The 1153433-nt window shown below is 44.0% G+C and overlaps 4 protein-coding genes and 2 pseudogenes across 10 annotated transcripts; 3 read left to right on the forward strand and 3 right to left on the reverse strand.

Annotated features, from left to right (window-relative positions):
• The first annotated feature begins 1716 nt into the window (after window positions 1–1716).
• LOC115854048 (uncharacterized) lies at window positions 1717–87510 on the forward strand. Of its 3 annotated transcripts, none has more exons than XM_070046820.1 (6): window positions 1717–2036; window positions 74002–74102; window positions 75296–75376; window positions 77288–77348; window positions 78316–78436; window positions 79786–87510. In XM_070046820.1, exons 1-5 carry the CDS (start codon window positions 1944–1946, stop codon window positions 78433–78435), a joined length of 456 nt encoding a protein of 151 aa, XP_069902921.1. In that variant the 5' UTR covers window positions 1717–1943; the 3' UTR covers window position 78436; window positions 79786–87510. The 3 variants fall into 3 exon arrangements, with proteins under 3 accessions (XP_069902921.1, XP_069902923.1, XP_069902922.1); XM_070046822.1 differs by having other exon boundaries at window positions 74005–74102; XM_070046821.1 differs by lacking the exon at window positions 79786–87510 and having other exon boundaries at window positions 78316–79119.
• On the reverse strand, window positions 74842–163591 carry EPAS1 (endothelial PAS domain protein 1). Of its 2 annotated transcripts, XM_030857763.3 has the most exons (16): window positions 163049–163591; window positions 113986–114176; window positions 105170–105321; window positions 104662–104746; window positions 101127–101245; window positions 100819–101024; window positions 91021–91127; window positions 85144–85291; window positions 84278–84492; window positions 82990–83192; window positions 82351–82461; window positions 80529–81010; window positions 79498–79624; window positions 79246–79348; window positions 78831–79004; window positions 74842–77106 (listed from the first exon to the last, which is right to left on the reverse strand). In XM_030857763.3, the coding sequence occupies exons 1-16, from the start codon at window positions 163072–163074 to the stop codon at window positions 76955–76957; spliced, it is 2601 nt and encodes an 866-aa protein (XP_030713623.1). In that variant the 5' UTR covers window positions 163075–163591; the 3' UTR covers window positions 74842–76954. The 2 variants fall into 2 exon arrangements, with proteins under 2 accessions (XP_030713623.1, XP_069902920.1); XM_070046819.1 differs by lacking the exons at window positions 113986–114176; window positions 163049–163591 and adding an exon at window positions 111241–111365.
• Window positions 163592–259491: 95900 nt separating this feature from the next.
• PRKCE (protein kinase C epsilon) lies at window positions 259492–768880 on the reverse strand. 3 transcript variants are annotated; one of them, XM_030857772.2, is made up of 16 exons: window positions 768454–768879; window positions 767706–768249; window positions 582533–582596; window positions 452347–452506; window positions 450252–450286; window positions 448815–448900; window positions 445483–445612; window positions 425193–425335; window positions 422706–422802; window positions 419666–419865; window positions 416765–416938; window positions 343723–343877; window positions 295620–295758; window positions 289952–290140; window positions 285942–286088; window positions 259492–262756 (listed from the first exon to the last, which is right to left on the reverse strand). In XM_030857772.2, the coding sequence occupies exons 2-16, from the start codon at window positions 768051–768053 to the stop codon at window positions 262610–262612; spliced, it is 2214 nt and encodes a 737-aa protein (XP_030713632.1). In that variant the 5' UTR covers window positions 768054–768249; window positions 768454–768879; the 3' UTR covers window positions 259492–262609. The 3 variants fall into 3 exon arrangements, with proteins under 3 accessions (XP_030713632.1, XP_060165055.1, XP_060165056.1); XM_060309072.1 differs by having other exon boundaries at window positions 767706–768879; XM_060309073.1 differs by lacking the exon at window positions 259492–262756 and adding an exon at window positions 280621–280650 and having other exon boundaries at window positions 767706–768880.
• On the forward strand, window positions 425716–428671 carry LOC115854311 (pleckstrin homology domain-containing family F member 2-like; annotated as a pseudogene).
• A 30281-nt stretch (window positions 768881–799161) lies between the features above and the next one.
• SRBD1 (S1 RNA binding domain 1) lies at window positions 799162–1030179 on the forward strand. Of its 2 annotated transcripts, none has more exons than XM_030857775.2 (21): window positions 799162–799213; window positions 804327–804406; window positions 805197–805374; window positions 811676–812062; window positions 820982–821148; window positions 824081–824198; window positions 826545–826683; window positions 830034–830130; window positions 831430–831565; window positions 845393–845496; window positions 849453–849560; window positions 853041–853198; window positions 857005–857095; window positions 857821–857928; window positions 921302–921393; window positions 930567–930649; window positions 994840–994946; window positions 996030–996206; window positions 999296–999478; window positions 1025171–1025355; window positions 1028671–1030179. In XM_030857775.2, the coding sequence occupies exons 1-21, from the start codon at window positions 799163–799165 to the stop codon at window positions 1028958–1028960; spliced, it is 3039 nt and encodes a 1012-aa protein (XP_030713635.1). In that variant the 5' UTR covers window position 799162; the 3' UTR covers window positions 1028961–1030179. The 2 variants fall into 2 exon arrangements, with proteins under 2 accessions (XP_030713635.1, XP_030713636.1); XM_030857776.2 differs by having other exon boundaries at window positions 999299–999478.
• On the reverse strand, window positions 911589–911828 carry LOC115854058 (peptidyl-prolyl cis-trans isomerase FKBP1A pseudogene; annotated as a pseudogene).
• Window positions 1030180–1153433: the final 123254 nt, after the last annotated feature.

Raw genomic sequence — 1153433 nt, forward strand, 5'->3', positions numbered from 1 at the left:
TAGGGCCTCAGCATCATGCCCCCAGGTCTCCACAGCCAGTCACTGACTAGGACCTGCAGCTGTTAGGGCTCCACGGGCGTTGCCTCATTTAAGTCCTCTCAGCAGGGATTGTTATTACCCCTATGTATATGTGAAGAAACTGTGGCTCAGAGAAGTTAAGTGGTTTGTCCATGTCACACAGCTGTTAAAGTAGCAAAGGCGAGATCCAAGCCCAGTTTTCTTTCACTCCGAAGTCTGGTGTTTTACTTCCTCTTGGCCACAGCAGTTACTGTCTGTCCCACACCTGTGGACTGAACCAGTGTCTCTGCAGCCCCCCAGAAGTCATCCTGAAAGAGATCCCACGACCTTTTGCCTCTCTGCCTTCTCTAGACCTTCCAAGGTTCAACACCCCGTAAGGTTCCCAGTGACCAGTGTTCTGCTAACAATGTTGCTGGCCAATACAGAGAGGGGAGGAAGTGGTGAGAGTTTTTGACTCTATGAGACTTACTTGAGCCTTCCCTGCCCTCCCTTTTGGCTGTTCACCAGCAGTCAAATGTCACCTTCTCTGTTCCCCTTGGACCATTTCCCTTTCTGCCCCAGGCAGACTTCCTCTTTTGGGGCCTTATGGCACGTGGTACACACCCTCGTGGCAGTGATCACATTGCAATGCTACCATTGGCTCACCTGTTTCTGGACCTCTGGACTTCAGGTTGTTTTTTTTTTAACTTAATTTTTTAAAAAATATTGATTTTATTTGGCTGCGCCGGGTCCCAGTTGCAGCAGGCAGGCTCCCTAGTTGTGGCTCGTGGGCTCATCAGTCTCAGCATGCATGTGGGATCTAGTTCCCTGACCAGGGATTGAACCCGGGCCCCCGGAATTGGGAGCACAGAGTCCCAACCACTGCACCACCAGGAAAGTCCCTTAACTTAATTTTTTAGAGAAATTTTAGGTTCATCCAAAAAGACTCCAGGCTTTTTTTTTTTTTTAACTGAATTTTAAAGAGAAGTTTTAGGTTCATCCAAAAAGACTTAAGGCTTTCTTTTAGGACAGAGACTGTGTGATTCATCTGTCTCTCAGCACCTAGCAAGGCATCTGGCTCATAGCTGGGGTTCAAATGCATGTTTCTCTAGTGGTAAGTGAGGCAAGACACACTGGAAATGATTAAAAAACAACAGAGAGGGCTTCCCTGGTGGCGCAGTGGTTGAGAGTCCGCCTGCCAATGCAGAGGACGCGGGTTCGTGCCCCGGTCCGGGAAGATCCCACATGCCGCGGAGCGGCTGGGCCTGTGAGCCGTGGCCGCTGAGCCTGCGCGTCAGGAGCTTGCGCGTCCGGAGCCTGTGCTCCGCAACGGGAGAGGCCACAACAGTAAGAGGCCCGCGTACCGCAAAAAAACCCAAAAAAACAAAGAGATGTATCCTTACATGCATCTTTGCTGTTGAAAATGAAGTCGGTGACTGTTTTCTAGGCATTCAAGTGTAGTTCTTTTTCATGGCCCTGCCCTGGTTGGTTTTCAAGTTTGCCCTGGAAGCCTCAGCCCAAGGAGAATCCTCCGTCCAAGAAGCCTCTCCCTGGCAGCAGTACCGCGTTTGTCCAGAAGATGGCGGGCGAGGCCAGCAGGCAAGCGCCGCAGGGCGGCCAGAGCCAGGCCTGCACAGGTGACCCCTTTTCACAAAAGATGCGGGCACCTGAAGCCTATTTGCCAACCCTATAAATGCGCATGGGCGATAAGAACTGGCCTTCTGGGAAGGTTCTCGGGCTGACTTCTGGGAAGAGGAGGCTTTCTGGGAGGGCGTTTTGGGGGAAACGTGGCAGCAGGTGGTGAAAGCGCTGCTCCTCAAAAACCCCCCTCTGAGTAGAGAAAACACTGTGGAAAATGAACTTCCTACAAAGCAGACACAGCCCTCAAACTCTGCGTGATTCGGGACGACATGCTTTTCGCCTCTTGAAGCTCATTTGCTTTGGAAATGGCTCCTAGCTCCGTGACCACCTCCCCAGCTGACTGGAAGCTTCTCTCGGGTCATGTTCCCCCTTTGCACGGCTCTGCAAACTCCAAACAGGTAAGGAAAGAGCTTCTGACTTGAGCTGACTGGAGAGCGGTGACAAGCGAGCGAAATGGCAAAATGGGGAGTTTCCAGCACCATGGGAATTTGCCAAGTAGCTGTTTTGCAGGGCTGGTGAGACCTACCCACGTTTTCTCCTTAAAGCCAGCCGTAATGGCTAAGGGAAGGCCAGCCAGCCCCTGACCCTGCCTCGGGGCGCAGGTGTGACCGTGGGAAGAGGGGAAACGTCTCTCTCCTCTTGTGCTAGACCAGATTTTAAGGCTGCAGCCACCCCCGCCCCCATTTTCCTTCTGACCTAAATCTTCCCTGAAGCTGAGCTGGGCTCTGGGCCAGGGTGTCAGCTGTGGACAAAAGGGCCCTGTTTGGAAGGCCTGGCTACTGCGTTTTCCTACACAGCCTGACAAAGTGTGTCGAACTCCCCCAAGTCAATGTGATAATGCAGAATGCAGATAAGGCAGTGGCCTCCGGCCTCCCTCCCAGGAAACCATAAACACTGCCCCCTCGTGTTTTTACCACAAGGCAATGGGGCTGTTTATAGGAAGCGGGCCACTCCTCGGTGCCCGCGTCTGGCTGATCACGTGGTGTGTGCTGTGCCGGATGCTTCTGCAGGCAGGGCTTGCCCTGTTTTTTCTGGCTGACTGGGGGAGCTGACCATTACTCACGGCTTCTCCCCCCTCCGCTACACTCCCCAAGCACGGCCCCTCCCCCCCCACCCCCACCGCCTCTTCCTTCTCCTTCCAGCCCCTTGGCTCCTCTGCCTCTGGCTTTGCAGGGGTCCTGGGAGAGGACTGGGCTGGAGACCCGGGCGAGTCCTGCTGAAACTACCCGCTGCTGTGCGGACTTGGCAGACGGGCCTTTCGGCTTGTTAGGTGCAGGTTCTGTTCCCGTAAGACCGGGGTAATGACATGTGCTCTGACTTGCCAGCTGTCTGTAGGCCGCGTTCACACAGACAGTGCAGATGACAAGTGGCGTGTGCAGTCAGGATGGGCGGGGCTCTCTGTGGACCTGGAAGGTGGAAGGAGGAGGGAAGGTCGAAAGGATGAGAGGGATTTCGTTCATATTATGGGGGAGGGAGTGCCAGGCTGGGGAAGTGGTGGGAACAATGGCACAATGACAGGAATCCATGGACCATTTCCTAGGAACGGTGGGGACGTCATTCAGGTTTAAAAGCTCTGTGTGTGCGTGTATGTATGTGTATACACGCCCATGCGTGTGTGCCCATCGTGGAGAGACCCAGTTTCGGAGGCCCTTGAAGTCCCGGCTCATTGCTTTGGAGAACACTGCGAGTTTGTAAGGATCACATGCGAAGGAGTGTGAGGAAGATTAATGCGGCCGTTTGTGTATGAGAGGGGATTGGAGAGACCAAGGGGAGGGGCTCATCCTGGGGACCCCTGTAAGTTCCGGGCCAGAGAGGATGGGGTGGGAGGCCAAGATGGCGCCTGGAGGACAGACACAAAAGCCATTACGCAGAAAGGATCAACAGTATTTGACTGAGTTTAGGCTTCCAAGACAAGGAGGGTGGTAGGACCCTGGAAGAAACGGACAAGGCCGTAGAGGAAAGCCTGGTGAGGGGAGAGCGTTCAGCTTTAAAGGTATTCCACCTGAAGTGACTGATATCATTTGGCCAAATATAAGCAGTAACAGGTGAGAAGGATAGTGGAAGCACAGAGCTGCTGGGACTCCTCCAACAGGCTCTCCCCATACTCTGGTCTCCTGGGCCCTTCAGAACGTGCTCTCCGCCCTGCCCCTGCGTCCTGACTCGGCCTCCAGCTACCAGTCAGTTTAAGGAATGGAGAGCAAACCTCGGCCTAAGTGGAAAATCCCTGGCTGTGGCTGGGCTTCCCTTCACCAGGGGCTGCTGCTCCTCTCCCTGCAGAACCAGGATTCAGCTGTTTTTGCTGGATAGGTAGACAGCTGAGCCGCATTTGGCAGGCTCTGTTTTGGGAGTAGAGACCAGGGGTTCTGCCTAAGAAGTGGGGAGAGAAACAACAAAGGTGGTAGATCCTTTTCTGGAAAGGCAAAAGGCATCCGGAGGCATTTTATTCCTCAATTCAGCCCCTTTCAGACAGCTGCTCGTATGATTGATGGAGACGTTTATTTGCTGCAGTTTTCCTGGAATCACTAATCTCTAGTAAATGCTCAGCACCCTGCGGGAAAACACTGCTAGCATTGTGAGGTGTGCATTTTAATTCTAAGGGAGTTACAGATGCAGGCAAGACATTGATTAAATATAGAACTGGCAGGACCAGGTAGGTGTAAATGCCCATGGGAGGAGCTGGGTGGGGGAGGGGCGGCCCGGCTCTGCGGCTAACCAGCCCCTTCCTCCCTCCAGACCTCAGTTTTCTCACCTGTAAAATGAGGGTATTGGGCTGGAGGACCTCCAAGTTCCTTTTGTACCCCAACATTCTGCGATTTATTTTGAGTCATGGTACCAGCCCGGACCTGGGTTCTGTGGGCAATGGTGGAGAAGAAAAATTCACAGACTTTGCCATCCGGAGAAAGCCACCTCACAACTGGCCATTTCAAGCCTCTTGAAAGCTTTTGAATCTGTCTTGATCAGCTCCGCAGAGTTCTGGTCTTGTGGGCCAGTGTCAGATTTCACATCGTTCGAAGCTTGCCTCCTACCAAAAGCCAGTTGTAAGAAGTAACTTTTACGAGAGATGGTCAAAGACTAATTTTCAAACATCTTAAAAAGCAATTAAACGCTTTTCTTCAAAGGGAATTTTATGTGGACTTGAGATAAGATGGATAAAACTCTGGCTGTGTCTGGGAGAGGGGACCGAGAGTTCCCAGGCTCCTCTGTGAACCCCCAGGCTCCATGGAGCACAGTTTGAAAGTGACCGACCTAAGGGTCAGACAAGCTAATGACAGCTACGGGGACAAGGGAGGTCCCTGGTTCCAGGTCCATGTTATACCTTTGCTTTTAGCAAAAGTGACGTAAGGACCAGCAAGCACGTGAATGCCTCCTCTGTATCTGCTATGAAGCTTCCGCCGAAGACACTGTATGTCACATCATACAATGTCCTCCATGGAATGCCCTCATGTGAGAACTTTCTTTCAGCAGTTCATATGAGGAAGAACTTTCTTTCCCTAGGAACTAAACTGTCCTTCAGTTCTTTGTTCTAAAACAACCAACCAACCAATAAGCAAACACTGTGTCTTCCCTGAGAGGAGCTTTTCCGTAATAAGATGTGTATCCCTTAATGTGATCTCCTCTTTGTGCTGTGTGGTGGGTTGGCACTTGGCATCCATTTCAAGCTCCTTCTATGTGTCTTCCTGTGCCTGAGAGGCTGGAAAGCTAAAAACATCATTTCTCAGGTTCCCCTGCTCCTAGGATTCTGGATTTAAGTTAGTTTCCACTACTAGATGCACTGATCCAGTATCTGGAGGTGGAAGTGAAGGGAGGTCGTCTTCATGCTGCACTGGCTCTTGCCGGTGACCAGCGTGATTCTGGGTGTGGATGTCTCTGCAGCTGTGACTTCATGTCTAGTCACTAGCTCCACGGGTGTCGGTGGGGTGGCAATGCCTCCCAGATTTTGAAACTGGAGTTTTGGCAGTGTGCTACTGATTTCAATGATTCTGTGTGTTGAGATTTTATTCTCTGCCATCCTGATTATGGCAGAGGTGGCAGCTCCCCTGATGGGCAAGTTAGGTGCCAGGTTCTGATTGCCATTTCTGATGGCCCAGCTTCGAGTTCTCTTCTCATGCTCTTTCCATGATCTATTCTGTAAGCACTGAATTCCCTATGTTACAGCATGTTTCCTTAATCAACAAGAATGGATTCTGTTTCCTGTACTTGAACCCTGATTAATGCTCCATGGTTACCAGGATGCTTAGATCCCAGGCTTATTGCTCCTTGTTGAAGCCCGAAAGGGTCTTTGAGCCTCAATTTCCACATCTAAACTCATGGTAGTAATAATCTCATTATGTTAAATCTTTCCTTGAATCTCTCACCATTGCCTCCTGCCTCCCTGCATGACTAAGAGCTGTTTGAGGTATTACAGCTTACCAAGCCCTTTCTCCTATTATGACTTGACCCTCACAACTACCACGGGAGGTCAAAGGGAGGGTTTATGATAATTATAAGACCACAAGGTAATTGCCATGAGGGAGGCATAATATGGCCAAAGAATGAATGGAATGCTCTGGGTTGCTTGGGGGAATCGGACAAGGCTTTAGCCGGATGTGGCACCCGAAGTTTGAAGAACGAGATGTCTAGAGAGAGAGGTAGGGTGAGACTTTACCAGCAGAGGGAAAAGCACGCGCAAAGGCTTGGAGGCACGCGCGGGCATGCACGTTGAGGGGAGACTGCAAGCATGAGCTCAAGACTGTCCAGGTGGGCTGTGGGAGGGTGGTGGCTGGACGGGAGGCAGTTATGTTCAGGACTGGGACTCCTGCCTGCGGGGAGTTTAGGTTTCCCCCTGTAGGTGGCTGAGGGGCAGGAAGCAGCCTGAGTGATCCTGCTGAGACCGCACGGGGGAAGGGTTGGAGAGGCCAGGTTAGAAGCAGAGAGAGTGAGCAGCCTGTAGGACACACACACACATACACACCCTGGGTCTCTGGTTTGGACAGCTGGGCAAGTGGTGCTCACTGAGAAAGGGAGCTCAGGAAGAGGAGCAGGTTTGGACACATTGAGTTTCAGATTATCTGGTAACCAGATGATTTACATAGGTCTGAAGCTGGAAAAAAGGTCTGTCTGAAGGTGTAAGTTTTAGATCAATGTTTAGGTGGTGGTTGAAACCTGGAGTGGATGAGCTTGTTTAGGGAGAACGTGAAGACTGGGGAGGAGGGAGGATTGAGAATGGAGTGGGAGGACCGTCACTGCTTAAAGGAAGAGAAACCTGTAAACGGGGAAGAGTGGAGAGAGATGTAGAAGGAAAATGAAAGGAGGAGAGGAGTTTAAGGGGGGATGCACTGGTCTACAGTGTCAGAATTGCAGGGATATCCACAAAGGCAAGGCCTGGAAAGTTTCCTTTGGATCACCAGTGACCTTGGTAATTCAACTCACTTTCAACAAACATATACTGAATGCCTACTATATGCCAGGTACTGTTCTTAGAACTTGGGATATATCAGTAAATAATTCCATTCTAGTGAGGGGAGACAGCTGATAAAGAGTGAACGTTAGCAAATAAATGTATTTATAGCATGCCTGCGTGTGGCAAGTGCCTATAGATAAAAAAGTCAAACATATTAAGAGGAAAGTCAGGAACGCTGGGTAGGGGTTGTGATTTTTAATATGGTGGTCAGAGATTTACATGTGAGCAAAGACTTGAAAGTGGTGAGAAGTCGACCATCTGGGGAAAAGCATTTCAGGCAAAAGGTATAGCCAGTGACAGGGCCTCAGGGTGGAATCTGCCTGGAATAGCAAGGCAGCCAGCATGGCTCGAGGCGAGTGGGTGAGGAGAAAATAGGAGATACGTCAGGGAGGTAAGGGGTAGAGTGGAGGCAAACCTTCTAGGGCCTGGCCGACCATTAGAAGGACTTTGGGTAGCAACAGAGTGTTTTGAGCCAAGGAATGATATGGTATAACTTATGCTTTAAAAATGCAGATTAGGGGCTTCCCTGGTGGCGCAGTGGTTGAGAGTCTGCCTGCCGATGCAGGGGACACGGGTTCGTGCCCTGGTCCGGGAGGAACCCACATGCCGTGGAGCGGCTGGGCCCGTGAGCCATGGCCGCTGAGCCTGCGCATGCGGAGCCTGTGCTCCGCAGCGGGAGGGGCCACAACAGTGAGAGGCCCACGTACCGGTTAAGGTGGAACTTTTAGATGCACTTTATAATAATTAAAAGTTTAGGGGCTTCCCTGCTGGCGCAGTGGTTGAGGGTCCGCCTGCCGATGCAGGGGACACGGGTTCGTGCCCTGGTCCGGGAAGATCCCACATGCCGCAGAGCGGCTGGGCCCGTGAGCCATGGCCGCTGAGCCTGCGTGTCCGGAGCCTGTGCTCCGCAACGGGAGAGGCTGCAGCGGTGAGAGGCCCGCGTACCGCAAAAAAAAGAAAAAAAAAAATGCAGGTTATTCTGGCTACTGCATTGATGATAGACTGTAGGAGGGGAGGGTAGTAGCAGGGAGACCTCCTAGTGGAGTAATCCAGGCGAGAGGTGGTGATATCTTGAGTCAGGATGGTGGCACTGGAGGTGGTCAGAAGTGTCAAATTCTGGATCTATTTTGAAGGTACAGACAACAGAATTCCTGATGAATTGGGCTACAGGGCATGAGAGAAAGGATTGTTCTGAATTTCTTAGCATGAGCAACTGGAAGGAAGGCATTACCCTCAACTGAGCTGGTAAGGATTGTGGGTGAAGAAGGTTTGGGTTCGGAGATGAACAGTTTATTTCTGGACATGTTCAGTGTGAGCTGTCCGTGAGACACCTGAGTGTAGATGTTGACTAGGCATTTTCAGAGGCCTGGGAGGGGTGGATGCCAGATTGTCCATGTTGGGGAGTGGATGGGAGGTGAGGAAGTGGAGACTGTCCTATAAGCTTGGCTGTGGAAGGAAGGTGTACTGTATGGTGAAAGTGAGAGGGAAGGGATGGATTGAAGGAGTTTTTTTTTTTTTCCGGTATGCGGGCCTCTCACTGCTGTGGCCTCTCCCGCTGCGGAGCACAGGCTCTGGACGCGTAGGCTCAGCGGCCATGGTCACGGGCCCAGCCGCTCCACGGCATGTGGGATCTCTCTGGACCGGGGCACGAACCCGTGTCCCCTGCACCGGCAGGCGGACTCTCAACCACTGCGCCACCAGGGAAGCCCCGAAGGAGATTTTTTTTTTTTTTTTTAAAGAAGAGGCATGAGCTTGTTTACAGGAAGAAGTAAAGAATCCAGTAGGAATTCCTAGGCTGACAATTACAGAAGAGAAATTGTTCCTGATGGAGCCAAGTCCTTGAGGAAGTCAGTGATAATGGATACATCTGAACATCCGGAATGTCTTGTCTTCTGCGGAAGGGTAATGCTGAGGGCGGACCTAGAGAGACTGCTACGTAGTGGTCATGGAGGGGCAGAAGGTTGAGAGAGTTTAATTGATATTTCTCTAAGATAAGAATTAGGGTCAACTAAGAGAGAAGGGAGTTGAGTTGGGAACTTGAGGAAAAACACGAATGTTAGAAACCTGAGGGGAGTGGGAGAAGTCCGGGAGTTTCTGAGAGTGGTGAGGGTACAGCTGATGCTGTGAATTTGTGGGGTGCCATTCTTCATTGTAGTGAGATGTTCTCCGGCAGTCCTAAAAGTAGCCCTAGTACAGAAGGTGGATATTTAGATTAACCCAGGTTTAGGAGTTTATGGGGTGGATGTGATAGAAAGGCAAGAGGATGATGATAGCACTGGGGTGAGAGGACAATGGAAGTGAAACCATGTAGATGGGGAATGAAGTGAAGTCAGGAGATGCTGACAGACATGGAGAACCAGGTAGAGTCAGGAGCTCAGAGGTCAGGATGAGGTCAGAGAGTAGGTATAGTGGGAAGACCTGAGTGAGAGCTGGAGAAATCAAAGATTATGATCTGAGAGTGCAATGTTAAGGTTAAGACTGTAAGGATGAAGTGGTTTTGGGTGGTTGTAATATAGGAGGTGGGACCAAGGGGATGGGCAGCCCAATATGGAAAGGAGTAAAGGTCAGTGGAGCTGAGAGTGTTAATGACCTGGGGACTGGGAAGCTAGATATCGTTTACATGGATTCAAAATTCCCCTGAGATGATGCTGGGAATTGGAGTGAAAAGGAAATCAGTGGGTCTGGGTGATAAACTCTCAGTGTAAGTTGGGGAGAATGTAGGCAGCTCCTAAAGAATCATAATGGGGAGTTGGGAACAATGTGATGGTTGGCTTAGCCACCAGGGAGGGAGGGAGATTTTCTTCCTAAAAGCTGAAGAGGAATGGCCTGGTAAGTTCATTCTTCTTTCTGAGATTCCTCTGCCTAATTTTAGCAGCTTGTACTTCATTTCACCTCCTTCTACTGCTGACCATTTCCAGTCTCTTTCTTTTACAATAGTGTTAGGTCCTTGAGGGCAGGTATAATATATTCTCATATTGGAGGTACTTAATAGATGTTAATTTAAAAATGGAAAATCGGCCAGATTGTGACTGGTGTTGGGTACGTTACTTGAAACAAATGCACGAGTGCTTTATTTTGCCTCCATCAGTGTGTTGTTTCAACACGAGCACCCCATCCCCTAAACTCAAGGTCAGGATGGCTAGCCTCACTTGGAAGATACAAGAGACAGGAGATTCTCGTATGTGTCACCTCCTGAGACCTTGTGTCTGGAAGTGTCTTTGAAACGTGAGTGGTGCTTGGGCTCCTGGTGACCTGACAACTGATGGGGAAACACAAGGACCTGGAAAAGATGCCAAGCCCCGAAGTGGCTCCTGGAAACCGAAGACTCTACCAGAAGATCAGTTGTACAATGAACAGCAAACTGTACTCAAAGGCAAATATTTAATTTGAGGTGGGGCTTTATTTTCCTTATATCAGAATAATACAGACTTTGGATCAAAGCCTCAGGGACTAATGACAAAAAAAATTAAATTATGTGTAATTATATGCCACTCAAAGACTCCTGGGAAGCCATTCAAATATGCAAGTGTCCTTTGTGAAAGGTGGTGTTGGTTCTTCCTGATGGAGACAGGCAAGCTGAAGAGGAGGTGGGCTGAGTGGAAGTAATTTCATTTGATAAACTCAATTACCGCCTCTCAGCAACTGTAATGGGTTCTGCCCAAACAATGGAAAAATGATTATGTGTCCTACCCCTTTGATGATCCAAGCGAATAAAAGAAGAAATAACAAAGTTTCTAGAACCTGGCAACTTTAAGGCAAGACCAGATCCTAAACTGTGAAAGATACATACAGACGCATTAATACATATTGGATTGACCCATTTAGCTCCCTGGTGGATAGCAGATATTTGAATACCAGGGACAGAGGGAGTTTGGTTGCCCCTTGAAGGCAGGTACCACGTTTAACACTCTTTGGTATCCTTCTGCACTCACTCACCAACAGGCCTTGGCCATGGTCAGTTTGGGGAACGCTCTGTTTTGTTGTTTTTTTGATGCCGTTGGCTACCTAGTTTTCTCTTTAGGGTGACTGTAAAAGGCAGTTTTATTTCCCACCGTGATTCCGTGTTAACCCTTAGAGACTTAGATCTCTAAAAATTAGCAAACAAAACCACAGCTTTAGCCAAAAACTAGTTATGGGTTGAGTTGGATTAGCATTATTCTTTTCATATCACTATGCCTGCTAACAAATGTTTTGCCATCCCAAGTCTTAGCCCCTGTCTTTGTCCTAACCTTCAGACCCACATGCCCAGCAATTTACTGACTGTTCCACAAACACTTCAGATTCAATCCTTCTCTTCTCCTCTCTACCTTGTCCCTTGCTATCCTCCCCAGTTCCCCTGCCCAACTCCTTGTAGTAACCTAGGGTCACCTTTCTCTCAGCTAGTCCAATGGTTACTTCCCAAGCATACCTCTCCCAACTTTCCTCTAAATCTGCCATCTTTTCTCCAACTCCAGTAATACAGTCCTAACTCATGTATTTGTTACCCATCACTTGGATGGGGGCAGCCATTTCCCTGCTGGTCTCCCTGACCCTGTCTTCTTGCTGACCCATCCTCTGTGTTGTTGTTGGAATACTCTTTGAAAACAAAGGCAAATAAAACCAAACCTAAAGGGATCATATTGCACATGGCGTGGTGGTTGAAGGCACAGACTCTGGATTAAGAGGCCTGATTTGAACCCCAGCTCTACCACAGCTTGGCTGTGAACCTTAGTTGCCTCATTGGTAAAACTAGGACTAAAAATAATCCCTACTTCAGAGGGTTATTGTGACAATTCAGTGAGAAAATTGGTAAAGAACAGTGCCTGGTACAGAGTTAGCATTCAGTAGGGTTAGCTATCTTTAGCCTTATGAAAACCCTTCAGTGACTGCCCACAGCTCACAGCAATAGTTTTCACACTGTGCTTTAGGAGGGCTGGGGTTTGTGGTGTCATCGTGAGTTTTTTGTTATTCTGGGGGAAGGAGGGAGCATTGACACACAAGATTATTCAGGGTCTACTTTTGTTTCAAAATTTATATTTACATTGTAGATAACTCTAGTCTTCCCCTAGGCTTTTAAGTTTAACCTGAAAATTTCATAATTCTATTTGTCACTCTAGCAAATATTTATTCGATAGAATCATGTTGAAGGGGGCCCACTCTAATTTACTCAAAAATATTCAAACTGCCTTTAACATTCAAATTCTATTTTTAAGTGCTCCAACTGTCCAGTTAATCAACACTATCTTCTGAAGTATTTATGTAATTGTTTAAAAGATATGAAATTAAACATAAATAAGGTAATTCCTGATAGTCTACATAAACCTAATGCATCTTAGACATGATTTTAAGTTGAAAATTCTAATACACATTATAAATTAGAATCATAAGCTTAATTTGCTAGATACTCTAATATGTAAATTCTCTTAAACATTATATGGGACTTGAATATTAGACTTACAGAGATTGTTCCTAAATTTAACATCTTACCTTTAGTACAGATTTGATTTATTTAATCATTGCTATACTAAGTTTTAAATCTCCTAGTGTTAGAAAGGCACTTATCCAATAGGAAAACAATTGTGTTATTTCAATTTGAGTGACTCAGGGCTTCTGACACAAGTTTCTCATTGATCAGAGAAAACCCTGAGCAGGCCACAGAGCTTGATTCTTGCCCATGACACTGGAACAGGGCTCTGGTCCCTGACCTCCAAATGGGCACCGTAAGCCCATTCCTCTGCATTCAATATCAATGTACACATTGCCTGATTTTTGTGACAGTTTATTACTTTGCCAAGATTACAACAAACTCTGCCACTGCTTCGGTTAGAGGTTACATTTCTTTGACTGACTTGATATGTTTGAATGTATTTTGCTCAGGCTCTTTATACTCTCACAAAATAATGTCATCTCTGAATTTTATCGTCTGATTTAAGAGGGGATAAACCTCCTTTTTCTCCCCCATAGTTTTCACTCTGACATGGCTACCACTATAGCAGATATTAAAATGGGCATCCACAGTCCTGACTTCCACTTCTGCCCAATATAAAATAACAAAAACTAGATTAACCCTCCTACCTAAAACCTAAAAAAAAAAAACCAAAACCAGACAAAATATAAAACTATAGCTCTCAAGACTTTGGATATCAAGCAGCAAAGAACAGTAATCCTTGAAAGACCAAAAAATGAGTGAGTCTTGCCGTTTCCCCAGCTTTTACTGCCTGGAGAAAAATTTCAGGCTATGGATTAGGAAAGGGGAATTCAAAAACTGTCCACCAGTCTTGAGTTAAAGAGATGGAACTGAAGTCTGGGGAAGCCAAGATGGCTAGACTTTTCATACTAGAAAACAGGAGATAACTGCACACAGAGTTGTAGAGATCCGTAGAGGGTTCCCCCTTAAGTATGCTGTTGAGTAGTGATCAATGCGTGGATGTGAGGAAACTACCTGGGGGGCCTGGGAAAGAACCGCCTGAAGGATTAGAGGGGACAGTCACCAGACATCACATATAGTTTAGCACAGTGCTTAGTCCCAGTAGCCAGACTAGAAACCTCATAACTCACAGGGTATTTCTTAGAGTAACTAAGAAGGGTTTTCCCTTGGTAATGGGGAAAATGAACCCTAGACAAAGTGCTGTTCTGGTACATAAAAGAAAGGCCTGTATGAATCAGTGTTTTCAAGTAACTGCATCTTAGAAAAAATCTTGAAAATATTTGTAAGAGTACAAAGTATTCAGTACCCAACAAGATAAAATTCACAATGTCTGGCATGCAATCAAAATCTTCCAGGGATGCAAAAGAAACAAATGAAAATACAGCACATAATGAGAAAGGTCAATCAATTGAAACTGACCAAAAAATGCTACAGATGATAGTTAGTAAACAAAAATTAAAACAATTACTGTAACTATATCCAGTATGTTAAAAAGCTATAGAAAAGATTGACTATATTAAGTAGAGACATGGAAGATACATTAAAAAGACCTGGACTGAACTACTAGAGGTGAAAACTATAATGTCTAAGGTGAAAAATACAGTGCATGGAATTAATGGCAAGTTATAAACTGCAGAAGAAAAGGTTAATGAACCTGAGACAGTAATGGAAACTATTCAAAATGAAACAGGGCAAAAAAGAAAGAAAAAAAAAAAGGACAGCATCAGTGAACTGTGGGACAGCTTCATGTAGTCAAAGTATCCCAAAGGAGAGGAGAGAAGAAAAAAAATCTCTAAAGAAATTATGACTTAAAAATTTCCAAATTTGATAAAAGCTATACATCTACAGAAACAACCCAAGTGCAAAAAACATGAAGAAAGCTAAAGCAATGCACATGATAATCAAATTGCTTAATACTTGTGGCAAAGAGAAAACCAACTGGGCAACCAGGGGAAAAGGACAAAGGAACAAAGATAAGAATGACAACAGAATTATCACTGGAAACAATGTAAGTAAGACGACAGTGGAGCAATATTTTTACTGACATTTTTAAAAATGTTGACATAGAATTCTTTACCTAGTGACATATCCTTCACTGTGAAATAAAGGCTTTATCAGACCTAAAAAAAAAAAAGCTGAAAAAATTCATCACCAGCAGACCTGTGCTACAAGAAATGTTAAAGGAAGTTCTTCATGTAGAAGGAAACTTATATCAGATGTAATCCTGGATCAACACAAGAAATAAAGAGCACCAGAAATAGTAACTATGTGGGTAAATGTATAGCTTTTTTCTTATTTAAATATCTTTAAAAGTAGTAGAATTTTAAAGCAAAAATAACAATGTATTGTGAGCTTTATAACATGTAGAATTAAAATGTATGACAATAATAGCACAGCAGGAGGGGAGAAATGGAAGTACTATTTTAGGGTTCTCATACTCTGTAAAGGAGTAAACACTTGAAAGAAAATATGCTTATTGGAAGCAACCACTATGGAGTCTAGTGAATGAGCCATCAAAGGAGATAACAGGAACCACAAATACTCAATTAATCCAAAAGTGGGCAGAAAGGGAACAAAAGCCGATGGGACAAGTAGAAAACACATATCAAGATGGTAAGTTCAAACTCCAGCATAGCAATAATGACATGAAATGGAAATGGTGCAAGCACCCAAATTAAAAGGCAGAGGTTGTCAGATTGGATAAAAAAGCAAGGTCCAATTACATGCTTAGAATAAATTCATTTTAAGTATTGACGATTTAATAGGGAGAGGTTGGTAAAAGGCTGTTAGAGGAATAAGGTTTGAGGATCTAATTAAAACATGGTGACTGTAGTTGACAACGTTGTATGTTACAATTAAAATTTGCTAGGAGAGTAGAACTTATGTGTTCTTATTAAAAAAAAAATAGGGCTTCCCTGGTGGCACAGTGGTTGAGAGTCCGCCTGCCGATGCAGGGGACACAGGTTCGTGCCCTGGTCCGGGAGGATCCCACGTGCTGTGGAGCGGCTGGGCCCGTGAGCCATGGCCGCTGAGCCTGCGCATCCGGAGCCTGTGCACCGCAACGGGAAAGGCCACAACGGTAAGAGGCCTGCGTACCGAAAAAAAAAAAAAAAAAAAATTAGGTGATGGATGTGTTAATTAACTAGATGGTAGAAATCCTGTCACAATAAATAATATATATAAAGATATAAATAGGTTTATAGTAAAAAAGAAAAAGAAATACTAATTATAGCAGCTATATTAATGTCAGTAGATCTCAGAACAGTGACCAGACACTAAAGAGAGTCATTTCATAATGACTTCAACTCATCAAGAAGATAGCAATCCCAAACATTTATGCATCTAAAAACAGAGTTTCAAAATATATGGAACAAAAATTGCTAGAACTGCAAGGAGGAGTAGAAAAATTCACAATTATCAGTAATGACTTCAACACCCACCTCCCTCAATAATGGATAGAACAAAGCAGATAGAAAATCAGTAGGGGTATAGAAGACTTGAACAATATTATCAATCAGTATGATTTAATTGATACTTTATAGAACACTCCACCCAACAACAGCGGAATACGTATTTTCCTCAAATGTACACAATGTACCAAGATAGAACAAATTCTGGCCTATAAAGTATGTCTCAATACATTTAAAAGGACTTACGTCATATAAGTATGTTCTCTGATCACAGTGGAATTAAACTAGAGGCCAGTAAATGAATGATATCTGGAAAATTCCCAAATATTTGCAAACTATGTAACACACTTCTAAATAACACATGGGTTGAAGAAATAAAAAGCAGTATTAGAAGGTATTTTAAACTGAATGGGAATGAAAACACAGGATTTCACAATTTGTGGGATACCGCTAAAGCAGTACTGCTAGGGGAAATCATAGGACTAAAATGCCTGCATTAGGAAATAAAAAGGTCGGATAAGAAGAGCAAATAAAACCAAAATGTAAGCAGAAAAGGGAAATCCTAGAGACCAGAGAGGAAATCAGTGAGAAAGTAAATAGACTCAGACACCATAAATACAGAAAAACCAAAAGCTGGTTCCATGAGAAGATCAAGAAAAATAAAGCCCTTGTCAGACTTATCAGGAAAAACAGCATGGATGACCAGTATCAGGAATGAGAGGTGATGCCACTTTGAAGAGAGTAATAAGGAAATATTGTGAACAGCTTTATGTCAGTAAGTTTGATAACTTAGAGGAAATGGAAAAGTTCCTTGAAAGACACAAAGTACCTGTTTTTTCCCCCACTCAAAAGAAATGAGTAATTTGAATATTAAATAAATTGAATTTGAACGTGCCTGAATTATATTAGAATTATGTTTTTAACTACTTGCTGATTTTCGCTAGGCTGGCTTTCCAGTTTTTCAAGCAAGTGTGCATGCTTCTGTGTTCACGTGCATTTGCATGTGCACATGAGAAATTTTGCACGTTTTCTATAATTAAATATTTTCCAAGTTTCATGGAAAGGAAGCTTCCTTTCCATGAATGCCAAGTGCTTGAGGGGAAAGGTCTGTCCTTCTGACCTGAGCTGTAGACAGAAAACTTCCAAGGACTGAATGTATGGACATATAAAAATCGAAATCACTGGAGTTCCCTTCCTGATTAGAACTCCATGCTTCTCAGTGTTTGCAGGGATTAGGAGTGTGTGTTGTCACAAGCCCTTAGCTATGGAAAATCATGAGTACTCGTGTTGTAAGGGATCCTGGAAGACACGTGAGAGGGGCAGAGTCAGCACACCAAGTCAGCATGGTGACTGGGAGCCCCTGTGTTTCCCGGGCTTCTGCCCCAAGGAAGGGCTTTCAGAGCTGAGGGATGAGGTTCTAGTGTCAGACACGTGGGGCAGTTTTCTCCAGAGTCTTGGACAGCTTGAATTTAGGACATCTTAGTCTGTCCCACTTTAATTAGAGGAGACTAAGCTTACGGCAGTCCTCCTTAGAGGGTCCCTGGCTAGAAGCTAGGAGACTGGGAAAATTCTCACCCCCTACTGCCTGAGAAATGTGTGAACAGGAAAATAGGACCATTGGAGGAAGAGGCCTAAAGGGAGACTCAAAAAGGACACTGGCAGTGAGAGAAGCAGGAGAACTGGAGACATTGGGGTGAGCTGGGGAGACAGAGTGGGCTTCAGGAGGGCTGTGTCTCTTGGGTTGTGTGTGCCCAGGGGGCAGGGAGAGAAGAGGCGGGGCCCACAGAGCCCTGGTGCTTTCTGATACACGTGCTATGTGATATTTTCTGTTACTTAAACCTGTAACATTCCTCTGCGGTTAGAGGACGTATTCCTTATTTCAGATATTCGTAGATGATCTGGCCAAGGGGACTCTGGCTGCCAGCCATATTCCAGAAGCTAATACTTGGAGGGTTTGTATGACAAATTGCTTGATTCGTGTGTTATGGATAAGCTCATGGATGGCGTTCCTATTGGATTATTAAGGGCTACTTAGGCTGTTTGGGAAGACCTCTGCTTCGAGTTCAATTCCACAAGTCCCTAAGGAGCACACGCTGTGGGCCTGCATCTTGCGCTGGATTCCCTGGGCCTGGGTTCCGGGCCCGGCCAGCAGGAGCTTTCAGTCCAATGAAAGAAACAGGGCGAATTAGAGGAGGAGCAAAGGAGACAAGATTGACATTCAGAGTATGACCCACAGAGGAAGGGCTCAGGCACCTGCAGAGGCAGGGCCAGTGTGGGCTGGAGTTTTGGAAAGGGCCGTTCTTACGCCGAGTGGTGTTAGGACAGATATCAGAGGGCAGACGTTGGGTTGGATGGTCCGTTCGGCCAACACAGGGTGACTTTCCCTGTGTTATGAAAGGTTCAACATCTCCAGTGAAATTGACATGATTTATCACCCAGGTGAATAAAGTTAGTGTCTAGGAGTTTAGGATTTAAGGGACTAGAAATACCTGTGTGGCTCCATCTGGAAAGATGCCTTAGGGTCACTGTATGGAGGGGACATCAGGCCCTTTGGGGGGGTGTGAGTGGCCCAGGGCCCCTGCACATGTACTTCTAGGCACTGTTTTCTCCAGGGAGATGGGAGAGAGGGGTGCATTGGCTTTGGTCTACAACATTGAGGTTATCATTAAAAGTTCTTTAGTTTTCCTCAAAGGTGGAAGGGATCTCTCCAACTGTCAGATTGTGGGGAATGTTCATGAGGTGATAACTCAGGAACATTGTGGGGCCTGGGTCCTGTTTTGAAGTCCTTCTCTGGCTGTGTGCTCTTTTGTAACAACTGAGGATACCAGAAGATAGGGGTGGGGTCTGGGGATCTCCAGCACGTGTTGCTTCATGGATTTTAAATAATTCTGTCTCGGGGCTGCATAACATTGCAATGCGTGAACTGTTCAAAGTTTAACGAGATAGTACTCTTTCATTGTAGAGCTGGGTTGTTTCTATTTATAAACGGTATTGCTATGTCAAATTTAATGATTTCTTGAAGAGGAATGTCTTAGGTGCAAATTATGTAACAATTTAAGAAAGGAAATCTGAGCCGAGGATTCCAAAAGTGGGCAAAGAAACTTGAAACCAGCACGAGAGTGGCCGCAGTCAGTTGTCCTGCCTCCTGGGATGCTCTGGAGTTTGTTCTGAATCCCTGCCACTGACCTGTGTGAGGTCCCCTCAGATGCTATGTAAAAGTGACTGTATTTTATTCTTCTCTGTACAGTACAGGAGGGGTGGGCCCCCTCTATAATAGTCTGATCAGAAAAATGGAAACTTAAAATGGCATTTTTCTACTTTGTAAAAGGACAATTGGCTTAGCAAAACCTTTAACTGATCATCTCTGTGCATCTAAACTTTTATTCCTGATCACATTGGTGGGACTTTTGATTGGGAGAGGAGATGGAAATTAGGGGGCTTTAAACCAAAAGCCTGGAGTCCCTGCCCCCTCAATGGAAAAAGCAATGAGTACAGTCAAAGCACAGGATTCAATATATAAGAACTCAGGCAAGTTAAAAAAAAAAAAAAAAAGAAAAACTAGAAAGTACGGCAAACAACACTTGCTGAGCTTCAGAGTCAACTCTATGGTAGAACCACAGAATCTCAGCCTTGGAAAGAACCCTTGACCCCTTGCCATGCTGAGTGTATGAGGTCTCCTGGCAGATGGGCAAGGAGCCTTTGGGGCTAGAACATTTCCTGGGGCAGGGAGGTCACTACCCCCATGAGGTACTTCTGGATGCTTTTATTGTGGGCAAGCTCTTCTTCCAGTGGCGGTGTCACCTGCCTCCCTCAGGCTTCCTCTGGTGGCGCTCAGTTCTGCCCTGTGGAGCGACATCAAGCAAACCTACCATCTCTGTCCACCTTTCAGCTGCTTGTAGCCATCATCGTGTTTCTCTCCAGTGCCCTCATTCCTTCTTTTTTTTTTTTAAATTTATTTTACTTATTTATTTTTGGCTGCGTTGGGTCTTCGTTGCTGTGCGCGGGCTTTCTCTAGTTGTGGTGAGCGGGGGCTACTCTTGGTTCCAGTGCACGGGCTTCTCATTGCAGTGACTTCTCTTTGTTGGGGAGCACGGGCTCTAGGCGCGTGGGATTCAGTAGTTGCAGCACGCGGGCTCAGTAGTTTTGGCTCGTGGACTCTAGAGCACAGGCTCAGTAGTTGTAGCGCACGGGCTTAGTTGCTCCGCGACATGTGGGATCTTCCCAGACCAGGGCTCGAACCCGTGTCCCCTGCATTGGCAGGCAGATTCTTCACCACTGCGCCACCAGGGAAGCGCCCCCCCCCATTCCTTCTTGTTCCTCATTAGACAAGGGTCCCAGACCCTTGCTGTCCTGGTCTGTGTCCTCCAATCAAGTCCAGTCAATGTCTAGCAAAAGTGTGGTACTCGTAATAATGTTTTGGTGACTAGGACTTGATGAGCAGTCCCACTTAAAGCCTCAGTGGGTAGGGGAAACCTCCCTGCAGTGACTTTTTCTTCTTTGTGGGACAGTGAGAGTAACGAACAGAAAAAAGCAGACCTACTGATTCCACCTGACTTTAGTTATTCGTGGGCTTTCTAATAATGGGGCCAGTTACTTTTCCAGGTCACGAGGGGTTGTGAGGGGGAGAATGGATAAAGGAGCATCAGAGAAGAAGAGTTGGGCTTGACCTGCCTCTTCCCAGCACAGAAAATAGGGTCTCTTTCATTTGCAGTCCTAGAATGTAAGAGATGCAAGATTCTTGGAGGTCACTTCCCTCAGCCTCCCCATGGTCATATGACAAAACGAATGCCCAGAGAGGTTAAGTGACCTGCCCAAGATCACGGAGATATTTAACGACAGGCCCTAGCCCAGAGCCCAAATCTCTAGGATTCCTTCTGTTAATTTCTGCTGCCTCTACCTCTCTCCTCTGTTGCTCTCAGACTCAACCTCTGTACCTCCCCGCAGGCCACGAAAGCTCCTTGTCCCTCTGACCATTATTTTTACCTGAAAGTTTTCATTTTGAAAACGCAAACGTCAAAGTCAGAAGATGCCTTGGCACCTTTTTTTTTTCCCCATGAGAATATTTGGTACTGTGGTTTGTGGAGAAAGCTGACTTAGCAATCTAGGTGATGTGGTTATCAAGAGAGAACGGTGGCCGTTGAGATAATGTATGTGTCTAAATATGTCAGCAGGTGCAAGAGCTGTCTTGTCCCACTGGGGCTACAGGAAATATATTCACCCAAATATACAAGTCACAGGTCAGAGAGATAGCATAGTACCCAAGGGTCAAACCAGCCACAGTGTGGTTTCCATAGACATGTGACCTCTCTAAGGTCAGAGGAACAGAAATGCCCATCTCTAGAAAATGCCTGAGTGTTCATGTGGGCACCTGTAGGGAGAAGACTCATTTAAACAAAATTTCTGCAGAGTCAAGGGCCATCTTTAATTTTAACCTTTGGCCTATCACTGTCTCTAGAATATATCGTGGACATTCCAATTTGTTCTTTTGTTTCTCTATGCTTTCCATTCATTAATTCATTTGATAATTATTTCTGAGCTCCTCTGTTATGCCAGCAACTCTCTCATCTTTGCTGACTATCTAAATTCTACTCTGATTCCTGTAGGATTCAACTGGAATCCTGTATCCTTCAGGATGCCTTAGTTGTCCACCCCAGCCCACGGAATTCTCCCTCTGCTCTTGGTACTGCCTGTACCCCTCATCTGCTTTGTACACTTAATGCTCTCAATAGGTAGGCTTTGCCTTACCAATTGGATAACAAACCGAATATTTGTTTAGCCATTTGCAGTCAGTCAAATTCATGCGTATTTCCACATTTCATTCTTACAACGTTAGGTTGTTATTATCATTCTCATTGCAAAAGCAAGAAAACTGAGGGCTCAGAGAGGTTAAGAAACTTGCTTATCACGTGGCTGAAGGTAACAGTGCAAAACTCAAAACTCTGGTTTGCCCATCTGACTCTAAATCTCCTACTTTTTCTCTTTCACCACATTATACTTGTCTTACATTCCTTTTTATTCTCTGTTGAATCTTACACATTGTCAACAACACTCTCACTGATTTAATTGTTCTGAAGTTTTCTATCTAGTTTGATAATTACAGAAGGACATATTCACTTGGAAACCATCACAGAAATATGGAAGTGTTGGATTGTATCGTGGCCATTTTTGTTTCTAATGTTATCCTAATTGCTTGGGCTGAGCCTGGCAGAAGATGAAGAAGAAAATGAAATAAATTCATTACCATTATAAAGCAGCTTATTAGTACACAGCTATCACATCATACCCTACCCTCCAGAACAGAAGTTTATTTCCAGGGTGGAGGAGGAGAGGGAGAGTGCTACTGAGTTGGCCTGAACAGAACAGATGACTTGATACCTGACATCTAGTGAAATTCCTCACTTTTAATCTAAGTGCCTTAGCATCTATATCAACACGGTTCAAGTTTGCTATCTAAATTGGGAATTTGGCCTTGTTTATTTGTTTTTAATGTGGGCTCTGACAGGTCTCTAGCATGAGCTTAAGAAATTAGTTCCACTGTAATCTAAAAAAATGATACAAATGAACTTATTTACAGAACAGAAACAGACTCACAGACTTCGAAAACAAACTTATGGTTACCAAAGGGGAAAGGTGGGTGGGGGATAAATTTTTGGAAATAACATATACACACTACTATATGTAAAATAGGTAATCAACAAGGACCTACTGTATAGCACAGGGAACTCTATCAATATTCTGTTACAACCTGTATGGAAAAGAATCTGAAAAAGAATGGATATATGTATAATTGAATCACTTTGCTGTACACCTGAAACTAACACAACATTGTAAATCAACTATACTCCAATATAAAATAAAAATTAAATTAAAAAAAGACCACTTCAGGGCTTCCCTGGTGGCGCAGTGGTTGAGAGTCCGCCTGCCGATGCAGGGAATACGGGTTCGTGCCCCGGTCCGGGAGGATCCCACATGCCACGGAGCGGCTGGGCCCGTGAGCCATGGCCGCTGGGCCTGCGCGTCCGGAGCCTGTGCTCCGCAACGGGAGAGGCCACAACAGTGAGAGGCCTGCATAGTGCAAAAAAAAAAAAAACAAAAAAAAAAAACACTTCAGGTTATTTATGTGAAAAGAAGCAAAATAAAATACATTAAAATTCTTATTTGTCACAGAACAGAATATAAACAATAGAGCTTTTCTTCTACAGGAGTTTTAATTTTTGAAGCCCCCCCAAATTTATTTTATCCTAATTTTTATTATTTATTTAGTACATGTTTTGCAAAAAATAATGCATGTCAATTGTAGAAAGATTTAAAAATATGTAGACAGAAAAATGCTTCTTCCTCATCAACTCTAAATGGCTATATATTATTCTACTGTTTGATGTAGCATTTGTGTGATTCAACCATTAAGGGTTGGATATTTCTCCCCTAGCTGTTAGCCTTTATAAAGAGTATTATAATAAACATTTTTGTTCAAGTAAAAAAAGACATTAGTTCCACTCTCTTGATTCAAAATTATGCCACCAAATTAGTAAGATTCCTTCCTATACTGAGTGCCAGATTGATCTATTTACATAGGTAATCATGTCCTCTGTGAATAAAGAGTTTCGTTTCTTCCTTTCCCATCAGTATACTTTTTATTTCCTTTTCTTGTCTTCTTGCAATAGCTAGGACTTCCAGTATGATTGTGAAGAGGAATGGTGGGAGTGGACATCAACGTCTTGTTCCTGATCTTAGGGGAAAAATTACCATCTTCTCACCATGAAATATGTTAGCTGCCGGTGTTTGTAGATGTTTTTTATCAAGCTGATGAAGTACCCTTCTTTTACTAGTCTGCTGAGGGTTCTTACCATGAATGGGTGTTAGAGTTTGTCAAAAGCTTTTTATGAATCAATTAATATCATATGTTTTTCTTTTTTAGCCTATTGACGTGGGTTACATTGATTTTTTTAATACGTGGTTGGATTCTATTTGTTAATATTTTGTTGAGGATTCAGATTGATCTATTTAAGCCACAGTCATGAATAAATCACTCCCTTGTTCAAAAGCCTCAATGGTTCTCAAGTGCAATCAACTAAAATTCAAAGCCCTCTGCAATCTGGCCTACCTTTCTGTGCTTCTCTCCCACTACTTTCTTGAGGTACCCTCTGTTTCCCTAAATATGTTCTATACTTTCTCACTGTCTTGTGTTTGAACATTCTGTTCTCCTCATTTGGAACTAGGCATAACATTCAACTTTTCTCCACTCCCGTTTTCTGAAATCTGACTTTTTCTCTAATACCCAGCTCAAACTATAACCCTTTTTCCATACTGGGAGTTGTCTTTTTCATCTCTATCTCTTGAAACAGAGTGTCTCATATATAAGGTGCTTATGAAAGGGCCTAAAATTCAACTTTGACCTCATTCCTCAGAATCTTTCAGTCTTTGTTGTTTTCTTTTTTCTTCCAGATATTGAGATCATCTAGTTCAACTTTTCATGCAGAGTAGCAATCCCCTCTATTATCTCAGACAGAAAGTTGTTTCTGTGATGAAGCGTTCACTGTCTCGTGAGCTATTCTGTTGCTGGATTTTATAACTGTTAGAAGGTTCCTGTGATATTGAGCCAAGTTTTGTCCACCTATGACTTCCATTATTGGTTCAACAGTCACTGGAAGAGCTTGTAGCTTTCATGATGTGCTTTTAGGGATGCAGCATAATGGAGTGGAAAGAACTTAGGCTTTAGCTTTGGGATCAAAGTCCACTCTGCCACTTACTAGCTGTACTGTCTTGGATGAGTCAATGGATTTGTCAGAGCCTCTGTTTTCCCATCTTTAAAATGGGGACAATAATATCTTTCTAGGAGAATTGATAGAATGAAGGACAAAATGTTTGCCTAAAATATATTATGTAAAGCTTCAAGTACAGCACGAATAAAGTAAGTATTCATCAAATGATAGCAATTATTGAGCTCCCACTGTGTACACAATACTCTATTAGGTATCATGGGGAATCAGAAGTGTATAAACTAATCCTTCCCACTAAAGGCTAATTTGAACTGTGTCCCAAAATTGTTGCTCCAGGTAAAGTGAGGTGAAAACTTTGTCCCTTCACTTGCCCAGGAGATGAGTCCAGCTTAGCAGATGTAGGTTTGATTCCTGATAGGAACAATGTCACAGGTTTTTGGCATCAGGGCTGTCTGATATATGATCAATTCAATTGAAGTTTCCAGTGGTTGTTTGGAAAGGCCAGACTGTCAGTGTGGTGCTGGTGTGGGAACGAAACAGTGAAACAGACTCTCAGGGTTATTGGGTGAGCTGAGTGAGTTGTGGACAGTGGGCAAGAGAGGGAAAAACAAATGAGAATTCCTTAGAACTTTCTTTTCATGTCATCAGAAGACTTTGTGGGGACAGGTATCTATTTTCAAAGACAGTAATTCATAGTGATATCCAAACCTTTTCTTTTTTTTTTTACATTGGTATACTCCCCCCGCCCCCCGCCCCTTTCTCAAGCTAGCACTCTCATTTTGTGACTTGGAAAGATAACTATGTAGCTCATTTTGGTTAGGCCAATGCAGTGTTGTTTTTTTTAATCTGTGAACTGGTATTAAGATTCTAAGTGTCCTGGGCACTTTACTAAATGTTTTGTGGACTTAGTGGGCAGTTGGTAATGGCTGCTTTGAACATTTTCTAGGCTAACGTGCCAGTGGCTGATTTCTATGATGTACAGCTTTAGGGACTTTGCCGTAGGTTGGAGTAGATAGGGAACTAATTCCTGTGGGAAACTTTGCTGCTCTTCCTGGCCCCCTTCTGGGTGGAGGTTCAGTGGATTTTCATGCCGGCTCCAATCCTGATTAGGCTCTTTGGCAAAAGAGGACATTGGTCCCACCCTCCACTTGGTTTGTGGCCAAAGCATATTCAGTCTTCCTCTAATGGGAACAATAGATTCTCTAAACCTCAAACTTTTGCCTGGTAGCTTGAAACTCTGCAGCTCTATTCTTATCAGAAGCTCATTTTAAAGCAATAATGTTCAAGGAGGATTACTTGAAGGAGACGCCATTCATCTGTTTCTCTATATTCTAAACATTATCCTTGGGTCAAAGGATATCGTCAGATGGCTGCAGACTTGGACTGCATTGTCTTGGTCTTTCAGATAATTCATTTTGATGAGTTGAACTTTGACCCATGCCATTAGTCTATACTGAAGAATAGCCCCTTGAAACCTGCGGTTGTATTCATTGTGGGTCATTGTTGAATGTGGAATTCATTCCAACCCACAACATCGGGGCTGGAAGAAAATACTCCCTGGTTTCAGTTCCAGTACAAGATGTGCTTCACCTGGGCACCTGTTTTCACCTTTTAGAATCCACAAGACTTGTAACCAATATTACCCTCTGCGTATTGGCCCTGGGAAGCATACTGTCTGATGTGTGGTTCTCTTTTTGCCTAGCATTGTGTCTTACTCTTCGCTTTTATCTCTTTTGCCTGCTTTATTTTTCCTTCAATCCGGTCTTCTCACTGAAACAAAACTCTAGCTGTACTATATGGATATCTGTAACTGGCGCAAATCCCTTTATGAGTAGATCAGGGCAAGTCTAAATTTGCAGAAGCCTACTGTCCCTTGACAAAGTCAGCATGGTATGTGGGAAATTCCAGAGGAAAGAGCAAAGGGGAGGCATTCTCCTTAAAGAACAAAGGTCAGCATGTGTTTGCATCTCAGTTCCTGTAAAACTCTCCTCTGACTGTCACTGGTTGTGTGCAATACCCTCAGGCCACAAGCTTCAGTTTTCTCAGGAAATCATGGGAGATGTTCCAGAAATGAAAGTCTGGGCTCATTGACCAGAAATGGAGTCATACTAAGTAGATGATCGGGGTCACAACCAAAACCAAACACACCTTTGGTCAAGACCCCACGGCCCCAGTCCGCTTCACCTCTGGGGGGCTCAGCAGCTGTTCTGAACACCCACCCACCCCCTGCATGGCAGAGCCTCCAGAGTTCCATGCATCTCTGGGGCTCTGCTTGTATCCATAGGTCTCTAATTATCTTTATTTTACCCACCAAAGAAACAGGAGGGCCCGTGAGCTCTGTCTAATCCTGATGAAGAGGTAGGTACTTGGGATGACCCCTAGGAGAAGTCATGGACACCTCAAGCCAAGAATGTGTTCCTCAGCCACGGCCTCTCCCCGTGAGGTGTCCTCACTCCTCGTGCTCTGTGCCCTTTCCTCAGCCAATAGCGGTCTCCCGAGTGCTGTGCATCCTTCAGGGCTCAGTCGAGTCCTTGATGTTCTCTCCACACCACTAACAGTTATCCCTTCTCACCTGGAATTATGGCAGCCTCAGGTCTTGGAGCATGCTTGGCCCTTAAATTCTGTTGTCCCTGTGGTCCCATTTCATCTGTCCGTGGCGCCACTCCGACTAGATTGTAAACTTCTAGAGGGCAGCATGTATCTCCTAACCTTAGTCTTGTACCTCTCACGAACAATTAACATGATTCTGAGCACCAGTAGGTACTCAAAAATTTCTTCTCCTCCCCTCGTATTCTGCATTGTCCTCTTCCTATTCCTCCTGCGGCTTCTTCTGTTTGGGGCTCTGTATTAATCAATTTTGCTGTGGTAACAGTAACCCCCAAACCTCAGTGGCTTAGAAAACATAGATTTGTTTGTGTGTCATGAGCACTCCAGGTCAGCTGTGGCTCTGCTCCCTGTGTCTTCTCATCTTGGACCCCGGCTAAAGGGGAAGCCCTCATTTGAGATGAGCCATGGCTGAAAGGAAGAGCCAGAGAACTGGAAGAAACTCTCACTGTCCCCGAAGCTTTTTCTCTGTCATTTCCATTCACATCCCATTGACTCAAGGAAGTTACACAGCCAACCTGACGTAGGCGAGGATGTGAACCCAACCTGTAGGAAAGCTCTTAAGTCACGTGGCAATGGTATGATCGTGTTTTAAGGAAGGGAGCCAAGAGCTGGGAACAATGAAACGTTTTACCACAGATTCCTACTAGGTGCTTGGCCCCGCTTGGAGCATAAGGCAATGTATGTATATCCACAGGTATAGTAGTTTTATGGCATGGAACAATTTTAGCCCTATTTTATAACAAGGAACTGAAGCTCAGATAATTTAAGCAGGTTTTGAATGAAAGAATGCATGAATGAATGAATGCTTTTTTTTTTTTTTTTGCGGTACGCTGGCCTCTCACTGTTGTGGCCTCTCCCGTTGTGGAGCACAGGCTCCAGACACGCAGCCCCAGCAGCCATGGCTCACGGGCCCAGCCGCTCCGCGGCATGTGGGATCCTCCCGGACCGGGGCACGAACCTGCGTCCCCTGCATTGGCAGGCAAACTCCCAACCACTGCGCCACCAGGGAAGCCCGAATGAATGCATTATTTTCATCTTTTCTTGCAGACTGCTAACGCCCAGGCCCCATCAGCATTTTCCATCTCCAGATAGTGCTACTGGTACCACTTTTAAAGTTTTCCATGTGAGCCAATAGAAGAGCATTCACTAGGTCTTAAAGATTACTAATAATCTCTCCAGATTAAAATATTTAAATTTTAAAGAGAACTTCTGGAGATGCCTCTGTTCCTAATGGTGAGTCTAATGGTGGAAAATTCAAGCACCACCCCCATGTAAGACTAAGGGAGCCTTGTTAATAATACGTGTTCAGCCTCTCTTAACAAATGTTCCAAACTGCTGTTCTTAACCCATTAGTGGGTCTTGACTTGAAATCAACTTAATGGGTCATTAAAATATATTTTTAAAAATTAAATAAAATAGAATGGAGTAAAATGTATTAAACACTGTCATGTGTAGTAAGGATAAGTTTTATTTCATCAAACTTATGTCTCAGTTATGTGTGTGTATGTGTTATATAACAGATACAGATATGCAGAGTTATATTGTAAAATGTGTTTTTTATTGAGTTGCCATCCAAAAAGTTTTAAAAGCCATTGCTTCAAATAATACCTCCTTCAGTTCACTTACTGGGTCCATTCTTAGATCCAGTTCATGTATAGCTTTGAAGGTCAAAGTCCATCTTTATGTCCCATCCTGCCATGGAAGGCTGACCTGGATGACAAGGATGGGCTCTCCCTTTCTTCCAGATATCCAGGGCCTAGCCTAGGACTAGACATGCTGTAGGCTTCCAAAAAAGATGGTTTTTTATGTTACCTTTTGTCTACAAAAACAAGGTGGTTGTCAGAAGAACATGAAAACAGTAATTCAAAAAGATATATGCACCCCTATGTTCTTTACAGCATTATTTAAAATAACCAAGATATGGAACAATCTAAGTGTCTATCAAAGGATAAAGAAGATGTGTGTGTGTGTCTCTCTCTCTCACACACACACACACACACACACACACACACAAAATGGAATACTACTCAGCTATAAAAAAGAATGAAATTCTGCCATTTTCTACAATAAGGATGGACCTTGAGGATTTTATGCTGAGTGATTTCACTCACATGTGGAATCTGAAAAAAACGAAAACCAAAACCAATCAACAAACAGAATTAAACAAAAACTGACAGAGAATAGATTAGTGGTTATCAGAGGGGAAGGGGGTTGGGAGTTGGATGAAATGGGTGAAGGAGGTCAACTGTAAGATGATGGATAGTAACTAGACTTGTAGTGGCGGTGACTCAATAGTGTATACAGATGTTGAACTATAATGCTGTGTACCTGAAACTTCTTTTAAAAAGATGGCTGATCAAGATTCTCTTTAAGGCCCCCTTCAGCCCTATGATTCCATGATCCTACCTCTTTTGTTGCAGAAAAAAAGCAGTCCACAAAACTATCTCATTTTTTTTGGATAAGGTGAAACCCCAAACATTTTGCATCTTTTGGGCTCTGTCCTCATACCTCACTCCTATATCTGTGTCAGTAGTTTTCAAATACTTGAATGTTTGCTGCTTCCTGAGGGTAGTGGACACTTGCTGTTTTTGTCTGCTTTGCCTTCTTTCCTGCCAGTTCTCCTCCTGCTTTCTACTAACTGCATTCAACCATAGCAGTTGGACCAAAGGGTAGATGTGTGGCCCAAACACAGGCAACCAGAAACCTTCCTTGAGATTTTCTCCAAGGAAGCTGAGATGGTGCTTTCTCTTTCTCTGGGCTCATAGCTGGATACTTGAAATGACGTTAAGTCTGGAGCCAACTGTGCCTCTTCTGTCGCCCATCTGCACGAGGAGTCCGTATACAGTAGAGAACGAGGGCCACACTCACAGAGTGTGTGTGCGGTGGTAGTTTGAGAGTGAAAGAGGGAGAGTACAGAACATAACAGGTTGAAGGTAGCGCTGTTTGAGCTCTTGGATCCTGTCTGACCTAATGCCTGATCCACCCCTTTTTCTCCAAGTCACATGAACCAATATACTTCTTTTCTTATGTAAGCTAGTTTCAATTTGATTTCTGTCCTTTGCATCAGAAGGAGGCCTGATCCGTACAATGGATATGACATGTGGATGGTTTTCTAAAAATGCCACTTCTGATCCAGATCTGTTAACATTTTTTTTGTTTAAAAAAAAAATGTGCGTTCCTTTGTTCTTTCCAAAAGTATTTATCAAGCACAAAAATGTGCCAGGTACGATGTTAGATCTGGAAACAACAATTGCAACTCACATCTGTAGCAAGTTGTCCTTCAAGTTTTTCCAATTTTTGTTTAGTGTAAAAAATATATATATACCTTTTCTCTTTGAAAATTCTCTTTAACAATGTATTTTTTTCAGTTTCATATGTTTTCATCTAGTGTTCCTTAATATGCAAGATAGTTTTCCATGGTTATAATCATGGTGTACCCCAAATTTAGAATTCTACTTTTTCTCTTAACATGAAATCATAAGGTCTTTATATTAATAATATTTAATTTCTGTTTCTCAGCACTATTGACATTTTGGGGCCTGTATTATTCATTGTAGAATGTTTAACAGGATCTCTGGCCTCTCCTCATTAGATAACAATAGAATTCACCCTCTGATCCCAAGCTGGGACAGCAAAAAATGTCTTCAGATATTGCCAGATTTCCTTTGCAGGGGCAAAATTGTCCCCACCTGAGCACCATTGCTGTATAATATTCTTTGACTTGACACTAATTTTCTTAACCAACTCCTATATTTGGACATTTACATTACTCCCAATTTATTGACGTTACAAATAATGCAGAAATAAATACTTTATGCACATACCTTTTTATATTATAAAACTGTTTTCCTGAGAATAAATTCATCGAGGTCAAGCGGTAGGAACACATTTAGGGGTTTGATACTTATTGCCCAGCTGCTTTTCAAAAGAATCCCACCGGTCTCCCCTATGAGGTACAGTTAATGAATGTAACCATTTCCCTGCCTTCTTGCTAATATATAGTCTAACATGTTGTAATTTCAATGCAATTTCAGCTTCACGTGGGGAAAGGAATCTAGAATTTGGAGTCAAACTGGTCTGGATCAAAACCCAGCAATTAGCACTGATAGCAGGTTGACCTCAGGTACGTTCTGAATATCTCAGACCTGATGGCCTCATTGTAAAATTGGTATAACAATCCCTACCTTGCAGGGTTGTTATGTTCAAAAGAAACTATTAACTGTCATTGTCCATTATCACCTTGGGTGCTCAGGATACCTCTCTCTGTGAGGTAGGCACTGGAAAAGATCATTCTTGTTTTAGGAAGGCTGGAGAGGGGAAGGAATGTACCACAGTCACACAGGAGATCTGTACTCCCCACAGAGGCAGAGGTCCATTGCATCAGAGAGGTTGTTGCTTCATTTTGACCATCTGTGTGTGCTTCCCCAGTGCCTGCCCTGCTGGAGGCTGTGGGGGCCATCGGAGAAAGGGGTGGCAGAGATTACCGTCTGATACCTGAAATTACAGGAGCATCAGGCAGAAACCACAAAACTGACCGCTGACCTGAGTGGAAACCTGTATTAAAGGCTGTGGGTATACCCAGGAGGATGGGAGTACAGGGGCCCGTAGGGTCAGTGGTAGAAGGCTTTATGGGGACTTAGGATGGGCTGCAGGTAAGCACTATGGAGGTAGAGGGGAAGACGAGGAGGCTTGTGGATTAATGAGTGTGTCAGTTAATGGGAACAGGGAGGAGCCCAAGCCAGCACTGAGGGGAGCAGAAGGGTGCTTAGGAGCAAGCAGTGAGGGCGTAAAGAAGGGCAGGGAGGATGGAGCACGGGTAGAGTCAGGACAAGGTGACAGCACTGGCCCTGCATCATGTCCTGCTGCTGCCGCTGGGGTGTTTGGGACCAGGCATTTGCAAAGGAATTGATGGGTTGCTGAATGGACCGGAAAGCTGATTTTAGCCCATAACAGCAGTATGCTTAACGAAAGTGACATAAATACAATGTGTACAACTTTGTAAAGAAATTGAAGTATAGTTGACTTACAATGCTATTTTAGCTTCAGGTGTACAGCAAAGTGATTCAGTTGTACATATATATGTATATACTTTCTTTTAGATTCTTTTCCATTATAGGTTATTACAAGATATTGAATATAGTTCCCTGTACTATACAGTAGGTCCTTGTTATCTATTTTATATATAGTAGTGTGTATCTGTTAATCTCAAATTCCTAATTTATGCCCCCGCCAACGTGTACAACTTTAAGCAAAAAGAAAATGCTACTATCGGTGGTTCCTCAAAAAGTTAGAAAGAATTACCATATGGCCCAGCAATTCCACTCCTAGGTGTATAGCCCTCAAAATTGAAAATAGGCTCAAACAAATACTTGTACATACATGTTCATAGTAGCACTACTCACAGTAGCCACAAGGTGGAAATAACTCAAATGTCCATTAATGGACGAATGGATAAACCAACTGTGGTATATACATATAATGGAATATTATTCACCCACAGGAAGGAAAGATTCTGATACACGCTACCACTTGGATGAACCTTGAAGACATTACGCTAAGTGAAAGAAGCCAGAGACGGGAGTCACGTGTTGTATGATTCCGTTTATAGAAATGTCCAGAATAGGTAAATCTATAGAGACAGAAAGTAGATGAGTGGTTACTGCAGGGCTGGGGAGTGACCGCTTAATGGGGATGGGGTTTTCTTTGGGGATGAGGAAAGTGTTTTGGAATTAGGAGTGGTGGTTGCACAACACTGTGAACGTGCTAAATGCCATTAAAGAGTGCACTTTAAAGTGGTTAGTTCTATGTTGTGTGAATGTCACCTCATTAAGGGTCACTCCCACAGCCTCAGGAAGGACAGGCACATGGCTGGTCCTCAGAAACAGCTAGAAGCAGGGACTGCAAGGCCTCTAGGAGGCTTCTGTCTGCCGCTTTCCATTCGTCCGCGTCATGCTCTCACTCGTGTAGGAACTGTGGCAGCTGACAGCGCCAAGGTGCGCTGAGCATGGCGGCCTCCCGGTCTCTCCATCTCTATGACGATGTTCCCTTATTGGCCCAGCATCCGTCAGCCGTCTACTCCTGGGTCATTCAAATGCAGCAGAAAGAGGGTCATAAAAGCCTCCAAGGGATGGGGGAACAGATGGCCCCAGTATTGCTGGGGTAAGGCCAACTCTGGGACCCATACACAGATTAGATTTCCAAGGGAGAATAAGTCCACTTCATAAATGTAATACGAATGTTCAAAGTAAGTGCCGCCTTTCTGAGGAACACCCTCCTCTAGCCTCTGCCTCCCTGCCAAGTCAGTATGCCAAGTGATTCTCCTCCAGAGACTCCATATCAGATTTGTGGAGGTCTTTGCTGCTGTGTCCCCATAGGGTCAGCTTTCATCTCTGTCCTTCATTCTCAGCACCTCCTCCATCAGCAGATTCCATCAGCCCTGTGCCCCATAGGCATCCTTCTCCACTGTGCCCTCACTCTCCAGTGGGCTCCCTGCTAGCACCCCTTCTTCTCCTGTTATCCCTCCACAGCCTCCACAAATCATCGGCCTTAAACTGTTCATCGAATCACGTCACACCTTCCCCTAGACCCTTCAATGCCTCCCCCTGCATTTCGAAAAAATTCAGACTCTCTGCTGGGGTCTGCAACTCAGTGGCTCTCAACCCTGCCTAAGCTTTCGAATCACTTGGAATGCTTTTAAACATACTGATGCCTCAGGTTTCCACAGACCAATTGAATCAGAGCGAGGAGATGAGGGCCTGGGCATGAGTGTTTTCTAGATGCCGTAGAGCCGATTGTATTTTGCAACCGGAGTTGAGAGCTATTGCCCTATGTGGTCTGGTAGCTGCCTGCCGTTCTGAACTCTCTTTATCACTGTCCCTTCATTCCCACACTCCTGCCACATTGGCACTCTTTCTGTTTCTCAAGCCCAGACAAGCTCATCCTGACCCCAGGACTCTTCATTTAACCTGGAATGCCTCACCCTCAAGTCTCGTGACTGGCTCCTTCTTGCTTCTCAGATCTCTGCTCAAGTTTCACCTTCTCAGAGAGTCCTTCTAACCCTCTGACCATTTTTTCTAAAGTTGTCTCCACAATTTTCTCCCCACTTGCCTTCTGTCAAGTTACCATGTTTTCCCCTTTTCATAGCACTTGTCACCATCTGAAACTTAAAAAGAAGCCTGTTCATATCCTGTCTCATAAGACTGTAAATTCCATGAGAAAAGGGACCTTTCAGAACAGTGTCTGAAATTTAAAATACAACTGAACCCTTGCATCCTGGGGTCCATATCATTTAGACCTGGGCTGTCCATACAGTTATTGAGCACTTGATATAGAGCTAATCCAAATTGAGATGTGTTGTAAGTGTAAAATACATGCTGAATTTTAAAGACTTAGTATAAACAAATAAATGTAAAATATCTTTTTAATAGCTAAACATTTTTTTCCTTAATTGAAGTAGTTAATTTACAATGTTGTGTTTCAAGTGCATAGCAAAGTGATTCAGTTAAACATATATATTTTTTATATATATATACTTTTTCAGATTCTTTTCCATTATAGGTTATTACAAGACATTGAGTATAGTTCCCTGTGCTATACAGTAGGTCCTTCTTGTTTATTTTATATATAGTAGTATGTATAATTTAATCCCAAACTCCTAATTTATCCCTCTCTCTCCCTCCCCTTTGGTAACCATGAGTTTGTTTTCTATGTCTGTGAGTATATTTTTGTTTTGTAAATAAGTTCATTTGTATCATTGTTTTAGATTCCACATATAAGTGATATCATATGATACTTGTCTTTGTCTGACTTATTTCACTTAATATGATAATCTCTAGGTCCATCCATGTTGCTGCAAATGGCATTATTTCATTCTTTTTTATGGATGAGTAATATTCAATTGTATATGTATACCATATCTTCTTTATCCCTTTATCAATAGTTTTAAAATTTTTATATGTTGAAATGATAATATTTTGGTATATGAGATGAACTAAAACATTAAAATTAACTTTACCTGCTTTTACTTTTTGTAATGTAATTATTAGAAAATTTAAAATTATGTGTGGGACATATTAAATTTCTATTGGACAGAAGGCAGTACACTTTGCAGTGGTACATTCCCACTAGCCGCCACAATTTCATAGCCCTACACTCAGAGTTCCTGTTCCAGGAATGTTTGGTGACCCTCACTGGTTTCCTGTTTCTGCAGACAACATCCCATGAAGTTGCCAGGCTAATGACCCTTATCTCCTTGGTTTGAGCACTCTCCCTGCTTCTGTTTTTTTTCCTCTCCCTTCCTTGCCATTAGTTTATCATTGTTCTCTCCTTGAGTTTTTGCCTCTAATCTTTTCCATCAACAATTGAAACTATGCTGTTCAGCAACCATACTTGTTTCGTGTTATATCTTTTCAAAGAGCCACAAAAACCATTCAAAAAGAACCAAGGAGTTGTGAGAGCTAGATGGAACCTTAGAGAACATTCTGTAAACTAGGAGACTTGATCCTCAGAGTGTGCAATGGCTTTGCATAAGGTTACCGGGGAGATAATTATGGAGTCCAGACTCAAATGCAAAGATTAATAAGGTGTGTAAAATACAAAATGATGTGCAAGCCACAACCCCTGTGCTCAGGTGACCTACATTATAGGTGGGTACACAAGGCATATAAACAGATGAGGACATAGCAATATATATGCTCCAGGACATGAAAGGAAGGGGAGATCCCAGGGAGCTGAGGACTGGGGCTGGTGCCTAAAGTAGGCTCATGATGGGTAGGAGGCCTGAGCTTAAGGGATGGAGGACATCTACTTAAAGCAACTAATTTGGCATCCTCCCAAGACCCATTGTGACCCAGGACCAAAGGATGGTGGTTTGTCCAGATTTGGACAGCTCTCAGAGTTGGTCATCTTAGCATCCAGATATTTCCAAGGATATGAGTCAAGTCTGGTATTAAAATCCTTACTTTGTCAGGCTGGACTTGTAAGTCTATGAAAAACCAGGAAATAAACCCATTCATTCATTCATTCATTCAATTTTACAAGGACACTTAGAGAATCTACTCTGTGTCATGCACTGTAAATATAAAGTTGGCCAAGACACATGGTCACTTGGTACCACAAGGAGAAGTCATCTGAGAACAAGATAGAGCAGAGAGATGGAAAGGACCTGGGTCTTCCATGGCATTGCTGGGCCTCTGAATATGCCAATCTTGCAGTTTGCTCTGTGTTTGGATATTATTTTAAGGCATTATTAGTCAAGGTTTCCTGTTGCTTGGAACTGAAGGTATCCTAACGGATAGGACCAGTGTTCTTGAGGAGACATTTCTACTCCTGGCTATGTCCCCGGGAGACTTTATCACATCACTTCAAGATCTCCGCTGCCTCTGAGTGAGACAAGCTATAGGAAGGTGCAGAATTAGATGACAGAGATGAAGATGTGGTTTTCCTTGGGATATTCACTTTCCACTGATCCCCTTCCCATCTCCCACCTCGTCAGCACCTCCATCCTTCCCGTCCTACCTTATCCAGCTTAGATACTGTCATCTGCCATTTCAGGATCACTCTTGCCAGTATCTGAAAATCCCATCCCGCCTCAGTTTTACTGTCAGCTGTCTTTGTACGTTCATGCTTTCCAATCTCAAATACATGCTTGGGACTGGTCAGCAATTGTACCATGTTTCTCTTGTCAGCTGTTTTTCTCACATTCCCCAAGTATAATTTAAACACTTTACTGTTACGAACTTCCATTTCGCTCCTCAATATCTCCTGTGTTGCTAAGAAAATTGAAGTTATCAGTTGGGAACTTTCTTCAATTCCCATATCAAATCTACAAACCAACCTATATTTACACCCACCTGTTCCTTCTGTCTATCCATTTGAATAGATGAGATGCTCCCTTTTCTTTCTAAAGCCATTCCTTCCACCTGGCTTGGATCTCATCCCTTGAACAACCATCAACCATTTCTCACTTTTGTAAACATAATTAAGTCTTTCCCATCTTAAAAAGAAATCCTTTCTTGATCCCATGGCCTTTTCCAGCTGTCACCCTATTTTTCATCTCCCCACACAGCCAAACTTCTAGAAAGAGTTGTCTGTACTTGCTATAAATAAGGCTGTTGGGATTTTGATTGGAGTTGCGTTGACCCTATTGATCAATATGGGGAAAAATGATATCTTTAAAATATTGTCTTCCTGTCCATGAGCATGGTAAAGCGTTTCATTTGTTTTCATCTTTACTTTTTCTCGGTAATGTTTTTATATTATTCTATGTGAAGGTCTTGCGGAACTTCTGTTAAAGTCCTGGATATGTGATATGTCTTTTTGCTATTGTAAATGGTATTTAAAAAAAAATTTTCATTTTCTGTTTCTTGCTTGTACATAGAAATGTAATTGAAACTTATTTATTGACCTTGTAGCAGCAGTCTTGCCTAATTTGCTTTTTATTTTTTGGTTTTACAATTTGTTTGTATTTTTATTTATTTGTTTGGTTTCATAATATAAGCTCTATAAGTATAAGGCATTTATATATAGTTTTACACATATTCAAGAAACATTATAATAAAGATAATAAAGATCAACCCTAGAGTCCATCAGAAAGTTTTTATTTTTATTTTATTTTTTTGTTTTTATTAATTTTTATTGGAGTATAGTTGCTTTACAATGTTGTATTAGTTTCTGCTGTACAGCAAAGTGAATCAGCTATACATATACATATATCCCCTCTTTTTTGGATTTCCTTCCCATTTAGGTCACCACAGAGCATTGAGTAGAGTTCCCTGTGCCATACAGTATGTTCTCATTAGTTATCTATTTTATACAGAGTATCAATAGTGTATATATGTCAATCCCAATCTCCCAGTTCATCCCACCCTGCTTCCCCCTTGGTATTCATACATTTGTTCTATACGTCAGTGTCTCTATTTCTGCTTTGCAAATAAGATCATCTACACCATTTTTCTAGATTCCACATATACGATACTTGTTTTTCTCTTTCTGACTTATTTCACTCTGTATGACAGTCACTAGGTCCATCTATGTCTCTGCAAATGACCCAATTTCATTTCTTTCTATGGCTAAGTGATATTCCACTGTATATATGTACCACATCTTCTTTATCCATTCCTCTGTTGATGGACATTTAGGTTGCTTCCATGTCGCAGCTATTGTAAATAGTGCTGCAGTGAACATTGGGCTGCCTGCGTCTTTTTTTTTTTTTTTTTTTTGCGGTACGTGGGCCTCTCACTGTTGTGGCCTCTCCCGTTGCGGAGCACAGGCTCCGGACGCACAGGCTCAGCGGCCATGGCTCACGGGCCCAGCCGCTCCACGGCATGTGGGATCTTCCCGGACCGGGGCACGAACCCATGTCCCCTGCATCAGCAGGTGGACTCTCAATCACTGTGCCACCAGGGAATCCCTCTGTGTCTTTTTGAATTATGGTTTTCTCTGGGTATGTGCCCAGTAGTGGGATTGCTGGGTCATATGGTAGTTCTATTTTTAGTTTTTTAAGGAACCTCCATACTGTTCTCCATAGTGGCTGTATCAATTTACACTCCCACCAACAGTGTAAGAGGGTTCCCTTTTCTCCACACCCTCTCCAGCATTTGTTGTTTGTAGATTTTTTGATGATAGCCATTCTGACCAGTGTGAGGTGATATCTCACTGTAGTTTTGATTTGCATTTCTCTAATAACTAGTGATGTTGAGCATCTTTTCATGTGCCTCTTGGCCATCTGTGTGTCTTCTTTGGAGAAATGTCTATTTGGGTTTTCTGCCCATTTTTTGATTGGGTTGTTTGGTTTTTTTCTGATATTGAGCTGCATGTGTTGTTTGTATATTTTGGAGATTAATTCTTTGTCAGTTGCTTCATTTGCAAATATTTTCTTCCATTCTGAGGGTTGTCTTGTTTATGGTTTCTTTTGCTGTGCAAAAGCTTTTGAGTTTCATTAGGTCCCATATTTTAATTTTAATTTTAATTTTTCTTACTCTAGGAGGCAGGTCAGAAAAGATCTTGCTGTGATTTATGTCGAAGAGTGTTCTACCTATATTTTCCTCTAAGAGTTTTATAGTGTCCAGTCTTACATTTAGGTCTTTAAGCCGTTTTGAGTTTATTTTTGTGTATGGTGTTAGGGAGTGTTCTAATTTCATTCTTTTACATGTAGCTGTCCAGTTTTCCCAACACCACTTACTGACTAGACTGTCTTTTCTCCATTGTATATTCTTGCCTCCTTTGTCATAGATTAGGTGACCAAATGTGCTTGGGTTTATCTCTGGGCTTTCAATCCTGTTCCATTGATCTATATTTCTGTTTTTGTGCCAGTACCATACAGTCTTGATTACTGTAGCTTTGTAGTATAGTCTGAAGTCAGGGAGTCTGATTCCTCCAGCTCCGTTTTACTTTCTCAAGTTTGCTTTGGCTATTTGAGGTCTTTTGTGTTTCCATACAAATTGTAAAACTTTTTGTTCAAATTCTGTGAAAAATGCCATTGGTAATTTGATAGGGATTGCATTGAATCTGTAGATTGCTTTAGGTAGTATAGTCATTTTCACAATATTGATTATTCCAATCCAAGAACATGATATATCTCTCCATCTGTTTGTGTTGTCTTTGATGTCTTTCATTAGTATCTTATAGTTTTCTGCATACAGGTTTTTTGCCTCCTTAGGTAGGTTTATTCCTAGGTATTTTTTTCCTTTTGTTGCAGTGGTAAATGGGATTGTTTCCTTAGTTTCTCTTTCTGATCTTTCATTATTAGTGTGTTGGAATGCAAGAGATTTATGCATATTAATTTTGTATCCTGCAACTTTACTAAATTCATTGATTAGCTCTAGTAGTTTTCTGGTGGCATCTTTAGTATTTTCTATGTATAGTATCATGTCATCTGCAAACAGTGACAGTTTTACTTCTTCTGTTCCAATTTAGATTCCTTTTATTTCTTTTTCTTCTCTAATTGCTGTGGCTTGGACTTCCAGAACTATGTTGAGTAATAGTGGTGAGAGTGGACACCCTTGTCTTGTTCCTGATCTTAGAGGAAACGGTTTCAGTTTTTCACCATTGAGAATGATGTTTGCTCTGGGTTTTTCATATATGGCCTTTATTATATTGAGGTAGGTTCCCTCTGTGCCCACTTTCTGGAGAGTTTTCATTCTTCAATTTGTTAATATGGTGTATGACACTGATTGATTTGCTTATACTGAAGAATCCTTGCATCCCTGGGATAAATCCCACTTGATCATGGTGTGTGATCCTTTTAATGTGTTGCTGGATTCGGTTTGCTCTAATTCACTTATTAATTGTAATAATATATCTGTATACTTTTATGTACACAATTTACATCTGCAAATAACACGTATTTCTTGCTTTCCAGTTCTTATTGGCTTATGTGCTTGTTTAGCACCTCCAATACAATAATGAATAGAAGTAGTGATAGTGTGAAAAATTGTCTCATTTCTGACTTTAAAGGGAAAGCTTTTAACGTTTCCTCATTAATTATAGTGTTTGCTATAGATTTTTATTTTTAATTTTTTTAAAATAAACTTTATCATATTAGGGAAGTTCTCTTCTATTCTTGGTCACTTAGAAGGTTTTTTTTTTTTTCATCATGCAGGAATTGATGTTAAGTGTGTCAAATACATTTTTTAGCATCTACTGGTACAGTCATACTATTTTTCTCCTTTTATTCTATTAATGTGACAAATTACATTAATTGATTACCTAATCAACCTTATATTCCTGAAACAAAATCAACTTGGTTATAATTTGTTGTCTTTTTGTATATCACTGGATTCTGGATTCAGTTTGCTAATATTTTATATAGGAAGTTTTCATCTATGTTCATAGTGAGATTGGCCTGTAATTTTCCTTCCTTAAAACATCCTAGTCAACTTTTGGTATCAAGGTAATGCTGATCTTACAGAATCAGTTTTGAAGCTTGCCCTCTCTTTTGGTTCTATGAAAGAGTTTGTGTACAGCTAGTAAACATCTTCACTAAATGTGGGATAGAATTCACTTGTAAGCATCTGTGCTTAGAATTTCTTTGTGGGAAGGTTTATAGATTAAATTTCTTTAATAGTAATATGAATAATTAGACATTCCATTTTGTCTTTTGTCAGTTTTGGTGCATTTCATTTTTCTAGGAATTTGTTTCATCCAGATCTTCAAATTTGTAGGTTTTAAGTTCAAAGTATCTTTTATGATCTTTTCAGTGCATGCAGGATCTGTAGCGATGCCCCTTTTTTATTCATAATATTAGGATTTGAGATTTCTTTTTTTACTCAAGTAATGTCACCAGAATTTATCAGTTTTACTAGTATTTTCAAAGAATCAACTTTGGGCTCTTTTTATCCTCTCTGTCGTAAGGGCCCATCCCAAGCATTTGAGGAGTCAAGGGCAAGAGTACAAATGAAGGCTTACATTACATATTTTTACGCTGTATACTTAAAATAACAAATATATATTCTTCCTTAACAAATAAAACTATATAACAATAAAATTGAAAAATATGTGAAAGCTATGGGTGTTTTGGGCTAAAGTTGGTAAAAGATCAAAGATAATTGAATTTCATTTTTATTGGGCATATATGGGTGCTCTAATGTTTTGATTAAACTTTTTTCTTTAAATAAAATTAGTAATTATGTAATTATAATCAAGGTTTTTAACATGATTTGTGTTTGATTGACCGTAATGCCAAATAAGACATCCTTTCTTGAGCCTTTGTAGTTCTTAATCTTTAAAATTAATTTTACTTAGAGAAAGTTCTCTCTGCTGAGGCAGTAGCAACTGAAACTTTTAATGAGATACCTAAAGCATTAATTCAATTTGGAAATGAACCAAGAATTTTACATATAAGCACAAGCATTGTAATGGGATTGTATAACATAAATTGTTACTGCAGAAATATAACAACATATCTTTATTTTATTAAATCCTTATCTCTATAAACTAAAGCAATATCTGGATCCCTACAGTTTTTAAGTTCTTCTTTTCTAACACTGTTCAATGCTTAGACATTACCCAAAAAACTGAAAGCAGCATTTATTGCTCATTGTTTTCAAATTGCCTTCAATCAAGATTATATTTTGACTATAACTGTCAAAAGATAGATTATAAAAATTGGGGGCTTATTTGTATGTAAATGCTTTTCTTCTTATTCATGCAAATATTTTTATTATTTCAATTTTTTCATACCTTATTGGAATGCGACATTTTTGCATATTTCTCATGCAGTCTCTTTTGACTTTGAAAAATCATTTTCATTAAAAAATTTTAAGTTTTTAATCCTTTTCTTATAAAAGTGAAACAGCCAAATCTAGACTTGCCTGGATTTTTTTGGGTAAATTTCTCTACATTATTAACAGCAAGCAGAAGTTCATACCAAATAACTGTGGATTTGCAAATGGAAATCATCTTCTATCAGAGACCACAATGCACTCTTTATTCGAGGATCTTCTATTGTTTTACTTAACTCATCTAGTATATTTATTATCTTGCCTAAATTAACTATTCTAAGAACATTTAGTTGGTGTTTCCGTTACATGATCTGCCATTACTGTGAGATCCAATTTGATCTGGTTCACCAAGACACTCCACGTATAATGTCACAGATAGTCTTTGAATAGAAAGTATCATTATATTTGCACAGTTGGGTCCGTGTCTCCTAGAAACAAATTCTAACCATGTGCTGTATAGCACAAAGAATGCTTCTGGATTTTTGGCCAATATTCTGGTTTATATGCCTTTTTATTTACCAATCACACTAGTGCCATTGTCACAGGCTTGCCCCTGACAATCTTTTAAATCAGTTCCTTCACTGAAAGCAGTTTCTGTAGTTCTTTCCCCTAAGGCAAAATCTGTCCTTTTCGTAAGAGGTGAAAACACGTTCCTGGTTTCTCTCTTCTGTTAGTTCAACTATATACATTAAAGATATTGTTAAATGTAACTTTTGTCTTTGTTATAATCTAGTTGAATAAAGTCTCACTTTTATTATATGCATTTATTTTGTGTATGATTTTTTAAAACTTTATTACCTGTTAACATCATCATCTTACATTGATTTCTTCATCTTAGATGGTGATTGTTTCTTTAAAAAAAAGATCTATCTTATATATCTTGCCACTCTAGCACCAAGTTTCTAAAAAATTTCTACTAAACCTAGAAATTTTCTTTAGCTTGCTGTTTATTCAGGCTTTTAATGTATGCTTTTTGTGTGCAAATGATGTTTTATTTTCTATTAACCACAAACCTAAGTCTTTCCAGTCTCAAGTACTTTTATGGTCACATCTGATCTTCAATATTGATTATAAAACATAAAATGGCAGTTATGTAATTTTTTGTCTATAGTTTCTCCATTTGAAATAGTTTTGGTGTCAAGTGAAGAGTTTAAATCTTCTTCCATGTTTGCCCAATGGGATATTGTAAACATCAGTTTACATCAGATTGTGTTTTGTGAGAAGTATTCTCTTGCTGTGAGAAGGATGAGTGCCATTTCCTAGGATCATTGTCCAATAAGTACAGTAAAGCTATAGAGGTTTCTTCTTTCACAGCTAATATCCTAATTTTATGAATGCAATTTTCTTCTTTTAGTGGGAAGGCCAGAGTTTAATTTGTTGCTTCTGAGTTATGAATTCGATCAGTTCTTTTCATTGTCATTGTTTGGAACAGTCGTCAAACCTTTGTTTGTTATTTGTTACAATGTTGCAAGAGTTTCATCTGATGTGTTCAGACTGTAGATTTGACAAGAGTCATTTTCTTGCTCATTTTTATTGTTTTGATAAAAAAAGTAAGACTTCATTAAGGAAAGCTATTCTAATGTTTTTTTCTAAAATTCTGTTTCAGGTCATGTTTGACAGAAGTCTGTTAAGTTTCTAAATAACAAAAGCAATGAAACTTAAGCAGATCATCACTTTGAATATTTTTCTATGACTTTTTTTTTTCAATTTTTTTTCTTGAGTTCTAGTTTTTTATTTTTAGCATGATCTCAACTTCTACACATGCTCAAAGATTTAAAGCTTAAAAATTTAAATGTATTCAAATAAAATACAAGTGTTCAATATATAAATATAAAATTGAGTATATTTTCACCAAAAATTATAGTTAATATTAAAAATTAAAATTATCTTTTATATGTGTTTCAAAAAGTTTTTTCTAAACTATGCTAAATTCTTTACTAAAAAAGCAAAATACAAACAATAATTGAACTATCAAAATTTTAAATTTTAAACAATTTAAAAATTGTTTAAATAAATCTGATATATTGAAATATTTTACTATTTATTTAGAAGATTAAATTTTTATTAAAAGTTATTCACACTTCTAACGTTTAATGTTTATCTAGTTGCCCAAAGGAAAAATCAGAATTACATGTTGTGCATATTACATCTAGCCCCACATATATACAAATTTGAAAACAATATGAATGGCTTAAAATTGTAAAATGCTCCTCAGTCTTTGTGAGCACCTATTGTGAAATCTGTGGAAATTTGTGAATACCTCCAGAACTGCTAATTGGAATATAAAAGAAGCAAGAAAAGGTACACTCAGCACTACTGGAAAATAATGAATTTAATGTAAGAATCCATTGAATTCATCCTGAGAGTTAGGATTTGACAGGTTAATTAGTGTTTTCTTTTACCTAAGTGCTTTGTTACTTAAATCCTCCCTTCACTCTAAAGACTTGTCCATCTCTGATGTTGGCAGTAGCAAAACCTATAAATCTTCCCGGTCATCTGATAGGTGGAAGGGATTCTCTGAGATTCTCTGGGAGCCTGAATGGTGTTAGTCATGATAGTGGATATTTAAATTATGCATTGTGTTGACGCTGAGCATCAGGTCCTAAGTAACAGAGGTGACCATGCATTCTTTAATAAATTGTGTGTGTGTCGCAGTGTATGGATGGAGATGTGCTTTTTCTGCACATGGATAGCCAGTTGTTCCAGCACCATTTGCCGAAAAGATTATCCTTTCTCAACTAAATTACCTTTGTATTTTTCTCAAAAATCAACTGACTATTTCTGTATGGATCCATTTATGGACTCTGTTTTGTTTCATTGATCTATTTTTCTGTCTTTACACTGTCTTTATCATTGGTATTTTTTACAACTTTTTATTACTATAGCTTAATGATTTCTTAAAATCATGTAGTTCTTCCAACTTTGTTCCTAGTTTTCGAGGCTGTTTGTATTACCATTTGAGTTTTAGAATCAACTTAATTTCTATGAGAAAGCAAATTGGAATTTTAATTGGAATTGCATTGAATCTACGTATCAACTTGGGAGAATTGGCATCTAACCAATATTGAATCTTCGGTTTATGAACATATCTGTTTATTTAGGTTTTCTTTTTTTTTCTTTCAGCATGTCAGTACATTATTTAGTTTTCAAGGTGTAGGTCATAAAACAGCTTTTGTCAAGCATGTTCCTAAGTATTTCATATTTTTGATGTATTAAAATATTGGAAAAATTTTATAACTGTTTACAGCATAATATACAAAAGTACAACTGATTTCTTTTTACCTTCTAGCCTACAATCTTGCTAAATTCATTTATTAGTACTAGTAGCTTTTTTGTTGACTCTGTAGGATTTTCTACATAGATAATCATGTCATCTGTGAATAAAGATGGCTTTACTTCCTCTTTTGCAATCTGGAAGCCTTTTGTGGTGGTGGTGGTGGTGGTGGTGGTTGCCTTATTGCAGTGGCTAAAACCTCTAGTAAAATGTTGATGAGAAGTGGTGAGAGCACTCATCTTTGCATTAATTGTAATCTTAGGGGAAAACTATTCAATCTTTTGCCATTAAGATGTTAGCAGCAGGTTTTTTATAGATGCTCTTTATCAGTTTAGAGAAATTCTCTTCTACTACTAGTTTGCTGAGAGTTTTAAAATCAGGAATGGATGTTTAATTTTATCAAATGCATTTTCTTTGTTATTGATATGATAATATGATTTTTCTTTTTCAGTATGTTAAAATGATGAATTATGTTGATTTTTGAAATGTTAAACCAACTTTGCATTCTTGGGATTAAGCGCCATTAGTTATCATGTGTTATCCTTTATATGCACCATTGGACTCAATTTGCTGAAAGTTTTTAAAAGAATGTTTGCGCCTTCATCTATGATTTTATTTACTTGAGTATCTACCTGGTTTTGTATAAGAATACTGCTGGATTCAAATAATGATTTGGGAAGTAATCCCTTGTCTTCACTTTTTTTTTTTTTAATGTAGAATTGATAGTATTTATTTTTAAATGTTTGGTGGAATTCATCAGTGAAGCTATTGGAGCTGGGAGCTTTCTTTGAAAGAGACAAAGCTATTCAGGTTATTTATTTCTTTATGAGTGAGCTCTGTATTTTATGTCTTTCAAGGGATTTGTCCACTTCATTTAAGTTTTTGAATTTATTGGCGTAAAATCGTTCATAATATTCACTTACTATCCTCTTAGTATCTGTAGAATTTATAGTGATATCACCTCTCTCATCTCTGATGTTGGCAGCTTCATCTTCTCTGTTTCATTCCTGATTCATTTGGTTAAGACCCTATCAATTTTATTGATCTCTAAGAACTTGCTTTTGCTTTCCTTGCTTTTTCTCTATTGTTTTCCTTTTTCTTATTTCACTGATTTCTGCTCTTACCTTTCTTATTTATTTTTTTCTACTTTGGTTTAATTTTCTTTTCCTATATTTTTAAGTGGAGGCTGAGACCACTAAGTTCAGCCACTTCCTCTTTTTTAATGAAAGCATTTCAGTACTATGAATTTTTCTTAAAGCAGTGCTTTCACTGTATCTCAGAAACATGGATGTACTCCAATTAGTGGTTTGATAGTTTGTGTTTTCATTTCCCTTCAGTTAAAAATACTTTCTGATTTCCTTTTTAATTTCTTTTTTGACACATGTTTCTGAATATTTGGGGGTTTTCTAAATATTTTTCTGTTATTCCTTTCTAATGTAATTCCATCGTAGTCAGAAAACATACTTTATATGACTTGAAGCCTTTTAATATTCAGACTGGTCTTATAGCCCAGAATATGGTCTATCTTAGTAAATATTCTATGTGCACATTAGAATAATGTATATTCTATTTTTGGATGGACTGTTCTATAAACATCAATTATAGTTGCTATTTTGTCAAGTTCCTTGAAAGTGTTTTTCGAATATTCTGTGTTCCTGTTCTATCTTCTTGTTCTATCAATTACTGAGAGAGGGGTGTTGACATTTCTGACTAAAATTTGGATTTTGCTATTTATTCTTATACTTTTATAAACTTTTGCTTTATGTATTTTGACTCTGTTATTAGGTCCATATACATTTAGGATTATGTCCTCTTTTTAAAAATTATTATTTTCTTTTTCTTTTGGCTGTGTCGGGTCTTTGTTGCGGTGCGTGGGCTTCTCTTTAGTTGCGGGCTCCAGAGCACGTGGCCTCTGTAGTTTTTGCGGCACGTGGGCTCAGCAGTTGTGGTGCACGGGCTAGTTGCCCCACAGCATGTGGGATCTTACTTCTCTGACCAGGGATCGAACCTGGTTCCTCTGCATTGGAAGGCAGATTCTTTACCACTGGACCACCAGGGAAGTCCCAGGATTATGTCCTCTTGATAAACTGACTCCTTTCTTATTATGAAATATCCCTGTTTATTCTTGGTAATATTCTTTGCTGTGGTTATTGTTAGCATGGTGTATCTATCCTTTTATTTTTAACCTATTTTTGTCTTTATATATAAAATACATTTCTTACAGGTAGTATATAGTTAGGTCTTGCTTCTTTATCCAGTCTGACATTTTTTGTCATTTAATTGGGGATATTTAGACCATATACTTTTAATGTTATTAATAATATGGTTTGGCTATTTTGTTATCTGTTTCTATTTGTTCCATTTGTTCTTTGTCTTCCTTTTCCTCTTTTTCTACCATCTTTTAGATTTATTGCCTATTTTTATTATTCTATTTTATTTTCTTTGTTGGATTATAGTTATAATTCTTTATTTAGTGGTTGTTTTAAGGTTTATAGTATACATACTTGTTACAGTATACCTTCAAGTTATATTATACTGGTTCATGGATAGTATAAAAAACTTAACAACACTTGCACTTTCCTCCTCCTGACCTTTGTACTACTGTTGTCATACATTTTAATTCTACATGTGTTATAAGCCTCATAACACGTTGCTATTATTTTTGCTTTAAATATTTAATTATGTTTTAAAGACTCTAAACATAAGAAAATAAACTTTTTAATATTTACCCACATTAATCCTTTCTTTATTTCTTTGTATATTTGGTATCATTTTTCTTCAGCCTAAAAGACTTCCTTTAACATTTTTTCGTAATGCAGGTCTGCTGCTGCTGATTAATTTTTTTCAGCTTTTGTATTTCTGAAAAAGTCTTTTTTTGTATTTGTGTGTTTTTTTTAAACACATTAAATTATTTTATTTATAGCCCCACTGTTTTAGATGTACATTTATGGACTATCCAAAAGCAGTATTTTTTTTTAGCAATCCTGGAAATTTTAAATACTCTAAGCAACTCCCGAAGATCAAGTTGTCAAGTTCCTCACCAAGGACATCCATAGGTCATTTTTGTGCTCCCAGATAGTAAGTAGTCAGCTAGCAGCAGTCTATGCTTCAAGCGTCCATCTTTCACCTGAATGAAAATTAAAACCGACAATGTGGCGGAGGCCAGACCAGGCCGCTGCCCTCCGCGCGTTCAGGGACCGGGAGCCTCGGACCCGGCCCGGCCGCGGCGCCAGCCTCACTAGACTCAGGGCAGCCGCACGCTCCTGCCCTGCGCCCCAGCCTTCGGAGGCCAGGCGGCCACAGGCCCGGGACCGTCCAAAACTCCTGCGCCGAACAGGCTGAAAGAACTGTATTTGTTTTTAAAAGAGTTTCTAGATTACTAGGTTGACGGGTTTTTTCCTTCAGCGTTGTAAAGATTTTAGTCCGCTGATTTCAAGCTCCCATTGTTTCCGATGAAAATTCTGTGTAATTTTTATCTTTGTTACTCTTTATATAGTGTATCTTTTTTTTTTTTGTCTGCCTGATTTTAAGATTGTCTCTTTATTACTGGTTTTAAGTAATTTAATTATGATATTCTTGGCATAGTGTCCTTCATTTTTCTTTAGCTTGGGGTTTGTTGAGCTGCCTGTATCTCTGGACTTAGGTTTGCATCATTTTGGGAAATGATGCCTGTATCTCTGGACTTATGGTTTGCATCATTTTGGGAAAGCTCTGGCCATTGTTTTTTCAAATAGTATTTCTGCCTCCCTCTACCTCTCCAGATGAATGTATTTTATTCACTCAGTTTACTGAGTCTCTATTTTTCTGTTTTTCCCCAGTCTTTTTTTGTTTCATTGTGGATACTTTCTATTGCTCTGTCTTTAAGTTCACAAATCTTTTTTTGGCAATGTCTAGTTTTTTTGTTAATTCTATCTAGTGTTTATTTTATTTCAGACATTGAAGTTTTCATTTTTAGAATTAGACTTGGGTTCTTTTTTTTTTTTTTTTTTTTTTTACATTTCCATGTCTCTACTTACCATATTCAATCTATCCTCTACCTTCTTGGACATATGAAATATAGTTATACTAACTATTTTAATGTTTTTGTCTACTAATTTTATCATTTGTGTTATTTTCATATTGATATTCCCCCCCTTATGTGTCATACTTTCCTGTTTCTTTGCATGCCTGGTAATTTTTTTATTGGATGCTAGATATTATGAATTTTACTTTTTGGGTGCTGGATATTCTTGTATTCCCACCAGTATTCTTGAATTTTGTTCTGGGATGTGTTTAAATTATTTGGAAACAGTTCGATACCATTGAGGCTTGCTTTGAGTTAGGTGGAAACATCATAACCTTTAGTCTAGGGCTAACCTTCTCCCCATTACCGAGCCAATACCCTTCTGAGTCCTCTACCTGATAAAAATTATGGGGTTTTCTATTCTGGCTGATGGGAATACAAAGTACTCTTAGCCCTGTGTAAGCTCAAGTGGTTCTTTTCCTCTATTTTTTGAGTGGTCCTTTCACTAGCCTCAGTATGAATACATTGATTTGTTCCCATCTGAAGACTCAAGGGGGACCCTCTGCAGATCTTTGGACCTCTCCCCAGCGCCCATGTAGCTCTGTCCTCTGCCCTGTGAACTCTAGCTGCGTTGGGCTTCCCAGACTTGCTGCAGCTAGCTCTGTCTCTTCAGATTCTCAGAAAGACTGCCAGACTCTGCCCAGGTTCCCCACCCCACACCGTGGCCTGAAAATGCTCTCCAGGCAGTAAGCTGAGGCAATAATGGGGTTCACTTTATTTGCTTCCCATCTCCCAGGGATCCCTGTCCTGCATTGTCTGATACCCAGTGTCTAAAAACTGTTGCTGTTCCACAGTTTTTCTGTTGTTGAAGATGGGAGGGTAAATCTAGTTCTTATTACTCCGTCTTGGCAAGAAACAGAAGCTCAACCGGATTTTAAGGCCTCAAAAAGACTAACCACTCTCCTTTGAACTCAGTGGATCTCGCCTTTCTACTTCCTACAATGAGCTGTCCCAAACTTAGCCCAATACTCTAAATGACACACAGTAATTTGAGCTAAAGCCTATTTAAAAGTTCTCATTGGTTCTAAAACTGTAGGTGCAGTAAATCCAGTTGGGCTTCTTAATATGCCTTTAGATTCATTCAATGTTGATTTATTGCCTACCATTTATCGCCCTGTTCTAGGTACTGGGAATACAGCAGTGAACAATTCATATGAGAACTCTTGCCCTTCTGGAACTTACATTCTAGTGAAAGATTGATAGATTTGACCATGTAATAGCTAATGTTTATTGAGTGATTACTATGTGCTAGGGACTATATAGGTTCTTTATGCACATACATTTATACTATCCTTAAAACAACCCTGTGTGGTAGGTACCATTATTATGCTTATTTTTTACAGAAAAGGAGAGAGAAATTAAATGCCCAGGGTGGCACATTTAGTAGGGGATGGAGCTGAGATTCAAATTCTGTCTTTTCCAGAGTTTGGCCTAAGCGTCATGCTGTGCTGCCTCTCTGTGTAACTCTGATGGTTTCTGGGGTCACCTTACATCAGGTATGCTTTTTAGCTCAGAACCTCCATTCATACGCAGCTCTACAAATCAAGACATCTTGTCCCCAAGCCATTTAAGAGCTGCTTAGCATGTTGGGATCCAGTCTCTCCTTGCCTTTATCATCTCTACTGGCAGTCCTATCTGGTGCTGCCATGTCCCTTTTGGAAATAGCCACTCCCTACCTCAGCTCACCCAAGCCCGCTGACTAAGCATTGCGCCTAAAACGAATGTCAGTTTTTGTGCAATGAATTGTAAACGGGGGCTTCTCTGTCCAACGTTTTACAAGAGGTGCAGGAAGGCTGCAGGTACAGCTTTTCCACTTTAGACCTCCATTGCCACACCTTGGCGGGGGAGGTCAGGTCAAGAGTGTTAAAAACAGGGCCATTGGCATTCGATTCTGGACAGAAATCAATTATGGCATTAGGCTGAGCTGCTGGCCATGACTGAAGAAAGATACCATCTGAGTTATTGAAATGGCAACTTGAAAGCTGTCGGACCCGTGCTATATTATCTTTTATTTTGCTTGGTGTACCCAATTCAGACCAAGCTTCTTGGGAGATGAATCCAGTTAACACTCAGTTAAGGAGAATTCTGGAAAGTGTACTTTATGTATCACCTGCCATATGCGTGACTATAGCTGGTCCATTCTTGTCTGTTTATACTGGCTGTTTAAAAATCCTAAATATAAAGACATATAAATAATGAAATATTATTTGCTTAATTGTAAATTATATAGTTATGAATCAATTAAAATACAATAATAACGAAATACTAAAGTTAGTAAAACCCTTTTGGACACTATCATCAACATAATATGGTGACATGTTTGTCCGATGATTTATTTTATGAAACGTCAAAATAACTTTTGGCCTCAGGAAGTCATTCTAAATTTGTAACTTTTGTTTGAAAGTCATAATTTTGACGGCCGTATATGACTTAGAGCACCTTCTGGCCAATAACCACAAGTCTCTCCCTACCCAAGTTGTGGCTACTTGAGCCAAAAGCTTAAAGGAAATATCAATATTTGTCTGGAGAGTAAGGGATGGTCTATTTGTTATTTGCACAGTGGGCATATTTATTTTATTTTTATGTTTTCAATCAGGAGCATGAGAACTGTGGGCTTTATTTCTCCCTGCCCTCTTTGGGCTGTTCATTTGTGTGCTTGGCAGAAAGAAGAACTTGGAGAAAGTCGCTGCCCAAATGTGTGATTTCTTGGTCTGCCACGCTGGTCACCAAGCAGGTGCTCCCGGGACACTCATGGGCTGTCCAGGCGCTTGTCGGGGGACAGGAAGGTGCGCGCTCTGTCTAGACATTGCAGCAGCATCGGTGATCCAGCAGCCTGGGCCAGTCCGGATATTTCCAGTTCTCTGTGATGGTTGGCGGCTGTTGGTGATATGTGGGGCTGACAGTGACCCCTAAAATTTGGAGACGAGGGAAACAAGGGCACAGGCAGTGCTGTGTGGCCCGTAGAGCGCAGAGGAGGGTGGCCGTGGCTCTGGGGCACCTCCAGGAGCAGAAGTAAGGTTAGGCTTAGGGGCATCGTACCCTCTTCCAGTTCTTCTTGTCTGGATCCTTTGTGCTGTAGGGACAAGAGCGCTGAGTGGATACTGAAGGCCCTGGATTCTGTCCCTAGCTCGTCATGGGACAAACAGTTTCCTCATCTGTACAACGAGAGGGTGGAAGAAATGAATGACCCGTCAGGTCCCTTTGAAGGCACACAGTTTATGTTCTATGACACCCACTTCTCTGTGTTTTTTCTCTCTCTTTTCTGTCACCACTTTGGGGACCAAACATCGGCGCTGTGTGTGAGTAGAAGTAGTGGGGGAAGGGTGGCAGTGGGGGGGGGCAATTTCTCCCACTTTTGACCCACTCTTCCTCCTTTTTTCTCACTTTTTAAAAGAATTGAAGTATAGTTGGTGCTCAGTGTTATGCTAGTTTCAGGTGTACTTCATACTGATTTGACATTTGCATATATTATGAAACGATCACCACTATAGGTCTAGGAACCATCTGTCCCTGTACAAAATTATTATACTATTATTTACCGTAGTCCTTATGCTGTATGTCATATTCCTGTGGCTTATTTATTTTATAACTGGAGGTTTGTACCTCTGAATTCCCTTTACCTATTTCACAGCCTCCCCACCCCCTGCCCCTGAACCACCCGTTTGTTCTCTGTATCTATGAGTCTGGTTTCATTTTGTTTTGTTTTTCAGATTCCATACATAAGTGAAATGTGGTATTTGTCTTCCTCTGTCTGACTTACTTCCCTGAGCATAATACCCTCTAGATCCATCCATGTTGTTGCAAATGGCAAAATTTCAGTCTTGTGCGTGTGGCTGAGTAATACTGCATTATGTATATATATCACATCTTCTTTATCCATTCATCTATCATTGGACACTTACGTTGCTTCCATATCTTGACTATTGTAAATAATACTGCGGTGAACATTGGGATGCGTGTATCTTTTTGAATTAGTGTATTTGTTCTCTCTGGGTAAATACCCAGAAGTGAAATTCCTGGGTCATATGGTTGTTCTATTATTAATTTTTTGGGGGGAACCTCCATACTGTTCTCCATAGTGGCTGCACCAGTTTACATTCCCACTGACAGTGTGCCGGGCTCCCTCTTCTCCACACCCTCACCAACACTCATTATTTGTTGTCTTTTTGATGACAGCCATTCTGACAGGTGTGAGGTAGTTCTCCCTCCTTTCTTATCCTCTCCTTTTCCTCAAGGTGAAATGCTGCAGAAATCTCAGAACTTGGAGCACCCCTTGGTAATTTAAGAAGCTCGTTATATGAATTATTGAACCAGGCGGGGCTCTTCTTCACTGACAGCTCTTAGGTAGATAACCTGTTGTGCTGTGGAGAGAAATGCCAGGTGCTTCAGGTGAACTTGGCTGGGAACGAGGTGACTCAGGGAGCAGGCTCCTGGGCAGGGAGTAGGGTGTGTGTGTGTGTGTGTGTGTGTGTGTGTGGCCTCATCTGAGCCCATGACACACCCAGACGGGACCTGGGCCAGCAGCCGTTAGGGTTGAGGTAAACATCTTGAGATGCTTTTGTCAACAGAGCCGCAGCCCTGTCCGCGTGTGGGCCTTGCAATAGCCCAGAGAGGGCTGGCGAACTTCCACTCAGAGGACTTAGTTTTGTCTCCAAAAGCTGAGCCGGATCCTTTCAGCTCTCCCCTACCGAAGCCTCTGGGAGAGGAAGGTAGTGCTATCCTGGCAACACCAGGCTCAGGGCGGTTACGAAACCCATTCCAGGCACCGGGAGAGGGCCAGGCCCTCCTGTGTTCTCTGCGGGCTGTGGGGAGGACGGCAGGGCAAGAGGCCCAGTCCTAGGGCTGGATTCCCTCCCTGAGGGCTGGAGAGAAGGGGGAGGAGGATGCCTGCTGGCTTCTCCTGGGGAGCTTCCCGGCTGGACCGCTTCCCCCAGGAACCCCCCCTGCCCCCCGCACATCAGAGCCCCTCTCTCCACATTCAGCCCTTGCCCCTCTCCTCCCTCATTCTCTTTCACTCCGGGCCATCTCATCCCCCCATGGCTCTGATGACCCCTAGCTTCCAGCCCAGGCCCCCCTGCTAAGCAGTGGACACACAGCCAGTGTCTCAAAGGTCAACATGGAGCAGAGGGGCTAAGAATGCAGGCCCTGAAAACCACACCATGTGGCTCTGATACAAGTTTTCAATCACTCCTTGCCTCAGTTTTCTCAGCTGTAAATGGGGATGATAACAGTACCTTCTCGAAGGGTCCATGTGAGGAGTAAATGAAGTAATTCACCTACAGCTCCTGGTTCAGTGCCCGGCACCTCTTATTCTGTTATTCCTCCTCTTTACGCCCCACCCCCTCAAGGGCTGTCTCCCTCGTCCTGATGGATGGCTTCCTCGTCCTGATGGATGGCTTCGGGTTACCTGAAGCATCCCAGACTTGGCCTGTCCCTCCTGCATCCAGTCACCTCCAGGCCGCAGTGACTCACTTCCTCTCCGTTCCTGCTGTCACCGCGTTGGTTTTGGACCTCTTTACATCTCTCCTTTCTCTCCCACTAGGCTGCCGGCTGGGTCCCTTACCTCCAGTCTCACTTCTTCCAGTCTAGCAGCCTCATGGTACAACCTCCAGTCACTCTCTGTCAGCTCCAAGACCAAGTCCACCCTCGAAGGTGTGCATGGCCCGGCAGCTTCTGGCCTTTGCCCACCTTCCTGGCTTCCTTTCAGCACATGCTCCTGGGTAGCAGCCGTGCCACACCCCAGCCCGTGCTTCCACGTCCCTGCCTCTGTTCCTGGGACACCTTCTTGTGCCCTTCCTCTTCTGCGGAATGCCTGCTTTTCCATCAAGACAGTCATATTAATAAATACATTTACAGAACCTAATATCCGACACTGTTCTAAACATGCTTTACATGGATTAATTCATTTAATCTTTTCAACAACTTCGTGAAATAAGTACCATTTCCAGAATGAGGAAACAGAGGCAGAGGGAGGTTAGTAAATTGCCCGAGCTCATAGAACTAGTGACTGGGAGAACCTGGGTGCAAAGCCACGCAGCCAGCTCTAGAGCCTGTGCCTGAACGCTACACCACCTTCAAGACTCTCACGGCCCTGCCCTCCACGGCCTCTCCCAGCCCTGTTGGGCAACTACTGTTCCTTTGCGTTGTTCATGTTGCTTTCCCATGAGCCTCTGGAGAGCAAGGACCATGTTCTGTTCACTTCCACATCTCCATTGCCCACTGCGCTGGGCACTTGGTGGGTGCCCAGTACATATCACTAAATAAAAACCAAAAATCCACGGGTGAAGTATCACCTGCCTTCTTGTTTTCACCAAAGTTTGGCGAAACTCGGTTTCCAAGACATATCTGGGACTTGCCTCCTCCAAGCAGCCTCGCCTACCCTCACCCTCTTCTTTTGCTTGGAATGTTCCTTTCCCCCCTCCCCCCAAGGCCCTGGTGTATGTGGTCAGCTCTTGGTGAGGTCTGCTGATGGCCCAGGAGCCACGGGGAGCCAGCGGACTTGGGAGAAACCCTGGTTCTCTTTGTTTTGGGAGAAGGAGACTTGATGGACTTGGGTCAGATCATGCTGAGCCGGAGGGGGGGCAGAGTGAAGAAGGGGCGGAGCGGGGGCAGGAGACACACAGACCAACAGTGGGTCCTGTTAGGACATCCCTCTGCCTCCACAGCCACCTTCTCCCCAGTTCAAATGACAGAGTAACGAGGAATCCAAAGGCAGAACTAGGGGCCAGCCTGTGTCCACACGGCTGTAATCGAGGTATCTATACACAGCATAAAGGAAGTGTCTTTCTCGCAAAGTATTCATTCTGAAACCAAAACTGTGAGTCAGGGGCCAGGAAGGGCATTTTGAAGCCAATGTACATTTCCCACAGCACCCAGAAGCTTTCCTCAATCTGAGAGCCTGTGTTTCGGGGGTGGGGGGTGCTGACAGGATGGTGGTGGGACAGCAGGGCCCTGCCACTGAATGAGCTCCTTCTGTGTGCCAGGCACCGGGCTGGACACCCTTTACACTTAGTCCCGTGCCCTCCTCACTGAGACTCTAGGAGCTGGGTCATGCCCTGTGTGCAGAGGCAGAAACCAAGTCAGGAATTGGTTTGCCCACGCCCAAGTGTCCATCCCCTGGGATGTCTGGTGGCTCTGATGCCAATCACTCAAGATTTTGGACATGTCCCATCAGGTGGGATGCACACCCCAGCCTTCGTCCCCCAGCTCCTGGGAGGAAGTGAGATCAGTGAGCTTCTGCAGCATGGGCTCTTCCTCCAGGAAGCCTCCCATCCTTAAACGTGTGTTGTTCCCAGATGCTTCCTGCAGCCTCTACCTCACGCTTCCCGTGGAAGCTGAAGCACAGAGAGGGCTTGAATGTTGTCTCAGCCACCTAGGTAGAGCCATGTAGGTGTGGATGCATCCAAGTGGCTGTGTCCAAATGTAAAGTCGCTAGTTATTTTTTGTTACCAAGTAATATGTCCCACAGGCCTCCCTCAGTTGCCTCTCCCCCACCTCATCTGTCCTTCTCCCTGTACCTCGATCCCCACCCCCATCCCTGACTTCCTCAGCGTCCCTCAACCCCTGCTTAACCCTCAGATCTCAGATGATCCAGTAGGGGTCAGGGAGAGAATAGAGCATTTGTACATTACTTTGTAGTTTTTCAAAAGCAAAAAGTTTAGTGTGTGTGCGTGTTGCTGCATTGATTTGAGGTGGCATTAAAATGTCCCCAACAATGGGACTCCCCTGGTGGCGCAGTGGTTGAGAATCCGCCTGCCAATGCAGGGGACACGGGTTCGAGCCCTGGTCCGGGAAGATCCCACATGCTGCAGAGCAACTAAGCCCATGCGCCACAACTACTGAGCCTGTGCTCTAGAGCCCACAAGCCACAGCTACCGAGCCTGCGCTCTAGAGCCCGTGAGATGCAACTACTGAAGCCCACGTGCTTAGAGCCGGTGCTGCACAACAAGAGAAGCCACCACAGTGAGAAGTCTGTACACTGCAGCAAAGAGTAGTCCCTGCTCACCGCAACTAGAAAAGCCCGTGTGCAGCAATGAAGACCCAACGCAGCCAAAAAAAAAAAAATGTCCCTGACAAGACTCTCTTGCAAAGTGTTGAAGCTTGGGGATTTCCCTGGGAGGTGCCCTTGCAGAGGGTGGGGGCTTCCTGGTCACAGCCTCAGATCAGGCTGGCCCACAGGTTGGCTGGGAAGTCAGTGTTTTCGGCCCCTGGGCCCTGCAGGCTCCCTTGTTGACAATGGGAGGAGCACTAAGAAACCCATAAGACACAGGGACTTCCCTGGTGGTCCAGTGGTAAGGAATCCACCTTCCAATACAGGGGACGGGTGTTCGATCCCTGGTCTGGGAACTAAGATCCCACATGCCACAGGGCAGCTAAGCCTGCGTGCCACAAACTACGGAGCCCACGTGCCCTGGATCCTGAGCGCTACAACTAGAGAAAAAACCCATGCGCCACAACTAGAGAGAAGCCAGTGCACAATGAACGATCCCACATGCCTCAGTGAAGATCCCGTGTGCCATAACTAAGGCTCGATGCACCCAAAAATAAAATAAAATAAATAATAAATCTTAAAAAAAAAAAGAAATCCATAGGGCACAGAGTGGGGCTCAGTGCACAGAGGGCAGGCCACCCGTGGGGCCCAGGTGGGACCCTCAGTGAGTTCAGCCAATCCTGGCAGTGGCTGCGGGGCCTAGAGGGAAAGCACTTAGTGAGCTGTGAAGGCTTTGCACCCAGGCCACTGAGCTCCAGCTTTGCCACTTACTGCCGGATTGACCTTGGACAGGCTCCTCAACTACGCTGAGGCACGTGTCCTCATTCATAAAAGGGGGATGATGATACCTTTCCCTTAAGTTTGCTGTGAGGGTTAAATACCAATATCTTGCTGCAGCTGTTTTGCCCTTCAATTCTCATAATTCTATTGGCCTATGTTATCTGCACACTTACCCTCATTTCCTGGTATTTCTTTGTCCTCCTTCACCCCTGCCCTAACAGGACTGGCCTGAGAACATAGCAAAGTAATAATAGTCTTGCTTATTTCCAAAAGGACTTTCTCTAGAACCATGGTTGTTGCCTGGGGATAGGGATGGAAGAAGAGAGTGATTATAAAGGGCACAAGGGAGGACACTTTTGGGACAACGAAACATTGGCTATCTTGATTGTGGTGACAGGTTTGTAGGTGTCTGTCAAAACTGATTCATTTGTATACTTTATATAGGTGCAGTTTATTGTACTTCACTGATACAACAATGAATTTGGGGAGATGATTAAAAAGATCTCAAATGAGCACAAAGGATGAAAATATGCTTTAATGCTACATTCACATTTCATTAAACTACAACAGAACATTAAAAAAAAAAAAAGCTTCGTCAGGAGTCATCTCAATAGACCATCACAGTTTATCTGTGACCTGGGCCAGTATGTGCTAAACTCATAAGCATTGCAAGGACTGTGCTTATGGTCATATTCCTCATGCCTAGCCCAGAGCATTGTGCCTAGTAGGCATGCAAAAAGATTGATGATTGAGTGGTTGGTTGAATGAATGAATGGCTGTGGAAACTAAGATTCGGTTAAAAGAAGTGACTGGGCGTGGAATCAGCTCCTCTATTGATATTTCAAGACTACTTTGAAGCAGGAGAATGTTGTCAGTAGTTTCCTCCTGTGTCCCCTGCCTCCGGTCTGCCCAGGATGCCATGCAGGATCCTTGGTGATTGCCTTCCCTCCCTACCTTGTCACCTGCACCCTCCCCCAGAAAACCTGCTTTTCCTGTACACATTTCCTGGGGCCTTAGCTGCTATCTGACAACTTCATCTGCACACAGGCAGAAGGGTGACGTTGCCTCCCAGATCATGTATTTTCCATTCTGAAGGAATGTGGACCATGGATATCTTAGTATCCTCATCTGCACGGTGAGGAAGTGGGCCTGATGACCTCTGAAACCCTGCCCTTCTGTGGTGTGCTATGGTGCTATCATTCCTGGATGCCATCGTGAGGCCAAGACCACGTTTGTTTGGATTGAGTTTACATCCTGACATGGTACAAAATTCAAAAGGTACAATAGGGTAATTCTCCCACCCTTGTGGTCCTGTCTCGTGTTGCCAGGTCACAGAGGTGACCACCCTTCCAGTTCTTTATGTGTCTTCAAGGGACATTCCAGCATATGTAAATCTAGAATGAGGCCTGAGGACATGGGCCAGATTGGGTTGACATTTGTTTGTTTCTAATGCTGAAATGCTATTATTTAGATGCCCCGAAATTCAACCCCTGACCTTTAGGCTTAAAAGTAATGCTGCAATAAATATCCTTGTACATGTATCTTTGTACACATGTGGAAGTGTAACTGTAAAAATACTAGAGGTAGAATTGCTGATTCAAAAGATAAATATGGCATTTCATTGTGTATAGATATGACCAAATTGCCTTTCAAAGATGCTTACAACTTATACTTCCATCCACAATGCAAAGTGCTCATCTCTCCACATGCCTGCACCAATAATATTTACCCAAGTTTTTTTTCCAGTTAATAAAATTTTATTGAGGTATAAAGTTAACGTAGAAAAGCACACAAATCATAACTGTGTAGTTAGGTTAATTTTCCCAAAATGAAACTGCCTTCTAGGTCATAAATAGAATATTAAGAGCATCCCAGAAGCCCCACTCCTGTGCTTTTTTTTTTCCCACTACTGTTCTGCCCAAAGGTGATCAATATCTGACTTTTAATACCATAGGTTAGTTTTGCCCAACCTGTGTTAGTACCAAAGTTTTGGAATATATGGAATTGTATAGTTTGTAATCTGTTGCTTCTGGTTTCTAACACTCAGCATTTATGAAATTCATCCGTGTTCTTGCATGTAGCAGTAGTTCATTTTCATGGCTGCGTCATACTCCATATTTTAAATATACTACAACTTATTTGTCCATTCTACCAGTGACAGACATTTGGGCTATTTTTAGTCTGGGGCCATTGGAAATCATGCTGCTATGTATGTTCTTATACCTGTCTTGCAGGACAAATGAACTCATTTCTCTTGGGTATTTCTATGAGAATAGACTGGTAAGGGGGTATGCTTATGTTCAGCTCCCCTAAGTGGTTGAACCAATTCACCAACAGCCAGCCAAGAGAGCCATGTTGGACTTCAGCTCAGCTGAGCAAAGCAGTGTGTCTCTGCAACTTAGTAATGCTAACTGAGATTTGGGAAAGGGTTTGTAAAGAAAGACCTTTTCATTTTGTTAGCACCTAGCTTATGCCTTAAAAAATGACAGAAAGTTAAATATACTAATAAATTTTTTTTTTTTTTTTTTTACTACACTCCAATTTATTCACTTCCACCAGTGTTGTATGAGAGTTCCAGCTGCTTCATGTCCTCTCCAGGGCTTGGTGTTGACAGCTTTTTTCAACTTTAGCTATTCTGGTGGGTGTGTAAGTGGTTTCTCACTGTGGTTTTAATTTCATTCTCCTGAGTTTGAGCTCCATTTTATATTTTCATTGGCCATAAAAATGTTTGTGAAGTGTCTATTCAAGTCTTTTGTTCATTTTTCTATTGCTTTTAAAGTTGATTTGAGGAGTTCTTTATATATCCCAGACCTGAGTTTTGGGGTCAGATGTAAATATTGCAAATATTGTCTCCCATTCTGTGGATGGCCTTTTCATGTCAAAGAAGTCTTGCCTACTTTGAGGTCATGAAGATGTTCTCCTATATTACCTTCTAGAAGCTTTATTTGTCTTCCACATTTAGATCTCTATTCCACCTGGAAATTTTAAATTTGGTGTGAAGTAAGAGTTAAGAATATAATTTTTCCCCCATATGGATATATTATTAACTTGGTACATTTGTTGAAAAGACCATCCTTTTCTCATTGCTCTGCAGTGTTACCTTTGTCATGGAGTGAGTGTCCAGACATGAGTGGGTCAATTTCTGGACTGTCTTTTCTGTTTTATTGGTCTATTTGTCTATCCTTACATAATACCACCCTGTCATAATTTTTTTGGTTTTAAAATAAGTTTTGATATCCAGTAGTATAAGTCTTCCAACTTTGTTCTTCAGTATTGTTTTTGAATACTCTTGGTCTTAACATTTCCGTATAAATTTCAGAATATGTTTCTCAGACTACAGACACACATATACACGTAAACTAAATTCTAGTATTCTGATTCGGACTGCATTTAATATGTAACTAAATTTGACAAAAATTGACATCTTAAATATATTGACTTTTCCAATCCATGAACATGGGATAGCCCTTAATTTATTTTAGTATTTTATTTTTCTCAATATTTTTTGAAGTTTTATATTTAGCACTCGTACATCTTTTATATCTGTTCTTGGACATTTTATTTTTTATTGATTTAGTACATATTGTCATTTAAAAATGTAACTTTTTTTTGCTGCACTGGGTCCTTGTTGCTGCGTGTGGACTTTCTCTAGTTGTAGCAAGCGGGGACTGCTCTTTGTTGCAGTGTGCGGGCTTCTCATTGAGGTGACTTCTCATTGCAGGGCATGAGCTCTAGGCACGCGGGCTTCAGTAGTTGCGACACGCAGGCTCAGTAGTTGTGGCGCATAGGCTTAGTTGCTCCGCAGCATGTGGGATCTTCCCGGACCAGGGATCAAACCTGTGTCCCCTGCATTGGCAGGCAGATCCTTAACCACTGCGCCACCAGGGAAGTTCCTAAAAATGTAACTTTTCAGTTAGTTGTTGATAAATAACAATAGTTGATTTTCGTATATTGTCTTTGAATTTAGTAATCTTGCTAAATTCACTAATAAACCATAATGGTTTATCTGAAGATCCATTTACATTTTAATATACACCATCATGTAGACTGTAAATAATGACAGAGTTTTGTTCTGGTTTTTCTTTCTGATCCTCATACTTCTATTTATTTTTATTGTTGATTACACTGGTTAGGTCCCCTAGTATAATGTTGAATAGAAGTGATGATAGTTGGCCTCTTTTATCTTGTTTCTCTCAGGGGGAAAGCTTTTACTATTAATTTCACCATTAAGTATAATGTTTGTAGTAAGTCTTTTAATTAAAACCCTTTATCATATTGAGGAAGTTACTCTTTATTCCTAGTATGCTGAATTCTTTTCTTTTCCTAATAATCATTTCAGATTTTATCAAATAACCTTTTCTGCATCTATTGAGTTTTTTCTTTATTCAGTTAAAATGTTAAGTTACATCAGTTTTTCAGTGTTAAATTAGTCTTGTGTTCCTGTAATAAACCCAGCTTGCTCACAGTGCAGTTTCCTTCCCATATATTACTGGGTTTGATTGGATAATATTTTGTTGAAGGTATTTGAATTGATGTTCATGAGAGAGAGTGGCCTTCTGTAAGTTGTCTTTTTTGTTAAATGTTTGTCAGGCTTTGGTATCAAGGGTATGTTGGCCTCAGAAATGAGTTCAAAGCATTCCCTCTATTTGCTAAATGTGTTTGAGAAAGGGTAATTTTTTTAAAAAATATATTTTTATTTGGTTGCGCTCGGTCTTAGTTGCGTCAGGCAGGCTCCTTAGTTGTGGCACATGGGCTCCTTAGTTGCAGCAGGTGGGCTCCTTAGTTGTGACATGCAAACTCTTAGTTGCGGCATGCAAACTCTTAGTTGTGGCATGCATGTGGGATCTAGTTCCCTGACCAGGGATTGAAACCTGGCCCCCTGCATTGGGAGCGTGGAGTCTTAACCACCGCACCACCCAGGGAAGTCCCGAGAAAGGTTAATTTTCCTCAGACATCTGGGAGGATTTAATGGTGAAGCCATCTGGGACTGAAGTTTTCTTAGTGGGAAAGTTTTATTTAACGATTCAGTTTCTTTAATAAGTATGGAATTATTCGTATTTTCTATCACTTCTTGTGTCAATAATTTTGAATTTTCAAGAAGTTAGTCTATTTCATCTGATTTAATGGCAAAGTTTTTTCTAATATTCCTTTGTAATCTTTTATTTTCTGATATTAGTAATTTATACCTACTATCTCTTTTTCCTGATACATCTTGCTAGGTGTTTATAAATTTTATTAATCTTTTCAAAGATTAATACAACCTTAGCTTTGTTGATTTTTCTCTGTTTTACACTTGTTTTCTATTTCATTAAGTTTTTCTCTCATGTTTTTTCTTTATTTCTTTTTTCTATTAGGCTTTAGTTTGCTGTTTGTTTCCTAAATTCTTGATATAAATACTTATATCATTGGTTTTCATCCCTTCTTCTTTTCTGATATAATCTAATAATGCTATGCATTTCCCTGTAAGCATGGCTTTAATTGAATCCCAGAAGCTTTGACACATTGCTTTTATTCATACTTAAAATATGGTCTAATTTCCAATGTGATTTTTTTGACCCATGGGTAATTCAGAAATGTATTGCTAAAATTCAACGTGTGATTCTTAAACTTGCATTCAGTTACTGATTTCTAGTTTAATTTCACTGTGGTCAGGGAATATACTCTGAGTCATTTTAACCTTTGAAATGTGTTAAGGCTTGCTTAGTACTAATACTGTGCCCTCTAGTACATGGCTAATTTTAGTAAATTAGCCATTTTAGTAATTTTAGGAAGCCTGTGTGTGCTTTAAAGAATGTCTGTTCTCTAGTTTCGGGGCACAGAGTTCTGCATATATCAATTAGGTCTTCTTAACTGTATATTTCAATCTTTTATACCTTTATCTACTTTATTTCTTATTGTGATATAATTCACATACCATAATATTCACCCTTTTAAAGTGTACAATTCAGTGGTTTTCAGTATATTAACAAAATTATGCAACCATTGTCACCAATTTCAGAACGTTTCATCACCCCAAAAAGAAACCTTCCGCATTTTCCCCTTCTTCCACCCTTGGTAACCACTAATTTACTTTCTGTATCTATGGATTTACCTCTTCTGAACATTGCATATAAGTTGAATCAGATAATATATGGCCTTTTGCGTTTGGCATCTTTCACTCAGAATGGTGTTTCCATGCTGCAGCACGTATCAGTACTTCATTACTTTATATGGCTGAATAATATTGCATTATATACGTACTGTTTACGTATTCATCAGTTGATAGACGTTTGGGTTGTTTCCACTTTTTGGCTCTTAGGAATAATGCTGCTATAAACATTTGTGTATAAGTTTTTCTGTAACCATATGTTTTCAGTTTTCTGAGGTATATACCTAGGACTGTAATTGCAGAGTCATATGGTAATTCTGTGTTTAAATTTTTGAGGAGCTGCCAGATTGTTTTGTGAAGGGCTGTATCATTTTACATTTCTACCAGAAATGTATGAGGGTTGCAGTTTCTCCACAGCTTCATCAACACTTGTTATTGTCTTTTAGATTTTAGCCATCCTAGCGGTGTATGAAGTGGTATCTCATCATGGTTCTTATTTACATTTCCCTAATCACTAAAGACCTTGAGCATCTTTTTTTATATGCTTATAGGCCATTTGTATATCTTCTTTGGAGAAATGTATACAGTCTTTGGCCCATTTTAAATTGGGTTATTTTCCTTTTAATTATTGAATTGTAAATATGCTTTATATATGCTGAAATTAGTCCCTTATCAAATATATAATTTACAAATATTTTCTCCCATTTTGTGGGTTATCTTTACTTTTTTCCTGCTTGTTCTGTTAGTCACTGAGAGAGGTGTGTTGAAATCCCCAACTATGATGATAGATTTTCTACTTTTCCTTGTAGTGGTATCAATTTCTTAGGCCTATTAGGTGCATACAAATATAGAATTATCTTTCTGTTGCATGGACACTTTTATTATTATGAAATGTCCCTCTTCATTTTAGTAATGTTTCTTCCTTAAAGTCTACCTAGCTAATACTAGTATGCTACACCAGCTTTTTTTTAGTGTTTGCCCTTTTTTTTGTTGTTCTTTTGTATTCTCCTATCTGTATTCTTATTTAGAAGTCATGTGTCCTGTAAGCTGCTTATATATATATTTTAAACCCAGTCTGATATTTTAATTTAATTGAAATGTTTAACCTACTTATATTTTACATAATTACTGATATATTTAGATTTAAATCTAGCATCTTTTTAAAAAATTGGGGTATAATTGCTTTACAGTGTTGTGTCAGTTTCTGCTGTACAATGAAGTGAATCAGCTATATGTATACATATACATATATGTATATAGGTCCCCTCCCTCTGGACCTCCCTCCCCCCTTCCCCATCCCACCCATCTAGGTCATCACAGAGCACCAAGCTGATCTATCATCTTATTTGTTTTCTATTTGTCCCACTTATCCTATGTTCATTTTTTCTATCCTTTTTTGTCTTCTTTTAGAATAATCTCATATTTTTTAAAGATTCCATTTCCCTGCTCTTTTAGCTTGTTAATTACACATTATTTTACAACACACATCCTTGACTTATTAAAGTCTAATATAAATTAGTACATGTACTACTTCCTAGACAATGCAGAAACTAAAAGTCATTTTACTCCGTTTACCCTTTCCCACCTCTTGTACTGTTGCTTTCATATACATTAATTTCACATTTATTTAAAACCCCACAATATATTATCATTGTTATTGTTTTAACAGTCAATATTCACTTAGATTTATTCATTTATCCTTTTCTTTGCTCTTTGTCTCTTCCTGTATTTCTTCGTTTTTATCTGGCATCATTTTTCAATTAGTTAAATTTAAAAAAATAGTTTTAGGCTTACAGAAAAATTGCAAAGATAGCACAGAGAATTACCATTTGCCCTGCACCTGCTTCCCCCTATTACTAACTTTCTTCTGCCCAGACAGGAGATAACACTTAAGGGGCAGCACCGGGATAACACTTAAGGGGCAGCACCAGTTTCCCTCTGCCCATCTTGGGTTTCATGGGGCCATCTGTGTCTGATGGCCAGCCTTTATTTACACAAAGACCTGAACAAAGATGTGAAATTATGATTTTTCTTTATCTTTGCCAGACAGCCTTCCCTGGCATTATCCTGTAAATAGCTTTCTTGGGTGATCGGAGTAAAGATGTTATTTCCTGTTACACTGAGCAAGCAAGTGCTGACACGTCGGGAGAGGAGCGAGGTTTACTCTTGAGGATACTTGCATTGAGCTGAACTGTTTTTCTGAACCTACAGGCCTAGTTCTGTCCAGTGGGGCCACCCAGAAAAACTCTTCTCTAGATACTTGAAGGTGGTCTTTTGAGCTCCCCCAAATCTCTAGGATAAACTGTCCCAGTTCTCCAGTCTATTGTCGTGCTATGCTGCGAGTCCCATCACCATTTTAGTTGTCCTTCTTTGAACAAATTCCTGTTGATCTATATCTCTGTTAGAGTGTGGTGCTCAGAGAGGGACAGAATATATGGCAGTTGCTGCCTTCTCACGCTATTGTAGAACTATCAGCTCAGCAAGGTTGGTGCCTAACCCATGGGTCCTCGGTGAGTGGGGTGGTGGCATAGACCCCCCACCCCCCACCCCTCGGCAGAGGCCACCCTGGTCAGCACAGCTGCCACTCCACATTTTAAGCTGCAGCAGGAGCAGATGCACAAGCCCTGGATTTCCCACACCGTCCCAGCCAACCTGCCCCAGTCTGAGCCAGCTCTCTCGTCCAGATTTGAATCTTTAGTTGGAGTCCTGCCTTGGCCTTTAAGCAAGGCCCCCAAACGATGTCAATGTTCATGCTCAGCTGCCCTCGCCTCCACCAGGCTAATGAGGATGAGAAAACATCACTTTGTTTCAGGCCACTGGGTCCTCCAACCGCACTGTCTTCCTTTGTTCCTGCAAGTGCTGGGCCCACCCACAGGGTTTAAAACCAAGGTCCCCACAGGCAGAAAGGGAGGGGGCCGCCCCCTGCACCCTCACACCTGCCTTAGAAAGCAACAAGCCCACCTTACGTTGAATGAGTGCATCCATACGATGGTCCCTGGGTGCTGCGGGAGATGAGGAGAGCCTAGCCACTTCCGCAGACATGGCAGAGAAGCTGTGTGCCTCCCTGCCCTGCCCCTGAGGCTACGGGAGGGGTCAGACCCCAGCCTGCTGGCTTGAACCCCTAAGAGGCCCTCAGGAGGATACACCATCTCTCCCACTCTCTTCCCCTCAGTCACCTGTGGCAGACCAAGGCCTCCAGGCCACGTGTTACCACCAGGCCCTTGTCCCCAGACCTGCTCATCCATCCTTCTCTCCATCTCCCATCCCTCTCCACCCTGAGATCCTGCCATGCACTCTCTGGAGCTCGGTCTGACGTCAGCCACCTCCTAGGTCCCCTGTCTTCTCTGAACATGTCATCACTTTCCTCTTTAACTGGAGTCTGGCTCTCGGCTGAGGGCCCCTGCCCCACCAACCCTCAGGAAGGGGCCGGATTCTCTCTCCTACAGGCAAGTGTCAGGCAGGGCCTGGAGGCAGAGGAGGACTCCTAGCTTCGCCATGCTGCTTCCAAACCCCTTCTCCTCCCTTTTCCCTCCCGCTCGCGGCACTGGACTTTTGCTTAGCCTCACGGCTCTCAACCTCGGCTTCCAGTGATTTCAATTCTCAGCTCATGTCTCTCCTTCACCTTTATGCTCCGTGTCACCGTAACATCCACCTCATAGTCCTGACAGCATCCTGTCTACCCTACTTCCTCAAACTTTCCCCTCAGTGCTATTTTAGCTGCCTCTGAAATCTCAAATTTTGCTTTTATTTTTTAAAAAGAAATTTACATACAGTAAGATTCTTTTTCTGATGTGCAGTTCTGTGATTTTTTGCCCATGTGTCAATTCTCACAACCACCACTACAGACAGGATATAGAACAATTCCGATATTCCAAAGATTCCCTCTGTTCTCCTTTTATATTCAAACTCCCCTAGGCCCTGGCAAGAAATGACCTGTTCTCTGTTCCTGTATTTTTTGCCTTTTCCAGAATGTCATATAAATGGAATTACATAGGATGAACCTTTTGATACTGGCTTGTTTCACTCAACACAATACCTTTGCAATTCATCCATGTTGCCGCTTGAATCAAATTTGTTAACGTTCATTGCTGAGTGGTATTCCAGCATATCAGTGAAATACAGCGTTGTTTTTTTTTTTTAAATCCATACCTCCGCTGAAGGACGTTCAGGTTGTTTCCAGTTCTTGGTGATTAGAAATAACGCTGCTATAAATATCGGTGGGCAGATTTTGTGTGAATTAAAAAATTTCACTTTTTTAAGATAAATACCTAGAAGTAGTATTGTTGCGTCATATGTAAGTATAAATAAACAGCCATAGGGTGTCCGTGTTTCACATGTGGGGAGACAGGCAGAGAGAGGTGAGGCGGCCTGCCCTGGGCTAGTGCAGGGTTCAAGCTTAGCGGGGCCACCAACCCATTTCCCCATCTCCGGACCCAGCTCTCTCTTGCCGCCCACCTGGGTGCGGGCTGGGACGGGGGAGGGACACAGGGTGGAGGCGCTCACCTGGGGACAGGCCTGGCCGTAAGGTGGGGCCCCGGCGCATCAGGTACAGCATGCAGTGGGGCTGGCGCTCCTTGAAGGGCAGCTTCCCGGTCACCATGGTGTAGAGGTTGACACCTCTGGGGGCATGGGCTTCCCAGGGCGTGCCCCCTCCCCACCCCGCCACTCCCCTCCCCTCCCTAGGGGTCCTGGAGCCCGTGAGGTGGCGCGCACAGGCTCCACGGGTCAGCCTGCTCCCCGCTGTACCTCTCGCTCGTGAGGACCGCCAGGGCTGTGTAGGCCACAGAGCCGCAGAGGAAAAAAAAAAAAAGCTTCCCCTCCTCTGACAATGACGGCATGGTTCCCTCTTTCTACACCTCACTCTGACCCCTCTTTGACCTCATTAAGACCTCTAATTCACTGAACCTACCTTTTTTTTCATTGGCCATCAACCTCTTCATATTTTTTCTTTCCTTCTCACACAGTTTCGTTTTCATGGTCCATCATAATAGTCATTCTCTTAGAAACATTCCTCTCTGCCGTCACAATAGAAACATTCCCTAATATAGCTCAGCTTCAAAAAAAATTTCCCCTAAAAAATCAGTAACTTTACAATGGAAAAACCTGACAGACACTCCCTCAGCCAAGTGATAAAGATTAACATCCACAGGGATAAGCCACATTGATAGCATGCACCCTTGATACGAGGTGATGACAGTGGCACTTTACCTCTGGTCTTCCTCCCCCAAACCCATAGCCTCTGTCTAAGAAAACCATCAGAGAAATCCAAATCGAAGGATGCTGTTCTGTAAGAATATCCGACCAGCACTCCTCAAAACTGTCAAAGTCATCAATAACACAGAAGGTGCGAATAACTATTATGATGGACTGTGAAAACTGTCACCGTTTAGGGAAGCCTAAGGAGACACGACAATTAGATGTAATGTGGTCTCTTGGATAGGATCCTGGAACAGCAAAAAAGATGTTAGGTAAAAACTAAAGAAGCCTGAATAAAGTACAGACTCTAGATAATAAAAGCATACCAATATGGGTTCCTTAGTTGTGACATACGTGCCGCAGTTAAGTTAGCAATAGGGGGAGCTCCGTGCAGGAACTCTAATATTTTTGCAACTTTTCTGTAAATCTATAATTATTCTAAAATAAAAGTTCATTAAATGTTTTTTAGAAAAACTTCCCCTGACCCCTTCCTCCAGCTCTACTCCATTTCCCTGCTCCCCTTCATGGGGAGACTTTTTTTTAAAATTTATTTTATTGAAGTATAGTTGATTTACAATGTTGTGTTAATTTCTGCTGTACAGCAAAGTGATTCAGTTATACAAATATATACATTCTTTTTCATATTCTTTTCCATTATGGTTTATTATAGGTTATTGAATATAGTTTTCTGTGCTAGACAGTAGGTCCTTGTTGCTTATCTATTTTATGTATAGTAGTGTGTATCTGTTAATTCCATACTCCTAATTTATTCCTCCCCTCCTTTCCCCTTTGGTAACCATAAATTTGTTTTCTATATCTGTGAATCTGTTTCTATTTCATAAATAAGTTCATTTATATATTTTTAAAATTCCACATATAAGTGATATCATATAATATTTGTCTTTCTCTGTCTGACTTACTTCACTTAGTATGGTAATCTCTAGGTCCATCCATGTTGCTGCAAATGGCATCATTTCATTCTTTTCACAGGGAAACTTCTTGAAGAAGTTGTGTATTGCTGTGGTCTCTGTGCCTTCACCCCAGCCTGCCCATGCCTCAATCCACTCCCATCACACCTCCGTCCTTAGCTCTCCACCACCAGCTCTCTAGTCAAGGTCAATGATGATCTCCATGTTGCCAAACCCCAGAGCCATTATTTCCTCCTCACTTTACCTGGCCTTTCAGTCTAGTATGTGATCCAGTTAACTATTCCTACTTCTTTTTTTTTTTTTTTTTTTTTTTTGTGCGGTACGCGGGCCTCTCGCTGTTGTAGCCTCTCCCGTTGCGGAGCACAGGCTCCGGACGCGCAGGCTCAGCGGCCATGGCTCACGGGCCCAGCCGCTCCGCGGCATGTGGGATCTTCCCGGACCGGGGCACGAACCCGCGTCCCCTGCAGGTGGACTCTCAACCACTGCGCCACAGGGAAGCCCAACTATTCCTACTTCTTAAAACATCCTCCTCTCTTGGCTTCTGGGATACTGAAATCCTGGGGTTTTTTTCCTACCTGTTGCTGTTCCCACCAGCCTCTTTGCTGGCTCCTCCTCTCTCTGACTTCTACCAGCGCTGCCATGGCCCAGGGCTCTATCTTAGGGCTCTACTGTTTGCCTGTGCTCTTACCTCCTAGGTATAGTTCATCCAATCTCAGGGATTTAAGTACAGTTTACCTACGGTCAATCCCCAAGTTAGTATCTCCAGCCTCGACCCTATGAGGTAGGCACTCTTATCATGGTCCTTTCACAGGAAAGCAGACACGGGCTATCAGACATGAAGGGGCTTCCCCCAGGTTACACAGCTAGAAGCAGCAGAGCCAGGATTTGAACCCTGGTCTGTCTGACTCCAGGCCTGTGCTGTGAGTGGCCAGGCTGCCCTGCCGCCCTCTCCTTCCATCCCAGCTCCTGACCCCGCCTGATCCCCAGGGTCTTCTGCACGTGCTGCTCATTCTGGCCTCATGCCTTTGTCCCCCTCGTCCATCCACATCTAGAATAACCCTCCCCCACACCGCCTCCCTCTGCATCCTCTTCCATCGCATGGCTGGTTGGGAGGATTTTCCACCCCTGAGGCCCAGGTTGATCTGTCCTGGCCTCCTCTGAACTTCCCCAGGACCTGGGGTCCACCCTAAAGCAACTGAGGGCTCATTTGTATCTATAAGGTTCCCGCTTTCTGAACCCAAGATGGGGGTCCTTGGCCCAAGTACAAGCGCACCTGGGTGACATTGAAACACGGTATCTGTGACTGGGACTGCCTGGGAAAATGTGGGCTGTGGGCCTCCAACACTGTACACCAGCTTGTACGGGCGTCTGAGTTATCCAGGGTGGTTTTTATTTGAGAAGTACTTCAAAACCCTTTTCTCCTGGGGCCTGGGAGGCCAAGGAAGAGTCAGTCTAGAAGTGAAGGGGTTGGTTTAGTTTTCACCGAGGTCACAGAGAGGCCAAGCAGTTCCCACGGGGGCCACTGATCAAAGGAATATTTTGAAGAAATGGGGTGACGCTGTGATCATGATCATTTTAGAAGAACTGAAAGTGCCCTGAGGGAAGAGACAAGGCCCAGGCCTGTGAGGTGGTGGTGGGAAGGGCCGTGTGTGGGAAGGGCCTGTGCACTGGCTGAGAAATCAAGACCTGATGTCATGGGCCAAGGACGTGGCCCCTTTCACTTATGGTGAGTTCGGCCTCAGTCCCCGTGATGCTGGCCTGGGTTTTGCTCCCAGCCCTGCCACTTTGTCTCCCTGGGCGTCAGTATTCTCATCTCTAGAATTAAGAGGTTGAAAAAATAAATGACGGGGTTGGGCTACGTCATTTCCGGGTCCTTTTCAGCATCTTGAGTCCATCTGGGAAAATACATCCAGTACTGTCTTACTGCGGACACTCCTGACTTGAGAGAAGAGCCCAGCTAACCTGGTCACTCTTATGCAGGCCTCCCGATAAAAGTTTTTTCACGTAGAGCAGAGGATGCGCAGGGGCCAGGAGAGCAGGGCTGTAGGTGGTTGAATCTTGTATGTTATGAAGGAAATGGTTCTGCATCGTATCTCCAGAAAAACCCACAGTTCACCCCCCTGCCCAATTTGAAATGTTCATCAGAGCCCATGCTTCAGGAGCGGGGAAATCTTGCCCTGCATGGATCAGAGGGAACTCCACCAGGTGGGGCTGTCTCCTTTCTCAGCTCTGGGTCTGAGTGTCCCCACCCCCTGCAAAAGACAGACTTCTCTTCTGGAGTCTGCCAAGCAAAGCAAGCTCTGGGAAGGTGCCACGTCCCACCAAGGTTTGCCCACCTGGAGGAGAACGCATCCAGAGTCAGGAGGAACCCCAATGGCTGATCTATTGCTAATTCTACACTGGCCGCTGCCGCTGCACACCCGGCCATGCAGGCACATACCTAGTCCTAAGCCACCTGCATTTTATAAAAATCATTTTTTTAATTGAAGTATAGTTGATTTACACTGTTGTTAGTTCCAGGTGTACGGCAGAGTGGCCACCTGCATTTTGGAAAGTGAAATCTGACATGAGGAGCTTTTAAATCAGTCTTCACTCGATTGCTAGAGACAAAACATAAAGGAAGCAGGGTGACTTGGGTGGGGCCCATGTCTTGTGCTTGAGTGCTTTGGAGGGGCTGAGTTCCTCTAATCCATCAGGGACAGTGGCCTCAGTGTCCCCCCACCCCACCCCAGCTTGCTGCGCTTAGAAGCAAGAGGAGCTTGGAGCTGCCCTGCACCCCCAAGGGCTGGAGGACACAATCCCAGCCTTCAGGTGGTTGTGCAATGGCCTCGCCTTAAGGACACCTCTTAAATTGTTGGGGGGTCAGGATAGCACCCACCCAGGTCTGAGTCCTGAGCTTGCCAATGCTTTCAGGCAACTCTGCTCCTGAAGGATGAGCTAAAATATGTCATTCATGGAAGAGCTTCAGAAAAAGAAGAGATGATGTTTTCAGGAAGTCCAAGATGGTGGGCGGGCAGAGCCCAGAAAATCCAATCTGAAGATCCAGGCAGTTGGGAAGAGAAGAGATGAGTAAGCACAGAAACAGAGGGGGAGGTCTACAGGTTCACGTAATAACGACAGGAATGGTCTATTTGGAAATGAAAACAGAGCCCTGCCATGAACTCTACCTCCCAGCAGGCACGTCGGCATGAGGGGAAAGCACAGCCCACACTATGTTTACATTTCTTTCTTCTGTTAGCAGGGTGTGACTGGCCTGAGCCACTTAATATGGCCCTCAGTTTCATCTGTGAAATGGGTGCTCATGGATCGCTCAGCCCGAGGTTCGAGTGAGCTAACAAGGTAAGTGTGAAACCACACCACGTGGACTGAACGCGTAGGGGAACTGTAAGTGTGTGACCCGGGAACGCTGATTCTAGGACTGACCATTTTGAGCAGAGGCCACTGCTGGGTCCCTCCCCCCATCCCACCATGGAGATGGCATCTCTTTCCAAGCAGGCCATGACTTGGAAAAGTAAAATTTGAATTAGGGAACCCATCACGCCCCTGTCCAGTTGGGGCTATTGCCGGGCTCTGGCTCCGTCTGAGGTTATCCTGGCCTTTCCCGTGCACATTCTAGCTGGGAGGGCCCGCGTGAGCCCTGCCGCCTCCAAACAGGTCTCCTCTGAGCCCCAGAGCTCAGGCGGCTCCTTTCCCCTGAGAGCCTTCATCCGAAGTGCGGCGTGTGAATACATGTAGGCAGCCGAGTTTTCAGGCTGCTTCCTATAATTTTCTGAAGACAGGAACCCTGACTTCTTTTCTCGGGCCCCTCACAGAACATAGAAAAAGAGGCCCCCAGAAATATGGACCATGCGTATTTGGTCCATGGACCAAATATGGACCATGGCTTCCTGGTCTTAGTTGCCGAGTTTTAACATTAGCCTTTTCTTCCTTTCTCCAGATTCCTATCAATCAGCTGGCCTCAGTCGCCTCACAAAGATCAGTGCCCATGTTCGTTTTCTGTAAACTGTTTAATAAATACATACTTCACTTTACATCAGTGTAGCCCATGATAAACCCACAGGAAACAAGAGCCACCAGCAGTGGTAGGATCAGAATACTTTAATAAGATAGCAGAGTGTCAAAATACATTTCCTTATAAAGTTAAGCTCCCGTATAGTAATAATGTTGTCAGTAGGAATTTGACATTTATAATAATGTTCACGAAATCATTATGTTGATTGATAGATAAAGTTAATATGAAGTTTGGAATATTTTTCAGAGTGTTTTAGTAAAACTGCAAGGGTAAAATGCCCTTCATGCTGAGGCAAACACACAGAGAAAATCAAACACCAGCGCTTACATGTCAGTAACCCTTCAAGTTCTGCCGCCTGCCGTACGTGAGGCAGGGCTGTGGTGCTCAAGTAACATTTTTGGCAACACAGTGACTAGGTAATTTTTCTTTTGAGATTTAAATTTTATTTTGTTTGGGGCAGTAAGTCCATCCAGCCTTACCAAATTCTTGGCTTGCTGTGTTTTGCTTTGTGTGTTTCTAGAAACTTCTTCATTGTACCCATGATGGAAAAGTTTCACGTGATTGCTATTTCGAAAACAAATGGCATCGTCCCTCTTACCTGGTGAGTTACAAGACGCTCTGAGAACACTGTTTTCAGTGCTTCCTACCTATACACGTCACTTCTGGGGACAGACAGACCTCAAGGAGGGCCAGGGGCTGTCCCCGGAGGTCTGCCTGCTGCACCTCGGCCGTGTAGGGCGAGCTGATGGTGTGGCTGAGGAAGGGGCATGAGATGCGGCTGGTCAGGACCAGGAGCCCCCCTGTGTGCCCCCCTCAGTCCAGCTCCACGGGCTCCAAGGTGGTGAGCTGGGAGGATGTGGACTGGGTCCCTATACCATTTCTAAATCCTCACTTTCTTTCATGAATTCCCATCTAAACCATCTCATGGTAGTTCTGGAAATATCCAAGTGTGCCCCATGAAAGACCATTAGAGTCACATAGCTCAGTGCACTTGAAGGGCTGGCAATGAAACCTGAAGAAGAGTTTAAAGCGCTTCCCCTCCCTTAGATTTGTCCCTAGCCTCCACCCCTGACGTGCCGTCAGACCCTCTTGGCAGTAATAATAATACGTACATACATACAGAATACATACAGAACATGAGGAGAAGGCAGCTGGCAATGCTCCCGCATAATGATTCCACTTTCTGGATTGTGCGCCACGCCTATGGCATGTCCCGAAAGCAAAAAGGCAACAGAGAGGGAGACCTTGAGCAGGGTTAGTACAGGCCCGTGGAGTTCTGTACAATTCTGCAGTGTCAGCAACACCATGAAAAAGAAGATTTAACAGCTTAAAAAAGATCTTAAAAAAGTGATTTTGTGAGCAGGATTCCATTTCCGCTTCTAAGTTTTTAGATATTATAAAGTACCCATATATAAGATAAACACTTAACCCAGATATAAATTTTCTTTTTAAAAAACTCAGTTATGTTTTTGAATAATAATTTAAAAAACTCCACCAAATGCAGGGGGAAAACACCAGTTTAGGAAAAGCCATACTGTGTAACTTTCACAGATAACCACATACAACGGAGTTCACCCTTCACATTTTTTTCCCCCAAAAAAATCGTATCAAAATTAGAGCAAAGAGTTGGCTAAAAAAAAAAAAAAGACTGAAATTTACAATACAGTGATTAGTTTTACAAAAGAAAGGAGGAGGGCTGAGAGAGAGAGGCCACAAATCAAGCTGAGAGAGCAAAATTATTTTGTTTCTCTTTGGCAACAACAACAAAATCCTTTTAGTTAAATGAAGCCAAAGCTTTCCCTAAAGAACAAACAAACATACACCAAACTTGTTAGTATGAATTGTGTGTGTGTGAGAGAGAGAGAGAGAAACCCGTGAATAATATAAATTAGAAGTAATTGAAGTTGGGGAAAGAACAATCTTATAAAATTTAAGAACATTTCCATTGACAGAACAAAACATAGCAGGTAAAACAATTGTATTTTAAAAATATGAATAATAAAGTGAGCATCTTCAGAAAAAGGCCACTACTTGGTGACCTGGGCAAGTTTGCCAGGTAAGTATATCTTGTAAAAAGTGTGTTGGTGTTAGAAATATCTAGTTGCAAAAAAACAGACGGAGACCGTGAAGCTGGTGGGACGGCATGGGAAGGGGGTGCCTGTCAGTGGGTGGCCCTGGCTCAGGTGGCCTGGTCCAGGGCTCTGAGGAGGTCCCCTCCTTGGAGGAGCGTGGAGCTTCCTGGGACAGGAACGTTCACCTCACAGTCATATCTGGTCAATTCCGGCAGCAAGTAGGGCTCAAACGAGGGTCCGAGCAGCCGGCTTGTCATGCCTGAAAGAAGAGTTAGTGCCCTTATTTTCAAAACCCTAAATCAAACATCTGGAAAAGGGTCTATTCCATAAGAGGCCAGCATGGAGGAGACGTGTTGGGAAAGCAAGGGGCATTTCCAGTTTTCATGACTCGGGGGGCAGCCCTCATTTCACTTTCTTCAATGTTGTCTGTCTTTCCCTAGTGATCCAGCCCATGCAGAGAGCAGGGACCCAGCAGAAAGCATGTCGTCTCCATCCCATCAGGTGAGAGGGGGCTGAGACCCCGGCGGGGAGAGTGTGCAGTGCAGACAGAGCAGGGAATGTTCGGGGGACAGGGAGGTTGGATGGAAGGAGAGCCCACGAAGGCCTCCTGGCCTGGGAGGTGGAGGCGTGAGCCAGCGCCTGGGCAAGGCTCGGGGTTGCCAACTGACCCATGCCCACTGTGCACTGGCAGCCGGAAGAAAGGCCGAACAGAGAGAGGGAGCTCTGAAGCAGCTGGTGCCTGCACGCACTTGCACACACACACATTACATGCACGTACACAAAATGTACACACGTGCATATATACATGTGTGCACACACACAGGTCCTTCAAGGGCCTGACTTCCAGTTTCAGGACCCCCCCACCCTTGGCTGCCCCTCTTTCTCTCATGCTGAGAAGGGGAGGCTCCCAGCACCCCACTTCCCAGGAAGAGCAGGCCCGGGTTCCTGGAGGCGGCTCTGGAAGCCCTTCGTCGGCCCCAGTAACGCGAGGCGCCGGCTCTCCCTTCCCCTGGCTTGGCCGCAGCACCTCATCCCCGGCCCCCCCATGCCTGCCTCCCCCACTCGACCTCGCTCCCTCGTGGACGGGGCGGGTCTCACGCCTCTCTGCAGCACCGCAGTAGCAACGGATACTTGCTCACCAGCCCTTTCTAATCCCCCCTTCTTTTACCCTAAGAAACGACCTGAGTTTAAAAAGAATATTATTTTTCCCCTGAAAAGGATGAGTTTCCACTCAAGGAAACTGGGTGCACAGCAGGGACGATAATGCTGGCTCCCACTTACTGCAAACACATCCACGGACTCTACACTTTGCACGCGAGCCTCTTATTTAAATGTGTGGCCTGCTCCGTCCTCCAGCTGGTCACGAGCAGAATTCTTAGCCCAGGCCTGTCTTGTGACTCTAAAGCTCTGAAGCACTGAGCAGCAGTTTGCCCCGAACCATACTGCTGAGGAAATTTCTCTTTTTTAGGGCAGGGGTCCAACAATGTTTCACCCAAACTACAAGCAACCTTTCCGTGACAACATCTACATTTCACAAGATGGTAACAGACTAAGGTGGCCAGTCCTCCCAGAAAGCAAGGTCCAGTAGGGTGAGTCTTCCCAAACCAGCCTGGCCCCCCTCCCAGCAGCACGTCCTCAGCTCAGCTCCTGCCTGAGCTCAGAGTGATGCCCCCCCGGTAGGCAGTAACGCGAAGAACTGAGCAAAAGGCAGGCATAGGCTCGGGGGCTCTTAAGGTGGAAGAGCCCCGGGTGGCACCTGGTTAGTGGAGGGTTCCTTCTCGAGCCCTGTGGACACGTGGCCTTCCAGCCCCTGCTGCAGTACTTGGGGGAAAAGAGGGCTCGCCCTTCTCAAGGCAGCTGCCTTTCATGAGCAGGTTCATCCTGGAGCTGAGCTGAGACCCACTGCCTTGTCCGTCCCCTGGCCCACACCCTCCCAAACCCAGCAGCCCCTGGAACAGTGCCCCCATTCCTGAGCGCACCCACCTGACACCTTGTGAGCCGCTGGTAGGCCGTAGTCCTGGTACTGGGGGGTGTAACAATGCGGGGGGAACCCACTCTTGGCGGGCTCCCCGGGGCTCACGGCAGATGGCAGCTGTGGCGGTGTTAAGTGTCTCAGGGGCTGGCTCCCGCCTCTCATGGGATTTCGGATGAACTCATCTGAAAGGCCAATGTCAGACAGTGGGGGGAGAGACCGTGACGCCCCCAACGTCCCTCTTTCCTTCACACAAGGAGCCCAGAGGTTTCTGACGGCGGCACCCGGGCCAGAGTGGAAAGCGGGGGGGGGGGCGGGGGGGGGGGCGGGGGGGCGGAGACACCCTCCTGTCCTCGCAAGCCTCGGACGGGAGGGAGTGGGGAGCCCCGCCACCGGCACAATGCCTTCCCCCAGGCCTGTGCTCACCACTGGGGACGTCTGCGCTCATCAGAGGGCAGTTCCCACTGCCCCGGAGACTCTTCATCCTTTTCCACATCAAGTGTGAAGTGCTGCTGCCTGGTGGATCCCCCTGGGGGTGGAAGTGCAGAGGTTGAGGGGAGAGGCCAGAGACCCAGGTCCTCAAGCTGCGTCAGGCTGAGGTGGGCAGCGCTCTGCGCCAGCCTGGCTCTCTGTGCTCAGCCCCCGCTCCCCGCCGGCCTCCCCAGGGGCGGCGCTCACCCCACTCATGTCTTGGAAGGCTTGCTCCTCGTATTCCAGCTGTCGCTTCAGCTTCAGCTTGTTGGAGAGGGCGACCATGGCCGGGCTCATCACATCTGGGCCCTGAGGCCCGAAGCCCTTTGCAGACCTGCCAAGCCCAAGAGATGGGCGTGAGGGAGTCTGGAGCCCCACACACCCAGGGCCCTCCCAGAACGAACACTCATGGCCGTGGCGGCTCCAAGACCCCAAATGCAGAGTCCTGAAGGAGGGGCGGTGGGCCTGAGGCCCGGGCTCTCCTTCCTTCCGCAGTGCCCTCTACCTCGCTCTACCTGGTGAGATGCTGAGGGTTCAGGGCACCTGCACCTCCCTCCACACGTGCCCGCCCGTACCCGGGCAGCCTCCAGTCCTGGTTTGCGGCCGCCCAGCTCCGTGACAGCAGTCTTTGGGAGGCAGTCTGCCCCATCGCCCCTGCCCTGCCTGGACCGCCCCCCACCGAGAACCAGGGAGGGGGCTCTGTAGAAGGCAAGGGCCCTGGGGGCTTGAGGTGAGTTCCCAGTGGGTGGAAGGGACTTGGGGGAGACGGGGAGGGTGTGCTGGACCCCGGCAGCCGAAGGCAGGGGGAAGGCACGGGCATCTTTTTGCTTTTCTCAACCAGGCTTCCACGGCCGAGCCAAGGACCCCTCCCTCCGTGTTGTGCGTGTGGCTATTGTGCGGCTCAGCTCACGAGCTCTGCATAAAACGAGGCACTCTGAGGGGTGGTCCGGAGAGCCACTGTGCTCAGGGCCCTGGACAAGCTCCTTCTCTCCCTGGCCGCAGGGCCCTCGGGGTGTCCTCCAGCCCAGATAAAACGTGTCCCACTCGAGGCCTCACATACCTAGGGGCGAGTCCCCTAAAGCCCGAGCTCTCAGAGTTCTGAGAAGGGCTGAGTGGAGTATCAGACCCCTGTGGAGTGGGAATTGGTGATGGGGCGGGGGGCCTTTCGGGGCACCTGGCTGTCCCCTCCCTGTACAGCACAGCCTTCGCGGAAGCAGCCAAGGGTCTCTGCCACTTACCTCTTCTTGAACACGGAGAGATGGGGTGCAGTGACGGGGGGCCCCAAGGGCGAGGCCCCCAAGGACTCCACGGGATCTTCGCCGGGCCACTTCGTGGGCCCCACGTGTAAGGGCGGATCAGGGGGCCACTGTGTGTTGGATCTGCCCCCCATGGAGGAGAGAGGGGTGCAGGTCTGGCCACAGCACTGTGGCAGGGACACCTTGCTCCCACCGTCAAAGAAGATGAAGGACACAGGCCGCTGCTCGGGCTCTATCTTCTTGCTTTCCAGCTGATACTTGTCCAGGAGGAAGGGGCTGTGAGCGGCCATCGGGGCCAGTGGCTGGAAGATGTTCGACATGGTACTGAAGGAGTGCTGGGGCGTGGACTGGGGTGTCTCCGGCAAGAGGCTCTCCTCGGGGCAGATGGGACTGAGCTGGAAGTCCTCCCCGTCCATGGGGATGTAGGGTGCCAGGGTCTCCAGGTCCAGCTCATTGAAGTCCGTCTGAGGGGAGACAGACCACAGGCAAAGCAGCTACAGCAGCTGGCGCTGCCTCCGGGATACTGTTCCATCTTAGCCCCTCGTCCTCCCCACCCCACCCCTGCCAGAGGCCTTCCTCCCGCAGCTTCCCGTGCATGTTCTCCCTTGGTCAGCCTGTGCCACCAATCCCCAGTCATTTGAGTCTCCACTCAGGCATCCTTCCACACACCCCCCCCCCCCCGGTGCCACGACCTCCACCCAGCCCCAAATGCTCTCCTGTCTCCCAGTCCGAGCCCAGCCTTCACTCCCACACGCTGGGCAGGCACCACCTCTTCCACGAAGCCATCCCTGCCCACTCCGGTGAGCACGATGGCTCCCAGGGGGCCGAGGGCAGCTTTGTCTTCATCACCTCACGTGCCCAGGGTGTATCGGTGGACTGCTCATAGGGTAACCGTGGCCCAGTGCTACCTGTGGGACCTTCATTCTGATCAACAAGAACTCAGACATGGACCCGCAAGTTCCCACTACCATGATGGGCACCGTAGGGAATTCTCACAAGCAGAAGCAGAAAAATAAATGTTTCAGCCCTCACTGGGGGAGGCAGCTGATTACAACCACCTGAACTGTTAAAGAGCAGAAGCAGACAGTGATAACCAAACACTAAGTAATGAATCTTATAGGAGTTCAGAGAAGAACGTGCAGGGGAGAAACGGAAAGTTTTGCAGAACAAAGATACAAACTGAGGAGGCAAGGCAGAAATCTGGATGCATAAATGGGGATGAATGATTTTCCTTTGGGTTTTGTGACCCACATACCCGTCTACCCACACCCTAGCCTGTTTACACAGGTTTTACAAGACGTTTGGCCTTACGTAATAAGTTTCTGAAAAGTTACGTGTAAACAAAAAGTTGTCCGATGTCATTTTAAAATGCATTTAAAATAAGTTATTTCAAAGAATCCTAAAATGGAAATGTTTGTAAAGGGAATAATTGTTCCCTATGTTCACAGAAGTCGTATACATCGGGGTATGCTTTTTAAATGCAGGGATCCTGAAAGAAAGGTTCAGTTGTAGTTTTCATGAGCATTAAGAAATATCCAAGTTAGGAGGACATAAATATATCGAGAGTTAAAAGTAGAAGAGCTGGATTTGACACGGGTAAAGCAGAGGGCAGAAGTGAGAGAAGCAGACGACCACAGGCTCCGTTTCCCTGCACCCTCACCCAGTTGAGGGACTGTGGCCTGGGCCAAGCATTCCCACTAGCCTTTGCAACAAAGGGCTGAGGCTGCAAGAAGAGACTTCAGCCTTCGCCACCAGCAGCTGGTAGGCCTGGCCCGCCACTCCAATCTTCCCCACGGCCACCTACCTGGGTGCTGCACTGGTCTTTCGCCTCTGTATCCATGGCAAAGAGCTTTTCGATCGCTTCAATCTTCAGATCGTCATCCAGAGATGTGTAATAGTCTCCGGGGCTGCTGGGCTGGGGGGCCAGGAAGGAAGGTGACCAAGTCAAGGCTACGGCACTGGCTTCCCCAGAAGGCCAAGGTAGAAGGAGAAATATGTTTCTGGACCCACAGATTCAACTCTATTCCACGGAATAAGAATTTGTAAAGAAACCACGCCCTAGGAGCTGTGGGAGCCTCTCTGAGTTCAGTCTCCTCGTCATAAAATGAGGCTGCCTTGAACAGCAAACAGGATAGAGGCATGGCTGGCCGGGCTCTGCGCCCCCAGCAGGATGGTTACTGCCCTCCCTGGGGACTGAGCTCGGGGCTCACAGCTGTGTGCCACTTGGCCCGTCTTCAAGGACCTGATCACATAGATGGGGGTGGATGGGTACTGAGAGCGAGCGCACAGCTCTAATGCGTGGCAAGTAAGTATCACAGCCCCCCAGGGGGCTCCTGAGTAGGAGGAGGGCAGGCCTTGGGTCTGGCCTGTCCGCTCAGCCGTCCGGCAGCAGCCAGAGGAGGAGCCCACCCTCTCCATGGCCTCAACCCCAGGGGGCGCTCACCGTGGAGCAGCTACTGCTGCTTCTGCTGCTGCTGGCGGCACTGGGGGTGGTGCTCCCCGGGGCGGCTGCCTGGGGCACGGTGAAGGCGGGCAGGCTCCCGGCCTCCGTGTGGGCGCCGTGGCTCCTGGGCTCTCCGGCCCACTGCTGGCCTGGGGGCAGGATGGCCTTACCGTAGGCTGAGGACTCCTCAAAGTTCTGGCTCCCTGTGGAGACAAGGGCCTGGCTTGGTCCGCACCCCCGACTGCTGGGCTCACCCCAGGGCAGAGGAAGGACGAAGGATGCACAGGTGACCCTAAAGGGGCCTGCAGCGTGCCTGGGGCTCGGCCCCCGTGTGCTGAGGCTTCGCTGGGACAAAGGGGCCTTCAACTGGGGCTGGGGTTCAATGTACAGACCCCCTTTAACGGGAACACCCTGCTGAAGCCTTTAATTTTCAAAAACTAAATGTATTAGGAGCCACTCTTCCCTGAAGGGCAATCCAGAACGCAGAGGAGGAGGTTATGAAAACTGGGCAATTTGCCTCATTGCTGCCGCGAAACTGGGAAGCTGCGTGACTCCTTGTCCCAGGGCTGCTCTCTGTGATTCGCTGAGATCACCGTTCCCCGGTGGCCTCTCACAACACAACACCTAACGGGGCTGAGCCAGTCCAGAGCAAGCACAGGGTGGCGTAGCTGTTCCTTGAGCGGCCACAGCAAGGCTGGGGGGTGACCGTGGGTTGCAACATGGGGAAGAAGGGGCTTCCTGCGTTCAGAGCGCGGGGCAAGAGCTGACAGCTCCGCTGGGGCCACCAGGACTCACATCCCCGTGGGACAGGCAAACGTTGAAAGAAGTGCATTCGAGGGCTTACTCCCGGGCCTGAATCTTTTCTCAACCCACGTTTCTGGAAGGATTTCTCCCAACATTATTTCAACCTAGCAGGCCTCTGCCTAAACAAGCAATCTGTCCTTCAAGGTGCAGATGGAGATCTGCCCACCCTGTGGAAAGATGCCCGTGGCCTCGGAGCAGATCCCTCTCGTCTCAGGCTCCCCCCTCCCCACGGTGGAGAATCGACCAGAACACCCCCACCCCCCACCACCCGCCCCCGCTCAGCGCTTTACGAGGTCAGAAATAGGACGGGTCTTATGCTGCGGTGAGTGCACGTGCCCAGCATAGGGTCTGTCCACCAACGGATGATCAGCAAGACTCAGGGCAGGCACACGGCAGCTCTGCTTAAGGAAGAGCTGTGGCCAGGGAGGCCTCCCCCCGCCCCAAGAGGGTTCGACGGGCCCTGGCTCAGCGAAGCGGCACCCACCGAAATCCAGAGAAATGATGGCATCTCCTGCGGTGGGTGCGAGCTGCGCCAGCTCCTCGGGCTCCTCCTTCAGCTTGGTGAACAGGAAGTTGCTCTTCTCAGACGCAGCCACCTTGCCGCTGTTGTCAAAGATGCTGTTCATGGTCATCAGGTGCGGCTTGAACGGGGACTCCGTCTGGTCCATGGAGAACACCACGTCGTTCTTCTCAATCTCACTGGTGGGACAAGAGCGAGCTTCAGACCGTCCATAGTTTCCAGCAAAACTCTTTTACTCTCCAGACACATGGAAGTCCTGATAGCTAAGCCTCTCAGACAGAAACACGGGTACGGACAGTGTGTTGGCATTCCGTAAAGAACCGTGCACTGGAAGTTTGGAGTCGTGGAGCTAGCGACGCGGAGAGCACCCACTGAGTGTGTATCTGTCTTGGATGCTGTGTTAATATCGTACGTGGGCTGCGTGGTGTGCATGAGACTTGAAGGCTTTTGCTTTTGTTGCACCCCAGCAAGGACTTTCTCTAGATTTCTTCCCAGGTGCTACCGAGCAAAGGTGTTACATCTTCTCCCAAAAAGTAACAGTGGTTCTCTTCCCTTGGTTCCCATTCAGAATGCACTTAAGTGACGACTGTGTTCTAGCTGCCTCCCCACGTGGGTCAGAGGCATGACAGATGACAAAGGGGGAAGGGGCAGAACAAGCCTGTAAGGGGAAATCCCAGTGTTTCACTGTTCCCAGGACGCCCACTGCAAAAGAGCTCGCCGACGTGGTGCCAGGTCCTGAAAGGCTCGGCATTCCTGGGCTGCGTCCTCAGTCTCAGGAGCACCCTGCACCCCAGCCTGCTTCCCCTCCCCGCCGGCCCTCACGTGCTCACCTCAGGACGTAGTTCACACACATGATGCACTGGGGCTGCAGGTTGCGAGGGTTGTAGATGACCGTCCCCTGCGTCTCCAGCCACACGTAGCCCCCGTGCTTCGCAAGCATCCGGTACTGGCCACTCACCACCTGACCCTTGGTGCACACTAGGGGAGGAGAAATGGGACCTGAGGTCAGGAGGTGGGGGAGGAAGACCCCACGGGGAGGGCAGCGTGCAGGGGAAAGATGGGGGAGAATGAGCTGGCTGGGAGCTTAGAGCATCTCGCCCAACTCTTCATGTTAAACATGAGGAAAGTAACCAGAGAGCTTAACTGACTTCCCTAGGCTGGCTGTGAGGGAGTGGCCATCGCCAAGCCCTTGGCAAGTTGGCTCACCCCTGGCTCAGCTGGGAGCAGAAACCAAGAGCAGCACCTGCCCTTCCTTCCCCCCCAAGGGAAGCCTCTCCATGGGGTGCCCTGTGGATCCAAATGGGCACGCAGGGAACAGGCGAGCCTCCTCTGCCTCACACTACAGGCGGCAGGGTGCTTCCAAGCAGCGTGGACAACGCCTGTCCTCGGGCAGCCACTGGTAGCAGGCCCACCATCGGCACTCTGCTTGCGAATAAAGGCAGTTTAAAGAAACCCCCAGATATCCTCGATTGTTCCAGGTCATCCGTCAGACCTGCCGCCTTTGGGGCCACAGCAAGTCTGTGACCCACAGCAAAGGCAGCAAGTCCCCCGCCAGCCTCTACACACAGCCTCGCCAAAGCCCCGGTAAGTCCTCCCAGCCGCCCAGAGGGGCTGCCTGCGCATGACTTCTTTCCTCTTCCAGAATGCTCTAAATGTTCATTTAACGTTTGTTTTACTCTATAAAAACATCGGGGAAAGGGCCCGGCATCCCAGATTGCCCTCTTCCCCAGTCCAGAATGCTCTATCTGCTCCCATTAAAAAAAGAATCAACAAGTCCCTTTAAATGAAAGTTTGCTAATGTTAGGATTTCTGATAGCTTTCTGAACTGCCCATTTACTTTCCTTCTTGGGAATTCATTCTTCTGAATTCCAGTCTCAGAAACCCCCAAATCACAGAGAAAGAAGCATGCTGGCAGGATTAGGAAATCTTGGTTTCGGTTTTCCTCATCTGCAAAATGGGGTATTGACAATAATAACAGTAATGATAATAATAATTAGTACCCAGTGTCCCATAGCTGTTTGTACTGAGGACCAAATCTGCCTGCCTGGTTTATCAGGAACAAAAATGTGGCTGAATGTCACCGACAAATGCTGTATAGGAAAAGCCCCTCTGCTCCAAAGTTACTAACATGCACAGTGCCCAGGCCCTGTCACGTCTACAGGACACGTCTGTAGATAATGTCACAAGGGGCCCTGTGGGAGAACATGCGGACTCTCTGAACGTCACAAACCTCCCCACTTTTCCGTGTAGGCTCGGGAATCACTCCCCATTCACCACTCTGTGTGGCTGAGGAATGCAGCTAGGTTCCTACTAACCGTGCTTGTAATCCTTCACATTTATGTTTTTCTTGGCAGATTTCCTCCTGTTCAGAAATTAACAAGCACCTCCAAGCTACAAGAAGCACTGTAACCATACTACACATAACTTACATGTGTATCCTGCTGTGCAGGGTTCAAAACCATCTCATAAGATAAATTCATTTCTGCAAAGGAATTGGAACAGTGCCTGGCACACAAAGCGTCCACAGGATTAGTGTTAGCATCACCTCGTTCACTGGACAGTGATACCACGAGGTATCTATTATTATTCCTGTTTTCCATCTGAAGAAACTGAGGCTTAGAGTGATTTGCTGAAAGGCCCCCTCAGTGGAAACAGTCGACAGGCTTATAGTCCAAATTAAAGGGTCCTAAGTCTTTTTGGTTTTGTTTGCATTTAAAAAAAGTCAACTTTGGTGAGGTTTAATTTACCTTCAATAAAAAATGCACCCATTAAAAAAAAAATGCCCCCATTTTAAGCACAGATCAATGAGTTTTGCCGACTGTACAGACCCTTGTAACAAGTCACCACAATCAAAGGTATAGAACTTTCCATCATCCAACCTCCCTAATTTCTTATACCTCTTGACAGTCAATCCCCATTGCCACTGATCTGTTTTCTGTTGCTATACATAGAAAGGATCTTCTCTCCATTCACACGTAAGCGGGATCATACAAGAGCTCTTTCGTGTCTGCCTTCTTTTCACCCAGCATGTTTCCCAGAGCCCTCACGTTGTTGTAGGTATTCCTGGTTTGCTTTTCATTGCTAAGTAATATTCCATTGCATGGAGATACCATAACTAATTTATCCATTCACCTGTCAATGGATGTTTGCATTGTTTTCAGTTTTTGGTTATAATGAATAAAGGTGCTATAAACATTTGTGTACAAATCTTTGTATGGACATACAGTGTGAGTGCAGCTAGGGGTGCAATGGCTGCGTCATAGGGTAAGTACATGTTTCCTTTATAAGATACGGCCAAGTTATTTTCCAAAGTGGTCATATCATCATTGTCTAATCTTTTTAATAAAATCCTGTGCTGTAGGGAAGACAGATACCATCTTTTTTTAATATGAGGGGACTAAGGCCAGAGGGATTTTGACCTGCTTTACATCACACAGGACAACAGTCTGGGTTACTCGACAGCCTGTGGCCCGCAGTACAGTGCCCTCCTACTACATGCCCCCGGGCGACACTTCACTAGGAAGACTGAATTGGTGGTTGCTGCTGTCCTAAACCATCATGGACCCTTTGGCCAAAGAAATAACTCTGTCCTCCCTCATCTCCCTTTATCTACCCCCATTGAGGCTCCTATGCCCAAGAGACATGATTCTTGCACAATTTCAAGTACCTGGAGTTAACTTATTCATTAACTCATTAACTTATTCTTAATGCAGACAAGATTCAGGGATCTTATTCTTTTTGATTAAACAGTGCAGTGAGCAAAGGTTTTTAACTGCATTTCTAGCGATTGCAGGCGAGGGCCTGCTCTGTCAGTAGAATATAATTACGCCAGCTTTCTAATCATCTGCTCATTAATGCCAGCCTTGGTGAGGGGCCTGCTACTTGGTAGATAGGCTTTTTATGGCCTTTAATCTTGTTTTCCTAAGAGCACATAATGTCCTCACACAACAAAGAGAAACCAACCCCCCTTCCCCCAAACCCTTACCTTCTGAGGGTAACAGTGTATAAATTACTAACCCATTTGGAAATGATGGCTTTCAATTATTTAAATTTGGTTTGAGGTCTGAGCTTCCCCAGTAATTTCAACGGTCAACTTTCACAGGCTGAAACACACATACGAGCATAAACTCGGGATGCTGGTGTGTAAACCTGGACGAGCCTCAAGCCTGGGCCTCCAATTATTCCACAGTATGAGTGTGGGTCTGTGGTGCAACTTTATCTGCATAAACCCAGCAAGAAAGACAGAGTCAGAGGGACAGAGAGAGAGAGAGAGAGACAGAGAGAGAGACAGAGAGAGATTGAGAAAGACTGAGAGACAGAAAAAGAGGGAAAGTGAAAGAGAAATAGATGCTTGTGTTTAGCTGGCATTAGCCCAATGTCCACCCCACGCACATCTCCCTTTGCTGGCTTCAGGCTGGCTGAGCAGAGGCCTGAGCTCAGAGCTGCTTTACTTGGCTCCATCAGGGGAAGACGGGAACCTGTGATTTCCATTTGGGTTATGAATTACCTTTAAGCGTGCCTAATGCTTAAAACCACAGATTCAATAAATCTGCACCATATTTCCCCTGGATTCAGCAGAAAATTAATATGACAATTTTTTACCCCAGCTCTTTTTTAAGGATCAAAGATTTTCTAAGAGAAGGAAAAAAAAAAATCACTTTCATAGGCCTAGTGAGAAGCCATCATTTTTGTTCTCTTTGACAGCAGTTTCCTCTACCTTCCCACCCCAGAAGGTAAAGCACAATACTGTCCCGCAAGAATTTCCAGAAACTTTCGCTATTGTCCTCTACTTTGACTCACCCTTGGCTGAGAAGGAAGGCTAGGCTTTTCCCCAGTTTTACATCTAAAGGAGGGAAGCCCCAGAAAGCCAGGCACTGGGAATCTTTGGGTAAGCTGGGCCAGAGCCAGGCCCCTGGGTCCCAGTACCAGCATGACTTTGGGAGCTGAAACCACCATGGGCCAGAGAAGCATGGGGAATCCCAGAGTGGAGGCTGGAGCCACATCCTACAGTTTAAAGCTGGGGCAGGCTAGAGCTGGGCCACATCCATGGGCGCACAAAAGTACCTCCACCTCCCTCCCGCATCCCTGGGTCCCTGAATGGGGAAGCTGGATGGTTTGTTTTTTTGCTGGAGAACACAGTGAGAAACTTCTTTGAGATATCATTAGGGGCCCTGTTGCACTGTTGGATCAAACCCGAAAGCCATGAGGATGAAGCAAAGAAACCAATTAGAAAGAGAAGATCTCATTCCTTAAGAGAATATTAACTGTGCTTCTATACAGCTTATGGCCTGCTGATCTGAACTTCAGGTGTCCTAACCTTGGGATAGATGGATGGATTTAGGAACAACGGACAAGTAACTGCACTTCCATTTTCTTCATTGCCACTCCAAGGCCACAGCTAATCCTTGGACTCCAAGACCAAAAGGGCCACTGGGAATCTTCTCAGACTTACCCATTTTAAATCCTTCTGTAATCCTCTCAGCACCCCGATCTGCACTGGGGGCACTTATTTTGAAGCATTCTTTCCCAAATATGTTTTTTTTGCCCTTGGGTGTGTCATTCATTTAGTGCCTGTACTGTACCAAACACTATGCTAGATACTGAGGCGGAAGGTATGAACCGCCATGCTCCCACGGGGCCCAAAGCCCTCCTTCTTCCGCAGAATGCGATCCCTTAGGGCAGGGATCAATCCTATCAATTTCTATTTCCCCCAGTAGGCCAGGTATTGGGTTATAGACCCATAGTCCTTGCATGTTGATGGGCTGTATGGATTCAAGAAAATTGTCTTGGATCACCTGCAAATGGGAAGCCTTAATTGGGAACACAGTCAACTGAAATGCACTAGAACTGCCCTGTCCAGTATGGTAGCCACTAGCCAAGCATGACTACTTAAATTTAATTAAAACTAAATTGAAAAAATTCAGTTCCTCAGTTGCACTAGACATATTTAATATACAGCATAGCTCACATACGGATGACGCAGATGAAGAACATTTCCATTGTAGAAAGTTCTATCGGACAGCCCTGTTCTAGAATCCTTTCATAATTCAGGTTTTCTTTCAAGCTGCAAGGCACAATTTCCACACACCATTACTGGGTTGCCTGGACAGCCTTCCCCAACTGAGTTCTCTTGATTCAGCAAGCAAGCTCTTGGAAAACCAGGACCCGCCTCAACACGTCTATTAGGTTGGTATCATGCACTCTCTACCTCTGTTTAGACCAATGCTCCTCCATCCTTCAAGGTCCAACTCAAGCGCCCTGTCTTCTCTCTTCCTGAACTCTCTCAGCCCTCTTCTTTGAATGGATGTACATGTTTCTATAGCGCATAACCCAAGTTGATTCCATGCTGTCTTGTATTACACTCTACGGGGCTGTTGCATAAGGTTAAGCAGACTGTTCACTGCATAAGTGTGCTCAGTGAGGTGGTAAGTAGGGACTGAGATTCAGCCCACCTTCCACTCTCCAGGCTGTACGCCTTGGTGTGTTTGTGTGTCCCCTACCCAAAGTGCCCTTTTCCTGATTTGCATGAGCATGTCACACAGGACGGTGGCAGCCTTGGTTCTCTAACCATCCTGCGGGCATGAGTCTTGTCTGCCACACAAGATGATGGCTCTGTGAAGGAAGCAACTGGATCTTCTCCCTTCTCACCAGTCACACCCCACTCAAGGCCAGATTCCACAGACATATAGGGCACTCCTGGTACTTACAGTTCTGGTGACTTTTGGTCATGTTCTCTGAGTCCAGTGCATGGTAGAACTCGTAGGCTGAGCGGCCAAGCAGCTCTTCAGGGTGGTAACCAACCAGTTCTGTGATTCTAAATTTTTTTAAAAAGCAAGGGGGAAGAGAAAGACCATATGAATATGAGCAGGGGCTCAAGAACCTTTATGTAGAAGGTAATTCAAATGCACACATTCAATGGAACACACTCGGAACGTCCCGGTTGTACCATTCATCCAAGCAAAAGAAAAAACCAACAACAAACATGGTGGTCAACCTGCAACTATGGGTCTACTGAACCTCCACTCTTCCTGCCCTTCCTGGATTGTGTCTGGGGAGGAAGGAAAAGCACCTGTTCAGGGGCTCCCTACCTCCCACCCCCAAATAGACACATGTGCTTTGCTCCAGTGGCCACTGGAAGGGGCTCTCATTGCCCCCTACCCACAGTTTTTGCAGACAAGGGAGCAGAGATGCAGAGAGGGTAGACAGTTTGCTTGATGTCTACACAAGTGTCCGGGGACAGAGCAAGAACGAAAATGGGAACATCCTGACTATTCCAGATTATTCTAGTAGAGGGCGATATAAATGAAAAGTGAAAATTATGTGGTCCCAAGTTGGGAAAAGCATGGAGGCGGCCTCTGCATGTGTGTTAACCATGGATTGAGGAGGGACCCAGGCAGGTAGAGCCCTGTCTGTGCTTAAACCTTCTCCCCTCGGGTCCTGTCTGGTGACCTCAGATACCTCCTAGACATCAGGTTTGCCTTCATGGGTTCTACTTGTTCTTGCTATCGCAAGGAAAGGAGGGAGGGCAGGAGGTGCCGAGAGGAACAGATACAGAATCATAGTCCTAGAAATGTGCCCCTTCGTTACACTCCGATAAATAGGCGGCTTCCGTGTAGGGTGTCTGCCTTAGATGGGAAGTGGGCAGAGAAAAGGCAGATGTGGAGAACGTGAAGAATCACTTAACTCTCTGAGGACCCTCTGATCTGTGCTGGAACCTTTAAAATAAGCAAAGCCCTGCCCAAGAACCACCAGATTAGCTCTTTCCCACGTCATACCTAAACATTATTTCTCATCATCTTTGGTCTCTCACATTTTTTCTAACGGGCTCACTGTCTTGTTTACTTAGCCTATCACGAGCGAGAAGTGATGCTATATCCTCATCATTACAAGCTCTATTTTGGAATACATGACTCCGGGGGCACAGCCCTGTCACCTGTCCACGCTGGAGAGGAACAGTGTGGAGAGGAAAGCAGAAGCCGTGGCTCCTTGGTCTCCTGTCTCTACTCCTCTCTCCCGCTCCATACGGGTTTTGCACAGGTCAGACGAAATCATCCTAAAATATTATTTCCATTCTGTCACCCCTCTACGTAAGCACCTCCAGCTTACCTAGGACCAACCACATCCAGAGTAAATAAACTCCACCTAACTTCTAAGGCTCCAGGGTCTTGTCTCCATCTTCCAAGCAGTCTGATTTGCAGCTGATCGGCAGCATGGCAGGTCCCCCCTCCCCGGTAGACCCCTCTCCTCGCAGTTCCCACCCCTGGCAAACCCACGCTGGCCGCAGAGCCTTGAGGCCTTCTCTTCTCGGAGCCCTGACGATGACAGGGCCAGCTCAAGGTCCCGCCTTGTCCCTGGAGCTTTCTCCAGGTTTCCCCTTCTCATCAAGTCCTAACAGGCAAACACAATGTCACAAGGAGTAATGTATGCTTCTCTCCACATCCTAGGCTGCCAACCCCTGAGCTCAGGGACCACATTCTCCTTTGGCCTCCACTACCACGGGTGCTCAGTAAATGCTAGAGTAGCTGACCAATGGCCTGACAGTCTTTGGGGGCCTAAGGTACAATCAGAGCCCTGTCTAGCCCAGCACTGCTAAGGAACCTGGGCACTAATGGCCCACTTTTCTTCCTAGAGCATGGTCACCTGTCTCAGTGCATGACGGTGCACACACACAGCCTTCAGCGCAGCCCTCACGATGCTCAATCCATCCTTTCTCCATTCTGTAAGGTGTGTCTGGTGTTGAAGTGGGCAGAGAAGAGGCAAATTCTCTGCCTAAGTGAGACTTGGGGGTTAAAGCCTTTGTAAAACAACGGGCAACACAACTGAGCTGAGAAGCTTAGGTCTCAGTTGATTTAGCCCAGGGGAGATTTCTCCAGTGAGATTCCAGCAGCTCACCTGCACCAGCCAGTTGGTCTCAGACCAGGAGGATCTGTCCCCTCACTTGGCCCTGAGCAGAGAGGTCTCTGAACTCATCAGCAACAGACATGTTCCTCAGTGGCCTACCTCCAGGGCTGGCATTCATGGCACCTTAGCCAAGGTGGAGATTCAGGGAGAACAAGCAGACGGCCGCACAGTGCAGGCCCTTCGTTTCCTACACCCACGTAGCTTTTCTGATGGGTCCCATGCCTTTCAGCCTTAGCCTGGGAACCAGAATTGCACCGGTGGGCTGTGCTGACAACGGGCTGGCCATTTACAGGCTCACCAATGTGCCAGATAAGCTACTTCTGTTCCCGAACTAGGTCTAGAGTTTCCTAGAGACCCTCAAAAATGAGGCTGGTTCTGGGAAAGATCTGACTCTACTCCATGAAGAGATTACACTTTCTTTCAAGATTAGAATCTTTTAAAATGCTCAGAGTAAATGTTTATTACAATCAGCCTCAAATAAAATATTTCTTAATCTAATTAAGGTGCCATCCATTCAGAGGCACACAATGGGCATGTTTTGGAAGTGGACAAACAAACCTCGATTTCAGAATTGCCAGCCCTCTTCCCAGTAGCAGCCTTCATTTATCTTGTCAACTAAAATAAATATTTAACGTCTCCTCCTTCATGCCTTTCAACAGACGACTATAAAAACTGGGAAATACACATACCCCAAACACAATTGAAGAACATTCGACTGGTCAGACTTCACAAAACCAGGAAACCCCAACTCAAAGCTAATGGTCGTTGCCCTCAATCTGCAGGCGTGCCGACGCCAGCGGGGAGGCTAACGAACCTGGTTTGTTTATAGGGTTGGCCTCCACGGCACACAAGGGCCCTCCCTGCTCATTTCCCTCTGTCTCAGGGAAGCCTCGGGAGCTGGGCTGTGATAACACCATTTCATCTGCTCTCTTCACCAGGGGCAGGGGAACTTTTTTTCTTTCTTTCTTTCTAATTAAGGGGTCCTGACTCTCTGGAGAAAAAAAAAAAAATCAGTTTGGGGTCACCCATAAATTTCAAAAGTCAGCTCAGTAGTGCTGTTCCCTTTGTAAAGGGGAAGAAAATATGAAGGGACTTAATTCAGCAGACTTCAGAAACGAGAAGCACAGAGGTCCCTGTTTAATAATAAAGTAGGAAAAGAACCAGATCAAGGATGAGGTGAGGAGAGAAATGTAGACATTGACAGGCAGCCCCAGGAGGCAGAGGCAGAAGGAAGAAAGAAAAAAAGAAACTAGAGAACTTTCAGGTTAAAATCTGAAGTTACTGTTGCCCCAAGGAAATGTGTGGGTCAGACAGCTGGGCCCTGGATTTCAGAGTCAGGTCTGCCTCACAATGTAAAATGACAGTTACTGCTCGTCCATTGCTCTTTACCCTTAAAAATGTTGCGAGGCCCTTGTCAACGTGGACTACCTGTGGCTGAGCGCTAGGGAGAAATGGGCTCTCCGGCTGGGCTGCAGTGTCAGTGCCGTGTGGCCTCCTGGGCAGAAGGAATGCAGCTCGGGCCTCAGCCGGCTCCATCACGCGCCCGCCCACGAGGGACGAGGCAGCAAGCTCCCTACTTCACACGCCAAGCCTGGAGTCAGACAAGGTCTGGCTGCAGCTTTTACCCCTGTTCCCTACGAGTACAGGATTCACTCAGTCAACGATCGTGGAAGGTTAGAGAGCATTTAAACTATGTGAGAGGATAAAAGTTTAAAGTACTTCCTAACCACCTATTTGTTTTCCAAAGAACGCGTTTGCTAATAAAACCATCCTTTTATTAAGGTCTGTTTTCTTTCCTTCCGGCCTTCTGGCAATGCCCTCTCCTAGGCAACACTTGACTCGCCTCATTTAGGTTTCTGTATGTGCTTTTAGCTTTGAAACTGCATTTCCCCAATAATACCCAAACTATTCACTAACACAGATTTCAGTGACATTTGTTTCAATATATTTCTATCCAGATTTTCTTGGCTTTAAACAACAATACTTTTGCCTTGTGTTTTCCTCCAGTAGTACACAGTTAAGTGAATATCTATACAATCAGCTCCACAGTTAATGGATAATGAATTTCCACCCTATCAGTGTTATGTGTTACAGTTGGGGTGTATTCACAGTATACATAGGAGGGTAGCCCTGGCTCAATCCTGGACTGACCCTGAGTGCCACCAAATGCCACAGCTGCCTTTCATTACCTTGAAACCCACAAGCAAGAAGGGGAAATTTGCCTTGAATTGTAGCCGGAGAGAAGCAGATCGCGCAGGGGAATAATTTTTGAATTGTGAGGTCCATTACACTTTGAAATAAATTCCAAAAAGGATTTGTAGAGCTGCTTCTTCCAAGGAGAATTTCAAGCAGATTAGACAGGACGATATACAAGCATTCCTCATAAATATGTTCAAACTTTCTTAGGGCTGATTTCAGAACGTCGTCGTTTGGAGGAGACACAGATGCACAAGGAGAGCATTTAAAGTTTCTTCTAGCTCAGGGATTTAAAGAAATATACTATACCATCTTACATAAGATAGGTAAAGAAAGACTACTGTGCATGTCTGCAAAAATATTTAGAATACACTAAATACGAAACTAAAAATGACATGTAATGTATCACAGTCTGAAAGATCACTTGGAATTAAAGATGCCACCTATCCTCTAAAAAAAAGTAAAATAATTTGTTAAATGTATCTCAGTACACAATGAAAGTATATAATCTTTTACTATTAGTTTGCCCGAAGTCAGTCTATTTTCTTCTCAGACTTTAACACTATTGCTTTTCAGGTGTTTTGATGCGCGTGTGTTTTACAACTCATGGCTCTCTATAACTTTATTGACAGCCTCTTTACAGTCCTCAACTATCTCCTCCCTTTTGTCATCATCACGATTACCAACTTCTTTGTATAAAAAGAATTCATCACAGATTTGATCCACAGAATTTGAAATGCAGGCATCTTATCGAACTGTAACTCCTGAAATTATTACATCCTACACTGCCTTAACCCAATGACAAAACAGGGTTGCCCTCAAATTCTTTATCTGGGAAAATTACAGGACCCTCTTTGTTAATTTGAAAATTTTCCTGTTATAACTTTTCCCCCAGTGATACTTCTCTCATCCACATAATTTGCTTTTATAATTTATTTCTAACATACAGGAAGACTCATAAAACACACGAAATCACAGTGGGATTATATGCATTATAGATTTGCCCCACTCTCCTTGATGGCTTGACTTCTTTCAGTTATTCTCTTTCTCCACTAGATGGCGCCTCCACGTGAATTTAAGAACCACTCCATTTTATTTTTTTTAATTTTTATTTTTATTTATTTTTTGGCTGCATTGGGTCTTCGTTGCTGCGTGTGGGCTTTCTCTATTTGCGATGAGTGGGGGCTACTCTTTGTTGTGGTGCGCGGGCTTCTCATTGCGGTGGCTTCTCTTGTTGCAGAGCATGGGCTCTAGGCACACAGGCTTCAGTTGTTGCAGCATGCGGGCTCAGTAGTTGCAGCACACGGGCCCTAGAGCGCGCGGGCTTCAGTAGTTGAGGCACATGGGCTCAGTAGTTGCAGTGCAGACTCAGTAGTTGTGGCTCGCAAGCTCTAGAGCGCAGGCTCAGTAGTTGCGGCACACGGGCTTGGTTGCTCTGCAGCATGTGGGATCTTCCTGGACCAGGGATTGAGCCTGTGTCCCCTGCATTGGTAGGCCGGTTCTTAACCACTGTGCCACCAGAGAAGCCCCAGAACCACCCCCATTTTAAAGTTAAACTGCTTGAGAACAATTTTTGTCTTCCTTTTGGGTGAATGGTTCATTAAGTTGCTCATGTCTCAAACTCTTGGAGATCAGGAATCATCTCTTTTCTTCTTTGATATAATTAGTCTCTGGCGCTGAGTTAGATATATAGCAGATGCTCAATAAATCACAGTTCATTAATTGGCTGCTCATTTTAGGAGACACAGTATAACACCTCTATTTGAATCGTAAATGGAGACGAGATCATCCACTACACTGATAATCAGGATACTCTTCTTTAAACCTGCTACTCAACTTTACTCCCCCATCTAGAGCAATTGACTGTATATACACATAAGTGTGACTGACATAAAAATTGTTACAGAATCCACTTCTAACAATATTTGCTGTTTCAGATCATTAATACAGGACTTGACGTGGTCCTCTGACCCTTTGTTAAGAGAAGCAGGATGAATGCATTTTGAATCATCTGCATTCCTTCATTCAACTTCAGATGTTTCAGAATAACTTGTTTCAGGTTCAGTTGATTTGGGAAACCTGAGACTTACACACAAGATTACTCTTTTCTATTTTATTTGTCGCTCCCCCGTTTCCTCTCGGTTCTCCCCTTTTTCTCCACGATCCTTCTCTTTTTTTGTGTTTATGTCTATGGTCTCAATACATCTAAGAAAAAGTACCAAACAGCCTCAAAAGTGATTTTGTGGGTTCTACTTGCCGTACATTTTCATCAGATTCTTCCTAACTTTCCCATTGGGAAAATAATCCCCTTTATGGGAAATCGCAGCCCCTCATGTGTGCCAGATGTCATTAAATCTAGTGAATTCCCTGATTAAAATGCAATGCCCCCCACCCCACCCCGCTATGATATGTAAGTGTTGGTTTTTGAAGCATTGATCTTGGAAGAGGTGTGTGTGTGTGTGTGTGTGAGAGAGAGAGAGAGAGTGAGAGAGTATGAATATGTGTATATCCTTCCCCATCCCAATAAAAAAAGTGTAAAAAAGACAAGCTACCAAAACCAAAAAATCCTAGGTCTTCATCAGGGCAATTGAGAAATAACACATAGGCATTAAGGACTTAAAATAGTCACTTTATAAACTGTCTAAGCCGTGTCTGTGCCCTTGTTAGCTAATCTGCTAATCCGTTAAACACAGCTTCTGTGTGGCACAGCATTCTGTGTCTTTACATGCCTCTGCATCCACCTTTCCAGCACCTCTGGATTCAGAGTTTGGGCCATGTAATTAGGTTTCTTGAAAGGCAAGATTCTGCTCAAAGTGCACTGTGTCTAGCAAACCTTATAAGCAATATCACCCTCCACACCCTGAGTCACAAAGCCCTAAATCACAGGTTCCGTCGAGCCAGGATCGACTCTGCCTACCAGCCCTGAACCAAACTAAGAAGTCAGTGCAGGCCCCTCCCCTTTCTGGGAAGAGGGCCTTCTCCACTCTTAGGCACCCAATTGCTCATGTTATTGTCCCCTCTTCCTTTTACCCAAAGGTTAGATGCTTTCAAGAAACGACCTGAAATTCATTCAAAACAAGATGATGAATGAGGGATAACTTCAAATTACCCTTTCCAGAGGATTTTTTTCCCTTCACATTAACAAGGATCAAAGTCTTAAGTTTAAAAAAAAAAAAAAAATCCTTCTTTTCTGTTATCTAGGGATGAGGAGTTATTTCCTAGGACAGTAGGGTGTTCCCAGTGCTTCTGGGGTCTCACGAGGGCTGTGCTTCACACGCAGCTTTCACTGTCTGCACTGCTCCAGCCGCTCTAAGGCTAAGGCATGCGGAGCACCGCACCACCCCACCCCACCACCCCACACCACCCCAGCTCGAAGCTGGAGACACGCGGGCTACGCAGCAGGATTTCTCTTGTCTCAGAAGGTTACGGAGAGGGATGCACATTACAAAACTGTATCTTCTGCCCAGGATGGTTCTTGGAATACAAAGACTACCTCTGAGAAAGAACCTTACACACAGCGTGGATTTCTCAGGTGCCTGCCTTTGGAATAATCTAATTATCCTTGTATCACAATAATGACCATAGGAACAGTCATGATAAACGCTGACTGTGTCAAAGTTTCAGGACACAAGTCTTCACACGTGACATTTTCTCCCTATGAGGCTAGAGCGCTTCCTTCTACATCGGGAACTATGCACTACCTCCAAGAGCCTTGAATCCAGCACTATGGGGACAGTGGTGAGTCAAGGACACTTTTACAAAAGTTCTTAAACCTGGAGTGGCACCAGCCAACACCAGGTCAGTCTAGAATCAGGGGAGAGAAACTCAGCTGAGCCTGGAAAGTAGGGCCGCAGCCATGAAGAAATCCAGACACCCATGGGACATGCAGCAGAAGAGAGAAAGGTGGGCAGGCCTGGGGGCCGCTGAGCAGGAGCTCTGTCCTGGGGCCTTTGCTTCCTGCTGGCTGGGAAGGTGAGGCAGTTTCCTGCTGGTGGTCTCTCCTTCTTCCAGGCCCCCAGCCTCTACATGCCTCCAGAAGTGGTCTTGGCCCCTTGAGTTTAGTGGGGAGACTAGCTTTGGGGGAGGGCAAAAACAGGGAGCAAGACATCAGCAGGAACAAAAAGCCTCCCATCAGTTATGGGGTTTGTGGTTTTCAAAGCACTTCCATAGCCATCATCTCATCGTGCACTGATCCTGTGAAACAGGTGCAGGCAGTATTCTCATCTGCATTATAGAGAGGGGGAAGCTGAGATCTCAGGGTTTCTGGAGAAACCCTAGAAGGGGATAGGGGACAGGTTGGAGCAGCAAAGAGCTGCCACAAAAACTATGACTCTGGACAAACGTGGTGACTCTGGACACTGCTGAAATCTGGGGTCAGGTGGCGAGATCCCTGAAGGCCACCTCTGGTCATGCACTAGTCAGCAGACTGCAGTGGCAGCTCCTCGAGCCAGGCCTGCCCGGCCCAGCCCCTGCTCCTGGCCTGTCCTTCCCTCTCTGATGGCAGCCACTGCCCACGGCATCTATCCTTCCCTGTCTTCCTCCTTCCACCTCCCGATCCGCCCATGTTCCCAATGTCCAGGCACAGAGGGGAGGGCAGAGGACAGGCAGGGGGGAGTCAGAGCTGTCCCTCCCGCCCCTTCCACAATAACCCAAGCCTCTTCTCCACCTGTTTCGAGCCTCTCCTCAAGCTGAAACTAGAGTGACATGGATTACATGTGCTGTCTTAGGTGCTCTTTCAACTACTCTAATAAAGAAGCAATTTAGGGTGAGGACCACAGCTAACACCCAACACTTCCTATTGGATTGGAACTTAGGCCGTCTCACTGAACCAAGGCTCTTAACCACTGCGTTCTCTCATAAGAGAATCTCCAGTTAGGCCTGGCTTTGGGGGTTAGGGTCTGGCTTAGTTCCCTTCCTTGAAAAGCCTTCCAAAGTGGACTGGACAGTGGCTGGAATGGAGGTGACACAGGAGGCGCAAAGGCCGAGGAAAGAGCTCATTCATTGAGAAGAACACACAGGAGCCACGCGGCCGTAGGGCAGCTTCCAGGACAGAAACCAAATCTCCCAGCTGGCCTCTGAAGTGGGGCTGCTAATGGAGATCTCCAGACCCTCGTCTCCTGGGGAGGGAGAGTGGCCTGGAGATTTCCTAGGAGCCTGACACATATGTGGAGGCATATGTACACGCCACCGCGATCCACCATGACAGCAGCGGCACCCCAGATCAGCTCTGCTGTGACAACAGGGGACAGTCCAATACGGTATGAGGAACCCCTTGGTGGCACTGATGGGATGAAACAGTGACCTGCACCCAGCAATACAACATTAATGCCGCAGACCCACACCCTGACCACAGGCGCGCACACACACACACACACACGCGCGCGCGCGCGCACTCTGCCGGGCCCCACCTGTCGTCACAGTAGGTGAACTTCATGTCCATGCTGTGGCGGCTCAGGAAGGTCTTGCTGTCCAGGGGGATGTCCATGTGGGACGGGTGCTGGATGGGCTCACACATGATGATGAGGCAGGACAGCAGCGGCTCCTTGCAGCCGCAGAGACTGCTGTGAGGGGGGCAGTTGTTGTAGACCTTCACCTGGCCCGTGCAGTGCAGGACCTGGAGACCAGCCGCGGAGGGTCAGACGTGGAGCCGAGAGCCAGGGGCGGGGGCGGGGGGGGGGGGCGCACTCGGTACTCCAACCCAGGCCTGACGTCCTACCTTCCAGGTGGCTGACTTGAGGTTGACGGTGCGGCCTCTGTTGGTGACTGTGCACTTCATCCTCATGAAGAAGTCCCGCTCTGTGGACATGTCTTTGCTTTTCTTCCCAAAACCAGAGCCTGGATAGAGAAGGGGAGGGGAGCCAGCTGAAGTTTCGTGTTTGTATTCAGAGGGGGGGGGCAGTTTTTCAGGGCAACACGTGTGTGTGTGTGTGTGTGTTCCCCGAGGAGCGGCTCTCTGAGCACGCGCAGCCTGCCCTGAATGCTCCGTGCCACCCTGGCTGTGGACCAAGGCTCGCTCATCTCCAGCCTGTCTCCCACTGCTGAAGGGTCGGGGCTGTTCCAGCGTGTTATCTCCCACTGCACCTCGCACTCCAGGGCGGCCAGGCGATGAGAGATCATCTGCCGTTATCTCAGCAAACGTCTCCAGGGGCAGGTCCAGGTTCCAGAGACGGGATTCCAAGGGACGGTCTGGGCGAGGCCACAATTACTCCACGGGGATAAGCCTCTCGGGTTGGACATGTCCCTTAGACACCCCTGTCTTTTCTTCATTCCTGTCCCTCCAGTGCCCTAGTTTCACCCTGCAATGGCTGCATTCAGGGTCCTGCACCATTTGCTTTCTCCCTAAAGTGACATAGGTCAAGGTTCAAGAGAGACTGCTAGTCCTAATCTCCTGTGGGGAGCAAGTTCACCTTGAGGATTAACTCAACACAGATCATATCCTTTCTCAGCCAGAATTAAATAAATCACTAAGACAAACAAGATCGCTTCCTTCCTTATAGTCTCCAAATAGCCTGCCCTTCAGAACCTCTCCCACTTTTTGTTTAAAAAAAAAAAAAAGTGATGAATGCAGTAAGCACCAGCTGAGCCCCCCTGTCCACATCCAAATTCTGCCATCCTGGACCTTCCAAGGTACACTCCTGCCCTCTGCCCAGCATCTCAGAACAGACCAGAGCCTTGTTTCAAATAATCACTCCCCTCCCTCTGGCATGGCCACCAGCTTCTGAACCTGAACCCCCAGGGGGCTGTGACTTATTTGGGTGACACAGCCCCAAATCACTGTGTGTTGAATGAATTGTGGCACCTTTGAATTCATCTTCAACATCCCTAGGAGAGCCCACTATGTAATAGACCAGATGGTGCATCTTTTTTTTTTTTTTAAAGAGAGAATATTCCTCATTCATGATTATAAAACCATCTCTCCCATACTCAATTATGTCTCTTCCTACAATTCTAATTCCCACGAGTGGGGTTTGCACATCATGAGACATTCCTGTATCTTGGGGCCTGGACGCAGCACGAGCACCAGCTCAGGTGCTGGGAAGTGGGCTGGAAGGACTCATTTGTGGCTGTGACATGGGTTAGGGCTGTGGCCTCCTGACCTGTTAACTTCTGAGTCTTCCCCATTCTGCCATTTGGTTAATCTTTCTAAACACAGCTCCAACCAGATGACTCCACCTCTGCCCCAAACTTCCACCAGCTCCCCTCTGTCTACAAGGAAGAGGATCGAGGCCCAATTCCTGGCCTTCAAAGCCTTCCACACCAGCCTCACAGCCTTATCTTTCCCTGGGTGCTCGCACTAACCCTGTGCTTACAGATCGTTCAGGTCGGCACCTTCAAAGGCTTTGCTGATTCACTGATTTGGATCCCAAGTCCTCAACACAGAGACCAAGAGATCTAAAGTTCCACTCGGATCAACGGAGTCGAGTCCTGCTGAATCATGGCACCTGGGAGCTGGAAGGTCCTAGACTTTGCCTGGTCCAATACTGTCACTTTGAAAAGAAAGACTCCCAGAAACAGAGCAATGAAGTGACTCGGTTCAGATCACACGATCAGATTGAGACTAGGGTCAGAGGTTGACCTAAGACTGAGAACCCAAGGGCCCAAGGGTTTCCAGAGCAGAGAAGAGAAATTAAGAGACTTGGGTTTCTTGGGCTTCCAGCACCTGTTTTAGAAAGGGATTCAGAAGCTCTGGCAGCCCCTTCCTCACAGAACCGAACAAGAGTTTCTCAGCGGCACAGAGAAGACAGTGAACAGCCCACAGTGCTCCCCAGCCTGTGTACGCCCGGAGCCAGGTGGCCTTCGGGAGGGAGAGCAGAGGCGCTGGGCGGGGAGGCCGTGGTGGGGTGGGTAGAGGTGGTGGTAATCCTGCGCTTTGCAGGCTCGGTCTGTAACAAGGGTAGAAGTGGGCCAATGAAGTGTCTGCTTTTGCAGCATGTGTGGTAATAAGAGCAAAACCTTGCAGGCTTGATAGCACTGCCTCTGTCGTTCAGGTTGGACAAGCACACACTCCACGGCAGTGACAGGTGAGAGACAGAAAGGGGATGTCTAGACTCGGGTACAATCTGCCCAGGGCAGAGATCGACTCTCAGGTTCAGAAGGGACTTTGAAAGCCATTAAGTCCCCTTCTTCTCAAAGCTTCAGTCCACCTGACAATATGCCCATCTGTGCTTTTGCTTGACTGTCCCCCGTTACAAGAGATGAAGCGGCAGGCTCTGATTGTCACTGCAAAGCGCTTTCTGCTTGTATAGGCCCTTCAATCCACTGGCATCTGCTGGAGGCCCCACAGGGAGGGTGCAGTGCACGAGACCTTATAAATCTCTTCTCCATCAAAAACTACCTGTCCCATTTCTTGTCACCAGGAGGCCAGATTCCTTCCTTGGCTCCCGGGGTAGCTAGTCTCTAAAGGTGGCCCCAATGAGCCACATCTCCTAGTATTCAGGGCCTCCTGTAGTTCCCTCCCACAGTGAATGGGGCTGGCCTGTAACTCACTCTAACAGCAGGATGGGGCAGAGTGGTGCTGTACCAGTTTCAGGACTAAGCCTTCGGAGAGCCTGGCAGCTTCTACTTTTGCACTTTGGGGGAGCCCTGAGCTGCCGTGTAAGAAGTCTGGCTACCCTGGAGACCCCACGTGGAGAGGGAGAGGCTCCGATACCTCACAGAGTGAGAGGGAGGTCCAGCCGTGCCCGCATCCCAGCTGAGCCCCAGTCTCCAGCTACCGGCCACAAGGTCCCAGGGGTGTGGGTGAACCCTCTGGTCATCCCACCAAGTCCAGCCTCCTGACATCACATGGAGCAAAAGAACCACCCACAGAACCCGCAGAATCATGAGAGCTAATAAAAGTACTGTTTAAGCCACTATGTTTGGGGCAGTCTGTTACACAACTGTCCTAGGGACAACCACAACGGTTCCCATGACCATTCTGGCACAGAGGAGCTGATTGGTTTGGGTGGTGTCATTTGGCAGAGGTGCTGGATGCTCAGGTGATGAAACCTTCTGGAGACAGTGTCCTAACCTGAAGGAGTGCCCTAGGAGTGTGACATCAGGCCCCAGGAAGAGCCAGCAGGAGATCCTTCTGAGTACTAGGTCCTTCCAGGGCCCTCGATCTCATCTCCTAGGCTCTGCTGGGTTTTTTATGGATGTCAGTGATCATGATGGCCATGTTCCAACCGTCCTACATTTGCAGACAAAGGTAAGGCAGATCCCCTCCCAGGTGGTGTGAAAAGAAAAGAAAAACGCAATGAAGAATACGTTACCATTTTTGAGACTCAGGTTCTCACGGATCTCCTCGTGGTCACAGGGATGAGTGAAGTCAAAGATACTGTGCCCTGTTAGCTCCACCTGTTTCAAAACAAGGTTGGGCTTCATTATTCCTAACACTGAAGAAGAAGTCTCCAAGAGGAAGCTGGGCCCCCTTTTCACACTTGGAGAGAGGGAGGAGGCTAAATCAGGTCTTCTCATGTTCCACTCCACAGGTCCACAGACACACCAGTGTAACAGACTTCACGATGGATGTGGTTCACAAGGGTGGTTCTGTTAATCCAGTCGGCAGAGCTGTCCACCAGGGTGGCCATCAGCAATGCTAAGCCCAATGCCAGGGGTTCTCAGTGTGTTCCTGAGGTTTGAGGCTTGAAGTCAGAGAGAAGCAGGGTGGGCATATGCAAGGAGAGGTCAGGAGGGAGGTGATCAGAACCTTCGCTAATTTCTACCCCCAAGTGGAAACGCTTTCCCCCCCTTTCTGAAAGAGCCAGAGGAGGGTGTCACCTGTGTGAGCCCCATGAACTTGCTGATGTTTTCTGACAGAAAGATCATGTCACCATCTTGGGTCACGACGGCAATGAAGCCCTCCAAGGCTTTCAGGTACAAGTTGTCCATCTGCTGGTCAGCCTCAGCTTCAGGCTCACTTTCAGAGCAAACTGGAAAGAGACAGGGTTGGACGGCTTGCATCAGTGTGTTAAAGCAGATGTGACTGGCATGGACGGATGTCTGCCAGGGATGGCTCAAAGGCATTACGTGGATTTTTCTGGAAACGCACACTGCCAACCATCCAAGTGTCCACCACAGGCTCAAGCAGCAGGCATCTGATGAACCCACTGCACAGAGGACACCCTGACAGGAGCTTTGCGGGCAGTACGGCTGTTGTGGCCGCATACTTGTGGTACCAGTGGCAGTGGCAGCAGTCGTGGTCACAGAGGCAAAGGCAGTTACAGGAGTAGTCAGCCCAATAATTTTCCCTAATGGATGCTGAACAAGGACAGCATATCAGGTACTGCACTGAGCATGCTATATAATCTTCAAGACACCTGTGGGGCAAGTACTGTTTTTTTGTCTCATCTTACAGATGAGGCCTGGAGAGGTTAAGTCATCTGCCCAAGGTTATAGAGGTTGTAGCTAGTGGACTCAGGCAGCTGAAGACAGAAGCCACACTCGTAACCATGCATAGGCTTTGGACTATTCCTCCCGTTAGGCTATTATGACTCTGCGTAAGTAACAACCTTTTTGAATATTAGTTTCCTCATCAGCTAAATAGAGATAATAATTCCCATCCCTTTGAGTTGTAAGGATTAAATACGTATGTAAAATGCCTAAAACGTACCAACTATCATGATTCTGTCTCCCTTCTGCCCCTCTATGACACTGTCACTGCCTTCAGATTGCTCAAAACCTGGATGGGGGCTGCGTGGCACACAGAGACACAAATTAAGTAAAAACTTCAGGTGGACAGAATTGGGCACCCAACAGGCATACAGACAGTAAGTGCTGAAGGGTTCATAGGAAGAGGGGGTCGCTTTGGGGTGGTCAGAGACAACTGTTTAAAGAAGGGCATTTGAAGACACGCGTGAAAAACAGGGATCTCACCCTGTGAAATGAAAGGAGGGCTTTCTGGGCCTAGTGGGTTGGGCCGACGCTGGAAAGCATGGAGGTGGCAGAGCCTGGAGAAAGCTCCCTCCAGGGACGGAGAACAGGTCCACCTGGCTGAAGAGGAGGGTCCATTTCCTAGACTTATCGACTGGCCTCACGACGTGGGTCCAGTGGCCTGGAGCAGTGGCATCTCAGACCAGGCTGCTGCTGTGCTGGTGGCAGGCTGCAGAGGTGGTTGCTAGGGGCAACCTGGGAAGGCGTCCACTCCCCAGCCAAGCGCTGAGGAACCCTGGCCTATGAAGTATACCTCTGCTATGTGCAAAAGGCAGACTCAGCTCTTGTCCCAGCAAATACAGCTCTCAGGCCCCAGACCCTTGGCTGTTATGGCTCAGACCACAGACTTTATTTCAGCCCTGCTTCTCCTAGCTCATTATTTAACTCCAAATATACATTCACTTATAAAAATTTGTATTCATCCAGTACAAACATCAAGCCCAGTATGCCTCCCTTAATTTACAGAACAAGAGGATTAGAGAATAATTTGTCACTTACAAACGTTAACATTCGCTTAACTGAAAAAAAGGAGTCTTTCAAGCTGAGACTGCTCTAGGGAATGCAAAATGCAATGCATTTACGGGCCACTTGGCAAGGGACACATGGATGCTGTGAAATGAGGTTCAAGGGCCTTTCTGGAAGGGCACTGGATTTATTTGGTTCTCTTTTCTCTTTTCCCTTGAGCTCCTAAATTTAAGCTCTGGGCCGTATGCTGTTATTCCTCAAGAAGAACAGATCCAAATTAGAAGATGTTCCTACCAAGGGGCCTCAGTGGCACCACTGTGGACCATCCACCTTCAGGACACAGGGTCGGTGAATGTGCCGAGGTCACTCATGCTGCCCAGGGACAGGCCAGCCTTTAGAGCCAAGAGTTGGGCCATACAGAGTGAGTACTGGCCTAGTGACTTCCCTGTTTTGCTAAAATGGTAGAATGGAATGAGGGACATTCTTTCCTCTTCATAACCTGATTCAGGTGGCTAGCCTATGGGAGGGGAGACTGTCTGAGAATGGCCTTTTTACCACACACATACCCACACTTGATCCCTGCTTCGGGCGCCTGCCATCTAACTGGTTAACTGAACTGATGATAGTGAACCAAAGTTCCAGGTGTGGGTGGTGCCTTGGTCAATGTTCGTGCTCTGGGTTAACACCTATATTTAAACAAGGGCTGCAGGAGAGACCATGACTTGACTCAGTGCTTTCAAATTGGAGTGTGCACCGGAACCACCAAGAAAACTTGCTAAAACAAGGATTTCCAAGCCCAGGGCAAAGTAAGAATGTGGGGCCTCTTGTTGAAACATTAAACCATGCCCAGGCCCCTTCTGTGCGGGACCGCACAGGCCACACAGAGTCATGGAGCCACCCTGGATGTGCCCCCTGCCCAGAGTTCCTGAGTCGGTAGGTCTCAGGCTGGGGGCTGAGAATGTGCTTTTCTAACAAGTTCTCATGAGATGTGGATGCTGGTGGCCCTAAGACCACAGGTGGAGAATCACTGCCTTAACTCAAGGTCCTACGAGCGACCCTAATGCCGGGAAAACCAAGTTTGGCAGGTGGTGACCTATTTGGGGGATGGGTGAGGAGAGGTTTTCAGCACTGTTAAAAATCACACCAGAGAGGTGAGCACCTTCTCCAGACAGCAGAGGCCAGCCCTGTGATTTCTGGCCTATTGAGATTTTCTTCTCTTCAATGTCTTTGATCTCAGTGGCAACACTGACTTCAAAATCTGGAGTAATCCCAAGACAACCCTATTTGGGTTAACTAGGCCCAGAGGAAATAGTTCTGCTTAAAATTTCCTGTTTTTTAACAGTTCCGACACAGTCAAACTGGTTTCCATCTGTGCCCAGTACACTTGCTTCCAGGAGGTGGCGAAATTGGCTGTAGCAGCTGGCCTCCAGGACGGAGGGAGAGGGGTGCACAGGGCCCACGAATGGAAACAGAACATCTTGGAACTGAAGTCACCAGGGCTGGGGGGCCAGGAAGCCAGCAGGCCGGCCCCCAGGAACCCTGGGACAGCAAGGCCTCTTTCGTCTGTGGGAGGCTTTGCTGCCGCAGCACCTGCCTATACTCCTGGGGGCTTCGGAAGGAACCTGGCCAGCGTGCTGACAGCTTGGAGCTGAGGGTGGAAACTGCGGGGCCGGATGCAGCCCTTCACCCGAGGGGCCGGAGGCTCAGGCACATCATCCGGCTGAAGACGGCTCTGCCTTCTGCTCTGCCCTTTCTCGGGAGCATCACATCTTCTGATGGGATCATTGATCTCTGACTCAGTGCTAAGCACACAGAAAATTCCTTCATTCACTATGCAGTTACTGCGCTCCTGCTACACGTCTGCCCCATGCTGGGCACGAAGCAGTCAGGTCATCTGTCGACAAGTGACGCTTACTAGATGCTCAGGCCTGTCCTGGGGAAAGTCGGGTGTAAGAGCATCCTTTCCCTCAAGGAATCCACAGACTGGTGGGGACGAGAAAGATGAACCGCCGTAAGGCTGCGCAACAATCCAGAAGAGACCGCCGGTGCCGAATAAAGAGGAACCCACGGTAGGCGCTCCACAAACCCTCGGCAGGGTCCTTAAATTGCCTCGGGCTCCAGGTCTCAGTTACTTGCTTCCCAGGACCCTTCAGGGTCTGACCCCAAAGCAGAGAGGTGGCTCATGCAGATCAGAGGCGCTCCGCAGAGATGCAGCATGCTGGGCCCAGGAGCACAACACGGTTCTTTAATGCTAAAAATAGCCCCGGTAAACAGGCTTTGATGACTCCCCACAGCCAGGATATGCGCGGGCTGAGGTTTCGGAGCACTTTTTCCGGAGCACCGCGCATTTCCTTCAGGCAGCACCACGCGGGGGGTGGAGGGGGGACGGGACCCGAGGGGCAGCAGGAGCTGGGCGTCTGGGGCGAGCGGGCAGGTGGCAGGGCAAACGCTCCTGACCGGGCCTCTGGGACCAGATCGTCCCAGGGCTGCTGGTCAGGGTGCATTTTTATTCCACCAGGGTTATTTTACCTCTGTTCCTAGTCTGGGAAGTCCCAGGAGTGTTTTGACTGGTCCTCAAACCACCCTGATGTGATCCTCCTGGTGCAGATGTGCTGTGCAGATGTGTCACCGGGTAGTTAGCAACGAAAGGGCTTTCCTTTTACACCGATTCTTCCCTCCGGCCCACAGACCCACAACTACACCCAGCCCTGGGTGTGCTGACTGCAAAAGCAGACCCAGTCAAGCCATGAGGAAACTTTTTTTTTTTTTTTTTTTTGCGGTACGCGGGCCTCTCACTGTTGTGGCCTCTCCCGCTGTGGAGCACAGGCTCCAGACGCGCAGGCTCAGCGGCCATGGCTCACGGGCCCAGCCGCTCCGCGGCACGTGGGATCTTCCCGGACCGGGGCACGAACCCGTGTCTCCTGCATCGGCAGGCGGACTCTCAACCACTGCGCCACCAGGGAAGCCCGAGGAAACTATTTTTGAATCACTTACTGGGTCATTAGCCCCACCTTTAAACTCCACCATTGCCTGGTAGTAGGCTTGGGCTACCCTCACATCTTTGGCAGAAGGCACTGTGTTTTATCTGACCTTGCAGGCCTCCCAAAGGGCTTTGAAAGTCCACCATTAGAAATTCATTCCTTTATACTGTGCATAACTTACTATCCTATCTCACTTCTCTGTGTTACCCTTCATAAGATGTTGTGCTGGGCTGGGGTCAGTACATACCTGCTGACTGACCAGAGTTTTTCGGTTTAAGTTAAGGGAATGATCTGAACAAAGCATCTCTAGAAGAGATTGTACGATTAGCTGCTCTCAGCCATTAACATTCTGGCATGAATCAGCCTCTCAGCTCTTCACCAAACAGGACAGAAAAAGGCCTTGGTTTGAAAGGTGAGCGGGGCAAGGGGGTGAGACAGGAAAAAAAAAAAAAAAAAGTAGAGGTGAAAGCCTGGGAAAAGAAGTCCGAACGGGGGGACCTAAGAGGGCACCAGAAACCATATCTGCCTCCACAATTTTCCCTCTGGTCTCACTCTCTCCTGCATGAAAAGGTCACGGCAAAAAACTAAAATCACTTGTCCCACATTTTAATGTCTTCCCCTTAGTAGTCCAGAGACGAGGAAATCATAATCTCTTGTTAAGACTGATGTCTTCACTAAGCAAATGCCAGTGAATTAATAATAAACCTGACATTTGTCTTAGAAAGCTTGCTGCACACTGACCTCTAGCTCTCATGTAAAATGAATTTGATTTTACCTCCTACGAGTATGGGGGAAGCCAAAAATCAATTTTATAGTGAAAAGCCAGCTCTGCATAGCTACCACTGTTTAAGGCTCTCTGAAAGCAGGAGTGAACCTCATCTGGTTACAGTTTGCGGAGCTCCTCTTGAAAGAGGATTTAAGACAATCAAGTGGTATTTCCACTGATGTTCCCGTCAGAGTGTGTTCTGTTCTCAGCCCAGCGTGGAAGCTAATATCATAAAGCTATTGTTTCAGTTTGCTTCCTGTGATACAAATCTCAATCGGCCGCCCAGACTCCCAGCCTGAATTTCTCAGCATTGAGGTTTCCTCTCCAACATTCCCACACAGAACAGCCTACTGTGAAAATCAAAGGGAAACGTGTTACTAAGTAAAGAAGAAGCTTTTCTAAAGCAAAACTTGGTCCTTTTTAGCCTTTTGAACTCTGAGGTATGCAATCAGCTATTTCCTATCATAAAGTGAGCCAACATCGGCGCTCACCTTTGTTAGAAACGCTTCAAGAATGGGTCTGTGGTTTGTTTTGACTTGGGGAAGCTTGGCAACTCTGCATTTTGCTAGAAATTGCTAGAAGGTGGTAAGAGGACAGTAAGGGTTTACACTGGGTTTTCATTTACATCATTTTTCCCAGAAGACTACTCTTATTATAAATCAGTTTGCTTGTTCATAGTAAGTTTTATCTCTTAAGCTATAACTTACTGAGAGCCCACATGTGGCAGGCAAGAGGAAAAGGGCTTTCATATCCAATGTCCACGGTAAGTACTGGTATCCTCTTTGTGCGGATGAGAAAGTAAAGCTCAAAGGTAGTCAAGAGGTTTTCACAAGGCTGCAGAGAAGGAAGGCAGCCCGACTGAGGTTCCAGGGCAGGTCCAACTGTCCACAAATCCTGTACTCCTTTTCGCTGCATTGCATGTTTTGAAGAAGCAAAATGTGATTGAAAAAGAACAAGATCCTGTCTCGCATACAATTCCTAAAAACAATAACAACAATTGGTCTAAAGAATGTGTGGCAGCGGCCTGGAAGAGAAGGCACAGAAAGCCATCCACCTCCTCCTCCCCCAGCTGATGCATGTTTTATGAGAACTGCTCCTTCAAGGACGCCCAGACCAGATGGCCAAATGTGGACACTTTTTATCCTTTTCTGTAATTTCTTTCCTCGGGACTGAGAGGACCAGAGCTGACACGCTGAGGGCTCTGGTCAGTCCAGGGCCAAGCCCAGCCAGAGCACAGGCACTTTGCTTCCACACTTGCAACCGCCCTGGGAGGGGATGCGTTGATGTCTCGCTGTGGCCACTCTGGTCCTATCTCCCTGGGCATATCTGGCACACAGGGGGTTCACGCCAGCACACATGCAGGCAGATGTGCTCAGAGCCTCCAATATGTGTCCTGTCTAAGCCAACCCTGAACCACTGAGGGGGACGGTTATGCATGGGAGAGCTCGGAAACCAAGGCCGTGCACCAAGAGCAAGGGTAGAAACAGTCACTGAGTGTGTGAGGACCTCCTGCAGACCCCAATGCTCAGGGCCAGCCCCTGGTGCCTCTGTTTAACTTTGGTTCCTCCTCCAAGGGAGAACCCTCCCCTTCCCCCAGTCCTCAGCCCTCATCGACATCTCCGCCTGGCCAGGTTTGCAGAATGCTCCTGCCCTCCATGTCTCTCTTCCCATGGATTCAAAAGGACTTGAACTCCAGGCGCTAAATGTGTGGCTTGGAGCAACCTTAACTTTGCTGTGCCTCACTTTTCATCATCTGTGAAATGAGGAGAAACACCCTACAAGTCCAAATTCAATCAGAGAGATGTCCCAGGATTAATGTATTACTCCTTTCGGGGCTCCCTGCTGGTGGAGGAACAGGGTGGGTGGTGGTGGAAGGAAGCAGCGACAAACCCAAAGAAATCAGCGTCTAAGAGGGGAATCCCAAGTATTGTAACAGGGAAGTTGAGATGCTTCTGGGTGTGGGGAAGGGGTCTCCGTTTAGTCATAAAGTCCTCCACTCCCTACTCTGTGCAGATGTAAAGATGATTCCAACACTACCGGACACTGCCCTCACCTGTCCTGGAGGACGAACTTCTTTAAAGGAAAAAAGTACACACGTGTCCTGCGATGGCATGTCCAAGCCTTTCTTATACTTCAGCCCATAGTTCCCTCTTCCTGTAGCATCTAGGGTGACAAGTCTGCCATGGCCTTGCCCTGTTTCTTTCAAAGTATTTATAGAGCCAGTCTCTGCCCTGGGTTCTCTCCCTCCTGTCTGCTCTTTCTCGAGACTCTTCAGATTTGCAGTCCAGGGTTAGCCCTCCAACCCTTGGATCCATGAGCTGTTGTCCTACTTTCTGAAAGTCTTCCCCCCATATCCTTCCTGTGCTCCAGGGCCCGGAATAGCACATGCCAGTCTGGCCTCCCCGCCTCACACTAGATTCCCTCTGCTCTGGGTTTCTTTCCCAGAATAGCCACTTCATAACAGGATGGCAGAGTCAACCCCACTCCGAGGCACACGGCTCACTCGGGAACACTGAAAAGCCAGCACGAGAGGACCTTCCCTTGCCCCTCCTCCTCCACTCAGCACCTTGGATGCTGCCACCTGCAGTGCCACGGCCAGGTGGGGTGCGGAGGGGCACTGCCCGCTGCCTGGTTTTGTTAAGAAACTGGCAGACTAGAGGGGACTGTCGCATCAGACCTGACACTGGTAGAATCCCCAGGCCACCTCTTTCTGGTCAGGACTAACGGGAAATGGTATTTTGAAGAAGGTGAGCTCTAAGGGGATAAAAAAAGTTTTGTGAACTTGAGACTTGCAGAGATTATCAGGGGAGGTGAGAATTAGTTGGTTCTGAGGGGAGACTGTTACCTGTCAGGGGCTCCCCAGTGAGTAGCGTGGCTGGGTCTGGTGCTTTACAGACTTTCTCTCAGTTAATGCTTAAAGACACCCCATGCAGTAAGTATTTTAACCCCTTTTAACAGATGAGGAAACTAAGAGCAGAGACACTGCATACTTTGCCTGGCATCCTGACTAGTAAGAGGGAAAGGTCCTATGGGCGCACCTCCGCTCTGGAGAAAGTGGCCGCGGATAAGCACTAAGATGCTTCCTAAGGATTCACTCACCCTCGACTGGAGTGTGGGTCTGACAGCCAGAGCACGGGAACTGGGGAGCCAGCAAAAGCTGCCCTCATCCTCGCAGCCCTCTCTGTCCCCTCAGCTTCCAAGCACTCCCCTGGTCCTGCCCTTGCTCTTCAGCCCGTGGCTGTACTCACTGCAAAGGCCACTGCTGGAAAGATGTTCAACGAAAGAGAACGAAGAGCCAATGACGGCGTTTCTATTGGTGGGAGGTCTGCAGAGTGCGCGTTCCTGGGGAGGAAGACCTTCCCTCTGTGCCAGTGGCCTTCCAACTCTGGCCCAGTGGCACCTCCTGCGTGCGAGGGCACGTGGGGAAGGAGCCCGGGGGCCCGCAGCCTCACCTGAGGACAGGAGCTTGTGTGTACGCAGGAAGCTGATGGCCAGCCGCATGATGGAGGCCTTGTCCAGGTGGGAGCTCACGCTGTGAGGCAGGGGCAGCTCGTGGGCCAGCTCGTAGAAGACCTCCGTCTCCTTGCTCCGCCGGCACCTGGCAGCATCTCGGGACTTCTCCTTCCTCCTCTCCGAGCTACTCCTACATCGAGAGGCAGGGGTTAGTCTCTAGCACGTCACTTGTCATCCCATCACACCCCTGGTCACGACATCCCCGGGACTCCCCACCCACGGCACGGCCGGACCCTCGCGATGAGCTGACGCGGGCTCACGCCAGTCACCTGAGCCGCAGAGAGTCAGCTCTGTACTGTCAGTTCTGCCTTCACGCGTCTCGTGTCTTCTCGGCCGCCTTCCCCTCCTGCGCGCCATGGAGTCCACAACAGGGCTTCACGTGGGTGGGGTTTGAACAAAGCCTTGCTGATTGAATCAATCCACTGGCAATGCCTGGGACCTGGTCCAGGGCTATCTGGGGACTGAGGTGAATGCCCAGGGACGGAGAGGGAAGTGTGAGGAAGCTGTGGCCAGTGGCCCAGATGGCTGTGTCAAAGCCTCTGGAGAACAAGATGAAGATCTGCTTCTGGATAAAATGCTCTCAGAGACAATGAAGCCCAGTACGGGACCTTAGATCCCATTTCGTATCAGAGAGTGATTTCCACCGTAAAAATCGAAAATGCCACTAGAGTCCAAGAACAGTCAGCCAGACACCCGTCAGTCTGATGTCCCAACGTGCACACCTGCTGAGGGTTAATTTAAAAAGGACTGAGCACAAACACGATTCCTCTTTAATCCTGCCAGGACAGGCTACCAGCAGGCCTCATTTTCCTTCTCCTTGCAGGACAGAGGGCCACTCACCAGCTCTGTATGTTTATATTATTTAACCTGATTAGTCTCAGTTTTCTCATCTGTAAAGTGGTAATACAGTACTTGCCCCACAGAGTTAATGTGAGGATTGAATATGATAACTTCTGTAAAATCTTTTTTTTAAGATAAATTTATTTATTTTTCATTTATTTTATTTTTGGCTGCGTTGGGTCTTCGTTGCTGTTCACGGGCTTTCTCTAGTTGCGGCGAGCGGGGGCTACTCTTCGTTGCGTTGCACGGGCTTCTCATCGCGGTGGCTTCTCTTGTTGGTGGAGCACGGGCTCTAGGTGCGTGGGCTTCAGTAGTTGTGGCACGCAGGCTCAGCAGTTGTGGCTTGCGGGCTCTAGAGCACAGGCTCGGTAGTTGTGGTGCATGGGTTTAGTTACACCGCGGCATGTGGGATCTTCCCAGACCAGGGCTCGAGGCCATGCCCCCCGCGTTGGCAGGCGGATTCTTAACCACTGTGCCGCCAGGGAAGCCCCCAACTTCTGTAAAGTCTTTAGTGCCAGGCCTATCCCCATGGTAAGCAGTCAATGTTAGCTAACATCAATAACAAATATATTCATGAAAAGATCATCGTGAGAGTAAAAATGTTACAAAAGAGTACAGTATAATCCTATTTTCATGGCAATGTATTATACATAACACTTCCTATACTAATAACTGTTATTCTTACAGCTATCACGTATATGGTACTTACTGTGTTCCAGGGACTGTCTTAAGCACTACTGCACTGGCTTCTTTAATTCTCACAACTACCCTTGGAAGTAGTTGTTATTATTACCCCTAATTTACAGATGAGGAAACAGGTCCATAGAGACTAAGTACAGTCGTCCCCCTTTATCCACGGGGGACTCATTCCAAGCCTCCCAGGGGATTGCCTGACCCCGTAGATACTACCGAACCCTACCTGTACTATGTTTTTTCCTATACTTAATGGGCAGGTAGCGTATATAGCACAAATACGCTGGACAAAGGGATGATTCATGTCCTGAATGGGATGGTGGGACACTTCATCATGTTATTCAGAATGGCATGAGACTTAAAACCTATGAATTGCCTATTTCTAGAATTTTCCATTTAATATATTCAGACTGGGGTTGACTGTGGGGAACTGAAACCATAGAAAGTGAAACTGTGGATATGGGGAGACTGCTGTTAATTCACCTGCAGCCTCTGCGCAGGTAAATGGGGAAGTGGGGCTTTGCACCGGGCAGCTGGGCCCCGGAATCCAGGCTCCTCTCCATCAATGATGTCTTGCCTCCCTAGGCTCAAAAATGTTACAGTGTCAGGTCAGTGAGGTTAGGAGGAATTTTTTTCTTAGTGCTTCTCTGTATTTTCTTATGTTTCTATAAAAAAAAAAAAAAACCTGTATTTCTTGTTTAATAAACAAGTTTGTCTTTATTTTTTTAAAAAGGTGTCCAATGCAGTTCACGGCTCTCAAGGCCTCACCCAACCGGCTCCAGCTTGCTCTGTCTATCCTCTCTCCTGAGACTTCCAAAATCAGGGGCTGCTTCTCCTTTTGTTTGGCTGTACAGCCTGTTATCTGGACTGAAAATTCAGTATTTTGGGATTCCCGGAATGTTGACACGCCGCCTCTCAAACCGCCAAGATGTGGGGCAGAGGCACTGTTTTGACTTTACCACATGCTTCATTTTAGAAAAACAAAACAACCAGCTCCTTGGATGGATCAAGCCTCATAGACTCAGACTGCAGGAGGAAACTCCAACAGCTGTTAATGGTCAGGAAGAACCTTCAGAAAAATTGTGAAACGAGTGAAATTGCTTTTCTTGTCCTATCTCCCTTTTCTGTTTCCTTCACCCAATGCACGTTTCCTCCTCTGCCCCTGACTTCCAGCTCTCAGAACTCTCGTCCCTGCACCCCACGCCTTCAGAACCTGCCCTTAGGATCACCCTGCTCTTCCTCCAGCCTGTAGTGGCAGTTTGTATACTAGTCCCTCTCATTTGCATTTTAATCCCGACCTCTGATTGTGGAGCGAAAACAGTTGTTCTGTTCGAGGTTTGCACGCATCCTGGCCCAGGAAGGGAGGGTGGGAAGGGGACAGGATGCTACAACTGTACCCATCACACCTGCGTGTCATGAGAGCCAGCGTCTTTAGGACACTGGATTCCACTCTCCAGCACAACCGTCGTGCTCCCCAACAGAAGCATCATCAACACATGACCAGCCATTAGGGGTCCCTAGAGAAGGCCTCCTGGGTGAAAGAGATACCAGCACATTTACATCGATGTGACATTTACATCAGTGTCTGCATGCACAGCGCTTCCCTTTGCCATTGCCCCTTCTTTGAAGTGGAAGAGCAGACAGAGAGGAAGAGCCAGGGAAGGAAAAGGCCGTCTGGAGTTGGTGCTCTGTCTGCCAATGGCCTTTGAGATTTGGCTCCTACTACATTCCCTTGGCCACACAAATGTTTATTGACACCCACTTTTGTGTCGGGTGCTGCACTGAGAACCTTCCATATATTACCTCATTATAATCCTCTTAACAACACAATTGTGGTAGGTATTGTGAGCACATTTACACACCTGGGAACTGAGGCTCAGACATCATCCGTAACTTCTCAAGGTCACAAAGCAAGTGCCTACATAAGCTCTTGGAGGGTGTACACTCAGTGAGCAGACACTTAGATGTCCTGAGACATGTGGGTGCTCCCTGTACAGTCAGTGGGCAGACACTTAGATGTCCTGAGACATGTGGGTGCTCCCTGTCTAATTCCATCCTCACCCCCTGCATATGAGATGGGCAAGGCAGGCACTGCTGTTGTCCCCATTTCACAGATCTGGAAACTGAGGCCCGACCAGGTTAAGTTACTTACTTAGCGCAGTTCTGCTAATTAGTGGTAGAGCTAGGGCTAGAAGCCATCTCTTCTCAGGCCAATACATACTCTTTCTACTGCTTAACAGTTGGAGGTAGTGGCTTTAGCAAGAAATAAAGAAACAGCAACATCTTAACGTTTAGAAAAAGAAAGGTTGAGAATCACATGCAGTCTCTTGGTTTAAAAGTCTGAGCTCCACTTTAGCTACCTTGTTTTTGCAGTTGTGCTCTGGGACCAGCATGACTTTAATTGGATTATCTAGTTAACCTTGACACAGCCCAGAGATATCTGTCTAACGTTGACTCTGGGAAGAACAGACAAACATGTGTAATGCTGCCATATTGAATTAGCAACACGGAAGAACAAGAATAATTAATGCTAAGTGTAAAGGTGAGACCTGCCTTGGCCTAGCTGATGCACCCAGTTGACTTCCTCACCCCATCTACCCCAGGTTGGGCCTCTCAAGCCAACAGATCAGGGGACGGGAAGTTAGGAGGACTGGTGTTTTAACGTGCTGGCCATACACCATCTAGCTATGTGATGTTGAACAAGAAAATGCATTCTCGGGGCCCTGACTGCCTCATCTCTGAAATGGGAGCCATCTTGTGTCTTCTTTGTCAAGATCAAACGAGATGAGGGTAGAAGGGTTGGAAGTACTAGAAAGCTCTCCACCAATGAAACCCTCAAGACAGATAGTAATGATCCCACCGCCAGGCTAATCTGAGCATTAGTCACGGTCAGACTTTGGCCCTACAGCTGCTCATTGCCAAGTCAACGCTGTCTCAGGGCTGCAGGTGTATTTGTCGGTCAGGCTGATTTTGATTAGTTTGTTGGGTCATGCAGCTGACCCTTCTTAGGTCAATGAGGCTTCATTGTGCCTCATTTTCTCTCCCTAGATGGGTGTTAGAATTCACTGCAATAGACCAGAATTTTTTTTTAATGATAATTCTAGACATGGCACATTAGAATTCTCTGGTTTTTTTGTAAAAAGATATTTTATCTAAGTTTTCCGGATCATCAGAAAAGACTCAGAAATGTATTTCTTATTCCAGTTGCTCTTTCTACAAAGTCCCTGCTCCTGTCTTTCTTGGTGGTCCTCCTGAGACCACAGGGGGTTCCTGCACAATAACATCGTATACGGAACACACCACATGAATGTGGCCCTGGCTGACTGTGTCTCGCGTGGACCCAGAAGTGTTTACTGAGCTCCGTTCCGGACCTTGTGGAGGTGCACATTCCTTGTTCTCGAGGAGTACGCAGTCTGTTTGGGGAGCCAACAAGTTGAAACATGCCCATGAACCAGAGAAATAAACACAGGCAATAAGCACGATAGGTGGTTAAGATAAGAAACAAGCTGATGTCAGCAAACAAGGTCAGGGCAGGCTACCCAGTGAGGCAGGAGTCCAGCTGATCCTAGAAGGACAAGTGGCAATACCTTACAGTGTCTGAGGGGTGCAGAAAGCCCATTTTTTACACTTTATCTCATGTGAGTCTCACAAAACGCCTGAGAGAGAGAAACTCCTATCCCCATTTAATAGATGAAGAAGTGGAGATTTCGAGAGGTAGAGTGACTTGCTAAAAGACATTGTCTCAAACCTAGTTCTTCTGGGTCCAAGATCAAAGGTTCTCCCCTGGCAGCAAGGAAACTGCTATCTATTGTCTACCTTCAACATGGGCCAGGCTGTGTTAGATACCTTCCCACCAACTGGATGTCCATGTACACTACGGGAAGACGAGAAGGGTGACGATTTGGAAAAGATACAGTGACGTAAAGACTCCATGGTGGGGTAGGGGGGAGATGCTGCCCTTAGGTGAGCACCCACTCACCTCGGAAAAAGACCTGGAACCTTAGGTGTAGGATTAAGAGCCAATACCCGAGCTCAAATGGAGTGTGAGTAGGAAGAAGGGGAATCGGTGCAGGACGCAGCCTGCATCACGCACGGCTGGGCGTGTGGTGCGGTGCCATCCGAGGTGCCTCTACACTGCTCCATAAAAAAGCTGCAGGCCCAGCCTGCACGAATGTCTCTCTCCAAGCTACAGGTGGAGGACAAGCGGTTTCTCTCATTTGGGGGGGACATTTCATATACACAAATTTATACGTATTCTCCCCAAGTTAAAAACTCAAATTCTGCCGCGATGAAGAGTGGCCCCCGCTTGCCGCAACTAGAGAAAGCCCTCACACGGAAACGAAGACCCTACACAGCAAAAATAAATAAATTAATTAATAAAAACTCCTACCCCCAACATCTTAAAAAAACAAACAACTCAAATTCTGAAACACTTGATCCCAACTAAGGGAAAAAACCACTTAGGGACCAGGCAGCCAATCAAAAGCTAAGACAAAACTGACGGTCCTAAAGCTTCAGCGTGCACATGCTGTAACTCAACCAGGGAAAAACCGCTTTGCCCAGAGCTTCATTAACTTAAAAAGTTCTCCTTAACTTTGGGGTTATTGCTCTAAGCCTGGCTTAGAGATCCCTACTTAAGTCAGTAATGGAACCATTATCAGCTCTTGGTCAGCCTGGCTTGCGGCCCCCAAGCTGTCACCCACCGCACCAACGGGGCTGCTTGCTTAATGAGCCATAGTCTTCTGATCTTTAGCGTGATTAGGGCTCCCACGCCTAACGCCTGTGGGCCATCAGGGTATCAAAACAATACACCTGTTCCCTATAAGGTTCGAAGGCTTAGAAGCAAATGGATTTCAGCAGGTTAAGGAGAAAGACTGAAGCTAATTAAACCAGCTTGGATCAGTCTATTGGCTGGTGGTGAAATTCTAAGCTGGTGCCAATTCGCAGAAGGCTGTAAATGGATGAAATGAAGGTCAAATGCAATGGGGAGGGGGCTTTTGTGACGCTTCACTGAGGCTGTGCCACTGCTGCACGAGGGCTGCCTGAAGGAAGGAACGTGCCAGCTTCAGGTCCCAGAGATCAGGACGAGTGGCTGCCCTACACCTAGGGGTTGATTGCTTCATGGATTAAATTACAGAACAGGACTTCCCTGGCGGCGCAGTGGTTAAGAATCCACCTGCCAATGCAGGGGACGCAGATTCGAGCCCTGGTCTGGGAAGATCCCACATGCCGGGGAGCAACTAAGCCCGTGCGCCACAACTACTGAGCCTGTGCTCTAGAGCCCACAAGCCACAACTACTGAAGCCCGCATGCCTAGAGCCCGTGCTCTGCAACAAGAGAAGCCACTGCAAAGAGAAGCCCACACACCGCAAGGAGGAGTAGCCCCGGCTCGCCGCAACTAGAGAAAGCCTGCGCGTAGCAACAAAGACCCAACACAGTCAAAAATAAATAAATAAAATAAATAAATTTAAATAAATAAATTAGAGCAGAACCAAAGCCGGTGCTTCTCAATCCTGGCTGCTCACAGCCATCATTAGAGAAGCCTCAAAAAACTGATGCCTGGGTTCTACACCTACCCCCAGAGAGTCCTGTTTAATAGGCCTGTGGTGCAGCCTGTTAAGGGGTTTTGAAGCTTCCCATGTGATTCTCCTGTGCAGCCAGGGCTGGGGACCACTGTTGCAAAGCAGTCAGCTTTAAAATAAAAAGGCTGTTTTTGTGTGTGTTGTTTTGTTTTGTTTTGTTTTGTTGGTGGAAGGAAAAGGAAACTGATATTTACTGATCACTGGGGCTAGGTGCAGTTCATAAACATTCTCATCTGATCCTCATCTCATCCTCATCTCATTGGTCAGATTCTCATCTGACCAATGCAGTGGCATTGGTTCCAATTTTGCAGAGCAATGGATCTCAACTTTAGCCTGCAGAAGAATCACCTGGAGGGCTTAGTAAAAGGTTTCTGAGCCTGTGATCACCTGTCTTTGGAGGACTGAAACCCTGATCTACTTCTTAAACCTAACCACATCTCTCCCCCTACCATGCACTGTGGCCACACTCAGCTAATTTGGAGTCACCATCATAAACCAAACAGTTATTTATCTAGGAGCTCATGTGGCCATCACTGTCCCAGAGGCTATGACTGACAGAAAGAAGGAGGTGAAAATAAGGAGACAGACTTGAAGCGAGGCCACATAAAAGGCAACAGCCCCTCAAAATAGCCACCTCGGGAGAAGGTACAAACTTTATTCTGGTGAAATGGCCACTGCTCTAAGTATTTTGGGAGGTCCTTTAGAAAGAACCTCAGAGTCACACAAGAAAATCAATCATAATACTTCATAGAACATACTTTTTTTTTTTTGCGGTACGCGGGCCTCTCACTGTTGTGGCCTCTCCCGTTGCGGAGCGCAGGCTCCAGACGCTCAGGCTCAGCGGCCATGGTTCACGGGCCCAGCCGCTGCGCGGCATGTGGGATCTTCCCGGACCGGGGCGCGAACCCGTGTCCCCTGCATCGGCAGGCGGACTCTCAACCACTGCGCCACCAGGGAAGCCCGAACATACAACATACATCCTTTTAAACCCCAAATGACATTATCCTGTGTAGCCACCAGACTTGGCTGTGGATGGGTCTCAGTTGTTTGAAAGAATAAAATATGCCCTCAAAGATAAGGCCTTGCCACAATTGAAAGTACTGAAAAGAATGGTCTTTGGCTCTGAAGGCAATTCCAAAGGAGTGGCAAAATATTGTAAAAGACGGTGGTGTTGGCCAACTTTCTGGGATATTCTGATGTTTGCTGAAGACAGTAGTGATGCGTAAGGGAATCTATTATATAGATTATGTATTATATAGGAGAGGAAAGGGCATCAAAGTTAGCCAGTCAAAATGGAAGAAATTACATTAGCAAATTCAGGAGAAACTGGGCAGATCAGACAGAACTCCACAAGGGAGAAAGGCATCAATACACTTCAAGACGCATGCCTCTGTGAGAGGCCTGGTCTCTGCGCTGAAAGAGAGCACAGCCCAACTGAGAGATAAGACTAATACTCCAGACTAGTGTATCAAAAGCCCTAAAAGAAGGGATACAAGGAAGAGGTCAGGGCTGGAGTGGCTAAAACAGGAACAGGTATTTTCACTCAGCCCTGCCCTGAAGGAGGAATCCTGGGAAGTGTCTCATTTCTCAACCTCCCCACCTCCCCTCCCCTGGGGCTAAGCCCCCAGCTCCCTGACCCACTCTGGTGGTCTGTGCCCCCGAAGACAGGGCCTGGACTGCATTCAGAGCTGACAGTAATGTCTGGGGCCCACCCAACATGGCCCTCTAATGGTCAAATCTGCTCGGGGCCCACTGGAGATGCTTATCTGGTGGCCTTCTAGGCCCCAGGCAGCCTTGGGGAAGAGAGCAGCAGACCCAATTACCAAGCAGCCCCATAGGTATAGCCCATCTGGGGCTCCAGATGACCCAGCTCCTTACGTCATCTGAGGACATGTGCAGTCTCCAGCCCAGCTGGGAAAAGCGTGCATGCACAGGAGTGACAGTGACGATCTGTGTCTATGCTGAGCTTCACCAAGCCCAAACCTTAGCGGGGTTCTCTATTCAACATATTAGTGAGGAATACGGCCTTACATTTGTATCACTCATTACACCTTATAAAGCACTTTATATGTTAATCTGTAAATCTCGCCCAGTAAGATACAAAGAGCGGGCACCGTTATTCCCATTTTAGAGATGAGGAAAACTGAGGCTCAGAAAGGTAATGGGAATGTGTGGAGCTGGAACCAAACCCCTGAGCTCTGACTTTTTCAAGGACATGTGAACAGAGAGCCCATTGGCAAGCAGCACTAGCTGTGTCACACAATTGGAAATAGACCTTCATTATGCATTACCATCTCATAACCTAGTTTAAGGTATCACTTTTTAAAAAGGCTTTGGTGGAATAAGGGTAATGCATATTTAGTGCAGGCAATTTTGAAAATACAGAAAGGTATAAAGAAAAGAACTGAGCTCTCACTGGATTTATGCTTGTTACTTAACATTTTATCGCATTTCACAGAACTCTTTAGAAATATTCCTAACAGCCAGCAATATCATATTGTATGGGTGGATCACAATGCGCTCGACAGATGTTCAGAAATGATTTCTAATTTCCAGCTGTTATAAGTAACACTAATGATAACTACCTCTGTATCAGGTGTTGCTTTTTAATTTATTTTTATAACACAAGATGACATATCCGGCTTGCCGCCAGCTCCCCATGGCTTCCTCACCGTGATCGCCTCTGAAAGCTGAGGAGACGAATTTGGTAACAGCATCTTCAGGATCATGGCCACCATTACTGAATGTGGAGCCCCAGAGGAAGTGCTGCAGAGGGAGATACCCGGGGAAGGAAAAGCGGGGTGTGCGCACTGTCTCAGCAACGTTCCCTGCCCTCTGACCGGCTCTCTCGGGCTTCCTCTTCCCCTCATGCAGTGTCCAGGTTAAAACGTCTGAAGAAAGAGGACCAACTGTACTGAACCTGGAGAATCCAGTTCTGCGAAGATGGCCACTCTTGTGGGTCAGCAGGACCTCATGCCCCAGTGTAAAAATAAGGTTTTCTTTCCACCTACCCCGATCTCAGCACGTCTAGTGCACTGATAGAGAAGACTCCCCATGAAGACGGGAGGAAGGCGTGCGTCCACGAGGAGCATTTGCCTGGCTCCCCACTGTCCTCTCCAGCCTCTGATGCTGCTACTGCCCGAACTCCTCCACTGTGCAGACTCCAGCTGAGGGACTAATTAACCTCAGCAAGCCGAAGGGCTGCTGCTGCTACAGCTAAGAAAGAACCACACGCAGCGCTTGTCGTTGGATAAAGGACTCTCACCACACTGCCTCTGACTTAATCCTGAAACAATCTGGGGAGGAAGGAGTGTATCATCCCCATTTCACACATGACGAAACAGACTCCAAGGACATGTTAGTGACATGCCTGGTGTCGCCCAGTGATGGAGCGAGCACTCAAACCTGCCATTTGACCCTAAATCCTATACTCTTGATGGCAATCAGGCAACCTTCCCCAAAATGCCCATAAGCAGATCCCTCTCGCAGGTTCACAAGGTTTAGCTGAGCCGGGTGTATCGGGGGTGAAACCCTCTACGGATACTTAATTTGATGAGCTCTTGGTCTGGGAAGCAGCAGAGGGGACATCCTGGTCACCCTCTTGTTCTAGGTCAGACCCACAATGACAAACCAGGCCCAGCGGGATCATTTGTCTCTGCTTGGAGATGTCTGTCTCACAAAGGAAAAACATTCCTACTTTGCTCTCAGCACCTACAGACACCACAGGTTACAGGTTGTTCTCAGCATCTACAGACACCACAGGTTACAGGTTTCACTCTCGCTATAGACTCTTTTCCTTAGTACCGCTTCCTTGGACGTGAGGCTGTTTCCCCACACCCAAGCTGGTACCCGATCTGATTTAGGGTTTTCCTTAAGGCTTCTAGCCATCAGCAGCCTACTTCCTCTGGATCCCACAAGCTTCCAACAGCACAGTCTATGGTTTGGCTCAAGCCATTCTGCCTATGCAGCCAACCTGTTCCTACAACACTGCCTTCCGCTAAGAGAACTGACAAAGAAATTGCACAGAAGGATAAAGAAAAAAGTGCCCTGCCCCAGATGTAAAATGGATTTCCCGGCATGAGGCAAGCACTTTCTCTAGAGGGAGCGGGGAGCAGCTTACCATCCCCTTGGGGGCTGACACCTAGCGCCTGCTCTTCCCCTCGCCACACCTTTCCTGGAGGACACACTCTTCATCCCTAGACCTAACTGCACTCATCTTCCAGGACCTCCCACCGCCCATTTTCTCCAGGAAGGCCTCACCTGCGCTGACCTCTCCGCATCCCAGTTCAGAGACTCTGGGCTGCACCATCCGGCCCTGTGTTGTTCTCCACTCACTTCACTTCTGTAGCTTTTGTCCCCCTAACTAGACCACCTATTCTGGAGGGAAAGGACCCCATTATCTGTTCTTCTGGAGTCCTCTAAAGCACAATTAGTACAAAGTGGTACAAACTGGAGACATTAGATAAAAACCACTTAAATGATTTCTGTTCTGTGAACTCTTCAAAGTCGCTTGCTGTTCTAGATCATTCATAAAAATCTAGTACTTCTCTTGTGGCTCAGTGGTTAAGAATCTGCCTGCCAATGCAGGGGACACGGGTTCAAGCCCTGGTCCGGGAAGATCCCACGTGCCGCGGAGCAACTAAGCCCGTGCTCCACAACTACTGAGCCTGCGCTCTAGAGTCCATAAGCCACGACTACTGAGCCTGCCTGCCACAAGTACTGAAGCCCGTGCACCTAGAGCCTGTGCTCCACAACAAGAGAAGCCACCACAATGAGAAGCCCGCACACAGCAACAAAGACCCAATGCAGCCAAAAAATAAATTAATTAATTACAAAAAAAACCAAATAAACAATGGAAGACATAAAAATTCTAATCCAATTCCTAATTAGAAAAAAGGATTTCCATCTGGGAAGAGCCGTAGTTCAGAGACACTCAAAGATGTTTGTGTGTGTGTGTTTCCCCAGCTCTTTGAATCAAAGTTGGGGTCTGAACTAGCGCTGCTGACAGTTGCCAGTGGGGTCACACAGTCTAGAACTTCTCAAACTTGACTCCTCCCACGAATCACCCCAGGATCCTGTTACAATGCAGTTTCTGACTTAGTAGGTCTGGGCTGGGGCCTCAGGTTCTGCATTTCTAACAAGCTCCTAGATGATGCTGATTCTACTGGTCTGTGTCCACAGTTTAAATAGAAAGAGACCCGGGGACACATGAGATCTGGAGACCAAGGACATGAGGGAGATACCAGCGTCTGGCTGGGTCAGTGCTACTCGGATGCTGTCCTTACCCATCCACAGCCACCCAAAGTCTAACAAGGCAGGTCTCCTCTTCTGCCAGGAAGCATCTTACTTTTTATATTTCTTTATGGGATTTCACTAAGCCCTACTTTGGTGCCCCTCTCTCCCTTCACATCTTCCCCACCGCTATCATCTCATCCCTTCTTATCTCTTAAAACTCCATGCCTTGGGGCCAGTTCCAGCCCTACTTCCCCCAGCCACTTCCCTGGCCACCTTCACTCCCTTCTCCAAGGGGCTTCCTGCCCAAATTTCTCACTGGCCCTCATTAAAAGGTCTTGCTGGCTTTTCTATGCAAACCTCCTGCTGCTATAACTAGACTGTGAGGACCTTGGTGCCTTGGTGGGTGGGGCACAGACACACATCTTCTACTTCTATGCATCCTTCATGGGACCTTGGACCAGGGCAGACAAACTAAGTAAATATTTGCTGCTTGACTGTAAGGACAATTCAAGTGTGCCCTTTGCTCTTCTCCTTTCCCTCTCCGGGAGGAAAGAAAATGTGATCCCTGGTGCCTTGGCCTCCATCCCCAGCCCTGGAGACATTAGATAAAAGCCTTGCTCCTCTGCCGGGAGCTGCAGCTGGGTCAGCTGAGACTGTGTTTCGTTCTCTGCAGCTCCTCTCCCCTTCAGGGAAGAGTTAAAGCGCTGGGAAGTCTGCTTCCCACTTGGAAATCTCCATTTCCTCACGCAGCGTGAACAAGAGAACATCTATGGACAGAGGCCGAGTGAGCCAACTGCACAGGGAGTGAACTCACTCTGAATGGGGCTGTTCTAACGCCCGCCAAGTCAAGTCATTAAGATGCCGTCCCTGAGGTGCAGCCCCCAGCGTCACCTCGAGATAGCCCCTCAAATCTTGTCGGCAGAGAGGATGAATGGTGAGTCCAGAGCCTGGTGAAAGCAGGCTCTTTCATGAGCCGGGGGTGAGGGGGACAGGACCCCTGCGCTGGCACCCTCATGGGGGCCGGGGTGCTGCAGAGGAGGCAAAGCAGAAGGCCTCCTGTCTCCCACTCCCTCCCCCCCACACCACACGGAAGTAAAATTAACTCCCTGCTTTACACCGAGTTGCCCAAACAATTGCTCCTCAAAAGGCAACCAAGGGCTGGGGGTGGGGGGGCGGGGGGGGAGTAATAACATTAGAGAAAATATGTGCAGTGCCAAAAATAATCACTGTGTCATGAGAAAACAGAACTGGGCTGCCTCAGGGGCCAGCGCTGGGTATATCCAGGAAGGAGGGGGCAGCAATTCCCCTGGCAGTGTCGTCAGACATTCTGGCTGAAAAAAACTTAAAAAGCCAAAACTGGAATAGACAGTTGTCAGAGGGAACTCTTCTCAAGTACTGAACATGATTTTAAGGGTCAGTTCTCTCTTCTTCATTTTAGACACTTTAATTTCAAAGGAAACAACATTTGTTTAGTCTTTTCATCAGGACTGATGCCTGATCATATGTTAATAGTGAAACACCCATAGGATCTGCCTTACTAATCCCAATTGGATGCCAGAACTTCTGGTGCCGGGTATTCAGAGCATTTCAAAACAGCAAGAGAAGGGTGGGATCTGAACGGGCTCTCTCATTCCTCCCCCCATCCCATAACCCCTTCTAGCCTCCCTGTCTACAGAATGAAGAAAGTGAGCAAAGGCAAAATAAAAGGAGAGAGAAAGGAACCCAGAGAGAACTCAGAGACCCTTTCTCTCCTTTAGAACCACAATTTTCAGCCTGTTTATATGGTCACAGGTCAAGCCTTTGCTTTGTCCCATTTCTGCCCTGTCATACTACGATGTGAAGTGAGATGTTCACACACATTTAACAAGCTACACTCCATTTTTTGGTAGAGAAGTCATCAAAAACCATGGGAAATGCCAAAAAGTCTTCCCCGTATTACTATCGTGCTCTCAAATGATAATATTGAGCAATCTGGGAAACAGGGTTGTGGCTTTTTTTCCCCCAGCAATAGCTTTTTCTCTCCACTCATTCAACAAATATTTGTGAATCTCTTTTCATGTGCTGGGGCTGTGAGCAATAGAGCGAAAGATGGAACGACCACTCCTGACCTCAGGGCGCTTGCAGAGAAGTGAAGAGTCAAGTCCCAAAGGCCTGGCCCAGTGGTCAGTGGATGCCACGGGAGTTTGAGCAGAGAGAGTCTGCAAGGCTGGACAACATGGGGGGAACGCGGCACCGGAGGGGGCATTCGAAGGAGGGGCAGTTACGGGGGGGCAATCACGAGGGCAGGAGGAATGAGAACAAAGACACTGCTGGGGAGTGAGCAGGGGTGCTGGTGTTCAAGAGACGGGCTGGAGGGGAGGGTGCAAGATGGGAAAAGTCAGGGTGGGGAGAATGCCTTCACTCAACACACATGGCTGAGTGACCACAAGATGCCAGGCACAGAGGAGGGCTGTCAACAACAAGAGAACTGGGAACTAAAGCGGATGATCCGGTAACTGCCTACCCCACTGACTAGTTAGCGGCTGAGGTACCAGGTGGTGGGCAGCACAGAACCCAGCCTGGATCCCTCTTCTGCTGGCTGTGTTTTTGCCACATGGGACAGCGAATGTGAGAACCCCTCTTCCTTGGGAGAAAAGCCAGGGGAAACAAGTCCCTTTGTTAAGAGCTCTAAATATGGCAGCAACCCTTGGGCCACCACAAGCTGGAGCGTCGGCTCAGCCTGCAGAGACGTCAGCAAGGCATTCTTGCTGAATAGTAACTCAAACGCTACCCATGGGATGAAAACAAAACTGGACCAAGGGGGCATGCCTCCTCTGGCTCCAGGGGTGTTGCATTTATTTTCAGACTTTAGCCCCCGTCCCCTAGCTGTTTCCCCTTGCCCCTCACCTCCTTGACCACTAATCAAGAAGAATACACTTCCAATCAGACCTCAGAGAGAGGAACAGCACACCAGCGCAGCCCCCTTTCCCCCCGAACCATTTCAGCATGTCATCCCCCTATTGAAAAAAGAGGAGTGGCTCCCTACTACCCTCACGATGAAGTTCAAGCTCTAGATGCCCCTCAAGGTCTACCAGCCCCGGCTTTGCTTTCCAACCCTAGTTGCCACACGTCTGCAGCACACCCCCTGCTCCAGCCAGACAACACTCTGCACCACCACCCATAACTCAGCTCCCCACCTGCCACCCAGCTATTTTTTTCCCATCTGAAATGTGATCCTTCCTTTCCTACATTCCAAACCCTATACTTTCAGAACCAACATAGGCCCACCACCATCAGAGGTTTTCCTGATCACACTACCCAGCCCACGTTGATCTCCCCCTCTCACCCCTGCCCTGAACGCCTGGAGAACTGAGCTGTTTCACTTAGCTGCAAGGTAGCGTCACCTTAGTATTCCTCATCTCAAGGATCTTCTCTGAGGGCAGAGGCAAAATTTCAAGCCGCTTATGTATGACAGAGGCTGGCACTGCATCTTACCCCAACGATAACAATTTCGTCTAGCTCTTTCAGATACACACGGCGAGCTGGATGAAGGCTAAACCAGCCGTGACCCCCCAGCAGTGGGATTAGGATTGCAGAGTTATAATGCTTTGCTGCTTTCTGGGTAGAAAGTGGGTTAATAAAGAGGTGTGATAGTGGCTGCATTCATCACTAGGTTACCTAATATCCGATGACTCCTCGCTGTTCCCGGGAAACAGATCCCCATACCCTAAGGAGGTTTTCATATGAAGCTGCTGGCTGTGCCTGCTCTCCACATCACAGGGGGTGTTCAGTGAGCCAGATGCCAGTCAGCTTTCACTGACACTGGTGAACAAGTGCGGACAGCGGTGGCCCCCTCCTTCCCTACTCCCCCTTCCCCTGCTCTCCCTCCTCTTCCCTACCCTCCAGATGAGATCAGGGAGGTTTCTGCCTCTGACCCCACCTCCCTGACACAACAGAACCGTCTGCTGCCCAGTACCACCCATTGTCCAAAGCCCTCATGTCATATGTGTAGATGACCTTCTGGGAGTCAGATTTCTGGTAAGGAGGGTGCCAGGGCTTGGCCAGGGCTCCACCCCTTCGGTGATGTAACATGGAGGTGAGAAAATGGGCCAGCCCAAGAAAAGAAAAAGAAAGAAAGCTACCAAACACAAAAATCCTAAGGGAAAAGAACCAAACAATTTAAAAACCCAATACAATCCTAAAGGTAAGCAAGTAGGGTTGGAGAATAACCCACACTTTGGAATAAACCATGAGCTAAACGTCAATGTTTAAAAATCTAGTCCCCTAACCTCAACCCCACCCCCTAACACACACACACACACACACACACACACACACACACACACACACACACACACACACACACACACACACACACACACACACACACACCAGGAGGGGGTTAACAGAACCCAGCTGCTCCCCTTATCTGACTAACCTGCTAATGGCAGATCTCTGGTACCGAGATTCTATCAGTGATTGCTGCAAATCACTTTTATTAGAGATAATGTCATTTTTACTTCATTATCCAGCCCAGCAGTCAAAGAGAAAATAAGTCGATATTATTTCTGTGAAACACCAGTTCTGTCCATTAATGCTGACAGGTGACAGGGAACTGAAGCTCTTGCCTACACTTTTCAGGAGATTTTGGTCAAAAGACTGGGAGGTTAACCCTCAGAACCCTGGGCCAAGCAGAGCGCCCTCAGCAGCCCTTTCCCCACAGACTCTAAAGTGAAGCCTGGTTTCTGTGTTTGGGACGCTGGCCCCCTGACTGCTCGGGAAAGGGCCAGGGGCTGCACAGCCCTATAACATCCAGGCAGGCGAGTGGGGCAGCGCTGCTAATTCCGCTCTGCAGAAAGCAATAATTAACATGTGAGTCAGCAGCACAGAAAGACTTTAAGCCCAGGGGAAAAACAGCCCCAAAGTCCCTGTAGCCTCAAAGGCCACAGTGGGTTTGATTAAACCATTTAGAAGATTAGCCCCCATGTGGGGAGACCTGAGTGGAGGGGTGCTGTGTAACCCTGGTGGTGGTTCTCATGACTTGTGTCTCAGCTGTGCCTGGGACACTGCAAATCCCGCTGCCGGTGCGAAGGAGGATAAGGTTCATTTCTCCAGAATCAACTAAGAAATGCTCTTTTCTGTGTTCCTGCTTGGTTGTTTCTAATTATTTAAAAAATGCCAGATGCAGCTCTGGTTTCATTGGAGTGACTTCTGATCGCCTTCGAGATTGTGACAAACCCATCTGTCCTGTACACACTACATCCCCCAACTTTGCGGCATGTAGAAGAAAGTCCTAAAGCAACCAGTGTTTTAAAAAGGCACCATCACTGAGCTCAAAGAGCAAGTACTCCTCTGCATTTTAGCTTTTTGGCAAGAAGTTCGGCTCTTTGGAATTTAAATCCCATCTGGCATTTATGTTTGGTGAAATTTTGCTTTCATTAAGTCAACATTTATTGAGTGTCCACTTGGCACTGGGGGATACAGAAGGAAAGACAGGTCCCTGCCCACAATGAGATGACAGCCTAGTGAGGGGGATGGACAAGCAGGCCAGGGCATGGGTCAGATGGACCACCTGGGCTTGGGAGCTCAGACGCTTCCTCTGTGACCCAGGGCAAGTCACTTAGGTTTCTCTAAACCTCAGTGTCCTGTAAAACAGCTCCTCTCAAAGTCCCTGCCTCCTGGGCTCTTGTGTGGAGTAAGTGCTACACACACGCAGTGTGCTTAGAATCATGCCCGACGTGTAAGATTGAAACTGTTGCTGCAAAAGTCAGTAACCAGAGCTCTGGGAGCACAGCGGGTGCCCTGACCAAGGCGAGGAGAAACGGAGACTACAGAGGGCTTCTCAGGGAGATATTAAGGACAACAGGAGTGAGCCAGGACAAAGGGGGTGAAGGGGTTCCCGAGAAGATGGTGCAGAATCAGGCCTGGTGAGGCCTGGTAAAGAGGCGCTCAGCTCAGGTGTTAGGAGCATGGGCCTTAACCAATCAGGGCCGACCCAGAACAACGGGTGGGACTGTCCCTCCCGAGGTGTCCCAGGGTGCCCTCAGCCAGAAGCAGAAGCCTGGGTTAGCTGAACCATGGGGCAACCCTGTTGTGGCATTTCTTCTATTTTTGCATTCCTTGTGCTTTGACAATGAGATGATTGTGTGGATATTACAGGAGGTGATTATCTCCATGGGCACTGAGCCTGTTTTGGCGCAAAGACCTTCCCTAGCCAGAGCCAAGGCTTCCGAGGTCACAGCTAAGTTGCCGATTCTAGAGAACCTCCAACAAACCCCAAGGCCACCAAGGGAACTTGCTCTTTGCAGGATGGCTTATTTTAAAAGATAAGCTGCACTAAGCAGCTGCAGGACAGGAGGCAGCCTGTTCATGGGGTATTTTCAATTCAGGGTCTGTGTACTAAACTTCCCCGTGTGCAGGGACTGGGGGCTGGGGTGCAGAGAAAGGCAGCCTCTGCCACGAAGCAGTAACAGCTCAGCAACAGACATCCACATTGCTGTGCTCTGTTTATAAAGCCCTGGTACCATAGACCTCTGTGGGACTAGGGGTGCCTGGTGCAGTTCATGCCATCACAGGGATGGGAGAGCACGGAGCTTACTGGTCATGATTAAAAGCATGAAGATGGAAACTTGGAGGAAAAGTTTCAAGAAAAAGGAAACAATTAAAAATGCTCTGGGACCTCAAGCAGAATATGTTCTGCAGTTACACATTCCTAATTGGATATGTCCTTCTGTGAATAATGCACCTTGATGTCTATAGATGAACTTCTTAGCTTATGAGGGAATAGCTAGGGAAATTAAAATGTCTAATAGTCCATGTGAGGCAGGCAGAGACTATAGAGATAGTCAGTGGTGTTTTATCCTTAGGAAAGTTTTTTTTTTTTTTTTTAACAGAACTCTTATTATTTTCTTAGAAACTGAAATAGAGATGAGCACAGGCCAACGAACAAGCAAGGTGTCCAGAAAAAAAGCTCGTCTTAGTGGGAGCTCTCCTCGGCCCTATCACCTTTTAGCGACTGGGTTCCCTGAACGTCTCCCTGTTCTGTTCCAGGCCTCCCCTTACCTCACCCTAGGACAGCCTACATGCTCCTCTCCTCCCGGACAAGGACCCAGAGAGCAGGGGCTGAGACCTACTAGGAAAGTAGGAGCATTCTGGAAACAGCGCCTCCCGTCCTGTTGTTGCCTAGCACCCAGATGACAAGCCCCAAACCAGCGTCAGGAGTGTAGGTCTCCGCTTTTGGACATGGTCTAATCATCAGGAAGGATTTCTGGAACTGCCCTTATTAAGGAAAAGAAATGTAATATGTAACTTGACTTTAAAAATCCAGGAAGCTCTAACACTCTATCAAGTTCTTAAGACATTTTCTCTGCTCCGTAATCCTTGGCCAAGTTCAAAGGTGAGCACTTTCCCAGAGGCTCATTAGGAATAATGTTTATTTCATACATTTGGAGGTTGCAAAGTTTGATTCCATCTTGCTTATCTGGGAAAAAATAACTTTTTTATGAAAGTAAAGGAGCGGAAAAGGGAGAATGAGAGAGGGTACAATTTGGGAGAGAAGAAAGGTGCTTGGAAAACTGGCCTAGAAAGCAGACCCGAGTTCCGAACCGTTTTCATCTCCGATTTTCTCCAAAGGGCTGTAACAGCAAGTCACTGCACCATTCACCCTTCTGAACCTCCATGACCCCGTCTGTCCTCCCTACCTTGGTGGGTGCCTGTGTGGAGGCAAATACGATACGTACTCATGCCTTCACAGAGGGTGCTGACATGTATCACAGGATTTCTGGGTGCCCTGCTCTGAAGGAAATTTGGCCGAGAGCTCTGTGAGGGTTTGCGGTCTGCTCATCTGAAGCCAGGATGTCATGAACCGGCCTATCAAGCCAGGCCATTGCTGACCGCTTGGGTGATGAGCAGAAATTCCCAGTGACTGGTTGAGGCCAGGGAGATCATGCTTGTGCCTCATCTGTCCTTTCTACCTCGCTTCCTTCCCCCACACCTAACTGGCTTTGCCGCCTCCCATGTTTGTTTAGCGAGGAGTAGTTGTGTGTGGGGGACACTGGTGGGGGAAATGGACACACCTGGTGCCTCTACCCACCTTATCTGCCAACTTGACCTGGCCTCCACTCATTCTCCAAGGCCCACTCAAGGCCCCGGTTCACCCCTTCCAGGAGGTGTCCCCAGTTTCCTAGACGGGGTAAACTTACTGTCTATACCAGTCTTTTGGCACGCATCAATCTGCCAACTATTGTTAAGCGTCTTGTCACCCGTGTAGGCCAGGGTCACTAATGGTCTAATCTGCACATCTACGTTGAGAAACTGAGACAGTAGGGCTGCAGGAGGCAAGTTTCTCAAAACCTAAGTGCAAACACTGCTGGAGAGAGAGGGCCTAGAGTCCCTAAGGGGGAGGGTCCTTAGGAGCAGAACTCATCCTTGATAAGGAGGCATGAGGAATTCTAAGCTCTACCAAAGCTGTGGCTGGAGGGCTCTGCAGGGCCACCTCTGTGTGCTGCCCTCTAGAGGAGGGGCTGAGAACACCGCCGGATGCCCAGGCTGTTCAAATCGGAGGCGTGCAAGTGAACTAACACTATAGGTTCTACCAGAATGACCATCTAGGAATACATGGAAAACCAGGGTGTGCCTCTTTATAGTTTCAGACCATATTATTGCTTTAAGCAAAGAGTTTTACAGATCTTACTCCGTCTAAATCCTGAATAGATAACTGTTGTTTTTCTACAGTTTAACCTTTTTTTAAAAAAATTAATTTATTTTTGGCTGTGTTGGGTCTTCATTGCTTCGCAGGCTTTCTCTAGTTGCGGCTAGCGGGGGCTACTCTTTGTTGTGGTGCGCGGGCTTCTCATTGCAATGGCTTCTCTTGTTGTGGAGCACGGGCTCTAGACGCGTGGGCTTCAGTAGTTGTGGAGCACGGGCTTAGCTGGTCTGTGGCATGTGGGATCTTCCCGGATCAGGGCTCGAACCCATGTCCCCTGCATTGGCAGGCGGATTCTTAACGACTGCACCACCAGGGAAGCCCCTACAGTTCAACTTTAACTTAAATATTAATGCAATGTTCCAAGCTTCAGAATTCTGGGATTTGGTGAACAAGGCTGAGCTCTTGTCTACAGCCTTTGTAGCTCTATATATTGGACTGATGGCTGCTGTCAAATCTCTTGACTATTCTGGTCCACTCTAAGCTCTCTACTTCTATTCTCTCATACCCATAAGACCAAGTTTCTAATTTCTAATATTCTCTAATTCTCCAAAACTATCCTGAATATTAATGTCCTCTCCTCATGTAGATTATAGCTTCTTGAGGGCTGGGAGCACATATTCCACCTCTTCTCTTTCCCACCGCGCTTAGCACAGTACTGGGTACACAGCAGGCACTTAATGTACACACAATTGCAGAATAGAATTTTATAATAAATAAAATATTAGCATTTATCCAGTCCAACCCAGTCCCTTTAATGTACAGATGAGGAAACTGAGGCCTGGAGGTTGTCAGTCACTAACTTAAGGTCAGCACAGGCCCTCCTTTCTAGTCTTAGAGCTAAGACCAACATTATGAGCATTAAAACATACCCTCTGACAGTACTATAATGACCCCCACTTTGCAATTGAGGGAACAGAGGTACAGAGTGTTTAAGGAACTTATCCCAGATGCCTCAACAAATAAGGGCAGATCCAGGGCTTGAACGCAGGCTATCTGGCTCCAGGGCTATGCTCAACACCACTCTATCCCGCTTCTCCTCTGCAGAAGCCCTGAAACCACATGCCCCGCTTCCCCGTCATGGCATTCATCATCTCCTGCCTTGGCTGCGATCGCCTCTATGCTTGTCCTCCCCTTACCCAGCCCCCACTAAACTGTAGCTCCTATGGGCAGAAACAGAAATGCCTCATTTTCTCTTGACGCTCTGGGGTCTCCAGCCCAGTGCCTTTGCTACAGTGGGTGTTTGTTGAATAAAACTCCAAGAAAATACAAATAAAGTATGGTAGGCTAGACAAGGCAATCGATTTCTTCCTCCTAAAGTGCTATGCAGAACTTTAATACTTGTTTGCTTCATGAAGGAGATAGGAATCCATTAGGAGTGCAAATGCCTTTGCCAGGGCCTCTCCACCCTGGCCAAACGTTGCCCAACTCTTGCACAACCATGAAGTCCTGTGGGAGGTTCATTCCCCCCCAGGCAGGTGACCCAGCCACTCCTTTCCACAGCCTATTCATGGTTTTTATTCCCTTATTCTTTCACTCTGTACAGAAGACTTCATCCTGGTCCACATACCTAAGTCTTATTTCCCTTGATATTAGGTAGCTGGGACTGCAAGCCAATGTGAAAAGCAGATTTGCCACTCCCCCGGCTTCTCCCGGAGCTGCTGGTGGGAGTCCCAGCAATGACTACTAGTTTCAAGTGTATCCCAAACCCACCAAGGAGAGGAAACTGGGCTATCCCAAGGGACAACTGAAGCCTGGAGGGAGCTAGCCCAATCCCAGCAGCGCAGAATCATTTCCATTTCACATGGAATGTCACTCTTTTCTCAAATATTCAAAATAGCATCCATGCTATTCCAAGGCTGCCCCTTATGAAGACTAACTGGGCCCCATAATTATAGTTTTCTTTGCTGGAAATAATCACTACAGCTCAGCTATTTTCTCTCTTCACGATTTAAATGGGGTGGAGGTGAGGGGCTTTTATTAACCTTATACATAGCTGTTTTCTGTTTCTTCTATATTTGGTGTCCTTGTCTTAAAGGTCAAAGGCCCTAACACAAATTCTGAAAACGATCGTGCTAATAAAGTTGTAAGTTTTTCTCCCATGCAGCAGCTATGGTTAACTGTAAATAAAACATTCTGGAAGTGAAGGTGCACATCCTGATGGAGTTTTTCTGTAACCGATGGCAGAACAGAGAAGATGGTTATGGAATCTTCCTCCAACGCCTGCCTGATACCACTGGTCCACGGGCCAGAACTCTCTTGCTGAGCAAGAGAAAGGCTGACCAGTGACTGCAGTTACCCCCTACTGATCTGATTCACCTGGATTCTTAGATAAACTGGCAGGAGGTCACCACCCGAGTGAATCACATCATCCTTCACCTGCCTATGGGACATTCTTACATTGAGACTATTTGGGCTTCTACCATGAAGCAAGCACACCCTCGGTGCCTCTTCCAGTGCCTCACCCCAAGGAAACACCCACATCAGCAGAATTTCTCTTTATGCTCTGTCTTATATGCTCCTCTCCCATCTCCAATGGATGGGGCAAAATGGAACCCTCCCCCTCAAATAACTATCTAAAAATGTCAAGAAACATTAATATTCTAATATAACACAATGCTTATTTTAAAACCCTTTATCATTTAAGACTCTGACTTAGAACATCCAGAAGCACTGCCCACTGGAGAGCACTGGGTCAAACAGGTCTAAGGAAGCCTTCTTCTCTGTGCTTTCTGGTAGGGAAGTAGGGTCTTCCCAGGGGCCTGTCCTTAGGGGGCTTCTCTGCTCCATCTGGAAAGGTCCACTTGACCCTAAGGGTTAACTGGATCTTTTGTCTTCTCTTTCAATGTTATACGAGCTACAGAACATACCTAAACGATTAAACAACTTCTCTCTGTCAATGGGGAATTCCCCAATCCAACACTATAGCTAAAGTCTCTACCCACACTAGGCAGGACAGATGTATGGCTCATACAGACTGCGAGACTGGTTCCAGCTAAATACATTCCCAGGGCAGAGCAGAAACATTAATGGGTTTTGGATTTCCCTACCCTTGCCATTTAACAAAACAGGCTCCAAATGGAGGACTCTGCCTCAAATGTAAAGCCTTTTATAAGGTGCAGTTAGTTTCCCACTTATGTACCTGGATTTAATACATGGCTTTAAAATTTACCCTGGAAAAAATCTTGTCATCCAGAAGCTGCCCAAAGATGACCATTTTTCATTCTAAGCAGCCTCAGTCTTGCCCACCACAAGGCATCATCACAACCAAAGTGGTCAGAGATGATGCCACTCCTTTTTTTGAGCACAATATCTATATGCTACTCCCAAACCAAGGTGGATTTCTCAAGGCATGTATACTATTCAGCCAGAACAGGGGACATCATGAAGGAACCTCTTTTTTTCCTCTGGAGGCCCTATGTTCAAGTTTTTTAACCATTCAATAACCTGTACTTACTAATCTATTTCATTTGACCTGCATGGCCATGGTCATGGCTTTCAGTGGCCAGTTGAGTCGTCCTTGTGCGTCTGCATGAGACTGACTTCCAATCCCATAAATGGCTTCATCAAAGACCCATAGAGCATCCTGGAAAGTTTTCTTGTCTCTGGACATATTGTTGGAGGAAATATTCCTTCCTCCTTTTGCCAGTTGGGCTACACAGGAAGTCTCATTAAAAAAGAAAAAAAAAGAGCATGACTATAAGCATGCTCATATAGCAACACAGGCCATCAGGAATGTGCAGAGAGAGTTCAGTTTCCTATACAAAGGTGGGGATGCTAAATACCATAAAGTCTTTCCTCTCAGAACAATCCAGAAGGCAAAACCCAGGAAGGCCTTTAAGGCAATAAATATAAATGCTCCCTGTCATTGTGTCCTGGTTTGGCCAGAGACAGTCCTGGACCAGTTTGTTCTCAGGGTGGTTTTTCCCCACCTCCAACATACACCTTCCCTATTCATGCACTTTTCAACCCTGGCACAGATGACCTCATCTCTAATCTTCCTCTCAACCCCATCATGTGCGCAATTCAGATCTGAAATACAAATCACTTAGAAAAATACATGCACACAAACACCCAGACACCTGCTCCCTCTCGTTTCAGATATATAGGGTAGATGTACACACAAGCACGCCTTACATGTATGCATATGAACATTAATTACACTGTTTCTTTTTCCCAAGGTTTTTAAAAAAAGATCTGTAGTATTTTCAGATGATGAATATTTGTGGAGTATCTACTAACATAGGCCTTGCTAAGTACTTTTATACGTCTAGAGCGGGGCATTCTAGACGTATAAAAACTTAATTCATCCTGCCCTTGCTTTTAAAAAACAGCAGGTGAGACAAGAGATCTCCCTGTACACACACTAGCAACAGACTAAATATTTGTTGTTAGTGGTGATGAGGGTCAGACATTGTGTGGGCTAGCAGAAACATGAAAGATAGTGATGGATTATTCTAGAAGACAGGAGAATCACACCTGACACAATCAGCTTCCATGGGTCACTCACATACGTAGTTTAGAAGACTCTTGACCTCTGTAAAACTCTGCTTTGTTGTCCATTAACTCCCTTTGGAAAATATATAAACAAGTGTCCAAGGGATATAACAATGGTGATGCCTCATATAATTCACAATTTTTAGAGGAAAAAATTAATTATTCCCTTGACCAGTTTAATCAGTTTTCTACCAATCACTCATTTCAAATCTGTGGATGACTTTGGGAGTCAGAGAAGCTATGTAAATTCAAGGTGTTATCCTGTTCAATCTTACTTATTTCTGCTGTCCGTTTGTTAAAAGACTTCATCAGGCGAGGACACAGTTGTCTCTGGCACCTACTTTATCTTTCTTAAGTATTTATTGAGCACTATTTTCTACTCATCACTGAACTTACTGCCAAATAATGGAATAACTAATTTTTAGAATAACATGTAGTAGATATAAATTAGAAAAATAATGGCAGCTTAAAAAAAAATCGCCTTATTAACATCATCTAGATTTAGAACTTCTTAAGGGTAAGGGCCCCTAGTCCTGCCCTGCCTGGGTGCTGAATGAAGAATCTAGCTGATGACCCCCGAGGTCCCAGCACAGTTTGGGACAGCTATGCTTCCCATAGCTCCCAATCCACCAACCGCTTCCTTCCTAAGCAGAGCAGACTTGAGCTCAGGTTAGGGCTCTTTTTAGATGTTAACAGATTGCTTTTTGGTAATGTCTCTATTTTAGGGAGGATGTATTTGTTGGTACAATAACTATTTCAGCTCCCACTGATTGGTAAGTATGGCTATCAGGAGCAGTGTAGGAAGGATTCCAAGGCCACCTCTGGGTTCAGAGGTCCTGCGATCGATTAATACTGCCTGTCCCCACGGGTGGATTAGATGAGGGATGCTCAAGGGCTGTGCATCTACCACTCCTGATATAATGGGAAGAGCAGAGGCTTTGGAGTGAGAGCCCCCAGCTTCAAATCTGGGCTTTGGCGCTCTGTCTATAGGATCTGAGAAAAGTCACTTTGCCTTGCTACAACTCAGCTCTTCATCTGTAAATGGGAATAATTTCTACTTCATAGGGTCCATGTAAAGCGGTTGTTCTCAAAGTGTGGTCCTCAGGCCAGCAGCATCAACGTCACCTGGAAACTTGCTGGAAAGGCAAAATCTTAGGCCCCACCCCAGACCTTCTGAATAAGAAATTCTGGGCATGAGGCCCAGCAATCTGAGTTTTAATGAGCCCCCACGTGGTTCCGATGTCTGCTAAAGTTTGGAAGACCTACTGTAGAATCCCATACTAAATGATAAGACCTATAGTACTTATTTTAAGGACAGAAGTCAGGTCTTTCACCTGCTACACACTGTCCAGCAAAGTGCCAGGCTTACCACAGGCGCTCAACAAATTCTAATTTCTTTCCCTTTCTTGTCAAAATATAAGCTGCCGGGGGCTTCCCTGGTGGCGCAGTGGTTGAGAGTCCTCCTGCCGATGCAGGGGACGCGGGTTCGTGCCCCGGTCCGGGAAGATCCCACATGCCGTGGAGCGGCTGGGCCCGTGAGCCATGGCCGCTGAGCCTGCGCGCCCGGAGCCTGTGCTCTGCAGCGGGAGAGGCCACAGCAGTGAGAGGCCCGCGTACCACACACACACACACACACACAAACACACACACACACACAAATATATACATATATATATATATATATATGAGCTGCCAGCACAAGAACCTATGGGGTGGGGAAGAGCAGGCTGTGCATGTTGTTTCAGGTGGAGAAATTAGACAGTGGCGTGGTTCAAAGACCTAAGCAAGCCTGTGGCAAGATGTCTGGGGGATTTCCTCCCCACAGAGAGGAAGGAGGATGGGCTCAGGTCCCTGGAGCTGATGACAACAATGATCTTCTCAGGGATGAGGGCTACTTATGCCTACACAACACGCCAAAGCAGGAAGGATCATACACAGCAGGCTTGTCTTAGTTAAACCTCATCCAAAGAGGTGCCGTTCCTTCAGTCCCAAAGCCCTTTTTTACCGAAGTATAAGTGACTTACAATTTTCTATTAGTTTCAGGTGTCAAAGACCTCTACTTTAAAATTGTTTCACTTGTTCCACAGTACAGACTTTGACAACAGGTCTACTGAGGTGGCAGTACATAATCATCGCACGGTACTCCCCTCCCCCCCCAGCCCTCAGCCCCAGCAAACATCACTGCACTGACAGTTTCATGTGCCTCACAGGTATCAACAATGGTGCAATGACTTCCATCCCCACAGGCCATCACGCATGTGGCAATGTATTTATAAAGACAAATAAACTGCAAATCATTAGGGAAATGCAAATTACAACCACAGTGAAACACCACTTCACATCCACTAGGATGGCTTTCATGTGAAAACAACAATAACTAAAACAGAAAAAATGGCAAGGATGTGAAGAAATTGGAACCCTGGTGGGAAGGTAAAATGGTACAGCTGTTGTGGAAGACACTAAGGCAGTTCTGTAAAAAATTAAACATAAAATTGGGACTCCCCTGGTGGTCCAGTGGCTAGGACTCTGTGCTCCCAGTGCAGGGGGCCTGGGTTTGATCCCTGGTCAGGGAACTGAATCCCTCATGCTGCAACTAGGAGTTCGCATGCCGCAGCTAAGAGTTTGCATGCTGCAACTAAAGAGCCCACATGCCGTGACGAAGATCCCGCATGCAGCATCGAGGAACCTGCATGCAGCAGCTAAGACTCGGTGCAGGTAATAAGTAAGTAAATAAGTAAATAAATAAATAAAAAAAATTACCACACGATCCAGCAATTCCACTCTTAGGTGTATACCCAAAACAACTAAAAGCAGGGACTCAATCAGATATTTGTATGCCCACGTTCCTAGCAGCATTATTCACAACAGCTGAAGGCAGAAACAAACCAAATTCCATTTACGGAAGAATAAACCAAATGTGGTATATACATACAATGTAATATTATTCAGCCTTTAAAAGGAATGAGTACCATTTTCGGAAGCAGCAGCATAGCACAGGGAGATCAGCTCGGTGCTTTGCAAATGACCTAGAGGGGTGGGATAGGAAGGATGGGAGGGAGGCTCAAGAGGGAGGGGGTACAGGGACACATGTATGCATATGGCTGATTTGCTTTGTCGTGCAACAGAAACTAACACGGTATTGTGAAGCAATTATACTCTAATAAAGATCTATTTTAAAAAAAGGAATGAAATTCTGACACATGCTACAACACGAATGAAACTTGAAAACACTATGAAAAGTGAAATAAGCAAGACAAAAAAGGACAAATATTGTATGATTCCACTTACGAGGTACCTAAAATAGTCAAATTCATAGAGAAAAATAGAATAGTGGTTACTAGCAGCTTGGGAGAGGGAGAAATGGGAGTTATTTTTTAATGGATATAGACTTTCCAATTTGGGACGATGGAAAATTTCTTGAGATGGATAGTGGTGTTGGCTGTGCAACAGTGGGAGTATACTTAATGCCACTGAATTGAACACTTAAAAATGGTTAAAATGGTAAATTTTACGTTTTATGTATACTTTACCACAATAAACAAAAGAGTAGTTAACCACTCTCACCCTACCATGGCCACAAAAGGAAATAGATATCACAATATAAACCTTCTACATCTACAGTACTACTAAATTCTCACCAAAGTAAATGTCCTGAATAAAAAGGACTCTAAAACCTCTGCATGCTTGAAAATCTAAACTGATTATGGCAGCAACACTCTTTCAAGACAAACAGTATTCTCAATTTACTTTGGCTTGCCACGTTATGAGCGCATCTGATGTGAAAAGGAGACACAGCTGAAAATGGAGATTTGGCTGTGACTCTCCGATGTGTTCACTCAGAGGCTTCAGAATCCCCATCCTTCTTCCCGTTAATGAAGGTTTGCTTTGACCTTTCCATTAGCCCACAAACTACTATTAAAAAAGCCATTTATCAGATTAACACTGAGTACTGCAAAAGTCATCTGCAAGCGGCGTGCACTTTTCCACGTAGGGGTTGCCATGCCAACGGCTGCTCCATGTTCATTGTACAGGAGTATCAACTTCAACAAAGTCCTGTTTCATAATTCTGAGGACCAATTCCATCTTACTGTCCCTCCGCACTTCCCAAATGTGCACACACGACAAAGACCCCACCAAAATCAGGTAATGACCAAGAAAGGGAGCAATTAAAAAACTGACTTGCTAAATGTCCACGTACCGAAAATGTTGCAAGGCAGACAAACATTATATTATTTCCTCTCTCTAACTCTTATCCCCATCCCAAAGAAGTACAATCAAAGAATTTGATGTAATAACAGTTTGGCCAGTAATTCTCAAAAAAGGAATCCTGGGTGAATAAATTGAAGGAGAGACTATAATTACACAAATTGTTGTAGTAGATTGTTTGCCTGGAGAGCACACAACTAGAAACAAAATGGGGTAAGATACTTGGATTTTATTGGTGCTAAATTTTGTTGCAAATTTTTGTTTTAAACAATGCCTGCGAAGTTTTAAGTAAATATATTTAAACTGACTAGCAGTATCAAGTCTTTTGATTTAGAAGAAATGTCTGAAACAGAGAGCTCTAGGAAACAATTTGTCTTGACTCAAAAGTAAACCTAACAAGCAATTTCCAACCACAGACAATGAGCCCAGCCTCATACTAAAAACTCCTGATTAAATCAAAGAAATATCCAATCCGGTTTAAAAATGATTCATAGGAAACAAACAAATGCTGTGTAGACAACAGATTCCCAAACGAACAGGAGTCATCGTTATGCTGAAGTTTGCTGTAAATATAATGCCACACTTCCAACCAGGATCAGCAAAGGAAGAGAAAAAGCTCATTACAACTCTTAAACATATACAGCTTTCGGGTATGGGATAGAAATGTATTAATAGCATCTACCTCAGCTAAAAAAAATTTTTGTTTTTATCTTCTGTCACAACTCTGAATGATACTGTATATGCATTAAAGTTTCCAATATCATGAATACACTATTGTGTAAAGAAGGAAGGGTGCCTTTTACAATATACAGATTGTGTCACAGAACTTGGGGAGGGTGATAAACAATTAAAACTTTAAATGATGCTTGTTTGAAATCTTGGGCACAGGAACGACATCACTGAAGAAAAACTTGTTCTTCTAGCTAGTGGCTCCTGGCTCAGATCAGACACATGGGCCACACTGGGAGATGATCTTACCCAAAGTGACACCCAGCCCTGACAGCCCTCATCGCCGCAGCCTCTTCTATGTAATCTCGTGAATTACTCTAAGCCTAGAGAAAGGCCTACATGGATACAAGAACTTTTAATTTGTAGTTATTTCTGGGACACCAGAGCTGACACACTGGTCAGGCGTATACAAGAGATGCTGCTTTCTTAGTCTGCGAACATCTCTGGGCTGGTTAGAGCTTGTTTTCTGAACCAGGATGTGTCGATGAATCGGAATTGTGTTATGATACATCTGTAAGTGGAACTAAATACAGCTGTATTAAATCTATATACCGTGATAGCCAGAGAGAATATTGATAAGTTGCTGTATGAAAAATGCATTTTCCACAACAGTATATAGTATGATTATACTCTGCAATTACATGTCCATATTTACTCTATAGAAGAAAGTATGTTCACCAAAGTGTTAACAGTGGTTATCTCTGGATGGTGGAATTGTGGTGATTTTTAGTTTTATCTTGATGCCTTTCTGTACCATGACTTTTTTTTTACAGGAACATGTATACTTTTTATAATCAGAAGAAAACAACTACTTTAAAAATAATTTTAGGGCTTCCCTGGTGGCACAGTGGTTGAGGGTCCGCCTGCCGATGTGGGGGATGCGGGTTCGTGCCCTGGTCCGGGAAGATCCCACACACCGCGGAGCGGCTGGGCCCGTGAGCCATGGCCGCTGAGCCTGCGTGTCCGGAGCCTGTGCTCCGCAACGGGAGAGGCCACAACAGTGAGAGGCCCGCGTACTGCAAAAATAATAATAATAATAATTTTACAGGAGAGACAACTTACAGGGTCTGGGGGTGTGTGTGTACACACACATACTCTTGCATAGTCTCCCTAACTACCCTTATGCTAAAATCTCCCTCCAAGCAATTTGGGGAGCAGTGCCCTCCTCCCTCAGGCCCAGGCATCCCTGAGTGACGTTTGCACATCCCTATCCTCCCCTCCACATCCTGCTCTCCGTCCAGCAGCGTCAGGGAGCTGCCCCCGCACTGGGGGCAGCCATTCAAGAAGCAAGGAAATATTATGCAAGAGCACAGGAAGTCAGAGGAGACAGGATTCTGGGCAGGCCTGGCAAGGAGTCTGTGTGAACTCCAGTGAACAAGTGGACTTTGCTCAGCAGGGCTGAAGCCAGCAGAAAGCCTCCAGGGCGGCAAGGGAGAGCCGTCCACCTCAGGTCTCTGGCCAGTGGGCGGCCATCCAGAACTTGATGTACCTGATGTAAGGCAGATAAACCCAACTCCCAATATTTCTACTTTTTTGGCCCAAGTTCAAGGTGACTCCCCAGCACTCACGCACCATGACTCACCTCTGTCCCACATCGCTTTCCTCCTCCCCCCAAACACAACATGACTCCATTCAGCAATTTCCAGGCCTGTTCCTCTCAAGGCCACCAGCTTTCTAACTCAGTTCTCTCTCTCACTGCCTCAGACTGAAGGACTCAGTACTTTCAGCTAGCTTGTGTCCATCATCTCATGTCAATATCAACCCTGAGCACCCGGGATGTGTTTATTTATATGCACACACACACACACACACACACTTATATGTGAATCACAGAAGTAATAACCCCTTCTTTTGCAGTAGTTTATATTTTCCAAGCCCCAATCCAACTGGCAGGGCAGGGATTACAACAGCCATCTGACAGTTATAGAAACCGAAGCTCAGAGGGAGTGCATGACGGCTGCAGCGTGATGCTATCAGCGTGGGGAGCCAGGTCTCCTGGTTAAGGATGCTCTCACTCACCCAAGAAGCCTGCCTCCTTCTTCCCTGGCATTAGGAGATGAGACGCGGCCCTGCCTGGTAGCAACTGCTCCCTTTTGTAGAAACTGCTGGGCAGCACACATTCTGTCCCACCTCAACCCACTTTCTCCTTCACGGGGGGTGGGGAGGGGGTCCTGCTGCTGTCAGTGAAGTGGGTCCAGCCCCTGCTCTCTGGCATCATGCCATGTCCAGTAATGACTCGCAAGTCTCTGCCCCTCTCCACTTGAACAGAACCTCCTCTTGGAGAGGGGGAAATTACAGGGGAATTGGAGACGCTTTTTCCAAATCTCCACTCATCACCTTTAACCTCCCATCTTCCTTCCCTAAGGAAGCACCTGGAAACAGGAGTCGGGACCAGGTTCCGCCTGGACTTCATTTCACAATGGAACTGGTTCCCACCTACTAGCCCATTTTAAAGATGGAGAAATTGAGGCCCAGAGGTCACCCAGCTGGTTAGCACTCCTGTTTCCTTTCCACCAGGCCACAGGAATTCTGCTAGACTTACAACAGGACATTTCCCAAGCAGAAAGGCCCTAGATGTAAGTAGTGGGATGGACAGGACTGGGCAGAAATAGGACTGAGGTCCCCCCACTCCTCTCTTTTGCCTCTGTCAGGAGCAGGCAGTGGTATTTTAACACACAGAACCACCAGCCACGTAGGGAACAACTCCCACCCAGTCACTGCCCCTGGCCCGACAATTGCTAATTGTGGTGAGGACCGACAGTGGCATTCTCCTGGGACTCTGCTGTGTATTTCCAGTCGCCACCAACACACAATGGCCCCTACTCCTCTGGCGTAAACATTGCCAAATAAGACAAACAATAACATCACCACGACAGAAAAATAACGTGCCCAGAGAGACAGCACCAGCCAGTGGAGAGAGGCTGGGGTCAGGGCTCTGCTAACATGGGCTCTTCTGCTCTCTGACTTTGCGATCACATTTTTGTGCCCCGCTTGTTTCATCTATATGGTGAGAATGACAACTACTCTAACCTACGTCATGAGCTTTGGGAAAAAATTAAGCACTGAGTGAACAAACGCAAGAAATGATAATGCCAGGTTGAGGACAAAGACCCGGCAACCCTGGAAAAATTATTTCACTTAACAAATATTTAAGGAGTACCTCATAGGTGCCCAGCACTGCCCCAAACGCTGCGGGTATGGTGGCAAGTAAGGCAGCACGGCCCCCGCCTTCAAGGAGCTTACAAACTAGGAGGCAGCAACAGATAATAAGCAGACAAGTGAATGACAGCATGTGGGGAATGCTGTCTTTCAAAAAAAAAAAAAAAAAAAAATGGAGAAGAAGGTTGGAGGGCTGGCGGTTAACTGAGGGAGGTGGGGATAGACTTCTCTGAAGAGGTGATATTTAAGCTGAGCCCTAAGGCCCCAGCAGCTGTCCAGCCTCGAGATGGGGCTGAGGGAAGGGCCAGCTCAGGCACAAGAGATGTCAGGGATGCTGCAGGTGACAGATCTGAGGCCAGAATGGAGTGACCTGCCAAGTTTCACGGTCACTATGCGGCAGAGCCAAGCTCTTCACACCCAAAGCCTCTTCCCACTACCAGCAAGACCAGGAAGCCCAGGCATCTCGAGGCCTCAGTGTGCCCCTCATTTCTACATCTCCCAACAAGCTGCCTGACCTTTTGAACGCCTTAGTCCCTTTGGGGGCCCACAGTTAGTTAGGTTTTGCTTGTGAGAAACAGAGCAACAAGTGGGACCCGAGCAGAGGTGGTGCAGATACAGCTCTTTAGGTCTAGAGACCTGGGGGTGCTGAATCGAAGGGCAAATCCCCACTTGTAACAGGATGGCAGCAGCCATGGACCCTCATCTCCACAGGTGAGGGGGAGAACAGGCCAGGCATGGAAAGGGGCACATCCACAGTCAGACCATTTTTCAGGAGTCCTGGAAGTTTCCTTGGTCTCTTGGTGTTATCAGATTTCCTCCCATCTCAGGAGGTGGGAGAAATACAACTCAAACTTGAAAATCATGATTGGCAAGAGCACATAACCCTGGGGGCAGTTGGGGGTAGCGGCAGTTAAAGGCTGGAGAGCTAGCGTCTCCTTTCAGCGTCTGCTAAGATTCCCTCCCAATTGCAGTCAAATCGCTCCAACAGGTAGTGATGTGCCAAGTGGTTATATTGCTGTTCTTGTTAATAATGCTGCCTTAATGGTCTGTACTTCATACTCTTCAAAGGTCTTTCTATTGAGATAATGGTTGCAAAAAATATTTTCAAAGTGCAATACGCTCTTAAAATGCATGGTTTTACTGAACTGTAGCTCATATCAAACTTATAATAACAATACTCATAGAAAGCAGTTAGTGTATCTAACCCCCATTTAGGAATAGGAAACAGAGAGAGGTTAAGTTACCTTTCTAGGTCACACAAGTCTGAAAAAGATCTAGAACAGTCTCTCAGAGTCCTAGAGATTTTTGAGAGCTCCTCTGAACCTCCTATGGAGGCTGGCTTTGCCAGGGACACAAAAGAAGTAAAAAGTGGCCCTAGGGGCATTTACAATCTGTTTGGCAAAACAAAGGGTAAGAAATATGGAATGCTGTGGTCGTCCCCTGACACTAATTTTGGAGGCAAAGGAATTCAAGTGGGTGAAAGTTTGTCCCTTTCCAAAATAAACATGTACTCTGCCTTGGCCCAGAAAATCTAACTCCAGGAGAATTGTTACGTCATTACCCTTGTAACATTTGGAGCCATACAAGGAGCTACAGGTGGCCCAGCGTCCCAAGGCTTATGTTGATCTGAGTGTGGAAAATGGTTCAAATTGTGCTCAAATGAATGGCTCAGGAAAGAATGAATCACCCTTCATGGTCATCTGAGACGCCTTTCTGCCCGGGTGCTCTGGTCACCAGGATTTCTCAAGGCCCAACACTGGCCAGTGGCTTCTGTGACCACACCACCACCAAGTGTGCCCAGGTCCCATCACCGAACTGACTCAGGTGGGGCAAACAGTTTGCTAGGAGTTTCGCAAAATTGTTATTTTCAAAAGTACTTTTACTTTGGAAAGGAAGAGAAAAGAAAACAAAAAACAAAAAACAGAGAGCAATAGACATGGTAAGTTCACAGGTTTCCTACCCTAATGGTGTAGTCACAGATTAGCTGGGTTAGATCACCCTCCTCTCCCTTCCGGGGGCCTATCTGGAGCTGTGGGCAGGTGGATGCTCGACTGGAATTCTAGCTCTAGCTAGATTAAGGTAAACACCACTTCCTGGCCTATGGGGTTTCTCAGGACATCCCTGAGGCCACTTCCCAGGGACTGCCCAAGGCCCCAGGCAGCCCCTGTGTCTGGGCTGGCTGCACTGAGCTCTGCGGCTCTCCACCACCTGCAGTCCCGGGGGAGGAAGCCCCCATCCACCTGGCTGCAGAGGGCCCTTCCTGGGCTCAGGCCCAGATTTCAGCAGCCTGCACAGAGTAGGTGTTAAATGCGAGCACATCACTGAAGAAAGCAATCCTCCCTGGGAGGGGGAGCAATTTCCCAGTTCGACAACCATTTACGAATTACTGAGGGGCTGGAAAAGGAAGAAGAGACGGGACACACAATTGCCACAATGACATTAAATTCCAAGACAAGAGCTATCAACAGTAGCGGCCCCCCTCGAAGTACCGTTGGACAGGGTGCACTAAAGTGACTTGCTTGGCCTCTGCTGGGCCCTGGTGTGGGAACTTCTTCAGGGATTCAGGATCTCTGCCAAGGCCCTGCTCGTAAGTGTCCAGCCACGACCTCAAATGCTTCTAAATACCTCCAGGAGAAACGTTATACCTGCTGTGGGTATAACTACCCTCCCAGGTGACTCCAGAAAGATGGCTCCTTTTATCTCTGGCTACATCTGTCCGAGAACACCAGAGCTCGGGCTTTAGGGAATGGTGTAGCCACACAACAGGAAAGGAGAAGGCCAGGGAACAGCTCAGCTGCCACTTCACGCAGGGGATGCAATTCCCAGTGATCAGTAGAGGCTGACAAAAAGCATGGCCATCTCTCTCCCTACAAATAGTGGAGCGTTGAAGGGCCTGTCCTATCTTTCTATAATGATCAGACTCAAAAACTTAGAATCTACAATGACAAAGGGCAAGAAACGATAGAACAAAAGCCCCTATCACGTTATTAAGGAGACAAAGCCATCAAAATGAGGACGTGGAATGAGCATCACTGCACCCGTCCACAGAGCTCGATGGAAGCTATTTTAGAACACAGTAAGCTGTCCCCTTCCAGCCTCCTACTCTGGACACTGGGAGGCATTTATTACCCTGAGGTGTAGTACAGTCCAAAAAGAAATATATTCTAGAGCAATTTGGGCACATTTGCGGATGACTTACTTCCTAAGCAATACAGAGGAACATTCTTAGCCTTATGAAGGACAACCATGGCACCGTCCAACCACCCTGTGGTGCTTACACAGAGCCAGCTGGAAGATAACAGATGTGCCCTGAGCAGCTCCCAGTCCGAATAACTCCCAAGAGAAGCAGGCACTGCTCCTGTGGCCACCAGGCAGCCCTAAGATTCCATCACATCATGACTCAAAGAGGAATCATGATGTCCTCAACTTCCCAACACCACCCTGGGCTTGGTCTCCCATCTCCCATCTTGTAACACAGCTCCAGATTCAGCTCTGGAAGGAGCCGGCTTCCCAGCACTGGCCTGTACACCACCCTCATTATTCCTACCCCCTCATTTTACTCCAGCTGTTCACCCCCGCTGGAATGCCGCAAACCCATCCGCCTATCCAAATTCCACCTAATCCTCAAGACCTACCTCTTAATGCTCCTCCATTAAAGCTCCCTCTAATCTATGCTGATCAGCTCCTTTCCTGAAACTATTCACAACACGAAAGATCTGTTTACCCTTGTTCGCACTCAATTACTATCCATCTTCCACAGTTTGCTCAATGTTTTATCTGAGCTAGTTCTGACCTAACAAGACAGCAACATCGTAAAGGTGGGGCTAAGACAACCATTAACATAAACCATCTTGCCTTGTTTTAAACAAATCATTTTAGGAACTCCTTGACTCACCAACTAGACTCTAAGCCTCCTGAGTGCAGGGGACTAGACTCTAATGCCTCTCTGTAACCTCACTACATGGCATGGCGCCTGAATTTAGTAGGTAACCTAGAATGTTTGTACACGGTGATGACAGTATCCACGCAAACTTCACTACATGTACGGTGGGTGACCAAGGAGGATGGGTAAGTTGATCTGAGCAAAGGTTTCTGCCTAAATCTCTAACCCACTGCACTAAGTCCAAAGTTCATGACATAGATCGAATGACTGAGTCTACAAACAATTACCGGGCACCAAATGTGGGCCTCTGTTCTGAGTGCTGTGAGAAGAACGAACAAAAAAGATAACTGGGTTTCTGCTCCTGAAGGGCTTACCACCTATGTGGTGATCAGATACACACACACACACACACACACACACACTGAAAAGCAAATTTTAAGAGCATCATACAAGTGATAAGACACAGACTGAAGACCATATAAATGCAGGGGTAACCAATGTGCTGTGAATCAGGAAGGCCCCGTAGGGAAGATGATTTCTAACCTGAGAGTGGGTACTCCCCTACACACACTTTCCCACCTGGCTTTTTTAAACTTTAACCTAGAGCAAGTAAGTACTTTGTTGTTTGGCTGGTACTTGCCTTGGAGCATTGGGCAATCTTGAAGTGAAGCACTGACTTCACAATACTAGCCTAATGTTTGCATTTGATGTAAAATCATGTATCAACCAGACCTGCCTATGGTCTTGTGGGTATTTTTTTCTTTTTCCTCTCTCTCTTTTTTTTTAAAAGGAAAATAAGGGCTTCCCTGGTGGCGCAGTGGTTGGGAGTCCGCCTGCCGATGCAGGCGACGCGGGTTCATGCCCCGGTCCGGGAAGATCCCACATGCCGCGGAGCGGCTGGGCCCGTGAGCCATGGCCGCTGAAACTGCGCGTCCGGAGCCTGTGCTCCGCAACGGGAGAGGCCACAACAGTGAGAGGCCCGCGTGCCGCAAAAAAAAGAAAATAAATAAAGGGCTCAAATCTACATGAAAAAGAAAAGGAGAGCCCAAGAGCCAGGCTTTCCAAGTGAACCAAGAGACATTAAGCAACTGTATGATTTTTTTTTAATTAAGCATGATTTTGGGGACTCAAAATATGCACGGTGTTTACAAGGCACATTAGAAAATTAGACATCCTTGCCCTTGAGCAACATGTAATGTTGCTGGAAAGACAAGAACACATGAAATGTCATTAGATAACAAGGAAATATAATCAGGCGGGCTCTCGCGTAAGTCGCCAAGAGCTAGAAAGGAGTGGAGGGGGAGGTGCTGGTGTGGGAACTACTGCAGAAGGTTCTGTAGGACCTGGGGGACTCGGGCTCATGCTAGGAAAGCGGGAGATACTGGAGTACAAAGAGAAGTCAGGAGAGCATCCTAGATGGAGGGACTGGGCTGAGGGAGCAGAGGTGGGAAGGAGACCTGTGACGTGGAGTGAACCAGCCCTTGCGGCAGAGCGAGGAGACTGGCACATCTGGGGTTCAGGAAGCACACTGGGTGACGTTGAACGGGGTGAGAGGGCTGGAGTGGGGTCCCTTATTGTCAATGAGATGAATTCCCACAGCTGTGTAGGCTGCCCTTGGGAAGAAAGCCTGACCAAGGATCCATGTCCTCATTCAGGTTTTGAATGTGTCTAGCTAATCCTTGGAGATCTTCAAGAGAAACACTCAAATCCACGAAAGGAACCCCTTCCCCACCCTGAAGACTCACTGTGCTCCAAGGACATGACAACCCTGCCTAAAATAGGGGCAGTATCAGCGCCATGCAAACCTGTTCTGAGAGGCTAGGAGAGCTATTTTAGCAGCCAGGCTGCCTCCCAGCCAGTCCGATAGCAGGGAAATGCATGGGGGTGCTAATTTCCAGAGAATATCAGAAAGCACCAGAAAGTGGGGCAGCCACACAGTGGACCAGCATTTCCCCCTGACTTCCTGACCACCCCAAAGAACCTCACCAAATGGGAGGGGCTGTGTCAGCTGCGCCAGGACATGCAGAGCGAAGGCAAGGAAGCCAAAAAATTGCGAAGGGGCTGTGGCTCCCATGCCCCACTACCACTAATTCCCCTAAAGCCCTGGTACAGGAGAAAAGACAGACTCCTGTGGCATGGCGATATAGTTACCTTTAGAGAAGCTCCCTTGTCACCAGCAAAATGTGACCTTCATACTTTTCTTATCTTAATATCTGGATAAACATTTGTTGTGCAATCACACAAATAAAGGTTCTAAGGGTGAAATGTGGTGTGTCCAGTAACACCACGCAGCTCTGAACCCGGGCACCAGAAAGTCCTTTTGGCTCTGGAGATGACTTCTCTCTCTCTTTACCCTGGGCACCAAAATTAGCTTCATCAACCTCAGCCAGTGCTGGAGTGAAGGCTGCCATGCTAAAATAGTATCTGAGAACTCTTGGAAACACGGGAGAGAAACACAAGGTTACGGTGGTTTACAAACACTGAAGAAAGCAATTTCACTGGAGTGCTTCTTAAACCAAATAGAGAGGGAAGGAGCGTTATTGGGGTTTAGCCTGGAATCTTCACAGAGTGCATGATATTCTTCTAGCTCCCTGAATTCTCCACATGGCATATTTTATATACCGTGATATACTCAATTAAACATGAGTATTTTCATTCAGAAAAATAGTGTGGAGGTTATATGTTCATCAAAGAGTGGTTATCAAATGATCTGTGTTTTACTTGCACGGTCCTATTATTTCTAGAACACTCTGTAGAAACATCACAGAGTCCCAGTTCCCCATATATTTGACCGTCCAGAATTGATTTTTTAAATTTTGTTTTGAAGTTCTGAAGAATGGGCCCTCGAACAGCTCCTCACAGGCACAATTTTCTGCTGTTTCCACGTGGAATTCATAAACAGAGACAGCAGCTGATTTTGTGTGCACACAAAAAGCCATTCTTTCCTGCAACTGTGTATGACGTATTTTCCAGGACAATCTTTCTCAATACTCCAAAGTGCTTCAGCAACAGGAAGCTGTAAAGGTAGGAAGGAGGCCTGTAGATATTTGCTGTAATTACTCATTAGTAATGAGAGTAGTTAGCATTGAAGTTTGAGTCACCCCCTTCGTGCTCATGCTCCTTCATTAGCTTATAACAGGTGCCCAAGAGGACACCTGGGTCCAGTTGTAGCTTTCACTGCAGGTGACATGGTTTGCTTCTTTTCACAGCTCAATTTCTCAAACATAAAATTAGGATAATGTGTTACCCTTCCTTCCCCCTGCCCTCTACCCAGAGGCAGTCAGGACAAATCTTATTCAAAGTGGTAACAATATGAAAAATTTGAATCAAGGGTAAAATATACATATTTGTTAATATAAATACAGCATCGAGAGAGAGAGAGAGAGAGACAGAGACAGAGACAGAGAACTGTACGACTAGATACCCAGCACAGTGATTTAAATGATTATTACCAAAAAAAAAAAAATCATACACTTTAACCAATGTATTTTTAAAGGATTTATAAAATGCTTCTGAACACAGATTGAGGCCATGTGTCCCCTTATTCATAGTGAGCCACTGACTCCCCACACTCATATGTCAAGAGCAGGGAGACTCAGACTGAAAATGAGACCAAAAGAGTCAACTAAAGCTGTTATAGAATTGATGAACTTCTAAAAAGACTATCATATCAGCTGTACCCCCAGCATCTGTGGGCAGCCAACATCGCAATGGGGGTTAGTTAACCTCCAACATTACAAGTGTGAGTACAGAAAATGGAGTCATTTTCCCACTCGTGTGCTTTATTATACAGCTTCATCCAATAAAATCACTCATCTGTTATGATTCCTAGCACTAACCTCTCAGGTTTGAATTTTTTATGCGAAAGTACCATGGATATGGGATGCAGAAAGTCACTGGAGGAATATAAGAAGAGATTTCTAACAATCCACTTCCTTGGCTTTGTAAAATTGGGAAAACGCCAGATGGGGGCATGGCAAATCAATATATATTTTTTAATGGGGTAATTTTCCTTACTGACAAACCACCTTTTCTGAAATATCTTTCCACATGAGAAAAGGACCTGCTTCCCAGAGTCATTATCTCACATAGAAGTTACTTGTAACTTTAAAACTAAAGACTTTTTCCAAGTGAAGGGGGGAAAATGTGCCTCCTGGGAACATGTAAAGGCTCTGATGGTCATGTCATATTATAAGTTTGCTGATGTACAACTGGCCCCTGGAAACAGTCTAAGGAGGTCAAGCAAACTGGTACTCTTGAGAATACAGGAGAAAACAAGACCACTTAGAGGTAGATAACATTCTGGTCTATTCCACACACCTGTCTTCTTGGCTCCAGAGAGCTCACAGGGCCCCGTCACTCTTCTTGATCTCACACTTGCAGATCAGTTCTGTGGCTTTCCATAGCGGGACCAGACCATTGGTGACAAACTGCACCAACCTCTACTTGAAAATCACAGATACTGGCACGCCATGCAATGGCCACCACACACACAGTGATATGCAATTGCCAATATGGCTTGCTTCTCTCTCTGTTATGATATGTTCATGCAATTGTGTTCTACAGCACTGGGAAAACTCAACAAGCCCTTTGAGGTTCACAGTGCAGAGGCCAGTGGTGTGATGGCTGTGAAAGCTTGGGGCTCATCAGAGAAGGGCTCTATAAAAACGCACCATACTATTATTGCAATGATCATAGCTATTCTTCATTTTCCCGTCCATTCTCTCCTTCCTGTGCTCACAATTTCAAAAGATCAAAAGGGCCAGAGGCAGTCTTATGCAACTTGATTTGGAGATGGCTCTCCAGAAGCCACGGAGGAAGAGCTTCCAACAGGTTCTTCGGCACAATGGAGTCTGAAGGTTACAGGAATTACTTAAGTCTTGCCACCTGTTAAGAGTGGGAGGTGGAAAGCTTTGAACTTCTTGGGGGTAGTAGAGAACCATCTCCTGCCAGAGTGGAGGAAAACCCATGAAAAATTAGAGTTTCCAGGGCTTCCAAGTCTACCGTTCATATCTTCAATCCCTGTCTGCGTGTGAGGTTCCATACAAGTGATGAATCGCAAAAGAGAAAAGTAATTATAATAATTGTAAATACAACAGCAAAAGCAGTTATCATTGATAGAGTACTTTCCATGGGTTGGGCATGGTACTAGATACTTTATAGATATCTTAGGTAAGGTAAGGCAGTGTGGATCACTAGTTAAGAGTACTGGCTCTGGGGAAATCAGCTTGGTGCTTTGTGTCCACCTAGAGGGGTGGGATAGGGAGGGTGTGAGGGAGACGCAAGAGGGAGGGGATATGGGGATATATGTATACGCATAGCTGATTCACTTTGTTATACAGCAGAAACTAACACAACAATGTAAAGCAATTATACTCCAATAAAGATGTTAAAAAATAAATAAATAAAAGTTTAAAAAACATACTAACAACAACAAAAAAAAGAGTACAGGCTCTGGAGGCATTCTGCCCCATTCGAATCCCAGCTCCACCCATACTACCTATTTGACCTTTGGCAATTCACCTTTCTATACTTTGGCTTTCCCATCAGTGAAATGGGGATAATAACAGGGCTTATCTCACGGGTTGTTATGAGGATTAAAAGAGTTCACCCATGGAAAGCTCTGAGGACAGTGCTTACACAAATAAGACTAAGTGTTTGAGTTTTTTGTTTCGTCCTATTGCAGATATAAGGACACACACATTCCTAGTACCTAAAAAGACCTCCAATAACTGTTTGAAGATGATAGAAAACATGAGGATAATATTTCATGGCCATTTTAAGAAGCAGTAACGAAATGAACCACACCATACATATATACAATGGAATATTACTCAGTCATTAAAAAGGAACAAAAGTGTGCAATTTGCAGAGACATGGATGGACCCAGAGGCTGTCATACACAGTGAAGTAAGTCAGAAGAAAAAAATGAATATCGTATAATATCGCTTATACGTGAAATCTAGAAAGATGATACAGATGAACTTATTTGCAAAGCAGAAGTAGAGACACACACATAGAGAATGGATGTATGGATACTGGGGGAGAGGGTGGAGGAAGGGAGGGGTGGGATGAACTGGGAGATTGAGATTGACATATATACACTACTATGTATAAAACAGGTAACTAATGAGAACCTACTGTACAGCACAGGGAACTCTACTCAGTGCTCTGTGATGACCTAAATGGGAAGGAAATCCAAAAAAGAGGGGATATATGTATAGCCGATTCACTTTGCTGTACAGCAGAAGCTAACACAACATTGTACAGCAACTGTACTCCAATAAAAATTTTTAAAAATTACTAAAAAGAATGAACCACACCAGAACTAAGCCTGTGCAGGGCACTCAGTTCCCCTTCCTCCCATTACTGAGGGTAGACATGTGGGTGGACAGACAGGTGGGTACAGGTAAGGTTAAGCTGCACTACAGAATCTTTACTAGATATACACACCAACCTCCTCCCCCATCTCCAAGACAGGGAGAGACACTGGCAGTGAAATGTAGGACCCCTCTGAGACCTGAACAGTAAGACCCTAAAAGGTAAGGCACTCACCAAATCAGACATCCAAGAGCAAGGGCTTGCCTTCTCCAGATCACAGAACTTTTGAAAGCCTATTAGAGCTGAACTGACTTCCCTTGGAGAAAAATATGCTTTTATCCATAACACCAGCAGCCAATTTCAGAGGCTCCTGGACCACCCCTCTGAATCCCATTCACAAAGCCCAGATTAAGAAACTCCCTCTCCCTTCTTGGTCTTCCTAGAATCATAGCTATCTCCACGATTATCCTCAGTGGGACCAGAATCTCTATCCCTAGCCTCCCTCCGTGCCCCTCACCAAAGCAAGTGTACAAAGAAGAGTAAACATTCAACTCTGGGGGCTCTTCTGTCTATGGTGTCAGAGAACACCACAGGGATACCCTTGAACCCCCCCCCCCCACTTTTCATTACTCTCATTACCCTCAACACTGACTCCCTCTGTTTGACCTCCCTCAGAGCCAGTCTTCATGCTGGTGATCTAGGCCTACCCTGTGTGATTCCAGGGAAAACCAGGAACCCATTCTCCCACTCCCCAACACACAATACTTTTCAATAATTGTCTGTGCTTAAATGTATAGTTATTGACTGAAATGCTATTAAGATCTTCTTGGACTTCCCTGGTGGCGCAGTGGTTGAGAGTCCACCTGCCGATGCGGTGGACGCGGGTTCGTGCCCTCGTCCGGGAAGATCCCACGTGTCGCGGAGCGGCTGGGCCGGTGAGCCATGGCTGCTGAGCCTGCGCGTCCGGAGCCTGTGCTCCGCAACGGGAGAGGCCACAACAGTGAGAGGCCCGCGTACCGCAAAAAAAAGAACTTCTTATCTTTAGCTTCAAAAGATTTGATCTCAACAGAAAAGTGACAGGTAAGCTGCCAGCTACTGTATTTTTAGTTAAGCTTCCTTGTGTGTCCTTCCCCTCCCCACAAACAAACTAAGCAACTTGAAGACCAGGACCACATTCCCTTATTTCTTAATATCTCTTTAGCATTTTATCCAAAGACGGAGTAGGTGTTCAATACACATTTGTTGTCTTTATTGGTTTACATCGTGAATAGCAGAGCTGGTTTTCATCACGAAACTAGACATTGGTACTGGGGAGGGTGGGGGTAAAGGGTACTGGGGACCCTGAGAGCAAACATTGCTAACTTTACAATATTGGCAAAAGCCCTACCTGCTATGAACTATCAATGATGGTCAGTACCAAATACAATAGGGAAGATTCATTAGGCTAAAATGAAAACACATGTTGGTATGGGACAGAACTGAGGAAAATACAAAAAAATAAGCCAATACCACTGGAGAGATTTCCGGAGAAGTAGAAAAGCCTAAATCTTGAGATAATTAATGACAGCAAATATTTTCAAATGTATTGGGCTGAAATCCTGGAGCACTAAGAATTATCTAATTGGTTCCTTCTATTTGTAAACATTTTACAGAATAGATTCCTAGAAAGTTGAGGATCACCCTACACACACACACACACACACACACACACACACAAAGAGAGAGACACAGACTGACTTACATTCAAAGTGAATTAAACAGTTTTGTTCTCATGGTTTTCACTCCTAGTGAAAATGCCAACTTATTCAATACAGGAATCAATCTATCAATAGTAGCTGCTTGAATGTCTCTGCTGACAAGTAGTTCTCTGCCTCATAAAGCAATTTGCTCCACTGGAGAAGAGTCCCTGCATAAAATAATTGTAAGCTTCCCATCAGCAATGCTGAAAAAAACCTGTAGTCATAGCATTCTTTTGAACTTAATGAAAGCTGTGTGAATTAAATTTTATTCACCTGAACCTATAACGTGTTACATCAATTCCTTATCACACCTGCATTCTGGTAATGCAATTGGAAAGAGACATCAAATGTTGAAGGAATGTTTATAGTATATTTAAATTGAGGAAAACTGTCCAGCAATATTTTTGCCTTCCGAATAGAAAAAAAGGTGGGCTTTGATTTTATTTTAGCAGAGGAACCACTACATCCAGTTGGCAGGGGGAGACAGAGATAGAAAACTTCTGATCTGCTACCCCTGATCTTCCTCCCACCGAAGGCCCCACACTAAGCAATTGAAGCTTTCTGGAAAGCAGCTCTGAGCTGGGTCTGGCTTTGGGAATGGACTTTGATCCCTGATTATCCAAAGATCCAACTTATATTTACCCAAACCACTCTCCAATCCCCATGTACCTAAGAACTTCCAGACTATTTTCTCTTCCAGGGAAGGGGCTCAGAAATTGTTTTTATCAGGAAGTGAGTAGCCCAGACACTTTCTAGCTCTTCACAGAACCAGGAACCCTGATTAATGAGACCTTCACTTCACTCCTGACAGATGAGTGCAGAAAGTGAGTGAGTGCAGCACCCTTAGCAAGCTTGTTTCTGGCCATCTCTGATGTCACTAGGAATGCCCACCACGGCTAAAAGAGCACACTCTGAAACCCAGTCGGCCAGCCAACGTTTAGAAAGCAAACTCTTTTTTATTAAACATTAACATCTCCATCGATGCATGAACTTTCTCGAACAAAATAATCCTGTCCACTTCTTGCAAGACTGTTGTTAGAAGGAACATTGCTAATGTTCCATGAATCTGGAATTTTGGGGGAAGAAATGGCTCTGCGGAACCAGAAGAATCACATCTTAAGAACCTATACACAGAATCCTAATCTGAAAGCCCCCATAGCAGGTGTCACACCAAACTTGTGAGGCACTCTGGCAAAGCTAAGGACCGCCACTTACATGACACACCAACTTTCAATGCATTGGTTCACATATTTGAATTTCACCTTGGTCCTGCAGGGAGCATGCCCCCAGCAAACAGAGCCAGACTAGAAAAGTAAACACGTCTCAAAACAATTAGCCCAACATGAATTGGACAACCTTTCTTAGGACTCCGGTTGGTGAGGGACACACTGTTTGCCCTGCCAGTCTGCGACATAAAACCAAAGGCAAGGCGCAGAAAGCAGACACGCGGGGCCGCCGCCTCTAGCCTCCTAGGCATCTCACAGGCAATCCCCACAGTGGTTCTTAAACCTGCCGCTCTAGTGAATAATTCGGAGTCTGATTACCCAACTTTTTCCTGCTCCGATTCTGGCTCCCTCTATCTCTAACGAAAGAGGCACTACAGCCAGGTATGTCGAAATAGTTCTGCCCCTACTCCCAAGTTTCTTGCGACGATTAACATACATAATAGCACAGGACCCGCGCAAAGCCGCGCGGGAGAAGCTGACACTTCACACATCTGTCAAGATTACCATCAGGCCCCACCTCCGTGATTGCAACATTCACCGATAGGCATCACACTTGTAAAATGTACAATAAGTTCCCTCGCCGGCTCCAGAGCCCAGCGCGCGCAGAGGAGCTGACTATAATTTTGTCTTCTGATCGTTCAATCATTATTATTGGCAGGCTATACTGGCTTAACAAAATGCGTTGGAATCTTCAAGTCCCTTCCCTGCTTCGCTGCCCTTCAAAGACACAGGACTCCTGGGCTGCTCCGAGGCCCCCGGGGGCGAGCGACGGCTGCAGTCTCAGGGCCCAGAACGGCCAGGGCAAGGCTCCCTCAGCCGTCTCAAGGCTGGGGGCGCCACCGTGACGCGGGAGGGGAGCCGCGGCCGCAACCCGGGAGCCGGGCTCAATCCCCTCCCCCCAGCGATCCGGGAGCGAAGGGCCCGGGCGCTCGGCCAGAACGGGCTCGATTCGCTCCTGTTTATCAAATCCTTATCGGTGCCCCGAGGTGGGAACCGCCGCTTTCGACCAGAGGATACACGGTTTCTGGCTCCGGTCCCACAGTGGAAGTCGGAGCAAGAGTAAATCGACCCAAGCACTGAGCTCTTCGGGCTCCCCGGCTCGAGGCCGGTCACCCCCGCCCATCGCGGCTGGGTCCCCATCCCCGAACCACCGCACAGCCTTCCAGCAGCTGATCTCCCGCGGCTCAGGCCCTTCAGCCGGCCGCGCGTTCGATTACAGTTCTCCGCACACCAGCCCCGCCAGCCGCCGTCGAATACGGGGCTGAAAGCTCCAGCCCGCGGGACCGCACGAATGGAGGTTGGGAGGAGAGGGGTGTCAGGCGGCTAGCCACGCACGACTGCGGGAGGCAAGGCGGTTCCCACGTCTGCACGCCACGCCGTGCGCTCTCACCCTCGCCGGGAGAGGGCAGTGAGGTTGCCTCTCCGCTAGTGCTGAGAGGCTGGCGAGGGCAGGGGGGCAGATCGTGGCTGCCCTTCTCTGTACTCTTGGGAGAGAGACACCGGGACCTGCCGGGAGCGCCCGGTGTCGCCATCCCCTCCCCACACACCAAGACACCTGCCTCCGCGAGGCAGCCCGGCCCACTACCCACTCTCCCGCCGAGGCAAGGTGCGGGATCAGGAAAGGGGCTTCTCCCATCTTCCGTGGGGTCTGGAACCCTGGAGTGGGGCCCTTTGCTGCGTCCTGGCCGCTCTGCCGGCCGCGCTCCGCCTCCGGCCCCTCGCCAGTCTGGGGAACAGCACGAGCAGAGCTCGTTTGGAAGAACCCCAAGGGTCCCGAGGAAAAGAGAGGAGTGAGTGCTGCCCCTCATGCGAGCCGTGAGAAAGTCGAAAGTTGACCTGAGCCGAGTCAACCAAGAAACATTTCAACATGCTGGCCGCGGGGGGTTGGTGCGGGGGTGGGTTTGGGGGGATGGATTTTGGAAGGTACCCCGGGAGCACCTCCGACCTCTAGGGCCATCTCCCTCGGCCTTTTGGCTTCACTGCCCGCGCTGATTCCCGACTCCTTCGGGCCACAGAACTCACAACCGCGAAACCGCAGCCGCGCGTCCCCAGACGGGGCACCTGCCCTCCCCTGCCAAATTTTCCAAATCTATCCCCCGGCCTCAAAGACCGCTCCACGCTCCTCTCCCAGCGGTTCGCGGTCGCGCCGGTCCCGCGAAGCCCCGCCACTCCCACCCCCACCCTGAACCAGCTCCGGACGCCCGTTTACCTTTTTTTCTCCTTGTCAGCTGTCATTGTCGCGGGGGCCCTTTGAGACGCCGAGCACCTGAGCTCCAGGGCCGGTGGGGGCTGACGCCGCTACCTTCGCTGTGGCCCTAGCCCACTCCCGGAGGCCCGCGCCCGTGTTAAAGGTCCCGAGCGCCCGCACAGCCAGGTGGAAGTTTGCGGGCGGCTGGCTAGGTGCGGGGGAGGGGGGTGGAGAAAGGTGACGGGGAGGAACCTGCACGCGGAGGCGGGGTCGGGGAAAGGAGTGGGAGGAGGCTGTCACACGCAAAAGAAGGGCAGCGAGAAGGGGGCCGAGGTTCCCTTTTCCTTCGAAAAGGAGTCAGGAGTCACTCTTCTGGGTTTTCAAAAAAGAAGAAGTGGCTGAAACGACGGGAGTTGGCAGAGTCCGGGGCCGGGAGGACGCGGAGGCTGAGATGACCATACAGTCTCAGGACACTGCCGAGGATTGTACGGCCGCCTCAGGAAAGCTGGGGCGGGAGGCGACGGGCGCCGGTGCTGTGCGGCGGACCGCTCGCGAATGTCGGGCTCGCGGGGCCGCCAGCCCACTTTAAAAACTCCGGCGGCCCGCGGGGGGGGTGGGGCGGGCGCGAGGGGCGCGGGCGCAGCGGGCGGGGGCGGGCTCGCGCTAGAGGGCCCCGCCCCGCCCCGCCCGCGCCGCGCGCCCGGGCAGCCCACGGCGTCCCGGCCAATAGGGAAGCGCGGCCGCAGCCTCTGCCCTGACCCCGGCCCGCCCCACTGCCCCCGCGCTCCGCTCGGCTGCGGCCCGCCCGCCCCGCTTCCGCCCTCTGCGGTTCCAGAAGTTGTTTATGAGGTCTGCGGGGTGGCGGGGAGCTAGGAGGGATTCCGCACTGGGGAGGCGCACCTTAAGTGGGGCTAGGCAGCAACGAGGAGTCGGTCTCCGGGAGTGCTGCAGGAGCGGGAATGCTCCCGTGCGCTGGCGTCCTCCCACCTCTGCCCTGGGATCAGGGCACAACCGCGAGCGCCAAGGGTCCCGCGCTTCGCAGAGACGCTGGGCGGTGCCGCGCTCCCGCGTCCTTCGCCCCGCTGCATGTCCCCTTGGGCCCGGTGACGGTAATTCCGAGGGCCCCAGCGCTGCGCTCTCGGCCTGGGCGATGAGCTTTTTTTTCCCGGCAGAACGTAGCTGGCTTTGCCGTCCGAAAAGAGAGAGGCTGGGAGACCGAGCCTCTGCGCCTTTGGGTCCGCGGAAAATAGTGTAGTGAAATTGAGCTAGTGCTGTCTCTGCTCTTCTCTTCCTTTAGCTGGCACGTCGGTTGCTTGCGGGGTTGTGCTGAGCTAGCGGGGATGCGGGAGAGGAGGTCCTTCGAGCGGTCTGGTTTGCCGCATCCCGCTCCCAACACCTGGCCACCACCGTGCGGGTCCGGGCCGGTTCAGAATTGGAGAAGGCAGTCTGGCTTTACAATGTGATCTTGGGATAAAAGTTGACAGCGTGTCCTCAAATCGCAGAATTTCAGGGCTGCTCAGTGTATTTCTACGGTCCGATTGAAGCCCTGTTAAGGGACTGCAGGTACTGGGTGTGGGGAGATCGTAGAGATCCAGGGGCAGGCCATTAGAGCCCAGGGATTTTTCCAGCTGCTAATCTTTAAGCGCTGTTATGGACCCGCGCCCGCTAGGGAGCCTCTGCTCTGACCTTCGCTGAGCTGCTCTCCCAATGAATCCCACCCTATTCCCTACCTACATGGCACCGATCCAGCAGGGATATTTCTGGAAGGGACCGGGGGCTCTTAATCTTTGAAGCTCATTTGAGAATGTCCCTGCAGGCTTCACAGGTATGAGTTGAAGAGAAGAGAATGCATGGGTGGCACCCTGAGACCCTAAGCCTTGCTGTTCCTTTTCCCCCCTTAGTTTCCCCACATTTTATATAAAAATAATCTGCGTAATGAACCTTCAGGACTGTTATACTAAGTGAAATAAGCCAGTCACAAAAACACAAACACCGTGTGATTCCATTCTTGAAGTTTCTAAACTAGTCAGATTCATAGAAAACAAAAAAACTAGAAGAGGGTGGGGTGAGGGATTCGTGTTTAATAGGCATAGAGTTTGTGTTCTGCAAGGTGAGAAAGTTCTAGACAATGAACAATGTGAACATATTTAACAATACTGAACTGTACACTTAAAAATGGTCAAGGTGGTAAATTTATGCTTTTTTTAACCATAATACAAAAATAAATGTCAAGAAAAAGTAATATACATAAGAAGAATTTTTTTGGTATAAGTCTGTGTCACCACCGAAATACAAAATAAACGTGTTTTTCCTTTGCATCCTGTAAGAGGGGTGGAGATATTTTTCAGGAGTTTTTGGAAGGCATTGGAAAGCAGAATAAGGATAGGCGAAAAAAGCAGTGGAGAACTGAGGAACCAGGCACATTTTCTCATTTTCCTAGGGTGGCTGAGCACTGTGCACACAGACTTTGAAACCAAATATCAGGCCTGACAGTTAAGAAATTCAAACAAAAATTGCAAATCCCTCTAGGGAACCACTTCTTGGTGCTGGTGAGTTTCAGGAATGAGTTGATTTTGTATCGGGCTTCTCCAGCCAGCCAATCCTAATGGACACATTTACTTGTCTTAACGCAGAATTCAAATGTGTGAGACACAGTTCTCTATTAATTAGCAATAGGCTTACTCACCTCCCTTGGGACTGGAGTGGGAGAAGAAACAGGTGCTTTGATGGCTTTCAGGTGCCGAAAGCCATGCACTGTCAGAGCAAGGAGAAACCTCTGAGTCCTCAGCTGTGCTTGCCAGTCACAAAGCAACACCTCCAAACCAAAGAGAACATTTCAGCAAGGTTGAGCTTATGAAATTAACTTCTTAGGTGTTAAAAAAAAAAAGTGGCAAGGTAAAGTGTCAGTCAAGAACACATCAACCCTATTAACATAGATCCTTCTCATGGCCAGCCTGCCCATGTTTCTAATTGGGACTTTTGCCCTCTAAGCGAAAGGTCCCAAGCTAAAGTAAACAACCACGCAGATTTTGTGGAAATCCCAGTGAGTAACTTTGAAGAATCTGGGATTTTGGTAGTGAGAGGTTCGCTAAAAGCCTATATAATTCTTGGAAGGATTGGAGCCAGCAGAGCTGAGGGGTCCAATGACCTCTTAAGATTTCTTCTAGAATTCAGTTCAACAACCTTTGCAGGAAGGAGCTAAGAGTGTAACCCAGATGCAGGCTTGTGGCTAGAGTGTCCCATTTTACTTTTTAAAGCCCATGGAGAACTAAAAGAGAAAAGCTTTAAAAGATGATGGCAGGGAGAGATGGATCCCAGGATTTAGTGTCTCTAGAGACCTTGATGTTTTGGCCACAGAGGGCAGCAGAGGGCACTGCTAGGCAAAGCACCCAAGCTGCTTAAAATGGGAGCAAACTGCCCATCTCCCAGCAAATCTTCCTACCTTCTCCCAACTATAGACCGAACTGCTTGGTGATAAAGGCTGTGGCAGCAGGGAAACACCCATCTTGTTTTAACAAGGAACAAGACTGGGTCTCTAGCTTCCTCTCCTCTATAGAGCACACCCCTAGGAGGATGGGATAGACACAATGAGTTAAGTTACAAACTTGATAGATAGCAGGCACCTGGGATGCAGTGTGCAGATGGAAGAAATAAGACCTCAGTAATCCGTTAAAGTAACAGTATGGTCCAGGATGTGGTTGGAAATTATGTTGGAATGGTAGGATCTCCCAGGAGAAGAGATATTGGAAGGCTGGGCTATTTCTTTAGTATTTTACAACTTTCAGTGCATTATCATATATCAGGGCTGAAACTCAGGTGAGGCAAGAGAGGCTCTCAGAGTCATGCAAGACCCCGCACTAGTCTTGGTGCTACCAGGTATGTTATCTCAAGGATTACCCATCTGGCCCTCATCTGGCCAATTAGTTGTTTGGGGGCTGGGAGAGCCTGCAGGCTTGGGAGCAGAGATGGGAGGAAGGGCAATCACAGAGGCCATGGCTCTTTCTCTGTTGAAATAACACTTGAAATAACAAGTAACACTTGCATGTTACTCCCTCCAAACAAACCAACTCTTTTTTTTTTTTTTTTTTTGTGGTACGCAGGCCTCTCACCATTGTGGCCTCTCCCGTTGCGGAGCACAGGCTCCGGACGCGCAGGCTCAGCGGCCATGGCTCACAGGCCTAGCCGCTCCGCGGCATGTGGGATCTTTTCGGACCGGGGCACGAACCCGTGTCCCCTGCATCGGCAGGCGGACTCTCAACCACTGCGCCACCAGGGAAGCCCCAAACCAACTCTTAAGTTGTGACTTTACAAAAATCTATCCTCACACTTCCCGTCACTGAACTCCAGCACCAGAAGACCATACCCTACCCCTCCCGTGTCTGGCTTCAGGCCAAAGCTATGGGATAGTTCACACAGACATATGCCATATCTAACATTAAATGTTGTGACTTTTGACACCCCCAATCCAGAATCTGTCATCTTTCAAAAAGAGTTCTGTGGTTTTTATGGAGGAAAGGGTCAAGCTTTTTTTCCTACTTGTATTCCTAAGTGCTTATTGGTAAGAAGGATCCAGTTTTAAAGAACCACAGATTCCCCAACGTCTCAAGACTGGATAATCAATGCCTTAGAGACTAATGGCTTCCATTTCTAGGTCTAGGGATGAGGTTTTTGCCCATGAAAGGTCCTGTCTGTCTATCATGCTGTCCTTAAACTAGTAGCAAAGGAGTCATTGGTCCATGGCTACCGTGTATCCTGCTTCAGGGCATCAAGCTGGTGGAAGAGGAAGAGCCAGTGGCTCCCTTCCCTCCAGGAGCAGACAGTCTATTTGTGCACACCCTGCATTTCCAGATAATGAGACACACGTTTACTCCCTTTTCAAGGCTTCTGAAATCAATAAGAGTCTTTTAATGTAGTAACGATTCCCGTTTTCTCCCCAGAACTATTTTTAAATTGATATATACAATTTATATATTCTTAAATTTTTTTTTAATACAAGAATTGAGAGAAATATCATAGAGGCTGAACAATAAGTGCTGTAAGAATTTGGTGATGGAGGGTGGGAGGGTGGAGAGACCGAGTGAAAAAGTCGAAAAAGCTAGAGTCGCAGCCATGGAAGCAGCTAGGGCCCAGAGAAGCCCCACCTAGGCTGGCCCATCTGCCAGGCTGGTGGGTGCCATTGCCAGGGTGGCAAAATCACACACACGTGGGAGGAACAGCCGATAGAAAGGACACACCAGCCCCACCTTAGAGACAAAAAGGCACAAGCAGAAATGAAGGTGCTACTGTCACTAAAAATGATGATATTGGTCGCCAAACAGCACTACCCTGGAGCCTGCAGAACTAAGAATGACACAGAGTGGGGATCAGAGACACCCTCCTCACTCCTGTAGTGTGGCCTTGGCCTATCACCGGGTGTTAAAATGGGACTTTTTCTAGCTCGGTTTCAACTGAGGTCCCAAGACAAGAGGAACCAACTCCCCTTCCTTCCAAAATACAGAACGGAAGAAAGCTTTCTGAAGATGGTTTTGCGTGCTTTAGCCGACGCTGACCTCAAGGGAGTGCCTGGATTGATATGGGTGAGGAGACGTTGGGTCTTGAGGGTAGAGTTGTCAACGTCATGGAATTCCCCCTTCCCGTACCACGGAGGAAAGGAGGACCCTCCTGACCACTCTCTCCAGGTCTAGTGACTGGGGCTTCCTGGGGACCATGTACTGAGGTTGATACCTGTCCCCTAGAGCTTGAGGGACACAGGGGATTGCCTATGGGTGAGAGGCTGGCCGAAGTGGCCTGTTGCAGCCAGGGGGAGGGCCGGGTTCGAAAGTTCCTCCCTCTCACCTACATCATGGCGACGGTGCCTGTTGCAGGTTGGATTCCCTGGAAGCCAGCGTGAGGGGGAGGTGAGCATAGAGGGAGGTTTACTAGGGAGTGGTCTTGGAATCAGCACCTGTGGGAGGAAAGGGAAGGAAGCAGAACTGGGCAGAGGGAGAAGTGGAGCCTCAACAAAGACCTCATCCAATCCGCCCCCCACCCTGCCCCAGGAACCTCTGAAGCTGGAATGGCCCTTCAGAGTTGCCCCACAGTGAGGTGGAGGGGTCAAGACTTTATACCTCTGCACTGATCAGCCGTTGGTGCTGGCCGCCCTTGGGGAAGAGGTATGACCTTGGGCAACAGCACCTGGGGGAGTATGCCCTTCATTTCTGAAGGGGGATCTCTGGGCAGCCGTCACTAGGTCTATTACCTTGCCCACTGTTTACAGATTGGATGTGGAATCCACAGGCTTAACCATCTAGGATTTTAAAGAGGGTACTGTCCAAATGCACTTCTTCAAGGAGATCTCAGCAGAAGAAAGTGGAAGTGTCACTGGAGGAAGAAACTCTGGGAAGATCACAAGTGGCCAGCTGCAGGAGCCATGAGGGCTGCAATTAGAGGGGCCCGTTGGGGAATATCCAACAAACACACAAAGATAACGAAAGGGGAACAGCTGCCACAGGGAATTACACCCATGTTAGTTAAAAAAAAAAAAAGACTTTTCCTCCCTCCTATACTAGAGAGACAAAGGTAAGGTAGTAGGGGGATGGGAGTAAATGTGCCAGGTGAGGAATATCTTAGTATCCTCAGTACCTAGCAGGGCACCTGGCATAAAATGGGCACTCAGTAAATGCTGACCAAATGAATACATGAATGTATGAACGGACAAACAAATGAATCTATTAAGTCAAGATTCTACGTTGCAAGCAACAGACACCATCTATCCTCCGTCCACACAGGCTTCCAGGCCGAAGGAGGTCTGAGCTGAGGAGGACAGAGCTTTAACTTGGGATGAAGCTTGGAGTTTTTATTATTACACTGGACTCAGACTATTATTTAGTACGAGCAAAGGAATTTCCATTTTTACTGCTTAAGAGTGACTGGAAAAGTCTTCGGACCTAAAGGAGGTTTTACTCAAAATAGGAACTAAATAGTCCATCAGAAGTTTAATGGAAGAAAATAATAACGTTACCTTGTAATTGTACCATACAAATCCCACTTGTGGGGTACCCTGGTGGCGCAGTGGTTGAGAGTCCGCCTGCCGATGCAGGGGACACGGGTTCGTGCCCCGGTCCGGGAGGATCCCACATGCCGCGGAGCAGTTGGGCCCGTGAGCCATGGCCGCTGAGCCTGCGCGTCCAGAGACTGTGCTCTGCAACGGGAGAGGCCACAACAGCGAGAGGCCCGTGTACCCCTCCAAAAAAAAAAATCCCACTTGTTCAACATAACTGTTTTAGGGGTCTTTTGGTCCCTTCAAAGCTGTGCATGTGGATGACATCAAAAGCCACAGTAATATTGGAGACTCATTGGAAGAGAGTCAAGAGGTGGCCCAGAAAAAGAAAGTGGGCCCAGGAGGCAGTGGCAAAGGTACTGACCCAATTTTGAAGGAGGACTTAACTATGGAAATCACAGGAAGTGCTGTAGAAGGCTAGGAAGAAAATGGCAGCAACAGAGAGAACTTGTAGAAAATGCCCCAGGGACTCCCAGAAATAAGTGATAGGGAGGCTGCAAGAGGGAGGGACATCTTAAAGCAAGAGTCAGCCAAACGGGGCAAACAGAGGCCAGAGTTAGCCAAATGCACCACACATTTTCTTAATTCATTCATGGTAATGGACATTCTTCTTTCTTCTTAGCCCCTTGGCATCTAAACCTTAGCATCTTTCTACGTTTGCGGACTTCCTCATTTACCTTGTGAGGCAAAGCCTGCTTTTCACTATAGAAAGTAAAAATGCCAGATGCCCTAGGCCTCCCTGGAACTCAGGATATGGACATGAGACTCAGGTTCTTTGAATCAGACACATCTGCCCAGACTTTGAATCTAGTGGTTGAGGGAAGCAGGCACCTTGCAAACGGGGTGCCACCTCGGTGACAGCATCTTGATGCCAGCAGTCATACAGTCATACAGAGTCATGAGTTTGTGCAAACTACAGTCATCTGCAGCGGCAGCTATGGTTCCAGTTTGAGGCTTTGTTTCTGGTTGCTGTACCTCTGTGGCTGGCTCTCCAACCCTCCCAGAGATTTTGTGAGGTACCCAGAACTTTTTAATGAACCATTTCTCCTCAGATTAACTAGAGATCATTTCTGTTACTTGCAGCTAAAAATCTTGGCTGATGTACTCATTCGTTCATTCACTTATTCATTCATATGCAGTATTTACTTGATCAGCATCTCCTGACTGTTCAGTGTATGTCAGGCACCCTGCTAGGCATTGGTAATACCAAGAGCAAAGAGACATATTCCACTCCTCAAGGAACCGACAGTCTGGTATGAGTTTCTTGAACAACTAATTTTCTATCTCTGGGCCTCAGTTTCCTTTTCTTTAAAGTGAGAGGGGGGCTTCCCTGGTGGCTCAGTGGTTAAGAATCCACCTGCTAATGCAGGGGACACAGGTTCGAGCCCTGGTCTGGGAAGATCCCACATGCCGCGGAGCAGCTAAGCCTGTGCACCACAGCTACTGAGCCTGTGCTCTAGAGCCCACGAGCCACAACTATTGAGCCTGTGTGCCACAACTACTGAAGCCCACGTGCCTAGAGCCCGTGCTCCGCACCAAGAGAAGCCACCGCAGTGAGAAGCCCGCGCACCTCAACGAAGAGGAGCCCCCGCTCGCCTCAACTAGAGAAAGCCCATGTGCAGCAACGAAGACCCAATGCAGCCCCCCAAAAAAAGAATAAATAAAATAAGTTAATAAAGTGAGAGGGTTGGATCGTTAGAATTCTTTAAGCTCTGCCATTTGATAGTCTACGCATCACTGAATTACATGGTGGTCTCTGCCCCGTTAGCCTAGGCTGGCAGAGATGTGAGGCCATCTCTGGACTGCTTAGGGTTAGGCCAGAGACTGTATCCTCAGGGCTTCCATTTCCTACATGGGAAGATAACCATTCTGGGCATCTTGTCTAGGCAGATGCTCTGCTAAAATGTGAGTTAGCAGGAGTTGGTCTCCAGCATCTTCCTGCCTCACATTCTCTTGATTTCCTTGTTCTCCTGCCATCCTCAGAGCACTCCTGTGGCAGACAACGGAGCACCAGCAATGTCTATGAGGGGGCTTAGACACAGAGAGATCATAGTTACATCTGGCCCACTCTCCAGGTTTAAATCTCAGAAAAGGAAAATGGGAGGAAAGGGCCTCACAACCTCAGAAATGGCTTTCCTTCCAAGTCATCACCATGTGTTCCCAGCAAACCCCCTGCAGATCCAAGAAGTAGTTAGAGATAACAAGAGACAACCGAGGCTTTGGAGCTAAGCTAATTGAGAAGGATAGTTACATGGTATTTAAGGGAACTGGACGCTGCAGAAGTTTGATTTGGAAATATATGAATACACAAAGAATGAGGGAAATTTTTGCCCCCTTATGATTTCCAGTGGCTGTGCAAAGGCCTTTTCTATCTGCACGATTCTGGGGTCTGGGGTTGGGTCCTTCTGTAGTGTTGGTGTCAGAGGGGAGAACTTCAGGGGCACCTTCTAAAGCACACATTAACATGCCCCCCAGATACACTCGCACGTACACACATATACATGCACGTGTACCTCCCCAGGTGCCAAGCCGAGAAATAAGTTCCCCATACAAACCTCATTTCAAACGTTTCGTTTCTCTCTAGTGCATACCTCTGTCTTTGCCCTTTGAAGAAAACCAGGGATGCAATGCTGAGAATGTGCCTGTAAATACTTAAGATTTTAAACTCTGAGGATTTTCTCTTGGTCTCACTCAGAAAATTGTCGTCTCTGGTGCTTGAATGCTGGGGTCGCAAGCCTCGCTGTGGTCAACGTGCTCAATGATCTACCCCAATAGAAGGAAGAGGAGGCACAGCTGTTTTAAAGCTTTCAGACAATGCGGCTTGGCAGGCCCTATCTTAATTGTTATTTTTATATCATAGCAGATTAGCCTCTTAATTATTCTATCTTAGGCTAAATTAAAGAGGCTCCTAATCAGATAGCAATTTATGACAGAGATGCCTTCTGACCTAGCAAAATGCTGATGGTAAAAAGCTCTAAGTAAATGACTCCAAGGCAGAGCGCCCAGAGTTCATCGTGTACGAGAGCATTACAAAGAGAAGCTCATCTGCCTGAGGTTTAATAATTAAGGCCAGAATTAGAAATGTACTGGAAAGACCCATAGACAATTCCGCACTGACTTTACCTGTTCAGAGTAGAAAGCGTTTTAGAAGTGTTAAAACGTAATAAAATGATAGTGTTCACAAAAGGCAAGTTGCCAAATTCCCTCTTCAAATTCCATTGCACTTGAGGCATCATCCTCGTTGGCTGTGTGTATTCTAACCTTTGTTTAATTAATTAATCTCATTCATTCATTCATTCTTCCATTCTTCAGCATTTATTGAGCATCCAGCTCATACTCATCGATGTGGTTGAAACCTAGCTTAGAATGATGAATAAAACACAGCCCTCCCCTCTAAAGCTCACAGTCTACTGCTGGAGACCAACTTGTAAACAGATGAAATACCACACCTAAGAAGTTAAAACCCTGTTTTTCTGGGAGTTCAGAATGGGGAATGATCCTGTCTGCCTGGTTGGGGGTGAGGGATGTTAAGGAGAGCTTCCAGAGAAGGTGACATTTTGGCTGGATCTTAAAGGGTGACGAGGAATTTGCTAGAAAGAGAAGTGGCAGGAGAGCATTCTGAGCTGAGGGTAGGGACTGAGTCCTTTTTACAACTCTCAAAGCAAAGGGCAGGGCATACGGAAGCAACACAAAAGACCCCTTGAGGAGGTTTAGTTATTCTTGTTCATCTGAGATGATCAGCTATTACTGGTTTTGTAGAGCACTTAGAACACATGAATTAGTGCCTCATAAGGCCTTTGGAGGATGACAGTGACATGTGTGCTGGTGAGGAATGGGATGGGACCCTCACCTTTTAGCCATAACATGCCAGTTTTCCCACCACGCGTTTGTTCCCAATAATTAGGTAGCCATCATGGCGTAATGACATCAACGTACGGTGGTGAGTATTTCTCTGCAAACTCTAGGAGCATCTGTGGAACGGAGTGTGGATGCCTTGACCTGGGCAGCCCTCGGCTCAGGTTACCAGGTAACTTCTTCCAGTGCTTCGGAAGAACAGTTTATCTTTCTTGTTCAGCCCAATTTTTTACAAAACCTTCATGCCCTCTTTATACTGAAATTTTGCACAATAGGCATTAGCATCAGACCGAAATTCCTTTGGATTCTAGAATCTCCTGAGTATGCCTCTCTAAACAAGGAGCCAATTACTACAGCCCTGATGTGGGAGGGGACCCTGGTCTGTATGTGTATCCCTGGAAGTACGGACAGGTGGCTGTGGAGGCCGTAGCATCTTGGGGATGTTAAATAGGGTCAAAGGCAAATCGAACTCTTCCCCACAGTACAACTCGACTTATTTAGGTGGAAGCAGCATGAAGAGATCCCTGGAGCTGGGAAGAGTGGATTTAGAGGGAAACCCTGGGCCCTGCAAGTTTCCACTAAATTTCTTGCCCTGGGCAATCCCATCCCCCACCTGCCGTCTGTGCCTCTTCCTTTCCTTCTTCTCCTTTCCTCTCCTTCCTTTCTCTTTCCTGATGAATATATCTTTTTTCTCCAGAAGATTCTATGGAGTTTAAGAGAAGGTGTCAGGACAAATGGACCCCAAACTGAATCACTTTGCTATACACTTGAAACTAACACAACATTGTAAATTAACTATAACTCAATCAAAAAGAAAACAACCTAAATAGATAACTAATTAGAACCTACCATACAGCACAGGGAACTCTACTCAATATTCTGTAATGACCTCTATGGGAAAAGAATCTTAAAAAGAGTGGCTATATGTATATGTATGACTGATGCACTTTTCTGTACCACAGAAACTAACGCAATATTGTAAATCAACTATACTCCAATACAAATTTTTTAAAAAAGAAAAGATACATGCACCCCAATGTTCATTGCAGCACTATTTACAATAGCTAAGACATGGAAGCAACCTAAATGTCCATCCACAGATGATTGGATAAAGAATATGGGGTATATTTATACAATGGACTATTACTCAGCCATAAAAAGAATGAATTAATGCCATCTGCAGCAACATGGATGGACTTGGAGATTATCGTATTAAGTGAAGTAAACTAGACAAAGACAAATACCATATGATATCACTTATATGTGGAATCTAAAAAAAAGATACAAATGAACTTATATACAAAACAGAAATAGACCCACAGACATAGAAAACAAACTTTTGGTTACCAAAGGGCAAGTGGGGGAGGGACAAATTAGTAGTCTGGGACGAACAAATCCACACTGCTGTATGTAAAATAGACAACCGACAAGGACCTACTGTACAGCACAGGGAACTATACACAATATTTTACAGTAACCTATAGGGGAAAAGAATCTGAAAAAATAGATACATATGTAGGTATAACTGAACCACTTTGCTGTACACCTGAAACTAATACAACGTGTAAATCAACTATACTTCAATTAAAAATAAGAAATGCTGTCTTTGCTTTGCATGATAGTGTGAGACTGTAAAGATTGATCATGCAACCTGAAATCAAGCAAAAAGAAATCTTAATAATTAATGGAAAAATTATGATCATTCCATCACCTTTAAAATTTTTTGTCAAAACATTCAAAACCCTTTTACTGTCAGTTGTAAATATATAGGGAAATAAAAAATAGTAAAACTAATATTAATTTAGCACATTGTCACTTAAAACAATAGAATCATCTAGAATTAAAGTGTTCTAATTCTTTGTAAAAAAAAAAAACAACAAAAAAACAATAACCTCAATCTTGCACACTAGGACACTACAAATTCTGTACATTTAAAAACTTAGTTTTTCAAATATCATATAGTAATGCACGTATGTGGAACCCAGAAAAATGGTACAGATGAGCCGGTTTGCAGGGCAGAAATAGAGCACAGATGTAGAGAACAAACGTATGGACACCAAGGGGGGAAAGTGGCCGGTGGTGGAGGTGGTGGTGGGATGAATTGGGAGATTGGGATTGACATATATACACCAATATGTATAAAATAGATAACTAATAAGAACCTGCTGTATAAAAAATAGATAAAATAAAATTCAAAAATAAACCACTTAGTTTTTATTTGATATCGTTTAAAATCAGATTATTTTAAATCAGTTGAGTCAGGAAAACCCCTCTCCCCTGCTCTCTGCCATTGCTAAATTAGCCTCCTTCAAGAGGGGAGGGCCCACTTCCGTCCTCCCCATCCACTAGCAGAGGGCTGCTTAGGTAAACGCCTTCCCTTCCTCTGGAGCAGATGGGCAGGGACAAGGTAAGCCTCTGGTTACATTTTTAAAATAGTGTTGAGAGAGAGGGAGGGAAGCTGGCAGGGAGGCCCACCTGACAGGAAGGGCAGGTTCTTCTGCCTCCCTTCTCAGCTGAGCCTCACACCCCGTCACCTTGTCACGCTGGGGAACCATCAGCCCAGCCCCGCACATTCGAGGGCACTAAGCTCTCCCCACACAGCCTTTCCGTGAGAATCTGTCCTTCCCACTGGGTTTCTCTGTTCCTCAGGGACCTCCCCTCACACAGAAAGAAATCCCTTCTCCTAGCTCAGTTCCTGCATCCAGGCCCTGGGCAGCCTCGGTCACTCAGCCAGTGTCGTGGATGGCTCTGTGGGGAAAATGGAACAATGGGTCCAGGGTGTGGGCCTGGGTCACTTGAGCAAGGTGGAGAGGTGGGTGCTGGGCCCCCCCAATGGCCCTTTCTTGGCCTTCTTCTATGCCCCAGAGGGAACCCAGGCCCTGGAAGGGAAGCAATCCGGCCCTCTGTCTTCCCGACAGTGGCAGCTGAGCCCATGACACCGCCTTCTTCCATCCATCTGACCTGCCTCACCCTCAGCCCCTGGTCAGCTCCTTCCTCAGTGGCCGGCACTGCCCCTCCGCTGGGCACAGACGTGGCTGTGTCTTGCTCTTGAATTATTCTCAGGCTTGCACACCTTCTGCCTCCCCTGCTAGACCTCTCACCCAGGCCCTCAATTAACGTTTGCTGGCTGATTATTTGTCTCTTGATGGATTGAATGACAAACCAGTCCCAAGAGGTCTGAGCTTGTCCTCGATCATCTCTGGCCTGAGGGGTTCCCAGGATGTCTGGAGTGCTGGCCTTCGTGGAAAGAATGATGGAGAGGTACACTGAATGCTTTAGGATCGTAAGCCTGAGGACTGGGGCGCACAAGGCCTTGGAATCAGGCTGACCTGGGCGGACTTCCAGCTCTGCAGCTCACCTGATAGCCTTGGACAAATTTATTACCTTTTCTGAATATCAGTTTCCTCATCTGTAAAATGGGGATGATGATACTCACTTGGAAGGATGCTTGAGGATTCAGTGAACTTTAATGCATATACAACGCTTAGGCACAAAAGTCACCTAACTATCACCCAAAGTGTATGTGCAGGTGGAGTCTGGCTTCTTGCATTTGTTTGTTTGTTTTTCTCTTTGTGCACGTGTGTGTGTGTGTGTGTGTGTGTGTGTGTGTGTGTTTAAATGCCCTTTCATTCAAACTCAGCCTGCAGGGCTGGGCAAAGGGTGACAAGTTTGAGGAGCACTAAGATTTTTCCCAATGTGTCACAGGTCCTTTCCCAATCCACTAACAACAGAGGTAATTTCTCAGCAGCAGCAGCAACAACATTACTAACACTCTGACCTTTCCCCAGGGGTTTCTGTTGATGTTACTTCCCCCTGTGAGGAAGCCAGCACCAGATTCTTATCCCTCTTCTCCTTAAGGGGAAAGTGCCTTGGAGGAAAACTGAAGCAACTCAGCAGCACGACAGCTGCAAGCTGGTCATAAGTCCCAGGTGTCGCTCCCGTTTCCGTGCACAGGGGCTGCCTCAGCAGTGGGGAGGGTCACCAGCAGTGGGGAGAGTGGTGACCAGTAACTTCCCATTAAAAGCGGTCTGATCAGGTCACAGCCTGGGAATGGAGGGAAAGGATCTGGCTGGCATTGGGGTTACTCAGTTGAGTTTGACCCCATGGACCAAATTAACTAACCAGCCCCTGTGCCAGTGAAGTCTCAGAAGCCACAGTGTTCAGGGAGAAAATGAACTCAAGTTACTATTATATAGACCTCACCTAATCAGTTGAATTTAGTGAGTGTCTAATATACCGAGGGACCAAGAAGATACCACAGGCTTTGCTTTCGTGGAGCCCTTTGTTCCTTAAAAGTAACTTTTTAAATGATCTAGCACCATCTCCATGTCACGATGACATAAATAGCATAGATACCACTATTGGCATTTTACAGACAGATAGCACGGGAGAGAGACTAAGTGAAGTAGCCAACATCACGCACAGCATGTCGAGGAATCCAGGGCTCCTATCTCTTGTCCCTTTGTTTGTTTTTGTTTGGTTTTCTCTTGTCACTGCTCCAGGCTGTTCTTCACACAGCAGCCGGAGTCATCTTTTAGATCTCAAAGGAGACCATTCACTCCCTTGTTTCCACCCTCCCATGGCTTCCATTAGAAGTAGAATACAACCCAGGAGCCTTACTTCTCTGCTGCTGGGTTGTATTCTCCAAGCTCCTTTCTTGTCCACCTCTCACGCCATGCTGCCTTCCTTCCGCCCATCCCCAGACCTCTGCCCATGCTATCCCTTCTCCCCCGTGGTTCTTCACAGCCTGCCTCCTCGTCGTCAATCACAGGATCTTCCCAGACTTCCAGGCCACTCTGACCTACTGGCCTGGTTTTACTCTCTGGAACTGTTTTTTTCTTGTCTCCCACCATCAGAATATTGGCCTGCTGGGGTCAGGGACTTTGTGACTTTGTCTTGTTCACGCTGCCCTCCCAGCACCTAGAATGGGGCCTGATATGCAGCAGGTAATAAAGGTTTTTTGAATCCATGGATGCTATACTGCATTTATAAAAGAAAGAGAGAAAAAGTCCTGGGGAGAAGAAGTTCTGGGAGAAAGAGGTTATTAACTATAGGAAAGGATATGCCTTGAATAACGTGAATTACTGCCGTGAGAGACGGCAGGAGCCCTGCTGGATCAGCCCATCCCCACCCAGTCTAATGTCCTCTCCCACCCTACAGATCTGCCCAACAAACAAAATCCAGCAGTAACTCTAAGCAGACTCTAAATCGGCCTTAACCCCAGGCCTACCTGGTAGAAGTAACATCTCTAAATTTACAACCACGCCCCCCAGTCATCACCTGAACTTACTACTCTGATTGCAATGTGAACCCATAACCACAGTCTCCTCTACTTGATGGGCCCATTACAGAACCAGCTAACTCCACACCCATTCCAGTTCTGCCATAAGTAACCCTAACTAACTATGCCTCAGTTCCATGACTGGATGCTGCCGTGCAGGTGTGAACTCAAATCAGAGACACCGAAAGCTGGGAAAGCCCTCAGGGGTCACCTAATTTCTTCCCTTTGTGGTTAATATTACAATTAATAAGTACCATCATTTATTTTCTATTTGTCCCCTTGGCTCCTTGTTCCTTTTTCTTGCCCTCTTTTAGGTCAACCACTTATTACTTGGTATTCAATTTTACTTTCTTTTTTGGCTTTTTAGCTAAACCTCTTTATTTTATTCTTGAAGTATTTGTTCTAGGGATTACAATATGCATCCTTAATTTATTACATATAAGAACTTAAACCAGTATAATTCCCTTTTACTATTCCCCCATCCTTTGTTCTACTGTTTTCACATACTTTATTTCTTGACGACGTTATAAGTCCCATGATACATTCTTGTTTTGCTTTAGACAATTGTCTTTTCAAGAAATTAAGAACTGAAAGATTATTCTGTTAAAGTTACCCATATACTTATAATTTCTGGTGCTCTTCATCCTTTTCTGTAGATCCTGCAGAACTTTACAATTCTCTCCCCACCACCATGGACACGGTGGCCTCTCTACCCTTCCATCCCCCCTTTCACAAAGGCTTCAAAATCTTCAAGTTTCATTCCAGTTCCCAGAGTGCGGTTGACTGCCAAGGTAAAATTTTAAGCATTTCCAAACTCCCTAAGGATGGGTCCAGATGGAGCCATGAGAGAGGAGTGGGCAAGTAACAAGGGGTTCCCCCCCTTCCTCCTTCCTATACCACCTCCCCCTTCCCTGCTTCTAACCTCGCTCTAAAGGGCATCTGTCTGATCCCAGAATGCAAGATTCAACTACTACATTTATCTATTGCTTTTACGTCTGTTCTTCCCTGGGGGAGGGAGGAAAGCAGATACCCTTTCGGCAGAGTCTGGATCCCCTTCAGCCACCCACAGGCTCTTAGGGAGCCCCGTCTCCATGCAGGCCCTGTGCCCGGTGAACAGAAAGGCAGAGGTGGTGAGGGCTGCGTGGAAGACAAGGGGCTACTACACTGGTTGGGAGACCATGTGCACCCGTCCTCAGGAGACCAGTAGTCCGATCTTCTCTGTTTTTCCTTCTTCTCCCTCCTCTTCCCCTTTCTTTCCCTGCCAATCAGCGAGGATTGGTAGAAATGTTGGTTGGAATAAATGTAACTGGGTAAGAAGAGAGAATCAAAGAAGTCCTCAGATTCTGGACTCTGCTGAGGATGTTGCCTCCAAGGCCCCTCCCATCTCTAAAGATCATTGCAAGAGATAATACGGAGTTTCTCAAAGCCTTGGGAACATACAGGTGAGGACAAACCAAAGGCTGTGCTGATGAGCAAGGATTTGGAGATGATACGGGTAAATGCTGGAGTGAGTCCTCTGAAGGGTTATGAAGGGATAAGGGATGCTAGGAGCATGTTCTTCTAAGCTTGGAGGCAGTGAATGGAGAGGTGCACAGCTGGCACCAGGCCAAGCCCGTTCCTGGCTTCCAAGTCCCCCAGCACTTTGTTCCTCCTTCTCCTCCATATGTGTTCCCAACCCCTCCAACAGCTGACGTCTACTCATCCCACAGAACATACTCAATACCACCACTAAGGTTTCCACAGTTACTGTTACCATTTCCTCTCCTCTTATTTTTTTTCTGATCGAGTGTTCTGAAGTCAGTAAGACCTGTGTTCAAATCCCAACTAGACCACTGCCAGTTGGGTGACCTTGGATAATTCACTTTCCTCATTGAATGTGGGTTTACTCATCTGTAAACATGGACATATTTTCTTCTTTATTTGGAAAATTCTTTATGAATGAATATAATAGGCATAAAATTCATATCCTTAAAATATAAAGATTTCATCTAAAACAACAAGAAATACACAAAGACAAAAACAATAAGTGAATGGGGTCATGAACAGATAATTCCAAAAAATGAACTGTGAGTAGCTAATAAACATTTCAAAACATGTTTAATATCATTAATCATAAAAGTGAAAATTAAAGAAGTGAAGCACATTTTGCTTATGAAAAGCTACTGCAGTTTTAATCTAAAATAATATTTCACGGACGGACATGTGAAAATGGACAATCTCTGCTTGGTTGTTAGGAATGCTTTTTGGGACACAATCTGGCAACATGTACCAGTGGCTTTGACCAGGCTGATACACTTTGACCTAGTAATTTCACTTCTAGAAATCTGTTTGAAGGATATAATCAGAGATGAGGTCAAAGATGAATATTCACAGATGTTCAGATATTCATACCAGAGTTATTAATAGGAAGTTTTTGAAAACAGAAATCTAAAGGACCATGAGTAAAAGAATGCTTAAATTTTTATGATGCCTCCTTAAAGTGGAATTGTGCAACTATTAAAAATAATATTTTCAAAGATAGTTAATAATATAATGATTATAATACAATGCTTGCTCATAAGTAAGATATAGCATTGCATAAACTGTGTGATACCAGTTTTATGCAGCTATATTTATTTACACTTATATTGTATGTCATTGGAAAAAAGACAGAGAAACAATCACATCAAAATGTTGTAATAGTAATTTGAAAGGTTGTGCATGATGTGATTGTCTTTCTTTATGTGATCTATATTTTTCCACAATAAACAACTGTTACTTTTAAAATCAGAAAATAAAACTGTTATTTAAAATCACAATTACACAGTTTGACTCAATAACTTCTCTTCTTCAAATCTATCCTAAAAAAAGTATCAGAAATTCAGAGAAAGATGTTGGTACAAAGATGTTATTGAACTATTAGTTATAATTTCAAAAGATAGAAAAACAGATGTCCAGCAGTTGGGGAAAAGTTAAAAAGCTAGTTGTATATCCATATAATGGGGCATCGTGAAGACACTATAGATGCTTTTTTAGAATTTTAATATTTATGAAAATATTTCTGTTATACAGGTCAATAAAAAAATAGAAAATTGTATATATCATGTTATATCACATGTTTAAAATGAATTTTAAAAACTGTAATATACACACATAAATGTTAATCATCTGTTGTTGCATGACAGATGATTTTTTTCTTGTACTTTTTTATTATTTTCATATACCATGTCTATAATGAACACTAATTACTTTATGACCAGAAAAGAAAAAAAACAAAACAAAACAGGAAAAAGAACAATGGAGAAAGGGTGTGAGAGGAAATAAACTCCTGTGTTGGGGAATGCAGCTAATGACAATTATCTCACAAGATCGCTGGGAAGATTAGATGAGGTAACAGATGTGAATGTGACTAGCACAGTGCCTGGCACACAATAGGTGTTGAATCAATACAGATTCATCCCTTCCTCTCCCCCTATCCCCACACCCATCTTTCCCATTCTGCACTCTATGCTCCATTGGCAGCCTGTCCTGCTCTCCTTCACTCGAGTAACATTTGTCTCCCCCGTGGTCTGTTGGCCCAGCTCCAGGCAAGGAGCTCCAGGCAGCCTTGCTGACCAGAGACAGAGGAACAAGGATGACACCTGCTTCCCTCTGCCCACACAACCCACACATGAGGTCTCTTCTCAGGGATGACATCTAGGGAGGTCAGGTTTGCATGGAGTAAAGGTGTGAGAGGTGAGTTTCCTTGTAAATGGATAGTTCCTTTCTCCTCTTTCTACTCCCCAGTCTAGAACTGGCAGGCAGAACACCCAGGCAAAGAAGGTAGGGGAAAAGGGTATTGGTTGAATGGCTCCAAGAAAGGTTCCCATGCCAACCATTCCTCCCTCGCCGATAATGCTGTTCTGTCATTAGACCTAAATGATGGTTCAGTAGTGCTCTTTCCGGGCACCTCTTGCAATGCAGATTCCCTTTGGGGGACAAATATATTAGGTCTCTAATCCCCTAATATGCATGTATTTATCAGCTCCCCTTCAGAAGGCACATGTGTGACAGCCTCAACGTATGGCGGCTGAGCGGGGAACTACCAAGGACAGGCATATGTGGGGATGGGGGTCTGGAAACTTTCCATCAGCAAACCTGTAACGAGTCTCCTGCCATGTGCCGGGCGCTACTATATCATAGAAGATACAGACTGACAAAGGCAAGGTCTGGTCTTCAAGTCTCTTACTCTAAAAGTGAAGAAGGAAGACAAATTTGTGGAAAATAACAGCAAAAACACATGGTCAGAATAGAACTGCATGACTGATGGGACCTTCAAAGCTCTCAAGGTCGACTGTCTAAGTGATTACTAAGTGACTGTTACAGGTAGTAAGCATAAGTGATACAGGGCTCAGAGCTGGGTTGAGGCAGGACTGTCTAAGCAGGCTTCACATACGGAAAGATTTGTTAGCACTGGATGGGTGGAGAGGCTGGGCCTTCAAGACAAGTGAGGCACAGAGCTAGGCAGTTACTTGAGAGGAGGGGTGGTGAGCAGACTGTTGCAGGAGGTCGGTGAAGGGGAGGTGGAAGAAAAAGTGTGTACAAGTGAGTTGGGGTCAATTTTCAGAGGACCCAGGACACCAGGTTTGGGTGTCCGGACTTTGTCCTTGGACAGTGAGAGGTGACTTGGAAAACAGAAGTTTCTGAAGATGATTCTAACACTGGTGGGAGAGGGTAGGAACTGATAGGAGGTGGAGACAAGGAGATGAGACAGGAGACATTCCAGGCCCAAGTGTGAAGACAGGGGAGTGGATTAGGACTGTGGACGTGGGAGGGAGAAGAGAACGCCAGGGACATTCAAGGGAAGACTGGCAGGCCTTGGGGGCTGAGGAGTGGCTGGACAGCCAGTCCGCTGCACCCTTTGTAAGTGCCGCTGCCCCAGGAGGACTCAGAGTCCCCAGGGGCTGGAGAGGAAGCACACTTTTGACCAGGGTTTCCAGGAGTTGTGTAGCCAGCCATAGACTGGCACCCAGGGCAGGGGTGGAGTCGGGGAGAGGGGCGGCCTCTCCTATTCTCTCGGACAACAATACTCCTCAGCCAGCCATTTTCTGTGGTTGAAATGAGGGTCCTTCTCCTGCCAGTCCCTCACCCACAGGAAATCTGAGTCCCTGGAGACCACAGCTGTGAATACAGTCTGTTAAATATCCAAGGGTATATTTAACTTAGGCCCCGTGGGACCCTCTCAGGGGACCAAGGCAGCCAAGCACTGCTCAGTCAGTCAACATGGCTTTATGAGCACCTACTCCGTGCCAGGCAGGTGCTGAAGGCTGAGGACACAGGGCCATAACTGCAATGCAGCCAGACACCTGCTAGTCAAGGTCTGTGCCAGGTGTCACACAGCAGAGGATGGGGCTGGAACATTCAAGGGGAAGTGAAAAAAAAAAGGCTCTATGGAGGAGGTGATGTTGAATAGAATCTTGAAGGAAGAACAAGGGCTTGTCAGGTGGACACAGGTAGGAGGAGAATGGATCACATTCCAGGAGATGCCACATGCCCAGGCCTGAAGTGGCACGGTGAACCCGGGGAACCACCAGTCCTGGGTCAAGCTGCAGGGGCGGAAATGGGACTGGAGAGAGGAACAAGGTCCAGGTACGGAGGATACCTGTGGGCATCCCAAGGCGAGTAAGTGTTATTCTGCAGATCCTGGGGCGCCACTGGAGCACAGACATGGCCACTTGCTCTTGGACCTGCCTCTGGGAGACTGTTTTCCCTCCAGCTGAGCTCTGGTAGTCCAGGTGAGGCACAGGTGATGAGGGAGAAAACCATCTCTGTACAACTCCCCCTCCACCAGGCAGACTCCCACTTCAGGGCTTCACACTGCCTGTTTCCTCCACCTACAATGCTCTTCCTCCAGATCGCCGCCCCTCCCCCCGTCATTGATTTCCTCACCCCTTCTATTCTTTCTTTCCATAGCCCTTATCATCTCTTGCATAATATACTTCCTTATCACATCCATTATTCATTGTCTGTTTGCAAGCTTCAGGAGGTAAAGATCTTTACTTTGTTCCCAGTCTGCATCCCAGTACCTAGAACCGTGCCGGGCACACGCAGCCGCTCAATACGCGGGAGCAGTGAATGAGCGAATGAATGAATGAAAGCAGAAACTGTCTTTGTAATCCCGACGTCCAACACAGAGCTTGGCACTAAGAGGAGCTGTGATGATTAGGAGAAAGATGGAAGGAAGGAAGGGGCCAAGGAGTGAGTGCACCCGGGTTTCCACGGCAAACCCCAAGGCCTGGTTTGGACCCCAGCGTGGCGCCGCACCGGACACCCCCATCCGCCCAGCGGGACACTTGGCAGGGCCCGGGGCGAACGTGCCACTCGGAGAATCAAGGCTTCCTCGGCGGGGCCGCCCTGCCAGGCTGCCCAGTCTTGCATCCCAGAAAAGCCCCTCCACCCCCCCGAACGCTGGCCCGGCGGGTCCCAGCACGGGCACAAAGGCTCGCAGCAAGGCCGCGGCAGCGGAAGCCTGGGCGGGGTTTTAGAGGAAGCAGCCTCACCTCGGGGCCCCGTCCCGATCCCGCCCCGAGAAAGAGAAAGAACTTGGGTTCGACTGCACCCGCCACCCACCCAAGCAGCTTGGCGGGCAGGCCACGCCTCCACGGCGCTGCCTCTCTCTCTCAGACGCCAGGGACCCCTTAAATAGGGCCCCTAGCCCTGGAAATAGCACGGTGTCCCGGTGCCCTTTTGTAATTTTAGAGCGACATTATTTTTATTTAGATAAACAGAAAGCTACACAAACTAAACAGAAATGTAAGAATAGGCTTGGGGCACGGATAGAAGGGCACTTGCCTCTATCTGAAACGTTTATTCCTTACAGAAAAATAAATGATTGGAAGCAAAGGTGAAAAAAATCTTAGCTTCAATTAAATTAGGTGGTGAAAATGTGGGCGCTGGTTGTATTATTCTTTTTACTTCTCTGTAACTTTAAAATATCTCAAGATTCAAAAATCAAATAAACATAAAGAGGAGCAACAAGATTCATATTTTCTTTTTCAGGATGATTATTTGGAGGTTTGCTGAATTACTGAGTATCCTGGATTCCAGCCTCGGCACTGCTGTTTCACCAGTTGGGAGATCAAGGCACCCATGACAGCTCTGTGGGAAGAAGAGATCTGTGTGTGTGTGTGGGGGGGGGGGGTGTTAAGGTGTGGGTAGGGTGGGAGGCCAAGGCACTTTCTTAGGATCTTTGAAGTCTCCCCGCACAGGGAACCAACTTCTCTTCCCACTGAAAGGGCAGGCCTACTTCCTTGGCTTCCTGCATGTTTTATTTTCTGCATCTGAGCTAGAGGTCAATTGTTGCCACATGAATTAGAGGGTGGAGGAGTTTGCTGAACAGAAAATGACACCTCAGAGGTGAACTCCCGCAGGAGGGGTGCAGCCAATGTCATCACTCAGGTCTATTTCTGTCACTGCAATCTCTGAGTGAGTGGGGAATTTACGAGGATGCTCATGGACTCCTCGGATAAGGTGAAACCCAGCACCCCTAAATAGCACCCTCCAGTTCCCAGGAAAATACGTGAAAAATCTGCAGATTCCTATTCATCCACAATCCATTGAAAGTTTACAAAGCACAGAAAGTTTTCTTCCTGTGTTTTTGAGGAGATAAGGGAGAAATCTTTTCTTTCCTTTTTATAATGTTCTGAGCATCTCACAGGGTCTCAAGGTTGGTGTAAACTCAACCCCCATCTCTTGAATCTCCATGAAATCAATGACTCTCTGGTGATGTCTTAGTCAGTTTGGGCTGCTGTAACACAAACCCATAGACAGTATGGCTTAAACAACAGAAATTTATCTCTCGTATTTCTGGAGGCTGGGCAGTCTAAGATCAAGGTGCTGGCTGATTCAGTTCTTGGTGGGTGCCCGTTCCCTGGCTTGTAAGTGGCCACCCTCTCGCTTCATGGCAGAGAGAGGAAGCTCTGGTGTCTCTTCCTCTTCTTATGGCACTAATCCTATCATGGGAGCTCTACCCTTTCTAAACCTAATTACCTCCCAAAGGCCCCACCTCCTAATATCATCATATTAAAGTCAGGGCTTCGACATATGCATTTGGGGGGACATAACCATTCAGTCCACAACAGGTGGGAAGTGACTTGGTAGCCGACCCTCATGGGTACATAAACACCCCCTCTGACTGATGCATACGCAGCCTCCCTTTGAACTTGCCCAGTGGCTGGAAGCTCACTACCTGAGTCCACCGGACACAGTTCTGCTCTTTGGGGTGTACTATATTTGGCCTTTATCCACAAGGCATCCCTTCCCATATTTATAGACTGCGTGTTACTTTCTCTAGGCTAAATGCCCTGGCTCCTCCCATTGGGTCTCCCACTCTCTGATTGAACAGGTCTGTGCAATGTGAAGGATGCTTCCAGAGTACTCTGAAATTCCAAAAGATTGTTAAGTGATCAATCCACTAGCCATGGAAATGATGGCTTGAGGTTCACTGGGCTATAAAATAACCCAGAGCTGTTTACTTCCCGGTCAGCTGGGTCATGGAGTTGGTTGAAGATAGAGTGAGACCTCCTAGAATTATTTAACTTGGGCCCCACATTGGGTTCAGAAATTTCAGCAGTTCTTTACAGGAATATTCATCCAACTACTGCTCCATGAAAGTGTCAACTGTCAACTCCTCAGGGCAATAGAAGGCTAAGGAATCCTCCACAATGAATTCAGAAAATGGACAATTTAGTCTGACCTAAATCCTTAAAATACATGTATCTTTTAGGTTCAGGTGGCCCTCCATACGTCACCATTTTAGGGGTTGGGCACAGAATTCAGCTGAAGTGAATGTTTGCTGTGAACTGGAGGTATTGGCCAGTACTCCTGATCTCCAGGGAATTGGGCCAGAGCAGAGAGCCACATTGGGGTGGGCAGGGCAGGGGGAAACTGCAATTATGAAGGAAGAATAGGTGCTGGGGCGCCCTGACTTTCTTCCTGAAACACCTCATCATCCTTCCTGCCTCACCTAGAATCTAGGCCAGCTCCCTGGTGGCTCTTCACCGTTTCCCCTCCCCTGCCCCCAACTTTAGAGATTTCCTTCAGAAGGCTGTGGGTACAGTGAGCGAGGGCCTGAGTCAGCAGCCATAGTTTTTAATCTGGCTTGCCTGCCGACTCAACTTTAAGCTGGATAATTACACTGGGCAGGGCACAGTGTCTAATTCAACATTTCGCAGCTCCTGGGACCCAGCCAGGCATCTATACATGTCAGGAGGCCCTAGGGACATAGAACAACAGGGAAGGGATTTAAAGACCCAAACAGCTACTCTTTAAAATGGGGTGCTAGGCTCTGGGCACCCAGCTTACCATATGCCTCTAGGGCATGAGACACTTTTGAAAAGGCCTGGGTGGTTTCTTTCTGGGCCTGATGGGGCTTGAGGAGGTCCGTAGACAACACCCGTGTTTTCCCCACACAAGTTCTGAAATACAGACTCAGCAGATAGAGGGGGAAATGTCAGCTCCATTACCTGCCCTCCTGAATTCTTTTCTCCATTCACACAGTTCCCCTCCGTGGGGAGGGATGATGGGTGGGGAGCATGCAGCCAGGAAGGTACAGAGAACTAGTCATTTATTTCTAAGGAAAGAGGATTGAGATGCGGGGTAAAGCATTTTGGTTAGGAATTGGCTGGGGAAGTTGGAAAGGAGTTGAGGGAGGCCATTAAGTCTCCTGGGCAGGGCAGGGACAGAGCATTTGATTTAATTCCACCAAATTTTCTGAGCATCCGCTTGTAACAAGTGCAAAAACAGAGGAGGGACCAACATTTCCTCAGGGGGACATTCTAAAGAAGGTGAGCAGATAAAGTGTGGCCCTGATCAAAGGAAAAGCAAGGAAGCATTAAAAAAAAAAAACCCACATGGCATAAATGACATCCTATCCAGAGGCAGGGGACTGCGCTAGTTAGAGCACACCTTAAAATCCCAAATGAACCGTGGCAGTGTTTATGTTTGGAGAAATAATTCCCCAGGGAGAGAAAAAAAACAATCCCAGAAAAGTCCCAAGTCGAGCGGTTTGCCTGACTTACACCTCTGCACCGGCCACAGCTGCTTTCTGCCAGGCTGGAACTCTGCTTGTGCTATGCTGTCGCTGGCATTCTAAGATAATCTTCTCCCCAAGTGACCCTGCAGCAGTTCTGGGGGCCTTACATCAGCCTCCAAGGAGCCAAGGTTGTTTTACCTACCCCTTTGTAAAACTGTTCCACACGCGAGATCTTGAAACCAAATGGCAGGTCAGGGTTAGAGAAATTTCTCAATGTATTATTAGTCTTCCCCCATGAGTATTAGAATTGTCTGCCCTTTGGGGCAACAAGTGCTTTCACCCTTGAGAAGGGACTGACCTTTTCCAGCAGCTTCTCTCCATCACAACAGTCCCACCTGCCTGACAGCGTGACTGACCAGATCTCCCAGGTCCTGACAGCTGCTCTGAGCTACCACTGCTGCCACCGTGCCCAGGCAAACCAAGGTGCTGGCTTCTGTACCCAGAAGATGATTCTGCCTGGCTCTGCAAAGGCATTACCTTACCAGCACTCACAGGCCAATTACGGTCCACCCTGATTTAATAAGACATTAATGCTAAACAATAACAAAAGATTAATTTAGGCAAATAGAGAAGCCCACAAGCTTCAATGCTCCGTGTGTCAGATTGATTTGGCCCCTTTGAGGCCAGGGCTGGGTCCCGCAGGCTACAGGGTTGGTAGAGGGAGTTGTATCTTTTAAGGATGACTTCTGAGGGGAGGTGTGTACGGATTGTTACATCTGCCCAGGGATTTGTCTGGTAGAGTAAGTCTGAAGCTGGACCTGAGGCGGTTTCAGCCAGGGGCTTGTGGGACAGGGCCAGAGGCCTGACCTCTCCCGGGCTTAGTTTCCATTTCTGGTCTTTGGGCAGCAAGACATACCAGAGAGTGTCATGCAAATGAATATGACCTTCGGGCCACAGGGAGTAAAGGGTGCTAATCTTTCCTAGAATCTTCTACACTACCTATCAGAGTATTCAGCTCTTAGAAACCACTCAGCAAAACAAATATTTGTTAAACAAATGAATGAATCTGTCTCCTCCCTGCCAGAAATCCCCCAACCGAAAAGGGAAGCAAGTTTTGGGTGAGTCACAAATATTCCAATTGTATCCAAGACCTTCCATTTCCATATTGTCTCTGGTTCTAGGAATTTGCTGAGAAACAGCACAGCAAGGCTTTGCTTTATAATGAAACAATGCTCCCAAAAAGTTGCGTGTAAATCAGAGTTTTGGAAAAGAATTAGTATTTTAAATGCACAATGGGAATTGGTTATTTTAGGAATGCTGTGAATTTGTATAGAAAGTGAGTAATTTGTTAAATTAGCATAAGGTGAAATCAAGCTAAATCACAGAAATTAGGCACACACGTGGATACACACTCACTACACACTCCCACATCTCTCTTTGTTGCTAAGGGAGCAATCTTAAATAAAGATTACATTACTTTATTCAAAAAGAAAAAAAAGAGAAGAAAAATCAGTGGTACTACTGCCCTTGAAAATGCAACCAAGTGATAGGGATTCTCCTTATCTTCCAGGATTACAGCCACTGATTCCCAGTAGGGGAAGAGGGGGAAGTAGGCTGGTGCATCGCCAATCACCAGTCGGCTGATTAGATTCTGGGAAGCCAGTGAGTCACACTGTGGCCCCTGTGGGCAACCCACATGTGTCCTCATCAATGACCATGAATCTGCTCTCAGAAGGAGAGGGTGGGACCCTTGAAGCCCTAGGGGCAGACCCAGTCTGGAGCATGGGAATGGAATAGGAAATGAACAGACATGGAGAGGACCAACTCCAAACCCCAGACAAACTCCACTAATTGGGCTTTGCAGCCTCAACCGCAGGAGGTAGAGGCATTGAGGGTTCTTTCGGAGGGCAGTGTGTGTGGGGTGTGGATGGAGTTCCCTCCAGCCCCCAGATTTCTTCCTCTAGTGGTGAGGGAAGTGCTGGGGGGCTCGGTGCGTGTGGTAGACTAAATTACTCTTTCCCAATAGTTAATGTTCTCCCTGCAGGAGGATTTTAAGTCACGATGGGCCATCCCACATGCTTTAGACAATGAAATATGAGCGGAAGTGACCTGGGTCATTTCCAGGCAAAGGCTGTAAGAGCTAGCACCCATGGTCACCACAGTGTTCCTGATAGTGACGGCGGTATCATCCTGGATCCCAGAGGGACCATGACACAGAGAAGAGCCCAAGCCAGCCTGTGCTAGACGTGCAGAATAAGCAAGAAATAAACATCTGATGTCTTAAACCACTGAGATTTGGCGATTGTTTATTACCATGGCATAACGTTGCCTATACAGATGGGCACATGTATAGATACAGATGGGCGCATGTATAGATACAGATGGGTGAGCATGTAGCCTGTAGGAAGATCCCACAGAACCAAGGAACATACATAATTGGGCCGACCCCTCAGGGAGGTGGGGAAGGAAGATGGAGGGCGAGTGTGCAACTCCCAGGTTACTCCTGAGCCCTGAGGAACCAGACCTCAGAGATCTGAGGGCAGGCTTGTCTTGTCTCTGGGAGATTAAGATAACTTTCAATGGAACCTTGTTAATAGTTTTCCCCAAGCGAACAGAATTTTCGTTTTTGCACTCTGACCTTTCCCAGCTGTCCATCCATATCTGTGGATTAAGCATGAACTAATACCCAGTCCCGGGGCTCTGCCTCTCAAAGCAAGCTGTGTTCCAGATGCAGATCACATGAAGCCCTGTTGGGAAGAAAAGCCTAACATGCAAGAAATATGTAGAAGCGAGAAAGTGCAGAACCAAATGATAAACACTGCAGTCCTTGTTTTGGTTTTAATTATGGTAAAAATATACACTACATAAAATGTACCACCTTAACCATTTTTTCAGTGTACAGTTCAGTGGCATTAAGTTCATTCAGGTTTTTGTGCAACCAGCACCAACATCATCATCACAACCATCATCTCCAGAATGCTTTTCATTTTGCATAACTGAACCTCTGAACCCATTAAACACGAACTCCCCATCTCCCTCCTTCCACCCCCCAGCAACCACCATTCTGCTTTCTGTCTCTGTGACTTTTGACCACTCGAGGTGTCTGCCATCTTTTTTGCTCAGGTTGAAGGACAGTGGTCTCCAAATCTTTTTAACCACAAACTCCCATCAGGTAAATAAGTTGGCACACACACCACCAATGTATCTATCATCATTAATTTATAAATTAATACATTTATATCATTCTACTAACGCATTAGATGTATTTTTTTGGGGGGGTTGCGTTTTTTAATTTTTTAATAGCTCTTCATTGAAGTATAATTACTTCACAATACTGTTAGTTTCTGTTGCACAACAAAGCAAATCAGCCATATGCATACATGTCCCCACATCCCCTCCATCTTGAGCCTCCCTCCCATCCTCCCTGTCTCACCCCCCTAGGTGGACACAAAGCACCGAGCTGATCTCCCTGTGCTATGCTGCTGCTTCCCACCAGCCAACTATTTTACATTCGGTAGTGTATATATGTTGATGCTACTCTCATTTCCCCCCAGCTTTGCCCTCCCACCCCATGTCCTCAAGTCCATTTTCTATGTCTATCTCTTTATTCCTGCCCTGCAACTAGGTTCATCAGTACCATTTTTTGTTTTTTTTTAGATTTCATATATATGCGTTAGCATACGGTATTTGTTTTTCTCTTTCTGACTTACTTTACTCTGTGTGACAGACTCTAGGTCCATCCACCTCACTAGAAATAACTCGATTTTGTTTCTTTTTATGGCTGAGTAATATTCCATTGTATTTATGTGTCTAAACATACAGAGAGCAGAAAAGCTTTCAGTCCTTCTTTTTTTGTTTGTTTGTTTTGTTTTGTTTTTTGCGGTATGCAGGCCTCTCACTGTTGTGGCCTCTCCCATTGTGGGGCACAGGCTCCAGATGCGCAGGCTCAGCGGCCATGGCTCACGGGCCCAGCCGCTCCGCGGCATGTGGGATCTTCCCGGACCGGGGCACGAACCCGCGTCCCCTGTATCGGCAGGTGGACTCTCAACCACTGCGCCACCAGGGAAGCCCCCAGTCCTTCTTTATAAGAAAACATTTACACGATCTGGGTGCCAGGTGTGTTTATTTCTGTAGCTATCTATCTGTACACATATTTAAAAAAAAAATCCACAAGTGCCCATCAACAAATAAATGGATCAACCAAATGTGAAATATACATACAATGGAACATGATGCAGCCTTGAAAAGGAATGAAATTCTGATAAATGCTACAACATGGATGAACCTAGAAAGCAATATGCTAAGTGAAGTAAACAAGACCCAGAAGAACAAATACTGTATGATTCCACCTACACGAGGTACCTAGAACAGTCATATCCATAGAGACAGAAAGTATAATGGAGGTTAACAGCGACTGGAGGGAGGGGGTGATGGAGAATTATTTCATGGTTACAGCGTTTCTGTTTGGGTTGAAGAAAAGTTCTGGAAATGGAGAGTGGTCATGGTTGCACAACATTACGCATGTAGTTAATGTCACTGAATTTTACACTTAAAAAAGATTAAAATGGTAAATGTTATGTGTACCATACCACAAGAACAAACAAACGTGAGTTTGCGCTGATACCTCTGAATCCAGTCCAACACCACAGAGTTCATTTGGGCCTTTACTCTCCCTTGTTTGTAACTTCTTTCTCTGACAGCGAGAACACAGGCTTTCCTTATCTATAACGTGTTTACTTATTTGTTCACCCCAAGTATCTCCACTTTCAGAATTGCTAATGCAGACCCCTGTGAGAAACAAATTGACTCACCACATTATCTGTGTGGTTTATTTTTTCCTTAGCCTTATGATATCCAGTCAAAGTACTGTTTTCCAGAATTATGTGGGTTAGTTCTTTTCTTCTCCACCCCCCTTCCGTGTGGTGATCTTAATCATTTGTAATACAGTTCCATTCAAGTATTACAATTTGTATTTCATTTTGAGTTCACCCCACGTCCTGGTTGGTTTTTTCCTTAATTTACATACTGTAAAATTCACTTTTTATAACATTCTCTGCTGTGGGTTTTGAAAAACGCATAGAGTAGTGTATCCGCCACCACAAACACACGATACAGAACAGTCCCATCACCTCCAAGTTCCCTCATCAACTCCTGTCATCAGCTCCTCCTAAGCTCTGGCAACCACTGATCTGTTCTCTGCCCCTACCATTTTGACTTTTCTGGAATGTCATAGAAACAGACTCATATGATATGGAGCCTCTTAGCTCTGGATTCTTTCACTTACAAAATACATTTAAGGCTCATCCATGTCATCGTGTGAGTCAATACTTTGTTCCTTCTGTTGCTGAGTAGTACTCCAGCATGGATGTACCATAGTTTGTTCATTCACCAGGACATCTGGGTTGTTTCCAGTTTGGGGCAACTATGAATCAAGCTGCGGTAAGCACCTACACACAGGTTTTCATGTGAACATAGGTTTTTGTTTCTCCTGAGTAAATACCTAGGAAAAGAGTTCCTGGATCATAGAAGTGTACGGTTAACTTGATACAAGACTGCCAAACTGTTTTCCAAAGTGGCTGCGCCATCTGCATTCTCACCAGAAACATGAGGGTTCCAATTGCTCCAAACTCTTACCAGCACTTAGCATTATTAGGGTTTATGGGTATTTACATTTTTTGTTTTTGTCTTGTTTTATTCTAATGTGTGGTGGTATCAGAATGGTTTTAATTTAATGGTACTGAATAGAACTTTAGCAGTGAGGAATATGGGGCCAGGCAGAGACCAGCCCACTGCATTCTGAATCTCAGCTTCTGGGGCCCCCAACTCAAAGTTCTTCAGGTAAACAGGAAGACAGCAACAAGCCTAAGAAACAGTATTGTGTCTTTACCAATCCTTGCCTGATTCTCACAACTAACTCCCGTCTATAAGGTGCTTGTACATTTCACACTCATGATTTCTAATCTTCATAACCATTCTTTTAGGTAAATAATCATTAGGATTGCTCTCACTTTACACATGAGAAACTGACTTGGAGGTTAAATAACTTGGCCAAGATTACCCAGTTACAAGCAGCAGAACAAGGGCTCATGTCTGGATCAGCTCATTCTAGATCTTAGGCTTTTACCATTATCTGTGCAGGATGGAAGGGGGGTACCATTGTTTTCACAACTCAATTAATCCTGATTTTACTTTCAAAGACAAATATATCCACGTATTCTATAAATATTTACTGAGTCTCTACTATGGGGAGGCAAGCCACTCCTAGGTGAGGTGAGGGTTCAATGATTAATAAGATGTAGGTTTTGCCCTGATGGACCTACCCAAACACATATAATATAAATTCGATGACTCTCAAATTTAAGTCTTTGGCCTGGGCCACTTCCCAAAACTGCACTCACATAACCAACTGCCTACCTGACATCCCCACCTGGATGCCTAATAGAAATCTCAAACTCAAAGTGTCGAAAGCCAACCTCCTCTTCCCCAACTCTTACCAGACCTCATTTCATGATGACCCCACCCTTCCGGTGGCTCAGTCCTAAAGGGTTGGAGTCATCCTCGACTTCATTCTTTTTTTAACATCCATGTTCAAAGACTTGTGGGCTTTGCTTTGGAACATATCCAGAAGCTGACCTTGTCTCACCAGCTACAACACAACTACTTTGGTCCAAACTGCTGTCATCTCTCCCCCTGCCCCCTACAGTCTCTCCTGAGCACAAGTGACCCTGTTAAAATGGAGTCGATCAAGCCACTCACCCTCTAAGAAAAATAAAAGCCAATGTTCCTACGATGGCCTCTGGGGCACTGCACGATGAGGTTCCCTATGGCTGCTCTGACCTCATCTCCCACTAACCCACCCCACTTCACTCCACTCCAGTCACACTGGCCCCCACTGCTCCCGCTGGCCTTTCTTGCTTTGGAGGCTTTGCACGTGTAGTTGCCTTTGCCTGGACCACTCTTTCTCCAGATGGCCAAGTGGCTCACTCTGCAACCTCCTCAGGGCTTTCTCAAACCCATCCTCAGTGAGGCCCCCCAACCCAGCCCCTGTCCTCCGTACATACACACTTTTGCTCCCCTTTCCAACTTTGCATTTCTCCATTGTACTCATCACCATCCGACACGTTATAAAAATAGGATGTTTTCTTTCTTTCCTTACGTGCCTGTCTTTTCCCACCAGAATGTAAGCCATATAAGGCTTATATTCTATACCTGTTTTGTTCATAATGTATCCCTAGCCCGTGCCTGCCACATGGCATGTCCTCAATAAATAAACACTTGTCACATGAAGGAAATAACTAATACAAGAAGAAAGAGAGTCTTGTCACACATGAGGAGCAGAACAGGTGATTTAGGATTGCCTCAGAGAAGAGATCCCATCAGAGTGGGTCAGGTGGAGAAGGGGGAATGGTAATTATTTGAGGAGTAAAGGACTTATTTTGTAATTTTGCATGCATGCCGACACAGCCTACATTTTTCTACTACTTCTTCCCAATTCTTTGCTTGTGTTTTTTTTTTTTTTTTTTTTTTTTTTTTTTTTGTGGTACGCGGGCCTCTCACTGTTGTGGCCTCTCCCGTTGCAGAGCACAGGCTCCGGACGCACAGGCTCAGCGGCCATGGCTCACGGGCCCAGCCGCTCCGCGGCATGTGGGATCTTCCCGGACCGGGGCACAAACCCGTGTCCCCTGCATCGGCAGGCGGACTCTCAACCACTGCGCCACCAGGGAAGCCCCCTTTGCTTGTTTTGAAGCATTTAAGATTAGGATTTAGACACTTACATGTGGAATCTAAAATACAACACAAATGAACATATCTATGAAACAGAAACGGACTCACAGACATAGGGAACAGACTTGTGGTTGGGAAGGGCAGTGGGGGATGGAAGTATTGGGAGTTCGGGATTAGCAGATGCAAACTATTATATATAGGATGGATAAACAACAAGGTCCTACTGTAGAGCACAGGGAACTATATGCAATATCCTGTGATAAACCATAATCGAAAAGAATATGAAGAATAATATATATATATGTATAACTGAGTCACTTTGCTATACAGCAGAAATTAACACAACATTGTAAGTCAACTATATTTCAATAAAATTTTTAGAGAAGATTAGGATTTAGAAAAAGTAACTTAAAAGTAAAATCACTCTTATCACAAGTGTGTGCTTACCTACATGCAAAAAAGTGTTCTTAAAAACGCTCATTTCAAACAACCACCATCTAATGCTCTATCCCCCTTCTCTGATGCTGCAGGAAGCCCCATGTGCTCAGGGGGCGGGGGCTGGGGGAGGGGGCTGGGTTAGGAGAGCCTCTTTCAGCACCCTCAGTGCCTGGTGCTACGCCCGAGCCCCACGCCGACCACTCATTTTCTCATCTGTGTCTCACCTCTTTTCTTGTCGCTGGAGTGCTTTGCGGGCTTGAGAGTCTTTCTGCCTGTCCACGTCTTTCCCACACCAAAGAAATTTCAAACAAACTCGAAGAGTGAAATTGAGCGGCTTTAAGGTGAAGCTTTTTTCATTCCGCCCAGTGAATCCAAGAGTGGTGGCTGCAGAGGCCCCTCCTATCAGGCCACAGGGCAGGTGAGGGGCTTCTTAATGGCCTGATTACAGACCATAAGGAACCCACTCTATGCTGCTCAGCTGGCTCCCAGGTCAGCAGGTGTGAGAGGAGAGAAGCTGCCCAAACCAGAGGCTTCTCTGCACAGCAGGGTGGAAGGCCTCTCTGCCCTTCAGCCCCAAATCAAGAACCTTCCTCTCTACCCTCTGCTGTGTAGAGCGTGGCTGCTGGTTCCTTCCTGCCTCCTTCCTTCCCCAACTCAGGGAGGACCCACCTACATCCTTGAGTCACTCACTCATTCAGTCAACAAACATGTAATATGCTCCCACTTGGTGCCTGGTCCATGGCAGAGTCATGGGCTGGAAAGACAGGTAGGCCCACTCCTGCTCCTGTGGAAGCCTGAGGCTCAAGTGTCCTGGCCTCATCTGTACATGTTTTGGGGCTACAGCCTTCAAGGAAAGCCATTCCTGAAAGTTTCAGGAACTCCAGGATGGAACAAAGAAAAGTTTGAAGGAGAGACAATGGCAAAAAAAAAAAAAGAACTAGATGATCTTGGAGTGCGGACAATGTCTCTAGGTGGAAAAAATTACAAAATATTCCCTAAATAGTAAATAAATACATCTCAGTACTCCTATTTTCCAAAACCTTCCTACCTATTATTCTCTCATCACAACATCTCTGTGAAGTAGGCGAGGCAGGGACAATTACCTGCAATTGATCGATGAGGCATGTGAGGGCTCAGAGGGGTTAAATGCCTCACCCAACCTTGCAGAGTGAGTCAGTGGTGAAGCTGAGACCAGCATCGGGATTTTCTTTCTCTTCTACCAGGGTCAAGGACATTATCCTACTATGATGATGTCATATGAAGCATGTATATGTGTCCCCTAATTAGACTCATCTTAGCCAATTAAGTGTCATAATCTTCTGCCAGGACAGGAGGTGCTGCTCTTGCCCCAGCCTGCTTTGATCTGTGATTGGTTGGACAGGATGATGGGCACCATGGTGATGGGTTGGCTACCAATAGCCCATAGGCTTCGGAGCAATATCTTTTATTAGGAGTGGTCATTATGGATGTTGGTGTGGTTGAGATTCCTAAAATCTCAACCTGTTGAGATTTTAGTTGGGTGCCTGCTGTCAAGGCTACATGCCCTTATTTCTCTGGAAATAACATAAAGTCAGAAGCCTATGGTCTCTGCTCTCATGAAAACCCCTCATTTGGTGAGGAGAGGGCCCTGAGAGGGCCCCCAGTCTGAGGAGGCTCAGCCCCCATCCTCCATGAATCATCTGTCTGGGATGAGGGCCATGATCATGCTGTTAGGAGCCTCCTGGTTTGATTGGCTGTGTTGGCAACCCAACCTGCTGTGTAGGTTTCTGAGGGCTTTGGTCCAGAACCCCTTCCTTCCCCATGTACACCTTGGTGTGCAAATTCCCCAGCATCAAGGCTTTCCTGGTCAATGTCAGGGAGCGTAAGAGCCTAGGCATGTGTCCTTGGAGTGGGGAGACCCTTTAAAGTAGAAGGAAGCCACTCAGCAGCACAAATTGCTGCCCTGTTGAGAATATGGGCTTAGTGTGACCAGATTTGATAGTTCTTTAAAAGAAACTGGAAGTAAAAATTTTAAGTGAAATTCCTCAATTTTTAAGTACTGGCTCAATTTTTTAAAACACACTGCAAAGTTCACTTGTACCTTTTTACGGGCTAGATTAAATGATTTTTTAATTTTTATTTTTCCCAACTTTACTATGTTGAAAAATTTTAAATCCAGGAAAGTTGAGAGAAGAGTAAGATGAATACCCATATTCCAGCTTCACCTAGACCCACCTATTGCTAGCATTTTACATTTGTTTTATTTCGCTCTCTTTCTCTTTACATACATACACGCTTTCTTTTTTGCTAGATGTTTGAGAATAAGTTGCAAACATATGATCCTTCATCCCTAAATACTATAGCAGGTATATCCTAAGAACAGGCTATATTCTTATGCAGACATAATGTGATCATCACATTCAAGGAATTACACATGATATAATAGTATCTAACATATGGTCCATATTCAAACTTCCCCAAATAATATCCTTTGTGACTCTTTTTTTAAAAATCCATGATCTAATCCAGACTCAGACACATCTTTAGTGTCCTTTATTCGATGGGTCCCCTGCCTTCTTTGTCCATGACAGGGCAGTGTAGAAGGGTCCCAGGTCTGTTGTTTGGAGACGGTTTGCCTGATTATATGTCTTTATGAGTAGAAGGTCAGATATTTTGGGTAAAAATACTGCATGGATGACACTGTGTCCTTCTCAGTACATCACATCAGAAGGCACGTGATGTCAGTTTGTCCCATGCTTAGTGATGCCAAGCTTGACCACGTTGGTAAGGTGGTTTCAACCAGGTTTCTCCATTGTAAAGTTACCTTTTTCCCGTTGTAACTAATAAGTAATATGTGGAGTGATATTTTGAGACTGCCATCTTTGGTTTATTTAGCATCTTTGCAGGTGTTTTGGGAACACAGAAAGAGACAATGGTACAGCCTGGGTTCTCAACACTAGTCTGAGGCCAGCAGCTGTGGAATTCTTGGGGAACCCTGCAAGCTGCTGGCCTCTGGGCCTGAGGGTTGTCTGTAATTATTGGAACTGGGGACTATATTTTTCACAAAAAGCAGAGCACTGTCAGTCCAAAACACACATGCAAACTAGCATAAGCTTGAATGCAGCTGCTTTCTCCCACTTGGCCTTGGTTTCCTCAACTGTACAATAAATAGGTTGTATTACATTATTTCCAAAAGTCCATTTCAGCTGTGATACTTTTAGTTTTTAAATTAGTGAGCATCTACTGTGTGCCATGAGCTTTCCCCTATTGTATCTCATTTAAGTCATCAAGAGCTCAGTTTTTTACATATGAGGATTCTGAGGCTGAACAAGGGTAAGTAACCTCCCTACGGTCACAAGCCTAGTCAGTGGGTAAATCAGGCTTTGAATCATGACATTTCTGAGGACAAGGATAGTGAGCTTTAATCCATACAGGTGGAAAGAAGATTAGTGGTTGTAGAGGTTGGGAAGAGGCAGGGATGGGAAGTGACTGAGTAATGGGTACAAGGTGATGAGAATATTCTGGAATTAGATAGTGGTGATGGTTGCAAAACATTGTGCATGTACTAAAAGCCACTGAATCCCACACTTTAAAGTGGTTAAAATGGTGACTTTTATGTTAACGCAAATTTTTCTTCAATCATTAAAGAAAAAGAGAAGAAAAAATCGTGTGCTTTTCTCTATACTATGTTGACTTCCTGGTCAAAATCCAACTAAAACCTATCAGAAATGTGAGCAGATCTCTGGCCGGTTGCTAGTCTCATTATTCTTCATTAAAATGAAAACTTGGAAATAACCTAAACATCCAACAATAGGAAATCAGTTAAATAAATTATGAGACAGCCAATGAGGGAACGTTATGGAGCCATTCCAAATTATGTCTTAAAAGAATTTTTGATGACATAGAAATGTGCTCATGATATAATGTTAAGGAAAGAGAACAGGATGCAACACTATATATAATTACACACGGTGCACGTGTGTGTTCTTAAAAAAGAGTTCTCTATGGATATATGCCAAACTCTTAACATTGGATAGCTCTGGATGGACTCTGGGATTATGGGTTATGTGTTTTCTTCTCTATACTTCATTGCACGTTCCAAGTTTTCTCTAGTAAGCATTTGTGACTTTTATAATTAAAAAAAAGTACAGTAAAAGTTATTAAAACAAATTTAGCAAGTTTTCCCTGTACTCTCTCTGGCTCTGGGCATAGTTCCCAGGACCTCTGCTCTCCCCCGCACCCTGTCCAGATAAATAACAAGCAGATAAATATTTCAAAAGGTCTTGATCTCAGATGCTGCCCGATTCCAGCAGCAAATTAAAGGGACACTGCCCGCTCCCAGGCCCAGAGCTAGTTATGGCCCCGGAATGCCCTGTTTTTCTGGTTGGAAGGCCTAGAGCGCCTCTCAGGAATCCAGATGGTCTTATAGGGGGCAGCTACTATCTGGAGAGATAGAATGGGGCATGGAGGCAGAAGGCCCCCAGCTCACGTTGAAGGCAAGGGATGTCCTGCCTAAAGGCTAACTAACGCTAGATTGTTATCAGTCATTGACACCTCAGTGTGACTGAGCTTGCCAGTTTCCTGAGAATAGGTGGATAAGAAGAGACGAAAAAACCCCAAGAAAAATGACAAAACCCAAGTTAAATTTCTTTAGCTTCTTGGACACTGACTCTGAGCAATGACTTTGATAAATATACATAATGAGCAAGGATTGAGGTCATTTCAGGGGCAGAGACACTTAGCTCTAGTTGCTCACAGAAACGGCTGGGAAGCTTTTTAAAAAGGGCAATGCCCAGCACCCTCCCCCCATCCCCAAGATTCTGATATGATGGGTCTCAGGTGGGATTGGGTCATCAGGATTTTCTTAAACTCCTCTAAGACTCCTGCCAGGCTTGAGAAGCACGGGATTTAGGGGATCTTTTTCCAATGGCTGTTTGCTGTCAAAAATAATTTAAAGAGTGCTGCTAATAAAAGTATTCACAAGCACCTGACAATAAGTGATGCCTTCTCTTCTGAGGAGTAATTCAAGAAGGGGAAAAAAACCAAACACCTGTCTCACACTAGGGCATCATTGGGATTCACAGCCTTAGACTCAATCATTCTGCTGTTAGGAAGAAAGCCAGAGGATATGATCAGAGATGCAAAGAAAGATTTATTTGAAAAGATGTTATCTGTAACATAAACATTTTGAGACAACGTTATCATCGGTTGTTTTTGATTCCCTGAAACCCGGTACAAGTTGAGGTTGGTCAAGAAGTTAATCAGGCAAATAATTTTAAACTTAAAACTGAATTTTTAGAGTTGGCATGAGGATGGGTCTATACCTCTCGGTATGTTAGGTCCTCTATTTGCAAAGAGAGGAGACATGTTTAGGCTCTTCAAAAAACCTAATAGGAAACAACCTCAAATGTACTAAACAGCCAAGTCTCAGGGAGCCTGAACCATCCGCTGGAAAATATTTCATTGTTTAGGATACAACACAGCTGTAGTGACATGGTCATTTAGCCATCTCCTTAGCAAGCACGCTGAAGCTCCTTCTGTCAAACTCCATCATTACGGTGACTGGGCCATTCTCTGTTCTCTGGCTGTACTGAATTTCTGAGACTTTCCAGGGCAGATTCCCAGGAAGGAATCTAATTGGTTCTAATCCTTTTTTAACTCATCAATTCAACAAATATTTATTAAATACATATTTTGTACCAGGCTCTTTCTAGGCACCAGAGATATAACAGTAGGCAAAATACACAAAGTCCCCATGTTCAAGGTGTTTCCATGTTAGTGAAAGAAGGCAAAAAAATTACACACACACACACACACGTAACAGACACATATATATGTGTCGAATGTCAGGCGGTGCTATGTGCAGAGAAGAATAAAGCACTGTAAAGGGAGAGAGAGTGAGAGAAGGTGCCCTGCTTCACAGAGCAGTAAGGGAGGACGTCTCTGACAAGGTGAACTTCAAGGTGAGATCTGAAGACAGCAAGGGAGTGAAGCAAGAAGACAGCTGGGGAAGAGCTTTACAGGCAATGGGAAGAGTAGGTATTGATCCCTGGGCTGGGGAGGCAGGGAAGTGTGTTTGCTGTATTGGAGGAGGAGCAAAGAGGCCATTGTGACTGCAGCACTTCGAAGGGGTGAAGGAGAGGCTGATGGAGGAGGTTGGAGACCCCATTATGGGTGGTCTTGTGGGTTATTGAAGGGGTTTGCCCAACCCTCTCCCCCCACCCGCCCAAGGTGAAGTGGTAGCCCCTGGATGGTTTAGAGCACAGATGTGATTTACTTTTCTCCCCAAATTTAATAGACTACTTCTTAGAGCAGTGTTAGGTTTACGGGAAAATTGATTGCCATACAGGGTTCCTACATATCCCTTTCCCAAATTTCCCCTATTGTTTACAGTTTATATTACTGTGGTACATTTGCGACAATTGATGAACCAGTATTGATACATCATTATTAACTCAAGTACATAGTTTATAGTAGGGCTCACTCTTCCCATTTTGACAAATGTATAACATGATCTACATATTATAAAAGGATCTCTCTGGCTGCTGTGAATGGAGGAGGGGGACGGGGACGGGGGGTGGGGGGGAGCAAGGAGAGCAGTAGGGAGGCTGTGGCGGGTCTCTGAGTGACCTGGGTCAGGGTGGTAGCTGTGGCGTTGGTATAAAGTGGTCAGGCTGACAAGAGGTGCTGATGAATTACATGCACAGAATGAGAGAGGACTCAAGGGTGACTGCAAGGCTTTAACTTGAGCAATTGAAAGAATAAGGTGGCTAAGGCAGAAAAATAAGAGAGGGCATGGGGAATGTCAGGAGTGTGGTTTTCAACATATTTAGTTTGAGATGCCATCCAAGTGGATATTTTGGATGGGAACTGAATATACGAGTGGCATTTAGGGGAAAGGTCTGGACTGAAGTATACATTTGGGATGATCAGCTTATTCATGGTTGTTGATGGGACTGAATGAGCTCAGCTGGAGAGCAGGTATAGACGGTGAAGAGAAAGCACTGAGGGTTAAGCCCTGGGATCTTTCAACATTCAAAGATCAAGAAAATGAAGCAGATCTTACAAAAGAAATCAAGAAGGAGCTGCCAGTGAAGTTGGAGGAGAACCAAGAAAGAGTGGTTTTGGACATCAAAAGAAGAAATACCTCAAGGAAGAATGATCAACTGTGTCATATGCTGTTGGGATGTAGAGGAAGATGGGGATGAGAATTGACCATCAAATTTGCAACACAGTGGCCATTGGTGGCTCCTTCCAGAGTGGAAGGATGGGAGCAGAAGCCTAACTGGAACGAGTTTAAGAAATAAGGAGAGGACTTTATTCCCAGGTATTTTATTATTTCTGATGTGATTTTAAATGGGATCGTTTTCTGCTTTCTCTTTCTGGTAGTTCATTATTAGTGTATAGAAAAGCAATAGGTTTCTGTATATTAATCTTGTTCCTGCAACTTTTCTGAATTCATTTATTAGTTCTAATTTTTTTTTAAACATCTTTATTGCAGTATAATTGCTGTATAATGGTGAGTTAGTTTTATAACTAACTTTATAACAAGGTGAATCAGCTGTACATATACATACAGCCCCATATCTCCTCCCTCTTGTGTCTCCCTCCCACCCTCCCTATTCCACCCCTCTAGGTGGACACAAAGCACCGAGCTAATCTCCCTGTGTTATGTGGCTGCTTCCCACTAGCTATCTATTTTACATTTGGTAGTGTATATATGTCCTTGGCACTCTCTTACTTCATCCCAGCTTACCCTTCCCCATCCCTGTGTCCTCAAGTTCATTCTCTACGTCTGCATCTTTATTCATGTCCTGCCCCTAGGTTCTTCAGAACCTTTTTTTTTTTTTTTTAGATTCCATACATATGTGTTAGCATACGGTATTTGTCTTTCTCTTTCTGACTTACTTCACTCTGTATGACAGTCTCTAGGTCCATCCACCTCACTACAAATAACTCAATTTTGTTTCTTTTTATGGCTGAGTAATATTCCATTGTATATATGTGCCACATCTTCTTTATCCCTTCATCTGTCGATGGACACTTAGGCTGCTACGGTGTCCTGGTTTTTGTAAATAGAGCTGCAATGAACATTGTGGTACATGACTCTTTCTGAACTATGGTTTTCTCAGGGTATATGTCCAGTAGTGGGATTGCTGAGGGTTATATTATATTCTGAGGGTTGTCCTTTTGTCTTGTTTATCATTTCCTTTGCTGTGCAAAAGCTTTTATGTTTCGTTAGGTCCCATTTGTTTATATTTCCATTTCTCTAGGAGGTGGGTCAAAAAGGATCTTGCTGTGATTTATGTCATGGAGTGTTTTGCCTATGTTTTCCTGTAAGAGTTTTACAGTGTCGGGCCTTACATTTACCTCTTTAATCCATTTTGCATTTATTTTTGTTTATGGTGTTAGGAAGTGTTCTAATTTCATTATTTTACATGTAGCTGTCCAGTTTTCCCAGCACCACTTACTGAAGAGGCTGTCTTTTCTCCATTGTATATTCTTGCCTCCTTTATCAAAGATAAGGTGACCATATGTGTGTGGGCTTATCTCTGGGCTTTCTACCCTGTTCCATTGATCTGTATTTCTGTTTTTGTGCCACTACCATACTGTCTTGATTACTGTAGCTTTGTAGTATAGTCTGAAGTCAGGGAGCCTGATCCCTGCAGCTCTGTTTTTCTTTCTCAAGATTGCTTTGGCTATTCGGGGTCTTTTGTGTTTCCATACAAATTGTGCAATTTTTTGTTCAAGTTCTGTGAAAAATGCCATTGGTAGTTTGATAGGGATTGCACTGAATCTGTAGATTGCTTTGGGTAGTACAGTCATTTTCACAATGTTGATTCTTCCAATCCAAGAACATGGTATATCTCTCCATCTGTTGGCATCATCTTTCATTTCTTTCATCAGTGTCTTATAGTTTTCTGCATACACATCTTTTGTCTCCTTAGGTAGGTTTATTCCTAGGTATTTTATTCTTTTTGTTGCAATGGTAAATGGGAGTGCTTCCTTAATTTCTCTTTCAGATTTTTCATCATTATTGTATAGGAATGATTTGGATTCCTTTTATTTCTTGTTCTTCTCTGATTGCTGTGGCTAAAACTTCCAAAACTATATTGAATAAGAGTGGTGAGAGTGGGCAACCTTGTCTTGTTCCTGATCTTAGTGGAAATGGTTTCAGTTTTTCACCATTGAGAACGATGTTGGCTGTGGGTTTGTCATATGGCCTTTATTATGTTGAGGTAAGTTCCCTCTATGCCTATTTCTGGAGGGTTTTTATCATAAATGGGTGTTGAATTTTGCCAGATGCTTTTTCTCCATCTATTGAGGTGATCATATGGTTTTTCTCCTTCAATCTGTTAATATGGTGTATCACATTGATTGATCTGTGTACATTGAAGAATCCTTGCATTCCTGGGATAAACCCCACTTGATCACAGTGTATGATCCTTTTAATGTGCTGTTGGATTCTGTTTGCTAGTATTTTGTTGAGGATTTTGCATCAATGTTCAACAGTGATATTGGCCTGTAGTCTTCATTTTCTGTGACATCTTTGTCTGGTTTTGGTATCAGGGTGTTGGTGGCCTCATAGAATGAGTTGGGGGGTATTCTTCCCTCTGCTATGTTTTGAAAGAGTTTGAGAAAGATAGGTGTTAGCTCTTCTCTAAATGTTTGATAGAATTCACCTGTGAAGCCATATGGTCCTGGGCTTTTGTTTGCTGCAGGATTTTTAATCACAGTCTAAATTTCAGTGCTTGTGATTGGTCTGTTTATGTTTTCTATTTCTTCCTGGTTCGGTCTTGGAAGGTTGTGCTTTTCTAAGAATTTGTCCATGTCTTCCAGATTGTCCATTTTATTGGCATAGAGTTGCTTGTAGTAATCTCTCATGATCCTTTGTATTTCTGCAGTGTCAGTTGTTATTTCTTTTTTCATTTCTAATTCTATTGATTTGAGTCTTCTCCCTTTTTGTCTTGATGAGTCTGGCTAATGGTTTATCAATTTTGTTTATCTTCTCAAAGAACCAGCTTTTAGTTTTATTGATCTTTGCTATCGTTTCCTTCATTTCTTTTTCATTTATTTCTTATTTGATCTTTATGATTTCTTTCCTTCTGCTAACTTTGGGGGTTTTTTTTGTTCTTCTTTCTCTAATTGCTTTAGGTGTAAGGTTAGGTTGTTTATTTGAGATGTGTCTTGTTTCTTGAGGTAGGACTGTATTTCTGTGAACTTCCCTCTTAGAACTGCTTTGCTGCATCCCACAGGTTTTGGGTCATCATGTTTTCATTGTCATTTGTATCTAGGTATTTTTTGATCTCCTCTTTGATTTTTCAGTGATCTCTTGGTTATTTAGTAGTGTGTTGTTTAGCCTCTATGTGATTGTATGTTTTCCAGATTTTTTTCCTGTAATTGATATCTAGTCTCATAGTGTCATGGTTGGAAAAGATACGTGATAAGATTTCAATTTTCTTTAATTTACCAAGGCTTGATTTGTGACCCATGATATGATCTATCCTGGAGAATGTTGCATGAGTACTTGAGAAGAAAGTGTATTCTGTTGTTTTTGGATGGAATGTCCTATAATTATCAATTAAGTCCATCTTGTTTAATGTATTATTTAAAGCTTGTGTTTCCTTATTTATTTTCATTTTGAATGATCTGTCCGTTGGTGAAAGTGGGGTGTTAAACTCCCCTACTATGATTGTGTTACTGTCGATTTCCCCTTTTATGGCTGTTAGCTTTTGCCTTATGTATTGATGTGTTCCTATGTTGGATGCATAAATATTTACAATTGTTATATCTTCTTCTTGGATTGATCCCTTGATCATTATGGAGTGTACTTCTTTGTCTCTTGTAATAGTCTTTATTTTAACATCTATTTTATCTGAAATGACAATTGTTACTCCAGCTTTCTTTTGATTTCCATTTGCATGGAATATCTTTTTCCATCCTTTCACTTTCAGTCTGTGTGTGTCCCTCAGTCTAAGGTGGGTCTCTTGTAGACAGCATGTATACGGGTTTTGTTTTTGTATCCATTCAGCCAGTCTATGTCTTTTGTTGGAATATTTAATCCATTTACATTTAAGGTAGTTATCAGTATGTATGCTCCTTTTACCCTTTTCTTAATTGTTTTGGGTTTGTTATTGTAGGTCTTTTCCTTCTCTTGTGTTTCCTGCCTAGAGAAGTTCCTTTAGCATTTGTTGTATAGCTGGTTTGGTGGTGCTGAATTCTCTTAGCTTTTGCTTGTCTGTAAAGGTTTTAATTTCTCTGTCGAATCTGAATGAGATCCTTGCTGGGTAGAGTAATCTTGGTTGTAGGTTTTTCCCTTTCATCACTTTAAATATGTCCTGCCACTCCTTTCTGGCTTGCAGAGTTTCTGCTGAAACATCAGCTGTTAACTTATGGGAATTCCCTTGTATGTTATGTGTTGCTTTTCCCTTGCCGCTTTTAATATTTTTTCCTTGTATTTAATTTTTGATAATTTGATTAATATGTGTCTCGGCGTGTTTCTCCTTGGATTTATTCTGTATGGGACTCTGCACTTCCTGGACTTTATTGACTATTTCCTTACCCACACTAGGAAAGTTTTCAACTATAATCTCCTCAAATATTTTCTCAGTCCCTTTCTTTTTCTCTTCTTCTTCTGGGACCCCTATAATTCGAATGTTGGTGAGTTTAATGTTGTCCCAGAGGTCTCTGAGACTGTCCTCCATTCTTTTCATTCTTTTTTCTTTATTGTGCTCTGTGGTAGTTATTTCCACTATTTTACCTTCCAGGTCACTTATCCATTATTCTGCCTCAGTTATTCTGCTATTGATTCCTTCTAGAGAATTTTTAATTTCATTTATTGTGTTGTTCATCATTGTTTGTTTGCTCTTTGGTTCTTCTAGGTCCTTGTTAAGCGTTTCTTGTATTTTCTCCATTCTATTTCCAAGATTTTGGATCATCTTTACTATCATTACTCTGAATTCTTTTTCAGGTAGACTGCCTAGTTCCTCTTCATTTGTTTGGTCTGGTGGGTTTTTATCTTGCTCCTTCATTTGCTGTGTGTTTCTCTGTCTTCTCATTTTGCTTAACTTACTATGTTTGGGGTCTCCTGTTTGTAGGCTGCAGGTTCGTAGTTCCCGTTGTTTTTGGTGTCTGTCCCCAGTGGCTAAGGTTGGTTCAGTGGGTTGTGTAGGCTCCCTGGTGGAGGGGACTGATGCCTGTGTTCTGGTGGATGAGGCTGGATCTTGTCTTTCTGATGGGCAGGACCACATCCAGTGGTGTGTTTTGAGGTGTCTGTGGCCTTATTATGATTTTAGGCAGCCTCTCTGCTAAAGGGTGGGGTTGTATTCCTGTCTTGCTAGTTTTTTGGCATAGGGTGTCCAGCACTGTAGCTTGCTGGTCGTTGCATGGAGCTGGGTCTTAGCATTGAGATGGAGATCTCTGGGAGAGTTTTTGTCGTTTGATATTACGTGGAGCTGGGAGGTCTCTGGTGGACCAATGTCCTGAACTTGGCTCTCCCACCTCAGAGGCTCAGGCCTGACACCTGGCCAGAGCACCAAAACCCTGTCAGCCACACGGCTCAGAAGAAAAGGGAGAGAAAAAAAAAAAAAAAAGAAGAAGAAAAGAAAGAAAGAAAAAAGTAAAATAAAATAAAGTTATTAAAATAAAAAAGTATTAAAAATAAAAGTAATAAAAAGAAAGAAAGAAGAGAGCAACCAAACCTAAAAACAAATCCACCAATGATAACAAGTGCTACAAACTATACAAAAAGAACCAAAACCAAACCAAACCAAACAACAACAACAAAAGACGGACAGACAGAACCCTAGATAGAACCTTGGGACAAATCCCAAGTCTACAGTTGCTCCCAAAGTCCACCGCCTGAGTTTTGGGATGATTCGTTGTCTATTCAGCTATTCCAGAGGTGCGGCACATATCAAGTTGATTGTGGAGATTTAATCCGCTGCCCCTGAGGCTGCTGGGAGAGATTTCCCTTTCTCTTCTTTGTTTGCACAGCTCCTGGGGTTCAGCTTTGGATTTGGCCCGGCCTCTGCGTGTAGGTCGCCTGAGGGCATCTGTTCTTCGCCCAGACATGACGGGGTTAAAGGAGCAGCTGATTTGGGGGCTCTGGCTCACTCAGGCCAGGGGGAGGGAGGGGTACGGAATGTGGGGCGAGCTTGCGGTGGCAGAGGCCAGCATGACGTTGCACCAGCCTGAGGCGCGCCATGCGTTTTCCCGAGGAAGTTGTCCCTGGATCACGGGACCCTGGCAGTGGCGGGCTGCACAGGCTCCCGGGAGGGGAGGTGTGGATAGTGCCTTGTGCTTGCACAAAGGCTTCTTGGTGGCTGCAGCAGCAGGCTTAGCATTTCATGCCCGTCCCTGGGGTCCACGCTGATATCCAGCTTCACCCATCTCTGGAGCTCGTTTAGGTGGTGCTCTTAATCCCCTCTCCTCGCGCACCCTGAAACAATGGTCTCTTGCCTCTTAGGCAGTTCCAGACTTTTTCCAGGACTCCCTCCCGGCTAGCTGTGGCGCACTATCCTCCTTCAGGCTGTGTTCACGCAGCACAACCCCAGTCCTCTCCCTGGGATCTGACCTCCGAAGCCTGAGCCTCAGCTCCCAAACCCGCCCACCCTGGCGGGTGAGCAGACAAGCCTCTCGGGCTGGTGAGTGCTGGTTGGCACCAATCCTCTGTGCAGGAATCACTCCACTTTGCCCTCTGCACCGCTGTTGCTGCACTCTCCTCCGTTGCTCTGAAGCTTCCCCACTCTGCCACCCGCTGTCTCTGCCCGCGAAGGGGCTTCTAGCGTGTGGAAACCTTTCCTCCTTCACGGCTCCCTCCCGCTGGTGCAGGTCCCATCCCTGTTCTTTCATCTCTGTTTTTTCTTTTTTCTTTTGCCCTACCCAGGTACGTGGGGAGTTTCTTGCCTTTTGGGAGGTCTGAGGTCTTCTGCCAGCATTCAGTAGGTGTTCTGTAGGAGTTGTTCCACATGTAGATGTATTTCTGATGTATTTGTGGGGAGGAAGGTGATCTCCATGTCTTACTCTTCTGCCATCTTGAAGGTTCCCCCCTCTAACAGATTTTTTTTTTTTATGGAAACTTTAGGGTTTTCTATATATAGTATCATATCATCTGCAAATAGTTACAGTTTTACTTCTTCCTTTCCAATTTGGATGCCTTTCATTTCTTTTTATTATTTGATTCTTTTTTTCCTTTTTTTTTTTTTTTTCTTTTTTTAAGAGACGGGGTCTCGCTACGTTGCCGAGGCTGGAGTGCAGTGGCTATTCACAGGCGCAATCCCACTACTGATCAGCACGTGAGTTTTTTGACCTGCTCCGTTTCCAACCTGGGCCGGTTCACCCCTCCTTAGGCAACCTGGTGGTCCCCCACTCCTGGGAGGTCACCATATTGATGCCGAACTTAGTGCGGACACCCGATCGGCATAGCGCACTACAGCCCAGAACTCCTGGGCTCAAGTGGTCCTCCTGCCTCAGCCTCCCGAGTAGCTGGGACTACAGGCACGCGCCACCGTGCCCCGCTCTTATCTGATTCTTGTGGCTAGGATTTCCAATATTATTAAACAGAAATGGCAAGAGTGGGCATGTTTGTTTTGTTCCTGATTTTGAAGGAAAAGCTTTCAGCTTCTCACCATTGAGTATGAGGTTAGCTGTGGGTTTGTCATAAATGGCCTTTATTATGTTGAGATATGTACTCTCTATACCCACTTTGATGAGAGAAGAAGATCTCCTCCTCACAGGAGACAGCAAGTTTAGACAACTCTTTCAAGGTGTTTTGAAATAAAGTAGAACAGAAGAATGAGGCCATGGCTGAACAGGGTTGTGAGGTGGAGGGAAGATTTTAAAGATGAGGGATAGACCTGCGTGTGTCGTGGATCACTCAGTCAGCATCCAGTAGATCACACCACTGTGGGGCAGAAATTTCGTACGTACTACTTTGCCAGCCTGTAGGGTTGCCTACACTTATTTCTTGTCCTTTTGGTTATAGCCAAAAGGAATGTCACATGGCACCAATCCTGATGACCCTGTAGATGGGAGTCTCTCAGGGTGAAAACCTAGGCTTCCCTGTAGGGGACAGTATTTCTGACCAGCACCTTGTATGGCTAGTCTGGAATGATCTCTTTCTTTAAAGGAAATGATATATTTTTAAATTAATATAAGCAAAACACCTTTTGTGTCCTTTCTTCTGGGGTATCATCGTCTCCTCTTCATAGCTGTATAGCAATATCAGTATTGATCATAGTGCCTTGCTCTGTATATACTTCCAAGTCCCTTCACAGTCATACGCCATTCAAATCTCTCAACCTCCTTGAGGTTACAAGGGTAAATAGTATTTTCCTCATTTTACAGCTGAAGCCCAGACACGTTAGAGACTTGACCAAAGTCACAGAGGAAGCTGGTATGAGGGCTCAGGTGTCCTGATTCAAGGCCAATGATCTTGATCTTGTTGGGTTGCCTGTGTGGCCAGCCTACTCCAAAGTCTGAGGTGTAAAAGAAGGTGTTTTGTCTACACTGAGGTTCCTGACAGAGTCTGGGCCTCAAGAACCCTGTGTATGATCCATACACGGTCGTGTGACAGATGTCGTTCGGGGTCAAATCAGTCATCATCAGGAAGCTTCAGCCCAGGCAGAAGACCCTGTCCAGAGAGCAGTCAGACCAACACATCACCTGCCCCATGGGAACTCGGAGGCTAGAGAGTACAGTGACAGCCAGCCCAGTGCCTCCATTCCCAATCCACTTGCCTCTTTTCACAAATTCTCCTCACTCTTACTGTGGAGTTTCTCAAAGTTTTGATAGCAGTGGTGGTGAGACCTTGACCAGTTTTTGGTTCTTTAGGCCCTGTCACTATCTCAGGCCTTGAATCCCACCCTAGGGAGGTTTTCTCCCTCACAGGGGTCCAGCCTCCTTAACACTCTACGCTGGATGCAGTCCAGCCTCTGGTGTTGCCTTCACCCTTCCTCTCCTTCCTAGGCCTTTCCAGCTTGCTTCCCAGGACTCTGGGAACTCAGGGCCTGCCTTATGCCCTGAGGCCCTCCTGCACTAGCAAAGGGCAGCTGCTTTTTCTTTTGGGGGAAATCAGTGCTCAAAAGCTCAGAAAGGGCATCCTTTCTAACGAGGGCACTTTGGCTAGCTCCCGGGGGGCTCTCTGGGGGCAAAGGGCCTTCACTGTAGGCTTGCATACTCTCTCTCTCCTCATACCTCGTGTACCGAGCTCTCCTTTCCAGCCACCCAGTCGTCCTTTCTGAGCTCACTGTCTCTCTCTCCCCTTTCTCAACCTTTTCCTGGCACATCACCAATCAAACTAACTGAGTCACTCGGAAAATGTGAGAAATCACTTCATAAAGAACTGCCCTGGAGAAATGGACAGGTAAAAAGGCTTTAAATGATTTAATCTCATGCTTAATTTAAGAAGAACTATGCCCACAGTATCTCCACGAGTAAGGAAGATAGATGGCAGATAAATGGATGAGCTGAGCAAGCCGTCAGCACTGGGCATGTAATCTCCACGAGCCTGAGTTTCCCTCTTGGGATGCAAATGGGGCCATGCCAAGGGAGGCGGCTCTCTGCCTGGCCCTGTGGAGAGGAGGAGGGACTGGGAATCAAGCCAACCTGATGTCATAGAGAACTGTGTGACTTTGGGTAACTTACTTATCTTCTCTGAGTTACATCTAGGAAATGGGGGTGCCAAGACATGTTTAGCTTTATCCATTCCACATATTTTATATATATACACACACACACACACACATACATACCAAGTGCCAGGCACCATGCTAAATTTGGGGGATACCCAATAGGACCCGTATGGCAGGAACACCACCGGGCAAGGCGAAATGGCGAGCAGACAGCCACGGTAGGGCACGAGCAGGTTCACAGAGGGGCTGGTCAACTTTCGCCATCAAGAGCAAAGAGGTGCTATTGGCATTTGATGTCACTGTGGTCAGGAATTCTGGAAAGTCAGAATCCTACGCTGCTGATCATTTCTTCTCTCTTCCTCTCAGCCCCAGAAAGTTCCCAATGGAAGGAACAGGAGCCAAACAGGAATCAAAATGACAATTACTAGCTGTACCAGTGCAGATCTTGAACAAAAGCTGGGCTGAAGCATGAAGCTTAGACTCTAAGCTGAAAAAGACTTCCTGCTTCCCTCTAGGCCCAAATCCAAAGCTTGTATGCTCACCAACTTCTGTCTTCTTCTGGGGCTGTATGGAGGAAATCAAGGACAAAGGGGAGTACATCGGCCAGGTTTGTGGAGTAAGATAGGGCCAGATCTACTAAGCCAACCTGGCTACCCAGCTGGATGGAGAAAGACAAGCGGTGCACAGGACCCACGAATGCACAGCACCTCCGCCCGCTTCTCTATGCTGCTAAATCAGCGGTTCTCCACTTTAGGCGTTCAGGTTACTAACGTTCCTCAGAGGAGAGCTAGAAAGGGGGTACACATGGAGGTTATAATTAATTCTCCTTCCTCCTAAACGAGTCAAGTTGGGAATCCAGGAGCCCAATGGGAAACCACTGAACGCTCTTTAACCAGCTGAGTGACAAAGTAAGAACTGCATCTCTAAGCAGCACCACTGCTGGCTCTCTTCCTCCAGGATCAGCCCAGGGGAACTGTGAGATAGAAAACAGTGAGAACCCCCGGGATGATAGGAGCTATTTTTATTTGTTGTGTCTGGTGGTGACTTTGGCCTGAGGCTACAAGCACTCTGGCTTCTAGCACTCCCTGGGAGGATCAAACAGAACGGGAAGTGTTGGCAGTCTGCTCTTGCTTCTCTACCACCGTTTCCTTGAGTCAGACAGGGCCTTTCCCTATCCTGGTGCCACAGAGGTGAAATCAGGGCAGTGCAGGAGCCCTGAGCTTGAGAGGAGCTGACAAAACCAGGTGGGGAACAACGGGCCTCCTTTCTTAACCCGTCTCCTTGCAACCCCCAGGGCTGGTGAATTACTTTCTAAGGAGTGTCTCCTCCTAATGCACTTCTCTGTCTGGGGCTGGAAGGGAGAGTGAAGACCAGACTTGATCTGAGAGTTTTTTTGTAGAATGAGCAGTGATTGACTGTGTTTTATGGGTTGGAGATAGAGCTGCATTATGACTTCAGTGTGTCCTGGGCATCCTTCCTTCATAAAATATAGTAAATATTATTTGATGACCATATTACTATAAAGATTAATATAATCCAGACTAGATTCATTATTATGTAGTCATTATTATTATATTCATTTTTTCCTTACATTAAAATAAATTAGAAATAACATATTTTTGTGGGCCATTAAAAGTATCATGGACCCTGGGCACCTGGCCTGCTATAGTTATGGATAGGGAATTGTGGTTTCCTGGTGCCTGAGGCTCTCTCTATCCTAAGGTTTATTCATTAGCCATCCCTTGAACCTTTTGGAATCTTCCTGGACTAGGGTCTGGCCCACCCCCATAATTATTGCCTGACATAGAAGCCAATACCTCTAGGAGAAAATGAACCCCAGCCAAAACAGCTGGCCATTCAAAGATCTCATAAAAAAAGAACCAAGTAGAAATATTAGTCATGAACATACAACATTTAAAATAAAGAACAGACTAGATGGATAAATAGCAGGATGGTTACAACTGAGAAATGAATTCAAAACCAGAAAATGAAATTGAAAAAAAAAAAGCCCAAACAGAAAAAGGAAAGAAATAGAAAATATGCAGAAAAAGTTAGGAGATAAAAATTTTAGAGGTGGAAATGCTAAGATCTGAATAATAGAAGATATCAGAAAGAGAGAGGAATAAAGAGGGATAAGAGAAAATACTTTATAAAATAATAGAGATATATAACTTGAAGTTTAAAACAACAAAAGAACTGAGAAACATCAGATTAAAAGGACCTAGAGAGGGCCAAACAGGAAAAAAATGGAAAAGCTTAAACCTATCCAGTGCAGCAAGGTTTAAGGTTATTAAAGACAAAAATTACAAAAGCCTAGAAAGTTGATCGAGGTTCCTGGATATAAAAGCAATGCTCAAAAATCAGTTACACTTCTATATACTAACAACAAATAACTAGAAAATGCAATTGAAGGGAAGGTATCATTTACGATAGCATTAAAGAATATCGAACACACAGGAATAAATCTTAAAAAAATACTGTGTACTTATTTGTCAAAATAAAGATTCTCACATAATGCTGGTTTTAAGAAAAAGATATTGATGACCAGGGGAATATTATTAAGAGATATTTAAAAAGCATAAATAAATAGAAAAAAATACTACGTTTATTGACAGGAAAGCTGATTATCATGAAGATGTCAATTCTTCCCAATGTGACGTATAAATTAAATATAATTTCACTGAAAATCCATTAAGAAATTTTTATGGAACTTGAGAAAATAATTCTATTTGGAATTTATTTGAAAAACTATAGGGCCAAGAATAGCCAGGGCATTTTTTGAAGAAGATAATCAAGGAGGGAATTACCTTACTGGATATCAGGACTTATTTTGAAGCTGTTGTGGTTAGGACAGTGCATTTCGCCTGTGGTCCAGGGTTGGAGAGACTGACCAATGTGATAGAACAGAGAACTCAGAAACAGATCCATGCAGCGTGGGACTCTGGTATATGATAGATGACATATATTCAACCGACAGGGAAAGAGGGCTCGTAAATAAATGAAACTGGAAAGAAATGTATTCTAATTGGAATAGATTAAATCCAATCCCTTCTTTATAATTCATGTGGATTGAGGACTGAAGTGTCAAAAACAAAACTTTAATATGTTTAGCAGAAAATATATGAGTATGTTTTATACCTTGGAGTAGGGAAGGATTCTTAAAACACAAAAAGCATTGGCTAAAATATGAAAGATGAATAAATTTGATTATATTAGAATTAAGAATTTCTGTTTTTCAAGAGAACACCTAAAGAGAGTGAAAAAACAAGTTGTATGCTGGGAGAGGATATTTGCCATACACACAACTGACAAGGATTAGTGTTAAGAATATAAGCCCGTGTGCCTAGAGCCCATGCTCTGCAACAAGAGAAGCCACTGCAATGAGAAGCCTGCACACTGCAACAAAGAGTAGCCCCCCCCCCCCGCCACAACTAGAGAAAGCCCATGCACAGCAACAAAGATCCAATGCAGCCAAAAAAAAAAGAATATATTCATATATATAACACAATCATTTAAAATAAGATGTTGGACCCAGTCAACCCTACAGAAAGTTGGACAAGAGACATGAACAGGGATTTCATAGAAAGGAAACATAAATGGTCAATAAACATATAAAGGGATGTTCAACATCACTGGTGATTGGGAAAACACAAATCAAGCCCATAATGAAACACCATTTTGAACCTAATCAACTGGCAACATTTTTTCAAAAGTCTGACAATACCACTTTTGGAGGATGTGTATCCACAGGCACATGCTTGTACATTGCTGGTGGGAGTTTACACTGGTGAAAACATTTTGAAAAAACAGTCTTACTCGTTATTTCCTCAAGTTGAAAATTAACATAACCTATGCCCTAGATTTTCACTCACTCACAAATACTCAGGAAACATGTGCAAGAGTATTCATAGCAGCCCTATTCACAATAGCAAAAACTTGGAAACAACCCAAACGTCCCTCTACAGAGAGCGGAAGATTATGTTGTGGTATATTCTCACATAGGGGTTGAAATAAAGAAACTTATGATAGACAACGATATGAATAAAAGTCAGCAACATGATACCAAGTGAAAGAAGTGAGTCCCCCCAAATTGCATGCATTGTGACTTTTCAAAAAGCTACAATTTTTTAAAACAGCATTTTAGGAATTATGTAGATACAGCAAGACTCTTATAAAGGAGTACAAAGATATGAAGAATGCAGGATTCAGGACTATTATTTAATGTGGGGGGAAGGAAAGAAAGGTTATTTGTTAAAAGCAACCATATCATTAGACGTAAATTCATAGAGACAGAAGTAGATTCAGTGCTCGCTAGGGACCTGGGGGGAAGGGGAGGGATGAGGGTTATTGCTAATGCATATAGGATTTCTTTTTTTTGGTGATGAAATGTTCTGGAATTAGAGAGTGGTGATAGTTGCACAACTTTGTGAATATATAAAATCCATGGAATTGAATACTTTAAAAGGTGAATATTATAACATGTGAATTATATCTCAATTAAAAAACAGGGAAAATCTTATAAAACTACAGTAATCAATATAGTGTGTATTGGTTTAAAGATAGACAAATAAATCAATGAATGGTATAGAGTCCAGAAATAAAAATAAATCCACAGATATGTGGCCAATTGATTTTTGACAAAGGTGGAAAAAGAATAGTGTTCAACAAATGGTGTTGGAGAAACTGCATATATGCATACAAAACAAAACTTTGACCAGTACCTTGAACAAAATACAAAAGTTAACTCAAAATGGATCATAGACCTCGATGTAAAATCTGAAATTATTATGAAAGTTCTAGAAGAAAACATAGGAGAAAATCTTTATGATCTTGGTGTAGGCAAAGATCTTTTAGATACAACACTAAAAACATGCTCCCTTTTGTTTAAAAAAAAAAACTATTTTAAAGGTGGAGGAGAATAAACTGGACTTCAACAAAATTAAGAACTTCTCTTTAAAAGACATTTAAGAGTATGAAAAGATAAGCCACAGACTGGGAGAAACTATTTGCAAATCACACTTCTGAGATGGGACTTTTTTCCAGAATCTATGCAGAAATCTCAACACTCTGTAAGAAGTAAACAAAGAACTCAATAAAAAAAATGGGCAAAACATTTCAACAGACACTCTACCAAAGACAATATATAGATAGCAAATAAGCATATGAAAATGTTACACTTCATTAGTCATTAGTGAAATGCAAATTAAAACCACAATGAAATGCCACTACTAATTTCAGTGTGCCTAAAATTAAAAAGACTGATCATATCAAGTGTTGGTGATGATGTAGAATAACCAACTCTCATATACTGCTGGCAGGAATGTAAATTAGTAACACCACTTTGCAAAAGAGTGTGGCCGTTTTCTAAAGTGTTAAACACATCCTACCATATAACTCAGTCATTCCATTACTAGATATTTACCCAAGAGAAATGAAATCAGATGTATATACAAACACTTTTACATGAATGTTCATAGCAGCCTCATTTGTAATAGCCCCAGACTGGAAACAATGCAAATGTACATCAACAGGTGAATGGATAAACAAATTATAACACATCCCTACAATGGAATACTACTCAGCAATAAAAAGGAATGAACTATTGATACACACAGCAACATAGACGGATTTCAAAATAACTAGGCTGAGTGAAAAAAATCCAACAAAGAGGAGTATATACTTTATGGTTTCATTCACATAATATTCTAGGAAATGTAAACTATGTTATAATGACAGGAAGAAGATCAGTCATTGCCTGGGGATGGGGTAAGGCTGCCTGGGGATGGGGTAAGGTGGGTAAGAGGTAAGGAATAGATTACAAAGGGGCACAAGGAAACTTTTGGTCATGAAGGATGTGCTCATTAGCTTGATTGTGGTGATGGTACCATGGGTGTAAACATATGTCAAAACTTATTGAATTGTGCACTTTACATATGTGCAGTTTATCGTATGTCATATGTGCCTCAATAAACCTGATAAAAATATTTGCCTGGTTTCATAATTGTTCACAGTCAGCAGCTGGATGATGGGTGTATAAGGGCTCATTATACCATTCTCTTTGCTTTTGCAAATGTTTTACGTTTTCCTTGTTAGAAAGAAAAAATGTCCATAACTGTGATGGCTTTAAAATATTTTCACAAATTCTCTGATATTTCTCCCTTCGATAGGTGAAGTCTAATTCCTCTCCCCCTTAAATGTGGGCTGTACCTATTGATTGGCTTCTAATGAATAGGAACAGAGGATGTGATGGTGTATAACATCAGAGACTAGGTCATCAATGGCAGTGCAGCTTCCTCCTTGCGTTCTCCTTCTTGGCCCACTCCCTTTGGGGGAAGCCAACCACCACATTATGAGGACACTCAAAGATGCACATGGTAAGGAACTGAGGCCTCAGGCTAATAGCCAGTGCAGAACGGAGTCCTCCTGACAATAGTCATGGCAGTGAACTTAGAAGTGGATCCTCTAGCCCAATCAAGCCTTCAGATGACAGTGCAGCCCATGCCAACTTCATGAGAACTCAGAGCCAGAACCACTCAGCTAAGCCACTCTAGAACTTAAGCCACTATGTTTTGGCATTGTTTGTTAGGTAGCAATAGATAACTAATATACTAACATAAAAAAATCAAAAGATAAGCAGAAAAATCACCCATATGAAACACGATTGGGTTTGGATTCCTTTTATTTCTTTTTCTTCTCTGATTGCTGTGGCTAAAACTTCCAAAACTATGTTGAATAAGAGTGGTGAGAGTGGGCAACCTTGTCTTGTTCCTGATCTTAGGGGGAATGGTTTCAGTTTTTCACCATTGAGAACGATGTTGGCTGTGGGTTTGTCATATATGGCCTTTATTATGTTGAGGAAAGTTCCCTCTATGCCTACTTTCTGCAGGGTTTTTATCATAAATGGGTGTTGAATTTTGTCGAAAGCTTTCTCTGCATCTATTGCGATGATCATGTGGTTTTCTCCTTCAGTTTGTTAATATGGTGTATCACGTTGATTGATCTGCGTATATTGAAGAATCCTTGCATTGCTGGAATAAACCCCACTTGATCATGGTGTATGATCCTTTTAATGTGCTGTTGGATTCTGTTTGCTAGTATTTTGTTGAGGATTTTTGCATCAATGTTCATCAGTGATATTGGCCTGTAGTTTTATTTCTTTGTGACATCTTTGCCTGGTTTTGGTATCAGGGTGATGGTGGCTTCGTAGAATGAGTTTGGGAGTTTCCTCCCTCTGCTATATTTTGGAAGAGTTTGAGAAAGATAGGTGTTAGCTCTTCTCTAAATGTTTGATAGAATTCACCTGTGAAGCCATCTGGTCCTGGGCTTTTGTTTGTTGGAAGATTTTTAATCACAGTTTCAATTTCAGTGCTTGTGACTGGTCTGTTCATATTTTCTATTTCTTCCTGGTTCAGTCTCGGCAGGTTGTGCATTTCTAAGAATTTGTCCATTTCTTCCAGATTGTCCATTTTATTGGCATAGAGTTGCTTGTAGTAATCTCTCATGATCCTTTGTATTTCTGCAGTGTCAGTTGTTACTTCTCCTTTTTTCATTTCTAATTCTATTGATTTGAGTCTTCTCCCTTTTTTTCTTGATGAGTCTGGCTAATGGTTTATCAATTTTGTTTATCTTCTCAAAGAACCAGCTTTTAGTTTTATTGATCTTTGCTATCGTTTCCTTCATTTCTTTTTCATTTATTTCTGATCTGATCTTTAAGCTGTCACTGTTTGCAGATGACATGATACTATACATAGAGAATCCTAAAGATGCTACCAGAAAACTACTAGAGCTAATCAATGAATTTGGTAAAGTAGCAGGATACAAAATTAATGCACAGAAATCTCTTGCATTCCTATACACTAATGATGAAAAATCTGAAAGTGAAATTAAGAAAACACTCCCATTTACCACTGCAACAAAAAGAATAAAATATCTAGGAATAAACCTACCTAAGGAGACAAAAGATCTGTATGCAGAAAATGATAAGACACTGATGAAAGAAATTAAAGATGATACAAATAGATAGAGAGATATACCATGTTCTTGGATTAGAAGAATCAACATTGTGAAAATGACTCTACTACCCAAAGCAATCTACAGATTCAATGCAATCCCTATCAAACAACCACTGGCATTTTTCACAGAACTAGAACAAAAAATTTCACAATTTGTATGGAAACACAAAAGACCCCGAATAGCCAAAGCAATCTTGAGAACGAAAAACAGAGCTGGAGGAATCAGGCTCCCTGTCTTCGGACTATACTACAAAGCTACAGTAATCAAGACAGTATGGTACTGGCACAAAAATAGAAATATAGATCAATGGAACAGGATAGAAGGCCCAGAGATAAACCCACGCACATATGGTCACCTTATCTTCGATAAAGTGGGCAAGAATATACAGTGGAGAAAAGACAGCCTCTTCAATAAGTGGTGCTGGGAAAGCTGGACAGGTACATGTAGAAGTATGAGATTAGAACACTCCCTAACACCATACACAAAAATAAGCTCAAAATGGATTAAAGACCTAAATGTAAGGCCAGAAACTATCAAACTCTCAGAGGAAAACATAGGCAGAACACTCTATGACATAAATCACAGCAAGATCCTTTTTGACCCACCTCCTAGAGAAATGGAAATAAAAACAAAAATAAACAAATGGGACCTAATGAAACTTCAAAGCTTCTGCACAGCAAAGGAAACCACAAACAAGACAAAAAGACAACCCTCAGAATGGGAGAACATATTTGCAAACGAAGCAACTGACAAAGGATTAATCTCCAAAATTTACAAGCAGCTCATGCAGCTCAATAACAAAAAAACAAACAACCCAATCCAAAAATGGGCAGAAGACCTAAATAGACATTTCTCCAAAGAAGATATACAGATTGCCAACAAACACATGAAAGGATGCTCAACATCACTAATCACTAGAGAAATGCAAATGAAAACTACAATGAGATATCATCTCACACTGGTCAGAATGGCCATCATCAATAAATGCTGGAGAGGTTGTGGAGAAAAGGGAACACTCTTGCACTGTTGGTGGGAATGTGAATTGGTACAGCCACTATGGAGAACAGTATGGAGGTTCCTTAAAAAACTACAAATAGAACTACCATACGACCCAGCAATCCCACTACTGGATATATACCCTGAACAAACCATAATTCAAAAAGAGTCATGTACCAATATGTTCATTGCAGCTCTATTTACAATAGCCAGGACATGGAAGCAACCTAAGTGTCCATCGACAGATGAATGGATAAAGAAGATGTGGCACATATATACAATGGAATATTACTCACCCATAAAAAGAAACGAAATTGAGTTAATTGTAGTGAGGTGGATGGACCTAGAGTCTGTCATACAGAGTGAAGTAAGTCAGAAAGAGAAAAACAAATACCGTATGCTAACACATATATATGGAATCTAAGAAAAACAAACAAACAAATAAAGGTCATGAAGAACCTAGGGGTAAGACGGGAATAAAGACACAGAGGATATGGGGAGAGGGAAGGGTAAGCTGTGACATAGTGAGAGAGTGTCATGGACATATATACACTACCAAACGTAAAATAGATAGTTAGTGGGAAGCAGCCGCATAGCACAGGGAGGTCAGCTCGGTGCTTTGCGACCACCTAGAGGGGTGGGATAGGGAGGGTGGGAGGGAGATGCAAGAGGGAAGAGATATGGGAACATATGTGTATGTATAACTGATTCACTTTGTTATGCAGCAGAAACTAACACAGCTCGTAAAGCAATTATACTCCAATAAATATGTTAAAAAAAACATGACTGGACATCTTAACCAACCAAACGTTCTATTCTAGTGCCAGCCTCTACAGCAAGTGTCTCCTGCCTAATCCAGACCTCAGTGGTGCCCCTTTGACAAGCTGCTGCAGCCCCTGCTGTCTGGCCCATGAAGTTAGTCCACACGGCCCTGGACTGTGCCAAGGCACAGTCTTGTCTCCCCAGAGCCAATGTCCGTGTCTCCAGGGAGGCCTGACCATTCCAAAGGCCCTGCTTCCCTTATGACACAAACACTGGGCAGAGCTCATGGAAATAAATTTTTTTTTTTTTTTTTTTTTGTGCGGTACACGGGCCTCTCACTGTTGCGGCCTCTCCCGTTACGGAGCATAGGCTCTGGACGCGCAGGCTCAGCGGCCATGGCTCACGGGCCCAGCTGCTCCGCGGCATGTGGGATCCTCCCGGACCGGGGCACGAACCCGTGTCCCCTGCATCGTCAGGTGGACTCTCAACCACTGCACCACCAGGGAAGTCCCGTAAATAAATATTTTTTGATAGATAGTAGACAGGGAATCCAAACAGTACTGTTCTCCACTTCATTCAAATTAGAGAACGAATAGACATTCCCTTTGAGAATACTCTCTCTCTCTAAAGAATGATGAAACAAAAAGTCAACAACCTTCAGAGGTTAGAATTTTCATCGCTGTTTTACAGATGAAGAAACGGAGCCTCAGAGAAGCGAAGTAACTGTCCCACGTTTGCACATCTAGAAAATGGCAGTATCAACACTGGAGTCAAGTCTGGGCACTGGTGGCTTCTCCACGCTGTTGGGGGAGGTGAAGCCCACCAGTTACGGACTAGTGTGTGCGGTATCATCCCTCTGGTCGTGTTGCTCCTCTCCACCAAGGATAACCTACCCGATCCTCTGAGCCTCTCCCTGCCGAACTGCCATCCCCACTTCCTCTCCCTGCGCTGCCTTCCGGGACCCCTCTGACCCATCACGCTCTTCCCTCCTGGGAAGAGTGCTGGTATCCAGCGCTGCTTTCTGAAGGTAACATCCCTTTCCTTGTGTGAGCAGACTGGCTATAGGTAGCCCCTCCACCCATGGAGCAGGAAATGCATCTCGGAGATGTACCCCCAGTGGCAAGTGCTCACTGTGCCCTTGGTTATTGGATGAAACTGTGGAGAATATGGTCCCACAGCCCCCCTCTTAGACGGTAGCACTCTGATTTCACATAAGTGGAGACGTCACAGCCCAGACCCCGTGGCTGCAGTCAGGCACCTCCAAGGCGGCTGCCAGGTCCAGACCATCCGGCTAGGCTGCCCGCAAGGCGTCGGTTCCACCTAGTCCATGCCTCTGTGGGGATGGGATTTCTGAACATACTGGAAGGACCACATAGTTTTGCACCAGAGCTGCAGAGGCAGGGTGGAAGGCCCCCCTCCTACCGGCTTCCTCCCCACCCAGGCCTGCAAAGCCCAGGGCCCTGGGGAGTCAGGGGTGGGGAATTAGCCAGAATGCAGGCTCGAGGGGGAGCGAGGGAGGTGCCGTCTCTGCCGCTGTCCTCAGGGCTGCAGGAGCCCTTTGGGATCCCCCGGCCAGAGGCACAGACTGCCCAGGGCTTCTCCTTCCAAACCAAGAAACTCTCCTACAAGGGACACAGCTCCTCCAGGTCACACAAAGGAGGAAACCACACAACGCCGTCACTGTGACCTTGTGGCCCAGAGACAGGCAGGGGGGTCACTCACCATCAGCAGCAGCAGCATCACCTTGTAGGTGGGAGGGGCTGGAGAAACAAAGGCATAAAAGGACACAGTCGCTACCCTCAGAAACATAATCTAGTCAGGGAGGTAGGTGAAATGTTAAAAAAAAAAAAGAGAAATATATTTTTAAGACCACAGCTAAGGGTATAAATTCAGATGGCCACTGTGCCCACTGGGACACCAGGAGCTCAGAGCAGGGTGAGTGACTGGGCTGCAGAGGTCAGAGGCTGACCTGAGGTTAGGAGCACGGGAGCCTGAGGCGCAGGCAGCTAGTGAGGCAGTGTGACCTTGGGCAGGTTCGTGGACATTTCTGAACTTTGGCTTCCTTGTCTCAAAAACTGGGATGTTAATAATGCCTACTTCATTACACCGCTGTGAGACTTCAGTGAGATCGTGTGTATGATAAGCATCTAAACAGCAAGGTCCACGATGTGTGCAATCCACCCTTCTACCACATTGGTGCCAGGTGAGCGCTCTGCAGTGGGTCGCTGCTGCCACTACTTATAGCACAGGTGGCCCTCGGTCTTGAAGGATGGGGGAGCACGCCATGAGAGTGGGCTGAGCAAAGATGCAGAGGCAGGACGTGTCTAGCACAGAACAAACAAGTCCATCATGTTCCACGTGGGTAAGTCTTCAGGAGGGGTTAGGGATCTGCCCAGGGTCTCCCAGAGACTCCCAGGCAGAGGGATCCTAGGTCCTCCATGTAACAGCTGTGCCCTTTTCCCTGGCCCATGCTGGTACCAGAGGGCCCCAGTCCTTTCTTCCAGAGAAGGGAAAAGCAGAAGCAGAAGGTTAGGAGGAAGGCTGGGCCCAGCATTGGTCCACTGACTCCTGAGGCTAAGCTCCACCCTGCTCTGCTGAGGAAAGACTTCACAGAGCCTGGGGTCCAGTTGGGGAAGATGAACAATTAGGTAAGCAGAGAAAGCCAACCGAGAGATGTGCAGGATGGTGAGGAAACAGCCGTCAGGGCCGCGGGTGCACACGTATACAGGCTGATACCCACACATATGTATTCCCCCCCACGCCCAGACATGGCTACAGAGAGGTCCACCAGAGCAGGGACACGTGCACAGAGGCACACACTGGCATCATGTGTGCACACAAGCAGTACAGAGATGCACACATCTTCAAGATGCTCCTTGAAGGAGCTTGAGTGCTACCTTCAAGGGTAAGAAGGGCTTTCCTGGGCTGCCGTCTTGAGATGTATGTTTTGTTCAAGGCCCAAGGGTGGCTGGCTTAACCAAGGGAGGTGGCATGGGGCTGAAGTCCAGCCCCTATCCTTGCTTCCCAAGCTGTGGACCTTAATTCAGGGCTGTGTCCACCAGGAAGAAAAGGCTCCTTTTTCCTTGTGCAAAAGCATCACTTTGGGCTTCCCTGGTGGCGCAGTGGTTGAGAGTCCGCCTGCCGATGCAGGGGACGTGGGTTCGTGCCCCGTTCTGGGAAGATCCCACATGCCGCGGAGCGGCTGGGCCCGTGAGCCATGGCCGCTGAGCCTGCGCGTCCGGAGCCTGTGCTCCGCAGCGAGAGAGGCCGCAGCGGTGAGAAGCCCGTGTACCGCAAAAAAAAAAAAAAAAAAAAAAAAAAAAGCATCACTTATTCAGCAAGCCATACAGCCCTGGGACTGCATCTCCCGCTAAGGGTAGCTTTTTCCTATTTGTGCAGATTCCCAGTGCGCCAGTACTGCTTCTGCACCTGCCTTGTTCACAGCTGAATCCCCAGCACCCAGCGTGATGCCTGGCAGGTAACAGGTGTTCAGTAAATACTTGTTGAATGAACAAAAGGTGCATTCAGAGGGTAGACCCAAGTGCACACACAGGGGCACACACACAACACACACACACAGACTTACAAACAGGGATCCTCAGAGAAGCAGGAACAGAGAAGGAGAGTTGCAGGCAGAAGAGCGCTGACGGGGGGAAGCATGGGCAGAACCTGACTATTCAGAGAAGGCAGGGAGGGCAGTCAGGGAGTGGGGATATTGGGACAACAGGAGGAGAGGCCCAGAGTGGGCTATGCACCCCAAATCCAGGAAGCTGCAGGAAAAATCCCTTGCTTGTGTGTCATGCTTTACAGTGCGTAGATGACTTTCGCAGCTCACTTCACATTTGAGAGAATGAAGCCCGGAGGGGAAGGAACAAGCCTGAAGTCAGAGTCTCTCCTGTCTGCGCCCAGTAAGTGTGGATGACTGTGCCAGAAAGGCCTCCGTGTGCCAGGCGTGGAGGACCTGGAGCACCAGGCTAAGACATTTGCGCTGAGGAATAAGGAGCCATGGGTAGCTCTGGAGCCCTGTGGCCACCACACCCACAGTTCACAACATAATCCTTGTGCCTCCAGAGGCCTAGAGGCTAAGGTGCCCCATTCCCATGTAACAGACAATAAATCCTACATAGCTTTTTAAAAAATAGATGCTCTGTGACATGATGTACACACATGAGCCCGCACAGAGGGACGCATACACAGAGACCCCCAGAAAATGGTGCTGTTGACCAGGACCTCCTCTGCCATCACAGAGAGGCCTCTGCCTGCACCCTAGAGCACAGACAGGTGCTCACAGGCAACACAGAGGCCCACAGGCAGGCCACAGACAGCACAGCAGGGGGCCCTTTGGTTTGGGTGGATGGGGGCATAGGGGTGGATTGACCGTTTGTCCTTCTGTCTCAGAGGGGTCCATGAGAAGCTTACAAGGCGGTCAGCGAGCCAGACCCTTGGCCCTGAGCTCTCTTGGGCGAATCCAGGCCCTTCCCTGCAGCACAATGTGTCTCAATCCCTTGGGTTGAACTTCAGCTTCTGCTTTGCCAAGTCCTTTCCCAGTCTTGGTATCATCCGAGCCTCGGCCCAGCCCTGAGAGGCAGTAATATTATCTCCCCTGGAAGCGGAGAAGACAGACCTGGCCTGACCAAGGGCAAGCGGTGAGCTAGCAGGCCTGTACCCCTGAGCTAAGCTCCCCGGTGCAAGGCCTTGCTCTTGAAGGGCTCTGTCTGCCAGACCCTCTGCTCTCCTGTCTCCCAAACCCCTCCAGTGACAAGCCTCACAGAAATGCTACAAGGACGTGGGGTGAAGTCTGTGGTGGGTGGAGGATTTGCAGGAGAAAGACCCAGACACAGGGGTCTCTGCGGAAGCTGAGAAGAGCAGAAAGGAGGGAGCTCAGACGCCCTCTCTCCATCCCTCCTTTCTACTCCTCCATCCCGTAGGACTCACAAGCTTAGGACTGGGAAGGGACTGTGGTGACCTGCCCCCCTCAGGCCTCAGCACTTTGGGGTGCCCTGCAGGGTGGAAAGCTGATTAGCACCCACATGCACATCGTTTGCATAAGGCCAGTGGTCAACTTGATGTTGGCTATACTCCAGCAGGCGAGACTGAAGTTAGATGTGAAGAAGGACTTTCTGTCTCTGAAGCGGAAATAGTCTGTGGGTCCATGGAGAAGAGGCAGGAGTCATGATTCTGAAATGTATTAGGACAGACCAACTAGGGTTGGGGAGGGAGGTGAGGCCTGTGGACTGTCATCTAATTCTCTGGCTCTCCAAACTTGCCGATAGAAATGATAACAAGCACCATTTGCATTGCACATCTCTGTCAACAAGCTACTGTCAGCTATAGCTCATTTCTGTCAATTAATGGATCCATCTGGGAGAAAGAATGGTATAGAGGATCGAGAGACTGAGCCGTGAGTGGCTGCCTACAGGCAAAGGTAACTCCATCATGTTCTCATTGTTTGGCTTGGGACCAGTCTTTTAATTCTCTGAGCCCCAGTTTTCCTGTTTGCAGAATAGGGATAAAAAGTAGTACCCACCCCCGGGACTTGAGGGTTCAAGGAAGTTGTTAGCATGATGCCTGGCCCCCAAGGGAGTTCAGTACATGCATCAGTCAATTAATTGATTGATGCCCTCTCTCCAAATAGAACGTTGGCTGCAAAATTGGCTTCAGTCCTCCCAGAGGCCCTGGGGACGTCGGGGCCGAGGGTGACCGTTACCATCCCCAGGGCAGAGCTACAGATCCCAAGACTCCAAAAGAGCGAGTGACTGCCCCGATCACATCGCGTAAACCCAGGGCCCTCGCCCATATCCTCTGTTCTTTCCCTGCACTGTTTGTTGATCCTGCTGTCCTGTCATGCAGCACCTGGGGCAGGTGTGGAGTGGGGATGCTGGAGGGGAGGGTGGGAGGAGGCCCTTAGCTTCAGAACTGGGTGCTGCTCGGCAGTTACTATACTCACACAGCACGAAGTCTGGTCACATCTCCTCTGATGCAGATTTAAAAGCGGATCTATGGTTACATCAATGAGAAGGGGGTTGAAAGGGGCGTGAGGGAACTTTCTGGGGATGTGGGGGAGATACTGGACCATTTGGGTGGTAGCTGCACCCAAATTGTCAAAAATGGTCCAACTGAGATGTGCATTTTATTGTATGTTAATTTATCAAATGGTGCCAAGTTTTGATATGGGGGCTCTTTGAGCTCAAAAGGGGCTCAACTTGCTCTGCAGTGGGTATAGGGACCCCCGCTGGAGTAGAGATGTCACCCGCATCTGCTGGCAGAATGCACACACAAGCACACACGAACACACACAAACCCAGATGCGGGAAAGTGATGGGGAAAGGGCTGGGAAGCGTAGGACACCAGAAGCTGGCCTCCCAAGGTCTGCTCCAGGCTCCTGTTTGCCCCGTAGAGCCCAGCACCGTTGAGGGCACCAGAAGCATGTGGGGTGGGAGTGGGGGTGGAGAAGAACATGCCCTGAGCTGCAGCTGGAGTGAACTGGCCGTCACTCCAACTTCACTGCCCCCCGGCCATTTTCTGGGCCTCCCCTTCCTGGGAGCCCTCCAGAAACCCTGCTGGGCTGAATCGGCTCTCTGTCTAGGACCAGGGCATTCATCCACGAATTGAGATGCTGGAGCTGAGTCAGAGGACAGGGGAAGCTTCAAGGACGTGAGGGCGAGCACGCTGGTGCTGCCCACGCCTCCCAGCCCGCCCAGGCCCCAGCAGCGGTCCAGCCACATCCCGGGCTGCCCTGGCAGGCCCTCCATGCAGAGCCCATGACCACACAGGCTCCTGGGTGGCCCATGCTGCCCTCACCACAGCCTGCCCGCTGGGACAGAGGGAAGGACCCTGGGCCTGGCTAAGGAGGAGCTGGTGCAGGGTGAGATGCTGCCGGTGGGGGTGGGCTGTGGGGGTGTGGGGATTGAGCTCTCAGGGTTTTAACATCTGTTTTTGGCATTTAAAAAAATTTATAAGATGCATCATGGAGAAAAAAAATTGGGGAATCATCTGCTATGCTGGCTTATCCAGACCGTTTATTCACTTATTTTTCCAACAAAGTATTTAACTGGAAGCTTATTCTATGCAATGTTCTGTACTAAGCACTTAGACTCTATACAAAGATGGATAATAGAATCTTCATTTTCATGGTGTTTACAACCCAATTAGGGAGACAGACAGGTAACAACTCACAATAGTGAAAGAAAAGGAAATCAGTGCTAACAAGATGTTACAAGCAACTAGCAACAGGGGTCCAGTATTGGGTCAATTCAAGCTGGAGGACTTCAGAGAAGGCTGAGAAGGGAAAGAAAGTCTGGGTAGTGTGGACCGGAGCCGTGAAAGCTGAGTGTACCCCGTGAGGGGCCCAGCGTGAGCAGAGATGAGGAAGGCTGGAAGGGTGCACTGGGATCTCAAATAGCTGAACCTCTACAGATGGTGGGTCTGGCTGATGAATGGGGACCTCAGGAGGTCCACCAGTCCACTCCAGGATGAGGAGATCAGCTTACCTTGGGACCCCCATCTCCCTGTTCACAGTTGGCTGGATCAGGCTAGGTAGCTGCTCCAAGTCCTGTCCATGAGATGGGCTGGCAAGAACTCTCTGCCCAGGGAATACTGGGACTGATTGGGTCAATAGGTCCTTTCCCTGTGCCAGGGGGTGGGAGTGTTAAAGTAGCGACAGAAAAAGGAAAGGTTATTGGTTTGCGGTGAGAGTGAAAGGAAGAAGGCCACGAGGGAGGAGAAGGAGGGCGAGTCCTTCTGTAGCAAGAGCTGAGCTCAAGTGCTGAGAAGGCCATGAGGTGGCCAGGCTCTGAGCCCCTAAACTGTACTCCAGCCTCAGGAACCCTGACCCTGTGTCCACCTTGGTCTTTCTTGGTGGCTTTCCCTGGCTTCTGCCAGGTCTAGCCACGTGGTTGACGTTTGCGTTGCCCGATTTCCCTGTGCTCCTACCCACCTCCCCATCCCTGTTGCAGGAGGCCACCTGACTTTACAACAAACACCATAATGAAACAAGCACCTTGGAGAGCAGGCTGAGAAGCTGGAGTTCTAGTCTGTGGGCAGCGAGGCACTTGGAATATATTTTGAGCTGTTTAGGAAGCAGTGTGGAGAGTGGGATAGAGCAGGCCAGGGCTGGAGGAGGGGACAGCAGTCCAGAGGCTCTCTCTGGGCCCAGCAGAGAGGACCTGAAGGGGAACGGGGCGGTGGCTGTGGGGTAGAGCCCCGTGCATGGACTTCACAGAGACCTTATGGAGGTGAAATCGATCAGATCTGGTGATAGGTAGATGGGGTTTGGGGGTGAGAGGAAACAGTCAAAGACCCCTGGGTATAGAAACCATGAGGAGGAATGGGTTTGGGAGAGAGACTGGGTTGAGTGGCAGGACCTTTTATGACATTCAGACGGAGCTCAGGAGGGAGATCTGCATCAGGACATGGAAAGATGGCAGGTGTGATGAGCATATTTTCAACCACGAAGCACGACCAACCTCTCAGGTGGGCTGAGATGAAGCCGTAAGCTGAGTGACGCTGTTTGGAACTCTGCCCCTCCTCCTGGGTCTAGATAAGGCGTTCCCAAAGGGTAGAGGCACAAAGACATCCAAATGTGATTGAGATGACCCAATAAAAGAGTGGGCAACAGACTCGAACAGGAACTTCACAAAAGAGGACATCCCAGCCAGCCACAAAAAACACATGAAATGCGCTCTCCAGGCCCGCCTCTAACATTTACGGGACCCAGAGCTCGTAAGTCTAGTGACAGCCCAATTAACATAAATTTCAATATTTCAGTTCTAAACTGAGTCAACAAACTATTAAGTGAAATATATTTTATCCTCCTAACTCCACAAATGCACATTCACAGTGACCTGGAAGACCAGGTTCAAACTGAGAACTTTCAGATTCCTGGGAGGTCATGCCCGAATGTGGTGGTCTGAGACCCCAGTCCCAGGCCCTCAGTCCACTCTCGTCTTCTTGCTACTCCCAGCAACATCCTGCATTGCAGAGGACCTCACACTCATCTGGGGACACTCCAGCCTACATGTCCAATGTCCACCCACAGCCAGCAAACTCGTGCCCTGCAGCCAACCTTGAGACTAGAGATAGTGTCCATGCCTAGTACAGTCCCCCCTGGGAAAACAGGCCTAGGGAAGTGGCCCGTGCAGGTTCTGGAAACTAGTCTGGGGACACTGGGGCAAGAAATTCGAGTCCTAAGTACCGGCTTTATCCCTAACTGGATAACTTAACCTGTCTGGTCATTATAAGGACTCAATAAAACCTCCTCTACTAGGTTGCTATGAGGTAAGAACATTATGTAACTCTAAATCCTCATTCAAATGTTAGTCCAATAAATTTAACGGTGCTAGACTGGGCACTAACCTGACAGCTTGGCCCGGGCCTGTGGGGTGTCACCCGGCATGGTGACAAGCTGAGAGGGGGCAGGGCTCCAGCCGAATGCCTCTTGCAGCCCCACTGGGGAAGGGAAGGAGGCAGCTAACCGGCACCCGCCACAGCCCGAGGGCCAGATGGGCAGGAGCCTCCGTGCCCCCCGCCCCCCTCCGGCCCCAGGCCGATGCACGGCCTTGGCTAGGAGGCCTGACTGGACTTGGAGCTCTGGCCCTGGCCATGTGTTTGGTAACAGGATTCTGGCCCCCGCAGCGTATCTGCCAACTGGGCTGGCTCACAGCTTGGGGAGGGCGGTGTGTGTGCCAGAAGCGGGGAGACCTATTTTTGCTTTAGCCACAGGCCAGTGGGCCGAAAAAAAGGTTAAATTAAGATGACTGGTTTTTTCTTAGCATCTGAAGAGTGCAACTCGTCTACTTTTTAACAGAAGTGATTAGAGAATCTTTTCAGGGAGAACAAGGAATCTGAAACGTGTGTAGGTCTGCATGAGGCAGGCGAAGTGGGAGACAAGGTAAAGGGTTGTGGATGGAAAGAGAAGGCAGGGAAAAGGGAGGGAGAAGGACAGAGGGAGAGAGGGAGGGGAAAAGGGAGCGAGGAAGAGAGAGCTGGGACAGACAGACAGAGATACACGGAGAGAGAGGACAGAGGCAGAGACCAAGGGAGACAGCTGGACAGAGAAAGGAAAGATTCGGTGGGTCGGAGGACCGCATCGCAAGAGGTCAGGAGGTGATGCGTATTCAGACGTGACGTCATCCTGGCAAGGCACCATTCTAGCTCCTCAGTTACTCCTCTCTGCAACCCCACAAAGGGTCCATTCTCAGTGAACGAACCCGAGCAGTCCATCAAAGAGGAAGCTATTCTTTATCACCCCAAATATTGTCTCAAGCCAAGGGGGCTCACTCTCCTCCACTGTCCCTGTCATTTCCTTGAACAAGGGCAGGAAGAGTGTTAACCTGGGGAAGACTCTGGTAGACGGCGCCCAGCCCACCTCGTGGCGAAGACAGACAAGGAAAGGTATCTTCTTCCAAAGAACTTTCCAGAACAGCAGGGTCCCAGGCCCAACCAGGGCAGACCTAACACCTAGACCCAGGGGCAGCTATTCCCCGAGGTGAGATTTGAGAAGCGCCAAGGAGACAGCCTTACCCCAAAGGATCTCCTCCACTGCCTGTGAGGGCTTTGACCCTGACAGCAAGGTAACAGCCCCCAATGGAGCCAGAGTCTGGAAGCCTAGCTGGGGGTCCCCAGCAAAGCTTTCCAAGTCCCGATTTCCCATCCTAAAGAGGGGTAATATTCGTTTCTTGCCCATTTCCCAGCATTGCTGTGAGAACCAAGCTGCCAAAGGACGCGCAAGATCATAGCCCGGAGTTTGAATCTGACTCTGCCACTAACTAGCCGGGTGATCCTGTTCCCTTACCTATAATAAGCGAGAAAACAGAGTTGTGACAATGAAGAAAAGTAATGTTTGTAAATATCTTGCACAAATTGGCAGCCAATAGAAAGCACGTCGGTACTTCCCCTGTAATGTAAGCTGTAAAACTAAAACATTATTAAGATTCCTTTGTGTGTAGGGACTCGTATCACCCTCTGGACCCCAGTGCATATATTCCTGGGAGGGAAACACACCTAACCTGTGGTTAACATCTTTTCACGAATATTTTCCAATAGGACGGGCAGTTGAGAGCAAGTTTCTGATTTTTTTTTTTCAGGAAATGAAACTAATTTAATCATGAAATATCAGCTTGGTAGTGATTATCAGTATCGACTGGTAATTAACTGTGTTATCCAAAAAGCCCAACAAGTCCTAATTAGTATGAAAAGGATATTGAATTCATTAATGATTTATACAACTATTCTGAGCATACAAATAATCTCTGGTTTTACACCCACGACATTTCAGAATTCTGTAAACCGTGAGACATTCAATGCGATTAATGCGGCAGTAACGTGTACTACAACACAGCACAGGGAAAGTGTGATAAAGATGGGTGAGAAATTGGTCCAAGGTTGGGCACTGCCTGGGTTCAACCAGGTAAGCAGTCAGTTCTTCGCCTGGCAAAATCTAACACATTCGTTAAGACTCAACCCAAATGTCACCGTTTCTGTGATGCCTTCCCAATCAGAGAGTTGTCCCACCAGTCTTCATCTCTAACCATTCTATGGCATTTCTCACATCTTACGGCAATTATTAGCTGCATCCTCTACCAAACTGAATTCTTTGAGAGCAAGAATTGCATCACATTCGACTCTGGATCACCAGCCCCTGGCATGGTGCCTGGTCCAGAAAAGGCACTCTAGGTTAATTGAATAGATACCCAGGCTTGCCTCCCTTCTGGGGAAACCAGAAAATAGAAATATGTAACCTCTTGAGAGGATCCCCTCGTTATCAAAACAAAAGCCCTTTCACTTTTGTCGTCTTTACAAATCATGAGTTTGTATGCCTATCATTTCATTTACACGTCAAAATCATCCCATGCGGTAGGTAAGAAAGGTACTGTGCCCCATGTGACAGCTGAGAAAAAGAACTAAGAAAGGCTAAAGGATCTACTCAAGGTCACACAGCTAGTGAAGAGCTGAGCCAGGATTGGCACCCAGGTCTCCTGAATTCTAGTCCAGGATAAATCTGCTGAGGTCTTATTGGGTCAGGGAAATCCAGGCCAGCTGGGAAAAGAAATGGGAGATATTATTTTCTAGGTTTTTTTTTTTTTAAGCTAAAGAACTACATACTTTTTTTTTTTTTTTTAAAGAAAGCATGGTTAAAAAAAAAGAAAAGAAAGCCCAATAGGTGAAACATACAAAACATCTAAAAGCACATGGGACTGTTCTAGGAATTTATTTTTTTAAGTTCAAATGTATTCTATTTCATCATCAAGTCGATGAATGAGGACAGCAAAGCTGATGTACATCACACAAAAATGTAAAGTCAAGATTAGACATGACCTCTGCAGCCAAGTGAGCCTCATTATCAAATGAATTTTGTATTGTGTTTTGAATCACAATCAAAAGCTGCTTAGTTTGACAGCTTACATTAGAGAAGGTAGCTAAGTACTTTCTAGTGACCATCAAGTAGGGGTCAGATCATTACACACATTACTCCTCTCCATTTGTCATACAATGGACTCACACTATAAATACTGCTAGAAACTTTTTTTTATATTAAAGTATCTTGCCCTCTTTGGTATGAGCACATACAGAGCAGTCTCTCTTCTTAATGGTGCAGAGTACTGCATGTGCTTATATGGACTGAATGTTGGCGTCCCTCCAAAATTCACGTGTTGAAACCTAATCCCCAGTGTGATGGTATTTGGATGTGGGGCCTTTGTGAGGTGGATCAGGTCATGAGGGTGGAAACTTGACGAATGGGACAAGTGTCCTTATGAAAGAGACCCCCAGAGAGCTCCCTCACCCCTTCTGCTATGTGAGGACCCAGAGAGAAGACTGTCTGTGAACCAGGAAGCAAGCTCTCACCAGACGCCACATCTGCCGGTGCCTTGATTTCGGACTGCTCAACCTCCAAATTGGTGAAAATAAATTTCTGTTCCTTATAAGCCACCCAGTCTATGGTGTTCTCTTACAGCAGCCCGAATAGACTAAGATACCATGAGAAGGATGTATCATTATTTGTCTAGCTAGTCCTGTACTGAGAAACATCTGTGTGATTTCCAGTGAACACCTTTGAATACAGAATGTGTACTTGTGACCTATGTATGAAGAATAAACTTCCAGAAGAGGTGATGCTCAAAGAGCAGGTATATTATACATTTTCATAGATATTTCCAAGTTAGCCTTCAACAAATACTGCCCCAATTTGCACTCCCACCTCCTGCTGATCTATACCCACCTTCACCAATGATGAGTACAACTTTGTGCCAATATGCTACGAAAATCAGCATGGCATTGCTTTAATTTGCATTTCTTTAATTAGGAATGAAATGGAGCATTTCTTCGTGTGTCTACTGAGGATTACATTTCTTTTTTCTGTAATGTCTATTCATATTCTTTGTCTATTTTCCTCTTGGTCTTATCTTTTCTCCCTTTTGTATTTATGTATCTCTTTGAATATTAAGGGGGTTTCCACCCCTCCTGTCAACCAAGACCTCTATATCCAGCAAAACTGTCCTTCAAAAGTGAAGGAGAAATCAAGACATTCCCAGATAAATAAAAGCTGAGGGAGTTCAGTGACCATCTGAGGGGCCGTCTTGTGGGCAATGTCTATGTCAAATTCTGGCATGAGGAGGATGCAGCTCAGGGAGTGGCTGAACTCAATAACCATTGGTTCAACAGCCAGACTGTTCACGCCAAGCTGTCTCCTGTCACTGACTTCTGGGAGCCATGCTGTCAGCAGATGAGGGAAGGTATCTATGGTGGCTTCTGCAATTTCGTGCACTGCAACCCATCTCCTGGAACCTCTAGCAGCAGCTCCAAGGGTAGGGACCCAGGCACAGGTGCCTCAGGACCAGCCTTCCAAGACTTCTCTTACCTTAAGGTCCTTATACCCAGAGCTGAACCTAATTCTATGCCTCAATAACAACGTCTCAAACATTTTGTACCCTAAGACTAGCCCTGAGCTCCATCCCAAGACCAGCACCTAACTCCAAATTTTAAAAAACCCTTTTAAGGTTTTCTATCTCTTTATTGATATTTCTATTTTGCTCACACATTGTTTTCTTGACTTTCTTCAAATATCCCTTTGGTTCTTGAAGTATCTTTAAGTTGGTTGTTTTAAAGTCTTTGTCTAGTAGATCTGCCTTTAGGTCTTTTTCAGGGATGGTTTCTGTTGGTTTAATGTTTTCCCTTTGAATAGGCTGTACTTTTCTGTTTCTTTGTATGCCTTGTGATTTTTTTTGTTGAAAATTGGACATTTGAATCAAATAATGTGATAACTCTGGAAATCATATTCTGCCCCCTTCTCCAGAGTTTGCCACTTTTAATTATTATTTTTGTTTGTTGTTTTTCTTTTTTAAGCAATTGCAGGCTGTCTCTGTGCCAGGGATCTGCCTGAGGTATAAACTTAAGGTCCTCTCAGGTCTCTTCTGAACCTTCACCTTTCCCTGTGCATGTGTGGTCACCTTCTAACTTTCCTCATTTACAAAGTTGCTTTTTTTTTTTCTCTTTTGCAGTACCCAGGCCTCTCACTGTTGTGGCCTCTGCCGTTGCGGAGCACAGTCTCCGGACGCGCAGGCTCAATGGCCATGGCTCACGGGCCCAGCCGCTCCGCGGCATGTGGGATCTTCCCAGACCGGGGCACGAATCCATGTCCCCTGCATTGGCAGGAGGACTCCCAAGCACTGCGCCACCAGGGAAGCCCCCAAAGTTGCTTTTTAATATCATAGTCTTTAATGTCTCTGGCGCCCAAGAGGGGAAAAGAGAAAAATGGAAGGGAGGAAAAAGAGGATGTCAGGCCTTCAAATCTCCTGGAAGTAACTTCAGTTGGAGGGAGAGGGGCTTGCAACAATGGGAGGAGATGCAACGACAATGGGTGGCAGCCTCTTTGTCTGCACTTCCATGATCAGAAGCAGCAGTCAGCTATGGGGCACAGAACCCTGATATCTGGAGGACACAGTCTTTTTTTTCTCACCCTGATTCTCACACGCTGCATGCAGGCTTCTCCTGGAATATGTGTTCTGCTGCCTGCCATGGGGCTGGGAGTGGGGGATGGGCCACTGCAATAGCCCTAAGAGTTGAACTTGACTGAAATTAACAGTAATTTACTGTTCAACCTTTTCCTGGAAGTCGCATGCCTTCAATAGACTCCAGAGTTCCAAAATAGTCACATCAGGCAGATTCTGCCAGTGCAATTGTTGTCCAGGTGGGGAGACAGATTCCTGGTGCTCCCCACTCTCCCATCTTCTCAGAATCCTTTCTATTAATTTTATTTTGATTAAATTTACATGAACATATTTGGAAGATTACACTAGTTATACAAAGCTTATTATGAAAATTAGCACCTCTACCCCCATACCTTCCATGAATTGCTGCTTCCCAGAAGCAACTAGTTTCAAACAACTTTAGTTAATTCACGTGGTATTTACTTCCACATTTCTGAGTAACATTCTTATAATGCTGTTTATTGATTTTTCAGTTCTAGATATTACCTGTTGATCTCCCACTATGGAAAATGAGGATTTAGCTCTTTTTTAACCCCTGGCCTGCCCCATCACACTTTTCATTCTTCTGTCTTCCCAATATAGTTACATTATAATTTAGTCAGGTCACTATTCTGTGTTTACATTTTTTGTGAGTTTGTAAATGCCAGTTCCAGCTGAGACATAAAGTAAACTTTGATTGCTTTACCTTTTCCTACCTAGTGTCTTGTTTTCTCTGGAATTAATACTTGCTTTATTTTCCTATTATTTTACTTTTTGGCAAACTCGACTTCAAACTCTCTCCCAGTTGTGTAAATCCCTTATTATGTTCAAACACATTTTGTGTTCTATAGATTTAATATTCTCATGGAACAACATTCTGAGTTCTCTGATCTGTTTAAGTCAGTCCCTTTTGCCCTCTGCACTTGGCACACAGCTGTTGTTCTTGGAATTCCTTTCTCCATCATTTTGGGGATTTCCTTCTCCTTTTCCTTGTATTGAATCCCTTGCTTCCTGGATCTTCTGTTTTCCCAAAGTTTCTGAGAAAGGGTGGGTGGGAGACAATTTTTTAAACTTGAATATCTAAAAATGTCTCTATTCTACATTAAAACTTGATTGATGGTTTGTCTTGGGTATAAAATGCTATATTTAAAATAGTTTAATAGAATTTTGAAAACACTATTATATTTTTGTCATACAAACTTGCTTTTGAGGATTATGAAGTCATTCTGATTCTAAATGTTTATATGTGACATATTTTTTCTTCCTTTCCAGAATCTTGGGAGATTTCCTCTTTGATGTTCACTATTCTGAAATTTCATGATATGCATTGGAGATGGTCTATTTTAATCCATTGTGCTACAAACTTGAAGAGCCCTTTAATCTAGACTCTCATGAGCTTCCTATCTAGGGAATTTTCTTCTATTAGTTACTTGATTATGTTTGCCCCTTCTCATTGATCATCATCTCCTGGTATTCATGCTCTTGTTTAGTCCCTCCAAAACTGAAAGGGATGACTTGTGTGACCTGCTGGATATTGTAGAAGTGATGAGGGATGATATCCAAAGCCAGTCATGAAAGACATTTCAGCCTTTTCCTTGGTATCTTGGATCACTTGCTTAGTGAAAACCAGCTGTCATCTCAAGAAGACACTCAAGCTACCCTGTGGAGAAGCTCACATGGTGAGGAACTGAAACCTTCAACCAACAAAGACCACAAACTTGCCTATCCTATCAGGGAGTCACCTTGGAAGCAGATTCTCCAGCGATAGTCAAACCTTAAGAAAACTACAACCCTAGGCAATATCCCCACGAGAAACCCAGAGCTAGAACCATTCAGCTCCTGAACTCCTGGCCACATAAACTAGGCTGTTCTCATTCATGGGATACAGTTTGAAAAGTCTCTATATTAGACATCTATCGTTTCACTTGTTCAGCATTTCTTCTTCTGATGAAAGAATATCTCTTCTCCTCTGGGGAACCATCTTTGTGGGTTGCAGGGCTTTCTCCCTCCCCTGACTCCAGCTCAAAGGATGATTCAGACCTGATCAATGAGACTCATTTCCAGGACTTTGCTGGAACTATCACATAGTGAGTGATTACTCAACCCACAGAAGGTAAAAGCTTGGAGCTGCTGGTATCCACCCCAAACTGTGTGGAGAGAGCCTGCTCGAAAATGAAGTCAATAGAACAAAAGCAGAGCCAGTAGAAAGGTAGTGTCTTGATGAACTGCTGGAGGCATGGAATCTAGCCAGTACTAATGTTATATCACCTCTTGAGCCTCCCAGTTACCTGAACCAATACATTTCTGATTGTTTAAAAAAAAAATAGGAGATCTATGTCTTTGAAGTGTTGTATCTGCCTCTTTCCTGCCTAACTTGTTAGGTGTTTTTTTTTTTTATCATAACTGATGTTTACTTTTAACAAACATTTTTATGCATCTATCAAAATTATTATATGAGTTTGGCTTGTAATTATTAACATGATGAATTATATTGATTGATTTTGTAATGTTAGTTTTCAACCATGGACAATTTTACAAGAGACATTTTTGCTTGTCAGAAATGGGGGTGGTGGTGCTACTCGTATGTAGTGACTACAGGCCAATGATGCTGCTAACCGTTCTACAATGAACAGGTTGGTTCCCCACAACAAAGAATTATCCAGCTCCAAGTGGCAATAGTGCCCAGGCTGAAAAACTCTGGGTTAAATCAATCTCACATTACTAGTATAAGCCAAATTGTTTGATATATTTATTTGATATATGCAGCTGGGTCCAGATTGCTTTTATTTTGTGCAGGACTTTTGCATCTGTATTTCCTGAGTGAGATGGGCCTGTAATTTTCTTTTTCCAACTATGTTTATCTTACCTGGATATCAAGATTTTGTTAGTCTCACAAAATAAGATGGAGAGTATATACTCTTCGTGTTTTTCAGACGTATCTATAAGATTGCAATTATTCATTCCTTAGATGTTAGGTAGAACTCACCAGTGACATCCACAGTTTGGAGTCTCTTCTGTGGAAAGATTTTAAACTGCTGATTCAATTTATTTTATAATTCTATGATTGTTCAGAATTTCTATTTTTCTTTAAGTAAGCTATATTTTTCTAGGAATTTAGTTTGTATAATTTTCAAATGTAGTGAAAAAATTTTCACAGTATCACTTTATTATTTTTATAATGTCTACAGAATATGCAACGATGCGCCCTTTTTAATTTATAACATTTGTTATGTATGCTTTTATCTTTTGTTCTTGATTGGCCTAGCTAGAGGCTTATTATCTTTATTAATCTTTCCAAAGATTAATTTTTCCACTTCTAAGTTTTTAACTCTTCTCTTTGGCATGTTTGTTTTCTATTTCATTAATTCCCGCTCTGATTCTTATTCTTTCTCCCTTCTACTTTCATTGTGTTACCTTGCCATTCTTTTCCTGACTTCTTGAGATGGATGGTCTATTTCTGTTGTCTGTTGTTTCTTTAAGTTTTCATTCACTCGTTTCCTTGTACACCTGATTATTTCTTTTATCAAAGACTCGTAGACTGTATGTAAGAATTATTTTGAGGAACAGTTTTACTCCTAGAATGATGCTATCCTCCTATACAATGGATCTTTGCTTGTTGATCCTGTCAAGGACCACCTTAATCCAAGTTAAAGACTTGAGATACCCTAACCTCCAGATAATGGGAAGGAGGGCTGCAAGCTGGTGCCAGAGCTGAATTATTTCTGGTTTATTCTACCCTGAAGACACAGTGAAGAGTGCTTTAAGCAGAGCTCCTGATAACTCCCGATAAGCTCTTGGCTCTGACTTTTGTCCCCTTCTCCTGACTTCATGAGGCAACTAGGAGTTCAGGTTGTCTTTATAGCTGTTTACCCAGGTATATTATCTCAAGGCAAACATGGCTTAAAGTGGCTTGTCTTAACTCTCTGGGTTGTCCTTGTCTCCCAACAGTTCTTTAGTATTTGTCAAATTCTTTGATGTTTCTAAGATAGTTTTTAAAAATATTATCTTACTTCTTCAGCTGTTCTCAGCAGGAGGGTAGGTTGGAGACGTCTACTTCATCATCAGAGGGGAAGTCTTACCATATAACTCTTATACCTTTTGATTTGTAAGCCTTGTGAATGCCTCATCTATATAAAAAACTTTTAAAAATAGAGATTGCCACTTCTGGTGTCCTGTTTTGCATGTAAGGAGCTTGGAAATTGACGCTCAATCCTAACCACAAACCAATCCTTGTTGGATACATTAGAGAGGTGAGGGCACAGGGCAAACCACGGCCCACAGATTAGAAGGACAGACAAGAGAATACAGGGAGTCTCTGCTTACCGGAATAGAGACTCATGAATGGAAACATAATGAGACCCAACGCTGGGGTAGGAAAACGTGAACTGTAACGAACAAATTGCTAGAGTCTCAGTGCAGACAAGTTTGAGGGTTAAAAAATCCGGCGGGGCTCAGTCATGGGGTGATCCCACACTTTCGTAAATTTTACTTCCAGGAGCTTGACCAGGTTTTCATAGTAAATATCAGAGAAAAAGAATATAGGTCAGAAACTCTGACCTACAGAAAGAAAGGAAGTGCACTGAAGAAGAAATAAGTGAAAGTAAAATAAAAACTTACATTTTTCTCATTCTTAATTGAACTAACAGATAACACTTTGTTCAAAATAAAATTATATATAGTATGTATAATGTATATGTTACTCATATATGCTTAAACATAAATGAAATGAATAATAGCAATGATACAGGGGATGGGAAGGAGAAAATAGCGCTATTTTTTATAACATGTTTTGTTATAACATGGTTCTCATACTACCTGTGAAGCAGTATAGTGTTATTTAAAAGTGGAATTGGATTAATTGTAAATGTATATTGCAAACCCTAGGGCAACAACTACAAAAAAGCATGCACACAAAAAAATGTGTGCTAAAAAGGGAGAGAAAATAAAATAATATAAAATGCTCAATTAAAAGCACAGAAGGCAGAAAATGAATAGAAGATAAAAATAGGGAAAAAGAACAAAGGCAACAAATAGAAAATAGTAACAAATATGACAGATATTAATCCAACTATAGCAATATTCACTTTGAACATTAATGATATAAATGCATCAATCAAAAGACAAAGATTGTCAGAGTGGATCAAAAAATATGAATCTATGTTGTTTGGACAACTATATGTTGTCCAAAAGAAACCCATTTAAAATACAAAGATACATACAAATTAATAATAAATGGATGGAGAAAAATATACCTTGCTAACGCTAATCAAAAGAGAACAGGAGTCCCCAATAAAGATGTTAAAAAAAAAAAAAAAAAAAAAAAAAAAGAGAACAGGAGTAGCTATATTACATTCAGAGAGAGCACACTTCAAAGCAAGGAAAGTTATCAGGGATAGAGAAGTGCATTACATAATGATAAAGGGGTCAACTCTCCAAGAACAATAACAATCCTTAATGTGCCTGCACCTAAAAACAGAGTAACAAATGATGTAAGGCAAAAATTAATAGAATGGCAAAGAGAAATGGGAGAATCCACTGTCATAGTTGAAGATTTTGATACCCCTCTATCAGAAATGGACAGAACCAGCAGGCAGAAAATCAGTAGGACACAGTTGAACTCAACAACACCATCAAGCAACTGGATATAATGGACATCTATAGAGTACTTTATCCAACAACAGAATACACATTCTTCTCAAGCTCACATGGAACATTCACCAAGGTAGACCATATACTGCACCATAAAGCACAACTTAACAAACTGAAAAGAATAGAAATCATATAATGTTTTGTCTACTCTCAAACCACAATGGAATTAAACTAGAAATCAATAACAGAAAGATAACCGGAAAATCCCCAATTACGTAGAGAATAAACAACACACTTTTAAATAGCACGAGTCAAAGAAGAAATCTCAAGGGAAATTTTAAAATATTTTGAACTCAATGAAAATGAAAACCCAGATATCAAAATTTGTGTGATGCAGTGAAAGCACTGCTTTGAGGGAAATTTATAGTATTGAATGCACATATTAGAAAGAATAAAAAATGCTAAATAAATGGAAAACTTGAATTCATTTCTAGAACAATATAAATAGTAATAATTGATTCATGAAGAAAATTTTTTAAATAAATAAATAAGCCAATGAGACTAAAAGAAGGTGAATCAGTAACAAAAGCCTCCTTCTCTCAAGAGATACCAGGCCCAAATGGCTTCATAAGGAAGCTGTTCCAAAGAACAGAAAATATACAATTTGTTTCAGACAATAGAAAGAGAAGAAAGGGACTTCTCTGGTGGTCCAGTGGTTAAGACTCTGGGCTTCCATTGCAGGGGCCATGGGTTCCATCCCTGGTTGGGAAATTAAGATCCCACATACAGCAGGTTGTGGCCAAGCACATTAGTCAGATTTTGCTGTGATAGTGCCGCGCAACAAATAACACCTCAAATTCCAGTGATTTACAGTTATTTCTTACTCATTTGTCTATGGTCACTATATACCATATAGTTCTATCAGTCAATATAGAAAACATATTTAATGAAATCCAACACTCACTCCTGGTAAAACAGACAAACAAACCAGACCTCATAGCAAACTAATATTAGAAAGTAATATGAAAAGAGACAGCTTTCAAAAACCTATAGCAATCATTATATCTAATATGGAAGCTATAGGTTTGCTGGTAAACCAGACAAATCATGACTGTCCACTACAATGAACTCTATACAAATTGTCCTAGTTGTCTTTACCGTGGTAGATTTGAAGGTGGGAAGATAAGGAATTCTTTGACTAATGGCTTTTATTTTCTCCATGAAGCAATAGGCAAAGTCATCAGCTGTAAGTGGCGGGATAGGAAGAAGTTGTCAGGGGTTTGGTGAGCGGGGAAGGTAATTAACTAATCATTTTCTAGAGTGAGGGAACAAACCTATTTGGGTACCATCCAAGGATTTCCAGGAAGAGTTAAACGCCTACCGTGTTTGTGGTCATGAACATAAAGAGAAATTTGTGAGTCAGAGTTTGTGAATTTTCTCAACCAATTTTCAGCTGCTCAGGGGTAAGCTCAGTGAAATTGTTGGATTTAAGCAAGTTTGGGATTTTGCCAGACAAGTAACACTAAGTCCCAAGGAAGCTGACAGTGCTTGAAAGGTACAGCAATGATGGAATCTAAGCTAGGTAGAGAGGAATGGGAAGACAAAAGAAGAATGATAGTGGAAAAGTGATGGGCTCAGTGGATTGGCAGTCAAAGACTCCTTGAGGGGATATAAAAGTAGGTGCACTTTGGCCTAGAAGGTTGTGGTGAGGGTGTGAGGCTTGTAGTTGAATTTCAGAGGTGCTGTAGTTGCCGGTGTTGAATAGGGATGGGGTGACCATAGGGGTGAGGGTGGTGGCTGAGTTGGAGTTGGCGCCAAGAGGGGCAGGGAATGGGGAGATCAGCGTGTTAGATGTGGTACCACATGGATGTTAAAGCCTCTTAGAATGAGGGCAGGAATGAGAAACAGTGAGCCAGGAATTAGAGTCTTCAGTGAATGAGGGGAAGGGCCGGGAGGTCAGCAGACGGACCACGATGGCAGACAATATTGGTGAGATGGATTCAGTGCCGCAGGAGATGGGATTTTGAAGGAAGGAATAAAAAGGCTTGGGAATGTCAGTGGAGAGCAAGGAAAACACCCACCCCAGTTTTAGACCTGTGGAAACCTGCCTCCACCTGAGAGGGCTGCAGGGGACAGGCAGAATTCTAGGAGGGCCTGAAGGGACAAAGAGGTTGAAAACATAGTGGAGCTTGCTAAAGGTGGGTTTCAGGTGATGGAGGTCCAATGCACGGGCTTGGGAAAGAAGGAACAGAAGAGGATTGGATAAAACTAGGCCCAGGAGGGCTTCCCTGGTGACGCAGTGGTTGGGAGTCCGCCTGCCGATGCAGGGGACTCGGGTTTGTGCCCCGGTCTGGGAAGATCCCACATGCCGCGGAGCGGCTGGGCCCGTGAGCCATGGCCGCTGAGCCTGCGCGTCCAGAGACTGTGCTCCGCAACGGGAGAGGCGACAACAGTGAGAGGCCAGCGCACCACAAAAAAGAAAAAAAATACTCTCTTGATTCCTTGGCTTGGGGGTTTGGAGGCCTGAGGTGATAAGGTCTTTATCAACATAAATGAAGGTAGATGGTGGAAGTTGAGCTGGTTTGGGGGGGATGATCCCCTCCAGTGGGTCCAGAGGGAGACAGTAGGGAGGAAGGGAAACTTCTTGGAGGTGGTGTGGGTCACAGGCTCACAGCCCAGACCCCCTCTTCAGGCTGCGGTGGCTTCAGAGGGCAGCAGCCTCAGGGGCAGAAGCGTCTGGGCTGGCTGTTTGGAACATCCCAGGCAGAGATAAGCTCTAGAGGAGATGGTTTAACCAGCAAGTGGTGTCCTGTCCTCTTATCCCTGCTCATAAACAATAGATTCCAGGCATGCTGCTTGCTTGAGATGGGCCCAGAGGAGCAATCTTGGTGGGTCACATAAATAACAGTTCCAAGGAGCCCCCTTAGGCCAAAGCTGGGGAGGAAACGCACTTAGAAATGGTGGCTGCTGGCCCTCCCTAGGCCCTGAAGACAGGCGCAGAGGTTTCTCTTTGCACACCGTTCTTGGAGACTCCCCTGTGTCCCGTGAGGGACCATCCTAGGAACGTTTGGCATTGCTGCCCTCCCAGCAACCCTGTGAGGCAGGGGTGTGTCTCTACTTGGCCTATGCAAGAAACTTGCCCAGTGTCCCATAGAAAGTGGCAGAGCTCAGAACCCGTGCTCCTTGCACTGCTCCTCCCTGCCTCTCATTCAATTCTTCGAGCGTTTATGGGGCACCTACCATGGCAGTCACTCAGCTAGAAGTCAGGACACCCTGTCCACAGGAGGACAGTTTCACAGCCCTGGTTGTGCACCAGATCACCTTTAAAACCCTCCACCCTCAGATCTGACTTCACAGGTTGAGGGGTGGAGCTCAAGAATTCACATTTTTACTTGAATGATACTTGGAAATGACAACGCCGCTTCCCATTTATGTGGGGGCCTCTCGGGCCACCTTGGGGGGTGGAGGAGACTGGTTTCCCTTTCTAGGCAGGCAAGAAAAGCGGAGTGGCCTGGCTTTGATCTCTTGCAGCTGGCTTCAGCCTTAAGCAGGAGGGAAAGAGGCAGCCACCCCCCATCTCCTCCAAGGTGCCTGGAATTCCACAGTCAGATTTATTCCTTTGGGTTAGGTTTTATCTCCAGCTAAAAGGGTCACCTCTTTGTTGGGGTTGCGGGGAGCACATCAGCTATTACCAGTTGAATATGGGTGAGTTTGTTGAATCAACGCACTGGGAGAGTAAACAACAAGAAAAACAAATCCTTAGTCAGGACCAGTTGTGCCAGCTCACAGCCCAGACAAGTAACAGCGAGAAAACCAGACTGGGACCCACCCTTGGGAGCATCTAGAGGAAAAGTGGGGAGAAAAGAGGAATAGGCTCAAAACCCAGGGGACTGCGCTGGAGTCTCAGGGGAGGGCCCTGTGGCAACTGGAGACCCACTGGCGCACACAGGAAATCCAGAGGGTTAGAACAAGGATGGTTCAACCCCCGGACTGGCTACTGGGGCAGGTGATGGGAGTCCTGAGGAGGGGGTCCCAGGGGAGGGGCACTGTGGACAAAGCTCTCCCCTTGGCCTGGGAGTGCCAGGGAAGGCTTCCCGAAGGCCTTCTGAAGGCAACTTGAAAGAAGACTCTGATTCAGTGGCGGGTGGCTGGGAAAGGAAGGGCACGAGCAGAGGGCCAGCGAGGGCACAGGCAAGTCTGTGCAGAGGTCCCTCCATTTGGGGGAGGGGGCCGCCTAGAGGTGAGGCCGGGCCTAGCCGCTGTCTGAATTCTTCGCTAGCTGCACTCCCTTCTGCCGCTTCAGAGGTGGCAGGAAAAGCGGGCGGAGGGCAGAAGTGCTGAATCACTGGACTCTGCAAACCTGGGGCACTGCCCTAGCCGGGCCCTCCCTGACCCTCCGAGAAGTCTGCCCCGAGGCTGCAGGGGCGGGAACCTTCTCCCTTCTACCCTTCAGGTTTCTGTGACTGGTCTAGGAATGACACTGATGTTAGACGGATTAACAGGAGAAGAAACACTTTAATTGTACTGGTACCTACGCACAGGAGCCCCACAAACATAGGAGACTCGCGGCACGGACAATTGAGGCTTATATACCATCCTGAGCTAAGGAAAGGGGCAGGGGCCTGGGGCTTTTTGCGGGGAGGAGGCAATCCGGGAAGGTGAGAGGGGAAATGGAAGGAAAACTAAGTTTGCCCTGCTCTGCAGTTTCTCAGGTGGGAAAATCTCTCTCTGGTAAAGGCTCTCTTCTGAGAACTGACAGTGGACACCCTCGCAAAGGGAGATTTCCTATAAATTTCCCTACCAAAGAGTAACTTCTACTCTGTTTTTACAACTCCTCCCATATCTCTGTTTCTCAAACTAATCAGCTCAACGTGATCCTGGTGCCGAAGACACAAATTTTGGGGGGCCCGATTCCACTCCCCTTCAGGCCTCTTTCCCTCCCACCACCCCTCACTCTGAACATCTTCTACAAAATCAGCTGGGGGGTTAGAAGGATTAGTTTATGTTGATGGAAAGAGGAGCTGATTCCCCAGTCCCAACTCCTGGGCGCTTTTAACTCCAGCCAAGCAGCTGGCCTGCCCTGGCAGGTTATTTTCTCCCCCCTCTCAGAGGTAGCTGGGGACCACAGTGCCTCCCCGGGCAAAATAAAAAGGTAGATGAAAGAATTACAACATAAAAAAAAAATCTAACTGAAAAAGAAAAGTCCAAGAACAACAGGAAGCTGATCAGGAAGTTCCCATAGAAGATGATAATATTTGAGAGTCGTGCTGAAAGCGGAGGCTGAGGACAGAGGGCGTTACAGGGACACACAGCCATGGTGGTGGCGATCATGCCACCCAACCCTCCACTGCCCCTTCTCCTTTCGCAGGGTGTCCCTGGGCCTGCCGGCCAGGCCCTGCCCACTCCCAGGGGCCCCAGGCACACCCCTGCTTAAACAGGCAACGCACACAGGTATAGGCACACACACGACAACTTCTACACATGCTCGCACAGATGCACCTGTGCACATGTGTGCTCACGCCAGCTAACGTTTGTGCATGGGGAACCTATCTGCACACAGACGCAGAAAGGGCAAACCCTCAGAGATGCATTGTGTGCACAACTGTAAAGAAAGTGACAGTTAGACGGTAGGCCCTTCCTCTCACTTGCTCTTTTTTAACCACCCCTTTCCCAGGCAGCCAGGCCTCTGATGGCGTTTGGCAGAGAGGCTTCTCACAGTGTGTCCCCCATCCCCTCCCCACCCAGGGCAGCCCTCCTTGGGCCGTGTCCTAGCTCTGTCTTTCCAGACCTGTAGTTCTCAAACTTTTTGATCTCAAGTCCTTTTTATGCTCTTAAGAACTATGACGACCCCAAAGAGCTTTTATCAATGTGGGTTATATCTACCACTATAGTGGCATTGTTTTCTATTTGTACAAGTTTCTTTACTGTGAGCTTAATACAGGACAGCTGGATTCTTTTTTTTTTTTTTTTTTTTTTTTTTGCGGTACGCGGGCCTCTCACTGTTGTGGCCTCTCCCGTTGCGGAGCACAGGCTCCGGACGTGCAGGCTCAGCGGCCATGGCTCACGGGGCCAGCCGCTCCGCGGCACGTGGGATCTTCCCGGACCGGGGCACGAACCCGTGTCCCCTGCATCGGCAGGCGGACTCCCAACCACTGCTCCACCAGGGAAGCCCCAGCTGGATTCTTATATGTGCTTCTGCATGAAATCTCTTATGTGTTTTGGTTGAAGCATGGGAAGAAAGTCAAGTATCCCAGAGGTAGGTAGCTGGAAAGAAACTCTCGCAGATGCCCTGTGTCAGGCAGCCTGTAAAGTGTCTCCCAGGGCTCCCCACTGCCTGACCTTCATACCCTTCGTAATCCCCTCCCCTTGGGTGTAGGCTGGGTCAGATGACTCGCTCCAAGGAAGTGAGTGGTACAAGTGGCACGGCAAAAGTGATGGCATGACACTCTGAAGATTACGTCCCAGAGAGACTGTGGCTTCCGTCTAGAGGGGGCCCTCTCTTGCTCTCTTGCTCGGAGAGAAGTCAGCTGCCATGTTCCAAGCTTCAGGATGGAAAGACCCACCTGACAAGGGACAGAGAGAGGCCTCTGGCCGAAATCCAGTGAGGAACCGAGGCCCCAAGTGAGGAAGCTCCTCACTGAATCTTGCCAACAACCGCGGCCTTGAGCTTGGAAGCTGACGCTCCCGCAGGTGAGTCAGATGAGACCGCAGCCCCAGCCGACACCTTGATGGTAGCCTGTGAGAGACCCTGACGGGAGGCATCCAGCTAAGTCCTGACTTACTGTGAGATACCGCGAGGTGATAAATATTTGTTGTTTTAAGCTGCTGAGTCTTGGGGGTAGTTTATGACACACCAAGAGATAACTAACGCATTCCCTGAAAAAAATCTTAGAGACCCCCAGGAGTCGTCAGACCTCACTTTGAGCACTGCTCCTCTAGACCTATCTATCTTCAGCTGCTCCAGTGGATTTTCCCAGTCAGTATCTGCTCTTCTTTCAGGGTCCTGCTCTCAGCTGATTCAAGGAAGAGTGCTGGTAAAGGACGTAGGCCAGTGACAGGTGATACGCAGGTGATGTGCACATAGCGCCTGTTCTTGACGTTGCTACTTCTTCATGACAGTAGACTTTCAGGCAGTGGGCAGTGCATGAGAGATATGATGGCAGGTGGGGACAAGGTTTCAGGTAATAGTCTGTTCCCTCCACAGCCATCCACACTCTGCCCACCCCCATCCCAGTGCCCTTTGGGGAAATCAGGCCGTGCCAGGCCCTGGGTGATCTTGATCATAAATCATCCTATTTCCTCTAACGTTTAGGTTAACACAAAGACAGCCAGAATCTTTGCTTTCCAGTCAGTGAAAAGTCTTCTGTCTGAATCACCACATGTTCATACAGGCCCCTCTGTTTGCCTCCAAAGTTCCCAAACTGCTGGTGTCACAGCTCGTTTTACAGACGGAAAAGCTGAGGCAGGAAGAAGAATCAATGGTGTCCAATCAGGGCCCCACTGTCTGTAGTGGAAGCAGGAAACCAATGTTCAAACAGAGGAGGGATTCCTTGAATCCCCATCTACCATGCGGAAGGGAAGGTGCCTGATTGCCTCTATCTTCCTGAGTCTGGCTTTCCTACTCGCAAGAGTAACACCAACCCTAGTGATGACGCCTCACATCCCAGACGCTTAGGGTGGTCTAGGCTTCCACCATTGGCATGTGCTATTGAGGACTGGAATCCTGGACACCATCTAGACACACCAGCCCACTGCAGAGGAAGGCAGAAGACCCTGGCCCAGGAGGTGATGTGACCAACCCAAGGTCACCCAGCAAAGTTGGAGACAGTGCCGGGGTGTCCGACAAGCCTCTGTTTACCCTTCCCCCCAGCTCACAATCTGATTAAAGCTTGTGTGGGGCCCACCTCCTCCCCCAGGCTGTAGGGTCTGTGAGGACTGTGCTGGGCTCGCAGCACATGGAACTCCACAGAAGCTCAGTGATGATTGTGAATGGATGAGGAAGCTGGCAAGCACCTGAGTTTGGTCTGTGCCCAGGGTTAGAAAGCTTTGCTGTGGCTAGTATTCAAGGTTAGCTTCTGACAAGGTCAAGGTGAGAGGGTCAGTCTAGAGCCAGGATGGGGTAATCAACTATAGGAGAGGGCTAGGGCGTCAGGCTTTGTTGGGGGTCAGCCAGTCTCTGGCAGGGTTTACAGATCCATCTGGCGGGGATCAGTGGTCAGCCTTTGGCTGGGGTGAGAGCTCCGTCCACGGTCAGAATCTGCTCCTCGCAAAGCGAATGATCCTCTGAGGTGCTCGCGCTGCATCCCTGGAATCCCGAGCCCTCCTGCCTGGTCCAGAATGTCCAGTCTCCCGAGCAGCAGATGACGTCAGCTCTGGCTCCAACAGTAGAGGGGGCTTTTGAGTGGCACCAAGGGTCACACTCTCGGTGCTGGGGGTTGGGATGACCTTGCTTCTAGGGCGTCGTCCTCAGCAGCTGGCCTGGGATGCAGACCCTGCATGGAGGGCGCAGGGACTAAAAAGACTTCAGACCCTTGGAGGCATTTCCTGTTTTCCAGTGAACTGAAAACTCGGCTTCCTGCTTAGAATAGTCCATAGGGATGGTTTCTTTTTTTGGTGGTGGGAGGGGTGTCTGAGGGTAGAGGATGTAGGCTTTGCTGGGCTTGAGGACCAGCTCTCAGGGCCCTGCTAGGAGGTGGCACAGAGAAAAGGGTGGGAAAGGAGAGTAATAAGAGTCCCCAGATGCCTCTGCCCGATTTCCCAGCCGCACCTTCCTTAGGGCTCACGTCCGTAGTCTTTAGACAGAGCAACACAGTCTAATGCCATCAAACAATCGTATCATTTCACAAGGAGGTGGAATTTCTTAGAAGAGGGAAGCCAAAAGCACGCAGGACCTGTGTTGGGACAACGACCAAGAACCCAGTGGGAAGAGCAAAGTCTTTGGCCCCAACTGGAGGCAGATATAAATCACAGGCTTCGTCCTGGATCTGCCAGGGGCTGCCTGCATGGCTTGGAGAATTTCCTGACTTTGCTGTGCCTCAGAACCCTCACTTCTCAAACGGGGGACCTAATAATGACCACCTCCCCAGTGGAACGGTGCCCAGCTGGCCCAGGGAAGGCACATCGGCAGCCAGTCTCCTTCCCTCCGACGGAGGGCAGAGGGGTACCTAGGCAAGAGATAGGGGCACGTCTGTTCCCGAGCCATCTAATCAGCTCCACTTCTGCCAAAATAGTTCTCCTAGCAGCTGCTGCTGGCTCCTGCCCAGGCCCCTGCCTCCCCTCCCTTCTACCCCTGCAGGCACATCCTGGTCTCTAGCAATCACCCCGCTCGCCTCGTTTCTTTAACTGCCTGTTGCCTAGTGATTTGGCGATTTGGGAGAACAGACTCTCCTGCTTGGCCCCAGCCCCCTTGCCTGTGGCGGCATTTATCCTCACCAGGCTGGACTCTATCTGTCCTCTTCCCCTGCCAGGGATCACCCAGGAGCCCTCACCTCACCCCAATATCCACATGAGAGACAGTTTAAACACCCCCAAGCACAGCTGCGATGGGTGCAATGCAAAGCAGGGCCCTTTAAAGAAGGACCTGAGCATGGACCACGATTTTGAAGGCGGTATTGACCAGAAAAAGGCCCTCTGATCCCACCCCTACGGTGGGGCTGAGCTCCGGGGGAGGAATTGGCCTTGGCTAAATGGGAGGGCTACAAGGGAGGGACTACCCAGTCCCCTCCTTGCTCTGAGTTCATATGCTGTGTTGTGGGTCACTACTGTTGCCTCTTGGTGAACAGTGCCCACTAGGATGGGCCTTCATGAGTGGGACCTCCTTAGAGCGGCTGACACGGCTGGGGGCACAGAGTCATGGACTCACGTTGCCAGGGCAGTGAGCCACTGCCCACTCCTCCCTCCTGGTCTTTCTCCTCCTTTACGAGTCCCTCTCCCCCCTTGCTCTCTCCTCCCACTCTCCTCCTGCTCTCCAAATTCACACCTGGCCTTGCACGTTGTTAGGATGGTGTCTTTGTCAAGGGACAAGGCTAGAGCATATTTTATTTAACAATAGCTTGATTTATAACAAAAAATATTCAGCCCTCTGGTCTGGACCTCCATGTGTACCTTTGCTTCAAATCTTAGGGGTGGCCTGGATCTTCTAACACATTATATAATTCACACTAATGGTCATGTTTGTTGCTTACTGTCTGTCAATAACCCACCCCCACGTAAGATTTGTAAGAATGCAGATTTTTGTTTAGTGATGTCTAGGTGAATGGCTGGCATGCAGTAGGAACTTTATGAACATTTGTGGAATAAATTTATTGAATAAATGAGTGAATGAATAGTTCTGTCACCTGTCCTATGTGTAAATACTATGTCCTGTCCAAACAGCTTCTACTGGGTCTGAGAATTTGGGCAATTGATTTTATTGTAGAATGGGCATAAGAATACAACAGTTTCCTGGAGTTGTAAGGACTAAATAAGTTATATAATTTCTGAGCCTCAGTTTCCTCATCTATAAAATGGGGATAACTAGAATATCCATTCCACGTGCTTTTTTGGTGAGGTTTTAAATAGATGACTTACGTGAAGTACTTAGCACAATGTCTGGAACAACGAAGATAATACATGTTACACTTAAGTGATTAATAACCTAAAGACGGAAGCATGAAGGATGAAAATCTACAATTGGTGCCCAGAAAGGGCCCTTTCAAAGCCTCTCACGACAGGCAAAGAAGGTAGCTGCTGCAAAGTGCAGAAAGCCTGAGAAGCAGTGAGGTTTGCAATTGTTTATGCAGCATTTGGGTCCTAGAACTGAGGCTGGTCTGATCTCAACCCTCAGGCGGTGTCTACCTGACCCTGAGAAAGTAGGCAGTGAAAGTTGAACTCCCCCATCCTACACAAAGACAAGGGGGGTCTTTACTCAAGAGGAGGGTTGGGCCCTCTCAGAGATTGTACCACCTGCAGAGACCATCACACTACTTTAAAGGATTCCGGGACCTTGACAATCCCCTGCTGAGACATGGTGTGAGGGTTACTGCAGCATTGCCCTTCTCGATCAGAGCCCAGCCTGCACCCTGGGAGGAGCGACCTGGTATAGACAAGAGCCACCTTTCTTTTTTCTCTCTGACTTGTGTTCCCCTCCTCATTCCGGCGTCCTGCCCCTCAGCACTCCTGGGCCACCTGACACACCCCACGCCATGAAGGACCCTCTCTGGGGCAGCAAGGGAGCACAAGCTGCAAAGACAAGGTCCCGACTCTCAAACTTACAGCAGGAGACGAGACCGGGCTTGATACAGAAGAGCAGCGTAAGGCAGACGCAAGGGACAAAGCCCTGCAGATGAGGCCAGGGAAGTCCGGAGAAAGGGGTCAGGTTTGTGTTATCCAGGTAGGCTTCCTGGAAGAGGCAGTGGTGAGAGGGCACTGAAAGATGAGAAGGATGTGGGGAGGAGGAGAAATAGTAGCAATGAGACAGACAGGAGGGGAGGGATCAGGGCACAACCTTGAAAAGAACGACAAAGCCATTGAGGACACAACATAAACTGGTTAGAATCAAGTAGGTCCAAGATGGCTGAAGGTTCGACTTCCTGCAGACCTTGAGCTTCATGACATGCTCACCGTAATGCATTAGCATATGCTCAATGACACCCTCCCAGGTGCCATGACAGTTCCGAGGCAAAAAGTGGGCAGTGGCCCAGTGCCTAGAAATCCTTACTCCCTTCCCCAGAATAGTTGGAATAATCCTCCCGTTCGTTAGTCTATGAAATTACCCAGCCCATAAAAACTAACCCCATATTTCGGGGCCGCTCTCACTTTCAGGGACGGACCACATTCTGTCTATAGAATGTATATCTCTCTAAGTAAACCTGCTTTCACCTTTTACCGCTATGACTCGCTCTTGACTTCTTAACCCTTACCTGGTGGCCCATCCCAGGGGCTCACCCAAGACCTGGGACATGACCATCCTCTCAAGCCCCGTTTTTTTTTTTTTCCTGCAAAGTCAACAGTACTAGGCACAGCGCTCTGGAGACTTTTATCTCGCTGACATTTCAGAACAGGTCTTTGAAAATTCAGTCTTGTTATAGCCATTTTATAAACGTGGAAACAGGTTTAGAAAGGTAGTTACCTGCCCGAGGTGAAAGCAATGAAACCAAACCTTGCTTGTTGTGGACTGCGTAAGCCAATTTCATGATGCACACCCTGGGCTCTTTGGGGTAGATCTCAGTAGATGCCAAAGGGGAAGCCTAACTGCCCCCTAACGACCTCACAGACCACATTCAGAGATATGTAGACATTTTATCAGCAAGCAGGCCCTGAAGAGTCCTGGGGCCACTCTGAAAGCCCCATGAAGTTCCAGCTGTCTGTCTGGATGTTTCCAATAGTGTCTCGCAGGAAAGGTCCACCCAAGGCAAATGCCACTCTATTCCAGCCATAGGATCAGGCTACTCTACGGGAGTAAGAGAACCAAGATGCCTCCCGGACAGCAGGGAGACGCGGACAGCTTACAGATCCAGCCTGGGTGCCAGCCCTAAGGGTGACAGAACAAGGGCATTCTAGATTTGGGGGGGAAACTTTTTTACTGACATACAATACATATACAGAAAAGTGCACAGATCATAAGGGGACTAAAGCAGCTCTCCGGAAGCCCTTTCACGCCCCCTCCTAGTCATGGCCTCTCCTCCCCCAAGGGCAACCACTAGACTGATTTCTAGCAGCACGGATTGTCTATTTTGTATTTTATGTAGATGGAATCGCACAGTCTGCACTGTGCCTGGCTTCTTAAACTCAATGCTGTGTGGTGAGGTTCATCTATGATGTTGTGTGTGGTTGTAAATCATTCATTCTCATGTCTACCTAGTGCTCTATTGTATAAACATCCCCCAATTCATTTATTCACCGGATAAATTTTCTGTTGCGTCAAGTGTATACATATTTAGCTTTAGTAGATACTGCCGAAGTTTTCCAAAGTCGTTGTACCACTTTAGACTCAAACCTGAGACACTGAAAGTTCCGGTTGTTCCACATCCTTAGTAAACCTTGATAAGTGTGCCTTTTTGATTTAGTCATTCTGGTGGGTGTGAAGTGGTATTGCAGTTTGATTTAAATTTGCATCTCCCTGACTACTAGGGAAATTGAAGGCTCTCTAGTTTCTTATATCCTGTTTTTTTTTTTAATATGGAGATTTGTCTTAAATATCTTTGCCAATCTACTTACCTCATACATCACTAATGTTACCTTTCTGACATCCTTTATGCTAATTAACAAGCTATGGGTTTCCTTAAGAATCCTTTTCTAGCATTCTTTATGCTAATAACAAAACCCCCAGGAGTGGATGGGAGTTAAAAGAGAGCTGAAGCACTTGTAGTACCTTCTGAATAAACACTGTCTACTTATTCAATCAGCTGTCCATCCCTGGAGGGTGTATTCCTGATTAGGACAGCTGCTCACCCTTCAGGTCTAGCTTAAGGCATACCACACAAGTTGTATCATTGTCTAGGCTAAAGAACTTCAAAGTGAAAAACAGACTTCATGATGTGGCTTCTACGCTTTCTTTTCACTCCGTCTGTCTGTCACTGTAAGCACTATGACGACGCATGCTTTGTGGTTCAGTAATTTTATTGCATGGAGATCTTCAGGCTTCTAGTAATCCAAGCACTGGACTGTACTCAGGTACAAGGAAATAGAGAAGGACCAGTCTTCCCAGAGATTCCCTCTGCAAGAAATCCGTTAGACCTGCCGTTTCTCAGCTCGGGGGCAAAGCCACACAGACAGGCTTTCCTCAAGGAGCTCCGGAGCCACCTAACAACCCTTGTCAGGGACCAGTGGCCATGGCGGCTTTCCTGGAATAGGCATGGCAGTGCTTGGCTTCCTCTCCCAGAACATGGTTGGGATTGAGGGAAGAGGTTCCAAACCAGGGACTCTGATCAGCCATTGACCTTTCTTCTAGCTTCTGTGTGACTTGTGGAGCACACAGATTTTGGGAGGATGGATTTCCTCATCTCCAGGACTTTGGAGCTGTCTCTTCTGGACCACTAGACAAGGGAGGCGTAGACTGGTCATATTTCGTTCACTGAAATGCTTGGAGGTGTCTTCTGACCTTCTAAGAACAGCATCTTTTAATTCAGTTCTTTTTTAATTTAAACTCAGACACACTGGTGGGAAGCTTGTTTCTCCTGGGATGGTCACTTACTTAGAAACAGCTGCCTGAACCAGAGAGAAAAATAGATAAATACAACCTTCTTCTTGGAGTGGGTCTGGAGGTCCATGCTTACATCTCCAGGTAGGCAGACGATGTTGCTGGTGGGGGTGGGAGAGGGGACTGAGAGGCGAGTACCTTCAGGATGACATAGCAAAGTCATGGGAGGGCTTTTGAAGTGATTTTAAGGGCTGAAAGGGTGATAAGTTAGTCCATCTCCTTAGGATGGCCTGAGGATGACAAATTGTAAAACTGCAATCATGCCCATAGCTCTTAAGAAACAGGGAGTTCTGGTTACTTGAAATTTCTGGTGTACTCTAGAGCATCCTTTTGGGTTTCAAACATTCTTGAAAATTCTATGCTGGAGAAGGAAGCGGAGGAGCCTAGCAGGAGCAGTGCAACATGAGTGGAGTGTGAGAAAGGAGCCCCAGCGTGAAGGAGGAACCTGGAGAGCTCAGAGTCACTGTGATGGCCATGAACGCTGGTTGAGTGGCAGGGAGGGTGCAAGCCAAGCATGGAGCCCCACTGGCTAGCCTGTGCTCCAGGCCCAGCCTCCAAGGGGCTCCCAGCCTCGCATGGGTTTCTAGGACTCCCAAGGCCTAAAGTTCTGAGCAGCCAGTCAGAAACTGAGTCCTGAAGAGGCTTGAATGGGTTGCAAGGAGATCCAGCATTTGCTTCTCTAGAAAGATGAAAACGAAGTGCTCCTGTGTTGCTTGCCCAACTGCTGGCACTCCAGGGCAGCTCCACACCCAGACAGCCCAGAGCAACACCCAGTCTGCTCAGGCGCCCTCCACGCCTCTGGCTGGCAGTCCCCGAAACAGAGGCCAGGCAGGGGTGGGCGTTGGGCATTGCCGATATGGTCATTTGCATCCTTTGTGCGTCTTCAAAGGGTAAGAGAAAAGCTGAAACCACATCTAGGTTTGGGAATGTGGAATCCCTAATGTCTAAAACGCAGTAAGCTTCACTAGTGCCACCCTGACACTCACCAAGGAGATAAAAATGTTCATCAGGACTGAGAAAGAAGATTTAACGTCATTGTATTTATTAGGTTCCGAAACAATACACATTCACATCCTTTTGAATACAGTACATTTGGCACAATAATGTTTACAATGAAATAACACTAATGAATGGCAAGAGATTAAAATTACATCCAGAAAGGGAAAAAATGTACAAATAAAGCGTCACAATACAAAAAAAATCCCTAAAATTGAATACATTTTATATTTAGCCAGAATTATTTTGCACATAATTTAAAAAGAGGTAATTTTTTAGCCTTGTTTTTTTTTTTTTTTTTTTTAAAGCAAGAATGCATTGTTTTTTCACCTTTGGAGGAAAAAAAAAATGTTTCCACTTCACAAAGTCCATTATGAGAGAACACAGGAGAACAGCTATCCTTCATATATTTTTTTGGCTTTTTTTTGCACCCCCGTCCCCCGTTTTTTCTTAAAAAAAAAAAAAAAAGTGAGTGAGCGACCTGGAAAGATTAGAAAGAACTGGCAGAAATGAAACAGTGTGTCTGCTTCCAAACTCTTGTGAAAGCTAAAATGAAACAATGACTACTCACGGAACACACAAGCCTTATTCTATAGACTACGTGGGATTTGAATCTGCCTGTGTGAGAACTTGATGAGCTCCAGCCCCAAACAGGAGGCATCCCAGCCAGCCCAGCTTTGGGGGCTGGAAGGGGGCATCTCTGGGCCAGGCAACCCGCTGAGTGGCTGCCTGGAGCTGCCTGGTGGAATGTATTATTATTTGACTTCCCAACAAAAATGCCAGTTGTCCTTTAGGAAGGTCCAGCCCCTGCTGACACGGGAATACCTTGGACAAGGCCAGTTGGCATTATAGTTAGAGTTTGCTTGGTGTTTCAAAGTCCATCAGGGTGAAGGAAGCAGAGGAGAAAACAGAGAGCAGTGGTGATGCATGAGTAAGATGGGCAGTATTGTCATGTCTTCCTAAAGAATGAGATGATGCCACCATGAAGATGTTTCTGTGCTTGTCCTCAACTCCAGAAGACAGTCTCTCCCCAGTACGTCAAGTTACCGAAGATCAATTAACCTACTGTTCTTCATCTCTTCACTGGTATGCCAAACACACAAATTGATACAGCATAATATTTGAAATTATCATAAGAACAGTTAATAATTACACCTGAGTTTTTAAAAAAATCAAAACAAAAGAGAACTGAATGGCATCACTAGTAACCAAGGCTACGTGACTAGCCAGATACACATATGGACACCAGCTAATGGGCCGCAGCTAGTCACTGACCAAACTTCGAAACCACCATCCAGAACATTCCTTTCTCTTTCCCATCTCTATCAGGGCATAACAGAGCGCAGGAGAACTATATGTGAGTTTACATCTTTTAAAATAAACCAAAATGAAATAAACAATACAAAGAACACCCCTCACCCCCCCGAGAAAAAAAAAGAAAGAAGGAAACACACCTTATCTCTCGGTAACTTGAACCAATACACTCAGAGAGTATTGCACCTGGACATTATTATAATTATTCTTTCATAGACTAAAGTTTTATAATATGCCTGAACATGCAGCAGTTGATACCTCTAAATTCAATGAATTAATTCCACAGGCCTTGCAGCAAACACTATATACAAAAGTCTCAAATGTACAAAAGGCAAAAAGCTTCATTAGTGCCACTTTGCCACTCACAAGTATATATATTTAGGGGCAGCTGGGAAATCCACGTGCAACAGTTGGAATGGATTCCATTCCCCGCTAAATCGGTTCAGTAAAATAGATAATCAAACGACCTCCAGGAAACATGTACACAAAGCCACAGAGAACCCTTGGAAATCAAAGAATGTAACACTGTTAGCATATCTACAGGAGGTAATGTCACATCCATTAAATAGTGTCCACATGAGTCGCCATTCCACGTCACACAGAAACGAAACTCCGAGCGCATCTTGCCACGCTGTCAGTTTTCAAATAAGTCGCTCTTCAATCTCCTGATACCCTCTGCATAACCCATGTTAAGCCTCATTCTGCATGTTCCAAAAGCAGATATTTCATATTTAACTTTACACATTTAATGTTTAAAAACCACAACACAGTAGTACTACCATTTGGGAGAAGTGCGCAAAAATTGCACACTGCTGCAGAAAATAAATAGAGTTGATGCTGGGGACTTAGGACGAAACTGGAAAGAGAATTTGGGAGGCGAGTTTTGCTAGAACCCCAAGGCCTCGGCCATCTCTGCGGTGGCCTTGGAGTTCAGGCAGAACTTGAATAACGAAGAGCACTACTAGTTTCCTTTTCTCTCAATTCACAGAGCCTCACGTGCCACGAAAGCATTAAGAGCATAAACCTTGGACGATGATTTATTAGCCCTTTAATATATACCTGTATTAACACTGGAATTTATATCTTTTGGCCAATTAGAAAGCAAATTTGATCATCTATTTTTCAAATGTTAATCGAGTTCAAAATCAAATTTCTTTTTCTACGGAGAGCGATTTCTTCCACGAGACACATGCTTACACAACTTTGGCATGCCCCGAAGCTAAAACCAAAGCAAGCGAGAATTAGCCATTCCAGAGCAAACCAACACAGGGAGCCAACCCGGGCATCTCCCAGCCTCTCTCCTTCCTGGGCGTGCCTTGAGGGCGCCCATCTTTGGGCTGAAGAAGCACCAGTCTCTTCTACTGGATAGAATGGCAGATGGTGGCAGGCGGGGGGGACTGGAGGGATGAGAAGCAAGAGTTGTCAGGACTCTGCGTCCATGAGCAGAGCCAGAGTCTCGTTAGCTTTTTTTTGTTGGTTTTTTTTTTCCTTTTCTTTTCAGTAAAAGGCCTGAAGTCGCTTCCCTGCCAGAAGCCCCCGTGGAGTGAAGCCAGGCTTGCCAACAGACCAGACTCGGCACTGGGTCCAGTGAACTGCTGACGCCACACGATTCTGCATTACTGGTGAGACAGGAACCAAGAGTGCCTTCTGGTCACCAGGTGGGAAGAGGGAGGAGCTGGCCTGGGGGGAGGGAATGCAATAAATAGAGGGTGGACAAGGGACTGGGGCTCCGGGGAGGAGAAGTAGTTCAAGACCGTCCTACGGGAAAATAGGAATCTTCCCAGGGCCCCTGCTTGCAGCATCACCGAACTCCACCTGGAGCGGCTTCTCAGGGCATCAGGTCTTCACCAAAGTAGGAGAAGCCTTTGAATTCCTCCTGGTTGATCTGCTTCACAATCGCTTCATCCACGAGCGTGAGTACCGGCTCTTCCCGGGTAAAGTCTTGGTCAAAATTATTGACGTCTCTTTTGGTTTTCTGTGGGAAGATAAGAGAAAGCACTGACTCCAGGCTGACCTTCCTCCCCAGGGCCCCCCGCAGGGAGTGGGCATCGCGCTGACCAGCCTCTCGCCAAAGCAGACCTCTAGCTACTGAGAGCAGACATCGAGCTGTTCCAATGAGGTAACGATGAATGGCCCCAGGACCGGGAGGTGATGGAGGACTTGGAGAGGAAGAATGAGTCCAGGTGAGAAGGAAGACGGGGTGAGAGGAATGATGGAAAAGCAGGGAAGTGGGATTCCCATAGACTGTGTGTGTGGGGTGGAGTGTGTGTGTGCATGTCTGTGTGTGTGTTGCGGACACTCCCCCTTCCAGCACCTGCCCTAACCCTCTGGCTCCACTGAGACCTCCCTTCCTGTGATCCAGGAAGTGAACTTGAATCTCCCTCCCACAAGGTCTCCAGTGGTCTTTCTTCCATAAAGGTAAACCCCCCATTACCTTGCCATGTCTGCTCCAGATGTCATCTTCTCTATAAGTAGGAGGATGCATGGGATGGGGGGTGGGACCGTCTTCTGGGAAGCCTCCCTTGCTCCTCACCTGCTATTCTGTGTTCCCACGTTATTTCTATTATTATACTCAAGACACCGACTTGCAGTGAATTGTTAATGCTTTTGTCCTGACCACGAGCTCCTTAAAGGCAGAAGCCTTGTCTGACTCAGCCTTGGGTCCCCAGCAGTCCCCTGCACTAAGCATCTACTGAATGAGTGAATACATCAGCAAGCCCACCACTGACTTCCCAGCTCAGAAAGACCCATCCCAGCTGGAGGTTCAAGTTACCAAAATTGGGCTTATGGTCTGTGGAGGGTGGAGGGCATCAATCAAACAAGTCCTGGGTTTTGGAGAAAATCAGCAAGTATGAATAATGCTCTCTGCCTTTGGGGGTTCACTGCTGAATCAGGAATCAGTATTCCTGTCTAGAACACAGTGCAATCATTAGAAAAACTTTCATGGAGTAGTCAGGGCCCGGCTGAGACTTGAAGCACGAGTTACAATCATGTCGGTAGAGACGGGAGGAAGGCACCTCGGCAGAGAGGAAGATGGTTAGGAAGATGGGAGCAAAGTTCTGCAGGACATCGTCTGGGAAGTGCTGCTTTACAGTTTACAGCATCTTCACGTTTATTTGCTCACTGATCCTTGCAACAGGCAGGTGTCATTATCCTGATTTTACAGATGTGGAAACCGTGGCTCACAAAGGTTTGGTGACTTGCCCAGAGTCACCCAGTGAGTTCAGAGCAGAGCCAGACTCAAATCCAGCTCTCAGCACGATGCCTCCCGTGGTGCAGAACGTCTGGAAAGCTGGGTACTGGAGACGTGGGAAGACACGGCAAGAGTCAAATTCAAACAGGAGACATTTAGGTCAAACCACTAGGCTGAAGCAAAGCCAGAACGACTTGCTGGTAAGCCAGCATGGTGGGAGAGGTCTGTGGGCTGGGGAGAGTGGTGACATGGTGAGGTGAGCTTGGCAGGGGAGTCTGTTTTCACATTTCCCCAGATTGAGATCTGAATCAGATGGACAGCACAGAGCGGAGATGAGCTAGTCTCTCCCATCTTTCAGCACCCATCAGTCCTGCTTGGCGTCTTCTCTCTGGCCTTGAGCTGCATAGTTCAGTAGGTCTCAGAGACCTTGGAGGGGAGACAAAAGGGGGACACAGAAAAGCCCAAGGGATGGAAACAGGACTTGCCGCAGCAGGATGTGTGTGTCGCCCCTTGAGATGGGAAAACCGAGGAGTGGCTTAGTCTTTTCTACAGGAGGGCTGGTCCCAGGCAGGAGGATGACGCGTTCTCCATCTCCAGTGTGTACAGAGCACGAGGAAAAGGGGGGCCCTCATGGAGAGGAACTCCAGAGGAGAACCGCAGAGCCCAAACCCAAGTGACGCATGAGGGACGTGGGAGGGCAGGTGCCTGGGGAAAGGGTGTGGTGACGCCTCTTCTGAAGATCCCTATCGAAGGAGGGATGGGTTCACTTTGATTGAAGAGGGGTTATAGAGTATGGGCCCGTGGTGCTGGGGGAGCAGCAGGATGGGGAAAAGGTGGCAGCAAGACTTTAAGACTTGGGAAGCACTGAGTATCATCCCAGAAGGCGACCAAGGGGCATCCTCAGTGGGGGCAGGAGGAGAGGGGGACCAGGGGCGGGAGTTGGTGAAGAAGATTGGCAAGGAATAGGGCAGGAGGGAAACTCAATTGGTAACACCACCAATGGTGGGCTACGCCCAGGTACTTTCAGGGGCAGGACCACCTCCTTCCTGGCTCCCTCTCACTGGTCACTAATGGGGGAGGGGAGCCAGTGTATAGAGAACCTCAGGAAACCTGTAAACACTCTGGCATCGGCTCCCCTGTTTAACTACTTGTGCTTCACCTTTCAATCGTTTGTGTCCATTAGTCATGGAAACTGGTTTCTTCTCCTGAGGTCAAATGAGCATAGTGACGGAGCTAGATTCCACAGGATGTCTGAATGTCCCAACTTGCTGACTGCTTACCAGGGAATCGGGCTCAGTCAATACAGCTAGGGACGTCATTCCCAGAGGCCCTCTAGCTCCATGGCGGGCTGGCTTGGGTAGCAATCTAGCTCAGCTCTGGGCTTTCCAGTGGTCCCAGAATCATCTGTGGCATTGGAGCGAGTGTGCCATTCTTCAAGAGCTCTATGGAAGAACGCACTTGGCTCACGCACCCCTTACGCAGCCCGGCCCAGGCCCTAGTTCCCTTGGAGACAGCTTAGGTGCATGTCAGTCACTCATTCCCAATTCAAATAACTAACAATTCCTGACTATTAATTAACCTTAGAGGCTTAGGGAGTTTTCCAAACAAGTATTTCTGAGAAACCCCATCCCCTGTTAATACCGTTGGAGGCAGCATAGCATCCTCAAGTTTAGAGAGGACTGGGGATTTTATCCTATACTCACTGGTCTTACTCTTTGGAAAGCTGCTGTCTCCCTTACAGAGTTGGCACGAGACTCCACTCCAGGGTTCTGATGGGCAAACTCCTAGAGACACTCCCTGTTTAACTCGATCTTTAGTCACCCCATGTGCCCCATGTGCCTCTCCTAATATCTAAATGCCTGATTCTCGGCCCCCACCGCACAGCCTGAGAGGTGACACTGGGACAGCGGAACAGCCTTCTAACTCTTCGCACCTCATCTCCTCCATTAAGTCCTTCCCACATCCTCTGACCCACACGGAAGGAAGGCTGAATGCAGGAGGAGAAAGAGCGCTGGCTGACCTCCCATCCTGGTTAGATGACACTGTGAAGGTCACCACTTTGAGCCTTGGTCTTTTCATCTGTAACAGGGGGGTGGTCACAGGTGCCCTACAGATTGCCTTGAGGACTAAATGAGATGCCAGATGTGGGGTGCCTTCGTGCGGACCCCAACACACAATGGGCACCCAACAAATGTGGGATCCTATCCTGCCTCCGAGTCTTAGCACCGTGTGCCGTGGCCATGGCTGTGTTCCCCAGCACAGCCCATGTGATCTGCCCACGGGTGCCGTGAGCTTCGTGAGGGCAGGGCCTGAGCCCACAGTTCTCTGGATGCTTTCAAATCCTGAACTAGTGCTGAGCCAGGGCCTGCCTGAACATCCCGTGCTTCCTCCAGCCACTGAGATTCTTCCAACGGTGGCTTACTGCTCTCGGAAAAAGCTCCAGTTTCTTACCCACTTCTAAGGCCCTCTGGGATCTTGTGCCTGTCCACTTGCCCAGCTTCATCTCCCGGGCCCGGGGGAACCACGAAGTCCTCTGGACTCATTGGCTTTGCTCCTGCAACCGAGTCTTTGTTCAGCTAGTCCTCGGCCCGGGGCACCCTCTCCCCTCCTTGCCTCCTGCCCCGTCTTCATCACCGAGCTGACTTCTGCTCACCTTCCCATCTTGGCTCAGATGCCCTGCTTTCAGGAAGCCTTCTCTGTCCCTCCAGGCCTCTTATGGGGGTTCTATCACCTCTCCTAACTCTCATCACGGCACTTACCACCCTGGGTGTCCGCCTCCTTTTGCAACTAATCTGTGCGCTCCTGGGGGCAGGGACTGGGTTGAACCCGCCATTCCATCCCCGGGATGGCGTACTGCCTGGCACGTAGAGAGCGCTCAAGAAATATCAGAGGAAAAAAATAATCGAATGCACGTCTCTTGCTGCTCCTTTATCTAGAGCCACTGAAGTGATCTGGGTTCAGAACCTGTGGCACTCTTGTGCCAGAGGGTGTTTTTGTTTGGAGAAGGTTGAGGTCTGACTCACAAAGAGCCTGGAGCAGGGCACCCCAGCCCATGGCTGCCCCATAGCACCCTGAGAGACAGGCAGGCTTAGGGCTGGTTAATGGGGTTTCCTCTCCCTGCAGTGGTCAGCCTGGGCCACTAGGGTTCCTTGACTGCTGGTCTGAGAAAGAAAAAGGATGAACCAGGGTTTGGGCAAATTCTACCAAGACAGATGGGCTAAGAGAAGTTTACGGACTTGGTGGGTATTTGCAGTTGGTGTCAGGGGAGAACAACATTCCTCTTCCCTTTGGCTTCATTGAGAAGTGAGGTCTTGGATTTGAGGTCTGGGGCTGACCCTGCGGGGAGGGCACACTTCTGGCATCTGCAGCAGGGGAGTGAGGTAGAACTATGGAAACAGAGTTACAGGTCACTCCAGATGCCTCTGAGAAACTGCATTGGAGAGGCAAAGGTAGGGGACCTGCCTTTTAAATCGCCCTGAGGCCACTGAGGGCCGGAGGCTCAGCCGACTGTGGCAGTGTCTGGACCCCAGTGCGGACGTGGGCAGGCTGCCTGTATGCTCGCTTCCTGTCTGGCTGGCGCAATTCTTTCATAGCCCTCACTGAACTGAAGTCATAAATACAAGCGTTCAGAGGAGCCAGCGATTTCTGCTTCTGTCTTTATCTGATTACGAGATCAACAGATGACTTTGTTCTAAAGCACCGAGAAAACTCCCTGGTCTTACAGGCCGGGGCACAGGCCTGTAGTCACCGTGCTGGTCCCACACCACCTCTTCATCTGTGCTTGGCGTGACAGCAAGGCCATAGGCAGTAGACTGACCACAAGCTAGGGTCCCCGGACCCATGTGTGTGACCGTAACTTTCTGGGGAGACATGGTGTCTCCACGTGGTCTCCAAAAATCCAGCTTTCAGGTTCCACCTCCCTCTTGAGTCTCCGACCCCAGCCTCCCTCCTGCGGTCCCCCACGGCAGTCCCTGGAACATGCATTTGCTCCCTCCTTGTCACGTTTTTATGTGTGTCACGTTTTCCTCTCGTATCCCTCGAGGTACCTACTGCAAAGCAGGGCACACAGCAATCCCTTAATATTCATTTGCTCAAAATCCTCTTATTCGCGCAACAGTCAAACTCAAGATTCCTCTTAGCTCTGAAATGTCAATATTCTTATCTAAGCTCTTTCTTCTTTTAAATATCTTCAAAGAAAAAGGGAGAATTTAAATAACTAGAATGCTTGCTTAACATCAGTTAACTGGGTCTTTACATATACACATATATTCATTATACCCATATATTGACAAAGTACACGTGCATATGCTTATACACACATGCTCACCCATGACGTTAAATGAAATGAGAAACCAAGAATTGATCATACTTTTGGATTTTCCTTATATAGAAAACAGAGGAGACACATCGAGGGTTTGTCTAGGCTGCCAGTGGAAGCTTTCACAGCACCTCTCTTGCCATGGTGGTGCCCTACCATGTTTTAATCCATTTCCTTCTTAGAATGTGGTGGCCAGAACTGATGGCTCGATCCCTGACTCCGTGGTCTGAGCAATGCCAGGGGAAGTGGCATGACCCTCTACCCGGTGGAAACTCTCAAATTAAATCAATGCCTAAGACGGTGTCACTGTTCTATCATTTCTGAGGTAACTGTGATAAAACAGTGACGCTCTTACAGTTTTATCAACCCAATTTAACCTTGTTATGTATTGAACTGTGTCTCCCCCAAAAGCTATGTTGAAATCCTAACCACCAGCACCTCAGCCTTATTTGGAAATAAGGTCTTTGCAGATGTAAAGGGGGGCCTATCCAGTATGACTGGTGACCTTATAAGAAGGGGAAATTTGGACACAGAGGCAGACGCACACAGCGGGAGGACCGGATGAAGAGACACAGGGAGAACCCACACGAAGAGCAGAGTGATGCTACCACAAGCCAAGGAACATCTGGTGCCACCAGAAGCTGAAAGAGGCAAGGAAGGATTCCTCCCCTCCAGGTGTCAGGGGTAGCGCGGCTCTGCAGGTGCCCTGATCAAAGCCTTTCGCATCCAGAACCGTGAGACAATACATCTCTGTTGTCGTAGACCACCCGGCGTGTGGAACTTTATGGTAGTCCTAGGAAACTAATACAAATCCCCAACTTCTGAAGTGGATTTTTTGCATCCAGATGTAACCTCTGACACTTAACCTTGATTTCTTCTTATGGTGGTACTTATTTCTAGGTTGTTAAGATTACCGTAAATAACGATTCTGTAATTTACCTCTCTGAATCTCAGTTTATTTACCAAGAAAGTGGGGATAATAAATCTACCTAGCGTGCTGAGGATTGCACGAGAGCATATAAGTAAACCTCATGTAAGCTCTAAAGTCCTATATGAATGCCATTTTAATTCTGTCATCCATCTTTTCTGCCATACCCTTCAGATTTCTGTCATCCTAAAATCTGATTGGCATGCCTCCCATCTCTTTAACAAGATGCATATAAAAATACTATATAAGGGAAGTTCAGGCTCAGAGCCGTCTGACCTGCCCTCTGCAAAGAGCTCTCTCACAAAGCTGACCTACCCAGTCGCACCAGCACTTTGCGGGTACGGGTGTTAAATCCACTGTGAATCAACCAGCCACGGTCACTTTTTCCATCTTGTTCAGGAGGATGCTATCCAAGACTTTCAATTGTTTTGCTGGAATAAAGATACACAATGCCTGCAGCATTTCTCTCATCTATTAGTCTAGAGGTGAAGTTAATTGACTCCAAGCAATTACCATTTTCCCCTAAGTGTCCACAAACTATCTTCTCATAAAACCTTCTAGAAACTTGCTTTAATCACATCCATCTCAGAGTATCCCAAACCTCATTTTCCCTCTTTCTGAATACTGGGAGACTGTTTGCCCATGTCCCACCATTTGGTACCACTGCTCTATTCCATCAAATCCAAATAACCAAACAGTGGGCACGGCTGATTCTTCACTAACCTGAGAGATAACTCACCTGGGCCTGGCACAGCGGCTTTCAAACTCGGCCGTACAACAGAACCACCGTGGAACTTTAAATGAGAGTGATGCTACACCCACCCCAGAGACTCAGGGTAACTGCTCCAGGATCTGGCCTGGGTGAGTTATAGCTCCCAGGTGACTTCATTAGATATAATTCATTAGTTCACGTCTCTTGGGTTTCAGTTCACCCAAGAGTGGTTTTTGCCCTAATCTTTGAACTTTGAAGATATTTCTCTTTGGGGAAAAGTTAGAGGCAAAATAACAGCCTTGCTATTTGTCATTGTTTTCAGTCAGTGGTTCTCTATCCTGCCTGTGCATCAGAAACAAACATGCATCTATATGGACACCTGGGCCTCAACACACACCTCGTGAATTGGAATGTCCAGGGGGTGGGGCCCAGACCTCTGTAATTTTTTTTTTTTTTTTTTGTGGTACATGGGCCTCTCACTGTTGTGGCCTCTCCCGTTGCGGAGCACAGGCTCCGGACGCGCAGGCTCAGCGGCCATGGCTCACGGGCCCAGCCGCTCCGCGGCATGTGGGATCCTCCCGGACCGGGGCACGAACCCACGTCCCCTGCATCGGCAGGCGGACTCTCAACCACTGCGCCACCAGGGAAGCCCTGCATTTTTTTTTATAGCTCCGTGAGTGATTCTGATGTGCAGCCTTGCTGAGTCCCTCTGTGTAAAGGAGCAGTGGATCTCTTTCTTCCTTCTTTTTCTTAGCAGTTTCAAAGGGACTTTTTGTAGTCTGAAAGCCTATTTGTTCTGGATTCAGCTTCCCCTCAGGGTCACACAATATACTGGTATTCCTTCTGAATTTCATGCCATTCCTTAGCTATTTTATAACGGTCTTCATAAAATCAGGATACCCAAGAGCTCACTGGCAAACCACACTGGTTTCTTTAGATGTCGCCCTCCGAGAGGCAGCGTAGCCTAGTGGTTTAGCATGCACGCTAAACTTTGTGGCCTTGGGCAAATCAGGAATTCTCTCTTGTGCCTCAGTTTCCTCATCTGTAAAATGGGGATATTAGTAGTCCTCCCCATATACTTGTTATAAGGATTAAGTGAAATAATACATTTAAGTGATGAGAACATTACACAGCAGAGAGTAAATGTAAATTATTAGTATTGCTTCTTTGTCAATATTGATCACAACAGTACGGTTAGAACAAAGAGCGTTGTCTTTGGGATGATCCCTGATCTCAGTTCACAGAATAATCACTGTATCACCGGGGTGACCTGTGTGCTTTCATCTCCTGTGTACTCCAAATACTAGGACTAACGAGTCTTCTCTCAAAAGCTAAGAGCCAGAATTGTGACCCACCCAAAAGGACGTTCCTGATCCTTTTATTGCCTTCCTAACCTTGTTTGTCTTTCCTCATTTTCACGGCCATTACATTTACAGTATGGTCTTTGTATATCCTAGTGGGCTGTCTTTAAACTTTCTGGCATAAAGCAAGATAAGAAAAACAAAAAGGAAGAAAGAAGATGAATTTTACTTTTAGCAGTGCTGGCTATGACATCATTTCTTCTTTTCTCTGTAATGAGCCGGAGGGTGTGTGTGTGTCCACAAGGAGCTGCAGAGCTGGTGGCAAAGTGGGCAGCACATGCCTCAGCAGCTGGTGTGTTCCTTCAGGGACACAGACCCAGGGTTCCTAGGTCTCCTGAATTCCCAACAAATACCCCAGACACATTTTCATGTTAGATCTCCTAATGTTTGCCAACGAATTCAATTAAAAATAGAGCAGCTTGGTTGAATGGGTTGCACGGCCCTCCAGCTTGTGGCCTCTATTTAGTAAAGCTGTTTCCACCTTTTAGGGAAAAAGAAAATCAAGACCCATTTGCTTTTTAGGCACAAATGATTAGCTTCATGACATGTAAAAATGGGAAGCCACTTGGTTCCTGGCCATTCCCTGGTCCACAGGAGAGAATCATGGCAGCAGGCTGGCCTCTGCTACTAGCATACAGAGATGGGGAGCCACCCAAGCCTCAGGTCGAATGCCCCCTCCCCCATAATCTGGTCCACCACCTCATCTAAACCATGTCTGAGGGAAAGCCGCTTCACTCCTGAGGTAGTCTGCATATGTAAATGTATTATTATTTTTTTTTTTTGCGGTACGTGGGCCTCTCACTGTTGTGGCCTCTCCCGCTGGGGAGCACAGGCTCCGGACGCGCAGGCTCAGCGGCCACGGCTCACGGGCCCAGCCGCTCCGTGGCATGTGGGATCTTCCCGGACCGGGGCACGAACCCGTGTCCCCTGCATCGGCAGGCGGACTCCCAACCACTGCGCCACCAGGGAAGCCCGTAAATGTATTTTTTAAATGGACTAAGTCCCTCAGACCAAGAGGCATTCTGAACTACCAACTACAGCTGAATTCTGTCAAATCCACTGCTTGATGGAATTCAACTATTCCCCGTCTCTCCTTTTCCCTCGTAACTGTTTCCCAGATTATTAAAAAATCCACAGTTTTACAAATTCCATTTGAAGAGTTGCTTTGGAAACTCCTATTAGCTACCACTAACCTCCTCCCTCACACCTAGAAATACTTCAGGGATCAAAGGAGTTCAGCCAACTACAATTTGTCTGTACATCAGTGGTTTACAGGAGTCTGCAGACTCAGCCCTCTGGGATCTCCTTTACAGGGGAGGGCAGGTATCCCTGTTCTAAAGAAGCTGTTACCACACTTGGAACATCTGTTATGGTGCTTTTTAAACAAAATTTGGGGGCTTCTACCTGAAGGTTCGTTTGGAAGGCAGGGCCAGCTTAGAAACCTACAGAAGCTTGAAAGGGGAATCCAAGATACAACTCCCTGTATCCCCTGCTCCCACAGAAGCAGGGAATGTGGTCCCTGATAAAGTGGGGAGCTTGTTGAGGTGATTTTCAAAGCTGCTTCTACCTGTGTATTCCATGGCTCAATCATTTGAAGTAAAACTAAAATATTTCAAACAAGACTTCCTGACCTGGGTTCCCACTCTTAGAGCATGGATGGCACGTTGTCTGTGAAAGGCCAGCTAGTAAATATCTTAGGCTTGGTGGGCCATGGGGTCTCTGTCACAACCACTCCCCTCTGCCGTGTGGCACGAAGCAGCCCTAGGCAAAGTGTCAGTGACTGCGAGTGGCTGCGTCCCAGTCACACTTTGTTTATGGACGCAGATATTCGAACTTCTTATAATGGTCAAGTGTCACCATTCTTCCTCAACCACTGAAGAAAAAAGTAAAACCCATTCTTAGCCTGAGGGCTGCACAAAAAGAGGCAGTAGGTTGGACTTGGCCGGTGGGTCAGAGTTTGCCGACCCCTGTACTAGACGAGGGACTTCACGGCTTCCGGGAACCTCGTGAAATACAATCCAGTGTGTTGTACGTATGGGCACTTTTGGGTTTTCCTGGAGAGAGTTCACTGCAGCAGATTCTGGAAGGGGTGGCAACTTCACTGCTAAGTTAGGAATCACAGATTTCAAAGTTTCCCCTCAAACAAGGCCTGAAATTCTCTGTGGAACAATAACTCTGAGGAATCCACAGAGAGCAGAAAGCCCTGAGAAGCAGTCTCAGGACCGTAAATGTCTCCTTTCGCTCAAGTCCCTCGTACCATGGAGGCCCCCCACATGGGGCGTTGCCTTGGGCCTGTGTGGTGCTCCATGGGAAGGCTGAAGGGTCCCTATGAAAATGGTTGGGAAAAGTCCCCCGGACGCAGGCTCTCTGTCTAAGGCTATTTCAAGACCAGGTGGAACCGTTTGTCTCGTAGCTTTGGCCTCACAGACACAGCATTTCTTCATTCCTTTTAGGGAAGGAGACATTTCTGGGCAGTTCTGAAGGGCGGTGCTGACACCTGCCTCCTGAAACCCTCCCAGGCCTGCCCAGGTCCACACGTGGACACACCTTTGGCTGTGACTATCTGCTGTTAAAACTTGGTAAAAAAGTATAAAGCATACATGTCAGTCAAGATTCATTTTGGGCCGTGTGGTCAAGGACGCACCCTCATAGTCTGTACGGCTCTCACTGGCCCTTGACGACGTTCAGTTTGGAGTTTTAAATGGCCTAGAGGTGTCTCCAAGTGCCCCAAGAATACTGGCTCCTTGGCAAGGCAAGTAGCATCTCGGGGCCACCTGCATCTTCTGTCGCTCGCAGTACCCAGCTCACAGCCGGGCCTTAACTAAGTGGACCCCGCTGAGTCCCCAGGTGACAGCCCAGAGCAAGAGCTCTTCTCACACAGGGGAGCCCGCCCCCTCCAAGACAAGACATGAGAAGAAAGGAATGCCCGTTTCCCTCTCAAATGCTGCAAAGGAGCTCGGAAACCATTCCTGAGGCCACAAGGCCTCCATCCTGCTGCTAATAAGAAGGGTCTGGAACTGCTATGTGGGAAAGAAATGCCCCTTCCTAGAGAACTAGCCCCAACCCAGGCGGGTCCCCCTCACATACCTTGATCGCCCTGTGCCTCTCTTTCCTTGCCCTCCTTGTAACTGGGGCTAAAAAGTGACTTACTCAGTAACTGTCTCCTGCACAGGCTAGAGGCCCTGCTCGGGGGCCTGCCGTGTACTTCCAGCAGCAGCACGGCTCAGTCCCTCCATGTGGACAACATAATAAAGCTCAGGGATGGAGACCTGCCTGATGCATTTAACCTCACAGCTACCCCAACTCCCACTGCAAAGACTAGCAAGCAGCTGGCCCAAGGTGGGGCCGCCCGGGGTGGAGCCAGGGTTGGATTCAGCCTGTTCTGACCCCGGGCCGGGCCCCTGGTGTGTGCCGTCCTGCCTCCCGCTAAGAGGCGTCAAGGCGGTCACCTGTGCAAAAGGGCTGAAGCGCCGAAGCCACCGGCTTCACCAATAAACCAACCAACCGACCAACCAATCAGCCAACAAGCAAACAACTGCCCTCCGCCCTGCATCCCTCAAAATGTACGAGGCTGCCGTCCCCACTAGGCCCTCGGGGGTCATTTCCTAGGGGGGAAGGGGAAGACAGCCCTTCGAAATTCTTCGCTATGACCAAGAGTAAGAAATACATGTTATATATGACCTAGTGGCCATCACCTCATTCCACCGTCCCCAAGAAGAGATGCAGCTGCTACACTTTACCCTCACCGGATGTGATGCAGTCTGTGTTCTAGCCTCTCTACTTTGTTCTTTTCTTTCCTTTTCTCTTCTTCTCTACTCGACCCAATTCTACCCTATCCTAGTCTTCATGAAAAATGTTTTCTGCACCTGACCCACTAAATTGAGTTTACAACCCACTGATGGGTAGACCTGGAAGGAGGGCAGAGGGGCACCGAGCAGGGATGTCTGGAGCTGACAATGTGTAGAAAATACAATGTCGCTCTGCAGGAATAAGAAGCCTTAGGAGGAGACGGCACCCTGCCTGCTGCGGCCTGCCCAAGGCCTGAGCCCCTTGCCAGGCTCCGCAGCGAGCTGGCCCCACGCAGTGGGACGTGCAGCGGCAGGCCCCGTGGCTGCTCCTGCTGCAAGTGGGCAGACGCACAGCGGCAAAGCCAGCCCCGCTCTGCCTCTAACCGGGGCCCTTTTTCATTTATCATCGACTTTTCACATCAGTGTCATTGTTGACAGCTGTTGAGTTTAGCCACTCTAGGGATGCTTTTGGGTACTCAGAGAAGAAACTTTCCAATCAGTCCTGGCGAAAGCCCTGATCCTGCACTCGACAATCCCCCACTCCAATCCCCCGCCCCGTATTTATGAACATGTCCTGGGTGGAGATCAAGCTCTCTTGGCCTGGGACATATGGTTGCTCTGCCTACTGGCTTTGAAACGGGAACTGTAAACACGCTAATAGATGCCTCTCAAATCACGATGAGGTCACCCACCTTCTCTTACCATTCAACAATTTCAGGTTTCCTAATGCAGGATCTTATCACCCCAAATTCCCAGGCACATACTGGCATAGCTCTTGGGCCATAAAAGGTGAGAAGAGAATTTTGAGATGGAACTAAGAGAGAAAACATTCTCTGGAAAAACACTGTAGATCTATAGAATTCATTCATTCATTCCACACAGATATATGAATTACTACTATGTGCCAGGAGTTTTTGCTGAGGACGCAGCTGTGAACGAAACAGAAACACATCCCTCCCCTAACACATTAAGCAGAGCCTCCTAGTAGTCTTTGCAGTTGGGTGATGGGCACATGGGGATTCCACTTGTCTCGCTACTTTTGTACATGCTTGAAATTTTCCATAATAAAAAGGTAAAAATATAAGTCTCAAACACGTGATGCTGAGTGAAAGAAGCCAGACACAAAAGAGTGCATACAACATGACTCCATATACGTGAAACTCTAGGAAACAGAAATCTCCTTTCCAGGGACAGAAAGCAGATCAGGGGCTGCCGGGGGCAGAGGCACCTGGGAACTGCTTGGCTATAGAGATGTTCTTTTTTTTTTTTAAGAAGATGTTGGGGGTAGGAGTTTATTAATTAATTAATTTATTTTTGCTATGTTGGGTCTTCGTTTCTGTGCGAGGGCTTTCTCTAGTTGTGGCAAGTGGGGGCCACTCTTCATCGCGGTGCGCGGGCCTCTCACTATGGCGGTCTCTCTTGGTGCGGAGCACAGGCTCCAGACGCGCAGGCTCAGTAGTTGTGGCTCACGGGCCTAGTTGCTCCGTGGCATGTGGGATCCTCCCGGACCAGGGCTCGAACCCGTGTCCCCTGCATTAGCAGGCAGATTCTCAACCACTGCGCCACCAGGGAAGCCCTAGAGATGTTCTTTACATTCATGAGCCGGTGGTTACATAGGTTTGTTAAAATGCATCAAAATGGACACCTTAGGGCTTCCCTGGTGGCGCGGTGGTTGAGAGTCCGCCTGCCGATGCAGGGGACACGGGTTCGTGCCCCGGTCCGGGAAGATCCCACATGCCGCGGAGCGGCTGGGCCCGTGAGCCATGGCCGCCGAGCCTGCGCGTCCAGAGCCTGTGCTCCGCAATGTGAGAGGCCACAACAGTGAGAGGCCCGCGTACCCCAAAATAAATTTAAAAAAATGGACACTTTAAACAGGTAACTTTTCAGCTCTGTAAATGTCATTATAGTAAAGTTGATTCAAAACCTGCAAACATCCCTGCCCTCATGGAGCACGTTTACACAGAGTGCCTGGGGCTGGGAGAAACCTTAGGGACAATGCAAGTCCCTCACTTTACAGGAAAGGAGCAGAGAGATTCAGCGCCTTGTTCAGGGTTTCACAGGCTCTCACAGCAGGGACCTGGACCCAGCCCCGTCCAGTGTTTTCCTCTTAGCTCACTGCCTGTGATACAGAGTCGGGGCTAAGTTCTGAAAGCCCCTGTTTTGGGGTGAAGTATTCTGGATCATTCAGTGGAACACCCACATCCTACGTACCTGGGTACCTGTAGCCTGAATCTGCCACACCTCCCCAGGAGGACCATCAATCCTGTCGTTTCCAACACTAGGGGAGGCGCCAGTTGCTTGCGGGGAGAAGGAAGGAGCGGCTGAAGCTCCCAGTCAAGGTCTGGTTTATTTTCTAAGTCATCTCAGCTGACAATCCCCACTCCAGTCTTATCTGCCCATCTCCCTACTTCAGGCAATGATCTTATTTCACTGTCCCCATCATTCTGGACCCTCCTCCACACCTAGCTGGGCTCACACACCTGAAATACTCCACTGACATCCAAGCTCTGTGCTCAAGAAAACCCCTTTGGGGGTGGAGTAGGTCTCAGAAAGGAGGGACCCGAATAACATGCAGGCTCAAAAAGATGCAGGCCTGTGAGCCAGGTCTTCTCTCTTTGAAGAGCTGAGGTTGATGAACAACCTTAACGAAGCTTCACTAACCCAATGTGTGTTTGCTAGAGCCTGGAACTCTAGAATAACATCTGAGCGTCAAGCTGAGGCCAAGTCCAATTCTGTTATCACCCCTTATCCCAGCACAAACAATGGGGAGTAAACAGGGCACTGATCCCCCGAGATGCAAAACTGGGTTTCCAAGAGCTTCCCTCCGCTATGACAGATGCAGCCCTGGAGTTTCAAGGTCCTGGACTTGTAGGCTGGTGTGGACGGGGGAACCCTGTCAGGTGGCAAAATGTCCCTTGGTGCCTACACCCTTCAGAGCGCAAATGCTGGCTTGAGGGCTGGAGGACGCAGCCCCTCCATGGGAAAAGCTTGAGATTCTATCTGCTTTTACTTTGACTCACATTATCCAGCCTCTGACCGCTATGCCCCCCCGACCCCCGGCTGCAGGACCACCCTGTAGCCTTCTCTGCAGAGACAGGCAGGAGGGCACTGCTCATCCAGCTACGTGGCCCTTCTGGACAAGATCTTCTATGAGACCTCGGGTGGGAAGTGGGTCCTGTGACCCACAGAGGCCTGACTGGGGAGGCCATCTTCTTCGTTCCGTCCTCTAACCTCGACAGGCAAGCCTCAAGATTCCCCTCCCAAAGACAAATCCTGAATTTCATCCCATTGCCTGGTATTCTTCAAGTACTTCGTGTTCAGTATCTCCTCCTGCCATCTAAGCTCCTCACGTCACGCGGTGACTTGAACGTGTTTGTGTGCGTAGGGGATTCTTTTCTTCTATGTTTACCTCCCCCTCCAGGCCTTCCCAGAAGGCACAGAGCACATGCTCACTAAATACCCATTAAGAAGAGCTGATCTGAATCCTGCTTTTCCCTTTTCCCTTTCATGCCTTGTCCCGTGTAGTTCTCTCTTCCTAACCCTTCCTGGCTTTCTCTGCCAAGATCCAGCAACTCTCGAGAACCTTCTCCGATGGCCCCTGCTCTCCCCACTTTCCATCAGGCACAGCCTAGTGGGTCCCATGCTCCCAGGTAGGATGTGTGTGTTACCTTAAGTGTCCACGGGGCAGGGAGGAGATTAAATTCCATCTACACTAGTTTGGTGAATCCATGAAGGCGAATCCCAACCTCACAGCTATTAAGTCGTAAATAAAAACTTTGGAGCTTATGGAAATGCCCAGCCTAGGGCTCAGATCCCTCCCCTGGGGTGGGTGCTGGGAGGACCAAAGCAAAGCACAGGTGGGCCCTCCAGCCCTCGGCCACAGAGACGCTCCTGCAGTCAGAATTCCCCGATGGAGTAATCTCCTGTGTAGAGTCAAGGACGCCCCACTGAGGCTGCTTGGCTTAGAAATACCTGGGAAGCTGTGACTGCTACCATTTCAGGGCTGGGGCACTGAGAGCCACACAGCCCTGCTCAGCAAAAACACTGCCGAGACCAAAGGCAGGGAGAGTAAAGCTGGCGAGCACGTTCACAGAATAAAAGTTGGGGAACCTCGGGGGTCTTCCAAGGGGCAAAGGACTGGGAATATTGGCATCTGGGGTGAGTACCTGTCCTGCAGCGCCTCCTTTCTAGTACCCTCCCAGCTCAGACCAGTGGCTGTGCCGCAGTTAAGCCCAGGAGGCTCTCGGGCAGCGTCTGAACTGTGTTCTCTGCCCGTCTCTGCCTTTCTGCCCCGTAATGGATGGCTGTTGCCCTGAGCACAGGGTGTCATCCCTCATCTGAACTCCTGGCCCCTCCACCCCTTTGGGACAGAAATACTGTCCAGACCGGCCTCCCTCAGCTTAGACCCCCACTGTCTCCGTCACTGACAGCATCAGCGCCATCCCCAGCACTCACTGTGTATGAAGGGCTCTCCTCATCATCTCACATCGTTAGCTTTTCCTCTCCTCACAGCAATCCAGTGTGGTAGATTTTATCATCCCCATTCTATGGATCAGCAGACTGAGGCTCAGAGAGAGGAGGTGACTTTCCCAAGATCCTACAGCCACAGTCAGAACCTGGCTGCATCTGATGCCACACCCCAGCCTCCAAATACCACACCACCTCCTGCAATCCTTAACTCTTGATTCTTGGAGTCTTGGGATAAGAAGGAGAGGGGCTTTAACAGGCTGGGTTGGGGGTGATGAATGGAGAGACAGGAACTAAAATTTATTGAGAATCTGTAGTATGCAGAACATCTGAGGTTTGTAAACTAACCCTGGGGTAATTCTGTGAGCGGGTATCCTCAACCCCATTTTACACATAAGGAGGTCGCGGCTCCAGGAGGCTGGAAGTGAATTCCCAGGTTCACACGACTATCCTGGGACAGCAATTTTATTCCTACCCAGGCCTCTCTGGGGTGAAAGCGAGTGCCCTGTCCACTTTTCCATGCCATCACCTGGGCCAACTACTAAAAACAGGTTCCTGGACTTCTCCCATGCCCTCCAGCCCCGGGCCAGCATCCTGGCTCTCGGAGGGACCCTGCAGCCTCTCGGAGGCTAAGGGCTCTCACTCTGGCACGGACACAGGCCAGCGGGATGTCCTTACATGTCTGCAGGGACCGACTGGGCCCCATTCCTGCTCTGCCAGGTGGAAGGTGAGGACAGCCTCTCATGGTCCCCGGGGCTATGTCTTCATGGTTCACGCTTTCAGGAGGTCCCTTGGCCAGTGGGCTGGCTTTAGGGGAAGGGGCTGCCTGTTCAGCAGGGCTCCTCCTCCGGCCGCTGAGTTGGTGAGGGTGTGAGGGTCTCAGGCCCACTTCCCAGTTTTCTCTCAGCACAGCCCAGTCATGCAGGAGCATGCAGGAAAGGCCTCCCTTGGGGGTCCCGCCATGCAGTGTGGATGGCTGGATGGAACAGATCATGAGGTTGAAAGGGGCCTCCGTGTCACCCGGCCTGAGGGCTCACCTACCTGGAAAGACTCCCCACTCTGGAGGCCTTACCTTAAAGAGGGACTTTCACACTGAAGCAAACTTGAAAAGAGAGAACACGTACACAAAGAGAAGTTTACTTGGCTGGCATTTCCCTCATTGGCTTTGGCTTTCACTGAGGACAGCTAGGCTGCTGGGGAGGCAGACCTCTCCCTCCTCTGCCGGCTTCCCCCCCATTCCAGCGCCGAAGCCCCAGGAGCCATAATCTCAGAGCCTAATGCGTTTGGGGCGGGGAAGGTGTGTGCAGGAGAGAAGCCAGGAGGGAGCAAAATACCTCCAAGATCTACAAGGTTGGATGATGCCCTTCAACCACACCAAACACATCACTTCTCTCTCCTACAGGCCCCAAGGAAGGCAAGCCCCATGGCAACACGAAAGCTAAGTGGGCTCCTTTTAATGGCAGCAAATGGTGCCGCCATTTTGGAAGCAAATCCCCAGTGGGATGGACCAGTGAATTCTACGCCTGGCGACTTTTTCCAGCATCAAAGGCCGTGGAGCCAGCCTCGCTGGCTTTTCTATTCCCCCACCTGTCCACTGCTGTATGCCCTGCTCTGAAGCCAGCCACCCCCAGAAAATGGATTTGAGCGCATGACGGCACCAGGTCTCTGGTTTGGTGTTGAGAGCACACTGCTTGTGCAACGTCAGTCGAGTATGTGGTTGGATCAAGGGTGGACGGGAGGAGCATAAAAAGGAAAGTGGAGGGGGGAGAATATACAAGATAAGACAGCTGGGAGGAAAGATGAGAAGGAAATCTTCACGCAGAAGCAAAAGCCACTGAAAAATGTCCTGGGGTGGGGTTAGTGCAAAGGGATGAGAAGCTGTAGGCGGGAAACCCAGTGGAATACTGACAGCTGGCGAGTCAGGGCAGTGGTTAGATACGGAGGCTCAGGCGCCAGGGAGCAGAAGTCTCAGCTCAGCAAACATCTCAAGAAGGCAAAGGCCTGGAGGGGACAGCAGCCAACTGAAGTACGGGATGGAACCTGCCCAGAGGCCAAATTCCAGCTACGGATCTGGACAGTGTCCTGGGTGATATCTTCAGAGGGGCGAGGCTTCCTGCAGGGGGGATGGAAACCAGGCCTGGGAGCTGTTCTCCCGCCATATCCTCAGCCCCTGTGGGGGTGATCCAGGGACCCCCGCCTCCAGCTGAGCCAACCTGGGCAGAGTGCAGGCCTGCTGTGCCCACCAGCTGTGGAGGGGCTCCGTCTGTGCGGGGGAGTGGGGACGGTCAGGAGCTGTGGAAAATAGGCCACTACGTCTTGTCTCTTCGTAACTCCTAGACTGGATGACATGACCTCACCCAGTCTCCCCCCAGCCAGACAAAACCAACTCCTTCCTGAATCAGACAGGCAGGAGGCCCCCCAGGGTGCCCAGATCCAGTAGGGCCAGCTGAGGAGTGGAGAGCAGCTACTCCGAAGGATCCTGGGCACTAGTGGTATCCTGGTGTGACGTCAGCGGGGCATGGGTAGGAAGCAAGACAAGCCCTGGAGTTCCCTCACGAGCCGCAGGACCTCGACCGAGCGCCCTGGGGCTCTTCAGCCCCATGAGACAGGGGAGTCTGTGCATCGCTTTCCTTGCTGCTAAAACTCATGCCCAGTGTCTTCTCCAGGCCACCACCAAGGTGCATGGCTGGAGATGCCTGCTCATAGACTTGTCCCCTTCCTTCTCACAGTGGCTTTCCTTTAACTCGGAGTCTGTCCCTAAGATCTAAGAAACTCACACCATCCCTGGCTGCTTGCGACCCACCATCTTGGCCACTTGTTCCCAATGTCAGGCTCCAGACCAGTTTTCTCTCCTCCCTCCGACAAAACCTTTCTTCTGCTGCTCTCCTTGGAAGGCATCTGATGTGTCCTCAAGTTATGTGATACCCGAAGCCCACGGGAAGCCTGTCCTGTGTTGGAACTCCCTGCCCCGTGAACAGAAGATGACTTCTGTGGAGACATACCTCAGCTTCCCAGTGTCTCTCCAATGACCTCTTGTGTGTGGCCATCTATTCTGTCTGGGGGTGAGGCTGACCCTGCTTTTGGAGCACAGAGCCATGTTCACCCCTGGCATCTGAGCCAGGCAGTCCCACACCCCTGTGGTGAGTCCTGAGATGGTTAGAGGGGGTGATGGCTCATAAACACCTGTGTGAGTTTTCACATGGGCCTTACGGGGCTTTTAGGGATGAGAAACACAGTATGTCCGCCACTGCAGTGGGCTTTAATTCAACTTAAAATCTGTTTCTGTGGTACACAAGCCCACAGATGGCTCAGGGTGGTGTCACGAACATGTTTCAGAAACGCGTTTCCATTTAAGGGTCAGATTTGGGACACCTTTCCAACCTGCTGACTAGATGAAGACTGTTCTTTTCTTTTCCGATTTTAGTATTTCTCTGGAGAGAAATCTCTAGTCCCAAGGATATAGCTGTGATCAGAGATCTAAATAACCTGAATACTTCTTGAATGACCTACAGCCGAGAACTCAGCATGGATCAACATTACTCAGCTCCAAATGCGACCAGAAACACCTCTTGTACACACACATAACACAAAGTTTCCCTTCTTACCCTTCCTTTGGATGTTCTAATTCTCTCCTCCAAACTGAATTCACACCAACCAAATAAACGCCCTGACCCCCAACAGTGCTGAGGATGACTCTGGAGGTCTGTGGGGGGCGAGGAGGAACACGCACAGAGGATGACTTCCAAGGCAATGATGGACTCAGTCTTTAGGAACGCTAAGACAGCTCTGAACTCAGTGGGAGCTCCTGGACGGCCCCTCGAAGCCTGCTTGAGCCCCTCAGCGAAGGAAGCCAGCAGAGTCCTGCCCTCTGGTCCCAGGCTGGGGACCCGGTGGGAGGCCCTGGGAAGGGAAGTGCAGGGCCCTTGTGCTCTAGGTAGAGAGGTAGTCCCACCTGACCCACAGGATGGGCTTCTACTGCTGGTTCCTGGGGGGCCGTCACCCCCTGACTGCAGGAGCACCTGCACCTCTGGCCAGGGGCAGCTCTAGGATAGCGGACTGGGTCACCTGCTCGGCCTCCTGGTTCACGCTTCATTCCTCCCCCTTCCTCTGTCTGGTTCCTTGCCCATCCTGCAGGTCCACAGACATCTCGCACTTGTCCTTCCTGCCCTCCCCGTACTCCAGGGAAGCCAGCGACTGCTCAAAGTGTCACTCCGCTCAGGTCTGCATTTTCACTGGGCTCAGAGTTCAGACTGGAGGCTGGAAGCCCCACTGAGGAGCCCCTGGCATTGCTAGGGCTTTGGGAAGAGCTCCTGGAGACCAGAGCCACTCGGGTCTTTGGCCATCTCAGAGGAATCACCTGCACTGGATCTGAGTGATGATCTGCCACTATTCTACCCCAGTGAGAGACCCTCCTCTGCGAATCCATCCTTTAGAGCTTCCTTGCGCCTTTTATCACAAAGAGCTTCCCGAATTCCTTGCTTCCCTGTGGCCTCTCGGCAAAGTCTGCCTCTGCCCCACCCAGGGCCCCTCTTCCCTTCACACGCTTTGCTGATGGTCCCCTGGCGCTTGTCCCCTCCAGGCTGCATCCCTGGGAGAAAGCTGCTCCTCAAGTCCTCCCCCTCCCCCCCCACAAGGCTAGTGTCCAGTCCTTTTGTTGAGCTGGTGTCTAGACTGGAGTCCAGGTCATCTTGCAGACCTGCACTGGCCGATTGGTCCCTGCTCTCGTCCCAGGTTCCTGCTTGTTGGGCCTGGATTCCTTACTCAGTTCTACGTCTCAATTTTCTTTGGGTTGATTAAGTTAGATTGAACCTAAAATAACATCTCACCCTCAGATCTGAGTCTTTGGTTTCTCCTCCTCTGCCTGGCCTCTGGTTTCCTGCTTCCCCTCACTTTGTCTGGGGAACCTTGTCAGCTCATCTTGTCCTTAAAGGCCACCTTCAGAGACCCTCGGGATGGGGTGGGGCGGCCTTCAGGCAGGCTGGTACACGCGGTGAGCCCTGTCCTGAGCCCACAGCATGGGCTTTTGGCGTGACAGGCCCCAGAACTGTGGGTGATGCTAGCAAAGAAAGAAGGTAAAGCTGAACTTAGCCTGCTCCAGGCTGTGTGCCAGCCAGTGAAGATCATGAGCACCCAAGAAGGAAGCCGACGAGGAATGGAGACAGGACTGAGTGTCCAGGGCCCGTTCACCTGCCATGCTCGCATCTGGCTGAGGCCTGGACCACACCCTTCAGCTGCGAGCTACCCCCGACGTGAAACATTTCTGAGAAGCACCGCACTCTCAACCCCTGCCCCCCAGAAAATGTCTTGGAATACAGTAGATTTCCTCTCTGATGATTCCCTAAGCACAGGAGGGTCTTTTCTGTACTTGCAAGTGAGGAAGAAGGGGTCCCCTGACAGAATGTGGGGTGACTGAGGGCCGAATGGATAATCTCAGGTCTTCCCTGCCCGAGACCCCAGCCCCACGACTCTGGGGCTCTGCCCTATAACTTGCTATGTTACACACCCTCCCTTGCCCCCAGGACGCTACCCAGCTGGCTACCCAAAGTTTCAGTCTAAATGACTGCCTCCTTGGGCTAGGATCCAACAGAGATAAGAATTTCCCCCCCCCACACAAACACACACATGCACACGCATGCACACCCACACCCACACTCTCTCTCCAAGTTTAAGGAGGGCGCCGCCGGCCCTCCCCCCTCCCAGCAGGTCACCGCCACAACGCGGTCTCTGAGTTAAGCCCGGAACCGACAGGCCTATTCCTTTTTCCAACCTCTGAGCTTCAAACACATTTTATTGCACCCTCCTCCGACTGGCATGAGCACAACAGGCCCAAGAACCTGGAAGGAGTGTGTGCTGAGGCTGGAGTGAAGGCAGAAGGGAGAGTGGATCAGAGAGGGCAGAGATGTGGCCTAAAGAAACAGCGTCTTATAGAGCCAGCACCCATGGGCAGCCCGGGGGACAGTCTTCTGCAAACGGCCATCTCTGAGCCTCAGCTTCACGCTCTGTGCTCGCTCCACAGAATGACTGCAACCATTAGTTACTTAACATTTTTCTTTAAATTGACTCATTTAAAAAAAACCTTATCTATGAGGAAACCTTATATTGCTACCACACATGGAAAACCAGTATCATCTATAATTTTTGATCAAGATAAATAAAATTTGATTAAGCTACAAAAGGTTCTTCTGTGTCCCATATAAATCATCACCTTGGTTACCGCTACCGGTTATGTGTTTTCGACAGTAAACTCCCAGGCCCGAGGAGACTCTCTTTTAGGGGGCCTCTTGGCGACCTCCTGCCCTTGTCATCTTGGCTGTAAAATGTGCCCGGACCCCCGCCTCTGCGCATGGGAGCCAGGCCCGCCCGCGCCGCGGAACGAGCTCACGGCCTACTTACAATTCGAGGTTTGAAGGGTGGCTTGATCTTCTTCTGCTCCAGGAGCAGCCAGTCGATCTCCTTGAAAAACGGGTGCTGCTTGATGGCATCCTCGCCGTTCTGCGCCGCCACACAGCCCAGGCGCTTGTGAGGGTTCTTGGTCATGAACTGCGGGCATGAGGAGAGAGATGGAATCAGTGACAAAGGCCCGGCAGGCACAGGCTGTGAGGGGAAGACGGAACTCAGCCAAGGCAGCATCTTTAGCGTCACCTCCCAAGCCCACTTTCTACATTTTCGGGGGCTCTGCCCCTCAGGGTGCTCTTTCATTCTTACACAGAACTTACTGTGCGCCCGCCACCGTGCTACACGTAGTATTACATATACACGCATTGATTCATTTCATCCAGCGTGACCCTCTGAGGTACTATCATGATCCCTACTTTATAAGTGAGGTAGCTGGGGCACAGAGAAGTTAATTAACTTGGCCAAGGTCAAACAGCCAGCAAGGTATCAAGTCAGGATTAGGAGCTCAGACTCTCTGACCCTCTGATTCCCCCTCAGATTCTCAAGTCTTCTCATCAGGGAGACTGAGGTCTGATAAACTCACACTGAGAGGTCAGCAGTCCTTTTTGAGGGAAGGAAAGAAGATCAGATATTCATGTAAAGGTCAATTATCAAAGGCACCTCCTCCTCTTTCCTTTTCCTGGACCCAGGCCCTCCTACTTTTTAAAAAAATTTGACTTTGTAATCTCTAGCACAAACCCCCACATAGATTAACAGATAAAAAACAAGAAAAAGAAAGGCTTACTTCTTCTCAATGCCTGTCTGTAAAAAACACATTGATGTGTTTTGTACTTTTTGGCTGGTGTCTTGTGACCTCACACACTCAGGTGAAATGATTATTCCTGTTAAATGAGTCAGTCCTGATGGCAAATGTTAATTTCACTGAGCAGACGTATAGTAACATAACCTTGAAACAAATCAGTGCTGGTAGGTGGAAATATTTCTGATAGCCACCCAGAATAAAGGTAGGGGTGTGTGTGTGCATGTGTGTCAGAGACTGAGTATTATATTTCATGGGGTGAAGGCTGAAAGTTTAGATTTAAACAAAGGAACCTAAGAGGACAAATTATAATCCAAAGGGATAAATCTATAATGACAGCATTTTAGGCTTCATCAGCAAGGGAGGTTCTCCTGGGCAGTAGGAGCCTCCTCCTGCCTCCTGCCTGGCACCCCTGAAAGGCAGGGGAGCCACGGACGAGAGAGTGAGGAGTTAGGAATGGTGCCAACACACTTCATCCTTCTAATCGAACAGCTGGCAGAGGTCACCCCTGCTTACCCACCCCTGATTCCTATCGCCCACAGGATAAAGTCCATACCCCTTAGTTTGGCACACACAAACTACTCAGTCTGCAGCCAGTCTCTCTTGCTCGCCTACTGCATCCTTTACTTGCCTGGTCCAAGGCCCCTCTCTAGCCTCTAACTATCCTCTAAGAAATAGTCAAAATGCTGCCTCCTCTGTGAAGCCTCCCCAGATTCACTCTGTGGACATCTAAGACACCATGCTTCTCGTTTATTTAAATTATAATTTGTCTAAACATCTCTTCTCCTTGGTGAGCTCTATGATATAGGAATCAGTTCTATCTTCCCAGCATCTGGCTCAGTGCCTGGCTCCCACTGTGCACTCAGTACTCTGAGATGAGTGAACAGCGGGTTGAAGCCTGGGCCTCAGGGCACAGTGCTGAGGAAGGGAGGCAGCAGGAATGCCATTACTGTTGCACAGGTTGTGCACTGCATAACTCTCTGGTGCAAATGGCCTTCTGGAGAGTTCTGTGTGTAGGCAGCAGCCCTCAGAGACACAGATCAGTGGCCAGAGTCATGGAAAACCTGGCCTGGCCCTAGAATCAGGTGACAATGTGAGGAAGTGAAGTGTTCCAAGGCCAAGGGAGTAGAAGACTTCTCCTTGCTCCCTCAGCTCTTCCTGTCCTCCCACTTCTGGGAGGGGAAGTATCAGGGCTACGGATAAACATACAGGTTTTAGCGTCTCGGGAAGCTGACCCCGAGCCACAGGCTCTTCTCTTTTCCCAGAGACTTCACCCTCACCAACCAGCTGACACAGGCGTGACCTCTTCTGAATCTCTGTGCTAATGACATTTTGGACTGGACACTTCTCTGTTTGGGGGCTGTCCTGTGCAGTACAGGAAGTTTAGCAGCACCCCTGGGCTTTACCTCCTAGATGCCAATAGCACCCCTCCCCTCCACGTTGTAACAACTCAAACCATCTCCAGACGTTGCCAGATGTCTCTGGGGGATGATGGGGGACACAATCACCCCTGGCTGAAGACCACTGCTCTAGGTCATCCATAATGAAAGGGCCCACCTCGGGTGCCAGCAGGGGGCTCACAGGGAAATGCGTCAGGCTGGTGTTCAGGGCCCAGGGTGTGACCAGCTCTGCTGGGGGTGTTCTGGCCGCCTCAGGTGCTGCAGGTCTTTCCTTAGCCAGCACCTGGTACAGCGTCTGGCACATCCTAGAGGCCCGATAGATACGTGTTGAATAAATGACTGAGTGAATGAGCAGACTCCGTTTGCTTCCTTCACTGCTCTTATCTCAATTGCGACCACACGTGGATGTGTTTTTTATTTATTGCCCACCTTCTCCTGCTGGACCACAATCTCCACAAGGCAGGGATGACGGCTGTTACACTCACCAGTGCTTACTCGCGTCTAGCACAATGCCCCGCACGCCGGAAACACTCAACAAACGGTCGTTCGTTGAATCAGTGAATGGGAGGGAGGGAGGGAGGGAAAGAGAAAGAGATGCAGAAGGGAGGAAAGAAATGAGGTGAGGGGAAGAAGGGACGAGGAAGGCAAAAATGAACTGCAGAAAGAAGCAGCATGTTCCGCTGTGGCATTTTCCAAAACATGATTCATACATGTCCCCTGCCACATGCCTGCGAAATGATTTTAGGCCATTTTTACCATTTTCATGGGATAATCTATGTTAATTAATTATGACAAGTGATACTCTTTCCATTCATGATAGCTATATAACATTTCTTTATAAAATACATATAATTAGGTAGATTTGGGGACTCGATTGAAAAAACAAAACTAAATCACGGTAGAGCGGGTATCTGGATGTGGCAAATTCCGTGACTGAGGCACGCCAGCTCTGAACTGTGGGGCATTCTGATGGGCGAAAGGAGCCAGGACCGGAAGTCAAGATTCCTGGGCTGTCATGGCCTCAGTCCAGCGGGGTGACCGTTCCCAGGTAAGCTGGTCTGCTTACCTTCCGTGCACCTCAGCTCCCCCAGCATTCCAAGGGGGACAGGTAACTTCACTTACTTGCCACAGTACAAGTGTCTTACAATGCAGCAACGGGTATGCTGAGCACGTACTAAGCACTGTCACCTGTGAGGGACTATTTGCTGGCGGGGGGTGGGGGGGCAGTCTCTCTATTACATCTGGATCCAGCGTGGCCACAGGGATCTTGAGTGGACGCATCGTTTTTGATCAGCGATGCTGTCGCGGACACAGGTGCGCAATGCCTCCCTTCCCTCCCCCACTGCAGGCCCCGGAGGAAGACAGGCCATGGGTGCAGGTAAGGAAGGAGGGTCCAGCCCCCAGAGTGCAAGCAGCAGGGGTGACCCCAGTGGAGCAGGGGTTGGCTCTGACCCCTCTACAGCACTGGAGGACCCAGGTGCATGGAGCCTTCCTCGGGAAACACAGACATGGTGTCCCTTTCCCACAACAACAGTAATTTGTCCCAGACCCCATTTCTGGCAGGAGCGGGTGCAGTGGGCCTGAGCTCCCAGCAGTGACTGCTCTCCGCCCCTTCTGTTCAGCAGTGAGCAGAGGTGGGACAGAGACAGAGAGAGAGAGAGAGAGAGAGAGAGAGAGAGAGAGAGAGAGAGAGAGAGAAAGGAGGAGGGGGCGGGGAGAGAGAGAGAGAGAGAAAGGAGGAGTGGGCGGGGAGAGAGAGAGGTGGGAAAGCCAGGGGAACAGAAGGTGGGTGAGGGCCAGTGACTCACAGCTTTCAGGATGCTGACGGCCTCCTTGCTGAGCCAGACCGGGTAGAGCACGTCGTCATGGAGGATGGACTCAAACAGATCATCCTCGTTGTCGGCCTCGAAGGGGGGCTGACCAGCCATCATCTCGTACATCAGCACCCCCAGGGCCCACCAGTCCACCGAGGGGCCATACTCCAACTCCTGCAGGATCTGTTTGGGAGACGGGCAATGTCAGGGTCCACCGAAAGCTGCCCTCCGTGGCTACACCTGCGCCACCAGCGCCCGTGGGAAGACGCGCGTCTCTATTTCCAGCTTGCTCCTTTGTAGGGCGGAGCTGCCTTACATAAAATTAGGTTCTAAATCAGCAAGTTGAGTGAAAATTGAGTTTGGGAGGCACCATGTTGGGGGCCAGCTTTCAAAAACCAATACCCACAGTCTGTCTTCCAGGGGGAGCAGACTGCTTCTTTGCCTGAGCACCAGATGAAGTTCCTGACTTGAACTGAGGGCCACGTAAAAAGCTGTGCACATTTTTGACACTAAAATTGGGGTGAGTGCGTGCAGCAAATTTGGGGCTCCCATTGCATGCTCAGCCCAGGGCATAGCTCACTGAGTGGAACGGTGAGCGGAATCTTAGTCCTCTTTAAATGGTGACAATGCTGAATTTAAGGAGGCCTGTGCTCTTGGAAAAGAAACTAGAGTTAATAAATTTCCCCACCCACATGTGTTCTAATCATACAGGACCACTATGCTCTTGCATATTCTGAGAAAAGACCCATGACTTTCCTACAGCTCGATGATGAATCCTTGTTTTCTTGCCTCTATAACGCCCCAGACCCCCGTCTTTTTTTTTTTTTTTTTTGCAGTACGCGGGCCTCTCACTGCTGTGGCCTCTCCCGTTGCGGAGCACAGGCTCCGGACGCGCAGGCTCAGCGGCCATGGCTCACGGGCCCAGCCACTCCGCGGCATGTGGGATCTTCCCGGACCGGGGCACGAACCCGTGTCCCCTGCATCGGCAGGCGGACTCTCGACCACTGCGCCACCAGGGAAGCCCCAGACCCGCTTCTTTTTATTTGAGGTGTTCCATAAACATTCTCCCTATTCCAAGATCTCAAATCAAATCCTCTCCTTGGTTGTCTGGTGCATTTTATCTTTGACGGTGGCCATTTTTCTTATCTACGTTCTCTGCCTCTCTTTTCTCTCTCTGACCAAGTGTGTGGAGTCAAAGTCACTTAGGTTACATGCACGTATGACAGGATGCTGAATACTCAACACCATGGGCTTCCTGCAGAACGGTGTGTAAGAACTGCAGTTTTACAAACAGAATCAGAATGTCAGTGCACAAGAGGAATTCTACTCTGAGTCAAGAAGCCGCAGAACTTTTGGAAAAGCAAGTAACTGCCCCATCCCAATTTTTCTTCAGCACTGGCCATGTGCCGGAAGGAGATGGAAGATCAACCAGGTTGCATCCAGTTTCACTCCAAGTCTGGCATTAGATTTCTGGGTGATCTCAAGCCCGTCACTTGACTTCCTCATGTATCAGATGAGGCTCAGATTCTCAGCTTAACCTCACAAGATTAATTAAGGTGGAAGATTTTGAAAACCGACTGCAAACTACAAAGCTCTATATAATTACAAGGTGGTACTAAATCCAGTTTTTCTTCTATAAGGTTTGGTCTCCACGTTTATATAGAATGTAGCAGGTCACTGATGTGTGTTTGGCTCAGAGCAGAAATAATGCTCAGTCAGAGCAAGACCAGGCGTGGTACTGCCCAGAGACAGGCGGGTGGGCGGGAGGACATCTCTGGCCGCTCTCAGCGCTGTCATTCTATAAAGAACTCCAAAAGGTGAAGGCTGTGGAGAAGCACGGCTGGAGTGCAGGTACCCAAGGGGGGTGTATTTTGAGGACTCCCCCCCAAGTAGGCAAAGGCCATTCCAGCTTGCAGGTAACTTCTCAGGTAACTCGTTACAGAACAAGGCTCCAGCTCAGATTCCAAGATGGAAGAGGAGGCTGAACCCAAGTATCTAGACTGACTGGGGTCTACTCAAAATGCCCTTCTAGAGGTTGTAGATTGCTTGGGAGTAAATCAAAAGATGGGCAGAAGCATTCTGAAAACAGTAAAAACATGCACATTTTAGGACTCCTCAGAATTTAGAATGAAAAGGAATGTGAGCAAATGCAGCCAGCTTTAAATTATTCGGGGCTGGTAAAGCCGCTTGGTTAGGACCTTTGGTCTCAGCCCAGTGCTCAGCACAGGGTATCTGTAAGGTCAGAGCTACAGGCTCCACTGAGGAGCCAGTAACTCTGCTCTGTTCCAAAGGCAAAGGGAAAGCCAAAGCCCAAGACTCCCTCAACCCTGAAAGACCCAGCGGCCCAGCCTGGCTCACCGTGGTACCACCTTCAAGGTCATGGTCATCACCCATCTGCTCCAGAAGGCTTTCCCGGATTTCTCCAGCTTTTCTCCTCTCCTCTGACACCCCAAGACCCTTGCCCTAAGATCTGCCAGGCACTTTCCACATACTACCAGCAGTTGAGCTACTTGTTTCATGGTCAGCTGTCTCCCCAGGGCATCCATAAGCCACCAGAGGGTGGGGGCTCTATATTTTTCTGAATCTACCCCTGTGACCAGCCCAGTTCCAACACTCAGGGAGACTGGCTGGCAGGTGTGCCCACCGTGTGTATCTTCCTGGGCATGCTCCCTTCTCTCCTGGGCTCTGAGGGCCTTGGTGCTAAGGTAGCTGGGTTCTATGCCTCCTCGGTGTGGTGGGGAGGTGGCCTCCAGGTGGCCCTGCGTGTGCTCAGACAGGATGGCGCTGGGGAAACCACAGAGCAGCCCTGCCCACCCTTCCTCAGGCCCCTCCAGAGTCTTCCTATTTTGGGTGGCATCTTTTCTAAAATTCCCCTTAGGCTTGGCCCTAATTATCTGTTTCCTAATCGCCTTGTCACGGATGGAGCTGGTGAGAAGGGCAAGGCTTCACATGCCATGGGGGGGGCACCTGGTGCAGCGGCCAACCCCTTGATGGGTCAGAGCTGGGGTAGAAGAGCGGGCACTGGGCCTGATGACGTCAGGCACTACCCAGGGCTGGCCGCCATTTGACGGGGAGCGGGGGCTGGGCATGGAGAAAGGAGAGGGGCTGCCATGGAGGTCAGCCAAGGGCACACCGTGGGAAGAACAGCCCCAGGGCAGAGCTAATGCCTCAGAACGCGTCTCTGGTTCCGGGTTTAGCCAGGTGTCTCACAACCCCTCCTATTTGAATACAGGCTTATGCTTTCTGAAGCATTTCCATGCTCTAATCTCATTAGATTCTCAAAATAGCTTGATGAGGTGGGTAGGGCAGGAATTATTTTCCCATTTGAAAGATGAGGAACCTGAGGGTCCAAAACATTTTGCCACTTGGTCAGGATCACATGGGGGCATTAGTGGTTAAGTCGGGCCTGGAATCTCAACTCTCAGGACTGTGCTTTCCCACCCCACCGCACAACCCAACGACCACGATGACTGTGACGGAGACACCACTGACCCAGCACTTACCGTGGGCCAGGCACCGTGCTAAAGGCTTTAGCGGCGTAATTTCATTTAATCTTCCCGATGACCCTTTGATAAAGGTAGCGATACCCTTATCAGCTGTAATTTGCCTACAGTAAGACCAGGGATTTCACTTCGCGTGGAGTGGCGATGCTGCAGTTGGCACAAGTGTAGAATGGGAAGGAAGAGTGTCTAGGGCCCACTCTCAACAGAGACCGGAGTTATTCATTGTGAGTTTCATCAATGGATTGCCTTTTGTGAAAGCTGTGTGGGTGTTTTGTTCATCATAAAGTGAATGTTTCTCTTGGACCGGGTCCTTGACTAGTACACTGGGCTGCCAACCCTTTGACTCTGGCATCAATTCACAGAGGGCCTAGGACCAAGCATTCTGATGATAAAGAGTGAACGAGGAAGGTGGTAGAAAAAGCAAGTCTCAATCGAGAGCTCTTGCTTGCAATGATTTCTCCTTGGAGGTTAAATTCCCAGTGTCCCTGCTAAGAGAACATACTAGCAGAGACAGACTGAAATCTCTATTCTTCAGATCTTTTAGAAGATGGAGGTTCCAGTGAGAATTTACCTATTACCATCCTTATTCTATGACCCTCCTCAGGCCTCCCCGTGTCTTGTCTGGGCTGTGGAAAGACTCTCAACCATCCTTCCCTGACCCTCTGGCTTCTGATCTACACTGCTGTTGCCTGTCTTCTTTCTGGGACAGGTCTGATGATGACCCTCCTTCTACTGGGAAACCCTAAGTGGGTCCACAGATCCTACAGAATAAAGGCCACTTTCCTTGGTCCTTTTTCGTAACCTTGTTCATTACTAAGAGCACTAAGAAATCCTCTCTTCTAGCCACGCTATCTTCCTTTCTAAAAATGGCCAAGAATGTTCTCATCCCCTGGTCTTTGCTCATGTTGGAGCATCACAAGTTCTCATTCCTTTATTCATTCAACAAACCATTACTAAGAGACTGACTAGTGTGCCGGAGCTTGGGAGTACCCAGATTAGAAACATAGCCCTGCCTTAAAGGATTCAGAGCCCAGGAATACTGAGCCTCCTTGCCTGCCCCACGCCCACTCCAGTCCTTCCTGCTGTTTTCAGGAATGCTCCCCACTCCATACCACCAAAGGAAATCCTGCTGATTCTCTACAACTCAATTCATCCACCCGGTGCTCTAAGAAACCCCCCCGATCCCTGAGGTTACTGTCTTGTGTTGTGTACCTATTCATTCTGCTTAATTCATTGTTTACTTATCTGTCACTCTCTTTAGACACAAAGTCATTTTAGGAGAGCCACCAGGGTCTTAGTCAATTCTTCATCCCCACATGGCTTTGTGTCTAGCAGGTGCTCAAACAATGCCCACTGGAAGGAAATGAAATCTGGCCGTGCTAACCCCTACCCACCATGGACAATGCTTAAAGGGGATTGGTACTTCCTTCTCATCTCACATGTGTCAGAACACTCAGGACCGTTTTTATTAAGTATTTATGACAGACTGTGTCTTAAATCTGAATCATACCACACTAGATATCTCTCAGTCTAGGCAAGACTGACCTGTAGAAACTGAAGGCAAACAAACACTTTATGATGCACAAAACACCCAAGCAACTCCCATGAAAGGCAACCTATTGGCGAGGCTCACCACGAACATCTCCGATCTCTATTAAAATGAGGCCCAGGCGCTCTCGTCTTCCGGCTCAATCCTGTGTGCCTGCCATGAGGAATCACTGCTGCACTAGAAATGGCAACTACTTCTTGGTTTCACTGTAGGCCAATTATAGCTGATAAAGCTAATCACTGCCTTTATCAATGGTTCTCCTTTATTCTGGTTATTAAAAAAATGAAAGCAATCATACAAGTCAACAAACGTCTCTTGGTCCTAGTTTTGCTGGTAGTTCTGGACTGGGGTGAGAGGATGCTCAGGGAGGGCCTGGCCAGCTTTGGGGAATGGCCTGCTACTCTCAGTTCACCGTCATCTCCCCATCACCACCACTTCCTTATGCAGAAGTCGGCAAGCCTTTTACCTTGCCTTTTCTCCCTCCTCCCCGGAATCCATTCTGGTTTTCCAGAGCCTTCCCCAGCACCGCTGGATGACCCTGGCCTATGGGGATGGACTCAGGCCTCACCCCTGGCAACAGGTGGAGGCAGCCCTTTGTCCGTGGTCTCACCTCGGGAGCGATGTAGTCAGGAGTCCCGCAGAACGTGGTGGTCGTCACGCCGTTCAGAATCCCTTCCTTGCACATTCCGAAGTCGGCCAGCTTGCAATGACCTTCTGCATCCAGAAGGATGTTGTCCAGTTTCAAATCCCTGTAAGATGGGCCAGAACCACACGGTTAATGCTTCACTTATCCCAATATGACCTTTTTGAGGTGAAGAGGTATGCACATCTCAGGGAACTCTGCTACAGAAAGGAAAGTCTTCAAGGAGGCTTGATCTGCCGACAACCAACCCCAGTCCAGGGCTCCTGCCCACAACGGCCAACCCCCCAAAGTGCCCCCCATTCACTGCAGCCTGAGGGAGGAGCTTCTGTAACCTCAGGAATGTCTCAACACTGCTTTGGTTTAAAGAAGTCAGCAGCCACTTACGGAAGCCTTACTGCATGCTGAAATTCATATTATTCAGATCTTGATAAGAGAGAAAGAAGGAACTTAGGCCCCTCCCTTTATCAGTTAATCATGGGGATCAGGTGGGGGGACAAGACTGACACCCATTGGCACCAATGAAGCACACTGAACCACATAAGAACCAGGCGCTGCTTTACAGGACACGGACTATGTGAGCTGCTGTGTTCTGGGGGCAGCGGGGGAGGGAGACCATTGATGGCTGGCGCAGGCAGGGAGGGCTCCCAGGAAACTGACTCAAGAGAAGCTTGGCTAGGTGGTAAGGTTTGGACAGAGCATGAAGAGAAAAGGTGGGAGGGAGGGGAAGGCCAACACAGTACATGCAAAAGGCAGTGAAGAGACCAGAGAACTGAGTCCCAGTAAATGGTGAGGCAAGGCAGACATGTTGAAACCAAACCCGAAGAGCCCAGAACGCCAGGAAGGGGGTTCTGAAATTCATGCTGAGGGGCCGAGGGTAACTGAAGCCCCAGCCTGCACAAGCGCGCACGACACATTTGCAAGATCAGTCTCTTAGGGGCAAGAAGGCCAAGCAGGGGAAGGGTCTGGGTGCAGGAAGGAAGGCCCATTGGTTGCAATAACCAGGCCCCATAGAGCTGGGTGGTTCTCAGGCCTCAGCCAGTGCAGCTTCCATATGGCCTATTTTACAGTTTGGGTTTCCCCTAAGATCTCGTATAGAATCTAGGGTTCTGGATAAGAATTCCCCTAGCAAGTCTGCAAATTCCAGACCTGTCCCATATAAAGACCTAGATGGAGGTCCTCACCCTGGGTCTCCCTCAGCAGTCACTCTGGGGTGGGGGGGCCTTGCAAAGAAGGCCGACTGCCCGGCACACAGAGCAAGAGGGGCCTTTCTCACAAGCCTGCTGGCGTCTGGACTTGAACTCCGGCCACCGTCAGGAATCCAGGCCCGAGTGCAAAGGTGGGGCAGGAAACACTCTAAGGCCAGCCTGTCTTGCACCCGTGGCCCCATTTCCTCATACAGCTGGGACTTCTTGAGAAAAGAGAAAGCACGTAAAATGTGCTGCTCTAAGCAAATGCTTGCGGGCTACAGAAAGAAGAGCGCGCCCGGGCCCTTGGGACCAGGGCTCCCCGAGTCCCTACCCTGGCCACCGTGCGTGGTCAAGGCTCCGCTCTGGCTGGGGTAGGGGAGCAGTGAGGGGAGCATGACTCGGGTGCAGGCGGCCTGGGTTGCAATCACTACTGGGGTGTGGTCCTGGTGCAGTCACCTTGCTGGCCTGTAACCCCATGTGCTGGCGTGAAGGGTTACTGTGATGAGGTGTGTGAAAGAGCCGGTCTGATACCCTAACACCCGCCTCCTTCATGAGGAAACTGAGAGGGAGCCGGGTTTCCTGCTAACGTTTGAGTGGCTGAGAGGCTGATCCACGGCCCTGCTGAGTTAGGGCCCCTTACACGCTCTCCAGTCTATAGAGTTGCCTTTCCAAGACCTACCCTTGCCCACCATGATCACCATGGCAACACCCACGCTAACGGTAACGACAACCTGCGGAAAGCACCTGGTAGTCTACAAACCACATTCGTATTCTGAACAACCCTGAGAGCGAGGAAGAGCACACTCTGCACGACGGCGTCAGAAACAAGCACAGGGAGACTGGAAGAGGGCAAGTGACCTCCGTAAGGTGGCACGGTGCTGGTGGGACTGTGACCTGAGCTCAGGTCCCTGGCTCTGAAGGCTGGCATCGCTGCCTCCATGTACTACACTCCCCTACCTTCCTGCCTTCTCAGTGGTGGATGACTTTCAGTGCCAGTCACCAACCCCCAAAATATAAAGGACCCCGCATGCCATCACTCAAGCACTCTCTTTTAAAGCCTTTGTTATGTCATAGGAAGGACTCGTTCTCATTTGTACGAATGGAATAGATTTCAGAAGATTCTGAGCCAACCCGAACCTTGCCTTTGTGCTGAAAATTGCGACTCAGCGTTTCCGGCCCATCAGGTTCAGCCTTTCCTTCTGCTTGGGGGGCTCCTACTCAGAGCAAGAGAAGGTGGACCACCTAGTTTCTCCCCACCTCCTGCTCTTCTCTGCCTGCCCTGGCCCAGGTGCACACCATCCCTGGGCTCCCTGCCCCTCTGTTCCCTGGAGAGAGAAGTCACTCCTGCTGAAGGCCCAGGGCGGCCACCAGGGCCGAGCATGTTTTGCAGCAGCTGCCCCTCTGCTGTGGCGAAGGGAGGCCCCAGGCCAAAGCATTTCTTCCCACTGTCCTGTCGATGATGCCTGACATCTTCCTTGGAGTCCCCCTCCACTGCCTGTATTTATCTAAACTCCAACTCCCCATGGGAATCCAAGTCCCAAGGAAGAGTTAGTGATTTATGTTCCTTTCCTTTTGTAACAGGAAAGATTAGCACAGCTTGAAAGATCCCTGGGGGCCAGGAAGGCTGCTACTGCAACTTTATTTCTCTGGGCGTCTTCAGTTTCATTTTAAAAAGAAAAATACTCATACCACAGAGACCAAATTTGTCTTGTCCCGGGCTCTAAGTGAGTTCCTGAGTGGGATTTCAGGGGATGGGAGTGCTCAGGGAAGCCCAGGGCCATGCTTGCTCAGGTGGAGAATGAGAGAGGAGAGAGAATGCCCTTCCCTGCAAGGGAGAGGGGATGGAGCCTGCAGAGAGAAGGTGGTATCCCCGAAGCTCTGCTAGCGGCACAGCTGGCTGAGGGCGGTGGTCCCCTCATGATTTCCCTCCCCTTCTCCTACCAGACACCCCTTTCCCCTCTTGTGTATCCTCTTGGTCACACTTTATACGTAAAAAAGAAAATGTGAATATACATTCATTTCCTCCCGTTTAACTGAATGCAAGCTTGTTATATGCACTCATTCATACCTTATATTTTCTACTTATATATTGGCTATATTGGAGATCTTTCTGTCTCGACACATGAAGAGTCTCCTAATTCATTTTTATGGCTGTATGATACTCCACCGTATTTTGGGGGGGCCATTTAAGATGCTTCTAATATTGTGCTATTATATAAATAGTGCTGCTGTGATTAAGTTTGTACATAATGACATCTTGTGCATATATGAAAGTAATTGTACACATATCCTAGAAATTTCTGAGTCAAATAGTAAAAAATGTGGATTTTGATGAATGTTGTCAAACTGCCCTCCTTAGAGGTTGAACAGTTTACATCTCCATAAGCATATATGATAGTCCCTGCTTGCTACCATGGTGTGTTACCAAGTGTCTGGTAGTCTGATAGGTAAAAATAGTATTTCAGTATATCCCTAGGTTTCTCTGTTAAGTTTGGGCATTTTTTCCTATATTTAAAAGTGATCTGTATTTTTTTTTCTGTGAACTGTTACCTATTTTCCTTTGGTGGTGTTTGATTTTTATTGATTGTTAGGAGTTCTTTCTATATTAGGAAACAACCTTTGTGTGGGCTAAGAATTGCAAATACTTGTCTCAGTTTACTCTCTGACTTCTGACATTGCTTATGCTGGTTTCTGCCAGGCCAATCTTATTTCTTTTGATGTAACTGAATTGATGTTTAATTTTACGGTTTTTGGAGTTTATGTTTTCATTTGAAAGTCTTTGTTTTACCCATTTCAAAGTTATAAAAGCATTCTCCCAAGGTTTCTCACTAGTACTTTTAGGCTTTCATTTTATAAACGTTAAGTCTTTGATATAATTGGAATTTGTCCTGATAAAAGGTGTGAAGTATAGATCCAACTTTGTTTCCAGACTTCTAGTAAGTTGCCCCAATCCAATATGTTAAATACTTCATCTTTTCCTCATTGATTGAAATACCACCTTTAATAAATACTGGTATTAAATGTCCATATATATTTGGATTTATTTCTGTACCCTTCACTCTATAACATTGGTCTGTACCATACTTTTTAAATTATTGTAGGTTTAAAATATGTTTTAATAGCCAGCAGGACTGGTCCCCTTCTTCTTCTTTTTCAAAATTTCCTGGCTACTCTTGCATATTTATTTTTCCATACAAACTTTAGAATCATCTGTCTAGTTAAAAAAAAATTCCTAGTGATGTTTTTTATTGGAAACGTGTTTAAAGTTATAAATTAACTCAAGGAGAATTGATCTTTCTATGATGTTGAGTCTTCCTATTCAATAACACTGTTTGTTTTTCCATTTGTTCAAATCTTGCCTGTGTCCTATAGGAGCATTTTAAAGTTCTCTCCTATAGATCTTGTAGTACACTTTTGTTATATTTCATGGCAGCCTGCCGGTTGTCCCAATATTCATTCTCCCTTTCTCCTTAGTGAGAGAATGTTGATTTCTTTTAAGCCATGCACATAGTGATGCAGCTATAAACTAGAATTCAAAGCCTTCTTTAGAGCTGGGCGTGGTTATGTGACTAAGTTCTAGCCAATCAGATGTGTCGAAGTCTCCTAGAAAGGAAGAGCCTTACAGTTCTGCTTTCCTTCCTCTATCCTATTGCCTGAATGAGGATGTAATGCCTGGAGTCCTAGCGGCCACCTTCGACCATAAAGATAAGGACCACGTCCCAGGAATGGACTACCTATACTTCCAGATAACATTCATAAGAAAAAGAAAAACCTGTACTTTATTTAAAGGACTGTTGTCTGGGTTTCATGTGTTAACTGCAACTGAATCTACTTCTAAATAATCCAAGTTATTATTTTATATTTCACATTCCTATTGTAAATAGGAGCTTTCCTTCCATTCCATTTTCTATCTTGTTACACACGTTTGTACTATTGATTTCTGCTAACCATTCTGTGCCCTGCTGCTACACTGAATCATCTTTATTTTTGTAAAGGAGTTTTTCCAGTTGATTCTCCTGGATTTTCCATATCATGTGTAATCAGTGATCATTTTGACCTCCTCCTTTTCAGGGATTATATTGCTAACTTATTTCTTCTGTCTGATTGTGTTGACTAGAACCTTGAGAACAGTACTGAAGAATAACGGTGAGAGTGAGCACCTTTGGTAGTCCCTGATCTTAGGGGGTGGGGCTCCCAGAATTTGGTCCTCAGGCAGAATACCTTTATTATAGCCCCTGTCACGTGGCACCTGGATCGAAGGCTTCCTTACTGTACTTTCTCCACGAGGCTGAGGATTGTGAGAACTTCCATGGAACCTCCCTGACTCCCCGAGCTGCCAGATGTCCAAACGGGCTGTGTGGGGGCTGGAGAGAAGCGGGTAAGGAGCAGGTCATATGCCCTGTGCCTCTGGTCCAGGGTTTCTCACCCTTGGCACGTGGAGCTGGACTGGCATTTGGGCTGGATAACTCTTTGTTGTGGGGAGCTGTCCTGTGCACCGTAGGATGTTTAGTAGCATCCCTGGTCTCTACACACTAGATGCTCTTAGCAATCCCCAACCAAGCTGTGACAACCAGAAACGGCTCCAGACATGGCCAAACGTCTCTTTGCAGGACCTCTGGCAGAGAGCTACTTCTCTGATATAAGTCTTAACAGTGATCAAAGCTCCAAGATGGCCTAACCCAGATCATTAAGCCAAACAGGGATTTGGGAGCCATGCACTGGCTATCAGGAAAGGGTGCAACTGCCTACAGTATCCTCTGCCATTTTATCCTAGGAGACAAGAACCCTGACACACCAACCCTGCTGACATCTGCTATCATCAACCACCTTTTTTTTTTTTTTTTTTTTTTTTGCGGTACGCGGGCCTCTCACTGCTGTGGCCTCTCCCGTTACGGAGCACAGGCTCCGGACGCGCAGGCTCAGCGGCCATGGCTCACAGGCCCAGCCACTTCGCGGCATGTAGGATCTTCCCAGACCGGGGCACGAACCCGTGTCCCCTGCATCGGCAGGCGGACTCTCAACCACTGCGCCACCAGGGAAGTCCCATCAACCACCTTTTTAAATGTATGAAGAAATGGAGGCTCACTTGCCCAAGGCAAGGCAAGTCACTTGCCCAAGGTCACAGGGCTGGTAAGAAGCAGCACTGAGCTGACTCCACGCAGCTGCCCGTGATCACCTTACACCAAATGGAAGGCCCGTGAGCTGGAAATCTCCATCTGCTGATTGGACCCAAATTCCTTTGGGCTGGATAAGGAAGGCTTCGTGGTGAGAAGGGGAATACAGAGGCCAAGAGGTCACAGTGGCTGACAGGGAAGGACTGATTTAGATGCAGGATGGTATGACCAAGGCTCCCTTGGGGCAGGAGCACAGATCTCTTCCAGAAACTCAAAAGGCACCAAGAAAAATTCCCTAAACAACATACCTTTAAAAAAAAACATTCTGTAAAACCTATGGGGGTAGGGGTGAGACCTTGCAGTTGGTTTTAAGGAGGGAAAAAAAAATGCTTTTCTTCTATGACCAACTGCACTGCTTTATTGGGCTGGAAAATGGGAAAGGGATCTGTGAGTGAAAGCAAAGATCCCTAAAGTGAGTTTACTGTGAGCTGGGGAAGAAATGGTCTTGTCCTGAGGATAAGTAAGGTGTACAGAAGGTCTTCATATCAGGGACATCTGTTACAGATGGGCCGAAATCTGCAGTAGATCAAATGACACTTTTGCTTTTAACAAAAGTTTACTTTTAACATGACGTGGAATCAGCTATTGCTATCTCTAGAAATGTGTCCACGACAATTTGAAATACATATTTTGGCTCCTAAGAATTGTACGCCCCTGCCCCCCACGGCTATCGATGCACTTAATGGCTATGTCTAAGACGTAGGTGCCTCTATGTTTTGATCTGAGATGCTGGTGGGGGGTGGGGGCCCCCCAACTTGTCTCTTCCTGATAGGCAGTGAGGCAGTTCTGAATCTGAATCCTAACTTGGCTACTTTCAAGCTGGATGATGTTCATGGTCCAAAATATCATTGGGACTCAGTTTTCTTATCTGTAAAATGGGAAGAATACTGCCACGGTTGACTGATGTAACTGACATGAAAGCTCTAGCACAGTGCCTGAGACATGGCAGTTACCCCAGAAAGTCTGTCCTCTCCAGGGATCTCTAACGGTCACTTCTTAAAATACACCTGCCACGTGAGGGCAAGTCACTAGAATTTTTGAAAAATACTTATTACCTCTTACTGTGTATAAGCCACTGAGAGAGACACTGTGGGATGAAAAATAGGAAGCATATGCAACTGTAATATATGAAAGAAAGTGATGACTGATACTTAAATGAAACAGACAGACACAGATAGAGACTGAAACTTTCAGTCCAGTCCAGTGAGAAAAATCACAGATTCCTTTCCACTGGGCCTGGGGAATGACAGCTGATGGGAACACCTAGAGCCCCAGGGGAGAAAACAACTGGGTGGGAGGTAGGGAGTAGGGGGGTGGGGCAATACAGGTGTTTCTAATCAGGATTGCTGTGACAGCTTCCAGACCCTTAGTTAGCAAACTTCTCAGGACCTGGATGCCATGCTGGGAATGGGGCCTGAAGGGTTGCTGTGGTTGCAGCTGTAACCTGTCCCTAAGCTCCAGGCTTACACACCTTAAGGCTATCCCATGCCTTATCTCTCTTACCACGCAGCCCTGGCAATGAGTAGCATCATCCCCAATTTACAGAAGAACCTGGAGGGAAATAAAGCCTAGGGAGGTGAGCTGGGGCCTGCCCTTCAGAAGCTGGGTGAAGTCCTCCATCCCTCCCATAGCACCTCAGCCATCTCAGCTGAAAATTCACCCTTTGCCATTTGTAAAATTTTAGTGTCCCAATTTGATGGCAGATTCCCCGAGAATAAGGGCCAGAAAACTCTTCTGTCAACCACAGAGCAGTCAGCAAAGGGGTGACACCCGTGAGACCATTCACACACAAGAAAAAAGTGAAAAAAATTTTGTTTTGCTTGACTTGGAAACTTGCCCTAAAGGAAGATATCCATATGCTCCTGTCTCCTTCACCCTGGCTCCATTTTTTTTTTTTTTTTTTTAATGCCCTCACTTCCTGGTATGCTCACCCCACCGGCAGGCTAATTCCACAGAGCTCAGGCCTGAGTGCCACAGAAACGACAGCAAATTCTTCCATTTACTTGAAGATAACAGATGAGAAAGATTACTTCTCGGGATGCCAAGTATTTGGATCACCAGAGAGCAGGCCCTTGGGGCGAGGTTATGAAGGAACTCTGCTTGTTTTTGGACAAGTAGTGGAGACTTGTAAACGACTGTGGTTAATCACATGGGAATCCAGGCTCTTCTGGCAGACGATGTCAAACACTTTCATAAATTGAACAGTATGTTCAAGAGAAAGACCATTTGCCCCTTCAATGCAGTCAGACTCCCCTCAAGGTGGTCGCCAATGCTGGTGACGAGCCATCACCCTTTCTCCCAGCTTTCTCTGTGGCAGCCACCTCCCATCACTCCCAGGAAGGCCATGTCACTCAGGTACGACCCTACACCCCTACGACGGGATGGCAAGCGAGAAGCCTAGGAGAGTGTACCCCCGGCCTCTCCATCAAATAGAAAAGCATAATTTGCTTTCAGAACCAAGGTAAATGATTACAAAATTCTCCGTATCAGTGCTGATACCTGAGAGTTGACGATAATATTTCACTCTGGGCCAGTCTGCAGAGAAATCTTTCTCCAAGTCTTTTCACAGGAAAAGCTCAATCATTTAGGAACAAAATCATAACCACCATTTTTCTTTTTCAAATGCTTTTGCATGCCAGGCTCGGGGGTAAATCTTTTATATGCATTAACTCATTTAATCTCACAAATAGCCTATGAAGCTGGTAAGACTATTATTATCTCCATTTTAAAGACGGTCTCAGGGGTTATTGACCTGGTCCAGAACACACAGGTAGTGAGTGACAGAGTCGGTGCTGTCTGACATCAGCTCCCATGTTCTTAATCACTTTGCTATGTTGCTTGGGGAGGGAAAAAAAAAAAAAAACTGTAGCACGTTTTTGCCGTTTTGCGGGATTGGGAACACAACTGTTGCTCTTGGAGGGTGGTTGCTTTTGACTCACAGCAACATGGTTACAAGATGCAACTGATAAGCTAGACACTGCTGTTTTGACCAAACAGATGACCCCTTGTCTGAAGACAGCAGACTTTAAGCTACCACACTGACAGCTGAAAACCTGAGGTGTGAAAGAGCATCCCTGTTCACGGCCAAAATACATAGCCTGGGGCTCTACCTGGGCATTAAGACTTGGAATCACCGCAGGATCACTTATCTGATAGCATGATTTTCCAATTACTTTTTTTTTTTAATCCACAGTACTGAAAGCAAATCCTTATCCTTAATACTCATGGATAATATCCTGACTTCCACTGATGGGAAACAGACCTTGACTTGTGTCCCCAGCAAGTAGGATGGGCTGCCCTGACCATGATACTTACACCTAGTCCCCTCATTCCTCTCCAGGTGATCAAACAACCTGGCTTCGAAATGGCTATTTGGGATTCAGCGTACAGACCAGGACCAAGGACAATGGCGACCTCAAGCAAGCTGCTTTTCTGAGCTTTACTGTCTTCAAATATGAGATATGATGGCTGGATAAATTAATCCCCAAGGATCCCTCTCGTCTAAGACCCTGGGAAGCCAAGGCAGCTGGAGCACATGAAGCTTGAACTTGCAGTCCTAGCTGTTCGACACCAAATGTTTCCCTTTCCACTTTGGAGCAAACCTTTGCCAGCAGGCGTTTTTATACAAAATGTAAATCAGATGACGCTCTCCTCCTGCTTGCATTCTTCCAGGGCGCCCCACGAACTCGCTTCCTAACATGGTGCGCAAGACCCTGTGTGGTCTCCACCAGCCTGGCCTTTTAGCCTCATCCCTCACCCCACCCCCTCACAATCCAAACCTGGGGACTGGGGGTGGTTCCCAGATGTGTGAGGCTGTCTCCTGCCTCAATGTCTTGGCAAACCCAGGCCCCACTGGGAGCATCTGTCTTCCACAATGGCCCACGCCATGGGGGCGGGGCCTGGGAATCCCCCCAGTGCCTGAAGCATCCTAGCTTCTCAATACCTGTTGGTCAAAGGAATGAGTGAGTAGAGAAGTGAATTTGTGGATCATGGCCCCTCCAGCCAGATGACCTTATTTTCAGATAATGTACGGAACTACTAAAACATATTATGATTAAAAAAATATTAAAACTAACGCCCAAACCATCAGAGGCAGCTGGATCTGATGTTCTCTTGCACCTTCCAATCCATCCTCTGGTTATACTCAGGAAGAACCCCTTTTTGACCCCAGCAACTTCCACGGCAGTCAGACTAGCATCCGAGTGCCTTACTCTGGCCCTGGGGCTGGCCCTTCCCCATCTCATTTGGAGTCACCTTCCCCTTTGTCCAGCCACAGGGGTGTCTGACAGTTCCTCAAGCTCACCGAGCACTTTCCTGCCTTGAGACCTTTGCCACATCGCTGTTCCCTTTCCCTGGAAAACAGACTCCTTGCCATCTGAGTCTCTGCCTCCATTTCCTTTCCTCAAAGACGCCTTTCTTGGCCACCCTGTCTAAAGTGTCCCACCACCACCCGCCCCCGACCCTTCCTGTATTCTCAGTAACCAGGGTCATTTCCTTTGCAGCAGTGATCACAATTTGTAATTACTTTGCTTGTTTATGCCCTTGAGTTTACGGCTTCCCTCACGTGAGCTCCACGAGAACTATGTCTTCGTGTTTGCATCTCGGTCCCCAGAGTCCTGCAAAGCACCTGGCACTCCATGTTTGTTGAGTGCCTGGATGAGCTAATGAGCAGGATCTGTACTAAGTCCATTCTAATGACAGTCTAGTTAATGGCATGACTACAACTCCTAATACATCCGTTGCCTACTTGGCCCTACTACATAATGCTCCACAGTACTTACTGAGTTGCCACTCAGGGTCTGCTTTGGTGCTAGGAGGACACTGACAGAGGACACAGTCCCTGTCCTCAAGGGAGAAGTGAACATGAATGAGTCCGGGATACTTGGGATGGTAAGTTCTACACCAGAAGGACAAACAGGACACCACCACTGCCCTTAGAAGGCAAGGGCTGCTGGTCTCGCCTTTTCTGGGCCCAGCGATTTGCAGCTCGGAACCCAGCCAGCACTCTGTCATCACAGAAAGGGACACTCCAGCTAAAGGACCAAGAGTAACCTTTCTGGGGGCGTGCCTGGAGCCTGGCGGAAGTGGACTATGGAACCCTAGGCAGGGCCCTAATTCCCGGACAGGAAGGCCAGAAAACTACTCCTCAAGCTCCTCTGTCAGTACGACAAGCTGCCAGAACCAGAAAGTATAGGGCTTCCGTGTGCAGCCACGCAAGAAGCCACGTGCTAAGACAGTGGTCAGCCCCTTGCAGGTCAGCCCAGCCCAGATAAAGAGCTGAGGAAACGCAAATGTAACCCTGACAAGTTGAGGGGGATGTAGGGAAAGCACGTCTTCCTGCAAAGCGGGGGTCACCCAAGTTACTTGGAGGATATCAGAGGCCTCCGGCAAGGCCAGGGAGCTGAAAATGGACTGACCTCTAAAGGACAGAAAACAGATTTTATTATTCTTAAAAAAAGAAGTTGTACATTTATATTTGTTTAATTTGGCCACAGAAGGTATTTGCTTTGAGACCAAGTGGCGCTTTTCAGCTGATCAGGGATGTGAACGCGCATGCGTGTAGGCACACATGCCACTAGGGACAGGTACACGGTGTGTTCATGCCACACGTCTGTTCGTCGGCTCAGGTCGAGGGGGATGCACAGGTCCATGAGGATGAGGCAAGGACCTGTGAAAGCTTCCTCTCTTTCATCAGGGAGGACACATCTGGTGGAGTTTATGAAACAAATACGATTAGAGCTAAGAGTACCTCCAATGCTCCACCTGATAAATATTTACGGGGCACCTACTATGTGCTGGTGAGGTCCAGGTTGTGGAGTGAGGGCAGGGGTCGACCAGTAGTTCAATTTGCATATGCTGAGTCTGAGATGCCTTGGCGACATCTAACTGCACGTGATGGCCAGGTGATGATATATGAAGGTCTGGGCTGGAGAAAGAATGAGTGTGGGTGCGATTTTCTGAGAAGATAGATAGTATAGTGTGAGAAGAGAAGAAAGCTAAGACTGGTCTGTGAGCAAGCCCAACGTTTAATGGGTGGGACTTGCAACGAAACCATCAGAGAGGAAACTCACAAGCCTGGATGCCCAGGAGGCCCAAGGAGGAGGGACAATCTCAACCAAAGGGCAGGGCCAGTCACTGCCGTGCTGCTGACGGGTCTCAAGTTTGGTGATTCAGTAGCTCAGAGTTCTTTTTATCCAACTGAGGCCCAGGAGGTAGAGTCCCTTGGCTTTATTTATATTTATTGATATTTTCTCTTTATGCTTTGTGATTCCAATTTAGAAATAATGATAATAGTAGTGATAATAATAATAATAAATTTTACATTTCAAGAAATGACTTGCCAGATCAATAGAGGTATCACGTACCAGGGCTGGCCCGGTGAACAGCTTTAGTAAAGAAAAGAAAATGTCAAACCTGTCAATGGGAAAAAGAGAAGGAATTTCCAGAATTCCACTCAGGGGAAAAAATAAAGCACTAATTCTGCAAGTGACACTGGGAGACATGTCTTTGTATAAGACGGTCTCGTCTCCACATAGGAAGAATCCCCATTCAGAAAAAACCCACTGGAGCTCTGTGTTTTCCAGAAGCCTTCCAGTCTCCAACCAAGAAGGACCTAGCAGCTTCCCCTCCTCCCCGCCTCCTCCAGGTGAGTGGGTGCACTGGCGCCCCAGCTCAACAACAGCCCAGCTTCCTGGGTCCCTCTCTCCACTCCACCAGGCCCACTGCCTTCTGGCTGCCCTCCCTGGCACTCCCTACCTACTGCACCATCTGAAGGGGTACTCAGGATATTTCTTTACTCCCTTCCCTTTAAAACTCACTCTCCCCCAAACTACAAGCCCTTCTGAATGACCTGCAAATCTGTTCAATGTCATTAAGCTAAGGTAGGCATTTATGACTTGGTACGCAACTTCCCCCAGGAACCTACACAGACTGGTCAGAAGACTCTGGAGAGCTGGTGGAGGAGATGGGGCAGGGGGCACAGCCTCAATACCACTTCTCAAATCCTGCCTGGAGGGGGCTGAGGTCCCCTCCAGGGCTCTCCTAGTGGCCACCTCCTTATCCCTGCCTCTGAGTCCAGCTTGAGTCAGCTGCTTTTTTTTTTTTCCAACCCTAGGACCATTCCTGGAGCAGGATTTGGATTTTCCTGATGTCTATCAGCTAAAATTCAGAGTGCTGCTTATTCCCTGACTTGGCTGGAGATCACCAGCAGAATGTATCCTCACAGTAGAGCAGGTTGTTTGGCCATAGCTGTGGATGAAATAGTAGTAAGTTACATTCAAGGGAGGGAGGTACTTATAAAAGGTTGGTCCATCTCTGCCTTGGGAAAAAGTGATACCTGGCTTTTGAACAAAGTCTCTTTCAATTACAATCAAGGTCATGGAAGTGTACTGAGGGCATGGGGTACACACACAGAGCACAGCAGACCCTCAGATTTAGCAGTTAGAGCTTTCTATTCTTGAGGTACCCTGAGGATCCATGATAAGTAGCAATTTCTACCTATTCAGGGTACATACTTTAATTGGTTTCTTCATGAAGCCAGTGCGTGGGGTCAGCCAGTGGGCCAATGAATGAGCTCAACCCAGTGGAGACAGTGGCGAGTCTGGGAGAGGAATAGTTCTCAAACAGAATGCAAGTGCTTTGACCAAATTAAACACAGGAATGTGCAATGTGTTGGGGATTCAGATCTATGACAAACAAGTCCTCCAAATACTCTATTCTGCAATAAAGAAATCAAGATTTGTGAAATTTTTTTTAGCAAGTGCTGTGGCAAAAACGGAAACTTTAGCGAAAACTAAAAAGGTGGCTAACGTGCTGTAGGATGTGCCCAGGCAATATATAACTCTCAACATCTCTCTTTATATGTACATTTCTATGTCATACTAGTCATGCTATATACTTTATTACATGCATACATCAGTATATATTATTGTATATGTACTTTATTATATATGTAATAAAATACATATCAATATTATGGTTAGTATAGAGAATATCAAATTAATATATAGAGAGACACTGATATATAGAGAGAGATTGAGAGTTACGTGTTACCCTGCAGTGAATATATATTTACACATATAAATATAATATAATGAAGTATGTATGCCGAAAGTAGTTAACATGTAGCATGAGAATGAGCCCAGGCAACATATAACTCTCAATCTCTTTCTCTCATATATTAATCATACTAGATACTTTATTGTGTATATAATAAGGTATATATAATGAAGTACAATTGGCCCTTGAATAACATGGGTTTGAAGTGCATGGGTCCACTTATACATGGATTCTTTTCCAATAAATATGTACTACAGTACTACACACTCCATGGTTGGTTGAATCTGTGGGTGCGAAGGGCTAAGTTATACATGGATTTTTGCATGGAAGGTTGGCTCCCCTAACCGCTGTGTTGTTCAAGGGTCAACTGCACATATATATAATAAATATACAGTAGGATTAATACATACCATATATAGAGAGAGATGTTGGGAGTCGTGTTGCTTATATACACACATGCAATAAAGTATGTCTATGGTAAAGCTTCTAGTTGGATAAATATATATGACGAATATTTGGTGTGATTATTTGGATATATGTATTTATATTCTATATATTATATGCATATATACTATAATATATGTACATATAGCATACGTTTTACATAAAATCAGTAGAAGTTTATGTGACTTCTTAGACTATATTTGGAGTTACTGGTCGCCTCCCAATTTTGCAACTTATTTTTACCTACTGGTTCATGCTAAACAGGGATAGAAACAACAATTACTCCTGAACCTTCAGAGTACACAAATGCAAAATCTGTCATCTTATCAGGCTAAAAAAAAGAAAATCACTATATTCATGCACTAACAGCTTCAAACAGAAGTTAATTAAACGAATGCTAATTTCCTCATCTGTTGAGAACTGTCAGTTTTTATTGCCAGAGATTAGCTGTTAAGATATATGTATATATACCCAGAACCACATCAGCTCTTTTTTGAAACGTAAATGTTCTGATTTAATGGAAAATTACTGCAGGGCACAAGTATAAACTATAAAACAATTAAAATCATAAATCCAAATGGCAGCAATTCTCAGTGAGTCTTACAACATCCAACTGAGCAGTTGCCAATCTGGAAAGCTCTGCCCTGGGCCCAACAGGTGAGTTGGCTGGAGCTGGGGCCAGAGGAAGGCACAGGCCGCTTCCCACGGATGGCCTCCAGCAAGAACGCAAGGATGGCTGGAGTCCCTGTGGGACAGTGGGATGGTCCGCCCAGGGCTCAGGAGGTTCCAGGGCAGAGGCTGCCCACAGGTTTCTAGCCAGCTTAGTTCCCTTTCATAGAAAAGACCATTTATTCAGGCATTCAAATATTTACTGAACAACTACTGTGTAACATGTACTGTTCTTGGCATAGAGGCAACAAATTCCCTGCCCTGCCCTCACGGAGCTTACATTCTAATGTGGAAATTGACCATCAATTAACATAACAATAAATAGTATGTTAAGAAATGAAAAGTGCTATGAGCATTTAGGCTGAGATGAACTCCGGTCCATGTCCTTGTTTCTTTTCCATTAAGTGATAAGTATTTATTGAGCACCTTCTAAGTGCCTGGGCCTTTGTGAAATGACTTTCAAGAGACAGAATTCTAAGACTTGGCTTCTGCCATCTGCAGGTGGAGCCAGGAGAAAACCCTAAAGACACCGCCTCACGTGGATGATCTTATTTAATTCTCTTCCAAATTCTCTGAAATGGGACTACCATCACTCCCATTTTATGGATGACAAAACTGAGACTTATAGAGGGTAAATATCTTGCCTAGAAGCAAGGTGGGGGTGGGAACCAAGACTTGCACCTTGTAGAGCAAAATCCTAACCACGTGTGTCTCCGCTGGCTGGTGGAGACCATGTGCACTAAAGGAGCTCCTGAGAAGCTGTAAGCTTCCCGAAGAAGGAGCCACATCCGCTCCACCGTCCACATCCTCCCCAGGTCCATACTGCCTGCTCCAGTGCACGTGCCAGGAGAAGTCAGTAAACCAGACAGCCTGGTTGTTCTCTCATGCTCTCACTTCCGGATCACCCACCCAAATTTCCAGACCAGAAGGTCTTTGCGTGTGTGGTCATCCAGCACTGACTTCCCAATAATGACATTTCATTGGCTTGCCAATCTTATTTTTAATGGTCTACCAATGATCTAGATTTGGGGCCCTTGGAAAACTGGTTAAAGACCAGTGACATAAGGATTAGGGGACATTCACCAAAACAGGGACTCTCTGCGATACCACGTAAGGATTAGTAAGGCAGAGAACCGGAGACCGAGCAGGAGAGACTGTGATGTCTCACAGATGTGAGTTTGAAGATTACTCTGGCTCTGACTTATTATCAACAAGATGTGAGGACAGTGAGTGATCCTCACTGAGCCTCAGGCCCCTTGCCTGTAAAATGGGGATAACAATAACTCATTTCAAAGGCTTACTGTCATGCTTAAATAAGATAATATGTGAAGAACTCATCATAGTTCCTGGCACAGGGTGGGCGCTTGACTAATATTAGTTCCAATTCCCCTTCATGAGCAATTTCCAAACCTGATCATTCAAACCACTAGTTTCTTGTTCCTCTCTAACTGCCCAAAAAATGACTGTCTGCCACACAAACAGATGCAAATATCTGCTGGTTTTTTTTTTTTAGGCTGACTACATTTTAAGTGACACTGTAAGGGAGCAACACAATGGCAAACCACCACCGCCACCAACAGAAGGGGAAAGCAGAATGAGGAAATATAAATAGGAATTGTAGGATGGAGGCTGTGCTCTTGTTGCTCAGATCCTGTCTTAATTCGCCACTGTAGCTGACTTGTTATGGGTGGATGGGCAAGGTGCCTCGGCTGTGAATCGTGGAGGAACACGGGGCACTGACACATGGCCATTTCGGTACTCCTGTGACTCCTGAGGCAAGGGCACAAAGGTGAAGGGGCTGTGATCTGCCCACACTGGGGTGTGCCGTGGTCACGTCTAAGAGGCCTGGCTGTGTCCGGCCTCCTTGGCCCCTGCCCATTTTCCCCATGATTTTCCAGCTTGCCTGTTGTATCTGTGACCTACCCCTTCTCTGTCCAGTAAATTCCTTTTCTGTACAAGTTGGCCAGAGCCATGCTTATTACTAAGACCCCTGACTAACCCTCCCAGTCCCAGGCCAATCTAAAAACCCTTCACTCACACAGGCTGCCCGTGAGGACAGCTGCTCGTTGTCAAAGGCTTACAAACTTGGAACTATCTCAGGAGCTAGGCCAGTGTATTTTGAGAGTAGAGAGGCCCTGCCGGCCACCATACGTTCACAACTGCCTGTTGACCACCTACTCTGTGCACAGCATTGGTTGGGAGCAGAGACCAATACTGAGAAGAGCAACGAGGACAAACAATACCAAATGCATTGGTCTCCATGCTCTAAGAGAAGGTCGGGGCAAATAATAGCTACTCGGTGTATGTTGACATGACCCAGAAGCTCTCTTCCTTTAAAAAAAAAAAAAAGTCTATACAGCTGTTTCTCCTCGAAGTTCAAAATAAGGGATATTATTAAAACCTAGAGGAATCATCGTGCAGGACGCTGTATTAAGAGATTAAGAATCTAGGGTTACTAGATTAGCAATATGGGAAGAAAATATCAATGATGAACTGTTTAAGGGCAAGGATCAATGAGTTTGAACTGAACAAACCTGAAAGCTCAATAACGAATCAAAACTGAAGCAGCAGCAGAGCTACTGGGAAGGCCCCAATCTGTACGCTTTCTGGCCCTGAACCCTTGCTTTTTCCATACTTTGCCCTTCAACTCCTAGGCTAAGGGTCTGGAGGCTTAAAATAACACAAACGGACTCCAGTTTTTAAAGCTCAATGACAACATCCATATTTCAAAGGAGCTCATCTAGGGTAAGTCTTTTTTTTTTTTGCAGTACATGGGCCTCTCACTGTTGTGGCCTCTCCCGTTGCGGAGCACAGGCTCCGGACGCCCAGGCTCAGCGGCCACGGCTCACAGGCCCAGCCGCTCCGCAGGCATGGGGGATCTTCCCGGACCGGGGCACGAACCCGTGTCCCCTGCATCAGCAGGCGGACTCTCAACCACTGCACCACCAGGGAAGCCCTAGGGTAAGTCTATTAATGCTGGGCCTTAAGAAAACTGTGATGAATTGGGAGACTGGAATTGACATATAAACACTAATATGTATAAATAGATTACTAATAAGAACCTGCTGTATAAAAAAATAAAATAAAATTCAAAACAAAAAAACTGCAAATGAGTGAGGTGTGTCTTCACCATCCGGAGCTTTCCTCACCTCACCCTGTCTGTCCTCAGTGGTGCCCTCTCCCTGGTCCAGGGCCTGCCGGCCTCTCTGCTCTTTCCGCTCTTCCCCACCAGCTCCCGCAAGAGGCTGCGGCAGCAGTATTCAGCCTCCAGTGTGAGTGCTCCAGGCAAGAGGGAAGGGAGCTCACATTTGTCAAACTCTTACCAAACACCAGGCTCCGTGGCAGCTTCTGTGCGGGAGACCCAAGGTCACTAAAGAGTTTCCACTGGGAAAAAAGCTTTTAATCTGACACTAAAATGGGAAATATAGATTTAAGTGTCAAGAAACGTGAAGTAAAAGGTATAAATATTGAGTGTTCATGTTCAGGTTTTTGCAGAAACTGTTTTCGCTGCCTGTAACACTCTTCTCCGCCCCTCACTGGTCACCACCCATCACTTCCTGCAAGAAGCTTTCATGGGTTCCTCCAATTAGGTTCACTGCTCTTCCTAAGAGGTGCCAAGGCATCTGGACCTCCCCTGCCACGGTATTCGTGACAATGAAACGTGAATGCCTGTTTGTCTGTCTCCCCCACTGGGCACTAGAAGGGGACAAAGGGACCCAGTCAAGTTCACCACTTCACCTGTGCAGGACCCTGCACAGTGCCTGCGATGTTGTAAGCACTTCGTAAATGTCTGATGGCTGACTTCTTAAGAATTAACAGGCACTCAGAGGAGACTCGGAGAGAGCGCTGTGGGCTGAAGGGGGTCAGCTTCCCAGATAGCCAGCACCTTGGAGTACTAAATAAGGAAAGATCCATGAAGAAATTTTCTTCTGAAAACTTAGTGTTGCCTGTGGCACCGCTTGGACGGCTGTGGCTAAAAGAACACCGCCTAACCCCACACTACGAGAGCCAACCCGCTGGGCTGTTAGTACCCTGGCTTGGCGGCCCCAACCCTGTTGCTTACGTTCGCCCTGCTGTTTGCACAGATTAACTTGCCTTAAATAAGTTTTAATCATTTTAAACAAGTACTTCCCTTAGATACAATGGAGACACGTACAACTTGATTTTGATTCACACTCCATTTTGTTAGGGCAGTAATTATGTACGGAATGGACTTTGATTTTCATGCTTATTTAATCCTAATGTGAATTAGGAATGACTCACTGCCATAGGCTGCGACATTTGTTTTTCTCAGAGGGTGCTTACTTACGTACCTACTAAGTATTCTCGCACTGTTAATTTTTTTTTTTTTTAAGGTACCTATTTACTGGCATGGGTGAACTTAGGAGAAGGGAATTATTCCAAGACACTAAAAAGTGGAAAAATTCCATCAGTTAGTTGTATTTGGCTAGATGAAGTCAATGCAAGTTCATTTCCCTCCTGATGATACACAGTTAACCACATCTAGGAAATTGACATTCTGTCCCCCCCCGCCACCCCCTTTAAGCCCTGCAGGGGAAGAGCCAAACTCTGGCATGATTTACCAACTTCAGAAAAGATTCCTCTGTTCCAGATAAATTGATTCCTGTAAACTCAAACTTTTATTTTAAACTCAGTCATCGCTACCTAAAAATGTTCACCAAAAGTCACTGTTCTGTTCACTTATTGGCTGGTTCCAAAAAACTTTCTAGAGGAGCACAGTACATCAGAAACCAAGCAATCCTCTTTGTCAACCCCATAATGGGGACCATGCCTATGTTTCCTATTAGAATTTGGATCCCTGAGTTCTATGGAATGTGTGAACTGTGGTACAGGCCATCAATTCATTTTCCCAACTACTCTTTCCAAAGACATTTTTACTAACATTTAGATAAATATAAATGCGAATCAATTACATTCCAGTTTTCTAAAGTTTGTGTACATATATATAACTAAAGCATGGCAGTGAAGAATTCGAGAAATTGCTACAGGGAGAAAGTATTGGGCAATCAGCGGCTAAAGTAGGCAAGACAAATAATTACCAGAGTATCTTATTTGTGCCCCAGTGAGAGAATCCAAGGGTGACATCCCTTTTTCCAGAAAAGACTTAACTGTGTGTAAGGGGTTCTTTTCAAGACTCACCATATTTACCAATTATGTGGAGGCTGCTAGTAGAGAAATAGTTTTAATTGTTCAGGGTCAGCTAACATTATATAAACATGCAACACAACCATCCTTATCATTTACCACACGGACTCTGTAAAGATCTTTGTTAGATATAGTGGAAGATCAGAGAGAGATAAGACTTGTTCCCAGTCCTTAAGGAGTTTATAGTGTGTCAAAGTTGTATCAATGAGTGAGGTACTCGGTCCTATGAATATGACCTCTTTCCTCTACCCAGAGGCCCTAACATAAATGTAGAGCTGTGGATTTACATGGTCAATTTTTTTTGACACAAGTAGGGATTTCCAGTTGGGGAGTGAACATGGAATTACAGACTAGTGTCATAGGTACTGATCAAATAAGGTTTCATAGAGGAGGAGGGACTTGATTCTATTAATATCAGCTGATTAGACTGAACTATTCCTTAAGAGGAAATTCTTCCTAGAAGGTTATTTATTCATACTCCTTATGATATCTCAGAAGGCAGCAATTCCATTTTAATTAGAAATGAGAATAGTGTCCACTGCGTGATGCTAACAAACGTTTCTTCCTATACAAGCAAACATTTAAAATCACTTTTCAAACTGGGAAGCCTTGACGAAATCGCTTGACTACTGTCAGGTGCTTGAACTCAGCCGTGCTTGAGTTTGCTTCCCCTTCCATCAGCATGTGCCTCATAAACATTGGTCTCTTTGTTCATTGTTGGAAGCTTGGTTATTCTGCGCTTGGAAAGGCACTAATCCTTACAACCTAAGAGGGCTGAAGAAGGACTAAAATACAATGTAATGTAAAAACCAATACGTTTGTTTTTGATCTATGTGATACAAAACAGAAGTCCTGAATAAAAAAAAAAATCCCACAAGGACTCAGAGGCAAAAAATATACAAGATCAATTTTCACTGCAAAGTAAAGGAGCTGCTACAGTGGAGGATTACTGGACTGAATGTCAATATTATGACATAGTGTGAATGTGTTTCGTGTTTGGTAATTGCAATCATTGTTGCTTTTGTTGTGGTCATCCGCTTACAATGCTTGGTGTCAGTTTATTTGTCTCTTGTAAAAATAAAATACAGTGTGTGTGCGTGTGAGTTGTGAAAAAAAACCATATACACACTACTAAATATAAAATAGATAACTAAAAAAAACAAACAAAAAACCCCCCAGAATTCTTCAGGATCCTAAACAGTAAACGAGAGAGAAATCATTTCATTCCCCCAAGAGAAGTAATTCCTTGCCTTTTGACCCCCTCCCCCAATTCTTTTATCCTCATTATCTCACTGAACCTTATTCTAGTCTCACTACTTCCCAGTAACTGTTCCACAATTGGAGGAATAGTTTAAGACATTAAAGTGTGTGACTTGCTTATCGTTTTACTCTGAGTTTCCTTTGAGCAGTGTGTTGACAAAAAAAGGGGAGTGGGGGCTCGAGTATTTTCCTCTGTAAAGCTTTTCCTTTCCTTGTATTTGCACATTTTTGTTAGTGAACTTGAGTAAACTTATTTCTTGAATTTAAACATATATTACAGAGAGAGGTTTCAGACTCTGACCACTGGGCAGTAAATGTTGCCACAATAACCAACGGCAAGGCGGTCTGGCCAAGTTTTCTAGAATCTCTTCTCCAGCTTTACTAGGGAATACTGAACTCAATTTTATAGGAAAAATAATTTGGCTTTGCTAGCTTTTCTAAGTATAACGGAGGCGAACGCTTGTTGGCACAATGCTAAAGAATACAGACTACGGTATCAGATTCAGCAAGGTTCCAATGCTGCTCCCCTACTTCCTGGTTCTGGAAACTTCTTGCTTCCTGTTACAACCTGAAGTCTCAGTTTCTTCATCTGTAAAATGGGGACAATACGATCTACCTCACAGGCTGTGTTCCCAGGGGTTAAATGAAAGAACAGATGGAAAAACACTTATTGCCGGGCACAATTTAACTCCTCAATAATTATTATTAATAATTTTCAAAGTGAGGAGCTTCACATACCAACCCAGACTTGGGCAAGGTCAGAGGGATACAATGAGGGCTACTTAGGGTATTTTAGCACTAAGGTCAGTTTTAAAGAGACCTAAATATAAAACTTATTTATGGTCAGAAGGGTGCTTACCCCTGGGGTGGGGGTTGGTAGTGACTTGAAGGGGCATCAGCCTGCTAGGATGCCAGAAACAGACTCTACCTCAGTCTGGGTTACACAGGTGCACATTCATGTAAAAACCTGTTAACATCTGAGAACTGTGGGCCTATTATACCTCACCAAGAAAAAAGAAATAGAAAGGAAGGAAGGGAGGCAGAGAGGAAGGAAGAAAGGGAGGAAGGGAGGCAAAGAGGGAGGGAGGGAGAAAAAAAGAGGGAAAGAAAGGGGGGACAGGCATAAACGATGTTTCCTGTAGTCTACTTTGCTCTTTTTAAGCCACCCACAAACCCAGTTCGGGAGAGGCCTATTCAGTGACTGAGCTGACTGACCGGAAAGAATTGTGCTCTCTCCTCCATGATCAGATCCTAACTCCTGTTCCGAGGCATTCGTGAGCATCATTTTTGGTCTGTATTTAGATGTGTGAGGCCATGGGGGTAAGTGTTCAGAAACTGCATGCTGGTCTGTCTTCAGTCTGAACGTGCCTGCTGACACGTGCCGAACACCTAGTGCCACATGAGCCTCCTACTGAAACCGATAAGCCTGACCATCATCCCAGAATTTCCCATCGACAAATTGGCCAACATTTTCTGGCCATCCCCTACAAGCCCAGTACCCTTCCAGGTCCTGTGAACTCCCTGTGGGCACCCATACCATCTCAGAGCCCGCTATGCTATGCTGTACAGACTGGGCAGGTATTTGCAGGCATCCACCTGTGGGTGTCAAAGTCAGGGAGTGCCTGCCCTGGGCACCCTGGTGTCAGAGAGAACAGACCCAGGAGACTTCTCTCAGTGTGCAAGGTGAGGCCCGTCCCAGGGCACGGGGAGGGTGCCTCCTCAGTCTGGTCTCATGCCATAAAATGTTCAAGACAGTCCGGTCCAAAGAGCCATAAACAAGGCAATGCCTACTTTACGATGGGCGCACCGAAGTGGAAATGAAAATTGGCTGCCTGCGTATTCTTAATCCTTTTAATCCCAAGAACGCCAAACCATTACTGGCATAAACTTCCCCACAAAAGACACTGAAAGAGTGGGGTAACGTGAAGGTGCTCTGGTTCGATTGAGTTGTGATGCTAAAATGACTTTTGAGAAACTTTGTTTTTGAAAGAAAATTTATCTGGAGAGGAGTGGCTTTGGTTTGGAGATGGATATTGCCACATGTTCACGTGAAACGTGCAGGAGAATCACCGCGGTGGGAAACTGATTTTAATACATTAATAAGAAAAGATCATATTAAGACTATGTTAGTTTTTATAATACGAATAGATTATATATCTTTCTTGATTTAACATTTACCAAAAAACAAAAAAACAAAAAAAAATCCCCAACCCAACAACCTCTGGTTTTTCAAACATGGGTGGCACCCTTTGAAAGAAAAGCCAATACAGTCTAAGAAGTTAGATTGTAGAACCTTGTTGAGTGGAGAAAAGGGAGCGGAAATGCCTTCCTCTGTCTTCAAAAGGGTTCAAAAAGCCTGACCTGCTTTCTTCAGGGTCTGAAAAGCCTGCCATTCTGGCTGTACCCCACTTAAGCTGCATAAACCTTACCAGCCCAAACAAGGGTCCTGTTAACTCATGACCTCTCCAAGCCTTAGAGCTGCATAATCGTAGCACTCTGGGACAGGTTTGTCATCCTCGTGCAACTGACAGCCCTGCGCACGGCAGGATGTTTAGCAGCACCCTCGGCCTCCAGCCACTAGATGCCAGCAACAGGGCCCCCTCCCCAGCTGCAACAACCCAAAGTGACTCCAGACATTGTCAAATGTCCCCTGGAGGCAGAAGCACCAGCTGAGAACCACTGTGCCAGAGGAGCAGCAGGGATCAGCTGCTCTAATCTCATCAGAGGTGAAGAAACTATGGCCAATGACAGTGTTCCCAGCCTGAGTTCGGTGCTTTTCCTCCTAAACAGGGCTGCTGTGGAAAAGCAAATCCTCCTTTTTGCCTGAGCACCATGCTAAGGAACTGAGCTTCGTAACCCTGTTGTCTAGAATGACAACACCTCTTGGAGCCTCATGGCCCTACCCACGAATCACAGCATCTCCTGGGCAGTGCCCCGGTGAGTTTCTCATCCGCAAAATCCCAGGGTACCCCCAGATGAAAGCCAGGGGAATCCACAAATTCCCTGGTAGCGTTTTAAAACAGATTTCCCCTGTTCGATCCGATTTCCAGCCACAGAAATTGTGAATCCTAAAGCCAAAATTAAGATATCTTAACTGAATTCCACTAACAGACTGGGTGGGATGTTGCTTGCCAGCTCCTGGTTAGTGAGAATCTAGCTCTCTCTCTGCTCCTGGAATAGTGTGTGTCTCTTAGTCCATTGGCTCAGAAGGTCTCACTGCAGTAGTCTTCAATTTGCTAAAAAGTGATGGTTTCTAGGAAAAGAAATCGCTGGAAACAGTATTACCTCTCCTAGCACTAATGTACATCACACTGCACAACCAGGCACTACACTAAAAAAAACTAAATTCATCCTGGTCAGCCTAGAGAGATTAGAAATTGGAGGAAATTCAGAAAACATGAGCCCCCAGGACCAATAAACCATATTTAGAACCATCTGAATGTATTTTATATTTACAGGAATTTAATTTATGATAAGAATTTAAATGTCTTCTTTGCCCTGCCCTCCCCCTTCTTCATAAAGATTAAATGACATCATTTAGCTAAAGTAAAGAATGCCCTAAAAAGAACTAATAGGCCAAGCTGTTTCTACCGTTTAGGAAAGGGAAAAAAAAAAAGAGGCAAAACCAAACCAAACCGAACAAACCCTGTTTTTTTCTCCTTCACAAAAATAACAGAAGGAAAGCTGCTACTGTAATCAGCAGTGACTGCAGGCATTTCCTGTATTTTTATATCAAGCTGGTTGTTTTTTTTCCATTACATACCCAGTGAACTCCATTTAGGTCAAGACTAGAGAAAAACAGGACCAATTATGCCTCCAAACCTACAAATCTGCCTACTTAACGCTGCTAATTTTATTGTGTTGACTCCATGGGTCCAAGGAGCTAGTGAAAGGAAAATCTCCATCCACTCTCCTCCTCCAGTCCTATCCCAGGCTGGGATTCGATCCGGTTGTTAAAATCAGAGGGTCTTGGGTCAAAAATCTGCTTTCTCAGAAGTTCCCGGGCTCGCTGGGGCCCATGTTCCAGGCCTACCTTTGGACAGGTCAATGCCTGAACCTCCAGGTCCATCGCTCTTGTCCATCACTAGAATCTTCATTTTCATGTTTTATCTTCAAGAAGGGCAAGAAGGTCTTCTTCCATATGCCTCACCTTGCATCTCTTTGGCTTTAAGTCAATTTCTTCCTGATTTGTCTTCTCTGGTTACAAGATTGCATTAGGAGCTTCCTTAGTGAAGTCAGTCATAATGCAGTAATAATTAAACAGCCTCATCGCCATTTTTCTTTTTTGTTACTTCAAGGCGTTCCGTGAATGGGATACTGTACTGTGTCTCTGCTTCCCCCCGCCTAATTTTAATATCTTGCTTATAATACCATACACGCACCGGGTTTTGCAGTCAACACAGTGTTTTCATAGCTGCCAGTATCTATTCTCTCTTTCAAATCTTCTGAAAAGCGGCGAAAACCTTCTTACCCAACTTGAGATCGTTATAAAAAGGTGACAAGCTCTTTGGTCAACCTTGGGCACTCTCTCTTTCCCCACCCTGTCCCCTAACTCCCCAAAGGCCCACTCTCCTTTGTTTGCGCAATTTCAGGTAAGTTTTCTTCTTGGCAATGCCTCTCAGGCCCAGGTTAAACAAATTACTTCATCGTCTTAAGTGACGAGGCCACAGAGGAGTCTTTCCCGTTGACAATCCCACAAAAGTGTCCTAAGGTGGTTTTTCAAGATATTTCCCCCTAAGCTGTACCTATAAAGTTACTTGACTCTCTGACAGTTTATTCTTCAATTGTCTATGCTACTTAACACTTTTTCTTATTGTTCATATTAATTGCATTATCTGATGTAACAGTCAATTTCATAGACTATTAGAGCTGGGATGGACCTTCAAGGTAAATAAAGGCCATTCTGGAATAGTTTTATGGGATTAAGGATTAGAAATGTGTTTTCCTAGCCTTTCTGCAGTTACCTCAGACGACCCCACACTTCAAGTACAATTGTACTTTCAAGTCAAAACCTGACATATTCAGAATCAACCTTGCAACCAATTGACTAATGTTTAGTGATTACCTACCATGTACTTGGCTCCACATTAAGGTATTGTAAGAGAATATAATAACAATAAACAATTACTAAAGCCTTTCCTATGTGTTTTTCAAGCATTACCTCATTTAACAGTCACAACAATCATAACGTTATCCCAGGATTTAAATGAGGACATTGAAGGTCAGAAGGGAAGAAGAACTGGCCAGCATGCAGAGCCAGGATCCCATCACCCCAGGTACGTCTGGCCGACAGGTGTGTAATCACCCAGCCATGCTGCTGCATGTTGGGTTCCCTGGAGGTTACTGTGGAAAGGACTGAGGCTGCTGCCTCTGCCCACTTGCTTCCTGGACCATATGCAGAATGTCTTTCAGAATCCATCATTTCACAGCCACTCAGAGAAATCAGGGCTTTTCCATCATAGGCACACATTATTTTTGGTACAAAATGATGTTCGGAAACCAGATTTGTCTCCAAAGGAGGATGATTAGACACAAAAGAGGCTATATTCAAAGTAAAATCTAGAGAGGAGTATAAAAATATTCAAAGGAAAAGGCGTATTTTTGCCTGAGAATAAAGTCTCCCAAGAGGACTCTTTTAAAGCAGATGATAATCCTCATTTGGATGTGTAAACTCTGCTGTGTTTGCTTAAAAAAAAAAAAAATCAGTCTATTTCCTTATGGCAGAATTGAGAAACTCCCAGCCCCTGAAGCCCTCACATGCTTTCTGGAAGAGCTAATTTGACAGGATTCTATAGCCCTTTTGGATACTCCATTGCTGGTTTTTTGTTTTGTTTTGTTTTTTTCTCACTTTCCTTCAAACATTAAATTGGGCTCTTAGCTAATAAAGATAAAATCCTTTGTTTCATGTTCCTTCTTCTATGAAATTTGACCTATAATTTTCTTTACTGCGGGCTTCCTTTTAAGCAACAGCAAGAAAAACCACCACAAGATTCTTTAGACTCTCCAAGTGAAAGGTCTTTCTGCTACCCATGCTTTCGTTTTCCCCTCCAAATCTAACTATCGAAGCATGCCCTCTTTTTGCTACTCTTTCTCCTTCCTCTAATTTCACTGTAGGATGTTTGTGTTTATTAAATTATTATTTGTGATGGTTAAATTATTGTTGCTGGCCAACCACAGGGCAGAGTGGGGACAAACGCATGGACCATAAACTCGGCTAGTAGGCACGTGAAGGCTGTGGTTTCAGGATCGTTACCAGTACAGACCAAATCCCATCAATTAAATGGCTCACATGGTTTCTTTTCTGTTATATTAATTCATTTGTTTTACTTTTTAGATTCCATATATAAGTGATAACACAAAGTATTTGTCCTTCTCTGTCTGACTTATTTCACTAAGTATAATACCCTCCAGGTCCATCCATGTGGTTGCCAATGGCAGAATTTCATTATTTTCTATAACTGAGTAGTATTCCATTGTATACATATACCCCATCTTCTTTATCCTTTCATGTGTTGATGGACACTTAGATGGCTTCCATATATTGGCTATGGTAGATAATGCTGCTATGAATATGGGAGTGCATATATCTTTTCGAATGACTGTTTTTGTTTTCTTCCACCGGTTTCTGCTAAGGGTAAATGGAGGTGGGGGGGTGGGAGGAACACCATCAGAATATCCCAGGCTTCTTATTCCATAATTGTTCCAAGGTGTCAACAGCACTGGGTCACCAGCAGCTCGCCAATCTCCTTTCACATTTTTCACCATCATCTTATTTTATTTGAAACTAGGATGAAAGCATACAGGCAACAGTTGCTGAATTGCTTATTACGCTGGATGTTTTAGATTAGAATCCAAGACTTTTCCTGTAGGTTGTAGCTGCCAAGCAGTTCCTATCCATGTGCATATGCTGTTCTCTGAGAAGTTCTAAAAGGCAGCTTTCATTTGACATCCTCCGTCTGCAGGAATGTGCCCACCTGCCAAACAGGGATATCCTCCCTGAAGTAGGCTTACCTCATATACAGCCCAATGCTGGGCATCTTGGAGGACCCGAGAGGAGGAGAGGTCATGTTCCCAGACCTCCAAGGGCTAACAATTTAAATTGGGAGACAAGACTAACAAAAGTGAAACATTTTGAGACTGAGCAAGCACTACGTCCCTACCCACAGTCTGAAATCCCATAAGTCACTGTACAAATAAATACTCATTCACCTTTTGGGGAACTCTCACCCCAATCCCCCTGCCCCTGCAATATTACAAAGCAAGTTCTCTCTTTCTGTAACTTTAGGCCTTTGGTTCCTAATAGTAAGGAATTTTGTTTGTCTTATATTGAAAAGAAAAGCAAAGATGAAAACTTATATACAAAGATAAAAGAAAAGAAGGCAAATGATGGGAAAACTCTCTCTGAGCTGCATTCCCCAGCGTACCCTCTGTAATGGGGTACTAATTACAGAGGGGTAAAGGAGCCTGTGTCTTATTCTAAGAAGGTTCTAAATATAACTCTGTATCTTGCTTCCATCAGAAACACTGATTTATAATTTAGACAAACACACAAATAGAACCCAGTAGCTTTGAAGCAAGCACTGATGGACACATAGATAGCTCCCAAATCTGGCTTCATGCCTGCAGAGTTATACCTCTCATTGATGGCTGGTACCGTGTTGTATGCACACAAATTCGCCTTTGACAATAAAGGGTCCCCACTGGAGAATTCCACGACATCTGCAGGAAAGTGGGGCTTCTGGATTCCTTACACCCCTCTGCTTATTCTTCTAGCCATGTGCTTAGCAGCTCAAGTCTCTGGACAAGACACACTGGGTGGACGTTTTTCACTGGGTTTGGGGTCTAACGATATGAGTATTTCTTTATGCAAAAAATAAGTTAGGTTTTCAGACCCTCACAAACAGCACATACCTCCACTACCTCACAGGAACCTGGAAAGGATGGGAAACAGAGTCTAAAAACAGACCTGTCAGTGGAAGCTTGCAAGGTTGGGGGCGAAAATCCAAGGTGACTCACTCAGTTTGAAAACTTTGTTCTGCTTTGGGTAGTTGACAACTTGTGAAATAATACGCCCCTGCCCCCTTACCAAGTATTGATATAACCTTACAGTGCTTAGGACTGAGGCTTGAGTTCCGCTGTGGTCCAGGTGGGACACGGCATGGAGAAATTCTCCAAGGGTGTCATTCACGTGGAGGCTGACTCAGGACAGACTGGAAGCTTTGTGGAACTGTCGCTGACTTTCCTCAGCAGCCCAGCCCAATGGGACAGGATTTCCTGGGATCTTCTAGAACATATAATCTTGGAAAAAGGGATTCCCAAATATATATTATTGAGGCCTAAAATCCTTTTTCTCCAAATCCTGCCCTTTTCTTGGTTTGGGTAATCCAGATAATTGCTCTAAGTCATACTGGTTTTTTCTTTTTAAACTCACATCAGTACATCACAAAATTCTCACTGAATCATAAAGCACAGCAAAGTATCTGTCTTGAGGTTAAGAATTCCAGATCCTTCTAGAAGCCTTGGGCTCTGGAAGGGCACTACTGTTTCCAGCCATGTTGGCCAGGCGAGGCCCGGCTTCTGGGAAAGTTGCAGCCTTGACTCAGAAAAACCATGAACAAAGTCCCCTGACCACACAAAACTAAACAGACACAGAAATTTCCTCTAGGCAGGACTAGCTCTGCCCATGTTCAGTTTGATGCTGTCCAACACACCCCCACCACCATAAAAGAGAGCCAAGCACTATAGGATTCTTCTGTCAATGTGCATCTCCTGCTCATCTGGGTCTAGAGGCCCAGCCTGGTGTTGTTCAGACACTAAAAATGTGTCTGGGGAGTGAAGAGAGAGCGCGGTGGGTGATCCATTCCCATTAAACCCAAACTGCAGATTCGGGAAACAAAATTAAGGAAGCAAAGGAAAATGAACAAATAGCATTATCTAGAATATTCTTGAGGAGAAAACTGCAGAGATGAAGCACAGTCACCCACCTGGTGTCCCCACAACAGCCAGGACCAACGAATACACAGCCGGTGTTCCTTCAGGATGAACTGCCTTATGATGGATGTGAGAAGGGTGGCTGCCGTCATGTTGCCCCTGCTGTGCCTGCATCCGTCAGGAATCTTTTTGCGTTAAAGCTGAGCCTCTCCAGGGCTAAGAGGGAACCTCCTACGTGAGGCATGCTAGGAAGGAGCCCCACCCCCTTTCCCCACTGCCAAATCTACCTGGAGAGATTGGTCCCTATGGTTCAAGGCATTTCCCCTGCTGATGTTTAAATTCTTCTATGCACCCATCAGGTCCTGCCTAGAGTTTCCAGCTCAAAAAGGGATACTGAGGCACAGTAAGCATCTTATTTAGAGAAAGAGGATGACAACTGATAATAATTATAGCTACGATTTGGGCGCCTGCTATGTCCTGACCACATTCTGTAAGGAAGGTATTAATATATACATTTTATAAGTAAGGAAACTGAGACTTAGAGAGGTTAAGAAATTTCTCAAGGTCATGCATCTGTAAGTGATGAATCTGGGATTCAAATATGGGGCTGTCTGACCTCAGAGTTCTGTGTTTGACTGTGGACTACAGAACAAACAGGCCAAGAGAACATATTTGCAGTAAGGGACCACAAAAAACCTCAGTGCAGAACCATATGCCTATGTATTTAGGGCAATTATTCTCAACTGTGATACAGTGATGGAACTGGGGTGTCTAGGTCAGCTGTGAGGTCCACAAAGTAACTGGGTAGGACTAATATAATAATTATGGTAATGGTTAATACCTAGTGCTCACTGCCATACCAAATACTGCACCAAGTACTTTGATGCACAGACCTATTTAAGCTCTACAACCTCCTTATAGGGGGCGGGGTACTATGACCATGGTTCATCGAGTCTAGAACACACTTTTTAAAAAATTCTTTTTTTACATTTTAACAATTTTGAAGTTAAGATGCATCTTACAATTACAACTGGCAATTTTTTTTTAAGTAAGAAAGCAACAGAAAAAGTGGGGGGAGGAAACAAAGAACAAATGTAATGAGTAAAAAGTAGTTACAAAAATAGTAGATATCAATCCAACTCTATCAATAATCACTTTCCAGGTGAATGCTCTAAATACACCAATTAAAAGACAGAGATTGTCAGAGTGGATTAAGAAACAAACAGGGCTTCTCTGGTGGTGCAGTGGTTAAGAATCCGCCTGCCAATGAAGGGGACACGGGTTCGAGCCCTGGTCTGGGAAGATCCCACATGCCACGGAGCAACTAAGCCCGTGAGCCACAACTACTGAAGCCTGCACGCCTAGAGCCCCTGCTCCACAATGAGAGGAGCCACCGCAAGGAGAAGCCCGCGCACCACAACAAAGAGTAGCCCCTGCTCAACGCAACTAGAGAAAGCCTGTGTGCAGCAACAAAGACCCAATGCAGCCAAAAATAAAAAATAAATAAAAAATTAAAAAAACCAAGACCCAACTATATTTTGTCTATAAGAAACACACATTGAATAATAAAGATTCAGATAGATTAAAATAAAAGGATGGAGAAAGAAATACCAAGCTGACACTAATCAAAAGAAAGCTGGACGACCTATATTAACTTCGGACAAAGCAGACTTCACAGTAAGGAAAATTATCAGGAATAAGGTACATTACATAATGGTGAAGGGGTCAATTCTTCAAGATGACCTAAAAATCCTAAACAGGTATGTACTGAACAAGAGAGTGTCTAAATAGAGGCAAAAACTGATAGAACTCAAAACCACAATTAGATATGCATCACATCCACTTGGATACATAATCGAAAAGGACAGACAATAGCAAGTGTTGGTGAAGATGTGGAGTGACTGGAATCTTCATAGGTTGCCGGTGGGAATGTAAAATGATGCAGTCACTTTGGAAAACAGCTTGACAGTTCTTCAAAAAGTTAAGCCATCTGACCCAGCAATTCTACTCCTAGGTAGATAAATGAAAACGTTATGTCCACTCAAAGACTTGTACAGTAATATTAATAGCAGCAGGTGGACAAGCCAAAGGCCCATCAACTGATGAATGAATAAACGAAATGTGGTATACCCACACGACAAAACATTATTCAGCCATGAAAAGGAATGAAGCGTTGATACATGCTACGATACGGATGAACCTTGAAAACATGCTAAGTAAGAGAAGCCAGTTACAAGACAGCACATGTTGTATAATTCTATGTATATGTAATGCCCAGAATAGGCAAATCTATAGAGAAAGTAGGTAAGTGGTTGCCTAGGGCTGGGAGTGAGGGTGGGAGAGGACTGGGGGTTGATGGTTAAAAGAAATAGAGTTTCTTTTTGGAGTGAGGAAAATATTTTGGTGATAATTGCATGACTGTCTGAATATGCTAAAAGCCACTGATTTGTACACTTTCAGCGGATGAATTGTATGGTATGTGAATTAAATTGGAATAAAACTGTTAGAAAAAAGATGATTGAACTGAAAGGAGAAATGCACAAATGCCCTTTTTCAGTGATATACCAAACAGGCAGAAAACCAAGAGGGGTATAGTTGACCCGAACAGCACTGCCCAACTTAATCTATAGATTTCATTTTACAGTGGGGTACCGGTAAGTATTTAACAATAGCTTTCCAGGGGAAACAAACTTTGATCTGTAGCATTTGCTGAGTTCCATGGTACCAATACTCCCACCATGGCTGACATCAACCTACCAACAAAATGTCACTGGCCACGGAGCTGGGAAGAGATGTGCATAGCTTTCCCCCTTTGGTGCCGGCTCACAAATCAGATTGCTAAATTTCCAGGAGCGTTGTGAGCTGATTGTGAAACATGGGTAGCTTGAAATTTCCCCCGGAGGGAATATTTACACCATGGAAATCAGCTACAAGCCAGGTGCTTCTGTTTGTTTATTTGGAGTCAGTTTATCAGCCCACACTATCAAAAAACCCCAGAGCCCCCACCAGTGGTTCTGTCTGCATCATCAAGAGGCTGAATGACCTTGGACGAGTCATTCCACCTCCCTAATTTATTCATCTATAGAAGATGGCGTTGGAGTAGCTGACCCCCAAGTTTACTCACACCTCTAAAATTCTATTAAATAGTAGGCCCTTCTTCCACAATGCCCACATATAACACAACCTAACAGCACAACAGTGTGCAGTCACGTGACTTCGGACAGTCATTCTGTGGCCCCTCAGGATAGGGTCTGTGGTCTCCCCTCAAGCCTCACTGCTCACCAAGCCTCCCTTTGTGCTTTGAGATCCAGGCATGTAGAAATTCTTTAGACCCACAGACCCCTTTGGCATCCCGCCTGCCCAAGCCTTCACACATCCTGATCCCACTCCTTGGTACACTCTCCCATGACCTCTTCCTCTGGCCAACTCTTACCCCATTGGGCCTCTTTGGGAGAGGTCAATTCCCCCAGAAAGCCTTCCTTGATTTTCCCCATCCAGCTGAGGTATCTGTGCTATGTAGTTCCCTGGCACCCTATCCTTTCCCTATCACCATCCTTATCAGTGTTTTATTGTTATTGTTCATTTTATTGCCTGGCATCCCCACCCAACCTTAAGTGCCAAGAGGGCAGAGAGTGTGTGTCTTTTCCTTTTCATGGTATCTCCAAGGCCTACACCTGATACACCAACGAGGCTTACACAGTCATTGCTGACTGAATAAACGAGCATCTGCTTAAACACACAGCTTCTGAACAACAGAGTGGTACTCTTCAAGAAATGGTACAAACCCAAACTGAAATCCCTTTTGGATGAATGCTTTTGCATTAGCATATTTCCAACAATGGAGGGAATTTCATCTGAGAGATTTCCCACTTCAGAGAAGGTTCTGAATCCTGGGGAGTGAGATTCTCAATCTTGACGGGACATGACTTTCTAAGCAAACAGCCCTGCTCCTCAGACAGGAACTCTTGCCCATATGGTGGGTTATGGCCCTTGGAGGAAGCTCTGCTCACTACAGGGATAAACACTTAACTTGGCAGCATCAGACCCTTGAGAAACCATTTGTTTTGATTAAGAGGGGGGACTGTGGATACACTGGAGTCGGGGATCCACAGAGGGTGATCTGACATTCAGAGCACAGAGCATGAGACCACCTGTCAACCAAGTCTCACGTTCCAGGACCTCTAAACTCTCCAGAAGGCACCAGGCAGTTAAATACAGTTACCTCTGGAGCCTCACTGAGGTCATCTGCAGATGCCATTTTTTGAGATTCATTTTCAGAGTCTGTTCAAGGGATTCCCAGACCAACAACCTTAGGCTCACAGAGCAAGATCCTCCAATGCAGCCGTCATGTACAGAGCCGAGGTCCAGAGAGGAGAAGTAATTTGCCTGAGGTCACCCAACTGAGGCAAAGCTTTATCAGATTCCTGGCCCCACGTTCTTTCAACTGCAGCACTTCATCAGCCAGACACTGCGAAGAATAAAAAGACCGTGGAATGGGGCAGTGCACACAGAAAGGAAGCCCAGGAAAAGGTGGGTCCAGCGAGAAGTCCATCAGAAAGCGCATCCCTGTGGCCAAATATATTTAGAAAGTCCCCCTACCTCCCTGGAGGTGTTTTGCTTGATCCATTTGAATAGGTTGGCCATGAACTCAAGGGCGATTGGATTCAACCGTAAGTTCAGCATAACCCGCAGAAGCTCTACAAGATCATTCCACCAAGAAACAGTTGTCAGTACAACGTGAGAAATGCTAGAATATAATGGAGTAGATGCCGCGTTAACAGGAGGAAGAAAGGACCAGGGGAAGATGAACTGAAGCTGAATCTTAAAGGATAGGAAAGAGTGAGAAAAAATAAAAAGTGAAAAAGAAGGTCTGGTATTCTAGGAAAATGTACGGTATTCCTAGGCAAAGAGAGGAGTTGATGTTGGGACCTGGGTGATAAACGCACAGTGTGTGGCTGTGTTGATGAGGACACCTTCCAGGGAGGAGCCCGGTGGGAGAAGCACTTGGGGAGGCAGGGTGGGTGGGAAGAGACCTGTGTGCAAATCCTGGAGAAGAAGTTAGTGAGAGGGTCAGCTTGGAGATGGCTTCAGGTAAGAGGTGGAAGAGTCTGGACAATATCCTGAGACAACACGGAGTCACTGCAGACTTCTGAGCAAGAAAGTGCCCCAGCTCCTTATTTTATGATAGTTAAGCTGTAGGAATGGTGGGAGAAGAGACCCAGAAGCAAGGAGAGAGAAGGTGGCAACAACCACCAGGATTAATCCATCAGCCTGTTACCACATGACCAAAGAGAGAAACAAAGCTAATTAACTGTGGCCCCTAAGGCTTCCATGGGCTGAGGAGCGGCCCCAACAGCCCGAGTCATCTTGGACTCAGCCAGGGCTGAGACCGCGGGATCCACTCAGACGTTCACACAGACTCTGCTTACCCCGTGGCAAAGCCGCCCATTGTTTGCTAAAACAATTCCCATTTTTTGCAGTTCAATCATTAGCCAAAGGCATTGAAGAAACACAATCTTAAGACTCAGCCCAGGAGAATTCAGGCTCTACTGTTGAATACACTGCAGTAATACATGTTCCAAGATGTCTACTTTCTATAGAACACTGCATGGTCATAAAAGCTACATAGACCAAATTCTGCTTCATAACACAGGTCCAAAGTCCTCAAACTAGCTTTTGTTTGGGAGACTCTAACCTGACAAGGTGTTTTCATCAGTTTGCCAGCTAGCAAGATACATTCATGGTAAACTTTTTGAGATGGACAAAGTGAATCTGACCAACTGTCTGCTCAGCCTCTTGTGAAACAGAATCACGATGGCAATAGCAGCAGCAAGCATTCGGTGAGTGTTTACTCTGTACCCGACACAATCGTAATGATTTTACACATATTGACATGTATTTGATTCTCACAATCTCTCTTTGAGGGAGGTAATTTTACAGATGAAGAAACTGAGGGTTAGAGAAGTAAGTCCCTTGCTGAAGGTCACATACCTAATAAGAAGTGGAGAGAAGAATTTGAGCCAGGAGTCCTTACCCACTACAACGGGTTCTCAGCTCTGTGGTAGGTATAATGAGAGACACAAAAGTAGATGACAGGGTCCCTGATCATTTTCTCTCTGAATACACACTATTAGCTGAAACACTCAGACACATTTAATCAGGAATTTCCCTCTGGTTCCAAACTTCCTGTTTGCTCTGCGCCTCCAATGTCAACGGAGTCAGCATTCTACTTCTGATCTGGTCGGCAATAACATGGCTTCCTCAGAAGAATATAAACTTGGCTTTCATCCCAACCGGCTCAGGCTCTGCTCTCTCTTCCCCTCCCCTTTATCATGTCACAACGACTTCACCCTACACTGTCATTGGCAGGTGAAACTGCACGAAAGGAGTTTGGGGTGAAGATGGTCTCACCTCTGAGTAAACCTAGACCCACAAAAAAGTGACTGCCCCTGAAACCCCACAATTACACTTAGTATTCCTTTATCAGGAGACAAGCCCTTCAATTATACAACACGGTAGAGGGACCAAATGACTCTCATTACCAAAATGCACATTTTTGAAGTCAGCTTTTTTGCTGAAGGTGGTCATGTAGGGAGTCCGGGATGGGGATGGGGGGTGGCGTGGGAGCTCATGAAGATGGTAGATCTCCGTCCAGGAGGCCGAGGCACGGAAGTCAGACTCTGCAGATTTCCTATGCAAGCACACCTGTCGGCTGTTCCAGCCCACTGGACACTGTTAGGTGCATTTCTCAGTACCCTCTTACCCTGCCTCAGGGTCCCTGCATGCTCACAGTATTGGAATAACACCAAAGAGAGGCTCCCTTCCCCGGAATACTGCCTGACTCTAAGATCTAGGCCCTGTCCTAGATGGGCCCTTGACCTGCATGGGGACAGAGCCTCACATGTCCACCACCCTGCTCCCCACAAACAGGGTGTCATCGTTCCTGGGGTGTCTGCACCTCCCCACACCTCGCTGTGCCCCAAACAACTTATAGAGTCCTTTCATGTCCATTAGCTTATCTAAAGCTTTCAATTTATGCCAAGTCTGCAGGCCTGGCCATCTTATTTTGATTTGATATTTATTATCAGCTCCATTTTACAGATGAGGAAACCGTGGCTCAGAGAGATCAGGTCGTTTGCCCAGGGTTACATGGTTAGTAAGTGGCAATGCTGGGACTGCAACCTGCATTCTCTATATTAGTTTGCTAGGGTTGCTATAGCCAAGTACCATACTCTGGGTGACTTAAGCAACAGAAATGTATTTCTCACAGTTCTGGAGGCTGGAAGTCCCAGATGGAGGACTGGCTTCTTCTGAGATTTCTCTTTGGCCTGTAAATGGGTTTTCTCCTGGTGTCTTCATGGTCTCCCTCTGTGCATGTCTGTGTCCTAAGCTCCTCATCTTATTAAGACACTGGTCCTATTAGATTAGGGATCACCCATGTGACCTTATATTACCTCTCACCTCTTTAAAGGGCCTATCTCCAAATACAGCCACATTCTGAGGTACTAGGAGTTAGGACTTCAACATACGAATTTGGAGGGAACACAATTCAGCCCATAACATCCTCTGACTCCATAACCCTCCTCCCACTCATTCATCCAACCAATATTTATGGAGCTTCCTAGGTGCCAAGAATTGCGCTCGGCACTTCTGCAAATGTTTTCTCATGTAATTTTCCACCCAGTCCAGGGAGCTTTGCATTCTAATTCCCATGGTACAGTGAGGGAACTACACTTCAAACAGTTTAAGTATTCTGCCCAGGAAAACACAATAAAGACGAGACAGACACTGAATTCAGCCCCAGTTCTCCGACTCCAAATTCAGCGCTGTGTCTCCAGCATACAACTTTGCTTCCCACGCAAGACCGCAGCTGGCAGCAACGGACAGGGTGACCTGACAGTGACGGCAGTGGGGTGGGATCTGGCAGGATCTCCTTCTTTGGAAATACCGTAAATCCCATGGATGATAGCTGTATCTACCGCACAGGGCTGTTGTGTGCTGATTAAATGAGTTAATGGGCACAAAGTGCTCAGAATAGAGTCTGGCTGGTAACGAAGGCTAAATGAGTATCTTGCTATCGTTGTTGCTGTTGCTGCTACTGCTGTGGTGGTTATTATTTTTGTTATTGTTATTATTATTATTGACTTCTAGATATAAAATTATTGACTTCTCAAATACCCACAACAAATTATTTTTCTCTCCATCCCAAAATCACACACAAAGGCCTAAACACACAAAGATGGGGCGAACAAGAGAAGAAAGAACAGCGACGTAATTTTGGAAGCTGGAAAGCAGAGGGGTGAATGGGACATGACTCAGTAGACCTGAGAAAGAGCTGAATCCTGAACCAGCAATGGGGAAAGTCAGGAATGATCAAATTTACGCTGTAGAATCTCCCACTTCCTGCTCTAACAAAGCTCAGGAATTTGCAGTAACCGTTACCCCTGGAGATGAGGATGATGTAGAAAGAGATAAAGTGAAGAGATCTGGTTGAAAAGCAACTATAAACTCAGATTCTCTTCTTACTCTGCACAGCCCCTTCTCTACATCAGAGATTTATTCTCTTCAGGGGAGAAACAGAAGGTCTCCGGGACCAGGGTGGAACAGGGGAGAGGGCAGGCACCAGCGTATAGAACTAAAAATAGGGCAATTGGATGGATATATGTATTCTGGGAGCTGGGCCTTCAACCCTCTTCTTTCATTTGGCTCACCTGGCTGCCAAGCCCTGTCTCTTCAGACAGGACTCTGGAAAAGTCTTCCCAGGGTAATCTGAGGACTCCAATAGAAAAACTGTAAAAATATTGATAGTCAGAAGTTCCCCCAAATAAATGGCTCATAGGATGATTCATTGTAATGATGCCCAAGTTGACTACTCCAATATCTGAATGATAGTTACAGAAAGAGAACAGAAGAAATCATTAAAGAAATTAGACACTTCCCAGAACTGAAGGACATGATTTTCTAAATTAAAAAGGTTTATCTAAGGCCCAGTGCAATGGATGAAAATGGGTCTACACCACATCATTAACATGTAATTAACAAGCTTGCAGAAAAAAGAAATAGGTCCATACGAAAGATCAAGAGCAAAATAGTTTTGGACTTCTTAATAGCAACACTGGGAGTTGGAAGGCTGTGGAACAATACCTTCACATTGTGAGTGAAAATGGTTTTCAATCTAGAATTCTATACCTAGCCAAACTCTTTATCAAGTTTGAGAGTACAATCAAGATCGTTTTAGATATAAAAGGAAGATCTCAAAAATTTACTTTTCATACGCTTTCTCAGAAGGTACATCACCACATCAAGAAAGTGTATCAAGAAAGAGGAGACATGTGATATAAGAGAGGAGCTCTCACATGGAAGAAGCAAAGACGCCTGGACGACAGTGAAGGGAGATCCCAGGGTGACAGCTCTGCAGTAGGCACTGAGGACAACTGTTCAGACTGGAGCAGTTTAGAAGGCACCGGTGGAAATTTATCCAAGAATACTGATAGAATGCCTATTGCACCTAGCCACCCTGAAGGGAGATGTGGACAATCTGGAGAGCATCTGTGTTATCTCCAGGGAAAACAAACAGAGAAAATGTATAGGAAAGGAAAAGTGATTATAGCTTATCAAGTGGCTTAGTTCCAAATAGTATTTCACAGTCATAATAATGTATACAATGTACATTCATTTAACAAAAATTACAGTAAACTCTGTTGAGAAGATGGGACATTTGGAAGGCTATGTGGATGTGATAGGGTGGTGAGTAGGTAGTAGGTGGGGCAGAGAACTAAATTCTCACTTCCATAGTGGAAAGTCACTAGATAATGTCTAAAATAAAATTTAAAAAATAACATTAAAACATGTTATTTAGTACAATGAGGTGTCACCCCACACTGGTCAGAATGGCCATCATTAAAAAGTCTACAAATAACAACTGCTGGAGAGGGTGTGGAGAAAAGGGAACCCTCCTACACTGTTGGTAGGAAAATAAACTGGTGCAGCCACCATGGAAAACAATACAGAGGTTCGTTAAAAAACTAAAAATAGAGTTGCCATATGATCCACCAATCCCACTCCTGGGCATATATCCAGAGGACACTCTAATTCGAAAAGATACATGCATTCTAATGTTCAAAGCAGCACTATTTACAATAGCCAAGACACGGAAGCAACCTAAGTGTCCATCGACAGATGAATGAATGAAGAGGATGTGGCATATATATCAATGGAATACTACTCAGCCAAAAAAAATGAAATGATGCCATCTGCAGCAATATGGAAGGACCTAGAGATTATCATACTAAGTGAAGTAAGCCAGACAGAGAAAGACAAATGTCATATGATACCACTTATATGTGGAATCTAAATTATGATACAAATGAACTTATTTACAAAACAGATACAGACTCACAGACATAGAAAACCAATTTATGGTTACCAAAGAGCGAATGGGATGAAGGAGGGATAAATTAGGAGTTCGGGATTAGCAGACACAAACTATTATATTTAAAATAGATAAACAACAAGGTCCTACTGTACAGCATAGGGAAATATATTCAATATCCTGTAATACACCATAATGGAAAATGTGAAAAAATATATGTATATGTATAATTGAATCACTTTGCTGCACACCAGAAACTAACACAACACTGGAAATCAACTATACGTCAATTTAAAAAAGAAACCAAAAAAAACCATGTTATCTTGAAATACAAAGGTCCATACCAGAAGTGTCAGCTAAAAGAATTGTAAGTGGTTGTCTCTGTGGGAGGGGAAATTGGTGGAGAGGAAGGGCAGAAAATGGCTTCTCATTTCTTTAAGCACTGTGTAGGACTGTTTGAATCTTTATCTATATGAATATCTTTGATTAAAATAACATCTATGCTTTATAACACCTCACTGCATAAACTTGAGTGAGTTACTGCCCAGCTTTGGTTTCCAAGTTCCGCATCTATAAAATGGAGTCGGATTAGACAGCCTCTGAGGGCCTCCTTGATCTAACATTTACACTGCGATTCCTACCACGGGAACTGGTATCATCTCACTACACACTCAGCCCCTAGGTCCTTAGGAGTTTTACACTAAAGTATCACTTTCTACAATGGGTGGGGGAATGCTGACGGCTGAGAACAGTGCTCTGTGGGAACAAAGATCCCCCCGTGATTTTCTAAGGGCCAGGCCCTGAGAAGACTGAGAAGGAGAGTGGAAGGGATCATGCCAATTCCTCCACTCCCCTGCTATGTACGAGCATTAGCTACACTGGAAATGTATTGAAAGAAGATGAGACTCTAGACAGTAGATTTTCCAGTTATTAACACAGCCTTTAACCAGAGACCTTCATCAACTCAGGAAACGCCTAACTGCCTATGGCAGGAAAGCTTTCCAGGGATCAAGGCAGGCTACCATTCCGCAGACCAGGCACACAACCCCCTTAGACCACCAGGAAGGCAAGACCACGGCGCACATCACAACTCTGTATGCATTTCCCAGGGAGGCTGGGCTTGGAGAGCACAGCCAGAGACCTCTGTACATCTTCAGCTCTTTCTAGGGAAATCCCTCCCAAGTCCCTCCTTTTGGGCTTTGTCCCCCAGCCCTGGAGAGGACCCGACATTTCAGACTCAGGCTTATCTGAGTCGAAACGAAATCTTTGTTCCCTGCTCTTAATTGTTAATTGACTTTTTATAAACATTATCATCAACAAGGAAAGCCTTTTCTAAGCACCTCCAGAGTACAGAGTGATCTAGATGGGGCCAAAGCAGAATGCCCTTCTCTCCCTTCCGGTCCCCTTACTGCCCCTCACCCAGGGCGGACTGACTTTTGGGGGGTGATGATGATGGCTCATTAAAGATTGAAAATCTTGGAGAAATCTTGGAGCTCTCTCAGGAGAGCTTTGAAACTTACAACTTCCTCTCCTGCTGGTAAAAAGCCAAATTTTCGTGCTGTAAGTGAGGCATGTTCATCATCAGTCATACTTGATATAAATAAAATACCTTGTCATTCCCCACTTGTTTTTATATCCTTCACTTCTACCTGTACAGTCCGACTAGTCATGCTCACTCTCAACTACTTTAGAAAGGAGACGAGGCAGGTATTATCCGAACCCCGCAGGGAGGCCAGTCATGAAGAGGTTCAGCAACCTGCTCAAGATTTCTCGAAGGATTCTCTAGCAGCTGTTCAACTGCTTTGTCCTGGGTACCTACGAGGTCGGGGGAGAGAAAACTGACTTTACCTTTCTTTGCTGTTTAAATTTTGATTTTTCCCTATGACTACTACTTCTATACTTTAAAAAAAGGAATTCGATTTTATAAAAATGAAGGAAGGAATTCATTCTTCTAGTGTTAAGACACTTGGCCAGAGCCGCAGAAGCCATGTTCTTTACCACCCTCTGCCGCAGTACGTGTGACTGTGAGAGAAGAAGATGCATTCCTGTCTGTCAAGACTCTGGTTCTCCTCCCAGGGAACCCCCGCTGCCCTCTGTGTCTGAGGTGGATCCCACAGTCTCTCTTCCATATCCCATGGTCAGAAGAGCATTCTCTGAGACTCAGCTGCTGTACTGAGCAGCTCAGAGGAAAACAGACAAGCTCTGAGCATGATGGAGAGTAGGAGAAAGTTCCCTGAATCAACCTTTGGAAGAAAGTCCACCCCTGAAAACCTCCCCCTGTCATGGTATGTGTGAGTGCGTAAGGGAGGGGAAGAGATTTTTAAAAGCCATAGTTAGGAAGCATGGACACACAGTAAGCTAACGCCTGCTCCCACTGCAGCACACAGAGGATCCTCAGGACTGCTGGGCAGGGGACACAGAGACAGTGCCCTGTACCGCCCATGGGGGGAACCTGAGCAGAGAGGGCCCAGAGGAAAGGGAGCCTGTCAGCCTGGGCTCGACTTCGAGTGTGAGCCCCCAGTCAGGGAAACGACTTCTTCCCTTAGTTCCTGAACCCTGGCCAATTAGCTGCTAATTAGTTTCTGTACAAATTCCAGCAGGAAAGCTGGAAAATTGTATCTCAACTTCAGCAATGAGGTTCCTCCTGCAAAATTTGGTCTTGCCAACCTCCCAGATAACCCCCTGCACCACCCCAAATACGGTCTCCACCTGGGCTTCGGAGCAGCCAGAGACGAATATGCAGACACACATACCATCTAGCCCGTGTGCTGGAAGCTTCGAACAAAGCAGCATGGGAAAGAGAGATCACATGGTCCTCATTCATCTATGAATCGAGAGAGATAAAGGAAGGGGGGCCGTTCAGGGGCAAAGAAAAAAAAAAACTGTGTGTGTGTGCTGCAGATGCTTCCAACACAGACTTTTAAAAGTACACATGTATGAGGTAGCAACCCACTAGACTGGAAGGCTCTGGAGCATTAGAGACTAGAACAAGTATTTAGTGAACACCTACTACAAGCAGGGTACCATCCTAGGCCAGCCAGGTAAGCACGCTTGCATGGAGTTCTCAATCACAGAATAGGTATCTTAAGTGAAAATACAAGGTTGGCAAAGGGAACCAGCCTGATCCAGAGAGATGCTGTCGCTCAGGGAAGGCATGACCCCCACGGCAGGGCTGGGTGGTCAGGGGAGGCCTCCCAGAGCTGGGGCATCTGACACAGTTCTGAGGGCAGAACGGAATTTTTCTAGACCCGTGGTCCCCGAATCACCTGAGGAATGTTTTAAGAAAGTACAGATTCCTGAACCCCATACCAGACCTACTGAATCAAAGGCTCTAGGAATGGTACCCTGGAATTGCTATTCTTTAAAAAAAAAAAAAAAGATTATTTGTGACAAATTCAAAACATACAAAAAGCAGACAGAATAGTGAACCCCTGTGTACCCATCACCGAGCTTCAGCGATCACCAACTCATGGCCACTCTTTCCTCACCTATATCCTTATCTAGTCCCCTTGTCCAGTATTCTGGAATCTACCTATTTTTTAAACCAGAGACTCTAAGGCAGTCAGACCATAGATGTGACCTGGAAGCCACTCACTGATCAAGACACAGATTAGGAGCAAGGGAATTCCAGGGACAGTGGAGACAAAGACTAGGAGAAATGAAAGAGAAGGGTATTTGGGGGAGAATGGCCTAATTTGGAGGGCCTTGAGGGTGGGATACACAGTTGGGGGAAGGGGGAACAGGATCAAAAGATCGTTGGGGTCCACGAGGGCCCTGTCAGCATGCATGGTGTCTTTGTGAGAAACACAAAAAGGCGTCTCCTCTGGGTAGAAAAAGCACCCCTTTCTGTGCTTTATCTTATGAGGGTTGAAGGATGCTAAGAAGGGGATCCTGTGACAATCAGCCTGTGCTTTGAAAGAACGCTGGGCAGCGATGGAGAGGGAGGTAGACAGACAGAAGGGCAGAAAACCGAGAGGCAGTGAGCGAGTCACGTCAAGAAATCCTTGCAAACTAGCCAGGGAAGAAGGAAGAAGGCCTTGGAGGTTGTCTTGAAAGAGAGAGCTCTCGTGCGGGATTCTGGAGAGAGTGATATGGAAGTCACGGGCACACGGGGGTCATTTGGAGGCATGCAAATGCTGAAATTGCTCAGGAGGAGTAGTTGGGGATGAAGGCCGTGGGAAAACCCAGCATTTAGAAGATGGGGGTGGAGGGGAGAAGGACCAGGCCAGGTGATATAGAGACTGAAGCGAAATGGTCAAGGAGATGGGAAGGAGAGAAAGAGAGGGGGCATGTATGGCTCATAGAAGTCAACAGAACAAAAGTGTTCTCAGGTGTGATGAGAGGGAAGCATTCAACGAGGGAAGTAGAAAGGAGAAGAAACCAGACATGTAAGCAAAAGTCAAGTTTTGGAGCACCTGGAGTGACTAGTCAAGTGTGGACTTGGATTTGATGAGCCCCATGGCAAGTGTCATGATGTGTAGCACGAGCTTACTGATCAGTTACACTTCCTAAGTCTGTCACTTACGGCCTGGGGCAAATGATTTAAGGGAAGTCTGAATCCCTGCTGGTAAACTGGGGATGATTATACCCACTCTAATAGGGAGGGGATGGGGATGGTATATCAATGAATGACAATTCTTCCTGTCACTGGCACCTAACAGTGCACTGCCTTGTAGTATGGGTGATCTTTTCACATATCTAACCCCGGTATCTTTAACTAGCCTGCAACCAGTTTTGGGGGCAGACATTAGGGTTTTAAACTAATTGAAGCCAATGGTCATTTGTTGACCATTTGCTACGTGCAAGATAAGAAGAGGATGTAAAATAAGACGATCAAAGGGTTAAAAAGCAGCAGCCATGGCCCTAAAGGAGAGGGTGGGACTTAGTGAAGGACCCACATGGATGCCCGACCCTAACACAAGGTGAAGAGTGGCAGGTGCAGCAATTAGTTTCAACTTGCAATTCATTCCCAAACTGCAAATAAAGTGTGGTGGATGGAGAGACTTGCTCTGGTTGGTGGGACCAGGCTTCGAGCCGGCAGGCAGTATTGCATGAGGCTTCTGGGCTGGACAGAGGAGGTGGAGAGGAGAGCAGAAAAATGAGGAAGTTGGGAATTGGCAGGTGAGTTTGAGGAAAGCTAAGAACCTTGGTAGGTTCAAAACAAGAGATCATGGGAAGTGAGGGGACAAAGATGTTCTGGGTTGTAGCAGACATAACCTAAGGTGACCCCCAAGGTGTCACACTCTGGTATAATCTCATACCCCCTCCCCTTGTATACCGTGGCTGCGAAACTGTGACTCACCTCCAACCAAAACAATGTGGAAAAGGGATGTGATATCACTACTGAGATTATATGACATTAGAGGGCAAGGGCCAAGGGATTTGCATGTATAATTAAAGTCCCTAAGTCATTTGACTTTGAGTTAAACAAAAGAGAGATTAGCCTGGCTGCGCCCAATCTAATCAAATGATCTGTTTCAAAGAGGGTCCAGGTCTCCCTGAAGTGAGAGACTCAAAGCAGGAAAGACTTTCTCTCCTGCTGGCCTTGAGGAAGCCACGTGAATGCTCCAGCTGCAAGGAAATGAATTCTGCCCGCAACCATGTAAGCCTGGAAGAGGAGCCCAAACTTCAGATAAGCATGCAGTCTGGCTGACACCTTGATCACAGCAGAGAAACCCAGGTGTGCCTTGCCTGGACTCCTGCCCCGTGGAAACTGTGAGATAATCAATGGGTGTTGTTTTAAGCCACTGCGTTTGTGGTAATTTGTTATGCAGTAACAGGAAACAAATACATGGACTCCTGTCGTGGAGGGCCATGAAAGCAGGCTAAAAAGTATGGGCTTTGTTATGCAGGCCATAGGGAGCCACTGACTATTTTTGAGCAGAGGGACTTTAGGGAGCTGGTGAGGGTTGGTCAGAACCCCTTGGAGAACACTTAGTCAGGGCATTGCTCCCGGGAGCAGGTCAGTGAAGTTCTGGTGAGGGATTAGTTCTGGGTTGAACCAAGCCAGCTATTCTTCTACCCAATTTAAAAAAAAAAAAAAAAAAAGGAGGAAGCAAAATCTGAGTAAAGAAATTGACAGTCATTGAAAAAACCTTAAGGAACTTTAGTGTCCTTGTTGCTAATTATAAATATTTACTCCTCCCAGAATTCCTGACCTCACAGAAGAGCCTGCGTAGTCTCGCTCTTTTACTGGAAAATTTCTGTGTGTGTGTGTTCATTCTATGTTTTCTTGGAAGGGGGACAAGGCAGTAATAAGGGACTGGATGATCTGTAGAGAGTCACTTCCTGTTGGATATTGTCTAGTTCCCCTCCCCTCCTCCCCCCCAAGATCATAAACCCTGAGACCCGCAAGGAACTCCTCCTTCTCCGATTCTATCTGCTGGAGACAACTAAGCCAAACAAACTCAGGAAGTGGCAAGAGGTTGGGAAGGGGAGGAAGTTCATGGCACAGAAGGAAAAAGTAAAGAGAATGCCCTGATGTTCAAGGAAGAGGGTAGGGGGTGGGGCAGAGAGAAACGAAGGTCACCCCAAGGTTACTTGGCGCCAAGCCTTTAAAATGTCGTGCTTAAGCTTTCAATCAAAACTGGCACAAACAGTGGGTCAGATCTCCCGGGGCCATTCAAATATTAACATTCACAGTGATAAACAGCCCCCAAAAAAAGCCCTCTGTAAGCAAATTGGAACAAACAGCTAATCTAAAGCGGGTTGCTAAGAGACCAGTGGGGCAGGAGCCAAGTCAGTCCAAGCATCCGGAAAGCTCTTTATTTTTTTCGCTTTTGGGGAAGAGAGGAGGAGAGGAGAGGTACCTGTAGATGACTCCATGTTGGTGGAGGAACATGAGGGCTGACGTAACCTCTGCAGCATAGAACCGGGAACGAGGCTCGTCGAATTTTCGGGACCGCTGAATCTGGAACATGAGGTCTCCACCATTTACATACTCCATGACGAAAAAGAGGCGGTCCTGAAAGGAGAGGAGGAAATGCCATTTAGCGAATTCCGCTGCAGCTGCCCACACAGGCCAGCAAGCGTACTGTGAGTCCAAAGTAACAGAACCGGGACTCAAGGACCCTAGTAGCACACGTTCTGGAGAGAAGATGAAGGAGTTAGGGTACAAAGTGTTATTCTAAAATCTGTCTGTCTTACTTTTAGAGGCGTCAGCTTGGTCTAGTGGGAGAAGCCCAAAATTGACAGAAAGGAGATCTGGGTCTCTGTATAATTTCCATTATGACCTTGAAGTGTGACCTTGGACAAGTCTCTGTCCCTTTGCAGGCTCCAGTTACCTTGATTTGTGTGGTGGGTTACATCATGCCCCCCCACCCCCGCAAAGGTATCCATGTCCTAATCCCTTAATGTGTGAATGTTACCTTAGATGGCAACAAAGGACTTTACAGTTGTGATTAAGTTAAGGATCTTGAGTTGGGGAGATTATTGTGCATCACCAGAGTGGACCCTAAAGGCAGTCACAAATGTCCTTACAAGAGGGAGGCAGAGGCGATTTGAGAAGGGAGGAGAAGGCAACGTGACCAGGGAGGTGGAGGTTAGAGTGATGCGGCCACAAGCCAAGGAAGGCGGTGCCACCAGAAGCTGGAAGAGGCAGAGAAGGATCTCTCCTAGAGCCTCTGGAGGGAGCACGGCCTGGCCGACACTTTGACTTCAGCCCAGGGACACTGGTCTCAGACGTCTGGCCTCCAGAACTGTGAGAGAACAGATTTCTATTATTTTAAACCACCAAGTTTGTGGTGATTTGCTACGGCAGTCTTAGGAAACTAACACAAAGCAACATGGACTAATGAGATGGTGAGAGCCCCTCCCATGAGGGCCACGTCTCACTCTGGAGGATGCTCCTTTTGGGGTTCCCACACCCTGGCGTGCTTCCTATGGATTCTGTCCTCAAGAAGGGCCAAACCACAGTCGTCCCTCATTAGGGGTGGTGCCTTCTCATCTGCCCACCATTTGGAGGTGGGAAGAAGATGGACCGAAATTCACTTTTGCACAATTTCTTGCCTACAGTTTGTGGAGCCCGTAGAGTGTGGGGTGCTGTGCTAGACAGGAGGCAAAGCGTTATAAACCATCACTGTCCTGAGGCGGCCGTGGCAGCGGGGGGGCGGTTATGATCCAGGGGCAGAGATGGGAAATAGGTAGAATGATGAAAACAGAACAGGAGAAGAGTGCCTTAAAGACACTGGGTGCTGAAAGGATTAGGAGAAAGGGGAGCTCTCTGAAGTGGTGGGGTCCATGGAGGATTCTAGAAGGAGCTAGGCCCTCACTTAGAGGAGGAGGAGGTGCGGGAGGTGTCAACAAATACCAGGACATGGGAACAGAGAAGGCTTGGGGACCGGTAAACTGACTACGTCAGCAGGGGAGGAACGTTCATGGAGCAAAGGGGAAACAGCGAGGTGAGAGGCCAGAGGGTCAGAGTACATTCTTAACATACAGATACAGTCTCAGCGGAGGTGCCAGGAGGATGTCAGCATATTGTTTTCAACCAGAATTAGGAGAAGCATTTCCATGAAGACCGAGTAAAAATCACAGTGACACTTTATTCAGGGAGCAGCCTGGACGGCATGTCTACTTTATAATTGGCATCTCTGAAAATAAGTCTATCCTTAAGAATTGTTACGAATTCAGACTACCTTCTCCCCCCACCACAACCTCCAGGATTATTCAAGCTTTACTGGTATTCACCAAGGCCCTAAGGGCTAGCTTCTCTTCCATTTATCTTGAGTTAAGGAACTTTGAAGCCTGCCTTGTTTTCTCCCCCAAGTACAATTTTGTACTCAGAAGTATTCAGAAGCCAACCATTCATTGAATCACCTAGTCCCCATTCAAATCCTTATTTCAAAAATCAAATGATCAGGCCAACCCCAATCCAACGAAACCAGAATTTCTGAGGATGGGACTCAGGCATCAGTAGTGTTCAAAGGTCCTCCTGTGATTCCGGTGGGCAGCCAGGGTAGAGAACCACTCTTCCATCTGGTTTCTGCCAAGGTGAGATATATGGATTATAAGTTATTGGAGTTTTCCTCTTTTATCTTTTCAGGGATCTCCCAAGAACACAGGTTCTCAAACTTGTGCAGCAGAATCTGACAGAGGCTTGTTAGAACATGGATTCCTCCCCCCTCCTCCCGCCCCGCAGAGTTTCTGATTCAGAAGATCTGGGTTGGAGCCTGACACTCTGCATCTCTAGTTCCCAGGTGATGTTATGCTGCTGGCCAGGGATCCCCGCTTTGAGAACCACTGCCCTAGAGCACTTGGGGCAAGGCTTTCCCATGGCAAGAACAGCTGCGTCATGCATTCAACACTGCCCTAATCTAGCTGAACCGTCAGAAACAGCTGCTACAATGCCAGTCCATGGTCACCAACTTGGACTTGGGCTTTAGCAACAATGGAGTATTTCCTTGCCTGTGTCTGAAAGAATCCGAATTTCTAAAGAGGAAAAATCTCCCCTCCCCATCCTGCCTCCCTGGCTGCTTTTTTTTTTTTTTTTTTTTGCGGTACGCGGGCCTCTCACTGTTGTGGCCTCTCCCGTTGCGGAGCACAGGCTCCGGACACGCAGGCTCAGCGGCCATGGCTCACGGGCCCAGCCGCTCTGCGGCATGTGGGATCTTCCCGGACCGGGGCACGAACCCGCGTCCCCTGCATCGGCAGGCGGACTCCCAACCACTGCGCCACCAGGGAAGCCCTCCCCCTGGCTGCTTTTTATACTCCAACACCGGACACACGGCATTTGAAGATAGGGGCCATGGAGGGAGAAAGAAGAGCTCCCACGCTGATTTCATCACTTACTGGCTGTGTGACCTCAGGCAAATGACTTCAGCCCTCTGTGCTCAGTTTTCTCATCTGTGAAAATGAGGATGATAATAGGACCCACCTTACAAAGTTCTTATGAGGATTAAATTACATATTAAAGTGCCTGGCTCATAACTGTTCCTCCATAAAGACTGTCTGTTACTATTGTTACTACAGTATTCTAGCTAGAGGTATGATAGTTAATACGGTCATTATCGAGTCTTCGTTTTCCCTGTCCTTTCAGCAGTATTTTCCCCGGATCACCTCCTCTCCCAATAAACGCTTGCTCCCCTTAGCTTTCAGCTGGTTCTTCCCTGTGACTGTGGCAGGTTTTGTTCTGCCTTCTCTTGTAGGCTTCTCCTCTCTCCAGCCTAACTTAAAGTTAGGTGTTGGAATCCCACAAGGCAGTGTTCTAGGCCCCCCCCTTTCCATACTTGCTGAGTGATCTCATCCACACCCACGGTGGCTACCGCACCTTGACACCTATGACTCGCAAACGTCTCCCTCCATCCTAGACCTCTCCTCCAATGTGTGGACCCATTTACCCAGCTGTGTTTCTGACATCTCCCTCTGATGCCTCAAAGGCACTCAAACCCAACATGTTCAAAACTGCTCCATAATCTTCCCCCAGCAAACTGGTCCTCGTCCAGGGTGCCTGTCTCAGGGCAGGGCTTAACCAACCAGCCAAGTGTATAAATCAGAAACCTGAAAGTCATTCTCAATACCTCCCTCCTCTCCTTTATCCCTCATATCCATCACCAAGCCCTATTGCTTTTACCTTTTGTACCTTTGCACTTATTACCTCTGTACCTGTTACATTTGCCTTTCTGTTGTCACCACCATCATGGCCACCATTCTCGCCCAAGCAGTTATCATCTCTTGTTGAGATTCTTGCAAGTGCCTCTTACTGACACTCCCTACGTTGATTCCAGCTCCCCCCACCCTTCCCTACCAAACGCTCATCACACTATGGACAGAGTTACCCTGCTGAAATGAAAATCTGATTACAATGCATCCCCCCTTCCTTCCCTCATTCTACTGACTCTTTCAAACGTTTCCTGATACTCTTGGGATAAACAGAAGACTCCCTAACATGCCTCGTGGCCTGTGTGATCTGGCCCTATCTAATTCTTCTGAGTAAGACGCACTTTCAGCTGTTCCCTGTTCCCTCCACCCTGACAGCAAACTCCCTCCTGCCACAGGGCCTTTGCTCATGCTGCTCCCTCTGTTTGGCATGTTTTCCCCTCTCCTTTCACCTAATGAATCCCTCCTTGTCCTTCAGATTTCAGTGCAACCATCTTTTCTTCTAGGAAGCCGTCCCTAACTTTTCTGACCAGGTCAAATCCCCCTATTACATGCGACACTCTCCGGTGGGTCTTTGATTTGTGTCACTGATTTATGTCTTTCTCCGCCAGTAGTCTGTATACTTCATGAGGGTGGGAACTATTGGTAATTCTGCCCTGTTGGTTTGTAAGGGAATTAGTCTAACCCCAAAGAAAAGCGGCTATAATTCCCTTTAAAAACAAGCATCATGTGGGGAGAAGAACTAAAAAAGTTTAGGGGGCTCTAAGAGAGAAACAAAACCAAAGGGTGCTCTGATATTTGTATCTGCAATTTCTTACTGCTTAGGGAGTTAAAGGCTTCAAGACAAGTCAGCCTGCTGCACTAGGCCTCCTGCCTGCAGAATGTGCCCATGAGTGCCCATTCAGACCATTTCCCCCTCAGGGGGTCTGTCTGTATCAGCACCCAATTCTTGGTATAGCTTTGAACAGTTCTTTGGTTCCGTGGACAGATGCCTTCACCTCCCCGTGAGATGGTCAGTTCCCTGAGGAACATACCTTATACTTCCCAGCAATCACCACCACCACTGCCAGCTCAGAGACGCTCAATAAAAATCTGCTCATCCAACATCCACTCCACGTTAGCGTCTCGAGGGAGGGACTCTCACTGGTTTGGTTCCTCATTGTACCCCCAGCGACTAGAATGGAGCCTGGCACAGAGTGGGTTCCTAGTGTGTCTTTGCTGAATGCACGAGGTCTTAAATACCCACCGCAGATGAGGCCCTGCTTGCTGGAAATTCACCAGTAAACCAGAGTTGGTTTCCCCACGTTACTTCTATTGTTAACCGCGTTTCGAGTTATTCTAACTTCAGCCCATCTGAACTTCAGTTTTAACTTGGTTTTCTACTCAATACAGCTCAACGTGCATGGTCCCAAAGCATGGTCAACCCTTGTGACACAGGAGGGACTGTTTTTAAAGCAAGACAAGTTTTTCACTTCTCCTCCCTCCGTTCAGTGAGTCCGGATTGTTTCTGACCTCCACACCTAACACATTTGAGAAGCATGTTTTGATGCAGAGTGAGAACCTCAAGTCATTCTGGGAACTGCTTAATTACATAAACTGAAATCAAAAGAAAGCTGGCAAACCCAGCAGCTACTCATTAATCCCCTCTTGGCATCAGTAGAAAACAAAACAAAACAAAACCCCAACTTCCTTGTAAAGTAAGCAAGTATGTTTTCTGAGGTAATCAAAGATTTTAAAAGCCTTATTCTACCTCCTCCTCCCTTAATCACACCTGAATGTCTGAAAAGTTACGGTCTTGCGATAGCAAGTAAAATAATAAAATCAGGAAAGAGATTATATGTCATGGCGATTTAGGGTAAGAATAGTTAATAATGACCTACAAGCCGGAAGGGCCACGCCATGTGTTTGAAATTCCCATTGGGCTGCATTTTCCCAGAGTGCTAACCTTTCCTGACTTTGAAGGGAAAACTAGGCCCTCCCTGTTCATCTTTCAAGGTGTGATGGATAGCCAGAGGCTTCCTCTCAGCAGCACAGCATGTCCTGCCAATTGGGTTTGTTTAGACACACATTCTCCATTGTTTGTTAGCTGTTTATATGTGCAAAGATTCTATCATCTTTGAATCAATTTCACAGGAATGCCCAACAAAAGACTGGACTTGGAACAGTCCGCCTTTGATGTGCCAATGACAGGATGAACAATTTCTCTAAGGTACCATCTGAGGGAATCATGGGGCCTGACCTCACACTCTGTAGCATCTCCTTTTCTCTCCACGTCTCCATCATTTAACCTATCAACTCGACAGGTCTCTCCTGGGTGCTCTGCCCTGAGGTAGGTGACTGGGAGATATGGAAGATGATATAAGCCATGGTTTTGATTTTTGGGAGCTAGGAATTGAACACAGGAAACCACAGAAAGCAACACGAAATGCTCTATCATTATGTGCTAAACCCTTCTGTATCAAATCAGATTGTGAAACCTATGTATCTGGGACCTTATCTTCTTAGGCCCCTAGAGAAGAACTGTCTGTCATCCAGGCCTTAGCACTTATTACAGAAAATCATTATAAGAAACACTCATAAGAAAATTCTTTCTGTATTTTGTTTTCCATAATACAACTGGTATTGATGGAACTAGCCATTGCTATAGGAATTTTGTTGAGACAAATCTGAATTAGGGAAAGACCACAATTGAGGTCTTGAACAACAGAAGGTGGAAGGAGTAGAGAGCCTGGCAAGTTAGAAGCACAGCCCTGAAGGGCAGAGGTAAGCAAGAGTGGCCACTGCATATGGGGATATGAGGAGGGTGAGAGTAAACCAGTGAAAAAACTTGGATATAGGAATGAAGGAGACAGATTCGATGGTGGGGTGAGGCCAGATGGTTCTGAAAACACAGGTGGGAAGTAAAGACCTCTAGAGATCTTCTGAGCTGTACATTGGCATAACTAAAGCTGATTAAAAAAACTATTCTAAAAGCAGAGTTTAGGATGGGTTGAAGGAAGGTTGCTTGAAGTTATTCCATCTCTTCCCTATTTCCACTGTGTTAAATGTTTTATTATCTTTGAGAAAGACCAACAAGCAACCCTCCCTCTCCTCTATTACACTTCCTGGATCGAACGAAGGGAAAGATCCGACCACTTCGGGAAACGTAACCACCTCAATTTTATTTCCCCACCAAGACGGAACAGCCAACATCACAATCAACTAAAAACAGTCAGTCATGAGTGAGACTCTCCAGCTCACAGGGAGACGTACCATCTGTGGACTACAGGCAGAGCCTTGTTCAACTGGTGTCACAGACCTTCCCCTAAGTTTGGTGAAAGAGAGTTGTAGATAATAAAAAGAAAGGACCTTTCTTCTCACGGAAGACTTACCTGTCAATTAACAGAGAATGAGAGTCTCATCTGAATAATAATTATGATCAGTGATGTAAATTTTCTTATGCAATAACACTAATAATTATCACCCCAAAAATGTCACTTAAAAAGATTCACGTTCACCCGTCCTCAGCCCTTCTCAGCTTTCTCCCCCTCTCACCTCCCACTGTGCAAGGCCTTACTCGGTTGTGGTCTTTGCCGAATTCAGATTTATCTCAACCAAATTCCTACAGCCACGGCCAATTCCATCAACGCCAAGAGTGGAACGGAGAATACAGAATGGGTTTTCACATCGCTGTTTCTTACAATAATCTTCCGTAAGTCACAGATGGTAGAGTCTACCCTCCTTTGGGTAAAAGGGGAGAAGTATTTTTCTTGGGGGAAGTATTAACCTAATCAGAACTGGCCAAACAGTAAAAATTCCACGCAAAAGTCTGCTGGTTGAGAAGGTATAAACTTCATTCATGTCCATCTAATGTTTGTTTCCAACTGCTTTTAACCCTGCTTATTGGAAGTACACAGGACACCTCAAGTCTAAAGTGACCTAAAGCTGTACTAAACTGACTCACTCGATAAAGCTCAAAATAAACATTTCCTGCCTCTGATTAGAGCTGCACTCAGCCCAGGGAAAATCTTCAAGTTACTGCCAACCTGCCCCACGCACACTGATCTGCGTGTGAAAGCCAGGGCAAAGGGAGAAAGGCTTTGGTTCAATACGTCAGAGAACACTTGCCTTTCATAGGGTCATCAACATCTTAGGAAACAGAAGTTACTATCACATGATATGATAGGACATACAGAATGGCCCCCAAATAGGCTACATCTCGATGATGCTGACACCAGAGTGACCTCATGCCATGAATAAGAGCAACATCTAAAGGTAAGTAGGAATAATGGTTTGTTGTTAGTTTTCTCTTTGAAAATGATAGAATCCAGGGGGTTTAGATGGGGAACACGGCAGTGAGATGTGCAGCGGTGTGGTTTCGCTGAGGCTCCCTCTTATTCCACTGCATTACCAGAGCGTCAGCATCACCTGACAGTACCAGGCTCCTTCCTGGTTTTTCACCCTCCGGCTGCTTTCTCCATCAAGTGCCACTCCTGGGGTGTGGCTTCTGGCTACTGTCCTCTGTCCCTGGCTGTTGACCTGGACTCCAGGAAAGCAGCAAGGCATCAGGAACCTTGCCCCTCACTCGTCTGCCCAACTTAGCAGCCTGGCCATCTTGTAGAGGTTTCACGCTCTGCAGTGTGCCTGTTGCCCACTGAGAATCTGGTCTGCCCATTCTGGGCAAGATGGTGACACAGGCCAAATCTGTCTTTGATGATACCAAGAGTTAATTTAAACAGAAGGAAAACACTGTCACCACTGTCACCAGCAGTCAGCTGTCTGAAGCCAAAGTTAAGAACTGAATGAAGGTTCCCTGTAAGTGTTTTTAAGCAAAGGAATGAAAGTATTCCTGTTCTAAGCCCATTTCCCCATCCAGCCAAGGCCCATGTCATAGTCTTGTCCTTTACCAACACTCCTTTCATGAGCTCAGGCTTTCCCTCTCAATCCAGTGTGTGACTGCATCACACTCTGACTGTCCCGCCAATACTTCCTGTGTCTCCAGCAGGATGTAAGGCCCAACAGGTGGGCCTCAAGACTCCCCTTTCCTGTGTATCCCCTGCTTATCTAGGCTTGGTGCATGTCTAGCTGGTAAAGAAGAACTAAGTGAGTATCTCTGGTCTCCAGCTCAGATGCTAGAGATGGACCCCAGGCAGAATGGAAGCAGCCCATGTCGCTGCTCCTCTGATTCCAGAAACTTCAGATGCCACCTTATTTCCCGTGCCCAACACAAAAAGAAGCCCCTACAGAGGTCACACCTGAGGTCTGATTTCCAGGAGGCTCGCGCACCTGCTGTTGTAAATAAAGCCTACAGTCCTGGGTCAGGCCAGCCACGAACTGTGTCATGGCTGCAATTGTTGTTGCTGTTTTCTCTCTCATTGTTTTTTGTTTCTTTGCTTGCTTGCTTAATTCGATTTAGAATGCAATTCTGCTAACCAATTCAGGGATCAGAATGTACCCACATCAATGTTAAAATGACCCGTCTATTCAGTGAAAAGTAATCAAGGAAATGGTTTTCCAATTTTACACATAAGGAACAACCGTTCAGTTAACTTTACATCCAGCTGTCAACGTCACAATAGTTCCTCTTTTCTTACCTTTCCTTTTCTTCCCAAAGAATATACAAAGTTCTTGTGACAGTTTTAAACATAAGCAAATACCAGGTAGCTGACCCTAAGGAGAGAAGGTACATCACTATTTCTCTTCAGTTGTGGGAAGGAAATACAACCTGCTTAGATGGAAATATTTAGGTTGAGCCCACCGTACAGAGAAGGAAGGAAAGCTTCCCCTCACACCCCCTGGCTTGGTGTAGCAGTCAGAGCTGATCCTACACGTAGCGGGCAGTGATGTGGTGAGAACCTCTGTTTAGCCTGCAGACCGGATAACAGATGCACACTGTGGTCTATGCAGCAAATATCTGAGTTTCCAATGAAACATTATTTCTCCACTTGGAATGCTGGAAGGACGGCACTCTCTTCCATTCCAAAGTTTACCCATTCACTAGGACCTGGCTCACGCCCGATTCAGCCAACACTGACCTTTTCCCTTCCTATCTGCGCCGGAGCTTTCTGTCTGCACCAGTTTGAGTTCTTGGTTATTCTTACAACACTCTTTAGTAGAAGCAGGACACAGGTAGCAACTGCTCCTGTAGCAGCTGGACTCTGCTGGTCATACCACAAGGTCAGTGTGGTATCCGATTCTGGGCACCATGTTTGATGCTGACAAACTTGGAGTTCTTACAGAGGATGGCAAACAGGAGGGTGTGGAGAAGCCGAGACCTATAAGAAGCGGCTGAAGGAAGTGGCCATTGTCAGCCTCAAGAAACCCACTCTTAGAGGATGCTGAGAGTCCGAGCTGAATGAATGAATGAACAAATGAATTAGCTATCAAACAAAGGAACACACTGAAGAGGAACTCTCTTCAAACGAGTGAAGTATTGCCATGTTGGTAATCAACTGCAGGACTGCCATGCTGGTAAAGACAATCTGTGTTATTGCAGATTAACTAAGACCAATGGGTAGAAGATAAACCGAGGCCCCTTTTATCAACGTCTAGGAAAGACGTTAAAGAACTCCGGCCTTCTGTCTGGATCCCGCTGCCTTGTTCTGCAGTGAATTCCTTCCAACCTGAGGAGGCCAGCCTTGTATGGATCATCACTTTGCAGGGCTGTTAACAGAAACCCTCTTTGTTCATTGAGGGGATGGGCCAGATGAGCTGGCTGAGCCACAGAATCCCTTGGGAGCGTTTTAAAGCATGCAGATTTCCGGGCCCTTTGATCGGAGCTTCTAACTCTGGCTGGGCCTTGGGAACGTTCACTTCGTTTTAAATTCCCCAGGTAGCTCCAAATGCTCAGTGAAGTTTGGGAACCACTGGACTGGACAACTGTCCTGGCTTCTGACATCAGGATTTGGTGATTTCATTGCATTGGGTTCTGCATCTTTTTGTGAGAATTTCATGTGTCGGTAAGTCCAACAAAGTGTAAATGCTTGGACCAGTGGTTTCTAGCTTTCCTTCAGCCCAGGACTCTTGACAGACAAGGTGTGCTCTCAGGAAAAGCATGGCTTTCCACAACAGGAGGTATCTCCTGCCGTGACCAGGGCCATGTCTCCTGCATCCCTGCAATGCTTCGTACCATGCTGGGCTCATCCAAGCCACTCCACTAACGCCATAATAAAGCTCTTATGTGTAGCTGATACCACGCTGTACCGTGGATTTGCAAGTGCGGGGCCATGTGAAAACAAATCAAGGGCCTGAAATTCCCACCCACAGTTGGAGAGCTGTGGTTTCACCACATTATTGTATTTTGTCTTTTCCAGTTTATCAGTCCCACTTGGCCTGACTTGCAGTCCCACAGACACCTCGGTGGATTCATATGCATGGCTGCCCCAAACCAAATAAACCACACCACGATGGCAAGAAAGCTCTGCTGACATCTCCGCTGTGCTAAATTCCCTTTCATGTTCTGACTCCTTTAATAAAGCCGAAATGAAAATGTGCTAATCTGGGGGAAATTGGCAACTTGGAAATAATACGCTAATGTATGCATACAACTCAATCTTGTGGATTCTGGACGCTTGATCACATTGTTTTAAATCTTAAGTGGCATGGCTGGTGGCTGCGGGCAAGCTGAAGAGGATTTCCATACCACTTCACTAATACTTTCATTTGATGACAGATAGAGCATGAAGAGAGGTTTTTCATTATTAAATTCTTTGATCTCCATACTTCCACCCGGGTTTACTCTGAACCCCAGGCAGTGCGGTGAGATAACCTTGTACGTATTTGGTGTAATAGCGCAGTGTCCTCTCCAAGGAACTGTTTAACCTCAGCTGGATTCCGGCATGTGTTGTTTTCTAAAAAATCCATGAGCACAGACTCCCATCAACACTATGCAGTCTACATTCAGCAGGTGTAGGTGTTTGTAGAAGCAGAACAAAAACAGCCTGTGTTTAATCTGTGCACAGACCTTTTGTTCTTAATGACCTGAAAAGGTGGTGAAATAGACAAAGCAAGTGAGAGTTTCAGGACCAAGTCTGGCCTCTGATACAAACCGAGGGCCGGCAATTCCGAGAGGCGGCTGGTTTCTCTAAATGTAGAAATCCATGATCTCAATGGCCTTGTTAATGACACGAATGAGGAAAAAGACTTGGAGAACCTCAAATGAAATGTCCATAACTTGACTGTAGTCAAGTTTGTAGAACTCTGCCAGTGGATGCTCTTGAATGTTCTGACAGCCTTCTCCATCCACATCCTCACCTGCATGGTGTAGCGGTCCAAACTCAGCCTCTGGACCCAGACTGCTCGTGTTCAAATCCTAGCTCAGCTACTCTCTGGCTGTGTGAACTGGACAATCAGGGGTGTTGGTTTCCCCATCTGTAAAATCAAGATTCGATAGTAGCTACTTCTTGGAAAATTATAATAGATTATCCTTATCGTAGGTGCCTGGCCCCCAAAAAAGTGCTCTGGAAAATATTAGTTTCAAGTTTTCATTCACAAGCTTCCATTCAGTGGCTTCATATGGCTCAGTGATGAACACATTTCAAATCAGTCCATTAGTTTGTATTTATAGAGGGCTTTCAAAAAGGCTACAGCCTAGTTGGAGGAGTGAGAAGCTCCAATGAAGTAAGAGTTAACACCACAGGAGGGTATTTTATTATTTGTGGATTTATGATGAAGAAATAGTGAAGGAAAGCTCCATGGAAGAGCTGGGACTTAGAGGTGAAAGGGAATCAAAATGAGGAGAGTTTGGGTCTTCCAGGTGTAGGAGAACCGTGAAGTCACAGAGATGGGATGCATTTGGTAGACTTTGGGAATGGTGAGGAGGTCTAGCTGTTTGAAGCAAACCATCTCTAACGCGGCCTTTCCGTTTTTCTTAGAAAATTATAATCTAAGATTAATGTGAGGACACAATTAACAAGTGGAAACTGACAATGGCTCTAATTTATTGAGCACCTACTACCTGTGAAGTATGAGCTACTTTTCCACTGATGCAACAATCTTGAAAGCAAGTGTTAATATCCCCATTTTCTACGAAGAAACAGTGGCTCAGAGGAGTAAGCTGACTTGCCTGAGGCTACTGGTAAGTAGTACTGCTAGAATTTGAACCCAGATCTGTCTGCCCCTAAGCCAGGGCTCTTTCCATCACCCTCGGCATCATTCAATAAGCTGACGTTAGAGGGCACATTTTATGTATCAAAAATAATGGTGCTTGGGGCTCAGGTTAGAGACTCTGTGTTCACGTCTGCACATTAAACCTCTGCTCAGGCTGTATTTGTAGAGGCGGTCTTGAATCTCTAGGACACAAATTCTGGTGCTTTTTGAAGCAGCGTGACAGGGATTTGTTCCTCTCTCTGGGACTCTTGACCCTCTTTAGAGTCAACACAGAATCTAGGTGAATACAACGTCATGTCTTTTATACAGTGGTCTGCTCTTTGACAAATTCCACCATCTGGACCACCAATGTGAAACTGTAAGGGGGAAAAATGTCCCCGGAGTGGGGGAGAGAAAACACTGGTGCCACGGCCCACATTATCCACGACAACAGAAGCTAACACCACTCTCAAGTCCATGGGCCAAGGGCTACTTTGTGATACTGCAGGCAAAATTAAGGTTAGGATTTTAACCTTAAGAAAACTCCACTCTTCCTAGCTTACTGGAGCAGTAAGGTGGGAAATAAAGATAAAGGAGTATACTAGAATTGACCGAAAAATTGCCAATCTGGGGCTGTTTAAAGTAGGAACAGCAGTCCTAACTTCTCATAGCCCTGAAGGTGTTATTATACCAAAGTCACCAAGTAAAACTAAAATAACATTCAAAACTCTTTCTACCAAGACTTAAAAATATGTGCTGATTTTATTATTACAACAGTAATTCTATTGGTATTAGTGATAATACAATGATACAGTCTGGAAAAAGTTTTCCATCAAAAAGGTTTACTGGTTGACAAGAGCTCATATTACCTTTGTAACATGGGAATCTGAATTTCCTGATAAATGCCAGGTAAATGAACTGATTTCAAAGTAGTGGAAACTAATTTTTTAAATGGTCAGAAAATATATGAACGGATATTATGTTTTAAACTGTAAAGCACCATATGCATTTGTTATTGTTGCTGATTCATATAGTTCTTGCACAGCACACACTCAAAAAAAAAATCTCTACTTATAGAAACATACCACAGATGCATATCACACCGTTACCCAGACAAGACCTACCCTTAGCCTTCAGAAATCACTGCAAAGAACAGTTGTATGACCTTAACTTTACCAGTTCCATGACTGGCAATTCGGAGAGACTTCACCCTGCAGGTGGTGAGCTGTAGGTAAGGGAGAATTGTAAGTGAGAGTTCTAGAGAGGCTTCCATGTAAAAGACAGTATCCCAGATGCTCTAATTTGTTGCCTCGCTGAAAAACGTGCTACTTCTCCACTCAAGAGCCTTCAGTCACTTGAAACGAAACCCAAATTATAAGTAGTAGTGCTTTTCAAACTTTAGCATGCGTTAAGAGTCAACTGGACACTTTTTAAAAAACACAGATTCCTGGGCCCCAAAATACTGAGGCTGTAAGGTCTAGGTTGGGATGTGAGATTCCGCGTTTCCCAGAATGAGAAATGAGCTTCGTCCCAGCAAGCTCCCAGGTGATGCAATGCTGCTAGTCTAGGGATCCCACTTTGAGTGATCCCACTTTGAGTAGTTGAGGTTAGAACCGCCCCCAGTCTGGTGGTCACCTAAATTTCAGCCTATCTCACAACTTCCTGCTTGAGTTGATTTCTCTTCATGTGGCAACCACTCCTCGCTCTTGGTCACTTCTGAACCATCCTGGCAACTCTGCCCCAGGTCCCTCCTCTCCACCTATCAGACTCTTCCTATTCTCTTCCTCCTCGGTGGTGCCTTTTCCAATGAAGACAGTATTGAGAAAACTCTTCCTCCTGTGAATTCATGGCAGTACCTAAACCAGCCATGTGATGATTCATCACACCCTGTACATTATAACCTTATACCATTGGCTTACATTGTTAGGACAGAGAAGTTTATTTAACTCAGTGTTTTTTTTTTCACCCCACTTCTTCAACCGGACTTTCTCAGTCCTTGAGAGCAGGAATTATACCTTGCATATAATAGTCAATCGATTAATAATGACTGATTAATTAGACTTACCGATCAACATAGTTAATATAATTTTGGTTCGACTTGGGTAAGGTTGTCTAAACTACTAAGATGGGTGAGTATCATTACTCTAGACAAGCCAATTCAACACTGTTGCACGGTCTTCGTTCTCAGAGCGGCCCCGAGGTCTCTTCCTGAATCCTTTATTGGACCTAACAGAGCAGGCATGCTCAGAAATTACATGGTTGATTACTTGAGTGGCTCGCCCAAATGGACTACTTCTCTTCCTCCTGGATACAAACCAGCTTAGGTTTATACCCATTCATGACCCTACTTTTAAGAATTCCACTGGGGAGTCTACCCACCAATGATGTAAAGTACAGGCAAACCATCAGAGTCTCACATGGACGACAAAAACAAAAGATTTTTCAATTGCCTTCTGACTAATTCCTTACTTAGTGAAATAATCAGTGAGCTGGTGAGGAAACCCTACTTTCAACCACAGTGTTATGTAAAAAATGTGCATTCTCTTGCAATACTGACTCACAAACAATCCGATGCCAGGAAGCTCTAACAAATGCCTGGAAAGGGGGTATACTTCCAGATTCACATGACTTTTACTGTTCCTCTGTGTTGCGTCAGATTCTTGGTTTGCCACGTGGGAGGAGAGCTAAGAAACGATTACGCAGTGAACTGGCTCTATAAGGATGGGCGATCCTGCAACTTTGGGCTTCCAGGCTCTGCTAAACTAAATGGAAGTTTGGTTCATTCATTTCATAAAAGGCAATCAATCTCTGGCAGATACTACTTGAGCACATACTAGATGCTAGACAGTCCCACCCGTAAACTGCTCATTCTCCATCTCTCTCTCCAAACTCCAAGACGTTGTCTACCCTTGCAATTATACATGTGGTTTCATTTTGTACCATGTCGGCTGGGCCTACACCTGAGTATCTGAATATGTAGATGAGACGAGCATGACTTTAAAACAGCACTCAGCTCACGGCCTTGGGCTGAGAGATACCCTTTCACCTCTGCCTCCCAGGCATGGCCGAAACTGCTTCTCAGGGCTCTAAACCAATACTTTAATACCATTCTTTGCTCAACCACTGCACCAAAGTATTTTGATGGACAAGGACTCACTATCTAGTACACTTCATCAGTCTGGCATTTGTTCAAATATGAGACTGTGATAGCTTGAACAGGAGCAAACTGGAAATATATCTTTATAAAGAAATACATTGCTTAGCCAATTGACAGCCAAGTCAAATGCTCAAATGTACAAACCTTTATAATTAAGAACACACGTTTTTAAGTACACCAACAGCACCCATCTATTTGGCCAGTGTGCTAATTCAAATTACCCTTATCTTTTTATCAGGGAAGGTTCTGAGGAACCTCTACCTGGCGACAATCTGTGAGCAGTTCTAACTCCTGTCATCTTTTTGAACACATTCCATATATTTCAGACTTACCACCAATTCTAATTGCCCAAATTAGTTTTCTTTTGCTATGCATCTGTTTGGATAAGATAAAACTCTGCCAACTTGGTTAAAACAGAAGCACTGACCAAAGAATCATTAGCAAGAGCTCCCCACTAACCCCAAAGGCAGACCTCACCAGGACTAACTCTCCTCTTCTCCGTGAAGCCCTCGACCAAGTTCCCACGTACTTACAACCCAGGGTCAGCCAGTGACAACAGTTGCCTGTAACCTAACAGCACAGCGAGAAACTTCTGCCCTGCTCTAATCATCCAAATGGAAAATTTACGAGAGATACAGACAGATCAGGTCACAGACTATGTCCTGAGCACTAGAAATAACTTATTTTCACAATTTATTTCAACAAAATGTACTGGGTAACATAAAGTTGTTCAATGAATACAAGCCTAGGATTTTCAATGGGAGTAGATGGTTCCCTGCCCTCTTTCCCAGAGACCAGACTATCAAGAGGCAACCTACAGCCTTGGCCACTTCAACCTCGCCTTATCTACCTTCATTCGCAAATTTCTGTGAAAAGAAAGGGAGAGCAGGAAAGCAAGATCTGAATAAAGGTAGGTAACTCTTATTACTTCAACACTTCCTTTGGGGTGACTTGAGCCAAGCCGACACTCAGATGGGCGTGCTGGCGGAAAAAGAGGGGAAACAACAAAACACAAGGAAGGAAATTTACAAACGCTTCCCCCTCACCCGATACTGCACTGGGCTATCTCATCTCCCCGAAGACCCGTGAAGCCCCTTACCACTTGCACACTCTTCCCCTAGGTCACGGCCCGTTACTCCTATATTCTCTCAAGGGAAATGCAAGGATTAAAATGGCTGAGCTAGTGGCAGCCAGCCCTTTGGAATGTCTGTGAAATAGTAATCTCTGGAGGGTCGCTGCTGCATCTTTATAAATGGGTTGGGGGGTGAGGGTAGTGGGGCTGTGCAAGACAGCCCCAGAAGAGAGAGTTAAGACAAACTAAACAGCAGCATTCCACCAGTCCCTTGTGCATAAGGCAAGGGTGCCTTAGCTCCCCAGGAGACAATGCCATCAGCTAAAGCATGAATCAACTGGTCTGCTCTATTTTCTAAACTTGCGCAAACACTTTCCTGGAATCGGCAACATGACTCAAAGCACCTGTGATCATTTATGGCTTGGAAATATAACACAAATACTTCAGGATAATTTTCCAATTGGAAAATATTTAAATTTTCTTTTTTGTATGTGTTTCTAACCTCCAGTGACATCAGATCTTGATCATTAAGATAATGCCAAGGCCGGTCAGAGGTAGCTAATTCTAGAATAAGAAGGTAAAAGGGATTCTGCTAAAATCTGAACAGCACTTTCTCCAGATTACTACAGTTACAACAGATCTTATCTGAACTGTGGTCCTCACACACAAATAACCGCTGGCTATTCAGATGGGAAGAATAACAAATTATTCACCGAAACGGTGTGCTCCTTTTTTTTTTTTTTTTGATTGTGAAGCTTAACTGCACAGACCGTAGGATGGAAGGCCTGTTGGGGGTATCAGAGGAAGTCTGTGCGTGAAACAACGCCTGCTTTCGCTATTTCCAGAGTATGCGAGAAACTATGACAAACTCAAAACACTGTTTCTGAGATTCTTGGAGGAGTTGTTTAGTTCAGCCACAGACACATTCCCTGCTCTGGGGAGACTAGATAAACAGCATTCTTTCGAGGTGCAGGTCTTAAACAGTCGCTTCCCCCTTTTCTCTTCCCCTCTTAATAGTAGGCTTTTAGGTTTGAATAAACCAGGAACTACACCAACCCCCCCCCCACTCCTTTACCCATCTGAATACAAGAAGCTTGGAGAATTATTATCAGACACTCTATGATCCTAGCTCTGAAGTGGGGAAGAATTTAAATATTTTGAAGGGCCAAGAAAGGGCAAGGGTAAAATAAGTTAAGAGCACGGTTTTGTAAGTTAGAAAGTCACTATTTTTTCCTCCATACTCTGGTTAAAAACAAGAGCCACATCTGCAGAAAGCATGCGCTTGCTATCAGCAACAACAGACCTCCCCTTCAATCCCCCCACAGTAGTTATACTACTGAACTGAGGAGCCCAAAGGAAGCGCCCAAGGGAGTTAAAAAAATAATAATAATTTTGCCACCTGTAGTAGTTTATGTGCTACCAGTTTTTGACCAATGAGGTACTTTCCAATTCCCATAGTCTGTACCCTCACCCAAATCAGAGTATAACCAGAAAATGTTTCCTTGTATCTCCCCAATTCTTCTTTCTATCTAATCTAGAAGAGAGATAGCATTCAGTAAGACTTTGCTTCTGCTACAGGCTGCTGATGACAATCTAAATCCCTTGGGCTACGGTTTAAGCATTTGTTGCCAAGACTGTCCTTTCCATTATCATGTAATACCATGTCTTAAAGAAACCATCGGTGCAAGGAAATCTAATTAACTTGGGGTTACCTATCAGCCAGTATTAAGAAATACATCATTAACTGAAATGCATTTATAAATATATTTAGATGATTTTGGGGTGTCAAAGGAATAACACTATATCTTAAAGGCAGTTAACCATTCTTATAGTCATCAAAAATTGGCAAATTTGAGGACTAAAACTGCATTACAGTCAACAACTCTCGGGGTCAGGGAGGAACTAGGATTCTGTAAAGTCATCAGAAATGAATCTTCTACACTCTTCCCGAGTTACTGAACAATTTGCTTCTTAAATGAATTTGAGAGGAAACTGCTACTCCAATTTAGAAGTCACCAGTAAGGATTATTACAGCACAAAGAACGGAGACTGTTACTGCTCTGCCTGGCAAAACTGCAAATCCTTTCCTGCCCCTTTTAAGATGGTCACAATGGCAAAATCCTCTGTCCTGGGAGCATGCTTGACTTCCATTTTCAAATGCAGGGGAAAACAAACAAGCTTGGGCTGCTTCACAGAGCCTCAAATAGCTTTTTCCAAAGATGAGCTTCATCTCTCATCAGGTGGGTTTTTGAAGGCCCAGACCACAGAAACCGTCTGGGAGTCTGGGCTCAAAAGTCCAGAACAATTCAGAAATTATTTCAGCTGTTCTCAATTTAGAAGTAAAACAAAAACACCAAGGAGGAACAAACAAACACATGCTTCTATGTATCTATTTTTAAAAGAATAGCACAGCTCTGCCCCTGACTTTTTTTTTTTTTTGCGGTACGCGGGCCTCTCACTGCTGTGGCCTCTCCCGTTGCGGAGCACAGGCTCCGGACACGCAGGCTCAGTGGCCATGGCTCACGGGCCCAGCCGCTCCGCGGCATGTGGGATCTTCCCGGACCGGGGCACGAACCCGTGTCCCCTGCATCGGCAGGCGGACTCTCAACCACTGCGCCAGCAGGGAAGCCCTGCCCCTGACTTTTTGTCCATTCTTTTCTGCTTAACTTCAGGATCTTGCTCATAAAAAAACAGTATATAGCAATTCCAAAATCTCTTCTCCTGGAATATCACAAATTCTCTCATCCAGCTAAGCCAGAAGTCTTTTAGCTCTTCAGGCTGCTCCTTCTAGCCCTGTATCCATCAAACGTAATAACCGGTTGCTATTTCGTCAATATTCCCTGGTTCAGTATTGACCATCTCAGCGCTACTTTTCCGACTGTGATTACCCTCTAGTGGCAAAAGAAGTTCACTGCAAGCTACTCGGCAACTGGATCCTAAAGGAAAAATGATCAGCTTTACTCCTCTTCTTTCTGATTTCCAAGAATACACTTAGTTAAGTGAGACATGTTGGAAGGTTTGTGTGTTATTGTTTTCAGTGTAGGAAAACCTTCATTAATAAGCTGAATTTTTATCTTTCAACCCCTAGTTAAAAGAATAGAGGTGGTAAAGTGGGGGCAGGGGGAGGGGTTAGTCAATCCAAAAGAAAACTGAATGGAATTACATTAAAGAGAACCCCAGCCCTCATTCTGCCCAATTTTCCTCTCAGTCCCCATAGTTTGCGTGCAGTCCCTACTTCTCCGGGATAGTTTTAGAATCACAGCAGGACTTTCTTGGCATGCTGGGCCTCTCATGGCTTCCTGATAAGGGGAACACTCTGCTTGAGGAGGCCGACCAGATCGGGTAAGACACATCGGCCCAGGGGGCACCCACAGGATGACCTGTCACCAGGACACACTGACTAGCCGGCGCACTGGGGCAGATTTTGTTCCTGAAGGTCTAAAACCCTGTCCTCCGCAAGAGCGTAGGGGCCCTGTCTAACTTACTCATTTCCATGTCACCAGCATCTGACGCAGCGCTTTGTACCTAGTAGGACAGTGAGAAATATTTCGTTTATGCATGAATGAGAAGATGCTGAAAGCATCACACTCAGGAAAGCAAGTGTGACGCTGATCTCCAGGAAACTCTGCCGGTCCCGATTTCCCCCAACAACTAAAAGAGGGGATTGAAAACTCTCCTCCAGGGATCTTACATGCCAAGGAGGTGCACTGGGGGCCAGCTCCCAGGCAGCCAAGTCCCACGGCTCCCCTGAATAAAAGGGGCTTCCCCTCGTATAATTTTACAGAGTGCACTGCTCTGCAGGTGTCATTCCCTTACTGTAAACAGCCTGAAACCACCGCTCTAAGACACTGGCTTCAGCAGAACAATGTACCAGAGAGAACTGGTTTTCTGCACCAGAGAATAATGCTAAAAAAAAATATATAGAAAAAATCAGAACGAATAGGATACAATTAAAGAAAAAAAAACTGACCATAAGATTGACAGGACTAGACAGAGTACAGAGTATTCTTTTTTTTTTTTTTTTTTTGCAGTACGCGGGCCTCTCATTGTTGTGGCCTCTCCCGTTGCGGAGCACAGGCTCCAGACGCACAGGCTCAGCGGCCATGGCTCACGGGCCCAGCCGCTCCGCGGCATGTGGGATCTTCCCGGACCGGGGCACGAACCCGAGTCCCCTGCAACAGCAGGCGGACTCTGAACCACTGCACCACCAGGGAAGCCCCCAGAGTATTCTTTTGGTCACTGAGATGGACACGCGGATGCAGATACCTTCGATGTGAGCAGGGCTGAACATCTTAGAAGCATATAGAACTTTCCTGGAGCCCTGTTCCCACTGGCCCACTGCAACTCGGCAGCACTGGAGGGAAGGACGGCTGTGCAGCTTGTGCCGCACAGAGTGGGTGCTGTTTGCCTTCTCTGCTCTTGCCCACTTCCCTCTGGATGCCGGCTCTGTCTGTGTGTGCCTGTGGGATGCCTAGGAGCAGCAGAGCTCTGAGACTTTACCCTCTGCTGCTCTGCCCACCCAAAATCTCATTCACAGCAGGTATCGTGAAACCTTGGACAGAGTCACGCAGGTTCTTGGACTGTGTACATGGAAGGGAAGGGCTGTCTGGTCTTATGTGTAATGATTGTATATGAACTAGCTTGTGTAATGATTGTATATGAACTAGCTTCCCCAGTCATTCATTTTGCTAAGCTCAGTTCTTGGTCAGGGTTGGGGGAGCTGAAAATGCATTGCTAAATTGAAGTACACAGTATGTTCTTTAGAGAAAAGATACACAGCAAAACCATTCTTCTCCCAACATTTAACAGCACACAATTCAAAGCCAAAAATATGCTCTGAAGTTAAAATACAGAATAATTCCTGTTCAATTAATTCAATGCCTATTTTTTCTTAGTCCTTTAAAGTTTTTAATTTTGTTTGGTTTCCATTTTTACCGTATACGTGGTAATAGTGCAAACACATGACCTTAGCATAAAGCAATACCAAAATGTCAAGTTAGCAATAAGAAACACTCTCGCTGGCTAATCTCTAAAAGGTCCAACATCTCTTGAATTTTAGTTCATTAAAAAAAAAATAATTCAGATACTGTCTTAAAGGATCACATTACAAGTGGTGAGCAGATGGCCCAAACCAGGCACTGGGCTTGGAGAAGAGGCACAGGCATAGCAGGGGATAACCAAGATGATGAAATGCCTCTCCCACTGGCTGGGAGCCATTAGCAAGATCACTAATCCCTGCAGAAGCAAGATGAATCCCAATGGTCTTGAAAATGGCTTTTTTTTTTTTCTTTTTTTTTTCCTGAATCAGATTCTGGGTGTTTTGATTTATAAGAACTAACCTATCACTTACAGCCAGGCTTACTTGAAGGAGCTGAGTGACAAGGATCGCCCTGGTTGATGGAATGATCTATGGACTGAGGCCACGACGCCCACAAAGTTGCAGAAGAGAACTTTAGAGGCCAAAGGAAAACAACTAAAGTGCAAGAAAACAGGCATTGATACTATTTTATTTCATTTAAGGTATCATTTCAAGTAATAGAATGAAGGATCATTCCATGTGACTGAACCCATGTCAGGTGGTAAAACTGTTTTAACATCTGGAAACCTAGCAGCACCTCGGTCTGTCCTGCTTGGTGGGAGGCCATCCCCTCTCACCAGGTGATGTGCAGACACCTGCACACTGCCGTGTCCTGCATTAACATCTCTCCCACAATTTTCTGACTGGAAACAACTCTCACCTCCTCTTCCCTGTTCCCTCCAAGCTGGGTTTGTGGGACTTGAAATTCAGACCCTTTGGCTTCTTCAGTTTAAGTTTGGTTTGATCAAATAAATATTTAGCATCCTAAACAATGAGCCAGTTCCTCTGGAAACATTTCATTTCATCCCCACACAATGCGCACCTGGACCCCAGCCAGTCCTGGTCCAGCTTTCCAGAGGCTCCTCCTCTCGTCCTGACCTGCTGCGGGCCACTTGGCTCAGGACATTTGTGTCCTGTCGGAAGAGAAAGCTAAATTCAGCTGCTCCCTCCAGAAGCTGCAAACCGTGGCCCTCCCGCCAGCCACGTCTCCCGTCTGTGTGAGCTGCAGAAGGCCACTGAACCTCACAGGAATTGAACTACATGGCCTCCGAGGTTCCTTCTAGCTGGAACTGCAAAACACTGAGAAACCCATGAATTCACTCACTGTTTTAACGTTGAAATCCCAAAAGTGAGGGCAAAGAGGGAGCAGAAGAAAAGGAACTAGGTTAGGAGGCAACTCCTGAGGACTGAATCTAACTGCTGCATTTCATCTGCCAGTCGGCTGCTCAGTGGACGTTTGCCTCTCCTCTGTCTCGGCCGCTGTAAGAGCACTGTGAATACTCCTAACGCAGATATTCACACTCACATCTTTTCATAAGCTGTTGCTCTTCTGATCCTCACGACAGGTTGCCCCCAAGGACTTCAGCTCCCTGCCACCCTCACTGTTCCAAGCACCCTCTGACTGCCCTGCGCCAGAACCAACCGGCTGAGCCTCTAAGTTTCGAGGCTGATCTCTTGCAGCAAAAGTAATCAAAACAGCTCCAAGTCTCATCTTTCAGTCAGAGCAGAAGTGCTTCCATGTGTTTTATATACTTGGGTTTTCGTATTAGTATTAGAACTATTTCTCATTATTATTAGAACCATGGATTCCAGCACTAAAAATGAAAAGTTTGAAAGCCACCTTTAAGAATGGGAGAAGGTGTGGCTTCCCTGGTGGCGCAGTGGTTGGGAGTCTGCCTGCCGATGCAGGGGACGTGGGTTCGTGCCCCGGTCCGGGAAGATCCCACATGCCGCGGAGCGGCTGGGCCCGTGAGCCATGGCCGCTGAGCCTGCGCGTCCGGAGCCTGTGCTCCGCAAAGGGAGAGGCCGCAACAGTGAGAGGCCCGCTTACCGCAAAAAAAAAAAAAAAAAAAAAAGTTACGGGAGAAGGTGATTTCAGCTCTGCCACCACCCACTGGAAGCATGGTATGATGACAAAATCTATCTCCACGCTTGACTAGTATCCAATATTTAATTTTAGATAAAGAGATACTCACAATGCACAGTAAAGTTTCTAATGAATAGTGATTCAAAAGGAAAGGATCTAAAATCTGGAAACACCTAAATTCACTAATTACTGCCAATTTCTATCTTAACACAATACCTTTTGAGAAAGGAAAGAAGAGTGGGTTTGAGGAAGGCAGCACACGGTCCCTCCAGGTAATACACACGAAACGAACAGCTTTATCAGAAGGCTTCATCTGGACAAATGAACCCCATCTAAAAAGTACTACGTGCTCTACTCACAAGCAGGCGTAGTCAGATGGGTCAGGGGTTACTGAGCTCGGTTCTGGCTTCTGTGTTTTGAGGACAGATATTTGAAGAACCAGGGATACTAACAGGGAAGAAGTAAGACTGAGATAGAATGTAATTACTGTTTCCAACTATGGTAACAGTGAGCAGCTACTGAGCTCCTGCTGATGTGGCTTATCTGATGCCTCCTCTAAACAGCCTGTTCCCATTTTACAGATGAAGAAGCTAAGGCCTAAGGTTACAGAGCATGTTTGTGGCAGAGCCGGGATTCAAACCCAGGCAATCGGACTCCTGAGTCCTGCTTTTAACGACAAAGCCCTGACGTGTAAAAATTAGACATACACTGCTGCAGAGGGCAAAACCAAGATTAAGAATGCAAGTCACAGCAACGCCAATACTGACTGACCAGTGCTCAAAAAGGAGAATTTTCTAGCTAGTAGGTGCATCAAATAACTGACAGTTACAAGGTAGTGAGTTTCCTATTGCAGAAAATACACAAGCAGAAGCCGCAGAAGAGCTGTGATGCATTTTTAGCCCTGACAGAGAGACCGAACTAGGGGATTTCTAAGAGAAGTCTTTGAACCCCAGGATTCTGTGCATGGTTGAAATTGCAGAGATTCTAAACTGGGATAAGAGTTGCCCTAAGGGATGAAGGAATGAATGAAGATTTTCATTCTCTTGTAATTCTTCTTAACACCTTACCTGTGAGGGCTGTGTGTTCTTAGTGGGGGACTGGGTGAGCACATGATGCAGAAGCAAAACACTAGACAAAATGACACAGAACTTGCTGTTCAACCCTGCATAATCACTCAATGTCCCTGCACTGCAATTTCCTCAAGTATCAAACACAAGTGATAAGAGGTGGCACTGGGCGTGGAACGGTCAGTCCCATAATCATGCTGCCAGAATCTGTCTCCCAGCTCTGCGTCTTGCTAGCTGCAAGTCACAAAACCGCTTTGGCCTCAATTTCCTCATCTGTAAAGTAGCAGGGATAACAGGATCCACCTCCTAGGGCTGTTGTGAGGATCCAGTGTCTTAGTAAAGTGCTGGGAGCAGAGCATGGCACATGGCGAGCATGAGAGAAACGTTAGCTAAAATGAAGATGATGGCAACTCTTTTCCTGCGTCACCAGGAGATTGGGGTGGGGGTGGGGGGAAGCTACACATAGGAAATAAGAAGAATTTGAAATAAAAAGTAGCTATTTTATATTAAAAAGTAAGCTTCCTTATAACACAGTAAGGTCCCTTATTGAGTCCAAATTTCTTAGGCTGCAAATGACTAGTGGAGTCTGAACAGTGACAGAAGGATGCTTCCTCCTCAGAGCAGGACTTCTCACCACGTTTTCACTGTTTTTTTCTCTCACACGCAGTTATTTCTTTGAAATCACTGAAGTTCTTGACAAAAAGATAATCTTACTGATAACTCTTCTGCTGGTGCTCCCACCCAGCCTTTGACATTCTCATCCTTTTAACTTCACAGGAAGTTGTATGAAAAACTCTTGTTTTTAGGTCTACTTTGAGTTAATTTTAGTGTATGGTGTGGGAACAGAATCTAAATGTTCATCATTTATTGGAAAGACCATCTTCTCCTCATTCAATGGTCTTGTCACTATTGTGGAGAATCAATTAGCCATAAATGTAAAGGTTTACTTCTGGGCTGTCAATTCTGTTGCATTGATCTGTGTATTTTTATGCTAGCACCATACTGTTTTGGTTACTGTAGCTTTAGAGGAAGTTTTGAAATCAGGAAATATGTATCCTCCAATTTTGTTCTTTTTCAAGATTCCTTTCACTATTTTGAGTCCTTTGAACTTCCATATGAATTTTAAGTTCAGCTTGTTAATGTCTGCAAAGAAACCTGCTGAGATTTTGGTAGGAATTGCATTGAATATGTAAACCAACTTGGGGAGACATGGCATTTTAATGATGCTGAGTCTTTTAATCCATAAACATGAACTGTTTCTCCATTAATTTAGATCTTCCTTAATTTCTCTCAACAATGTTTTGTATTTTTTAGTACGTAAGTCCCCAGCTCCTCTGGTTAAATTTATTCCTAAGCATTTAATTCTTTCTGATGTCACTGTGAATGGAACTATTTTCTTAATTTCACTTTTGGATTGCTCATTGCTAGTATATAGAAATACAACTGATTTTTGTATATTGATCTCACATCCTGTGGCCCTCCTCTACTCATTGATTATTAGTTCTAGTAGGTCCTTTGTGTGTGTGTGTTTGCATGTATGTGTTCATTAATATTTTCTACATATAGGATCATGTTATTTGCACACACTGCCTTTTGAAAAGAGGCTCAAACCTTAGATATACTCAACAACCAGAGGAAAGAGGGGATCATGTTGACAGTGATACAACCTTAGATTACGTAGCTTCTCTCCTCCCTCTCTCCCTACACTGGAAATTATCCCTGAGTATTTGTGTCTCACTTTACTCCAGTGATGCCTTAAAAAAACCCAACAAAACAGAACATAATGCCTGCAAATGGTAAAGCACTAAAGAGACAGAACAGCCCCTAGGAAACTGATATGTAGCATGACTTCAAATATCAGAGCCATCTTAAAATCCATGGCTGGTGAGAAGAATAGCAAGGATAGTGCCTCATACTCAGGGGATCGGCTATGACACGGGCTACATAACTTCTCTGAACCTCTGTTTCCTCATCTGGAAAAGTGAGATAAAGATTCCGCCCTGCTCATGGCTTCCCAACCATTATGATCACAGCTCAGAGAGAAAGTGATAGCACGTGTGTGATACACTGAGGAATGCAGACAGATCCCTGCTACCAGGAACCACCAGCCCAGGGCCCCACCACCCCGGGCTGCCCCAGGGCTATCCCCAGAGCTGACAGGAGGAGTGACATCACAGTCTGCCTCTAATCCATTCTCGGTACCCTGGTTGGGAAGGTCAGATCTGAGCATCAAATGACATGAGCTGAACGTGTCTTGAGAACTGCAGTAGCAAAGAGAAGCTGTCACCAGCATAGCTCTTGTGGGAGGACTTGAGGTCATCTCAGCACTTATTCGTGGGCTTGCCACAGACAACAGCATCCAACCCCTCAGCCTGGCACATCAGCTGTTCTCTCCCTTCCTCTCCAGTGGGCACAGGCTAGAAGTGCAGGGAGGGGATAAGAGGATCATTAAGAACCAGGGCCTTCATGGGACTTCTTGGATGACACACAGAGGACGCTACTGCCCGTCGTGGGCATAAATCACTGTGTTGTGTTGTGCTGTTTCCTGGAGAAGAGGGAGGCTTTGACAAAAAGAGAAATGGGAGAAGACACACCCATATTGTGCCGGTGAGCCCCCCAATAACCCCTGGGACATTGCTGGAAAAAAAAAATTAAATATATACCAAGTTATGTTCTTTCCGGGCCCCGGTGGCTGTGTCCTGAAATCACCCCGTTACCTTTGGAACCTCATCAAGGAGCCCTTGCTGGGGGAGCAGGAGGGAGGGGGAAACTGAAACCTTTGTTCCTTCCTACCCCCAAGGTCACACCTAACATTTTATAATCCACCAGCTCATGAGGGAGGGGCAAGGAGAGAGAGAGGAGGTGGGGAAGGCAGGAAAGAAACCAAATGACTAGAAATGATGTCTTCTCTTGGCTGCAACCCATGTGGTTGAAAGCCATTAAACTCAGAGATGATTACAGAAATTAGACACCTCTTGATGGGCAGAACTCTAGAGCCTAGGTGTGCCCCGGGACAGGCACGCAGGGATGGCAAACAAATGCTCAGACAGCTTCTCACGGCTTGGGGATTAGAGGGAAGACTGGTGACTTAAATTTCATAAACTTGACAGTCACAAAAGGCTCATAAGAAATGACCAGTGCCAGAGTCTTGGCGGTAGTGTTTCTGTTAAGCTTTCCTGCTTTGGCTCTTTTCTTGTGAAAGGTAAACACGATTGAAGGGAAGTGGCTTTGTGGATTTGAGACTGTGCACCCCAGGCCGTGAGCTCACCTGAGCCATCCCAGGAACAGGACGGCGGAGAGAGCGCTGGGAGGCCAATGGAGGAAACGCCAGGCCCTGAGAGCCCCTGCAAGGGCTTGGTACTTCCCTATCAGGTGCCGCTTGGTTTTTACCCTCCGGCCTCCAGTGCTGGCCCTGAGGACTGTGCTTCAGGGCCCTCTCATAGCAGGCACTCGGGAGCCAGTGTGTGCTGGAGTCAGCAGACACAAGGGCCTGGTCTTTGCCCCAAGGGTCTTCTAGGCATGATGGAGAATTAGAAGTCACAGAACATAAAACGCTACATCCTCAAGCGCTAAGTTGGCAAAAGGAATGAGGAATTGGGCAGAGGGAAACTAATGGAGATCAAGATAGACATTCTAGAACAGGTGGGGCTTACAAGAATTCATAGAAAAGCAGAGGTGAGGCCCCTCCACCCTTGGTGACCTACATGGAATCAGGTGAAAGTGCTTTCCCACAGCGACAAGGAGACCAGAAGGTATTCCCTGCAGCAGGCATAAAACTCACAGATGCTCCTTCCTGACCAGAGGGCTTCCTGGGAGCCATCCAGGCTTAAACTGGCCTGGCTCCTCAAAGCCTGGACTCTGATCTGGGCTCACACTTCATTGCAAAATGTGTGTGTAAAGGGCTCTGCCCCCCAATCTGCCGCATGCTCTCCCATCTCACCCTGTCTCGGACCACTTTAAGTCAACAGAGGCTTAAAGGATCTGGAGGCCTGAGAGAGGGCTGGGCTGTGTGAACTGTCAGGGCTGGAAAGAAACCACAGCCTCATGATCCAGGGGCGGGGGCTTCCATCACACTCTAAGCCTAGTGACTGCCTGGAAAGTTTCTAAGCAGAAACCCTGAGGGCCCTGCAGACCACTGAATAGGGCAAGGGAATGGCGTCAGTAAAACTCTAGCAAGGAGAGGCTTGGACAGACAACCCTGCCCCAAGGTCAGTTCAGAAGGAGAAAGAAAGAGGCTTGTCTCATCCTTCTGCCCGTCTGACTCTGACTATAAAGGTCAATAATCTCTATCAGGGGACTCCAAGGAAAGCCTTGGGAACTCAGATAGCAGGGACGAGCCAATCAAATTGCTTTTAGAAACTCTGCTGAATTCCCCCTACCAAAGTCAGACATCAGGCGTCACTGGAGAGTTACATGACCCACAGCCAACTACTACGCTCTGGTCTTTGCCATGGGGAGGTGTGAAAAGGGAGAGTGCATTCTCTCTGGGAAGGAGGACGAAGAGGGCAAGAGTCACATCGAGTTGGGTTTTGCAGGATGGGCAGAATGTGTCCAGGTGGAGAAGACCCTTTTGTATTCAAAGCACAATGAATTTCCTACCAAAAGGAAAAGCTCACCTGTCGGACACTGGTTTCCTTCACTGCCACCAAAATCCCCATGCAGAGCCGATCACCTGCCTCTCCCTGGAGAAAGGCCAAGTGTTAGGGAAAAAAGGGATCAAGGACAACTGGGCAGATGTCTACACTGGGCAAACCTGCCCACCCCTCTGTGTCCCTTGCTCAGAAAGCCAGCTGTTTGGTGGGAGGTGCAGGCAGAGGGGTACTGGTGGGACGTAGTGCAGTGAGCCCCACGTGGGTTCCTGTTGAAGGTGAGGAAGTGAAAGGTGGATGGGAGAATATACAATACAAAAAGAACACATGGTGGGAATTTTCCATTTTACGACTACCCTTAGGACTTTTCAAAATGCTGCCGTTTAAGCCTCAGGACAGCCTTGAATGGAGTAGGCAAGGAATGCTGAACCCATTTCACAGATGAGGGAACTGAGGCTCAAAAGAATCATCATGTAGCTGCCCTAAGGGCCTACAGCTAATCAGAAAAAGAACAGAACACAGAACTTCATCTTCCTCTTCCTAGTTTTCCCCATGTGCCCTTAAAGCAAGTCAGTAAACCCTGCAGTAGTGGGCAGTTGGGCTTATCTGTGGAATTCTGGCCCACTGTGCAGAAACAGGACTTAAATTAAGAGACACTGATTTCATGACTGTTGATAATAGTTAACATACATATGTTGGCCTCCTAATTTTCAAAGCACTTTTTACATTTAATGAGCCACCCACCTAGTCTGAGTGAAACCAAGAGAGACAATTGTATTTTAAAATCATGTTCAGTTTTCTAGGATTTGTTTGGTACTTGAGAGAAGACATCCTGTATGCAGGTCAAAGGTCAGAAATCAAAATGGAGATGCTATGATGGGACTTTTTTTTTTAGGCCAAGATAGACTCTCTTAAAACAATGTCCGGGACTTCCCTGGTGGTGCAGTGGTTAAGAATCCGCCTGCCAATGCAGGGGACATGGGTTTGAGCCCTGGTCTGGGAAGATCCCACATGCCGTGGAGCAACTAAGCCTGTGTGCCACAGCTACTGAGCCTGCGCTCTAGAGCCCGCGAGCCACAACTACTGAGCTCACGTGCCACAACTACTGAAGCCCACATGCCTAGCGCCTCTGCCCTGCAACAGGAGAAGCCACTGCAATGAGCAGCCCGCGCACCACAACAAAGAGTAGCCCCCACTCACTGCAACTAGGGAAAGCCCGCGCACAGCAACAAAGACCCAATGCGGCCAAAAATAAATAAATGAATTAACTTAGAAAAAAAATTTCCCCCAAGTTCTTGCTTTTGAGTCATCCAGCATTCTCACTCAAAAATAAACGAGCAGAGCATTGGCTCCTCTAGGAAGATCAGACTTCTGGAATCGATTTGGGTCCAGAATTGCATTACCCAAGGAATGTGGAGTATGCACAGTACTTGACGGCTTGTGAGCCACACTTCCTGAAGCTGGCCACCAGCCAGAGCTGAGGCCACCGGCATCTTCAAAATGAATTCTTCCTGAGACAAAGAACAATCCACCCGATTTCTGAAATCACTGAGGTAGAAAGCTTGCCTGGCTCCATGCTGTGAGCTCATGAGAAGGAAGAAGAGCCAGGCCAAGGGAAACCAAGGAGCCCAGGATGCAGGACCCAAAAGGTCTTCTGAGGAAGGGCTGAGCTGGCCTCTGTTTCAGGGGCCACCTTCAAGATGGCGGAGAAGTAAGACGTGGAGATCACCTTCCGCCCCACAAATACATCAAAACTACATCTACACGTGGAACAACTCCTACAGAACACCTACTGAACGCTGGCAGAAGACCTCAGACTTCCCAAAAAACACCCTCAGGCGACCTACATGCAGAGGCAGAGCCAAACCCAAAGCTGAACCCCAGGAGCTGTGCGAACAAAGAAGAGAAAGGGAAACTTCTGCCAGCAGCCTCAGGAGCAGCGGATCAAATGTCCACAGTCTACTTGATGTATGCTGTATCTGTGGAATACCTGAATGGACAACGAATCATCCCAAAATTGAGGCGGTGGACTTTGGGAGCAACTGTAGACTTGGGGTTTGCTTTCTGCATCTAATTTGTTTCTGGTTTTATGTTTGTCTTAGTTTAGTATTTACAGCTTATTATCATTGGTAGATTGGTTTACTGATTTGGTTGCTCTCTTCCTTTTATATATATATTTTTCCTTTTTCTCTTTTTGTGAGTGTATATGTGTATGCTTCTTTGTGTGATTTTGTCTGTACAGTTTTTTTTTTTTTTTTTTTTTTGCAGTACGCGGGCCTCTCACTGTTGTGGCCTCTCCCGTTGCGGAGCACAGGCTCCGGACACGCAGGCTCAGCGGCCACGGCTCACGGGCCTAGCTGCTCCGCGGCATGTGGGACCTTCCAAGACCGGGGCACGAACCCGTGTCCCCTGCGTCGGCAGGCGGACTCTCAACCACTGCGCCACCAGGGAAGCCCTGTCTGTATAGCTTTGCTTTTGCCATTTGTCCTAGGGTTGTGACTGTCAGCTTTGTTTTGTTTTCTTAGTATAGTTTTTAGTGCTTTTATCACTGGTGGATTTGGTTTTTGGTTTGGTTGCTCTCTTCTTTCTTTCTCTTTTTTTATTACTTATTTTTTTATTTTTAATAATTTTTTTTCTATTTTAATAACGTTATTTTATTCTCCCTCTTTCTTTCCTTCTTTCCTTCCTTCCTTCCTTTTTCTCCATTTTCTTCTGAGCCGTGTGGCTGACAGGGTCTTGGTGCTCTGGGTGGGTGTCAGGCCTGAGCCTCTGAGGTGGGAGAGCCGAGTTCAGAACACTGATCCACCAGAGACCTCCCAGCTCCACATAATATCAAATGGTAAAAGCGCTCCCATAGACCTCCATCTCAACCCTAAGACCCAGCTCCACTCAACGACCAGCAAGATACAGTGCTGGACACCCTACGCCAAACAACTAGCAAGACAGGAACACAACCCCACCCATTAGCACAGAGGCTGACTAAAATCATAATAAGGTCACAGACACCACAAAACACACCACTGGACACGGTCCTGCCCACCAGAAAGACAAGATCCAGCCTCATCCACCAGAACACAGGCACCAGTCTCCTCCACCAGGAAGCCGACACAACCCACTGAACCAACCTTACCCACTGGGAGCAGACACCAAAAACAAGAGGAACTACAAACCTGCAGCTTGCGGAATGGAGACCCCAAACACAGTATGTTAAGCAAAATGAGAAGAGAGAGAAATACACAGCAGATGAAGGAGCAAGGTAAAAACCCACCAGACCAAACAAATGAAGAGGAAATAGGCAGTCTACCTGAAAAAAAGTTCATAGGAATGACAGTAAAGATGATCCAAAATCTTGGAAATAGAAAGGAGAAAATACAAGAAACATTTAACAAGGACCTAGAAGAACTAAAGAGCAAACAAACAATGATGAACAACACAATAAATGAAATTTAAAATTCTGTAAAAGGAATCAATAGCAGAATAACTGAGGCAGAAGAATGGGTAAGTAGGCTGGAAGATAAAATAGTGGAAATAACTACTGCAGAGCAGAATAAAAAAGAAAGAATGAAAAGAATTGAGGACAATCTCAGAGACCTCTGGGACCACATAAAACACACCAACATTCAAATTATAGGGGTCCCCGAGAAGAAGAGAAAAAAAAAGGGACTGAGGAAATATTTGAAGAGATTATAGTTGAAAACTTCCCTAATGTGTGTAAGGAAATAGTCAATCAAGTCCAGGAAGCACAGAGAGTCCCATACAGGATAAATCCAAGGAGAAACATGCCAAGACACATATTAATCAAACTATCAAAAATTAAATACAAAGAAAAAATATTAAAAGCAGCAAGGGAAAAGCAACAATTAACATACAAGGGACTACCCATAAGGTTAACAGCTGATCTTTCAGCAGAAACTCTGCAAGCCAGAAAGGAGTGGCAGGACATATTTAAAGTGATGAAAGGGAAAAACCTACAACCAAGATTACTCTACCCAGCAAGGATCTCATTCAGATTCAACGGAGAAATTAAAACCATTACAGACAAGCACAAGCTAAGAGAATTCAGCACCATCAAACCACCTTTATAACAAATGCTAAAGAAACTTCTCTAGGCAGGAAACACAAGAGAAGGAAAAGACCTACAATAACAAACCCAAAACAATTAAGAAAAAGGTAATAGGAACATACACCACAATCACCCTGATACCAAAACCAGACAAAGATGCCACAAAAAAAAGAAAACTACAGGCCAATATCACTGATGAACATAGATGTGAAAATCCTCAACAAAATACTAGCAAACAGAATCCAACAGCACATTAAAAGGATCATACACCATGATCAAGTGGGGTTTATCCCAGGAATGCAACAATTCTTCAATATATGCAAATCAATCAATGTGATTAACAAACTGAAGTACAAAAATCATATGATCATCTCAATAGATGCAGAAAAAGCCTTCAACAAAATTCAACACCCATTTATGATAAAAACCCTGCAGAAAGTAGGTATAGAGGGAACTTACCCCACATAATAAAGGCCATATATGACAAACCCACAGCCAACATCATTCTCAATGGTGAAAAGCTGAAACCATTTCCACTAAGATCAGGAACAAGACAAGGTTGCCCACTCTCACCACTCTTATTCAACATAGTTTTGGAAGTTTTAGCCACAGCAATCAGAGAAGAACAAGAAATAAAAGGAATCCAAACCAGAAAAGAAGTAAAACTGTCACTGTTTGCAGATGACATGATACTATACATAGAGAATCCTAAAGATGCTACCAGAAAACTACTAGAGCTAATCAATGAATTTGGTAAAGTAGCAGGATACAAAATTAATGCACAGAAATCTCTTGCATTCCTATACACTAATCATGAAATATCTGAAAGTGAAATCAAGAAAACACTCCCATTTACCACTGCAACAAAAAGAATAAAATACCTAGGTATAAACCTACCTAAGGAGACAAAAGACCTGTATGCAGAAAACTATAAGACACTGATGAAAGAAATTAAAGACAATACCAACAGATGGAGAGACATATCATGTTCTTGGATTGGAAGAATCAACATTGTGAAAATGACTATACTACCCAAAGCCATCTACAGATTCAATGCAATCCCTATCAAACTACCAATGACATTTTTCACAGATCTAGAACCAAAAAATTTCACAATTTGTATGGAAACACAAAAGACCCCAAATAGCCAAAGCAATCTTGAGAAGGAAAAACAGAGCTACAGGAATCAGGTTCCTGGACTTCAGACTATACTACAAAGCTACAGTAATCAAGACAGTATGGTGCTGGCACAAAAACAGAAATACAGATCAATGGAACAGGATAGAAAGCCCAGAGATAAACCCACACACCTATGGTCACCTTATCTTTGACCATGGAGGCAAGAATATACAATGGAGAAAAGACAGTCTCTTCAGTAAGTGGTGCTGGGAAAACTGGACAGCTACATGTAAAAGAATGAAACTAGAACACTCCCTAACACCATACACAAAAATAAACTCAAAATGGATTAAAGACCTAAATGCAAGGCCAGACACTATAAAACTCTTAAAGGAAAACACAGGCAAAACACTCCATGACATAAATCACAGCAAGATCCTTTTTGACCCACCTCCTAGAGAAATGGAAATAAAAACAAAAATAAACAAATGGGACCTAATGAAACTTCAAAGCTTTTGCACAGCAAAGGAAACCACAAACAAGACAAAAAGACAACCCTCAGAATGGGAGAACATATTTGCAAATGAAGCAACTGACAAAAGATTAATCTCCAAAATTTACAAGCAGCTCATGCAGTTCAATATCAAAAAAACAAACAACCCAATCCAAAAATGGGCAGGAGACCTAAATAGACATTTCTCCAAAGAAGATATACAGATTGCCAACAAACATATGAAAGGATGCTCAACATCACTAATCATTAGAGAAATGCGAATGAAAACTACAATGAGGTATCACCTCACACCAGTCAGAATGGCCATCATCAAAAAATCTACAAACAATAAATGCTGGAGAGGGTGTGGAGAAAAGGGAACCCTGCACTGTTGGTGGGAATGTAAATTGATACAGCCACTATGGAGAACAGTATGGAGGTTCCTTAAATAACTAAAAACAGAACTACCATACGACCCCGCAAACCCACTACTGGGCATATACCCTGAGAAAACCATAATTCAAAAAGAGTCACGTACCACACTGTTCACTGCAGCTCTATTTACAAGAGCCAGGACATGGAAGCAACCTAAGTGTCCATCGACAGATGAATGGATAAAGAAGATGTGGCACATATATACAATGGAATATTACTCAGCCATAAAAGGAAACAAACTGAGTTATCTGTAGTGAGGTGGATGGACCTAGAGTCTGTCATACAGAGTGAAGTAAGTCAGAAAGAGAAAAACAAATACCATATGCTAACACATATATATGGAATCTAAAAAAAAAAGGTTCTGAAGGACCTAGGGGCAGGACACGAATAAAGATGCAGACGTAGAGAATGGACTTGAGGACACAGGGAGGGGGAAGGGTAAGCAGGGACGAAGTGAGAGAGTGGCATGGACACATATACACTACCAAATGTAAAATAGATAGCTAGTGGGAAGCAGCCACATAGCACAGGGAGATCAGCTCGGTGCTTTGTGACCACCTAGAGGGGTGGGATAGGGTGGGGGGGAGGGAGACGCAAGAGGGAGGGGATATGGGGATATATGTATAGGTATAGCTGATTCAGTTTGTTATACAGCAGAAACTAACACACCATTGTGAAGCAATTATACTCCAATAAAGATGTTAAAAAATAAGTAAGTAAATGAGTTAATTAATTAAGTAAATAAGAGGAGGAGAGAGAGGGAACTGCTTTGATTTGAAGCTCTAAACAAGTGAAACAACAGACATTGCTGAGTCTGTCCAAAGCCACTTCAATGTTTTGAGATGCACAGCTTCTCCAACATTTAACATCTAAAATGGGATTAATGGCCTGAGCTCTATGGCAATCTCTAACTCAGTAAGTTATCCAGGATGTAGCCAGCAAAAGCCCTCCTTGTGTTGGTGATAACAGCACTGTGAGCTCCGGGCTTGCAGAAGGGGAGGTGACTTCCCAGGACCACGTCTTCCGAGACATGTGTTGTGCCTTCTTCTTGTTCCAGCCACTAGTCTTCATCACTCTATAAAAGAGCACCTGCATCACCAGGTAAACGTGTACGTATCAGCCCCTAACGATCTTGTCAAGTCCAAGTGCCCTGGGTTCCCTTGGCCAACTGGAGATGATATTTCTGTACTCTTTCTCTGATGAGTTTTTAGAAAACAGTTCAGCGAAGTGTTATCAGATGTGGTCCAGCTCAGGGAGAACAGTTGGCTTGCCTGGCCCAGCCTCCTCTTAATCCTTTGCCTTTAAACTTCTCTAACTAGGGATAAACACAGACAGGTAGGCTGGGTCTCCAGGCAAAAAAAAAAAAAAAAAGGCCACAGAATCTCTCCCTCAAATAGTCCTTGGATATCAGATACATCTCTCCTGACCTAAGAAGAATTCACTGCAGGAGAAGCGACAGAGAACAAGGCTAAGAAAAGCCCTTCCATGCTGTGTTGAGGAAAGAGACAGAAGCCTCAGTGTCAGAACCAAGATGGGCTTTTAAGAGCTGTTTGTTAACGGACAGACGAAAATGGAAATAGGGCTCTTCTAACAATGTTCACTCATTATAAAAATAAATAGAGAATGTGGAATACCTCTTAAAACCCATCCAATTCCTTGTTTACCAGAGAGTATTTTCAAGAGGATTCCTGAAGGGGTCTTGCCCAAGATATAGGCATTTAGAGCAGTGCTATCCTGCTGCTGCTGTAGATAAACAGTTGACTTTCGCCCCCTTTTAAGTTTTCAAACAGTTATATAAAAACCCTGACCAAGGGCTTCCCTGGTGGCACAGTGGTTGAGAGTCCACCTGCCAATGCAGGGGACACGGGTTCGTGCCCCGGTCTGGGAAGATCCCACATGCTGCGGAGCGGCTGGGCCCGTGAGCCATGGCCGCCGTACCGCAAAAAAAAAACCAAAAAACAACCCTGACCAAGAAGAATAATCCCAAATTAAACCGTATCAAAAAATTAAAAAATAACACACCCTCCAAGCTTAAGTTTTTCCATCTTTCAATGTGATGTGTATATCAAAGAAACCCTAAAGCTGAGATCTCAAACTTTAATGTGTAGAAGAATCTTCTGGAAGTCTTGTTAAAATCACCTGGGACTGGGACTTCCCTGGTGGCGCAGTGGTTAGGAATCCGCCTGCCAATGCAGGGGACACGGGTTCGAGCCCTGGTCCAGGAAGATCCCACATGCCGCGGAGCCACTAAGCCCGTGAGCCACAACTACTGAGCCCATGTGCCATAACTACTGAAGCCCGCATGCCTAAAGCCTGAGCTCCGCAACACGAGAAGCCACCGCAATGAGAAGCCTGTGCACCGCAATGAAGAGTAGCCCCCACTCAATGCAACTAGAGAAAGCCCATGTGCAGCAATGAAGACCCAATGCAACCAAATTAATTAATTAATTAATTTAAAAAAATCACCTGGGACTCAACCCAGAGGTTCTGCTTCAGCAGGTGACATTCATGTGAAGCCAAAGTTCTCTGGGCTATTCTTTGAGAAACACTGTCCTGTGGAGCTAGGTATCACAACGTATTGCTGGCAAGAGTCATGTCTAGCCCTGGAGGCCAGACAAGGCCCGAACCCACACGGGATTGCTGGAGAATGCCAGGTCAGCCTGGAGACAGAGTCTGGCTGATTGGCTGACCTTTGAGCAGCCGGTTTGCTTGGAACAAAGGATGGCAGCTGATCCTTTAGGAATAGGGTCTGCCCCATGGTCCTCACCCCAGAACCTCCACTAGGAAGGCATTCCAGCCATTGCTTGCTGGGTGAGGGGGCGGGCACTGATCTCTCTGGAAGAAGGGGAGGCATTTCACTGACCATCAGACACCATCTTCCCGTGACCAGGCGGGGGGTGGGGGGAATCCTCTGGGATTCAGGCCTCCTTCTGGGAGTTGTCTTTGCCCTCTAGGGATGCTATTTTGGTCTCCCATCTGCTGACTCAGTTCCCCTGGCCAGGGCCCCACACTGTAGGTCAAAACCCACGTACATATACAAACAGGTAACTGCAATTAAGTTTCCCAAGATAACCCTTATCTTTACTCCATGTAGAAAATACAGATGCACTCTCATATTGTCTATCCTATTCTATTTCACTAAAGAAAAAATGCTCACAGAGACACACTCAGTGAATTTCATGACCCACTAGTCAAACATGACCTGGAGTTTGAAAAATACTACTTTAACTTGCCTGTAGAGTATAGGATATATGGTTTTGTGTATACTATTCTGTAAAATAAAATGTGAGTACAAATATACAACATATACAATAAAGTACACAATAGGATAATCAGATACAAGCGCAGGATCTAACATACAGTAGAATCACTCAGCGTAGATAGAGCGATGCCCTCCTCCTGAGGAGATGCCCCCTGCTTGAGAGGCAGGGAGGAGCTGAAAACCCCTGAGCATGAGCAGGTCCACAGGTCACTCGCCTTAATTTATTTATTTGCCAACCACCTATAATTAAACGAGCATAAGCAAAAGCTTTGTGTATGGTGACCCTATGGCATTCTTATTGCTTTCAGGAGCTGCTGGGAGTTCCAGGTTTCTACAGGACTCTGCACTGAAAATATTGAATGATATAAACCCCAAATTGAACAACCACATGCTAAATCAGCAACCCCCTCAGCTCCAGAGCAAGAACATGAAGAGAAAATTCTGAGCACTGGCTGGCATCAGAAAAGGGAGCATGTCACAGCTTAATACAATAGTATTCCGTATATGGAATGGCTCCAGTCAAAAATTAAGCTGTCGCTCTGGAATCAAAGCCCCGTAGCATCATGTGGGATCACCTAAGGCCACTGCTAGCCTTCTTTGACATGTAAAAACAGTCTAGGGACTAGCAGACGCTGGAGGGGCAGGGGAAGAATTGGTAGAGCCATTGACCTGAGTATTTTGTAAGGAAAGATGCTGGAACCACTACACGAGAATGACACAACCATCACATGGTGCCACACATCCATGAAGACACACAGCTGTGGGGCGACCACTCAGAGACGGAGCTCTGGACCCACTGATGGGTTCACATCTACTCCTCCAGCCTGGGGAAGAAAGTGGGTCAAACACATTCCAGCTTTGCCCAGTGTCATCCAATGAGGCAGCCTTTTCTCACAGTGGGATCTACGGCCCCTCCATTGTCTGGTCCCAACCTATCTACCCAAACCCTTCTTCCTGCCCCCCCACTGTCCAAACAGGTGAGTGCCCTCATCGTCTGGTAGATTATTTACCATAATACCTTAGAGGCAGCAATTGCTTTCAGGCCCACACGTCTCTAGGAGTGTACCACGTAACTGCCCCGAGTTACAATTTTTAATGTAATATGTTACAAAAAGGCATCAGCCAGGCATTTCTAATAATACTTAAAAAAAAATTGGAGGAACGACCACGCGTATGATTCCTCCTCTCCACTGTTGGACTGAAAGTTGTTTTTCTTGCCATATAAGCACGTCTATAAGAAGTCCAAACAAGCTCTGAGCTATATAACATATTTCACATTTTTGGGGGCTATAATTAGAGCGATAATATTATGGCAGTAATCCTAGAACAGATTAAGGACATAATCGTGATGAAAGAGGGCTTTGGGTCAGTAAAAGAACAGATCTGAAACTTTTATTTGACATGATTTTGGCAAAAGGAGGTGTAATAATCCCATATTTACACACCTTTCAAAAAGTGTTTTTCCGAAGGCCCCACAAAGTTTTCCTACTTCAAATGTTTAATTTGGATGGGCAGTTGTCTTGTGAGTTAGAATGAAATTATAAAACAGAGAGAGTCTCTCAGGAAACCACCACAATGTGAAAAGGCTTGAAAAGGCTTGAAAAGGCAGGAGCTACAGAGAGGACAATATAGTTTCTGAAACTTTACTATGTTCTCCTTCTATTAAAAATCCTATGTACGAAACAACAGCATCAGCAGAGTGATGTCTGAACATCAAAACGCTGACCAGGGCAGTGCCTATGAATAAGGATATATATGAAGAGGCCCAGAGTCAGGCTGGAGTAACCAGACTGGTTAACCTGGGAGAAGTAGGAGTGAGCCCTTGCCCCTTGCCTCTGGGATTTTATGAGATGGATAGAAGACTCCCACGGAGAAGGCCTGGAGGAGATTTCTCCTCCCACCGGTTACTTAACAGTATACGGCTCAGGGCTCATTCCACTGGTTGAAGTTAGATAGAAGGACCAAGAGGGGGACATACCATGGGCTTTAAAGGGGGGCTCTGGCCCTGGTTCTCCAGAGGCAAAGGAAAAGAACCACAGGGTGACATACGCACCTCTTAAGCCTGGCTGGCCATTCCACTCTGTGGCTAGACCGTATTTAAATTTGGAACAGAATCTTGGACTCTAACCTCTCCTGTTTCTGTTTGTTTTCCCTTCTTGTTCCTTCTGAAAAAACTCCAACTTATCTAGGTAGTAAACAAATGGGAAAAACTCTGTTCCTCACCTCAATAAGGATAAAAGGGGGCAAGATTATGTTCTGGGGACTAGGACAGTAGAGGGAAAAAGTGAACAGGAAGGGGGAACTCACAGAGACAGAATGTAGGTCAGCTGTGGAAGTCACCGTCCTTCTTAGCTGGAGAAATCAATGAGCTGCACACACTATAAAGACCAGCAGGTACAGGTCCTTAATAAACAGCAAATTTATCAATTTTGACTCTCTTTTTCACAGGAACCTACTATTTTCAATAATGTTAATATTAACTGGCTGGTACTCCTGGCAGTCACCTTTTGGAGTTCGGCAATAGCTCATATATTAAAAAAAAAAAATACAACAAAAAATAAAAATGGGATTCCTGGAAAGGGGACTGTCATATCAAACTATATTACAACCTGTGATATAGAAGTCACACATTTTGATAACAACCACAGAAAAGCTCAATGTCCTATAATGTCTTCAGTGAGAAAATAAGAGTATTCAATCTCAAATATTAAAAATGGGGGCTTCCCTGGTGGCGCAGTGGTTGAGAGTCCGCCTGCCGATGCAGGGGACACGGGTTCGTGACCTGGTCCGAGAAGATCCCACATGCCGCGGAGCGGCTGGGCCCGTGAGCCATGGCCGCTGAGCCTGCGCGTCTGGAGCCTGTGCTCCGCAACGGGAGAGGCCACGATAGTGAGAGGCCTGCATACCGCAAAAAACAACAACAACAACAACAAAAAAAGGAACATGGCTTTTCCAACATTAAATTGTTGGCAGTGTGGTGCAGTTTTAGGGGAAATTCCTCCAGCTCAAAGAATTTTGAATTTAACTAAACAATGTAATGTACTCTGATCTCTACTTTGCTATGATGCATATGGAAAGGTTTCACAAGGAAACACTTCAGTACCATGTTGTTCATTCCTCATGAAGCCAAAAAGGCTCTTATTTGTGACTTGGCAGCTAGTTTGGTAAACAAACCCAAAGTCGCTGGCTTCATGGTTACTCAGGCCAATATTTGCTTGTCCAAGATTATGTGCCGAGATTCCTCTAGCTCCTACGAATGCTACAACTTTCTGCACTGTAAAGTTTTCAGCCTTTCTTCTAGAAGCCAGCAGGGATATGCCCAGAGTTCGGACAGGTGTAGGGAGAAATATGCATATGTGATTTTCTCCTTTTAACACCCAATATGTTCCCAAAGGGGTATGTATGCTGTATTAAGTGTATGTGACTTAATGAAAGCCCAAGTATCACATGATGGCTTATGGAAGGAAAGACAGATGAATGGGTCCTTCCATGAGAAGCATTTTGTTTTGTTTTAATACTGCTTTAAAATTCTTACATAGGGCATGGGCATACCCAGGACTCCACAATCAAGGGTGATTATTTGCTAGTTTAAGTCCTATGACTCAATGACTGGTACCAATATGAGACACACTTGAGACTGTGTCCTTGCCATGAACTTGAACACCTGCAAAACCTAAACCTATTTAGGAAATGAACACCTTGTGTCATTTATGTTACTCACGAACAGAAATGATTTTTAGAAAGTCAGGATACAACAGTTAAATGGAATGATTTATTTTTAATTCTGGAAATATAAACAGCACCCTAATTGACTCACAAACTTCTCATTCCTGATACATACAGCGACTTTTGCTGTGACTTAGATATAGGGTGAAATCTGAACTACACTTAAAAAATTGAGATTCATCAGTTTGCGAGCGTTCAGGAAATTAGCAATGTTCAGAGTGCAAGGGTTACAATTAAGGGCAAGTAGGGGTGGTGAAGTCTTCAGAAGTCTGTGGCACTGCCCGCCCTGATTTTTACTAGTCCTTATTGAGAATTCTGCCATGTCGTCAACAGATCTCTTTCACTGATTGTTTTACACAATTCTTTCTAGATCGCTCTAAAATTCTAAACTCCAGCTTGGAAGACTTTGAGGCAGATTCTGCCATTTCCCCAAGACTGTTAGCAATTTAGAGTAAAAGGGGACACCTGGTGTGGGACTCTCAACACAGTCTGTAAAGTGTCCCTAGAAGCCGTAAGTCAGTGGTTCTCAACCTCCCCAGGTCCCACCCACAGGGATTGTTTTAACTGAACTAGGGTGAGGCCAGGAGGGTGTATGTGTTTAAAGTAGCCCATGTGATTCTAACCTGAAGCCAGAACAGGCAACAATGTTCTAAGGATTCAAAGCACACAGCCATCAGTCTGCCCTCCAATCACTCTCATATGTAACTAAATTGCCATTCACCCCCTGGTAATTCCTGCTTCCCATCTGTCTCTTCTTTCTCGGAGAAAATTCTCCCTGGAATGCCTCTAGCTCTCCAGTCCTCCCAGCTAAATCCTCGTCATCCTTCGAGGCCCAGTTCAGTTCAATTTAGTTAACGTTCTGTGGGTACCCACCGGAAGCCAGACCCTGTGTACAGCTCAGATGCCCAAGACACAGGACCTGCCTTCCGGGAGCTTCCAGCCATGGCCGAGAAGTCAAACTTTCCTGAGGTATCAGCCCAGATCAAATGTCCTACCTTCAGTAGCTAAAAAATGGCAATTCTAGAAAGAGCACAGGCCTGTAAGCATAACAGCCTGGAAGCAGAACCAATTCAAGTGGAGGATGAGTAAGTCTTGATTGCCACGGAGACCCACAGAGAATCCCAACGGGAGGAGACGGTGGTAGGACCCCAAACATCCTCCTCCTGAATCAGTGGTGAACATGAGCCACAGAGGGAACTAGCAAGCTGAGACTTGGGGCCGAATCGGGGCAGCCTTATCCCAACCGTCAGCATTGTCATCCTTAACTATTTCTTGAATAAACAATAAATAAGAAAAGAGATACTTGAAAGAATACTAGCCAGAGCAGTCTTCTGGAAGAGGAAGGCTGAACTAATCCAGTGACTCAACTTAGACCCTGGGAGCAAAGTTGGTTTTATTTATCCTTTTTTTTTGTTTTGTTTTAAAATTAATAACATGAACCCATCATGCAGCCAGAGAAACACCGTCAGTAGAGATAAAGGGGACAGCCTAGGTCGAGGTTTATTTGAGGAGAAGGTCTTTTTTCCTATGTACCTGGTAAGCAGTCTGAGAGCACGGGTGTCATTTCTGTGTTTGTGGGTACCTTGGTTGGGGTAAGATTGGGACTGGGACTTAGATGTCCCTTGGGACATCCTTATGTTTATTAGCTTCTAAGAAGTGCTGTAAGCACAATGGCAGAATTTGGAGATCTCAGTTCTCCCGTTCCCATCTTTTTATTCACTGTGGTCAATAAGACTGTTGTTGATTTAGCAACAGATTTTAGGAACATCAGTGTGGGGACCTGAGGCTCTGATGAGGCAAGTGCAATTGTGAAAAGAAAATGGCGGCAGAGCTGACAACTGGTTTCCAAGCTCCCTGTAACTACTGCTCTCACAGAGGAAGGTGTGAGAAGTGCAGAGAAACTGGTATAAGGCAGGAGAGAAATGGTAAATTTGAAGAGAACAGGAATAAATATCACAGCAAATTATATGTGTCATATAGTTTACTAAAGACTTCTCATGATTCATTTATTGAATCCTCAAAAGTAGCTTTATTAGCTACTGGTATCTTCATGTTGCTGATGAAGAAAATGAAGCACAGAGAAGTTAAGTCGCTTGACCAAAATCACACAGCCAGTTAAAACAAAGATGGGATTTAAGCCAAGGCCATGATCTTACTACCACTAAACTGCATGTTAACAGTAGACACGATGCCTAAGGAACTAGATAAACTGCACCTGGAAGACATTTTCTGAATCTGTACTAGAAGCCAGGAATAGTGCTGACACTTCAAATGTTGATTCGTAAGACCTAGGTCCCAACTTGAATACATTCATAGTTGCTACAGCAAAAAGCATGAAAATTCAAAAACTAAACCCGCATTTATGAAATGAATTCAAATAAATCATCTATTTTTGTCAATTCACTGGAGTTGGCAGAGTTTTTCATTATAAAGTATGGCTAAGCCTAGAAGCTTGATGTAATGGAACAAGAACTGTACTCCCAAGGAAGTATCTGGAAAAAGTGTTGAGAGTGAGAGTCTGCATTGGGGAGGGAGAGTGTTATCACCAAGCCTTCATCTCATCTTTCCAGATATTTAACACCGGATCCCCCAGGACTGTGGCAAGTACTGGGGAACGTTGAGGAGGCAGGAACATTCGTGGGTCAGAGCCATTTTTCGAGCCACTTCTGAAGCCGGTTCATTTGAAGTTCACACAACACTTGGGAGCTAACAGTAGTTTGAACTTTTGGCCTGCAAGATATCGTGCCCATTGGTAAGTAAACATGTGGTGGGGACAAACAGGTTTTATACAACTCTTCACTGCACAATTATAAGATCTGGGGAAATTTCCACCCCATCCTCCCAGTTTAGATTTCTTTATTCAAAAATCACACTCAGAAATTCCCCATCCCACTTTGCCAAGACCCAACATTTGCTCCCTTGTCTGGGAACTTCAATAATTTGGCAATTGTTGCCAGTATGTTTGTTTGTTTGTTTGTTTTTTAAAGACTTTTAAATGCTATGTAGCCTCTTAAATTTTTTTTTCTCAAAATTATACCAAGAGTATAATTGGCTTAAAAAGAAGATAAATATAGAGGAAGGGCCTCCAGCCACTCAGTACCACACCCAACTGCCCTCCTTGATTCCCCAGCTGATGCTAGCCAGGAAAGAAGGAAACTGCCATTATTTAGTCACTGTGTTAGGCACTTTTGTAGACCTTTTTTTTTCTTTTTTTTACATCTTTATTGGAGTATAATTGCTTTACAATGGTGTGTTCGTTTCTGCTTTATAACAAAGTGAATCAGTTATACATATACATATGTTCCCATATCTCTTCCCTCTTGCGTCTCCCTCCCTATCCCACCCCTCTAGGCGGTCACAAAGCACGGAGCTGATCTCCCTGTGCTATGCGGCTGCTTCCCACTAGCTATCTACCTTACGTTTGGTAGTGTATGTATGTCCATGCCTCTCTCTCGCTTTGTCACAGCTTACCCTTCCCCCTCCCCATATCCTCAAGTCCATTCTCTAGTAGGTCTGTGTAGACCTTTTCACATCCAAACCTTGAAACAACTCTAGGAGATGGTCATTATCACCCTATCCCCATTTCTCCCCCCAGCTTTATTGAGATAATAATTGACACAACACATTGCATGCACCCTGTTGATCTGATACACTTACACACTGCAAAATGATTACCTCCACAGTGTCAGCTAACACCTGCCCACTTTTTTTTTTTTAAGATGAGAACACTAAGGTTTAAGGAATTTCAACAATTCGCTCAGAGTCAACCAAAAATAGAGGTCACGCGTGTCTGGCTTTGAAGTCAGTGATCATCCTCTTTGCTAGAGCTAGGCTGCCATCTTTAAGACTCTCTAACTCCCAAAAGCCTCCTAATACTCCCTGTAATCTGACTGTAACCCAGAGCAGTTTCTGTAGGTTGAAAGGTGGCCTAGGAAGGAGCAATAGCCTCACCACATCCTGCCCACAGAAGTAAGGTCTGGGAGTTGTGGTTGTTTCCTTCCAAATTATTATTACTAGGCCGAATAATGGCTTGTGTATTTTTCCTCCCTCTTTTGAAAGATGGCAAGTAAAACAATACTCAGCTATAGTGTTACCAACCTGGGGATGTAAGCATTAGCTTGGGGGACATTTGAACTCCTCCAGAGTATTTTATGTAACAATGCATCTCTAAACCAAATGGCATTAGCGGCTAATCCCTTTTTGCCATGTCATATGGCAACGACGCCTCCCTGCTTTTCTCACACACAGGTCATTACTGATGGAAAGAAAGAGGTTAAGTCTCAGGGTTTGCCTGCAGATAAGCCTGACTTGGAGTTGGGGATCCTTATCTTCGGCTCTCACATGCCTTTTTAGTCCAGAAACTGAGCAATACTTTTCATAAGAACAGCTGCCCACCCTCTGCGTGTGGGAATCCAGTGGTCCCAGCACGACGGAAAGAGAATTCCAGACCTCAAAGATTTATGTCTGCGGAGGGTGTCTGTGGTTGGGAGGGGACCTGGTCTGTGCCCCTGGCAGAGCCACAGTCATCACTGGAAGGGATACAGGAAAGTCTGAGTCAGCACAGAAGGGATGAACCCGAGGCAGGGCGACGGGCCTGGGCCGGGGCAGGGTTTGGGAAGATGTTAAGAGCCAGCCTCTCCACTGGCCTGGGCTAAGCTGCCTGCTTGGTAGGACGGGACGTGGGACAGGCAGGCTTCTGTTGATTTTTCACAACTTTCCTGTCCGCCATCCAAGGCCCTCTAAACACAGCCTCCACCTCTATGTTCCGCTTTACCTTCCCCAGGCCCCTGTGCAAACTCTCCTCAGAGCATCCTTCACGTTTCTCCTGCCAGGAACATCCTCAGCCCTTACCTGGGTGCACTGACCTTCTTCTGGTCAGTTTGAGTCCTAGCTCTTGCAGGCGGCCTTCCTTGACCACTCCCCAACCCAGGGAGGATGCTCTCTCCTCTCTTCTAAAATCGACAGGGTCCCTTAGTCTGCACTTACCACATCCCACCTTGTGCCAGTACCCAAGTTTTTACGAGACTATGTTCTTTCTTTTCTAGGATGGTCAGGTGCCTCCCCTCTGACCCATCTCCTCCTATCCTGTCCTTAGCTCACTCTGCTCCAGCCATGCTGGCCTCCTCAATGTTCTTCAGAAATGCCAGGTACACTCCTGCCCCAGGGCCTTTGCACTGGCTGCTCCCTCTGTTTAGAATACTCCTCCCCTAGGTAAATGGCTCACACTTTAATGGCCCTGCTCAAATGTTACTGTAATTTATCAGAAAGGCTTCTGTGAATACCCCAGATTACAACAAATGAACAAATGCCCTTTCCCAGAACTCCACTTTCATCTTCCCTTGCTTTTGTCCCTGTTTTGTCTTATCACCACCTGACATGATGGACTTTTTTATCTGTTTATTGCCCTTTTCCCCCTACTTGAATATGTTCTATGAGGGCACAGATTTCCAGCTGTTTTCTTCACTGCTGGATGGCCAACACTCAGAACAGCGCCTTGTATGTAGTAGACACATGAGAAACAGGTGTTGAATGAATGACTATCTCTATATTATTATAGCCCTTTTGCTTAGCAGTGTTGGGCTATATGTTCTGTGTGTATTTATCATATACATATGGTATATATCATATACAGACATACCATATATATGTAATTTACATTTACCATTTACTGTTTATATATATATGAGCATAAATGCTCAACAGATATTTGTTATAAATGACAATATTATTCTGTCCTTGGGTTCAGAACCCTATTGGTCTATTCATTTCACATGCTCCTTCCTCAAGGCTGGGAGGGCACGCCTTGGTCTGAAGAAGGGAGTTACTGGGGGAGGGGAGTGAAGCAGGCAGTGACTAGGAAGGACCAGGTGTCCTGTTATCACACTATCTCCAACATTACAATCTTGCAGCCAGGTTGGGCTCGTGCTCACAAGAGAACAGTAGAGTCACCCGTTCGACACTTGGTTCAAGGATGAATTCCTGGCTGGCAGCCCTGAGAGGTCAATGGGGAACTTTTCAGGTTAGTCTGCATCTTTCTGAAGGGAGCCTCAGTGAGAGGCATGGACCAGTTGTACCAAGCCCTGGTACTTGGTACCTCTGTGCTTCCTGCCACCCAGGAGATCTGGACCTTGTTCGTTCTCTGTGAGAAAGGAGCTCAGGTCCTTAGGGCCACAGGGAAGTTCCCGGGCTTTCAGCTCCGCTTCAGTTCTGATGTTTCTACACAAGTACCAACTAAGCCCTCAAGTGTGGTCTCGTGACCTGAGGTGTGGGCAGGGCCGCTGGTGGGCGGGGACCTGGAAGGGCTGGCTGATGGAGGCTGTGAGCACTCTCTGCTCGTGAGCCCTGAGATCAGGGGTCAACCTGGATTTCCCCATCTCTGAACGTGGAAGTTGGATAGAAGACCTCTGACGTCACTCTTTTTATGTACGTTAACTGAGGGTACTTCTCTGCCTGGCACTGGGCTCCTCTAGGGTAAGCAGAAATGGACAAGTCACAGTCCTGGCTGTCAAGGAACAGCCTGGAGGGATCCTCTCCAGCCATGAAATCTGAGGATCCATCTAAAAAGGACCCTTCCAGGCTGCCTCAGGGAGTCTGAACTCCTCGGTCAGCTCTCCCAGCTCCTTGGAGTCAAGACCCAGGCTATTCTCCATCTGCCGATTCACCTGTGAGCACCAGCCTCTTCCAGCCTCCCTGCTGGGGCTCAGGCTATTTCCTAGCCCCACCCAACATTCCTAATGAAGCAGCAGCTCATCCAAAGGACCAGTCTCCCTACCTCCTTCAAGGTATCTGCACTTCCTCTTTTTCCAAACTCCTCCATCATTTACTGCCTGGCCCATCCCATTTAACACATCATTACTTATTGGCATATGTGTCTCTACTTATCTTGTACGTTTCAGCCTTGTTTCCCGGATATGGCTTATACTTTTTGGCTTCCCACAGCAAGTAACGCGAAACCATGCACGTAAGAGGATTCAGAGCTTGTCTACGAGTTCCATCGAGGTTGCCTCTTTGCCAAGAAGGGGTTCTACATTAGATCACCTTGTCTCAAGTCCACTCCTCTCAAAGGTGAGCTGTGTCACTTTGGGAAAGTTACGTAATTTTTCCCAAGCCTCGGGTTCTTCATATATGAAAAGGAAACGGTAATAGCACCTTCTTCATAGAACTGTGTGAGGATTAAACGATCAGTGCCTGACAACAGTGAAAGCTCAGTATCAGCTGCCCTTATGACTGTGCTAGATGGTCTCCAAAGACGGCCCATCAGTCCCCGCTTTCCCTGATGAGCATATGCTCCTCCCATCAAAAGGCAGAGTCTGCTTCCCTCCGCTTGAGCCTGGGCTGGCCTTGCGGCTTGCTCTGGCCGACGGAATGCACAGAAGTGATGCTAACTACGCCAGTTCTGGCTCTAACTTTGAAGAGGTCTGGCCGCCTCTGCTTTTGTGCTCTTGGGGGCAGCCAACCACCATGCTGGAAAGCAGCTTGGGCTCAGCCAGCCACCAAAGGATAAGACCTCACTCATGTGGAGAGCACCAAATATGTGGGTGAAGGCACCTGGCACCTTCCAGCCCAGCCCCGCCCAGCCCAGCCCAGCCCCGCCCAGCCACCAAGTGAATGCAGCCAAGCAAGGGACACGAGCTGATGACACATGGAGCAAAAAAACCACCCAGCCCAGTTTCCTGAGTTCCTGGTCCACAGAACAAGGAGACATAATTTATTGTTGTTTTAAGCCACTAAGTTTTGAGGTGGTTTGTTGCATAGCCATAGATAACTGAATCTATCAATATAACTATTGTAATTCTTATGATTAGGTAGACTGAAATCCATCAGTAAGTTCACACTAAGGGGTTACCAAGTGCAAACAAGTATTTTTATCCATTATGATCCTAAGAGGCAAAGCAGAGGAAAAAGAAAGGAAGTGTGACTACTATCTAACTCCTTGCCTCAGGGTTTTTATAGTCTAGTGTGATGGGAAATACCATCACAGACATAATTACCATATAAAGAAGCAGAGGGGACACAGTACTGTAGAGTAACAGTCTTAGGGAGATAAAAGGAAGAAGAAATTAGACTTGTTTAGAAGGAAGTTGGGGGGGGGGTCGCAGATCACGCAGCTATTTGTAAAGAAAGAGACTTGAAGACCAATAAGAGAAGAAATATTTTTTTAAAGACAGAGCTTTAAAAACGACTCCAAGAGCTCTGGTCCTCTCATGCAAACTTCCTCAGTATGGGGCAGCAGGATAATCTTAGCTGGGGGTCACAGGGCCTGTACGAGAGACTCAATTCCACCCCGTATCTCTGTGAGAATTTCAAGAACACCCCATGTGTTTTCTAACCCATTAAAGGAGGTGACAGTCCCCTAAGTCCCACCTCAGGATCACGGAGAATTGAGTGCTTTTAAATTTGGAACACATTTTACAAGTAACCTCAAGGTACAAATACTGAGGTTCTGAACTCTCAAACACCACAGTCTATGGTGACCCCAGATACCCTCTATTTCTGAGCAAAATCTCCAAAAGTCCAGAGTGGTATCTGTCATTACCAGCATGGTCTGGGCTAAGTCCTCACCTGCTGATGGTGGGCTGGGCCACTGCTCAAACTTGGTGCCTGTTCCAGGTTCATTAACACCAGATTTCAAGGAGCCTTGGCCAAACGCCCGCTGAGCCTATTACTTTCTCGAAACCGAGACACAGGTTTTCAGCCTGGTGAAATATCAAGCTCGAGGCTGCCTGCACACTGGTAGCCCCTCATCAGAAATGCCCTCTTTCCCCTCTGAGCCATCAGTGCAGACCCTGCAATCCCCCCCGCCCAGCTGGCCCTGACTCTCCAGGCCTCTTGGTACCCCAACAATGTCCCGGCACCTGATTCTGGCAAATCCTGTGCTTCCCACTCCATTCCTAATATACTCTCCTTAAGGATAAGGCTCATAGCATAAGAATCTCTTGCAAATCCCAGCAGGCCTAGGACACTGCCTAGGGCAGCCACTTGGTGATTAATTTTAAAGCCAGCTCTCTCCAAAAGTAGGTAACGATGCCACTATCAGGCAGTGTTTCTCAAAGTGCTGCCAGCACCCGCCTTGCATTAAAAAATGCTGATCAGGGTCCTGCTGAATCTGAATCTCCAGGGGCGGGACCTACCATTTGCCATTTAACCAGCTCCTTGGGAGATGCCATGCACACTAGTACTGAGAACCCTGCCATACGGGTGATGCACTCACCCACTCAGACAGCGATCATAACACAGAACGTGGGGTTCTGCTGTGGAGACCAAGAAGATCTCCCGCTTGGGGGGGGACTTCCCAAATTCCTGCCTAGTGAAAGAGATGGGGAGCAATGGCTCCCTGACCTCTCTCTTGTCCCCAAATGCCCACGTGGTGATGTGTTGTCATTCCCGTTGCTGAAAATGATCTAAGTCCATAACTAATGTTTGATTCACCTTTTCTCCTCTCTAATCCTCCCAGAAACGGCTGATCTTTGTAAGTACATGTTGACCTCTCGCCATCGCATCATGAGTGGAGGCCATCCGATCCGTGCTCCTACACCCTTCATGCTGTCTGCACACAAGAATGGACCTTTCTCTTCCAGCTGGATGGCTTCAGTTCTATAAAAGAAACCGTGACCTTTAGCAGCAGCACTGATGATAAACGCTTCATTTTCCATATTTTCCTGTTTCCAGTACATGACGAATTCTTGGCAAAGAGTTCCTTTCTCACTGATGAAAACACTGGCAGACCGCAGATGTGGAAGCCTGAGCTGGGAAACCTGAAATTTCATTAATATCCCGAAAAGCACACACCTCAGAAGAGTAACTTTACCCATGACTAATGAGAGTAATGAGGAGACGACGGAGAGGATTAAGGCGCTTCAGCCCTTTCTCTCAGCCTCCTGAGTAGGAGCTTCTAGGGTTACAGGGCTTTTCCTAAATCACCCCTTGCTTAGCCAGGCTGCCTCCAAGCATCAAGGCCTATCACTGCCTGAGTATTTTTCAGCCGAGCCCATAAAATCGCCCAAGTCATCCTGGAACTTTCTGGGATAACTAGGGTGTAAGGCAAATACACAGTATTTTAACCTTTCACAAATCCTACTGCTGGCCGCAAGCAGAGAGGAAGGTTCCGGAAGGCTGGGGGTGAGGAGGCAGCCTGACCACAACGACGGCAAGTCCTGCCGACACACTCACGCCCACTTTAAAAGACGGCTGGTAGCTTCCTCAACAGAAGCCAGGGGCGGGGGTTCCTTCCACAGGCGAAGGCTGCCCTCTCTCCCGCCACCCCACGATGAATGCTGCCAGCAGGAGGAGTGCTGGAGCAGCGGGGAAAGCCCTCAGATCCAGTCCCGGCTCTTCATGAATCACAGGCCCTGAGCAAGTCCTTTCACTGATCTGTGCCTGTTTCCTCGTCTATCACAGGAAAATACGCTAGCACCCTGTCTGTCTCATAGGTTCTGTGAAGATAAAGTGAGGCCATGACGTACAAAGGACTCCGGAAAGCAATTTAAGAGTTACGTGCGTGCTACCTGCCAGGAACTCTGCTAAAGGCCTTGCAAGCTATCACCGAATCCTCAGGGCAGCCCCTCTGAGGGCAGCCCCTCTGAGGGCTGCGCTGCTACAGTCATCCGTCAGCATCCAAAGGGGATTGGCTCCAGGGCCCCCATGGACACCAAAATCTGTGGACGCTCAAGTCCCTTATATAAAATGGTGAAGTATTTGCACGAGCTACACACATCCTCCTGCATACTTTTAATCATCTCTAGATTACTTATGATACCTAATACAATGTAAATGCTATGGAAATAGTTGCTGGCGTAGCAAATTCAAGTTTTGCTTTTTGGAACTTTTTTCCAAATATTTTCCATCCGTGGTTGCCTGAATCCATGGATGTGGAACCCAAGGATGCAGAGGACCAACTGTACTCCCACTTTGTGGAGGAGGAAACCAAGATTCATGAGCAGTCTTAATATGTGCTGTAAGTTTTCTAAAAACCAGACAAAATAATAGGTCTCTGAAAACTAAACACCTGTTCAAAGTGAGATTCCCTGTCTCTAAGGGGCTGACAGATGAGTGTGTCTAAGGTGAGAAGCAGTTAAAAAAAAAAAAAAGGTTTGGATTCTCTCCCATGCTAATTCCAATCAATTAGTAGGAGCTGTGAGGATCATTGTGGCTAGAACAGAAGAGAATCCTATTCAGGATTCTACAGCCATATGCTGAAAGAGGGAGAATGATGGATTCGCTGCAAGACAGTCACTGTTAAATCAGCTGATTCTAATTCCCCAAACGATTCCTGCTGGGTATAATCACACTAGCTCTCACACTAGCTCTCATCCCGTCACAGGATGCTTTTACTGAACACTTACTCTCCATAAGTAAGTGGGCTTCTCCTATACATACCCACACATGCACGCACGCACGCACACACGCACACGGGAAGGGCACAGACAGGTAGAAAAGTCTGTGTCGGCCTTTGGATGCTCATAGTTGGCTTGGGGAGATAAGTCGTTGGTGCATACAAATCTAACAGCCAGTGATGCTGTATATTCTGGGTGCCGAGTGAGAAGAGTCATCAATAAACACTAAAGGGGTTCGAACGAACTGACGGATTCACAGAAGGGGTGGGACGTGAGAGCAGCAGCGGGAGACGTGGATAATCAGAGAGGTGCGGCTGCGTCATCCTAGGCAAGGGGAACAAGCAGGAAGGCAGGGATCTGCCCGGCAGTATCCAGAAAGGGGGCAGTGAAACTGAAGAGGGCAGGCGGAGATCCGACAAATGACATTTTATTTTACAGGCCGTGGGTGCTGCCCAAAGTCTCAGAAGAGGGTGGCAAAAGCGGGCAAGCTCTTTTGCTGTATTTGTAAAACTCCTTCGAGGAGCGGTTCATTTCAAATAAAAATCAAACAGTTATCCCACTATGATCTGTTGCTGCTGTTACTACCCAAAATAGTATTTAAGGGAAGCCCGTTTAAATATTTATCCTTACATACACGGGGCTGGCTACGTCACTCACAGGAAAGCTGTATGAAACCAGGAGGCCCTACAGCAGTGGTTCCCAACCTTTTTGGCACCAGGGACCGGTTTCGTGGAAGACAATTTTTCCACGGACCCATGGCGGGGGAAGGGTTCAGGCAGTAATGGGAGCGATGGGGGGGATGGTTCAGGAGGTAACGCAAGCGACAGGGAGCGACGGGGAGCGGCAGATGAAGCTTCGTTTACTCTCCCGCTGCTCACCTCCTGCTGTGCGGCCCAGTTCCTAAGGGTCCAGTCCGTGGACCGGGGGTTGGGACCCCAGCCCTACAGGTAATGAATGCTAGGGCAAGTGCAAGATACACACCCCAGAGAAGTTCCCACCTAGCGTAAAAGGAAACACAGAATGAAAACTACTCCTCTCAGGGTAAAGAAACGTACTTATTCTATGGATGACAAAGATGGCAAGGATCCTAGGGTTTGCGGGGCGGGGGCGGGTCAGGAAGACAGGGACCGTCCCACATCATGCGGGACCAGCAGAAACAAGTGGTGGGCTGGGGGGGGAAAGGGCAAATTCATTGAAGGGGGTAATTCCTTTTTGCTGGGACATAGTTACAATTTGCTATAGGAAAGCATTACTATAGCATCAACTCTAGGAGACATTCATTCCGGCAATCCTCAAGGCAGCAGCTTTGTATCGTCTACATCCCTCAATCACCTCTAAAAGATGCAATCGCTTTTCAGAAGTAACACTGATGGAAGAGGACGGATAGCACTTCAGAACCTTTGGGGTGGGTGCATGGTTGGAAAAGCCCACAGGCGATTTGGATAATTGCATCTTCTGCCCTTCTAGTCACCCCCACTGCCAAGTACCACCACTCTGGGTTGACATGAAAAGCTAAAGTCAGGCAACCAGGAAGGCCCTCCAGAAAGTCCTAGTGTGGACTTAAAGGATGCGGACCTTGGACAAGGTGATTTACGGCTGGGGCACTGGTGTTTTCTCAGCAAGTCTGCTGTGTTTCTGACTGTACCCTTAACTGGAAGGTTCTGCAGTGCTGTATTCTCAGTGCAGGGGGATGCCTAGAATTTTGTCCATGTTCTTAGACAATGGAGACAGAGCTAATCATACATGTTCCACCCCCAGGATTCAAGGACCACAGAGAGCTGTCAGCTCTGTCACCCCACTCAGCCACCTAGCAGTTTTGAAAGCGAGGACTTTTCACCACTCCCTGATGGGAGGTAGCCTAACTTTCTAATGGGTTTAGAGAGTCTTTTGGCCATGCTTTCTGGGTGTACTTCCTTCCTTACATCACAGGGAGGGCGTTGAGAAGAAAGCGTTTACTCAAATATACAGCTTGGGAAGGGGGCTGTTACTCACAGCACCTTCTGTTACACGGACCCCAGCAAATCCCCCTAAACCTCATTTCCTCCACTTATATTTTTAAAAAAGAGAGCGAGCGAGCTGGAGGGCTTTGATATTTTCTTACAGTTTCCTTTTTCCTGACTCTCTCTGTACAGGATGATGTAGTTGTTTACTTTAAGGCTCAGGAGTCAGCCAGCATTGTACGAAAAGCTTTCCCACCAAGAAAACCCCATAGTAAGACAAACTCCTTTCCATGATGTTGAAGCAATTAGTAACACATGAACGGGCTTGCTCATGCTCTCACTCCGGGATCTGCTCTTTCCTCCCGCTGCAGGGGCCACTCACCCTGGGATTGGGGGAAAGGGAAGACTTTCCATTTCACGGGGAGGTGAAGGGGGTTGGTGTGTGGGGCTGTGTGTATGAAGGAGCGGGGCAGGGGATGAACAAAGGAGATCTTCCTTGGTCCCACCTCCAACGCTTCGCTTTGTGAGATGAAATTCCAAACCTCGGTAGGCTTATCCATAAAATGGGGGGATAATAAAACTCTAAGAGATGTGGTAAGTCGATCACACCTGCAAAGTGGGTAGCACGTTACGTGAGGCGGCACGGAATACGGAGCACGAGGACAACCGAGTGGACACTGCCTGGGTTCAGATCCCAGTTCTACTACTTATTAGCTGTGTGACTTTGACAAGGCATTCTACCTCCCTGTGCCTCAGGATATGCCTACCTTGTAAGGCCCTTGAAAGGATTATATCATCAATATACGTCAAGAGCTTTGAAAACGGTCCACTGTAAATGGTGTAAAAATGTCAGCTACCATTATTTTGGGCTTACAGAAAACATTCTATAAATGTTCGCTGCTGGGGATGGCAGCAAGGAAAGCTATGGGGGAGGGGGGAGGGAGGCACAGGAAGGGGTATGTCCCCCACAGAGGATATGTCAGGATCTGGAGAGAACACGTATGCATATAGCTTAAAAGCGGTTAATTTATAATTTTGTAGATGGAAAATGAAAAGATGTCTACGGTTTTCATAATAAAAGTCACCAAAAAAGTGTTTGATGACATCTTCTTGGCTGTAAGACAGGATTTTAAAATGTTGAGAAACACTGAAGTAGTGGAGACTAGGAAAGATTTCTTCCCTAATCAGAGCTGCGTGCTGAAAGGGTGAGGCTGAGCGGGGTTACTCCTTAAGAATTCGCAACCTGTGAACGGGAGGGCCCAGGCTGGGCTGAAGATGGGCCAGCGCCTCTGTGGATAACCCCTAGACTCAGCTCCCTCTTGGCAAGGAGATGGGTCCTATGCTTTATCCTTCCAGCTAAACAGACCATGGGACCAGTGGCCACACTTCCTGTCCTTGAGACAGACCTCACTGCCAAAGACAACAGGAAAATCAAGACTTTAGAGGCAAAATAATGATATGCAGACATTGTCCTCAAGCTCAGTTTTTACTATAGTGAGAATTTGGGGTTTTTTTTGATGCGATATCATCACTTAAAATGCTAATGTCTATGGTAGTTTGGATACTTTCATGATCTTGTTCTCCTCTCCCCCTTTTCATGACATAATATACCTGCAGAAGAATATGTAAGATATATATTTTAAAGAATAATCAAAACAAACTTCCTTTTAACCATAGGCATCTTGACAAAAAAGAGATGGTTGTTGGTCCTCAAAAGCTTCTTTAACCCTCTCTGATTGCATCCTCTCCCCCACTCCCCACCCAGAGGTAGGGGTAACCACCAAGGTAATCACTGCCTTGTTTTTCTTTACAGTTTCACCACCTACATGTTTATCGCTAAACAATATATTATTTAGTGTTTCCTGTTTGGGGACTCTATGTAAATGCAGTTATGCTGCACAGCTCTTTCTTGGACTGACTTGCACTTTTGGTCTGTGTTTCCTCCTTTTTAATCACCAGCTCTTCTGGATGAGGTCTCAGTTCTTAAGGGTCTCACTCTTACTCTTTTAAAAGTGCCGTTAAAAAAAATCCCTGAAACATTCTCCCTAAAATATCATGACACAACAACTGAACTGGGTCCTTCTCTTCCCTTGGATGTGAACTGTCTGCCACACTTCGGTAAGCTGTGGCCAGTTCCTCAACTTTTGGATTAAAATGTTATTTCCTTACATCAAAGTGACGTTTTTGGTAGATTTAAAGATCGAAGAAATGCATTCAAACCTTCCAAATGATAACCATCTTCCAAAAGGAGACATTTTTCCCCCAAGCACCATATTCCTAATATTTTTTTGCACAGTCTTCTATGTTTCTTTCCTGTTTTGTCCAACAGCTCACTCCTCTCTGTTCTTGTCCTTCCTTACCTATCAGATCTAAATGTCCCTTTTTATGGAATTGGGATTTTAAATTTCACATCACTACCATAACCTTTGAACAACTTGTACAGATTTTCACAAAGCCCTCTAACTTTGCATTTTTCCCGCCCACAAAAATACCTATTTGGGGGCTTCCCTGGTGGCGCAGTGGTTGAGAGTCCGCCTGCCAATGCAGGGGACACGGGTTCGTGCCCCGGTCCGGGAAGATCCCACATGCCGTGGAGCGGCTGGGCCCGTGAGCCATGGCCGCTAAGCCTGTGCTCCTCAACAGGAGAGGCCACAACAGTGAGAGGCCCGCGTACTGCAGGAAAAAAAAAAAAAAAAACCTATTTGGATCAAGTGGAATTTTTACTCTCATAGTCCTGCAAACTGTTAGTACCATTTCCTACAGAGGAGGAAGGAGCATCTGAATGTCTGCATTTTGTGCTGAACTTAGTGTCTTCAAGATCCAGGAATTAACAAGTAGCTCAAAGAGCTAAACAGAATCTGCCTTTCAGGAGATGTAGATGCATGGTTTTTGAGCTGGAAGCAGCCATCTATCATTTTAAGTTTTTGGAAGGACCCGGTTTGTTCCTGCCTGTGGCATCCGCAAGATACTGACTTCCTGTGTTTACCCAGTGCCTAGGACACTGGGCTCTCTTCAGTTCCCATGGTAATGGGCTGATTCCCCCTCCCTCACCCACAGGCTGCTGTGGTTTAAAGCTGCAGAGATCAGCACTGGGTGGGCAGCTGGATGGGAGGATGTGAACTATGTAAACATGCAAGGCTGTCTCAGTCAGGGTTTGTCACACAATGTCACTGTGCCAATCCCATAGATTCTAATGGGCTCTCACCACTGTGCTCCCCTAGGATAGATGGGACCCAGGGTTCTTCCTCCTGTGACAAAGTTCTTCATATATGAGAGGAGAATGTCCCTCCCACCTGCAGGAGTATGCTTACTCCTCCAGCCCACTCACAGCGCTTCTTCCTCTAACTTTCTAAGCTAATTTCCACGCCACTCGTTTTTACACAGAATCATATTTCATTTTCTGGCTCAACTGTGCTAGTCTTACCTCCCTAGACAAGCTAGAAATTCTTGGGATAAAGGCTGTGTCTTTTTCCATCCCTGCCATACCTGGTACGAAGCTGAAGACATACCAGGTTCTGGGAAAATATTGGTTGTCGACTTCACTAAAGCGGAGCGCTTCCTCCCTGACAGGTGGGGTGTGTTCCCTGTGTCCTCCTCTCCCTGTACCGCTCCTCTCCTGCGGCTGTTCTTAGCACTTCAGCTTCCAGTTACTCTGCCTATTACATCTACCCCTCAGCCACCCCACCTGGCAATCCAAATGGGTCTTGCCACCCCGAAGTGGTGAATTCTTTTATGAACATTTTATAAAAGGAGTTGGCTTTTACAAGGTGAACCATCACACCTACATTTATAATTATTGTTTTCGAAAGCCAGATTTTATTTTCAAGTTTTCTTCTAGTGGACCTACTTGTACTTCTTTGTTACATTCCCTTTCAATGTATATACATCAAGAAATACTTCCCACATGTCTAATCAACTCCCCTCAAAGAACAAAACTCTGGGTGAATTAGACCATGGAAGTATTTCAACGTGGATGGCAGCGTGTTTCGTTTGGTTGCATTCGTGTGGTTTTAGTGTTAACACTGGTGCACCTAGAAAACGTTCATAAATTAGGGCTTGATAATGGAGGCTGAATTTAAGTTATTAGCTGAAAACAAAACTGGCATGGGTTGGATAAATGGTGGAAGAAACATCGAGAACAAAGACATCAGCTTCTCCAACCACTCCCATCCTCAGACCCTTACTGGACTGCACCTTTTGGAGGATGAGGTAAGGCCACAATCCCCATCACCACCCATGTCATTCACTATCAGTCGGTCAGGTCCAAACCAAGCTGTAGAGCCAGGAGGCTTCAGCTCTAAGAGGCAGGGCCGGGTAATGAGCTTAGTTCCCTAGCAACCTGCACACAAGTGTTCCAGACAAAATGGATTACACATTGCTGCTGAATTCCAAGTGAATATCCTATTGACCCAACAAAGGAGTTAATTTGTACCTCTTACCACACTACAGGGGTCAACTAAGAGAATTCTTTTTGTGTGTGATCCCTCCTGGCATTCTCCCTGGAATGTCATGGTAAAATAAAATGCTCTGATGGGGTCAAAAGTGGATGGTTCAACTTCCCATTGCCTCTGGGAAAAAAAAAGTCTTCATAACAGGAAGAAGAGCGTCTGTTTTTCCTTCTATTGCTTTCCTAATACAGTCTGGATTGCCTAAGATAATATCCACATAGGGTCATTCCAGGGACCCTGCGTAACAGGCATAAGTATCTGGTCATCCCACTATAAATTAACCAACTGCCATTGTATTACTTTATTTACACCTTGGTCTCCTGAGATTTTGACTTGTGTTCATTAATCCTCAGGAGACTAATCTCTCCTGGGCACTCAGACAAAATGAAGTTTCTGGAAGCCAACTACCTGGGTTTGAATCCAGGATCTGCCACTTCCAGCTGTGTGACCTCTCTTTGGGATAATAGTCCTACCTAGAAGGTTGATGTGAAGATTAAATGAGTTAATACGTGTAAAATGCTTGACATTAAACCTGGCATTTAACACGCACTGTATACGTTTTTGTTCTGGTTGTTATTATCGAGCCAAGGATGACCCTGAGATGGGAGGTGATGAGTAGCCCACCTGGATGACCCATGTCTCTCTCATTTCTTGGCCAAAGACAAACCAGCAAGGGGGCAGTTCTAAGATGTTCTTTACTGGAACCAGAAACCTTTTCTCCTCACGTTGGGGAGTCAGTCCTAAATAGGACCAACCCCCCCCAGCCCCGCCAGTGACAAGAAGGAGACAAAGGGTCCAGCAAGAATTCACCGGAATCTTGTGGATGAAAAGAAATCATTCAGAGGAAACGTGCAGAAGCCAATGTCATGGTGACCCACTTGTACTGGCCCCAGTTCAATCTATGGGTCAGGCAGTCAGAAGGACAAGCTATCTGACTCCTAGGGACACAAAATCAAAGTCATGTTCTTCACATTAACTAGTCACACTTCTAAATTCACTAGATTTTATAATTAAGATTTAAGAATCCATTTTATAATTAAGAAACAAAGATGATCTAATAAGGCATTCATCCTCTGGTTGGGCACAGCTTTCTTCCAGGAGAAGAGATGGCTCTTGGTAATCTTTTGCTTGACGCCCTCCTGATATACTTGTGAGATGATGAGACAGGTTAAGGGGTTGGGCCATAGCTGTGGTTAAGGACATCTGGGCTCAGGTTAGGGGTTAGGTAATATATATATTCTCTTTATGAAGCTAGTGTACCTGGGGGTTCAAATCTACCAACAATGGTTTCTCAATTTTGTTTCATGAATGTTTGGCCAGCTGGTCGGAAAAGGTCGTCCCTATAGGCTAACAGACACATGGCAAAGCTCTCAGTCCGGCTTGGGGGCGGGGGTGGAGTATTTATATAAAGCATATACTGAAACTGCTAACTGGATAAGACAGAAGCTAAAAGTTATTGTGCCTGGTGTGTGCTAGAGACTGTGCTGTGCTTTAGTAAGACAACTACAATACTTCCCGGTAGGCCTCCTGATGCACAACCATCAGTCATTCAAAGTGTGTTTGAATTTGGAACCGTAATGTAGAATGACAGCCTTGTGAACATAAAGGCATTGCTCGGGGTGGGATCATTCTCTGAATTGAGCTTTGAAAAATGAACACTAAACAGAAGCACTTCTCGTGTGATTTTATCACTGTTCTTTTCTCACTCACGCATCAGCAACAAGTCAGTCTGTAATGGTCCCACGTATAGTTCCAATGCTGCATTTTCCCAGATACTTAGAATCAGATTTAGGAATCTTATAGATCATGTCGTCTAACTCCCCTCTCTGTGTCCTCCCTCATCTTTTATTATGAGATAGGAAATCAATGCACAGGGAAATGTCTCAGCCAAGCATCCGTGGCAGAAGCCAGAGCTAGAACCAGAGTTTCCTGCCTCACGGTGCCCTCTTTCCCGGATCCCGTGTTCCTTACCAATGAAGAGGGCACATATGAACACAAGGAGGCAAATGGGACACACCCGCCCCTTGGCAAAATCTTCAAAGCCAAAGAACCAAGGGCCAGCAGAGTTAGCTGAAGTATCTGAGACCATTGGAAGAAAAAATTCAGGTTATGTGAGGTAAGCCCATTGCTTCAGCTGACTAATCTCAATAGACTGGGTAGAAGCTTTTCTACAAAACGCCCCACGTAGAAAACACCACCAGTCCACTATCAAATTCAACTAGGATCTAAAAATAGACACGATAAAAAACAAGGTAAATCCTGAAATCGAACAGATGGCACTGGGGGGAGATGGGAGGTCTGAGGTTCACCAATGAGGAAACTGGCTTTGTTCCGTGAACAGGTTGGAGAACTTGGACCTCTGGTTTTAGGTTTCAAGCTGGAACTTTTAATTTAAATTCGATCATTATGTACCCATTGACTGTGGGCAAATGACACCGTAGAAGTGTGCAGGTCACTTAACCCAACTGGCCGCAACCTAAGTTCTTGTTTCTAAACCCAACTGGCTGCAACCTAAGTTCTTGTTTCTAATCAGTTCGGGGCTGTATGATTGATACTTTGCGGAGTATTAAATGCAGGGCTCCACTTCCTTCTCGGGCAGGCCCGCCTTCCCAGATGCAGAGGGGAAACAGAACGGCCTACGGCAATTCTTCCTTCAGAAGTTCTTCCCCACAACCTCCAGACTTGCGGGCCACTGAAATACCCTCCACACAGACAGCTCGGCTTTTTATTTTCCCCTTTAATCCAAACCACACAGAGCTGCCACGCTATGCTTCCTAAGTCATCACTTCCTGTAACACCTTCAAGGAATCTGTTACTTCCAGGATAAGTCCAAACTCCTCCTTGTCTGAAATTTTAAGAACTCCACGGCTTAGCCAGACTCTCCTTACAAAGTGGTCTTTCTCATGCCTTCCCAATGTAAGCCTGCTTTTCTGGTACAACATGTCATCACTCCCCCTAAATTTGGGGGTCAAGCTCCTCCCTCCCTCAGACTTGTTGTGCCCTGCTCCTCCCCCTCTCCTCCAGTGACATCATCCCCCCAAACTCCCCCACCCAGCACACCTTCCTCATTCACAGTGGTCCTTCTCTCCCATAGGAGGCGAGGGTGGGGATGGTTGATCTGAATCCCACCACTAAACTATCAGTGGCCAAGTTGTAAAGCCTCCCCTAGTCTCAGCTTCTTCCTCTGCCCAGAGAAAGGACAATACCTATACACCATGGGATTCGGGAAAGATTAAAGAAATTGGTCCTTGCACCAGGCCTGCCGCTTAACAGGTGCTCAATAAGTCTTTCCTTCCTCTTTATCACCTACCACCTTTATTCTAAGTTACTATTTTATGTATGCTCTGTCATCTGCTCTTGCACATAAGAGTCCCAGTTCTATCTCCCAGTGGCACCTAATAAGGTTCTGGTACAGAGCAGATTCTCATGGTCAACTTGCTTGTCACCAGAGTAATGTTATAACCCAGCTACATTCTCTCTACCTTACTCTCTCTATGGTGGAAAACCTTTCTCAGCGAGCCAAAGTGGTTTCTATTAATGAGCCAACCGAACTAGAGACAGCACTCACAGAGAATAGGAGAAATGTTAAGTTTTGAATCTGCTTCCAAAATTCTATCTCTACCTAAGTCTCAGGAATGTGCCCATTTTAATAAAAGAAGGACATTTATAATGTAAACCTTCAAGAAATGACATCCTGCATATATATATCCGATTATACATAGGGAGGTTAAAACCATCAAGACTTACTCCAAACTGTCAGCGGAAGTTGCAGTGGCTTTAAATTTTTTTCCCCAAAGTAAAATCCTTTCTTCAAATGACGTCTTACTTGGAATACTAACACGAGAAGCAGCTGAAGGTGGGACTGCTCTGGGTGGATAGAAAGAGGAGTGTGGAAGTCCTCTCTTCATAGCACACACAGGGTCTCTTTGTCCAGGTGTGTGTGTGTGTGTGTGTGTGTACATGTGCACACACACACAGCAATTCCTGAGGCATCTCCACAAAACCAATTCAGAAACTACAGCTTAGCGGAATAAGCAAATTGTTTAGGAGGACAGGTAAATATACTCCACACTGCTGAAAAAACATCTACTAAACAAACATATATACACGTATATGATGTCAAAGGAATTTAAATCTTGTTCTACAAGATGCCAGTGTCAGAGTATTTACAAGCTGTACTCAAGTTTATGTTACAGAAAGAGAGAAACAAAAACAAAAAGAGGCCATTCTGCTGCACAGAGGCAAATGGTATCTTTGCGCAACGCCGGGCAGTGCTTTCTGGTTCACTTACTGCTAACATCAGCTCCATGCGAAGCCAAGCATTTACTGGAGACCCACAACCCCCAAACTCAGGATTTCTCTACAGGAGGCCCTCGGATACTGTGAACCCTAGAATCATTTGGTTAAAGAATACTTAGTGACAACAGAAATAGCTACAAGATACCTTTGGTGAAACAGTTGAAAGTATGATATCAATTTTTAAAATATATATGTATAAACAGATACATATTTTTAAGCTGGAAATATACACATCAAAATGTTAGCAGCAGTCATTAGAATAATTCTTTTTGTCCTTTTCTGAATTTTCCAAATTTTCTACAATTAACAAATATTCTTTGTGATAAAAAAAAATTATTATTATTTTTTAAAGGCCAAGGCCAACAGTTTCTGAAGGAGAACAAAGCAATGAGTTCACTGTTAAATTGTTGTCAGGTAGCATGGCGTCCCATGATGCCCACGGCACGGTACACTGGGTACATAGTAGATGGTCAATAAACAGTGGCTGAATGGACAGGTGTGAGGGCCTCGTCCTGCTCCAGCCCATTTTGGATATAATCCCTATGCCCATGCCCCCTTTCTCCTCTCTCCTCTCTTGCACTTTCAGAAAACAGAAAAGCTTCGAGAAACAGGGTGAAGGATCTTGCTACTCTCACCAGCTTAAGGGGCATTAATTTTTTTTAAATTCCAATCTCACTGAATCCAGGTAAAACAGAGCTGTCACTCAGAACCTTTCTCATGTATGTGACAGCAAATGGGGACTGGGGAGACGCGGGCTGGGGGTAGGAATATGTGAAGTAGAGAACTCGGGCAAGAGGGAGGTGTTGGACACAGAGTAGCACCCTGTGAACAACAGAGGTCTTCAGCACACCTTGCTTCCAACCTGGGTTCCATTTCAGACAAGCTGTTAAGACCTCTCTGGGCCTCGGTTTTCTCATCCATAGAAGGGAGTGACCTTACTTGTCTCACAGAGACATCTTTAGGAACGTGTGGGAAGGCTGATCTAAGTGAAATGAAGGCATTTGTAAAAGTAACTGTCCTATTCAAATGCAAGGTTTCCTTGGAGGCAAAGAAGTTGCCTGGGGCAGCAGCACCTTAGATTAAGAGCCCCCCCCACCACCACCACACACACACCTCTCTCTGCCCCAGGGGGCACATGAGCAGTAATTAACTTTGTAACTTTTCCTTTCATCATGCAGAATGCATCCTATTATGCTTCTAGACCTGGCCCTCCACCTCTGTGAAGCCTTGCTTATGAAAACCGTGATCTCCTCTCTCCAACTGGCTTGGGCACCCCTGGTAGGTCTGCACACAGACACGCCCCCCCCCCCCCACCACACTCATTCACATACTCACTCTTTTTCTCTCTCTCCCTACCACCCGCACGCCCACCCCCATAATCCCCACCAGCCCTCCACAGGCCTCAGCCCGTCCTCCTCAAGTGAACAGTGGTTATGACCACCACTTTGACAGAAGTCTTGTAAAGCCTGGCGGTGATTTGCACGCTGCAGGCCCTTGTTGAAGATGTCTTCCTGGCCGATTAAAAGCAGTGGCTCTGTTGACCGGCTTGCTCTAGGGCAGGATGGTCTTTGGAAGTAAGGAGATAGAGTCTGCTGGAGTCTCATCACTTTGACAATGGCTTCTGCCAATGGGAAGCCTGTACCCTCTACCATAGATCTCATTTCACTGAAATCTGTTAGAAACCACGGAGGCTATCTCTTTTCCTAGCAAGCATATCGATTCCCGGGTGGCTGCCTGACCCATATACCATCTCACGGTGTTGGACGTCTCAGTCTACGCTCCTGAGGCACTCGTCAAATCCAGTCAAAGCCCCTCCCACCCCTCAGACACCATGCTGCCTCAGATGGCGTGCTCTAGTACAAAAGAGACCCATACTTCACTCTCAGCTTTTTTAGATTTAATCTGACACAGTCACCTCTTTAAAAAAAAAAAAAAAACTACCAGTGCCCTAATTTTTACTTTTTTTTGCTTTCGTGTTTGCTGCTCTTCAGAATTGACAGTCACAAGAATGTTCAAGTTCCTTGAAACCACAGTTTCCCCCCTGCATAGTCAACACTCCTTTCCCAGCAGTTTTCACCCCCTGCTCACACAGCTTATTAAAACTCATTTGAAAAATGTCTCCGGTTGCTTTTTAAGGATTTTTCCATCCTGCATTTCCCCCAGGGCAGTGAGGGAGGTTGGCCAAGGGAGATTCTCTAGTTCACCCTCTGTTTCCTTCTTAGCGACTCACACTGACCAAGCCCTCCAGGAGCTGTCTTCCCAGGCCTGGCAGGAAATGCCAAAGAGTGGGGGATAAGGACAATTAGGTAGAGACTCATATTTTTAAAGAGGAAAAATCACGGATGAATTTATTGAAGTCAGGTTTAGTTGGAAGGGATGATTTCACAATGGGGATCACATGCAGCGGCTCAAAATGCCTGAGAATTTTATTTCTTATAACTAGAAAAACAAAAGCAAAAACAAACCTACCACTCAGTGGCTCTCCCATCCCCAGCCTTCCGTGGATGAGTGGGAAGCCAGAAGAGGCAATTCCTGAAATCACGCCTCCCCCTAAGCCCTGATGTTGAGCAGCCCATAACTTTTAGAGCCCAAAGAAGCAGCCTCCCAGTATTACCTCCCCTCTCTACCACTCAACATCTGATCTTGCAGACGCAGGAAGCTCCCTCTTTATTTTCCAAATACCCTCCCCTTTCTTCTTCTCCTTCCCTGTGGTTGTTTAGCTGTTGACATTTCCTTGGAAGAAGCAGGACACAGACTGAGGTGGGAGTTCTAGTGTTGGAAAAATAACAATGAAAATGAGAGTTGGAGATGAGTTCTAGGCTTCATCAGCATCTCTTTGCCTTTATCCTTTTCCAAATGCTGCCCTTGCTTCAAGGTCCAAGTTAGGTGCCACCTCTTCCAGGAAGCCTTCCCAACTGCCTTCTGCAGAGCTTCAAATGAATCACCTACAGGGCTCCACTAGAAGAGTTACAATGCTGTAGAATATCATTGCATGTCTGTCTCCCCACTAAACAGCAATCTCCATGCGTTCAGAATGTTTTGAGCTTTGTAGCCCCAGAACCTAGCAGTGTCTGGCATATAACAGATGCCGCATTCCAGAGAGCACACAGCATAGTGGGAACTCAAGTCAAACATACTGGTGTGAATTTGATTGAAACTGAAGTTACTGGCTTAATTTGAGGGGCTTTCTGCCTTTTCTCACAAGCTCTGGAGCCATTTCATTTGCTTTTTCCTTCTAGATCCCATGGAGAACAATCAGAGTGCAGAAGCCAAGGGCAGGTGGGCTTGGCACAGAAAAGGCCACATCCTTCTTTAACTGTAACTTGGTCATTCAGTGGGCTGTGGTGACCAGACCTAACTCATGACCTGACGTCACGATTGGCGCCAGTAGGCTTACACAATCATTGCCATTGGTCACCATACCAGACATGGGACCTCACACACTTCCAAGTCCTGTCCGGCAATCTGCGTAGCGCGTGCCCTGAAGCCATGTGCAATCCCTCAGGAAATTCTCAAAGGAATGCTTTCGTAGGGGCTGTTTCTTCTACATACCAAACACTAAAGGCCCATCTAAAAATAATCAAACCCGACTTAACATTATTGCCGCTCTCTGTGTCATAATCAGACAAGAACGCAAGAAATCTTAATAGGATTGCAAGCAGGTCTTGTGTTCCTTAATCATGTATTAGAGTCTTAGTCAAAACCAGGCTTACGGTGGCTCAGAAACACTGCCCTTTCTTTTCAGGAAAAGTGAAACTAAAGCTGGACTGAACGATGGCCACTGAACTCGGCTCCCATTCCCACCCAAGTCCTGTCCCAGTCCTCCCCACTCTGCAGAGCCTAGACTGAGCTCTTTCCCCACCTCCAGACTAAAGCTCATCCCCTCCTCTGAGTCCTCCCAGCTCGAACACCTCCACCCAGAATGTACCGTCTCAAAGCTGTTTGCTATGGAAGTTAGTATAACTCCCCACCCCCATCCCTTATTTATTTTACAGCAAAATTCGACTAGTAGTTTCTTTTCTTTTTTTTTTTAACGTCTTTATTGGAGTATAATTACTTTACAATGGTGTTAGTTTCTGCTGTATAACAAAGTGAATCAGCTATACATATACATACATCCCCGTATCTCCTCCCTCTTGCATCTCCCTCCCACCCTCCCTATCCTACCCCTCTAGGTGGTCACAAACCACCGAGCTAATCTCCCTGTGCTATGCGGCTGCTTCCCACTAGCTATCAGTTTTACATTTGGTAGTGTATATATGTCCATGCCACTCTCTCACTTCGTCCCAGCTTACCCTTCTCCCTCCCCGTGTCCTCAAGTCCATTCTCTATGTCTGCATCTTTTTTCCTGTCCTGCCCCTAGGTTTTTCAGAACCTTTTTTTTTTTTTAGATTCCATATATATGTGTTAGCATATGGTATTTGTTTTTCTCTTTCTGACTTACTTCACTCTGTATGACAGACTCTAGGTCCATCCACCTCACTACAAATAATTTCGTTTCTTTTTATGGCTGAGTAATATTCCATTGTATATATGTGCCACATCTTCTTTATCCATTCATCTGTCGATGGACACTTAGGTTGCTTCCATGTCCTGGCTATTGTAAATAGTGCTGCAATGAACATTGTGGTACATGACTCTTTTTGAATTATGGTTTTCTCAGGGTATATGCCCAGTAGTGGGATTGCGGGGTCATATGGTAGTTCTATTTCTGGTTTTTTAAGGAACCTCCATACTGTTCTCCATAGTGGCCTTATCAATTTACATTCCCACCAACACTGCAAAAGGGTTCTCTTTTCTCCACACCTTCTCCAGCATTTCTTGTTTGTAGATTTTTTGATGATGGCCATTCTGACTGGTGTGAGATGATACACATTGTAGTTTTGATTTGCATTTCTCTAATGAGTAGTGATGTTGAGCATCCTTTCATGTGTGTGTTGGCCGTCTGTATGTCTTCTTTGGAGAAATGTCTGTTTAGGTCTTCTGCCCATTTTCGGATTGGGTTGTTTCTTTGCTTGATATTGAGCTGCATGAGCTGCTTGTAAATTTTGGAGATTAATCCTTTGTCAGTTGCTTCATTTGCAAATATTTTCTCCCATTCTGAGGGTGGTCTTTTAGTCTTGTTTATGTTTTCCTTTGCTGTGAAAAAACTTATAAGCCCCATCCCTTATTGAGTAAACTCCTCCACTTGAGAATCACCTTCCTTTTTGCTGGTAACTCCATACTCAGCACCTACCTCAGAGTCAGGTGAACAACAGCTCCTTTTTAAAAACATGATGACTGGCTGCCATAGGAGAAGCCACATTTTCTGACGGTTAAGCTGGGAGGTTATGATTCCTCATAAGATTCCTTTCTAGTAAGCAGAGGTCCTTCGGCGAGGTTAAAATATGATTTGCTTTAGAAAAATTAGATGAGCACACATCTGTCACGTAAAGTGAGACGTGCCATGTTCTACTGGGCAACGGTGGTCTGGGACTTGCTCCTGTAACTGTCGCTACCTGACACCGGCCTGAGAAAAGAGTTAGCAAATCTCTGAACTTCAGAGGAGAGTCCCCTCTCTCCCCAACCTCACCCTCTACCACCCAGACACTGATCTCCATGTCAGTTTGGTCACTGTTCTGCCGTAAAGGAAACTCATGGTGTTGTATGATGCCATCTTGCGCTCCAAGGGCAGTGAAGGCCCTCAGCGAATTCTAACGGCACAGAAGAGAACACTGCTGACACTGAAGACATCGTTCCTGCTCCCTCACTCATTCACCAAGAGGGCAGGGAGGCAGAGCCTCCCCTCTGGCTCTCCAGGTCCACCACGTACAGGGGGTTCACAGGGTCCCTACAACTGGACTGGACCCCTCCTGGGATGTCAGACCTCTTGGCAACACGTCCAAAGAAAGCAAGCTCGTGTGGATGCCTGCCTAGGAAACCAGCCCAGAGGGCAAAAGAGACGGCACAGCTGCTAGACGCAGGGCAGGAGGGGCGTCTCCCCACAGAGGGGACACAACGTGATGTCAGAGCAAGTCCCCGCTGGACTGGGAGTCGCAGAGATGAGACGGTAAGTTCGACCTGGCCAATACCAAGTATCTGTGGGCAAAAGACTTACTTCTCTGAAATCTGATTTTCTCACTGGTGCAAAAAGAAGATTAGAAGAGAGAATTTTAAAAAAATCTTCCAACCCTCCAATTCTGAGAGTGACAACCTACCGGTTGTGAGGCCCTCTGACAGGTACCATGGAAGATAAAGAGATATAGGATACATTTCTCATTAATCCAGGATCATGCTCACATGGAGAAAAGAGGAAAGTTGACGTCGTGACTGACCCTCTATTGTCACACTGGATTCTGCGCGTGTACACACACACACACACGGACCCACAAATATCAGGCAATACACACTAGCTATCCTTGTTCTGGATGCGTGTTAAGTCCTATACTTGTTCAGTAAAGGGATTTCCAGATTTTTCAGGAGATATTTCATATTCTCCTGAGAGATTTCAGAGGGTTAGGAAAAATTTCATTTGATCAGTGTTTGGAATGGGTAGTGACAGTAAGGTAAAGCTTGGGATCACGTCATTGGGAAACAGTAGATTAAGTAAAGGTAACATATATATTTTTCCATTGCAGTTCTCCTCAGCAACTCTGACAAGCAAATGTATGTTGAGACACTCTAAGAGAGGTCAAGACTGCAGTGTCCCAAACTATGGACCACAGAGTCTTTCATTCTTTTTTTTTTTTTTAACATCTGTATTGGAGTATAATTGCTTTACAATGTTGTGTTAGTTTCTGCTGTATAACAAAGTGAATCAGCTATATGTATACATATATCTCCATATCCTCTCCCTCTTGCATCTCCCTCCCTCCCACCCTCCCTATCCCACCCCTCTAGGAGGACACAAAGCACAGAGCTGATCTCCCTGTGCGATGCAGCTGCTTCCCACTAGCTATCTGTTTTACATTTGGTAGTGTATATATGTCCATGCTACTCTCTCACTTCGTCCCTTTTATTCTGAAAAGTTTCTCAAGTGAGGAAGGTTCAGAGAAATACCCTTTGGGAAATAGTGTACCAAAGAGACTGTAAATTCCCTGAGGTCGGGGACTGGGCCTTGCTTACCACGACCTCTCCAGCACCTGGCACGACACTGGGCACATGGAAAGGATTCAGTAAAATATAATAAAATAAAAATTGGCCAAATGACCAAATGAGTAATTGTTGAATTCCAAGTGGAAAGCCTGGCATTCGCAACGACACGGTGGTGAGAGTATGCCAAGGAGCAGGGAATCATCTGTCCAGGGTGGCACCCGTCACTGTCTGGGCTCCAGATGGACACGGGTAAGCGTTTCAGGTGAGGCTGCCTTTGCCTCCTCAAGGAGCTAAGGGCTCCAAATCCTTAAGGCATCCTGAAAGACTTTCGCTCATTTTATTCCCCGAAATGGGGTAATAAAAGAGCTTCATGAAGAATGTTGGCATTTCTCTTCTTTACTAAGAATAAGTAACCAATGAGTTAAGGATACTCATCGGTCAGACTCCATAATGTACTTACAGATTATTTTCATTTCTTTACTGCCACCTTCTGGTCCCCAGGCACCTACTTGGTAGTTTTAAAATGCTACCTTATATTTGTGGTTCACGATGGCAACCCTTTTTTTTTTTTTGGCATGCCACATTGCTTGCGGGATCTTAGTTCCCAGACCAGAGATCGAACCCCAGGCCGGCAGTGAAAGCGTCGAAGCCTAACCACTGGACTGCCAGGGAATTCCCCACGATGGCATTTTAAGCACTTGTTCACATCCTTTACCTCATATGACATTACACAGGTTAGATGTGGTTCAGGTGGCCTTTACTCTTTTTTCATTTGATCCGAAGGCCATACAGAACTTAAGGGATTTGCCCAGTGACAGAAAGGTAGGAGCTGAGAAAGGACTAACCATGCCTGTTGTTTTCTCCAAGGAGCAAACACCGGGGTTAGTCATTCGGCTTTGTTCAGCTACATTTGCAAAGACTTCTATTGCCCTCTCATCCCTTCACAAGCACAACCTTGAATGGAAAATCCCTTGCCCTTAAAAAAGAGAATACTGTTCAAATATACCTTGATCTTTTCAAGGGTAAAATCCATTCCACTTTACAAGGTCTTTGAGAAAAGAATATAGGGGATCTATGATTGATTTTTTTTAATCTGACAGTCAAGATACCATAGTGTCCTATGGCACAACCCCAAGATGGAGGTCCACCAGCTTCTTCTAAAACATACCTTGGTCTGGAAGCAGCAGTAGAGTTGGGTTAGGTACGGGTGTTTCCGCGCCAGGGCCAAAATCCTCTTCTCTGTCATTGTGCAGTCTACGTCATCATCCTGAAGGATGACATCCTTCTTCAGGACCTTCACAGCATATACTTCATCTTTGCCTTTGAGCTCTGCCAACATGACCTGTAATCAACCAAAACCACCCCGTAAGTCTATACTTGTAGGGAATCAAAAGAAACCCAAGTCAACATCAAATGCTTTAAAATCTCCTTTTTGTTCTTTAATTTTAAATAGCATAATAGTATTTAAAATGTAAAGACTACCCATCCTAATACAGCTACTACAATTTATTTATTTTTAATCTCTAACAGTGTCCAGGCAAAGAAAAGTTCAATGCACATCTATTAAATAATTACTCGTATGTTCATATAATTTGTCATACTTGCAATTAGAGTACAGCAAATAGATTGTTTTTTAACTGAACATTATTTCATAAGCATTTCTCTACATGGTCTCCACCATATCATAGTTGCTGGTACTCAATTCAAGTATATCAGTAACAGTTTAACCATTTATCTCATATTAGACATTTGAGTTACATCTAATTATTATTATATAAACTGCATCAAGCATTTTTACACATATTATTTTTTCTTTCTTTTATATCACAGTTTTAAGATGGAAAGCCTTAGAAGTGGATTATAGAGTTAAATATTTTGCACATTTCCTAACTGACTTTCAAAGAGGATGTACAATATAATCTGCCGCTGGCAATGTAGAAGTGCTTTAGTTTCATGCAAATTTACCAACAGTGGGTGCTTTCACTTAAAAAACGTTTTTGCTCATGTCATGGGTGTGAAATGTTACCTCAATACTGTTTTAACTGGTAATGAAACTAAAAATATTTGTTTTCTAATTATATTTACGTTTTGTGAGAAGTATTTGTCAATTTCCTCCGTCTAGTTATCTATTTTCTTACACATCTGTATGAGCTTGGTATATAAAGTTACTACCACTTTACTTTTTTTTTTTTTTTTTGCGGTACGCGGGGCTCTCACTGTTGTGGCCTCTCCCGCTGCGGAGCACAGACTCCGGACGCGCAGGCTCAGTGGCCATGGCTCACGGGCCCAGCCGCTCCGCGGCACGTGGGATCTTCCTGGACTGGGGCACAAACCCGTGCAGGGGACTCCCAACCACTGCGCCACCAGGGAAGCCCCCACTTTACTTTCTGCAAATGTTTTTCTAAGGCTGTTTTATGATTTTCTGTTATCTTTTTCTATTGAACAGGGTCCCCTATCTTATGTAGTCGAATCTGTCCTTGTTTACCTTTATGGTTTCCTCTATAGCTTTAAAGCTGGGAATGTGATTCCTTCTCTAGAGAGCAAATTAGCAGTTCTATTTTCTTAAAGTTTTCCTATCATTTGATATTTTTGCACTCATTTCCCTATAAATGTGACAAGACTTTCTCTCACTGAATAACTCCCAAGCACAGCATTCTAGTAGAGCTAAAGAACAGTAACTCAGAGGCTTCACGAGGGTGTTCAGGATGTTACCCTGAAGACCTCTGTCGCCCACGTATACTACAAACTCTTTAAAACTGGCTCAAACTTTGGCTGCGATTTCTCTGAAGAAGCAACCTAAATGCTCCGGAGTCATCACAGTTCCCATCCTGCTTATACCCTATGAAAACCTGGAAACTCTGAGCCTGCTTCTTTCCCCTTGAATCTTGCTCAGAATTAAACCAGGTCCATAACTCCCAGAGTTATGCCTCCTCAGAGGACTGGGGTCTGTTTCTTATTTAACCAGTCTCCAAAGAATGTGATTGCTTCATCTTTTGCCATTTAAGCCAATCCCAGTTCCTTTTCTGCCACTGCGATCTCAGGATGAGATGGGGCAGGTGAGACGGGTTAAGAACCGGGGCTCATAGCCTGGGGTTTCCAGAGAGCCACTCCCTTTGGAGAGAAGTGGAGCAGGTCTGCAGCTCAGCCTGCAAAAGTCCAGGACGCGTGAGGGCATGGGACCCCTGGGAGCTCCCAGAGCCAGGCACCTGGGCCCCAGAGCACCGGCGCTCTGCTCTGGGAAGTCCTAGAAAGATGACTCCCATTGACCCCCAGGCATGGCTTTGGGAAGAGCAGGAATAATCAGGGGTCTGAACAGAAGTGTTAACCAGCTTCCTAGGCTCTCTGCCCTTCCATCTTCTTTCTAAAATAAACGGGATTATTTTTCCATCTCACCCCACCTTCAGAATGCTGGCTGATCACTGCCAATACTTTAGCGGGCACACTCTGCACCCAGGCCCCACATCGCTGTGTCGGGCTCGGACACAGCAGGAGAGGGAGAATGGAACCGAGGGCAGTGGCCCCTCATCCAAGACATGAGACAGCTGTGCTCAGTCTCTTGCCAGGTGCAGAGGACAAACAAGACATTTAGTCAGTGGCAGAAAAGTCAGTTGAATAACATTATATTTCCAAAGTAATACATGCTAAGATTTCCTTTGAGCCCCAAGTTCACTGAGGGCAGAGATTCTAGAATTCATTTCCAAAGTCTTCATGATGAATTAAAGCCAGAATTTCAGACGGATCTCTGAAGGGAAGAAAGCTATCATTACTATTCTCGATAATGGGACGCCAGGCACACGTAGTGCAATTTAAACCGTTCCAAGTGCTTTCTCCCCCACTCTCTCACTTGATTCCTGTCCCCATTTGACAAACGAGAAAAACTAAATCCCAGAGAGGTGGAATGACTACACTGAACTCCCACAGCTAGTTAGCAGGAGAACCCTGGCTCCTGTCTGCTTGGCCTCAGGCCATCTGCACTCAACAAGGAAGGAAAACATAATCAGACTAGGCTGAAATGTTCATCACTTAATCTTGGACCAAACCAGCAGCCCTGCCCCTGCATGTCACAGACCTTGCCGAAGCTGCCTTTGCCCAACACCTTGATGAAGTTGAACTCATCCAGGCCCAAGCGCTTGGCCTGGCCTTGCCGGACTTCACCATTCTCGCCCAGGCTCGCCAGCTGGCCGTCGGTGGACGCTGCTGCCCTGTGCTCCTCCCCTCGGTTGTCAAATGACAAGGCCTTCCGGATGTTGTTTTCAAGTTCTTTTATTTCTAGGGCCAAGGGTGACAAGATACTGCATGAGCGCATACCTCACGAGCCCTTCCCATTAGGATTTAATACTCAGAATTTACCCCCATGAGCTCTCAACCCTCTTTCTGGTTCTTCACAGCAGCAGACCCAGTGGGGCATCCCTTTACGTGGCTTCATTTGCTCTGCACACTTTCCTTGGCACCTAACGTACAGCAAGGCCTAGGCATGCAAAGAGGAGGCCGTCCCCGCCAACCAACTCCTTCAGATCTTCCTTTTACTCTGGGACCAGGCCACCTCTCCGAAAGCCCCCTTCAGCCAGTAGCCTATTTATTCCATTATTCTAGGTGTAATGGAGGAATCCTGGCCTTCTCTGGAACCTCGCAGAGTCCCAAAGGCAACAGGTACCCTTCCAGTTTCCTTTGAAAATTAGAACAATGACTAATGGAGAACCATTGTTACAGTAATTATTGGTGAGGTAATTATTTCAATAGCTGAGACTAAGAAGCCTTTACCTTCTAAGGGACTTTATTTGGCCTTGTTGCTGGGTTTATTCTAAATACCCATCTACACAAGGTTATTTAACAAAATGAGCAATGGGCTTATCATCACCAAAAGAACTGCTTCCCAAGAGTGACATGCTGCAAATTTATCTAGGACGGGACAGGGATTCCTCAGTACAATTTCACAACTATGACACAGCCTTGTGCCCCTCCAGAGTATGTGACCTGAATTACCTGGGGATGATAAGGCTGGATGATCCTTTGACCTTTTCTATTTGAGGAAGCTTTATTGTTAGCTATATATTCACCAAGACGTACACTCCTCTGTGTAGAAATGGGCATCTTAAGCATAACCCATTTTTAAAAGATGCTCGTGAATAACTGGGATCACAGGAGGGGAACACAAACTACTGACCCTTGGGAGTCAGAATCACGCATTAGTGACCACGTGCTGCTTGACATAAAGACAACTTTGGCTTCTTTTCCGAAGGACTGAGGCCCATGAGAGCTCACTCCAGGAACCTGGAGATCTTCCTTGCATCTGGAGTTTGACTACTCTGAGATGTGTCGGGGCAGGGTAGAGGGGACGGGTGAAGACAGCTTCCGAGTCTACAGACATGCCCACGCCAATTCTGCAGTTTTCTATCTCTTATTCTTAAATAAGTATAACTTTTGGTCTCAGCACAGAGCTTCTCAGCCTAACTTCCAAGGCAAGTTAATAAATGGATTTTGGAAGACAGAACTTGGATGCTTGGGGATATCAAAACTTGAAGAAAATGTCTTTCTATGTGTTCTTACATCAGAGGGAAGAGGAATAGTGCCTTATTTCTGCTCTGCAATAATGCCATGTCTTGCTAAGAGGGTTTTCACGTCCCTTTGTGCTCACAACACTGCTGGGGAATGCTGCACTTGCACTGACTGGGGCCAAAGAGAGGTCTTGAGGGGCACGGTGTCCTGCCAAGGCTGGACAGCACTCTGGGCAGGGACCAGGCCTAGAAACCCGGGCACCTCATCCCTTACTTGGGGTCTCTTCACCATATGACCCTGTCTCCTTGAAGCTCTCAAAGGAGCTCTCAGCATTAAAAAAAGGGAAACATGAAAACACCCACACTGGGTCGGGATAGTACCTGCTTGCTTGGAGGCCCCAGAGGACCGTCAGCTTGCTAACAGATGGGTCACACCTCTTTTGAAATGGAGCAGAGTATAAAGACGCAGAAAGTGAACCAGAGCAGCATGGAGAGGCGCTCAGACCAATTATTCTGTGGCCTCAGGACCGGCACACCCCCTTGCAGCTGTTTTATTCACTCCTAGGTAAGGGCTAGGGTCACGCCAAGGGCTGGGTCACAGGAATGACCCCCAGGGAGGGTTCGATGGCATGGATTCTGAGAATGGGGTCCCTATGCCAGGAGGGGCGCAGTCTCACCCTTACCCCTGACTTAGCTCCTGACCTTTGGACAAACCTTTTCAACTCTCTGCCTTCCACTTCCCACCCTGTCACCTGGGGACAGTAAGGGAGCATGGACGAGAGAGTTGGCGTGAGCATAAAATCAGGATCAGGAAGACGAGAGAAAAGGGGCTGCAGAACATCAAGGCGCTACTGTTAGGATTCACTAATGGTGGTGACTGTTCTGCCGGTGCAAAAATCCCTTCCCAGTGAGATCTGGTTCTGGTCGCCAGAGGGGAAGGTCTTAAACGTGTAAGTGCCTCCTCAGCCTCGGCATCCTTGGCTGCCTGTAGAATTCAGAAACTCTGAGGACTTTCAGCACATTCTGACAGCAAAGGAAACGTCCTGAGCTGAGCTCTAGAGGGGAGTCAGTCCCAGAGCTGGCTTCCTCCCCACTGCTTCTCTCAGGCTCTTCGCCAGCCTCACCTTCCTATCCCCACCCACCCACGTGGTAGACGCCCTCCCCCATCCATACCCCCTGACTCCTGCCCTGTTCTCAGGTTTCGGGTACCTTGATGAGAGTCAGGGGGGAAGGAAGCCAGGCTCAACTGAGCAGTGCTGACGGGCCTGGGAACAGACACTGGGCAGCGGGGTAAGAGAAGGGCTTCTCCCTCTCCTGAACGTGGAACCAGGGAGAGGCAAAAGAAAAAAAGAATCACAGCACCCCAGCTCGCTCTCTCTCACCCTGCCTGGGGGGCATTTCAGGCTGGCACAGCCATTTAGTGCCTCACCCTCAAGAAAGCCTTGTAGAGGGAAAGCACAGCTAAGGAGTCAGCTGGGAAAGGTCACCTGGAGACCCTCCAGGGCTGCTGGCTGTTTCTGCTCACAAGGCCATGCTTGGATGAAGAAGCCTCGGGCTCCCTCGTCCTTCCAAGGACAGAGCTCAGAGGTAAAGAAGCATATCTGAGAGTCTCACCTTGGTCACAAGGGGAGGTGGGGGCCGACCTGGATCGATCTTCCTCAGACGGTGAGCTTCCAGAAGCAGGCTGCGGGGACTCAGCCCCAGCAATGAGCTAGAGAGGAGGAGAGAACGAGGGGAGAGAGGGATCAGAAGGGAGCGTGGGGAGTTTCCCCGAGGTCAAAAGCATCAAGAAACGATGCCAGGGGCCCTAGGAGTCCCTGGCGCACAGCAGCAGCTGCTGAATTGACAGTTTGAAGGCAGAGACTCAAGGTTTCATTTGCCAATTAAAGGGAAGAAAACAAGAGATGTCAGTCTGCTTGATTTTTATTCTGTCCAAATACAGCTGACCTTTCCAAGCGAAGCCCAACCTTACCCCTTCCATGAAACCTCCTTGCCTACCCAAGAAACGCAAGTTACCTCATCCAGTGCAACCTGACACTCGCCTCTAACAGCTGCTTGCCATTCATTACTTTGTTCAGCTTCATTTCGTTTGGGGCTCGCTACTCAGGTAGACTGTAGGTTCTTTGAAAGTTAGACCCTATCTAGTATTTGTACTGCCCCTGGCGACTGCAGAGAGTGATACACACAACAGAAGGTCAATAAACGTCTTCAGGTGTGTGGGTATTTGTCGGCAATTGGCGAATTTTAGCAGGACACCCCCAGGGAAGTCTGTTTCCCGGCATAGATGCTGGCATATCCACTTTAAGTTCCCATTTAAGTCAGAGGTTTGGACTCAGAGATTGCAAGCCCTTCTGCTCCCTTTTACTCTTGATCTACCTGCTGTGCACACACGTTCTTTCTGGATGATGGACTACTTGCAAGGGGCCATGTTAAGGGAACCAAAGCTCTAGCAAGCCTGACGCTCCTGCAAAGAAGCCCTTGAAGCTTCTGGCCAAGGGCACTTGTCTCCCATCCTCTCGTACTAACTTGAGCTACTATTTGGTTCACTTGACTTTTTCCAGCTTTTGCATTAGAAGCATCAAAGCAATAAAAACATCAGGACTGAAGTCCTTTAGTCTTTGACTTTGTTCCTTCCTGAATTTCTCCATGTTGGCTTCTTACCTCCAGGATCTCCCAAATCCAAGACAGATAGACAATGCCTGGCTACTGCCATTATGGCCCATGTAAATACAGGGGAGGGGGCAGGTACTGAGTTTTCTCTGAAATGTTTCATGGCAATAAGGATTCTGCCTCAGTTTACTTCTAGCAAGAAACAAAATCATGTCCCCTGAACAGGGCTCTCTGTAGAGCTCATAAATCTGTGTGTTCAACACTGTCGTCACAGGCTGTTCGTCTAACCTGCCTCCCCGGTGGAGCCCCAGCATTCTGGGTGCTGACATTCTGCTTGCAACTCCCATGTCTTGGGTCAATAACTGAAGTCCTGTTTCCACCAGGGGGACCGACAGAGCTGAGAAGAGACACCAGAAGCACAAAATCTCACAGTTAACCAGAGAAGAGAATGTTTTTTTCCTCCAATCCTTAAAAAACTGCTTTGTTTATTGGAAAGGTAAGGAAGAAGAAGTTTAAGAAGATGGAAACAACCCAAACCTTCCCATTTCAGGGAAAAGGCTCCTCTGAGAGGCAGCAGGGAAAAGGCGTGGGCAGCTTCTAAAATGCCCTTCAGAAGGTATTTCAAGCGAAAATTCAGGGACATTTAGGAGTCAAGTTGTAGAGGCGCCCAGAGTCAGGCTTGTTTTCTAGTAAAAAAAAAAATACCGGGCAACAAGGGCCACCCACCCCCACCAGGATTTCTTGCCCAGTTAACATGGTTCCAATTTTCTCATAACTTAAGTCTTTCAGAGAATTCTTACATTTTCTAGGCTAGGATCCAAGGCTAGGAAGGGCCTTCAAACAAAATGCTACGGATACCTTTAGCTCTATTTACATCTGTGGGCCCTGACTTACCAAAATAACATTTTAGCAAATGGATCTCTTCCTACTGACATTCAGAATGCTATACGGATAGAGACAGGGCTTTGGTCTCCAAAGACAGGCCCAGATGTTTCATGTCGCGGGACATAACAATATTCCTCGGGCAGCCGAGTGCCGGCACTAACACAAATCTTCTTGGCTTGCTTCCTAGAAGAGAATGTGGTTCCAGCTCTTCATCCATTTATCCTCATTAAAGTGATACCAGAGGCAAAGTCTGAGCACTGACATTGCTTTCATGCCAGTCCTGGAGGCAGATAAGTCTATTTCCCTGTCTAGAGTCGAGTCTTTTCTGGAGGGAATTCCAGAGTCCTCATCTTGAAGCTGACGTTCCCCTAAGAAACAGCACACTTGAGACTTGCTTAGCTTTTCCCCACCTCTGGAACCGAAGGAGACTTTCATGCTACCTGCCTGACCTTTTCTTTTTTCTTTTCCCTTGAAGCACGTGCTGCTTCAAGTCCAGTGTCTCAAACCCAGCAGTCTCAGAACGTCACTCCAAGTGACTCTCGGGAAGCCAACACAGAGATGCTGGCTCACAAAGAGCTCCAGAAACACCACCAAAGAGCCAGTTACCTTTTTCCTCCTCTGGCCACTGTTGGTGATTTTGTCTGGAGTGACGCCCAGGTCAGCCAGCACTTTGGCAATGCCCCTGGCGTCCACGCCACAGTTGGGAGCCACGTTGGTCTCGCAGCGCCGGTGAACGTTCATCTTGCAGACTGTAAGGAAGCACAGAGGAGAGGCTTCCAAATGGTCATAGCCTAAAACATTACCTTATTTTGTGCTGGTTGTAAAAGGAACACACGTTCATTTGTTAGAATTTAGAAAATGGAGAAAGACAAAACAAGAAAAATGAAAGATCACCCATCATCCCCTCACACAGAACTAAAATCATCCACCAAACCACCCTATGGAGATAACCAGCTTACGGATAAATAAAAATCACATTGAAATTTCCTTTCAGGGAGCAGAACACTGACCATAGAACTTAACTGGTTTCTCTGAAGAAAGTTCAATTGGATGCTGAACCCAAATGGGTCCCCTGTACACAGTTCACTCTATTACTCTGCTGAAATGTGGGAATATTCCCGAGAGAGGAATGCCCACAGTACAGCCTATCAAGATGTTCATCTGAAAACAAGGAGACTGAATGAGGTGACCTCCAAGGCCCCTTTCAAATCCAAAATCTGGGTTCAGAGGGACAAAGGCCATGCTGAATGTCTCTGTTTTGTCCACATCACTTCACTGTCCTTGGTGTAGGACATCAAAGGCGAAGACGTCAACTGTTTGGGTTTCCAATCCAGCACATAAGGAGCTTGGAAGTTGCTGTTCTGCCCTAATGGGTAAAAAGCTGAACAAACTGGAAAATCAACAACTCTTCTTAAGATTTATCAGAGAAGTAAGGTCACAGGGCAAACCACTGCCCTGAGGGAGAGACAGACAGGTAACTATATGAATCACAACTTAGCGGAGCAGAAACTCCCGAGCAGCAACCCCGTGGAAACCAGTGCAGGGTAGGGAAGCTGGCACTGAAATTGACGAACTGCTGGGGTCCCAGAGCGGACAAGTCTGAGAGTCAAAGACTCTAGGCTGACCCCGTCATAGGGGTCCCCGCACTCTGGAAGCTTTACCTCTGTCTGACCAGGTTTCTCACAGTGAACATTGGAGAAAAATTCCCTCCTGCTTATGACAGGGGGAGAGGGAAAGGATTTTGAAATATACCAGAGCACCTGTTTTTAACAAGGCCTACTCTCAGGAGAAGCTATTTTGCCAGAGACTAAACTATTGTAGTTTTATCAGATCCTAAGCAACCTGGGGGAAGGGAAATACCCAACTCCAGCCCATGCTAGCTATCCTGTCCCACATAAGGTGGAGCGGGGGCGGGGGGGGGGGACCCTGAGAAACATGTGTAAGGCTCATAGTTCAGAGGCACAGGCTCACAGAAAGACTGAGATCTAATCATATGACTACAGAATGCTTCCCCTCCCCCAGCACCTTAGCACCATGTTACTAAAGGCCTTTTATTGCAGTTCCTGTTACCCAACACATCATGTCTGACTATCAAAAAAAAAAAAAAATTACAAGGCACACTAAAAGGCAAAAAACAGTTTGAAGAGACAGGGCAAGCAGCAGAACCAGACTGAGACATGGCAGAGATGTTAGAATAACCAGACCAGGAATTTAAAACAACTATGATTGATATGCTATGGGCTCTAATCAATAAAGTAGACAGCATGTAAGAACAGATGGGCAAGCAGAGAGATGGAAATTCTAAGAAAGACTCAAAAGGAAATGCTGGAACTCAGAAACACTGCAACAGAAACGAAGAAGGTCACTGACGGGCCCATTAGTAGAATGGACATAACTGAGAAAAGAATCTCTGAGCCTGAGGATATGTCAATAGAAACTTCCAAAACAGAAAAGCAAGGGAAACATACTGAAAAAAAAAAAAAAGGAACAGAATATCTAATAAATGTGGAATGATTACAAAAGATGTAACATATGTGTATGGGAATACTAGAAGAAGAAAAAAGGGAGAAATGAACAAAAGAGATATTTGAAGCAAAAATGACTGAGAGTGTCCTCAAATTAAAGTCAGACACCGAACCGCAGACCCAGTGAGCTTAGAGAACACCAAGCAGGATAAATGACAAAAATCAAAACCAATAACAAACTACACCTAGGCATATCATACACAAGCTGCATAAAATCAAAGGTAAAGAAAAATAATCCTGAAAGAAACCAGAAGGAAACAACACCTCACCTACAGAGAAGGAAAGACAAGAATTACATCTGACTTCTTCTCAGAAACCACATAAGCAAGAAGAGAGTAGAGTGAAATGTTTAAAGTACTGAGAGGGGAAAAAAAATGCAGAATTCTGTAGCCTGTGAAATTATCCTTCAAAAGTGAAGGAGAGGGCTTCCCTGGTGGCACAGTGGTTGGGAGTCCGCCTGCTGATGCAGGGGACACAGGTTCGTGCCCCGGTCCGGGAAGATCCCACATGCCGCGGAGCAGCTGGGCCCGTGAGCCATGGCCGCTGAGCCTGCGCGTCTGAAGCCTGTGCTCCGTGGCAGGAGAGGCCACAGCAGTGAGAGGCCCGTGTACCGTACAAAAAAAAAAAAAAAAAAAAAGTGAAGGAGAAATAAAGACTTTCTCAGACAAATAAAAACTGAGGGAATTTGTTGCCAATAGACCTGCCTTGCAGGAGATGTTAAAAGAAGTTCTTCAGGCAGAAGGGGAGAGGCAGCATGTGGAAAGGAGGGCCTCTGGAGTGTGGAGTTCCCGAGTTTGGAGGCTATTAGCAAAAGACGGTGGATCGCTTGGCAAACAGTGAAGCAAATACTAGACATAAAAATATAGTAGAAAACTGTTTTGGAGCAGCTGGCCAACCCTTAACTATACCTGGACGGGTTCTTATTGGAGAAGGAGTATTGACTAAGTTGTGCAGAAAAAAGCCTAAAGCAAGGCAGTTTTTCTTATTTAATGATATTCTTGTGTATGGCAATATTACCATCCAGAAGAAAAAATATAACAAATAACGTATTATTCCCCTGGAAAATGTCACAATTGATTCTCTCACAGATGAGGGAGACTTGAGGAATGGATGGCTGATCAAGACACCAACTAAATCATCTGCAGCTTATTCTGCCACTGCCACTGAGAAATCAGAATGGACGAATCACATAGATAAATGTGATACTGATCTGCTCTCCAAAAGTGGGAAGACACCCAGTATGAACGTGCTGCCGTCTGGGTTCCTGACTCTGAGGCAACTGTATGTATGCATTGTCAGACAGCAAGATTCACACCTGTTAATCGTCGTCACCACTGCCGCAAATGTAGTTTTGTTGTCTGTGGGCCCTGCTCTGAAAAGAGACTTCTTCCCAGCCAGTCCTCTAAGCCTGTGAGGATTTGTGACTTCTACTATGACCTGCTTTCTACTGGGGACAAGGCCAGGTGCCAGCCTACTAGATCGGACTCTTATAGTCAGTCACTGAAGTCTCCTTTAAATGATGTATCTGATGATGATGACGATGATGATAGCAGTGACTAAGGGAATATTTTGAAATATTTAATCGGATGTGACTATCTGAGAAATCAGCTCTGGGGGGAATGTAAAATCCTGAGCTTTCTGTCAGTTTTGCTCTAGCAATGAATTTGCCTGAGAAACTTTTAACCTGTGTGCCTCAATATATTCTATAGAAAGGAGGTCCTGTTACCATCCCCCAACCCCAACTGCTGCTGCCACTCTCTCCTCACCTCCCCCAGCTCCCTATACTTCTACAGGGACAGACTATTGCGAATATATCAGAAAAGTTTTTGGTTTCTTATTCTTGTTTTAATTCTACACTATTTTCTTGAATGGTTGGGGAAAGATGTTTATTTAACATATCATGTACTCTACTGTTGTTTATTATATGTTCTGTAATATGGAAAAACTAAAAGCAAAGAATGATGGAAAAGGAGTATGATGTGGTTAGCTAATAATGTTATTAGCTTTTTTCTAACCATCTTATCTAAAGGTTAAGACACCAGTAACAGAAATACATGCTTTGGAAATACTTTGTTTGGCTTTTTCACACACCAGGTGGTGCCTTATCATAATACCACTGTTGCATGGAATAAGCCCCTACCTTCTCACTTTTCAGTTTGTTTTAAAAATACACTGGTGCAGGGCTTCCCTGGTGGCGCAGTGGTTGAGAGTCCGTCTGCCGATGCAGGGGACACGGGTTCATGCCCCGGTCCGGGAGGATCCCACATGCCGCGGAGCAGCTGGGCCCGTGAGCCATGGCCGCTGAGCCTGCGTGTCCGGAGACTGTGCTCCGCAATGGGAGAGGCCACAACAGTGAGAGGCCCACGTATCGCAAAAAAAAAAAAAAAAAAAATACACTGGTGCTCTCTGAGGTGTAAAATGAATGTTATAAATGGGTGTAATTAGAAAGTACTTCTCATTTGACAGCTACAAATAACTAAATTTAGAGGTTCTTTATTCCATATGAATAAATATTTTCCATAAAATAGTTGTGATTACTGTATATTTTTACTTTTTGTAGGTACCACATTATAATTGTCATTCTGAGGAATCTGGTTTGAAATTTATCAAATACAAATTGTCACTGCATTATTTCTACTTTTAGTGAGACATATTTTTAGGTGTAAATCATTGTTTTAACATTGTTTAACATTGTTTCTAGAATGAAAAATCTTATACAACTTCTTGAAATTAACCAATCTCTTTAAAAAAATCTCATGCTAGAGCACAGATCTACTCAGGTTGAAGATCTGGAAGAAATAATGTATGAGGATGGTTGGGAGAGACCAGTTAAGTTTGACTAGACTTCATATTTGTGGAAGTATTTTCTATTTCAGTGTGAAACTATCTTGAATTTACAAATATAGTATTATATTTTATAAAGTTTTGTAAAGTCCCAAACAATATTTCTAGTTTTGTAAAACAACTGTATGTTTAATCTGTTTCTGAAATCATTTTGCAATCTATGGAAACAGAGTAGCAATTGATCTTTCTAAATTGTGAACTTTATTGAGTCAGTCTAGATTGCTTTTAAGAAGAGGTAGTTTTTCAGTCTTTGCTTTTGAAGCAGCCATTAGGTTGAAAGTATATTTATCATATAAAACTTGATGCATTTTGCGCTACTCTCTCCATTTGCATGCTGCAAATAACTGTAGTCTTTCAAATATGAAAAATCAGTCTGAAGTTTGTTTTAAATTCTAAATTCTTTTGTTTTAAAATCTTTAAATCTGGATATGTTGCAAATGTCATGAGAGGTTTGATTTAGTAACTTGTGATGGAGGATTCTTTGGTTTGGTTAAGGTACTAACTTTACTTTTAAATTGTGAAAGCACCTGAGATATATAGATCTCCCTGTAGGAAATGTGAAAGAAAGGCACAACAGGTTTTTTTGTTTGTTTTAATATCATATGGACTTCTGTTTCTAAGCAATATTTACATATAATCAATAAACATATCCAAAAAGGACCATGAAATCTGAGACGTGCTAATGGAGACTTGCTGGTACATAGGAACCTAGCAAATTCAGGAACCAAGGGGAAATGTTCTGAGAAAACATTTATGTTGTCAACCTCTATTGACTCTGTTTTTACAATAAAAAATATTTTATAACTTAAAAATAAAAAAAGTTCTTCAGAAAGAAGGAAAATGATATCAGTCAAAAACTCAGATCTACATAAAGAAAGGAAGAGCATCAGAGAAGGAATAAGTGATGCTAAAATAAAAACTTTTAGTTTTTAAATTCTTACTTGATCTAACAGATAACAACTTTTCAAAATAATAATAGCAACAATGTTTTCAATTATTATGCTTATATATATGTATAGAAAATATATGCTTATGTATAAGTGAAATGGATGACTACAACAATATAAGGAGTGGGACAGAGGAACTAGGAGTATTTTGTTATTATAAGGTACTTGCACTACCCATGAAGTATTAGAGTGTTATTTGAAAGTGGACTTGGATTAGTTGTAAATGTATATTGCAAACTCTAGGGCAACCACTAAAATAAGAAAAAAGGAGGAGGAGGAGGAGGAGGAGGTGAGGAGGGGGACGAGGGGGAGAGGAAGGGGGAGAAGGAGAAGAACTGATATGCTAAGAAAAAAGAGAAAATGGAATCATATAAAATGTTCAATTAAAACCACAAAAGGTGGAAAGAATGTGGAAGACAAAAATAGGAACAGAGAACAAGGGCATCAAATGGAAAACAATAGCAAAAAAGGTACTCATTAATCCAACTATGCTGATAATCAATTTAAATGTCAATGGTCTAAATACACCAATAAGAAGACAGGGATTGTTAGAATGGATCACAAAACAAGACCCAGTACATATCATCTACAAGAAATACACTTTAAATATAAGACACATATAGATTAAAATTACAGTTATGGAGAAAGATATACCATGTTAACACTAATCAAAAGAAAGCAGGAGTAGCTATATTAATTTCTGACAGGGCACACTTCAGAGCAAGGAAAGTTATCAGAGACATCAAAGGGCACAATGATAAAGGGGTCAATTCTCCAAGAAGACATTAAAATCCTTAATGTGTATGCACCTAACAACAGAGCACCAAAATATGTAAGGCAAAAACAGCGAACTGCAAGGAGAAACAGATGAACCAACTATTACGGCTGAAGACTTTAACACCCCTCTATCAGAAACAGACAGATACAGAAGGCAGAAAATCAGTAAGGACATATTTGAAGTCAACAGCCACATTAATCAACTGGATATTTATTGACTGTCTCATCCAACAACAGCAGAACACACATTCTTCTCAAGCTCACATGGAACATTTACCAAGACAGAGCACAATCTGAGCCATAAAACACATCTTAACAATTTTAAAATAATAGAAATCATATAATGTCTGTTCTCAGACCACAGTGGAATTAAATCAGAAATCAGTAACAGAAACATATTTGGAAAAATCCCCAAATACTTGGAAATTAAATAACATACTGCTAAGTAACACATGGGTCAACGAAGAAATCTCATGAGAAATTTTAAAATATCTTGAATTGATTGAAAATGAAAATACAACTTTTCATAATTAGTAGGATGCAGCAAAACCATCCTTGAAAGATACAATCTGCCAAAACTCACACATGTAATACAGTGTAAAAGATCTATATCTATTAAAGAAATAAAATCAGTAATTAATAGCCTTCCAAGACAGACAGTACCAGGCTTGGATAGGTTCACTAGTGAATTCCAGGACCACACACTTAAGGAAGAAATTATACCAATCCTCTACAATATCTTCTAGAAGATGGAAGCAAAGGAAACATTTCCTAACTCCTTTTATGAGACCAGCATTACCCTAACACCAAAACCAACAAAGCCATTACAAGAAAAGACAACTGCAGACCAATATCTCTCACAAATATAGATGTAGAAGTCCTCAACAAAATACTACCAAGTTGAATCTAACAATGTATAAAAAGAAATATATATCATGACAAAGTATGACTTATCTCAGGTATGCAAGGCTCGTTCAATATTTGAAAATCAGTTAATGTAATCCATCACATCAACAGGCTACAGAAGAAAAATCACAAAGCCTGTCAATCAATGAAAAAGAAAAAAAGCATTTGACAAAATCCAACACCCATTCATAATAAAATCTCTCAGCAATGAAGAAATAGAGGAGAACTGCCTTAACTTGATAAAGAACATCTACAAAACCCTACCACTAACAACACGCTTAATGGTAAGAAACCAGAAGCTTTCTAGTTCCAAGAACAAGGCAAGGATGTCCCTTCTCACCACTCTTTTTCAATATTGCATTGGAAGTACTAGCTAATGCAATAAGACAAGAAAAGGAGGTAAAAGGTATAGTGCTTGGAAAGGAAGAAATAAAACTGTCTTTGTTTGCTGATGACGTGATTATCTATGCAGAAAATCTGAAAGAACTGACCAAAAAACTGGAACTAATAAGTGATTATAGCAATGTTGTAGGATACAAGGCTAATATACAAAGCCAATCACTTTCCTATTTATCAATAATGATTAAGTGGAATTTAAAATTAAGAACATGATATCATTTGCATTATCACCTAAAAACTGAAATACTTAGGTATAAATCTAAGAAAATATGTACAAGACTGAGGAAAACTACAAAACTGATGAAAGAAACAAAAACAGAACTAAATACATGTAAAGATATTCCATGTTCATGGGTAGGAAGTCTCAATGTTGTAAGGAGGACAGTTCTTCCCAGTGTGATCTATAGACTCACTGAAATCTCAATCAAAATCCCAGGAAATTATTTTGTAGAGATTGACAAACTGATTCTAAAGTTCACATGGAGATGCAAAAGACCCAGAATAGCCAACATAACATTGAAGAAGTGTTGGACAACCAACACTACCTTCAAGATTTACTGTAAAGGTATAGTAACCAAGGCAGTGTGTACTGGTGAAAGAATAGACAAACAGATCAATGGCACAGAAGAGAGAACCCAGAAATAGACCTCTATAAACATACAACTGATTTTCGACAAAGGAGCAAAGGCAATACAAGGGAGCAAAGATAGTCTTTTTCAACAAATGGTGCTAGAACAACTGGATATCTGATGCAAAAAAAAAAAGAACCTACCCACAGATTTTACACCCTTCACAAAAATTAACTCTAAACGGGTTATAAACCTAAATATAAAACTCAAAACTATGAAACTCCTAGAAGATAACATAGGAGGAGATCTAGGTGCCCTTGGATATGGCGATGACTTTTTAAATATAACACAAAAGGCATGATTAATGAAAGAAATAATTGATAAGCTGGACTTCATTAAAATTAAAAACTTTTGCTCTGCAAAAGACACTGTCAAGAGAATGAGAAGATAAGCCACGGACTGGGAGAAAATATTTGCACAAGACATATCTGATAAAAGCTTATCCAAAATATGCAAGAACCCTTAAAACTCAACAATAAGAAAATGAACAACCCAATTAAAAAAATACGCAAAAGACATGAGCGGAAACCTCACCAAAGAAGATATACAGATAGCATACAAACATATGAGAAGATGCTCCACATCATATGGCATTAGGGAATTGCAAATTAAAACAAGATACCACTACACACGTTTTAGAACGGCCAAAATCTAAAACACTGACAACACCAAATGCTGGTGAGGATGTGGAGCAACAGGAATCCTCATTCATTCCTAGTGGAAATGAAAAACGTCTTCCACTTTGGAAGACAGTTCGGTAGTTTCTTACAAAACTAAACATACTCTTAGCTTACAATCCAGCAATCACACTCCCGGTATTTACCCAAATTAGTTGAAAACGTACGTCTACACAAAAACCAGCACATGGATGTCTACAGCAGTTTTATTCATAATTATGAAAACCTGGAAACAACTAAGATGTCCTTTAGTAAGTGAATGGCTAAATAAACTGTGGTAAGTTCATACAATGGAATATTATTCAACACTAAAAATACATTAGTTATTAACCCATGAAAGACATGGAGGAAACTTATGAACACTACTAAGTGAAAGAAGGCAATCTGAAAAGACTATATATTATATGATTCCAACTATATGACTTTCTGGAAAAGCAGAACCACAGAGACAGTAAAAAGATCAGTGATTGCCAGGGGTTGGGGGGAGGCAAGGATGAATAGCCAAAGCACAGAGGATTTTTAGGGCAGTGAAACTATCCGTATGATACTATAATGGTGGATACAACACACTGTACATTTGTCCAAACCCACAGTATATCCAACACCAAGAGGGAACCCTAATGTAAACTGAGGGATAATGATGTATCAATTTAAGTTCACTGATTGTAACAAATATATCAGTCTGGTGGGGACATTGATAGTGAGGGAGGCTGTCCATGGGTGGGGGTAGGAGGGTATATTGGAAATCTCTGTACTTGCTCCTCAATTTTGCTGTGAACCGAAAACTGCTCTAAAAGTTAAAGTCTATTAAAACACACACACACACACACACACACACATACAGTTACACACACACACACACACAGTTTCTGGAGTGAAACCAGGCAGGATGGCCAGACCTCCTACTGGCCCTTCACGGCCTGGTCCCTGACCTAGAGGGAGGGACAGCGCAGACTCCACTCCCCCTCCTTCCCAACCCAGGCTTGAAGAGTTCAAGTGAATTATGGAGCTGAAGATGCCCACAGAACCAAAGGCAGGGGTGTGGGGATGGGGGAGCATGTGCGCTGATGGGAGGGGACCTTTCTCAGACAATATAAACGAACGAGAAAGCTCCACCACAGCCTGGCCAAGGTGCCAAATCCATTAACTGAGTTATTACTAACAATGCCTGAAAATCCTCAGAGCCTCCCAGACTGCAGGCAGCAGCACTCAGCTCTGAATCCTCTGTCCCACTCCCCTTAGCAACAGCTACCCTTTGACACACAGCCCACCTCACCTGCACCTGCCCACCAACTTCACGCAAGTCGTCTTCTGTCTCTTCTTGAGGTGACAGAAAGGACAAGAATGAAGCAACCAAATGAAGAGCGAGAATTTCTCAGCAGGGGCAGCTTATCTAGGTGATCTAGTCACTGGCGCCCCCTGGTGTTGTAACGCCAGACCTGTCCATCCTAATGAAACAATTAGCTCAGGTTGGCTGGTCAGCAAGATAGGATCGGTCTTCGGAGACTTTGTTTTTCATTTTTTTAAATTCTGTTATTTCCCTAGGAGAACTGTCTAGTTGTCCCAATATGTTAAGTTAAAAAAAAAATCCAATAACATGTCAGTTAAAATGGACCACCTGAAAAAGCAACTTTGAAAGTGCTTTGAAAAGTCTGGAAACAAGAGGGCAAAGTTGGCTGAGGGAGAGGAACTTGACATAATTTAGGCAGCCACAGTGGGGCTCCTGGAAGCTGTAAGGTGACACCCAGAGGCTGCAGATCAGTAAGAGAAAGTGGATGTGCCAGTTGGAATCAAAAGAAAGGGGAAGTCAGAAAGAGAAAAACAAATACCGTATGCTAACACACATATATGGAATCTAAGAAAAGAAAAAAAGGTCATGAAGAACCTACGGGTAAGACGGGAATAAAGACACAGACCTACTAGAGAATGGACTTGAGGATATGGGGAGAGGGAAGGGTAAGCAGGGACGAAGTGAGAGAGTGGCACGGACATATATACACTACCAAATGTAAAACAGATAGCTAGTGGGAAGCAGCCGCATAGCACAGGGAGATCAGCTCTGTGCTTTGTGACCACATGGAGGGGTGGGATAGGGAGGGTGGGAGGGAGGGAGACGCAAGAGGGAAGAGATATGGGAACATATGTATATGTATAACTGATTCACTTTGTTATAAAGCAGAAACTAACACACCATTGTAAAGCAATTATACTCCAATAAAGATGTTTAAAAAAAAAGAAAGGGGAAACGTTTGGGGCAGACAAACCAGCCAAATCACCCCCCTTCTGCACTCCTCTGCCCCATCCCGATTGGTGAGCACCCAGGCCCAGTGGCAAGGCTCCCAAACCCCTCATAGCTCGAGGCTGCCCCTAAGGCTTCCCTTTCCAGGCAGCTTCATATTGTTCATTTTCAACTGTTCCACCTGGATGAACTGCACTGGGAAGAAACAGAGCTGCCCTGCTGGGGCTCTTCTAAAAGGAGGATCATTATAGTACTACTACCTAGTTTTTCATCACGTATTCGTTGAGCTCCTACTCTGTGCTGGGTGGTACTGCAGCAGCAGTGTCATCCTCAGGACAGATGGGGGCTCGAGCACTCTGATCTTCATTTTGGTTTCCATGTTTCCACCCTTTTCATAGCTGAGATTAAAGCGAGGGTTGCAATGGGGCAAGTCAGGCTGTTGGGATTTCTCCCAAAGCAAGCGGATGACACTGTCAGAACAATCACAAAGGGAGATGGGCAGGCCTATGTGCCCTGCAGAAATCTCTTTACATGAGGGTTACTTGGCCCTAGAGGGTAAGCCAGGGCAGTGGTTTGATTTCGTAACAGATTAGTCAGCCACGCCACGCTCAGAGGCAGAGCACACACAATTTTGAACAGGAAATCGTGTGCTTGTGCCGTGGAGGTTGGCAGGGGTGGGAGAGTGACTGATGCAGAGTCCTGGGCAGAAGATGAGAACAGGAGGTTAGAGGGGAGCTCCTTGGGGGTTAAACTGGGCACCAACTGTCACCAGATAGAGACTGGGCACTGGAACCACCATTCAAAGCTTTCCAGAAGCAATGACTGGCCGACTGTCTGCTACGTGGCATTCCTCGGACGAAAACTCTGACTGAGTCTCCCACTGACCTTCCACTTATGATGCGGGGCATTTGTCATGATCCCCAGGCATTGCCAGCTGCTACTGCAAGGATTCAGAATCAACCAAGGAGACTCCTGTGGCATTTCAGTGCTGAGCAGGGAACTGCTTCCTCCTCCCCTGCCCTCTAGGTGTAACTCGTTACCTACCTAGAACATCTTCCCCTGCCCTCCTTTCCAGGTCCTTCTCCTCCCTCAAGGTGTAGCTCAAGCCCCATTCCCCCCAGCAAGCCTGTCCTGACCAAGTTCCTGTTGGCCTCTCTTGCCCTTGAACTGCTCACACGCATTTCTGATTCACTGCTTGAATTGTTGTCTATATTTAACTTATGTTTTAATGCCCAAGTAGAGGGCAAGTTTCTAGAATACTAAAGTGATGTTTTATCTCCAAGTTCTCCCTGATGTCTTGCACAAACCAGGATGCCATGCTTTCCAGTATATTCTAACTCTGTGGAAATTAGTTAACACATAGGCAGCAAAAATGACCAGACCCCAGCAGATAATAGGTAACTGAAATCCTGAAGTCACTACACAGGCAGTTTCTGATCATGCAAAATTAAATGTCGAGGCACGAGAAGGTGAAGCAGGCAGTGAACATGACTTATGTAAAAACAAGCAAGCAACAAACAGACGAAAAGTGTCCTTCTGTAATTCCCTCCTTATGTGGTTCAACCACAAAAGATAGGGCTTGAAGTTACTACAGGACTTCTATGAGCATTTCTTCATAATTATTCATACAAATGCATGAAGATGCATATATGAGGATGTCTGCAGCAGCATTAAATGGTGAGGACACAGAAACAAGTAAATGTCCATCAAGAAGGTAAGCTTTAAATAATGTATGGAATGTCCCATGATGTGGAACATTAAGCAGCCAGTAAAAAGAATGATGTAACCTTGTATACGCTGACTTGTAGGAAAAGCAAATTACAGAACAATGCCTATAGCATTTAATTAACAAACATTTGCTGAATGCTAATGTGTCCGGCACTGTTCTAGATGCTGGGGAAACAGCAGAGAACAAAACAGACCAAAAAAACCTCTGCCCTCATGGATCTTATATTCTGATTAGGAGAGAAAGAAATAAACATAAAATATAGGTAATTTAAGTTATTAGAATGTGACAATTGTTTTAAAGAGGAAAAAAAAGCAGAGGAAGGTGAAGGAAGTTAAGAGATGGGAGCTTCAGTTTGTAGAAGGGTAGGCCTCCCAGAGAAAGTGATCATATTTCTGTGTGTGTGTGTGTATGGTGGGAAGGGGGGTGGGCAGCTTCTAAGTTGGCTTATAATAATCTCCACCTTCTGGTATCTGACCCTTCACACCATTCCCTCCCATTAAATGGGGGGCTGGATGTAGTGATTCTCTTTTAACGAACAGAAAATGTCAAAAGTGATGGGGTGTCATTTTTGAGATTAGGTTACAAAACAGTACGGCTTCTGTTTTGGGCATCCCCTCTTGCTTTCCTGTTGGCTTGCTCTGAAGGAGACCAGCTTCCATGCTGTAAGTTGCCCTCTGGAGAGGCCCATGTGGCAAAGAACTGATGTCTCTAGCCAACAGCAACATGAGTGAGCTTGGAAGGGATTCTCTTCCAGTTGAACCTTCAGATGAGACCAAAGCTCCACCTGTCAGCTTGCTGCAAACTCACGAGAAAACCTAAGTCAGAAGCACTCAATTAAGCTGCATTCAGATTTTCAACCCAGAGAAACTCTGAGGTAATAAATATTGGTTGTTTTAAGCCACTAGGTTTTGGGATAATGTGTTATGCACCGACAGATGCCTATTACAGCGTATATGTGTGTATATAAGTATTCATGCAACAAATGCACACAGAAAGGCTTGAAAGGATCCACAGCAAATTGTTAGTAGCAGTTAAGGCTGGGGATGGATGTGGAAAAAGAACACAAAGGATTTTAATATTTTTTATACATATGCTTAAGACTTAAGTCTTGCTTGAATCTTTCCTAGTGAGAATTATTTATGTATTATTTGTGGCTTTGCTTGTTTGTCTTTTGGCCATGCTGTGCGGCATGAGGGATCTTAGTCCCCCGAGCAGGGATTGAACCCATGCGCCCCCACCATGGAAGTGCGGAGTCTTAACCACCGGACCGCCAGGGAAGCCCCTTGTGTTTTTTTTTAATTCTAAAAATACGAATAAAAGTTGAAGAAATGACAAGGAACCTAGCTGTCAAAAAATAATAGTGAAGGGCTGATATTTTCAAAAATGATGAGAATAAAAATCCTTTTTCATGTCTCTAATGTTTTTTAAATATCCAAAAAGGAAGGAAGGGAGAGAGGGAGGGAGGGAGGGAAGGAGGGAGGGAGGGAGGGAGAGAGAAGACCTTTCCTTCCTCCTACCTTTATGGCTCTTGCAGCCACTCCACGAGGTATATACAGCTAAGATCACTCTGTTTTCATTACTTTCATTATAATTCTCAGAAGGTAGGTGGGCAGTTGGGGTCACCTGGCCAATGGGCCCTGCCTGTAATTGCCCAGCCAGGCAGTGATAGAACCAGGACAGACCAGTTCCCTGGACTCCTAATCTGGGATCTTCACTGGCCACAGTTCTCTGCCTAAGGGGTTTCCCCTAAACAAGATGGCCTGTTCTTCATTACCTATGGGACAGTGACACTCTGCCCCTTAGCCCACAAAAGCAGGCTCGGATCACAGCTGTTACTAGGATAGGATCTGAGAGAGAGTCAGGAAGCCAGGAAGGAGATTCTTCAGGAATTTCCAGGCCAGAACTTTCCCACCTGTACCTATCCTCCACCTCGGTACAGAGCTGCAGTCAGAGGGGACAGGCAGGAGTAGGGAGCCCACCGCAGATGGGGACCGGCAAACCAGGAGGGCACTGTGGATTGTGAAAAGAGGTCTGGCTTTCTGTTAAATTGCCCTTCGGTGCCTGATGACTTCAGGGCGGCTGTGCTGGAGACATGAGTGTGAGTTCATGGGCAGAAGAGAGGCGGACAGTGACCCACAGGACACGTGAGAACCCCACATCTTCTTTAGAGAAGGAAACACAAATCCTAAGGTATTGGGAGTCTCTACCTCCACACGGAAATAACTCCATGAGTCAATGGAAAAACAAAACACAGGTGCAAAAGGACCCTAGGAGGTTCACTGCAGGTGGTCAGGTTGGGGAAGCAGCACAGTTCAAATAAAGTGAAGAACAAAAAGGGTTCAAATGCCTCAGTGACGCTAATATTTGAACGTCTGAAGCTGATTTCTGGACTAATAGTGGCTGAGGGCTCAGACAGACCCTCAACGAGCCTGGAGAGAGACACAGCAACTGCGCCAGCACTCAAATCATAAGACAAAAGACAGGAGGGAATTCCCTGGCAGTCCAGTAGTTAGGACTCCGTGCTTTCACTGCCGAGGGCACAGGTTTAATCCCTGGTCAGGGAACTAAGATCCCACAAGCCACGTGGCACAGCTAAAAACAAAAACAAAACAAAACAAAACAAAAAAACAAAGGACAGGAATGAAATATTTTGCCTTATCACTTAGTGCTGGTGTTTTTCTGCCCTGATTAAGGACTCAGTTACCAAAAATAGCCCGTGAGCATCCTCCAAGCATCTGTCCCCTCTGGGCTGTGGGAGGGAGGTGGCAGCCCGGAGGACAGAGGTGCGTCCCACACAGTGTCCCGCTTTGCACACTGTTCTCCATTCTCCATCAGTAAAAAGGGGGTAATTATGTTCCCTCTCCCTGGCTGACAGAGGGACGATCCCTGAAAGAGTACATGCACCACACTTGAACCCATGTGGCTCAGGCAATTTTAGGCTGAAGGGAGAGTGACCAGGACAGTCTCATGGATCCTTCCCTATAGACCCAGGCTCGAGAGAAACTGGTTTCACTAAAAATACCTAAACCGATTATCGCCAGGAGCGGGACGGGCAACAAAGCTGAAGCCAAAGACCAGCAGGCCAAGTGGCTGGTGTCCCACCACGACCAGGGGATAGGGGCTCCAGTCCAGGAGGCCAAGCCAGCCTGATGCAGCAGAGGTGAGGATCTGACGGAGTCTCCCCGAGCAGGAGAGGGCACGGAGCATGGGTCAGAGCCAGGGCAGGAGCCCGCTGCCTGGGTTTAACTCCAGCTCCATGGGGACTTGCTCTGGGACCCCGGGCAGGTAACTAAGTCTTGATTTCCTTTTCTTAGCAATCATAGGAGCGGAACCAGGCTTAGACCCAGACACGAGGGGCCCCTGCCCTGGCCCTTCTTGGCCTCTTCTGGTCATCAAACTCTCCACAGGGTAAGGTCCTGCAGGGGCAGAAAGACTTGAGGTTGGAAAAGGATCAAAAGCGACACCAAGAGTGAAACTAATGTAAATTACGGACATTGGGTGATTATGATGTGTCAATGTAAGTTCAGCGACTGTAAGAAATGTATCACTCTGGTGGAGATGGTGATGGTGGTGGAGGCTCAGTGTATGTGGGGTCAGGGGATATATGGGAAATCTCTGTACCTTCAGTTCAGTTCTGCTGTGAATCCAAAACTACTCTAAAAAAGTAAAGTCTATTAATTGAGAGAGAGAGACAGGAACAGCAAGAGTAGGAAAGGAGCAAGGAGGAAATGGCCAAGTCATGGTAGCAGAGGAAAAGGACAGGGAACATCTGTGAACTTTTGCTGGGGGCCCTAAATTCTGAACAGCCTTTACCTTCTCGTCTCTGTGTGGCCTGACCCCCTCACGTTCCCCTGGGCTCCAGTGAACAAGAATCCTTGCTCTAGGCAGCCTCGTTCATCCCATCCTTTACTTGAGCAGGCTTGAGAGTGTTTCCTGCCAAAACAGAGTTGAATACACCGTCCCTGGGCCCTGCCTTCTCCCGGGGTCATCCAGGGACCCACAGCCCTAGTTGCTGCGTCTGGGCATCTGGGCTGCTTTCTAAAGATATCAATATTTATGATATGACGAATCTTCATTTAGATTCCCTAGATAGATCAATAATTAATAGATTTACTAAAAACCAGACATGGCTTCATCAGAGTCCCATCCAAAGCAGGCACTCTGCTTCCCAGCAACCCCACTCAACTTTCCAAAAAATGCATCACTCCTCTGAAAACATCTGAGATTCCTGCTGCATTTTTTTCTTTCTCTTCCTTTGTTTTAATGTCACGTAATGGCAAAAAGGATTTCGGGTAGGCCCTGTTTCTTTCAGGTCACGTGCTAGAATTCTAGAAAGGGAAATGTGAATGTCTGGGAAGCTCACACAGGACATGAGATGTGTCAGCAGCCAGCACTTCCTCCTGTCCTGGGGCAGGTCGTCCTCATTTCCCGCGACAGCTGTTTCCAACCCTGCTCACGCCTTCCACACCACCCCCACTTCTCACCTCAACTTTGAACAGGATCTCCTGTTTCAGAAATCCTTATTTTTATTTGCAATGCCCTCAAAAGATTCAGAACTTAAATGATCACTCTGCCTAATCACCTCCTCCTGGACTCCCTTCCCCAACATAGGACACATATCTGTACCCTGGCCTGGCCTTGAGGCTTTCCTTCCACTGGGAGAAGGAGTATCCATCTCTCTGTCCCTGTTCTGTCAATGGTCCCCTGTCTCTCCTGGCTCACCATTTCCACTGTCTTTTTCCTGATTATATAAAATAACCTGAAAATACTTCACCCTCCATTCTCACTTCAGCCTCTGCACTTGGGCATCCATCCCCACTGCCCCACCAAGACAGCTCCTGCTGAGGGCACTAGTGGCCTCCCTGCTGTTAAATCCATCCCCATGTTCCACTTTTTTTTAAGTTTTATTGAAGCATAATTGACCTACAACACTATGTTAGTTCCAGGTGCACAGCACAGTGATTCAGTATTTCTATACATTACAAAATGAGCACAATAGGTCTGGTTGCCATCTGTCACCATGCAAGGGTGCTACCGTATTACTGAGTCTATGCCCCATGCTGTACACTTCATCCTTGTGACTGACTCACTTATTTTGTAACTGGAAGTTTTTACCTCAATCTCCCTTACCTATTTCACTCCCCCGCCCCCCCCCCCATCAACCACCTGTTTGTTCTCTGTTTCTATGTCTGTTTCTGTTTTCTGTTTGTTCACTTGATGTTTTATAGATTCCACATATAAGTGAAATCATACAGCATTTGTTTTTCTCTGTCTGACTTATTTAACTTAGCATAATACCCTCTAGGTCTATCCATGTTGTCACAAATGGCAAGATTTAATTAATTTTTATGGCTGAGTACTATTCCAGTGTGTGTGTGTGTGTGTGTGTGTGTGTGTGTGTGTGTGTGTGTGTGTGTGTGTGTGTGTGTGTGTGTGTGTGTGTACATCTTTATCCATTCATCTATCAATGGACACTTAGGTTGCTTCCATATCTTGGCTATTGTAAATAATGCTGCAATGAACACAGGGGTACATATATCTTTTCAAATTAGTGTTTCTATTTTCTTCAGGAAAATACCCAGAAGTGGAATTGCTGGATCATATGGTGGTTCTATTTTCCCATGTTCTACTTCTTACTTTAATAACTTCTTGGAACCATTTGGCACTATCCACCATTTCCTTCTTTAAATTTTAAAAAAATACTCTCTACACTTTCGGCTTCCATGATGCCATCCCTTGCTACTTTTCCTCCTACCTCTGAGGTCTTTCCCTCCCAGCTCCTTTGCACACTCATCCTAGGATGCTGGTACCCCACCCCACCCCCCAGATTCCCAAGTTGTTTTCTTCTTTCTTCACACTCAAGGTACTTATCCTGGGGATGACATCTACTTTATAGGTTTAACTACTACTTAGACATTGACAAATCCCAAATCTAAATGCTCAGTCTAGACTTCTCCTCGGAGTTTCGATGAGAACGTCCAACAGTCAGACAGCTCCATGTAAACTTCCCACAGGCACCTCAAAGTTAACATGCCCCCAGCTCAACTCCACCATCACTGCCTCCAGCCCTGCCCTCCCTCATGTGTTCCCTGTCTCAGCAAGCAGTGTCACCATCCTCCCAGTTGGATCTCATCACTACAGCCAATAAATCACTCCTTGATACCTCTTAAGTTGGTTTCCTTCTTTATTCCCACTACAGCCAGTACCTTATTTCCAGTCCTCATAATTTCTCATTGGGATCCCTTCAATGACCAATTGGTTCATGGCTTCAGCTTTCCTTCTTATACTTTACCTCTTTCTCCAATTTTTCCACAATAGGTATTTATCAATAATACATTCACTAATAATAAAATACTGATTTTATAACATAAAGTAATTTCATAAAATTTAATGTTTTTCATTTTTTAATTAAATTTAAAATAACAAAACACTGTTTTTAAATAATGTCCATGAGACGTTCCTGCCCAATAGTTCACGGTTGTCCAACTCTGTGAGCAGGCTGGGACCAGCTTGTGAAACTGGACACTCTATCCAGGCCCCCAGGGTACGTCCCCACCTCCCCATATTACATGCCATAACCTGTGTCACTTAGCACTCATTTGAGCAGAAATCAATTCACAGGCAGGACAGCAGGAAACAGGAAGAAACTCAAGACTCAGAAGTCAAGGTTCAAACCCTACTTCTGCTCACAAGCTACATGACATGATCAAATTACTTAGTCTCTGAGCCCGTTTCCTCATGGGGGCCATGGGCATAATATAACATCTATCACAGGCCTACAAAGGATCAATAAGATGTGACAGTGCTTTAGCAGGGTTCCTTCCAAGAGTAAGCTCTGAACCACAGATGGTGACAGAAGAATCTCTATGACTTATTTCAGGGCCCACCTCTGAAAACTTTTCTTCCCTTCTACTCTAATGTATTTTTTCCTTACATTTCTTCTGCACTTTCATAGGCTCATCTTGTCTCCCCAGCTTGTTCACTATCTTAAAAGATGGAACCATGCCTTCCTTCTTCTGGTTCCCTCTACAGAGTCCCTTGAATGGCCTCTGCACAGAGACGGCTTAACAAATGCTCGGAGTAACTAATAAGGGCTTAGCGAGGGCTTGGGCTCAGTCCTCTGGCCAGGCCTGGAATGCGCTCTCAAGGCTATGAAAAGATTCTTTAAGAGGAGGGACATCGGGGTGCAGGTGCGGGGGGAGGAGGCCAGGACCAGCGCCTTACCTTTGCACTGCAAACCCTGCCGCAAGAGGCCCCAGAGCAAGGAGCCGCAGTGGTCGCAGAAGGTGGGAACCTTGTAGTTGTGGATCCCGAACTTGTGGGGCATGTTGACACTGAACCGCTGGGAGCCCACCTGCAGGGACGGCAAAACACAGGGTCACCGCTCAGCTCCTTGCTCTGAAAGCTGCCCTGGGAAAGAGGTGAAGAGAACCTCCCTGCTGGGACCCTTATCCCACTCTCTCTGCTGCTCTGCTGGACTCTGCTCCCCCACCAGTCCCCTCCGGGACTCCAGACCTCCAACTCCCATGACACACAGCACTCAACCTGTACCTCACATTTTGACCTTAAAGAACTGTCATTATGTGCTTTTAATGCTGCTTGAGCACCAGAGCCTAGCTAGGCAGAGTCTTTCTGCAGCCTGATGGTGGATGTGGGATTCTGTGAACACCCAAGAACCCAGCACAGCCGTGGAAATTGTAGGTCATCCGTTAGGACCAACAACCACCACGATGGAGATGGCTAACACTGAGTGGTGACCACTAAGGGCGCTGAGGCGTCGGTGCTGACCACAGGCCAGGCACCACCAGCTCAGTTAAACCTCACCACCACCCTACGGGGTGCACACGAGTTGACAAATGAGGAAATTAAGGAACAGGGAGATTAAGAGATGGCCTGCAGGCGGGTGCGTGGCAGAGCCAGGATTTGAGGCTGTGGCTCTGAATTCAGGGCCCAGGCTTTTTAACCACTATGCTGCCACTCATTATTTAAAAGGAGTAAAGAGAAGGTGGCAAGACAGAAGGGCAGAGGATGGCGGAGAGGAGTCCAGGCATCTGATCTGCAGGCCTGGGTCTGCCACCAGCCCCCTGTGGGGTCTCAGGCAAGTTTCCTGACTTCTCGGGGCTTTGGATTCCTTATCCAGCAAAGAAGGATGACACCCCCAACCCACCTAATACAACAAGATTGTGGGGTCAATGACACGCTGGGGGTAGAAGAGGTGGGAAACATTAACTGAAGCAAGACGTCAGCAGGGGTCTCCCTCTGCCCTCTAAGAGACGCTCTCCACCTACTGATACATCTCTAGCCACACGAACAAAATCTGCCCCTCTCAGGACAGCAGGGCACCATCACCTGAGAGCCCCTGGGCTCGAGAGAGCATCACTCTTGCTACTCCAGGCATTAGGGACGGCACAGAGCAGAGGAGCTGTCCTTGGCTCACTGCTGCCTGGTGAGTGAAAAGCCCTCATGGGGGTGGTGAGAGCTGGGCACAGACGTGAATGTGAACACAAACACCGAGGTATGTGCACACACACCCTCAGGGTCACTCAGCTTCATATCAACCTCCTTATCACCCGGCAACAAGGAATGGCTGAGCCTGCCGCTGCACCAGCATCTTACTGAGCCCTGCTTGAGGTGCATCGGCTGTCTACTGTGCACTTACCCCAGCACCAGCATCCCAGTATTTACTGAAAACAATCGTGCCCACCCCTCCGTAGATTTGCAGCATACGTGTGCCTATTTGTGAATATAAATAAACCTGTAGAGGTTCGCAGTTCATAAGATTTACGAGATTTTTTTTTTAACTTACTGAGACTTATGAGATCCTTGAAAGCAGGAATCATGTATTCCTCTTTATTTCATTGGGACATGGAACAATTATCTGACATACAGGAAGTGCTCAATAAACGCTCAATAAAATGTCCATAAGAAGGAAGACAGACAGACAGCAAGCTAATCATCTTTTTCTTTCATTTACTTAAACTAATGAGGGTAACAACATACTTCGGGTTATGATCCTAGACCAGGAGCCAGGAGACCCGGGTGACAGTGACTTGCAATTTCTACCCTGTCAGTAGAACCTCTGTAAATAATTTTGGTGCTTTGTACTGTCTGCCCTCCAGGGACATGGGACACTCAATCTAAGCCTCGTCCCTTCCTGATTTCCAGAGATGGCGTGAAATCAAAAGGAGATAAAAGACGGAAAATGCTTTGGATGTTGAGATGTCACTTGGCTGAATTCTTTTTAAGAAGCAGGTAGAAGATCTCTATGGGTGACTCCTTTTAGAAGCCAAAGTATAAACCCATTTGATTATAAACCCAGGTGATTATAAATCCACCCAAGGCCTCTCTGACTCCCAAATCTACTGGCCTGATTATACAGTATTTATTTATTTCACCAAGAATTAAAATCATGTATTTGAAATCAATTGTCATGAACACAGATAACTTCTCTACTTAGATTCACACCTGTCATTTTCCCCAAAAGGTTTTTTTTTATTTTTTTTTTTTGTGGTACGCGGGCCTCTCACTGTTGTAGCCTCTCCCGTTGCGGAGCACAGGCTCCGGATGCGCAGGCCCAGCGGCCATGGCTCACGGGCCCAGCCGCTCCGCGGCATGTGGGATCCTCCCAGACCGGGGCACGAACCCGCGTCCCCCGCATCAGCAGGTGGACTCTCAACCACTGCGCCACCAGGGAAGCCCCCCCAAAAGGTTTTTACATCTGTTAGTAGAACCACTCTTCTCCTAATCACTCAGTTAGGAGAAACCTGGCTTCAAGTCGAATCTTCTCTCTTCCTTACCCCTAACAACTTCTCTAACAGTCAATCTAACACTAGTTTCTAAGATTAAGAGAACACAGTGGTCAAGGGCTCAGACTCCGGAACTGACTAGCTGGATTTGAACGTGGCTTTTTCATATACTGGGCTGTGAGGTTTGGGGCAAGTTAATTTGACCTCTCCATGCTCCTATTCTCTCTGTTGGAAAGTGAAGGTAATAACAACATGGATTTCGTTAAGGTTGTTAAGGCTTTAAAAAACATACGATAAAGTGCTTAAATCAGTGCACAGCAAGTACTCGATGAATGTCAGCTATTATTGTTATTAGTGCGGTTCTTTCAGGCTCCTGAGTGTTTCTTAGATTTGCTAATCCCACTCCATTTCCCCATCACCTCATAAAGATAAGGTTCCCGCTTGCATGTTGTGTCTCTTACTACTTATGAACTGTGTGGATCCCTTGACATGCCAGTGAGCCCCTTCACTGTTCCGATGAGATAATGACATAAAATAACTCACATTTTCCTTGTGGTCTTTCATTTGGGGATCACACAGCTCTTGGCATCCTATTCACACACCTAAACCCGACTCTGAGCCACACTCATTCCGTAGGCTGTACCTCACATTGGAAGACTGTGGACAACTCCCTTCATTTTTGATCAACACAATAAAGACAGCAGCGGGACCTCAAAGAGATAAGGTTTCTCTCGGGGACCACAGAGGAGGCAGTGGAAGGTGGGGATGGCGGTGAAGAAAGCCCAGAATTTCAATGCTATAAATATTTACCTCGTCAGGAGTTTCCTGTTTCTTTAATCCAGCGCACTTCGTAATTATGAGCTCATGGCATCGCTTGTGGACCACGCAAGTGCAAACTGCAAAGAGCAAAACACGAGAGGGCTGAGCGACAAGTAGGGGCAGAAAGGTTCCAACCCGAGATTCGATTAGGTCTCTGCAGAGGAGCGGGGGGGCGGGGGGGGGGAGCCGCGCCCTTCTGTCTCTGTAGCCAAGTCTTAATGTAACGCCCTACCTGAAGCCCTTTATGCAGTCATTTCAAAGCACTCTGCCATCAGAGCCATTAGGGTTTCCTAAGTGCTCTGGAGAAGAATGGACCATTTATATCCAAAGGGCATCAGCAGTTTCCTCTAGTTTCAGGAGTATCAATCAATTTTCTTGCTTCTCTATGCCAAGGTCAGGGAACAATGGCCAGCCATGAAGCACTGTCTACCCAGGGAACTGCCGCTCTGAATGTGCTCCATTCAGGGTCCCACCAGGGTTGGCTGGGGTGACAGGCAGGCCGGCCGGCAGCAGGCAAAGGGATGTTTTGTGGCACAGAAGTGCTCTAGCTTCTTGATCTGCTTGTGCCCTTCTGTGCCAAACACAAATCTCATTTAATGTAATACTTCCCCAAGGTGGCCTAGAGCTCCGTCTTTAGTGTCACGGGCCATTCTGGGCAGCAGGTAGCTGCAAGTAACCTAAGAAGTCTCACGTGTGTAACTGCGCACATGCTACCCCCGAGACAGTCATGTCCCACAGAAGCTACCCCAGTCCCCCAGGGGTGAGACCCAAGTCAACCAGTGGCTGGGCGAGGAGACGGCATGGTCTCCCAGCTCCAACCACAGAGAAACCTCAACATGACCTCAGCACATACCCACCATCCAGTTCTGGACAACTTAACCTCGCACCTGTAGTCAGTTAACTGGGGAAAAAAACAAACCCTCCCATACTTTCAAGTGACTGTTAAATGTTTAAGAGCTAATGACGGCACTGAAGAGACAAAAAAGAGAACCAGCAAGGACCATTAGTGATACTGAATAAGACAAGCTGGCGAGGGAGTTTCTTCAGGGAGTGGGAGAGTGAGGGAGCTGACAGAACACACAGAACCCGGCTCACGACACAGGCGGCCTCTAATGGGCATCTTACGGAAGTTTTACATTTCATGGGGAAAGAAGAAGGTGCACCAGAGAGGCTACAAAACAAGGCTGAGACCCCTGGGACACCTGCAGATGGTGGTCCCGCACATCCGTTCCCACACAATTATGGGGGAGAGGTGGCCAGGCAGGGACAAAGGAAAATCAGGGCCTTGCTTTGTGGGGAGGGAGCGTAAGTGTGCACAGCGTACAGAGCTCTGGATGTCACCCAACCCAGCACCCGCCTCCCACGAGCAGGGGTGATCTGGATCGACCTGGGGGCCCCAAGGATTTACTTCATACAATACCCTCTTACCTTGACATTGGTATCCCTGCTTTCCTATGACACCCCTGAAAAGAAGAACACGGCCCTTTAAGAAGATGAATTTCAGTAGGTCAAAAGCCACACAAAGCCAGCCCATTCCCATCATTCCAGTCACTGCCCACAGTGCACCAAGCACACTGGAGTCCACCCAGCAGTGGGGTAGTGATCTCACTCCCAGTTGCAGGGTGCCTTAAAATGACTCTCTCTGAAGGCCACTGGGTGCAAGGTTTGGTCAGTGTCAGGGCTCAGTTTCCTATACAAACAACCATTCCAGGGGCCCAGCTGTGCTCTGGAAAGCCACGAAGACTCTGCTTGCTTTCCACAGGCCTCGAGGCGTCGAGTGTGCCCTTCTTCATGGATAAACGTGGAGGAGGGCTGTCGCTGGCAGACACAGTCCCTGAGCATTGCAGAAGCAGCCAAGGGCTATGGGGCAGTCTGTGGCCAGGACTGGGAGCTCAATCTACCACCTGAAGGTCAGCACCAGAGAGTCCTTCCATGGCCAGAGTAGGGTACCCCTAGGGCAGGTTTAGGGTCAGCCTGGACACAGAACAACCCAACCCACCTGGCCTGAGCCCTGTCCTCGGGGCACCGTCACCAAGTGGTTAGCTCCCTGCAGTGAAAGCCCAGCCCAGCGAAAGGAGCCAGAAGTCATTAGGGCTGCAGCTAAGGGAGCCTAGAGTTGAGTGGTGCTGGCCACGGGTTAGAGAAGACCTGAGTCTCTAAGACTAAGCTTTCAGAACCTGTTCCCCCTATTCCTGACCAAAATACAGAGATGGAGGTCAGATGGTTGGCAGCCCCAGGAATGAGACACGTCTGAGGGTGGAGTGGGGCATTATTTCTGCTTCAGTCAGGTTGACTTTGCTCTAAGCTGTGTCACCTCAGATGTCCACGCCAACCTCTATGATTAGTTCTAGAACACCATGAGGATGAGATGAGGCTTTCCTGGATACCATGGGAATCCAGGGGGTCCTCAGTGCAATTCGAATGTCCCTCTTCTGGGTTCATGTTGCAGTGTGGGCTTGTTCACTTTCCCCTGCAGGATCCCAGTGTGTTGGCAAACTCCACATCAGTTTCAGAGAGGATGCCAGGAAGACTGAGCATGAGCTATTAGTCATGCTTACCAGGGATGGAATCAGGCCTCTGACACTTCCTAGCTGGGGGGCCGTAGAGTGGTCTCGTTTCTGAGCCTCAGCACTGTTGTTAGTGGAATGGGGTTCATAATACATAGCTCATAGGATGCTGGGAAGAGTTAATTAGAGATTTCCAGAGCCAAAGAGAGACCCTGACACATTGGTAGGTATTCATCAAAAGTTCCCTGCTTATCCCCAAGGCCAGTGTTCCTTATGTTTCTCCACCTCCCCAAAAGGCCTACTACTTACCTATCTCTGCCTATCAAAATCCTAGTCATCATGAAAGGAGAAATGCCACCTCCTCCAGGAAGCCTTCCCTGAGCACTCCAGGCAACGCTCCTCTCTCCCTCCTCTGAAATCTTAGCATCCTATCAGCACCAGTGTTATGACAGTTACTAAGAACTGTTTTGTATTATAAATACTGGCAATCAAATATTTTAAGCTTATTATGGAAAAATTCAGATGTATATTAGAAGAGAGAGATCAATATAGTGGACCCTCATGTACCCATCACCCAGATCCAACAACGATCAATACATGGCCAGCCTTGTTTCATCTCTACCCCTGGCCCCTCGCCCCTCCTTCCAGCTTATATTTTTCCTAAACAAATCTGAGACATCCTATCATTTCATTTGTAAATAATTCAGCTTGCCTCTCTAAAAGATAAGGATTTTTTAAAAAAACAAACCACAATACCATTATTGATTATAAAATCTTAACTCCTTAAATATGATGTATGATATGATCCTAAGTATAGAGGCACCAGGAACCAGTTTCTTCTTTCTATCTATCCCCCCAAGCACCACTCAGTCTTCCAGAAAAGTCTTCTGTAGTCAGAAAAAGAAATAAAGCACATCCGCATTTTTTACGTAAAGTTTCTAATCTCCTGACCCATTCCCCCCACCTCTCATTGCCAAGAAAGCGTAACTAGAGGTTTCCAGGAAAGAGGGCCTTACCAGATAAAATCCCTGCAGTGGGAACAGTAGGTGGGCTGCCGAAGGTAGGTAGCCATGAACTTGTGGCCGTTGACCTGGTGGACCCTGCGCCTGACAGCCCCCTGCCGCTTCCTGGGCCGCATGCGCTCCCGGAACACGCGTTCTTCATTGTCTTTGGGGGCTGGGGAAGGATAAGAGCACAGGAGAAAACACAGTCTGGATTAGCGTCCCTTGAAATAACCTCCTGCAGGAGAGCTACTCCAGCCTCGGGGATATGGAGGTAGAAGGGGGCGTGGGCGCAGCCTCCACTGGTCGAGGGACTCAGGGGTCTGAGGAGTCTCACCGCTCAGCTCCAGCGAGCAAGCACCCCGTGATGGGAAGGCTCAGACTGTGCACTTTGCCATGACAGCTGCACTCAGCATCCATCCCAACCCCAGTCCTGCTCCAGGTCTGGCCGCTCCACTCCTCCCCACACCAGCTACGTGTTGCAAGGGTGCAGGGTCAGAAGGCTCAGCGTTCAAATCTCCCTGAAACTTGTGAGTAGCGTGACCTTGGACTGCTGGTGTTCCTGGCCCAGAGCCTCGGCGGGCACTGTCCTACTGTCCTCCGTCAATGGGGATAACACCAAAGGGCGTGGCCTGGAGTCAGTGGTGTGACTTCCCTCCACCCCCGGCTGCCTAATAAACCTGACTTTTCTTCCTTCTCCCTCTTACCTAGACTAGGACAATAAAGAGCCTTTCCCCAAAGGTTAAAAGGAGAGGGAAATAAAACACTGTGAAAGCAGACAGTTTCCAGAAGGCTCAAGAACCACCACCATGGGCTTGAAGACCCTACTGGAGACAAAAAGAGCTTCCTCATTTCTTCCTTCCCTCCCCTTGGAAGCCTGTCCCAAACCTAAGGACACCCTGCAAAGGGACAACAAAAGTAATAATAAAGATTGTTATGGACTGAATGTTTGTGCCACCCCTGCCCTCCCCTCCCCATTCATATGTTAAAGCCCTGAACCCCAGTGCGATAGCATTTGCAGGGGGTGCCTTTGGGGGGTAATTAGGTTTAGATGCAGGCATGAGGGTGGGGCCCCCATGATGGGATTAATACTATTATAAGAAAAGGAAAAGTGGGACTTCCCTGGTGGTCCGGTGGGTAATACTCCATGCTCCCAATGCAGGGGTCCCCGTTCGATCCCTGGGAACTAACCAGATCCTGCATGTATGCCACAACTAAGAGTCTGCATGCTGCAACTAAGAGTCCACATGCCTCAACTAACACCCGGCGCAGCCAAAATAAATAAATAAATATTTAAAAAGGAAAAGACCTGAGCTGGCTCACTGTCTGCCGTGTGAGGACACAGTGAGAAGGTGGCTGTCCACCAGCCAGGAAGAGAGTCCTCACCAGAACCCAGCCATGCTGGCATCTTGATCTCGGACGTCCCGCCTCCAGAACTGTGAGAAATAAATACCTGCTATCTAAGCCTCCCAGTCTAAGGTATTTGTTGCGGCAGCCTGAGGAGACTAAGATGGTGATGATAATGGCTAATGTTTGCCGAGGGCTTACACTCTGGCAGGTACTATGCTACATGCATGACACGTGTCATCACAACAACCCCACCTGAGGGGTACTGCTTTACCCGCCTTTTGCAGGTGTGCAGGCTGAGGAATGAAGAGTTCAAGTAGCCTGTTTCTCTTAATACAGCTGTCTAGTGGTGGAGCCCAGATTCTAACCCAGAGAGGGAGACGTCAAGGTTCCACCGGCCACATGCTGCTCTGAGGAACAGCCCACTCTCCCTACAGTAAGTCCCCAGAGCTCTCACGGGGTGGCTCTCGTTAAGGAAGAGCTGCGCTGCCTGTGGCTTTCCCGAGGGCAGGGGATACAGGCTATGGGTCTCCTGCCAAGCTCCTGTCACTCTCAAGTATGCCCTGGAAGGTCACCTGCATGGCACAAGTGAAAATGCACGAGGAAGGTTCCGTGCCCCCCAAATCCCCCCGGCACCAGCCAGTGCCCAACACTCCAGCATAACAGTGTCAGTCCTCAGGGGAACAAGCTTTGGTCCTCCTGGCCTCTTTGACAATAAGGTTCCCTGCAACCGAGGTCATGTGTGTGAGCCAAACATCTGTTTAATCCAAGGGCATCTTGTCAATCCAGAGAGGGTAGGGGTGGAGAGAAAATCAAACTGAAGGAGGAAAAAGGCAAGAACGACGGGGAACAAATGCCTAGCGTGTGCTTTTAGAGGGAAGCAGCCTGCAAGCAAACAGGCGGGGCCGTTGACTGGAGGCTGCCCTCTGCGCTCCCAGGCTGCATCCTCAGCACTGCCCCTGATGACCCAGACGGGGGTCTGCCTGTGGACCTCCTGCTTCATAGCCCCCACCCTGCCTGGGTTTCCTTTTTAACTGGTGCTTATTGTTTCAAACAGTCTCTGACACCGACTACCTCTGGGTATAGAAAGCCCACTACCTCCTACTTGGCCACAACCTAGCGGGTGAGAGCCAGCTGAGCAAATTCTCACAGGAAGATCCCAGTTCTAACTAGAGACATCTACACACACACACACACACACACGCAAAAATATGACAATCATCACTCAACTGTACAATTAGAGGTGACTTTCATTTCTGCTTCCTACTTTTCGGTATATTTAGACTATTTTATTTTTATAAGCTGGAAAAAATGTGGTATTTAAAAAAAACCAAATCTTTTCAATAGCCCTTACTTGCTACAAACCTGATCTACAAAAATCCAAACCCCAAAACTCAGCCCTGGGCAGCTCAGGCCAGGGGATGTGGATTCTCTTTGTACAAGGCACCCTTCAAATTCTTTCAAAGAAGGATTCACCACGGAATATATGTCAATAGTAAGCCCTAATGTGTTTAAGATGCAATTTGATTTACGAATCTCTCAGATTTGCGAGTCATTTGTGATCCTGGAAATTGTGTTTTCAGTTAAAATGGTGATGAGTTCAATCTAGTCTTCTCAAGGGAGCACTGCTATAACGGGGGTTATAGGGCTCCCTGACGGCCTTATTCCTCAACCTTTTAGAGAAATGACCACAGCAACCAAACTGAACATTCTAAACTGTGCTTACACTGATTTAATAGATAAATGCAGCAACCAATTAATTTAATTCCATTTACTTTTGAAGACCTCTTGGTGGGGTGCACTGACACCGGGGGAGAAGCTGCTTCAAGCCTGCAGAGGGTGGGGGCTGGGGGATGGGAGGGTCTGGGGCGCAGGGTAGATAGAGAGCCAAGGACAGCTCCTGCTAAGGTGGGGTCTCTCTGATCTAACTTCCCCAAAGGGTTCCGTTACGCTGCCCCAAAGCATATACGCCCTGTCTTTTGAAAGTCAGATTCTGCATCCAAGATGTGGGGAGACAAAAGGCTACAGGAGAGGAAGAACACAGGTAAACTTCATGCTCCAAGGAGGCCTGCACACAAAGCTTCAGGAGAAAGGGGTGGGGCCCCTGGCTGATGAAAACACCCCCATTCCACACACCTCTGCACAGGGGGGCCACGAGGTTCCGCAGCCCCAGAGAACCTCCCTGCTGGGCCTGGAGTCACTGCTAGCAATGGATCCCTTCAGCATTTCCCACTGATGTGAAGGGTCTCTATTAAAATGCGGCTTCCACGGGGAAGGGAGTAACGCACTGTGTGTGTGCGCAGGCACACTCACGCATGGGTAGGAGAGAGTGCACGGTGCGGGGGTAAAAGATTTATAAATACATATATATATTTGTGTGTATAATACCAATTAACATATATATCAAATAAATCATGCATAATTTATATACTATATACTTACATATAATATAGCATAATATATTAATATATGTATGCCATTAACATAATATCATTATGATATATTATATTATGGCATGGTTATAATTATATTAATTACAATATATTATTGCATAATATGAAATACATGATAGACAGATGCATAGTTTTGCCAAACCATTTGAAGCAACACTTCACCCCTAAATACATCAGCCTTTATCTCCTAAGAACAAAGACATTCTCCTACATAATCACAGTATCAAAGTCAAGAAATTTAACACTGACATAACTATCCAATATACAGTTCATATTCAAATCTCCCTGATTGTCCCCAAAATGTCCTTTATCGTTGCTGTTGTTTTCAAAAGTTTAATCCAAGAGCTAATTAGAGTTCATGCATGGCATTTGTTGCTATGTCTCTTTAATCTCCTAATCTAGAACAATTTTCTTGACATTTTTCTTTTATGATACGTTTATGAAAAATATAGGATATTGTGTTATGGAACATTCTACAACTTGGATTTGTTTGTTCCCTTTTGATTAGTTTCCAATTCAATGGCAAGCATACCATAGAGACCTACGTATCAACAAATCCAAATATATTCATCAAGGGGCTTCCCTGGCGGCACAGTGATTAAGAATCCGCCTGCCAACGCGGGGGACACGGGTTTGATTCCTGGTCCGGGAAGGTCCCACATGCTGCGCAGCAACTAAGCCCATGCACCACAACTACTGAGCCTGCGCTTGAGAGCCCGCGAGCCACAACTACTGAAGCCCACGTGCCTAGAGCCCGTGCTCCACAATAAGAGAAGCCACCGCAAGAAGAAGCCTGCGCACAGCAACGAAGAGCAGCCCCCGCTCACCGTAACGAGAGAAAGCCCGCGTGCGGCAACAAAGACCCAACGCAGCCAAAAATAAATAAATAAAAAAAATGTATTAAAAAACACACAAAAAAATATATTCATCAAAATCTTTATCTATAGATAAATGTGTAGATGACATGAACATAAAATTTATAGGAGGAGAAATATAAAATATTCACTCTTACTAGGAATTCTTAAAATGCAAAGCAGAGCAGTCTTGACATACCACTGACATACCGTTTAATGCCTAATAAAGAAACAAATTTGTTTTAAAATGGTATTATCGGCTATTTGGAAGGCTGCTGTGAAACTGATTTATTCATTCACTGCTAGAGGCAATGTCACATAATATTTTCAGAAGCAATATTACAGTACATAGCAAACATCACAAACAGATTCATAACCTCTGATTAAGCTTTAATTCCTAAGGAATTGCCAAGTCAATAATTAAACAGAAACTAAAAGCTATACACTTATAACTTATCGATGTTCCCCATGGCATGTCTAATCGGCCATCACATAGAAATAACTTGACTGTCTCACATTAGGAGAATGGTCTAATGAATTATATTACATCTATAGCAATTTGAAAATGGTAGGGAAAGACTATGTAGGAACGTGGGGAAACAGAAGGCACAGGAACACAACCCTACGTAAAACACGTTTGCAGGCTGAAGGTAACATGAAAGTAAGAATTACGTTACATTAGGATGATGGGAGTATGTGTTTGTATATTTGAAAAAATGTTCTCTAATGCTCTTTAATGACTTTTAAAAGCAGTTCTGCCTAAAGCATTAGGTAATGGAAGGGTCCCTCGTGTTGCAGGAATGGGGGGCTGCATGGTGTGAATGAGGAGGAAAGGGCACCAGATGTTGGCATGGAGATCAGGAGAGACAATATACATTTTATTGGCTTCCCCAATTGCCTGTGGTTCTGAACTGCGTGAAGAGTCACCCCACCTGCCCCTACATCTGCGACTTGCTCTGAAGGATGCTCTTTGCCGTCACTGGATGCACTCGGCCACACCCACCTGGGGCAACGTTTCATTTGCCACAGCCCATGAGGCAAAACCAATGCTGGCTTTCCTCCCCGATGGCCCTTCCTGCCCTACACAGATCCTTTGTTTTATGGCTGCATCTACCACACAGTAGAAGGGGTGACTCAAGTGAGGGAAAGGCCAACGCAAAGTTGGATAACTCTCGTGAAACTTTCTGTGGAAATGAAGATCTTGGCCGGTCAGATACCGTGACAAGAATTCACAAAGGCATAAAGCTAAGGAGACACCCTATGAAGCAGCTGTGAGATCCTCAGCAATTCCAATCTCTAACAACATTCCAGGAATGTTTTCTGCTTGGTTTGATTTGCCTATAAGCTCAATCTCCTAGGGGCTTCTAACACCAATAGGTACCTTACAGCCCCAGTGCTCACAAGAATCTATGACAGGCTGCAGGCAAGTGGCAGGAGAAGCACAAAGAACCCACACCTCGCAGTTATTGTTCTGTGCATCAGTCTCAGCTGGCCCCTTTTCCTTGGGCTGAGACTTCTCGGTCTAGACCAGAGGGACACTCAGAGACACAGGGAGAGGCAGCCCCTGGCACCAAACCCTATGCCACCTCCTCTGGCCAGTCTGATTACTGAAGGTCTCACTGCTTCGTCATCACCTCCCTCACCTCATCTCATGTCCTCCTGCACAAAAAGGGGGCTGAGCTGACCGGACTGAACACAGTCCCCCACACAAGGTCATGGGCACCCTTAACCTCAGTGCTCTGGGAATGCCTTTCAGTTAAAGAATATCTAGCAGGGAATTTCTAAGAGGCTAACGCTGACGAACTCCCAGATGCCAGAACTTCCTCCCTGGGTATGTGTAACAAGGACTGCCAAACCCAAGGATCAAGCTTGCCCAAGACCCTTGAGCTGGGAGCCTGGACCAGTCAGAAGGACCAATATGCATGACCGGCCGCCTCTGGGCACCAGTGTCATTCCTCACTGCAGGAAGGTCACCTACTCTTGATGTTCAGGGCACACAGGGGTCTTTTCCACAAGCAAGTACGTCATGGGTGGTCTTCATTATTTTTTCTGACCTCCCTCTTTTGACTTTCTCTTTCTACCAGTAGGGTTAAAATAGGTGCTGGGAGACTGGACAAATTTTGCCTTTGCCCCAGACTTGCTTTGTATCCTAGAACAAGTCATTTAACCTCTTTGGGCTTCTGTTTTCTTATCAATGGCTCTGCCTGAACACCAAGCTGGCACATTCTCTCCCCCAGGTGCCAACACGGCACCTCCTTACTGAGAGGGAGTGAAACTGCCTCATCCCCTGCCCAGCAAAACCTACCCCTGCTGGCGTCCGGCTGCCCCCAGATGGTCCACCCCTGCCACTGTGAATAAAAGAGAGAGTCGTCATGGTCTACCCCAACCCCATCCATCAGAGGCTCTGGAGAAGCAGACTCCATCTTCAGACTTGGAGAACTCTCGGGAAGACTGGGCTGGGCAAGGAGCATTGACTCAGCTCTAGGACAAAAGCAGTAAGAAATGTGACTAGTTCGAAAAAGGCTGGGAATGTCCTCGGATGGCTCATCTTGGAACCCAAGCAAAGAGTGAATACAGTCTTCAAGGCAGGTTATTTCACGACACAAAGAAAATAACTCAGCCATCCCGGTATTTTTTTGTGTGTGTGGTACGCGGGCCTCTCACTGCTGTGGCCTCTCCCATTGCGGAGCACAGGCTCGGGGCGCGCAGGCTCAGCGGCCATGGCTCACGGGCCCAGCCGCTCCGCGGCATGTGGGATCTTCCCGGACTGGGGCACGAACCCGTGTCCCCTGCATCGGCAGGTGGACTCTCAACCACTGCAACACCAGGGAAGCCCCATCCCGGTATTTTTGTCTAAATAACTGTCAAATCCTGGATGATTCTGAAGCTGCGTGTATGGGCATGTGCTAAGCATCTTACATCTGAGGTATTATTCTCTATACGAGGTACTGTTACACATCTATGAGGTACTATTACATATACATGAGGTATCATTACATATACACGAGGTATGAAAGCAACTTACACACACCCTCTAACATCTTGAGGTGGTATTCTTCTTGACTTACAAATGAAGAAACCAAGGCCCCAAGATGTTAATGACTGATTTGTTCAAGGTCACACAGCTAACAGTGAATGTCAGTTCAGGAATTCTCACCCTGGCCCATCCATTCACACCTCCCAAGGACGGCGGAATAGCCTAGATCCCTGGTACCCAACTGTGTGTATGGAAGTCTCTTCCCGGCTGCTGCCCACCCACCTCTCCACACATGCATCCTGCTCTCATCTAGAGACTTAGAAAAGAAAGCTAAAGGGGACTGATTAATTCATAACACACCCACACAGTAAAATTTAATGCAGTGGATTCAAAAAGCAGATATGCTAAGTCCACCTAGAAAGAATAAGTAGAAAAAGAAAACTAGGAAACGTGTATAGTGTATATTTGAATAAAATAAGAAAGAGAAAAGGATAAATATCGTCAAAGAGCATAAGGAGAAATACACATTGAGACTTTCTGAAGGGTAAAAAAACTGTACATCCTAAAAAATGTTTATTATGTGGATACTGGCTGGAAGGCAGGGCTCTGAGCACAGGCTCTTGGCCACAATGGAAGGGGCATAGCCACTCTCTAAATTATTCTTCTCAAATACTTTGGATTTGGTCCTTAGTAGATGAGCCTCCACTAACAAAGCAAGGAACTACCATCACAGTCCGGACAACGGTGATTATGACTGGGGTGTGGGGAGGAGCTCCTGACAGACACTAAATGGAATTTTTCCCACTCAGTCTCTGAAGAGTTTACTTAATTTTCCCTCTCAGTAAATCTCTGGTTTAACTTTATGGACTTACCGTTAAAAATGCAAGATCACGGAAACAAAACAAAACAAAACAAAACTAGGTACTGAAAATCAAAGGAGCAGTGCCTTTTCATTTTATTTTCCATGAGGAAGATGGATTATAATATTTTCAAGTTGAAACAAATGCTACATGACAGTGAGTTTTAATGATTAAGTAAATATTTATGTGGTGCCGAAGACTATGTTCTACATGTTGTGCTCACACAATAAAGAAAATTTCTGTTCAAAACAGGAAAGAGGAAACAGCAATTAATTCCGCTAGTGAGATTAGTCTGTGCTATCTATGCCTTTCCAAAGAGCCACACAATGTGAAGCAGAAATGTCTAGGAGGAGAGGCTTGGAATTGTCTGCATGTGCTATTCTGTGTGTAATCTAATCAGAAGAGCACTGGTGGCATTTCAAGATTAGCATCTCAAATTTAATGTAAACCATTTTCTCCTTTCTCATCTTTACTTTCTGAATGACCTGTTTTGTGTTCATGGCAGGGCGTATGCTCTGTCCACTTATTTAAAATAAAGCTTAAGCTAGTTTGTGCTTTGCTGGGGGGAAAAAAAAACGTGAAAAATCTGGACGCTTGACAGGGTAGGGAGAGTAGCGCTACGGTAAACTAAGGTCAAACCCAGCGGTGGCGGGACAATGGGATGGTCACTGAGGGAGAGCACACCAGGGAGAAAGGGGGCGGGCAGCCCCCCAATCCCACCACCCAGGCTCTGATGCAGAGCACATGGGGACATGGAGAACCACTGGAGAACAATGATCGTCCTTAAGCAAGCAGGAAGTCTCCTTGCCTCCTGCCTGTCTGCATTTATTCATTCCCTCCCTTCCTCCCTCCTCCATCCATCCAAAATTACACACTGCAGTCACACTGGAACTACTACATGCTTCTGGTACCCAGGAAAAGTCACTACTTGCCAGGAGAAAAACCGCAGAGCAAAACCCCTCCAGGCAGACTTGCTAAATGCTCAAAGAGGCTTCTCATCCAGGGAAATCAGCCAAGGGCGGGGCCAGAGTCCTCACTGGTACCAGCGACGGTCCTGTGATTCATATCACAGGAAACTTAGCTGCTGCTGAATTCCTGGGCACCTGAGCCCTGTGGAGCTCATGTCCACGAGGTCATGTCTGTGGTTCATGTTTCTAAAATGCTCTATTAAAAAATGCCTGTGGGAAAGCAGTGGCAGAAGTCTCAGCAGAGCATCTGTCCGTTCCCAGGTGCTAGCTGGTGGTCATGGGTGGAGGGGTGGGGGGCGTCAGTGCCAAGTGAAGGTTGACACCCCCCTTTTCAAATATATCACAAGCCTTTTAATGACAAGGTAGCCCGGCCAAAAAGGTTATGGGATTATTTACTGAAAAACCCACACCCATCAGTGTTGTTGCTATCAGCCCTTCGACATCATCCAGTCAGCGGCAGGCAGGATTCGGAAAGGTTCAAGGACAGTGACCTAAAAATGACACCCTCCAATGCCCAAGTGGTCCCCTTACCCCGTCACCCCAGGCTCCAGAGACCTTCTCAAAATTAACCGCCTGCACAATTTCCCAAAATGCCACAATGAACTCACTCTTTACTTTCCCCAAACTCCTCTGTTTGCTAAGGCAGTTCTGCACTGTCACTAATATTTTAAAGTTAAAATTAAAAAGAAAAACCGTAGCCTTCCCCAGAGAGATTTGAAGTCCTGAGCAGGGTTCCCAGGAAGTTGGCCAGATGGGTATTTATCAGGCTAACTAGGAAAGAAGAATAGTTTCAGGGAATCAGGAGATAAAAACAAACAAAAATAGGCAATGAAAGACCCGTAAGACAAAGGAGATGGAGAAAGAAGATGAAAAGAAGTAAAGATGATTATTAAGCCACAAAGTCCAGGCTGGTAACTGGCCAAGTGAACCCCACACCTTTCCAGAAAGCAGATGGATTTGTCTTAAGTCATACAATCTATTCTCCCCATCCCTTGGACCACGAAGTGAGCTCACCTTCCTTCCATTGTCCCTCCAAGTAACCCAGGTCTAGCCAGTTTCCAGGGCAGGGTGTTGGGAGGATGGACTTTCCTTGGGAAGCTTAACACAGGTGAACAAGCCCCAGGTCCTTCTACAGATACAGTCATCATGGCCACAGTGCCCGTGGAACTTATATCTTCTCCCTTGGCTTCAAAAACCTGCTTAAATTAAACTTTTTCTGAAAAGTTTTATGTTCCATGGAGACTATGACCAGAATTCTGCATGTAGAGAGAGGGATAAGGAGGTCAAAAACAATAATGCTTTCAATAACTGAAAGCAAAGCAATCCAGAATCCAACCCTGTGCCCCTTCAAGGTGCACAGGCTCACACACGCACGCACGCACGCACACGCACACGCAATGCGTCCCACCCACCTGATGCTGACACCTCTTTCCAGGGAACACTGCAGTCTGGAAAAACTAATGAATTTCCAGGATTGCATCTTAGGGTCTCAGAAACTCCTCTCTCTCCATGAGATGTCTTCCAGAGAGACAGAAGAATGTTGGGGAAAGAAGAGTCACGATGTGAGGAGAAAAATGTATTTCTACTAGCTCTACAAAACAACAGAGACACCTGCTAAGTTTGGGGTCTCATATCTATAAACTCGCATACGCGGAAAACGAAAATCATCAAGAACAAAAGATGGGGATGGGGGAGGGGAGAACCTTTTTTTCTTTCTAGTTTAATGAACCTAAGAAAATATTCTGAAGCCACAGATGCTTAAGGGAGACCCAGTTAGCTTAGGTCTTAGTGCTAATGAAGTACAAATGGAGGTCAAATTCCCCAAATGAGTAAGTTATCTCTGTCCAGAGGGAACTGTGGACACAGGCCCTGCCGTGAATCTCAGCAAACTTCTCGCAGATATCCATTCTTGGTCACCAGGGCTCTCGGGAAGTAGTAGTTATGGCCAAATATTACCCAACTTCTCTCCTAAAAACCCAACTCCCATCCTATACCTTCCTCCCTCAGGGCAGCCCCAGAGCTGCGTCTTTACTTACAGAAGATGGTACTTTCCTAAACTGGAAATCTGGGCCCTGAATACAGTGCAGTCACCTGCCCACCCTTTCGGTAGGTCTTGGCTTAAGCATTAACTGGGACTAGACAGCAAAGGTTAAGCTGCAGTTAAGGTCTACCACAGTCTTAAGAGTGTCAAGAATCCCTAGTGATGTTTTAGCGCTGGCCCTGGCCAAAGCACATCTCTGCAGTGCTAGTGAGTCTGGCTGCCCCTAATAGGTCGTGAGATGCCTAGGAGGAGAGAACTGAAATCTACCTAGAGGAAAGCCTTGAGAAGAAACTTCATTTTCTGGGAGAAAAAAAGAAAGGGTTGAATGAGAGGTATGGTGGCCAGTCTCCACAATGACCCCCAGGGATCCCTACCTCCTGGTATTAACACCTTCAATGTAGGCCCCTCCTACAATGACTAGAGATGCCCTGCTGACTCGTGTAACCAAAAAGATTTTGCAGAAATGACAGAGTGTGGCTCCTGAGGCTAGGTCATAAAAGACAACACTGCAGCTTCCACCTTGCTCTTTCTTGGATCACTCTTGGAAAGCCAGCTGCCATGTGCTGAGGACACGCAAACAGCCCTACGGAGAGGTCCGTTCGGTGGGAAACTGAAACCTCCTTCCAGTCAACACTGACTCATGAGTCAGGTGTGTCAGCCATCCTGGAATCGGATCCCCCAGCCCCATTTGAGCCCTTGGTCAGCCACAGCCCCGGCCAACACGAGAGACCACAGGCCAGAGCCATCCAGCTAAAGCTACTCGTGAATTCCTGACCCCCAGAAACTATAAGGAATAATACCAATTTCTTATTGTCTTAAGCTACTAAATTTGGGATAATCTGTTACTCAGCAACATATCTAATTCAGGAGGTAATAGATAAACCAAGCAGGAGAGACTTAGGGTAAACATCAGAAGGAAAACGTTTTAACTGTGAGAACTGTTCATTCAACTCAACCAATATTTACTGAGTGCCTCCGGGATGCTAGGTACCAGGCCTTTGTGTTACACATTTATCCTGCCTATGGGGAGGGACAAAGGGAAATAAATACTGAGAGGAAAGATTATATTAGAACCACGGTCACAGGGATCCTGGTGCCTATAGAAAAGTGAGTTAGGCTGACCTGGCTCCTGAGATACTGGTGTCCTGAAAACCAAACCATCCCGGATACTTTCAGCTCCACTGTGTCAGCTTTATCCTTTAAGCTTGAGGCTTAAAGCCCTGTTAAAACACAGATCCTGCGGGAGGGCCATTATGAGTTTAGTACGAACGAATTTCAGATCCTTTTTGGGGAGGTCGTACTGGGAAGCTAGAAAAATCATATAGAACCTGCAGGGAGAGTGGGGTTAGGAGAGAAACTTTGGAAACTTTACAGTCTGAAGCAAAAGACAAAATCCATGTGTAAACAAATCTAATAATAGAAATAATAGGTACCATTTGCCGTACGGTGTGTGATTAAAACATATTTTCTCTGCTTCTTGAAAGGATCCTGCAAGATCAGTATTATTCTCTCCACTATGCAAATGAGGAAACTGGGGCTAAGAAAATCTCGATAACTCACCCAAGGGTGCATCGTTATTAAGTGGTAGAGCCTGATTTTGTACCAAGGACTGTCGTGCTCCAAAGTTCACAAGTTCATGGTTTCCCCACCATGCTCCACATAGTAAAGAAAATAAAACGGACATTCTTCTCCCCTTTCTTCTTATATAGAAACTGGAAAAAAACACTCAAGAAAATTCAAGCGTGCTGTTTCTCTTATTCTAACAGGTGGTTTATAGATTTTTTTTTTAAATGAACTTTCTTTCTCCAATGCTGTAAATGAAAAAGCTATGTGAAAAATTAATAGCAGATTGGAACGAGAGAGACCCATTTCTTTTAAGTGAATGTAGGGTTTAATGAGAAATTCTGAAAGTTGTTTTGGAAAACAGGCGGCTGGCAAAGTCACAGGAAATGAAAATTCATAGAGATGACAGACTCACAGCACACGTGCCAGGGAGCTCAGGGGGAGTGACAGGAACACGACCAGAGTCCTTGCTTTCAGCCGATTTGTACTGCTTCCAGGCATTCCCTACAGAATTGTGAAAGGCAGGAGGAGACGTGAGGTATGATGCAGGAGCAGATATACTCATCACATAGGCAACCACCTCCTGGAACAAAAAGTTTCTATCTGCTCGAGCCAAGCAAGGAAGAAAGCTTTAGGTCAAGATGTTCCCCAAACCTGCCTCAAGCCAGCTTGCGGTCGGCAGGAACACGGGGCCACGAAGGAAAGCCTATTCTCTTTTCCACATCAGTCCCCTCTTCACTCCTGAGGCTACAAAAAAATTAGAAGTGAGAAGCTAAAATAGCAAGTGTGTGTGTGTGTGTGTGTGTGTGTGTGTGTGTGTGTGTGTGTGTGTGTGTGTGTGTAAGGTAGAAGTACTAAAATGACGATATGACATTATATCTTTTATTCTTTCAAATCATCTTCCCGAGATTGCAGTGGTGAAGAAGGCAAGGCATCCCTCCTTTCTGGAGCTGCTCTGGCCACTCTGGTGAGCAGAGTCTGGCCCAAATGATCTACTGGAAAGGAGAGCTCTTAATGCATCTACTGCTGAATGGGTAGAACAGGACAACAATTTTGCTCTTGCACTAGGGAAGCTTGGGGTTTTTTTTAATAAGCTCGCACAATATTCTTCCCCCTTATTTGCTGCTCAAGAGGACGCCAGTTGATTTCTGGGTGAGAGCAACCTGAAACTTGACAAATCATTAACCAGAACTTCTGGGTGATTCTCAACTTATCAACCTGAAATGTACACCCATTAGACCCCCAATTTGGTTCTCTCTCACGTTGATGCCTGGCTTGAAAACCTATCTAGGTATCAGAAATGGCTTCTCACTCCTCAAGGGGACATCTCATTTCCTGTTGGAGTGTGATGGCAAGGGAGCTCAGAATAAAAGGCCAGAAGGAATGGAAAAAAGGTTCTTCTCTCTTTCAGATAAAGCCACAGTCAATGGCCATTGTCAGACAATGGCCACAGTTTCTCATCAAATCTGAATTAGAGGGACTTCCCTGGTGGTGCAGTGGTTAAGAATCCGCCTGCCAATGCAGGGGACATGGGTTCGAGCACTTGTCCGGGAAGATCCCACACACTGCGGAACAACTAAGCCCGGGCACCACAACTACTGAGCCTGTGCTCTAGAGCCCGCAAGCCACAACTACTGAGCCTGTGTGCCACAATTACTGAAGCCTGCACGCCTAGAGCCAGTGCTCTGCAACAAGAGAAGTCACTGAATAAGCAGCCAGTGCACCACAACTAAGAGTAGCCCCCACTCGCTGCAACTAGAGAAAGCCCATGTGCAGCAACAAAGACCCAACACAGCCCAAAAAAAAAAAAAAAAAAAAAAAAAAAAAACTGAATTAGAAAACAGAAGAACCCAAATTAAAGCCATTAACATAGTTCCATCACTGTTTTCTTCTAAATAACCTAAATTCACCTCCTTAAAGTTTCAAATTCCAACATGCACCAGAATTGCTTGGAGAACTTCTTGAAACATACTGCTGGACCCATCCCCAGAGTTTCTGATTCAGCAAGTTTGGGGAGGGGCTGAGAATTTCATTTCTAATAAGTTGGCAGGTGATCTTAATGCTGCTGGCCCAGGACCAAATTCTAAGAACAGTCTAGACCACATTATCCCTTATCCGAATCACCTAAAAGTGATACACTTATTTATTCAAAAGAAATTAGGGCCTTGCTTAGGATGTAGAAAAAGCTGGAAGGACCATCACTTCCACCATTACAACAAAAAATAGACAAATCAATGGACCAGAACAGAGTCCAGAGATTAGTCTACACATATAGTTTCAACTGATTTGCAACAAGGTAGAAAGGCAATTCAAAGGAGAAATTAGTCTTTTCAACAAATGATGCTGGAATAACTGAATATCCATATGCCAAAAATAAGCACAGTTTCCTACCTTGCGTGTTGTACAAAAATTAACTCAGAATAAATGACAGAAAAAAATGTGAAACCTAAGACTATAAAACATCTGGAGAAAAATGCTGGGAAAAAATCTCTGTGACCACAAGGTTAGGCAAAGCTTTATGAGCTATGACACTAAAAGGACAATTCATAAAAGACTGATAAATTGAACATCAAGATTAATAACTACTGTTCAAAAGACATTGTTAACAGAATGAAAAGATAAGTCCCCAAATGGGGAAAATATCTGCAAAATACAGAGCTGGTAAAGCAGATATCTAGAATATACAGAACTCTCAAAACCCAGTAATAAGGAAACAACCCAAATTTTAAAAAATGGGCTAAATATTTGAAAGTCAGCTCACCAAAAAAGATATACGGACAGCAATTAATCATGAAAAGATGCTGAACATCACTTTTAGGAAAATGAAAATTAAAATCACAGTGAAACCACTACGTTTGTTAGAATGACTAACATTAAAATAACAACAACAATAGTATTAACATAAAGCTTGAAAATAGCAAGTGCTGGTGAGGATGCAGAGTAACTGGAACTTTCATTGCTGGTGGGAAAACAAAATAGTTTCTCCACTTAGGAAAACAGTTTGCAGTTTCTTATAAAATCAAACACACGCTTACCATGCACGATCCAGCAATCCCATCCCTAGGTATTTACTCAAATGAAATTCACACAAAAACCTATATGCAAATATCTATAGCAGCTTTATTTGTAATCATCAAAAACTGGAAATAATCCAAAGGTCCCTCAACTGGGGGACGGGTAAACTGGTGTACATCCATACAGTGGAATTCTACTTAGCAAAGGAAGGAACAAATTACTGATACAATCATCAACATGGATGAATCTTAAACGTGCCACACTAAATAAAAAAAAAAAAGGTAAGCTCAATAGGTTACATACTGTGTAATTCCATGTGAATGACATTGTGGAAAAGGCAATACTTTAGGCACTGAAAAAGAATCAGTGGTTGCCATGGCTCGGGGGAGAGCAAAGTGTTTGACTATGACAGGGAAAGATAATGGGAGAATTTTGGAAGGTGGTGAAACTATTCTATATTTTGATCGTAGTAGAGGCTACCTGACTGTATGTATTTGTTAAAACTCACAAAACTGTATGCTAAAACAAGTGAATTTTGCTGTATCTACATGATACCTTAATTTTTTTCTTAAAAAAAAGGAAAAAAAAATAATAGGGAGGACCTACTAGAGCCTCAGCTCTGTGTCAAAAGCTACTAAAGATACAGAGAACTGCCCTGAGGACGGTTTAGAGTGAACATCTGCCTAAACAAGTTTTACAACTAAGACCTCAGGTGAGCAGAATAGGCTGTAAACATGACTCCAGAGAAAGCTGGGGTATCTGGTATAAATAGGGTCCCCTCCACTGTCTGCTTCTGCCTTTAATCCGTGGGCTTTTCGTTCTGCCTTCCCTCCTCTCACCACCCTAACCAGGTGGATCGCCCGACTGCCCCCTCACAGAAGTCAATTTAATCCTCCCTCCAAGCTTCTAATTACATCAGCTCTCCTGTCTAGGACACAGCTTTCTCCCCTCTCCTAATCTCAATCTTTCCCATCCTTTAAGATCTAAACCTTTCATGAAACTTTCCCTACCAGAGCAGGGATCTCCTCCTCTTTGAAGCACCTTAGGACTTGGAGTCTTCACTATTCAATTTGATATTCATCCATTAAACATTAATTATACACTCTGAGTGCTTGAAGTGGTTTTCCTATTGTTTCCTATTGTAACTACACTGCTAGTTACTTTAGAAGAGGAAGCCCTTAAGATTTCTCGTGTCCATCTCTCCAACCTCACCCCAGCACCTCCATTGCCTAATTCACACCATCAACTGAATGAAATATCAACCACAGTAGGTAAGAGATGCAATGTGGTATTAAACATATTGCAATTCATCTGCTCATAGCTCAAAACCTTTGTAGATTTTTTCCTTGCATACAAGGTGATTAAAATGTCTTTTCACAAAATAAAAGCCATGCCTGGTTCTAAGCAATTTAACAATCCCTAAAGGACCCACAATAGCACAGTAAGTACATGCATTTCTTGATGTGTAATTGTTTCCACTGTATTAGATTCATTTCCTGATGTCACATTAAAATGAGGGTTGGGTTATTTTCCTTTTTTTTTTAAAACAATAATCAAATAAAGTCTATACATTTATTTTTTTTTTTCTTCTAGAAGTCTTTGGCCAAGCATCTTGAGCTAATAGACCCCCTCTACAGATGTTCCCAATTTTCATGCATGCTTATATTTAACTTAGATAGGCCAATTTAATTAGTCTTTTAATCCTGCAGAACAGTGATGCAAGAAGAACATTGTGCTGGGTTATTGCCATTGTATTCCGAATCTCATATTACATTTCACTATTTGTCCTTTGCTTAGTTTATGGTAAATTATAAATGGAAAACGCAATATTGATAAAGAAATTATTTTTTCTTCAGAAATTTTCCAGCTGGCATTTAAACTCTTTTGACTCTGTACTGAATTTAAGGAAACCATCAGCCTTCACTTCGTTTAGATATACAGACTCCATTCAATAATAGCACAGTCGTGTGTGTGGATGAGTTTGAGAACTGTTTTCATCCCTTCCCAGAATCACTGGGGCTGCACAAACATCCCGGCACGCCTCTAAGGCCCCCTCCAAAGTGGAAGGGAGCATTGAAAAGGCTTGGAAAGTTGACGAGATCATTGTCCAAACTGATAATTTTGCCAAAGGCCAGCCCTTTCTAGTTACAGCCTAAAGGTTCGCGTTTAGGTATTACACCCAGGTAGACAAAATAAAGTAGACAGGCACGTGCTACTATACCAGTGAATACAAAACAAAACCACTAGGCCAGTGGTTCTCAAACTTTAGCCTGCATCAGAATCCCTGGAGGTTTGTTAAAGCACAGGTTGCTGGGCCCCACCTGGGTTTCTATTCAGGAGCTCTGGGTTGGGACCTGAGAACATGCATTTCTAATAAGCTCACTGGTGACGCTGACGCCGCTGGGCCATCAACGGGAGAGGCCACAACAGTGAGAGGCCCGCGTACCGCAAAAGCAAAACAAAAAAGCATCCCAGACCGCCCGAGACTATCTATGGTCCTGTGGGTGGCCAGAATTATCAGAGAATTCTGGACTGAGAGACAGGAAATAGCCCCAGAGAAAAGAGGAGCCACAGAGACTTCTTCAATCCATCAGTGCTCTGAACCACCCCTCCATCAAGACAGCCTCAGGGGGCCCCAGGGAGGGAGACTCCAGAGGCATTTTTTTTTTAATTGAAGTATAATTGATTTATAATATTGTTAGTTTCAGGTGTAAAGTACAGCAATTTTTTGGAGCATATTCCATTATAGGTAATTACAAGATATTGGGTATAATCCCCTGTGCTATACAGCAAATCCTTGTTGCCTTTTTTTTTTTTTTTTTTTTGCGGTACACGGGCCTCTCACTGCCGTGGCCTCTCCCTTTGCAGAGCACAGGCTCCAGACGCACAGGCTCAGTGGCCATGGCTCACAGGCCCAGCCGCTCCGCGGCATGTGGGATCCTCCTGGACCGGGGCACGAACCCGCGTCCCCTGCATAGGCAGGCAGACTCTGAACCGCTGTGCCACCAGGGGAGCCCGTTGCTTATCTATTTGATATATAGTAGCTCATATCTTTTAATCCCACTCTCCTAATCTCTCCCTCCCTCTCCCCTTTGGCAACCATAAATTTGTTTTCTACATCTGAGTCTGTTACTGTTTTGTATATAGATTCATTTGAATTACTTTTTAGGCTCCACCTGTAAGCAATAGTGCAGAACGGCCATCATCAAAAAGTCTACAAATAGTAAATGCTGAGACAGTCTCAAAAGCAGTGTTCCCAGGGAGTCTGCAGCTCCCACATTTTGTGAATCTCTGATAGAAGCTTCTAGGAGCAGAACTACTGGGTCAGCCAGGAAGCATCTCCTGAGAGCAGGTGACTAAGACTAAGGACTTGATTGGCCGTCGATCAAACAGTCGTGTGAAGGATACACGTGTGTAGGTTCAAAAGGGAGAGCAGCGCCAATAGGAGAACCCTGCAATTCCACGTCCACCCCAGAGCACCTGCTGTGCCCAGAACTGAGCCTGGCTCTTCCAGAGGCTGAAGGAGGGACTGTGGGGAATGTACTCCACCCCCAGGAGAGGGCACTGAAGGCTGCACACCCAGATCTGCACCCTTCTGGGGTTTCACCACCTTGGAGAAGCCCTGGTTTAGGATTAGCTTCTTCCTATGCTCTCCCAGCGAGAGGCCCTGGGGACTTTAAGTTTTAAAACACACGGAGGCCTTGGCCCTACCCTCAGAGACTCCCATTTAAATGGGGCCGGCCCTCCACGGGGAATTTTTAAACGTTTCCCGGGTGATCTTAACCTGGAGTCAAAATTGAGATCCACTAGTGAACCAGATCTGGGCTTCGTGGCCCAAAAGAAGCCTGTGTTCTTCTTCTCCCTGCCCTCCAGATGGTGATGAGAGCATTTCCACAGCCAAGAGATTTGTTTTATTCCCCAAACCAAGAGAGTTACAGAAAGTGGCATTTCAATAAGTCCTTTTTATTTTTCTGAATAGGCAAAGGCACTAGGTAAGATTGCAGGGGAGGGGGGGTACGGCTTCTGTGCCTTGTTAGGAAAATAGACAGCTTTGGTGAATCCATTCACCTCCCTAAGTGTGCTGTACCCACATCAACTGGCAAATGAGGGTCAGCAGGTGCACAAAAATAACTAGAACTAATACTGCATGACACGTGCCCTCGATCCTGCCTGCGCACCAGACCCACTTGGAGAGTCCCGAGATTTGCTGGTGCCCGCGGCCCACCCCAGACAACTGACTCACAATCTCTGTGGGTGAAGCCCAGGCACCAGTACTTTAAAGCCCACCAGGAGATTGTAATGTGCAGCCAGTGTGGAGAAGCACCCACATTTTTAATGGTGGGGCCGTTAAAAATCAGGAGAGGCCCAGGGGGACATCAGCATTGATCAAGCCAGCGGCTTCTGACCCAGCAGCTGCCAGTGACACTGAACGAGGGTTTGGGTTCAATGCCTTGGGGCACGACTCAGAAATGGATATTGCAGGGGAGGTAGTCCAAGAGGGAAAGAGAGGGAGAAGGAAAGGGAGTTGGTATTCAGGGAGAGGGAGGGAGAGAAGAAGAGGCAGGGACAATTTTAAATTGCCCAGGACTGAGAGCCTGGTGATGGAAGATAGAGTCTTGGATCTGACACTAATCATATATGTGACCCCTAGGTGAGCCATTTGTCTTGCCTTGGCCTCAGCTTCCCCCATATTACATGGACAGCTGTGTGTTTTCAGGTCCCTTCTGCTTCTGAGAATCTCCAGGTGTGTTTTACCAACATCACCTGAGTGTTCAGTAGACATTAACTTAGACCCCACCGCAAAGGGGAAGAAGAAGAGGCATCAGAGCTGAGTATCTTCCAGGCCACTGAATGCAAAGGCTAAAGTTTGAGGACAGGTGGTGGAGGGTTATTTTGGAGCTCTCAATTATTTGAGAATTTCATCATCTCAAACATCACTCAAAAATGTCAAAAAAAAAAAAAAAAAGGCAGCTGACTCGACCTTCCTCCACCTTTAAGGGTGAACTCAGCTTCCCAAGTAAAACAAATTCTCATTCTGTAATCTGTAGGTTTATTTGGTTACTGCGTTTTGTCCTGTTAGTTCATAAGCTCCTTGAAGCAGGAACTGGTCGTCTAACAGAACCTTTGCGTCGTGGGGCAGGGCTTAAACACAGCACTCAGTGTTCTTACTTTTTCTACAAAAGCTGTGTTCCTGGAAAGCTGTGTGTCAATGGAATTTCCATCAATCCAATTCAATTTGAAATGTACATTAAGTGCTATATAAGGGAGCCTTGTGGTGAGTGCTTTTGAAGAGTGACAATTCTGGGGGTAATGCTAATAATTGTAGCTTAATTCAACTGTTTGGTAAAACTAAATTTTAACATAGCAATTTCAACGTAAAATAGAGGTTGTTTTATGTTCCCTTAATTTGAACCCATAAGGGGTTTGGGGTATGTTATAATAAATTCTGCTGTAGTGCATGTTCCTTCAGAATATCTGCAGCAAAAGGAGGGGTGTTTTATTGGTTAAAACTCTACTGCGCTTCTTTGTGTTGAGCCACTTACATACAGAGAACAATGATGACTTGCCTGTGCTTACGAAGGCCCAGGAGCAACATGGTGCAATGAAATGAGCTGAATCATTATGGGTTGGGGCCCGACGTCCTTCTGCTCACCACCAGCTAGCTGCGTGCCATTGAGGGAGTCCCTTTCCTTTTCTGGGCTTTAGCTTATTTATTTGTGTGTCAGAAATATTGGACTAGGTGATTTCTAAAGTCCTTTTCAGCTCTGGCATTTTAGAATTTTAGGCTTCTTTGAAGAGTCTGGATCATCCAAGCTTGACAAATTTTACAGGCCTAGAACCCCTCCTATTAGTGCTTTGATCCAGCTTGGCACAGACTAGAAGGATGAGGTGTGGGAGAACCAAGCTCACTGTGTGCGGTCGTGCAGGTTGTACACTGCACAAAAGTACTCAGCCTTTGCAACATCTGCCCCCAGCACAGGGCTGTATTAGCTCAGTTGGGGCTCCCCACTGCATTAGGTGCTACATGCTCTAGCCTGGCCCTGGTGAGAGCAGGACCTTTAAACCTAACAGCAGCAAAGCACAATTCTTGTGATTAACATCAAAGTGGGGTCCCATGACAAAAGGCTATCCTTCTGGGCCCAGAGGAGGTGTGGAGATCATGTACACATAAATATCACCTAGTTTGAGTGTGGAAGTCAGGGTTAAGGGGGATTTATGGAAGCCCAAAGACTTGCAAGGCGGAGGGACGCATCTAAAGAAATGACTGTGACTGGTAACATTAGTCACTGAACAGTCTTTACGAAGCTGTTTCCTAGATGACCTGGTTCCTTCCTAGAGTCCTAGGTTAAAATTGTACAGAGCAGTGGTTCCCAAAACCTGGATGCTTATTGCAGTGACCTGTGAAGTTGGTGCAGCCACAGACTCCTGAACCACTTCCCAGCCCCACTGAGTGAAGCTTAGAAATCTGTAATTTCAATCAGCTCCCGAGGGCATCTGGTGCCACCGATGCAGCACAGACGACATGGCAGTGTTTGAAGAACACTGGTTACAGTGACTGTCCGGGCCCCGAGTACTAGTTGTGGAAGGATTGGAGAATAATTCACAATCATGACCAGGGATAGACGATACCAGCAGAAGTGCAAGGACACCGTCTGGGGCTTTCTGTCATGGTGGCCAAGTGAACATGGTCCCAGGCAGACAATCTGGGCCACCCAGTGGGCAAAGAGAGACCAAAGAAATGAGCCTGGTAGTCTGTGGACATTTAATTAAGGGAGCCGAGTTCTCAGGGGTACTCAAGGAAAGCCAGTCCTCCCACTTGCCCTCCAGCTGCTACTCATCCACAAACACCTGTCACCTTGAGGCCAAGAGGAGTTTGAACCACGGAGACAGGGCAGACACCGTGCTGACCTGCATCCCGCCCCCTCAGCACCCATCCCTCTCTGCCCTCTATGTGCTTGCAGTAATCTCTTTTACTCCGTTGCTTATGAAGACACTTGGCCTGGGGCATCATCAAACCAGGCATCTGGTAGTCCCTGGGGAAACTGGAGTAGAGTCAAGAAGAAAGCCCGGTGATGACCTTGAAAGTTAATTTCTCCTCGCCCAGCCAGAGTTCCCCATGCAAATGCACTGTGACATCTGTAACAGCTACCCTCAAAATTAGAAAGTGAGAAGCAGAAATACATTAACTCTCAGTGAGTGTAACTGAAATTCTGCCAGCAAATTTCAAGATAAAGCTTTTCATAAGAAAATATGAAAGTCAAACGCACTCATCTAAAGGTCAGAGGTTGGGTGATGTTCACCACGGGGTAAGAAATTATCTGATCTACAAAGCAGTGATGTATGTTTATGACTAGTGTTAAAACTAAGCATTCGTTTTGGGTAAGTATATTGATTTTAGGAAAGGCAAAACCCAACTTAGCTGAAGAGAGCTTCAGTCTTTGATCAAAATTGCATTCACAGAAAGCCATCTTTGTTGTGTTCCCCAGGGTGCTAATTAGGAAAATATTTTCCAAGAATTTATTTTAGGCAAGTGTTTTGCTTCAAAAATTTAACACAGGAAGAAATTAAAAACTTGAATAGATCTGTAATCACTTTTTAAATCAGTATTTCAAAAATTAATGCATTTAAATCCCAAAAGGTCTCTCATGGGATTTGAAAAGCTGAACCTAAAATTCACAAAAGAAAAATGGCCAAAAATTGCAAAAAAAAAAAAAAAAAAAAAATTGACAAATAAGAATAAAGAATGGGAGCATGCTCTACAGGTACCAAGATTTGTTTCATAGCTAGAGCAATTAAAACAATGTGTGTTGGCTCAGAGATGGATAGACAGACCAAAAGAATAGAACAGAGATCTGAAGCAGGAGGATCAGTGGAGAAAACAGGGAATGATCATAACCGGAACCTAGGTCCACAAGTTGTCAAAATGGAAAAAAAAAAAGAACTAGATCCAAGTGTAAAAAGCAAAACACTCAAACTTTTATTTAAAAAATACAAAAATATTTCTGTCATTTAGAGAAGTATTTATTCATCAGAATGCAAAATGCACAAACTAAAACTATAATCATATTAAAATGTAAATAAAACTGCACAGCAGAAGACACCAGAAATAAATTATAAGGACAAGCCAGAGACACTATGAGAAGATATCTGCCACACATAATAGACTCAGATTTGGTACTTCAGTATGTATCAAAAACTCCTACCATCAATAAGAAGATGACCAATAATCCAAAAGAAATATTAGCAAAGGATATGCACAGTTTCTTCTCAGTGGACATACAGTTGGCCAATAATCCTAACAGGGTCCTCAACCTTACAGGTAATCAGGGAAATGCAGATTAACACAATAATGAGTGCCACGTTATACTTATTGGTTGGTAAAAATTAAAAATCTGACATTCCTAAGTTTTGATGAGGATGTAAAGAAGCAAACTCTTACATACTGTCCCAAGGGGGTATGAACTAATATAACCAGGTTGAAGAACAATCTGGCAATAATGAGCTAAGCTGAGCATGTACATAGCCTACAGCCCAGCAGTTCCATCCTAAGTACAAACCCTAGGGAAATCTGCACACGTGCACCCAAAGAGATTCTCACAAAGATGTTCACTGGAACACTGTGGTAGTTCAAAAAAAAAAACAACCTAAAAACAACTTGAATGTCCACCAACAAGTGAATGGATAAAAACTGTGATATTGTCATACAAGGAATATCATCTAGTAGTTAAAATGAGTGTACTGTATGTCAACAGAGACAAATCTTCAAAACATGTTTCCTTAATAAAAGGAGCTACAAAAGAAAATGTAAGAATGTTACCATTTATATAAAATCAAATTCACAAAACATTTATGCACACACGTTTTATATATGTATATACATACATGTGTGTATATATATATATATATATATAAACATACACACATGCACACACATGAATGGGCTAAACACCAACTTCAGCCCAGTGGTTACCTCTGGGGAAAGAGGAGTAGAAATCCCTTCTCAAGGGAATTGCAACTGTATCTCATGTCTTTAACAAAGACAATGAAAAAGATCTGAAGCAGATATTACATTTTTATATTTGCTAACTAGGGGTTGTGAGATTGCCACTAAATTATTCCTGCTTTTCCACCTAACCACGGCTGTAGTTACTAGCCAAGGTCTAACATGTAGACAACAGACACTTATACTGAGCAATGCCTGAACACTGTCTAGGATGGGGGTGGGAGAGGGAGGTTTATTACTGCTTAACGAGAACACTGCTGACCTCACATGTCCATTGTGCTCCGACTTCCTCCTGCTTCTCAGGCATTTTTACATCTCCAAACTTTATTGGGTAAAATAGACTAGAAAAGGAACATAAATTTCATTGCAAGGAATGTTGACTGAATAGTCCATCTCCAAAGAAATTATCCTAAAGACATTTTTTAGTTCTACAGAACAGAAACACTGTCTATCGTAATCACCACTACCACAACGAATCTGGAGCCATGAATGCCTAACCAATTGGAAAATAATTAAACGAGATATCAAACTGATAGAATACAAATGATAATTATAAAGACTAAGTAACAAAATGGACAAATGTTTGCTAAAAAGAACAGTGAAAAGAGTACATTGAGGCTATAACCACATAAAAAGGTGGTTTTCAAGTAGCCGAAGATCAGAAGATAGGTAAAAATTAAAACAGTTGTGTTCGCATTGTATTATTATAAACATTGTTTTAATCTTTTAACATGTTGATACATTCCTTCCTTAACTGTCTTTTTTTGGTAACAGCTTTACTGGGACATCATGTCCCAATATCATGGGTCACTGTTCCACCGACCCGCTTAGAGTGTGTCATCAATGGTCTTTCGTATATTCACAGACGTCCAACCATCTCCACAAACAATCTTAGAACATGTTCATCACACCAAAAGGAAACCCCCATATGCTTTAGCAGGCGTCCCCCATTTCCCTCCCTCTGTCCCTGGCAATCACCGATGCACCTTCCGTCTCTATGGATCTGCCTATCCTGGACGTGTCGTATAAATGGAGTCACACGGTATGTGGCCTTTTGTGTCTGGCTGCTTTCGCTTAGCATAATGTTTTCAAGGTTCCTCCATATTGTAGCATGTATCAGTACTTCATTTCTCTTTATTGCTGAATAATGTTCCATTGAATGGATATACCATACTTCATTTATGTGGTACTATCTTTACAATAGCAATAAGAACTCTATGTGATGGAGAGAGGTTCGGGGCGTTTTCTGTCTACCCTATTCTAACACGAATTACTTTTGGTGGCTGAATGATGACCTCAGGGTAGCGAATGTCTCATAGAGTCTAGGTCTACTGGGTCATAATTGGGACTTGGATGATGGGTAGGACAGGCCAGACTGGAGGGGTTGGATCCAGGGACCAGAGTCTCTAGGGGGGCAGAGTTGACAACTAGTGCAGTCCGGCAGAGAGAAAAGGAAGCAATGGGGGCGGTGGGGGGGGGCAAAGGTGTTAGCACAAGTAGGAAGGGCTGGACAGGTGGGAGCTGGGAAAGAGAGTGCAGGGCAGAGGAGAGGCAGAGGGGCCTACAGGCGACCAGCTGCCCGGGGAGATCCAGCCACTGGAGGAGGGGCCCAAGCATGGGACTGGGCTCAAGGGCAGGCCCAGATGCATGGAAAGTCCTAGGACACTGATCAGGAGGCCAGAGCATGGACCTGGCTGTGGGGTCAGAGCAGCTCCCCGCTACAGAAAGCCTGGCCAAGGCAGAGCTGAGGCTACTCAGCCAGGAGTTTGAGGCCAGAGAAGCACCAGAGGAGGCAGAGTGAAGAGGACACTGTCCCCTGGGGCCTAGAGATTGAACTTACTTAAGGATTACAGGAGCCATGCAACTCAAAGGCCTAGGAGGGAGGAAAGGATCCATTGTCATAACAGCAGGCACCACTGATTACTTGCTATGCCCCCGCATGGTGATAGGTGGTTTAATGTATATTATCAGTAATCCTCACAACCACTTACAAGGAAAGTACCCTCGCTACCCTAATTTTACACACGAGAAGACTAAAATTTACAGAGGTACAACAGTGATACAACAGAAAGTGACAAAGCAGGCTTTGAACCCAAGTCTGATTCCAAAGTCTACCCCTGCAGTTGTGAGGGTGGCGGTGAAGATTTGCTGAATCCACAGCAGACAGCAGTTTCTGGAGAACCAGGCCACGGCAAAGACAAGACAAGTTCACTCTTCAACCCATGGTGTGTAGGAGCTGCCCCCTTGGAGGGCAGTGAGAGCCCAGGTTTGCACTGGGGCAGCATTCTGAACTACTCAAGAGGGTGGTCACACCCCGCTTCATCCAGACTTTCTCTCCTGGGAAACTCCGTGAGGCAAGCAGGGGAGGATTAACCCCGCAAATCATGTTGGTACCTTTATCACGATCCGGTTCTGCCGACCTTTAATTCATCTCTTCCTCCACGGCACTCCAATAAGAACCTCCTACAACTATAACTGGCTATTTCCCAGGGTGCTGGCATGGATCTCAAAAAGATTAAGGGGCAGTGAGCTGGCAGGGTGACTCCCCCGATCTCTCACCATCGCTGACCTTCTTCTTTGAACAAGAGCTCGAGGCTGACGTCTTTGGGATTAGACAGCTCTGTTCTCCAGGCCCTCGCCTTCTCTCCGCTCAAGTGGACAGATGTGTCAGCTGTCCCTGCTTTCCCTGCAAACCCTGGGAAGAGCTGAGCCAGCATGTCCCAATGTTCTGACTTGGGTCGCTTATAACTCATTTCATTTCTATCATTTAAATGGAAAATAGATTCAGGTGAAGTGCTCCAGAAGACAAAGAGGCCAAGTGGCCTTACTGCACCGTCAGTCACGGGGTGATGGTGCGTGACTCACAGCCACGGGTGATCTGATCAAGGGTCCCGAGGGCAGGGAACCCGGTGCAGGGCAGGGATTTGAGAGACACAGGGCTCCTCGGGGATCCTTTGCAAAACGGGTCTGCAAACCCTGGTCACCTTAGTTGATATTCAGCCAACATCCTATACCCTGGGAGGGCCTCTGTCAACTTCACAATAAATCCTGGCCTTGCAGATCGGGGTGGGGGGGTGTTAATGGCAGCCCTAGTTGTTTTGTTTTCATTAATGACTTATACATGCAGAGCACTGAATCCAGTCCATTTTTGGGTTTGGCATCACTGCCATCCAATGTTGGCCATACCCATAGATACAGGTGGCTATTCACGTGGTCTCACTGAAAGAGATGAAAAAGCCCTTCACCAAAGGGCCTTCCTCACCAGTGCCCGACCCTCTACGGTAAGCAAGTCATTCTTTCCTCTCGAGCACAGGGCCTGGCACACAGTACGTGCTCAACCAGTGCCAGCTGTGCAGTGTGGCCCTCTGAGGTCCTCCTCTGAGACTAAAGTCCTCCCAGGACACACCCTACTCTTAGTGCTCTGGTGTGGCAGTCCTTTCCCTGCCTGATGGGACCAACTTATGGCAGCTGGAGGCCCATGGGAGGCAGGTGGAGGGTTGGAAGAGGAGCAGGAAATGGAAAAACCATTCCCGGAGAGGAGAAGGTCAGTGATGGCTGGGAGCAGAAGACAAGAGCCCCCTCTTTACCGAGTGACACCTCTGTAACCACCGCAAAGTGGTTCTGAAGGTAGGTGGAATTTACCCACCGAGATACCCAAGGATTTACAAGTGAAGTCATTTGAATGGTTTTTTTAAATTAAATATTCATTTACAGAAAGTAGAACACGGAGATCGCAAGTGTCAAGTCAATGAGTTCTGACAAAACGTATACACCAGTGCAGCTGCCATCCCAAGCTGAGCTGTCTTTTCTGTACTGGCTTGAAGGCGTCCCACGCACAGCTCACACGTCAGGAACGCCCACCGGGAAGACACGGACCTTCCCCTACAGCCTGATGGCTGCGGCAATCCATAAGGTGCAGAACAAAAGGTGCAGAACAAAAGCGAAGCCTAAATGGAGTAAATGGAACTAGTGAAGCAGGATGGGTGGTAGAACTGAGTCACCAACTAGGTGATTCAATTCTAAAGGCTGTGGTATCAATGAATCCAGGCAAGAATCTACAAACAATGGCCCTGTGGGGGGACCATGGTGGCTGAGCACTGGAACTGACTCATGACACCTAGGTTCTTTCCCACACCTGACTCAGACATCTCCTCCCCATCTAACTGTCTTGGGGTAAATCACATCACAGCTCTGTGCCTCAGTCTCCAAACCCTGTCAAACAACGCTTTTGTGGACCAAATGCTCATCTGTGTCTTTTCTGGCTCTAGCAACTTAATCCTGTGTTGATGATCTAGACAGGGCAGTTTCACAGCATGGGGACTCCAAATTCTCCCTTGTTTACTCAACACAGACACAGCCTCCCCTGCAGTTGTCTGGTTCGTTCTGCAAATGGGGACTCTTCATGAGGAGGACCCAGGAAAGCAGGAGCGGAGGCTGGGTTTATGCCAAGATAGTGTAACTCAGCTGACACATTTTTATACTGTGGTGTCATCTGGTGAGAACTTTATATTACTGTGTCCTCCTCAAGGGCATTTGGGGCAGTGGAATTCAAAAACATTTCAGAAAGAAAAAAGGAATCTGGAAAGAAGAAATTCTGGTCTGTGTAATCTCAAAGATTTCAAGTTTTGTAGGGAAACTAGTTCTCACCTTGTATGTCTTAATTCTAACTCACCTGCAAGACCCGGGTCAAATGTCACCTCCTCCCAGGAAGCCCCTGGCTAGAGGGGTCCGTGGACAATTCCTGTGGCCCTCTACCCACACCCCTCTTTACACACATATACCCAGTACTGTATAGAGTTACCAGCGTGCAACTCCTGTCTCCCGGCTGAGATGTTTATGGTCCTTTTAATCTTTCATAGGCTGGTTAAGTGCTCTGTACATGGTAAGTGCAAAAATCCCTTTTTTTAATGGAGGAATAAATGAAGGAGTGTTAGGTTTAGGGGAAACTGAATGATGTCCTTTAACAAAGGAATCTACCTCCTATAATAAAAGTAGACAAGTAGAAAATTACCTATAATGGGCTCTTAAATCCTCCTGAATCTTCGTTGCTATGTCCTAGCTCACAAGATGTAATCATTCTCTTTGTCTAAAATGATTTGTCAATTTACAAAATACTATAAAAGTTGAAAGAGTACATGAAATAAATCATAGTCACATGTATCTGTGTAGCACTTTGACATATATAAAAGAAAGGGACAGCAGCTGACTTCCGGGAAGGGGATGCGAGAGGTCAGGCAACTTTTTTTTTTTTGCCGTACACGGGCCTCTCACTGTTGTGGCCTCTCCCGTTGCGGAGCACAGGCTCCGGACGCGCAGGCTCAGTGGCCATGGCTCACGGGTCCAGCCGCTCCGCGGCATGTGGGATCTTCCCGGACCGGGGCACGAACCCGTGTCCCCTGCATCGGCAGGCGGACTCTCAACCACTGCACCACCAGGGAAGCCCAGGCAACTTTTACTCCCTAAAGCATTCCTCCGTGTTATTCAGTCCTTTCCTGTAAGCACATACGGTATTTATTATTTAAATAATCTGTAAGACTAAAGTTTACAGAGAGTTTTGACATCCATATACTCGTTTAAATACATGTGTATTATAATAAATACAATGCATTTTATTGTCAAAAAACTGAATCTCAAGGAGATTAAATGGCTTGCCCAGGAATTCACTGTAGAATCAGAACAGTGTGCTTCTGTAACAAAGCACAGGGAAGGAGAGAACTCGTAATCCATTCATGTTCTAAGCTTTCCTATGAGGACCTGATCATCAGGCCAACACAATTCACTAAGTGCACGGCCTGTGCCAGTCCCTGCAGGGCCCCTCCTGAGAGCTATTAGGACTTTTCACATCACAAGGGCTGTTCCTCTGTACGTGACACATGCATGAAATGTACATGAGATTTGCTCAGTTGTATCACCTAAATGGATTCTAAGAAGAAAATGTTGCCTATATACAATTTGAATGCCATCAACCAAATGATGTTATCATGGTAATTATCCCTTCCCACATGTAAATCTTTTCCAGGCATCTCAGGGTACACCCAGAAAGGCATTGTCTTTGGCCGAAATGTTTCTTTAATTGGTGTCTTTGGAGCTTAACTAGCACAATTCATTCTGTCAATATTTAACAGGTAGAAATAGAACCGTATTAATCTGCCTCAGATGAACATGACAAGTAAAACATATTCGTTTTTCATGCCTGATTCCGACACTTCTCTAAGCAGGATTGCTCACATTCCATGGACCAGGCTAGGGGTGTTATGCCCCAAGAAGAAATAAATTCCAAACAGCAATTAGGTTTGGTTTCTAAGAGTTTGCTTTGAGAACTATTTGGGAAGACGGACCCCACTCCGACAGAACTTCCAGCTAACCGCAGCAGCCTCTTGCCTGGACCTCCTGTTTGAATCACGGTAGAAGAGGTAAACCTCTCCGGCAACAGGGGTCTTTTATCCCAAAGAACAACCTCCCCATAATCAGTGAATTTATCAACTTTTTAGCCAGAGCCAGCCAGGAAAGACTGTCATGTCACCATAAAATCCCAGGGCTCAAGTGGACCTTAAAGGGTGTCTAGCTCAATAACTTTCCATCACTTGAAATCCCTCTAGGTTCCTCCAGTGCATGCTTGAACTGCCCAATGACCAGGGGGCTACTCACTTCAGAATAAGTGACTTAAGCTCCCCTGATCCTCAGCCCCTCAACAGATAGAACTGTGCCGGCTGAATCTTCCCTTCCCTCTCCGTTTTTAATTCAACCATCCATCCCTCAATGCCCAGCAGAAGTTCCGCTTTTTCTTCAAACCCCTCCCACTGACCTCCTGTCCCTCCTTCCTCTTAACTGCTTTCCAGTCTAAACACCTGTCAGTGCCTAGTTGACATAGGTCTGTATAATCTCCCAATCCAGATACTAAGTGTCTTTTAAGTCTAGAGACCATGTCTCTCCCTCTCACCTGCCCTCATGTCACCTGACCTATAGATGACTACACCGATGGTGTTGAATACGCAGATGTCCCGGACACTACGCTTCAGCATGTACATGCTGGACGCCGACCTCCTGAGGCTCAGGTCTGATGCCAACCTTCAGAATGAGTTAAGTCAGGCAGCAAGTGGCCGCTAGCGTGTCTCTAAGGGATTAACCGCGCTGCTTCCCCTTGGGAATAGGCGTCTATTAAGTTTATTAAGCAGAAGGTGCATTGTGTTTGAGAGCATGTGGTGTATGTGTGTGTGTATGTGAGTGTGAGAGTTGGGGGGAGCATGGGAGTTTGTGTTTGTGAATGAATATAAGTGGGAGTGAGTGTGTGCAGGAGTGAGTGAAGGTAGGTGTGTATCTGCGATATGCATGTGGTAAGTGGGTGTAGTATGATTGCTGGGTGTGTCAGTATAATCATGTGAGTGTGAGCACATGCGTGAGTGTGCACATGCAAGCTGTGTGTATAGCTTGTGTGAGTGCATGAGTGTGCATGCACAAGTGTGTACACATGACCCTGAACACAAGTAATCACCTTAGCTCTTGCTCTGATTAACATGATCTCTGCTTCTTCCATTCCTTGGACCTATTCGGATCGACTAAGGCAAATGTCTCCACGTATTTTTGGCTGCAAGTATCAGGAACAACTTTGACATATAAGTTTACTTTCTTACAAATTATAAACATGTAGCCCTGGCAATCCATATATTAAATATTAAAATGAAATCATTTTCTGGTTTCTTAGGTAACAGATACAAATGAAAGGACTATTGTTTGTTTCCCATTTCCCAGTGGCTCATCTGGCCTAACCCACACCATATGCAAGTTCCACACTGGAGGCCACGCCTCTAAAGCACAATGGCCCCTAATCCGGCTTCTCACCCCTTTCTTAGACACACATACACACACACCCACACACACCCTGCTGAGGGTTAGCACTGGATTATTCAAAGCAAATGCCAGGCTGGAAATGGGGTCCTTTGCACATGAGGACAACCTCCAATTTGCATTGCTGATGCTACTTTCTAGAAGCCAGGAAGTGAGGGACCAAAGGAAGCCCCCAGGAAGACGCAGAGATGAGCTCTAAAACATGAAGTCAACTAAGCAAGGAGACTCTTTAAGGTTATATGGGGAGAGGGCATGTGTGGGCGCCTGTTTTCTGAATGTACTTGCCAGCCCAGCATGGTGAGGGGATGGGTTACACCCACATCTCAGAAATGACAGCAGATTCCCGCAACAATTTACAGCAAGCATGACTTAACAGTGCATTAGCTAACTGGCGCTGGAATCACTTAAGTAAAACAGTTTTTGTTTTTTTTTTTAAGTCATTGCATTTTCTCTTAATGACATGGAGTTGGAAATGTCTCTTTGAAAGCCTTAGTAATCTAGTGAAAGAGAGTGCCCAGATTCTACTCTCCAGAACGGTGGGATATAAAATGATGATAGAGCAGCGAAAAGGTCAGCTCCAGGGCCTGACAGTAGGGCTGCTTATTAGGGAATGTAAATGGTGACCCCTGAGGAAGGCAGCGGTGCTGACTTTACACAAGCCTGTCTCCTGTCTGTCACTATCGGGGCGCTACCAAGATAAACTCTTAGGATGTTTAATAATAGTATTTCACACTGTCTGCAGGCACGCTAATAGCGATTATTTCACCATGGACTCACAGCAACCACAGGAAAGAGGCTCAGGAGTACGATGTATACAGGCCTGTTTTTTTGTTTGTTTGTTTTTTTCACCTTTTCCAGGAGAAGAAATAACTTGGTAAGTGACAAGCCAGCACCTCCTCCACTCTGGCGGGGTGCTCTGGGCTGGATCTCGCTGGGGTCGGAGCCAGTAGGGAATTAACCTGCTGCACTGGATTCCTGAGTGCTGACTCAGCCACGGAACTCCGAGCGCCCAGGCAGAGCTACGAGCGCTAGGGCCCACGCGGTGCCCACCACGCCTAACTGGGCAAGAGGACCAGCCTCTGCCCCCGGGGATTTACAATGTCATGGACCATGAAGGGGGCGGATGTTCCTGAGATCGTAATAAATGAGTGAGAAAGAAAAGCGTCACAGTTTTGTAAATATACGCTTACTCAGTTTAAGCAAATTTGTACGTCTGTTCCAGAAGTTGCTGAATAAGGCATGATATGATGAATTTATGGTCAAATGAGCAGGAAAAGGCAAAGCTTAGGCAAGCGAGAAGGGGTCTATAAGTTAGAAAAGAACGAAAACTGGAGGCCAGACCAAGTTTGCTCCCTGAATAAACGGCTGTTGTAAGGATTGATGATGGCAAGAAGAGTAGGTACCAAAATTTAAAAGGGACCCAGAGGTCGATCTAAAAGCAACGTGAGAAATACAGGACAGGTATAGAGCAGGAAGGGAGAACGCAGGTTCTGGTTCACCCAGGAGAGTCCTGGGATTCACCTGTTCTCCCGGAGGCATAACGAGTAGCACCACCGCTCCCTCTCAACTGTGCTCTTTCTTGGAGGATAAACTACTCAACCTTGCTCTCAAAGCCCATAACATGCACCGAATTGCCAGACAGCACCGCCTTCAGCCAAGCCACCTACACTGGCTTCTACATTTGCACAGCCTCTCTAAGGGGCTGAAAATGGCCCTCTCCGCCTGCCCCGAGGCAGGGAGCGCTCCCATTGCCTCCTGAACAGATGGTAATAGTGTGAGGTTCCAATTCTTCACTTCTGGGGCCACACTGGCTCCTGAGGACGTGAGAGGAACAGGGTGAGGGGGGCTGGTGAGGAGGAGAGGAGAGTGGAGCTGGAAGGGGAGAGAAACAGTGGGGATCTGGGGGCTGGAGCCCTCAGAGGGACACGCATGGAGCTCGCTGTCACCATGGAGAAGCCAGCAAGGGGGGAGAGAACAGGGTCTAGCGAGACCTGTGTTCAGCTCCAGATCCCGCAGCCATCTGCTAAGCCTTCGTTTCCTCATCTCTAAATAAAGGTTAATAACATCTGCTTCCAAAGTTAGTGTGACCTTTACAACGTACTCATTATAAAGTATCAGGCACATGGTAGGCACTCAAGAATGGTAGCTGTTATTGGAATAATGATGTAGACCTAAGAGGAATTTTCCTAACATCAAACGACCCACAACGGGGGCCCGTCAGGCTTTAGCCCCCACCCCATAACATCGGGGCTTAGGGTACCTCAGGCGGAGAGACATGGGAAGTCACAGGGTATTCTGCAGCTGACCGCAGTGGTAGGTCAAGGACTACAGCCGTGCTGGGGCACCAACAGCATCTGCTAACCACCCCCCTGAACACACACACAGGTATTTTTACTGAAGTACCATCATAAAACTACAGACAATGGGAAAATTTTTAAAGCAGCAGATTTTTTAAATGGATGGGATTTGAATCTTTTCTTCCCAAAGAGGATTACATTGCTCATCCCTTGGGGAGCACAACTCCTCTCTCGTCATCACTGCCCAAAGGATCCATGAAAGAAGGTGCAGACCCCTGTGGAACTCAAAATACAAGCACTGGGAGCCCTGTATCCATATGAGGCCCTGGTCTCAATACTGGAGATTCCATAGCTCGGCCCTAGCAGGTGCAAACACCTGCTGATTTACTATAGCCTGAAAGTGTAAAAGGGACAGGCAGAGCTATAGCTTTTGTTCTTGTCCCTTTTGAATAAAAACATGCACCAGTAATAGGCTGTGGGTTGGGGGAAGTCTCCCAGAATCGGGAGGGGGCATTGCCTACACCTACAGAAAATTTGCAGGCTCCAAAAGCCATGCCTCGTAACTCGAGTTGAATAAGACCTGAGGATGCTTAACTGTTAAGAAATAAGAGCAATAAAAATAAAATTTAAAAATAACAGAAACAGTACACACGACACACAACATTGTACATCAGCTATACTTCAATTAAAAAACTCTTTAAAAAAAAAAAGCTCACCTTGACGCTACTATGACCAAGTAATGATTATAATAAAATCACATAATTTTTCATAAGAATCAACATACTCACTAAATTAACCATTATAATTTAAACGGCTGAATAAATTTTGGAAAAAAATAATAGAAATAAGCAATCAAAGATTATGCAAAATGTCTGCTTTTTTAAGGTGTGTGCACGGGTCGCAGGCTGCCCGCTGCCTTCTCCGGCCCTGGGGAAAGAAAACCTGGCCGCATTTTCCAAACCCGCCCACCATGACCACACGGGGGCGCGCGAGTCAACGCCTTGATCTGGGCTTCCCGCAGGCTTCCTCTCCGGAAAAGTCAGAAACAACGTTGGAGGAGGAGGACGACGTCGGTGAGCGGAGAAGCGCTACTGGATGATTCCTGCCTTGGCGGCAGTGACTCAGGTTGATTGCCCCGGGTGTTTCAGAACTGTGTGGGCGCCGGCCCGAAAGGTTTCCCCTCGCTTCCTAAGCACTTTCCCAGCGCCGTGGCCTGGGGCACTGGTTACCGTTATTACCCCCGGGGAGGGGGGGTGAGGTGGGGTGGAGGAGAATGGAACTAATAAATGAAATTTACCGGTAAAATAACCACCTACCCTGCCACCGGAGGGAGCAGATGAATACCCCCAAAAAGGTAGCCTTGGAGGGCGGGGGTTGGGAGTTGGGGGGAGCGGAGCAACAGACTGTTTTTCAGTGTGTCACATGGTGTCCTTGGCGTGAGAGGCATGCCCGCCCTCTGTGCCTGCCAGCTCTGCTCACAGCTGAGAGAATCCAGCCTGAGATGCAGGACAGCAGACTGGCCTCCAGACAGTGCAGTACCGAGCTTCTGGAATGGAGGGGCTCCCACACCCACAGAGAGCAGCATCCTCACCACCGCGTACACATATGTCCACATCCCGAGGGCAGGGCAGTGGCCCCGACGCCCAGCTTCACCAGGCACCGCATGGCACAGGCAAGCCTGCATCCCAGGACTGCGGGGCACGGGCATGGTGATGCCAGAAAAATCACCATGGGTTCCAGTGGCATTGATCCAGCAGATACATTAGAAGGCGACTGACTGAAATCCCCAAACTCCTACCACGGAAGAACTCAGCTGAGCTGTGGTTTTATTTGAAGATTTTGATGAAGAAAAATGCTTATTTTTATTTTGTTTTTAAACATGGAGTAAAATGCAAATTGCGAAGTATTAATACTTTTTTTTTTAAGACAAAACAGTACTTCACAGAAGTTCCTAGCTTGAGGATGGCCGCGGGAGGGGAGGGATTCCTACCCCTCCACCCCCTTATCTATGACGAAAGGAACAGTGCTTAGTTAACAAAGAGTCAATTAAAGCAGAGACTCATGCAAAAATAAGACATCTATATACTTTAAGTATTTTAACTGACAGCATCCATCCAAACTTCAAACATTTATCAGAAAATATGCACACCCATGGGCCAGTAACAAAGCCAACGACTTTTCGTGAAAGGATGCTCCGTTTTGCGTTCTGCACTCTCTCTCCTAGATGACGGAGTATCTACCACTTCTAATTCTGATTTCTTTACAGTGGAGCAAAAACTTAAAGACATTCATGAACAATATGAATTGAGAATCTTTTTAGAGCTTTATTATCTGGCCCCTCCCCCTTTTAGGATTCTATTGTTTTCCCTCTTGCACATAATTCAACAGCGATTTTATTAGCAGTTTATCTTCAGTGACTCTTTCCAACACATTCACCTTCGTTTTCATAGAAACGTTTTCTTTTCCTGCTCCTACTTCATACATTAAATGAGATTAGATCAAAATTATGTAATTACAAGAAGAACAACGAACAAGTGACTTTTCACAATTATACGACTAAAATGATGGAGACAGAAGCGCAGGGAGTTCTAGAGAGCAGGCTGCTGTGCCGTAGATGAGAGCTTTCAAGTGTGCTCTTGGGGGTCAGAAGAAATGGGAGGTACAGTGAGTCTAGCAAGTCTGTAAAGCAGAGGTGGGTTAGGAGAATCCCTCCTAAACTTTGGTGGAAATGTCTGAAAAGCTGCAGACTTGACCTTTCTAATGTGGCCAAATTTGCTAGATAGAATTTACACGTAACTCTTCAGAAAACAAATCTGATGTCCAAGCAAGGGACACCTGCGCCCATGTAGGGTTCTACCAATCACCTGAGCCGGTTACCGCTCGCCCAAATTAATGTGGTTTCACTATAGTGCTGCCCACATACTAGGCTTGCGCTGCAAACCCCAGTCTCCCCAGCATCGAAAACGACTCCTAAATGAAAAAGCGGACACATTAGATGAAAGTGAAAATAATAAGGTTTTTGGAAGAAAACAAAGGTGGATATACCATGACCTTCAGGCAGGCAACACCTCCTTAAGTAGAACACACACAAAAATGCTAGCCATAAAGAAAAAGATGGACACATTGGACTACATTCACTGAGAACTTCTAGCTATCAAACTATATTCTTAAGGAGTGGAAAGGCAAGCCACAGATTAGAAGGAAGGACTTGCAATTCACATATTCAGAAAAGACTCGTATCTGGAATATGTAAAGTGCTCCTACAAATCAGTACGAAAAAGGCAGACAATGCAATAGGAAAATGGATATCATCCTTTAGAAATGCCTGCTTAAGTCTTCTGCCCAAACAGCTACTGATCAAATAAAAGGTGCTCAAGAGAAATGCAAAGTTATTAGACAAATGCAAATTAAAATCAGAACGAAATCAAAAGATGAACAGATCAACAGAATGTGGTACATACATATCATGGAATATCATTCAGCCTTAAAAAGAAAGGAATTTCTCGCACATGCTGTAACATGGATGAGTCTTGAATACATTATGCAAGTGAGATAAACCAGTAACAAAAGGATAAATACTGCACAATTCTACTTATATGAGGCACCTAGAGTAGTCAAATTCATACAGAGAAAGTAGACTGGTGAAGGGAGGGGAAATGGGGAGTTAGTGTTTAATGGGTACAAAGTGTCAATTTGGAAAAACAAAAAAAGTTCCGGAAGTAGATGGTGGTGATGATGGCTCAAAAATGTGAATGTACGTAATGACACTGAACCGCACCTTAAAAATGGTAAGTGTTGTGCATATTTTCCCACAATAATAAAAGAAAAATTACAATGAAACGCACCCACTAGAACAGCTGAAAGTAGATTAGAGATGAACAATACCAAGTTTTGGCAGAGTTGTGGAGCAACTGGAACTCTTCACACACAGCTGGTGGGACAGCAAATCAGTCCAGCCATTTTGGGACACGGACAGAATCTACTGAAGCCGAACAGTGGGCACCCCATGACCCGGCACTCCCATTCCTAGGTACATGTGCAACAGCACCACGTGCATTTGTTCACCAGAAGACGCGAACTAGAATGTTCGTGGCAACGTCATTTGTACTACCTCTAAACTGGAAATAACCTCGTGTCTATCAATGGCCGAATGGATAGGTATTCCCGCAATTCCACAGCAATGAGAATGAAAACAAACTACACACAACAACACGGATGAATCGCATAAACAGAATGCTGAATGAAAGAAACCAGATACAAAAGAGTATACAGTCATCCCTCAGTATCCACAGAGGCGACCTCTTCCAGGAGCCCAGGTGGAAACCAAAATCTGAGGATGCTCAAGACCCGAAGTCGTCCCTCCATATCCATGGCTCCGCGTCCGCAGATTTAACTCACCGCAGACTGGGAGGACTGTAGTATTTACTGGGGAAAAAAAAACAAAACAAGACGTACAAGTGGACCCGTGAAGTGCAAACCCATGTTGTTCAAGGGTTAACTGTATATCGTATGAACCCAACTATTTAAAGTTCAAAACCAAGGAAAACTATTCCATGGCCTTAGAAGTCAAGATGGCGGGAGCAGGGGGACAGGGACAGGAAGGCGGCATGGAGGAGGCTGGTCGTATTCTGTTCCTTCATCTTGATGCTGATCATATGGTGTATTTGCTTTGTGAAAATTCACTGAGCTGTACACTTATGTGCTATGCATTTTTCTGTGTGTATGTGTCACGTTAAAAGTTGACATAAAATAAGAAAGTCAGTCATATGCAGCATTACATATAATAACGCATTCAATTATGGACTATTTAGGACACAAGAGTGTGGGGAAGTCAAGCCCTAATGGAACATTGATGGTGCGAAATAGGAAGCACCTGGCTTCAACCAGCATGTAATTCAGCATCAGGGAGTCGTCTAGGAGTGGGGAAGATTCAGATCAACGAGCTGATGGTACCAGAAGGTGCCGTTAGGGCATTCACCACCTACGTCATTCATCTTGGCATCTAATCACATGGTGCGTTGTTTTGTTATGTGAAGGTCTGATGAGTATTCACCTGAACTATAAGCTCCCCGAAAGCAGGGACTCTGGGCTATTTCTCTAGTACAAACCAGAACCTAGCATGGGGCCAGGCATGCCGTAAGAATCAAAACCACTTGTTCAGTAATAATATACAATACTAGGATTACATGACAATGATATAGTAAATATTAAATGTGTTGTCAGCGAATGTGGGGACTTAGAAATATTAGACTATGTATCTGGGGCAACTTCATAATAAAGAGCGAGCTTTGGCTTGGAAGCATGACAGATCTTGGGCAGGTGTATATAGTATCCCTGGCCTCTGCTTTGCAACCTCCAAGTGAGGACAGTAGTGACCTCATAAGGCTGGTGTAAGGATGAGATAAATTATGTGAGATAAAGCTCAGGAAATGGGGGATCCGGGACACATTTATGTGCCCAGCAGCACACAGGCAAGTACGGCAGTTGTCTTCTCCTAAAGCCTGTGTAGACTTCTGATCTTAAGCAGAAAAGAAGGTGGAATCTAGATCCTTCTTCAATGCTTCATTTCCTCAAATCTTCTGGAAGCCAGCTCCCAGGGTTGGGGGACTGCACATCACGCCTTTCTGACCTATCCCCTGGAACCCTTTTGCACCCACACATTTTTTTCCATGAACCAGATGTCTCTTTATTACTTTCACAGTTCTAGTCTTAAGGCCCATAACTCATGAATAATTTGATACCCCAGTTAGGGCAGGGGTTGTTTATAAAAAGCCTTATAAATTTCTAAGTACAAACATGTACCCCATGCTACACTTAAGTGTTACAAGTCTCTTCCCCAGGTCTCCCTCCATCAAGGCCCTTTCCTTTCCCTGACCCAGCACCTGCTGAGAGCCTCCTACTGTTGGAGGAGCAGGTGTTGGGATCCCACAGCCCTGCTGTGATTCTCAGAGGGGACACTGTGGACAGTGGGTGGGGAACCCAGGGACTGAGACCCTATGCAGTCTCCGCCATCCTCTGCCTTTGAGATGTGGGACCACCAAACTCCCCACTTGGGACCTCAGTGTTCTCCTACCTGAAAAGTGAGGAATTGGATGCTCTGCTTCCTTCCTACTCCAATGTTAGATCAGCTCAGCTTCTTTCATATGCAAGTAACAGAGACTAAAAGCTGCTTCAGCACAAAGGGGAATTTACTGGGAAGACCTGGACCACCTCATGGAGTCCAAGGAAGACCTGAACCCCAAGCCATAGGAAGAGAAAAGCAGGGCTGCCCAGGACACCCCAGCAACGGGAGGCTGTGGAGTGGACCTCTCATCAACGTGACTCAGCAGGCACAAATTTTTGAGTCGGCCAAAGATGGAGGAAGTAGATTCTAGGCGGAATAAACCACGTGAGTGATGGTGACGGGCCCCCAATGACAAGGCAGCAGAGTTCATCACAGAGTGACTGCTATGCCCTCCGCAGAGCAAAGACAGGCATTCAGATTGAAAGGTGGGCAGCGAGAGCCTTCCCTGGAGCTACCTGTGAGGGGGGAGGGCGGCCCAGCATCATGGATCAATGGATGTTTCCGTTCCCCCCGTGAGGGGCACGGTGGTGTCCGTGGAAGGCTCTGAACTTGGGTTCCGAAGACTCACCCTGTGCTTGTTTGTAAGACCGATTAAGCAGCCAACATGAACCGGCAGGCACTGGCCTGGACTGCCGCTCACTAACCATGTCATTTTGGCCAAATCTGAACACCCTAGGTCTCTCCACTTTCTCATTTTAAAACTGATCAGCAGTACCAGGTCACCTCCAAATCTTTAATCAACCCACGTGCTCTCCAAACACTACATCTTGTTCAGCTATCTTTAGAGTCCTCGTGTCCTCATTGTGGGGTGTCACACAGAACAGTCATCAGGTGCCGGATGAGCTAGATGAAGTGTCATCTGACTGTCAAGGAGACCAGCATCAGATCTGAATACGAAGAACAGGGTTCATATCTTTCACACTGTATTTTTCGGAAATCATAACACATTCCCTTTGGTTTGCCCATTCACTGATCCACTGAATGACTGATTTATTCAACAAGCAAGGATCTGGTGCTCACTTTGGACCAGGCATTGTACTAGGCACTGAGCCAGACCAAGGCCCTGCCCTCAGGGTGCTCGCTCCCGCTCTATAGGAAATGCAGAGCCTAATCATTAATCACACACAATATAGCACAATGAGGGAGGACAGAGCATGTTGTAGGCAGAGGGGAAGAAGCCAGGAGAAAAAGCAATTAAAGATGCCAAGAGAAGGTGAGGAGATAATTGACAGAGTGAGGACCTGGGGGGCAGGGAGGTGCAGACGGGGATGGAACTGGAATAAAACAGTTATCTTCTTCAGTTTTAGAAAAATCCCTAACGTTAACTTCCAGAGCAGAAAGAATCCTTTGATGATTTGAGTCTTCCACGTGTTTGGTTTTGGAAGCTGTCAGAAGTGGGAGCTCTATTTACCATCTTAACATCTGGCCACGCCCCTAGGCACCGCCTCCTCCTGCTCTGAAGGGGCAGAAGCTCTCTGCATCTTTTCTTTGATGCTCCCTCAGTCTTGGTTTCTGCTGCCCGAATTCAGTCTTGTGGGGGGATGAGTGGGAACTGAACATGGTTGAAAAGCCACAAAAAGGAGAGTACGCACAGAGTAAAATGATTTATATATGGGCATCTTCTGCTGGGAGAAACTGCTTCCCCATCACTCTTTGGTGTCTCAGACTAAGGCTTAAGCGCAACTCATTTTTCGCTTTTCCATTCCAATTATCTACATATTTTTAGCACGTGTTATATAAGGCTCATCTGCCCGAATTCGTTGGCTTGGGGCCTCTCCTTCCTTTCATTTCACTGGTGGATTGACCCGCATGGTGGGATGACAAGTCTGTAAATAGCCTGCCCGAGGAGGGGTGGATGGAAAGAGCTCTCGAGATGAAGTGAGGGCTTGTATTTGGCGCCAGGGCTAAATCCAGCCCTTCTAAAAGGGGAAAGCAGCAAGAACGCACAATTCTGAACTGAACGGTAACACATTAGGAAGGGCTGCTCCGCCCTACAACAAGCACGAAGAAGCAGGGCTCAGACAGGTAGGGCCGGACTCCCACCGAGAGGCCCCTGATGCCCCTGAGCCAGGCCTGAGGAGGCCGGCCAAAGGTCCCAAAGGCGCGGAGGGCTCTATCAGCTGCAAAAAGAACGCTCTAACGCTGGCTGCGCGTATAACTATGCACGAGTTGCAGAGCTTTCTAGGAAAAATAAAAGCTCATCAGCACTGTCGCTGGGAGGCGGGAAAACGCATGAAGTGGGACTATAAAAACCCTGCACTCGCCCCATCCCTGCCGTCGACTCCTGCCGTTCCAGGGAAAGCACTTCACCTCTCTCGGAGTCGGCATCCTTGTGTTAAAAATAACCACATCACTTCTATACACGGGGTGTGGAAGGACTAAAACGGAACAATAAACATGTCCAGAAAAGTAAAAGGTTACATTCAGATGTAAAGCATTATTGTCATGAGTCTGACCTGTAATCCATGATAAACACCCCGAGTAAAATTTGCAGAGGGCACGGGGACTAAGCCACCTCCTCCCAGAGGTCACAGCACAGGACAAGTTCCTCTAGAAACCAGAACCTAGAGGGGAGGAGAGAGGGAGCCCTAGAAGTCAAGGGGTGTAGTGCTGGGGTATGACCTTAGGGTCCCCAAAGAACATACAAAAGCCAGACAGCCTTCCCCAGGTCCTGGGCTCATCAAAGCTAAGTCCAGGGTTTCCCTGGTGGCGCAGTGGTTGAGAGTCCGCCTGCCGATGCAAGGGACGCGGGTTCGTGCCCCAGTCCGGGAAGATCCCACATGCCGCGCAGCGGCTGGGCCCGTGAGCCATGGCCACTAAGCATGCGCGTCCAGAGCCTGTGCTCCGCAACGGGAGAGGCCACAACAGTGAGAGGCCCGCGTACCGCAAAAAAAAAAAAAAAAAAAAAAAGGCTAAGTTCACATCCACTGGGATCCTTCAGCCCATCCATCCTCCTCCTCCTCCTCCCAGGACATGTAATGGGCAACAGTTACTATGGAAGGTGCACACCTGAATGAAACCTTGGATATCTCAAAGACTGTCCAAAGTCGCTACAGAAAAGTCTTCCCAGAGCGAAAGAAAAATAAAGCCGTATTCTTCCTCAGCCTACACCAGCAGTTAGCAGTTATACGTTTACCTATTTAATGGTAAGACAAATATTCAAATCCACCGCAGGAAAGAGCACCAGCCTCTATGACATAGAGGTGACCGCCTGCTGATTTGCAGTTCTGGAGACGAAACCCCGTCTCCAACGCCCCTCAGCCTGGCTGCAGAATCACTAACACACCCCAGGCTGCGGACTTTCAGGCCGGCAGCTACACACCACACTCAGCATCCCTGGTACAAAGTTATGACCCGAGGCCTGGATTCGTGTGGCTTTTCTAGGTGACTTTGAGGAAGGTATTTATTTTGTTTATGGGTCAGTTTTCAATTGTATAAAGTGGAGACAACAGTATCTGCTTCACAGGGAGGTTGTGAGGATTAAATTAGGTAATACATATAAAAGACACATTTTTAAAAGGTATATAAAAAGCACGGGACCTGGCACACTGAGCAGTGTTCAATGAATATTAACTTCCTTCTCTTCTCTGGGTTCCAATTCCAGAGAAATCCAACACGATTTGTTAGTTCACAGATTGTATCTCTACTTTCTAATCTCCCTTTTCTCTGACAAGCCCCCTCCCCACAACACACACACTCACATATGCACATATATACATTCTAACATCTTCGACTCTTCCTGTGTCCTACTTTTCAGCCAAAACTTCTAAGCTCAAATTCTAGTTCCAGAAACCCTTTCTGGTGGCTCTGGCCCACAGGAGCCCTTCTTTGTCTGAACACTTCTATCTATGACTGTCCATGCTATTCATCTGACACTCACTGGCAAGAGACACAGTGACGCAAAACAAACAAACAAAACAACAACCCTGGCTTACAAATTCTCTGGATCGCAGCCTGTGTCTTTCAATTGGCGATAACAATTCCTGTTCTGCCTACCTCACAGTTTTGCTTTAGGCTCAAGTAAAATTACCTGTATAGAAGAGCTACATAATCTGCCGTAACTATGTAAGTATAAGGTCTCCACCGCTTCATCCCATCACTGTCACTACCATTCCCACCACCCCCACCATCATGACTATCACCATCACCTCCATAATCACCACCATTATCATTGCTATCATTACCACCATCACCACCAATACTGCTACCACCATCACCACTACCATCATGATCACTACTGCTACCACCATTGCTGCCACCAACATCACTGCAACTACCACCACCACCACCACCATCACCATCACCATGACACACAAAGGATCCTTAGGACGTAGGTACTCATTTAACTCATTGAATTCACTAGCTCCCTCCTGACTTGCTGTGTAATGGAAATTTGTGACAGGCTTTTCTTTGAAGAAAGTGCTTATGCATGGCAGTTGCCCTGAAACAAGGAGGATAACCCCTCTTCCCTACACATCCTTGGCCAGGGCTCTGGAGAAAGGAGAATTCAAAATTAGCCCACCAAGTTCCCATGCATATCATTGCAAGCCCCAGCACACGCAGCTGCTGAGCAGCCGACTGAAAATTTATGCCTGCCAACCCTGTCATTTCTCAAAATTTCTGAGTTATTTATACTGTACCAGTCTGTGAGATTCAAATCCCCAGTTTCCTGAGATGTAGGAGAAACTGGCAAAATGCTCTTCTAGAAATTCCCAACCCAAGGTGGATGGTACCGAGGCGCCTAACGTGATGCCTACTGAATTTCTCCTCATCTGATCCTCTACCCGCTTAAATTAGCCTTGACCACCCCTCCCCCACTGAACCCCACTCTCATGATGCCCCTACTTGGGGGCCAGCAGTGTCTACCCCATTCTGTCTGCTTATGAAGACCCTGACGTCCACGCCCAAGGCCCACCTTTGCTGGAAGTCGGCCCAGGCTTTCCTAGCCCTCAACGATTGACAGCAGCTTTCTCTCATCAACATCACAGATCTCAGCGCTTGAGAAAAGCAACCTCCGTCTAAGTGATCCTTGACCAGCCTGTGAGCTCCCTGAACTTGGGCCCCAAAATTCTTCCTTGGGTTCAGTGCTAGCTGGATGCATCTTAGGGACACGGTAAATACTTGCTGATAATAACTGGTGATAGAAAGGCGGGATGCTTAGCAAGGTCAGGTGAAGTAAGTTATCAGGACAATTTGCCTGTAAGAAAGGATAGGAGAAAAGCCCCGCCCTTCAGTACAAGTCGTATGTGTCAAAAATGAGGAACTGCACATCATAAAGAATAGTCCTCAGGTCCTGGTTGCCTGATGTCAGGCTCCAGACAGTTCTCTTTACTTCAAGATTTTAGCAAGCTTACCCTTGAGGCAGGATTGGATACCTTTAAGACACCCTGCCCACCCTCGTCTGCCCTGATCCTCTTCAATGTTTCTCAGTTTCCCTTCACTGGGCAACCCAAGAACTCTGGCTGCTCAGCCCTGGCTGCCACGGGCCCTCAGGCTGGTCCCTTATCCTCTGTGCTCAGAGCTGTCCACATCCCAGCTGGCTGAGGCCTCCAGGGCTCTGCTGGTTTCTGCACAGCCTGGGTCAGGCCTGGCCTTGGTCACTGGCCTATGCCCTCCATCATATCTGTGCTCAATCCACGTTCTGCATTCAGCCTCGCTTCTCCCATCAATCAATTTCTGTGGAACTCTTTGCTGCAACCAACACAGAATAAAACACCCGTCTTTCTCAGCGTCGTGTTTGAGGCCAGTAATAAACCTGCATCTCTCACTAACATTTACTTGAGCACATAGTATTCGCCAAGCGCTCTTTCAAACCCTTTATATGTGTATTCAACCTTGTAAGGATCTCAACAACTCCATGAAGCAGGGAGGCCGGGACTGGTATTTTCCCTGGTGAGTTAAATAATCAGCCCAAGGGCCCCTGCTGCTGGGAAGTGGCAGAGCCCTGATCCAGTCTGGAGAGGGAGGCTGCACTCCCAGCCTCTCTGCCATCCTGCCTCCACAGAACACCCAGTACAGGGAGGAATGCTTCACTGACCCCAGCAAGCACACTTTTCTTAATGTCTCCCCTGCCTTCAGTCCTTCGCCTTCCTGTTCAAAAACAACTGGTCTGGTAAAGCCTCAAATTTGGCTCGAGGATTTCTTTCTTCTGGCAGCGGACATTTTGCTTTACCTTTGTTTCTCTTTGTTACAATGATCAAGAAACCAATTACTCAGCAACTGAATAGCCAGGCGTGAAAGTCAATTCCACTGCCTGTTTCCCACCTACAAGGAGAGGCTCCTGTGGAAGTTTCTGCAGGCTTAAGTCCCAGGAGAGAAGGGAGAGTGTGGCCCAGTGGGTTGGGTCCATTTGTTTATGGGAAATCAAGGCTTGTGGAGGGAGTGCTCACACCCACGTCCCCAGCACCTCAAGGAGCCAGGACATAGCAAACTCATGTTGAAATGCTGATTTATTTACACCACTCTTCTCAAAGCTTCCCGTAACTCCCTCTCCCCGCATCGCCGGCTGCCCCTGAGAATATTCTGCTCAGGTGAGCTCATTCCCACACATTCCTACTACATTTCAAGCTCACTCCAACCACTGCACCTTTGGTTACCAGGCCCCTCCTGCCTGGAATTTCCTCCCTCCATCCCCTCTGCTCATAGAAATGCATCCTCCATGGCCAGCTCCAGCCCCACCGCCCATGAAGCTTCCAGAATCCCTCGAATCCTGAGGGCAAGCTCCCTGCTGTGTTCCTACCTGCAAAGTCTTTGCTGCAAAAGTCAGTGCTTAATTATACACCGTCACACATTGGTTTCACGTGTGTCTTCTCAACTAGTCTGGGGGCAGAAATCACGTGTCTTGTGCTCCTGTATCTGCCACCGCATCTGAAATGGGGCTGGGAACACACAGAGGTGATGAACACACTTGGCTGGCTGATGGAAACTGGAGGACTCCCTGGGCTTCGGCTGCTCTACCTCCAAGGCCAGTGTCAAATGGACAAATTGCAGGCCAGAGTCGCAGATCCTACCAACCCCCTGTGGCGTCTCCTCCCCAAACCTCCAGACCCTGCTCTGTGAGCCTCGGGGCTGTCAGTGACTCCTCTTGGACACTGTTCTGGGCACGCACGCACGCGCGCGCGCACACACACACATACACACACACACACACACACACACTCTTCTGGCGGAACGACGGGTTAAATCCTGTCATATCATCCAGCACTCCTATCTCTGGATCTGAAAGTTGCCAATACCTCAAGAAAAGGTAAATGTGTCACAGCATCAGCCCAGGGGTCCAGGGACCTCTAATTTCTGCATTTTCTAAAAGATTTGTAGTGCCAAAGTCTCTCCCGCAGGAACTTTCTGAAATGCTCTCTACTCAGTGAGGCCTACTCCTCTAATTATTGCTCCCCCTACAAATAAATAGTGACTTTGAGGAAAATTCAGAAGCACTGCTTTCCTCCCCTCCATTATAAGCACAAAAGCTCAGTTTGTTTCTGCCCTTTACCCTGCTTTACAGAAGACATGTGTTATATCGCTCTCCCCCCTTATATCCTGAAGAACTGCCGACCCCTATAAACCCAGGGGTATCAGAACATGATCTTTTGTGCACTTATTATTCCCCATGACTAACATGTGAAGGATGTATCCTCAAGTTCCAGGGATTTAATGTAAAATCAGAGCTGCAAAAGAAAGGTTTGGTGGTTCTTAGGCGTCCAAGCACATCCCAGCGCAGAATGAGACACACTTTTCCATCCTGCGGTCTCGACTCCATGATAATCTCCAGGCAACCGAAAGCCAGTGCTTAGCGACACAAGCTGGAGGATCAGCCCGCATATTTCTATTAAAAAGCGGCTCTGGCCTGGTGGGAAGCACAGATCTGAGCCGGTGGCCCCCAGGCAGAGACCAGCCACGTGGGTTTGGGGTGGGGCAGGAGGAAGGGTTTAATGAAGACAGTCAGTGGGAACGGAGTGGGTGGCAGGTTGTCCAGAGGTTAAAGGAGGAATTCAAAATGAGGCACAGGGAAGGCAGTTAACCCCCTCGGGGGAGGCCTGAAGCATCTCCTTGCACTTAACCTTACTCCCCTCTCTCCCTCTCTAGATGCTATGCCCCTTGAGGGTGCAAGGAGACTTGGCTTAATTCCCTGGTGGTCCAGTGGTTAGGACCCTGTGCTTCCACTGCAGGGGGCACGGGTTTGATTCTTGGTCAGGGAACTAAGATCCAGCATGCCACGCAGCACAGCCAAAAACAAAACAAAACAAAACCAATACGAGGGAGCTTGGCTTCAGAAATTTGAATTTGGGGACCTCTAGTCCATCTTTCCCAATGAATCACGCTAAATATAATACGAAAGCTAACAGAGATTCTTGAAGTCATGATTTGACAGATTTTTATGGAGCTCAAGCTTTCCCAGATGCTGTGAGAGACAGACACAAGAATCTAGGATCAGACAGCACGTGGTGATTTCAGACCTAGGATACATGGGCTGGCGAGTGACCTCCACTAACCAGCTCTGGAACTGGAAAAAAAGTACTTCCCAAGCCTCATCCATAAAAAAGGGATAATAGTACTTGCCCTGCTCATCCCCGGGTTGTTGATCAGAGGAGAAAATTGTGTGTCTGGAAGAAGTTTTGCCTTTCTGTGGGGCCGGTGTATTAATACACTGATACCCTAGGAAGGGGCTAAACTGGATAGAGAGAGACCAACGCATCCAACAATGCAAAACAGTAAACCGGTGCAGGGCAGAGCTGCAGGACAAGGGAACTAAGAGACGGGACTCTCCTTTTCATAGTGCCCGGTTTAGTCACCTCTTGCCTGAAAGCTGGGCAATGGAAAGTAAAGGAAAAGCAATTCACACCAATCCAGAGGGTTCCTTGGGGACAGCGCCTTTGTAGTAGGTCTTAACTGGTGTGTCCTGAACCAGTTCCATGGATTTTAATTCTCCAGGCCACAGCAATCCCCCAGGATCAGAGTCAACCTCAAACTGATGTCAACAGAGAGACACTCACGCCATCTCCACCCCAGATCTTTCAACTTGACCTCCCAGAGGGACATCAGCTCATTAGCAACCACATTCACACTATGGGGTACCCTTAAGAAAATCAAGTCCCAAGGAGTAAGAAGTCCCCGACGCAGAGAGGGTTTCTTTTTGAGATCTCGGAGTACCTGCCCCCTGTAATCTCATTTGAACCTTTTCATTTCCTTTCTATATGGGCATATATGGATAAATATTTTTATAATGATAATGCTATGCCCACTACTAAACCAAATATCAAAAACAGTGTAGAAATCAGTTAACTCTCTCCATTTATTATACATCCAAATTAACTCAGTCCAAGGCAATAAATGTGTATGGAGCCCTTTCTATAAGCCAGCAGGCATCACACCAGGAAGAGAGATCAAAATGAAGACAACCCTAGGTCTCCCCTCAAAGGTCTCACAGAAGGGCTCTGGCGCTCCGTAACTCCACCTTTGTTACAGAATGGGGTGTGTGAAAAGTGATGATGTTTGATCAGCACATAGAGGTAACCGAATGAAGCTGCTCACAGCGGGCCCAGGGGCTCTGGCCACTAGGACCACCCTGGCAATTTCCTCCAGTTCTACCACCTACCAGCTGTATGACCTTGGGCAAGTGACCCAAATACTTGTGACTGAATTTCCTAATCTAGAAAATGGCGATAGTAATAGCAACTAACTCACTGGCTTGTTGAGAGGAACAAATACGCTAATACACACAAAACTTATAAAACAGCGCCTGACACGGAATAAGGACTCAATGAATGTCAAACCGTCACCATGTTCCCCATCTTTTCTTTTAAGAGGACCCTGTTAACCCTTTTTATGACACCGTACCTTATTCATTTTTATTTTCTATAATCCTTGGCCACAGTTCCTCTCAGAAGCTGGAAGAATTTCAGCAGCTCCAACTCTGCATACATTTCTCCTGGGTACCAAGTCTCCACAAGAACTTCAGGAATTCTACTCGGGACTCTGCCGTGTAAAGTACCCCCTCCCGACACTTTGGCCCATAGTCTTCAGTCTCCTTTGGTTCACTGAAGACCTCTGCCCAATCCGTCTACTGTGTGACAATATTTTTAGGTTAAATTGTTTAGGGCTGGGCCATCTGTAGACTTCCTTGCACTGCACTTATGTCTTAGAGTGAGCGAGCCTCTTGTCTCCTCAGCTCAGCAGGGAAGAGCTGAGAACCTGGCTGGTGGCTGGAAAAGCCTAATTACAGGCATGTGCGTGGAGTAAGGGAGGGGGAGTGGGGGCAGGACAGAAGGAGTAGGAGGGAGGCAGGGACATTTGGTTGATTTTTTAAAAAAACAACTTTATTGAGATATACATTTGTCTCTCTGTATTCATGGAGGATTGGTACCAGGACCTGCCACAGATACCCAAATCCATGGATGTCCAAGTCCCTTATGTAAAATGGTGTAGTACGGCTAGTCCTCCATATCCAGGGAGTTCCTGCACCTGTGTATTCAACCAATTGCTTGGTTGAGTCTGAAGATACAGAACCCCCATTCCACCCCCATATGAAGAGCCAACTATAATTCACATACCATGAGTTCATTCATTGTAACTGCACAATTCGGTGGGTTTTGTTTTTTGGGTATATTGACAGATACGTGCAACCGTAACCACAGTCCACATCAGAACACTTTCCTCACCTCAAAAAGAAACCTACCTTTTAACTATCACACCCGACCCTCCAATTCCCCACTTCCAGCCTAGGCAACCACTAATCTACTTTCTGTCTCTCTAGACCTCCTTATTTGGGACGTTTCCTAAAAGCCAAATCATACAACACACGGTCTTGTGTGTCTGGTTTCTTTTATTCACACACAATATTTTCAAGGTTCATCCATGGTGCTGTATGTATCAGTACTTCATTCCTTTTTACAGCTCCATAATCGTCCCTTGTATGAATATCCCGCATTTTATTTATCCACTCAACAGTTGTTGGACATTTGAATCATCTCTGGTTTTTGACCATTACGAAGAATGCTACTGTAAACATTACAGGTTTTTGTGTGAACATACGTTCTCATCTCTCCTGGGAATATACCTGGGCGTGGAATTGCTGGGTCACATGGTAACTCTATGTGTAATCGTTTGAGAAGGTTTTCCAACACAGCTGCCCATTTTACATTCTGCCATTTAGCTCATTATCGGACAGTTAGAAAGTCTCAAGCTGAGGCCTTAGTGTACTCATCTTCTAAATTTTTAGCCTCAAGCTAACGTCACTTTACTCTCCTCCATGAGATCTCAGGAACAAAGTTTCCTCTTGTCAAAGAGAAACTTGACTGTGAGATTGCTCTGCCCCTGCTGGACTGTCGAAGAGTGAAGCTGTGTCCTTACCTTCCAGCAGGGGCTACCAGTTCTTGTCCTACCAGCCTCGGGGCTGTAGGAGACTAAGAGGGCAGGGCTGTATCTGCACTGGCTGGGCCCACCGTGCCTGCATGTGGAAACGAGGAGGAGATGCGCCCGCCAGCCCGCGGTCACTCAGCAACGGGATGAATGGAGCCAGTTCCTGAGTCTGAGTCCTCCCTCCACCCAGCCACCCGCCTCCTTGCCACACCTAAAGGTCTCACTAGTGCTCGCCTGAACAGTGAAGACTTCACACACGTGTTTGTTTACCTCTTTTGGATACGTTCTTTATTTCCTCTGCTCTCATTTGTCAGAGGACCCCACACACGCTGTGACAAGTGTACGCGGGCTGCTTACTTCGTGCTTTTCTCCGGCCCTCGCCCTACAGCCACAGAAGGCCTGGATTTTTTTAAAAAGGCGGTGCCTGACAACAATCTGTGTTCTCTTGGGCTGCCTCCTTACTCTTCCATGGCCTTTTGTCTTCTGCCTTGCCCGCCCCTGATTTTCTCAGCGTTATCCAAAGTGCGAGCCTGACACCACTGAGCACCCCTGGGTGCCGGCTCACCTCAGGAAAGAGGGAGGAGAGGCGTGGGCTCCCCCAGAGGGGGAGGGCCCCCCAATTCAAGCCAGAAACAAGGCATAAACACACACGTCAGTGGAAAGGTAGCAAATCAAGTGAGACTGGAGGGTAGAAGGCAAACACCTTCACAAACACTGGCTTTCCTGTGGTCTCCATCGCCAAGTAATTTGGAGATCCCGAGCTTTGGCAAGGAAGGGGACCTCTGAGGCCAAGCCGGGCCTGGAGGATCCGGGTTCAGCCTGCCCATGCCTGGTCTTCTCAGCTAAACTGACGCTGACACCTGTCTGCCTGCCTTCACTCCCCGGACAGACTGCCTGCACTGCCTCGTCCTATGAGCCCAGCTCATCGTCTCTTCTCCCCTCTGTCCACCCACCTCCCCTCTCGTCTCCCCGACCCTGATGTTCTCTTGTTTTCAGTTAAACTAAAGTGAAACCAGCTGTTTCCGTATAACACCCTTCATTTACATAAATCGCCTTATCAAACCCAAACGGGCTGGCTCCAGGCCTAACTGTTCCGGCACGCTCTCTGGGTGGCTGTCCAGCCCAGCTGTGACACTCCGGCCACTGCCATATCCTGCCAGCTCTGCCCAGGCGAGCGCCTCCATGCCCCTGAAGGTGCTACCCTCTCCGCCCGCCGCACTTTCCGCCCCAGACCACGTTTCCCGTCTACAGACACCTTCCCACGGCTTCAGCCACCAATGGCCCCGGCCCACGCACTGTGCGTCCCACCCGCTCTGGTGTTCATTTTCATCTGCTGTGACATCTCTTAAATAGCTACCTTTTAACAGTCTTTTCATCATAAATACTATACAAGATTATTAAAGAAAATCTGGCAAACTGAACTAGAATGAAAGAAAAATCATTCAAAACTCTACCATCGAAACACAACACTATGTATTCTGAAGTATTTCCTCTCGGGGGTGGGTGGGTGGGTGGGTGTGTGTGTGTGTGTGTATGTTCACATCATAGATCTTGCCTTGTTGTTTAGCTTTTCAGTTCTGCCTCCCCTGGAAGACAATGACTGACAAGAAAGGGGAACATAACTTGGGCCCTGAAAGGAGCTGTGAAAACTTCCAACCTCAGATGTTCTGTATGACATAGTCCGCAAAACACAGACGGACTCGTATGTAGGCCAGGCTCTGCGGACTTGGCTTCTGCCTTCCTTGTCCTGCCCCCTTGCCAACCTGGGCCCCCTACCATGCTCCTGTGTGCCTCACCTCTCCCCCCAGCCTTCGCCTGCCCACCATGGAGGACTCAAGCCAGCAATAAACCTGGCCCACAGAAAGTAATTCCTACAAGTGCCTTGACTTCCTGGCTGGTGGACAGATTGGTTTACTATACACAACCATGAAAGCTTCAGGGATTTCAGCTGAATTTGAATCATCTGGTTTTAAAGGAACTACAGAAACCTAAAAATAATTTATACGGTGACTTTTCTCTCCTCCAATTGCATTTATTGTCTCAACCCTTTTCGGGTCTTTAATCCTACGTGGTCTTTTATAGCCAACATTTAAGCCTGTGTTTTGCAAGCACAGGCCTTAATAACACCAACAGTAACAGCTACCTTTACCTTGACCCTTTAACAAGTCCAGGTGCTACTTTTTTTTTTTTTTTTTTTTGCGGTACGCGGGCCTCTCACTGTTGTGGTCTCTCCCGTTGCGGAGCACAGGCTCCAGACACGCAGGCTCAGCGGCCATGGCTCACGGGCCCAGCCGCTCCGCGGCACGTGGGATCTTCCCGGACCGGGGCACGAACCCGCGTCCCCTGCATCGGCAGGCGGACTCTCAACCACTGCGCCACCAGGGAAGCCCCCAGGTGCTTCTTGATTCTGGTCCTGTTTTCCTCCACTGTCCTTGCAAAATGTCAGTTGAACAGCAGACGCTTAATCTCAAATGTGTGTTGTTGATAAACACTGTCTGGTACAATGCTCAGAGCCTCACTGAAAGTAAGTGAGTTACAATTTTGAAAAAGAGTCGGAGAAGTCTTGTTAGAGACTAGACATTAAGAGATAACGCTAAAGCCATCCTTACACACTTCCCCCTCACGGCGGGGAATGAAATACTCCACCTGCCTCTTCTACAGCTAGCAAATGAAGTTTTATCTGCAATATTAAGTAAATTTATGAATAACAGACACTCTGTAATGAGTCTTTACTGTGTTTGGATATGATGCTCCTTTAAAAGAATAGAGCATCTAAGATTCTCTATTTGGCTAAAGAAACCCTCAATGTGAGAGGATGTGAAAATTGCCCAGATAAAACATTATTCCTACAGACTTACCTTTCTAAAGTAAGAAATTTCCTCAATACAAAGAAATCTATTGCTCTCTCCTGTCCTAAGAACTCCACATCCTAGATAACTTTAAAGAAAAAATAAGTAGCGACAGACAAGACCAACACAAAACCCACCAGATACCACATCGGTCGTTCTCTGTGTCCGCAGAGCTCCTTCTCAATAAAGCCATCTCTTCTCACGTGAGCCCCAGAACCATACCCTCCAAATTCTGCCCTCTTTTCACCGTAAGTGGTAAGCTCCGTCAGACTAATTCAGAAAATCGGCCCTCCTTTTTCCTGGCTGATGTCAATTTCGTTCTAAGAGGGCGCAGGTGCTGCAGAAGTCACCACGGGGGTGGCCGTGGGACACAGCCCGCAGTCCACTCACATCTCTTGCCATTTCCCTCTTGAGACCAAGGTCACACGTAACTGAGTGACACCAAAACAAGGCCACGACTTAGCCCCACCAGCACCACCCTCTGGCCAGCTCAACGGCAAACGCGGAAGAGCTTGTGGTGGGTTTAGTAAAACCTAGGGGAGGCTTGAAAACATACATCCACCTCTAGAGGCTCGAACGCTTCATTTGTCCTTTGTTCACGTTTCAGGTAAAAAGCACTTGCTCCTGGGAAGGCCTCCAGGGAACCTCGCTCTCTAATGAGGAGGAGCTGAGCTCTTCAGGGTTCACCAGAGCTTTAGCGAATTCTAGAATGCTCATACAGAAGAGCCAATTCCCAATCTTATTAATATTTAAAACCTTCCTTCTTGCAAATTCCTGCCCTGGATCCCTAAGACGTGCTTAGAGGCCAACAACAACAGATGCACTGGCTGGACATTTTTTTTTTAAATCTAATTATTGTTAAAACGGAATAAAACAAAAAATGAAGACTCTCATTGGGCTGAAAGGACAGCATACCCTAGTCCTCCATTACTTTAAATTATTTTGCATAAAACTTCAGGGTAAGGAAAGAACAGTAATCTCTTCAGTCTAAAACACACTACGGTAAATTCTAGCAAAAGGATACTTTTTCAGGGGCTGATAGTAAAGGAAAACAGAAATTTGAGGAGGGAAGCCCAAGAAAGGGTTCTCTATTGGGTGTGCATGTGTAATCCCTAAGAGCTGGGTGCTTCTGGAGAGCTATGCATGGTATTCATTCCTTCCCATGTGTGACAAGCCAATAAAAGCAACACTTGATTAAACTGCCGTCAGTGAAAGACCCTATGGACTCTCAAAAAATTCCTCATCTGATTACGGCTTGTTGACTTTAACATGAAATGAGAATCATATTTTCTGTTGAGAGCCATTTACCCTCCTCCCAGTTAATGCTAAAACCAGAACTTTGTAAAGTGGGTCGGTCACTCAGCCAAGCAGCCTCACTAGACAAACGAGGAAACCCAGGACCAAAGAGACGAGGTGGCTTGCCCAGGGTCACATCACTGGTTCTAACAGAAGTGGAACTCCTGGCTCACAGCGCTGTTTACACTGTATTCAGTGAACTGTGTTCTCCTTTCGACAAAAGAGTAGTTCAGAGATGCTAAAGTAGGATGAAGAAGAGCATTGCTACTGTAACCGATAAAGGATGCTTTCAGCCCCTAGAATTACTTCGCTTGAGAAAAGGAAGCTGTAGGGGAAAATAAAAGCTGCTCTTTAGTCTCTGAAGGGCTGTCAGTGTGGAGGACATGACAGATGTGCTCTGTAGAACTCCAGGGGATTGACCACTGGAGCCTCCAAGAATGAAAGCTGCGGGCAAGCCGGGTTTGGATCAGTCCCCAGAAGTTTCTAACGAGAAGGCACATCCCACAAAGCTGGGGCTGCGTGCTGTTCTTCGGGGAAGCGTGCTCACAAATCAGCCTCCTCATACGTATGCTTGGTGTGAACAGGGAGAGAATGCTGGCACCCAGAGGCTTGAGTGTCACCTGCCAGAAATAATATTAAAGGGAATCCTCCTTGGGGTGGGAGTTTGAACCACACCGGCAGATCTTAAACATGGTTGATGGTTGGAATCTCTGGGAATGCTTTCAAATACAGATTACTGAAACCAAAGGGTGGAAATTGGCCTGGAAATAGGTAATTGAAAAACATTCTATGATTTCAATGATTCTATAAATAGGGAACCACTGAAATGGATCAGTGGCTCTCATACTTTTGACAGTGACCCGTAGGATGGAAACCATCTTTGCACTGAAACTCAGGATACGCACATTTACATAACTGAAACAGAAGTTTCACAAAACGTTTGGTGCCCCTACTGCAGGTGATGCACTTTGATATGTTCTATTTCGTTTTGTACATTTTTTTTAAAACATTGGTTGAGACTCACTAAATTCATTTCACAACCAACTCATGAAAACACTGAACTACATAACCTCCAAGAAACAGAGAGTAAAGGTGAGAATAAGAAAGTGTGCCCACAGGAAGAAGGAACCATGGGTTTAGATTCTCTTGGCGTTTGGCACGTGGTTTGGTTGTTTTAGGTACGGGAGAGAAGGGACCAAACAGAACCTTGAAGGGAGCGCTCATTCAAAAACAGGTATTCAAAGAGCAGACCTCTGTAATTAAAGAACATCACAGGTAGGCAGTTACTGAATCCTTGAGAAGCAAAACACCTGAGCAAATCTCCACGCACATGGGTTATCTTCCCTTGGAGAGGCAGCAAATATCAGCCTAATCTATGCAGCTTAATTATGCTAGCGATTGAAAGGGTGTTTTGCTTCCTTTGCATCTGCATTATTATTTGGAGAAAATGGCTGTTAATGAAAATGTAGCAAAGCTTACTCAGAGCCCAACGTGCTCCATCACCCTATGGTGAAGCAGGCCCCTCCCAGGCTCTATGGAAAGCCTCAGGGGCCCGTGGATGCCCTTCATGGTGAAGAGGAGCTTTAGAGGGTCAGCTGAGGACATGCAGATGTCTTGTGCCACTCAGCGAAAGGAGGAAGTTGCGTGCCTCTCCCACCCGTTTCTCTGCTTTTAAGTCAACTTGATAATTCATGTGCTTCTTACCTGATACCTGGATTACTAAAACGTGGTAGAGCGGAAAGCCCAGAGCGGTGCCTCTCACACTTCAACGTGCATGTGCATCACCTGAATCTTGTTACGATGCAGTCTGAGTAGGTCTGGGTGGGATATGAGAATGTGCATTTCTAACCAGGTCCCAGGTGATGCCCATGTTACCGGCCCCCAGACTACACTTCGAGTAGCAAAGACCTAGACTTCAGAGTCAGGTATATTAGCATTTGAATCCCCACTTTGCCACTTCCTTTTTTGTAAATGTTTTGGAAACGTTTTTAATAAAAACCTTTATTGGGGTGGAGGGAAGTTTCTGTTCATAATAGTAATGTAGGAAAGGGCAAATTATTTCACCTCTCCAAACTCGGTCTCCTCTGTAAACAGAAAATAACGCCCACCTTTGGGCTGGGGAGGGATATTGAAAACTCTCACCCATGCTCTCTCCTGCCCTTACAGTCCTAAAAATGGGGTCTTCCTGCACTTTCCACTCCTTCACTGCCCCTCTTTTCTACTGCACTCTGGCCTCTGCCCTTGACTTCCCCTTGGGACTGCTCTCCCCAAGGGCGCCAAGATCCAACAGGTGCTGCAGCTCATTTTGATCCCTCTTGAATAGGAGACTGTTAACCACCCCCTTTGTTCTCAAAATGCTCTTTGTTTTGGAGACCAGCCTCCACTGCACTCTAGCATCTCACACCCGCTCCTCTGGTCAGTCTCCCTCTGTCCGTTCCATGCACTTGGAGCTTCCTCAGGCTCTGTCCTTGGCTTCGCTTCTGTCGTATTCTTTCTACACATACTTCCTTGACCATCATGGCGTTGCATCCTCTGAATGTTAATCCCCAAATTGAGATCTCCAGCACAGAGCACTCCTCCCAGCTCCAGGCCCAGAGATCCCCCCGCCTTCTGGTTATGATGTCCCCAAGACATATCCAACTCTGTGTGTCCAAACAGAACTTGTCACTTCCCCTTGTATTCCCATAGGCAGCCCAAGGACCTACCATCCACCTTTAGCATCTTATTAGCTATCCTAGGCCCTCTGGCATTTACCCTCCACCGGGCTTGCACCATTATTTTTTGAATTCACACATGGATCTATTATCTCCCTAATAATTACATAGTAAATGCCTTAATGTCCTCACAGCACCTAGCATGATACCATATGCATATTTGTAACTTAAGTCACCAATAAGTTATTTCAGGACCAGAATGTGAATTACACTTTGCTACACATGCAGAGAAAACTGCATCCACTAACAGCTCTTGACATTGTTAACGGTTTCCACCCAGGAAGAAAAGTACTAGACTCCATTAAGTTTGTAGGCCACAAATGAAACCTCCACAAATTCTGCATCAAAAAGAAATGGGGTAGAGGGAAGAATCCCTGTTTTTCTAGCACGTGAGGAATAGACACTCAAGTTTTGGCTGGCTGGCATTACCAGGAAAGTCATGGAATCATCATGATTGAGAGATACACACTGTATTGCACTATAACCTTTACACATCTGGCTCCTCTCCTTGACTATACACGAAGCACCTGGGCGGCAGGGGCAATGTCTGCAGGTTATGGCCCCAGAAGTCTAGGGCTGTGCTCAATACATTAGAGCTGGCGAGTGAGTGAGTGAGTGAGAAAATGGACAGGTAGACAGAGAAACTAGTCTACTGATCCTGAAGTACGTCTTGCAGCCACAAGTCCTGAAAACTGGGGCTGATGAGATTAGGCTGGTCCTCAAAGACTTCAAGCAGCTCTCAGTGAGAATCATCTAACCCAAGGAACGCCGGGACCCCAGCGTGCCGCTGAGCAGAGTCTGGACCAGGAGCCGAGACTCCCTGCCTCACTGAATAAAGCAACCACTTCTCAGCAGCGCCTCCTTGGTGTCTGACTGTGCCTTCTCCTGACGCAAAGCGATCACAGGCTCTGTCTTTCTTCTCCATGAACCCGTGGGTCAGACAAGACACCTATGGTGAGGGTACTCGTCTAGCTGCCTCATTAAGGAAAGCGGTTCCTAGGCACCAATCCCACACATTTTCAACAATGCCGTCGTGTTACTGCTGTGTCCCCAGAGTGGCCCAGTGAAGTGTGGGCTTGAACTTCAGCAGGACCCTCATTCTAGGGTCTGGCACGGGTCAGTCAGTGACCCCCAGGAGGCTTCCAGGAAGCAGACTGCCCATCTCCACATGGCCCCTTTCCAGATTCCTGAGCTAAGTTAACCTATTGTGTCATTTCATCTCAGAGACTCTTTTCTCTTCAAAGCTTTCCCTTTGAAATCTACTCTGTGTTAGAAGCCTTCACGTTCCATCTGGCTGAAGCCAGAGGCCAAGAAGGGGTCCTGGCTGCTCCACGTGATGGCTTCTGCCAAGAGATGCTTCTAAGGTACATTTCTGAGGCCACTCCATGCCACCTGCAAAGCCTGTCTCTCACTGTCCCCAGAGAGGCTCCTATCAGCCTCCTGAATTATCCCCACTGCTGGGAGCTGTCAGACGCCTGCTCCCTGACAATGGCTTAGACTCACCCTCCACAATCAGGGTCCTGCAGCATGTGGCCCTCCACCCACCAGGCAGGAGGCTACACTCCCAAGGCAGAGCCTCTCCTCCACACACCTGAAGCAGAGTAGGCCCAGGGTGAGGGCCACGTGTGACGTCTTTCCTACTTCTGCCCTTATCCTGCCACACCTGGAGCTCGCTCCGAGGGCAATGCCACTGCAGCTGCGGAGGCATGGATTATAGGTCGTCCGTCTGTCACAGACTAGCCATGTGGCTCCCAGCAGGACACTGACCTCTCATCTGCTCTCTGATCCAGGATCACACCCTCCCCACCTCTCTCTCAGAGTACCGTAAAGATCCATTGAGACTACGGAAGTACTTTGGAAAATGCTTGCTTTTATTACTGGTATTATTCTAATACTACGACCAACATGTCCCCCCACCCAGGAAGCTGCTCTGGTGGAGAGAGAAAGAACCCAAAACACACTCACTCCCTTGAACTCAGTTACCAAAAGGGTTGAGCAGGATTCCCCTGGCTCCCCGGCAAACTAAAGATTCTCTATTTTTCTCTAGTTTCTTTGTCAACAACCCCCCCCATCTGTAACCACTGCACCACCCTGTCTCCAGTCCTGGAAGCCAGACAACATGAAAGGTCCAGTTATCCTTTGGCCTGGAGGATTCCTGAAGTCTCAGGAAACTGCGACTGACAGACCCTCTGAATGCTCATCTCATCAATCCATCCTCTGCCTTCACGCGGGGCTTGCAAAGAGTACTCTTGCAAAGCAGTTTCTCACACTGTCTCCAGGGTTTAGGGGAAATGAGACCACATGCAGCCCAGGGACGTGGCCTCCTGGAGATGGAGAATCACAGCCGCTCGGGCCACATTTGGGATTCACTGACCTGTCATCCCGAGACCGCCACGCTCCGGGCGCACGACGCAGCGCCTCTGGAAAGCAGAACACACATCCTCTGGTGCTGGGCAGGCGTCGTCCACGCCGCAGCCCATTTCCTCAGCAACTCGTGTTTTCAGAAATGCTGGGGAGAGGTGCATAGTGGTGGGGCTGGGGAAGGCATTTATAGGAAAAGACACAGCTTTTTCTTGTTTGTTGGTCTTAAATGACCCATATCTTCTTAATGTTGATTGAGAAGCATTTTCCCTGGATTCCGGTCCAGGGCAAGTTGTAAAGAAAACTGCTTTAGGCGGAAAATGCCAATGGTCAGTACCTCTTGGGACACTGAGGCAGAGGACACAAGCCCTTCCTTAGGTCTGAACCGCGGCACATACACGTGAGCAGCCCACAGTAATCGGCCCAGCTCAACGACACCGAAACCATCCACCATGCACAGCGGTTCCAGTTTTCATTTTGTGATGGGCATCACTTCTTGCCTCAGTCCCCATTCCCTCTCCCACTCCCCCTTGAGAGCCGTGACCCTCAACAAGCTGCCCTCACACCACGTGGGCTGCTGCTGGGCCGGGAATTCGGGGTGGGTCTCTGTCCAGCATCTCCTGGGACTGTTCACTGCCCCTTCCACACCCACAGCTCCGACCCCCAAGCCCTGGCTGTGCTGTCGCCCAGCCTCGGGACCTCCTTGCCCACCCCTCCGCCCCTGCTCCACCCTCCTCTACAGGTGGGAAGGAGAAGACTGAACTAGTGTCCACTGAGGACCTGATTCGTGCTGGGCTCTTCAACACACACCAGGTCACGTGATGCTCGCAACTGCCTTCCTGAGGAAGGAGAAAGAAGTTGGGGCTCTAAAATATTAAGAAACTCACCCGAAGACCCTGAGCTGGTAAGTGAAAGAGTTAGGATCTGACCCGCAGCCTGTCTCTGTGCCCGGTGCCCCCGTGCCCCTGCCCACCGAGTGGCCTGAGCCCCAAGGCAGCGCTAGAATCGGAAAGGCATGTTCGGGCCCCATTTCAGCGCTCTCCAGATTCCTCACCACCGCCTCCTCCCACTTCCCAGTTGCTCCCAGTCCAGGACTAAGCACGCAGCCCTCCGGACTCCAGAACAACCGGTCCATGGCCTTCAGAGACAGAGACTGTCTTGTGGGGAGGCTCCGGTTGTGTGTGGCGACTTTTTTTTTAAACAGCAACTTAGCAGTGGCATTCCTAGAATCATTAACTACACATGGAACTTAGAAGTGATTATTCTCAGGTGTTTTGTTTTGCTTTGTTTTTTAAGTACACTGCAGCGTGAGTTCGGGGGCCCTGCTCACACATTCCTGGGCACTTGGCTGGGTGGAGGCGGTGGGGGGAGTTTACTGGAAAGGGCCATTTACAGAAATGCCACTCTGTCGCTTCTACCTTGCACATAAGCAGAAATGAGATTCCGGCTCTGTCTGAGGGAGGAGGCAGTAGACGGTCTCCATGGCAACCCTAAGCAGCATGTGGAATAAGGACCTAAAGAAGGTTTGGGGGAAATTAAGTTGTGGCTGTCCATGTGTTTGGCCTACCCTGTCACGGGCAGTGGCTTGGAATGCCTGTCCGAAGGAAGGACACAGGTGTGGTGACCCGGAGGGGACGTTCCAGGAACGACTTCAACAAGCACTGCACGACTGATCCCTGCCTGGATGGCTTTTCTAAATGCTTCACTGTGGAAGGTTTACCCTGCCAGGAAAGGTAACACTAAGGGTGTGTGTGTGTGTGTGTGTGTGTGTGTGTGTGTGTGTGTGTACATTTTCTACCTTATTTTCCTATGGTTTTATTTGTTTCTGCTGATTTTGTTGGCTTTAGTTGCTATTTTAACACTTTTTAAACTTCAGAGCATTCTCAGCTACGTACTTCAGGAACAATATGTCCAGTATCATTTCAGGAACAGTCCTAAACACTCAGCTACGGGTTGACCACACCTTAACAGTCTTCCTTGGTATGGAATCACAATGTTTGGGATGAAGCAAATTATGACCCGCAGTGTCGGCAAGTCTATGCAACTGTCAATGTCACTGTAATAAGATGTGCACGCAGCCCAGTTCTGTTAGCCACTGCCCTGTGACTTCTGGCAAGCTCCTAAACCACTCTGAGCCTCAGTTTCCTGAAGACAGTAATCTCCTTCCATCTCATAAAGGCAGTTTGAGTATCAAGTAAGATAATGACTGTGAACGTGCTTTGTAAAACATAATATAATCTACAAATGGAAGGGAGTGGTATTACCGTATTATTAATAATTACAGGATTTAATGCAAAGAGGTTGTATTACTAATGACGACATTATTTTGGCAAAACAATTTGCTGTTTTTCTTCCCTCATCTTTCTCTAAGTTCAAAGACAGTGAAAGACAGAAGCCTGCATGGCTGGCTGGCTGGCTTCAAGGTCAAAACTCAGTCATGCAGTTTTACGTGGCACAAAGAGTGGCCAATCGATTGGACACAGAAATCAGAGTGCTAAGTAGAAAGCTGCCTGAACAGATGACTGCAGGGCTCGGAGGAAGGAGGAGGGAGGCACAGCCTGCCTGTTCCCCTCTCGCCAGGGTTTTGCCAACCCTGGAGGATAGGCCTTTCCTCTTGGGGAAAGCAACACCTCAGAGAGGTCCTCCACTTTGCCCCGGTGGGACCTCGTTAGCCTCACTCAGGCTTGTTCCCATCTGGCTGGTGTTGAGAAACCTGTGATCGTGAGGAGGAAAACAGAGCCCGCGCACAAGAGCCCAGGAGAGAGGGCTCTTGATGGAAAGACACCAGGCCAGGCAGCGTGCCCTCTAGATCCTCACTTCTCAACGAGGTCCCTGAACAGCAGCCTCAGCGAGACTGGCAGCTGGGAAGACACATAGACTCGGCGGCCACACCCTTACCCACTGAGTCAGGATCTACATGGTAACGCGATGCCCAGGTTACTCCTGTGCAGTTAACATTTGAGGAAACGCTGCTCTGGTACCCGAGAGCTAGTGAGTGGGGGGGTGGTGGCAAGGGTGAGACTCCTTGGTTGGGTATTTGGTGAACTTTGACCACCTTCCTTAATCCTGATGAGTTACTGTAGCCCCTGCATCCTGACCATCTGGTAAGGAGCGGGACCCCCACGCAGGTCACGCCTGTTTCTAGCAAGAAACCGATAGGCTAGATGGGCCCCTTGAGATGCCAGCTTTCTCCTCCTCTCCACTCAGGACAACCTGTGGGTCGGCCCCTTTGGCACTGTGGGAAATGCTTCTTTCCAGATGCTAGGCCTTTGTCCAAAGGGCATGAGTGGCTGGAGTGGCCACTTCCGGTCACACTTCCTTAGCACTCAGAAGTAGGCTGCGCTCTGAGCTTTCAAGCCGAGACCCTGGAGCCCTCCCCTTCCCTCCTCCCTCCAGGCTGTGCAGCAACTGGCCTGCCAGCCTCCTCCCATGGCCAGGGGCCCGGCTGACTCCTCAGCACTGTTTCTTCCCAATGCCTAGGACTTGCTTTATCATCTTCATCCTGTGCCTGGGAAGCGGGCCCCTAGGGCCAATGACAAGACTGGGGAGTGGAGAGACAGTCGGGGCCCCTCAACTCGAATGCAATTCCTTCCCCTTCTGAACCCAGTTCTTAGTTTTCCATCCATTAACCAGCCACCTGCACTCAGAAAATGTACCCAAGGTCTCCTTGTGCTTTTCCCATCTCCAAAATAAGGTGATGATCACCCTCCCCACCTTAGAGGTTTGAGAAGATGAAACAGAATTACAGAAGTGAAAACTAGGAGAGACATGAGAGATCAGTTTGGACAATGTTTTCTTTATTAATATAGATGCCAGGCACTGTTCTGAGCACTCCATAAATCCTAACCCATCTAACCGGCACAAGACTAGACGCAGATACTACTGGTGTGCCCCATTTAGGTTGAGGCCCGGGACCCAGAGAGGCAAGGAGTTTGCTGACGGTCACGCAGGTGGGGGAGTGCCAGAGCGATGCCGGGACGCAAGCAGGCTCAGATCTGCTCTGCTCAGCCTCGGGGTGCAGGCCCAGGGCAGATCTGGGCCTCGGAACCAAGCTTCCCACTTGCTCCAGGCTGCTGCTCTCTCCAGGACAGAACAGTTCGCAGTTCGCGATGCAGTCAAGGCCGGGCAGAGGGGCTCTGGGGGAAAACACAGGCGTGTGCATGACAAGAGCCGGCCACACCCTCGAATGCCACCTCCACCGCAGGGAAAGTCTAGCAGGACAGGTGGGAAATGCATTCTACCGCAGTTACCTTCCCGCCAGGGATAAATCCAGTCTAGTCTGACTTTTTCCTAATTCTGCAGGAGAGTAACCCCAGAAACACTTCAGAAAACACAGAAGGGCCTCAGACATCCTTAGCCTCTGAAACCAGACATAATCCAGTACGTTCAAATGTTTCCTCAATATCCAGTCGGTCTGCCTCTAATTCCTGAAAGTAGCTCAACAGGGGCCAATGTATTTCTCCCTTTGGCCAACTTAAACCCCTTTCACTCCCAGTCAGAGGCTCCGTGATATTTAAGACTCAATTTTCTTCTCTCCGGCTTCCTCCTCCATTGCTGATCCAATCGCTTCAAGGGTTTTAACCTTCGCTCTTCAGCAATTTAATGCACCCGGGGCCCCTCTGACTGCCTTTCTCCCCTCTTCGCCACACCTACCCCTCCCCTCCCTTGTTCTGGAGCTGACCAGGGGCACCACCCAGCACGGCGCCCGCAGGGGCCGTGAGAGGGATGCCATCTGTGCGCCCTCATTCACTCAGGACCGCCCACCAGGTCCTCTGGGCCTGGACCGATGAGAAGCCCAGTGCAGCCCTCCAGGCAGACCCCCTGCCAGATACTGGCCCAGCCAAGCGGGGGAACCGATCTCCAACAGTGCTGCTCCCTTTCCCCCACCGCACTCCCCCACCCCTGGCCTCAGCAGGCCTTGCACACCCAGCCAGGCATCTCAGAAGCTGCTGGAACACTGACACCCAGAGCTCCTGCCTGACAGAGGGCGGTGGGCCAGCAGCAACAGATCACGGCCCTGCTCCCGCTGCCCCTTAACCAGTGACATGTGGAGGAACACAGCACCCTGCTGAGGCAGACGCAGCTGCCCACCATGCCCCGGCGGAGGGTCAGACTGAGGAATGACCCGGGGTCACGCCAGCCAGGCCTGCGTTCAGAACCAGATGAGAGATATCCAGAGAGAACATGGGAAACCCTAAAACCCTGCCCTGACACAAACTGCGCGGAGCAGTGCACAGCACCCCAGGGAGAAGGGGCGCACCTTGGCTTAACTGTGGGCGTTTGGGCTTTGCTTTAGTAAATGCCCAATTTGAAATCTCCAGAGTATCTCTGAGCAGTTCCCCAGCTGGAGAGCTGTAAGGGCTTAATTAACCTAATTACCTGCAACTTCCTGCCTCCAGAAACCCGTTCTCCCAAACCTGACAGTGTCCGGGCCCAGGCTATGCCCTATGAGCAGCAATAGACCCCCAGACTGAGCATCTCTATACCCAGCAGAAGCCCAAAGGCGCAGGGGATGCCCGACAGGCCAGGAGCTCGACACTCTTCAACTTGGCCTCAGTGACCATGTGACCGGCTCTGGCCCAGCTTATTAAGAGGAGAATTTATATTAGATTCCAGCGTGTTCCGGGAAACCATGTCATGCTCCATACCTGGGAAGTGTGGGTGGGGAAGGAAGGCTGAAGTGCTTCACTGAAAGCACCCCCCCCCCCCCCGCACACACCCGTGCGTACACACACACTCGAACGCCATACTGCACACAAACACAGCCTTCCTCCTACTGAGCCTCTCGGATAAGAAGACCGTAAAGGGAACTCCTTCCCACTGTGGGAAGCACAGCTCACTCAGTTTGTGACCTGTGTGTCCCGAGAACAGAGCTGGGTCAGCAGTTCAGGTCGGCGTGTGTGTGCACTGACCACAAGGGCCAGGAGCCAGTCCTCACGCACCCTTCAGGAAGCACACGTCGTGTTTTCACATCACAGCTGAAAGGCTTACCCCCTTGCCTCCGCCCTCCCTGCCTGTCTCCCTCTGTTCATCCCAGCACCAGGGGAGGCTTCAGCGGGGCCCTGGTCAGCCCATCTGCCCCTTAGGAAGAGCCCGTAGGGCCATGATGCAGGGCCCAGTGAAAGCCCTGCTCTTGCCCAGCTTTCAGGAAAGCACACGAGGGCTCTGATGTGCTGAAGCTGTGTTTTACTGGATGGCAGGATGTTTTTAGCTGATTATTAAAGTCACAGTCTACTATAGCCCATCAACAACCAACGTGGTCCCAGTAAAACGGAATCCAAGTCCCTCAGCACTAGTCTCCTAGCGATCAGCTCATCAACATACATAATGTTTAGAAGCTGGATATCGATCGTGGAGTTTAATGGACTCATTATTCAGGGTTCCGCTTGCCCTCTGGAATAACATTTTATTGGAGCTTCCCTCTCCTCCCACTACCAAATTCCAAAACTGGAGAGCTGGGGGGAGGGGTAGCAGGGATGTTGGAGAGGAAGCAAAGAGGTTCCTGGGGCTTGGCCATAAATCAAGGATGCTCATGACCTGGGCTCACATTGGTTTCGCCCAGCCAATGTGAAGGAGCCTGTAATACTGCCTGCCCCCAGCATCACTGAATTAACAAGGAGCTACTGTTGCCATAGGATACAGCAAGCACCCATGGTGTGATTTACTCTGGTGGCAGCCAGCGATGCTCTGTGCCACAATGCCCGCAGAGGCACCTTAGAGTCCCTGCCAGCGTCTGTACAATGGTCAGCGGAAGCGCCAAGCCCTGCTCTCAAACACAGCCCCCAGGGCCCAGCTCCCCAGAATCCCTGACTCCTCCCTCCAGGACCGGCAGACACATTCACAGCACAGGGGCTGCCCCCATGCTCCCCCCAAGTCCCTGCTCTCAGGAGCATGTCCCGTGCAGGGCTGCGGGAAAGGTGAGCTTCTGGGGCAGAGAGGAGAGGGGTGAGACATTGAAAAGAAGAATGCAGATGGGACGGGCGGTCCAGCCCCCCAGCAGGTCACAGGGAGACTTTTTCCACAAAGAGATTAGCTTGATTCTTTTTCCTCCCTATGAGATCGCTGAGCAGAGCCCGCTGGTAAGCCCTGGCCATTTAGTAATCATCACCGAGTGTGGAGCTAAGACATTTCACCTCTTGGCAGGGAAAGGAACACCCGGAACCTCCCGTACCCCAAACTAGCCCATCTCTCCCTCGCAAAACTCTCATCCCGAGTCAATACAAATTTTTAAACCATTGCTTTATTTTCACATGTGAGGTTATTCGGTGTCCTCAATTACATTTTAAATTCCAAACCTGGAGGGTGGGGTATTCAGAAACCCTATCTTCTTCTCTTCTCCCCCACCCTGACATTTGCCCTGGAGTACAATGGGCCAGCCCTCACTGTGTTCACTGCAGGCAGGGAACTTGTAGTCCTTCTGGGTTCAAGATTTCTAGGTTAAGATACAACTGGTTTCCTTCTATGAAACTATATGCTTTTTGCATTTTCCAAAGAAGCTGAAAATCTGTGCTTTTTTTCCCCAAAGGCAAAGTTTTGGACCTTATATTTGTTTTTAAAAGTGTGTAAGCCAAATAAAATACCATCCAGGTTGTAACCTCTCGTGTATAAACTCTCCCAAACTGAGGGAGATGTAATAAAAGTGAACGGGAGGATGTAGTGACCCGTCTCCCAGGAGAAGGACCCAGGCTCTCAAGAGCTCGGAATAGATCCGTGCTACATGCCTTTACATTTTAAGTCACCTTCTGGTCCACATGTCTACGTTTCCCAAGCATTCTGTGCAAGAGTGGCAGATTTAGAAAACAAAACCACAGGATGTCCAGTTAAATTTCAATTTCAGATAAATAATGAATACTTTTTTTGTCTTAGTCTGTCCAGTGCACTATTTGGGACATAGTTAATATCGAAAATGATGCAGAGTTGATGTGAAGTTCAATGTGACTGGGCAGCCTGTATTTTTTTCTGCAACTCCAGTCCTTCCAGCTCTGAGTTGTACCTTCACTAACGGCCCCACCTGCTGTGACCCAGATTTCTGTCCCCATGGTGAGGCTGTGCTGTTGATGCAAAATCCTTCCCCGTATTTCAAGAGAAGAAAAGGAAGGATATTAACAAAAATAGTATTTTTTTTAAAGCCAATGTTAAGTGTCTCAATATACTGAGGAATAACTTCTGAATTAAGATGGCCCCAGGGTATTTTACTCCAGTCTAAGCTCTCCTGGAGGACCACTCACATTCACTGGTTTCTTTAAATGAAGTCCCTCTAACTTCCTTCCAATCGATCCCCTTGGGCTTTCAGACCACTGAAAACATGGCTCTATTGCTAGTGACTTGCACTAAAAAACACATTGAAATGAAATCATTTAGGCTAGTATTTCCCCAACTCAATTATACTTTTTGGAACTCTATTCCCACAGGATCTTCCTGGAAAAAACATGGTTCTGTGGTTGAATAAGCAGGAAACTGCACGCTGTCTATGCCCATCTGGGAAAGTCACTGGGAACATCAGTGTATGAAAGGCCTGAGGAGTCTTGCAGGGGAAACTCTGAGCTGCTTATTCCAGCACGATCCGAACTTACTCAACCACAGAGCACACGGGCTGCCCCTACCCCCACCTAATGCCTCTTAACCCTACAGATAACAACTGGGATGCTAGAAACAGGTGAATGTTTTTCAAACAAAACTAACCCTTTAGATAGTATTTCTTTCCACGCCCTAGTTTAGGTCTGGGGCTCTGGGTTCTTTAGAAGTGTTCCTGTCCCTGGTCCAAGACCCCTTCTATCTCCATCTTCCTTCAAGGCGCACCCAAGCTCCACCTGCCCCACGAAGCCTCCCTGACCTCCTGGCCTCTCCAGCCACACTGACCACGTCCTTCTTTGTTTCTCTGACTTTCCATTCAGCAATTATTCCCAGCACACCAATTCACACACCCCATGCCCTCAGGACATTAATCCAAGTATGCTGACTTCTTTTTTTTTTGTGGTATGCGGGCCTCTCACTGTTGTGGCCTCTCCCGTTGCGGAACACAGGCTCCGGACGGGCAGGCTCAGCGGCCATGGCTCACGGGCCCAGCCGCTCCGCGGCATGTGGGATCTTCCCGGACCGGGGCACGAACCCACGTCCCCTGCATCGGCAGGCGGACTCTCAACCACTGCGCCACCAGGGAAGCCCATGCTGACTTGATTCTTTAGCTATTGTTTTCTGATTCTTTATATGTTGGCTCCTCAACCAGGCTTGAAGCTACTTGTGGTGACACTTTTCCTGCTTCACCACAGCCCCTTATTGCAAGACGGGCCGGGCATCCAGTAGGCCTTTGGTAAATGCTTTTTGACAGAAGTATGTCTATTCATGCCCCCGTGTTCTAATCGTTACAGGTTTCAGAAACAAGGGATGGTTTTCCTAAAAGAGTCATGAGCTGGCTTCTCTTGTGCGCCAGGAAAGATGAAAAGCTTAACCTCAGAGTTGCCGTCTGAGCCATGCACTGTGTGCCCCCTTGCATCAGTCACCACCCCCCGGCAGACACCCTAACCCCAACCCAAACCAGTGGAGGAGGGAAAGACCTGAGAAGACCCGAGATTTCCACGAGGTTGAAATAATTTCCCAATTAGTTTATAGGTCAAAATTCCCAAATATGATAGATAGGATCTGCAGCTTTGAAATTCAAATGATTTCAATTCTTCTGTCCTGGGAAATACCATTTCACTATCCTGAAGCAAAGATGGCCATGTACTCTGATAAGAAAGAACAGATTGCAAAATGACCTACTCTCCAGCACTGACGTCACAGGCCTCTTTTATTTAATGTGCTGGCAGGGCTTCAGGGTTTTACAGACACTGCGCTGTGAGCTCCATCATGAATCAAGGCCTGTGCAATGCAGACTTCTAACAATTCCACCGCATTTCCATAGTCTTCATGGAGTTCTCATCTTCTACCCTGAGACTCTGATTTAAAAAGAAAAACCTGGGCAACAACAGGGGAGTCTCTAAAATACATAATTGGAAATCTAAACACATCATACGAATCAACTGTGCACACGCTTCATTGTCCCAGAAGCATACTTCTCTCCATTTCAAGCCAATTATACAAAAAATTTCAAACTCCACACTCAAAGCTTAAAATAAATAGCCTTGGTTTCCAAGGTGAAATAGACTAATCTCCTTTTGAATGACAACAAGTGATAAAAATAGCAGTAATAAACTGATTTTTGTAAATCAATTATTTTCTAAAAAGCATAAAAGGCTTTCCAAGAAGGCCCATGGCAAACTTCATTGGATTCAGTTCCTGGAAAAATATGTGAACCAGCTAACACATTTCCTGGGTGAAAACACTGCCAGGTCTGAGCACTTGGTATTTGGTAAGAAACACTGTAACATTCTAGACTGCTAATGCCTTGTTTGTCCCCATCTCAATCCTCAAGCAATCAATTAGGAATACACAACACAGACACTCTTGTTTTGCAAGCACAATTCATAGTAAATTTTGGATTTTGTGGCCATTTCTGTATCTCAGAAATCTCAATGAGATTTCAGGTAAAATGGGGTCCAGATATATTCAGTAGTTCGGTCAAATCATTTCTCATCATTCAGGACTTAGCCCAAATATCAACTCTTCAGAGTCTTTCCTGGGGCGACCCCAGCTAAAGCCCCCCACACCCCATACACAAGTATGAGACAGCTCTCTACCACATTCACTCCTGATTTCATGTTTCTCAAAGTCCTTACAGTACCTGTATTACCTTCCTCATGCTTTAAATGTTTATCGTCCATGCCCCATCAGTAGAAAATAATCTAAAAGATCTCCTTGCAGTCAGGTCCTCTGCGTGGCTCAATGTTGTAACCCCAGAGCCTCATTCAGGGCTGGTGATGGCAGTGCAACTATCACCACCATCCATTTCATATTCCCAAACTGAAAATCTGTACCATTAAACACTAACCCTCTTCAACCCCACCTCCCCCATCCCCTAGCAACCATTATTCTACTTTCTGTCCCTATGAATTTGACTACTCTAGGACCTCACATAAGTGGAATCATACAAGATGTGGCCATGTTGTAGCATGTCTCAGAATTCCATTGTATGGATATACCACATTTTGTTAATCCATTCATCTATCAACGGGCATTTGAGTTGTTTCCACCTTTTGGCTATCATGAATAATACTGCACTGAACACTGGTGTACAAATATTTGTTTGAGTCCCTGCTTTCAGTTTTTTGGAGTATACACCCAACAGTAGAATTTCTGAATCATATGGTAATTCTATGTTTAATTTTTTGAGGAACCGCCATATTGTTTTCCATAATGGCTGCACCATTTTACATTCCTGCCAACAGTGCACAAGGGGTTCCAAGTTCTCCACGTTCTCATCAACATTTGTTATTTTCTGACTTGTTTTTTGTTTTGGGATTTGTTTTTTTGTTTGGTTTTTGTTTTTGCTAACTGGATTTATCTGAAGCAACAGTTCCCAGTTAGGTCTGTTATAGATTAATGGTTCTAATGAGAAAAAACTTTGACTTGGTTTACCACCTAAGGCACAGTCAGAAGTCATGGACAGCTAAATAAAAATAATTTACCTTTCACAGTTCAGCCTAGGCTAACAGAACAAGGATTATTTCTGAATATTTAGAGTACCTCCCAGTAGAAATATAGGCAAGTAAAAGAAAAGAGAACTAACTGCTGGGTAGCTTTCTCACCATACTGGTGTCAACCTTTTCTGCAGACAGCCCCAGCCGACAGCAAGTGGAATCTCAGGCAGGAGCTGCTCTGTGCAGCACTAACTACAGGCCCTGCCATTTCTGGAAGAGCATGAAAGGGCCTTTGGAAACTGTGTGATGTTGGCCATTAAGACTTGGAAGGAAGGAGGAGTGGAAATTACAGCCATTTGAATGCAATTGCCTGGCTTTATCTTTGCCCAACACTCCAAGAGCCTATAAACATCAGTGGAGGGAAAAGGGTTTAATCTCCAAAGACATAAAATTTTCAGAGCTATGTGACCTCTGAAAGAATAAGGCCATCTGAGAAAACTATTTCCTGAAACTCAAATCCAGGCTTGGGGAATGAGGCCACCAGCCAAGGCTCAGTCTTCCACTTTTCAAAATTTTTGCACATCAGCCTTTCCGGCTGGAGTTGGATGCTGGGGAGAAAAAGCTGTGGCTAGTTTAACTGTATCTCCCTGGCCCTCAGCACAGGGCTTGGCACCCAGCTGGGAATGAATACATAGCTCCTGAAACAATGAATGAATGCATGACACCAATCTAAGAAGAGTGAGGACTTTCTGATCCCAGAGACTGGAGAATGTTGTCTTCTTGATACATTCTACGCTCGTAGTCACCTTTCTCATGGACTAGGTTTTGTGTTCTATGAAGACCCAACACCACACTCCTACACAGAAATCCCTATAACTGTCATGGCCTCATGTGAATTCATGGTCGAGCTAGGCCTTCTCCAGCCCTAGGAAATACTCATCTGGCTAGAATGGTTTTCAATTCCCTTTCTCTACTCCCTAATCTATGTCTGTGTCCCACTCTTCCCTGACTCTCACATGGGTACCCCTTTCCAACAATAACAATAGTGGGGGTAATAGTGTCAGCAAGAGCCAGCTTCTTTTACTGCTTTACAGTTTCCATAGGGCTCTCAACTGCATTAGTTTATTTGACCCCCAACACAACCTAATAAGAAAACCCGAGTAGACACCTGATTTACCGAAGGTATGCAAGCAGTGTGTGGTAGAACCAAGTCTCTAGGCTCCAAAATCCCAGTCCTCTTTCGGTGAGTGGCTTTCTGTTCCTTAAACATTACCAAGCACATATTAATCTCAAAACCAAAACTCTCACTCCTTTAGGACTGTTCTCAATTACCCACTGAGAGGAAAGGCGGTTCCCAGTGCATAGATCCTAATCATGCTCATGTGTTAATGATCGCAAATGACTTCATGTTTGTGGTTGTATGAATATGTGTCTACAAATTCTTTCATGTTCCTCTCTTCAAGAGGTGGAGCTTAATTCCCCTCCCTTTGAGCATGGACTGGACTTAGTATCTTGCCTCTAAGGAATAAAAAAGGTGAAGTGATGATACGTGATTTCAGAGACTAGGTCACAAGAGCCACTGTGGCTTCATCCTTGCTCTCTCCAGTCACCCTCTGTGGAGGAAGCCAGCTGCCATGTTGTAAGGACACTCAAGTAGCTCTATGAACAGACTCACAAAGCAAGACTGAGGCCTCCTGCCAACAGCCATATGAGAGAATCAGCTTGGAAGTGGATCCTCCAGCTCCAGTGAAACTTTGGATGACTTTAGTACCACACAGAAGATTGACTGCAGCCTCATGAGAGAGAACCACAAAGTTAAGCTTCTCTGGAATTCCTGACCCACAAAAACTGCAAGCTAATGTTTATTATATAAAGCAGCTAAATTTGGGGGGTAATTTGTTATGCATCAACAGGTACCTAATACAGTTTTCTATGACTTAGGAAATATATATACTTTATATATATACTTAGGAAATATATATACTTTTAGAAGGTTTACCTTTAAAAAAATCTTTTATTTTTATACTATTAATCTATGCTTATTTTATTAAATTTTTAAATTTTATTAAAATTTTAAATATAGGGCTTCCCTGGTGGCGCAGTGGTTGAGAGTCTGCCTGCCGATGCAGGGGACACGGGTTTGTGCCCGGGTCCGGCGAGATTCCCACATGCAGTGGAGCAGCTGAGCCCGTGAGCCATAGCCACTGAGCCTGCGCGTCCGGAGCCTGTGCTCCGCAACGGGAGAGGCCACAACAGTGAGAGGCCAGCATACCGCAAAAAAAAAAAAAAAAAATTTAAATATAGATAAGAACAAAGACAAAATTTTTAAATTACTCATTCTCACCCAGATAATTTTATCATTTTGATATAACTTTTCATGCTTCCTACTTGTGTGTGTTTTTTGGTGCTGTTTATTTTTCTTACAAAAATGAGCTCATATTACTTAGAATCTGTTTTTTGCCATTTAACAATACTGAACTCTATTTCAAGTCATTAAAGTTAAAATTACAACAGTATTTGGAATAGCCACATAGTATCTTATTAAGTATATCAAAATACATTTAAGCAATCCTTTTTTTTTAAAAGTAAGTGATTTAGGCTATTGTCAGTTGTCTTTATCATTAACAAGGCTGCCGTGGGAAACTGTCCATGTGCTTTTTGTGTGCTTGTTGGCTGTGTCCTTAGCATAAACTGATAAACGTGTAACTGCTGGATAAGAAAAGGTATATACTTCTTAAATGAGTGCCATACACACTGACAAATTATACCAAAGACTGGGAAAATTTATATCTTCCCAACAGTTTATCAGGGTGTCCCTCTCACCAAACTCTGGCCAGCCAATTAAAAGCCAATTCTTTTTTTTGTTTGTTTTTGTTTTTTGCGGTACGCGGGCCTCTCACTGTTGTGGCCTCTCCCGTTGCGGAGCACAGGCTCCGGATGCGCAGGCCCAGCGGCCACGGCTCACGGGCCCAGCCGCTCCGCGGCATGTGGGATCTTCCCGGACCGGGGCACGAACCTGTGTCCCCTGCATCGGCAGGCGGACTCTCAACCTCTGCGCCACCAGGGAAGCCCTAAAAGCCAATTCTTAAGTCAAAGAATTGAATCTCTAGTGATGGAGTTTCTGGCAGCTGGCAGACCAACAAAAAGATATTTGGGTGGCTGGGGAAGCTCTCCTCTCAAGCCATACACCATATTGCAACGTTCCCTCCATCTAAGTCACCACTGAACTGACTCTGACTCCTCTTTCTTCAGCCTGACCACCCAAGAGAGAAGACAGATCAGCTTTGCCATGAAAGGCACCAAATGCAGTGGCAGAGAATGTGGCATCATCTCCTGTATACCACTCGACATTTGGCAGTTACCTTGGGCGAAAATGCCATTTATCCTCTAACGATCCTCGACTGTGTTATCTTCTGTAACACTAGCTATTCATTCATCCCTCTGACCTATATAAACTTTTCTCAGGTTTTTAAAAATAAAAATATAAAATAAAAACCATCAAATGACTTATTTCTGTGAGCATGGACCAAAATGGGCAGCCTGACTAAAAAGAGGAGCCTTGATTCATCAGACCCACTGGCACACTGCCTTGAACAGCAATTCCCGAGCTGTGTTATGAGGAAAAGCAACGTCTTACAAATGGTCTGAAGGTATCACCTTCCATGAAATAGGGTCTAGGGGATGGATGGACGGATAGATGGATAAGCCAGATATTAATGCCTACACTTCTTCTTGAACTAAAGAGTGGACAGTTCTCTATTTGAGTGCATACTTAATACAAGTTTAGCTATTTCAAAGGACATATTATATTTAATGAAACCACCAATCCAGTTATTAATGGTCATTATTTTTTCCTCATACATCCCTGTTTTTAAAAGCTGCACATAAGCTCTGAATCACAAGCAGGTTACCTCTGGGTTTTAGGAACACGTATATATTTCATCTCAGGATTATTTACCAACTGTATATATTTTCTCTATAATCCATTCAAATAAAAGTATTTGTGTACTTCACTCCTTTGATAGGGGTATATTGACTCAAAACTGTCTCCTGTCTTAAAAAGGAAAATATTTACATTATGCTATTTACAAAAAAACAAAACTGACTACCTGATTCAAATACGTAAATCCAATCTATAAAAAGCCAAGGAAGGGAAATACAGAAAAAAGGCTGAAAGGGAAAACCAGGCATTCGGGTGGTCGTATTATCCTTGCAGGAGGACTGGGAGATGAAACTTCCAGGAGAGAAGATGGAACAAAGAGCTCTCTCTTAGCCATGGCCGCTTAAAGCCCAGGACTTCAAATTTCTTCCCCTGGAGCCTATACAGACCACCTATAGGTAGGTTGGGGATGACTAGGACCATTGAACCAACCTACAGAGAGCTATGTGCCCCTGAAAGAGGTTAAGCGACTTGGACAAGGTAACAGAGCCAGGTCGAAGGTGAGAACCAGAACCCAGATCCTCCCACACCCACCGTGCAGGGGCAACACCAAGGTAACACATGCTCCTTCGTGGATGACCGCCCTGGTTTAGGCGCGTCCAGGACAGGAATCGTAAAGAGCTGGGACTCTGCCTGCAGCGCCCTCCTCCACCTTCCTCAGTGAGCTGCAGCCACAGCCCAAACACCAGCTCCTCCGGAACCTCCAGCCCGTGCCCCCCACCCTTCTGTATTCGTGTCTCCTCCCTCTGTGGTCCCACAGCACTTCCTCTACACCTGAGCAGATCTCACCTTGCTGATTCTTGCTTTCCTAATGCACTGGGATGGGCACCATGCCCTCTTCTGCTTGGTTTCCCCAGCCCCTAACACAGATACCGAAGGGCTCAGTCAAATTTGACTCTGCTGAGATGGAAAAGCTGACATCATCAACCCTGCATGCCTCAAGAGTGACTTCGACCAAATGATGAATAAAACATGATCACTTTGCATATACCCAGAAAAGCATTTTTTTCCCCTAGCCAAACTAGAGAAGTAAAGAATGAATTAGGCTTTTCCTGGTGTCCTGTAAGTCCTTCTAAAATCATCACGTGGCTGTCTTGCCTTAGTTGGCTGTACCATTTATCCCCACAGTCTAGGGTCCAGCCAAATGGCATCAGGGTGCAAAGTGACAGCCAGACCTCTGCAGAGCAGGTTTTTTTTTTTTTTTTTTTAAAGAGAAAGTTCCTCTTCTATTCACTGAAATTTCCCAGAGTCAGTATTACTGGCATCAGGCTCACCCCTGCTAGGAGCTACTGTTACTGGGGCTGTGTTCCAGGGGAGCACACCTAGTGACCATGAGTGAAAAAACAGAAATCAACTGGTGAAAATGTATCTGATCGACAACACTTGTCCTGGAAAAAATTTCATTTCTCAGCAGACATTCTCCTCAGCCTGTGGCCAAACCCTTACAACTAATGTCCTCAAGAAGCACCTCTAAGTCCCTAGTTTACCCAGGTAGAGACAGAAGGATAGATGACACTGATGAGCTCACTTTTAAAATGAACATTTTTTTTTTTTAGAGGGAAATGGAAGGGGACTACTGTGTGCCAGGCAACACGGCGCGTGTTTCACACTCACTGTCAAATCCCGTCTTCATCAAACGGAGGCTATGTGCAACAAGACTACATAAGTAAAGGAAGCCGGCCACAAGGGAATATGTTGTCTGTGATGCCATTTCTATGAAATCCTAGAAAATGTAAAGCTTTAGATTCATAAAGCAGATAACTGATTGCCAGTGGCCAGAGGTGAAATGAGGGAATTGACTGCCAAGGGGATGATGGCAATGTTCACATCACGACTGTGGCGGTGACTAGATGATTGTATACATTTGTCAAAACTCATCAAATTTACACTTAAAATTGGTAAATTTTATTATATGTATATTTCAATAAAACTTGATTAAAAAAATTTTTAATCTCATTTTCACATCAACTCTGTGAAATGGCATTATTACTCCCATTCTAGGGTTAAGGAAACTTCAGCTCAGATGCTCTGAGTAACTTGCAGAAATCTGCCCTCCCCGACATACTGCCAGGCTGCCTCCCCTTAGAAGATCCTTGGGTGTTACTATAACACTTTCTCACTCCAAGGCATTCATCTATTTTTCCCCTTACGTTTCCCCTGTTCATTTTTATTGTTCCCTTTACTGGATGCTTAACTTCCTCTCTCTTAAGACGTCTCTATCTGGCATTAGCCAGATATTCACTGCTCAGCAATTAGTCGCCTTAATCTTCCTTTATCAAACAACCTGTTTCTTTAATCACTCTCAGTAAGACAAGTTCCAGGATTCCCCTCAGCAGGTCTAGTTCTGAATGCTTGCAGGTTAAAAGCTGAGCTCTAAAAGAGACCTTCGCAACTGATATCACGACAACTCTCACCACCTTAAATCTACAGACATGTATTGATGAAACAACCGTAACATACCGATCCTGTGTGGCAACATGTATGGGCTGCAGGATATGGGAGGGTGGTCATCCAGACTGTGTCTGCTGGACGCCGAGTGCGAGCTATGTCCGGGACATCACACGTTACCACTTTAATCTGAGATATGTTTTTATCTGTTTTACAAATGAGCAGACTTAGGTTGGAAGTCCTTCGCCGAGAAGCAGGGAGGAAGGATTATGGCCCTAGAGCCCCAGCCCCTCTGGGTCTCCCCCTGCTGCTTGGGGTAGTGCTAAGGGCCCTAGGGTCTATACAGAACAAACCAGCCCCGGGCTCAGAGCTCCAGCCTAGCTGTTCAACAGAAAAGCAACCGACAATTCAAGCGAGTGTTTGCAGCAGGATCGATGAGTGTCCCAACAGGAGTGGCCCCTGCAATGGGAGGAGACGGCACTTAGGGAGGCTCCGAGCAGGACGTGAGCCAGGCTGTGATGAGGGGGAGAGAGGCTGATCCCCACGGCCAGCCTCTCCTGAGAGCCCCCAGTACGCTGACCCTGCCGGACTGCAGTCATCCTCATGGGGCATTCCCTTCTATCACCAACTCTCCACACAGTCTCTCAAGGCACAGGTCACTTCCTTGTTTCCACCAAACTGTCCAGCTGAACACCCTCCAGGTGCCCCAACCCTTCCCAACTCTCCCTTCTCATTCTTTTGTACTTGAATCTGTAGACATGGCCTTCAGGGTTCTGTGAACCCTGCAGAGAGGCAAACACGTAGGCCCAAATCGGGGGCCCCATGCAACATTTCTCTGAACAGCTGAACAAGGCTGACGAGATAATGGGCAGGAGGCCCAGGCTGACTTTCCCAGTGATGCCCTGAGCCGTCTGGGGATGCTGCCCTAGAGAAGTCAGCAGTCAGGAGCAACCCCAGGAGGCGCATCACTGACTGTTACACATTTCCACTCCCTCTTCCTGCAAAGCGCACAAGGATACACATCAAAGTGCCACGCGGGTGCGAGCTGTGAGGACAGTCCATCTGCCATTAGTGTGTGCCCGGAAATCCACATCCCGTCAGCGGCCAAGGTTGCTCCCGCACCTGCCACTCTCACTGCTATTTATAGAGACACGCACTCGAGTCTCCAGAAATCCTTGCTGTTTGACTGTTGGCCACCTCCAGAGCATCCTTTTAAACCAGGTGAGCACTCACATACCTGGGAGCATAGAACCGAAGTGTCCCCATCTGGTTTATACCACAGAGCAAATACCTAACCAACCGCTCCATTCTCCCAAACTCGCCTCCCACTCCGGCTTGCCTCCGTCCTCAAGTCCTCAGCCTGCTGACCTCAACTTCTGACTGCAGCATTTCCACCTCTGTATTTTGCATTTAACCATCCCTACTTCTAATTTCCCCCCTGTTCTCTCCTTCTATGGAAAAAGGAAACCTCAAATACCTAGGGAGCTCCCGTATGCCCAGCCCTGTGCTGGCACAGGACAGAAACACACAGACGTGCAAGCAGGCTGCACAGCGAGCTCACAGGTCTACACAGACAGATGCCAGGGCCGAAAGGGCCTCAGAGCAAGGCACACACGTGCCACAGGAGTGAAAGAAAGCAGTCACCTCTCTCCAGGGAGGTCAGCAGAACGTGAGCAGAACAAGGATTCTGTTAGGAGAGGGGAGGGCCCCCAAGCAACAGAACTACCGATGAGCAATGCACGGAGCTGGCGAGGCACAGCGTGTGCCTGGGGACCTGCTTAGCCAGAGACGAGGGTTTCTGGAATGACAGATAAGGCTGAAAATGGAGACCAGATGTCAACTTGTGGAAGGCAGGGCCAATGCAAAAAGTTAGCCTTTGTCTTCCAGGCAACAGGAGGGTATCAAAGATGTTCTGAGCTGCCGTGCTGTTCTGGTGGAGATGAAAGCAGTGGCGGCAGCACTGTGTAGGCAGGAATGGAGGTGGGAGCGACTAGAAGCAGGAAAACTGCACAGGAGATGCTCAGGGGCACCTGGGCGCTCGCAGTTGCCATGGGGATGGGAAACCGGGAGCAACAGACACAAATGGCTTTTTTAAGGAAAACGAAGACCTTGTCTGTGCTGAAAACAATGGAGAGGAAAGAGTCTAGGATGACGGGGATGTTCAGCGTGGACCCTTATCTTTTTGGGTGCTTAGGATTTAAAACTCCTTTATGTCTGGGAAGACCCCTCACCGTATGCTTCTTGCTGGAAGGCAGAGCCCATGTCTTCTAGAGAAGCTAAAGGTGACAAACCCCCTGTTCCTGTCTCCCCGGCCCCCGACCCTGGGCAGCCACCGTTCTGGTGTGTGACCTACTCCACCAATCAGACAGTCTCGTCGGGACTTTGAAACTTGAGGGGTGACAAAGACATAGGGACAGTTTAGGATGCAACCCCAGAGGAGGCATCCAGCAGCAATGGGCAGCCTCAGGCATGGTGATGGAGCCAAAGAGCTCTTGTGGCACAACTTGGGCTGAGCTTCCTGTGGTCTGGGAGCCATGCTCCAGTCTGACGATTCCTAATTTAGTCACCCAGTGGGCTCCCAACAAATTCCTGTAGTCAGAATCGTGCTGACAGCAATATACAACCCAATCCACGCTCTGTGCCCCTCCTCAAAATCTTCATCCCCAAATTCCCAGACCACATAGCCCCTTGCTCTGCGGAGCCACCCTAGCACATCTGAACAGAGATGCTCATTGGGCACCTAACCTGTGCTCACTCGGTCAGCCTACCTCCCAAGGACCAATTGGACTGCAAGGGTTATCAGAGCAGAGCCCACAGCTTCTCCTGAGTGTGGGCACATCTGCTGCCTCACTCCCCCGCCATCCAACAAAACCTGACCTGTTCCCACACCTAGCATAGCACCCTGGGCAGGGGAGCCGCTCTGTTTATGCCTGCAGACCCATCTGGATTACGTTTACATATTCAAGGCAAAATGTGAAAAAGTTAAAAGTCCTTATTGCTGCAATGTTTAGAAAATTATATAAAAATACTGAGAAACAGAGAAATCAGGGTAGAATACCAAAAATATTTTTATGGTTTTTTTTGTTTCAAAATAATGGGGGAGAGGAAACAAGGCTGGCCAGGCATGAGCACATACTCTTAAGCTAGGAATAGGGACACGGGAATTTATTACACTATTCTCTCTACTTTTGATACTGAAATTTCCCATAATTAAAGCTTTAAAAGATTGAATAATAACTATCAAAAATTTAGTTTTTATAGTCATTTAAGACTATCCCTGAGAACCTTAGAACAAATGGAGAGGGGACTGAAATCTCTGGTGACTGTGTGATAACTGCTTAGGATAGACAGGAAGCATCGAACTCCATGTTTTTAGGAAAAGCTGGGATTTAGTAATAATGTAAAACCTCCATTTAATAAAGTGCTTACAGAGAAAAATAAAAGGCGCTTCAATAAGGTAATCAGCACAGAGGGACTTGAGCCCAAAGAACACAGCAGGCGGGAGGGGTAGTGATACCCTCCACTGCAGGGCTCCTGCCCTTCCCACCGCCATCCTCCTCTGAACGGGAACTGGAAGAGGAGGAGAAGTCGACATCGTGAGATGCCTTCGTATACACAGGACCCTGGTAACCAGCCCGTAACTTCAGGTTCACTCAATCAGAACACAGAAAAACTTAGGGAGTCAGAAACATGCTTGTGATTCTGTACGGACATTACTCCCACCTTTCAGCAAACTAATTTAATCGTCTAACTCCCATTTCCTGGTTCCCAGGAAGGCTGCACATAAATCCACTTAAGGCATGTGTGATTGCCTTCCTAGTGTTAAGACACAGAGGAGCACACCCAGATTTGAGTGCTTTTTCAAACTGCCAGTGCTCTGTTTCAGTGCTTAGACTCAAACTTCAAAAAGATTTGCTTGAGAATGACGCACACATGCCACAAACTCTTTGTTAGATGGTTAAGGTAGAAAATTAAAACCGATGAACGTATAGGTAACTAATAAGGACCTACTGTACAGCACAGGGAACTCTACTCAATACTCTCATGGCCTATATGGGAAAAGAATCCAAAAAAGAGTGGACATACGTATAACTGAGTCACTCTGCTGTACCCCTGAAACTAACACAACACAGTAAATCCACTATAGTCCAATAAAATTTAAAAAATAAAATAAAATCAATGAACGATGCACTATATGATCTAAGTTCATCTCTGAAGGTGTCTTCTCTTGCCTTCCTCTGCAGCATCTGATTTTTGGAAGGTGCTTACTGACTACTGGTTCGATTCTCATCACTATCTCTAGGCCTTTGCCATCATGGCTGCAAATCCTTCCAAGCAGGGGTCCACCTTCTCCTGTCCTCATGCATTTCATGCTCTGCTCCGCTGTGGCTGTCACTCACACAGAAGTCTCCTGCACTCACACCCCCACTGTCCCCTCCTCCACTCAGGACACTCTCACCAGAGACTGAGTTCCCTATCTTGCTGCCCTTGTTTTCCTTGAGCTAAACACAGTTCCTTTTCTGTAACACCATCTGCTTCTATAACAGATCAACACACCAGATGTGGTCAACAACTGATTAATACCTTGTTAGTGTTGTAACTACTACTAGTGATTACAAAGCTACCTCCTTAGAGGTCCCTAAGCATGACTCTCAGGCCATGTGGATTCCTAAGAGAACCCTCTGTCCACACAGGCTCATTTCTCTGGGCAGTGTCTCTTCTTTTTTAGTCCTTCTTGAAGGGCAGAGCGCTATCCTCAGTACAGAAAATTCTATCATTTCAATGGTGAATGTGCCCGATCGAGGTCACTGAAAAGGTCAATTCCTTGGAAATAAAACAAACCTTTCCTCCAAGGTGCTCCTTGGCTTCCTCTTTGAAACAGCACTCCTCACATATATTGGGAAACAGTACTTCTGCAGCTTTTAGAAGTGGGGCTTTCCTGTGGCCAGATAAATTTGAGGAACCCCTGCACGCTGCATCCCCATCTGGAAAGTCACATACATTAGCATAGTAAAGACCGCAATTAAGACATGTATCGTATATTTTCTTCATATCGTTTCCCCTAATAACATCCAGTGAGAGTTGAGTTCTCTAGAACTCCCCCTTGGGATGCTGCAACTCTAGCTTAACCATCCCAAAGCTAAGCAGAAGCCAGAGGGCAACCCCATGGCCTTTTGCTACCCTTAACTCTTTGCTGCCTATTATCTGAGGTCATCGACACGCAACCCCAAAAAGATTCCCAACATTCCATGCTCTAGCTATTACCTCAGTTCTGTACTCTTCAGCTGACTCTGGAAATCAAGGTCCGTTTCCACTAACCATCGGGCCCTAAGGGATACGACGGATTTGTTTCCAAGAATTTCTAGTGTGTCCACCTGCCCTGCAGGGGGTAAAGAGCTAAAACCACATCCCCCAGATGTCTTAGAGCAAAGGTTCCAAGTGTGAGTTAGGTTTGGCCAACCAGACGTACTTTTGTGAAATCTGGAAAGAAAACTGAGGCAGAGATCATACTTCGGCAGTTGCTGCCCTTTCCTCATCAAGTGAAGTCCAGGAGGCACCCGATTCTTCTGTGACAGTTTTAGCCAAGGTGCCGGCACCCAGGTGCCAGCTTCACGGGTGCCAGGACACAGGACCAAGACACCTGTCTGCAGGTCTGGATCATAGTGGTGTGGCATGGTTCTGATCCTGGGAGCCTCTCGGTCAGGGCCATCCCCACGTGGCTGTGGAGAAGCTGCTTGACGACTGTGGAAGCAGCAGCTTCCTTGGTGCTCCAGTTCCTCAGCGTGGCTCTGAGACACTCATTCCTAAAACCTCCGCTAGAGAGTTGTGTCTTCAGAACTCTCCATAAGCCTTCAAGCCATTTCATTTCCTACAATGAATCCCTTCCTCCTGAATTTTGCTCGAGTGGATTCTGCTTTCTTTGACCGAATCATGACCAACGCTCCAACTCAAGTGGTGTTTCAGCAAGGATGACTTAACCTCTCAGTCCCACCTTGATGGCTGTGGGATTTCAAACTGAGTCACTGTCCATATTCCATCCAGGTGGGGAATCTCCCGTATGGCAGACTGTAGCCAAACGCTGGATACTTACAAAGCTGGCTTTCTGCAGCCAAGCATGCATCTTGGGTCAGGTCAACATAGATGTCTGCCTCCCAAGCAGTAATGATGCCCAACTCCTTCTGGAGCAGCAGCTATACACAGAAACCATGTAAAACCCAAACAGAAGAGTTTACAGGAAGGAACAACATGCCTGGGTTCGAATTCCAACCCATGTCACTTAAACTCTGAGTTGCAGACCTGTTCTTCCAACTGGGGACAGTGACATCATTTACCTCATGGGAAGGAGGAGGGTAGACCTGGAAGGCCTTTGGGGAAAAAGAGTTCTATTAAAAGGATAGCATTACTATGACTAACTAATATTATCACTAGCATTCAGAAATCATAACCAAGAAAAGAAGGCCTTTCTTTCCATACTCTTAAAGAAACTTGCTAAATTTAATACATATAACTTTTTAGCACACTGTATTTAGAAAGTTTTTTTTAATGAAGATTACTTAAAATACGGTTTTATCAAATGTGAAAAACCTTTTGAAAATGACAGACCTCAGTGTGTTATTTGTAATAAGATTCTTTCTTTTTAATTTTATTTTTTTATACAGCAGGTTCTTATTAGTTATCCATTTTATACATATTACTGTATACATGTCAGTCCCAATCTCCCAGTTCATCCCACCACGACCTCCACCCCCCACTGCTTTCCCCCCTTGCTGTCCATACGTTTGTTCTCTACATCTGGGTCTCTATTTCTGCCCTGCAAACCGGTTCATCTGTACCATTTTTCTAGGTTCCACATACATGCGTTAATATACGATATTTGTTTTTCTCTTTCTGACTTACTTCACTCTGTATGACAGGTCTCACGTTTAGAGACAGTTTTATGAGCTTCATTAAAAAATCAGAGCACTGAAAGTGCAATACCTCCTTTAGATTATAGCCAAGCACTGGAAAAATCATTTCACTTCAACAGGATTGTCAAGACTCGTTGCAAGCTTATTGTTTTCACGTCAGCTGTCCTTTTGTGCCGTCATACAAGATGGCTGGAAGATTTCCTGTACCCACATAGTTCCGAGTTTTTGTTGTTGCTGCTGCTGTTTGTTTGTTGGTGTTTTTAAGCAGGCATCACTCCTGTTTCTTCAGTTTTTGACACAACAGAAAATCAATATGGCAGGTTTGTTTCACTGCTAGCCTTAAAATGCCACGTCCGCTGGAAGCAAATCCTCTTGACACAATCTGTAAGCGCTGCTCTAAGCTGACAGACAGCCACAAGGCAGGGGTTCTCAGGAAGAAACAGTCTAAGTAGGCAGGAAAGCAGGCAGCAGCCAGACCAAAGGGAGGAGCTCGGAGCTCTCAGTGTGCAGAGGGGGAGTGGGTTAGGAATTGGGACAAGTGACAGGAGGGGAATTAGAGTCACCAAGAGCCAGAGCTCCCAGGGCTGAGGGCAGCTCTGCAATCACCTCACCATGCATTTCAGAGCCCAGAACAGAAGACAGCCAGCACGTGGGGCCCAAAGCCCATGAGCCAGGCAACGTAAGGGTGTTACACCTGTCAGCAAGAGCTGGGGCTGTGCCAAGAGCCCAAGCAGGCCTTTTGATTAAGAGGAGGATGGAGAGGCCACTGATCTGGGAGTCCTGAGGGAAGGACTCAGGCCCTCAAGAGGGCTGGGCCCAACATCCCTTCCACACCTGATTCTTGGGTTTATAGGACCAAAAAGCCCTCATTAAAACAAAACAGAACAAAACATTTAACTCCACAGGATTCCTTTAAGGCTCCCTAGTGCATTTAAAATAGAAGATTTAGCTTTCTAAACTGTCTGATGCATAACATTTTGGGAAAACAGCAACATAAAAAAGCACCCAAACCCCACAAATCTGCAGATTTTTTTTTTTAAACCGTAAGAAAAACCATTTCCCACTGCAACATGGAATCAGAGGAGCTGCTCTAACCCCAAAACATGCACTTCAGGATGTCTGAAGTGTTTGCTTTAACTAGAGAACTAAACCCCATTTGTCATCCACAACAGGCAAAGAAATCTGGTTATGGTTTGACGATGCACTGCCCAAACAGCATCATCAAAGGGGTGTATGAATTCATGTAGATTAGCTGCTTTTTAAAATAAAGTTGGCTGGGCTTTTTTTGTGTGTAGGAAGACATGTTTTAAAAAAATACATAGCCACCCTCTGCAAACCGATTAATGACAACAGCTTCCTCCAAGGACGGTAAAGAGTGAGCTGCAAATAAAAACATCCCAGGCAGGAGGGCTCTGAAAGCAGGGTCTTCCGAAGACAGCTTTGCTGTATTCTCTAGGAACTAAAAAAAGGGAAGCTTTCTCAGGTCCCTTCCCTCCAGACACACACATCATTTTATTTGGAAGTCACATGGCATGATTAAATTTAACTGGGTGGAGTAGTGGAAAACCACAGAATTAACAACATAATTCTTTTTGAGGAGAGATTCTGCCAAGTGCAAAAGAGACCATTCTGAAAGCCTCGAGCCGCCAGGCAGTGCTTTCACCACTTGTTTTAAATCCAGGGCACCAAGGTGGAAGTGTGTCTCTGCTCACCCTGCCGTTGCATCTAATAACCGAAATACTAACAACTACCTGGATCTTCGCCATTTGGGCTTTTGGTGAAAAAAATTATGACCCATATATAATCGATTACATGCAGCATATATACTTATATACGTACACATCTGTGTGTATCCATGTGTCTAGGTAATTACTGGAAGGTTACACAAGAAGTAAACAGAAGTCATCTCTGGGGAGTAGAACTGATACAGGGAAGGGTGTCTTTCACTCTACACCCGTCTGTCCTAGTAGACTTCTTACCATGAATATTACTTTTTTAATTAGAAAATCTAGCAATGAACACATCACTTCAAGAGCCCACAGGCCAGGAACTTTGAAGAGCTCAGTGTCAGCCCTGCTCATCACCAAGAAGCTGTAATGGTGGAACTGTTTTGTAGCTATAAAATTCCTTACAGTTTTTAAGGCACAGACTGCCTCCCTTTATTCCTGTAACACTGTCATAGGCGTCAAGATAAGACACCCTGGAGACACTACTCCCATTTTACCTCTACAAAACAGAGGTTCTGGACGCTAAATGTCCTGCCTGGGGCCACAGGGGCTGCAGTGAGGGCACCTGGAATTGATCTCAGGCCTCCTTCCTCACCACTATCCTGTCTTTACACTGGGAACCTTCGTCAGGTCACTTCTGGGTCTTGATTCACCCATCAATAACATGGAGACACTATCATAGGCATCCTTTCAACAAATGAGTAAATAGTATTCTATTTTACCAAAGAGGATACTGAAATCAGAAAGGACAAGTAACCTGCCCAGGGACACACAGGACTTGAACCCAGAAACCCTCTCACTCCACCTCCTGGCTGCTATTCCAGGCCACCTCTTCAGCTGTCCCCTCCACCTAAAACAGTGCTGTTTTCAGGCCTCCAGATGTTCACAATGGTCTTGATTTGTGACAATTTGCAAAAACACGTGTACTAGAAACTGTGTGGTGGGAACAAGGGCCGACGGGCAGTCCACGGAGCCACCCACTGTAAGGGCAGCTGTCAGAACACAGCTCCCGTGCCCCAGAAGGCCTGCAGCAGCCTCGAGGATTCCAAGCTGCTCTGCAGAAAAGATTAAAAAATAAAAAAAATAAAAAAAAACCCCTCAGCTCTGCAGAGCACTGACCATTAGGGAAGCCACTTCCAAGGAAAGATTCCCCGGCCCTTTCCCTAAAGCTTGAGCCTGGGTACCTCCCAGGGCTGGCGTGGGGTGCGAGGGAAGGGACTGCTCCCGCCTACCCCCTGCCGCCTGTACTGTGACCCCACCCCGTTCCCACACTGGTTGTGCAAAACAGACTTGTTGGCCCAGCCTGCCCTTCCTTCCAGCAAGGAGGAGGGCAACTCCTTCCTCAGGAGCCTTCTGACGCCATCCGCCCAGGGGTGGTGGAGTGGCACTGTGAGTGTGACGGCTCACTTTCAGCACCTGCGCGAGAATAACTATAAATGCGAGAAAAAACACAGTATGAACTTAACTCCTCCCACCCCAAAAGAAAGCAACACCCCACAGGGCCGAGCCTGGGAGAGGAGTCGATCCGAATGGCAGAGGCAGCCCTAGCACCTGGCCCCAGGAGCCTTCCACATAGGCCTGGCTCCCACCGGGCCTCAGGCTCTGGCCATGGGGTGGGGTAACAGGCCTCGGGCACTCACCCACATCCCAGAGGCGGCCAGCCAAGAGGCATCCTTGCAGGGCCCTCAGAGTCCTGTCTGGAATGCTCTGCTGCCTTCAATCAATGCAAACTCAATGACCAGTTAATCTCTACAAAATCAGAATCCATACTTGGCTCTATCCAGGACCAGTCTGTTTAGAGCAGCCCTCACATGGCAGGTCTCAAAGGCAGTGGACAGATACGACGGTGGCTGGAGGGCGAGTACCTAAAAACAGTGCTAAGACGTGGATCTGAATATGTGAGGACTTTTTTTTTTTTAAACCCCACTAAGATTTAAGGCCCAGAGAGCCAACTGTTTCAGCAGTGACTGGTCACCACCACACACTGCTGTAGAGTGTGGCTTTAGTCCAGCTTTGCCAGGTGAACCAACAGCAAACTTCTGAGCAGTGGCCGCTCTATTAACAACTTCCAAGTCCTGCAGAATGGAGCCTGCCTGTGCTCACACAGGGTCATCCGGCTGGCGGCAGGGACAGAAGGCAGAGCTGTCCTGGAATCGGCAGCCTCAGAGGGGCCACATGAAAATTTAACAAGTTCAGCGCGGGCCCAAAGGGGCAGGCGGGATTAGAGATTCCAGCTCGTCAGGCAGGCTCTTTCTACCCACTCTCTTCTTCATCCTTCTCCTCCATTTGTGGACAGGTCCCCAGGGTGAGGGAGTCATTGAGAATTAGGCCAATTCTCTGGGTAATTCAGAAAAGAAAAATGCCCTCCAAATATCGAGGGAAAAGCATCTGCGAGGAGACCAGTCAACACCTTATACCGCAATGATAACCTTCCAAACATCATTTCCCCAGAGTCCTTGAAGGCCAGTCCCTAACACCTCTTCATATTCTTCAATCCCAGCAGCTGACCCAACAGCACAGGATAACTGACCAACGAAGTAACCCCCAAGAGGTCGCCGCCTCAGACCACTGTGTGATTGAGAGCATCAGGCAAGGGTGTCACATTAACTCACAGGCGCCCCTTCACAGCTTCTACGAGGAGGTGTACCAACAGGACAGCCTCTCCCCTAAATTCAGAACCTGCTCTCCGTATATTATTAATTACGTCACCATGAAATAGGAAGGAAGTAGGTGAGACAAGTCACCAAAGAGGAGAAACAGCTATAATAGGGCAATGTCATCTCTGAGCTTTAAAAACTATTTCCATATGTTTGGTTTTCTTCTCTTTCCACAGAAACGCCTTTCCCCTTAGCCAGTTGGACCTGGCATATCAGCTTTCTGGAAATAATTCATAAACCCAGCAGCAGGCAGAGAACAGTCCCTACAGAGGCTGTGGTAGAACGATGCACAGAGCTCCCTATGCCCAGAGGTCTGCCAGCTAACACCAAGCTTCTGGTTAACCTGCACAGCTGCACGTAGCCCTGGGTAGCCTGGAAAAGCCACTTATCACTCAATCTTGCTCCTTGTAACAGCAGAGCGTAAGATTAAGAACACAGACATCAGAGCCAGGACAGCTGTGTTCAAATCTTAGCTCTTCCTCTTACTGTGTGACCTAGTTACTCCATCACCCTGGGCCTCAGTGTCCTCATCTGTAAAAATGGGGATGATAATAGGACCCTCCATATAGTGCTGTTGAAACGATTAAATGAATCACTTTACATAACATGGCTAAAATACTTATAGGAATGCAGTAAGCGCTCTGAGTTGGCTGTTATTATTAATGAACATTTACTGAGGACCTACTAAGCACTGTGAGTAAAAGACTTTTAAATTGCAACAAAAATGTATTACACTCATAAATTTCTGACTTAGGTACTTAAAGGTTATCTGTACTATATATTATCAAAAATTAGTAAGAAGGCCTGGAAATTGTCAATTTAAAATGTGTACAGCTAGATCTTCTGTAGCGTGTACACCTAGTTTACAACACTGGCCTCATCCTCCGTTTTGCAGTATGTACAGCACAAAGTTAAAACACAGCACGTTCTATATAAGATTGCCTTAATTCCACGGTTCTGCTTCTTCCAACAGATAAGGCACAGAGCAGGGGAAGGTGAGCGCATTACGATGTCAGCTGCAGTCCCTGAAGGCAAAAAGCACCCTGAAATATTGAAAGAGCTGTTGCAAGCCCTTAATATCTATTTCTCACTTATTGATCTATAAAAATGGGACAATTTGTGCTTCTTTGCAAAACTGCATTCAAACCACCCTAGTCCTTTGCATCTTGCCAGGCACCTATCGATCAACAAATACTCTGCTGCATTTATCTTTTGAGGGACCAGATATTGATTCTGCCCTTAGTGAGAACTAGCCTCTATGCTAGGCACTGGTCCACATATACTTCCTGACCTCTCATAGCCATCGAGGCAGTAAACAGAATCTTTAATCATAAAGTTATAAATTGAGATAAATGTCATGAAGGAAAAACACAGGGTTATGAAAGTGTATAACAAGGAGTCCTAATTAAGACTGGGCTCAGCCTCTCGAATGAGGACGTGGCATTCAAAGTGAGACCTCCAGTTTCTGGCAATCAGACTACATTATCTGAGCCAACAGTACCACTAAAAATAGCCAAAAAAAAACCCATGCCAGATAAAATTGTTAAAATTCTTCTCCAAAGTATCAAAGACAAGACAGTAGTGAAGAACTAGGGGAATGGAAGAAAAATAGAAACCCAGGGAGGCACTTTTGCCCTCGGGGCGTTTGCCAATTCTGGAAAATTAAAATTTGGAGGATTTTTCAAGATCAGGAGGACAAAAATAAAAGATTAGGGCATGCTCAAAGAACAGATCCAAGTGAGAGACCCTCCTCTCAATATGCTAGGACCCAAAAGGTCCCAAGCCTTAGCATAAGGGTAGACTGGAAATAAACCCTTATGTAGATCTGTGACTTGGGAGACAGTTATAGACTTAATGTTTATGCTGCCCACCACCCCCATCAAAATTCAAATGTTAAATCCTAATGCCAGTGTGATGGTATTTGGAGGTGAGGACTTTGGGAGGTGATTTGGTCATGATGGTGGAACCGTCATGAATGAGATTAGTACCTTTATAAAAGAGATCTCAGAAAGATACCTTGCCCTTTCTACCATGTGAGAACACAGCAAAAGAACCAAGAAGCAGGCCCTCACCAGATACCGAATCCGCTAGCACCTTGATCTTTGACTTCCCAGCCTCCAGGACTATAAGGAAATAAATTGCTGTTGTTTATAAGCCACCCAGTCTATGATGTTTTGTTATAGCAGCCCAAACAGACTAAGACAGAAATAGCAGCCTGGATGGACTCAGACAGAGATTCAAGCCCTAAATTGGGCTTAAGTTGGATCTGGATACTAGGCACCCGCAGAAGCAAACACTGGAGGAAGGCACCTTCATAACAGGTCACAAATAAAAATTTCAGCACAATGAACCCAAGATAACCAAGTCTGCAAGGAAACAAGGTACCATGTGCAAGAACCACCTGAAAAAGCATATTAAGGACAGAACTACAAAAACTTCAAGTACTGAAATTATCACACCATAAATGATGCTTATAATGTCAAATGTTTAAAAAAGGAAAAGTTTGAAAATATCTGCCAGGAACAGGAAATGGAGTGACCTACAAGATTTTTTAAAAAACCAAATAGAAATTCTGGAAATTAAAAAATACAATACCAAAACTTAAAAACTCAAGAAGAGTTTAATATTAAATTAGATACAGCTGGAAAGAGACTTGAACAGTCAAAAGAAACCATCTAGAGTGTACCATGAAAAGACAAAAAGATGGAAAATACAGCACAGAGGATAGAAGACATCGAAGAGTGAGAGAATGGAGTATACGTAATCAGGATCCCAGAAAGAGGAAAAAAAAATATGGGGCAGAGGTAATACCTAAAGAGACAATGACTGATAATTTTCCAGAACTTCTGAAAGATACTAATATGTAAGTTTAAAAGTCCACTGGAGTCTGAGAAGAAAAAATAAAAAGCCAAATCTAGGGCTTCCCTGGTGGCACAGTGGTTGGGAGTCCGCCTGCCGATGCAGGGGATATGGGTTTGTGCCTCGGTCCGGGAGGATCCCGCATGCCGCGGAGCGGCTGGGCCCATGAGCAATGGCTGCTGGGCCTGCACGTCCGGAGCCTGTGCTCCGTGGCAGGAGAGGCCACAGCAGTGAGAGGCCCGCATCCTGCAAAAAAAAAAAAAAAAAGCCAAACCTAGACACATTGCTATGAAAATGTACACCATCAAAGACAAGGAGAGAAATCTTAAAGGGGTCCTGAGTAAGAAAAAACATATTACCAGGCTTCCCTGGTGGTGCAGTGGTTAAGAATCTGCCTGCCAATGCAGGGGACACGGGTTTGAGCCCTGGTCTGGCAAGATCCCATATGCTGCTGAGCAACTAAGTCCGTGCACAACTACTGAGCCTGCGCTCTAGAGCCCATGAGCCACAACTACTGAAGCCCATGTGCCACAACTACTGAAACCCATGTGCCTAGAGCCCATGCTCCACAACAAGCCGCCGCAATGAGAAGCCCGTACACTGCAACGAAGAGTAGCCCCCGCTTGCCGCAACTAGAGAAAGCCTGCACGCAGCAATGAAGACCCAACACAGCCAAAAATAAACAAATAAATATATATATATATAAAAGAAAGAAAACATATTACCTTCAAAAGAGCAACAGACTGGCAGTTGACTTCTCAATGACAACAACCCAAGATAGTGAAATACCTTTAATATACTGAAAGAAAATAACTCTCTACCTAGAATTCTATATAGCAACAACAAAATCATTCAAGAATAAAGGTGACTAAAAATATTTTCAAACAAATAAAACTAAGATTGAAAAATATTTTCAAACAAATAAAACAACAGCACACTGAATGTGAAATGTAAGGGAATTTACAAAGGATGTACTTTATATAGAAGAAAACTATGCCAAATGGTAGGTCTAAAGTATAGGAAAGAATGAAGGGAAAAGAAAGTGGTAAATATATGGATATATCAATATAAAAATTAGCTGCATAAAACAAATATAATGTTTTGTAGAGTGTCCCTCAATATAATTAAAATTTTCATCAACACTAGTATGTAAGATGAGCATGGGGAAAGTAAATATAATTAATTATTCTAAGGTCCTTATATTATCCAGAAAGAGGATAAAAGTTTGATTAATTTTAAAATTTGATAAGTAGGCATAAATATATTTAAGTGGTAATTTCCAAGGTAATCACTACAAGAACAGAAAGAGAATACAGAAGAGGAACCAAGATGGCGGAGAAGAAGGACGTGCTCCCACTCCCTCTTGTGAGAACACCAGAATCACAACTAGCTGCTGGACAATCATCAACAGGAAGATACTGGAATTCACCAAAAAAGATACCCCACATCCAAAGACAAAGGAGAAGCCACAATGAGACGGTAGAAGGGGAGCAATCACAGTAAAATCAAATCCCATAACTGCTGGGTGGCTCAAAGACTGGAGAACACTTATACCACAGAAGTCCACCCACTAGAGTGAAGGTTCTGAGCCCCACATCAGGCTTCCCAACCTGGGGGGTTGGCAACGGGAGGAGAAATTCCTAGAGAATCAGATTTTGAAGCCTAGTGGGATTTGATTGCAGGACTTTGACAGGACTGTAGGAAACACAGACTCCACTCTTGGAGGGCACACACAAAGTAGTGTGGGCATTGGGACCCAGGGGAAGGAGCAGTGACCCCAGGGGAGACTGAACCAGACCTACCTGCTAGTGTTGGAGGGTCTCCTGCAGAAGCGGGGGGTGGCTGTGGCTCACCATGGGGACAAGGACACTGGCAGCAGAAGTTCTGGGACATGCTCCTTGGTGTGAGCCCTCCCAGAGTCTGTCATTAGCCCCACCAAAGAGTCCAGGTGGGCGTCAGTGTTGGGTTGCCTCAGGCCAAACAACCAACAGGGAGGGGATCCAGCCCCACCCATCAGCAGTCAAGCAGATTAAAGTTTTACTGAGCTCTGCCCACGAGAGCAACAGTCAGCTCTACCCACCACCACTCCCTCCCATCAGGAAACTTACACAAACCTCTTAGCCTCATCCACCAGAGGGCAGACAGCAGAAGCAAGAAGAACTACAGTCCTGCAGCCTGTGGAACAAACCACATTCACAGAAAGATAGACAAGATGAAAAGGCAGAGGGCTATGTACCAGATGAAGGAACAAGATAAAACCCCAGAAAAACAACTAAATGAAGTGGAGATAGGCAACCTTCCAGGAAAAGGATTCAGAATAATGATAGTAAAGATGATCCAGGACCTCAGAAAAAGAATGGAGGCAAAGATCGAGAAGAGGCAAGAAATGTTTAACAAAGACCTAGAAGAATTAAAGAACAAACAAACAGAGACGAACAATAACTGAAATGAAAACTACACTAGGAGGAATCAACAGCACAATAACTGAGGCAAAAGAACAGATAAGTGACCTGGAAGACAGAATGGTGGAATTCACTGCTGCACAACAGAATAAAGAAAAAAGAATGAAAAGAAATGAAGACAGCCTAAGAGACCTCTGGGACAACATTAAATGCAACAATATTCGCATAATAGGGGTCCCAGAAGGAGAAGAGAGAGAGAAAGGACCACAGAAAATATTTGAAGAGATTACAGTCGAAAACTTCCCTAACATGGGAAAGGAAATAGCCACCCAAGTCCAGGAAGCACAGAGAGTCCCATACAGGATAAACCCAAGGAGAAACATGCCAAGAAACATAGTAATCAAATTGGCAAAAATTAAAGACAAAGAAAAATTATTGAAAGCAGCAAGGGAAAAATGACAAATAACATACAAGGGAACTCCCATAAGGTTAACAGCTGATTTCTCAGCAGAAACTCTACAAGCCAGAAGGGAGTGGCATGATATACTTAAAGTGATGAAAGGGAAGAACCTACAACCAAGATTACTCTACCGGGCAAGGATCTCATTCAGATTTGATGGAGAAATCAAAAGCTTTAGAGACAAGCAGAAGCTAAGAGAATTCAGCACCACCAAACCAGCTCTACAACAAATGCTAAAGGAACTTCTCTAAGTGGGAAACACAAGAGAATTAAAGGACCTACAAAAACAAACCCAAAACAATTAAGAAAATGGTCATAGGAACATACATATCAATAATTACCTTAAACGTGGATGGATTAAATGCTCCAACCAGAAGACACAGGCTTGCTGAATGGATACAAAAACAAGACCCATCTCTATGCCGTCTACAAGAAACCCACTTCAGACCTAGGGACACATACAGACTGAAAGTGAGGGGATGGAAAAACATATTCCATGCAAATGGAAATCAAAAGAAAGCTGGAGTAGCAATACTCATATCAGATAAAATAGATTTTAAAATAAAGAATGTTACAAGAGACAAGGAAGGACACTACATAATGATCAAGGGATCAATCCAAGAAAAAGATATAACAATTATAAACATATATGCTCCCAACATAGGAGCACCTCAATACATAAGGCAACTGCTAACAGCTCTAAAAGAGGAAATCGACAGAAACACAATAATAGTGGGGGACTTTAACACCTCATTTACACCAATGGACAGATCATCCAAAATGAAAATAAATAAGGAAACAGAAGCTTTAAATGATACAACAGACCAGACAGATTTAATTGATATTTATAGGACATTCCATCCAAAAACAGCAGATTACACTTTCTTCTCAAGTGCACATGGAACATTCTCCAGGACAGATCACATCTTGGGTCACAAATCAAGCCTCAGTAAATCTAAGAAAACTGAAATCATATCAAGCAGCTTTTCTGACCTCAACACTATGAGATTAGAAATCAATTAAAGGGGAAAAAACGTAAAAAACACAAACACATGGAGGCTAAACAATACACTACTAAATAACCAAGAGATCACTGAAAAAATGAAAATCAAAAAATACCTAGAGACAAATGACAATGAAAACATGACAATCCAAAACCTATGGGATGCAGCAAAAGCAGTTCTAAGAGGGAAGTTTATAGCTATACAAGCCTATCTCAAGAAACAAGAAAAATCTCAAATAAACAATCTGACCTTAACACCTAAAGGAACTAGAGAAAGAAGAACAAACAAAACCGAAAGTTAGCAGAAGGAAAGAAATCATAAAGATCAGAGCAGAAATAAATGAAATAGAAACAAAGAAAACAATAGCAAAGATCAATAAAACTAAAAGCTGGTTCTCTGAGAAGATTAACAAAATTGATAAACCATTAGCCAGACTCATCAAGAAAAAGAGCAAGAGGACTCAAATCAATAAAATTAGAAATGAAAAAGGAGAAGTTACAACAGAAACCACAGAAATACAAAGCATCCTAAGAGACTACTACAAGCAACTCTATGCCAATAAAATGGACAACCTGGAAGAAATGGACAAATTCTTAGAAAGGTATAACCTTCCAAGACTGAACCAGGAAGAAATAGAAAATATGAACAGACCAATCACAAGTAATGAAATTGAAACTGTGATTAAACATCTTCCAACAAAGTCCAGGACCAGATGGCTTCACAGGTGAATTCTATCAAACATTTAGAGAAGCGCTAACACCCATCCTTCTCAAACTCTTCCAAAAAATTGCAGAGGAAGGAACACTCCCAAACTCATTCTATGAGGCCACCATCACCCTGAAACAAAACCAGACAAAGACACTACAAAAAAAGAAAATGACAGACCAATATCACTGATGAATATAGATGCAAAAATCCTCAACAAAATACTAGCAAACAGAATCCAACAACACAATGAAAGGATCATACACCATGATCAAGTCGGATTTATCCCAGTAATGCAAAGATTTTTCAATATACGCAAATCAATCAATGTGATACACCATATTAACAAACTGAAGAAGAAAAACCATATGATCATCTCAATAGATGCAGAAAAAGCTTCTGACAAAATTCAACAGCCATTTGTGATAAAAACTCTCCAGAAAGTGGGCATACAGGGAACCTACCTCAACATAATAAAGGTCATATATGACAAACCCACAGCAAACATCATTCTCAATGGTGAAAAACTGAAAGCATTTCCTCTAAGATCAGGAACAGGACAAGGATGTCCACTCTCACCACTATTATTCAACATAGTTTTGGTAGTCCTAGCCATGGCAATCAGAGAAGAAAAATAAATAAAAGGAATACAAACTGGAAAAGAAGTAAAACTCACTGTTTGCAGATGACACTATACATAGAGAATCCTAAAAATGCCACCAGAAAAGTACTAGAGCTAATCAATGCATTTGGTAAAGTTGCAGAATACAAAATTAATGCACAGAAATCTCTTGCATTCCTATACACCAATGATGAAAAATCTGAAAGAGAAATTAAGGAAACATTCCCATTTACCACTGCAACAAAAAGAATAAAATACCTAGGAATAAACCTACTTAGGGAGACAAAAGACCTGTATGCAGAAAACTATAAGACACGAAAGAAATTAAAGATGATACCAACAGATGGAGAGATATACCATGTTCTTGGATTAGAAGAATCAGTATTGTGAAAATGAGTATACTACCCAAAGCAATCTAGAGATTCAATGCAACCCCTATCAAATTACCAATGGCATTTTTTTTTTTTTTTCCAGTACACAGGCCTCTCACTGTCATGGCCTCTCCCGTTGCAGAGCACAGGCTCTGGATGCACAGGCTCCGCAGCCATGGCTCATGGGCCCAGCCGCTCCGTGGCATGTGGGATTTTCCCAGACCAGGGCACGAACCTGTGTCCCCTGCATCGGCAGGTGGACTCTCAACCACTGCGCCACCAGGGAAGCCCACCAATGGCATTTTTTACGGAACTAGAACAAAAAATCTTAAAATTTGTATGGAGACACAAAAGATCCGGAAGAGCCAAAGCAGTCTTGAGGGAAAAAAACGGAGCAGGAGGAATCAGACTCCCTGACTTCAGACTATACTACAAAGCTACAGTAATCAAGACAATATGGTACTGGCACAAAAGCAGAAACATACATCAATGGAAGAAGATAGAAAGCCCAGAGATAAACCCACACACCTATGGTCAACTAATCTATGACAAAGGAGGCAAGGATATACAATGGAGAAAAGACAGTCTCTTCAATAAGTGGTGCTGGGAAAACTGGACAGCTACATGTAAATGAAATTGGAACACTCCTTAACACCACACACAAAAATAAACTCGAAATGGATTCGAGACCTAAATGTAAGACTGGACACTATAAAACTCTTAGAGGAAAACATAGGGAGAACTCTCTTTGACATAAATCACAGTAAGATCTTTTTTGATCCACCTCCTAGAGTAATGGAAGTAAAAACAAAAATAAACAAATGGGACCTAATGAAACTTCAAAGCTTTTGCACAGCAAAGGAAACCATAAACAAGACGAAAAGACAACTCTCAGAATGGGAGAAAATATTTACAAACCAATCAACAAAGGATTAATCTCCAAAATATATAAACAGCTCATGCAGCTCAATATTAAAAAAAAAAAACAACCCAATCCAAAAATGGGCACAAGACCTAAATAGACATTTCTCCAAAGAAGACATACAGATGGCCAAGAAGCACATGAAAAGCTGCTCAACATCACTAATTATTAGAGAAATGCAAATGAAAACTACAATGAGGTATCACCTCACACCAGTTAGAATGGGCATCATCAGAAAATCTACAAACAACAAATGCTAGAGAGGGTGTGGAGGAAAGGGAACCCTCTTGCACTGTTGGTGGGAATGTAAACTGATACAGCCACTATGGAGAACAGTATGGACGTTCCTTAAAAAACTAAAAATAGAATTACCATATGATCCAGCAATCCCACTACTGGGCATATACCCAGAGAAAACCATAATTCAAAAAGACACATGCACCCCAATGTTCATTGCAGCACTATTTACAATAGCCAGGACATGGAAGCAACCTAAATGCCCACAGACAGACAAATGGATAAAGAAGATGTGGTACATATATATAGGAATATTACTGAGCCATAAAAAGGAACAAAATTGGGTTATTTGTTGAGACGTGGATGGATCTAGAGACTGTCATACAGAGTGAAGTAAGTCAGAAAGAGAAAAACAAATATCGTATATTAACGCATGTATGCGGAACCTAGAAAAATGGTACAGATGAACCAGTTTGCAGGGCAGAAGTTGAGACACAGATGTAGAGAACGTATGGACACCAAGGAGGGAAAGCCGTGGCGGGGTGGGGATGGTGGTGTGATGAATTGGGCAACTGGGACTGACATGTATACACTGATGTGTATAAAATTGATGACTAATAAGAACCTGCTGTAAAAAAAAATAAGTAAAATAAAATTAAAAAATTAAAAAAAACTAATACTAAAAAAAAAAAAAAGCAAGAAAGAGAGTACATATTTTCCAAAGTAGTAAATGGAGAAAACAAAATTTTTTAAAAAATTCAGTCCAGGGCTTACCTGGTGGCACAGTGGTTGAGAGCCCACCTGCCAATTCCAGGGAAATGGGTTCTAGCCCTGGTCCAGGAAGATCCCACATGCTGCAGAGCAGCTGGGCCCGTGCGCCACAGCTGCTGAGCCTGTGCTCTGGAGCCCATGAGCTGCAACTACTGAGCCCACGTACTACAATTACTAAAGCCCACGTGCCTAGAGCCCATGCTCCGCAACAAGAGAAGCTACCACAATGAGAGGCTCACACACCGCAACAAAGAGTAGACCCCGCTTGCTGTAACTAGAGAAAGCCTGTTAGCAGCAATGAAGACCCAATACAGTCAAAAATAAAATAAATAAATAAAATAAAATTAAAAAATTCAGTCCAAAAAAATCAAGAAAGGAAAGAAAGAAATGCAGATCAGGGCACATGTAGAAGGAATAAAATGTTAGATTTAAATCCAAATATATCAGTAATTACATTAAATGTAAGTAGACTACTTATTTAGTTAAAAGACAAAGATTGTCAGACTGGATTTTTAAACATCCAGTGGTATGCTTCGTACAACAGACAAAGTAAATGATAAGGAATGAGAAGCTGTCAACCTGGCCAAGAACAGTTTTCCAGGTAGCAGTAACAGCATCTGTGAAGGTCCAATAGTAGGAAAGCATAACTGATAGAAGGTCAGTATGGTTAAGGTGTAGAGGTTAAAGGAAGTATGGCCTGAAGCAAGTCTGGAGGGCTAGGCTTGGCCAATCCACACAGGAGCAAGCCAAAAGAAAATCACAGAATGTATCCTAAATGGTTGAAAAGTATTAGAAGAGGTACAGGGGGCACCATTTATGACCTCAAACTGCAATATAATAACTAGACTTAAGCACAGTTAATAAACAGCTAGTGCATTTAAGCACACATTAAAAAAAGAGAAACTTGGTCTATTTGGGAAATGATGTGGCTGAAGTGTGAATCTGGAGATGAGGATAAGCTGAAAATGACCTGAAAAGAACCACAGGGGCCAGATGATAGACGGTTCGTATTCTGAAAAGGAATTAACATTTATATTTTGCAGATGACAGGGAATTGCTAAAGGATTTTAAACTGGAGAGTAATTTGATGAGATCTGCATTTAAAGCCACTCAGGCAAGGCTGTGTAAGATGAAATAAGAGGGACACTGGAAGGAGGGAGACCAGTTAGACCACTGTTGATTTCAGAGCCACAGTCAACACACTCAGTGATGTACAAGAAGCATGGATTCTTATTCCCTACTCCCCAGATGGAAACACCAAAATCTGGGAGGCAGAGGTGGATTTTTCAGCACCCATAGAAGGTTACTGCCACCACTGTTATCAAACTCTTCAAAAATCAGCTTAATTTTGAAATTCCAAAATCTGCCCACAGTAAAGTTATTTATTTAGCATTTTCTAAGGACTGGGTATCTGCTTAGCACTGTGGGAAATACAAAAAACTCAGCACTTTTAACTAAGAAGATATATCATTCATTTTCTAAAAAGTCTATGATGAGTTTGCAAACTCATTTAGTCCAACCTCCCAGGCATTGTTGGAATCCATTTTAGGCAGAAAGTAAGCCGACATCTGCACGAACACTCAGGGTGATGGGAGCTCACCACCTCCACAAAGCAGCCAATTTAACTGTGGGAAGTCTTTATCGTGACCCTACGTTTTTACCCCACTGGTCTTTACTCTGTTTTCCTGATCAATGCAGAACACAATAAACTTATATCTATATAATCACCCTTCCCATGGAAATGACTGACTTGAGGGGCTTGATACATGCAAGGTGTCTCTTCTATAGACCCTCCTCCATCAGAGCCTCTGGACCCCTCTCCTCGTTCCTCCGGAGCTGGGCTCTGATATGCCAACATCCTCCTTAGTATGTGACACCAGAACTGACCCCGAACTTGAAGAGTCTTCAACACAGCTGTGGACATTGAATCAGTAGGCTTTAAATCATAGCACCGTGAGGCAATGGATGAAAATGCTAAGATATGGAATTAGATATGCTGAATTTTACCACAAATATTGATGGCTGAACCTTGGACTTAAATGTATGACTTTCTTTTAACAGACAGGGAAATCTGCATTTGCTTATTCTTTCCTCCCAGATTCTGCTGTACCATTTCTGCTCTGAGTCTCACCTGGAGGAGCTGGTTGAAGGCCTGTGCACTCCCGTCCCTCATGCCTATGTCACCCACATGCTCGATCTTGCAGCATCTCAGGGGTTACAGAGAGACCAGGTGCACCTGGTCTGAGATGTCCTCTCTCTCCCTCTCCATACACATATGCATATATATACACACATATATTTCATAATTAATTCACATATCTGTATATATTTCCTCTCAATGAAATAAGAAAAACAGGATACTCTTACCTGCTTGAAACACAGGGCAAATAGATTTCACCTATATCCCCAAATTAAAATAGGCCAGACCAGACAAAGAGCATGAGGCACTTAATTCCCAAATATCCCCAGTTGCCATCTCTTCAGTGGCATATTGTGAAATCTCTGAGATCCAGGGCCGGCAGTGAGCAGAAAGCAGGAACCCTCCCTCTCTGTAAACAGTGGGATGCAGCTTTGGGAACGATAAGCCATCAGCTGCATATTAATCACTGGGAATGTAGAACCTGAAGGCAAGGGTTACCCTAAATGGCACTTTAGTAAGAATAAAACAAGTGAGGCCCCCAAGCTTGATGTCTGACACACCCCATGGCCATGCCCTGCCCAATGTGACTCTTCCGAAGACCCAAATCAGTGAGTTAGGAGGAAGGAGGTAGGGAGCCCTGAAAAGTGGTAATCGGCAACCGTCTCAGAGGCAAGTGACCAGTGGGAAAGACAGCTCTGGGAGGCTTTGCCCAACTGGAGGGAGGACCTATCCCACCGCTGGCAGCCCACTCTAGGCTGAAGAGCCTCCTTCATTCAGCCTTGAAGATAGCAGAGTGGGAGATGAGAGGACAGGTACAAGTTCAGGGTGAGCCAAGGCAATTGCCGAAGCCCCTACAGCCTCCTCCTTCGGTCACCAGCAGGAATGGAGCCCTGTGGAGTTGTGGGTGAATAGCCTACATGGCAGCCTGTCCAGCAACTTGGGATCCAGCATATGGACCATAGACCCTATAGGCAGACAAGGCAGGGAAGGGAGGGACAGGGAAAGGAGGGTCCCCGAGTGAGGAGTTTGAGAGATGGAAGACTGGAGCAAGGCTGGATCCTAAGGAGGAAATGATCCCCGTGGTGCGACTTGATAGAACTTTCACTGACAATCTCTTTAGCACCAGCTCCTCTACTAGGCACCTCACACCGCTACTTCATCTAACCTCCCAACATTGCTCTGACCTGCAGATTATTGCCCCATTTCTAGAGAGGGAAGGATGAAATGCAGAAAGGTTAACAAGGTCTGTCCGAGGTCTATCTCCCTCCAAAACTCCTGTTATTTCTACAATAGCTCAGTGCCTCCCTCTAGACTGAAGCCAAAATATATCTCCTCCCTTGAAATGCCAAGACGAGAGACTCAGTTCTTGTGGGTTACACGTGTGCCTTAGTGCACAATGCTGGGGTCGCCTGCCACCTGCCCCTCTCAGTGTTCCTAATGTGACCCCCCCAAGCCCTAGTGGTGGTCAGTGTGGCTAGTTCCTTCCCAATTAGTGGTGAGATTTTAGAAGCAAGTGCACAACGCTTGTGTCGTTGGGAGAACTGCTCTCGGGAAAGACTGATGAACACTGAGCTGAGAAGCATGCCGTCTCCAGGGAGATGGTTACGGTGCGGCCACAGGCCTTCCAGGAGGAGCGAGGAGAAATCTGAGACGCCTCGAGGGCAAAGGTAATCTGCTGACTTCATCGTCTGGCAAAAGATACAACCTGAGCCTTAGACAACAGTAAAAGGAGCACAAGATTCTGAACATACATCTAACAAGCATTTACTGTTTTCCTCAGCAGGCATCATGCTGGGGCTGAGCTTCTCAAACTACCTGTGGTGACAGACCTGTTTCTTACTTATTTGTTTGCAATCTAACACACGGTCCTACTATGCATAACTAATAGGCAGCCCGTACCACCAACGAGTTATCACCGGAGATCAGCAACACCCAAACGTGTCCCCACCCTGTTCGACAAGGTAAGTCCACCGGTGTCACCCTTGGATGTTGTGGCGATGTTGAATTGTCACGAGTTTCTAATGCTTCCCATCAATTTCTGGTCTCATCTGTCAGCGGCAGCAGCAGACAGTTCATGGGCAGCACCATCCCGGAGCAGCACTCTAGGCCTTAGGTTGGAAGACTGAGGAGTGGCCGCCCCACATGGGGACAGTGTCATATGTGGGAGGGCTGCCTCCTGTCACCCGGACTCCAGCAATCACCACCAGCTCTACGGCTCCAGCCAAAAACCCCGTAAAGAGGTGTAGCTGGGTAGGCCTTAGCAGACCCAGGTTCTAATCCAGATTTTCCACTGACTCAAGGTATAACCCTGGGTTTAATCCTTAACTTCCAGGTGACTGAGCTTCCCTTGAGAAGATGACAAGTTTGAACCAGGCAGCTACCAAGGACCCTTCCAGCTCCCAGGTGCCATGCTCTCCTCCAGACTCACAGCTCTCTAGACTACTTACATGCTCAGGACTCTTCAATTTATGTCTCCAGCCTGGACCTCTCCCCTGAACGCTGGAGCCATACATCCAGCTGCCTACTTAACATCTGCCCTCAATACCTCCCAGACATCTCAAATTTAACCTGATCACGACGGAGCCCCAAAACAGGCCCCCACCCCTCACAGTCTTGCCCCATCAGTTAATGGCAACTCCATCCTTCTAATTGCTTAGACCAAAGATCTTGAAGTCATCCTTCATTTCTCCCTTTATCTCACAACTCACTGTCAACATATCAATACAGCTCTCAACTTACCTGCTCAAATATATCCAAAATCCAACTTCTTCTTCTTATCCCACCACGGCTATCCAGGCCACCGCCATCTCATCGCCAGCCTGGCTCACGGCAGCGGCTCCTAACAGGCCCCTCCACTGTCCGCTCTTACACCGTGGCCTGAATGATCCTCCTAAAACCCAGATCGGCCACTCCTCTGCTCACCTTTCTTGAGAGCAAAGCCCCGTGCCCCGCACACCCGAGCCAGCCCCCTACCGCCTCTCTGACCTGCATTCTGCCCTTTGCCTCCCTATCTTCTCAGCTCCAGTCACGTTGCCTTGCCTGCAGGGTCTTTGCACTTGCCGTTTTCTCTGCCCAGAATGTTCTTCTTTCATCCCTGCATGGCTCATTCCCTCATTTCTTTCAGGACTTTACCCAAAGGTCTCCCTGGTCCCCTAACATCTCAGGGTCCTCCCTCCCTACAGTTCATATCCCCCTTTCCTGCTTAACTTTTTCTCCCTAGCAGTTACAGTGATGTAACAGTTACTTTATCTTGTCTGTGATCTGTCTCCTCCAGCAGAAGGTAAGGGCCACAAGAGCAGAGATGTTTGTGCCTTTTGTCCATGTGACAGCCCCAGTGTCCGCCCCAGTCCCTGGCACACAGGAGTTCAGTACATTTGTGGAACGAGGGAGGAGTTCTGTGGGTCACTGTCTGGGCGGTCCGAGGTCCTCCGGTTGCCCCTTCTCCACTTGGTCACCAGACCCAGACAGCAAACATCTCAGCATCTCAGGGGATGACTCCAACAGGTGTGAAAGAGGCCTGTGTCCCATCTCTGGGCACTTGTCTCTGGAGGGGAGTGTGGAAAAGTCCACTCTTCACCACTGACCTGCCTTCCAAAGCCACTACTTTGCACCCTTATCTCTGCAAAGCAAAATACCCTCTAGGAGGGCTTTTTAAAAAACTCAATCCCATGTAAACCCTTCAGCTGTTTACCTGAATTCCATTTAATCTCCTATAGCGATGCCTCTAAGTCATCTGCTCTCAAGGAGTCAGGAAAATCTACCTCCTCCTCTGAGACGGTTTTATCACCCTTGCTGCTGAGAAAACACACTTTACGTTCTATCAAGAGAAGAAGCACAAAGCAACAGAGCCATTACTGACAGATTCCCCCCTCCTCACGACCCCGTGCTGGATCATCTAACGACAGGTCTCACAGATAAAGGGTTTTATCCATTTAAATGCACCTTTGGACAAAGATCCTGTGTCCCAGATGCAGGTGCATGTGTCGACCTGCTGGACCTTCCATCTGTCCCACGAGGGAGGGTATAAAATGCTCTCAAAGCCAGAGCCATACACAAATGAGGTTCTCCTCTCCAGGGACAGGGGTGAGGCCAAAAGGCCAGGTCAGCTACTTGGAGGTGGGGGAAAGAGGGTCTCTTCCCATCTCGGTGGTTAACTGAGGTGACTGCTTGATCGTTCCACACCCAACCACAGTCCCTCTAAAGGAACAGGACATCCCGGATCCCTGTTCCTTCAGAGGGAAGGAAGCATCTGGAGGCCCCTGGAGCATGCCACTCTCTGAGAAGTCCCTTCCACGATGTCCCTGACAGCCAGGCCCCAAGGTATGCCCAAATGCTTCTGGGGACAGAGCATTCCCTCACCATCTTCTGGGAAGCCTGCTCCTCCTAAGTGCCATTGGTCCCCAGGTTTATCCTCTTCAAAGATCTAGGGTCTTTGTAATCACTGACTCTCACTACATACCCAGCATTTAACATGCTTCCCCTCATTTAATCACCAGAGCCCAAGGGGAGGGGGAGAGAATCATCATCCCCATTTCCCAGATGAGGAAACGGAGGCGTTCACTCCTTCCCACCCCTTCAGAGCCACTCCCCTTGTGACATGGTTGCTAACGTGGCATTTTATTTTTATTTTTTTTTTTATTTTTTTTTGCGGTACGCGGGCCTCTCACTGTTGTGGCCTCTCCCGTTGCGGAGCACAGGCTCTAGAGCGCAGGCTCAGAGGCCATGGCTCACGGGCCCAGCCGCTCCGCGGTATGTGGGATCTTCCTGGGCCGGAGCACGAACCCGTGTCCCCTGCATCGGCAGGCAGACTCTCAACCACTGCGCCACCAGGGAAGCCCTATTTTTTGAGTGTTGTAACCATTACCTGAATCTACTTCATTCTTATTCTAGAAACAGGCTACCACTTTACAGAAGCACAGATCTATTCAAGGCCCCAAAGACAAAGAGGAAAAAGCACGGCATGTTTAGCCTAAACACCAAGAAAGAAATTAAGGAACACCCAGGTTCATCACATGATCAAATAATCAGGCAAGTCATTCCCTCATCTGAGGGAAGACTCAAAATGTGCCAACCAACCCGGGCATCTTCATTTCACCAAAGCCCTCTAGCAGTGTTTTTTAAATTAATAGACTATTTTAGAGCAGTTTTAGGTTTATAGAAAAATCGATCAGGAAGTACAAAGTTCCCAAATACCCCTTGCCCCTCCACAAACACAGTTTCCTCTGTTATTTACATCTTGTATTAGTGTGGTATGTTTGTTACAATTGATGAACCGATATTGATACATTAACATCCATAGTTTACATTAGGATTCACTCTGGATCATACGTTCTATGGGTTCTGACAAATATATCGTGACACGCATCCATCATTACTGTAAAGAATAATTTCACTGCCCTAAAAATCCCCTGTGCTCTACCTATTCATCCCTCCCTCCCTCCTTCCCCTCCCACAACCCAAACCTCTGGCAACTGCTGATCCCAAATAATTGACAAAAAACATCCTGGAACTAATAAGCAATTGGAGCAAAGTTGCAGAATACAAGGTTAATATACAAAAGTCAATTGTTTATCTACATACTGGCCATGAACAATTTGAGTTTGAACTTAAAAACACATTAGCGCAGACACACACACACAAAAGCCCACACAGGCCCATGATCTGCATGAGGAAAACTACAAACCCCTGATAAAAGAAATCAAAGAAGATCTAAATAAATGAGCAGCCCGACACTGAATTTTAAAAGCAAACTCTCCAACTCTGTTAACCTGATCTCAAATCAGAGGTTCAGAAATGCATTTCTTCACCATGATGGTTAACAGGAAAATTCCCTAAATGAAGGCAGTAGCCTCATGGATGTGCAGCTACAAAGGAAAACCTCAGGGCCTCTACCCACCGTGGGCGCAAAGAAGTACCAACACACAGTTTCCATATAAAATACAAATAAGTGTTTAGTATATGTATGTCCCAAATGTTGCACGGAGCATATTAAAGAATTTAAAATGTGTTTGTAGTTTAGCTAAAATTCAAACTGAACTGGGTCTCCTGTATTTTTCTTCGCATTATCTGGCAATCCTACCCCTAAGGCCTCACTGTGGTAAGACCTGGAACAAGGAAAAGCATCAAACCTCTTAGTGTATTCAGCGCTTGACATTTTTCGAAGCCTTTTCAACCCTTTTCTCTCCAGATTTTACTACGTCTGAGAGGCAAGCAGGACAAATCTCTCTCCACCCTCATTAACCAGACGAGAGAGAGAGAAAAAAGGTACCGAACAATGGAGTGAAGGCTACGCAGGTCAGGAACACAGCCGGCTCTAATCATTCTTAAGCCCACCTGTTCAATTAGCCCAGGGTCGGGGGTTCAACCTCCGGTGAACCTTGGAATCACCTGGGGAGCCGCCAAAACCCCACTGATGTCCCCGCCCCCACTCCTAATGCCTGAGCATCTTTCTAAAACATTTTACCAAAAAAAAGTAAAGATATATAAAAGTAGCCAAGAAAGGAGAATGAACCCGCAGGTACCCAGCCATCCAGCTTCAATAATTATCAACTCCTGGTCAATCTCGTTTCATATACCACTGCTGCCCAATAGAACTTTCTGCAGCAATGGAAATGTTCCATAACCATGTAGACCAATATAGCTGCTAGCCACATGTGACTAACGAGCACTTGAAATGTGCCTGGGGTCCGGGAGGAGCTGTATTTTCAGTTTTTTAAAAAGTTTAATTAATTTCGATTTAAATAGCCGCAGGTGGCTGATGGCTACATATTGGATAGTACAGATCGATACTCTCACCCAATTCTCTTCCCACCATGTTATCTGGAAGCAAATCCCAGACATATTATTTCATCCACGTATCAATATCTTTTAAAGCTTCCCAGATGATTCAAATGTGAAACCACAGTCGGAGGCCAGTGACTAGTCAATCAAATATTTAATACTGTGACACTCCATTTAATGACAGGACAGACTTTCAGCAACTTTACAACCTTAAGAACAAGGTTCTCAACCTTGAGTGCACATCCAATCACCTGGGCAGCTAGACCCATGCTGGGGCTCCACCTCCAGAAATTCAGGTTTTTCTGTTTGAAGACATAACTCTTTTTTTTCTTTCCCTCCTCCACCTCCTCCATCATTTTTCCACAAGCTCTTCACGTGATGTGAATGTGTGGTCGGAATGGAGAACCACTGCTTTAAAGTCTTTCTATAGAGAGCAGGATCCACAGATCAACAGGATCAGCATCATCTGGGAGCCAGTTAGAAAAGCAGAATCTCAGAGCCCACCCCAGACCTTCTGCATCAGAATTCAGGTTCTGACCAGGTTCCCCAGGTGACTTGTATGCACATTCAATTTGAGAAAGGCTATTTTATAACAGTCGTTCTCAAAGAGCAGAACATATTAGGAATGCAAATTCTTGGGCCTCACCCCAAACCTACAGAATCAGAAACTCCGGGCGTGGGGCCCGGCAGGCTGTTTGTACGTTAACCAGCCCATCTGGTAACACTGATGTGTGCTCAAGTCTGAGACCCACTACTTTGGCATCTAGAACATAACTCCATATTGCCCAAGCAGGAAGTAGTGATTATAAGCACAGCAATTCATTTCCAAAGAGAAACTGAAGCCACCCTCAGGCTCCCACGCAAACGATTACACATAAATTAAGATCTCTCTTTATAACCCATGACACAGGACAAGTAAGTAGGTGTGGTGGGGAAGAATTAAAAACAAAGCGACCTGGGGTCCTCAGAAAACTACAGGCTAACAACTGATGTTCATAAAAATGTCCAAAATACTAAACACGTCAGCTGTGTTCAGTACATTCTCCTTAAGGAGGCAACCAAGTTTACATTTTAGAAATATTTCTATTACAACATTTTACATTTCTTTCAAGTGAAAAATAATTGCTAAGAACAGTCTATTCTGTCAAGTATTTCATTCCTAAATATTTTGGGGGGGGAGGGGCAGAGACGAAAGGTTACACCAGGGTGGCATGGTAGGACCTGAGACCATTCTCCAAAGCAATTACCGTTAAGGTTTTTGAGGTCCTGAATTCTTCTGAAACTGGAGCAAAGCTATAAACCTTCTGCTCTTAAAATGCGTGTCCAGAATATACAGAAAACCTTTCATGAAATGTCAGAGGCGTCAAGGTCCCTAGGCCAAGGGGTCTGACGCTGAGGACGCCTACTGTGACCTGGAAAGCAGGCCGGGAGAACAGAACGCGGCTCTTCCAGGGGTCCCGTCTTTAGGTAGGAAGTAGCAAGAGCCACGTTAGTAGGCGACATGGTGGGTGGCCCTGAGACCGTTCGGTTTTCCTAAAGAGTCGAGTTTTTTTAAACAAAATTGGCCGTAGGATCTAGGCCCAATGCTACCGGTATGTCAGGCCATGGGGAGCCTAGCTCGGTTTACCCTCCTTCCCAGAACCCCCAACCCCCATTAACAGGACAAACTGGGAGTCTGGCTGCCCCTTCCCACAACCCTACAGCCACTCAAACACCACATACTGTCCCCAACCACTCCCTCCCTCCCCCCCGCAGGGTCCCAGCAAACTGGGGAGAGCGGGGGCTACGGAGCCTTTGGCACCAGGGACTTAGAGAACCAGGAAGGCTGTTTTTCAAAATGGTTCTCAGCCAGAACACTCAATCTGGGGCAGGAGGGTACCTCAGTTTCCAGCGCCGATGTAGCACCAGCCGAGCTCAGAGCCCAGGAGCAGCCGCACAGGTGATCACGAGCTCACGCGTGCGTGTGAACGTGCACGTACGTGCGTGAGGGCGGGTGCAGCGCATGCGCACACACAGCCTTGGGGGGGCAGAACAGAGTTAACTTTGGTAATGAGCTACCTGCCCTTACTGCAGCACCCAAAGCCCTGGGCGTTGCACCCTTATTTACATCACCTGTGGGATGACCGAGAAATTGGTTTCCTAGCACGGCAGCCCTTGGAAATGGGCCGTAAAGTCAGTGACTCAGACTCCAGCTCCACGGACACAGGAAGCCAAAAGAGCCAGGCAAAGAGACCCCTGCCTCTCAGACTGCACAGGTGGCTAGTACCTGATGCCGTCTCATACCCAGTACCGTCTTCCCTCCTGACAGTCTGGTTGGCCGGTAGTCGACACCACAAAATAAGGCAGAGAACGACCTCAGAGAGGCCTAATGCATTGCTGAGTTGTATGACCAGGGAGTTCTGTGGTGCTTCAGAAAGGAGAACAAAACACACCAGGGAGGGTCCAGGAGGTGTTATGCAGGTGCTGAGGCCCGGAAGAGAGAGGGAAGAGCAAACTGTTGGGGGAAAGGTAGTCATGTATACTAGGAGGCAATATAATGAGGAATTCAGAAGAACAGATTTAAAATATTTATAAGCTCAAGGGAAAAAGATCAATGAGTTCAAAGGACATGGGAGGAAAGCGAAAGTCCTTTGGTCCACCTTCCCACTTTTCAGAGGTAAAAGTTTTTGTGTACACAAGTCTAGTGTGTGTGTATGTATGTGTGTTTCTTTTTGCACAAATGACATTTCACACACTATTCCAACTTTATTTAACCATTTATTTTTAACATATTTCCCCATTAATATATACAAATCAGCCTTAAAAATTCATAAGCTGCTTATTATTCCATTATAGGGAGGTACAAACTGCTCCTTAGCTATAGACGTTTACCTTGTTTTCTACATTTTTCTGTTTCAAATCTGGTGATTTCTCTTTACATCACCTGAGCAGGTTTGCCAGTGGGATAAACCTGCAGCAGAATTTCTGGGTCGAGGGAAACTAATTGCATTCCTCTCAACAGTTCACGTGGCACTTACTGAATACCCACCATACGCAAGAAAAAAAAGAGCTCTTATTTTAATGACACTGAAGGTAAACTGATCTTGGGCACCTGACCTCAAGTAGGACGAGGCCATTTATTGAGGGATAGGTTAAGGGCATTTCTACTCTTCCTATATTTTTTCTATTGTGTATACATGTATTTTTTATGATAAATATTAAATGTGCAACCTAACACATGGGTTATAAAACATTACTGCAGAACCGGTAATCACATGGCATATTTATCCCCATCTATTATATATCGTAAATTCTTTTCACTGTTTTCAGCGCAACCCAGTGTGTGATAAATTATGTGCATAAAATAAAAAATCACCCTGTGCTTTTTCAGAATTATCTCCCAGGGGGTCTAAGGATTGCCTGCGGAGGTCAGAACCAAATTCGTCTCCAGCCTCAAGCCCACCCCCAGCTTGAAGGAGCATTAACATTAGGCAATAGCTCAGCTTGCTGCTTTCTCAGCCAGAAAACCAGTGAGCAGGAAGCGGGGCTCCCTGCTTGGGCTCTGATTTCCTGAAAAGCCAAATCCTCATTGCTTTCCCTGCACAGACCCTTTCTCTGCTCCCGCCCTTTTAGCAAAAGTGAAAGTCTTCCTGCAGCAGCCCACAAGCCTTGGCATCAAAGATCTGCGTTACTCACTGGTTCCCAAAAAAACGCTTGTCTGGGACACGGGTTAAGGAGCAGCCAAGAAGAGGTCATTGATCGCTGTCTCCAGGGCTCAGCGGCTCTGGCATGGGGAGGGGCCAAGGCTTTCCAGATGTTCCACTGAAGGGCTGGACTGGAGCCAGGGGAGCCCTGCAGATCTACAAAGAGATGCCTGTTCCCCAAGTGTGCACCATTCGAAATCAAAAGCTCTCTGAAGAGAGTCACTGCCCAAGTGGGCAGGGCCTTCCCAGAGACTTCTGTCTCTTCCTGCTGTCCTCACTTACTCCATGTCCATGGCCACCACCCAGCTCTGGTTCTCCTCCACTTCCACAAAACGCCCCTCCCCCAGCACTCATGTGCACACATATTTCCCCCAAACTATCAGCTCCGGTTTCCATAGCAACAAAGCAAAAGCCAACTGGGTTTGAAAAAGCAGCAAATTCGACAGCAACCATGCAGAAGGAGAAAAAAAAAAAATAGCCTGGGAAATTCTGGTCTCACCCTAGAAATCTGCCCTCAGAGGAGTGCCAGCCCATCAGGGGGCCCCAGCTACAAGTCTAAAAACTGAGCTCTCAGATTCCCTAGGGCACAATTCCCTTCCTCTGGCTCCACCCACCCTCTCTGGAAAGGAAAAGGCCAGAGATACACTGAACAATACAATGCATCAGTTTGAAAGTTATTTGAACAGGGAGCAAATCCTAAAAACAGCATTTGGATGATTACATAGCAATGGTATCATGACTACTACTAACACCATTGGTTTAGTCATTCATTGAACAAATAGTTTTTGAGCACCTACTATGTTCCAAGCACTATTCCAAGTTGCTAGGGATGCAGTGATAAACAAGTAAGATAAAATTCTTGTCCTCTGGGACTTACATGCTAGAGGGACAAACAAATAAGTGAACAAACAATTTAAAAAAGCACCAAGTGCTATTAAAAAAAGCAGCTCAAAAACAAAAAATATTCCCAAAGAGTATGTTTTAGTATAAAAATGGAGGCAGTATGATAATGTAGAAAGAAAACTAGACTTTCTACATATGTATTTGGTGTTTTACTTTCAAAATGTGCCTTCCTGCATATCAGCCCATTTTGCCATCACTCAGTGTTGGGTGGGATACATCAGTGTGCTCATTTACCCGAGCAGAAACAGAAGCCCAGACGTGAAAAATGACTTGTTCAAGGTCCACCAAGTTTCATTCTTTGGATTTCTATTTATCAGTTGGCTGTAGAGAAAGTGAAAAGATGAGCTACAAATTAGGGGGAGATGTTTGCAACAAATATAACTGCCTCTGAAGCAATACGAACAGACCAAAAGCATAACAGAAAAATGCACCAAAGGAATGAACAGATATTTTTCAGGAAAGATCAAAAACCTGTAGATACATGAAAAGATTCTCAATTTCACTAATAATCAGAGAAATACAAATTAAAAGTATAATGACACACCACCCACCACGCTAGCAGAAATTTAAAGTTTTAAAGTATTTGTGAGGATATAAAGTAACAGGAAACTGCAAACTGAAGTACATTTATGTCTGGTGGTAGCATCCATTGGTATAGTCACTTTGGAAAACAATTTATCATTACCTAGTAAATAAGTTATCATTACTTACTAACGTTGGACATGCAAAGACCTTTTGAAACATCAGTTCCACACCTAAGTAAATAATGTAGAAAACTATAGGTGCAAGTGTGCCCCAGAATACAGTATTGTCCCTAATAGCAAAAACGTGAAAATAACCCAGATGTCCATGAATAGGAAAACGGATAAATGAATTTTGATATATTAATAAATGGAATAATATGAACTACCGTCACACGTCAATATGGATGAATCAAAGAATTTATATAGGATGGTACTCTTTTAAAAAAGCTAAAAAGTAGGTAAGACAAAACAATATATTATTTAAGAAAATGTGCATATAGGTGGTAAAATCATAAAGAAATGCAAAAAAAGAATAATTTAACACAAAATTCAGGATAGTAGTTACCTTTGGGGAAGAAAAGACAAGGTCAGTGAAGGGCCCCGGAGGCTGCAAAGGTCCCGGAAACATTTTTTCTTAATCTGGCTCATAGGTACACATGACTAGCAGGAGGGAGGGAAGGTAAGGCTGATTTAAATCAATCCCAAAGGACAGATTGGTTCAAGGGAACAAATCACTGACGGTATTTTTTCCTTAAGTCAAACAAAAGAATTATCATTTGTTGGTTTTCCAAGGCAAGGAAGCCTGGTGAAGGCCTCATGCAATATAGGAAGTGAGTGTTAAATCCAAAGGACGCTGGTTTGATTTCTGTTTTAAAAAATTAAAAATAAAAGCAAAATAGGTCCGTCTCCAGGCAGCGCTAGGTGATTCTAGTCGGCCTGGCAGTATAGTGGCTACAAGGGTCATAATTACAGCCAGGGAGAGGTCGAGTAGCTAGATGGCCATCTGTAATTAAGCAGGTGAAGTCTGTCGTCCAGGCTCCAGGCGCACTGCCGACGGCCCTGGTGACCCCAAACCCACCTATTACAGGCAGTTCTTGACTTTCATACTTTTCGCCTTCAAACAACACACAGGCCAAACAGGGACACTCGCCACCAGCCAGCAATGACATTTCACAGCAGTGCTCTCTGCCTGCCAAGCCCCGGTGCTGCCTCCACACCTTCGCCACGTCCACCTGGACAGCGGTCGCTCATTAATTCATGGAACAAATATGTCCTAAGCACTGCTGTATGCTGGCACTAAGGCCAAGAAAGTCCAGCAAAGACCAAAATAGACACAGTCCTGGCCTTCTCAGAGTTTAGAGTCTAAAGAAAGCACTTGTGCATTTGTTGAATATTTTATTGCTCCTGCCCTTTTTTGTTAAATAAAAATGATGGGTAAGGAAAAAAGTGAAAATATTGGCCCTTGTGATAAGATGCATCTTTTCTCCTTTAGGGAATAGAGCAAATCAGCAAAGGGTCCTCAGGGGGCTGCAAAGGCCCCTATTTAGCCTCAGCTGGATCCTCCTAGCACTTAAGCAGGTTGACACGCTGCCCGTATGACCAAATGAGAAAAAAAGGAAAAAAAACAAGATGCCGGAAATATTACTAAAAATTGTGTCTACACAATGAGACATGATGAGAGGATTTTGTAAGATATTTTCATTTTCTGGGAATGGAATCTCCCATTATAACATTTAACTCAGTTATTCAAACTTTCACTGCTTTGCCCTTCAGGCATGTTTTTTTAGAAAGCATCATGCACAAATTTAGGGGACTGCAAAGCTGGCTGCTGGTACTTCATGAATGAGGAGGTTAAAAAGACAGGATTTCATCTTTCTACAAGGGTTTGTTCTTTGGGTTTTGTTTGTTTTTGTTGTGTTTTTGTTTTTTTGAGGGAAGGAGGAGTTAACTACGTAATGGCCTCAAAAACCAACAACAGTGTGAAAGCTCTGAAGGTAATTTCAAGCATTAGATAAAAGGTAGGTCAACGGTTGGGGGCAGGCTGTCAACTACCTTCCTGGTACCTCCACCTCACATAGGCAGTAAATGGTTTAGCCTGTTCATGGCCATCATCACCCACCATAGTGAGAAGCTATCTACCCAAAATCAAACCCTTTCCCGGGGCAAGAGGCTAAGAGGCAAAGAAACCTCAGTTTCTTCCCACTTCTGTAGCTTCCATGCAATACCCTCATAAGTTTAAGGAGAAAATCCTTACCTCCCAGCAGACATGGACAAGCATGACAAAATGATGTTTTCCCTCGAGTCAGGGACCTCTGTTGCCCTTTTTCCTTCCCCCACATGGACCTGCTCAACCAATGGACCACTCTTTAATTGAACTCCACGTGCATCCCCATGTGAGAGAGAATTAAGGAGCGAGATTGGTGTTACAAGAGATTATTCCACTTAAAAAAGGCTTCCAGGAGGGGTTCACACAATTTGGGGTCCACTCAAACAGAATCCTTCCCCAGATCTTTGGAAATAAGACTCAAGTTTCAACACTTCCATTTGTGACTAAATTTTCAAGAAATACAACTATTCTGTAAATAGATGCTGCGATCCAGCTGATTCCCTTTTCCTATTATTTCATACACTCTTTTTCTCTACCTTTTTTTCCATGCAGACCTTGGATTTTTTTCAAATAAGATAAACAGTTCCCTTATCCTCCATTTGTAGATACTTATGGAAGTTGTTACAGATATTCACATCTTACAAAAGGCCATTAGAAGAGGGATCTTTTCTACAATTTTTTAAAATGCTCATTCAGTCTCTGAATACCTGCAGAGATGGAGAGCTCCCTACTTACTGCTCAGATGTACTTAACTGCTAACGAGTAGTTACTAAACTAAGCTTAAGTTGCCTCCCTGTAACTTCTACCCCTCTGGTCCCAGAGCTGCCCTAAGGAGCCACGGGATAAGTTCTCTCCCTATTTGTCTTGGCAACACTTTAAGTTCTTACGATACCCACCATGCCTCACCCACTACTCAGGGTCCTGTGTTTTGCTGAGGAATAATTGAGTCTGGCTCCCTCGTGATAAGTATAAAGAGAGATTAGGAAACCTTCTCATTGGCTCACACCTGTATTCAGAGAGTCTTAAATCTTAGAATCCAAACTCCTGAGCATTCACTGAATCATAGCATCTCAATGCCTTTGATGCCATCCAGCTGAGGGCCAGAAACAATCATTCGTTCACCTTCAAAATGGAAGCAGGGCCAGGAACAGAATCCAAGCTTCTGATTTCAGTAAAGAGGTTGCTCCCACTACACTTCATCAGAAGGCTGCTTCTGCTGAATTCAGTGTAGCTAACTGGGGGCCTCGTGCCCAGCACTACGAGGCCCTGTTATATCAGGACTCCCATGGACTTTGTCGGTGCCGCCATGATAGCCAGGCCCACAATGGCTTGGGGTGGTCTGGCTCCCCAGTGGACAAAGAGGCCCCAACTACAGAGATGGCCCTTGTTCCCAGTCTGGCTTTGTGTAGTCCGAATGGCAGGACAGCACTCTAGGCTCAGCACGGCTACATCACGAGACCAGCCGGAGCCTCATGTGCACTGGGCCAGCTCTCAGCTCGAAGCCCATGTTCTAGAAGCCTCTGCCCTTGAATAACTTGTGGCTCACTGGGGTAGGCAGGGTACAACCAGGACTCTAGTTATAGACACAATGTAAATATCTGAGTACATGCTTATACAGAAAGACACAGAGGAGTGTGGGAGCACAGTGTGTGAACCAGCAGGCTGGGGTGGGTGGGTGAGCATGGGAAGGCTCCCAGGAGGAGACAAACTTGAAATCAAATTCTGAAAGAACAGAGAATTAACAGGAAGGGTACAGGATATTATAATAGGGGACTTGGTGTGTGTGGAGACCCTGAGGTGGCCTCAGAGCGCCCCTAATAAGTGCTAGGCACAGAAAGTAATCATGCAGGCCCACGCCCACCCGTGAAACTGACTGTACACTGGAACATGAAACAACCGGTTATCCAAAGCAACATCAGTCCCAACACCTTGTTTCTCTCCATAATTTCCTTTTATAGTGACACTTCTCCTGTTATTTCATGTAGTCATGCATTCATTTATGCGACAAGTTAAAAATTATGCCCCTACTGTGTACCCAGCACCTAACCCAGAACTCCCCCTGCGTTTCCCCATCCATTAAAGGCAGGTGCAACGTGCCTGCCTCAGAGGAGGATCACGTAGAGGTAAGTTTTAGCAAGGTCCCTGGGTGAGTTATTTTAATTAAAGCCCCAGGAGTCAGGAGGAAATTAGCACAGTGGGATCAAATTCAAGCACCACTCAATGCTTGAGGGTACTTATAGAAAAACAAACACGAAAACAACAAAATCCAATACCCTGACTGGTTGCTTTTCGGTTTCCTGGTATAAACTGGTGCCTGTTCTCCTAGCTGAAGAGCACTGATGCTATCCATTTTGACCTTCTGCGGATGATTAAAGCCGGGACTGGAACACCAGGGCCTGGACATGGCCTACCTCCCTAAGAATATGCCAAGTGCCTTCCTAGCCCTTTTCCAGAAGAAAGGAGAAGGTGGGGGGAAGGATACTAAATAAAAAGGCATTCAAAATTCTTGACTTTGAGAAAGACTAAATGATTGGAAGTTGGGCAAGAGAGAAAGCAGATTTCCCTCTTAATTTTCAATCCCATAGAAACTGGTTCAGAGGGGAAATCACAGGTCTTAAGAGACTCTCACTCCTCAAAGTGTTGTCCCCCTCAGGCCCCACCCCAGGCCCACTGAGGAGTTGGAATCTGAATCTTCACAGGATCCAGGTGATTCACATCCTTTTTTTTTTTTTTTTTTTTTTTTTTTTTGCGGTACACGGGCCTCTCCCTGTTGTGGCCTCTCCCGTTGCGGAGCACAGGCTCAGCGGCCACGGCTCACGGGTCCAGCCGCTCCGCGGCATGTGGGATCTTCCCAGACCGGGGCACGAACCCGCGGCCCCTGCATCAGCAGGCGGACTCTCAACCACTGTGCCACCAGGGAAGCCTGATTCACATTCTTAAAACTCTTTAAGCCTCAGTTTTCCCATCTGTAAAATAGGGATGATAAAATGGCAGATCCATTTACGCTTAAATAAAATAATCTCTCTACAGAGATTTGGCTTAAAATTTTTGTTCTGCCTCCCTTCCTCCTTCCAGGTGCCCAGCTCTATGCAAACTTCTCTTGGTTTTAACTCAGCACTGCAGAGGGCCAAGGGGCCATTAGTCCCACCTCCCTCTCTGTGTACCAAGGAGGCCACGGAGGTCCAAGTGGAACAGATGATTTGTTGCCAGACGTGCCCTAGCTTGGGAGCTCCTCAAGGGCAAGGCCTATGTCTTTTACATCTTTGTTTCTCCAACTCTTGCATGGTGCCGGGCAGGCAACAGACTCTCCAGATACATCTGTTGAATCGATCGGTACATTCAGTAATTAACTAACTGTGGAACAAAAGCTAAAATCCAGGTGTCTACGAAATCCTAGTCCCAATAACACACAGATACACCTGAAAGCGGACTTAACTTCCCCTGACTTCATTCTTCCCGACAGTTCCCAAAGAATTTATACCTGGCTAATAGTTGAGACCACGGGTTTCTGCTGCAGGCAACAGCTCTCTGAACTAAAACATGACCATTATTCTCAGTGTCAGGAAAGAGGCAAACTTGAGTGTCTGCAGAGTAGGAATAACCCACTGACAGCCAGTGCGCCCTGCTTAGCTGGGCAGAAGGGACCCCAGCTAGCGAAGCCTCTCAGTGTGTGGAGATGGCCAAGCTTGGGACAGGAGCAGCTGACCCTAAACGCTGGAGAGTGCTGCCTGGCACTAGTAAAAACACCCACGTGGGATTGTCCATCCAGAGGGGTGCAGCCTCTCAGCAGCAGGACTGGGCACGCAGAGGCCAGCGGCTCCCTGGAATGAACGCTCTGCGTGCATCGTTCATCATCACTCGCTCCACGGAGTCTGGCTACCTAGCCCACCTGCCTCTCCACGTTGGCAGCATTCAGTCCTCGGTGACGGGCACTATCGGAGGAAATCCTGAATTTCAGTACTTCCCACTCCAAATCAGAGGTGTCTTGGGCGACGGAGGACATGAAGTGGGCCACGTGCACTATTTCTGAGCTCCCTGCCCTTAGACGTTCATGCTATGGATTAAGCCGGTCATTCCTCTCTGCCTGGGTCTTCTGAAACCTGTCATAACCTCTGGCCATGGGCAAGTCATGGTCTCCGCAGGTATGGGAATGGTCACATTGCCACCTAATTCATTTTGTTTCAAATTTTCTGAGTAATCGTTTTAGCGGCTCATACACATCAATGGGAAAGAAAACCAAGATTATCGGCATTGACAACAAAGGTTTCCTCCTTTCTAAATTCACCCCTTCCCTTCCCCAGAGACAACTGCTGTTCCCAGTGTGTGATGTATCTCGAAGAGACAGCTGACACACAGGCAAGCATGTCCACTAGAATGGAAGGTGCCTAAGGACAGGGATTTCTGTTTTCACTGTTCCCTTCTGTGCCCCTCGTACTGAGAAGAGTAACTGGAAAAGGTGCCCAATAGCTCTATGTTGAATAAATTAATTTATAAATCAGATGTATTCCTGAAAAGTTCCCATTTTGGTAAATCAAGTCCTACTCTGCCTTTATTTTATCTTCTGATTGGATGACCTTCAGTGGACAGCGGCTCTGCCTCCTCAACCAAGAAAAGAGGATAACAGTTACTACCTGCCTTTCATGGTTGCCATGGAGCTGATGCGTGCATGTGGAAGGAGGTATCAGTGGTTGTCATTTACTGACTGCCTACTCTAGAAAGAGCAGTCTCCGTGGTGGTCCCACTGCACCCTGTTCTCCCAACAGCTACCCAACTGATAAAACATATTACTGTACTTACTGGTCTAGTGCCTGCCTCCTTCTGTAAGAGTACAGATGCCCTAGAGCAGGGACCATCTTCATTAACTCTATATTCCCAGGGCCTAGTACTTCTTAGGTAAGTAAATAAATGATGACTCCAATGAGGGACAATGAGGACGAAGGGGAGCTTAGAATGGGAGATTCACAGACGTTCGTTCTCAGCTGTATGTATATGGGCAAAGGCACACACTCTCACAGGCCCCCACAAGCTCACACCAAAGATTTATAATAAAGGAGGAAAATAAAAGCAGCTTGAATAAGATGGTGAATGCACTTGATTGTGAAAATGTGAATGTTTCAACGAAGCTAGGTAATAAGGAAAATCAATAAAACTGTCAGCAGTGGCCAATTTCAACTGGATAAAAGAATAAAGTAATGGGTCCTGAAAGACGACTCTCTAAATTAGGTTAGATGAATGGAAATACCCTTTTGTTTTAAGCCAAATCACAAGGACATCAACAACAGTAAACAATTCAATTATATGCCACTTTGACCCAGTACGATCTGAGCTGCAAACATGAATTTCCTGAAATCATCTTCTTTGTACGACAAAGAAATGATGTATAGCAAGACAACAGAGACAGAGTTGGAGGCCCCGCCAGGAAACACGGGGCCCACTTCTTGACTAAGGATCTATTATAAACCCACCCTCTCTATAAGTTTATTTCTTCAACCTGAGTCTCCCTCCTTCAATTACTTCATTAGTAAAACAGGCACACACGTCAACAGAAAATGCACATCTACGCTCCCATAATGGCCGAGAGGAAGGAGGCTTTGGTAGTGATCCTAAAGGGCTCTGCTCTCCAAACGCTCAGGATCCAATTCTGTTTTTCATCTGCTAATGGTTGGCATTTGGTGTTGTTAACTGTGGATGATTCATTTCAGAGGAACTGCGGTGCACCTCGAGCCTATCTGGAAGGAAATGAGGGTTTCTTGGCGTATTTCTCATCAAGCCTTTTAGCATTGTCTCTGTGACATGAGAAACCTCTTGATGGGGGTTTAGCTACTCGTTGCTTTCAAGCTGACTCCCCCTGTCTCATCTGGTGCATATGGCCACTTCCAGGAACAAGCATTTACTCTATCAGGACAAAGGATGGAGACAAAAATCTGGAAAAAAGAGGGTCCACTCCCTGAGTCTGAGTAGCAATGGCAAGCAGTGATGCTGGGTCGGGGGAATGCGGGGTACACGTTGCAAGATCAATGTTTTTGAACATCTGACTTTTGTTATTTCCACCCTTATCAAATGCTGAGGCTGTTTCTGTTCCCCACATGCTACTGGAGAATCCAACTTGTCCATGGATGTCTGGGGACGCCGTGGGGTGAGCAGGACACCATCTTATTGCCTGAGGCACCTCACAGGAGGCAGACCTATCAGCTCCTTGGAGCAAGTGCCTGACTTTGAAATCCCCGATTTGGGAGGGTAAGGGCTCCCTTTAACATGTCGAGCAATGTTTCTCATTAGAGACTGGACAGAACTTGAAAAGGGTGGGAGTGTCAGGGCTTGACACCGGGACACTAGCTAGATAGTCTGGAGAGGAGGAGAAGGTTGAGGGTGGTGGAGGGCTTACCATGGGACTCCATAAGACTGCTGAGGGAGAAACAAGAGAGTGCAGAAGAGATATACAGGGATGCCTGTACCAGGCTTGACCTCCTAATCACTTAAGTCCCATGCTTATAAAATGTGCTCTACTCAATGTCCCAGACTTGACCATACTTGACCTAGAACATCCCTTCTCCCTGGTGACCAAGGTAAGTGAGAAGCCTTGACCGTGAAGACACACCCAGAAAGAACTGCCTTCAAATACAGCTTCATCATTTAAGGTACTTCATTTTCTTGTTTGAAAATGTCTGTCCACCACACTGATGACTCTGTTTGGAAGCACCCTGAGAACACAAATTGCATCTATTTAATTTATCATGTCTCTCCAGACTTTCCTAAAAATAAGAGCTTCAAAGCTGTCTTTGATAATGATGGCATGATCCCCTCTACTCAGAATGGCCTCCCTGGGACTTTCCTGGTGGTCCAGTGGTTAAGACTCTGCGCTCCTGATGCAGGAGGCCCAGGTTAGATCCCTGGTCAGGGAACAAGGTCCCACATGCCACAACTAGGAGCCCACATGTGGCAATGAAGATCCCTTGTGCAGCCACTATGACCCGGCGTAGCCAAATAAGTATTTAAAAAAAAAAAAAGAAAAAAAAGAAGGGCCTCCCTGCTTCTTCCCTGTCAATCCAGTCTACCTAACTTTTCCTTTTCAGCCCAAGCCCTGCCTCTTTCTTGAATTTCCCTGGTTATTCCGGCTTCAATTTATTCCCATTTGGAGAACTCCTGGTAACACCAAATTAGGCACTCAATGTGATACTGCCTTGCCTTGTTGCCTAATGCTTTTGGCCTTCAGGTAAGCCTAGGATTCCTAATTGAATTGCAAGCTCCTTGAAGTCAAGGGCCATGTGTTCTTGTAAATGCCATCTCTCACTTTCCACTTCCCTGTCGCCCGATTCATCATGGGCACCAAACTGGGCACATTTGCTAAAGTGCATTAGTGACTACGTTTCATTTGAATGAATGGTTCTTCTTAATTATCTGATCATCAGAAGGCATTGGATTAAATAATGCAGAAATTCTAAGGAAAAGGGTAGACTTCTTATGAACTGAAGCATCAATGGGACTCTGGAATCTGAAAGACGTTATCTAGATAGAAACTACCAGTGGCAGAGGGTCAAGAGGAAGGCCTACCTCTCTATTTCAACCCTGAAGGCAGTGCTCTAATGCTTGCCATGGACACAGGTAAGAAAGATTCCTAACCTGCTGGGATGAGTCCGACCAAGACTTAGTTAAGGATCCACCTTACAGAGAGCCTGACAAGGAGCTGACCAGAACTGAACTGGGACCATGGAAGTTTTCATTTCAAAGAGAGTGGAAAAGAGATCTGCTGATTTATGAAAGGGACTTTCTGGGTCATCTTTGGATTCAAAGCTATAAACTTTACCTTCCTATTTCTGTAAAAAGCTTCCTGAAGAAAAGCACTAAAATGTTAAAAGCAGCGAGGAGGTCTTTGTTGGCAAACTCATGGGGCCATGATTAGGGCCATGATCCAGGCAGGGCCCTGGATCGTAGCCTGGGGTCTGGAACCAACAGGGCCTTGTAATCAACTGTTTGGCCACAGGCACATCACTTGACCTCTCGAAGTCACCATCTCCCACCAGCGGGTAATACTTGCTATACACACGTGATCATTTTAGAACGAAGCAAAGCAGGTTTGATCATGTCTACCTGTCTGTGCAACTTGAAAAAAAGTCCAGAAGAGAGCTGCAAAGATGAGATAAGATTTCTAAACTCTCTCTTCAGAAAGGTTAAGGGGTTTGATTGATTCAGCCTGAAGAAGAGAGATTTAATAACTGTCTTCAAATATATGCAGGGCTTTTACCCAGGACCGATGAGAGTGTAAGGACAACATGTTCTGTCTGCACTGAGAAGACAGGGCACAAGCCCAGGCTCTGACAAGGAGACATTTCTAACATTAAGGGCCACAGGACACAGACAAGCTAAAGAACGTTCTTCTGGGAAATACTTCAATGGGGGAAGGGTTGGGAAGAAAGAGAAAGACAGAAGATGGGGCAAAACTATGGGAAGGTCTGAACTCTGCAAAAAGCAACCTCATAGGCCCTGCCAGATGCAGATATTATTCTATGAGTTGCCTCTTTGTCACCTTGCTCTATTCTTGGACCTTTTGAATATGCCACACCTCAGAGTCAGAAACCTGCCCTCAAACTGCTTCCCTGGATACCCTGCCTGCTGCTCCTTCCTGGGCACTGGGTTAGAACGTTGCTCACCTCCCTGCCCTCAGGTCTCCAGGGCCTATAGGATATTTATTGAGCGTCACCTTTATGTGAGGGCACTGTCCTTATAGCAGTCCTATCATAATACCTACCATACATCCCATTATCCCCACAGATGGGTGAGAAATCTGAAGCTCTAAACTAGTAGGCACTGGAGACAGGATTTACATTCAGGACTGTGGACTCCTAAGGCTCTCTCTTTCTTCTCTCTGCTGCCGGTCCCAGAGACGATATTGAATGCTTTCTGGAGCCTGTGGCTATAGAAAGAAGGGCAGAGGGCTGGATCCTGAGCCCACCTCTTCATCTTCTGCTTCCACAATATGCACTCATCCCACAACCTGATCTAACCACAGTATTTGTGATGGACGTGCTGCAAAAACCATTCCAATTATTTTGTATCTTTGGCATTTTATTGGAGAAACAGTTTGGGGACCCAAACATACCACTGAGGCCCACTTCTTTTTCTTGCTATTGTTGCCTAAGACTCTGAAAAACTCTCCTGGGTGAACACGACACCTGGAAGGAAGGTGGGGGAAGAAGAGCTTAGAAATCCCTGGGTCAGACCCTGACTGCCCCTCCTCTGGGGAGCCTGCAAATGATGGTTCACTGTCCTATTACTATGAAGAATAGAAGTAATATACAAATTACATCACAAAAAAGGAAGAAATAGTAACTAATGTCCACAACAGGAAATAGTAATTTGCACAATTGAGAACTACATCCATTGTTGCTTATGCTTCTGTTGCCCGGGCTAATTATGCTCTGATTTAAGTATCTGGTGATCCTGTAGTGCCATGTTTACGAGGAAGCCCCATGGCCATTACTTATGATAAAAGCAGACACTAAGAGGCACCCGAGCCTGGAGCAACACACAAAACATCCTAAGAAGGTTTACTACATGGGATAACATAGGTAAAGTTCCTGGCACTGTACCTGTCAATCCCTTCTACTGGCTACAGATATTAGCCAGCCTTCAGCCTTGAGCTCTGATAGATGTCTATTCACATTATACCGACGATCAAAATTGAATGACCAGAAATGACCTTGACTGTCATCCAGCCTGACCCCTTACACCTGGGGTTAGGTTGCCAGGTTTAGCTAAAGCACACACCAGTCAAATCCCATTATGATGAACTGCACAGGACGTGAAAGCAATGGAATTTTATTAAATAGTTAGAAAGCACATTAACCCCAGCTCTAGCAGACGTAAACATCCAGGCTTTCTACAGCGCGTTAGCAAGAAAAAAGAATCCTTTAGCACATCCCAGAAGAAGGGGGTGTATTCACACAGTCTCACCCCCATACCTTTCTCTGGGCTCTTTGGTATTTGCATGTGGTGTAGAGTTTGTGCAATTGCTACGAATATCTTTTTTTCCATTGATGGGACTGACTGGAGCACTTGAAATAGGTGAGCTGAAGGGATGCTTGATGGCAGAATAATAGAGTGGTGAAAATGTCAGCTGTGCCTCATTTCAATTCTCTTTTTCACCCTTTCTCAGAATATAGAGTTAGGAATTTTCACTAAAGAAAGGGACCTAAATAAGAATCAATGAATGTCCATAGTCTGGGTGTGACAACCGTGTTTTTGCCCTGGACCCTTCCCATGCAACCCAGATAGCAAGTGTTGTGGCTACTCATTCTCCCATTCCTCTTCTCACCCTCTCAATCCTTCCAAAAACAAAGCCACCTCTGGGCCAGGAGCGCTCACAGTCCCAGCAGCAGGAGTGGGAGAACAGATGTGGAGAACACAAACAGAACACACCAAGATCAGCTTCTAGAAAGAGATTACTGGAAGTCCTTCCCACTATCCAGAGAAAGAATTCCAAATCCAGGAAAAGCAATTAAGAAAAAGCAGAAAAACTTCTTTTCTTCAGAGCAACACATGCTAACACTTGACAGAGTCTGGCATGTGTCAGCATTTCTGAAGTAAACTCTATTTTCTTTAGATGAAAGAGATAAAAAAAATAGGCTATGAGTTCAGTCTAATGAAAACTGCTTTGGTCATTCACATGCAATAAACTGTAGAAGCAAGAAGAAAAAAAGCAATTGCCTCTTATTTATTTATTCATTCATTTGTCCATATCCTTCCCCTCTAATGTAAAAAAGGATGTCTTCTATAATTTTGCAAGTCGTTAATCTTTTCAAAGAAAAAAATAATCCAAGCCTCCCATTGATTGCCCAGGGTCTTGGCACAGGGAATACATATTTAGTTAATTATCCTGTTGCATATACATTATGTAAGGAAAAAGGGGGATTGATTTTGCTCAGCAAACGTTTCACCAGTATCAACAATCAGGAGATCACTGTAATATTGTAAAGTCTGGTAAATTTGGGATCACACGCTGTGTTAAAAGTAAGGCAAGGCTTTACCTTACTGGATGCTTTATTTCTTAATCTGGGTGGCGGGTACACTGGTACCCATTTTATTATATTTTAGGCCCTTTTGTACATCTTGAATAATTCATACTAAATATTGTTAGATCTCTAAATCTTCTACAATAGTTTCTATTCTGGGCTGTTCAGAGCTGAGAGTAGAGAGGGAAAGTTGGAAACACCAAAATGTAATTGCAATAAAGAGCAGAAAATGTTAAGAGACCAATTTTGGAAGGATGTTTAAAGTTTTAAACCTATGCCAAATAATTGAGATCTATTAAGAGAGGACTGAATTCTATCATGAGCTCCATATACACACAATTATTGAATTATTCTGAACACCTGTTGAAATCAGGTGATTAAATTAGTTAAATGAAAGTCATCAGGCCCCACTGTCAAGTGCACCATTTGACCAGCTCCTTTAAATTTGCTTACATAGTCCCTCCTCCATTATAGAAACTTAAACTAGAGCTTCATCCCCAAAACTGTGGGGTTGTGACTTTGTGCTTATAATCCCCAGGATTCTGCGGAGATGCTATAAAACGCCCAAGTCTCCCAGCCAGGAGCTGTGCCTTTCCCTTGGGGCCACAACCTCTAATCCCCATTTTTTCTCACTGCCAAGAAGAACCCGCCTTGCTCGTCCCATCTTTCTGCCATGACATTAAAGCCAACTGTTCTGTCCCCTGCCCACAAAGAGAAGAGGAGAAGAAAGATGGTCCCAGTAACTAAACTTTAGTCCTAATTCCCAACCTCCCTAGAGCCCAAGTCTGCCACCATCTCCCTGTTTCCACAGGTTTTATTGTCCAGTCTTCCCTTCTACTCCGACTGCTCAGCCCTCACCACGCAACAAGCCTTGAAAGGTAGTAAGTGAGCAAAGACAGGATGGAGAGAAGAGGGTGTAAGAAGAAGAAAGAAGGAAAATCCAACGATCAGAGAACATTTATACCCTACTTAATCAGCTACTGGGGAGCAGATATCCTCACCCCATTATTTCTCTTTAAGAGCAGAGCTTTTGCCTGGGTAAAGAACTGGTAAAGAGAAGTAACACTTATTTTTTTGATTCAGTTATACACACACACATATACATAAAAAATATGTATATATACATATAAATATATATATGTATATATACATATAAATTCTTTTTCCCTTATAGATTATTATAAGATATTGAGTATAGTTCCCTGTGCTATACAGTAGGTCCTTGTTGGTTATCTATAATATATAGTAGTGTGTATATGTGAATCCCTAACTCCTCATTCATCCCTCTTTATAGAAGTAACATTTCTGATTCTGAAATTTGACACCTCATTTGTGTCATTTCTGAATACCGTGAGACCAACCGGTCTTACTTCCTGGCCACCACACACACGCTGACCCCACGCGCACCTCCGGGGAGAGCAGCCGCCCCACCGAAGCCCGCCTGGGCACCCAGGCGCAGGAACGCCTGCTTTACTGGCCTCACTCCCTAAGTCGAAAATCTTCCCTCTGCTCCACCAAAGCTAACAGATGGCTGGTCCCTTTTGGTACACAGGCGTAAGCATCTTCAAAATAACCTTTTCCTTTAAAGGGTGCCAATTAATTAAATGTCACTGGAATATGTCCCAGCCAAGGAGGGAAGGGAGAGACCAAAAGACAAAAGGGTCGGTGGACAAGAACAATGACGAGAGCTCACACTCTCCTACCTTCACCCGATGACCCCGAGAGATCAATGATCACATACACTCTTCCTTCTGGCTCCAGATCAATCTGCAATTAAGAAAATGACAGTGACTCTGTTAGTGCATCGTAGGGGCAACCCAAGAGTTCATGGCATTTCCACCCCAAACTGCTAAAACCTGGAGTCACAGCTCCATTCACTCCATGAATCTGCAACACACCGAGTGCTGGGTGAACTAGGGATGAAGGAGAATCAGCATTTGTGGAATGTCTACTATGTTCCAGATGCAGTAACAAGGAGGTCTGATGCATACCCGACAGGTAGTGTCATCCCAGTGGTTCCCAACTGGAAGCAATGTTGCTGCACAAGGGAAACCTGACATGAGGAACTACACTGGGGACACCTGACCTAAGGAACATTTTGGAGGACACGAAAACATCTGGAGACATTTTTGATTGTTATGATTGGAGAGGGAGTGATGCTACTGGCATCTAATGGGTGGAGGTCAAGGATGTGCTAAACATTCTACAGCAGACAGGACAGTCCCCACAACAAAGGATCATCCAGCCCCAAATGCCAACAGTGTCAAGGTTGAAAAACCCTGTGTTAAATCCCGTTTCACAAATAAGGAAACTGAGCTCAAAGTTCCAAGGTAAATGCCGATGCTGAGGTCCAATGCCAAGACTGTCTACAGAAGCCCCTGTTCTTTATACTACACAAATGGCTCACGGGAGATAAGAAAAGCATAAGACAGGGCTTCCCTGGTGGCGCAGTGGTTGAGAGTCCGCCTGCCGATGCAGGGGACACGGGTTCGTGCCCCGGTCCGGGAAGATCCCACATGCCGCGGAGCGGCTGGGCCCGTGAGCCATGGCCGCTGAGCCTGCGTGTCCGGACCCTGTGCTCCGCAACGGGAGATGCCACAACAGTGAGAGGCCCGCGTACCGCAAAAAGAAAAGAAAAGAAAAGAAAAGCATAAGACATTATTCCCACTCTCAAGGTGTTTACAATCTCACTAGGGAGTCTAAAACAAAAATAGAACAATGCTGAACCCAGCTTAATGATGAGGGACAGAGAATAACAGATATAAAGTATCTGGTGAACCTGAAATCAGTGTAAAAGAGCAGCCTGGGAAGACTTCACGAAGGCAAGAAAGGGAAAGCATTCCAGGTGGAAGCAACAGATAAGCAAAGGCTGGGCATGCGAGTGGTGCTTGTGCGGGACTGAAGGGCCACCATGCTCGCGGTATGCTGGCGCATGCGTGTTGCAAACCCCAGCCTCTACCAGGGTTGTAAGGAGAGAGCCGATGTCGCTAAATTCTCCCCACCAACCTTCTCCACCCACCCTCGTGCCCTCCCTCCCCACCTCCCAATCCAGCAAGCTACTGGCAGGATGACGAGGAGAGCCAGAGGGGCTGGGCCGCTTGCAATCAACATCCTTCCAGGGTCTGCACCGTCCTCACAGAGACCATGTTCTCCCTGAGAGAGTAGCCACTCTGGAAACCCTGGATCACTGAGTACCCCTGGTACCGACCCCCACCTCCGCAGTCCCATCTGTCTGTGCAGAGCTCCAATTGGCTCAGATGTGCCAGGCTGGTCTCAACAAGCTGTGAGCTTTCTTGAGGGCAGGAGCCACGAGCCCCTCCCTTTCTTTTCCACGGTCCTCAGCGAGAAGCAGGCACACGTTTAACAAGTACTACTCGGGAAGGGTTAGCCTGGTGAACACCTCCTCCTCCTCCAAGGTCAGGGTCAGTTATTGCCTCCTCTCTGAAGCCTTTCCAGATATTCCGAGTCAGAATTAACTACCCTCACTTGTGTTCTTATAGTACACATACATATCTCAACCGCAGCTCCAGTATGTCTCTCTCCTCGGCTAGACAGAGACTATGACAAGCCTATTTGCATCCCTAGTGTTCAGCGTACTGTCTGTTGGTCAGGAGACACCCAATAAACCTTTGTGGAGGTGGGAAAATGTTCTGTGTCCCGGAGCCTATTCTGGGATTATTCACTCCTGCAAGCCCCTTCCTTAGGAAGGAAGGCAGGCAGGTGATCTGTACTAAAATGATGTTCCAATGCGGCAAGAGGGGAAGAAGAGGCAGCTATACCAGGAGTACCATATATTCCCTATGAGGTTAAAAACTCACCTTGAACTGATGCTCCCTGTGTCCCTTCCCCCGACATCTCACTCCACTCCTAATGCAGATTCCCTGAGCCATTCGTGAGCCTCACTTCATTTCCAGTCTCAGCCTCTTAGTGGTTGAGAGTGCTTATGGCTTCCCTCAAAATTTTAATTCCACCAACACGGGTCTTCAATGCCCCCCAGGTGAGGTCCCTGTGATATTTCAGGTACTCTGTCAGGGCAGAGAGGGAGGGAGGGCAGGGAGATCTCAGGTAGCCCCACAGGGACCGCTCACCTGGGTTTGGGGCCTTGAGCTTGGGATCCAGATAAGAACCAAATAACACACTCGTGATGCCAAAGATTTCAGGTTTCTGGGTAAAGAAAATGTTCTCCACCACTCTCACCACTAATACTGTCCCGTGCCACGAGCATAACCTGGCCCCTGCACTGTACTGCAAACAGGAAAAACAACAGAGCCCAACCAGAATCCTGTCCCTGCCACAGTTCAAAAGTATCAGGGGCCCCCTTGTCCGAAAGCATGGAATTTAAATAATGTACGCCTCTTAGAGATTAGGTCATCCCTATTAAACCCCGCCGGCAAAATGAAACACTTTCTCATATCCTCCAAGTCAAAGATTTCCCACGACTGTGGATTTCACTGGCAAAGTACAATGGTATCTGAGAAAAGCAGGGAGGGAGACAGCAAAGGAATGAGATGGGCCGCGAGGCCTGTCGGAAGGCAGGCAGCGTGCCCTTCTTTGCAAAAGGGGAGTGAGAACTCGTGGCGGGGGACAGGTCATTGATGATAAAATGTATTAGGATATTAACATTCAAGATAGCAATCAGAAACCATTTTAGCACCCACTGCTGCCTCAGTGCCGATGAACTGCATTTTCAAACAGAAAAATAGAAATTAAGCTATTAAACATGCCAAGAGCAACAAAGGGCTTTGCAGCCTGGGCAGATGGCCGCAGAGCACTGGCTGAGCGCCAGCCAGCCAAGTGAGAGGGCTCTGAGAATCCATGCAGGGTGGTGGGACTTCAACGTGGATAAATAGAGGGGTTATCAGGTACAAAAGGGGGTGGAATGCCTTGTCACTTCATGGCCAAATTAACTTAATCACAATTCTGTTCACGATCATGTGGCCCGGATAATGAAGCAATGTAGGTGCCCAGCCCTGCACAACCCCTGCAAGATGATAGCTGGCATCACCACCAGGCAGCTGGCACTACATAAAAGCAGGCCTCCTCCCTCCTCCCAACCATTCCCAGGGTTTCTTCTCAGCTCCTTCTCCCCGGCTTCAGGTTCCTCCCAATTCTCCCAGATGCAACCCCATTTATCAAATCTCCTTGAACCTCATACCTTTATTTGATGCACTTTCCCAGATACTATCTCTGTTTTTTTTGTTTGTTTTTGTTTTTGTTTTTGCGGTACGCGGGCCTCTCACCGGTGTGGCCTCTCCTGTTGCGGAGCACAGGCTCTGGACGCGCAGGCTCAGCGGCCATGGCTCACGGGCCCAGCCGCTCCGCGGCATGTGGGATCTTCCCGGACCGGGGCACGAACCCGTGTCCCCTGCATCGGCAGGCGGACTCTCAACCACTGCGCCACCAGGGAAGCCCCTATCTCTGTTTTTGACTATGATTCTCTTTCAACCTCCAGCTGAGGCCAGAAGCAAGGCAGTAGAACCATGGCGGAGACAAACACAGCCTTTGAAGTCACACCAGGACTGAATCCCAGTCTTGTCACTTACAGGTCAGGCAATTACTTATTCTCCCTGAACTTCAACCTCTGTCTCTTCATCTGTGAAACAGGTTATTGTAACAATTCCATGAGACACACACGCAAAGCACTTGGCACTTAGGAGTTCCTCAGTATATGGTGGTTAACAGTGAACTTACTGGCTCTCTGGCCTGAAGCAAGCAACTATCTTCTCTAAGACTCAGACTGCTCCTCAGTGAAATGGAGCTAATGACAGGTCCTGCAACACTGGGGGTGTCACAATCTAAAATGTGAAAATCTACGTACAGTGCATAGCATGGCGCCTGGCACAGAACTCTCGGTAACTGTTGCTGTTCTTGCTATTAAAAAGCCAAGTCTTCAAATCTGTTACTTAATCCGATGTGATGTTCTTTCCACTCTATGAAACTTCCCACCCCCAAAAAAGCATTTTCTTGCCCCAAATTGACGTTATTACATATTATTTCAGGACATCTGATGGTTTCACAGTGCTGCGAATATCAGATGTAGACCTAAGGTGAGAATTTCTCACCGAGCCCTGGAGGAAACCCAGTGGGAAAAAAGGCTATAGCCCTGGTCATCAGAGGGTCACGAGGTGATTACGAGAGAAGGAGAAGCTGAGGATGACCACGTATTGTCTGAGCACCTACTAGGCCTGGGACACTGTATTGAGGTTTCACCTGTATTAGTTCATCTAATGTCCTGGGAGGCCAGCAATCATATTCCCTACTTTTCAGATAGAAAAACTGGGGTACCGAGAGCTTTCAGCTGGATTCCCGTGCAGCGCTGCTGCCTGGAGCACACCGGAGAGATGACTCTGACAGAGCTCCCACCTCGAGCCCCACCCAGCCCGGGAGCTCCCATCTCAAGCCCCACAAAGCCTTCTCTGACAACCAGGTCTCAGGGTTCTCATAACTCTAAGCCTCTGGCTTGTCCTCCGTGGGTTCATTCTCCTTCTCAAGTGCAACTGACTGGCTCCCCAGCCGGGCCCGTTTAAGTCAGAGCAACTCATTGAACACCTTGCCCTCCCCTTCCCACACCCCCCCCCCCAGAGCCCTTGGGGAAGGTCTGGACATAAACAAGAGCTCTATTCCTGCGACTTAGGTACAAAGCAATGGGGAAAGAGCCCAAACCACAGAAACCAGGAAAAAGCCATCTCTGAAAAGCAAAAAGACACACAGGCGCTCTTCTGGGTGGTACCTGAGCATTGACAAAGTCCTTCACAAGCATTATTTCATTGATTCCTCACAATTAACCTGTAAGGTAACAAGTATTATTAGCAACATTGTAGGTACGAGAAAACTGAGTTAAGGAAGATAAGCAGGGCTAGTGAGAGCGCACACACGGCACAACTGCAGGGGCACCGTTCACACGGTAGTCTCTGAGGACAAGTCCTCCGGAGCTGAACAGCCAGAGGTAAGTGGCAGAGTCATCATAACTTGCACCCTCAGCTCCTGACTCTGAGTCCTATACTCCTCCCAGCACACCGCACCTGTCCAGCAAGAACCCTGACCACTGGACTTGCACCCCAGCCATGCAGCCCGCTTAGCTGTCACCACTGTGTGTCACTGTGACCCATAGGTGTCTGTGTGCCTGTGTTTGGGGGTAATCGAGTTTGAGACACAGGAGGCAAGAAATTCATAGTCAAGCTTCCTCCTAACCACAGGCTCAACTTTCACTGGAGACCTCTAGGCAAGCCTCTCCTCAGAACAGCCCACAAGGGTCACACAGACCCAATTTGAGCTTCACTTCCTTTTCCATCTGGTGTCAGGCACCAGGTCCTAGAAAGAAGCAAAAGGTGGGGGGGGCGGTCAGAAAAGGATGACTCCAGAAAGGAGGAAAAGGAGGAAAAGAGGCTGCACTGTCCATGTTGCACCAATTAAGTCCCAGATAATAGGCTGTTTCTTTTTTTTTCCTGGAGGAGGGTGGGGAGTGAGGGATGAGGAGGTGGGAAGGAGAAGAAGGGAGAAGACTCAGGGCTTCTTTCCCAAGGCAGAGGACCCGCTTCCCAAGGTCTGCACCCCCTGTATTGCTGGCTATTTTCCCCTGGAGGCCCCTCAGGCACGTACTGTCCCCAGAGGTGCCTGGCACGGAAGAGGCAAGCCAGACAGAGCAGGAGATCGTCAAGCAGCAGGCGTCCTCCCAGCTGCTGCTTTTGGAAAGCGCAAAACGTGCAGGCACTATGAGGGGCAGCTCTTGAGCAGCCGCTGGGTGGTGATTTTGGAGCTAGCCACCAATTAAACTAAAGACTCTTCATTTGAGGAGTTTGCTACTAGATCTATTGGTAGAGTGCACTGGCTGGTTAAAAAGCAGAGGGTGCACGTGTAACTAAATATTTTAAGGGTTCCACTCGGTTCACAGGCTTCGAACAGCACTTACTTTCATAAAATAAGAGGAGAGGAGGATTGCTCCTTTCTCATATGCCTTCCATGGTAGTGCAAAGACGTTATGTGGGCTTTCATGTACATCCCTGAAGGGCAGAGCCCTGTCTGTCCAGCACATGGAAGGGATTTAATACATATTTATACATGTGGGCTCAATGGATGAATGGCCCGATTTTAAACTGGACCTGCACAACTGGATTAGGGAGATGATTTACTTGGGAAGCCATCAACCTGTACAGAAGTGTTCCTAGCAGCTTCATTCATAACAGCCAAATACTGGAAACAACCCAAAAGTCCAAGCACAGATAAATGAATAAGCAAACCATGCTGTATCCATATGACAGACTTTTACTCAGCAGTAAAGAATGAACTCCTGGTACAGGCAACAAAACGAATGCTATGGGAGAGAAGCCAAACGCAAAAGATTACCATTCCACTTACATTAGGTTCCAGAACAGACAAAACTAATCTATCATGACAAAAAGCGTATCGGTGATCTCCTGGAGGTGGACATGGGAACTGGATTCAAAGAGGCACAGGGGATGATTGAATGATTTTGAGTATTGTGTTTTACAATAGTAAAGTATATATTCAATAAAAAAGAAAAGAGGCACAGAAGGACCTTTGGGGAAGATGAAAGTCTTCTATATGTTGATTGGGCGGTGGTGACATGAATGTGTATGTTTGTTAAACTGAATCAAGCCACACACTTAAAATGGACGCATTCTTTTTTTTGCATGTAAAGTATACCTCAATAAAGTCGCTTTTGAAAAAGGAAAAAAAGAAGTCATCATTTCACATAAGGATTGCTCTACAATTTTCCTTTAAATAACAAATCATCTTCCCACCCTCAGGGCATTTAAGATTTCATATTCCATTTTTAAAAATAAAAGGGTTCATTCAGAGTTTTTCAAGAACACATCTGTCACCCAACATAATGTACACCTACCTGTGTAGGCACACATTCACACACCCACCCACGTGTGCAAAACACGCTCAAACCCACCTTCTCTTGTCTTCTGTGATCAAAATACGGTAATAGCAAGAAAAACACATCCAAAATGTAGGTTCCCTGCTGAATTATCTAAACCTGTCTTTCTGTGTGTGGATCTCAATTTCCTCATATGCAAAACAAAAAAAGTTAGGCCAAATGCTCTAGAATGGCTTTTAACAACCTCAAGGACCTAAATATCCATGAATAGGAGACAGCTTAAATAAATTGTGGGACACCGTTTGGTAGATCACTATGCAAGCCCTAAAAAAAGAATAAAAAGATCTAAATGTACTGACTTACATGAAACTATCTCTGGGATATATTAAGTGGGAAAAAAGGATGGTATAATGTGTTTATTATGCTAGGCTATCATGTGAATAAAATGGGTGTGCATGTGGGTAAACAGACACACACACACACTGTCACACTTGTTTGGCATAGATTATCTCTAGAAGGAGTCTTAATCAACAGGAAACAGGGGTTGGTTGCCTCAAGAGATGGAAACTAGAGGATGGAGGGGCGAGAAATCAGGAAAGGGGCATTATTCTTCACTCTATGCTCTTTTGAACCATTTGATTGTTAAAATCGTGTCCTTGAGTGAACTTGTCACAATATCTGTCAACACCTTTTTTCACTACCTATTTCTAACCCGGTCCCCCAGAGAGAAGCCTGCCTCGGTTCCCAGACACTTCTTAAAGAAACGCCCCTCAAAATTGGCTGACACGTTGCTTGTCCATCCCCCGGTACCCAGGTCCCAGACACCAACCGAGCAGCAGTCATTATCTCCATGCAAAAGTCCCATTGGCTGGACCGCATGCCTACCTTCCAGATCCCAGCTCCCCACAGGCCACAAATGGAGTAAACTCAAGCTAGTACCTGCTTCCTCTTTTCAACAGGCGCAGAATAGACCCAGAGAGCTGGCTCCCTCTGATGACAGAGGTGGCTAAAAACAAATAAGTCTGTGTATGCAGATGCTTTTCTGAGCGGAGAAAACATCCAAAAAGCCAAACCTAATGTCAAGAGTGTGCAATGGCTTACGAAGCATTGCCTGGTCATGGTGTCGTTTTCGTTTTCCTCTCTTCTTTCAGGGAAATGGCAGTACATGACTGTCCTCCCACTGACTCCCACGAGGAGATGCTGAGTGCAAACAGCAGGAAATGTAGCCACTTACCCTCAGTGTTCTGAAGTGAAAAATACCCACTACCCATGCGCACTTTGCATTTTGCGTTTTGCTTTGCAGTTCTCTCTCTCACTGGGTGCACTTTCATCCATGTGTTTTATTGCACGTTTCCTATTTTTTTACACTAATAAGCCAACTGCGGTGATTGAGAGTCAAGGCTGTGAAGCTAACTTACCCGGGTCCAAACCCCAGCTCTGCCTGTCACAAGCTGTGTGGCCCTTGCTGCGATTTCCTCATCTACACATTGAGAATGTCAGTGGCATCTGCTTCAGAAGGTTGGGAGGCTCAAATGAGAGGGTGAAGCACTTGGAGCCGCGCCTAGCACACAGCTAGCATCCTCTAAATGTCAGCTGTCAAGTCATTAGGGTTATTTCCCGCCTAGACTGCGAGCCCCTCTTGGGAAGAGCCACGTGTCCCTTGGAGGGGGTGGGAAGGTTTCCACAGTTCTTGATCCACAGCTGGGCACATGGCAGGGAATCAGTAGAGACTCCAAGTGGAACTGAATGGATCCACGTGGAACAGAGCCGAGCTCAATCGGGAGCTCAAGATTGTGCAACCAGAAAAATTATCTCCAGACCAGGAACTTTTCTGTCTCTGTTATATCACAACCTAGCAGGACCTTTCACCAACAGCTACTCACAAAGACATTCAGTTCCTGACTCCCTTCTAAACCTAAGACATTATAATTGTTATTCAGCACTTTGAGCTCCTCATGGAGACTCTTCTATTCATAATAATAATCACAACTCTAATAAACACCCTTTATTGAGCACTTTACATGCGTTATCTGAGTGAGGGAGGCCATATCCTTATCTGAACCATTTCAGGAATGAGAGAACTGAGGCTCATGGATCTGAGTGGCTTGCCCACATTCTCACAGCTTGAAGAAGAGCAGCCTGAATTAAGGCAGGGCTCTCCGACTCCCACCCCGATGCTCCGGTTACCTTGGACCCAGCCAAGGGCATGGACTCAAGGAGATCCTGAGGAAAGAACACATCGTGAGCTGGTCAAGGAGCCCACGCTGTGTGCGTGATGGTGGAGTCACTTCTTGGGCACAAGAACAATGAAAGTAAAGCTTTTTCATTGTCCTCCTGGAGCTCATAGTTGAAGGAACACCAATCCCACAGCAAAACAGCTGGGAGGCTCAGACTATGAGACACAGACACAGGGTAGGACGCCCAGCTTCAGGGAGTAAATGCCCTCTTGGAAATATTGCTGTATTGGGATTTTCTGTATAGCAAGTCCTATTTGCCACTGCTTTGCACCATATAGTTGGAAACATGTCCAGTGAGGAGGAGTTTTATAAAAATCACAGAAGCATGAAAGCTAACAGTCATAAGCAACTTTGAAATCACTTGGTCCAAATAAGCAACGAAATACAAATTTAAACAAGGGTAAGACTTTTTGTCTTTTGCCTAACAATTTAGCCAAAGTTTCTTTGGGGCTATGTATCCTTGTGTTATTTGTTTATTAATATATAAACAAAATTAAGTATCATGATGTGTTCAGTTTTTAAAAATCAAAACTTACAATGAGAGGCAGCAGTCTCTTGCCCTATACTCCCCAGAGGGAGGCAATTTTAATAACTTCTATTTGGTTTTTTCTGGTCATCACTGCCATGTCCCTAAATAAAATGTTTATACCTCAGTTTCCTGATTTCTTGTTTTAGACATTCACTCTTGCCCTGCTGCTGTGAGAGATGAGGATTTAGTTCACTCACCACCTCACGCCACTTTCCTCCCTTCACAAAATAATTACACATCGCAATTCTCAGTTCCTTCTCTATTCTTCTTGACAACTGCAAAAAAAAAAAAAAAAAGCAATCTAAATGTCAATTTCTTGTTCCATCAACTATAGACAATATCCCTTGACCCTACACCTTCTAACTGGAGGACATGAGTGCTTCCCGCCCTCCCCATCCTCTGCATTTTTACTGTTAGACTATCAACATTGACAAAACTGACATTTTTTTCTAATTGTAGTTGAGTTCCATGCTTTGTGTATATGCTGGTTCCAAAATCTGAAGATGAATTAATAGTGTTTACTTAATATTATAACTTTGTAAATGATATCACATATACTTTCTTTTCCACAGGTCCAATGTGCCAACTCATCTACCACTCAATGGCGAATATACCTAGCATCAAATTCGAATGGATTCTTTTTTTTTTTTTTTTCACTCTATCAATTGCCTTTCTCAGATCCTCAAGTTTTTCCCCTGGGTCCCCTTCTCTCAGGGTCTGTCCTTCTGGAGACCCTCACTGTACACTTTTCCCTAATCTGGGCTGACTACTCTCTGGTCTCCTGCGCAGCTGTAGTACCGTGACTTATTTTCACTGCTCTGCTGGAAACAGTCACTGTTTCTGGAATCCATCATCTTCCTTGTTCTGGGTTATTCCCTTGTTTTTTGCCAGTAAAGTACATTCTGATTGAAATATTGATTAAGAGTGCATAGAAAGCTAGCTTTCTAAGACCTTGCATGCTTGTCCTCACACACGATTGATAGTTTGGCTGGATATAGAATTCTAGGTTAAAAAAAAAATCATTACCTATCAGAACTTTCTTCTAACATCAATATTGCCTATGGACTCTGATGTCAGCCTGGCTACTGTTGTTTAGTATGTGACTTTGTTTTGTTTTCACTCTCTAGAAGTTTTAGCATCTTTTTTACCCTAAGTGTTCTGAAATTCCAACGTGATATGTCTCAGGGTATCTTTTTTTGATTCATTGTACTTGTTCTTTTGATTCACTGAATTTGTGGGAGATATTCTTCTAATTTGTCCTTTGCTATTGGCCTCTTCATTTTCTGTATGAAACTCCCATTATTTGGCTATTGGACCAGTAGAATTAATCCCTGTCTCTTACTATTTGTTATATATATTTCCATCTCTTTTCTTCTTTTAGTCCATATTCTAGATTTCTTTGACTATATCTTACAACCCTTCCACTGAACTTTTATTTCTGACAACAGTATGTTAAGATTCCAGAAGCACCTTCCTATTTTCTGCAGCTTCTTTCTCCTCATAGCATCCTTTTCTTTTTGTGTTTTATGGACACAACCTATTTCTGTGAACACAGGGTTACAGGAGCTGGCCGTGATAGCAAGGGTCCCCACCATCTATGATAGCTCTCCCCAAACCATTATTCCATTGCTTTTTACAAGAACTTTCCAATTTCTGACCCTGGGGGTCAGGGTCTGGCTCCAGGTCCTTCAGCAGTGAGAGTAGTGAGTATACTCACTACACATGCCACATACAGACTTTCAAATAGTCACTTGCTTTCAGCTGCACTTCTCACTCTTGCCTCTGGGGTGACTACAGTTTCCATGCCCAGAGCTCCTTAAGGGTCCTGCAGAACAGGTGGCTCTAGGCTAGGCTCCGGTAGCCCCCCACACATGTTCTGGGCTGTGGCTCCTTTGTACTTCTATCCTGCTCTGTAGTTTCCACCCTGCCCTCTCCTTTCTTTTCCCAGAAATTCACTGAAATAGCTTAATGATGGCATCCTTCTGCTCACTTACTCGTTATAAAATTGTATTCCCCCCACACCTTTTTCCTTTTCTGTTATCTAAATGGGATCTTGAGTAGGCAAAGCAATAAACGTATTTGCTCCTAGACCACCTTGAATGAAAATTCCAAAAACGCATCGTCTTAAATGATATTATCCAGGGCTGGTGCGAGTGGAGGAGAAATAGGCCCCCTTACACACTGCTAATGAAGTATAAATTGGCACAAAATTTGTAGGGTGGTTTGGCATTATATAACAAAAATCCTTTGACCTAGCAATTCCATTTCTGGGAATTTATCCCAAATCACACATGTGCAAAAAGATTTAAATACAGAGATCATTATTACAACATTTTGAAGTGTGTAAAATTAGACACTAATTGTCTAATAATAGCAAACTATTTAAATAAATTGTAGCATATTCAAATCATTAGATACCATGCCATCATGAAAAAAATCTTGCAGAATTATATTTAATGACATGGAAAGATATTCAAAATATGGTATTAAAAGTGGAAGGAAAAATGAGATTATAAAGGAATATATATACTATGATCCAATTTTTAAAAAATAAAATGTGTGTAAGTAGGTACATATACAAAGGAAAAAACCAGTTATCTACTGGAGAGTAAAATAATGTGATTTTTTTCTTTGTGCATAACCATAGTTTTTCTAAACTGTCTTTTTTTTTTTTTTTTTTGCGGTACGCGGGCCTCTCACTGTTGTGGCCTCTCCCGTTGCAGAGCACAGGCTCCGGACGCGCAGGCTCAGCGGCCATGGCTCACGGGCCTAGCCGCTCCGTGGCATGTGGGATCTTCCCGGACCGGGGCACGAACCCGTGTCCCCTGCATCGGCAGGCGGACTCCCAACCACTGCGCCACCAGGGAAGCTCTAAACTGTCTTTTAAATCTTCTACTTTCTATTATAACTTTTGTGATTAAAAAAAAATCAGACAATAAACTTGTTGCTTGAAGGACATTATGTGGCTCAGTCCCCTCATTTACAGGTAAGGAAACTGAAGCACAGTGAGGTCAAGCAACCCACTCAGGCATCTCAGTAAATTAACCACAGCTGACTCAGTTGTCCCGATTTTCACTGCAGAATTCTTTAAGGTGCAAGGTAAAAATGGGACAAATTATGTTAAATTTACTTACTTCTTTAAAAGTGTAATTTTCTGGTCAAATGGTTCACAGCACTACTCAATCCTAATCACCAGTTATGAGGGGTTAGTAGCCAGGCATATTCCTCAGTCAAATACAGTTGGAACATCTTAAGAGAAGCTTCAATAGCTCAACCAAATAGAACACACTCATTTAAAAATCCTTTGCTTTGATCAAATCTCCTTCTCTGTACGATGCTCTTCCTCAATTTTTGTGGGGTGGTGTGGCCCACATTTTTATACCTTATACACGGTTAACCTTTAAACTACCTTGTATGTGATAAACTTCCATAACAACATAGACTTTGTCAATCAGGTAATGAGCAAACATTTCTGCCAAGACATAACTATACTGTGCTATCACCTAGCCATGCAGTGTCACCATCTTTGTTTTACAGGAGTTCTTTGGAATATATTCTCCCATTTGTCCTCAGTGTCCTATAAAACGTATAATTTTTTTAATTTATAAAAAATTTAAAATGCTGGTTCTAAGAAAACCAAGCATAGGTCTCAAACATGTAATATAGAGGAAAATGGAATTTATTAGGCAGGTCAACGTCAGCAAAATCTTACCCTCAATTAGATGTTCATCATTTGACTGTTGAATTTTGAAGGAAAACATGAAAGCTTTAAAACTTTTAGATTTTGTATCAAAATAGTAAAGATATAAATAAAAATTCTGACATAATTTCCAGCTTTCTGGGATAAAGCCTACCTTAACATGTAACCTAATGAGCATGTGTGAATGTTCAACTGGGTTTTTCCTATAGATAAACGAATACGTAGGTTTTCAGGTACAAATAATATATGAAAGCAGGGACCATCTATTCTCTGAAAATGGGCAACTCTCCTTATAATTCTCTGCTCGGTTTCTATACCTTTATGAAGCTGCAGGCATTGTACAATGAACAGGCTAATGCAGCTGGACTCACAAATCAGATTTACATGTGCTGAAACCCCACCAATAACGGAACTAGAAGGGAAGATACTTCCCGAAGCGCATAGCAAAGGGGATCAGAAAATTGTCCAAGCTCTGAATGTCAGAATAGTTCTGAATGTGTGGCTTTCTCTTGTGGACATCAGATTTCCATATATTTTGGACAAGCACAGAAAAGACATATCACAAGTATGTCATGTTATATACAGACCAAATGGGAGGGATTCTATGAATTCCATCTACTCTGTGAGGATAGTTTAGGGCTATCTATAATCATTAATTAACGAAGTCAGGGCTTGAAATAAATAGAAGAAAGTACAAAAAAAGTCCTTGGCCTTTCAGAGGCATCAAAGGAAAATAAAGTTTAAATTTTTCAAGTCTATCCTTAGAATCGTCAATGCTCTGTTCATTGCCCAGAGTAGACGTAACTGGAGCCAAGTTTTAGTTAATAGATCTTTTCTAGTTAATAGATCTTTTCTTTTTTTAGTTAATAGATCTTTTCTAACGTTGAACCTTTTGTTGGTTTCCCTTTAGAGTATTTCATGTCTTGTTCGTCAAAAGGCAAATTTCAGAGTTTGGGTTTGGTGACTGAGGGTTCATTTATCTAAGATCAAGGAAAGCCTTCTTGATACTCAAGGAGTCAGGCCTGTGGATTTCGGGGAGGATACCAGCAGCGTAACGAGCAGAGGGAAGGGCAAGTGCAAAGGCTGGGCAGTGGGAGAGGACTTGACCTTTGCCAGGGTAGGAGATGGAGTGACAGGAGCAGAGTGAGGGAGGTCACTGGCGACAAGGTCACAGAGGTGGAACATGGTAAGGACTGGGCTTTGGCGCTGAGCGAGATGGGAAGCCAGAGGTGAGTTTGCGTATAGAAGTGACGTGCTGTGCCTTACACTTTGACAGGATCAGTCTGGCTACTGTGTGGAGAATAAATTTTAGGGGCGAGTGAGGAAGCAGGAAGGCCACTGACGAGGCTATCGTGATAATCCAGGTGAGAGTTGGAGGCTATCACAATAATCCAGGGGAGATGATGGTGGCTGGGAAGGGATGGGATAGTGAAGTGACGGGAAGTGGTCAGTTCCGGAACATATTTTGAAGGTGGAGCCGAAAGGATTGCCGGTGGATTGGACGCAGGGTATAAGATAAAGAGAGGGCTCGAGGCTAGCGTGGAGATTTGGAGCCTGAGCGAAACATGAAGCTGTCCTTGGCCGAGCAGGAGAGGACTGGGAGGGGGGCAGGGCGGGAGGGGGGCACCCAGAGCGGGGTTTGGACAGGCACGCTTGGAGACACCTCTGAGATAGCCAAGGGCAGGGGAAAGGTCCAAGCTTAAGATCTGAATTTGGATGTCACTAGCAGAGAGACACAGTACAGATCCGAAACCCCTGACCCACAACACTGACATCCAAAATGCTCTAAAACCTGGACTTTTTTTGAAGTTTGGGTCAAAATCCTTTGGCCACAAACCCTGACCCAAGCTGACACGCAGCTATTTATTGTCTCCATTTATTCCACTTAGTGTAAACAGCCATACAATTGCGTTATAGAAATATTAATTTGCTTCCTCTTAAAGGACTGCCCCAGAATCTACTGGAGTTATTACGTATTCAATAATATACAGAATAACATTCTAGAACAGGGGTCCCCAACCCCTGGGCCACAGACTGCTACCTGTCCGCAGCCTGTTAGGAACTGGGCCGCACAGCAGGAGGTGGGCGGCAGGGGAGTGAGGGAAGCTTCATCTGCTGCTCCCTGTCGCTCCCCATCGCTCCCATCACTGCCTGAACCATCGCTTGCTTTACCGCCTGAACCACCGCCGCCCAGCCCCGGTCTGCAGAAAAATTGTCTTCCACAAAACTGGTCCCTGGTGCCAAAAAGGTTGGGGACCGCTGTTTAAGAATACAAAGAAGTCTGAATTTCTAAATAAATCTGGCCTTGGGGGCTTTTGCATAAGGGATGTGGATCTGTAGTTTGAGCCAGGAGGACACATAGGGACTGGGAAGACGAGAGGGACCTGCCCAGATGTCAGAAAGACCTCGATACAGAGGTCCAACCTCGACCGCCCTGGGTGGAGTCGGCTTTGACTTCCCACCTTCCTCCCTCCAAACCACCACCACCAAACATGCACACTCATCCCAGACTTGGGGATAATAAAAACCTTGGTTTTTTAGCTTTCTCTATGTCTTCAAAAGAGAAGGCAGAAAACCTCTCTACCCACCCCCACCCAACACACATACACACACACACAGTAGTTCTTGTTAAGCCTGATGTGACGCTGACTTCATGCACCACTGAACTAACTGGCTGTATCTGTTGCAAGGTGGGGTTTGTGCAGTGAGAAAAAAAAAAACTGTAGAAAAACTGAAATAATGCTTTAAGTTAGCATAAAGGCATTTCCTGTTTCTGGGAAGCCTGTCTGTCTGCTGCTGTTGCTCTAACAGATTGAGTATCCCTCCCCCCGCCATTAAACACACCAACTCTAAATTCAGTCAGGACGTAGGGGCAGGGGGGCTGCGGTGGGGCACCCCAAGTCCCAGGCCCGTTGCAAGAAAACAATGGAGCAAGAGGCTGGGTGCCTGAACCCCCGTCCGAGGTGCCCTCTTAGACTACAGAGGCACAAGATTCCCACAGAGGATCCTTTGTGTGCTCTAAGGCAAGACACAGGAAAGGGTTGAGAGGATTTAAAACCTCAGCCAGGTAAAGGTGAGGCTGAGGCAGCTGCTCTTCTCGAAGCTCTTATTCCTATGTTCATTCCTGTGGATACATGTGCTCCACGGTGGGCGGCTTGGCCGCAGATAAGAGGCCTTGTCAACAGTTAAAAATAAAAATGAAAAGATATTTCACTCATCAGTCCTTCTAGCCCACCAAATGGACCCAGGTTCTGTTGTCTTCCCAGGCCCCACGACCCAACCTCCCTCATCCACTTCTCCTGCCCTGGATGCAGATTCCTAGGAACCGAAAACCTCCGTATCAACCTAAATTGTTGGCCCATTCGACCTCTAAGGAAGAAAAAAAAGAAGAGACAAGGAATCTCTACCAGAAAATCTGCGAGCCCTATCATTCATAAACAGATGAGCAACGTACAGTGAATAAAGAAACATCTCCAGAGAGGCAGGGGGTGGTGATGATTAAATATCATCAACTGGAAAACTGGTCGTTGGCCATGATCTCTGTTGAAACTAGGTGGTAGATACACAGAAATCCATCATTCTACTCAGTTTACTTCTGTCGGTGTTTGAAATTTTCCATAATAAGAGATAAAGAAGAGGAAGAGGAGAAGGAGAAGGGAAGAAAAGAGGGAAAGAGGAAGGGAGGGAGAAAGTGGACAACTTCTATACCCCAACTGGACTGATGTCCCACAGCTCATCTTAGCCTTTCTTAAAGACCTTAACTAGGGAGCGGGGTACCTCAGGTAACCCAAGCCTTTCCCACCTCCTGTTCCAACCAGTCTAAGCCAATGTCCCACAGAGGACAGGGGATGAATAAACGCAAGCCACAGCTGTCCATCTGGCCCTTCTCATGCCCCTCTGAAGAGACTCCCCAAGTCCTTTCCCTGATCCTCTCACGCACATACAGTAGGCGGTGGCTTTTTTTTTTTTTTTTTTAGTCAGGATACACAATAAGTGCTTTGAAGAAAAAAGGAGTTGATCACTTCATCCTTTCCTTTCTTCATAGAGATGTTTTCCCTGACTTCAAAAGCCATCTGTTTACCTTAGATGATTAGGAAAGATTAATGGAACTAATTGTGTTAACAATGTGACTGTCCCGCTGAAGCCTGCAAATTATCCCTGATTTGCTTTGATTGCCTAGAGATTACCTCACCACCACTAAACCCAGTCAGCTTCCATATGACCACACTAGGCTGTGCCCCACAGCAAGCCAGTGTGCAAAGTCAGCCTTCTGCGGGGATGAAGGCTGTGGGAGCCTCCAGAGTATGACGTAAGCCTGCCAACCTCCCGGCGGTGCCCAGGGAAAGCCAGCGATCCGATGGGCATATGCCCTGGGAGTGCAAAGCTTGGGCCATGTCAGCCGAGCCAGACACCCTGCCCTCATGCATCCCCGGGGCTGTGACCCTCTGGCTGGTATCTACCGTACAAAAACTCCACCAGCACAAGAACAGAAACAGCTGTCCAGAGCACACACATCTCAGATGCCTCTGCGGCTACCGGCGAGCCCTCGGAGGTGGAACTGGGCTCAGAGGACAACCTGGGAAACAAGCAAAATGCAGCCAGAGGAAGGGATGGAAAACCTGAAGTTCTCTGTCACAGACGGATGGAAGACGCTCCCCTCGGAAGCCTGCAGGGAGCATCAAAGCAAGCAGCTGGGGGATGGCGGGGTGTGTGGGGAGGTGCCGCCAGGGCCCACTCATGGCTGCCTTGCTACCCCTCCCCCGACAACTTTGTCACTGTGGGTAAATCTCCTGGAGTGTAACATAGACCCTAGTACCCAATTAGTCAAATATGAGAAAATCCACCACTTGCTTCTCGCAAGTCAAGTTACTCTGAGTCTTTAATTCACAAACCAAAGGGCGAATCACAGGTTTCCTAACTTAAGGGACCCAAAGCTTGCCAGAGCCTTCCTGAGAAGGTGATTTCAATAGCTCAGCCATTTGGTGTGAAATATTTTCCAACAAATTCCAACTTCTTTTCATCCAAAGAGAGCAGGGGATCAAAGTTACTGCTGACAAACCTGGCAGTCCCAGGGGTGTTGCTTAAGGCAGTGGGAAGGATGTGGTTGTCTGGCCAGCTTCTCAAGCCTTAAGAATCACCGTCCTGGGAATTCACTCCAATGCTCAGAGCCCTAATGGAGCTCACCTCACTCTTTGCCAAGTCACCTGGGGCGCCGGGCTTGACAACGGGGAGCCACCTCAGCGGGAGCCTGGGCTCTTCTGGGACAGTTTCCCATTGGTCTTTGTCTCCCCAGGCCCGGCATGGCACCTGGGCAACTGGGGTGGGGTGGGGGGAACAGGTGTCAGTTACAGGGAAGTGACTACCAGGACCCAATCAGAAGACTCAAGAGGAACTTCACTTACCTGGTGTTACATTTTGTTTGGGCCATTAACTATCAATCATAGGACCTCTTAGAGGGGATGAGGATAATTATTAACATGAGTTTATGTTTTGCATAAGGGAATCGTTGCCAAAATTAAAAGAAGCAACTCTCCCCACTGAGAGAGAAGGTTATAAAGCAAACAGAGAAGGTTATAAAGCAAACACTCCTAATCGAAAAAGAAAAGTCAGTCTTATGAGAAAGATTTTACCCCTAATTATGCAACCCATTCAGTGAATGACATCGATTTGAATCTCTTACCCACAGTAGCCCCAGCTGCACCCCTACCAGCACCTCAATGGCCAAGCCACCTGAGTTAACCAGGTTGAAGGTGCAAAGTCCAGTGGCATAAAGCTCTCTACCGCTCAGGGCATACAGGGCATCCATCCTCAGGAAAGAAGGAAGAGAGTAGCCGTGCAGAGCTGGGGGTCCCTAGCGGTTATCCTCCACTTCCAACAACAAACTCATCCACAGACAACCCCAACTGTGCAGGCAGGAGGGGGGAGCTCCAGCGGGCTTACACCCACTTACAACCTAATCTACTGGGGCCACTCGTGGGTGCACGATTTGGGCCGCCTTCTCATTTTTCCCAAGAGCCACTGCGCTTCTCTCCAGGGTTGGCTCAAATTTCATCCTCTGGAAACCAGCTGCTCTTAAAATGCCACGGGCCTTCCCCAAACTACAAAATTACTCTTCTCCCCTCTGGAGATGACAGGAACATAAGCTTTCCTGTCTCCCTGTGCCTTTGCATACACACGTATTTGATATACACAATAACTGATACATGCTGACTTAACACAATAACCTCTGAGACGATATATACAAAGAACTGGGAAAGAGAGAGTGCTGGACAAGCGCCCGAACGTTTTGCAGCCTGTTCTCCCAGGTCCTTCACTTGGAGCTGTCTCCAGGTCCTCCCACACTCTGCCCCTCCTATCTCATCAGTCACTGAGCCCCAACACTTTCTTCATAAGCTTCTGTGCTTACACTCTGGTTCCATGCTCACCCCTGGTGCCAGTCCTCATACTGAATAGAATCCACCCAGTAGCTCCTAGATCTTCCTTATTCTCAGCACTAATCCACCCTTCTGGAAACCCAACCCACTGATGTACAAAACAGTCATCACAACGATGCCTCTTCCACCAAAACTTCCCTCTGCCCATAGGATGACATTCAGTTCCTCAACATGGCAGCCCACTTCCTCTACACTGTGCTGTGTTCCTCTTATTCCTTATTTGCCACCGCAGATGCCTGGTGCTGCAGCCAGGCTCACGTAGCCACCATCCTGCCCAAGCCCCCCAACACGTGCCTTACCCTGGGCTCCAATGCGTTCCTTCCTGGGACCCAGCCTGCCTCCTTCAGCCTCCTCCTGCGCCCGTCTGAGCCACTCCTTTGGCACGGAGCATCATTTAGGTTGTCAGGAACTCTCTTCTCATCTATATTACCAGTCCCCAAAGTTACTTTTTCAGGGGCATCACCTTCGCCCTGTATTCCTTCTTCCTTAACCCCCACCCCTATCCCTCAGCTTCTAGGACCTAGCAGAGCAGCCCACAAAGGAGCTCTTCAATAAACATTTATTTGTTGCTTGCTTCCACTCCAGGCTGTGATGCTCCATCTTTTCCTTTAGCATCTGTAACTTAGCAGAGATGATTCCTTCAACTTCTAGGTGTTCGATGTTGAGTAAAGTGACTCTAGACACAAACAATAATTTTTAAATGCTACACCTCCTTTCCATATATCAACCAGTTTCTAAATAGCACAAAAAGGTAGTGTGTCTACTACAGCCTATGAGGTTACCACAGGGTATGTATTGGGGGAGACGGGGAGCTTGAAGGGGTGAATTATCCCAGACTAGCCTTAGAGGTTCTGAACCAGAGGCTCCCCCGTTTCCCTGCCCTGAGCCTGGCTCCCCCAACCCTTGAGGCTCAGAGACGCTGGCTCTATGCAGCCTTGTGTAAGGTGATCTGTCACCAGGCCTAAACAAGCTCTCTTGGGAGAGGGAGGGAGGGAGGGAGGGGAGGGAGCTAGACCTCATAGGATTTCAGTTCATTGTCATGGAGGAGAAGAGCCCAAAGGCCAAGTTTCTCACCCTGGCCTCTGCCACTAAGGTCCACATGACCCGAGACAATCTCTCAGAGCTTTAATTGCCTCAACTGTAAACTCCCACAGGGGCAGGGAAGAGATCTGCCACAATCACGCATAAACCAGTATGTTCAGAATAATCAAGAACGCAACAAACGAAGAGAATGCAGCTATCAGTTTGAAAACTTCAATGGCCTTTGGGTTCTGAATCAAGACTCAAGGATAGAAGGCCCCCTAGGAAACTCCCTTCCAAATAACAAAGTTAAAATCTTCAACTCTGTAATTCCTACTGCCGCAAGTCACAACTTCTCTTGCTGGCATTTAACATTCTTTAAAACTGGGCCCCAACTGGAATTTCCAGCTCTTTCTCCCACCCCCTTATGTTTCAGCCATATTGCTCTCCTACTGTACCAGGCTTTTCACATCCCACTCTCCCTTCCTCAGCACACTTTGTCCCTTCCAAACCACCCCTCACCAAAAGCCCAAATAAAATCTACCTAAACTTTCAGGGCTATCTCCACCTGAATCTGCTTCCCCTCTCAACACTGGTGTCCCTCAATGGCAGGTCCTCTCCTATATCCTTGTAGCTCATCCCTGGAGAGTCCCCTCTCCCCACCATGAGCACATGGAACACTGCTGAAAAGTACTCAATAAACCCTTGTTTGTTAAATGATGTAACACCCAGAAAAACTGAGACTCCGTGACGTTTCCATTACATTCAGCTGGAAAACTCCATTGAAGATTCACTCCTTGGGTCCAACCCCCTGAAAACATCCTCCTTTATTTTGCTGCTGAGCTCATCTCAGTCCTATAAAAGTGCTGCATCCAACTTCCATCTGCATTCCCCAGACCAGTGATCACTTCCAACCCCCATTAAACTCCCTATTACTTTTCAAAGAATCAGCCACCCCAGATCCACACATTACAAAGGCAATGGGCTGTGCAATGACACGGCCCACACCCATCTTGATGCAATTATTTCCTTGTGTTGTTGCTTCTCTGCAGTCCTACCATTGTTCTTCATTTACCCAGAGAGCTAGGTCTGAAGCTTTATAGGAAAAATGAATTATGACTTGCCTTATATTCCACACTTCCCAGCTCACCAACATGGGTTTCAAAGCTTTCGCTGGTGACTCTCGAGCCTCTGTGGAGAGCAATTTCGCAAACCATCTTGCTATATGGTGTCATCCAGAGCTAACCTCCCTCCTCCAACCTCCCACATCCCATCCTCACTACGTGTGTGCTGCCTTTCCATCACCTGGACTCCCACCCCCAGTCCAGGAACAGGAAGAACCAGCCAGCCTGGCAGAGAACGAGCTGGAAGAAGAGAAGCATCCCTGAAACCCCAGGCTTGGAGGGACAGAACGGCCACCAGCTCCATGGCTGTAACTGACAGTGTGTCCCCTTGGATCACCTCTAGACGTGGACTCACAAGAGTGGTGTTCTCCCTGACTGCCCCAGAGGAAAGGCAGCATTCTGAGCCAGGTTGAGTTCTTAAGAAGTAAAGCCATAGCACATGGTGCAGGAAGTGGACTTGGGAGCCAGACTTCCTGGGCACCAGCTCCATTTAATAGCAGTGTGACCTTGGGCAAGTCAATGATTCCTCATTCTCAGTCTGCAGACTGGGGATAACAACATTACCTACCTCATAGCATTGTTGTTAATTTATATAAAATGCATAGAAACTATGCCTGACAAAGTAAATATTATTATTATCGTCATCAGCATCATTGTGGTTTTTATTATTAATTCCTCTCCTTTTCTTTATTTAGGCACAAAAGCAAACGCCTCACCCTCAACACAGATCTTCCTGTCACTGGAGACTACGTTCCAAATCGTGTTTTTTTCCTACCTCCTTTTTTCACCTCCTGTATCTCAAACATTAAATATCCATTCAAGCATTCAAACCATCACGGTGAACTGATCTCACTTGCTTCCTCTCCTCGGCCAACACCCCAGATTTCTTGTGAGCTACTGGATCCACTTGGTGGCAAATTCAATAATGCTTATACAGGTTTTTATCATTATACGTGTTTTGGAAACGTGTGGTGAGCGCTGAAGCAGGGCAGAGGAGAAAGCATGGCATTGAAAAGATCAAAAACAGGTCTCCGCCTCCTCATCTTAAAACTGCAGTGGGGGCTTCCCTGGTGGCGCAGTGGTTGAGAGTCCGCCTGCCGATGCAGGGGACACGGGTTCATGCCCCGGTCCGGGAAGATCCCACATGCACGGAGCGGCTGGGCCCGTGAGCCATGGCCGCTGAGCCTGCGCGTCCTGAGCCTGTGCTCCGCAAAGGGAGAGGCCACAACAGTGAGAGGCCCGCGTGCCGCAAAAAAAAAAAAAAAAAAAACTGCAGTGGTCAGTCTCCACCAAAGCCACAGGCTCCTCGAGTCTTTTGTTCTTCTGAATTCAAACTGTGGGCTCCAAGAGCCGGCCTGGGAAAGAGATAAGGCAGATGGGAAAAACTGAGGATGAAATCAGGGTAAAGGGTTGAACCCCAAAGTGTAAGATGAACCCTTTAGAGGTCCTCACTTAATAACATAGTTTCTGAGACTTGCCCATCAGTCCTGTCCTTCCTGAGCAAAACATCTGTTATGATGACTGAGACTCAGGGTAGTTTATTCCTTCTTTGCTAAAACTTCCGTTGGGGTGTTGATCTCGTAAATGTTATTCTTATGGCTCAGATGAAAGTCAATGTTCAAATTCAGAAGGGGGTGTGGGGCAGCCAGACTATCTATCCATCTTCTGAAGCCAAAGAGATAGAAATCTACAAGTCACAGGATTGATTTTTGTTTACGCCTTCAATCCCAAATATTTGGAATGACCACTTTGATGTAACAAAAACATGTCCTATGAATGCCAAAAAATAAAAACAGAACCTCCATTTCTATGTAACAGATAATCGAGGTTACCTTATGGACCGACTGCTTATGCAAAATGATTGTGAAATTCCTACTGCACCCAAAGGAAGAAAGTCACCAAATCAATGCCTGACCTTCTTTTCTCCTTTCATACTTGAAAGACCAAACTGATTTAAATTCTGCAGGACTCCAGGGTTAACAAGGAGAAATTCCAAGGAGACTGAGCTTCTCCTGATTCCTAACACAGCTGGATGAAACCCTGCCTCTTGCTTGCCCAGAACCCTGAGAGCAGGGTGGGGGGTGGGGTGGGGGTGGAGCTGGCCCTGCTCTTCCCGGCTCTCTGCAGGCAGGTAGAGCAAACACTGCCCTTGCCTTAAGACACAGGGCTCCATTCCTGGCTTCTCCTTTGTTAAGGGTGGTGTCAGGCCACTAAACCCAGTTAAGCCTCAGGATCAGCAGAGTTTGAGGGTTATTTGAGGAATTTAAAAGATAAGATATTTGAAAGTTGGTACTTGGCAAACTGTAAAGCCCTATTGCATGTAACCTGCAACCCCCAATAAGAAGTTAGCTACTGCTATTATTCCAAAGGTTAGTGTTGCAGCTGGTGGTGGAGAGGAGTGCCAGAGGGAGGCCTGTCCCTCCCCTGGGGCATGTTCCTACCCAAAACACCCACAGAGAGACTCACACACACTCCCTGCAGACATTCTGTCACTTGAGTAATTTCCTTACAGAACAATCATTTTCCCCCCACTTTCTACGCCCCTAAGGATTTTAGTAGTTCTGTTATTACAAAAGTTCACAGTAGTAACTGTAAAAAAGAGAAATAAAACAAAAAAAAATTTACCATAATCTCACTACCCATAGATAATTTGCAATATATTCCTTCCAGCCTTTCATAGCTGTTTGTGTGTGTATGTATATGCGTGCATGAGTGATTTTTTAATAATAATAGCTAAAGTATTGAATACTTATTGTGTGCCAGGTACAGAATTAACCACTTTACATGTTTTTAGTCATATAATCCTCTCAACAATCCCCTGAGTAGGTACTGTTCATCCTTTATTTTACAGATGAGGAAACTGAAACTCAGGGAAGTTAAGAAACATGTGCAAGGTCACACAGCTGGTAAGTGGCAGAGCCTGGGTTCAAACCCAGGCAGAGTCCACTGAGTCACCAAACCAAACACAAGATATGACCTGCAAACTTTGCCGCTTAATATATTTTGAAAATCTTTGCATTTTATTCATTATGTTTTCTACTGTCATGATTACACACTCTTCCATAGTAGGGATGAGCCAAGTTTTAATCAATTGTTTAACTTGACTAATTCTGAGTATCTACAACATACTCCTGTTTGGGACATTTATTTTCTAGCTTTTCAATAATTTAAGCAACACTAAAAAGAACACCCTTTATACCTATCTATGATCATTCTTACCTAGAAGTGGAATTGCTGGGTCAAGAGAAATGCCTGTTTTTAAAGTCCTTGCTATTTTTTGCCATATTGCACTCCTGAAAGATTTCATAAATTACACTTCGCTTGCAGTGCATGAATCAATTCTTACATTTTCATCAACGCTAAGTAGTATCATTATTTTGTTCTCTAAAACATTCTCCTTTAAAGTGCAACAACTCTGAAGGGAATCACACTTACCCCCTGGTTCATACCTTGGGCCAGTTCACCCTCTAACACTTAGGGAAAAGGAAATGGAGGCCGACAGGAAGACCAAGGAGACATGGGGGAAACCGGAAGGCAGGGAAGGAGCATCTGATGCATGGGGATGGGGATGCAGGACAGCATGGGGTGGGGCCAGGGACAGGAGAAGGGGTGTGGAGGAGAGGACAGAAGAGAAAGCAAGAGCATGCCGAAAACAAAGTCCTGGCACTTGAAAAGTGATTATAATAATAAAATGGCAGGAACCTAAGGATAAGGAAAGAAAGATTAATTGAAAACAAAACAAAACAAACCGAAGCCAGAAGTTTCACAAGAAGCTTGGAGTCTGGCCAGCGCTGCATTGCTTCTGTCTAGTTGACACAGAAAGTCAAGTGCGCCTCTAGGTGTGAGGGAGAATGAGGTCCCGAGTTATCCACCTGTGCGCTACATCCTGGACAAAGTGCACTCGGTCTCATCCCCAAGACAAATCACTGAATGACTTCCTAGGTCCACAGGGCACCCCCAAAACATTAAACCTTACCACAGTCCAGGGGAGAGAGTACAAATTCCATTCAGCCTGGTCATTAAGGACAAAGTGCCCTTCCCCATTCACAAGTCGGTCTGGGACTCAGGGAAGAGGTAAATGGGGCCTTTAAAGCAGAATCCTGAGATACGGTACATTCACACAGCAAACCTCCGTATAACGCGGTGCCAGGCGATGACCGTAGTAGAAATTTCAGTAGTTGTGATAATAGACAAGCAGATGAATAAATACAAATATAAATCAAGACGTATCTTTTCAGTACTCCTCAGGGACCAAGAGAAAATGGTGAAATGAGAGGCCCACCTCCACTGGGATGTGTCGTGCCTTAATTGCCAGGTTCATGGAGGTGCTCGTGTTAACACTCATCTCACTTGCACTATAAGCGTTCACATCCATCATGCCAGCACAGGCACTGGATTGGTGGGGCGGATACCATCATTGCCATTTTTCAGAGGAGAAATCAAAACTTGAGGATGACTTACCCCAGATCATCTAACAGGAAGCAGAGGCACAAGTTCTACTCGTAGTAAGAGCCAGGAGGGCTGATTTCCTACTCTGACTCCATGTCACTCCTCAGCCACATCGCCTAGTTCTTTCTTATAAATAAAATAGAGAAAGTGGTATATTTGCTGGAATATTCTATCAATAAAACGCTCTCCCTGCACAGGGGCTGGAGACTCTGCCTGAACTTTGGGTTGGTTCTAATTGCCTGAGGGGTTTTCACTTAGGCCACCTCCCCTCTGAAGTGACTGATCAGGATGTGATCTTTGGCCAGTAGAGGAAACCCAGGAAGAAAATGACAGAGCATCCAAGGTTGGAAAGCTGAAAGGAGGCAATGAAATGCAAAGTAAGAACAGTATCCAGTTAGACTCGGTTAAGGGAGAGGATGGACCTCTTGGGGAGTCTGGGAAGACTCCACCTGCGCTCTGGGGCAGAGGATTCAAAACATCTGGAATTACAGCCCGCCTGCTATGGTCACACCTCAAAGAACACACTGCTTTCCTTTGGTTCTAGTACCAGCACTTTACCAAACACATTTCTTGTTGAACATTGTTTAAAAAAAAAAAGTCATATTCTTGACCACCGAAGAGAAGAGAAGGCGGGGTGGGCGTGAGGACTTCTGTATCAAATTTCCTGCATAATCCTCTTATGAGATTAGTGCCCTCTTAAATGGTAATGAGGTTCTGGCTTGGGAACTAAATTATACCACTGGGTAATTCTCCTCTGGGGGAGAGGGGGATGCTTGACTATATGAAGCAGGGTGGAAACCCAGACCTGTGATCCCCTGCTCTAAATGGGTGAGACTGGAGCCATTTCAAACCAGGAGCACGGAGCTGTAGAGCCGAAAGGAAGTTAGAACCTAACCCAATGCCCTTGTAGGTTCATTTGTGGAAAAATCATATTGCCACAGCCTCCCAGCCTGGGACATGGGAGGGCGTCCCCACACCCCTTCTTGGGTCTCTTCTCCTCCTTAGGGGTCATCCGGAGAAGTGCAGCTTGTGGCTGAGGTGCTACTGAAAACTCTCCTCCCTCTTGCCTCCCACTTCTTCCCTCCCTCCTCCCCCCTCCTCCCTCCTCCCCCCTCCTCCCTCCTCCCCCCTCCTCCCTCCTCCCCTCCCCCCTCCTCCCCCATCCTCCTCTCCACTCCTCCCTCCAGAGAGTGTAAAGTGCCCTGCAAGACACTGTCCAGGGCTAGGACATTTCAGCAACTCTGCTGCCCCAAATATTCTTGGCGCCTAAGCCCCTCCTGAATGTGCCTGAGGCCTGAAAGAATCGAGATGCTTGGCTTGCACCCTCGAGCAGCCCGGACCCCAGGAGAATTGGGGCTGCACGTTTCCTTTCAAACTGGTGGGGATGCGGAACTATCCATCCCTCCTTTTGCACATACAGCTACATATTTTCTCCATGGGTTTTATTTGCCTTCCCTGTTTTCAGCATGAAAGATTTCTAAAATCCCACTGCAGGAGGAGTGAGCCCGGACCCCAGCAGTGGTGCCAGGAATGACACTGGAGATCTGGACAGAGGCAGGGCTCTGACCTCCCCAGCTGTCCCCTGGAAAGGCTGGCTTCCTTGCAGGGAGCACTTCTGCAAAGTCACCTGACAGTCCCTGGCTGCAGGGCAGGGGGACAGGGACCGCCGGGTTACTCAGGTCTGCGGGCTCCGCATCCTTCCTGGTGGGCTGAATTTGATCAGACCCAACCAGTTTGCCATTTCCAGTCTCCAGCTCTGACTTCAAGATTCTTCTCAACCTGGTGGCAAAGTCATGCCCGGGTTCCTGGCCACCACCAGCCTCATCACAATGGCTGGGGGGTGGTTACCCTCTACTCACTCCAACCTGCACTCACATCTCATTTTTTTCTCAAATTAATCTCCTGGGGGTGGGGGGGCCGGGAGGGGCCTTTTCTGATTATTCTGCTTACCATGGGGGCTCTGTTCCCTGATAAGTGTCAATTGAAATGGTTCGTGTTGGATTCACAGAAACTATACTCATTTTTGAGTTACTGTACATGCTCTCGGAGGTTCAGATTTCACAGGTATGCAGCTAAACTCAGCTGTATCTATACCCTACAGCAGAGAACGAATGCAGACGTTCTGGGGCATGTAGTCGGTGAGCCATATCGGGCACTTTACACCATCTCAGAGATTCCTGACACACACCCCACAGGGTTATTTCTATTTGCAGAGGAAGACTCCTGACTGGCCATAATCTGGACCCTGCTCTGCCTGCTTCCCCACCCGCTCCCCGCCCAGACTGGGCCTCTGAGGGCCGGAGCGCTGGGTGACCTCTTCGCACCTCCCTGAGCCCCAATCTTCTCCTCTGTAAAAGGGCAGGGGTGACTCCTGAGGTCCCTTCATGTCCCACATGCATTTTGCTGGGGGCTGGGAACGGGGAAGGAAAGAACAAAACTGCCCCTCCCCCTCCTCTCTGCTCAGGGACAAACCCTGTCCTCATTAGCACCTGCATTTGCTTCGTGCCAGAGTCGCCAGCGAGAGCCATCTGCACCCCTCTAGCCATTAACCCCAAGAGCCCCTTCCTGCTCATGCAGCTGGGGTCACTTTTAGGCCCTTTTAAAAAATGACCCGTGACTGGCCAGCCCTAAGGCCCTGGCAGAGGGAGGTCTGTGAGCCCAGCCCAGGACCGCAGAGAAACGCCTCAGGAAGGCGCAGTGGCCTCCTGGCTGGTGATCAACACACTAGATGAGATAATGCCAAATTCCCTGAAGTTTTGCAGCCTGGAACTAGACGCCAAGAGCTTATTAACTCCATCCCCAGCGAGGCTCATTCCTGGGCTGCGAGCGGGGCCAGGAAACCCAGAAATGGAATTTCCAATAGCCATTTTCTTCTAATTGCCCTTCGTGGTTTTTTGCAACCAAGCTAAAAACTTTCCTTAAGAGAGTTAAGTAAACCCTCCTTGCTACCCTGACAAAGCTTCATGACTCTAATATGCCCGCTGGACACTGAAATACTCACCTGGTATACTGTTGTTTTGCTAGTGTGTGTTGTTTCACAGGCGTCTTTCCTCCACTAGATTGTAAGTCACACAAGAGCAGAGAAAAATGCTATTGACACTTCTGTGTCTTCACTCCCACCACCACACTTACCGTGAGGCCACCCATGGGCTTCAGGCCCTGCGCTGGGTACTTTACAAATCAATAGCACATTTCATGACCATCACCTGCTGAGGCACGGCATTTCATAGCATTGACCATGTGCCAGGCATGTTGGTTATGTGTTTTCATACATCTATTAACTCAGTTAATCCTCAAAATGAGCCTATGCGGTGGGCACTAAGATTACCCCGATTGTACAGAAGAGAACACTGAGGCACAGAGAGGCTAAGTCACCAGCCTGAGGTCACCCAGCAGGTGGGAGGGGAGCCAGCAGTCCTGGAGTTGGCGCTCTTCACCATCACACGCCACTGCCCCACCCCCTGCTGTCCTTGACACAGGGTTGACACACAACAGTGCTCCATAAATACTAGTTTCACTGGCAGACAGTTCCTCAGTTCACTCTTCGGCTTCATGTTTCAGACAGCCTCTCTGCTGCCTACGATTGAATTTCCTATCCGAGATCTGAGATTCGTGGCTTCTTCTGTCAGTGGGTAATAATAATCCTCTGCACTTGAACAATGCTTTACATTTTTTACAAGCGCCAACAGATCACCTCTCCCCCAAACACAAATCTGAGAACGTTCCCGTAATGTAAGTAGAACAAGTATGTGTAAGCCTCTTCTAATGAGGCAGAACCTTTACCCAGAGAGGTGGCGTGACTCACCCAAAGTCACACAGCTTTTCTGGGTTGAGGCTGAGGCTAAGGCTAAAACCCAGGCTTCCTATCTCTTGGTTCACTCTTCTTCCCACCTTAGGAAGAGATGGCTACAATCACTGACAGGAGATTTGCTCTGTAGTGGAATTCCCCAGATAGGGATATACGGATATGGATGGAGATGGGGATAGAGATAGAGATCAAGATAGAGATAAATAGGAGAGGATGTGCAGAGGTGTGGAGATACCTGTAATAGGTACCGTAATTTCAAAATTTTATTTAAATTAGTGCTGATGAGGGTCAAAAGATTTAAACTTTTTTTTAGATGGCATCAACATTTTAAAATAATATTTTTAAATATTTTTAGATGGCATCAACATTTTAAAATAATATTAAATCCAAGTGGTTCGAAATTCAAGAATCACAAAATGGTGTGCAGTGAAAAGACTCCCTATCATGGCTTTTTATTCGAGGGCCCATCTTCTTCTCCAAGCCTCCCTCTTCTTTCCATTCTTGGATGACCTACTGTAACAATTTAGAAACCTTACCCCCTCCCAGCCTCAGACCAGCTCCAATTTTCCTTCAAGCCATACATGATGGTGACTTTTATTTTATTTTATCAACAATAGATAATACATGAACATTGCTCAGGTTCAGAAAGTACCAAAAAACAATTATAATGAAAAGTCAGACTTCCTTTTTTCTCTGGTCCCCAGTCACCCAGAAACTGTTACTCCCTTCTCTTATTCTTTTCAATGAGAATCTAAGTATTTACAAGGATATCCATACATTTTTTTTTCCAACTAAAATTGTAGACTTATGCACACTTTTCTGCATGTGTTTTTTCACTGAACAGTGTATCTTGGAGATCTTTACATCTGTACTTATACAGCTCCCTCCTTTTAATGGCTACATAATATTCCATTGTATGGATGTACCACGAATTATCTGATGGACCTTTAGTTGCTTCCAACTGTTTGCTACTAAGAACAATGACTCAACAACCATAGATAATGGCTGAGGCAGAGGCTGCTGAGTCTCCCCAATATCGGGGTTCCCCTTCTTCCACACGAGAGAATTTTATAAAGGCCACATTTCCCAACCTCCCTTGCGACTAGGTGTGGCCACGTGACTAAATTCTAGCCAGGGATGTAAGCAAATGCATATGTGGGGATTTTTAGGAACCTCCCTTGAGAGAAAGCAAACGTACCCCCTTTACTTGCTTCATCTTTATCTCGCTAGGAAACACTGTGAAATGAACAAAAATAATTACTGGTGTCCTGTCCAGGGCCCACTCCTGCATTATGTCAGACTCTGGCTGTCTTTGAGCTACTTTACAACTCTGTGAGTGGTCAAATACTGTCAATAATGCAAATGAGCCCCATTCATAAAAATGCAAATTACGTCAGTGGAGATGACGTTGATCTCGCAGTGAATATTGATCCATTTTGCATCTAAGTTCACGTCAGCATTCTTGTGGCCTATATATGTGTATGTCTTCAGCTCTCCTTTGAACCAACTATGACATCTTACTAGTTCCCTCATTAATTGAGTTAAATAACATCTTTACAGTGTGTTTATTTTTACATTTGTATGACAGTTATGATTTTACCTTTAAAAACATTATCCTTTAATAACCCTTTTCTCCATCCTGCTGCTTGGAACACAGATGGTTCCATCTTGGACAATAAGCTTGAGACCACCCTAGACAGAAGGAGCCCGGCGGGTGCCTGAGACCTGGGAGCACCCCACCCACCTTGGACTTCATCTAGACTTTTATGTATAAGAAAAACACATGTCTGTCTTGTTTAAGTGACTGTTATTTGGAGTTTTCTGTTACAGTGAAGCCTAACAGTGAAATGACTTCCAAGAGAAATTTTTACTAACAGAATATGTCGCGATTTCATCTTTATGCAGCTGCAAATTCTCCTTTAGACTGTTCTTGGCAGACATCATTAATCAATTCCCCCAGAGCCCTTACTCAAAATGCTTCTTCAGGTCACATTCTAAGTGGTCATTAGTATCAAAAAGAGTCATGAATGACTTTTAATTACTATTCCTGCTACAGGGTAACAAATCAGCACAAGTTTCTCAAATGTCCAGGTTCCAACGCAAACTTATTGATTTAGACGCCATCTTAGTCCTGAGAAGACTTAGATCAGAAAACTATAGGGACCTATGTGAAGGCCTGTAGAGTTTCAGGATGGGGGATGGGGGGTGTCTCAGCCCTTCCCATCAGTCCAGGATGCACCCAGACCGAGGTCCTGGCCTGCGATGAGTTCACTCACAATCTCATACCCACAAGGTCACAGAGGGAACAAGTCACCTGGATGGATAAGTACCACCGGTGCTAGTTCTGGGTAGACTGGGGCAGGGCACAGTCATGACTTAGAAATATTGGCCTGCCAGTGGGTAGGGGGCAGGATATATAAAGAGACCCCAAACTATAGTTCTACACGTGCCAATCCAGAGTACAGTTGCAGAAAAAGCACTAAGCTAGGATCAGGGAAGAATCATCCCTTTCAGCTCTGCTCCTAATTAGCTCTCCTTCACTGGGTCTCAGATTCCTCAGCTGAGACTGGACTAGGTGATTCCTAGGCCTAAAAGTATATACTTCTTTCAGCAACACAGTCTCTTGAGAGCATCTTCAGCTCAGCAGGGCCAGGTGCAGAGACAATCCTCGCGCCCACCCCCACCCCCAGGCAGCGGGGGGGGGGGGGGCTCCAGTCCTGGCAGCTCCCTGGCAGCTAGCTCAGTGGTAGAGGAAGGGCTGGCGGAATCGGTGATTTCTCCAGACTGTACACAAACAGGAAGTCAGGGAGGGGTGATAATTGTTTAATCAGCTCTCTAGCAACACCTGTTGTGTTGAGTTTCCTCTAATCACACAAAAAGCCAGTGCAGGGAATAACAGTTTCTTGTGCTGGTTAATGTTGATCGCGATGTACCATCAAAGATGACAGGAACAGTATTCCCCTGACAATTTTCTACAGTTCCTTTTCTCAAACTTCTAAAGCTACAAATGTCATTGATCAAGTAGGTATATTTTGAGTGTCTATTACTGGTGCTCACCAGGGTAAAACACACATTGAATGCTGAAGGGGAAAGAAAGAACTGGAAGGCTCACTCCTTGCCAGCCAGCCACCTACAACTCACGTTTGGGACAAGACCAACCTTCAGAGAAGTTAGCCGGCGAGAAAAGCTGAGGTGAGTAGGTAGGGTGCTAAGGGTTACAGATGATCAGAGAGGGAGCGACCACTACAGTCTGGAGTGACTCAGAGTACTCGGTGAGCTGAGTTCTGAGGGCAGCCTTGCAGGATAGATAAGATCCCAATTAAGTAAAAGAAAGAACATTCCAGGTGCAGCGAGTGGCACAGCAAAGGAGTGAGAGTAGAAATGTCCCTTGTATTTTCAAAAGGGAGACTAGTCTGGCTGGACCAGAGAGGTTGTGTTACACAGCAGGCGAGAGAAAGCAGAAATGCGGGCTGGGGGGAGGGCGTGGCTGGAGCCGTGGTCCTCAGCCTGTGCGTGCACCAGTGGGCTGGTTAAATCGCAGCTTGCTGGGCTCCACCCCCAGGCTTTCTGCTTCATGATGTCTGGGGTGGAACTTCCGAATTTGCATTTCTAACAGGTTCCCAGGTGATGCTGATGCTAATGGTGCTGGTCTGGGGACCGCAGTGTGAGAACCACTGCACCAGACTGTAGAGGGCCGCGAATGCTGAGCCGCTGCAAGCTCCGGGAGATCTTTCCCCAGAGGAGAGATGGAATGGGAGTGGCGCTTTGTTTAATTTGTATCCTGCTCTTCTCCATTTCTATGAATAGCTTTCTGCCCTTTGCTATTGTCTGTTTGTGTAGACATAGGATCACTAGACCGTCAACCACGACCTACCACCTCTACCACACTCCCACTTCTCATTTCTGTGTGAAACACATTGTTTTAAAGAGAAATTAGCAGTCATAACCAGAAAACACTGTCCAGGTGAAGAGTTCACCTTCTTTAAAAATGCCGAGTGAGTGTGAGAAGCCCAGATGGGATCATTCCAGCGTTACTATTTGTGAACACCTATGTGCCGGACACAGTACTTCACGCTTTACGTACATTATTGCAAGGTAGGGATTATCATCCCCATTTTACAGATGAAAAAACTAAGGCTGAGACCAGTTAAGTGGCTTGCTCAAGATCACAATATCTAATATGGGAGTTCCCTGGTGGCCTAGCAGTTAGGATTCCGGGCTTTCACTGCCATGGCCCAGCTTCAATCCCTGGTCGTGGAACTGAGATCCTACAAGCCATGGGGCCAAAAAAAAAAAAAAAAAAATCACATCTGATGAAAGACAGAACCAGTACGCAAAACCAAGGTCTACCTTCTCCCCAGCCTGTGCCAGGCCTGCACCCTGTGGCCTGTCCTGCTCCGTCCACCCAGACCTGCGGAGAGCTCTTGGATGCTGTTTCAGCCCCTTCTTGTCAACCTCAGTGAGAACTGGCTCTCTGGGCAAAACGTCCGCAGGGACTCAATTTTGAAACCAGCCTCTCAGAAGTTCTGAGTGTCAGGCCCTCACCCCTCCGCACAGGCCGCTGGGGTTTCAGGGCTTCCTCAGTCCCTTTCCTTAGGCCCCTGACTCACCCATGGTCTCTCCTGGCACACTCTCCTCCTCAACCCCCTCGGGTCCTCCCTCACCTTCACTCAACCTGAGAACAACTGAGGGGACAGAATCAAGTCATCTGAGTCAAATAAGCCAGTTACAAAAGGAGAAATATGGTGTGATTCCAATTATACGAGATACCCAGAGTAGTCAAAGTCACAGAGCCGGAAAGCGGAATGGTGGTTGCCAGGGGCTGGAGGGAGGGGGGATGGGAGTCAGTGTTTAATGAGCGCAGAGTTTTAGTTGGGGAGAATGAAGAGTTCTGAAGATGATGGTGATGGGTGCACAACAATGTGAATGTACTTAATGCCGCTGAACTAACTGTATGCTTAAAAATGCTTAAGATGGTAATTTTTTTTTAAATTTTATTTATTTTTGTCTGCGTTGGGTCTTCTTTGCTGCTCGTGGGCTTTCTCTAGTTGCGGTGAGCACGGGCTACTCTTCATTGAGGTGCGCGGGCTTCTCACTGCGGTGGCTTCTCTTGTTGCGGAGTACAGGCTCTAGGCACGCGGGCTTCAGTCATTGTGGCATGTGGGCTCAGTGGTTGTGGCTCGCAGGCTCTAGAGCGCAGGCTCAGTAGTTGTGGTGCACGGGCTTAGTTGCTCCACGGCATGTGGGATCTTCCCAGACCAGGGCTCGAACTTGCGTCCCCTGCATTGGCAGGCAGATTCTTAACCACTGCGCCACCAGGGAAGTCCAAGATGGTTAATTTTATATTATGTGTATTTTACCATAATTTAATAAATGAATGAATGGAGGATCCAGTGATAGAAGACAATGGGATCTCCTGAGTCCCGCTCCAGGCAGCCTATATCTCCTGTATCCACTGCTCACAGAGGTGCAGCAGGAGGTGGAAATGAACATGAGCTGAGCGAGAGATAGACATGCTTGAGCCAAGAGAGGGGTGCGGCGGGGCAGTGCTGCTGACGGGCCAGTAGTGGAATAATAACGCTGTGTATGTGTACGGTGCTCTTCAGTCCACAAGCTTTCTCACACACATGAGCTCGTTTGGTTGATGACCTGGCCAGGGTCCCCAGAGCAAAACCCTTCTAGAATCTACTTTCTCAGTGATGTACGTGTGGAGTATGAACTTTCCCCTTGAAGCCCGGGATGAGAGCCCCAGCCTCACCTCCTCCTGTCCCCTGGGGCTGCTAAAAGCCCTTGAGCTCAATTCAGCAAACACTGACTGAGTGGGACATGGGAGCCCAAGGGCATGGGCAGGGACACGCTGGATGGCTGTGCAAACTTGGGCAAGTTCCTTGGCTTCTCGAAAGGTCATTTCTTCCCGTGTGACACGGGAGCACTGTGATAGGAGCAAGGAGATAATGCATGCAAATACTTAGCGCAAGCTCTCGATAAGTGAAAGTTCTTTGAGGATCTTTAATTGCCAAGGCCTGTTCTTGTAAGACCTTGTCCTGTCCTCCAGAAGTCATGGCCCAGGGAGACAGACGAGGAAAGGGCAGACACAGGTAAACACACCATGGTGGGCTGGGTGAGCGCCGAACGCGGCCAAGAAAGGAGGATTCATCCCTAATTGTGTAACTTCTCCTCACCAGGTTCTAAATTCCCTAAGAGGCCCTATGTATAGTGGTTAAGCCCTTACAACCATGTGGCTAGCCTGGATTTGAATCCAACTGTGTGATCTTGGACAAGTTACTTACCCTCTCTGTGCCTCCATTTTCTTATCTATAAAATAGGGATCCTAAAAATAGTGTCTAACTCATGGGGTTCCTATAAAGATTGGATAAATTAATGCTCAGAACAGTATCTGAAAAGGAAAAAGAGATATTCATGGCTTAGCTAGTCTAATTATTGGGTCTTTGACGTGTCTTTTGTATTCCCTTCTCCTTTGCTTCCAAATATCTAACCTCATTCTAGAAGGATTTAGGCAGCAGAACTGGGAACATACACTAAGTGCTCAAAAAACAGTTGATGAAGTTAAATGAACAGAGAATTTAAAGGCTTAATACAAAATCTCCCAAAGAAGCAAACAAATAGAGACGTCTTATGAAACAATCAAATTTGATTCCTGGTCGGCCTTCCTGTGCTAACTTGCCCTAATCTCTGATTTCCGACATCCGACGTCAACATGGTGGAGTCTCCTGCCAGAGACTTAATTCCCTGGGTCTCCATAGTCACTGGGTGGAGGAGGGGGCAGAAGGACCATCTTTTCTCTCAATCCGAGAGCTGAATTGCTTTCCAAGGGGAACCATGTTCCCTCCCCATAGCATTGGTCTCCGCGAGGAGCTGGCCAACTCCAAAGCCCATAGAGCTTTAGGTTTTCCCAGGGCTTGGTCCTTCCCCTACCCACAGCCTTCAGCAACTCAGAGTAGGAGAAGTTATTCCTAATCAGGACAAAGCCCTGGAAGCCCATTAGAATAACCTGCAACTACCTGAACACTACGTGCCCGGGTCCTCTCCTCCAGATTCGGTTCAGTAGGTCTGGGGTGAGGCCTGGGCATCCGTATGTTTTAATGCTGCTATAGATCGTGCCGACGCTTAGCCAGGGTTCAGACCCACTCCACTATTTTCCCTAACGACTCTCGGCTTTAGCTACACGGCATTAAGCTTGCTGTACCTCGCTGCACCTTCACAAAGCTCTCATGTGTGTCATACACTAAGCGCTCACGGCAGACAAGACGTTGAACTGAACGCTACGGCAGCGGAAACAAAGATGAATCAGCCTCAGACAGCACCCCCGGATCCCCCGTCCAGGAAGGGAGATATGGGTTCCCGCAAGACAGTGCATCTGACGCTAGGCTCAAACTTGTGACCAAAGGTCCTTCTCCCAGGATGGGTTGAGGATGAGGACCTGGGAATCCTGACTTCTAGCTTTGCCCATTTAAATAACATTCTCGCTGCAGAATCTCTGCAAGTTTAGATAGACTATTTTATGGGAGTACCCTCCAAAAAAGCATAATACATTGTTTGAAAGTAAATTTATAGTGTATACAATATTCTGGGGGGAAGCACTCTGTTACTAAACGTTTCAGAAACAATTTACCAAACATTTATTCAGCGTAGCCCACAGTGGCTGAGTCAGCACTCATAACTGCTAGGGATGGCGACAAGTCCAGGACCGTCCAAATCCAAGCCATCAACAAATATTAAAGGCCAGTTTACAGCTGGAAGCAGAGAGGGATTAAAGTTAAAAGCCTCCCAATGACCACTCTCTTAAGGCAAATGTGACAAGCAGGGCCAAAGGGGTTCTAGGGAACCCTTCTCTCTATGACAACGCCAGTGGGAAAAGCATAATCACAGGCCACCTTCTGATGGCAACCCATGGCCAAAGGCAGCTGACACTGCCCAGGGGGTGAAATCCCAGTGGGGAAGACAAACTGAAACTTGATGATGTCAGGGTTAGTACCAGCTCCTACAACCCCACACAGACCCCGAAGCACTGTCCAACATTCTTGTTCTTGTCTTATTTTGCAATGCAAAATTGTCACAGCTAAGGGACCACATCATCTTGTACAATTCCAACACCTGGGCATACACCAAATCTTGTTCTCTTGCTTCTAAACACTCCCCTTTTGCTCCGGGACGTGTGGCGGTGATTAACATGATTTCTCAGAGATCCACCACTGTCTGACATTTTAAATTTTGAATTTTTCATCAAAGTAGCTTTCGCATATTGTTTAGAAATTAGGTTCCAACTTTTAAGCCACATTTTACTTTAAAAATATGCATCTCTGTCTACATATCTGCATTTTGTAATATTTTTCATAAAATTAGTTGACTTCCACACGAGTTGGACTACAGTTCATCTAACAGTTGAGCCTTCCACAATAAACAGGGGATAACAGGGACACCGCATCGTATACAGATGCCAGCTGTGTTCTCAAGTCAGGGACTAAGCAAATTGAAGCAATAGTCAAAACTGTCCTAGAAAGTCTTAAATCACCCACACCATGGAGGATGTATATTGTTTATGCTTATGTTTCTGTGTCCAAGGATCTTAATTCACCTTGAAGTTTGAGAACCACTGAACTGAATCTTTTTTTTTAATATAAATTTATTTATTTTTTATTTATTTACTTTTGGTTGCGTTGGGTCTTTGCTGTTGCCTGCAGGCTTTCTCTAGTTGCGGTGAGCGGGGGCTACTCTTCGTTGCAGTACGCAGGCTTCTCATTGCGGAGGCTTCTCTTGTTGTGGAGCACGGGCTCTAGGCACGCGGGCTTCAGCAGTTGTGGCGCACAGGCTTAGTTGCTCCGCGGCATGTGGGATCTTCCTGGACCAGGGATCGAACCCGTGTCCCCTGCATTAGCAGGAGGATTCTTAACTACTATGCCACCAGTGAAGTCCCTAAACGGGATCTTTATGGAAGGAACAAAAGGAAAGCCCCTAGGTATTCACAACTCTTTCTGCTTTTAGAGAGCTATCAAATCCACTGCCATGAAAGGGGGCTGAATGGAGTGTTCTAAAGTGTTCCAGCTTTCCTGGAGGGTTTACTCCATTTGTTTAGAACTGTGCCTTAATCCATTTTAATTTGTTTGTCGTTGTGAAGATTAAGCCAGAAGACAGCCTCATCTTCAGTGGGAGGTAGGCTGTCAAGGGCCCTATAATAGTCTTACTCTGTTGAGATTTTCGAAACACACATTAATGACAGCAGTTCATCTAATCTCAGACACCATCACTTTTAAGATAAACCATTATTTTATCTATCATTAAGAAAGAAAAAAATGCTGCCAATTAAAGTGTAACAGACATTTGTAAGATGTATCTGGAATTCATAGATGCTAAAAGGCACAAAACTGCATCTTAGACTCAAGGAAACAGCATAATGCTTTTAAACCTGAACCTAGACGGTAGGTATTATTATCCACATTTTGCAGAAAAGGAAAGGAGGAGAAGTGCAAGATTAGCCCCAGTCCCAGGGCTGGTACATGCAGCAAAGCTGGGACCCTGACTCGGTTTCCTGACCAGTTCTGGGCACCATCCTAAGATCCACAGTGGCCTCCCTCCCTCCCTCGGGCAAGGCAGCTTGCCTGGTGGCCTCCAGGAGACATCAGGGAAGGACATCCTCTCTGGGACCTCACTTCCTTTCCCCCAGAACCTCCACTCTCACTGTGCACCCCAGGCCTTCCACAGACCCTTCTCTACCAGCTCCCAAACTGGACCCCTCATCTCCCCTCCACCACCCCTAACACTCATCACTAAGTCCTGGGGATTCTCCTAAATATTTCTCCAGTCTGCCCCCTCCATTCCAATTAACATGCCCCAGTCCTGTTCATGCCACCTTTTGCCTGGATTCTAGACAGCCCTCAAATTGGTTCCCTCCTCTGGTCTTCTCCTTTCTAAATGCATCCCTGATAAATTCATTTCAAAATCCAATCTCTAATGAGGCACTAAAAATGGCAACCCTTCAGCTTCAAATCCTTCCATCATGGCCTCTGAGACCACCGAGAGGCACCCAAGCCTAGCAAGCCGGGCCCCCAGGTGTGGCTGACGTTCTCCAGCCTCACCTCCAACCACCCTCCATCAAACCTGGTACACCCTACCAGGTGTACCCAGAACACTCCAGCATTGTCACTCACCTCTCTGCTTTTGCTCGCGCGGTTCCCTCTTCCTGAAATCCCTTTACCAGCTAATTCTTATCCATCTCTGAAACTTGCTGAGGAATCTTTTCTGACACAGGTCAGCAATCCATTTCCTTTACGGCTGCACTGGTGTCCGTGTACTGTCATGCTCTCTTCTATCCACCTCTTAGGGTGGATTTGAATCACCTGGTGGGGAGGAGCTGGGACCCTGGCTCATTCGTACTTGTGTGTGAGTGCCTAGCATAATGCGCTGTGCACAGGAGAGAAATCACGAATATTTGTAGAAGGAAGGAGGGCAGCCAGCTTTACTAGTTCTGTTCTACTCTCCTTCCCCAGTTTTACCTTTTTTTTTTTTAAATTAATTTATTTATTTTTGGCTGTGTTGGGTCTTCGTTTCTGTGCGAGGGTTTTCTCCAGTTGCGGCGAGCAGGGCCCACTCTTCATCGCGGTGCGCGGGCCTCTCACTATCACGGCCTCTCTTGTTGCGGAGCACAGGCTCCAGACGTGCAGGCTCAGTAGTTGTGGCTCATGGGCCTAGTTGCTCCGCAGCATGTGGGGTCTTCCCAGACCAGGGCTCGAAACCGTGTCCCCTGCATTGGCAGGCGGACTCTCAACCACTGCGCCACCAGGGAAGCCCCCTTCCCCAGTTTTAATGATGGGAGTTTTATTTTGTTCTTCTGCCTCAAACTCCATAGGTTAAAACTCCCCACGAGGCTTAAGGCATGGTCTTGACCCCTGCCCAGCAGCCACTTCTGCCAAATCGTGGTTGTCTCTCGTCCTTTTCTCTAGTCCTTAGTCCTTCCAGGGAACGGAGGCTGCCCTTGAACCTGAGTCTAAGACCGGGTTCCCAGTGCCTGTTGCCAGAGCCTGTAGCCTGCCAGGCTTTAGTACCTGCCAGGTACTAAAGTACCTCCTTTAGTACCTGCCAGGGCCTGCGGGTCTGCTGGGGGTCTGGTCACCCCAGGCCTGGCCTGAGATCACGGCCAAAGACACAGGTGACCTGACTGCTCTCTGGAGTGGCCGGCCTAGGGTGGGGCTCTAGGGAAGGCGGGGCACCCTACCCCACCTCACCTAGCAGCCTGTGACTGGACTGAGCAGAGTTTACAAAACTGCTTCTTGCATTTGCTGTAACACGTCACCCAGTCTGGGGCAGCCTGCCTCTTCGGCACCGACTCCCACCCCACCTCCTGCAACTGTACGTTCATCTACTCAACGTTATACAGCCAAGCGAACCAGGTAGGAAATCCCTGCCAGCTTGGCCAGCCTGGAGGGAACTACCCACATACCTGTCCTCTCCCTCCCCAGGGCCACCAGGGGGGCAGTACCCCACCCCAGCTCTCCTCGCCTCGTGGACGAGAAGTCCAGATATCCAGATGCTAAGGGCTTACCTCCCTCAGCCACAGCCCAAAGATGCGATGCCAGCTCCCAATCCTGCCTGTGCTGGACAGCCCTGGCCCGGCCCTGGCCCGGCCCTGCTTAGAAAGCCATGCATATCACAACATACAAAAAAGTTTAATTTATTAAAAAAGCACATGGTGTTTCTGTTGCTAAGGAGCCAATGCACAGTACAGAGCCAGCGCGACACATTACTCTAATCATCTCTCTCGTGTCAACATAATTCAGGCCCCAGGGACATGTTTCCCCACATTTCCTGTCCCAGGTCCTCAAAACCAAAGATGACTATCCAAATGCCAGGAAGATGTGTGTGTGGTGCTGCTTCAGACGGTGGAGACCAACCTGGCTTTGGAGTGTAGGGAGATTTGAGGGCTCTAAATGCTAAAGTAAGAGAAGCAGCAAACTAATTAGTCTGAACAAGTCTTCCTTTCATATCACATGACTGAATGCAACAGAGTCTTGTGTAACCAAGTATATTTTTCATCAGTGTCAAGAAATCACTTTTGGGCTTCCCTGGTGGCTCAGTGGTTAAGAATCCGCCTGCCAATGCAGGGGACATGGGTTCGAGCCCTGGTCCAGAAGATCCCACATGCTGCAGAGCAACTAAGCCCGTGCACCACAACTACTGAGCCTGCGCTCCAGAGCCCGCGAGCCACAGCTCCTGAAGCCCGCGAGCCACAACTACTGAAGCCCACGCGCCTAGAGCCCGTGCTCCGCAATGAGAAGTCACCACAATGAGAAGCCTGCGCGCCACAACGAAGAGTAGCCCCCGCTCGCCGCAACTAGAGAAAGCCCGTGTGCAGCAACAGACCCACCACAGCCAAAGATAAATAAATAAAATAAATAAATTTTAAAAACAATCACTTTCTTGCTTCTCTTTGTGTCCCAATTCCTTGTTCCAGAGATACTCATGAATTCGTGTGGCATTGGTTGTTGCAATGGCAGCTGAGGAACATTCTGCAATATCGATTCACACTACTCTTAAATGTGTGTAGACTTAGGTCTAGATATAGCAAGAGAAAAGTGATACTGACTCTGTATATTGACAACTAAATGGATTAGAATCCTAAAGCTGTGAATGGTTTTATTTATATAAAAACATCTAATGAGATTTAATTAATTTTTCAAGTTAAATTAAAATTTTAGGGCTTCCCTGGTGGCACAGTGGTTGAGAATCTGCCTGCTAATGCAGGGGACACGGGTTTGAGCCCTGGCCTGGGAAGCTCCCACATGCCGCGGAGCAACTAGGCCCGTGAGCCACAACTACTAAGCCTGCGCTTCTGGAGCCTGTGCTCCGCAACAAGAGAGGCCGCGATAGTGAGGGGCCCGCGCACCGCGATGAAGAGTGCGCCCCGCTTGCCACAACTAGAGAAAGCCCTCGCACAGAAACGAAGACCCAACACAGCCAAAAATAAATAAATTAATTAATTAACTAGAAAAAAAATTTTAGCTTTAAGTAATTTTAATTAAAATTTAATATTCATTAAATTATATATTTTTGCCTTTTAATTTCATGGATAATATTGACTATTTTAGAAGAAGAATTTTTTTTGAAAACAATTTAATTTTTTAATTTTTATATTCCAACTTATATATCTGATTAAAAATATATTCAATTTTTATACCTTGAATATAATTATAATTTATTGTGTAATTCTTTAGATCACTGAGGATATGAGATCACAGTAGAAACAGAAAAGAAAGTGGAGCTCAGAGAAAAGAAAAAACAAAAGAAAAATAGAATAGAAAATCAGTAATGAAGGAAAATGTTACATTTTTTAAAACTGCAAACACTGAAAGAAAAGAGACTTCTGTTGAGCATGGCCTACCTACAATTTGAAACAGAATATTACAGATTCTTGATTTAGTAAAGATTCAAGACTTAACTACTGATCAAAACAATGAAAATTAGGGAGACAAATATTCCCATCAAATGTGCAAGCTGAACTTAACATTTTGCTAATAACTTTCAATCATATAAAAATCTGGCTTTACACATTTTTTTTAATAGATCTTTACTGGAGTATAATTGCTTCACAATACTGTGTTAGTTTCTGTTGTACAACAAAGGGAATCAGCCATATGCATACATATATCCCCATATCCCCTCCCTCTTGAGCTCCCTCCCACCCTCCGTACCCCACCCCTTTAGGTCATCACAAAGCACCAAGCTGATCTCCCTGTGCTATGCTGCTTCCCACCAGCTATCTATTTTACTTTCGGTAGTGTATATATGTCGATGCTACTCTCACTTCGCCCCAGCTTCCCACTCCCCACCCTGTGTCCTCAAGTTCATTCTCTATGTCTATGTCTCTAACGAAAAATCAGAAAGAGAAATTAAGGAAACAGTCCCATTTACCATCACAACAAAAAGAATAAAACACCTAGGAATAAACCTACCTAAGGAGGCAAAAGACTTGTACTCAGAAAACTATAAAACACTGATGAAAGAAATCAAAGATGACATAAACAGATGGAGAAATATACCATGTTCTTGGATTGGAAGAATCAATATTGTGAAAATGACTACACTACCCCAAGCAATCCACAGATTCATTGCAATCCCTATCAATCTACCAATGACATTCTTCACAGAATTAGAACAAAAAATTTTACAATTTGTATGGAAACACAAAAGACCCTGAACAGCCAAAGCAATCTTGAGATAGAAAAACGGAGCTGGCTTTACACATTTTAAAATTTTGTTATTCTGAGGATATATTTGTCAAGCTAGGAAGCTAGAACATATTTAACAGTTAATTTGTTTCAATATTCAGATACATGATGTTCAGTTAGCACCTACACCACGTCCCATGAATGCTGGGGGCAGCACGTATATGAGCCTAGGCGGGAAGCAGTGTGTCTCAGTGGTAAGAGCATGGACTTTCAAGTTCAAATCACTGCTCCGTACTTACTAGCTAGATGACTTAACTTCTGGGAGCCTCAGTTTCCACATCTATAAAATGGACACGGTAAAACCTAGCTCGTATTATATGTTCCATAATGTAAATTTCCCTTTCACATTCTTTAATTCCTTATTCATGTTTCCCATCTGCCTTTTACAATCTCATTTAGCCTAATCCAAGGCAACAATCGTTTCAGCCGTGCGCTTCCTTTGCACAAATGACTCTGCGGCTCCTTGAGATCCAGCTGGGACAAAGTACTTAAAGCGGTGGCCCTGGAAACCTCATTAAACTTGGCCTCTCCAAGGATACCAAGGAGCTGGTTCCCAGGTTTATGAGATTATGCATCCCCGAGAATTCTCCACAGGAATATAAGATGAGGAAATGGGAACAAGGCTACATCCCTGTTTTCTGGCAAATCCAGGGGCTCTGTAAGCCCTGGCCATTTGCTGTACTGGCAGTCTGCATTCTCATTCTAACCAAAATCCAGCTGAATATCAGAGCCCCGTGAGGAGGCCTAGACCCCCTTGGCCTTCACCGAGATAAAGCACAGCATCATTTACCCTAAAAGCATAACACCAAAGGTGCCAAGGCAGTCCCAGTCAAAAAGATGATGAAGTGCATGGCAGCCCTTCCTGAGTGTATGGAGTCTCAGCTGTCCGTTCCAACAGGCCTCTGCCCTAGCAGGTGAGACCCTCCAAAAGGACCTGGTGCAGGGCCTGTTCAAATGCTCAGTCTCTCTGAGGGGTTCCACCACCTTCCACAGCATCAGTGGGCTCAACTGGTTTGCACAGGGAATAAATTGAGGGGAACAGTGATTTCAGCCCTGTTCCCAGAAGATTACAAAATAAGGCATAAGAGGTGGCCCCCAAGCTCTGGAAAGGACACTTGTGAGAGTCAATAGGTCTGCTATGCACCATTTTACTCGGTCCACAGGTGTAAACCGGGACTGTCCAGGGCACACTGGGATGCGCTGTCACGCCAGTCATGGAGAGCTGAATCACTCCAGTAAGGACGTGGGGATCCGTGGCTCCGCTCCCCAACCCACCCAGCCAGCTGTCTTTGGTCTGGGTTGTGCTCAAAGAAGACTGAGCAATGTGGCCAAAGGAGTAAGGTGACGAGATCTTGAACTCCACAAGTGGCCAGCTGTGTGACGTCTGTGTGACGTCGGCTAGAGTGGGTTTGGGGGCAGTTTCTCCACGTGGACAATAGGCTAAGAATACCCTCTGGACCTGTTACACAGAGGAGGTAATAGGCAGTGTGAAAATATCACACACTCCACTCCCTCCTCTCTCCCCCCCTTTCAAGTCTGTATTCTCTGAAACACCTTGGACCCTCCTAGGCACATACTCTCCTGCATTGTTATATCTCAAATAAATAGCAAGTAGAGCTATGTGACCTTGAATGATTTTTTAAGCTACTTTGTTATCTTTATTTGTAAAGTTTAAAAAGAAAAAACTCATGACCTTTCCAGCTCTACAATTCTTGACCTGAGCCTGAGCGAAATGCCCGCTAACTAATAACGATGGCTCTCCCTATTGATCACGACGCACCGGCCACTGTTCTCAACACTTTACCTCTCTTTGCTCATTTCATCTCCCCAGCTACCCAGTGAAGTAGATATTATAGTGACCCCGTTTACCAGATGGAAAAGCTAAGGTCAGAAAGGTTAAGTTGACTTGCCCGGCATTAGACTGCCCGAGTTAAGGCAGTGCCTCTTCTCAGGTTCAAGGTTACTGATAATTTCAGTTTGGTAAATACTAAACGGTATCATAGGACATCCGTAATAGTCAACCCTTACGTATGTGGCGCTTACTATGTACCAGGCACTGCTCTCAGTGCATAACATATAGGAACATTTAATGCTCGTGACATCTCTAAGAAATAATTATTATCACCTTGTTTACAAGCAAGGACACTGAAGCATCCAGAATTAAGTAACTGCTCAAGGTTCCAGCTAGTAAGCAGGCTGGGATTTGAATCCAGGCAGCCTGGCTCCTTGGTCTGTGTTACCAGGCACATTACGCTAACCCCACCTGGACGTTTTGTGAACATAGAAGAGGGACAACGAACCTGAGGCAGGGGTTGGGGTGGAGATCCTGGAGAAGATGTCAGAGAACTAGCTGGAGTTAGGCAAGTAGAACAGGGAAGGGCATTCCACACTGAAGGGATAGCATGGGCAAAGGCACAGCGGCACGAAGCATTACGGCATTCAAAGAAATGCAAGTAAGTAAGAAGGGAGATGAGGATGGGAGAATTCCTTAGAGATAATGAGCTGTGTTTCCTTTTCTATTCTTTTTAACTTTCCTGAATGCCTGAAATTGTTTGTAATAAGAAAAAATTTAAAGCAATGTCACGCCTCAGTAGAGATCATACAAAAAAAAAAAAAAGGCATAAATCCACAGTGGACAAATGCATGGAGTCCAAGGGCACTGCCCAGCTCTGCCCGGCTCCTAGTCTCCTGGGTGGGGTTGGCAGGCAATGAAGTGAGAAAGGGCTCAGAGCATAGCGGCCGATTGCCAGAAAGCCCCTAGGGAGGGAATCAGAGCCCAGGGAGCCAGGGTGTATGGTTCTGGAGTAGCTGACTGTGATCTTTGGGCCAGGCAGGGAATCTGGTGTAGCCAAGCAGCAGATCACAGGCTGAGTAAATTGAAAATGTTCAACCATTCGAGGTTCGAGGGAGAGCACAGGTGTACAGAAGGGGAAGACGTGGAAGGTAGGAGTTAAGGAGCCCGAGGTCGGAAAGCACCTGTGCCACAAGACATCTCAAGAGTAGAAGCTCCAGGTGCAACCTCGGGTCCCTGCGGCAGACACACCTGCTGGAGCAGGACCGGGAACTCTGAGCCCGGGTGCCTGGCTGGCTCATAGCATGGGTGCTGCAGTCTCTGGAAACCCCAGTGGGGTGGGACCTGGAGGAGAGGAAGAGGGGCTGGCCTCACCTCCTTAGGAAGGTGGAAATGGGCCCCTCAACCTGGCAGCAGCAAGGGAAGGGTGGGTGGCACAGAGAATAAAGAAAAGAGTTTGGAAAGCAACAACAAACAACTACAAAAACGGGATCTGAATTGTTCTGCTCTCATCGCCTCTGTGATCTTGAAATTTCTACGTCTTTGAGGTTCTGCTAAAAAAGAAATGGGGCACTAACAGCCCCTCCGCCATATGGTTCCATGAGAATTGACTGACACCGTACCACCCAGCACACTGACCAAGCACACAGCAGGTGACCAGTCCGCGATGGCTCTAGTTATGATTACGATTGCAAATAACTAGAAATGGAGAACGACGGTACTTCAGCCACCCAAAACTGGCACCATGTAAGGAAGACAGGAAGTCAGAGACCCTCAGAAGGAAAAGAACAAAGCTGTGAACGATCAGGGACCAGTCACACTTCTCCCCCACAGGGATGGCATTGTTGGGTGATCGTAGCGCTCTTCCTAAGATTTCTAGCAACAGCAGCACCGAGTTTCTTCCCCAGGCACTTTGAACCACAGAAAAGTTTTGCACCGGGGACTGTGCTAGAATAAGGCAGGAGCTGGAAAGATGAGCTTCTAGTTTCATTCAGGCTGATTAACCCTTCCCTAAAAGATAAGAAGAAACACAACCCTGAGTGGAACCCTTTCTTGTCTGGCCTGGCAATGCATTTGCCATTTTCAAAAACAAAAACCTCTCCCTGAATAATTCATTATTCAAAGGAAACATCAGCCCAGAGAGCTCCACTCCATTTATTCCGGCATAAGTGCTAATCTTGGGCCCTGTGTGTTTTTGAAAAGGATCCACATGAGAAATCACTTTTTAAAACGTCGATATCTGAGAAGGCAAGCAGAGAGTTTAAAAGGGCCATAATTCATAAATCAGTGACGCCACCCTCCCGAGGAAGCGTTCTGCATTGACTGCTCAGCAATTCCATTTGCAACAGGCTGAAACATCTGCGGCCCCTGAGTCTCCAGCCAGAGTGGAGAGCCGCTGCCCCTCAATAATGAGGCAATGTTTCAGTGACCGTCAGAATCTTAGGTTCTTTGGGATTCAGGAACTGGGCTGTGGGATTACTCTGAGTTTTATCTAAATCTATTAGCTTCTGTTATGCACCAATAACCACAACCAATCTGAATCAAGCAAAAAACCAACACTTTGCACAGTCATGACTCAGCGCCCTTTTCACCTGGCTGTTTAGCAAGGTAAGACCCTGTCCTCATCCATCACAGGCACCTGCACAGGTTCTGGCTGAGCCCGGATCCTGGACCTAAACCTACAGGAGTCCCTCAGTATCCGCCAGGGAATTGGTTCCAGAACCCAACCCCCGCCTCTCCCAGTGGATATCAAAATCCACGCATGCTCAAACCCCATAATTGGCCCTCTGTATCCTCAGGTTGCACATCCACGGGTTCCGCATCTGCAGATTCAACCAACCACAGATCTTGTGCTATGTTTTCATCAACGGTTGGTTGAATCTGCGATGCGGAACTCGCAGATACCCAACCCGCGGATACCGAAGGCCGACTCTATCTGTGGGGAAATTTAAACAATTATTCCTTTTATTGATGGTTCCGGACGGCCTCAACCAAAGCACAGAGGTTGGCGTTGATCAGGGCTGTGCAAATAGAGCCCCACACCTGGCACTGGCTAGCTACCCAACATATGCTTATTCAGAAGTAAAAGCGAGAGCGTTAGAGAGAAAATCAGGAAGCCGAGGAGGCCGTTTAGAAGTTGCTTTTTGACACAAACCTCACACTGCTGGAGGAATACAGGCCGAAGCTATTGCTCAGGAATTCTGTGACAGAGAAACAAGAGACAGAACATCTGAGCGTTCTCAGCGTTTCCAAAGAGCAAGGCTTGGGGAAGTCTAGATACAATTTCTTCTTCCTTCTTCCTCTCTCAGCTTGCTTCCCTCCCCCAGAACTGTCTAACCAAACAGAGAACACAGGCTAGCAAAAGAAGAAAGAGAACAAGCGAGAAAGAAGAGCAGAAGCCCAGCAAACAGACCAAGAACCAGTGGGATTCAAAGCGGTACGTCTTCACCATTCACCCAAATGCAACAAATAGGAAGGATCCTTCACAGCTCTCTCACAGTCATCAGAGTTTTCCAATACATTTTGTTTATTGAGTACCTCTTCTGTGCCCTGTTTTAAATCTATTCTGGAAAAAGGGAAGGTAAATAAATGGATTATACCACCTACCATTTATCAGTTCTTATGATAGATGGATGGATACATTAATAAGCATTATCTCATTCAATCCTAAAAACAAATATAGGATTATTGGAGGATAACCCCATTTTACAAGTGAGAGACCCTAGGCACAGAGAAGTGAAGTAAATTGCCCCAGGTCACACAGTCAGTGAGTGGTAGAAGTGGACATGAACTTGGGCAGTCTGGTGCCACAAGCCACACTCAACCACCACACTCTCTGGTGTCTTAGAGCTGGAGGAATAAGCTGAACAGAGGTGAAGAGGCGGGAGGGGCTATTTCTCTAGCTTTGTGTTTAGGATAGTGATGGGAAGTGCTAGTGACAATAACACTTAAGATTTATTGAGACCTTACTATGTGTCAACTGAACCCCATGCGGTCATTTACAACACCCTACAAGATAGGCGCCATTATCCTCATTTTATGGATGAGAAAACCGAGATCCAGAGAGGTCCCGCAGTGGGCTTGTACTAGAGCCAGGATTCCCATCCACACAGCCGGTGGCAGAGTTTATGCTATCAACCATGATACTCTTGCTGGAGTTGGAGCTGGCCGTGAGTATCCGAGCTTCAGTACTGCTTTAATAGCAGCAAGGGCAGATCTGGGCACAGTAACCCCCCATCAAGACCAGGCTGTCTTTAAGGAAAGTACAACTGCTTTGTCAAGCTACCCATAAGATGGGGGGTCAAATTAGCTACCAGGATTCAATTCAGCAGGTATTTACTGGGTTTCTATTTGGTTACTTAACTGACTCCATACTTCAAGAAAGAAATTAAAGAAAGAAAGGATATGGAAACAAATTAGGGCATTATAAAAGTACAGTGTATGTGTCACTACTATATTTAAAAAGGCTAACCAACAAGGACCTACCGTATAGCACAGGGACCTCTGCTCAATGCTGTGTGGCAGCCTGGAAGGGAGGGGAGTCTGGGGGAGAATGGATACATGTATATGTATGGCTGAGTCACTCTGCTGTGCACCTGAAACTATCACAGCATTGTTAATCGGCTATACTCCAATATAAAATAAAAAGTTTAAAAAAAAAGTAGGGTGTATGTGGATCCAATTGGCACAAAGGGGTGCCTGAAAGAAGGAAGCAAGACCTCTTGGGTACAGGACTGGGCTGAGGGACTGCTATATGGGCTCTGCTGGGCAAAGGGCTCTGGACCGGTCCCTCCACCTGCTAGGCTATGGCCTTTCCCCCATTGGAAGCCTCAGAGCCAGACTTACAGCTCCTGGGGTCTTTTCCATCTCCAGGGTGAGTTATTCCAAGTAGTGGATTTCAGTCTTTTAGTAGCAGGATCCTCTTTATCAGAAAGTCCAATATCTAAAATGGACAGAGGGAGCTGATCAGGTGGGAATGGGGGCTGGGGGCCAGGAGAGTGTAGGCCACCATGATCTATCCCTGCCAAGCCCATATAGGTCATGGGCACCTCTACAAGCCAATTTCTAAACCTCCCCTTGTCACCAAAGTGAGCTGGCTGTAGACGACAAAAGGGGAGAGAGGTGGACCTGACCTCCTTGGAAGGCCAAGATGCTTTTATAGAGGTCTAGAATCGAGTACAGGCCACAGGTCTGCTGGGGCTGTGCCCCATTCCCCACCCCCATCCCCCAACCACCACTATCACCACACCATCTGGACCACAAAGTTATACTGTCAGCTGCTTGGTTAGAAAATCAACAACCTTGAAATCTTCCAAGGAAGGCAGAGAAAGAGATACAAAGTGTGTTCACAAATCAATTTTCCCAATGCCCAGAGCTTAGTACATCCCTCCTTAAGAGTGATAGCCTTCAAAGTCTGCAGAAGATTAAAAAGGAGCAGAAAAAAGTAGAGGGTTACCCAAGGTTGCAAGCACAATGGCCAGAATGTGTGTAAATACTGGAGTGGCCCTGTGCTGCTTTGGATCCCCTGATATAACGGCCATTTCCTGGAGCCCCGTTTCCTCTCATTGTGTTTCAGTGGAACAACAATGTTATAGTGAGAAGCTGCTCAGTCACATAGGTTATTTTAATAGATACATCCTACAAGCCTTGAAAACCTGCTCTATGCTCTGATAACAAGGCTAAATATATCACAAGCCCTAACAGTGAATTGGAGAATCAAAAACAGTGAGATTGGAACACACACGTGTGTGTTTTTTTCTCAGCGCATCCTGCAAGTTTCCTCACATTCTGGCCTCCTCGACACAGATTCTCATGATTCTTCCCCGGAGCTCGGTTTAAGTCGCTGCTCTCATGCAACACTGGAGAATGTTGTTGCATTGATTTATCTTTTTTGGCATCCCTCATTCAACTGCACATTTGATCTGAAAGCTGAAGGATGATGCTGTCATTTACGGATATGTGCATTTTTGCAAATACAAACATGCAGGTGAGAAAACACGGAAGAGCTAGTTACACACAGCTGTCTGTCCAGGCGGCCATCACAAAAGCTGATCCTTCCACAAACGATTTGGGAGCCCTGCCAGACCTGTAATTCACGGCTGCGCTTGGGATTTCCACTCTCAAGATCAGAGACAAATTTGTGGCATCCCAGGTGTTTGATCAAAGTCCTCCTTTCCTTCCTATCACTCCAACACGAGCAAATGCTACCGTTTGGGTGTTCGATTTGTAAAGCTAATCTAAAGACAAATGTTGTCATTGTCTCCAGAAAGGCGCTGATACATTAAAAAAAAAAAAAAAAGATATCCGAGCCCTTCAGAAAACACAGACTTATAACGAGCAATATTGCAGGCAAAATGTCTTACAGCAGTGTGGTTCTCAGCCCCGACTGCTCATTAGAAGCACCTGGCAGCACAGGCGCCATCATCCACATGGTTCTCCTGTGCAGCCCCGTCTTAAAGGAACACAGGGCTTTGGTGGGATGCTCTTGCAGGGATTTAAATCAGTGGTTCTCCACCTGGGTTGCATATTAGAATCTGCAGAATTGTTTTTTAAAACATCAATGTTTGGGACTCATCCCCTCCAACGATCCTGACTTAATAAGTCTGGGATGGGGCTGAGCCCTGACAGTTGAAAATTATTTGAGGATTCAGCCAGGGTTGAGGACCACTGGTCGAAGTCACTGAACTTCTCTGATTCGCTTACCCTCAAACACATGAAGGTGGAGAAGAACTCAGGAAATTTATCTTCAGACCTTTTTTCAGATCTAAAAATCCAGAGAACAGCACTACTTTGCCTACCTGAAATAGGAAGCAAGTAATAAAGGCATCTGAGTGAACACCTGAATTTGACGTCATGATGGCCACGTACACCTTTCAGGCTGAGTGTCCCTCGGGCCCTCACGGGGAGCGTGTTCATTTCATTGCATACATCGTTGAAACAAGATCATTTATCTGGTTTCTAAACCAACAGCAGATTAGAATCATGCAAATTAAAAGTGATAGAGGGGGCAGGTAGAAAAGAGGAGAGAGACTATTAGAAGCAGGTCCCCTGACTGCAGTGAGAAGTGAGCGCTAATAGGGAGGAGACAGAAAAACTGAAATCAGTAGACACAGCACAAAAAAAAGCATGAAAGTCAGGGTTCTTTAATGAAAGGACACTGTGGACATCAAGGTGCCACAGCACTGATAATCCTAAGAATAGTCCGGAGTCACTCAGGTCAAGTTAAATGATGCTCACGATAAAGTGGTTATGGAAGCTGAAATATATGATGATTTCTCTCAAAACCAGTAATAATAAACAGCAAGTGCGATGAAAGGGATGAATCTTGAGCTCTTTGGAAATTACTGCCACCCAGAATGACTCATCTCCTGGGGCTCCCAGGTAGCCACAGACTTCTGTAGGAGACATTTTAGCAGGAAAAGCTGCAGCTTGACCAAGAAGAAATCCACCTCCCAATCAGATTCAGGAGAAGGTGAGGCCGGAGAGGGGGAAATGGTAATGGATACTCCTGACCCTCAGGGTTTCTAGGTACCGGGGCACAGACACAGTCCTCTGAGCTCTCACTGACAACCTAAGATCAGGCCCAGCTAAGTCCCAGGGCATCCTTCTTGGCTGGCAGGACCTGATTGCTCTAGCTTGGCCTCCCATTAAATGGATCTCCAATGCACAGGGTCTCCAGGCCTGCAATCCCTTCCTAAGAACGTTCTCCCTGGAGGCCACGCTAACCACCATCTAGACAATTCTTTTAAATGCAAAGCCCTGGGATGATACCTGAATCCCGACCACTGTTTATATTGTAAGGCCCTTGTTTTCACATTTTCCCCTCTGCAGATGAAATCTCATATGGAACCCAAATATATTACAAAGATAACATGGGACACCCCTGGTTGAAGGGCTCTTAGTAGCTGAAGTCTTGTTACTCCTCCCTCCCATTAAAATTCCATGAAACACCATTAGGAAACCATTTGGCAAGGACCTACCAGGTCCCCAACCCCAGAACCCCCCTACAGGCTAAGTCCAGCCCTACAGCCAATATTGCCCAGTGTTAAGGCTGGTGTGGAGGTGAGAACCCCCTCCTTACATTTTATCTTGTTAGGCTCTCTATTTGTTCCCCAAATCCATCCCCAACCCCATCTATGTCTGCCAACTGAGCTCTTGTACCTGGAAGTTCATTTGACCAAGCTCCTAAGTCCAGGCTCTGTTCCAGCTAACACAGATGTCAGGAAGCCACCTGCCAGCAGCTCTGCTCCCAGCAAAGCCTACAACCACAGCCTGACTCCTCCCAGCTGAGGGGACAGTACCTCACTTTCAAATGGCCTGGTGCAGAATTTCCTAAACCCACCACCAGGCAATTCACTAAGGGCCTCTCATGGATGTATAGGTTTCTAAACCCATGGGATCCTAGTTCCTGGTGGAACCACCTGAGTTCCATCACATGCACCAAAGCCTCAAGTGATTCCTATAATTGGATGAGTTTGAGAAACACTGATTCACGGTTACCCGTAAGGCTCAGGAACCAGAATGCCTGGGTTTGAATCCTGCACTACTACTGCCATGCCGTTTCATGCAAGCGACTTAAGCTGTCTGAGCCCTCGGTTTCCAGATCTGTAAAGCAGGGGTAGTGACAGCGGCTTCCTTGCTGGGGTGTTGGAGGATTCGGTGGCCTAGAGGGCGCAGAAAACACTTAGAGCCCACCTGGCGCACGGTAACCCGCCAGGAAGGTTCGCTGCTATTGATAATGAACTTGGACCTTGCCGCCTTGCCCACCACCTCCGACCTCTCACACAAAATACTCTGCCTTCCCAGTGAACCTCCAGCATCCAAGATCACTGTGCCCCGGAGGCCTATCCCGTCCCTGGGAGCAACCCCTTCAGGTCTACCTGGTCTTATTGCGGTGAAGCAAATTGTAGGCAGATGGAATCGAAAGATAAAATGGCTGAAAGGAGATACGAGGAGCAGCCAGAAAAAGACAGAGTGGGGTGTGTTGACGGTGTACAGAGACGGAAGACGGGGCAGGGGCACAAACTTTGCCGATGTCACAGTTTTCTAGGAACCCCATGGAAGGTGGTTGAACAGCATCTGTCACTTGAACTGTCTCTTCACTGTAACCCCCCTCCCGCCCCCAGAGATGTGGGATGAATTCTACCGTATTCGCAGAGACATTGGGCAGCTGTCCAGGAGAGCCCGGGCTCCCTGGAAACCAGAGGACAGGGTCAGCACTGGGCATCCATAACTCACTGGAGGGCTGCAACCCATGTTCCCCGTACATTACTTATTTCAAACAAAGATCCCAGCGGGTGTCACTGCAAGGCCTCGGCTCCCTGGAGAGAAGGGGTATCTATTCAGCCCCACGATAAGCCAGCAGGGCTGTGAGACTCTCAGCCCTTGGGCAGCGTCAAGGCAGCCTGGCCGTAACCTGTTGCTGTTCCTGCAGGAGAGCCCTAGAAGGCATCAGACACAGTCACAGGTGAGCAGGGAGAGGGTTCAGGGCAGTTTCCTCTCTGTCTCATTCCAGTAGACAGCGCAGCCAAGCCTCCCAGCGACCAGGCGCTGCCCGTGAGCTGGAGGTCAGAGTTTTGCTTCCGGCTGAACCACTGACATCTGCTGTTTCCTCTAGGCCTCACAGGGGCCTAACCCTGACGGCCACCTCTCCATGCTGCTGGTTCTGTGGCGAATTGTTGCCAGGAGTTCAGATAGCAAAACCAAACTCTGCGAGTAACGTCTGAGTGACACTGTAAGAACAGAGTACTTTCCAGTAAGACCCTTCTCCTCTGCCCTACAGGGTATCTCCCCATTTCACCAAGGGTCCTCAAATGTCTGCCAGTCACCTCCCACCTACAGTTTTCACTCTATATCCTCGCCACTTAGCTCTCTTCTTAAATAATTTTATTTTTGAAGAACACACATTATACTACTACTTAGGAAAGTTAGTATCAGTGATCATAAGCAATTATTTTTTAAAATAAAAACAATATTCTTCTGAGGGCTTCTACTCTTGTTTTAAAAGGGAGATAAATATTAGAGACATATTACTGATACTCTGACCCCAACCTGAGAGTTTTTCCTTGATATGATCAGAAGGACTGAAAGAAAACTGGGAGAAAAGAAAAAAAATTATTTTTTTGGAGGTAGAATTATATGCTGTGCAACGCCCAGGTCTTAAGTGTGCACAGTTCGCTGAGTTTCACAAATGGATACACCTGTGTCACCGATGCCCCAATTAAGACAAAAAACTATCATTATCCTAGAAAGGTCTCTCATGCCCCTTCCCCTGCAACCTCTCCTGACAACCAGAGGCCACCACCATTTTCATTTCTATCCTCATAGACTAGTTTCTTCTGTTCTTGAACTTCATGTTATTGGCTCACAGTGATGGTTTTTTTCATTGTTAAATAAAAGTTATGATAATGTCATACTTTTGTATGTGCTTGAAATTTTTCATGATAAAAATAATTTTTTCAGTTATGGAACACCCTGTCCATAACTTTACTTACAGTCTTCTTCAGAGACTTCAATGGCAATGAGACCTACAGTTCGGGGCACCCTGAACTAATGAAAGGGGACAATCAGGAAATTGGATTCTGACTTGGCAAATCCCAACACGATGCTGATTATAGCGCTGATTTGCCAAATCTTCTCCCCTAAATCCTAATTAATCTGATTATCTTTTAAGCTCCCCATAAAAAGTCTTCTCCTAGGCTTGCATTCCTTCACAACCAGCCCCATTCTTCCTCCTTCTTTGGTCAGGTCCTGCGCCCCTCCCCACCCACACGTGCCCCTCATCCCCAAAGTGGACCACTGCTCACGCGGCTCCCTCTGAGGGGCTGCTTTCCCACCTACCTCCTGCCCTGCGCTGTCCTTCCTCAGGGTCCCGCCCAAGGCCACACCTCTCCTCTCCTTTAAAATCAAGTTTACACTACACACTTGCACTTAGCCTTCCTTGCCTTCTGTTGTTACTTATAATACGAACACACCTTATCTCTCCAACTAGACCCTGAGCTCCTTGAGGGCAAGCACAGAATTATCTCGGCATAAATGAAAAGATACTGGAGATAGAGGAGTACATAGGGATGAATGTATGAGTGACTACCTACAGGTTCAAAGTCAGAGCCCTAAAGAGAAAGAAAGGAAGAAATGGTAGCAGCCCCAGTATTTTCAATGATGGCATTTTATATACAGACCAACACTGTTTCTGTGAATTTCCTATCACGGATTTCTGGGGCCCACTCTTAGAAATTTCAGATTTAACAAGTCTGGAATAGGGCTCAAGAGTTTGTATCTTCCCCAGCTCCCAGAAGATTCTAACGTCAGTGGTTCTGGACCACGCCAAGAGACATACCACCTGTGAACAGAGAACAAGTTGGGATACGGAACATCCTCACACCTAGAAGACCAAGCAAAATGGTGTTCCCGGATGGCATGCAGAGCCCAACTTGAGTTCTAGTTAATTCTACCTCTGTCCCTGGAGGTGGGATTAAACAATAAGAAAACTCTTGCATACGACCAAAGGTGGCACGAAGTAAAAAAATGCAGATAGAAGTAGATTCCCAATGAGGGCAAAGCTGAACCCCAGCAAAGGAAACCACAGTTCCTGACCTGGGACCTTGTCCTGTTTTCCTTATAACATTACACCATGGTGTTTTTCTGTTCCTGGAAGGAAAACCAACAGTAAGGTAAACTTCAGGGTACAGCCTTGGGCGGGTGGGGCTGTGTGTGTGCACAAATGGACAGAATGATTTAGAAAATGTTTTAAATAAAAAGGCTAACCACAGGACAGCAACCAGCAGGATGATGCCAAGGGAACTGGCATTCTTACCACAACTAATAAAAACCCCAAGTATCTGTCCTCCGCAACCAGAGAACAAAGGCGGTGTTGACATGGCTGTGTGTGAAGGAGGGGGGAGTCATTCCAGCACTTAGAGCTTCAATTGAAAATAAACAAACAGCCCAGGCTGCCCAAGGACCCAGGCTGCCAAGCAGAGGCTGGGAGCACAGGCTGGCCTGGCCGCCGGGGCTAGGACATGCCTGTTTATATTTGTAATCCAATTTGGATGGGGAAGGCGTGTGCAAATAAATTGATTATCTTGAAACTGTAAGAGCAAAATTCTCTGGGACGAAAAGTAATGAAATAATAAAGAGGAAGTACCTGAGTAGGTCAATTGAGGGCATGTTTCTTATGAACTGTTTCCGACCCAGTTTGCTTTCTGGATTCAGACATGAGGGAACCATACTAACAACTTACCAGAAATCACAGGCCAACTTGCAGGTGGAGGTTTGCTGAGTTTCCCCACTTGCTGTGTGTGTGTGTGTGTGTGTGTGTGTGTGTGTGTGTGTCCACGTATATGAGTATATAAAATCAGTCAAACAAACAAACAAAAAGACTCAAGAGGCTTTATGACAGAGAGCTGATTATCTCAATACAGTTTTTAGCTTGTGAGGAAGAAAAGTGGGTAGTTCATAAAAAACAACCAACTTTTCCAAATCTCAGGGTCAGACAAAAGCATACATTATCCTGAAAACACAGGCCTTCTATCTTAGATCTCTCTCCTCCCTGCTTCCCTGAAGGCTGGATTCAACTCTGCCTCTCCACGGTTACAATGGTGACCATTTATTAAGCATGTGGTATTTGCCAAGGGCTGGAGATGTACAGTCTGGAATGGCCATGCCAGTCCTGGGATTGGGGTTGTCAGCCCATTTTAGAGGGAAAGAAACTGAGGATCATAACCTAAGTGACTTGCTCAAACACCACATTGCTACCAAGTAGGATGTGAACCTAAGTCTGTCTTGGGTTTGTTTCATTAAACCACACTGCCTCCAGGCAAGGATGTACATACAGTCCCCCAAATCAGCATGGATTCCTAGGAAGTGCGCAGCTGAGCCTGTGAATACTTGCTAGGCCAGAGTCAGAAGAAGGATGTGAACAAAAGGACAATAAGAAGAGCCCTGGTGAAGCATTGGTAACTTAGACAAGAAAGCATCCCTCCCTTAACTCAGCTCCAAAGACTTTATATGGCATATTTCAGAAGGAATAATCCCCAATTCACAAACTGCATATATGAAGGATGTCCTTCATTATGGACTTTACCTTGTGGGTAAATCATAAAAAATATAAGGATTTTGATAAAACTCAAACAGACATAACCAAAGACTAGGCCCAAACCTCACCTCTACTTATTACCTATTGATTCTGAGAGATGATATAATCCATCTACGAGTCAGATAATATTTTTTTTTAAGTGAAGGGGCAGGGGAGGGGATGGCTCAGGCAGAATCCCGGACCAGGTTATTACCTGTGGTCCCCTCCAGCAGGGAGGCTGATGAATCCAGTTTCTAAGAAAAGTAACCCCATCCTCTGGTATCCCCGACTCCTAGGAGCTCCGGAAAGTGATGATGAGAAACTATCTTTAATATTTCAGAAGGCCTAAAGAAAAGCATACATTTTACTGAGATAAGACTACATAGAAAATTAAGTTATCTTCTGGGGATGAGGTGGGAAGGAGGATTTGGAGATTGTCATTTAATTTCTAAATTAAATGATTCTCCTGCAGGAGTTTGTGATACAATGTGTAAAGCATTTCAAGAGCACAGGCAGTGTCTGTAAACACTGTCCAGATTTTTCCTAACTCTGAGCTGAGACAGTTAAGCTGTCCTCAGTGGGTCAGCAGTGTCAACTGGATGAATGAGTTGAGAAGAGGAAAGAAAAGCATTTTTATGGTGGGTGTGTGTGTGTGTGTGTGTGTGTGTGTGTGTGTGTTTTAAGTGGAGATTTACTACTTATGGGAAGAAGGGAAGAAAGCCAGGGCAAAACCACAGGAGGAGGAAGCCATAGGCTTCCACTTGTCATGAGAGCCAGGTGCTGGTCAAATGATGGGATCTGATGGCCCCAGATGCCCCCCGGAAGGCGCTGATGAGATGCAAACCACGCCCCCCCTGCCCCCCCAGCAAATGAGCATCCCAGAAGCCAACCCTACAGAGGTTTGGGGGCACCCCCGCCCTTTGTCTCCTACCTGCACCTAGGAAGAGCAAATCAAGGGGTTGACTTTGGGAGGCCCATGAAGGGTCCCCTTCTTTCCTAAAGCCACCACTCTTGCTCCTGGTCACCTCATTCCCCTACCTAAGGAGCTCCAACCTTTTTGCAAAGAAATCAAGTCTGATCCTTCTCCAGCCCCTCAAACTAACCACCTGATTATAAGAAATATAGGAACAGGGCTTCCCTGGTGGTGCAGTGGTTGAGAGTTCGCCTGCCGATGCAGGGGACGCGGGTTCGTGACCCGGTTCGGGAAGATCCCACATGCCGTGGAGCTGCTGGGCCTGTGAGCCATGGCTGCTGAGCCTGTGCGTCCGGAGCCTGTGCTCCGCAACGGGAGAGGCCACGGCAGTGAGAGGTCCGCGTACCGCAAAAAAAAAAAAGAAAGAAAGAAATATAGGAACAGAGGAACAGGTTAAAAGATACAACGGGGATACAATCAGCAAATTCAGAATGTGGGAAACTACAGGGCACATGACTCATTTCTTCAACAAATACAGGCAAAAACCAAAAAAGGAAAAGGAGAAAATAGAAACCTATGAATGAAAAGAGACTTAAAAAGCATCAACCAAATGCAATATATGGACCTTATTTGAATCATGATTCAAACACATCAACTGGCAAAAGGGAAGTTTCTAAGACAATTGGAAAACTTTGAACACCGACTAGATATTTGATGATATAAAGGAGTTCATGCTTTCTTCAATGAGATAGTGGCATTTTGGTTCTTTTTTAAGTGTTCTTGTCTTTTGAGATAGATACAGACATATTTACAGATGAAATGTTTGACGTCTGGAACATTCTTTAAAATAATCCAGTTGGGAGGAACCTATGGAGAGAGGTAGAGGTAAAACAAGACTGGCTATACACTCACAAACACTGAGACTGTCAGAGTTGATTTATTAGACTGTTTTATTTTTATATATGTTTAAAAGCTTCCATAGTAAAAGACTATTTAAACAGCTAAAAGATGACCATAATATAGAGTTTTTATAAAATTTAAAAACTGTAGTTAAAATAATCCTATTTAAAATAACTCATACTATGACTGCATGTATTAATTTATGTATATATGAATGGGCATGTTTATCTATATAAGTTTACAGACATAGGAAATCTTCTGGAAGCACATACAGCAAACTTTTATCAATCCTGTTTTGGGGGGAGGATGGAACTGGAGGGAGGTATTCGTTTTTTACTTTACATACTTCTGCCTTATTTCAATTTCTTCCATCAAGCATGTCCCACTTCTCAATTTACAAAGGCAGTGTGGGAGTAGACACAGTGACTCCCTGGAGCCCCCAGCCTAGCTCTCAAGGTCTCTGCATCCTGGACCTCCATCCATGACATGAGGCTCAGCTCTAGACTGGCTAATATTCCTTACTCACAGACAGCCCCATTCCTGTGCTACTTCTGTGCCCTCATTCACCAAACGTTTTCCTCCCATTCAGACTTCCAAATCCCAGCTCCAGACCCACCTCCTCCATCCAGGAAGCCCTGCTGGACTACCTCAGGGCACAAGGGCCTCTCCCTCCACAAGATGGCCAGGACCTGACAACACGTTGCCACTCTGTCTGGTTAGTACACTTTTAGAGGAAAACAAGCCATAATCCGCATACTACCTAGGAGGCCTACGACACAGGTGAGTTAAGTTACTTAACCTTTCTGAGCCATGATTTCCTCGTTTGTAAGTGGGGATGCAGGTACCTTCCTCACTGGACTGCTGTAAAGATAAGCCAGGGGAAAGCAGATCAAGCTCCCTGTACCTATTTCAGAGGCTCTGTCTGCTATACACAAAACAACCCCTCTAAAACTTGCAGCTGCAAGTTTTAAGAGAATGGGAAGGGGACCTGAAATCCACTTGAATCCATACACTGGGAAGAACACTGTACTCAGAACTGCTCCTTAGTTTAAATGTTAATAATAGAAATAATGTGCTGGGGTCAGGAGGAGGAGCTCTGAAGGTCACACTCTGAACTCCCACTAGGTGGCAGTAGCGTTTTCTCGCCATTATGCAAATAGAGAGGAGGGCCATCAGAAGGGGAAAACATTCTTCTCATACTGATACAAAGGAGAACATTTCTATTAATTTCCCCATAATACTAAAATAGAGGTAAGCAGGAGAAAATGCACCAACTTAGAAGAACTTCCATCAGTACCAATGATGAAACCCCATCCAGGATCCCTTGGTCTCTCTGTAGGGGTGGGTAGGAATGGTGGGAATAATGGGGGGAGGGGCAGCGGAGGGGATGTTGAGCGAAAGTGGAGGTACCGTCGCAAAGAGGGAACTCCAGTTGAGAGTGAGAACTTGCTAGAAGTCCAAACCATGACTCAACCTTCCTCATCTGAAGAGGAACATGAATGCGACCAATGGCCATGAGTCCCCCCTGTCAGGGACTCCTGGGAGCACAAACTCTGTGGACCTAAGCAGCCAGGCGTGTCCTCTTGGGAGATCAGCCTCCAGAGAAACGTAGTTGGAAGATAAAGCCCTCTCCGGTTTTTCCTTCTTCAGGTCCCACTGCCCAGAACCTCACACTGGCACCCCAATGCCTCAAGACCAAATGAACTCCTCTGCCAGTTGCCAGTCATCAGCCACTGGTCTGAAGTCCAGCCAGTGACCTACCAGCCAATGGACTTCAGAGAACGTTATGTCACCCACCCTCACTCTTCCTCAACGTTCCCAATGAAGAAAGTTAATCCCAAGAGGTGATCTGACAGGTTACTCCCAAAGCCGACCCTTCCCCCAGCTGGGCTTTCTCATCTGTGCTGTATTGAAGACACCTTTTCTCTCCAAAAAGACTGTAGTTCCGTGAGGGCAGGGAAAATGGTTTAGCAGAAATACTGCAAATCGAGGTTCTGGTAGGAGGAAGTGCAGGGTGGTAATTAGGAATGTGGGGGTCTCTGCAGTCAGGCTGCATTCAAATCCTGCTCTCCTAAGCTAGCTGTGTGACCTTGAGGGAGTACTTAACCTCTCTGGGCATCAGTTTCCTCATCTGTAAGCAAGAGATAATATCACTGACTTAGTACATAGAGATGTTAATGAAGATTAAATATCAAGAATGTAAAACACTGGCACTATGTCTGGCACATGACAGGGGTAAATGCAGTGTGTGTTTCAGTCCAGGTCCTGCTGTTCATCAGCTGAGGGGCCTGGACAAGTCACATTATCTCTTGGGCTTCATTTTCTTCATTGGCAAAATCGAGGAAGAGTGAGGGTGGGAGACGGTGGGTTATGTATTGTTCTCTGAAATCCACTGTGGCTGTGAGGTTCCATGATTCTCTGGAACACTTATCTCCCACTCGCCACAGGACATAGCTAGTGTATGAGTATGAGGAGAGAGAAATCCAGGTACTGACTCTGTGTACTTAAAACTAGCCCTTGCGGGCTTCCCTGGTGGCGCAGTGGTTGAGAGTCCCCCTGCCGATGCAGGGGACGCGGGTTCGTGCCCCGGGCCGGGAAGATCCCACGTGTCGCGGAGCGGCTGGGCCCGTGAGCCATGGCCGCTGAGCCTGCGCGTCCGGAGCCTGTGCTCCGCAATGGGAGAGGCCACAACAGTGAGAGGCCTGCGTACCGCAAAAAAACAAAAAACAAAAACAAAAAACTAGCCCTTGCAACAATTGAAGCCCTCGCTCCTAAGAGCCCGTGCTCCGCAACAAGAGAAGCCAACGCAGCGAGAAGCCTGCGCACTGCAACGAAGAGTAGCCCCTGCTCGCCACAACTAGAGAAAGCCCATGCGCAGCAACGAAGACCCAACGCAGCGAAAAATAATAAATAAATAAACTAAAGAAAACATAAAAACTAGCCCTCTATCGACACCCAGCTCAAACATTGCCTTCTCAAGGAAATTTTCCCTAACACCCCACTCCCACCCCATCCCCCTTCAACTAGGTTAGGTCCCACTGTTTTATGCTCTCATAACACTCTATACTTTGCTTTGTAATACATACCCCAAACGTCAACTGAATTATTCGTTGTGGATTGCAATCCCACAGATTGCAGATGAGCAAACTAAGAGTCGGGGAGCTTTTGCTATTCATTCAAGACCCCCACAGCCTGTAAGTGGCAAGACAAGATTCAAACCTGGTCAGTTTGACCACAGAACCCACAAGATCTTTTCTCTATAACCCCATGTAGCTTATTATTTAATACTTGATATCTATGAAAGGATATTTATATGTGTGAGTTATGGAGAAGAATTCTAAGGAACCTAAAATCCAAACCAAACACTAGAATGGAGGCTTGAAGCTGCCCGCACACGGCTCTCCAATACCACCTCCCTGCCTTCTCCCACCCCAAGGGGGTGCTACCCTAAATTTGTATTTGTTATTCTCTTGCTTATTTTCTCTTCTTCTTAACTTTGGATTGAAGTGGAATATATTTACAGAAAAGTGTGCAAGGTGACAGCACCTGCGTGACCGGTGCCCAGATCAAGAGTAAGTCCTACGGCATCCAGAGGCCCCTGGTACCCCGTGAGGTCACAAGACCTGCACTCTTCTCCCGAGGCCACGCTGCTCCTAAGGGCTGCTTATAAAATGAAATAATAAAATGAAATTTTAATTTCTAATTTCTACATTTTAATTTCTAATACATTTCTAACACACTGAACAATATCATATTAAGGCTGGGATCCTTCTCATAGGTGAGATAATCAGCAGAAAAGGTTAACATTCTAGGCTCTTGGGAGGAGTTTGCTTGGAGAGTTCTGGTCCAGAAAAGAACCAGCATCAGTCATCTATGAAAAGAGGCCAGTGGGGATGTCCAGCCATGTGAGGCTGGCCTCCTCTGACAGTTTTCTCCAAGGCACTCAACCGTGCTTGGACTTCTTTAAACAAAATCAGAGTGTAATGGGGGTGGGGGTAGGGTAGAGGATGAGGGGTAGCATCATTAAAGCCTCATGTGTGGTTTTGATTAGATCATCTGAATTAATAGTTCTCAGAGGCAGGGCTTGAGTCAAAGCAAATAAGTTTGCAAGCAGACCACCTACTGGAAAATACCAAGCCTGATGCTGGAGTGAAGATTCAAGTCCCCTAAGGAAAATCCGGCCAGATTATGTGGATGAGAGTCTAGGCTTGGTTAGTTTATTAAGATGCCCTGAGAAAAGTCACCCTTTGTCCTCTAATCTGCAAGTTCCTGGTTATTCATTCTCCTCAGTGGGCAACGGCAGTTTCCGTTCCTCTCAAGTCAGCTGCATTTATTGAGGGTGTGTGAGGACGAACGCCTTGTATAATGTCTGATTCCTGACCTCAGGGAAAACGCCAAAGGAATGGCTGAGAAAACAAGAAGAATCTAAGTATGGTGGAGCTGGTGGCCAAGAAACAATGTCTTCTAGAAGAAGGGCTGAGTGGGGGAAGTTGGAACCGGGCCTTAAGCAAGGGCGGAGTCTCCATCAGACTGTCTCTTCTCAGAAGCTTCACTCTTCACTCCCACAATAAGTGCTGAATCCATTGTCTAATTAAAATATTGGAAGGCAGAATTATAATTCTATAACACTCCCGTGGTAAATGAAATCCAAACGCTCCAAGAACTAGTTCAATCCTACTGGTCTCTGTTATAACCCTTCAAACTTTCCCCTACAGTCCACGAAGATCTGAGGCTGAGGGAGAAGAAGCAGCTTGGGTCCCCTGGTACCTGAGCGCATGCAGGGATGAAATGCCCTTAAATTACCACAGGAAGCCTAAGTGAAGCGTTCCTGTCTCCGTGGAGACTTCCAAAGCTTTCCCTTCATTGGAACTCAATGTTCTGAAAGGTGCTCTCAATGTTCCTAATTATCACCCTCTCGGTAGCCAACAGGATTTTTTTCCTGGCCATTCTGGGCAAAAGGGATACCTACTTCCAATGAACATACGCTACTATAACCCAAGCCCTAGCTTCGTGTATCCTGGCCCTTCATGTTCAAAGATGATGCTACCTCTGTCACAAAAACCTACAGTTACATGTGCACCCACATTACATGGGGATTAACTCTCTATTTGCCGTATTTCCACACTTCTCTCTTTCCATTTTTAAGAACACATTATAGTTATAGGTTATATAGTGCTTTTCACTTCCAAACTACCAATTGAAGAAACACCCCTCTTTTGTGCATTATGTCTTTCCTCAAAACTGCCCTTCCATGCAGGAGGCCTGTGGGGTTCAAGGGGCCTGGTCAGTCAGCTGGGCCCCACTTTGGGGCCTCTCAAACCACAGGTCGAGTGGAAAAGTTTAATAAAGGCTTCACGTCCTTCTTGAAAAAAAAAAATCCATAGCTCATTTACGTTCCTGATTCGCGGATTTGTAATGTTAATTATAGTATGTATATCTAATCTCCATGAGTAGAACAGAAACTTCTTGAGCGAAAGGAATGAATTCACCTCTCACTGCATCTTCCTCGGCCCCCAACATGATCCGGATGGTGAGTCCCTCTAAAATAGACAGGTGTACGCTCATCCTGGGTGGCTTTCAAACCTGTTCCATGTTGGTTCTCAGAAGCTTGCAACCCCAGCCTGGAGGATTGGGGAGGAGCCTGCAGGGGGACGAGAACGCAAGTCGCAAGTTGGTCTGAATCGCACTTCCCTGCAGGCTCTCTTCACGGGAACCTACAGCTAAGCTTGGCTGGAGAGGAGGGGAGGGCTGCAGTGGTGCCCGGGCCCTGGAAATCAGCCGCCAATGTCTCCTTCAGCGAGTAGCCAAACCCTGCCATGGCTTTTTTGCAACCCCCTGGCTTACTTTAGCTGCTACAAGCATCAGGGCCTGACGACGAGGTCTGCGTGACGACCAGGACTGCGTACGAATGCGGTCCTGGCCACCCAAGACCTCCCAGGAAAGGAAGAGCAAGACAGAGACCAGCCCACAGGAAACTGGGGGAGGGGAGCAGGACCCAGACAAGTGGGCTCAGCATCAAGTCTGGTTCTCTGTGCAGCTGGCAGGAACGTGAGGGCCAAACAGCTAGCTTATCAGTGCTGTTTTCTCCAGGGAAGAACAGGAAAGAGGCTCTGAGGCCAGACAGATCTGAGGTTAAACCCAGCTGTATCTCTGAGTAGCTGCGGTCATGGGCACATCATTTATCTTCCTTGAGTGTCACTTTCCTCCCGGGAAAGATGTGCAGACACGTGAGATAATGCATACACGGTACCTGGCACATATCTCATGCACAGTACATGTTGAGGCTCTTCTGCTTTCTATGCCCATGTTAAGTTTTATTGTAAATATATATACGTGTGTGTGTGTGTGTGTGTGTGTATAATTGTTCTAACACAAACACTTGGGGGGAATCCTTATCTTTGGAGTAAAACACCAGGTTCTATTCATGAGTCCCTCACTAACCTGATATGTGATTTCATTCATTCATCCAACATTTATTAAAGTGCCTACTATGTGCCAGGCACTATTCTAGAGGCTTGGGCTATATCAACGAAGACAAGAGGGGAAGAAATGGCTGTCCTAGGAGAGTCTACATACTACCGGTAAGGAAAGTAAATTGTATGACACTTTAGAGTGTGATAAGTACTCTGGACCAAAAAAACAGATAAAGCAGGGCGAGGAGGATCAGAATGGGGAAGGGCGTGGTGGTTTGAAGCAGGGTATCCAGGACGGCCTCATTGCCGGGTCATCAGAGCAAGACTTGAAGGGAGAGGTTCAGCTATCAGAAGTGATCCAGGCAGAGAGAATGGCCAGTACAGACAGGAAAGTGCCTCGTCCGTTCTAGGAACAGCACAAAGGCCAGTGGAATGAGTTGGGAGAGCAAAATATAAAATGAAATCAGAGACGTAGGGATGGGGGTACAGAGCATACAGGGCCATGTAGGCTGTTAGAAGGATTTCGGTTTTCACCATGACGAAGACCCATCATGGGAATCCAGGGAGACGAATAACAGAATCTGAAGACCGTGTTGGCTGGGGCAGTGGGGAGGGAGCAGGGGTAGATGTAGAGAGACCCATGAGGAGGCCACTGCAGTGATCCTGGCAGATGGTGGAGGCCCAGAACAGGGGGTAGAAATGCAAAGGAGGGGTCAGATCCTGGATTTCTTTCCTTCTTTGACCCTCAATTTCCCAACCTGTAATGGTCTCAGCACTCCCTTTCCATATTCCAGGGAGGTATAAAAATAAGTGGAAAACAACAACTATCTGGAAATGTTTGGGGCCACCTCGATTTAAAATGCCCCTGGAAACTCATGGTGGGATGAATAAATTCTTGCTGGTGGGAGGATTTCATGAGCCTCAAATATACTGCATGAAGCATGCGGATGGGGTCGGGGGGAGGGGGCCTTATGGAGTCCATCTTTCCGTGTGTCTGCCCACACACCCCCGCACACTCAGGGTAGGAAGACATAACCCCTGGAGAAAGGCAGATCTGTCAGGAGCCCGGCTAGGACACTTTTTAACCATGTGACCATAAGCGACTTATTTAAAGTCCACGAGGCTTAGTTCTTCCTGAGCAAACAGGATAAAACAGGGACAAATGAGGTTTAGGGGACAATGACAAAAACAAATGTGGGTAAAGTGCCTGTCACAATGCCTGGCACATAGTACAGTCTCAATAAACCTTAGTTCCTTCCTTACTGCTAATACCCCCTAGGAACCAATCCCACCTTGGGAAGAGAAAGCCACGGATTATCCACAATGCAGATGAATCCACTGGTAAATAACTGCGAAGCAACTACACTGCTATTGTTGTTTTACTACCCTGTTTACCATGGATGAAAACAACTTCCTTCACCACACCCTGCTGGGACGGTGTCACTGTGCTTCCTCGGGTCAGCGGACACCCTGGACTTGGAGACAGCCTGGGGAATGGGGGGAGCAGGGCCGCTGCTCAGAGGCACAGGGGGAAGGGTGTGTGCTGGCTCCAGGGATGCAGCCTGGGCTGGCCTCTCCAGGAAGGGGTCAAAGTCAGGGTGGCCAGGCCTCCTGGCTTGGATCAGCTGTCAGGAGTCAGGGATGGAGGGAAGATGGTCCCAGAGGCCAAGGCCTGTCTGTCTCCCCAGAGGCCTGCGGCTTCAGAACAACCCCTGGGCAGAACGCCACTCCTCCCCCCGCCCTGCTCTGAAGGGTCACACAGAAATCCATCCCTGATTCCTAACATTCAGCGCTCGCAAGGCAGATAACCACGCGGGGGGAGAAGGGGGCACAGGGCGCTTTGGCACAATGGAGGGAAGACAGGAGAGACGGGGAGGAAAGGGATTCGGTGAAAAAAACCCAAAATGCAGCACTCAACCCCTGAGGCTGTGCCGAGGTTGCCTTTGTAAGCCCTGCTGGGGTTCTGCCTGGTCCTGTGTTCAAAAGTCAAGTTCAACACGTATTCAGGGAGGCCCTCCACAGCGGAAGGCTGGAAGTCGCAGGTGGCAGGGTGAGCCCCCCTGCCAGGCTGGCGTCAAATCACCTTCCTGGAGCTTGAGAAGCAGCTGCTGAGAGAGGGGAGGCCTGGACATTGTGAGCCCATCGCAGGGCCAGACCACACGGTGGTCATCCCAGTGGGGCTGGCCCTGGAGCTCCCAGGCTGACACATCCCTGGCTTCCTCCAGCCCCCTGCTCCTCCAAGAGAGGCCTCACCAACTAAGGCAGCACGGGGGGCCCCCCAGATGAGCGGCAGCAGAGGGAGGGGAGGGCTGGGGGCCCAGCAGGGAGTTTCTATTTCTAACCTGATGTGGCAGTCAGCGGCAGCTGTGGGATGACAGCGGCAGACAGCTCTGACTGGTGAGCAGCGCGCTCTGCGGGGATGGTGCTAAGGACCCAGCCCGCAACGGGGGGATCCTCAGCCATCCCACCCCAGTGCACCTCCTCCAGGGATGGGCGGCTCTACATAAAATAGCCCCTAGAGTCCCCGAGTGTTCCCAGCAGGGCAGGTGTGCTCAGGGTGGCCAGAGGAGAAAGAGCTGAGAAATTGGCCCTAGGCTGCCGTGGGGCAAACGGTCTCAGCAGCTTGGGTTTCCTCCCCATCATTTCGGAAGGACCGTTGTTCCCAAGGCCAATGCCTTTACAATGTCCTTGGGGACACCCTTCCCTAAAATTCTAGAATGATGGTGCCCAGAGGGGCCCAAGTAGTCAGTTCATTCAAGTCCTCATCTTGAGAGAAAAGAGAGGCCCAGAATAATAGCTAAGGGGACAGTATGCCCTAATCATTAGGGCAGCATCTCGGGAGTCAGGAAGAGTGGGCTTGAATCTCAACTCTGCTTCCCGGTACCCATGAGTTCCTGAGCTTCCACTTCCTCATCTGCAGGAGGAGGGTAAAGACAGCACCCCCTTTACACAGCCACTGGGAAGATCAGACGAGTTGTGTCTGTGATGTTCTACACAGTCTGGGCACAAGTAGTGGTGACTATTGCTAACTTCATCATCGTTATCTTCACCTAAGCCACACAGCTGGCCAGGAGCAAGCCTGGATCTGGGTCTCCTTGGCCCCCACTCCCACCTCGCCCCACCCTCCTGCAGCCTGGGTGCCCTTCTCCTGGGGGCATCCTGGGGACAGTGACACAGCCTCTCTGGCTGGCTCGTCCAGCAAAGGGCAGTGTTGGAGGGCTGCGGGTCACAGGAGCTAAGGCAGTTTCTTGGGCTCATAGCCTGGAAAGAAAACCCCTTCCAGGGGCCAGTCAGCCAGTGCCCAAGGTAACCTGAAGGGGAAGGGACAGAGGAGCCAGGAGGAGACCACTGGGCAGGGCTCTTGCCTTCCCGGGAATGACAAAGCTCCCTGCTTTCAGAAAGGCGTTATATCCAGCCCAGACATCTTACCGGCCACCTGCCATCACCACCCCATTCAAGCAAGCTCGATTCTGAACACCCAGCAAATAGGTCACTCGCTAGGCTGTCACAGGTGCAGAGCGCCGTTTGGGGCATGGCGCCAGCACTGCCCACTTTACAGTCTCCAGCGCCTTTCCCCATGAGAGCGGGAGGGGTCCCATTCTCTAGCTCAGGCTCCTCTCCCCTGAGACGCGCCCTCCTGACTGCCTTTCCCACTCAGAGTCTGTTCCTCAGAACCCACGGCTTGGTCCTCAATGGAGCCGACCACATGGCAGATGCTCAACTCACGTTTCTCCATCAACAACCTCTTGCTACACTACTTAGCGCTTCCAAGCATGATGGTCCAGCACAGGCTGCAAGCTTACTGAGGGAAGAGCCTGTCTCTCCTCAATCTCAAGTGTCCCCAGAGGGCTCAGGGCCAGGCAGAGTGACCAGAAGATGATCAGTAAGCTTTTTTTTTTTTTAACTGATTAGTGAAAGTGATCAAGAACTAAGAGGGCAAGTGAACAAAATCTGCATTTCCTTCTCTCTGCGACCCTTGCAGGCAGACAGAACATCTCACTAACTTAGGAGAGTCCTAACATTCCCTCGGTTCCACCAGCTCCCTTTTCTCTGTCCTATAACTCTCTGTTTCCCCTTTCTCCTTCAGTTACTTTTACTGCCCTTGTTTTTCCCTTGCTCTCTAGCTTTATGCAAAAGCACTAAATTAGGCACCAGCATGTCTAGGGGCTAATTCTGACTCTACTACTTAACCTGGTCGAAGAAGCCACTCAGTCTCTCTGGGCCTCAGTTTTCCCTTCTGTCAAATGGAGACATTTCCAAGAGCTGCTGGGAGAACGAAATGATACAAGGAGGGGTTGCCCTCCCTTCCTGCCCCTTCCACCCATCTACCGCGTGCTTCCAGAGGGTAGGGGCAGTGGTTGGGCCCTAATGGCAATGACTGAGCATCCCAGCCAGGCAGCTGGAGTTAAGCGTGTGGTTCTAGCTCTACTCTCTTCTCTCCCCCCTGGCAGCCTATGCAAGATTTGGGACCCTCGGAAAAGGCTTCCAGCAGGGGCAGAAAGGGGCTGGGGGCGTCCAGAAGAGGAAGAGGCACACCCTGCCTGCCCCTGGTGGTGGGCAGCTCCCCCCACAGCCACTTTCAGAATCACCCCAGTAAGAACCACCCCACTTCCCCTGTGTCTCAGGCAAGTGTAAAAGCGGAACGAAAGTTCTGAGAGAAGACAAAGGGGGAGGAAGGGGAAGATGGCCAGGATTCAGTCCACGTCACAAAGGGCTGCTCGCAGGAGGAGGAGAACCCTGGGCGGCAGAGCACATGCGGCGGCATCGTGCCCCAGAGGAGCCGGCAGCTGCGGGGAGAGGTCAACCTGGGGCCGCCAGCTTCCCCGTCTCCGCAGGCTCGCTCGGCGAGGAGCAACCTCTCGTTTGCCGTCTGCGAGGCTCTTCCCCAGCCCACCGCGAGCTGCAGCTTCTGCCAGGAAAAGGATCTGCTTAATGCAAGCCCTATATAAACAGATCCCGCTTGTTCCCTTTTGCTTTGCCTTCCTCCTAAGTCCATCCCTTTGTTTTCCCTTTAGCTTCTAGGGCATCTCCATCTTGGCCAACACAGGACAAGAAAGAATGTCAGCCTGGGGAAGCCTGAAATGACCATCCTCTCCCACCCCCAAGCTCCCTGTTCACCCAGGGTCCCCCTAAACACTGTGGCAGCCCCTCCTCATCCCTGAGTTTGGGGGTGGCCTGACCCAGTCCCGGAGTACTCTAGAGCTAAGTGGACTCCTGGAGAGAACAGTACAGTGGTTTCCAAAAGTCCATTCCTAATGCAGCCAAACTGGCCAGCCTAAACAATGACCAAACTTAAATATTTTCCACTCACATTAATCAGCTCAATAATTCCTTAATGACTTCCTAAGAAAAGTGTAAAAAAAAAAAAAAGCCCTTGTTTGTTTGGATTTGGTTGGTCTTTTTCAACCGTGGTTGAGGATTTCATTGTCTCCGCATGGCCAGAAGCGGCCTGGATTTTTAGGAAGGAAGAAATAATAGGCTGCCAGTGGGGCCGGTTCTGGCAACCCACAGGTCAAGAGAGAGGGTGCAGTTAGAGGGCTGGCATCCCGGCCCCTGGGCTTCTCACTCTCTCAATTTCATCATCCACCTATGAAGTAAAGATAATCATAACGGCCACCACCTGTTTTTGTGGGTTTGGGGGCGGGACCACGGTTGTGCCAGCCTGGTCCTCCTGTGAAGGTATAAAGCTAAACCGATATCCAGGCTGCTGATAAAACAGAAATTCATACTCCTGCTGGCCCCAACAGCACTGCAGAAGGGATGCCATGCACCTGACATCTCAGACTCTACCTCTAATGTTACCATCTCCGTGACTGCAAACAGAACTCAAACACCACAATCTTCACGAACATAAAAGCTTGGGCAATACTCATACTTTGGAAACAGAAGAGTGACATTATGTCCCTAAAATAAAAAAGCCACAGCCAGGGTTGTGTTTTCCAGACAGAGGAAGCAGAATTTCCACCTTCCAGATGCATCTGGATAGTAATTCCAGCTCGTGCCTGACTGCTCAGCGCTTGACCCTAGGGAAGAGGAGCAAGCAATTCCACAGGGCAAGGGGCGTGGGCGGCAGCTGAACATCGCCCACCGGGAGGGCGGCCCCTGAAAGCGGGTAGGAGCTCACCCCCAAGCCAATGCTCGGCGTCCCCTATATAAGAACCACCTAGGAAAGGGGATAGGAGACCCGTGAGCACAAGAGGAGAGTGTTTCCTAGCCCTACCGCTTGCAGAATTGCAAATCCTTGGTGGTAACCCTGCGAGACTATTTACCCAGGCATCCAGGAGTGAGGATGTGCTTGAGTGACTGAATATGGGGTAGGCACACGCTTGCGCCCTGGCAAGAGCAAGGAACCATGGAGACTGGGGTTGTGTACATGCATCTGTCCATCCATCCCTCCCTTTTCCTCCTACGGTTTTATCCAGGGTGCTGGAATATGAGGGTTTGGAGACAAGTATGCACTTAGCAAAGGTTAACCGTCCACAGGTTAATCTATATCTGATTGATCCTAGACCCAGGTATGACGCCAGCTAGCAAAGCACACCAAGATACATGAGCACCGTATACAAAACTTCACGCTAAAGGCAAGCTGGCTTAAGCCCAGAGAAAAGAAAATAACTTCCAAACTCAGGAACCAGAATCCCTCCACAATTCTGCACCACTGGTTAAACAAACTTAATGTCAGTGAGGAATAAACTACAGTCTCTGAGGGAAAAAAAGTGATTTTGTTCACTTTGTTGGGGCCCTAGGTCCTACTCACTTGCCATGTCAGTCAAGTAGGGGCTATTCACCAGCAAATGTGCGTGGCTATGTGCACGCACAACACTTAGATACACACACCGAAACCCACACACGTGTGTGTACCCATAGATGTGTGCAGATATACACACATATACCTATGTGCGCACGAGTACCCACACAAACCCACACAGACACATCACAAATGCAGATGGACACACACACAGACACACACACACACACACACACTCCTTCCAGTCAAGCTGAAGAGGAGGCAGCATGACTGTGCAGTCATAAAACCTAACAAAAGGGATAGAAGAGAAAATGGCAGCTAAAAAGTACCCATGAGGAGGAAGGAGAAAAAAAGCTCTTCGAAAAGCAGTTTGACTCAAATTTTTTTTTTTGCGGTACACGGGCCTCTCACTGTTGTGGCCTCTCCCATTGCGGAGCACAGGCTCCGGATGCGCAGGCTCAGCGGCCATGGCTCACGGGCCCAGCCGCTCCGAGGCATGTGGGATCTTCCCGGACCGGGGCACAAACCCGTGTCCCCTGCATCGGCAGGCAGACTCTCAACCACTGCGCCACCCGGGAAGCCCTGACTCATAGTTTTGAAGGCGCAAGGTGGGCGAGGACAAAAAGACCTTCATCAGGAGCGATAAAGGAAGTCAGCGCAACAGTTGGGCCTTGCTGGCTCCTACACAGAACAAACCCAGCCAGACTCCAGATGATTAAAACGGAGCTAAGCCGATTAGGGAATTGTACATGTGGATGGATTGCCCAGTTCACTGATAAATGGGAACAAATAACTTAAATCTTGCCCCACGGCTCTGCTGCCAAAACGGCCCACAATCTGCTAAACACTGAAACCAGGGCTTGACAAGATGAATGTGTCCGAAGGAGGACAGTCAGATGACCAATAACTATCGGTGGCTAAGCCCTGTCCTGGCAACGTGGTCATGTAAAGATGTCCAATCAGTTCCAGGCCACCAATAACCTACTGCGAGGCAGACACACACCATTTAATACGAGAAACAGTGTCAGTGGGTGTAAAATTTGTGTAAAACTTTGTGGTAAAGCCCATAACTGCTGCTGCTATTTAGAGAAGGGACAGATAACTGAAAGCGAGGGTGGGCTTTCCTTCATCCTGGCACATGAAGGACACAGAGGATTTGGAAAAACAGAGGGAAGACAGCATCACTGCTCAATATCGATTCTCCTGCCCATCTGTTGGGAGCATTATTCAGTTGGGGCTCCAGGTAAGAAGTAAAAGAATGAACTCCCAACCCTGACTGTCCCCATTCAAACTCTCCCCTATCCTCCTACGCCTCTGGCCAACTATCAGTTGCTTAAGCTTTTGTGGAAGGAAAATAGGGAAAGAAATGCTGAAGTGTCTTTCATTTCTCAACCAAATTGGATAGCGCCTGCAAGAAGGGAGCCAGCTGATGAAATGCGATATGGTTCCTTCCAGAACCCATCCCCATGGGACTCACACATAGACCATGTCATTTGGAGTTAATCGGATGTCTCTACAACTAATTAGAACCAGGCCAGGATAGGACCAACGAGAAAAGCACTCCCACAATGTACATTTAGCAATGTAATGGCTTTTGAAGGTTCTGTCCTTGTTTTGACTTTTTTCTATTAACAAAATTGTGAAACGTCCTCGGAGGTGGTTTCCACCTATTGGAAAACATCTGAGTGAAAAGGGTGTGAAAAGCTCATTCCCTCAGAGCTCCTTTTCCATGATCTCAGACATCTGGGCTTGGGTAACTACCCACAAGGCCCGGCCAGGATTTTTGCTTCTCACCAGGGCACTGGCACTGCTGTCAAGGAACAGCCCCTCTCCAGAAAGCTTCTGGAGGCTCAGCTCTCAGAGTTTTAACTCCTCTGCTTGGTATCAGGCTAAATGTTGCACTTGAGGTTATTTCTGCACGAATCTACTATTCCCACAAACGTTTCCTATCCCTCGGTGTTTCTACTTCACCAAGCTCCGGGAGGCAAACACCTGTGACAGCTGGAAGGGTAGGGTTAGAGAGGTCCTTAACTCCTAAAATAAAGCCCTAAGTCTTCCTCCAGTAAAATCATCCAGTAGGAATCCAACTCATGGATCCTTCCCAGCGGACGCCCATGCCAGGTAGCCAGCAAGTCATTAGAACTTCTGCTGAGAGTGAAGGCACATTCTCTGTAAGGCAGTTTCTTTGATCCTTAATAGAATCAAAGGGCAATGAGGCAATGAGGGCAATGATTAGAGAAAAAGTATGCTCCAGTAGTTTAAGTGTGCTGGATTAGAAAATTCTTCCGTTAGTTATGTACAGCCCTCAGTATCACAAAGACTATGCCAGGGTCTTCCTGTATCAATTCTCTCTGTAATAGGAACTTGATTGATGACATACTCTGTTTCTACATACATGCCCTCAGAATGAGAAGAGGCAAGACTTTGGGATAAACACAACAAGGATGCTGAGATGATACACATTCCTGACATCAGCACTCTTCCAAATCCTGAAAGTGCTTAGAATGGCCCATTAAGAGGCTGATTAAAAGGAGACAACGTGGTACAGACATTTTATTTCCTTGCTTTTTTTAAAAAAAAAAAAAAACACAATTACAAAGAGCATCGATGTCTTGAGTGAGGAGGGCTAATTCCACCCTCCTTCCTGCAGGGAAGTTTTTGAGAAAACTGTTGCCTTCATCTTATTTTTGTGATTATTTGCGCAGATCCCATTCAAGTAAATAGTACATCTCTGAGGGAGGTAAACATGAAGACCAAAGAAGGTCAGGGGCATGCCATTTTCACAAATTTACTCAAGCTGTCAGACCTTTTTTTTTTTGTCCCACTGCTAGGAACTTGAATGTAAGTGGAAGAGGCCCCTCTATGAAGCATGACGTAAGAGGCTCAGGATATGCTATTCAAAAACTACCCTCCTGAGCTGTGACAAAGCGAGAGAGAGGCATGGACATATATACACTACCAAACGTAAAATAGATAGCTAGTGGGAAGCAGCCGCATAGCACAGGGAGATCAGCTAGGTGTTTTGTGACAGCCTGGAGGGGTGGGATAGGGAGGGTGGGAGGGAGGGAGACGCAAGAGGGAAGAGATATGGGAACATATGTATATGTATAACTGATTCACTTTGTTATAAAGCAGAAACTAACACACCATTGTAAAGCAATTATACCCCAATAAAGATGTTAAAAAAAAAAATACCCTCCATCCATCAGCCCATCCCAGGGTCTGAAATTCCATCTTTAAGATTCATTATAACAGGGGTTAAACAGTTACACCCCAGGCTCTTTTTTTTTTTTTGGTCTTACTGTGATTTGTTTATCAAACTTCTCTCAACACCTCTTCTCTGCCTCTCTCTGTATCTCCATTAATTCTCTAGGAATTTCTCTGATTTTATTCAAAGTAAACTAGAAGGTCTGCAGGCTGGAGAAAAAGAAGAGAATGGAACCAAGCTGCAAGTGGCCACAGGGCTTTCTCTCTTACTCAAGTGAGAAAGTGCTAGAATGGCCTCTCAATTCTTTCAGAATCGACAAAGATCTACACAGCACCCTGAACCCAAAAGGTAATAGTACATTGGTGCAAATCCTTCAGATCAATAAACAGCCTTCTCTTTTCCTTCTCCCAGTTGATTATCTTGGCCCAAAGCTTGGGGATGAGCAGGAAATTGAATTGACTATGGAGCCTGCAGAACTACACACTTCTATCCACCGCAGTTCAACACTGCAAATCCCCATAAACATGGATAAACTTGGGTACCTGCCAGCAACACAAGGGAACTGCTATGCTTGCCAGAGTCCTGAGAGAATCTCTCCATCTCCAGTATTTCTTTTAAGTTTTCTAGTTGCTGCTTGGAAGTAGGTGGTTGCGGGGGTGGGGGTGGGGGTGGTGGTGATGTCAGGTTGGAACCAGCCTCCGTACTTGCAAGTTCACTGCAACAAGGTTCTTGGTTATTTCAGCTACCTACATTGACCCAGTGTAATTCCCTTTTCCTAAACTTGGTTGAGACTGGCTCTTCTGGCTGGAAGTGGGAAGGGGGTGGGGGGTGGGCAGGAAAAAGGGGAAATCCCCTTGTGTGCAGTAATGCTCTGAGTTCTGAAAGGCAAACTCTGCCAACAGCCCAGTTCTGGGAAGCAGCTCTGGGGGCAGCCCAGGATCCTATTGGGTGGTCTCATTTTTGGGCCCAGGGTATGGGGGTCAATGCTCCAGAGTTCTATTTCCATCACCATCAAAACTTCAGCCAAGGGCTTCCCTGGTGGTGCAGTGGTTGAGAGCCGCCTGCCGATGCAGGGGACACGGGTTCGTGCCTCAGTCCAGGAGGATCCCACATGCTGCGGAGAGGCTGGGCCCGTAAGCCATGGCCGCTGAGCCTGCGCGTCCGGAGCCTGTGCTCCGCAGCGGGAAAGGCCACAACAGTGAGAGGCCCGCACAAAAAAAAAAAAACAAAAAACAAAACAAAACAACAACAAAAAAACTTCAGCCAAGATATTTGATCTCTTTTCATAAGCCCTTTCCCCAAAATGAAAGGGAAAGAGAGGAGGAGGAAGAAAGAAGTAGAAGAGGATGACCACACACTGCGGGGAGAAATACTACGTACTGAATGAAGACTTTGGCAGCAAACCACAAAAGGTATTGCTACACAGCACAGTTGTCCTGTAAGGAAGGAGCAGAGTTTGAGAATGAGGCCAGTTTGGAGGTGGGTACCCTGTGACTTTGATGCAAATGGAGCATCTCCTCAGAACTCCATCCACAGGTCACACCTGAGAACCCAACCTGCCTATTCCATAGCCCTTGGCCATTAGTTGTATCTTTCTATAAACATATTGTTTTTGTTGTCAATGAAATCTCTTCAGAGAGCAGCTTAATCTCCAGGCTTATTCATCATGTGACTTCTTCTTTTAAAAAAATGAAGAGAAGAAAACCCACTGAAGAATTAGGTGCAAATTAATTAGAAACACATGGCGAAATTTCTCAGAAAGTTATACATGGCTTAACAACATGTTAAGGGTAAAACATTTCCTCCATCCGGGCTTGAAGACTGGCTGAGAGCAAGGTCCATGTCAGCGAGTGGGTTCTGAGGATCTGACATCTAGAACTGCCCCAGGCCAAGGCCACAGGGAGGAAGGCTGGTGGCTCAAGTGGGGTCCAGGTTCTTCAGCATGTCTGCTCCTGATGGCAAAGAGAACCAAGAGATGCCAGAGGTCCCTCTGTCTCTAAGGCATTCCCATCAACCCATTCCGTGAGATATAAGGGCAAGACCACAAAGAATAAAGGGAGGAATTATAGATATTTTTGCTGTATGATTTCAACTTTCTTCTTCAATGTAGGCTAATTCATCTCCCTCAGATGGTAATTTCTTTCCACTCCAAAGGTAATAGTAACTCCTTCCTTTAGCCTCTGACGTGAACATAATGATTTGAATTTACTTCTGGGTGGGCTTACTAAATGAACAGCTGAATTGTTCTCAACTTTTATAGGTTTTCAGCAAAGGGATAAAGAAAAATTTGGAGAGTTTAAACTTGCTGTCGCTCACCTCTTTCACTCAGCCTCAGATCGGAATTCCTCTGTTGGGTTTAAGGGCCCTGACCGTCACACTATACACTCTTTGAGCTGCAGATATTAACTTCCACGCACGCGTGTACATACAGGTCAAGCCTAAAGAGTGAACCCTAGTGACAACAGAAGCCGGTTAGCAGATTAATTCGTTCATCACTTAATTACTCCTCACGTAAGGTCCTACTTTGGCTGTAATTGTCAACTATACTCATTTCTTTCTTTGAACTAAATCTTCTACCTCCATTTACAGGCTCTTAGTAAAACATGTGCTTGAATTTCCTCAAGCAGATTAAAATTTCATCCGTCTGGTACTGCACAAGTGTAACTTAAGTGAGTCAATAGTTTCACCCCATTGACATTCATACAGGTGGGCTTTGCTTTAAGAAACTCAGAATAAGAAAATCAGCATTTTTTTAAAAAGATAAAAGATGACTATTCTTGGTGTGGAAGTCCTCTTGGTTCCTCCAAAGAGTAACCAGTAATAAGAACTCCTGGGGTATTATAATTGAAGCAGTGACCTCAGTCTAGCAGTGAGTGCCCACAAGCCTTTCTCGAGAATGAGGAGAACGCTGTAAATGATCATCTAAAGCATTTGCTCTGAAGGGATCGCACTTCATGGCCTCAAAGATTCCTTCCAGCTCTGAGAGTCTGTGATTTGATACTAAAAATCAGAACCAGCCTAGAACATAAGCAGGATGGAAGGGTATGGGGAGAATGGGGTTAATTCAGTAAAAGGATTTTAGATCTAAGTGAAGAAATCCCAGGCACGCAGGAAAGCATCCACCAAAACAAACAATACACAAAGCTCCCAATCTGTTCATTTCAGGTTGGGGTTCCTTCAACAAGGGGGTAGAATTCTTCCCTCTGCCATGAAAGAGACACTTTCTGCTCACTGATGAAATGAGTAGATTAAACTACATGCCCCTTAGGTCCTTCCTGACTCTGGGGCTCACTGAGTCTAGACCAGAGGGCAGCAAAAGGGACTGGAGAGGAGAGGCGGGGCAATGACTGAAACAGTGTGAGGGGTTGTTACCAAGGGAGGCTGGAGAATCAAGCCCTAGACTGGATATTACAGAATCCAAATGCTGGGACTTTCAGAGAAGAAGGGAAGTCAATGAGGGCTGAGGTCACCTCCAGAGGACGTCAGGGGAGAGAGATGGGACATGGTCAAAGGCTTGACATTTCCCGCACTTGGCTGTGTAGCACTGGGTCTGGGTTTGGATGATGGGGAAGAAGGATGATATGAAATCATTTCAGCCCTTACCCTTTGGCATAAGCTTCTACCAGACAGGTCTCTGCTGTTTTGTACTGCAACTGTTCCTCATCTGAGGAGGAAGCACCTCTCCCATCCACACGCCCAAGCCAAAGCACGTCCAAGATCTCCAGGGGCCAAAGAGGGAACCACCTCAAAGGGCCCTTGGACCACTCTGGACCTTACGACCTGAGGGCTTCCTATAGCACAGGGTCTTCCCATTCTGGTCCTGCTATTTTCTCATCTGTAAAATGGGCTAATAGGTATGTGTTAGGTTGCTGTGCAGATTAAACAAGTAATACACTCGAAGCACTTAGCGAGCACTCAGTAAAGGGCAGCTACTGTGGTGATGGAGAAATTAAGCCATCAGTGCACTTTCAGGTGTAGAGTCCCAGGTGAGAGCTGCTTACAATGTACCTTTTATTTATTTTATTCATGGAAGTGCAACTTTATTTGAAAGACTGACCAATATACAAATGGTGGTTATTTGGACTTGGATATTCAACTGATATTTTCTCCAAATTTAACGAAGTGACTCTACCATACAGTATATCTTTTAGACAGCCACCTTCTTTGCCTTCCCAGGCCAGCCCTTCCAGCGACAGCCAAACACAAGAGGCCAGGTGGATCCCATTGAAAATACTGTCCTTCAAAAGCTTCAAAGAATAAAAAAGAGTCCTGGTGTTCCAGAAGGTTCCCTCTGAGCCTCTGAAGATGTGCATCTGAGGCCACCTAGTTCTTCATCCTGTTCCCAGTGACAGAGGTCAATGGGAGCCAAAGAGAGACAGAACAGGGGCGAAGGCAGGAATTTCAGCCTAAACCCGAGTTACTCAGCTGGTCACAAGCTTTCCCAACACAGGGGGACCAATTTGCCATCATCCCCAGATACACAATCTCTTCCTATAGAAATAAACGCACACTGATCCTGGGGTTCAAAGACAGCAAGACTCCCAGATCTGGGACTTCCCTCATGGCGCAGTGGTTAAGAATCCGCCTGTCAATGCAGAAGACAGGGGTTCGAGCCCTGGTCCGGGAAGATCCCATATGCCGCGGAGCAACTAAGCCCGTGTGCCACAACTACTGAGCCTGTGATCTAGAGCCCACAAGCCACAACTACTGAGCCTGCGTGCTGCAACTACTGAAGCCCGTGCGCCTAGAGCCCATGCTCCGCAAGCCCCCGCTTGCCGCAACTAGAGAAAGCCCACGCACAGCAACGAAGACCCAACGCAGCCAAAAAATTAATAAATTAATAAATAAATTAATTAATTTTTTTTAAAAAAGAAGAATCCCAAATCTTTCAGAAGTAAGACAGCTTGGGACTTTCCTGGTGGTCCAGTGGTTGAGAATCCGCCTTCCAGTGCAAGGGACATGGGTTTGATCCCTGGTTGGGGTACTAAGATCCCACATGCCACGGGGCGACTAAGCCCACGCACCGCAACTACTGAGTAAGTGTGCCCTGGAGTCCCACGCGCCCCAAGTAGAGAGAAGCCCGTGCACTGTAACGAAAGACCCCGCATGCCACGATGAAGATCCCGCATGCTGCAACTAAGACCCAAGGAAGTGAAATAAAGAAAAGAAAGGAAGGAAGGAAGGAACGAACGAACGAACGAACGAACGAACGAACGAACGAAGGAAGGAAGAAGGAAGACAGCTTAACAAAATGCTTTCCTCCTCCATTGATGAGAGTGCAAATCTTAATGCAGTTTTCAAGTATTTTTGATAGGAGAAAATGGCACTGACACATGGCAGCTATGGCCCTGGAGAGTGGCTGAGCAGAGAGCCAACCAGGGGAACCCAGGTGAAGGGGTGGAATGGAACCGAGAGCCAGGCTTCACCCTCCCTCAGTCCCTGATCCGCGGTACCCCTGATGGGTAGCAGGAATTTGCTGGAAGGTCCTGAATGGAACACGGGCTGTAAAAACAAGGAGACCTGGACACTGCTTTTATGATTCTTCGAACGGACTGATGGGACGCAGACAGAACTGGTTCAAACATAAAGGATGAGAAAGGGTGTGACTCTAGGGACAGACACGGCAGCATGAGGCCCAGAAGAAGAACCTTTGAGATCAGATGGGGAAGTGCCTATCTCATACAAAAGGCCAGGGACTAGCAGGATACCCAGGACAAGCTTGAAACAGAAAACCTCTGCCAGGCGTGATATGGGAGAGGAGGAGATCCATGGCCAGGGATTGGTCAGGCAGCCAGGACTCAACCCACAAGATCCCAAAGTGAGGCCAGCTGGAATCTTCCTCAAACTGGAGGCTTAAGAGTACATCTAAATCTCCACAAGCCCCAGTCTCTCCAATAAAATGGAGATAATAACAGCACACACCTCAGGAAGCTGTTCTGAGGATGATATAAAGAGAATGTAGGTAAAGTGCTTGGGACAGAGTAAACACTCAACAAATGGCAGATAGCGATAGTAGGAATAGTTACAAAGCCAACCTACTAGCATGTAATCTCTTCTGTACTCGTGCCTATCTTGGATTCATTTTTTTAAAGTAAAACTACCCTTTCTAGACTTCAAACTGCTTGAGAAATTGTCAGAGACAAGAGCCAGTGCTTTACGGCCTCAATTAACATAGACCAAGGGATAGTGTACTAGGGGTGCCGGTAACAGAGACAAGACCAGCTCCAGACTCTGGAATGAGACGTGTGTTTCCTTTTGTGTCCCTGGCCGCCAGGACACTCAGCACCAGATCTGATCACCAGACAGGATAATTATATGCTGGACAGTGGGAACCCAGGGAGACAGGATCCACATCCTTTCCCTGGGTATAATCTCACCAGGACCAAGGAGGTTTCCCCTCTGAATTTCCACTAGAAAGGCTCCATCAGGATTTCTCCTCTGTCTACTCTTCCAGAGAATGATTCTCAGTTCATTTTGCATCAAGTCAGAGCCCCCAAAGCCACATGACTGGATCTTGCCAGCTTAGCCACTGGCCTGATTACCTTCACCGGGCACACCTTGGCATTCAATCCTCCACATTCATAAAGGTTTTTGCTGCTGATGGATCAATGTCTATTACGCCCCTGTGTCTTTTGTATAACCTCCTACATGAGAAAATGATTTTGGAAAAATGTGCCAGGAAGAATTTTGCTTCCCCTCAGGAGCTGGTAGATTTTCCCCTTTCTGATCAAGAGAGCTACGTAATTAACCTGGTTTTCATCCTGGCCTGGCTGCTCCAAACCAAATTCAGGGCGCCATCAGAGCAACTAGATTAGCCACTTCTTTCTTTTTTATGGCCTCAATTTTCTATTTATGTTTGTTAACTTTCTTGTATAAGATGCTTCCACCCTTAGTAGGCAAAGGCAGGGCGAGGATCAAGTTAAAGCAAAACGTTCTATCCTTAATATTTTTACCTTTTCACATGCTGCTTCCTCCAGGAAATATTCGCTGACCACCCAGTCCACAGGATCCCTTCCTGCCCGAATGCTAACAGCTCCTACTGCCCCTCGCACGCAGTGCTTTCAGATGCAGCCTCTTACCTGTGCACAAGTGCTAGTCCTCTTAACGGGCACCTAAGCTAGGGCCCAAGGGCTGCGTCCTGAGCTTTTTAGTACCTCCCATAAAATCCAACCCCAGTCACACACTGGGGACTAAAAGAATATTAAGCGCTTGACGGATCACCCAGTACAGAAACTCTGAGGGATTTAACCCAGGATTTCCCTACGATCGTCCACCTCCCCTCCCCCAACCCTAAATGCCAAATGCCTGACATTCACTCAAACTTTGAACGGTACATGATGCCATGGCAAGGATGATCCCTGTGAATGCTTTTAGAAGATTACTCACCCACGCTGACTAGCTATTTCTGTCTTACTCCTGAGAGCATAACCGAGGCGCTTCTATACTTAAATCAAACAAGTGTAATAACTGACATTTCAGATTACAGCTAAGAGGAGGTCTGCCCTGAAAGAGGGTGCGCTAATTGCTGAACTTGAGGAACAACCGGCGTCTCCCAGCCGCTGCCGCCCCTGCTTCCTCAGCGAGCTCAGGTGCCAGGGCAGAGGCCCAGCCTCCCAAGGGCCGAGCAGCGTGGAAGCCTCCAGGCAGCGTCCAGCCAGCCTGGGCTCCTTCCCGGCCCCGTCCTGACACGGATAAATCAGAGCCATCTGGCTGGCCCCTCTTCTGACACATGTGTCAGCGCCTCTCCCAGCCTCCACGCCCCCTCCGCCTAACGCGTTCCTTCCGCACAGAACCTGGAGTCGGCTCCCCTTCAAAACGGAACAGCTCATGACAGAGTAAACCGATGACCCCGCGTGCCTCTCCTGGGGCACCAACTGGTGCTGCCTCGTTCTGGCCTATTCATTTCCTGCGTGTATCTAGAGCTGGGACTCTCCCTGTGAGGCATGAGCAGGAGAGGGCACCGTGCCCAACGGGAAAAGGAGAAAGTTTGGAAAATCACAAAGGTCCCTTATTTATTAATTTTTTTTTTTAGTGCTTAAATATGCTTATTTGCTTTAAAAACTTCAATTTGGAAAAACTGCTCTGAAATTGTTTATAAAGTTATGATGCAATACTTGGAATAATTCTGTAAGTTTTTATGTTCAAACACTGTAATGGGGATAACACTTGAAAAATGAACACTTCACAGAAACTAGTTCAAAAATATTTAATTTAATTATATAATTTTATATTACTGATACCAAGGTTTTTGCCATTTCATAGTGCAACATCTAGAACCACACATGCTTCTTTGACTCATTTCATTGCTAGGATATTATAAAGAAAATTTAAGGTAGCAATATGTGACTTGCTTAATTTACTCAACTCTAGTCCAGCAAGAACATACCTTGAACTTTTAACAGCCAGAAAACACTATCTATACAAATTAGTTTCAGTATTATTTGTATGTGAATCTTCTCCCTTATAGTTATGCAAATATTTTAATTTTCTTAATTTCTTCTTATTTTATTAGAAATTCAATTTTGTTGCATATTTCACAAAGTTTTTTTTAATTAGAAAAATAATTTTCTCTAAATTTTGAACTAGTGTATTTTAAACTGTCTAAAATTAAAGTAGCCAAATTAGGTTTGTTTACTGTTTTTACTGAAGTATATAGTTGACTTACAATATCGTGTTAGTTTCAAGTGTAACACACAGTGACTCATATATATATATATATATATATATACACACACACACACACACTTATGTGTTCTTTTTCAGATTCTTTTCCCTTACAGTTAATTACAAAATATTGAGTACAGTTCCCTGTGCTGTACAGTAGGTCTCTGTTATCTTCAAAGTTACCTTTAAATGACTGAATTCACTTTGTCATTTCAAACATGTGGGAGGCAGAACATGCTTAAGTCTCAAAAAGTACGAGCTTTAAAGAAAAGGAGGGCAACAAAAACTTGTATGTAAATGTTCACAGCAGTTATTATTCATAATAGCCCAAAGGTGGAAACAACTCCACCAACTGTCCATCACTGATGAAATGATAAACAAAATGTGTCATACGCAATATAGTGGAATAGCATTCAACCATAAAAAGGAACAAAGCTCTCTTGATACATGCTACAGCATAAATGAACCTCAAAAACAACATACTAAGTGAAAGAAGTCAGCTGCAAAAGGTTAGCATTCAGGGTCCTGCCCAATAGCAGATAATGATAATAATGATGATAAGGATAACAGCAGCGGCAATAACATTTATTGAGCACTTAATATATGCCAGGCATGGTTCTAAATACGTTTTGTACATTAATTGGTTTCACGTTCACTGTAATCCTATGAGATCTGGACTATCTCTCAGATGAGAAAACTGAGGCTCAGAGGAGTTAGGTAATTTGACCAAATGCTGCCCAGTTTCTAAGTGTGTGCATCCAAGACACACAGCCAGGCCGTCTGCATCCACCCCCTGGGCCCTGCCACCAGCCCATGCAGCCCTACTTCTTGATACTAGCCCTTCTCAAACTGCACCACTGGCCTTCCTTGTGTGGCCTCTTCTTTGTAATTCAACACAGCTTGTGGATTCTATCTTTTAGGCCTTCTTATTTGGCACCTCTGTGCTTTTAACATTCTCTTCATTCTGACCAATTCTCAAAGGCAGTTCCTTTTGTTTTCGTCAGTACTAGCTTCCATCGAGGCCGGCCCTTCCTTGCCATCCTAACCTCCTTGAAATTGTCCGTTCTTTCTCTTCTCATTTCCACTGAAATGAAGCAATTCTAGTTCAGGAGTGGGCAAGTTCGCAATTATGACTTGTTTGATTGAACTGAAATGAAACTCTCAATCACCACTTTATTTGTAGCAGCTTTACTGAGGTATAATTAACAGACAATAAATTGAACACCTTTAAAGAGTAAACGTTGATAAGTTTCGACATATATATATATATATACACCTGTAAAACCACCACTATAATCAAGACAATGAACATATCCTGCAGCCCCAAAAGTTTCCTCATCCGTCTCTGTGATATCCTCCTCCTGTCCCTTCTGCTGTTTCACTTTCTGTCACTATAGATTAGTTTGCATTTTCAAGACTTTTATACGAATGGAATCACAATACGTATTTTTTTAAATCTGGCTCTTTCCATCCAGTATAATTATTTTGAGATTCAGCCAGTTCTTCCTCTTTATTTCTCAATAGTAGTCCATTGTACGGACATACCACAATCTGTTTATCCATTCATCTCTTGACGGACATTTGAGTTGTTTGCGGTTTGGGGCTATTACAAAGCTGCTATGAACGTTCCTGTACGAGACCTTGTACGGACATATGCTTTCATTTCTCTTGGGTAAACACCTAGGAGTGGAGTGGCTGGATCACATGGCAGGTTTATGTTTAACTTTTTAAGAAACACTGCCAAATTGTTTTCCAAAGCAATTGTACAATCACCACTTTTCTAAGCCTGAAACTTTGCTTCTTTCCATCGTCTCCAACCCATCTCAGTATTTCTTTTCCAGCTAAACCACCAAAGCCCTGGGGCAAGAGCCCCTTTATCCTCTTCTTCCACCCTGCTCCATTATCTGGTATTTGGGTCCACACTTTTTCAAAATCCAAGAACTTAGATAATAGGATGGCTCTCCATCTGATAAGTGAATGTATATCTCGGCTTCAACCTGACTCATCCCCATCAGTCTCACCAGGAGCTTGGAGTGAGCATCATGTTTTAAAAATTTTGTAGCCACCCTTCCCTGTGGTCAGTCTATATAGTTCTTGGCAGTTCACTGTGTGTCTAGTAAACACCCAGAACTCGGTGGTTCCAAACTAATTAGCCACACCTTTTTATGACACCCAGCCATGGAGATTCAAAGCCTCCCCTGATCTTCCCAGCACCGAACCTGCTCTCTCTCCTCCTTCCCCAATTCTCCATGTGCCAATCAGTTCCAACTCCCTATAGGAGGGTTCTCCTGATGACTCCAGCACCCAGGGAGCTCTCCCTCCCCTAATTCAAAAGAGGCCTCCGTCTGAGCCATTTCTTTAGCACTCCCCAAACACAGCATTGCATGTCATTGGGCAACTAGATTTAGTATGTATAAACCACAGTGGCAAGGCTAAGGAGGATGAAAAGAGAAACCAAGCATAAATGCCACCCTCATGCACCATAAAGTACAGATCATGGATAAGACATAGTTACAACTGAAATATTTCTAAGCAGGCTGGTAACTGCCATAAGACATTTGAGCCAAATGTCATGCGGGTTTGCCAGGCAGGAAAAGGTGAGGAACAGCACGTGGTTAAGGGTTTCTCAGCAAGATGGCAGCCAGGAGCAGTCACGATAGAATGAAGCCCCATGTCTTGGGCAGGTTAGATGTACTATGATATTCAGGACCATCTCTGACTTGCTTTTGTACTGTGTGCTTAACCTAACTCACCACAAAGACCCCTCCCTTCTCTCCATTTCCTGGGCTGCAGTAGTGTGTTCGCTGCACATTTACTGAGTGCCACTGTGTGTCAAACAGCAAGATGGTGAACATCACTGCCCCTGAGGATCTTCCTGTCCAGAGGAGGATAAGAATAAGGCAATAGCCCTTTATAATCCAGTGTGGTTGGTGCCCTGATGAAGCACACTGGGGACCACAACAGATGCACAAAGGGGGCTGTCAGGGGGTCGGGGAGGCAGCACAGGGGCTGAAATGAGGCCATGAGCCAAGCTCTCTCCCCTCTCCTCCAGGCCCTCCTTGTGGGTCATCTAGGGCAGCTCCATGCATAGTGTTGCTGCTTGGTCCCGAACCTTGAACCAGTGGTCCAAAGCCCCCGGAAGCCACCGACAATCAGGTCCCTGTCCAGAAGGTCCCTCCCCTCCCGGCAGCCTCATGATTCCATCCTCAGCCCAGCTTGAAGTTGGCAGCCCCTCTTAGCACCAGGCTGTGGCCCATATGGTAGTACAGCGGATGCTGCGTGATGCAGAACAGCTCTGCTTTCCAATCCACGTCAGCCCCAGCCACGGGTACACTGTGGCATTTAAACTGCAGCGAGGGACCTTTGATTTTGATGCGGAAGTTAAATTAGAAGCCTGTAACACGTCTGAAACACCTACGTGAAGGATGAGCATGGAAGCAGGGATGCAAGGGGGCCAGCCACAGCACATCAATATTTATTCATCATACCTCTGGCAAGAAACCAGGCCACCCAAGGGGACTAGGTGTGTGTGCGAGCTCCCAGAGCCTGCAGCTCCAAGGAATTCTTCCCCCCGCAAAGCATGGATGGAGGGTGGATTATTAACAGAGGGAGAAAGGAAAGCCCGTGGAGAATAAAACACATCCCAGACACTCGAGAACACCCACAGCCAAGAGGCCTCGGGGCGAAAGACTCTGTTGCCGACCCCGGGCAGCTTAGCTGCTTTATAAACATCTTCTAACAGATACATATTCCCACATGAAAGCAATTCACCGAGCTGGAAGTCACACGCCTGGCCTCCTTGCCTCTGAAGATCAAAGAAAAGAGAAGAAAGTTAACGCGCATCTGTTTCTAAGACAGAGACGTCTCTAAGCCCCTGCAAGAGAACTGCGCTCTTCTCACAAAGCCTAACTCAAAACCCGCTTTCCCTACTTTAGACACACTTCATCAGCTGTCGGCAACTAGGAGCAACTATCTATCCCCAACTCCCTGCAGATCCCCTGACCCTCCAAAATAGCAAGTTCGAAGGGAAAGGTACTTAACAGTCAAAGGCAATGTGGACATAGACCTTTTTTGCATCCTGATTCAACTGGAAGTTTTTGAACAACTGGGGAAAATCTGAATATGGTTTGAACATTAGATGATACTGAGGACTTACTATTGGGTCTGTGAGTTGTGATAATGGTCTTGTGGTTGTGCAAGAAATGTCTTTATTTTTTAGAGATGCAGTTGGAAATATTTGAGAGGGGAATGTGATGATGTCTGGGACTAGCTTTAGAATACTTCCACAAAAAAAAAAGATGAAGCAAAAATGTTAAAAATCTAGATGATGGGTATATGAGAGTTCATTGTTCTACTCTCCTGACTCCTAAAGGGCAGATGTTTTAACAAGAAAGTTTTTTTTTTTTAAAAAAAAAGCTTCAGGCAGGGAAGAATGCTACAGGCACACCAGCCAGCGTGACCACCTGACCTCAAGGCAAGAGTCAAAAAAATGTCAGATGCAAACCAGCAACTCAAATAGCCTGGGCCAACATCCAGAGGGTCTAGGACATTCCAAATGACAGCCGACCACAATAATGAATAATCATAATTATGACTATCGATATCAAGAAGATATTCGATTATTTTTTTCAGTATACTATGGATACAAGTGAAGGATGTTTACCTAAAAACATGGACAGAAATATTTTCGTTTCAACTTAGTACTTAAAGAAATGTAAAGTTTCAATTCCCTGGTACAGTTGGTTGCCAAGGTGTGGTCCCAGGAGTAGCAGCTTCAGCAACACCTGGAAACTTGTTAGAAATGCAGATTACCAGGCTCCACCCCAGACCTCCTGAATCAAAAATTCCAGGATGGGGTCCAGGTGCTTTAACAAGTCTTTGGGTGATTCTGATGCTCTTTAACCTGGGGCGCTAGGTGGGCCAGACATTGCTCTGAGCCTGTTGTATACACAGCAGTGGTGTGAACACACACACTCCTGCTCAGACAAACCCCGCTCTACAGACACCGCCAGGGCCAGAAAGCTGGTAGTGGAAGAGAAACAAAAAGACACAGCCGCCATTAAATGCCTGTGCCCTGGGAAGCCCCATACACCCTTAGCCTCCCCCTAAGTCCACGCTCCAGGAAGCCCCAGAAACAGCAGGCACCCCATCTGCAGTTCAAAGGGCGCACACTCTATTAAAATGGATCGTAAATGGCTTACATAACCCACTAAATCCCAACCGCTGGGCAAACCCCACTGACAGCGTAGGGGCCAGCTGGAGGCTTCTGCAGGCACACAGAAGTGGGGGGAGGTACCTGGGTCAGGGTGACCCGACTGGATGGAAGATAACACGCATGCAGGTGCGGAGATGAGGAAGCGGGGAAGGACACACACCAAAGCAAGTCCCCGCTTCAGTGTTTAATTCATAAAATCACAGAATGTTCTAGCTGAATAACAGAGATCGCTGAGGCCAGCTCCCCGATTTATAGGTGAGGAAACTGAGGCTCAGAGAGGCAAAAAGTGATCGTCCTAATGTCTTACAACCAGTGAGTGCACAGAGGAAAGAGAATCCAGCTTCCCTGAGTCCCAGTGCTGATTTGTTCTATTAAACATGGGGGAGGGGGCATCTCAAAGGGTATGGGGAGGGGGGAAGGTGAGTAGAGACCCTAAAGTCAAACTGCTTGTGTGTCAAACTTAGCTCCTCTACTTATAAGCCTTGTGACCTTAAATAAGTTAACTTCTTTGCGCCTCAGGAGGTTCCTAGTCTATAAAATGGGGATAATAATAACACCTGCCTCACAGTGGGAACACATGAGTTAAATCAGATGGATAGGCAGCAAAGGGCTTAGCACATAACAAGCAGTCATTAATTATGTTATTTATTACATACAACATTAACTTGTTTTAATGTTAGTAGTGGTAGCACTAGAAGTGAGATTACAGGTAATTTTTTTCTTTTTTGTATTTTCAAAAACTTGTACACACATGTTGCTTCGTTAATTTTTGTTTAAGTTAATTAAATTCATCAGGTATGTATTAATTCTATTCTGTCTGCGCAACCTGGTGCTGAATGCCATGGAAGATCAGAGAATAGAAGAAGCCAAAGGCCCTCCTGACTCACATCTGATTAGAGAAACAAGAGGAACTTTTTGGGAACTAAATCAGTACGTGATGTCAAGTGAAGATTTCACATATATATATATACACACACACACACACACACACACACACACATGCATACAGTTGTCCCTCCGTGTCTGCAGGGGACTGTTTCCAGGACCCCAGCGGGTATCAAAGCCACAGATGCTCAAGTCCCTTATATAAAATGGCCTAGTATAGTCGGCCCTCCATATTGGCAGATTTCGCACGGGTAGATGCAACCAATTGCTGATTGTAAACATAGTAGCTGAATACGCAGATGTGGAACGCGCGGATACAAGAGCTGAATGTATTCACGTACAAGTGTGGATACACACACACACACACACACACACACACACACACACACACGGAGTCATGAAGAAGGGAGAATGAAGGGCAGTGATGACAAGCCAGGAGTCTCCAGGAAGGAAGTATTCCACACGGGGAAGAGAGTAAACAAAAGCTCAGAGGGGCAGGCCCTTCCTGGAGGAATCTCCAGAAACAGCACCTGAAAGTAGTTCGGGGTCAGAATGATGAAGGGGTTTGCTAAAGGTCACACCGTTCATTTGTGGCACTGTTGGCCCCTCTTCAGCAAGGTGGCGTTGATCAGCGTCAGACTAATTAGCCATTTGCCTACCACAAACCTGGAGAAACGCTGGAACACAAAATGGGTACATTCTGAAGTGTGGAAGGAAGGAGGGAAAGGCCTCAATCAGGAAAAGGGGGCCTGGCTATGGCGGTCCTGTGAGAGGGTCTCTTGGAACCCAGTGTCCACATGGGAACACTGGGGGCCAGGGTATAGTTTGGGAGCCTGAAAGGTCAAAATGGACAAACTCAGCCTGTCTCCACAACTGGCTATGACTTCATTGACCACTGATTCCTTCCCCTAAAGAAAACAGGGGTTGGGAAAAACCACGGAGATCTCTCATTTTAATTCAATTTAATACATGATTATGGAAACTCTAGATGCAAGCTTCCATCTAGGCACCCACGGGGATATAAACATAAGATATGGCCTTATTCTCAAGGAATGTGCAGTCTAGCTGGGAAAGCAGGTGTGTACAAACAGTCCTCATAGAATGATGTAATGATATGAGATGAAGATAATTAACACATCCCGAACAATTACCAGATGTCTCCCACACACGTGTGCTTTTTATCTCAATTAACATTATTATGTACCACATGTCATCTTGGTCATGTACTGAGATTATGTCAAATGATTTCAGAACAACCCTATGATGTCCATACAATTATGATGGATGAAAGAACTGAGGGGAAGAAAGGAGCATAGCCAGGTGATGATGAGTGGAAGGGCATTCCCAGCAGAGCGAAGAGTAGGAACAAAGGCACAGAGGCTGGAAAGCCCAGGGGGCCCTTGTGAACCAAGGGTGGTCCAGCATGGTGGCAGGGAAAGGGTTCATGGGGAAGAGGATGGGAAGAGGAACCAGAAAGGAAAGAAGCGAGATGCAGAGGGTCTTAAACACAAAGCTAAGGAATCTGAACTCTCCAGGTAGTAGAGAGTCTTGGAAGTTTCCTGAAATGAAGAGTGAGTGACCAGCATGGCTCTGGTGACAACGTTCAGGCTGGGTCTGCAGGCAGACAGGCCACTGAGGGGCCTCCATTATTATTCCAGTGTATGATGTCAGGCCTGGTCTAACTCATGCCACCAACCAAGCACGTGATACTAACATATGAAGCCATTCCCATATGCAAGCGTCCTTCTACATACTTCCATGTATTTCCTCATTCAATCCTCAGAAGAGCCCCATGATGCAGATATTATTATATCTTCATCTTATAGGGAAAGAAAACTGGGGCAAAGAAGGGTTAACTAGCTTGCCTAAGGTCAAGAACAAGGAGCTTTACATCATTTCACTTAATCCTCCAACGACCTTGATCGGCTCAAAGTCATACAACTTGCCCAGCTTCATCACTCTGATCCTGAAGCTGTACCCACCTTGGAACACAGCTCCCCACTAGAGCAGTGGGGCTGCAACTGTTGGTATGGAAAGGAGGAACCATGAGTGATAAAGTTGACAGGACACACACAAGGCCGCATACTATAGGTTTCCATTGATATGAATATCTAGAATCAGCAAATCTAGAGAGATACAAAGCAGATTAATGTTTGCCAGGAGCTGGAAGAGGGAGGAATAGGGAGTGACTGCCTAATAGGTACAGGGCTTCCTTTTCGGGGTGATGAAAATACTTTGGAACTAGATAGTGGTGATGGTTGCACAAAACTGTGAATTTACCAAATGTCATTAATGATATATTGTATATAGTATGTATTTTACCACAGTTTAAAAAAAAAAAACCCTAACAGGAAAGAAAAACCCTTGGGGTATAAGGACAAGGGAATTGTTGAAGTTGGTATATTATTCACTACTTAAGAGCCAAGAGAAATCAGCCATGCTGAAAGAACTCAGGCTGCAGACAAGTGAGTTTTCCTTTAATACAGAGTAGATGTTCTCCCCCCAGAATTCCTCATTCTTGTACATGGTTTTTGACCCCTACAAATATCTCTGGAAGAATACTAAGTGTGGACAAAGGTAAGAGGTATTTCTATTGTCTTCCTTTTTTCAACTGATGTCCTATCTTCTGGTAGCACGTGTGATGGAGAGGTGGTTTCGTGCAGCATTGGAAAGCAAAGGCTTGAGAAATGAAGCAGAATCACGTTCAAGCCTGGGTTCCATCATCTACCACTTGTGAGACTCGGGAGAATTCACTCTGCCTCACTAATAATAGTACCTGTACTTCATAGGATTTTTATAAAAAATAAGTGAGATTGCATTCATAAAGTAGCTAAGCACTCATAATGTGGGTTATAATTTTATAAGTGCTAAAATATGCAATTCACATCTTATGAATGCCGTTCCATATCTGGAACTGTGGAATCCCTCTTGGAGGCTGGTGAAACTCTCTCTATAATGACTTCCCTTAGTTTTTGTCTGATGTTCATCTAAGTGGTTGGTCTATGTCCTGTAGCAGAACTGCATCCCATAGGCTTTGAGCCACATGCCAGCGACACTCCGGGGTAGACATTCAATCCCAATGAAACACGAAGCCCAGGGAGCTAGAAAAATGCATAATCCAAAGACGACATCTCTTAGCTTTGGACTACACTGTGTCATTTGTTTGTAGCATATTTCCTTCCTGAATATATTTTGTTCAGCCTGACATTGAACAGGTTGGCTTTTCTGAGCACACACCCGCCGTGGGTCAGGGAAGATGATTCAGGAGCACATTAAAATCCTGTTCCCTCCCTGTTTTGGCGCCCTGACAGTCTGCACTACACCGTTTACTCGGCTTTCAAAGGCACATCTCTCTTTGCTCTAGACTTGCATTTGCCGCCCAGTCCAGCCCCTGGGGTGTCTAATCCTTCAGGGCGGGACTGTCTTCCCATCCCCCTATCCCAACACAAAGCCTCCTCTGCCCAGCGCTAACTTCCTGTTGAATCCAATTGATTAATGCATGTGAACAGCTCTGAGAAGTCCTAAGCTAGAAACAGGACAGTGGAGATAACAGATTGGAAAAGCCAGAGTATCTGCCCTCCCAGTGAAGACTGGGTAAAGGAACCCCAGGTATCTGAGTCAGGCGGAGATCCGAATGCAGGGAGGGATCACATTTTGCAGAGTCAGGGGTGCTGGCGGTGGCTCGCTTGCCAGGCACAGGGGTTTCTTTAATGAAATCCAGAGAACGAGAGTGATGAGCAACACATGTGTGAAGCTGGCTTGCACGCTCTCACACGCAGCCCGAAGGCCCAGGAGGTGAGGGGAGGCAGGCAGGCATGGCTTCACCTCCCGGTTATGCCATTGACTAGGCTGGAGGACCTTGCGTAAATTATTTGACCTCTCTGAGCCTCAGTCTCTTCATCTGTGAAATGAACGTGACCTTGCATACCTGACAGGATTGTTGTGAGTTTTCTCTGAGGGCGGGTATAGAAAATGCCTGGCGTGTGTCCACAGGTCAGAAAAGTTCTTTCAAATTACCTGCCAGCTGGCATTTCAGGACCTTCAAATGCAGACTCCTATAATACTGTGTGAAGGGTGAGCAATGAGTTCCCAGTCAAAATTACCCAGTTGTTGCAAACCATATATCGGATAAGGGGTTAATGTCCAGAATATATAAAGAACTCTTCTTACAACTCAACAACCAAAAAAAGAAATCACCTGATTAAAAAATGGGTAAAGTACGGGAACAGATATTTCTCCAAAGAAGATAGGCAAATGGTCAATAAACACATGAAAAGGTACTCGATATCTCTAATCTTAGGAAAATGTAAATGGTGGCTACTGTCAAAACAAAGTATTAGCAAAGTATTAGCAAGGATGTGGAGAAATTGGAACCCTTGTGCACTGCTGATAGGAATGTAAAAGGGTGCAGCCACTATGGAAAACAGTACGGTGGCTCCTCAGAAAGTTAAACATATGATCCAGCGATTCGGCTTCTGGGTATATACACAGAAGAACTGAAAGCAGGGTCTCTAAGAGATATTTGTACACCCATGTTCACAGCAGCATTATTCACAAGAGCCAAAAGGTGGAAGCAACCCAAGTATCCTTTGATAAATGAATGGATAAACTCAATGGTGTGTGTATATATATATATATATATATATATATATATAAAATGAAATATTATTCAGCCTTAAAAAGGAAAGGAAATTCTGATACATGCTACAACACGGATGAACCTTGAGGACATTATGCTAAGTGAAATAAGCCAGCCACAAAAAGACAATTATTGTATGATTCCACTTATATGAGATACTTAAAGTAGTCAAAAATCATGAAGGTGGAAAGTATAGTGGTGGTTGTCGGGGTCTGGGGACAGGGGAGAATGGGGAGTTGTTGTTTAACAGGTACAGAGTTTCAGTTTTACAATGAAAAGAATAATAAAGATGGAGGTTGGTGGCGGTTGCACAACAATGTGAATGTACTTAATACCACTGAACATTACACTTAAAAATGGTTAAGATGGTAAATTTTATGTGTATTTTACCACATTTAAAAAAAAATTGCCAAAAATAAAAGTGCATAGTTGTTTCATGCTATGTACTATAGGGACGAAAGAGAATGAGAAACAAATTGTCCTGGCCTCAAGGGTTACAATCTCTGAGGAAAGAAGATAAACACATGCAGAATGAGGCAGGGTACCATCTAATGTGGGTCAGTCCTGGAGAAATCAGAGAAGCAAGTAATCAGTGCAGCTGCAGAGTCAGGGGGACTCAGGTGGTGGGAACTAAAGCCTTGAAAGGTAGGAAGAGTCTAGAAGGGCTTGGGAGATAGAGGAGGGCATTCCAGGCCTGGGATTGGGAGAGGAACAATGTGAAAATCTGTCACCTCGGAGAGAAGAAGCCTGTTGAGAAATCATTTGGGTAGACAGGTTTTGATAGAGATGTGTAAAGCAGTCTTGAAGAAAAGCTGGGTTAAATGTCCACGTGATGCTGCAGGAAAAAGGGGGGCACTGAATGCTCTGGGGAAGGTGTATAGTATAATGTCTTGCATTTACCCAGCACCACTCTCTCATTATGTCCTTGTACTTCCACTACAGATAGTAATATTACCCACATTTTAGTGGGATAGAAACTGGGGTAGGGAGGTGAGCGACTCCTCTGGTGACACACATTTCATTAGCTGCAGAGTTCGGAATGGAGCCCTCCATTCCTGACTCCAAGCACAAAGGTATGAACTCTTCATTTTCTTGTTCTTTGTTCTATAAATATTTATTGAGCACTGACTACGTGCCAGGCACTCCCTCTTCTTGGACAGCTGAAGTGTGAGAAGACTATTAGATACCCAGGCAGGTGGATACATGAGTCTTAGAGGGGAGGTTTGGACAGACGTAAAAATTTAAGAACCATCAGTATATAAGATGTATTTGAAGCCATGGAACTGGATATAGATGATAGTCTTTCCTACAAATACAAATAAATGCTTGAAAGAAAGAAAGAGTGGAAAAAGAGAAATTCTCAGAAATGAGAGACAGGCATACTTAGGATTGCTGCCTAATTTCCTTCAGTTCCACTGCCTGGTTTCTCTTAACTATCACACGTGGGCACACAATAATTGACATAATTTACAAAAGAGAAAAAACATCATAGTACAGTAAAAGTCCACAGGTTTGTGGCTTGATGTATAATGACCTCTTAGACCATCCCAGTGACTCAGGGCTAGAGAGAGTTGAAACAAGGTGGAATTAGCCCAGTGACTCAGGGCTAGAGAGAGTTGAAACAAGGTGGAAAAAAAAATTAGATGCTGACCCAAACAAAACAAAATACAGAAACTGAAACTCTGACTCTCAGAAAGAACGCCGATATTGTTCTGGTTCCCCCATCTCACCACTGTTCAGATATTGGGGATGCTCTGGTCCACATCCATGATCTCCCTGGGAGACAAACTAATCAGGCTGGTCAGAGCCAACTCTCCAGCCCCCAGGCATCCCATTAACCACCAGAAACAAACTGACTGGGATTAGAAGTGAGATTAAAATTTTCTTAATGCCATACCCACTTCTGTTTGGGGGAGGTTATCTATACAGACCCTAAGCACAGAAAAGGAAAACCAAGTCTTTCAGTTTAAATGAGAAAACTTCCTCAAATTACAGCAAGATCCGGAGGTCAGATACCTTCAGGGCAGAGTGAGTGATGTGGATAGGGCATGAGAAAGAAAAGCTGTTTAAAACAGGGATGAGAGGACTTCCCTGGTGGCGCAGTGGTTGAGAGTCCGCCTGCCGATGCAGGGGACACGGGTTCGTGCCCCGGTCCGGGAAGATCCCACATGCCGCGGAGCGGCTGCGCCCGTGAGCCATGGCCGCTGGGCCTGCGCGTCCGAGCCTGTGCTCTGCAACGGGAGAGGCCACAACTGTGAGAGGCCCGCGTACCGCCAAAAAAAAAAAAAAACCAGGGATGAGAAAGGTAAACACACCAGAGCAGATGGAGAAAGGAAGCCTCGAAGGCTGTGATTCTAGGCACAAGTTCTGAGGCCACTGCAGGGAGAGGGGCAGCAGGCCTGTCAGAGCACAGTGAGACAAAGGGCATCTGGGTATCAGGGTTCCCCCGTCCCAGACTCACCACTTCCACCACCATCTGTCTCCATCGCCTCGGGAAGGGGCAGATTACGCAGAATGGAGTGGTCTCTAGAACCCCCAAGAACAAACAAGGACAATTATAAGAAGTGGTTGATCTCAGAGTCCCCAGAAAGTGGCCATCCTTCCCTGCAAACCTCCCCTCTTTGCACCAACTACACTACACCCCACAGCAATATCTAAAATTCCACTGGGGCAATTCATTCCTTTTGGTTCAACCAGAAAGCACATCAGAATCACCTGGAGAACTTTGAAAAATACAGTTTCTAGGGCACCACATGAGACTCACAAATCATATTGTCTCTTTTTTCTCATATCAAACAACACAGTTGGTATCTCTATTCCCATTTTACAGATGAGGAAACTAAGCTCAGAAACATTAAGCAAGTAACTCAACGTTACCCAGCTTGTGATGGTTGGGATTTGAACCCAGGGCTATCTGCCTCTTTCCCATACATTATTTATTAGATGCACTATCTGAAAAAACAACCGCCAAATCCACAATCAACTTAGCTCTCAGGAGTCAAGCTCCTTCCTGTACATTCAGGTCTCCGCACACTTCACCAGGGCCCAGCGATGAGGTCATTCTGGCACTCAGGCTGTCTCTGGCCAGGCCAGCTTCCTATTTTGATGGCCCAGAAGCTGAGAGAACATCTGTAGGGACCAGGGCCGGAATCAAGCTCTCTGCAGAGTCTGCTAATGTGGGTGTGTTGGCTCAAACTATTTGGACTAAACAGAATCTAAGACCTCATGCTTGGGGCAAGGTTTTGAAAAGAAGCAGTGGGGGAGTGGGAGGGGGGTTACCCACGCCCACAATACGGATGTGAAGAATAAGTAAATGTACACAGATGTAGCCAGGCAGGGCAGGATCTGAAAGATAAACCAGAATTGGCTCAGTAGGAAGAGATGAGCTAACTTCCGACGTCAGCTTCTCCTGGTTGCTTTCTCCGAAGCAACTTCAAAGGCAGAAAAGCATCAGTCTAGTCTGGAAGGCTCCTGGACCCATCTGTGAGGGGTAGGAAATAGCAGGAGAGGAGAAAGACTTCCATCAAGATGCCCTTGGCCGACTCTTTATCCCCGATTCTTAGAATTTTTAGTGTTAATAAAGAGAAAAGAAACCAAGGCTATTCAGGCTGTTGAACTACGCCCCCTCTCCTGGATATGTTCTAAGCCTGCCTCTCTGAGACCAGGACAGCCTTGGCTATGTCCCCAGGCATGAGCTGTCAGCCTCCTCCCTCCAGACCTCAGCCGGCTCCTGAGTCTATACCTCCTTCAAGGAGGTAGATCCAGAGGCTCACCCAAGTCTATCGCTGCTAATAGCTCCAATATGTGTCTTAAGGCACCTGTTTCCATCCCTGAGAGGAAGCAGGGAGCACCCGGAAGCAGGAACACACGAGTCCTCTGCACTCTAACCACAGGTTGTCTTCCCAACATCACTACAGCACAGCGCACCCGCCGGTGCTGTCCGAGGCGGAGCAGGTAACTAGCATTTCGGGGGATTAACTGGGAGACCCTTGCATCTCATGACGTCGAGGATGGTGCCAGAGGCGCAGAGCCCTGCTGCACTCTCTGGCCGCAGTGGCAGTGGTGCTGACAGCCTTCCCGGCTAATCCAGCACAGGCTGTATTAGCTTCGAGCTCCCTCCTGAACTTGCCTTTCGAGACCACAGCCCACAGCCTGTCAGCAACGCGGTCCAGCCCAGGCACGAGCCCAAAACATGCACACGCCCATCTGCTGGGCTGGGCTGGCAAGATCTCTGACGTGATTGGTGGACCCTGGCTGGGGATCCACCATGTCAGAGCAGGAGAGCAGGCCTCGTTCTACCAGGGCAGTGCTGGCTTCCCCCAGAGGAGCTCCTGGTCTCTCTCTGCCAAAGCCAGGCCGCATTCTTCTGGCACTACCCGCCCCAGGAAGACCCTGATGTTCGTTCCCAGTGGGCTCAAGCCCCTTGTCTCACTCCCTATAACTGATTGAGTATTTTTGTGTAACTTAACTGGAAAGTGTCAGACCCATTTAGCTAAAGGCAAGCTATAAACAACCGCCAGGAAATGTTTCTTAGGAGCTTTCTTAGAACTAGAGTCTAGGCTTCAACCTTGTTTCCAGGGTATGTATTTCAATCTGATTTCCAACTCATCAAAAAAATCCTTTAGGCACAGTACTGGAATTCCCAAGGCGTGAGTGTTGGCATGTATCATTCAGAGTGGCTGGCATGTAGCTATACACAAAGAGGAGTTAGGAAACAAGGGTGAAAAGGCAGACCTTTCCATTAGTATGTTTACCTGGGTCATGACCATACTAGTTAATTAACTACTGCTTTACGTAGCAGGGTATATAGATCTGGGTGTGTGGTAGGGTGAGTTCACCCATATTGTTCTTTGAAATTATTTGGTTCTTCTTGCCCTTTATGCTTCTATGTCAATTTTAAAATCAGGTTGTCCAATGTTGTAAAAAATGCTAGTTTAGATTTTGATTATAAAATTGAATTATTGACCTTATCAGATTCATTTGGGGAGAATTTCTATTATGTTTTCCCATTCAAAAGCACGGTACGTCTCTCCATTTATATAGCTCTTACATTGTTCAATAAAGTTGTATATTTTTTTCCATAAGTCTTTCACACCTAAAAAAAATATAAATATGTATATATGTATATGTGTGTGTGTGTGTGTGTGTGTGTGTATATATATATATATATATATATCCCTTAGATGCTGAACACATAAAGGTCTACTCTGATCACTGCTCTTACCTGCAGCTTAGTACAAACCTGCCTCCATAATCAGTGACTCCTTGACAGGCAGAGATAGAACGGATCCCACCTGGGATTGCTGAGACAAGCTTCCTAACGCCTCAATTCCACCACTAGAGCTTTCTCTATTTTAGTTTGTAATCAGCAGGCAACATTTTTTTTTTTTTGGCAAGAGCATTATTTCAGAAAAAATTAAAATGTTTGCAGCTTATATATATTTTTAATGAGATGCTTTAAATCAGAAAATGTGATAGGTTTCTACAGCTGAAAGTATTTCTAATTTTCCCGTCAGTAGAGACTTCCACGGAACAGAAGGCGACTAAACCTTCAGAAACCATCTGTCATTTGTATATTCTATAGTATCACCTGGTAACGCCTCACCTTTGAACAAATGTGGTCTGAGATGAGACCGAGTTGCGATGAGGCAGGAGAAATCAGAACATTTGGGGGTGCAGAAGGGAATAATCAGATGGGAATGTTGAAGTGAAATGCCCCCATTGTAATGAGATGAGCTGAGAGAGAGAGAGCGGGGAGGAGTTTGGGAGAAGAGGGAAGACACAGACTGGCATGAGACAGTCCCCTGGGGACACTCCTGGAGCCAAGGACAGGGAAGCTGTGTGGGGAGGACTCGCAATGGGGAAGGGGAGGAGGCATCTAAGTGGATCATAGAGAACAACAGAGTGGCCAGGGTGGCAGAGCAGCGGGGAGGGGGATGAGGGGGGTAGATGCTAAACACTGTGAATGGTCTTACTTTCCCCCTCTCCTGCCAACTGATCAGCCTCTGTCACCCATGCTGTGCCCTAAGCCCTCTACACCAATCCCAGATCCCCCTCATTCCCTAGAAAGCCTCCACCCCTGACTCAGCCCAAGGGAGGGGAGCTGGGACACAGCCTCCCTGTTCCAGTCTGATGGCGGCGGCAGCAGAAGAGCCACTGATTCACTCAGCTCGGGGAGGGCTCATTCCCTTCCCAGGGAATGCGAGTTATTCTTCTTCTTTTTTTTTTTTTTTTTAATGTATTTATTTTTGGCTGCGTTGGGTCTTCATTGCTGCGTGTGGGCTTTCTCTAGTGGTGGCGAGCGGGGGCTACTCTTCCTTGTGGTGCGCAGACTTCTCATTGCGGTGGCTTCTCTGGTTGCAGAGCACAGGCTCTAGGCACGCGGGCTTCAGTAGTTGTGGCTTGCGGCCTCTAGGCACGTGGGCTTCAGTAGTTGTGGCACGCGGGCTTCAGTAGTTGTGGCTCACAGGCTCTAGAGCACAGGCTCAGTAGTTGCGGCACATGGGCTTAGTTGCTCCGGCATGTGGGATCTTTCCGGACCAGGGCTCAACCCGTGTCCCCGGCATTGGGAGGCGGATTCTTAACCACGGCACCACCAGGGAAGTCCATGAGTAACTATTCTTGAATGACTCAAATACTTTGTGGTTTTTCATTCTTGCTATTAGATTGTGGTGGTATCTCAAAGCTACTTAGTCCATCACAATCTAAAGTTTTGATGCTCATTAAGACGCAAATCTCATGGTCACTCAGGCTTGAACAGGATCTAAGATCAGGGGTTTTTGTTGTTGTTGTTTTTATTAAGGTATCATTTACATGCTGTAAAATTCACCTGTTTTTGTGTATGGTTCTGTGAATTTCGACAAATATATACAGTCTTGTAAACATCACCACAATCAAGATATAAAACAGTCTATTACCTCAAAAATCTTCCCCTGTGTCCCTTTGTAGTCAATCCCCTACCCCTACCCCTACCCCACTCCTGGCATCTGTTTTCCAAACCTGAAGTTGCGCCCTTTTCCAGAATGTCATATACACGGGATCATATAATATGTAGCATTCCGAGTCTGGTTTCTTTCATTTAGCATAATACTTTTGAGCGCAATATCAGGTTTTTAAAGAGGATAGGAAGAAAAAGAACTAGAAGGAACTGGGCATTAGCTGAGTCTTCAAATAGGCCCCGAAAGGTCCAGGCAAAGGAAAGTAGGAACCCCCAAAATACAATCTGCCGCCTTTGCAGCTAAGGGCCGCCCCTAAATAAAAAGGGCTCACACACAGACGTAGAAAGACACTGGCTGCCTTGGAACAACTTAGGCTAACATGAACTGTGGTCAGAAGACACATACTTCAATTCGCTTTGTGATCTTGGGTAAGTCACTTAGCCTTTCTGAGAGTCACAATTTCCTTCTGTGTCCAATGAGGACCAGACCCAGCCAATCAGAGCACCACATCTCCTTGGCCACAGTGATGAACTCAGGGACAGACCCTCCCAGTGACTTCTGCTGAAGCTATGAAGAAAGATACCTCCTCTTGTCATTCTGTGGGTTCCTAAAATATCAATAGTTGAACTTAGGCCAGGAGCTGCAGGTGGCCATTTCCGCCACCCCATGGGAAGAACTTGCCTGTGAATAGAGCCAGCCAGAAGACAGCAGCCTACAAGGACAAGACAGCAACGTGATGACACCAATGTGTGAGCACCCTGATCCAACTTTGTTTCCATCTATCCCTGGACCGGGCTTGAACCAATACAGTCCCTTTATTTGCTTAATAAAAGTAATACACAAGCAACCTCACTGCTCAGAGATGTTGGAAGGATCATAAAATAACACCTATGACAGGGCCATGTAAACTACACAGATATATGGTGTTAAAATTCTTCTATTTCAGACTCTAGAAACATGATTCCCAATCCTGCACCTTTCAGAGCTATCACATCTTAATTCCCAATAACCCTAAGGCCAAAGGCAAAGCATTTGTTAGGCCACACATTACAGTCAAACATCCAAGACTTCTCAGCATGGCTCTTTGCAAGGTGACCAAATCCAGTCCAGTCCAGCCAATGCTTCCTGAGAACGAGGTACAAAGCTAGGATCTGTGGTTATAGAAGGCTTAATAAGATACAGTCTTTATCATGAATGCAATTCAAAGGAGAGAGAAAACACATCTGGTTGGGAAAATCAGAATAAGATCCTTGAAGACATGTTATTCGAAAAGGGATGGGATTTCAAACAGTGGAGGAGAGCAGGAAGGCACAGAGGAAGGGAATACTCGGCTAATGCAGAAAACAGCAAATAAGCCCTTTGCTTCAGGTGTAGTTTATCTACAGGTATAAAGGAATTAAGTCAGAAAGACTGAGAATACTGAAGAAGACTGTAATTGCTAGGCAAGAAGTCATTATTTAATTCTAAAGGGAAGAGAAAACCCTGAAAGATTTGAGCAGGAAAATAACATAATTAAAACTGTGCTAATTAATGATTTCAATTAACATAATTAAAACTATAAACCTGGTAATAGTGTGTAGGCTGAGCTGGAGATGAGAGAGATTGGCAGCAGGGAGGCCAGTGAGAGGAAACCACAGGAGACCAGGCAACAAGTGACACGTGCCCGCACCGGGACTGCGCACAGGAAGATTTGGGTGCCAGAGACTGTCAGCACCAACAGACAGGACCTTCCAGGAAGTACTGAGGGAGAACAAGGAGGGAAAGGAACGCTATATAAGGGTGCAAGCCAGGGAGACCAGAAGAATGGAGGTGCGGTTACCATCACGAAGGGAAGCTAAGGTTAGGGAAGGGATTTTCAGTGCATTGCTGGATTAGTTGAATTTGGGATGCTGGGGTCATGTCCAATTGAGATGTCCAAGAAGCATTTAGAAATGCAAATAAGTTAGCAGATGGGGAAAGTCTCGGGACCCAGAGGGAGGAGAGAGGAAGAGCTGTGGGGTGGACGAGGTCCCCGAGCAGAACATGGAGAGCCTTCAGGAGAGGATGGGAGGGAGAATCAGCAGAGGGCACCTCGTTGGACTTGACTCTTCCAAACCTGACTGTCTACAGCTTGTGGCTCCAGGGTAGAAGGGGACCAGTGATGGCAGATGCTGGGGAGCAGCTACATGTCAGAGATGAAAGGAAAGGCACCCATGAAAGAGGCAGAAAAGGAGCCGAGAAATCAGAGGAGAACCAGTATCATTCTGCCAGGCAGCTGAGAGGAGCCATGAGCCTTGGACAAATGGGCCTCCACTTTGGGCCTCAGTTTCCAGCTGTATGGATGGACACACTGCTTCCCGCCCTGCCTCTCGGCCCGCCCGTGTGAAAGGTAGACAGGTAACATGTGTATGAGTGTCCCAAGGAAGAGCACAGAGTGTCCCATGACTGATTCTGCCAGGGCAAGGAGGGGGAGGGGGAATGACTCCATGAGGAGTGTTTGGGGGTTCCTGATTCATCTAAAAGATGAGAGGACGCTCAGGCAGGCAGGCAGCCTGTAAGCGCGCCAGGACGTGGGCCAGGGGTAATTCATGCTCGCTCGCTCACCCACCTGCCGTCAGGATTTCATTCTGAAGACAGCTGTGTAGGAGGAACATTTGGTCTCAAGTTGGCAAGGCTGGCATATCCACACTCCCCCAGGGGAACCGTCCAGCCCCCTGTGTGGCGGGAGAGACGCTGGTCACCAGGTTCGGCCCTGACAGCACACAGCAGGAGAGGCACCCACAACTGACAGCTGCCCCTCAGAATGATGGTGCTCCTCTTCCCTCTCTGCCCAACCCATCCCCGAATTGTTCCCATTCTCCAAGATCCGGGTTTGGGCCTCACCTCCTCAGAGAAGCCTCCCCTGACTCCCCGTCTCCAAAATGATGCTTATATCCATCGGATTTCTAAGACACCTGAGGCTGCAGGACCCAGTCACTTATTACTGTCTAGTGTTCCTACTTGTTCATTCTTTCCATGAGACTTCCCGCACACTTTGGAGGATGCTAGGGGACAGGCAACGTGCAGGTCAATGGAAGGAAAGAGGTTCAGCCTCTCATGTTCTCTAGAAACTGGACTGTGTTAACAGGACTGAGAACGGCTCCTCAGGTAAAAAACAACACCTGGCAGGAAGTGAGAGGAGCTTTAAAGCTGATGGAGATGCCATCAGCATCAGAGAAATCAGAGCAAGGGGCAGACTCCAGGACAAGGGAACTCAGGAAAGGCTTCCTGGAGGAGGTGGCTTCTCTGTCTGATTTGCCTAACAGGTTGATTTAACCTGAAGCAACTGATTTCTTCTCATGCCCTTCTGGCCCTGGCACATGACAGCACTGAAGCAAAATGCTTTAGGCAGTGTGACCTAGCCACAGGAACACGGGCCCTGTTGTCACACAGACCTGCCTTCCAACCCTGCCTATCACATAATAGCTCTCTAATTTGGGGCAAGCAACTTAATCTCTCACAACCTCAGTTTCCCACCCACCTATGAAATAGGCATGAAAGTATGTATGTCAAATGGAAACGGTAAGGAATAAATGGGAAAATACATGGAAGGGCTTAGCACAGCACCTAGCACACAATAGGTGCCCAGTTAGCGTTAGTTCCCTTCCCCACTCCCCCCCCGCCCCCAATGCTAAGAGTCTGAGCCCTGGCTTTCATGAGAAGTGTCTCCTGTCCTTGCTCCCATCCTCCCCAGGATAAGGGTCTGGCCTGCCTTCCTCATTCATTTGCATGTGCATCTTCAGACAAAATGTACAAAACAGTCACGTTCTAAGAGCTATTTCCTCTTTGGCGAACATTTGACTTTTCTGCCTCCTCCCATCTCCCCTGAGCTCCTTTCCCTTCCTATTACTTTTCCAAGAGCCAACACTCACACAGGTGTGTGTCATGAACCCCCATAACGGCTTTGCAGGCACTACTTCACTTAATCTGCAAAACAACCCTATGAGGTGAGCACCATCATTAACCCCGTTTCCCAGATGATGAAGCTGGGCACAGAGAGGTTAAAGGACTTGCCTGTGGTCACCGAAGCTAACAGGTAAGGGGCTGAAATGCAAACCCAAGCAGTCCCCATTCAAAGTCTACGTCCTTAGCCCCAGACTGCACTGCCCCCGTGTCTTACAGTTTCGTTAGGTTACTCTTCGCAGGGACTAAATCACTCTGAGATATTTGTTCATACCGAGGTGATGATCTCTGAGGAATGCATAGAGCCATAGGAGAGCCTGAAGCAAGGAGCACATTTAACTCAAAGACATAAACTTCCAGTGGGGATAGCGATGGTGGACAGCCTTACCGTAGTCCCCAAAACACCCCCCAGGGTGATGGACCACAGACAGCGTGGCAGTCATGTCGGTCCCTATGGCTCCAGGGATCTGCCCACATCACCGGCAACTGTTTCCACCAGAGGCTGGCCTGGCCTAGTGTCACAGGTTGGGTCCCCAGAGAGCCAACTCTGAGACGGAGATTTCCGTGCAGGAGGTTTATCGGAGACTGCTCTCAGCATCAACCCCTGTGGGAGGAGTGATGGAAGCGGGATGGGGCCCAACGGACTGTGATGCAGCCTTAAAGGTCTTAGCCAAGTCTCAGGGGTGCTCTGCAGCGAGGATGGCTTTACAGAGCTGTCTCCCATTGAGGTAAGGGGGCAGGGCCTTTTGACTCCCCAGAAGCAGGTCATTCCATAGGGGCTGCCCCCAGGGAGGGGTGGACCTTGGGCCAGAAGGCTCTCTTCCTCTGAAGGCAACAGCCTGGAAGAGAGGGGCCTGTGGTGATTGCGAGCCGTCAGTCATCCCTCCCGGCAGCTGGGGGAATGAATGCTTCAAGCCTGTAGGGGGTCCGTGCACCACCACTACGCTGAGGCTCACGGGTTATCTTGACACTAAAGGCTCAGGCCAAAGTCCTGCTGCTCCCAGGAAGGTGGGAGCACAGACCTGGGCGCCTCCCTCCTCTCCCACGTGTCAGACTCCAAAGATGCACCACAGTGCGGGCTGTTCCCCAGACACTCACTCACTTCCAATGCCCGAGCCACGCAACACAGGCAACCGTGCACTTGCCCGGACGAACGTGCTGCCTTTCAAGATGGCACTCGTTGCCTAAGATGAGGGCCGACTGTAGACCAGAACTGAATTTCAGTTTAATGTTGTCCATCAGGCTGCAATTCCAACCCGAACAACCTAAACTGGGCACTTTTTAACCAATTCACGATCACCCAGCCTCGACGGCACGTTCCGTGCTATGCCATCTGTTGTATGGTATATGTCCATAAAAAGTAGGGGATGGCCCTGCCTTCAAGGAGATTTTCTTGAGACCACCCCAAGAACTGTTACACAGTAACAGTTCCACACTGGATCGCACGAGACACTGGCTTGCTGTGAAATCAGAGTTCTGAGAAGGCAGGGTTCAGCAGGCCTAGGGCAGATCATGACTCAGCAGACAGAAAGAGACCACAGGGTGCATCTGGAATCCACAACTCCCTAAGCCCTGAGCTCTACCTACCAACTGCCTGGGGTAAGAGAGAAGGATGGCATGTGGGGATGTGGAAGGGAGGAGAAATGGCATTTCAGGCAGCTACCTGGCCGACTCCATGACCTGCTTCAACTCTTGGCTCAAACCCCATCCTCTCAATGAGGCCAATGCTGACCGTATGTACTACTGACTAATCATACCCCAGCCTGCCCACTCCCTCAGCACCCAGGGGCTTCCAGTGCCCCTTACCCTGCTTGGTATTTTTTTTACCATAGTTTTTATGATCTCGTCACATACTATATCATTTACTATTTACTCCGTTTAGTGTTTATTATTTGTCTTCCATTTAAGCTCCATGAACACAGGCATCTCGGTTTTCTGTACTGATGTATCCGAAGCTCCTTGAATGGAGTTGGAATATAGTAAACACTCAATAAATACTTGTTCAATGAATGAATAAGAGCTAGTATCTGCTGAGTACTTGCTATGTACCGAGACAGGCCAGCCACCAGGGAGATGGTGGTGAGTGGCCAGAATCCCTGCCCTCACCAAGCTCACCATCAATCTCGTACTTTCTCAAACAAGCTCTGAGAGAGGAACAAACCCTAATGCCCTAAGCCATGGGGGTCAGCAAACTATGGCCCCTGGGCCAAATCCCAGCCACTGCCTGTTCATGGACATAAAATTTTATTGAAACATTAATTAATTTATTAACTCATTTATTTGCATTGTCTGTGGTTGCTTTTGCGCTACAATTGCAGAGTTAATTGTTTTGACTGGGACTGTATAGCCCACAAAGCTAAAAACATTTCCTATCTGGCCCTTTGTGGCAAAAAGTTGCCAGCCTCTGATCTCGGGCGTCTATTAATCATAGTGAATTAGTATCTCTCCTGTGCATCTACAGTTGTCCTAGTTATGTACCGTCCTTGGGAGGATCGAGAAAATAGTCATTCATGTCATTTTTTTGTTCTGTGGTCCAGATGTGGAATTCTACTTGAGAAAGAAAAGAAACAAACGAACAGGAAAATATCAAAGAGTGTGTTAGGTACTGACTGGGGGAAGTGAGGCAAGATACCACAGAAGCACATAGAAATCTGCACATAGCCTAACATGGAGGATCCATGAAGCCTTCCTGGAGGAAGTGACATCTAAAATAGTATTATTGGACATCCCTGGTGGGGCAGTGATTAAGAATCTGCCTGCCAGTGCAGGGGACATGGGTCCGAGCCCTGGTCCGGTAAGATCCCACATGCCACGGAGAAACTAAGCCCATGTGCCACAACTACTGAGCCTGTGCTCTAGAGCCCATGAGCCACAACTACTGAGCCCGCGTGCCACAACTACTGAAGCCTACACGCCTAGAGCCCGTGCTCCACAACAAGAGAAGCCACTGCAGTGAGAAGCCCACGCACCACAACAAAGAGTAGCCCCCGCTCACCGCAACTAGAGAAAGCCCTCATGCAGCAATAAAGACCCAACGCAGCTAAAAATAAACAAATTAATTAATTAATTAAAAAAATAGTATTATTATTGTTACCAGCACTACTACCAGCCACCAGGGGAGTCCCTGCACTTAAAGTTTTTGTTAAAAGGGTAGACCTCATGTTAAGTGTTCTTACCATGATTTAAAAACAAAACAAGGGCTTCCCTGGTGGTGCAGTGGTTGAGAGTCCGCCTGCCGATGCAGGGGACACTGGTTCGTGCCCCCGTCCGGGAAGATCCAACATGCAGCAGAGCGGCTGGGCCCGTGAGCCACGGCCGCTGAGCCTGCGTGTCTGGAGCCTGTGCTCCGCGACGGGAGAGGCCACAACAGTGAGAGGCCCACGTACCACAAAAACAAAACAAAACAAAACAAAACAAAACACCTTAAGACAAACTCAGTCAATGAGACATCTCCAGACAGACGCTTTTTACTCTAATAATACTCATCTCCCCACCCCTTTGGGCATCTCTCCCAAAGGGGTACATTTACACATCAGACCCACATAAGTCATAGAATTGATGGTCCTGAAATATTAACCAGAAAACCACAGGGGCTGCTCTTTCAAAGCGAACACTCTGGGTCCAAGAGGCTGAGCTGTGAAAAGTAGGCCATCTCTTCAGCAAGTGGCCTCCATCTTTAAACCACGGGAAAACACCACGTGTCAATCAGAGGCAAAGACTGTGTGTCTCTCAGTGAAGTCATGCCGCCTTGCTACCCTGACGATCGTTGTAACACCCCTCTTCTCTAAAAGCAAAGCAGAGCGCTCACTAACCATGGTAATCAACTGGCCCTAAAATACCTTCTTACCAGTCCCTAGACCACCGCCTGATACTTCTTCCTGGTTCAAAAGCACCCAATCTTCCATCATTTTCCACATTCCTATTTCCTTCACCTCAAAATTTTCATTAACAGTCTCCATGTGTCGTTTCACACCAGTGGGATTTGGTTTCCTTTCAGGAATATCTGGGGAATATCATTCTCATGGCCCACGAATGTAAAAGTTTATTTAAAAAATTTTTAAAACATTTTACAAATAATAACTCTCTGTCTCCTATGATCTGTTGGGCATATACACAAAGTTGATTTCTTTTTCTTGGGAGAAGTGTCTCTTAAGAGACAGAAAAGAAACTGGTGGTGATGAAAGCTCTTGACACTTAAAAATGTTGTGCTCTGGGGCTTCTCTGGTGGCGCAGTGGTTAAGAGTCCGCCTGCCAATGCAGGGGACGCGGGTTCGTGCCCCGGTCCGGGAGGATCCCACGTGCCACGGAGCGGCTGGGCCCATGAGCCATGGCCGCTGAGCCTGCATGTCCGGAGCCTGTGCTCCGCAACGGGAGAGGCCACAGCAGTGAGAGGCCCGCGTACCGCAAAAAAAAAAAAAAAGCTGTGCTCTGTTAAGCCCCAAATGGCAATTCAGGCTTGGTGTCCTCGGCAACACTACTGTACCCCCAGTGCTGTTCTTCTGATGTGTGGTTCCCATTTTCTTCCTCTTTTCTAATCCAAGATTAATGAAGGGACTCAAAAGCATCCAGGGTCGTTGCACTATAAAATTATGACCCTATATCCTTTAAAAAAAGGCAAAATATGCCCGTGACCCAAAGATCTTCTCCATAGTGATCTGTTTCCCTCATAAGAACCCAGAAGGGTCTAGAACCCTGCCTCCAGTTTGGTAGACTTCTAAGCCATTGCCAAGTCTATCTTCCTTGGGGTGAGGTGAACATACCAGTTTTATCCCTGTGAAGGATAACCAGAGCACCCCTCAGCCCCCACTCTGCATCAGAGTCACCATGCAGGCTGATCAATTACATTCCCAATGTCCCTTGGACTATTTTCTGCTCAAACTTGAAAAATAAGCCCCGTAGAGGATGAAGCCTCTGGCACAGCCTAGAATCTCTGGTACAGATTCAAAAATGGCTACATTCTTGAGTATACATGTCCCTCCAATACCGTGTTAAAATTCACGTAAGCCAGAGGTCATAGCCTTATGGGGTCTGAGTAATATCCTTCAGGCTACTGCTATAAGAAGGGGAGAAGAAACACAGAAAAGAGAATGAAAGGGAGAAACACAGATGCAATGGTGGGAGATGCAGGCAGGAGCCCCTCAGCTAGCTTAGCACCACATCTGCACTGGTATATCCTAGGCCATCCAAATTGGGAACATACTCTTTGACGGTAAAGATGATGCAACTGACTCCAGCTAAGAGGGCATGTGTTTGAGCTGGAGGTGGGTCTCATGGAGCCTTCCATCCACTTTCTCTCTACTATATCTTGCTCAGTCTCTCACAAACCAATGCAATAAGGGACTGCATTATGCCGTCCACTGCCCTAACTGCCTCACTTAACGAGCCCAGGACTCCTGGTATCAGTGATGTGATATCAGCCCCTTTACATGCCCAGGATGAGGATTCTGAACCACTGAAAAGGCTCTAAAGGAAGGGGCCCAGGCTCCTGAGTCATCATGGCAACCATGTACCTTTGTACCATAGTAGAGAAGGAGGTCCCCAGTGGGACAGGGGAAAGGAGAGAGGCTTGGAAACGGGGGAAGAAGTGAGAGCAGAGAGAAAACCTAACGGGAAACCTTCCCGCATCAAAGGAAGCTATGTGCACAACAGGGGCATGTGAAGAGTGAGTGAGCGTGTCTGGCGTGGGAGTGTTGGGGGAGGGGTGAGGAGGGGGTGGGGCGCCGCTGGTTAACCACAACTGGCATTGCTTGCATTGTTATGCTTGGGTTTTCTAGACCAGCAACTAGAGAAGTTTCTGGCCGTCTAGGTGCCAAGAAGGCAATTCAGGTCTTGTTAAAAACAGTTTCCCCTGAAATCAGGAGAGCGAGATGTCTCTTCACCCTAACCTTGATTCTTTGTCCTTTGAAGCCAAAAGCCAAAGTGCCTTTAATTTATATAGAATGGCTTCTCACCCATCACCTTACTCCCTTGATGGACTACAAAAGGCTTTCAGAAAGGATGTGAAGTCACACTTTAAAAAACATACTTAAACAGAGAGCGAGGCAGAGTGTTTACACAATACTCCCCCTCCCGTAGCCTAGTTTAAACCAGTCAGGGCTTCAGCATCAATGGTGTCCTTCCTGGCTTCCCAGAGTTCTGATACAGTGTGAAAATACATGCCCCAAGCGTGGCGCCAAGAAGCAGAGACCACTGCAATGGCAAGAAACCAGTGTCATCAGGGCTTCAGTGACAGCCAGCACATCTGGGCGGCATGACAGATGTTGCACAAAAGCTTGGCCAAATCCTCTAAGCTACTGGGAATGCCCTCCCTCCCAGTCCAAATCCTCTTATCCTTGAAGGCAGAGTTCAACACGCCTGCCCCCTCGTCCTGGAAGCCTCCACTGGTAATACTGCACCCAGTGTCTCTCCCATTAGGGACACCCTCTCACATTTACTGCTAAGCACTCACTGGACATGCAAAGCGTTCTGCCATTGCTTGTTTTCTGTCCTCCAAATACACCTCGTGCTCATGAAAGGACTTCCAAAGGGTTTTATTTTATCTCCCATTTCACCTTGCACTTGGCTCACACGGAATAAATAACTGTGGCTTAAATGTGTAAGTAAACCATTCTTAATGTGCACCTAATTCTCTTCTCAGGAGAAGATAGCACCATTGGCCTAATAAAGATCAACTATACCCAGTCATAGAAAATTAATTTCACCTTGGGCAGATAAGTAAGTGTACTATGACACACATCCGGGAATATATCCTCACCTAGAAAATTTTCTCAGCGAATGGCAGGTCTATTAATAAGAACTCTAAGGCCAAATTTTAAACTGAATGGAGCCTGACCATACTAAGCCCCCACATGCACTCTTATACCTGTTTCCCATCAGGAAAGTGAGGCTCAGAAAGGTTAAGTGGCTTAACCACGGTCACCCAGCCAACACACAGCAAAGTCAGCAATCCAGTTCCAATTCCTTTTCCACTGCCCTACAGCCACCCTACAAGGCCTTTCATGTCACCTGGGAAAACAGGAGGGCTGAAAGCACAGGCACTATAAGAAGCCAAAGGCTCCCAGGACACATCTGATTCGTTAAATCAGTCATATTTTGTTTAAGAAAAATAGATCCTGAGAAGCAAAACTAGGCAGTGGAGACCCCAGCACACTGTCCAGGATCTGAAGCCAGGCAGTGGTAACTAGAGATTCTAGACTGTTTAAACTGCTCACAAAACAAGAACCAAAATCAGGATCTCCTAAAAGAATGTAAAAACAGGCCATGTCATCACAGCATGAAGAAATTAAAAGAACATGTGTTGGAATGTTCAACTCAAAACCAGTAAGCTATCCTGAGCAGCAGAAACTCCACAGTGGGCAGAAGTGAATGGTGAATCATGACCGTCCACGGGCCAAACTGGCTATAGGAAAGAGGACGGTCCCTTCCCAAAGGACAGCAACAGGCAGCACACACTTAACCTAGAGCCCAGAAGCCCAGAAGCACATCTGTGTTGAAAACTGACACTTAAAACTCGGGCCCTGAAAGATTCCTGGGGCTCAGGCAGGCACCCTCTACGTACTATCAGGAGAACACATGGGAACTGGGTTCTGGGCTCACCGGGGCCTCTCTTCCCCTATTGCATATTTTAGCAGGGAGGATTCACGGCATTTTCTCCAAGAATCTCCAGGGGTGGAAAACCACATGTGTAAACCATGTGGACTGAAAGCTCCGAGAGGGTAGAAGTCGCCTCTCAAACTCTGCTTGTTTCCCACTGTCAGGAAATGGAGAAGAAACGCTGTGAATTTAGCTTCTAACTGACAACAGTGTATTCCTGGGTTTCTATGAAGAGAGCCATGAGGTGCCTTTGTTACACACAAAAGGCGAGATTAGAACTCCAAATGGAAACAGGCCAAATCTGTCACCAGCACTGAATCACACCTGGTTAGTACACTCAGATTCAAGAGTCAGATCACGCGATCATTCCAGGAAGTGAAAGGACGGTGTCCCGTCTGCTTTCTTTCTTCTTGTTTCCCAAGGGAGACTCACCAAGACCATCATCCCAAGTGCAGCACCCTCTTCTGCCTACATGAAAGTTCTATTGATTCCTAGCAGTGGTTCCCAACGTGTGATCCGGGGATACCTGGGGGTCCCTGAGACTTTTTCAGTTGGTTTGCAAGGTCAAAATTATTTTCAGAATAATACACACACATTCTTTTTGGTCTCTTTCACGCTCATACTCTCAGGAGTGTCCAGGGGGGTTTCCAGGGGCTACATGATGTGTGATACGGCAACAGTGCAGAAGCAGATAGAAGAATCCAGCTGACTTCTATTAAGCCAGACATTAAAGAGATTGGCAAAACTGTAAAACAATGCCATGCTTCTAAGATTTTTGTTGTGGAAAATGTAGTTAATATTGCACAAAAATATGCTTTTACATTAACATGAAATAGGTTTCTTTTTAATTAATTAGTTCTAAAATGTATTGGTTTTAATCTTAATGTGGTAAATATTGATAGATATAACCCACATAAACAAACAATTCTCTGGAGTCCTCAGTAATTTTAAAATATTTAAATAGAAATCATTTCAATTTTGCTCTTGAGACCCAAACGTTTGAGAACCACTGGTTCGTAAGAAAGATGTTCACATCCCATCTGTTTCTTAAGAAACTAAATCTGAATAACCCTGCTGCTTTCTGCCCATCAGACCCTACCCATCCTTCGGGGTCTAGTTCAACCTCCATGTTCTCCTTCAAATCTTCCAGATGACCCAGCCCTCTAAGAATTCCACCCTCTGATCTCCCTGACAACTGGTTTTTCCACACCACCTAGCATTTCATCACACTCTGCCCTGTGACCTCCCCTGCATTATTGTCCTGGGTTATGTAACTCCTGTTGTTTAACTTTCCCCAAGGGTGTGTCTTGCTTCCCAAGGCAATGTGGAACTGTGCAAATGGGTCCCAATCCCAGCTCTGCCTCTTAACTAGCAGGCTGACCTTGGTCGAGTTACAAAGCCTGTTTCCTCATTTCTAAAACTCAGAGCAGGCAGACTTTCTGTGAACCACAGGCAATTACCTGCTCTACCAACACCACATAACTTAGGATTTTTCTGAGAACGAACAACCAACAACCTTGAGCTCCAAGCAAGGTGCTGGCGTGCAGGAGGCTCATCAGTCTTCTTCCCAACTGTGTTGCCATGATAGGCAGAAATGGCCTTAACTATCACCCACACTTATTAGGTGAATGAATGCATGAGGCATGAATCAATGCACAAAGTTGGGGTCTCACCGGGGTACAGTATGCCCTTCCTAGAGGGACACTAGGAAACAAGGGAGGGAAAAGAGGGCTACTGGCTTTTAGTGAGCATGAATTATTGGCATTTAGTGGGCAGGGACCTACCTAAAACTCCATCCATCCAAATGCCACAGATTTCTATCTCAGACGTGAACATCTTCTCAGCATCCTGGTGCCTCATACTGTACCTCTCAGGACATAAGCTTCTCCCTCACTCATAGATGAGGGGCCCCAGTGTTCCTGCCCAAGCCATTCCCGGGGGGGCTCTCCAGGGTATCCTCAAACCCCTAGGAGGAATGCCAGTTCTTCCAACATTCCAGGTGGTTAGTTCTCTCACCAACCAATAGGCTGACATGATGATGCATCACTTCACTTACTCTCAACTCCCAGAGGGGTGGGGAGGTGTCTACTCCCAGCTCTGGGGGTGTGTCCCCTTCACCTAGTGCACCTCATCACAGTTCTCAGCCCTCCGGCCCCACTCCCTCACTCTCTCTGGCAGGCAGCCCGCAGCTCCGTCAGAGAGAGACAGGAAGCAGACAAGGAATGCTGTTACTGTGTGAATTCGGATTCCACTGCTTCGGACTGTGATCCCTGGGAAGGGACTTCAGCAAACAAGCCCTGTGTGAACTCAGGACAGGCAATCTGAGTATTTTAATTGTTTTACGGGGAGCCATGATTTGTTCGATCCAGGTTGCAAAGGAGTGAGAGGAAATTTCTTCCAAGCCATAACTACACGCTACGTGTGTTTAATGACTATATATTATGTATTGTGCACATGTATTTCAGATGTATCACACCTTGAAATATTTGTTAGATAAAACCCTGACCCTGTCTTTCAAATGCAACTCACCATCAATTCATCCATCCATCCATTCAGTATACATTTCCCAAGTGCCCAGTGCCAACCACTGCATTCCTGAGAGTGGGAAAGAGCTGGAGGAAACAAAGATGGGCAGATGCCCAAACAGCTCTTCCCGTGGTCTACAGGACACCCTGGGGATATGGCCTAAAGGGGGGTCAGCCCTCCTGACTCCACTGATATCCTTCTTAAGAAAAAACTTTAAAATAAGAAACACAGTTTGCCCTCCAACAATAAAACTGTAAGATCAACACAATCATGAATCAGCATAAAAATTAAAAAGTCAATCACTTAGAATAGATCTCAACCAGATTCAACACTTCAACATCATCTCAAAAAAGTAAGAGGCTGGGATGGGGCTGGGGCAGGGGGGACCGACAAAGAGAGCGAGGGAAGAGGGAAATCTCAAAGCATACAATGACAGTGTCCAGCACTGCCCGCAGGGGAGGGGATTTTGTGGTGGGAATTGATGCCTCAGGCCTCCCCCACCTGTTGCTGATAAACCTTTTTTTCAAACTTTAGACTAACATCCAATTCTCCTTGTAACGGGATGAACTGACACCCCAACGTTATACATCTGTTGCAAACACTCGGTTACCGTTAGCTTCCCCAAATACCTGGAGCCTCTCTCATGTTCGAACCTAGTGGGTCCCGACTAGGAATGTTTTGCCCTGGATGGGGGGCATTTGGTAATATCTGGAGACGTATTTAGTTGTCATAACTGGCAACAAGATGTTATTAGCATCTAGTGGGTAGAGGCCAGGGACGCTACTAAATGAACATCCTATAATGCAGCAGTCTGCAACTTTTTTGGCACCAGGGACCAGTTTCGTGGAAGACAATTCTTCTATGGATGGGGGGCAGAGGGGTGGATGGTTCAGATGGGAATGCGAGCGACGGGGAGCGGCAGATGAAGCTTTGCTCACTTGCCCGCCTGCCTCTCCCCTCCTGCTGTGCGGCCCGGTTCCTAACAGGCCAGTACCGGTCTGCAGCCAGGGGGCTGGGGACCCCTGCTACAATGCATGGAACAGCCTCCACAATAAAGAGCTGTCTGGTCTAAAATGCCAATAGTGCTGAGGTTGGGAAACCTATAAACCCATGGTCTTGGTCTGCAAGGTTGAGAATCTTGATAAATTGACCAAAACAATGAATGCTACCCCAAAAGGACTGTTGACAACCAGCCATCAGCCTCTGCAGGGGGTCAATCTCTGCTCACCCATACAGAAGGAGCCTTTTCTTTAATGTCCACAAGATATACAACCTGGGGCTAGACACAAAGGCCAGTCACACACAGAGTGACCCTGTGACAACAGGTCCTCGGCCCTGTCCTCCACCTACTTAGTTAACGGACACATGAAGCCATTTACACAGCTGGAATGTCATTTGCTCAAAAAGTAATGACCAGCTAGCGGAAGCAGCCAGGCCAGTGGGTACTCCAGCTGCCTCCTTTCCCATCACAGGGGAAGAAGCAAAAGATGTGAATGTTCGTCGCAGACAACTTCAGTGCACCGAACGTTGTCATCACCACTAAAAACACAAGACATTAGGAAAGAAGCCTCAGTATGCTCTTCCTGAAGTCGAGAGAGATTAAAGACCTCAGACAGAAGGGACACATTGTGCTCTGTGGGACCAGCAAATATGCACAAAGACCAGTTATGCTTTGGGGGGAACCCAATGCTGGTTTCCTTATGCAAGCAAAATGCTCCAAACTATGGATGTGTCTGTGTTGACACACATGTGCCCTTGTGTAGACAGACAGAAAAAGACAGATGGTGAACAGGTAGATAGACAGTTGATGGATGGATTGAGAGAGATTCCCAGGTGGCTGGTATCCAAGTGCTCTCCTTAACTCACAGGTCCAGCTCTCCTCCCTGTCCAACGACACAGACACACCAACAACCTGGAAGCCAGAGAAGTTGCACTCTGGGTGACAAATGAAAAGACTAAGCTCCTCCTCCCACAAGCAGTTATGTCATCCTCACCTGGGCCCAGCCTGAGCTGGGAGGTGGAGGACACAGTGGGAGCCCCATCCGTTCCCTCAAGGACCTTGAACAGGTTGGGGCAGCTGGACTATCACCATGGCCTTGGCCTTGACCTTTGAAAGCTGGAGAAACAACCCTTCCGGAGGATTCTAATTCTGCCTGGGCCTCCATGTAACAGCTGAAGGGGAGTAAGAGACGAGTGCAGAGAGGGAGGGAGGGGACGGGAGGGTTTGCAGGCTTCAAAAGGCACTTTCCAGGTTAAAAACTGAAAACCGGATTTGGGCAGGTGGGACTCAGCCGAGAATGTGGGGCACGGCCCTGGGAGGAGAGGCCTGGGTGCCTCTCCCCAGGAGGGAGGGCTTCAGGGGTGCTTTGAGGTGAGAGGCTCCAGGGACAAAGTGCAGAAAGGGAGGACAGGCAATAAAGACGGGCTTTATGGACTCCGTTTGCCTTCAGCTAACACTGCTCAACCTGTCCCAAACCATCAGACCCCATCCTGTCCCAAAAATAGGAGCGAGAGGAAATAACTGAGTCACCAGAGACAAGCAGTTTATGTGGTGAGGAAAGATGGCAAGAAGGAAGAAAAGTTGAACTAGCAGACAAGAGTTCAAAGTAGGAAAAACAAGACAACTTAAGCCACGTTGATAAAAAGTGAGCACTCCCAACACACACACACACACACACACACACACACACACACACACACAGTGCCATTATTCGCCAGGAACCAGTGAGAGCTCTCAGCTCAGGAAAGAAGTCACCACGGTAGAGGGGTACATGCATGGGCTCCAGAGCCCCATAGACCGGGCTCAAAGCCTGGTTCCATCACAGAGAAGCCGAGTGATCTCGGGAGAGGTGGCTTACCTTCTGAGACACAGTTTCCTGCTCTGCAAGACGGTGACAAGGCCTCCTTCCTAGAGCTGTGAGGCCCCAGATGGTGCAGTGGTGCACTTCCCTGTTGGCGCAGTGGTTAAGAATCCGCCTGCCAATGCAGGGGACATGGGTTTGATCCCTGGTCCGGGAAGATCCCACATGCTGCAGAGCAGCTAAGCCCACGCGCCACAACTCCTGAAGCCCTCATGCCTAGAGCCGGTGCTCCGCAACAAGAGGAGCCACCGCAATGAGAAGCCCGTGCACCGCAACGAAGGGCAGTCCCCACTCGCTGCAACTAGAGAAAGCCCGCGCATGGCAGCAAAGACCCAACGCAGCCAAAAAATTAAATAAATAAATAAAGTAAAAAGAAGTGACATTTGAAAAAAAATCCGTATCCATTCATCCCTATATAGATGGATTCTGAGGGGGCACTCAGAATCCATCCATATATGGTCCTCCCTTTCCCTACTCACCCCATCTTCACCCCATCTTCAACCCCTCATGGTGGGATCTGTACCCCACCATGCAGACTTTATTTTTGAAAGAGATCCAACTCCTTAGAATATACTAGTCTGTTTCTATGGAGACAGTAGACAGACACTCCTAGAAAATTCCAGAAGAAGCCGAGTCTTTGTGAGAGACAGCAGGAGTCCCTCGCCCCTAAGCAAGGGACATTGCTCCATGACAATGAGGGACAGTGGATGGATGAAAGCAGGATGTGAGGGTCTTCCTCCAAGAGGAAGAGCTGGAACTGGTCAGAGAGAAAACCAACCATGTCCTTAAGGACACTGATTTCCCTGAGGATCTGAAGGCGGGTGACATAATTTAAGATTCAGTAGCTCCACCTGGGGGTGTCAAGGGGCACCAGGTGCTGAGGGGGTCAGAACAGAAAATCAAGAGAAGCTCGCTCCCGGTAGAGCTTTCATCTGGCAGCCCATACACTGGGGAGAGTCCATGGGAAAAGACGACAAAGTGCAGATCAAGGGAGTCCAGGGAAGCCACATACACAGCTGCATACAGTCGGCACTCAAAAAATATTTGTTAACTGAATGAATGATTTATTCACTCAATTCACAGCTTTGCGTCGCTCGCCTTCGGAAAAGCTCTGTGAAATCCCATCTCATTTTCTGCTAGGGAACAATTCCAGCCTGTTTCAGGGAAAACAACAAAGTCTGGGGAGGAACCTGTAAAGGCTGGAGACTGTGAAGCCGAGAGGCGAAGTGCCTTGCGGTTGTCAGTGCCACGCAAACACGCAGACCACGAGGCTGTAACCAGCTTACTCACAGATGTGGCAGATATTAATACTCTCAGGCCAGCGGCAATGCCTCCGGTCTGCCTTGGTTTTAGGGACACAGAAATTACACTCCAAGAACGCCAAGAGATTCCAGGACAGGCTCAACAGCCTCAAGGTCCGTCCACTGAGTCAGGGAGGTCATCTGTGAAGCCTAACCTTGATCCCCCAGGCTCCTCCCCCACATGGTCCACACTCCCCACATGGAAAGGACATCGCCTGTTTAACAGGCTTACCAGTGGTGAGACAAGAAAACCTTTTACTAGGCCACAGCACAATGAGGCAGGAAGGGAGGGAGGAAGACAGAAAGGCAGACATTGTTTTGAGTTTTTCATAACACTGAATATATTTCATTGAAAGAGCCATCCTTTATTCTGAGATATGTTTGTCTTACTTTTTGGATTTTCTATCTTGAACACACCAAGTCCTTTCCCACCTCAGAGCCTTTGCATATGCAGTTTCCTCTGCCTGGAACACTTATCGCCCTTTCCACCTCCAGCTCCTTCGCTCCCTCTGTGCCTCAGTTTCATTGTCCCTTCCACGGGGAGGCCTTCCCTGGACATGCCACTGGAAGGCAGCCTCCTCTCCTCACCTCAATCTTAGACCCTTGTTTTTCTTCAAATCCCTTCTTAGAACCTGTGCTTATTTATGGGCTTGTTTCGTGCCAATCCCCCACCCAACTCTAAGTCCCATTAGAGCAAGGGCCATTCCTGTTTTGTTTGCCATTAAACAGCCACTACTTAGCACAGCATTTGGAGCACACACACTCTCAATAAATGCTTATCCAATCATTGAATGAAAATGCTCTGTTTGTGAAATAATTATGAAGGTAAATTTATTTTTAAATTCTTACTTAGTAAAATTAAAAGAGCGTAACTCTAGGTTGGTACCTTCCCCTTTTTCAGGGGAGAAAGGTGGAGGGAGAGGAGGCATTTTGTTGCTTCAAGAAATGAAAAGTTTGCAAACCAATGCTTTATAGAGTAAGTCCTTTCGCGTAAGCAAACACAGTATGGGGTCCCTCTGTTAAAACCACAGACCTACTTCTGAAACAGATACCTATAAACAAAATGTGTGCAAATCCACATCTACTTCCAAAGAGACTCCCTTTCTTGGAGGTGTTTTATCTTCACTTCTCATTCCGCAACAGTGGACACTAATATCACAGCTTTAGCATCTTCTGCCTTTCCCTTTCCTTATCAAGCTCTTTATTACGTAGGTTTTAAGTTTTCAACCCATAAACATTCAGGGGTTCCTGCTTAAGGATATACCGATGGATCCTTTCTTTCAATGGAGAACCATTTCTGATCGCATTAATGATCTCCCAGTGTACGGATTTGGATGTTCGGATACTGAGTTTTCTTACAGCAGGGTTTACCTGTGCACTGGCTGGCTCCCCGGGGGGCGGGGGGCAGCCTCCTGACAGTAACGCAGGAAAAGAACACTTATCGCTGCAGCTACACGGGACATAATGAGTCTTTACAGCTCTCCATTTCCACCAGGCACTGCACAACTAGGTAGGGCACAGAAAAACATGCATTAGCAGCCATGCCCAGGCTTGTGCTCTCCCATAGCTGTTCCCATCTGGCCAGGCGATCGGCCATGAAGTCCAAGGGCAAGATGTGCAAAACAGTGATGCCCTCCGTATGTCTAGAGCTCCATCCTAAACAAATTCTTCAGTAAGCATCCACTCACTGCTACAAGATCCTTGATGTGAGGACGACTACAGGTCATTTACAGGTAGAAAAACTGAGGTCCAGGGGATGAGCTAGCTTACTGAAGGCAGTGCTGCAAGTCAACCCCAGAGCAGAACTAGGAAGAAAATGCAAAGGTGTCAGAGCCTTGAAATCATGATGTGCATTGGAGATGCAAGGCAACAGTGCTGTAGTTCTCATCATTATGTTTCCACTCAAGATCTCTGGGCATTGACCATGTGCCACAGGCTCTCCCAACCTCAAGGAGGTAGGCATGTGGCAGGGGCTGGGCGGTACAAAGGTAAAGGATGCATGGTCCCTGCCCATCAAGGAAAGGGAAGTGTACTAGAGGAGTTGACCATCTCTTTTAAACAAACCTGTACCGCACAATGGAATTCTAGAGCCACGCAGCTAGGAGCCCAGACGAGGACAGCCTGACTGTCTGTAGGAGCAAGGAGGAGGGGGCATCTGAGCTACAACCTGAAGGAGGGCTTCGCTGGGTGGAGAAGAAGCAAAGGGCCATTCCAGGCTGAGGGAACAGTGTGCCAAGGCCCTGGCGGTGTGACACATCATGAAGGGACTGCAGATGTCTGGTGGCATCAGCCAGGGCCAACTAGCCAAAAGGCTCACAGGTCTCACTAAGGAGGGGAGATTTTCCGGAGGCCAACAGGACCTGCCTGCATCAGAGGTGTTAAACAGCAGGACAGCACGAACAGATCTGGCTAGAAGTTAACAGGAGCACCTGGGGACACAGATCAGTGAGAAAATATAATTGTTCAGGCAAGGGGGGGAGCTTGCAGAAGATCTGACCTTGTCACTTAGCTCAGTGGGGGAGCTAAGCAGAAGATCTGACCTTGTCACTTAACCTTTCACCTGAAAAGTGAAATAATAATATTTGTCCTGCCTCCCTTATGGGGCTATGATAAAGTTGTTAATCATAACAAAAATATAATAAAAATAATGACCAACATATATTGAGAACATATGTATTTTAGTTAACAAATAGATAGCATTTGATAGGTATCAGGCATTGTTCTAAGTGCTTTACAAACACTAGTCCATTTAATCCTCATAACAATCCTATAAAATAAGGATTTTAATTATCCCCATTTTACAGATGAGAAAATTGAGGCAAAGAGACGTTAAATGACTTACACCAGGTCACACAGGCAGTAAGTAGCGGAGCTGGGATTTATATCCAGGCAATCTGACCCCAGTCCCTTCCTTGGCTCTTGGTCACATTCATGGCCTCTTGCTCGTCATGTCCCAGCACTGTGGTGAGTGCCTTATAGTCATTGTTTATTACTTTGGTCCTCACAATGATTCCATGAGGTAGGCACTCATTTTTTTTTTTTTTTTTTTTGCGGTACGCGGGCCTCTCACTGCTGTGGCCTCTCCCGTTGCGGAGCACAGGCTCTAGAGCGCAGGCTCAGCGGCTATGGCTCACGGGCCCAGCCGCTCCGCGGCACGTGGGATCTTCCCGGACCGGGGCACGAACCCGTGTCCCCTGCATCGTCAGGCGGACTCTCAACCACTGCGCCACAAGGGAAGCCCTGGGTAAGCACTCTTTCTGTGCCTGTTTTGCAGGTAAAGAAACCGAGACACAGAGAGAACCAGCACTTCGCCCAAAGTTACGCATTCTAGTAAGTGGTAGAGTTACAAACTGCACCCTGCAGTCTGCTTTTAACACACTGTGTGACTGCTTTTAACCGCCCTCCCCTCTCCCTTCATTCTAAAAGTACGAAAAACAGAAGGAGCAGCAACTCAGTGGAAGGCTGAACGCTGAGAGGAGTGGGCAAGCAGCCGGAATAAGTTTTTCTACCCAGTGTTAAGCAGAGAAGAGAGAAGGCAAGTTCCCCTCTCTCCCAGCACCCCTGCTCAGCCTGGCATACAAGTCAGACCCTGTCAGCTGGGCAATAAAACACCCCGATCCCTTGGGCGTGAGGATCTGCAGGCCGTGGCACTGGGAACGGGGCAGGGGGGTGGCAAACAATGATATCTCAGTCAGGTCCGGGCTTCACTGATTGGTCTTGGCAAAAACAAGATGTCAGTTAGCAACAGCTGTAAATCCTGGTGACAGCAGCGCCCCAGGCCCCAGGCACACTCTGGGCCATGCTGGAGCCGCAATGTCCAGAGCCTTCTCCTGCCACTTCTCGGGACTGGGAGTCCTGGCCTGGGGCCTGGCCATGGAATCATTAATCTATGGACTGGCTTCCTACGGAGGAAAACATGCAGGAAATTTTACCGAAGGAAACAGAGCTAAAAAATTCACCAGGGTTTAGCTAAGACCAGACCATTTAAGGCAGTGATTCTGAAGCAGGAGGGCAAAACCGCCAGGAGGACATTTTAAAGGTTCTGTGGGACTTTGAAGGAGCACTTATGAGAGGCTGAGTATCACAGCGGTCAAGGGTGTGGACTTTGAAGCCAGACTCCCTGGGTTCGTATCCCAGCTTGACCACTTACTGGTTTAGAGACTTGGGCATGTTCCTTCATCTCTCCAGGCCTCAGTTTTCTCCCCAGTTATAGGAGGATAATAATAGTACCTGCCTCATCAGGTTATGGGGATTCAATGAGTTAATATATAGAAAGCTCTGAGAACAGTACATCACACCTAGGCAGTGCTATATATATGTTGATTAAATAAGATAAATGGGCTGGGGGAAACATGAGACATCGCACGTCTCATGGTGGAGGATACCATCACGCACAAGTTCATGGAGGCCAGGGATGGGGACGAGATGTTTCTATGTCTTTTAAGAGTTTATAGATTTTTTAAAAGTTGAAAGTTACTGATTTCGGGTCCCAGGGAAAGTTGCAGTGCTATTCAACAACGTGCCACAGCAGCTATCCCAAGGCAGAGTCAGGGCCTTGGAATCCAGGATGGGGTGGCATGGCCCAAGGATGCTAGAAATTCCTGGGGTGTAGTTTATACTAAAGCTTTCAAAATTCACACTCAGAAATATCCAAAAGCATCCAGTGCACACCCAGCCCACTGGGCAGGAAAAGAATCACGCTGAGAGCCAGAGAAGGGTCTTGTCCAAGGTCACGGTAGCTGGCTGGTGTGGGAAAGGAGGAGGAGCCAGGGGCTGCTGGATCTGGAGCAGCTGCGACCACCTCGGCCTGTTGGCCGTGCCCCAGGGAGGCTGGGAGCCCAGCATCTAGGTCTCGGCATGGCTGAAGCAGCTGCCACCCGGGGCTGGCAGGGCCTGCCGTGCACCGGCCCCAGTGCAGGCTGTTCCAGACCAGCACCTGCCACCAAGCTCTGGCAGTCCCTAGAGACCTCAGGCTCAATCTCCTCTTTCGGAAGTGGGAATTGCGAGTCCTCACCTCCTACGTGTTCACACTGGAGGTGGCTCCGGGCCTGAGCACGAGTCTAGAAGAAGCAGCCCAAAAAGTTCCACAACCTCACTTGTCTCATCCAGACTGATTCCATGTTCCTGACTCAAGCCAGCATCTCTGTTGCTAAAACTGGCCTATTAGGGAAGCAGGGAAATCCCCAGATCTTCAGGGGCTCAAGGCAATTGAAGTCCCACCGTGCGCCGCCATCCACATGGGATGTGAAGACCATGGCTCCTTCCTCCTTGTGACTCTGCCACCTTCAACTCATGGCCCCCACGATGACCACAACTGGCTGATACAAGCCAACGGAGGTGGAAGGCACATGGGGCGTGGCCCTGGAGGGTTTGCGGGCTAGCCCAGAAGAGCCACTTATCCCTTTGATCCATCTTCCACTGGCCAGGATTTAGCCACCTGGCCACGCCTGGCCATACCTGTCCATAAGGGAAGCTGGGAAGCGCAGTCTAGCTCTTTGCCCAGGGAACAGAAGAAAGAGGCTTTGGTGGACACAAAGGCCACCTGCTGCCATCGACCTCACGCCTTTGCTCTGCGGCACTTGATGGTCCTAGACTGGAGCCCCAGCTTAAGCTGGAGGCTTGCTCTGCCCGGGTGACTTTACAGGGAATCTGATGGCCCTCAATGTCCGGGCTATGACATGCAGGGAGGAGCGAGAGGGACAGATTGTAGCAGACGGGGAACTCTTCGAGGGCAAGAACCGTGTGGCAGCTCGTGCGGCAGCCCCGCGTTCCTCGCCCATGGCCTGTCACAGAGCAAGGCCCCCCCGTGCGTGTCTGTCGAACAGGAGGAGGGGAGGACTGGGGCCTGCAGGGGTGCCAGGCACCAGCCGTCTTGCAGGAACACCACGGTCTGACTCACCGGAGCTTCATGCCTGGGATTCCCTGATCTACTTTGCAGGGGGGGAAGCAAGGAGAAGGGGACAGCCAGAGCCTCCTCTGCCCCCATACCCGCCCCCATGCCCAGCTCTCACGTCAGAGGCAGACTCTCGCCTCATCTGTGTGGGAAGGAAGAAGGAGCTGTTTCCATTTTATTTTATATTCATCACGAACTGTGTCCCACAGACATGAGAAGCCACAGAAGCAGCATTCTCCCTCCCCCACTGCAGCATCTCCAAAGCAGGGAGCCAGGAAAAACGTTGGTGAGGACACCCTTGCCTTCAGGGGACAGACAAAGTCCCTCCACCACCAAAGGGGCCAACAGAGGGGAGAGATCAAAAAGCAAGCACAGCTATTAGCTGGCTTTGTGACCTTGGGCAAGTGACAGATTCTCTGTCTCCATTTTTTCCCCATCTGTCAAATGGAGATAATAAAAGCTGTTCGGAAGTTAGAATGAGATAATCAATGTGTAAATGGCTCTGGAAAGTATAATGCTTTCTACGAGAATATAAGGTGTTATTATCCACTCACCCTTCATGCCTCTCCAGCAAATTCAGATGTTTGATAACAATTACAATCTGGCAAAGGCTCCACCTCAATGAGTCGGAGCAACGTGGCAGCCTCCACATTTAAGAAATGGGTCCTGAGGCAGAAGCCCGTGCCAGACATAGGCCCGGTATGTTCTGGGATGCACGCTCTAATCAAGAAACATCTGCATGTAAAACAGCGAACTGTGATCCACGAGGATCACTTCCACCGCACAGAAGCCGACTCTCACAGACTCAGGTGTGGTATCTTTGAACTGCGAGGAACACACAGTCAGAAAAAATCCGAGACTTCTACACTCGGTGCGGACCCCAGTCCTTGAGGGAAACGAGCTAGTTCCCAAGTAAAAGTGGAAAACTGACTCGTGAAAGGCAAAACAGGTTTCTGTCTATCATCACTTATTTGGATCGGGATCTTCAGCAAGTTATTTAACCACCCCAATATGCCAGTTTCTTACTCAGAAGAGTACAGGATGGGGAAGCACTTTGGCAACTAAAAGACACTGATCAGATGAAAGGTATTTCTTCCCTACGAATCCCCTACAGTGTTCTCAGATTCCCTCACACACAGAAGACAGGGGTTCCCATTTTCCTTCTTCTGGAATTTAATTCACAGTGGTGGGTCTCATCTCTCCTGCAGCCAACACACAAGGCTACCTCGGGATGAACAGGACAGAAGACACTGCTGGGATGAGACAGTAGAGGTTGTGACACCTGTAAACTGTTCATTCAGAACAGAAGCAAGAGCAAAGATCGTTCTGGATTCTAGTCTGACTCTTGCCAGGGCTGAGCCCAGGTTTCCAGATACCTTTCCAGACTGGTTGACAGATTGGGTAAGGCCTGAAACAAGGGCAGAGAGGATTCAGGGAAAAGAAGGGAAAGATGAGAATGAAGAAAAACAGGACACTTTCAGAGACTTATTTTCTCATTACCATTACTGTGTACTTATTTCCTCTGTTGGAAGGGGAAAAAAGTTTTCCATTGAGAGTCTAGAGCAATTCTGTGTAATATTTCACTTCATAGCCTACTTTTCTTGCCAACTATGACAGCAGCTGTTAAGCCCTAGCCTCCCCGCCAGCCCTGTGGCAGTTCTACCCCAGCATCAACTCAGAATCGTCCCCCACCCCACCACCCAAATCCCTGGGCTTCCATTTCTTCTCCTTCTACCCCACCCCCCCAGCTTTCATCTGGACACGTTGCTGTTCAGGTGAACTCCCTGGTAGAAATAGTTTCCAGTCCTCAAACAGTGGAAAATTCAAGCAGGACCAGAGATCCCTTTATCTGCAAAATGACGTGTGGGACAGAGTGAACAGAGCATAGAAAGCCAGGCGCAGAGCTGCAAAGCATACATCTAACTCGACACGTCTGAGAGTTACACAAGCCGGCTCAGCACGCAGCCTCAGAACCATCTTAAAAAAGCCCCTCACGTCCCACCAGCCAGTGCGCTGGACAAACTGATTATCCTCTGCTCCAAGGCAAGACAGGAGGCTTAATCAGGTCAGCAGCATTTGATCTGAAAATAAGCACCTTCTTTTAACACTCCGTGGATTATAGGAATTATGTCTGGTAAAGCCACCTATACCACCATCATGTCAAACAATATTCAGGGATATTCAGCTGAGAGGAATAATTATAGAGTCAAATGCTATCAAAGCCACAAAATGAAAGCGAGCCCACCCATCACTCCAGAAGCTAAAGCCTTGAGGTTGATCTGACGGTGGAAAAAACAGACAGTTCTTAAGATTTTTTCCTGCCTCCCCCCTCCTGTGGAGCCTGTAACCTATACTCGGGGGAGGGCAGGGGATGGTATGGTTGCAATTACACCCAGCCTTGTCTGATGGGGACCTATGCCCCCCTTTGCAGTCATTCCTATGTTTTCTGACAAGCCATCGTTTCCAGCTAAAATTTTCCACTCCTGGATTCAATTCAAAGGTGAATTTATTTTGGAAAGTCTGAGCCAAGTTTTTCTGCAACTTAGAGTTTTAAGCAGGTGAAAGAAAGGCTGCTACTTCCCCCCACATAAAATTATGTCCTGTGAGTACAGCAATAGTTCAGGCCCCTAGGGTTACATGGGGCCAATCTCCACAGATCCAGGGACAAAGTATGCATTAAATGTGGTGTGAAAAGATATGCCTCCAAACGTGATAGTGAATGAGGTGCTCAAATTTAATTTCGACCTAAGCAAATAGTGATGATAGTGAATTGCAAGCGTTTGTAAGCTTTAGACTTCTCAAAATACTTGATCCCATTATCTCATACATACCACACGGCTGCCCTGGGGCTAAGAGGGGACCCACCCCCCCACCCCAGCTCCCAACTGACAGATGGTAAAATGGGAGCAAAAGAGGGGCTGAGAATGACTTAAGGTCACATTACACCACAGGTGGTAAGTTCAAGACCACCCTCTTGACCCCTGGTCCTCCCGGGCCAAGTTTTATAGCCTTTAATGGTAAGTACAGGAGTTCCAACAGAATCTTAAAATATGGCGCTGAACTATGTTATCAAAGGTTCTTAAAACTTTGTTATCTTGTTCGGTATCTTCACAAATTAGGAGGAGGAAGAGACTGACATTTACTGAGTACCCACACTTTCCAGACACAATACCAGGCACCTCATTCTCACCAAACTTCTACAACACTGGTACCACGATGCCCATTCTTCAGAGGAGGTGGATGAGATACCCAGATAGTACACGCAGACCTCAGAGATATTGCAGGTTTGGTGCCAGACCACTGCAATAAAGCGAATATTGCAATCAAACAAGTCACGCAAATTTTTTGGTTTCCCACCACAAATGAAAGTTATGTTTCCATGATACCGTAGTCTAGGTAGTGTGCATAGCATTATGTCTAAACAATAATGGACATACCTTAATTTTAAAGTACTTTATTGCTAAAAAAAGTGCTGAATATCATCTGAGTCTTCAGCGAGTCATAATCATTTTGCTGGTGCAGGATCTCACCTCGATGTTGATGGCTGAGTGATCAGAGTCTGGTTCCTGAAGGCTGGAATGGCTGTGTCAATTTCTTAATAGAAGACGATAACGAAGGCTGCCATACTGACTAACTCTCCTTTCACTTGAACACTTAGAGGCCACTGTAGGGTTATTAACTAGTCTAATGTCAATACTGTTGTGTCTCAGGGACTAGGGAGGCCTGAGGAGAGGGAGCAAGACAGGGGGAGAGCCAGTCGGTGGAGCAGTCAGAGCACACACGTCTATTGATAAAGTTCACCATCTTATACGGGCACGGTGCATGGCTCCCCAAAACAATGACAACGGTAACATCAAAGGTCACTGATCACAGATCACTATAACAAACTAATAATAATGAAAAAGTTTGGAATATTGTAAGAATTACCAAATGTGCCACAAAGACAGGAAGTGAGCAAACACTGTTGGAAAAATGTCACCCATAGACTTGCTTAATGAAGGGTTGCCACAAACCTTCAATTAAAAAAAAAAAAATCTGGGAACTGTAATAACGCAAAGTTCAATAAAACAAGGTGTGCCTGTAATTGGCAGAACTAGTACTTCCCAGTGGGTACTTCAAGTGGATCTGCTGGCAAAGGTCATGTCTTCACACCAGAATGCCAGGCTCAGGAAAACTGCAAGACCCCAAGTCACATTTTATACAGAAAAATCACTTTAGGATTTGCTAACAAAATCTAAATTAAAGACTTGTCCTTCCTTTCCTGTCCCTCTCCAACCGCCCAGTCTCTGAAAAGAGACAGTCATAAGATCTAAACAGACAATTCTCCAAAGAAGATATACAGATTGCCAACAAACACATGAAAGGATGCTCAATGTCACTAATCATTAGAGAAATGCAAATCAGAACTACAATGAGGGATCACCTCACACTGGTCAGAATGGCCATCATCAAAACATCTACAAACAATAAATGCTGGAGAGGGTGTGGAGAAAAGAGAACCTTCTTGCACTGTTGGTGGGAATGTAAATTGATAAGGCCACTAGGGAGAACAGCATGGAGGTTCCTTAAAAAACTAAAAATAGAACTACCATATGACCCAGCAATCCCACTACTGGGCATATACCCTGAGAAAACCAAAATTCAAAAAGAGTCATGTACCACAATGTTCATTGCAGCACTATTTACAATAGCCAGGACATGGAAGCAACCTAGGTGCCCATCAACAGACGAAAGGATAAAGAAGATGTGGCACATATATACAATGGAATATTACTCAGCCATAAAAAGAAATGAAATTGAGCTATTTGTAATGAGGTGGATAGACCTAGAGTCTGTCATACAGAGTGAAGTAAGTCAGAAAGAGAAAAACAAATACCGTATGCTAACACATATATATGGAATCTAAAAAAAAAACAAAAGGTTCTGCTGAACCTAGGGGAAGGACAGGAATAAAGATGCAGATGTAGAGAATGGACTTGAGGAATGGGGAGGGGGAAGGGTAAGCTGGGACGAAGTGAGAGAGTAGCATTGACGTATATACACTACCAAATGTAAAATAGATCGCTAGTGGGAAGCAGCTGCATTGCATGGGGAGATCGGCTCAGTGCTTTGGGACCACCTAGAGGGGTGGGATAGGGAGGGTGGGAGGGAGACGCAAGAGGAAGGGGATATGGGGATATATGTACATGTAGAGCCGATTCACTTTGTTATAGAGCAGAAACTAACACACCATTGTAAAGCAATTATACTCCAATAAAGATGTTAAAAAATAAATTAAATAAATAAATAAATAAAATATTTTCTCTGTAATCATTTCTCTGGGCACCTCTTTTTCAAGTTTTGGACACTTTCTTCCTTGTGCTACCACTGAACCTTGCATACTTCGTATGCATTTGTTTTTGTACTTCCTACACTGTTCAGTAATTAAATGTTTGAAGTTCCATCTGAAAAAACAAAAACAAAAAAAACAGACGGTCATAGTCCAAAAATACTATGGAATGTTCAGGGGATGGGGAAAGAATGAAATGGAACAATCTACAAGCCAGAAAACCATCCCCTACATAGTAATCCAGTAGTGTCCTTCAGATATACTACATTGAAGAGGCACATAGAGTTGTTTTTCCTATATTTAATTCTAAAGACAATGAAAGAAATTAAATGGAGGTAAAATGTTAATAATCTCAAATATTATACACTGCTCCCTGCCATGATTTCCTTGGCCTTTTTCTATGCAGGTATATATCACCCATGTGTCTCTGGGCCTGCCCCAAGTAAATGCTCAATGAATGTTGGATGGATGGATGGATAGATAGATGAATGGATGGAATAATACTGTTGTCAGTAATAATGCCTCCCAATCTAGGTGGAATTTAAATCTGTACTATTCCAGTCATTTGATATTTGGAGACATGTTTGTCATTTTAATACTTGTAACACAAGCTATTTTAGCTTTATCTTCTGTGAGCATATGGAGGAAAGAATATGAATGTTTTGTTGCAAGTGAACAGGCTGCATAGTTAAAAATAGTTTTCCAAAGATTGTGACAGAAGCCCAATTATTGTCTTTTTAAAGACAAAACAAATGTTCTAGGAAAGAATCTTTACAAGCATAAGTGGAGCTTTCTATTTAGGACAATAAAAAAAATCCAAAGAAGAATCATTCCATGAACATGAACAGAGGGCCTCTGTGTGTCCTTCAAGCGGGAGGTGCTCAGGAAATTCCAAATGAGCCCTGCCCTCCAGGAGTGTCAAATCGAGGTGTTCATTTACGGGCTAGAGAATAAAACTTAGGAGGAAAGGAAATGGTGTTGTGGTCTTTAACTCAGGTAGGGAGAACCTAACAACAGTCACCAGGAATGCAAAAAATAATTACACAGAAGCTGAGGCCCAACACATTCCACCCTTACTAAGAACAGCTAAATTTTAAGATTTTTAGTTAGGAGTAAGGACTGACTTCCTGAAAAAGCAAAAAGCAAAAATCCTTTCTGGTTCCAGTAGAGTTTTCAGTCCTATGGTCAGTATAAGGTTTTCAAATTGCTCGTTCTAGGGAGTTGTCTTCAGTAGGATGAAGGAAAGGGAATGGGGACAAAGAGAGGTAGCCCTTGCCCTGTGTTCAACAAGAGAAGCTCCTCTTGGATCTACTGTATGTACTGGGATTCCCCTAGAGCTTTTGGGGAAAAAGGAGAGGAGATTCCTACTACTAAAATATAATAATAATTTGGATACCACTGTTGTAGAACATTGGCTAAATCTCATTCATTAGTCATTCAATAAATATCTATGGAATCAGGTACAAAACTAGGTGCTTTAAGTAGCCAAGCGATGGAAACTACCTAAGTACCCATCAACAGATACGGATTAAAAAATGACATGGAAATGATATGACCGATAAGGGGTTAATATCTAAAATACATAAACAGCTCATACAACTCAACCTCAGAAAAACAAACAATCCGATTAAAAAATGGGCAGAAGACCTCGACAGACGTTTTTCCAAAGAGTTCGTGCAGATGGCCAACAGGCACATGAAAAGATGCTCATCACTAATCATCAGAGAAATGCAAATAAAAACCACAAAGAGGGCTTCCCTGGTGGCGCAGTGGTTGAGAGTCCGCCTGCCGATGCAGGGGACACGGGTTCATGCCCCAGTCCGGGAGGATCCCACATGCTGCGGAGTGGCTGGGCCCGTGAGCCATGGCCACTGAGCCTGCGCGTCCGGAGCCTGTGCTCCACAACGGGAGAGGCCACAACAGTGAGAGGCCCGCGTACCACACACACACACACACACAAACACAAAGAGATATCGAACAGTTACCATCAAAAAGAACACAAATAACAAATGTTGACAAGGATGTGGAGAAAAAGGAACTCTCATACACCGTTGGTGGGAATGTAACTTCGTGGAGCCACTGTGGAAAACAGTATTGGGGTTTCTCAAAAAACTAAAAACAGAACTACCAAACGACCCAGCAATTCCATTCTTGGGTATATATCCGAAAAAAACTAAAACACTAATTTGAAAAGATATATACATACAATGGAGTACGACTCAGCCATAAAAAAGAATGAAATTTTCAACAACATGAATGGACTTGGAGAGTATTATGCTTACTGAAATAAGTCAAACAGAGAAAGACAAATATTGTATGATATCACTGATATGTGGAATCTAAAAATTACAACAAACTAGTGAATGTAACAAAAAAGAAGCAGATTCACAGATACAGAGAACAAACTGGTGGTTATGGGTGGGGAGAGAGAAGGGGGGAGGGGAGATATAGGGGTAGGTGATTAAGAGGTACAAACTATTATGTATAAAATAAGCTGCACGGATATATTGTACAACGTGGGGAATATAGTTAATATTTTACAATCACTATAAATGGAGAGTAACTTTTAAAAACTGTGAATCACTATATTGTATACCTGTAACATATAATATTGTACATCAGCTAGATTTCAATTTAGAAAAAGAAAAAATGTGGTATCTATACAGTAGTCCCCTGTTAGCCTCAGTTTCACTTTCTGCAGTTTCAGTTACCTGTGGTCAACTGTGGTCCCAAAATATTAAATGGAAAATATCAGAAATAAACAATTCATAAGTTTTCAATCACACGCCATTCTGAGCAGGGTGATGAAATGTCACGCTATCCCGTTCCATCCTGCCCACTTGGCCAGCATATCTCGCCCCTCAGTCACTTAGTAGCTGTCTTGGTTATCAGATTAACTGTTGCGGTATCTCAGTGCTTATGTTCAAGTGACCCTTATTTTACTTCATAGTGGCCCCAAAGCCAGCAAGAGTAGTGATGCTGGCAATTCAGATATGCCAAAGAGAAGTCGTAAAGCGCTTCCTTTAAGTAAAAAGGTGAAAGTTCTCAACTTGTTAAGGAAAAAAAAATCATATGCTGACGTTGCTAAGACCTATGATAAGAATGAATCTTCTGTGCGAAACTGTGAAGAAGAAAAAAAAATGTGTGCTAGTTTTGCTGTCGCACCTCAAACTGCAAAAATTACAGCCATAGTGCGTGTTGTTTAGTTAAGAGGGAAAAGCATTACATTTGTGCAATAAGATATTTTGAGAAAGAGACCACATTCATATAATTTTATTACAGTATATTGATATAATTGTTCTATTTTATTATTAGTTACTGTTGTTAATCTCTTACTGTGCCTAATTTATAAATTAAACTTTATCATAGGTATGTATGTATAGAAAAAACATAGTATATATAGGGTTTGGTACTCTCCAAAGTTTCAGGCATCCACTGGAGGTCTTAGAACATATCCCCTGTGGATAAGGGAGACATACATATAATGGAATATTACTCAGACACAAAAAAGAAGGAAATCCTGACATTTGTGACAACACGGATGAACCTGGAAGACATTATGCTAAATGAAATACACCAGACACAGAAAGACAAATAGTGTATCATCTCACTCATTTGTGGAATCTAAAAAAGTCAAACTCATAGAACCAGAGAGTTGAACTGTGGTTGCCAGGGGCTGGGGGTGGGCTGGGGGAAATGGGGAGATATTGGTCAAAGGGTACAGTTATAAGACGAATAAATTCTGGGGATCTAATGTACAACATGGTGATTATAGTTAATAAAATCATATTGTATATTTGATATTTGCTAAGAGAGTAAATCTTAAGTGTTCTCACCATAAAAAAAAACCGGTAACTATGTGAGGTGACGGATATGTTAATTTGATTGTAGTAAGCATTTCACAATCACTTCACAATGATCCCAATGTATACGTATGTTAAATCATCACATTGTACACCTTTAAAAAATGTCATGTTGCATAACCTAAATACAGATGGCCCTGACTTATGATGGTTCGACTTAGGATTTTTCAACCTTACAATGGTATGAGATTGACACGCTTTCAGTAGAAGTTGTACTTTGATTTTTGAATTTTGATCTTTTCCCAATATATCAATATGCAATATATACTCTCTCGTGATGCTGGGCAGGGCAGTGAGCCGCAGCTCCCAGTCAGCCACGTGATCACAAGGGGAAACATAAAGTAGGCTTTGTGTTAGATGATTTTGCCCAACTGAAAGCTAATGTAAGTGTTCTGAGCACATTTAAGGTAGGTGAGGCTAAGCTACAACGGTCAATAGGTTAGGTGTATTAAAAGTATTTTCGACTTGGTATCTTCAACTAACGATGAGTTCATCCGATGTAACCACATTATACATCAAAGAATATGTGCATATATAATTTTTGTCAACCATACCTCAACAAAACTGGAAAAAAAATAGAAAAAAGAAAAACTAGATCCCAGAGATCAGCCTTCAGGAGGCATAAATCCCACAGCTCAGAGTAAACACAGCAACATCTGACTTGGCAACTTACTGATGCTCTCATTTGATCACCGGCACAGGACTGCATGCAGTGGCAGGTACTATCATCTTTATCTTACAGATGAGGACGCTGACACTGACAAAAGGCAAATAACTTGTCCAAGGGCTGGGACTAGAACCCCAGGCCACCTGACACCAAGGCCTCCTTGCCAGCTACCAAAACCACGTTGATTCAGGCTTCATTGGTAACTCCCCATTTCAGGTTTACTCACCTTTGTATTTGCTTTGTGATTTTGTATTGCTAGGTGAGTCTAATTTTCAGATACCAAGGAAGGAAGGAAATAATCCAGACCCATTGATGTCTAAGAATTCAGATGTTTTCTAAAACACCGATGTAAAAGATGGGCCTTTATCAGCCTGGAATGTAAGTGGGAATGGGAAGCTGCCTGGACCAACAGGAAGAGTTCCGCCTTCACCTGGGGCCATGCCTGGGTTAACCTACAACGAGTTGGGCAAAACTTTCTTTCTTCACTGTGTTATCCCTTCTGGAATGGCCTCTTCTGTAGTTCAGGCCTTTATTGCCCTAGTAGGCTCTGTGCTCTCCCCTCTCTAGATCAAAATTGTCCCCAGAGGATGTGGGGAATCAATCATTTATCCGCTAGCGCCTCTGCAAGTCACTGTGACCTACCTCCCAGGGCACCTGCATTTTAAAGCTCTGTCCTCTGATAAAGGGCCAGAGATCTTACCATAGGTGGACTGACCAGGGCATTTTTTTGAGCATAAGGAAGTAAAAATTCTCTACCGTAGCTATCAATAGTCTATCTATATAAGGCAGCCCGATTTAACTTCTGAGTTTTTCCAGTTTTTACAAAAAGAAACACAAAGTATGTGTGCATGCACACACACACACACACACACACACACACACACACACACACAAATCTGAAAAACAAAATGGAATCTACCCAATAAGATAACAATAGTTACTGGACTATTATTATTTTTCAGGTCTTGTTCTAGGTGTAAATATCTTATGTTTAATCTTCAACACAAGCCCTCATTTTCCTTTCTTCCTCACTGTATTAGTTTCCTAGGGCTGCCACAACAAAGAACCACAAACTGGGTGACTTAAAACAACAGAAATGCATTCTCTTGCAGTTCTAGAGACTGGAAGTCTGAAATTAAGGCGTTGGCAGGGCTGTGCTCTCTCCAAAGCCTCTAAAAGAGAACCCTTCCTTGCCTCTTCTAACTTCTGGTAGCCCCAGGTGTTCCTTGGCTGTGGCCGCATCATACCAACCCCTGCGTCCATCCTCACATAGCCATCTTCTCCCTGCATCTGTCTTTGTGTCCAAATTCCCCTTTTATATAAGTATACCAATCATACTGGATTGGAGGCCACCCTAATGACCTCACCGTAAGTTGATTACATCTGCAAAGACCCTACTTCCAAAGAAGGTCATATTCTGAGATACTAGGTCAATACTAAGGTATCCTGGGTTAGGAATTTAACATACCTTAAATTGGGGGAGCGGGACACAATTCAACTCATAACACCCACCTATGAGGGAGTGATGACCTCAAGGTCCTACAAGGTCCTGGTCATAGCAACATTCAGTTTCATTTCCTAGATTATCCTCAGCCAGGTGGAAGCACAGACTCAAATACCGTGAAGGAGTCTATGACATCAAAGATCAACAGTGCTGTGCTTCTCTTGCGGGCTCCCTCTGCTTCAGACCTCCTCTCCCCAACTCTTTGCTCAACTCCTCCAAGGAGCTCAAGCACCTGACCCGAGGGAGCCTTCCCTGACCTCCCAGACCAGGTCAAAACCCCCTACTTCAGGATCTCTGCACACCATCTCTCTCTCCCTCATCGCCCTCATCACTGTTGCAATTTTCCATTTGTTTTGGGATTATCTGATAGGTGTCTCTCTCCGCTATCCGACCGCGAGCACCTCCCTTCTTTGCTCACGGCTGTCTTCCTGACTCTTAGCACAGCTCCTGGCTCTCAGGGGGGGCTCAGACCTTAGTCCTCTGTCCTTGGAAAGAAAACTCAGCTAACCAGTTTATCTTCAGCCCCAAGCAGCCTGGTTAGTTGAGGGCAGTCATTAGCCTTGTGACCTAAGCCTTCCACCTTCACAGCCTGGGCCCAGTCTGCCTCCCCTCTCCAGCCCAATCCATGGCTGGCAATCGCTGAGAACGAAAGGGCTCTCACCCAGCGCTACCCCCTCAACTCCACAGCTCCCCGCACCCTGCATCCAGCCCTCATCAGTGTGGGAAACAAATGTCTTCACTCCCCAGTAGACACAAGAGGCGACATTGGCACTAGGGTTTCCCAGGGCCCTAAGGGGTGTTTCCACTTCACACCTTCCTCGGCGGCTGCCAGCCACACACAGTCTCCTCAAAGCCACTACTTTCTGAGGATTTAATTTCGTGCTTTTAACACCCTGCTCAACCCTGCACACCACACACACCTATATGCTTCTGAAATTCTCCAGGACCATCGAAAACACGGCAGGTTTCCTTGAGATCCGTTTTAAACAGTCACCATGGCTAAAGCAAGCTTGGCCCGTGTATTGATGAGGACAGCAGAGCTACGCCTATAGTGACCCAGCACCGGGACTGGTCCTTCAGCCCCCATCAGCAGCCCCTCAACCTGAGGAGCTCTGTGTGGTACCACGCAGGAAGGCCATGTGGCCATTCCTTCACTCTCACTTTGTAACTCGTATCGCATTCACTCCCTCAGACAACCTTTACTGAGTTCTTACAGTGTCAACGGAACAATTTAAGACAACGGGACTGATAGAGGGAAAGAAAAAAAACAGAGGTCCATTTTGTCCCTACCTTAGAGACGCTGGAGAGAGAGACAGGGAATCAGATAATGAGAAGACAGTGAGGTGAATGCCCCAACAGAGTTAAGTGCAAAAGGGCTACAGGGGGTGAGTTCTGGGGCTTTGGGGAAGCCCCTCCTCTGCCTGCAAAGGCCAGTAAGACAGGGAGGAGGGTGGGAGGGGGTGGGGGGCGTAGGGCAAAGCTTCCAAGCAGAGGCAAAGAATAAGATGTTATGGCAACAGCAAACCACACCACTTGCCTGTGGTGTAGGGTATCCAGTAAAAATAGAAATAGATGAAGCTAGAAAGATAAAACTGGGGGCAGTTCATAAAGGGTCTTATGATTAGCTGACAAGGCATAATTTGTTACCACTCCCTGAACAATACGTAAATCTTAACCTAAGACTGATGGTGAATTTTGAAGGTCACGGATGTTCATTCTCTCAAAAGGGGTGTCAGCACCTATTGCCTCTCTATATGATGCCTGTTCGGTTCACCTCTACGTGCACAACCAGATCCGAAGAAACCCAGAGGACTCCAGGCCGCACGGCTGCCCTTGGTCGCCCTCGGGGGCTTCCTCAGACTGGTGGGTTTTCCAGATGGCTTCCTAAGCTCCGTGCATTTGCAATCATGCCCAGATACAAGAATTTGGATTTGAAAGATGGAATCTCATCCTTGTTGTTTCCTGCTCACATTGCCGACCTCTCTCCCCTCCTCTTCCGCTCTTTCCTCTTCCCTTCTCTCTTCCTCTATAATATTTTTTTTTTCCTGTGCTCACTGCTGTTTGCAACAGCTGCTGAATTTCACATATCTGGGAAGTCCATTAACGTGCTGTTTACTCGAGCACCGCATCGTTAGCAGAGATGTCGGGCAAAATCAAGGCTGTCACCTCCCCCACCCTCTCCCCAGGGAGCCATAGCCCCACGCTGACTGGGGGGGAGGGGGGGGACACTCCCCCCAAACAGCCCCTTCCCTTCACTCCCAGCCCCCAACTGGAGATTTCTGTTTTATATCAAGCCAGATTACATTAACTTTACTAAAATAAGATTCGAAATACAATTTGGGATTCTGGTAGAAAAAAGATTCCATCAAATTCACCTACCGGTAATCTGGGCACTTTAATGTACATCTATGAAGTAGATAATCACACACAAAATCCTATTTTAACCTCTTGTCCAGAAGCTCGTCCACAAAATGAGTGGGGACTGTTCACATTTGTACGTGGCACCCAATGGAGCATGTGTGGAAGATAAAGCTAGCACAGGCTTGACGTCCACACCAATCGCAGATGCCTGGAAACTGAAAATAAGTCTACAGGGAGATGACACACGCTCACAGCTCTTTGGAAACTGGTCTCTTTCTTCTGTCAAAAGGCTGCACTCCATTCACACTGGCTGAGAATGAAGTCCTCAAGAGTTTTAATGTTCTGAGTTTCTTTCAAGGTAGAAAGCGAATCCACACACAATTGAAGAAACTGGGGACAAAGTTTACCTGCCTGCAGGAATATCTGGGTGCTGGTTCATCCACAAAAACCTCGCTGGGAATTGGGGTGGTGAGCTGGGCTGGTCTGGAAATTCATTCAGCTTTAAAATGGGAGCCTCAAGGAAAGGGCAGGGCTTAGAAACAGGAAGCTCCTTCCGGCCAGCTCCTGGGAATGGAGGTAGGTGAGGTCCTTGGGCCTCCAGGTGAAGCTGGCACCTGCAGGAAGCCACCTAAGGCATGAGGTAACCAGGGCCAGAGTGAAAACAGGGGGCTGGAGGTGTCCTGTACATGTGCCAACCAGTCCACACGGAGTAAAGAGCAGAAGCCTGTTCTATGTTGGACCCCAATTTCTTCACTTTTGGGGGGAGGTTCTGGTTGCCATTCCCACTCTGGTTTTGTTTTGTTTTGTCTGTTTGCTTTGGTTATTTCATTTTGTTTTTGACAGTAAAAGTCCTCATCTGTCCTGGTTAAACGAAGAAGAAAATGGGTTTACACCCATATTTTGGCCCAAACCAGTAGAGAAGCAGAACACCATTAGGAGGCAGAGAGGGCGACAATGTGAGCCAGACCAGAGTTTCTCGAAGCTCAAAAAAAAAAGAAAAAAATCCTCAGGACCAGAGCCAAGCAGAATGTGGGCAGCCAGGAGGATGGGGCAAGGCCAGGGGTGACATTCCCCTCCCCACCTCCCAGGCCTTCCCAGGCAGAGCACTGGCTTTGCAAGGAGGAAGTGATCCTTGTCATCATCACCAGAGCATTTCATTTTATATGGAGGCGTCTTCCTGAGTATTAGAGTGAAATCCACCTTTGATCTCAGGGGATAATCCCCAGTATCACCATGGGCATGAATGGAAGAGCAGTCATAAAAGGACTTGCCTTCAGCTCTGTACCAAACATGGCCCTTTTTGGCAGGTACAGAAGCCAAGGGGGAAAGGACGTTCAGAATAAAAAAGGAAGTGGGGTTCAGGGTTCCAGGGGGAGAACAGGAGATCTGTGTCTAGGGAGCTGTGGTCACATGATCAAGCCGTGTCCTGAGCAATCGCTGCCTGGTCGTCCTTACCTGCACAGGTAAGGGCATTAGAGCTCTTCAAGTTCTGTGATGAGTCTAGAAATGTAATGAGAGGTCTGATGCTGGAACATCACACACAGACCATGTGGAACAATCTGACAGTCAGCATTCTCTGCTTCCTGCGAGAAGATTCTAGCTGGGTGGGAAAACTGAGATCCAAGTTCTCAGGTCTGCACTCATCCCACCATCTTGGCAGCTCCCTGTCACACCTTTTGCTTATTCCAGACAAGGCTTAAATTTTTCAGAGAAAACGAAAAGAGGATGCCAAGTGGCACCTTCCTCTGCCCTGTGGCCCTGTGACTTCTCTCCTGAGAGCAGTGGGAAGATGGAGAAGCAGAAGCAAACCCAAGACGGGAGATGGAGAAATCGAAGAAGGCCTCAGGAGAGCAAGGACACACAGAGCACTGCAACCAAAAGCCGAAACGTGAGGGCAGGAGGAGAGTGGGTGTACTTCGCTGCCTCCTGCCAAAATTCCCACAGGGATCTGGAAAAGCAAGGTGTCTCTTTTGTGGCCCCAGCAAATCTATTGCAAGGAACTGCAGCTGATATGTAACAGGGCCCCCCCCCAAAGCCTTTTTCATAATTTAAAAAGTAATTATTTTAACCACTGATGTGTATAATAAACTCTTGTCAGCCCGACATTAAAATCTGTTTCTTTTCTCTGCTGCCTACCCCCTTCCCCACAAAGCCCTTGCTGCCCACGAGCGTGGCACATGTTCTATTATTGTTATTTTAGGATTTCTTCAAGGAGCTCTGTGATGGGTAGTTATTTCATTAAGTGGTGGTGCATTTATCTAACACACACGCCATCTCCCCGCAGGAAAGGTGAGAAAGACTGCTACGCAATCGGCCTCTCCACCTCCGGTCTGGGATTGGGTTCTCTTCTGGGAGCGGTGATGGTTTCAGAAAACTCATTGTGGGAATAGGAAACATCCGAAGAAGAATGTTGTCGAGATCCTCAGAGGCTAAGGGCAAAAGACCAATGTTGAGGGGGGAAAAAAAAAAAGAGAAAAATTGAAAAACAGGTTTTCCCCCTCAAGCTTTACAGTAACCTACATTCTGCAGTTTGGAGGAATGAACCCAAGTTCCTGGGGGATGTTTCCTAACAGAGAGAGGAGAAACAGGAAGGAGGAAGTGCCCTTCCTGTAGGTGAGTTCCACAAGGGCAGGGAACACAGCCAACACATCTTTCATGAGCCGGTTAGCTCTACACAGCCAAAGTGAAGTAGACGGGAGAGGCAATTCTTTCTCCAAAACACTGACTTGCCCATGTGACCCCTACTCTATAATGTTCAGCAGCTCCCACTCACTCTCAGGAAAAAGTCCACACTCTTCAGCCTTATACTCAAAGCCCTCCAAACTCCAGCCTCCTTCCTATCCGATCACATTCACTCCCAGATACAGTCCCCTCTAGTCTGGCCAGTCTTTTCCTTGTCTCATGGATACGCCACGTTGTTTCCAGCACGTTGACCATCAACCTGGGATGCTACTGCATTTCTTACCGATCTATGCAATCGACCCATCATTCATAGTCCCACTCTTGTCTTCCACGAAGCCCTTCTCAACCACTCCAGCCAACACCGACCTTGCTTCTCCTTTCTGAACCACAACACTAGCACACATGCAATTCTCAGGGAACTCTTGTCTCCTCTACCAGCGTAGCACAGGCTCTAAATCCCATGGAAGTCCATGAAGGCAGGGAACCCATCCCTCTTTTATCTGGAAGCACTTAGCACAGGGCTGGACTGACTGATGCCTTTGGTAAATATAAGCACGGCAAGGGGTTGAGGTCACTCACTTCAGGCTTCCTAACCCCACCCCCACTCTCCTGCCCATTTCCTGGATCCAGATCCAGATCCAGAAATTCAGATCTAGAGAGAGGTAGGGTGAGGAGAAAAGCATAGTAGTTCCTCTGGATGGTGACAGAGGGAAAATGGCTATTTCTAGGTCAGGTTCCTATAGCGATTTTGTTTACCCAGAGGACACATTAGTTCTTGGGTCAGAGAAAGACTGTCTAGGATGGCGGAGCTGTCCCTTAGTTTGGGAAACAGCCATAAAATGACAAAGTTAGACACTCTCTGAGGAAGTTACTGGAGCTGGGTGTGACCCTTCAGTCCCCGTGGCGGTGGGGTGCAGCAGAGGCCAATAATCACAAAATTCTGTGTCCACAGGTCAACTAGTCCATTCTCTAGTCTTCAGGGAGCCCCCCACAAGAATGATCCTCATGGATTAAAAATCCCCACAAGGTTCACACTGCAGTCACACCATGACTCCTTACACTGTTCTCAAAATTCCCTTGAGAGTCTCAATTAAACTTCTCCTTCTCTCCCGGCTACACACCCCACAGCCTGCCGGCTCTTCCAGAACTCAGTTCACCAACTAATGATCCGCTTTTCTATCTTCCTGACTGACTATTCCTTCTTTTTACTCTGCTTCTTCAGGTGACCTGCCTTCTCTCTTCATCCTGGCAAGAGGTGACAGTGTACCCTTCTCTCCTTTTCAAGAGTGACAGTCCACCCTCGCTGCCACATCTCCCGCTCATCTCCTCAACCTCTTGCAATTTGGATTCTGTCCCCGTCACTTCACTGAGAGGGTTTTCTCCCCATCAGCCTTCAGACAGAACACCAGCTGTCAGCTCTAACAGTCTCCTTAGTTTCCAGTCTTCTCGGCTAACGCAAGGCCGCTGCAGCCCTGCTGGGTGTACTCTCTCCTCTAAACTCTCCACTCCCTCCCTGCCTTTTGACCTGCACTGTCTCTTACCCCTGTCCATCCCCCGGGCATTCCCCAAGGCTTGGGCTTTGCCCCTCTGCTCTTCTGCCTCTGTCCCCTCTCTCTCCAGGTCACTTCATCCACTCCCATGATTCCAGCTAGCATGCTGGCATTCTCGCCTCCAACCTGGACCACTTCCTCCAGAGTGCTAATCTCGAGTTTCAGAATTTGTGCTGAGCCTCTACACCTAGAGCTACAATGACCTCAAACTCAGCGTATTTACAAACAAACTTATTATCTTCCCTTTCACATGTGCTTTCTTCCTGAGCTCTCCCTCCTGTCGAAAGGCATCACCCTCCTCCCAGTCAATCCCACCGTTAGTCTGAGGGTCAGCTCTCCCCTGATCATCTCCCCCTACCCGTCCATTGCCACCTTCCACCAACTCCCCAGCCCCCAGCCCACTCCTCATAATCTGTCCCTGACCTCTCACCCCACCACCATTTCCAAGTTCAGGTCCTCCAGAGCTGCCTGGGGCTCCTATAGAATCTCCCAACTGGCCTCCAGTCTCCAGATCTCCAATCCTGCCCTCACATTTCTGCCGGAAGCATCTTTCTTCCCAGGTCTAACCAAGTGTGCTTTCATAACTTTGCTCACACTTGGTTTATTTATTTATTTATTTGGTTGCGTCAGGTCTTAGTTGCGGCTCACCAGCTCCTTAGTTGTGGCATGCGAAATCTTAGTTGCAGCATGCAAACTCTTAGTTGCAGCATGCATGTGGGATCTAGTTCCCAGACCAGGGATCGAACCCAGGCCCCCTTCATTGGGAGCGCAGAGTCTTAACCACTGTGCCACCAGGGAAGTCCCTGCTTACTCTCAGTTTGAAATGCCCTTCACTGCCTACTTCTCTAGAACTAAATCCCATCCTTCAAGGCCACATGCCCGGGAAAACTCCTCCACAGAGCCTTTATAACTTAACCATTCCACATCATGCCATAGGTGCATGTTTGGTATTGGGAGTGTGTGTATCCTTCCTTGGACTCTTACAACACAGTGCTTGGGGCTCTTATAGCACTGATTTCACCATCCTTTTCCATCAGTTTCCCTCATGAATTAGAAGGTACCTAAGGACAGGTGGGGTTGTGGGTTGAATTGTGTCCCCCAAAAAGGTATGTTGAAGTTCTAAGTCCTCACACCTGTGAATGTGACCTTATTTGGAAATAGAGCCTTTGCAGATGTAATCAGGTGAAGATGAGGTCATTAGGGTGGGCCCTTTATCCAATGACTGTTGTCCTTATAAGAAGAGAAGACAGAGGGAGGGAGACAGCCATGTTAAAGACAGAGCCAGAGCCTGGAGTTCTGCTGACACAAGCCGAGTAAAGCCTGGGGCTACCAGAAGCTGGACGAGGAAGGATTCCCCTCCAGGCTTCAGAGGAAGCATGGGCCAGCCAACACCTTGATTTCAGACTTGTAGCTTGCAGAACCTTGAGAGAATACATTTCTGTTGTTGTAAGCCACCCAGTTTGTGGTACTTTGTTGCCGGCAGCCCTGGGAAACTAACACAGGTTGGAACTGCATCTTAATTTCTCTTTGTGAACTCTCAGTATCCATAGAGTCCTTGAAACTCATTAACCTCCCGGTGAATTCATGAACAAAAATGAACCACGCACACCAAGGAACTCTGGCCACGAATGCAGAGTTTTCTAAAAATTAATCCCTTAAACTTGAATGTATATTCATACTTAAACTATAATTTCCTAAGACAGAATTACTGACCCATAATCACTAGAACCTCAGCTCTGTGTTTTGCGTCCAGAAAGAAAAAGAGATGGGCTGAGTTTAAGCTACCTGTACCCTCTTCACCTGGCCTCCCCATACCTCATGGAAACGTGGGCAAAGCAGCTGGCGGGGCCTGCAGGTGTCCTCCAAGGGAGAGCAAGGCCACCCTCTGTGCAAAGCTGTGACCTTGGACTCATTAGCACAGGGCCCTGTTCCACTAAGCTGATGACCTCAAATACCAGCCAGCAGAAACGAGACTCACTAAAAGGGGCATGGGGAGTGGAGGCTGATAAGGACAGCGTCTCTCTTCACACGCAAAGTAAAGCAGAGTGTAATTATCAAGATGTCCATGCTGACACCAAAATGCTTGCAATTCAGCCAAGTGGACCCTTAAACCAAAGGCCTTTGGGAATGAACAGGGTGGGGAGAAGGTGGCTGAATTCGCCCAAGAATGAGTTTTTTCTCTTTTCTCTTTCTTGAACACTGAAAGCCAACATGCTGGGGGCGTTCCAGAAAAACCTCTGAATGGAAAGAGGGGAAACACTCTCTTAGCTTGTGTCACTCCGTCTGTGTGTCTCCACTGGTGTGGTGGCCATAAATAAGGCTCATGAGTCACAGTGAAAACCCACAACCTCTCTGGAGACACAGCAGAGCAGCGGCAGGTGTGCCCAGCCCTGTTCCTGTGAGGAAACCAAGCCTGGTGGGGGTGGCAAGACGACCACCCCCTGCCCCACAAATGCAAATGGTCCATTCTTCCCTGCCCGGCTTAGAAAGGGGAACTGCCCAGCCTGGCCACGGACGGACACAGCTCGCTGGTTTCCAGAAGCCCCCTCTCGGGCCTGGTTACAGCCTGTAGATCCTCAGTCCTAAAAACTCAGTGTTCCCCACGTGTGTGATTTTAAATAAAACAACTACTAAGCCATAAGAGGAGGATGTCCAACAAAGTTCAGGCTTTTCCCATGATGACTACTTTGAAGCTTTTTGGTAAACACTAAACATAAAATTCTTTCCAAGATAAATGTGCTGTGTCCCCACTCTGCCAGCACTTCATCTGCCTGGGGCTAGTTGAGCAGGGCCCACACTGCCACTGTCACTTGTTCTGCAGCTCGGGAGCACCTGGGCAGTCCACGATCGCCTTTCCACTGTCCCCTCGGCAACCCTGAGAGTGCAGGAGTCTCTTCACTCAGTCATTAGATACAGAGGGAAAATCACGCCACCCTCTGCCTCCCTAACTGTGAACTCCCTTACTTCGGTCTCCCACACCACGTGCTCAGCCCTCTCTTTGACAGGTTCTTCGGCAACCCCAAATTCTTCTTTTAATTTTCTGAAATGCAAAACCTCTAACGTGTATTTATCATTTTAAAAGGCAGTGAAGTTTTGGTCTCAAATCTGATTTACCCATTTACTAATGAATGACCCAGGCATCAACAGGGGTTCTCACTTGGGTAAAAATGACAGTGCAGGAGGCCCACCCTGTGGGAATCAACATGCTTCCTCTATCTCCCGCCTCCGCTGATGTAAGGACTAGAGTCGCCTCACTATATACGCACCTGTGGTCAAGGGCTGATAACAGGTGGGCTTCTATCTCCCAAGAGGAGCAGTACATGTGATTTGTAACAGCTATCTTTTTTTTTTCTTACTCAGATATCTTTTCACCAAGATGTTAAAGCCATAGGAATTTAGAGCTATAGGGAGTCGAAGGAAAGATCTATGAATATAAACTGACTCTTCATCAACAAGACATTAGTTAAACTAATGACTGAACTACGGATTATCATACTGTAGAGTCTTTAAAAGGAAGAAAGCAGATGGAGCCTATAGTTACAATTCCCAAAACTGTAAAAAGTTTGCAAAATGGTTAAGTAAAAAAGACAAGAAGCAGGACAGTGTGTATGACAATTATCCCATTCATTTTCAAGAGATATATACATAATACGCCTATAGAATATTTTTGGAAGGATATACAAGGAGCTAGTATAATGGTTGCCTCTGCAGAGGGAGCTGGTAGTCTGGGATAAGGGGAAAGGTCATTTTTCGCCATCTGCCTTTTTACTGTTTGAACTCTTTACAAAGTATATTTATTAAATCTTTTTAAATATTATAAATATATAAATGTATAAACACAAATAAAGCATAGATTACACACTTTTTATTTTTAACAGGGAGAGAGACCTTGAAACTAATACCTTCATTTCAACAATGAGGAAACCGAGGTCCAGAAAATGGCCTGAGGGTGGCTGGAGGCTGGACCTCTGGCCCTTCAGTTCTCGCTGCTCTTCCACAGCACTTCCGTATTCATGGCCCTGTTCCGGTTGCCCAGGGTTACCTGAAATCTACTCCCCAGGTAAATGAGGCGTCACTGCTGTTTGTTTTATTTATATGACATGCTTAAAACAGGGAATCTGTGATCCAGATTTTCTGTTAAATCAAATTCTATTCCCAAGATGCTACAAGTTGTGCTTAAATCTCTCCCTTCATGAAAAGCAAAGAAATGATCCCTAACTCATTCACGTTTCTTTCACCCTGTTTTTCTTGTATGAGGTTTGCTCTAAGCAGAGCAGGCAGATGGCTCATCTGTGCCTGCAACATTTGGTTCATTTTCCTTGTGTTCTTAAGGTTCTGGCCACATCAGTGAGATCTGCTTTGAAACATGAGCTCCCAAAAGGTCATCACCAATTCGCTTATGTTGTTGATGCTCAACTGTTGAATTTTGCTTCATGCAGGCATTTCAGAAGCCTTCTGATACAACAGTCTCTTCAGCTAATGCCCTTGACCCCAGGCCCAAGGTGCATTTGCTATCAGTGCAATTTATAAAACGATCGTAACACATCACTACAGTGTATTCTTCCAATCAGATAGGAAGCTCTATTTGAAATCCTGTTCCCCGTGCCTTATTTTTCTTGACTTAACCAATGCTCTAGCTGAAGTGTTACATAAGTCAGAGAGTTGCTAAATACTTGGTCTCTTTCAAGAAACCCACAGAATCAACACAATCATTTGGTGGTTTAGGCGTTTGCCATTAACAAAGCCCAGACCGATGCTCTATTTCTTATGCATAATGTATTCATCCAAGTTAAATTCTCTTTGTTTTGGTAAATTCTAGCCTCTGCTGTTTATGAACTCTCAGAATGGTTATTTTTTTAGGCCTTATTTGGGGGTTAAGAAAAAAAAAACAAGGAAATATAACAAGGTATTTTAAAATGATATTTTAAAGAAGAAAAGAGATTAAAATCAAAGTTTGCGCCTCCATGAATTTCAGCTTAACTTCTTCTAGTATATATCCTTTTTCTGGACAGATATGAGCTATAACATCTTATTCTAGGACTTTCTTTTTTTTTGCTTTTTTTTTTTTTTTGCAATACGTGGGCCTCTCACTGCTGTGGCCTCTCCCGTTGCAGAGCACAGGCTCCGGATGCGCAGGCTCAGCGGCCATGGCTCACGGGCCCAGCCGCTCCGCAGCATGTGGGATCCTTCCGGACCGGGGCACGAACTCATGTCCCTTGCATCGGCAGGCGGACTCTCAACCACTGCGCCACCAGGGAATCCCTCTTATTTTTTTTTAATAATAAAATCTTTCACCTGTCACCCATTAATTACTTGAAAATATTTCCTTCTGGCCTCCAACTGCTCAGGGACCTCCCTTAGCAATTTCCTTACCTATAATTATGCTGATGGGCTGTGTAACAGGTTGCATCGTTATCTGTGTCAAATTAATGTTGGTGTGAAAGTAATGTCAAATCTGAGGGCTCTCCACATGCTGGACCCAGGAAGACAGCCCTAGGAGAGCTTCCATCTTGAGGCATTCGGGAAGGTCGGGCCACATGTCCCCAAGTGGTGAGGTGTGCTTTGACCCATTGCTCCATCTCTTGAGGCCCTGTGCCAAAAAGGCTACCAGCCATTCCATCACGCTGGCCTCCAAAGGCCTTCCAAGTGTTTCCAAACACAACTCTTGATACCAGAGTAGTGAAGCAGGTGTAAACCTAGCATGGCTGTGCTGGCTTTGCCCTGGTATTTCAAAGCACAGCCAATCGCTTTATAATTGAGACCGTTTTTCTGAAACACCAGAATAATATCCTGAATTTAAAGACTACCTTTCTTCTTCTTTCAGGCAGCCTAGCTTGTTTCTGAGATGTTCTTATACCAGCCATTTCAAGTCTCAGGAAACTAGAATCATTATTCCCACCTCACAGATGAGCAGAATGAAACACAGAGTAATGAAGACATTGAGATGAGGCAATGAATCTTCTCATACATATCTTTACACATAAATATTTCTGAAGGATAGCATTTCTGGAAGTGGAATTATTGAGTTAATGTGCACTTTTTATTTTCAAAAAAGAGCATCAAAACACCCACCATGGAAGTTGTTCCAATTTATGCTCCCATTATGCTTGAATGTCTGGTTCCCTTCACTCTCAATGATAAATTTTTTTATCATTCTGATAGTTAAAAAAATTTTAACTACCATTCTGATAATCAAAAAACAAACAAACAAACCCTGTTGTAGGTTGAATATCTTCTTATATATGTGAGTAACTTTTATTTCTTTTTTCTGTCAATAATCTGTTCTTGTCTTTCCCCATTTTTCCATTATGTTGTTGATCTTTTATTAATTGATTAGAGCTCTTTATAGAGGATATTAGTCCTTTGGTTTGTTTTTTTTTTTTTTTTTTTTTTTGCGGTACGCGGGCCTCTCACTGTTGTGGCCTCTCCCGTTGCGGAGCACAGGCTCCGGACGCACAGGCTCAGCGGCCATGGCTCACGGGCCCAGCCGCTCCGTGGCATGTGGGATCTTCCCCAACCGGGGCACAAACCCGTGTCCCCCGCATCGGCAGGCGGACTGTCAACCACTGCGCCACCAGGGAAGCCCAGTCCTTTGGTTTTTATACATAATTCTCTGTTCATTGTTTGTTTCTTGACTTTCTGATTGTCCATGAAGCTGTCAGGGACCTAGCCTCAATGAGGCCTGGGTTTTTTCAGTTTTTTGAAATTTAATATATAAATCTTTTTATTTATGATTTCTAGGGTTTGTGTTATACCTAGGAAGACTGTATTACCACAAGACTTTTAAAACTTGTCTTCTACTACATTTAATATTTAAATTTTTATCCATCTGGCATTTATGTTGGCATAAGAAGTGAGGTATTGTTCCAATTTTTGTTCTTCCAGATGGCTATCCAGTTGTCTCAAACTATTTATTGAATAACCTATCATTTTCCTTACTGATATAAAATGCCACCCTTATCTAAAGACAAAGTTTCCATATATATATCGGTGTCTTAGTTCTGGATTCTGTTCTATACTACTGATCTTCCTGTCTATTCAAGGGTCAGTATTATACTACTTAAATATGTATAACATCACTTAAAATATATAATATCCTGTAAAACTAGCTCATCTTAATTATTCTCACTTATCCTTGCTATGAATGGAGTCTCTGCTTCCACTCTATTTCCTATTTCTACCTGGTTGTTTTTCTCTAAAGCTATTTTTGTATATTAATTTCGTGTCGAACTACCTTACTGTACTCTCTGGTTTTTTATAATAAACAGTATATCATTTAGTATATAAGCATAGCACGTGCATATAATGATAATTCCACCTCTTGCTTTCCACAGGTATACTTTCTCTTGTCCAGGTGCCTCAGCGAGTACCTACAGAACAATGTTTAATACAGGCAGTGGTATTAGACATCCTTATTTTGTTGGCAGCATGACCCTTAACAATCCATGGAATCCTGCTTGGCTCTGTATTCTGCAGAAGCTCAGAGGAGAAAAAAAAAGAAGGGAGAATATCAAACTGCCGATATCCACTCTGGGATGTGGGGGAAACAGAAGCAAGGAAATTATGAAGAAGGAAAAGCTTTTCTCTAGGACCATCCCACTGCACTCCCCCTGCTGGGTCTCTCTGGATTTCAGCTTGCCTTCCCCTCCCCTTTATTTGCCATGCTTGATAGGGTCAGGAGTATGTTTTGTGGATGACCAAAAACAAGGAACTAAGATTCCATTCTAAGAACTTGCAGGTGTGATTTCCTCGGTTATACCTACAAAATCTCCTGTACTTAAATTTTTAAATAACAATAATAATCAAAACATGCTAAGCTACAACTTGACTCTTGGGACTACTGGGTGGTCAGGGCTCTATCAATGGACAAGTTGCAACCAAGCTGCCAGAGGAGGACCTTCGCAAGCTCTGTTACAACTGCCACAGCAGAGGACGGGTCTAGTGTACAGTGAACAGGGTGTCAGCCAATCTCATCCAAATACTACCCAGTCCATGAAAGCTTGTGTCACATCCCACCTCCTTTACAAAGCTTTCCGACATCCCTGTACCCCATGCTTGGGGAGAGGCTGCTAGTTGCTTACCTTAATATCGAGTCTCCCCTCTCCTCCTTAGTAATAAACCTCCTGAATTTTAGCTGTGCATATGACTGCCTAGAATAAAGACTACATTTCCCAACCTTTCTTAAAAGGGAGAAAGTATGCCCTCCTTCTTCTCTTTCTCTTAGAATGACTATGGCAGCCACAGTGGAGCTGGAGCTCTGGCAGCCACATTGGACCATGTGAGAGAGGACCACACACTAAGGATGGTGAAGTGGAAAGTTGGATGGACCCTGGGTCCCTGAAAGCATCTTGGAATACCATATCAGCCCTGATCAAAACTTCTTACCCTTGAAAAAATAAAACTTTGTCTCTTTAAGCCACTGTTAATTTAGGTTTTCTATCACATGCAGGCACACTTAATCCTAACTGGTACACACTGCGTAGGACCCTTAGTGATCCCCATATAAGGGGGTCTCAGGGCCCTTTCTTGCTCATGAGTAAGCCTTACCTTCCCCTCAACCCTGCTCCCTGAGGTCAAGGATTTCTTAGTCCTGCTTCATGCCAGGTTCCTACTCAGTGTCTGCAACACAGTGGATATTCAGTAAGTATTTGCTGAATGAGAAACTCTGAGTGACACAAAAGAAATGCCTGTTAGTCTTCTATGCTTTCCATAGTGTAATCAAGAACACAGGGGAGGGCTTCCCTGGTGGCGCAGTGGTTGGGAGTCCGCCTGCCGATGCAGGGGACGTGGGTTCATGCCCCGGTCCGGGAAGATCCCACATGCCGCGCAGCGGCTGGGTCCGTGAGCCATGGCCACTAAGCCTGCGCGTCCGGAGCCTGTGCTCCGCAACGGGAGAGGCCACAACAGTGAGAGGCCCGTGTACCGCCAAAAAAAAAAAAAAAAAAGAACACGGGGGAAAAGAAAACTTTTCCTTACCCTAGGAAACCTGGCAATGGTTTTGTTAGCTTTAATTAACTCCCTGACATTCCCTCCTGGCAAAATGGTCGTTATTTGAATAACAGTAGTTGAGTCTCTTCTGTTTTCAGGAAATTTATGCCTAGTGACTAGGTAGAAATAAAGAAAAATCATAGAATTCAAATGAGAGCACTCATGCAGATGGGTAAATCTCATCTTTTTTCAAAAGAATTTATTGTAATCCATGGTGACTATAAGGAGCTATTTAAACAATGTAGTATCTGATTCAGTCTCTGGTACAGAGAAAGTTTTCAACAGACATTTGCTGCCTTTATTGTTTATTTTCATTTTTTATTACATATATTTTTTCCTTATTGCTCTTTCCCAAGTTTTCCATCACAGACAGAAATTTAGCTCCTCCCTTCAGAGAAATCTAAGAAGCAGTGGCCAGTGTCACATGGGCCCTTTTCTCCTTGTCGCGGTTCAGCACCTTCCTGATCTTTTGACCACAAAGCGAATGGGATGCGAGGAAGAAGCCGGGAACAGATACAATTGGAGCCTCCATATCCGCGAATTCAACATCTAAGGTTTCAACCAACCGCGGATAGAAAATATTTGAGAAAAAAATTCCAGAAAGTTCCAAAAAGCAAAACGTGAACTTGCTGCATGCTGGCAACTATTTCCATAGCATTTACATTGTATTAGGTATTACAAGTAATCTAGAGACATTTGAATATGCAGGAGGAGGTGCACAGATTATATACTTCAAATAGGTCACCATTTTAGATAAGGGACTCGAGCATCCACCAGTTTTGGTATCTGTGGGGCGCTGGAACCAATCCCCGTCAACTGTACTCTCACCAGTGCCAGAGCCATAGCAGGCATCCTTTCTCACTCTGGATCTAGTCTCTCCTGACCTGTAACTTTCTACCCTCTCTTTCTTCTGCACAGTGCCTACTGTCAGGACACTACCAGCCACAGAGATCTTATTTGTAAATTCCAAATGGTGTTGGGTGGGGCACACAAGTCCCATGCATACAAGTCTTGGGCACAAGGATCACTCCGTGTACACATTCTAAAAGGCACCCCTTCTTCTGGAAGACCCAGCCCCAAGTCTGGGCACCCGCTTGGCAAGAGAAATGAGAGTCAAGGTTCTGCCCACACCAGCCCCCTGACTAGGCGCCCTGGTACAGGAAACCCAAAACTGCAGCTTGGCCTGGTCCTGTAACTCACATGCTACTTGTGGGTAGTGGAATCGGTTTAGTAGATCCAGTCAACATTATTTAAATTAAGCCACAGGTTATTAAAATGGATCAGGTGCCTCTCACGTAGGAAGGTAAATATTCTTCCATTCCTCCTCATGTGTGCGCCCTGTGCCACAGGCAGAAGGTATTTCCTACTGTGGGCCTAGCTCGTATCTCTGAAAACCCAGGGTGAAGCTTGCCCGCGGTGCTCTCCTGAGTGCACAGGAAGCAGGCCTTCTCCTCCCGAGTGTCATCTCAGAATCGGGCCTGCCCATTCCTCAACTCCTTATGATTCCTTCACCAGAAGCCCAGGCCTTTCGGTTCACCAAGAAGACCCAAATTCAAAAGGCAAATTTCCTAAAAATGGGAACCCAGAGGCTTACAGTCATACTGGGGTCTACATGGCTGATAGCACATGTGTCGGAGAGTAAGTTTTGATGAAGTGACCATCAAAACCATCGCATTACTGAACGGAGGGGAGGGGAATGAAGATATCCCCACCTCACTTCACAATTTTGTCCAGCTCTGGCATAACTTCTCACTTCCTCCCTCCCCCAAGTCCCCCAAGACCAAGCCAGTTGTACTCTGAAGCTGTTTGTGGTGTTAGATGGCAAGGAAGATTGAAATTTCTGACTAGTAAGGCCTTGGGTTGACTTGGGGCTCTAGCTTCCCACATTATTTCTGTCCCCCTAACACCACAAATGATTGAGAATTGGCTGCAAATTTAGCTGCCCATTAATGGAAACTGTCTGCCTTGCCAAGGGATGGGAAAACGGGAGCCTCTACTACTACAGGCAGGCACTGGGTCCCCGCTGAGTGTGGATGAAAGGGGAGGGAGCATTCAGGACTGTCTGCAGACTGTTTGTTTTCTTAGACTTTATTCTCTTGGCAGCAGCGTCCAGTTCCAGCTCTAATGACTCGTTCAAGGTAAGAAAACGCCTTCTGAAATGTCCATAAATACTGCTCCCAAGAAACATTTCCCCAGCTCCCATGAAACATTAAGGCTTGATTACATCCCATCTCTCATTCTTTCCAACTCGACTGGCAGGTACTTGAGTGCAAAGACCTTAAGCATCTTCTTCCTGTTGTACTAAGCCCACAGCTAGGTTTAGAGTGAATATTTCCTGGCACCTGTCTCCTCAGGTATTTCTTTTCCTTATCTCACTTCCTCCCTATTCCTGAGAAAGGCAGGACTTGCAGAGACAGAGCCTGAAAACAGTTTTTCCTCTTCCATGATTCCAAAGAAAGATGTCTCACCTTTCCTAATGCCACTTGGCTGACTGCTTGGAGGGAAAAAAAAAAAAAAATTGTTACAGTCTATGGGGGTGTTAATTAGAATCAATTAACACTCAGCTGGCCTGCCCTGGCACTCAATTCGCTTGCAGGACTCACTCAGCCCTTATGAAAATCAAAGAAGGATCCAGAGAGGAAGAGATTCTGCAGCAATAAGAATATCCACCTACTTTCCTGACTGAATCTTCCAACCAAGCCTTGGCCAGCCAGCATCCCTTCACTCAGAAAGTAAAATCATCTGGATTTGTCAAGAGGATAAAATGTCCTAAGTTGCAGAGGGCATTATAAACGATCCTCCATTAAAAAAAAAAAGTACGTGAAGTGACAGATATGTTAATTAACTTAATTGTGGTAATCATTTCACGATATATAAGTATATCAAATCAACATGTTGTATGCTTTAAATAGGTCCATTTTTATTTGTTAATGATACCTCAGTATAGCTGGGAAAAAATATATTTTTAAAAACTGTCCTTCATTAAAAAATAAACAAATAAAAGACGTAAAATACTGCTTTTTTAAAGGGCACAGAGATGAAGACTTTACAACTACACACACATGACCTTCAGTGAGCAGGATTTATCACATGTCCACTGCATCCCAGAAGTACCCCAACTCACCAAGGCAGAAAACTACAATTGGAAAGTCATCTGGGAGCCAAATCACCCCCTCACCACCACACAAGCGTCATTTTGAAACTTCCTACCTCACACTCTTAGATTGGCAACTTACACAAAGTCGGTGCTTACTGAATTTTTTTTGAAAAAAAAAAAAGTTATCGAGTCCAAACTTATCAAATTGTACACTTATCACCTGTACACATGTAGTTTATTCTATGTCAACGATGCCTCAATCAATCTGTTTTTTAAAAGTAGGCTCGATTAGGCAATTTATAATTGTTTGAAAAAAATACTTATATTTTAATAAATCAAACACCCCTATTTCATAATAAAAACAATCATCAAGTTTGCTCCCCATAAAGAGCGCTGGGAAAGAATTTGAATGGGGAGGAAAGCCTGTAACTACACCAACGGGGCAGTGTAGCTGGGGAGGAAAAAACAGATGCATGCAACGGTTACTAATAACCCAAGACAGGATGTAATAAGTGCCAAATGAGTGACCCAGACAATACACGTTATAGGAGTAGCGACTGCTGACTGTATTCACTTAGGGGGAACCCAGCCCCTTTGCTGTTTTAAATACAGGGTGTGCATTCCTCTCACAGTCTCAGTGTTTGGATTCCCATAGGCATTACCCATTCCTGTCCACTCATGTGGGCCTGGTAGTTGTGTCACCAAGAAATGACCCTAGCTTCTGGTATCCCTGGTCTCACCCCCAGGCCGAGGAAGGGATAACCAACACAACTAGACAAATTTTGGAATATAATAACACAGATGAAATCGCCTACGGAGTCAAACGGGGCATTAACCACAGGTAAAAACACTAAAACCAAAACAGATCTGATTGGCCTCTAGTTATGTGCATAAATTCCTACCCGGTCACTCTGAAAACGTTATGACTTGGTTTACAGATAAATATAACAGGACCAATTTCTAAATGGAAATTTAAAAAAACACCTGGCTAAAGTCTAGAATAACTATGTGGCCCTCGATACTCAATCACAATCACTTCCTATCATGAGAAAAATGAAGAGTGGTTATAGTAAGTATAGGAAGAAAACACGATGTCTTTAAATGACATTTTATAGGCTGTAATGCCTAAGTTTCTCAAGGTTTAAAATATCTAACCTCTCGCACAGTGCCTGGAGCATAGTAGTCAATAAATGTCTGTTGAGTGAAGAACAAATATGATGTATAAGAACTGTAGAGTGTTTAGGACAAAGCTCTGCTTTATGTGTATCAGTCAGATTTTTGTTATAAGCACCTTGAGACAACCATACCTCCTCATTTACTTTCACAAGCTGAAATGTAGAAGGCTATTGGCAAGTCTCTATAATATGGACATTTGTTCAAACGTTTTTCTGCTCTCCTGAAGATCATTCAACAGCAAGATGCCTTGGTTATGGATGTATGCATATATCCAAGAGTGTGTGAGTTCTGGTCTAATGGCAGAAGTGGGCTGTGCTTTATCTTACTTTCCCAGTTTGGCTCTCCATGTCCTGAGCATATAAACAGCTTGACTTTAATGTTTAACCCTGGGCACCAAAAAACTATCAGTCAAAGGAACAGGTTTGAGCCTAAAGGGCTGGGGTGAGCATCCCTACCATGTATTAGCTCATATTTGGGATATCAGGAGGATGATCCTCTTTTTCCATTCTCCCTCCCAGTGAGGGGAGAGAGGGGTATGCAGAGTCCATTCTATTAGCCTGAACACACCAGAATCTCCTAACTTGGAAAGAACAAATCTTGCAGCGAGGCCTCCTGTGATGGCTAGTGCTCACCATTTAAACTCAACAAAGTTGACAGCCTCTAGAAATTTCCCAATACAAATCCACCCCTTCATGATTTGTCTGGTGACTTTTATTGTTTCTAGGACAGCCAGCACCACATCTGTGAACGCTAGCTTCAAACCCGTACCCTCACCCTTCATCCCAACACACACCTGTTCATCTCTGATTCTCTTTGCCTCTCTCTCTCTCAGTATACACTCTCTCTCAAAATCCTCTATTAACATCGAGAGACGCTAAACCCCTTCCCAGATCTAATAACATGGAATAAAAATGCAGGAAATAGGCAGAGCCTGGATTTGGAAAATAGATTTCCCATGACCTTTGCTCTATTGGGCAAAGACTTCACCTTCACTTTGCATAGTCCTCGGGCAAAACCCAGAAGGGCTGAGCTGAGCCAGCCTCTCTGTTCCAGCTGGCAGAAACCCAGATGACGGAAGAGCAGAGTGTCTACACAGGTCAATCAACAAACCCATAGCAGAGGCCCACATACACCCGCAGGTGCCGGGCTACCTGCTCTTTGCGATCACACGCTCCCCACACCCCCTTCGTTGTGTAAGTATCGCACATGTGCTTCAATCCACCCCATCTCTCAGCCTATCACTCAAGTTCCACTTCTCCTAGGAGGACTTCCCCAACTATTAGAGCCCGTATACCCATGAGCTTGACCTTCTTAGATATATAGTGCTTCCTGTCTCTATCACATCCTTGGCACTTATTACAAATGGACTTAGATTTTAATATATGTGCACTTTATTTTCCAAACTGGATTGCAGAGGGCAGAGTTTTCCCTAGCAAAACCACCTTTTGCATAGTAGACATGCTATAAAACTGAATGAATGAATGAATGAGGAATAAAAACGAAGTTGGGGCCTGTGCCTACCCCACTACAGGTCTCAGAAGAAGATGTCTCAGTTCCAGTGGAAATGCATAATTAGGCTTCCGATACTGTGTTTTTCTTTTGGACCTAATGTGTGTGCCTGAAGTTGAGTATTTACAGCGAGAGATTTTCTATGGAAGTTCAGGGGCAGAGTTTATTGTAGTCACGTTGCCATTTGCTGCTTACATGTTTATGAAAAATTATCCTTTTGGGATGAAATTTTCCATGATTGGCTTCTGACCCAAAATAAGGGTGTTTCTTTCTTTTTTTTTTTTTTCTTTTGGAAAATTTGAACAATATCCAGTCAGCCATGTAGGAGTTGGGCATGAGTGAAAAAAACAATGACATGTTTTGTCTTCCAAAATCAATGTAAGCCTTTCTTTGGCGTGACCAATTAAAAAACAACTAAACTTCAAAATGAGAAACTTTCCACTTGTCTAGGCTTCATCAAGGATGAACCTTGCTGATAATGAGATAATGGAAGGAGAATAAAGCAGAAACAATTGAAATATTTATCTCTTCATTTTATTTGCACTAAGTTTCCCAAATGCCCACAGATGCATGACTTCTAGAATTTAAAAATACATTGTATTTGTGAAATCTGAGTCCACTGAGCCTGAGCTTACACTCAGAGAAATGAAAAAGGTTTCCAGAAAATTCCAGGATAAATTTCTGAATGGTAAATAATTTAATTGTCTTGGAAGAAGAGTTCCCTCCAAATTTTCCTTAATATAAACGTTTTTGCCTTCTAACTTCTCATCTATAAAATGTCCTTACCTGATACTTGTTTTAACACTCTGATTTACCCAAGTTTACTCTGTGCCCTTAAAATCAGAAAGAAGTTTAGAAACAATTGGTGCCCTTAACTAGCACATGCATTTTTTATTTGGCAAGAGCTGTTGCAAAACATTTGCAATCTGCAGAATGTAACAACATTGGAGAGATTTTTAAAACCTGATCCTTCACTAGAATTATACATCACACTAGTAACAAATACCAAAATAAAATTTTAAATCTTAACTTTGGTTTCTTTTTTTTTTAATTAAAAAAAGGACATTTTAAGAATATTTTGCACTATGTAATTCAAAAGAATTATACTGTATATTCCGAATGCATGTGAACATGGGTAGAATATTAAAAGTTTAAGCAGAAAAGCCCAAAATTTCAATAATGAAGTATTTACATACACATATAATCCAAGAAAACCAAAAAGAAAGACTTGAGGAAGGCAGAAAAGCCAGGTAAGTCAAAATTCCCTTGTTACAACAAAGAAACAAAGCTTTTCTCCTGGATCAGTGGATGAACCACCAACTTGGTTGATTTGGTCCTAAAGGATATTTCAGACTCACATAAAATAAGGTTGATATATACACTGTGCGGGCAGAGAAGAGGGCAGGAAAAGCTAGTGATATGCTCATCTCACTTCCCACTATCTCTGCAGACTTTCTATCACTTAATTCACATTTCAACTGTCCTCATGTTCGCTACCTTAAACAGCTCTATCTATTCCAAGATGAAATTCCCCAAAGCAGATCTAAAGCAGCCATCAAAGACCCCAGCACCCACAAAGACACCCAGAGCCATCTCATGGCTCAAGCCAGAAACGTGAGGTTCATCCTAGATGCTAGCCACCCTCGTCCCCGTGTTCAATCCACCGCCAGCTCTGCCTTCTCCGATCACTATCAGCCCTGCCAATTCCCACTCCAGGTCACCGGCATCTCTAACGGGTTAACCACCACAGTTCCCTAAGTTTTCAATCTATCTCTGGTCCATCCTCCAGGGTGATAAATTGCAAATCTGGTCAGGCTATTTCTCAGCTTAAAACTCTTTCCCTGGCTCCCCTGTTGCCCCCAGAATAGAGCTCAAACTCACAAACTGCTATGCGCGCAAAGTAGCTCCTTGTGATCCAAGGATTAATTCTTAAGGAAAGAAGGGAGAAAAGGAGGGAGAAAGGGAGGGAGGGAGACAGGAAGAGAGGGGGAGGGAGGGGGAGGGTGGGGGAGGGAGGGGGAGGGAGGGACCAGCTGACACAAAAAATCTTACTCTTGCCCACGCCTCCAACCCACTCCCATCCACCACCCCACTTCACAATGCAGTCACGTTTTTAGTTTCTCATTTTAGGTCTCTGCTTAAATGTCATCTTCTCCCAAAAGCCTCTCCCTACCCCACAACCTAGTTCGAGGCCCCTTTAGAGTGGCACACGTCACAGCACTTCCATAGTATGTAATTGCCCATTTGCTTATCTGTCCCCCAATTTGACTGGAAGGTCTCTGAGGTCAGGGTGCATACATCTATCATGACCTAGTTATATCCCTAGGGCCTGGTTTGATGCCTGGCACAAGGCAGGGGTTCCCTAATGATCTGTTGAATGAATGAGTGAATGATCTAGAAATGAGGAAGAAAAAAGGGAAGAATGGAGATGCCTGACACCTCCCTCCTTCAGCAACTAGCAGTGACTAACCACAGAAGGATGGGCGTGTGCTGCCTTTACTCCAAACCTCCCTAGAACCTGGACTGAGCTTTTCACTACCCTCTTCATAACCACAAATCTTCCATCACAATGGAACAATGTGTGTGTCTGGTAGAGAATGAAAGGGTTATGGTATCTGCACCCCCTGGTGCCACTTCCTGGCTTTCCTTTGGTGGGTGGGTCAGAATTTACTTCAAGCAGAACCATCCTTCTCTCTATCTACACTCCAGCCTTGAACTGAGTTCTCCTCTTAGTGTGAAAATATAGTCTTTATTGATGTCATTCTGAACTGCATGTGTTAGGCGAGGAAAGGGCTCTGCATCCTTTAAGAAATTATTAAAATGTTTTAAATGGTTTTGTTGCACTTGTTTGGGTTTTTAAAAATCTCCTTCACAGAGCAACACTTCAATCACTGTAATGCTTGCCCTGTGAGGCAAACAATTATCAAGATACAGGCTACTGGGGGCACCTGCTCAGGTGAGCTATGAAACGTCCACAGGGCTGAACATCTAGCAGAGAAGCAAGGGGAGGTGGGGGCAGACCTCCTGAGATTGCGGGTGATTCTGGTAATGATCCCCTCCAGTGACACTGTCTTGGGGCTCCCTGAACTTCCCATGACCCAGAAGATCTCCCCACTCTGGTAGTAAATAACTTCGCCAAAAAAACCAACACACCTGGCATCCATTAACCACCATGATTGTAGAGCCGAGGCAGAAAGTCAACGTAGAGAGGCTAAAGCTGCTCGTGTCAGAGCCTGGAGTGGAGGCAGGGACTTGAGGAAAAGAAGCAAAATGCTGAGATACTTTCATTTCCACCATCAGAGTTTTGCCCCCTCCCCTGCCCGGCATGTGCTAGCTGGAAGCTTCCTGGTGGATGGCGGCCTCCCACCTGGGGCCCTCTGCGAGCTGAAGGCCAGCTCCCCAAGACCCCTGGGAATTCCCAGCGGTGCTGGCTAACAAGCAGAGGCCTGAATGCTTCTTGCATGACCTTCAGCCCAGCCCCTCCCCAGTCTCCCCTCCTCCCTACCTCAGATGATCAAAGATAACTGTGCCAAGTAGACCAGCTTGCTGAAAAGGAACAAAGTTGGAGGGAAATAAGGGGTGACCAAACGAGGAAATGCACCGCTGAATCTCCCCAAACCACACGGACCTTAAAACTCGTCTGACCGGTTTAAAAGTAGCTAATACCCAGGAGAATTTATTAAATGCAACTGTTATGATTCATTCAGATTCACTCCAATGCTGAAACAAGAAATGACAGTGAAATGACTACTCCCCCCATACGGTCACAATCCCCCCACTGCTCCTGAGATGGGATAAAGGCATGAAAGCAAAGACTTACAGCATCATGTGTATCCACTGTCAGAAAAGGACAGCTGAAAAGAGTTGAAGGCTCAGGTTAAGATGATACAAGGCTTGCTGATCTTCCTAGTTTGAGGAAACATTTTCTAGAAAGGAGACTGCTTCACGTATGTGTACAAAGCGCTTTCTTGTGCTGGTCCTACTTTGCTTTGCAACATACAATGTTCTAGAGTGTTCTGTTTGTCTGTAATTTATGATGAAGTCCAGCCCCCAGGATCTGTCTGCTTTCTCCCTGGTCTGCCAGCCTCAGAAACTTCCACACCACCCCTTCCTTTCCTTCTCCAACATTTAACAAGCCTCGAATTGGAATCAGGTGTATGAATGACCTAGGGAATTCTTCGCCTTGCTGAGGCGAATGTAAATTAAGATACTAGATCTACAGCAGGCATAATCCAAACACAAAAATCTTGCTACCAAAAATAATCACTTTTCTCACCTACTTTCCAAACAGTTCAACCCCCTGCTTCCCTTTGCCTCCAAGGTCATCAGTTTGAGGCCCGGAGTTCTCCTAAAATCCTCAGGGGCACCAGAAGACGAGTTTCTACAGACTAAATTCGAGTCTCTTATCCCTCCACTCCCCTTAGGCAGCGCCTCCCTCTTTTCAGGAAGCAATCTCTCTTTTACATTTGACTTTCCATAAAGAAGCTGGAGTTTTATTTTTCCTTGGCTTCCAAACTGTGCTTTGGACAGTGCCATAAAATTCCGCAGTAATTGATGGCCTGTTTTTCCTTTAAAGCGGAAAAGCACTAATCCCTCACAGACGAGGGAGACAAGCATTTCAGTGTGAGGTAATCTCGAGATATGTCCACTCAGCATAGGTGAGCTGGGTCCTGACCCACTGCTGAAGGTTTATGTGAAGACCCTAGCCCTTGACATAGTCTCCATAATAGCCTGGTCACAGGACAGTACCTGGTTTGAAAGCTTCCTCTCCACCAAAAAAGCTCATCTTCACCTATCACTGACATCTGAAAACTCCAGAGGTGAAGATATCGCCTTCTGGGTGAAGGATTGCTCCCTCTCCAGCCTGTATAACTCATTATCTGTGGACACCCCAGTGTAAATGAGTTTATCAGCCAAGAGGAACCCAGGAGCCCTGACTGGGCCCCAGGCGAGGAGGGGCCCTCAAAGACATGAAAACCTGAAATCAATCTTTGCCTCCTTCACGTTTTTTAACTGCAGGTCAGCTCTCACGATCACACTCAGATCTTTGCATGTAGCTTTCCCCCAATCTTTTCTAATAAACGGAAGGAAATGAAATATTAAAACATGCCTCCACAATAGAGTTGATTGGTAGCAACCCAGTAACAAGTGATTTCTGAAGAGAAGGAGCAAGAGTTAAATGGCACTTGGATACTATTCAGCCTGACCTGAGTCAGGAAGGAGGAGGAACCACGGGCCTCTGACCTCAGCCCATGTAATTCTATATGAATGACCCCAGGAAGCATAACATTAGCTTGGCGACCGCTTTATAATGTCACTGGCTAAAGACAGAACAACAACGAACTACTAGAATATCATGTAGAAAATCCTACTAATAAAAGCCCTATTTGCACTCCTTTTTTCATATAAAAACAACTGTCCAGCCTCAGCTTCTCTCCCTTTAGGGTCAGAGGCCTATGGACAACACTTGGGATCCTATTTTTAAAAAACAAAGGTCTAGACTTAATGATTAAAAGATTAACGGGGGCTTCCCTGGTGGCGCAGTGGTTGAGAGTCCGCCTGCCGATGCAGGGGACGTGGGTTCGTGTCCCGGTCTGGGAAGATCCCACATGGCGCGGAGCAGCTGGGCCCGTGAGCCGTGGCCGCTGAGCCTGCGCGTCCGGAGCCTGTGCTCTGCAACAGGAGGGACCACAACAGTGAGAGGCCCGTGTACCGCAAAAAAAATAATAAAATAAAATAATAAGTAAATTAATTAAAAGATTAACGGAAACTAATAATGATCCCTTCCTGCTCACCACATCAGTCTCCCTTGGTCAACGGCCCCAAATATGTAGTATTTGCTTTATATGGTAGAGGCCAGATTCTCAGATAGTACTTCTTAAATGATACTACTTCAAGATATATAAGGACTGTCCCCCAAACAGTGTTGTATGGCCCAATGAGTCTGGGAGCACTATTCACTCAATTGCCATAAAGAAGACTAACGGAAATCAGCACATTAAAGGCTCTGAAAAGTCCTACAGTAAGTGTTTTGCTTTATTTAATCCATTGTTTGCCAAATCTACTTGACACAGCATTCCTTTTTTGAATGTATTCCTTTTTTGAAAGAATAACTTGTTTTATTCTGCAGAACACATTTTGGGAAACCCTACTCCAACTTGAAAGGAAGGATCTTGTCAGTACAGTAGGCTGAATTACAAAATCAACGTATCCTGACACTCCAGAGAATTCTGGAAGTCGGGGGAAGAAAAAGGGAACTTATTTTTTAAAAATTACCCCTCATCACGGTTTTTACCATCCCCTTGACATGTAAAGACCAACCCCAGAGAGACAGGCAAATGGTCATCTCATCAAACAGGCAAGTTTCAACTTTCGTCAGCCCAAAGGTGGTCTGATCATCTGCCCCAGTCAACAGCTGAAGAGCAAATTGAAAAGATAAATAAATAGATCAACCTCCCTTACTAAAAGTTCTAGACACATGGTATTGGCATTAACTTATGACCAATAAATGGGATGGATGGAAAATGCTGGAGGATGGAAGCCTGGTAGGTGGGTGATGGTTGGATCCAATGTGGTGGAGCTATACAATCACCTTGATAGGAATGAGGAAACCTGTTTTCTCATATTTTCACTGTCTCTACTGGAGTTTTTACTTTGATCAAATCACCGACGTTCTGAGCTCTTAAGAGTTTTCCATCTATACATAAGCGTTAAGTGAATATCTCGTATTAAATAGCAGTTTTTGCATAATTTCAGCTGGAGGGAAAATGTTCCATGGACCTTTCCTCCATCTGATCATTCCTAAGAGAAAGAGAGAGAGAGAGAGAGAGAGAGAGAGAGAAGCAAGAGGAGGGAAAGAGAAAGGTAGGAAGGAATTTTTTTGTGTGTGTGTGGTACGCGCGCCTCTCACTGTTGTGGCCTCTCCCGTTGTGGAGCACAGGCTCCGGACATGCAGGCTCAGTGGCCATGGCTCACGGGCACAGCCGCTCCGCGGGATCTTGGGATCTGTGGGATCTTCCTGGACCGGGGCACGAACCTGTGTCCCCTGCATCGGCAGGCGGACTCTCAACCACTGCGCCACCAGGGAAGCCCTAGGAAGGAATTTTGATTCATCTGAATGCCTTTTGAATACAGCTTAAATGTACAAATATATAACGGTATTAAGTGTATAATGGTATTGACATCAATACTTTCTGGACCAGGCCCTGGGTCCCCTAGGTCAGTGTGTTTGGGAGACTATATACCTGTACCTGTGCAGTAAATAGCCTCATCCTAAAAACCAAGAGACCCAGGTCCTCATTCACCTGCCCCAGCCTCCAATTCATCATTTAACTCCCCTGGGTCTTGTTGTCCTCAAATGTTAAATTACGAGGGAGAACATCTATTTACCACCATACAAGTTTGATGGGAAAATCAAGAGAAACAGTACAGGCTTTTGAACAAATGTATTAACCTTGTGCAGTGCCATGAGGGGTGAGGTCAAAACACATTATTTTCCAAAGACACCACATTCCTGATGAAAAAGTACAGAACTATCCTGTGCTAGCTGAAGTGTAGCTAGTGCTGGAGAAACCCACCACACATCACAGGGCACGAACGGAGCTCTCTAACCTTGAACTTCGGATAGTTCAACACGTGAACCCTGAGGCACCACTATCTGATACTGAATGCCATTTGCAGGGGTGTCAGGAGATGGGGGCTCTTTGAGAACATAAGGTATTTCAGTTCATCAGGTCACTTTTGCATCCTACATTGTTGTGAACTTGTTCACTAAGGAAGACTCAGGCAGGTTTTCCAGAAGCAGTCTATCCCACCCATTCTTCAAAAGCCACCACCTTTATGGAATTTTGAGGGTGAGGAAATTGGAAGCTTACTTTTTTTTTTTTTTTTGGCTGTGTCGGGGCTTCGTTGCAGTGCGTGAGCTTCTCATTGCAGTGGCTTCTCTTGTCGTGGAGCACGGGCTCTAGGCTCGCGGGTTTCAGTAGCTGCAGCATGCGGGCTCAGTAGTTGTGGCACGTGGGCTCTAGGGTACACAGGCTTCAGTAGTTGTGGCACGCAGGCTCAGTAGTTGTGGCACACGGGCTTAGTTGCTCCACGGCATGTGGGATCCTCCCCGACCAGGGATCCAACCCTTGTCCCCTGCATTGGCAGGTGGATTCGTAACCACTGCACCACCAGGGAAGTCCAACTGGAAGCTTATTGAATGCAGGGAAACCTATCTTCTTTCCTTTCTTATCTCCCTCTTACTGGTACTCATCAAAAGTCTGTTAAATTAGAAATTGTGTTCTACGCCAATGTTTCTCAAATTTTTTAAAATTTTTACTGGGACCCACAGTGAGAATTAAGATCATCATATAAATAATACTCACATAAAACTGAAGCAAAAGTTTTCTAAAGTAATATTTACGCTTACTGCCTGCAATACATTCTGGTCATTTTGACATTGTTCTATTCTATTTCCATATCTAAAATCGCTGTTTGAGAGCCACCTAATTGATCTCATGACCTCAGTGGATGGGCCCTGACCTGTGGTTTGAAAAACTCAACAAGATGTACCCTTATTCTCTTTTCTCATGTCTTTCCCCATCAAAAAGAAAAACAGATCCTCCTACAAAAAAATAGACGAAAGCTCCGAAAGTTCTTAATCGACTTAAATTTGAAAGGGTCAAATGATGCTCCCTTGTCTAAAATCCCAATTCCATCAGAGAAGTCACATGGCAGTCTTCACGGTATGCGGGCACCAACATGGCCCCCCCTTCAGCCATCAGGGACAAGCGATGGTTTGGATCTCAGATAGTATCGGTGTAACATATCCATATGATTGATAACTAACAATGGAATTAATTATAAATATTATCTGGATTATATACATTTTGGTTTTTACAGATACTACCAGCCAGGCTGCTCTCTAAAAAAAGGCTTCACTAATTTATACCTTCACCAATAGGTTAGGACAAGACCCAGTTTCCTCTCACTCTGAAACTGATGTGAGCGGTCTTTTCAAGTGGGCATCGCTTCACCCTTTCCTATTCCCAGGGGGCAGGCGCCAAGGCCTCTCCTTTGGAGCCTCCACTGCACCTAGCACGCCCCAGACACAGAGCAGGGCCGGAGGGCATGACTTGTGGATCGTGTGCTCCTTCTGGGCCCTGGATCTCTCCCAGCACAGGGAAGGGCTTCAAAACACATTCACGACAGGCCTAATTTACTCTCCAGGCACTCAGGAGGCCTCCTCAGTCTCAAAAACTGCTGTACATCCCACCCACAGGGGACGACCACATGACTCCACTTTCCTGCTCTTTTCTGAATCACTGTCTTATCTGTCTTCCTCCCCTTTTCCCCTTAAAATAGTTGGCGTTCGGTTGTCTGTGCCCAGTCATATGATAAGCAGTGATAAAGACAAAAATTTTAAGAGCCAAGAAGGGATAAGGAAGCAAGGAGAAAGAGACATGTTCTCTTGCTTGTGGGGGTGGGCTTCTAAGACGCCAGTTTCCTAGAAACAAAGCCCGCAGATCAATTTTAAATCCTCAGCCCTAACGATGTGAGGGTAAGGCAGACTGTTTGGCTCAGAAATCCAAATGTTGCTCACCGCGCAGTTTTATCAGGGACTTTGGGGAGATAAGATCCACCCTAGTCCCTGCCAGGGGACAACCTCTAGCCTCAATTTTCCCATCTGTAAACTTCACATGAAAATGCCACACCCCTCCCCCAAATCCCAAAGTGGTTCATCATCGCTGCTTAACATGTGTGTGACATATTTCATTTTTCAGAGGTATAGTAAATGAGTCTTTCAACACCATGAGGTAGGCAGAGCCAATATGACTATTCCTATTTTACAGTAGAGGAAACTGAAGATCAGAGAGGTTACATTTCTTCCCCAAGGTCACACAGCTCATTAGCAGCGGAGCTGAGTTGATAAAGAATAAACAAGCCACTGTGAACACAGCACTCTGTGAATGTATGCTGGTCTATAAATGCCTGACGCAGACAGCAAATACAAACTCGGCAAACCACAGTCATTTCCTATGTCACTCATTACAACAAGAACTACTGTCTATCGGAGACACGGCCCTCAGACAAAAAGCAACCCCCAAGCCCAAGTCACCCTCCAACACAGAAAATCAAATCAAATGGACTCTGACATCATAAATCCCAAACCACATAATCTACAATTTATTTTTTACAATAGAATTAGAATAATAATAGCTAAAATTTTAAAGTGATTATCATGTGACAAGCACTTTTCTAAGCACTTTCTATGCATTATATTATTTATTCCAAACAACACAATAGTAATAGGTAGAGATTACTGACCTTGTTTTACGGATGATGAAGGCTCAGAGTGGTTACCCAGTTTGTCAAAAGGTCACACAGCTGGTTCAGTGGTACAACCAGGATTAGAACCCACCTCCCTCTAATGCAAAGCCTCTGCATTTAACCATGACACCACCTGCCTCAGTTTGCAGTGGCTGTGTTGCATCTTTCCCCTGCTTTTTTTCAAAGTCAAAATATATATTAAATAATTGGGGAAACCTGGGGTGGTGGGGGACAGAGGGAGTTTATGGGATTCTCTGTACTGCCTGTTCAATTTTTCTGTAAACCTAAAACTGCTCTAGAAAATAAAGTTTATTAATTTTTTTAAAAATGCTGAAATAAAAGTAAAAGATAAAAATCCTCCCCATGTATCAGCACTCTCTCTTGCCTTTTTCTTTTTTAAAGCACATACAGATGTGTGTGTGTGTGTAATTTTTAAAATATGACATTCTTTTCTGTCATAGAAGGAAGGAGAACACCCCAGAACAAACATCTAAAGGACATCTTTTTTTAGGTAAATCTTACTGTATTTAACGTTCAAATTTTTGGCCCAGCAAGTATCTATTATGTTCAAGGCAATACGCCAAGTGTTAGCACAAAATGGCACAAGTTTTTCCTCTCAGAGACCTTTGCTGCCTCTGTGAGAGAACAGAGACAGAGGGTATGGGGTCGTCAACAGCAGACACCAATACTTGTAAAGGGAGGGCACAGATGCGAAACCTCACCAGGATTCCAAAGGCCAAAAGAGCAGTAGCCTGGAGAGTTCTACGAATCATGGCCCAAAAAGGATGAGACTTGGTTGGGTGGCAAGAATATCCCAGGAAGATGGACATGGGGAATCAGAGCACAAGGAAACACTGGGTGCAGAGGACAGAAACAAGCCCTCGTGGAGGAGGTTCCTAGCGCAGAAGATGTGGGATCCGCTAAACGGGGAAGGGGGCAAGCCACGCAGGGCCCTGGATGTCTGGCAGGATGATGGGGCTGGACTCTACCCTATAAGCTCCTGGGGTGGGTGGAGACTATCCTTGGTTCTGAGCACCCAGAAAGGGGATTTAGTGCTACCGTACAACTCTCGCACAAATCCTCTGGATTCCGGAGAACCAGACTAATAAAGATACGAAAACCAGTCCTAAAGCTGCCGTCCTGAATTAGTACTCAGGCACCTGTAACTTAAATGAGATAGTCTTCTCTAAAATGAAAACTAGTACTAACGCTTTTTATAAACTAGGAAACCAAAGTTTGAGGATGTTAAGTGAATCTTCACAAAGTCATAAAGCTACAAAAGAACCAGACCTGCTGCTCCTGGGTGAAGTCTGAAGAAGGATTTGAAGGAAGAAAAGGACTTTATGACTGAAGAGAAGAAAAGGCAGTTTCTGAGAACTGACCCATAAAGAAGGGCAGATGAGCTATCTGCCACACTTATTTTTGTTATTTCAATATAAATTATCTAAAATGAAATCTGAGCTGAAAGACCAAGGGTCTTAACAGAAAATTAACCAGTAAATGTATAGTTCCTTATGAGCACACAGTAATCTTTTCAAAAGACTGGCTATTCTTCAACTCTTGGTACTCCTTAGCAACTCCAGTGTCTGGGTCAAAAGCAAAGTCCTACTCTCTAAATGGAGTGGCTTTGGGTGCCGCCAGCATTTCGGCTAGGACAACAGAGCGACCGGCATGCACTGCATTGGAGGCTGGGCTTACAGAAGACACACATAGTAGGGAAATGAAGTCAGATGCTTTGGCCCAGAGAAATGGGACATACACCTGGACCACAGCAAACTGGGCTGTTAAAAAACCCTCAAACCTCAGTTACCACATTAGGCTCACAAACTGATGCAGGTGTTGTTCAGGTCAAAATGCAACACTGTCTCTGCTTTTTAAAAAGGCAAGAGGGAGCAATTTGTTGGGAAGGTCTGTCCATCAGGACCAAAGGAGAGCCCAAGGGCAGGTCATCTATGTTCCCTGTACCTCCCACCCCAAGGGGTCACCTAAGAAGAGCTAAGTGTGGGATTCTAGTTCTGCACACTTGGAATTAGCAAACCCTGAATTCCTGTTGCTAGCTCATTTCAGGGCGGGAGGGAAGTAGGGACTGAAAAAGGTTTTGCTTAAGACTCCTTAGCTGGGAATTACTGAACAAAATCTTCAAAGCACAATTTTACCTGTATCTAGTAAGAAATATTAATTGTAGATATTTCCCAATAATAATTAACTACCATTTTTTTTAAAACTTCCTAGAAGCTGGGCACTTTCACATTTCTCATCTAATATTACAATAACTCTACAAGACAGCTATTATTCCCCTTTATAGATAAGAGGCTGGTACAGATATAAGTCAAATAATTTGCCCAAGATCATGCAGCCAAAACTGATAAACCAGAATTCAACCCAGGATGGACTGACTCCAAAGCCCACACAATTTTTTTTATGTTCATGAATTTGGACAAGCCACCACTCAATTACATGAAGGATGCTACAAAGCTATTCTCCATCTCTATTAGGCCTATCAAGAAATAAACAAAGGAAAATTAACTGGAAATACAGGATGAGAGACTGATGTTAGCCCTCAGGATAGTTTTCCTTGCTAATAAAGAGTTCAATATATCACGAGTGATTTTGTTCAACACTGTGCTCTGAGCAAAATTCCTAGAACATAGAAACTATTCAATATGTATTTGTTGAATGGCTGGCCGGCTAGTTGGCTGGCCAGCTAGACAGATGGATAGATTAATGAATGAATACCCCATGCTACTCACTGTTCCCTTTTATTGGATATCTTATTCCTTGGGGTTTTTTTGTGTGTGTTTTGTTACTGAAGCAATTATTTTTGGAATGCATTCTTACTTTAATCTCACTGATTTCCTGACTGCCCTCATAACCCAAAATGCTAGAAACTGCCAGTCCAATATTCTTTATGGTCTCCTTTCAACTTAGAGGCTCCCTTCCCTGTCTATTCAGATTCCATTTTCTACAAGGACTGGCTCCAAATCTTACCAAGAAGTCTCTGCCAACTATCAGAACCCACAGTAATGCCCCCTCCTGTGAATTCCCACAGTTCCTCGAGTTCACTTTCATAAAAGGGTGTTACCTTTGAATCCCCAAGTGGCCCACTTGAGGAAGTCCATTCTTTCTTTTTTCTAATTATAATATTTTGCAAAATATGTCCACAAAACACTAGCTCTATGGTGCTAACAGTTTTTAACAAGTAAGAGCATTCTATGACAAAATAATGTTGGAAATAAGTGGCTCCACGCAGAGTTATACAAGTCTCTTTGCTACAGGCCACCTTGGAGCCTTTAATATACTAACGTGCATTTGACTCTGTAACATTTCCCAAACTCTTTGATCACAGCAACCTGAAACTATTTGAAAGATATGCTGGCAAATACTGGTCGATCACATGCTCCATCCTTGCTGGCGGATTGATGATTCGATCAGCTGCCCCAAACATTTTAGGTAATCATCAGTCTGGAAGGTAGAGAGATGGATTCACAGACCCTGCATTCTAGAAATTCTGCTTGCTTGTTTGTTTGTTTTTAGAATATCCTTTGAATGGCTCAAGGATACAGAGGGCTCCATTTTAAAAATAAGAGTATTTTTGTGGGCCTTGAACACTAGGCGAAGAAGTGAGCTTTCAAAAATAACTTTGTGATTTTGATCACAACAACGAAGAAGGATGAGGAGGGGAAAAGGCAGAAGCTGGAAGTTTCTCAGGGGAGACAAGACTTAGCTACATGGAGACCAATAAAGATAAAATACTATCAAGTGCTAGGTTGAGCACAGTCAAGGCCCCAAATGCAGACAGCCAAGTCAGGATCGTTGTTCACACAGGCCTTGCTAAGTCTCTAGACTGTGCAAACTCCTGCTTTCACAGATGTGGAGTTTAAGGTCCAATGCCACTTGGTAATAGAAGTCACCTGACTCACCATTCAACAAATTTTTCAGGGAAAGAAGAAGGTATTAGCCAATCCAACTCTGAAGAGGTGAGGTCTAGGTGTCCCCAGGCTCTGAAAGTTTTGTGTGAAGAGCTCTCCTTCTTAGCTGTAATTTTACATACCAGGACATTTGTGTTATTCCTTGATTAATATTGTGTCTCCTACTAGTCTAAACACTCCATGAGATCGGGGACCAGCTTCTAGCATGGTGCCTGGCATATAAGGTATTCAATGAATATTCACTAAATGGCTGAAAGGATGGCTGGAACAATGAAGGAAGACTCCTCTTTGTCGACTGGTTAGAATCTTTTGTGGGTTCCACCATCCTTCTTTTCAGCACTGTACTGGATGATGAACTTCTAAGAGGGGCAGAAGCTAAGTTAGTCTGATGAAAGAGTGCTGCTTATTTAAGATTCTACAAGACAGACTCCAAAGAAGCAACCTTTTACTCAACCCACGGATGAGTGAGTAGGTTACATGCACCTTCTGAGTGGCTCATACTCTGACTGGCGTTGAAGACACGTCTGCTCACAAGATGCTTACAATTTTTAGGGCAGTGAAACTGCTTCATATAATACTATCATGATGGATATATGTTATTACACATTTGTACAAACACAGAATGTACAACACCAAGCGCGAACCCTAATGTAAACTATGGACAGTGGGTGATTTTGATTATGGTATAGGTTCATCAGTTGTAACAAATGTACCTCTGGTGGGAGATGCTGATAATGAGGGGTCACATGCATACATAGAGGGTGTATGGGAAATCTCTGTATCTCTTCTCAATTTTTCTATGACTCCATGACTGACGTAAAAAAAAAAAAAAAGTCTTTTTTTCCTAATATATAAATAAACCCAGAATTTATTTTAAAGGAAGAAAACAAGATGCTTACATCTGGCTGCAGAAAGACAATGGGCACCAAGAGTTGCTCTAGTCTGAAAAAAACAAACAAATCTATTCAAGAAGGACATAAGCAAACTCCAAGTCAATTTTTTCGTCAATAATTAATCATAGATGCACCCGCTAAACCCTTCTTGAACCTGATTACACCTTGAAGCTGGGTCAGTAGCTCAATGAGTTTATTCCTTGCTGGCAAATGAAAGTGACTTTTCACTAGCTTCAAAACTAACTCTCTGAGACTTCAAGGTGAGGTAGAGGGGACCAGGACAGGGGATGGGGGGGAGGTCCTCATTCCTGAACCTGGATCTGGTGACAGGCTTGTGCCCCTCCTCTTCCCAGGCAATAGATACTACAGAGCTCAATCGTATTCTGTCCGGAGTTTCCATTCTGTTTAGAGGTCGGCGAGGTACAAGGACAACAGTCCGTCCCTGTCCTTCCCGTTCTCCCAGCACAGTGCAGAGTTTTGCCCACTTTGCATGGTTTCTGCCAGAAAATTAGATTTCAAACAGGTGCAGCCTGCTAATTAGCATTATAATAGATTGTAATTACTTAACAAGCCCATATATACCCGGAGGGACTTGAAGAGAAATATAATGTTTTGCCAAGTGTAGCTTTTACTTATGTTAAATACTGCAGGCCTGCTCCAGAGTTCTTTTCAACTAAGTGAAACCCCTGGAAGCTTTGTCTGCATGTGCTTCAACGAGCTCTGTGAGTTCAGGTGCTGGAATGTAAAATTTCACTTCTTGTTGCTGCCAATTACAAAGGGTGTTGCATCTAAAGCCCTTATGAGAATTTAAACTTAGTTTTAAACTCTGCAAAGGAAAGACAAGTGGGCCTTTTCCTTCTCCCCCTATCACAGCACCTTGCATGGGCCCTGAGCACCCACAGGGTATACAGTTCCCTCTTTCAGAAACCTCAGACAATCATTTTGTTCCGTAATGGTTATACAGCATTTGTAGCCTTTACTTTTTTTTATTTTAAATTTATTTTATTGAAGTATAGTTGATTTACAATATTGTGTTAATTTCTGCTGTACAGCAAAGTGACTCAGTTATACATATATATACATTCTTTTTCATATTCTTTTCCATTATGGTTTATCACAGGATATTGAATATAGTCCCCTGTGCTATATAGTAGAACTTTGTTGTTTATCCATTCTATATATAGTAGTTTGTATCTACTAATCCCAAACTCCCAATCCATGCCTCTCCCACCTCCCCTCCCCCTTGACAACCACAAGTCTGTTCTCTATGTCTGTGAGTCTGTTTCTGTTTCACAGATAAGTTCTTTTGTGCCATATTTTAGATTCCACATATAAGTGATATCACATGGTATTTGTCTTTCTCTGTCTGACTTACTTCACTTACTATGATAATCTCTAGTTCCATCCATGTTGCTGCAAATGGCATTATTTCACCCTCTTTTTATGGCTGTAGTACTCCGTTATGTATATGCACCACATCTTCTTTAACCATTCATCTGCCGATGGACATTTAGTTTGTTTCCATGTCTTGGCTATTGTGAACAGTGCTGCTATGAGCATAGGGGTGCAGGTATCTTTTTGAATTATAGTTTTGTCCAGATATATGCCCAGGAGTGGGATTGCTGGATCATATGGCAACCCTATTTTTAGTTTTTTGAGGAAACTCTATACTTTTTGGAACCTTTATTTGTTTGTGACAGCTTCCACCCTTAAAAATGGTTTGACAAGGACCTGCTGTATAGCACAGGAAATAATATTCAATATCTTGTAATAACCTGTAATGGAAAAGAATCTGAAAAAGAATATATATATATATATGTCTGTCTGTGTATATATATATACACATATATAATTTTTTACAATGTATATATATAGTAAATCATCACACTGTACACCCTAAATGTATATAATTTTTATTTGTCAATTATATCTCAGTAGGCTGGAAAAAAATAAAGAAACCTCAGACTTGATAGAGATGCTTCAGCTTGGTGCAAATTGCCTCATGGAAATAATACAGCATTCTCTCACAAAAAGATCCATCTTTAAGGATCCCATAGATTTTTATAAAATAAAATATCCTCTTCTCCTGCCTTATCCTTTCTTCTTTCAACCATACAGAAAGATCGTTCAAGGAATTCACTCAACTGCTTATCTTACTGGTCTTCCCAACTAGACTTCCTACTCCTCAGAGGCAGGAATGATACCATACACCACTTTGTTTTATCAAGCCCCCAGTATCTACCACAGTGCTAGACCACAGAGGGTGCTAGGGGAATACACCTTTGTTTGACTAAATTCATTCTTTAACGCAACAGTGTGCCAGGAATTGTTCTGAGTACCAAGAATAGAGCAGTGAACAAAAACCTCCACATTTATTGAACCTCTGTTCTGGTGCTAGAGATGAAGACAAATAATAAAACTATATAATATATAAGATAGATAAGAGCTAAAAAGCAAAAATAAAGCAGGAAAGGAGCATATAAAGTTTCAAGGAGAAGAGTAAAATTTTAGACAGGATTGTCAGAAAAGGCCTTACTGAGAATGTAACATTTGAGTAAAGACTTGAACCATGAGGGTATCTGAGGAAGGAATATTCTAGAAAGATGGAATAGCAGGTGCAAAGACTGAGGCAGGAACATAGTGAGTAAGTGTAAGGGTGTCAAGTGGGTCAATGTGACTGGGAGAGGACTGAACGGTGAGGAGTACTGGGCCATGGGGTCAGAGAGGTCATAGCAGGAGGCCTGACCATGGTGGCCTTACAGATGGTGATAAGGGTTTTTACCCTGAGAGGTTTGTGAGCAGAGTGACATGATCTGATGAAGTTGGGGCAGGGGGTACCACTTAGGAGGCTGTTGAAATAATCCAGGCATGAGATGACTTGGACTTGGGCCAGAGTGGCGTCGGCAGAGGTATGGAAAGCTGATCAGATGTGGGACATATTTTGAAGGCAGAGACAAGAGATGTTGCTTGAGGGACTGCATACGGGGCAGGGTGCATGAGAATGAGAGGCGTCAAGAATGGCCTGGGCAATTGGAAGGATGGAGTTGCCGTTTCTTGAGATGGGGAAAACTACGAGAGGCTTAAACTGGGGAGGGGGGACATCAGGTTGGGACATAATTGAGTTTGAGATGCCCTTTATACCATCCTATGGCCATGACAAGAAGGCAGTTGCATATATGAGTTGTGAGTCTCAAGAGCAGGTATGGGCTGGAATTAGGAATTTAGAGTCAACAGCACTGAGAATGTATTTAAACCCATGAAACTAGATGAAATTGCTACAGCAAAACCAAAAGAGCAGCTCCCAAATATTCTTATTTCCAATTACTCATATGCTTCAATAAATAATTAACCTTTGACTCCAGTGGTCACAGTTCTAGACTTTCCAAAACAATCTCATTTCAAGTAATTCTAATATTTCCAAAAAGGCAATTGTTAAGTGTAACTAAATCAACTTTATTTTTAGACAATGTGAGACTTCTCATATAAATACATTCACAAATCAAAGAGAAAAATATCTTTCACCGGACAATATGTTCTGATTTAAGATTCTAAAACTATGAATACATGCACATAACCCTTCAACTATCAATAAAAATTGTTAGAATGTACTGTAGCCTGGTCCCTTGCTAAGAACTTTACATAGATTCCCTTATTTCTCACAGCAACCCTAAGAGGTAAGAACTATTATATTCCCATTTTACAAACAAAGAAACAGACTTAAAGGGCCTAAGTCACGTACACAAAGACACCCAGCTAGTGACTGGTCCAGGCATCCTGCAGTTAGAGCTCACAGATTCAGGGCGAGGGGCCCACTGAGGAGCTAGGGAGCTGATGGTCTTAAATATTCACTAGATCTGCTGCTGGTCAAAGACAGAGAAAGAGGAACAGGACAGACAGACAAGGCCTGACAGCCCATGAGGCTCGAGGCCCTTTAACTTCGGGCACCCAAAGTCAAGCAGCTCTCTATGATAGCACTGGATCAAGAATCACTCTTAGTGATTAAATAAGTAATTAGGTACTGTGGGGAGCAATATTTAATTAGATGGTTAAGTATTATATGAGTCGGTAGGAAGTAGAGCAGGGAGAGATCTGGAACCTCAGGTGCTGGGGGACGAATTCAAGGCGTAGGTGCCCACAAAGTGGGTGTGGACCCTTCCCAGGGCTTCGGTGTCCCTTTCCAGACCATCCCACCTTACTCTATTTAAATGATAATAGAAGTTTTCAGAAATCCTCCGAAAGGTTGCCTTACAAGAGTCCTGAAGACAGAGGAGATGGGCCTTTAGGCAGCGTATATCAACACGTGCTCAGGCCACCAGCAGAGCAGACTCAGCTAGGGTAGTTTCACTGGGACACGTGTCCTCAGGCTCTGCCCAGGGCACCACCAGCTGAACCACTAGGCCCCTTTGTTTGGCTTCGGCATTGTAAGACTCTCCCCAAGGGCTTTGGGGCCCAGGGGCATCGCCAGCCCCCCCAAGCCTAACCTCTCCAAAAGGGGCATCGGCCTATCCCCCAGGGTCAGCAGGGTGGGATAATTTTAAGAAGCCCTGTCAATGCGCTACTTTGGAAAAATGAAACAGAAACACTAGAGTCCCATTCCTTGCCAAATGAGACTCCCCGAATGAAAAACATTTTGGAGGCTAAGAAAAACTGGCTTCCTTAGGTCCTGTATAATAATCAACTCAGGAAAGAACCTTCTCTAGGGCCAGCCCCATGGTAGGTTTAGGGGGACATAACAATGATAGCTATAGTTGTTAAACATTCACAGAGTCCTGACTGAGGGCCAGGCATTGGCTTATACACTTTATGTGCTCCTTCTACCCCCATGACAAGCCCGTTTCATTACAGGTAGGGACTTGTACTATCCCCACTTTTTACAGAGGAAGAAACAGAAACACAGGTTATATCACTCCCTAAAGGTCTCGAAAGTAGTTGGTGGTAGAGGTGAGATTCAAGTCCAAGCAGCCAGGCTCCAGGGCTCTACCCTTAGGTGCTCTGCCACGCCACCTCTCAGACAATGACTTTCTGTCATTAGCACTGTTATGAGTGCCTCTTCCACAGGATGAAGCATGGGAGTGACACCAACCAAAGATATCTTCAGAGGCAGGAAGGGGAAAACAGGAGAGAACTGAGGCTAAGGATATAGACTACTGAGGTGACAAAGAGTAAACTCCAGAGTGTGACAGGACCAGCCAGCTGTAGCGGCACGCTCCACCCACCCTCTCTGCCATCCCCCTGCTCCCCCATCATCTGTCCTAAAATGCAAGCGCGGCTCCAGCCAACATCCATTCAGCCTCTGGTTTTCACGGGAATCCCAATACTTCTAGTCTACCCAATCCTGCTTATAAATCTTGCTTTAGGAACGATAAAAGTCCATTCAAAAATCTCAGGACACTTCTATGTACAAAGTCTTGGTACATTAATTATTTCTATTCTAATTCAGTGTTTCTTAAGGTATGGTCTGGTCAGAATCTCCAGGACATCTTGTTAAAAATGAGTATTCCTAGCACTCGTCCTAAATTACAGAATGAAAAGCTCTGAAGGTGGGGCAGGAGAACCTATATTTTTAAGCCCCTCAACCAGTGATTCTTCTGCACGCCAAAGTCTGAGTAGCGTCATTATCTAGTTCTTAGGAAACAAGCTATGGCAATAGTATTTAATGGGATTCTGCTTCAAGTACAAATGCAATCTTCCCCTCTCTCTGTAATAAGCTTTCTTTAAAGCAATCCCTTTTGTCATCAGAACTGATACATCTCTCATGGTCTGGAGAATAATGATCTCAGCCTGGTTTTAAACATTCTAGAATCCACCTCAATTTTCTAAACTTTCTCCCGCTCCAGTGTTTCCAGAGGGTGGCCCCCGTAGCACTAATGATTTTAAGAGGCATCTGAGATAAACTTTTCTTTTTCTTTTAGAGGCCCAATGTTTATGTTAATATAAATGAAGAAAAATTGTAACTACAGTATCCAAACCTGTGATTTCATGAATACTGGGGCTTCAGTGGGAAATAAAAGCATCAATGTTTAAAAATATTAAATAAATATGTAATAGTACAGGCAGTACTCAGATAAAGGTCTTAAACTTGGTAAACCTCAAATTTGCCTTTGTCCTTTCTGACAGGCACCATCAGTTCCAGCCATGTGTCTCTGACCACAGGCATTCTCTGCCTTTATTCCAGAGTGTCCGTGCCCAGGGAACACTATCTCCTCTTATAAATGTCTCTTTAAATGTTACCCATCATTTCACACCCAGTTCATGCCTCCTTCCAGGAACCTCCAGATTCTTCCAGCCACCCCAGCACACTCCCTTTTGGAATTCCTGTAACATACTTAAGGTACCACTCTTTTATAACATAATCGCTACTTAAGTGTCTATATGGATCTATGCAGTGTCATTTCCCTAGTGAAACCGAGCCTCCTGAGAGTAACCCATGGTCTCTTTTACTCCTGGATTACCCAGAGAGCTAAACGTCCCTGGTTGGATCCGAGCACAAAACAGGAACTCAGTGACTACGTGGGAACTCATCATGTAGCTGAATGAAATGTTCCACAGCACTGAGAGAAGTGGCTGTTGCAGGCCCTCTGCATCTCCTTACTCCAGGCCAGATTCTCAGCCACATCTCTCCATCACTGTCAGGTGAAGAGCACAGAAGCCAGAGCCTAGGAAATTCTACCCAAAGGTGTGATTCTGTGGGTGTCCCCTGGCTGACAGGGATGGGAAAGGTGACCTCAGCCATTCCAGTGGCAGCTTGTCTGTTTCCAAGGGCCAGTCACCTCTGCTGCTGCATCCTCACCCTCAGTCTGGAAAAACCAGAATGGCCAAAGAACCCTTGTGGAAACAACCACAAATGGGCAAACAGAACAAGCTCCACTACTTGATTCATCCTGTGACTTTGGCCTTTCCGTATCTCAAGTTTTTGAATCTATCCAATACCTGTCATATCTAATACATACTTGCTATAAGGCAAAAGAAACACTGATTTTGAAAGCAGTTTAAATTATCAGGTACAATAAAAACATCAGGGACCACAGCACATGACTCTGCAAGGAGAATTAGACTGGGAGGCCAGAGGGGTCAGTTCTCCACTGGGCCAGCCGTGAGCAATAGGAGGTGTGGTCCCTCCTTCCAACTCTGCCCCCTTTGCTTGTCACATGACCTCAGGTACCCACTTAGCTGCTCTGGGACTCAACGTCCTTGTCTGTGAAACTTGCCTGTGCACTAGATGATCTGGTCTAGGGCCAAGTTCCACGTGAATTTGAGTACCTTAGAGAATGATAGCCAAACAAGACTAGTGCCCAATGCACACTTCACTGGACATGCTCCAAAGTGGGGATGGTGCCCCAATGTGCCCAAGATTTGGGTGGGCCCCAGCAAAGCATCATCAGAGACACTCAGACACCTTTCCCTCCAACCAGCATCTGCATATGGATAAAAGCAGACCTGCTGTTCACCCTACCTGCTCTCTGGCTCACTGTCCAACTCCTTCATCTGAATACACGGCAAAACGCCCCATCTCCTCACTACCACAGTCATAGCTTTTTCTTCCCCTTCACGTTCTAAAACAACAACAACAACAACAACAACTTGAAAACCACAGGTTTTTGGTGTTAAGATTTGGCTTTGAAATTAGTTATACCTTCAGCTCCCCCTCAGACATGCACCGCTTTCATGAGTGAAAGGACTGGAGGCCAGTGTGGAGAGGAAATGGGGAATGAGTGGGAACGCCAGTGGTGCGAGGGAGGCAGTGGCAAGGGCCACTGGTGAACTGGAATGGAATGGAATAGCATTGTGTTCTTTGGGATTCCACAAAGGTTTGCCTGCTTCCCAAAGTGTAAGCCACAATCTCCTAGGGCTATACTTGGTGTGGTCTGTTGGAGCTTCCCTGTAAGCCCCGTAACCATGGTTTCGGGCAGACTACATCACAGCTGTGAGCATAAAGGGAAGAGGCTTCTTCCTATTTTCCCCTAAAATTCCATATCCTTAAAATATATATACATCTATATATGCATATATACGGGTGTACGTATATGTATATATATGTAAGGCGATATGCCAAGGTGATTCATGTGCAACCTCTGACCATAGGACAATCATGAAGTTATTCATTTATAATTAAACACCTCTCCATGAGGATCAGATATCTCTCTTTTGGGGTAGACCAAAAAACCCTGAAAACATATATACCCAGAGCCACACCTGCTCTTGGTGGAAACATGTAACAAATCTGAAAATAAAGAAATCCATTTCCTAATTGAACACCTTCCCCCTAAAAAAGAGCTAAACAAAGCTTGCTTCTCCCTGCTTCTCCGAATGCCAAGGTTTAATGCATTTGGCTTATAGTAGGTGCACAAGGCCTGTTTCCAAGTCCCTAATATTTTGACAATGTCATCAATTAACTCAGTCTCATACTTAGTATCTCATTGCACAGTGTCTTGAAAATCAAAACAGGGAAACGACATAACTTGAAGTCGGATTCAAAGCACTGACTTCCAATTACTCACTAGCAGAACCATTTGTAGAATACAACACTCGTTCTGGATGGATAGGCAATGCATTGGGCAAAACCAGCTCGGCCGATGTTTCTGGGACCCTGGAGGGGACTAGAGGAGAAGACATTTTTCTCCCTGTATGTCAGCAGATGAGCTAACCGCCAGGCAACAGAATAGAAACGAGCTAGCTTCCTCCCGGAGGGAAAGATAAAACAGCTCCTCAGTGCTACGCAGGACAAAGCCAGGACGTGCAAGAAGCCTTCAGTCTAGGGCTCCACGTGCCTCTCCAAGGACGGAGGAACCCACACACACACAATCACACACAGCCAGCCCACCGCGCGCCTGCAGAAGGCGCCGGGTTCTCCGCCAACCTTCAGCACCGGCGGCTCGGGGCTCCCAGCTTGCGAGCTCCCTGTAGCACCCGCTGTCTGGAAGGGGCAGAGGGCCGTACCCTCTTTCCAAGTCTCTTCTTCCTTGCCCCAATGCCTACTTCTTCCCAACTACGAAGTGGACTGTGCTTCCCCAAAGTAATTGAGACATACACACACACACCTCAGATGGCACTAAGACCCTGCGCCCCACGACCAAAGCCAAGGCCAAGAGTCTTCCCCCGGAACCCCAGAGCCGCGCTCCTGGACCAGGAGGCGCCCAACTCACCCAGTCCTCGAAGTGGCGGCTCCCGTTCTGCAGCAGCTCCTCAAACTGGATGGTGCAGTTGGCCACGAAGTCGTCGTAGCCGATGGGGGCATCATGGAAGACGGCCAGCTCGATCTTGCGCCCGTTACACACATCGGTGACGAACTCGTCGTGCCAGGCCGGGCTGTTGGTCTTCTGCTTGGTGGCCGTTTGGCCGATACGCGAATCGTCCACGTTGAGGGCGATGTAGGGGTCGAGAAGGAAAGTCTGCGGCCGGGGTCCCACCGCATGGCGCAGCGACCAGGCTGTGGGCTTCAAGCTCACGGCCTCGCAGATTTTGATCTTAAGAAGGCCATTGAACACTACCATGGTCGGGGCGGGGAGTGGGGGCCGGGGTCACTCCGTCCGCCCCGAGGGCAGGAACGAAGAACCGACGCCGCGGCGCTCCGAGCACGGGGACTCCTGGGTCCCCTCTCGCCCCACCGCACACTCTCCCTACACCTTGTAGCGTTGCGCCCTGGCGCGGGCGATTCTCAGCCAGTGCATGTATTTCCTCACCGGGTTCCTAACGGAAAACAGGGAGGGGGGGAGAGCTGGAGGACGTCCGTGTTTGGAGCAAGTCTCTCCCCCCCCACCCCAACAGCAGCACCTCCAGAAGAGGAGATGAGGTGCTGGCTCCGCTGCAAGCCGCGGGGGCTGTGTCGTCGCCTCGCCGCCTCACTGGGTCCGGGCTGCGGGGAAGCGGGCTCCGCTCCCGGCGCTTACCTACCTTTCCGAAACATAATCCCCGGGAAATTTCGACTCCGGGAGGGGGAGGGGGCGGTGAGACGGGGCGGGGACGAGAACCGGGGGCGCAGATTTCAACCCGGATCCTCTTCGCACACCCAGCGCCTGCCTCTGACCGCGCGGGGCGGGGGGATGGACCAAGGGATGTGCAGTCTATCCGGAGGGATGCATGTCGAGAGGAAATGGTCCTCCTCGGAGCCAAATTTTTAAAAATCCACAAGCCACACGGCCAGCCCGGCCGCCTCCTCCTGGGCGAAGCCGCGCCGCGCCTCAGTCGGCGATCGGGAAGCGCCAGGAGTCGGGAATCTCACATCCGCGCGGGGTCGGGAGTCGGGGTGGCCGCCGCTAAGGCTCGGGGCGCAGGCCGGCAGCGGGCGGTGCGCAGCGCGGCGGCGGGGACGGGACTGCGACTCCGCGCGGCCCCACCTCCCGGGCGCCGGCGCCCGCCTGCCGCGCTCCCCGCGTCCCAGCTCTCGGCTGCCGCTCGCTCGCCGCCCGCCCGCCCGCCCGCTCTCCCCCTCGGTCTCTTCTCCCTCCGTCGGTGTGCGAGCGAGTCTCCCTCCTTCTAATGCAGGAAATGCGCAAAAGACGTCAGTGTGTGTGTGTATGTGTGTCTGTGTGTGTGTGTCTGTGTGTGTGTGTGCACGCGCGCGGGCGCGCTCCTGTGTTTGGGGAAATAGAAAGTTTTGCCGGTTGGGGGAGCAGTACGGGAAAAGTGAGCCGAGGAGAGGACGACCGAGAGCGGGCGAGCCTGCCGGGGTCGCGGCGGCGGGCGGAGGAGCCAGACCGGGACCCCGCGCGGGACCCCGGAGAGTGGCGGCCTTGGGGGCTGGGGTGCGAGCCCGCCGGCTGTCGATACCTGGTCTGTGGTCTCCGCCGGGAGACGAGCGGGCCGCGCATCTCTCCAGGCTCTGTGGCCAACACTGTCTTTTAGAGCCGAGGGTGGAGAAGTGGCAGGGGTCGCGCAGCCGGAGAGGACTCGGGACCCTCCCCCGGCCCCACCCCTCCTCGGACCGTGGCTGGCAAGGGCAGCCTGCGGAGTATTGGTCGGTCTGTCTGTCATTCTGTCCGGAGACGCTCTGCTCCGCGGTGGTGGGGGAAGGGGGAAAGGGAGGGGCGTGCAAGGCTCCGTATGAGTTTTAAAACATTTATTCTCTCTTCCCTTTCTTTGGGGGCATTCTCCCTTTGGGGGTCTGTCCCAGACTTATCGGGCTGCGAGAAACTTGTTGACAAGTGAAAGCTTAGTAGCACCCTGGCTCGGTTTGTGTGTTTGTTTATATTTTACGAAGTGACTTCATATTTACTCTGGACCTTGCCTGTGCCCTTCTGGGCTCTGATCAGCGCGCTGACAGCGGCCGTCCCAGATGCGCGTAAACGGGGTGCGTCCTCCGAGGGGCGAGGGTCTGTGTCCGTGCTAATTTCCTCTGTAACCTTTAAACTCTCGCTAGAAGCCGCGGCGGCTGCTGATCACGTGAGGCGAGCCCTGGGCTGCTGGGGAAGAATTTCCTCCGCGGGGAGCCGAGGACTGGGAAGGCGGCCCGGCGAGGGACGGCCTCGCGCCTGGGGACACGAACCTGGGAGGCCGGGGCGGAGAGCGCGGAGGTCCCGGTGGCGGCCCTGGCTGGAACAGCAGAAGGACAGCGCTGGGAAGAGGTCATCTCCGCAACCTGCGAGCCGGGGGGTTGTGCAAACGGAAAAAGAAAACCTCGGCCCTGCCCCGTGTGTCAAGTCAAGTCAGGGAGTTTGTAGGAATCGTGGTAAGCTGAGTGTTTATCTCTCGAGTCTGGTTAGTGTCGGCCAAAATTTGAAACCCACCTCTCGATCACTTTTTCTCAGTGGAAAAAAGGTTATCATTGTGGCTTAAAGGCTTAAAAAGGCTTAAAGGCGAAGAAGAAGGCCGGCCCCTGGAACAACAGGATACCAAGTGCAGCACGCAGGTCGCAAAAATGATCCGAAAAGCCCCAGGCAGATCCTCTCCGAAGGCCTGCAGCCACCGCGCTCTCCTGAACTTAGAAGTAATTTCTCGAAGCCCGCCCTGTTGGATGGAGCAGCGGGGTAGAGAGAGAGCTACCAAGCAGTCTTAAGGACAATTGAGACCGCTCACATGTAAAATGTCAAGATATAAAAGTTGTGCCTTCCAGAGCCACTCCCACCAACTGGAGGCATATTTTAAAATCTGCCCGTTTGACAAAGCACAGGTGGGATATCTCGTTGCTGTTTAACTTTATTTCTTTGATCATCATAACTTTTTCCACCTTGTTTCTTACTGCCATCATTCTGTTCTTACTAAACATGTTTCCCCCTTCATGGGGCATGTGAAGGGCGAGAATGGCAAATAGGGCTTATGTTTTAAAAATGCATTTGGGAGCAGAGCAAGAGCTAGAGAGAGATGACTACGATGCCTGACAAAGAGGCAAAATTGAAGGCCTACCAACAAACTCGGCCATCAAGACAAATAATATTTTAATGCAATTTTTTTTTAAAAAAATCAAAACGAATGTAGAATTCCAGGGTGAACATAATATCCAAATTTTGAATAATTTAAAATATTGCATTAAAATAGTCTTTGTATTACTGAGTTTATTGGCACCCCTGAAATTTTGTGCCCGAGATGAGGGCTTCACCTGCCCCACACCAGCCCCAGCCCTTTGGGGCGGTGGAGAAAGGCACAGATTTCGTGAAGTTAGGGATTCTTGAGTGTTTCACACCTTCTCTCTACTCTTTCTCTGGGTGAGTCCTATCTTACCTGCAAACAGAGAAGTACAGGGATTGAAGGACATTGGTCAAAATCCCTCCTCTTCTATGTGTTCAACAGGAAATACGTTTAGAATTAAAGACACACTAAACTTGAACTTTTGGCATGATATTAGATTCCCCCCACCTCCCCAGGCAAGAACCCCAATGATATTAAATAGGGTCTGTTGCCATCCCAGTGACCAGGCGTTGTTAAAACCAATAAGCTACAAGTTTCTAATCCCATTTCCTTGGACTTGGGTAAGGTTACAGGAAGGCAGCATCCGCCTCTTAGCAGAATGTTTGTTACACCGTGTGAATAAATCAGCCTGCAGTCCTCAGATGCAGCCGATCCCAGGGTGACCTTTCCTTTCAATTACAAGTCTTTCTGTCTGGGGGTGGAGGAAAGTGGGGTAACTAAAAAACTTGGCCAAACAAACTTTCTGTTTTGTGTTGGAAGAGTATTTAAATAAAAAGGGAGAATGCTGGCTGTCTACATACAAACATTGCTAATTTCCTGCCCTTATTACATCCTTATTTCTAAATAAATCTCTCACCATCCTCCTCTCAAACTTGGCTGAATGAAAATATGTATCCTCCAGGGGCACCATGGAGATGCCAGACGTGAGCCTCTTTAGGGGGAAACCCTTAAATTTACCTGAGGAGTAGGGGCAGTGGGTCTAAAATGACCCTCTGCTCCAGATTTCATGTGAAAAGAAAAACAAGCCCTTGCAGGGCAGAAGTTTTACAATGTACAATTCCAGTCAATAATTACTGCCTACTTCATCCTTCTCTTGGCCCCTGTATAGTCTTGAAAGACAGGACAGCCATGGGTATAGACATTCAGTAAAACACCCTTTGGATTCCGACTATGGCCTAGTTGTATTGTGATCTTTGGGAGAGGGAAGAGGAAGGGAAGAAAAGTGATAGAAGAATTTGACAAAAATGATCAGGATGGTGACCTTCTCCTTTTAAAATTAAGGCTTATGGAAAAAGGCTGATGGAGCAAGAGTCCCCAGGGCAGTGTGATAGTAGCGGAGGGCTGCACCAGCCTCTGGGAGAGCACGGAAGAAGGATCAGCCCTTTGCCTGGGGCTGCCTGGGAAGGCATCACCCGGCAGGCCTAGGCTTTTCAACAGGAATTCCTTCAGCGGCAAAGAGGAGAGGAAAGGGCATTGGAGGCAACGGGAACAGAGTGTATAAAGCACAGGTAGGTAAGAGCATGGCTGTTTGGGATGAGTAAGGGACCGGTGTACCTGGCCTGTGAGGTAAGAGGAGGTGAGGTAGGTTGGACTTAATAATTAAGGCCTTGTAGAGCCTGCAAAGGAAGTCTGAACTTCCTCCATGAGAGACAAGGATCCCTGTAAAGTGGAAAAGCAGCATAACTGGATGGATCCTTTCCTCTGCTGTAATTTTTCTCCAGAAGACTCACCCCAAACACAGGCTGTCGGAGAAACAGAAGCTCCAAGTCTGAGGATGCTTTACACTCCATCTGATCAAAAATGGAACGGTCTGTGGATATTGTTGAGCTGGGTAAAAGGAAGCAGGGAGGGACGCCAGAACCTTAGACTAGCGCGTTCAGATTCATGGCCTTGTTGCTCTGCTGGTTGTCGCCGTTTACAGGATGTTAATGGCTTCTGCAAAGGTCTGCCTGGTCAGGGTCTCTCATACATTCCACACACGCTCCGTGAAACAGAGTCCAACCACCTGGGCCCTGTGATGGAATATGCAGGAGCACAACAGTAGAAAACCTTGCAGAGTTTTGTTGACCCTGCCCTGGCTCAGTCCCCACCTTAGTTCCAACCCCAATTCTAACCCCGCCCTAGGCCTACCCTCCTGTTTCTGGCCCATATCTGGCCTGCCATGTCTGCTTATTTGGGCCCTGTCTCTGCTCTAAACTCTGTTGCAATGACCCAGAGACCAGGCTTCATTCCCACCGTGCAGGGAGATGGAGGGATCAGAGGTAACTCCATAGAGCTTAAAGGTGGATGTGGACAGGAAAGGGCCTGGCGCCCCTCCCTCCTCAGTTCCTTTGACCCTGAGCCCCACTCTCTCAGGTGCCATATGGAAAATAGTATCACATACCACATCTTCTTTGGCTGTGATGTTGGGCTGCATCTTGGGACTTTTAAATCTATGAATTAACCCATCCGTCTTTACTGAGTACCTGCTATGTTCAGAATACTGGGGCAGGTGTTCTAGGAGAACAAACAGATACGTGGATGATTCCTACTCCAGTGGGGGAGATAGAAAGATCAATTCAGGCAGTCATTCATATATTTAGCAGTCGGTATTGAGTGCCATGTCATCTAGAGCACTGAGGAAATGAAGATGATGACACACAGTGACCCTTTATTAGTTGGGATGGGCCAGTTCATGCTGCTCTAATAAACAGTCCCCAAATCTCAAGGTCTAAAAATAACAAGAGATCTCTTCTCACACTGCTGAAAGTCCATGGCAGGGTTGGCTGCAGGTCTGCCTCCGTATCAGCATCATTCTCACTCATTCACGTCATTCTCACTTTCTGGAACATAGCTGGTCACAGGCAGAGAGCAAAAGGACCTCTAGAAGGTCTTACTCAGGCAATTCAATAGCCCACCGGAAGTGCTAACCTCCATTTCTGCTCACTAGTTGTTGGCTAGAACGAGTCACGTGGCCTCCCTTCCCCAGACATGAGGGGGCTGGGAAGCTCTCCTACCCGCAGAGGGGAGGAGCCTGGACTGTTTGGTGAATAGCACTGAAGACTGCCCTAGACCCTGTCTTCAGATAACTGGTGCCTAGAGATAATTCAAGATAGCACATAGTAAATGGCAGATAAATGGCACAGTCAGAAAGAGCTATAGTCATTTAGGGAGAGCAGCTATCACAATCAGAGTGGGACTGTTTGACGTCCAATGGCCCTGGGCCACGGCATACAGAAGACTTCCGGTGACTGGAGAATCCTACCAAGTGTCAGACTAGCAACCACCTAAGCTCCTCTTCCCCTTCCCTCAATATGTCTAACTTCACAGGACCTGCAGGTCCTTCAGAAGCGACTTCAGAACCAAATGAGCACTAAGGAGGCATTTGGACTCAATAGAACTAAAACTTGTTTGTTTCACTCTGCAGGATTTGAGAGATTACCTGGCCTATATCCTTAATTCTTATTATATTCATCTATTAAATGAGGAAACTCAGTTCTAGAGAGGTTAACTGACTTGCCACACAAGAAAATTGAAAAAAATAATCATAATAACCAAAACACTATTTAGAGGTCAAAACCAATGCTTGCACTTACTAGTTTAAGTTCACTTTTTTTCTACATTGTCCTGCTGGAACCAATGCAATGCCATGTAATGATAATAACCCCAGTTCCATTTTAATACCTCGGAAACAAAATTTCTGTAAATCTAAGGTTCAGGTTTGTTTTAATGTATTGGTTTCAAGTTTAACTGGCCTGGGTGAAATACAATATTATAGACTTACAATAATTCTCGGGGGACTATGATATTGCTAGAGGTCTTCCTGAAAACAAAAGGACTTTATTGTTCCTCAACTTCTCTATTTTTACCTCTTCTCTCCTAACACCAATCAGATGTGTTTTCGGCAGATGGTTTTATGATACCTGCACCAAGTATAGCAGCTGTTTCCCGAGGCTCCCCGTGGATATCTTATCAATTAGCAGAATGACTGATCTGACTGTTCAGATCAGGTTATAGATCTCTAACAAGTTCTGGACATTTGATTAATCCATTTCTACTTCTAATTTACTTTTCAGGATCAAGGAGCTGGGGCTCCAGGGCAGGGAACATTGCTTCTCGTTACCAATAAGGATCATGTAGTTATAACAAATGTAAAACCAGAACAGGTTAAATTCACAGGTTTTGTTACAACCAACATGTGATGCAGGGTGGCAATTCCTTCTCTCCTTAAAGCCCAAATCTTCCGTGGGCCCGGTCCTTATTCCCCCAGCTGAAGCTATGTATCGTCCTCCCTGAACTCCCCTACCACCTCCTCCTCACTTCTTATTGCCCAGTCAGCTATAAGTCTCTTATTTGGTACCTGTCTTAACTCTGCCCCTTCTCTGAAATATGACTCATCTCCATACCTGCTCCCCAGTACCTTGGACATGGTAGGTACAAGTTGGCGCTCTATAAATATTCGTCACAAGGATGGCCCTGTGAAATAAGAGTGTCACGAATCTTTTAGCCTCTCCCGTCCTTGCCCAGATGAGCGCCTTGGCGATGGTTGGCTCGCTCCGCTCCAAGGCAACCAGGGGCTGTAGTGATAAGTCACTGGGGCTGCTGGGCGGCGTCGCGAGGGCACCTCGGGGCCTGCGGCCACTGCGCCGGACTCCGCGAGCCGACAGCGCCCTCTGGCGGACGCGAGCGCGCCCAGCCCGGTTTTTCCGGCGCTCTGACCGCCTCTGCTTACTCTTGTGTCCGCGGACTGGGGCTCCAAACTCTGGGAGCTCTAGGATTTCTTTAAAAGCTGAGGTCAAGGGGCAGACCACCTGGCATGGGACCATTGGCTATACCCACATGCCCATCGGGAGCAGGGGACAGATGCAGTCAGCAAGCACCCGCGGTATGAAAATACTGTGAATAATGTTCTTTTTTTTTTTTTTTTCAACAACTAGGCTTCTTAAAGTGAAGAATTATGTTCCTATCATTGTATTAGAGCAATAAGCCATCCGTTTGCCAGTTAAATCCATGCTGGGTCCAGGAAAAACAGAAATGAAAGAGTTGCGGTCCAGGTTTTTGAGGAGTTAGAACTCAAAGGGCCTCCCTGTGGGCCACAGACACCAACCCTGCTTTTTTCTTGATTTAAGACGGCTGGTCAGTTCCCAAAGCTGAGATGAGGGTTGTGAGAAATGGCCAAGGAACCCTGCTGGAGGAGTCGCATTCAGAATGGGAAGCACTGGGAGTGGCAGAGGATTGGGGTCCCCTCAGAGGTTGCTCCCCTCATTCCAGCAGATAACTTGGTTTCCTTTTTTTTTTTTTTTTTTTGTGGTACGCGGGCCTCTCACTGTTGTGGCCTCTCCCGTTGCGGAGCACAGGCTCCGGACGCGCAAGCCCAGCGGCCATGGCTCACGGGCCCAGCCGCTCCGCGGCATGCGGGATCCTCCCGGACCGGGGCAGGAACCCGCGTCCCCTGCATCGGCAGGCGGACTCTCAACCACTGCGCCACCAGGGAAGCCCACTTGGTTTCCTTTTACGAAAAACACAGAAGCCATCATCTGGGGGCTGACCTAACTTTGCCACTTAACCCAACAACCACCTAGGAAGGAAGAAAGGATGAGTGTCACTTCTCCATCCCACCGGTTGTCACGGAAGCGGGTCCCTCCAGCTTAGGCCCCCACCTGTGCCCTGGATCCATTACCCACCCCTCCGTTTCAGGGACTTCACTGCTGATGACACCTCACTCCTCGCCTTCAACCTCTCCCTCTCCACCATTCCTTCCCATCAGTAAGTCTCACCCATCCTAAAAAATATTTTCGTCACCACACATCTCTCGCCAGCTACCTCTCAAACCTCTTCTCCTCCCTCCCTAAAGTTAAGCATTACCTAGTCTCACGTTGTCTATTTTCTTACAATCCACTCCCTCCTCAGCCCATGCCATGAGGCTCACTGAGCCCTCTCTCATGGAGGGGACGAGTCACCTCCACCCCGCTAAGCCCAGTTTTGGAGTGAACACCTCGCTTGGCCACTCTCTCGGCAGCATGGGATGCTGTTCCCCCTCCGTCCTTAAAATGCTCTCTTCCCCTGGTTTACGTGACATCTGAGCTCTCCAAAATGTTCTCCCTGCCTCCTCGGCTTCTCCTTTCCAGTTTCTTTTGTTCTTCTCTTCCTCTGCCCATCTCTTAAATGCATCATTAATTACACTGCAGAACGCTAAGACAATAATGCAAACGTTTCCTCGATGAAAATGTCAGGTGAGTGACCATAGGTTCCGTACACTTTAAGGAAGGAAAGATCACTACGGCCTAGAGTGGTAAGGGAAGCCCCTGTGGAGAAAGAGAGATGGAAAGTGGGCGCGGACATGGGGTAAAGTATCAGAGAGAAAGAGAAATGGCATTCCTGGTGGAGGAACTTCCCACTAAGTGCACAGAAGGAAGAAAAGATTTAATCCAAAACTATTAAGCATCTCTTTGCTAGGCATGGCATAAAATAAAAAAGGAAGACATGAGTCCCTAGTTTAAATTTTAGCTTACGTTCCTGTGAAATGATCAGAAAGCAACATAAGGTAGCATTTGATAGAGGTATAGATGGTGCAAAGAAGGAAGAGATCAGCACGGGCTTCCTGGAGATGGCAGGACTTGTGGGCTATATTGCTCTGTTTGAATTAGGGTAGGCTAACTGCTCTATCGGAGATACAGCCTCTAATATATAAAAGCTCAAACACAAGAGACGTTTATGTTTTCTCACATAACAGTATTGAGTGGGTGAATAGGCCAGAGGGGTGGCCCTGTTCCTCTCAGGCTTCCATAGTCACCCTGGGGATTGTAGCCAATGGACCCATCCATAAAGAGAAAAGAACATGAAGGATTATGGAGCCAGAAACGTATTTATGGGCCAGGTTGCTCACATCCTATTGGCTAGGACTTAGTCACATGGCCACATGTAGCTGCAAGGGAAACAGTCTGGTCAAGTGCCAGGAGGGTGAGGGGAGCATGGCTTTTGGTGAGCAAAGAGCTGTTTCCCACTTGGTCCTTTCCCCTTGGTTGGAGATTAGGATGACATTTGGGTTAACCTATAGTACAAATTTGATCCATTCTTCATTATCCTCATTCTTTCCCTATCTTATGTGTTAAAAAGAGCTACAAAGACTCTACAGTTGTGAAGAGAGATACAGGTGCAGGTGCGAGTCAAGATAAAGGTCAAGAAACAGGAGAAAGCAGTGTGCTGGGCTACAGTGTCTAGAGAGGACAGCGTCTTCCAGCCCCTCCCTGTCTCTGCCCATTAACATGCCAAGTTGCCCTTATCTTTGGTGAAAGTTGTGACGTGGTGGGAGACACCTGTTGTTTCCTGGTGGGGGGAAGTTCTCAACCCACAAGTGAACTTGGTCAAGGTCCTCCCTCCAGGTGACCTGGGAGATGCTGCAGGGCAGTGTGGGGTGAAAGTGAGTCACCAGGCGCAAGCATCAGATGTATAATAATACTGTTCTGTACTTTGAACTTCTAAGGAAGATTTTACGTCTATCCCTCCTTTACTACTCACTTCTCAACCACAAGTTCAAAGCAAATATTATCATCCCCCATTTTACAGAGGAGAGTAACTGGAACTCAGAGAAGGGTAGGGACTCAAGTGGACACAGGATCAGGGCCCAGAGCAGAACCTGGCTCCCTAGATGGGGCCTCCCACAAGACCAACCTTACCCCCTCTATCTGAGTATGATCAAGTCACTGGTGGGTGGCTCTTCTCCCATTTCCCTGGAAACTGAGTCTCCTCAATGAGGACGCCTCATTGCCCTGCAAGGCAAAGGCTGCTGCTCCAGCTGGTGGGTTGCATGGAGGCCGTTCTACCCACCCTCAGCTGTCTAACTGGCCTGGGCGGTGTGGGTGGTAGTTAACGAAGGAGTGCTGGCTGGGGCACATTTGCATCCTGGTCCAGCGGGGAAGGCACTAAACATGCCCTTTGCCCCCTGAGGAACTTAGAGCTACTGGGCACCCTGCTGATTGCTTTTCCTGGGATGGGGTGGTGGTGGAGGGTTGGGGGGCACTACCTGCACCCCCCTCTGGGTGAGGATAGCTATCTCTCAAATTCTTATCTCACTGAAGGATTTTCTTATAAAAGTCAGTCTTTGTCTGCTTTTTTTCCCTTCCCCTCCCTTATCTTTTCTTTCTCTGAACCTGTTGCACTTCTGTCGTTAACTTCTAACAAAGGAAGCTTTTCTGGATTGTTTTATTCTTGCAAATGCAAACAACCTAACCAGGAGAGTCAAGCCAGGCCTAGCCGAGGCAGGCCTTTGTTGGTGGGGTGCAGGAACCAAGCACGGGAGCCCTCTTCTGGGACCGGAGATCCCCCAGGGAGCTTGGAGGAAAGGTGGAAGCCCTGCCCGGGATGACATCCTGTTAACCTCCAGGCTGTGGCCCCTTCAGGGCCCTGCGCTGTGGGAGGGTCGCTGAGGCCTGAGGTCTAGTGAAGGAACGAGAATGGACATTTCCCTCTTCATTCCCTGAAAACCACGCCAGCTCCATTTCCTGACCTGAGTCCTGCACCCAGTTATTCCCTCTGCCAGGGCTCCCTGCCCCATCCTGTGGGTCTCAGCTTAGACAGCACTTCTTCCCAGAGAAACGCTCCCCCATCAGCCCTGAATACACGTTGTTGTTAGTGCTGGTCTACTTGTTGGTGTTCACCAAAGGCAGAGTTACAGCAAAGCTAATACAGTCTAAATTTCAGGGCCCTTCCCTTGCTCCTTCCAAGGCCCTGTTCCTAATTTTATATTCCTAATTTTGTATTCTTTTTCCTAAAGGGGGCTTTTCAAATGTTTAAGCTTCAGGCCACATGCAACCCGGGTCTTCCTGTGGTATTTCCCATTGCTCTGCAAACTCCCTGATTCAGGGACTGTATGTCAGGTTCCCTGGGGTACTCCTAGGTCTCAACAGACAGGCTAGGCTCTCAACAAACGTTTGTTAAATGAAAAAAATGAAAGGAAGAAAGGATCCTTGGCTAGTGTTTAGCAGACCAGGGGTTCTCATTAAGAGCCCTCAGCACTGTCACCTGGGCAACATGGACAGGCTGGCCTGTCCCTTTAGCACAGTGCAGTGTGGAGTGGAGTCCAGCTTGGAAGCTCAGGGACTTAGTTCTGGGATCTGGGGCAAATTACCCGCCTCTCAGTGGGCCCTGGTTGATTCAAATGTAACAAGGTGTTGTAACAACCGCCTTATCGATTAACAATAGGTATTGTGCTACAGATGGGTACAGTGCCTGACACTGAGTAGGTCTTAGGAAATGCCTTTACATACTCACTCCCTAAGGCACATTTTTTTTTTTTTTGCGGTACGCGGGCCTCTCACTGTTGTGCCCTCCCCTGTTGTGGAGCACAGGCTCCGGACGCGCAGGCTCAGCGGCCATGGCTCACAGGCCCAGCCGCTCCACAGCATGTGGGATCTTCCCGGACCGGGGCACGAACCCATGTCCCCTGCATCGGCAGGCGGACTGTCAACCACTGCACCACCAGGGAAGCCCCCTAAGGCACATTTTTTAAAAATCCTTTTTATCTCTAGCATTGACAGTCCACTCTCCCCATAGCCTTTTAACCATGGCTTCTGGATAGTGGGGTTTTGGTGTGAAGGGTCCAGGCGCACAAAGGGATTTGCCCTGGGCCCAGCACCCCACTAAGAATGGCCCTGAGACCATGTATGGGGTACCCCTTCTACACTGCTCCTTCCTACGATAAGATAGAGGACTGTAGGAAACATTCAAGGAACTTGAATAAAAATATAAATAATAAGAAAACAAGTCATGTGGCTAACCAGCTTCCGTCTGCAGCTGCGGTTGAGTTTTCCAGCCATTTAACCCAACTGGAACCCTCAGTGGCTGTAAAGTAGTAATTATTTATCTCTGTCTCTCAGAGAAGAAACAGACTGAAATGGCGTGAAGCCACCTGCCTAACTAAGGTTCCAGGGTGGGCAGGCGGCAGACCCAGAACTGCAGACAAGGTCCATGCTCCTGCCACCCTGGACACGGCCTCCGGTCCCCGTCCCTCGGCGCAGGATTGGCACAAACACTGCTCCATTCGTTCAAGTTCCCACTCTGACTCCCTCGTCTCGTGGGAACCAGGGCACAAGCCAATGCAAGAACTGACCTTGCCAACACAGCCCGGAGTGTGTCATTGTGGTTTCTCTCTAACAAGAATAGAGAAGTGGTAAATGTTTCTCACGTTTTCCTCTGGTCTCGTCCCACATTCTGTGTTTGCTTGTGCCAGAGCTTGAAAATTCAACAGCAAAGAGGGTAGAGGGGGGAAGAAGGCAGGGTGGAGTGGGAGGGGCAGTTTACTACCATTTACTGCAAGGCTAGTCTCCTACTCTTCACTTTTTAAAGTAGTAATAGGAGTCATAGTAACAATAGTAGCAACATTAATGACAGTTAACAACTACTGGTTGAGAGCTGTGTGCCATGCATTAACATGTAACAACTCTTTTAATCATTTAAACAGCCCAGTGAAATAGGTATTACCATATTTCTCCAATTCTAAGACATTTTGAAAAATCACCTTTTAGGGAATTCCCTGGCGGCCCAGTGGTTAGGACTGGGCGCTTTCACTGCCAGGGCTGGGTTCAGTCCCTGGTTGGGGAACTAAGATCCCACAAGCAGCGCAGCACCGTGCCTAAAAATAAATAAATAAATAAAATCACATTTTAACGTTTTATAATCCATGGTAATATGTCATATTATAATGGCTGGTGAAATTTTTTTTTAATCTCATAGTAGTACATAAAATTAGGGTGCATTTTACAGGTGAAGCAAGTAAAATGGAGAAAAACTAAGCAATGTACCCGGGGTCCTACTGCTAGTAGGTAGCAGAGCCTGGATTAAGACACAAGTAGCCCAGAGTCCACCTGTTTGTTTGTCTGTTTGTTTTGCAACCTCAGGCATCCTGCAAGCATCTCCCCATAGGTCTGCCTATCAGCAACCGGGCTCATGCTGACTGCATACTCGGTAAAATAGGATATATATTTCTTTCATTCATACTGATTTTGTTTTAACTTGTACACATAACCATGATTCTGTCTCTCACAGAAAACTCTGAATTTAGAAACTGCCTGAAGAAAAACAGAAGCCCAATTAAACCTGGGTGAGCCTGTGGTAAGAAACAGGCATCAGAGATACGTTCCAAGAAAAAATCCACCCCTGTGGCTGCTTTGTAATTCTTTTGGGCTTATGTTACATTTGCCTTCTGGCCTCAGTTTCCCCAACTGTAAAATAAGGGGCCCGCACCAATCCCAAACTTTTTTTGATGGTGCATCCTTAGCATTTTAAACATTTGAGCACAATGTCTTCAATATATGTATCCCTTTTATTTACAAAGAGTGAAGTGTACTTGGATGTGTACATATGTGTGTGTACAGTTCTATGAGTTTTAACGCATGTATAGATTTATAAAACCACCACTCTAATCAATACAGAACAGTTCCATCACACACACCCCAAATTCCCTTATTTTAACATAGGTGAAATTCTGCCCCTCATGCCTGGCAACCACTGGTTTGGTCTTCATCTCAGTAGTGAATTGTACACTTTAAAATGATTAAAATGGTGAATTTTATGTAATGTGAATCTTATCTTAATAAAATAATCTGTCTTAAATGAGTTCATCATATTTGTGAGGATCTATTTCTAGAATCTTATTTTGTTCCATTGATCTATGTGTCTAAACTTTCACCAGGACCACACTGTCTGGATTATTTAGCTTTAGGATAAGTTTTGAAATTGAGTAATGTGAGTACTCGAACTCTTGTTTTTCTTTTTCGAAATTATTTTGGTTATTTTAGGTTCTTTGCCTTTCCACATATATTTTAGAATTGGCTTGCCTCTATCTACCAAAAATCCTGCTGAGATTTTGATTGTTATTCCATTAAATCTATAAAATCAATTGGGCCTTGTAGAATTGCCATTAATATGTAGGACATTCAGTTAAATTTGAATTTAAGATAAAAATAAATTAATATTTAACATCATAGCATTCCAAATATTTCATGGGACATAATTATACAAAAAATTATTCATTATTTATCTGAAATTCAAATTTAACTTGGCAGCCTGTAATTTTTTTCCTAAATTTGGCAACTTTAGTTGGGGGAGAATTAACACTTAACTATCTGAGTGTTCTAATTTATGAACATAGTATTTTTCTTTATTTATTTAGGGCTTCTTTGATTTCCTTCATCAGTGTTTTGTAGTTTTTATAGTTTTTAGCATATAGGTCTTACACATGTTTTCTTAGATTTATACCTAGGTGTCATTTTGGGGGGCCTAATATAAATGGTATTTTAGAAGATTTAAGTTTTCAGTTGTTCATCGCTAGTATATAGAAATACTATTGCTTTTTGTATGTTGGCTTTGTATTCTACAACCTTGCGCTACTCAACTATTAGTTTTAGAAACTTTTTTTTGTAAATTCCTTGGACCTTCCTATGTAAGCAGTCATATCAGTTGCAAGTAGGGACACTTTTATTTCTTCCTTTCCTTTTTTTCTTGCCTTATTGCACTGACCAAGACTTCAAGTACAATGCTGAATAGGGATCATACGAATGGACATCCTTGCCTTTTTCCTGATCTTGAGGAAGAGGTTGGTTTTTGTAGATACAGTTTATTAGGTTAAGGATGTGTCCTTATATTCCTAGTTTTATGAGACTTTTTTTTTTTTGTCATGAATGGATGGGAATTTGTCAAATGCTTTTTCTGCTTCAATTAATATGATAATTTTTTTCTTTAGTCTGTTAATGTAGTGTACTACATAGATTGATTTTCAAATGCTGAATCAGCCTTGTTTTGGTCATCATGTATTTTTTTTAATATATTGCTAAATTTCATTTGTTAATATTTTGTTAAGGATTTTCACTTCTATATTCATGAAGGATATCAGTCTGTAGTTTGCTTTCTATTCTCATTTTCTAATTTAAGCATTTAGTGCTAAAAATTTCCCTCTAAGCATTATTTTAGCTGTATCCCATAAATTGACATGTGTATTTTCATTTTCATTTAGTTCAAAAGACCTTCTAATTTACCTTGAGATTTCCTCTTTGATTGCTTTCAAGACTAGATAATTTCTATTAACCTATCTCCAAGTTCACTGACTCTGGTCATTTCCACTCTGCAACTGATCCTCTGAAGTGATTTTAAAATTTTGCTTATTGCGTTTTTCAGTTCTAAAAACTCCACTTGGTTCTTTTTCAATGCTTCCATTTTTCTTCTGAGACTTTTTATCGTTCCATTTGTTTCAAGAGTATTCACACTTACTTACTGGAGCATGGTTATAGAAGTTCCTTTAAAGTCTGATCATTTCAACATCTGTATTTTCTAGAAATTTGTGTCTGTTGATTGTCTTTTCCTTTGTTAGTTATTGAGCTGTTCCTGGTTCTTCATTAGTTGAGTACTTTTGGATTGGATCCTAAATGTTTAAATTGACATTTAAAATATCATAAGAATTCTGTCTCATTTAAATCCCATGGAGAATATCAACTTTTTGTTTGCCTGTTTGTTTTAACAGGCAATAAGCCTTTTAAGTTCAGACTGCAGGGTCTAATTTGCCTCCTATGAGCTATGATTTCAATGTCCAACTTTCAAAGACTTTGCTGTGCTATTCAGATCTGTTGCACATCAGTGCCATCCAGTGACCAGTCTGAGATGTGTCTGGGTGATCTCCTTTATAGTTCAGTTCTTTAAGTCTTTGGTATGAATTTAGGATCATAGCCATGCATGTGCAGCTCAGGTGTGAGCCCAAAAATTGATACATACTTTATAGAATCCCTTTCCTGAGCTGCCTCTTGTCTAGTTTCCAAGGCTCCCCTTTCCTGGTCTTCTGATTAGAAATCCAAAGTTTTAATTTCCCTTTTCTGCCATTTACTTCCTGCAAGTGAGTCTACCTCTGGGGCCAAACAGCAGGAGAATATATAGAGAAAAAAAGCAATGGGGATTCTCCCTATATTTTTAGGATCACATTCCAATTGTGAGAGATGAGCAATCCCCTCCCTCTAGGTTTTAGGTGCCTATTGGCAGCCACTGCCATTACTGCCCAGATGTTATCCATCCATCACAGGACTGTAGTTTTATGTCTGGGGCTTGCCTGGGGCTCGAATGGGAAAGAAAGTTAAAAAAGAAAAAAAAAAAAGGTTGGGAGATTTTCTCAGATCTCTGTATCCCATAGGGCACCACTTCCTGCTCCTCAAACTTCCTAATCTTAGAGGAAAAGCTTTCAGCCTTTTACCTTTGAGTATAATGTCAGCTGTGGGGTTGTCACATATGGCCTTTATTATGTTGAAGTACATTCCTTCTATACCCAATTTATTGAGAGTTTTTAATCATGAAAGGAGGTTGTATTTTGTCAAACGCTTTTTCGGCATCTACTGAGATGATCATATAATTTTTATCTTTCATTATCTTAATGTGTTGTATCACATTTACTGATTTGCATATGTTGAACCATTCTTAAATCCCAGGGATAAATCCCACTTGGTTGTGCTGTATGATCCTTTTAATGTGTTATTGAATTTGGTTTGTTACTATTTTATTGAGAATTTTTACACCTATATACATCAGGGATACTGGCCTATAGTTTTCTTTCCTTGTAGTGTCCTTACCTGGCTTTGGTATCAGAGTGGCCTCGTAAAATGAGTTTGGAAGTGTTCCTACCTCTTTAGTTTTTTGGAAGAGTTTGACAAAGATTGATGTTAATTCTTCTTTAAATTTTTGGTAGAATTCACTAGGGATACCATCTGGTCCTTGGTTTTTCTTTGTTGGGGCGGTTTTGATTACTGATTAAATTTCCTTATTCATTATTGGTTTGCTCAGATTTTCTATTTTCTCATGATTCAGTCTTGGTAGGTTGTATGTTTCTAGAAATTTATTCATTTCTTCTAGATTGTCCAATTTGTTGGTGTATAATTATTCATAGTAGTCTCTTATGATTCTTTCTGTTTCTGTGGTATCAATTGTAACGTTTCTTCTTTTATTTCTGATTTTATTTATTTGAATCTTCTTTTTTTCTTAGACTAGCTATAGGTTTGTCAATTTTCTTTATCTTTTCAGAAAAACAACTCTTAGTTTTGTTGAGTTTCCTTAAAACAGCTATTTTGAATTCTTTGTTGGGTAAATTGTAGATCTCCATGTCAATGTGGTCAGTTACTAGAAAATTATCGTGGTCCTTTGGTGGTGTCATGTTTCCTTGATTTTTCATGTTCTGTGAAGTTTTGCATCACTGTCTTGGCATTTGAAGTAGCAGTCACCTCCTCCAGTCTTTACTAACCTCTCCAACGTGTCCAAACTTGCATTTTCTTTGCTCCAACAGTGTGCTGGAACACCTCCACTGGAAATCTGGACTTCCACAAAGCCTCTCTCATCCACGGGTGATTGTCTAAGGCAATGTTTCCCAGGGGCTCTCAGTCCATGGTCAGGAAGGGCGGAGTCTGTTCATGGCTTTGAGGTCTGTATGCTTATTACTTGATGCACAGGTGGGCAAGAATACTCCCAGGCCCCTTGGCATGACACTGGATTCCACAGCTCCCACAGGCACTTTTGTCCATGGATGGATGCCAAATTGTTGCTGTTGAGGGGTGGGACACGACGAGGGACATCTTATTCAGCTTTGATGCTGATGTCACCCTGTTGGAAGATTTTTGCACACAGAAGCTAGGTCCGCCTCAGACTCCTCTAGTCCAGACAAAAACACCTCAAGTACATTCCACACATGACAGGGCTTAAAACCCTAGGGACCTCCTGGTTGTCCTTCTTGGGACACACTTAGGTTTTTCAGTGTCCCTTAAAGTTATGTATTAGTCATCTATTGCCATGAAACTAATTACCCTAAAACTTAGTTGATGCTTTAACTGTGTATTATTTTATATCATTTCTGAGTTTACAACTCGGTGATTTTTTTTAGTATATTCACAAGGTTGTGCAACCATCACTACAATGTAATTCCAGAACACTTTCATCAGTCCAAAAAGAAAGAGTCAGGAATCCACAAATAGCTTAGGTGGGTTGTCCTGGCTCTGGGTCTCCCATGAGGTCCCAGTCAAGAGTCAGTCATTTGCAGGCTTGACTGGAACAGGAGGATCTGCTTCTAAGAAGGCCCATTCACATGCTTGGCAAGTCACTGCTGGTTTTTGGCAGGAGGCCTGAGTTCCTGGGGGCTTTAGCTCCTCGCCGTGTGGAACTCTCCATAGGGCTGCTTGAGCGTCCTTGAAATATGGCAGTTTGCTTCCCCCAGAGGTAGTGATCCAAAAGAGAGAGCAAGAGGGAAGCCATAACATGTTTTATGTCCTAATATCAGAATTACACACTATTACTTCCTCCTTATTCTATAGGAGCCAGTTACAAAGCACAGCCTACACTCAAGGAGGGAAGTTTAGTTTCACCTTTTGAAGGGGGCTGCATCAAAGAGCTTGCGGACATAATCTAAAACCATCAGTGTGGTTTTCAGAACTGGCCATGATGGCCAAGATAAAGTATGATTAGTGTAGTTGGCTGTCAGGCTATCACCTTCCTTGATCTGGACTTTAATCTTTTCTTAACACAAGTATGGTGCAGTGGTCAGGTACATAGTTCCCAAAGTCAAATTAACTGGGTTCAAAGCTTGGCCCTCCCCTTCCTAGTTGGGTGACCTCGGGCAAGTCACTTAACCTCAGATTCCTTTTCTGTAAAATGAAGATAATAACAGCCACTTACAGAGTTGTTCTGATGATCCTGGAAATGCTTGGCCTAATTCTCAATATGTTCTCAGTAAGCATTAACAAAACTCAAGATGGCGTACTCTCTTAAGCAGCCATTTCAGTCTGTTGATTCAATTAAGAGCTCACAGCCAACTCAGAATTGCTGTTTTGTTTTCACCTTATTAAACTATGAAGTCTGGTCTCTCATACTGATTTTCTGTAAATAACTTTTTTTTTTTTTTTTTTTTTTTTTGCGGTACACGGGCCTCTCACTGTTGTGGCCTCTCCCGTTGTGGAGCACAGGCTCCGGACGCGCAGGCTCAGCGGCCATGGCTCATGGGCCCAACTGCTCTGCGGCATGTGGGATCTTCCCAGACCGGGGCACGAACCCGTGTCCCCTGCATCGGCAGGTGGACTCTCAACCACTGCGCCACCAGGGAAGCCCCTGTAAATAACTTTTTAATTAATTTTTATATTAAGATATAACTCACATGCCATAAAATTTACCATTTTCAAATGTACAACTCAGTGGTATGTAGTTTATTCACAAGATTGCATAGCTATCACCACAATCTAATTCCAGAACACTTTCATTATCCTCCAAAGAAACCTCATACCTATTAGCAGGCATTCCCCAATGCCCCCTACCACACCCCCTGCCAATCACTAATCTACTTTTTGTCTCTATGGATTTGCCTAGTCCGGACATTTCATATAAATGGAATCACATAATATGTGGCCTTTTGTGTTTGTTTTCTTTCACTGAGGATAATGTTTTTAAGGTTCATCCATATTGTAGCATGTATCAGTATTTCATTCCTTTTAGTGGCTGAATAATATTCCATTGTGTGGACATACTACCCAATCATCAATTGATAAGACAGTTGGGTTGTTTCCCTTTTCTGCTTTTGCAAATGCTGCTATGAATGTTCATGTACAAGTTTTCGTATGAACACATTTTCATTTCCCACCGGTGTATATCAAGGGGTGGAATTGCTGGGTCATATGGCAGCTCTATGTTTAACTTTTTGAGGAGCCATCAAAGTGTTTTCGACAGCATCTGCACCAATTTTTACATTTCCACCAGCAACATAATTTCTCCACATCATAAATGACTTTTTTTTTTTTACAATCAAAGTAGAGGTGTTCAAGATCAACTTTATTAAATTTCCTTTTATTGATTTCAGGCACATTTTCAGTAATTTGAGGTGATTTTGAACACTGGTTTTCCCATTTTCCCAATCTTATGTTTTTATTTGATTTATTGATCAACCTGTTGCATAGAAATGTCAGCCTGATTGGAACTAGATGGGAACCTAATCCATATTTGTTCATCACTTCCATAAAGATATCATGAAAAACATCAGACATTTTGCTTACATCAAAAAACTCTTGATCTTTCAAATTTTCTACATTAGAGTGATAATATATAGTTATATGTAATATAGTTATAATCAGATTATAGTTAAAATGTAATTTACAGAAAGGAATTTAGTAATCAATAAATGAAGTCTCCTTATTTTAGATAAGGAAAAACAAAATGTGTGACTTTTCCAAGGTTACTAGGTAGCATCTGAGACATAAAACTTGACTCCAGTTCCATTTTTTACCTTGTTGTCCTTTGTAGTGTGTCACTCAGAGCACAAATGAAGGGAATGTTCCCTGACTGTTGGCGGGGCAGTCGTTTAGTATGCCGGCAAAGCAAGCTTCTCTTCAGTTCCTTCCCCCTCACCATAGCCACAACCTAGCCATGGCATAACATTTCTAGTGAACCTATTCTGGTTCCTTTTAATCACCTCTTTTTTTTTCAATTAAAATAAGCATGACATTTTAACTTTTTAAGTGCTAATAAACTGTATTTTTAATAATGTATTTTAAAACTTATGAATGGGAAAATTTGCTAGTCTGTATTTCCTATAATTTTCACTTTTGTACAAATCTTTCACCACATCTTCAGTCACCTCTTCCTTATTTCACAAAAATTCCCCCAAGTGATTTTGTCATGTCTGTGTGTTTTAGTGCTGTGGTTTGTATTTGTTCGGGTTCAGAGGCTTTAACTCCTATAAACTATCTAGACATCATCTTACTATTCTTTTTTCTTTTATGGCAAACTTGAGCCCTTTTTTCATGCTATCTATCTTACACTTTCCAATATGAATATCTTTATCCTTGGAGAAGAAACAAGCAAAATAAGGGTTATTATGGTTTTTTCTTTCAGTCATCTGCAGTTTATTCACTATCTTTTCCAAAGAGTGTCCTATTCCTTCCTTTTTCACTTTCTGTCATAGAACATACTCATTAAAGTCCTCTTTTCACAGTTCTCCCACATAAAAAAGGAGGAGGAAATACCTTATGTACTGATACGAAATAAGCTCCAGGATGTATTGTTGAGTGAAGCAAACATAATACAGAATCATAAACATAGGCTACAATCTTTTGTGTAAAATTTGAAAAAAAGAATATAAGTCATACTTCATTGATTCTAAAATGCACATATTTTCACACTTTGAATGTCTCCGAAACCAGAATTCATTGTATAATAGAGGCAAATCACAGTTTAATTGACAGTGCTTTTTTAAAAATTTCTTTTGTAGTAGTATAACATACTATAATTATAGTATATGTATAATACATACCATATAATACAACACACCATATAATATATATAGTATATGTATATTAATAATATATAAACATAATAATGGCACATCTTCCAATCAATGGGATCCTAGGTTTGCTAAAGTATATTATTTCATTTGATTGCATATGCAAAGAATTTTCTCTAGGAGAATTTGCAAGAAACTGGTAAAAAAGATCACTCAAAGGGAGGGGAACAAAGTGACTGGGAAGCAGAGGTGACGATTTCTGTTGCATTCCCTTTTGTATCCTTCACATTTTGAATCATAATTATATTAATAAATGAAACATTTGAACAATAATTCAAATTCAAAAAGTGCAACTGGACATGAGTCCTCCTGATACCACTACTTCTGTGCAGATTTGTACATGGTTTTGTGATTGTTCTTAGTAATGGCTGTGCCATCACGTGCCCCAATCTCAACCCAAGTCCAGCATTGTGCCTGGCTGGGCACTAACTCCAACTGACATTGTCCCTTTCTCCCAAGTTTTCTGTTACTTGTAAATAATCAAGCAGATTTTTATTAGTTAAAATTAAGTTCACTATAGCTGTTCGCCTCATTGCTTCCTTCACATTTCTACTGATGAAATTGTTCTATAAGGCAAAGCATAAATATATCAGATGTTCTTCTTTTATAAGACATGACTTTCAGCAGAATCATCTAGCAGTATCTAGGGAGGGTGGGGTGAGAAACGTCTTGAAAAGTAAAAAAAAAAAAAAAAACAAACAGTTTAATTGGCACCAAAGCACTTGGCAACCATTGGGTTACCATGATAGCTCATACATAGTGTTTGCTAAATAAACCAGGAGGCAGCTGCAATGCATGACTCTAAGATGCTGGCAGTTATGTGTGTCACTGAAACAGCATTGCTGATTCATTTCTGTTGATGATGATATTTAGAAATGGAAGTAGCCACTTCCCAGACCACTCTGAATGTTTTATACACACAAAAGTAGTATTAAATCTCAAGTAAGCAAAATCAATCCTAGCAATTCCAGATGGCAAAGAATAGTTACCAAGTAGGGCCAAGCTGAGATCTCAGGCCTATTCCAAAAAGAACTCAAAAAGTTCAATACAGAATAGAGGCAGAATTTTCAGGGCCAGAGCTTTCAAGTTTGACATAGATAGGATCCAACCAGTGCTGGTTGGGTGTGGATAACAACAGGTTCCAGGGTGATTACCATCAATTCTTGTTGGCATTTATGGTTCCCTCTCATCAACAGGCAGGTTTGAGGTAAAGAAAGCTTAAAGGCCCAGCAGTAAAATGAACAATTTTCAGGGATTTGTGTGCTGGGGTACAGAAACAATACTTCCTAGAATTAGGACAGACTTACTTTTACATAAATTTACTTTTTAATAAGGTTGATTATTTAACATGCAACTGACATAAAACAGTTCCTTCTGATGAGAACTCAAGATCTACTCTATTAGTAACTTTCAAATATACAATATAATATTGTTTACTACAGTCATTATGTTGTACATTACATTCCTAGAACTTATTTGTCTTATAACTGGACGTTTTTGCTATATTATGAAATAGTTGGGACATTATTTTCAATATATCTTTGAATATGCACTCTTACTTGACCAGACTCAGTCTCTCTGGAATCCAGTTCATCCAGTTTATTTACCAGGAGGTTATTTAAAATATTTACAGCATGAAAAAAATATTTCAGGGTAATGTGCTATACAGCAATAGATAAATAATATATAAGGGTTTAGTTGAAGTAGGTATAAAACTATTTTGCATAAAACTACTCTTTTAGTTCGTGATACATTTATTTAATAGTGCTCTGTAATTTGGGGTGAGTTTGGGTGAATGCTCTAAGCTTCAGTTTTATCACCTTAAAATGGGGATAAATATATCATCTATCTGCCTCAAAAACTATTTTAAAAACAAAACAAAAAAGTATATAATTACCATAATTATCTTACAAATATTAAGCAATCTGTAAGTATAAGTTATTTTCAGTTAATAAACTATACCATCATAGTCAGTGTGGCTAGCAGGAACTACCTGGTCTACCTTTTGGAAGGTGGCGTTTAAGGTTAAGCACCATAAAACACTGTAGAAACCCTACTGCTACAGCTCAGTCCTCTAAGCTTTCTAAATCAAGTACATGGTAAGAATTAGGCCAGTTTTTCCAGTAATGTATAAACACCCCATCAGAATCATCCAGTGTACTGAGATACATGTAGATGCCATGGTAAACTCATTCAGTTGGGATTTTGGGTGCTAGGGGCTGGAAATTAGCATTTAAAAAGAAGTTCTGCTGGTGATTCTTATGTGCATTAAAATTTGAGAAGTACTAGCTAATGATTTCTAGAAACAGGCCTGAAAGTTATAGGAATTATAGATCTGGGTCTCCTAACTAACAAAAGCTCATGGCAGGGACTTCCCTGGTGGCGCAGTGGTTAAGAATCCGTGTGCCAATGCAGGGGACACGGGTTCGAGCCCTGGTCTGGAAAGATCCCACATGCTGCAGAGCAACTAAGCCTGTGTGCCACAACTACGGAGCCTGCGCTCTAGAGCCTGAGAGCCACAACTACTGAGCCTGCGAGCCACAACTACTGAAGGCCACGTGCCTAGAGCCTGTGCTCCACAACAAAAGAAGCCACTGCAATGAGAAGCCTGTGCATTGCAATGAAGAGTAGCCCCAGCTAGCCGCAACTAGAGAAAGCATGCGTGCAGCAATGAAGATAAACACAGCCATAAATAAATAAATAAATAAATGTTTTTAAAAAAAGCTCATGGCAGAAAGTTATGAAAGGCCCTTATATATGCCACACCTACTTCTGCTAAACTCTCTTTCAGAAACCAACAGGAGTTTCTTGGTAAACTCTTTGGATTTTCTTATACTCAGGTCATGGTCCAGTCTAAACAAAATACCCACTTCTGTATGAACATTATGGTTTAGCTAACTTTCCACATAATTTGCTAAAAGCTTGTGCATGCCACTTTCTCAATTTTAAAGCATTCCTTTAGGGTGACAAATGCTGAGGGTATTTTAAGCTCATACTTTTATCATCCTTCACTGTGAAGTTAGGCCATTTTTCTACAAAGAATGTTTTCTGTCTGTGGTAATGGTCGTTTCAGGAAAATTCATGCATGTAAAAAGGTTGGTGGTTTTGATACCATCTGTTAGCTAGCCTCTTGAAGGACACTTGGCTGTGCTAGAGTTTTCTTCATAGTCAGAGGAGGAATCATTTTTCTGTGTGCTATTATGATGGCAGTTGCATGTAATAACTCAAAACTCTTAAAGCCAAGTGTCATATTTAATAAAGAACTAGTATCCACAACATATAAAGAACTCTCATAATTCAACAATCAAAAAATCCAACTAAAAAATGTCAAAATATTTGAACAGACACTTCATCAAAGAGGATACGTGAGTGGCAAATAACTAAACATTAGTCATTAAGGAAATGCAAATTAAAATTCTAATCAGATACTCCTACACACCTATTAAATGGCAAAAATCAAACAAACAGACAAATAGACAAACCTGACAATATCAAGTCCCTGTGAGGATGAGCATTTGGAACTCTCATGCATTGCTGGTGGGAATGCAAAATGGTACAGCCACTTTTGAAAACAATTTAGTAGTTTCTTATAAAACTAAACACTCACCATGTGACTCAGCAATCCTGTTCCTAGGTATTTATTTACCAAGAGAAATGAAAACACACGTCCACACAAAAACTTGTCCGTGAGTTTTCATAGAAGCATTGTTAACAAGAGCCAAAAAGTGGAAAGAAAACACCTAGATGTCCATCAGTTGCGGAATGGCTAAACAAACATTCACACAATGGAATGCTAACTGGCAATAGAAAGAAACAAACTACTGAAACATGCAACAACATGGATTCATCTAAAATGCCTTCTACTAAGTGGAAAAAAAAAAGAGACTCAAATGGCTACATAGTGTGTGATTTTGTTTACATGATAATCTGGAAAAGATGGAATTATTGGGACAGAGAACAATGAATGGTTGCCAGAGGGCTGGCATAGGGGAGGAGGTTGACTACACAGGGGCATTTTTTTTTTTCCTTAGGTGATGGAAATGTTTTATATTTTGATTGTGGTTGTGTTCCATGCCTGTATGTGTTTGTCAGAATAAAAAAGTTGAGTTTTACTCTATGTAAATTATACTCAATAAACTTGACTTAAAAACATGAGTACACACAAACTTGGACATAGACTGATTTGACACGTGATGCTTTTCTAAATTTGAATTCCAGCTAGTGTGTGAAGCTCCTAGTATTAAAACGCTGACTATAGGGTTCTGGATGAGTGTTTCAAACAAGCACCTTGCAGATAGTTCCAGTTTATTAAGCTGGAAGACGGGACTCAAGGTACTGCAAACAAACTACTAGTTCTGATGTACAGAGTCTTCAGACATGGCTCCCTGTGGTGATGAACAAAATAAATCTGGTCCCACTATACTGCCTTCCATTCCTTCCCTGCAACTCAACCAGCCATGCCATCATTAGGATCTCCTAATGAGCTCTCTGGGGTGTCTATGCCTGGATCTCAGGCCATTCAATGGATATTGTAGGCCTTTGAAGTGGTCCCTGGACACTTACTTGAGGATGAGACACTCACCAGGAGAAAATTTTGCAATATGTTTGCTCATGAGTGCAACTGATTGAGTGCCAGTGATTGAGCCAGTGACTTCGCCAGGCAGATGATAAGTGGAACAGTGGGCCATGCAATAGATACAGTGGTTTGTCGATGATTCAGACTTTTTTCTCCCTTAACATTGCTTTTAATTACATTCATTACAAAAATCCTTTGAGGATTTGTAAAAGATTAAGTGGACAAAACACTGAAAATTTCAGTTTTCAGCGAAAGATTAAAATTATATTCTAGCTTGATATGTAAATCCCACAATTTTACTTCACGTAAGATAAATTTAAATGTGTATAATCCTTTTGAATGATGCATGAATATCCATTTCCTTGAAAAATCTGTACAATTAATTTCCTCACGCTTAACTGATGCCTTCTCAAGATCCATTCAATATTTTTTCAAAACTCAGGATTTTAATCCCTTGAATCTTTCTTCTTTTACACAAAAGACTGACAAACTCACTCTGGGTTAGAGCATTGTCCTCAGTACTAGACTAGCACTCCGGAATTATGCTGCTGTTCCTAGCCAGAATGAAAGAGCAACAGGGAAGTCTAAGTTTGGGAACTCGTCTACCAGCCCAGTCCACCTCACTTGACAAGAAACCCCTTTCTCATTTGGGAAACAGAGGCAGTCCCCTCTCTGCTTCCCAATGTCTTAGATTTTGCAGAAAATCCTCCATTTTCCTGGCTGAGTTATTGAGAGAAGCTCATTGAAGCCAATGAGTTGTAGTGTTTAGGAATGAGAGCTTCTGATAGTGGGAAAGTGGATGGGCAGGAGGTAACACACACATTTATGAAATAGGGCTCAGTTTCAATTTGTACATCCTCTAATCTGAAACAGACTTTTTTTGCCTCTGCTAAGTGATCGACTCTTAAGTGCCAAAATGTTTGAATTTCCAAAAGTACACTTGATTTTTAAAATGGTAACCCCCCCTTCTGTGTGGCAGGAGCTTTAGATTACTTTTCTAGTACAAGGAAGGATTTTTCTTTACTCCAGGCACATTCTTGGGTCCAAGAGCTAGTCTACTATTTTATTGGGTACGTATTATTTGTAACGTATTATTAGACACTGTGTGGGTGGAAGGAGAAATTGGAGACGGGGAGACTAAAATGATTAAGACTTAGTTCCAGGACTTAGATCCAAATATCTTACAATTTAGTGGGTGAAACAGTTGCATCTATATTAAAAATTTTTGTTCTCATGGAACGTAAATTAGTTTGAAGTCAATAGGGAAAATGGCCTTGCTATGTTTTAGGTGGGTGGATAGTACTTTATTTAGTACATTTAGAGATTCAATGGTTCTTGAGCATCTCAAGGATTTTGAGTCTTACACTGGCCACCATCATGGAGAAAGAAAAGAACTTGCTTCAAGTTGGTGGTAGTATATGGATGTCTTTAAGAGTTCTAGATTTGGAGTAAGGCAGATCACTGGGTTTGAATCCCAGATCTGCAATTTAATAGTTGATGTGACTTTGGAAGAGTTATTTAACTTATCTATACCTTGGCCTTCTCATTTCATAAAAAGAGGATAATAGCAACATCTCACTGAGCTGATATGAGTTAAATACACAAATACATGTAAAAACATTAATTTAGCACCTGGCACGTTGAGGAATGACTGTAAGTTATAACTATTATTATTACAGTAATACATACCAATGAATAGCATACAAAGAGCTATTTGCTTTGGAGCAATAAAATAAATAACCTCCAAGAAAATCCAAAACATGTTTTCATTACTCCCAAACTCTACTGCATTAGTCTCAGGCTGGTGTTCAGATTATTCCAGGCTGTAAGTCTAAACCCATGAATTTCTCAGAATTCAGCACTTAAGATCCAAAGGTAAACAAGAGACTGGGCAAGGTTCTAGAGAGAAAAGACAGTTTTTGCCGTGGAGTCTGGTTTATACCTAGTGATTACAAATTTCCCTTGACATATTTTAGCGGGAGTAGCTTTCTTGCAAAATTCTAAGGGAAATATGTTCTGGACAAACTTACTTGCCTTTGGAGTAGGTCACTACCTACATTAATTTTGGAAGATACTGCCCTAGCTTTTATTTTCCCCAGGTGTCTGATGTCTAAAACCTCACCAGGTTATTTACTTTAGCTTACTAATCTTTTTTCTTCCCCAGTTGAAAGACAATTCTCCCTGGTAGAGGAGAGGGGAATCAAGGTCCAACACTACGCTGGCCAGGCCCTACTCTTGTTCTCACTGGTAATGTGGCTACTCCCATGTACAACCTAGTCCTTGAATCTAGAGTGTCTTGTCTGAGTCTCTGTCTCTTGTGGCTGTATCTAGTCCCCAGTCTTATTTGAAAATTCCTTCAGGACAGGAATTTTGTCAAAAGATTTTGTAGAATATTGGTTAAACTTTACCCACCTGTACCTTAAACCTACGTAGCACACTTCGACATCAAAAGTAGGTGAATGATAAATTGTAAATTGTTGTTGTTGATTATTATGACCTGGTTTCACTTCCCCATATCCTGAACTATAATGTGTTCTCTAGAATTCCTTCAGAACTAGAAATTGTGGAGCAGACTGATTGCAGTCATAAGGCTGCAAATTAAGAAAGAAAAAGAAAGAAAGAAAGAAAGAAAGAAAGAAAGAAAGAAAGAAAGAAAGAAAAATTAAGAAAGAAAAAACAAATCCCTAATCAATCTCAGAAATGGATCCTTATCACCAAGGATCTTAGATATAGACAAAGAGACCTTAATAAGGTTAAGGGGTCCTGTTTTCCTCCCCATTGCAAAAATTAGCCAATAAAATTTATGTTCATTGTGGGTGAATCTGTAGCACCCAAAGGGCCATTTCAATAGCTTGCTCAGCTCTTCAGCACTTAAGAGTTCCTGGAAATGATTCAGTAGCATGGAAAGCTGCTCTTTAGAGTCTTCTAAAACGAATCCATGGGGTTTTGATTTGCTAAATTCTAATCTAGACTAACAGCAGCCTTATTTCCCTAATTTTACAATCTAATTTCTTTGGCGCTTAGAGTTTAATGTACTTTGTAAAAAACACAACACCAAAAAACAAGTCATTTTTCATTTCTAATGAGAACTGATTTTGAGAAAATATATTAAAGGGAAAGTGAAAGAAGAATTGTTTGGGAGACCTTTATAATAGCTTTTAAGTTCCGTTAGTGAAAAAAAGTGGGGCTTTGAGTATGGAAGTGGGGTTGAGATACTTGGCCTCATCAAGATAATAAGTAGGGGCTATTTTTGTTTTCTGGGAAGGGAAATGGAACTGCTGGATATGGAGGATAGCTCACCTAGGTTACTAGGTTATCAGGACTTAAGACACAGCACTTTTCAAGAATCTAAAAATGAAATGGATTTTTCCATTCTTGCCACAAAAGGTTAGGTAACTGGGACCTGCATTTGCCTCAAGTAAATTAATTCAGTGAATATTCACCACTAATATGTGCGGGGTACCTTATCAGGTAAGGAGTGAGATGGAGGGGTAGGCCGTGGAAATAAATCCAAAGACATAAAGTATTTGCCCAGAGCACGAGTAAGTTCCTGAGAAAACCGGGTTTCCCAATCAGTGTGTTTGGCAGTGTACCAAGCTGCCTGAGATTCCTTTTTTTTTTTCTTTTGTCCTACCTGGTCACGTGGAGATCTTTCTTGTGATTTGGAGTGTTTGAGCTGTTTTGCCAGCGTTCAGCAGGTATTCTGTGAGAACTGTTTCAGATGCAGATGTATTTTTGATGTACCCGTGAGAGGAGGTGATCTCCCCTGTCCTTCTATTCCGACATCTTGATGGAAGCCTCCCCCAAGCTGCCTGAGAGACCAACGTAAGACAGTAATGACTCTAGGGCTAAACTCTCCCATAAACCTCAGGGGCTGCGTGAGGGCTTAACAGAAGAGGCAAAACTGGGATAGTTCCATAAGCCTCGAGCAAACCTTTACCTCAGGGTTTAGGAAACACCCTTAGGGAAGTTAATTACTGACATTTAAGATTGACGTTAGAATAAAGCTTGATTGTTTTTCGTTTTTCCACATTTGCAAATTACAAATAATGCAATAAACAGAAACATTCTTGATTAAACTTAAAAGAGAAGAAAATACAAGCAAAGCGGATTAACAGAAGATAAAGAAATAAAACTGGGAAGCCGTCGACCTTTTCAAGAACCTCACGACCCCCTCCGCCGGATGTGGGTAAATGGAGCTCCGCCCCCAGCCGACGAGCGGGTCCCACGGGATCCTCGCTCTAGTTCCGCCTCCGCTTGGCTCGGCTCCACCCCTCTCCGGGAGCTGCGCGCCTATGCGGCGAGTCAGGGAAAAACCAGGCGGGACTTCCGGCGTTTGAAAAACTTCCGGCGGGAACCGGAAGATGTGGTCGCACACACAGAATCCCGGGCCTTCTGACACGCCGGGCGGGAAGGTGAGCTGAGCGTCCGCCTTGGCGGTCTTCCTGCGGGCTCGCGGGAGCCCGGCGTCCGGGCTCCGGTATTTTTGGGGCCATTAAGAAAGTTCTGAGCGCTCATTTGGGAAATAACATCCCTTTTTAAAGTGAGAAGTTTCATTACAGTTTACTGTCTGCAGTCTGTATCTCATACCGTACCCTCGAAAACCCCTCCTACCTGCCGCGTGTCACCTGGCGCGTCTTCTCAGACAAGCTCTTAGCGCAAAGGGGCAGACGTGGGAAAGCCCGGGCAGACCTAGATTGTTTTCAAACCTCAAATCGGAGATGGGGGAGGAAGCGCCCTTTTCACTATCAGATCATGGCCCTGGCAGAATCAGCTGCATCCTCAGTAGTGTGCCTGGCGCGTAGGAGGTACTGAATAACTGTAGAGGAAAGGAACGAATGGGAACACTCCAGGCACCTCTTCTCGAGCCTCCCATTCGCCAGCATGTCATAAATATAATGTATGTGCAATGGGAAACGAGCCCAGGCTTTGTGTTTGGGGCTCTGGGTTCTGGTCCTTATGCCACATAGATCTTCCCTTTGAGTAAACCATATCACTTCACTGGATCTCAGGCTTCTTATTCATAAAAGAGAATAGCAGGACTGTCTGATTTCTGAGGCTCTTTCCAGCTCTAGTATTTTATTTTTATTACTAAGTTAGGGATCTGTGCTGACATTCCAAGGACTTTTGTTGGTACACAGGGAAACTTCTTTAGGTGCCTCTTAAAAAGTTGTTCCCCCTGTTTTCCTTTAAGTTATCTAATTGTTGTTTTTACAATTTTAATGTAATATTTGTGTGTGTGCAGGTCTTTCCAGCCTCTCCTCCGCTTTTCACTTGCCCTGGCTTGGTGCCTCCTCTCAGTAACATCATAGCAACCTCCAAGTTATTGATTCTGAGTCAGCTTTCGTACCCACAGAGATAAGAGAGCTTGGAGGAGTGAAAATCTCAAGCCACTAACAATAGGGATGTTCTCTTGTACCATCACTTTTTCAAGAAAGCAATGAGTGCCATGTGTGATGTTGCCTAATAGTGCTGGGGAAAGAAATGTATATTCCTGTGTAGAGACTATTTATATATATATATTCTTATGTTCATTTGAAAATAGTTATAGAGCAGCTATTAAGTGCCAGGCTCCATGTGATACAGAAGTGAAAAAGACAAATGTGGTTTCTTCAAACTTTGTGGTGCTTACCGCCATGAAGTAAACGTGGGGAATGCAGACAATAAACAAGGATAATTATAGATTATGTTACATAGTACTGTATAAAGGAAATAAATAGTGTCCTATAATAATACTTTATCTGAGAAATGCATGTTAGGCCTAAAATATTGAGATCTAAGCGCTGAGAAGGAGCCAGCCTATTGATGAGCAGGGGGAATAGTGCTCCCGGCAGAGGGAACCTGGGGTGGGGAAGGATCACGCTTGTTACACGGACTGAAAGAATGTTGTGACTGTGGCTGAGGAGCTACAGGGAGTGGTAAATGTGGTTAGAAAGGTAGGCAGTGGTCACTTCTTCAAGGCGTTCTAGAAGGCTGTGGTAAAAAATATGATTTGACTCTTAAATGGAGGATGGAATAGGAAGTCATTGAATGGTTTTAAAGCATTTTCTAAATGTTAGATTGAATGGGTTTGTGGAGGATGAGTTTTAGGAGCAGGAGTGGAAGCAGGGAGGCCAGTTAAGAGGCTATTACAGTAGTCCAGGTGAGAAGCGTTTGGGACTGAAGCCTCACTGGAGATCATCAAGATTTAAGATACATTTTGGAGGCAGAATTTATGTGACTTACTTACAGACTGGATGTGGGAGATGAAAGAAATAACAGATTTGCAAGGTTTTGGTTTAGCAAGTGAAACTTTAGAGGATGATGGTTATGTTCAGTATCTTGATGGTGGAGATAAGTATACATATGTCAAAACTTATCAAATCTGTACACTTTAAACACAAATAATTTATTGTATGTCAGTTATAGCTCAATGAAACTGTTAAAATTTTAACAACGTTCTAACTTAGCAAAGAACCATTCATCTTAGGTGGATGGTGGTGCCATGTACAAAGATGGGAAAGACTGAGATCCGAATGGGTTTTAGGACAAGGAATAGTTTATCAGGAGTTCCATTGTGGATATGTTAAATTTGGGATAACTGTGAAACATCTAGATAGTTTCATAGGCAGGCAGTTTATTATGTAAATCTGAATCTCAGAGGTAAGATTTGTGATGGAGGTATTAGGTTTGTTAGTATGTAGGTGATACAAGTATTTAAAACCATGCAAATGGATTAAATTTTGGTTAATCTACAAATCCTATGATAGGAAATAAGAGAACATGGGAGGATTGGAGATGGACACTTCCCAGAACATTGGTGGTAAAACTGGAGTATGGATACCCCTGGGAGTATACATACCCCTGGGAGTATACCTAGATAGGTACACAGTTTTTAAGAAAGAATTTCTAAGTCCTTACCTTCTGTATATACTCTTTCTAAAACTGATTTGCCAGAAATAGGCCTATGTGTTCATGCATATTCTCCTTTCCCACCTCCTTTTTCAAATTCATATTGTTTTTGCTACTTGTCAAAAGACAAGTTCACCTCTTAATGGCAGCATTGCCTCCAGAGTGCCTGATAAAGGAGCATTTGGAAATATTTGTTTTAGGAAAGTCTTCTCCAGTGGTTAATTACAATTTTATGAGCTTCCCAAGGATTTGTCTACCCCTATTTATAACACATTTCTGTTCAAGCTGAAGTGTGGAGTTAGAATTGGTGCATGGTGGTCTGTGTGGGAAAGTTCTGAATTCAGGTGTAATGTAGAAGGGGGTGATGGGAGTGGATGATCTGGTTGGGCTGTTTGTCGAGGAGCTTAGCACCTTCAGCTTTTTATTCTTGGGCTGGTCAGATTCTCCAAAGAATCTTCCCATGCTCCTCCCTGGAGGGTAGGAGGCTTTTTTAGGAGCATAGTGGGGGAAGGGGGCCGGGAATCTCAGTTTAACATTCAGCCTGTATGGTTCCCATGTCCACAACTGTACTTCATGTCCTCTAGTCTAGAGACTTATTTTACCTTCTCCAGAGAATAAACCTCCAGACTTTTTCCTGGGGCAGTTGTTAATAGCACGAAGTGGAGTAGGGCATCTAGAGATATTCCTTTGCTTCAGATAGCTTACACCCAGCCCTGACTCCCTTTACCCTTAGTTCCAAGGTATCAGATACCATGTCCTGTGATTTTTTTTTTTTTTTGAGGATACTGCAGAGTAAATTGGTTTGGTTCTGAAATGCTCCCACTGCTGACTTGGGGTTTTAATTTTTATATAGTAAAATTTGCTAATCTTTTTGGCTTTTGGAATTTCGAGTCATGCCTAGGAAAACCTTAATTCTCCCACCTCCACTCAGAATTATCAAAACAGTCTTCTTTGCCTTTTGTAGTACTGTACTTTTATTTGGTACATTTAAATCATTAGTCAGTGTGGAATATATTTTAGTTCATGGTGTGGCAGCAAGAATTAAACACTTCTTTTCCTCCAGAGGGATAGCTGTTTGTCTTAATACCACTTATTCAATAATTCATTTCTGGACTTACCTGGTGGCACAGTGGTTCAGAATCAACTGCCAACGCAGGGGACACCGGTTTGATCCCTGGTCCGGGAAGATCCCACATGCCCTGGAGCAACTAAGCCTGTGCACCACAACCACTGAGCCTGCGCTCTAGAGCCCGCAAGCCACAACTACTGAAGCCTGTGCGCCTAGAGCCTGTGCTCTGCAACAAGAGAAGCCATTGCGATGAGAAACATGCGCACCACGACAAGAAGACCCCGCGCCACAACAAGAAGCCCATGCACCGCAACGAAGAGTAGCCCCTACTCGCCGCAACTAGAGAAAGCCTGCGCGCAGCAACAGAGACCCAGCGCAACCAAAAATAAATGAATAAATAAAATTGATTGAAATGCCACTCCATCATACACTGACTTACTCTTTCTGTTTTTGTTTTATTGTGGTAAAATACGTACAACACAGAAATCACAAATTATCCATTCCTTTATGATCAGTATCTAGGAGCACTTATTTGAGGAATGATGACCTTGATAAACATAAAATTCAGAAAAGGCGGTGAAGGAAAAGATGGAAGAATATCCTGTCTACTTCTTTTGTTGTCCTGGTTCCCTCTGGGCACTCTCCTGTCCAGTAGTTCTGTACCCACTGGACTGAGTTGAGCTATAGCTGCCAGGGAGACATGTTCCCTTTTGTGACAACCACTTTGGTATTTCTGTGAGGTGTTTGTTCCTTCTCCAAGTGGAAGTTAGAACGGAGGCATTGTAACATATGACAGGTTTAGGAACTTGTTTAAAGGTTTACAAGCATGTCAGAGTCTAATGTAGTTTTTATGGTTTGACATACAGTCTTTAGGTAATAAAATTTATCAGCTAAAGTAAATTTGTTTACTTCCTGTATTGTATGATGTCTCTGGTTATTTGAGTCCTTTTTTTTGTTGTTTTTTTCAGAGCTGGGCCTTTGAATTTGGGAAATGTTTTCTAGTGGCATTTGTGATTAATTATTTTACTTAAAAATTGTGAGCTTTCATTATAAGGGACTAGATTATCTTGTTTTAGGAATAGCCTGGCTGCTTATTCAGTCAGTCAGCATTGCTTATTTGACTGCCAACTTTGTAGATGGGCCTCTACTTATACTGTAGAAGATAAAGAAGAAGGAAGGTATTTCTTGTCTTTGAGATAGAGTTTAATAAAGGACTTTATAATTTGCTGTCTGATAAATTATCAAATAATACTTGCAGTATATGCAAGCATATAATTCTAAAAAATGAAGAATTCTCACCCTACAGGAACTTATATGTTTCCAGAGATGGCCCATACTCATCAGGCTTTTGAAACCATGGGAAGGCTGTTAGCTGCCCTTATAATTGGCAGCCACATAGGAGGGGAAACAAGTGTTTAGGCTTGTGAATGACTGTCATTTTTCCCCGTGACATTTTCTAGCAGCAGAGGTATTGGAGTGTTAGTTTTGAATGGCACATCATTTTGTAGAGAAAATAAGTGATCAGTGATTTAAATCACACTGATTTCATGTTGTATTTCTTCTTTTAGATGTCATCATTGCCAAGAAGAGCAAAAGTAAAGGTCCAGACTGTGGTATCCAAAGATGAATTCTCTTCCTTCTCTGAGTTGTAAGCATACTGGTTTCATATGGGGTGGGAGAATGATGTGTATTTTAAGGCGATGCATTCTGCCATTTACTAACTTCTGAAGTCATTTGTGTTGAAGAAGGCTGTGTCTTTTTCATTCATTTATGTAACAAATATTTATTGAACTCATGCTGTGTCCCAGGCTGTGTTTAGGTGTTGGTGATAAACTATTGAACAAGGAGAAAGTGACCAACTAAATATAAAATATATACACTAGAATATAAGGTCCATGAGGGCAGTGGAGTTTGTTATATTCCTTTAGAGCACAGTTTCTCAACTTCAGCACTATTGACCAGATAATTCTTTGGTACAGGGACTGTTCTTTACATTGTAGGATGTTTAGTAGCATCCCTGGTCTCTACCCATTAGTTGCCAATAGCATCCCCTCCCCCACCTCAGTTGGGACAATCAAAAATGTCTTTAGACACTGTTTAAAAATGGAAAACCTCACTATGACTATGGTGTGACATGACCCACTTATTACTTAAGGTAATACATGATTTCTTATGTTTTGAGTGTACAGGTGCGTGTATTGGTTAGGTGAGAGGAGAACGGAGGGAGACCTGTGATTTATAATGTATTGGAGGGTGTTTCTGGTCAACTCTCTTGCTTTAGTTCTTAGCAATATCTCTTCATATTCTGTGTTCACATCACTTCATTTTATATTAAACGCCTTCTACCTTATTCTTTTTTCAAAAAACATATATCTCTTTTTCACCTTTAACATTTGGCTTCATTTTTTCTGGAAATTTTTCTATTGTTTTACTTTTAGATCATCTGCCTCTGAAGATGACAAGGAGGATAGTGCCTGGGAGCCCCAAAAGAAGGTCCCCAGAAGCCGTAAGCTGCCTGTTTCCAAGGAATCCAAACTGAAGAGGGCGCCACGGGTGAAGAAGAACACCCTACAGACCAAAGATGGCTCAGAAGGTGTGGCTGTTAAGGAAGAGCTGGTAGGTGCTTTAGCTGGATAGAAGGAACACTGCTGTGCCTTCCTAATTAGTGATGCTACTTTCTCCTTACATGGATTAGGACAAAGCAGGTAAATGGCAAAAACTGCAGGGCAATGGTGCCTTCTGCCAGGGGCCTTAATAGTATTTACCATCAGATCCACCGTGTTGGAGCAGAAGGAATATTTATCAACTGGCACATATGTATATCGTGCTGTAAGCAAACACTGTGGCTACACCAATCTGGATTAAAAAAACCAACAACAATAAATTTTAGGCTCTGTTGCAGTACCAAAAGGATTATGCATTTCCAAAATCATTCACTGTGGTATTCCTTTAAATAACAGCTTCCCTAGTTCATTTAAAAGAATACTCTTTTAATATGCAGTGGATGCGTGACTTCCCAGGGACTCATTTATCGTGTATAGAGGGGACATTACATCGTACCTTGCTGTACCCTTGGATAGGACATTTGAATCGATCTTTTCTCCTGTCAGCCAGCACCTCTGTTTCTTCATCTTTGCATGCAAGCTTTTCACTGAACACACTTTTAGTGGGTGGGTGGGTAGGCTTTATCTATAGCTGAGAAAGTATTGACTTGTTGGCAGAATTTGGAGGTTTTTTGTTGAGCATGGCATAGCTGCACTTAAAAGTAGCTTGACTGCCTAATTAGGAAATATCTCTTAGTTCCGGGGTTCTTTGTATTGGGGTCACAAACCCTTTGAGAATTTGATTATAGTTATGAACCTTCTCTTCAGTAAAATGTACGCATAAGTTTTAAAGTATGGTTCAAGAGCATACAGCTTAAGAACGCTTGTCATGGTGACTTCTTGATCCTTCCCATGGTGCTTGGTATATGTATATTTCTTTTAAAGGGAAAAAGGGAATTCACATAGAAAGTCTCTCACTTAAGAGATATTCCACAAGTTTTTTGGCTCAATCAAAGCACATAGAGCATGTTAGACTATTTCATTTCATTGGTTTGGCATCTTGTTCTTGTGTAACCACCACCAAACAAAATAATTGAAAACCCTAATTAGGTGGAGCTAGAATTGGTTTTGGGTGGAGGTAGAATTGGTAGCCTCTTAATAATTTAAAAATCTATGGTTAGCAAACATTGCAGACAAAATCCATCATTACTCAGTCTCTTCCTCTCCATGTTGCTGTAATTTGCCAGTCCATTGGCCATTCCTCTTCATTCTTTGAAGACTTTAGCTCCTGCTTTGTATCTTCCTCTCTGCATCTTCTTTCACTCTTCTCAGTGATACCCTCCTCCACTTGGATGAGCCTTCTAATACCCTGTGTTCTGGTTCTTTAACCTCCCCACCTCCAGTGCCTTTTTCTTCTTCTCTGCCTTCACCACACCTCTCGTGAGCTCAACCTGAATCTTGTCATGACCAGAAACTGTGCTACCGCTGACATTTCTTTCCCTCCTATCTCACTTTTGTACCATCAGCTCATCATTTCCTGTTTTTCCAGCTTACTTGCTCAGGTGCCCTTACTGCTGTAATTTTGCAAATTTGTCACAACTTCTCATCAGTAGTTCTCAGCCTAGGGAACTTGAAAAAAAAAAAAAAAAAAAAACCAATGCCCAGGCCCCTTTTCCAAACCAATTAAATCTGGAAAGAATTTTGGAGGTAGGCCTTGGCACCAGTGGTATTATTTTCTTAAAGCTCCTCATGTGATTTTTATGTACAGCCAGAGTTGAGATCCATTACCTAATTCTTTGACTCTAGGGCTCTGTCACTGTCCATCAGCCCTTTTCTTTTCCTACCTAATCTAGCCTAGATTACATAATCACTTTTTATTGAATAGTCTCACCATTTTGCCCTTCTTTTATTCGATCCTACATGGCTGATTAAACCCCAGCACTGGGTGAGCCATAGCCTCTCCTGCCTGCACTGAGCAGCTAACCATTGCAGGAAGCAGTCTCACCAGTGGCCTAATTTGTTTTACTTTAGATTCATAATCTCAGACCTCAAAATTGCATCAGAAATATCTGGTAACCTCATTATTTTTCTTCAGCAGGTTTGTTTTTCCACCTTTTTCTCTTTTCTTAAACTTCCTGAATTCCTTTCTCTTCTCTCACTCAGCTGATGACATTGCCTTTTATTTATTTGAGAATATATGAAGTTTCCAGTTTTCTCACGACCAAGCTATCTATATTTGTGTTCACCTTCTGTCCTATTGCCATGGAGGAAATGTCATTCCTCCTACCAAGGATTGGTTCGCCGCTTGGGCTTAAGATCTCATCCACTCTTGTGCAAGGTCTCTGTTCCCTCTGTCATCTCCTTTCTTTTCTCTTGTCAACTTTTCTTCCTCAATTGCTACAAAGTATAAAATGCTGTTTTACATCTAACTTTTAAGAAGCCTTCCCTTGACTCCATATCCCTTTCCAGCTATCTTTCAAGCTCACACAATACAACACAAGGTCAAGGCCAAGGCCTGCTGACTGATTCAACTGGTAAAGATATTTACAGTGAGCCACTTTTTTGATCTAGACAGTTTACGACTTTCAGAGATAGCAAAAAGAATGGTCAGATTCTTCCTGGAGTTCTGGGTTTAGTTATAGGCTACATAATTACCATTTGAAATGTTAAGAGTGATTAAAAAACCCATGAAGGCAAAAGATAATGAACTGTGATTTTTCAGTGTGTCAAAGATTCAGGTTAAATATAAGGAGGAAAAATATTTTCATAGCTTATTAAACTTGAGTATGTCACTGAGGAAGGCTGTAGAATCTTAGAAGCTTTAAAAATGGAGAGTTATTTCCATATTTTTGTTTGTTTGTTTATTTTATTTTTGGCTGCATTGAGTCTTCGTTGCTGCACACAGGCTTTCTCTAGTTGCAGCGAGTGAGGCTACTCTTTGTTGTGGTGCATGGGCTTCTCTTGCTGCGGAGCACGGGCTCTCGGCGCGTGAGCTTCAGTAGTTTAGGCTCACGGGCTCTAGGGTGCAGGTTCAGTTGTTGTGGCGCATGGGCTTAGTTGCTCTGCGGTATGTGGGCTCTTCCCAGACCAGGGCTCGAACCTGTGTCCCCTGCATTGGCAGGCGGATTCTTAACCACTGCACCACCAGGGAAGCCCTTTCCATATGTTTTTGATCTGTGTTTTGATCTAAACATGTTTGGATTCACTTTTCTCAAAATTTTTGGTCTTTGGAATCCTTTACACTTTTAGAACGTACTGAGGACCCCAAGGAACTTTTGCTGAGTTGGATTATATCTGTAAATATTTACCATATTAGAAATTAAAAATGAGAAAATATTCATCAATTAAAAAAATAATAATCCTATTACATGTTAATGCAAATAACATGTTTTAATGAAAAATAGGTATATATTTCCCCAAACAACAAAAAAATTAATGATAAGAATGACGTTGTTTTACATTTTTGCAAATGTCTTTAATGTCTGATTTACTAGAAGATATTTGAAATAAAAAAGAAATCCCAGCCTCCACACAGATGTGTATTTGGAAAAGGGAATGGTGTTTTAATAGCCTTTTCAGATAATTGTAGATATTATTTTATACTATACCAAAACTCAGTAAGTGGTAGTTTAAAAGGTTTCATTGTGGAATCTGTAACCATACTATATTCTATTACATTAAAATCCATTGGTCTGTGTTGTTTGAATGGCTCTTTTACCTATGCATGATTTTGTAACGTTATATGTTGGTCATTTGGAAAATACTGGTTCACTAATTGATTTACTGTGAGACAACCACTGCACGTCAGTATGCATTGGCCTGCAGCAGAAGTGCTTTATGTGTACATTTGTGCTTTATGTACATTTCAGTACAGACTGTGAAAAAGATGTGCTTTCAAGGATTGAAATTTTAAAAATTAATAACTTTTACTGCTTCATTCTTAAGTGAAGCTGACCTTGTTTTATTGCAAGTGTGTGACAGTGAAGGGAACAGTGATTTCTAGTACAGCTTGGTGCCACTGCCTTGTTTTTTTGCTGCCATTGCTCTTGCACCATCAGTGAAATGTCAAACAGTGCCTTGGCATTATTATGAAAATAGTTGTGACCTTGCAGACCCCCTGAAAGGGTCTCAGGGGTCTATGAACAACACTGAGAAACCCTAGGTATATTTTGCCTGAAGACTCCAGAGAAGATACCTTTAAGTGTCTAATTTTTGACTGCTGGCTTTTCTTTTTTTCCCTCTTACTTTAAACCCCCCACCTTTAGTCATTTTACTTTTTCTTTATTTCTTCATCTACTTCCTTTTCCCTCTCCTGGGAGGTAGTCTGGGTGTGGTAGTCATGGTAATGATGGTGGTAACAGCAGATATTTGATTGCTTACCGTTAGCCCGGTGACATGTTCAGCACTGCATTTGCATGATATCACTTAATCTTCACAACAATCCCTTGAGGCAGGTGCTTTAATTATCCTGATTTTATAGACCAGAAAGCCAAGGGGAGAGATGTTAAGTGACTTGCTCATGGATCACAGATAGTAAGTAATGGAACTGGGTTTCTAAGTCAAGAACATGATTTTGTCAGCATTTCAGGAACCAATATATCTCTCGTGGGTGTTTTTACATCAACCATGCTCATAAGAGTGGTGTATAAAACCAGAGTGCTGGTTTAATAATTAATAGTTTGATATAACCGTCGCAAGGAGTTAAATTCTTATGACTAGCACTGTCTCTCGTTGGAGGCTGAAGTAAGTAGGGAATTAAATAATAGTCAGAAATTTACTTGATGAGCGTGGGCTCCGAATAGGAGAATTAGATAAATATTCATTTGGGTTTATTGAATGCCTTCTGTGGTCGAGGTACTGTGCTTGTCACAATGAGAACTGAATGTTTTAACTGCATGAGTCTAAGGTAATCTGATGTATCCATCTCACAGGAGGGCTGTCTTAACCATTGGGAGCAAATTACTTAGAATCTGTTTGCTAACCTTTCCTCTTCTTTGTATGTTACTTAGAATGCTGATTGTATTTGCTTTCTACAGTTCTCCTTTTTCTGTTCCTTTAGGGCTGACAACTCTCTGTATGATTGACACATTCTTTAGCTATGTCAATTAATTTGATCAGGTTATTATCAACTCTTATGGACTTGAGGAGGCATTCTATTTTTATACCTCTGTTCTTATCTATTATGTTCCAATTAAAAATGTAATACTTGGAGGGCTATTTAATGTATTATATATCATTTCCAGGTTAGGTGGTGGTGGGTGGGCATTAGGATGGAGGAGGTGTGCTCTTTATTATAGTTCCCAGTGTTTTCAGTAGTCAGTAATTATGGAAAATTATCTGATAGGAGAGAAAATTCAATATTGACTGAAATTTAGTTTGGGAGCAGTTCTTTTGTTTGAGTTTGTGCCATCTACATCACTTAGGTAACTAAAAACAGGCTAGCTTGTGAAATTGTGAACTCTGTGGGGCAGGGTCTGTATCTTATTTACTACTCTAGTCTCAAAATGAGTGCCAGATGTCATTGCTTCACACCTGAGTTGTCACCTGGGGGGAGGGGTGGGTGGTGCAGAGAGTAGCCCTTGGACACCTGCATGTACTGCTCTGCAGCCTCTTACTAAGGAAAAATGCCTGGTACTACCCTGCTGTCCTGCCATGTTTTGTGTTCTCTTTCTGCGTAAATTGGTGGCAGGTGTAGCATGTTGAGTTTTATGAACCTGTGAGTGTTACTCTTCTCCCTCTAAAGTGTTGACTTTTGCAAGTTTTAAATCTTGTTTTTTCTGCCAGGTGTACACCTATTCTCCACTTATTTAAAAAAATTAAACCTTCACCTGCAGTTGTGAAAATAATACAGAGAGATATCCTATACCCTTTATCACATTGACCCCTATGGTCACATCTTGTAAAACTATAGTTAAATATCACGCTAGGATATTGGCATTGATAAATCCACTGATCTTATTTAGATTTCTCCAGTTTTATTTGTATTCATTTATATGTGTGTATGTGTATGTGTATATTTAGTTCTGTGCAATTTTACAATATGTGTAGGTCTGTGTGTCCACCACGCAGGACAGTCCTATCACAAGCATCCCTAGTATTGCCCTTTTATTGTCATACCTACCTCCCTCCCAACCTCCACCCCCATCTCTGACCCCCAATAACCACTAATTTTTTCAGGAATATTGTATAAATGCAATCATATAGTATGTAACTTTTTGAGATTGGCGTTTTCCCTCCACTCAACATAATTTCCTTGAGATTCTTCCAAATTATTGTGTATGTCTACAATTTGTGCCTTTGCATTGCTGAATAATATTCCAGAGCCATTGGTTTTTATCATCTAATTCTTGTGTGATCTCTTTGTGATTTGATAGGATAGCTCTGTGCCTATTGCTGATGTTGATTTGGAAGACAGAAAAAATAAATTGGAGACTGTGCAAACTCTGAAAACAGCTAAGATGAAACGGAAAAATTCAGCTCAGTCACCTTCAGCTCGGAGGACCAAAAAGCTGAAAGCTGATGAAGAAACCAACAAAGCCAGCAGCTTAGAGAGCGGGAATAACAGCACAGAGACACCATCCACAAGCGCCACGTGGGAAGGTGGGTGCAAGAAGGAGGAGAGTGAAGACGACTTCACATGCAGTCAGTCCCCTCTGAAGAAAGTGAAGACGGAAATGTGTCCTCAGGGGCAGCCTGTCAGGTTTCCAGCAAATGCCAACAATATTAAGGAGGAGGTGGAAATGAACTGGGACATAGTACAGGTATGTGCAGCCTCTTTCTGTCACTTCAATTTGTTTGATTCCTTTCTTTTTGACTGGGATGGGGCTAGGGAAGGGCTGGGAGTTTTCAGTTCTCTTTTCACTTTTGCCAGTGGTCTCTGGAGGCTTTGCCCACTGGTTCCTTTCCTGGGTATGCGGTTTGGTATTATTGCTTATTGTCATCAGTTCTTTAGCTAAAAGCTGTGACCTCAGGCAAGGTAGATCTCCGCCTTGGTGTTCTAGTGAACATGTCCTATACAGACAGATTGCATCAACAGATTGGGCCCTCCTAAGTTCCTTGTTAAGTTTTTGCTTTGCACTTGGACTATATTGCCTATAAAAGCAGTGCAAGTTATTGTCATTGACCATTAGTACATCTGTTAACTCTTAGTGTAATGTTGTAATAGATGACGAACAAGGCCTAGTAATTTCTTAAAGGAAAATTTTATCCAAATTCTAACTTGAGCTGCCATAATTATATTTCTTAATACAGGAGAAATTGGATTTCTCCCAGTTTCTTTGGCTGGCTTTGGGGATGGTAGAGAAGACCTGAAGAGTGACTCTTAAACAGTGATTCTCAACCTTTTGTCTGTCCCAACACTCTGGGAATGGTTCAAACTTAATCATAGCAGTGCCCCTCTGTGTAAATGGGGATAACCTCCCTCCTTATTGTCTGTCCCATGGTGATTTGATGTGTACTCCTTCCTCTGCTGTGAATTACTGCTCTAGAGCTTAGTGTCTCTGCTGGGTAATACTGCTTCTCAGTCTCGGATTGTCTGTGTGTTACCTTTTTTTCAGAGGAACTTCTTTTTATCCATGCTGCCTTTTCTATTACCTATTAGTTGAACATCACCAGTAATTTTTAATTATGATTTTTCTTCTCTCTGACTTATTAAGGAATAGAATGTTGCCTCATAGCTTTCTTCTCCTTCTTGTTCCTGAACAGTTCAGAGTTTCCTGGAGAAACAGTATAATTAGGCTCCTTTCTATGCCTTCTTTTTCTTTTTTCATTTAGGCCTACAAAGAATTGTTTTAAAAGGTTGGTTCATGGCAGCCTGAATCAGATTCACCCTGAAGCCTTTCTTAACAGGAAGACTCCTTGGTTCCAGTCCAGACCTACAGGGGCAGGTGGATGTGTCCCACTTCCCTTCTCTTCTCCTTTACTTTTAAGCTTACCTCTGACATAGATCTACCTTTAGTAACTGACCCTGAGCAGGAGGGAGGGAGGGAGGGAGGGAGGGAGGAAGCTTTCAAAGCCCAGGAAATCGCTTGAACTGTGGAAATAAATTTTACAAAAGGAAGTCAAGGGCTACTTATTTTATGAAACTTTGCTTCACACCCCTATCTCCTAATCTGTGTAACAGAGAAAGAGATGAAAATGACGCTACCTTTGCCAGCTGTCTCTTGGTTACAAGTAATAGAAACCTGCTTCTAATGAGCTTAAGCAGAAAAGAGTTTATTACCAAGGACCAGGGTCCTTTCAGAGATGCAAGGGACAAAGTGTGATCGAGTCTCCTAAAGGCCTTGAACCAAAAATTGGAAAACTGAGGACTCGAGGAAGTCATTTTCTCAGTATTCTCTCTTTCAGAGGTTTCATGATCACCCAGTTTTGCCCCTTCTCTGTTTGTCTGAGTTGTTATTTCCTCTCAACAGACCAGATTTCCCCGCTTCTTCACTGAAGGTGGAAGATGACAGCTCCACAATTCATTTACCATTAGTTTTAGCTTGTGAAGAGGGAGAAGTGTACAGAGAGAACAGGTTCTCAACTGCCAGAGGGTGAGTCGCAGAAGAAGAGCAGCCAGGAGTAAAAGCTTCATTTGTAAATCGGTAGCAGCAGTGTCCATGGTTGTGTTGTTTGAATATCAAATGGAAGCAAGTTTTCAGGTCCTAGAACTATTTTTATGGCCTTTGGCCATACTATTTGGGTAATATGGGTGTGCTTGTCTTTCTGTTCAATTCCAAGCATTTTTTCTCCTCCTCCTTACTGAAAGTGATTTTGACAGCTCAAACAAGCCTATACTCAGAATGTGGCACTCCTTGCTAGTGAGTTGGGAGAAGCGGGTGCCTCAGCTGCCGCCCTCGCTGAGCACCCTGAGGACAACTAGTACGCTCAGCATTTTCTAGATCGGTTTAGGGAAATTGCCTGGGGAACTTTAGGTGTGATTTACATGTTTGGGTTTTTAAAAAATTTACCCAGATTCAGTCATCCTTGTCTAACCTTGAGTTACTTTTACAGACAAGTCTTTTAGTGTATGTGGACTTCCTGTCCTATACTTTTTATTCTCTATAAGCAGGAGAGAGAATCATTCTATCTTAGCACTGCATTCCTGCTTCCAAACATGTTTTACAATAGTGGCAGGTGTTAGGGGGAAAGGGGCTGAGAAGAGCGAGGGTCAGCAATGCCAAGTCAGACAATCAGGAAGGCTTTGAACATTTGAGTGAGGACCAGAGTCAGTGAAATGCCTGTGGTATGCATTTTATCTGTCACAAAATGAAATGTATGTCCAAGTTCTTTGGGGAAGTCCTAACAAGTTCCTAGTTAGTAAGAAATAGTCAATGGAAATTAATTGTATAGGAATCATTATTACTAATTGAACATGAGGGAAATGTCATTTATATTTCCTTCATTTTGTGTGCTGTTCCCCATGGACCCTACCCACCATGACACTTCGATCCTCTAAATGTTTTTTCTCTTCAAGGTGTGTTTCTCATTTCTGAAAAGTCCACAGCTTTTTCAGGAATATCACTGTCTTGTTTGGGGAGGGAAAACTACATTGTCAATACTTAATTTATTTGTAGACTTTACGTATAAACACACTTTGTGTCTATTTCCTAATCAGGTTTGGCGATCACCAGACTCCTTGAGAAACAACCTACTTCAGCCCTTCCCCCAAGCCACACATGTGTGGTTGCCATTAGAAACTAGTTTTTGTTAAAGTATATTTTATCATTACACAAATATATTGTGAGTACCATAACCTTTGTAAGAATTTTAAGAGGTGACTAGCTACGAGCAGTTTTTGAGAAAATTAAATGCTCCCAAGTGGTGACTGTTGTTATGTAGTGTCTTTATTTTGGGGGGGGTGGGCGTGGAGTAGCCATATAGAATATCTTAGTAATGTTCGCTAAATTAGGGAAGAAAAGCAAGCAAAAACCCCTTTATTAGCCATTTTCCCCATTCTTGCAAGAAGATGATGTGGGATTATATAGGTGAAGAAGAGCATGGGATGAAAGTATAGGGGAAGCAAGAGGGACAGGAAGGAGGCAGGTGTCTCTGAGTTGGCTTTCTCGTTGCACTTCTACACCTAAGCATGCACCATCCGTTAGGTCAACCTGTGTGTTCCAGGAGGGATTAAGGAAAAGAAATTGTATTGGCCCTTTTTATTTTTATAATTTAGCTTGTGGTATTTATTATGGGCTTAAAAAAAACTTTCTGAAATATATGTATACATATATGCATATATATATATAAAATTGTACTTAAATATGCAACTCATGAATGTTCAAAATTGTAACCAAAGGGCTTCCCTGGTGGCGCAGTGGTTGAGAGTCCGCCTGCCAATGCAGGGGACATGGGTTCGTGCCCGGGTCCGGGAGGATCCCACATGCTGCGGAGCGGCTAGGCCCGTGAGCCATGGCCACTGAGCCTGCGCGTCCGGAGCCTGTGCTCTGCAATGGGAAAGGCCACAGCAGTGAGAGGCCTGCGTACCACACACACAAAAATAAATAAATAAATAAAAATGGTAACCATTGTAACAAGCTTTCAGATCAAGAAACAGAACATTACCAGCCCCCTACAATCCCTTCATACACTTTTTCAATCCTCCATCCCCTTGCCTAAAACCACTCTTCTGACTTCTAACAGCATAGTTTTTCCTTTTGCAGTCTTTAAGGAAGCTTATGTGTGTGGTAAAATAAGTGGTATAATAAAATGAATAGGTAAGGGAAAAGAGAACAGCAGTAATCAAAACTGTTTTAGAAGGGAGGTGTCCAGTTGCTGGTTTGATTTTAAATAAAAAATTATCTGTCAATCTGCTCATTTGAGTGTCATTTAATTTAGATGCTAGTTCTTTTAAAATGCTGCCTGTATGATTAAGGCAATAGTTTAGCTGTTGATACCCAGCAGTTTCCTTTTTTAACTGAGGAAATGGGAATATAGATTTTGAAGGAGGAAATTCTCATGCCACTTGCGGAGAAGGCCATTTTGTTGGAGGTTTTAGACAGTAGAGGACAGTATGAAGGCACCGTGTCTCATCGCAGTTGGATTCAGGAGGAAAAGTAAGGCGATTTGATTAATTTGTATTGATACTTGTGGCTGAAGAAAATCATCTTGCTTTGCACACAAATTTCTGAAAAGGAAATATAGCTTGTGGGACTTTGGGCTATTTACTTAACTTCTTTGGGTCTCAGTTTTTGTATCTGTAAAATGAGTTAATATTGAATATGTAAAAGTGTGTAGAGCATAATAAGCCGTATACAGGTATTAGCTTAAAACAACAACAGTCACAAAAAGTGTCTGTCTATTTAAGTCTTAGAGGTGAAAAAAATATCGAGACTGCCTTCCTTTTTACTTTACCCTCATTCCTATTCACCAGTTAACTATAAAAATTATTAAAGTAATAAGTGTAATAGTTGAAATAAGTAGTAGTTTAAAAGTAAAAATTTTAGTCGTTCCTTGCCCATCCCTAAAGTTTGATCTCTACTTTTAACGCTTAGCTGTTTCTTTGGCGTTTGCCTCATCTGTCTAAAACACAGATGCTGGGCCCCACCCTAGAGGTTCTGATTCAGTTGATCTGGGGTGGGGCTCAAGAAGTTACAGTTCTAACAAGTTTCCTGATTATGCTTATGCTGCTGGTTTGGGAATCACATGTTGTGAACCACTACTCTAGTCCCCAAATCTCATTGACTCATAAAATGTCAAGGGAGTTTACAGGGTGGAGGGTTGACTCAACAGCTGAAATCAAGTAATGAGCAGATCAGTCATTGAGTGGCTTGATATTAAGTATAGGATAAAGTTCAAACTTTTTTTAGAATTCACCATCTAGCTCCATCCCTTTTTCCATTTCTCACTCATCTCAATACACCTTGTACATTTTAGCATTACTGAACATAGGAATTTTTTTAAATGTGCAGTGGTTCCTCATCAGTGGCTTTTGATATGCTCTTCTCTCTTCCTAGAATTCCTGCCCTCATTTGGCTGCCTGAGATACCTTCATTCCCTTGTTACTTTTCAATTTCTGCAGAGGTAGATGTTTCTTCCTCCCACGTGCTCTCAAAGAGCCTGTATATGCTTCTGTCAGAGTACAGATCACACTGTATTTTAACTGTCTGCTTGAGTGTCTTTCTTCTTTCTAGCTTATAAGCTTCTTGGCAAGAGGGACTTGGCTTTTTACATTTTATTACTGGCTTAGTATGGTTATTGGCATATAATATGAGCTAAAATAAATGTTTGACTAAATTAAGACAGAAGAAATTGGATGATTTGGAGGCCCCAAAGTTGTGACTGCTTGTATGTAGTTTTATTATCCTTAATTTCAAGAAGCAAATTTTCATAAGCAGCAGTATACACTCTCAACACATATGATGCTTCTGGATTTGTCAGGACCTGGTACACTTCAGATGTGGGTCTGGAGTCTTAGCTGTCTTGGGTCCCTTTTAGTTAACAGTCACTGAACTAGTTTAGGATAGTGGGAGCCCGTGGGTTCTAACAATCACTCAGTTCCAAAATAATGAGCATTTTTGTCATTTTCGTGTCTTATGTCCATCTTTCAGAATCTGGCCTTTCAAGGGCCAGCTGAAATGCTGCCCCTGCAGCAAGCCTTCCTTGATTACACCAGGGAGATGGTTCTCTTCTCTGAAGATGTTATACCACTTATTCCCTGGTGTAATCTGTTTTATTTGTACTTATTTATATTAATGTTTTATCTTCTGTTCTAGATCGTTTATTCCGTGAGGACAGTGAAATTTGGGAGCAAGCTTGGGAAAGGATTTTAAAACTATGCTACAATGGTTGGACTTTTACTAGTAGTTGGGAAAGAGTCATTGAAGCTTATGTTCAAAAGAAGAAAAAGAGGAAAAAAATAAGGGACTTATTATAAATGTGTCTTAGAAGTATAATCAGTAGTAATGCAGAAAGGTTGGGTGGAATGCATAGAGAAAAAAAAATGCTCTGTGGCTTAGATAACAGAAGATAATAGAAAGGGAGCTTGAGGGGAAAGAACAGACATTTTAGAAGTTCAGTTTGCTTCCTTGGTGACAGATTAGAAGAGCGAGATAGAGAACACACAGTGAAACTGAGGACATTGATTAGAATGCTTTTGGTTGCAAGAAGAGAAAACCTATCTTGAACTAGCTTAAGCAATAAAGGAGATTTACTGATTTAGGTAACAGGAAAGTTACCTAAGTGCACTGCAATAGTCTCTCCACAATTCTCTTTGCACTGCCATCCAACTTCAAGATTCTACTTGTATAAACCATATTTCTCCTGAGGAAGAAATTGTACCAGGGTCCAGAGTTCTAAGCCAGATCTTGAGCTTCCTGCTGACTGGACTCATCTCTCTGTCCAAACTCTGGCTGTTGTAATTCTAAAACAACTGGTTACTGAACAAAATGCTGTAGAGGTGGAGTTGAGGTCAAGTGTTCTTCAGCCACAAAGCTGCTACATAATGGGGAGGTATTGTTGGGGGAGATAACCACAGTATCCCCAAAGGTTTCTGTGGTAGGAGATAATGTTAACTGGAATAGGAAACAGGAAGAGGTACAGGATGAGAGAGAAAATACTAATGAACATGACTTTGTAGGGGTCAGGGATGATATCAAGCAAGAGGAGCATTTCTGCATGATGGCGCAGCCTCATGAAGGCCTCTGAAGAGGGAAGCAACTGAGCTTGTTCTAGGAAGTGAACATTGTTCTAGGAGCAGCCCATTGGGGCTGGCTTCTAATGAGGGGAAGCCTGGATAAGATGAGGTTGGAGAGGGACGCCCATGTTTTTTGGGTCATGGTAAGGACTTTGGATTCTAAATGCTATGGGAAATCATTGAAAGGTTTTGACTAGTCAGGTGACATGATCCAATATAGATTTTGGAAAGATAATTCTTGTTGTTTTATGGAAATTGACATAGATGAGATTGCTATGGATGCAAGAAGAATAGTAAAAGGCAGTTGCAGTAATCCTGGCTTGAACTAGACTGGGCTATAGGGCAGAAATGAAGAGCAGTAATAGACTAAAGAAATATTTTGCCACTAGAGTTGATTGATTCTTATGATAGAGTAGATTTAAGAGTTAAAGGAGTCAAAAGAGTTGAAGACTCTTAGTTTTCAGGCCTGAACTGGTAATTTGAATGGACATAATAAGGGGAAAACTGGAAGAGGAAGAAGTTTGAGAGGGAGATCACTTTTGCGAATGCAAAGTTTGAGATACCTAATAGGATTTCAAGAGGTAGGTCAGGTAGCTGGCTAAATGAGTCCAGAGCTCATGCAGAAGAGAGGTAGGGCTGGAGACGTAAAGCTGGCATTCTGAGAATGGGTGCTAAGATGTAGGCCTTCGGATATACAGTGCACAGAGGAATGAGGGTATCCTTAATAGTCTCTGGAGCTCAGCCATTTATTTCATCTGTAGTTTTGAAATTCAGTGTATTTTATATATTGACTTGATTTTGTTAAGCAGTTGACCATGTTAATGCTTTAATAATTTTTGAATTTTTTCTTACATTTTTGGCATATCTTGAGCATCAAGATTGAGATAATAATAAAGCTTATGCCTCTCATGCTTTACTTTAAAAAAATCGGCATGGGGCCTTCCATGGTGGCGCAGTGGTTGAGAGTCCGCCTGCCGATGCAGGGGACACTGGTTCGTGCCCCAGCCCGGGAAGATCCCACATGCCGCAGAGTGGCTGGGCCCGTGAGCCATGGCCGCTGAGCCTGCGCGTCCGGAGCCTGTGCTCCGCAACGGGAGAGGCCACAACAGTGAGAGGCCCACGTACCGAGAAAAAAAAAAAAAAAAAAAAAAATCGGCTTAGGTTTTGAGAACAGTTACTGAACAGTTACTGGAATTGCATTTTATTCTTTCTTTTCTCCAGGCTGACTTCTCTAAACTTTTCTGCTTACATGTACATTTTTGCTGAAACCTGTAGACTTGTTTTTTAAAAAATAATTATTTTGAATATGTAGTATATGGGAACGATACAAGATTCCAAAGATATAGAAAGATCTTCCTGCCCTAGTTCTAAGCTAACCAGTTACCTTTCCCCAAAATAAGCCATGTTCCAAGTTCTTGTAATTCATTCCATATCCGTTCATATAAGAGTAAGTTGAGTGGTATTCTGCTCCACAGGCATATCATAATTTATCAATTCCCCATTGTAGACTATTTTTTGCTGACTTCTACCATACTGGAAAAAATTCTTCAAAAAATATCACTGTAAATAATGTCATTTTCCAGAGGTATGAATATATCAGAACAAATTTCCAGAAGTGTAACTGGTGGGTCATAGAGTTTATGCATTGTAAATTTTGATAGATATTGCCAAACTGTTCTTCTTCCAGAGGTTTACCATTGTACTTTCTCACTAGCAATAGTTGAAAGTGCCTTTTCCCATCACTTATGCCAGCACAGTGAGTTACCATCTCCTTCTTTGGTGCCAATCTGAGAGATGAAAAATGCATATCTCATTTGAGCCCTGTAGAGTTCGGGCAATACAGAGTGGTTTCGATTGGATTTTATAGAATGAGTGAAATGACTATTCTGTGATTGTCAGTATATATATATATTTCATACAATTTCCTTTTCTTCTTTTTTTAAAACCACAGCAGTTTGTTTCTAAGTGGCTGGAGAACATTATTTAATTGCTGTATTTTAAACCCTATGTTATAATACAGATGTTTAATTTTCAGAGTTTTAAATCATTAAATATTAATTTACAGGTTTTATCTGAGAGAACTGATATTGAACTTTGGGTTTGTGCCAACGTTATTCGTCTCTTTAATGATGATAACACAATTCCCTTCATTATACGTTATCGAAAAGAGCTTATTAATAACCTTGATGCTGATTCCTTGAGAGAAGTTCAACAAACTCTAGAGGAGCTACGGTAAGAAACCTGGGAAGGGATGAGCTTTGTGTAAGGGGAAAGAGGGTGTGTGAGCCAATGAGGCGAAACAGTGAGGAAGTGAGTGATAGTATATTTTGACAGTTCCAATATTTTGTTTTCTTGATTTATTGTAATCTGGATATAGTCCCCTTCTGACAGAGGAAGCCAGCTCCATTTTACTTATTTAGGGGTGTGCAGAGTCCCTCTGCTGGTGTGTTCATGCATAGCTTGGGCATGTATCTGCAAAAGGTGGTTTGCATTATTAAGAGTCTGTGCCTATGAGTTTGAATGTCATCTTCTCTCACAGAAATGATTTTGCATAATGGAAAAATTAGAACTACCAGCAGGTAACTCAGAAAAATACATTTTAGTCTAAGTCTTCAATAGCTTACATAAAACTGTCCTGTTAATACTGTGAAGTCCCTAAATGGAGAGTCCTTTGGCTATATAGAGTTTGGTAGGAAATATGTATATTTCCTTTTTCTATTCTTTTATAGGGCATGGTAATTTAATGTTAGTGGATTGTGAGTTTTGTATGGTTATAGAATGGAAAGCACTCTTTAAAAAATTATTCCTCTGGATTTATTGTAATAACTCAGAAATAAGCATATAAAGGCTATAAAACTAACTGTATTCAGTAGAGTTTATTAAAACAGTCTTTACCATTCATTTATTTTTTGCATGTCTCCTACATGCCAAGTGCTGTGTTGTTGCTATGTGTGTTCTTCAACAAGGATATGATTTATATTGGATATAATCTTACCATGAAGCCATTTTAAAAGCACTAAGGGTTATTTTTAGAACGAGCCTAATAAGCCTCTGTGATTTTGGAGGAACTTGCCTCTCACTAACATTTTTACCCCTTTTGTTGAATTTCTTTTAGTGCCAGGAAGATTTAAATGCTAATATGTGGAAAGTTATATTTCATCAAGAGGCAAAATCAATTAGCCAACCCAGAAAAATAAATGACTAGTTATTCAAGTGGTTTCAGATTCAGATCACCCAGGGCCAGGCTAGTATAATCAAGCACAAAGGGACGCAAACTGGAGATCACAAGTCCTGTCTAAGAGGGGCAGCTGCTACTCATCTCCATCAGATTATAACATGTGGGGTTCTCTACCCAGATTGCTGTATCTTCCTATTTTTGAAAAACTGATAATCTGAATTTTTATGTAAAAAAATTTTGAGGTCAAACAAAATCATCTACAGGCCACATCTAGAAGTCCAGCAATTTGCAAATTCGGAAGTAAGCTTTCTGTTTGGTTGAAGGCAAAGTAATGAAGAAAATCTTAATGGTTTGGGATCTGAAATTGGGGAAAGTGTCACAAACATAATCAAGAATAGTTTACTTAAAAAAATTAAAGGTATTCTACCAGTTTTTGATTGGGTGGGGGACAAATAGGAGCTTTATGTCAAGATTAACATTATTATTTTCTTTTTCTCTAAAAACACACTTTAGCTGCAACAGAGTTCATTCTCTGGGTATCTATTAATAGAGGAATACATTAAATATTAGTAGAGGACTATTTCTCCAAGTAAGTGGTGGCATTGACTAGGACTTAGAAGATCTTTTTATATCGTACAGAGATTTCTTTTTGGTAATGAGGTATGGTCTCTACTTTTCTTGAGCTCAGCTTTTTCTATAACTAGAGCATTGGTTTTTACCCTATTAATTGCTACTCATAAATGAGTAGTGAAACTGATTTGGTAGGTCATTACCACTTTAACAAAAATGAAATAGAGAATAGAAAATATGAGTGCAGTTTCTGTGGTAAAGGTAAATATTATTTCATAAAACTATCATGTTTATTAACTGTTTATTAAATATGAAATTATATATGTGTATATACTGGGTTGCAAGGTAAAAATATTTCTTACTGAGGGTCACTTAAAAAAGTGAATCAAAAAATGATTATGCGGCTTCCCTGATGGCGCAGTGGTTGAGAGTCCGCCTGCCGATGCAGGGGACGCGGGTTCGTGCCCCGGTCTGGGAGGATCCCACATGCCGCGGAGCGGCTGGACCCGTGAGCCATGGCCGCTGAGCCTGCGCGTCCGGAGCCTGTGCTCCGCAACGGGAGAGGCCACAACAGTGAGGGGCCCGCGTACCGCAAAAAAAAAAAAAAAAGATTATGATTATGGATAGTAAGAAACGTCTGAATTTTCTCTAAAGATGCCTTTCCTCTCCCTCATATGCAAGCCAGTAGGTCATTGGCCTTTTGTCGAAATGACCCTGGTAGGCTTCAGCCTCTGAAAACAGTCTTGGGCTACCAGGAATGTAGAAGACACAGAGGTGTGATCTAAGGACTGCATATTCTTCCTCATTAACTTATAATCTTCTGCCTTTCTTTTTTTTCATAAGTAGATTTAGTTTTCTTTTCCATCAGTCATTTTTAGTAATTTATATTATCATCTCTCTAACTTTTGCCCATCATTTTAGCAATACCATTATTAAGCAGAAATTATAAATCATAACAGGTAATGAAATAGGATGAAAGGCTGTAATAATAATACATTCTAAAGTATCAAGGTTTTGAAAATCAAGGAGAAACTGAAATACTGTTTCAGCTTGAAGGAGACTGTAGACACCTAGCAATTACATAAAACCCATTCTTAGCTGAATTCACTATCAAGGACATATATAGGAACAATTGGTGAAACTTAAATGAGATCTGAGGGTTAGAATATATCAGTATTATATCAATGTTAATATCAATTTTAATTACCTGCTTTTGATGGTTATAGGAGAAGATTCTTGTTTATAGAAAATACATACTAAAGTACTTGGGGATGATGGTAACTTATTCTCAAATGGTTCAGAGCGGGGGAAAAGTTCTTTTTACCTTACTTACAACTTTTCTGTAAGTTTGATATAGCTTCAAAAAGAAAGTTTTAACATATAGGTCTTGTATATTATAAAAGTTTCTATTTTCAGGGCTGTTGCAAAGAAGACTTATAACACAATCCAAAAAATTAAGAAGGAGGGGAAGATGTCTGAGTGCTTGTTAAAAGCCTTGCTGAACTGTAAAACTTTTGAAGAACTAGAACACGTGGTAAGGAATCCTTTTTATCTTTTAATGTAATACTTACCTCAGTATATTATGATTTGGGTCTTATAGTTAAAGAGCTTGAAATAAAAAGCTAAAGTCATCAGCCACCATCATTATTTAATTCAATAAAATATTCTTTATTCAGTAAATATCTATTAAGCACTTTTTTGTGATAGGCACTTGGGTTTATTGGGTTGGCCAAAAGGTTCGATCGTTTTTTCCCATAATATGGCTCTAGTAGCACTTAGTTGTCTTTAACTTCATTCAAAACAATTTTGTTAGATTGTATGTGACAGCTGTCATATCAGCGTGCATTTAAAAAAAGGACTTATCAAAACTGGTGAATTTTTGTGTAGCCATTTTAATATTAAAGATGAAGGAAAAAAGCAACATTTTCAGCATATTATGCTTTATTATTTCAAGAAAGATAAAAATGCAACTGAAATGCAAAAAGAGATTTGTGGAAAAAAAGATTTGTGCAGCATATGGAGAAGGTGCTCTAACTGATCAAACGTGTCAAAAGTGGTTTGCGAAGTTTCGAGCTAGAAAGTTCTCACTGAACAATGCTCCACAGTAGGGTAGACCAGTTGAAGTTGATAGCGATCAAATCGAGGCATTCATTGAGAACAGCCAACATTATACCACGCGGGAGATAGCTGACATACTCAAAATATCCAAATCAAGCGTTGAAAATCATTTGCACCACCTTCGTTATGTTAATTGCTTTGATGTTTGGATTCCACATAAGTTAAGCGAAAGAAACCTTCTTGACCACACTTCCACATGTGATTCTCTACTTAAACGTAATGAAAACATTCTGTTTTTAAAACAAATTGTGACGGGCAATGAAAAGTGGATACTGTCCAACAGTGTGGAACGGAAGAGATTGTGGGGCAAGTGAAATGAACCACCACCAACCACACCAAAGGCTTGTCTTCATCCAAAGAAGGTGATGTATATATGGTGGGATTGGAAGAGAGTCCTCTATTATGAGCTCCTTCTGGAAAATCAAATGATTAATTCCAACAAGTAATGCTCCCAATTAGACCAACTGAAAGCAGCACTCAACGAAAAGCGTCTGGAATTAGTCAACAGAAAATGCATAATCTTTCATCAGGACAATGCAAGACCGCATGTTTCTTTGATGACCAGGCAATAACCGTTACAGCTTGTCTGGGAAGTTCTGATTCATCCGCCATATTCGCCAGACATTGCACCTTCGGATTTCCATTTATTTCGGTCTTCACAAAATTCTCTTAATGGAAAAAATTTCAATTCCCTGGAAGACTGTGAAAGGCACCTGGAACTGTTCTTTGCTCAAAAAGATAAAAAGTTTTGGGAAGATGGAATTATGAAGTTGCCTGAAAAATGGCAGAAGGTAGTGGAACAAAAGGGTGAATACGTTGTTTAGTAAAGTTCTTGGTGAAAATGAAAAATGTCTTTTATTTTTACTTAAAAACCAAAGGCACTTTTTGGCCAACCCAATACAAAGATGACTAATACATAGTCCTTGTCTTCAAGGAATTCCCAGTTGAGTGGGGAAAAAGGAGAGTAGGTAACAGAAGCGTAAGCTTAAGTGAGAGTGTGCTGAGCTGGAGGCATAGATGTGAGTGTCTGCAGCATGTAATTGGTATTTGGAACCATGAAAATGGAAGATTTCACTCAAGGAGAGATCATGGGGTAAGCAGGTCAGGATAGACATTGAGGAACACTAACTTTTGAAGCATGGGTGGAGGAAGGGAGAGCCTAAGAAGGAGACATGGAAAGAATAGAGAAGTATGAAGAGAATCAGGAGATGATGATGCCCATAAAAGATTAAGGAAGAGAGTCATAGAAGGAGGTAATGATCAATGGTTAAGTAATTAAATATAGCAGGGAGTTTTGGCAAGATAAGGACTGAAAAATGTATATTTGGTAATTAGAGGATCATTGTGGATCTTTGTGATACCACTTTCAGCAAGGTGTGTGGAAAGAGAAGCCAGGGGGCAGTGGGTTGAGGAGTGAATGTGGACTAAGAAGTAGAAGCATTGTGTGAGGACATCTTTTAGAGGAGCTTGCTTGAGTTGAGGACTTGCAGTCCTGGCAGTCCAAGCACTGAGTTTGTGTGATGAGTGAATCCAAGCAGATAGCTAACTGTAAGCATGTAGAAAAGTATAAAGAGTCTGATAAGAAACAACTGTTTTCGTACAACTTGTATTCTCTGTTAGCATTAATCTTTGAAGGAAGAGGAAAGGGTTGAGAAGAGGATGTCTTTAGCATTCTCACATGTCCTCTAATTTTGTGTCCTATTTTTAACTTTTGCTTTTTAAAACTGAATAATTTGGTATGTTTTCTGACTTTTTTTCCTAGTCAGCACCATATAAAACTGGGAGCAAGGGCACCAAAGCCCAGAGAGCAAAGCAGCTGGGATTAGAAGGAGCAGCCAGGACACTGCTTGAGAATCCAGGGGACCTCAATCTGCTCTCTTACATTAGGCCCAATGTTAAAGGTACCAGCTTTACTTAATAAAGAGGTCGCTCCTGTTTCTTTCTTTTTTTAATTTGAAAACCTAGGTTAAAAAAATTGTGTCATTAAGTAAGGATGATACAAAAGAATATTACAGCATATAAAGAGTAAATAATTCTAATAAAACAAATCCCAGTATACCTCCTGCTTAGCTATTCAGATTTCCTCTTTTAATGAAGTGCCTGTTCTACTCTTTTGCTCATTTTTCTATTGTGGTGTTTCACTTTTTCTTATTAATTTATAAGTATTTTTTAGATATTCTTGCTCAGTTACATGTGCTACAAATCTTTTCTCCCAGCTTGTAACTTCTCTTTTCACTTTCTTTTATTTATTTATTTGCGGTACGCAGGCCTCTCACTGTTGTGGCCTCTCCCGTTGCGGAGCACAGGCTCCGGACGCGCAGGCTCAGTGGCCATGGCTCACGGGCCCAGCCGCTCCGCGGCATGTGGGATCTTCCCAGACCGGGGCATGAACCCGTGTCTCCTGCATCGGCAGGCGGACTCTCAACTGCTGCCCCACCAGGGAAGCCCTCTTTTCACTTTCTGTATGCTGTCTTTTGGTAAATAGAAGGTCTTAATTTTATCATAGTTAATTTATTAATCTTTTCAATTTTGTTAATCTTTTCTTTTTAGATAATTGCTTCTTTTTCTTTTTAAAGAATTTCCTTTATATCCAAGGTTATAAAGATCCTCCTGTATTGTCTTTTAAATTTTTTATTCTATTTCTAAAAACTTATTTAATTATAAAAATCATGTCTACTTTTTGAAAAGAACTTCAACAATTCGGGCAGACATGGATTGTAAAGTGAAGTCCTACTTCCACACTTCTACTCTCCATGAATAAAGTGTTTGTCTTTTTCTTAAGTGAATCTTACTTTCACTTCGTGTGTGTGCGTGCACAGGAGAGAATGAGAGAGGAAGGGGGTAAGGGAGAGATATTTCTAAGAAGAACCCAAGGAAAGTGTCAACTGATACGTGTCAAGGTATATTGGTTTTATTGTCAAAATTAGCCTTGGAGTGAGAGCTTTTTGAGTAAGAGTGGCTTTTTCCAGGGAGTGGAAAGGATTGAATGGGGAGATTGATGCTCTGGTGATTACTACTCTGATTCTAGTTCCTTTTAGCCTTCCTTCCTTTAAGCTGGGAGAGTGTCTGTAGGGGGCAGTCTCTGACAACAAAATCTACAGGATGTATGTACTAAACTGTAGAGAATAAGCATACCAAAATCTATGTTTATTTTATATAATCTGGCAAATGTGAATTTGCAATTAAAAAAATTATGTGTCTGTGAAAATATGAATATCTGCTCATACACAAATACACACATCCTAATATCTATATTGAAAAGGGCAATAATGAAAAAGCAATGGTAAATATTTGAATTTAGAGATGGGTTGAAATGAGTAAAATTCAAGTTTGTTCTACTTTTTTCGTTATATTTTCAAATGTTTGCAACTTTAATATTTTAATATTAACTGAAACCATATAGCCATGCGTTAAGATTAGCCACAGTGGGAATTATCTGTGCCCAGTGATGGTATATTTTCTTATCAATAGAATCAAACGTTGGAGCTTTCAGAATGTTAGATGCATAATGATTTATGGTCAGTTTTTATTTTTCTCTTCTGGTCTATTTTCTTTCCTTCCACTCTTCACCTCCTCTGGTACAAAGTTTTCCTTAGTTCACACACATACTGAGTTCCTACTAAGTAGGTTTGATAACATAAGGTTTACAAATTGTTTTCCCCTGAATGATGTGGGCTTTACAAAAGCCCATTGTTACAATTGCAAAATCTATAATTTCCTCTTTCTAGTCTCTCTCATTAATTGGTCTCATTGTAGGTTCCATCTTTACTACTGACTTCTCACCCTGGTATTCTCATTAAACTTCGGGTAATGATGCTGTGAGGTACTTTTGGACTCCAGGAATGAATGCATAGTGAGTGGTTTTCTAGGATAAAGACTGATCTAGTGAGAAAGCTAACACAAGAGCAGACACTTACTGACTCCTGACTATGCGCCACAGCTGTTGTAAGTCTTTACGTATACAATCTAACACCTCTCAAAGGTAATTTGTTCCTGAAAATTCCCTCATAGGGAAACTCTCTTAAAATGTAAACAGGATTCCTATTAATTTCAGTGGCCAAATTTCTTTCTTTAAATTTCTTTGGAATAAATGCAGTTACATCATTAGTTAAGATCAGTTATCAGTTATCATAATACAACCCAACAAGGCATTTTCTCTTTATTAATTACTCTGTAAGTTTGTTCTCCTGTCCTCTTTGTCTTCTGTACTTGTTACTCACTAAAACCATACCCTCAGAAAAACATACTTATGATACTTAGTGCTTGTGTAATTCAAGTTTTAATGGAAGGAAAAAAAGAAGCTTTAATGAAAATAGAGCAATAAAGACAAAAGAAATAAATAATGCATTGCAAATGATCTCTCTCAGTGTATAAGTTCATATTGCAGGAGCCATAATGTACAAGACACACTGCTGTAAATTAGCAAACTGAAAGCACTTGGAGAGAACTTAATGTGCCATTGGTAGACAGTTCAGCTGTGAAGATGAACAACCACATAATGGCTCTTGTTTTGTGCTCATTTGAGGTTTGAGAAATTCAAATAGGTCATTGAAAATGTGAATAACTGTCTCATAAGCCAAAATAGGAATATTAATAAAATTATTTGCAGAGGAGAATTTTTGTAACTGGAATGAAATAGTATACCTTGGGATATGACTCTATTAATATATATTTCCTATAACCTATAATGCTTAATCCTATAATGCTTAATCTTTGTAAATACTTCATGAAGTAGATACTATTATTATTCCATTTTTATAGGAAACTGAGGCACAGAGAGAACAAGTAACTTGCCCAGGGTCATACATTTGGTAGATGGTGGAGCCAGGATTAGACCAGGCAGCTGGCTCCAGAGCTGCATTTTTCACCACTAGGTTATATGGTATGTTAAGGTCCTGTATTATTGTTTTTGGAGACTTGATTTTGTTGCTGAGGGAAGCTAGTCACTGCTATGATACTTTTCTGTCTTTTTGTTTGTTTGTTTTTTAAATTTTTATTGGAGTATAGTTGCTTTACAATGTCGTGTTAGTTTCCACTGTACAGCAAAGTGAATCAGCTACATGTATACATATATCCCCTCTTTTTTGGATTTCTTTCCCATTTAGGTCACCACGGAGGATACTTTTCTGTCTTAAGTTTGTCAACTTAGGGTTTTATTTTGACTGGAATACACTTATTGTGATTTATTTATAGATTTAAAAACCAATCTGTAGTTCTTGCTTTTGTTTTCCCTCTTACCCTTCTCCTAAAGGGCTTTCAGCACTCCAGGATATTGAAACAGGAGTGCAGCATATTTTAGCAGACATGATTGCTAAAGACAAAGACACGCTTGACTTCATTCGGAAATTGTGAGTAACTCTTAGAGTTTTCTGCCTTGTGGACTCATGATGTTAAGGGTCGCATGGTTAGTGCTAACTCCAGTGTTCATTAAAAACTTAGTTTCAGACTTTTAAAAATTAAATTTTTTTTTTTAGTAGCACAGCTCTCTGCTCAAACAACAGAACCCGAATACATAAAACATAAAAGTAAAGTTGCTTTAATTGAATTCTGGGCAGGGAGCCTGGAACTCTGCCTGTTCATCCTCCTTACCCTGAAGCATCTTAGCAGAGGCCTCTGAGGAACACAGTTTAAAAACCACTGCACTGTGCAATATATGCTACAGAGAGATTCATAACCATTTAGAATGGGTGGCATTGCTTTTTAAACGTATTGAGTTGTATGCACTTAATTTTATAATGTTTACCAGTGGTTGGGTTAACTTGAGAATGTTTAATATCAGGTATGGATAAAAGTGCTGACGTCAAAATGAATTTTAGCTGATGGAGAGAGCAGCTTATCCATAGTATCATAGTCCCAATTTATAAGAGAGTAAAACCCTTTGACCTAGACCCTACTTGGGCTTATGGATTTTATGCCTTATTAAAAAAGGATATTATTTTAAAAACCTTATTTTTAGGCACTCTGTCCTTCCTGTGCTTCTGTGTATCAGAGGACAGGGTTTGGCAGAGGTCTGCTCTTCCTCTCTCTCCACATCTCTAGCTGTGTGAGCTGTGCAGAGGAGAGTAAAGGTGAAAATGAACCGGTTGACTACTGTAGCTTGTCAGGGTTTTTGTTAATGTAAGGGAGAGAATTTTTCTTTTTCCTCAGTGGCCCTCACAGGAATGAGTTGAAGTAGGAGAATTGTGCAGGTTTTTAAATGTGTTTTTACAAGTAATTATGCTGCTGAAATTTGGTTCAATTTCATAAATTGTCATTGGAAGCTGTCCTAACACATCATCTTGTTTCCCTTCTTTTTAGCTTTTAATTGGTTCTGACTCTCTAACTCAGTGGTTAGAAAAGGATGATATCTAAGCCAGAGTTATTAGTCTCTTGCATAACTGCAGATAGTATCTGAACTCATTTAGGCATTTTATGGGAGGATTGGGTTGAAATATAAATAGATCTGGAACACCTATGCTAGCATGAATAGGCGAGGAGTCCCCTTTTGATGGGTCAATAACATTTTTATAGTTGAGCATCATTAAAAAAAATCTCATGTGGTAAATCTCATTTAGTTTTTTGTTAATCTTCTTTCTATATAACGTGTTTCTTTACTAAAGCACATGTTAATAACTACTTAATGTTTGAATATTTGTGTATCTGAACAGGTGCCAAAATAGATATATTTGTATCCAGTCATCTCTGGCAAAGGTATCCTCAAAAAAAGTAAATGAAAAAGATGTTGATAAGTTTCTGCTCTACCAAAATTTTTCGTGCAACATAAGAAACATCCAACATCATCAGGTAAATAAGAAAACTGCTTATGCATGCTGATAGTAGTAATAATGATAATACCTCAGATTTGCTTATTTATTTACTAAAGAATTTTCAATCAACTATTTTCTTCCTTCATATAAATTTTTATAATATTGTTATATCCTCCCCATTTGACAAATGGGGAACTCAAGACCCACAGAAGTTAGTAAATGACACTGAGACTTACTAGCTGTGCTAACAGTATAACACTTCCGTATCTTGACTCTCTGGCTGGTGATCTTTCTTATTAGAGTTTCCTTCCCAGTATGCTTGGATTTGAGCTCAATTCTGGATCTTTTCCATGTGAAATACAAAATAGAGATAACTGATTTAGGATAAATAAAATATGAGAGATCTCAGTTATATAAATCATACTTATATCTCAGTCTTTTAATTTCACATTTCATTTTATTAATTTTTATCCTAATTATAGTTATAGGTTATATATCTACATTGTGGAATGTGGCTTTAAATCATATAGAAAAAAATTTTTTTTACAAACCAAAAATACAGTAATACTGACTTTTGTATTTACCTGTGTAGCTACCTTTACCAGTATTCTTTACTTCTTTGTATGCTTTTGAGTTACTATCTAGATTTTATTTCAGCCTGGAGGACTTTCTGTAACATTTCAGGTAGGGCAAGTAAACTCCCTCAGTTTTTGTTTATCTGTAAAGTCTTAATTTCTCCTTATATTTTAAAATTTATTTTTAATTGTGATAAAATACATATAAACTTTACCATCTTAACTGTTTTTAAGTGTACAGTTTAGTAATGTTAAGTATATTAACATTGTGCAACCAATCTCCAGAATTTTTTTATCTTGCAAAACATAGATTTTCTGAATATAGAATTCTTGGTTAACAGTTTTTTCTTTCAGCACTTTGAATGTTACCCCACTATCTTCTGGCCTTAATGGTTTTGACGAGAAATCAGCTGTTAACCTCACTGAGCCCTTGCACATGATGATTGCACTTGATTTTCTTGCTACATTTAAGATTCTCTGACTTTTGACAATTTGATTATAATTTGTCTTGCTGTGGATCTCTCTGAGTTTATTTTTCTTGGAGTTTGTTGTGATTTTTGGTTGTGTAGTTAGATGTTTCTGATCAAAATTGGGAAAATTTTGGCCATTATTTCTTCAAATATTCTTTGATCCCTTTTCTCCTGGGTCTCCCATTATATGTGTGTTGGCATGCTTGAGAGTGTCCCACAAGTCTCTTAGCCTTTGTTTATTTCTTTTTTTTCTTTCTTTTAATTCTTCTCAGACTATGTAATCTCAATTGACATATCTTCAAGTTTGCTGATTCTTTCTTCTGATTGTTCAAATATTGAACCCCTCTAGTAAATTTTTCATTTCAGTCATTGTACTTTTTTGCTCAAGAATTTCTCTTTGGTTCTTTTTTATAATACCCAGCTCTTTATTGATATTCTGTATTTGTTGGGATAACATGCTCATGATTTCCTTTAGGACTCTGATTTCCTTTAACTTTGAGCATATTTAAGACAGTTAAAGTGTGTCTAGTAATGCCGAAGTCTGAACTTCCTCAGAGATGGTTTCTGTTAATTTCTTTTTTCTGTAAATGGGTCATATTTTCTTGTTTCTTTGCCTGCCATGTAATTTTTTGTTAAAACTTGTCAGTTTGAATATTATAAGTTGGCAACACTGAAAATCAGATTCTTCCCCCCTCCCCGGCATTTGTTGTTGTTGCTGTTGTGGGGTTTTGTGGTTTATTTAGCGACTTCTGAACTGTTTCTGTAGTCTGTATTCTTTGTCATGTTTGGCCACTGCAGTCCCTGGTCTATTAGCTTAGTGGACAGCTAGTTACTTGACAGAGATTTCCTTCATTCCTAGAGCCAAAACAAATAACAACTTTCCTGGTCCTGCGTATTTGCTCTATGTTGGGGCACCCTTCAATGCTTAGCGAGGCTGTTTACAACTCTACCTTAGCCTTCACTTTGTCTTCGTGTGGAGCTCAAAGGTCAGACAGAGGTGAAAACTTAATGTCTTCCCAGGTCTTTTCAGAGCAGGTGTCTGTCTAGTCCTGAATGCGTGCATGACCTCTTAGATTTCCTAAAATATGTGGAAATTTAAAAAAGCCCCTTTCCTCTCAATTATCTCCTTTACTAGCCTCTTCCTTCCCAGGTTTTTCTGGTCTGTCTGATGGTTGCCCTGACTATAATCCCTTATCCCCAGGTGTTATCCCTTACCCCTTGAAACTGCAGCTAACACATTGCCTTTAAATACTTTGAACAAATGCCACCCAGGAGCTTCCTGGGGAAGCTCTGAGACAAGCAAAACAAAGGCAAGCCCTTGAGCCAAACCGTCAGGGAGCCATGAGACAGATCGAAACACATAATCACAAACTTTGGAGAATAAGGTCCATATTGCTCCCTCTGGTACTAGCAGAAGTAGGCTGTTATCTTCACTGCCACTGCTGAACTGCAGAGTGGAGGATGGTAAGTGGGTAAGTTAAAAGTGCTCTTTCACCAAAATTCTGCAGCTTCTTTAAGTGTTCCTCTGATTGTTGTAAGTTTTTGATTAGATTCCAGAGTTCTGAAAAAGTAGAATCTGGCAGTTCTTGCCAGTTTGTTGCTTTTGTAGAGGTTTGGAGTTTTGGAATTCCCTACTCCACCACTTTGGTGATATCACACCTGACAGCATCTTTAAAGTGTGGTGTGTATTCCCCTGTTCTATTCCAAAACCAGCATGTGGCCTTAACCTTATGAACTGTCCTTCTTTATCTTGTTTAATGGTTTTTAGCTTGAAGTCTACTTTGGTATCAGGATTGCAACCTGTATTTTCTTAATGGAAATTGATTTCACCCTTGTTTTACTCTTAGCCCTACAATTATATGAAATGCTTGCCCTTAGTCCTTTTGCCAAAATTTTCCAGTCTTCTTTTAAGCTGATTGAAGCTTATTCTCTAGTCTAGTATGTAGTTGGCAAAGTTTTTCTGTAAAGGATCAGGGAGAAAATATTTTAGACTTTGTGAGCTAGATGCCTCTTCCTGCAGCTACACAACTGCCATTGCAGCATGAAAGCAGTCACAGCTAATACATAAATGAATGAGCATGGTTGTGTTTTAATAAAATTTTATTTATGAAAACAGATGTTAGACTGGATTTGGTCCATGGGCCATAGTTTGCTGGCCTCTGCTCTTGTATATTTCTCAAGAAGATTTTATGTGTGTAGTACAGGTGTGCCTTATTCCGTAGTGCTTTTTGCTTTATTGTGCTTTGCAGATACTGTGTGTTTTACAGATTGAAGGTTTGTGGCAACTGTGTTTCATACAAGTCTGTTGGCACCATTTTCCAACAGCATTTGCTGACTTTGTGTCTCTTGTGTCACATTTTGGTAATTCTCTCAATATTTCAGAATTTTCCATTATTATTATATTTGTTCTGGTGATCTGTGATCAGTGATATTTGACATTACTGTTGTAATTGTTTTGAGGTGCCATGACTGCACCCATATAAGACAGCAAACTTAATTGTTAAGTATTATGTGTGTTCTGATTGCTCCATGGACCAGCTGTTCCCTCCGTCTCTATCCTCCTTGGGCCTCCCTATTCCCTGAGACACAATAATATTGACATTAGGCCATTTAATAACCCAACAGTGGCCCCTAAGTGTTCAGTGAAAGGAAGGAGTTGCACATCTCTCACTTTAAATCAAAAGCTAGAAATGATTAAGCTTAGTGAGGAAGATATGTCAAAAGCCAAGGTAGGCTGCAATCTAGGCCTCTTGTGCCAAATAGGTAGCCAAGTTGTGAATACAAAGGATAAGTTCTTGAAGGAAACTAAGACTGCTACTCTAGTGAACACACAAATGATAAGAAAGTGAAACAGCCTTATTGCTGATATGGAGAAAGTTTCAGTGGTCTGGATAGAAGATCAAATCAGCTGTAACACTCCCTTAAGCCAAAGCCTAATCCATAGCGTGGCCCAAACTCTATTCAGTTCTATGAAGGCTGAGAGTTAAGGAAGCTGCAGAAGAAAAGCTTGAAGTTAGCAAAGGTTGGTTCGTGAGGTTTAAGGAAAGAAGCCTTCTCCATAACATAAAAGTACAAGGTGAGGGACTTCCCTTGTGGCACAGTGGTTAAGAATCCGCCTGCCAATGCAGGGGACATGGGTTTGATCCCTGGTCCGGGAAGATCCCACATGCCGCAGAACAACTAAGCCTGTGCACCACAACTACTGAGCCTGCGCTCTAGAGCCCATGAGCCACGACTACTGAAGCCCGCGTGCCTAGAGCCTGTGTTCCGCAACAAGAGAAGCCCGCGCACTGCAACGAAGAGTAGCCCCCACTCGCTGCAACTAGAGAAAGCCCACACGCAACAGTGGAGACCCAACGCAGCCATAAGTAAGTAAGTAAATAAATATTTATTAAAAAAAAAAAGTACAAGGTGAAGCAGCAAGTGCTGATGTAGAAGCTGCAGTAAGTTATGCAGAAGGTCTAACTAAGATAAGTAATGAAGGTAGCTACAGTAAACAACAGATTTTCATTATAAACGAAACAGCCTTATACTTGAAGAAGATGCCATCTAGGACTTTCATAGCTAGAGAGGAGTAAAATGCCTGGTTTCAAGGCTTCAAAGCTTCAAAGGATAGGGTCTTTCTTGTTAGGGACTAATGCAGCTGGTGACTTGAAATTGAAGCCAATGCTCATTTACCAGTGCTCTATAAATGGAACAACAAAGCCTGGGTAACAGCACATCTGTTTACAACATGGTTTGCTAAATATTTTAAGCCCACAGTTGAGACCTACTGCTCAGGAAAAAAGATTCCTTTCAAAATATTACTGCTTATTCACAATATGCCTGATCACCCAAGACCTCTGATGGAGATGTACAATGAGATTAATGTTGTTTTCATGCCTGCTAACACAACATCCATTCTGCAGCCCATGGGTCAGGGAGTCATTTCAACTTTCAAGTCTTATTATTTAAGAAATGCATTTCATAAGGCTATAGCTGCCATAGATAATGATTCCTCTGATGGATTTGGGCAAAGTAAATTGAAAACCTCTAGAAAGGGGCTTCCCTGGTGGTGCAGTGGTTGAGAGTCCGCCTGCTGATGCAGGAGACACGGGTTCGTGCCCCGGTCCGGGAAGATCCCACATGCCGTGGAGCGGCTGGGCCCGTGAGCCATGGCCGCTGGGCCTGCGCGTCCGGAGCCTGTGGGAGAGGCCACAGCGGTGAGAGGCCCGCGTACCGCAAAAAAAAAAAAAAAACCTCTAGAAGGGATTCACCACTCTAGATGCCATTAAGACCACTTGTGATTCGTGGGAAGAGATATAATATCAATATTAATAGGAGTTTGGAAGAAATTGATTCTAATCCTTATGGGTGACTTTTAAGGGTTCCAGACTTCAGTAAAGGAAGTAACTGCAGCTGTGATGGAAATAGCAAGAGAAACAGAATTAGAACTGGTGGCTGAAGATGTGAAAGAATTGCTGAAATCTCATGACTAAACTTTAATTGATGAGGAGTTACTTCTTATGGATGAGCAAAGAAAGAGGTTTTGTGAGATGGGATCTGCTCCTGGTGAAGATTGTTCAAATGACAACAAGTGATTTAGAGTGTTACATCAACTTAGTTGATAAAGCAATGTCAGGGTTTGAGAGGATTGACTCCAGGTTTGAAAGGAGTTCTACTGTGAGTAAAATGCTATCAGCATTGCATGTTACAGAGAAATTGTTCCTGAAAGGAAGAGTCAGTCGATGCGGCAAACTTCATTGTCGTCTTCTTTTAAGAAATTGCCACGGCCACCCCAGCCCTCAGCAGCCACCACCCCATCAGATAGCAGCTGTCAACACGGAGGCAGGACCCTCCACCAGCAAAAAGATTATGGCTTGCTGAAGGTTCAGATGATGACTATGACTTTTTAGCATTAAAGTATTTTTTAATTTTAAAAATTTATTTTTAATTTTTATTGAAGTATAGTTTATGTACAATATTATATAAATTATAGGTTACAGTATAGCGATTCACAATTTTAGAAGGTTATACTCCATTTGTAGTCATTATAAAATATTTGCTACATTCCCTGTGTTGTACAATATATCCTTGTAGCTTATTTTATACATAATATTAGTAGTTTGTACCTCTTAATCCCCTTATCCTATCTTTGCCCCTCCTTCTTTCCCTCTCCCCACTGGTACTCTAGTTCTCTATATCTGTGAGTCTATTTGTTTTTTGCTATATTCACTAGTTTGTTGTATTTTTTATATTCCATATAAAAGTGGTATCATACAGTATTTGTCTTTCTCTTTCTGACTTATTTTACTTAGCATAATACTCTCCAAGTCCATCCATGTTGTTGCAAATGGCAAAATTTTGTTCTTTTTTATGGCTGAGTAGTACTCCACAGTGTGTATCTATATCTGTCTATCTATCTGTCACATCTTCTTTATCCATTCTTCTGTTGACGGACACTTAGGTTGCTTCCATATCTTGTCAATTGTAAATAATACTGCTATGAACATTGGGGTGCATTTATCTTTTCAAATTAGTGTTTTTGTTTTGGGTGTATACCCAAGAGTGGAATCCTGGGCCATATGGTAGTTCTAGTTTTAGGTTTTGTTTTGTTTTGTTTTTTAATTAATTAATTAATTTATTTATTTTTGGCTCTGTTGGGTCTTTGTTGCTGAGCATGGGCTTTCTTTAGTTGCAGTGAGCAGGGGCTACTCTTCGTTGTGTTGCGCAGCCTTCTCATTGCAGTGGCTTCTCTTGTCGCGGAGCACAGGCTCTAGGCATGCAGGCTTTAGTAGTTGTGGTGCATGGGCTTCAGTAGTTGTGGCACGCAGGTTCAGTAGTTGTGGCTCGTGGGCTTAGTTGCTCTGTGACATGTGGGATCTTCCCAGACCAGGGCTCAAACCCACGTCCCCTGTATTGGCAGGCAGATTCGTAACCACTGTGCCACCAGGGAAGCCCTAGTTTTAGTTTTTTGAGGCACTTCCAAACTGTTTTCCACAGTGGCTGCACCAATTTACATTCTCAGCAACAATGTACAGGGTACCCTTTTCTCCACATCCTTTCCAACATTTGTTATTTGTGTTCTCTTTGATGATAGCCACTTTTAATTTAAGGTATGTACATCTTTTTTTTTAGACATAATGTTATTGCACACCTAGACTAAAGTATAGTGTAACATAACCTTTATATGCACTGGGAAACCAAAAAACGTGTATGACTTGCTTTATTGTGATGTTGTTTTATTGTAGTAGTCTGGAACTGAACCTGTAATATCTCCGAGATATGCCTGTAATTCTGAGTTTTTACACAGTCACAATTGTTTCCTATGTCCTTGATACTTGAAGGATAGTTTAGCTCAGTAAATATATATATTTTTAATAATCCAATGATTTTTTTAAATTTTATTTTTTATTTCATTTTTGGCTACGTTGGGTCTTCATTGCTGCACGTGGGCTTTCTCTAGTTGTGGCAAGCGGGGCTACTCTTCATTGTCGTGGCTTCTCTTGTTGTGGAGCACAGGCTCTAGGCGCACGGGCTTCAGTAGTTGTGGCTCGTGGGCTCTAGAGCACAGGCTCAGTAGTTGCGGCGCATGGGCTTAGTTGTTCCGCGGCATGTGGGATATTCCCGGGCCAGGGCTCAAACCTGTGTCCCCTGCATTGGCAGGCAGATTCTTAACTACTGTGCCACTAAGGAAGCCCAGTATAATATTTTTTGTTTGCACTTTCTTTCCTTAAGTTTGTCAAACGTGTTGCTCTGTTGTTGTCTTACTTTGCAAGTTTTTTTTTTTGTTTGCTTGTTTTTGAAATCAGATGCCAATCTAATTCTCTGTTTCTTAGAAATGCTGAAGATGTGGGTCCTGTGTTGTTTTATTTATTCACTTTATTGGTTTTATAGGAGTATGAGGGGGGGATTTAGAATGAGGGGCCTGCCAGTGTTCTTTAAACCTGAAATTCCTCAATGAATCATTTTTTAAATTTACTTTTTCTTCCTTTCTGAATTTTAACCGTTATAAGGAGAGGATAATGAAAAAGCCAAGAATGCGTCGCTTTTCATTGATAATGTTTAGTTATCTTCCTTAAAAATGTAATTAAAAAAACTTACGGTGGTATAGACATGAAAAGGTATGTTATTATTCTGTGTGTGTGTGTGTGTGTGTGTGTGTGTGTGTAACATAACATGAAGAGTCTTCAGTTACGCTACAAATACTTCTTGAACACTTATTATGTATTGGTGCCTACTTGGGGTATGTAGATGACATGGTCCCTGCTGTTGAACTTTTGAAGTGTTTCTCTATTATGTCGAAGTTGTTCTTTTTACCTTTGTGTACACTGTAAAATATGTGGTGAAATGAATACTTTTGATAATTGGAAAAATTGTTAGAAGAGTGAAATTTTACTTACCTAGCTATTGTCTACTGATAGAGCCTAATGAAAAAGAGTTTTTAATAAAGCCAGTGACTAAAATACTAAAATTCCTTTTGCAGAAATGATTTTGCTGCTGGATTTTATCTCCCTTTATTTGATTTAATTTTATTGCAACTTTGGAAAAATATGAATACTTTTACTCTATTAAAACTTAGTCTTTCTAGTATTTGCTTGAAAACATTTTGGTCTCTGCATTTTAACTAGTGTGCTTATTAGCACATGTGGCATTCTGAGTTAGTTTGTGGTTGAATCTAAGTTTGTGACTAACACAGGCTTCTAAGTGTGACAGTCTTAAGACCTGAGAAAGTAGAACATTTTGGGAATATCAGTTTTGAAAAACGGACCTGTGTTTTGAGAACTTTCTAGTTATCTTGCAGGCTAGAGTGATGATATACTAGCTCACAAAGATGGATTTTTAATCCCTGTAGTGCTAAGGCCTCATGTCCCTGACTCCAGACTCTGTTTTTCAGCTTTCACCTAGATAGCCCAGCATACAGCATCCCAGAATACAGAAGTGAGGGAGAATGATGATAGACAGTGGTAAAGGAACAGCGGTACCTGGAACTCCTTCTCCAAATGCTGTGGGAAGAGCTGTTATAGCTGTCTACTAAATTAATTCTTCTAGCTGCATCTTGTTTTCTTTCTTCTCCACATTGGTCCTTAATGTGCTGCTTTCCACTACATGAATTTGTAACTCAGCCTTCCCATTCTTTTCTGTAGCTTCTTTCACTAATGTCTCACTTTCTTTGTCTTTTAAAATACCTGTTTCACATTCAGTACTGCCATCTACAGTAATTCTGCTTTAACTCTGTATTTACTTTCAACCTCAGTTTTTGCCCCAAGCTCTGTTTCTGCTACTCCACTCCCTTTTATACCATGGATCTTCTATGTTAAGATTTTTTAAAGTTTGACCTATGACTTTACTAGGTATGGTGGGAAAAAAAGCACCCTCCAATAATATATTTTGATACAATAGTGTATTTATATTTTTATTTATTTGGGTTTTTTTTTTTTTTGGCCGCATTGGGTCTTTGTTGCTGCGCGTGGGCTTTCCCTAATTGCGGCGAGCGGGGGCTACTCCTTGTTGTGGTGTGTGGGCTTCTCATTGCAGTGGCTTTTCTTGTTACGGAGCACGAACTCTAAGCGCACGGGCTTCAGTAGTTGTGGCACGCGGGCTCAGTAGTTGTGGTGCACGGGCTTAGTTGCTCCATGGCATGTGGGATCTTCCTGGACCAGGGATCAAACCCATGTCCCCTGCATTGGCAGGTGGATTCTTAACCACTGCACCACCAGGGAAGTCCCTAATAGTGTATTTATATAAATCTGAATTAAATAACTCTTTTTCCCCTATAATATTGTATTCTGCATGAATGAATTTATTACTGATAAATTCTTGGATGAAGAACTTTTATTTACTGTTCAGTGTTCCTTTCAGTATTTCAGAGAGCTGGCAGACATTGAAGATTTTGTCCAGCCCAAACTAAAGTTTATTTTGTATTAGAAGTTTATTTTTAACTGATTATTTTATTTCTGCCAATGTTTACCTTAGAAATTTCTCAAATATATTTAAAGAATTTTTTTAAAGTATCTGTAATTTTTTAAAATTTATTTATTTATTTATTTATGGCTGTGTTGGGTCTTAGTTTCTGTGCAAGGGCTTTCTCTAGTTGCAGCAAGTTGGGGCCACTCTTCATCGCGGTGCGCGGGCCTCTCACTGTCACGGCCTCTCTTGTTGCAGAGCACAGGCTCCAGACATGCAGGCTCAGTAGTTGTGGCTCACGGGCCTAGTTGCTCCGTGGCATGTGGGATCTTCCCAGACCAGGGCTCGAACCTGTGTCCCCTGCATTGGCAAGCAGATTCTCAACCACTGCGCCACCAGGGAAGCCCCAGTATCTGTAATTTTTTAAACTTTGAGGATTTGTTCTATATTTAACATTTTACTTGAAAATACCTTTAGAATTTATATAAATTAAGGTTGCTGTTTTCCAGAGTGGCTATACCATTTTACCTTCCCACCAGCAGTTTATGAAAGTTCTGTTTCTTTACATCCTCACCAATACTTATTTATTGTCTATCTTTTTTTATATATAAATTTTATTTTATTTTATTTTTGGCTGCATTGGGTCTTCGTTGCTGCACGTGGGCTTTAGTTGCAGCGAGCGGGGGCTACTCTTCATCGTGGTGTGCAGGCTTCTCATTGCAGTGACTTCTTTTTGTTGTGGAGCACAAGCTCTAGGTGCGCAAGCTTCAGTAGTTGTGGCACTTGGGCTCCATAGTTGTGGCTTGCAGGCTCCGTAGTTGTGGCTTGCAGGCTCTAGAGCACAGGCTCAGTAGTTGTGGCACACAGGCTTAGTTGCTCTGTGGCATGTGGGATCCTCCTAGACCAGGACTTGAACCTGTGTCCCCTGCATTGGCAGGTGGATTCTTAACTACTGCACTATGAGAGAAGTCCCTGTCTCTTTTTGATTATGGCCATTTTAGTATGAACTGATTTCTCATTATGGTTTTGGTTTGCACTTCTCTTCTAACTAATGATGTTGAGCATCTTTTCATGTACTTATTGAACATTTCTATATTATCTTTGAAAAAATGTCTCTTTAGACCTTTTGCACATTTTTGTTAGGTTGTGTCTTTTTATTGTTGAGTTATAAGAGATATTTGTATGTTTTAGATATAAGTCCTGTATGTGATACATGATTTGTAAAACTTTTCTCCTGTGCTAAGTGCTTTCTTTTCAATTTTTTGATAGTATCCTTTGAGATATAAAAATTATAATTTTGTTGAAATCCAATCTATTTATTTTTTTCTTGTGTTGATTATGCGTGTGGTGTTTTACCTAAGGCCTTATGTAACTCAAGGTCATGAAGATTTTCTCAAGTATTTTCTTCTAAGCATTTTATAGGTTTGGTTTTTATATTAAGGTCTATGATCAGTTTTGAGCTAATTTTTGTGTATGGTGTGAAGAAGCTGTCCAACTTCATACTTTTGAATTTGGCCATCAATTGTCCCATCATCACTTGTTGAAAAGACTGTATTTTCCCCATTTAATTGTCTTAGCACCCTTGTTGACATTCACTTGATGGTAGATGTATAGATTTATTTCTGGACTCTATTCTAATTCTATTCCATTCATCTGTATGTTTATCTGTAATGCCAGTACCACACTGTCTTGATTACTGTAGTTTTGTAGTAAGTTTTGAAATTGAGAAGTGGAAGTCCTCCAGGTTTGTTCTTTTTTTACAAAATAGACTTGGTTATTCTGGGTCCCTTGCATTTCTATATTAATCTTAGAATTAGTTTGTCAATTTCTGCAAAGAAGCTAGCTGGGATTTGATAGGGATCACATTGAATTTATGAAGTAATTTGGGGATTAGTGCTATTTAGCAATATTAAGCCTTTTGATCCATGGACCTGGGATGTCTTTCCATTTATTTAGGTCTTCTTCAATTTTTTTTAAAAACAATATTTTATAGTTCTCAGTGTATAATTCTGAACTTCTTTTGTTAAATTTATTGGAAAGTATTTTATTTGTGCTGGTGGTATGGTAAATGGAATTTTAAAAAATTATTTTTAGGGTGTTTATTGCTAGTGTGTAGAAATTGATTATCCTGCAACCTTACTGAACTCTATTAGTTCTAATAGTTTTATAGTGGTTTCCTTAGGATTTTCTGTATACAGATCATAGTATCTGCAAATAGTTTTAACTTCTTTCTTTTCAATCTAGAGGGCTTTTATTTCTTTTTCTTGCCTAATTTCCCTAGATAGACCCTCCAGTACAATGTTGAAAAGCAAGTGCAAGAGGAGACACCCTTGTAATCTTAGAGGGAAAGCATCCAGTCTTTCACTATTAAACATTATGTTATCTGTGGAGTTTTTGTATGTGCCCTTTATCATGTTGAAGAATTTGCTTTCTCTTCCTAGTTTCTTGAGTATTTTTATCATAAACAACTGCTGGAATTTTCTCAAATACTCTTTCTGCATTTATTGAAATGATCATGTAATTTTTGTTTTTATTCTATAGTTATGATGTATTACATTACTTCTTTTTTGGATGTTAAACCAACCTTGCTTTTCTGGAATAAATCCCTTTTGATCCTTGTGTATAATCCTTTTTATATGTTTCTGGGTTTAGTTTACTAGTATTTTATTGAGAAATTTTACATCTATATTCATAAGAGGCAATGGTCTTTACTTTTCTCTTGCAGTGTTCTTGCAAGAACAGGGTAAATAGAGTCAGGAAGTTTTTTCTTCTATTGTATTTTTGGAAGAGTTTGTGAAGAATTCTTATTAATTCTTTTTTAAATGTTTAGTAGAATTCAGCGGTGAAGCCATATGAGCCTGGGTATTTCCTTGTGGGAAATTTTAAAATTACTAATTCTATCTCTTGTTATAGATAATTTTGAATTTTCTATTTCTTTTTTATTCTAGTTTAGAAGTTTGTGTCTTTTTAGGAATTTGTTCGTTTTATTTAAGTGATCTAATTTGGCATACAGTTGTTCATAGTATTCTCTTATGATTCTTTTTATTTCTATAACATTCATATTAATGGCCCCTCTTTCATTCCTGATTTTGATAATTGGAATGTCTCCCTTTTTTCTTTGGTCACTCTAGTGAAAGGTTTGTCAATTTTGTTGATATTTTCCAAGAACCAACTTTTGGTTTTGTTGATATTTTTTGTTGTTTTTCTATTCTCCATTTTATTAATTTTCCCTCTGTTCTTTATTATTTCCTTTCTTCTTCTTGCTTTAGGTTTGTTTGCTTTTCTTTAAGGAGTGTTTTTAATGTGTTTTAAAGCAATTGTTCTTTTAATATATTAATTAAAAGCAGAGACAGGTCGATCTGCATTTAAATTCCTCCTTTGCTACTTGCTAGCTTTGTGATTTAGGAAAAGTTAGTCTTAGAAAAATTATCATACAAGAGTAAGATGTTAATACATACATCACTGGTGGCTTTGAAGATAAATGAGTTAATCTATTTAAAGTGCTTAGATGGGCCTGACAATTAGTAAGTGCTCAATAAATGGTAACAGTAGTTATTAAATATTCCACTTAGAAATTTCCATGTTTGTATTTATCTTAGTAATGTTTTTTCACAAATATAAGAAGTATATCCTTCTAACTCTAGATGATCAAAAACTTTCAATTAATAGGATCTGAAATGAGATTTTTAGATCAACACTATCTCTTCCTGTGAATATTATAGGCTTTGTACCTGTATTTTATTTTGAAAATACTTGAAAAAATATAAAGAAATGATTATTTTTGAATACATTCTTGGTAAATAAATGAATACAAAATTGATATAGCTCTAGGCTGGATAACCACCCAGTTTGTTTCACAAATATTGACTGGTTAAATTGATCATTTATATATTTTGTGGATCATCAGTCTTTGCCATATATGTTTGCACTCAGATTCTGGCAATTAACCGTGGAGAAAATTTGAAGATACTGACGGTCAAGGTTAACATTTCTGATGGAGTGAAGAATGAGTTCTGTAGGTGGTGCATCCAAAACAGGTCTGTTTATAGATTTTTACAGAATATTCTTTTTTTCATTTTTAAAATGCTATATTGAGATCTATATGTACTGATAATGGAAAGATGTCCATTGTGTTAAAAAAAACAAAAACAGTGACAGGCAATGGATATAGTGTCTTGTAGTGAAGTGGATGGACCTAGAGTCTGTCATACAGAGTGAAGTAAGTCAGAAAGAGAAAAACAAGTACCGTATGCTAACACATATATATGGAATCTAAAAAAAAAAAGGTTCTAACGAACCTAGGGGCAGAACAGGAATAAAGACATAGAGAATGGACTTGAGGACACGGAGAGGGGAAGGGGAAGCTGGGACGAAGTGAGAGAGTGGCATGGACATATATACACTACCAAATGTAAAATAGATAGCTAGTGGGAAGCAGCCACGTAGCACAGGGAGCTCAGCTCTGTGATTTGTGACCACCTAGAGGGGTGGGATAGGGAAGGTGGGAGGGAGACGCAAGAGGGAAGAGATATGGGGATATATGTATATGTATCGCTGATTCACTTTGTTATAAAGCAGAAACTAACACACCACTGTAAAGCAATTATACTCCAATAAAGATGTTAAAAAAATTTTTTTTAATTTAAAAAGTACATATGTTGTGTATGTTTAAATAGGAAATATCTGGGAAGTACATAAGAATTATTAATAGTGATTATTTCTAGGGAGAGAGACTTTTACTATAATCCTGTACCATATGAATCTTTTATAAAGAGTATATTTTCTTTTATGAAAAATGAATTAATAGAAACATACTGTATATAGTATATCTGAAATGTTTTGTTTATTAAGGATAATTGAATCAAAAATTTAATTTATCAGATATTATAGGAATAACAGATGAATGACTGAGGCTGGCTACTAGCTTTTTTTCTTTTTTAAAACTAGCTTTTAGTGCCAGTGCATAGGATAGTCTTGTAAATTATTCTGTCCGCAAATGTCTGTCATATCACTTTGGGAAAATGCTACACTAAATGGTGCTGCTTTTTTCTTGTGGTAGATTTAAGGGGAACTATATCCTGTATCCATTTTTATTTTAAATGTGGGAAAATGAAAGCTAGATGGAGAGAGCCTATCTTTATCTATAGATACCGAATGTGGGGGAATATATTTCTTTGCCAAAGTGGAGAATATTTCTTTGTCTGTAATGGGTGAATAAAGCATGTCTCTGTCAAAAACATACGTATAGGCCCTGGGTCTTATTCATTTGTTTACAGTACTTTCCTGACCCCCCGTAGGTATTTGAGTTTGTGACCTCTGTCTTAATTTGTATGCTTCATTGTGCACATCTTACATAGCATGTATTTTGTATTGTGAAATTTAGTTAAAGTGAGGTCCTTCTTAGTTTTATTCAGCAGTGTTTAACTATTGAATTAGAGGAAGAATCAAGTTTTACAGTGATACCCTGTAAGGGAAACCCATTGTATTTCCTTTAAGTTTAGAAGTAATAAGGTCTGTGGCTTCGCTATACTGTTTCAGGTCCCTTCGAGTGCTAAATGAATAGATCACAGGAAGCCAGTCAAGAGACAGAAATTGCTGTGGGGTGAGGAAGAAAGAGGAGTTTCTGTAATGCAGGAAGTGAGTATAGCTGGGTCTGTGGTCTAAAGGTCACTGTGAATGAGTATAATTGAGGCATCCTTAGTTATAAAATAGACCCACAGCACTCTGTTCCAGGGAGGTGAGCAGTCACGCCACAGGAGAACCTTGAGGTTTAAGGAAGCCTACTGGGGCTTCCAGAGAAATTGGGTATCTAATGTTAAAGATTTCCATTTTTTTTCCTACAAGCAATGTGGAAACCTTGGTTTGGCTTTAAAGGGAATGACCCCCCAGCAGACATCGGATAGATTCATTATAAGAATCATTCCTTTAGGGCCTTCCTGCCTCTAAGGACTCTTTTCCTAGTGTATTGTCCCATGACCCAGGGCTGTCTATGTTCTCTCCTAACTGGCCAAGCTCCAGAGTATGGTGATAAGAGCCTCAGTAATCTGGCTACTGCCATACTTTCTAGCCTCATCTACCCCGCAACCTGATCCTGCAGCTTTATGCCCTTGTATTACTAATCTGCTTCTAGTTACTCGAGCTTATCATGCTCTTTCATGCCTCTAAGCTTTTACATATGGTATGGTTTCTTCCCAGAATGCTTTTATTCCTTTGTCTTACTTGGTAAACCACAATTCATTTTTTTAAAGCCGTCTCAGATGTTTCTTCTGGGATGTCTTTGTTTGACATTGAATTTCCCCAATTAATAACAACAACACAGCTATAAGTTTTATTGCACTTTGCTTTATTGTGCTTCACAGATATTGGGTTTTTTTGTTTTTTTTACAAATTGAAAGTTTGTGGCAACCCTGTGTTGAGCATATCTATTGGTACCATTTTTCCAATAGCATTATTTTTTTGGTTAAGGTATATACATTGTTTTCTAAGACATAATGGTATTACATACTTAATAGACTACATTATAGTATAACCATAACTCTTGTATGCTCTAGGAAACCAAAAACTTCATGTGACTCACTTTACTGTGATATTCACTTTATTGTGGTGGTCTGGAACCAAACCCACAGTATCTCCAAGGTATGCCTGTAACATAACAAAATAATATTAATAACTTTCTAATTCATATCCTAGTTCTCCCTACGTTTCATGCCCTCAGGTGTAGGTGACAGTAGGGAGAAACAAGGATTTGGATGGAAGGAAGGATGTATGACCTGCCTAAAAGCACTTTCGTTCAAATTAAAAAACAAAACTAGACTCAAATAATACCCTTCTATGGAAGGGATTCAATTAGTTATTATTATGTAGCCTTTGGTGTATCACATTATAAGTAAGGGAGATGACAGTGCCCCTGAAGTATATTAATGGTTTATTAGGAACCATTGATAAAATATTAATGTTTTCTATTCAAGAGCCATTGAAGGACATGGGCAGAGATGCTGTAGAAGTAGGGAACACAGAAGTGGTAGGACTGAATTTGTTTGTCCTTTTTAGCTTGTGTTTTTCTCTTACTGTTCTTTCTCCAGTTTCTACTAACAGTGGGTTCTCTGGCATTTGTATTTATCAGTATGTATGCAGATACACTGCCTAGTAGAACAGTACAACCTGAGGAATAGAGTGAGTTCTACTCAAGGATGACAAGAGGCAAAGGTTAGAACAGAGTTTCTCCTTTGCTCAATCTACTTTAACTCTCAGGAAGAGATTAAGAAATGGAAAAAGAAGGACATAGTGCTTGTCTTAGCTTCGGCTGCCATAACAAAATACCATAGACTAGGTGGCTTAAACAACAGAAATTTATTTTCTCCCTGTTCTGAAGGCTGGAAGTCCAAGATCAAGGTCAGGCTGATTTGGTTTCTGGTGAGAACCCTCTTTTTGTCTTGCAGACAGCAGCCTTCTCATTATGTCCTCACCTGATGTGGGGGGAGAGAGAAGGGGGTATCTGATATTTCTTCTTTTAAGGGCACTCACTAATCCTCTCATGGGGGCCCTACCCTCATGACCTCATCTAAACCTAATTACCTCCCAAAGGCCCCGTCTCCAAATATCATCCGATTTGAGGGTTAGGGCTTCAACATACTAATTTTAGGGGACATAATTCAGTCTATAGAAGTGGTTCAGTAATTTTTTGGTGACTTTCTCATATCTTAAAAATTTTTACCATTATTAATAATGCCTTGGGGACTCTCCCCAGAATAGGAAAGTTTTTTCCTCCCTTAAGTTTTATGTGTTACCATGGTTACCAGGTTTTTAAAAATAAGAACTCCAGATGTCATAGTAATAATTTTCAGACATCACTGTCTCTCCTTACAGATTATGTTACTTTGGATTCAATAAAGTTTCTTCTCCCCTTTTCCACTTCCTCTCTGCTCTTCCAGGAGCCCTTTTATGGCCTTATTATTGTTACATCAGTTTTAGTATAGGCTTTTCTTTTTTGCAGGTGGAGACCACGTGGCTTTGCAAGGCCAGAGTTAATGAAGATCTTATACAACTCACTGGATGATTCCTTTAAACGCCTTATTTATCCTCTCCTTTGTAGAGAGTTCAGGTATGCATCTTGTCTTATTTAACTTTCTGGACTGTTTACTTTTATGTATGGTAATAGGCCCATTAAAGCGTGTAGTAAATATTTGTTGATCCATTAGCCAATCAAAAGAACTGAGTCATAATCACAGAGTCTTAAATTTAAGCATAGATTTCAATCTGTAGAGGCATTCACATGCATAGATCACAAAACACAGCTCTTAATTACGGTATACTTTTCAAATCTTGACCACTTAATGTGTACCCCTTCCAGTTCTGCAATACTAGTCTTGCAATTTGACAACCAAGCCAGACAAATGGTTTTATTGATGAGAGATTTGGCTTGGGAGAAACAAACTAAGAAGTTAATGGAGAAGTTAGTTGGCAGCAGTTTTAGAGGTAAAAGAGCCAAAAAAAGCATAAGGATATCAGGGGAGCACGTGATGAATGTATTACTATGAGAGAAAGCTAATATATATTAGCAGACGGAGTTGTTTCAATGAATAATTATCAGCAGTGATGAACAAATATTAGGAGATTATTAAGGTGACCATCTAAATGGACTAGCAGAAGAACTAAAGGTTACAAAGAACTGCAAAAGAGGTGAGGTACCGAATTGTTTTTAGGGGAGGAGGTGGACAGAAATGTTGGGAGGCAAAAACCCTCTTTCCTGCTTCTCTCTAGCCTTTGTCTTGGTAGTCAATGTTTAGACACCAGCCATGCCTTCATATATGCCTTTCTATTTGCTATAGATTTTCTTCATTCCCACTTATTTAGTGTTTCAGCAAGGGTCACCTGGAAACTATAGATTTCTAGACATCTCTTCAGCCTCACTAGAATTTGTAGCAGCCTTTATGTTTGTCTGTTTTTCTTTTACTGGACTTGGCCATTGACTTTGGAGGCATTTAGAGTCAGGAGTGAGCAGGTACTATTAAAAAGGACATATAGCTCCTTTGTCCAACCTCTTTTTTATCAAAATCATTCATTCTCTTGATTCATCCTTTTATCTTGTGTTCTCATGTCGCATATAATGTCCAGTGGTGCATTTGACATTTTTGCATATATTTGATGTGAATAGCTTTACTGCTTGTGGAATAGTTTCATTGAGATTTAATGTGTGCAGTTTGCTGTGGGATTATTTAATGTATAATTCTTCTCCGACTTCCATTAGCAGTGGCAAGCAAGAGCACTTTCCTCCTCTTTTTCTAAAATGCCTGTGGTTAAAAAATATGTCTTATTTCATTCCAAAAGTTGGTTTGCAGACATTGTCTACAGATGTGTCTCTTCATAGAAATACTTGTAATTACCTGAAACAGCAGTTGAGGGGGAAAACCCTCAATTGATTTATTAAAGTAATTAAATTACTTTAATTCTCTAATTAAAAAGAAATTTGTCCAAATGCAGAAAAATTGAAAGAATCAGTAAAACAAAGGAAAAAAAAACCATATAATTTCACCACGTAGAGATAGCCATTGTTAACTAGACTTTTCTCCATTCATATGTGTGTATTAAAAGAGATCAAATAGACTATATTATTTTGCAGCCATTTTATTCAGTTGACTATATAAGATTCAGAGTCTACTTCTGCATTTTTGTTTCCATGACTGTCATGATCTTTCATCCCTGTGTCATTTTTCACACATACCTCTTTCATGAAAACTACATTATCAGTATTACCAAGTGCTGTCTATTATGCCATCTTTTATTATATCTTGAATTTTGCTTCCTCTTTATCTCCATCTTTACTAGGAGAAAGTATATCCATGGTTAGTTCAGGTTATCATCATTTCTTGTCTGAATTACTATACTAGGATCATAGATGATCTCTGTCTTGTATTTTCTAATACATATTCCACATTGCCATCCTTAAATTCCCATCTGATTATTTCATACTCTTCTACTTAAAATCCTTCAGTGGATCTTCTTTGTCTCCAGGATAAAATCCAAGCTCTTTAGAATAACCCTTTGTGGTCTGTGTTTTTCTTCCTCTGTAGCCCTTTGTCTTGGTATTTCTTTTTATTTTATCATATGAAGTTACTTGCTTTTTCTATAAATAAGCCATGAGCTTTGACATCTGCTGCTTCTATTGCCCAGAGTGTTTTCTCAATGCTCTTCAGCTACTATCCCTGCCTTTGTTTGCTTAACTATTACTTATCCTTCTTGATTCACCTGAGAAGACATCTCTTAGAGTTATCCTAATTTAGCTATCCCTACCATGTGTTATACTCATCTGTTTATTTTTCTGTCTCTTCCACTAGACAGTGATCTTCAGGGTAGGGATTTTTTCAGCTTTGTATCTCTTACATCAATCACAGTACTTTATATAAGATTGAGTACAAGTGCTCACTCAATAAATAAAGTTAAACGTGAAGATTTAGAGATACCTGAAATGATATCTTCATGTTGCTTGGCTGAATGCAGGGAGAATGACAGTGAAATATTAGAGAAGATGAGAGAAAAGCCATAAGAAGCTGAATTAAGCCAGGAAAACAAATGTTGGTTAGCTGTATGTGCCTTTAGATATGTAGATAATTCTACCTCAACGCTGATAGAAATGTGCCCTGAATTGCTTTTGCTCTTGTGGCCATTGGCATGCAGTTTGTTTTTAACCTAGGCTAATAGAGAAGACACACTTTTAATAAATTCTTTTGAGTTTCAGGAGATAATATGTTAAGAACTCTTGTTAAATAGGCAAATGGTGTAAAACTTAGTTTCCAAATGCCTTTAAGTCCAATAGAGATATATATTTTTATCCTAGAAAAAATTTGAAAATTAGACTTTTAATAGCTTCTCTGGATAAAATTGGGAAATTATTTATGTGAGACAGGGTTCTGGACTGGTATTAATATCTGTGGTCATGTCACATCACTGTGAGAATGACGAGGGGATAGATGTGGGGAATGGAATAAAGTGAGAAGATGGCCTTGAGATATATATAGGTGAGGGTATAAAACTAAGCATTGTTGGAGGAGGCTACTTATGATTCAGTAATTGACCACTAATTATGTGTTTATATTTTTAATCAGCTGATAAACTTTGACATCCCATGTAATGTCCAAATCTTTATACACCCTGTCTCTCTCATATACACAGATACTTTATACATGTAGATTTCTTATATAAGGGTGAGCAGATAGAGGAGTGTAGGTATGACAAACTCAGCAGGTTTGATACCACAAAATTGTTTGAGGTATCTGCATTACTGAGCTTAGCAAAAAGAGACTCAATATAATTTTGTATGTGATTTTTTTCTCTTAAGTTATTTTGTTATAATGAATGCTCCAATAAGGAATAATTGTGTTCTTTTTCCAGAAGAAAATTTGAATGAATGAAAACTGAATACTTTATCTTTTTTCTTCTCTTTTTCTATTTCTAAAGACCTTAAGTTATTTTGTTACAATGAATGCTCCAATGAGGAATAATTGTGTTCTTTTTCTGGAAGAAAATTTGAATGAATGAAAACTGAATACTTTATCTTTTTTATTCTCTTTTTCTATTTCTAAAGAGCCAAACTAACATCAGATGCAGAGAAAGAATCAGTAATGATGTTTGGACGGAACCTTCGTCAGCTCCTTTTAACAAGCCCTGTCCCAGGGCGTACCTTGATGGGAGTGGATCCCGGTTATAAACACGGTTGCAAATTAGCTATAATTTCTCCTACCAGTAAGCATACCTTTCAGCGTTTTATATAGAAGTTGTTTGGTTGGTCATAAATTTCACTTCATATACTTCATGAGGATTTGGAAATAATGCTAATTTTCAAGGAACAGAAGATGGTTTTCTCACAAAAAGCGATATAGGAATCAGGATGAAGCTTCCTGTTGGGCCTGTTTGTAGCCTCAGTCAACATTTACTATCATTTATGCCCTTTCCTAGGTCACAATAGATATATTGAGGATTAACTGGGCTCAGACTTTAATAACTCTGCTTATCCCCCATCAACTTCTGTTTATACTGACTGCATTTATATATGATACATTTTGATTCTGTGTATATTTTATTTTTGTTTTTTTAAAAATATTTATTTATTTATTTGGCTGCATCGGGTCTTAGTTGCAGCATGCAGGATCTTTTTGTTGCGGCACACGGGCTTCTCTAGTTGCTGTGCGTGGGTTTCTCTCTAGTTGTGGCACGTGGGCTCCAGAGTGCGCGGGCTTAGTAGTTGCAGCTCACAGGCTTAGTTGCCCTGTGGCATGTGGGATCTTAGTTCCCCAACCAGGGATTGAACCTGCGTCCCCTGCAATGGAAGGCGGATTCTTAACCACTGGACCACCAGGGAAGTCCTGATTCTGTGTATATTTTAAATACCATGAGACATTTTTATTGTTTTGTCCAGTCAGTATTTTTTTTCCTGTTTACTCATTTATTTGCCCTTTCTATTATCTTCATTTCTTTCTGCATTTCTGTGTTTCCATTTGAGATCACTTTCTTTCTTCCTAAAACTCTAGTCTGTTTCTTTTTAATGTGGATCAGCTAGTGACAAATTGTCTCGTTTTTTTTGTCTGAAAGTTTCTGATTTGCCTTCGGTTTTGAAAAATATTTTTGCTGGGTGTAGAATTCAAGATTGGCAGTTATTTTCAGTGCTTTAAAGATGTCATTTCTTTCTTTCTTTTTTTTTTTTTTCCTGGCTTTTACAGTTTCTGTTGAGAAGTCAGACAAAAGTCTTATTATTGCTCCTTTGAAGGTGATAATTTTTTCCTCTGCCTGCTAAGATTTTTTCTTTGTGGCTTTCAGAAGTTTTCTTATATGCTTAGCTGTTTGTGTGTGTGTTATTTATTTGTTTTGGAGGGAAGGGGATGTGAATTCTGCTTGAGGTTTGTAGACCTTCTTGCATCTCTTTCTGGAATTCTAATTACGTGTATTTTAGACCATTCAATTTCCTCTTCTATTTTCAATTCTTTTATTTTTTATTGATTGTCTTTAAGTTAATTAATCCTCTATTCTGCTATGTCTAATGTGCTATTAAATCCATCCATTGAGTTATTTATTTAAGTTATGTTTTTAAGTTTTTGAATTTCCATTTGGTATTTATAAAAAATAGATTACAGTTCTGTGGTGAACTTCTTCACCTTTTAATTTTTTTGATTGTTTACATTTTTCTTATGTTTCTTTTGGTTTAAGTTTTCATTCCTGGAATAACTTTTTCTTTCATATTTAATTCATTCCTAAGTTCTTTCATCTTACTTCTGACATTTCTAATTCTGATTTATTTTATTCTCATTTTCTCTAATCTTTTTTTTTTTTGGTAGCTTGTTCTTATATATTAGGTTACAGTTTTTCCTCTGTTTTGGGGCACATCTTTCTGTAAGGACATCATACTAGTCTTTTTTATTTCCTGATTTGAAAAATAATCATTCTATATGAAATTTGACTATGATCCTTTTCTGTTGCTTAGTTTTACATCAAATTAGTTTTTCTCAACTTTTAGGATGGAAAGCTAGCTGTATATCTCTAGAACTATCATTTCTACTTTTTCCAAACTATTGAGAAGAAAAACCTTATCTATTTGGATAGAGAGATAACCTTATACTTTCTGAAATTTGCTTTCCTATTGCTTTCTTTCCTTTTATCTAGACTTTTTTTCCCTTTTGTCCATACTGTCCTTACCTTGCTCAATGTGAATATGATGCTCAACAGTTTTTTCTCTGTGGGGTTTTGTCTTGAAAAGAATGTTCTACTTGTTAATTTCAAGAGTTCAGAGATCAGAGTTTTCCAGTTCTTTCTGAACTTACTGTGCAACCTTTGTACTGACCTATAAATTACAGTATGCAAAGGTCTTTTCCAGTTTTACTTTCTATTCTCAGATGGGCCAGTTTTGATTTCCAGGGAAGTACCTTCTGACATTTTGAGGCTTCCTCCAATCGCAGGTCCATGAGATACTCCATTGTTTCTCTGTGCCTCCTCCCACAGAAATGCTGATGCACATTGGTCTTGGTGGTTATTGGTGCATTGTTCCCACCTGCTCACCTTTTGTGTTTTGTGGGGATACTTTTTTTTTATAAATATAGTCATGGGCTTTTGATTTTGCTGTTCTAAGTTGCTCTTTTTTCATGCTGTGCATTTTTACAATAAACGGGAAGTATATTCTGTCAGTGTTTTTTCCTGAATCTATTGAGCTATCATATGGCTTTTGTCCTTTACTGTATTTGTATTGTTTATAGAATGGTTCTTTTTAAAATTTTATGCACACATACATACATACATGCATATGTATTTTCAGTCTGTTTTGGTAAGACTTTTCCAAGAATTTATCCATTTCATCATTTAATCTAAATTAACATCAAGTTGTTTATAATAATCTCTCTGTATCTTTTAAATTTGTGCTGAATCTCTAGTTATACTCCCTTTTCATTTCTAATACAATTTACTTGTGTCATCCTTTCTTTTACTTGATTGGTATAGCTAAAAGTATGTATTTTTCTTAACAGGTGATTTAAAATTTTAAGCTTCATTGGTCCTCTCTGTTTTATATGTTTTTTTTCTATTTCATTAATTTCTGCTTTTTTAACTTTATTATTTTCTTCCTTCCACTTCCTTTGAGATTATTCTGTCGTCCTTTTCCTAACTTCCTAATTTGGTCACTTAGCTCATTATTTCTGTTCTTTAGGAGTTACCCTCAAAATTTAAAATATATTTCTGTCTGAAATATAGTACAGAGAAGCTCACAGTTCATAAGTATGCAGCTGAAAAAATTACATAAGGTAAAGAAATTTACATATCTACAACCCAAAGGAAGAAATAGAATAGTATTACAACACTCACTGATATATAGTAAATATTCAGTAAATGTTAGCTTTTACTATTTTTTTTTAATTTTATTTATTTTTTGGCTGCGTTGGGTCTTCATTGCTGCATGCAGGTTTTCTGGCTTTTTCTAGTTGCGGCAAGTGGGGGCTGCTCTTTGGGTGGCTACTCTTCGTTGCGGTGCGCAGGCTTCTCATGTGGTGGCTTCTCTTGTTGCTGAGCACAGGCTCTAGGTGTGTGGGCTTCAGTAGTTGTGGTGCGCGGGCTCAGTAGTTGTGGCTTGTGGGCTGTAGAGTACAGGCTCGGTGGTTGTGGAGTATGGGCTTAGTTGCTCTGTGGTATCTGGGATCTTCCTGGACCAGGGCTCGAACCCATGTCCTCTACATTGGCAGGTGGATTCTTAACCACGGCGCCACCAGGGAAGTCCCAGCTTTTACTATTTTTGATGTTAAGTGTTATTAAAAATCATTTGTCTTTTAGTATCATGGCATATTATCTAGTTGATAATGATTTTTGTATAGCAAAACAGAGTTCTAATAACTTTGGAGGTAACAGAATTTCAGAATGCTTAAGGGGGAATCTGATTAAGGAATATGAAAGATTCAGACTGCATTTTAAAAGGTGAACCAGTCCCCTTTTCATTTCAACTTGCTTAATCAAATCAGTGGTGTGTTATGTTTTGTAATTTCTTACAAAATGGCCTTTTCTTTTCATTTTTTCCTAAGGTCAGATACTTCATACCGATGTGGTATACTTGCATTGTGGACAAGGCTTCCGAGAGGCAGAGAAAATAAAGAGGCTTTTGCTGAATTTCAAGTATGAAAATAAGTAACCTTTTGAGTATTTCAGTGGCTCAGCCAATCAGAGATATCTTTGAAGTCCGTAATTTGGTGGGAGGGATTAAGGGAAGTGCCTTGGTGTTAGAAAAGGAACCATGTAAAACAATGCTGGGGCAAATTGCTGGAGAACTCTACATTTGTAGACTCTGGAGGAATGCTACTCCCTTCCTCTGCCGCCTTCACTAAACAAAGGTGGTAATATGACCAAAAGTGAGATTTTAATTCTTCAGTTTGGGCCTTCTCTCTCTTTCTTTCTTCCTCCCTCCCTCCCTCTCTCTCTCTCTTTCTTTTTCATGGATCTGAGGAATGGATGTGGCAGTAGTTAGAGAAGCTTCAGAAATTACTTGAAAACATATCACATAATTCAGTCATAATTCTTTATTATGGCTTAGAATGTTCCAGAGTTTACTTACTCATGTCTAAATTTCATTCCTTCTAGATGGGAAGAAAGCTGACTATTCTTGAGATTGTGTGACCATAAGACATTTCTCCACTGCCTCCTATAATACCAAGTGCAGGAGCAGTGTCTTTGATTCTACATAAGTCTGCGTGGCCCCTGTGAGATAGTGGAGAGATTGCTTGGATATATGAGAGAATAAGAGCATCATATAATACTGTTCGTGCATTCTGTCCATTTTCTCCTGATTGATTTAGAAGCGTGCCTTGATCTCATCCAGTTTCTCATTCTGTTTCTCCTTGAAGCTGCAGCACAGTGGTGATTGGAAATGGAACTGCCTGCCGGGAAACAGAAGCTTACTTTGCTGACCTGATAATGAAAAACTACTTTGCACCACTGGACATTGTTTACTGGTAAGGATGTTAGGAATGTTTGTTTTCTTTGAGAGGCAAAGGAACTTCTGAAGTTCCTTCTGTGATAAATTCTCCCTTGTCTTTTTAAGATGTACTTCTTATTTGCCCTCATATCACTTCTTCCTATTCATAAGAGCTTTGCAGGACAATGTAAAGTGTCTGCGTCTTGGAGAAATTGGCATTTCAGTATCCTGAAACCGCTCACAGATGCAGCAGGTTAGGGCTTACTTGAATTCATGGGATTTTCCAGGCAGTACTTTGTGTGATGGCTCTAGCTAACTAGTGACTAGTAAGTAGAATGGTGTATAGGTCTAGCAGCTATAGACCATGGATAACTTAGCCTTCTTCTCCCAAAGTTTTGATGACTATGAGTCATTGGCCTTCAGAATTGAGAGCCAAGGTAAGTATTACAAATTAAAAGTGTTTCTTTTCTTTTTTTTAAAGCATTTCTGATGTTCGTTTCTTGTTAATCTCTTCATCACATGCTCTCATTTTGTATAGGCATACAGTTGACTTCTAAATAACTTTGTATTAGCATGACCCATTTCTTTAGTCCTGCTCCTAGATCTGTAGTAGTTTTGCTGTCATTCACCATTGTTTCCTTACTTTCCCTTTTAACCTCAAATGGCCACCTTTACCTTTTCCAAAGTATGGTAGAATGCTAAATCCTAAAGGGTTTAATTCAGGAGAGAAGATAGTTATAATAGATGATATCTAGGGGAGAGCATGTAAGAGCCATCTCCCACTGCTTTTTGAGAAATGTAATAACTAAGAATAGTCAACTGATAAGTATGGGATCAGGTTCAACAAAACAAAGCCAAAAGCCAACACAGGAAGAAGAATTCTAGGATCCATTCAGATAGGCCAAAAGAGAGGGGTCTTGTATTTAGTGTAATATTCCGTGTGCCAAGAGTATAATCAAGATGTTAGAAAAACAAATGCAGAGTAACCAAAGGGGATTAGAAGGTCAGGGACAAACTGTAGGTGCCATGGGATCATGGTTCAGTAAAGGATCAGGTTGAATAGTTTGGCTCAGCGTTTTTCCCTCTCCTTCTTATTCAGTTTGGTCTGGGAAATACTGTGGATCTTCTCTATTCTGGGAATTGCACACGTACCCAGTCCTTTTGAGAACCTACCATAAGGACCTGACATAGCAAATACAGTTTATTTCAGGCAACTTCTTTGATTTCTTTTTAACTTGTTCACATTAATTAGATATAAATATCTTGGGTACATTTATAGTGATTATAAATAGAACTTTCAAATTATTAGAAACATTAAATAGTGAATAGTGAAACACCTGAATTTGCTTGCTTACAGAGGCTCTCTTTCTTGAACTTGCAGCAGTATATGGTAGTAGAAAGAGGATGAGCTTTGGAGCCAGACAAATCTGGGTTCATCTTTTGTTGTCACCATTTACTAGTTATGCAAGTTTGGAAGACTTACTCTGCCTCTCTGAGTTTCTCTTTCCATCATTAAAATGGGGAATGCTTTTGCTTTCAGTAACATTTTGAAGTTTTCTTTATAATTATTTTTTATATTCAATATCAAAACTTTCTTTTATATGTCTCTCTTTTTGTGTTTGTATTAAGAATTACTTTACTACGTTACTTTATATCTCTATGAAGGAGCACTTTTTTAATGTTAGTTTGGTCCCCCAACCATAGTACAGAATTCTTTCATTGTTTATAATTAGTTTTTCAGTTCATTTTCTTGGATTTCAAGAGATATGATATGGTCATATCATCTGCAAAAGATGATGAATTTATCAGTTCTTTTTCTAGTTTTATACCTTTTTATTTTCTTCTCTTTAAAGGTATCATGCAGTATCTTTGAAAAGCTATTAAATAGTAGTAGTGATAGTGGATTTTTTTTTTCCTCTTTTAATTTTATTAGAATGCTTCTAGTGTTTCCCTTAAGTATGGTACTGCCTTTTGTATGTATTTTTTTAAAATCTTTTAAAGGAAATAGTCTTATTTATGAGTGTTTTAAAAATACTGATTCCTGTTTTATTATACTTTAAAAATCAAGAATAAAAGATAACGTTAATGCTTTTTCAGAATTTTGCCATAATAATTTTTCTCTAAAGAGGTTTTTTATCCTCTTTTGATCAATATGCTGAATCGTAAAAGTAGTAGATTTCCTACAATTGAACCATCTCTGCAGTTCTGAGTTGAACTTTTCTTTGTCGTAGTGTATTATTCTTTTAATGTACTTTTGGAATATATTTGCTAGTATTTTATTATGTGCTTTTGAAATCCTCAATGATGCAAATACTTAATCAGAAGTTACAGTGTGTGCTTAGGGAATCAGCTGTTCAACTTCATTTTGTTATCATTTTGCCAGTTCAACATGCCTTTATGAAGAAACCATATTTTCTCATCTACTGGTTTGAAATTACATCGCAAACTACACTTAAGTTGAAATTCCCATGCTTTTCTAGCAGTCATTTTCAACAGATAATCTGAACAGATTGTCTTGAACAGATAATCTGATAGGCATTCCTATAATTCTGCTCATCCTGGAAAACCTTTTCCAGACACATCCACCAGCACATTCCTTCTTATCTGTTCCTTCTAACAGCTTTTGCCCTGACCTACTTGCCATAGGTTAACATACACCATGATTTATCTTCTAACTTGTAAACCCCATGCATCCTGACCCATCCATCCAACTTCTTTCTGTCATTTCTCTTAAAATACCTTGTAAACTCTGATACTTATATCTCTTATGGAGGAAGTCATCCAGAGCTTCAAATCTCAGTTACCAAAGGAGAAAAAAAGTGGATTAAGTTGTAGAATATAACTATGCTAGATCTTAGTTTGTCACACGTTTAAAGTTGCAAGTGTTTGTGAAAAGAAATTCTACAGTATTATATGTGTCATTTGTTTTAAGTATGTGCTAGAATGATCTGTTCTTTTCAATCCTCTGGCCCATAGTAGGCGGTCACTTTATTTTTTGAGTGTCTGAATATTTGTTCCCATTCATTTTAAAATGTCACACTTGATTATTTTCTTCTCTCTCTTTTTTTTTTTTTTTTTGCGGTACACGGGCCTCTCACTGTTGTGGCCTCTCCCGTCGCGGAGCACAGGCTCCGGACGTGCAGGCTCAGCGGCCATGGCTCACAGGCCTAACCGCTCTGCGGCATGTGGGATCTTCCCGGACCGGGGCACGAACCCGTGTCCCCTGCATCGGCAGGCGGACTCTCAACCACTGCGCCACCAGGGAAGCCCTTCTCTCTCTCTTTTTTTTTTTAAAATCCGTTTTTCCTTGGTAAAAAATAGTGTTTTCTTTTGTGTAGCAATGGTAAAATTTATTGAAATGTAGAAATGGCTAGCTCCTTATGAGACATTTGTGTTTATATGCACTGTATCTGGTTTCTCCTACATTGATACCTTCTTAAATCAGGGTACTATGTTTTACTTATCTCTGCCTCCTTCACATTGCATATTTCTGTACTTATAGATGCATCTCAATAAATATTACTAATTTGAATTGTCAAATATTAACAATAAAACTATTTTTAATCAGATAAGTCTTTTCAAGGCTATAGACAGGAATTAATGTCTGCAACAATTACGGAAAATTTCCCCTCTGCTTAATGCTTTGGTAAACCTATGATGTACTGTTTTCTGTATTTTTTCATTGATATAGAAATTTGCATTTGATGGATTATAGACTTATATCTTGCCAAAGATAAATGATGATTTCTGAAATAAAAATATTGTATGGTTAGAGTTATATATTTATTAATGAACTATGAAAGAATTATAAGTAATCTCTAATACTTGCTGTCTTATATTTTAAACCATGATTGGCAAGATTCATGCTGTTAGTGGAAACATTGCTAGAAATCACAGCATTATGTACATTCTGGAGAATCACAGATACATGAAACCCCTCAAAACCTGGGAGCAGAAAATGGAAAATAAAATTTTGTGCTGTTAATTCAGACCCCATGCTTAATGTTTCTACTCTAAAAGCTGCAATATATGAATGACTTTGAGCAGGCAAATATAGAAAAGAAGAGAAATTAATTTTGCTTCCGAATGACATTATTCATTAGCATAGTGAAAAGAATTAGAAAATGGAATGAACCGATAAGGTGTGGTATGTGACGACAGAATGAGGAAAGGGAAGGGGAGCTGTGGTGGAGGATTGGAGTTTTAATTTTTGAGGTTAGATGTATACCAAGAGGCCTGGTCAGTGAAGGTTAAGCAGGTAGCCAGACCCTATTAGGAAAAAAGCGTTGGTTTTGGACATCTGTGGAATACACATTGGACCTCTTTCTTATTCTTTTATTTCAGAAGCATACCAGACATTTAACAGAAGGAAGATATAATTTTTTAAAATTAATTTATTATTATTTTTGGTTGCATTGGGTCTTTGTTGCTGTGCGCGGGCTTTCTCTAGTTGTGGCGAGCGGGGGCTACTCTTTGTTGCGGTGTGCGGGCTTCTCATTGCGGTGGCCTCTCTTGTTGTGGAGCACGGGCTCTAGGTGCACGGGCTTCAGTAGCTGTGGCACGTGGGCTCAGTAGCTGCGGCTCGCGGACTATGGAATGCAGGCTCAGTAGTTGTGGTGCACGGGCTTAGTTGCTCCGCGGCACGTGGGATCTTCCTGGACCAGGGCTCGAACCCATGTCCCCTGCATTGGCAGGCGGGTTCTTAACCACTGCGCCACCAGGGAATCCCGGAAGATACAATTTAAGGAATCATGGCTCTGTTGCTTGAGATAACTTGATGTACCTTTCAGAGTATAACTTAATTGTAGGGAATAGATTGATCTTCAAAGGGTTGACTCATTTGTGAAAACTGCATAATAGTGAAGCTAATGAGAATCTTTTGATTAAAATTTAAAAAACATATATTTCTTTAAAGATAATAATATTTATTATAGATTGATTGGAAAATATAGGTAAGTGACAGGATTTTCTATTATCTAAACCGTTATTTATATTTTAGAGCATATTTCTAGATTTTTCTTGTGTGCGTGTGTGTGTGTATTATGAAAAGGAACTCACTGTACATGGTTTACAACCTTTTCCCTACTTAATATATTATCATCTTCTCATACCAATAAACCTGTCTCTATTTCAGTTTCATCATGCATAAAGTGGAATAATAATAGTACGCATCCTATAGAGTTATCATTGAATGTTAAATGGGTTTATATATAGTATAAAGGGCTTAGAACAGCACATTATTATTGTTATTAATGAGGTCAAATATCTTTTTATATATTTATTGGCCATTTCTGGATTTTTTGTGTATGTATGGATGGCTTGTTTGTGGCCTTTGCCCATTTTATTTATTTATTTATTTATTTATTTATTATTTTTGGCTGCATCGGGTCTAAGTTGCAGCACGTGGGATCTTTCGTTGAGGCACTGGGCTTCTCTCTAGTTGTGGCACGCAGGCTCCAGAGTGCGTGGGCTCTGTAGTTTGCAGCACACCGGCTCTCTGATTGGGCTCAGTAGTTGTGGTATGCGGGCTTAGTTGCCCCGTGGCATGTGGGATCTTAGTTCCCTGACGAGGGATCAAACCCGTGTCCCCTGCAGCAGATTCTTTACCGCTGAACCACCAGGGAAGTCCTTTGCCCATTTTTTTTTTCTTTAAGAGGTTTTCATCTTGTTCATAATTGCTTATCTTGTTCAGATTTATAAATGTCTATAGTAATGATTAATCTGTCATAATTTCTGCAAATTTTGCTAATCATTTCCCCTGTTTTTGTGTTTACAATTTGAGCTGTATTTCATATCGAATTTAAAATATTATTTTCTCAGATTTGTCTGTCTTTTTCTTTATGGCTTTTGAGTTTTGTATTATGCTTGAAACTTTTAAGTCTTCTGACTTTTTGTTTTGAAGCCACAAAACCTCATTATCCTCAGTTACTTGTATGGCTGCTTTGAAACTTTATTCTCCAAGAAACCAAAAATTAATGAGAGAACTTCAGTCAGCTTAGATAACAGAAACAGAGTAGAAGGCTGTTAGATAACCTGAGGGTAGTTTTGAACAAGGAATGGGTGCCGATTTCCCCCATTCTTTCTTAAGGCCTCTCTTTTCGCCAACTCTGGTGTTTTGTAAACAGCAGAGACACCTGATTTCTTCCCTTCCTTTTCCTCCCCTCCTCTCCTTTCCTGCTTCCTTTCTCCTTCCCTCATTTTTTTTCCTTCTTCCCTCCCTTTTCCCTACCTTACTTCTCTTGTTTGGTTATACCATATTTTTGACATCTCCTGTTGTTTGACAGCTGGATTATTTCCAATCTTTGATGTATCTTTAGGTTTAAACCTATCAGTACAGACTTATTGACCATAATTTCAGTATTTATTTATAGGCATGTTTAGTATGGTGTTTGTAATGAGCTGAGGAGAAAGGGCATTTCTGTTTCCAAATTTATCATTGACAACTCAGTCAGAAGAGTATAGCTATGTTGATAAGAAATAAAATATCAAATTGTTTATTGTTCCTTTTTGCTATTAGGTAGCATTTATACTGCTTTCTTTATTTATTCTACTTAAAATTTATTGGGATTCTTGAATCGGTGGAGTGATATCTTTTCATTCTTCAAAATCTCAGCCATCATTTTTCAAATATTACCTCTGTCCCATTTTTTCTCTCTGTTCTCCCTCTGAAATTCTAATATCTATTCAGGCTTCTCACTCTGTCCTCCATGCCTTTTAACCTCTTTCTTTTCATTTTCCATTTCTTGTTTCTCTGGGCTGCTTTGTGGTTGATTTCTTCAGATCGTTTCTCCAATTCACTAGCTTTTTCTTTAGCTTTCAGACCCGTCCATTGAATTTTCTTTTTCTAGAAGTTATATTTTTCACTTCTAGAAGTCCTATTTGTTAGTTTTTCAGCTTGAGAGATAATTGGCATATAATAAACTGCACATATTTAAAGTTTTCAGTTTCCTAAGTTTTGACATATGTGTTCTCCCATGAAACTATCACCACAATTAAGATAATGAGGGCTTCCCTGGTGGCGCAGTGGTTGGGAGTCCGCCTGCCGAAGCGGGGGACGCAGGTTCGTGCCCTGGTCTGGGAGGATCCCACATGCCGCGGAGCGGCTGGGCCCATGAGCCATGGCCCCTGAGCCTGTGCGTCCGGAGCCTGTGCTCCGCAACAGGAGAGGCCACAGCAGTGAGAGGTCCGCGTACCGCAAAATAAATAAATAAATAAATAAAATTTTAAAAAAAGATAATGAGCATACCCATTAGCCCCCAAATTTCCTTATGTTCCTTTATAATCCGTCCTGCCTTCCCTGATCCCTCTGTTTCCCAGGCAACCTCTGATTTGCTTTACATAGCTATAGATTAGCTTGCATCATCTAGACATATATAATTGGAATCATACAGTATATATTCACACAGTGCAATAATTATTTTGAGGTTCATCCATGATGTTATATATGCCATAGTTTGTTCTTTTTGTTACTGAGTATTCTGTCGTATGGTTAAATCATAATTAGTTTGTTCATTTACCTGTTGATGGATATTTGGATTGTTGCCAGTTTTTGGCTATTACAAATAAAACTGTATGAACATTCTTGTTCAAGTCTTTGCATGGACATATGCTTTCATTTATATTTGGTACATAAGTATGAGTGTAATGGCTGTGTTGTATGGTAGGTGTATGTTTACCTTAAGAAACTGCCAAACTGTTTTCCAAGGTGGTTTTACCATTTTGCATTCCCACCAGCAGTGTATCAGAGTTCCAGCTTCCCCATATTCTCATCCATCTGCTTGGTATGGCCAGTCTGTTAAATTTAGCTATCTTAGTGGATGTGCAGTGATATTGCAGTGTAGTTTTAAGTGACATCCTTAGCAATAAATGATGTTGAGCATCTTTATTTGCTTATTTGTCATCCATGTATTTTCTTTGTAGTATCTGTCCGAATCTTCTTACCATTAGAAAAAATTGGATTGGGCTTCCCTGGTGGCGCAGTGGTTGAGAGTCCACCTGCCGATGCAGGGGACACGGGTTCGTGCCCCGGTCTGGGAAGATCTCACATGCCACGGAGTGGCTGGGCCTGTGAGCCACGGTCGCTGAGCCTGCACATCTGGAGCCTATGCTCCGCAATGGGAGAGGCGACAGCAGTGAGAGGTCCGTGTACCGCAAAAAAAAAAAAAAAAAAAAAAAATTGGATTGTTTTTCGTCCTATTATTGAGTAAGAGTATTTTATATTTATTCTGAATACAACTCCTTTGTTAAATACATGTTTTGTAAACATTTTCTCCCAGTCTGAAGCTTACCTTTTCCTTTTTTAACATGGTCTTTGGAAAAGCAAACATTTTAAATTTTGATGAAGTCCAGTTTATCAATTTGTTTTATAAATTCTTGCTTTTTGTCCTGTTTAAGTAATGTTTGGAAAAACTAAGGTCACTGTGATTTTCCTCTGTGTTTTGTTTTAGAAGTTTTATAGCTTTAAATTTATTTAGGTCTGTGATCCATTTAAAGTTAATTTTTATATATGATAAGCAGTTCTTTTTTCCTATATGGCTATGAATTATTCCAGTACCATTTGTTGAAAGATTCTTCCTTTCCGCATTGAATTGCTTTGACATTTTTGTTGAAAATCAACTGCTCATAAATGTATGGATCTATTTCTGGAGTCTATTCTGTTTAATTGAGCTGTATGTCTTTACACTAATCTTTGTATCTTTAATACTACTCAGTGCTGATTTGTGTAGCTTAATAAGTGATGAAATTAGATAGTGTAGTCCTTCAATTTTGTTCTTCTTTTTCAAAATTGTTTTGGCTATTCTAGGTCCATAGCACTTCTACATAAATTGTAGAATCAGCTTTTCAGTTTCTTCTAATGGGCCTGCTGGGATTTTGATTAGAATTAAGTTGACTCTATAATTTAATTTGTAGAAAACTGACATCCATCAATTTAATTTTTAATTTCAGTTATATTTTTTATATCTAGAAAGTTTATATTTTTCAAATCTGCTTGATCATTCTTACAGTTTTTTACTTGTTCCTGAATATATTTTTAAACCTATCTTTTATTTCCTTAGTCATACTAAGAATTATTATTTTGCAGACTGTGATAATTCTGATATCTAAAATCCCTGCAATTCTGTTTCTGCCATCTGTTGTTACTGCTGGTTCTGCTTTGTTTCCTTTTCTGTTCGGTTAATTTTTACTGAAAACTCCTTATTTTCATGGAACTTTGTCTGTGAGAATTCATGGAGGCCTGGATTGATTGTGAATCGCTTGAAAGAAGATTTGCATTTGCTTCTGCCAGGCTCCTGTAGACACTTAAATTCTCAGCTTGAATTTTTTCCTGGCCACCCAGGTCGTGTGAATTTAGGCTGCAAACGAGAGAGATGGCTTATGGTTCCATATTCTTATCAGAGATTCCTCCTGTGACAAGGTTTGAGATAGTCCATTTCTTATTGCAATATCCTGGAGTTAGGGTACAGGCTATATACTTTGACCCTTATACTGCAGGTTTAACCCTTTGGGATATCGGCTTTATATGTGGGAAGGGAGTTGGGGGAATCGTTTGTTACTATGATCTTAGGTGGACCCTAGGTTTTGTCTTCTAATCCTCTAGTTCTGTGAAGCTCTCTGAGGCCATAAAATTCACCTGGCTCAGCAATGCCCTCAGGTGAAAGCTTCAGAAATCAAGGTTTCCATGTTCTTTTTTTTAGCTTGAGTATTTTTATTTTCTTGCCAACTCACTGATGCATTTAAGAAGCTGTATTATATCTAGTATGTTTATTTGTTTTCAGTAAACTGTTGATCCAGGTAGCCAATCTTCCCTATTACTGGCAACAAGGTCAATACTTGATTTTCTACTTTTAGTCTACTTTAAATTTCAAATTTGGCATTTTCAGACAGCAGAGACATAAACCATAAGGGAAAATTAGAAGATGATCATTTTAAATAATTTTGATTTACACTTTTTTTTTCTTTTGGCCGCACTGCTTGGCTTGTGGCAGTGAAAGCTCCGAGCCCTAACCACTGTACTGCCAAGGATTCCCTCAGTTTATACTTTTGAATTAAGAATTACTTGTTTCTTTTACTTGTTTCCTCTGGGTATGAATGCCTGTGAAACATGTGTGTGACATTTTTCTCTGTCAATTTAATAGTCTTTCTTTTCTTTTAAGCATGCTCAAAAGAGTTTTGAAAAATCTAGGAAAATACAAAAAGGAAAATAAAAATAATTTGTAATTCACCACTCCGAGAATGCTATTAATATTTTATTATATTTTATTCTGGTTATTTTAGTTATATATTCATTTATTTGACAGATATTTATCACATGTAAATGATTAATTGACTAAGGTAGACTCAGTAAGGTACAAGAAGAAAACTTAATTTCTATCCTACTCCGTAATCATGAGCCATGGCCCCTGAGTAGTTCTTTTCATCCTTGTCTGAAATAATGGAGAGATCTCAGCTTCTTCATTTCCTTTTAGTCATTAGAACAGTCTCATTTTAGCAATCAAAATATCTTCTCTAGTGTAATAATCAAAGCTCCAACTTGAGATAAATTAAATTCCATGTCCTTCTGGGAAATACTACTTTACTGTAGGGCTTTGCAGGGGGCTTGTTTAGCTTCCTCTTTCTTCCCTTCTTATTTTTCTCTTCTCCCCAATTCACTAGCTGAATTTTCTCCAGGTTTAGTCCTCAGAGTTGAGAATAGGGAAAAGGAGCATAGTCTTACAAAGTGGGGACAGTTGCAGTCTAAGGATAGAGTCCTTTCGGTGGCCCATTTACCACTGCTGATTCATTCTTCCATGGGCTGTTTTTGAAAAACTTTTGTTTTTGTTTTCTGAGATTTTCACCAACAGCGTCCTTGAGCTGCCATCCGTGTGACTTGGCAGATATCTTCTCTGGCTGACTGGTTCTGACTCTCCTTCTTCAGATCCAGGCTTCAGACAGGCTGCTCTTCTCTGGTTCCTTTTGCTACTCAGTGCTCTTGGACAGAATCTCTTTCAAGCTACCTCCCACTTCCTCCTGCAGGCCCGATTGGTTCATACATCCTTGCCTACTCTCAAAGGGGGAACAGCAACTTATCCTTAGTGCAGCTCTCCCCTTTTTCATTCTCTTTCTCTCCTATGCTTGTTCTTACCTTTATTCTCTTTCTTGTGTTCACATATTGGTTGGTCCCAGTGAAGCCCCATCACTTGGCATGGGGTGAGTGGGACACTTTCACGTGAGGTATTGGAGCAGCCGGAGAAATGCCACAGCATTCCAACTATCTTTTTAAAGAAATTGTCTCTTTCAGCTCTAACTCCCTCCTGTCCCTCTCCTCAAACACGTACCCATTTTATAGGACGAAGTTGGAGGATTGCTAACGTTAGCAAAACAGGCTTTTGGGACTTGAGCCAGAACAAAACCATCCCATGTGCTCTCATACAATCAGCAAAGTACTGTTAGTACCAAAGTGTATGGCAGGCACAATACTATGTGCTGGGAGTAAGAGCAGTGAACAAGACAGACAAGGTGCCTGCCTTCTTGAAGCCTTTATTGTAGTGAGGAAAACAGATGAAAACGTGTGTGTGTGTGTGTGTGTGTGTGTGTGTGTGTATACTATGTCAGTTAGTGATAAATTCTATATAGAGAATTAAAAGCAAGGTAAGGGGATAGAGAGGGAGAAGAAGTGACATTTTTTGGTAGATATAGATATAACAGATATTCTTTTAGTGATAGGAATTCTATTTGTGTGGTATGGTATATGAGATATATTTTAAGGAAACCACCCAGGCTGAAGTAAAGTGTGATGAATTTATATCCTCATTTATCTACAGCATCCAGATTCATGTCCTCATTATCCTCATCTTTTCCACGTCATATGAGCTCTCTAGGGCCATGTTTTTCAAATTGTAGGTTGCAGTCCATTGGTGGAAGGTGAAGGCAATGCAGTGGGTCCCAACAGCATTAAAAAAAAATTCAATAGAAAAGAATAGAAAATAGAGTTCATTTCATATAGTAAGGCTAAGTATTATTTCATGAATATTTGTTTTAGTTACATACATGTATTGTGTACTGGGTTGACATGTAGAGAGTATTTCTTATTGTCAATTCTTTTGGGTTCCTTGACCTAATTTCAAAGTGTGTGTGTGGCGTCCCCCTATATATAGTCCCCCATGTATAACAAGCAGTGCTCTGACACCAGCTGGGTGTCCTACCATTCAATTCAGTTCTTATACTATCTACCTAGAAATAACATCAGATTCCACAGGTTAAGGGCTCATTCCCACAGGACTGTTAACTCCGCCTCCACCCCCCACACTTCAGATGCCAGTCCCAAGCCCAGGTTGTCACCTGGACTTCTGACCAGCTAACTGGCTGTAGATTGGAGTTCCCAATCGATTAATTTCGATTAATTTGCTAGGGTGGCTCAAAGAACCCAGGAAAACCGTTTACTTACTTAAGTGGTTTATTATAAAAGGATACTATATAGGATACAGATGAACATTTAGATGGAAGAGATGTGTAGGACAAGGTGAATTAGCTTTAGAACTAGAACAGCCTAAATTGTTTTTTGGATATTAGTTTGATTATTATGCTTAATGACAAGTTAAGGTGTTATAGTATTTGTCTCACTTCTTTCTACAGCGATGGCTTTAGAAAATGTGCTGTGATATTCTAGGACTTTGTTTCCTTTCACCTACTGATACTCCTTCCTCCATTTCTTTGACTATTATAAACACTAGAGTCTTGTTTATAAGGCTTACTTTCTGGGATGTTTGTGAAATTAAGTAAATTTAAAACTAAAATTGTTTTACAGCCAGTGTAATTTATGTTCATTTTGTTGAAAGGGCCAGAATATTTTTAAAATATACCTGTATAAGTACACCATTTCAGTGAGGTATGTTGGAAAGGAGACGTAAGGAATGAATAATTATGGTGTGTGTGTGGTTTTAAAATACTATTTGGATTCGGATTCAGTTTGACAGTTTTTGATCAAAATAAAATATGTTTTAGCAGTTTGTAACCCATGTGTTTCTGCATCTCCAAGTCCAGCTTAAGTATCTGCAGGAATTACCCAGCCTCCCTCTCCCCGCCTTAACTCTTGGAGATCTTTGTTTATTGACTTAGATTAGAACTGGCCTAGAGCCCAGTGATGGTCATTTCACGTCTTAAGGTTTTTGGTTACAAATCTGCTTTTGTTGCCAGATCCAATAAAGATTCTTGGTTGTTTTTGTTAGTTTTATTATAAGTTCTTGCCAAAGATACAATGCATTGTAACCAAAACAGATGTTCTGTTTAGACAAGTGTATTTGCTATAACAGAACCAAAAATGTATATTAAATATGTTCAACATTAATGTAAGAACTGATGAACTTTGGAATGTTATGAGTGTTTTTGATAACCTTTAGAAATGAAAGGAACACTGCCTTATTTTGAACAATTGTTTTATATTTTTTCTCCATCCATATCAGTTTGTGTATGTACAGTCTTATATTCTTAAATCCTCCTCTAAACTAACATTTTACTATGATCTTGAAAGTAGAGTGGAGTTCACCAATTTCATATATACATATGAAAATACAAATAACATAGTTCTGTTATTTCTTAAAGTACGTGCATCAGATAGATGCTGTTTTGTCATAGACACATTGTTGAGTAGAAAAAATCATTTTTAAGATTCTAATGCTTATAAATAGGTAGGTGAAATAATTATACATTGATCTTTCAAAAACTCATGTATTTGGTGAAGTTAGCAACCATATTATAGGGTTGTAGTGTAGATATTTTGGAACTGTAAGTGACCGTCTCTGTGATTAGAGCCCAATTCAGTCCGGATTTACACTGAATTCTGTGTTATAGTGAACACAGATGTATAGTGAATACAGGAAGAATGTATTCGTATTATGTAATTTTACTTCTTTTTTAATCGTAGTTTCTGGAATAAATTAGATGTGTAAATGCATTATCAACAAATTACTAACGGAATGAGTTTTGCCTTGAGATTGTCAACTCTTTGGCCTATTCTGATTCATATTTTTCTCTTTTCTTTGGCATTAAACAGCTTGCTTTTCTCCCTTACCTTTGGCCAGCATTGTATTCAGTTGATTATTTGGGAACATTAAAATTTTTTTCTTTATGAGAATTGTTTGGGTTGTGCAGAATCACTCTGGTTCTGTTTCATAGTTCAGTTGCATTAGAACAATGCAAAACTGCTAGAATTCTTTGTTGTTGACATCTTTTTCATTTGGTTATGTAGAACTTGAAGATTCTGGGGCCAGAAATTGGTATTTGTAAATAGTTTTTGAATCCACCTTATTTGTGTTTTATATGTTTTTTTTTTTTGAGGGGGCACCTTTTGATTCTAATGTATTTTATGTGGCTAAATCTTTGTGTTACGCTTTCCTAACTTATTGAAATACCACTTTCAAGTTTCCCACATCCGTACATTTCTAAGGTTACACCCAGCTTAATTCCCATTACTTTTCCGCTTCACAGCACTTGCATTTTGAAGGGACCCTAACATTTGGGTTCACATTATGATAATTAGGTTTCAGGGGCATAGGGGATTAAAGATGTCTCAGGTCTAGTTGCAGAATAAAGTTCAGAAGCACTTGTAAAACTTGCCTGATTGGTGGGTAGAAGAGCTTTTATTTATTCACTGCTCATGCAGCATTAATCCGTATTTCATCAGGTACCTACAGTGCTGTAATTCTAGATGTGACCTTGGGACTTGATTTACTTCAGCTCCGTTTTCTTTATTAATGTGCCATGAAAGAGGTACATGAAAGATAGCCAACATCAAAGTACCTTTTAAAGTAAAATGGTTGATAGGAATTCCCTGGTATTTAACACTGTCTGTCAAATGTTTCAGCTGTTTTGCATCCTTTTACAAGCTATCGCTTGCTGCACTAAAAGAAATTTAAAGCAGTTGTTTCCAGTCTTGGGGGGGTGCTTCACGGTGGCAGTGGTGGTGGTGGTTGAGTGGCAATGGTTAGCTAGAGAAGAGAGTGAATGAAAAGTTAAGGACATATTCTTTTTCAACTGTGCTCCTCCCACGATGGCTTGTTTTTGTATGTTCCTTTGGGCTGGGGGGTGTTTAGTCCAGTGTGGTACTTATGATCAGAATGATGAGGCACTCATCTGGGTTATAAGAAGACTTAAGAGGGTGACCAAAGAGAATTCATTAGACCTCTGTGAAAGCAAGAATAAAAGGCAGTGTCAGTATCTTATTAGAGATTGTTTAATTAGTTTAACTTCACAGCCTGTTTATTCTTTACTGAGCCAATTGAGAAAAAGCTTTTAAACATAGTAATGTGGGAAACTGAGTCTTAAGAAGAACAAAGGAAACAGGACTCAGAGGAGGTTTGCCATATGTATTGTGGAATATTTATTTTCCTGTAAACGCCTGTTTTAGAGGCTATTTATCGTCTCTGTTCTAGGCTGAATATATGGGGTAGAACTTCTCGTAGCTCAGTTTTGAAATTGATTCCTTCTTTGTTTCACAAATATTTGTTGGATGTTTCTCTTACTTAAGAAAAAATATTTAAAACCATTTTTGCTTTTTAGATAATCACAAGCATTGTCTGTGGATCTGTTCCTATCATCTTTACCATAGAACTAAATCAGAATAGTGAGGAATAGAAATTGCAGAATGTCATAAAATGAAATTTACTTGTTTCCAAATTTATACTTTATTTTCAACTTATTAACATAACCTTGACTTGTGGAAGTCTTTTAAAATCTATTGTAATAAAAACTTTTTTGTGATTAGTATCTGTTAAGATGTATTTTTATAGTATTAAAATGCTTTAAAAATAGCATATTCTCCTGATATTCTTTAATTTTGTTTGCATTTACATGTTTAACTTTTTATTCCTATATGGTGGGAAAATAAATTATAACCCAGACCTGGTCTTGGTGATTTATTGAACTAAAGTGTTTGGCCTATAAGGTATAAGAAACCAACACTACAGTTGACACAGAGGAGTTTGGTAATGGCCTTTTCTTTCTAAGGAAAGCAGATATTTGAGACAGACTGTCAACATAGAATGAGCTACAGAGGTCTCCTGAAGGGGGATAGTTTACTTAGTATATGTCGAAAGTGAGCAGTGTATTTAGTTTGCATGGCATTTGAGTCTGTGATTAAGGAAGGAGGTGGGAGAGGTACATCTTGTCCATTTGTTGATATAGGAAATCCAGAGCTTGCTGCCGTTGCCATAAGCCATATATGGCTCGCCCCTGGCATTAGAAAGACTGGCCTCTGGAGTTGAGAGAGATGGAAATTAGCAAATGAATAGTAGAATGAAAGCTGGAAGATGTATAGATTTCCATTCATGCCACAATTTTCTTCAACCCCTTACCCATCCCCCCTTCACAGTTAACAGCATCTTCTTTTGCATATAAGATATGTTCCTTTAATTTTTTTTTTTTTTTTTTTTTTTTTTTTTTGCGGTACGCGGGCCTCTCACTGTTGGTGGCCTCTCCCGTTGCAGAGCACAGGCTCCGGACGTGCAGGCTCAGCGGCCATGGCTCACGGGCCCAGCCGCTCCGTGCATGTGGGATCTTCCCCGACCGGGGCCTGAACCCGTGTCCCCTGCATCGGCAGGTGGAGTCTTAACCACTGCGCCACCACGGAAGCCTCCTTTAATAATTTGACATGACTCATCATAATCATAGGGAATTGGGAGACAATGAAGCATGACACTGCCTAAAAAAGTCATCAGGATCTTTTTTTGCAAGGATTTTAGCTTTTCAGAGGCAGACTTCTGGAGTGTTTTGGTTGACATAGTGACTCATGCTTTGACCTTTTTTTTTTTTGAGGTTTTGTGTATCCTATCTAATTTAGGACTAGTATCGTTAAAAGCACATGATTTGGCCCTACTATTGCATTTATTATTATTCAGTATTATTGCATGATACTCAAACTTATTAACTATAAATTAATGTAAAGCTTGATCGATAAGAGTCAACATAGTGAAGGGTTGTAAGTGACATTTATTAGTTACTTAGTGATAAGCAGTTTGAGCTTGGAGGTGAGTCACCAGCTTAGCAGTTGATCAGTATATTTCTGACTGATTCTTAGTTTACTTAGTTATCTCATTTACCCAAAACTCTACTATTCTTCGAAGTATTTTTATTTTTCCTTTCAACATAATTTTCATGAACCGCAGAAGGGGCCATAAGAAGTTAGACTACACTCCCAACTCCCAACAGGTTTAAATTCAGATAGTTCCATGGTTTAAATCATGATGCGGCCATCATTGTCATTGTCATATTCTACTTGCTATTTTAAGCGACACTTAGTAACATATTGTGGATGTCTCTGGCTCAGAATTCAGATGTTGGTGTGACCAAAATGCAAAAACTTTGACGAAAGATACAGATGTGAAGAAGCCTCTATAATGTCTTCAATGTATAACAAGAAATACTTTAAGGATGTTCATTTCTATTCAAGCCACATGCTCTAATTTCTAGGATTCAATGATTTCCTTCTCTTCCAGGTCCTAGGTTTATTTTAAATTAAAATTCACTGGTTATATAAGAAGAACCCTGATACCTGTTTTCTTTCTTATCTCCGCTCCTTTGTTAGGGGAGCCCTAACAAAGCCTTTTGGGAGATTCTGTGTCTGGTTCTAAAATGAAATGCTACTTTTAGGTGGTTTAGACTTTGGTGGGAAGAGTAATAATTAAAATTTCTATCAAGAAATTGGTATTTTTTCTATTTTAATAAAATTTTGTTGGGTGCAGAAAGACTGGAAGAATGTTAAGGACCTCTCCTCAAATTTTTCAATTTGGGACTCGATATTTTTCTCATTCATGGTTTTTGGCAGGCAGGTATGAGAAGTTGATAGAGAAAACTGATCTGAGACTCTCTCAGGAACATGTTGGACTTTTGAAGTATCTTAGATTTTTCAGGTTTGATTTCTTCCACTCTTTCATTTTCTTACTGCTTTTTTTTTTTTTTTCTTTTCTGTCTTCCTTCTGACTACCTTTCCTTAGTGAGAAGTGACAGGTTTTTGTTAAGTGGAAAAATGTAAACTGTATCTGTTCTGTTGAATTTAATATCTTGAGGGGGAGTTTGTCTCCAAAATCTGGTGTATGCACAGCATCCTTTTTTTGTTACTACATAGAAGTGAAATATTTCAGTTACCCTTTGGTCGAGCTCATCTGGACTCCTTCTCAGTTTCGTATACTGATATTTCTCCCACTGCTTTTGAATGATCTTACTTGAACTTCTGCTAGTCATCCTTTCTATGCATCCTTCTGTGCTCTTAGACAGCACCCAAATATTTTCTTCATTCCCTTTTTCTTCTCTTTATCTTCCTGTATCTTCTTTTCCTTGATAATTTCTCCATCCACTTCTGGGACTTCATCTTTTGCATCTCTGGGTTCTAAATCTACATCCTTACTTTCTCCAGAGATCTGGACTCAAATTTCAGTGGCTTGCTGCCAGTCTCCTGAGTATCCCACTGTTTCAACCAAACTTAACTCCTTGCTTTGGCTCCCAATCCCAGTTTTCTTCATGTGATTTTTTTTCTTCTTTAAGCCCCTCCTTCGCTGATGGGCTAGCAATTCCTTGGGCCCCAAATTGGTAATCTTTTATTTCTTTTTCTGCTATATACTCCATTCATACTGTCAGCAAGTCCTGTCAATTCTCCCTCTGGAATGTTTCTCCTGTTTCTTTCTTTCAGTGTCTCGTGTTTGCTGGTCTTCTCCCTTTGAGGGTTAAGGCTTAAGCCTTTCATGAGCTGGCCTCAAGCTACTTTTCTAATATAATCTCTTATATTTCCTTTCAACCCAAGACATGATATTCATCATTCAAGCATTTGTAATCCAAGTCTACATAGTTATCTTTTTGGTATGCCATTCATTAAGTAATCATGTAATTTAATCTTATAACCAACAGTTGATTCATTATAAGAATTAGCACAGTTATAATTTATAAGCCTATATTTTATTAAATGTAAGCTAAAATATATCCATTTTCAATATTTTATTTTGCAAGGTAGTCTCATTTAAGTCCTCCCCTGATGTGCTCCTTTATTTACAGTGATATTTTGGTTCTTGTTTTCAGTGGATTCCACTTAAGTGCCCTTTCTCCTCTTACCAAGTATCCTCAGTTATCAATAATTGTTATATGCCAGGTAAATTGGAATATTTCTTCTTTGAACATGTGTGGTTTTCTTTTTTCTACCTCTTTTGTAGTTGAAAGAACAGGCTGTGGAGCCAGATTCAAATTACAGCTTTATTTCTTACTGCCACAATGACAAGTTATTTAATCTCTCTGTCGCTTCATCTCCAAAGTGGAGATAATAATAGTATCTACCAAAGGATTTTGGTTAAGATTATATGGGGTAATACATTTTAAAACACTTAGAATAATGCTTGGCACATAGTATGCAATTAATAAATATTAGCTGCTACTATTTTTATTATAACTACTAAAAAAATAGAATACCCTTTCCTGATCCTCTGCCTATTATAATCCTACCTATACTTCAGGGCCTGTCTGAGGTGCCACATTCTCCATGAAAGTCTTTTAGGTGCCTGCAGTTGGAATTAATCTTGTCTTCCTTTGTATCCTCACAAAACTTTCTATGTACTTCTACTATGACACTTAAAATATAGTGTTCTTTGTACTGTTCCTACTGTGTAACTGTTATCTGGAAAATCCCTTGTGTCTAGGGGAGGCATTGTTGTCCATGCTTTTAGAAGAGTACCTTGTTCAGTGTTTTGCCTGTGCTGGTACTCAGAAGTGTGAATTGATTTAAAACTGGTTAACCCCTCCCTCTACCTGCACATATGTATATGGAGAGTACGTATATATATATATTTGCATACATAATTCTTTTGGGCATCATGTACTCCTGTAAGGGCTGTGGAGGATACAAAAAATAAAAGGTGTGTTTTCCAGGTTAGAACCAAATGTTATCAGTACATTAAAAAATTTTTTTTAAAATATACCTTACAAACAAAAGAAAATGTATAATTTAAACAATTATATATTGTGTCCTCACCATTCAGCTTTTAAGACATATAACATTATCAGTACTCTTGAAGCCCCCCTGTCTGTCCCTCCTTCAACACATCTCCTGTCTCCCCTGCCAGAAATAGTCACTCTACTGAACTCTGTGTTAGTAATTCCCTTCCTATTTTTCATGATGGCTCCTTTATAGAAATAGAATCCTACTGCATGTATTCTTCTGTGAGTAGTTTTTCCTTTCTTATCCAAGATTATTTCATAGACTCATTCATTTTGATATATATACATATATAACTGTGATTCATTACTTTTTAGTGTTGCATTCCATAATTATACAGTATTTTTCTATTCTAGAGTTGATGGACATTTGGGTTCTTATTAGTTTTGTTTGTTGTTTTGGAAGCCTCAATTCACTTATTTTGTTTAAATACCACCTTTATTGAGATATAATTCACAGACCATGCACTTTACCCATTTGAAATGTACAATTCAGTGATTTTTAGTATATTTACAAATATGTGCAGTGATTGCCACCGTCAATTTTAAAACATTTCATCATCTCAAAAAGAACCCTGTTCCTTTAGCTATCACTCCCCATCCCCTTCCTCCCAGCTCTAAGCAACCATTAATCTACTTTTTGTCTCTATACATATCTCTGTTTTGAACATTTCATGTTAATGAAATCATAGCATATATGGTCTTTTGTAACTGTCTTCTTTCACTTAGTATAATGTTTTCAAGGTTCATCCATGTTGTAGCATGTATCAGAATGTTATTTTTTATGGCTGAATAATATTCCATCATATGGATATACCAGTTTGTTTATCCATTCATCAGTTGATGGACATTTGGGTTATTTATACTCTGGCTATTATGAATAATGCTGCTGTAAACATTCATGTACAAGTTTTTGTGTGGACATGTGGGGAATTGCTGTGGTGACTCTTATGTCTAATTGGCTGAGGCAATGCAGACTGTTTTCCAAAGTGTTGGTACTGTTTTACATTCCTAACAGCAGTGTATGAAGGTTCTGACTTCACATCGTCACCACACTAATTATTTGACTTTTTGATTTATAGACATTCTAGTGGGTATGACGTGATGTCCTTGTGGATTCAGTTTGAATTTCTTTGATGACTAATGGCGTCCTGCATCTTTTCATATACATAGTGGCCATTTGTATAAATTCCTTGATTACATACCTATTCAGATCCCTTGCTAATTTTTCTTTTAGATTATTTGTCTTTTTATTACTGAGTTTTAAGAGTTCTTTATAAATTTTAGATACAAGTCCCTTATCAGATGGATGATTTGCAGATACTTTCTTCCATACTGTGGATTGCCTTTTTTACTTTCTTGATGATCACATTTAAAGCACAAAAGTTTTAAATCTTGCTGAAATCTAGTTTATCTTTTTTTTTCCTTTGGTTGCTCATGTTTTGAGGTCATCTGATGTAAGAATCCTTTGCCAGATCCAAGGTCATGAAGATTTACTCATATGTTTTCTTCTAAGAGTTTTATAGTTTTATCTCTTACATTCAGGTCTTTCATCTATTTTGAGTTAATTTTTGTATATGGTGTAAGGTAAGAGTCAATTTTCAGTTTTTTGCATGTGGCTATCCAGCTGTGCCTGTGACATTCATTAGAAAGACTATTTTTTCCCCATTGGATGATCTTGGCACCCTTAATGAAATCAGTTGACCAAATAAGTGTAAGTTTATATGTGGATTCTATTTTATTGATCTATTTGTCTATCCTAGTGCCACTTATCACACTATCTTGATTATCATTGCTTTATAGTAAGTTTTGAAATCAGGAAGTGTGAGTCCTCTGCTTTGTTCTTCTTTTTCAAGGTTGTTTAGGCTATTCAGGATCCCTTGCAATTCCATATGAATTTTAGAATCAGTTTGTCAGTTTCTACAAAGCAGTCAGCTGAGATTCTGATAGGGATTATTGAATGAGTAGATCAATTTGGAGATTATTGGAGATTGTTATTATTTTTTAAACAGTAAGTCTTCCAATCCGTGAACATGTTATGTGTTTCCATTTGTTTAGATCTTCTTTAATTTCTTTCAACAGTGTTTTACAGTTTTCAGAGTAAAAGCTTTATACTTCTTTTGTTAAATTTATTGCTAGATATTTTATTCTTCTTGATGTTACTATAAATGGAATTTTCTTATTTCACTTTTGGATTGTTCATTTCAAGTGTATAGAAATACAACTGATTTTTGTAATCTTGTATCTTACAACCTTGCTGAACATGTTAATTAGTTCTGACAGTTTTTTAGTGTATTCCTTAGGATTTTCTCTATATTAAGATCATGTCGTCTATAAATAGAGATAATTTTATTTTTTCCTTTCCAGTCTGGATGAATTTTATTTTATTTTACTTTTGCCTAATTGCCCTAGCTAGAACCTCCAATACAGTGTTGAATAAAAGTGGCCAGGATAGAATCCTTATGTTGTTCCTATTCTTAAGGAAAAGCATCCAGTCTTTCACCATTAACTGTGATGCTAGCTATGAGGTTTTTGGGTTTTTTTTAAAACATGCCCTTTATGTAGTTGAGGAAGTTCCCTTCTTATCCTCATTTTTTTTTAGTGTTTTTATCATGAAAGGATGTTAGATTTTGTGAAATGCCTTTTCTGTGTCTATTGAGGTGATCATATGAATTTTGTTTTTTATTCTGTTAATAAGATATATTACATTAATTGATTTTTGGATGCTAAACCAATCTTGCATTCTTGGGGTAAGTCCCACTTGGTCTTGGTGTATAATTCTTTTTAATATGTTGCTAGATTTGGTTTGCTAGTATTTTGTTGAGAATTGTTACATCCACATTCATAAGTGATATCAATCTGTAGTTCTCTTGTGCTGTCTTAGCCTGGTTTTGGTATCAGGGTAATACTGGCCCCATTGAATGAGTTGGGAAGTGTTCCTCCTTCTATGTGGAAGAGTTTGTGAGGAATTGGTGTTAATTTTTTTTTTTTTTAATGTTTGGTAGAATTCAGTCATAAAGCCATCTGGTCCTGGTTTTTCTTTGTGGACAGTTCTTTGATTACTGGCTCAGCATCTTTATTTGTTACTGGTCTATTCAGATAGTCTACTTTCTTCTTAAGTCATTTTCAGTAGTTTTTGTCTTTTCAGGAATTTGTCCATTTAATCTAAGTTATCTAATTTATTGGTATTTTTCTTATTATTCCTTTAAAGTCATTTTTTATTTTTATAAAGGTAATAATGTCCTCTTTACATTTATAATTTTAGTAATTTAATTCATCTCTTCTCTTCTTCGTCAGTATAGCTAACAGTTTGTTAATTTTGTTGATATTTTCTAAGAACCAACTTTTTATTTCATTGAATTTCTGTATTGTTTTTCTGTTCTCTACTTCATTAACTTATGTTCTTATCTTTATTACTTCCTTCTGCTTGTTTTAGATTTAGTTTGCTCTTTTTCCAGTGTCTTACATGGACATATAAGTCTTTATTTGCAATCTTTCTTTTTTTTAATATAGGCATTTAGAGCTGTAATTTTTCCTCTAAGCAATCTTTCAGCTATATTCCATAATGTTTGGTATGTTTTGTCTTTACTTTCATTCAGAATACTTTCTAATTTCCATTTTTGATTTTTTTCTTTGACCAATTAGTTGAGTGTATTGTTCAGTTTCCCTATATTTGTGAATTTCCCAAATTTCTTTCTCATTTCTAATTTTATTCCATTTTGGTTGTAAAACATACTTTGTGTTATTTCTATCCTTTTAGTTTTTATTTATCACCAGCACTGCTTTAACTTTTTTTTTTTACTGTAGTATACATAACATGTTATTTATCATTTTAATTATTCATAAGTGTGCCATTCAGTAGTATTAAAGATATTTGCAATGTTGTGTAACAATTGCTACCAGCCGTCTGTATCCAAAACTTTTTCATCATACCCAACCCAAACTTTGTACCCATTAAATAATAATTTGCCCTACCACCTTTCTGCCCACCCCTAGTAACCTCTTTCTCCTTTTGTCTCTATGAATTTGCCTATTCTAGGTACCTTAAATAAGTGGACTCACATAATATTTGTCCTTCTCTGTCTGGCTTCTTTCTTGAGCATAGTATTTTCAAGGTCCATCCATGTCGTATCATATATCATTCCTACCAGCAATGCACAAGGGTTCCAGTTTCTCCACATTCTTGTTAACACTTATTATTATCCCAGGTTTTTTTATGATTGCAATCCAAGTAGCTGTGATGCGGTATCTCATTGTGATTTTGATTTGCATTTCCATAATGACTAATGATGTTGAGCATCTTTTCATGTGCTTATTGGCTGTTTGTATGTCTTCTTTGGAGAAATGTCTGTTCAGGCCCTTTATTCATTTTAATAGGCTTGTCCGTCTTTTGTTATTGAGTTGTAGGAGTTAGTTATATATCCTGGAACTGGTGCTCTCTTCCACTGCTTCTCAAGCTCTTTGCAGCTTTTTGGCTGCATTCTGGTGGTGAATGTGGAGATCTTGAAGCTGTCATCAAAGATGCCAAAAGCAAACTGCTCTTTGGCAGTGTGAACAGTTGTGAATCTTTCTCACAAGGTATCCTGGGCTGCCAAGGGTATCTCTTCCAGATGCTCTTCAATCAAACCAGATTCATAACTTGAACAGATATACTTCTGCAGGCATGGGCCTGACTGAACCCAGCAATAGCACAGAAGTACCACTGGGGCCACAGAATCTGCTGCTCCTGATTTTGCACTGCCCACTGCTGACTGCTTTTGGGCCCTCCTTGACTGACATCTGGAAATGCTTTTGTTTGATTAGTAATTTCCTGGGATGTAATTTTCCATTCTTTTACTTTTGTCTTTTCTGTGTCTCACGTTTTAGATATATCTTTTTTTTTTTTTTTTAAAGTGTAGTTTAGTCAGTCAAGTAGGAATGAATGCTCCTTGATGGTAGCTGTTTAGTTTAAAGAAGGGAAATTCTGCCTAAAAACACACAGGTCTGAATTTTTTTTTTTTTTTTTGGCCTCAATACTGTTTTATTTTAGTTCTTTTTTTTTTTTTAACATCTTTATTGGGGTATAATTGCTTTACAATGGTGTGTTAGTTTCTGCTTTATAACAAAGTGAATCAGTTATATATATACATATGTTCCCATATGTCTTCCCTCTTGCGTCTCCCTGCCTCCCACCCTCCCTATCCCACCCCTCGAGGCTGTCACAAAGCACCGAGCCAATATCCCTGTGCCATGCGGCTGCTTCCCACTAGCTATCTACCTTACTACATTTGTTAATGTGTATATGTCCATGACTCTCTCTCGCCCTGTCACAGCTCACCCTTCCCCCTCCCCATAACCTCAAGTCCGTTCTCCAGTAGTTCTGCGTCTTTATTCCTGTCTTACCCCTAGGTTCTTCATGACATTTTTTTTTCTTAAATTCCATATATATGTGTTAGCATACGGTATTTGTCTTTTTCTTTCTGACTTACTTCACTCTGTATGACAGACTCTAGGTCTATCCACCTCATTACAAATAGCTCAATTTCGTTTCTTTTTATGTCTGAGTAATATTCCATTGTATGTATGTGCCACATCTTCTTTATCCATTCATCCGATGATGGGCACTTAGGTTGTTTCCATCTCCGGGCTATTGTAAATAGAGCTGCAATGAACAATTTGGTACATGACTCTTTTTGAATTTTGGTTTTCTCAGGGTATATGCCCAGTAGTGGGATTGCTGGGTCATATGGTAGTTCTATTTGTAGTTTTTTAAGGAACCTCCATACTGTTCTCCATAGTGGCTGAACCAATTCACATTCCCACCAGCAGTGCAAGAGTGTTCCCTTTTCTCCACACCCTCTCCAGCATTTATTGTTTCTAGATTTTTTGATGATGGCCATTCTGACTGGTGTAAGATGATATCTCATTGTATAGATATATCTTTTTTAAACACTAAGAGCAACTTTATAAGGTTGTTGCAGGGATTAAATGATTAAGTATTTTGAAGAGTACTCCACTACTGTGTAGCAAAGGCAAATTCCATCCTCTCTGAAGGGAAACCATGTTAAACTCAGACATCAAAGATTTTTCTGGAGTTAAAATTCCAGAGAAAATTAATCCATGCTTAAAAAAAAAATCACGTAATATATGTGCCTGAGTTAGCAGAAGTAACAAATTTACTTTTGAACCAACAAACATGCAGTTGTTGGGATTATCACATAAAGAATATAGTGTACACATGTTGAATGTATTTAAGGAAATAAAAGAGAGTAGAATGGAAGAGAGGGAGAGCACAGTGAAAATCAAACTTAATCAAAGATAACCTTGTAAACTCAAATGGCCACCCGGGCCCTTGGAAGCACAACAGGCCAGATGAACGTTTTGTTTCTTTTTTGCTTTGGTTAAGGTGTTCCTTTCCGTGTGCCTGTGGAAGTCAAGGTGTAATTTGAAAGAGATGTGAGGTGAGGTGAGGTGGTAGTGAGGGCAAAGGGGTACCCTTGTTGTACAGTTGAGCACCCTTGAGTATGGTAGTTTGGTAAGGGCTATAAAGTTGTTCCCTTTGTCTTTCCAGGAATAACTGATACTTATCTGTATTTGAGAAAACTAAATATTTTGTTTTCTTTTTCAGTGCCCTCCTAGGATCCATCCATTCCTTACCTCTTTTTTCAGCCTTGTTCATTTTCAGGAGCTCACATTGAGAAAGTCGTAGAGAAAGTCCAACTCTGTCATCTCTGAGCAAAACGAGATTGAAATAAATTTTTTTAGTTGTACAAACAAAATATGCTTTGGCAGTTTGTAAATTGGCTCATTAATGTGAACAAAATAATCAAACCAGACATTTGAGTTTAAAGTGATTTATTTGCTTGAATACAACTATGTTCTTCATATAGAAAAATGTGGGGTCATTATTCTGTGATCTGTCCTTTTCCAAACTGTTCCTTTATAGTATTTCAAAAAGATAAAGAAGATGATTCTTAAGAAAGCCCCGGGCATGTTGTAAAAATGCAAAGTGGAAGATTACTACCTACCTCATCCTTAGCTGTCGTTTTCCAAACAAAGTATTACCTGTATTCAGGTAATGAGAGGCATGACCTGGGGCTTTGAGGCTTCTTCCAGTACCTCAGTTCTTTCTTCCCTCTTCCATTCTGCTCACAAATACCTGGATTGACTAGTGCTGCCAGCCTTGTTTGGAAATTTCTACATAATACTGTTCTGCTATTCATTCTGCTCAAAATAATCTCATGTAGCAGGGCTCAAGTAAGTTGGGAGGTGTTGTGGATAATTACTTAAATATTCGGTAGATTCTTTGAAGGGTCTGTATTGCATAGAAGAGTAAGGTTAACTTTGATATTTTATAAGTTTTATATACTTGGATGATTTATTTAGCCTTTCAGTTTTCCTACCTGTAAAGATGTTCATGATAATAATACTTAACTCATAGGGTCGTTGTGGGGGCTAAATGTATTATTGTATTTTAATGAATCTAAGATGTTATCAGTTTTAAGACACACCATTTTTTTATGTACCTTTAAGAAAAAAAGTGACTATTAAATTATGACATTGTGCTTTATCATCACATAGAGCTTTTCGAATTACCTAGACTTACATTTTTTACCATATTTTACTCTTGTATGTACATAAAAAGTAAAATATCAAATTGATCAGGTTATTTCTGAAACTATATTCAAAGACTTAATTGAGAGTTAACTTTTTTGTAATGTCAGCAGGAAATTTCAACAAATTAATGCTCAGCGAATTCACTAGACCTACTCAGAGCTTGTCACACCAGCCTCTCCTTTCTCTGAAACAGCTTTCATCTATTCTGAGGGATTTAGCACTTTTCCTGCTTTTAGTTGCCCTGCTGTAACCTACTTATTTTTTAGACTTGTTTGTGATCACAGTATGTTAAAATGAAGACTCTCACTAATGTAAAAGTTGAAATTAAACATATTACAAAGCATTGTGACACTCGCAAAAATAGGAATAGAGATCACTAAATGCAATAGAAAATGCCAAAACAGGGCTATTTAGAAGATAAAATAAGCATAGCAAAACAATGGGAAGAATATATGTTTTAATAATGTTTGCATTTATTTTTTTTAAATTTAAGTAATAATGCTGACAAGTGTGTAGCGAGATAGATATCCTCATATACTGTGTATGAATTAGTGTGTATGAATTAGTATAACTCTTCTGGAAAGCTGTTTTTTGGTGGAAATTTGTATTTTTTTATTGCTATGGTATACTGTGACTCAATATCAGTATATATGTTTTTCGCTATTGAGTTTTATACATTTTCAATTTAATAATTAGTAAATATTTACTAACATATAAGTTCCATGGGCACAGGGAAGTTTGGCCATTTACTCTTATCTCCTCCGGATATAGGGCAGCATGTAGCACATGGTACTTACTCATGTATTCTTGACTAAATGAATGGATTCTGTCTAACCAGAACTTAATGGGTTCTAGTATATCTTATCTTGCATTTACATTAACAAAATGCCTTACCCTACAGAACGATTTTAAAATCCCTTACAGCATATATATGGTGAAAGTTCTTAGTTTTTTTTAAATTAAGGCTTTATCTTTTTTTTTTTTATAGCAGTTTTAGGTTCACACCAAAATTGAGAGGAAGGTACAGAGATTTCCCTTCTTCTCCCTGCCCCACACACCACACATTCTCCCCCAGCTATTAACATCCCCCACAAGGGTGGTACATTTGTTACAATTAGTGAACCTAAATTGATACGTCGTAATCACCTAAAGTCCAAAATTTACATTATGTTTCATTCTTGGTGTTGTGTAGTCTGTGGGTTTGGACAACTATATAATGATACTTATCCATCATTGTGGTATCATACAAAGTAGTTTCACTGCCTTAAAACTCCTCTGTGCTCCACCTGCTTATCTCTCCCCCCACCTCCAAACCCCTAGCAACCACTGATCTTTTTACCATTTCCATAATTTTGCGTTTTTCAGAATGTCATTTAATTGTAATCACATAGTATGTAGGCTTTTCAGATTGGCTCCTTTCACTTCGTAGTATGCATTGAAGTTTCCCCATGTCTTTTTATGGCTTGATAGTGCATTTCTTTTTAGCACTGAATAGTATTCCATTGTCTGGATGTAGCACAGTTTACTCACCTGTTGAAGGATATCTTGGTTGCTTCCAAGTTTTTGGCAGTTGTGAATAAAGCTGCTATATATAAACATCTGTGTGTAGGTTTTTGTGTGGTTGTAAGTTTTCAGCTCCTTTGGGTAAATACCAAGAAGCGTGACTGCTGGACTGTATGGTAATAGTATATTTAGTTTTGTAAGCATGGTACAGCATGTCTTCCAGAATGCTGTACCATTTTGCATTTCCACCAACAATGTATGAGAGTTTCTGTTTCTCTGTATCCTTGTCAGCATTTGGTGTGGTTGGTGTTTTAGATTTGGGCCATTCTAATAGTTTTGTAGTGGTATCTCATTATTCTAATTTGCATATCCCTGATGACATATCATGTGTAGCATCCTTTCATAAGCCTAGTTGCCATCTGTGTTTCTTCTTTGGTGCAGTGTCTTTGGCTCATTTTTAAATAGAGTTGTTTGTTTTCTTACTATTGAGTTTTAAGAGTTCTTTGCATTTTTTGGATAAAAGTTCTTTATCAGATAGTTTTTGCAAATGTTTTCTCTCAGTCTGTACCTTTTCTTCTCATTCTCTTGACATCATTTTTCGCAGAGCAGAAGTTTTTAATTTTAATGAAATCCAGCTTATCAATTGTTTTTTTCATGGATCGTGTCTTTGGTGTTGTATCTAAATACTGTAAGTCATTTCCACGCCCAAGGTCATCTTTCCTGTGTTATCTTGTAGGAGTTTTATAATTTTATATTTAGGTCTGTGATATACTTTGAGTTAATTTTTGTGAGGGTGTAGGGTCTGTGTCTAGGTTCACTTTTTTACATGTGGAAGTCCAGTTTTTCTAGCACCGTTTGTTGAAAAGACTATCTTTGCTCCATTGTATTGCCTCTGTTCCTTGTCAAAGGTCAGTTGTCTATATTATGTGGTTCTGTATCTGAGCTCTCTGTTGTGTTCCATTGATCTATTTGTCTATTCTTCACTAATACCCACTGTCTTTTTTTTTTTTTTTTGCGGTACGCGGGCCTCTCACTGTTGTGGCCCCTCCCGTTGCAGAGCACAGGCTCCGGACACACAGGCTCAGCGGCCGTGGCTCACGGGCCCAGCCGCTCCATGGCATGTGAGATCTTCCCAGACCGGGGCACGAACCCGTGTCCCCTGCATCGGCGGGCGGACTCTCAACCACTGTGCCACCAGGGAAGCCCCCCACTGTCTTTATAATAAGTCTTGAAGTCATGTAATGTCAGCCTTCCAACTTTGTTCTTTTCTTTCAGTGTTATGTGGGCTGTTCTGGGTCTTTGCCTCTCCATAAGCACTTAACCCGGGAATAACGTAGGCGTTAGGGATGCCAACACCCCCCATGAAGTGGAAACTCCATGTATAACTTTTGACTCCCTCAAAACTTAACTATCAATAGCCTACTGTTGACCAGAGCCTTAACATAAACAGTCAGTTGACACATATTTTGTATTATGTGTATTGTATACTGTATTTTTACAATAAAATAAGCTAGAGAAAAGAAAATGTTAAGGAAATCATAAGGAAGAGAAAGTACATTTACAGTACTGTACTGTATTTATTGATACTATACATTTATGTCATCTGTTTCTAAGATGAATCATCCGTCAGTACCTACATCAGTATTGTCTTACATGATATAAAACACTGTAGATGTTATATAGTTAGTATTACTAACACTAGACATCAAAAGCAAAAAGGTAATATAAAAAAGAAATTCATATTTATAGATATAATGATTCAAGCATTGATAATGAAGAAGTAGCAACGTGATTGCTTTATGGTAGCCTAGTGTAATTGATAAGATTGCTTCATGGTGGCCTAGCCTATACCCTAATGAATGAATCGTTATAAAATTTTTGTGGCATACAGTATTAGTCATATTTGTAATACAGTATCAGAAATACTTTTTTTTTTTTTTTTTTTTTAGTACCACTTACCTGTAATGGTAGGCTGATATACAGTTTCTCCATTTAGGAGAAAGAGAGGCACACTGTGCAATAATGAAATTTTTTGAAAGCAAGGTAATAAAACAGTAAGAAAACTAACACATTATTAGTTTTATACTAAGTATCACTCTAACCTTATGCCTATGTAAGGGTAGGCTATCCACTTCAATACAAGTCTTGTGCACAATGTTATACACAGTGATTTCTTAGGTGGTGATGATGATGACACAAAAATGTCTCAAACAGTTTTGCTGTACAGTTACTATATTTTTACACAGACACACACATACACAACAGATAAGTTTATTAACTGTATGGCATAATGATTATTTACTATTAAGTGGAAGTGGATCATCATAAAGGTCTTCAGCCCCATTGTCTTCATGTTGAGTAGGCTGAGGAGGAAGAGGCGGGGTGGTCTTGCTGTCTCAGGGGTGGCAGAGGCTGAAGAGGTGGAAGAGATGGAAGGGGAGGCAGGAGAGGCAGGCACACTCAGTGTAACTCTACAGAAATACATTGTAATTTCTGCCTTTTGCTTTTTCATTTCTCTAAAAATGTTGCTATATGGCACCAGTCCCTCTTCCACTGTTTGCTTTAGTTTCAGAGCCTGTATCATAGAAGGTCCATGTTGTAAAAGAAGTCAGAAGCAGTGTTGAATAATGGGAACCCTTATGTCAGATTGTATAATGTCAATTAGTTCTCTGGTGCTGCTGCTTCTACATCTTCTTCCTTGTTGTCTGGCACTGGGTTGGAAGCACTCACCTCCATCAAGTCTTCTGTTAATTCCTCTGGTATGGTGTCAGTTTTCTCTTGAATTTCTCCAAGATCCATATCTTGAAACCCTTCACCCCCAACCTTTTTTTTTTGCCATATCCACAATCTCTTTCATGATGTCCTTGATTAGCTCAGTTGTAAATCCTGTGAAGTCATGCACAACATCTGGACACAGTTTTCTCCGGCAGGAATTTATCATTTCGGGCTTGATGGCTTTCATGGAGTTTTCTGTAACATAGTCATCTTCAGTGGTGTCATCCTTCTAGATTTTCATGATGTTCTTTCTATTGGGGATCTCTTCCATGGTGTTGACAGTCCTTTCCTTAGAGTACAGCATGTAGTAAGCCTTAAAGGTCTTTATGGGCCCCTTGGTCTAGAGGCTGAATAAGAGATGTTGTGTTTGGGGGCAAGTAGACCACTTTGATACATTTGGTGTCACACTGGTGGGGTTCTGGGTTGCCAGGGGCATTGTCCAATATCAAAAGAATTGTAAAAGGCAGTCCCTTACCGGCAGGGTACTTCCTGACCTCAGGGACAAAGCATCCATGGAACCAATACAGGAAAAGGGTGCTTGTTGTCTAGGCCCTCTTGTACAACCAGAAGACTGGCAGTGTTTATCTTTTCCCTTCAAGGCTCAGGGGTTAGCAGCTTAATAGATAAGGGCAGTTTTGTTGCACAGAACAGTAGAGTTAGCCTATCCCTTTCTGCCTTAAGTCCTGGTTCTTGTCTCTCTTCCTTACTAATAAATGTCCTTTGTGGCATTTTCTCCCCAGAATAGGGCATTTTGGTCTGTATTAAAAATCTGTTCAGGCAGATATCCTTTCTCCTTAATAATTTTCTTAATGGCTTCTGGGAACTTGTCTGCTGCTTCTTGGTCAGCAGAATCAATTTCTCCTGTTATCTTGACATTTTTAAAGTCAGATCTCTTTCTAAAATTATTAAATTCATCCTTTGTTGGCATTAAATTCTCTCTTTCACCTTCCTGTTGTGTAAAGTTGTCATATAATGACTTCATTTTTTCCTTAAATCATTTTAGAGTCTATAGGTGTATGCCTTTCTTATAGCAATCCTGCACCGACATAAAAACTGCATTTTCAGTACAAGAAAGAAAGGTATTTTGCAAAAAGCATAAGGTTTTTGTGCCTGCTGGCATGGCTGCATTGATGGCTTCACAAATTTCCTTTTCTTTTTTTACATTGGTCCTTATGCTAGACTCATTTGTCTTGAAGTGGTGGGCAACCATAGTTGCAGACCTCAATCTATGGTATATATCAAGTAATTCAACTTTTCCTTATAATGTCATGACTTCTCTGCTTCTCGGGAGCACTTCCATCATCACTAGTTGTGCTTCATGTGGGTCCCAAGGTGTTATTCAAGGTTTACAGTATTGCACTAGATACAGTGAAAAATATGTGAGAACCACAAGAGATCACTTTTTACTGTGATATGCAATTTACTAGAGAAATGAACTGCTCAAACAGATGATTAGCATCACACAGTGTTTTAAGCAGATATTGCAACACTTGAGCTTAGCGCAGTAGCAACAGGAGGTGGCTATGGAATTATTACAGTAGTACAGTATGTAGTGCAATTAATTTTATGCAGTTATGATTTAATGCTGCATCTTTACATTTGTTTATGTTTCTCTTGACCAGGAATAGCACCAGGAATACAGTCCGTAAGTGTATGTGTGAATAAGTTTTGATAAATTTTAACTTTTCATGATAGATTTGTGTATATTTTATGATAAAATAGACTAGTATCTACATATATTTTATGCATTCATGACATATCTAACTTTTTCTTAATTTTCAAGCTATGCAGTTCAACTGTGAGTTTTTTTAATTGTTGCAATTCTTCAAAAAATTGTCCAATATATTTATTGAAAAGAATTTGTGTATAAGTAGACCTGTGCAATTCAAACCCATGTTCAAGGGTCAACTGTAAATTGTAGATTGTCCATATTCATAAAATAACTTGCTGGGATTTTGATTGAGATTGTATTGAATCTATAGATCTCTGGGAAGAACTGACACCTTGACAATATTGAGTCTTCTTATCCATGAGCATGGAATATTTCCCCCTTTATTTAGTTCATCAATGTTGTAGTTTTTTTTTTTATAAATTTTATTTATTTATTTTTGGCTGCATTGGGTCTTCATTGCTATCTGCGGGCTTTCTCTAGTTGCAGCGAGCGGGAGCTACTCTTCATTGCGGTGTGCGGGCTTCTTATTGAGGTGGCTTTTCTTGTTGCGGAGCACGGGCTCTAGGCGCGTGGGCTTTAGTAGTTGCAGCATGTGGGCTCAGCAGTTGTGGCTCGCAGGCTGTAGAGTGCAGGCTCAGTAGTTGTGGTGCACAGGCTTAGTTGCTCCGCAACTGTGGGATCTTCCCGGACCAGGGCTCGAACCTGTGTCCCCTGCATTGGCAGGCAATTCTTAACCACTGTGCCACCAGGGAAGTCCCCAGAGTGTTGTAGTTTTACTCACTTGTACATAGATCTCATGCATGTATTGTTAAATTTATACCTAAGTATTTCATTTTTGGATGATAATGTAAATAGTATTTTTTTAAAAATCTATCTATCTATTGCTGAAGTATAGTTGAATTACAATATTTTCAGGTGTACAATATAATGATTCAGTATTTTTATAGATCATACTTCATTTAAGATTATAAAATATTGGCTATATTCTCTTGTACATTACCTCCTTGAAGTTCATTTTATACCTAGTAGTTTTTACCTCTTAATGCCCATCCCCTGTTTTGCCTTTCCCCCTCCCCCTCTCACCCCTGGTAACCATTAGCATGTTCTCTGTGTCTGTGAATCTGTCCAGTCAAAAGACTAGGGTGAGGGGGAAGGGTAAGCTGGGATGAAGTGAGAGAGTGGCATGGACATATATACACTACCAAATGTAAAATAGATAGCTAGTGGGAAGCAGCCACATAGCACAGGGAGATCAGCTTGGTGCTTTGTGTCCACCTAGAGGGGTGGGATAGGGAGGGTGGGATGGAGACACAAGAGGGAGGAGATACAAGGATATATGTATATGTATAGCTGATTCACTTTGTTATAAAGCAGAAACTAACACACCATTGTAAAGCAGTTATACTCCAATAAAGATGTTTTTTTAAAAAAAAAAAGGCTAGGGTGGCAGATTGTATTAAAAAAAGACCCATCTATATGTAGCCTACAAGAGACTCCTTTCAGAGCTAGACACAGATTGAAAGTGAGAAGATGGAAAATGATATTCAATGCAAATGGAAACAAAAAGAAAGCTGTTGTAGCAATACTCATATCAGACAAAGTAGACTTTATTTTTTTTTAATTTATTTTATTTTATTTATTTATTTTATTTATTTTTTAAAGTTTTTCTTTCATTTTTTTTTGGCTGTGTCGGGTCTTAGTTGCGGCACACGGGATCTTCGTTGTGGCGTGAGGGCTTCTCTCTAGTTGTGGCATGCAGATTTTCTCCCTCTAGTTGTGGTGGGCTCCAGAGCACGTGGGCTCTGTAGTTTGCAGCACGTGGGCTCTTTTGTTGAGGTGCACAAGCTCAGTAGTTGTGGCATGCGGGCCCAGTTGCCCTGCGGCATATGGGATCTTAGCTCCCCAACCAGGGATTGAACCTGTGTTCCCTGCATTGGAAGGCGGATTCTTCACCACTGGACCACCAGGGAAGTCCCCAAAGTAGACTTTAAAACATAGTCTATAATAAGAAACAAAGAAGGGCATCATATAAAGATAAGGGGATCGATACAAGAAGAAGGTATAGCATTCATAAACATATATGCACCTGACATAGGAGCACCCAAATATATAAAGCAAATGTTAACAGAAAGGGAGAAATTGACAATAATACAATGACAGTGGGGGACTTTGCATCCTACTGAATGATAACTGCGTACACTATGCTAGATTGTCGGATTTTTTTGTTTCATCACTTTGAATATATCATGCTACTCCCTTCTGGCCTGCAAAGTTTCTGCTGAAAATGATAGCTGCAATATTCTCTTGTATATAACTCGTTTTTTTCTTGCTGCTTTTAGAATTGTCTCTTTAACTTTTGACATTTTAGTTATGATCTGTCTTGGTGTGGGTCTCTGATTCATCTTGTTTGAGACTCTGTGCTTCCTGTACCTGGATATCTGTTCCCTTCTTCAGGTTTGTGAAATTTTCAGCCATAATTTCATGAAATACATTTTCTACCTTTTTCTTTCTTCTCCTGGGACCCTATCATGTGAATGTTAGTATGCTTGATGTTGTCCTAGAGATTTCTTAAACTATTCTCATTTTTTAAAGTTTGTTTTTCTTTTTTGCTGTTCTGATTGGATGATTTCTATTATTCTATCTTTCAGATACCTTATGAGTTCTTCTGTATCACCTAATCTGCTGTTAATTCCCTTTAGTGTATTTTTCATTTCAGTTATTGTATTCTTCAGCTCTGTCTGGTTCTTTTTTGTTTTCTAGTTCTTTGTTAAAGTTCTCATTGTGTCCATCTATTCTTTTCCCCAGTTCAGTTACCATTCTTATTACTGTTGCCTTGAACTCTTTATCAGGTGAATTATTTATCTCTGTTTCATTAGGGGTTTTTTTCTTCTGTTATTTGAAACATATTCCTCTCTCTTCTCATTTTGTTTATCTTTCTCTTACTCTGTGAAATTAGGTGAAACAGTTACCTAGCCAGGTCTTGAAGGTGTGTCCTTGTGAGGGAGTTTTCCTCTGCAGGATATGTGTGCCCTGTGGCTTTGGTGGGAGAGCTAGATCTGAAGTGAGCACGAGCTGCATCTTCCCCTCGGATGTGCTGGCAGCCACCACCTTGGTGGGAGGTAGGGCTGGAGCTGGAGGAGCTAGAGTCAGAGCTAGGTGCAAGTCAGGGCTTCCCCTGTTCTCAGTGACTGTCACTGCCCAGTTGGGGGTGGATTCAAGCCCAGTGGGCTGGGCCTGGAGCCCTGAGGGGATTGAGTTTCTGTGATGCTGCCTCAGCTGGGAGTGTCCAGGGCCCGAGGGCTTGGGGCTGTACTTCTGAGCTGTTTCAACTTTTTCCCCCAGTGTATGCGCCTTGGTTAGAGGCTGGGTTGGGGCTGGAGGGGTTGGAGCTGCACTACTGAACTGGTTCTGCTCCTTCCCAAGTATGTGCTTGGTCATGGCCAGGCCCACCAGCAGTTACTGCCTGTGCCCTGGTCATAGGCAGGTCTGTAGCCCAAGCCAGCTCCATTCCCTCCAAGTATGTGCACTACTGTTGGCAATGGTAGCCTCTGCCTTATGGGGGAGCAGCATCAGAACAGGAGGGTCAGGAACAGGAGCCCAGTACAGACTCTGGGGCCATCTTGGCAAGCTGACTAGAACACCAGGCAGTTTTCAATCTGCTGCCTCTGTGCTAGGACTGGGAACAAGAACGTCAGTGTGAGCACTCTTTAAGAGTAGAGTCTTGGTTTCTTACAGCTGTTCAGGAAGCTCCACTGGTTTTCAAACCAGCTAAGGGGGTTTGTTTTCCTGGTGTAGGACCCCAGGGCTGGGGTGCTTAATATGTGGCTTGAACACCTCACTCCTCAGGGAGGATCCTTGAGCCTGTGATATTCCCCCCTCTTCTAGGTCACCTGCTAGGGGTGTGGGTCCCAACTAGGTCGTTTTTCCTCGCCTCTCACCAGACTCTGTGTGGTTCTTTCTTTATAGACTTGGTTGTAGAAGAGCAGTTCTGCTAGTCTCCAGGTCATTTTAAGTGCGAGTTGCTTTACATGTAGTTGTAGGTTTGTTTTTTGTTTTGTTTTTTTGGGTTTTGTTTTTTGGGTTTTTTTTTTTGGCCGTGCCACATGTCTTGCGGGGATCTTAGTTCCCAACCAGGGATTGAATCCACACCCTCAGTAGTGAAAGCATGGAGTCCTAACCATGGGACCACCAGGCAGTTCCCTGTAGTTGTAGTTTTGATGTGTTCATGGGTGGATGGGGGGGGGGGCGGTGAGCTCAGCGTCTTGCTACTCTGCCATCTTGATCCTTCCTCCCTGCCATGGTATTGTGTTTTTAATTTCAAATTTAACTTGTTCATTCCTAGTTTATAGGAAAGTGATTGACTTTTGTACATTAACCTCGTATTCTGCAACCTTGCTATAATTGCTTATATGTTCCAGGAATTTTTTTGCTGATTCTTTCAGATTTTCTACATAGAAAATCATGTCATCTGTGAACAAAGTCAGTTTTATTTCTTCCTTCCAACCCTGTATACCTTTTCTTTTCTTTTCTTTTCTTGTCATGTTGTATAAGATAGAATTTCCAGTGTGATGTTGAAAAGGAGTGGTAAGAGGGGACATCCCTGTCTTGTTCCTGATCTTAGTGGGAAAGCTCTAGTGTCTCACCAGTAAGTATAATATTAGCTGTAGTTTTTTTTGTAGATAGTCTTTATCAAGTTGAGGAAGTTTCCTTCTATTCCTAGTTTACTGAGACTTTTTATCATGAATGGGTATTGGATTTTGTCAAATGATTTTTTGTATCTATTGCTATGATGATGTGAGTTATATAGCCTGTTGATATGATGGACTATATTAATTGATTTTTGAATGTTTAAGCAGTCTTGCATTCCTAGGATAAATCCTACTCATGGTGTATAATTCTTTTCATACATTGTTAGATTTGATTTGCTAATATTTTGTTCAGGACATTTGTTATCTATGTACAGGAGAGATACTGGTCTGTTGTTTTCCTTTCTTGTAGTGCTTTTGTTTGGTTTTTAACTATATATTTTGTGAAATTGTAATGTGTCTTCTCTATGTGTACACTAAGTACTGACAAATTAAGAATACTTTTATTGTTTTTGTGTAAATATGTACTCCTATAAGCAGTTCAAACAGTATAGAGTAGTCTAAAGAGCAGTGTAGAAAATTATCTGTACTCCACCATCCAGAGGTCACAGTCATTATTTTGGTGAACATGAGTCCAAATATATCTGTGTTGTGTATGTTATACAATTTAACATTAATGAATACCTATCTTTTTCCTCACTCTTTTATGTGTTATAGATAATATCATTTTTTAAGGACTGCTGAATGCTATTTTATTGCATGTGCATATTTTATGGTTCTTTTATAGAATATGAATTTTTCTTTCCAGGGTTATTATTAAGCACACAGCTTCCATCTGTGAAAACAACTCCAACTACTAGTTACCCCTAGTACTTATTTTTCAAAAAAATAGTGTTCTGCCTTATAGTTTTGTTTATATGTTATAGTGTCTACTTTGCTCCCTTCCTAAGTGTAAAAGATTCTTATTTTAACTCTTGGTACAATCTGTATATTTAGTAGTATATCTCAAATCCCTTTTTTCTAGTTGAGCACAGTAAGTTCTGGCACTTTCAAGTGAACTTATTAGATCTCTCCCTTTCCTTTTCCCTGTGTTTAGAGTCAAGGCTGAGTACTTGATTAAAGTGTTTTTTGAATGGAGGAAAAGGTAGGCAACAAAAAGGACAAGACAGGGTTTGCTAAAAAACATCACAGTTACACCCAGGGATTCCCTGTAGTGTGTCTCCAGGACTCATCATGGAGCGAATCAACTAACATTCACAGTGATTATGGAAAGGAGATTTTATGTTCTGCCTCTTGATGACATATTTTAAAAAAGTGGTGATGATGGTTTTTCTGAATATAGAGCTGACTTAGAAATAATCACAATACTTAGGTGATGTTTCAGGTCTTTCTCGGCTGCTCATTTTCCTTCTTCACATAATTTATTTTAGTTTTATACCTACCCTTTTATGGCAGTGAGCTATAGGAGGAGAAGTAAGTATCACAGTGATTGGTGAGGGGTTGTGGTGGTGATGTAGTCACTGCCTCCTTGGTAGGTGGTGTGTACAGTGCTAAATATGAGAGCATAGACTTCAGAGTCCTACAGTCCTGGGTTTGAACCTCAGCTCTGCCTCTTGCTAGCTGTCTGACTTTGGACAAGTTTCTTAATCTCTCTGAGCTTCAGGTTTCTACTTAGTAAAATGAGAATAATACCTGCCTCTCAGGATTATGACGTTTAATGAGGTCTGTACTGTGCTGAATATAATAAATAGCTCAAAATAGTGGTTAAGAATATAAGCTCTTGAGTCAGGACTACCTGTGCTCATATTGTAACTCTGCCCTTACTAGTTGCATAACCTTCAGCACATTAGCTAACCTCTCTGTACCTAGGTTTCCTCAGTTGTTATATGGGATGACAACAGGGTGGTTGTGAAGATCAAAGACATTAATATGTATGCAGCACAGCAGTGTCTGACCCTGTAAATTCTAACACTCATTATATTATTATTTTATTATGGCTAATAATGTCTTCTTTCATTCTGAAGGGGTTTTACACTTTGTGTCCAGTAGGATAAAATTTCATCTACTCTCTTGTTCCCAGATTCTCACTGAATTTATTGTTCTTGAGCTTGAAGCACTATTAGTTTCCACGTGTCACATTGTTTAGTGATATGTTTTCTCATGAGATTGAGAAATTCCTTTTAAAATTAAAGAGTGACATACAGTGATTAAAGGACTGAATAAGGATATTTGATAAAAAATATGGTTTGTCATAGCTGTTCATAATCTAAGACAGACTTAGAGTTTTGGTTGAAAATGCCTTGAAAATTGTTTGTGCTATAAAATTTGAAGTTATAAGAAAGTTGTTTATATAAGGTATAAGTGATTAATAATTTTTAAAGCAGTTTAAATGAGAATTTGAACACTTCAAAAGGCATTTGTTCCAGAGAGCCTATGATAAAAATAAATATTTTCTCTGGAAAACCAGAGTCAGACTCTTCATTGATTTTGATAATGATGGAGCCTGAAGGTGTCAGATAGTCCCAACACCCTCCCTCCCCCATTCCATTTTATTCTTGCCGAGAAGGGTCCAGAAGTATGACGTGTATGTGTTTTCATTTCAGTCATGGATTGTGTAAGCATGTGAGAAAATTATTTTGCTACCTAATTTTACCTTGAAAGTTAGCTAAACTAAGTCATAATTAAATTGTCTGTCTTGGGATGTGTTTTTGAATGGTGTTTTTGCACTTTCGGAAATAACGTGTGGCAGTAAAGTAATCATTTTTCCTTTTCTTCCATAGGTGAGTTGCCTAAATTTTATTTCTCTATTTATTTTTGTTGAGATTCATACCCATTAACTTGTGAAGTTATATTTGTATTATTTAGTACTGCTGGTTATCCTGCCTGCTACCTCTCCACAATAAATTATCCTGGCTTCTGTGCTTTTATCAGTAGGTCACTGACTCATAGAATGTGATTTCATAAACTGGGAATTTGTGAAGAATTAAGTTACAGGAATTAAAACTCTTAGTAAGAATTTAAAATAGTTTATTTTTCGTAAAGAAAAAAAATGGGGCGGGGGGGAGTTACTCCCCTCAAAACTCAGGAACCGGGCTTCCCTGGAGGCGCAGTGGTTAAGAATCCGCCTGCCAATGTAGGGGACACGGGTTTGAGCCCTGGTCCGGGAAGATCCCACATGCGGTGGAGCAATTAAGCCCGTGCGCCACAACTACTGAGCCTGCGCTCTAGAGCCCGCGTGCCACAACTACTGAGCCCGTGTGCCACAACTGCTGAAGCACATGCGCCTAGAGCCTGTGCTCCGCAGCAAGAGAGGCCACTGCAGTGAGAGGCACGCGCACCGCCAGCGAAGCGTAGCCCCTGCTCGCTGCAGCTGGAGAAAGCCCGCGCACAGCAACAAAGACCCAATGCAGCCAAAAATAAATAAATAAAATTAAAACGAAACAAAACAGAAAAACAACTCAGGAACCTTGCCTTCAAATATTGACTTTAGGAGTTTTACTTGGGAAAACTATTTTTACTTTATAGTAAATCACTTTGTGTTGTATTACGTATTTCTAACTTAAATCATGATGTACTTTTCGTAGAGTTGAATAAAAGAAGATTTTTTGTGTGTGTGTGCTGCGTGGCATGTGGGATCTTAGTTCCCCAACCAGAGTTCGAACCCATGGCCCCTGCAGTGGAAGTGGGGAATCTCCACCATGGGACCGCCAGGGAGGTCCCAAAGTAGATTTTAATAAGTTCTTTGATTCAGAATTCTTTGTAATAATGTCCCATGTATTTACTACTGCTTATCAAGTGCCATTACACCTCTTCTTATTTAGCTCTCATAGTAAACCCCTGGTTGTATTATTCACATTTTACAGGTTTGGAACCTGAATTGCAGGTTGATACGAATGAAAGAATTAGTGGAATGGGGACTCAAGTCCAGGTTACCTGATCTTAAATCTCATGCTATTTCCAGCACACGTGCTTTGCACCTCTCTGTTGTTTAAATATGGTGTTTCCAGAAAGTTTGGCTTAAGGAAATAAGCTTGCCTATTTTTAACATTCTTAATTTTACCTTTTACCTTTGATCGTTCATTTGGAGATGGTGGAGAAAATAGCAAAAAATATCTTAACGAAACTGAGTTTATATTCAGATTAATCCATTTTCATCTGTTTTTTAGCATTAAGGAATTTTCCTAAGTCATACATGATGTAGTATTGGAGGTAGAATACCCTCAAAGATCTAGTCTAACAGCCCGTGTTCCAGAAGGGACTTGAGGCTGCGTGATCAAGCCAGCCAGATTTTGTTCTTTGTGGGCCCTAAAACTCTTAGATAGTTTTGTAAAGGTAGTGAAACGCAACACCTCTTTTGAATTTTCCACCTTCTTCAACTTTTAAATGTTTTCAAATTCAGCATGAACTAAATTTGTCTCAATGCTAAGTTGAAACTAATTACTTTATTAACTGGTAAGGTTTTTTTTAAAGGGAGCATTCTGGAGGAGTAGAACTCTCTGGGGTTAAGCCGCCCTTGTTATGTAACTAGACTGCAGACTAGTCATATGTTCTCATCAGCACCCAGATGAGCCTGAAATCTCAGCAGGTGACAGGAAATAATCACTTAGGGATTCCCTTTGGCCTAACATAGTTTTATATGTTGAAGAAAGTGGAGTAAGAAAGAGAAGATCTCTCCACCACTTCTACTGTGCTATCCTGGGGGTGTGACCTTGCTGGAGCAATGGGTTAAATGTTATAGAATAATAGTGGCATGAACAGGAAGGAAAGAGTTTGAAGGTGGAAACTGATTTCTTGGATTTGTAGGGGAGGAAAAACTCTTCCTTGACTCTCTTGAGCTCCCTGGCTGGACCTGAAAATTAAACTAACAAAGACAAATTAGCAGAGAAAAGCATACAAATTTATTTAATTATGTTTTACATGGCACAGGAGCCTTTATAAGGAAGTGAAGATCCAAAGAAACGGTTAAGCCTGAGTGTTTTTATTCTAGGTTTGTTGAAGAGTAGAAAGTTGTGGGAAATCATGATAGGAGACATAAAGGATATGAGCTAAGGGTAGTAAACTGGGGGAAACAGCAAGCTTGTGCTTTCGGATTCCTCTCAGTATCGCCCCATCTTTGGAGATAAGGGTGCTCCTTTCCTCCAAATATAAGGAGGACACCTCTCACATGAGAATCTTACGACCTGCTTCAGGGTAGAAGGGGAAGCGAATCCTTCCTATACTTGCCATTTCTCAGATTCCTTCAGCTTAAAATAATTATTCTGTCAAAGTGGCATATTTTGGGGTGACATATCCTGATTCCCTTTACTTTCTGATTTTGCTTCCTGTTAGCTGAGGAGTGTACTCCAAGGGTAATTTGTGAGTGGTTATTGTATTCTTGCTTGGTCCTTCTCAGAATGACGTTTTTAACTCTTCCCAGTTTCCTTGGGAACATAAACTAGATGTACATTAAGGGGATAGACCTATCTTTCCTCTAACAGTAGAACATAGAGGTCCATGTTTCCATGATTAACATAGGTGTGGTACAGGCTTAAAGAAAAGTATTATTCACTATGCGAATTCTAAACACAAAATCACAAGTTAAAAGCTCGTAATTGAAAGGATGATCAGTTGCTTTACCGGTGTTCTTTGTACTGTAAAAAGTTCGTTTTGTAGTTCCTGAGTTCATGAGCTCTCTTGTTGCTTTTAAAATGCAGTTAAAATGGAATTTGACTTATGAAAATTCAGGTTAAGAAAAGATTTTAATAAGTCCACCTACACATGAAGCAGAATCATGTTTTTTTTGTTCAAAGCCCCAATTGGTTGTCATTTGGAAATAGTAAAGACTTAGATATGTGCTCTTGGTATAAATGCCTGAATTTGGTGTGCCAGAAAATTATATTATTCTTTGAAATTTAAAAATCTCTCCTCAACGGATAAGTATAATTTAGTTTGTTGATAATATTATTCTTTATAGATTCAGGTTTTCTTTACATTGGGTTAAGGGATGGGCATTCTTCCTGAATAGACAAGACTGAAAGTTTCTAAGTCCAGAATTGTGGTTAGCAATAAGGATCTGGAAATTAAATATACTCAGGTCATGCAAATGTATGTAAACTAAGGAAATATAGTCTATAGGCAGCGAACTTGGGGAAATGAGAGTCAGTTACATGAAAAGTTTCTTTTCCTTTCTTTAAATAGCTTTCAGGTTTAGAGGCATACTTAGGAAAATGTTTTAACCATGAAAACTGCTTTGTTCAAGACTTAGGTCTTGACAAAAGCATGCGGGTCTGCGTATTACTTTGCTTAAGAGATGGTTGGTAGTGATGGGGGAGGAGAGAAAGGATTCAAATGTATTTCAGCAGCTTTGCAGGATAGGGCAAAGCCAAGAAAATAGCCATGCTGTGTGTCTTAAAGGGCCCTAGCGTGGGTATTTCACCTTGAAAGGGGATTAACATTGGAAGTCTGTGATCATGTCAGACATTTGAAATTGAAGGTGGCTGTTGAAAATAGTTCTTAACATAACTGGATTCTAGCAGTCTTGTTGGTGATGAAGTAAGTGGAGGGAACAGGAAATGATCTGTTTGCCATCGCTTGAGCCACAAAGCCAAGAAACTTAGTGTTTGGGAATGGAGACTTTAAAGGGCAACAATATTGGGAAATGTTTGATAATTCAAGTCAAAGAGGCTTTTTGTGAAAAGTGCAAAAGGACTGTATACGTGGGAATATATACATATCATTGAATTTTTGCTTTTAATGTCCCTTGCCACAGTTACAATTGAACCTTTTGATTACTTCAGTAGCCACAGATCATATAATGATTTTTGCCGAACTGTAAGCCTAGGCAACTTAAGTACATGTCTCATGTAAACAGTCTTATTCTGTGAGTTTGTCTTGTTGCTTGTATTTCTGTCCTTTGAAATCAAGTTTTAGAACCTTTGGGGGGAAGTTCATGGACAACCAGTAGCTCTTTCTAGTACATGGACATGGCTCACATTTCTGTGGGTAGATTACAAATGTTGCACTATATAAATTCATCTGGACTATCAGGTAAAAAAAAAATACAGTATGATTTGGCTGCCACAGAACATCTATTACCTCTGCACACTTGTGCTGCTAACAAATGAACACTTCAACAAGGCAGCCTCTGAGAGATAGGCAGCTTTTGGTAAAAAACCAAGTGAACAGGAAATGTTTTTCTTGGAGGATCTTAATAGAGAATATTAAATGATTTGTGGTGGATTTTATTTTCCTGAAGCACCTTCTACAACCCGAAATTCAGTCATATATTGTGCTAAGGGATGGGTGCACTGACCTTGTCAAAAAAGTAAGCAAGAATTTCATTTGACTTTGTTTTGTTAGTTCACAATACTCATGTATATCTGGATCTCTAACCTTGGCTTTTTATTACCTCTGTAATCCTAGGCAGTCATTCACTGTGAAAACACTCGTGTTTCTCTTTTTTCTTTGTATTTGTTCATTTGAAAAGCCTTTCAAAAGGAATTGCAGCCTGCATGTGATTATAGCTATCAGTAGCACTTAAACTAACTGCTGAGATGAAACTTTTCTTTGGGGGCCCTGCTAATTTCAGATATCAATAGAAAAAGAAAAATCTTCCCCATTAAAACACCCGACTTTACTAATTGGTAGCTGCTCTTTGGGTTGAGCTAGATTCCTCAGGGACGGCATTTGATAGACTAATTTTTGACATTTTAATTTGACAAGAAACAATTCAGGGAAACAACTTAGGCATGTGCCTAAAGTCTTCTCTTGCTATGATTGTGATACTCAGTGCAGGGAATGCCTTTGAACGTCTGCAACACTTTGTAAACCCTGTGATCCATTTAATATGATAGCTCAAGCTCCTTGGCAGGTGTTTTCATAGGAGCTTCACCTAAAATACTCCTACATGGTTGAAAGAATTTTTTCTGTAGATGTTAGGATGTGGGGCTAATGCAGTAAATACTAATCTTTGTGACAAAAACAGTATTCCATAAGGACAATAAATTCAGGTATAAAATGTGAAAACTTTTTGGCCTCTTTCCTTTAATTATGTTATAATCTACATCTTTCTAACTCAGAAGTATTATTTGCTTTAAAAATTTTCCCTATGGCATTTGAAAATGGTGGAAGAGACTAATTTCAGTACAAGTTATTTGGTGTGTATCTCTTTCTATATAACGGAAAATTTACATTTTTAAATAGAGAAGTTAAAGGTTGAAGAAAATATAGAGTGCATACACAATACATAAGCATGCATGCTAATTTATTTCTGAAAAACTGTCTTAGAAACCTGCGTTTCTCCAAGTATTTTGGAGAATATTTAAGGGCCAAATTGAAACCGAAGCATGTGTTTGAAAAATATCTGCTGACAGAAGCCTGGTTTCTATGCCTGAGAAATAGGTGAAAGAACAGAAAAGAGTGCTTTTTAGTTTCTTCTTTGTGAGTGTGTTTCTAATATGTGAGGTTTTGTTTTTTAACCAGTAGATAAGGTTGGAAATGGATACTCTCAAACTTGCTCATGATGGTAGTGATTTATTCCAGGTGAGGAAAATGCATTCATTTCACTACCAGTGTATCCCCCTGAGATTGGGGTGGGTGGATGATTTGGAGAAGTAGACTGCTTAGGGTTGATTGGTTATGTTCTGTTACTTCTTTACAAGTCATTATTACTTTGTATCCTACATAATTTAGTGAAAAAAAAGTTTTAATAGATTTGCCAGTCATATATGTGTATGTGTGCACTTGCTCACTCTCTCTTTCCTGAAAACATTTATCTGTTTCCCTTCCCTTCCCTTGCCTTCCCCGCCTCCCTTTCTCTCTTCTTTTTTTCCCCCCTCCCATTTAAATAAGGGAAAAAGAAGGAAAACATCTTTCATAGCATTGTTAAGAATGCCTATGTCTATAAATGATTTGTTTTGTTTCATGAAGACTTAGGATTTAGATCACTTTTATATCCATTTTTAGTAAAATCACTTATGACATCTAGCAATTCACTGTTTATAATTTCTCATAAAGAAGAAACACCACTATTCAGTTTTCCTCTAGGAGTAAAAAGTCAATGTTACATTAACACATGTACACTGGAGTTTGTATTCTAACATCTTTTTGTTTTTGTTTTTTTTAACTTTCAGATGAAAATGATGTTGGAATATGACACCAGTTGTGTGATGTGAAACATTAATATTACTTTAGAGATTGTAACTTTACTTGTAACTGTCCTAAGTTTGAGTTACTACACTAGAAATTAACAGGAAAAATTCACTGGAGCCCTTTGATATAAAATGTATTTTCAGAAAAACATCAAATCATTTAAAATTTACTTTGGAATGGAGACTTCATACTTAAAACAAACTTAGGGGAAATGAAATAATTTAAAAAGTTCTTTCAGCCATTGCGCACAGTTACTGTTGGATGTGATTGCCAGCACTGGGGAATCAGGAAGTCTGTAGTTTAAATTCTTCAGGATCAGATTATATCACAGATTTTCTTCACACATGGTGTTAAGTACATATTAAGTGACTGCTATAACTTTCTTTTCCTTTCTTACCTTTGGGAATCTCAAGAACACAGCTTTAGCTTTCTTCTTATTTGTGTTATCTTTATATTTGTTTTTAATTTTCAAGAGTTTATACCTTCAAGCTACAGCATGACTAAGTATCCAAACAAACTTCTAACTTTCTTTAGTATATTGTGTTTTAAAAATTGTATAAATATCTACTGGCCAGGTTTTAAGAATTTGGGGCAGGAAACTTTATGAAGGGATAGGGGAGATGTCATTACTTTTAGGTAAGATTAGACCAGGAGATGATGTTTTTTCATTTGTTAGTTTTGGGATCTTTTCCCCCCCCACTTCTGATTTCATCTTAGCATTGTTGAGATAAAATACATTTGCCCAAAATAAGGCCCAACAATTAAGATTTAAAATTGCCAGGGATACCAAAAGAGATATTAGAAGATTTTAAGTTTTAGAGAATGTTCAGTGACTTTTAATAAGCATAGGCTTAATTAAAGAGGTTGCGGTGAATGTCATTAACCAACTAACATTTAAGTGCCCTAGCTTGTACTCTTGCTTTTTTGTGGAATGAAAAAAAGTGATGACTTAGTATGACTCTTTACAATGACATTGAAAATTATGAGCTATCTGTTTCTGGCTTGTCCTAGTTCTGCTTTTATTTCATTTGAAATGTATACTAAATCTGATGCCAGCACAAAGCTTGTCCATTTCATGTGTCTGTTTATCATTTGCATGATTTTGAGCAATAAACATTCCTTGACAACAGCATCACACTTTGTTTTTACCAACACTCATCTTTACTCCAAACATGAACACAAATTGGTTTTTATCCATGTTAATGAAAAAAACAAATTCTTCTATTTCAATGAGTAAAACAGAAAAGCATGATATGCTGGGAAGTCTGGAATCAATTAAGTTAGCAAAGTGTGTAGGAAAAAGACAGCAGACATGGAAAATGATCACATCAAAATGACTTGTTTTATAGAAATAGAAACTTGCAGACTAAATGGTGAATAAGAAATTAATTTAGGAAATTTCTGTTTATTTAATACTTTAATTTTATTTAATACATTTGATTTTCAAACTGTAGAATATGTATGTGAGAATACTCTTAGTCCTTATCTGAATGTGGGTCTGTGTTAATTAGTATTTACTTTGATCCTTTCTGTGCCGTATATGTTAACTGGCCTTAGAATAAGATCGGAAAATACAAAGATGAGAAATTACTTGAACCAACTGCACAGAGTTGAAGAACAGTACCTTCTAGGTGCTTAGAAGGCAAGACAAGACAATGCAGACTCCAGTGAATTGTTTTAGTTTGAAAATATGCACAATTGTGTGGCAAATTAATACATTTCAGTGGTGTAGCCACAGGGAGTAAAATGTTAAGGAAGAATCCGATTTCTTTGTGCAATAATTGGAAGATCATGCTTGTTCTGGATGCTTCCAAATGTCCTCATTTTGACACTTTTATTTTAAAATACTGTTAACTTCAAGGAAGTCCTGGCTCTTGTTTGTGCTTTGTCTTTTGAGGTATGAGAGGAAATCAGGTGTTTTGAGGTATCAATCCTTGGCCCAGGGATCCTTTGTATATTCCAATAGAGTATAAAAACCTAAATGATATTGAATATTCTTTTCCACGGATGGTTATATCATTAACTATGTACTGTTCATCTGAATGAATCCTAATTTGTTTAGTTTCTGATGTATCTAACCAGATGACTTGACAATGAATGCTCCTCCCTAAAACATAACTTGTTCTTATGCTTCTTTGGCATCTCCTGCTTTGAGTTTTCCTCAGAAACCATTACATTTTCATAGACTCAGATCTGAGGAGAAATAAAGTAGACCATCATGCCAATTACGTTAACCTCTGGGAACAAAAATGCTTATTGATTGACCTTCACAAACAACTTTCAAAAAGCTCCAAAGCTGGGCTTCCCTGGTGGCACAGTGGTTGAGAGTCCGCCTGCCGATGCAGGGGACATGGGTTCGTGCCCCGGTCTGGGAAGATCCCACATGCCGCGGAGCGGCTGGGCCCATGAGCCACGGCCGCTGAGCCTGCGTGTCCAGAGCCTGTGCTCTGCAACGGGAGAGGCCGGAACAGTGAGAGGCCCGCGTACTGCAAAAATAAATAAATAAATAAAATAAAATAAAATAAAAAGCTCCAAAGCTTTCTAATTATTGGGTAAACCTGTGAAAAGATGATTGGGAGGCGAGAAGTGGGCAGAGTGTAGGCATCTAAGTAGAAAGAAGCCTGGCCTAACAGTACAGAGACCAGTTTTTCCTTTTTGAGTCTTAGTTTCAGATGATCTTGATTTAATTTTATTTACCTCTTTGGTTCTTTCTAACCCCACAGGTAAAATGAACAGGGTACTTATGATCCTGACTTCCTTATAGGAGTTAAAACACTTTTAGAAAACTATAGATATTATGGGAGTGCAGAAGATTCATATTATTTACTTCAGATTAACTGAAAATGACCTTGAGGAAATAATACTCACTTGTAGACTAAGCAAAGAATTCTATGGCAATTTTTCATCTCTGCATTGAGCCAGTTTGACCAAATTATCAGACAGGATATGGACAGGTGCCACTGCACTCAGCTATTTTCCCTTTTGTGAGAGCTCTGAGTTGAATGTTTCTCTGGGCAGCTTTGCAAATGTTTCTCACTGCAGCTTTTTCTGAGAGTGGCATCTGGCAGTAGATTGATTTAACCAAGTCTGAGGTTTGCTCTTTTCAGAATGTGCTCTCTAGGCAGCTTCTATGTGGCTCTGACATGACCACATACTGCTGCTGCTTTTCCTGCCTTCCAGCACCACATGTGAGGCTAAGGCATTCTGACACCTGCCATTTGGAAACTTTACTTGCTGAAAAATGTCAAGATTTTCAGACAAGATGAAGACAGATATAACTGATCATTCTTCCCTTTCTCAGGAATAGGCTGAGGGCATTTGTTCATAAATGGATGAATTGCTGAAGTGGTATAGTTCTGTTACTTTGGAGAGAGGCACACCGATTTTGTACAGAAGAGTCAAAGGTGTTTGTTTATGTGTTCTTATTCACTTTTGTACCTATTTGGCATGATACTAATTTGCTGTTAGTATAAGCAGAGGTTTTAGTGATTACTTTTTTGGATTTTATGGGATAAATGGTAAGAGCTGGGGTCAGGGGGTGCAGTTCTCCTTGCACCTTATTGTTATCAAGAACCTCACTAGGAAATTGCAGATTTTGGAGGATGGACTTCTGTTATGATCATATTGTCATACAGATACACACACTGATGACTGTCAAATTTTAAATGACCAGGAGTAAGACCTCCTGCTTGAGGTCCTTGCTGCTGCTGCTTCCTTTTTTTTTTTCATTGAGCCTTAGTGTTCTAAGACCAGAGGACTGATTGCTAAATAAGGACAGGAAAAGTAGTGTAACCTGCTGAGTTTGTTCCACCTAGTAACTGGTATCTAACTGGTTGAAGAAGGGACTTGAACATGTCATAAAATGAAGGCTTAAAAACCTATTAACATTATTTTGCTTATTCCTACCTTTCAATCTTATGGATAAATTATAATTGGCTGTATGCTGTTGAGTAAACTCTTTCCTTTATTTCTTACATCTTGATCTTTATCTTGGATCTCAGGGCCAGTAACATCACAGAGATGATGATAGCTTAATTTTGTGTAATTTGGGAAAGATGTTCCAATAACTTTAGTTATTTTGAATTGCAAAAAATGTAAAAAGGTTGGATGAGATGCCCTGTAAGTTTTATTAGGAGCCAGACCATGTTGAGAGACTGTGGATCACTTGGGAAACTGTATTCTCTGACATCTCTTTGGACAACTTCTTAAGTGGCTTTGAGCGGCTCAGTGAAAAAAGGAGAATGAGTTTTGGCCAGCAGGCTTCTTCCTTGTATTGTAATTTATAAAGACTAGTAGAATAATAAAATCCATCTCCAGCAACTGAAAGGCAATGAGGACTAACAGCTTTTATGAGCAGGGTCCATGAATTAGAACATAAATATTTGAAAACATTTCATAGCAGAAGCATGGGAATTCTTCAGTATACAAAACTTCTTGCTTTGGGTCCTAGGTTGACTTGAATTATATAAAGAAGGATTGTTGTTGCAAATTTAAATGGGTTTTCTTTATCTTTTAACTGGATCCTTCTTATCATTATAGTTTTTCCATAAAATCACAAAATCTGTATCTTAGGTCATGGTTATAGAAATAGTGTGTTCATATAAGCTTCTTTTTCTTATGATTTGTTTTGTTATGATTTGTGGACATGGATAATCATCAAGAGGTAAACGTGTAGTAATTTGGGTTTCACCCTGGAAATGAATCATCTTAATATTGCTTATACCTGAATCAAACATATCCTATATTTTCCTGAAGTATGTTTTATACATTTGCAAGTTATGGTCCTAGACAAGATTTGAATTTTAGCTGCCATCTTTGGCTCCTCTTCACTTAAGGTACAGTGAATTTTCAACAAAGAAAGGGCTGTACTGGTATATGAATTGTTTTAAAATGCCCTGACGTGAAGCCTAATAAAAATATCAAAATAAATCAAATGTATCTTTCAGGTAATATGCTCTTTTTCTATAATATCTTCTATGGTGCACCATTTATCTTTATTCCCATTAGTTCGTAAGGTGGACATATTTCTTATATTCTTAACAATGGTGTCAAAAGCCATGGACTGACCAATGCTTCTGAAAATGCTGACATGGGTCCATGTTCTTTAATGCCAGCATGCCATCCAGCATTCCCAGGTAGGCCCACCTGCAGCTGAATTTATTCATTCCATAATGTATTAAAGCCAGTAAGCTGCAAGTTCTCTTTTCCCTTTCTCATAAAAAGAATAAGTATGTTTAGGATGGTAGTTCTGATAGGCTTTGCTAAAACAAAACAAAACAGAAAAGCAGATACTATGCATGACATTTACATATTGCTTATTGCAGATGGAAACCACTAAGCTTTCACATTTTTCAAGGGTTTACTATTTCTTTTGAATTTTTGAGGCATTTTTGTTGTTGTTGAGAAAAGCCGGCATAAAGCACTTGTATTGCAATAATAAAACTTGAAACTCATATGTAGTGTGGAGGTAAGGGAGTAGGCAGCAGTTTCTCTCACCACATCACTACACAGGACAGCAGAGGGGTGAGAGGGAGAAGCCAGGAAACTCTGAGATCAGCAGGGGGAGCTGAGCATCAAAAAACAGGAGATGCTGAAGCTGTGATGACCAGCATCATTTTCTTAAGACAACACTCAGGGATTTGTCATGATGGCTGGGCTTTCATGGGTGTGAAGTGTCTACAAACAGCGCCTTCAATTTAACTTTTGATTAAAGTCCTTAAAATTTAGGAAGTGGAGCTTGGATAGCTATGAGATTACGAAAGTCCTGAATATCCATTAGAAAAACCACAGGATGGAAAGAAAAAAAAAAGCCAGGCCATGAAGAAGGCTTCAGAGGTCCCTGCTAGCCCAGGGACAGACCCTGTAGTGTCCAACATCTCAGTGAAAAGGATATGCTTTCAAAAGGCAGAGGGTTAAGGGGAGGGGAGGGTGGGGCAGTGGAGGCCACTTTAGTTTGGTGTCGGGCTTTTCATTCAACCCGAGGATGTCTCTCAACTTGGAGAATAATTCGGTCCTCAAGAGCGCCTCAAATCAGCTATGGCTCTGCAGCACAGCAGCAAGAATGTTTAATAGATATATATAATAGATAAAACTTTCATCCAAAATAAAATAAAATAAAGATTCTTGCACCCCACACACCAGTTCCTATTCTGAAGTCAACCCATTTCTTGTGCTGTTAACACTTGACTAGTACTTAACTGGAAACCTAGATCCAAAGGACTGAAACTCAGTCTTCACCCCAAAATGAAAACAAACTAAAATGAGTAACTCGAGGTTTATGTAATGTAGTTCAGCTCAACATACATACCAGGAGAAAGGGGAAGAGCAAAGCTGGTGACGGAACACATTCAGCCAAGGAAGGTGCTTATACAAAGAGTGTAGTGGAATTTCAGGAAAAGCTCCATATGGACTCGCTGTGCACATCTGGAGGCGCCAGATCCTTCCATGGCACATCCAAGAACGGGGAGCTCAGGGAGGGGGCCGTTCCTGTCATTCCAGTTTTAGAAGCTCCACGTCAAAGATGAGAGTGGCATTTGGTGGGATGATGCCTGGGTGCCCAGAGGCAGTGTAGGCATAGTCTGGGGAGACAGTTAGTTTGGGTCTCTGACTTACGCTCATCTGGGCAACTCTTTCTTCCCAGCCTCAGATCACCTCCTTCTTGCCCAGCACAAACTTAAAGGGCTTGTTTCTGTCCCTAGAGGAATCGAATTTCTTTCCATCTTCAAGCATCCTGGTGTAGTGCACCACGCAGGTCTGGCCGTGCTTGGGGAAGGTGTGCCCGTCTCCGGGGAGATGGTCTCCTCCCTCCACTGCCATGGCGGAGGAGGCGGCGGACGCTGGGCAGCGGGCGGGCGGTGCGACTTGTGGAGTGGACGGAGAGTGGGCCTGGCGGCGGCGCCGCCCCTCTATCTTATCCCATTGCTCAACGGCGCCGCACGCACGCACCACCGCATGCCCCACCTGAGGCTTTAGAACACTGGCTCTCAAAGTGTAGTCCTAGACTTCATCAGTATTTAAAACTTTTATGTTTCAAAAGACCATTAGGAAAATGACAAACCAAAAATTTGGAGAAAATATTTGCAAATCATGTATCTGATGCAGGACTTGTATTTATACATAAAAACACTTATAAGTCAATAATAAGGAGACAAGCCAAATAAAAATGGGCAAAGATTTGAACAGATATTCTACTAAAGAAGATTGGGAAAGGCCAACAAAGACATTAAGTAAGTGTTCACATCATCAATGATTTAAAAATGTAAAATAAGCTGGAAGTAGATACCACTTCATAACCACTAGAATAGTTGTCAAAAAGGCAACAGCAAGTATTGTCAAGGAAATGAACAAACTGGAGCCCTTATTCATTGTACTTAGGCAGTTTCTTAAAAAATTAGACATGAATTTACAACCCAGCATTTCCACTCCTGGGAATATATCCAAGAGAAATGAAACATAAGTCTACACAAATATTTGTAAATGAATGTTTATAGCAGCATTATTCATAATACCAGAGAACTTGGACAAACCCCAAATTCTATCAACTGGTGAATGGATAAACAAAATGTGGTATTTCTAGAACAGTGGAATACTATTCAGCAATAAAAAAGAAGTACTGATACTATAGCATGAATGAATCTCAAAAACATTATGCTAAGTGAAGAAGCCAGACAGAAAAGACCACATATTTTATGATTCCATTTATATGGTATGTCCAGGCAGGTGAATGTATAGAGACAAAAAGTAAATTAGTGGATACCTAGGATTGGAGATGGGAATGAGGACTGCAAATGGGTGCAAAGGATCTTTCTGGATGGAAATGTTCTGAAGTTGGATTTTGGTGATGATTGTACAACATTTGCTAAGTCATTGAATTGTATACTTAAGATGGGTGAACTTTATGAAATGTAAGTTTTACCTTAATAAGACTTTAAACCCTATATGGTCCCAGCAACATCAGCATCACCAGTGAACTGGTTAGAAATGCAAATTCTCAGCGCCAGTGAAGCAGAAGCTCTGGGGGTGGAGCCTGGCAATGTGTGTTTTAACAACCTCCAGCAGATTCAGATGTAGGATTAAGTTTGATAACCACTTGAGAATCAAGGGAGGTTAAATGGAGATGTGAGCAGTTTTGGTACAGCTTATGTACATTCAGTCTACCCTGTTACTGTAACTGTAGGAAAGGTTTGAATTAAGGACTGTTGTAGTAGAGTTAAAGAAAATTACAGGGCAGTGGGAGTAAAAATAAACTGGCCTTTCATGTTCTTGATATGACCCTATGAGAAGCTTTATGATTGTGATGTTTGTGTACCACATATATTAGTAAATTCCTGTGTTCTTTTAGGCTTGCTGTTACTTAACAAACATAGCATAAACAGGTTCATTTGCCATAACGACAGTGGAAGTTTAGATCCTTGAAAGGAATTATTTCTCCTAAATATTTACACAGTGTAATATAGCAGAGCCAGAAATGTGCAGTGATCCCAAGAAAGTAAAGATCTGACCATAGATAAAGTAGTAAATGGAGCAGCCAGCTGAACTGAACAACTCATTTTCTCCCTCCATCTGTTCAGTGTACTTTTGAAAACCACGATTAGAAAAAGTGGTTGATCTAGAGTCGTCATCTTACATTTGGCCTGTGCTTTCAGAGTTTGTTTGGTTTTTTTTTTCCCCTAGCATTATCTGGGTGGCCAAAAGAAATTCTAAAGTTTGAGGCTGCCCCAGAAAAGAGCCTGATGATTCAAACTGGAGACTGCTGGTTGGTGAATGTGTTAAGTGAAGTTTGTAGATAGGGTCCCTTAAGTGGGCGGTGATGACTTCTACAGAGGTATAAGTTCATGTCAGAGGAAAGTAGAGGTTGGCAGGGTGGGGGGTGGGAGGCAAAAACAAACATCAGACAAGGGAGAAAAAGAGGAGTGAGTAACAGGATGTGAAAACTGATAAAATGTATGTGACTTATTAGTGGAGTCCACTGAGCTTTTTAGCAGTAGCATTTGGAAGAATATTAGGGAATGTAGCACAAACCATTGTTATTTCCAAAACTTTATTCAACTGTAGGTAAAAAGAACTGGGCTGTTAGTTGCTGGCAAAGTGTATCTTGGCTTCTGTCTCTCTCTTTAATTATTTTATTTCTCATTATCTTTTTCCCTTTGCTTCTCTCTTTTTTGTTCTTTCTTAAAACTTTTAATAATTCACATTTTATTATTTAGCACTTATTATTAGCAAAATATTAGAATATTATAACCCTCTAAATTAGTGATTCTGACTTCTGTTATTGGATGGATAATAAAGGAATAAAATATCTTGCAATAAGTTTCATTCTGAAAAGTCTATGCCGTAGCAGTCTGAATTCCACTTATTTATTAGTGGATAAATTCCTATAGATGTACTTAAGCTTAAAAAAAACATAGGGATAGAAAAGAAAAAAATAAACAAACTTCTCCCTTTGTAAGAAAACTCTCCAGTTCATACTCTTAGATTTATATCTAAATGTAGAGTTGCATTTGAACAAGAATAAACAAACACAGATAATCTGTTATTCTATGAGTAAATACAAGCTGAGTACCTAAAAATTTGACCGTTTTGGAGTTAACTGCAAGAATCAGGAGAAGCATACTTTTTGGTATGTTTGGGGCAGTAGGGATGGCAGGTAGGTTGACATCATGTTCTTTAAATCAGGACATTTCAAAATGTTGATGAAAGCACAAAAATTAGATCAGTATTTCTTCCTTGCCCTGTTAGTTTTTGGGAACTCGTTAGTAGCGAACATGGAATGCTTACAGTACTGCTGCAAACAACAGCCTCTTTCACAGTTAGTGTTCCGCTCTTTTTTTTTAAATTAATTTTACTTTTTTGGCTGCGTTGGGTCTTCACCGCTGCACGTGGGTCCTCTCCAGCTGCGGCAAGCAGGGGCCACTCCTCCCCGCGGTGTGCACACCTCACATTGCGGTGGCTTCTCCCACTGCGAAGCACAGGCTCCAGGTGCACGGGCTTCAGCAGTTGTGGCTCATGGGCTCCAGAGCGCAGACTCAGCAGCTGTGGTACACATTCTCAGCTGCTCTGGGGCATGTGGGATCCTCCCGGACCAGGGCTCAAACCCGTGTCCTCTGCATTGGCTGGCGGACTCTCAATCACTGCGCCTCCAGGGATGTCCCAGTGTTCTGCTCTTCAAGCCTGCTTTTCGTGTCTTGGTTCAGTGGGGCCCTTGTCCTTGTGCCTAGTCTAACACCACTTAGGCATCAGGCCTTGTGGTTGGTTGCTGCTGTGACTTTTTTCCTTGAGCTCCCTTTAGTGGTACTGTGCAGTACTTGTAACAACTTCATGTTGGACTCAAACATAAATGGGGAAAAAAAAATAAAGGAGGAATTTTTGTTTTTAAAAGGAAAACAGAAGACAGTGAAGGGAAGGGAGAAAGAAAATAAAAGGAATGCTTACCCTGAGAGTGGTGGAGACCGACAATTTCTGCTGGTTCCATTCTTTGTCAGAAACTGCTTCTACCTCAGCAGAGGGACTCAACCTACAAATAGAGAGAAGCTCTCCATCTTTGTCCTTCAGTTTGTTAATTGGCTTTCCCCTTGATGGCATTTGAAGGTACCAGTGATTTTGTCAAATTGAGTGGCCCACTGACAGCAGTAGAAGTGATTTAAGTGTAATATTTTTACACATTGTGGTACATTGTAGCAGCTCAGCATCATTGTGAACATAAACCAGAATCAGATTCTCATGTGGAATGAATACTATTGTTATGTTTATGGCCCAGAAGAGTCGGTAGCTGTTACTTTGAGGAACCCCAAGTTCCAAATTACAGTTATGTTTGGTAGTTGCTAATTTGGGGTTGTCCTTTTTAGGTTTCTTTTGTGGCTAGAAAGTGTTCATCTGATATGCTATGAGACACTGAAGGAAAAGTAGCCAAGGGAATTCTGTATTGTTGAAATACTGCTCAGTGGATGTGATAAGATGTCCATCCCGGGATGTACTCACCCTCTGTTTGGTAGACATTTTAAGTTCTCACAGGCTTGTTATGGGTCCTCTGTGTAAATAATTACTGTACCATTGCTAGACTCGTTCTCTTTGGAAAATGCTCATTCTTTGAAAGATAGCTTAGAATTTTTTTTAAAAAACTGTGATAGTTGGAGAATGGCATCTAACTGGTCTTCCACCAGATGGTGCTAGTGTTACATACCTACATGTAAATTTGGTGCCATTGAAATCTTGAGGTGGTGTATTTCTGCTCTTTTTCTTTTTCACCATATTTTGCCTTTAGTGTTTTTTTTCCTCACACACACTACTTTCCTGGTATACAACTGTGTCACCTCACACCTTTTCTGTTGTGGGTAGTGAATTGATTGTGCTGTGGTGTTCATGAAGAATAACTTGGGGGTTGGATGCACAGGCCAAGGACTAAGTACAACTTTAAACTGTATATTATATGTACTTTCTTATAAAATTTTTCATTGTGCATTTGATTTTTATATGACCTGTATGTACAAATCAAGAGTTATTCTTGACCTTTCTTTCATGTTATAAAACAATATCATAAAATATTATTATTTGAGGTTTCCTAGGAGTCATGTTTGGAAGTTATTACTAACAAATGACATATTTACCCACACTTAAGTTCAAAATAACTTTGATAACTTTAAAAGAAAGTTTGATTAAAAAAAAATGTTGGCTATTATGCAACATTGGATCTCCTGGCCAGGTAAATAATGGTCATTTGAAACTTAAATTTTAAACTTTTTCTTTTTACAAATAAATATTACAGTTATTGCAGAAAAATTTAAAGAAATAAAAATTCTTTTAAAGGAATAACTCATAGTTAAGTACTATTAATATTAACATAAACCTTTTTTTCTTTTGTATATACCTATATTTTAAAAATATCAAAGTTGGTCTCATGTCTTACTTTTATAACCAGCCTTTCCACTTAATACATTACAACAGTAATTTTAAATGACAGTATAGGTTTTCATTAAAGAACTCTTTAATGATAGGCATTTTGGTTTCAGTTTCTCTTGGTCGGAGCTATGCTGTGATGAATAACGCTGTTTAAATTTTTGTGTAAATTAAAATTTCCTTCATATAAATTCTTAAAAATATAATAGCCAGTTCAGAAAGAATGTATATTCTTGTGACTTTTGATCTATATTTTCAAATTACCATCCAAAAGAGTTTTACAGTTTAAATATCTTTAATAGTATAGGATTTTATTTGTTCCCCTGCTTCCTTATCATCACCAGATTACCTTAGTTTTTAATTTATTTTTAATTAAAAAAATTTTTTTTTTGGCTGTGTGCATGGCTTGCGGGATCTTAGTTCCCCAACCAGGGATCGAACTCGTGCCCCCTGCACTGGAAGCGTGGAGTCCTAACCACTGGACTGCCAGGGAATTCCCATGTTAGTTTTTAAAGTGACTAGGTATTGCTCATTTGAGGCTCCCTGAAATGACAATTCATCACTAAATAAAGGAATTTAAAATTGCTTTGATTTTTTTTTAGAAATAAGTATCCTTTAAACATTAAACCCTAGAGCCCCTTTTATTTATGGTGGTTTGGTTTTTGGCCTTGTCTCCTATCCCCAAAATACAAACAGCTATCCTTTCATACTTCAAAACAGGTTCTCATATGCAAAGCAAAAAGTTAAGATCTGTGTTGATTAACTTTTTATAGCATTTTCTGTTACTTGTTGAGAAACTTAGGTCATTTACCTACCCTCTCTTCATATGAATGTTTCTCAGCCTGAAAATTTGGAAAAACTTTTTAGATAAATTATTTTTAAAACTTTAGTGAAATGAGCTGTGCATTTAGTATCGGAGCTTTTTAGTACCTATTTTGTTCGGTGGGCAGAAGGAAAAGGAAGCTTCTAGATATTGGTAACACTTAAGCAATTCTAGTATACTTTTATAAAAAATGAGAAATCAGTTTTTATTAGTTTAAGCAAATATATCCCGGCTGATTTTTGATAGCTTACTAAATATTAATTGTGTTTTCATTTAAGTAGGTTAACTTTGAATTGAATTTTCTTGTTAACATAGGAAGCATGCAATTTATTTTAAAATAAGAAAAACAAAAAAGCTATTTTCATATTTGGGAAATAAGAAGAGGGGAGGAGACTCATACAGAGGCTTCAAGCAACCTTGTAAATGAATGTGAAAACTATTAGCCCAATAACTTAAAAAAACCAGCTAGTTTTCCTCTCTCATGAAAAAAATTCTCCCATCTCAATTTGGCAAAAGAAGTTGCCCTTCTTTTACTGTCAGAATGAATAGGCACTGTAAGAAAAGTACTTGCAAGCGCGGTTTTAAAAGATTCATCAACATACAATTTATCTTGGTAGAAGAGACTTATAAACTGTGGAGATATAAATTCTGTGGTTTAAACATATATTTGTGTAAAAAATAAAGTACATTATATTGATAAATGATCAGATTTATGTAACAGCATTGAATTTTACTTGAGATAACAAAAATTGGCATTTTTAACTTGCAGGGTTTTTGTTAAAATTTTTTAAATGAATTTAAAAGTAAATCCATCTATATTGTGGGCATTTCACTTGTTTTTTAGGTTATGAGTGTGTGGTTTATACGTATATATTTTCAGATTAAAAAGCCTAGAAAGACTCTAGAAAAGTGCTGAATTAGATAAAGTGCTTTAAAAATTATCAATTTAATTCTAAAGAATTAGCACATTAACACATAGATCTGCTAAAACGTTAAGTCCAGTGGTAGCTTCTGAAGTGTACTTTCATATATTTGAAGTTTGATATACGATATGTATCTATTTAGGCATTTGTCTAAACAAACAATTTGAAAGGGCTTCAAGTACTGTAATAATCTCAAAACCTTTGAGTTCAGTTAAATTCCCCCAAAATTATAAATTTTACTCAGAGTCTTGTCTGCTTTATGGCAAAGTAAATAAAATAATCAAATTGCTAAGATTATGAGCCTAATTAGTTTACACCTGAGTGAAATTTGTTTTGTGACATATGATACGTATTAAATGTTAGATATCTGTATTTTGTGCAAAGTTTACTTTTGCTTTCCTCAAAATATACTAGAGATAATTGGAATAATTTTCTAATAGTTTATTGGGAAACTTCCTAATAAACAGAAAGTGCCTTGTGAAATCTAGCATACTTTCTAGTTAATGTCTATCCTTGAACTCTAAATAGGAAAGAAAAAAAGGAAGGGGGGAAATGCTATAACTTTTGTTCTTAGCAGCTTCTCCTGGAAAGAATCATCACCACTCCCAGCTTGATTTCTTTCACTTAACTCTTGCCACATATACTTCTTAGATCCTTATATGTTTTATATTGAAGTAATCAGTGTTGAGCTTTTTCTCTTCATTTAGATTATTTAAGCATTCTGATCTGTGCGTAGTACTGAACAGTTTATTGGACCCATGCTGTCTAGTAACTAAAGCATATGAAATTTACTGCATTTTGTATTGATTTAATATTAATGTTAATCTAAAATCTTTGGGTGCAGCGTGTCACATCTGTTTTGTATTCCTCTGTTTAAAAGAAGTGGCAATTTGGTATTTGGAGGAATATTTATTATCTGAGTGTTTTTCTTTGCAACAGTTTCCCTCAGTCTTTTGAGAATTATAACTTCCAAGAGACAGTGAATCACCCAGCAAATTCTCAGGTACCCAACTGCTGAAGCCCACAGTTAATGGGAACTTTTATTTACCATTTAAGTTCCTTTGCTCAAATAGAGGTAATTTTGGAGGCTTCTGGCAATGCCAGAAAATAAATTTGTGGTAAGATTTTTTAAAATATTCTTTTTTCTGCACTTCACAGATACTCTGGTTTTTTAGAAAAAAATTTGTTAGGCTGAGTGTTCATTTGTGTTTGAAACCAAATTTTCCATGGCTGATGGCTGACTATTCTTATTTATCCTGTTTCATAAAGGGGTTGGTTTTGTGCTTTGTATATAATATGCACCTCTTATTGTATCATGATGGTGCTGTTGATGAGGAACAGGATGAGCAGCCTTGCTTTTCAGTTGCAGAGTGTTCATTTTGCCTATTACGAAATTTGGGTTAGTAGATCTTGGTTGCAAAAGATATAAATCTTCTCGTTGCCCCCAAATAATCTTCTCAAGTCTCTGTGGTTTATAATTGTTGTCAAAGTTCAATCAAGAGTTCTTCAAAGAACTCTTTGGAGTAGCGAACTAACCGTTTCACATTTTACTTATCAGTGTTGAGTTGTTACACTGGGGCAATAATGTTAAAAGTTATCTGCTCAACTTGTCTAACAATTGAAGTAACTACTGAAGAGCAGAGAATGGGAGAGGTTTCTAAGAGTGGATTAAAAATTAAGCACTAACATGTTTCTGCTTTTGAATTGTGACATCTAGATGGTCACATGGTAGAGAACCAAAGGTATTGTAAATACTTAAAGTAGATGATGCTTCTTTACGTATTATGTCATAAAGAAAGCCTCTAATTTTAAAATGTTTGGTAAACTGTACAAATGTCAACCACTATACAACCGTCATCTGTAAGAGAGTGCTGCCATTGTGGATTGTAAAGTATATGGAGCCAAAGAAGAACGGAACAGGATGATATGTGTGATGCTTTGATTAAAGAAGTGATGAAATGAAGTGGTTTAACACCTGCCTGAAGTGGTATGTTTCAAGTTCACCAAAAGGATGATTTCAGACCCTCTTGAAAAGAAGTGGGATCCTGTCTGCTCCCCTTCCTTTTCACATTGTGGTTTTTAATTATAACCAAGTAATAATAATGGCAATGTTTATGGCAATGGTTTTTTGTGTATATCCACATATGCACATATCCACACACATGTCTGTGCTTCCCAAGATGCTTTAGAATGATTCAGACGGGAGTCATAAATGTCAGTCAATAATGGATTATAAACACAAGAGGAGCTAAGTATTCTGAAAATTTTGATGTTGGCATCATGGAGGAGTATCCACTGTGTTCATTTATAAACTCTCTTAAACAGAAAACGACTGGATGAATTCATTATGGATTTAAGCCTGTGTATTTCCTATGTGTAGAAAATAAGCATTGCTTAATCACTTTATGTTAATGTAAAATTAAATAGTATAGGTATCATTGAAATATAAAGAGAGTGCTTTGCCCTGCAGTTTTCTTTTCTTATAATACCTAGTTTCATTCATGTATTTTCTTGGGGCAGGTAGAAAGTTTGGAAAATGATATTCCCCTTTTCTTTCTTTTCAGTATCGTCAGTGAAGCAGGAGCATCAGTCTACAGTGTCAGCCCTGAAGCTAATAAAGAGATGCCAGGACTGGACCCTAATTTGAGAAGTGCAGGTAAGAAACTGTGGGTCATCACTAAAGCGTGCGATTTTGATATTTTGGACTTGTATTTGTAGCAAGCAAAACATTTAAATATCCAAGGAATTTTAGAAGATATATTGCAGTCATGTTAGAAAGAAAGTGTTTGATTGGAATAATACTGGGAATTATGGAAAAGAAGTAGAAGAATACTGCTTTTAAAGAACACTGCATAGTATTCTAGAGTGTGGTGAAAAATTAGCCCAAAACATCTTTAGTAAAATTAAATGCTAGAGAGTTAATAGTAAAAACAATAAAATACTCAGTTCTCTTATTATTATTGCAAAATATTACTTATTACAGCTTTTTGTTGGAGGAAAGTAATATATTAACATAAAATATTTAAAGTGCAAATGTATAAACATGCACAGACTTTCAGGCTATAGCTAAATATTTGTTAAATGACCAGTTTCTCTTGCCTTGCTAATAGGAATTGTCATTACTATATTGTTTAAATCAGCCTGATTTGATTTTAGTTGTATAAAATTGCTTTGGTTTCTGTGATGTGGAATAGTTTAAATCTTGTGTGTGAAGAAATTAAAGATATTTTGAGGGTTTCCTGGTGGCACAGTGGTTGAGAATATGCCTACCAATGCAGTGGACACGGGTTCGAGCCCTGGTCCGGGAAGATCCCACATGCTGCGTAGCAGCTAAGCCCATGCGCCACAGGTACTGAGCCTGCACTCTAGAGCCCGGGAGCCACAACGACTGAAGCCTGCGTGCCTAGAGCCCGTGCTCCGCAGCAAGAGAAGCCACTGCAATGAGAAGCCTGCAATGAAGGGTACTGCAATGAAGAGTAGCCCCCGCTTGCTGCATCTAAAAAGAAAGCCTGCGCACAGCAACAGAGACCCAATGCAACCAAAAATAAATAAATAAATAAATTTATTTTTAAAAAAGATATTTTTTTACATCTAATGACAATAATTGGTATCACAAGCAAAATATAGATCTGGTCAGAGCATTTTCCTGTGTAATAGGTGGATATTTAGACTACTTTGTTGGAAGTGGCTTGTGTATGTGTGTTTACTGATTTATTTATTTTTTTTAATGGATGTATAGTTGATTTACAATATTATATTAGTTTCAGGTGCACAGCATTGTGATCCAGTATTTTTACAGATTATACTCCATTATAACTTCTTACAAGATAATGGCTATAATTCCCATTGCTATACAATATATCCTTGTTGTTTATCTATTTTATATATAGTAGTTTGTATCTCTTAATCCCCCAATTTGGGGAAATTCCAAATTAGGGGAAATAGACTTTTTATTTAATTTTTTTTCCTTAAATATTCTCATTAAATTTCATTGAGTGTTCTTAAAATCTACACCTGATGATATGTATTTGAAAATTTTTGCGTTAATCTAAAGTTAAAAACTTCTTTTTTGATCCAAAAGAACTTGTAGTTTCCCTTCAGTTGTTCATTCGACGACACAGTCCCCTGACTAACATGATCATCTTTTCTTTTTTCTTTTAAAAATATTTATTTATTTTATTTATTTATTTTATTTTAATTTCTTTGGCTGCTTCGGGTCTTCGTTGTGGCACTCAGCCTTCTCTCTAGTTGTGACGTGTGGGTTTTCTCTCTCTAGTTGTGGCGCTTGGGCTCCAGAGTGCTTGGGCTCCAGAGCACTTGGGCTCTGTAGTTTGTGGCACGCGGGCTTTCTAGTTGAGGTGCGAGGGCTTAGTTGCCCCAAGGCATGTGGGATCTTAGTTCCTTGACCAGGGATTAAACCCACGTCCCCTGCATTGGAAGGCAGATTCTTTACCACTGGACTACCAGGGAAGTCCCCTAAAATGGTCATCTTTTCAAACTCAGATCCCAGCTCAAAGTCTTGCTTCTTCAGTGAAGCTTTTCTCTATGTCACATCAACTCAGTGTGGTCTCTGCCTCCTTGCCATGTTCTCTTTTGGTACTTGCCTTGTAATAACAATAGTAATAATAATAACAGGAGGAGGGAGCTGCTAACACTAATCTTTTTTAAGCACTTAATATATATGAAACATTGTGATAAATACATTACCAGGATTATTTTATTTAATCCTCACAATTGCCCTATGAGTCATTTATTATTCCCACTTTACAGATGAGGAAACCAAGGCTTAATGAGGCTGCATAGCCAAGTGTGTACATAATATTTATGTACGTAACTTCTGTAATAAAAGGATACTTTTCTTTATAGAAAATAAAATTCAGAGCCTCCCAAGTGGGCACTGAAAGGTAATCATCCAACAGGGCATTAGAAAAATATTATATAGGAGGTGGCAGTTCCTCAGACTTCCCTTTGCTAAGGGGGCTGCTATTTCCTCTTCACCACTGGCACATGTGGGTGCATAACTGCCACAGTATTATAAGGGAACAAGATCACAACATTCTAACAAGACTATGAAAATAGGAAATAATAAAAAGGGGAATTGGTATATAGTCCTGGTTACTCTGATTTCAAAACCTAGTTGTGTCTTCAGTTTGTGATTCACTGCAGGTGTGCCATTTTTCTCTGTCTTAGCTTGTTTCCACATTGGCATTGACTATGTTTGATCCATATCAACTCAAAACACCTACCTAGACATTCTGAGTCTTCAAAGTCTGGTCCTGGAAGCAAATATTGAAATTAACTGAGAGTCTCCACTCTTGGCTTTCTAGGCCCCACTTCCACTTCAGTTCCTTTTTTCTCACTAGGCATCTTTCTCTTTCCTAGTGATTGATGCCTGGGATGACTTCGTACTTCATCTGAGACCTGACCTACCTATGGGTGTGGGTTTTACCTTTCAACTCTCCATAAGTTTACCGTATCAAATATAACAGAACCTCAACATTCATACAAGTGTTAAACATATGTAAGAAAATGACCTTTATCTTACTACATCTTCTTGACCAGTTTATCAGCTTATTGAAAACAGAAGTTATCCTTATATATGCTTACATTCCCCTCATAATAAATTCATTGTACTGAGACAGTTTAAATTGGATGGATAGAATAGTAGATAGTTGGTATTAAAAAGTTTATTATGGATTTCTGATTTAAAATGAAGATTAAATATACCTGTTACTCCTTCACTCTCTTCTGAAGTCTCATTAAAATGACAGTAACTTGATAGAATGAAGGCATAAACTTACTAGGACAAGGAGAATGGGAGAGGAGATAACAGCAACAATAGTTTTGAAGCTGGAAACCGGATGAGATCTAGCCAACTTGAGAAAGTGGAATACTGAGACAGCATTGTAGAAAACAGAGCTAACCTGAAATAGATCGTAGAAACCCTAAAGACTCAGGAAATGCACTAAGCACCTTTAGAAGTATCTTGGGAGGGCTGAGAATGGGTCTAAAATAAGAGGATTGATTGAAAGTCTGTTTAAAAAGCAGTGAGATCAAGTTAAACATAGAATATCATATAACCCAGCAATCCCACTCCTTGGTATATACTCAAAAGAATTGAAAACAGGTACTCAGCAAATACTTATACACAGATGCTCATAGCAGCACTATTCACAATAGCCCAAAACTGGAAACAACCCAAATGTCCATCAGCAAGTGAATAGATAAACAAAATGTGGTCTATCCATACGATGGAAGGGTATTTTCAACCATAAGAAAGAATGAAGTAATGATACATGCTACAACATGGATGAACCTTGAAAACATGCTAAGTGAAAGAAGCTAAACACAAAAGGTCACATATTGTATGATTGCATATATGTGAAATGTCCAAAATGGGCAAATCTGCAGACACAGAGAGCTGATTGGTGGTTGCCAGGGGCTTGGGAGAGGGGACAATGAAGAGGGACTGTTTAATGTGTACAGGGTTTCCTTTGGGGGTGATGAAAATGTTTTGGAACTTGATAGAGGTGGTGGTTTGCACAATGTTGTAAGTATACTAAATACTACTGAATGATACACCTTAAAATGGTTAAGTTTATGTTATGTGAATTTCACATCAGTAAAAAAAGAAGAAATGAATTAGACCTCCCATTCCACACAGTTGAGTAACTGTCCTTCTTCCACTTTTGCAGAAGACTGGAGAATTGTTCTCTAGAGAGGGTTAAACCGAAGGTTTCTGCACTGGAGGACATGGGTTATAGGTGAGAGTGGGAATACCTACTAAAAAAAAAGAGAGATTAAATAATTATTGACATGCTGTTGTAGATACCTTATGTGGGAGACTAGGGGATTCTGACTAACACAAGAGAAAACACCTAAAGAAACCTTATGTGGGAGACTAGGGGATTCTGACTAACACAAGAGAAAACACTTAAAGAAACTGAGATCAGAGATTTCACAAAGAAATGGCCAAATCACCCTATAGTGAAGCCCACAGTTGACAAACCTCACCTTTGAGCAAAGCACTTACAGTCAGCTTTTTAGTACCCTACTCCTGATGGAAAGTCTGGGGTCACTTAACATGTAAGGAAAACTTATGCTATTAAAGACAGATGCCAAAATATGGGGTGGGAGGTGGGGTACACTACATGGAAGAAATAGAGACTATACAGAAAGAAGAAAAATAAAGAAAAAGTTTGATATCCTTAGAGAAAAGATATTTCTTTCAAATTTAAGGGTATATTTGCATAAAGTAAAATTCACCCTTTTTAGGTACACCATCTATGAATTTTGAAAAGCTTGTACTAGTCAGGTAGCCACAACCACTGCAATCAAGATATAGAGTATTTATATTAGGTCAGCAGATTTGTCAGCTCCTTATTGAAAAATGTAATTACTAATTAGAGGATCAAGATTATAATAAATTTGCATTAAGAGCATTAAAACTACATTTTAATAAGCTTTTTAGTGAAAAAAATTCTAATTTGAAGTTGTTGAATGAAATAAGACAGCATGGGGATTCCTCTGTTGCTGTCTGATGGCAAGAGGAAGTACAAAAAAGAAGTGAGTATTGGACTTTAAAAATAAAGATTTCCACTTCGATAGTCTCAGATAACAAGAGTAAGGCAAATTTTAAAGAGAACACAGTTTAGTACAGTCTTTTAAGCAATACATTTATTTGCTCTAGAAGCTTTAAGCTTCTATGTATTTCATGGAACTGAAGACCAAAACCAATAGAACCCCTTTTGTTCTTTGGATATAAGATACCTTATGAATGAGGGGGAAATGTTGTTTTCAGTGCTACTGCATATGGCTCTCTGGTTGCTTACCTTTTAGGATGATAATCTTCACTCGGTCGAAGCTCCTTTTCCCTGCTTTTTACTGTCTTCCTTTACACAATATGTTTCATTACCGTTTAACAAATTACCATTTATTAAAAATGAAATTCCTATATGTACTTTTTTCCCTTTTTCCTTGGTCTGTCTAGTCTGCTACAATGCAAGACTCAATTACTGTGGCTTATAATATGACTTGCCTTAATGTTTTTTTTAATTGCACTTGTCCTATGCATTTCTTCCTTTCTATGTAAACTTCAGAGCCATTTAACTAATATTTTTCAAACTCTGTAGAAATACAGTGAAATTCCATTAAATTTATACCTTCATCCATGTTATGCACATTTTATTTTTCTTACTCACCTGCAGTACACACGCACACACACACACACACCACAGACACTGAATGGATTCTCCTTCATGATATTTTCTTATTGGTTGTTGATGGCATATGGTGGAGCATCAGTTTTTGTCTGGGTGTCTTGACACCAGCCAACTGACTGAAATCTTATTAGTTCTGATATTTTTTCAGTTGACTTGCTTGGGTTTTCTACGTAGACAGTCATCATCTGCAAGTAATAATAATCTAGTTTCTGTCTTTTGAGTAATTATACCTTCTTTCTTTTCTCTTCCAATTGCGTTAACTAGAACTTCCTAAACAGTGGTAAATAGTTGCAGTGATACAGAGAAATGTTGACGTTACATGTGGGCAAAATAGTCAATATTTGCCATACATTTGGACAAACTGCATTTAAAAAATACATAACAACTTCATTGAGATATAGTTTACATAGCATACAGTTTACCCTTTTAAAGTATATGTCATCATTTTTTAGTATAGTCAGAGTTGTGTAACTATTGCCACTATCCAATTTTAGAATATTATCATCGCCCCTAGAAACCCTATACCCATTAGCAATCGGTCCCCCTTCCCCTCTTCTTCCCAATCCCTGGAAAACACTAATCTACCTTCTGTCTCTATGGATTTGCCTATTCTGGATATTTCATATAAATGGAATCATTACAATATGAGGTCTTTTGTGATTGGCTGGCTTCTTTCACTTAGCATAGTGTTTTCAAAGTTCACTCATGCTGTAGCATATATCAGTACTCCATTCCTCTGTATTGCCAAATAATTTACCATTATACAGGTATACCACATTGTATTCATCCATTTATCAGTTGTTTTCACCTTTTTGGCTATTATGAATAATGCTGCTGTGAACATCCATGTACAAGATTTTATGTAGACCGATGTTTTCATTTCTTTTGAGTATGTACCTAGGATTAAAAACTTGGGGACATAGGGACATAGGGTAACATGTTACATAAGTAACATGTTCCAGAAGTCTTTTTGACTTCTTCTGCTATACTTTTCCTCACCATTCCTTCTCTGCCTCTTTCACCATTTCCTCCTTCTCTTTTCTGTCTCAAAATATGAATGTGCCCCAAGTTTTCGGGCCATGATTCCTACTCCCTCTTCTTTTTTTTTTTATCAGCAATCTGTTAAACTCCTTTTGCCTGAACTACTTATCTGTCTCTTACTTTCAGAAATCTGTTGTCAGCCTGATCATTATTACTGTTTATTGCATAACCCTTCTCTTGATTATCCTGCCAGCAGGAAAACACCACCATCTTTTCTCCAAAGCCTGAGCGTACTACTTTTCGAATTCTACTTTAAACAATGTTCATCTCTCTCCCTCCTCCTGCCTCCCATCTCTTCCATGCTTGGGTTTCTATGCTACACAGAATGAACAGCATCTGAAAGTGAAATGCCAATTCTAGAAATATTAGATCTATGTTGGGGGTTGTTTACTGGGTACAGTGTAACTCCAGAAGCCATTGGGACTTATTGTAGAATTAATATGTTATCTAGAAGCCATCATTTTAAATCCATTGTTGCTAATATTTAGCAGTATTAGGATGAACAAAGGATACACTGGCAGTGAACTGTTAGGAGGGAATCCAGTAGAAAATAGTTTAAAAGCCTTTTGTGTATTTCAGAAATGTTAAAATATGGGATCTACTCACACAATTTCTAAGTTTAGGTTTTCATAATGTGGGTTTTCCTGAAGGTGTAGATTTGAGAGATTTACCTATTATTGATATACTTTTATTGAATTTCTAATATTGCCTTCCTACACAGCAAACGTTCTGATGCCTGTTACCTTAACTTGGTCTACTGTTGTGGGTTGTTTTTTTAATCCAAAAATATTTTGGCAATGTATGTACGTGTTTGAAAATCACTCTTATTGTATAATATATGTAAAGGCTAGAATAAAGAAATAATACAGTTGAGTTGTCCCTTGGTATCCACAGGAGATTGGTTTCAGGACCCGTCTCAGATACCAAAATCCAAGGATGCTCAAGTCCCTTACATAAAATAGCATAGTATTTGCATATAACCTATGCACATCCTCCAATATACTTTGAATCATCTCTAGATTACTTATAATACCTAATACAATGTAAATGTTATGTAAATAGTTGTAAGTGCAATATAAATAGTTGCTGAGAGCATCAAATTCAAGCTTTCCTTTTTGGAACTTTATGGAACTTATTTTTCGAATATTTTTGATCCATAGTTCGTTGAATCTGTGGATGTGAAACCCACAGATATGGAGGCCTGACTATTTGGTTTTAGAGGATATCAGGTATTTCTCTGGTGGCATATGTTTTCATATGACTATAAATGTGGTTATTAAAGGAAACCATTTCTCCTATAACCTGGCATGCTTGCACTAATTAACTTTTTATGAGATTTGATGAGAAAGGTGTATGTGAAGGCCTTGGAATCCCCATCTCTTCTGTGGGAGAAATAGGCAGATTGTAAAACATCAGCTTATTGCTCTCTAAGCTTACTTTGCAAGCTGCCATTGTCACTGTCTGTTAGCAGTAATCATAAAAGATATGAAAAAGACTTGAATGTGCAGTGAACTTTACGTTCACAGTAGATCTTATCTCTGATGAGAGGTGGCACAAATCACTGACTGGAGAATCTGATAGTTACGTCTAAGAAGTTGGCTTCTTTTACCAGACCTTGAACAATTTAACACGAAAACAGGCATGGGGTTTCCTTTAATGGCCTTAGTGTTTTTACTTAATGAATTTATATTTCATCCAACCTTCTGTATGAGTAGGTGACACTGACTAGCTTTCATGTGTTTAGAAAATAAAAGCTGTTCATTTGTAAACACTCAATGCAACTAAATTTCTTTTCTCTAAATCTATCTTATAAGCTAAATTAGTTATGAGATTTTGTTAATAACATATGGCTTTTAAAAAGATGATAATAAATGATGACTAAATAAAAATCATGACACGAAGGATGTTTAAAGTTAACTCTCAAGTCTCTTAAAAATGGAAAGTAATGGTCAAGAAAGAGATGTAATTAGGACTGTGCATGTGTTAGGAACAAGCAGTTGGGACGTAGATCACTTCTCAGACTAATCTTGCAATCATATTCAAGGTGATTCAAGAGTATTCACTAATCAACTAACGATCTCTGATTGCAATAAGATATGATTCTATCATTTACTCATCTTTATCAAGATCTAGTCCTAATAAGCATATTTAATGTACAAATGTGTATCATGTTTATAGCAATGCAGGATTATTTAAAAGTAAAACAAATATCTACTTGTTCTTTAAAGTGTGAGGTGCCCTACTACACTATATTTAAAGAACGAACAGGTAATTGTATAAATATAGCCACTAAGTGTTTTATTTGTTTTTCCAAATGTATAACCCTTTCAGTGTGTTCGTGCTCAGGAATACCTAGGAGTTCTGGTGACATAATTAATCCTGAAATTTTGCATTCACTTTTTGTGTGGAAAAAAAAAAAGGAACTCTGAAACTTGGTTAAATTGTTGGCCTCCTTGGGGGGAGGAATAAAGAGGGATAACTATGCATTATGAGGAACTAAAATAGTAATTATCTGGATACTGCTTTTACATTAAGCCATACTTGTTTTCTGATTCTGTTTTTTCAGTTTCCATAGCAAGGCGTGTACAAGATCCATTAGCTGAGCTAGTGAAAATTGAGCCGAAGCACATTGGAGTTGGAATGTATCAGGTAAAGCAGTGTGGATCATTTAATTTGTGAAATCCATCAGTACAGAGACGGTACTCAAACTTGGCATAGTAATTGTCAGTGGGAATAAGTTCCCATTTTCAAAGGTTATACAGTTTGTGGAAAGGTAGTTAGGTGTTATAAATTATTCAGGAAGGAGGGAGTTTTTTTTCCTGGTCTTTATGATTTTGATTAAGGCTCATAATGGACTATAATCAGTTTAAAGACTATTAAAACTCTAGATACGACTAGTAACTTAATCTGAAGAGCCTCTCCTTTTAATGTCGCTGTAAAAATGGAAGGGGTGTGGAGAAAGGGGGTATGTTGCCTCTTTTTCTAAACCAGTATGAGCTATTGATCTTTATTGATCTTTCAGGAAGAAGCCTTTGGTACCTACTGTGATTTTTTTTCCTGTTTTCATTCCTATTTGAGTATTATAGTTAGTTTTTGGTCATTGCCCAGTATGAGCTAAAACCTTTCATTTTTGTTACTGTTTAGTAGTAATAGTGCTTCTTGGTGTTGCTGCTGTATTTTCAGTTCTTGAGACTGTGTTCCTTAGGCAATTGAGGGCAGCACTAAATCTTGGCAAAATGAATCCATGTTGGCTTAAGTGGTCTCCAGAAACCTCAAGTTGAATTATTTTCTCTTTGATGAAAGTTCTTCTTAAGCCTGAAATAGAATATTACTCTCTATATAATTTTCATGAGATTTGAGTGATAGGTACTATACTTTCTCTAAGGAAATATTATATGAAGTCATGGAATCTGTGGCCACTAGAAATGGAAGAGACCCTTGAGATCATACAACCCTACCCTGCTCATCTGACAGGAAAAGAAGCTGTGTCCTAGAGTAGTTAGGATTTTTACCCAGGCTCACACTGTCAAAGCCTGGACTAACCAGTCATATATTGGGACTTAACTGGAGTTTTCCCATTGTACAGCAAGTTAGACCAAGAGGCATCCAAACCTTTAACTGGACTTGTTCACTGGCGAGGATGCTTCCTAAAGGGACTGATCTAGCTACAGATAGATAAAATGCCTAGTAACTAAAGAGTATACCTCTTATAGCAGTTTTATGATATAGGCATCATAGTTAAGAGAAATTATAGTTATATTAATTTAAGGTGAAGTTATGGAAGTTATGGAATACCTCGGTTCCTTAGTGAAACAAAGGAAAGAGAGAGTCAAACTTATAGAGCCCAGGAGGCTAATAACCTATTGGCATCAAAGTGGTCTTTAAGTAAATAGCAGGGACCTAGTCTCCAGATTTGGATTCAGAGATAGCATTTAACGTGAAAACAGTTTGGAATTCATTCCAACAGCAATGAGAAGTAAAGGAAGAGTTTTAAGCAGAGGAATGCCATGATCTGATTTGTATTTTTAAATGTTGACTCTGACTACTCCAGGTGAAAGATAATGGTGGCTTGGACAAAGTTAATGGCAGTAGAAATGGAAAGAAGTTAAATCTATTTTTAGGGACTGCTTGGTAATAGTGAGGGAAAAGGAGTTGTGAAGAATTTGCTCCAAAGGTCCTGAGGATGCCTGAGTGGAGCAGATATGGTGAGGATAAGGTTAGTAATTCAGTTTCAAACATGTTAAATTTGAGGTGCCTGTAAGAAATACAGGAAACTAGGAGTTGGATATACAAGTCTGAGATGAAGAGATATGGCCATATTAACATTGGAGTACAGACTATTTAGCAAATAATGACACTAAGAAAATGATCAAAATGGTGGGCAGAGCTCATGATATTCTAACTAAATTACCACCACCACTGGCATATGCACAACACCAAATTCCGTAAGATGACAGAAAGGTTGTACATATATATCTGTACCTATGTAAACACTCACTTACATGAATCAATTGATAATAGTCTGGGAAAAATAAGAAAGGGTCCCATCAGTGGGTAGAAATTTGAAGATATTTAAAGATATTAAGATATCTTAAAGATATTTAAAGAGATATTTAAAGATATTAAGATATCTTAAAGATATTTAAAGAGATATTAAAGATATCTCTTTAAAGATATTAAGCCTGAAGAATCACATCCACAGAAAAATGAAACATGGTGGAGCCACACCCGAAAATATATAGATCAGCAGGGTTCTCAAAGCAGAATCATATTCAAGTAGTGGGGAGGGGACCTGCAGGATTAGATAAGCAGGTGTGTATAGAGTGGCTAGGCCTGTGGAGACCCCCCTCCCTCAATATTCTGTGAGTCCCAGCTAAAGCACTGAGTATAACACAGAGGCCAGAGAGGCTGGGTGATCCCTCAAGTAACTTTTGATTGTCAGGAAGCTCAAGGAGTCTCTTCCTGGCAGGACAAACTCCTGACATGTACATGACACCTGGCATCATATCCCACATTATCACTCGAGGCACATGGTGCTTAACAGAAACAGCATACACAGACAAAGAGGGACTCTGAAACGATCTTGATGCCAAGAATCACTAAATGTTTGAGGAAAACCTATGATAGAAAAATGAGGCATCAAACTTAAAAAACTAACACCCAAAGAAACACTGAACAGGCAACAGACTCTGAAATAAGTCAAATTAACATTCACAGAGAGATAAGTGGTTATTGCATTTCTAAAACAAATATGGGATAGAATGAAATTAAACCAATGTAAGAATTTTAAAATATGATTGTTAAGATTTAAAAAAACCCCATATAAACAGGTGAAATAGAGTGGACACAGCTAAAAGCAAATTAATGAATTGGAAGATTGAGCTAAGAGATTCCTTCCTTAGAGTGCAGTCTTAAACTGAAAAAGGTGGGAAGCATGAACAAAAAGTCATATGATGTAGAGCTCCTTCTAAAGCTTCAACATTCATCTAACAGAAGGTTCAAATAAACAATGAGTGAAGGAGAGTTATAATCACAGAAATAATAGAATGAAATTTCTCCAGTTGACAGACAAGTCTTTCGAAAAGGCCTAATGAATACTGCATAGAAGAGTAACAAAAGACCTACACTCAGATGCCTTCCTGTGAAATTTCAGAATGCTAGTAATGAGGAGGAACTAACTAAAAGCTTCCAGAGAGCAAACATAGTTTATCTACAAAGGAAAGAATCAAGTTGACATCAGTCCTATTATTGGTAAAAAACAAGTAATAGAAGATAGAAATGCAGTAGTTTTGAAGTTGTGAGAAAAATTTTATTTTGAACCTATAATTCTATATTCAGGCAAACCAGCAATTCAGTGTGAGAGGAAAATAAAAGCATTTTTGGATCTGTAATGATTCACCTTCTCTGGTTGTTACAGACCTTCTTTGAAAGAATTATTTATGGAATTACTCCTGCCTAAAGTGTCGGAGGGAGGGTCGGGGGGATGGGGCGGGGAGGGGGAATGGAGGTCCGAAGAAGGGAAAGGCATGTTGTGAGGAAACAGGATCAAGGTAAGGAAACAGTGGAGAGCTTTACAATACACACATATCCAGTAAAGTGTATTTGTATTGTTGAGTCTCATAGTTTTTTAACTATAATGTTCATCTTTAAATATATTAGTCTGGATCAGATCAACTCAACATGAGAGGGTATAAGAAAAAGAAGTGATGAAGTATTAGGATTCTTTTTCAGGAAAAACATAGCAACACATACATTTAAAAACAGCTTTATTGAGATATAATCACAAATCATACATACATACATACTTGAATAAATTCACCCACTTAAAGTGTACAAGTCAAAGATTTTTAGTATATTCATAGGGTTGTGAAACTGTTACCCTTAATTTTTGAACATTTTCATCACCCCAAAAGGAAACCATTAGCAGTCACTCTCCAGCGCTCCCTTCTTCCCCAGCCCTAGAGCAACTACTGATTTATTTTTTGTATCTATTGAGTTATCTATTCTGCATCTGTCATATAAATGAAATTATACAATATGTGGCCTTTTGTGATTGGCTTCTTTCCTTTAGCATAATGTTTTCAAGGTTCATCCGTAGTGTAGCATGTATCAGAACTTCATTCCTTTTTATGGGTGATAGTATCTCATTGGATATATACACCACATTTTGTTTATCCATTTATCAGTTCATGGAAGTTTGGGTTATTTCCATTTTGGGGTCATTATGAATAATGCTACTATGAACATTTGTGTACAAGTTTTTATTTTAATTTATTTTATTTGGGGTGGGTAGATTTAGCATTTTATTTTTAAATAGGTATTGGTTAGTGAGCAACAAGAAATTATCATTAGATATTCAGTTCTTAGGTGAGCTAGCATTGTTCAGTGGATCCATCCCAAACTAGTCTATTGGCTTTTTATCTAGAGAGATATGGATGTATAGTAAAACTGTGTACAAGTTTTTATGATGTATGTTTTCATTTCTCTTGAATATATACCTAGGAGTGGATTTGCTGTGCTATGTAACATAAGTTTAAAGACAGATGATGAAGTAGGGAATTTATTGGCCACAAATATACATGTACATATAACTAGTACATATTTTATTATTAGAGTTTGGTATTTTCTTGTTGATTTGTACACATTTATATATTGGTTTATATAAAACATTTACAAAACATTGACAAAGAGCCTCTACATACCATTCACCATGGATGAAATATAAATTTCTCTCTTTATCAAACAAACCCAAATTAGACAAGGGGTTATTATTTCAACCTAACAGTTGAGTAAAGTTGTAATAAAGTGATAAATATCTGTACAAGTAAGAAGGGTACAGTGAAATGAGCATTCACAAACACTGCTGGTGGAAGTGTAAATTGTTATTTCTAGCGAATAGTTAATACCAATCAAGATGCACTTTAAGAAAAGGCATCCCTTTGACCTGGTAGTTCTTCCTTTAGGAGTCTCTTCTCAGGCAGTAATAAGAACTATTTCTAAAATTCACATACAAGTTTGCTGTTACAGCAAAATGTTGGAAGCAGCTACAATAGGAAAATAGTTAAATGAGTTATGGTATATCCACCAGTTGAAATATTTATACAACCATTAAAAATTTAGACTTTCAAGGCCGATTTAATGACATGAGAAATTGCTCTTGACATATTTTTAAATTGCAATAAAGTTGTTGATACAGAATTAAACCAATTTGTGTTTTAGAACTAGAGATGTGCATTTACATTGAAGAAAAAGGTAACTGGCTGGTGACTGATATTTATATCTTTGTTGGTGGTGTGATTAGGGAATCTTTTCTTTTCCTTTCCTTTCTTTTTTTTTTTTTTTTACTTTTTTTCAAACTTCTTATAGTGATTATGTATTAGGAAAGATGTGCTGTAAAACAAATATCTGTTTCCATTTCCTAGCCGATGGGCCACTTAATTTTAAACTTTGATACAATAGACTTCCGGTACGACCAGAGTGGGGCTGGATTTCTTTTTAGTTGGGACCTTTAAGTGCTTTTAGTATAAATTTAATACTTACATTTATTCTGGTTTAAATTATGAGTAGCCGGACAAACAGTGCTGATTTTAAAAATGAAAGCTGTTCAAAGAATGTTAAATAGATGAGATAATAGAAGCTATAATATTATTTCAATAGAAACTAAAATACTTTTGGTTTATTAACAGCTAAAATGCTCAAGGCAGCACTCCAGTCCTTGTCTTAGAAAATGGGGAGAGCTGATTTCAAAAACACATGCCTGTCATTATTTCTGGAGAGAGAGGCAGCCAGTGTGGTCGAATGACAGCATATCCCTAACTGACCCCTAAAGACTTTGCTGGAAAGTGGCTTGGTGTTACTCCCAAGAAAACACTCCAGGGTGAGAGCAGGATGATGCAGGGTTGGCTCTGTTGAGTTCTGTGGGACATGGGGAATGATGGTTTTAGCTTGGCCTTGTCATATCCTGAGAGTACAACTTGAATACGTTGGATTTACTTGCTATTTATTTCTTCTTTGAACTGTGTTTTAGATACTTTCATGCTCATTTACACCTGTATTTGTTAATGAGTATGCACGGTAAAGTAGGAAAGACAGGGCAGTCCCCTTTCCTCCTTTGTGCCTCTCTGTTAGATCATTTGATGATATTAGAGAGTGAAATGGTTTTCCAAAATGAGTTTCTGGAACCCTTAGTGGATTTTCTATATCCAGGCCATCTTTATTCCTCATTATTATGTATAATGAGGAGTCACTGTAAAAGGAAAATCATCTTCCCAGCTGCAGTTTTTCATCATAAAAACTCAAAGGTGGGAATTTGTATTTTATTTCCCTACCCCCTCTGTGGGATCAGTTCTGGATAAAAACTAAACAAAACCAAAATAACCCAACTCTTCAATGGTGACATTACTCTGTTAAAACCTATTTTATAGTTAATATTGTAGGGATTATGAAATGTTTTAGTTTAGGTATGTAAAGGGTAATAAGGATTCTCATCTGTCCTGTATTGTTTGTCCAAATCTTTTTAAACATTTTAATCCTTTAATTATGTGTTATTGTAGAGTGGAATATAGAAAAAAGTCTGTCCCATGGATATCCACTTAGATGACTTTACCTGGATTTTGCCCCCTATACTAAAGCAATATTTTGAAATGGATAAAACGCAAATGTGAAAGAAACATAGAGGAAGTTGTTCTAGAAATTGGGCAGTATTCACATAGATGAGTTCCTTGACAAACGTTTTTACAATCTTGTCCCTTAACTGTAAATCCCAGGATACGGGCTGTACTTGAATCCCTGATTTACCAGGTATTTATGCATGAAATTCAAACTTAGCCTTGCAATTTAGGTATTTCATTTATTTTGACCATAACTGAGCTGTTTCTGTAATTGAACAAAAACAAGTAATTGACCTTGACTGGGAGCATGAACTCATATATTAGAATTTCCTGGTTATTCCTAAACTTAAAGTTTTAAAATGTCTTTTCTGGGTATGTTTTTTCACTTCTGGTTGAATTATGCTTCCTATGTTGAGGTATTAACTATAGTTTTCTCAGGTTCTTAGAAATCACTGACGATGTAATAAGCCATGTACATATGCACACACCCTAGTATAACACCATTACTTATCTTTAAAAGAAATGTGAAATGTTGGTATGGTTTGAAAAACCTTTTACCAATACTACCTTAAATTATTAACAATGAAATAGGTAATTACTTTGTCTTTTGTTTACTTACTCTTTGTATGTCATTGACCTTGGACAATGAAACTAGATCAATTTCCGTTTCTACTTAAGTTCGCCTTCTGGTTTCATACATCGGCACAAAAATCACTTTTAGGATTTCTAAAACTTTAAAGTATTTTCACAGTATTTTAAACTAGGTTTATCATGAATGATTTAAAAAAATTACACATGACACTAAAGGTACTACCTACCATAATGGAAAAGATTTTTAAGTTCTGCATTAGAATCTAAAACATCTCTGAATCAGAAAACAGTACATAGAAAATCCACAGACAGGGAGAAGGTATTTGCATCACATAAAACCTACAAAGGATCCATAATTTATAAAGATCTGCTATAAATTAAGAGAAAAAAACAATTCCACAGAAAAATAGCAAGGGACGTGAACAGGCAATTGACAGAAGAGGAGACACACACAGAAAATAAAAATGTGAAAAAAATTATCACTCTGATTAATAATTGGGGAAATGCAAACTAAAGCCATGATGGGAAACCTTTCAGGTTGTCAAAAGTTAGTCTGACAGTTTGAATGTTAGCAACAATATGGAGCATTGGGAATCTTACACATTATTTGTAGAAGTCTAAACTGGCACAGCCTCTTTGGAGAGCAACTGGAAACTAGTAAATTGAGAGACTGGGATTCTCTTCAACTTAATTTTGTTGCTAGATATTTATAGCCTTGAAAAACTCTCTCTCATGTGCACAAGAAGACATGTACAAGAATTTCACTGAAGCACTATTTATAGTAGTAAAAATTTGGAAACAGTATGTCCCTCATCTGGAAAACAGGAAAATAAAACTGTAGTATACTCAGATGGTAGGATATTACATAGGAGCAAAGATGACCCAATTAGAGCTACCTATATTAATATGGATAAACGTCATAAGATACAATATTAAGAGAGAAAGCAAGTTGCAGAATATGTATAGTATTTTATGATTGGTATAAAAATTTTAAATATGAAATATAATACTGTGTACTATTTATGAATACCAATGTACAAAGTAAGAATATAGAAATAAGTACTGGAATCTAAGGTAGTGGTTACCTTGAGTGGGGCATGAGATGGGAGGGGAATGGGAACGGGGAGGGGTATAACAGGAGTTTCAACTGTATATTATATTTCTTAGGCTGTTTGGTGGGTACATGGTGTCCTTTATACTTTATAACTTTTTTGTTAAGTAAGTCAAATTTTATAAAAAGATGCAAGAAAGCTGGGTCAAATGATAAATGTGTTTTATCTCAGGAACTTTGGCTTTCAGTTGGTTTTAATTTCTGCCTTATACGTTGGGGGGTGTGTGTGTGTATTTTACTGTGAGGATTTATGTAACCAGAAAAATAATAAAGCTATTTTCATTTTCCAGTGAAAATGAAAAAATACTTTTAATACTAGGTTACATTTCTCTTCATAATATTCTTTCAAATTTTCATCTTTAAGACTAATTTCACAGCAAATCAAATACTCTTTAATGCAGAGTTTTAACACTATATTTTTTCATTTCACAAATATTGGATTCTTCTCTGTGAATTTTAAGAATTAAATATTATTTGCTTTGCTCCATTACCTGAAATGGTCATTTCAGAGACATGGCCTAAGACAAACCTGTAGACTGTTATAACTTCTAGTGTTTATTTACAGGACAGAGTTGGGTAGAACAGATGTTTAAGGGGTTATAGTATAATGTGTTGTAATAATGTTACCATAATATGACTAGCATTCATCCTATACTATTTTCTTTTCACCACTACACCCCCACAACCAACAGACTCCTAAATTACCTAAATTAGAAACCTTAAGATTAGGCAAGGGAGCTTTTAATAATCCTAGCCTACACTACCTCCCCAGATATTTTAGTTTAATTGGTCTGGGGTAGGCCCTAGACATCAACAAACTTTTTAAAATTCCACAGGTGATTCTAATGTACTGGCAGGGTTAAGAACCACTGCTTCTTAAAGTACAGTCCCTGGACCAGCAGCATCAATATCATCTGAGAACTTGTTAGAAATGCAAATTTTTGCACCCCCTTCCCAGACATATAGGATCACAAATTCTGTGGGTGGGGCACTGGAATCTGTGTTTTAATGGCTAAGGTTTGAGAACCACTGGTCTCTAATGCTTCTCAAGCTTGAATGTAAAAAAACCCTTCACAAGGTCTTGTTAAAATGCAGATTTTGATTCAGTTGGTCTAAGGTGGGGACTGAGATTCTGCGTTTCTAATAGACTCCCAGGTGATACCAGTGCTGTTTGTCTGAGGATTATACTTCGAGTAGCAAGAGACCCTACTGAAAGCCTCTTGGGCCGTACCCCAGACCCGTTGAATCAGAATCTGATTTTAACAAGATTTCCAGGTGTTTTGAATTCACATTACAGTATTTGTAATATAGAAGGAAAATCAGGACATGCCAGTATCTAAGGGGGATGAGAGCTTGAGAAGCAAAAATCAATATTGTAAAACACTGAAAAAAATAAAGGTAGGATAAGAACTAAAAATGTGTCTTTCATGTTTTATTATTTTTTATTGTTGATGGTGACCCTAACAAGAATAATTTCATTGGAGTAGTGGAGGCAGAAGTCAGAAGTAGATTGAGGACTGATTGAAAGGTGAGCACTTAGAGACAGGTATATACAGATCTTTAAAGGAGAGAATTTTCAAAGGAGGTCAGGATTTAAATGTGTTTAAATGTTTATAGGAAGGAAGTAGAAACAGAGAGGGAGAAGTTGAAGATGCTAGAGAGAGAGGAAGCTAGATGCCTGAGGAGATGACACCCACAGCTTACCTAAGAAATAGGCTAAGGAAGGAAATGGACAAGAGTTCAGAAGAGAGAAGCTCCTGGGGTGGTGGGTGACTGGGAAGAAGTGGAAGAGAGCAGGACTGGGAGGGGTTGAACATTTTTTTTCTCTTTGAAGTAGGAGCCTACTGTTGTATACGCCTCATCCCCCACCCCAAAGAAACAGCTGCTAGTTTTAAGATTGCTGAAATCATAGTATTCTTTTGTTTACTGTCTCTCCTCTAATGGAATGTAAACTCTCATATGAGGACAAGGTGTTTCCACCTCTATCCACAGCTCCCAGGACCTGGCACACATAGATACTCAGTAAGTATTGTATTTGCTGAATCAATGAACGAATGGTAGATTATCGGTATAGCTGCTCACTTATTACATTTTTCACTCTGTTGTGAACGCACCATAAAATTTTATACCCTCTCACTTAAAAATTTTGTTTGGTAAACTTGAAATGTTGGTTACTAGTATTTTTTTTAATGAATCTCTTTTCGGGAAAAGCGAGAACTTAAGGAGCAGAGAACATTAGAATAGCCATGTGGAGTGAGAATGGCTGTGGAATGTAAAGGATTGCTGGGGATGAAAGAACTAGTCTTCATAGCACGTATCTCTTCATTTCTTTCTTCCCAACAACACACATCCTTTTCCCTATGGAAATAATTTTTACCGGGACAGATCAGAGGGAGCACTTATATAGGAATGTTCTTTGATTGTGATTAAATTAGTAAATCAGTATTTCTAAGGATCTATGATTAATACAGTATAATATCCTTATCAAAGAAAAATCTTTGTTGCCATGGAATTCATCAGAATAGACTCTTTCCTTTAAAGTGAAATTGTCTATTAAAATGTAAGCTTATGGAAATTCTTTAAAATTTCATCTTTGTTCTCCACAGAGCTCTAAGGAGGTTTTTAGTATACTGGTTAGGTCTGATATTGGTTGTACGTGGATGGATAGCCTATAGACTAAAAATACGATTGTTGCAAAGATGTTTAATTCTGGCATTCATATAGATATTACTATTATATTTTGCTGAATATTTGTATATAATTATGTGTGGATAATTGTTTGGCATACTAAAGAGAGAACCTGAGATGTAATTCTTTACTCAGTGCAAAACACTACTATCTGTATAATATAATAATGTTCATATTAGAAAGAATTATTGAAAACTCAAATGTAAGGATTGTGCTAGATAATTATAGCGATTGGGAAGAGAAATAAAATGTGTAAATATTAGGAAGGCCACTTCCGAGAATTTAAAAACTATGTTCTATATATCTGATATTGTTCAGGAATGTTGATCAACTCATTCCTCTAAATATGTGTGTTGGAGGTGGGTGTTGATCGTGGGCTTTGAGAATAGCACAGATAAATTTAATTACTAGTAAGATTATATTTTAAATTCAAGAGGAAGTCTTCATCATTATCATAGTAATAATATGCATTAAATGCATGATCCTATAGAAAGGACTGTGAGTTTGATAGAATTTAGGTCAGAAATGAACTGTCTGCAAAGTGATTGTAATGTGGTGCAGACACAGGAAAATGGGCCTTGTTCATTTATGGTATGAGTTCACTCATGGCACATTTGTCCAGCAAATCTCTTATTCTGTGGACAGTTGTGTTACAATGTCTTTCTTCTGGTGATCATGGAAAGGAGTTCTAAGGAGAAAAGTCTGTATTGAGGAAAAATTATATCGATGAGAGGTCTTTTTCCCTGGGTTTTTCTCAATAATTTAAAATAGCATTACAGGTAAGAAAAACTAATTTGCCTGGATTTATATAGAATGAAGATTGTTTCTCACTTCCACAGAAATAAACACGGGTTGTTTTTCTTTTTGAACAATTAACTTTAGAAGATATCTTTGGTTTTGGGTGAGATAGTAGGCTAGTTGGCTTCCTTCTTTGTGCACTGTTAACTCTGGTGATATATTTTCTTTCTTTCTTTTTTTAAAATAAATTTATTTATTTATTTATTTTTGGCTGCGTTGGGTTTTCATTGCTGCGCCCGGGCTTTCTCTAGTTGTGGTGAGTGGGGGCTACTCTTCATTGCCATGCGTGGGCTTCTCATTGCGGTGGCCTCTCGTTGCAGAGCGTGGGCTCTAGGCGCGTGGGCTTCAGTAGTTGTGGCATGTGGGCTCAGTAGTTGTGGCTCGCAGGCTCTAGAGCACAGGCTCAGTAGTTGTGGCGCACGGGCTTAGTTGCTCCGCAGCATCTGGGATCTTCCTGGACCAGGGCTTGAACCCGTGTCGCCTGCATTGGCAGGTGGACTCTTAACTACTGTGCCACTAGGGAAGTCCCTCTGGTGATATATTTTCTTTAATAATCTAGATCAGGCTACCCAAGCTGTTTATTGTACAGTATTATTAAAAAAGATGTATTTTCTTTTCAAATGTATAACTGAAAGGGAGAATTTTCTCCTGCCATATACAAGGCTTTTGTTCATTATTTATTTGGAATAAATGGGGCCAGAGAGTATGAGTGCAGTTAGATTTCGTTGGAGGGCGGATTGCAAAGACTTTTTGAGGCATGATGTGCAAGTGAGTGTTTTTAAATCTCAGAGGTGTGATTGTGTCATAACAGCCATAACCTCTGGGCTTGCTTTATTACTTTTATTAAAACAAATCTGTATGGGGGTGCTATGTATATTTTGGTGATGAAGGAAATGAGGTGGTTAATTTATTATGTGAACAGCACTTTCAACTAACCACAGCGTGATTCACTGAGAGAGCGGTGGAAAAGCCTAGCTCTGTAGAAATGACTGCTTTTTGATTTGTGGACCTTAACTTTCAGCACCAGAGCATGAAGTTTATCTACAAAATGGTTTCTTCCTTTTTTTCCCCTGTAAGGTTTTTGTCCAACTTTAAACTTGAAATTTTTTCCTTTATTTTATTTTGCGTATTTAATGAATGTGAATGATCTAAATAGTTCTGCAAGTTAAGTAGGGGGGGAGAAAAGAAAGGGGCTCATGTGTTAGGGTATTAGGGAAGTGGGTAACATCTTTACGGTTTCCAGGTAGCCCACATATACCTCAGAGGAGAACTCCATAAATAAGTCAATCTGCTAACCCCTCCACCAATGAGGATAGCTATCTGGTATCAGATATGAGTTAAGAAAAAGTGAGGCACCTGTTGTTCTTCCCTTTTGTTGGATGCATTTATAAACAAATGCTGTAGTAGAAAAGAAAATCAATCTTAGGTAAAACAGTCTCTGACAAATGTTTGTTTGGAAGTGGGGGGTGGTTATGGGAGAAGGTGAGGATATCATGCCACCTAGAAGTACACACACTCTAGAAGGAAATTAACAGAACAGCCATCCACCTGATAAGCTTTTGGGGTATAAAGCACTTGTTGTATACTCATAGCAACAGCCACTGAGAGACCAAGAAAAGGTTGTTTTCTCTGGAGTTGTGCCATATCCAGCATCATCTGGTGATGTGAACCTGATGGAAAATAGGTCATCTTCCTGGCAGTATTTTTGAAAGACCCCTTCGTTTTCCAGATGTGCCAAGTGTCAACCACTTAAAATCAGAAGGACTCAGAAATCAATCAGTCTTAACTGATAAGAATTCATTAAAGCATTTTATACCTGGCATATTACAAGGCTCTATGAAAGTAAGGATGACAGTCAGTTTTATATTTTCTCTCTGCTTCTTTGGAGTGACACACCACATATCTCTTCAGAGCCCTAAATTTCCTCTAAAAATTATGTCATTCCCTCATAGCGCTTCCCCAGCGAGTTGGCAAAGGCCAGAAGAAACATTATTTGTATAGTTTAGAGACAGTGTAGAGGAGGGAGGTCCAGGCCTGTGGTTTATGTAAACAGGGTGGACTGGGAGGGGACACTGGCACCCCTGGTTGTGTTGTTATTTAGTCATCACGTGCTGTCAGTACTGGTGAGAACGTGTCCACTTTGAGACTGATTCAGCCACAGTGATTAGTTATGACCATCCATGGTCACAGACTATGGTAAGAATTTAATTTTAAAAGGAATTGGATTGTAGGCAGGACTTAATTTTAATGACATTGGTTGGGCTTCTCAAACTTTCAGGTATCCTTACTGGTAGAATGAAACCATGTTTTGCACATTCCGAGAGACAGTATGTTTGACACCATGTGCCTTTGTCTTCATCATGGTTTGGTTACTTTTTAAAGGATTGAGATTTAAAAATTATGGTAAGGACGTGGTTTTAAATAAAGTGGAACACTGTAGTTGAGAGTGAGACAGGAGAATTTCTCTTCTTGTAGAGAAATTCTGTATTTATCATTAAGTTTGCAAAGGAAATTTGGATTCTAGATTAAAATACTTGGTTAGTCATACCTAGGGCACATAACTATGCTCTTTGACATATGCCCCCCCTTGCAGGTGTGTAGTTATAATTCAGGGTGTGTTTAAAGGGAACTTACCTTAGACTGAAATTGTGTAAACGTTCTCACTGGTCCTTTCTTCATTTCAGTGTGGTTCAGTGAAATGGAACACAAAGCCCCAGTTCACCAAAGGGAGCTGTGGTCTTGTTTTGGTTTAGCTGCATTTGCTTTGTGACCTTGGGAAACTAATTTTACTTCTTCATGCCTTGTTGGAAAATAAAATAAGGTTATCTGTATGGTTTCTGAATGTTAAAAGGAATATATATATTTCAGATATATATTTCACATATATATGAAAATGCCCAAAGGTGCATTTTATTTCATATGATGGAACTATCAAATAAACAGATTCCATTGATGTTGGTGGGGTTTTTTTTTAAACCTTTGTGTTAAGGTTCTATTTATTTCTATTATTTATTCATATGCTGAGCTTCTCAAGTATTCCTAGAATCATTTAATTTCAAGTCACAAGGGACCTTAGAGGTCATTTAGTTCACACTAGCAGGTATAAGCACGTTCATTGCCTTCTGCTAAAAGGGAGGACAGAAGAATCTGCAAGGAAAACTTCCAGAACAAAGGATCAGAGTGGCGGCATTGCTGTGCTCATAATCCAGGAATGAGGAAACAGGCCCATTGCCTGAGCTGCCTCATATAAATAGTAATGACAGGACGTGTTGCACAGGGAAAGATAGGCATTTGAAGTTGAATTAGAAAGTACACTTTAAACTTCTGTTAGTTATTACCTAGAGAATGTTTTGTAAGTCTGTAGTGCTTTACTTGTTATCCTTGCATATCTGATTCTTCTGTTGTGGTTCACATCTAATGTTTAAATTGACTCAGTATTTTGGAGGTGGGAGGGGAAGAGGGTAGAACAGTCAAAAACAAACACAACAGAAACAAACTCCTCACTTGGTTGGGATGCATGATCTGGTTATGGATTGTCAATAAGAAACAGCTGTTTGTTTGTTGACAGCCTGCCTTGCCTCGCCCGTAATCAAGCTGTTTCTCATCATATAATTACCAAGTCTTTAGTATTTGAGGCTTGTTGTAGATTTATAGTTGGTTATATAGCATTTGCCAAAACGTCATAGTTTAGATAAAAAATTAGTGATTCCCCTGTAGTGATTCTACTGAAATATGAATGTGGGTTGTAATAAAAGAAAGATGCCTGAAGAGGTTTCTGAAATTCATTTCAGGCTTGAGGGAATGTAGAGGGTGTCTTGTGTGTGTTTTCTAATGAGGGAGTTTCAGTGTAACTTCCCCGTCTTGTAGACTACTGCCAATCAGAAAAGCGTTCTGTGTTCTCTCATTTTCTCTCTTCCTCCCTCCCTCCTTCCTTCCTTCCTTTCCTTCCTCCCTCCCTTCCTTGTTTCCTTCCTTCCTCTTTCCCCTTTCTTTCTTCCTTCCTTTCCTTCCTTTTTTCTTTTTCTTTCTTTTCTTTCCTTTGTTTTCTTTTCCTGAGTGTAGTTAGGCAGCACTGATGTGGGCAGCAGGATAGATTTTTTTTTTGGTGTGGAAGGACATGGTTTTGTTCCTTTGTTCCTTCTTTTTCTGTCTTCTTACAATCCTGTTCCAGTGTCGAAGCCAAGAATGAAAGGAAAGTTAAATTCTGAGAGTCCAAGGTGATGTTTCAGCCTCCTGGGTAGCTTTACTAGCTGAAAAAAAAAAAAAAAAAAAAAAAAGCTGAATGTGCCTCTTACCCTAAAGAGAACCTATCGAGGACATTTTATAAACAAACCCCTTTCAATCTGGATTATGCTGAGTGAGGTCCATTTTGAAATAAGAGTAACCCTGGGTTTTAAGAAAACAAGCCAGAAAGGTGAGGTTTCTGTTGCTTCATTTAGTTTTATTCTTCAAAATAGAGCAAAAAGGGTTTCTAATCATGATTAAATCGCAGCTTCTCTAGGAATGGAAAAGTTTCTCTCTTAATGAATCTTTTCACAGTGCAGTTACTTCAAAAAAACACCCCTTTAAAAACTACGGTGCCACGAATTTTTATTTTCATAAACTCCAAAGTAATGTAACTATTTCTTCTTCCTTTGATAGGTTTAAGATTAAAATGGAATTTAGAATATTTTTAGTAATTTTTTTCTCTTTGATCTCAAAGGCATTACATAAATGATAGTCTTTCTCTATATAAATATGTATTTTTAAAGATAAAGTAATGTGGGAAGAGTGCTTTTTTGTTATAGACGGTGTGACTACAAAAGGGAATACTTTAAAATTTGTAAAAAGTAAAATTTTGAGAAAAGTATATGTATATATATATAGTTTTTATTTCTATTTGCATGTGTTTATGCTCTATCTTTCATTAGAAATCCACATATACTTTTTTCTAAAAGCATAAATCATAGAAATAGTTTACTTTAAAAGAATGTGTCAAAATTGCTTGATCTCTCATAGCCAGATGATCCCAAACGTCAGTGGGAATTTGACTAACAATGATTTCACCAGGTGGCTAGTGGTCAGTACTTAAGATTATTAGCAGAATATGAAATGTTCTGAATTTGCATGTGTGTTTTAATATACCATGAGAATGACATTTCATTTTCTAATAGCTACTTTAAGCTATTTAATTACAATTAGTATCAGGGCAAGACTTAATTCTTTATCTTAACACATGAACTATACCATGAAGTTGGAGTCCAAAATTAAAAGGTTATGTATGGCCTAACTGGAACAGGTAGGATGTGGTGGGGTGTAAAGATGAGTATTTTTATATGTGCAGCTGTGCATATATTCTTAGGGCCCTATTAGCCAAAATCTGTTGTCTTAGTAGTACTCAGGTACATAATTCGATCAAATGAATCACAGATGATCCATTTTAGAAGCACTTTACTATTTGGTGTCAGGGGAAGAGAATTTAGTTGTAATTTTAAGAACTTCATCCCCAAATTATTTAATGGTATATTAAATTTTAGCTGCCCAAAATCTATGTGGACAAAAATTATTGTTATAAAGAAAAGATGTGCAAATTCTTATTCCAGCTGCCTTTTAAGGGGGGAAGGGAGAAATTTAGGAGATGTCACAGGCTATTATTACAGCTTTTTATCTTGTTTCTCTGTGTTACACTTTTTTCGGTGAAGCTTTCTCAAAAACTATGCTAAAAATCCATTATTATAGAGCTATTAAAATTACTGTTTTAGTATCCAGTGATTAATACCCATGACCTTTATTTTTGGATCAGCTTCATAAATATATACATTTTTCTGTGTCAGTCATTGTCTAGAATTTCATTTTTGTTCTGCTTTCTATTACATACCATGAATTATATGAAATTAATTTAATCGCTACTGCAAACAGAAATTAAATGTGCCCTAATCCAGAGTTACGTTGTTTGCTTTTACAACTGTAAGTCATAAGTAATTAATTTTCCTTGGAAAATTAATTCACTTACCATTCCCAGTAGCATCATATGTTGACACAGGGTTATAGATAGTTTAATATTTTTCTTCAGCATGCTGGCCTCAACTTTAGAAGACCTTAAAGGAAAACAAATTAAAATTTACTCAACTGTATATAATTTGGAGTTATTTAAAATAAGTATTGTTGTTATTGCTATTATACAGGTGATGACTTGAAAATTATATTCAAACTTTACAAAATCTCCATTAGTATATTAACAAGTATGAAATTATATATTTTTTAAAGTTGTTCATATGACAGTAGCCATTAAAATTTTTATTCCTCAATTCTGAATGAAACAGTTTACTTGACAAGCAATCTGACAGCAGTAGCATGAAGAGTTTTACCATCACTTAATTGATGAGGAAGCAAAGTGAGTAACTTACTTGCTGAACATTTTGACCACTTAGGATAGCAAGCCATCATGTCTGATTCTTATAGAGCTTATTTTCAATATTTAACCCCAGTCAATGGAAAGATTTCCATCAAGGTCATCTTAAAACCTAGACTATGAAAGATATCTAGTTTTAAACCCCCAGATATTTTTTATTACATTGATTGCTCTTCTCTACTTCTTTCATCCTTTCCTGTTTAATACTTTTTTCCCCTTGCTTTCCAGAAAGGCTAATGTGGAAAATGAAATAGGTAAAAGTCTTTCAGTTAAATAAGTTAGGTTTCCCCTAGCTGCTTCTTATATTCTGGGAACTCAGAAAATATGGGCAAACCAAACTTAGCTTTTCTTTTGCATTTGCCAGGAGGTTATTTTGTAAGGTGATTTTTTTTTTTTTTTTTTTTTGCTGGTTCATAGAACTCTATAAAACATATAGTGTTTATTACTTTATTTATATTTATTTAAGTCACTAAGGTGAAACTCTAGTGATGGTGGCAGTGTTACAGTTTTAACAAGTGGGGGCTTATTTTATAAATGTGTCTTTGTGGCCATAGCTTTAAAAAATGCGGGGAGTTAGCAGTGAAATGCTCTTTATGCCTTTTGGAAAGCAAATTTGCTGTTTAATTCCAGTATAAAAGTACTACCAGAATACAAAATCACCACCATTATTTTTTGTTACTATTCATTGTCATACTCAGTTTTTGGATCTGTACTCTCAGGATTGAACTACATATATTCGAAAGCTGTATCAGGAAGAAAGTGTTTTACTTGCTACTTCTGTCCTAAGGAGGATGACAGAGGAGTCCTCTTCCCTGTACTTTGGAGGGTTTCTCTATCTGAGTGGCCTTCAGAATTATGATAATAATTTTCTTTTTTATCATCATCAGAAAAAATGAAAAAACTACAGGTGTCAAGTCATGTACATTTATGTTTGTGCTCTGACCCAAATATGGATTGTTTCACAGTCAGGTTTAAGGGAAAGCAGGCTTTCAAATATAATTTATGTAGGCATCCCAGGCAATGGTTATTTTTAAAAACTTCATCCCTGAGTCTATTGCCATATACCTGCAGTGTGATTATGTATAAATATGTATGATAATTCTGCATGCATTTTTACACAGTTTTAAAAAATGCCTCTGCCTTCTTTCTGAGATGAACACTACAGCTTTAGTTTATCCTTGTTTTGAGTGGAAAAGTAAATGTGTGTTTACAGAAAGTTGCTATTATCAATCTGCATTTTATTTCACAATATATTCTCTCAAAAATTACATTTAAATGAGAAGTTTTGTCACATTGTTATTACCTTTTATTTTGTGTCAAAATGAATATCTTAGAGAAACATTTCAGTTCATAGTGAGCTAAGGAATGTAGAGGGGTTGCGTTTATGGTATGTGTACAAAAGAAGGCTGCAAGGGTGTGGAGGAAGGAAGTGCTGAACTTAGGCTACATGGTATTTTACTCAAAGCTGGCAAAGGAACATTTTATGTTAAAATATATGTAAATTATGAATTCAAGAAACAGAGTTTGGAGAAGCAAAATTTTTTATTTTGCATGATTATTTTGTTGATTCTGATTATAATAGAAATGATAAGACTTGATGGTAGAAATATGAATTTTTAAAAATTGTATAATGTGGAGATAGTACAAAGTTTATAATTTGCTGAATAATAGTTGTGATATACATTAAAAACCATGCTGTTTGTGGCAAGTAGACAAACAAGTGCATGTGTCTCATGAGGTTCTGAGGAACTTCGAGCAGACTCTGGTTTGAGTTTGGTCAGTAAGATTTTATTTTTAATCTTTAAGCAGGGCGTAAATAATCTTGGTTATTTCTGAATAGCTCCCTGAAGTAAGGTAAAAGTGGGGTTTGCAGAATGCTGGTACATGTTGAAGAAAGATATTGATGTTTTATAACATGTTACTATTCAGTAGGGTCCCTAGAAATGCCACTGGGCAGAAAAGTAAATTTGTACCTAAAGAAATGTACAGCTATTAATTTGCATTCTCTTCCACACTATTCTCTCAAAAGACTAAATTTAAATTAGTTTCTACTTCTATTCACAAAGGTAATAATTAAACTAAGGTGATATATAGAAAGGTGAAATGGCAATTTACCAACCATCTGAGAATGACAGAACTCTCCCACGTCCTTCAAAGTTGAAATCATGTTCCAAATCATTATCCCATATGACCTTAATCTTACACATTGACAGTGGGATAAATTGGGTTATATTTTTGCTTTTACTAGAAACTCAAATCAAATCACAGTCAAGGTAGGGAGTACTGCGTTGGAATATCCTGCTTTTATGTTTCTGTTAGGTCCAAACGTTAACCTTTGGCTATAAAAAACAGCTCACCTAGACGCTGGCCTTTTCTTTTTTAGCACCATTCATAGTTTGGGGCCATTTTCAGTCTGATGTTTAAGAACTGTGCTTCAGAAGATGGTGTGTCTGTATAAAAATGTGAAACAATTTTATGATGAGTTTAAATGAACTGTTAATTGTGGTGGATGGATTTCCACATTTGTCTTACTAAACCTGCTAATCAGAATGTGAAAATGGGCAGGAGAACCTTTAAATAATGACCTGTCTCCAAATTGTTGTTTCATGTTTCCATATTAATCCAGAGCATTTTTTCTCTAGTATATATATTAGAAGAATCATTTTTGAATTGAGGTTTTTATTAAATTTGCAAAAACTCAAAGAACCTCTTAATAAACATTTACTACAGTAAGCTTATCATTTAAAAGAAAGGAACACTATTTAGAAGCTATTTAATTTTTTGGAGTTATAGTATGTACCAAATTTATAGGAACCCTCAAAACATTACTGTTTTATCTTTTTCCCTCATATATGTAAACAGAATGAAGTCAAAATTAACCAGTGATTCCTCCTCTGGAGTGATTAAAAGAAAAGTAATGTATTGTTGTGTTTGCTAATAAAAAGTCTGGACTTACTTTGAAGTTATCCTACATTCTATTATGCTATAATGTGGGGGGAGATACTCAAGGAATATGGAAGGAAAGACTGTTCTAGCTAATAAGAGAACTTCATTCTAGAGAGGCCACCAAGGAATCTGTCGTGATTGACAAGCATTCTAGTAGAGTCTTACTTTTCTCTCTGTCTTTCTCTGTCTCTCTCTCTCTGTTTCTCTCTTTTTTCCTATAGCAGTGTTGAAGTCAGTCAAAGTATATATACAAAGCTGAGTGAATACCAGTTTACCCAGTACAGGGGCTATTTTTTCAGGAAGTCTAACTCAAACCAGATGTTTTGCCTAGACTCGGAGTTTGTTGCTGCCAAGCATCTCATCAGAGGTCAGAGTTCTGGGCTCGGGGCCCTGCTAGAATTCTTTCACAAATTGCTATTCGGTGAGGTTTTAATCCTAATGGAAAGAATAATGTGCTTGTAAAATCTGCAGTTATTACAAACACAGTATACATATTGTGGACTTCAAATGACTACATATTTCATTCCCATAAACAGGGAATGCAGATGAATGCCTTGTGTAATAGCTTTAGACATTCTAACTAAAATCTAGTGTACAGTTTATACCACATTAACCATTTGCATTTGTAATACCCCAGTAAAAGTAACTGTTGTCTTTGGGTGACAACTGGTTACCAACTCATGCCCACCCCCCGCCCAACAATTTTTTTTTTTTAAACAAGCTCTACAACCTCATACAGCTGTTTGAGCACAAGAATTAAAAGCATTCGGAACTAAATATTGGATGCTCTCTTAGGAAGACCTATGGATGCTGTAGTACTAAGTGAAAAAGTTCTTAAAGTAAAGCAAAAGGTACTACTGTGCCAAGGCTTAACTATCACATATTTGGAAACATCTGTTAAAACTGAATTCATTTACTCATTCAGATAAAGAGGATGTATTTTCTCTTTATAATGGAGAATGTGTGTAGTATATAGCTGAACATGAGTGTAGCTCTTTTGGAAAGATTAAGAGAGATTAGTGAGATTTATTATATCTCTGCTTAATTTTATATACAAATACTGTTAGATGTTTATTTGAAGGCTTTGCTGTTGTTGAGTCTGAGCCCAAGAGAAATTCTCAGGTATACAAAGGTGAGTGAAACCAGGGAATCACAATTTGGGCTAGAGATAAGTATGTTAATGAGACCATACCTACTAAAATTAAATAAATCTGCATTTGGGATAGATGTGTGTTAACATTTGTGTCAACAAAACACAGAAAGTCCAAATTTCTGAAAATGAGAGAAATTGAACTTTTTTATGAAGTAAAGGAAGACAGATTCTAGTGTCCCTGAATTATCTCATACCATATGAAAGCACTTTTTGGTTTGAACAGTTTGTAGCATTTATTTGGGGTTGGGAAGTCTACTTTCTAAATACTGCTTTTTTTGTTTTCATATTTAAGTGACAATAATATGGGGTAAAATAAGTAAACAAGATTCAAACAAGTTCTCTAAATCTTACAAATAGATAAAAATTGGTCAACTGTGGGAGCCCCCAAAATTCTAATAGAACCTTATGGTATGGGTAGTGCCTTTTAAACTAGTTTTGATTTTACCTTTCATTTCTGTAAAAGAAAATCAACATTGATATCATCTTTACTGCACAGACAATTGCATTGGTATTGAGAGGAGTCATCATTTCTATGAACTTTAATTCTCCTATTAGCTGCCAACAAATTTTTAAAAAAGATTTGTTGAAATGTGTGATGTAAAAAGGAAAATGGGAGGGTATTTGTGTTGTATCACTTTCTTCAAGTTGTGGAACAATTTTTTAAAGTTATTTTCTGATTAATCTTCATGCTATCTTATGCCTCTGGAGGTCTAGCATGGTGGCAGATCTTCTGTAGAGTTATTTTCTAATGTGCATCTCCCTGAGTAAGTCCTATCTCCTTTCTATATAAACTCTCATAGTATATCATATTTACTACTCTGTTATTTAGTTTCACTTTATTACATCATGCTTATAAGGGAATTTTTCTTGGAAGAAAGGTGCAATATTAATGCATGGTATTTTTATCATCTTTGACATTCTGAAAAGTGAAATAATGTTTCTTTTTTATTTGTTCATAAACTATAATTGGTGGATTTTCCCCCCATAAAGTCAGGTGATACCCTCATCAATTTCTATAAAGAAGTTGAAATAAATGTCAAAACTTGAGGCAACATTTCATTCTGTATGGCATAATCATTCAAGTGCAATTAAAAGAATAGTCTGAGACTGTGATCAGTTAATGAGAAACAAACAATTTCATATTAATGAGTTCCCATTTGCCAATAATTCTGTCATTTGTAACTTGAATCAGTCATCACCCCTGCAAATAGCCCTTTCAAGACATTATTTGCAATTTTGTCCTCTGTTTTCTGTCCTTGATGTTGTGAAAATGGCCGTCTACTGTTACAGGAATGAAAAGAGATCCCATTCAAACATCTTTTGTGTTTCCACTTTCAGTGAAAAATGTTTTTCAAACCTGCAGCTGGTTATTTCTGCAGGAGTTCCCACTTATGCTCAGATTTGATTGACATTTTGAAATGGCAGCTTTTCATGAAAAGCTGTTAACTTGTAGAATTCAGTTATGGTACTAAGACAGACTGACTTTGTTCTGTGGCTGGGACCTGTCCAAGCTAAATAGAACCCTGCATCTGAATTTAATAGTGCTACTCAGCCAAGATAGGGCACTTTTGCCTTTTTTCCCCCCTCCAAAACTCTGATGCTTCTTATGTGTTCTAAAACTAACTTGATGGATATTCATCCCAACATCTTTCTGTTCTATAATTGCTTTTATTGACATATATAGTCATTCCCTTGTTCCCTCCCTTGAACATCTAATGGACTAGGACAGTGCTTTACTTTATGATGCTAATTGAGAAGAACTTATTTTGCAATTAATGTTACAGAGCACAGAAAATTTAGGAATATTGCTATTGTTTCTCCCAGTATAGAGGATCTAACATGTTTGTAAACATGTTGCTACAAGGACTTATAGATTCATTCATTATGTGAAAATATTTTGAAAAACATTTTGCATATACTATACAAATATAGTTTATTAATATTATTTATTAATTTACCTAACAAATAATTATGCCTTCAATTTCAAGGGCAATATACTATAAACCATAGGAGTCACAAAATACATGATTCCCGCCTTTAAGGAACTTTGAATTCAGTATCTTCTTATTATAGTTCACTGATAATTAGTGCTTCAAAATGCAATAATTTATTAACATCTAATAGTAATGATTTTTCGTTTTTCAAATGCATAGCTGTTACTGTATTTGATTTTCATATAACAGTCTTATGAGATGAATAAGAAAATTTAGTATCCTGGGCCTGTGGGTTTTTTGTGTCTCATGCTATCTGTTGGGAAATGGAAAACTCTGGTTTCACTTCCAGATTTTTGGGCACTACTTGTTGTGCTATGTGGAGCTATTAACCCTAATATCTATACGTGATACCTGGTTTCACCTGTCTTAAGACAAGGAGCTGAGATAGGTAATCACTATAGATCCTGATCACCTTTATGAAGCTTTGATCTTCACCATCTCAGCTCACACCCCTGCACATTTAATTTAAATAGCTGATTCAGGGTGATTATACAGTTTGTATTAACTGTAGCTGGCATGTTGCTGCTGCTTTACTTTTAGGTGCATAGACTACATTCTGTAGCATATACACAAGAGTGTGAGCTAGTGCTGGACAGTATGCCCTCTGAGAATGTTGTTGTAAGATTCAGTGTTTTAACTTACAGCTCTGAAACAGAGAGAAATTCAGGGTTGATATTGGTTGAAATTATTGGCTAAAATGATAATTTTGATATTATCCCTAAATTTCAATATCTCACCCTGGTTTTGCTCCCCAGTAACTTAGATAATTGAAATAAAATCATACCATATCCATTTGTATTAATATAGAAGATTTCAGAGGATCAATACATTATAACACATTATTAGTGAAATAATATAACTTTTTTTTTTTTTGCGGTACACAGACCTCTTACTGTTGTGGCCTCTCCCGTTGGCGGAGCACAGGCTCCGGACGCGCAGGCTCAGCGGCCATGGTTCACGGGCCTAGCCACTCTGCGGCATGTGGGATCTTCCCGGACCGGGGCACGAACCCGTGTCCCCTGCACTGGCAGGCGGACTCTCAACCACTGCGCCACCACGGAAGCCCTAAAATAATATAATTTTGAAGTCATAGTGGCATTGATTTCAGAATCACTTTTTAAATAAGAGTTTAAATTCTTTTCCCCTATTTTGATGATGTGAAAGGAACAATTTTGGAATCTTAATTTGATATAAGTGTTACGAATACTCATAGACCCATAGTTGGTGAACAGGTAGCCAAAAAGGCATTCCTCTGTCCTTTTGGGGGAATGTCATCCTTTGTAACTATTTCAGTGTACAGATTGACACTATGTATAAAGGACCTTAAATTGTCCTTTTTTGTTTTGAACAATTCTTTTTTGGGGATTGTATCCCAAGGAAGTAAGTTAATTTAAAATTTTATGCATAAACATATTCTTATAGTATTACCTATAATAATTGAACTGAGAAAGAAAAGGAAAATGTTCAATTAGAAAAAAGACTGGATTAACTAAAGTGTGTCTATATAATTGAATAATCTACAATCATTTAATGTTTCCAAAGAATCTTAAATAAAATATTCAAATAGTCAAAAAGCTGGATTTGTACTTGTATTATGGAAGAAAAATATACCTAGGAAAAGTTGAAGGAAAAATCCCTAAAAGTTGAGTTGCTCTGAATGATAAGGTTGCGTATATTATTTTCTTCTCCTTTATGCACCTGTGCACTTTCCTAATTTGCTATAATTAAAGCATGTATCTTTTATTTGCTGGAAGAAAAACAGGTTTATTAAATGAGAAACTTAGAAAAAAAATAGTAGTGACACATTGGAATCTAGGAATCCTGTTTTCTAATTTCTTTCGGTGCAGCTTGAGGGCTTGAATAATGGTTGTAGTTCACAAGGTGAAAAACAATCACCTATGGGTCATATTCCACCAGCGGAGGATTTTGCTTGGCTAGCACTGGAATTTTATTTTACCTTTTTTGAAAGAACTTTAAATATATATATATATATATATATATATTTATTTATTTATTTAGCTGCACTGGTTCTTAGTTGCAGCACGCGGGATCTTCGTTGTGGCATGCAAACTCTTAGTCGTGACATGTGGGATCTAGTTCCCCAACCAGGTAACGAACCCGGGTCCACTGCGTTGGGAGCATGGAGTCTTAGTCACTGGACCACCAGGGAAGTCCCTGGAATTTTAAAATAATTTAAGTTTGGATGCCTTTAGGAGAGGGCACAGTCCTCTCCAGTGTACCACCAGCCCCTACCCATCTCTGTTTCATTCCTGGCCTGATTCATACATTTATGTAACCTCCCAGGCCTCTGAGATGCAGATGTTTTTATTTGTACAGCTTTGTGCCTAGTGCTGAATTCTTCTGTCAGTAGTAGAAGGTCCACTTCGGTGCTTGGGTTTTGTTTTTGGTTTTGTTCACCCAGCATGTGATAATAGTGGTAGTGGTGATGATGTTGATCATAAGTTACCATTTGCTGAGCCCTTAGTATGTGCCAGTCTTATAATAAAACTTAAATTAATCATGTAATCTAATCTTCACCATTCTACAAGGCTAGGTGCTGTTTCTCCGCCATCTTATTTATTTATTTATTTATTGGCTGTGTTGGGTCTTCGTTGCTGCGCACGGCCTTTCTCTAGCTGCGGCAAGTGGGGGCTGCTCTTCGTTGCAGTGCGCAGGCTGCTCATTGTGGTGGCTTCCCTTGTTGCAGAGCACGGTTTCTAGGGCGTGCGGGCTCAGTAGTTGTGGCTGGCGGGCTCTAGAGCGCAGTCTCCATAGTTGTGGCGCACAGGCTTAGTTGCTCCGCAGCATGTGGGATCTTCCAAGTCCAGGGCTTGAACCCGTTTCCCTTACGTTGGCAAGCGGATTCTTAACTACTGCGCCACCAGGGAAGTCCTCCCCTCCAATCTTAATGAGGAAACAACTGAAACTCAAAGAGGTTAAGAATCTCCTAGTAATAGGGGCAAGATTTGAAGCTAAGTCTACTTGGATTCAAAGTCAGTGCCATTAATAGTTAAGTTGTATGCATAATGATTATACTTTAGCATCACTGAAAATCTTTAACCATCCTGTTTATACTATTGAGGAGGGGACTTTACAGTAACAATTGCCATTCTTGATTATGCATGAATGGAGAAAAGGTTTTTAGTAGTATTCTTGATACTTTATTAAACAATAAACCATGTTAATTCATTTTTAGTTAATTTTACATTATGTGTTAAGATATAGGGAGGAAATACTGGTGTATACCATGAAAACTTGGTATAAACGTTCTTCTTTATACTAAGGAATAGTATACCTATTTCTCATAAAATTCTGTTGACTTCAAATATGTTAATTCTGATATACTCAGTTTCTGTTACATAACGTATTCAGGAACATAACGTAACCCCTACAATAACCATCTGAGTTTATAAAAACAAAGCTCTCTGTTAAATACTTTGATATACACCTTTCATAGTACTATATACCTAATGCCTAATATCTTAAATATGTTTTGTTTTACCCTTTGGTTTTCTTTTGACAAAAGAAACCAATGTGGGGGATTCTGATTAGAGGTAGAAAATTGGTTTCTATATGGAACAAAAAATATATGCTCTCCAGAATGTGTAATAATCTCATGAGGGTTAAGTCACTTAACTTTCATATCTAGGAAACGTGATGTGCCATTTAAAAATTATTTACGAGTGATGGGAAAAGGAAGAAAGTCGCAGAAGTAACCTCTGCTTTAAACTCTTTAGGGAAAGGATGTTCATTAAGCAAGTACTTTTATAATAAATATAACAAATACATTTATAAATATCTTGATAATTTTATCATAATTTATAACTTTATAAATACTTTGATAATGAATACACTTATTATACTAATAGTACATGGAACGTTAGAAAAGAAGACAAAGCAGTAAGTAAAATCCTACCACCGATGGGTAACTGTTTAGAGGTGTGTAAGAGGTAAATGTTCTGAGTTTGTGCATGTCGAAAAGGTATTTTATTCTTACACTTGAATAATATTTTCACACGGTGTATAATTTTAGGTGGTTGAGATAATTTTTCTTCAGAGATTATATTGCATCCATTCTGTTGTCTTCTATCATCTGGTGGTGATCTGAGTCTCAAATCTTTGAGAGTGACCTGTTCTTTGCATCTTCCTTTATAAGCATGGGTGCTTGTCTTTTTCCATTCTTTGGGCTGGATGCTTCTTGTACCTTTATATTCTGAAGATGTCCTTCCACTCTGGGAAAATATCTTGTGTTCTGTATTTGATTTCTTGTCCTTTGTTTTCTCTAATTCTATTAAGGTAGGAATGGGAGCTCTTAGATGGAACCTCTCTGTCTCTCTTTTCTAAAATTTTCAGCTCTTGATTTTTGTCATTGTCTTTGCTCTGGCGGAGCCCTCAATTTTATCTTCTAGTCATTTTATTTTAAATATTTCATTTTGGTAATCATTTTGAACTTCTAAAAAATGTTTTCTTGTTCTCTAATTCCCTTTTTACGTAATATTATGTTATTTTTTGTTCTTTTTTTTTTTTTTTAGCTATCATATTTTCTTTGATTTTCCTAAGAATACACACCAAAGAGATTTTCCCCTCTATCCCCATTCCTCCTGCTTTTTTTTTTTTGGTCATTTATTTTTCTGTTTGTTACCTTGATATCTCTTAGGACAGAGACTTTTTTACTTTCTTGGGAGAACCTTGATGATCTCTTCCTGTGTAAGGATATGGCTTCATAGAACTGAATGGAACTTTGCTATATGCAGGTAGAGTTTGTTTTATTAGCAGGTTTTGATTTATCATGATCTCTTGAGGGGAGGTAGCTATTCTTGAACTGAGGAATGTGTACACGCCACATTTCAGAAGACTTTTTCCTTGGGGCAAACTTTTTAGTTTCTTTAGTGAAGAACCCTGCATTTTTTTCTTTTTTGGTGAGAGAAGAAGAAGTAAATATTTGGCTGGAAAGATGGAATAAATATTTTGGATGCTGCTTTTGGTGAATTTGGAGGTGTACCGGGTTGAGTAGCGTCTCCTCAAAATTCATGTCTACCCAGGGCTTCAGAATGTGGCCTTATTTGGAAATAGGATCCTTGTAGGTATAATTAGTTAAGATGAGGTCATACTGGGTTGGGGTGGGCCCTAATCCAACAACTGGTGTCCTTGTAAGCAGAGAAAACAGACACACAGAGAGAACACCATGTGAAGGTGGAGATGGAATGTGAAGTGATGCAGCTGCAAGCCAAGGAATGCCAAACGTTGCCGGCAATGCTGGAAGCTAGGAGAGAGGCATGGAACAGATTGTCCCTCAGTTTCCAGAGAGAACCAGCTGCCAGCGTCTTGATTTTGGACTTCTACGCTCCACAACCGTGAGAGAATAAACTTCCGTTGGTTTAAGCCACGCAGTTTTTGGTAATTTTTTTCGGTAACCCTGTGAAACTAAAACAGGTGTGCAGCAAACAAGCCTTAATGACCTGACCAGCGTACTCACCAGAGCTTTGAAGCATCTTTTGCCTCCTAGCCTCTTGCATTTGAGGACTGTACACAAGAATTTCAAAGGACCAGACCACACATTTGAAAACTCAGACTCGAGAAAAGGATTCCCAGTCCCTAGACTGTGAGATTTTAGGTTTAAGGAGTAGGCAAGGATCATTTCCTCCTCTTGTATAAATAGGGCCTGGGGAGACTCAGTCGTGTTATAGTGTAGCAGAGCTTTTGTCTCCACTCTTGTTATGCTAGCTGGCATTTGTGGTTGGGGGACAAATCCCTGGCCTGATAAAGAGGACTGGGCACTCCGGACTTGCATTTCCAGCACTGGGGACATTTTGAAATAGTGGCGTGATTCACCAGCCCAACTTTCTATCAGGTTTGTCTTAAGCACTGGACTACTCCTTCCATGATATTCTGTGCTGAAGGCCATCTCCTTTTGTGTGAAGTCAGCTTGCTGGGAATCAGTCTATGGCATGTTAACTCTTACCTCTCTCAGAAGGCAACTGTTTTATAGTCTGACTTTGAATTAACACTTCAGGTTTTATACAATGTGATCTCTGACATATCCCAGGACAGAGCCTCTCTAGAGCTTCTGCCTGACTTAGGGCAACTCGTAAGTCCCCCTCAACTGGGTCCCCAGCATGAATGCATCAGCTTGCAACTTCCTCCTTCTGCCGAAAGACACCTTGAGGAAAACGTTGTCTTAGCCGTTGAACTTTCTATAATAGCAGGTACCTCACAGAGGCTTAGGAAAGGAAAAAAGCCCTGGCCTTGTTTCTTTTTGAACTACCTTTCCATTTTTGTTACACTTTCCTGGGGAAAAGTTGTAGAACTCAAGCCTTTAAATTCAATCCCTGTTGAGATTGGAAAAGTTTCCTAGGTGAGTTATCAATTGAAAAGTATGTCTGACTTTTAGTAATAGCCATTATTAAAACAAGCATGGGCCCAGGCATGGATTTAAGTCACTGACAACATATGGTTTTCTATGCCATCTATGCATTGGTTTCTGTAATGTGTTTCTAACTTCATGCATTGGCTTGACTAGCACTAATTCCTTTTCTACTTTTTCTTTACTTCTAGGAAGGTATTGCTTCTGTAGATTTCACATTGTACAGAGAAACTCACCTCATTGTGACCCCTAACCTGTGTAGTAAATCCTCTGAAATTAATTTTGGTTCTTTCTGATCTGTGCCCCCCACATGACTTCCCCCAGATTTCATTATTAGATTCTGACAGCCTTTTAAATTTGTAAGTGCCACAAATTTGTCACTAGAGATGAATGGGTAAAAAGAAAATTCCTTGCAGTAGAGGATATGGGTAAAATATTTCAAGCGACGGATCTGCATCAATAATGTTAATGTTTATAGGGTGATGAAAACCATATAAGTCTTAAGCCAGAATCTTGTTTCAGCTGAGTCTCAGAAATTTTGACCACAGAAGCCAAGGCACATTCCATTTATTCCAACAACTGTTTTTTTCAAGTTCTTTCCAACTAACTGAAAGACAGTTGTCACTCTTGAATGCCTGAAACCTTAAATGCTTTTTCCTACTATCTTAGTTAAAAGCAAGAGAAATATTGTCTACTATTCCTGAGATGCCTCTTGTCTTCCTTGAGTTCCTAAAATGGAGAACAACTTTGACAGCGTTATTTTGCCCCCATTTTTCATGTTCATCCCCTGGCAAGGTTTCTGAGAAATTTCACTTCGTTTTTTCTAGCTGACTTCTGGCCTTGCTTTCATGCCGGAAGGTTGCCTTTACTGAACACGAAACAATCACAGAGTTGTAGATTTTCCTTGTTTCTTACTGGTACCAAAGGAGTTCCCCCAGTAGTTTCTGTTTCTGGTATAGAAGAGTATTAGTATTTGGGGAACTGAGAAGGACAATCAAAGGAAATACAGAAAAAACGTAACTGAAATTATTCTCAATATGATTCCAGTTAGCATATGTATATTATTATTGTTATTTTAACTAAAAGAGAAAGATAAGAACTCTAAACCATTATAGTATGGTCTTTGGTCCATTTATTTGCATAGTATTTGATATTTTCTCAAAAAACATATTAACTGGAAAAAAAAGATTCATTAAAAACTAAGCTATTATAAAGTTTCCCTGCGAAATTAAAAGTAGTTCTTAGGTTAGGAAAAAGAAGAAAGGAATGTACACGAAAGAAAAATACTAAGATTAAAAATTACCACTACCCCACCTCCATTCTAAGCCTGCACAGAAGGTTTCCTGACTGTCGGTGTTCTTTACCAAAGTCGTCTGGAAGTGATACCATAACAATATAGTAAGCATGATGATTTTACAATGGAAATTTCACATTACAAGAAGCATTATTTTATTACAAGTTGATTTGAAGACAGGTTTCTTAGAGCGGGCTGTTACATTACATTATCCTAAGTCAATAATAATAAAATAGTTAATTAGTGTTTATGAAGTACTTAATAGGGATAGGATGATATTACCCTCTCCTTTTTACAGTTGATGAGAGTAAGGCAGCAAGATGTTATATGACTTGATTGGTCTTCCTCATTACCTTTCATTCTCATTTGTTTCCTAAGGTTAGGATAGCATAGGCTCTGCAGTCTAGCTGCCTGAGTTCAAATTTTGGCTTTACCATTTACTAGCCTACTGACTTTGGGCAAGTTATCAAGTTTGTCATAGTCTTTGTCATTGTCAGAGTCATCATCATTCCTAGTGTAGAATTGTAGTCTGTTAGCACTGAAAGTTATCTAAGGACTGTCAAACCCAAACCCCTTAATGTCTAAGGAAACTGAAGCCTAAAAAATTAGGTGATTTATCCGTCACTAGCTAGTGTTTTACTTACAACTAGAGCAATGATCTTTTAACTTTTTTTTAAATATAAATTTATTTTATTTATTTATTTTTGGCTGTGTTGGGTCTGCGTTGCTGCACATGGGCTTTCTCTAGTTTTGGCGAGGGGGGCTACTCTTCACTGAGGTGCGTGGGCTTCTCATTGCGGTGGCTTCTCTTGCTGCGGAGCATGGACTCTAGGCGTGTGGGCTTCAGTAGTTGTGGCTCACGGGCTCTAGAGTGCAGGCTCAGTAGTTGTGGCGCACGGGCTTAGTTGCTCCGCGGCATGTGGGATCCTCCCAGACCTGGGCTCGAACCCGTGTCCCCTGCATTGGCAGGCGGATTCTTAACCACTGTGCCACCAGGGAAGTCCCTGATCTTTTAACTTTTATGTCCTTTCTACTCCAGGCAGTTTCTATACTTTTGATTTCAGGGCCTGATAAAATAATTTTTTAAAATATCTGTGGTTCTGGTAGCCTGTCTCCAATATGGCCCTCAATAATCCCTGCCTCTTGGTACTAACACTCTGGTGTAGTCTCTTCCTGCGTTGTACTGGTCTTTGTGACCATAGGATATGGCAGAAGGAATGGTATATCACTCCTGAGACTAAGTTATAAAAGACACTGTAGTTCTGTCTTGGATGCTTTCGTTTTCTTGGATCACTTCCTGTGGGGGAAGCCAACTTCCATGTCATGAGCAGCCCTGGTAGATACTCATATGGAGAGGAATTGAGGCCTCTGGCCAACAGCATATGAGGAACTCAGGCCTTCTGCCAACAATGATGTGAATGAGCATCTTAGGAACGGATCCTTCAACCCACTCAGGTCTTCAGGTGATTTCAGCCCCAGCTGACATCTTGACTGCAACCACATCAAGAACTCTCACTGAGAATCAGAACTACCCAGCTAAGCTGCTCCTGGACTCCTGACCCTCAGAAACTGTGTGAGATAATAAAAGTTTGTTGCTTTAAGCTGCTAGATTTGGGAGTAATTTGTTACACAGCAGTAGATAACTAATGTAGTAGAGTTGTGGAGAACTGACATGTTTCCAAATTTTTTCCTTATCACAAACAAGGAAAAGGGAACGGACTATTTTAGTACCAAAACAGTAGGAAAGTCATAATTCTATAGTAAAGGACGGTTGCTTAGATTGAATAAATTGATCTTGTTGAAAAACTTTCACATTGTTCTTTTTCTCATTTTGTTGTTGATCACTGAAAACTTTGTCATGAACTGGTATTTGGGAACCATGGTACTTCATCATACTGTGTTTCTATTAGTAGCTTTCAACTTTGCCTCTTTTTGTGTCCTCAGGTGTTTGCTGAATAAAGGAAAATTTGTTGTCTTTTGAAACGTGGCTATAGAAACACCAAACTGAGGAAACTCAGGTTGTAGTTATTTTTCGTGGTAGAAGGTATATTAACAGGTAAAGTTCATCTGGGTTTAGATTTTCTCATCTGTGAATTGATGGGTTATACTATATATGATCTCTTATAAACCTTTCCAGTTCTAAAATTTTGAGATTCCAATGGAAGACCTTTGGACGTCATTCTTTTCTCCTTCACTGTTTGCCAACAGAAGGGAGGTGGATAATCATAAAATCTTTGCTTTTTCCATTTTTAAAAATGCAGTTGTTTACAATCAAAATTGGAACTTGATCAGGACTAATATCGTTACCCAGGAGAAAGAAGGAAAACTGCCAGTGGCTGGAACATACTCCTTTTCCTCTGACTCCGACTTGTGGATAGTTATGTCCCAAACTCTGTACTTACTGTGCTGCTACTGTGAAGGAACCAAGCAGGAATGGAAATGTCTTAAAGTTTTCTTTGAGAGAGATTTGCATCTGTCATTCATAGCTGAGCTGGTTAGGTGACAAATCATAATTATTTTCAGTCTGTCAAGTAAAATGCTACAGTGGATCCTTCTTAGTGACAGAAGGATAGAAAAATTAGAGGGAAAGTGAAAAGGAGAAAGTAAATTATAGTTTCATGATAGAAAAGACTAGTGTCCTGTCAAAGTAAGTTGCCATGTTTCTTCAGAAATCTCCTTTTTTTTCTGTTATGCATAGACACTGTTACCATTTATATAAGATTTGTAATAAGAACAATGTGATACAGAATTTTAAAAACATGTCTATTTTGTCAGAACATTTTTCATCATGATAAGCCTTATGAATGAAGAGAAAATATCTTATAAGCAAAAAAATGTATTCCTGATTGATACATAACTTTCCCTTAAAAAATAAAATAGCTGAAGTCAGTGGAGTTTTTTTGCAACCCAAGTAAGACAGCTGGAATTTGCATTGCTAGATCAACTGATACTACTTATGCGAAACAGGGGGGCATGGTGTTTAGAGCTCCAGCTCAAGAGATAGACCCTTTGCATTCAACTATACCCTAGCAGTGTGACATTGGGCAACTTACTTAACCTCTCTGTGCCTGTTTCCTCTTCTGTAAAATGGAAATAATAATGTAACAATAATAAGAACCACAGGGTTGTGAGGATAAATTAAGTTAGCATTGTAAAATTCCCGATATATATTATAGTACCCAATCTAAATATTTTCTGGTGTTATCACTACAAAATGGGTTTTCTTGTACAAGGATTTTGAAGAACTTTGACAGCTTAGTATAGCTTCTCTGTAACACTTTGTATTTTGCTCCCTTGTGGTAATAACAACTGTACCAAATTATGAAAATTCAACCCTGTCACAGACATTTACTTATGAAGTACCTGTCATTAAAGATTACATACCTCACCCAATGAAAATTACTACATGTACATAAAAAGGATTCTGGAGGCAGCATTTCTTATAAAACAAGTAGGTAGTTACCACCTTCTCTTCTTTTTTAAAGATGAATTTCAGAATTATTTGCATATAGGAACTGCAAAAGGTTTTTGTTTATTTAGCTATTTACAATATGCACATTTCCGCTTCTGTTCCTTGATGTTGCCAGATCCTCTCCCTACACTCTGCCTCCCTCTCAAGGTTTTCTATGTTTATTATGTTCCTCCCATTTGCGTGCTAGACAGTTTATACTTAGAATGCTTCACCGCAGATCTCTCCCCTGAACTCCAAACTTCATATATCCACCCACCAACCGGAGCTCTCAATTTAGAGGTCTAGTAGACCTCTCAAACTTAATGTGTCTAGCAAAGAACTCTTGTCGTCCCTCTACTAACCTCCCTGCCTCCTCCAAATTTGAAACGAAAACGATTAACCTGTTTCTCTTTCATCTTACCCTATTTCTGTAATGGCATCATCATCCAACCAAATAGTAAAGCTACAAACCTGTTCTCATTTTTTAAAAATCACTTTTATTAAAATCCTTGAGTCTCCCTTTTTTTGCTTTCTCACCCCCAATATTAATTTCATCTACCTCTTTCCACCCCAGCCACCTGACTCTAGACAACCGCCATCTCCCTCTGGATACACTGAAAAGTCTCTTACCAGGACTCCCTGCTTCCACTTTTGTCTTTTGTCAATCCATGTTCTGTAGCATACTTTTTTGAACATGTGTGTCAGATCTTGTCTCTGTTCTCATTGTAGTTAGAATAAAATTCTAACTCCTTGCCATGGGACCTATACGATCCTTGTCTGCTTCTCCAGGCTTATTTCTGACCACTTTTGCCGTCCTCATTGTGTTTTGGCCACACTGCCCTCCTTTCATGAACACTGTAGTTTGTTCCCACCTCAGGGCCTTTGCACTTGTTTTTCTTCATCCTAGAATAATCTCTCTGGCTCTTTCCATGACTGGCTCCTTCTCATTCCTCGTGTCAGTTTTAATATATTTCTTTAAAGAGTAAATTTCCAGTCACCCAGGTAGCCACCTTTAACTCCTTGGACTATCATGTTACTCTATTTATTTCCCGTATAGCATTTATCACAAGTTATAATTTTAATTTGTTTATTTAATGATATATGCTATCTGTGTGTTTGCTGCTGTACTCTCATTAATTAGAACAAGGCCAGGTACAAAGTAGACACTCAGTAAACATTTGTAATGTTTATTGAATGAATGAATGAATGAATTCTTATAGAAAGTTTATTTTTTATTTGCTTGCTTTGAGTCTATTCAGGGCACTTCTAAGCTCATTCGCGGTGTTGGCAGAATTCATTGCCTGGCTGAGTGACTGAGATCTCCAGCTTTTTACTAGCTGCTGACTGTAGCCCGCTGTCAGGTTCTAGAGGTCACTCACAGTTCCTTTCCACATGGCCTTCTTCAGCATGACTGCTTATTTCATCAAGGCATTAGGAGAATCACCTTTCCTCCATAATGTAACCTAATCACTGGAGTGACAGCCTATCACCGCTGCCATATTCCACAGCTTAGAAGCATGTCGCAGGTCTTGCTCGCACTGAAGGTGAGGGGATTACACAACGAGTGAACAAGAGGAGGTGAATATCACGGAGGTCACCTCAGGGTCTGTCTGCTACAGTAATTAATGATAAAGTGTTGGTTTTCTTAAGTGATACCTGGGTCAAAGTGACTTTTAAAGAGAGTGAAACTTACTACTTCTTCCCATTGGAATGGGGGACTTTGGTTGATTCTGAAGTTTTCCATTCAAAACAGCAGATATTTATTACAAACCTACTCTTATGGACAAAAGACACTCCTGCCTCAAAGAGAAGGAAAGAAGTTTTGTTAGAATATTATAAAAGGGAGGCACGTAAAAGAAGACAGCTAGACCACCTTTCCCTCCCATTTCTTCTCAATATCAGAAAAAAAAAAAACTTTCATACTAAAATGGAAATAAGTTGCTAATTCACTTTAAAACCCAATTTATTTAAAATAAACTGTCAGTTCTGAACTGAGATTTACTCCAACAGAATATTCCCCTTGGTGGTTTGAGGAATGAATAAGATGTATTATTTGCACTCTGGTCTTGCTTGCATAGCTGATCCTATAAGGACCAGCGTTTAGTTCTTATGCCCTAGAATTCTTTCCTTGGTAAAGAAGAGTTAGGAACATCTGTCTCCCACTTCTAAATTATAGAATTCTCTAATTTGTATTTTCTTTAACTTTATGACCTAACCCTTGTCCATGGCCTGGTTACTCTGGGGGTCAAATGGGTTTGATTTTGCCCAATTCTGCCATGACTCATACAGATACTTTGCGAAAATGAGTCATTATACTACACTGAGCTTTAAAGAAAAGATTATGTCTAAATGCAACATTTTCATATCAAAAAGTATTTTCTTACCCAAACCCATTAGTTGTATCAAGGTATGTATCAAGGTATGCTTTTTGACCTTTCTGCTAGAGGTGCCTAGTCAGTTTCTAATCATGTTGACTATGAGATTGTCTATGGTAAATAAATGGATTCCCATAAATGAGTCTTACAAGTCTTGACCTGGGAGCTGGTGAGTCAGGACTTTCTTCCTAAGGGTTTCTTTGCATTCTGGGTCCAAATCTTCCAGCTTCTTTGGTCTTCTTTTATTATATGACAGGATGCTTGTACTTTAGCTCATGTTCAAAATGACAGAAGCTTAAGTTTAACTCAATTCCCAGGAAAATAAATACTTAAGCTTTTCTAATTAGAAGCATCAGCGATTAGTCTGTGAGTAAGGTCTGAGTTAACAGGACTCTTTATTGACCTAGAAACCTACCAGAAACTATTTGCCAGAGGATTTGGTGGCTTGGAGTGAGAGAGCCTGTGGCCATGGTCAGTCTTAACATGTTATGTTAGAGCATCTTAGATTTTCATCTTAAAATATCACCTTCTGAGCTTGCTGTTGATTGACTCCTGCTAAAAAAGTTTTTCTATAATATGAATTTAAATTGTATTGCTGTAATGCCCTCAAGCAATTCTATGTCACTACTGTCTCTTTTTATTTTAAGGTAACTCTTTTTTCTTAAACCAAATTCCCAACTTCAGCAAGAAGAATCCAAAAGCAAAACTGCTAGAAATTTGCCCCTGGTGTTCCTCCCTTTATCCAATTAAGTTGTAATTTATTGAGTACCTACCATGTGTTAAGAAGCATGGTGTTAAGAAGTGGGAATGCAGAGAAAAGTCTAAATGGCCAGAAAACTCACAGAGAGATCCTCAATTAAACCAGTTTTCAAGGAAATACACATTAAAACAGTAGTGAGTGCCTGCTATGTGCTAAGATACAGCAGTGAACAACACATAAATATTTATTAACTTATACACACAACAAACCTGTGTGAAGGAGATGATAAGTACTATGGATAAAAAAATAAAATAGGCAGTGGGGTTAAGAGTGGTGTGGGGGGCAGAGTTTTGGATCCCTGTCTTCACTCCCACCAGCGCAAGAGGCTAGGTGTAGAGTAATCATTTCACGTTCCGTGGAGCCCTGGGCTCTCTGTTGTCATAGTCGTGTAGAGGCAAGGGACTTGCAAACAAAAGGGAACCTTACTTTACCGTATTAACCTTCTACCCCCATGGAAACACATTGATGTGGATCCTGTGCTGGTGGTGTCAGCCTCAGGTGTGATTGGGGAAAATTTACTGTGTAGTATTAATGGACTGGAAGCCAATTCATATCTGGCGGCATGTGTGGCCACGAATGAGTAAATGTATGTGTATTTGGGGAGAGAAAATGTATCTTTAAAACTTATTAATTAAATATCAACAAGGAACCTAGTTTCTACCATTTGGGCAGGAAAAAACCTTTTTTATTACTTTGCATTAGTACCTCCTTTTAACGCTAACCCCTGTCCCTCACTCCCAAACAGTTTAAACACCAGGCTGTCAGAATTTCTGTGCAGAAGGATTTCTCTCCCTCTCTCATATATGTACCATACAAACAATAGTTGCAGATCAGACTTCCCACACACCATGTTTTAACTTATTAGAAGGGAAATTTCCCTCTTGTGGTTAATCTTTGCACCCTAAATTTTTCTGAAGTCCATGTTTATGACTAAGCTATAAATCTATAAAAATGGAGATTTACAGTGGAAATGTTGACTCCTTTGTATTATGTTAGGTCAAAATGTCTAGCTAATTGGTATGCATTTGTTCGTGCATATGTCCTAAGCCAGGATTATGTTTTAGCCCAGGCCCTGTACATGGCCACACATGGGACAGATAAGTGTGGCTTAAGTTAAATGTGTTAATGTTTTTCTTTGTTTACAGTAAATTAGATGGTGTGAGGCACTGGTTTGGAAAAGTCTGTGGGCAAGGCAGACATTTAGGATTTATGGACCTTTACTTAGCCAGTATTGCCCCTGTCTTTCTTCCACCATGTCGACCTGTATCCACTAGGGGACATAGGAGCACCTAGAAGATGGAATGAAAGCCTGACTAGATTAAAATTTAAACACTGGGCTGTTATGATAGCATATGAAAAAACTCATTTTTTAGCTTCGTGATTCATGAAGAATTATACATTTTGTTTAAATTTTAGTCATCATGGGAAACTTCTTAAGGCAGGATCAGTATCTTATGTTAATAATTATGGAATGATAGCCAAACAAGCAGCTAACTAGCATGCTTGAGCCATTTAACTGCATGCTTTTTTTCATTAACTAAGTTCCCATGTGGTCTACTAAAACTATGCTGAGAATGATTCTGGCTTTGAAAATTACTGTATATAGAAAAGAATTACCTTTTGGGTTCAGGAGGTGAGCCACCTTGGGAGGACCTCTTCTATCAGATTCCAAAGAACAAAAACCCCAGATACCTGCTCTAGAGTTATGAATCCTGAGAGAGATCTATAGTTAAGGTATCACCAATCCCTCCTAAAATGATTATCTGGTCTAATTAGTTTCTAGTTCAGAAACTTAGGTTGGATTTTTGTTTATAGTTTTTTTTAAGTTATCATTTACATACAGAAAAGAGCAAAGTGATACACTGCAATGAATTTTGACAAATGCATAACCCACATCTGTGAAAATGTAGAGCATTTCTATCATCCCAGAAAGTTCACTCCTGCCCCTTCCCACACACAGAGCACTGTTTTGATTTTTTTCAGCACACATTAGTTTTGTCTGTTCTAGAATTTTGCATAAATGACAGTATACAGTTTGTATCCCATTGGACCCAAGTTCTTTCAATTCATCCATGTTTTTGTATGTATCAGCAATTTGTTCTTTTTTGTTGCAGAATAGTATTCCATTATATGAAAATACACATTTTAAAATCCTTTCTCCTATTGATGGCCACCTAGGCTGTTCCTAGTTTTTGACTATTAATGAATAAAAATGCTATAGACATCCTTGTATAAGATTTGGGGGGGCCATATTATAAAATTTTCCCTTAGGTAAACATTTAGCAGTTGAATTGCTGCAAGTGTTTTGAAGCTCTTGAAGTGATTAGGTAATACACATTTTCTCTGTTTTGTTTGATATTAATATAGCTGCTTTAGTCCTTGTAGTCTTAATGTTTGCGTGATACTTTTTTTTCCATTCTTTTAATTGTAACCCATTTGTTTGTATTTATTGTGTCTCTTTGGGACAATATATAGTTATATCTTGATTGACAATCTTTGCCTTTTAATTGAAGCATTTACATCATTAACATTTAATATAAGTATTAATATAGTTGAATTAAGGTCTACAGTTTTGTTGTTTTCTTTTCTTATTTGCCCCATCTGTTTTTCTATCCTGTGTTTTTCCTTTTCTGCCTTATATTGGCAAAAAAAAATTAAATAATTTTTAGCTTTCCATTTTAATTCTTCTATGGACTTTTCACCTAGACTTTCATGCTTTTTTTTTGCTTTTTTTTTTTTTTTTTTTTTTTTTTAGTGGTTACTCTAGGGATTACAATTTATATTCTTACCTTTTCATAGTCTGAGTTAATATTATACCACCTCACTACCCTCCATTCTTTGTTTGATTGTTTTCATATATATAAATCCCAAAGTATAGTGCTATAATTTTTGCTTTAAATGGTCATATGCCTTTTAAGTAAAATTAGGATACATATGCACACACATACACATGTGCATAGTCAAATATTTATCCACATACTTACCATTTACCACCTGGTATCAATTTTCTTTAGCGTGAAGAATTCTAACATTTTTTGTAGTGTTGGTCTGTTGGCTGGGAGTTCTCATTTACCTGAAAATGCCTTTATTTTTCCTTCATCTTTGAAAGATGCAGGATTTGGGGTTGACAGGTTGTTTGTTTTATTTTTGTTTTTTAATGCAACATTTAAAGATATCATTTCATTGTCTCTTGACCGCTGTTGTTTCAGATAAGAAGTTAGCCATTTCTCATATTGTTGTTCCTCCATATGCAATGTGTTCTTTCTCTCTGCCTGCTTTCATGATTTTCTCCTTATATTTGTTTTCCAGCAGTTTGACTCTAATATTCCTAAGTGTGGTTTTCTTTGTATTTATCCTTTTTGGAATTCACTGAGCTTCTTGGATCTATACATTATGTTTTTCAAAATATTGGGGAAATTTTAGTCACTACTTCTTCAAATATTTTTCTACCCTATTCTCTCTTCTCTGATTACACATATTTAGATATTTTGATATTTTCTCACAGGTCACTATGGCTCTGCTTTTTTCCCCCCTCTCTGTTTTATCTCTGTTCTTTAGAAAGGATAATTTCTGTTGGCTCTCTCTTCATGTTCACTGACCCTTTCTTCTACTCATCTCTAAGCTGCTGTTAAACCCTTCCAGTAAATTTTTCGTTTCAGATACTATATTGTCGGATCTGGAATTTCCATTTGTTTATTTATTATAGCTTCCATTTCTCTGCTACTATTTCTTTTCCCATCTGTTCATTTATGACCTTGTTTTCCTTTAAGTACTTCAAAGTTCTTGTCTGCTATTTTCAACATCCGGGTTATCCTACATTGGTTCCTATTCACTGACTGTTCTTCACTTTCACTCTGTTATGGATCATATTTGTCTGCTTCTTTCTGTGCCTAGTTATTTTTTATTATATGGTGGACATTGTGGATGTTATGTTCTTGGGAGTGCAAGTTTTGTCTTCTTTTAGAGTGTTGAATTTTGTTCTGGCAATCAGTTAATTTATTATCAGATCAGATTGAATCTTGCAAGGATTATTATGTCATCTTAAATAAACTTTAAACTTTTTTTAAGAACAGTTTTTAGGTTTACAACAAAATTGAGTGGAAAAACAGAGTTTCCATTACCGCTCGTCCCCACATATGCACAGTCTCCCCCACTATCAGCATCCCACACTGGAGTGATACATTTGTTACATTCGGTGAACCTACATTGACACATCATTATCACCCAAAGTTCATAGTTATATTAAGGTTTATTCTTGGTGTTGTACAGTCTATGGATTTTGACAAATGTATAATGATATGGATCCACCATTATAGTATCATACAGAACAGTTTTACTACCCTAAAGATACTCTGAGCTATGCTAATCCCTTCCTCCCTCCTCTCTGACCCCAGGCAACCACTGATCTTTTTATTGTCTGCATAGTTTTGCCTTTTCCAGAATGTGACAGAGTTGGAATCATACAGTATATAGCCTTTTTAGATTGGCTTCTTTTCATATAGTAATAATATTATTTAAGGTTCCTCTATGTCTTTCCATGGCTTGAAAGCACATTTCTTTTTGGTATTGAATAATATTCCATTGTCTGGTTGTACCACAGTTATTTATTCATTCACCTGCTGAAGAACATCTTGGTTGCTTCTAAGTTTTGGCAATTATGAATAAAGCTGCTTTTATCTTCTGGAAAAGATTGTAGAGAATTGGTATGATTTTTTTCCTTAAATGTTTGGTGAAGTATACCAGTGAACCAGTCTGGAAAGGATTGTTTTATAGAGTTTGTTAGGATGGGTGTAGAGTAGCCCTTACTCTAGGACTAGAGTAGGCCCACTTCTAAGCCCTGGCCTTTCTGAGGTATCAACAGAGTATCTGAGTGATCAGTGAGGTCTCCCCACTGTGACTGGTAGAACATCCTATGTCTTCCAGCTCTGCAATCACAGGAATCTCTGTATAGCCTCAAACTTCCAGACAGCTGTTTTTTGCCTGGTTTGTAGAGTCTTGTCCTGGTGCCCTGGGTATATGTAGCTTAGTATTTAGCTAAATACATTAGGGGCCTCATACAGATTTCTGGAGCTCTGCTCTTCAAAGCTCCATTCCCTCTGGTATACTACTCTTAAAATTCCAGTCACTTCAGCAATCTTGAACTCTAGTCTCTGCTTCCCCAGCTCAGTAAAACTGCTGTGATCTGCTTCTGCCACCTCCCTGTGCCACAGTCTATAAAGTCTCTTCAGAAAGAGATTGTGGGCAATTGTGGAGGCTCAACTTATGTAGCTCCCCTCTCTCTAGAATCATAGTCCCGCACTGCCAGTTGTCTAACATCTAAAATTAGTCACCAAATATATTTCACCCAGTTTTCTAGTTGTTCGTGGTGAGAAAAGTCCTCTGGTACCAATTACTCCGTCATAGCTAAAAGTAGAAGTCTTGTCTGTTTTTTTCAAATAGGTCTTTGACCAGATATTAAGGTGCACGTTTGTAGGCCAAGACTCCATAATGCCAGCGCATAAAAACTGCTGAAGTTTTGTGCTGATTGGAGATTCCAGAGGTTATACAGTGTCCTGGAAACAAATTCTGGTCATCCAGAGTGGGGAGACCTCACTGAACAGCTGTGGGGGCTCCTTTGAGACCCAGAAGATCTACGCCTTAGGAGTGGAGCTACTCTAGCCCCAGAGTCAGGGTGGAAGTTTCATTTAAAAAAAAATAGCTTCCATTTGTCTTCTGCAGAACAGAGAAGACAATCATTGTCCTAGGGATCTTTCTGTCAAGTTAGCCCGAATAAATTGATTTACATTAAATGGTATAAGTTAATGCCAACTGGGTGCCTAAATACTGAGTTAGCAATAAAGGATTCTTCAGCATACTCTTCATCTGCTTTATCAGAGGAGGAGGATTTACAAGGAGAACCTCTTCCTATGTTGTTTTTACCTGTTATGACCACTGGCCGTACTTTAATCTCTGTTTCCAGATCTTTCAGAAAAGTACCTCCAGTGCTGAAATGCCCTTTGCCATCTTAATCCCAGAGCCCCATAGGCACAATGAACTGTTCATTGTAGCTATAGTTTATTCATTTAAAAAACAAAAATGTTTTCCTAGTGTTAAAAGAATTTTTTAAAACACTGTGCTTATGAAGAAATATTTTTAAAGTCTTTTTCCAGACTTTTTTCAAGAATGTCTGTCTGTTACATGTAAATATGTATGATCCAGTAGAGTTAGGACACATATGTTTTTAGAAAGATATTATTATGAGGAAAATATGGAACTTTGTTTAATATTCCCTCCCCTAAACATATGCGATTTTTACTTTTAGGAAATAGTGTTAAATACAGTATTTCTATGGTACTGAATGTTGTCTTAATCTTTAAAGGGACTATATAATGACCTCGTATGCTGGATTTGAAGATTTGGAGGAGGAGCTACTCTTAAGAATACATATTCTGTTTTCTCAAATGTTTTCCATTCTTCTGTCAGTCCTGTTTTTCATGGGTCATTCAACCCACACACCTCTGGGTGACTCTTTTAAACTGTCACATGTCAATCAAAGAAAAGTAAATGTAAGATGAGGAAATAAACTTGTCTTATTTGAAATTGGCTAGACTTTTCCTGTAAAGCTTTTTTGCATCTTCAGTTTCCAACTGCATTTTATATTTTGGCAATAGTAAGGGATAGGAAGGGACATGAGTGAGTAATAATTGCTAAAGAAAATACTCAAGAATATTGCATCAGAAAACCACTTGGGAATAAACCTAAAATTTATATGGAATATGCAAAGTGAAATTTTGTTGCTATAGTCCATAGCCAGTGTTTCATCTGGAAGGATTTTTAAAACTAATTGTGAGATAATTTTAGTGCTTAGGACCGAAAAAAAAGAGCAGTTTGGATCAGCAATTCTTTAGAAGTTTGTGGTAGAACAATAATAACAATGTGGATTCTGACCTCAAAAAAGCTGACTAGCATAAATGACTGCTTATATTCCTTTTTAAAAATCTCATAAATTTTAGGTAAAAATCTAATTGCCCAAATAATGTTTCCTTGAATTCGAACAGTCTGTTTATAAAATTCAAATAATTTGCCCTGAAATTCAGAGTTAGGTTACTTTTTAAAAATGGAACAATTCATCTTTCCTGGCATCAAGTCTTTGACAGTTAGCACAATCAGTCCTGGGGTCCTCTTGCCTCTTACACTCATGACTGCCAGTAGAATGATGTGTCACAGCCCAACTTTAAGCAAATGTAAACTGAGCTTCTTGAAGACATGAAATTCATATGCTTTTTCCTGTACTTTCAACACCGAGCACAACTAGCACAGTGTCTGGTACATAATAGTTGCTTAGAAAATGTTTTTAGAATGACAGAATCAATGCCGCTACTTTAATGTCAGAAACATTATTATGAGGACAATATGGAACTTTGTTCAGTATTCCCTCCCCTAAACATATATGATTTTTACTTTTAGAAAATACTATTAACTCTTTAGTGCTTTTCTAAGCAAAAAGTTGGAGAAGAATGTAGGCAAAATCCAGGATTATAGATGACAGCAGAAATTTTTCTTACATGAGTCTAGATGCTAGAGGACTTAAAAAGTATTTCAACTCAGTATGTTGTTATCTTGGATCTTTTTTCTTACAGCGCATTTTGGTAAGATAGCTGTTCTGCCTTATGTTTTTTAATGACTTCATAATAGTTCATGTTGTGGTTGTTCCATAATTTATTTGTATCAGTACCTTCTGGGTGAATTTTTAGATCATACACACACACACCCACACACACACACACACACATCTTTGCACATTTGTCTTGCTCTTTCCTTAGAATAAATTCTTATATATGAAGGTGCATGAAATCATACACATACGTCTTATAATTCTTTTGAGGATTAAATTAGGTAATATTATAGTAGACATAACAGTGCCTGACAGTAAAATCTCAAGAGCTTTGGTATATGGTCATTGTTAGTTGTTTTCATTGCTTTAGTCTTCCCACTGGACTTCAAGCCCCTAAATAAAATGACTGCTTCAGTTAGAAAAACATCGGAGATCCCAACTGGGAGTGGCTTGAAAGATAAGGAAATGTATTATTCTTTATTAAACAATGAGGAAATTTCATTACTAGAAGGTCAGAGGAGGGGTGAGTCCAGAACTTGTCAATACAGGATTTCAGGAAAGAGAACCAAAGTCTTTCCATGTGTGCCACCTGCCATACTCATTGAGTCAGCTTTGTCCTGAAGCTGGTCCCAGTCACATAATATAATGCTTACTTTGGCTGCAGGAGTCGTACTTGAATGAAAAGAAGAAAAGACCAGCTCTTCATAAGGGTATATATTTATGAGAGTGAAGTCTCTTTCTGAAGGCCCCATCAGATTTACCCTCACGTTTCATTTGCCCTAATTGAGTAAATGGAATGGGACCACTATGATTGGCTTATACCATTATTTTTCATACCTTTTGATCATGACACACAGTAGGAAATACATTTTATACCATGATCAAGATACTCATCACACATATATTTGTGTATATGTACATGTCTCTCTATACAAACATAATTCACAATAAAAGCTTCTCAATATAATACTTATCCTTACTACCTATGATAAACTTAAACACTATTTTATTTATATTTAAATATAAGGTTTTTAAACCCTCAAATGCAAAAATTTGGAAAGACTTAATATATAGTATAAGCTATTCATGAATTTGTTCCAGTCCAGAACACATGAGGACAGTAAGACTGTATGGTACACTACTGAGCCTATTCTAAATTTTGACTGAGTCAAGATAAATACTTTTTCACACAAATAGGTAATTGTGAGTAGTAAAATAATCTTAATAATAATTGATACATGCAAGAATCATCAATGAATTATACACTCAAGGAGACAGGATACACAAATGCATGAAAATCAGGAGTTGGGGATCATTGGGAAGCATCTTGGAAGCTGCCTAGCACAGAGTATAAAAAGATACATCTAAATGCAATGTGTGACCCTGGATTGAATTCTGGACTGGGAAGAAAATGATGTTAAGTAGAATTGAGACAATTGATGAAATTCGAGTATGGCCTATGCATTAGATAATATTACATTCTTGGTGACTTACCTTATTTTATTTATCATACAATGGTATGTAATACAATGTCCTTGTTATTGGGAAATGCACACTGACGTATTTATTTGAAGGAAGGCTATAAGGAAATGCTTTATACTACTATTGCAGGTTTTTTCTAAATTTGAAGTTATTTCAAAATTAAGTTATAAAATGCCAACAAATTGTTTTTCAACTGAAAAAAATATGTATCTAGTTCTTGAGTTTACATCCACTGAATGCATGATATGTATTCTATGTCATGGTGTTTAATTCTTTCAATACATTGTTCGATTTGGTTTGCTAGTATTTTGTTGATGATTTTTGCACCTATATTCATAAGGAATATTGATCTATAGCTTTCTTTTCTGGTGGTATCTTTGTTTGGCTTTGATATCAGAGTAATGCTGACCTCACAGAATGAGTTAAGAGATGTTCTCTCCTCATTTATTTTTCTGGAAGAGCTTGAGAAGGATTAATGTTAATTCTTCTTTAAATATATGGTAGAATTCATTAATGAAGCTATCCAGTCCTAGACTTCTCTTTTCTGGGAGATTTTTGATAGGTCTGTTAAGATTTTCTTATTTCTTCTTGAGTCAGTTTTGGCGATTTCTTTGTTTCTAGGAATTTTCATTTTTTATTCCTTTGCAGTTACTTAGTTTAATTTATATTGAACAATAATGCATTTTTACATTGTGTACATATATTTGATTCAGTTTTATGTGAAGTTATATTTAAACCATACAAAATAAATCCCCCATACAACTGCCTTGCCTTGCATATCTGACCTAACATGCATTTATCATGATGATATTTTGAGCATTCCAGCTGCTTCACATCCTTATCAATACTTGGTATTTTTCATATTTTTCATTTTAGCCATTCTGGTGGGGATGTTTTTCTTTGGTTTTTAATTTTGAAGGTTTTAAACTGTCATCTATAAGAACATCATTACTGACAATACATCTGGGGTCTGTCATTCTTATTGTTTTCTCTGTTTGTAAAATTATTATTACAATCAACTTTGTTCATAGGCAGAACACTGTATGCCATAAATCACAGCAAGATCCTTTTTGACCCACCTCCTAGAGAAATGGAAATAAAAACAAAAATAAACAAATGGGACCTAATGAAACTTAAAATCTTTTGCACAGCAAAGGAAACCATAAACAAGACGAAAAGACAACCCTCAGAGTGGGAGAAAATATTTGCAAATGAAGCAGCTGACAAAGGATTAATCTCTAAAATATACAAACAGCTCATGCAGCTCACTCAAAAAAACAAACAACCCAATCCAAAAATGGGTAGAAGACCTAAACAGACATTTCTCCAAAGAAGACATACAGATTGCCAACAAACACATGAAAAGCTGCTCAACATAACTAATCATTAGAGAAATGCATATTAAAACCACAAAGAGGTATCACCTCATATCAGTCAGAATGGCCATCATCAAAAAATCTAGAAACAATAAATGCTGGAAAGGGTGTAGAGAAAAGGGAACCCTCCTGCACTGCTGGTGGGAAAGTAAATTGATACAGCCACTATGGAGAACAGTATGGAGTTCATTAAAAAACTAAAAATAGAACTACCATATGACCCAGCAATCCCACTACTGGGCATATACTCTGAGAAAACCATAAATCAAAAAGAGTACCACTCCCTGTGTGGTACTTACCCTTCCCACTCCCTGTGTCCTCAAGTCCATTCTCTACTTCTGCGTCTTTATTCCTGTCCTGCCCCTAGGTTCTTCAGAATCTTTTTTCTTTTTGATATTCCATATATATATGTTAGTATGCAGTACTTGTTTTTCTCTTTCTGACTTACTTCACTCTGTATGACAGACTCTGGGTCTATCCACCTCACTACAAATGACCCAATTTCGTTTCTTTTTATGGCTGAGTAATATTCCATTGTATATATGTGCCACATCTTCCTTATCCATTCATCTGTCGATGGACACTTAGGTTGCTTCCAGGTCCTGGCTATTGTAAATAGTGCTGCAATGAACATTGTGGTACATGTCTCTTTTTTTTTTTTTTTTAACATCTTTATTGGGGTATAATTGCTTTACAATGGTGTGTTAGTTTCTGCTTTATAACAAAGTGAATCAGTTATACATATACATATGTTCCCATATGTCTTCCCTCTTGCGTCTCCCTCCCTCCCACCCTCCCTATCCCACCCCTCCAGGCTGTCACAAAGCACCGAGCCAATATCCTTGTGCCATGCGGCTTCTTCCCACTAGCTATCTACCTTACTACGTTTGTTAGTGTGTATATGTCCATGACTCTCTCTCGCCCTGTCACAGCTCACCCTTCCCCCTCCCCATAACCTCAAGTCCGTTCTCTAGTAGGTCTGCGTCTTTATTCCTGCCTTACCCCTAGGTTCTTCATGACATTTTTTTTTCTTAAATTCCATATATATGTGTTAGCATACGGTATTTGTCTTTTTCTTTCTGACTTACTTCACTCTGTATGACAGACTCTAGGTCTATCCACCTCATTACAAATAGCTCAATTTCTTTTTATGGCTGAGTAATATTCCATTGTATATATGTGCCACATCTTCTTTATCCATTCATCCGATGATGGGCACTTAGGTTGTTTCCATCTCCGGGCTATTGTAAATAGAGCTGCAATGAACAATTTGGTACATGACTCTTTGAATTTTGGTTTTCTCAGGGTATATGCCCAGTAGTGGAATTGCTGGGTCATATGGTAGTTCTATTTGTAGTTTTTTAAGGAACCTCCATACTGTTCTCCATAGTGGCTGAACCAATTCACATTCCCACCAGCAGTGCAAGAGTGTTCCCTTTTCTCCACACCCTCTCCAGCATTTATTGTTTCTAGATTTTTTGATGATAGCCATTCTGACTGGTGTGAGATGATATCTCATTGTAGTTTTGATTTGCATTTCTCTAATGATTAATGATGTTGAGCATTCTTTCATGTGTTTGTTGGCAGTCTGTATATCTTCTTTGGAGAAACGTCTATTTAGGTCTTCTGCCCATTTTTGGATTGGGTTGTTTGTTTTTTTGTTATTGAGCTGCATGAGCTGCTTGTAAATTTTGGAGATTAATCCTTTGTCGGTTGCTTCATTTGCAAATATTTTGTCCCATTCTGCGGGTTGTCTTTTGGTCTTGTTTATGGTTTCCTTTGCTGTGCAAAAGCTTTGAAGTTTCATTAGGTCCCATTTGTTTATTTTTGTTTTTATTTCCATTACTCTAGGAGGTGGGTCAGAAAGGATCTTGCTGTGATTTATGTCATAGAGTGTTCTGCCTATGTTTTCCTCTAAGAGTTTGATAGTTTCTGGCCTTACATTTAGGTCTTTAATCCATTTGGAGTTTATTTTTGTGTATGGTGTTAGGGAGTGATCTAATCTCATACTTTTACATGTAGCTGTCCAGTTTTCCCAGCACCACTTATTGAAGAGACTGTCCTTTCTCCACTGTACATTCCTGCCACCTTTATCAAAGATAAGGTGTCCAAATGTGCGTGGGTTTATCTCTGGGCTTTCTATGCTGTTCCATTGATCTGTCTTTCTGTTTTTGTGCCAGTACCGTACTGTCTTGATTACTGTAGCTTTGTAGTATAGTCTGAAGTCAGGGAGCCTGATTCCTCCAGTTCCTTTTTTCGTTCTCAAGATTGCTTTGGCTATTCGGGGTCTTTTGTGTTTCCATACAAATTGCAAAATTTTTTGTTCTAGTTCTGTGAAAAATGCCAGTGGTAGTTTGATAGGGATTCCATTGAATCTATAGATTGCTTTGGGTAGTAGAGTCATTTTCACAATGTTGATTCTTCCAATCCAAGAACATGGTATATCTCTCCATCTATTTGTATCATCTTTAATTTCTTTCATCAGTGTCTTATAATTTTCTGCATACACATCTTTTGTCTCCTTAGGTAGGTTTATTCCTAGGTATTTTATTCTTTTTGTTGCAGTGGTAAATGGGAGTGTTTTCTTGATTTCACTTTCAGATTTTTCATCATTAGTATATAGGAATGCCAGAGATTTCTGTGCATTAATTTTGTATCCTGCCACTTTACCAAATTCATTGATTAGCTCTAGTAGTTTTCTGGTAGCATCTTTAGGATTCTCTATGTATAGGATCATGTCATCTACAAACAGTGACAGCTTTACTTCTTCTTTTCCGATTTGGATTCCTTTTATTTCCTTTTCTTCTCTGATTGCTGTGGCTAAAACTTCCAAAACTATGTTGAATAAGAGTGGTGAGAGTGGGCAACCTTGTCTTGTTCCTGATCTTAGTGGAAATGCTTTCAGTTTTTCACCATTGAGGATGATGTTTGCTGTGGGCTTGTCATATATGGCCTTTATTATGTTGAGGAAAGTTCCCTCTATGCCTACTTTCTGCAGGGTTTTTATCATAAATGGGTGTTGAATTTTTTCAAAAGCTTCCTCTGCATCTATTGAGATGATCATATGGTTTTTCTCCTTCAATTTGTTAATATGGTGTATCACGTTGATAGATTTGCGTATATTGAAGAATCCTTGCATTCCTGGAATAAACCCCACTTGATCATGGTGTATGATCCTTTTAATGTGCTGTTGGATTCTGTTTGCTAGTATTTTGTTGAGGATTTTTGCATCTATGTTCATCAGTGATATTGGCCTGTAGTTTTCTTTCTTTGTGACATCCTTGTCTGGTTTTGGTATCAAGGTGATGGTGGCCTCGTAGAAGGAATTTGGGAGTGTTCCTCCCTCTGCTATATTTTGGAAGAGTTTGAGAAGGATAGGTGTTAGCTCTTCTCTAAATGTTTGATAGAATTCGCCTGTGAAGCCATCTGGTCCTGGGCTTTTGTTTGTTGGAAGATTTTTAATCACAGTTTCAATTTCAGTGCTTGTGATTGGTCTGTTCATATTTTCTATTTCTTCCTGATTCAGTCTTGGCAGGTTGTGCATTTCTAAGAATTTGTCCATTTCTTCCAGATTGTCCATTTTATTGGCATAGAGTTGCTTGTAGTAATCTCTCATGATCTTTTTTATTTCTGCAGTGTCAGTTGTTACCTCTCCTTTTTCATTTCTAATTCTATTGATTTGAGTCTTCTCCCTTTTTTTCTTGATGAGTCTGGCTAGTGGTTTATCTATTTTGTTTATCTTCTCAAAGAACCAGCTTTTAGTTTTATTGATCTTTGCTATTGTTTCCTTCATTTCTTTTTCTTTTATTTCTGATCTGATTTTTATGATTTCTTTCCTTCTGCTAGCTTTGGGGTTTTTTTGTTCTTCTTTCTCTAATTGCTTGAGGTGCAAGGTTAGGTTGTTTATTCGAGATGTTTCCTGCTTCTTAAGGTGAGCTTGTATTGCTATAAACTTCCCCCTTAGAACTGCTTTTGCTGCATCCCATAGGTTTGGGGTCTTTGTGTCTCCATTGTCATTTGTTTCTAGGTATTTTTTTATTTCCTCTTTGGTTTCTTTAGTGATTGCTTTATTATTAAGTAGTGTATCGTTTAGCCTCCATGTGTTTGCATTTTTTACAGATCTTTTCCTGTAATTGATATCTAGTCTCATGGCGTTGTGGTCGGAAAAGATACGTGATACAATTTCAATTTTCTTAAATTTACCAAGGCTTGATTTGTGACCCAAGATATGATCTATCCTGGAGAATGTTCCATGAGCACTTGAGAAAAATGTGTATTCTGTTGTTTTTGGATGGAGTATCCTATAAATATCAATTAAGTCCATCTTGTTTAATGTATCATTTAAAGCTTGTGTTTCCTTATTTATTTTCATTTTGGATGATCTGTCCATGGGTGAAAGTGGGATGTTGATGTCCCCTACTATGATTGTGTTACTGTCAGTTTCCCCTTTTATGGCTGTTAGCATTTGCCTTATGTATTGAGGTGCTCCTATGTTGGGTGCATAAATATTTACAATTGTTATATCTTCTTCTTGGACTGATCCCTTGATCATTATGTAGTGTCCTTCTTTGTCTCTTGTAACAGTCTTTATTTTAAAGCAATTTTGTCTGATAGAAGAAATGTTATTCCAGCTTTCTTTTCATTTCCATTTGCATGGAAAATGTTTTTCCATCCCCTCACTTTCAGTCTGTATGTGTCCCTCGATCTGAAGTGGGTCTCCTGTAGACAGCATATATACAGGTCTTGTTATTGTATCCATTCAGCCAGTCTGTGTCTTGGTTGGAGCAGTTAATCCATTTACATTGAAGGTAATTAGCGATATGTATGTTCCTATTACCATTTTCTTAATTGTCTTGGGTTTGTTTTTGTAAGTCTTTTCCTTTTCTTGTGTTTCTGGCCTAGAGAAGTTCCTTTAGAATTTGTTTTAAAGCTGCTTTGGTGGTGCTGAATTCTCTCAGCTTTTGCTTGTCTGTAAAGGTTTTAATTTCTCCGTTGAATCTGAATGAGATCCTTGCTGAGTAGAGTAATCTTGGTTGTAGTTTTTTCCCTTTCATCAATTTAAATATGTTCTGCCACTCCCTCTGACTTGTAGAGTTTCTGCTGAAAGATCAGCTGTTAACCTTATAGGGATTCCCTTGTATGTTATTTGTTGCTTTTCCCTTGCTGCTTTTTTTTTTATTTTATAATTTTATTTATTTTTTTATACGGCAAGTTCTTATTAGTTATTCATTTTATACCTATTAGTGTATATATGTCACTGTTTGGGACTCTTTATGCTTCCTGGACTTGATTTACTATTTCCTTTCCCATGTTAGGGAAGTTTTCAAGTATAATCTCTGCAAATATTTTCTCACTCCCTTTTTTTTTCTCTTCTTCTGGGACTCCTATAATGTGAATGTTGGTGCGTTTAATGTTGTCCCAGAGGTCTCTGATACTGTCCTCAATTCTTTTCATTCTTTTTTCTTTATTCTGCTCTGTGGTAGCTTTTTCCACTATTTTATCTTCCAGGTCACTTATCCATTCTTCTGCCTCAGTTATTCTGCTATTGATTCCTTCTAGGGAATTTTTAATTTCATTTATTGTGTTGTTCATCATTGTTTGTTTGCCCTTTAGCCCTTCTAGGTCCTTGTTAAACGCTTCTTATATTTTCTCCATTCCATTTACAAGATTTTGGATCATCTTTACTATAGCTACTCTGAATTCTTTTTCAAGTAGACTGCCTATTTCCTCTTCATTTGTTTTGTCTGGTGGATTTTTACCTTGCTCCTTCATCTGCTGCATATTTCTCTGTCTTCTCATTTTGCTTAACTTACTGTGTTTAGGGTCTCCTTTTTGCAGGCTGCAGGTTCATAGTTCCCGGTTTTTTTTGTGTCTGCCCCCAGTGGGTAAGGTTGGTTTAGTGGGTTGTGTATGCTTCCTGGTGGAGAGGACTGGTGCCTGTGTTCTCATGGACAAGACTGGATCTTTCTGGTGGGCAGGATCATGTCCGGTGGTATGTTTTGGGGTGTCTGTGAACTTATTATGATTTTAGGCAGCCTCTCTGCTAATGGATGGGGTTATGTTCCCGTGTTGCTATTTGTTTGGCATGGGGCATCCAGCAGTGGAGCTTTCTGGTCGTTGATTGCACCTGAGTCTTAGTGTTGAGATGGAGATCTCTGGGAGACCTCTCGCCAATTGATATTACGTGGGGCCGGGAGGTCTCTGGTGGACCAATGTCCTGAACTTGGCTCTCGCACCTCAGAGGCTCAGGCCTGACACCCAGCCAGAGCACCAAGACCCTGTCAGCCACATGGCTCAGAATAAAAGGGAGAAAAAAGAAAGAATAAATAAATAAATTAATTAAAGTTATTAAAATAAAGAATTTTTAATATATTATTAAAATAAAAATAGTAATAAAAGAAAAAAGGAGAAGAGAGCAACCAAACCAGTAAACAAATCCACCAATGATAACAAGCGCCAAAAACTAAACTAGGGTAAACATAAAAATCAGAAACTAGTCAGTCGCATACAGCAAACCCCAAGTATATAGTTGCTCCCAAAGTCCACTGCCTCAACTTTGGGATGATTCGTTTTCTATTCAGGTATTCCACAGATGCAGGGTACATCAAGTTGATTGTGGAGATTTAATCTGCTGCTTCTGAGGCTGTATGGAGAGATTTCCCTTTCTCTTCTTTGTTGGCACGGCTTCTGGGGTTCAGCTTTGGATTCGGCCCCGCCTCTGCATGTAGGTTGCTCTCTGGCATCTGTTCTTTGCCCAGACAGGGGGAAGTTAAAGGAGCGGCTGATCAGGGGGCTCTGGCTCACTCAGGCCCGGGGGAAGGAGGGGTACGGGATGCTGGGTGAGCCTGCGGCGGCAGAGGCCAGTGTGACATTGCAACAGCCTGGGGTGTGCCATGTGTTCTCCCGGGGAAGTTGTCCCTCGATCACAGGACCCTGGCAGTGGCAGGATGAATGGCCTTCCGCGAGGGGAGGTGTGGATAGTGACCTGTGCTTGTACACAGGATTCTTGGTGGCTGTAGCAGCTGTATTAGAGTTTCATGCCGTTCTCTGGTGTCCGCGCTGCTAGCCGCGGCTTGTGCCCATCTCTGAAGCTTGTTTAGGCGATGCTCTGAATCTCATCTCCTCACACACCCTGAAACAATATTCTCTTGCCACTTAGGCAGTTCAGGAGCTTTTCTCGGACTCCCTCCCAGCTAGATGTGGTGCACTTGCACCCCCCCTTCAGGCTGTGTTCACGCAGCCAACCCCAGTCCTCTCCCTGGGGTCTGACCTCCGAAGCCAGAGCCTCAGCTCCCAGCCCCCACCCAATCCAGCGGGTGAGCAGACAAGCGTCTCAGGCTGGTCAGTGCTGGTTGGCACCAATCCTCTGTGCAGGAATCTCTCTGCTTTGCCCTCTGCACCCCTGTTGCTGCACTCTCCTCCATGGCTAAGAAACTTCCTCCCCGCCACTCCCTGTCTCCGCCAGTGAAGGGGCTTCCTGGTGTGTGGAAACTTTTCCTCCTTCATAGCTCCCTCCCAGAGGTACAGGTCCCATCCCTGTTGTTTTGTCTCTGTTTTTTCTTTTTTCTTTTGCCCTACCCAGCTACATGGGGAGTTTCTTGCCTTTTGGGAAGTCTGAGGTCTTCTGCCAGCAATCAGTAGGTGTTCTGTAGGAGTTGTTCCACATGTAGATGTATTTTTGATGTATCTGTGGGGAGGAAGGTGATCTCCACGTCTTACTCCTCCCCCATCTTGAAGGTCCTCCCTAGTTACTATTTTATACATAGTATCAATAGTATGTATGTGTCAATCCTAATCTCCGAATTCCTCCCACCCACCCCCCTTTCCCCATTGGTATCCATACATTTGTTCTCTACATCTGTTTCTCTCTTTCTGCTTTGCAAATAAGATCATCTATACCATTTTTCTAGATTCCACATATATGAATTCATACATACGATATTTGTTTTTCTCTTTCTGACTTACTTTTTAAAATACTTTGCTTTATAACTCTGTAAAGTTACTCTTTAACCTCTCTATCAATCCGTGGTCAAAGGGACCATCATTTATCAAAAGATCAAATGAGACATCAGTGAACAAAACACATGTTCCTGGCCAGTTTATATATTCTTCTCACATGATAATCTCAGTTGGCTGCATTTTTTTATTACACTGTTCATTCCATGTTAAGGATATGTGCAACGGGCTTGATGTGGTCTATTCTATTTCTTTATTGATTTTTTTAATGCTGTGTGGCAAGCAACCAAATTAACTTTATGATCCACTAATTGGTCACAAGCCTCAGTTTGAAAACCATTGGTTTTAACTGGTCATTATCATCTGCTGGAAATAGGGCCAGCTTCCCTAAAGCATATGGCCTTACAGAGGTTGAGTGGATGCATGAAACACAATCAGGCTTCTGTCTGGAAGGAGGAAAAGGGTGTTGGAGACTAGAGGTAGGATAGGCAACCAAGATTGTCTGCTATAGGGACTGCTACTCATTTAGATATCCTAAGCATCTGGTGTGTTTGGAAGTATGTGGAGTTGTTTGCATTTATTCTAGCGACCCCTAACTATTACTCTTAGTTTTTCCTATTTGCTTAAAGTTATGTCTCTTTCCTCAAATATTTTTTCTCGTTACTTTCATTGTACTTGCCTCTATATTGTCACCCATCTTCTACCCTCTCATTTTGTAAAGTCCCCTTTTCATTTTGCTGATTCTCATCTACTTAGAAAAGACTATCCAGCTTCTTAAAAGCTGTGGCTCATAAATAATCAGGTTCTTAGTGATGTCTTGGGTTTTACTTTATGATATTTTTCATGATTATATTTGCTTATTAGATTTTTATAATTGTGTCTGTATTTTTAAGCTGTGGTCTGAGTAGTTACCAACTAGGTTATCTCTGAAAAACAAAAACAGTCTGGCAGATCAAAAACTTCAGCTGTTATTAAATGATAATAGTGTAATCACAATACCTAGAGAGTCTACTTACTATATTGTCTTCCTAAGAATTTAAGGTTATCAAACCTATCCTTGATTCCTTAAGACATATGGAGAGGAGAAGAATGCTGAATTACAGTTTCATGTCTGGGAACATTAACGGAGGATCTTTAATTTTAGAATTGTGAATAACATCAAGTGTTTTGAACCATTCACTATGGTAATCTGGCTTCAATTAACGAACAAATAGTTATTCAGATACTGCATTTCATCAATTCTAAGATGCATATTTTCTCACATTTTAACACTCTGATAGTAGGATGCATCTTCCAATTAATGATGTCCTCTGGTTGGCCCTGTGGCAAATCATGGTGTAGCATCTTCGTGAATTTGATTGTGAATCCTGGAGACATGGCTGAACTGCAGGCTTTTCACTGTTCTAGTCAATAAACTATTGAACAATGAAACATTTAAGGACCTTTAAGGAAAAGTAGGAGTTTTGTTGCTGTCTAAAATCTCTTGTGTTGAGATTAAGATAGGACTACAGAATGAGCGTCTGACAGCTTGAAAGAAAATCTCAGAAACTATAGAGTATTACTCTTTTAAGAAATGCTGCATTATCTAGGTGCTCAGCAGCATAAAAGATAAAATGGGTGGAAGAATTTGGACATCTATGACTCTGACTTTACAAAGTGATACAGAAAAGTTGAATGTTTAATGTGAAGAAATTTCAGGAATACCTTAATCAGATTAAATTGCTTATATTTTCCTTTTTGTCTATGCATGATACATGATTTTAAAACTTTCTAAATAAGTCTAAGAGTTCTTTTAATTTTTATAAAACAAAAATTCTGAGTAACAAGAAAGCATTGTGTCATGATTTAATTGGTGGTATATCTTCTTTCTTAGTGGTATATAAAATAATGGTGCTTCTTATAAGCAGTAGTATCTTCAGTTTCATGAAATATGAGAGTTTGGTTTACTGTCAAATTTACTGAGTATTTGTGTTCTGCTTCCTATTATAATTCACTCTCTCCTGTTAAGAAGAACTAAGGGACAGAATACATATGCAAGTGAAGATAAGACTACAAGGCAGTGCGTGAATGATAGTGACCAGTATGGCTCAAAGTGTGCTCCCAGAACCAACAGCAACAACAGTACTGGGGAGCTTCTTAGAATGCAAATTCTCAGGCCCCACCTCAGACCTACTGAATCAAAGACTCTGGATGTGGGGCCTAGCAACCTGTGTTTTAACAAACCCTGCAGGTGATTTTGATGGCAAGCTAAAGTTTGAGAACCCCTGCTCTGGCAGAATTTCACAAAAGGGAAAAATACTGGTGCTGTTATATTTGAGTCAAGTGTATGAGTAATTTAGAGAGTAAGAACAGATTCCTTAAGTTCAGCTCAATTACATTGGCTAACAATGTGTCTAAAAGAAATGAAGAAATTTACTTTGCTGTGTCTCAGCCTGCTACCAGTAGTATACGCAAAGGGACTAGTCCAAGAACTGTATGTTCTTTACTTTTTTTTTTTTTTTTGCAGTGTAACATAACTTTGGGTTTTTTTTTTGAATTTTATTTTATTTACTTTTTTATACAGCAGGTCCTTATTAGTCATCAGTTTTATACACATCAGTGTATACATGTCAATCCCAATCTCCCAATTCATCATACCACCCTCCCACCCCCCCGCCCACTGCTTTCCCCCCTTGGTGTCCATACATTTGTTCTCTACATCTGTGTCTCAACTTCTGCCCTGCAAACCGGTTCATCTGTACCATTTTTCTAGGTTCCACATATATGCGTTAATATACAATATTTGTTTTTCTCTTTCTGACTTACTTCACTCTGTATGACAGTCTCTAGATCCAACCACATCTCACAAATGACCCACTTTCGTTCCTTTTTATGGCTGAGTAATATTCCATTGTATATATGTACCACATCTTCTTTATCCATTCGTCTGTCGATGGGCATTTAGGTTGCTTCCATGTCCTGGCTATTGTAAATAGTGCTGCAGTGAGCGTAGGGGTGCATGTGTCTTTTTGGATTATGGTTTTCTCCAGGTATGTACCCAGTAGTGGGATTGCTGGATCATATGGTAATTCTGTTTTTAGTTTTTTAAGGAACCTCCATACTGTTCTCCATAGTGGCTATATCAATTTACATTCCCACCAACAGTGCAAGAGGGTTCCCTTTTCTCCACCCTTTCCAGCATTTGTTGTTTGTAGATTTTCTGTTGATGCCCATTCTAACTGGTGTGAGGTGATACCTCATTGTAGTTTTGATTTGCATTTCTCTAATAATTAGTGATGTTGAGCAGCTTTTCATGTGCTTCTTGGCCATCTGTATGTCTTCTTTGGAGAAATGTCTATTTAGGTCTTCTGCCCATTTTTGGATTGGGTTGTTGGTTTCTTTAATATTGAGCTGCATGAGCTGTTTATATATTTTGGAGATTAATCCTTTGTCTGTTTATTTGTTTGCAAATATTTTCTCCCATTCTGAGGGTTGTCTTTTTGTCTTGTTTATGGCTTCCTTTGCTGTGCAAAAGCTTTGAAGTTTTATTAGGTCCCATTTGTTTATTTTTGTTTTTATTTCCATTACTCTAGGAGGTGGGTCAGAAAGGATCTGGCTGTGATTTATGTCATAGAGTGTTCTGCCTATGTTTTCCTCTAAGAGTTTTATAGTGTCCAGTCTTACATTTAGGTCTCGAATCCATTTGGAGTTTATTTTTGTGTATGGTGTTAGGGAGTGTTCTAATTCCATTCTTTTACATGTAGCTGTCCAGTTTTCCCAGCACCACTTATTGAAGAGACTGTCTTTTCTCCATTGTATATCCTTGCCTCCTTTGTCATAGATTAGTTGACCATAGGTGTGTGGGTTTATCTCTGGGCTTTCTATCTTGTTCCATTGATCTATGTTTCTGTTTTTGTGCCAGTACCATGTTGTCTTGATTACTGTAGCTTTGTAGTATAGTCTGAAGTCAGGGAGTCTGATTCCTCCAGCTCCGTTTTTTTCCCTCAAGACTGCTTTGGCTATTTGGGGTCTTTCGTGTCTCCATACAAATTTTAAGATTATTTGTTCTAGTTCCTTAAAAGATGCCATTGGTAATTTGATAGGGATCACATTGAATCTGTAGATTGCTTTGGGTAGTATAGTCATTTTCACAATATTGATTCTTCCAATCCCAGAACATGGTATATCTCTCCATCTGTTGGTATCATCTTTAATTTCTTTCATCAGTGTCTTATAGTTTTCTGCATACAGGTCTTTTGTCTCCCTAGGTAGGTTTGTTCCTAGGTATTTTATTCTTTTTGTAGCAGTGGTAAATGGGAGCGTTTCCTTAATTTCTCTTTCAGGTTTTTCATCATTAGTGTATAGGAATGCAAGAGATTTCTGTGCATTAATTTTGTGTCCTGCAACTTTGCCAAATTCGTTGATTAGCTCTAGTAGTTTTCTGGTGGCATCTTTAGCATTCTCTATGTATAGTATCATGTCATCTGCAAACAGTGACAGTTTTACTTCTTCTTTTCCAATTTGTATTCCTTTTATTTCTTTTTCTTCTCTGATTGCCGTGGCTAGGACTTCCAAAACTATGTTGAATAATATTGGTGAGGGTGGAATTTTGTCAAAAGCTTTTTCTGCATCTATCGAGATGATCATATGGTTTATTCTTCAGTTTGTTAATATGGTTTATCACATTGATTCATTTGTGTATATTGAAGAATCCCTGCATCCCTGGGATAAATCCCCCTTGATCATGGTGTCTGATCCTTTTAATGTGTTGTTGGATTCTGTTTGCTAGTATTTTGTTGAGGATTTTTGCATCTATATTCATCAGTCATCTTGGTCTGTCATTTTCTTTTTTTGTAGTATCTGTGTCTGGTTTTGGTATCAGGGTGATGGTGGCCTCATAGAATGAGTTTGGGAGTGTTCCTTCCTCCACAATTTTTTGGAAGATTTTGAGAAGGATCGGTGTTAACTCTTCTCTCAGTGTTTGATAGAATTCACCTGTGAAGCCATCTGGTCCTGGACTTCTGTTTGTTGGAAGATTTTTAATCACAGTTTCAATTTCATTACTTGTGATTGGTCTGTTCATATTTTCTATTTCTTCCTGATTCAGTCTTGTAAGGTTATACCTTTCTAAGAATTTGTCCATTTCTTCCAGGTTGTCCATTTTATTGGCATAGAGTTGCTTGTAGTAGTCTCTTAGGATGCTTTGTATTTCTGCGGTGTCTGTTGTAACTTCTCCTTTTTCATTTCCAATTTTATTGATTTGAGTCCTCTCCCTCTTTTTCTTGATGAGTTTGCCTAATGGTTTATCAATTTGGTTTATCTTCTCAAAAAACCAGCTTTTAGTTTTATTGATCTTTTCTATTGTTTTCTTTGTTTCTATTTCATTTATTTCTGATCTGATCTTTATGATTTCTTTCCTTCTGCTAACTTTGGGTTTTGTTTTTTCTTCTTTCTCTAGTTCCTTTAAGTGTAAGGTTAGATTGTTTATTTGAGGTTTTTCTTGTTTCTTGAGGTAGGCTTGTATAGCTATAAACTTCCCTCTTAGAAGTGCTTTTGCTGCATCCCATAGGTTTTGGATCATCATGTTTTCATTGTCATTTGTCTCTAGATATTTTTTGATTTCCCCTTTGATTTTTTCAGTGATTTCTTGGTTATCTAGTAACATATTGTTTAGCCTCCATGTGTTTGTGTTTTTTAGTTTTTTTCCCTTTAATTGATTTCTAATCTCATAGCATTGTGGTCAGAAAAGATGCTTGATATGATTTCAGTTTTCTTAAATTTACTGAGGCTTGATTTGTGACCCAAGATGTGATCTATCCTGGAGAATGTTCCGTGCGCACTTTAGAAGAAAGTGTAATCTGCTGTTTTTGGATGGAATGTCCTATAAATATCAGTTAAATCTATCTGGTCTTTTGTGTCATTTACAGCTTCTGTTTCCTTATTTTCATTTTGGATGATCTGTCCATTTGTGTAAGTGAGGTGTTAAAGTCCCCCACTATTATTGTGTTACTGTTGATTTCCTCTTTTATAGCTGTTAGCAGTTGCAGTTGTCTTCTGTTTGGTGCAAAAATATTTACAATTGTTATATCTTCTTCTTGGATTGATCCCTTGATCATTATGTATTGTCCTTCCCTGTCTCTTGTAACATTCTTTATTTTAAAGTCTATTTTATCTGGTATGAGTATTGCTACTCCAGCTTTCTTTTGATTTCCATTTGCATGGAATATCTTTTTCCATCCCCTCACTTTCAGTCTGTATGTGTCCCTAGATCTGAAGTGGGTTTCTTGTAGACAGCATATAGATGGGTCTTGTTTTTGTATCCATTCAGCAAGCCTGTGTCTTTTGGTTGGAGCATTTAATCCATTCACATTTAAGGTGATTATCGATATGTATGTTCCTATGACCATTTTCTTAATTGTTTTGGGTTTGGTTTCATAGGTCCTTTTCTTCTCTTGTGTTTCCCACTTAGAGAAGTTCCTTTGTCATTTGTTGTAGGGCTGGTTTGGTGGTGCTGAATTCTCTTAGCTTTTGCTTGTCTGTAAAGCTTTTGATTTCTCCATCGAATCTGAATGAGATGCTTGCCCGGTAGAGTAATCTTGGTTGTAGGTTCTTCCCTTTCATCACTTTAAGTATATCATGCCACTCCCTTCTGGTTTGTAGAGTTTCTGCTGAGAAATCAGCTGTTAACCTTATGGTAGTTCCCTTATATGTTATTTGTCGTTTTCCCCTTGCTGCTTTCAATAATTGTTCTTTGTCTTTAATTTTTGCCAATTTGATTACTATGCGTCTCTGTGTGTTTCTCCTGTATGGGACTCTCTGTGCTTCCTGGACTTAGGTGGCTCTTTCCTTTCCCACGTTAGGAGGCTTTTCGACTATAATCTGTTCAAATATTTTCTCTGGTCCTTTCTCTCTTCTCCTTCTGGGACCCCTATAATGTGAATGTTTTTGTGTTTAATGTTGTCCCAGAGGTTCTTAGGCTGTCTTCATTTCTTTTCCTTCTTTTTTGTTTATTCTGTTCCACAGCAGTGAATTCCACCATTCTGTCGTCCAGGTCACTTATCCATTCTGCCTCAGTTATTCTGCTATTGATTCCTTCTAGTGTGGTTTTCATTTCAGTTATTGTATTGTTCATCTCTGTTTGTTTGTTCTTTAATTCTTGTAGGTCTTTCTCAAACATTTCTTGCATCTTCTCGATCTTTGCCTCCATTCTTTTTCCGAGGTCTGGATCATCTTCACTGTCATTATTCTGAATTCTTTTTTTGGAAGATTTCCTATCTCCACTTCATTTAGTTATTTTTCTGGGGTTTTATCTTGTTCCCTCATCTGGTACATAGCCCTCTGCCTTTTCATCTTGTCTGTCTTTTTTTAAATGTGGTTTTTTGCATGTTCTTTACTTTTGATTCATATTTGATCTTTGTCTTTTCAGCACGATGTGTCTCAGACTCTACTCAAGGCCACACTGGATAGTGTTGTAGAAGAATGTGTCAGCTTTGTGGGAGTGGATATTAACATCTGTTCAGAAGTTTTGTTAAGGTGAGACAAGAAGTCTGTGGCTGAAGATCACAGAATCTTGAGTTTTACTTGCTATCCAGTTCAAACTCAGCTAGAGCAAGGGGACACGTGTATAAAGTTGTCAAGTATAGAAAAATCTGTGAGTTCATACATTGCTTCCAATAATCAGTCAGAGCGGAAGGCATCATTTAAGAAAAGAGTTATAACAATTCATGTTATTTTTAATACTGGAAATCTAACGTGAAGAACATATGGTGACTATCGAGTGCATTAATGTCTCTAATAGAATTTAAATTAGGTTAACATTGAAAAGAGCTGTTTCCCACCACAGGAGCGTAGATATTTTTCACTAGTTCAGTCTCTTGCTTACATCTGTCAAAGCTGGCAGTCACCAAAAGATAAATCCTGAGGGTTCAAGGTATGGTTACCATATTTTTACCTTGATTCCACAAGTCACATCTCAATATCTTCATTGTACTATGATCATGTCTTATACATTCTTTTTTTTTCCCCTGTGACTGTAGAAGAGCTGATTTTTTGTTCCTCGTTTTGCATTTATTATACAATTCTGCTGATGCAGCATGAAATTCTGGACCTCTGGAAAAAATACGGATCTTTCTGCTTTGAAATTGGAATAGCAGAAAATAACCCTTGCATTGTTAGGTGTTGCTTTTCTACCACAGCGACAAACATTCCATAATGCCATATATGGAATTCTGTAATAAAATTAAGATTCTCTAATCAACACCAAGCCAACTGTGTAATGATAGAGTTTTTATATCATGAATAAGTACCTTTCTATAGTTCAAGTCTTTACTAATGAGAACAGGCTGATCAAAAAAATAGAATAGTACAATGCAGCTGTAGCTATTGTAACTTCTACTGCTAACTCACTTTGTAAACTAACCAGGAATAGGCAGAATTATTACTTGATTCAGAAACACAAGGAATGTGAATAGTGTAGAGACATATGACAAGATGTAATTATAGTTGCTTTTATGATGCAAATGTTTTATATCATTGTCTTTTCAGATGAGATCTTTTCTTTCATTACTCTTAGAACAATTACATTGGCCACATAACTCATTTTGTTTACTTTTTTAGGCATATTGCTGGACTCAATGCCAACCGAGCCAAAAATATTATTGAATGGCGTGAGAAAAATGGGCCATTCATCAACCGAGAACAGCTGAAGAAAGTGAAAGGGCTAGGTCCAAAATCTTTCCAACAGTGTGCTGGTTTCATCAGAGTCAACCAGGATTATATTCGAACATTTTGCAGGTCATTATTGAAGTGTACGCTGTCTGTTCTATTATCAACCTCCTCTCTTTCTGTTACCCATCCTTCTCACTGGCATAAATCCTAGCTATTTGTTCATTCCTTCATTCAATCTGTGTCAACTGTCTAATCTTTGCTAGGCACTGGGAATACAGCAGTGAGCAAATCAACAAATTCCCTGGCCTCATGAAGTTAAATTTTAATGAATGAGACAGACAATAAATAAACTAGTAAAAATAAATAGTTTCAGATGTAATAAGTGTTATAAAAATTAAAACAAAGCAATATGATACTGCCTTTGGGGAGCAATAAACTGCTTTATATGAGTTATTCATTGAAAAGTTATTTGAGCTGAGTTTTGAATGAAATGAAGGAGCCAGTCACACAGGGATCAGAAGGAGGGCATTCCAAGCAGGGGAAACAGTACATGTGCAACATCCTAAGGCAGGACCAACTTTGGTGTATTCAGGAAATGAAACTGAGGCCAGTGTGATTGGAGCACCACAAGTGGGAAGGACTGGTATAAGATGAGGTAACAAAGAGGACTTCTCAATGACCACTTCATACTGACAGCTTTTACCCTAAGCATAGTTGGGTTTCCCCGCTCCTTCCTCACTGAAAACTGGCCAAAGCATTAATTATCAGATGTGTCGATTAAGAGCTAAATCCTTGCTTTCTAATCCTGGCAGCACAAATGCAAAGAAATTTGGTAAGCTTCTTAGCATTTTGTAATCATGAAAGAATGGCTTTTATTTATTTGCTTCTTTGGGACTACCTGATTCATTCATGTGTATTTTTTTCTTTTGACAAAGTTATAATAATAATTTTTTTTTCCTGGAAAAGACTAAGGAAAAACCAGCCCCACTGGATAGTAGAATATATTATAAAGCCATAGTAATTAAGCAGTTTGGTTTTGATGTAGAAGCAGGTAGAGCAGGAGTCTGAAATCTATCAAACCCAGAGGGAATTTAGTTTATGATAAAGGTGATATTTCAAATAGTTGGAAAAATTGATTAATTATCCAGTAAGTGGCATTATGACAACTGGAATTTGGTATGTGTGGGAGAAAATACAGTCCTACCCCATACCTTATACCCAAATAAATTCCAGATGGATCATACACTTAAATGGAAAAAGTAAAACTCTAAAAGTACCAGAAAAAAACATGGGTAAATTTTGCAGACCGCTGGAGTAGTGGAAGTTCTTTCTAAGTAGACCACCAAACCCAGAAGCAAAAAAAACTGGGTTTCTTACTTTATGTTTTTTGAACACTTGGTTAGAAAATTCAAACAGTATAAAAAAGAATAAAATGAAAAGGGCACCTCAACTTGTCACTTCAAAATAGTTTCTTATATATTGCTTCCTGAAAATAAATTTATATAAAGTAATAACGTATTTGTTATTTTTAAATGCATACAGAAGGAATCATGCTATACCACTATTTGAAACTTGTTTTATTAGTTTCAGTAAAATATCTTGGATCTCTTTCTAAATATTACATATTGATTTATATATTTATCTATATCATTATATATAAATTATCATTTATATATAATGCCTGCACAGTATTTAATTTATAGATGGACTATAATTTAATCTAATCAATGCCCTGTTGATGAACATTTGGGTTGTTTTAAAGCCTTAAATTTTTTCAACTGGTAATGAAGGACTTGAAGATTCATGACTATTATACCTCCTTGATAGGTCATACTTTTATTCAGAATGCCTCTTGCTATCTCATTGAATGTTTTTTACTTTGAAATCTGTTTTGTTTGCTGGCATTGTTGCTATATCTACCTTTTCAGAATATGCTTGGTATTTTTTATTTTCAAACTTTCTATGACATTCAATTTTTTATGACTCTTATAAACAAATAGATTTTCTAGGTTTGCTCAGTCTTACTAATACATTCACATTTATTATATTTATTGATGTGTTTGGACTTGATCTTCCATCTTACTATATATTTGCTCTTCATGCCTTCTGATTCTTTTCCTTTCATGCTGTTTGTTGGATTTATCAGTTAACACGTTTTCTCCCTGTTTCTCTTCTTGTCTTCCTTACTCATCTTTATCTCCTCTTAGTGATTTCAGTTTGTATATCTTACTTTTATTCTTCTGGTGATTATCTTTAAATTTGATTTGGATTGGTCTCTGGAGTTAATATGTTTCTCTGTCCTCCTCCTGGAGAAGACTAGAACCTTAGGTCTCTTTACCAATCTTCCTCCCTTCCACACTATGTGCTATGGTGAGATCATCTGGGATTTTAGTTTCAGACTGTGTCCTTTTAATATATTTTCTACATTATTCATGAGCAGTTATTTAACCTAATAATTTTTTTATGGTTTCTGTGCTCATCACTGTTTCTTGTAGCCCACATTATCGTTTTTCGTGAATTCATTGTTTTTGCTGGAGTATATACTTAAGAAACTCTTTTCAGAGAGGGTATATTATATGGGTTGTACTTCAGTCCTTACATGTCTGAAAATGATTTTAATTTGAATGCTACTTTGGCTAGGTATATGATTCTAGATTCAAAATCATTGTGTCTCAGACTTTTAAAATATTATTCCACTGTGTTCTGGCATCTGATGTTTGTCAGTAAGAAAACTGATGCCAGTCTGATTCTAGTTCCTTTCAATAATCTGTTTTATTTTTTTCTCTTAATTTTAAAAATTATATTCTAAAGTTTCCCCATGATATGTCAATATGTCTTTTTTATTCTTTTCCCATTCATTCTATTTTATACTCAGTAGATTCCTTTGGGGAGCTTTTTCTTCAGCTCTGAGAAATCACCTTCGCCTTCTCCTTATTTAATTAATTTTCCTCCATTTCTCTCTGTTCTCTCCTAGAATGCCAGTTATACAAGCAGAATCACTTAAGAATGTTTTTGGCTTTAAGTAACGGAAAACCCTATTAACAGTGTTTAAGCTAAGTGGTAATTTCTGTGAAGTGAATGGTCAGAATCTGGTTGCTGTTTGTGTATATTTGTATGGCAGAGAAATAAGCACATTTTTAATGAAAGACTCTTTTCTGCCCACCCCCTAACCCTCCCTCCCCCCACCGCCCCCATGTTGTTTTGAATGGTTACAGTAGTCAGCAAACTGAATCTGCTGGTGAAATGCAGGGAGTTGCTGTGGCATCTTCAGCAGGTGTTGAAGTCACAAATGAGAAGCAAAGCAAGAAGAAGAGCAAAACTGCAGTGAATGCTGTACTAAAGCCAAATCCTTTGGACCAAACTTGTATTCACCCGGAATCATATGACATAGCGATGAGGTAAGTCTGAGGCCCATGTGAGAGTTTTCTGTGCCCAGAGTGAGTTCTCTACAGCAAATGGCCTTTGTTTTGGCATAATGGAGACTTTAAAAATATGACCATGTTTAACATGACAACATTTTTCAGAAGTTCCACATTGCTGACTTATGTGGCACATTATTTTATTTCAGTGAGGAATGAAACCATTATTCCTGGAGCAATGTCAAGCTCCTAAACCCTGGTCCTAACGGTGAAGTGGGTGTAATGGAAATAGCATGGCACTCTCCTCTGTTTGTTTTGGAAATTAACAAGACACAAATGACTAGCACCTGGCTTAATGCTTGTGCTTATCTAAAGATAAAGCCCTTTAGTAAACAGCCAACTCTCAGATTTCTTAAGAAATGTTGCCCTGCTTAGTTACTATAGAGTTTAATAAATGATGTACTTTTAATGAGCATACATTAATTAACACAGGGGGAAGTTTGAGTAGAAGGGAAAGTTTAATATTAGACATTAAAAGAGAAAACTTTGATACCACATTTGATTAGTTGAAAAATTTTAATTAGTTCAAAAACCATGACTTTCTACATAACTAAATATTTTAAGGCTTTTAGTGAATTAAATGACAGTGAGTTTAAAAATAGTGTATATTTTAATTTTCATTGAATCTAAAGTAAGATTTTTAACTTGTTTTAAAAATAATTTATATTTGATTATTTTAAGAAATATAATTTTAATTTCTTTTAAAAATGTTTAAGATTGTAAAGACTACTGCACATTATAGAAAACTTAGAAAATAAAAAAAGGAAGTAAAAAATAATATTCTGTCAACATCAAAAGCAGTCATATCTGTTTTTCTCCCAGCATTTTATTGTGAAAAAATTTAACATAGAGAAAAGTTGAAAAAAAAATTTTGCAGTGAATTCCTGTATACCCACATCCAGATTTTATCATTTACATTTTACTATGCCTGTTTTTCCACTTATCTACCCATCTGTTTGTCCATGAGTCCATCCCTTTCTTTATACATATTTTAAAGAAAATTGCAGACATCAACACACTGTCAGCTAATACTTTGGCATGTATATCATTAACTAGAACTCAGTAATTCCTATTTTTTTTCTTTTGAAGTAAAATTCATATACATTTTAATTATAAGTGTTCAAGAGCTGAATTTTGGCAAATAAATACCTACATCTGTGTAACCCAAACCTCTATCAAGATAAAAAACCTTGCCATCATCCTAGAACGTTCCCTTGTACCTCTTCCTAGAAAATCCCTACCTAGCCTCTCAGCACTAACCATGTGTTCTCATTTCTTCAGCCAGATTAGTTTGCCTCTTCTTGAACTTCATGTAAATGATATCACACAGTGTACTCTTTTGTATAAAGCTTCTTTCAACATGTTTAGAGATTTTTAATTCATGTTGTAACATGGATAAGTATTTTTATTGCTGAATAATATGCCATTGTATGACTGTACCATAGTTTATTCTCCTTATTGAAGGAAGCTTGCCTATTTCCAGTTTTTTGGTTATTCCAGTTTTTGGTTATTATGAGTAAAGCTGCTATGAACATTCTTCTATAATTTTTTGTTGTTGTGGACATTTTTTTTCATTTATCTTGGAAAATTACTTAGGAGAGGATTTGCTGGGTCATAAATCAGGTGAGTGTTTAGTTTTCTTAGAAACTTCTAGACTACGCTCCAGTGTAGTTGTACCATTTTACACTTCACCAACAATGCTAAGCGTTCTCTTTGCCATCATTTGATGTTAGTCTTTTTAATTTTAGCGATTCTAGTATATGTGTGTATGTGGTAGTATCTCTTTGTGGTTTTAATTTGCATTTCCCTGGTGACAGTGAGCACTTTTTCATGTGCTTATTAGCCATTTTTGTAGCTTCTTTTGTGACCTATCTGTTCATATCATTTAGCCATTTTCTAATTGAGTTGTTTACCTTTTTTATTATTGAGTTGTGAGAATGTTAAAAACATATGCTTTTTCTTTTTTAATAGATCTTTATTGGAGTATAATTGCTTCACAATACTGTGTTAGCTTCTGTTGTACACCAGAGTGAATCAGCCATATGCATACATGTGTCCCCGTATTCCCTTCCTCTTGAGCCTCCCTCCCATCCTCCCTTTCCCACCCCTCTAGGTCATTGCAAAGCACCGAGCTGATCTCCCTGTGCTATGCTACTGCTTCCTGCTAGCTATTTTACATTCGGTAATATATATATGTTGATGCTACTCACACTTCACCCCAGTTTCCCCCTCCTACCCCATGTCCTCATGTCCATTCTCTATGTCTACATCTCTATTCCTGCCCTGCAACTAGGTTCGTCAGTACCATATTTTTTTTTTAGATCCATATATATGCGTTAGAATACAGTATTTGTTTTTCTGACTTACTTCACTCTGTGTGACAGACTCTAGGTACACCCACCTCACTAAAAATAACTCAATTTCATTTCTTCTTATGGCTGAGTAATATTGCATTGTGTAAATGTGCCACATCTTCTTTATCCATTCATCTGTCAACGGACATTTAGCTTGGTTCCATGTCCTGGCTATTGTAAGTGCTGCAGTGAACACTGTGGTACATGTCTCTTTTTGAATTATGGTTTTCTCAGGGTATATGCCCAGTAATGGGATTGCTGGATCATATGGTAATTCTATTTTTAGTTTTTTAAGGAACCTTCATACTGTTTTCCATAGTGGTTGTATCAATTTACATTCCCACTAACAGTGCAGGAGGGTTCCCTTTTCACCACACCCTTTCCAACATTTATTGTTTCTCGATTTCTTGATCATAGCCATTCTGACTGGCATGAGGTGATACCTCATTCTAGTTTTGATTTGCATTTCTCTAATAGTTAGTGATGTTGACCCATCTTTTCATGTGCCTCTTGGCCATCTGTATGTCTTCCTTGGTGAAATGTCTATTTAGCTCTTCTGCCCATTTTTAATTGGATTGTTTGTTTTTTTGATATCGAGCTTCATGAGCTGTTTGTATATTTTGGAGATTAATCCTTTGTCTGTTGTTTCATTTGCAAATATTTTCTCCCATTCTGAGGGTTGTCTTTTTGTCTTGTTTATGGTTTCCCTTGCTGTGCAAAAGCTTTTAAGTTTAATTAAGTCCCATTTGTTTATTTTTGTATTTATTTCTGTAACTCTAGGAGGTGGGTCAAAAAAGATCTTGCTGTGGTTTATGTCAGAGAGTTTATTTCCTATGTTTTCCTCTAAGAGTTTTACAGTGTCTGGTCTTACATTTAGATCTTTAATCCATTTGGAGTTTATTTTTGTGTATGGTGTTAAGAAATGTTCTAATTTCATTCTTTACATGTAGCTATCCAGTTTTCCTAGCACCACGTATTGAAGAAGCTGTCTTTTCTCCATTGTACGTTCTTGCCTCCTTTGTCATAAATTAGGTGACCATATGTGCATGGGTTTATCTCTGGGATTTCTATCCTGTCCATTGGTCTATATTTCTATTTTTGTGCCAGTACCATACTGTCTTGATTACTGTAGCTTTGTGGTATAGTTTGAAGTTGGGGAGCCTGATTTTTCCAACTCCGTTTTTCTTTCTCAAGATTGCTTTGGTTATTCAGGGTCTTTTGTGTTTCCATATGAATTGTAAAATTTTTTGTTCCAATTCTGTGAAGAGTGCCATTGGTAGTTTGATAGGGATTGTATTGAATCTGTAGATTGCTTTGGGTAGTATAATCATTTTCACAATATTGATTCTTCCAATCTAGAACATAGTATATTTCTCCATCTGTTTATGTCATCTTTGATTTCATTCATCAGTGTTTTATAGTTTTCTGAGTACAAGTCTTCGCCTCCACAGGCAAGTTTTTTCCTAGATATTCTTTTTGTTGCGATGGTAAATAGGATTGTTTCCTTAATTTCTCTTTCTGATTTTTCATTGTTGGTGTATAGGAAAGCCAGAGATTTCTGTGCATTAATTTTGTATCCTACAACCTTACCAAATTCATTGTTTAGTTCTAGTAGTTTTCTTGTGGCATCTTTAGGATTTTCTATGTATAGTATCATGTCATCCGCAAACAGTGACAGTTTTACTTCTTTTCCCATTTGTATTCCTTTTATTTCTTTTTCTTCTCTGATTGCCGTAGCTAGGACTTCCAAAACTGTGTTGAATAAGAGTGGCAAGAGTGGTCATCCTTGTCTTGTTCCTGATCTTTGTGGAAATGCTTTCAGTTTTTCACCATTGAGTATGATGCTTGCTGTGGCTTTCTCATATATGGTCTTTATCATGTTAAGGTAGGTTCCCTCTATGCCCATTTTCTGGAGAGTTTTTATTGTAAATGAGTGTTGAATTTTGTCGGAAGCTTTTTCTGCATCTGTTGAGATGATCATATGGTTTTTATTCCTTAATTTGTTAATGTGGTGTATCACATTGATTGATTTGCGTATCTTGACGAATCCTTGCATACCTGGGGTAAATCCCAGTTGATCATGGTATATGATTCTTTTAATGTGTTGTTGGATTCTGTTTGCTACTATTTTGTTCAGGATTTGTGCATCTATGTTCATCAATGATATTGGTCTATAATTTTCTTTTCTTTTTTTTTTTTTTTTTTTTGCGGTACGCGGGCCTCTCCATTGCGGAGCACAGGCTCTGGACGCACAGGCTCAGCGGCCATGGCTCACGGGCCTAGCCGCTCCATGGCATGTGGGATCTTCCCGGACCAGGGCTCGAACCTGCATCCCCTGCATTCACAGGCAGATTCTTAACCACTGTGCCACCAGGGAAGCCCCTCCCCTATAATTTTCTTTTTTTGTGATATCTTTTTCTGGTTTTGGTATTAGGGTGATGGTGGCTTCATAGAATGAGTTTGGGAGTGTTTCTCCCTCTTCCATTATTTGGAAGAGTTTGAGAAGGATCGGTGTTAGCTCTTCTCTAAATGTTTGATAGAATTCGCCTGTGAAGCCATCTGGTCCTGGACTTTTGTTTGTTGGAAGATTTTTAATTATGGTTTCAATTTCATTACTTGTGATAGGTCTGTTTATATTTTCTAATGCTTCCTGGTTCAATCTTGGAAAATTGTACCTTTCCAAGAATTTGTCCATTTCTTCTTGGTTGTCCATTTTATTGGTATATAGTTGTTTGTAGTAGTCTCTTATAATCCTTTGTGTTTCTGCAGTGTCAGTTGTGATCTCTCCTTTTTCATTTCTAATTTTATTGATTTGTATCCTCTCCCTTTTTTTCTTGATGGCTCTGGCTAAGGGTTTATCAATTTTGTTTATCTTCTCAAAGAACCAGCTTGTAGTTTTATTGATCTTTGCTATTGTTTTCTTCATTTCTATTTCATTTATTTCTGCTCTGATATTTATGGTTTCTTTCCTTCTACTTACTTTGGGTTTTCTTTGTTCTTCTTTCTCTAGTTGTTTTCAATGTTGGGTTAGATTGTTTATTTGTGATTTTTCTTGTTTCTTGAGGTGAGATTGAATTGCTATAAAGTTCCCTGTTAGAACTGCTTTTGCTGCATCCCATAGGTTTTGGGTCATCGTGTTTTTGTTGTCATTTGTTTCTAGGTATTTTTTTATTTCTTCTTTAATTTCTTCAGGGATCTCTTGGGTATTTAGTAGCACATGTTTAGCCTCCATGTATTTGTGTTTTATACAAAATTTCTTCCTGTAATTGATTTCCAGTCTCATAGCGTTGTGGTCAGAAAATATGCTTGATAAGAATTCAGTTTTCTTAAATTTTCCAAGGCTTGATTTGCGACCCAAGATGTGATCTATCCTGGAGAATGTTCCATGTGCACTTGAGAAGAAAGGGTATTCTGCCACTTTTCGGTGGAATGTTTTATAAATATCAATTAAATCTATCTGGTCTATTGTGTCATTTAAAGCTTGTGTTTCCTTATTTATTTTCTGTTTGGTTGATCTATCCATTGGTGTAAGTGGCGTGTTAAAAGTTCCCTACTATTACTGTGTTACTGTCAATTTCTCCTTTCATGGTTGTTAACATTTGCCTTATGTATTGAGGTGCTCCTGTGTTGGGTGCATAAACATTTATAATTGTTATATCTTCTTCTTGGATTGATCCTTTGATCATTATGTAGGATCCCTCCTTGTCTCTTGTAACAGTCTTTATTTTTAATTTTATTTTGTCTGATATGAGTATTGCTACTCCAACTTTCTTTTGATTTCCATTTGCATGGAATATCATTTTCCATCCCCTCACTTTCAGTCTGTATGTGTCCCTAGGTCTGAAGTGAGTCTTTTGTAGACAGCATATATATGGGTCTTGTTTTTGTATCTGTTCAGCCAGTCTCTGTCTTTTGGTTGGGCATTTAATCCATTTACATTCAAGGTTATTATTGATATGTATGTTCCTATTACCATTTTCTTAATTGTTTCGGGTTTGTTTTTGTGGGTCTTTTTCTTCTCTTGTGTTTCCCGCCTAGACATGTTTCTTTAGCGTTTGTTGTAAGGTTGGTTTGGTGGTGCTGAATTCTCTTAGCTTCTCCTTGTTTGAAAAGCTTTTGATTTCTCCCTTGCATGTGAATGAGATCCTTGCTGGATTGAGTAATCTTGGTTGTAGGTTTTTCTCTTTCATCACTTTAAGTATATCCTGCAACTCCCTTCTGGCCTGCAGAGCTTCTGCTGAAAAATCAGCTGATAACCTTATGGGGACTCCTTTGTATGTTATTTTTTGTTTTTCCCTTGAATTTAATTTTTGTTAGTTTGATTAATATGTGTCTTGGTTTGTTTTTCCTAGAGTTTATCCTGTATGGGACTCTCTGTGCTTCCTGGACTTGAGTGACTATTTTCTTCCCCATGTTAGGGAAGTTTTCAACTGTAATCTCTTCAAATATTTTCTCAGACCCTTTCTTTTTCTCTTCTTCTTCTGGGACCCCCATAATTCAAATGTGGTGCGTTAGCATTGTCCCAGAGGTCTCTCAGACTGTCCTCAATTCTTTTCATCTTTTTTCTTTATTCTGCTCCTCGGCAGTTATTTCCACCATTTTGTCTTCCAGCTCACTTATTCATTCTTCTGCCTCAGTTATTCTGTTATTGATTCCTTCTAGTGTATTTTTCATTTCAGTTATTGTGTTGTTCATCTCTGTTGGTTTGTTCTTTAGATCTTTGTTAAACATTTTTTGTATTTTCTCAATCCATGCTTCCATTCTGTTTCCAAGATTCTGGATCATCTTTACTCTCTGAATTCTTTTTCAGGTAGATTGCCTATTTCCTCTTCATTTATTTGGTCTTATAGGTTTTTACCTTCCTCCTTCATCTGTGATGTATTTTTTTTGCTGTCTCTTTTTCTTTTTTTTTTTTTTTGAGTGGGATTTTGTCCTTGTCTTAGTGGTTATTTGGCCTGAGGCTTCCAACACTGGAATTTGGTGGCTGTTGGGTAGAGCTGGGTCTTGGTGCTGAGATGAGGACCTCTGTTTGACCTCACTCCAGTTAATATTCCCTGGGATCTGAGGTTCTCTGTTAGTCCAGTGGTTCCAACACAGACCTCCCACCGCAGGAGCTTTGGCCCGACCCCTGGCTCGTGAAGCAAGATCCTGCAAGCAGCATGCAGTGGCAGGAAAAAAAAGAGAGAGAGAGCGAGAGAGAGAACAATAACAAAGTGAAAAATAAAATTCGACTAGGAAACTAACAGATATGTTAGAAAGAATATAAAAATAAAAATATAGGTGAAACAACAACCAGAAGGTACAACAGTACCACAATAGTAAAACAGGAGGGAAAAGAGAAAAAAAAAAAAGGCAAGGGGAAAGGCCGTGGTTGTGGAGGGCAGGGCCTAAGCAAGGGCAAGGTTTGGGCAGTGGGTGGGGCCTATGCTTAGGGCCCACAGGGCTGGAAAAGGCCCTGGGGGCTGTGGGGGGTGGGGCTTAGGCTCAAGGAGCAGAAGGGGCCCAGGCGTGTCCCCCCACCCCTGGTCTCAGAGGGCGGGGGACCTCTCCTGGGAGCCCACCAGGCTTCCTGGTTTCAAGTGGGCAGGGCATTCCTGCTCCTCCTCTCCTCTCCTGCTCCTCCAGTCCCTGAGGGCCCCTCCCACCTGCCTCTCCTGTTCTCCTGTTGACGTCCTTCCTATGCACCCAGGACCAATGCGGCCAGGGGTTGGCGGCAGGGGGCCTTGGAGGGCAGGGGACCGGCCTGGGAGCTCAGCAGGCTACCAGGGCCCTAGTGGGCGGAGCAAACACCCTCTGCTCCTCTCCCACTCCTCCTGGAGGGTCCCTCCTGCCTGCCTCTCCTGAACTCCCCTTGGCCTCCTTTGTATGCCCCCAAGACCAATGCAGCCAGGGAGGTGGGGGTGCCTTGGAGGACAGGGGACCAGCCTGGGAGCTCAGCAGGCTCCCCGGGCCCGAGTGGACTGGGCAGTCACCCTCAGCTCCTCTCCTGCTCCTCCAGAGGGTCCCTCCTGCTTACTTCTCCTGATCTCCCTGGCCTCAGGGGTGCTGATCCTGTCTGGCCTCCACTTCTCCTCCCCACTCTGTCCCCCACGTCCTACCAGTTCACTTGGGGATTCCTTCCGTCTCCTTGGGTGTAAGGGTCCCTCACCAGTGGCTGCCAGGTGCCCTAGTGGGGAGAAGATGCTAACTCGGCGTCTTCTCACACCGCCATCTTGACTCTGCCCCCTAAAAACATATTCTGCATATTAGTCCTTTGTCAAATATATGTTCCACAAATATTTTGTCCCAGTTTGTGGCTTACATCTTTATTTTCTGGTTAACGTCTTTTGATGTGCAGAAGTTTTTAATTTTGATGATGTCTAATTTATCCGTTTTTTTCTTTTATATGAAGTTACTGCTTTATTTGTCCTAAGAAACTTTTGCCTACCTCAAGTCATGAATCTTTCCTCAATGTTTTCTTCTTAAAGCTTGATGGTTTTAATTTTGTTTGTTTTTTTAATATAAATTTATTTTATTTATTTATTTTTGGCTGCATTGGGTCTTCGTTGCTGTGCACAGGCCTCCAGTTGTGGCGCACAGGCTTCTCATTGCGGTGGCTTCTCCTACTGTGGAGCTTGGGCTCCAGGCACGTGGTCTTCAGTAGTTGTGGCTCGAGGGCTCTAGAGCACAGGCTCAGTAGTTGTGGCACCCGGGCCCAGCTGCTCCGTGGCATGTGGGATCTTCCTGGACCAGGGCTCGAACCAGTGTCCTCTGCACTGGCAGGCAGATTCCTAACTACTGTGCCACCAGGGAAGCCCAAGCTTGATGGTTTTAACTTTCACATTTAAGTCAGTGATATATCTGCAGTTACATTTTGTGTATGATTTGAAGTAGGGGTCAAGGTTCATTTTCTTTCTTCATTATGAACATTTAGTTATTCCAGCACCAGTTTGAAAAGTAATAGCAACAACACAACTTGTCTTTACCCATTGTTTTGTACCTTTGTTGAAAGTCAGATGACTGTGTAAGTGTAGGTCTATTTCTGCCTCTCTATTCTGTTTCACTGATCTGTTTGTCAATACCGCAGTATGTTTATTACTGTAGTTTTATGCTAAGTTTCTAAGTCAGGTAGCGTCAGTCCTCCAACTTTGTTTTTTTAATATTGCTCTGAATAGTCTAGGTGATTTGATTTTCCTATAAATTTTAGAATGAACTTGTCAATTTACATTAAAAAAAACAAAACCTGGTGGGATTATGATTGGGATTACATTGAGTCTAGGTGAATTTAGGAACAGTTGATGTTCTCATAATATTTCTTGAGTCTTTTCATCATGAACTTATTTTCTTTCCATTTATTTAGATCTTCTGTCATTTCTGTCAGCAATGTTTTTTAGTTTCTAGAGTAGAGGTCTTGCATATGTTTTATTAAATGTATTTTATTCTTTTCAGCACTGTTGTAAATGGAATGTTTTTTAACTTGTTGCTAATTGTTTGCTGCTAATATGTAAAAACACGGTTGATTTTTTTATAGTAACCTTGTATCCCGTGGCCTTGCTAAATTCACTTACTAGTTCTTAGTGTGTGTTTGTAGATTCTTTAAATTTCCCTATATAAACAATTATGTTATCAGCAAATAGATGAAAGCTTTACTACTTCTTTTTTAATCTTCATGCTTTTTATTTCTTTTTCTTGCCTATTACAACGGCCAGGACTTTCAGTACTATGTTGAATAAGAGTGGTGAGAATGGGCATCCTTGTCCCATTCTTAATCCTAGCACGTGGTTCTCATTTTTTTAATATTAAATAAAATTGTGGTCTCATATTATAGTAATTGTATTTTTAGTGTTTGTTGTTTGAGAAGAGGCGTATGTACATATGGATTTATAGACTTCTTGCAACAATTGACATCTCTATGGGCACTAAATTAGCATTTTGCTCTGTGCAAAGCCAGTGTCTTTTTTTAATTTTTGTTTGTTTCTATGATGTAGTTCTAATGTGGTTTATAAGTTTTTCTATTTGCTTTCTAATATAAGCACAAATTTTTTGTTTCTGCATATCCCTTTTTAAAAGACTAAATAATATTCCATCAAGTGATGGAACTCCAGTTTAGTAATAGTAGTGCTAGTAGGGGTTCCTTATGATGGGTTCCTAGCAGTGGAATTACTCTGCCAAAGGGTTTGAAAGTTTATGTGGCTCTTAATAGACATTGCCAAGTAACATACTGATTGGCAATGCCACCAGCAGTGTTCAAGCCTGAGAAATCTTGAGTTTCTCCTGTCAGACAGGACTTCTCTACCAGTTTTCACATGGGCTAGTTTCTGCATGTGGAGCATAAAAGCCCTACCAGTGACTGCACCCTTCGCTATGCTTCCTTTGGGAGTAGGCTTGTCTCTCACAAGCAGGGTACTTGAGGACTTTTTCATGGGAAATTTCTCTACATGAAGTTCAACTCCTGACCTTTAAAATCTGGAGACAGACTGGTAGTTTATCTAATTTTCTTACCATCCCCGTTATCCACTTTGGAACTGCGATGGTCTTTTCTGGCTTTCAAGTTTACTTAGTAAAGACATCACCCAACATATAGGTAGTTCAAACTTTCATATAGCGTTAAAAAAGTGTCTTCCCAGGGAAGAAAAGCCCACTATGGGTGTGATTAGGTCATCACTGGTTTGACTTCAGTTCTGTAAAAGTAAGTTCCATTGCAGTAAATTTCATTTTTAGTTATATTAGAAAAGCAGTAGGAACATAAATAGCTTTAATGCTACCCTACCATGATGTCACTCCCAGAAATACAACAAAATGTGAAGCCATTAAGTCTTTTTACTTTTGTATTTATGATATTCTCTCTCACATTCATATTTTAGAAAACTGAGATCATGGTATTTTGTAACCTAAGTTAGTCGTTTAGTGGTTTTAAAAAGTCTACTTTTTTTTTTTGGACTACTTTTATTATTTATATTACTTAAAAGTTTTATTTACATGTAGGGATTCTCTATTAAATATTAAAGTGTTGTATGGGCTGAATTTTTTTCTAGTTTATTTAATTTTATATCTGCTTATAATGCTATTATGTTTTTGAAATATGAATGTTTAATTTTTATGAAGTAAACCTACTATTCTTTTTCATGCTTTTATGCAAATTGATCTTCTCTTAAGATATCTGATTTCTAAGATCAATTCAGTGTTCCCCATATTTTTTTTCATGTTCTTTATGGTTTCATTTTTTATTCTGTGAATTTTATTGCTGATGATTTCATTCATCACTTCAAATGTACAAAGCACTGTGGTGGGGGGCCTGAAGAATGTAAAAATGAATAGAGGGGATTTATGGTCCTAAGGAGCCTACCAAAATAGGGAGGATGAAACTTATTCACAAATAACCATAGTAAAGGTCAATAATTAGTAAGGGTCCTTTGCAAAGCACAAAGTTGTTCACAGGAGAAAGATCTCATTTCCAGATAGGAGTTTCTTATAAGGTTTCTTGCAGGAGGTGACATTTGGGCGAGGTCTTTCAGCCAGTAGAAAGAGGAAAAAAGATGTTTAAAGGGTTGGAGACCAAAAAATATAGCTCAGGTCAGATTTGAGGATTAGTTAATAGTCCAATAAAAACAAACATTCATTGAGTATTTCCTCATTACCAGGCACCTTAGAAGCATCATTTTGTTTAAACCCCACAGCAATCTTAACGAGGTTAGTACTGTTGATATTCCCACTTCTTTAGGTATACAAAGTCTCCGATGGGTGAAGTAGGTTGCCTAAGATAAGTCAGCTGGTGGAACCAAGATCTGAACCAGATCTATGACACTCCAAAGCCTGAGCTCACAATTAAATAGCTAGTTTGGAGCCAGATTTAAATGTAATAGTAATGGTCTTTCAGATTTAAGGGAATCATACCCTTAAAGACAGTCTGTGTTCAGCACAGAAATGTAACAAGGCTTGTGTTTTGTGTGCTTCTAAAGGAAAAACAAAAAACAGAATATCTGTAATGTGCTAGCTTTGACTGTTATTCTCTATCATCACATGGCTGAAATTAGACTCTCTCTTTCTTCTGGAGAAAACATTACCTCCTCCAATAAAGGAAACTTTGCCTATTTATTTTCTTAAGGGGTCTGTAAGAAATGGATTCTTCACATAGCGTATGTAGAATTTTATGCTGTTCTGCTGCAGGTATGATGTTTCCTGAGTATTGCACTGAAAAGAATTCCTTTCATTATGCTTTTTAGAATGAGACATGTACATTTCAAAATAAGCAGGTTGATAGTGACCACATTTGTTATCTTCTCATTTTAAAAGACAAGGAGGGTAAAGAGCAGGAGTAGCATACTCATCCTAGAATTGCACTCACCTCTGCCAGAAGGTGTTTTTAAGTAAGAGAGTAAGGGATAATTTGAGGTTTTTAGTAAATGTCAATTTAAAAACAGTAAGAAACTCCATATTATAGAAGATATAAGGGGAACATGGGATTAAGAAACCTACTCTTGCTACAGGTAGTTTTTATTTCAATAGTCCTTTGAACCCTTTCTGTTCTCAATCTCTTACTTGTTTCAGGATCTTCTCACATTTAGTTGATTACTTTACATTCCACATCACTGAAAAAATTGAGAGCTACCTTCCTTATAATTGTCTCCATATCTTTACTCATTCTGTCCCACACTTCCCCAAGCTACCCTTCCATCACTTGATTCTGCTTCTCTTCCAATTCTCACGTCTCACTGGTTGTCGCTAAGGACACTTGACCTTGGCATTCTCTTGGTCTCTCTGAGTCATAGTTGCCTCACCTCTAAAAGTTGGTGTGGGGTAGTGTTAGAGTGACAGCCAAGTGAATAAGTTCTTTTAACTTTGTAAAATGTTATGACTGTCTCTTGTATCTTTAATGTCTCCATAATTTATCCCTTTTGTTTTGCCCCACAGACATATTGTTGCTCTGGTCTCCCACTCTTCACTTCCTAAAAGCTAAAAGCAGCAACCACTTTTTATCTTACTTCCTCCTAGAACTTCTCTCTCAGTGCTCCTTTTTGTCATTGCCAGACTTCTCAGAATTATCTGCCTCTAATTTTTACTGTTTGCTTTCTCCCAGCCTTTCTAGATTGGCTTCTATCCTTACCACTCTTCTGGAATTACTCTCTCAACTAATGACCTCCTGATGGTCAAAATCAGTGGCCTCTTTCTGTCCTTAAACCACTCACCCATTCTGCAACATTTGACACCAGCAACTTACTGATCTTCTTCCATGACTGTTTTTACATTCTGTCTTCTCTGACTTCTTTCTCTGGCCCTCTAAATGTAGATATTCTTCAAGTTTTTACCTTAGTCACCTTCTTCTTTTATTCTATATTTTCCCCTGAATGACTGCATCCACTCACATGACTATCTTTATCTCTCACCCCTCCACTGCTAATTCCAATCCTATATTTCAATATCTCTAGTCCAGGCCTTTCTCCTAAGCTCTAGCTCTCCTTTTCCATTTACCTGTGAGAGATTTTCTCATGAATATCTTAGCAGCTCCAACTCAATATATCTAAAACTAAAACTTGTATCCTCCTTTCTCCCTCCCTTTATAACTCCCTCTTTTCCTCCCACTAATCCTCCTCACCGGCCCCATATAAAAACAAGACAGGGCTTCCCTGGTGGCGCAGTGGTTGAGAGTCTGCCTGCCGATGCAGGGGACACGGGTTCGTGCCCCGGTCTGGGAAGATCCCACATGCCGTGGAGCTGCTGGGCCCGTGAGCCGTGGCCGCTGAGCCTGCGCGTCCGGAGCCTGTGCTCCGCAACGGGAGAGGCCACAACAGTGAGAGGCCCGCGTACCGCAAAAAAAAAAAAAAAAACAAGACAGACAAACAAAAGGCTTGGTCTTCCTCTCTTATCCCATGATGAATAGTTAGTGGCACTACTGTCTTTCCATTAATCAAGGCTGGAGTTAACAGATTGTTCATTCATTCATTAAACACATACCTTCTGAGTGAGTACCTGCTGTATTCCAGGTACTGTTCTGCAATCTTGGAGTACATTCAAAGATCCCGGCTCTCAAGGAGACAGATAGTATACAACCAGCATAATAAATTGTATAGTTGATAAAGGTGATAAGATCAGTGGGAAAAAGAGAGCAGAGTAATGGAGATCAGGGTTACCAGGGTTATGGATAAGGGCTTGCCAATTTAAGTAGGGTGGTCAGGGTAGACCTCATTGACAAGGCGACATTTGAGCAAAGTCTTGATGGAAGTAAAGGAGTTACCTGTGCAGATATCTGGGGGAAGAATGTTCCAGGAAGAGGGACCAGACAGTGTAAAGGCCCTAATGTGGGAGCAGGCCTGGCATGATCAAGGAATAGCAAGGAAGCCAGTGAGGCTAATGCAGAGTGAGCAAGGGAGAGAAAAATAGGAGATCAGGTGAAAAGGGCATTGGGAGGCTATTATAGGGACTTGGCCTTAATTCTGAGCCAGAATCAGGAGCCACAGCAAGGTTTTATGCTGAAGAGTGACATGCTCTGACTTACATGTTAAAAGGATCCCGTTGTTTGCTGTATTAGGGGGACTATAAGGAGTGGTGGTAGAAACAGGGAGACAAGTTAGACTAAGTGCAGTAATCCAGGTGAAGGATGTTGATGACAGACTAAAATGATAAAAGAGTTGGTAAGAAGTTATCGGATTCTTAGGTATATTTTTAAAGAAGAGTCAATATGATTTGCTGACAGATTGAATGAAGGGTATGAAAGACAGTAATTGTGGATATGAATGACAAAAATTATGTGAATGCCAGAGACACTGGAGGATGAAGTGGAAACTCGTTGTAAAGGAGGGCAATGGGGGAAGAGAGAAGTTAAAGAACTAAACTTTGATCACCACTCCCCAGTGGTGTCTTCTAGTCTCATGGCTTTAGGACACAGACTGATATGACATTATTTGTTTAATGAAAGAATAAATGATAGAAATAAAGAATGAAAGATGACTACATAGGAGAAGACTGAGGAAACAGAACTACTTAGCAATTGACAATTTTGTTTTTATTATAAATTTATTTATTTTTTAAATTTTATTTATTTTTGGCTGTGTCGAGTCTTTGTTGCTGTGCGCGGGCTTTCTCTAGTTGCGGCGAGTGGGGCTACTCTTTGTTGTGGTGTGCGGGCTTCTCATTGCGGTGGCTTCTCTTGTTGCAGAGCATGGACTCTAGGCGCACAGGCTTCAGTAGTTGTGGCACGCGGGCTCATTAGTTGTGGCTCGCGGGCTCTAGAGCCCAGACTCAGTAGTTGTGGCACACGGGCTTTGTTGCTCGGCGGCATGTGGGATCTTTCTGGACCCGTGTCCCCTGCATTGGCAGGTGGATTCTTAACCACTGCGCCACCAGGGAAGCCCAGGAATTGACAGTTTTAATAGAGCAAAATGAAGTGTCTAGCTTTATTCCAATTAAAAAAAATTTTTTATGTAGTCTAAACTGGCTGAGGTCAATGCATTTGTGTAAGCAAAACTGTTGATAGAACCTCTCGATCATCCTTTCTGCCATTGTGTTGAGTAAGTGCTTCTTTGAGAATCTTTTGTGGATTGAAGGAATTTTAGGACCTCCCCAAGTTAAATCCCAAGCCTCCACAGAGTATTGTGTCCAGAGCCTGGGCTTTCCTAGATTTTACAGACTAGAAAACAGAGACAGACCATGACAGAGGATTATTTCCCATTTTCTACCGTCCTCCAGAAATTGCCACAGTGTCTCCAAGTGTGAGTGATTTCATCGCGCTGGCTCTGCGGGCCCTGAGTGAAATCGCCAGCAGCCGGGGCGGGGCGGGGGAGGGGGGGAGCGGTTGCCACCCCCCACGCCTCCTCTGGTTTTGTCCTGCCATTCTGGTAGATCAAGAGAGCCAAAGGCAAGTGTCCGATTTCCCCTTTTGCTTGAACGAGGTACCAGGAGGTAGTGCTTTGTGCTGCAGATTATGCTGATTGGTACGTGTCACAGTGAGACCTGGCACTCTCCCAAAGAATCTGCTGCATTAAGAATTTGATTCGCTCCAGATAGTTAAGCTTGAAAGTTGTTATGTTCTTGATTTAACTTGAGAAATGCCAGGAACTTTAATGTTAAATTTTTACTCGGCACTCATTTTGATAAAGCTTTAGCTAGTATTTAATTGTTATTTCTATTTTGGCCATCAGGGAAAATTTTTAAAAGGTTAGTTTCTAGAAGTGCTTAACAGCCTGTGTAGCAGGAATATGACATGCAGCACCAAAATGATGGACTAGGTAAGTTGTCTTTCGAGGGATGATTTATATCAGTATCTGCACTATTCTAATAGTAATGTGCTATTTCCTTTATTACTGAGGATATACCTATTTCTGACCCTTAGATCAATGTGGAAAAGTATGTTTTCAGAGAGTAAATAACCATTAACTTAAAATTCAGGTCTGGAACAGGAGTAATCATATAACCTCACAAAATATTTTCCTGGGGACAGGAGCTCTTCTGTACAAAAGCCAAGCACTGTTTATTCTTAATTTACGGAAAAAACTTGTGTCTGGTTTTTAAGACCAGAAGTTGCTCAAACAGTACAAACTTCCAATTATAAGATGGATAAGTTCTAGAGATCTAATGTACAGCATGGTGATTATAGTTAATAATATTCTATTATATACTTGAAAGTTGCTAAGAGAGTAGATCTTAAATGTTTCACCCCCCAAAAAAGAAATGGTAATTATGTGACCCGATGGGGGTATTAAGCTAATGCTGTGGTGGTAATCATTTTGCAGTTGTTAAGTGTGTCAGATCAACAGGTTGTACACCTTAAACTTATACAATGTTATGTGTCAGTTACATCTCAATGAAGCTGGTGGGGAGAAAACCCACAAGAGTAGAATTAACCCAACAAGGATTCTGTGTTTAGATAAATGAATACATGGATCCCAACTGGTGCTTCTGGGCTAAAAGCAGTTGGGGGCCAAGGGGGTGGAGAGTCCCTTCGGAGGTCCTGCCTTGCTCTCTGCCATGGAGCTAACATAGTCAAACCAGACAGTGACTGGTGGCCCATACTGAAGACCTTTAATGACTGAGCAGATCTCAATCTCTGTTTCTTTCCCATTCCTGTTCAAGGATTGAGCACCTCTGAACTCTTTTTTTTTAGCATTGCTTTCAGAGGTTTTATCACATTCTTCCCAAGTTTAGCTTTCTGCCCAGCGAGAAGAGAAGCCTTCTAGCTAATAAGCAGCTGTAATACAGGGAGTTGAGGTTGTTTTTGTTTTTAAAAAACAAAACAAAATGGCAGAAGTAGAGCATTGGTATTCATAGTTTTGACTGTGAGCAACTCAGAAGGCCCATGACTTGTGGTGCTTTGTAATTTTTCGGAGGGGTAAGTCAGTCTAATGAGTATGTCTAGCACACCTCCCACATCTAAAATTCACTGCAGCTTTATTCTGCATTCACGTGCCAACTAACTTCTACAATGATAAAAACATGTTTCTCTGTGGGAAACTTTCCTGAAAAGAAACCCAGCTACAAATGCTGTAAAATAAATGAAGATTTGATAAACAGACCTAAAAAGTTACTTGCAAATTTGAAAGATCTTAAATTTTTCTGGACTTGCCTCACAAGAGTTGGCAGCATTCGGACATGAAAATTAAGGCAGAATCTTTTCTGGCTTTTGATAAGTGATGTCTTAGGATGTGTGTCAGTTAGTTACTGCACATTAACTTCTTCTATGGAACTATGATTAGACAATATTAGATTGCCTTTTCATAAAGAGACATAGCATCATAAAAGAGAGACCAAACCTAAAGATGATAAAAGGACAGATTACTAAAAGTGATTTTTGGTGTTTGTTTTTTTCTTGTTAATACTATAGTTAAAAACCCAAACAGCTTACTATAATTCCCAGGAAGTAACATTCATCATATTTTTGAAAGTGCTTTCACAAAAGAAAAAAATGATGAAAGAGATTCTACCCATTTGAGAATCAGATGACCAGGATGTGGGATACTTAGGAACTGATTGTCATATCTGATGTCTTACACACTGTTCTAACACACGCTGCATGAAGTTTTGGGCAAGGCTAGTAGAGGTAAATAGGAGGTTTAAGAATCTGAGATGGTGCCTAACTTCCCACAGCTCACTGTAGAGGCAGTACAGTGCCAGACTGCTGAGGGTTCAGATCATGCCTATTTGATCTGGTAAAGTTATTCAGCCTCCCTCTACCTCATTTCCTTATCTGTTAAATGAAGATAATAATAGTACCTATCTCATGGGATTGCATGAATTAATATACATAGAATTCTTAGCACCTGGGACGGAGTAAACTATTGTTATTGCTATAGTCATTGCTGTTATTTTTGTCGTGATTGAGAAGGGGCTGTCAAGCTGACTCATAAAAGAAAAGGGGGGGGTTGATTTACAGCTGTTAGTTTCCGAGGGAAAAAAATATTTTACCATGTGAGCCAGATATAATTAAATTATAATATAATTTAACATTGTTCATTAATGTTAACACTGGGTCCTAGAATTGAAGAAAACACTGTTTTCTCACCTGAGTATCTGGAGTAGCCTTGTAGTACCCAGTGGAACAGAAGTGAGAGGGAGTTGCCGACCAGCCATAAAGTTGTGCTTGCTTCCGTCTCTTCCAGTCTCCAAAGTATTTGCCCTTCTCCTTCTCTTCTCTTCTTCAGGTTTAGATCACTCAGTCTGGAGCCTGAAACTCAGTAGGGTATTGATTTAGTCTCCCATTATCTCCCTTCTCCCCTTCCTGTCCCCACTCTAGCTATGGATTTTAATCTTAGCCTGTCTTCTGACTCTCTGTGTGACCATAAGCAAATCCCTTTGACCTCAATTGCCCACTCTTTAAATGGAATAAAAATGGCTCTGCGCATTCAGAGGACAACTGGGGAGATTTATGGAAATGCATTTTCAAATTTCTTAAAAGGAGGATTCCTTGACAGGATGGAATTCATAGTAAAAAGGCTATTTCCCAAGGAAGAAAGTTCTTTATTACAGTACATGGGCTTTATCACCTAGTAGTGCCAGAGCTGTTTAATTTTAGCTCTGCTATCACTAGCCTGTATGTTTTTGAATACTACTTTTTTATTTGCCCTCCTCTTTCAAGTATTCACAGGCACTAATCCACGTTATGGCTTTACAGACAGTAAATTAAATTACATGAATTCTGAACAGTGTTTTTGAGCTGTAGAGAGTCCGCAGCCTTTGAAACCACTAACTTAATTTTGTATAACTCTTATTCGGTAACTCAAAAAGAGCCAAACTTTTTCCTTTTGAATTTGGTTTAAAAAATAATAATAAATTGCTCCCAGGCAGTGGTCCTGGGTGCCAGATTTTATCTGGGATCTAAATCTTCTGTCTACATTGAAAATCTGCCAGAGTTAAGAGGTAAGCAATGCTAATGAAGATGTGATATATGACTTTTACCTTAGCTACAACCTTGTGGTCTCAGCTATGTGACTTTGGGCAGATCACTTAATCTATCTGAGTTTAGATTTCCTTATCTGCAAATTTATATCCACAATAAATTGTTGAGAGAATTAAATGAACTTTAAATCTTTATTGAGCACTTTCAAAATATCTATTTGTCTGCATATAAAATCCTACCTCTAAAAGAGCAGATATAAGTGGAAGATTATTTCAATAGACTGTCAGTACTTAAATTAGAATAAGTTCATTCAAGGCAAAAGCTCTGTTACCATCTTTCATAGAGTCTTCTTCCACAGTAAATGAATACTTAGCTGAACACTTTTCTAAATTATTTTTAATTCACTTTAGCATTTTGTCACATTCCTTTGAAGAGCCTTGATTTTAGCAAATCTTTATCATTTGAGGGTGTTGTGTGTATCTGTGTGTATAAGTATGAGCATGTTTAAAACAACCCAGACTCAATGGAAGGAGGATGATCACACTGAGTAATTGGGTTGTTTGGGGGTTTTCTGTGTTTTTTTAATGGGGATTATTGTTTTAACAAGTGTAATAAAACTGATTTTCCTTTGTCACTTGTAAATTTATTTCTAAGATAAGATTTTAGAAATCTTTAGAGCAGTAATCACAATATTCCAATACATGACGCTTTCCCATTTTTATATACTCACACTCATTTGGATGTGTGTGTGTGTGTATATATACACACACATACACACACATTTGGTTTTTTAAATTATATCTTGAATTATATCATAATACGTCATACCTAGTAAGTGGTTCTGAAATAGGAAAAGCTACGTACAAATCAATGCTGCTTATTCTTTGTGGCATTGGTTATTATTTCACTGATCTTAGATATTTTTTTTTGATGTAACTATATAAACAATGTCTTCTTCAACTATTTCTAAAGAGAAGATCATCCTAAATCTCACACTTTTAGAGGATATCACATTTTAACTGGCTTTTTTTTTTTTTTTACGAAGTCAATTCCCTGTACTAAATTGCTAAAATAAAATAAAACAGCTTTCTAAGAATATGTTTGTTCTCCTACATACAATTAATGCAATGTGCATCGAGGATCCAGTTTCTGTGCACGTATCAATATAACAGACTTTTGAAAAAGGAGGAAACATTTACTAAGTTCTTCAAAGTTAGAAGCAGGTAAAGTCTGATGCTTATAAACCAAGTCTTTTGGAAGACAAACTGCATTCCTTAATCTATGGCAGCTTCTCCTTTTTGGTTCTTCTTGTTTTTTTCTGCTGCTCATAGATCCAAGAGTGTGTTTAGATGCAGGAGGTGCTCCAAAGACACTCCGAATGTTTCCAAGCAATGACACTGAAAGTGCCCCCCTGCCACCCAGATAGCTGCATACCATTTAAAACTATACTTTCAGATCAAAGTCTATAAAGGCTTTCAGAACAACCTTGTTAACCCTTTCTGAAAGGGTTACATTTTTAAAAAGTTTATGTGCAGTATATAAGTTATCAAAAGCTATTAAGTTCTTATGAAAAATCACTTGCTATAACTTTCCATGGCTGATGATACACTAGCAAAAGCCATTTCAGTATCACCTTCACTAGGTACCTACTAGCTTCTAATTAAGCACAGTCGGTTGGTTGTTCTGTGGGCCTCTCTGTAAATGCACTCTACTTGAATTTACTATTACTTGTGGATTTTGCACCAGCAAAGATTTTTAAGGATTCTGGCCCAGTTCAGTTTCTCGGTTTAACAAAGAGGTTAGAAATTGGAAAAGATTCTTTGATGTTGATGAAAGTGCAGTTCACACTGCCACCCCTTTGATTTGACTGCTGAAACAGCAGATGTGGTAAAGCCACACTCCTTTAAGTGAAACTAAAGTGTGCTGCTACACGCTCACCTGGGTGAATTTCAGCTCCTGGTAGATAGTGTAAAGGGGTAGCAGGTTTCCCTCCTTAGGCACGTTGGAATTTATATTTAGTCTTTATTATTAAAAGCAGTAAATTTTTAAATATATATAGAATCTGTGGTTTTCGGTGTAACAAATTATTGCCGAACTTTTGTGTCCCACCTCTTCCTCTATAATCAGTTAAGAAGGCCAGGTTAGCTCTTAGAGTGTAAGCTCTCTGTTAAATCATTGACTGACGTCTGCCTGTATTGCAAATAATGACCTGCTTTATCTGTAACTACTTTTTCTAAAATGACTGTGCTCTTGCATTTATTGGTTTATTGATGTGATTACTTTAAGACAGTAAAAACTAATGGATAAAAATAAAGTGTAAAAGTCTCTTTTAAAAGTGTCCTGAGTGGATAGACAACTAGAAGTACTTTGCCCTTGCAGCATGGTTCTTTGCAGAGTCTTAAATCCGGTGTGTTTAGCCCACAAAGCACATGTTAATATTAAGTTGTTTTTAAAGTGATGGAGTTGGATCACCACGGTTCTTCTGTGCTCTGTGGGGTATCACGTTGCTTTAGTGTAATGAGTCCTGGGCTCCTAAATTTTTTTCTCCATGCTGGAAATGATTACATAAAACTGAATGGCTATATCTGAAGTCTTATGAATCTTGAGAATTTCTTATTCTTCAGGAAAAATATTACAAAGACTTTTCTTATTTTTTGAGGGGGAAAACTAGCATTTGTAACAAGTTTCTGTTAAAAATATCAGCGATTTTAGGTTATATAGCATTCTGTTTGAAAAACAAGCAGTCTTTCTGCTGCAAGGTCTGTATTTTAACTTTGTGCAGATGTGTGCTGAAAGAACATGATGTGCTTATTTGTTGCATTTATGCTACTTTCTTACTTTAAGTAAGATGGATGAAATTACATATTAAATAAAAACAGCAGGTCAGACAGCAGTCCTTAGCAAACTGAAAGCCTTCCAGAGACAGTGGAGAAAATGAGACTATGATTTTAATAACGCATGGACTTTTGAGAGAATTGTCTACTTAAACGCATATATATAATAATTTCTCTCTGGGATTTATCAGTGTTAACTGTCTAATGTTTAAAACTAATCTGCCATTAAATTGTGTTGGTGAAATGTTACCCAAAGTATTGTTTTATATCTTAACCAAATATAGCACTTTAATTTTGATGTAACTGCGGTTATAAACAGACACACACTGATATGTATAGCATGAAACTCCAGTTGGTGAAAAGAGCTGTGTGGCCTTGGGCAAGTTAGTTAACCTCCCTAAACCTCAATTTTCCCTTTCTGTATGATGTGATACCAACCTTTCAGGATTATTGTCAGGATTAAATGAGAACATCTATCAAGCACTGTTTTTTCAGAAAATATTTTTCAGAACATGTTCACATACATTCTTACGTTCACATAAAGTACAGTGTGTTTTTATATGGCACTTTTGAGCCAGAAAGTACTTTGTATTGTGTATTTCTTATTATACTCAATTGTAAAATGAAACTGTGTATTGGACATTACTTATTACACTCGATTCTAGAGTAAAAATTGAGAATAATGTAGAATAAATTATTCTTATGTTATTTAAAGAACACATGTTTATTGAGTGGCTACTGAGCAAGAAACATTGTTTCCTATCATTTACAGTTGAATATATTTGAAATCCAATAATGGAGAGGTCAAACTCAAGCTATTCCCAGTTCATTTTATAGTCCCTCTCCCCTTTTGTTTCCTGTTTTCCTTTTTCTGCAACCCTGTTGTAACTTTAAGAAAATTTTCAAAATAAAAAAGCATCTGACTTTGTTTCATAGTCATTTAAAAATGGGGTTGATCAATACTGAAGCATTAGCTAGGAGCACAATTTGGTGCTTTTTTATTGATTTCAGTTACCATTGCCCTCAGGCTTGTGTGTGTGAGGATGAAAATAATATATGAAATATGCACCCAGGTTAAACAAACCAATATTCTTTGTACATCTGTAACCACTATAAACAGAATTCTTTATATGGAAGTTACTTTAGGAGCAGTTAGTTACACACACACACACACACACACACACACACACACACACACACACAACCTTAAGACTCCAAGTAGCCTCCTGAGCCAGTGTTTTTGTTATTGAGACCAAGACTTGTACATTACTTTGGGAAGTTTCTGCCTTTTAGTTACTTTTATTAGTTATAAAATGCTGTTCAAGGTTATTATAGATTTTCAACTCATGAATATACTTTTTTTGGCATTTTATCAGTTGATTGTAAGCCAGAATCTTGGGGATTTGAAAGATGTTCTGCTAAATAGCCAACTGCAGACCAGTCAAGCCAAGAGGGTAAATAGCAGGGAAGTCTGCTCAGCAGGGCCTGTTTTATTTAGAAAGTTGTGCAAGGAAGTTGGCTGTGGGCAGAGGTTGTCCTGTGTCATCTGCCCCATCAGTCAGAGCTTTAGCAGCTGTTCCCTGTCACTAGGGCCCTTATGTGCTACTGCTCATCCATCAGCACTAACAGATACCGCTGCCTCTCCGTGGGCCAGGGAAGCCATGGACGCACAGAGACAAAGTGTGTATCTCACTGGCCATCAGTTGGGATGGAAGCTCATTTAAAAAAAGGGAGCCCAAGCGACAACTCTTTGGTCTTTCATTAAACCCTTAACCAAAATATATTCAAGAAAATAAGTTGGATTTTGGTGAATCTGTTTCTGACTAAAAATACAGCTTTGGAAAGGTAGGAGGAACCTCTTTGTTCGAACCCAAAGAGATGCCCCTGGCTAAATGAGAGTTGAGAGAGCTATCTCCACCAGATAACAGATTATCACTACCGGATTATCACTGAAGAGGTCTTTTCTAGTTGAACACAACAATGTAAGAAAAGACTGAAAATCACAAGCATTCCTTTTGTGATCATGCAGCAACCTGACAAATGGGATACCTCCCAATTCTGATCATAGACAAGCCTCCGTTTCCTTTTCCCCTGTTTGTATTCCAGAGACATCATTAGAGGAAAGGATTTAGGGCATTAGTATCACTATCTGTCTGATTACTGTGTTGACATTTTTTAAGAGCCATTAATCATAGGGAATGGAACTTGATGTAGAAAAATACCCAGCCAAGGAATATCAAGAAAGTAAGCTACAGCCTAATATTCAGATGAGATTGAAGGGAAATTCAGCTTAACACTATAATTGTTTTTTTCTTAATTAACTTATTACTGAACTCCAAAGCTAAGTAATTGAGAGGCAGCTGTACAAGCAAGGGAAATGGTAAACATAGCAAAGGGAAATAGAGAAAGACAAATGTTTTTATTTTATAAATATTGCAGCTATATAATATGTAAAGAATATAACGTAATGTTCATCTTAAGATTATACAATTGAGGTCTTGCTTGCAATGCTTCCATTTTGGAAGAAAGTTACTTTTTCTTTTTGATAATCCCCTCATATTTTTTCTGTTGACTCTGAATGCTTAACGTACTTGATATTATTTAGTCCAGGTGAGGCTTGACTGTTGATGAAATTTGAGAATTATTAGGTTGAGCGTATGCTTGCACAGGTAACACTGTCATCATGGGTACACAGAAGTCAAGAGCGACGATCTGGCATATGAATAGAGTGAGTTATTTGTCAAAAGCTGGCAATGCTTGTTGGATGTTTTGCCAGATTTTGATAGCATCAATTTATTGTTTGCCTAATAGATAATTTAAATTCAAATAAGTTTTCCTAACTGAAATTTTGGGAAACATGAAGCAAATATAGGTATCCTTATTTAGAAAATATATATGACACTAAACTCTAATGAACATTGCACTGTAAGACGTTTCTGGTGCTGATTCTGAGCAGATGCTTCATTGGAAAATAGCACAAAAACCTAAAGTTATCCCCTCCCTTTTATTCCCCCAAGACACGTCATCTGTTATGGCATGGGACACATAATAGATTTTCAATAAAGACCAATTGATTGATTGATATATGGATCTGAGATGAATAAGGAGTGACCTGTATAAGGAGATTGGAAAATAAGTAATATTATTAATAAGTGTTGGGGTTTTTTTTCCTCTGCAGGTTTTTGTCATTTGTTGGAGGGACACTGTGTGAGATTGGCAAGCCTGAAATGCAACAAAAAATAAATTCATTCCTTGAAAAAGAAGGAATAGAGAAAACTGCAGAAAGATTGCAAACAACAGTACACACCTTACAGGTCATCATAGATGGTCTCAGCCAGCCTGAGAGCTTTGACTTTCGAACAGGTAAACAATTGAACTTGAATAACAGCACCTTTCACTTGCATAGCTCACAATAATCCTAAGCCGTTGGATTCTCCATTCTCCCATTCTATCCATGAGAAAACTAAAGCGTAGTGACCTTCCTTCAAAGTCATTGCAGCCAGTTAGTATCCAAAGCCGAAGCTAAAAGCCAGGTCTCCAGAACCCTTGTCCCAGGCTTATTTCCCATCACACTAGACTAAGTGCATCATGCATGTGCTGGCATGTGCATGGAGGCATGTATTCTTCATGATCCTTTTGTAAACTGTTTTTACCTCATAAGAGTTAGAAGTCCAAGGTAAAGCATTCGATTCACAAACTAAAGTGAATCTTCTCCCTAAATTACAGCCTTCCAAGTTCCTGGATTCTATGTCAATGAACACATTTAACAAATAAGATACTATCTCTCTGTTTATTCTCCTTCTAACTAAAAGTCTCTCGGCTTTCAGCACAAGTAGATGGTGAGGGAAGTATAACAGCCATAGTTGTTGAGAGCAATGACCCGGTGAGAAGGAATTAAGGTTTCAAATGACCTACTTCCCAAGGAAATTTGAATAGGAAGCCCTTAGATTTAAATGAGTCTGTGCTTGTCTCACACCAGTTTTATGATACCATGTTAGGGCTTGGCTCTTTGCATTCTAGGTTGGGCTGTGTTGAGGTGGTTTCTTTGAAAAGGTTTAAGGGAATTTGTGCTAACCCAGCAAGCTCAATGCACCATTCCCTCAACTGTTGTGTAAGTTTGAAATTAATTGTAAGGTTGGAGAAAAATAAAATGAAACATACAGTAAGACCTGTGCCAGAAATGCAGGAGTAGAAGCCTCTGTGTGGTCCATCCAAAGTGAATATTTCAGTAGACAAATCCATCTCCCTTTGCAGGTATTCTTATGTGTGAATTCCACCTAGGTGTTATCTAGCAGGAATACTAAGTGAGCAGTAGTTTTCAAGCACGGTGGGATTTGAGGGTGCTATGCCTAGAACCACTACATTAGAGGGTTGGCAAATATGCCTCTGTACTGGCTTTCCTTGTCCATCTTATTTTTCGGTCTTGCTGTTGATTGCTCCATTATCCCAGTTACACTGTAGACTCAGAGCAAAGATCAATACTCAAATTATATAGTTCAGCTAAACAACCAACAGCTAAGTTGGTCCTTACCTGGTTGAGCAGAAACAGATGCACCTGGGCTCTCAACTGAGCTTACCAGTTACTGCAGTGTTTATCATTGTGACAAGTGAAATTTCAAATAAATCTCTTTGAAACAAACTTTTGCCCTAGAGTAAGTCACAGTTTCCTAGATGCCTGAGAACTTTCGTTTTAATACTAAAAACATCCCCAGGAAGGAAGGCAGACAGTCTTACTTTTGAAGAGGCAGATAGTATTTTGGATGTTTCTGTATTACAGTATTTATGCTACATCTCTTTTCTTTTCTCCATTTTCTCAAAATTATTTCCTTTCTTGCTTCATTCTTTCTTCATACTCATCCTGTCTTCTGTTTTCTCAGTGACATAATCAATTCTATTTTGTTAACACTCTGGTTGCTAGTTTCCATAATTGGCTTCATCAGAGGCATCCAGGTGACAAAGGACTGAATATGTAGCCTTGGCAATCAAAGTGTTAAAGTTTGCCTGGTACATGGAGGATTTCTGATTTCTCAGTGACCCAGGCTGTCTTCAGAAACATGTTAAGTAGTCCTTGACTCTGATTTTCCATGCGAAATTAAACTAAGCAGCTGATCAGGAACCCTTGGGGAATCTGTAGCAGCTGGACCTCTGTAAGAAAGAAGGGGGAAAAAAGTTTCTAAGCATAAAAACAATGCCTGTGGGGCCTCAGAGACCATCCTACCTCTGACCCTGATCAACAACTTTGTTTCACTTTGCTTTGACACAGTCCTTGCCCAGTGTAATGGCACATTCAGTGGGTTTTTTGTTTGTGGAATTCACTGCTGCAGCATCAGGTGGAATTCTACACAATCAATTCCAATGTTAACATATTGCTTTTTTATGAAAAAAATGAGATTTCAGGTTTAAAGAGGGTTTTTGTTTTGTTTTAAAGGCAAAAGGTGAATTTTTTAAAAACGTTGATTTCAGTATGGTTGGGCTGTGGGAGGGGAACCAAGAGGTGACCAGTTGTTAATACAAATGTAAAGGATAGCTTCAACAAGTAATCAGGATAAAGGCAACAGCTGTGGAGGAAAAGGAAATGGAATGGGCGGAGGGGAAAATGAGGTCTTAGTAAAAGGAGATTGGAGCATAGAATGTGTTCTTTGTTATTAGAGTCAACATTCAGTAATCCTAGGAAAGGGGGCCAAGGGGAGCATGGGTAAATGGGTAAACGGAATCCACAGATAATCCAAAAGCCCCATTTAAATTGTGAGTTTTAACCTTCTCCACCATAAAACATTTGTTGTTGTTTTTGTTTTGTTTTAACTAAAGCCATAATGATTCCTTGGCAGGCTTTGTGCCTACCTTTGGGTGTGTAGTGTTAATGAACAGAGAAATGTCCTGGAGTGAGCAAGGGAAGAGGGCTGTAAGGAACTTGAGAACAGAGATCTATGCTTCATCTTTGTCTCTCAAGCACCCAGCGGAGTGCCTGGCCAGGAGGTAATAATAGGGGTTAATAAATGTTGTATGAATTGAATTGAAAGAGGAGAAAGGAGATGAGGAGCTGATCTGGGTTTCTGAGCAATAGATAATCAAGAATCCATAAATGTTGATTGGATAAATATATTCAAAGTGGATAGGAATTGATCCTTGAGTTCAAAATTTATGGGGAGAAGTGAGAAGACCATTTAAATTTCATCCACATTTGACTAAACATTTATGTATGTTCTACCCCCTTTAAACAGTTTGAGAACTCAGGTACTGGGGGAAAAGCTCCCAATCTTCTATCTCCGAGGGTCTTATTTTCTCAGTGTTTGTGACTTAGCCTTGCATATTCATTGAACAAATATACTTTCTCATCACCTCCTCATAAAGAAGAAAATAAGACTCTCTGATCTAAAATTTTAGTCCTTATGTATAGTGCTAATGTTTACATGCTAGCAAGATAGAATTTGAGGTGAAGGAGGTATCTGAGTAAATTTTCTTGAATTGTTTCTGCTTGGCACATGCTGTTTCTCCACTAGGATGCCTCTTCTCTGAAGGCAGGCCTGTATCTTCAGCTCCTTTTACGTCCCCCCTCAATGCTTAATACTGGTCTGGGCACACAATCGACACATAGTCCATACTTACTCACTAATCTATGTTGTGTCTAACAGTGCTTTATTATTTATACAAACTGTCTTTTTTCCCCTTTCCTTGTAGATTTTGATAAACCTGATTTCAAGAGAAGCATAGTCTGCTTGGAAGACCTGCAGGTTGGGACAGTTCTTACAGGCAAAGTCGAGAATGCCACCCTATTTGGAATTTTTGTGGATATAGGAGTGGGGAGATCAGGGCTGATTCCCATACGAAATGTAACAGAAGCAAAACTTTCTAAGACGAAGAAGAGAAGGAGTCTTGGGCTGGGCCCTGGAGAAAGAGTGGAAGTCCGAGTACTCAACATTGACATTCCCCGATCTCGGATTACTCTGGACCTCATTCGGGTGTTGTGAGTGTGCCACTGGTGGCCAAACACTGATTTTTATTCCCTCATTTCTACAGTTTGGCAAGAATAAGTCAGATGTTTGTGAGCTCTAGATAGCAGATGAGAAAGAATTCACTTAATATCAGAAGTATTTTCCAGACACTTTCCTTATTATTCCTTCTGGATAAATAGAGAGCTAACGGTTTGATTTCTTTTCCCCTTAAAAAAAGCAACTAATAGACATCTTTATTTGGCTTTATGTAGTAATGATTTTCTGACCAAAATTTTATTTTTTATAACTCATCTTTGACTCCTTTTGCATTTTGTATAATAGATTGTTTCATTTCTACTTGCCAACATGCCTTGCTGGATTTGTATGGAACTATCTTCTTGATTTAAATTGTACAATGTTTCTTGACAGTAGGGCTGGCAGTACTTAATCCTCTCTTTTTATAGATTTTTTTAAAAAATCAGGCCTTTTGGACTTGACTCATGATTTTCCTTTGCCAGACAAACCAGAGATATCCCGATAAAACAGATCCTGATGTGTTTGTAACCATCAAGTGAATAGCTCGAACTATTTCTCAGAAGGATATACGTATTGATCCCTACAATAAAATTTTGTGGCTAGTGATCTTGTTTTTGCTATGTTGATTCAGTGAATGATCTAAGAGTCAATCTTGATTAACGAAGATGTGGCACATATTCATACAAGTTTCATATAAGCCAACTAACTGTGCCTTTGGGGAAAAGGGAAGCCTCTATTAATTTGAAGAATGACTTTCTGTTTGACTTATCACAGAAAGGCATATTCTTTCTTAAGCATTAAGATCAAACTCCAGATGGGGATAGAAATGGCCCGCCTAAAGATTCAATACAGATCAGGTGTGAAGGGGCAAGAAAAACAAGTAGATGAAGCCAGTCCTCTTAACTCCGTTTTTATTCAGTGGAGATGGTAAATATTAGCATGACCATACAGGGTAAAAATGATTTAAACAGAGACCACACTGGACGGGTATCTTGTCCATTCTGGCTGCTGTGGTTCATTTCCCTGGTGGAGTCATTTGCATGACTGAATGAGTGCCTGGTTTTCTTCATGTGTAGCGAGTGGATGGTTGGCTAAGGAGGGTGACCAATCCTGCTTGTTTGCCTGGGACAGTCAGTCCTGGTAAATGCTCATTGTCCTGGCATAATTTTTAATAGTGCCACTTTTTATTTCCAAAGTGCCCCATTTTGGATAATAAATCATATGATCACCTTAATAGTCACAGTCCCTTACAAAGTGGTAAATCGGACTGTGTTTATTGACAGTTCTGACTGGTGGTTTATTTTTCTTGAAATATGCAGCCTTCCAACCAGTATACATAGATATTTTTAATAAGTGGGTTCCTTAAAAGTTGTATAACTCAACTCCTGTTTGCCTGATGATTTCATTTCTGAAATGCTTTTTCTCTCTTACTGGTCTTCAACTGACAACGGATCTTAATGTTGTAACTTTAAGTTGATCTTCCCATTCACTCCTCCCAGTTCCTAGTTTGTAGATCAGTGACGAGTGATATGCACCTGAAGAGTTTTATTCTGAAGCATGCAATGTAATTTCAAGCAAATGCTTTTTTAAAAAAATTGAGGTATAGGGGCTTCCCTGGTGGCGCAGTGGTTGAGAGTCCGCCTGCCGATGCAGGGGACATGGGTTCGTGCCCCGGTCCGGGAAGATCCCACATGCTGCGGAGCGGCTGGGCCCGTGAGCCATGACCGCTGAGCCTGCGCGTCCAGAGCCTGTGCTCCACAATGGGAGAGGCCACAACAGTGAGACGGCCGCGTACCACAAAAAAAAAAAAAAAAAAAAAAAAATTGAGGTATAATTGGCATATGACATTATATTATTTTCAGGTATTCAGCATAATGATCTGATATTTGTATATATTGCAAAATGATCACCACAAGGAGTCTGGTTAACATCCATCACCGTACGTAGTCAAACAAATGCTTTGGGGGAAAAGGCCTTCTTCCTGGGCACTTTGAATACAGGAACAGAGCAGTCGACAGTATGAAGCAGCTCTGTTGACCTGGTAGCTAAGCCCTTGGGGACACAAGGAGGACTTGATATTGCACTGGGTTGCATGATTTGTCCTGTTCAGCCCAAACATGGTGGTGCTCTATAAGGTGTAGGCTGGGTGGAGAGAGGCACATCTCATTTATCTCGTAACCGCAGAATGTAGCATGGTGCTTGGTGGTCAGTATGTCCAACTAGTTCTAGTCCCTATTCTACCAATAATCTACAGTGTGCCTTTGAGCTGGTACCTCTACTTCTCTGGGCCTCCATTTCCCAAGTTTAAAATGGGGATGATGATAAAAAAGCATTCATTTTTCCAGATTGTGTTAGTGGTCTCCTTTGTGCCAGGCATTGTGCTAAACACTGACCATACAATTATGATAGAGAAATAGAGATTATCCCTGCCCTTATGGAGCTTGAAGTTTATTGAAGAAGAAAGAATCATTAATCAAAAAATCATATAAAAATATAAAATTACAAGCATGATAAGCAGTGTAATGGTGACAGCATATAATAGATGGATTGACCTTTTCAGAAAAGTCAGAAAATGTTTCATTGGGGTTTAACTGAGATATAAAAAAATGACTGGAATTTAACTGGGACAAATGTTTTATTGACCTTAACAAGAGTTTTTTCTGATAAATGGTGGAGGTGAGAGCCTCATTGGAATGGGTTTAAGAGAGAGTAAGAGGAGTTAGATTGGAAATACTGAATATAGGTAATTTTTCAGGGAGTTTTGCTGTAAAGGAAAAAGAGAAATAAAAGAGTTACTGGAAGGGGGAAATGGAATCCAGGGAGAGTTTTTGTATTTATTTCAAAGACAGAAGAAATAATAATATATGCAAATGGAAAGGATCCAGGAAAATTTGATACAGGAGACAAAGAGGAGAATTACCAGAATGAGATCACTGAGTGGAGGAGATTGGATAGAATAGTGCACAAGTGATTGGTCTAAGATAGGGATACAAAGAGTTCATCCATATTAAAAGAGAGAAGATTGAATATGTGGGCACAGATGCAGGAAGGAAGATAGATGATGGGTGCTCATGGAAGGTCTCTTTGTATTACCTCTATTTTTCTTACTGAAATATAAAAGAAGACTGAGACCAAAGAGCAGAGCAAAAAGGAGTTGAAAGTTCGAGAAGAAAAGAAAAGGTAAGAAAAAAGTGAAAAACCTAGGGAAACAGAGTATGATTTCCAGGCCGTGTTAAATGTCCTACCAGGTTAGTGATCAATTGAATGTAAGATCAATCAGTTTGGTTATATATTTCTTCATCCACATCAACTATGTGGTACAGGTCCAGATTAGGTGGAGAGACAGATCTAATCAATCAGGTTTGGGAGTTTGCCAAGTGAATACAATAGAAAGAAGGGCAAGGAAGTTGAAGGCATGTGAACAATGAAATCACTGAACGTGGAATTTAAGCCCAATAAGAAGAAAAGTAAGAATATGAGGGGAGAGTGAGGAGAAGTGAGAAAGAATAGGATTGATGGATTATAGGTCCTGATGGAGCAAGTGTTATAGTGGGAATAATAGAGGGTATAATGGACGGGAAAGAGTGGTTGTCAAAAGTTGGATGCTTATTAACTCTGAAATTACAGTTTGGGGAGTGGTTTTGTAACAATGGGTAGGGCATGGTAGGGGGACAAGGATAAGCTCATTAGAGAAGAGGAAGTGAAAGAACTGAGAATTCAGGATTATCTATATGTGCAATGATTTTTGGAGACTGTCGCAGTAATGCAGGTATAAAGTAATGGTGACTTGGACCAGAATGTTAGTGTTAGAAAAGGTGAGAAGTGGTAGGATTCCGGATACAGTTCAAAGGTAAAGGTATAGTCAAACAGGGTTTCCTGGTGTATTGGATGTAAGATGTGAGACACACAGGAGTCTAGGATGGTTTTTGGCCTAAGGAACCAGAAGGATGAAATTGTTATCTACTAAGATAGGAGGGAAGTTTTGGTGAAAAAGTTCATTTTGGACAGGTTAAATTTGAGATATTCATTAGACGTCTGAGTGGAAATGATAGGTAGACTGTTGGCTATTTCAGTCTGAAGTTCAGGAGAGAAGGCTGGGCTGGAGACGTAAATTGGTAGTCAGCAGTGTATAACTGTACTTACAGCCATGAGACTGTTTAAGATCACCAATGGAATGAGTAGAAATAATACGGAGCAGAGAGAGATCCAAGAGCTGGGTTGTTGGAAATCTAAGACACTCAGCTGTAAATTCTTTGACCATCTCTGTAGGGGCAGGGATTTTGTCTTGTTGTGGCACAGTCCTCTAGATGTATATTCAGAATTCTCCCCTTCTTCCTTACTAAGGGAATTCTCATTTGAGGGGATCAATAATGTGACTAGTGGATGTGGATGTGGCCGTGTGATATAGCTCTGGCTAGAGAGTGTAGGCAAAAGCCATGGGGTGAGGTTCTAGGAAGGCTAGAAAGAGTTGGGGGGAGGGGGGTCAGGCTCAACTATTATGCTTTTCTTATCCTTTGCCCTGGCCCTCCTTCCTACTTGGAGTGCACGTAGAATGTGGAAGTGCTGGAGGGCAAACAGTGCATCTCCAGCACTAGATAGCAACTGCTGAACAGAAAGACAGAAAGTTCCTGAATCCATCTTGGCATTGTGGAGGCACTAAAGCAGTCTTGAACTAACTGCCTACTCTAGACTTCACACTATGTGAGAAAAACAAGAGCTTCATATATTCATTTCAGCTATTGGGGGGCGAACGGAGGTTTACAGAAAAATGTATTCCCTGATATACATTTGTGTTGTACCCTACCCCCTCTACATGTAAAAATGCCTGGCATGTGATAGGTACTCACCGAATGTTGATTGAGTGGATGAATAAATAGCTAATAAAAGAGTTCAATAAAATGGTTAAATATAAGTTTTCAGAAAAATCCAGTTTTCCTTAATCATGTTAAACAATATGATGGAATAAATGGTTCCTATATATTACAACAGCACACTATAAAATATCTAAAATAGGGCTTCCCTGGTGGCACAGTGGTTAAGAATCCGCCTGCCAATGCAGGGGACACGGGTTCGAGCCCTGGTCTGGGAGGATCCCACATGCCGTGGAGCAACTAAGCCCGTGCGCCACAACTACTGAGCCTGCGCTCTAGAGCCTGTGAGCCACAACTACTGAGCCCGCATGCCACAACTACTGAAGCCCACGTGCCTAGAGCCCGTGCTCCGTAACAAGAGAAGCCACCACAATGAGAAGCCCATGCACCACAATGAAGACCCAATGCAGCCAAAAATTAATTAATTGATTGATTGATTTAAAAATCTAAAAATTAATAAGTAATGTGCAAGATTAATATGAAGAAAAATTATAAAACTTTACTATTGAATATGAAATAAAAGCAGAATATGTTAAAGTATACTGTGTTCCTGGACTGGAAGACATGATATTGTAGAAAGATTAGTCCTCCAAAAATTATCATATCTAGATAGATAGATAGATATGGATAGATATAGATGTAGGTATATCTACTTTTGCCAAAATTTCAATCATCATTTCAATCAACTTTGCTTTTTGTTTGTATGTTTGTTTGTTTATTCAAACTTAAATTAAAAATTAAAGTTATTTGGAAGAGTGTGAAAAAGGTCAAATCAATATCTTAAAGGAATAATTGAGGTGGATGATATGGGGGAATTTGTCCTGTCAGATATTAAAGTATACGCAAAAGCTTCTATCATCTAAATAGTGTCGTACTAGCACAGGAATAGATAAACAGAAGAGTGGAATAAGCAGAGAATTTAAAATCAATGGGAATTTAATATATGTTAAAAGTGGCATTCCAGATTGGGGCAAAATCATATTGCCACACTAACACAAAAATTAGTTCCAGATGAATTAAACATAAATAAAATTTTAAAAGAACTACAAACAAACATAGAAGGGCTTTGAGAACTGACTAAATAGCCATGTTTTTGGCACACAAGAAAAAATAGAGGAAGCATGGGCCTATAGACCTAAAAGTTCCATTCAGAAGACATTTGTTGGACACCTCCTATGAGACCCTGTGCCAGGTGCTGGGGATGAAAGATGAATATGGTATCTTGATGATGTCTGTAGCCTAGAGTTGGAATTTAAGCTGCAGCAAAGAATATCTTAAGTTAAATATCATGGGCATTTTGGAGTTAAACCTGGCTGCTATCTACTTCAGAATATAGTGTCATCCCATCTCATTTGAAGCCACAAGACCCTTTTGGAATGCTTGGTTTTGGATTAATGGAGTGCTTGTGTTGAGGGTGTCTATACATCTAACCCTGACCTCAGAGTTAGCACTTGTGTTAAAATTGGAGATGGAAAGAAAGGACAGGATGGAAAAACCAAAAGTATATTTAGTTGATCTTTTTATTTTGGCTTCCTGCCTAAAATTAGTCATAATGAGTTGGATTTAAATAACAGATCATGGAGAAGTCCTGAATGACTGGGCTCATTGCCAAAGCAGTCCGTTCCACAGGAAGAAAGATATAGATTTCTTCCCACTCACTCATTTTACATGGTGAGGATGATTCTGTGCATGATGGCTGCATTTATTATTTAGAAGGAGAGTGGGATAAGCAGACTCTTGTCCTGTCAGTACTAAAAATTACCTTTTTAGAAATTAATTTAAAAACCACCCCCAGAAAAGATTTGCTGTTCTCTTACCTCATATCAAGAATCTATATAAGGATTGCAGTATCCCCCCACTAAATATTTTTTAAAGAAAAAAGTCTAACCCTGAAGAAAGAAAATAAATTATTAATCTAAATACTACAGGGAAACCTCTCAGGGAGCAGAGAATTTGTCACAACTATATATAGCTCATCTAATGTGACTGGTCTGAAATGTTATATAGCTCAATCCTACAGAAAAATCTAAAGTTGAAGATACAGTGGTAAGGGGAGAGATGGGGTAAGGGAGGGGAGAAAAAAGCATTGGAATAGCCCAGCTTTGTTTTGTCTCAAGTTTCAAGTCTTGTTTTATCCAAGCAATTAGGCCAAGTATAAGTCTCCAGATTTGTTGCAGTATTTTTTTTTGCAAAAGCAGTCAAGTAATGGAAGAATGATAGCCTGCTACTGAAAGCGGCCCACTTCTGACAAACTTTCCACCTCCTATGACCAGGTCTACAATAACTCAGGAAATTTCCTCAAGGGAGCAAGCCTTTGGTTGCCTTTCTCCCATCCCAGTGGCTGGTTCTTTGACCATTTGACATCCGCCCGTCTCCTTCCCAGGTTTAAGTCTCTTGGCAATGAAAGAGAAGGTGGCACCAGTGAAAGTCAAACCTAACGTTTGTTCAGATTCTTTGCTTCACAGGGTTAAAATGATTCCATGGAGCTAAAACTCAAAAGGCCAATTGAGTCAAATTTGGTATAATTTGCTACTTCAATAACCAAAACAACTAAGTAAGATATACTGTCACTTTACCTGTAGTAACACCCATAAGAAACATCTGAAGTTACTTTTGGTCATTTTATTATAAATATATTTTTTTTCCTGATTGAAAATACATATATTATAAAAAGTATAAATAACGAAATATAAAAGTTGGAAAATAAAAGTCCCTTGTCATTTGAGAAGTAGTCACCTTTTATAATTTATGTATATCCTCAACCTTTTTCTATATATACACTCCTTCATATATGAAGATTTTCTTAAAAATCAGGGTCAGATTATATAAATATATTCTATTTTTTACAATATGTCATGCACATCTTTCCATATCAGTACCCCTATATCTACCTTAATGTGTTTCATGATAAGTGTATGAACCACTGCAAACAGTGCTTCCTATGGAGTTTCTGGCTGAGGAGGAGGCAAGTGAATCTGGGAGCCTCATAAACTGGCCCAGTACAGCCTCTGGAGCACTAGGACTGCGATTCCTCCAAACTAACTTAGCTTACATGATTCACCGCCTCATGAACTCACCGTCTCCCTCTTTTCCCCCTCTTATCCCTTGATCCTATCCTGTACTTGTGGAAATCAACTCTAACCCAGGCTCCCCAACCAGCTGTGAAGCAAGCCAGCCCCAGAACCTCGCCAGCCCTGGCCTCACAGTTTATAGCAGCACCAGGTAACCTAGGTGCTAAGGAAACCTCTGTATCTTCATTGTTTACAAGCTTCCCTTAGATTACTTCCCTCCCACCTAGATCTCTAAGAACACTGAGCAGAGGCCACAGATCCATTAAAGAAGAAAGTAGAAATTCAGAGCAGTGGGGAGATCTCTCTGCCTCATGGAGAGTTTGGCTCCTGTGTGATTGATACTGGAAGCTGTTGGAGTTGAAAATGGATGTGAGTCAGGGACCAAGAAAACTGAAACTGACAATTAATTGGCCTTTAACCCATCACATCTTTTAAAGAGGAAAACATACCCTTGATGCCCCACCCCATCCCCAAGATAAAAACATCAAAAACCATAGGAGAGGATATGCAAAACCAGACTGTGTATGTCTAATTTGACAAGAGTTATTTAAAAATAAATTGCTCAAGGCAAAGCACAGATGAAGAGAGTTCCTTTGGGCTTTGGCCAAGTCTTCACTAATAAAAGCTGCTGGCCCCAGTGAATAGAGCCAGGACCAAGGAAAATAGTCTGCAGTCGAAAATTGGTTTCGGGAAACTTTACCTTGCTCTTCTTTGGGTTTTGGTTTTGGTAACAACTTAATTGAAGTATAATTCACCATTTAAAAGGTACAAATCAATGATTTTGAGTATATTCACAGAGTTCTGCAGCCATCACCACAATAAATTTTAGAATTTATTTTCATCACCCCAAGAATAAACCCTGTACCCATTAGCAGTGGCTCCACGCCTTCAGCACTAGGCAGCCACTGATCTACTTTCTGTCTGTATGGATTTGCCGCTTCTGGACATTTCATGTAATTGGGGTAATATAATATGTGGTCTTCTGTGACTGGCTTCTTTCACTTAGAATACTGTTTTCAAAGTTCATCCATGTTGTAGCGTGCATCAGTACTTCATTTCTTTTTCTTTTTTTTTAACATCTTCTTTGGAGTATAATTGCTTTACAATGTTGTGTTAGTTTCTGCTGTATAACAAAGTGAATCAGCTATACGTATACATATATCCCCATATCCCCTCCCTCTTGAGCCTCCCTCCCACCCTCCCCATCCCACCCCTCTAGGTGGTCACAAAGCACCGAGCTGATCTCCCTGTGCTATGCTTCCACTTCCCCCTCCCCGTGTCCTCAAGTCCATTCTCTATGTCTGCATCTTTATTCCTGTCCTGCCCCTAGGTTCTTCAGAACCTTTTTTTTTTCTTTTGGGTTCCATATACATGTGCTAGCATGCGGTATTTGTTTTTCTCTTTCTGACTTACTTCACTCTGTATGACAGACTCTAGGTCCATGCACCTCCCTACAAATAATTCAATTTCGTTTCTTTTTATGACTGACTAATATTCCATTGTATATACGTGCCACATCTTTATCCATTCATCTGTCAGTGGACACTTAGGTTGCTTCCATGTCCTGGCTATTGTAAATACTGCTGCAGTGAACATGTGGTACATGTCTCTTTTTTAATTATAGTTTTCTCAGGGTATATGCCCAGTATTGGGATTGCTCGGTCATATGGTAGTTGTATTTTTAATTTTTTAAGGAACCTTCATACTGTTCTCCGTAGTGGCTGTATCAATTTACATTCCCACCAACAGTACAAGAGGGTTCCCTTTTCTCCACACCCTCTCCAGCATTTATTGTCTGTAGATTTTTTGTGATGGCCATTCTGACTGGTGTGAGGTGATAAGTCATTGTAGTTTTGATTTGCATTTCTCTAGTGATTAGTGATGTTGAGCATCCTTTCATATGATTTTTGGCAATCTGTATATCTTTGGAGAAATGTCTATTTAGGTCTTCTGCCCATTTTTGGATTGAGTTGTTTGTTTTTTTGATATTGAGCTGCATGAGCTGTTTGCATATTTGGGAGATTAATCCTTTGTAAGTTGCTCCGTTTGCAAATATTTTCTCCCGTTCTGAGGGTTGTCTTTTTGTCTTGTTTATGGTTTCCTTTGCTGTGCAAAAGCTTTTAGGTTTCATTAGGTCCCATTTGTTTATTTTTGTTTTTATTTCCGTTTCTCTAGGAGGTGGTTCAAAAGGATCTTGCTGTGATTTATGTCATAGAGTGCTCTGCCGATGTTTTCCTCTAATAGTTTTATAGTCTGACCTTACATTTAGGTCTTTAATCCATTTGGAGTTTATTTTTGTGTATGGTGTTAAGAAGTGTTCTAATTTCATTCTTTTCCATGTAGCTGTCCAGTTTTCCCAGCACCACTTATTGAAGAGGCTGTCTTTTCTCCATTGTATATTCTTGCCTCCTTTATCAAAGATAAGGTGACCATATGTGCATGGGTATATCCCTGGGCTTTCTATCCTGTTCCATTGACCTATATGTCTGTTTTTGTGCCAGTACCATACTGTCTTGATTACTGTAGCTTTGTAGTATAGTCTGAGGTCAGGGAACCTGATTCCTCCAGCTCTGTTTTTCTTTCTCAAGATTGCTTTGGCTATTCGGGGTCTTTTGTGTTTCCATACAAATTGTGAAATTTTTTGTTCTAGTTCTGTGAAAAATGCCATTGGTAGTTTGATATGGATTGCCTTGAATCTGTAGATTGCTTTGGGTAGTATAGTCATTTTCACCATGTTGATTCTTCTAATCCAAGAACATGGTATATCTCTCCCTCTGTTTGTATCATCTTTAATTTCTTTCATCAGTGCCTTATAGTTTTCTGCATATAGGTCTTTTGTCTCCTTAGGTAGGTTTATCCCTAGATATTTTATTCTTTTTGTTGCAGTGGTAAATGGGAGTGTTTCCTTAATTCCTCTTTCAGACTTTTCGTCATTAGTGTATAAGAATGCAAGAGCTTTCTGTGCATTAATTTTGTATCCTGCCCCTTTACCAACTTCGTTGATTAGCTCTAATAGTTTTCTGGTAGCATCTTTAGGATTCTCTATGTATAGTATATCATGTCATCTGCAAACAGTGACAGCTTTACTTCTTTTCTGATTTGGATTCCTTTTATTTCTTTTTCTTCTCTGATTGCCATGGCTAAAACTTCCAAAACTATGTTGAATAATAGTGGTGAGAGTGGGCAACCTTGTCTTGTTCCTGACCTTAGAGGAAATGGTTTCAGTTTTTCACCATTGAGAATGGTGTTGGCTATGGGTTTGTCATATATGGCCTTTATTATGTTGAGGGAGGTTCCCTCTGTGCCTACTTTCTGTGGAGTTTTTATCACAAATGGGTGTTGAATTTTGTCAAAAGCTTTTTCTGCATCTATTGCGATGATCATATGGTTTTTCTCCTTCAGTTTGTTAATATGGTGTATCACATTGATTGATTTTTGTATATTGAAGCATCCTTGCGTTCCTGGAATAAACCCCGCTTGATCATGGTGTGTGATCCATTTAATGTGCTGTTGGATTCTGTTTGCTAGTATTTTGTTAAGGATTTTTGCATCAATGTTCATCAGTGATACTGGCCTGTAGTTTTATTTTTTTGTGACATCTTTGCCTGGTTTTGGTATCAGGGTGATGGTGGCCTCGTAGAATGAGTTTGGAAGTGTTTCTCCCTCTTCCATTATTTGGAAGAGTTTGAGAAAGATAGGTGTTAGCTTTTCTCTAAATGTTTGATAGAATTCGCCTGTGAAGCCATCTGGTACTGGGCTTTAGTTTGTTGGAAGATTTTTAATCACAGTTTCAATATCAGTGCTTGTGATTGGTCTGTTTATATTTTCTATTTCTTCCAGGTTCAGTCTTGGAAGGGTGTGCTTTTCTAAGAATTTGTCCATTTCTTCTTGGTTGTCCATTTTATTGGCATATAGTTGCTTGTAGTAATCTCCCATGATCCTTTGTATTTCTGCAGTGTCAGTTGTAACTTCTTTTTCATTTCTAATTCTGTTGATTTGAGTCTTCTCCCTTTTTTTTTTTTTTGATGAGTCTGGCTAAGTGTTTATCAATTTTGTTTATCTTCTCAAAGAGCCAGCTTTTAGTTTTATTGATCCTTGCTATTGTTTCCTTCATTTCTTTCTCATTTATTTCTGATCTGATCTTTATGATTTCTTTCCTTCTGCTAACTTTGGGGGTTTTTTGTTCTTCTTTCTCTAATTGCTTTAGGTGTAAGGTTAGGTTGTTTATTTGAGATGTTTCTTGTTACTTGAGGTACGATTGTATTGCTATAAAATTCCCTCTTAGAACTGCTTTTGCTGCATCCCAAAGGTTTTGGGTCGTCGTGTTTTCATTGTCATTTGTGTCTAAGTATTTTTTGATTTCTTCTTTGATTTCTTCAGTCATCTCTTGGTTATTTAGTAGCGTATGGCTTAGCCTCCATGTGTTTGTATTTTTTACAGTTTTTTTCCTATAATTGATATGTAGTCTCATAGCATTGTGGTCAGAAAAGATACTTGATACCATTTCAACTTTCTTAAATTTACCAAGGCTTGATTTGTGACCCCAGATATGATCTATCCTGGAGAATGTTCCATGAGCCCTTGAGAAGAAAGTGTATTCTGTTGTTTTTGGATGAAATGTCCTATGAATATTAATTAAGTCCATCTTGTCTAATGTGCCATTTAAAGCTTGTGTTTCCTTATTTATTTTCATTTTGGATGATCTGTCCATTGGTGAAAGTGAGGTGTTAAAGTCCCCTATTGTTATTGTGTTACTGTCGATTTCCCCTTTTGTGGCTGTTAGCATTTGCCTTATGTATTGAGGTGCTTCTATGTTGGGTGCATAAATATTTACAATTTTTATATCTTCTTCTTGGATTGATCCCTTGATCGTTATGTAGTGTGCTTCTTTGTCTCTTATAATAGTCTTTATTTTAAAGTCTATTTTGTCTGATATGAGAATTGCTACTCCAGCTTTCTTTTGATTTCCACTTGCATGGAATATCTTTTTCCCCTCACTTTCAGTCTGTATGTGTCCCTACGTCTGAAGTGGGTCTCTTGTTGACAGCATATATAAAGGTCTTGTTATTGTATCTATTCAGCCAGTCTATGTCTTTTGATTGGAGGATTTAATCCATTTACATTGAAGGTAATTATTGATATGTATGTTCCTATTACCATTTTCTTAATTGTTTTGGGTTTGTTATTGTAGATCTTTTCCTTCTCTTGTGTTTCCTGCCTAGAGAAGTTCCTTTAGCATTTGTTTTAAAACTGGTTTGGTGGTGCTGAATTCTCTCAACTTTTGCTTGCCTGTAAAGGTTTTATTTTCTCCATCGAATCTGAATGAGATCCTTGCTGGGTAGAGTAATCTTGTTTGTAGGTTTTTCCGTTTCATCAATTTAAATATGTTCTGCCACTCCCTTCTGGCTTGTAGAGTTTCTGCTGAAAGATCAGCTGTTAACCTTATGGAGATTCCCTTGTATGTACTTGTTTTTTTTCCCTTGGTGCTTTTAATATTTTTTCTTTGTACCTAATTTTCGTTAGTTTGATTAGTGTGTGTCTTGTCATGTTTCTCCTTGGATTTATCCTGTGTGGGACTCACTGTGCTTCCCAGACTTGATTGACTATTTCCTTTCCCATGTTAGGGAAGTTTTCAACTATAATCTCTTCAAATATTTTCTCAGACCCTTTTTTTTCTCTTCTTCTTCTGGGACACCTATAATTTGAATGTTGGCATGTTTAATGTTGTCCCAGAGGTCCTCAATTCTTTTCATTCTTTTTTCTTTATTCTGCTCTGTGGTGGTTATTTCCACTATTTTATCTTCCAGGTCATGTATCAGTTCTTCTGCCTCAGTTATTCTGCTGTTGATTCCTTCTAGAGAATTTTTAATTTCATTTATTGTGTTGTTCATCATTGTTTGTTTGCTGTTTAGCTCTTCTAGGTTGCTGTTAAACGTTTCTTGTATTTTCTCCATTCTATTTCCAAGATTTTAGATCATCTTTACTATCATTACTCTGAATTCTTTTTCAGGTAGACTGCCTACTTCTCTTCATTTGTTAGGTCTGGTGGGTTTTTATCTTGCTCCTTCGTCTGCTGCATATTTCTCTGTCTTCTCATTTTGTTTAACTTACTGTGTTTGGGGTCCCCTTTTCACAGGCTGCAGATTTGTAGTTTCTGTTGTTTTTGGCATCTACCCCCAGTGGGTGAGGTTGGTTCAGTGGCTTGTGTAAGCTTCCTGGTGGAGGGGACTGGTGCCTGTATTCTGGTGGTTTGGGCTGGATCTTGTCTTTCTGGTGGGCAGGGCCACATCTGGTTGTGTGTTATGGGCTGTCTGTGACCTTATTATGATTTTAGGCAGCCTCTCTGCTAATGGATGGGATTGTGTTCCTGTCTTGCTAGTTGTTTGGCGTGGGACATCCAGCACTGGAGCTTGCTGGCCGTTAGGTGGAGCTGGGTCTTAGCGTCGAGACGGAGATCTCTGGGAGAGCTCTCACTGATTGATATTACGAGGGGCTCAGAGGTCTGTGGTTGTCCAATGTCCCAAACTCAGCTCTCCCACCTCGGAGGCTCAGGCCTGACATCAGGGCCAGAGACCAAGACCGTGTCAGCCACACGGCTCAGAAGAAAAGGGAGAAAAAAAAGAAAGAAAAATAAAATAAAATAAAATAATTAAAATTTAAAAACTAATTTAAAAAAAGGAGAGCAACCAAACCAATAAACAAATCCACCAATGATAACAAGCACTAAAAATTAAACTAAGATAAACATAAAAATCATAAACAAATCAGTAGCAGACAGCAAACTGCAAGTCTACAGTTGCTCCCAAGGTCCACCACCTCAATTTTGGGGCCATTCGTTGTCTATTCAGATATTCCACAGATGCAGGGTACATGAGGTTGATTGTGGGGATTTACTCTGCTGCTCCTGAGGCTGCACGGAGAGATTTCCCTTTCTCTTCGTTGTTCGCACAGATCCTGGGGTTCAGCTTTGGTTTTGGCCCCACCTCTGCTTGTAGGTCGCCCTAGGGCATCTGTGCCCCACCCAGACAGGAGGGGCTTAAAGCAGCGGCTGATTAGGGCGCTCTTGCTCACTCAGGCCAGGGGTAGGGAGGGTGTACGGTAGTTATATATGGAATGTGGGGCGAGCCTGTGGCAGCAGAGGCCAGCATGACGTTGCAACAGCCTGAGGCATGCTGTGTGTTCTTCCAGGGAAGTTGTCCCTGGATCATGGGATCCTGGCAGTGGCGAGCTGCACAGGCTCCCCGGTGGTGGGGGTTGGGGAGTTGTGGATAGTGACCTGTGCTTGCACATAGGATTCTTGGTGACAGCAGCAGTAGCGTTAGCATTTCATGCCCATCTCTGGGGTCCAAGCTGATAGCCACAGCTCGCGCCTGTCTCTGGAGCTCACTTAGGTGGTGCTCTGCCTTCTGTGGGCACATGAGGAAGGAATCCCCTCTCCTCACGCACCCTGAAACTGTGGTCTCTTGCCTCTTTGGCAGGTCCAGACTGTTTCCTGGACTCCCTCCCAGGTAGCTGTGGCGCACTAGTCCCCTTCTGACTTCACGCAGCCAACCCCAGTCCTCTCCCTGGGATCTGACCTCCAAGCCGGAGCCTCAACTCCCAGCCCCGCAGACAAGCCTCTCAGGCTGGTGAGTGCTGGTCGGCGCTGATCCTCTGTGCAGGAATCTCTCCGCTTTGCCCTCTGCACCCCTGTTGCTGCGCTCTCCTCAGTGGCTCAGAAGTTTCCCCCCTGCCCACCCACTGTCTCCACCAGTGAAGGGGCTTCCTAGTGTGTGGAAACTTCCTCTTTCACAGCTCCCTCCCAGAGGTGAAGGTCCTGTCCCTATTCCTTTGTCTGTGTTTTTTCTTTTTTCTTTCTCCCTACCCAGGTACGTGGGGATTTTCTTGCCTTTTGGGAAGTGTAATGTCTTCTGTCAGCATTCAGTAGATGTTCTGTAGGCGTTGTTCCACATGTAGATGTATTTTTGATGTATTTCTGGTTAGGACGGAGATCTCCACATCTTACCGCTCTGCCATCTTGAAGGTCCCCCACTTCATTTTTTTTTATTGCTGAATGATATTTTGCTGTATGGATATACCACATTTTTTTATCCATTCATTAGTTGAAGGACATTTGGATTATTTTCTACTTTTTGGCTATTATGAATTATTCTGCCATGAATATTCAGGTACAAGTTTTCATGTAGACATATGTTGTTATTTCCCTTGTGTATATATCTAAGAGTGGAATTGCTGAGCCAAATGGTTACTCTGTGTTTAACCTTTTGGGGAACTGCCAGCATGTTTTCCAAAGTGGCTGTACCATTTTACATCCTCACTAGCAGTGTATAAGGGTTACAGTTTTTCTTCATCCTCATTAACACTTCTTATTTATCGGTATTTTTTATTATAGCGATCCTAGTGGGTGTGAGGTGGTTTTAATTTACATTTTCCTCCTGGATAATAATATTGAGCATCTCTTCATTTGCTTATTAGCCATTTGTATATCTTCTTTGAAGAATTGTCTGTTCAAACTCTTTGATCACTTTTTAATTAGGTTATTTTTTCTATATTGTAGGAGTTCCTTATGTATTCTCAATATAAGTCTTCTATCAGATATATGATTTATAAAAACTTTATCCTATTCTCTGGACTTTTAAAAAATTTTTCCTGATAATATCCTTTGAAGAACAAAATTTTTAATTGTTAGGATGTCCAATTTATTTTTTTCCTCTGATTGCTTGTGCTTTTGGTGTTATATTTAAGAAACCACGGCCTAACCAAAGGTCATAAAGATTTACACCTGTGTTTTCTTCAAGAGTTTAGTAGTTTTAGCTCTTACATTTAGGTCTTTGATCCATTTTGAGTTAATTTGTATATGGATTGAGGTAGAGGTCCAGCTGATTCTTAATAATGTGAATATCCAGTTATCCTAGCACTGTTTGTTGTAAAGACAGTTCTTTCCCCATTTAATTATCTTGGCACTCTTATCAGTAATCAGTTGACCATAGACACATGGGTTCTATTCTATAGACATATAGGTAAATTCTATTTCATTGATCTTTATGTTTTTGCTTATGGCAGTACCATACAGTCTTGAGTACTTCAGCTTTGTAGCAATTTTGAAATTGTGTTATGTGAGTCTTCCAATTCTGTTCTTTTTCATTTTTGGCTATTCTGTATCTCTTGTGTTTGCATAAGTATTTTAGGATCTGCCTGTCAATTTTGTAAAGAAATCAGCTGAGATTTTGGTAGGGATTGTATCAAATCTGTAGGTCAATTTGGGAAGTATTGCCATCTTAGCAATATTGAGTCTTCTAATCCATAAAACATGGGAGAGAAGTCTTTCCATTTATTTAGGTCTTCTTTAATTTCTTTCAACAATGTTTTGTTGTTTTCAGAGTTTAAGTTTTGTACTTCTTTTGTTAAATTTATTCCTAAGTATCTTATTCTTTTTGATGCAATAATAAATGGAATTGTTTTCTTGTACATATTCATTCTCTGAATGTTTGCTGCAAGTGTATAAAAATACAATTGATTTTTTATATTGATTTGTATTTTGCAAATTTGCTGAACTCATTTATTACTTTTAATCGTTTTTTTAGTGAATTCATTAGGACTGTCTGTTGTAAGATCATGCCATCTGTGAATGCAGATAGTTTACTTCCTTTTCAATCTGAATTCCTTTTATCTAATTTTCTTGCCTGATTATTCTGATTAGAACCTCCAGTACAATGTTGAATAAAAGTAGTGACAGTGGAATTCTTGTCTTGTTCCTGATCTTAAGGAGAAAGGAAGTATTCAGTCCTTTATCATTAAGTATGATTTAGTTGTGAGGTTTTTGTATTTGCCTTTTATCAGAATGATGAAGTTCCCTTGTATTCCTAGTTCTTTAATATTTTTATCCTGAAGGGTGTTGAATTCTATTAATATGGTGTATTACATTAATTAATGTTCAAATCTTAAACCAATCTTGCATTCCTGGGATAAATTTCACTTGGTCATGGTGTATGTTATAGGTTGAATTGTGTCTCTGGAAAAATGTATATGTTGAAGTCCTAACTCCCAGTAGCACAGAATATGACCATATTTGCAAAAAGGATCACTGAAGATGTAATTAAAGATGAGGTCATACTGAATTACAGTGGACCCTAATCTAACGTGACTGATGTCCTTATAAAAAGGAGAGATTTGGACGTAGACATGCGCACAGGGAGAATGTCAATTGAAAATTGGAGTTACACTGCCACAAACCATGGAACTCTCAGAAGGTAGGAGAGAGACCTGGAGCAGATTCCTCAGAAGGAACCAATCCTGCCAACACATTAATCTCAGACTTTTAGCCTTCAGAACTGTTCCTTAAGCCCCCCAATTTGTGGTGCTTTGTTATTAGCAGCCCTAGCAAACTTATACAGTGTATTCTCCTTTTTATATATTCTTGGATTTGCTTTGCTTGTGTTTTGTTGAGGATTTTTGCCTCTGTATTCATAACAGATGTTGGTCTGTAGTTTTCTTTACTCGTGATGTCTTTGGAGCTATTTTCTTATTGTTTCTCTATGCTTACCAGATACACCTGATCAGAACCTACTTCGGATTTATAGAAACTTACTCCCAGTGAGACAGAACCATTACTCCTATATAATTCTATTCTCTCTCCCCCTTTCTGTACTTGTTATGTTATATCATATTATATTATTGTTACTCCTATATATGTTACAAACCTAGCAATACATAAGTATAATTATTACTTTATATAATTTTATGTCTATTAAAGAAGCTGATAAAAGAAAGGACAGCAAGAGGAAAGCAAGAAACTCTATAGAGCTTGTTATATTAACCTCTTTGTCCATCATTCCTGGTGGTTCTCTTCATTTGTACCTTATTTTCTAAGCAAAGAGGATCCTCTGAAGATTTTTGGTGGAGGGAAGGGGATGGTGGTCATTTAAATATGTAGTTAAATTTGAGGACAATTGTTCTGGCAGACACTTATAAGCACATTGGGGTGGTACGAGGGATAGAAATTAGGGATATAAGTTAGGAGGCAGTTGAAGCCATCAAAGTACAAGTTCATGGGAGCCTGGATTTGGCTCGATTTGGGCTCTATTGCTTTGTATTTTGCCTTCTGGAGCTGGGAATGTCTAAGACAGTGTGAATAGGCACTGACTCAGAGTTGGGCATGGATAGGTATACTCATCAAAACTTGTTGATATACTGAGGTCCATCCAAGAATGAACCCAAGATGGGAAAAAATGCCTGGTCTGGTGATTTGAGGGGCCTCAGAGAGACTTTCCCATGGGAAGCCTCTGTGGAGAACACGATGCCTAGCAAATAAAACCCATTCCAGGCCATGGTGATAAAAGAAAATTGCCACACAGCTATGTGTGAATGCAAGGCAGGAGGGGGGAAGGAGGAGAAGGAGAGATTCTTCCCCATGCACGTGTCCCTGCAGCTGTCAGGGATAAGGTTGCAGACTGTGGAAGATAATGCAGAATTCCCCTTCCCTTTCTCAGGGCAGATGACCTTTCAGAAATTAAACAAATCAATTATGTGTCCTCAGAGGAGGCATGTTTGATTGCCTTGATTCATTGGGCTCCATTGTTTCAGGTGAAGCCAGGTGATTTAATTCATCACTGATATCCTCATTAAGAGGTTTTGTCTGTGAATTTTCCTCTGGAATAATTTCATAAGATCTGGATTAGACATGTGTTTAAACACACACACGCACATGCGCGCACACACACACACACACACACAATAAAGAGCATTCTCCCCTAAGTGCAGAGACAACATTGGTGCTATAGATCATACAGAGTGATTGTTCTAGTACAAGGGAGAGGTAACCAAGACCTGAATAAGGTCATAGTGATAAAGGTTCACTTGCTGAATGCTCATGGAGATAATCGAGGGTAGCAAAAAATAATAATAGCAAATATTTGGAAGTTTAAAAATAACCCATCAATCAAAGAAGTAATGAAAGTGAGAATTAGAAAAAAAGTAATGAAAGTGAGAATTAGAAAAAATGCTGATTAGCACTGCTGATTTCATACTACTGAGTGGTCTCAAAATCATTTAACATTGTGCCCCTTGACATCTGCAGAAGTGAATGCAAGTCTTCTCTGAAGGAGAATTCTCTCAGAAAAGTTCAAGGAATATGATACCACAGTCAAAAATTTAAAACCAAACCAAACAAAAATAAGAAACAAACCACTGTGATAAGAGACAGCAGGTAAAAAACAGAGCCTCCACATATTGATATTATTAGACACAGATTATAAAATAAATATAATGTATTTAAATGAAAGAAGAGGTTGAACACATAAGCCATTTGAATAAGGAGAAAGAATATTTTTTAAGTGATCAAGTAGGTCTGATAAAAGAACTAAATGAATGTTTGGAAATGAAGAATATAATTGGAATTTTTTGCCATAAAGAAAACCAAAATTTTTACAAAGTCAGATATATCATTTCTGTTACCTTTATGTTTATTTTTTTAAATACTCTATTTAGAAGTTAGTTTGGTGTAGGTGAAAGACAGAATTCAGTTTCATATTTTCCAGATGGCTACCCTCTTATCCTAATACTGTTTATTAAATATATCATTTTACCCCACTGATTTGAAATGCCAGCTGTATCAGAAACTACTCCCAGTATTTATCTACATCTGTTTCCGGGATATCTGTTCTGTCCCAGATCTGTCTGTTCGTGTGCTGGTACCAAACTGTTTTCATTACTATAATGTTTATCCTTTTTTTCAGTATCTGGTAGGGCTAGTCCTCCATCATTAGTCTTTTCTCCCTTTATTTCCAAAATAATAGTGTTGGTATTTTTCTTGAGGAAGTTTGATTTATATATTTATTGGGAGAGGATTGCCATCATTTTCCATCATCTAAGAATGTCTTACTATTTATTCAGGTCTTTTTTAATGACCTTTCAAAGTGTTTCTAAGTTTTCTTCATGTGAATCTTGTATTTTTATTCCTAGGTATTCCATCGTAGTTCTTGTTTTTGTAAATTGAATATTTTCTAGGTAATTGTTCATATATTGGATAACTATTGATCATGTTTTAATTTCGTTATCAGCCACCTTACTAAATTATCTTATTCTTGTAGTAATGATTTTTAAAGTTGATTTTCTGTCATAATATTATCTCACCTGCAAATAGTAATGTTTTCTTCCTTTTTCTTTCCTTTCCCTTGTAATCTTCCCTTTTCTTCTCTAATGACATTGGCTAATATCGGCCCAAGTTAAATAATACTGGTAATAATGTGCATTCTTGTTTTGTTTCTGATTTAATGAAACTCAGTGTTTCACTGGATAGTTTTTGGCATTTGTAATGATACATGTACTTTTTCATGTTAAGAAACTATTTGTCTATTTCTATTTTATTAATAGCATTTTTTTAATCAAAAGGGATATTGAGTGCTATTAGATACCTTTTCAGCATCTACAGAAATGTTCATGTAGTATTTCTCTTTTGATATATATTTAAGTTGTATTATGTAGTAGATTCCTTAATATTATGTCATCTTTGCATCATTGATTTGAGTCTTCCTTCATCATGATATATATTTGATTTATGTGCTACTAGAGTCTATTGGCTAATGTTTTATTTACAATGTTTAGGGATTGGACCATGTCAGTATTACGTCGAATTGATGAAAAGATTTTGGAAACTTTCCTTTTAGTACTCTGGAGCCATTAAATAATATTAAAGTTACATGTTCCAAAAAACAAAAAAAGAAAAGTTACATGTTCCGTAAAGATTTGATAGAATTCACTTACAAAATTTTCTAAAAATTGACCTATTTGTAACTTTCTTCTTTTACTGGGGTCAGTTTTTTGTTTTGGGGTTTTTTTTTTGGCTGTGTTGGGTCTTCGTTGCTGCGCACGGGCTTTCTCTAGTTGTGGCAAGAGGGGGCTACTCTTCGTTGTGGTGCGCAGGCTTCTCATTGAGGTGGCTTCTCTTGTTGCGGAGCACGGGCTCTAGGTGCACGGGCTTCAGTAGTTGTGTCTCTCAGGCTCTAGAGCGCAGGCTCAGTAGTTGTGGCACATGGGCCTAGTTGCTCCACGGCATGTGGGATCTTCCCAGGCCAGGGCTCGAACCCGTGTCCCCTGCATTGGCAGGTGGATTCCTAACCACTGCGCCACCTGGGAAGCCCACTGGGGTCAGTTTTAATAGTTTATATTTCCCTAACTGATTATGTATTTGCATAAAGCTGAACAATATATTCTCTTACAATTTTTAAAATTTCTTAAGTATCTATGCTTATTTTTCTATACTCATTTTTCATATTTATATATGTGCTTCTTTATTTATATTGTTTATCTAGCTTTGCTAAATTTTTACCTTTTTGGTTTTGTTTTAAGAACATTCTGGAGATATGTTTATTTGTTGTATAGTGTTCTATTCTTTAATTGTTGCTTTATCTTTAATAGTATCTCCTTTCTTTTATTCTTAAGATTACTGTGTTGTTTTTTTTTCTAACTTACTGAATTGGATACTTAATTATTTACCTTTTCCATTTGTCTTTCAATTGACAGAAGCTATTTTTTGGTAGTTTTTTAAAGAAAGATTCGTAGGAACTATGTTCTTTGAGGATTTATATGTTTGAAATCATCTGCACGTTGCCTTTATGCTTAAACTATACTTTGACTGGAACTAAAATTCTTGGGTCATAGGATCCCTGAGAATTTTGAAGACATTAAATTGCTACAATGTTGAATGTTGCTTTAAAGAAGTATGAAGCAGCTTGATTTCTACCTCTTCCCCTTGAGGTGATTTGATTTTCTGTCTGAAAGATCATATCTTTGAAGTCCAGTAACTTTATTAGGATATGTTCTAGTGCTGATTAACCTTTGTTGATTCTTTCTGGAAGATGGTGTACCTGTTTAAATGTACAGATTCAAGTCTTATATTTCAGAATAATTTTCTTGAATTACATTTTGAATATTTTTTATGTGCTTGAGATTGTTCCATCTTCTGAATGCATAACTGAATATCCCATCTGTCTTCCATGTATATTTTTCCCTATAACTCTTTAAAATTCTTTTCTTTTTTCTCTTCTTTTGCTCAGTTTTGTTGAGCGTGTCCTCCATTTCTTTAGCTTGTTTTCAACAACATTTATTCTTCTTTCTGCGATTTCCATTTCTGTATGTCATTACTTTTCTACGTCTTTCCTGGGTTCATTCAAGTCAATTTTATCTTATCCTTTGTTGTCTTATCATTTCTTACTTCAGTCCTTTTATCTGTGCTTTGGACTCTTGATTCATGGAGTCCACTTCTTCAGTGAATTATTTGAATCCATAAGAAATTTTTTGGTCACAGTTTTCAGCTATTCCACAATAAATTTTTTTCTGATGAATGTGGAATTTGTTTTGTTTTCTCCTTTGCCTTTTTCCTGCAATGATTTTGTCTCCTGGTTCCTTCTTTTAAAAGTTTTATTGAAATATAATTCACATACAATATAATTTACCACTTAAAGTGTATCATTCAATATTTTTACATACATTCATAGGGTCGTGAAACCATTCCTGGTTCGTTTTTGGTTCTCTTTTTTGCACACAGAGTCCTTTCTGGACCAGTTACATGGGGAAGGAAAATGTGAGAGAGGTGTAAGAGGCTTTGAACAACCTCTGGACCAACAAGGCTTTGTCCTAACTTAAAACAAAGCCCTGCATATACAAGGTCTAGTGGAGTATTTTGTGAGTGTGAGTGTATATTCAAACTTTACAAAATTTTAATTGACTAGAATTGGTAGCTTCAGGGCCACCCATTAACCTTAGCTTCTCTATTATCTTAAAAATTCTTTTGCAGAATGTCATGTCTGTGTGGTTTCAAAAGGGATCATAGAGAATTCTAGAGCCAGTTTGCAAACCTCAGGCTTTTTTTTTTCACACAAGGAACTGGATTTTGCTCCTCAAGTTATACCACTACCTTGCAAAACTGTAGACTCTACTTGAGCTCTGCAACAATAGGTATCGTCTTTTGGAGTCCTTTCTGTGGTCAAATTTTCACTGCACTTGGCAGCAGCCCTTTATAAATATTAAAATTTAGGTCATGAGTGTTACCTGATTTCCTCCTAAATGGAGTTTTTATTCCATTTTTATTCTTATTGTTTCAGATTGGTTTTAGCAAGCAGATTCGGTCTTAGTCAACTCCAGCTGCTATAACAAATGCCATACATTGGATGGCGTATAAACAACAGAAATTTATTTCTCACAGTTCTGGAGGCTGGAAGTTTGAGATCAGGGTGCCAGCATGGTTGGGTTCTAGTGAGGACCCTTTTCTGGGTTGCAAACTGCTGTCTTGTTGTGTCCTCACATGGTGAAAGGCTGAGATAGGAAGCAAGCTGTCTCGTGATACTTACAAGAGGAATTGCATTCATGAGGGCTCCACTTGCATGACCTCTCCTAACCCTAATTTACCTCCTCAAAACCCTACCTCCTAATACCATCACATTGGAGGGTAGGGTTTCAACATGAATTCTGGGGGGAAACACACATTTAGTCCATAACAGAGTCAGAGATTTCTTTATTTTTCCATCTTAAAATGAGAGACTGCTCATTTTATTATTAATTTAGTTCTTTTGGTTATTTTTCAATCTATTTTTGCTTATTATTCAAACATATTTAAACTTCTATTTCTTGCCCATCAACTTTAGACTGTATGTATTTTGATTCACCACTTTGTAACTAAGAAAAAAAAACATATCTGCAGTTCCTTCTCCTTTCTTTCTCTTCTTTTCTCTATTCTCTATGTTGCCCTGCAACATCTGCTAGTATTCCGTTATTTTTACGACACTAAGATTTATGGCATTTATATTCTTCTTTGTAAGTATAATTAAGTGTACTTTTTTTTGTCTGTAACCTATTCTAAAAATGGAAAAAATAGAAATTGGTTAAATTATTATAGACTGTGTAAATATTGTGAACCGTGGAGTAAAATAGTATTATTGGAGCCTCAGAGAAGGAAACATAATCCTGTATCACTAACTCTTGAAGGAGAGTGTTCCAAGTCTCATGTCAAATGAATTATCTTTTTTATACTCTGAGGAAAAAAAAATATACTGTATTTTAGTTGCTTCACATTTCTTGTACAGTACCCCCCCCCAGCCTTTTAATTACCTTTCTTTTTTCTTTTCAATATATACATTATATAAAGGTTATTTATGATATATACAATATATATATATTCACCATAACTTTAAAACATTAATTTTCTTCACCATACTACCTTTTAATAAAATCTACTTTCTTCATGAAGATAACCTTTCTGGGGTCCGATGGGACTAGTTACTTTCTTTTGTTTCTTAATTCAGAGATAATTGACATATAACATCATATAAGTTTCAGGTGTACAGCATAATGATTCGATATTTGTATATATTGCAAAATGATCATCACACTAAGTCTAGTTAATGTACATCACCACACATAGTTACAGTTTTTTTTCCTTGTGATGAGAACTTTTAAGATCTACTGCCTTAGCAGCTTTCAAATGTACAATACAGTGTTATTAACTGTAGTCACCGTGCTGTACATTACATCCCCAAGGCTTATTTATTTTCTAACTGGAAGTTTGTACCTTTTGACCACCTTTACCCATTTTGCCCACTCCCCACCCATTGCCTCTGGTAATCACCAGTCTATTCTCTATCTATGAGCTCGGTTTTTTTGTTTTTGTTTTTAGATTCCACATATAAGTGAGATCATACAGTATTTGTCTTTCTTTGTCTTATTTCACTTTGAGGGCATTATACCCTCAAATATCATCCATATTGTTGCAAATGGCAAGATTTTCTTTTTTATGGCTCAATAATATTCTATATACATATAAACATACCACATTTTCTTTATCCATTCATCAATGGACACTTCAGTTATTTCTATTAAAATAACACTGCAATGGACATGGGGTTACAGGTATCTTTTTGAGTTACTGTTTTCATTTCCTTCAGATAAATACCCAGAATTGAAATATCTGGATCATATAGTAGTTCTATTTTTAATTTTTTAATTGTCAACCAGGACCACAAACACCATGTATAACACATTTGAACTGACAGATGGCATATCTGGTAATTCTTTGATTGAATGCCAGACATCATATATGAAAATTGTAGATATAAATTGAGGCCCTGGCTAATGTTTTCTTCTTCCAGAGAAGATTTACCTGCCATTTAGCAGGCAGTTAGTGTAGGGACATTAAACCAATCTGGGATGAGCTCATTTGAAGGTGGGTTTCAGTCTTTTGTGCATACTCTTCTATTTCCAACTGAGCCTTATACCTACAGTGTTACTCTTCCAGAGTCTTAACTGGAAGTCTGGGATGTATACGAGGGTCCTTCCTCATTGGTGGGTTCTGATCTCTATAATTTCTGTCACCCAGCCTGAGAGATTGCCAAAAGATCTGATTGGCTTCCCAGGTTCTTAGCTGACGCTCTTTGCTTTGGTCCTTTCCCTGTTGTACCTGAGCCACTTAAGATCAGCAAATTCACTGAAAGAAATTTTTACAGAATATACCACTCTTCTCTTTGGAATCCTTGCCCTTTAAGTCTTCCACCTTAATAAATTTAAAAAAAGAAGAGCAAATGAAAATAAGCAGAAGAAAGAAAGTAGTACACAAGAGCAAAAATCAGTGAATTAGAAAACAGAAAAACAAAGTCATTGAAACCAGAAAGTGACTCTTTGAGGGAAAAAAGGATAAACTTCTACCCAGACTGATCAGAAAAACAACAATAAAACACAAGTTACCATTATCAGGAATAAGAGCAGTAATATAACTATAGAGTCTATTCATATTAAAAATAATTAAAGAGTAAAAGACTAACTTTATGCCAATCAGTTCAACAACTGAGATGAAATAGACAAATTCCTTGAAAAGCACAAACTACCAAAGCTTACTCAGGAAGAAATAGATAGCTTGAATTATGCTTTATCTATTAAAGAGATTGAATTTATGGTTTAAAACCTTCCTACAAAGAAAACTACAGGCCTAGATTGCTTCACTGGGGAACTTAACCAAACATTGAATAAAGAAATTACACCTATTCTACACTTACATTTCCAGAATACTGAAGAGGGGAATACTTCCCAACTCATTCTATGAGGACAGCATTTCCCTGATATTGAAACCATAAAAATACGTGGATAAATATATTAACATACTGACAATATAAAACATTTATAATATTATCTTGAGGTGTTTAAAATATGTAGAAATAAAATTCACGACAATGATAGTACCAAGTACAAAAGGCAGGCGGAGAGAAAAGGAAATTAAAGTGTTCTATGGCCCTTGCATTGGTGAAAATACAAATTGATGTTAGATTCTAGTAAATCAAGATGCATGTTCTAATCTCTAAGGTAACCATGAAAAGAATAGTGAAATAATGCAAAAGTAGTTAGCTAATCAAAAGGGAAATGGAGTGATAATTATTTGATTAATCTCTTTTTAAAATGCAAGAAAGAAGAGTGAAAGAGCACAGAACAGATGAGACAAATATAAAACAAGTAATAAGATGGTAGATGTAAACCCTAATACATCAATAATTACTGTATTTATTTATTTATTTATTTTGGCCATGCTGCACGGTATGTGGGACCTTGGTTCCTGGACCAGGGATCGAACCCATGCCCCCTGCAGTGGAAGCACAGAGTCTTAACAACTGGGCAGAGATTACTCAGTCTGGATGAAACAAAAACAAAACAAAAGCTGTGGTGCTCAAGCAGGGGAGCATGCAGAGAGAAGCAGAGGATTTGTGCCTGCAGGTTTCAGAACAGACTACCAAGTGTGTTTCTCAGAGTTGAGGAACTTATCCTGAAATGTAAGACCTAAATCCTTGGTGCACAATAACGAGGAAAATGGGTAGGCTGGTGACAGAAATTTCCCCAAGACAAAATTTGGTTTTTAGGAACAAAAGGAGATGAACTAAATAAAGAATCATACATTTAAGTCCAATATAGTGCATGCTGCTGATAAATGTTTAACAGCTGGCTCCCCAAGTGTAGTTCCAAATGGATGTTGAATAATAGTTTTGTTGATGTTAACAAGTAAGATGAAAGTGAAATAATGAAGACATATGTTGGCGTTTCATTCATTCATCAATAGGCATGTGTGACATCTTTGCTGAGTTGGATAATAGTTTTTGAATATTAGAAGAATAGTTTGGTTTTTTTTATTTTGGGTTTTTTTATTTGCTATTCACAGTGTAATGGCTACAGACATGTCATATTTGTAAGTTTCATCCGCATTATTTACATTTTCTCTATCACTTTCTTAGCTGTAGACCAAGATTCAGCAAACTGCAACCCAAGAGCTGCATACATAACTCTTTTAAATTATCCATTCAGATCTAAATATTACAGTGCCTTGACATGCACCAAAATACACGAATAAGTTCTTTTTAGTAGTCAAATATTACCATTTCTTTTTACCTTGAACTTCTATTTTTTTCCATTTCTTCCATATAATTATATCCCAGTGCAATATCATTGTTTAAAAAAGTTTTTATTGATTACCTTATCATAGTTCTCTGCAACAAAAATCATATATGTTAACAAGACTTATGTGGTGATCATTTTGCAGTATATACAAATATCAAATCATTATGTTGTAACACCTGAAACTAATGTCAATTATACCTCAATAAACATTTTTTAATTTGTTTTAAATTCCTATATCCTTAAGTCTCCTAAATATTAATAAAAGTTATTAGAAAGTTATCACTTAATGATATTGGTGAGGCATTTCTCTGTTAATTCATGTAACTATAGGTAAATATTCAAGTACGACATTTTCAGAATGAGACAGGCTTAGCGTCAATTCTGTTCCTCCTTTTAGTTTTTTTAGATATCAGAGCCGAGAACCCATGTTTACATAAATAACTTGATGGAGGTAAAAGGAGTTTTATTTTTAAAAATATCACCCAGGGCTTGGAAATTCCTTCAAGTTATATGCCAAAATCAAAAATTATAAGTGATCGTCAAAAATTATTTTTAATGCTCCATCACTGACAACTTGATTAGATCCTCCCGCAATTTTGTTGAAACCCAGGAATTAGAAACCACACAATTTGCAAAAAATTTTGTTTCCTAAGTCTTTAAAGACATTCTTTTTCTCAATTTCTTATAATTTTGCCAAAAAAAGCCTTTCCAAGACAAAATTTCTATTACTTATTCTTGTAAGTTTTAGATACATTTCATTTTTATAGCTTTTAAACTGAGATTTTTTTAATTGGAAATTATAAATCCTTTGTGAACAAAGTATAATCGTGCTGAATTTCAGTTTTCTAGAATATCCTAAAATGTCTTAAAATGGGAAGACAGATGGACAGAGTTGGATACTTGACAGTTGTTAGAGATAAGTTAGTAATTTATTTAATGATTGAAAAGGAGCATGTTTATAATTACGTGTTTGATATTATTAGAAAAGCACATCAAAATCTGAGAAGGAGGAATTATCCCTAATTAAATAAAGTTGGTTTTATAAAGTTCAAGATACTATGTTCTAGTTTATGTTTTGGGAACATTTTATCCTACACCTGTACAGTGGTAGATGTTCTATTTTTTTTTAATAGGCTTTATTACTTAAGAAGTTCTCAGCAAAATTGAACAGAAGGTAAAGAGAGTTCCCATGTATCCCCTGCTCTCACACATGCATAAGGTCCCCCATTATCAACATCCCCCACCAAAGTGGTGCATTTGTTACAATTGTTGAATCTACATTGACACATCATTATCACCCAAAGTCCATAGTTTACATTAGAGTGCACTCTTGGCTTGTATATTCTGTGGGTTTGGACAAATGTGTAATGACATGTATCCACCATTATAGTATCATACAGAGTAGTTTCACTGCCCTAAAAATCCTCTGCGCTATGTCAATTCATCTCTCCCTCCCATCTAATCCCTTGCAACCACTGATCATTTTTTATTGTCTCCATAGTTTTACCTTTTCTAGAATGCGATAGAGTTGAAAACTCATAGTAAGTAGGCTTTTTAGATTGGCTTCTTTCCGTTACTAATATGCGTTTAAGTTTACCCCATGTCTTTTCTCTCAGACTGCAAGTTTTTTTTGTTTTGGTTTGGTTTTTTTTTTTTTGGTCGCGCCACACAGCATGTGGGTTCTTAGTTCCCCAACCAGGGATCAAACCCATGCCCCCTGCAGTGGAAGCGTAGAGTCTTAACTACTGGACCACCAGGGAAGTCCCACCCCATGTCTTTTCATGGCTTGATAACCCATCTCTTTTGTGCTGAATGCTCTTTTGTGCTGAACCCATCTCTTTTGTGCAATACCATTGACTGGATGTATTGGTTTATTTATCCATTCACCTACTAAAGGACCATCTTGGTTGCTTCCAAATTTTGGCGATTATGAATAAATATGCTATAAATATCCGTGTTCAGGTTTTTGTGTAGACATAAGTTTTCAGCTTTTTTAGGGAAAGACCAAGGAGTGAGATTGCTGTACTTCATGGCAAGACTATGTTTAGTTTTGTAAGAAACCACCAAACTAAACTAAATATCTTCGAAAGTGCGGTGGCATTTTGTATTTCCATCAGCAGTAAATGACTGTTGCCAGCATTCGGTGTTGTTAGTGTCCTGGCCAGCACTTTGTGTTGTTAGTGTTCTGGATTTGGGCCATTCTAATAGGTGTGTAGTGTGGTATTTCATTGTTTTAATTTGCATTTCCCTAATGGCATATTATGTGGAGCATCCCTTCATACGTTTATTTGCTATCTGTATATCGTCTTTGGTGAGGTGTCTGTTAAGGCCTTTGGCCTATTTTTTAATGGATTGTTGTTTTCTTGTTGAGTTTTAAGTGTTCTTTGTTTATTTTGGATGGCTGTGCTTTATCAGACATGTCTTACAAATATTTCTCCCAGTATGATTTGTCTTTTCATTCTCTTACTTGTCTATTTTTAAGAATGCAATTTAAACTATTTTGTGGAAAGTAATAGCAAAAGGAAAGTGTTAGACCATCAGTTAGTGGGGGACTTATAAAAAGTTTATTAATCATTGTTGCTATATGTATTATTTACAGTAGAATCTATAACATTCCTGTTATAATGTAATAGGAATATAAAAATTAAAGTAAATAAAAAATATATATAATAATATAAATCTAATAACTACATGGTGAAAAAGAATAATTGATCAGCAGGTAGTTGACTAGTAACAGTGAGAAGGAGACATATGCCCCATTAAAAAATAAATATTAGTTCATAGCATCCAACCATCTTTTGGCAAAAGTAATGAAAATGTTTCCCCTACCAGTCTGCATAAGTGTTCAAGAAAATATAAAACCCTAACTTAGATGTATATTTCATTTCCAGATGTTGCACTAATCTGCTAGAAGCATTGGAAGTTAGTGTGGAGTGCTTCACTTCCTCCTCCCAAAAATCATGCAGAAATGCATCTGAGATGGACTAAGGCACGATCCATGCCTTGAATGCAAATACTCTCCCAATTCCATCACCAAGAATGGTGGAAATTCAGAAAGAGTGATTTGTGGCAGATTGATACATCATTTAAAAATAAACGTTGGGACTTCCCTGGTGGTCCAGTGGTAAAGAATCCTCCTTCCAATGCAGGGGACATGGGTTCAATCCCTGGTTGGGGAACCAAGATCCCACATCCCACAGGGCAGCTAAGCCTGTGTGCCACAACTACTGAGCTCGTGTGCCACAACTACTGAGCTCGTGTGCCTCAACTAGAGAGCCCGCGTGCCACAACCAGAGAGAGAAAACCTGCACACCACAACTAGAGATAAGCCCGTGCACTGCAACAAAGAGCCCACGCGTGCAATGAAAGATCCTGCATGCCACAACTAACACACAGCACAACAAAAAAATAAAATAAATAAAATTTTAAAGAAATGTTAATACTAAAATTCGTAGATTAATGGGTGTAGATAAGATGGATAAGAGCCAGAGCTTTACATAAATTTGTCCCTTGTGTACTCTCACAAGCTTCTTCCTTAGAAGCAATACATTATTTTTTTTATATTTATTTATTTATTTGATCGAGCCAGATCTTAGTTGCAGCAGGTGGGCTCCTTAGTTGTGGCATGAGAACTCTTAGTTGCAGCATGCATGTGGGATCTAGTTCCCCAACCAGGGACCAAACCCAGGACCCCTGCATTGGGACTGCAGAGTCTTATCCACTGCGCCACCAGGGAAGTCCTGAGGCAGTGCATTCTTGACAATAGTTATGGGGTAAAAGAGGTGAAATTAGTAAACAAAAATTATCGTTTCTTCTGCTGCTTTATGCTACAATGAATTCAGAACGTGCCAATTCAGGCAAAATACTCAGTTTCTAATGCCTTGTTTCAAGCTTAACATAAATGTATACAAGAGGAGGAAAGACATGAAGCCCTATTGAGGGTTTATGATGCCTTGACTGAAGGAGATTGTGAAAGGGTTAATGGGAAAAAAGAACTCACAAAACACCTCCTCAGGTACATTTTCTGGCAGATCAATTTTTTGGAAAGAGAATATATGGAAATTGAGGACGTGGAAATTGATGCTGTTAAAACTATATATATGCGTGCATATTCCTTAGGAAGTCTTTGCCCGGGGTATGCACTTTTCATTTAAGACTAACAGAGAGAGTAGAAATGAGGAAAGATTGCAAAATGAAATGAAAGCAAATGAATGAGTAGAGGCTTAAAGGAGAAATAATAGTTATGGTAGACAAGCCAAGGAGTTCAATGTAAGGTCTTCAAAGAAGGCAACAGAAATAATGGACAGGACAAATGTATAAAGGACAAAAGTATAAAGATATACTTTATGAAAACTTTCCTGAACTAAAATAAGGGTATGAATCTTAATATGCAAATGGAGCATCCAGGAAAAACAGCCAGAATGGTCAACCTAGCGATATAGTGTTGTAAAATTACTGAACCTCAAAGAATTCTTTGGGAAAGCAAGGAAAAAAAAAATAGAGTAACTAATGGAAGTGAAATCAGACAGGCCTCAGAGTGACTAAAAGGCAGTATGAATATACTTTTCTTTTCTCAAGAATTTTATTCCCAGCCAAACTATTATCCCATTACTATACTAAAGCAACCAGCAAACTGTTTTTTTTTTGTTTTTTGGTTTTTTTTCGGTATGCGGGCCTCTCACTGCTGTGGCCTCTCCCGTTGCGGAGCACAGGCTCCAGACACGCAGGCTCAACGGCCATGGCTCATGGGCCCAGCCGCTCCGCAGCATGTGGGATCTTCCCGGACCGGGGCACGAACCTGCGTTCCCTGCATTGGCAGGCGGACTCTCAACCACTGCGCCACCAGGGAAGCCCAGCAAACTGTTTAGAATATGCAAGAACATGGTAGAGGGGTTATTGTTTCATTGTCCTTTTTGATGAATAAGAGCATGCACTTTAGTTACCTAAGAGAAAACTGACAAAACTACAATAAAATGACCTGGTGGTAAGCATTAAATCTATTTCACTATAGAACTAAAATGAAAAGAAATGTGGGCTTTTTTGATTACAGAAGAGAATATATTCTAATCCAAGATATTATAAAAAATAAAGTAACAAAAGTTGGGAGGAGAAGGGATAAAGACACAGATGTTAGGGTAAGAATAACAAAATCTTTAAAAGCTGGGAGATCAATAGATATTTAATAATAGAGGTATAAAATATCTTTTTTATGATATTTTAAAATAAACTTTTTATGGAAGTAAAACATGTATAGAAACATACAGAAATTTTAAGTATATATACTGTTGAATTTTCACAAAATGAATATATAATACGCCCATATTAAAAGGACCTAGATCAAGAAATAGGACATCACTAGCACTCAAAAGCCTCTTCTCACCTCCTCACAAGTCACTCCAGGGCAACCACTATACTAATTTCTGACTATTTTAGTGTTGTCTGTTGTTGATATATTATGTAATTGATTCATATAGTACTATCATGTGTCTGGTTTCCTTTGCTTAATATTATGTTTTTAATATTCATTCATGTTGTCACATGCAACAATAGTTCATTTATTATCATAAATGTTCAGTACTCAATTATATGAATGTGTCACAATTTTTTTATCCACTCTGCTGTTGATAGGCATTTGGATAAGTTTTAGTAGGAGACTATTACGAATAATTTTCCTATGAACATTCCTGTACTTGTCTTTTTGGTAAACGTAAGCCTGCTTTTCTGTTGGAAATAATTATTTAAGTGGAAAATACAATGTATTGATTTAATATTTGCAAAAATATTATCCCTGTCATATAAACTGTAAACTCTGACTATTGATTTAACCAAATATTAAAGCAGAACTATAAAAAGAAAATGAGAGAGAGGAAGTGAATAGGTTTGAGAGAGCTATAGCTTTACCTAATGACAGGAAATCAATAGATAATGTCTAATATTGATAAATGAAGAAAGTATTATAAAAATATTATAAGGTTTACTACAATATTTACCATTTATAATATACAAAACCAAATTTAGATAGTTTCCTATACAAAAGCAAAATTTCTTTAAAATAATTTTTCTAAGGAAAATTTACAGGTCCACCAGTTTTTTGACTTAGAATATTGAAATATTAGGATATTGTTTAAAAATATGGTGATACTGTGAAAAGAAATTGCTAAAATAAATGAAAGTAGTTAGAGAGGTGGGGAGAACTTACTTTGTTGTAAGTCTTGTGCTACCATCCAACTTGTCTCTAAGCCCCCTGTACTATTGGATTTGTTCCCATGTGCATATATTATTTTAGTAAAATTAAGGTTTTGTTTGGTTGGTTTTGTTTTGCACAAGGACAGCCAGCGATAATTTAACTCGACATCAAAGTGATTGTGAACCACATCTCTGACCAAACTCAAACTGAACATAGCCCAACTCACCTTCCCTTTAGCCAGATCCTAAAAATGCCCTCCACTACTCAGAGGCCACCCAACACTAGGTGAATGAGTCAGAGAGGAAAGTCAGAATGAAAAGAGACAGTGGTTTTTAACTACAGTTCAAGATCTTGCTTCTGCAAATTTTATGAAAACATGTGACCGTATAAACACGATGTGAGGGCCCCTCCCAGGGTCCTGAAAGGAGAGGTGCAAGTGTGGGCTGGAAGCTGAAGCTTCGTGATAGAACTGCTCCTGGAAGCAAAGGCAAGAGAGTAGACTTGAAGACCCAGATCCGAGATCAGTTCTGCTTGTTAGGAAGTATGGGGTGGCAAGTACTTAACTTCTCTGTGCCTCAGTTTCCCAGCCTGTAAAGTGGTGATAATAAGTCCTCACAGTGTTGAACGAGAGGCTGATGAAATAATGATGACATCATCTTAATGAAATAGCAGCTAGCTTCAAAGTCAAAAACAGCTGTCCCAAATCCTACTGAGACCCCTGGGATCCTCATGTCTGTAATACAGTATGAATTCAGAAACTTCTGGTTATTGGTGGAGTATATCCTTAGGTAGCTCTGAAAAAAATTCATTTTGAGGGGAAAATATAAAATTCCAAATTATAGCAGCTTTTTTCCATCTTTGGTAAACATATGGAGCCACTCAGGTCACTGGGAAATTGTGTTCCAAGATCAGGCCTAATGAGTAAATGCTGTTCTAGATGTCTCCCAGAAATCTCAGCGAAGGGAGCAAGTTGTGACCAGGATCTTTCTCTTCTTCCTCTTATCTCTAAGAGGAAGAAGGCAGAGCTGGCCTATCCATAACTGGCTTGTTAGAACAAGACATTAGCAAAGCTATATAAAATTCAGGTGTAGGAAAGGGTAAAAATCTGAGATTCTAACCCTCCATTTGGAATTCCTGTAGCAGTTTTACCTGGTCCAGATCATTCCGCTTATCACTGTGTTAAAAACCATTTTGTCCTGTTATCTGTTTCATGCTTAGGGCTTTGTAATTCAGGGTATAGATTGTGTCTTTGTCATTAACTCATGTTAACAAATATTTATTGAGTCCAACAAATATTTATTGAGTCTGTACTATACACAGAATTTTGTGACTATGCTAGGCAAAGAAGCAAGAAAGGTGATTAATTCATTTTCCTATTCTGAAGGAATTTAAAGTGCAGTTGCTGAGCTAGGAATTTACCCTACAGATATACCTGCAAGAGTTCACCGAGTTGTGTTACAAGGATGTTCACTGCAGCATTATTTGTAATAGAAAAAAAAAACTGGGGTGAGGGGACAACCTAAATGTCCATCAGTACAGGACTAGATAAATTACAGTTCACCTTACAGGGTAACACTCCATCAGTCTTTCTTCACCTGGGTCCTCAATTCATGACATACCTTGTAGCCTTCGGGCCTCAAGAAAAGCAAGATGGACAACAAAGTGCATAGTTAATCCCCTTTGTGTAAACAAAACAGTACCTATCTGGTTACTTATCTGTGCAGAATGTTAGGTGAGCAAAGGCTGGCCTCTGGGCCCAGTCTGGAGCTCTTGAGATGGGCGACAGCAATGGCCTCAGTTACTGGAGTACAGCTCATGAGGATATAGGCCAAAGAGGCAGGTCCTCTCCTTGGTGCAAGCCAGGCCTGGCCTGTCTTTCTTGCCTCAGGCCCTTTCCCATCTCTTAGATGGGGCCCCACTAATTTGTCAGCTTAAGGATGGATTTAGTGTGTGTTCCACGGGAATGAGATCAGTAGGAAAGTAAACCTGAGGGAATTTCCAATTGGTCCTGACTCCTACTCCACCTGGCTGCTGCCCCAGAGCCTTGCTCTGGGATTGTTTCAGACCCTTCCTGTGCATTTACAAATAAAACCAGGCCGCTCTGGGCACGCTTCCGAGGTGATGCCTGGAGGCTCACACACTTGGGCCAGAGATTGATACGGTGTGTGCACTCCTGGGCCGATACAACTCTTTTGATCTATTTCCGAAGGCAGCTTTTGGTCTCCTGCTTCAAGTGATTAGTTAGGATCTCTTTTAGGAATTCTCTCCACCCATGCCTCCTCCCAGTGAGCCCTGCCAAATTTTCCTCTCCTTTAATGCTGCAGATTGTTCTGTTCCAAGTGACTAAATGGAAACTGTGTTCTTAATACGCAACCCGTTACCTAGTCCTTTACATGCACCTTGCAATTCCTGTTTTGCATTTAGTATGGTAGGGCACCCTCTTATCACATCATCAGTCATGTTTCTAGCAAGGTTTTGGCCTATGGTTAGGGAGTAGCTTTGCTTCAGAGCTTTCCTTCCCCTGTGCATCCCCTGCCCTTCCTCCTGCCACCCCCAGCCCATTTTGGTGTGAGAATCATTGGGGAATCAGGGTGATAGCATTTGTTTTATTTTTAAATTTATTTATTTTATTTATTTATTTTTGGCTGTGTTGGGTCTTCGTTTCTGCGTGCAGGCTTTCTCTAGTTGTGGTGAGCAGGGGTTACTCTTCGTTGCAGTGCGTGGGCTTCTCATTGTGGTGGCTTCTCTTGTTGCAGAGCATGGGCTCTAGGTGCGAGGGCTTCAGTAGTTGTGGCACTTAGGCTCAGTAGTTGCAACTCGCGGGCTTAGTTGGTCCACAGCATGTGGGATCTTCCCGGACCAGAGCTCAAACCCGTGTCCCCTGCATTGGCAGGCGGATTCTTAACCACTGTGCCACCAGGGAAGTCCCGATAGCATCTGTTTTCAAACAAACCAGCACACATGTTTGTAGACTCTTAAAGACTGTGGAATGTGAGCAGACTCGTGCAATGTTCTTTAGGTGCCAGCTGGAGAAGGGACCTTGGCTCAATGGGTCCTAATGGAATGGTGATCCAAGGTGTTTCAAAAAGCTTTCTGGTCATGCAGACCTAATTTCAACTCCTGCCCCCAGGCACAGTGTTTGCCTGTAAAAAAACTGGGATTATATCTTCCATCTTGCGTGTATGGTGAGGGAGACTGAAGTGAACAAGTAAAAGTATAAGCACATTCCCACGTCCATTTCTAAGACCTTTTTCTGCCACCCGAAGCTTATGTTATCTTTTCCAAAGTGGCCCATCCTGTAAGTGAGCCTGGCCCTGAGTGAAATGTCCCATCTGGAGCTCTTTCTTCTTTTTCTGTAGCCCTCACAACTCCTGGTGCCCCCCTCACTTTATACCCAAGCCTTTCCTCAGTCTCCCTGGACCTTTGGTGACATCTTGTTCAGATGTTCCAGTCTGGTCTTAGCTCTGCTTTGAGAAATGAAAGCTGGGATGAAAGCAGTAATGGTTCAGAGCTCCTGGGGGGGAGGGGGGAGGGGGGGTCCAGCCACACCTCCCCATGACATCCTTTTCCAGAGCTCCTGGGGGGGAGGGGGGGAGGGGGAGTCCAGCCACACCTCCCCATGACATCCTTTTCCAGACTTGTGCTGTCTGGGTTTTGCTTTATTAGGGGAGCTAGAGGTTCTCTTTATGATCTGTGCTGTCCTATCATCAGCCCCAGTGTTTTTCTTTCTTTTGGGGACCGTTTTTCCCCCACAAACAAACCCAGTTTTTAAAAAATTGCTCCATGAGAGTCGCGTGTACATGATAATGAGGATACTAACGTTGTCTTAGCTTATTGCTTACTTATTTACCCATTCACTAATTTACTCACGTAACAAGTATTCACTGAGTGCCTTTAATGTGTCAAGCACAGTTCAGGCACAGGAAAGGTAACAGTGATCAAGAGCAGCAAAATCCCTGTCATCATGGATCTTGTATGGGGGAGAGGTCAACAACAACAACAAAATACATCGTTTCAGGCAGTTAATGTGAAGACTGATGAAGCAGGAAGGAGGGTAAAGGGTGACAAGGATGTGGGAGCTAGGCATTGTAGACAGGATAGACGTTCTTTGGAAGGTGACATTTGGGTGAAAGCTGGGGTGCGTAGGGGCAGGGAACTATCCAAAGATTCTGGAGAAGAACACCAAGGAGGTGGGAAGATCCTAGGGCAGGAAACAGGATGATGGGTTCAAGGAAGAGCAAGAAGCCCAAGTGTCTGGTGCCCAGTATGCAGGAAGGGCTGAGTAGGAAATGAGGCCACATCAGACAGGGATTTTGGATCTTATTTTAAGTATAAGGGAAAGCCAGGAGAGGGTTTGGGGTAGTGGGCTGACATGGTTTGATTTATGATCTTAAAACATCACTGGGACTGCTGTGTGGAGCACAGAGAGTAGGGAACAAGATGGCAGCAAGAAGACCAGCTGGACGGCTGCAGCCATCTGGCAAGAGGTGTTGGCTGGCTTTGTGTACTGTTCAAGAGGTCGCGGTAGTGAGAAGTCATCAAACTCAGGATATCTTTTGAAGGTAAAGCCAACAGACCTTGCTGAGGGATTGCATGCCAGGTGTGAGGGAAAACGAGAACTCAAAAATGACCCCTAGGTTTTGGGCCTGAGCAGCTGGGTAAATGGCCATGCTGTTTACTGAGAAGGGGAGAGGTTGGGGCAGCGCTGGTTTGGGACAGGAATCTAGAGGTGTGTTTTGGACATGGGAACTTTGGGATACTTAGGAGACATCCGAGTATCTGGAGCCCAGGAAGAGGTTGAGTCTGGAGATGTAAATACAGGCATCCTTAGCACCTTGATAATATTAGGGCTGTAGGAGAGGACAGAGTTACTCAGAGAGTGAGTGTAGATGGAGAAGAGAAGAGGTCCAAGGACTGAGCATGGGGCACTCCAACACTCATAAATTTGGACAAGGAGGAAGAGCTACCCCTGAGCTCACTGCCCTGGTCTAGCAGTTTTGTGGAAGTCTCCATCCAGTTTCCTGGGCCTCCCAGTCCAGAACTAAGCCTTACATATTGGTGACTAAGGCTCCTGTCCCACAGTGACCTTGGGTATCTCATGGATTTAGCTCTGGCCCAGGTCCTGGTGGCCTCCTCCTGGCAGGAGCCCTAGGTCTCAAGCAGCTGTTTGGCCTCCTTTGCAAGCAGGGAACCTGCCTCTGGATGGAGAATCGGCAAACTAATGATTTCGGCCCACTTATGGTACTGTCTTTCCATTTTGTGTTTGAACCACAGAGTTGATTTTTTTGTTTTAGAGAGAGGATATGAATATGTTGTGACTTTTTAATTTTATCTGTCATGCTATGTGTTTGAGGACTATGGGGCAGGCCATCTATGAGGCAAGGGACATTGCTGTTTTGACTGGGGCACCAACATTTTGATTTTCAAGAGCTTGTTTTCTCTGTGGTTCAACCTCACCCTTTGAACCTCTGCAGCACCTGGTTATCCCTGAGTCACTTACTTAATGTTTATTGACAGATAACTATGAACATTTGCAAAATATAGAATAAGATACGGTTCCTGCTCTCCAGGAGCTTAAAATCAAGCCAGGCAGTTGAAAGTCACAAACATCACATGAGACATGACATCAAAGGTTTATATTCTGGTGTGGATCTGCTCCGGCACAGTGTCGAGCGCATAGGAGATTCTCAACACATATGAAAGGAACACACCCACCAATCATTGTCCAGTGGCAACTACCTATCACAAATGCCACAAGAATCAGAGAGGAGGAGATGGCAAGGGCTGGTGTGGTCAGAGAAAGTGGAGGGAGATGAAGTTGGAAGCTGTGAGGTGAGGATGGGCTTTCAAGAGGGGCGGGCTTGGGCCAGCGAAGGACAGAAGGGAAGTATCACAGGTGAGGAAAGAAGGTGAATAAATGAAAGACCAGGTCTTCCTCGGGGACAACAAGATCAACCTGGGAGGAGGGGTGGGTGCATTTGGGGAGTAGCAGGTACCACTATGGTGGTCCTTAAAGCCAATTGAAGACCTGGAAGGAGGACTTTGCCTGCCACTGCTTTGTTCTACTGAGGGTTGTAATTCATAAGGAAAGAAGTTGTGACTTCCTTCAAGGTGGAGTGAGAAGAGGTCCAATATCAGAGGGGCAGCAGACTGGAAAAGAGAAACGGAGGTGGGGAAGACACTCTGCCATCTCTGGGGCCACATCCAGTACCGGGGAAGCTTGCTGGTGTGAGCCAAGCCCGGAGTCCCCGTGGCCTAAGCTGGCAGCTCCTCCAGAGCAAAGCAAGGCGCCAAGGTGGCTGCCTCCGTGCCGCTGTACAAGCAGTCGTTAAAGGTTTGCATTGTTAATAGCAAAATAGCCCCTTACTTTGGCAGAAAGCTCTAGGCTACAGCTTAAGACGTGCTTCCATTCTATTGGCTTAACTCTCACACCTCTGCTGTAAGTATTTGCATTCCCACCTAACAGAAGGAGATGGACATTTTCAGAGTGGCCCTGGTCCTGCTAATCCACAGGACAGTGTGCCCGGGGCACTAAGCACCACTGGGGTGTTTTTGGCCATCCGAGCAGCAACACCAGTGAGCCCTACCCTTATTAGTCTTTCAGAATGGGAGACACAGCCATGAAGGAGGGAGGTGTGAGCAACTCCAGGGCTGGGACCCAAATGGCACATAACGGGAAGGGGAATTGATGTGTTTCTAAGATTTCTGCACGAAACGAGGCATTCAGTGTACCGGCCATGTTCCTATCACACAAGACTGGAGGGAGTCAAGCTCTGTCCTCCAGACCTCGGCCCCTGAGCCTAGCAGGCTGTCGATGTGGCGAGGGGCAGACACAGATGTCCACGGTGCCCAGTAGAAGATGGCGACAAGGCTAGTCTTGGCCACAGGGCAGAGCGGGGACCTGCACATTGAGAGGAAATTGCACTTGAGTAGCTAATAAACCCTTCTGGGTGCTGCAGGGGTCTTGGCTCCAGGATCGTTTTATTTCCTACCTCACAAGAACAAAATCGCAATTTAAAACAAATGCTCAGTTTACCAAACAGAAAAGGAAAACAGTAGATGATAAGAAGAAAACAAAAAAAAAAGAGCATGCTGTGAGCCATCTTTGTCCTATTATCATCATATTCTGTCTTCCAAATGAAGCATCTTTACATGCAAATCCATTTTTGTATATTTTGACTGATTGCTGGCAAGATAGAGAGACATAAATATTTCAGGAAATGGACATGGCATAAACATATCATTAGCCAGGTTGCAACTTTGTGTGTGTGTGTCTGTGTGGTTTGAAAAGATGTTTATGGCGAGTTCAGTCAACAGACCCTCCTCAGCTTTCTCTGATCAAGAGTCTTTAAGGACTTGGGAACACCAGGCCTGGAGACGATAGACAGGAAAGGTTCTGAGAGCTTGGGGAACATTCCAGATTTTAAGCATTAATTAAGTTAGAAACCCACCATCTGCACACTTGCTCGTAACCCTTGTGATAATCTTCATAATGTTTAAATGTATGAAGCATGTTTAGTTGTCCCCCATGATGCCGATGTTGCTTTAGAAATTCCAGCTGTTGCAAAGCTCTTTTTAACTACATTACCGGCAACTCAGCCCCTGGGAGGGGGAAGGCGTTTGTGACCTCAAACTCTAGCAGAGCCCAGGCCTGTAAAATACATGTAAAGAAACGACTGCAACTTTTTCTTTTCCTTTTTAAAAAATCAGACCTAGTCACATGAGCCCCTTCTCCAACCTGGGAGGATTGAGTGTAAGGACGTTAGCAGCCGAGTCGAGATGGCAGCGTTTTCACGTCTGGGATATATTGCTTTGTCTAACAAGGCGCCCCAGCAGGCTTCCAATTGTGTTCTCTCTGCAGACCCTCCCAGCTGCACGGGCTGATTGACAGACTGTGGGCAGATGCGGTGCCAGACTCTAATAAAGAGAGGGCCTTGGGAAAATATAAGGCAATTATTGATGGGCAGCAATCCACTAATCAGACAATTTCAAAATTAATCCCATATTCCCTTACTGTATTAGCTTTCTTTCTTGTTTGTATTTATATAGCAAATTCATGACTTCAGTGAAAATTCTTCCCTCCAGCCCAATTATATCTCTCCGAGGGCATTAAATTAAAAAACAAGAGATATTGAAAGTGGCTTGCAATTAGTTTCTTTAGTTAAAGGTGCTGCGTGCACTTAGCGACGGTGGGGCTCATAACAGGATGCATACTAATCAAAGTAAACACTTGTATTTTTTTTTCCTCATCTTGACAGGGTGAGGACTGGTAAGAATAATGTGTCTGGCATTATTCTGGACCAGTGATAATGGGTTAAATAATTGTGATTTGATTTTGGAGCTGATTGGATTTCCATAAAATCCTACTCCAATGTCCTGACGGGCTTCAAACATCTCAGGATACCCCGCGCTTCCTCCTTTGCCATGGTCCATCCTGGTGGCCTCCTCTGACTTTCCTGTGCCTCATTAAGAATGTAGATGTTTTACAATAAAGTCATTCAGAGAAAACCCAGTCAGTTTCTATTACGGGTTTCACACGCAGGGTTACCTTCCAAATAGTGATATGAAACTTTCAAATATACATAAAGCAGTCACAAATATGTTGCCAGTTACTATGCTAGAAGTCTATTTCTCTATATTACTATTTCGACCCTCATTTCATCTCTCTTCTCCACCCCACGCTCCACTTTATTTATTTATTTATTTACCTAAAACAGATGGCGTTCTCGTTCTGCTCACTGTGAAAGTTGCTTCTGCAGAGTGCTTTTCTGATTGCCCAACTTTACCACATAAGCTGAGAAAAGTATCAGCACAATTTGGGAGATTTATACAGCCAGAACCTCATGTTGGGGCCCTGAGGATTGTGGCTGGCAGGCCTGCCTGCCCTCCCAGCCTTGGCAGACTCTCTCTCCCCAGACCCGTACAGGCTCAGCTATGTTGCAGCGTTCTCTCTGGATCCCGTCCCTCGGCAGGAGGGATTGAAGCAGCTCTGGTCCAACAGCATCAAGTACCATTTGCTGCTCTTCCCATTCTACCCTGGCCCCAGGTCTAGCAACCGACCTTGTGGCTAGTTTGGAAATGCCACCACCCTCCCCTCCTATGCCTGAAGTGACATTGGCAAACAATCATGAAACTTTTCTGGAAGCAGTCTTAGAATCTTAGAATCTAGATGAATCAGGTGTCAGCATCCAGTTATCTGGGTCAAGAAGAAGAGCTGGATGTGAAGCTGAGAAGGGCTGGTGAGGAGGGCATTCCATCCCAGATTGTTGGGATGGGGAGTGAGAGAAAGGGAGGAAGGGGAAACAAGGAATAGAGTGGAGAAGGTGGTGAGCGTGTAGAGGGGCTCCTGAGGAGCCCAGCCGGCCTGGAGCAAAAAGGGCAGAGATGAGGCTGGACAAGCGGAGGGGAACCAGAATCTTGTTCAACATGGCGCCCCAGGGCTCACTACCAGTGAGTCCGAGTTGGCATGCCACCAGGTCTGGGGCTCAGTTCTCTGTACCTGTGTCCTGATGGCCTTCATGGAATACCAGTCTCCTTAAGACTAGGGCCCTGGGCCTGAGGCTTGGCCACTTGCTGCAAAACTTCCCAAGTGCGGACTATCTGCCTGGCTCGTGGGGTATCACTTGTTCCTGAATGTCTACCCCTGGATCTATGGGGACATCTTCCTTGAGACCCTCACTGTCAGGCTGACTCTGATGGCTGCTGCGCTTTGTTTCCGTGCCCTTTAGATGTCAAATTCTGCAGTTGTACTTGACTTCCTCTCAGAACCTGCTATACCTCAGCAGACGGGTCTGGCTGCAGGTCCCACTGTTGCTGTCACCCACGCATGGCCTTGCCCCAAGATGTAGCACTTCCTGGGTGAAGAGGAGATAAAGCCATGCCTAAATTCTAAAGTTTTTGATGCAATGCTGACCCATGGAAGGGAAGTTCAGAATTATCTCAGAAGAAATGCAAACTATGAATTTTTCCTTCCCTAAAAAGTAAACTGTAAGAAAAGAAAAAAGAACAAACTAACTAAGGCTTAGGGCTTCAAATCAGTGTCATATAAGAAATACAAAGAAGAGAAGACTCATCGAGTAGATGCTGGGGGTATAATAGATGGCTTAAAATATTGAAGGGCCGTCGTGTGGAAGAATGAGCAAATGAGTTTCTGAATGGCCCTAAGAGGTAGATTGAGGTCAACGAGAGGAGCCCACAGGAAGTCAGGTTTTGACTTTGTCAGAGGAAATAGTTTCTAAAAGCCAGACATTTCTAAAGCTAGAGAGGGTCACCTAATAGACAGTGACAGCCCTGTCGCTGTGGGTGTGCAGCGAGAGGCTGGACCACAGTGTAGCAGGGATGTGACTTTGGAACTTCGGCCTGACATGGAAGTGTCAGTGACTTCAAGGTCGCTTTCAGCCTTAAGAAGAAATGATTTGTTGTGACTACAGAAAAAAGTGATAAGGCCTCTTTGCACCTATTGAACCTGACCAGCTCTGAAGGAAGTCGTCGTCTAGTCTAGTCCGGTGAGGTACTGGGGGGGGGGTCAAATGAAGAAGCGGGCGTTGAGATTTCATGACCTTTCTCCAGCATCTCATGGCTAGGAGTTTTGTTCAAAAGTTTTGTACTCCATTAGTCCTACTGTTCCCGAAGCAATCTTCAACTTGGTTATTAGAGCCTTTCTTGCCACCCACAGAAACTCCATTTAAGGCCCCCCGAGCAGGTGTTTTTCTTTTTAATGGCTTTTCCATATGGACAGTTTATACTGTGGAGACTTGGAAACTCTCATGTCAGCCCCCTACTCAAGAAGTTCCAATGGCTCCCCACTGCCTGTGGGAGTGGCCTCCTCCTTATCCTGGTGGCCACAGCCCTTTAAATCTGGTTCCCGGACTTTCCTGGTGGCGCAGTGGTTGAGGGTCCGCCTGCCGATGCAGGGGACACGGGTTCGTGCCCCAGTCCGGGAAGATCCCACATGCCACGGAGCGGCTGGCCCGTGAGCCATGGCCACTGAGCCCGCGCGTCTGGAGCCTGCGTGTCCGGAGCCTGTGCTCCGCAGTGGGAGAGGCCACAACAGTGATAGGCCCGTGTACCACAAAAAAAAAAAAATTTTTTTAATAAAATAAAATAAATCTGGTTCCCTTCTGCTATTCCAGCCTCATCTCTGCCCTTTTTGCTCCAGGCAGGCAGAGCTCCTCAGGAACTCCTCCACACACTCTACACCTTCTCCACTCTTATTCCTTGGTTTCCCCTTCCTCCCTTTCGCTCACTCCCCGTCCCAGTAGTGTGGAATGGAAAGCCCTCCTCACTCTTCTCAGCTCCTTCACATCTGTCCTTTTCTTCTTGACACACTGATTGGATGCTCCCAACACCTGATTCACTTCTGTACCTAAAAGTCTCTGAACTTCGAGAGAAGCCCTCTTCCAAATGCAGTGGGGTTTACATGGGGCAGGAAGGAGACAGAAATAACCGTAAACAGGGACTTCCTTACTGCCTCTTGTTGGCTTGAGGTGCTTAGTCAATGTCAAAAGCAGCGGGACATTTGGGGGAGCACCTGGCAGCTGGATAAGTGACAAACTCTTTGCCTGGGTAGAATGGGAATTGGGTGACCTGTTTCACAGGTCCTGTGCGAGGCTCTCTGACCTGCAGAGTTTGTACTCTGGGGGCCCAGCACAGATAGCGTCAGGAATGCTGCCCACATACATGAGGCGGAAGGCTGAAGTCCTCGGTAATCCAGACTCTGTTGGGAAGCAGCTCACTGTTGGGAAGATCTGAGAGCACCGTCGGTCACATTGTGTTTCATCGGTAGGGAAAATAGAGGGTGTTGGAGTTTGAAGGCTTGAGTTCCAGTTCCATCTTTTCTACTTATTATTCATCTGTGCCAATTTGCTTCATGTTTCTGAATTTAGTTTCCACATCTGTTTAATAGCGATAATAATGCCTATTTTCATGGCTGGCATAAGATGATTTGCAAACTGTAAAATGTTAGTAAAGGTTTTCTACTGTAGAGGCTTCACTTTGAAAACAGTCATTGTGGATGAGTTGGAAGTGAGACCACTGGGGGCCCCATACAGTCTCTTTTTTTTAATTTTATTTTTTGGTTGAGATATAGCTCACATCATATGAAATTCACTGCTTTAAACTGTACAATTCAGTGGTCTTTAGTATATACTATGATGTGCAACCATCATCACTAATTCCAGAATGTTCCCATCACCCCATAAAGAAACACTGTACCCCTTAGCAGTCTCTCCCTATACCCCTCAGCTGTATGGGGGGAGATGCAGTAGCCATAGCAACCACTAATCTACTCTCTATCTCTATAGGGTTCCCTATTCTGGATGTTTCTTATAAATGCAATCATACGATACACGGCCTTTTGTGTCTGGCTTCTTTCCCTTAGCATGATGGTTTTAAGGTTCATGTAGCATGTATTAAATTTCATTCTTTTTATGGCTGAATAATATTCCATTGTATGGACATATCTCCATTTGTTTTTCCATTTATCAGGTGATAGATATTTGAGTAGTTTCCACTTCTTGGCTCTTGTGAATAATGATGCTATGAACATTGGCATTCGGGTATCTGTTTGAATCTCTGTTTTCAGTTCTTTGGGGTGTGTATCCAGGAGTGAAATTGCTGGATCATTTGGTGACAGTATGTCTAACCTCTTGAGGAACGCCAAGCTGTTTTCCACAGTGGCTGCACCGTCAAACATACTCACCAGCAATGTATGAAGGGTCCGTTTTTTCTACATCGTAGCCAACACTTGTTATTTTCTGTTTTTTTGAATATAGCCATCCTAGTGGGTATGAAGTGGTATCTCATTGTAGTTTTAATTTCCACTTCCCTCATGAGGGAGCCTAATACATTCTTAACAGAACTGAGAAGTCTATGAAACGAGATGGCTTAAAAGCTTGCCCAGGAGACCTTCCTATGGGATCAGAGGCTCTGAGGATTAATTGTCACCTCTGCCTTTACTGCCACCATCTCTGCTCTTAGCAGCCAATGCTAAAGTTGCTTCTGTGTGCCAAAAACCGTGCTACAGGCTTTCAGGGTAACAACCCTAAAATTAGGTATTATTACTGTCCCGATTAACAGCCATAGAGACCTAGAGATGGTAAACAACTTGCCCAAGGTCATACAGCTGAGTGACCAGGCTGCTAGGGTTCAATTCCAGGTCTGTCTGACTGAATCACAGTGCCCTGGTGATTCCTGCTGGAGAAGAAAGCCATCGAGCAGGCTCTCCACTCTTTCAGAATTCAACAAGTGCTTCCCACGTGCCCACCGTGCGCCACAATGTCTGCTGGGCTCTCCGGCCACGAATGAAGCTGCTCTGTAGGCAGCTCACGGTCTGGAGAGTTCTGTCTGAGTTTGCCAGTGATTTTAGTAGAGTGGAGAAATGAGTTTTATAATTTTTATTTGATTTAGTCCTCAAGTTGGTAACACCTCCGGTGCAGGGGCCGGGGAGAGGGTTGTCTATAAATATTTGCTCCCCAAGTAAAAATGACTCTTTCATCTCAGCAGACTTAATTAAACCGTTGATTAGAGAAGGATCAACACCTCCGTCTGTAACAAGACACTGGCTGTCAGCGGGAAGTTCTGTCAGGGTGATTTCACCTGCAATTTAGAACATTTGGGAGGACAGAACCCAGGCAAATCAGAGTGTCAAAAGGGACAGGTCTTACTCCACGTAGCTCCCCAACACACACACACACACACACACACACACGCACGCACGCACACACACACACACACACACACACACACACACCCAGAGAGGCCGAAACCCTGCAGCCCTGCCACCTGAGAGGCACTTAATGTCTTTCTAACAGAAATAGAAGCTTCAAGCAATGGAGAACTTGACCGGTAGAATCAGTATAGTTTATGGGGCACATTTGGAGCCTGGCAGCTCTGGAACATGTGTGTGTGTGTGTGTGGAGAACACTCCGGCTGCCCTGGAGATGAGTGGCAGGCCAAGCTTTGCTCCTCCTGCAGGGGGGACCAGAGAAGCCGGCCCAGGCTTCCCCTTCCCTGTCTCTCCAGGGACACTGGTGGCCCCATGGGGCCTGCAGATGTGACAACCCTTTCTTGGGAGTACTTGTGAGAAACTGACTTCCTGTAAGTCTCCATCACAAAGAATAGGCTTTTTCTTGGGGGATCCAGAGAGTCAACCTTCGTGCGGTAGACAAGAACAAGAAGCATCTTCTTGCAAGAAAGCCAGTCTCCCCAGGTGTGAGATCTGCTTGGTCAGCCAGCAGCGAGGATTCACCCACCTCCTCCTTCCCCATCCCGAAAAGTGAGGGAGTCACGGCTTCACTGAAAGGGCCTCCCTGGGCTCAACAGTGAATGACATCCAGCCAGCCAAGAGAGCAGTGGTGGTGTGTGTATGCAGGGGAGAGGGGACACCTTTCCCGGTAGGAAATGCAGAAGGCCACTCTAAACCTACAGCAATAGTGGTTGGCATGCACAGAGCGCTTACTGTGTACCAGGCACAATTCTAAGGACTTTACGTATATTAATCCTGATAGTGACCCTATGACGTATCACTAACCCTAAGTTACAAATGAACAGACTGAGGCACAGAGAGATTAAGGAACTTGCCCAAAGGCACACATCTGACAAGTGGACACAGGCTGCCTCCAGAGCCCGTGCCCCTACCAACTGTGCATGTTGTCCGTGGGTTGGTCTGGGCATTTCCCAGTAACAGGAACGGCTCATATGCATCTGATCCCCTTTACCTACTCATCTGTGTACCCAAGGTGATGTGAGAGGGAAGGCTGCTGAGTGTGAGGGATTCTCACAAAGGCGAGGGAAGAACGGAATGGATAATTTCACCCAGTCACCACATTTTCATTGAACAGCCAGTTACAGTCTCTGAGTTCATGGAGCAAAACAAATCAACAAAGAAGTTAAAAATAATTGCACGTTGTGATCAGTTTCACGGAGGCAGCAAAGGGGACCAAGATAGAGGATGACGGGCTGGAAGGAGAAGCCAGGCGTCAGGGCCGGTCTCTCTTAGATGACAGGAAGTGGACACAAGCGTTGGCCATGTGGGGAGCAGTGAGAAGGGCCTTCCAGGGTTGCCGACATTGCAAGGCTCTGAGGGAGAGAAGGGCTTGGTGGGTCGAGTCTCTGATAGAGCAGCTGCCAGAGAACTGTGAGCTGGAGGAGGGGCTGGGCGGTGAGGCCCCCGAGCCAAGGGAGGGACCGTGCAAAAGGTGAAGATTGGATTTGGTTCTGAGAGCAGTAAAAACCCACGATGAGGCTTTAATCAGGAGATTGACATGCAAGGACTGTGGTCTCTGTGAGGAGAATGGGCTGGAGGGGTCAAGGGGAGCAGGTGAGGCCAGTTGGGAGGCTGCAGCAGGCAGTACACCTGCAGGCCCAGGGCTGAAGAGGGGCCAGGGGGCCTGGGGGCAGCAAGAAAGGGAGTTAGAGCTGGAGCCAAGAGTACTGAGGATGGGGCAGCCACTGAATGAGGTGGGATTTCCTCTGAAAGGGTCACATCTCTGGGGTCTGAACAATTAACAGCAGTCCTGGTGTTGCCCTGCAATTACGAGCAACAGCAAACACCTTGGAGACCAGAAGGGGTTTGCAAAAAAATTTTTCTCAGCAAAATGCAGGAAAAGTCAAGGTAAATGCTACATTCCTTCAGGATACCAGAAGGGAGAGTGATGGTGACTTTAGAAAAGGCCTGAACTCTGGTGCTTGGGGCCCCAGAAGAGGTGGGAATCTGCAGGAAGTGACCAGAAGGGCCAGGAGGCGCCATTCACTCACAGGCACGCTCTGAGCAGCCCCCATGAAAGCAGGGCAGGCTTCAGGGCGGAGGTGACCTTGGAGGTGAGCCTGGAAGGCTGCGTAGGGGTTCTGCAGGCAGAGGACAGAGCAGAGGCTTTCCAGGCTGAGCCCCATGGAAGAGAATGCTGCCTCTGGAGTTCAGGGGACAGTTCCCAGCGGCTGCAGCCTAGGAGCGGGAAGGAAGGACGTGAAGCTGGGGGCCCGATCGTGAAGGGCGAGCAGAGGGTTTCCCACCTACAGAGCCCTGAGCCACCGCACCCGCCACGGGCGCCGTCTCAGCCTGGCCTGGGGATGTGTGGGCGCCTACCTTCGCTGACCACACACCCAGGACAGAGATCCGTGCAGCTCAGTCCCCACTGCCTGCCACTTCATGCGCTATGCATCCAGGAAGAGAAGCAGTCACGTAGGATCTAAACGTTAATAAAAACGAAATCCCCAAGCAGTCACTGAAATTAGCCCGGCTATGATTGAAATGCCAAGGCAGGTCTTGTTATTTTTATGAAGCCGTGAATAATATAAGTATCCAATTGATAAAATGTTATTAAAGCTGACAGCCCTTAAGTGATCTAAGTGGTAAATATTGAAATGAGGTCTCTGGCACACTGTGCCCGGGGGCCTGCGGCGGTAATAAGCATTGAACAATGATTCCTCAGGCTCTGGGGAGCGGCACAGCTTGGGGGGAGCATAAAGCACTCTTCCTAAATAATTAAACCAGGATTCCAGGGATGGATCGTAGATCCTTGTAGTGGTTTGTTAATGTCCAAAGGAGCTAGCTTCAGGCAAGGCCTCTGTTGGGCCATCCCTCCCCCCAACTGGGGTGAGAGGGAGGAGGGAGGGGCTGGCTTTGCTCCGCCACCGGCCCCCAAGGAGCCTGCACTGAGCAAGCAGCATATTTCAGCCTTTATTTATAATATAAACAGACTGGTGCAGCCTGAGGGCAGCTAATAGTTGATGAGCAGTGGGGCTGCCACGTGGGTTAGAGATTTTATTAGCACTGCTCAGGGAAAAAAAAAAAAGAAAACACCACAGAGAGAAATTTAAAATGCAGTGCCTTCCTGATAACGGATGGTTAAAGATGTGGCAGGGAGCATCTTCCTTTTCCCTGCTCTTGGAAAAAGGAATCAGAGGATCTCTAAAAGCCATTATCTATTCCATCATTAACTAAAAGGGCAGCTGTGCTGGGGCAGCCTGGGCCTCCCTGAGTTTGGCCAGGTCAGGAGTGAGACTCTTCTCAGCCCCTTCTAGGACTTTGGGGATAAGACATTGCTTTGGTGGCCCGTGGGGTTTCCAGTACCGTCCATCTACCCCAATCCCCTGTCAGGAGGTGGGGAGGGGCAGGGAGGCCTGGCTGCAGACCTGTGGGGCTGGCCCGAGCCTCTCTCTCTCCTGAGTTACTTCCAGTAGAGTGTGACAGCTGAAGAGATGCCCTGAGGCTTTGCCTGCTTGCTTGTGCTGGGAGCCAGCACAGTGAGGGCTGCAGGGGCACAGGTGAAGGAAGGCCCTCTGGAGATCACAGAGGTTGAGAAGCTGTTCCTGGAGGAGGTGCACTCTAACCTGACCTGTGAAAGGCAGAGAGGGCAGAGGCCGGGAGGTGGGACTGCAGATAGAGCCCAGGGGCTCCTCCAGTGACAGAAGGGCCAGCAGAGGGGTGGTGAGTCACAGACTTTGGTCCTGGCCCAGCTGTGCCAGCACTTGTCTGGGAACTCAACAAGACAGGGAGTGAAGCATGGGGAAGGGGTCTAGAGAAAGGGCACGAAGCCCCTCTGGTCCCGGGAGCCCTGCTAGAGGCGGGGGTAGGACCTGGGTGTCAGGATCTAGGGGCAGATGGGGAGAATCTGCTCTGATCCATCCCTTATAAGTCTAGGACATTCACACCAAGGACAAAGCAAGCAGGCAAAGCCTCAGGGCATCACACCATTCACATTGGCATTGAAAAATGTGCCCACTTGTCCCCGTGACCTGGGGCTGAGGACCCTGACCCAGGTTGTACTGCCCTCTGGTGCGGCTCCAGTCTGCCCTTTCTTTCACATCCTTCCGAGCGCCAGAGCGAGGACGCTTGAACCCATTTCATTCATTAAAGTCCTCCAGGATCCTAGGGAAAAGGGGCAGAAACCATAAAGGTGCAGTAATGGTTTCCATAATGATTTTCACTTTAGAAAGTTATTTACTGGTTCCGAATCTATTTTATAGAGAAGGAAGCCGAAGCTCAGAGACATTAAGTAACATGTCCTAGGGACACGACAGTGTAGAGTCCATCCCTACCAATTGACGCTGCTGACTTTTGGCCCAAGGGAGAAAAGCTGTTTAAAAATAGAAACTTTGCCCCCCAGTCCCGATTTTGCCCTTTATTTCCAGCCAGCTGCTACTTCGCTACCTTTTCAGAGTCTCCCCTGAGACAGCAGGGGTGGGCTGACTCGGCTTTCTGCTAAGCCTTAGAGGAGAGTCCTGGTGGTGCTGAGGGCGGGCCGTCTCTGCCCGGTTCATACCTCAGGGCTCTGCTCTGTGCTCGGTCCAGCCCCGCCCCTTCCCTCTGTTCTCAGTGTGCTGCCCGCAGCCTCCATGTCCGACTTCTGTGAAGATGGACCCTCCTCCTCCCCTGCCCTCTGGCCCTCCGACTCCAGGCGGTGATTAATATCCATTTGAATCAGTGATCGTAACACCTCCTTAGTTTGGCCCTGGTTTTCACTCATCATCACACGTAGGCTTGCTACAACCCTGGAAGTAGAGTAGATGGGGCAATTTTCTCCATGTTGCAGTTGGGGAAACTGAGGTTTAGCACAACGGATGTGAACTTAGCCTAGCTCACCAAAGTCTCCAGGTGCCAAAAGTTTCTTTCTATTGTGACTCAACTGATGGCCGATGCCGGCAGGGATAACAGACAGCCTGGAGGTCTTGATGAATAGGCAGCAGACCCCAGAAAACAGGCTTTTCTCGGGGAGAGACGAGCTTTCTGGTGTGGATAAGCTAATGGGGTGGGGCTTCCTTACTAGCCATTTTGGACATCTGAAAGGAAAGATTATTATGGGATATTTTTAAGGAAGAGTTTTAAGAGCTCTTGGGAGTTAGCAGTGGTTTCTTTGAGTCTAGCTGAGGAAGAGCGAATGGTAGACAAATGCATTAAAGAGTATTTAACCTTCCAGAAGCTTCAAGCAGCCCACTTGTGTGTCTCAGCTCCTCTTTGGGCCTCTGTAAACAGCAGATTGATTGATACAAGCAGGCTTGTTTTCATAGCTGTCCTGCACGCTGGGAGTATTAGGTGAAGCAAACCTTTTATTTAGTTCCTGACAGGTAATTCAGTTTGCCTCTGCATTGGTTTGTGATGCGGCCAAAGAGCCAGGAGTAGCATTCTGAGTGGCTATAGCTATCTGCTGGAATATTACAACTTAATTTTGCCTCTCAAATTGCAAGTAGAGATCTTGAGTCCGTGGAAAGTTTGACTCAGGCTTGGGGGGCTCCAGGTTGGAGATTTTTGTCCAACGGGAGTTTGCTGTCTGTCTCAGACATGTGAAAACCTCATTTCCACATTTTTGTCCAGCGTGACATACTGTGGGAAAAACTGCAAGTTACAAAGTAAAGAAAAAGAGCAATTGGCAAAAGCCAGGGAGGGAATCCAATGCCTTGCAAAAGGCCCATTTCTTTGGGAACCAGGAAAGAAACATCATTTCAGCGAGAGAGAAGTTCTGGATTCCATGTTCATTGAAAATGCCAGAAAGGGCTAACTGTGACTCTGAGAGTTCTTATAAAGAACTTGTCAGGAAGCACAGGAGGAACCCAACAGGCTCCCTTTCCCTGGCACGGCGCGTGTGTGGGTGCTTCCCTGCACACCAGGCTGGACACCAACTCCCTCCTGGTGTTGGGGGCCAAGCTGGTTCCTTGTTCTAGAGACAGGGAAGGAGAAGTTACCACTCCTAGGCCCCGGCTTCCCTGAGTGTGCCTTCTCTGAGCTCTAATGGGGCAGGCTCCAGGAGCTTCTGATGATTTTCCTCTTCTCCTTGAGGATCTGCAGTTTCATAATGATGGCTCAAGGTATTTTTCTTGATCCTGATCTGTACTTGGTGATGACTTTCAACCTGAGGAGTTGTATCTCTTCAATTTGGGGAAATACCCAGCATCATGTCTTTGAATGTTCCTTCTCTTATTCCTTCTATTCTTTTTTTTTGGTGCTTCTATTAAATATATGTTTGAGCCTCTCAGTCTATGCTCCATGTCTCTTAAACAGCATGTGTGTATATATGCATTATATATAATACATATGTAGAATTTCTTTTTCTCTCTATGCTGCATTCTGACTAAATACCTTGGTACTATCTTCTAATTTATTAGTTCTCTCTTTAACTGTATCCCATGGGGAATTTACATTTTTTATTTCATCAACTATATTTTTATTTACAAGATTATCATTTTATTTTTCTCTCTCTCTCTGTCTTAATTTATTTCTTCTTTGTTTCACAATTTTAAAAATATAATTGCTTTTTCTTTCTTTACTTCTTTTACCTCCTTTCCCTAAACCTACTTATTCTAAATTTGTCCTCAGATTTCTCTTTTATTTTCATTTCCTTTGGATTAAAGTCATTTCCTGATTGTTGATGTCAGGCTCTTTTTCTGAGGTTTGCGGAATTTTGTTTGCAAGCTCATTTGAAATCCAGTTTTGCTCTTTATCGCTTTCTTTGCACTTACTCCTCTGCTTAGCAGTTTGGCAGGGTCCTCACACAGTGTCCCAGGAATCCTGTCTAGACCCAGGCCTGGTGTTGCTCAGCTTTCCTGTCTTGAGCCAGTGGGCAGGTGGGCCCCTGTCCGTATGCAAGGCTGCACCATGTCCCCTGCCCCTCCAGGTAAAGCAGAGCCTCAAGCAGCGCTCAGAGCTATCTCCTGCTTCATTTCCCAGGCAGGGAAGCCGCATCCCAACCCCTGGTATCAGACCATGAATCTGGATCCATTTCTTGCCTCTTTAGAGCACTTATGCCCTCATTATCCTGTAAGAGCTGAGCTGCCGCCTGTCTGCTAGCTTGTCTTTCTACTTGATCTCAGGTCCTCAGAGATGTTTATCTGGTTTTGAGCTATTGGGACTAAGACTTTGTAACTTCCCCATCTCCTATTTTATCTAACGTTGCTATGATTCAGAGTACAGGAAGGCCTCCACGTATGAACTAATTAATGCCACGTTGGTGCAAAGCTGTGGGGCGTGGCCTTGAACCTTTGTGGGGAGACATAGGGAAAGGAGATCTCACATCCCCACCCCTCCAGGAGCTTCGGGGATACAGCATTTGCCCAGAAGAGCTGGAGAATATCAGCAAGTGCTTGGTCTGAAGGATGGTAAAGAGGAGGCGCATGGCTAAAACACGGAAGCAGAATCGTAGAAACCTCATCATTGGAAGGGACGTTAAAAATCCTCAGACCTTACCCTGTGCTCCCCTATGCCATGATTCCATCTCCAACATCACAGCAAGGGATTGTCCACAGTGCGTCTGAACAACTCGAGTGACGAGGAACCACGGCCCCGCAAGGCGGCCCTTTGAATCTCTGCGTAGCTGTGTTCTCCCCTTTACAACCTGAAATCTGTCTCCCTTTACCTTCTTCCCAGTGGGCCTCATGCCTCCCCTGGGAACCATACAGAAAAGTTGAATCACCCTTCCACCTGCCACATGTAAATGATCAATAACTGCTCGCTACAATGATTATTTCTGAACACCATTAACCCAGCCAGGTTGCCGGTGCACTAACTGCGTCGCTGTTTCATAGCTCACCCCGAGGCATGCCGTGGTTTCGCAGTCTGGTTCTGCTGCCTGGAGTTTCCTGAGCCTGTAGTAATACCATTACGTTTCTCGGAAGGGGAATGGGGCCCCAGCAGCACTGCCTCCTGCCCGTGGCATGTGTTCTGGGCTCACAGAGGGAAAGAAAGGTGCTCACAGCCATGGGCAAAGGCAGCTCAACCTTTCTTTCCCCAAACCAGTGCAGGTGGAGGATCCTGGGGCTTCAGGAAGCATCCTATTGGGAGCAAGGAGAGCCTGCAGTTCTGGGGTCTGGGCAGGGACTGAGAGGAGTTGGCCTGACGTAACATATGCAAGTCAGGATATCTCCAGAACCCCGAGTGCCAGCCTCAGGGCTGAGTTGGACTAGGGTAGGTCATAGGGAACTATTCTCAGGGTGAGTTTGGACTTCAGGCTGGGCCATTCTGGGGTTTTCCTGGTCCAGCGCCCTGCTCCTAGAAAGAATTCCTGAGCTCCAGGCCATCAATCAACCAGGAAAGGTCATATGACTTAAAGAACAACGTCCCTACCATACTTTAGTTCACAAAACTGTAGTCGGAAAGTTTTGAGGATTTGGAGCCAGAAATCCTAGTTCACCTGGTCATGTGCCATGTAACCTTGGTATGTCTTACAATCTCTCTGATTCTTTTTCCTTTTCGAGCCTTAATTCCTTATCTGTAACATGGGGCTAATACATACATGCCACATTCTTCAGGGCTGTCCTGAGGAATACATGATCTCACATTGGAAAAGTGCTTAGCATGGCGCCAGGCGCAGCACTGACAGATGCTCATTAAATATTCTTCCCCTTAGTTGCCTTTCCGCATCTTCATCTGTATTGGTAATGACAATGCCTATTTTACAAGACTTTCAGGGTCAAATGAGATCGTCTATAAATCACACAGCAGCATACAATGTTCATCGTCATTATTATTATTCGAAGAGGAACATTTTAAGTGCTCCTGGTAGGGACCAGAGATATTGGCTGGGCTATCTTTCCACCCCATTAGCCAAAACACAATGACTTCCTCCAGAGGCTAGTGAAGGAGATACCACCTGACAGCATCAGGGTGTCGTTGGGGGGAAGAGAGGTAGCTTTGGTGCTTCTACAAGCAGACAGACTTGTATATGAGTTCTTTTGTTTATACATTTATTCAGTATATATATATATATATGTTCACACGGTGAGTGTTGAAGTCCCATAGATCTGGTCATCACCTGACCATAATCTAGGGAAAAGACATTTCTCCTTTAATGTGTGGAGGTTAGAAAGAACGAGAGAAGGAGGAAGGGAAGGAAAAGAGAATAGGAAGGAAGGAGGAAATGGCCATTTTAGAAAGTCTCAAAGAAATTCTTCAAGTACTGATGCAGTCCCACAGAGTTACAGCATGACTTGCTTTCAGGGCCAATGAAAATCTCAAAGCCAGCCCTGAGTGTGGGTATCAGGAAGACTCAGGGTCCCTGAGGACAGCAGGGGCTTGGAGGGTCAGTCGTGCTCCACTGGTGATGCGGATCTGTGATCATCCAGTCAAAAGTGAGTGGTGCTGCCATTTCTCCAGCGCTGAAGTGCTGGGACTGCTTATTGCATTTGCAGATTCGCAAGAGAATGTATGTGTTTTATAAATGGAGCGGACGCCTTATGTTTCTGATTGATGGGCCATCAGTCGCACAGTTGTTGGGCAGTGATTGATTTTCCAACCCTGCTGCTCCAGCTGTGCCACAGATGCTCCCTGTCTGAAGTCAGAGGGCTGGTGTTGTAAGCTGTGAAGAAGATCCTAATTGGAGTGATCCCTGAGAAACTGGCCATTGCAATGGCTAATGGCCATTAATCGGGGGCTTTGCTTGGGGTGCTAAGCCACAAGCCCTCCCTTGGTGATTGTCATTCCCAACTGCATAGGTGTCATTTTTAAATTCAAAATGACACAGGCGGGGCTGAGCTGAAGCTTACTCTTACACAGTTTGCTGAAGCAAAACTCTATTTTTAAAATACCTTGTTTCAAAAATCTCAAAATTAACACATGCTCATTTTAAAGGTCTTAAAATATAGAGAAAGGCAAAATGAAAAAGGTCAACCACATTCTCATTGTCCATAGATAACCATGGTTAATATTTTGATGTCTCTTATTTTGGTTATTTTATCCTATGTGAGTTACACACACATACACGCTTTTTTCAAAGTTGGGAACATCAAACAGAATTTCGTATCATGCTTTACATCTTTATGATATAACTGGGGACACAACATATGCCCTTACATTAAAAATAAAATTCCTGAACAAACAAATGGTATAAGCTTGATTGTAGCTGGAGAGAGAACTGTTTAACAGCAACATGGGGTAGAGATGAGACCGTGGCAGATACTCAGGAGACCTGGGTTACAGAACGTTTTTGCCCTGTCATTACTTACACTAGGTGTCTAAAACAGTGACATTAATACCTGCCTCACTCATCCAAAGGGGTAGTGAAGTGTTCTGTGCAAGCACATTGGAATCAAACATGCAATCATGGGAAAGGATTCATTTTATTACTTAAGAAAGGAAATCTTTCCAAGCATGTCAGTTGCACCCATTTATGTGGAATCTGGTTAATTAGAAATGACCCTATTTCAGTAGAGCAGACCAATGGATGACACGTCCTCAGCCCTTCCCCTGGGTCTTTACGGCAGAGGTAACAGGGGGATAAGCACCCTTCCTGCCTGAGGTAGGTGCTCCTTGGGCTCCAGCATCTGCCATTTGGTATCCTTGAAAGGGTTCCTAGAGAATTTCTTTTAAAGCCTCTGATGGAGAACTTTTCTCTGCTCCCCAAGTCCTTCCCCTTCTGGTCCATAGAGGAGTGACTTTCTGGGGTCTCTCTCTCATATGTCTGCTCACAACAGACTTTGCACAGTGGTTGGGGCAAACCAGCTCAAAGCTTTCAGGTTCCCTTGAGGCCTAGAGGGATGACTGATCACACATTACAGGTCAGGGATGCTGCCTGGGTGGCATGGGGGTTCAAAGGGCCCCTCCAACTTGGGGGTTTGGATACAGCAGGGGAGGCCTCTCCAGCTACAGACCCCTCCAGCTGCAAACCCCTCCTGCCCAGGAGACCCCCTGAAGATAGTTCAATGGAATGTTTGTGGCCAATGAACTCAACCAACCCCGAGGCCATGACTTGGCCCACTTCTTCTATAGCAGACCTATGTAGTACAACTGGTGGCCTAGACTTCGGTGCTACCATCTGAAAAGAGACCACAGAATCACCTTTAGAGCTTTTTAGTTCTTAAGCTTTTTATTCCAGGAGGGGAAGTGAAATTCCCAGGGGCTCCCTCTTACGTTTCCAGGTTCTGGCCCCTGGACCACTCCATGTAGACTGGACAGTCGCTTAATAAAATTGTCACAGCAACTAGCACAGGCTTTCCGAGCCGTGCCCACACGGTGCAGTCCCCTGAGGTTCCATCCCAGCCCAATTATAGCAAAACTTCTGGACTTCCGGGAGTTGAGCCCAGGCAATGGTTCTGTTCCAAAGTTCCTCGGATGACTCACATGTGCCGCCAAGGTCAAGAGCCACAGAAGAGAATGGGATGGTTTCAAGGACTGCAGCCCCGTGCCCTCACTTGCAAAGTGACAAGACCGAGGAGGTGAAGTACGTGTTCACTTGAGGCCACGGTTAGATGCAGGCAGATCCAGGTCTGGGACTCAGGCCTCTGAAGCCCTGGTCTGAGGCAGGCATCTTCCTAAGTGTTCTGCGCCACCTGTGTATGGACTGATTAGTGACTTATTATCCACATAACGGCTGTGAAACCAAAGAGCAAACCTGTTCTAGCAAACCTTTTCGCTGCACAAAGAAGAGACGTCTTGGTGTTTTCTCTACACCCTGGTGCCGTGGCTGGGAAGAGAGCACCAGAGACTGGGAAGGAGCCACAACTTGGCAGAGATGCTCGGAGGAGATGCAGAGAGGAGGGGAGCGGGCCCTGAAGGATGGGGCCTGGACGGCAAAGAGGCCGGAGTGAGAGCCCCTTCTCCCAGCCTTTCTCCTCCTGCTGCCGTGGCTATGAGGTGTTCCCCAGGCTCCCGTTTCCCAAATGCACTAATATGAGCTCATTTGCATCATCTTAAGTTTACAATGTGCCTTCAGAAAACTTTCTTTCTGGTCCTCACACTAGGGCGCTGCGACGTAGAAGAAGCAGGAGGCGTTCCCGCCATTTCACAGGTGGAGCACAAATGCTAAGAAACTTCACAGCCCTCACCTCAGGGCCAGAGCATGTCACAGCTCACCCTCACCTCTCCTCTGGGGTTTTCTGAAAGTTTCCAAGGTGGACCTCATATGAGCCCCTAAACCAGTCTGTTGGTTTCAGTCTCCAAACACCTGCCCGGCTCCTGGGCAGTTGGTCCTCACCTCCTGAGCCTGGGGAAAGCCCTGGACCCAGCCCCGACCCCTACCCACTGCAGGGTCAGCGCTGAGGCCTGCTTTCTGGATGGTCCCAGGATGCTGAGGCCCCCACACCCGCCCCTACCGCAGTGCTGCTCTTGGCTGTCCCAGCCTTGAAGAGGTCTGTTGGGCCCAAAGTCCCAAGTGCATCCTAAACTTTTTCCCCAGCTTCTTCTGAGCCGCTTTCGCCATCCAGTCTTAGCTTTTTGATATTTCCTGTCAACCCAAACCTCCTCTCCACTCAGTGCCCACTCTGACCTTTAGAGCTCCGTGACCTGACCAAATGGAGTAAATTTTGCTGGTAAGTCTGGGGCAGTGGTGTGTCGGGGGCAGGGTGTGGCCGGCAGGGGCCGTGTCACAGGTGAGAACCTGGGGCTCACCGCGAGCCTCCACCTCTGAACGCACACACGGCTCTTCCCAAGGCTGCCCTCCCCCCTGCGGCCCAGGCCGCGCTCTCACCCAGGCTGTGCCCAGCGGCCTCCCGGAGATGGCGGCCTTTGAAGCGCACCGCCTGCATTAGTTAATATAATGGAACAGTGCAACTCGACCCATCAGAGACGTAAATGTCCAGGTGTTTTAAATTTGTTTTCCCGTCAGAATGGTAAATGGCGGGTAGTAAAATTCGGCCCTGGGTCATGGCTGTGGGCGCTCCCCGGCTCGCTCTCGGGTGGGCCTTGCTGTGGCCCACGCTTCTCCAGGGCCGGCCCTGGGCCAGGACTCCCCTGGACATGGCTCTCCGAAGGCTGGAGAGTGATTCCACATCAGGACTGGGCGAGGGCCCTGGGCCCTGAGTTTCCAGAAGGGTCTCAGAGCACCTCAGTCTCTTGCCCACCAGGGCCTCTCCCCTCGGACATCTGTGCAGGGAAACCCACAGCCACTGAGCCACCCCCCCCCCAGGTTAATTGGGGTGCGAGGGCCTGTAACACCTATAACAAGGTTTCTGTTGCCCTTGCCAACTTCAATTATGAGTGCATCTGCTTTTTGATTTTTCCAAGATGGTTTGATTTAAAAAAAAAAAAAAAAAAAAAACCCAAACTACAAAGGAACAGACTGCACAGTAGCTTTTTGCAGAAGGTAAGAGATTCTGACTGCTTTTTCCAGACTCCTGCTTTTTGAAATGTGTCAAAATTCATAGGGTGGCTGCTGAGGGGAGATATTACTCTGAGTCATTATGGAGAAATCTGACCCTTCATCCCACTCCCCTCAAGGCCCTTCACCCTTTTCCCTTCAAAGTAATAAAGGATGTCTACTTTTTAGGAAGGGGGCTCCCCTGCCTGCTTGCTACCCAGAAATCCACTGCAATCATCACTCTGAGTGGTGAAATCATTTAACATTTATTTCCTAAACAGGAAGCACTGGCTCAAAGAAGGTGGAAACCCCCAAAATTAGTTCAACTTAGGAGATGAAAGCAGAGAAGGTGGTTGCCAAGGTGATTATCATTCTTTATCTTCTTATGGGCAAGGTCTTAAACAGGGGTACCTTAGGGTCTGGGGAGAAGCAAAACCCCTAATGAAAGTTACATTTGCACTGAGCAGAGTATCCTCTGTTGGTCCAGCATTGTGTGTGTGAGTGTGTGTGTGTGTGTGTGTGAGTGTGTGAGTAGAGGGGCCAAGGAGAAAGGATGCAAAGCTGTGAGACCCCTAAGGTTGGCTTGCCCTCAAAGAATTTACCCACTAGTTGCAAAGCTGGGTATAAACAGTGCCAACAGAACAGAGCAGAGGCAATCGTCGGGACTGAGTAGTTTGAAAGCCAGAGGTGGGACAAATCCTTTCCGGCTTCCGTGGTCAGGGGGACACTTTCACAGAGGAGCTTGACCTCTGGGCTGTGGAGCGGGGTGGGGACGGGTTTTTTTTTTTTTTTTTTTTTGCGGTACGCGGGCCTCTCACTGCTATGGCCTCTCCCGTCGCGGAGCACAGGCTCCGGACGCGCAGACTCAGCGGCCACGGCTCACGGGCCCAGCCGCTCCGCGGCATGTGGGATCTTCCCAGACCGGGGCACGAACCCGCGTCCCCTGCATCGACAGGCGGACTCCCAACCACTGCGCCACCAGGGAAGCCCCGAGAGATGACCTTTTAAAGACCAAATCCAGGTTGGGCGGGACTTCAGGTGTCCTCAGAGAGCTGCTGGTCCCCCTCAACCCTGCTGTTGCTTTTCAGCCTCGAGTTTCTTCCCGATGACATTCCCCCAAGAGCAGGAGGGTGCTCCAGAGGTCAGCTTCTGGAAGCAGGAAACAGTGATTAGCAAATCAATTAATTAAGGTCCAGTGAGCCCCTGGATTCCGAAGAGCGGTTGTTTGTTAACTGAAGACAGACCTTGGCCCCTGATGAGATCTCTGGTTCTTGGAAAGGGTGACCAAGACAGCATACTGAAGACAGTGCAGGCCCTGCCTATGTGTGAAATTCCAGCAACCCAGCTCTTCTGATGACAGAAATGACCGTAATAAACCAGGGAGGCCACAAGTCAAACAAATAATTTGGTTGACAAATAGGAGTATAAACAAGGCCTTGATTAATGAATTTCCTAATAGTTCTCTGTTTATTGACATTAGCTCAGCTTGGTCATTAAGCCTGACATCGCCCATGTACGTTGTATGGTATAATATCTTCCATTCAAAGACTCCGTTATTGCTTTCTTGTTGGAGGTTTTCTGTCTCCCCGGCTGGACCATGAGCCCTGAGCCTGTTACGTGCTTACTGAAAGAAGAGTGAGGTCATGGCGCTTCCTATGGGTGCTAAGCAGAAAAATGAGACAAATGAGAAGCGCCTCCAACTTCAGCATCCTAAGCGATCGGCCTTGGGCTGGAAACTGGGTTCTAGGGCCCTTTCCTTATAACTTTTGTTGCCTTTGTCACTAATCGATTAAATCTGTTCTGTTTGGATTGCTCCATCTTCTGAGGTGGGGGACGTCATTCCTGCAGGTATCCTTCTGGTGTTAACAGGCCTTCCAAAGGGAGTACAGAAAGAGCCAGTGGATGGAAAGCACGCTAAACCAAGTGGAGGTATCCCATGCAAACGAGAGCTTCCCTGTGGTTCAACTTGGCCTTGACTTAGACTGCTTCGGACAGAGCTCACCTTACTAAAGGATTTTGGAGGATCTCAGCCACTGCGTCTGGTGGCCAGAACCCAAGCCACGGTTGTCCTGGAAAGGTGCCAGCAGGCCTACAGTTAATCACCAATCCCTGGCCAGTGCATGCCAGGAGACATTGTCCTTGTCAACGGCATGGGCCCTGTGGTCCTGGGCCAACATTCCAGCCCGAGGCAACTCTGGCTACAGCTTGAGATACTTGGTGAAAAGCAAAGGCAGGAGGAGTTGAAGCTGTAAACGCCAGCTGTATTTTTATTGGTCGTCTGCAACTTCAAAGGTTTCCTTGCTTTAAAGGAGGCAGAAGCAGGTATCCAGTCCGCTCTCCGTGCTCGCGGCCTGATGCCTTATTGATTTTCAATGTGGCTTGACTCCCAGGTGGGCAGACTTCAAAACTGTCTGTATTTTGTTGCTGTCATGTTTCCATCCCTGTTAGTTTCCATCTCCAGCAAGATTCTGGGTATGTTTCAGGGCAGCTTTTCCTTCTTCAGCTTTCTCTCAATCATTTTCTTCTGGACAGGATTTCAGACAGCCAGGGTCACTTCTGCGGGGGTGCGTCTCGCATTGTTTGTACCGAGCTGGACCAGCTGCTGGCAAGTGTGAAGGAGAAGATGCAGCCCTTGCCCTTAAGGGGTTCACTTCTCTCAGTCCTTCTGAGTGTGGGGCTGCCGTGGAAGGTGTGGCCTGTGATGGGGGTGTGAGGCTGGTGACTTCACATCACCTCCAATTTAACACATCTTGTGCAGAACTGACCTCAGGCCAGCAAGTGTTTATTGAGCTATGGTGTGTCCAGCCCTGAGACTAGAAGGTTCACTAAACGTTTTCTATAGGCTAGACACTGAGCTTCACTGATACTTATTGGTAGCTTTCCTTAAATTTCATGTAAATTCTCCACTATTGTGTGAAGCAGGTTATTCTTGGCTGTCTTTATCAATGAGTAAGCTGGTTTTGCAGGGTTGTAATAATTTACCCAAGCTCGTTTAGCAAGCAGATGGCAGAGCAGGATCTGACCCCTGGGTTGCTCTTGCTACCATACCAGCCTGGGGGTGTGCCTGTGTGTCCATGTGTGTCGTGGGGAGGAGGAAAGAATGCTGGAAACTTGTCATCTCGCTGACAGACGCACCTATTCGTGTGGAATAAACAAGCAAGGTGAGGTTTATGTGTGGTGATGATAATAATAGCAAACACTGTTCTAGCACCTACTGGGTGCCAGGGACTAGTCAAGTGTTTCCCCGGTGTTAACTAATCCCTATGAGGAAACTGAAGCACAGAGATGTTGGGTAACTCTCCCAAGGTAACACAGCTGGGAAATGTCAGAGTTGTGATTCAAACTCAGAGTGTGTCTTAAACACTTGATTGAGTTTCAGGCCTGCCAGAGAAGGATGCCGGCAGTGTGGAGTGAGCACTACTTTTCACTGAGAGATTTTTTCCTCCTCTCCCACACTTGACCTCTTCTAGGCCTCCGAGCACGGTGAGGCAGGCAGCCAGATCTGGGTGTCACTTCCCTTTATAGGTGAGGTAAGGCACAGAGATGTCAAGTCGGGACCCATGTCACCCAGACCACAGCCCAGCCTGCTGTCTTGCCACTGCGGGGGTTTCTATAGGAAAAAGTGTTGGGGCATTGAATAGATGTTTGGTCACAAGTGTTTTGCCTGCAAACTGGGACACACAGGTCCATGAAAGCAGTCTCCTAAACAAGCAGCTCCTCTCCATCTGCTGTGGTCACAGAGTGAGCTGGGAAAGTGGCTTTTAGTGAATACAGAAGGCAGTGACAGGGCAGGCTGGGGAGAGGCTGGGTCCAGGTCCAGGTCCAGAGGAGCTCCCCAGTGCCCTGGGCACAAGGCCTCCTGCTCCAAGCCCGCCCAGCTCAGCCACTCAGGAGGAGAGGCCTTTGAAGTCACAGACCACCAATAAAACTGCAGCTGGCACCAGGGGCTCCTGGGACCCCGGGCGTGAGATTTTGCACCACTCGGGCTGAGCCAGCGCTGACAGGGCTGGAATGTGCCCTGGACTCCCCTTTCCTCGGCAGGAGCCACCAGGGCGTCTCAGCCCCTGGCCACCCCATCACCCAATCAATCAAGGCTGCAGCGAGGGCCTGTGAGTCCCCACAAGGAGCAGCTCACAGTGGAGGTGTGGACTCAGGACCGTTGCACAGGCAGTGCACAGCCACAGCGCCGGCAGGCGGAGTCCAGGCTGGCTAAACTCTCTGCTAAGTGATGGCGAGGCCGGGGGAGGGGGAGGGCGACTAGGACTGGAGTGGTCGAGGGACAGCCTCCTTAGGTTTCAGCATGAACCAAGGCATGGGACTAGGATAAAGGGGCACGCTCTTCCCTCCTCCCTTGTCTCCCTCCCCTTTCTTAAGGAGCTCATAGTCTGAGACAGGCAGCATCCTTGAGAGTGGACTTTGGATCAGGACCTGGAGAAAGAAGGTAAAGGATGGGGAACCTGGCCGAGCACCATGGCGGCCCCCGTATCCATGAGCACAGAGGGGGCATCATCCTCACCCATGCCCAGAGTTTTCTTGTGCCTTGCCCCCTTCCTCTTGGGAAGCAGCTGTGGATTCAATCCTCCTGAGGTGTTTGGTGATGAGTGGATTAACTTCCCTCAAGGCTGGTGAATGGAAGGGGTCCCAGGGATTGGGCTGAAAAGAGAAAGTTGAAAAGCAGAGAGCATTTCGGTGTCCTTGCACTCAGATCACATCTGCAATGCAGGTGGCTTGCTCATCTGCCTCAGTTCCTCACCCACCCCACCCACCTTGGTCTTTTAGGAAGGACATGTCCCCACCAGGGAGGTGACAATGCCACATGGGCTGACATCCATTTTGACATTGGGGATGATGAGGTCTCAGACCCGCACTGCTTCTGTGCCCTGGAGCTGTGGCTTGAGTTTGTTTGTTTCTCCTTTGCTCTGGCCACCTAGGAAGATGGTGCACTTTTTCATACTCACACTGAAGACCTTCTTCTGATCATCTCCTTGCTGAGCTGAACAGAAGCCTGTGGGTAACCAGCAATCTGATATCTCTAACCTTGGACCTCATTGTTCAGGATGGCCCAGTGGGTCCCTATGCCTTCTGCAGAAGTCCTAGCTGCTCCCTCAGGGCAAATACCCCAAAAGAAGGGACACTCAATGGTCTGAGCACACATGGAAAAGGAATCACCCTGCCACAAATCCTCAAGTGCTTACAGAGAGAAGATGAAGCACCTTTCCTCATAAACAGTGATTCTCCACGACTGCCAGGTCACTCTTGTCCAGTCTGGTTATCTGCTCTTATCACCAACAGAGCTTTCTGATTACAAAAGTAGTCCTAATCCTTTGTGGACATGAAAAAAAAAAAAAAAAGAAAGTGTAAAGAAGAAAATAAAAGTCATGCATGACCTCTAGGAAAACAAATAAAAAGCATTGTTGAGGGCTTCCCTGGTGGCGCAGTGGTTGAGAGTCCGCCTGCCGATGCAGGGGACGTGGGTTCGTGCCCCGGTCCGGGAAGATCCCACATGCCACGGAGCGGCTGGGCCCGTGAGCCATGGCCGCTGAGCCTGCGCGTCTGGAGCCTGTGCTCCACAACACGGGAGAGGCCACAACAGTGAGAGGCCCGTGTACCGCAAAAAAAAAAAAAAAAAAAAAGGCATTGTTGATATTTTGGTGTATACATTTCTCTTCTACATGTTTTTCTCAGAATTAAGATTATATAAATGTGCAACTTGCTTTAAAAATTATTTTAAAGAATTTCAGTTATTAAAATTTGTCATAAACATTTATAATGGCTGCATAAAATTCACACATGCGTTGCTCTAGAATTTCTTTGCACGTTCCCCTATTGCTGCACATGTAGGTGTTTCTAATTTTTTTAATAACAAAATCTGTAATGCTTCACAAACACCCTGGTGCATACAGCTTATCTTCATTTGGAATATTTCCCCATAATCAATTCTACATGGAACTTTATGAATCTCAAAAGAAGAGATGTATGGCTTTTGGTGATATGGAAGCGTGCTGCCTGGGGAAGGCCATGTGGCTCCCAGCCAAATCCCACCAGACTGGGAGGGTCAGTCAGATAAGCAAATGCATGGGGCACTGTGGAAGGCTGAACAATTCCCCGCTAAAGATGTCCACGATGTATCCCCTGGACCTGTGAATATGGTTGCCTTACATTGTAAAAGGGATTTTGCAGACGTAGGTTTGGTTAAGAATTTTGAGATGGGAGATTATCCTGGATTATCTGGCGGGGCCCAGTGTAATCACAAAGGCCCTTATAAGGGGGAGACAGGAGGGTCAGAGTAATAGAAGGAGATGTGAATACAGAAGCAGAGATCAGAGAGAGAAAAAGGATGGCTTTGAGGATGGAGAAAGGGGCCATGAGCCAAAGAATGCAGGTAGCTTCTAGAAGCTTGAAAAGGCAAGAACAGGATTCTCCCCTAAAGCCTCCAGAAGGAACCAACCCTGTCAACACCTTGATTTTAGCCCAGTAAGACTGATTTGGGGCTTCTGACCTCTCAAACTGTAAAATAATAAATTTGTATTGCTTTAAGCAACCAAGTTTGTGGCCATTTGTTTTAACAGCAGTAAGAAATTCATATAGTCACCAATCTGTTATAGGAGCTAAAATGTCACTGAAATAAATGAAAAATGGGGTATGGGTCACATTTCCATATGCAATCTTCTAGTATCAGTGTTTTAACACACACAATTTACTTCTCACTCACACCAGTCCCAATGACTCTGGAAAACAAATGTCCTCCGGATGACAACTCAGGGACCCATGAGGGCCCTGTGTCTGAAAAGCGGCCTCCTTAATCAACGAGGCAGAGGAAGAGAGGGAAAACCATGCATGGGCTGTTCCCTGCCTCAGGCTGGAAGTCCCTCTCACAGCATACAGCTCTGCCCTGCTCTATGTGGCTTGAGGCGTGCAGCCTTCCTGCTGCCAGAAAGGGGATGAGAGCTGGTGATTAGCAGATACTAGTAAAGTCTACCAGGTTGTGCATGCCAGAGGCAAGGAGAAACGGTCTCTGCTGCTCTAACTCCATGTCTATCAAGTGCTTTGTGACTCACATTTGCAGCTGTGTGCCATGAATTCGGGCCTCCTGACCGGTCCCAGGACCAGCCAGCAGACAGTTACCTCGAGCCAGCAGGCGTCATCAGCTGAAATTCTGACACTGAATCATGCAATGAGTAGTACTATCCTCAGGAGATGAGTGATTTATTGTATTATCTAAAATTTAAACATTTTAATATACCTCCCAAGAAGTTCCCTGGCTCAGAAAACTGCAGAGGAACCACAGGGCTCTACAGAAGGCTGTCTCCCTCTCTGGGAGACCACCTGCAGGGAACCAGCCTTCCACACCCAGTCCCCAAAGGAATCATGGGAAAAAAATGGAAAGCCCAGGGAGAAAGACATTTAAATCATATTTTGAACACAGGTTTATAATTCTATCTGGAGGCTGCCTCAGACTTCAGTGAGTGTGAGGGGCTAATGCTACCCATTTGCAAGTGATGAGAAAACTGGGAAATGAGAGACTGCTCCAAAGCCATCAAAATGGGGATATATGTATACGTATAGCTGATTAACTTTGTTATACAGCAGCAACTAACACAACAATGTAAAGCAATTATACTCCAATAAAGATGTTAAAAAAATTAAATAAAAGAGGCAAGCAGGAAAAAAAATGTTATGGCTCATTCAAGGTCTGAAATAATTCTGTATTGATTTTTTTTTAATTTTCCAAACCTTACTTAAAATTTTTCTTAGTTTTATTGACATATAATTGGTATATAGCACTGTATAAGTTTAAGGTACAACATAATGATTTGACTTATATACATTGTGGAATGATCACCACAGTCAATTTAGTGAACATCCATCATCTCATACAGATAGAACATTAAAGAAATAGAAAAACAAATTTTTTCCTTATGATGAGAACTTTTAGGATTTACTCTCTTTACAACTTTCATACATAACGAACAGCAGTGTTAATTATATTTATCATGTTGTACATTCCATCCCTAGTGCTTAAATATCTTATAACTGGAAGTTTGTATCTTTGACCGTCTTCATCTAATTCCCCTCTCTCCCCACCCCCTACCTCTGGTAACCACAAATCTGATCTCTTTTTCTATGAGTTTGTTTGTTTGGTTGGTTGGTTTTTTAAGTACAATTAACCTACAACACTATGTTAGTTCCTGGCACACAATATAGTGAATCAGTATCTCTATACATTTCAAAACAATCACCGTGATTAAGTCTAGTTACCATCTGTCACCACACGAAGATATTACACAGTTACTGACTATATGCCCCACGCTGTACATTTCACACCCACAACTCATTTATTTTGCAACTGGAAGTTTGTACCTCTTAATCTCCCTCACCTATTTCTTTCCTGCCCTCACCCCTCACCCCTCTGGCAACCACCTGTTTGTTCTCTGTATCTATGACTCTGTTTCTGTTTTGTGTTTGTTCATTTGTTTTGTTTTTTAGATTCCACATGTAAGTGAAATTATATGGTGTTTTTCTTTCTCTGTCTGACTTATTTCACTTAGCATAATACCCTCTAGGTCTATCCATGTTGTCACAAATGGCAAGATTTCATCCTTTTTTATGACTGAGTAATATTCCATTGTATATAGTATGCCACATCTTCTTTATCCATTTATCGATCAGTGGGCACTTAGGTTGCTTCCATATCTTAGCTATTGTGAATAATGCTGCAATGAGCATAGAGGTGCATATATCTTTTCAAATTAGTGTTTTAATTTTCTTTGGACAAATATTGAGGAGTGGAATTGCTGGATTGTGTGGCAGTTCTATTTTTAATTTTTTGAGGACTCTTCATAGTGGCTGCACCAATTTGCAGTCCCACCAATAGTGTTCAAAGCTTCCCTTTTCTCTACATCCTCGCCAATACTTGTTATTTGTTGTCTTTTTGATAATTGCCCTTCTGATGGGTGTGAGGTTTAAGCTGCCCAGGTCTTCCGGCTCACATATTCTTTCCCTGGTGGCAAATCACAGGAGAGGTCAGGTTGAAATGAGAAGGTTATTTGTACAATTTGAGATCACTTAAGGCACTAAGCAATATATTTCAAACTTGGCTACATATTGGAATTATTTCGAGAATTTTAAAAAAACCCCTCAATATCCAGGCCATACCCCAAATTAAATCTGAATCTCTGGGAACAGAATTATTACGGACCCTTTCCAGTCGGACCCAGACAAAGGTCCTCCTGCCTGGTGTCATTTGAGCCAATAGAATGAGACCAAGGTCAGTTGAGAAGCAAAGGGAATCTTTATTCTTTGATCAGAGGATGGAGAGGTGCGAGCTCATGCTCTAGAGCAGCGGTCCCCAACCTTTTTTGGCACCGGGGCCGGTTTCATGGAAGACAATTTTTCCACGGACCGGCAGTGGGTTGGGGGAGGGGTTCAGGCGGTCATGCGAGCTGTGGGGCGGCAGATGAAGCTTCGCTCGATTGCTCGCCGCCGCTCACCTCCTGCTGTGCGTCCCGGTTCCTAACAGGCCCCCCGCCGGGGGCAGGGGACCTCTAGAGCACAGACCTCTAGAACACTGGCTCTCCCATCAGGCCGTGGGCGAGGCTGCCTTATAGGGATCTTGGCAGCAGGGAGGGGAGGGGGCCGAGTTCTTCCGGGGTGGGCGGAGCTGTGCTGCTCCCGCTCCAGCTCCAGTGCCCGGCACAAGCCTCTGCTCACGGCCCGCCGCCGCCATCTTGAATTGAGCGTCCCGCGCAGCTTCTGCACGCAGCCTCCCAGCTGAGGTGTCGGCACAGCCACGTTGCGCCGGGAACTCCATTCTGAAGCGCCGGGGTCAAGGCCTCTGTCCACAGCACCCTGTGAACAAGTGAAACTAGACTAAGCACAAAGGAAAGGAAAAGAAGGTCAGACTTTATTTTATTACCCAGATTCTATTTCTGTTTCCTGGGAATTGTTAATGAGGTTTGCTGGTGACAGAATCCGGGTATCAGTAACATTGATGGATTGATTGAATACTTAGGTCCAAGAACCATGTGCTGCCTGGGATAAGTCTTCCAAGGAAATAGAAATGCTCCTGCCCCTGCATCCCTAGATAGTGCCTGGGTGGGTAAGGCCAGTGGTGCCTCGTGCTCTCCCTTCTCATGTCCCCAAGGATAACTCAACCCCTTTCCCACTATCTGCTGGCCCTGAACCCATTATGTCTTTCTCAAGGACCTCCAGGCTGCTTCTTTATGGGTGGATTTTTTTGTTTTTGCGGTACGTGGGCCTCTCACAGTTGTGGCCTCTCCCGTTGCGGAGCACAGGCTCCGGACGCGCAGGCTCAGCGGCCATGGCTCACGGGCCCAGCCGCTCCGCGGCATGTGGGATCCTCCCGGACCGGGGCACGAACCCGTGTCCCCTGCATCGGCAGGCGGACTCTCAACCACTGCGCCACCAGGGAAGCCCTATGGGTGGATTTTAACACTCAAGGAACAATTTTAGGTTTCTAATCTCCAGGGAGAGAGAGAGACCAGACGTAGTTTCCCCATCTTTACTTCTGAGATATTTAGAGATGTATTCTGTACCAGTAACAAAAATACAGACCATCATGCCTTACACGTCCAGAGTGACTTGTACATCCCAAAGTGCCTTCTGTCCCACCATCTCTTTTGATTTCCCCAGTAGCCCTGTGGCCAGGCTGGGAAGGTATTAATCCACATTCCTGCGTTTCTCACTGCCTGCAGTGTTTTTACCAGGCAGCTTCATCAGGGACTCACAGTGAACATTTCTGAAACATGCTGTCTGGCCCCCACCTACCTCTCTTACTCCTGTGTTTTGCTTTTGTTCGTTGCAGCGTCATGTTCCTGTTGGTCCAGACTTGAAATCTTGACATCCTTGTTGGGTTTCACTCTCTTCCTTGACTGCATATCCAATCAGCCCCTAAATCCCTCTGCTTCTATCTTTGGTATCTTCGGCCTCTGATTTCAGCTGCCTTCTCTCACTGCCATCTGCCTTCTCCCTTCTCTCCTGAACAATTGTAGTTGCCTCCCAAGTGATCATCCCAGCCCAGTCCTTGTAGCTGGATTAACCACCCTAAGTGTAGCTCTCACTGGTCACTCCCCACTCACAGCCCTCCAGCACTCCCTACTGCCTTATGAATTTATTCCAAACTGCTGAGTGGCATTTCAAGATCTCTTACTATGCATGACTCCAATCTACCTCTCCAGTTTCACTTCCTGTTCTGTGTCTTACATGGCAGCCAAGCTGGATCCTAGACATTCCTGAAGCATGTCCCAGGCTTCTCCATCTCTGGGCCTTTAATGTCACTGATGTGATTAGAAGACTCCCTCTTATTTCCCCCACTTTTTGGCCTGTTGGAGCCCTACCTGTTCATAAGTTTGCTCAAATGTCCTTTCCTCCACAAGGCCTTCTTAGTCTGTCACTTACAAGTGGGTTCTTCTATGCTTTCCCTAGTCCTTTCAAATTATCTTGAAGCTTTATCAAATTTGCCTTTTATTGTGGTTACTTATGTAGAAGTCTAACCTTGCACACTAAACTACAAGCTCTTTGAGGGCAAGGAAGGCAAGCCCCTTGTGGTTTTCATCTCTGCAGGCACCAGGAGAGCCTGGCAGGGTCCTTAAACGTTGTACCAGCTCCAGAAACATTGGCTGAATTGAGCGGATTCCCCATCCAGCGTGCAGACAGTCTGAGAATCAAAGAAATTAAGTAGCTTGCACCAAGTCAGAAACTATGCTCACAGCCCCCGACTCACAGTGCAGTCTTTCTTTCCTTGATCACAAGACTAGCTGAAGAGCCAGAAGTCCCATTGGCCGTTCAACAAATACTCATCAGCCGCTGACTTTGTGTCTGGCCTTGGGTGCTGGTGATACACTGGTGAAAAGACAGTGGCAGACCCTGCCCTCATGGGAGGCTTAAACCGATGGGGGAAGGCAGAACTAAGTACATGATAATTACATGCTAGGGGGACAAAGAGTGCTGGGATGGAATAGAGAAGGGGTGTCTGCCTAGACTTGAGGGGCTGTGGATAGTCGGGAAGACCTTTCCTGAGACATCGCTGTTTAAAACAGTTATCTAGTTGAAGGAGACCTAGAAAAGAATGGCTTTCATCATGGAGGAGGGAATATTTAAAGGCCCTGGGGCAGGAAGTAGAGAGGATGAAAAGAAGGCCAGGGTGGCTGAAGCATAGAGAGGGAGAGAGACAACTGGCAAGAAACAAGGCTGGTCAGGGCAGGGTGTCTGAGGGGCCATTTAAAGGCCACGTCCAGCAGGGGCTGTGGTGGGAAGTGGGGTATGGAGAAATGAGTGGGCACGAGTGGATGGGGAGATCACCAGAGACATCAAGCGAGAAAGGATGGAGGCCTCGGGTAGGGAGGTCACAGTGCAGCAGAGGAAAGCAGACTGACAACCACCCCAAACAACCCTTTCCACGATTACGTACTGTGAGCCCACACTTGGAAGGGAGCAGGAGGGTTTAATGCCTTTTCCAGCTACTGGTTTGGGCAGGCTCGGTGGAGAAGACAGGTAGAGCCCCAGGTGACACCTGGAGGTCTGGCTTAACCCCCAGGCCCTCCACACACTTCTGCGTGGCCTGGGCAGCACCTGGAGCCTCTTTGGTTTTTATCTTCTGAAATTATAGTGAAATTGGTAAAGTTTCCGTGTTGATTCCATTAAAATCCTTTAGATTCTCTAATAGAATAGGACTCCAGACGTCCTCCAAAGAATGACTATCACTTACACTCTCCTGGTGAGGGGGTCCATGTATGAAAGAAAATGTTGAAAAACAAACAAAAATACAAAACTCCCCCAAACAAAAACACCAACAACAATGCAGTTTACAGCTCTAGGAACTTATTGCAGACTGGCCTTTGCAAGGTGGGCAAACCCTTGCTGTTCGGGGAAAAAAAAGTTTAGCCAACACTCATTGGATTAAGAGTGTAGAGAAGCAAATGTGTTCAAATCTTAAACACATCATAATTTTAAGCATCCACAAGTATTTAAAAAGTGTTAGCTGCTATGAGCACATATATCCATTCACTAGTTAAACATCATAACCTGTTTCTTTTCTAAATACTTGGGCAGGAGAACAGAGGACGGTTAACATGTTAAACACACTGACATGTTTACTATGTGTTGCAAGAAGGTGTTTAACTTTTTGTGCTCCAAAGCTAAACACTTTGGAATTAGAGGGTTGGGTGATTCCACCTCCAGTTAGTATGACTATCACCTAGTGGTCCCTGGCTTTGGGCAGAGACACCTTTGGAACTGCAGATAATCCAGTGATAACCTGGATTTCATAAAGAGTAGGACCGGGCTGCTGACTGCAGGATCTTGGGTGCAGGTGAAATGTATGTTTCTGAAAGCAAGTCATAAAGGGAATTAGTCCTGAATCCATGAATTGCTGAACCCAGACCATGCTCTGGGTTAGCATGACCAGACTCTTCTCCCAGGTGTTCATTCTATCCTGCTCTTAAGAGCTTTCCAGGAGGCCCCAGAAGTTGACCAGCTTGGGCCTTGGTCTGTTTGCCACACTGGCTCAGACTCTTACAGAGATTAAGTAGAAGCTAGACTGGAAAGAAAGAGAGGGAAGAAGGAGAAAGGAAGAAAGGTGAATATTTGTTTCCAGTGGCTGCTTAATCAACTATCACACAGTTGGTGCTTAAAACAACATAAATGTATTATCTTACAGCTCTGGAGGTAAGATGTCCTACATGGGTCTCTTTGGGCTAAAATCAGATATCAGTAGGGCTGTGTTCCTTCTGGAGGCTCTAGGGGAGAATCCATTTCCTTGCCTAGTCCAGCTTCTAGAGGCTGCCACATTCCATGGCTTGTGGCCCCCGCTTCATCTTCAAAGCCAGCAGTGGGCAGTGGAGTCCTTCCCACACTGCATCACTCCATCTTTGCCTCTCTGCCTCCCCCTTTTACTTTAAGGACCTTTGTGATAACATTGCACTCACCTGAAAAATCCAGGATACCCTCTTTAGCTGATTAGCATCCTTAATTGCCCTGCGCCTTGTAACATGACATTCACAGGTTTTGGAGATTAGGACATAGACATGTTTAGGGAGGCGTTAATTCTGCTTACTGCAGGGTATTACAGCAAGAAAGGCGAGGGGGGGTGCGGGGAATGGGAGAAACGGAATTACATGAAATTATACTAAATTGAAACCCTACTTATCCTGGGATTAGAAACCATCCCAGACAAGCACCAGATAGTGGTCTGGGAGTATGGGCCAAAGGACACAGTCTGGCCCTAAATGACTGTGTAAGTCATTTCAGGTGGTCTGGGTCACTGGCCTCTTAAAATCCATTGTATCAGTTAGGGTATGGGCTAAGCTGCTATAACAAAAGGACCCCCAAAATACAATGGCTTAAACAAAAGAAGCTGTTTCTTTTTCATGGTAGTAATGGAGGTAGGCTGCCATGGTGGCTCTGCTGTCTCCAAGCTTCTGGTTTCTATTTCTAGGTCCAAGGACATTGCTTCAATTTTCCTCAGCTCATAACCTGGAGAACAGGAAGAAGGGACTGGAGAAGGTCATGTACATTCCTTTTAAGGGCATGATCTAGAATAGAATTTCTCAACCTTGACTCTGTTGACATTTTGGGCCAGAAAATCATTTATTGTGGGGACCGTTTTGTGCATTGTAGGATGTTTAGCAGCGTCCCTGGCCTCTACCCACTAGATACCAGCAGCATCCACCAGTAGTGACAACCAGAAATGTCTGGGGAGTGGGGAGAAAGTCACTCCTGGTTGGGAATCACTGATCTAGTGAAAGCACCTATTACTTCTGGTGTTATCCTATTGCATAGAAGTTATTTGTATGGTCATGACAAGCTGGGTAGCCATGTACCCATCTAAAACTTGGAAGTTCTCTATAAATGAAGAGAGAATGGGGACACCTTGTAGTCTTTGCATCTGTTTCATCTGCAAAGACTACTATCTGGACTGCCAAATTACTGAAGTCCACCTCATATCCGAGGTACCGGCCCAAAATGCACAATGGGGCTGGCTGTGGAGGTAAGGGACTAAGGGTGGTCACCAGGGGGAGGACTTTCTGGGGTCCTTGGCCAGAGCTCTGGATGGTCATCTGGTACCCCTGGGCAGAGCTTCCTGAAGGTGCTGGGCCATCTTTGGAGCCTGGCGTCCCAGAGCTGGGGTTGGGGAAACAAGGACATTTCTGAGAGCCAGGGGTTTGCCATTCTTATGCCGTGAATCACGAGATGTGGCTTGACTGGTGAGGGTTCTGGCCTGGGTGCTCTCAGTTGCAACTTTTTGTTCTGTCCTTTGAGGGGAGGTGTGGGGCGGACTAAGGTGACTTTGGGGACTCACTGGGTTGGATACATATAAGGTAGTGGGTTAGAAGATAGAACTGGTCCTAATTCTGTTTCTGGCATTTATTAGCTATATGACCCCTTAGCATCTTAGTTTTCCGCCTTCATAAAATTAGTACAGTATCATCTCCTGCACTGAAGGAGGTTGCTCGGAGGATTAAAATTAGATCACGTGTGGAAAAGCTGTAGTGCCGTCCTTGGGGCTTTATGTGCACTGGGTAGATGCTATTCGTTTACTCCTTTATTCCTCAAATGTTTACTGAGTACCTACTATTTGTAAGGCTCTGTCTGGATTCTGAGAACATGAACATAGCAGTGAGCAAAGTAGATCAGGTTCTTGTTTTCTCAGTAGTTATACTGTGGTAGTTACTACTGTTGTTATTATTATTGTCGTCATGATTCTGGAAAGAGGCCTAGACATTGATTGTCTGCCAGTGGGTGGGTGAGGCTGAGCCAGCAAACTTTCAGTCTGAGTACGTAAGAATGAGCCTGTCTGGTGAGGTGGGTGTGCAGAGGTCTAGTCTGCATGTCTGATGGGGCCGGTTGGGTGGGGAGGAATGGAGGGCGGAACAGCCAAGGACTTGGTCATATAAGCCAGGAGCAGAGATTCAGAAATCCCTGAAAATAAATTCAGAGGACATGAATTGAGATGGAGCTGCTATCTTGGGACTAACACATATGGCAGGGTAGGGAAAGGCAGCTGCATGGTAGAGGTACGTTGGCCCAGTTGGAGGAGCTGAGAGACTTGGCTGAGGTCAGAGGTGACTGCTGAACTCATTCCTGGTAAGGCCAGGCTTGCTGATGTCCCAGAGAGGACTGTGTCTTGGGGTGAATGGGGTGCCCCACAGGCAGCCTAAGAGCGAGTTTAGTACAAATATGACAACCCCTCACCTCCTTGTTCTACTGCCAGCCCCTGTGCTATATCACACCTCTTGGCAAGACAGTCCTGAGGGCGAGTTCGGAAGGCAGGTCACCTCCATTAAATCCTCAGGGAGTCACTGAGTTAATGATGGCTCCAGGGCAGTGAGTCTTAGCCTTTTTCCATCCACAGCTCACTCCTGGCAAAGTGAAAGACCTCACATGTTCCCATTTGCTAAAATGGAAACCCTTCTTTCTAGAATACAACTTAAATTCCTGGTCCGTCGTTATAATCACTCCCTTGCCCCTCTCATTTTATTGTACTGTAAACCACAATCAAGGTTAAATCCAACTCCCCATTTACTCCATGCTGGTTTAGGGGGAAAAAAATACAACCATGCTGACTTGTGTCACTTGAAATTTATGCCCACAATTTCCGAGGTGGCCTTCAGCTGCTGCCAGGTCATCCTCCTCTACTCTCCTAGTCCACTCACTCTGCCATTATCCTGGATGATGACTTTACACTGTCACTTCTTTCTCCAGATCCCTAACGCCCTCTTCCCATGTGACCTTGTTTCCCTCTTTATGACAAAGGTGAAGTCACCAGAAGAGAACTTCCACGGACTCCACCACATCTCCCTGCCTGCCTCCGTCTTCCCTCATATCCTCCGTTTCCTTGGCTGTAACTTGATGAATTCTCCACGCCCCTTTCTAGAGCCAGCCTTTCCACCTGGGCATCAGATCCCGTCCCTGCTCACCTACTCAAGGATATTGCTCTGGCCATATTGCCCACTTCTCTCCTCCTTCTTCAATTGTTCATGTTCTCCTGAATCATTTCATCAGCATGCAGGCATGTGATTGTCTCTCCCACTTTATAAAATCCTCCTTTTGAACCCACTTCTGCAACTTTTGATTTGCTCCCCATTCACAGCAGAACTTCTCCAGAAAATTGTCTGTACTCACTGTCTCCAATTAGTTGTTTCTTGAAAACAACTTTTTTGAGATATCGTGGACATATAAAAATTATATATATTTAAGGAGTACATCTTGATGTTTTGATATATTCGATAGGCTATTTGGATATATTTGATGTTTTGATATATTTTGATATATTGTGAAAACATCACCACAATCAAGCTCAATAATTTATCCATCACCCCTACATAGTTACCATTGTGTGTATGTGTGTGTGTGTTGAGAAGATTTAACTTTAAGATTTAATTTAAGATTTAACTTTAAGATCTTTTTTTAAAAATTTATTTATTTTATTAGTTTATTTTTGGCAGTGTTGGGTTTTAATTGCTGCACGCGGGCTTTCTTTAGTTGCGGCGAGCGGGGGCTACTCTTCGTTGCAATGCACAGGCTTCTCACTGCGGTGGTCTCTCCCATTGCAGAGCACGGGCTCTAGGTGCGCAGGCTTCAGTAGTTGTAGCGCATGGGCTCAGTAGTTGTGGCTTGCGGGCTCTAGAGCACAGGCTCAGTAGTTGTGGTGCACAGGCTTAGTTGCTCCACGGCATGTGGGATCTTCCCAGAGCAGGGCTCGAACCCGTGTCCCCTGTATTGGCAGGCAGACTTTCAACCACTGCGCCACCAGGGAAGTCCCTAAGATCTAACTTTAAAATCTATCCTCTTAGTAGCTTTCAAGTATACAATATGGTACTGTTAACTATCATCACCATGCTATACACAACTCATTCATGTTGCATAACTGAAATTTTGTACCCTTTGACCAACATCTCATTTCCCTCTCCCATCCTCCTAGCTCCTGGCAACCATCATTCTACTTTCTGCTTATATGAGTTTGACCCTTTTACATTCCACATACAAATGAGATCATGTAGTATTTGTCTTTCTGTTTTGTTTCACTTGGCATAATGTCCTCCATGTTGTCACAAGTGGGAGGATTTCCTTCATTTTGTAAGGCTGAATAATATACCATTGTGATATATATGTCACATTTTCTTTATCCATTTGTCCTTTGGTGGACATTTAGGGTGTTTCCATATCTTGACTATTGTGAATGCTGCTGTAATAAACATGTGAGATATCTCTTTGAGATACTGATTTCATTTCCTTTGGATATATACCCAGAAGTGGGGTTGCTGGATCACCTGGTAGTTCTATTTTTAATTTTTTGAGGAACTTTAATACTATTTTCCATAGTGGCTGTACCAATTTACATTCCCACCAACAGTGCACAAAGTTTCCCTTTTTCTACATCCTCGCCAACACGTGTTATATTTGTCTTTTTGATAATAGCTGTTCTAACAGGTATAAGGTGATATGTCATTGTGGTTTTGAATTACACTTCCCTGATGATTAATGATGTTTAGTATCTTTCCATGTACCTGTTGGTCATTTGTATATCTTCTTTTGAAAAATGTCTATTCAGGTCCTTTGCCCATTTTAAAATCACCTTTTAAAAAAATTGAGTTGTAGGAGTTCCTTATATATTTTAGATATTAACACCTTATCAGATATGTGGTTTGCAGTTTTTTTCTCCCATTCCATAGGTTTCCTTTTCATTCTGTACAGAAGCTTAATTTGGTATAGTTCCACTTGTCTGTTTTTGCCTTTGTTGCCTGTGATTTTGGTGTCATAACCAAAAAATTATTGCCAAGAGCAATGTCAAGAAGGCTTCCCCTAGGTTTTCTTCTAGTAGTTTTACAGTTTCAGGTCTTACATGTAAGTCTTTAATCCATTTTGAGTTAATTTTTGTATATGGTATGAGATAAGGATCCAATTTCATTCTTCTGCCTGTGGATATTCAGTTATAGAAGAGACTGTCTTGTCCCCATTGTGTGTTCATGGCATGCTTGTTGAAGGTCAGTTGACCATAAATGTGTGGACTCCTCCCATTCTCTCTTAAACACACTCCAATCAGCCTTTGCCCCCAGTACTCAACAGGCTACTCTTGACAGCCTTCTTATTGCCGAGTTCAGTGGTCAGGTGTGTCTTTACCACTTAGTTGATCAGCTGCATTTAACACAAGTTGATCACTTTTCCTCCTTGTTACATATTCTTCCCTTGACTTCCAGAACAGTACCTTCTCTTTGTTTTCCTCCTGTCTTGCAAGTTGCTCCCTCTTGGTCTCTTTTGCTGGTTCCTCCTCATCTCCTTGATCTTTTAATGTTGATATACCTCAGAGCTCAGTCCTTGGTACTCTTCTCTCCTTTTTCTACAATTAATATTTTTGGTGATCTCATGGCTTTGCACATCATATATCACTGTTGATGTCCAAATTTCAGTTTATACCTCCAGCCTTCAGATACCTATTTGGATGTCTACTTGGATGATATCTTAAGTTCAGCATGCTCTCCTGGTCTGCCCTATGCCCACCCCTGCCTCATAAAACTGCTCTACCCACAGCCATCTCCATCTCAGTTGATGCCAACTCCATCCTTCAATTGCTTAGTCTTGCCGCATTTATGGCTATCACCCTGGTTGGAAACTATCATTTCTCACCTGGATTACTATAATAGCCTCCTAATTGCTCCCACCTTTGTTTCCTTGCAATCTGTTCTCAAAACAGCAACTAGAGGGAGTCTTCCAAAATTTAAATCAAATCATGTCATCAGATCATGTCATTCCTTTTCTCAAAACCTTTCAATGGTTCCCCATTTCTCTGTGGTCCTACAGAATCTGCCAACCGTCTCAACTCTACCTCTCTCAACTCTCTCCTACTATCCTTCTTATTTACTCCACTCCAGCCTACTGACCCCATGGCGTTTCCTCAGACACACCTAGGATGCTCCGTTTTACAAACTGTCTGTTCACTCTCCTGGAATGCTCCTCCCCCAAATAGCCACATGACTCACTCCTTCACGTCCCTCAAATTTTTGCTCAGGTGTCACCATCTCAGTGAGACCCACTCTGACTCCTGTTTATAGTACAACTGCCTCTACTCAAATCCCAGCCCTCCTCATCCTGTTCTACTTAGTTTGTTTCCATAGTAGTTATCACTTTCTGACATACTATGAAATTACTTGATTTTAAGTGTTTATTGTTTATAGATTTCCTCCTGATAGAATATAAGTTCCAGGAAGGTAGAGCTCTTTTTTGTATTTTTGTTCACTGATGAATCTCAATGGCCTAAAACAATGGCTGGCATGTAGTTAGTGCACAATAAATATTTGTTGGATAAATGCACATAAAAACTGTTTCTGTTATGGGAAGATTTCCATGAAGGACGTCTGCCATCCATCTATCTGTCCATCTGTCTGTCTGTACACCTATCCAGCTGCCCATCCAGGTTAGTCATTCAACGAGTGTGTTTTAGGTGCCCGGTCCTTTTTTGCCCTATGCTTTGGCCTGTAGGAAAATGGTGTCTACCTTAAAGAACTCCTAATGAAGTTAGGGGAAAAAGCTCAGACATGGGAATCATTAAATACAACCTAGCCATTGTTATCTAAGCCAGAATTTAAAACATAGGCGTTGTCACTCTAGAGGGCTGGTGACAGGGGTAGTAGCACAATATTTATGGCCTGGCACTCCAGTGGATTTGAGGGTCTAAAGATCAAAGGGTCTTTGAGGACCCCAAACACTGCTTATCCTGGGGGTGCTGAGAATCTGCTGGGAGGGGGAGGGGAAACAGCCTTTGACAGGCCTGAGATGGGGAGCCCCGAGGCTGAGAGAGGGGCTGTGGCGCTGCCTATTTCCTCTGTATTTTACGCCCCCCCCCCCGCCCCCAGGGGCTTTCTTCCAGGAGCTAGGGGAGCTAGCCCCTGTGGCATGGTGACAACCAGCTGCCCTGTCCAGGGAGCTGCCCCTCCCTGAAAGGCAGCGTCCTCATACTTGTTGCAGGAGCTGGAATCCCCAGCAGCAGCACTGAGAAACCAGAGCTGAGAGGCCAGACCCTGGCTGTCCTCAGCCTGGGATCCTTCGCCTCACCCCCGACTGCACCAAACTCAGAAAGGAAAACAGTCCTAATCCTATAGCCCCAAACCAAACAGCTTGCAGCTGGCCCGCTCACCAAAACAAATAAGCCAGGTTCCCCGGGTCAGCAGAACGGGAATGAGTGACACCCAGACCCTCTTGCTCCTCTCCTTTGTTCTGTGGCCCCGGGAAGGCTTGTGGGAGGGGAGGTGGTGAAACACATAAACACATCTGGAGGTGTTGCTGCAGCTCAGAGAAGGATGCACTGAACGAGGGCTCAGGGAAGGAGGCAGCATGGAAAATTCACACACACACACACACACACACACACCCCACACACACCACACACACGCACCCCCACACACACACCACACACACACACCCCACACACACCACACACACCCCACACCCACACACACACACACCACACACACCCCACACCCCCCCCACACACACCACACACACCCCACACCCCCACACACACACACCACACACACCACACACCCCCACACACACCCCACACCCCCACACACACACACCACACACACACCACACCCCCACACACACACACCACACACACCCCACACCCCCCCACACACACACCACACACACCCCACACCCCCACACACACCCCACACCCCCACACACACACACCACACACACCACACACACACACACACACACACCCCCACACACACACCACACACACCCCACACACACACCACACACACCACCCCCCCACCCCCACCACCCCCTCACACCCACTCACACACACACACCCCCCACACACACACACACCACACACACACTGCCCGGCATCAGCAGGCACAGCCCCGTCCACGCACTCGGGAAAGCTGGCTCCTGGTGGAGGGGATGGTGGGGCAGGGAGGAGCTCTTGACTTGTCCACCCAGAGCTCTGAGTGCCTCTTAGCACCATGTAGTTATTTACACGGGACAAGAACTTAATGCTCAGACCATGCACTAGAGGTAGAATCACTTTGCACACAAGGCTGCTTCCATTGCCCAGCTTTTAAATTCCCCCTATTTCAGAAACTTGTCATTCGGGCTTCTAAACAAGTCCTAGCTTCCTTACGAAACGCTTCTGTCAAATTTCATAATTTTTGATACAAATGATTCATATTAATTGTAGAAAGTACAGAGAAATTAAAAGGAGAAAATTCCAATCACCCATAATCTCCCCTCCCCTAGAGATACCACATGTGGGCTCCCACACACAGACTTGTCCGTACCCACGTATGCACACACAAGCATGTAGTTAAGTAACGTCCTGGCTCCTAATCAGCGTGCGTTCTCCCTGGCCCCTTCCCTCCCTATTCTAAGCCCATGCATTCCTAGCCTGGGGAGCCTCTGGTAGAGGAAGCAGCAGAAGTTGCCCCTCTTTCCGTCTCTCAGGAAAGCCCAAGCTCCCTCCGGCCCCGTATTATGGCAGGTGTGTGCGGGGGGTTGGGAGAAGGGACAAGACAGCACCTGGCCCTGGTCAGGGATGCAGACTGGTGGGCCCCAAGTTGCAGGGAACCCAAGCTGTCCTGGCAGCACCTGAAGAGGGGACAGGACACCTGAGGGAAATGACTGCCCCAGGGGACGGGTTAAAGGCACCTGAGCTCCCAGCCTTGCTAAAGGAGCACCTCCACACATCCCCATCTCATGAACAGCCATCTACCTGCAAGAGACCCGTGGGCTTGACCGTGGCCAAGGGATGGGGGGCTAGAGGCCAGCCTCTGTTTTCTGGGCACCGCGTTAGCATGTTGGATTCTCGTGTGATGCTGGGTAGGGGAAGAAAACTCAGCGATGCCAAGAGTGAATTGCCTGCCAGCCCAGCAGGGTAAAACCTGAAGTCAGATTTGAGTTGATTTAAATAACGACATGTGATACTTCTTGCATATCTGAGCTTGTAGAGTATGATTCATACATGTTGCACGTATATGCTTTTAACAGAAACGGGGCCATTCTGTTCTGTTACCTGGTTATTCCACTCAGCACTGGATCACACAGGTCTTCCGTGTGTGTTCCTATGCACTCGCCGTTATTTGTAACAGTCACATCACATCCCATCATCTGAATGTATCACAGTTGACTCAACCAGTCCATCTAAATACTTCCTAACCCAATCTCTCTCCAAAACCCATCTCTCCAAAAGGCTGGAAGAGGGGAGAGTCTTCATCTTGCTGCTGCCCTCAGGAGCACTGGGATGTCTCCTCAGATTTTCATTTTTGGGGGCTTGGTGCCTAAGAATGACTGGAAGCGGTCGTGAGAACATCGCACCCAGTGACAACAGTAATTAACGCTTACACAGCACTCTGGACCTGCCCCGTCCTAAGCACTTTATGAATATTATCTCACTTAATTTTCATAACAACCCTATGGGGAAATTGAAGCTCAAAGAGAGAGAGAGAGAGAAACTTGTGCAAGGTCACACAGTAAGTGATTGTGCTGGGATTTGAACCCGGCAGTCTGGCACAAGCATTGTGCATTTAAACCACCAAAGTAGTCAACGTCACTGGAGAGTTTTAGCTGGTTATTGGGAGCAGGCAGCAGGGTTTTTTGACCTTTCCCCCTAAGTTTTGGCACATTACATTTTGAGCCTCGCATTTTTTTTTAAACCAAGAAATTCTTTTCTAGTTTTCCTCTAAAGAGTTCAAAAGCCCATACCCTCTGGGCCAGTCATTCCTGGGCAGGACCCTGCTGACTGATGGATAGGCCATGAGTCAGTAGTTTAAGCTGTTTCTGGGTGGTGTGGCTTGACACTCTTCCACCCAGCCTCTTCAGGATCGGAATGACAAGGGCTTTCTGCTGCTAGCAAAGGGTCATCCTGCCAACCTTCTTCATCCTGTCCCAGCATGTTTCTGCATGGAAGCTGGCCGCCTTGCTGGGTCGAATCCAGTGGTTAGAACTAGAGGGCCCACAGGGCTGTCATGTACTGTTCAGCTGTGTATGGTGACCTTGGGTGCACACCAGAATCACTGAGCTGCTTTTGCAGAATACAGATGCCTTGGGTCAGATCTATAAAAGGAACCTCTGAGGGCGGGGCCTGGGCTTGCACCTTTTGGAAACCCCAGCCCCCAGTGAATCTGATGCCCGGCCCTGGCCAAGGACTACGGGGACCCTGGCTGGTTTCAGTCTTTCAGTCTCTGCCTCTAACACTGGCTGTACGACGGGTCTCTCACCTGTCTCTCAGATGGTTGATGTGAAGTTTGAGGCTGTGCAGGTGGTAACTCACTGGAGTGTGTCGTCTGTAACCTGGAGTGATTTCGAGTTGAGCTCTTCCTGCTGGGAGCCAGAGCATGGAGTTGATTAATGTCAAGGGTCCTACGATGGTGAACAGTCCCAGAAATGCTGTTGCTTGTTGCTGATACCATAAGTAGATGCAGAGAAGCTGCTGCTTATCTGCTGCTCAGTGAAACCACCCAAATGGGAACAGTTTGTAAACTTGCTGTTGAATCATCAAAAGCTCTGGCCACTGTCAAGCTTAAGAGAACATTGTTTTATGTTTTCGTTTGTTTTCCCTTCTCTTTTCCATTTTCCTGAAAGAAGGATCAGAAAAAAAACGAAAAGCAAAACAACAACAAACAAAAATGCATTTTCTTGATTGAAGAGGGAGTTGAGCCACTCTGTTTATAATGTCCTATTTCAGCCCTGCGTGGCCTGCCAAATCTTACCTGTATAATAGGTAGCCCCGGCCCTGCGGGGCTGTTCAGCAGCTCTGAGTTTCAACCTCTCCTTCCCCGTAGCTAATCTCCTTCCCCACTGCTATTATCTGAACCCATGAGAGTAGACGGGTGAGCACCACTCAAACCCACCGTGGGCAGAAACCCCTACAGGTGCTGTGGGGAGGCTGAAAGAACGAACTAGTCCACGGGGGATTCAACCCAAACTGAAGAAGACACATCTGTGGTTCTCATTAACCGTAGGAATGCAGTGTGGCCCACAAAGCCCCAAACCCTTTAATTTAGGGTAAAAAAAAAGCAGAAAAATGCCCAGGTTATTGGACCATATGTGCCGTGTCTAAGAAAAGAACAAAACCCCATTAGAACTCACATAATCTCGTGTATTGTCCTTCAGAGCGGACCCTTGGACCACCTTATGCTTATGCCCAGAAGGCCATCACTGACTGCTCTGAGAGGGCACTTTCCCTGCGGGGTTCCAGGTGCCCAGCCCTGGAGTCAGGGGAAGAGGGCCTCCCCTGCTCCATGTACCCCTACCTGCCGTGGGCTCATAGCACAGTGCAGGCCTGTTCTCTTGGTTAATTCTGGTGGGGGAGTTGGAGCCAGGCAGCCTTTATGTATTTCCTGCTTGCTAGGCTCTCACACTCATCCCCAGGGGCCCTGCAGAAGCTCATCTGAGGGGCCCTTGGCAGCCACTCCACTTCGGTCCCACCCCAGGCTTTCCCCGTCAACCTTCTGACCCTCAGCAGAAACGGCTTCTCCATCACCTAATCCACCTGTCTTCATCTGGCCCTGCTTTTCCTCACTTTGTTTCCCAAGAAGAGAATAGGTGACACGGTTCTATTCTGCTGCACTGGCATTTTCTCCTGAGGACTTGCTCCAACAAGGAGAATGATGTAGACCTCCCTGGAGACAGAGCAAGAGTCTACCATGATCATAAAAATGAGCTGAGTTCATGGGGAATGTGGTGGGTGGAGGCTCATGGGAGCCTAATGTTTGGGATGCAGGATGGAGTCATGTTACAAAGGAAGATTTAGGCAGATGTGATGGAGGCAGCAGATTGGAAGGCGTTACATCCTCCAAGGTCTGCTAAACCTCTATCTCAGTGAGGAACTCCTAAATCTCATCATTGGTCATGGGGGTGCCTTGTCATGGTCGAAGACATTTTAGAAGATAAAAGTGAAAAACTGGGAACCAATAAAAAGTACAGTTAACCTTGAACTACACAAGTTTGAACTGTGCGGTTCCACCTACATGCAAATTCTTTTCAGTAAATGCTACAGTACGACACGATCTGTGGCTGGTTGAGTCTGTGGATGCAGAACTGTGGGTCCAGAGGGTTAACTTATAAGTTATACACGGATTTTTGACTGTGCTGGGGTTGGCACCCCTAACCCCTGTCATTTAAGGGTCAACTGTATATAAAAGAAGAAGAAGAGGCAGAGGAGCAGGAGGAAGAGGAGGAAAAGGAGGAAGAAGGAGGGAAAGAAAAAAGGAAGGAGAAGAAAAAAAAAAGGCTAGAAGAGTTTGGTGGGTTATTGAAAGGCTGAGCACTGCTGTCACTGGCATCAGGTTGCCTGCCTTCCCCATTCTCACTATCTGCCTTTCACCTCAGCTCCATTCTGTCTCGGGGACAGTTAAGAATGCGGGACATGTCACGGATTACTTGTGACAGACAGCTGTGGGGAGCCTGTGCCGGGTGTGGCAGGGTGGGGAGCTTCGCCAGCGGGTGTGGGCTGGCCTCCAGTTCTGTTGGAGGCTCTCTGCGGAGGTTCAGCACTGAGTGATCTCCCTGCCGCTTGAGTAGTCAGATCGCATGCTTCTCAAATGAGGGTCCGGCTGCCCCAAGCCAGGAGGCGGTGTGCCAGCTGACCACAGAGTAGGCAAGGCACGAACAAAGCATCGGGTGGCAACTGAACACCTACTTTGTGCTGAGAACTGTGCCGGGGGCACAGCAGTGACAAAGCGGATGCCTCCGGCATCCTAGAGCAGTGGTTCTCAAAGTGTGGTCCCCAGACCAGCGGCATCGGCCCCACCTGGGAACCAGGGAGAAATGCAAGTTTAAACAGAAACTCCGAGGGTGTGGCCCAGTGTTTTGTGCTTTAGCAAGATCTCCACACTAACATTTGGGAAGTCCTGTCTAGATGCCATCGCCGGCATGGAGCGGGTGCTCAGTGGAAAGGAGTTGGCAACGGTGCGAACAAATAGCAATAAGTAGTACTCCGTGGTCCCAGCTCCCTTTCCCCACCGGCTCCAGGCCCATAAGGCCCAAGATTGCACATAAAAGGTAACTGTCAGTGGAGAACCCAGAGCTCACCCAGGGAGAATAACGATGATAATACTAATACAGTTGACCCTTGAACTTGAGGGTTAGGCGCACTGGCCCTCCACACAGAGGAAAATCCACATATAACTTATAGTAGGCCCTCCGTATTCGTATCCTCAGCTCTGCCTCCTCAGATTCAACCAAGCCTAGATGGTGCAGTACTGTACTATTTACAGTTGAAAAAAATCTACGTATAAGTGGGCCGGTACTGTTCAAACCCATGTTGTTCAAGGGTCAATTGTAACACCAACCACAACAGCTGACGTTCAGTGAGTAATTGCTGTGTGTCAGCCACTGCTCCAGGTGCATCACATGAAATTTAATCGTCATAGCCCTGAAGGAAGCACTGCTACTATCTTCACCATTTTACTGATGAGGAAACAGGCTTAGAAAGTGGACAGATCTTGGAGGCCATGCAGCAAATGAATGGGGTAGACAGGGTTGTGTTGAATTGGGGTGAAGTAAGAATCATCTGGGTGGGCTTAGCATCATGGCAGCAGGAGGGCCATCCTGGGGTGAGTGCAGGTGGCATTTGAGATAGAAAAGCCAAAAGCCTTGGGAGCCTTTCCTGCCTCCCCCTGGATTTCCCAGAAGACCCCTGGCCCAGAGCTTCCCACCATTAAAGCCCCTTCCTGCTATGAATTGGTGCCTGTGGACTCTCCACCTATGTTTATCTGGGAGCTTAGGGGAGAGCTCCAAACCAAACCATGACACCCTGGTTCAATGAGGGGCCTTAGAACATGGGGGTGTCATTTCCCCTGACTCTTAGCTTGGTCCACATGGCCACGAGAGCCTAGGAACTGGAGTTCTCTCTGAGGAGTGGGGGGGAAAGGTGAGGACATTTAGGCGGGTCTGCCCTAGGTCCCAGAGCCTCCGCATTCCCCATCGGCTCCTGGCAGGCTGAGGGAGCCGCACCCCCTCAGTCTGACTAGCCTACAATGCGGGGGGCAGGGGGTGGGCTGAATTCCCTGTCCGGCCTCAGCTGTGGAGCGCCTGGAGCGAAGGCCCATCCCTGAAGCCTCCACTGCTTGGAATCTGCCTTCAGGCCTAGCGCTGAAGCCGCAGCCCTCCCCCCTTGCACCTCATCCCTTCCCCATGCCTCTGAGTTCTCCAATTGTGTGAGACCCCAGAGGCTGGAGAGCCCTGGGTGCGGGCGGGGCGAGAGGAGTGGAGGGAGAGAAGGACAGACATGCTGAGCACCCCGAGTTAAGCTCTGTGGACTTCACAGCTTCTCTCAGGCTGACTGCTCCTTGAGGGTCTCTGTAGGGATGACAGAGTGGGGTGTATCCATCATATGAAGTTGCTTGCCAGTGTCAGAACAGAGTACTTTTGGAAGGAAGGGAGGAAGCGTTTGAAAGTAAAGAACGGTAGAGGCAGTAGGTACCCCCTTATTCGTTGGGGTATCTCCAGGGTGTAGCTAATAAGAGCCCAGTGAAAGGTTTGCCTGCGTGAGCAGCGTGCGCCCTGCAGCGAAACCAGGAGATGCCCTGCTCTGCAAGAGCACTGTGGAGCGGAGGGGCTACGGCTGCTTCCTGCCCAGGAGGAAGAGGGTCCGCCTGAGCCTGAGAGACCCGGAGGCTGGCAGGGGTTCCCACAGATGAATGCCAGGAGGCCATGCTTCCCAGGCAGGGGTCCCAGCCGGGAAAACGCAGGTAAGAACTGACATCAGGAATGAGTGACCCACCCTGAGGCTCCCTGGCCCTCCGAGCCCGGGGCCAGGGGCACCTGCACATGTTCTGGGTCTGCGGCAAACTCCCCCAGGGTCATTAACTGCAGCAGGGAAACACCTGCCCTGGCTCGTGCTGGGATTTTTCTGTCGCCTTCGTGGCTTCGCGCTTGTCTCACTTATGATTATAGGAAAGATTCTTGGCAGCTGTCGTCAGATCCTAACTGCCTTTAACGTCCCTCATATATCCTGAACGTGTCAGTAATTCCATCCTGCCCAGTTATGCATTTCTTTCACCTGCAGTAAAGGTTGAGGAAAATGTAACTTCAATAGAAATGCCTGTGAGGACAGTGAAGAACATAAACCGTTGCTCCTCGAATGCCTGAGGTGGGTGTGTGCACACGTCCAGGAGCACACGCACTCAAAGAGCGTGGGCGGAAGTCGCTGCCTAAGAGAAATGCGGAGCTTGAGGGGGACGTCAGGCCGCGGGACGGTGAGATGGTGCGTGCGCGGCTGGCCTGGCCGGGGCTCTCAGGGTTCTCCTTGAAGGCGCGGGTCATAGGTGGTATGTTTACTTTCTGGCCTCTCGCGGTCAGTCAGTGTGGTTCTTTGGCTCCGACTATTGAAATGATTTGCAGAGGCCCTGATGCCGCGTCCCTGTCACCTTCCTGCAGGGGCCAGGAATAGAGCCTCCAGCTCAGGCTTACCTGGATGCCGGGGCGCACGCTGCTGCAACTCAGGGGCTCTGGACGAGCAGCTGGGCCGCAGGCCATCTCCTCTGAGGCTCCTCTCAGCCCCTGGAGCTTCAGTCTGTGCCCTGCCCCGCCTCACTCAGGGCCCAGTTCATCTGGAGTTGAAGCTTGCTCGGGGCTCCCTACCGAGCCCTCCCTGGGATCCCAGTGGCGCTCCCAGAAAGGTCCCCGTGCCTGCTCTGCCTGCCAGTCCTCTGCGATGCTGGCTCCGTGGCTGCCTGGGTCCCTTCACAGGCTCAGCAGCTTTCCAGGTCATGCTGGGTGCCGACCTCCAGACCTCCAACTGCCCTCATTCTAGATCTCCCATCACCCATATTATTGCCTGCCCTGCTCTGTTGACTCGGCCTGTTCCCTGGGAAGGGGAGCATGGGGGTGCAGTGTGTCCCTCTCATGGCCAGGAGAGGCCTGTTTGTGGGTCTCCTATACTGAGGTCACTAACAAATCCATTTAGAGACTGATGCATTATAATCAGCGGGTCTTTGTTGAGCACTTATCGTGTGGCTGGCCCTGTGGAGGGTGCTGGATACAAGATAGGCTCTCCTGCTCTCAGAGCATTGAGGGCAGTCCAGTGATTCTCCACTTTTCTACATGGCAGTGATGTCCACAGGGGATACACGTACCCACTGGTTATGTGCAGGTCCCTGGGCCTAAGAGCCTCGCTTTAGCCCCAAGAATAACGAAGCACAGAGCCTTGGTGAGAAATTCTGAAGCATCACGGCACCTGCAGAGCAAGCCAAGGCCTGTGTAAGTTCTGGTGATCAGAACGTTTCCATATGTCACGCAGCTTTTCAGGGTGGGTACACTCATAATTTCCCAATCTCGGCTGCCCCAGAGCTGTTCAGAAATTTGTTTAGAGTCTTGCCGAGTTTCGAATGTGGATGACCCTTTTGAATCGAGGCTGTGAGCTCAAACCTGCCTTTGCCACTACAGCCTACCTGCTGTGTACACAGCACAACCAGGAATATTCCCACAGAGCCAGTGGGGTCTCCAGAGAGGAGAGAGGTGCTCTCCGGAGTGCTGCCAGGGGCATAGAGGGTGCAAATTACCAGGCTTGGTGCCTGGGCTTGGGAGATGCTTGGCCTTTTTCTCCGTTTCCTCCCCTTGCTCCTGGCTCCCTTCTCTCCTGAGTGCAGGGCCCTCTCTCATTCACCAGGGCTTTAAGAGACCCTGGCAGTAGTGAAGGAGGATGGCCCCTGAGAACGCCAAGGTCAGGTCTGGGGGATCCCAAACATCACAGCAGCTTTAGGGGTTGGCCTTCCTGGAGAGCCTGAAGACCCATCCCCCTCACAGCACAGAGGGGAGGTGAGTGGATGGTGAATAAGCTGCCACGCATGCCTCTGTTGGGGTCCCTGGCGGCTCCACCATCTCTGGGACAGCCAGAGCAACCCCCCAAATGCCAGCAAAGTCTGGAGCTGACCATAGCCTTCAAGTTTCCTAATGGGTTAGTACCCATGCTGTGAGTCTTCTAAGGGCCTGGGTAAAATTAAAAGTGAGTCAGGGATGAGCCCTCAGAACCCTCAAAACTACGTCAAGGTTCCACACCTGGGTGTAGAGACCTCCTAGAAAAAGACAGCTCTAAGGCTCATCCCCTGTGACACTTGGTGAACCTGGTTATTTCAGTCTAGAAGACATTACTGGGGCCAAGAGAGAGGGGTCCCGGAGATAGGTGGGGTGTAGCTTAGAGGAGCACTGTTCTCTCGGGCCCGTCGGGTCTAGGCCCTGTAGGATCTGAGATGCTGGGTAAGGGACCTGATGCTCCCTTAAAGAAGGTCGGAGAATCCTAGGCCTGATTTCAGGGCTATGGCCGGCTTCACTGAGCATTCCCAGCAATGGTCTACTGGTGGCCCAGGGAGCACCTGTGGGCCAAAGCCTAGTCTCTCTCCTATTCCAAACATGTTCTTTGGTTGATGCCATGGGGCTGTTGCTCTGTGGGCAAGGCACCCATAGCCCCATGGAAATTCAAGAGAGTTAGGATAACAGGAGTGGCCTTGTGGTAAAGAAGGTCAAGAGGCCAGATACAACTGCAGAAGCAGGGCCCCTCCTCCCCTTCCAGCCATCCCTCACCCAGTGTCTCGCTGTTGAACAGCACTGAGGTCTCCGACTATAAGAGGAGCCTTGGGAAGCCAGAGGGCAGGACCCAGGGACAGCCTCTAGGCCACAGGAGGTGGAGTCTTCTGAGATTATGCCCTGGTCTGCTGGCTTGGTGAACATGAGGGACCAAACTTTGGCATGTGTGGGCTCTTTCTAGGAGCTTTGTGTGTGGAAAGAGCATGGTGTCATGTTCGTTCTGAGGTCTCCTGTCCTCCCTGCCGGGAACTCACCACTGCTCAGAGGCCCGCCTGCCTTCCCTGCCCTGGCTGGGGCCACTCACAGCCATCCTTGTCCGTGCAAGAGCTGATACAGATTAGGGAGTTCTTAATCAGCACCTGTTTTTGCAGAAGTTCCTGGTTGGAGGCCTCTTTCTGGAGCCCCAGGTTAAATGACCTTACTGTGATTGGTTTCTGAGCAGACCAATTGATTCATTCGTGAAGAGAGTTCTTAGCAAGGAGAAACCCATTGACAGGCAGTGCATGGAGCCCCGGGTGTGTGTGTTGGGGGGGAGGGGGCCTCACCCTTTGAAGTAATTTTTATTTGGCGTATTTTTATTTTTAATGGACATAGGTGAATGCTAGGGGTAGAGAGAAGGGATAAGAAATCCAGGCACCAAGCTTACAAAATACATCTCCTTTGAAGTCCTCCAGTGTGTGTCTGTTAACTCAAATTGACAGTTAATTCAATTCTGACACTACCTAGAAATAGATCCCACAGGTTAAGGGCTCAGTCCTACAGGACTGCCTCCAACCCCCCTCAGCACATAAACACTTCAGAGGTGATTGCGAGTCTAGGTTGTCACCTGTGCTTCTGATCAACTGGCTATAGTTTGGAGCCTATGACCTCCTCCTCGGTGTTGATTAATTTGCTAGGGAGGCTTACAGGATTAAGAGGAACGTTTTACTTATTGGATTGCTGGTTGATTATAAAAGGATATAACTCAGGAACAGCCAGATGGAAGAGAAGAATAGGGCAAGGTATGCGGGAAGGGGCACAGAGCTTCCATGCTGTCTCTGGGTGGACGACTCTCCCCGAATTTCCTCTGTATGGTCACCAGTCTGGAGCTATCCGAACCCATCCTTTTAGGTTTTCGTGGAGGCTGCTGTTACAGAGGTGAGAATGATTAAATCACTGACCATTGCTGATTGAACTCAATCTCCAGCTTTTCCCCTCCCCCATCCCAGGAGGTCAGGGGTGAAATGGAAAGTTCCACCCTCTAATCACATGATTGGTTTTTCTGGCAAACAGCACCCCCATCCTTAGTTTACCTAAGGGCTTTCCAAAAGCCACATCATTCATGGAAAAAAAGACACCTCCCTAGCTCTCACCTCTTAGGAAATTCCAAGGGTTTCCCAGCCTCTGTACCAGGAAAGGGGACAAGACCGAATATACAGGTATACCTTGTTTTATTGCACTTCGCTTTGTTGTGCTTCACAGATATTGCCCTTTTTACAAATCGAAGGTTTGTGTCAAACCTGCATTGAGCAAGTCTATGGGTGCCATTTTTCCAAAAGGATTTTCCTCACTTTGTGTCACTGTATCACAGTTTGGTAATTCTCACAATATTTCAGACTTTTTCATTATTATTAATTTGTCATGGTGGTCTGTGATCAGTGATCTTTGATGTTACTATTATAATTATTTTGGGGAGCCATGAACTGCACACATAAAGATGTTGAACTTAATAAATGTATTTTGACTGCTCCCCCACGTTTCTCCCTCTCCTTGGGCCTCCCTATTCCCTGAGACACAATGATGCTGAAATTAGGCCAATTGATAACCTTACAATGGCATGTAAGTGTTCAAGTGAAAGGAAGAGTTTGTACATCTCTCACTTTAAATCAAAAGCTAGAAGTGATTCAGGTTAGTGAGAAAGGGATGTCAAAAGCCAAGATAGGCCAAAAGCCAGGCCTCTTGCACCAAACAGCAAAGTTCTGAATGAAAAGAGAAGTTCTTGAAAGAAATGAAAAGTGCTACTCCAGGACACACATAAATGATAAGAAAGCAAAACAGCCTTACTGCTGAGACGGAGAAAGTTTTAGTCATTTGGATAGAAGATTAAACCAGCCACAACATCCCTTTAAGCCAAAGCTTAATCCAGCGTGAGGCATAACTCTCTTCAATTCTTTGAAGGCTGGGAGAGATGAGGAAGCTGCAGCAGAAAAGTTTGAAGCGAGCAGAGTTTGCTTTATGAGGCTTCAGGAAAGAGGCCATCTCCGTAACCTAAAAGTGCAAGGTGAAGCAGCAGGTGCTGATGGAGAAGCTGCAGCAAGTTATCTAGAAGATCTAGCTCAGATAATCATGAAGGTGGCTACACTAAACAAGAGATACTCAATGTGGACGAATCAGCCTTATACTGGAAGAAGATGTCATCTGGGACTTTCATAGCTAGAGAGGAGAAGTCAAGGCCTGGCTTCAAATCTTCGAAAGACAATCTAACTCTGTCGTAAAGAGCCAGTGCCACTGGTCACTTTAAGTTAAAACCAATGCTCATTTACCATTCAAAAACTCCTGGAGCCCTTAAGAAGTATGCTAAATCTACTCTGCCTGTGCTTTATGGACGGAAGAGCAAAGCCTGGATGACAGCACATCTATTTACAACATGGTTTACTGAATATTTTAAGCCCACCGTTGGGACCTACTCTCAGAAAAAAAGATTCCTTTCAAAATACGACTGCTCATTGACAATGCACCTGGTCACCCAAGAGCTCTGATGGAGATGTACAATGAGATTCATGTCGTTTTCATGCCTGCTAATACAGCGTCCATTCTGCAGCCCATGGATTAAGGAGTAATTTTGACTTTCAAGTCTTATTATTTAAGAAAAATATTTCATAAGGCTATGGATAGTAATTATTCTTAGGAATCTGGGCAAAGTAAATTGAAAACCTTCTGAAAGCATTCACCATTTTTGATGCCATAAAGAACATTTGTGATTCATGGGAAGAGGTCAAAATATCAACATTAACAGGAGTTTGGAAGAAGTTAATTCCAACCCTCATGGATGACTTTGAGGGGTTCAAGACTTTAGTGATGGAAGTAACTGCAGATGTGGTGGAAATAGCAAAATTAGAAGTGGGGCCTGAAGATGTAACTGAATTGCTGCAGTCTCATGGTAAGACTTTAATGATGAATTGCTTCTTATGGATGAGCAAAGAAAACGGTTTCTGGAGGTGGCGTCTACTCCTGGTGAAGACGCTATGAAGATTGTTGAAATGACAACAAAGATTTAGGTTATGTTGTAAACTTAGTTGATAAACTTAGTTGAAAGAAGTTCTACTGTGGATAAAATGCTGTCAAACAGTATTGCCTGCCACAGAGACATCATTCAGGAAAGGAAGAGTCAGCTGATGCGACAAACCTCGTTGCTGTCTTATTTTAAGAAGTTGCTACAGCCACCCAGCCTTCAGCAACCACACCCAGATCAGTCAACACTGAGGCAAAACCTCCACCAACAAAAAGATTACAACCCACTGAAGGCTTAGATGATGGTTAGCATTCTTTGACAATCAAGTATTTTTTTAACTAAAGCATGTACATTTTTTTAGACATAATGCTATTGCACACTTAGACTACAGTATAGTGTAAATATAACTTTTATATGCACTAGGAAATCAAAACATTTGACTCACTTTATTGTGATATTCAACTTATTGTGGTGGTCTGGAACGGATCCCACAATATCTCTGAGGTATGCCTATGTGTTTCCTATTATATATCACAAGACTCTTATAGGTATATCCCCCCAAGCAACCAACCAGCAAGTCTTTATTGAACAATTACCATGGGCTAAGCTCTGTGCTAGAGCTTTAAGAGAAGATAGTTTCAGGCTTCAAAGAAGTTTACAGTTCACTGGGAGTGTGGGTAGAGGGAAGACCAAAGGGAGTGCAGGAGTCATTCATGAAACAAAAAGAAAACACAAGACATAATTGTCACACGGTATAGAATAGGCAGTCAATGGGAATCAGGAGGAAGAGCAGTGTGGAAGGAGACGATAGAGACTTTATGAAGGAAGTGATTTCTCCTTGGCTTTAGAAAAAGAAAAGAATTAATTAGCCAAGAAGAATGTATTGAGTATCTAGCATAAAAACAGTATGGCTAAAGCTTAAGTAAAGTCCTAAGGCAGAAGTCTTATAGCTAGCTAAAGACACAAGACGTGTATATGAAACAAGAAATACAAGACTCTGTGTATGTGTGTGTGTACGTGCGCACGCACACACACGTATCTGCATTATGCACTTTGTACATTCATTTACCCATTTTTCAGCCCCACATTCACGTCCTTGTTGAGGGACTACCCTGTGCCAGGTGCTTTGTCCTGTGGCTGATAAGGCAGCAGTTGGGCAAAATCAGCAATAAAAAGAAAAGGGAATCAGACAAGAGGCATGTGTGGTGGGCAGGTATGGGTCGAGGATGCCTTTGACTTGCATTCTGAACTGCATGTGTTTGAATCGGTTGGTGGAATGGGAGATATAAATAGTTACTGGGTTGGACAAGTTAAAGGACCAAATATGGAGAAAATGGATAAAGAAATTAAGATCCATAAGACTAAGGTTTTGAGGGAGATGCCGCTCCCCACACTCTGGGTCCTACTTGCGTGGCTGTTCACAAGTCTGTTCCCTTCCCGGGTTAGACCCCTTCTAAAGGTTGGTCATGTCCGATAGAAATATAACGTGAGCCACACGTGTATCTTAACACTTTCTAGTAGCCACATTAACGAGTAAAAAGAAACGAGTGAAGTTAATTTTAATAGTATATTTTATTTAATCCATTATATCTAAAATATTATCTTTTTGTTGTATATTCAATATTAATGAGCTATCTTACATTCTTTGTTTTTCTGCACTAAATCATTGAAATCCAGTGTGGATTTTACACTCACAGCAGGTCTTCATTTAGACTGGCCACAATCCAAGTGCTCGATAGCCACACGCGGCTTAGTGGACTGGGCACGGCTATGCATCTCCTTACAACACCTTCCTCCCCTTATGTCACACACACACACACACACACACACACCTGTGCATTGGTGCCCAAGATATAGATGTTAAACGGATTGGTGTTTATCTAGCAGTCTGGAAAGTCATAATATCAGGGAGGCAAGTAGGTAGGTTGAATGTGATTAAGGAGACGTTTGTAGGTACATGACAGGCATGGAGATAGGGCGTAATTAGAGAGGCTAGCCCTGTGTTTTAAAGACCTCCAAAGAAAGTGTCTATGAATTTAGGTAGCAATAATATTTAAAATCCTTTTAACATGTCCTTTCCCTTTTGACGTCATCTCTGCACTAGGCCTACCAATCAATGAATCTATGAGTCTACTGAGCGCCTTCTAGATGTTGTGAGAGATAAAAGAAGCACCTTGGGAGATAAGACACAAACCTTGAGAAAACAGCTGCAGGAGCAAGGCCATTCATGCAAAGTGCCCCATAAGTGGTACTTGGCAATAACTAAGTTGCCTTTAAGACAAGGGAGGTTGTGGAAAACCTTGGAGCTACGCAATTCTCAGCTGCTGAACTGTATGGAAGCAAGATCAGAGGTGGAGGACCCAGAAACGCTTGGTGATGCCTGGGCTCTGTCACTTAATTGCTATGTGAAGCCAGTCAGGGCACTAATCTCCCCGAGTCTTCCCTGATCTGGAGAATGGCTGTGTGACATTTGCTCTGCCTGCTTTCTGGGGTGTTTGTGAGTATGCAATGAGATTGGCCATGAAGCATCCCCGAGAGGTGAGGAGGTACTATCAATATTGCTGATTCAGAAGCTTAGCTCACGGTCACCTTGGAGAGTGCCAGAAAGGAACAGCCAGCCCAGTGTCACATGTCCTCAAAGACTAAAGTTGTCTTGAATCTCTGCTCTCTCTGCCTGGAGGGTTTATCCGTCCCTTCTCGGCCTATGATGTCCTTCTCACCCTCTAAGACTTTGGTCAGACCCCCCTGCTCCAGGAAGCCTACCTGAACCTGAGGCTCCTTAATTTCTGGGCCCCCAAAGTACGGTACCCATGTCTTTCTGCCTCATAGTCCAACTAACCATTTGTATGAATCTCCTCTGTTGGACCAGGAATGACTAAGAGGTGATAGCTTTGTTTTAGTCACCTCTGAATTCCAGGACATGCAGCAGGTACCCATTTGTGGATTTGAGCTGACTTGTAATGACCTGTTTGTCCCCGGAGGCTCTTTGGGCAGAAGAGCTTCTAGGCTCTCGTGGCCTAGACAGGCTCAGCCCTTCTGAGATCTTTTACTCTCTGCTGAATAAAGATTTGGAGGCTGTTTCTGATTTGGAAATTGCAGTTAGAGTGTATTTGGTGCCGTTTTCCAAAGTCAACATTCCCAAGCAGAACTGGGGTGGAGAGGAAACAGTGCCCCTGGACCTTGGAAGAAAGGATCAGTGTGGTTCCATTATTTAATTAGGCTGAAGAATGCTCATGGGCGTGTCCTGAACATGAGGTGGTGGAGGCACCAGGGAAGGGGATGCTACGTGTTATTGCACCATCTTCTGGACCTGGAGAGGGAGCCTGGGGTAGGAGGGAGAGCATGGGGTGAAAGGGTGCTGGCCTCAAAGATGCCACTAATTGTGTGTGTTTAGTCATTCAGGGCCTCAGTTTTTTCATCTGCCAGCTGTGGATATGTTGTTATTTCCCAGAATTATCATGTGACTTGATTTTAGGCAATCTTTATTAAAAAAAGGTTTGAAAAGCTCTAAAAACTGCACTGTGGTCTCATGGAAAATACACTGGGTCGTTCATGGGCTGTGTGGTCTTGATTAAGTCTCAACCCTCTCTGGACCTCAGATTCTTCATTTGAAAAAAATAAGGTGTTGTATTGGACAGCCCTGAAGGTTGCTTAGAGTTCCAAGTATTTATGTTTGCTCTTCTGATCAGCAGAGGCCCAGGAGACACATTAGTTTACATTTCAAGACACATTGGTTGGCCAGCATTTGTGTACTAATAAGCTACTGCCATTTTATTTAGTTCAGTGTATAAAAATATTACCATTTCATCATGCGTTTAGTATAAAACATAGTAACGAGATATGTTGGCATTCTTGTTTTGTATTAAAGCGCACACACTCCCTAGTGTGTGTTATATACTTGCAGCCTGTGTAAATTTTCATCGGTCACATTTCAAGTGCTCAGTAGGCACACGTACCTAGTGGCTACCATATTGGACAGTACAGACCTAGACTGTAAGCTGCTTAAAGGTAGGGATTGCATTTTGTGGTATCAATATTTAGTACTTGGAAATTGCTTTAGAGTTTATGAGCCCTTTCTGATATGTCACCTCCTTTGATCCTTACCGTTGTCTGGTGAAGTTGATACAGTTATTAATGCCAGTTTTTAGATGAGAAAACTGAGGCTTTGGAGAGATCAAGCGGTTGCTCAAGGCCATGGAGTAAGTAGTAGTAGAGCTGGGATCTGAACCAAGATATTCTAGTTTCGAATGTAGAGGGAGTTCTAACTGAGCAGCTACCTTCATGTATTTGTCCATTCACTTGTCAGTTCATGTGTTGATTATTCTGGGTGGAGGCTGTGTGCCTGCTGCTGACATTAACTAAGCATTATCCTCCTCCATTTTTAAAAAAAATTTTTTAAATTTAATTTTATTTATTTTCTTATACAGCAGGTTCTTATTAGTCATCAATTTTATACACATCAGTGTATACATGTCTCCCAATCGCCCAATTCATCACACCACCATCCCCACCCCCCTGCGGCTTTCCCCCCTTGATGTCCATACGTTTGTTCTCTACATCTGTGTCTCAACTTCTGTCGTGCAGACTGGTTCATCTGTACCATTTTTCTAGGTTCCACATACATGTGTTAATATATGATATTTGCTTTTCTCTTTCTGACTTACTTCACTCTGTATGACAGTCTCTAGATCCATCCACGTCTCAACAAATGACCCAATTTTGTTCCTTTTTATGGCCGAGTAATATTCCATTGTATATATATACCACATCTTCTTTATCCATTCGTCTGTTGATGGGCATTTAGGTTGCTTCCATGACCTGGCTATTGTAAACAGTGCTGCAATGAATATTGGGGTCAGTGTTTCTTTTTGAATTATGTTTTTCTCAGGGTATATGCCCAGTATATGTGGGATTGCTGGGTCATATGGTAATTCTATTTTTAGTTTTTTAAGGAACCTCCATACTGTTCTCCATAGTGGCTGTATCAATTTACATTCCCACCAACAGTGCAAGGGGGTTCCCTTTTCTCCACACCCTCTCCAGTATTTGTTGTTTGTAGATTTTCTGATGATGCCCATTCTAACTGGTGTGAGGTGATACTTCATTGTAGTTTTGATTTGCATTTCTCTAATAATTAGTGATGTTGAGCAGCTTTTCATGTGCTTCTTGGCCATCTGTATGTCTTCTTTGGAGAAATGTCTATTTAGGTCTTCTGCCCATTTTTGGATTGGGTTGTTTTTTTATTATTGAGTTGCATGAGCTGTTTATATATTTTGGAGATTAATCCTTTGTCCGTTGATGCGTTTACAAATATTTTCTCCCATTCTGAGGGTTGTCTTTTCGTCTTGTTTATGGCTTCCTTTGCTGTGCAAAAGCTTTGAAGTTTTATTAGGTCCCATTTGTTTATTTTTGTTTTTATTTCCATTACTCTAGGAGGTGGATCCAAAAAGATCTTGCTGTGATTTATGTCAGAGTGTTCTTCCTATGTTTTCCTCTAAGAGTTTTATAGTGTCCGGTCTTACATTTAGGTCTTGAATCCATTTGGAGTTTATTTTTGTGTATGGTGTTAGGGAGTGTTCTAATTCCATTGTTTTACATGTAGCTGTCCAGTTTTCCCAGCACCACTTATTGAAGAGACTGTCTTTTCTCCATTGTATATCCTTGCCTCCTTTGTCATAGATTAGTTGACCATAGGTGTGTGGGTTTATCTCTGGGCTTTCTATCTTGTTCCATTGATCTATGTTTCTGTTTTTGTGCCATTACCATATTGTCTTGATTACTGTAGCTTTGTAGTATAGTCTGAAGTGAGGGAGTCTGATTCCTGTGATCCTCCTGCATTTTAAAATGAGACAGAAATGGAGGTGGTTTCTCTCTCTCTCTCTCTTTTTTCTTTTCTTTTTCTTTTTTTCTTTTCAGTTTGAGAGAAAGTTGAGGTTGCTGGAGGATGACTCTAGCATTATTGACAGCATCTTTATCTTTTTATCTGTAAGCCTGCTTCAACATATCCAGTGAACCAGAGCTGGGTACATTCCTGCATTTCGGACTGTGTTTCCCCTCCTCCGTTATCTTCTGATTCTTTGAGTCCCCTGCCCAGCTCCTCTTTCCTCTTCGATCTGTATCCCCTAGCCAAGCCTGGAGATAGTTATCACACACACCCTCCATTAGACCTGAGTTTAGCCAAACTAAACACAGTTCTGTCTCTCATATGGTGACCTTGGCTCCTTGTTTTTAAGAAGGGACACCCTCATTTACTTTCCTGACACGGATTCTCATTCTGGGTGCCTCAGGCCCTCCTGCTGCAAGGAAAGATTGGCCTGTGCTGGTCTGGAGGGAGACTTGATATCCCAGCCAAGCTCTTGGCCAAATGCTACTCATCACAAGTGTCAGGTGATAGTTGTAGAGAATGAGTGAGGCGGTCCCAGCCTTGAAGGCAGGTCAAGGAGACACGGGAGGCAGAGCCAGAGCCCGTTACCAAATGTTGGTGGTCACTTGGTAATGCTAAATGGAGACAGTCTGGGAGCTGAGGAAAGAGCGAGGTGCAGAGTTTGAGTCCCCTGAGCTGAAGGAGACATTACCACAGTCAGGGCCCTAGGTGGGAGCTGAGGCTCAGGAAGGGGGGCCCTTCTGCCAAGAACAAGGACCCATGTTCTTTGTACCCCCCACTCTTAGTGTGTTGGTATATAAGAAATCAGAGTCCTTGGGATGAAGGACTCTTGGAGGTCAACTGTTGTGATCCCCTAACTGAAGCCAACATTTCCCACACAGTGGGTTCAGTCAGTGCTCCTTAGGGCTGTCTCAGGGGTAGGCTTGCCCCATGCAGTATTTGGAACATAATTATACTAAAAATTATTCATTGTTTATCTAAAATTCCAATTTAACTGGGTATCCTATATTTTTATTTGCTAAGTTTGGCAACCTTATTCAGCGGACCTGCCAGCAGAGAAATGGAGGGTTCAAGGGGCAGGGATTTCTACACCCATCCACCATTTTAAAAAGACCAACTCTGCTTTTATCTAGTTAAAACAGACAGACAAAACAACTCCTCCCCTCTCTGTGTTCTGTGACAAAGGAAGAATCCTAGGTGTTACAGGAAGAGATTTGGGCATGGTGCTATTCATGGCCAGGGTTATTAACTCTCCCCAGATAAGTCAAAGTTGCATTAAAGGAGAAGTATAAATCTCTCTTGAAGACCAGCCGAAGTGTTTTGTTGTTGTTGCTATTGTTTTAGGGAATTGATCCTCATGATGGTGAGTTATTGTTGAGAAGACAGTTGCATCCAGGAAAGGACGTCTCCACTGTCCATCCTGCCCCCACGTTGTGGGAAAACCTTAAGACCAGAGTGCACCCTCCCTCACTCCATAGAGCAGCAGATACTGGGCTGGGAAGAGGCTCCGGGACAGTCAGAGGATGCTGCTGAAGTCTGTGATGTTTGCAAGATATGGGGAGGGACTTTAGGGGTTAGAAACTGATACATGAATGGGGAAGGGTGGGGCTGGCAGGGAAAGGACGGAGATGGTTAGGGTTGCCACCCTCTGGGGAGGAAAGGGTTAAAGGAATTGAGGGGAGAAGAGGAGAGTCAGGGAAGGAGGAAGCATCCTCATCACCCTTTCTGAAGGCCCAGGCAGTGAAGTGTGGTCCCTTGTGTGATGCAGAGAAGAAAGTGTGAAACACGAGGCTCAGAATTGTATTGCCCACCCCATCCTTCACTGCACTGCCTGGCTTTGTATTAGCTTTGGATCAGTCGACTGATTTCATCAGAAAAGAACAGCTTTGGACCTTCAGAAAAGTCAGTGGGGATTCAGCCAGGAGAAAGCAGGTAAGGAGGGGTTCAGAGTAGGTTGAGGGCAACTACTTTCCTATGGTCTTGACGGGCATGGAGGGCCCTCTCTCTGGACTACCAGGTCATGTGGAGTATCTGCTTGTAGAAACAGCAGGGTACAGCCTTCCAACCCCCCAGCCCCCTTCCCAAGAAGCAGCCAAAAATGGGCCCCTGAGGAACCAAAAAGGAAGGGGTCCGTCCTGTAGGCCTTGGGTTTTAAATCCGGGGCTTCCACGTGAAATTTCAATTTGAAGAAAGGATTCTGTGACTAAAACGGTCTGAAAAAACATTGCTCCACACAGCATTCCCAGGGAGTCGTCTTCTACCTTTGGGAAAAGGACCATCTGAAGAATAAAAGTGTGTAGCAGCTCGCTCAGACGTGACGCGATCAAGCTGTGGCTCCTTCAGCTGTTGGGGACCTTGGGCTGCTGTGCTCCAACCGATATGTTTACATAGGCAGGATCTTGATAACTAGCTGCTGGTGTACTGTGCGCACATCATGGGTGCCTGAGTCATTCTTGCTGATTACTTAATGAGTGACCATTCTTAAAATTTTCATTCTTGGCCGTGGAACACATCGATTGCCACAACCTTGGAAAGGCATTTTTCCTTCTGTCGTCAGCGCTGCACTCAGGAGGCAGCTCTGTGGAGAGCCTCTTCCAGTCCAAGACAGAAGACAGGATTTTCAGGTTGCCGAGGAGCTGGATTGATTTTAGAGAGCCTTGAATGCCATGTGGAGTTTGGGCTTGAAGCTGAGATTTTAAACAATTCCGTGTTACTGATGGCCCCATTACTAGATTTAACTTGCCATGCAAAAAACAACAACAACAACAACAAAATCCCACACTTCCCTGTCCTGTGACCTTTCTCACTCAGAGCTCCAACTTGCAAAACCTATCTTGGGCTGGAAGAGGCTCTGGCTTTGCCCATGCCCCTGGGAATCCAGATGTTTTCACTGCAGGGAAGGAGGTCATTTAAAAAAAAAAAATTCAATAGTTTGTAATGAGATGCAATTTTCTCTTGAAAGCAATTAGTGTCTGCTAATTTCTCTGCACACAATTGCTTTCAAGAATAAATTCCAGGTTCCATACAGTATCCCATAAATCATATCAAAAGATGTCTTCTACGCACTTTATTTTTAAACAGGTTCAGACTTTAGATTTTAAGCTGTGAAGGATCCCAAACTCAACCCCCTTCCTCACCATAGATGTGAGAGTTTACATATGAAATTCCAGATTGATTAGAATCCAGTTTATGTTGTTACTGAACTAGTTGGTGCAGCTACCAGCAGATTCTCCACTTCTGTTTCCAGGTGAGAGACCAGTGAAACAGCACTGGTGCTTCTAGGTAATATGTGGGATTCTAAATGGAGGATGAGACATAGTTAAAATGAACTAAATAGGAACAGCCAAAGAAGGCCCACCAGCTCTGGCCCATCTACATGATGAGGAGAGGGGAATGGAGGGGAGAGGAATAGGGGGAGAGAGAAGAGGAGGAGAGGAGAGATTATTCTAGGGTGTGGAGCACATTGATGCTGGGAAGGTAGGAGGTGGTGGAGGGCTCATTCCAAAGTAGGGAAGGCAGGGACCTGACAAGGAGCCCCAGAAGTGCTAAAATATAACAGTGGCTATTTCAAAATTCTACTTAAAACCAATTCTGCATCAGGAAGGAGGGCTGCCCTGCCCCTAGGACCCAGAACTAGTATGTGATCCTTCACCTGCGCTGTGAGGTACACAGGTTAGCCCCAGAACAGACTGACAAGTATGTGATCCTTCCGCTGCGCTCTGAGGTACACAGGTTAGCCCAAGAACAGACTGACAAGTATGTGATCGTTCCGCTGCGCTGTGAGGTACACAGGTTAGCCCAAGAACAGACTGACAAGCACAGTGGATTTTGCTGGGGAGATTTCTTCTCAGTTAACTGCCTTTGGGGGCACAGAGGATTCATAACTGGGGCTCCCTGATCCTGGTGTGTCCATATTTAAGCAAGCCCTCCTTGGAACATGATGTTGGGATAGGAAGGTAGTTTCCTCAGGGCATAAATTCAAACATCCAAAATGACTCCCCTTAGTATAACTATTGAACAAGAGGATTCCCAGATACACTGGATGGTTTATCTTCCAGATGTTTGTACACCCATATTCATAACAGCATTATTGACAGTAGCTAAGATACGAGAGCAACCCAAGTGTCCACTGATGGATGGATGGATAAGCATACAATTGAATATTATTCAGCCTTAAAAAGGAAGGAAATTCTAACACATGCTACAACATGGATGAGCCTTGAGGCTGTTATACTAAGTGAAATAAGCCAGTCACACAGAGACAAATACTGTATGATTCCACTTCCATGAGGTGCCGAGAGTCATCAGATTCATAGAGAATGTAGAATGGTGCTTGTCAGGGGCTGGGAGAGAGGGAATGGGGGAAATGCTGTTTAATGGGTGCAGAGTTTCCGTTTTATAAGATGAAAAGAGCTGTGGAGACGGATGGTGGTGATGGTGCACAAGATTATGAAGGTCTTTACCACCACTGACTTGTACACTTAAAAACGGTTACAATAGTAAATTTTATGTTGTGTATATTTTATCATAACAAAAATCACACACAAAAAGGTTTGTCTTCAAACCACTCACACATGACCAGAGGTGAGGGTTTCTGAGCCAGAGGAGTAGAGAACTTGCAGGGGCTACCTCAGTCTTCTGATGATTCTTTAGGCGGAAAGATGGAGCAATTCTTAAATAAGAAGCAATGTAAAAATTAGACTCTATTTATGAAAATGCCATCTAGAGAAAAGTTTTCAGGTCTGTGCTGTGCCTTTTGTAAGATGTGAAGCCCACCTAGGCAGAAAGTCTCCGGAGCACTGGAGGCTTTCCAGCTTCCCTCCGAGGGGAATGGTGGCAATGGCTGTGGGGGGAGTCAGCACCTCTCAGGACAGCTTGCTCTCAGGAGTCCCACTCCACATGCCAGCATGCTGTAGGGGAACCATGGTAATTCAGCGCACTGAATATAAGCCTGGGGTTCAAACCCCTCTCTGCCGTTTAACCAGTTAAGGAACCTTGGAGAATTGACTTGAGCTTTCTGGGCCTCAGACTCCTTATCTGTAACAAAGGATGTATCAGGCAGCTCTTACTGAACAACAAACTACCCGAAAACAGGGTGGCTCATGATAAGAAGCATTTAGTATTTCCTGTGAGTCTCCAGGCTGGCTGGGTGTTCTTCAGGTCTGGGCTGCCTCAGCTGTGGCTGGATGGGCTAGGATGGCCTCGCTCCTATGTTTGTGGTCCCAGCTGGGGTCATGCCCCATGTGGTCTCTCATCCTCCAGGAGGCTAGCTTGTGCTTGTTCACATAGCAGTGAAATGGTTCAAAGCAGCAAGAGAAGGCAAGTCTGATACACAGACACTTTTCAAGCCCCTGCTTGCATTGTGTTTGCTAATGCAAACACACTGGCCCAAGCAAGATTCAGAGGATGGAGAAACAGACTCCACCTCAAAATATTGTGGCTTTTTGGGGTTTTTTCTGCAAACTACCACAAAGGTTAATAACAAATCCTACCTCAGTGGGTTACTGTGAGGCTCATATGAGATAATGCATAGAAACAAAGCTCTTGGCATGGTCCTGGCACATAGTAGGCCTTCCAGGAATGTGAGTTTCCTTTCCTCCTCCATCTCCTTGATTAAGAACACATCTTTATGAAAGACACGATGGATCTGTTGACTCTAATTCCATTCTCTTTCAGAGCACGTGGAAATTGAAGCCATGTGGAACTTAACAAGAGATCAAATAGTGCCTTAAATGTCCCAGGGCAGCAGCCCTGTCCCCAGAGCCTGGGGCGGCCCCTGTGATGGGGCCTGCCCTGCCTGGTGCTCTGGGCCCCTCTTCTCCCAGCCTGCTGCAGGTCGGTCTTTTTTTCATTACAGATTGCTCATAAGTACACACATCCCCAGATGCCCGCATAAAAGCTGGTACTAAAGTTGTGTAATGGTGGCGTGAGCCTCGTTACGATTAGGGCAGCAGTAAGCTGTTGCCCAGAGCTCGGCGCTCTGGTAGGAAAAGCGCTGGGAACCTGCACACACTCCCCAATACAATCTGACCTCCCCGCTCCCCTCACCGGGAAGTCTGGAGAGAGGAAAATACTGGGCTATGCAATCTGATGGTGAGTTGGTTATCAAGGGAATAAGAATTAGTGGGGGACAGAGATCTCTAGGGAGAGAAACCCTGGGAGATAGAAAAGAAGCACTTGAGATGTTCAAAGGACTCTGCTGAGTTTTTTTCTGAGGCAGCGTGGTACTTGGCACCTGTCAGGGGATACTGTGGCCTGCATTTGGATGATGCTTCACAGGGGACTCGGCTTCTTGCTCTTGCTGGGTCCTACCAACAACCTAGTGAGCTTGGCAGGAACATTAGCCCCATTTCACAGATGTGGACACTTAGGTTTCAGAACCCAGGCTTCTCATTCATTTCCCAGGAATGCTCTTCCCTCTGCATCTGGTGACCCCTCCTGCTTCTTGATCTTGAACCAGCTGTATTCACTGATGGCGATAGTGCTGATGAAACATTAATTAACGACCTCTGTAATATGCGCGTGTTAACAAGTATGTGTGTGCTGTGTGTATATATTGGATGATAAATCATCCTTGGCCTCTTGCTGTAGTAACATCCAGAGTTCTTACGATGGCTGATGTAAATCTCATGATTAATACTGGGCTTAATGGAAAGGAAGAGCTACAAAAATCCCAGCCTGGAGGGTAAAAGGATTTGCAAGCTAGGAAATGGGCCACTGCTCCTTAGAACACTGGCCAGAACCAGAACGGAAGAGAAGGCAGGGCTTTGGAAGGCCATGATAGTAATAATGATGTTGAACATTTATTAAAACTTTTCTGTGTGCTGAAGATTTACATTGATCGCATGATTACCAACCCCCCATTATGCATTGCCCCATGGTTAGTGCTCCCCCATGTCTGCTTCTCTTCTCCTAGGTACAAGCTTGATTATGCTTCCCCATACCCTTGCTGGAGACAGGGCCATGTGACTAGTTTTTTGTTTGTTTGTTTGTTTGTTTTTTGCTGTACGCGGGCCTCTCACTGTTGTGGCCTCTCCCGTTGCGGAGCACAGGCTCCGGACACGCAGACTCAGCGGCCATGGCTCACGGGCCCAGCCACTCCGCGGCATGTGGGATCTTCCCGGACCGGGGCACGAACCCGTGTCCCCTGCATCGGCAGGCGGACTCTCAACCACTGCGCCACCAGGGAAGCCCATGTGACTAGTTTTGACCAGTGATTGGTGAGGGGAAGTGACGTGCATCACTTCTGGGTTGAAGCATTTAAAAGTCTCTGCGAGGCCCTCCAGAGTCCCATTCTAATCGTGGAAGCGTGTGGTAGACAGCAGTGACACATGGTTGAAATAGCCTGGATTGTTGAGCTTCCACATAGCGGGGCAAGTGCCTTGGGAGGTCTCTGGAGCCATCGCCAACTTTGCTTGCATAAAAAATAAGCCTTTGTTGTTTTAATCCATTGAAATTTTGGGGTTGTTTGCTACTGCAAAACAAGCTAGCATATCCTGCCTAGTGGACACCTTCATTTTACAGATGAGGAAACTTGGGCTCTGAGTAGGCAGGAACTCGCCCAGGACACACCAGTCAAAAGTGAGAACATCACAGTTTGAACCTGATACGGCTCCAGAGCCCAAGCTCTAAACCGCCATGATATAATTCCATACGCAGAAGTCATGGCCGATGGAAAGTCACGGAAGGACTTTGCAAGCTGGATGCCCTGATGACAGCAGAGTCTGTGGGAGCCTGACCTGGCTTATGGAGGGTGAGCTGGAGTAGGAAGATGGAGCACATGTCCACAGCCCATCAGGTCACCTGAGGTTTGTGCTTCTGCAACTTCTGCTGCACAGAAGGGAGGCCTTGCCGCCTGCTCTGCCTGTTATTGTTGCCATGATATTTGCATGTCTCTGAGGAGAGGACAGCAAGACTGCTTCACCTCGAGAGCAGGGAAGAGCAGGATGGAAGGGGCGGCTGGTGTGGAGGTGTGGGCGGGGCTGCCGGAGAGGGAGCAGAGAAATTCTCTGCCTCCTCCCGGATCAGCAGTCTGTGGCCCTGGCAGCCTACTCCATGTACTCTTACCCCTCTGGGGCCTTACCTTACAAAGAATGCCACATTCCCAGGGATGGGGCTCGCCATTCTAAGGAGCTTTTGCTGTTTCATTGAGCCAGACTGTTGTGGTATTGGTTTATGGCAGTGTTTCTAAAGCTTGCTGAACATAGATCACCAGGAGACACAGATCAGACCCTGTCTCCCTTCCTTCCAAGATTCTGGTGCAGTCGGTTTGCTGGGGGCTGTGGGCTCTCTGTGCTGAGCAAGCCCTCCAGGGGGCTCCTACCTTCTGGCAGGGTTTGGAAACAGTGACTCATGCAGTGCCTGGTCAATCCAGCTGAGCTGTTTGGGGAGCGAGGTTGTGGGTTACTTTGGCGTCCTGCACAGAGCATGGAGCCCTTGTCCCCAAACTCCCCTTCAGCCAGAGCAGTTTTTTTGTCTATTTTGTTTCTTTGCATTTTGAAAATAAATTTTATTTTGAAAAAAAGAGTTATCCATTTGTTTTTGTTTTTCAAGATGAAAAGCACTGGTTTACTACACACCTCAAAATTCCCTGTGAGAAATTGCTTTGAAGTCTCACTCCCGAGAATATCTGTGATTCTTCTGAGTAATGGTCTGTTTTTTCACCTCAGTGACACCGTACTTCTTGTAACTGACAGTATTATCCTCGTTGCTCTGCATCTGGGAAGCCCAGACACAAATTTATAGTTCTCCTTAGCAAAGATTTTGTGTAGCAACCAGGATTCATCTTATTTTTTCTACCCTAGATTCTTAGTCATTTGCTATAATATCGTCGTCGTCATCATCATCCTCTCTCTCTCTCTCTTTTTTAAATTTGTGTACACTTCTGTAAGCATCCACAAATCTTACTTGGAATTATAAATATAATTCTAGGGAAATAAGTTCACAGAATCATTGGCTCAGAGTTTCAGCTTGTAGGAACTACAGGAGCTCAGTGAGAGGAAAGTCCAGCTTCCTTAAGTGATCCTGAGGTACAGAGAGGGGAAGTGATGCTGCTGGGGTCATAGGAGAAGGAGAGGCAGGTTGAAAGGGAACCCAGTCATCCCAGTGCTGGGCAAATTCTAGGACACTGTCCTGTGGGTAGGGCCACGTGGATGGTGGAGACCCCCTCCAGCGTGACAGTCCCCTGTTGCCCAGAAACAGCTTTCTGAGTACCTGAGACATTCCATAGCAGGGAGCTAATTCTTTTGGGTCTTGATAACCCTTAATTTTTCAGGGTCCGTGAAGGTGCTACTATCCCTGGGAAGGAAGCAAGCCTCAGCTGTCTCAGCCAGTTTCAGGCGAATCTCCAGAGGGGACGGGGAGAAAATTCCTGGGGAAATGAGCGAGCCAGTCCGCCCCAGCGCCTGAGGGATAGAGCTGGCGAGGGCGCTTTGTGTGCCCTTGAGGAAGATTGTGCCTACTTGGTTTGAAGCTTCTGCCCCTGTCCCCTTAGAGGCAGAGAGAGGGAGCGGAACTCAGAGGCAGTGAGCCCTCTCAGTGAGTCCCAGGTCATGTTACCTCTCTGGCCTCTTGGCTCAAGGGTGCCACGGCTGTGGGGACTCAAGCCTTGCGGCCTTGTGGCCTCAGGGTCCCTCGTGGGACCCAGCCATGCCCGGCCTTTCATGAGACACATGTGTGGGTACGTGCATCTGAGTGGTAGTCTGAGGCCTGGTGGGCATGCGGAGGCCCGCCAACGTCTATTACATGGAGAAACATCTGTTTTCTGCAGAACATCCACAGTATCAGATGTTTTACTGCAAGGAACCCATTTTTTTAATAAAACAAAAATGAGACATGGAAATCAAGGTAACCGCATTTTAAATGTTTATGGAAGATAAAGGTTTAACCACAAGTCTTTCATCAAATGGAGGACAGTAGAGAAAAGTCGAGGGGATGCCCTTTGGCTGTCCTTGCCTGTGCGGTGAAACGTCACAGTCTCACCTCATATAGTACAGGGGCCCTCTGGGCAGCTGGAAATATTTAGCAATGTGTCTAAAGATTGTTGCACAGCGGCCCTACCATTGGGCCTGTCCGGCCACAACTGTTACGAGAGAGATTTGCGCACAGGAAAAGCCCAGACGCAGGTGTGATGGGGGGATGGCGCCCCAAGGTACACAGCAGCAAAAGGGGCGATTGCACCCTGGGGCACACAGCAGCAAAAGGTACGAGGCCTCCGCTGGGAGGATGGGCCTCCGGCCTGATTCCCGAGCTGGGAGTGTGCGAGCAGGTGGAGACGAGTAGGGCCTGGCCCACTTGCTCCTTTGTTTCTGGTTTCCTGGGGTCTGGGGGCGCTGGGTCTGTGAAAACAGAAGGGGGAGTCCGAGCCTTTTTCTGAGGCCCTGTGGAGGACTTTGTCTTCTTACATATCAACTGCATAGGCCTTCGGTGACAAACCAAGTGCCACCGTCATTCCCACTCAACCCTGTCACTGCTGGTGAACAAAATGAAGCATTTGCTCTGTGGCTACCAGGTCATGTGGATGGAAAATAACCTTCTTGCGCAGTTCAAAGTTTCTTCCTCCTAGGACTGATGTGCATTGCTATTTTATCTCATTTTCTCAGCAGATTTTCTCCTTCCCATGTTAGAGATGAGAAAATGGGGCTTCCAAAACCTCCCAACAGGGTTCTGAGGTTGCCTGGGGCATGAGTAAGGAGGAGGGTCGAGTCTTCCTGATGGGGGTCAGAGTGGAAAACGGGAACTGGGGTTGGGCTTCCCCAGGGTGGCCCTCCCCTCCCCTCCCCTCCTCTCCCCTCTGCAAGGTCTTGAGCCAGTTGCTCCTCTTTGGATCCGAAGTAACTTTTCCATTTGAGAGCAATCCCTCATCTTGCAGCCCCATCGCAGGGACTTATCTCTCTCACCATCAGCCGCCGTGTCCCCCGAAGCATATAAAGTGTAGGATGGAGTGAGGGATCAAGTTGAATTATGTGACCTGCCGTTTATGGTGGGGGCCCACCGGACATTCGATCCAGTGTCTGAGCTCAGTTACCACGGATCTGGCCGCCTGCTGATTAGACTTTCCTGAAAGGGGAGCAGTTCTTGAGGGAGAGGGTACCGGGGAGGAGGGAGGGACCAAGAGAGCTGTGAGTTCCATGTCGCACCTCTTCCTGGGCACGCTTTGGGTCTCTGTGGTCTCATCACTGCTCAGACCCATGAACAGTCCAGGCGGTGGTGGTGGAGCTTGCTGGGGGAATGAAGTGAGACGGAGCCCACGGGGCTGCTTTGGCAAGCCAGTGAACTGGGGTTAGGGACAAAGGTATCTTCCACCCCTCCAGCCCAAACCCAAGCCATGTTCATCGTGCTGAGTCAGCAGGAAGTAGAATGTAAAAGGGTTTTCAACCAGGGCAGTGAAACCAGAGGTATTTCCTAGACTTGCAAACCCCTTATGCTATTAAATAAACTGGAGGATTCTGCTTGGCCCCTGAGCTTGGTCTTTATTAGAGCTGCCACGGTCCAGCTGTTTGGCAAACAGAACCATGTTCTGTTTTCTTAGGCATGTGATATAGGAATATTTGCAAAACCCTGAGACATGCCAGTCTGGCCAGAGTCCTTTCCAAGGATCCTTGCAGCCTGAGACGCTGATTCTGGGAATCCTAGGGTGCATTAGGCCAACATGGAAAGGCTTGAGGAACTCAGAAACCTTCTATAACCAGGTGTTAAAACAAACCGACAACTGAAGGCCAGGCCCAAGGTAGGGTCTCAGTAAATATTTGTTGAATGAATGACTTTGAATAGGAATCAAAAGACCCAGACCCTGGCCCTGGTTCTGATAGTTGTGAACTGTTTTAAAATAAAACATGCACCTTCTAAGCCTCAGTTTCCCCTTCTGTGAAAGGGCCTGTAAATACCTGTCCCGGACACCTCCGAGGGCTGCTTTGAGGATCATAGAAAGTGTAGGTCCTGCAAGGTCTTCACACAGGCACCCAGATTACTGTCTTCCTTTTGCTCCCAGAAGCTCCTCTTGCTAAGCAACCGTGACCTTTGTTCACACAAAGGCACTTTCTCAGCCTGGTTTCTGTTCTAGCCGGTGCCGGCTCTTCAGGTGAGCTGCTCTCTGTTTTCTCCAAAGGTGTGATGTAAGGCGGTCTTTCTTGTGAGCCTTTCTACTGCTCTCGTGTGTGTTGTGTGTGTGTGTGTGTGTGTGTGTGTGTGTGTGTGAGAGAGAGAGAGAGAGAGAGATGGGTGTGAAATGTACGTTTGCGTGATGAGTATGAATGTGTGTGTTGTGTGTGTGAGGGGGGGTTATGTGTATGTGTGTGTGATGTGGGTGATGTGTATGTATATGTGTGATGTCCGATATATGATGTGTGTGTGTGTATATGTTGTGGGTGGTGATGGGATGTAATCTGATTCCAGGAAAGCCCTTCATTTTCGGGATCTTGGTTCCTCTCAACATTTGTCTTTCTCACCTGAGGACCTCAGGTCTCTAGCATAGCCCTAGGCAGTCACGTTTGTCTCCATAGCACCCCTTGCTTCCAGCTGGCTCAAATTGGCTTCAGTTCTCCAGGAAGGTAGAGCTCCTTTTCTTTGGGTCCAGCCTTGCCCTTGTTGGTAACAACAAAGTAATGATAGCTCATCTTGTTCTAGCACTTTCCACATAGAAACCATTTCTCAATAATAAAATTGCTGCCAATGTCATAATCACCATGCTAAGCACTTTATATGTCATAAATAAAAGGTAAACTAAGCAAAAAATGTGGTATTAATGGGGAAGGGCTAAAGTTTATAATATATAAAGAGCTCTTACAAATCAATATAATCTAAGTGTTCCAAAAGAACAAGTGGCGGTTTACAAAAGAAGAAATATACCAATCTCATGACCCCTCTCCACAGGACAGTCTCCCTTTTATGGATGAGGAACTGAGGCCAGGAGAGGTTAAATAAAGTTATACAACTAATGATCCCAAGCAAGAATATGAACCCATAAGGGTTCAGAACCCAGGCAGGGATTACTAGCGTTCTCGTTTTATAGATGAGAAAGCTGAGGGCTGTCTGTGTATATTTGAAATCATACCATTTAAAGGTGTGATTGTCTGCTTTTGACCTCCGCTTAGCTAGCTTGCTTGCTGACTGAAGAAGTGGTGGGTATAGGAATTTGGGAACTGGAATCGGGGTTTGGGATAGGTGAGAGCTGAGGGTGCCTGGGCTGGCTGAAGTTTAAAATCGTCAATTAAAAATGTGGGTTCTCTCTCTTTCACAGTCACCAAGCTGGTGAGTGGCCGAGACAGGCCTCTGACCCAAGGTCTCTGAATGCAGAGCTGATGCTCTCCTTGCTGTGCCTTGTAACCCAGCCTTCCACCGACTCTGGCCTCTGCTCGTTGCTGCAGCTGCACCCAGACACGGGCACGGAGGATCCAATGAAGGGTAAGTACAGCTTGATTTTTGTAGCCTGCTGAGCTGTGGTGGATACCTCATCTGGAGAGATCTCTGATTCTTTGACTCAGAAATTAGCATGTAAGTGCGTAAACCTAATAGCTAAACAGAGACGAAGTCTCTAATAGACATAGTAAGTTTGAATTGTGTCTATTCGTAATCTGAAATGACCTGGCTGGCTTGCTGGGGCTGGGGTTGGGACCAGGGCCCCTTCTTTATGTAATAGGTTTGCTACCAGCTGCCAAGGGAGTCTTCCTGTCTGTATTATTAATACGATATAGGCCTTTGGTTTCCAGTATCATCTCTTTGGAATTTCTGTCTCAGATCCTGTGCAAATGAACATAATCCCCTGGCAGGAAAGGCATTTCGGAGTCCTGGCATCAAGCTGGGGGCCTCTGGGTTTCACGTGAAGAATGCCAGATGCTGCCGGCCTTTCATTAGGGTCTGAGTTTAACTCTGGAGCCTTTGGGTGCTCTTGCTGGAAGGGAACAGGCTGCTGGCTCATGAGGGCTGTCATCCAGGACTTTCCCAAGAGAGAGGATACAGAACAATTTTCTTTTTTGTTTTCTTTTTTAAATATTTATTTATTTGGCTGCTCTGCGTCTTAGTTGTGGCACGCGGGATCTTCGTTGTGACTTGCAGGATCTTTAGTTGCGGCATGCGGGATCTAGTTCCCTGACCAGTGATCAAACCCGGGCCCCCTGCATTGGGAGCACGGAGTCTCAACGTGCTGGACTGCCAGGGAAGTCCCAGAACAATTCTCTAAATGTCTCAGGATAACTCGAAAGGGTTGGGGTGGGTTCACAGCCCACCTTCCAAGTTTTTAATTAGCAGGACATATATTTACTCTTTAAATGAGACTGTGCTGTACTTCCCACACTTTCTCAAATCATACCACCTGTAGAACAGAATATTGTTGGACATTCTAAGGAAAGTAGACAAGGCTGCTTCCAGCCAGAGGAAGCTACTGGTCCAAGGGCTCTGGCTGCCCCAGCAGCTGAGAGGTTATGTATCTCAGTCGACTTATAACCCACCAAGACCTGCCAAGGTGCAACAACCAGACGGGTGGGGAGCTCTGGTAGGAACACGTGGAATGGGCTTGCTGAAGACTGTCAGGCTGCCATTCATTTATTTTACATTTGCCCCATAAACACTACTGAGCAGCTGTCCTGTGTCAGGCACCAGGTGCTGCAGATGGATCCTGGGAGGGGCAAAAGCAATGACATATCATCCCTGGCCTCATAGAACTGAGGGAGACAAGCATACAAGTGGTTCTGTCACTGACTAGCTAAGTGGCCTTGGGCAAGTCCCTTAACCTCTCTGAGCTTCACTTTTTTCGTCTGTCAAATGAGAATAAAAAGCATGTACCTTGTGGGATCGTTGTGAAGATGGAAAGAGGCCATAATTATTAAACAGCCTCGCTCAATGACCAGCTGGCAGGAAGCGCTTAGCAAGAGGGGAAGCACTTGACACAAGGTGAAAGGCTGATACAGGGTTATTAGATTATTATTCCCCATCTCTCACTCTGCATTGCCTGATGATATTTTACAGTGTTTTCCCCAAAAAGGGGATTCAGACAGTTGCACAGAACCATTTGGGTGGGGTGGGAAAAGGGGAAGAGGCTATTTCTACATGCACTGATTATCCTTTCCCCTTCCTAGAACATTCTGGGGAAAGTAGACAATGCTGCTGGCAGCTGGAAGCTATTGGTCCAAGGTCTCTGAGCTAGAGTAGGCTTGCAGAATCTGTGTTTTTTCTAAGCTTTCCAGGTGGTTTGGATGCAGAGCAACTTTCAGAAACACTGGTATGGTTGACAATTTAGGGGGTGACTTTCCTGTCTCCATCCTATGGTCCTGGATCACAAGGGTGTATAGTCATAGGTCCTCTGCCAGCCACATGGGAGGTACTAACTGACCCCAGACCCCTGCCACAGTCAACTGGATAAGGGGTGAACATCTGGCTTAAAGGTGAACAGTCAAAATTCCTTACCCAAGAATCTGGAATAAGGACCAAGAGATTTCATTCTTGGCTAGACTTTTGAACAAAGAAGACATTATAAATTTTGGACCAGGAAGGAGGCTTTTCCCCACTATGTGGACTGAGTTAGCAGAGAGACAAGAATGGAGTCCTTGTGAGAGGAAGAAGGAGTAGCCCCTGGGTTCCCCATGGCTTTCCATTTTCTGATTCCAGTCCCCTCCTTAGGTTTAGTTGCTCTTGCCTTCAGGGTCTGTGAGACCTACACTTGTGCATTTAAGTTAATGTAAGATGGTTTCCATTTCTTGCGACCAAAACAGTTCTCTTTAATAAGAGAAGGGGCACCTATTTATTTTACTATGAAGAAAGGAAAGGATTTGGAGGGTTTGGAGAGGGTCTAAGCCAGGGGTCCAGAATTTATTTAGTTAAGTTTAGAGTGTTAAATCTCATATCATCTCACTTAAACTAATTTTTAGAATGGAGTAGTCTCAGCCTTGAACCAGAAGCTTTTATGATCTGCTTCTTAGACCTGAGAAACTGAGTGTACTCTCAACTTCATCCGGTCCTGCAACCTGGAACATTAATGATGACAGTACTTTCCATTTGTATATTTGCCTTATAGTTTACAAAGCCTAGATCACCTTTGTAGGATACCACAAACACAATTGTTTGTTTATTCTGTGCATCTGCTGCTGTGTTCTTAGCTTTGGGCCACATGCTATTTAAAACTGTCTTTTAGTTCATGGAGGGCTCCTGCTAGAAACTTTATAAGCAGTACTTTTCTCCTGTGTGGGTGATATCACCAAAGAAAATGAGTTTAAATTAGGAGAGAAGGTCATTCCAATTGGCAGTGGAGGAAGAAGCAACGGGTCATGTAAGTGAGGAGTGGGGTTACATGCCTGGAAATCTTCAAGAATAGAAGTGATATGATCAAGACATATGCCTGTCTGATGGCAGGGGCTAAAGCCCGACTCTTGGGTTCTCTTCCAGCCCTGGGTTTTTATGTTACTAAATGGCGAAGTCATCATGTTAGAATGCAGACCCAGCACCTGTCTCTGTGACCAATTTACATTGCAGTGGCCTGATTTTGGTTTCTGTTCTCACTGAAGCTGTTTCCTCATCCATAAAATAGGGTTGATAACACTTTGGGTGTATTAGACAGGGTCCTCCAGAGAAACAGAACCAACAGAAATATATTTCTGAGAGAGGAGAGAGAGACGGATTTTACAGAATTGGTTCATGTGATTATAGAGGCTTGGCAAGTCCAAAATCTGCAGGGTAGGCCAGCAGGCTGCAGACCCAGAGAAGAGTTGCTGATCAAGTCCAAAGGCAGTCAACGGGCAGAATTCCTTCTTGCTCAGGGATGGTCAGACTTTGTTCGATATTCAGGCCTTCAGCTGATTGGATGAGGCTCACCACATCATGGAGAGGAATCTGCTCGCTCAAAGTCCACTGATTAAAATGTTAATCTCGGGCTTCCCTGGTGGCGCAGTGGTTGAGAGTCCGCCTGCCGATGCAGGGGACACGGGTTCGTGCCCTGGTCCGGGAAGATCCCACATGCCGCGGAGCCGCTGGGCCCGTGAGCCATGGCCGCTGAGCCTGCGCGTCCAGAGCCTGTGCTCCGCAATGGAAGAGGCCACAACAGTGAGACGCCCGCGTACCGCAAAAAAAAAAAAAAATGTTACTCTCATCCAAAAAAACACCTTCACAGAAACACCCAGAATAATGTTTGACCAAATAGCTGGGCCCTGTGGCCCAGCCAAGTTAATTTAAAAATTAACCCTTATCACAGCTGGTCTCATAGGCCAGAAGATTTAATTAGTCAGGAACTGTGAGAAGTGTTTTGTGAATGGTAAACTGCTCTGTACTGCTAAAAGAGAGGCAAGATCTGCAGGTTCCACCCTCCACCCCAAGTGAGAGCATTTTGGCACACGGAGGGTTAAGGAGCCCCTGTCTCGCTGCTCTTCCACCTGCTGTCTGAACTGTCACTACCCCCTCCCTGACCCTCAGGTGAGGAGGGACTGGAAAGGGGGCTGAAGTCATCTGACACCTGATACTTCCTTCCTGCCTGGATTAGAGTCATACTGTCAATATCATGCCAGTGTTTACCAAATTAACAAATGGACTTCAAGTTAAACACTGAACGATTTGTGAGATGGATTTTTAAAAAATGTGACTGGACTCAGGGGATCACTCACAAGTGATGGGCTGTTTGCCTTTTTTGGACTCTTGGCCTTTAACATCATGTCACTTTAAATTGCTTTTCATGGAAAACAGCCTCCCTGCCATTCCTCAGCCTCAGCAGAGAGCCTCTCTGGCCAGGCAACTCTGTGCACAGCTGGAGCCTTGCCTTGCTGTGGGGCAAACTTCTTTCTTCTGGGCCCAACAGAGACAAATCTCCTCTGGTCACTTGGTCCAGAATGGAAAATTAAGTGTGTTGAAACACTTCACTCCCCACCAGGAATTTCTACCAGCAGAGCAGGGCCAAGCAGGGCTTCTAGCCAGTCATTACCATCTGCTAATAGCAACAAAGAAAGCAGAGGTTTCTCTGTGAGGGGGGCATGACACCAGGGTCCGGTCTGGGTGTTCCTTGTGCATCTAGATGTTGGCATCATGTCCACAGCAAAATCCCCAGCGATGTGCTGCACCTTCTCCTGGCACGTGAGAGGCTGTCTCCACGGGTCAGTCCTGCTCTGCTGGAGGGATGCGCTGACTTAAGAGCCTCTCAATGATAGGACACACCTTGACTCCAAGGAGACAGGCTACTCAGGGAAGGGGCCTTTGGGTAGACAAAGTGATGAGTGTCTTTTGTAGATTTTCATTTTGTAGCCTATTAATTTTTAAATGCTATTTATTTTGGAAAGACATTAAAAGGAAAGAAAGAAGTGGATTTCAACACCTTTACCATGTGCTGTTCTGCCGTTGTTTCTATAAGGCAGCAAAGCAGCCATTTAAAAAGTGAAAGACTTAGGTCAATTATTTTTCTTTCCTTGGCTTACTGGACAGCAAAGAGCTGGTTTAGCTGAATTGACCAGTTGTTTGATGAATTAATCAATCAGCAAATATTTGTTCTGTGAGGCCTGTGAGCAAGGCACTCACTGTTTGATTAAATTGTTTGATGAAACAGAACAAACAGACCTGTCTTCTAGGTTCCTTGTAGACACAATCTAGCTGTGTGCAGCTAATTACCCTACCACCTCTAATTACAGATACACGCTCAAACTGAGCTCTTTTCCTTGAACGAAAAGTTAATCCTGGAAATCTGGTAATGCAATTACTGTGCTTGTTTCAACAAGTGAGAGAGTGAAGGAAGGAGGGAGGGAGGGTCAGAGAGAATATGAATGTGCCCCATTTATGCAGCGCCACAATGAGGGAGAGTTACAAAAAGACTTTTCTATCCAAGGAAAAATGAAGGTCTGTGATTGAGCGTGATTTGGTGTCCAAGATTTGGCTTTGAGAAGGATCCGGAATCAACTTTCCTAAGTGGCATTTAATGTACTCCCATGGGTTTCGCTTTCTCATTAGCTTAGTTTTTAATAGATGTCACAACTCAAAGTCAGGACCGTATTTCAAGAAGGAGGAAAGAATGAAAACACTTGGGAAACACACAAAACAACCAGAAAACTCTAAACCACAACGGTGCAAAAACATGTCTTTCTTCTAAACATCATCTTAGTATGAAGCAAACGGACCTGTCAGATATGCTTGTCACATCCACATATTTTATAATCCAATATGTTCAGGCAAGAGTTCTGGCACACCTGCCAGCAGCAATCTTGAACTTTTCCTGACACTCTAAAGAGCACGTAGGGAGGGGGCGGGGGGCAGATGTGGGGGAGGCCTTAACCCTTTCATTTAGCACCTAAGAGTCCTCTGGAGTAAGCGTCACCTAAGAACAGCCCCAGGGGAGGACCCGCCATGGGTGTAGGTGTGACCCTCCCGTGAGCTCTGACAGCAGCTATTACTACAGCCTCACCGGTGGCCTCCCTCTGCCTGTCAGTGAGGAGGAGCTTTAAAGCTAACCCTCTCTCAGGGATGACCTCACCTGGAATACCGTCCAATTCATTTCAGTTCGTGGAAGCACAAAGTGCACAGGACTGTGATGATCTCATCCAGTGGTTCTCAGTGTTGGCTGCACCTTGGAATCACCGGGAACGCTTTAAAACTGTACAAAAACTAATGTCTGTTCCCACCCAACACTATTCAAACAGAAGACCTGGGGTAGGCCCTGGCTAGTGAGACTTTTTCTAAGTCCCCAGGTGACTCTGATGTGATGCCAGCATTGGGAACCACAGTCCAACCTTTCAGCTTATAGAGGCCCCCAAACAGAGGTGACTGCCAGTGTCAGGGCCAGGACTCAGATCCAGGCATAGGTCAGTTTGGATTGCTTGGTGGTTGTTAAACACCTGCAGAGTGCTCAGTCCTGCCCTGGGCACCATGGGGTTACAAGAGGAGACTGAAGCCTGCTCCCTGCCCTCAAGGAGCAAACAACCTTGGTGGGGCGGCAGAACTCATGGATGAAGCAGTCAAATGAACGTGATAGGGCAGTGTTCACTCAAGAGCAGAGCTTCCTAACATCAAACGCCAAGTCCAGGTAAAGTGTCCTGGAAGAGATGCTAACAACACTGTTTGGACTGGAGGGAAGAATTCTTGGAGTCAGGAGGCCATAGGCAGAGCTCAGTGCAGGGACATGTGGCCAGTGAAGGGGAGGAGAGGGCACTTTCCAGGGGGAGAGGTTGGGTGACAGCTTGGAGGTTAGAGTGAATGATGTGTGGATCATGTGCTTTTTTGGGGGTTTTTTTGCGGTACGCGGGCCTCTCACTGCTGTGGCCTCTCCCATTGCGGAGCACAGGCTCCGGACGCGCAGGCTCAGCGGCCATGGCTCACGGGCCCAGGCGCTCCGCGGCATGTGGGATCTTCCCGGACCGGGGCACGAACCTGCGTCCCCTGCATCGGCAGGCAGATTCTTAACCACTGCGCCACCAGGGAAGCCCCGGTGGGTCATGTGCTTTAATGGTCTTTGCTGGAGAGAGCCCAGGACTTGAGGGAAGTATGTGGGTATGAAGAGGGATTTGGGGCAGAGAGGCAGGTGCTGCCACTGGGGGAAATCCACAGCAGCTAATTATGAGGATGACTGCCTGCCCCACGTGGGGAGACGTCACTGAAGGTTACAAAGCTAAATGGCAGAAGGGACTTAACACAAAGTTATCTGGTGAGAACCCTGTCCTGGTTGGTTGATACCCAGGCTGTACCAAGAGTTCAGTATTCTGAAATCTCCCCCGCATCCCATCCTTGGCCATATGGCGCCAGGTTCTTTGGCAGCATTATCTTGAGCCAAGCATTTTGGGGGAGGCATTGAGCTCTGGACTGTTTGGGGGAGGAGGGGGGGGACGTTTAGAGACAGATGGGTAAAGAGAGCCTTCAGGTCAATGCTAATAAAAGCTCCATGTTCTCCAGTATTGAGCCCATGGCCCCACTGCCATTCCCCAGCATTTGATGGGCCATGAGACTGGTGGGGCCTCCCCTCCCTCACACACACCTTCTCACTGAGGCTCCCCTCCCTTTGTGTTCTCTTCCCCTGGACCTCTTGCATGGCTGTCTGCTTCTTCCCTTGACTTGGTGGATTAAACCTGCCTTTACTGTGCTTTTTATAAGAACAGGGCCGGAAGGCCATTTGGAAGGGGCAGGAAGGTAGGGTTTGGGCCCCAGGTGTCCCTGTCCTTCAGGGGCCACTGTGCTCAGAGCCCTTAGGAGCCCACAGACAGAGGCTTTCCTGCTGAGCCCACTCTTCAGCCGTGCTGCCTCCTCTCACATCACACGTTTGTCCCTTGACTGTCGTCTCCTCCATTTGCTTTCTAGGCAGGTGCAGCTGCTAAGCAGCCACTCCCACTCTACACATGTTGGCACTGTGTACGCTTTGGAAAGCCCCTCGGGTCCTTGCTCTCCGAGCCCACTCCCAGGGCTTCCTCCAAGAAGCTTTCTCAGATTCCATTTTGCCTGAATCGATTCTAGTAGTGAAGCCAGCTCGAAATTCCCTCCTACCAAGGTTGGAGGAGACCAAACTAAGGACGCCCTGACTGTCTTGGATTTGCTTTTATAAGAAAGGGTTTCTCTTTATTTGATTGTATTTCTTGTACTTTAGCCATGGGAATGCAAAGCTGAAAGAGACATTTGAGATTGCTCGATCCAGGCCCTTCATTTTATAGTCTGTGTGGGTGAATGGCTAAGAAAGGAAGGTCTGGTGTCCTAGTGACGCGGTTTAAATCCTGGTCCCACCACTTTGAAGCTTCATGACCTTGGACATATCACTTAACCTCTTTGAACAGTTACAATAGTCCTTGTTTCATTGGTTGGTGGCCATATTTAAAGAAGATAATTCATATAAAGTGCTTAGAATAGCACTTGGCATATGAATACTATTTTTTTTATTATTGCTATAAATGAAGAACTTGAGACAGACATATTCTGTAGACTTGCTGGAAACTGGATACTGGGAACTATTTTGTAATTTGTCATGCGAGTTAAGTGGTTCTTAAACTTTTCACCAAAGCATCCCTAATATCAGAGAAGAGTGGAAATGTAAATCCAAGTAACCCAGGGGCTTAACTCCGTTCCATAAGAATGAAATATCTTGGACTTTGTGTTATCTTTAAAAATGCACACAAAATATGCATTTTATTTCTTAATGTTTGTGTTTGTTCCAATCTAGAAATAGTGGTTCCCCCACAAACTCTTTATCATTATAAAATCGACTCTCCTAAACATAAGTGATGCTTACTCTTCGTACGGTGAGCATATCTAAGAGTGGGAAACTCCAGTTTGAGGGACATGAGGTTAGTATGTGGAGTATCTTAAACAGCCAGTGATTGCTTCCACGAGGGGGGGCTTCAGGTG

The sequence above is a fragment of the Globicephala melas genome, chromosome 12 (genome assembly GCF_963455315.2).
Source record: "Globicephala melas chromosome 12, mGloMel1.2, whole genome shotgun sequence".
NCBI classification, from domain to species: Eukaryota; Metazoa; Chordata; class Mammalia; order Artiodactyla; family Delphinidae; genus Globicephala; species Globicephala melas.

Excerpts from the sequence above, each read along its gene's own strand:
- EPAS1 (XM_030857763.3), bottom strand. The coding sequence starts at position 163,074 with ATGACAGCTGACAAGGAGAAAAAAAG. Across the intron at positions 101,246-104,661 it reads GAACCTGAGTCTCAAAAATG|GCTCTGGTTTTGGGAAGAAA; the intron begins GTAACGTATTCT and ends TTCTCTATCCAG. Across the intron at positions 91,128-100,818 it reads TTCACCTACTGTGACGACAG|AATCACAGAACTGGTTGGTT; the intron begins GTGGGGCCCGGC and ends AAAAAAATTTAG.
- LOC115854048 (XM_070046820.1), top strand. The coding sequence starts at position 1,944 with ATGGCTCCTAGCTCCGTGACCACCTCCCCAGCTGACTGGAAGCTTCTC. Across the intron at positions 75,377-77,287 it reads GGCATCGTCCCTCTTACCTG|TGATCCAGCCCATGCAGAGA; the intron begins GTGAGTTACAAG and ends GTCTTTCCCTAG. Across the intron at positions 77,349-78,315 it reads TGTCGTCTCCATCCCATCAG|GGCAGGGGTCCAACAATGTT; the intron begins GTGAGAGGGGGC and ends TCTCTTTTTTAG.
- PRKCE (XM_030857772.2), bottom strand. The coding sequence starts at position 768,053 with ATGGTAGTGTTCAATGGCCTTCTTAAGATCAAAATCTGCGAGGCCGTG. Across the intron at positions 452,507-582,532 it reads CTCGGGGTCATCGGGTGAAG|CCCCCAAAGACAATGAAGAA; the intron begins GTAGGAGAGTGT and ends ATCCTTCCCCAG. Across the intron at positions 262,757-285,941 it reads CACCCTTCAAACCTCGAATT|AAAACCAAAAGAGACGTCAA; the intron begins GTAAGTAGGCCG and ends ATCTTCCCACAG.
- SRBD1 (XM_030857775.2), top strand. The coding sequence starts at position 799,163 with ATGTGGTCGCACACACAGAATCCCGGGCCTTCTGACACGCCGGGCGGG. Across the intron at positions 799,214-804,326 it reads CTGACACGCCGGGCGGGAAG|ATGTCATCATTGCCAAGAAG; the intron begins GTGAGCTGAGCG and ends TTCTTCTTTTAG. Across the intron at positions 853,199-857,004 it reads AGCTATAATTTCTCCTACCA|GTCAGATACTTCATACCGAT; the intron begins GTAAGCATACCT and ends TTTTTTCCTAAG.